General features: G+C 48.7%; 2 protein-coding genes across 6 annotated transcripts; one reads left to right on the forward strand and one right to left on the reverse strand.

The window, feature by feature from the left end:
• Nucleotides 1–75596: 75596 nt before the first annotated feature.
• On the reverse strand, nt 75597–150196 carry BRMS1L (BRMS1 like transcriptional repressor). Of its 2 annotated transcripts, XM_078659357.1 has the most exons (12): nt 149933–150196; nt 143498–143588; nt 132887–132922; nt 131665–131792; nt 130107–130186; nt 121310–121406; nt 120658–120744; nt 111603–111667; nt 106069–106108; nt 104614–104691; nt 101660–101786; nt 75729–79964 (listed from the first exon to the last, which is right to left on the reverse strand). In XM_078659357.1, exons 1-12 carry the CDS (start codon nt 150096–150098, stop codon nt 79847–79849), a joined length of 1113 nt encoding a protein of 370 aa, XP_078515483.1. In that variant the 5' UTR covers nt 150099–150196; the 3' UTR covers nt 75729–79846. The 2 variants fall into 2 exon arrangements, with proteins under 2 accessions (XP_078515484.1, XP_078515483.1); XM_078659358.1 differs by lacking the exon at nt 132887–132922 and having other exon boundaries at nt 75597–79964; nt 149933–150192.
• Nucleotides 150197–239681: 89485 nt separating this feature from the next.
• On the forward strand, nt 239682–815043 carry RALGAPA1 (Ral GTPase activating protein catalytic subunit alpha 1). 4 transcript variants are annotated; one of them, XM_078659359.1, is made up of 41 exons: nt 239682–239924; nt 388484–388594; nt 389637–389686; nt 393416–393473; nt 400849–400892; nt 403754–403931; nt 404345–404460; nt 417698–417836; nt 417974–418182; nt 420451–420681; nt 421443–421637; nt 424562–424702; nt 425056–425204; nt 430106–430235; nt 431688–431925; nt 448647–448808; nt 455226–455360; nt 493511–494986; nt 501859–501971; nt 502190–502406; nt 516968–517144; nt 530722–530874; nt 540279–540472; nt 543159–543257; nt 548468–548623; nt 550435–550563; nt 572909–573034; nt 578014–578072; nt 578446–578554; nt 582249–582359; nt 584677–584745; nt 592478–592612; nt 594388–594571; nt 616030–616888; nt 637461–637532; nt 637811–637934; nt 640609–640764; nt 683538–683696; nt 689531–689658; nt 769719–769843; nt 812509–815043. In XM_078659359.1, exons 1-41 carry the CDS (start codon nt 239819–239821, stop codon nt 812652–812654), a joined length of 7668 nt encoding a protein of 2555 aa, XP_078515485.1. In that variant the 5' UTR covers nt 239682–239818; the 3' UTR covers nt 812655–815043. The 4 variants fall into 4 exon arrangements, with proteins under 4 accessions (XP_078515485.1, XP_078515486.1, XP_078515487.1 ...); XM_078659360.1 differs by having other exon boundaries at nt 493511–493681; XM_078659361.1 differs by lacking the exon at nt 455226–455360 and having other exon boundaries at nt 389616–389686; nt 493511–493681.
• Nucleotides 815044–1153433: the final 338390 nt, after the last annotated feature.

Consider the following 1153433-nt stretch of genomic DNA (forward strand, 5'->3'; position numbering starts at 1 on the left):
ACATTGGACTACAGAACATACAGACATACTCAGATCACTACAATCTGAAGTGCTTGCCACACAGCACTTACATACATGTGTGAAAACTACAAACCAGGTCATCCGTATAGTTGCATGTGCCATTGGCTTTACATACATCACCTTTAGGGGAGATGAAACATTGCCAATTGCATCTAAATGACATTTATATTCCAAAGTGGAGATGCGTTTTGCATCCACTGAAAAAATACTGACTGCAGTGCAGATGGCTATACTTAACAAGCATTTGCAATGCAATAGGTCTTGCATTTACGCAAGTTTGAGCTATTGACATTGTAAACAACAATGCCTTTTATTTTTGTTTTAGTTTTTTAAAACATATATAAAAGGCATTATCATTTACAATGCCAATAGCTTAAGCTCGGTAAATGCGAGACATATTGCATTACAAATGCTTGTTTATTACTCCTTTGTCTGGCCAAACCATGTTCCAAATAGGCTGGCAAGCTTCTTGTAACACTACTTGAATAGAAAATGTGCTGCATCTTGGCTGTTCCAAGGCAGTTGCCAAAAATTTGCCATGCCCTGTGACGTAAGAAGATGCACCGTTCCCCAGCGTGCTGTCAAGGGACTGGCTAGTACAAGACAGCATTGTGCCCTATGTCCGAAATGTTTAATGCCACCCTGGAAAATGAACAAAGAGTTCATTTAAACTGTGTCCATGCTGCTTCAGGGGCTACTAATGCATAAGCAGCGAGACCCCCCCAAGGATGTTGTGATGGTGTAATGTGTAGAAAAATAAGTTTTAAAAAAGATGCGAAATTGGCACTTTTATGTAAATCCTGTGTTGCTTTTTACCCCTAGCAACATACACAACAGTTTATGAAGCCTGCATTTCAGTAGGCGAGGGGGGAGGCTGGGTGTGTAAATATTTGCAGATAGTGTCATGAGGCTTTGGTTTTACGACGGAGGTGAAGGCCTAGTAACCTGGGGTGGAAAGTGGGGATTCATTGAATGGAAGTTGGGGTGAGTGCAGGGTGGGGCCACGCTCTGTAGGATTTGGAGGAGTGTATGGGGTGGGGGGATTGTTTGTAGTGTTGAGCAAGGGGGAGCCATGGTTTGAATGGAAGGTTGAATGATGTAGGGTGTGACTAGAAACACCTAAATGGTGCAATTAGAAGCGCTGTCTCCATAGCACAGGATGTCCAATGTGAGTTTAAGAGGGTCGCACTGCGCCAGACGCCTGCTTCTATGTGCTTGGTACAACATATGCTGTGATATTATGATCTGTGTGCTCAGGGCGACGTTGGCTGGAATATTCCGTATCTTTGTGTTGTATTTTATTACTGAAGCATTAGCTGGGGGTGGGGGGCATTCCCTTCCTTTCACTAGGGCCCATAACAACACTCTGGTCATGTATTAGAGACGCACAATATCATCTGATGTTGAAAAGGTTTAGGTGGCGTAAATAAATGAGGAAGAAGACACTGCGTCACGTGCTGTTGGTCCAATCAGATAACGGGATGGATGAGATACAGTTGAATAAATGCGTAAAATAGTACAAGTGAAGGAGCTAAAGCAGGAGTAGATGAAACAAAGGAGCCGGAAATGAAACGTCACAATGGGTACACAGGCGTTAACTTGATCTTTTTGTAGCGCTGGACTTCAACTTGTGTTTTCAAGCGCTGTAAACAATGCATCTTACTGCTACAAAACCGTGACATTAAAACACCGATGACGGGGACAGAAAGAGTGTGGGGAGGCAGGTGGTGGGGGTGCATAAAAGCTTACATTGTTGACAGCAGGAGCGAGGAGATAAAGAAGAATTGGGATATGGAGGGGTTCGAACGGAGAGCCGAAATGGCAGGGTAGAAAGTGCTTAACCAATAATTAAAAAACTCAGTGTACTGCCGCAAGTAAAATATCCAGTCCGGGTGGGCGGGGACAAAAGGAGACAGGCCTGTAACAAAAAAGCCTTATTTTCAATCGGAGGCCAGCGTTTTGCATAAATGATGACGCCAGCCAATGGAAATGATGGACAGGGCTTCAAGTCCCCTTCTGAAATCTTATCGATGACAATAAGCCTCGTAGAGCGAGGAGCACATGCGCGCTCCAGCGCTAGGTCTGCGAGACCTAAAAAGCAGACACTTTCACAAGGGAAATTCAGTATTGTTGTTACTCTCATTCCAGCCCTAGAGCCTCTCAAATAAGCAAGCATTCCAAATGCTAAAGCCCTCATTTCCAGATTAATACAATGGACTACATCTTTAACAGCTATGGATATAGACTTCGCCTTTTGTCGAGTCTTTACACACACAAGAATTTCTTCAACATGAACATGTTTATCCCATGCCCAGCAATGTTTTGCCACTTGAGCAGTAGAGCTATATTATTTATACTGTTGGTTCAGCCCTCCCTGATATGGGGACCAAGCATCAATATTCAGCGACTTGCGCCACTGTTCTTGGTGTGTTGTTGGAGGGTCAATTCCAAAGACAAAAGGCTCGCAAAACAGTCCTTAGGGAACTGTACTGTGCAGTAGGTTGAACTAAAATCCTTCATTCTTGCACTAAAACATACAGATCCTGAATTCCCCACACTTATGGTGTGCGATCCATATTATTGTATCCAGTCATTTAATGACAGGTTGCATTATTGGCGCCAGAATAGATTCAAAGATTCTAAAGGACAACACTATAAATCATACATCGCTTTGTGTGAAGGTGGCAGACCTGAAAGATGGGTTGCCATAGACTCATGTAGCTCATACGTTCAGTCATCAGGGTGTGGGACAACACATTGTAGGGAATCCTTTGGCTCATGAAGTGGCCAAATCTGCAGTTGTGACTGACAGTTGCTGCGATTACTTGTTCTCATGAGGACGATACGCTGGCTGTTGTTAATACTACATGCAATGGCACCCCTTAACCTAGGGGCTTTTGAGCTAAACATACATGTCATTTAATCAAACAAAAAGTGATGACACTCCTGAACAGTCAGCCACTTCACCTCTCTTGTAGAGCAACAAAGTCCTTTGAACAAGTTACAAACAGCTACAAACGCAGCGGGGGTGACCGCAAGGACCGAGAGATGCCGCTTGGTGTATGGCACCAAACTCTAAGCCACTACCTCACAGCCTAGCAGCCAAGAAACAACAGCACAACACTTTACTAATAATCGAGAGACACTTTCTCTTTTCCAGTCGCTTTAACTGCACCACTCAAGTACCTTAAAGTGCCCATAGCGGAAATTGATTAAGTGCTATACCCAGTGTAGCGCTAGGGAGCTCTGCTAAGCCCCAGGGAAACATTCCAGTCTGAGCTTGGCTTGGCTTGGCGTGATGTCCTCCTCATGCCATCCCTCATCCCATCTCATGTGTATCCCCTCAAACTCGGCAAGACACCACACTCCAGTAGCGAACGGTGGCTACCAAGATCACTCGGTGTGTCTTCTAACAAGGGCTGGCGCCTATTAACTGATAATTAATAATTCCTTTCTGCTCAATGAAATACCAGTTTTATTATTAAATGGTCATGCACAAGCACTTTGTTGGTAATTAATTTATGGCACTATATACTTAATCAGGATTTGTTCCAAGCTACGCTGGAATGCACTCCTTAACCAGTAAAATCTCTCGTTACAACAGAAGGACTTACCAAAGCAGCCTGATGGCTACTTCAAAAGGACTTTTGTCAGTTCAGCCGAAAATGCCTGTATTTGTAAATTATTTAATTCTATAACTGTTCACATTTTGTAATTTGTGCACAGACTTTCGACTAGAAACGCGATTGTAAAGCTTGCCATGATGCACGTTTCTTTATATCTTCATATATATATATGTAATTGTTATGGTTTTAATTAATCAAACAATAAATATATTAATCACTTTGAAGGTTCCCTTTGTTACTATTCCAGGGGTTGGTGATCACTTGGTTCCCATCCAAGACCGCAGGCTAGCCTTAGTAATAGCTGCACATGAAGGTGTTGCTTCTGCACATGCAGGTGTGGCAGCCACAATTTTGTTACTACAGCTACATTTTTGATGGCATGGCTTATATAAAAAGGCCAAGAAATATGTCCTTTGTTGTGACATTTGTCAACAAATTAAAAGCCCTACCGTGGCACGCCAACCCCAGACACACCTGTTGGTTACCAACAAACCTTTCGGCTGCATTTATTTGGACCATTCCGGTCCTCTCAATTAGGATGGAACGTTTAAAATGATCCTACTTTTCCGTTAATTCTTGCTCAAGGCTCCTCTGGGTGTGGCCACACCATTTGGCTGATGCTCACACTGTTATTAACACCTTCGATGCTCATGACGAGCTGAGCTCGTCATGAGCCACGGTGCTCGTGTGCTCATGACGAGCTGAGCTCGTCATGACCGTTGGAACGCTCGCACGCTGGGCTAATTCCCCTGCTGTGTGAGTGTTCTACACAAACGGGTGTGGTGATGACGAGCTCAGCTCGTCATGAGCGCACAACCACCGTGGCTCACGACGAGCTGAGCTCATCATGAGCACCGGGGCGCTGCGCACATCCCCCTTCCCCCCAGCTCAGCGGGGGAATATGCCCCGCAGGGAAGGGGTTAAAGATTTGCAAGTCTGTCTCGGAACACATACGCATGTTAAGGGTCGTCTTCGTGATCATGTATTTAGCAACCAGCACAATCTTTCGGTAGGCACCCCCATCTCTCTCCCTTGGATAGACCATCTTTTAATCCTCCTGGTCTAGGAGATTACGGCATCCGTTCCTCCCCATACTGCCACCCCGATACTAAAAAGAAATTGGTCAAAGCTCTCCAGCTATCAATGGACTACGGTTCTTTACGCCACCAGACCATGTAGCGATCCCAACCCCGCTCGGGCTAACAATAACTTCAATTTATGGATTCAAAGCTCCCTGGATACAATACTCCCTAAGAAGCCCATCCACAAAAAATTCAGACAAAAAACAGCCTGTGGTTTTCCCCCAAACTAAGGGATCTAAAGCAAACCTGCAGAAGATTAGAAAGGAGGTGGAGACAGAATTTTTCAGAATAGAGGAAAATGTATTATAGAGAGCCACTCAGGCTCCATAAAGCAGAAATTAAAACCACTCAAACCGTATTTTATGAGGAAAAGATCAGCGCAGCTGCTAATTCACCTAAAGAGATTTTCCGTATTGCCAAATCACTCTCCACCATGCAGCAGACACCCCCTACTACGGAGGGAGCATTAAGTCGTTGTAATAATCTGGCAGAATATTTCCACCAAAAAATTTAATTGATATGTCTGCCTTTCCTTTCCTCTCAGACTGAGTCGATGGACTTTAGTACGAGAGGCCCGCATCTTAAATCTCAGTGTTTTTTATGGGAATTTCCTCTTCTAGACGCTGACTCTTTGGACTCCTATATTTCCAGGGTAACTTCGGGATCCCCCTTTGATCCCCCCCCCTCAGCATCTCTCTCTAGCCATTAGTGCCATTCGCCTGGTAATTTGGGATATTCTGAATTCTTCCATCATCTCCGGTGTTAGACCTGGCACCTTGGCGTGGGTTTCCCTTCCACTTTTTGCTGTTGTGCCTCGAATGTTTTGCTGGTGTCTGCTACTCAGGGCACTGCGCCACGGCCAACCCGTGCCGCAGTGCAAGTGCTCCCTACTGTAAAGTTTATATGTGATTGATGTCCATGATTGGTTCATTGGATTTACTGTTAGTCCCTAGTAAAGTGCACCAGGAGTGCCAGGGCTTGTGAATGCCAACACTGCTAGTGGGCCTGCAGCGCTGGTTGCGCCACCCACAGAAGCGGCCTTAAAATGTGTCTAGGGTCTGCCATTGCAGAACCTACGTGCAGTCTGGTACTGTCATGCTGGCTGGGCAAGTGCACACACTTGCCAGCCCCTAAACCTTCCCTTAACTTCCTATTAGTCACCCCTAGGGTAGGCCTGAGGGCAGGGTGCATTGTAAGTGTAAGGTAGAACATGCCCTGATGTGTGTGGCATGTTCTAATAGTGAATTACTGCCAAATTCGTTTTTCACTATTGTAAGGCTACCAGTTCCCTTCTAGGCCAGTTGGGCTGCTGGAATTATTACACTCTATAATCCCAGCAGGCTCAGGGAACATGGTAGAAATTAATGTTTAGTATGCCTGAACTCAGAATAATAAAATACTTCTTTTAGTAAAGTTTATTTTAATATCCTGTGTTTGCAAATGCTACTTTTAGAAAGTTAGCATTTGCTGGCCTAACCATTTCAGCCCGCCTCTGCTTGGATGTGCATCTGACTGTCTGGTGTGTGTGAGTGACAGGGCTGGGAGTTGACAGGTAGTGATTAGCAGGATGACCCCTTAGTGGGTGGTGGGAGTTTCCCCTGAATGATGCATCAGGCTGTGCCCCTGCCTCCACAATGCTGGCTCCGCCCTCCTGGGGAGCGACTGATGACTCAGCCTGCACCTGGCCCAGGAAGGACCGAAGCCTGTCAACAAGGTGCTCAAGCTGCCCCTGCCTTCACAATGCCGGCTCCGCCCCCCTGGGGAGCGGCTGATGTGCCTGCCCTCACACTGAATGCAGAAGCCAGAAGTACCCACAACAAGTGCTCAGAGACTGGAGCAGTTATGCAGAGGCCCCCCTGGCTTGCTAGAACAAAAGAAACTGGGTATAAAAGTAGGAGCCCTGCTCCTTGTAAATCAGATCCTGTTTGTGCTACAAGAGAAACTCTGCCCGAAGAGAAGGACCTGGAAGGACTACAAGGAGGAGTGCTGACTCTGGCCTGTGTCTGGTGCCTTGCTGCCAAAGGAGAGGAAGAGAAAAGACCACAAGAGACTTTTGCTTTTATTTTGAACTTTGTGCCAAACTCTGCTGAGAGATCTCCAAGGGCTTGCCTGTGAACTTGCCCCCTGACCAGCGCCCCAGGAACAGTGGGCGCTATCCCCTGACAGAGGAACCACTGCAAGACGCTGTTTTCCTTTTGCGAGCCTCTCCAGGAAAAGCAGAGCGCGCTCTGACCATCGCGCTTTCTAGCACCCCTCTGGGAGCTGCCCTCGCTCTAAACAAAGTGACTGCCGCCTGCCTGGCCCCGAGCATCGTGAAGACCAGCCCAGCTGATCCAAACACCGTGACTGGCCCCGAGCTGCATCTCGCATCGTGAAGAGAAGGTGGCGCCCGGTGCCTGCTTGCACCCCTTCGAGTCTTGTGCCCCTGAACGCGCCGCCGCTGAAACAGCTGTTGCGTGGGGCGCCTGATCGTCGCCTGGATAGAAAGAGGCCCGCGCCGAGGATCGCTACCCCGTTTGCGTGTGCCCCCTGTGTCAGGAAATCTTAAGGCGCTTCATCAGCCCGGCCCGCGCCGCAACGCCAACCCCCGAGCCAGAGCCGAGCCGCCGCTCGCTCCAACGTCGGAAGGAAGACACCGCGACGCGGATCACCGCGCTGAACTGTGCCCAGGCTGCTTCAACAAGAAAAGGTACTGTGTCCTGCCCCGCGGTGCGAGCATCTGTCTTGCTTCGCTCGCACCGCCCGCTGCCTCGCCTCGCCCCAGGAGCCGCGTGCTGAGCGCTCCCAGGGCCCCCGCTCTCTCCCCCGCCAGCCGCGCACAGCCGTGCAGCGCGCAGAGAGAGGCGGACTTTGACTCCCCGGCCGCCGCCCCCGCCAGAAGCGTGAGGGTGGGTAGACCGGGCCCGCTTTTCCAGCGCGGAGGAGCCGAGGGGCGCCGAGAGGTCCACGGACAGCCCGGGGTGACCCTGGCTGACAAGGAACAGCGCCTGCAGAACCACAACGATACATTGAAGAGCCTGACCCCCCTTTTTGTGTAAAAGGAACTTAAAGAACTGTTTGGGAATAACACTAAACAAAGATTGCTTATTGCTAAGAAAGAACTGTGGCAACTTAACCTAAAGAGTAACTGGAACCTGCATTTGAAGCAACCAAGACTGTATTTACAAGCCTGCTTGAAATTTATATAAAGAGAATATATTTTTACAAATACAGTTTGGTGTCATTGTGTGGTGGGTTGGTTGTGATGGTGTGATACTGCAAATGTTTAACCCTACATGCCCCAGAGATTAGCCTAAGACTGCTTAAGCCACACTACCTAGAGGGTAAGCAGAGGTTGTCTTGAAGGTAACCCTCAGCCCTGACGGGGAAGAGAGAGTCCCTGCTTGTCGCCAGTGCTGCACTGCGCCAACCAGAGACTCCCCCTTCCTACATTGGACGCAGCGGTGAGGATTCGCGAATTTACATTTGCAGTGTTTTACCTTAGCTACTGACCATTGCATAAGTGATTACAGTCCAGTAACTTAGCCACAGACTTTTTGATTTTTAATTTTGCTAAAGAAGAAGATCCCTAGTGTTGCAAGCATGCCTGGCACAAACAGCATTGATGGAGGAGAGTCCATAGCCTCTGGTGCGCAGGAGCTAGAATGGGATGCATCAAAGCTGGATGACTACACGAAGAAGCAACTGAGTTTTTTTTGCAGGAAACTCAAGGTTCCACACGCAGGGTGCAAAAACAAACCTGAGTTCTACAAAGCCCTGAAGGCCTGGATGGAATCTAGGAAGGCACCTGAGGATCAGGGTGCACCTGTGGATCCTGTGAGTCTGGAAAAACCAGACAGCGTCATTAGCTTTGGCAGAGGCCTGTCGCCAGAGGAGCTGGCAGACAGACAGGCAACCAGGGATCATGAGATAAAACTGGCAGAATTGAATTTAAAGGGCCAAATGGAGCTTGAAAGCAAAAGAATGGCTCTGGAAGAGAGAAAACTCCAATTGGAGTATGATGTGAAAATGAGGGAGATGAGTCTAAAAGAGAAAACCTTGGATCATCCTCCCTCTGGTGGCAGCGCAACGCCGGTGCAGGTAGAGTCAAGAGTGCACATCCCCAAAGATGTAGTTAAGGAGTTCTTTAGGGGGATGACATAGGACAGTGGTTTAGGGCATATGAGGTAGCCATGTTTTCCCACCGGGTCCCTGAGAAGGATTGGGGAGCGGGGTTATGGGGAAGGTTCCTTAGCGAAGGGCGGGACACCCTGCTAGATTTGCCCACTGAAGACCAGAGATCCTATCCCCATATGAAAGAAGCTTTAATGACCAGGTATGGGCTTACCCCTGAAATGTATAGGCAGAAGTTTAGGGGGTGTAATAAGCGGCCTGGGAATACATATGTGGAGTTTGTGACTTTTTTTTGCAGAGCACTGGATGGTTGGGTGAAGGGTAACAAAGTGAATGATTTTCAGGGTCTCTTTGATTTAATTGCATGGGAGCACTTGTCTGAACAATGTTTTCCTGAGTTACGCCAGCACCTGATTGATAGCAAGCTGTCCAACCCGAGGAAGCTTGCTGAGGAGGCGGACCGCTGGCTCAGCACCAGGGTCCACAAGGGTCCAGTGGGAGACTCCGCCAAGGGTGGGCAGGGTCCCCAGCAGAAGAGTGGGGGGGACAAGGGAAAACAGAAAGGGTTCCAAAAAAGCCCCCAAAGTAATCCCCAAGGGGACCAGCAGAAAGGTTCTCAGCCTCCCCCACCCCCAAAGCAGAATGGGGCCCCGACAGGTAGACCTGTTCCAAAGGGGCCCTTCAATTGTTACAAATGTGGTGACCCGGGGCACATAGCCAGTGACCCCAAGTGTCGCCTGTTTGGAAAACCAGCACCCACTGGTGCTCCGCCCCGACAAGTGACCAGTGTTCACTTAGGAGAAGAAGTGATGGTCCCGGGGGGTGGAGATCCTGTTCAGATGACCCTAGTCTCACTAGGAGACAGTGAGATGGTCCCTACAAGCTACCTGCCCTCTAACACTAAAAAATATGGGCAGGTGGTTACCATCAATGGTAAGAAAGCTGAGGCTCTTAGAGACACAGGAGCCAGTGTGACTGCAGTGAGGCATCACCTGGTGTCTCAAGAGCAGGTTGTACCCCATGCCTATTGTAGGGTTGTCAATGCTGACAACTCTGAGAGCCAATGTCCAATGGCTCAAGTTCCCTTCGAGTGGGGGGGGGTCTCTGGTACTCTGCAGGTCTGTGTGAGGAAAGCCATGCCTGTTGACTGTTTGCTAGGGAACGACTTGGAGGACTCCCCTTGGGAAAAGGTGGAGAAGACGACTCACCTGAAGATGGTGGGTCTACCTGACTGGGCGTGCGTGACCACCCGGTCAATGGCAGCCAGTAGGGGTGATCAAGAGGTCCTGGGGCCTGACGGAGAGGCCCAGGAACCGGCCTTAGGGAGAAGGCGCAGGGTGCGCGGGAAACCGGCCCCTGAAGTTCCCACGGTCCAGGAGGAAGCAGACCTTGAGGGGGATGCCCTGGAGCCTACTGGGGAACAGATTGCCGAACTGGGGGACCTGCCTGAGCTGACCCATTGGCAGCAAGAAGGAGGCCCCTCCAGGGAGGAATTCTGCAGGGAGCAGAAAGAATGCCCTTCTCTCGTGGGTATGCGGCAGCAGGCTGCAGACCAGGCCAATGGTGTTCAGGCCAAAACACATTATGTGTACTGGGAGAATGACCTCCTGTATTCAGAGCCTAAGGCTGCTGAACCTGGGTCAGCCCGTGTGCTGGTGGTACCCCAGAAGTTCAGAGCCTTCCTACTGGGACTGGCTCATGATGTGCCTTTAGCAGGACATTTGGGGATGGACAAGACCTATGACAGGCTTGTCACCCACTTCTACTGGCCCCAAATGCACAAGAGCTCAGATGCTCATTGTAGGACCTGTCCAACTTGCCAGGCAAGTGGGAAGAGCGGAGGGAAGAACAAGGCTCCCCTCCAACCCTTCCCTGTGGTCAGTACTCCATTCCAACGAGTGGGTATTGACATTGTTGGGCCTCTGGACCCCAAGACAGCCATGGGCAACAGGTTCATCCTGGTCTTGGTGGATCATGCCACCCGGTACCCTGAAGCCATCCCTCTGAGGACAGTGACGGCCCCCGTGGTGGGGCGTGCACTGATGGGAATTTTCTCCAGAGTGGGATTCCCTCTAGAGGTGGTGAGTGACAGGGGGACCAACTTCATATCCAAGTATATGAAGTCCCTTTGGCAAGAGTGTGGTGTAACCTACAAGTTCACCACACCTTACCATCCCCAAGGAAATGGGTTGGTTGAAAGATTCAACCGAACCCTGAAGGGCATGATCATGGGCCTGGAAGGTCCAATGAGGCGTAAGTGGGACGTCCTCTTACCATGCCTGCTCTTTGCATACCGCGAGGTGCCACAGAAGTCCCTAGGGTTCAGCCCCTTTGAACTGCTGTATGGTCACCCCGTGAGAGGACCACTGAGTTTGGTAAAGGAAGGCTGGGAGCAATCTCCCAGGAAACCTCCCCAGAATGTATATAGCTACATGCTGGCCTTCAGAAACCAAACCAGGCGCTTCAGACAACTTGCTGAGGCAAATCTGGAAGCTAGCCAGGAGGAGATGAAGCGGTGGTACGACCAGAATGCCACTCTGGTAGAGCTTCAGCCTGGACAGGAGGTGTATGTCTTGGCCCCAGTGGAACCCTGTGCACTTCAGGATAAGTGGACAGGCCCATTTGAGGTTGTGGAGCGCAAGAGCTCAGTGACATACTTGGTGGACATGAAGACGCCCAGGAATCCTTTACGGGTCCTCCATGTTAACCGCCTCAAGCCCCACTTGAAAAGGTCCGAAGTGGGCATGTTGTTGGCCACTGATGATGGAATGGAAGAAGAGTCTGAGCCTCTTCCTGACCTCTTAGTGGCCTGTGAGAAAGATGGGTCAGTGGATGGAGTTAACCTCTCACCCACCCTGACCCCTGAGCAACAGGAAGACTGCCGCCAATTGCTGGGGCAGTTTCCAGATCTGTTCTCCCTGGTTCCTAGTGTCACAGATTGGTGCGTCCATGATGTGGACACAGGAGATAGCTTACCTGTGAAGCATAAGGCTTACAGGGTAACTGACAGGGTCAGGGCCTGCATCAAGGAGGAGGTCTCCAAGATGCTTGCTCTTAGGGTGGTTGAGTCTTCCAGCAGTCCTTGGTCCAGCCCCGTGGTCTTGGTCCCAAAGGCTGCTGTGCCGGGAGCCACACCTGAACTCCGGTTCTGTGTGGACTACAGAGGACTCAATTCAGTCACCAAGACTGACGCGCACCCTATCCCCAGAGCTGATGAGCTCATTGATCGGCTAGGGGCTGCCCGGTTCCTCAGCACGTTTGATTTAACGTCTGGGTACTGGCAGATCGCCTTGACCGATGGGGCAAAGGAGAGGTCCGCATTCTCCACACCAGATGGGCATTTCCAGTTTCGGGTTATGCCATTTGGGATAAAGAATGCCCCTGCCACCTTTCAGAGGTTGGTCAACCAGGTGTTGGTTGGGCTGGATGAGTTCAGTGCCGCCTACCTGGATGACATCGCAGTGTTCAGTGGCACCTGGCCAGAACACCTGCGACACCTCTGGGAAGTGTTGATGGCGCTGCGCAAGGCAGGCCTCACAATCAAGGCAAGCAAGTGCCAGATTGGGCAGGGTTCAGGGGTGTACTTGGGACACCAAGTGGGGAGTGGCAAGGTGGCACCCTTGCAACCCAAAATTGAGACCATCCTGGCTTGGGAACCCCCCAAGACCCAGACTGCAGTGAGAGCCTTCCTGGGGCTCACTGGGTATTACAGGAGGTTTGTCAAGGGCTATGGCACTATTGTGACCCCCTTGACAGAGCTGACTTCTAAGAAGCAGCCCAGGAATGTGATTTGGACTGACACCTGTCAGAAGGCTTTTGACACCCTGAAGACTGCCATGTGCACGGCGCCCGTGCTCCTGGCTCCTGATTTCTCCAAGGAATTCATAGTGCAAACAGACGCTTCAGAGCATGGTGTAGGGGCTGTTCTCTCACAGATGACTGAGGAGGGCTGGGACCAACCCGTAGCCTTCATCAGTAGGAGGTTACTTCCACGGGAAAGTAGGTGGAGTGCAATAGAGCGAGAAGCATTTGCTGTGGTCTGGGCGCTGAAGAAGCTAAGACCCTACTTGTTTGGGTCTCACTTCCGGGTTCAGACAGACCACAGGCCCCTCAGATGGTTGATGCAAATGAGGGGTGAGAACCCAAAACTGTTGAGGTGGTCCATCTCCCTACAGGGTATGGACTTCACGGTGGAACACCGCCCTGGCACAGATCACGCCAACGCTGATGGTCTGTCCAGATTTTTCCGCCTTAGTGATGAGGAACTCCCTGGGGAAGGGTAGTTCCCCCCACATTTCAGCTGGAGGGGACACGTGTTAGACCTGGCACCTTGGCGTGAGTTTCCCTTCCACTTTTTGCTGTTGTGCCTCGAATGTTTTGCTGGTGTCTGCTACTCAGGGCACTGCGCCACGGCCAACCCGTGCCGCAGTGCAAGTGCTCCCTACTGTAAAGTGTACATGTGATTGATGTCCATGATTGGTTCATTGGATTTACTGTTAGTCCCTAGTAAAGTGCACCAGGAGTGCCAGGGCTTGTGAATGCCAACACTGCTAGTGGGCCTGCAGCGCTGGTTGCGCCACCCACAGAAGCGGCCTTAAAATGTGTCTAGGGTCTGCCATTGCAGAACCTACATGCAGTCTGGTACTGTCATGCTGGCTGGGCAAGTGCACACACTTGCCAGCCCCTAAACCTTCCCTTAACTTCCTATTAGTCACCCCTAGGGTAGGCCTGAGGGCAGGGTGCATTGTAAGTGTAAGGTAGAACATGCCCTGATGTGTGTGGCATGTTCTAATAGTGAATTACTGCCAAATTCGTTTTTCACTATTGTAAGGCTACCAGTTCCCTTCTAGGCCAGTTGGGCTGCTGGAATTATTACACTCTATAATCCCAGCAGGCTCAGGGAACATGGTAGAAATTAATGTTTAGTATGCCTGAACTCAGAATAATAAAATACTTCTTTTAGTAAAGTTTATTTTAATATCCTGTGTTTGCAAATGCTACTTTTAGAAAGTTAGCATTTGCTGGCCTAACCATTTCAGCCCGCCTCTGCTTGGATGTGGATCTGACTGTCTGGTGTGTGTGAGTGACAGGGCTGGGAGTTGACAGGTAGTGATTAGCAGGATGACCCCTTAGTGGGTGGTGGGAGTTTCCCCTGAATGATGCATCAGGCTGTGCCCCTGCCTCCACAATGCTGGCTCCGCCCTCCTGGGGAGCGACTGATGACTCAGCCTGCACCTGGCCCAGGAAGGACCGAAGCCTGTCAACAAGGTGCTCAAGCTGCCCCTGCCTTCACAATGCCGGCTCCGCCCCCCTGGGGAGCGGCTGATGTGCCTGCCCTCACACTGAATGCAGAAGCCAGAAGTACCCACAACAAGTGCTCAGAGACTGGAGCAGTTATGCAGAGGCCCCCCTGGCTTGCTAGAACAAAAGAAACTGGGTATAAAAGTAGGAGCCCTGCTCCTTGTAAATCAGATCCTGTTTGTGCTACAAGAGAAACTCTGCCCGAAGAGAAGGACCTGGAAGGACTACAAGGAGGAGTGCTGACTCTGGCCTGTGTCTGGTGCCTTGCTGCCAAAGGAGAGGAAGAGAAAAGACCACAAGAGACTTTTGCTTTTATTTTGAACTTTGTGCCAAACTCTGCTGAGAGATCTCCAAGGGCTTGCCTGTGAACTTGCCCCCTGACCAGCGCCCCAGGAACAGTGGGCGCTATCCCCTGACAGAGGAACCACTGCAAGACGCTGTTTTCCTTTTGCGAGCCTCTCCAGGAAAAGCAGAGCGCGCTCTGACCATCGCGCTTTCTAGCACCCCTCTGGGAGCTGCCCTCGCTCTAAACAAAGTGACTGCCGCCTGCCTGGCCCCGAGCATCGTGAAGACCAGCCCAGCTGATCCAAACACCGTGACTGGCCCCGAGCTGCAGCTCGCATCGTGAAGAGAAGGTGGCGCCCGGTGCCTGCTTGCACCCCTTCGAGTCTTGTGCCCCTGAACGCGCCGCCGCTGAAACAGCTGTTGCGTGAGGCGCCTGATCGTCGCCTGGATAGAAAGAGGCCCGCGCCGAGGATCGCTACCCCGTTTGCATGTGCCCCCTGTGTCAGGAAATCTCAAGGCGCTTCATCAGCCCGGCCCGCGCCGCAACGCCAACCCCCGAGCCAGAGCCGAGCCGCCGCTCGCTCCAACGTCGGAAGGAAGACACCGCGACGCGGATCACCGCGCTGAACTGTGCCCAGGCTGCTTCAACAAGAAAAGGTACTGTGTCCTGCCCCGCGGTGCGAGCATCTGTCTTGCTTCGCTCGCACCGCCCGCTGCCTCGCCTCGCCCCAGGAGCCGCGTGCTGAGCGCTCCCAGGGTCCCCGCTCTCTCCCCCGCCAGCCGCGCACAGCCGTGCAGCGCGCAGAGAGAGGCGGACTTTGACTCCCCGGCCGCCGCCCCCGCCAGAAGCGTGAGGGTGGGTAGACCGGGCCCGCTTTTCCAGCGCGGAGGAGCCGAGGGGCGCCGAGAGGTCCACGGACAGCCCGGGGTGACCCTGGCTGACAAGGAACAGCGCCTGCAGAACCACAACGATACATTGAAGAGCCTGACCCCCCTTTTTGTGTAAAAGGAACTTAAAGAACTGTTTGGGAATAACACTAAACAAAGATTGCTTATTGCTAAGAAAGAACTGTGGCAACTTAACCTAAAGAGTAACTGGAACCTGCATTTGAAGCAACCAAGACTGTATTTACGAGCCTGCTTGAAATTTATATAAAGAGAATATATTTTTACAAATACAGTTTGGTGTCATTGTGTGGTGGGTTGGTTGTGATGGTGTGATACTGCAAATGTTTAACCCTACATGCCCCAGAGATTAGCCTAAGACTGCTTAAGCCACACTACCTAGAGGGTAAGCAGAGGTTGTCTTGAAGGTAACCCTCAGCCCTGACGGGGAAGAGAGAGGCCCTGCTTGTCGCCAGTGCTGCACTGCGTCAACCAGAGACTCCCCCTTCCTACATCCGGCGTGGTACCTCTTAGCTGGAATTGTGCTCAGGTCAGAGCCCTTTTAATCTAGGCCATTCCAACATGGCCAACTATCGACCGATTTCTCTCCTTCCCTGGCTGAGTAAGTTGATTGGGAAACACATAAATACTACGCTTGTGCAGTATTTGGAATCCAACAACCTGCTCCTCGATTCTCAAACAGGTTTCTGCCCTTAGCTCGGCATGGAGACGGCCCTCTTAGCAGTAACAGAGGAGGCAAGAAGATTACTGGACCAGGGCGGCTCAGCAGCAATTATCCTTTTAGATCTCAGTGCCGCCTTTGACACTGTTGATCATAACATCTTGTCTGATCGACTAAAATAATCTATGAGTGATAGGTATGGCACTTACCTGGTTCCAGTCCTTCCTTAGTGACAGCTTCTTTCAATTCTTCAAGGGAGTTACTACATCTAACCGGTTGTCTCTTAGTCATGGGGTTCCTCAAGGTTCTTCCTTGAGCCCCACACTTTTCAATATTTATATGGCTCCCTTAGCAGAGATAGTCCATCCATTCGGCATAAAGATGATTACCTATGCAGATGACACTCAATTGATCGTGCATTAAACCATCCCGAGAGTTCATCTTGCACCCTTGGTCCTTGCCTATAGGTGGTAGCAGAATGGATGGAACTCTCACATCTTAAGTTAAATGGGGACAAAACCGAGCTGATGCTCTTGGGCAACTCTCCTTCACCTAATTTTGCTCTTATGTGGCCGACCTGTCTCGGCCCTGCCCCAGCTCCAAAGGAACAGATCAGGAGCTTGGGCATGTGGCTCAATAGCGCCCTCTGTTTTAATCATCAGGCCACTGAGCTTTCTGCTACCTGTTTTGACCTGATAAGAATGCTACGGAAGATCCTCCCCTTGCTCCCTTTCCAGGCGAAAAGGATTATGGTGCAAGCTGTAGAACTCTCCATTTCTGAAATATGGGAACGCTCCGTACCTGAGAGCTCCCCAGTACACAATTCAGAAACTGCAAGTGATCCAGAATTGTGCGGCCCACCAACTTCTTCAGATCCCTCGGAGACACTCGGCGAAACCGCCACTAAGGAACCTTCCCTGGCTCCCAGTTTTGGCAAGGGTACAGTTCATGGCCATGTGCCTGGCTCATAGAGCCATTCGGAAATCCGGTTCGACCATTATTCATTCTCTTGTCACCCCTATCGCCCCTCTAGGAATCTTCGCTCAAGTCTTGCATTCCTCGCCCCTCCGAGGAAAATACGAAGAACTAGATGGGGTGGACGCTATTTTTTCCCTGAATGCCTCGAACCTTTGGAATTCTCTTCCCCCTACCCTGCGGAAGGAAACACATTTGCTGACCTTCCTCAAGCTCCTTAAAACCCATCTCTTTAAGGTTATGCTTTAACGTGGTGTGGTCCCCTGCCGACCGGCCCAGAAGCGCTAGGAGGCCTCAGGGCAGCTACGCGCTAGAGAAATTTAAATTCATTCATTCATTCACATGCGTGCACTACATTACACTAGGGCCAGGCCCTGCTTTCGCCTCTAAGGCTTATAGTGATACCCTGGTTTCCCTGGGAGTAGAGGTATATTATTCTTTTCCCTAATTTTGTGAGGGAAATTGGGTGCTGGAGGGGATGAACTGTGACTTAAAGCAGTCTTTAAGAACTAAAGTATTTGGTGCATGGTGCAGTTGGATCCATCACCTACATGGAGAACAAAGAGCACTTAATAATCTCCCTAAACGATCTCTGGGTGGCCCCCATACAAGGTATTTTTTTGGTATCAAAATGTATGTTCCAGAACTTGGCGGTCCAGACATCGTGGCAGCAGCCACGCCCTCTGACGTAAATGATCCTTGTTCTGCTTTACAGGATATACAAAACTTCCACAATGGCCGCTCCAACAAACGTTTGAAGATGTCTGCCTCTACCGGAATCATGGAGCATGCAGCACCTTCCGGCAGGATTCTACAAATCAGGGATCTCGCTCGAGAAAAGGTTGCGGTAAAGAAGGAAGCCCATCATACTGTTGGAATGGGTGACTACAATGTCAAGGAATGTCATGATATATGCATGCCCGACAACATCAGTAAATGTAATGTGAACGTATGCCATAGCCTGTGCCCCCATAACCACATGAATGCCTGTCAACGCAATGCCAATGCATACTGTAATTTGTGCCCACACAGCAGTGTTGACATAGAGCAATAATGCCAATGTATGTCATAATCTATGCTGTACGATAATATTATTGTTTGCACTAAGAACAATGTTAATGTACATTCAGATCAAAAGAATATTTGACAGTACCGGTAAGAACGAAATCAATGTACAAGATGGGAACTGTATGCACCATGTTGATAAGGATGTACGCTGTTACGATGCGTGGTATTACCACGCGTTCCGTTACAACGCGTATTTTACAACGCAAGTCGTTACCACAACTTGCGCTGTATGGGTGCGGACTTAGTAATAGTTTAATTTACTATTCCAACACCAGCCTACATACAGTAGGGAACGTGTTGGAATAGTAAATCTACTATTCCTTGTCCTTTAGCGCCCTCCAGCGCAAGTCGTGGTTACGACTTGCATTCTAAAATACGCGTTGTAACGGTACTGCGGGATAACATCCGCGTCGTAAAGGATGTTCCCCGTTGATAATGTCAATAAAAACAATACCAGTGGCTGCCATATTATTCTTTGGAGTTCCAATGAACCCCCCATCATTGCTGTCGGATTCACCCAAGTTGACAGCCTCAAGAACCCAGAGCCGATCGACTAACAGGTCACTGGTGGGGTCCCCCAAAAACTAAAGATAAACACGCACCCAGGGAAATCCCTGATCGATTCCACTGATAGATAGTTGAACCACAAACAAGTCCGAGGTAATTGGCACCAATAAAACACGTTTGGCCAAAGCCTTGCATTCCCCAGAAATACCACAAAGCTGGCTACCACGTATAGATAGGTACACTCAACCAATCAGGACACAACATGCACACCACACGTAGTGATCACACCGCCTCATGTCAGACATTGGGACACATACACACTGGCCCACATTAGCTCTCCCCGAGGTCGAGATCCATCTGTGTCCTTATCAGATGTATGCATTCAGTTGATTTACGACTAAGATGCTCTTTAGGAATGTAGAGATCATTTTTTTGTACCTCATGAACTGTATAAATTGCCGGCCAAAGCTTTGTACATCGAGAGATTTTGAGCAGATGCACACTGTCCAGGCTCTCCCGGCCACAGCGTTTAATTAGGGCAACCTGTTCCTCTTTTGCCAAACATCTCTTCTCATCATTTATTAAAGTAAATTCAAAGCCAAGCGACATTTTGGCGAACCAGCCAGGAGAGATTTGTTCATCGACCCAGACTGCTGTCGAAGGACAGACCGCGGCCCGAATGGATTTCCATTGGCACAAAAAGATTGGTGAGCATAAGCAATAATTGATTAGAAGCTCTGCTGAATCCACGAGGCGGAGGTCTGTCCACAGGGAGCCGTCATAGGGACAGAGAACTACATCTGATCCTTGGTCCCGACCTGTGGCATATGGCAAACTAAGACAAGCGCATCGACTGGTTTTGTGTTTCCCCTAGTCAGCACGTTAGAGGAAACATAGGTAGCTACCTGACCTTTGGCATAGAGCACAGGGTCCGCCTCGTCCCTGGGTGTTAGCAAGGGATTGCCTGACCTTGAGCGTGGAACAGGGTTCTCTCGTACCCCATTGTTAGCAATGGATAGCCTGATCTTGGGCATGGAAACGGGGTCCTCTCGTACCCGAGTGTTACCAAGGGATAGCCTAATCTTGGGCATAGAGTAGGGTTTGCCTCGTCCCCAGGCGTTAGCAAGGGATAGCCTGATCTTGGGCATGGAACAGGGCTTGCCTCGTCCCCGGGTGTTACCAAGGGATAGATTGGACTGCTGGGCTTGGTGGCAAGTCAGTTTGCATTGGCTCTAGGAGTGATATAGAACCAACACCTCAAATTTGATTTTTTATTTACCATGGTTCTTAGGGCTATCAATTCCAACACTAATAGCACCTGAAAGAAGAGAGGTGTTCCCTGTTTTCTTTCCGCTTGGATCGCTGGGCGTTAGGCAGTGATATGCACAACCCCTGGGTGTAATATAGGGTGTAATTCAAATTCTGACCTTGGTGAATCAGGTAGCGGGTCAGGCCACAGACGGCCGATAGTTATCAGCGTATTCATTTATCTCTACTTGAATTTTTTCTAATGTTTTGTCCACCGAGCCAATAGTGACAGACTATCAGGCTCGCCTCGCTCTGCGTACTGCTCAGAGCATCCCCTCTCCATGGCTATAGGCACTAGGAGAGGGCTCAGTTTTTTTGACAAAATAACTCTTTTGTCAGACAAACTTTTAAATCTCCATTAGATTTTTCCATTTGTTTGCATTTATTGATGTTGTGGTGCTGTTGAAATTTTGCAAATCATGCTAGATGTTTAAATATTATGCCTTATTAATAAGTCTATGGTTTTAGGTGAATATAACAGACTTTTCCAAATCAGAAAGTTCATGTGTGCTAGTTTGCTGTTGTAAAACAATCTGCACTGCCCTGAACTAACAATGACACTTTTGTTACAGGTTGTTATTGTTTGATTGCATTATTGTCTCTATTTTATTGTTTGACGATTTTTTGTTGATGCATCAGGCTATTTTTGAGCTAGTAACCAGTAAATTGAGTTTTTGCTACCACCTCCATGTGCGCAGTTTCCCCGGAGTAGAATTGGTAACTCATTTTAAAAAAATCTCTAGATAACTCAAATTTTGCAAACACGTAAATCAAACAGAATTTTCCAATCCATCATGGGGACTCCATTAGACCACATGAAAGCACGGTTCCCACCCAGGCTTGGAAACTAGAGACACACTGCGCGAGTGCCACGCCCATACCAAGATACATGCATTCCCATTCCTGATGGGAGCACGTTCAACACCAACACCACAGAACACACAAAGACTCACATACAGACCAGGTATACAGGACATAAGAAGGCTAAGCGGGAGGGCCTACTATCTCTGAGGTGGCCTCAGCTCACAAAACTATCCCAGTACCCATGAGTAAGGCATATGCCCCACCCCACCATACACCAACAGGGATGTGCACTCACTAATTTCGGCTATGCCTGTTGCCGCCGCACTAGGTTACACCAATCCACTAAGCTGTGGGCGGGTAAGAGGATCCTAGGTCCCACCAGCCGGGGTACCATCGGCCACGGTTCAGAACGGTACCAGGCCCCCTCAGGGTTCAACCCCTCACCTATCGGCCACGACCCAGCCAGTACAGACCAAATAAAGGATTGCATAATCCTGAGCACCCCACTGTGTACCGTAAGTGCAGAGGAAGGATTGTGGTCCTCCTAGTAGGTTCTTAAGAGGGGACTACCCACTGAGCTCCAGACCAGACTGGATAGTGTAGTAGGGCTAGACACTAAACCTTGGTGGGAAATACAAGCCCACATACACTATTCTAGGAAGAGACAGGAGAAAACAGGGAAAAGCAGGAGCAGGCACAGAGAGATGCTGCCAAATTGGTCCACCATAAGTTGCAAAGGTCCGCTCATGGACCCCAGCAGGTATCTGCCAAGAACTAGTGGCCGAGGCCAAGGAGGCCGGGCCTCAACTTGCCCAATAGAATGCCACTACTGTCAAGAATGGGCCAAATGGGGGGTGACGTCACGGCGCCACTCAGGATGGCCGCGTAGGTCCGGTGCTCCGCCAGACAGGGATGAACTGATATCCCTCACTGCACGTCTTCGCTGTTAACTTCACTGCGGGCGGCATCTTCCGACGTCGGAACTTCATGAGCTGCTGTTGTTCCGACTTTGAGCTGCCGCCGACGTTAATTCACCGAGTTATGGTGCCTTCTTCTCGGCGCGTCCATCGCGCTCATTGCGGCCGCCATTTTAAGAGCTCCCGCGGCTGACTGACAATCCGCGATGTTCATGGAGCTTTTTACCGGCTGGTCCCGCACCTCTGCTGACTCCTCACTACAGTCCTTTGGCTGGCTGACCGACTTCTCCTGCATTCCAACGTTTTTCTACCCTTCATGGTGAGCCTGCTAGTTTCTTTGCTTAAATGACGCCTCCCCTCAGACTCTGCCACCATTTTGAGCCTCATTCCTGCTGACGCTTATGCATTTCTTTTGTCACTGGCATCTTTTTCCGGACATATCTTTGCGCATATCTAATTGGAAGGTTGCTACCATGTCCCATTGATGCAGCATTCCTTCAGGTACCTTCCTCCTTATGCCTTCTGCTTCATGCCAGAAATGATTGATTTTTCTGTGCCCCCTGTCATCAGTCTGGTGTCGCCTGGAGTTTCCCTGCAGTAGCCAAGGTGCATTTTTGCTTCATTCTTCCAGCTTTCTGAGGAGGTTGCATTTCATTCCTAGGTGGACTGGATTTTCTTCTCTACTCCGCCTACAGCCCTGCCTCCTGCACCCCATTCATTCTGTTTTTGCTTTTTATGTCATTTCCGTCTCATAATTTTATGGGTAAGTTGCACAAACCCAAGTTCATTTTTCCTCCCTTGAAGAACTCGCAGAGCTCGATCTCCTCCTCCTCCGCTGGCACATCCCTTGCTGCACGTCCAATGGCGGGCGTAACTTCCAATCGATCTTCTTCAGCGCCAGCCATATCTTCCAAGGCTTCCCTCTCAGCTGTTGTTTCTCCAAAACGTTCTAAGCAAGACCCCCCATCTCCTGATAAGTCTTCATCTTCTATTTCCATGGAACTTATTCTAGAGGAGATCCGTGCGCTACGTCCATTCATTGAGAACACCAATAACGACATGCAGTTATTAAAGGAGCAATGGTCCTCTATGGATGGTAGGGTTTCTTCCGTTGAACAACAAATTCTGGAAATTCCTTCCCATGCTCAACGCATCTCGGCTTTGGAATCATCCGTATTGACTCTGCGACAGCACACTGAGGATTTGGAAAATAGAAATCGAAGAAACAACCTTCGTATTTATAATCTTCCGGAGTCTTTGGAGGGAGATGACCCTGTAGCGTTCTTCACTACCTTCATCCCAAAGCTCTTGGACATGCCTCCTTTTACTTCCCTCTCACTCCAGAGGGCACACAGACTGGGTCCCAGAGACTCTTCTTCATCAAAACCTCGTGGAGTCATTATCCTGTTCCTGAAGTTTACGGACCTTCTTTCAGTCCTCTCTGCTGCTCGAGCCAAACGTAATATCTCCTGGTTGGGGGCCAGGGTCTTTCTTACCCAGGATGTCTCTAATGCCACTGCTGCTCGGCGAAAGGAATTCCTTAATCTCCGTGCTCCTCTCCGTTCTCTTGGTGCTCGGTATGGGTTATTCCATCCTTGCCTTTTCAAAGTTACGCACCAGAATAAGACATGGACCTTTCAAGACCCTAACGAACTTAAAAACTTTATCTTCATGCAGTCTAATGGTGGCATGGATACCTCTTCTCCTCCTACTGGTTGACTTGGATGGGTTTTCGCCTTTGGGTGATCCTGGCTCTATTGCGCTAGTTTGTTATTTCCTGTTGTCATTTATATATTGTTCTATTTTTGCCTTGAATATTCATTGATATAATAAGTTCCCTATTTGTCTTTTTCTCAACATTACGTTTATCTCTATTTTGACTGCTGTTTTTGTATTCCGTCTGTAGGTCCTGTTGCTCTCTTCCTCATTCGTGCAGTTGTCCTTCTCCCGCATTCCCTTTCCCTGGTCTGGTGGAGTTTCCTCCCTACAAGCGTTTCATCTTGTTCGGTGTCGCCGCTGCCCCCTCTCCTATTTGTTTGTTCCCCTTCAGGTATGTCCTGTTCAGTCGTCCTTATGGATATGTACTGTCTCTTCTGCTCTTTCCTTCTTCCTTCCTTTTTTTCCTCCTGCCTCTTTCTTGACCTTTTTATGTCTTTGCTGAGCTTCATTCTTTTTCCTCTCTTATGGATTCTCTACTCGTATTCTCTGTGTTTTCCTTTCCTCTTCTACTTTTCCTTGCATCTCTTTTTTCTTGCTCTTCTCTTTTTGATCATTGCTCCTCTTTCTCTTCTGACGTGTTCTGCATGCTTTTTGCCTGTTCGCATTATTACTGCATTACTCTTGTTTTCAGATTTTGCTATTCCATGTTCTTTGTGTTTAACAATTTAGAGTCATTTCATGGAATGTAAATGGATTTTCTAACCCCATCAAGAGGCAAAGAGTTCTTTCTCATTTGTCTACTTATAATCCGGATATCGTCCTTTTGCAGGAGACCCACCTTAATGATGTGGAATCCCTTAAATTGAAGCGGAATTGGGTGGGTACTGTTTTGTTTTCACCATCTCTGGACAAGAAAAATGGGGTTGCTGTCCTAATTCATAAAAAGTTAAAGTGTAAAGTTTTACTTGAAGAGAAAGATGATGCGGGACGTTGGGTTTTAGTCAAACTGTTGCTTGATTCTATTCCGTTAACCATTTTCAATGTTTATGGTCCTACTCAACCTGACTGTTTATTTTGGCCCTCCATTACTAGTAAATGTATACAGCACAAAGATGATTTTTTCCTTTTAGGTGGAGATTGTAACCAAGTTGTTGATCCGTTTCTTGACCGTAAATCTACTGTGCGTTTCGTCCCCCACAAACCACACAAACAATTTCTTGATACTCTTTTTCAGGCTACTCTTTCGGATTCCTGGAGACTTACCCACCCTGACACTCTTGACTACTCTTTTTTCTCCCATCCTCACGCCTCTTCCTCTAGATTGGATTATATCTTTCTCTCTCACTCTCTAACTCAGACTCTTCTCTCTTCCTCTATTGAACCCATTGTGATTTCTGATCATGCACCTGTTATCACTGACTTTGATCTTCTCCCCTTTCGCCCCAAGTCCTCCCGTTGGCGTTTTAACTCGTCACTTCTTACTGATCCTGTCTTTTCTTCCTCCTTTCGCACTTTCTCTGATGAATTCTTTCTTAACAACTCAACTCCTGACATTCCTTTTCATACTCTTTGGGATTCTTTCAAGGCTACTGCCAGGGGGTTCATTATTGATTTTGTCTCCCGGAAAAAGAAGCAATTTCTCCAGAAACGGAAAACCTCCCTTGCGCATATTAAGGAATTAGAACATCAATTTTATACTTCCTCTGCCTCATGCATGTCTCCTGAACTTCTCCGTGCGAAAATTGCCTTTAACAAACTATCTACGGATAATGCCTCCTCCGTGCTCCTACGCAGTAGTGCGCGCTACTATGGTGGCCGTAATAAATCTGGCAAACTCTTAGCTAATTATCTTAAGTCTCGCAAAGAACGTACTGCCATTGATTCCATCTTCTCCTCTGATAATACTCTTCTCCACACAACTGATCAGATCCTTAGTCAATTTCAGCTTTTTTATCAACAACTCTACACTCCGGAATCTCCTCCCTCTCCCTCTATGCTCCAGTCTTATTTTGAGAAACTTCCTAAACCTTCTTTCCCTGGTCTTAATTTTTCTTCCCTTGATTCTGATCTTACCCTACATGAACTGGTGACTGCCTTATCTTCCTTGACTAAGGGTAAGACTCCTGGCCCTGATGGCTTTCCTGTTGAATTTTATTCACATTTTTCGGACCTCCTTCTCCCCAAACTGTTAACTCTTTTTCAATCCTTTATTTCTTCTGGTTCAGCTGCAGGTTCCTTTCAGGATGCCACCATTTGTTTGATCCCGAAAGACGGCCGTGACCCGAAATTTTGTAAAAACTACCGTCCCATTTCACTTGTAAATGTAGACTATAAACTTTTTGCCAAGTTACTTGCGCTACGTCTAGATTCATTTATGCCCCACCTCATTGGTAAAGAGCAATGTGGTTTTATTAAGGGTCGGCTTACTTCCGACAATTCTCGCCTTTTTCTCAATGTTTTAAATAAAGCTTCCTCCTTGTCTTTTCCTTTGGCCGCCATCTCAGTTGACGCTGAGAAGGCGTTTGATCGAGTTGATTGGTCCTTTTTATTTGCGGCACTCGATTGGCATGGCTTTGGTCCCAAATTTACCTCTCTTGTTTCTTTATTGTATTCCTCCCCTAAGGCTTCTGTACTTGTCAACGGTCAACTCTCTTCCTCTTTCACTCTTCGGCGTGGGGTCCGTCAAGGTTGCCCTCTTTCCCCACTCCTTTTTGTTTTAGCTCTTGAACCATTTTTAACTTCCATTCGTCAAAATATCTCTATTTCTGGTTTTCCCTATGGGGAGCATCAATTGAAGCTTTCGGCGTATGCCGATGACATTCTTCTGTTCATTTCACACCCTGATTCATCTATTCCACCTTTATTAGCTGAGTTTGAAGACTTTTCACTTGTCTCGGGCTATAAGATCAACTCGGAGAAGACTGAAATTCTTCCACTCACCAAATTTTGTCTCCCTCACCACTTCTCTTCCACTGGTTTTGCTTGGAATAACACCAAAGTTAAATATCTTGGCATTTGGTTCTCCAACTCCATTTCTTCTTCTGTTAAATTAAATATGTCTACTGTTCTTGATCGCATTGATAAGTCCTTTTCCTCCTGGAATCCCCTTTTCCTTTCATGGTGGGGTAGGCTGGACTCTATTAAGATGATGATTGCTCCTATTCTTATTTATACTCTTTCCATGTTGCCTGTCCATATTCCTGCCCTATATTTCAAACGCCTTGACTCCTCTCTCTCCAAATTTTTGTGGAAAAATAAAAAAGCTAGGATTTCTCTTCTCTCTCTTCGCAAGTCCAAGGCTAATGGTGGGGTTAACTTCCCAGACCTTCGTTTATACCATAAGTCCTTTTCTCTCCGTCAAACCTCTCGCTGGCTCTCGAAAGAAGTTTCTCCTTTTGCCCCCCTATGGTTCTCCATTGAACAAGCCTTCATCTCTCCCTTCTCCTTTGAGGAGTTTCTTCGATTTTCCTCTAAGTCTCCTTTCACTTCCCTTCCCCTTTTTAAGTACTCTTCTTCCCTTCTTCGCCCCCTTTTTTCTCCTTCTACGATGTCGCGTGATTCTTTTTTTTGCAACAACCCATCTGGTATAATTCCCTTGTTCTTAATAACAATAGACCGATTCATTGGTCTGTTTGGCGACAAAAGGGCATTATTTGGATTCATCAGCTCTTTGATGGACTCACCCCCTGTCCTTTCCCTCAATTTCGACTTCAATTCTCTTGTCCTCGTTCCTTCTTGCACAAATATACCCTTCTGATGGAAGTTATTCTTGATCGTTATTATTCGTTACCCTCAGCACCTTCCCATGCCTCCTCATCTTCTCTCTTGACGTTACTGTCTACTCTCCCCAAGGCTTCCGTTATTTATAAATTCTTTGCCGCCCCTAATCCGGGGCGCCCCAAATCTAAAATTGAACTCTCCTGGGAAGCTGATTTGAACTGTGTTTGGTCCGTCTCCCTTTGGGACAATCTTTGGCTCAAGTCCTTGAAAGTCTCTCGTTCTGCTTCGCTTACACAATCGCTCTTTTTTCTATATCACAGACTTTATCTTTCTCCCCTTGCTCTTTCTCGCTTTTCTTCTTCTTCTTCCTCTGCATGTTGGTCCTGTGACTCTCCTGATGCTGACCTCTTACATATGTTCTTCTATTGTCCTCAGGTTTCTGTTCTGTGGAACCAAGTTTGGTCTTGCATCTCTCGCATTTTCTCACTTTCTATCCCTTATTCGATTCCTATTCTTCTCTTGGGTAGCCTATCTGAAACTCTTACTTTACCCCCACATTCTGCTGGCCTTTTTGATCTCATGCTTGCACTTGTCTTTCAACACATCTCTTCTAACTGGAAAACTCTCACAAATGTTTCTATGCAACATTGGTGGAACTCCCTGTGCCATTTTCATCGTCTTGACGTTTCCTTCGCCTCCTCCTGCAACCCCCCTCGCAATGTTGAGCTTTACTGGCTCCCTCTCACTGCTTACCTGGATCGCTCTGCTGTTACGACCCGACCATCATCCACTACCTCTGAGAATTTTAAGCCCCCTTGAATATTTTCCCCCTTCTTTATATTTTGATTATTTATATTTTGAATATTTATCAATTGTATGCATATTTTAGTACATATCTTCTTCAAGTTACTTATCTGCTCTTTATGCTCCAGTGTTCTGATATATAATATACAGTTCTGTCATATTTGCTTTTCTACTTCCCTCATCTGGTTCTTCTTTGGCTTTTCTTCCTTTTCTCCCTCTTCGCTCTTTTTTTTTTTTTTCCTTTCTTTTTCTCTCCTTTCCCTTCCCTTTCCTTTGGAAACTCTATAAAATGCTTTCTTATTTATACTTGACTCTAGGAAGTTTATAATCCTTGTTACCTATCATATCTTGTATTCATTTCCTCTTGTCAATTGTTAATTTCATTATGCTAATAAAGCTTTCAAACATAAAAAAGAAAAAAATAAAAAAAAAAAAAAAAAAAAGAATGGGCCAAATGGCCAACCGATGTCACCTAAAAATATACTATGATTAAAATGGAATAGTACAGGGACAGCCCCCACAGCTCATCCAGGCCTGTTCTTGACCCTTCCAGAAAAAGGAAGGGACTTTGAAATATGGCCAAATTAGAGAAACCTCGTTCCACGACACATGCAAAGACCCAAGGGGCACGCATGTGTCAACGGAAACTTAAACCTAAAAAATTTAACATCCGCCTCTCCTCACATTTGCACACCGCCCAGATAGTTTAAAACCCTCACCAATGACATTAAAAAGTCTAAGACCACCCTCCAATCCTGATAGGAAAATGTGCTCCCCAGAAAAAACCATATAGCAGGATCGTTTTTCCGATAAAACAGGAATGTTCCAATAAATTGCCTAACAAATGTGTTTTTCCAAGTTAACCTATTACCCACAGCTCTTACCCTATAGGTCAGTAATCGAACTGTAAGTGTACCAAAGTTACCGCAGCCGACATTCCGTTAAGCAGGACTCTCAAAAGACTTTCAAAATGCCAGTTGCTCAAGTACTTCAGAGTTCAATTGACTTTGTTACTTTGTTTTTAAGAGACACACTTTCTGCACTGCACCACGGCAAAAAGACCCCTGTGCACCCAGACAACAGCCACCAGACACCGAAGCACAGACAACCGCAACCTGACACTGGACTACAGAAAACAAACAACAAAAGACAGGCCCAGACGGCAGACACCTTTCCCGAAGATGATCCTACAGTCTACAAATGCTTTCCAAGTTATGGGCTACCCAAGAACTCCCTGGCCCCACTGAAAACCTGCCTCAACACCGCGGCTAGACTCCTAACTGGCTCAAACAAATTTGACTATATTTCTCCCTACCTCAAAACTCTGAACTGGCGTCCCCTAGAGGCCAGAATCCAATTTAAACTGCCTTGCATTACTCACAAAGCTCTCTACTCCAATTCCCCTGCTTTTCTCGCCCATAAACTTGTGATATCAGAAGGAGTCAGAAACTCCTGATCTGCCAAAGACCTATTGCTATAACCAGCCCGCTTCTGCAAGAAAAAAAACTACAATCCGGCCTTTTCTGGGGCCGCTCCAAGAATCTGGAACTCCCTCCAACCCGCCATTAGAAGACTTTTGTCTTTGACACACTTTAAAAGGGAAACCAAAACCTTCTTATTGGACAAATACCTCGTCTGATGACTACATCGCAATCACCGTAGCGACTTGTTTCCACACTCCACCTTGACATCATCCACTGCTCTACGAAGGATACCTAATACTGCACTCCTGGGCATCCCTCCCAAGAGTTGAGACTGCAGGCCTTCTTTTATAAGTTTCTACCTATTGTTAATTTTTTATCCTTCTTGTAGCCGGGACCTTAGACTGCGTGCTTTTTCTTGTGTAATGTATTCCCCATCTTACCCTATTGTTCCCTCCCATCCTAACGCTTTGTATACCACCCTCAAACCTGTAAAGCGCTCTGATACCCTCACGTGTCTGGTCGCGCTCTATAAAACTTTAAAATAAATAAATTATATTTTTGTGCAAACCCGCCTTAGCCGGAGTGATCTCGAGCCCATCCAGAACCAGAAATGTACATGTTTTTGTAAACTCCACTTCTACATTCTTGTGATGCATGCGCACAGACCTCTCTCACCTCACATACACCTACATTCAACCAAGCGTTAGTATTCCTCACCCACTACACAGTGCATCCTACATAACACCTGTACCAACATATGTCCGAGGTATGCACATAAACCACAAACAAATCATCTTAAATCTATTCAGTGATACCAAAAACCGTAGGCACAGACAGACTTTATTTTGCACAGGAGATAGCCCCTGAAAAAGCAAAATGCCTTGTCCATCTGTACCTATGTAGGATCAGAGCAAAAATCCAACCACTCATTTCAATCACTCAGGAGGGAATGAGTCCCATGGGAGGGGGTCTAACATCGGCACAAACACCCCGGGCCAGGAAATTTGCGATAACAAGATTAATAGGTACATCTGGTTGGAGGGGAATAGGCAACCCTTAATTGTATGGAAACTTATGTTTTCTTTATGTTTCAGAGGCAAATTAACCATACCATTGGGCAGGTAGGAGAATTATTGGCCAAAACTTTGTACATCGAGGTTTTTGAGCAGACCCACCCTGTCAAGACTCAGGCCACAGCCTTTAATTAAACCAACTTGCTCCTGTTTTGCCAAACGCCTCTTGTCTTTTCATTTATTTAAGGTACATTCATATCAGAGCAACAATGCCGTGCATCAGTGCCTGTCCTTGGCATTCAAGGTACAAGAATTGTAATATTGCCATTGCTTGCTAGTTCTAAAGACAATCTTTTTGTCTCGGTTGATCACATCAAATTAAATCATTGGACGGTTCTAAACAGTAGGCCACAAGGAGTCCTTGGTAGTTCCTTAACTCCTCTCGCTACCATACAAGAAATTCCTCTACAGCTTGTGAGCAACATTGAAGTTGTTTCTCCCCAGCAAGGGAGACGGGGGTGGAGGGTGGAAAATGAACTTCAGATAATTCCCAACACATCTACAAATGCCAGTCATACGAAGGAACTGAGTCTTGTACTTACTACTGCGTCTCCTGCAGATGATGTCATTTATACTGATCCAACCCTCGTGGAATCTACCAGTTCTCTCACTGCACCTGTGGCTCCTGTTTTTCAACAAACTGCTTCTGACTATTATAGGGGAACAGATGGTTTTTCATCCAACTCTTTTCACAGTTCCACTAATATAGACACTCCGCCTACGTGGCCTGTGATTTCTTTTCATGGCTGAAACACACTTATCTGGTCCCGCCTTGGATATAAGTTTGGATAACACTATCCTTGGTTTTTCTATTTCTTTTGATTGGATTCATGACCATTTTCTGCTTGCTTATAAATGGCCATTACCTTCTAAAACGCTCTGCCACAGAACAGGTTGACGAGGTGTGAACATTGCACTCATCTTCAGATAAACTGAAAAGAGACCATTCCCATGTGAACATTTCAGCTGTACCAGTAAATCATAGAACTGTTCAGGAAAGGTCCCCTATTATATTTCTGGCCCTACAGAAATACTGCAGATTCCTTATATTTTTGAAATGTCTATGGGTGATGTTATTGTACCTGGGTTGACACTGTAAACTCCATGCTGTCATAGGTGCATTATACGTTTTTTTAAAGTGAATACCTGTATCTAATTCTGCTAATTATGATAAAATGTTCTATTATCATTATGAACATCATTATTGACATCAAGGTAGTGTCCAACATACACTTTTTAATTAGTATTGAAAAGACACCATTGACATGAAATCCATGTGTGTTTCCAAACAATGGCAGGTTCAAGAAATGGACACCTTATTTAGAGCCTGCTTAATTCCAACACAAAAGATTTTTCTAAATGACACAGTTCAACAGCCTACTTGTCTAGGACTCACTATAATTCAAGATATGTATTCACCTAACATTCCTTCCAAATCTCAGCTTGATAATTGGCAACATTTAACAAATTATACGGAAGAACAACTTGATAGTATGTTGCAGAGTGGTACACTTAACTCCACACTTTCAGGTCCAAACCGGTGATTATTGCGGCAGTCGACACAAATGGTTGTAATGCTAGTTTTTTTTTATTTTCCTACTGGGTATTAAAGGCAAGCAGATGCGACCCTCATTATTCCCACTCTCAGCATTCAGGTATTGTCACCACCTATTCAATATGGAAATTGTGCCAACAGTGGTTGAAACATTCCACACAGACGTGGACCTATCTAATATCTTGGAGGGTCCTAAGACTCCACATTCAAAAAGATTTTTTTATGCAACTTAGAATGAAATTTAGAAATTGTCACAAATGAAAGCAGCTGCAAGTTTAAGGGAAATTGATCAAGATAATGTGGATAAAGTACTTGCGGTTGTTGAGAATAGTATTAACAAGTTTTCTTCTCGCACTTACAGTTTGAATAACATTGTGTCTTTCTGATCTTATGCAAAATGACATGTCAATTATACCATGGACAAACTCAGCTTATATCTATTATGCAGTTTAGTTGGACACATCAGGTCCTCAAACATGGCTGCGTGCCATGGTATTCCCTAAATTCTATGCAACTATTCTTGCCTTTCAACCTGACACGTGAACAGCGACTCTTCGCCAAAAAAGAAGCCACTTACACAGTGTTACATTTTGAGAAGTTAGAATAATTGCTCGTTACTGTGGCTGAAATACGGCATAACATCACTGCCAATTTCAACATTCCAGTTCACATCTTGCATGAAACATTTCCTGGTAGGTAGCTATGAAGCCCTGGGAGGGACCTTTATTCACACGTTGTGGTCACTTCCTTTTGATTACCGATATGGACGGATGGACAGAAAGGTATTCCTTACTGGAAATGAATGCGACTCTTCTGTCAGCCACTCACATGTTTGTAAACATGTTACCATTCATGGAGCATGTAATACTTCAGTAGCAAATTTGGCCCGTTATCTAAAAGGAATATTTGAATGAATTTATTTGTTTGGTTACTAAAAACCATTACATAAAACCAGAATACGAAACTAACAACATTACAAAAGTTAAAAACCAAGAAATTTGCTAGAGTTCAGTTTATCTAATTGCTCCATAGGTGCTAAACATGCTGGAGAAAGGGTTCATGGGCCGGCAGGTGACTCTGGAGTCCGGCCTGTGGAAGCCATCAACATTGCCCGTGCTTGAAAGATAAACTTTCCAAAGGCCGCCATATGCTTAACCATGGACAGGGTATAAAGATGAGTGATCCCCTCCTCTGCAGTGCGTGACCCCGATTGTCTTAATAATGGCCTAAGGTAAAGACTACGGGCCAGGTGGAGGGCCGGGCAGCAGAAGAGGAGGTGGGCCAAGGACTCACGTTTGTACCTGCAGAGCCTGCATTCCCGGACTCCTGAGCTGGCCTAACCGCAGGAATATAGTTCTTTGAGGGGCAGTGGGTGTAGTCTGTAAGCCAAATCTTATGAAGGGCGACACGGCCCACAGTCTGCGTGAGATGGTTTTTGGGAGTGTGCAGGGTGTGCGGGAAACACAGGGTCTTATGCAAGTCTTTTCTTCTCAGAGACTCCAGGTCCAGTTCCCGTGACCGTGCACGCACTTGTTTTTTAATCGCTTTCTTGATAACAAAGAATTTGACATGTTCAGGGTTCCATGAGTCCGTGGCAAGTTTGAGATGAACCTTAGCCACTTCAAGGGTGGCCGACCAGGCTCTTTGAAAATACACTTCAAGACTGCCTTTAATGTGTTCTCCTGTGCCGCCATTGTTAAAAAGTAATATTTACTTAAGGTGGCCAGCTCTTCCAGGTTTTGCTGGTTGAGTGAGAACTCCAGGCGAACTAGGGTGTTTCTAGTGCACCTTGGAAGATGGTAGACTTTCTTATATGCTCTGCACTAAATTTTTTCTAATTCATTGCTCAGTTTGCCCGGGAATGCCTGTAGAGCGTAGTTGAGTGCCGGCATAAGCTTGGCCTTAAGAACTCTGTTAATGGCCATAGTGGACGGGCTATGTAAGGAGGCTTGCAGCTTGCAAATGGCATAGGTGATAGATTTACCTTTGGCTTGGATTGACTTAAGGTGGGCACTTGCAAGCCCCGATTCCTGAAAACAGATGCCCAAATAGATATACCGCTGCGTGGTTTCCAGAAGGAGGTTGCCAAGCCTCCATTTTAAAGCTTTCTTCCTTGGGTGATGACCAAAAAGAATTACTTTTGACTTGTTTGGGTTTGCTACAAGCCGGTTTTTGTCATTATATGCGGCAAGTGCCGTCAACACCTTTTGTAGCCCCATTCTCGTGTGGTCAAAAAGGACCAAGTCATCAGCATATTGCATAAAAAGAACTTTGTTTCCACCAATCTTTGGAGTGGCCAAGGCGGCCCCAGTCAAACCCTTATCCATGTCCGCTGTATATAAATTGAATAATAATGGGGCTAGCACGCACCCTTGTTTTAATCCTCTGTCTGTGTTGATCTTGACAGATGCGTAGTCCCTCGAGACTTTAATTCGCACCCATGTTTTTTGGTAAAGGGACTGTATCGCTCTTAGCAGTACAGGGTTGATGTTCCATTGGACCAGCTTGTGCCACAGAATTGCGTGGTCTACCCCATCGAACGCCGCCGAATAATCAATAAAGCAGGCGAAGAGGGGAGGACTTTTGCGTGTCCGAGCGCGATATGCCACGAAAGAAAGTGCGACGATGTTATCAACTGTGGCTGACCCAGGTCTAAATCCGATTTGGCAAAATGGAAGGATGCCTTCTGCGCTCGACCAGTCTGCAAGGTCCCTCAAGATGGCGCTAGCATAAGCTTTTCCCTCAATATCCAACAAGGCGATCATGCGGTAGTTGGTAGTTTCAGTTTTTGGGCCTTTTTTATGGATAGGCTGTAAAAGCGAGCCTCTCCATGAGTCTGGTACGTCCCCCTGGAGCCAACATTCAGAGTACAGGTAGGTCAGATTGGTGGACCAAAAGTCGATGTTTGCCTTGAATAGATGTCCAGGGAGACCATTGGGACCTGGAGCGGCATTTTGTCTGATTTTTTTAATGATTTTGGAGACAAGCAATTTTCCCGGTGGAGCCATCATCTCGGTATGTTAGCAGCGCCATCATTAGTATATAATGCTTTTACATGGGCGACCCAAGTAGAGGCTTCAAGGGAGTTTTCTCTATGGTTTGTGTCTCGGCCCAGGTTACATATGTACTTCCAGAACTCGTGAGATTTTCCCGGGCTCAACAAATTAAAGATTATTAGCCATTGTGCGTCACAATGGGCACGTTTTGCTGCCCAAACCTTCTTTGCATGGCTTTTTTTGGCTTCTTGTAGTCGAGTCTTGTTTAGGTTTGTCCCGATTTTGTGGTAGAGTTTCCGTGTCTTGTTTAGATTTTTGGCGCTTATTTTAATTTCAGAATTGTGACCATATATAGGTGGAGGGCGCCTGTGCGATATATTATTCAAGTTCCCGTGAAGAATCACCGCAAGGGTTTCTGTTGTGGCACTCCAGGTTTCTATGGCGCCCTTTTTCTGTTCGCTTGGTGGCCACCCTGACCAATGATTTGCCCAACTATTGAATCTATTAATTGCGGTCTGTTTCCATTTGATCCTTCTGGGCAGCTTTATTAATTCTTCTCCATCGGCTTCCCCGATGATTTCAAGCTTGTGGCGGTAGTCCGCTGTGAGGTTCAATGTGACAGTTAGGGCAGCGTGATCGCTGTCACTACGCGGTAGGACTGAGAAGTTTGACATTAAAAGTTGGAGTTTGCCACTTAGGATTATATAGTCGACCGTAGTTTGATTATTAAATGTGGGAGCGACAGTCAGCCCGGGGGTGCTCTTTAGGAGGACTGAGTGCGCCGTTGCCAGATTACAGTTTTTTAGTAGGTCGTTCAAAGCATTGGTGGCCCCGGCCTGGCACCTGCGTGTGGTTGAAACCCCTATATTATGAGAGTTAAAATCACCAAGAATAATGCATTCAAGGCCCGCGAATTGGAGCATTAAGCCCTCAAGGTGGTGTATCAGCGTGGCCGTGTTAGATTTAGGCCCGTGGGGGTTGTGATAAAGATTAACTAATAAAAATGAAAAGTTACTGTTTGTCAGGCGACAGCCTTTCAGGATGCCTGACTGGAGGGTACCCGGCAGGTTGGATATTTCTGTGAATTCCAAATTAAGTGAGTGTTTAATGTAAATGCATATCCCAACGGCTGGTCTACCAAAAATGTTGAGCTTTTTCGCGGGTTTGCCATACTCAGCGTATCCTCTCAAGGAGAGAGGATGCATTTGCCAGGTTTATTGTGTGCAGATGATATCTGCCTCCTCCATAAATGGCACCGCAGTTTGTTTAAGAAGCAACCTCCTGAGCCCTGCACGTTCCAAGACATAATTTTCAGACTAACTGGAGACCGTTCCTTCTCTGAGGGCTTTAGGTGCATGTTTACCGTGCGTCGATGGAAGTGGCCCCAGGCATTAAGACAAGGACCATTAGGTCTTGGAATTCAAAGCAAGCGGCAACCAGGACCAGTCTTTATACGCGGATCCCAGTGTAGCGCATGTGCGTGTGCCCTGGATTGGATTCATGGTTATCTTTATTGGGGTTCTGATGGATTGACCAGTGTTTGTGCCCCCTTTATACCCCTGGTGGATGGGCACCATTTTTGGCGCATGAATGGAAAGCGCCTGCGCGCGTAATGGCTCTCCAGCTGGTTGTGCCATGTTTCCCGTCGGGGGGTATGCCAACAGTGTTTTTAGTATAAGAGGATATTTTTGTGGACGTTTGGGTTTTATCTTGATGCCCCAGCTTTCCAGAAGCTTATGCTGGCTTTTCAAGGCCTCTGCCATAACCGAGCTCGTGAAAGTTAACTCCGTTGTTTAATTTTTCTCTTCCGCATCTGGCGGTAGGAAGGAGATGGTTTCAATATCCCTAGTTTTTGTTCCCTCCAGCCCTGGGATGTTTGCACAGAGTTTCAGGAGATTACTACGATTGAGGATGTCCCACCTCCCCTGAGAGACATAATCTGGGTACAGCCTAATTTCCCGGTCCTGTGATTGATCGTAATTTGAATAACCAACAGAGACCGTGGCCTGACCGCCTGTGTGTAATGTCTGTGGAACGCCAGATGAAAGGGCACTTGCCTGCTCTTTTGCACCCGTCGCTCGTTGAGGGGCCACCGTGAGTGGAATTCTAGGAAGGCAATTGTTAGACGAGGAGTTTACTATGTCCTTGGTATCTAAGACAACCCCTTGCACTTGAAGCGCACCATGCGTCGTTGACATTGCTGATACAGCAACCAAGGGGTCGTTTGAGCGAGCATCATTTTCAATGGTGCAGATTTGAGTTGCTTCAACGGCGTTTTGACCTTGTAATTCGTTTACTTGTCTTATAAATGGTGCTGGTGGAACTGGCCGGGGCATTGCCGGTGGGGCAGCCGGCCCTGGATTAATTGTGCGTCAGGAAGATCAAGAACTTCATGCTTTTGTTCTGGGCTTTCTAGTATTGTGGGGGTTGCGACTGGTTCTATCATTTCCGGTGTCTCTTTATGACCTTGCGTCTGGTTGCCGGGGCACAACCATTCCCGTATAGATTTATTTTTGTTCGCCTTGTTCAATTTTTTAAATTTTTTCTTATTTTTCCTCAATAGATGCTTTTGGAGAGCTGGACTGGGCGGTATGGAAATCTGCTGCCGATCGTGGATTTTTGTTATGGTCGATGAGATCTCTGCTAAATTTGCATTAAACAATAATGGGGGTTCCACCCTAATGAACTTATTTTCATTACCGATTTCTGTGCTGTCTAGTGGAGAGATTTTTAAGCCTTCTTTTTTAGAGGGATCAGGCGCTGGTGCCTTTATGTTTGAGGCCTTGTTCTTGCCAGCTTCTATTTTAAGATCCTCAATTAGTGTAGTCATGATATGCGGACGTTTTTCTAAATTTTCCAAAATAGGTCCGCAACTACATGGTTCGGGCTTAAAGTTTGTGCTGTCCTGTGCTCTGCGGATCAGGGAGTTCAAGTGATCCAATTTCGCATCAACCCCAGAAATTAAGTTTGCCACTGTTTGTAATATATTTATCTGGGCGTCGAGCTTATCGGTGTGCATGATTGCGGCTCCAGTCATGGAAATCAAAGTCTCGATGATCAATGTTAGATGGTCCACAAACACTGGGGGGTTGTCCCCCCTTCTGCTCGTTGTGGGTGATAACTGAGACATTTTGTCTTGGTCCGGAGGGCTCCAGCTCAACATGGTCGGAGACTGGATGTACCGGGCTGGTGATTCTGTAACTACTCCTCCTCCTTCGACGGGACCTTTGCTTCTACAGGACGCATCAGGTATGTACTCTCCGTTTCCTGCTGCACCGCGGCGTTGGCCGGTACATACGTCGGCCATCGGGGCCCCTTTGGTGGGCAGATTTGATTGAGGATTTTTTGACGCTTGAGGGGGCGGGGTTCTTGTTCTGTTGGGCACAGGCCTCGAGAGTGCCCTGTCAGGTGGCTCTAACTTGCGCAATTCTCCCCCCTGAAGCGTAGTTATTATTGGTGGTAGGGGTATCCCTGGTGCCTGGGCCGCGGTAGAGCTCGAGCTCTGGCCGTCCTCTGGAGATATGGTAGACAATGTACTACTCTGAGGCCTGAAAAGTGCAGCGGGACTTATGACCAAAGGGTGCAAGAAAGTTCTTATATCTCCACTACCTGGGGGCCCAGAGCTGGCTATGGTAGCACCAGTACGGGGGGTTAAATTGGCTTGATTAAAACGCTTCCCCTCTTCCCATGGTTGCGGCGCTACGGTGTTTAATGACACTGTCAGTGCTGAAGCCCCCATAAGTAAATCTGGGGGCGTGGTGTGGCTCCAGATGAATCCAAGAGTGCCCCCTCCAAGAGCACTGACCCAGGGTAGAGCTCCCCTACTCCCGAGGGGTAGAAGAGTTTTGTCTTCCGTCTTCTGGCAGATCTGTGAGGGCGAGGCTTTACCTGTGTCTGGGCCTGCAATAGGGTCGAGTTTCTGGACCTCATTATTTCTCCTGTGATTTCCTACTGCTCTCCTGCAGCGTTGGCGTTGTCCCCTCTGGGATTGTCGGGGCGATGAAGAAGAGGGCGGTGTTCGCGCGGCCCCCTAAGGTGGGCAGGCGCTCTACATTCCTATAATTCGTAGTCCTCCTACGCTCTAAATCACTTGAGATTGAAGACTTTTCTCAATAGGTGTCTAGTCCTGGTGGTTGAATAGATCAGTGTCGGTGGCGGCATTGTTATCACAGCGCTCAGAGCTCCACGCAGTGCTCACGCCTGCCTACCGCACATTTAGCACTTTAGCGCCAAGGTCAGTGTCGATGGGCGATTATACGGGGGGCCAGAAAAGTTACCCGGGGGGGCCAGAAAGTGAAGCACCCTTCCCCCCCTGCTAGCAGGCGTTGTTATCACAGCGCTTGGACAGCGCTCACACCTGCCAACAGCCCCGGCAACGCCCTGCAACGCCGTAGACCGTAGTCCTTAATCCTTGAGCCTGTTTTATGTTTTTACGGGAGGTTTTACAGGGAGTGTTTGAGTGTTTTAGCTTTCCGAGGCGGCGCCTTTTCCTGGCTCAATGCCTCGCACGGTGCACTCAGATGCACGCCCGGGCGCTCTCTCCTTCCACCTTCCGCCTTGCTCCAGAAGCCCGCGGCAGCCTACTCCCCCTCCTGCCCACCTGCTCAACGTATTGTCGTCTCGCTGCGGCTGTGTCGGAGGGACGACCCCGATCCCAGGCCAGAGTACAAGTCCAGCCGAGTTCGGGCCGAGTTCGGGCCAGCGGACAGAACAGCAGACGGGCGGAGCGGAGCTGATGATGACGGCTATTTCGAACTCCTCGTCTCTCGCTGCGTGCTTCTTCAGCTCCTTGGGCTCCTTGGGCTCATTCACGGGCTTCCCGAGGTTACGGGTGCAGTAGCGAATTGTAAGGTCAGCACAGAGCCGGCAACCACCGTGGCCTCCTTGCTGTAGTGAAGATGGCGTTCTGGCGATCTGGCGTTCTGGAATGACTAAAAGGAATACTCGCCCCTTCCATTCTCCCCCTCATCACTGTTCTTTCCAATAGAAGTTATTCAATGTTAAGCGACCAAGACTGTTGTGGAATAAAGACTGGAATCCTGTATGTCCTGTCTCTTTCTCAGATAGTGACCTGCTGCAACAACAAGCTTTTCTGTCCAATGCATGCAGTTTTTGATAGTTAATGCCTTCCATTCGAACTTTCAAGGCAGATTTTAACAAACTAAGTTGACTCAAAGCCTTCTTGTTTGAAAAGGATGTGGCATTAACATCTGCCCAAGAAACCTTTGAACTGCAGATTGCAAGTGCATGAGCACACATCTCCCACTGCATTTCAGCAAGCTTGTCCATTGAATTTTTAACGTTTCCAATACTGCCGATATAGCACACTTTAAAAGAAAACAACAATTGGGACTGGCTTAGTCAGTACCTTCCAGAAAATCTTCAGAGTGATATCGGCCATTATAAAGCCCCTGTTTTCAAGTGTTTTCGGGGGCATACCCTTGGTGTTATCCCTCATTTGCAGCATTTTGATTATATTTTGTTACTCCACAATGGATTTTCCATTTCGAAGCCCACTGGTAATGGAACTACCACCAGTCCAGCTGTGCTGAGAGCACATCATACGATTCTGTAGAGACCCTCTTCTCCAGGAACTTAACACTGATTGGTCATTGTCATTGCGACCTGCCTGCAACCTGTGTTTTATTGCCTCTGGTGTCCCTTCAAGTAGGCATTTGATGTTTGCCTTGTGCTGTAATTACCTGCTCCTATGGTCATGAACCGGTTGAGTCCGATAACAACCCATTTTCGGAGTTGTCCCAGAACTTGCAGCTGCTTCAAGGGGCATCGTATGAGTCACTCTCCACAGGGGAGATGGGTGCTTCCACTCCAGGATTTCCTTACTTCGGCTCTAAGAACGCAGATGCAGGAAACAAGACTACTTCCTCAGCATTGGCGGATAACTGGGATCATGTCTGTTCTTTGAAGCTTTTATATGGGGCTCTTGAGGAATCCTCGTCTGCAGAGACCGAATCTGTTCTCGATTCATTAAACATTGAAACTTGTGAAAGAAATCTGGGTTGACCCACCAAAAGCCTAATTTGGCTTTTGGTATTGAATTTCCTTAGCTTGTGACATTTATTATTTTGTTAGTCGCCAAGTTACTTTTTCCACCAAGGAGGGGGTGTAGTGATGTCCCTTCTGGGTCCACTTTGGTTCTCCTGTAGTTTTGCACATTAGATGTTTTATGCTGTCTTCGGTCTGCACAGTCATACAGAACACATTTTTGTGACATTATTTTAGGAATACACTGTACATGTTTTTTATTCAGTGATTCTTCTTGAGATTCAGTCGGCACGGGTTGTACGAGGCTGCCTGGAATACATGACAACATGGTGTACTGTTGTCTTTGCTCATTCAGTAACAGCTCCTAACGTTTTAGACATAACTTGGTAAGACATCTGCAGCTTTCCAAAACAGTAGTTCTTATCATATAAACTGTGTCTTCTCCCATTGGGGGCAGAGAGGACATATCCGGCAGAGAGACCTGTCTTGGAAAGAACGCCACAGAGCCTGACATGCAGCCTTGCATAATCTGAGTTTTCACTCATGATGCGGAGCACCTAACTACATACACCAGGTATGGGGTCTGTTGCCAATACCAGAGATCACTTACATATACCCATGCTCACACAGTGATGGTACGTCTAGACAGAAAATTTGCCATGGTAGGGATGTTTATTAAATACAGCCTGACAGTAATGCTAATTACTTTGTTTCATTTCATTTTCCTAGTGATCATAGCAACTTTGCTTCGTAATAGACGACGAACGTTTCAAGAAATGTATTGTAAACTTTTTGGGTTTTTTTCCTTTGTTTTCTAAGGGCGATCATGAGTGAGAGAAGAAAGGTGATGATCTGTTTCCATGGTTCCCTTAGGGCCCACAGGATATACAATTTTATGGCAGTAGGGAACGCTGCGCAAAATTAGTGTACATCAAAATCTATTGCTTGTAAGCCAATCTAGTATATGCTCTAAGGTAGAGATACAACTCATGCCATGGGTTGTAACAAAAAGGTATACAAAGTATGCCAAAAAAGTTTTCAACAACAACTCTCAACATGAGCAACTTTAGAGAATATACAAAGTCCAATCAAAAGGAGCTTTCCAAAGATTATGTTGTTTTCTGTATCTTCTTTATTTTCTCCAAAATAGATCCAGTCACTGGGTACAAATAGCCAACTGATCTTTGCCAACACGTGTTTCGTCTGGCTTAAAGCCAATTGACTTTGTCTGGGCAATCTCAATATCTTTTAGATAAGATCTCTTAAAAGATGATATTCTCAATAGCAAGTTCCTCAACTCGAGGTGTAACGTCCTCTGGGTTTCCCGTTTTTATATTTCCGGCTAATTATAGTTCCCAAAAGGATTTCCGTCCGTTGATGTACTGCTTGTTTTTATATCGGTCCCTTCGTATCTCGGCGTCTTGCCCACAGGGTCATGTTCTAGGTTGCCAAAATCACCTGCTACTCTGGGAAGGTTAGGAGTTCAGGCGAGGCACTGTGAGCTAGTCAGGATTTGGGCAGACAGATACTGATGTTGTTGAGAGACTCAATCCCTAGGTTCTGACATGCTGTCATCCCATGCACAGTCCTGCTTTACCAGCAGGATCCCAGCGACAGCTGTGCTCTATATTGTTTGGAGTCATCTTCTTAGTTGAGTGAGGGAGTAATTGAGTATCTGGGTGAGCTCAGCACCAATGGGTTTGAGTGCATAGATGAAGAGGAAGTGTATCTGTACTACCTTTAATATCTGCCTTTACCTATGCGATATCCGGGTCAAAGCACACCTAGCCTAAGCTTTTCCTACCCATTCATGGCTCTGTCGTCAATATTCTGACTAATCTCGTATACGTGCCAAGTAAACTAATGCTAATGCCTTTCTTCCATGGCTACTTGAAGCTCAAGAAAACAAGTCTTTCATGCGCCTTCAGTGCACTTACTGTGCTAAATCCAACTCCTTCCAGTTTGGGATGCAAGTTGGTGGTGCCGATGTATGCCTCCAAGGCCTCATCCCTAGAACTGAGGGAAACATCTACCTTTGAAATCAAGGCAAACATGCTGGGGGATAGTGCCTCAGTTCCATAAAGTAATAGGCATAACAAACATCTTATGCAACTCATTGACCTACACTTCTACTTTTGCTCTGGTAGTGTGAAAACTCAATTAGTAACTTGTATCATAATCAATGTTATTGGAAAAGGGTACAAGACTCAATATCTTGTATAATGATTTTCACATTTGTTGGATAAGGACAATATACATTTCATTATGTATCCAAATTAGTGAAAACGACGCAGAGCTCAGACAGTGGCCAAATATATATACAACAACAACAGAACAAGACACTGAGCAGGTCTCAAGGTTGCATAGGATTTTCTATCAAACAAACATAAGCATTGATCTTGTATGTTCAAGTATGCTATCTCCTGGCAAATCATAACATGTTTTGAAAGCAACTAACGTAGTTAGTCTTTGGGTGTCATCAGAAAAAAAGTAATCTGACTTAAGTTTCCTAGAAACTGTGAAATATTGGGACCTTCAAAAAGGAATCATGCAAGCAACATGTGGAGGAATTCTTCAAGACAAAATCTACAATGTATACCGGGCTGCTCGGTTAGTCGGACATTTCCGGTGAGGTAAACAAATTATTCAGGAGAAGTGCACTTTTGTATTGGATGGAAAAAGTGGTCCCGGAGAAGTCTGTGGGCTAGATGTAGGTAATTCTCATTTACCGACTCTAGAATACCGAATTTTACCGATTCGGTATTCTAGACTCGGTAAATGAGATGTAGTTAAAAAATCGGTATTTTTTACCGAATCTGTAGGATTCGGTAATTACTGAATCGGTTTTTACCGATTCGGTAACTGTCATCGATTCCTATGGGCCTCGAGGCCCATAGGAATCAATGTCAATTACCGAATCGGTAAATACCGATTCGGTAAAAATCCCGAATTTGCAAGGGGGACAGGGTGTCACTTTGACACCCTGTTGCACCCCTGATTCTGGCTTGTGTGCCATGTGACACACATACATGCCCTTAGGGCATGTCTGTGTGCCACATGGCACAGGTGTACATGCACAGATCTGCATGTACACAGGAATTCGTTATTTACCACCAAATAGTATTTGGTGGTAAATAACGAATCGGTAAGGGCCTGTGGCACTGATTACAGTGCCACCTACACGTGGATTTACCGATTCGGTAAATATACCGATTCGGTATCTTACCGAATCGGTAAATTTACAGATTCGGGTAAATATACCGATTTGTCACATTTTCAGGCCCCTACATCTCCATCTGCAAATACCGGTCGGTAACGGCCAAAATCGGCCGTTACCGACGGGTATTTGCCTTCCTACATCTGGCCCTATGTCTGTAAACCTCTAACAGGCCTGAAGCAGCCTGTTTTCACAGGGTTCACTAAAAGTCCCTGATAAGCCTGTGTGTATCTGTAGGGTTCTCTCTACAAGTCCCTGTGTCTATATTTGGAAGCCTCTATTAGGCCCAGAGCAGCCCAGTTCCACGGGGGTGTCGCTAATACTCGCACAGTGGGGGCTCTGCTCAGCTGAACGCTCGGTTCACATAATGGCAGCTTTATTGTAGATTTAATGTGCCGGCTCTGACGATAATTGTACCACCGCTCAATCTATTAAAGTTAAGTGAGCATAAGAGGATGAGAGGTTTCAGGGGATGGGGGTTAGGAATGGAGAGGGTGGATGGGAAACCACTTGATAAGAGAGAACAAGGGTAAGGAGGGACTATCTTGTACCTTGCAAAAGTACTCCTAAAATCCTCCCAGGACCGATGAGACAGTTTCTGACTGCCCTTAAATCTCAATCTGCGCTCTTCTTGGGTGAATTCATACTTCCTGACAAGGGCCTCCTTCATTGGGGTACCTCAGACTGCCCCCCCTTCTCTAAGGCCAGCAGGGCGTCCCTCCCATCATCAGGCATGTGACTCCGAAGGCCAGCTTCGCAATCCTACTCAGGGATCCTGTGTGCTTCTAAAGCTACTTCATATGTCTGAAACCACTTGTGTATGTCATTCCCCTCCTTGAAGTCAGGTACCAAGTCTCTGGGTCTGTGGATTCTTTCTTCTGCACTGGACACAGTAGTTTTGCTGCCACCATTTTCGCGAGACTAACAGCTGTAACAAGTCCAGCTCATTGAGACTCCGTTCATGAGCCAGCAAGACCTTTTTCTCCTCCAAGGCCCTCTCAGCCCAAGCTTTTCTCTCCTCTGCAGCCAGCTGCAGCCTCAGGTCCCTTTCTGCCTGTCTGTCCTTGAGCTCCTCAGGGGACAGGGTTTGGGAGGAGACACTGCTCCCTGCATAGGATCCAGCTGGGCACTGTCTTTCTGGGGATGACCTCTCTCTTCTGGAGTCTTTGCCCAGTCATTTCTCTGCTCCGTCACTCTCAGGCCAATGTCCTCTTGGGGCCCCGATTCTGAGGTCGGGTACAACCAGGGCTCTGCATTCTACAGATTTGAGCTAGTCCTCTTGCCTCTCTTCCTGTGGTGCAGATTTCATTCTGCGAACGTTCTCCCAGACTCTAAGGGTGAATTGGTTCTCAAACTTTGATTCACCACTAGGAAGTTTCAGTTCTCTCTCCCGGCACAACTTCTTCAGCTCAGCCATGCTGTAGCTCTCAATGTCGTAGATGTATACCTCCATATGTGACAGGTCCCTGGTAGATGCACTGCACCCTGCCCCATCCTGGGTATCTTGATTCCCCTTATGGAGGCAGGGGGGTCCTTCCCTGGCTCAGGGCTTTTCTCCTCGGTTGATGTTTGCAGCCTTCTGGCTTTCTCATAGGCTCTGAGGGCTATCTGTAGGTCTACTCCCAAAGCATTTAGCCCCTCTCCTTGCAGAACTCTTTCAGCTCGCTCCCAGTGTAGTATGCTAGGCAGGTGAGATCCATGGCCTTCCTGATAAGGTAAACACAAGGAGATGATGGACGGAGCGCTGAAACTTTTCAGACACTCACCCCAAGTCACAGATCTGGGTTGAATCCATCATCGTTCTTTAGCTCACTTCACCACCCCAGTTCAGACCCAGCCATATGAAATGAAATGAAATGAAAAATTGCACTTGTATAGCGCGTAACTACCCGGAGGCCTCGCAGCGCTTTAGACTGATTACTGTGTCGGGCTACCGGGTACGTCAACACGCTTTTGCAAACAAATGAGTTTTCAGAGCTTTCCTGAATAACATTCGGTTGCAAATCAGTCTTGTACCTCTAACTTGTGGGAACAGTCCAGCCCGATTTGCCAAGCCAGATCTTTCCTGGACTGGAAACCAGCATCCTAGGACCAATGTCAGAGTAACACCCCTCATCAGCCAGGTTAGCTTGAATCCAGTGGCAAAGGTGGCAGAGTAAACAAAGGGACCCACATCTGGGCATACCCTGCCAACTTAGGGCGAACAAAGCAATCACAAGGAGATGATGGACGGCGCTTTGAAACTTTTCAGACACTCACTCCCGGTCACTATGAGACCTGGGTTGAATCCATCATCGTTCTTTAGCTCACTTCGTCACTTGGGGCTCGCTTGCTGGAACCCTCGTCGGCACGGCTTCAATTATGGTTTCTGTAAATACCCCTGTCCTAGCCTCGTAGTGCATCCTGCGTGTAGGCCTGCTGCTGCCTCTGGTAGGAGGAGTGAGGCTGTTTTGGAACCGGCCAGTACTTGGGTGGCGAAAAGGAGCTTCTAGTGGTCAATGTGAGGCCACCCACAGCTTTGACCGTGTCTGCATCTTTCTTCGTTTTCTGCAGCCTCTTGTCAACCCATGAACCAAACAGATATTCACCATTGAAGGGCAAGATAAGCAAATGCTGCTGGATGTCAGGTTTAACCCCTTCGCTGCGGGGGTTATTCCCCTGCTGTGCTGGGGGGAGGGGGGGCGCACACGGCGCCCGCATGCTCATGACGAACTGAGGCACAGCGCTCCTGTGCTCATGACGAGCTCAGCTCGTCACAGGTGCATTACCTGCCGTGGAACGCTCAGCACAGCAGGGGAATTCTCCCCGCATGCGAGCGTTCCACGGCTCATGACGAGCTCAGCTCGTCATGAGCACCGGAGCGAGTTGGCTCATGACGAGCTCAGCTCGTCATGAGCATGGGAGGGGTTAAACCCTGAAATGTGGGGCCTTGCTTGGCATCTGATCAGGACACCAGTGCTGGTGCTCTGCGTGGGGCACACTGGGCAGTGACATTAGCAATAGCCTTTCCTTCTGCCACAAAATCATGCCGCTATCTTTTTTAACTCATCAGGCAGGTATTTATCTCCTACATTTCATCCCACTAATCACCACTAATGATGATCAAAAAAAAAAGGAAGGCTGATGAAGAGGACAGAGAGGGTCCCCAGGTAGCCCCTAACTGTAACCACCAGGGGCCCCTACTGCGCAATTGTCAACGCAAATCACAAGCGGTCAGAGGTTGAGATTTAACTGTTAGCACCTTTAGATTCATACCACGGAATGACCTCAATCCATTGTCAAGGGTAGAAGCATGGGGTAGCCAAGAGCTCATCTGCAAACTTAGCACAAAAGGGCTAATTGGAACAGTTTAATCTACACGCATGTAGCTGCATTTTGAGATTGTGCTGAAGGACCAGACCACACTGCCGCAGGAGACCACCCCGCTGCAGGAGCAGACCACCCTGCTGCAGGAGCAGACCACCCTGCTGCAGGAGCAGACCACCCCGCTGCAGGAGCAGACCACCCCGCTGCAGGAGCAGACCACCCCGCTGCAGGAGCAGACCACCCCGCTGCAGGAGCAGACCACTCCGCTGCAGGAGCAGACCACCCTGCTGCAGGAGACCACTCCGCTGCAGGAGCAGACCACCTTGTCACAGAAGCAGACCACCCAGATGCAGGAGCAGACCACCCTGCTGCAGGAGCAGACCACCCTGCTGCAGGAGCAGACCACCCTGCTGCAGGAGTAGACCAGCCTGCTGCAGGAGCAGACCACACTGCCGCAGGAGCAGACCACCCTGCTGCAGGAGCAGACCACCCTGTTGCAGGAGCAGAGCACCCCGCTGCAGGAGCAGACCACCCCGCTGCAGGAGCAGACCACCCTGTCACAGAAGCAGACCACCCAGATGCAGGAGCAGACCACACTGCCGCAGGAGCAGACCACACTGCCGCAGGAGCAGACCACCCCGCTGCAGGAGCAGACCACCCCGCTGCAGGAGCAGACCACCCTGCTGGAGGAGCAGACCACCCTGCTGGAGGAGCAGACCACCCTGCTGCAGGAGACCACTCCGCTGCAGGAGCAGACCACCCTGCTGCAGGAGCAGACCACCCAGATGCAGGAGCAGACCACCCTGCTGCAGGAGACCACCCCGCTGCAAGAGCAGACCACCCTGTCACAGAAGCAGACCACCCAGATGCAGGAGCAGACCACCCTGCTGCAGGAGCAGACCACCCTGCTGCAAGAGACCACTCCGCTGCAGGAGAAGACCACCCTGCTGCAGGAGCAGACCACCCTGCTGCAGGAGCAGACCACCCCGCTGCAGGAGCAGACCAGCCTGCTGCAGGAGCAGACCACCCTGTTGCAGGAGCAGACCACCCTGTTGCAGGAGCAGACCACCCCGCTGCAGGAGCAGACCACCCAGATGCAGGAGCAGACCACACTGCCGCAGGAGCAGACCACACTGCCGCAGGAGCAGACCACCCCGCTGCAGGAGCAGACCACCCCGCTGCAGGAGCAGACCACCCAGCTGCAGGAGCAGACCACCCTGCTGCAGGAGACCACTCCGCTGCAGGAGCAGACCACCCTGTCACAGAAGCAGACCACCCAGATGCAGGAGCAGACCACCCTGCTGCAGGAGCAGACCACCCTGCTGCAGGAGACCACCCCGCTGCAGGAGCAGACCACCCTGTCACAGAAGCAGACCACCCAGATGCAGGAGCAGACCACCCTGCTGCAAGAGACCACTCCGCTGCAGGAGCAGACCACCCTGCTGCAGGAGCAGACCACCCTGCTGCAGGAGCAGACCACCCTGCTGCAGGAGCAGACCACACTGCCGCAGGAGCAGACCACCCCGCTGCAGGAGCAGACCACCCCGCTGCAGGAGACCACTCCGCTGCAGGAGCAGACCACCCTGTCACAGAAGCAGACCACCCAGATGCAGGAGCAGACCACCCCGCTGCAGGAGCAGACCACCCTGCTGCAGGAGACCACCCCGCTGCAGGAGCAGACCACCCTGTCACAGAAGCAGACCACCCAGATGCAGGAGCAGACCACCCTGCTGCAAGAGACCACTCCGCTGCAGGAGCAGACCACCCTGCTGCAGGAGCAGACCACCCTGCTGCAGGAGCAGACCACCCTGCTGCAGGAGCAGACCACACTGCCGCAGGAGCAGACCACCCCGCCGCAGGAGCAGACCACCCCGCTGCAGGAGCAGACCACCCCGCTGCAGGAGCAGACCACCCTGCTGCAAGAGACCACTCCGCTGCAGGAGCAGACCACCCTGCTGCAGGAGCAGACCACCCTGCCGCAGGAGCAGACCACCCTGCCGCAGGAGCAGACCACCCCGCTGCAGGAGCAGACCACCCCGCTGCAGGAGCAGACCACTCCGCCGCAGGAGCACACCACCCCGCCGCAGGAGAACACCACCCCGCTGCAGGAGCACACCACCCCGCTGCAGGAGCACACCACCCCGCTGCAGGAGCACACCACCCCGCCGCAGGAGCAGACCACCCTGCTGCAGCAGACCACCCAGCTGCAGGAGCAGATCACCCTGCCGCAGGAGCAGACCACCCCGCTGCAGGAGCAGACCACCCCGCTGCAGGAGCAGACCACCCCGCTGCAGGACCAGACCACCACGCTGGAGGAGCAGACCACCCCGCTGCAGGGCAGACCACCCTGCTGCAGCAGACCACCCAGCTGCAGGAGCAGACCACCCTGCCGCAGGAGCAGACCACCCTGCTGCAGGAGCAGACCACCCCGCTGCAGGAGCAGACCACACTGCCGCAGGAGAAGACCACCCTGCTGCAGGAGTACACCACCCCGCTGCAGGAGCACACCACCCCGCTGCAGGAGCACACCACCCTGCCGCAGGACCAGACCACCCTGCTACAGCAGACCACCCCGCTGCAGGAGCACACCGCCGCTGCAGGAGCAGACCACCCTGCCGCAGAACCAGACCACCCTGCTACAGCAGAACACCCGCTGCAGGAGCACACCACCCCGCTGCAGGAGCAGACCACCCTGCCGCAGAACCAGACCACCCCGCTGCAGGAGCAGACCACCCCGCTGCAGGAGCAGACCACCCTGTTGCAGGAGCAGACCACCCTGCTATAGCAGGCCACCCTGCTGCAGGACCAGACCACCCTGCCGCAGGAGCAGACCACCCTGCCGCAGGAGCAGACCACCCTGCCGCAGGAGCAGACCACCCTGCTGCAGGAGACCACCCCGCTGCAGGAGCAGACCACCCTGCTGCAGGAGCAGACCACCCTGCTGCAGGAGCAGACCACCCTGCCGCAGGAGCAGACCACCCTGCTGCAGGAGCAGACCACCCTGCTGCAGGAGCAGACCACCCTGCTGCAGGAGCAGACCACCCTGCCGCAGGAGCACACCACCCCGCTGCAGGAGCACACCACCCCGCTGCAGGAGCACAACACCCCGCCGCAGGAGCAGACCACCCTGCTGCAGCAGACCACCCAGCTGCAGGAGCAGATCACCCTGCCGCAGGAGCAGACCACCCTGCTGCAGGAGCAGACCACCCTGCTGCAGGAGCAGACCACCCCGCTGCAGGAGCACACCACCCCGCTGCAGGAGCACACCACCCCGCTGCAGGAGCACACCACCCCGCCGCAGGAGCAGACCACCCTGCTGCAGCAGACCACCCAGCTGCAGGAGCAGATCACCCTGCCGCAGGAGCAGACCACCCAGCTGCAGGAGCAGATCACCCCGCTGCAGGAGCAGACCACCCCGCTGCAGGAGCAGACCACCCCGCTGCAGGAGCAGACCACCACGCTGGAGGAGCAGACCACCCCGCTGCAGGGCAGACCACCCTGCTGCAGCAGACCACCCAGCTGCAGGAGCAGACCACCCTGCTGCAGGAGCAGACCACCCTGCTGCAGGAGCAGACCACCCCGCTGCAGGAGCAGACCACACTGCCGCAGGAGCAGACCACCCTGCTGCAGGAGCACACCACCCCGCTGCAGGAGCACACCACCCCGCTGCAGGAGCAGACCACCCTGCCGCAGGACCAGACCACCCTGCTACAGCAGACCACCCCGCTGCAGGAGCACACCGCCGCTGCAGGAGCAGACCACCCTGCCGCAGAACCAGACCACCCTGCTACAGCAGAACACCCCGCTGCAGGAGCACACCACCCCGCTGCAGGAGCAGACCACCCTGCCGCAGAACCAGACCACCCTGCTACAGCAGACCACCCCGCTGCAGGAGCAGACCACCCCGCTGCAGGAGCAGACCACCCTGTTGCAGGAGCAGACCACCCTGCTATAGCAGGCCACCCTGCTGCAGGACCAGACCACCCTGGCGCAGGAGCAGACCACCCTGCCGCAGGAGCAGACCACCCTGCCGCAGGAGCAGACCACCCTGCTGCAGGAGCAGACCACCCTGCTGCAGGAGCAGACCACCCTGCTGCAGGAGCAGACCACCCTGCCGCAGGACCAGACCACCCTGCTGCAGGAGCATGCATTCTCAAAAGGGAGGAACGGGCAGATTTGGGCGAAGTTCCAAGAAATTGGCTTAAGGATGTACCCAGTCAAACATAACCAGACTCCTGGTCCTTGGTTCTCCAGCACCTCCTGCAATCCTTGTAACAGATTAGCGGAAATGAATAAGCAGGTCTTGATACCAACTGAACTTGAGGGCACCCCCAGGGCATCATTCACCGGGAAATGTGTGGCACTAAACTTCCAGTATTGGACCATGGCTAAACCATCAACTTTCTGAAACCCCAATATGGAGACGGTCACTTCAGTCGCATATTTTTACCACTCGCGATTCTCCAGGGAGAAGAAAGAGAGCACCCACTCTGACATCGAGACCTTGCAGTATCAGCCGCTGCTGTGAAGATTCCCAGCAATTGCGCCAACGCCCAGGCGAACGGTCTGTTGATAGAATGGATGATAATGGTATTGCGCAGCGGTCTCAATGTTGAGGCCAGTAATGGAACACTTTCATAGCAAGACAAACTTTCCAATCAATAGTACTATAGTTTTATCATATACGCTTTTACTATTTTGATGTATGGGATTAGTTTGCTTTAGATAGCTTCTAAGTCGACTCATGTACAAGGAGTGGGTGTCATGCGCATGAGACAGGCCTGGGAAGAAATAGTGCCACTTTACATATACACGGTTCTTTCCTCAACTTGCCTTCCCTTTTGTCACATCGACTTTTGTCACACATCTGCACTCGTGCCACTTGGGTTAGTTCAACAAAACCCCAACCTTGCTGACAGGGAATTTCACGTGAACACTATCACATTGCTTTACCCTTACATACAAGGTCCTCACGTGCGTGATACAAATATGGTATTATTCCGTCACAAGGCAACACAGCTATCTGTGGAATACAAACAATAGGGGCCTGATCACTATCAAAGGCCAAGGCAATGATGCCGTTTTCTATATATAACCTTTTGTTTCCAAATACAATCAGAGGAGATACTTCTGCTGTCTTCGAGGGCTCTTTGCATGCTAAAGATTTTGCCTAGCAGCTGCCTGACCTCTTCGTGAAGGGTGTCCAGTTCATGAGCAAGACAGGGACCAACACTCTTACCCATCAGGTAAAGGGCTTCGATCATCCAGAGTGGGTTTCTTTGCAGAACAAATTTGCACCCTAGACACGTAGTTATGGTGTGCATCATAGGAGTAAGCTAGATTGTTATAGTATTGTATACGTGTGCCTACATCATTTGTCTCAACAAAACTGGAACTGTTTGTTCTATTTACTGTTTTGACACTTCTCATAACTTTCTTCTGCTTCTGTCTGTTGATCACAGCAGCACATATATAAGAATCCCTATGGTTGAATAAATATAGAAAACATCTGTGTATTTCTCTGAGCAAGAGAACACGAGTGACTGAGCAAAAAGTTCTAGATCTGTCCCCACGGTTCCTGACGGAACACTCCTCATGTTCCGTAGTTGCCAGAACTGTTAGCTCTCTGCCTAGGTTTAGGTGGCTAGCAGTGGCACGGTCAGCCAGCTGGTCTAAGGGACAACATATTCTGCGGGGGTGCATGGAATCAGTCCGGCACCATCCAAAGTTTGTTGTCCACAAACGTGCAGTTCATACGGATTAGTGGAAACTACACTACAAATGTGTAGCGTATTAAAAGGGGAGGGCATATCCCTTCCAACCAGTTTGCAGGACCCACCGGTGTAATGTTATGGCCTATCAACCCAGCAAAAATAGTCAGATCCTGCCTCCATCAGGTGGCTGTTCTCCACTAAGGGCACGCTAAAGGGGTGTTGTAGGCAGGGCTGCAGGGTGGACTCGGCGGCCTGTTAACCTTGGCTACAGGGATGGAGGGCACCACCGCAAAACTGCTGGGCACCATGCTTAGGTTGAGTTGGCTGGAGGCATGGGGAGCTCTGCCAAAACCCCAACAGGCAAGTTTAATCGAACATCATGTCCATAAGGGACAATCTGACATCGTATGAAAAACGGTGGCCGCAACCAAGTGTGACAGCGAATGGCAACACTGGTGTTGATGGCCCACCCGATGGAATCTGTAGTGTCCAAGCCACAACTTATCAAACTTTGCAGCATCCTGGCCATGCTGAATAGCTTGGGCAAGGACAGGTTGGAGACCTCCAGGGACACCTTGGACGACTAGAGTCAAATTCCAAAAGGCATCCGAATCACACCCTAGCAGGCAGCTGTCAATCATAGACCTGAGCAACAAGCTGGTAGAAGAAAATACTTGAAAGAAAAAAAGAACGGCACCAATAAAATTTAAATATTTTTCCTGATTCAAATAAGATCAGATTGTCCATGACAACTTGAAAAAGTGTCTGGTCCAGATTATTCTTTATGTTTAAGAGCGGTTATCTTTATTGAAAAATAGATGAAATCATTGGAAGCCGATGTTCATAAAATCCATGCACAATGGGGGGGGGTTAGGGGAAGGGAGCATGAGGTCAGCTTCAGCGGAGATATCAAGACCACTGCCCCCTGCAAGTCATCATAGCAATGGTCATCCTGATAGGGCTGAATGAACTCATAACTTGCATCATAATCATTGTTCAACTCTGTGCCAAAAAATTGAACGTAGAGTGTGTTGTCTCCCCTGTTAGAGCAAGCAGAGGAAGCAACATCTAAATTGTTTCCAGGGACAGCACCGGGTGGGAGTGATGGGGGTCTGGGGGGGTAGCGCACTGTCTGGTCTGACAGCACTGTGGGAAGATCCTTGTCTGGCGTCAATGGATTGGACATCGGCAGTGAGGTCTCAGGGATCGATAAGCACCACAGCGCCAGAGACAGGGTACAGACTGGAGTCTGGGGCGTCCGGATGGAGTCAGGGGGTCCAGACACAATAGGAACATCTGATGGGGAGCTCTCAGACATTTGCTTCCAACATGGCTTAAAACCTCTCATATTAGGGGGAGACATCCCTTACACATTGCAGGAAATTGTAAACAAATATAAAGGTAAAGTGTGTGAGATGAGAGGAAGTTTGGGTCCGGGTCAGGATGCGTGGAAAAGAACAGATGTACAACTGAAAAGTTTCCAGATCCAGTCTGACGCTTGAAGAATATTCAAACGGGAAGGAATCTGAGACTAGAAGTCGATCAGAAATGCTTTGCTTGGAATATGTTCCAAGGTAGAGGGAGAGCCGAAGAGGAGTTGGTCTTTCACAAACTCTTTAGACCTTGCTGTTTTAACCCTTCCCCTGCTGATGACGGAACCGCTCCGTCATCAGCCGCGGCCACGCTGTGCTGATGACGGAGCGGTTCCGTCATGGCCCGCTCGGCACGGATGCTCAGCGCGGATTCCGCGCCTGCGCTGAGCGTTCTATTGAGCGGGGCGGGCCATGACGGAACCGCTCCGTCATAAGCACAGCGCAACCGACGCTGGTGACGGAGCGGTTCCGTCACCAGCATGCGCCCGCCGCATTTCCACTCCTCCCCCTTAGCACTGCGGCGGAATAGCCGCCGCAGTGAAGGGGTTAAGTCGTTGGTGCTATTGCTTAGTTTTCAACACTATATAAAAAATTGATTGATTGGTTCTCTGTACTGGATTAGCATTGGATACATCATGTCAGTATTGAGGCACACTGTTGGGTGTCTTAGCACTGGAACATTGGTTATATCGTGCAAGGGTCTCTGTACCAGACGGAGCAGCACAAACCGGTGATGTGAACCCACTAAATTGAACGCTTAGTAAGGAAAATGCTACTTACCCAGTATGCATCTGTTCTTGGCAGACATAGCTGTAGAGCCATATGCTTTATCATAGATCGCCATCTGTGTTGGGTCCAGATGTTTGCACTTTGTTTTTGTTCGAAGAAGTCTTTGCAGTCACAAGGTAGGTGACTCCCCCGTTCGAAGATAGTGCGCATGGACATCGACTCCATCCCCAGATTGATTTGCCAAAAGGGTGATTATGGAGTTAGTAAGAGTAGAAAGAGATGTCCATGTATAGTGTATCTAAGTAAGATAAGACTGCAACAGATCTAGGTATGCAGGTGGGCGCATATGCTCTACAGCTCTATATGCCTACTATGTTATTAGCATTTTCCGTTCGAGGCATCGGAGCTTTTGATCATATGCTTTAGCATAGACTGTACAGCAGTTACTCCCAAACGGTGGCTAACCTGTATCTGTTGCGGTGGTCTGGAATAGTGTTTTTAAAACAGCCTGGCACACACATTGCTTATTGTCTTGCTAACACATCTACACAGTAGTGATTTGTGAATGTGTGTGGTGCAGACCATGTTGTAGTTTTGCAAATATCATCGAAGGGTGAGTTCCCTAAGAATGCCATGGAAGCCCCTAGTTTGCATGTAAAGTGTGCTCTAGGGGGAATTGTTAATGTGTGCTTAGCTTTAATGTAGCATATTTGTATGCACTTAACTATCCACCGTGCAATACCTGCTTTTGATATAGGATTGCCTTTATGCTGTGGTGAAAAAGCAACAAAGAGTTGGTTGGTTTTCCTAAAAGAGTTAGTTCTTTCAATGTAATAAAGTAATGCTCTTTGAATATTTAATGTGTGAAGATCATGTTCTGCCACTGAGTCTTGTTGTGGAAAAAACACGGGTAACTCAACAGATGAAAGGCAGAAACGACTTTGGGGGGAAATTTGGGGTTAGTCCTAAGAACCACTTTATTTTAGTGAATTTGTAAAAATGGTTCTTGTATGGTTAGTTAGAAAACCACAGAAGCCTGTGTTATGGGAAGCACTGTTCACTTGTTCACAATAACGTGATTTGTTTTTTCTTGTTATTCATCCATATATTCAATTCAACTTAAATATCATAAATTAAACAGTCTCTGTTTCATCACAAGTTCAGAACTTCATATGTCCACAGTCTTTTTGATCAAACTGAAAGCCTGAACAAATTCAAAATTAAATGCTCAACACCTTCGTCAGGGGAATACACTTCGTCAAACCAATCGCTAGCGAGAAAGCGGCATACTAGAGTGAACCAAGGAGTAATGTGGAGCGTTTCGATCTAACAGATAGAGAACGAGAAACAATCTGAGTGAAATAGTGCTACAGTAATCCACTACTGGGGTCGTGAAGACTATAAAAGAGAATAGCACGGACATTGATGTTGGTCGATTTCTTAGCTTGATTGGTTTGACGAAGTGTATTCCCCTGACGAAGGTGCATACCGAAATGCATTGGGATATGTCATCATTTGTTGAATTATGGAGATTTGTTTGAAAAACATAGTTTGTCGTATTCATTGATGAACGAGAAGAATAAAATCGTCCTTGAAGAAAGGAAATACGATCATCTTTTGTTGAGCATTTAATTTTGAATTTGTTCAGGCTTTCAGTTTGATCAAAAAGACTGTGGACATATGAAGTTCTGAACTTGTGATGAAATAGAGACTGTTTAATTTATGATATTTAAGTTGAATTGAATATATGGATGAATAACAAGAAAAAACAAATCACGTTATTGTGAACAAGTGAACAGTGCTTCCCATAACACAGGCTTCTGTGGTTTTCTAATTATTATCGACTTGACTAGGAGCTAGTCAAGATATGGGTTAGCACCAGATAATATAATTTGTTGATATTGAAGTGAAACTGTTCTAACAAAGGAGTGCATATCGCTAATCATTGTTGTAAATCTTGTATGGTTAGTGCCTGGAGCTCACCAACTCTCATAAGAGATGTGATGGCTATGTTGAAGGCTACATGCCCCGTCAGAAATTGTAGTTCACATTTGTGCAATGGCTCAAATGGTGGGCCCATGAGTCTATTGTCTGTAGTGTAGTTCCTATATTCCCAATAGGCTCTGCGCATTGGAATAATATATTCAGCAGTGTAGACGTAGGACTGAGGTCTTCTAGGCCTCTACTGACTATATTAGACTTAAGGTTTGCCAGCTAGCTCAGAGGTCACTAGAAACTTTCTCGAATAAACGAGGAGTTTAACCTCCCTGGATAGACAAGAAGGGATTAGCTTCTGACAACCATAAAACATGGCAACTTTGCTCCCTCAGAATAAGAGTGTATCTCTAGAGTCGTGTGAAAACAATAGGCAGCTATTTCACTCAGTCAAGTGTGCATACTTAGTTTCACCAGATTGCAGAGAATAGAGAGACGGGCGTTTTCAATAAAAGGTGTAATTTATTGAGTAGTCTTCTTTCTCATGCAAGAGAAATGAATTGCCACAATTGCAATACTCATAGTAAAGTGCGTACAGTAAAAGGAGGATTATGAAATAATACTTGTTGGACTTTGGCCCTTAGGGCAGGTTCACCCCTAGACTTTTTGCTTGAAATGGTGACCTGGAGATGGTGATTTTTGGATTCTGCGCACTTTCACTGTGTCCCAGTGGAAAGTGCGTGCGCACTCTGAGTGCATGTGCTGAGCTAGGCCTGCCCGCCCATAGGAATGCATGGGGAATGTATGTGTCCCTGGTAGTTCCTGATGTGTGGGGTGTACAGGCTTGAGTCTGGTATGTGTGAACTCGTGTGAGTGAATGCTGCGCAACGGTGTATGCAGCATATATGTGTCTAGTAGCGAAGCGCCATTTCTAGACATGGCTGTACGTGTGCTGTGAGGGTGCTGGCGTGTGATTGGCTGGAGCTGGCTGGCATGCCAGGCTCCAGGAAGTCTGGATGGGTCTGCCCGGTGGTGAGTGGGAGATTAGCATGAGTGATGTGTGGGAGGAGTGTACCTGTGTCCTGGATGGGCTGGGTTTTCCCCACACAATGCTGGCTCCGCCCCCCTGTGGTGTGTCTAATGACCCAAGCCCTGCCAGTGAATAGAGAGGGTGGTTGAGGTAAACAGAGTACTCAAGAACCAGCTGCGACTGGTTCCGCCCCCACTCTGCACCCTTGAACAAAGGAATGCACTGTATAAAAATGGGGCTGTGTCCCCACAGAGGTTGTTCTCTTCCAGGATCCAGAGGGGGCTGCTGCTGCTGCTGGGGCCAGGAGGACCGCCACTTGGGGTGTCTCCCTGCCTGGAGACCCAGTGTGCTGGCTCTGGGCCCAGCCTTGCCCCCCCCTGCCTTGCTGAAGGACATTTTGTGGACCTTTATCTATTGCTAGCGCTGGTGAGCGCTTTCTGAGGTTCCTAGCGCCTGGGAGCGCTTCGTTTTCCTTCTAGCGCCTAACAGCGCTTTATTCTGGCTGGAGCGCTTGGGAGCGCGTAATTGCCCAGCCGGTGCCCACCCGGCATTTGCTCAGGAGTGCTGAGCCCCTCGAGTACCCACCTCGAGTTATTGTTTATTTTCCCCGTTGAGCGGCTGCCCACGCCGCATTTTCCTGTGGAGTCACCGCCGCAGCCCGGAGTGTTTTTAAAACGTTGCCAGGCCGCTGCCAAGTGCGCCCCGGATGTGGTTTTCCGGCCGGCCAATCAGTGAGCGGCCCGACCGGAAGTCCCGCCCCGCAGCCGCGACCTGGAAGTCAGGCAGGCCGGGGGCAGGAGAGAGGCAGGCGGAAGCTGCTGCCTGCAGGGAGAGCCCCGGGGAGAAGAGGAGCCGCCGGGCAGAGGAGACGCGCTACTCCCCAGACCGAGGGAGCACCTAAAAAAGCCGGTGAGTGCACCAAACACGGGAGGGGCGCCGGGACACACTGTCGGTGTCCGCCCCCCCCCCCCCTCGCTTTGTGTCTTGAGCCCGAGAGGCTCAGGGCACACCATTGCCTTGGGAGTCCCCGGGAGGGGGACTCCCGCTTACAGCACCCCGTGTCCCAGAGCCCAGAGAGGCTCGAAAAGGCATTTGGTTGTTGGAGCCTGCGAGGCTCAGGGGCATTTTCCTTGGAGCCACGAGGTGCCCCGGGGGCATCACTTGTTGTGAAGAGCCCAGAGAGGCTCGTGAGCCCCACTATTGTGTTTTGAGCCCAGAGAGGCTCAAGAAGGACATTTGGTTGTTCGTTGAGCCTAGTGAGAGGCTCGAGGCACCCCCAGTGTTCCCGGGTCCCCCGTAAGGGACCCCCACAGCCCAGTGAGGCTGCATCTGTGCTTTCAGAGCCCAGAGGGGTTGCATTGATTTACTTGGAGCCCTGAGAGGCTCAGAGGGCCAATTTATTTCTTGAGAGCCCAGCGAGGCTCCCACATTGGCCCCATTGTTGCTTTGGAGCCCGGAGGGGCTTAGGGGGCACAAGTGATTTCTGCAGAGCCTGCAAGGCTCCAACATCGGCCCCATCATTGTGCTATCCAGTTGCCCAGCACTTTGTGGGCAACTGCCACGTTTAGGCCCTGACATTGGGACACATGGACAGTCACAGGTGGTGACTTGTGAGATTGGCGCAATTGATATTGTTTTTACACCTCTGAATGAATGTCATGCATTGCATCATGTGTATGTTCTTACACCCCTACAGGTATTGTGATACATAGGTGGTTGTTTTCTCCCTAGTACAGGTGGTGCTAGTGAGGTCCTGGTTACCAGTGATTACTGGTTGTGTGCTATTTTGTGCTAAAGTAATTTTACATGCTAAGTGCTATTTCTGAAAGTGCTACTTCTGATTCCTGACAGTGGTCCAGGTGGCCCTGTCTTGTACATATCCCCTGTAAATTCTGCCCGTGCCCCTGGCACATTGTAAAGTGTGTGTTTTATCTAATGTGTTTTGGTGTAATACAAAGGCTATTTTTATATAACCTTGTGTGGAGTTTCCTTTGTGGTGGGCCTTTGGTTGTTGTTGCTGGGGTGCGTGCGCAAATACTTAGCCTACATCGCCTCCAAGTTTAGCCGTGCTGCTCGCGCCACGTTACCTAGAGGGTGAGTAGGGGTTATCTTGGCGTGTAACTCCCTTGCCCTGACTTGGGTGTGGTGGTCTCTGACTGACTTTGGCGAAAGCCCTGGCCAGCCGGGGATCCCATTTCCAACAATACTGTAAAAGCATTGATATAGTTTCTTAGCCATATACTTTAAAATAGATCAAATATATACATACATATATATATACATTGACTAACATACTCAACTGGTGCTTCTAAATACGCCTACCCAGGTGTACCTGACCTAAGCCTAATACGTGGGAAGGAGTAAGTAGCAGTTTAAGTTAAGTTTGTTTTGCCAAGAATCTGACTCAAGAATTCTGTTTAAGGGTTTAGTCAGTTCCGTACCTGGGTAATAGAAAGCAGGAGGTCTTGTATTTCTCTCTCACGACTCGATATCCCAGTAACCCATGAAGGTATCTGGAAACACCGGAGCTGGATTTCTCAGCAGGAGAAAAGACAGCGTCTCTCTCAGTGCGTCAAAGGGGAGGGGCGGCGTCCGTGGGCTCTCTCATCAGCTGGGCTCTCAGGCAAGTAGTTAGCCGCTCTGCTCCAAAACCACCACTGTGTCTTTGCTTAAGGCAACGTTGGTATATTTATACCTGAAAGGTGCCGGGATTGACGTAAGGTTGAACATAAGACGTCAATAAAGATGTCACTAAGAACTGGCCGTTCTTACAGTGCTTCACAGGAGTTCTAGGACGAAATCAATACAAAAGCAATGGGGATTCCCCAGGTTGCTGGAGGTTTGGTTTGTTTAGAGAACTTGTCGTGCTTTCTAGGAGTCCGGGGAAGTGGCCTTGCTTAATGTGACTGCATGGGCTACGACTAAATATGTATATGATTCTTATGCCTTTATAGGGATATTATTTATTATAACCGTACAAGGGCATAAAATAGAAATATCGAATTAGGTTCCTAGATAAAAACACAATAGGAGCAGGTGGAAGTCTAGGAGGAATGATTCTTTTGAGTCCTTCCATAAAGGCTTTGATAGCTGGTACACGAACCAAGGACAAGTGTTGTCTGTTTTGTAGGTAAGCTGCTACTGCAGCAAGATGAAGTCTTATTGATGTATGGGCTCAGTTAGCCCGTTGTAGGTGTAACAGATAGCAAATGATGTTTTGAATTGAAGCATCAAGCGGATTGATTGGATTGTTATTACAATAAATTACAAATTGATTCCATTTTGCTGCATAGCATGCTCTTGTGGTAGGGTGTCTAGCCTCTTTAATGACGTTCATGCCGTCTGGCGGGAGATTGAGGTAGCCAAACTAAGATTTCAGGTGCCAGATCGCAAGGTTGAGTTGACTGGGATCTGGATGCCTTTTCTCTTCATGGTTCTGAGTGAGAAGCTTGGGGGAAGAGGTGTAGTTTTTGATGAGGAACTACTGATAGTTCAAACAGGGTTGTCCAGCTCATGTGGGAGCAACTAGGATCATTGTGAGGGAATGTTGCTTGAGCTTCTGAACCACAAATGGAATTAGCGGGAGAGGTGGAAAAACGTAAGCAAATTTCCCTTACTAATTGATCCAAAGCGCATTGCCTTTGGACAATGGGTGTGGATACCTGGACTCGAAGTTTGGGCATTTTGCGTTGAGGTGTGTGGGAAACAGATCTAGGTCTGGGAAGCCCCAATTTTGAAAAAAAAATGGAAGAACTTGAGGGTGTAGTTACCATTCGTGGATCTGTCTTTGACGACTGAGCAGATCCACAATTTGATTGTTTACTCCTGGGAGATGTTCTGCAAGGAGATATATTTTTTGAGGTATGGCCAATCTCCATATGCTTTGAGCTAGGTGTGAAAGCTGTAGAGAGTGTGCTCACCTCCCCCCCCCCCCCCTTTTTGTATGTAGTACATTGCTGTTATGTTGTCTGTAAGAACTAGGACAGCTTTGCCTACTGGATGGATCTGAAAAACTTTCAATGCTAGATAAAGTGCTAGCAGCTCCAGAAGTGTTTATGTGGAGTTGTTCTTGTTGTATAGTCCACATGCCATGAATGGTATGTTTTTGAAGATGAGCTCCCCAACCAGTGAGGGATCCGTCTGCTGTGAGCACTCTCTGTGGAACCGGGTGATGAATGGCTGGACCTGGGAAAGGTTCTGTGTATTCCACCACTGCAGACAGTGATGAGTGCGGCCGTCCACCAACACCAGATCGGTTTACTGACCATGAACCTGGTTCCACTGACGTGCTAAACATTCCAGTAGGGGACGCATTTGGAGTCTTGTGTAAGGAACAATTAGAATGCAAGATGCCATCATTCGGAACAACTGCCTAAACACTCAGGCTGGTAGTAAGTGCTGAGGTTGATATTGTGATAATAGGGTTTGCATGTTGCGTATCCTGACTGGGTTGGAGTACGCTAGAGCTTTGTAGGGGTCTATTGTGGCTCCTAGGTACGCATGCATGTTGGAGGGTTAAAGATGAGACTTGGTGAGATTGACAGTGAATCCCAAGTCGTGAAGCAGCAAAACGGTTTTGTGAGTGTTGCGACTTGACTTTTATTAGCCAGTCACCGAAGTAAGGGAAGATGTGAATGTGTCTTCTTAAATGAGCTGCGACTACTGCTAGAGACTTGGTGAAGACTCTAGATGCTGCAGTTACCCCGAATGGAGGACCATGAATTGGTAACGTTCTCTAATGTGTATGAGAATAGGGGGAGAAGGGTTAGTACCTATAGTCTCTTTTTTCCTTCATAGGTATAGGGACCTCCTCTGGGAGGTCTAACTTCCGTTTCTAAGGAAGAGTAGCCAGAAGGCATCCTGTTTTTGGACCAATAGTAAGTCTTTTTTGTTTTGGATCCAGAGGTGTGTCTTCAGATGGAAGTTCATTGAAAGGAGTATCTGTTCCTCTAGGAGTGGATTTCGGCATCGAAGATTTGGGCTCAGTGTCTTTGGGTGCCGAGTGTTTGAATCCAAATGCTCAGTTTTAGCAGGTTTAGGCTGTGGAGTCTTCGGAGTGATATGTTTCGGCTCTGAACTTTTCGGCGCCAAGGATGACAGCTCCGAGTTTTTAGGTGTGGAGTGTTTCAGCTCCGAGGCTTTAGTTTTGGACTCTCTCATTCAGAGTCCTCTGTTTTGGAGGGTTTCGCTCCTAGGGTTTCGGTGTCGAAGGTGCAGACGGTGGGGGAAGTGGCACCTGTTTCTCTTTATATTTCGGTGCCCAAAGGTGTTAGTTTTGCACCGGAATGGGGCCGGCTCGAGCCCGAGGGCTCATATTTATGTTTCATGACCGGGATGGAGGGCGGGGCATCAAACTTTTTCTCAGTGTCGGCCAGAGCCCGAGAGTGACACCGGAGCCTTATCTTTTGTTTGAGTGGGCACTTGGGGATTTGTACTCCCGGTACATTGACCCGAAGTGACGTTCCTGTCTTCCTCCATGTCGGAGTCTGCTTCAGACACAGAGACCAGTTCTTCTTTGGCAGGGCGATGTTCTTGTTCTTCGCCAAAGATGTCCGGTACGGCGCCACTGCCGCATTGCATCTCGTCAATGATAGTCGTGATAGTCAAGCCGACTATCACGGATGGTCTTCATTGATCGGAACGATCTACATCCTTCGCAGGATTTTTCTTCGTGTTCCAGGTATAAGCACAGGTTACAGACCTCGTGCAAGTTGTTGCGTGGAAACGCATAGTTTACCTGTCGGTGTAGTTTTGCAGCTTGAAGATCTTTCTGGATTCACTATGCAGTGCATTATTCCGCGGTCTAGTGGTTGGATCCAGAATCATAGTCTTTTCTTTGTTTTGTTTTTTCATAGCCCAGGTGGGCGTCGACGTCCCACCTTTGGTGTACTTCCTGTGACGTCGGCACGCTTCCTGCGGTAGCTCCCACCTTTAGGCGCCATCTTCGAATTTTTTTTTTCTTGGATTGTTCTGTTTGTGAATCTTTGGCAATTCCTTCTGTATTTTTCCAAGTAAGTAACCTTTTCCCCGCTTGTCTTTCAAGGTGTCTGTTTCCTGTTTTGTCCTTGTATTACCACCTTCTTCTCCAGCCTCAGCTTTCTGGCGGAGGTGGGTGGGTTCGCTAGTGAATCCAGAAAGATCTTCAAGCTGCAAAACTACACCAACAGGTAAGAAACGATTAGTTTTGCAGCGTGAATCTTTCTGGATTCACTATGCTGTGCATAGACTTCGTAGCGGTTTGTTATTGTTGTGGCGGCTGGGTCAAAGATGAGCGTTGGTTGTTGAATATATGTTGAAGCACCTTGTGTCCTACTTGTGCTTCCTTGTTCATCTGTATATCCACGCAGTAATGCTTAGTGAACGTGTGCACTGAAGCCCATGTTGCCGCCAGGCATATGTCTTGAATGGGTGTGTTAGCCAGGAAGGCTATTGTTGCTCCCTTCTTCCTAGTAGAGTGGGCTCGTGTTCCCTCTGCTAGCTCTTGACCTGCCTGTTTGTGGCAGAATTGTATGGTCCATGCAATCCATCGTGCGATTGTTACCTTTGTTACTGGTTTACCCAGGTAACTGCGTGCGAAGGACACAAAGAACTACTTTGTTTTCCTGTGCTCCGTGGTCCTTTCTATTAGTACATAACAGTCCTTCTAGCGTCCAGAGTGTGAAGTGCCCTCTCTGCGCTTGTTGTTGGCTTCTGAAAGAAGCTTGGTATTTGTATTGTTTGGTTGATGTGGAACCTTGAAACCACCTTTGGCATAAAGTGTGGGTCAGTTCTCATTACCACCCTATCATTGTGTATTTGGATGTAGGGTTCTTGTAGCGTTGGTGCCTGTAGTTTGCTCCCCCTGCGCAGCGAGGTGATTGCCACCAAAAAGGCTGTTTTCATAGTTAGCATTTGTAGTGTTGCCCTATGAAGCGGCTCAAAGGGCGCCTTCATGAGCTCTGTTAGCATTAAATTGAGGTTCCATGCCGGTGGTGGCATCCTTTTTAGAGGTGCGATCCTCTTCGCCCCTTCTAGGAATCTTTTCACTATCTTTGATGTAAAGAGGCTCTTCTCCGTTTCTCCCCTTGTGAAGGCTACTATCGCCGCATGGTGCACTCTAAGCGAGGAGCTTAGGTTTTCCTTCAGCAGGTGTGTGAGAGATCTCAACACCGTTGATTCTCTTGTCATCTTCTTGTGTAGCTTTTTCTTGTGGCACCATAGTGTAAATCTCTTCCATTTCGCCACATAGCACCGTCGTGTGCTAGGTCTTTTTGCCTCTCGTAGTACACTCAGGGTGCTCTCAGGTAGCATTAGGTGCGCAAGGAGCCACGCCGCTAAACTGAGACGCTCTAGCTCTGGATGTAGGACTTCTCCGCCTTGCATGGAGAGTAAGTCTTTCCTTTTCCCAAACCTGTGGGGTGCACCCTGTGCCAGTTCCATTATCTGTGAGTACCAGCTCTGCCTGGCCCACTGTTGTGCCACCAGGATCAGGGTCATGCTGCTGGTCCTGCACTTGCTGAGTACCCTGTGTATCCGTGGTATCGGGGGGGAAAAGCGAAGGCAAATGTTTTGCACCAGTCTATCCATAGGGCATTCCCCAAGGATCCTTCCCCTGGTTGCCTGGATGCGAAGCTTTGGCAATTTGCATTTTGGTGTGTTGCAAACCGGTCTATTGTCGGCGTTCCCCACTTTCTGAACAGTCTTTGTGTTTCCTGTGCATTGAGCTCCCACTCATGGGATGCCAATGTCTGCCTGCTGAGCCAGTCTGCTTCCACATTGTCCTTCCCTGGTAGGTGTATGGCTAGCAGGTCTATCTTTAGCGGTATGGCCCATCTCCATATCTACTGAGCTAGTTTCGATAGCAGTGTGGATTGTGTTCCTCCCTGCTTGTTGATGTAGAACATCGTTGTCGTGTTGTGTGTCTGGATCAACACTCTCTGGCCGTATAGTTTTGGTTTTGTTTGGAAGGCCTTCAGGGCGAGGAATACTGTCTTAAGTTCCAGGAAGTTGATGTGTTTGACCGCATCCGCTGGAGTCCACAGGGCCGCACCTTGGTCATGTGAGCACCCCATCCCTCCTGGGATGCGTCTGTGGTGATGGTCACTGTTGGGGTCGGTGGTGTTAAAGGCTTCCCTTCTGTTACGTTCTCCTTGTTCCACCACGACATCTCCTCTTGCACTGCGTGCGTTACAACCACTAGATCTTCCCAACTTCCTGTAGCTTGTGACCATTGTTCTTGTAGCCATTCCTGGAATGGTCTCATGTGGAGCCGTACATTTGGGACCAGATGTATGCAGGAGGCCATCATGCCCATGATCTTGCTCGCCCCTTCTGGTAGAGGTGTGTGTCCTTCCATAGGGCCAGTGTCCTCTTATTGCTGGGCCACACCCTGCTCTGTATAGTGTCGATCTGTGCACCCAGGAAGATTTTTACTTGCTCTTGTTCCATTGAGGATATACCCCAGTGAATGGAGAATACGAGGTCAATCAGTGTACTTGTTGCGCGCTGAGCATGTTCCTTGCATGCTCTGTGTGAACTTGCCTTTATTAGCCAGTCGTCTAGGTAAGGGTATACATGTATCCCTTCCCTCCTTAGGTGCGCTGCCACTGCAGCGAGGCACTTTGTAAAAACCCTTGGGGCGGATTTTAGTCCGAACACCAGGGCTGTGAACTGGTAGTGATGTTTGTTGATGGCAAATCTCAGTAGGTGTTTGTGCCGCCTGTTCATTGGGATATGCAGGTAGGCATCTTTGAGGTCTATGGTGACCATGAAGTCTCAGTCTCTTAGCTGAGGAATGACCTCCTGCAGGGACGTCATTTTGAACTTCTGTGTTCTTACGTACTTGTTTAAGAACCTTAGGTCCAGGATGAGTCTCAGTGTGTCGTCCACTTTTGGAACCAGGAAGTATGTTGAGTATACTCCCCTGTTCCTTTCTCTGTAAGGTATGGGTTTGATGGCCTCCTTTTGGAGGAGTTCTTCCGCTTCCTTTTGAAGTAGCTACAGGTCTCCTCCTGACTACGTCCTTCTGTTTGGTCTCATGTTTGGCAGTGTACTTTCCAGTTCTATGCAATATCCGAACTGGATGATGTCGACTATCCACTTGTCCGTTGTTATCTTCTTCCATTGCTTGAAGTGACTTTGCCTGCCTCATACTGGTGTTTGATGGTCGTTGGTGTTCTGTCCGTGTAATCCTGTCTTGTCGTGCTCCACCCTGGGAGGTGTTGTGTGGGAGGGCACGTAGTGCGTGTGGAAGTCACTTTGAGGTGAGTTGGTGGCCCCCTCTTTTATTCGGTCTAAGTCTGTTCGCTTTCCCGTGACAGGACTGGCCCCTTTGCTGGTAGTGCCAGGTTTGTTTCTGATGCCCTTGTTGTGTTTTGCTTTCCCCTTGGTTGGACTGCTGGAGGGTCTGGTGGGACGTTCCTGGCTTGTTTCCTCCTCTTCCATTTGGCCTCCGAGATGGAGTACCCCTTTTTGTGTCCCTGAACTGTAAGGCCCCCATAGACATTGCCGTTTCGTTCTCCTTTTTGAGTTCGGTGAGTTTTTCATCCACTGGTGCCCCAAACAGTGTCTCCCCATTGAACGAGGTGCTTAGGATGTTGTTCTGCACCTCCGGTTTGAAACCTGATATCCTGAGCCAGGCCTGTCTCCTTTCCGTTATTCCCAACATCATCAGCCTGCTGGACATGTCTGCACCGTCCAAGGCTGTCTTAAGGCAAGAGTTTGCCACATTTTTTTCCCTGTTCGACGAGGTGCGTCGCCCTCTGTTGGTATTCATCTGGTAGATGTTTGAGAAGCTGCCAGATTTCATCCAGAATCTGGTACTGGTACCTGTTTAGCAGGGCGTTAAGGGTTTGCCATGCGCCAGTGCATTGCCAAATTTCTCTCCATCTTCCTCCCTGTTAGGTCCATCCTCCTGCTTTCCTTGTCTGGTGGTGGCCTTGTTGTTGCTGACACATTAGCCCTTTTTCTGGCGGTCGCGCAATGATGGAGTCCGCCGTCACCGATCCTCTGATGTAGGGAGGATCCTTAGAGGAGTGCTTGTACTTCTTTTCTGTCCTCAGCGTCACTGACCTGCAAGTTGCCGGTTCTTTGAACGCCTCTCTCACTTGGGCCATGACACTGTCCAGCATGGGGAGTACTGGCTACTAGCTTGTGTGAGGAGCAGGGTCTCCAAGAGGAAGTCTGCCTTCGGCTTCTCCTCCTCCAGCTTAACTCCAAAAGCTGCTGCCGCATTTTTGACAGCGATATTGTAGGCCCCAATGTCATCTGGCTGCGAAGGCCTTGAAGGGTACGAGTCTACGCCTTCTTCTGGATTTTCGGCGTCGAGGTCCTGCCACTCCAGGTCCTATGTCCCCGAGGATATTGAGTCGAGGATCGTTCGTAGTCGCCCTCCTCCTCATAGAAGGCTTTTTCCTCTGCTTGGTCCAGGTTCTCAGGACTTTTCGGCGGCTGTTCAGCCTCAAAGTCGTCCTCCTCTTCCAATTCGACGATTACCGTCTTCTGTTTCGGCGGAATCGCGAAGCCCTTCATTCTTTCTTCGAATTCCCTTTTCCTATGCAGGATGTTATTCATCTCTGCTTTGAGCCGTCTTTTCTTCCTTTCCATTTCGGCCGCCTGTTCGGCGTCGAAGTGTTCGGCCGATCTCTTCGACGTCGAGAAGGGTTTCGGATACTTGGTCGACGCCGAGGCGCCCTTCGGGTCTTTGTCTTTCGAAGACTAATGCTCCTTTTCAGCAACGTTCTTAGACAACCTTGGCTTTTCGCCGGTCTTAGCCACCAGGGAGTCCTTATCTAAGGATCCGCTGTGCTGCTTGCTCCTGGATGCATCTGCAGACGTCGAGGGTTTCGGCGCCAGTGCTCCTTTCGAGGACTTTGACTCAGTTTTTCGAGAGTCTTGCTCAGACCTTCGAGGGTCTTTTAGGGGGTTTGGGGTAGTCTACTCTCCTACCTCCTTTGAATGGTTATCGGTCTCTACGACTGTGTAGCCGTCGTCGTCTTCGGCGGCGTATTCCTCCTCGTCGCTTGATAGCCCCAGGTCTCGAAGGGACGGTGGTTGGCCCTTCCCCTGCATGCTGTAATTGGCTCGTCTCTGACGCTCTCGAACCAGGATAGTCTTCAGCGTGAAAGCGGAACAGGCGTTGCAGTCCTTGCTCTCGTGGTCGACCGGTAGGCAGAGGTTGCAAACCGGGTGCTGGTCCTTCTGCGTGTACTTGTGATGGCAGTTACAGCAGAATTTAAAAGGTGTCTTGTACATTTCTCGTGCTCAGGGGGCCCCCTGTGCGCGCATCCTCCGTTGGATGTTGAACTTTACAAAGTTCCTCTTATCCTTCGCTGTCCGTGTTCGATCGCGTTGTTCCTCGTCGTCCTCGCTTGATTTATCTTCAAAAATCGTCTTTTCTGCGTTTTCTTCTCTCCAAAACTCTGGAGCCCTTTCGGGAACGATCCGGACCAAACAGCAGAAAAAAGAATCTGAAGATGGCGCCCAAAGGTGGGAGCTTCCGCAGGAAGCGTGCCGACATCACAGGAAGTACACCAAAGGTGGGACGTCGACGCCCACCTGGGCTAGGAAAAAACAAAACAAAAAAAAAACAAAGAAAGGACTACGATTCCGGACCCAACCACTTGACCGCGGAATAATGCACAGCACAGTAAATCCAGAAAGATTTATGCTGAAAAACTTAGCAGTATTAATTGGGATTGTAAGGAGCACTCCGTTATGAAACTTATTCTTAGACTCTTGTCCACTGGTGCTACGATTAACAAGGGTTGTCAATCCCTAATATATCACTGAATTATGATGGGTTGTGGTACCCACCTAATCGTGCACTGTTCACTTGGTGCTCCGCACCTTCTGTGCTAAATTGTCGACCAAACAATTTGTCATAGTTATCAATTCAACTTTTAATCATTTTCTTTCTTTTATGCTTTTCATTTTGTTATTCATATTCAAAATCATTCATAACAATTTTCATTTCATTGCATTATACTTTTGACACAATAGTATTCAGAGCATTTCAACATAATACATAGTGTTTTAAATTAGTTGCATCGTTTTTGAAACCCTTCGACTTGCAATCCTCTACCCTCGACGGTATTGTCTTTCGATTGCAGTTTCCCATTCCACTTGTGTTGTCTACTCTGTGAAAACCTTCGTCCGGGCTGTCGGGCCTACCTGTGCCGACCACGCCAGCAGTCGATTGAATGTACTCCGTTCAAGCTATGTCCCAGGTGTCCTGCTAAGTTTTTCTGAATTATGTCTCTCGAAAGGATAGCAGTATACCGTTTGAAGATTAGAGCAAGAAAGACCAGAAACTCGAACCATAGTGAAGAAAAGATACATCTTTGACGATTAGCACGAGCATATGGGCATTTGATGAAGATATAACTACAGAAACATCAGCTCATGACAAGAGAGATATGATTTTCTCCTGAGGAAGGCGCCAATAGGTGCCGAAATGCATTGAGCTCTTCAAGATGCAACTAATTTAAAACACTATGTATTATGTTGAAATGCTCTGAATACTATTGTGTCAAAAGTATAATGCAATGAAATGAAAATGGTTATGAATATGATTTTGAATATGAATAACAAAATGAAAAGCATAAAAGAAAGAAAATGATTAAAAGTTGAATTGATAACTATGACAAATTGTTTGGTCGACAATTTAGCACAGAAGGTGCGGAGCACCAAGTGAACAGTGCACGATTAGGTGGGTACCACAACCCATCATAATTCAGAAAAACTTAGCAGGACACCTGGGACATAGCTTGAACGGAGTACATTCAATCGACTGCTGGCGTGGTCGGCACAGGTAGGCCCGGCAGCCCGATCGAAGGTTTTCACAGAGTAGACAACACAAGTGGAATGGGAAACTGCAATCGAAAGACAATACCGTCGAGGGTAGAGGATTGCAAGTCGAAGGGTTTCAAAAACGATACCGAACCAGAGCGCAACAATACACATCCGAACCCGATGGCAGAAAAAACAAACTGGCAAATGAGTCGATGTCCATGCGCACTATCACCGAAAGGAGGAGTCACCTAACTCGTGACTGCAAAGACTTCTTCGAATAAAACAAAGTGCAAACTTCCGGACCCTACACCAGATGGCGATCTATGCTAACGCATATGATCTACAGCTCATATGCCTCGAACAATCTAAGCTTGTTGTTCTGTTAATTCCACATGTTTAGCCAGCTCTTTTCTCACAAGGAAGTATCTAAAAACAAACAAAATAGACACAGGGACACGAAGAGCAAATATTTATTCCAAGCATGGCACAGTTTTGCGGACTGAAGCGCAGGACACTGAGGGGTGGGGTTGAGAAACAAGCCAGTGTGAAGCCTCCTCCTAGAGATTAAAGAAACATTTCAACTGAATAACATTCTACGTCCTGCAAAAAACACCAGGCAACAGCAGCAAAAGTGGTTAGACAAAGGTATGCCTCATTTAAGAAACCAGAAAAAAAATATCACTTTTATCTGAAAAAACATTCAAGAAATACAAAAGAGATCTTCCACCCAGGCCTATTCCCCAATGACATTACAGCTTAAATTAATAATCTGCTTTATTTCATGTCCCACTTCAACAGTAATAAAGTGTTCAGCACTCGGATAGAAAGTTAATCCAACCAAAAGAGGCTGCATAAAGGTGTTGTTAAAGGAAACAAGGGTACCCCATTAGTGAAACCTGGGGTTAAAGTATTTATAAAAAATAACAATGGTTTGGGGTGGCCTCAAAAGGTCCTAGTGAGAATAAGGTATAACTTTAACTCTGAAATCAATCCTGGAAGGGAGTCCTTGCAAGGTATCATACAATTAATATACTTTATTTAGTCGTTTCACAATTCAATATTTTTTCAGCAATAGACTTATAGCGTTACCGCGGAGATTTACTCCCGCCGTGACTCTGCACAGCGATAACCTACTGACAATGATGGAAACGCCTGAAATGAGAGCCGAGTATACCAAGAAATAAGATTCTATGAGTTTTTGCTACATAGACGCTGCGCATTTGGATCTACTCATAACAGTTATAGAACTCTGTATGGCAATCTTGGATGCACACAGTTCTACTAAATAATTCTGAAGAAAGCTCACGCTCTCGTCCTGATGATCTAGAAATCACACTAGAACGAAACGCCGTCGAACCATTCAATGAAAACTCCCCCATTGCACTGTATATATTTTTCTGTGGGGTTAACCTTGTCTGTGACATTTTGTATATAGTTGTTGTTTTTATTCTTTTCACTCAGTTACTAAGAGCACTTTGTCACATGTGTGAGCACCTGAATTATAAAATGCAAAAATATTGAATTGTGAAACGACTAAATAAAGTATATTAATTGTATGATACCTTGCAAGGACTCCCTTCCAGGATTGATTTCAGGCATAAAGGTGTTGGGCAGTGGGAGAGGCAACTCATGCATAAAAAACACTGATTTCACTTCTTGCCATTTCAAATTTTCATGTGACATGGGAACACATTCTGGTGCTGCAAGCAGCCAACTACCCAATGCAACCCATCTGACTGCTCGCACTTACCCAGGCAACTGCCTTGAAATAAAGATAACCAGTAATCCCACATTCACCAAGCCCTTTGCGGGCATCAGTCCACCACCAGAGCCCTCACTAGGTGACAGGATTCCTGAAACTTTAGCCGTCATTACAAGACTTCTAGTCACGTTTGAAAATGGTAACGGAAACCACTACTTACTGAATGAGAAAGCCCCTGAACTCCTCAATAACGGAGATGCGGTTTATTTTTTTTAAATACACGGTTGTGGGTTCAAGGAGTCTTTCAACGTTTACATTACAGAGCAGATAATGAAGGCATTCTTCAAGCCTTTAGAGAAGGCATTCGTATGCAGTAGTTGTCAATTATCAAAATCTAAGAGGGTCTGCAACCACACCAGTGAAAAATATCCTTGAACAATCAGAATATTGTGAATATATACTTTTTGTATGCTTGTTTCAAAGCTTGCACAATAGCCTCATGGCAAGGAAGACAGGTCGGAAAAGGTAGATTAAAATGGAACACTTTATCCAACCAGCCCTCCATCCAAACCCCACAGCAGCTCCTCAGTGAAGAATCCTACTCCCACCTTGTATTTAAGTGATATTCCCTTTGATTCACAGATTAAGAAAGTCCTTACAGTACTAATGAGTAGATGACACTATTGGAGATGTAACTCTTCCCCAAATACCCACCTCAAGATGTTCAACAATCAATCCTTCAAAATGTTGCTATAAGCAGCCACCTCCTTCCTCCGCTGCACAAAACCTCTACACTTTCACTACCACCCAAGGTCAATTTGATTCAGATTGTTACTGGGTTTCCTCTGTAGATTCTTTCTCTCAAGCCAGTGAGCTGGCAGGGCACCACTGACCGCCAAGACTGGTGCTCCTGAAGTGAAAAGTCAAGCCACACTACCAGGAAAAAGGGGTTCACTTTTAAGGTAACTTAATATTTTAATTCAGCCATGCAGAGATATCACTTGAGCTAGTACGCAACTTAAGCCCCACTGTCCCCACAACCAATGAGCTGGAGGCTTTTCCTTCACCAAACACATGGAATGTAAATCCACCGGGACAAAGAAAAAAGCAACTTAATGGGTTCATGTTAGAGACAGATGCAAAAACGTCTCGTATAAAACAGATTTGAAGCATTTTTTAGACAGATGTAGAATAAAACATAAATCCCTTTACTAAGCAGCAGAGGGTCAACATTTGTTCACACCAGCAACTGACTTCCCATACTAAAACACTGACACCGAACAGAACACCGGCCATTTTTCCAGCAATTCTTCAGCATCTTTCTGAAGCAAAGTGTGAAGTTGGCGGGTGCTTAGGTCAGTATGAAGTGTGCCCTCTTCTACCTACGTTCGAGACAAATACTGGCAAACTCCCACGACTGGCCATACCAGAGAGCTACATGCTTTAGGCACATCATGCAGGAAAGTTAATGTTGTGCCATGCTGCCTCTTATCAACTTTCAGGGGTGCACTGTCATTTCTCACCCAATAGGCTCCAGTTGCTGCATGTTTTGCCAGCATTTCCCAGCAGAGGACCAGACTCTACGGCCAGGGGGTCTAACACAGTAGACTCACTCACAGTCAAAGGCAGCTTGGACCCTCTCTACGTGGCCTATGGGGCAACTAACTTGAAAGTTGACAAGGTTTAGGGGCACAACGCCCGGTGGTGGACGTACCAGGCTTCTACGACAAGACCCTTATTTCATCCAAGTGTGTCGAGGGAAGGGCGAGCACCAGGCAGGAATGCTTTACATATCGGAGAGTACAGGGAATGGTGTGCAAAAGGAGACTGTGCACAGGCATCAAGGTTTCAGCCGAGCACCAGTATCCAAGCACCCCCTTCTGTCTGTGTGTTACTGGGGGGAGCAGACATGAAGTGTGTCAGCCTCTCCTTGGAAAAAACAGAATGATTCTGCAAAAGCCGGAGATGAAAGCCTAAAAAAGATTCACTTGACAGGTGTTAGAGATTAGAAAACGCAGATATTCCCATAAAGGATAAATATTGCTCCTCCCAAGGTATCAACTCAAACTTCATGTGGATGGGAAAGTTTACAGATGTTGCCGTGCTCCCACAGCTTTGGACAGGCCTTGGGCCATAGAGGCCGCTCTGCTCTTGTGATCGGATCTTGGAATGGAGGGAGCTGAAATGGCCAGCATGGAGAGAAGCTAGCCCATCGCCACAATGACGAACAGTGAGGTCCTGCAAACTGAAGTGTACAAGGAGGTCATCTCAGTAAGCGAGCAGCCCAGAAGTCATAAGAACACTGCAGCTGAGCTGGCCAGAACCACCTCAAGTGCCTCTCTAGATCTGCATGGGTCGCGCCAAGACGTCAAACAAGGTAAGAAAGCATCACCTCATATCCTGCTTTTATAAAACCCCATCTTGACCTATCCCTGTCACAGAGCAGAGAGTCTTACTTTTCACTCTAGGGTGGTGTTCCTGCTGGATACGGTCAGACCGCACAAACCTACATCTGAGGGTGATGCTGCTGCTGGCTCAGCTCAGTCATTATCGTTGAACCAGAGCGCAAGATCTTTCACTTTCCTTGGCGCTTGATAAGCAATGAGTGTAAGACCCAGATTCATAGAGCCCTAAACCACTCCCAGGATTCTTCCGTGTTGGTTCGGTGAACGTGATCCCATGGTCCCAGGCATCTGGCGCAGGTTTCACCCACTCACTAGACGAAGAGAACTATGTGCTGCCCAGGAATCTGCAGAAGGAATAACATCAAGAATCAAAGGCTGGCATGGGTTTTTCAGCTTGAGCCACCCAGCAAACACTCTGGCCCTTGGGAGAGCACATAGAAGAACTTTCTTCGGGCGTTCTCTTCTGAAGCAGCCCGGTGCTATAAGCAACATTACCCAAGTCACCCAGTAACAGAAGGCCTGTGCCCTGTCTAGGGCTCAAGCCTTAAGGAAAACGTAGCTTGAGAACATAGGTAAAAGAATTTCAAAAAGCTGCTTGACCCATTTTTACATATCTAAATTGTGCAAGCTCTGAAACGCACTGCAGTGGTAGTAATCACAGGTAAAGCAACAAAACCAAGCAAGGTGCCCCATCCCCCTAAATTTGGTAAGACTGACGCCCACTGGTCTGAGCCAGACATTTCAAGCGTATGGTTTATTTTCACCAAGTGTGGGTGACCTTAAGCTGGGCTGTTCGATTGACAAGGCAAAGGAATGCAGTTTACCAAGACAACACATGCCCACCCCTCCTCCCCACCACCACCCGTCAAACTGTTTGCAGCACCCACTACACAGTCCACATTTCATTAGCCCTTGGGCACAACACATACATTTAGCACACAAAAAAATAAACATAAAAATGTGCAACCCTTTCCAGAGTTATGGAAGTAAATGAAAAAGGACCACCACCCAACCCCACACCTATTCCCAAGGTAAAGAAAAACTCAGTCGGTGTTGGGCACAGTAAACAAGGGTGTTTCATCCATTCATCACATTATACTGAAAACACAGATTAACATATTTGATGATAGCAGCAAGGACAACACGTGTGGGTGCCTAAAATACACAACTGCACCCGCTGGTCAAGGAATGAGGAAGCTCTGGAAGTTGGCACATAGATGTCCAGCAATGATCTCTCCCCTAGTGGACATAGCAGCTCCGGGGTCAGCAGATGCTCAGAGATTTACAGGCCCAGTTATGTGCAGAACTGGGATATCAGGTAGAAGCAATTGGCACAGAGCAGACAGCCCGTCACCTTCGGATTGGCACAGAGAGCCTTACACATCTAGAACTGTATACCACAGGGGTCTGAGACGGGCATAGGGGGCTTGCCACCTCTAGGAGTTGATGGAATCATGAATACAGAATTCACAATCGGAGGCCGGGGGACAAAGTAGGGAGGGGGTCACTAGGTGCCTGGTACTAAGTTAGCAAGGCACTAGGTCAATAAACTCAAAGCAAAGGAATAAGCAAAACACAAGTGTTAATGTTGAACGTGTGATGCCAAGAAGAGACTGAGCACATCTTGTCCTTGGGTTGCATAGCTCTGCTCCCAACATTGATACAAAAAATATAAATTATAGCAGCATGTATAGCAGCTGTCAGAAATGCACCCAGGGATCAAGAAACATGGTGACTGGAAATTGGCACACGATTATAAAACCATGCAATCCGACAACTAGACCTAGGAGCTTGTTCCTTCCCCTTCAGGACTAAGCAGCTCACAGGGGATGTGGAAGCTCAGGGGGATGAAGCAACTCCCTGGCAATGGGCAGCTTAGAGAAGAGCAGTGAGCCAAACAAACTCAAGAATACAAGTAAGGGATCCGATCATTATTCCAGTCCAGAGGGATGGAGACGGCTGAGGAAGTGGGACAATCAGTCCCCTCCAGGGGATATTCCAAGGATCTCACTTTCAGGGGATTGGCACATTCACCTTTTGTGACAAATTAATCCAAACCTGTTACTTGGAGGGGATTTGGCAGGGGGAAGCATAGTCCAACTCAGCAGAAGAGTGGAGGGGGGGCAGTTATCCATTTAAGACCTGCTGGATAACCACTGACTATGTTTATAACTCATTTATATAAAAGGTATGTGTAAATCTCATCTGCAGAGTCTGAAACTCTGCCCCATGTCTCCATTGCCAGCACTTCCACACCCTACTGTTGGTAACCCTCTGCCAAAAGTGACACTAATGCAGAGATGGCATACGGGGGCAGAAGTGGCCTTTTATGAAAACACTGCCCCCCAAAATCCAGGACCTGCTGTCATGGCTGCACATACCAAGCCCTCCCGGTGAAATCACGTGCCCCGGGACAGCAGGCTCGACAAGGACCGAGGTAGACAAGCTGCTGCAGTCACAGGAATGGACTCCATCTCAAGTCTGGCCCACAACAACTTGCACTATCCAGGTGCCACGTGAAGCACTTTTGGGCACAGTGTTGAACTCTAAACTGAGGAGAGTCTAGAGGATGGAGGAGTGGGCATGATGTGGGGTCTAGAGGGGTGGGCATGAGGTGGGTCTGGAGAGGTGGGCATGAGGTGAGTCTGGAGGGTTGAAGAGTAGGTGTGAGGTGGGTGGCGGAGTGTGCCTGAGGTGCATCTGGAGGGTGGAGGAGTGGGCATGAGGGCTGCAAGGACAGTGGAAAGAGATCATTGCCACCAACCCCAGAACATTTTATTCTACACTGAACGTTGCAATCTGCAGGGTCACTTAGTGCCTTTCAGAAACATTAACATTGTTAGAAACCAATGCAATGTATGTACAAAAGAACTTTAAATAATATGAAACATAAAACAAGACAACTTAAGAACATAAAATCTAGACCATGCAATAACTAGGGTTAGGAGACCCCTGCGGTAAAACGGAAGCAGCGGCAGAAAGATTTCCTGTGATGGAGGCGCTGCCCATAGCCTCTGCGTCATTCGGGCACCGCAGCAGCCACCCCCTCACCAGCCCTCCAACCCCTCACATGGGTCCGACGTGCGGGATTTCAAGCGACCCGCCCGCTTCGGAAGGTGACTGTATACCCAGCAGTCTGTATGGTACCAGTTACTAGTTGGTTGCTGAGCGGTACCTACACATCCCTCCCCAACACTTGCAATAGCAGGCGCTATGCGCTGCAGCACGGAGGGCACTGCAGTTTAACAGCTTCATAAGCTGTTCCTGGTCACAGTAAGCGGACTACAGTTCCCCAGTGAGATGCGTTTCTCGCAGTACAAGCTTGCCAATCGGGCTATGCTACCGACAACCCTGCACATGCTCTGTCGGGGACATCACAGGCCTGCACTGGATTACACAAACCAAGAATTATCAATGGAAACCGGTGCTTGGACAAGATGTACCTTCCCAAGCCGGTGGAGAAGACCCAGCCAGGAAGCGGCACAGGATGTTGTATAGAAACTCATACAGCGTGCAACACAGTGCGGAGCACAACTTGTGAGCTCCTTGCTCAGGACTTGGCACCCAGGAGACCTGCTTGAGAGGAAGAGACTCTGAACCAGGGAGGTGTCTCAACAGGTAACACTTCCCTTTAAATGCAGATTTCATCTAAACCCAGCACTCGTTGACTCAACAGACACCATAGACAAGAGGCCAGGAGCTACTGCAATGACGAACCACCAGCCGCAGGAAGAGGACGACAGACCCAAGGATTGCAAATCGAGACACCAATCCCAGCACCTCACGTGCTACGGACTATGGATGGCATTCCTCGCGATCATACAACACTGGCTTCGGATACTGAATCTCTACTAACGGCACCATTAAATTCAACGTTCACTAAAGGAGAAGAAATCTCCTGATCGCAGCAGCAGACCCAACGCAGCACCAAGTATCCTTCCAGTGGGTTTACGATTAGCACAGAATCCACAGGCGTGTTGAAGGAAAAAGTGTTAGACACTGAATATCTGCTGCTGAACTTGGCACAGGGCACCCTCTGCAGCTTTGCAAGGATACGAAGGCTGCAATCAGGCACTGCTAGCAGCTCTCGGACAGACTGAGCGCAGATTCCTTGTCCACTTGTCACAACCTTCACTCAGACTTCTGTGGCTAAACACGTTCAGGAGGGATCGAGTCCACTTTTCCAAAATCACTCCAACAGGACTTTCACAATGTTTCCATCTAATCTCACCAGCCCAGAGCAGACCTAAAACCAGAGGGGTGCCCTCTGCGGTCTGCACCGTGGCCATTTGCCAGGGGCCGCAATGCCACGCTGCACCCCAAAAGTAAACGCGCAATGGTGAATATAAGGAACCTGGAAGAGGTAAGTCATCCTCTAGGAGGAAGGGTGCGGTCACTTAAAAGGAGAAGTGACCGAGCCAGATCCTGCGAGGACGGAGTTCTTAAGGTGTTGGGCTGGGTTGACCCTGAAATAAGTCCGTGTTCCAACAGCATCCTTCCTGATACCACGTTGAAAAAGGTCCTCCAATGAGGTGTGACCCCTTGAAAGGAGTGGCATGGCGTGGTCCTTCCATGGGACGGTATCTGTGAGACGCGCTCTCCCTGGTGCGGAGGGAAATTGTTGCTTCAGCAACCGATTCCCTGAAAGACTTGTCCAAGCCATGAGGTGCTGAGAGGGTGCCACCGAACGACAATTTGAATAACAAATTAGACAGACACAGGAATCTGCACGTCACAAGGACCACCATGGCGCACAGCCTTGCAGCACGTGACAGGAAGGGGCAGCTGCACGTCCGGGGCCTCCAGGATCCGCGGAGGGCGGGGCATCGGTCCAGTAACCCACCAGGTGGCCTTCACATGTGCTTGATTGTGTACTTCCCCTTCTGCAGCTGCGAGATGTACAGCTTCGATTTGCTCCCGTCCTGCCTCTTGAACCAAACCTCGTCGTGGTTGATGGTGGTGATGACGGCACTGCGTGGAAAAAAAGTGTATATTAAAATACGGCAGAGATACCAAAATACTCATTAAAAATATATTTGAAATGCATATTTCCAACAGGCTGCCCCATAGGGGAGCAGCTCAGAGGCGTGACAGTGGACTGAAGAACACAATAGAGCAGCGTTTGCCAATGGCACCCATCAACCTTATTGTGTCGCTCTCTTTTCAAGAATGTCAGGTATTGGATGCTTGGAAAACTGACCAGGTAATCCCTCTTAAAAAGAAGGCCAACATCCACATCTCCCAATTTCAAAACCTCCGTCCTATGTCCCTTCTTCCCTTTTGCGCCAAGATTGTGGAAAAAGTAGTGAATAGGCAGCTCATGAGTTATCTGGAGGAACACTCTCTCCTGTACCCCACACAATCGGGTTTTAGAGCTGGTTACTCTACAGAGTCAGCCCTACTTTTTTCCACAGAGGGCCTAAGGCGCATAGTGGACGAAGGAGAGACAGCAGCGTTCGTTCTTTTAGATCTAAGTGCAGCTTTTGACGCCGCGCTGCACGCAACGCTGCTGTCTCGGCTGTTTGATATGGGAGTGAAGGGAGAAGCCCTTGCTTGGATGAGGTCCTTCTTGGTTAACCGGAGCTCCAGATGCACTGCCCCCCCTTTAAATCCACTCTCAGGAAGGCGAGCCACGGGGTTCTTCAGGGCTCAAGTTTGAGCCCTACTTTGTTTAACATCTATATGGAACCCCTGGCTCGCATAGCTGAGACTTTTGGGGTGGGCATTGTCAGCTATGCTGATGACACCCAATTGATGTTCAAGCTTACGCCCGACCACAAAGAAGATGCCACCAATTTCGCCAACTATCTCATCTGTGGCAGCTTGGATGAACAGCAATTGCCTACGCCTGACTGGCGATAAAACCGAGCTATTGGTGGTAGGGAAATCATCTTCAGCACGGTCACACATGTGGTGGCCTGCGGAACTAGGCAATCCGCCCTGTCCTGTGGTGTCGGTGCGTAATCTGGGCATAACACTTGACTCAGACCTTTCATACAAGTCTCACGTCAGTAAAGTAACAGCTAGGTGCTTCAGCGTACTGGAAGTTCTCCGGAAGGTCTTAGACCCCCTTCCCATGGATTCCAGGAAGATCATCGTCCACGCTTTAGTAACCCCCCATCTTGACTACGGGAATGCTCTGCTTTTAGGTTTGAGCAAAAAAGGACTTCACCAACTCCAGTGTGCTCAGAATGCTGCAGCACGCCTTGTGCTCAAACTTTCTCGCAGAGCTTCAGGGAAATCCGCTCTGTCCAAACTTCACTGGCTCCCTATCAAGGAGCGAATTAAATTTAAGTCCCTCTGCTTTGCCCATCGTATTGCACATGGCACTGGTCCTGGCTATTTACAAAGCCTTCTAACTATACATCGACCCATCAGGAACTTGAGATCTTCTAGAATGATGATGTTCAAGCTCCCCAAAATTACCAGAGCTAGGATGGGGGGTTGTTCGTTCAGATTTCTGGCTGCCAAGTGTTGGAACGAACTCCCGCTCGAGCTCCGGATGGAACCCTCTGAAATCAGGTTGCGGGGAAAACTTAAAACTTTTTTCTTTCCACGTGCATAATCCCCTCTCTTTCCCCTTCCCCTTTCTGGCTCACCTCTGTTCTTTCCTTGGAGTTATTTTGCAGTGTTTAGCGCGGGGACACACTGTTTTTGGGTAACCAGGCGCTTTATAAATGGTTTATTATTATTATTGTCAAGTTCAAGAAATACTTTATTCGGTTCAGTTACAAAAACCATAAAAGTACAAGAACACACAGACGATCCATTGGTCACCAGGCAACATAAAGACATAAAAATACAATATAAAAAAAGGGAGCAAGTACACATTAAAATATGTAATGCATGATGCCATAATTTAAAAACAACAATATATTCCTCATCTAGGAATTTAAAACCAGCAACATAAGAAAATCTAAGTTTAAAAAGCGAGATTCAGGTAACATTGGTCAATTTTACAGTAACTCATCTAGGATCAATTTATCTTTTTGCTGAGTCTCACCGCTATGGTTAAAAATGTTGCTACATTGTAAATTTCCCATATGTCTGCTAATAGTTGGAGATACAATAAGGCTGGCTTAACTTGCCTAAACCCTTTCCCCTTTAACAAGGGTATAATGAACTTTTTCCTGATGTCTTTAAAATGTTCGCAGAAAAACAGGAAATGAGCCGTGTCCATGATCGAATAGCCATCGCATTTGCACATGTCTAGATCAAGTTGCTTGGTCCAACCAGGGCGGCCTGAAATTAACAGATGGATTTTGTTCAGTCGGAACTTGGTTAGCAGATATCTATGGTTCGAGTTGTTTACAACCTTTAAGTAGAGTTCCAAGTCATGACCAGAGGAAACAATCAGTTGGTGGGTCCTGACAGAGGGCTTGGACAGCTCTAAGCCTTCTCTGTCCATCACTCTGTTCAACAAAAAGTTATTTTTAACCCACTTCAGGTCTCCTTTCACTAAGTTGGATGGTTTACTAAACAACTCAGGCCGGCCCAGCTTAACACATAATTGCTGTACATATTTCAACCAAGGGATCTTGTCCCAGTGATCTAGCCTTAGGAAGTCTTTTAGTATTTCATGGTTCACTTCAATTTCCAAGTTAAGCCAGACTGATATCCATTTTAATAGGGGGGCCATAGCGATTCGATCCTCCAAATAATCCACTCCACATTCCTGATGGACTATGAAGCTGGCAGTGGATCTTGGCAAGGAAAGAATCGTTTTAAGGAAGTTATCCTCTGTCACCTGGAGCGTTTTAACTGGTCTAATACCCCACAGATCAGCACCATACATGACCATGGAAATACATTTAGCAGCATATACCTTTAGGACAGCCTCCAGCGGTTTTACCCCTAGTTTACGTGAAAAGGCCATCACCGCTGAGATAGAGCGCGCCAGGGCTTTTTTTTTCTCCAATATCTGGGGAAGCCACGTAGAGCGATCGTCGAAAACAACCCCCAGATAGGGAAATCTGGCGACTCTTGACAACTTGTGTCCATTACAATGCAGAGTCATGACATTTCTCGTGGCCTTCCCTTTTTGGGCCACCACCATAACATGGGATTTACCATAGTTGACACTCAGGTCAAGATTTATCATAAAATCAAAAAATGAATTCAACAGGCTTTGGAGACCCACTGCAGTTCTGGCTAAGAGAGCGGCATCGTCCGCATATAATAATGCAGGCAATAGGTACTTCCCAGCCCTCGGGATGTCTTTACAGGCTGCACCCAAAACTCCACCCAGCTCATTTATGTATAGTGTAAAAAGCAGGGGAGCAAGAATGCATCCCTGCCTTACACCATTGGAGATGCTAATTTTGCCAGTGCTATTTCCTTTTCTATCATAACGCACCGTGGCTGTAAGATCCATGTGGGGGTCTGCTAAAAAGTACACAATGTTGGGATCTATTCCAATACTGAGAAGCTGGGCCCACAACTTGGATCTGTTCACTCGGTCAAATGCCGAGGACAGATCCATGAAGGCGATGTACAGGGCTCCTTGCTTCGCAATTGTGTACTTCCCAATAAGCAATTGTAAGTTCAAACTTTGATCAATGGTGCTATGCCCTTTTCTAAAACCGTACTGCAAAGGAGAGAGGGTATTAGTCTCCTCTAACCAAACAGTAAGTTTGCACAGAACCACTCTCCCTAGAACCTTTACTGCTGAGTCTATAAGAGATATGGGCGGTAATTGCCAGGATCACCTCTGTCCACTTTCTTATAAATGGGGACAATAACCGACTGGGACCATGTCTCTGGAATTCCTGTTTTTGAAATTCTATTAAAAACATTTGCTAAAATTTTAGACCAGAGAGGAATATCAACTTTAAAAAGGTCGGAGGGAACGCCGTCCTGCCCGGGGGCCTTATGACTAGTCATTTTACCAATGGCCTCGGCCACCTCCCCCTCATCTACGCTTAAAATATAGGGCATACCAGAAAAGGTGGTCAAGCCCTCAGCCCACGGAAACTCCTGTTCATAAACAGACTTAAAGTGCAGGTGCCATTTGTCTTCTTGAATTCCACAATCCAGTTAATTGTTACTAGAGTTAGCAAAATACGGTTGGTTGACCACGGCCCAAAACTTGGCGCTGCTCTTCAATACATCAATTGATGTCAACTCAGCCCAGGCGTCCTCTCTAATCTCGCGCCGCCTTTTTTCAACTACTACTTATATTCTTTCCTAAGGGTAGCCACCAATGGTCTATCTACTGGTTTTGTTTTCAGGGCCATTTTCAGTTTATGATTAGCCACGGAACAGTTCTTATCAAACCAGCCTTCCTTCCCTTGTACTTTGCCTCTACCCTTACAAATCAGGTAGGAGACAATGTCAAGGCAAACCTTTCTATATGCCTCCATTACTACAATGTCCCCCGCCTGATCATCCATACAGAGCTTTAAATCCTCCCGGCTACTATTACAGAGATTACAAAGGAACTCCTCTGGGATTATCTTACACCACTTGATTCTGCGAGCTTGATCAGTCAGCCGTATATCCTGTTTATTCACCAAATTGGAACTACTTTCCGTAGCAACAATAACATTTTTAATCCTTAATACAACTGGATAGTGGTCACTAAAATGGGACCGCACAACTGAGTAACTAATGATGTGGCTGCCACAACTACTGCTTAAGAAAATATCATCGATAACAGACCCACTGCCATGTCCTGTGAATGTGGGAATTTCCTCATCACCCCCCTTGGGTAGCATCAGCCCATTTTCTGCCAACATGGTTTCCAGGAATATGCCCTGGTCAGTGCTCAAAATGAATATTTTCCTCGTCCAGAGGACCAAATAAATCGTTAGGGGGACATTTGTCCTGACAACCATGGATGTTAAAATCCCCCATTAATAAGATGGTACACTCAGATGACTCGTTAAATTTAGACAGGAAGGAACTTAACATCATCAGATTACTAACAGGGTGATCCTTGTCAAAAGAATTATAAAAATTCACTACCAGCACATTATGAAGACCCCTATGGGTGATTTGGACCGCGAGGCAATAGGGACAGCCAGTATCTATTTGCTGTGTATGCCCGGGATTTTAGCAGAGATCAAAGTGACCAGTCCCCCTCTTGCTCGTCCCCGCGTTGACCTGACTGCTGGTAGGAAAAAAGTAGTAAAGCCATCAACAGAAAATGTGTTTGTGTATCCCATGTTTCCTGTATGGCTATCATATCCATGGTGCCTAAAAGGTCCCTCCAAAAAGGGTCATCCACTTTATTTTTGAGACCAGCAATATTCCACGTAGTCACAGTTATCTCACCCACCCCCCCTACTTTATCTAGTTCTGCGTGCAGTGATGCCCCTCCAATAACGCCCTGCTCGTTTGGTGAGGTTTGATCCATGTTTGGCTCCTGCATAACCTGGGTACTATTTTCATTTTCTGAGGGGGTGGTGCGAATAGTTTGCCTCAGACTTGGCGGTGTTGAATATGCTACTTACCAGTATGCATCTGTTCTTGGCATGTAGGGCTGCTAACAATCATATCTTAGCATTAGATCGCCGCCTAGTGTTGGGTCCGGATGATCGCACATTGTTGTCCTGGAAGAGTCTTCGAAGTATCCTGAGATAGGTGGCTCCTCCCCTGGACTACAGTGCGCATGGGCATCGGCTCCATCCCCAGATTGTTTTTCGCCATTGTGGCAGAAGATGGAGTGAAAAGTGTAAAGGATGTCCATGCTAATGATTGAATACAATAGTATATCTGCAGCTGCGACAGGCACCGGGGAGGAGGGTGGGCGATATGAATGTTAGCAGCCCTACATGCCAAGAACAGATGCATACTGGTAAGTAGCATATTCAGTTCGAGGCATGTGGGCTGCTAAATTCATATCTTAGCATAGAATACATAGCAGTCCCTCCATTAGCGGCGGTTGCCTGTGCCAGCTGCAGAAACCTGAAAAAGTGTCTTGAGAACAGCCTGTCCTACAGCAGCTTGCTGCTTGGAATGCACATCAACACAGTAGTGTTTTGTAAAGGTATGTGGGGTAACCCATGTGGCTGCTCTGCAAATGTCTTCTAAAGGAATGTTCCCCAGGAAAGCCATGGATGCCCCCAATTTGCGTGTGGAGTGTGCCCTTGGGGGTATCGTTAAAGTGCGCTTGGCCTTTTGATAACAGATTTGGATGCACTTAACAATCCACCTGGCTATTCCTGCTTTGGAAATAGGGTTGCCTTTGTGCTGTGGTGAGAAGGCAACAAAAAGTTGTTTTGTTTTCCTAAAGTGTTGTGTTCTGTCTATGTAGTACATCAACGCCCTCCGTACGTCTAACGTATGGAGCATTCTTTCCGCTACCGTTTGTGGGTTTTGGAAGAATGCCGGCAAGTCAATAGTTTGGTTGAGATGAAACTGTGACACCACCTTCGGAAGGAATTTGGGGTTAGTGCGCAGCACTACCCTATTTGGATGAATCTGAATGAATGGCTCTTGGATTGTGAGCGCTTGTAGCTCACTAACACGCCTCAGTGACGTAATAGCAATGAGGAAAGCTACTTTCCACGTTAGGAACTGGAGTTCACACGAGTGCAGTGGCTCAAAGGGTGGTCCCATCAGTCTGGTGAGGACCACATTGAGGTTCCACACCGGAGCTGGCGGTGTTCTTGGGGGAATGACTCGTTTCAGACCTTCAAGGAAAGCTTTAATGGCAGGCACCCTGAAGACAGAGAGATGCTGCCTATTCTGAAGATAAGCTGCGATGGCGGATAGATGTATCCGAATAGAAGTGAACGCTAGATTGCACTTGTAAAGATGTAGCAGATAGCAAATGATGTTAGGGATAGATGCATCTAGCGGGTTGATGTCATTGGCTGCACAGTAAATGACAAAACGCTTCCATTTTGCAGCATAGCATGCTCTGGTAGTAGGTTTCCTTGCCTCCTTGATGATGTCCATGCATTCTGGAGGTAGGTGGAGGTATCCAAACTCTAGGACTTCAGGAGCCAGATCGCCAGGTTGAGCTGTTGCGGATCTGGATGCTGAATGTCTCCATGGTTCTGCGTCAAAAGTCTGGGCGTGAGGCGCAGTCTTTGATGCGGCACCACTGAGAGTTCGAGGAACGTGGTGTACCATGCTTGGCGCGCCCACGTTGGAGCAACCAGGATGAGAGTCATCGAGTGCTGCCTTAGCTTTCTTGCCACCAGCGGTATCAGAGGGGGTGGCGGAAAAGCGTACGCAAATTTGCCTGACCAGTTCATCCATATCGCATTCCCCTGCGACTGTGGGTGAGGGAACCTGGCGGCAAAGTGTTGGCATTTTGCGTTTTCTTGTGTTGCAAACAGGTCTATCTCCGGATGACCCCACTGCTGGAAGTACGGGTGGAGTACAGATGGGTGTAAATCCCACTCGTGCATTTGATGGCTGTATCTGCTGAGCAGATCCGCCATCTGATTGTCCTTGCCCGGGAGGTGTTCTGCCATGAGGAAGATGTTCCTCTGAATGGCCCACCGCCACATGCCCTGAGCCAGATGAGACAGCTGTGGCGAGTGGGTGCCCCCCTGCTTTTGAATGTAGTACATCGCGGTCATGTTGTCCGTCCGGACTAACACTACCTTGTTGCACAGATGTACAATGAAGGACTTGAGCGCCATGAAGATTGCCATCAGTTCCAGATAGTTGATGTGCATCTTCTGTTGCTGCGTCGTCCATAGTCCCTGCACTGTGTAAGTGAGCAGATGAGCTCCCCATCCCTGGAGAGATGCGTCCGTTGTCAGGGTAATCTGTGGCACTGGCTCCTGGAACAGTCGGCCCTTGCAAAGGTTGTGTGGAGTCCACCAATGCAGAGAGTCGTATGCCCGACTGGTAACCAACACTAGGTCTGTTAATTGGCCTTGAGCCTGTGTCCACTGATTTGCTAAGCACTCCTGGAGCGGGCGCATATGCAACCGTGCGTGAGGGACTATGAAGATGCAGGAGGCCATCATGCCTATCAACTGCATGAACACTCTCGCTGGAAGTGAGTGTTGTGGTCTGAACTTCTGGATCAGAGACTGCATGCTGTCTATCCTGACTTTGTTTGGTTGAGCCATGGCCGTCAGGGTATTGATCGTCGCACCTAGAAACTGCCGGACATGTGCCGGCTGAAGATGCGACTTTGGGTAGTTCAACGAGAAACCTAGATCGTGAAGGAGGTGAATGGTAGTTGACATGTCCGCGGCGCACTGTTGTTCCGACTTGGCTTGAACGAGCCAGTCGTCCAGGTAGGGGTAGACATGTATGTTCTGCCTCCTGAGGTGCGCTGCTACTGTCGCCAGACACTTGGTAAACACTCTTGGGGCTGTGGTCACTCCGAAGGGTAGGACCTTGAACTGATAATGCCTGCCTTGGATAGTGAACCTGAGGTATCTTCTGTGGGACGGGTGTAGTGGTATGTGGACATAAGCATCCTTGAGGTCTAAGGTTGCTAAGAAGTCCCCTTGGTTTAACAAGGGAAGAATCTGTTGCAGTGTGAGCATATGGAAATGTTCTGACAGTATATACAGGTTGAGGGGACGTAGATCTAGAATGGGTCTGAGAGATCCGTCCTTCGGAATAAGGAAGTACAGGGAATATACCCCTGTGCCTTCCTCCTCTACTGGCACGAGCTAGATTGCGCCTTTTTGCAGCATCACCACTACTTCCTGCTGCAATAAGTGCAAATGCTCTGCGGACATAGGCCTTTGCCTTGGTGGAATGTTGGGTGGAGTGGATTTTAACTCTAGACAATAACCGTACTGGACAAGTTGTCGCACCCACCTGTCTGTGGTGATGTTTCTCCAGACGGGCAGGAACTGCTGTAGTCTCCCCCCGACAGGTGTTAAGTGGTCGGGGGGCAGTGACAGAGAGTCACTGTTTGCTTGGGGCAGAGGAGCGGGAGTTGTTGTTCCCTCTGCCACGTCCTCTGGTGCTGTTTCCTCGGTAACCCCCCTTGTTCTGTTTGGGGTACGAGGATTGTGCTCCACCTCTAGAGAATTGTGATTGTTGACCCATCTGTCCTCTGGTGACTCCACGTGCACCTGAGCGACGAAAATTGTTGCCACGAAACTGTTGTGATTGTAGGGCCCCCATAGACTTAGCAGTTTCGGTGTCCGTCTTAATTTTTTCTAGGGTGGTGTCCACATCTGGACGAAACAGTCTATCAGGATTGACTGGCTGATTAAGTATGGTTGTCTGAATGTCAGGTTTAAACCCCGATATGCGGAGCCACGCCTGTCGTCTCAGCATGACGCTAGTGTTAATGGCCCTAGCTGCTGTGTCTGCGGCATCAAGTGCACACTTTATGGCTGCGTTGGAGATTAGTTTTCCCTCTTCTATAAGCAGTTTGGTGCCCTCTTGAAACTGCGAAGGCAGGTGTTCTAAAACCCGCTCTAGGGTGTCGTAATGCGCCCTATCATAACGTGCCAAGAGTGCCTGTGTATTTGCAATACGCCAAAAATTGGCAGCCTGTGCAGCTACCCTTTTGCCTCCTGCCTCTAGCACCTTGGACTCCTTATCCGGGGGAGGAGCTTCACCCGTTGTTTGGGAGTTGGCCCTTTTGCAGGCATTTGCGACCACCAGGGAGTCAAGCGGCAACTGTCCCCGAATGTATGCAGGGTCTGCAGGTGCTGGTCTGTACTTCTTTTCGATACGTGGATTGACCACTCTCGCCCTGGTAGGTTCCTTAAAGATGTCCGCAGCATGTTTGAGGACCCCTTTGAGCATAGGCAGTGTCTTTACTGTCCTTTCAGAGACTGAAAAAGTGTCAAATAGAAAGTCTTCTTCTACTGGGTCAGCATGCATGTCCACATCATGATTAGCAGCTGCCCTTTCAATGAGTGCATGAAAACCTGCAGAATCTTCTGTTGGGGATGCACGTGCAGTGAAAGGCTGTGGGTCTTGCCCCACATCTTGGGTGCCTTGGTCACCAATGTCCTCATATGAATCCGGCTGTGCATCTGGTTCATTGATGGGGAAAGTGTATTGGACATCCTCAACATATCCCTCACCCTCAGAGTGTTCCGGGGAAGGAGTTGGGCTCCTTCTTGGAGGAGGCTGGATAGGTTCCATGAGGCCTGAAGCGTCTTGAGGAAGCCTTTTTTTCTTCAGGGGGATGACATAGGAGTCCACTGGCTGTGAAGTGATCCTCCTCTTGTAAAGGGTCAATTTGCCCGTGTCTGCGTCGATAAAACGCTCAGAATCCTCTTCAGAGTCGAGTACCCGACTTGAAAGTGCCCCTGCCGTTGAAGAATCCGACTTCTTTGGCGTCGATTTTGTTGAAAAGGCCTTCGGCGCCTCTTTTGGCGGCAGAAGGAAGAGAAGTTTACCCGCAGGCTTCACCGGAATGTCCATCGGCTTCTGTGGCGATGGCATCGGAGCCGGCGTAGCAGAGGCCTTCTCCCTGATTCTCTGTAGTGAAGAGGCGATGGGGGACGCGTCACTTACAGTGGCCTTTGGCGCCGACGAGGAGGTCTTGACCTTGCCCTCGGATCCGACGTCCTGTTGGCCCTTCTGAGTTTTGGACGATGATGCCGCAGCCGCCGACCCAGAGTCCTTGGACCGATGCGCAGATGTGCCAGTCTTCGATCCGTGTGATTTTGTCGGCTCCGTCTCCACCACGCGTCCGACTAATGGAGTCCCAGTCGGAACCTGAGCCGTGTCGCTGGCTTTGGCGGGCTTTGACGGCGTCGCAGCGGTTGACCCGTGCCGACCACCCTTCTTAGAGGATCCCTCCTCTGGCGCCGATTTCGACCCTGTGGAATCGACAGATTTCTTCGACTTTTGTGGACGGGAGGTCGACGGAGTCGATGAAGCAGCGGGTGTGTCCTCTGGGGTCAGGCCGACAAAGTTGTAGATCCGGCGAGCGGCACCCGCGAAGCGGGTGTCGCGAGAAGTAGCGCTGGGCCCAAAAAAGAACGCCACAAGGAAAAGACCGCCAGCCGGTAAGAGGCTCCCACTGCCCACAGGTAGCACTCGGTCTTTGAAGAGGAGGGGGCGGGAAGAGGACCAGCTGCGGCCGATCAGCGGCGCTGGGCAGTCTGGTCCTAGCAGTCCCGCCTCTTGTCCCTCGGTAGTTCAGGCAGGCAAAGTCTCCCTGTGTCCTCTGGGGTCAGGCCGACAAAGTTGTAGATCCGGCGAGCGGCACCCGCGAAGCGGGTGTCGCGAGAAGTAGCGCTGGAGCCCAAAAAAGAACGCCACAAGGAAAAGACCACCAGCCGGTAAGAGGCTCCCCAAAATTACCAGAGCTAGGATGGGGGGTTGTTCGTTCAGATTTCTGGCTGCCAAGTGTTGGAACGAACTCCCGCTCGAGCTCCGGATGGAACCCTCTGAAATCAGGTTGCGGGGAAAACTTAAAACTTTTCTCTTTCCACGTGCATAATCCCCTCTCTTTCCCCTTCCCCTTTCTGGCTCACCTCTGTTCTTTCCTTGGAGTTATTTTGCAGTGTTTAGCGCGGGGACACACTGTTTTTGGGTAACCAGGCGCTTTATAAATGGTTTATTATTATTATTATTATTAACCTCATGACTTTGAATGAATTTCCATCCCCTGGAGTACAACATGGTGACTACAGCCATCACACTGACTCTCCAGAGGGGGAGGAGGGAAGCCTCGCAGCAGCAGCAGGCTCCACCCTCCGCGGTGCCTGGATACCCTCTCGGGTGACAAGTGGCGCTCAACAAACCTACTGATTGATGGTCATGAGGGAAACATGATACTCAAAAAAGGAGAGATGAGACGTCTAAATGACAGCATAGCAAAAAGCAGAGTTTAAAGAGCATGGGTAAAACCAACATTTCATTTCAACATTCAGCAAAAGGGCTTGAGAAGAGGTGTAAGAAAAGGAGAATGATACACAGCCTGGAACCATCGGAGCCTAGATTAGTGCTGAAGATTCAATGATTCAGAAAAGGGGGTGGTGATGAACAGAGTGTCTGAATTAAGCAGACCATTCTTACCCAGTCCAAAGATCAGGGCTTGATCCATCACCGTTTTTTAGCTCACTGCACCATCCCAGCTCAGAACCTGGCTACATGCAAATTAGTCTGTTCCTGTCTCAGTGCATGATGGGAACAGGGCAAACCAAACTACCAAGCCAATTCTTATACTGGGAAGGAAACAAGCTACCGGGGACCGGTTTCTGGCATTTCAGCCTCGTCGGCCCGGCTTGCTTGAATCCTGATGGTGCAATGAGCAAGGGACTCACATCTGAGTATACCCTTCCACGCTTATGGTGGACAAAATGATTCAGAAAAGGGGGTGGTGATGAACAGAGTGCCTGAATTAAGCAGACCACTCTTACCCAGTCCAAAGATCAGGGCTTGATCCATCACCGTTTTTTAGCTCACTGCACCATCCCAGCTCAGAACTTGGCTATATGCAAATTAGTCTGTTCCTGTCCCAGTGCATGATGGGAACAGGGCAAACCAAACTACCAAGCCAATTCTTATACTGGGAAGGAAACAAGCTACCGGGGACCGGTTTCTGGCATTTCAGCCTCGTCGGCCCAGCTTGCTTGAATCCTGATGGTGCAATGAGCAAGGGACTCACATCTGAGTATACCCTTCCACGCTTGTGGTGGACAATGCTCTGCATACTCCCGCCGCCTAGTATTGGGCTCAGACATTTGCGGCTTGTTTCTTTGAAGTGGAGTACCAAAACTCCTACTCTTGGTAGACTACGCCCCGGGACAAAGACTGCACTTCAGATTACTTTCCACTCAGTAGGCGAGAAGTGTATCTGGAGTGCTGAAGAAAAGTGCACTGTACATTGAGAACTGCAAGTTGAAAAGAAAGAGCTAAACATCTGTGATCATCACTGGTTTACATTGAGGAGGAGGGGGCGCATGTGAATCTACAGCACTGCATGCTAAGTATAGATCTATACAGGGTAATGAATATTATTATAATTCAGCAGCCCACATGCCTCGAACTGAATATGCTACTTACCAGTATGCATCTGTTCTTGGCATGTAGGGCTGCTAACATTCATATCTATAGCATAGATCGCCGCCTAGTGTTGGGTCCGGATGATTGCACGTTGTTGTCCTGGAAGAGTCTTCGAAGTATCACGAGATAGGTGGCTCCTCCCCTGGACTACAGTGCGCATGGGCATCGACTCCATCCTCAGATTGTTTTTAGCCGTTGTGGCGAAGATGGAGTGTAATAGTGTGAGCGATGACCATGCCTAAGAGTAAATGCAAGAAAATTCTGCAGCCGCTACAAGCGCCGGGGAGGAGGGCGGGCGATATGAATGTCAGCAGCCCTACAGGCCTAGAACAGATGCATACTGGTAAGTAGCATATTCAGTTCGAGGCATGTGGGCTGCTGAATTCATATCTATAGCATAGAATATATAGCAGTCCCTCCATTAACGGCGGCCGCCCGTGCCAGCTGCAGAAGTCTGAAAAAGTGTCTTAAGAACAGCCTGTCCTACAGCTGCCTGCTGTTTGGAGTGCACATCTACACAGTAATGTTTAGTAAAGGTATGTGGTGTAGACCATGTGGCTGCTCTAAAAATATCTTCCAAAGGGATATTACCAAGGAAAGCCATAGAGGCCCCCAACTTGCGGGTGGAGTGGGCTCTGGGGGGGACCGTTAAAGTGCGCTTAGCCTTGTGATAGCAAATCTGAATACACTTAACGATCCACCTGGCTATACCTGCTTTGGAAACGGGGTTGCCTTTGTGTTGGGCTGAGAAGGCAACAAAGAGCCGTTGAGTCTTGCGAAAGTCTTTGGTTCTGTCAATGTAGTACATTAACGCTCTTTTGACGTCAAGCGTGTGGAGCATTCTTTCTGCTACTGTTTCAGGGTTCTGAAAGAATGCGGGCAGTTCGATGGTTTGATTAACATGAAACTGCGACACCACCTTAGGAAGAAACTTCGGGTTAGTGCGCAGCACCACCCTGTTAGAATGAATTTGTATAAATGGCTCTTGTACTGTGAGCGCCTGTAGCTCACTAACACGCCGTAGAGACGTGATGGCAATGAGAAAAGCCACTTTCCATGTTAAGAACTGAATCTCACATGAATGAAGAGGCTCAAAAGGTGGGCCCATCAACCTGGTGAGGACCACATTGAGGTTCCACACCGGAGCTGGCAGGGTCCTGGGAGGGATGACCCGCTTCAGCCCCTCCAGAAAAGCTTTAATGGCAGGCACCCTGAAAACAGAGAGATGCTGCCTGTTCTGGAGATAAGCCGCTATGGCGGATAAGTGTATCCGAATGGAAGCATATGCTAGATTGCATTTGTAAAGCTGTAACAAATAGCAGATGTTAGGAATGGATGCATCTAGCGGGTTGATGTTGTGCATAGCAAGCTCTGGTAGTGGGCTTTCTTGCCTCCCGGATGATATCCATGCATTCCGGAGGCAGATTAAGGTAGCCAAATTCTAAGACCTCAGGAGCCAGATCGCCAGATTGAGCTGTTGCGGATCTGGATGCTGAATGTCGCCATGGCTCTGCGTCAAGAGGCTGGGTGTGAGGTGCAGCCTTTGATGCGGTACCACGGAGAGTTCTAGAAACGTGGTGTACCATGGTTGGCGAGCCCACATTAGAGCAACCAGGATGAGAGTCATCGAGTGCTGCTTTAGCTTTCTTGCCACCAGCGGGATGAGAGGTGCTGGGGGAAAAGCGTACGCAAATTTGCCTGACCAGTTCATCCATATCGCATTGCCCTGCGACTGTGGGTGCGGGAACCTGGCGGCAAAGCTTTGGCATTTGGCGTTTTCCCTTGTGGCGAACAGGTCTATCTCTAGATGAGCCCACTGCTGGATGTACGGGCGGAGTACTGATGGATGTATCTCCCACTCGTGCATTTGGTGGCTGTACCTGCTGAGCAGATCCGCCATCTGAATATCCTTGCCTGGGAGGTGCTCCGCCATGAGGAAGATGTTCCTTTGAATGGCCCACTTCCACATGCTCTGAGCCAGATGAGACAACTGTGGAGAGTGTGTACCTCCCTGCTTCTGAATGTAGTATATTGCCGTCATGTTGTCCGTCCTGATCAACACGACCTTGTTGCACAGACGTACTTTGAAGGACTTGAGCGCCATGAAGATTGCCATCAGCTCCAGGAGGTTGTTGTGCATCTTCTTTTGCTGCGTTGTCCATAGTCCCTGCACTGTGTAGTGGAGTACATGAGCTCCCCATCCCTGGAGAGATGAGTCAGTTGTTAGGATGATTTGTGGCACAGGCTCCTGGAACGGTCGGCCCTTGCAAAGGTTGTGTGGATTCCACCAATGCAGAGAATTGTATGCACGACCGGTTACCAACACTAGGTCTTTCAACTGTCCGTGAGCCTGAGTCCACTGATGTGCTAAGCACCCCTGAAGCGGACGCATATGTAGTCTCGCATGCGGGACTATGAAGATGCAGGGGGCCATCATGCCTATCAACTGCATGAACACTAGTGCTGGAAGCGAGTGTTGCGGTCTGAATTTCTGTATCAGCAATTGAATGCTGTTGATCCTCACTGAATTTGGCTGTGCTGTGGCTGCCAGTGTTTATCGTCGTGCCCAGATACTGCCGTACATGGGCTGGCTGAAGGTGTGATTTTGGGTAATTCAGTGAGAATCCTAGATCGTGAAGAAGGTGAATGGTGTGGGACATGTTGGCGGCGCACTGCTGGGCTGACTTTGCTTGGACAAGCCAGTCGTCCAGATAAGGGTAGACGTGAATGTTTTGTCTCCTGAGGTGTGCGGCCACTGTCGCCTGGCACTTTGTGAACACCCTGGGCGCTGTAGTCACTCCGAAAGGGAGGACTTTGAATTGGTAATGCGGATTCTGAATGGTGAATCGGAGGTATTTTCTGTGTGACGGATGTAGCGGAATGTGAAAATATGCATCCTTTAGATCTAATGTGGCGAGGAAATCTCCCTGATTGAGCAACGGAAGAACCTACTGCAGTGTGAGCATGTGAAAGTGTTCTGATAGAATGTACTGGTTTAGGGGTCTGAGGTCCAGTATGGGTCTGAGGGACCCGTCCTTTTTCGGGATTAAGAAGTCCATAGAGTACACTCCTGTGCCTCTTTCTTCCACCGGCACGAGCTCGATTGCCCCTTTTTGCAGCATGACGAGTACCTCCTGCTGCAATAAGTGCAAATGCTCTGTGGACATAGGACGGTGTTTTGGGGGTATGTTATGTTATGTTATATTAATTTATTGTGCGCACAGCTACTCCAGCCAAGGAGCGTCCCGGCGTATAGACAAGGAGAAACATAACACAACAGAAAAGAAGGCAGATTGGAAATAACTAAAACAGAAAAGTTTTGATCGCTCTCCGAAAGGTCATAAGGTCCTCTAGTAGACGAATTTCAACTGGGAGAGAGTTCCAAGATAGTGCCGCTTTTACTCTAAAGGAACGACCCCCCGTACGGCTAAGTTTAAACCTAGGGACTACAGCAAGGGCCTGGCCCTGAGAGCGGGGGGTGCGAGTGGGGACGTAGAAAGAAAGACAGCTGGACAAGATTTCAGGGCCTATACCTCTCAAAATCTTGAAGGTCAGACAAAGGACCTTGAAGAGAATACGCTTCCTCACTGGAAGCCAGTGTAGGGAGCGAAGGACACTTGCCACCGGGCAATATCTGGGCAGACCGACAATCGCTCTTGCCGCAGCATTTTGAACCCTTTGGAGGCGAGTTAACTCAGCCTGGTTAGCCCCAACCAAAAGAGAGCTAGCATAATCCAGGCGAGAGATGATAGTTGCCTGGATCACTAGCTGTCGGGTTGGGGCATAAAAAAAATTTAATACTGGTCTTAGACCTCTCAACAGACCAAAACAGCAGGCTGCTGTCTTTTTGGTGTGTCCTACAAAGGTAAGGCCCGCATCCAGGCAGACCCCCAGATTTTTCACCTCCGACACCGGGGTTGGAGTAGGTCCCAGCTCGGGAGGCCACCATTGGTCGCCCCACAGCTCCACTCCCCTTCCGACAACCATTACCTCCGTTTTAGTGGCATTAAGCTGGAGACAGTTTCCTGTCAGCCAGCTAGCCACCTCCTTCAGTCCAGCCTGAAACCTGGGGGCATCTTGTTCCGCGTCCCCACTGAGAGTAACCGCCAGCTGTGTGTCGTCGGCATATGAGACCAAGGTAAGGCCCCACTGCCTGGCGACATAAGCCAGCGGTCTCACATAGAGATTAAACAGCGTGGGACTCAGCGAGGACCCCTGCGGAACCCCCATGGCCAGAGGCTGGAAGTTGGACTTGAAGGGAGGGATGGAAACACAGAAGGAACGGTGGTCAAGGAAGGAGCGGAACCACTGCAACGCCCGGCCACCGATACCAATCTCCTCGAGCCGACGCAGGAGGATGCCGTGAGATACCGTGTCAAAGGCGGCGCTGAGGTCTAACAATATCAGCGCCGCCGTTTGACCCTCATCCAACCTCGCCCGAAGATGTTCCACCATCACAAGAAGAGCAGTCTCCGTGCTGTGTCCAGCACGGAAGCCATTTTGTGTGGGGTAGAGGGCGTTGGTCCGGGCCAGATGTTCTGACAGGGCCAGATTGACATAGGCCTCTGTAATCTTTGCCGGCCAGGGCAACAGCGAGATGGGACGGTAACTTTCAGGCTTCGACTGGTCCAAGGAAGGTTTTTTAATAATTGGGGACACCACTGCCTGCTTCCACTTAGTTGGTACCACACCAGACTCAAGGGAGAGGTTGACAAGGGCACGCACAACAGTGCGCCCCATAAAGGTCTGATCTCGAAAGAGAGCAGATCTTACTGGATCGGATGGAGATCCAGTTTTGACTTGCAACGCAAGTTTGTCAAATCCATCCACCGTGAGAGGGGGAAATGAGAGCAGGGTGATTTGATGGAGTCCCCTCAGAGCTTCCCAGACCAATCCCTATACTAGGGAATGTCCGGTAAATTGCTTGGACTTTACCCAGGAAATAGGAAGCCAGGGATTCACATTGAGAGATGTAACTCACGGTCGTAGAGGTGATCCGCTTCGCCGTCAGATCTTTCACGGCCTTGAAGATGGCCTTCGACGGGTTAATGCTGTTTTGAAATTCGGCGGCATAAAATGCCGCTCGGGCTCGACAAACAGCCCGATGATAGAGCTTGACGGACGTGGCGTAAGCAGCTTTTAAATCAGCCGCATACGTCTTCCGCCATGCCCTCTCCGCCCGTCTACAGGCTCCCTTCAAGGCACGTAAGGCACCATCATACCAGGGACTCGACTCTCTAGTATTGATTTTAGTCGATACGATAGGCATCAGAGCATCCAGAGCCCTGGTGAGCCAGGAGCAGAAGAGATCATATCCCTCCTCTATGCCATTCAATGGACCCAGCGGCTCCTCTGATAGAAGACGGTGGAAGTCTTCTAGCCTGAGTTTATGCCATAGTCTCCTGGGTACCCGTCTTGCTGATGAAATGGGAGGGGCAACCAATGTTGGGTGGAGTGGATATTAACTCCAGACAATAACCATACTGGATAAGCTTTCTGACCCACCTGTCTGTGGTGATGGATTTCCAGACCGGCAGGAACTGTTGGAATCTCCCCCCGACCGGTGTTGTATGGTCGGGAGGCAGTGACAAGGCGTCACTGTTTGTTGGCGGCAGAGGATCGGGAGCTGTTGTTTCCACGACCTCTGCCTTTGGCGCTATTTCCGCGATAGCCACCTCTACTTTGTTTGTTGTATGAGGTTTGTGCGCCACTCTTATTGTACTGCGTTTGCTGGGACATTTGGCCTCTGGAAACACCTCTATTGCCTGAGCGACGAAAAGAAACACCCCTGAACTGCTGCGACTGCAGAGCCCCCATAGACTTTGCAGTCTCAGTGTCCTTTTGATTTTTTCTAGGGTGGTGTCCACCTCAGGTCCAAATTAAGTGATCAGGGTTCACAGGCTGATTTAGGATGGTGGTTTGTATCTCCGGCTTGAACCCGGAGATTCTGAGCCAGGCCTGTCGCCGCAACATCACACTGGTGTTAATGGCCCTGGCCGCGGTGTCCGCCGCGTCCAGTGCACACTTAATAGAAGCATTTGAGATGAGTTTCCCTTCCTGTATGAGCATCTCCGCTGCCTCTTTATATTCATCTGGCAAGTGTTGTAACAGGGTCTCTAGTGTATCGTAGTGTGCCCTGTCATATCTGGCTAAGAGTGCCTGAGTGTTAGAAATGCGCCAGATATTGGCCGCTTGAGCCGCCACCCTCTTCCCCGATGCTTCTAGCACTTTAGATTCCTTGTCAGGGGGAGGAGCATCACCAGTAGTTTGTGAGTTTGCCCTCTTCCGGGCATTGGAAACAATTAAAGAGTCTAACGGTAACTGGCCCCTGATGTAGGCAGGGTCGCCAGGAGCCGGCTTGTACTTCTTCTCAATTCTGGGGTTTATAACCCTGGCACGTGTGGGTTCTTTAAAAATGTCTCCGGCATGTTTTAAGACACCCTTCAACATTGGCAGAGTCTTTACGGTTCTCTCAGAGGTGGAAAAGGTGTCAAACAAAAAATCCACCTCAATAGGGTCAGCATGGAGCTGGACGTCATGATTTTTGGCTGCCCTTTCAATAAGCGCATTAAATGCCGCTGAGTCCTCAGTAGGCGATGTTTTCACGTTATACACCCGAGTGTCTGGGGCAGTTTGTGGATCCCCTGGGTCAGCAGCATCTGCCCATGTGTCATGTTGATCCTCAGGATCAGTGTCGGCAGGGTAGTTGTACTCATCATAGTCACCTTCCCCAGCCTCCACATCTGAGTAAGTGGGCGAGATAGGAGCAGTGTCCTGTCCACGTGGAGCTATCAGTTCTACAAGAACGGGTGAATCCATGGAATCCTTCTTCTTTAAGAGAATTGTGTAGGACTCCATAGGCTGTGTTGGGGCAATCTTTCGCTTGTAAATAGAAAGTTTCCCCGTGGGGGCGTCGATGAATTGTTCCGACTGCTCCTCAAGCAGGGGTTGTCGATGCTCTGTTCTCACAACCTTAGGTGTAGGCTTCGGCCCCGCGGACACCTTCATGGACGCCTCGACGACCGGTTTAGGTGCGAAGGCCTTCAGCATCACTTCCTGTGGCAGCGTAAACTGAATTGGCGCCGGTGACTTTTGAGGTTTGGTGGCAGTCTTCGGCGTGGAAGTATCCTTCGGTCCGACAGCTTTCTCCTCAATGCGTTTTAAGGACTCAGACACTTGTTTTGAGAAGGAGGCGGACGGTTGCGTCGACTCGACAGGTCCCTTTGAGCCACCACCAGGTGCGGTGTCGAGGGTTGTATTGCTTTTGGTCATGTCCGGCCGAGGCACAGGATCGACAACCTTTGTAGCTCCGAGTCCTTTGTCTGTGTCGACGGCCCTCTGCGTCAATTTCTTCGGGTCGACGACCTTGACAAGTGCTTTCGGTGTCCCAGTCTTCGGGTCGACACCCTTGAGCGACTTCACCGGGTCGATAACCTTTTTTGTCTTAGTCGGCGCCGATAGGTCAGAAGACTTCGAGCCGACCAAGGCAACACGCACTTTCGGTTTCGATGGCGCCTCTAGTGCTTTCGGTTGTGAAGGCACCGAAGCTTTCCCTTTCGGTTTCGATTTCACCATATGTGGTTCGTTAGAAGTGTCCGTAGCCGGGCCCGGAGGCGAGACTGTAGAACCCAGTGTAAGATCTTGGGTAAGGCCATGCGGCGATCCCTCGACCTGAGCCGTATGAATTGTTTCAACGGGGCATAGCTCCTCGCTCGAGCTATCTTCCATGGCCCCATCGGCCCCATCGTCGTCTCCTACCTCGTCGACGACTTCTTCAGCATCGAGCATTTCTACATCTGCGTCGTAGTTGGAGTCTATCTCCGCTGCTGGATGGGACATCGGCTCTTGATCTTCCTGCTCGTCTGCCTCTTCACCCTCGGTATCGAAAATGTTCACCTGGTCAGATGCCGTCTGCTGGGCCTCCTGGCGCGCCGAAGTCGAATCGTCTTCTTGGAGCGGAAACGAGAACAAGCCATACAGCTTGCCTCATCGTGATCCGGCGACAGGCAATTGTTGCACACCGGGTGGACGTCGATGTGAGGGTACTTCGAGTTGCACACGGGGCACCTCTTGAACGGGCTCCGTTCCATGATGTTTCGTCGAAGAAGGTCTTTAGCGTTGACTGGGCCTTGAGCGCCGAAGAGCCACGCGACTCCTCTGGATGTTCGACTCGGGAACTGCGCTGGAACAGAACAGGACACCGATCGCAAGACAATACCGACAATATAGTAAAGGCCTTTGGGCCAAAAGAAAAGTTTCTATCGATTCCAAACTTGAGTGATCAAATATGCATCCGAACCCAGTGGCGGAAAAAAACAATCAGGGGATGGAGTCGATGCCCATGCGCACTGTAGTCCAGGGGAGGAGCCACCTATCTCGTGTTACTTCGAAGACTCTTCCAGGACAACAATGTGCAATCATCCGGACCCAACACTAGGCGGCAATCTATGCAATAGATATGAATTCAGCAGCCCACGTGACTGGAACCTGTGAGTTACGTGCATGTCTGCCCAAGGAGACAGTATGTTATCCCTTGGTTGGATCTGGTCACTGATCACCGCCAGAACTGCGCCTGTCCTCTCTAGCAGCTCACCCTGAGTGTACAGTGCTCATCACCCCTCTCACATCCAGTGAGCAGCCATATGACCACAGAGAGGCTCCTTGTTCAGCTTTTGCAAACCCCGAAAACTGATCTATCCACACAAAAGACAATATCATACCACGAGTAGTTCACCGGTACAGAGTGAAGCACTCACCTGGTAGGATACTCGTCCTTTTTATCGATACAGATGGTGTGTCCTCGACCGTACCACTCTCCATCATAGTGAAGGCGCCCATCCTCCGACCTGGCACTGTGCGGGAACTTATCCATCTTCATTGGAACTACGGAAAACAGGAAGAGGAAGAATGAGCGCCTGTTGCGTGGAATGACAACTACCCCCAAGAAACAAAGTTGCCCAGAATGTAGGGGCAGGCTCTCTGTGCTAATGCCCTGCAGGGGCCGTGGCTGCTCTTAGATGGTCATGTCTGATCATGCATGTTTTCTCTTACCAAGACTCAGGATTTCAGTTGTGCACATGCTCCTGTGTGCTGAAGGTGCTTCGGCCTGGCTGCTCACATTGCTAATGGTCAGAAAGGGCCTCATATGATCACGTGTATGAGGTCACGCACAGATCTGAAATTTAATCTGCCAAGCAATTCCTCAATGTCCATGTATCAATGCCCAGAGGAGACAGGGCGGCTCTCACATGGTCTAGTGAGACAAACCTAAAAGTGTGGCCTCACTGGTGTGCCTAAAGACATTGTTCTGCGATATCCTGGAGGAAATTACATTGTGACTACTCTCCGAGTGCCTGTACAAGGGACCCTGATGAGGAGTAGAAGCTCACAGTGGGTAGAGAAGGTCACCTGAGCCTGATGACTGCATAGAAGCGGGATTGTACTGCAGACCCTCAGGGCCGCCAAATGATGGTTGAAGGAAAACGTTAGATTCACATACTCTGCATGCTCCTGCCATGTAGTGCTGGACTCAACGTTTGTGCACTGCTTTTCTTCATAGAACGGCTTCAGAGGCGCAGGAGGCACTGGGACTCCACCCCGAAGCAGTAATCCACATGGGCACCGACTACATGTTACACTGTTTTTCACACAGCAGGTGAGTGCTATGGATCGGCGAGAGAACACAGTATGGTGCACATGTATATTATGAAAGGAATCTAGCTAATAAGTAGAGACCTGCAAGTAGTGCCACCCGCTTCTGGTAGGGTGGGTGAATATGAATCTACAGCACTACACGCTACAGATTCTTATTGGGTAAATCACCTTTTCCAGGTGCAGCATTTCATGCTGTAGATACACATGCTCTGCAGACTGTAACGCAGGTCTTCCCTTCAGGGGGTGGCTAGTGTATGGATCAATCAGGGAAATGGTAAGCGCACGACTCACCCGTGAGGGTCTCAAGGCGCCAAGGCACATGTCCACACAGCAGTGCTTGGTAAAAGTGCAAGGTATTATTCAAGCGGCTGCTTTACATGAATCAGCTAACAGGACATGGTCAAGGGAGTCCTTGGTTTCTGCTGTGTGTGTGTAGAGGTCGCCCAAGTCAACAGGGATGGCTCTTTTGGCTTTATGACAGCAAGATTGGTCTGGCAAAGGCTACAAACTGGTCAGCTTTGCGGAACAGCTTGGTCCTGTCAATGTAATACATGAGAGCGAGTTGAACATCTCTAGGGAAGGGCCCTCTCCGCTACAGAGTCTGGGTGAGGGAAGAAGACTGGGAGCTCTATAGTCCGGCTGAATTGGAAAGCGGACACCATTTTGGGGAGGAACTTTGGGTTAGTTCGGAGGATGACCCTGTCCTTGTGGATGCAAATGAGGTCCTGTAGGAGAAAGGCCTGCCACTCATGGATGTGTTTGAGAGATGTTAAGACTACGAGGAAAACTACTTCCCAGGAGAGGAACGGAAGAGTGCAGAGGCTTAAATGGGGGTCCCAGGAGTCTAGCAAGAACCACACAGACTGCACACAGGGGCATGTTGGGGTCTCTGTGAGGGATGTGTCTTAGGAGACCGTCCATGAAAACCTCAACTACAGGGATGCCAAGTAGGGAAGGGGTTCCCTGTTTTGCATGTCATCGGCTATTGTTGCCAAATGGAGAAACAGAATTGTATGCCAAGACCAATGTCTACAGATCTACAAATGAACAGATAATATCTTAGACAGTCGGCTTAAGGGGGTCCAGATGTTTGGAAATACAAGAGCAGACACATTCTCATCCAATTTGCTGCACAGCTGGCTCATGTGGTAGGCCGCAGGACGCCCGCAAAAGGGCCATGGACTCCAGGACTTCAGGTGCCTGGCGCCTAGATAGATGTGTCTGGGTGTCCGATTTGACCTTGGTTCTTCGTGAGAAAGTTGGGTCTGTTGGGGAACTTCTTGTGGGACCACCGCAAGGAGTGTTTTACCAGGGTAGTCTGACCCACTTGGAAGGCTACCAGGATTAGGGTTTGGGATATGCGCCACACCTTCCGCACCAAGTTCCTACTTGTGGACTGGTTGATGCATCCTAAGCAGGTCTGTCACGTCGTCGTCCACCCCGGGAAGGTAGGCCGTCAGATGGCGTATGCAGCGGCAGTGCGCCCAACAGCAGGTCTGCTGCGCTAGTGATGAAAGTTAAAGAGTGAGTGACACATTGTTTTTGGGGATAATACATTGAGGTCCAGTATGTTTTGAAGACCACTTTGCTACGACTAACTTGAAGGAAACCTTTGAGAGCAAGGCATGCAGCAAGGAGCTTGAGACAGTTGATGAGATTCCTCTGATGAGGAGTTGGTGGTTGTGAAAGGTTGTTGTGGAGAAGATCGCAGACAAAGGATTTCTCCAATTCTGGGTGTGGAGTTGAACTGAAACTCAACACAGAGGCCCAAGAAAAAGTGGAGTATGTAGAGTCTCAGAGCCCATCCATACACTTCTGAACCCAGTGGTGGAAAGAAACATCTAACCAGGCCTGGGTGCCCATACACATTCCAGACTAGACAACCTGCAAATGTCAGAACCCAACACTAGATGGCAGAAGTATGCAGAGCATGCTACATCAACATGTTAGAAACAATTTATACAATTAGGATTTTAGAGCCAATGAAGCAACAATGCTCACACCTCTGGTGCTGAAAATGCCTCAATCCCCCCCCCCCCCCAGACAATGTCCTCACCTACAGATACAGCAAGACCACGCCCAGAACTGTGACGTGGCGAAGCCCCTGGGGAGCGGAGTGAAGCTTCTACCAGATCTGAGGAAAGAAGAGGTAAATTTCAGTATATTAGTGCCACTAGGCCTTTCTAAACAGCTCCTAGAAAACCTACCAGTCTGCTAGACTGGAAGACGCTCTGCTCACCCTGCCCCAAGGGTCGTTACAGTGGGGTACAATGTCTGTGCTTCCAAGGGACTCCACATTCACATCTCTCTTCCCTCTCAAAACCCACACCACGTCTCACATCTCTCTCCGCTCCTGAAACGCATCAGCCATGGCTACTCCTTTTAGGGGGCACTGGAGACCTCTGTCCTCTACCCCTGCCAGGCCATGAACCAAGGATCCTTTTCCAAGACTCCACTAACTACCACAACTGGGGTGCCAAGTAAACGAGTTACACTCCTCTAAATCACTGACACAAGCTGCTCTAGAGAGGGCTATACTAGCACCTTGTGGCCCTGGGAGGATCAGAGTTGCTTCAACATTGTAGTAGTAGCAATTCTGATGAAATGTGCTGGTAAGGAGGTTTATTGAGAGTCGAAATATTGACCCAGAAAGGTTTAATGTCAGTTGGACCTTGTAAGATTTTAACTCACAAGCAGCAGTTCAAATCAGATGTGAGCAGCAAGAACTCCGCCCACAGCCATCTTGCAAGCCAACAGTATGAACAGGATGGCTAGTGGACCTCACTTTTTTTTTTTAAGCTGATCATAGCAGAAGTCAGCTCTGGCAAGGTTAAAAGACAGGAAAAGCGTGGTATGACGTAGGGGGGATTGCAAAAATGACCTGCGTTAAAAGTGGTGTCCACATGTATGACTGGGGTAAACAGGAGAAAGTCAGCCACCATGGCCGCAGAGTCATGCATAGAGGGGGCCTGAAGACTGTAAGGGAGTGAGAATGGCAATACACAGACCACTAGCAGATATGGGCTCAGCTCAGATGCTGTACACAAATGCCTCAAGTCTGGCAGATGGGGTATTGGATGAACCAGAGCGAGGATAGCAGCCAACCGTCATGTTTACGGTTCCTTGAGACTGGAGCATTGACAGGCACGCAATACACCACAGCCTCACACAGCTGCAATGAGTTTGTGCTTGGCAACACTGCCAGGGATCCAATGGAGTTTGCCTTTGAGACAAGGAACTCATAAATCACTATTTGGAGCATGTGCTAAAGTGCAAATTCTATGAATTCATTCTTTGTAAAAAAAAGAAAAAACCTGCAGCACAGCTTCTTTACTTCTGATATGAAACGTCGAGCTCACTCACTCCTCCCTGTGCCCTACACAGACATAGCTCGGATTTAGAAGCTCCAGTTAGTCTAGCTGCTGTACCGAAGACCTGCCTCCACCCCATCTTTAACGCTGCACTACTCTACTCCATGGCTGAACTTCTGAACGGATCCTCCACGGCTTACCTTCTGCCTTCACTCGGTGAGGTCCAAGTGTCGCCATTGCCTGAGAGGAGAACAAGGAGAACAAGGTTTGGAAACATCAGTTAGGACACCAGACAAGCAGTCAAGAATCATACAGCAGTACTGGAGCAGAGCGCCTCTTTCCCATCAGCACCCCTTCCACGCGCCGATGCTACATGCTTCAAAGGTCCCCGTGCTGCAGTACAGAAGCAGAGCACTCTCTGATGCTTTCTTGTGCAGTAGCTATGCGCCACAGACCCCTCACTCCCCCAAAGCTGCCACATGCAATGCTGCCGAGGCAGAAGAACAGAAGTTGTGTTTTGCTTTTTCAAAGCAGAGCACAAGAAGAGAAAACAAGCATTGGCATAGCCAATAGGTCTCGCTTGTGGGACCTTATAAGTATTTTGTTTTGCAGCACAATATCCTTGTAACTAAATACTTATAAAGGTCCCACAAGCGAGACCTATTGGCTATGCCAATGCTTGTTTTTCTGGGTGCAGGTGAAAAAGAAAATGGTGAACTCCATGAGAAAATCAGGGCCAAGGAATACAAAAAGAGCCCGGATGATGTCTGCCAAGAAGAAGAAAGATTTTGTTGTATCTATCATATTGAAAAACCCGGATGACCCTTTGGATAATTAGAGCCTAGCAGAGAATAATCCCTTGAGTTTTAAAGATTCAAAGTTTGGACAGTAGATTGGTTGAATCACAGCTGCCTAGGCCCTAGCACTGAACAAGATCAACGATTAGCTGCACACAAATAAGCGTGAGAGCAGTTTATATGAACGTGTTGTGCCTATCCACTGCCTAAACCTTGGGCGAACCAATTAATCAATCACTGGCTATCGCTAACTCAGCACAAGATGCGTTAGGTAAATACTGAGGAGTGTGCATATTTACAACAAGGTGAAGTGATCTCTGTGGCAATGTACTTGTGCATCTGACAGCAGTGCTTGTCTCTACCTGCCGTGCTCTTCAGACGGAAGCTCTCTTCTTGCCACTGCCTGCTGCCCCTGCTCTAGGGCTAGCGCACCGCAATGTTTGTATTGGAAAGACACACACTTGTAAGGTATTCAATCGTTCAGCAAGCTCCTCATTAGCCAACACTCAGTCAGTGCAATATGGTGCGCTGGCCTTTACATAGGTGCACGGCGGCCGGGAGGCTGGCTGAGGGCGCCATTATTGACTGTTTGCCCGGGTGCCTCGCTGAAACCTAAAGTGTGGCTCCCGGGGTTGGCAGGGGGCTGCGGGCGCCAGTGTTGACAGTGCGCTACTGCTGTTAATTTACAAGGAAGAAAATGCAGAGGTCTGCATATATTTGCATTGTGCTTCGCGGCCGAATAAACAAATTAAACAAACGCGGCATGAGCTGAAACAGATGGCAGACTGCACGCAGGTAAAACAAGTGCAAGCGGGCGGAAAATTTTGCCAATGAGCTAAAAGTGTGCTCTTGTGCATGCACGTTTTTCTCTGTGACGTGCATGTCTTGTAGAGGGGGAGGAGGGAGGAGAAATGCTTGTAAAAAAAAAAAAAATGCGTGCGCCGGGAAAGGAAGGCAGAGAAGGGGAGGGGGGGAGGAGAAATGCAAGACGGCGGGCAGGGGAGCGGCGAAAATTACTAATTAGGGGAGGAGAAGCCGCAGAGCACACGCTGGGCGAAGCCCTTTGATGTGCTGTGCGGCAAATGGAGGGAGGCTGATGCGCGTTCATGTTTGAACACGTGGTTCACATGAACTGATTGAAAACGCCATGAAAACGCCAGCAAAAAGCTGGTGGTTTCATGATGTTTTCGCCGCTTGAATTCTCGCTCCGCTCGATGCGCATCGATAGGTCGCGAGACCTAAAAAAAAGGAGTCTATACACAGGTGATGTCAATATTCACAAGTGTGTGCGCGGATACAGTTGTGAAAATAAAGCATGCCATGAACCCTCCCTTACCTATAGGCAGCAACTGTAGGACACTCAAGGGTGTGGCGGGTGTAGAAGAGGGGGTCTCTAAAGCTTTCTCTGAACAGAAGACACAGTGTGTGAAATGCAGCTGACCGAATTAGTCAAACTAGAGTGCAACCATCATCTGCTATTCCTACAAAGTTGGAGAAACCAGAGCGACACCTACTGCTGGCCTCAAGTGGGAGAAAAAAATGACGCTGCCCCAGCAACACCTGGTGCTAGCCTCCGGTAGAAGAAACTAGATGGACACCAACACCCTGCTGCTAGTAGGTGGTAAAAACCATAGTAATACTGCTAGCAGCAACACCAACTGCTGGTCTGAGATCAGTGAAACCAGAGTGACAACATCCCTGCTGCTAGTCAGTGGAAATAACCATAGTAATACTGCTAGCATCAACACCCACTGCTAGTCTGAGGTCAGAGAAACCAAAGTGACACCAACATACTGCTACTAGTCAGTGGAAATAACCATAGTAATACTGCTAGCATCAACACCCACTGCTAGTCTGAGGTCAGAGAAACCGAAGTGACACCAACATACTGCTGCTAGTAGGTGGTAAAAACCATAGTGATACTGCTAACATCAACACCCACTGCTAGTCTGAGGTCAGAGAAACCAAAGTGACACCAACATACTGCTGCTAGTAGGTGGTAAAAACCATAGTGATACTGCTAGCATCAACACCCACTGCTAGTCTGAGGTCAGATAAACCAAAGTGACACCAACATACTGCTTCTAGTAGGTGGTAAAAACCATAGTAATACTGCTAGCATCAACACCCACTGCTAGTCTGAGGTCAGAGAAACCAAAGTGACACCAACATACTGCTTCTAGTAGGTGGTAAAAACCATAGTGATACTGCTAGCATCAACACCCACTGCTAGTCTGAGGTCAGAGAAACCAAAGTGACACCAACATACTGCTGCTAGTAGGTGGTAAAAACCATAGTAATACTGCTAGCATCAACACCCACTGCTAGTCGGAGGTCAGAGAAACCAAAGTGACACCAACATACTGCTGCTAGTAGGTGGTAAAAACCATAGTAATACTGCTAGCATCAACACCCACTGCTAGTCTGAGGTCAGAGAAACCGAAGTGACACCAACATACTGCTGCTAGTAGGTGGTAAAAACCATAGTGATACTGCTAACATCAACACCCACTGCTAGTCTGAGGTCAGAGAAACCAAAGTGACACCAACATACTGCTGCTAGTAGGTGGTAAAAACCATAGTGATACTGCTAGCATCAACACCCACTGCTAGTCTGAGGTCAGATAAACCAAAGTGACACCAACATACTGCTTCTAGTAGGTGGTAAAAACCATAGTAATACTGCTAGCATCAACACCCACTGCTAGTCTGAGGTCAGAGAAACCAAAGTGACACCAACATACTGCTTCTAGTAGGTGGTAAAAACCATAGTGATACTGCTAGCATCAACACCCACTGCTAGTCTGAGGTCAGAGAAACCAAAGTGACACCAACATACTGCTGCTAGTAGGTGGTAAAAACCATAGTAATACTGCTAGCATCAACACCCACTGCTAGTCGGAGGTCAGAGAAACCAAAGTGACACCAACATACTGCTGCTAGTAGGTGGTAAAAACCATAGTAATACTGCTAGCATCAACACCCACTGCTAGTCTGAGGTCAGAGAAACCAAAGTGACACCAACATACTGCTTCTAGTAGGTGGTAAAAACCATAGTGATACTGCTAACATCAACACCCACTGCTAGTCTGAGGTCAGAGAAACCAAAGTGACACCAACATACTGCTGCTAGTAGGTGGTAAAAACCATAGTAATACTGCTAGCATCAACACCCACTGCTAGTCTGAGGTCAGAGAAACCAAAGTGACACCAACATACTGCTGCTAGTAGGTGGTAAAAACCATAGTGATACTGCTAACATCAACACCCACTGCTAGTCTGAGGTCAGAGAAACCGAAGTGACACCAACATACTGCTGCTAGTAGGTGGTAAAAACCATAGTGATACTGCTAGCATCAACACCCACTGCTAGTCTGAGGTCAGAGAAACCGAAGTGACACCAACATACTGCTGCTAGTAGGTGGTAAAAACCATAGTAATACTGCTAGCATCAACACCCACTGCTAGTCTGAGGTCAGAGAAACCGAAGTGACACCAACATACTGCTGCTAGTAGGTGGTAAAAACCATAGTGATACTGCAAGCATCGACACCCACTGCTATTCCCCGATCAGAGAAACCAGAGTGCCACCAGGCAGCAGATGCTAGTCTTCGGTTCTAACAGCCATATCAATCCTGCTACCTGGAATAGCAGCTGCTAGCCTCAGGTCAGACAAGGTAGACCAACACTGGCCACCACCAACACTGGCCACCACCAACACTGGCCACCACCAACACTGGCCACCACCAACACTGACTGCGACTCTAGGGCCCAAAAAACCACTGACTGAAGTCACCTGTAGTGGACAGGGAGGAAACGAAAAATGTAAAGATGGTTTCAGTTCCGCTATGAGGATTTCATGGAGGGGTTGATGGTTTGCAAGGGGGACTATATAATGTTGGCAACTAGGTAAACAAATCATGGGCTGTACAGAAGGTCTAGCTAGCCGGCAGGCTACAAGAGCTGAAAGCTCTCCTAGATCATGAAGAAGCAAGGAGCAAGAGTTTTGAGGGAGCCTCAATAGATGAACTGTTCAGAGATTCTCCAAAGCAGGTGATGGTAACACCGATTCTGTTTCTCTTATCAGGAAGAGGGACACAAATGTATAGGAGCTTAGGAGGGGGCAATACAGGCTTGAGATGTTGGAGACTGTTTCCTAATTGCCATCATGTTGCCTATGATGCTTTAAATGCACATATTTTGAACTCATGAAGAGTATACTAATCCGTTGTGTGTGCGCATCAAGAGCAGTCAGCTCAGCAAGCGTGTTCGCTTTCATCCTCTTTCCTGGGTCATAGGCTGTTGACAATGCAACAGAAAGAGTTTGTGAGCTGGAGGTAATGACTGCCATCGAGCATGCCTGCAGCAGGGCAACTTGCAATGATGTCTCTGCTGGGAGAGCCTTCCCACAGTGCCGAAGAGTCCACCAGCCACAGGTCTCGGGGGAGAAAGAGTTAGCACTACAGGTAAGTGGTACAGGCCTGGCATGTAAGTACAAAAGGGATGCACAACCAGTTGATTTTCAATAGACCAACAGTAAGATAATGATTAAAAACAAGCAACCAGATTAAAATTGACTCAAGTATACACCCATATTTCCCCTACACCATTCCCATATCTTAATATCACGGGTCAATTTACAGCCTTCACAAATGCAGCGAAATGCGGACCTCAATGCAAAATTAGAATCAACAAGTCGTAAGAGGCTGACCACCTCAAACCAGACCTGTGACCATGTGAGCAACAAAGAAACAACTTTCTGATATGGGCAGGTGTGTGAGGGATTGTGGACAGGGACTAGCGACGGATCTGTGTAGCACCAGAGGAAGGTTCATTTAGTCTTCCTAATTGTACAAAGCACAACGACAGCACAAAAATCATTCCCTGGAATCCCCATTGAACAAGGAATTGAAGTATTACATGAACGCCGGCCCTACCTTCCGGATCGACGTCCAGTCTTCGAGGATGTCCAGGTCCTGCAGCATGTACACGATATATGGGCGTTTGAAAGTTAAGGACAGTTTGGGTTTACACATTTTTCTGAACCCCTTCCTGCTCACACACTGTTCATTTCTGACAAGGGCCTGCAGACCCAACTTAACATACACACTTCAGTTAGAAGTTAAGTTCTGAAATCAGACATGGTAAAAGAAGAGTCAGCAGACTGGGCAGCTAAAACTACTTCACAGAGATGGAAACTAGCAAAGGGGACGGTACAACCAAGCACATTGCTGTTCTAGTTCTTCAAACCTTCCGTGAACCCACAGAGAAATCTGGCAAAGAAAATAAAAAACATTTTCCACCCTCAAGCCAACTGAAAGTTTGCTTTGTTCCTGAAATTACATCCAACGAATTAATCCACACTGGAAAAAGAAAAGGCCTCCACTGCTAAGCTTCCATTCCTGGGAAAACAAAAGACCTCAAGTGACTAAAGAGAAGCCTCTACACAAAGGTTCTTAGAAGTGCGGCATTAGCAGGTTCCCAATCCCAGAAGCCAGGCCCGTGATCAGGAAATGTGCTGATGGATCGGACAATGTGGATCTAAAAGCTGGTCTTCTACAGACTGAACATAGCAGGTGGTTCTAAGAGCCTTTGCAGACGGCAAACATTTGAAGCTGGGTTCATTAGGATTCATGAAAGAGCAAACAAAGAGAGGCCCCAAAGCTGGACATACCTGAGGAAGGGTACTCTCATGTGGACATTCACATGTCGTGGCGTTCAGCACAAGCGCCTTAGAGTCTAGTAGACGTAAGCCATGTAACCAAAGGACTAGCGGTGTTCAAACCTCCACTCGATACGTAAAATAGGGTGGCCATACTTGAGTGATAAAGTATCCCTGCCTCAACTCATATTGTACATGTCTATATCGCATGCAGACGAGAGGAAAAAACCCATTTATATATCAATCCATCTCCATACCTAGTGTATGTCCAAACCATGTCTGCACTATGTGGTAATGGGGCAGCCCTGTGTGCCTCAGCACCTGGGTATTGATAAAGTAATCAACAGCTGGTACTGTCGGGTAAACTAATTGCTTAGCATCTAATTATCAATAATGTCTGAGAGGAAATATTTAGCCAACTATTATTTTTAGACAATCCAACAAAACACACTGAGAAAAGAAAGGTCACGGATGGAGTGTCGAAAAGGTCCGGTTGTCAAGAATGACCAGGAAGAGCAACAACTCCGAAAGGCAAATATGTGCGACGATTGCTTTACCAAAGGGTCTGGACAATCAGAACAGACCAGAAGACTATCACCGCAAGGTGTCAACAAGGAGCTTGGTGGAGACACAGCCGAAACCAGACGGCGGAGAAAAAAAATATCCACCTATAGAGCAGATGCCCAGGCATATTACCAGTAATAGGTGGAATCTTAATACCTCGCTACTCGAAGGCTTCGTTGAAGAAAAATAAGTTTCATACGTTAGAGTACAACACTAGACAACAGGAGTATGGACAGCATGTACATCTTCTTGGGTTCCGATGAAGCTGTAGATCATCTGCAGCGTCCCACAAGGATCGTTCCACAGCCCCACCCTCATCAACATGTACATGACCCCCCCACAACTCCACCACCGGCCATCACGGTGGTTAGATGGCAAAAACTCAATATCTCTTATGCTGGCGACCACTAGCTCATCCTCTCGCTGTCAGAAGACGCCTCTGCCACTACAACCAACTTACACAGATGTCCTTAATCTAGTCGGTGACGTTCATCATACAACCGCCTCAAGCTCAACACGTACAAGACGGAAGTCCTCATCTTTAGGAACAACACCTTACCATGGAACGACACTTGATGGCCTGCTAAACTCAGCCCTTCCCCCGACCTGAAAGACCACGCCCGCAACCTCGGCATCATCTTGGACAGAAAGTTATACTTGCAAAAACAGGTAAAAGCAGTCTCGTCAACCTGCTTCCACACCCTACGAATGCTCTGTAAGATTTTCAGGTGGCGCTCAGTCAGCATCAGAAGGAAAGTCACTCAGACATTCATCACCAGTAATCTGGACTACAGGAACACTCTACGTAGGAATCACTGAATGCCACCTGAAGAGACTAAAAGACAATACAAAACTCAGCGGCAAGACTCATCCTCGACCTCCCAAGACAAACTCAGATCACCCCACACCTCAAGAAGCTACACTGGTTCCCGATTCAGAAGAGGGGCCAGTTCAAGATGCTGACCCACATATACAAAGCCCCGTGCGACGACGAGACAGCATACATCAACAAACTAATGACCTTCCACAAACCGAACAGGCACCTGCGATCCACTTCCCTTTTCCTCACAGACACATCTGGATCTACTGAGCCAACACTGGAGGATCTTCCTTCTCTCCCCTGGCAGCCAAATGCCTCAAACGACCTACCTCTGCACTATAGGAACACCGCATAGCCCCGGAAATTTTGGAAAGGACACAAGACCTGGCTGATAAAATTAACAAAGCACCGTAAAGCAACAAGCAACTCCAGCACCTTGAGACCCTCACGGGTGATTTGCGGTGCTTTATAAATGCGGATGGATTGATCGATGTTCCTTCAGCAACCCAAGTCCTGTACCCGGGGGGAGTGGGCTCTAGGTGGTGCACACGCAAGATGGCTGCACACCAGTGAGGCTCTGGCATCCCGGAACACAAATCCGTCATTATCCTGCGTGGTTTGTGGCATTTACGGCATAAAAAGAAAGCAGGAGAGAGCATTAAGTGCCCGGTACCTGACAGAGCGAAATGTGGCTAATGAGAGAACCGCCATTGTAAGATACAGCCTTCACCACTCCGGAGTGGCCGCGCAGAGAAGAATAGCAATGCATCGCATGGCTGACGTTACATGAGCGTGGGGCACCTGGAGACTGCAGGGCCTCGCATTGTGGCTGCTACACCGAGGACCGAGGTTGAAGGTACTAACTGTCCGACCCCGGTTAAAGAGGAGGCCAACAATCGGGGAGCACAGAGTACCGGTGCCACCACAAGACGTGCGGCTGAAACAGCATTCAGTGCCATGAGGCACAGAAAACCCCTCTCCCCCCCCCCACTAGTAGCAAGACAGCAAAGGGAGGTAAGGAGCGGCGCGGGACAGCCAGGGATCAGCAATACCAAAAGGCCATAACTGTAGGGCAGGACAGGCCCTGGGTGCGCATTGAAGGGGATATTTAAGCATATGATATATTATAAATGCACTACTGACGGATAAAGCTACAAAAGCACTCTACTCCTAACTAGGCCGAAGCAGCATGATCCTATGTGACAAAAACAGGTGGGCAGACGTACAAACTATATGCCACTATTAATATCATGTTGCACTGTTACTGGAAGGACATTTGCACAAAACGACAATGAGACACAGCGTGCACTGATATTACAAACAGCGCGGGCTCCTTTATTGGCCCAGAAAGTACCGAAGAGTGAAAGGGGAAAGGAGGACTTGAATAACTGAAACAAAACCTTAGGTACAAGCCACAGCGAAGAGATAACTCTGTACAGTGGCATAACGCGCATTGGTAGTGAAGAGGGGTCAAACTGAAGTACAGCAACCCCAGATTGAGTATTGTGAAGACGGCAGCGAGCCTCCATTGCTTGGAAATGGGAAGGATGTAGGGGAAGCAAGCTAAACTACCATTCGAACCCAAGGTGGTGCTGCGCACACAGCAGGAAGAGCCAGAGCACATCAGGACACACCCCTGAGGCAGCACAGAGTCAGGAAGATTATGTCAAAGTACTTCTGCTCGCCATGAAGCAAAGTCTCACCTCCATCGAGACAAAAATGAACTTAATGACAGCCTGCATGTACTCCACAGCAAACAAGCTCAAAAAGCACGAAACCCGCCTTACAGGTGTCGAGCACAGAATATCGGACCTAGAGGATACTTCGACCAACAGGCATAAACAAATAACTCAGATGGATCAACTACTGAAGGTAATGGCAGCAGCAAAAAAGGAGGACCTGGAAGCGCGCTCCAGGTGAAATAATATAAGGATATTGGGAGTGCTTGAAAGCGCAAACACAGGGCAGATGGAAGAGTACGTTGAGGAGATGCTGTGGACTGTCCTTGGGGCCGACAATTTCCCCATACATGGGGCTAGAGAGGGCACATCGATCACTGGGACCACAGCCACCCCCAGGAACACCTCCGTGACCGATAATTGCAAGAGTCCTGAATTATCGGGATCGGGACGTGGCACTACGAGTGGCTAGAAAGAGGAGGCAACTCCAGTTCGAAGGAAATGCATTTGAATTATATATCCAGACTTTACAATTGCAGTGCAAGAAGAAGTTTGTATTGGTGAAAGAGAAACAGGCACAAATCAACTATGCCCTGATGTACCCCACACACCTCAAAATCACTCAAGGAAAGCAACACTTCTTTATCAATCCGCAGCAAGTAGAATACCTCCTAAAACACACCCAGCGTAGAGAACAAGAAGTTGTCTAATCCATCATCGAGAGCAGCATCACCAGCATCGGAATGAAAGCACCCTAGGTCGTACGAGCAAGGAATGAAGTAAAGATGTTGACTGTCTAAGGCACTCAAAAGCGACCTGGCACTATAAATCTGCGAAAGGTCACAAGCCAACCCTAACCATTACAGAAGACATCAATAACTGTGGCGGAATACTGTGGTAACTTTTGGACATAAGCAGATGAATGCAGTACCATGACTTATACAATACAGAGCACCCTCCCCCCCATGGGCATTCCACCAATTGGGGTGGGAAGGAGAACACTGTGATGCCCTCTGGCGTACCTCAAAGGGAGAACCCCCCTGTTCTAAATCCTGAACTCGGTCTCAGTTAAGATAATCATTCAGAATTATTTGGGATAGGGTGGTAAATCTGATCCAGGCAACTTTAAGTTGCCGTTGTGGGTGGGAAAGGGATTGAAGTTGGGGGATTGCACAGTACAAGTAACATTGCATAATAAACCGGTATCACATACATCCACAGACATATTACTACCACATCATAGCTTCATAGCTCAAGGATTCCTCTTTACTCTACCGTCACAAAAATCACCACCTCTTCAACAATTGCATTTCCTGACCTGGAATGTTAGGGGGCTGGAGGAACCTGCGGAAGTGTAGAAAGATACTGGCGTAGCTAGATAGGCACATTATCCAAATTGTGTTACTGCAGAAGACCCATCGTAGCCCCTACGCTACCCCTCCATTTGCTGCTCGTTGGGCGGAGCATTGAGACTCTGCATTGTACTCTACATATTCTAGAGATACAGCAATACCGATTAAAAATCACACCCCTTACGTCCCAATAGGAGCGGCACATGATCAGCAAGGCAGATACAGTATAATGTGGGGAAAACTGGGTACCACATCTGTAACACTTGTGAATTGCTATGGTCCCAACATAGACAATCCTACTTACTTCACTACTCTATGGGGAAAGATACTAGATATTGGGTCTACACATGTGATATGGGGAGGAGATTTCAACAAGACACTAGATAGATCGAATCCCCTACCCTACCGCTATACCAAAGCCCAAAGGCAAATACAATGTATAACTGCGGAACACGGCTTGGTAGATGCCTGGAGGCATTGTCACCCCATGGCTAAGGAGGGCACACACCACTCGGCAGTTCACCCCACGTGGTCTAGACCGGATTACTAGTTGGTCTCAAAGGAGTCTCCAAAGGAAAAACCTAGCACAAACATAATCAGACCACTCACCGGTTCACATGACACCGACTCCACTAGATATTGGGGCACCTTATAGGAACTGGAGGCTCATGCCGACGACGCTGTTAGATGAGGCGTTCCATACTGAACTAGGTCTAGAAATAACTGACTCTTTCCAACGTAACATTGGCACGGTAACACACTTGGCCACAGTATGGGAGGTCTTCAAGGTCACAATACGAGGATTCAGCATAACTAAAGGAATCGGAATACTCAGATATTAGCAATGCATTACATACACTAGAGATAGAGCTGAAACTAAATGAAGAGACCAGTTCAACTCTAAACAGTAACAGAGAGTTCTCCGGGATAAACTGACGGAATATAAAAAATACGTCAGACCGGGAAAAGCTATTTCAGAGTAATATTATACGGCACGTGAACATGGAGAGGGAGAACGACCTGGGAAGGCACTGGCAGATGAAATTAGCAAACTTCACTTCTCTAACTATGTGCTGGAGATTTGAGATCCCAATGGCCAAAGCTATAGAGACACAGCCAACCTAATTCAAATATTCACTACCTACTATTCCACTCTATACACAACACATAGGTAACAAACGGTAAATCTAACACCATTTCGGAGAGAAGTGGCCCTTGGGTGGCTAGACAACACGCAAATAGAATTTCTATCTGCACCAATACAGAAGGACAAGATTCACACTGCAATAATGCAGATGAGGTCTGGTCGAGCTCCTGGGTCGGATGGCCTACCGGCTGAATACTACAAGGCTTATGTGGATCAGCTAACCCCCATACTAAAAAATATGCATGATGAGGCTAAGGAGACTGGTGTTCTCCCACTGACCATGAGGGAAGCAATGATCACCTCACTGCTGAAACCAGGAAAACCGGCTAATAAATGTGAATCGTATAGACCATTATCACTGTTAAATAGTGACACTAAAATTCTCACTAAGGTGTTGTCTAATAGGCTGAGTCTGCTACTGGAGGTGACGGTGCTACCAGACCAAGCAGGTTTCATCCCTGGGCGAGCGACATCCCATAATCTCAGAACCCTCTTCTCTGTAATGCAGGACATTGACCCAGAACTGGAAGTCTTTTTAGACGCCACAAAAGCTTTTGATTCACTTGAGTGGGATTACCGAATAGGTATCTTACAACAAATGGGAATGTCAATTGGCTTTCTTTCATGGATAAAGTGGAATGCACCACAGTAGCGGAGACAGTAAATGCCCCCATGCTGTATTCGCCCCTACTACCACTTACATATCACCCAGAATTATCAGTGATCCAAAAAATAAGCTGCATATAGAGGAGACCTTCCGGACACAAGAAACATTTTTTGCCAATGTGGGCCCAACACCAATGGATATATTCCTATATATTAGAATAAGACAAAGCGTCCGAGCAATCACACCGCCTTTCCACAAGAGCCTCCAAGCTTGACCCCATGGCATGCAATATTACAAACAACGAAGCCTTTGCACACTGTCTCACTACTATATCATACAGCACAAACATCTCATATGCACGGACAGGTCACCGCACGTGTGCCATGGGAGGCAGAGCTAGGAATTAATCTATCGGAAAAACAGTGAGAATACTGCTGCATGCAAACACCCATTAAAATGCATACATTCCAAGTGCTGGATAACAATAGATGTGAGAGTGACCATGCAGACTTCCTGCACCTAGCTTGGGAATGCAACAGGATTAGTCAATATTGGGAACAGGTTTTTAATGCAATGGCCCAAATGATAGCAACACCCCTACAAGTATTCCCAATAATAGCCCTGCTGGGACACAGACAATAGATGCAGCATATATAAAATATGCAGCACTGGGATTTTTCCTAGTTAGGCGTAGAGTGGCCTGTAGATGGGGACGAGGGAAGAGTCCCAAAGTTTAAGGAGTGGCTCAGAGATCTGCTATTTTGTCAGGAACCAACGCTAACATATGCAGAATTACACCCAGCCACATACCAGCCGAGGAACATATGGGACCCATTAAAAACATACCTGCTATCCAATCCCTGGAGGAACAAAGTCACCCAACGTAATGATATACAGTAAATAAATCGATCACTAAGAGTGTTAAATCAAAAGAAACAGCAGACCCCCACAACAAATACCGGTTTATAATTAGAGGTGGGATACTTCAGACATATAATCTGTAAACAACTAACATGGAAAAAAAGAAAGAAAAAAAAAAAGAGGACTCTGGAAATAACTGCGCTGCAGGGAATTCGAAGATAGAAAGGGGTGTAACAAACACTGATGTGATGATGTATGTAAGTTGTATAAATCATTGCACAGAACTTGTGCTTATGTTGGATACCATGTTTGAATGTTAAAGAAATAAAACAAAAGTCCTGTACCCACTTCAACAATTTTCAACAATCACGGATTATTTTAAATGAATGATTCGCTTCCCTACCACGACAACATCCCCACATTTCTGGCGTCCATGAATTGCTGCTCCTCCAGCCGAACATCACTAAACCTTTAAAGTAATATTAAACTGAAAGCGTTTAAAAGTGTACGACTGTGGTGGTAAACTAAAGTCTGGTTTTCTGCCTGGCAACAGAGGACATTCAACACATCTACAGAAGAAATACGTGGATAATTTACATTATGGGGTTGGGGTTCTTTTTTTCTTGCAATACAAGAGCATCTTTATTGTTTGCTGAAGAAAAAAAAAGGAGTGAGAAACCACAGGTCGACAAAACAGATTAAGACAGACTTTACCCACAAAAGTTTGAGGAGGCCTTGATGAAATAGTCAAGTCTAGAAGTGTTAAACTATTACAATTGAGCTACTTTTCAGCAAGAGAGATGGCACCAACAAATCCTAATGCAGACACCCTGCCTCACACAAAAAGCCCCAGGAACAAAACTCATCTTAAAGTTTGTGTTTCCTTTAGTAGAAGAGTCCACATGTCAAACGACTACTAGGCAGTAAGCAAAGAGGAGCGGAAAAGACATTTCACATGCTATTCAGAATCCATTCATACAGTGATAGGTGGGATGATGGTCAGGATTCAAGGTTGTGAGCTGTAAATCACACATCGATCTTGGCAGCTAGCACTTCTTACCTGTAGCAATGAACTCCTACACAGAGCAAGGCTAGTCAAGTGATCAAGCAAGCCTAACGGCGAAAATCTGAGTGGCCAAGAACATCTGTGGGTGGGGGCGAGGAGAACAACATGCTTCAGTACATAAGGGGAAAGCAGGACAAGTGCAACTCACTGGTCGTGCTCATACTCCCCTCCAGGACAGATTGGCCCGCTGGCCTCTGCTGGAAGGGATCCGGCACACTGCAGGACAAAAGATATCAGACACAACCATCGGCTTCTTCTTCTTGTCTGGACTGAAAGGATCCCTCCGCTTCTTCCTCGACTGGATCTCATCATTCCACAATTCTAAGACAGACAAAGGCAGGAGAACAGAGGTCAATACTGAATGCACCACAAGCGAGACATTCACTAGTAACAGAAGGGGGTGGAGTGGACTTTTCCTCTGGGGTTTGAGTGCAAGTATTAAGACTGTCAGACAAGCTATTAAACGGCGCCAATAGTCCTCTGTAAGAAGAGACTTAAAATACATGAGAAAGAAAAGGAGGCAGAGTGCATAGGCTGTGCCACGATGGGCGAGCAGACCGGTCTGTAAACCAGACTGTGCAATCAGCATTTGTATTTATTTCTACAAGGGTCTCTAGGCGAAAGCACGCAGTCAGAAATGAACTTTACAACATGGACGCCACACCTCTTAAAACCGAAATCAAAAGGGCTCGCCACTTGGGAGTATGTCGCGGAAAAAGAGTCTCACAATGCCATCGAGAAGTACGTGGGAGTGTGCCCCGCAGCCTATCGTTTCAGGCAGTAATCAGACAGGTTTCATCAAGTTTTCTAAGAAAGGCCCCATGCCGGGACAGTGACCGCAAGGTGAGTAATAGCGGGCACGAGTTCTGGAACCACGCTGCCTTACCGGAGGTGATGTCTATGCTGTGGCGGTCCTCCTCGAGCCTCCGGATCTTCTCCTCCAGTTCACTCTGCACGGTATCGAAGAGAAGCAGCTTCTCGCTCTGGAGGCAAAGAACACGGACGTCAATCGTGCAGAAAGAGGAGTAAGGTATGTGGAACCGAGAAAACCGGGCTGAACTAAACTACATCTACCAACAAAATCAGGTTTTTTTTTTTTTTTTTTGTAAAATTTTTATTTTTGATTTGCAGAAAGAATAAACAGATAAACAAAGGGCTGCGGAGGAACCGCACATTACTCCATATCAGGGCAAATCATAGTGCACGCATCAGCAGTGTCCCAAATTATATTACAGGCAAATCCAGGCCAGGAGCGAGACAACTTAGCAACTAGGACCACAGTACCAATCGGCCTTCACGCCCATCATTAGGCCAGGCCATCCAGGATAACCAGTGCTGCAATAAGCTGGGCCCCAATCCTCCAAGTCCCACACAAGCTGTGTAGATAAGCAGTCCGTGGACCCTCCACAGCCCATAAACCATGACAACCAACTGCCCCATCCCACCCCCACCCTCCCCCCTGATGGTGACGCCATTCACTCAACACTCAGTCCACAACCATATTACACTTGAAAGAGGTGCATCGACCTCAATGAAGCCGGACATACCGCTGAGGGTAACCCCTTAGAGAGAAAGTCAACCAGGGGACCCCACTGATATCGGAAATTCTTATACTGGCCAAGGAAGATGTCCGCCACTCTTTCCAAACTGAGCAACCTCCAAAGTCGTGCATGCCACAGTGACACTGCCGGGGCATCCTTCTTTTTCCAGGCCGCAGCCAGCGTGAGCTTCGCAGCGCCGAGGCATAGCCACAAAATCTTTTTATCTGCCCTGGTCTGATAAACAAGGCCAGGGTCACGCAGCCCTAGCAGGACACAAGCCATAGACTCATCAATGGGATAAGTCAGCACCTCCTTTATATGTGAGAGGATTTCCTCCCAGTACGGACGGATCACCGGACAGTCCCACCAGATGTGGCGGAAGTCTCCTAGAAGTCCGCAGCCCCTCCAGCACTTATCCGAGGTCGCCGGGAAAATGCGGTGAAGCCTAGTCGGGCACATATACCATTGCATGACCGTTTTGAGGTGGGCTTCCCTCAGGTGCAAGGAATGGTTAAAGGTCGTCAGGTCCCGCCAAAGCGCCGACCATTCCACATCCGAGATATCTCGCCCCAGCATTTCTTCCCATTGCCCCATATAACGAGGTCGAGGAGCTACCGACGATTGAAGCAACAACTTGTATATGAAGGAAATGGCCCCCTTCATGGTGGACGTTCGTAAAATAAAGGCTTCAAACGGCGTCGGCGGTCTCGTAGCAGCCTCCACCACCCCAGGTGACGTAGCCCAGTGAAGCAGCTGGACATGCCGGAATTGTTCAGTCTGGGGGACCCCATAATCTCTCATACAGTTAGCGAAAGTTAGGGTGTCCAAGCCGTGGAACAAATGGGTCAACGCCCGACACCCCCCCTCCCTCCACACCGCAAACGGCCCTTCACGAAGCGCCGGAGGGAAAGCCGGGTTGCAATGCAAGGGCGTAAATGGCGAAGGGAACGTGGTCCAACGGTCGTCCGCCGCTAGCGAGTCCCACACCTTCAACACTGTGCTCGTGGGAGTGCTTATATATGCGTTGAGAGGGCGGTCCTTCTTCGGTTTCCAGGCTAAGTCCCAGATCGACCTGCCGGCAACGCATCGGTCCATATGGAGCCAATGTTTCTCGGAGGTTTGTTGCGACCACTCCACCAACACTCGCAGTTGCGCGGCTTTGTAATATAACTGCAGGTCAGGGAGCCCCACTCCACCCTCAGATCTCAGCCGCCGAAGAACCGCATAGGAGACCCGTGCCTGACCCCCTTGCCAAACGAAACGCAATACATGGGTCCTGAGCCGCCGAAAGAAATCGCTGTCTATGGGGATAGGCAATGCCTGGAACAAATATAAGAATTTAGGGAGGAGAACCATCTTCACGGCATGAATTCTGCCCAGCCATGACAGAAATTTTGGTTTCCACCTATCCAATTCCGTCCGGGACTTCGCCAACAAAGATGGGAAATTGGCCTGGAACAGCCCGCCCACCGTCGGAGTCAGATGGACCCCCAGGTAGACAATCGAACCTGTGGCCCAGGCCAGCGGAGTCAGCGGCCGTACCCGATCCCTCTCGACCTGCGAAAGGGTAAGATTCAGGATGTAGGACTTGCTATAGTTGACCTTAAAACCGGCCACGGCCTCAAACTCCAATAAGACCTCCCTAATGTACTGCAGCGAGTTTTCCGGATCAGTAATAGAGAACAAGACGTCGTCCGCGAAAAGCGAAATCTTGTGCTGTTCCCCCGCAAATGGCAGACCTCGGATCCCGACGTGCTCCCGCACCGCTACCGCTAGCGGCTCGATGCTCAGCGCGAACAGCAGGGGAGACAGAGGACAACCCTGTCTAGTTCCCCGAGTGTGAGTAAAGAACGCTGACATATGACCATTCACCGCCACCCGGGACCGGGGGCAGCAGAAATTAGCCTTCACCATAGTGATGAAAGCCTCCGAAAAACCAAAGGCAGTCATGGTATTGAACAGAAACCCCCAGTCCACCCTATCGAAGGCCTTCTCGGCATCCAGGCCCACTAGGACCGCCGGAATACGAAATCTTTCTGCCTTTTCTATTAGATGCACCACCCGACGAGTGTTATCATGCGTCTGGCGCCCCTTGATGAAGCCAGACTGGTCTGGATGGATTAGCGCCGGCATAAGATCCTGTAGCCTACGTGCCAGGATCGCCGAGTATAGTTTGGCATCCAAATTAAGAAGCGCTATCGGGCGAAAGGAGGCGCATTGCGCTGGATCTTTCCCCGGCTTCGGCAAGACCGTAATCATCGCCTCCGCCAAGGAGCCAGTAGAGGAACCGGAGGTGGCCATGTCATTAAAAAGGGTGACCAAGAAATCGCAGATCTCGGAAGCGTAAGATTTATAAAACACAGCGGTGTAACCGTCCGGGCCAGGCGCCTTGTGAAGCTTCAAGTTCGCAATAGCTTCTAGCACCTCCTCCCTGGTAATCGGGGCCCCTAAGAGCTCGTTCCATTCCCTGGACACCTGCGGAAGATGCAGACGCCCCAGGTACTCCCTCTGGGCAGCTGCTCCCAGCCTTTCCCCCTCGTATAGATCCGAGTAAAAGCGTCCGAAGATGGCCGCCTTTGTTTCGTCCCGGTGCTGCAACTGACCCATAGAATCGCGGATCCCACCAATGTACTCACGTTCCCGCCTGTCACGAAGTTGTCGGGCCAAGTGCCTCCCCACCTTGTTACCACAAGAGTAGGACTGTCGGCCCAATCTCAGAAGTGTGAACTCAGCCCTGTTATTGTAATGTGCCCTCAATTTCCCCCGTACCGCCGTAAGAGGCCGGAGGGTCACCCTCGAGGGGTTGAGTTTATGCGCCCGCTCGAGAGAAGCCAGTTCAGCCTCCAGGGCCTCCCGGTCCCTGCGTCGCAACCTATTGAGTTGTGCATTAAGGCCCAAACATGTGCCCCTGACGGACGCCTTAAAGGCATCCCACGTGTTGGATACAGAGGTATCGGACGGCGGATTGAGGGTAAAGAACTCCCTAATGGCCACCCGCAGCGCCTTGTTAGAGGCCTCGTCCCGAAGTACCGAAGCCGGGAAATACCATTTCCGTTGCCCGGTGTCTGCCGACGACCAGCGTAGAGTAAGCACCAGCATGCTGTGGTCCGAGACCGAGATGGGCAGTATGGTGGAGTCAAGGACATCTCCTCTAAGAGCCTGGCTGAGGAATACATGATCCAATCGTGAATATGAGTGGTGTACATGAGAATGAAACGTGTAATCTCTGGACGTTGGATGCATAAACCGCCACCCATCAACCAACCCCATGTCCGCAACCTTTTGCCGTGACAGCTCCGAGAACACACCAGTATCCGCCCTGCGAGCGCCTGAACAGTCCAGCGCCCTGTCCCACACCAAATTACAGTCCCCCATGAGGAACAACCGCCCTTCAACAAAATCACCCACTTTATGCAGCAAGCCTTGCAAGAACTTATTCTGGCCAGTATTAGGAACATACATCACAACAAAAGTACACAGCCTCCCCCGCACCAGCCCTTTCACCATCAACCAACGGCCCTCCCTATCCGTGCGCACCGCCACAGGTTGAAAAAGCAGCGAAGCATGGAAGAGGAGGGCCACCCCCTTATGCTTCGTGGACGCAGAGGATCTGTATATTAGGGGATATGCCTTATGCTTAAGACGCAGCTCATCTTTGCGTGCAAGGTGAGTCTCCTGAAGCCCCACTATATCCAATTGGTGGTCCGTTATATATTTCCACACCTTTTGCCTTTTCTGCGGAGAGTTCAGTCCCTTAACATTCCATGTCCCTAAGCTAACAGGCATCGTGAGACAAAAAACTAGACTCCTCTATGACTCTGGAACATGCCCACCACCCCCGCCAGAAGGAACCCTGGTCACAACACATATGAAAAGCAGACTCCCGCCAATCCTTCTCCCCACAATCCCAACCTCGAGCCCCGTGCCAAATCACCCCGCAACTCACATACCAACAGCGCCTCCCACCTTCCCTCTCACCACCACATGACACAATCCACAACACATCCGCGTCACCACCAGAACCCCCCCACACCCCCAACCCCAACACCCCAAACAGCCCCCCCAAGACCCTCCCCCCCCCGGAAACCCCCAAACAACCCATCCAAAGTACCCAAAAGTCCTCCCAGGGCCGGCGAGGAGACAACAGCCGAAGTCCCCTGTAGGCCGAAGGAAAAGGGGACAGTGAAAGTGGAAACAAAACAAAAACAGTGCAGAAAATACTCATCAGTCCCAGTGGTCCACAGGTCACGAAACATCGACCACTCCGGGGACCGGTCAGGAAGACCATCTCGGTTCTTCCCAAGGTCACGGTCTGGGGAGTCTTCTCCGAAAGTACATCCATTCACCCAGACCGGGGGGGTCCATGCCCCTCCAGCGCCGATCCGTAGTATCAAGTCACCGTCACGCCGCTCCAGAGCTGGCCTGTGACGCCGGCACCGTCGCTGAAACTACTGATGCCACTGCATTTCCCCTCTCCTGCTGGCTGGCATCGCGGTCCGGGCGCCCCCGCGCAGGAGAGGACCCCACTCTATGCCACGAGGAGGACCGACGTCGCCTCCGAGATGGGGACGCATTCGACCCCTGGGACGGTGCAACCTCCTCCAAACCCAAAAGCTCCCTCGCCTCCCGCAGGGAGCGCATCTGCATCAGTCGATTCTGCCACCTGAAGATGATCCTGAACGGGTGCCCCCAAGAGTAGGCGATGTTGCGTTCCCGCAGAAAGGAAGTCACCGGCCGGAAATCCCTCCTCTTTTGAAGTGTAGACGCTGCTAGGTCCTGGAAAAGCTGAGGATGATGGCCACGAAATTGCAGCGAATCGATGGCCCGAGCCTTCCGGAGGATGCGCTCCTTCAATTGAAAGTCATGAACACAGACAAGGATGTCAGGGGGCGGCCCCCCCCCTCTCCTAGGCAAACCAACGCGATGAACCCTATCCATCTGGATATCCTTCACATCGTCCTCATCCAGGATCTGCAGCAACAGCTCCTGCACATAGCCTCGCAGGTCTCCCGACTCACCATCCCGCGGTACCGCTTTAATGCGAATGTTATTCCGCCGGGAGCGGTTCTCAAGATCTTCCATGTGTGCCTGCAGGTCCAAGTTCTGCTCCGTGAGGCGAATGACGTCTTGCTGGAGTAAGTGGACATCATTGGCCGTGCTCAAATCATGATCCTCAAGAGTCGCCACCCTTTCTCCAATCCCATCAACATCTCGCCGTACTTCCCGGAGATCAGAGGCCAGCTGCGCCCGCAGCTCGGAGATGTCCTCCTTGATGGAAGCAAAAAGTTCGGTCATAAAAGCCTTAGTGGCCGGGGCCTCGTCATCGGACATCCTGGGCGACCCACTTGCACCGGGGGACGCCGGCTGCTGTGACGATCTAGCTGCGCCGTCCTTCAGAACGCGTCCCTTGCGGGCCTGGTTAGCCATAATGTCGGGCGCCTTGCACCAGGGCGAACGCTCCACCAATCACCACCAGAACCAAGCAGTACCCAGAGCTGGGCCTGCAGGTGCAGTAGTTGGCCCCGGCGGGCAGCCCCACTCTGTGTCCGCCACACAGCTCCCGGCCAGAGGCTCCCAGCGAATCTCCGGCGCCCAGACACCAGGAGATAGGAGTGCGCAAAGCCCAGAAGTCAAGAGGCCCCCAGGCAGCTACGACAAGCCCTGGATAGGCGGTGCGCGAAAGCAATCCAGACAGCAGAAGTCCAGGAGCGAGCGCTACGCACTCAAACAGTCGGTTGAGCCAGGCAAAATGGCGGCGCCACGCTCCTCAACCAGAGCACCTCCGGGCCTCCAGGTACGCACCCCCAACAGCACCCCTAGCCCGCTCCAGCTCGCAGCGTATGACCGGAGCCCCCTCTGGAAGTCCGGGTACAGGCAATGAGCAGCCGCAGTCCCCTCGGCTCACACACCATCCATTCTGGCACCAAACGCAGCCGTTAAGGCCCTCCAACAGCGTAGGAGGCCGCGCTAGCCTCGATCGCTCCCGTCCTGCTGGAATAGTCGTCCACTGTTAGCACCCCCACAGGGCCGGCGCCTGTCTCCACGCATCAAGTCCAGCAGCCTCCGACCGGGTAAAAGCGGCCTCTGGGAAGCGCCCGGGGCCTCCACTACACCTCCTGGCCGGTGCCCCCGGGCCCCCACACTCCTCGCAGGTCAGGATCCTCCGCCGTGTGGGTACTCCCCCACAGCACCAGTGGCGCCGTGCCAGTCCACAGAAGGGCCCGGGGCTTGTACCACCCCAGGAGCAGTCACGAGGCCGTCGCTGCACCAGGTGCCGGCAGCACCTCCAATTCGTCCCTCGACGGGCCCCGTCAGCTGGTCGGGCTCCCTCCGTACCTCCCCCGACCACAGCGGGGGGTCACGCACCAGGACTAGGCTTCCTGGGGCCCTCGCGGAGCCCGGTCCTCGCCGCACTACAGGTGCTACTCCGGACCCCGGCGGGGCACAGTGGCGCCGCCCCTCACCGAGGTCTCCGGAACCTCTCTGCTCTCCGTTCGCCGCTCGCCGGCACCCCCAGGCCTCACCGGTGATTGCAGCCGCCCCTCGCCGCCTCCGCCGACAGCCCGCAGCCCAGGCGGGCCGAGGCAGAAGGACCCAGGACGGGGCGGGGCGCAGGAAAGGATCTCCTCCGCCGCGGTGGGCCCCGCGACTCGCTCCGCTAATCTAGCCCGGGGATCCACAGGCCGCAGAGCTCCGCCGGTCCCGCAGCCTCTCCGGGCGATTCCTCACCTCGCCGACGGCACCGCTCACCACCGCAGGGCACCGGCGACCTCCGCCACCGAGTAGGGGCCGAGCTGGACACCAGGTGCCGCGCTATCAGCCGCGTTGCTGGATCGGCGCCGGAGAGGCAGGGAAAAGCGTCCTACTCCGACGCCATCTTGGTCACGCCCCCCGTTTTTTTTTTTTTTTTAATTGTTTTTATTGACATTTTGCATTTACAGTGACATGTTGTACCAGATAGCGATTCAACAGAGCACATGTACTCGTGGTTATCTCATAAGGCAGTGGTGGTCTCGCAGTGATTAGTCAAATTTCTTGTTATCATTAAGGTCTTCCTACAGAAAATAACTGGGGGGGCGATGCTTATGGAGTTCCGGGTACAGATATCGAGAGGTCTTAGGATGGCGTGTGTGTCCCAGTGAGTGGTGGTTCCGCGAGGTGCCAGGGGCGCGGGGGGGACCTGTGGTCGGTCTAGCTCTGGGGGTCGGACTTACTCTTGAGACGCATTGCCTGGCACTAATACCCGGTGGCTTTAAGTGTGCACTGCGGGAGGAGATCTGGCATCCGTGTTCGTGGCCTGCATCTGTGATTGTGTGACTCGTGGTGTGTGAGGGACTCTCTCCGTGGCGTCATGGGGAAGGGGTTGTTTAAATTGGTGCAGTAGGATGGCCCAGTCCATTGATATGGGGTGTTTGTGCATCCCTTTCACCTCTTCTCTCAATGTTTCTTTCTCCGCCGCTGCCCATTTGTGTACTGCACCAACCAATGTGGCGATCGGAGGGCCTGTGGGGGACCGCCAGTGCATGGCTATGTTCCGCTTGGCCAATAAGATGGCCAGTGAGACAAATCTGAGGGGCACTTTGTGTTGTTTCCTCTTCTGATACCCAGTGCACAGATTTCCCATGTATTCAGATATGTGGGCCCAGCCGCCCTCATCCTCCTGGACCTCTTGGCAGCCTTTGACACCGCCTGCCACCGCACCCTAATAGCCCGCCTCCACAACTCTGGGATCCAAGGAAAGGCCCTGGACTGGATCACATCGTTCCTCTCCGACAGAACCCAGAGAGTCCGCCTCCCTCCCTTCCGCTCCGAGGCCACCAAGATCATCTGCGGCGTACCCCAGGGGTCCTCACCCAGCCCGACCCTCTTAATTATCTACATGAGCCCCCTCGCCACCATCGCACGCAAACACAACATCAACATCATCTCATACGCCGACGACACCCAACTGATACTCTCCCTCACCAAAGACCCTCTCACCGCCAAAGCCAAATTCCAGGTCCCATACTTCAGTCAGAGGGTGTGGGGAGCATCCACTGAGAACCCGGAGAAATTAAATCAGAGGGATTGGGGGGGTACAAATGGGAGGAGCAGGGCAGTTAATACCTGTAACAGGAATGGGCCAGGACAAGCGTTGCATACCTCACAATGCTGGCGTGCAGCCTGTATCTCACAGTCATACTTGTTCTTCACAGACTCCAAACACAGCTCTCTGTAGATTCCTGCGGAGAAAGGTAGGTGTTCATTCTGCACTGTTCCTTGAAACTTTAGGCAGTTCCCAAAACATTTCATGATATTCCTCATGCTTCGTAGAGCACAACAGCACAGACCGACTGTCACCCTACGCCCTCTTGATGAGTCTACACAAAGTAAACAAGGTTTTCCTCTGGGCATATCCTAAATTCTGCAAGTCTTTATAAGTGCACAAATAGATCAGGCCACTCTTCAGGTCACACAAATAGGCTTTTGACAGAATCCAGGATTAAGAACCAGAGAAAAGCTATTACGGAGTATTAATTCTTCTCTAAAAACGAGCAGTGAAAGCCTGCATTCCTTTCATCGTGACCTTCCAGAATAGCGGGTGCCTAATCTGCAACTCTTCTCATGAAAACTAGGACCATGGCTTCCCACCGAGAAGCCCTCACCCTTTGCAACAAACATCCATGAAAGTCCACTGCATGCAGAGTATTCTACCAGTAACAAGAACCTACAAGCTCCCCCCATCGCAGCAAGCATGCATCCTCCCACTGCAAGCAGTGTGTTCTACCAGTAACATGAACCAACAAACTCCCCCCTTCAGAGCAAGCGTTCATGCTCTCCCACTGCAAGCAGTGTGCTCTACCAGACCAGTGACGAGAATCCATAAACATCCCGTTCAGGGTAAGCAGGATTGTCCTCCTAATGCAGGCAGTGTGCTCCACCAGTAACGAGAACCCACAAACCGCCACCACAGTAGCTCTCTGGCCAGCCAGACTGAACACTCACACCCTCCTCGTGCAGATGCTGTGATCCCTTTCCCAGAGTAGATCAATCACAAGCTCTAAAGGCATTTCACAGCCGGTCGCCAATACCTTAGCTGCCATTGCAGCAAGCCCTTTCCAACTAGCACCGTGGCCCCCACCATCTGCATCACAACTTTGACAGCCTACTGCAGATGATGGTGTCCTTTACTTCCGACAAGCACCCACAACCTCCCGCCAGAGAAATCCACAACATTTCTCCACAGCAGTATTAGCACCACGCATTCCGACACAGCCCTATCACTTCCAGTGGGGGCCACAAGCTCCTGCCACAGAAGCACCTTCCTTACATTCAATGAGCTCCACAACATCTCTCCACAGCAGTCTTAGCACCACGACCTTTCGACACAGCCCAATCACTTTCAGTGGGGGCCACAAGCTCCTGCCACAGCCCGCATGCTCCACTTTCCAAAGGGCGCTAAAAGCCTCCAGTGGCATGCAGAGCCCCGCTCCTGGTACAAGCCACTTGTGCCTCGAGTCAGAACCCCAGCAAACGACACCATGGACCTCACTGCCTTGCAATGTAGACAAACCGAGGAAGCCCAGAGCAGAAAATGTGGTGGTTCTTTTCCTGGAAGACCTACTCAGCACTCCCAATTAACCCCCTCTTCTTAATCACAACGCCCAGTTCCCAACAATGCACATAAACAGGCTGTGAGCAAACCTGCTCTTCTCCTTACCTGCAACTTTTGTTCGGATTTGCATGTTGTCCTGTAGTGTGGCCAGTGGTTCCAGGTACTCCGGACCCTTTCCCGCACTCACCTCCTGTAGCTTGAAATCCACCTGGTTCAGGCGTTCCTTGTAGAGTCTAACAGAGACAAGGAGGAGAGAGCATTACCAGCATGCCCAACCGAATGCTAGACAGAGCGTCTGATGCACAAAACAAAAACAATGGACCCAACTCAGGGTACAAGTGCAGCAACACAGGAGAAGTGAGAAGGTTGTAAAAGGAACCCAATGGATTTAGAAAGCCGACATCTGGCAGCTACCTGGGTGATGATAGGGTGCAGCATAAGTGACCTGCAGAAGGCTGGCTGTTTCAACAGGGTGGAGGTCACAGGAAGTATGCAAAGGTTACAGCTGGATACCCTGAACGAGTCGTACACAAGGCCTTCCAGGCCAAAGAGTAGGCACAGGTCTTCATGCAAGAATGCCACATCCAATGCAACCGTGCTGTAATAACTCACCAGAAATCTGCTGCGAAACCACCCTTTTAAGATAGCTGGTTTAGGCAACTTTTCACCACCACTATGGTTTCATGGAAAATATTTCCCCAATATGTTTTCCTCGACAAAAAGAAATAAAGATAGGCATCTAAGAGTCACAATCTGACTGGAAAAAAAACTGCATTGTTTGCCAAAAACACTAAACGATGTCAACTTGCAGTGAATACTTCCAATTAGGTGTTAACTTTTTACACAAATACTTGTGGGTGCAGGTAGATTGCACTCACCTGTATGGATCCTACGTCAGCTGTGGAGGATTTGGTTTAGCTCTACATGTGTTGGAATTGGTCTACATTCCAAAAAGGAGCAGCTGTGTCCTCATTTGACATGGGGATATGTCAGCACCCAATTAATGCCCAAGATGATCTGTAACACCATGAAGGGAGTGCCAAAAGGGGGAAAAAAAAGCCCAACTCCGACCTGAAGATTGAATAATCTATCCCAGGTTTATAAGCTTCAGACTGATTACACCCAAGAGAGGACACGAAGCTGCATCAACCACCTGCTTCCCATTATTGAAAGCTACACTAAAGGGGGAGCAGCCACCATCCCACCCAAACACCACCTGGGACCTTCACCCTCAACCAAGCTTTCGGAGTGCATTGGAACAGATGCAGGGCAGATTCATGAAAGTGGGTTAAGTGTGAAGGCACCATGTGGTGGTGTGCAGACTTACCCGACAGCCCGTTCTTCAGACTGGGTCGCCTCTGCACTACAAGGAGAATATAAATGGAAAGCCTTAGAAAACGAAAACATGCTCCTGAGAGGTCACTCTAGATCAGCAAAAAGAGCCAACAAGGGAGCACTACTCAAAGACAAGGAACCCCGCCAACCCGCCAACAGACAAAGGGAAAGTTAAAGACCACCAGGATCTCAAATGCCCAGAATTACTTCACGAGGACTTATAAAAGGGGTGTTTCTATTACCAGGAAATATTCTAGTCTAAAGGAAACAGCTCTGTGCGCATCACAATACCCCCTGCCACATACACAAACCTCCTGAGCCCAATATATTTATTATTTGAACATTTTCTGTCATTAAACGCACACCGAGGCTCAAAGTTATAATGAAAGCTACAAGATACATGACAATTATCAACATGGAGCATTATCCCAGAGGCTATTTTAGTGCTTTCTATCAGTCATATGGCGGTCAAAAGGCCAATTTTGGAATCAAACGACTTTCCGTTTAACATTCTCTTCTAAAAGGGCGAGAGGGAAATAAACAGACCTTTGGGGTACAAAAAAACGCAGCATGCAGAGGACTTTCTGTAAGAGTTCTTACAGGCTTTACCATTCCAAAGACAACCGAATGGGTGGTTTAAATAACTAACCCGACAAGGGATGGCCAATACTTAAAACATACGGTGAAGCAAGAGAAGTACTCCATCTTAAGATTCCATTGTTTTACATATTATAATGTATACCAAAGTCCACCTAGTCCTCACCACATCAGGACCTTAGACACAAAAATTCAGGTGATAAACTGCTGGGATGAGAATGCCCTCTTTATGGTATACGGGTGGTTCCTTTGCCTAGAGTGCTTACCTGCATACGTATCTGGTATCCGGATGTTTACTTTGGCCGTGGAGGGCCAAAACGGGTTCCTCACTAAAAAGGTCGAGGATAGAGCCTGTGATCTGGAGGGGCACAAAAGTGTGTCCTTCTAGAGGACTACTGTTGCTGTCCTGGGTGTAACACAATGGAAGCAGCAGTATACCATGTTTTGAGATGGTCTTACCGGACCCTTCCCCCCTCCCTTCATTTCATCTGAGCCAATGAAAGCAGGGCCTATTGGCCCTCTTCTGTAAAGTTTCACTGTTACGTGAATACCCAGGAACGTGCACCGACATCCTGTGTTCACGTCAGCTGCATGTAGGCTACGCGTGGCACGTGCAGTAGTAGGACTGCGAGTAGTTTTCCCAGACAAGGCCGGTGTATTGCCTGAAATTCGGTGCCTGGGGAATGGATATATTCAAAGACCAAAGTAAAGACTGTGCAAGGGTTTGCAGGTTAGTTCTTACAGAAGGAAGGGTTAGATAGGGCCGCCCTTTTCCCTACAACTGATTAGTGCTTCAGAGAGGCTGACAGCCAGATACAGAAATCTCACACTTCATTGTGCCCATGTTTCGGGTGCTTCTATTTAGAGACAGTCCCAGTGCTACAGGCTGCCAGAAGCATCACTTTACACAAAGCCAGTATCTGGAGAGCAACCTAAAAAGGACACTTCAATGAGAACCACCCCCAAACTGGTTCTAAAGGTTGAGACAGTAGATGCACATCCACTCTCTCAAAAATGTGCATAACTATGAACTCAAACCACCCAACTGTCCCTTTTCCATGTTCTTCATGATTAAGTATGTGAGATTTCTGCATAGTACTTGAAGGAATGCTGTGTGGCCAGGGAATGTGTCTGCACCACTTTCCCCAGGTGGGCAGAACAACAACTGAATTCTTCACTTTCAGCTAGAGGAGCAGAGGGTCTGCCTAGTACATTGACACCAGCCTGCTTACAGAGGGTCGGAATCGGGATGGCCCTGAAGTAGGAGAAACTGTCCAGGAGAAGAAGCCCAGTGTGTTCCTAGTAGAAGAAACACCCAGAAAAAGCACACTGATCAAGCAGAGACAGGAGTGACTTGTGCGCGAGAGATTCTCCCAGTCCCACTGTGGTTCCAGGCAAGAGCCACACAAGGTCTACTTGCTTACACACACACACACACACACACACACACACACACACACACACACAATCAGGACACCAACTGCCTTTGCATGGGGCCAGCCAGAACTGTAAATACCATGGTGTTCCACCAGCCTGGTTAGGGACTGCACCTGCCTCTAAAACCTCATGGCCATGACGCCCTGTGGCTGATAAACTTCTGATGCAGCCAGGGCTACCAATCACCACCAAAATAAATGGGCGGCACCGTATGGTCAAATGTGGCCTGCCCCCAGCCTCCTCTGCAGCCTCCGAGGGATTGCAATCAATACTCACAGTTTTTAAGATGTCAAGTTTGTACAAGTCGAGCATGAAAGGTCTAGAGACTGCATTCCAACCACTTCACTTCTAGTGGTAAAAACGTGGGCATACGAGTGAAATTACTGCAGATAGGACTTGTGGGGCAATAAATATACCTGCGTCTTGTTCATGCCTGCTAGGCGACTACAAGTCCATCTCGAGCCATCAGGGTGAAAGGAAAGGGGCATGGTGCACTAAGAGTCGTGATCAGACTCATTAACCAGTATAATTCATCGAATTATCATGGAGTTCTGCTGTTAGAACATACCATCCTTTCTAAAAGGGCAAACACTACGCTGGACATTAGAGTTACTGTGCCTGTTGGTTGATCGCCAAGTGCGGAGATAGTGCTACCCTCCAGAAGAAGCCAGTGACTGCGCACCCTCGCTGCCCTGAGAGTTAAGTGCAGAAACAGCTGTACTTGACCCTGTATACAGAGCCCCAAAGCACCAGTGGAAAATGCCCCCAACCACCACAGTACAGGCCTGTACCACTCTGAAACACTGCCAACATTCAGAAGTGCAGCTTTACTGCTTCCATGTCAGTTAAGAAGGCAATTAGAACCAGGTGTTGCTACAAAAGTGCAACACATTACTTGGACTAGGAAGTGCTATAATCTTTATATAAAATGAGACTATGCCAGTAGGGTCGGGAGCATTCAGGTTTGTGGTAATGTGGCCCAGATCTAAAGACAGCGGTGAGGGGCTCAGAGAAAGAATAGCTTTCGATCATCAGCCTGGAAGGGTCATAAAACCATTTCTAAGCAACATTAAGTCCATCACTCGGGAGTCAGAAATATCAACAAAAGGTGAAACTTCAAAATTGCTGCCAATCTACCTGGTGGGCAATATATCAAAATACCTCTACCCTGATGTGGAGGTCATCACAAAAAAACAGTGACCTCACTTTATGATGCTCTTAGAAGTCAGAAAGAACCCCAACTCTACATCTAGGGTTGGGGAGTCTAGAGTAAATATTGTAATTGTTAGAGTTTAAGATTTTACCATTAGATGTTTTTTAAATTACAGCTTTTGTGGAAGGGGGGCAATGTGAAAACCCCTTTTCTCTTTAATAAAACAAAAAATGTAAGCGCATTTCTGCACAACTTAAGATTTACAAACCAGAAGCAAAGGGAACCAAAAGACTGGTGGAACAATGAACTTTTAACAGGCAAGGCAGAAGTGGAGATTTCTGGCTGAAATTAAATGTACATATGGCAAAAATCAAACTGTGCCCCCTCAATAACCTCACACCAACAGACAAGCACTGTGGTGGAGGGGTGATATTTTGCGCCGCTTTGAAACCATGGGATCAGGATACCTCACAATCATTGAGTGCACCTTGACTTCCTCGCTCTACCAGAGCGTGAACAGTTTAAGCCGAGCCAAAATTAGAACCAAGAATAGGCTGATAAACCAAAACACACCAGTAACCGGGGGCGTGGCCAGGCTACCGACCATGATGGTCATTTTTAGACCTGGCAGCATTGGAATGGGTCTCCCTTCCATTTCTACTGTTGCCTCATGTATTTTTGCTGGTGTTGTATGCTTTGGGCACTGTGCCACTGCTACCCAGTGACACAGTGCAAGTGCTCCCTACTGTAAATTGTTGTATTAATCAGTGGTTCCATGTTTGGCTATTTGGTTTACTTATCAGACCCTAGTCTAGTGCACTGAGTGTGCCATGGGCGTGTAAATCCAAAGGCTGCTTGTGGGCTTGCAGCACTGGTTGCAAGCACAGAAGCTTGCAGCACAGAAGCAGCCTTGTAAAGTGTGTCTAAGGTCTGCCATTGCAGAGCCTGCGTGCAGTCTGGTACTGTCATGCTAACTGGGCAAGTGCACCCACTTCCCAGTCCCAAAACCTTCCCGTTTCTTCATATCAGTCACCCCTATGGTAGGCCCAAGGGCAGGGTGCATTGCAAGTATAAGGTGGGACAAGCCCTGATGTGTGTGGCATGTCCTAATAGTGAATTAAAGCCATTTTCGTTTTTCACTATTGCAAGGCTATCTGTTCTCCATAGGCCAGAATGGGCTGATAGAATTGTTACATTTTATAATCCTAACAGGCTCAGAGAACATGGTAGAAATTAGAGTGTAGTAAGCCTGAACTCAGAATAATAAACTGCACTAAAATATGTATTTTATTTTAATATTCTGTGTTTGCAAATACCACTTTTAGAAAGTAGGCATTTGCTTGTCTAACCATTCAAACCTTCCTCTGCTAGGTTGTGTATTCCTAGTCTGGTTTTGTGAGTGACGGGGCTGGGGGATTCCAAGAGACAGGATGAGTCACCCAGTGGTTTCTCGGGCATGGTGGCCCCTTTAACCCGACTTACGAGAAAGAACGTGCCTTTTGTGTGGGATGCTGAAGCTCAACAAGCCTTCGTTCAGTTAAAATTCTCCTTTTCCACAGCACCGGTGCTCACATGCCAATCCCGATCAGCCTTTTATGGTAGAGGCGGATGCATCCGAAGCGGCTTTGGGGGCGGTGTTGTCCCAGAGAGAAGCCACGGGCCAGTTGCATCCCATCGCCTATATGTCGAGAAAACTAAGTCCTGCAGAGATCAATTACACGATCGCGGAGAAGGAACTGCTAGCCATCCGCGGAACGGAGACATTGGCTGTTGGGAGCGAAACACCAAGTCACCGTATACACGGATCACCGAAATCTACAGTTTATGCGGGCAGCCAAACATTTGACTCCCCGACAACTACGCTAGATGTTGTTCTTCGAGGAGTACCGGTTTATAGTCGCTTACAGACCCGGTGCCCTCAACAGAAAGGCGGACGCCCTAACACGACAGGAGAACCCGACTCTACACACCGCTACCCCGACAGAGCCATTATCAAACCATCCAATGTCATAGGAGTAACCCAATCTCATGATTTTTTGAAAGGGGTGAAAAACGGAATACAAACATGCGTGTGGAGAACTTGCCTGCGACATCACCCTGAATGGAGGATGAAAACGGGCGTACCTATGAAAGGAACTCAAGTACTTGTCCCTACTGTGTTGTTGCGCAAGACTGTGTTTTCCTGGTGCCATACCGTTCCCTGCGTAGGTCACATGGGGTATGGAAAAACCCTCGAGAAGACTTTAAGGCAGTTCTGGTGGCCTTCGATCAGGCTGGATCTTCGTCGATAGGTAACCGAATGCACGAAATGCAATCAAATGAAGACGGATCGTCAACAACCCTTGCCCACACCCGCTCACCCGTGGGAAAGGTTTTCTGTAGATTTTATTGTGGGTCTTCCAAAAGATCAGGGGAAAACAGCCATAGTGGTAGTGCTGGATTACCTAACTAAAATGGGGCATTTCGTAGCCTGTAGGCAAGTACGAACGGCAGGGCAGTTAGCACACCTACTCCTGGTACACGTAGTGAGGCTGCATGGTCTCCCAAGGGACATAGTGTCCGATAGGGGAGCGCAATTTACAGCACGCTTTTGGAAAACGTGGTGTTCAGAGCTGCAGATCAAATCCTCTGTATCAACCAGTTTCCACCCCCAGACCGACGGTCAAACAGAGAGACTGAATCAATCCCTGAAGCAGTATCTCCGTTGTTACGTACAAGACAACTCTGATGCGTTGGTGGATTGGTTGTGGGTAGCGGAAATCGCTTACAACAGTTCTCATCACTCTTCTACACTGCATACACCTTTCTATAGTTCTTATGGACATCATCCCCGGTTCGATCCCATGTTGTTGCCTAATTCGAGCACGAAACTACCGGAAGTCAAGGAGAGATTGTTGCGTGTTCGCAAGGTGCTCCTGGCCACACGCAACAATCTGATAAAAGCCAAGGTTAGCTACAAAGTGCAGGCTGACAAACACCGCAGGCCAAGCCTAGTGTACAGGAAGGGGGATTTGGTGTGGTTATCCACCAAGCACATCAAATTCAAGAGGCATAGCGTTTCAATCCCTGGTTCATAGGACCGTACAGAGTGGTAAAACACGTCAACCCTGACGCTGTGAAGTTGCGATTGCCAGCGCACTTTCGGATACACCCTGTTTTCCATGTTTCGCTCTTGAAACCCTCTCTCTGTCCTGTACGCCGTGCTCCCCTACCTATCTGGGTCCAACAGGAAAGGGAATTTGAAGTGCAGAAAATACTAGATTCCAAATGGGTGAGGGGACGTATACACTACCTGATATCCTGGAAGGGCTACGGTCCGGAGGAGAACTCCTGGGAGCCGGCTGGGGCGGTTCATGCACCCAGGTTGGTCGCCAGATTTCACCGTTTGTGCCCGGATCGTCCTGCGCCCGGTGCCCACCCCTTGTGAGGGGGGATGTACTGTCATGATTTGTATGCCCATACGCCCGAGAGACACAAACAGCCTGAATGCCGCGCTCCTTGCGCATCGGAAACACGAGAACTACATGTCCCGACAGGCAATGGGGCAGTGACGTGATGAACGCACGGAGCGTGCGCAACACGTCATCAAAAGGAGCCCCGGCAACCACGGCATTGCCGATAATTCCTGTTCCAGCTCGGAGTACGGTTTGTTTGCAGACGGTAGCGGTAAGAACGCGGATTTGGTCCGCAAATTCCTGTTCTCTGAGGCACTCTGTGTCCTAACAGTGTGATTCACGCTGGTGGCGTGGAGCGTGTTATATTTCCCGTTTTATCCTCTCGGCTGAGGGGGAAGCTACGACGCTATTGTGAACTTGTGAGACACTGGGTAATGAACATTAGAGCCACGCTGGGAAAGTGGCATCTTGTTAACTATTGGTTTTTTCCTCTCGGATGAGGGGGAAAGAGGAGAACCTTGTGTGCAATCCTTGGCTTCAAATCCAGGGAATCGAGGCTGGGACCTCGGTAAAACAATTTGCTGTGTAAATACTGTACTATGCTGTGCAGGGTGTGATGTTGAACACCCACATTTCAAAGACTCGCTTTACATGAGAAACAGAACAGAGGACCCTTTCCGTTTCTGCTTCTATATTATTTGATGTTCTACCACAACATTTGTTTATCCTTTCTTCCTACTCAGGAGACACAAGAGGGGTACTTACTCAGAGGGATTAAGCACACCCATTGAGGAATGTTTATAACTTGTTTTAGGTAGGTGTGTCAGTCCTCCCTTTACATAGAGTAACCCTCATAGGTTAGGGTCTCATGAAGTGTCTCTTTGTTTGGTTATTCCGCAGTTGGGTAGAGTGCCTGGTACACCACACGTCGTGTCTTCGAGATACAACCAATCGTATTTTCCTTTACAGGTACTAGTGTGGTGTTGTAAAGTCTTTCTGTTTGTTAAGGGGTCAGCAACAAAAGTGGGTGGGTTAGATTCACCAAACCGGGAGGGTCTTCTAAACAAGTTCTTCTTTGTCGTTGCAGATCTCCCTCCCTGCTGTACCCTTCCTTTCCCTCCCCGGTTGGACTCCCTCTGTTGTCTGTGTTACCTGATTCAGACTCTGAGGTCGTTCATAGGGGAGGTTATAGGCATAGCAACACAGCCCCGAAGAGGCCAGAAAGCAGAGCCTGACACCTGGAAGACGGTGCTGCGCTGGACTTTGTTTGGGCCTGAATTAGTCTCCTAGTCGGCTGCATCGTCTGTGCCTGTACATCAAACAGGAACCTTCCAAGGACTGTGAAGCATTAAAGACACTTGACGAAATCTCCCTTGGAGTGAAGGATTCGCTCTCCTGCATTCGCAGGCACAGTAACTAAGTCGACAGGTCTGAAGATCCTGAGCTTCTCCGGACTCAGGAGGCTCTGCAACACAGGTTGTGGTTTTCTACAACTCCTGCCCTGCCCTCTCACCAGGTTGGAGGCCAGTATCCCGTGTGGGGATTGCAATAACTAAACCTCTGTGCACTGCGTCCAACTTGCAGTTGCAAAGGCTTGTTGGCTTCCTTCCAAAAAGATATTTGGGCTCCAAGTAGCCCCAATCTTGAGCACCTCTACTCCGGTGACCAGAATCTTCAGCCACACCGCAGCGTGTGCATTGTGGCTTGTATCTTTTGGTGAGCTGCTTGAGGTCCTGTCACTACTCCGGTGCCTCTGGCCTGTGGGTCCACTTGAGGGTCACACTCGTTTCTTTTGGGCTCCCCTGATTGCTCGGGCCTGCTCAGACTCCCCTGCTGTTGGTGAGTCCCCTGGACCTTCCTGGTCCCGACGTTGCTCCTTCTTGGAGTCCTGCGTTGGTTGCATTTGCCAAGTCTTGTTGGCACTTCCGCAGGACACAGACCCCTCAGCACTTGACATCCTTCGTGGGGCAGCTCGTGCACGGCTCGTGCTCTTCCTCAGCATCGCCAGGTCCCCACAGCTGCAGAGTCATGGTCCTCGTCATCCATCCTGCCACACCCAACATCGGAGGGCATTTGTTTCCCAAGTCTCCCGGTCACTCCTGAGTGACAGACTGTTCTTTATGCTTGCAGGTACCTCTCATCGAGAATCCATCCTCGGATTCCATTGTACAGTTCTTCCTTCTTCCACAGTGTCACTTTCCTGAAGTCTTCCATTGGGTTCGACAGCGGTTTCCGACACCACTTCACACGTACGAACCCGGCTTACCTGGTTTAGGTAACGTGGGTACTAGGGTATTCACCGGTGGGATGGCACTCCAACCTTCTGCCTTCCACAGGGTTTCTTCATGTTCCACAATCTTTAAAAATCCAACCACGACTTGCACTGAGAGTTGTACGGAGCATGTGGTTAGGTTTCCACAATGCACACGCTCTCCCTGGGGTCCCTTTCTACTCACCGTGGGTGGTTCCTTGGGTCCCCAGCACTTTTACACCTCGTGACCCTGTCCAGATCCTAGTCATGGTTCTTATTCCATTTTCTTAGTATGTGGTTTGGTCCCCCCTGGGGTCAACTGTGTATTTCGTCCTATTTACTGTGTTTCTTTGTTAAAGTATTGTGTGCAATGTGTTTATGTTATTGGTACATACTAGAGTGTATTCTATAATAAATACATATTTGTATAAATACTTGGTGTGGTTCTTTTTCACTTAATCAATATTATACGATTGCATTCTGGTAAGACAAGCTGCTTTACACTCCTTCTGGACTAAGCCTGGAGGCTGCTCTCCACAGCTACCACTTAGAAAGCTTTCTAAATTTGTCTGAGACCTCTTAAATCACCATAAGTGTTGTCTGGACTGGTGTAAGGTGCCCACGTACATTAGTGGACATCATATATCAGGCCAGCTTCTCACAATCACAGAACGCACTTGTTATACAAAACAGAAGGTTGGAAGTTGTTATTTATCAATGACAAAGTGAACTGTGTGCATTATGTCACATTAGGTTGGAGTTATGTACAATTAGGACTCTGTGAGGACCCGATGGTCAGATCTCTCTTTATAATAAAACTACTGAATCTTAAAAGCACATTTTCACTTTAAGTTCATTATAACCCGTATAAATCAAAGTGGATATACACTACATGTTTAAGAAAACGACTTCTAGACCTATGTCACAGTATGCTAGAAAGGCTCAGCAGTAGCTTTCACTGCACCTTCATATTGTGGCCTCACAGCGGATGTATGACGTTACAACGCTTGCTTTTACCACGCATGCTGTTACAACGCAGTTTTTACAACGCAAACCTTTACAATGCATAGCGGTTTGGGGTGCTGGATAGTGAATAGTTTAATTTACTATTCCAACTCCAGTCCCCGTGGACACTAGGGAAGGAGTTTGATAGTAAATTAAATCTATTCCCTATCCTAGAGCGCCCCCCAGCGCAATGCGTTGTAATGGTTTTCGTTGTAAAACCTGCGTTGTAAAAGTTTTGTTGTAAAGGATGGTTCCCCTCACAGCAGATGGTGTGGAAATGAAAAGAGTGACCGCATTAAGAAGTAAAGCTGAATACTAGGTCAGGTCTATCTCAAGAGTCGACAGGAAATCGGCAGTGTTTCCTTTTACACAACATCCATATGTAAACTGTTTGGACAACTGCAGGACTAAGCATGCGACAATTTTCATATTACATGTGGGTCAGAGAGCTTTTTTTTTCCCAGTACCAGCAAATGGATGATCAGAAGTCAACAACTTGACCTTAAAGGTGACAAAAATGATTTTGGGCAATCGTTTACAACAATACTGGGACTGGAAATGCAGTTTTATCTAAAGACGTCAATGCAAGCATGCAAAAATACTCCCCACAACAACTTTCCAACCAAAGACTGAAAAACGACATAACGAATAGCACCCATCTGGCTATTCACCTACAAACACACAGAGTTCCCATTACCACCCCCACACAATCCCCCACAGACCCGTCCACCCACCATCCCCCTCCTACATCAGCCCTGGACTCACTGATCTTTGAGGTCTGTGAACTGCTTCTCAAGGTTAGACATTTCATCCAAGCATTCCATCCTTCGCCTCTCACAGTCTTCATCATCCATTTCTGTTGGAAAAGATGTTCAAATCAGCGAAGCACTCATCGTAAAGAAACCCTGGCACATTGAAGACTGTTGAGAAAGGGCCCCAAAAACAATGGGAAATGGAGGGACACATGGAAAATGGGCAGTGCAAAAGGAGACTAATTGACAGCAGTCAACTAAAAACTTACATTCGTGGAGTGGGACAGATAAAAGTGGGGGTGAGGGGGTGTGAAGATACAGGACAACTAAGGCGAAGGAAGAGGTTGGATTGCCAGGAATAGGAGGGCTTGGAGAGTTGCAGATGGAGACGTAATGGGAAAACCTGTGCCAGGCTGATGAATGAATGAAAGGCAAGTCCAAAAATGTTGGAAAGGATAAAGGAGACAATACGTCAAAAACTAGAGCAAGATGAGAAATGGCAGAGCATCTGAGAAACCTACAGCAAAGCAAGACACATTGTGCCAGAAAAAGAAGCCTGGGTGGGCCTGCAGGTGTCCTAAAAACATAGTAAACCAAAAAAGGTTGTCTGTGACTAGGGAGAGACAAGGGAAACGGGCTGCATGAAACGATGATAAAACAAAGTGCCTACCTCTCGACTCCCAACTGTGGGTGACTATTAAAGTCTATAGAGGCATTGTGTTTGTTAGGTGGATGAATATCGGTAAAAACAGGTTAACATCCACCAAATGTGGGTGGCTTGACAGATAAGCTATGTGCCCAACATGTGTTCAAAGTTTATGTCTGCCACATGATTGGTGATAAACTAATGCTCATAGATTTAGTGTGCTGAATTAAGTCCACAAGCCCTACAGAACCCTGACACAATGACTAGATGATGTCAATGAACTCATCAATGAGGTCATAACATCATGAGTAATGTAATTTGAGGTCATAAGCAATGCACAGCAGGGGGACAGGGTATAGGTAGCTCAGTTAACTACAACTTGTGAATTTAGGGGTTGCATATGGATGGCCTCTGTCTAGGATGGCATTGTGGGTGGAAAACAATGAAACAATGAAATGGAATCCAATGCTGAAGGACGATGATTGGCTGAGATTGATTCAGCATTCTTTACATCACTTTGTTTCCTTATCCTATAGATGCCCCGTCTATTAACTCCCCCACTCTCCCTCTTCCCCAATAGTTCTACCTCGAGGCCGTCATAATCCTCTAAACACGATCATCTCTGCTCCCATCTACAAGTTAACTCACTGTCCCACTGACTAAATCCATGTCCCCATTTCCCCTCTCCTCTTACTGAGTCCTCCTGCCACAATGTCACCCCATGCCTCCTCCTTGGTTCATACCAACCACATCTGAGTATCACACGGGAGCGAACTCCTCCCCCGCTTCACCCTCTCCCTGCACCACCCTCACCGCCACTACTCCTACCTCTCCTGTCTCTTACCCCTCACTGTCACTAGCTCCTCACCCGCTTCACCCTCTCCCTGCACCACCCGCACCGCCACTACTCCTACCTCTCCTGTCTCTTACCCCTCACTGTCACTAGCTCCTCACCCGCTTCACCCTCTCCCTGCACCACCCTCACCGCCACTACTCCTACCTCTCCTGTCTCTTACCCCTCACTGTCACTAGCTCCTCACCCGCTTCACCCTCTCCCTGCACCACCCTCACCGCCACTACTCCTACCTCTCCTGTCTCTTACCCCTCACTGTCACTAGCTCCTCACCCGCTTCACCCTCTCCCTGCACCACCCTCACCGCCACTACTCCTACCTCTCCGGTCTCTTACCCCTCACTGTCACTAGCTCCTCACCCGCTTCACCCTCTCCCTGCACCACCCGCACCGCCACTACTCCTACCTCTCCTGTCTCTTACCCCTCACTGTCACTAGCTCCTCACCCGCTTCACCCTCTCCCTGCACCACCCTCACCGCCACTACTCCTACCTCTCCTGTCTCTTACCCCTCACTGTCACTAGCTCCTCACCCGCTTCACCCTCTCCCTGCACCACCCTCACCGCCACTACTCCTACCTCTCCTGTCTCTTACCCCTCACTGTCACTAGCTCCTCACCCGCTTCACCCTCTCCCTGCACCACCCTCACCGCCACTACTCCTACCTCTCCGGTCTCTTACCCCTCACTGTCACTAGCTCCTCACCCGCTTCACCCTCTCCCTGCACCACCCTCACCGCCACTACTCCTACCTCTCCTGTCTCTTACCCCTCACTGTCACTAGCTCCTCCCTCGCTTCATCCTCTCCATGCACCACCCTCACCGCCACTACTCCTACCTCTCCTGTCTCTTACCCCTCACTGTCACTAGCTCCTCACCCGCTTCATCCTCTCCATGCACCACCCTCACCGCCACTACTCCTACCTCTCCTGTCTCTTACCCCTCACTGTCACTAGCTCCTCACCCGCTTCACCCTCTCCCTGCACCACCCTCACCGCCACTACTCCTACCTCTCCGGTCTCTTACCCCTCACTGTCACTAGCTCCTCACCCGCTTCACCCTCTCCCTGCACCACCCTCACCGCCACTACTCCTACCTCTCCTGTCTCTTACCCCTCACTGTCACTAGCTCCTCCCTCGCTTCATCCTCTCCATGCACCACCCTCACCGCCACTACTCCTACCTCTCCTGTCTCTTACCCCTCACTGTCACTAGCTCCTCACCCGCTTCATCCTCTCCATGCACCACCCTCACCGCCACTACTCCTACCTCTCCTGTCTCTTACCCCTCACTGTCACTAGCTCCTCACCCGCTTCACCCTCTCCCTGCACCACCCTCACCGCCACTACTCCTACCTCTCCTGTCTCTTACCCCTCACTGTCACTAGCTCCTCACCCGCTTCACCCTCTCCCTGCACCACCCTCACCGCCACTACTCCTACCTCTCCGGTCTCTTACCCCTCACTGTCACTAGCTCCTCCCTCGCTTCATCCTCTCCATGCACCACCCTCACCGCCACTACTCCTACCTCTCCTGTCTCTTACCCCTCACTGTCACTAGCTCCTCCCTCGCTTCATCCTCTCCCTGCTCCACCCTCACCGCCAATACTCCTACCTCTCCGGTCTCTTACCCCTCAAGGGAACGACCTCCTCCCCCCGCTTCACCCTCTCCCTGCACCACCCTCCGCGCCACTACTCCTACCTCTCCGGTCTCTTACCCCTCACTGTCACTAGCTCCTCCCTCGCTTCATCCTCTCCCTGCACCACCCTCACCGCCACTACTCCTACCTCTCCTGTATCTTACCCCTCACTGTCACTAGCTCCTCACCCGCTTCATACTCTCCCTGCACCACCCTTACCGCCACTACTCCTACCTCTCCTGTCTTACCCCTCATGGGAACTACCTCCTCCCCCGCTTCATCCTCTACCTGCCCGACCCTTACCATCTCTACCATTACTTCTCCTGATTTTACCCCTCACTGTCACTACCTACTATTCAGCTTCATCCTCTCCCTGCACCGCACTCACCTCCTCAACCCTTATCTCTCTTGGTTCTTACACCTCAGTGTCTGAATCCTCCCCCGCTTTATCCTCAACCTGCCCTACCTCCTCTACCCCTACCTCTCCTAGTTATTACCCGTTACTTTCCATTGTCACACCCCACATGCTTACGCCATCCCTAGGTAGGACCCCACTCCCTCTCCCCATTCTCCTCTCTCATGCCCCTGCCCCCACACCTCAACTGCTACAGCCTCAGACCCCTCGCCCATCCACCTGCTCCCCCGTGCCCTTCACTGCCCAGTTGCTTCCTCATGTCAACCTGTAACCCCCACCCCGTGTGACACTGGCCTCGTGCCAGCTGGTAACCCCACCCTGTGGGAACCTGGCCTCGTGCCATCCAGTAACCCCTGCCCTGTGTGACCCTGGCCTCACGCCGTCCCCTAAACCCAGCCCCGTGTGACCCTGGCCTCACGCTGTCCCCTGACCCCAGCCCCGTGTGACCCTGGCCTCACGCCGTACCCTTACCCCCGACACGTGTGACCCTGGCCTCGCGCCGTACCCTTACCCCGACACGTGTGACCCTGGCCTCACGCCGTACCCTTACCCAGACACGTGTGACCCTGGCCTCACGCCGTACCCTTACCCCCGACACGTGTGACCCTGGCCTCACACCGTACCCTTACCCCGCCACGTAGACCCTGGCCTCACGCCGTCCCCTAAACCCAGCCCCGTGTGACCCTGGCCTCACACCGTCCCCTAACCCCAGCCCCGTGTGACCCTGGCCTCACGCCGTCCCCTTACCCCAGCCCTGTGTGACCCTGGCCTCACGCTGTCCCCTGACCCCAGCCCCGTGTGACCCTGGCCTCACGCCGTACCCTTACCCCCGACACGTGTGACCCTGGCCTCGCGCCGTACCCTTACCCCCGACACGTGTGACCCTGGCCTCACGCCGTCCCCTTACCCCCGACACGTGTGACCCTGGCCTCACGCCGTCCCCTTACCCCCGCCACGTGTGACCCTGGTCTCACGCCGTCCCCTTACCCCCGACACGTGTGACCCTGGCCTCACGCCGTACCCTTACCCCCGCCACGTGTGACCCTGGCCTCACGCTGTCCCCTGACCCCAGCCCCGTGTGACCCTGGCCTCACGCCGTACCCTTACCCCCGACACGTGTGACCCTGGCCTCGCGCCGTACCCTTACCCCCGACACGTGTGACCCTGGCCTCACGCCGTCCCCTTACCCCCGACACGTGTGACCCTGGCCTCACGCCGTCCCCTTACCCCCGCCACGTGTGACCCTGGTCTCACGCCGTCCCCTTACCCCCGACACGTGTGACCCTGGCCTCACGCCGTACCCTTACCCCCGCCACGTGTGACCCTGGCCTCACGCCGTACCCTTACCCCGACACGTGTGACCCTGGCCTCACGCCGTACCCTTACCCCCGCCACGTGTGACCCTGGCCTCACACCGTACCCTTACCCCGCCACGTAGACCCTGGCCTCACGCCGTCCCCTAAACCCAGCCCTGTGTGACCCTGGTCTCACGCCGTCCCCTTACCCCCGACACGTGTGACCCTGGTCTCACGCCGTACCCTTACCCCAGCCCCGTGTGACCCTGGCCTCACGCTGTCCCCTGACCCCAGCCCCGTGTGACCCTGGCCTCACGCTGTCCCCTGACCCCAGCCCCGTGTGACCCTGGCCTCACGCCGTACCCTTACCCCCGACACGTTACGTTACCCTGGCCTCACGCCGTCCCCTTACCCCCGACACGTGTGACCCTGGCCTCCCGCCGTCCCCTTACCCCCGACACGTGTGACCCTGGCCTCACGCCGTCCCCTTACCCCCGACACGTGTGACCCTGGCCTCACGCCGTACCCTTACCCCGACACGTGTGACCCTGGCCTCACGCCGTACCCTTACCCCCGCCACGTGTGACCCTGGCCTCACGCCGTACCCTTACCCCGACACGTGTGACCCTGGCCTCACGCCGTCCCCTTACCCCCGACACGTGTGACCCTGGCCTCACGCCGTACCCTTACCCCGACACGTGTGACCCTGGCCTCACGCCGTACCCTTACCCCCGCCACGTGTGACCCTGGCCTCACGCCGTTCTGTAACCCAAGCCCGTGATACCCTGGCCCTCACCTTTGACCCTGGCCTCATGCATTGCTGCAACCCCTGCCCTAGGTGACCTTGACCTCTCACCTTTGACCCTACCATCCCTCTCTCTGCACTTACTCGCCCTCTATCCCTCAGTGGTGAGTGCCCCCCGCCCCTGGGGGCCCCCAGCCTTCATGGGGTGCGAGGGGGGGGGGGGGGCCGAGACCACCCCCCCTCCCCAGGTGGGGCACACCCTCAGCCCCCGGCTATCTCCCCCCAGTTCGCCCTGGGTGTGCCCCCACGCCCCACCTCAGGGTGGCCCCCCAGACCCCCCCTCAGAAAGGCCCCCCAGCCCCCCTCAGGGTGGCCCCCCCCAGGCCCCCCCTCAGGGTGGCCCCCCCAGGCCCCCCCTCATGGTGGCCCCCCCAGGCCCCCCCTCAGGGTGGCCCCCCCCAGACCCCACCTCAGGGAGGCGCCCCCAGGCACCCCCTCAGGTTGGCCCCTCCCAACCCCCCCTCAGAAAGCCCCCCCCTCAGGGTGCCCCCCCTCCGTGGCCCCCCTCATGGTCTCGCCCCCCCCTCTCCCATGGCCCCCCCTCTCTCACCCTCGCCCCCCTCGTGGCCCCCCCTCAGGGTCTCCCCCCCTCAGAGCCCCCCCTCGTGGCCCCCCCCTCGTGGCCCCCCCCTCGTGGCCCCCCCTCGGGGTCCCACCCTCTCTCTCCCGTGCCCCCCCCCTCAGGCTTGCCCCCCTCAGAGCCCCCCCTCGTGGCCCCCCCCCTCAGGGTCTCACCCTCGCTCTCCCCCCCCCCCCCCCCCCGTGGCCCCCCCTCGTGGCCCCCCCCCTCAGGGTCTCACCCTCGCTCTCGCCCCCGTCGCTGCCGCTGCTCCCCGGGCTCTCCTCGTCCTCATCGTCGTCGTCGTCGCTGCCGCTGCTGCCCTCGGGCTCCCCGTACTCCAGCTCCATGTCCTCGCGGCCCGGGGGCCCCGGGGGCTCCTTCTTGTCCCGCGCGTGCACCGGCATCGCGTCAGACCGGGGGCCCACCGGAGGACGCGCGCCCAGGAATGACGCCCATTGGACGGAGCACACCCGGGGCTGACGCCCATTGGACGGTGCACACCCAGGGCTGCGGGCCATTGGACGGAGCGCACCCAGGGCTGCAGACCATTGGACGGCCAAGGCCCAGGCAGAGCGTTCATTTGACGGCCGAAGCCCGGGCCCAGCGCCTATTGGACGGCCGGTGCCCGAGCATAGCGCTCATTGGACGGCCAGGGACGGGCCCAGCGCCCATTGGCCAACATTCACCGCCGATCGGCCTACCGCCACGGGCCATTGGGTAGCTTCCAACGCCCTAAACACCTCCCAAGCCTTCGATTGCAAAGATTTCTTTCTGCGCCCATTGGAAAGCTGCCTCGTTGGTCGCGTCTCACATCTGTCATGGCTTTTCACTCTGTGTGATTGGTTACTTCCCTCCTCCCCTTCATATACCACCAATCCGTTACTGAAGGTGTAGAAATAAAGCGAGAGGCCATATTGGAAGGAGTCAAGTGCCCCATAGAGGCGGCATAAACATCAAATAAGGACTTGACAGCTCACAGTATCTGACAGCTCTCAAGCATAAATGAACATCAAAGAAGGACTTGACAGCTCACAATAACTGACAGCTCTCAAGCATGAATGAATGAATGAGGGGCACTCTGGCAGTCACTGGGCCCAGGGATGGGTGCTCTGAGGAGACATGAACATCAAAGAAGGACTTGACAGCTCACAATATCTGACAGCTCTCAAGCATGAATGAACATCAAAGAAGGACTTGACAGCTCACAATAACTGACAGCTCTCAAGCATGAATGAACATCAAAGAAGGACTTGACAGCTCACAATAACTGACAGCTCTCAAGCATAAATGAATGAATGAATGAATGAGGAGCGCTAATGCAGTCACTGGGCCCAGGGATAGGTGCTCTAATGAGGGGACATAGACATCAAAGAAGGACTTGACAGCTCACAATATCTGACTGCTCTCATGCATGAATGAATGAATGAGGAGCACTCTGGCAGTCACTGGGCCTAGGGATTGGTGCTCTAATGAGGGGACATGAACATCAAAGAAGGACTTGACAGCTCGCAATATCTGACTGCTCTCATGCATGCATGAATGAATGAGGAGCATGGCAGTCACTGAGCCCAGGGATAGGTGTTCTAATGAGGAGACATGAACATCAAAGAAGGACTTGACCGCTCACAATATCTGACAGCTCTCAAGCATAAATGAATGAATGAATGAATGAGGAGCACTCTGGCAGTCACTGGGCCCAGGGATTGGTGCTCTAATGAGGAGACATGAACATCAAAGAAGGACTTGACAGCTCATAATATCTAACTGCTCATGCATGCATGAATGAATGAGAAGCATGGCGGTCATTGGGACCAGGGATAGGTGCTCTAATGAGGTGACATGGACATAAAAGAAGGACTTGACAGCTCACAATATCTGACTGCTCTCATGCATGAATGAATGAATGAGGAGCACTCTGGCAGTCACTGGGCCCAGGGATAGGTGCTCTAATGAGGAGACATGAACATCAAAGAAGGACTTGACAGCTGACAGTATCTGAAAGCCCTCATGCTTGAATAAAAAATTTGCTAACATTCGTGCCAAGAATTTTCAATTCTATTAAGGACAGGAGGCGAGGATTATGCTATCTCTATTTCTTTACTGAAAAATACAGCAGCCAATAAGCACACAGTAAATAAAAAACAGAACTACAATACCCATGATACCTGGGCAACCATAGAGTACATAACAGTATATAAAGGGTCATAGAGGTCACAACTTCCTCTTTCTTTGTCCATAACCAGCACAATAGGAAAAGTTCAAAAGCGGCAAACTCAAACAATCCACGAAGGACGTCCCGCGGAGAGGCCATCATCAGGTTGAAGTGAGGAGGTAACATCCGAAACTCACTGGAACAACCAAAGACCATCCAACAGGAGAAGACGGAACCACACCTCATTTAAGGTCGGAGCCTGGAAGAAGTAAAAGAGAGCCGTAAAATCCATCCCATAAAGGAGTAAACACAGAATCCATGACAGGGCGGGAACATTTCATAGAGCAGTCAATATAATGGCACAGCAGAAATGCATAGAAACAATTGAATCGATCATAAGAAATGAAAGAAGGGTGGGATAATCCTCGCCTCCTGTCCTTAATAGAATTGAAAATTCTTGGCACGAATGTTAGCAAATTTTTAATTCTATGTCAGGACGGAGGCTCCGATTATGCTTGTTCAAAGCTTAGCCACCACTACTGAAGCAACACTTACAATAGGTTTACAATAAAATGTCTTAAATACAGAGTCAGAAGACCAATAAGCGGCCTTCATGATGTCATGAAGACTGACACCCATGGAAAAAGCCTTGGAAGCCATAGCTCCCCGTGCCGAATGGGCACCAAAGAGTGAAACATCAATGCCTGCTTCCAGCATGAGCCATCGTAACCAACGTGCCAGCGTAGCAGGAGTAACGGGCCTGAAAGGTTTCTGCAAAGCAATCAGTAATTGACCTTGTAAATCAGAACGAAAAGGTGCAGTGCTTACCTCGTAATCCTTGATACATTGGACCACACACAGCTGAGGGTTGTGAGAAAAAGAAGGATACGTAATTGAAGACGTATTACATTTAGTCCGTCTCGAGAGAACAAAAGTAACACCCTCCGGGGAGAAAGTGCGACCTGCCAGGTCCAAAGCCCGAACATCAGAAACTCGTTTGCAGGAAATCAAACACAACAACATAGTCAGCTTAGCTGAGAGTTGTTTACAGGTCAATAAAGAGTTTGTTGGCCAAGACTCTAAGAAACGCAAAACAACTGACACATCCCACAAGGCAACATATTTAGGGCAAGGAGGTTTTACCATCCGGATGCCTCTCAGTTACTTAGATATCAAGGTATGTTCCCCAGCGGGTTTGCCATCAATAGATACATGACCCGCAGAAATCGAAGAACGAAAATTGTTAACCGTTCTATAAGCCAACCCAGACGAGCCCAAGGAGGCCAGTAAATTGACAATCAAAGCGAGATCTGCTGTAGCGGGATCCACCGAGCGTTGTGCGCACCAATCACACCAGCGTTTCCAACTTGACGCATAACGCTTGTGTGTGTTGGGGGCCCAAGCTTCACCGATAAATCGGGTAGCGTCTCCAGATAACCCTGGGACTTTCCAGCGTCCCCCGAAATCCTCCATCCTACCAGATGGAGTTGACCCGACAGAATCAGAGGGTGCAGTTCGTGAAGAGGGTCCAGCAACAGGTTCCATTTGTGAGGAAGAAGGAGCGGCGTCGAGCAGCTCATCTCCAGAAGAACTGGAAACCAAGCCTGAGCCCTCCAAAGAGGAGTGATTAGAATGAGCTCCGAGGAAATCTGCCGCGCGCGGGCCAGAACCCGGGGAATCATCACGAACGGTGGAAAAGCGTAGCACAGGAGAGGAGGCCAAGACTGGAGAAATGCGTCCGTGGCAAGGGCCTCCGGATCCGGACGCCAACTGTAAAACTGGGGAACCTGCGCGTTGAGGCAAGAGGCAAACAGGTCGAGATGACAACGGCCCCAAATCCGGGACAACATACGAAAGATCCGAGGATGAAGCCTCCAATCGCTGTAATCTGTCAGATGACGAGAATTCCAATCCGCAATCCGAATGTCGCGGCCCGGCAGGTATTCTGCAATGACAATGATCTGACGTTGCAGACAGAGATGCCAGAAGTCTTTTGCAATCTCCGCCAGAAGTTTGGACCTGGTACCCCCCAGTTTGTTGACATAACGCACTGCCGAGATATTGTCCATTCGGAGAAGAATGCAACAATTCGTCCTTTGAGGAAACAGACACCGAATCGCGAAAGAGCCCGCCAGAAGCTCCAGGCAATTGATGTGAAGGGACAACTCCTCCTGGGACCATCGACCTCCCGTCGCAACCGGACCGCACCGGGCTCCCCAACCCCAAAGGCTGGCATCGGATTCGATCACTACATCCGGAGTCCTCCTGAACAGCGCCCGGCCGTTCCAAGACTCCATGTGGTCCAACCACCACAACATCTCCGCTCGGGCATCCTCCGTAAGAGAAACGTGATCCAAATACAGCAGACCTCTCTGCAGGTGCCTGATCTTGAGACGCTGCAATGCGCGGTAATGCAAAGGACCCGGAAAGATCGCTTGAATCGAAGAGGACAGAAGGCCTACTATTCGAACCACCGATCTCAAGGAGACAGTCTGTTGAGCTCGGATCAATCTCAAGTCCCTCTTGATGGACCTGATTTTCTGACCGGGTAAGAGGAGTTGACAGGAGACCGAATCTATTTGAAAGCCAAGGAAATCCATCGACTGAGATGGAACAAAGTCGGACTTCTGTGGATTCACTAGAAATCCTAGAGATTGTAATAGATCGATGGACCACTGTAAGTGAGACTGAAGAAGAAGTGGGCACTGCGCCAAGATGAGGACGTCGTCCAGATAAACTATTAGGCGAACCCCGCGCGACATCAAGGACTCCATCACTGGACGTAGTTTGGTTTGCCCTGTTCCCATCATGCACTGGGACAGGAACAGACTAATTTGCATATAGCCAAGTTCTGAGCTGGGATGGTGCAGTGAGCTAAAAAACGGTGATGGATCAAGCCCTGATCTTTGGACTGGGTAAGAGTGGTCTGCTTAATTCAGGCACTCTGTTCATCACCACCCCCTTTTCTGAATCATTTTGTCCACCATATGCGTGGAAGGGTATACTCAGATGTGAGTCCCTTGCTCATTGCACCATCAGGATTCAAGCAAGCCGGGCCGACGACGCCTGAAATGGCAGAAACCGGTCCCCGGAAGCTTGTTTCCTTCCCAGTATAAGAATTGGCTTGGTAGTTTGGTTTGCCCTGTTCCCATCATGCACTGGGACAGGAACAGACTAATTTGCATATAGCCAAGTTCTGAGCTGGGATGGTGCAGTGAGCTAAAAAACGGTCATGGATCAAGCCCTGATCTTTGGACTGGGTAAGAGTGGTCTGCTTAATTCAGGCACTCTGTTCATCACCACCCCCTTTTCTGAATCATTTTGTCCACCATATGCGTGGAAGGGTATACTCAGATGTGAGTCCCTTGCTCATTGCACCATCAGGATTCAAGCAAGCCGGGCCGACGACGCCTGAAATGGCAGAAACCGGTCCCCGGAAGCTTGTTTCCTTCCCACTGAAGAAGAAGTGGGCACTGCGCCAAGATGAGGACGTCGTCCAGATAAACTATTAGGCGAACCCCGCGCGACCTCAAGGACTCCATCACTGGACGAAGAAGCTTCGTGAAACACCACGGAGCGGAAGAGAGGCCGAATGGAAGGACCTTGTACTCGTACCAGATCCCGAGCCACTGAAACTGCAGGTAACGACGATGAGGGGCGTAAATTGGAACCGAGAGATATGCATCCTTCAGATCCAGGCGAACCATCCAGTCGCCCTCCTGAAGCAGGTCCCTCAAAAGATGGATGCCTTCCATCTTGAAATGATGGTACACCACTCCGCCGTTGAACTCCTTTAAGTTGAGGACCAAACGAACCCCTCCTCCCTTTTTCTCGACGAGAAACACATTGCTGACGAAGCCCTGTGGATGAGGCATCATGGAGACGATGGCCCCTTTGGCCAGAAGAGAAGCGACCTCTGCAGAAATGAATTCCTGATCTTGTTGGGAAAAAACAAGAGGCTGAGGCCGATGACGTTGGTGAGGGTGCGGGTAAAATTCTATTTTGTAACCCTGCACCGTCTCCAACACCCAGGCATCGTACGAGATTAATTGCCTGTTTGGGAGAAAAAATTGCAACCTGCCCCCCAAAACCACATCGGAAGCAAGAATCAAGCTGAGGCTGATGAATCCTGACGTCCTCCCTGGTTACCGATGTAACCTCCCTTCTTGTATTGTCCTCTGCCTTTCCGGGAGGGATAGAAATTGGATTTACCGGAGGAGTAATCTTGCTCCCTCCCTGCACCTGTGCTCCCTCCCTGCACCTGTGCTCTCTCACCTATGCTCTCTCCCTGTGCTCTCCCTGCACCTGTGCTCCCTCCCTGCACCTGTGCTCCCTCCGTGCACCTGTGCTCTCTCACCTATGCTCTCTCCCTGTGCTCTCCCTGCACCTGTGCTCCCTCCCTGCACCTGTGCTCCCTCCCTGCACCTGTGCTCTCTCACCTATGCTCTCTCCCTGTGCTCTCTCTGCACCTGTGCTCTCTCCCTGTGCTCTCTCCCTGCATCTGTGCTCTCTCACCTATGCTCTCTCCCTGTGCTCTCCCTGCACCTGTGCTCCCTCCCTGCACCTGTGCTCCCTCCCTGCACCTGTGCTCTCTCACCTATGCTCTCTCCCTGTGCTCTCCCTGCACCTGTGCTCTCTCCCTGTGCTCTCTCCCTGCACCTGTGCTCTCTCCCTGTGCTCCCTCCCTGCACCTGTGCTCCCTCCCTGCACCTGTGCTCTCTCACCTATGCTCTCTCCCTGTGCTCTCCCTGCACCTGTGCTCTCTCCCTGTGCTCTCTCCCTGCATCTGTGCTCTCTCACCTATGCTCTCTCCCTGTGCTCTCCCTGCACCTGTGCTCTCTCCCTGTGCTCTCTCCCTGCATCTGTGCTCTCTCACCTATGCTCTCTCCCTGTGCTCTCTCTGCACCTGTGCTCTCTCCCTGTGCTCCCTCCCTGCACCTGTGCTCCCTCCCTGCACCTGTGCTCTCTCACCTATGCTCTCTCCCTGTGCTCTCCCTGCACCTGTGCTCTCTCCCTGTGCTCTCTCCCTGCATCTGTGCTCTCTCACCTATGCTCTCTCCCTGTGCTCTCCCTGCACCTGTGCTCTCTCCCTGTGCTCTCTCCCTGCATCTGTGCTCTCTCACCTATGCTCTCTCCCTGTGCTCTCTCTGCACCTGTGCTCTCTCCCTGTGCTCCCTCCCTGCACTTGTGCTCTCTCACCTATGCTCTCTCCCTGTGCTCTCCCTGCACCTGTGCTCTCTCCCTGTGCTCTCTCCCTGCATCTGTGCTCTCTCCCTGCACCTGTGCTCCCTCCCTGCACCTGTGCTCTCTCCCTGCACCTGTGCTCCCTCCCTGCACCTGTGCTCCCTCCCTGCACCTGTGCTCTCTCCCTGCACCTGTGCTCCCTCCCTGCACCTGTGCTCTCTCCCTGCACCTGTGCTCCCTCCCTGCACCTGTGCTCCCTCCCTGCACCTGTGCTCCCTCCCTACATCCGTGCTCTCTCCCTGTGCTCCCTCCCTGCGCCTGTGCTCTCTCTCCTTATGCTCTCTCCCTGTGCTCCTCCCCTAAGGTTCCACCTATTTCAAGCCCAAGAGCTCAGTGTACAGAGGCTTGCACTGACTTTACTACTCAATCTCCTACGCCCTGTTGTGATCCCACTGCTATGTTTCCAGGTTTGCTCTATGAGACCTGTGCCCATTGTTTTATTTGATTCCAGTGTCCTGTTCTGATTAGTTATGTGTGTCTGTTGTCTGTCTCTTCCTCATCCTGTTTCTTTGTTCCTGTGGTTGTCTTGCTCAGAGTCTTGTCTGCACCCGTTCTGAGCTGTCCTGTTATATGCAGGCTGCTTGCCTTCTGTTTGTGTGCATATTTTTGCCCTGCCTAGTCAGGGTGCAGAGCTTCTCTTCTCTGTTTTTTCACTGTTCACAGCTCTGTGTTTCCCAGTTCTGTCCTTTGCCTTGTTTCCAGTCCTGCTTTCCCCTGTGCCTGGGTTCTGCTTTTGTTGTTCCTTGTACTGTTACCTGTTGTCATGTCTTGTGTTTACATTATAATCTTGATTGTCATTGTTACCAAGGGTGCCAGTGTGTTCTGGGGCCTTCTGCCTCTGGCACAGAGCTCCACCCTGTGTTCTTGCTCTAGAGGAGCTGCTGGGTGACCCCCTGAACTGTGAGAGGAATCTGCACTTTGCCTTCTTGTGAGCTGCCTTTCAGGTCACAGGGAGATCACTGCTGAGGAGCAGACACACTTTCATTTCTGGGAGCTTGCCTATTGTGTCCCTTGAGCCCTTTTGTTGAATTACTTGTGTTATCTTCTAGATTCATTTGCAGACTTTCGCTTTCTCGATCACAGCCTCAGCTTCTGTCCTCCATTCCCTTCCAGATTTCAGGTATTTACTTGCATATGACATAAATGAAGGATGGTGCACCCAAAAAGCTGGTCCGTAACAGCAAGTTGATTTGGAAAAAGTTCCTTTATTATTAGAAGTCGTTAAAAGGCCTCAGACAAATCGTTTCGTCCCAGAAGGGACTTCGTCAGGGCTAATACAAATCGCAGACTGTACGTGGTCAACAAGGAGGATGAATAATCACTCATGCAGCAGCGGCATAATCCGTCGAAAATGTGCGAAAAATATTAATCTGCAAATATGCGAGAAAGCAGCGAGCGATGGGGCATTGTAACAGGGGCCAGCCATCCCGCCCCATGGAGGGCTCTCATGTAATCACTTGTGACCCCCCCCTCTTGTTTCCCCAGCCACAGCAGGCCCAGGTATGGTCGGGCCCGGAGAGATACAGCTGCGACGACGAAGACGAAGAAGACTGGGGGCCCTTTAAGTGGACGAGAAGTATGATGGGGAGGAGTCTAGTACGGTACTTGAGGACGGCGTCGACAGTCCCCAGGTGTGTTACTACACCGGAGGAGCGGTCAGAGTGCAGGAGAGAGGAGAGGCGGGAAGCAAAGCGGAGGAGTGGAGGATTGGAGACGAGTGGCGAAGAGAGGAGAGCGATCAGGACCCCGAGAGGATCGAGAGACAAGGACGGAGACCGGAACCGCGAGACCCTGAGGAACCCGTGGAGGTTGCTGACAGTTCGGCTCGACATCCAACAGGACCAGCTGAGCCCGGAGGCCAACACCACGATCCGCCCAGCCGTACGCCAGGAGGGGTACGGCTAACCGAGGTACGTGAACGTTTCCTGGGGTGGTGGAGGAAAGGGCGAAGCCGGCCTTAAATTCCCCGTTGGACCTAGTCTTGGCCCCCCCCCTCTCGTCCCGTTCTCACACATCCCCCACGCCCCTGAGCACTCGTCCCGCTAGTGTAACTGCACCGAGGGTAATGAGCACGTCCCTCACTGTTCCCTATCCCTGTGTGCAAACCAGCAGCTCAGCCTGAATACTTACGTTTCCTCATTTTGTTTGTTCTCCCCCCCCTGGTCTTCGGCGAGAGCGGAAGCCACGGAGCCTCCGGAGCCCAGCCGAAGGAGGAGCCCCGTCCGAAGGAAGGAGGAGGGCGTCATCCGGAAGACTCGCCAGGAGAGGAGCCAGTCACCCCGTAGGGGAGCTACACGAAAGACTTGTACTGATGCACTGTTCTCCAAAATAAATCGTACAGCAACAAAAACCCGTCTGCTTCCATTTACTCGTCCCGCCCTTACAGGCATATAGCAATCCTGTTCACCGCTATAGTAATATTCTCCCCATAATAAGGGAATATACTAGGTTCGGAGTACCGATCTTAAGAACGCCAGGGACTTGCATATGACTTGACTTGACTTGCATATGTGTGCCCCTTCTCTGGAAACCCTCTCTCTGCAGACAGACAACCCCTGTTGTCCTGAACTCACCCAGCTTATATCCTCCTGCAATGGCATTTGTAGTTTTATTCACAAGACCTATGAGTGTTGTATTTATCTGTCCATGTTTGGTTGCTGTCAATTTAAGAAAGAAAGGCTCAACATAATCAGAACCTCTGGTCCTGACATAGAATTCATTGCATAATTTCATATTATCGCTAAGAATAGGCCCTGATGATACTCCAGTAGACAAGGAAGTATCTAAGACTCCATAATTGTGCTAACGTTTACTGCTCTGACTGGTGCTTTTTTGTACGCGCTTTCCGTGTTTGATTTTCAAGTCGCTACAAAATGTACTTCTGTGCTCACAAACGCATAGCAGAAAAAAAGTAAACAAAGAGGAAAGAGCACAAATATTTTTTTTTATTCTATCAATCAATCAATTAGGGAGCTTTAAGCGCGCTACTCACCCATGAGGGTCTCAAGGCGCTGGTGGGGGGGGGGGCTGTGGTCAGTCGAAGAGCCAGGTCTTGAGGGTCCTCCTGAAGATGTGCACAGTGGGGGCGCGTCTGATGTTGATCGAGATCTCGTTCCAGGACTCAAGGCGATGTAGGAGAAGGTTCTTCCTCCCATTCTTGCTCTGCGGTTCTTCCCTCCTCCCAATTAGCTTATTAAATTTGGATTATAAAATCCTTATGAAAATATGGGCGGAAAGATTTGTACTCGCAGCCCAGGAAGTAATCCACCAAGATCAGACTGGGTTTATTGCAGGACGCTATATGGCAGCAAACACCGAGTTCCTAATACAGGCATTGGACTATTTTAATATTAACTCGATTCCATCTTCTATTTTAATGGTCGACGCGGAAAAGGCGTTCGACTTGGTCAACTGGGCAGCACTGTTTTATTCTCTCGGCCAATTTGGATTCCCGGTCCTAATTATTGAGATGTTACATAATATATATGAGGGAGCATCGCCTCAAGTAATAATTAATGCAAAACAGGCCGGGAAGATTAAGGTAAATCGGGGAACAAGGCAGGGCTGCCCGTTGTCCCCTTTGCTCTTCACTTTCTTTATTGAGCCTCTAGTGGTAAAGATCAGGGATAATGTGGTTATTCAGCCCCCCATTATCGGTATGTCAAAGCTAAAGCTGTTTGCCGATGATATTATCCTTTATTTAACACCTAAAAAGTAAAATATTGAGAACCTAATGAGAGAGCTCAAGGACTATGAAAAGATAGGGGGCTATAAAATAAATGCTAAAAAACCGAGGTCCTTGCTTTGAACACCGATTTACATTTTCTTCCTATTTATTTACAGGCTCAAGCTGCAAGAAGCAACCCAATCAGATACCTGGGTATCTTCGTGACTTGCGAATATGATAAGCTTTTTGTCCTGAATTATACTAGAATGAAGAACAAAATTGGGAACCTTCTAGATCAACGGCTTTTACTTCCTCTATCAGTAATAGGGAGGGTATCATTGATTTTAAATGTCAGTGCTGCCCCTGCTTATATTTCAGTTCAGCAATGTTCCCATTAAAATTAATTTAGGTTTCTTTAAAGAGCTGGAAACAATGCTGAGAGGATTTATCTGGGGCAATAAAGCTTCGAGAGTCAAACTGCCCGTGGTACAACTCTCAGTAGATCAAGGAGGTTTGGCTCTACCCCATTTGAAGACCTACTATGAAGCTGCATTTTTTGATATAGTGGCAGGATTACTGAGGGTTAATCAGACAAGAGATAAAATTTTTCTTGAAAAGACGCTACAAGAGGCAGGTTCTCAAATTCCAATTTTTTTGAAAACTGCAAAGTTTCCAAAGAGGTCAAGATACAAGACGCTAAGAGAGTATGCCTCAAGACTGTCGCTCCTTTTTTAAAAACATGGTTACGGTGACTCCCATTATTTAAGTTTAATTGAATGTACTCAAATAGTCCTCCCAGTAAGTTTGAACCACATAAAACATTGGGAACTTTGTGGGTTCCGCGAGTTGAGACATCTGGCAGTCCAAAACAGGGTAATTAGCTGGCAGGAGGTGTTAGCTAGAACGAATAATCCCAAGCGACCGACTTTTTTTGAATATTCACAGATTGTCTATTTCATCAGAAAAGAGATAAGTGGTCTGCTTAATTCTCCAAATGTCTTGTTAACAGCCCTTTATGGAGGAAAAAATAAAGGTATAGGACATTGGTACAAGATGCTTCATTGCTCTGGACAAACCGCACTAGTAGACAGACATTTGGATAAAAGAAGCCTTTCTCTTCTAAGGATTGGGAGGTTTTGTGCCAGCTGGGAAATAAATCTCTACGTGCAGCCAATTATAAGAGGATCTACTTTCTATCTCGCTGGTTAGCGTATTATACACCAGAGGCTTTGGAGAGGATGCACCCTGAAGTTGAGAATAAGTGTTTCACATGTATGGCAAGTGGTCAGGGAGGATGGCACCATATTTTCTTCGCTTGTCCGCAGCTAGAATCTTTTTACAAGGGGATATTTGCGGATATCGAACAGGCCATTGGGAAAACATTTCTGCCAGTGGTAGAAGCAGCCCTGTTCGGTATATGCAAGGATAGGAGCAGGTTTAATAAAGCTGAAGAAGTATTTATATTTATATCTTGTGCTGTTGCTCGATCTTTAATACTTCAAAAGTGGAAATCCAGTGAGATCCCAGCACAATTAAAATGGTTTAACAAAATGAGGAGAACCTGTCTTTTTGAAAAAGCCTAAGCTGGCAGAGTGGGAGCCATCGGGAGATTTGAAAAGAATTGGAAATATTTTGGGAATCTAGAACAAATGAAGGAAGGATGATTTGAAAAGAAATCGAGATTAGATAATAAAAGTTTTTTCATTATTAACAGCCGTTTCATCTATGAATGCAACAGGTTTTTTTAGGACATTTGCACTTTATTAGCATCTTTTGCTGATTTGCACTAGCTTGCACTAGCACTTTTAAGATAGCACTTTATTCTACATTTTGCACTTTGCAGTAGCACTTTATTGTAGTTTTGCACTTTGCAGTTGCACTTTATAAATTGTGGATTTTGCTTTTTTTTTTTTTATTGACAAACAAGCCAAGGTGATTGACAATCTCATTTAGCGAAAATATAATGCAGATACCAAAAAAACAAGCTATTAGCATTTCCTATAATCTTTGTTTAGCCACAAATAAGCCCCCAAATGACAAGACAAAAAAAAACCTCATAACCCTAGCTGGTCGGTAAAATCATCGTCCCCCCAAAACATCCATAGTCTGTAGCACTTGCAAATTTTACAGAAAATTATCCCAAATCTTAACAAACTTCGCCATTGCTTTCGTTCCTCTAATCTTGGCAAGTGAGCCTTCCATAGTATGAATTTCATTAACAAGAGCCCACCACTCAATCATATGAGGATTCTGAGAGATCCAAGCTCTCGCTATAACCAATCTAGCACAGGACAGGAGAATATTTAAATTGTGGATTTTGCACATAATTTCTTGAAAGCCCTAATGATGATATTGGCTGTTTTTAATTTTGTTTAAAATGTATTTATTTATTTATTTTATTATCTCGATGAATCTCGCTCCCTCTTATTTTCTTTTTATCTCTTGTTTGATATCCAAAGTTTTTTTTAGAAATGTATTGAAATGTATTGATATTGAAATTTAAAGTGAAATATGTTTTGTACCATCAGGTACCTATTGCTCTGTTCAATACAATTTAAAAAAAAGAGTCTCTTCCCTCCTCCTTTCCTTGTTTTGTTCCCTCCTTTCCCTCCATATCACCATTGTGTTCTAGAGTTTGATAGACACATTAGGTGTAGGGGGGAAGGGGTTGGGCCTGTCATCGGTTCCGGACACTCCTGCAGAAACAGCACCTGGATCCTTACACGAGCCTGGCTGCGGAGTTCTGTATGGTCTGGAGTTTGCGGAGCAGAGGCTTGTTGATCCCGGTGTAGAGGGCGTTTTCGTAGTCCAGTCTGCTGGTTATGAGTGCGGGGGTGACGGTCTTCCTTGATTCGGGCGGATCCATTTGAAGGTCTTTCGGAGGATGCGGAGGGTGTTGAAGCATGTGGAGGTGAAAGTGTTGACCTGTCGGTTCATGGAGAGGGAGGAGTTGAGTTTGATGGTGAGGTTTTGGGTGTGGTCTGTGGGGGGCTGCCGAGGGTGGTGGGCCACCAGGTGTTGTCCCGTGCAGAGGGGGAGGGTCCAAGGACGAGGACATCTGTCTTCTCCGAGTGAGCTTCAGGCAGCTGTTCGTCATCCAGGATGTGTCGTCCTTCATTCCTTCCAGGAGGTTGAGTCTGGTGGTGATGGGGTCCTTGGTGAGGGAGAGGATGAGCTGGGTGTCGTCGGCGTAGGATACTATGCTGAGTCCATGTTGTCCGACGATGGCAGCCAAAAGGGTCCATGTAGATGTTGAACAGTGTGGGGCTGAGTGGCGATCCTTGGGGCACTCCGCAGTTGATTTCCGTGGGTTCAGAGAGGAAGAGTGGAAGTCTGATTCTATGGGTTCTGCCTGTGAGGAAGGAACGGAGTCAGTCAAGGGCGGTTTCCTGTATGCCGGTATCATGGAGTCTGGCGGTAAGTGTGCGGTGGGAGATGGTGTCGAAGGCTGCGGAGAGGTCGAGTAGGATCAGGGCCACAGTGTGTCCTTGGTCGAGGAGGGTGCGGATGTCTTCTGTGGCGGCGAGTAGGGGGGTCTTGGTGCTGTGGTTGCTGCGGAATCAGGATTGGGAGGGGTCGAGGATGGAGTTTTCTTTGATTAATTTCGTTAGTTGAACATTGACAGTCTTCTCAGTGACTTTGGCCGTGAAGGGGAGGAAGGAGATGAGTTGGTAGTTGTTGAGGTCCGTGGGATCGGCTGAAGGCTTCTTGAGAAGGGGTCTGACTTCTGCGCCTTTCCAGGCATTGGGAAAAATGGCAGTTTCGAAGATGGCGTTAATGGTGCATCGCAGTTCCAGAGCAGCGGCGCCGGTGGCTCTGTGGAAGATGTGCGGGGGCAGGGGGTCGTGGGGGCTCCTGAGTGGATGCCTTTCATGGTCGATGTGCTGTCTTCAGTGGTGACTGGGGTCCAAGAGGAGATGGTGGGTTGGCTGGCGTTGCTGGAAGAGGGAGTGGTTTCAGAGTCAGAAGTCTGGTCGTTGAAGTTGTTGTTGTGGTAAATAAATAAATAATACCCTATTTTTGACTAGACATATATCATAACAGATAGCTCAATAAATAAGAGTCAAGATTCGAGGTAGTAGGAGTTTTGCAGGTTTTAATACAGCATAAGGACAGGAACGGGACAACCTGCATAGGAATAGGATGACAGGGCCCAGCAGCTGCTGGGGCTGGGTCTGGGATGAGCGCGCGCTAACTTTTAATAACAATACATGAGTATATATACATAGCGCAAACACATAGCATTACATTGCAGTAGGCGTAGCAGTGGGTGGAGCAGAAGGCGTGACGCGTAGCAGTCGCGAAAGATAAGGGATAAAGAAGGCGTAACTCAGACATGTGATGCAAACGTAACAGAATATGTCATGAATGGGCGGAAACATAGGAGGGGGCTACCTAAGGAGCCGGGACCTCTAACCTAATGGTGCGCGCAAACTGGCAATGACGTGTTACTAGGAGAAGCTGGGGGCTATGAACTCTGTGCTAGGAGCAGAGACTAAAGTCTGGAGGGTCGGAGCGACATGTACCTAAACAGTATCTAGTATCTAGTATCTGATGTTTAGAGAACATGTTGATATAAACTAGAAGTCATGAGGGGAAAAGCTAACTGACTCTAAGACTAGAGCATGCATTTATTCTACATGTAGTGCGTGATGAAGAATATTAAATGACCATTAAATACAGTATTTCTCTTAACATGGAGCCGCATAGGCTAGACAATGACGGAAACTATTGATGCAGTTCAGTAGCTTAGGAATGCAGAGAAGGAGGACTAAACTGATAACTGGAATCATAACATAGTCTTGGCAGACTCAGAGGCAGAGCCAAGCTGCACCGGGCACTGCGAGGCAGGAAGTAAGTGAAAGGTCGAGGATACAGGTGGGGGCTGTATCGCTCCTTAGCGAGGCTTCAGGAGACAGGAGCTGAATCTGATGTCCGGGCCCTGTTGAGGCCTGGAAACGGGGACTTTATAATGAAATAACGTGCACACTGAGAAACGTGGCAACGTAGCTTTACATAGGCCTGATACTCATAGTATTCACGAGGACTGGAAACTGGCATACTAGAGGAGGACACAACTATAATTGCGTCATTAATCGGACATGGGGAATAACATATGCATATTGGTCATGCACACATAACATATGATGGATGACACGTAGGGACACAGAACATGACAAAATTTACTTTTCCACATTCCCTCCTTGTCACTACGTTTCCATCAGGAAACATCAATATTCATGATACCATCTATCATTTCATACAGTACCATCTGTTCATCTCGAATTGTCTTGGAACGGGATTTAGAACGGGGCTTGGGACTAGGAATACAAGAGGTAGCACACATGCCGCAAATCGCAGGGCCACATTGTATACAGAGGCAGCAGCTGAATATGATCGCTACTGCGATACCTAGAAAGGACAGGACTTTCCATCCCCAGGCGGGAATTATATTCCAGAACCAACCGGACCATGTCCAGGTGCCTGGATCTTGGTGTAATAGATGGGCAATTTTATGAAGTCTGGTTATAGCTGAATAAACAGACGGCGCGTTATTTGGAATGAAAATGCAACAACTGGATCCGAGGACTTTACAGGCCCCGCCCCTATCGGCCAGTATGACGTCAAGGACGAGACGATTCTGGAGCACGACAATTCTCATAAAGGATTGCTCTTCGGTTAAGTTACCTAGAGCGGAGGCAGTCTCATCTACTACAGCTTCAAGGGTTCTTGTTAACCTACGGATTAGCTTACTGTTTACAACTGTGCCTAAATAAGGGAAAACACCTTTATCAATATCAATGAATTGCTCTGCAGCAGTTTCAGTATAATCGACAATCGGGAGGTTTCTCTTGTGTCTGGTATGTACTAGGAAGGAATTCCTATGGTAGTCAGGTGGGGCTAGGAAAACAGGTGGCAGTAGGAAGGCAATGTAACAGGTTCCCTCCCAATCGAGGGGCAGACGAACATATGCAGTTTGACCACAAACAAAATAGGAATGACGTGAAGCTTTAAAAATAGATTTCCCACTGTCATTATACTGGATAACAGTAGTACAATCACTATGTCCTACGTGTACAGAACCATAATTACGAACACATAATTCGCCTTTGACTGGTAATACTGAAATAGCAGGTGAGTCTGGAGTAGTATCAGACTGAACATTCAGGACCATGAAATTCGACGAATAATTACCTAAATTGTACACTTCATTTTCTAGATCTAAACCTGTTCTGTGGGGGAGACCTTGCTTGTCTGGGAAACATGTACTGTTAAGAAAAGACATATCTGTTGAGGATGACGTTAACGTGGACCATGCTCCACACGAACCATTATGTGAAAAAGGATAAGGAAAAAGTGGCAGAACTCCCTTTGGTGTCTGGAAAGGGGGGAGTCGACCACACACCCAACAATTAGTGGCATTGCTGGTCTGGTGTGAGTAATGTAACATGCGGATGAATGAGTTATTACGCATAGCGAGGCGGTAAGAATATTCGTGAGGAGGCAGATCACTAAACGTGTGCTCTACTGTAACATTAGAAGGCTTATTTACATGAGGAACTGGAAAACACAGGAAAAATGCGTAACTGGTGCAGGAAATCAAAAGGCTGAGAAATAATATGAAACTTAGAAAAACGATACATCGGTTTGAGTTTTGACTAACTCTCTCACTATGGGGGTCTATTTTATACATGTCAGAAACAGTCTAACCGTTTCACCTAGGGGAGGACTTATACAATCAAACTGACTGACTTATTTTACTAGACCGGAGTTTTTGCTTATACTCCTGCTGCGGAGTTTTCTCTAACAGGGGAGGGGTTGTGTCAATGTCATTTGCGGGACAGTCCTTAGGAACAATGTTTTGACAAGTCTTGATATCCTGGGAAATGTTTTTAAAGACCGGCTTTAATCCGTAGAATTTCTTGACGTGCGAAAGATGCACCCAGCCGCGGCGTCCTTCCAATTTCACAGCTGTACGGGTGGTGAGGAGGACCTGACGGGGCTCCTTCCAACGTGGCTCCAGCGGACTTGATCTGTCAAAGTTCCGGACGAGCACCATCGAACCTGGAACGATTTCATGCGGGGCCACCTCGGTATTGTCTGGAAATGCGGCGGCAACCTGTGAACGACATGAGTTGAGGGCAGACATCAAGGAAGCTAGGTAATCTGTCAGCATATTACATGAAACATCAGTAATACTTCGGGGTCTAGGAGTACCCCACATGTTAGGGGGGCGGCCGAAAACGACCTCATACGGGGACAGACCTGATCTGGAATGTGCGACCATGCGCATATAAAACAAAGCGACTGGCAGAGCTACTAGCCAGTCCACACCCTTATCTTTACATATTTTGGCAATTCGAATTTTCAGAGTCTGATTATGTCTCTCGACTAGACCGGCTGCTTCAGGATGGCGTACACAATGAAACTTCCACTGGTACCCTAACAACAGGGAAACGTGCTTCATCAGTTCAGATGAGAATGGCTGACCGTTATCAGAATATACGACTCTAGGGAGTCCATATCGAGGGAAGAATTCACGAACCAACTGTTTGGCAGTGGTCGCGGCTGTGTAATCTGGGACTGGATATGCTTCTGTCCATCTGGACAAAGCGCATACAACTACAAGGACATACTTGAAACCTCGACATCGCTCCATCTGAATATAATCCATCTGGAGGACCTCAAAAGGGTGGTCAGGGGGCTGGAAACCACCTTGTTCCACCGGGACACTTTTACCTGGATTAAACTGACAGCATATCATACAGGTACGGACTTTCTGCTTGGCTGCAGCTCGTAAATGCTTGTTAAACCAAATGTTCTGGATACTGTCTAACATTGCTTTTTCTCCTAAATGTGCTGGACTATGTGCGGTATTAATGATGACTTGAACCATAGAGTCGGGGAGAAACCATGCGGCTCTACCCTTTGTTAACCATCCTTGGTCTGTCTGGACCCCTCCTTGTTCAGACCATTTCTTGATTTCATCGGGAGTAGCATGTAACTGGATATCTATGACATCTTGAGTAGGGTCCTTAACTGTCATACATGTAGTCAGATCTGGAGTATGTGTCTGTGTCGGATTAACTTGAATGTCTGGAGTCTGTGCTGGAAGCTTGGCTGTGCGATCTGCTAGATCATTACCTTGGGAAATAATGTCAGTGACTTTCGTATGTGCTTTGCATTTCATGATAGCAATAGATGTCGGTAAGTGTATGGCATCTAACAGAGCTTGAATAAGGAGACCATGCTGAATCTTGGTTCCATGAGAAGTCATGAAACCTCTCTCCTGCCAGAGCACTCCAAAGTCGTGAACAACTCCAAATGCGTAACGTGAATCTGTGTAAACATTAACTTTCAGGTTCTTGGCGTGTATACAGGCTTGTGTCAGAGCAACTAGCTCTGCTGCTTGAGCGGACAGGGTATCAATGCGGTGTGTTTCAATAACTTCGGTGTCAGTAGTCACTGCATACGCGGCGACTAGTTCTCCTGTACTAGTTCTCATACATGAACCATCCACATAAAGTGTCAGGTCAGGGTCTGGTAACGGAATATCTGTCAGATCTTGTCTTGGCTTTGTCGTAATGTTAACTACTTCCACGCAATCATGTGTGGCTGGATTTGAATTAACTGATGGTAACAGTGTAGCAGGATTCAGGATGTTGCAGCGTCTAATTTCTATGTGTGGCTGAAACAGTGTCAATTCATAACCTGTTAAACGTGCAATTGTCAAGTGCTGTGTTTGTGTTCGGTTTAAAAGAACTTCCACGGAGTGTGGGACTTGTACTGTCAAGGAGTGTCCTAAAACTATGGAATCACTTTGTCTGATAGCTAGGGCTGCGGCTGCAACTGACTTGAGGCACGCAGGCAACGCCTGGGCGACTGGATCTAGTGTGCCAGAAAAATAAGCACAAGGCTTGTATTGTCCTGCTTGGTCTTGTGTGAGAACAGATAATGCTGTACCTTCACGTTCAGTGACGAAAAGTGTAAAAGGCTTACTGTAGTTCGGTGTAGCTAGAACTGGAGCTTGGCATAAAGCTTTCTTTAACTCGTTGAAACTAAGTGTATGTTCAGATGTCCAAGGGAGGACAGTCGATACGGCTGCCTCCTGTGTCGTTAACTGTATCAGTGGCTTGGCTAGAAATGCATACTGAGGAATCCATTGTCTACAATAAGAAGTAAGGCCGATAAAGGCACGTACCTCCTTCTGGGTTCTGGGCTGGGGAAGACTCGCTATTAACTGGATACGGTCTGGTGTCAACTGCCTACCCCTCTTGGACAGTAAGTGTCCTAAGTAGACCACTTGCTGGGCACAGAATTGAAGCTTCGAAGGGGACACCTTGTGCCCCATCTCGGCTAGGAAATACAGAACCGTCAGTGACGCTCGCTCGCAGTCACGTTCAGAACGGGCTGTGATCAGTAGATCATCGACATACTGGAGCAGGGCAGTGTCAGTTGGCATGTGAATGTTGTCTAGTTGTCTCTTAAGTGCTTGACTGTAAATACTAGGACTTTCTGTGAAACCTTGAGGAGCGCGTGTGAACATATAGCTCCTTCCATTTAAACAAAATCCGAAAAGAAACTGGCTGTCTGGATGGATGGGAACACTAAAAAATGCATTCTTAAGGTCGATTACAGTGAAGAACGTGGCTTCGGAATCAATGGCTGTCAATAGGGAAGAGATATCTGGGACAACTGGGTACTGCGGAATAATACATTTATTAAGTTCTCGTAAATCAATCACTAATCGATATACTGGGGGTGCATTTGGATCAGTACGTTTCATGACTGGAATGATCGGAGAATTGCATACATTGGAGTCAGTTTCTACAACTACTCCTTGAGCCATGAGCTCGTCTATAATTTTGGATAAGGCTGCTACAGCCTCAGGTGGCAATCTATACTGCCTGATTCGTGGTAACACTACACCTGGTTTGAGAGTCACACGATGGGGTGTGATTTGCATGTAACCTACATCAGTTGGACCTTGCGCCCATAAATGCTGCGGAACCTTAGACAGTCTGGAATCAAAATCTCGTAATACATAGTGACCTTTAAAGTCACGTAGGAACAGACGTATTCCCTCTGGGGAACAACATATAACTGCACCTAACTCTTTCAGTGTTTTAATGCCTAATAGATTTTCTGGACATGACTTAGTAAGTAACAGATCAGTAGTGCGGGACAATGGACCTACTTCTAGAGTGACTGGCTTTGAAATCTCATTAACGATAGGCTTTCCTGAAAATCCAAGGGAAACATTTCTTGAGCCTGAGAGCGGAGCCCCTGGAACTTCGGCATGACTAATTGTGGTCCTACTTGCCCCTGTATCAATCAAAAACTTTCTGTCTTTCCCTAATACTTGACTGTGAACATAGGGACCTTCTTGATCTACAGGTATCTCGATGAGAGGCAAGCCTACCTCCCTCTCTAGGCTGTTTCATGAATACTGTTGATACTCTGGATACTCAGACTGTGCATACTGGTACATCTGCGATGTAACATGCTGTGTTGCAGCGATAGGCTGCGGTGCTGTAACTGTCTGTTGTGCATTCTGTGGCTGAGGAATCTGTGAAACTTGTTCCTGTCTAGGCGGACGTGGTCTTTCTTTAGTCTTACCAGTAGCTATGTTGTGTTTCAGAACTGTACACTCGTTTATAAAATGACCTGGCTGTTTACAATAATTGCAGTTCCCTTTAACGGGAGCTGCAGGATGACTGGCTTGATTCAGACCCCTCTTCTGACTGTCTTGAGGAACAGATTGTGCAACTAGTACTTTCATTTTCGTGTCTTTCATACGTTTTCTTTCGTGTTCTTGTTCTTCCCTGATTCTATTCTGGTGGTACTGGAGCATCTGGAGCATCTGGGACGGAGTATTAGCTTGCCAGGTGCTTTCGACTTTCAAAACTCGGTTTTTAACTTGTGGACTTGAATTCTCGACTAATTTGGTAACGAAAAGGTGAGGGTATGACTCACTACTTGTCTTGAGGCCACTGTTGATACTAAAGCACTTTTCAAACCTAGAATAAAAATCACTAATATCTTCATCTTGTTTCTGTTTACAGGCTGAGATTGCATCCCAGTCTTCTTTTCTCGTTGTTAATAATCTGGGTAAAACTTGAATTAATAATTCTGGTAATTCTTTACATTTCTCTCCAAGACCAGTACCTGGTACACGTATCTTATCTTCTGCTTCTAGGACTGCCCAATCTATCTTTTTCTCTCCCACCTCCCATTCTTTTTCCTTTAGCTTTTCATACACCCCTGCGGGTAGCAGAACCTTTAACATTTTAATGATATCTGGGTAAGTGTATTCTCCCATACGGAGCATGTCTTTTAATTCTCGATGGAACCCTGCTGGATCTTTGTCATGACAGGGAATTAATTTCTTCATTTCGAGAAGTTCCATCTTTGTGATTGGAGTGTATACAAACACTCGCTGCATTTCGCCACCCGCTCCTCTGACTGGGTGGACTTCTCGTAACGGATTCTGTCTGTCTATGTAAAATGGTTTACTTTCTGGGGGTGAGACATGAACAAAATGCGGGTTCAAGAATGTTCTATATTTGTGGCGCTGTTCTAGAATGACACTAATTAAATCGGTACCTAGACCTCTCCATCTATACTGGAGTAACTCGTTCAAGATATCATGTAACGGGCCTGGATCAGAATGTTGACCCTCATACAGAGTAATAAGGTGCTGAATCATATACATACCCACCAGTCGCTGCTCGGCTGGGGGCATTTTCAGAAACATTTGTGCCACTATTTCGTCTGGAAAAGTGGTAGAATCAGTAATCCATCGGACTGCTGATCGGACTAGTTCCTGTTCATGCATAGTACTTAACTTACTGTAACCGATTCGTGATTTCAGAATGTGATCGGTAGCTTGAAATACTTGTTCTAGGGAACCTTGTTCTGGTGCTGGATGATGGAAAATAGACTTGTGTTCTAGACGTAAATGGCGATCTGGAAATCTAGGTTTTCCTACATACGCTATTCTGGCAGTATTCTCGTCGTCTTCCTCTTCAGGATCAGAGGTACTTTCTTTCTCGCTTACTTGTGCTGCTTTACGCTGTTCGTGTATCTTTATTATCTCTCTACGGATTTTCTTGTACATACTTTCCATGGCACCAATGGTATTGTGCTTTCCTTCGGCTATATTATCACTCCACTTTGTTAGAGTTTTCATTTCTTCCGGGTCTTTAGACGGGTAATCTTGTTCTCTTATTAGACAGTTAATTAAGAACTTTAATATCATGCGCTGAATCTCGGCTTTCCTTTGAGACATGGCATCACTAATACTTTGTGGGTCATCCCCTGTACGGATGAAACGATATATTCTGTCTAGATCTTCTTTCATATTGGGTAGGGTGACTAGATACTCGGTCACTCTCCTTACGCGTACGGAATATAAAACCATATTAAACTCGCCTGGAACTGGGTCATAGACACATTCGCCGAGGGTTTGCCTGATTTCTGCAACAGACTTATTACTCTTGGGAGTACGCTGTGATGCTTGAGCATGTAATTCGAGTGCTGATAAACGTTTGTATGGCGGCGGGGTTTGAGGAAGACCTCCTCCTGCGGCCCCTAAACTAGAATCATCGACTGATGCTTTTCGTCCTGGCAGGGTGGGTAATTGTAACGTGGGCTGGACTTGTATGGCGGGCTGACCCAGGGGGGCTGTTAAGGGCACCCCGGTGTCTGGAGGAGCAGGAATTACCTGATTTACAGGGACTGGCGGAGTGCGAACAGGATTTGCATATTCGGGGACTGTGTCGTCCAGATAGGACGAAATAAAAATATCAGCTGCGGTCGGTTTGTGACGTAGCTTGGTCGGAACTAATGGTGGCGGGAAATTACTGGACGCCTCCGGGGTCGCTTTTGGCAAGCCCTCAGCAAGAAGAGGATACATACCCCTATTAAGGGCATGCCTCTGTCTGTCTGACTGTTCGGCTTTGACTTGTTCACCTATCTCGATTAATTCTCTTTCTTGGGCTCGTTCTTGGGATTCTCTACTTAGTTCTGACTTTCTGATTTCTTTTTCGGTTCTTTTATGAGCTTCTTTGCGCCATAACTCGATGGCATCTTTCTGTGACTGTCTGGCTTTCTTTTTCCATAATGCTTCTTCTACTCTCATGATGCACTCGGCATCCCATGTACCCGATACGGGCCATCTATACTTTTCTTCTAACTGTTTGGTATACTCTACCCATAAATCTAGATACAATATGGCGCTTATGCCATGTTTCTGATACATAAAGTGACCTGGACTGTCCCTGGGCGGGACGGGAACTGCTGCTTCCAGCAGACCCTTTCTAGTTTTTAACTGACGTAATTTTGAGAAGAGCGGCATGACTGGACTATAATCTGGACATAATACAATACACAATGAAAACACGAAATCACGTCGCACTCATACCACAACATTAAAATACATGAAGAACATTATGAATAACAGTTCGAACAGAATACCACCTGAAAATACTTGAAATTTCTCGAGAACAGAACTGACTAGAACAGAAACTAGATGCACTGCTGAAACAGTACGAAACTTACCGGTCTCTTAAAGAGACACGTCAGGACCCGCATCCACCGAAGTGGACACTTCGTTTGTGGGACTGTGTACCACCAACCCACAGACCAGAGTCAATTAAATTGACCCTGTCTAGATACCACCCCAGTAACGGTACTCACCGGGCAGCAAGAACGGAAGGCCTCGGACTGGACTGGACTGCTACGACGACAAACTTCGGACTTCGGACTTCGGTTACGGGTGGACCTCCGGATACCTCGGACCTTGGACTCTTGGCTTGGGCTCTGGTCGGGACTCGCCGCGTTCCTCCACCGTCTCGTCTGGATGCTGGACCGCCTCCTCCGTCTCCTCCGTGGGCCTGAGGGATACTTGAGCAGAAATATCTGCCACTGCGCAGAAGAGTTCCGTCACGACTGCAGAGGGTCAGGGGGTCGGCGTGGCTTCACCGACGCGTGGGGAAAGGGCAAGTCCCTATTCGGGCGCCATTATGTGGTAAATAAATAAATAATACCCTATTTTTGACTAGACATATATCATAACAGATAGCTCAATAAATAAGAGTCAAGATTCGAGGTAGTAGGAGTTTTGCAGGTTTTAATACAGCATAAGGACAGGAACGGGACAACCTGCATAGGAATAGGATGACAGGGCCCAGCAGCTGCTGGGGCTGGGTCTGGGATGAGCGCGCGCTAACTTTTAATAACAATACATGAGTATATATACATAGCGCAAACACATAGCATTACATTGCAGTAGGCGTAGCAGTGGGTGGAGCAGAAGGCGTGACGCGTAGCAGTCGCGAAAGATAAGGGATAAAGAAGGCGTAACTCAGACATGTGATGCAAACGTAACAGAATATGTCATGAATGGGCGGAAACATAGGAGGGGGCTACCTAAGGAGCCGGGACCTCTAACCTAATGGTGCGCGCAAACTGGCAATGACGTGTTACTAGGAGAAGCTGGGGGCTATGAACTCTGTGCTAGGAGCAGAGACTAAAGTCTGGAGGGTCGGAGCGACATGTACCTAAACAGTATCTAGTATCTAGTATCTGATGTTTAGAGAACATGTTGATATAAACTAGAAGTCATGAGGGGAAAAGCTATCTGACTCTAAGACTAGAGCATGCATTTATTCTACATGTAGTGCGTGATGAAGAATATTAAATGACCATTAAATACAGTATTTCTCTTAACATGGAGCCGCATAGGCTAGACAATGACGGAAACTATTGATGCAGTTCAGTAGCTTAGGAATGCAGAGAAGGAGGACTAAACTGATAACTGGAATCATAACATAGTCTTGGCAGACTCAGAGGCAGAGCCAAGCTGCACCGGGCACTGCGAGGCAGGAAGTAAGTGAAAGGTCGAGGATACAGGTGGGGGCTGTATCGCTCCTTAGCGAGGCTTCAGGAGACAGGAGCTGAATCTGATGTCCGGGCCCTGTTGAGGCCTGGAAACGGGGACTTTATAATGAAATAACGTGCACACTGAGAAACGTGGCAACGTAGCTTTACATAGGCCTGATACTCATAGTATTCACGAGGACTGGAAACTGGCATACTAGAGGAGGACACAACTATAATTGCGTCATTAATCGGACATGGGGAATAACATATGCATATTGGTCATGCACACATAACATATGATGGATGACACGTAGGGACACAGAACATGACAAAATTTACTTTTCCACATTGTAGAGGCCATTCATTTTCAGATGAAAGTAGGCGCTGAGCTTGTTGCAGAGGTCCTGGGAGGGGGTGATGTCCGTGATTTCGCTGGGGGGGGTTGGTGAATTCTTGGATGACGTTGAAGAGTTCCTTGGAGTTGCTGGAATCAGCGAGGATTTTGTTCTGGATGAAAGTCCTTTTGGTGGATCTGATGCCTTGGTGGTATTCTGTCATGGCGTTCTTGTAGGTGGCGCGGTCTTCCTAGGATTTGCTGTTTCTCCAGTTCTTCTCGAGATGTCTGCAGGTGCGTCTGGATTCTTGGAGGTCGGTGGTGAACCAGGTGGCCTATCTAGGGTGCTGTCTATCAGGGTTACGTAGGAGTGGAAGTGCATCGGCACAGCTGGTGATCCATCTGTGGAGTTCTTTGGCTGCATGGTTGGCATCAGTTGCAGAGCTGCTTCTCTGTGATCTTGCTCCAGTTTCTTCATGGAGGGCGGGGGGCAGGTTTGGGCGGCGTGGGTTTGTTGACGTGGAAGTGTACGCAGTGTTGGTCCGTCCACTGCGTGGTGAGGCTGAAATGGATGTTGTTACTTCCTGCGAAGATGGGGTTGAGGGTGTGTCCTGCCTTGTGGATGGGGATGGTGATGAGTTGTTGCAGTCCGAGGTTGGTGAAGTTGTCCAGGAGGGTGGTGGAGTTGGGGTCGCTGAGGTTGTCGAGGTGGAAGTTGAGGTCTCCGATGAGCATTTAGCCCATGGAGGCGATGGCGTGGGGCACAATGAGGTCGGCGATGGTGGTGATGAACGCAGTTTGGGGTCCGGGAGGTCTGTATGCGAGGGTGCCTCTTAGGGTCATGGAGGTGTTCGGTGGTGGGAGGGCTGTTGCTCAAGATGGAGGTCGTGAGTCGGAGGGAGCTCTTGTGCCCGATGGCAAGTCCTCTTCCTGGGCAGTTGGGGCAGTCCTTCCTCTGGATCTTTTACCCGTCCGGGCTGACGGTGTCGATGTCGGGGACAGAGGTGGAGTTCATCCAAGTTTCTGTGAAGAAGGCGATGTCTGGCGAGAGGGTGTCGAAGAGGTCCCAGATCTCTGCGGCGTGTTTGTGCAGGGAGCGCACGATGAGGAGAATGCACTTTAGGGCTTCTGTAGTGTCGGCGTCCGGTGTGGGGGTGGGGTTGGTGGCCGTGGTGGTGCAGAGGGTGGTGAAGCTTTGGCGACAGTGGCCACAGGAGAACTGTCCATGAGTGGTATTCGGTATCGACAGCCGGCAGTTGTTGTTCCTTCCGGGGTTGAGTGCGAGGAAGGCAGCTGAGTCGTAGTGGTGGGTGGACGGAGATCCAGGGTCTCTGGTGCTGGTCGCGGACGGGCGCAGACGGGCTTGCCTTCGGCGCAAAAGCAGCGCGCCTGCAGCATGCGGCCGCACAGTGGCTGCCATTAAATAGGGAAGGGGGAGGGAAGTGGAGTTGGGAGGCGAGAATGGCAGGGGGAGGGGCTGCGGAGCACCAGCTGCGGGAAAAAGGGCCACGAAAACGGGCACAGCAGAGCAAACAAGGGCACAGACACAACAACGATCAATGGGCAGGAGTGAGAATTAAATAGTATGTTGATGACCTCACAGATACGGATGTCACATTACCTTTGACACTGTCATCGGTAAAGTGATAAAATGCCTGAAATGAATGCTGTAAATAAAACAACACCAAATCTCACAAAACAGATACATAAATGAAAAGTACACTTAATGAATAATATGTGCAGATGTCTAGATGGCATCCAGGGAAGTCATTATGTGGTGCGTGTGTGTGCTGTGTGGAGCAGCTGCTGTGGAAGAGGGCCCGCCCTTTGTGGGAAGACTTACTGGCGCCTCTGTCGCCTTCAGGAGCTGTTCTCATCTCAGCAGTGGTCTATTCAAAGTTCCATTTGTGTTCTGGTGCCAACTCTCCTAACCAGGTGTGAGATTCAGCCTGTTGCGAGTTAGCTCTTAAACTGACCGCTAAATGTGTGAGTCTCACTCGTGATGAGTCAGACCCCAGGTCTCTGGCGGTTTACCAGCAGTAGTAGCTGGCACTGGCCATTTTGTAATGCATTGCTTTCACTGTAATCGTGACACTTATGCTCTGCATCCCTTGCATCTACCGAAGCTACAGCGGAGGACCCTCCTTCTCCTACCTCACCGCCAAAGCCTGGAACAGAAGCCCCTCCACCTCCGAGCAGCATCCTCCCTCATGGAATTCAGAAAGGGACTCAAGACCTGGCTCTTCGACTGATTGCAGCCGAATCACGGCGCCTGATAGCCTCACGGTTAATTAGCCGCACTCTACAAATCGCGACTGACTGACTGATCGATATTGGTGAGGTTGCCCAACTAAGATGATATTGTTGCTGTTTTCAAGTCCTTTTTATCAATCCTCCACTGTCTCCCCTCCTTCTTTCTGATCCTGTTATCATCTTTCTGTTGTTATATTTTGCAGGTATTTTACTCATACTTGACAACATTTGGCAACAAATACGAGCGGGATTAACAAAATACATTTGTGAATGGTATTGAAGTGGGTGACGTTTAAAGTAGGAATACATTTAAATGTATACCTTTTCGCTTAAACAATAGGATGTCTGCTTCTTAAAGCACAAGTGCTGCACGTATCAAGTCAAGTCAAATCAAAATCTTTTATTTCCAAGAAATACATTATTGTAGAGATATTACATAGGCTTCATGTGACAGACACAATTACAAACATCACAAAAATCCATGCATAACACTTTGATTGCTCCATCGACACGTATAGTCAGCCTGAAATAAAAGGACATACAATAAATAACATATCCTTGCTAATGATTCTCTATGTGTCGATAACGCGTGGCAGCACAGGCCTTCTACAGAGCATGGGTCTACTCAGGGCTGGACTGGCCATAGTGGGCACAGGGCGTTTCCCCGGTAGGCCACTAGGGTGGGGGCCAGTTTTGGGCCCCTGTAGGCCATTTTTGTTACCAGGAGTCAGCAATATCGGCCCCCTGTACCAAAATCGGCAGAAACCGGCCCTCGCAAACTGCTCGGCTGCACTCCCTCTCACCCGGGTGGGGGGCACCAAGGGCCAGATTTGACAAATCAGGTCATTTGCTACTGGAAAAAAAACATTTTTAAATGTACAAAGCCCTATTTGCAGAGGCAAAAATAAGTAATACTAACGGTCTATTGGTGGCAGTGTGGGTGAGCAGTTAGGCTTATCAGAGGGCTATGCTAAGCATTTGTTGTACTCACAAAGGCAATAAATGAGACACATACTAAAAAATAAATCTGAGACAAAAACAACATCAATTTTTATGTCGTTTTTCAGACCAAGAACTTTATTATAAAGTATGCACTTTTAAAGATATGAATTTTTCAAGTTTGCAAAATAATTCACTTTTGTGTGCAATTTCGCACCTTTGAAGTCAATGGGAGAAAATAGTAAAATGCATGTCAAATTGCACAGTTTATAAGGAGCAAGCATCTTGTAGAGGCGATTGTAGAACAGCTGGGCCACTCACAAAGTGTGTCTCAGGGGTTTTGACATCCCTCGATGGGTGCTAGCTTCCTGGGTATCTGGAGTTCGGATGGGACTCTTCGTCTTGGTGTATGCTGCAGAGGGTGCGGTACCCCAGGTATTGGTGCGGCACGGCTCCGGTAGATCCTGGTGTCTTCACACCCAGTGGGGAGACAGATCTGGTCCTCCAGAGCTGGTGTACCACTTTTGGTTCAGGTGCTGTGTCAAAGTGGCCAGGGAGCAGCAGGTCGAGAAACCGGATTCTGCAGGTTTGATGCCTGCAGACTGCAGGGGATGAGTACCTCCACACCAAGGGAGTTCTTTGGTGATTTGTCGAAGGATGGAGGTGCTCGAGGGTTTTTGGAGGCCTCACAGTTGCAGGACGAGACAGCACACCATGACTGTCGTGTCCTTAAGGCAGCAGGCAGGGTTTGGCACCAATTTTCTGCTGCCGGGCTTCAGTTCATGAGAATGCTCCTTTGATGGCACATTATCTAGAGCTCAATCATGAACCTACGGATATCCGCTGGCCAATAATTGAAGTGATACATACTCCAGCTAGGGGTGGAAGTATTGCAAGTATTCTCAATAAAAGCGAATGTCGTTGGATATTGAGAGGTGACAGTGTAAATGCTGGCCTTAACTCGATGGAAGAGTGTCACTCTGTTATAACCAGCTAATATGCCATTATTTTGGAAACACTGCCAATATGTTCAATAGCCATGTATTGAAATCAATAATACTGTTTTACCAACTACTGTTATTTACTCTGAGCATATGATATGTGTATAGATGTAACATGTATTTACACCGATCCCATTTTGTGTTCATTTGTGATTAGGAATTGTTGTTCAATTGATTATGCTGCCAAATTCAATAAGACTTTTTTGTCTCTTCTGTAACTAGGCCTCTTCGATGGTAAATGCTTCCCTATATTTGCAGGTCTTCATTTGTTCTTTCAAAATATTCTCTATCAAAAAATTTTATATGAAGGGGAATTACCGAACATTTTTGTTGAACATACAGAATATTTGGTACTGCATATATTAGCATACATTGGATGGAGTAGGTCTTATCGAACGCGATGGGTTAAGTCTATCGGTGCCGAGTGCACACCCGGATTTTAGCTTTGCGTTTCCCTCGGGGTACATTGGGGGGCATAATTATAGATTTGACACTTGTACAGGATTGATAGTTCTTGACCCATTTTTTCGTTGCCTTATTGTAGCGTTTAGTCTTTTCAGGCATAGGAGATAAAACATTAAAGAACTCTTGTCCATTCTAAGATGGCGCATTATTTGGCCCTGTTAATACACAGCTCAACATTCCTTTGTCGCTGTTGCTCACTGAGATACGATTTAATGCCGGCAACATGGCCGGCTGGAACGTAGTGAGGTGACTCTTTGCCAGCACGTTTTTTTGGCGGATCTTGATATTGCCGCCACACATGCATTGTAGTAGAATCAGACTTGATTTTTATTATACTATTCAATTTGTTTGCCCGCATGCAAACATGGTTGAGCCGCATTCGGCAATTTAATTGCATGGCCGCTAGCGTGTTTACGTATTGATTTCCGGATCTTTAATGTTGATTTAAAAAAAATTTGTTTTTAGCATGACCGATGTAAATACAGTTGAGCCGCATTCGGCCATTTAACTGATTGTGCGTTAATGCGTTTACGGGTTGATTTCCGGATCTTTAGTGCCCCTGTTTTTACATGAACAATGCCTGTTACCACTCGTATTTATACGTGACTCGATTAATATCCTTGGTCTGGGTCCGTATTGAAGGTCTGTGATGGCCCCCATTTTTAGTGCGTATAGTTTTATGGCTTTCGCCGAAACTGGGCCTTTGATTAATTAATTTTATTGGGCCCAAGATGAGTGGACTCTCTTTATTATTCCCATTGAAACAGACTCAAATATACACCGTATGGTTTATATAATAAGACCATTGGTGAAAGGGAGCCTCTAACCAATTCCGTTGTGTTAGCGTTAACATGCACATGTATATCACTACTATGATGGAGGTCGCAATTAGCTATATTATAGTGGCTGTCTCACGGTTTTTCAGATAAACTTAATCGTGAAACACTTTTTCTTCTCCTTTCTAGCCGATTAAATGGGCGCAAAACAGGGTGAACTAATCGCACCATGAAGAATATTTCTCTGCAATTTTAGGACATAGTGTGTCCTTTTATCCGTCCTTGCGAGTATGTTTTGAAGCTATTTTTGGTTCGCAAATTAGTTTTTTACTTGACCATTTTTTTGGCATTATACAAATTGTTTTTTCTTTCTAGCACATCAACAAAGGATCAACAAATGATCGGTCTTAATGCTTTTTATGCAGGTGATTTCCACTGAACAATTTTGCATTTAAGTGGTGGATTTTTTCTCTTCTTTTGATTTTTTCTTCCTTAGTTTCACTAGGGTTGGTGTTGGCTTACTTCTTTATCTTCTCTTCTACTAAATTGAAACGGGGTGTTTAGTTCTCTTCTGCCTTTGAAGTCCTATTTCTGAAGCCTTTTCCTTCGAAGAAGTCTACAAATTTCCATGTACAATACATTAAATGATACTTCTCTTTTTTACTGTACAGATATATAACGCTCAAGGTATTTTGTGAGTCCTGAGGATGACCGCACAATAATATAGCTGTCGAAACGCCGTTGATGCCTTTTTGTGGCCAAATTAAATAAGGACACATTATTTAATTGTATGTTGTTCCTTTATTGTGACATCCTAAAGGGGCCGCGGGGGCAGGAGTAACTGAGTCAGAGGCTTTAATTAATGCTTTAAGAGATGGTTTTATTTTTATATATTCTTTCCTTCTCCGACTTGTCAGTCTTTCTCGGGCAAAAGCTGCAGGGTCCCTCTTGATCTTGGTCAGCGACGCCAGACTGGTAACTGGGGATGACAGATGGGATCCTCCGTCCGGACCAGAAAGCAAAAGAGAATATAAAGATAGGATTTAGGGTGGTTATCCGGGTTTAGTAAGGCGAGGGACCGGGAGTGAGGGAAACCAAGTGAACGAGTGCTATACACACGCTACACTGCTGTGTTCAAGTGCTCGTGAGGAGGAGGGGGGTTTCTAGAGACTGTACACAAATTCTACACTATGTACATGCGGGCTTCTGCGCGGCAGGCTGATTACGCAGTCCCACCCAACCCGCAACCTTGCCCCGTACCTGTTCGAGCCACGCTCCTCCCGTGGGAGCGTGGCGGGGCGGCTCGTGAAGACGTTGGCCTCCTGGCTTGATTGTAACGCCTCGGCAGTCCGAAGCCTGGTCCGTCTCGTCTTCTTCCTAGTGATATTTGGTTTCTCTCCTCTTCTCCGTTCACCGTCGCCTTCTACACCTTCCAGGGAAACGCCGTCCGTCGACTTCCTGGTTACTCCCCCTTTTGACGAACCTGACGCGATGACGTCCGATATGGGAGGAGTCTCGTCATCTTGAAATCCCCAATTAAAGGAGCCATGTCCTCTCTCTTCATCGTAGTTCCATAGGGGTTCTATATCTTGTTTCCATTCATCGTCAAGATCGGGATTGGCATACTGCTGTGAGGGGACAGAAGCGGCTGAGAGGGGGATATCAGACCACCAATCGTCTATACGGTCCTGCCCCTCCATGGAACGTCTCTCCCCGCTACACACCTCCCCCCCTGGATTCTCCCGATCGGGGAGAGGGAAGACTCTGGATAGAAACTCAGCGTTTCCGTTTTCTGCGCCTTTCCTATGGTGTACGGAAAAGGAGTATGGCTGCAGGGACAGGAACCACCTGAGCACTCTAGGATTGTGGCTTCGGTTTTTGTACATCCACGTTAAGGGAGCAGGGTCAGTATGGAGGATGAATGGCTTTCCCTCCAAGTAATACTGTAGTTTATCGATGGCCCACCTCCCTGGGAAACAACTTACGACTGGCATACAGTATGGGATGTTCTAACCCATCCTCCCCCATTTGTGACAGGACGGCCCCTATCTCTACATTGGAGGCGTCCGTAGCAAGTATGAAGGTTTTGGTAAAATTGGGTGACACCAAGACCGGTGTGGTGGTTATTGTTTGCTTTAGTCTCTCAAATGCAAGTAGGGCTTCTGGAGAGGGGTTTTGTAGCTCTTTGGGTCTGACGTCTTTTCTCAGAAGGTCTGTAAGAGAGGTGGACTCGTAGAGCGGTACAACCTGACGCGATGATGTCCAATATGGGAGGAGTCTCGTCATCTTGAAATCCCCAATTAAAGGAGCCATGTCTTCTCTCTTCTTCGTAGTTCCATAGGGGTTCTATATCTTGTTTCCATTCATCGTCGAGATCGGGATTGGCGTACTGCTGTGAGGGGACAGAAGCGGGTGAGAGGGGGACATCAGACCACCAATCGTCTATACGGTCCTGCCCCTCCACGGAACGTCTCTCCCCGCTAAAGACATGTAATGTTTTTGTCTGCCACCTGTCTGGATTGTGATATGTTTTTGTTTTGTATACCAGCACTGTTTCTTGAGCGCAACTGTTTTTAGAAATAATTTTCCCTGCATAGTGTATAAATAAACAATAACCTTTTTTTGATACAACAAACACAATTTGAAGGGCTTCTCTATCCTTTTCTTCCTGTCTTTAATGACTTACCGTTGCTGATTTCTTTTTATTTTTTTATTAATTGTGTACCCAGACTAATGTATTGGATTGCATAATTGTGGATACCCCTTCCCCTGAACCTTCTGTTAGATGTATTTACTGATTGTCCCTGGTTCAAGGTTGTCGAATAGCCCTTGTGGTTGTTAATAATCAGTCCATGGGCCAGCAGCTCTTCTTTGTCCGTATCTTCTCTGTGTCTATTGAATCTAAGTTGCAAGGTCCAGGGATGCCACCTAAATACTACATTTAGGGGCATTAAAGGGAGTGACAGGTAGTAGAGAATGGGCTACCTACCTTTCGGGTGTCTACACCCACTAAGTTACCACTTCCTGTGGGAAGGGGCACAACCCTAGCCCTGATAGGTGTAATTCCTGCCATGCCAAGATGGAGAAATTGGATAAGTCATGTCCACATTACCTGCCCCACCTTCGGGGTGGTGCTGGCTGAATGTGGACACGCCTCCTAATCTAACTATTTTTCCCATCAAATGTGGAGCAACAAAGGTGGGGGGGAGGTTGGCATACTCCACTATCTGCAGCTGCCTGGGTTGCATTTTAAGCTTTGAAGCTTCCCGCTCTGGAGGGCCATCCTGTCCTGGAGGAGGTGTGAAGCACCTCCCCCCAGAACAGGCTTTGTTCCTGGCCTCTGAGAGCGCTGGCTCTCACCCCATGAGGTCAGAAACATGTCTGGTGGTGGCATGCTGGCTAATATGAGTCAGAAACGACACCAGTACTTTGTAGGTTTTCAGGGAACCCTCTAAAGGTTCTCCAGTGTGCATTTAATAATAAATACAACACTGGCACCTATAAGGATTTATTAAGATGAGATATTTGGTACCAAACACCTTATGGTTCAGTGAAGGAGCTGGGAAATCAGTAATGACCGGTGTCCAGCCCATGCACTCTTCATGGCTTCCCTATTCACTTACAATATCTAAGAATGGACTTGATAATGTAGGATTTTATCGGCACATTCAGATATGTCATCACATGGGATATAGTGCACCCTGCCTTAGGGCTATAAGGCTTTCAGTAGGGGTGACTTACTCTACCTCGTCACTAACGAAGCGGGGGGCTGAACTGTTCCTGCAAGGAGTGGGAAGAGAAGAGGAAAACTAAGGAGGACTATGCAAAAACTGGCGTGACCAGAGGTGTAAATGTAACACCTGTGGGCATCCCTTTTGTTGGATGTATTTGCCTCACACACCCCGAAGGATGTCATGCTTCATCATCGGCGGTTGCTCCTCGTCGGGGGGGCGGTGCAATCCCCGACGGGCACACCTCAAAGAGGGGCACTTTGGCGGAGATCTTTTGTATCCAACTGCCCTATGGTGAAGTGTGGGTGTGTGGGCGGAGAGGCAACTGAGCCTAAGGTGAAGGTTAAAATGCAGTAAGAGGTACCGGAAACTATTTTATTCTGGTGGTCCCCCTATTGCAGTTAAAATCGTGAAAACGAGCTCACTCAGTGTCACCTCGTTAGGTAGAGTGACCTATGTGGAGCTCTGAAAAACAACAAGTGGTCAACATGTTTCTCGCAAATGGATTACTATCCTGCGATTCATCAGGACCGTAAAACGTGAAAAATAATGAAGAAAATTAACTCAATAACATGCTAGTGTCATGTATTTGGTGTGGTATGGGTATACAGTTTACCTCAATGGAAAGTCCTATGCCTAAGGGTTAAGGGCTAAATACCACATGAGTGGTCGGCGGGTCAGTACATCGGGGTAAGCCTTCAGATTTGGCTCACTCTGCCCGTGTCCGCGTGGGATCACCTACCCATCTCCGCCGAGCTCGGATAGATGATTACTCTACCTCGTGCAACAGCCTGAAGCAGTAGGGGGCATTGAAGGAAGGGCACCACACTGTCAACACCATAATAAGAGTGGATGGTGAGGTGCTTTTTTTTTCTCTTTCTTACTTGCAGGAAAACGTCCCCATAATGAACCCCAGACCCAGGCAAATGTCTTCCCATGTGTGTGAGTCATTCAATCAAAAAGGGGTTTGTAAAGTGTGACTACTCACCCGTGAGGGCCTCAAAGCGCTGTGGCGGGGGGAGCCGCTGCTCGATCTAGGCGCAAGAGTTAGTTGTTTGTTTTTTAATAACGGAGTTGGCTTTTGAAAAAGAAAAAAATCATTCAAGTTTGGTGGACAACTGTCAAAACCAACAACAACCGCCCACCAAACCTTTGGAATGTTGTCAGGATCTGGCATGATGGGGGTGACTTTCAATGTACAGAGGTGACCTCTGGGCCAGGGGTGAACTCCAAATATGGCAGGCAGGAGATGTGGACGTAATTTCCCCCACCACCCTGATGACGGAGTGCTATTTGCCACACTCCAGATCCGGCCATAAATCCGATATCTATCCCTTGGGGAAACTGACATAGGAGAGATATTATGTGATCTCATTGGTTAGAGCTCCTTGGAAAGGAAATAGTATTTAGAAAATATTATACAGCTACAAGGGTGAAGCTATGAATGGTGCAGCAGGCGAAGTGGCACCAGAGCCTTGAAGCTTCAGGGAGACTGCGAACCCTGGATGTTTCTATATGTTACTTCTCCTACAGCAGTCAGAGGGGCTGCCTTCCTTGCTTAAAAAGCGGCCCACGGCACCCTTACTATAAGCAAAAGAGCACAGAATGGGCGACACCTTTGGAAACACATGAGCGGTTTGATAAAATGTGCAAGGAGTGTGTAAAGGGCTGGTTACTGCTTCGGGGGTGGGTGTAACCGGAGGCAGTGGTTAAGAAGAAAGAGACTTTGGGGCACTTATATCAAACATTTTTGCCTTCGTTAACGCAAAAAATGCTTTCCAGATGCAGCAAACCCCAATTTGCGATTTGGTAACCTGTTACTGATTCACAAAATGGGTTTGTCTTTCAGTATTTGGAAGGGGCGTGTTTAGGGCGTCCCTTCCAAATACTGAACCCTAACGGTATGCATGAATGTTTTGAGAACGTGAATGCCGTCGCAAAACATTTGTATATTACTACCTACTTCAAGTAGTTGGTAACCGATTGGCAAAAGGGAAGGGGACCCCTTGTGAATAGTTGTAAAAGCATTTTCAAGAGCACGGACCAATGCCTGCTCTTAGAAAATTAAAAGAAAACTTTTCCTTTTTCTTTTTTGTAAAGCATCTCGTTTTCCTTTAAGGAAAACGGGCTGCTCACAAAAAAAGATTGCTTTATTTAAAAGCAGTCACGGACATGGTGATCTGGTGACCTTCTTAGGGGGTCGCAAATTGCAAACTACCTCATTATAATATTAATGAGGTAGAGACTGGCGACCCCCTAGGAATCGCACGCTAAAACTCACTGAGTTTCATACATAGCAAATTGCGATTAACTAATTGCGATTCTCCGGAATTTGCAATTAGGTATTCGCAATTTACATTTTGATGCAGGTAGCCCTTTAAAACTAAAACATTTCAGCGACTCTCATATCCTCCCAAAATTATGAGAAATAGGCGCTAGATAACTAAACTCGGTGTGCTCACATATGTTTGTTGTACCTAGGACTTTATATGTACTCACCAGCAGGTGGCGCTCCCACCTCACTCAAGGTTTCTAGATCCCTCCTCCATGTGATGCACAGCCAGGCATTTGTATCTGCCCCAAGGAGCAGCTCTTGAAGCAGGATGGACATGCAGGTCTGGGGGGCCCCTGCAGCTGAGGGGCCCACGTGAAAAGCCCTCTCTTCTCTACAACTTGTACAATTGCAGTTTTTCCTGTTTGTATCTTTTATGTAACACATGTAATCCCAAGTTCTTATGTATCACAACTGGTTCTTATGTAAAGCGCTCTGACACCTTCGGGTAATGTTCACGCTATAGAAAATCGAATTAAACAAATAAATACAATCCCTTCTCTCAGGGAGGTATCTAGAAACCTTGAGTGAAGGGACAGCGCCACCAGCTGGACTCAAGATATGAAGTCCTAGGTAGAAGAAAATATGGGAGCACACCAAGTTTAGTTATCCAGCCAGCGCCCATTTCTTATAAATTTGGGAGCCTGGGAGGGCACAAGAGTCGCCCAAAATGTTTTTAATTAAAACTCTCTTTATTCTTAACCACTGTCTCAGGTGCACCTCCCCCCCCCTAGATAGATAGATAGATAGAGTGAGGGCGATAGATAGATAGATAGATAGATAGATAGATAGATAGATAGATAGATAGATAGATAGATAGATAGAGAGATAGAGAGAGAGATAGATAGAGAGAGAGATAGATAGATAGATAGATAGATAGATAGATAGATAGATAGATAGATAGATAGATAGATAGATAGATAGATAGATAGATAGATAGATAGAGAGAGAGAGAGAGAGAGATAGATAGATAGATAGATAGATAGATAGAGAGAGAGATAGATAGATAGATAGATAGATAGATAGATAGATAGATAGATAGATAGATAGATAGATAGATAGATAGATAGATAGATAGATAGATAGATAGATAGATAGATAGATGGATGGATGGATGGATGGATGGATGGATGGATGGATGGATGGATGGATGGATGGATGGATGGATGGATGGATGGATGGATGGATGGATGGATGGATGGATAGATAGATAGATAGATAGATAGAGGGCGATAGATAGATAGATGGATAGATAGATAGATAGATAGATAGATAGATAGATAGATAGATAGATAGATAGAGTGAGGGCGATAGATAGATAGATAGATAGATAGATAGATAGATAGATAGATAGATAGATAGATAGATAGATAGATAGATAGATAGAGTGAGGGCGATAGATAGATAGATAGATAGATAGATAGATAGATAGATAGATAGATAGATAGATAGATAGATAGATAGATAGATAGATAGATAGATAGATAGATAGATAGATAGAGTGAGGGCGATAGATAGATAGATGGATAGATAGATAGATAGATAGATAGATAGATAGATAGATAGATAGATAGATTGATAGATATATAGATAGATAGATAGATAGATAGAGTGAGGGCGATAGATAGATAGATAGATAGATAGATAGATAGATAGATAGATAGATAGATAGATAGATAGATAGATAGATAGATAGATAGATAGATAGATAGATAGATAGATAGATAGATAGATAGATAGATAGATAATTGAAAGGACGGCACAGTGAATGGATGGATGGGAGACTGAAAGAAAAGACGAGTGGATAGATGAGTGAATGTCAGAGTGGATAGATGAATGGCAAGATGGATGGATGGATGGCAGGGTGGATGGATGTATGGGTGGCAGAAAGGATGGATGGATCGGTGACTGGCAGAGTGAATGGATTAAAGGAATGGAGAAAGGTTGACTGATGCATGAACAAATGAATGGATGAAAGAATGTAAAGGTGAAATTCTGGATATCAGTTGGTGGATGGAAGGGTGAAAGGATGAATGGAGAGATGTCTGGATGGGAGAGACAGGGGAGCTCCTATAGAGAGGGGTCGGCTTAATTGCTTCATTTGCTTAGCGCCACCAGAGCTTTCATTTCAAAGTTGGGTGGGGGGGGTGCTTACATTTTCTGGCTACTCCACTGATATTGTTATTATGTGCACTAGGACCCTTGTGATCCTGGGCGGACTCTGGTCAGGAAGTATGTAATACGCGGGAGTTGTTAGGATGTGTTGAATGGAAAGAATGATGTAATGCGCAGTGTGTGAGTCTGTGCTGAAGAATAAAGTAATGCTTGATCAGAGCTAACGTGTGGCGTAATTCATCTACATGCTCCACGGCTGGGGAAGACGCTACAACTGGCGACGAGGATGGGACATGTGCCCGAGAAAACAAGACTACTCCCAATGAGAGTTCGATACTGTAAACTGCGTGTGAGTGCCACGTGTGCCCAGAATCAATACGAGTTATCAGTGGCTGGCACATGTAGACTCAAAGCCCTGTACCAGCCTGTAAAGGGCCACAGAAGAGATCGAAGGCCCTGTAGAGGAGAATAGTCAAAATGCCTCCCGAGATTGCCAATGTGGTGGTCAACAGAAGCTGCGCCACATCCTAAATACAGAGCAACTAATCAGATAAAGCCAGAAATAACAATCAACCAGCAAAGTACAAGAAACACAGAACTTGCTCATCAGCACAGCAGCTGAAGCATGCTTCCATGCTTGCTTCGAAGGCGTTGTTGAAGGCAGCCTGCATCGCGATCGCCTGAACAGCACGTGCCAAGACAATGGCGGCAGAAGAGTGTGCGAAATGCAATGCACCCAAGTTCCTGAAGACACCACCACCTTTTGACACGTCTCAAGATGCACAACATTGGTGCCAGGTGGGCTGCGTGGATTGAAACATCCAATTACTTCATAGATGCCCTAGAGGAAGAAGATGACAAGACGATCATCAACTATTTGAAAAACCTTGCAGGTGAAGCTCGGGCCTACGTATGGAATAGCACAGGTAGTGGCCTCATTGTCTGGTGCGGGGCGGTCCCTGAAGACGACAGTGTGAGCCTGGAGACAATTTATGTTATAGCGCGGACCAGGTGCAGTATTCAGACGTTGGCGCTATAAATCGGGCCTGTCCTGCAGTGCTGCAGGCCTCAACGAAGGGCAGCTGCCTGAGCTACGGGAGTGGAGGTAGGCCAGCACAGTGTGCTTGCAATGCCTGCCATGGGGGGGGAGGTGGGGGGCAGTCGGGCCTAGACCCCCTGAGTGGGCAAGACGCGTGATTAAATGAGTAGCCCACTGACAGCACAAGGGTCGTTTCGGACGTAGGCAGTCCTTCCCATCTCCTTGCACTGACCCCTGCTGGGTACATGAAACTGGGGAGGGCTGGAAGCCAGCCAAGACCGGAGTAACCTGGTGGCACCGGGCACCGGGTGGCACAGGGGCACCGAGAGACGGGTGTGCATTGCGGACTGTGTCACATTGTGGCCGGGCCGCATTCTCCCTCCCTGCACTCACATAGCGTACACGGGCCATGACCTTGGCTGAAGCCTGTTTGCCTCCTCGCTAGCGTGGCGCCCCCTGCTGCGCTGCCCTGGTTGGCACGAGGTAGAGAGTCAACGCCTGGGGCGGGATCTGTACTCTCCTCCGGCCCTGCTGACACACTGGGATTCCCCGTTCCTCCTCAGGGGAAGCAAAAGAGGGTTCTTTGAACTGTGCTTAGCAGCGACAATACTCAGGACCCCCTGCAGCCCTCAATCCCATGCCCAGGCTCCAGGAGGTGCATTGAAGGTCCGGTGTCCATGACTCTGCTCCGGCCCACCCGCCATCCTACGACCCGTGGATACTAGCCCTAGGAACATCCCATGTGAACCTGGAGCGTGGGCACCACCTTCACTGTTTCAGGGGCGGCAGTGCCCTGCTCCCTGCCTGCGGTGTGGCGGATAGGATTGTCGAGCTATCTGCTCTTTATTCCTAGCACGAAGCAGCTGCTCATGGGTCATCTCCGCTCCACCAACCATCGGCTGACACCCAAAAGAGCTTGGCCGGGGGACTCCAGGTGGAGGTCCTCAGACTCAAAACGCTCAGAAGGACACGTCAGCGGTGAGCGTTTATCTCCTCAAGTTATATATCCACTTGGTGTCTGTCTGGTTTGTCTGATGCACTTCTGTGCTCGGTCTCCTTTCTTCAGTATAGATTACTGTTTCCTTACTTATTTCTTCATCTTGCTTCATCCCAAGGGAGAAGCTGGAAAATTAAAGTACCCCCCCAACTTTGAAATGAAAGCTCTGGTGGCGCTAAGCAAATGAAGCAAGTGAGCTGACCCCTCCCTATGAGAGCTCCCCTGTGTCTTCCATCCAGACATCTCTCCATTCATCCTTTCAGCCTTCCATCCACACACTGATATCCACAATTTCATATTTACATTCTTACATTCTAGACTCGAGAAAAGATGGCGCTACGAAAAGACACCAAAAAACCACACAGCCCTCAAGAACGCCATCCGCAAACACCACCAACTCATCCGAGCCACCAAAAGGACCGCCTTCAAGGAACGCATTGACAACAAAGCACACAACAGCAAGGAGCTCTTCAACATTGTGAAGGAGCTCTCCAACCCAAGCTCCAACGACATCCCACTGTCACCAGACCTCTGCGACCCTCTAGCCACCTTCTTTCACCGCACGATCTCAGAAATCCACAACAGCTTTAACAACCAGGCCCCCCTGACAGACACCGACACTGCAGACTCACCGCCCCCCAGCCTTACCAACCTCCTGCTCTCTTGGACCCACGTTAACGACGACAACACCATCAAGACCATGAACACCATCCTCTCTGGCTCACCATTCGACTCCTGCCCCCACCACGTCTTCAACAAGCAAGCCGTATCATCGCACCCCAATTCCGGAAGATCATCAACAGCTCCTTCGATACCGCAACCTTCCCGGAGAGCTGGAAGCACGCCGACATCAACACCTTACTCAAGAAACCCACAGCGGACCCAAGGGACCTTAAGAACTTCTGGCCCATCTCCCTTCTCCCGTTCCCGGCGAAAGTCATCGAAAAGATCGTCAACAAGCAACTGACCTACTTCCTCGAGGAGAACAACATCCGGGACCAGTCCCAATCCGGCTTCCGCAGCAACCAGAGCACCGAAACCGCCCTCATCGCTGCCACAGATGACATCAGGACCACACTGGACAATGGCCAAACCACGGCCCTTATCCTCCTGGACCACTCGGCCCCCTTCGACACCGTCTGCCACCACACCCTACGCACACGCCTACGCGACGCCGGCCTATGCGACAGAACCTCCTAGCCTCACCAACAGAACCCAGAGGGACCACCTCTTGCCCTTCCGCTCCGAAGCCACCAAGATCATCTGCAGCATACCCCAAGGATCATCCCTCAGCCCCACCCTCTTCAAAGTCTACATGGCTCCACTCACCAAGATCGTCCGCTCGCACAACCTCAACATCATCTCCTACACCGACGACACTCAACTGATCCTCTCTCTCACCAAAAAACCCGCCACCACCAAAACCAACCTCCACGAAGGAATGAAGGCAGTTGCCACCTGGATGCAGACCAACCGCCTGAAACTTAACTCGAACAAGACAGAAGTCCTCAGGAAAGCAAAGAAGGTGGAGTGTCGGGACCAGCAAGGTCCAGGTGACTCACCACAAGCAGGGGAGTCAGGAAGACCCCGAGCAATCAGGGGATCCCACAGAAATCAAAGATGACCCTCAAGAGGACCCACAGGCTGGAGGCACTAGAGTAGCAAGAGAACCTCGAACAGCTCACCGAAGATACAGGCCCGCAGGGCAAGTGATGCGGTAGGGATGAAGATCTTGGTCGCTGGAGATGCTTGAGGATGGGGCTACTTAAAGCCCAAAGATCTTGGTGGAAAGAAGCCAACAAGCCTTTGCAACTGCAAGTCGATAGGGCACAGGGGTTCTGTTCCTGCGCTCCGACGAGGGATACTGGCCTCAAACTTGGTGAGAGGACAGGGAAGGCCTCGAGGGATGTGATATACCGGTCAGCTTAGTTGCGCTGCCTGCAGATGCAGGGAAGTGACTCCTTCACTTAAAGGAAGATTACTTCAGGTTTCTTGGATGCCCACAGGCCTTCGAAGGTTCCTGTATTGTACACAGACTCGGACGTTGCAGCAGACGAGCAGGGCGACGAATTTAGGAGCAGCAGGAGTCTTTCTAGTTACAGCCTTGATGCCCAGAGCAAGGTCCAGAGTGCCCAGACGGCTGAAGAAGTAGTGTCTGAAATTAATCTTGTCCCACGACGAATCTAGGGACCCACCTTCAGGTAAGTCCTTAAGTACCCTAAGGGAAGGATTGGGACGATTCTGGGCTCCCTCCCAGGGGAGGGGTCGGACAGTGGGGAGGATACTCCCATGTCCTTTGTCCAGCTTCATGCCAGAGTGGGGGCCAATGCCTCCTTGAGCTGGTTTGAACTGGACTATGCAAGGAGGGCACCAAGTGTGCTCTTCCAGCAGTCTGTGTGGCGCGAGCAAACACTCCCACCCGGCCTAAATACACTAAATCCTGTCTGGGAGGTAGTCACGCCGCCCTATGACAGGATACCTATTATTCTGCCTTCCCCTGCTCGAGCTTGGCTCAGCAGCAGGAGGGCAGAATCGTGTCTCTGGTCAGCAGCAGCCTTGTTGTGCTGTCAGGGTCTAGAAGACTGGTACTAGGAGCACTGAGGGCCTACCGGAGGAGCTTTACAGAGCATGGAATTATACCTCCCACGGTGTGGGGGTATGATTCCAACATGTTTGATACCAAACATGATAGGATTCGTTACAGCCAATTTTGAGATGGTCATCGCGTAATGACGAGGTGCCCCTCTATGTTATATGGCTGTCTCACCTACAATCCGGGAGAATGGACTCCGTAGGCTGTAGGGGTGTCCTGCTCATGCAGAAGCATCCTCACACTTAGAACCAAGCACCCTGCCTTCAGGATGATTGTAAGGCCTGCATTAGGGATGACTTATAGGTTTAAGTGCAGTGGCCTTTGATATAGGGAAACCTATAACTTTCGTAAGTGGTGCTAGCACCAGCTTACACAGGCTGCAATGGCAGGCCTGTAGTTACAAATTGAGTGGCCTCCCTTACATGCTTCTACCCATGGGGGACCCCTGGGTACCATAGTACCATATACTAGGGACTGATAGGTTTAGCCGTCAGCTTATCAGAGGGTAGTGTGAATTGCATTTGTTGTACATAATCATACAAGGCAGGAACGCACACTTAATGACTGACTCCAGGCCAATGGTTTGCAGAAAAATATTACCTTTGTTACTTTTAGTTGTAGGAACCAAGTGGAACTCAGTTAATAGTGAAGTACTTGTGTGCAATACTTTCAAAATACTGGCATTAGGCTTGTATAGCATTAAACAATACTGTACATGTGCAAGAAAGGCCTTTTAATACAGAACACTTTGTTTTCAGGCTCACATTTAGTACAATGCAGTGAGAGACCAATGCAATCCTATGGGAAAAATACAGGTGAGTAACTTACAGGTAAGTGAGCGGTACTCAAGTTCAGTCTACGGGGGATTGGGTCAACACTGGGCCAGGGTCTGACCAAGGTAGGTACTGCACCACCAGCTGCACTGGGGGGGTCGGGTGCAGAGGTCACAGGGCCTGATATTATCCTATGGAGACTGGGGGCATCTCGAAGAGGCACTGATTGCAGGTAGGTACCTGCGGTTCAGGTACACAGGCCCTGGGGGTTGAGATCAGCACTGGAGGGGCCACCAAAGAGCACAAAGCCTGCACCACCGGTGGCACAGAGGCGGCTGGGTGCAGAGTGCAAAGGAGGCATTGGGGGCCCCATTGAAATCAATCAAGATCCTCAATTGGGGTGAAATGGCTGCAGGCTCGGTTCCAGGGGTCAGCTGAAGGAATACCACCACTGAAGAGGAAAGTTAGATAGTGGGGGGGATGTCAGAACACAGTCGGTTGGGTACACCAAGGCTAGGGGGCTACAGGTGCAGAGGTGTCTTTCGCCGTCAGGGGATCATCTCCACGGTGCCCCGAGTGCACTTTGTAAAAAAATCCATAATTTGCACAAGTGAGGGTTTATTATGCTGAAAAGTTTGGCACCAAACTTCTCAGTTTTTAGTAAAGCCACCATGGAGCTGTGCAGTTCATAATGACAAACTCCCAGCCCAGGTACTAAAATGGCTTCACTATGCTTACAATGTCTGTGAATGGAAACACACTGCAGGGGCACATTGCTAATGCAGCTGTGCCCTCACCGGTAGTGTGGTGCACCCAGCCTTTGGGCTCTACTGCCTGCTAGAGGGGTGACTTACCCATGCCACAGGCAGCGTTGGTGGGCATGGCACACAGGGATGTGTGCCATAGTGACTCTTCAGTTTGTCTGCATTGAAACAGGCAGCCTGCAGTGTTTGGGTGTTAAGGTCAGGGGTCTCAGAGGGTGGCAGAATACATGCTCCAGCCCTCAGAGGCCCTCTCTGGTCACAAGGCTCTTGGCACCAGGGGTGCAATTTACAAGGAACTTACATGTGGCACAGAGTTGTGCCAATTGTGGAAACAAAGGTACAGTTTTGGAAGGAACACTGGCGATGGGGCATGGTTACAGGGTCACAGCAAACATTCAGTCATGTTGGCATCAGGAATCTGGCAAAAAAAGTAGGGGGAAACCATGCAAAAGGGGGCACTTTCCTACACTGGTAATAGGAATTATTACTTCTTTTAATACTCATGGATGTGTCAAAATGTGATGGCATTCTTAGCTTCCGTGTAGGAATCCCACTCTACAGCGCCTTTATATTTTTACGTTGGGGCAATATGATCAAGGTCACCATCTTTCTTTTTCCACACAGCTGTATAATGCCTTCTCCAATTGTTCTTCTTCTAGGTGCTGCTAAAACAACTTATACAGTTATAAGCTGTGTCTACCTCAATAATGTATCAGCTACTGATCCCAACACCTTCATATGGTTCGCTCATGTACTGCCGTTTTGTTTGCTATGTCAACACCAATATGTATTATGTAAACCTTTCAATTACTACCGTGTAAACATTGTGAAGCGCTCCGATGCCTTCGAGTCAAGCCCGCGCAATATACAACTCTACAAATAAATAAAACTGGTCTTATTTTCTCTCTGCACTGTAATATGCTCCATCAGCAGCTATCAAATGTTTTTCAAAACGTTAAATCCAGTGCAACCAACTTTTGCTCGGCCCTCCCGGTACTTCAAAGAATGTCGATAGCATGGCAGAACTGTTCATTACATCAGCCATGAGGATATACAGACACCAGTTCAAGCTGAGCAACGATAAATAATCTCTCGTTTATAGTGGAACTAGCTCACCCGTCGCGCGTTGCTGCGATCTCAGAAGAAAGGAATGTTGCTGCTGCTCAGAAAGATAAGTATCTCTCCGACATCCTTGTTATTGCTTTGCTTATCTGATACTTGTATATATGTAAATAGGATGCTATTTAGTATTAAGAGTATCCTATGTTTTCTGGGATTGGCCTATATCTTCTGAATACCTCAGAATGGCCTTTTAAGGTGAAATTTCAACTTTTTCTCTGGTTTGTGTACGCTTTCTAATGATACTTGTGTCTTGCACTCGATATTGGCCCCTGTGTCTTTCACCCTAGACTACTTCCCCTCCGGTTCTATTTGGAACCGGATTATGCCTCATCGCATTTGGTATACTTTTGAACGTGAGAGCACAGCGCTTACACGCTCATACCTTGCGCCCTCATCACGACTGTGGTTCATTCCTGATCCCGCACCGTCTCGCCAACACTCCATCTCGGCACAAAGAAGACTGATTCGACATGTTTGGGCAGCTTCTCCGGCCCCCTCAACGCGCGTAGCTGCGCTTGAGGAGGGCCGGGTTACATTAGAGGAATTCACCTTCGGAGCAATTCAAGATGGTCGTTCGTTTGAGAAGAACGGGCTTGATCAGTTTGTATTCGAACAGCTTCAAATCTTGCTTTATTTAAAAGATAATTATACCAGAAACCTTTGCGGGAGTGTACTCAACAACTTCCAAAGTTTCATGGCGATCGGATGAATGGTGTAGTAATGCATAAAGGACAAACAGACAGACAGACATACATTCATTTTTATATATATAGATGAGATTTAATATTTTACTTCTTCTTGGCTTTGACAACCCTATGCACAGTAAGGATCTGAAACAACCTCTTACCCTCTAGCAGCTTTGCTAAGCAGTGAATTCACATTTCAATTGTTTTAACCTTAGAACCTTCCTTTGGGTTCTCACATGCACCTGCAGGTCAATCAGCAATAGTGCATCAAGCAGGTTTACAGCTAGGACCGTGCAGTCTTTAATCTGCATGTTTACCAGGGAAGCGACTTCGAGTTTACTGCTTAAGTCAGTGTGGGACTATACCTGTCGGTCTTTTCACTTTTACCATGGATGCTGGAATTTTTCGATTTTGCAACCACCCACTGTGTTTTTTGCATATTTATGGATTTGCTGCAATTGCCACACAGTCCTGAAGAACCGGGTTTTCTTAGAACCCAGCGGTGCCAGGGACACACCCGAAGTCTTCGAGTTCACCTGTCTTGGAATACAGAGACACGGAATACTTCTAGGTGGCGTCAGAGATCAAATTTATTAGCTGCAGCTAGTAACAGTAATCCCAGCAATACAACACGGTGTACAACTCAGGAAACTGCTCAATTTTCGTAGAGCAAGACATCACCTTTTATCCTTCTTTTGCTCATTACAAATGCACACCCACTGCGACAAATACTGATGAATGAAATACATTTTCCCACACAATATTACTTCATAAAAAGCTCACTTTACATTGTACCAACCCACAAGTTAATTATTAGGAATGTCCCAAATTCAATTTCCACAAGTCAGACAAGCCCATAATTGAAAGCACTACCCATGTAATGAAAAGACATAAGGAAAGAAACCAATTCAGATGCTGAATAGGATAAGGCGAACTAAAAGTTAACAATATCCTGAACATTGATTGGCAATCTCAGACAACGATCAGTCAGGGAAATTGGCTTCGCAAAGGGTCAGTTTCAGGTGACGGGGTCAGCGTCCTGCAGTTCACTCACAAGTCAGAAAAGGCCTAGTTAATATGCACATGAACAACGAAGCCCATGCAACTTTGTTCGTTCGGTTACCTCCACGGGCCTACGTCAGGGGAACACAAAATGGCGTCACGAACAACGCAAACAAAATGGAGTCTGGTTCGCAAATCACAGAACCTCAGACCCTCCTTTTACCATTACGTAGGCAATAACCTAAACTCACGTCAATCTGAATCCAGGTCTATATCTATTCTCATCAGGTCATCAAGGTGTTGCTTTAGCATCATCTTATTATCCTTCACTTCTCTCGGGACGGGTCTTCTCACACAGATTGTAGCACAAAGACTACAAATGGCGGGACCACACTGGATGCATAAACAACACGAGAAAAGGATAGCTAAAGCCATACCAAGGAACATCAGAATCTTCCATCCCCATCTAGACAACAGTCCCCAAATCCATCCAGTCAATGACCAGTTCCCTTCGTCTACATGTATAGACTCAGCTGACTTATGTAACTTCATGATGGCTTGGTACACTGTCGGGGCATTATCTGGTATGAAAACGCAGGAACTAGACCCGATCAATTTACATACCCCACCTTTATCTGCTAATATGATATGTAAAACCATACGGTTTTGTAACGTCATAAGACGATCCGCTTGAAGCTCAGCTGTAATATTGCTAAGGGCACCTGCTGTTTCATTTATAGTGGCCTCAACCACTCTCGTAAGCTGACGAAAATTCCTACTATTGGCCATAGGACCCCAAAAGGTCACGAAACCCTTGAAGAAGTCTCCAGCTTCTTGTGCGACAGTATCTTTCGCATCGATGACACCTCTACCATATCTTGTCTTATGCTAATTGAAAACAAAAGTGTATGTAGGTGGAAGCAAAAACGCCACATAACATGTACCTGAAAAATCAGATGGCAACCATGTATATGCTCTGTCGTGACAAATAAAATACGTGCCTTTAGCTGGCATGAACGGTGGAGATTTCTGGGACGTATAGACATAGGTGTGAACACACACACTCTTACCAAGCTGAGCTCTCAGATTCTGACCATTACCTTGCAGACAAAGGTGACCTCGGTGGGGTACAATCCAAATAGGGGGAGACCTTTTTCGTCTCTCCTTCTCTGTCAGGCTAATGCTATATTCAGTCTTGTTCCAACCAATATATGCTCGTACTTCATCCTTAGGGATAGCATTATACGCATCGATATCTCTGATCATATCTACTATTCCCTGTATCAAGTCATTATTACTCGCATTATCTTTGACGGAACGTACAGGAGATGCTTCATTCGCATAAATAAACATTGCTTGGAGTGCCCACACTGACCCACTAGGCGAAAAAGGCAAAACCAAATATGGCATTCCCTTATCTGTTGTATGCGGCATAAGACCACATACCCAGCAATTCGTGGCCTTTACTACTAGCTGATGCTGATGCAACAACTGTATAAATGAATTGTTAACAAATTCTGATCTTCGTGTCTGTTCATGTTCAGGCAACGTATGAAACTCATGTGGAGAAACAGTAGAAAAAGAAAGAGTAGGTTGGGATGTAGATGCATACGTCTGTTGTGTTACATAGACAATCCAACCCACACAAATGTAAATGTAAATGTAGTATACTTGTAAAGCGCACAGCTGCCCCAGCAACGGGGCGTCCCGGCGCTGTATAACTCTGGGGAACCCGTCCTGGCTTTCCCTGTGGGATGGTCCCTTGCTGGGAGTCCCCAAGGTGGAGCCAGGCATCCCCTGAATTGGTGGGGCCGTTGTGGAGATTAGGCAAGCTAATGCCCAGAGTTGCCGAGTGGAACCCCTGATTAGAGTAAGCACCGAAGCGAGAATTATCGAGTCCGCTGACCAAGGTCCACGACCCTGCCGCGTCGGGAATTGAACCTTGGTCCCAGGCTGACTTCTGCTCTCAGGCCTGCCGCCTCTAACCAGTGAGCCACACTACTCCACTACAAGCCAACATAATATTCAAAAGCATCAAGAAACACAATATCAAAAAGCATTTGCTACGAACCAATGTACACATTTTCATGTGAACATCAATTCTCTCAACACTTTTCTCAGATCCAAAAGACTCCATCCTCTAACGTGCTGCTCACGGCTATTACCTTCTTCACTTAAGTGTGCGTCAAGATCGTACTAACGACCATGAACCACAGACCTTTCGTCAATTCGTGGCTCACCCCTTAAGGCTGGACCGCGACCCTGCTGCTGAGTCCGGATGGTGACTCGAAACAGAAAAAGAAAAATAGTCTCTTGATCTGAAAACGTGTAACTCCCAACAAAAATTCAAATTTTATTTGTCTATTTATTTGTCCTTTCTCGGTCTTAAATTGTAACGCTATTTGCCAGGCACAGTTTGCTCTTGAAAAAGTGTTTCCGGATCCGTTGTATCAAGTCTTAGATGAGGTGGCACAGCAGCTTGCAGGATTTCATCATCCGCACGTTCTGACTGAGTCCATTCCAAATGTGCATCACTAAAAGGTACGAATCTAGGAATTCTTTCACATTCAGAAGCAGCTATACCTCCCCTCACCCACTTGTCATACGGTAAGGGCAACGGAACCTTCTTACAATGGGTGGCATGCACCCAGTTCTTTTTACCAGCTACCCTAACTGCAGTCCGAGTCACTAGCAAAACTAAATGCGGTCCAGTCCACCTTCGCTCCAAGTTCTTAGTTCGTTGAAAATTCTTCGTTAAGATGTATTCACCAGGTTGAATCGCGTGGCCTGTATCCGCAGTCGCTGTCGGTAAACTGTCATAGACCTGTTGGTGGAGAACACGTAATTTAGCAGTCAAGTCATGTAAGTAATCCACCAACATAGGGTACTCAATGTCGCTGTACTTCTTGGGCCTTGGGACACCCCAATCATTGGCCGGACGACCAAACACAATTTCATATGGGCTAAGTCCCACACGAGAATGTACTGTCGTCCTCGTTTACAAAAGAGCCAATGGCAAGGCATCTGGCCATGTAAGACCAGAGCTCGCTTGTATCTTAGCTAACTTCAACTTCAAAGTGCCATTGTAGCACTCGACAAGTCCAGCTGACTGGGGGTGATTCGCAGCATGACATTTCTGATTGATACCCAAACCCGCACACACTTTCTTCATGATCTGGCCCACAAATTCACTCCCATTGTCGCTCCATACAATTCTCGGCAAACCGTACCTGGGGAAGTATTCTTTGAGCAAAACCTTGGCTGTAGACAAGGCAGTATTATCCTTTAGGGGGTAAGCCTCTATCCATCTGGAAAAGGCGCAAACAACCACAAGGACATACTTCAAATTATTGCATCTCTCCGTGTGAATGTAATCTAGCTGTATCACTTCAAACGGATACGTTGGGGGAGCAAAATGACCAGCTGGAGTTGGGGTTCCCTTGCCAGGATTATGCATCAAGCAAATCATACAATGCTTCACCAAATTCTCAGCACATTTAGGAATTCCAGTATTCTGCCATACTGGAGCCAACAACTTACATATCCCTTTCGAACTTATGTGAGCCATTCCATGAGCCATAGTAACCACTGGGAGCACATACGCATCAGGCAACAACCATCACTGGTGCTCCGACAACTCAACCCAACAACCTGTAAAATCCAATATACCCCTACTTTCTCTCCACGTACTCACTTCTTTCTCAGTAGCTTCAGCCTGAATCAACTTCACACTTTCTATTGTGTCTTCACACATTCCTCTTTCCACAACCCATCTTGCAGGACCCGCAACATACATTCGACTCGTCACATCCTTCGCTGTTTCCTTCGCAACTTCATCTGCAAACGCATTTCCTCGACCCACATCATCTGTAACCTTTTTATGTGCACTACACTTCACAATTGCAATCTGCTTTGGCAGAGTCAGTGATTCAAGAATTTCATTCACCAATTGTCCATGCTGAATTTTCGTACCGTGAGAAGTAAGAGATCCTCTCTCTCTCCACAAACGGCCAAAACTATGGGCCACACCAAACGCATACTGGCTATCAGTATAAACGTTCACTCGCTTACCTTCTGACAATACACACGCTCTAGTCAATGCTATTAACTCAGCTGCTTGCGCTGAATTCTGTGCTATACGTTCTGTTTCAACAACTGTATGTAAAGTTTTGACAGCATATGCTGCAGTCGACTCTCCATTCAAAAGCTTAAAACATGAACCATCTACCCATAGAGTACCATCAACATTCGAAAGAGGAGTATCTTTTAAATCAACTCTGGCCTTTATTTCTTCCTCTGTACGAAGAAAACAATCATGCTGTTCCTGAACATCTGTCTCTACAGAAATCGGCAACAACGTAGCTGGATTCAACACATTGCACCTTTTGATGTACACATAGCTAGCCAAAAGCGTCAACTCATAACCTGACAAACAAGCGCTAGTAAGGTGCTGTGTCTTAGTCCTTTTCAATAGAGTTTCCACTGCATGTGGGACCATTACAATCAACGTATTATCCATCACCAAACCAGCAGACTGTCGGATAGAAACAGCCGCTGCCGCTGTAGCTCTCAGGCAACTCGGCAACGCTCTAGCTACCGGATCGAACGTCGCTGAAAAATACGCACATGGACGCTGCTTGTCTCCAAATTGTTGTGTCAACACTGACAACGCACAACCTTCTCTCTCGTGTACGTACAGTGTAAAAGGTTTACTGTAGTCCGGGGTACCCAATACCGGAGCAGAACACAATGCATCACGTAATTCAGAAAAACGTTTCTGACATTCATCAGACCAAGGGAGAGGATACGGAGTATCTTTAAGAGTCAGTGCCAAAAGAGGTTTGGCTAGCAGAGAAAAATTGGGGATCCATTGCCTACAATACGAGGTGATACCTAAGAAGGCACGCACGTCTCTCTGAGTGGATGGTACAGTCATTTGGGCAATCGCTTGAATTCGATCTGGGGTCAATCGTCGTCCCTCCTTCGACAAGAGATGACCTAAGTAGGTTACTTCTTGTCGGCAATACTGTAACTTTGAAGGTGACACTTTATGATGAAGGTCAGACAAATGTCGTAACAAAGAAAGAGTAGCTTCTTTACAAATCTCTTTGTCATCAGCAGCGACCAGTAGATCATCTACATACTGGATAAGAGTAGCACCAGGAGGCAACACAAAACTATCTAGCTGACTTTTCAACGCCTGACTATAGATGGAGGGACTTTCACAATAACCTTGAGGAGCTCTGTTAAACCGGAAGCTGCGGCCTCCTAAAGAGAAGCCGAAAATATCTATACTTTTCTCAGCGATCGGAATGCTAAAGAAAGCATTTTTTCTAGTCGATTACTGAAAACCAAGCAGCTGAAGCAGGAATTAGAGTCAATAAAGCAGTGATATGAGGGACAACAGGAAACTGTGGCACCACAATCTTATTCACTTCTCGAAGATCGATCACAAACCGATACACAGGTGGCTGAGAAGCATCAGTATGCTTAAGGACAGGCAGAACAGGACTGTTACACACATTACCTCTCGTTTCTTCAGCTACACCCTTCTCAACCAAATCATAAATAATCGCTAGAAGAGCTCTCTCGCCATCACTAGAGATTTTATATTGAAGAATACGAGGTAGGCTAGCATTCGACTTAAGGGTGACAACATAGGGTGGAATCTGCAAGAGACCAACATCATTGGGACCTGTAGCCCAAAGTGTATCAGGAAGAGAACCCAATTCCAGTGGAAGACAATCTTTAGACAAATACATCGGGGAAATCACTTTCTTACTGTAATGGTATCCAGGCAGGTTCTGCAGGAGCATCAGGAATCCGAAGATAATTCCACAGCCTTCCCCTACGGCCTTCCGACTCTATCAAACACTAGAGTATCGAGAGGCTCGCCAGGGGAAAACAGGGAGACAAAACAAGGAAAGGTTGGGAAGAAACAAAAGAAAACTTGACTGTAATCTTCTGCGATTGGGTAACCCACTGTAAGGAATTCAGGAGGACGTAGGGCACCAATGTTTTGTCTGAGCCTCAGGACAGGTGTATAGGAGGTGTAGGAATTCGTCTTGAGCTAAAATTGGTTTGATGCACAAGACTGTCCAACGGATGTGGTAATCAACAGTACACTTGACAATAATCCAATGCCAACACCAATACAGTGCAATGGAAACCGTGATTCTTTGATGAATAGGTGAAATCTGCACCCCAACCGGAGTCCACGCAAGTATCCCCAAATACAGATGGGAGCTGGCCCAGGTAATGGATGTTGAAGGGGCTAGCGGTAATGCAGTCAAGTAAGGAAAGGAAGGGACAATTAAAGTGGTCTTGCTGAATGGCGGAGATCCAGCCCAGCCCACGGGCGTACACTATGCAAAAACCTAAATACCTAAAAAGAGGGAGACACACATGCCACCCGGCCGGACGGCGGAGACCAAGCCCGGCCGTCGGGCGGAGCAGCAGAGGGGAGGCAAAAGAAGGCCTGGAAGTACTTGCTCGGCCAGACGGCGGAGAACAAGCCCGGCCGTCAGGCGGAGCAGCAGACAAGAAGTAGAGGAGTGCAGGGAATGTGTATCCCGGCCGGACGGCGGAGACTAAGCCCGGCCGTCGGGTGGAGCAACAGACGGGAGTGGGAGCAGAGCAACCGTGCCCGGCCGGACGATGGAGACCAAGCCCGGCCGTCGGGCGGAGCAGCAGAAAGGGAAAAAACGAGTCACCGAGCTCCAACAGAATGTCTAAGTGGGAGCCGAGTAACAAGCGTCAAGAACACGAAGGACCGACAACTTCCTTCTGAAATAACACCAGGCGGAATAATGCAAAACCGGAAGTCAGGCACAAGGAACAGGACGGAAATGGAAAACGGAGCTAGACACGAGAACGTAAAGCGTCGCTCCCAGGGCTCACTGCAGATTTATAGTCGTTTTGTCTTAAAGGGACAGTACATTGTAATTCTCGGGGCATGATTCTCGGGGTATGACAGTACACTCCCCCCACAATTCCCTTCCCCTAATTTGGGTTTGTCTGGATGCTTCTGATGGAATAAACGTATCAGACGAGGTGCATGAATATTTGACACAGGTTCCCATGTCCGCTCTTCTATTCCATAACCCTTCCAATGGATCAAATATTGAAGGTTCCTTCCTACTTTACGGGAATCTAGTATTGCCTCCACTTCATACTCCTCCGAGTCTTGGAGGATCACAGGAGCAGGTCTTTGGGGCAATCTGGTACCCGGTTCAACCGGCTTCAACAGCGAAACATGGAACATGGGGTGGATCTTGAATGAAGGGGGAAGTTCCAATTTCATGGCCACAGGATTGATCATCTTCACCACCTTATAAGGGCCAATGTACTTGGGGTTAAACTTGCGTGGACCTCCCAGAGCTATGTATTTTGTGGAGAGCCAAACCTCATCACCTGGTGTGTAAATGGGTTCTAACCTCCTGTGTAAGTTTGCCCCTTCTGTGTACCTCACCTTTGCCATCTCAAGACAGTCTAATGCATCCATATGTACTTTATGTAGTCTCTCCAATCTGTCAGAGGCAGCGGGAGTGGAACAATCAGTAGGGGTCCCTGAAGGCAACAACTTGGGGTGATACCCATAAGAACAAAAGAATGGGGTGGTGTTGGTAGATGAGTGTGGACTGTTGTTGTACGAGATCTCAGCTAGCCATACAAACTCATCCCAATCCTTCAGGGAGTGCAATACCTGATTACGTATGTATTGTTCAAAACACTGGTTAACCCTTTCTGTCTGTCCGTCTGTCTGGGGGTGATGGCTTGAGGATAATCTGACCTCGATCTGGAGCAAAGAACATAAACACTTCCAGAAACGTGACACAAATTGGGCACCTCTGTCAGAAACCAGGACGGAAGGGAACCCATGGAGTCGGATTATCTGTTGCATAAATACAGAAGCCAATTCTCCTGCTGTGGGCAACCCCTGTAATGGCACGAAATGGGCCATCTTCGTGAACAAATCAACCACTACTAACAAGGTGTTGTTCTTCATCTTAGTGAGAGGCAACTCCACTATGAAATCGAGAGACACGGTATGCCAAGGACCAGGAGGGGAGGCTAGCGGCATGAGTAGGCCCACGGGATTAAGACGTGATACCTTAGTCTGAGCGCACATGTGGCAAGTCTTTACATGGGATTCTATATCTTTGAGCATTTCAGGCCACCAGAACCGGTCTCTCAAAGCCTTGGTAGTCTTCTTGATTCCTGGATGGCCTGCTACAGGATGAGAGTGATACCATTGCATAGCCTGTTCCTGTAACTCTTTAGAGGGTAGAACCACTCCCCCCTGGACACAAGCCAATCCTCCGCTTACAGACACTTCCCGGGAACCCACCAAGGATGTCACGTCCACTGCGGCCTTACTGCTCTGCACTTGAGCTTGAAAATCATCTTCAGTCGACATTCCTCCAATGATACTAGGTCTGGGGATGATGTAAGGTAGTTCTACTACCTCTGTGGGGGAATCAAACCCTAACCGTGATAGAGCATCTGCCTTGCCATTTCTTCTTCCTGGTCTGTATTGGACGGTGAAGTCATACTCGCTGAAGAATTGTGACCATCGCAATTGTCTCATAGAAAGAGCCTTGGCGGATTTAATGTATTGCAGGTTGCGGTGATCCGTATATACCTGTTAAGACACGCAGCGGTGCAGCTTAGGTGACAAGAGAGGAAGAACTACAACCCCCAGGAGCACGCCCGCCAGAACTAACACTCCCAGAAGGCTGTGCGCGTCAACCGCGCTATGCGGGCGGGACCATTTAAACAACCCGGATGACAGCGGTCGGCGTCGGATATTCTGAACGTAGACGCAGGTTCGTGGAGCAGCGAGGAAGTAAGTGAGCTCCGTCTTATCCGAGGCGTTGGAGCGAGAGCCGTCATTGTTCACGGTGAGCTGTCAAAGCGCTGCCTTGACCTGTGTTTGCGGTGCAAACAGCCCGCAGCGTTACCTTGTGGACTTCGGTCCTTCCGTGCAGTCTCAGTCCCCGCTCGAGGGTTCTCGAGTGTGTTAAGACTTTAAGACTCGCAATACTTCCGAGACAGTCCCCGCTCGAGGGTTAACGAGCATTACGAACACCTGTTCGTGTAGTACCATCTTGGTAGTCCCCGCTCGAGGGTTAGCGAGTGCCAGGACGCTGAACTTTGATTGTACATAATTGCCAGTCCCCGCTCGAGGGTTATCGAGCGCAAGGACGCTGAACTTTAGTTGTACATTATTGCCAGTCCCCGCTCGAGGGTTATCGAGCGCAAGGACGCTGAATTTGGTTGTACCTTATTGCCAGTCCCCGCTTGAGGGTTATCGAGCGCAAGGACGTAGCGACACATATTGCCAGTCCCCGCTCGAGGGTTATCGAGCGTGGAGAACAGACCCGTATTATTTGGCGTTGTTCATAGCATTTGCCCTCCGTTGGAAGCATGTCAGGACGGACACGCATGCGGAGGACGGTACGGAAGGAGTAAGAGACCCAGAGGGTTTTTTCTGTATCGAGTGGCATTGTCGGCCATTAATTATCACAGTGTCCTCTGTTGGAAGGTGCTAGGACGTGCATCATTGCAGAGGACGGTTAGATACGTGACCGTGACATTTGATACCTCCATTTGTGTACCAGTTTACCCTTCGGTGGGCTTCTCTTAATAAAGAGCTTTTGGAATCCTCTAAAGAAGCCTGGTACGTCCTCTGTGTGGTTAACAGGGGGTGTGGACTGGGTTGCTAGATCCCGAGGGAATCAGGATTACAATACCACAGCCGGATACCTGGCCCCCAGTAAATATTGCCTCCATTCTTCAAAAGCCTTTTTAATGGCTAGAAGTTCCTTATCTCCCACTGCATAGTTGTATTCAGCAGGGGTGAACTTATGTGAATAATAGGCTACTGGATGGCACTCGCCAAATTTCGAATCAATTTGGGACAGTACTCCTCCCACTGCCACCTGCGATGCATCCACCTCCACCACAAAGGGAAAGGCTGGATCTGGATGTCGCAGGACAGGGGCGCTGGTGAAGGCCTTCTTCAGAAGACGGAAAGAGTCCTCAGCCTCTGGGGACCACACAAAAGGAACTCCTTTCCTCAACAAAGCCGTGATGGGCGCCACAAGGGTAGAAAAGTCTCGAATAAACCGTCTGTAAAAATTAGCCAGACCCAAAAAACTTTGAATATCTTTCACTGTACGAGGGGCTGGCCATGCCAATACTGCTTCCACCTTGGTGGAATCCATACGAAGACCCCAAGGAGAAATGACGTACCCCAAAAAGGGAACTTCTTGTGTGTGGAAGGTGCATTTCTCTAACTTGCAATACAAACGATTTTCCAGTACCGTTCTAATACATTGCGTACATGCTGTACGTGTTCCACCATTGAAGGAGAAAAAATCAAAAGATCATCTATGTAGGCAATGACATATAAGTCCAGCATATCTTTCAACACTTTATTTATAAAAAACTGAAATGCTGCAGGAGCATTGCAAAGCCCAAAGGGTATCACAAGATACTCGAAAAGACCGAATTTGGTACAAAAAGCGGTCTTCCATTCATCCCCCTCCTTGACCCTCACAAGATGGTATGCGCCACGTAAGTCTAGCTTGGTGAAGAATTGGGCATTGCGGATTTGGTCAAGGAGAGAGGCGATCAGGGGTAGTGGATATCTATTCTTTATTGTGACATCGTTCAGCTTCCTGTAATCGATACAACAACGAAGACCCCCTTCCCTCTTGGGGATGAAAAAGAGAGATGACGAGGCTGGGGAACGGGAAGGTCTGATGAAGCCCTTTTCAAGCATGGTATCCAAATATTCTCGTAAATACACGTTCTCTTTTTCTGTGAGAGTGTACACCCTGCTACACGGAATTCTGGCCCCTGTTTCTAGGTCAATACGACAGTCATAAACCCTATGAGGAGGGAGAATTTCAGCTTCTTTAACATCAAAGACTGTTTGCAAGTCGTGATAGCAGGATGGTAGTTCCGGATCACCCTCTTTACTTGAAAGATTAGAGGGTACCTTGTCAACTGAGGCTCCTACCGCTTGTGCCCCTGTATCTGGGGGAAAAGTTATCATAGAGGTTTCCCAGTTTATATCAGGATTTTGGGATCTCAACCACGGAATACCCAGGAGCACCGGGAATTGCGGAGAACAGATAAGATCAAACCTTATTTCTTCATGATGTTCTGGTTCTATAGTCATGTGTAGGAATGAGGTATGATGAGTTACAGGACCTGATACAAGTGAGCTGCCATCTATTGTGATAACATGACTGGCTATCTCTTTCTTAGTGTAGGGTATCATGTTTTCTTTGGCCCACTCCTCATCCATATAGTTCCCTGATGCACCGGATTCCACCATTACTAACACATGTAAACCATGCACTCCGTGGGACAAAAATGCTGACACATAGAGGTGATTTGTGGGAGAGCGTTTGTAATCTGAGGAAGAGACTGTCAATCCAGACCTACCTGGAATCCTTGTCTCACAGGATTCCAGGCTTCCTAGTTTCCCGAATACTTAGGATGTGTGGGTTTAACAGGACAATCCTTCAAAAAGTGACCCGCCTTCCCACAATACAAACAAAGTCTAAGTGTTCGTCTTCTCTGTCTTTCCTCTGGCGTAAGGGGTCCCCTCGCTATGCCTATCTGCATAGGCTCACTCTCATCACTGGTCTTTTCTACTACACAGACCTTCCAGGATATCGCGATTTCGAGATTTGCCGCGAAATCGGCACTTTTTAAAAAATGCCGCGATTTTTACAAAAATGCCCGCGAAATCGGCATTTTTGTAGAAATCGCGGCATTTTTCGCTATATCCTGGGGGGTCTGCTTTATCCAAAGACATGCACCGGTTGCCCCACACCTGTAGATGATCTACAGACACTGGGGTCAGAGGGTTAAAGCAGCTCGGCTGCAGCTGGCAGTGTGAAGGTCTAGGCTCTTTGTCATTCAGAGCTGCCCGGGACTGCGCTCGTTCGCACCTCTTCCTGGCCCACAAGAATGACAATGGGACCCCTTACCTTGCACATCAACAGGAGGGGAGGGGGGGATGGGTTGTTGTCACAGAGGATGGAGAAGGGATCGGACAGAGCAGTTCTCCTTCTAGTGTAATGTGAAAGGGTTTGCAGTGACAGGAATAGGAACTTCGAGTCTTAGGCCTGTGAGAAGGCTCATTTACTGACCTGGCAAATTGTTTTTAAACACAGTCAGCAAGTCAATTTGGGAAAGAAACGGAGAACAATTTAAATTGAAAACAAAAGACACGCTACCTTAAATCTGTTAATATATTTTTTTTTTACTCGAATCTTGCATTGCTGAGAGATTATCTGCAGCATGCACACCCGGAACTGTCTATGTGCTTGCACTTCTACTCTAATGTGAATTGTATTAGCAAAATGTCTGACCTTGCTTTAAAGATGTTGCACTAAGTGCTCCATCCATGTACGATTTTTAGCATTGGATCGTAGCAAGCTTCTCCTTAAAGCTGAAGTTTAGTGCAAAAACGCTGGGCTCTGTATGAGCATACTATGAAATCATGGTTTTATTCTATAGATTAAAGAATTAGCAGAGTATCAATTTTCCGATTTAAAAAAAGGACTACAGGCCATAGAAGGCAAACAAGCATTGGCACCTTTCAGTACTCCAGGATATGGGGTGAATGGATGAATGAAAGATTGAATAAATGGATAATGAGAGAGGATGGATGGATTGATGAGAGGGGAAGGATGGAGAGAAAATTTAAATAGCTGGATGTATGGGTGGAAGGGTAGCTGGATGATGGATGAGGGGAAAGATGGATGAGGGGAAGGATGATGAATGAGGAGATGGATGGATGGATGGAGGGGAAGGATGGATGGATGAGGGGAAGGATGGATGGATGGAGGGGAAGGATGGATGGATGAGGAGAAGGATGGATGGATGGATGGATGGGTGAGGGGAAGGATGGATGATGGATGAAAGGAAGGATGGATGAGGGGAAGGATGGATGGATGAAGGGAAGGATGGATGAGAGGAAGGATGGATGGATGGATGAGGGGATGGATAGAGGGGAAGGATGGATGGATGGATGGGTGGGTGAAAGGATGGATGGATGATGAGGGGAAGGATGGATGGATGGATGATGAGGGGATGGATGGATGGATGTTTGATGAGGGGGTGGGTGAAAGGATGGATGATGAGGGGAAGGGTGGATGGATGGATGATGAGGGAATGGATGGATGATGAGGGGGTGGGTGAAAGGATGGATGGATGATGAGGGGAAGGATGGATGGATGATGAGGGGAAGGATGGATGGATGAAGAGTGGGTGGGTAGATGGATGGATGGATGATGAGGGCAAAGGATGGATGGATGATGAGGGAAAAGGATGGATGGGTGATGAGGGGAAGGATGGATGATGAGGGGAAGGACAGATGGATGGATGGATGATGGGTGGGTGAAAGGATGGATGGAAGGAAGGATGGCTAAGTGAAAGGGTCGATGGAGAGAGAAAGGGAGGATGGATGACTAAAATAGTGGATGGGTGGAAGGATTAGTAAGTGAAAGGATGGCTGGATTGGTGAAAGGGTAAATGGCTGAATGGATGAGTGAATGGATGGATGGGATGAAGAGTGGATGGATAAGTGTACAGATGGATAGGGTGAAATGGTGGATGGATAATGGAGATGAGTGAAAGGATGGATGAGGGGATGGATGAAGGGATGGATGAGTGAAATGATAGATGGAAGGATACATGATGGATAGGTTTGCAAACGGTTGAATATGTTTGGAAATGGCTGGGCTTACTTATATACTATTGTGCGACCTCTGATGTGTCTGTAAAACGTACCTATTGTCCTGAAGTTTTGTCCTGAATTTTGAGCTCCTGTCCTGAATTTGTGTCCTGAATTTTGACCCTTTGTCCTGAATTTTTACACTCACCGTCCTGAATTTGCACCAATGCCAGTTGGTCACCCTATTTGCTGGCTTGGAGACGGAGCGCCGTGCAGAGACACGGGCGTCAAGTGGCCCCATGTCATGGGTGTCAACTTCAACCAGTCCCCGCTTTTAAATCGGAGACGATTTGCAGGCTGACATTTTGCAACGAAACTACAAGTACCAACATGCAGTTCGCTACTGTGTAACAAGTGACCACTTGGCGATTTTGACTGCTCTTTCTCTAGTGGTTAGGTCTGTCGAACGGGCATCCGGTGGGATATCAGGTTGTGTTCAAAATACACTGTACTATTTAACGTGCTTACTAATAAAAGGGGCGATAGGTATAGCCATCATTAGTGCAGCAGGTACAGTGGCACCCAGCTCTAAGGCTATTGCAAGACACAAACTGACCTGCAATGGTACACCTCTTCTGGCGCAGGGCTTTGCAACGTGACGCATCTGGGAGATGCGTCACGTAGTAAATACCCCGCACCATGGTGCATCTTGTGCGCCGCCGCTGCGTCACAAAAGTGACGCAACGGCGGCGTAAAAGCAGCGCAAGGGGCTTGTAAATCTGCCCCAAAGTGTCTACATTGTAAAGAAACCAAATATACATAGCTTCATGTTGTTAAATAACTAAAAACACTAAGATATCTGTGTTTGTTGTAGGAAAAATGGCCACATAAAATGCCGCAAAATTGCCGCTAAATTTCCATATTTGTGCCGCTAAATTTCAATTTTTGTGCCGCTAAATTTGCTATTCCATGCCGCTATATCCTGGGGGGTCTGACTACACTCTTCTTTTCTCTAAGAGGCAGATATCTTGCTTCATGTTTACCCCTCTCTTTCTTTCTTTCTTTCCTGGATGCGATGATCTATTTTTACCACCAAGTCAATCAGATCAGTACAGGAAGTCTGTAAATCTACTATCTGTGAGAGAGCATCCTTTAAGTCTTCTCTTAAGCCCCTGTAAAACATGGTACTGCGTTTTTCTTCTGGCCAGTTGGATTCTACTACTAGCCTACGAAAGGAGGTAATATAGGGTACAAGATCTTGGTTACCCTGCTTCAGACTCAATAATTCCGTATCGGACGAATGGGTATAGACATGTCTGTCGAATAATTTACGGAACTCCCTCCTGAAAGCGGTGTAGCTATGTAAAAGCTATTCATTTCGGTCAACCAACGGTATGGCTCAATCAGCAGCCGCCCCACTGAGATAGGAAATCACAAAGGCCACCTTTGCCTGCTCAGATGGAAAACAATTAGCTTTACAGGAAAAATGAAGCTGACACTGACTAAGAAAAGCGGCACACCGTGCTGCGTCTCCTGCATATCTTTCAGGGGGTGCTAGAGGTAGGGAAGGAGGTGTGGTGACCTGAACTACTGATGTACCTCCCCCCGTAGCCCCAGCTGCATGTTGTCGTTGTAATCTGTCTACCCTAGATATTAACGCCTGGGTCTCAACCTGCAAGGTCCCTAACATACTAGCTACATCAGATAGGGAAACGGCTTCCAGATCCATGATGCTCGGGCAGAACAAACCACGTGGGCTTTACGTTCTTAATGGTATCCAGGCAGGCTCTGCAGGAGCGTCAGGAATCCGAAGATAATTCCACAGCCTTCCCCTACGGCCTTACGACTCTATCAAACACTAGAGTATCGAGAGGCTCGCCAGGGGAAGACAGGGAGACAAAACAAGGAAAGGTTGGGAAGAAGCAAAAGAAAACTTGACTGTAATCTTCTGCGATTGGGTAACCCACTGTAAGGAATTCAGGAGGACGTAGGGCACCAATGTTTTGTCTGAGCCTCAGGACAGGTGTATAGGAGGTGTAGGAATTCGTCTTGAGCTAAAATTGGTTTGATGCACAAGACTGTCCAACGGATGTGGTAATCAACTATACCCTGGACAATAATCCAATGCCAACACCAATACAGTGCAATGGAAACCGTGATTCTTTGATGAATAGGTGAAATCTGCACCCCAACCGGAGTCCACGCAAGTATCCCCAAATACAGATGGGAGCTGGCCCAGGTAATGGATGTTGAAGGGGCTAGCGGTAATGCAGTCAAGTAAGGAAAGGAAGGGACAATTAAAGTGGTCTTGCCGAATGGCGGAGATCCAGCCCAGCCCACGGGCGTACACTATGCAAAAACCTAAATACCTAAAAAGAGGGAGACACACATGCCACCTGGCCGGACGGCGGAGACCAAGCCCAGCCGTCGGGCGGAGCAGCAGAGGGGAGGCGAAAGAAGGCCTGGAAGCACTTGCTCGGCCAGACGGCGGAGAACAAGCCCAGCCGTCAGGCGGAGCAGCAGACAAGAAGTAGAGGAGTGCAGGGAATGTGTATCCCGGCCGGATGGCGGAGACTAAGCCCGGCCGTCGGGCGGAGCAACAGACGGGAGTGGGAGCAGAGCAACCGTGCCCGGCCGGACGACGGAGACCAAGCCCGGCCGTCGGGCAGAGCAGCAGAAAGGGAAAAAACGAGTAACAAGCGTCAAGAACACGAAGGACAGACAACTTCCTTCTGAAATAACACCAGGCGGAATAATGCAAAACCGGAAGTCAGGCACAAGGAACAGGACGGAAATGGACAACGGAGCTAGACGCGAGAACGTAAAGCTTCGCTCCCAGGGCTCACTGCAGATTTATAGTGGTTTTGTCTTAAAGGGACACTACATTGTAATTCTCGGGGCATGATTCTCGGGGCATGACACTTACCCATCGTAAGATGTACTCCCGAAGGAGAGCAATGTAATGTCGCATGCAATCTTTTCAGCAAGTCCAAACCCAACAGATTCTCACCACAACCAGTCGTTAAAATAAGAGGAGCTTCCAATTCACAAGGACCAATAGAAAGGGGCAAAGGATTAGAAACCGGATTACAAACTGGGGCGCCAGAAAATCCTACTGAAACGTTGGTCAAGCCAGACAAAGGTGACCCAGGAAGTTTAGAGTGCATAATAGAACTCTTCGTCGCACCAGTATCCAAAAGAAAAGGTTCTGCCACACCTAATGTAATCACTTCAACATAAGGTCCACTCTGGTCTACTGGAACTGACACTACTCCCTCTCTTTGCCCATGGCTGTCCTAACTATCACTATAACCAGCACTCTCACTCTCGATATAATAATCATCAACATAGTACTGTGCAGACTGAACAGTCGGAATATTCTGTCCGTCAAAACAATTCGCAGAATTCTGAGGGGAAAAGGAACGCTCATTCGGGGAGACACACCACGTCCCCTACCCCTAGGAACTTGTTGGAAACCACCACGACCTCTCTGACCAGATACACCATTCGCACGCTGTAACAGAACCGGACAACTATGCTTAAAGTGACCTTCTTCTCTGCAATAAGCACACTGATTATGGCCTGCAAAAATCGCTGAGCAAAATACTCGGGCTTCTGTAGCAATCTCTGAAACTGTGAAGGTTGCTGAAACTGAGGCTGATTCGAACGAGGCGGATAAGCTTGCTGCAAAAGAACTTTCGTCTTTAATTCTTTAGTCTTCTTCTCTACTTTATCCTTCTCATCTTTTCCCTATTCTCATAATATTGTGCAGTAGCCAATATCTGGGCTGATGAAGAAACAGCCCATGAACTCTCAGAATCCTTTAACTTATTAGAAAGTTCGGGAAGTAAATTAAAGACAAATTTGTCCACGAACAACCTTTGACCACCTTCAGTGCTCATGTCCTGACCACTATGATCGATAAACGTTTCTTCAAACCTCGTGAAGAAATCAGACACACTCTCGTCTTTCTTTTGTTTGCATGCTGCTAACTTGTCCCAATTCACTCGCAAAGGAGGCATCATAGTTTTCATTAAATTAATAATCCTACCAGGTAATTCTGCAACCAAGGGCTCAGGTTTGGCAAGGCCGGATAACATTTATCGATAGCCATGCAACGCTGTCTATCTAAGGCTTCACTCACGCGCTTGTCTCCATCTGACTTAAACTGCCTAGCAGCTTGTGGTACTGACATATTCTTATCTTTCCTATTTCTCTTTGCTTGCTTAATTTCTCGCTGTTTGGCTTCTGTTGGACAGGCCACATGAAGGGCTCGCTCCCTCCCCGCAGGACAGGGCCCGGGCCGCCGTCAGCACCATTGCCCGGCCCAGCCGCCATCTTGGACACGGCACCGCGCCGCGCGGCCTCAGCCCGACCCCAACCCTGGGCCTGGCCAGGCCCCGACATCCCGGCACCACCCTCCACCCAGGAGGTGAACGGACCACTTGGCAGATCAATGGGAGTAAGAAGTGTTGATGGCTCTCCCCCGCCAGGTGCCGAGCACCCCCAGCCTCCTCGGGCGCTGGCTCCACCCCCCTGCTGGGTGTCTGGACTCCCTCATCCCAGACCTCCCGACCTCCAAGAGCGAGGGTCCGGACATCAAAGGGCGCCAGACCTATAACTGAGGCCGCCCCAGGACAGGAAGGCAGTTGTATCCTGGAGTCGAGAGACACCGCGACGAACTCATCCTTGACGGACTGCTGGCGCTGCCACAGCCCTGCCTTGTGAACTATTGTCCTGCCTGCTGGCGCTGCCGCGGCCCTCTGCAACCTTCATCCTCGTGGGACCGGCTGGCGCTGCCGCGGCCCTCTGCAACCTCCATCCTCGTTGGGACCTGCTGGCGCTGCCGCGCCCCGTAGTAACTTCCATCCTCGTGGGACCGGCTGGCGCTGCCGCGGCCCTCTGCAACCTCCATCCTCGTTGGGACCTGCTGGCGCTGCCGCGGCCCGTAGTAACTTCCATCCTCGTGGGACCTGCTGGCGCTGCCGCGGCCCGTTGCAACCTGCATTCTCGTGGGACCTGCTGGCGCTGCCGCGGCCCGTTGTAACCTTCATCCTCGTTGGGACCTGCTGGCGCTGCCGCGGCCCGTTACCACCTACGACCTCCTCGGGACCTGCCGGCGCTGCCGCGGTCTGACCCATCCGAACACCGAGCTCGAGGATTGTGAGCTATCACCGTTACACCTCCGTACCCGTGGGTACCAAGACTGTCCCGCTACCCCCTTCCCTTACTAGAGACTAGAATTGAGAGGATCATCGTGTCCTGATCGCCTTGTATCGTACCACTCTACTACCAGAAGTGCCCATAAAAGGTGTTACCCTGATCTTTGTGTGGTGTCCATCTGTGGGGGGGAAGTTACCTGTCTGTGCGATCACTGTGCTCGGCCGACCCTCCAGGTCCCCGTCTAACAGCTTCCTTACGCCAGAGGCGGAAAGAGTCAAACATTGCCGGCCGGGCTTTCTTCTTAAATAGCGCAACTTCCAAATTATCTAAAATATTTAATTCGAAACTACCATATTGAAGCCATCGTAAAACACCATCTTTCTTCGTATAGCGGACCCACACTTCATTATAAGTAATAGGACCCACTCCATGTTTTGAATAGAGCTCATAAGTCGGAGTTCCAACTGGAGGTATCGGACACGAATTCTCCAATCGGGAATCCCTGTTGCAACCACAACTAAACCATTTCCCAAATCTGCTAAGACCAGGCATCTTATAGCTCACTAGTCCAGCTTCAAACTTCAAGGGGTTATAAACTATCGATACACTCGTAAATATACGAGCCCCTCGGCTTCGACTATTGCAATAACCGAATCAAAACCTAGAACCAAAACAAAGATCGTGGGAGCGACCTTCTTATACTTAACCAAAGTATCTGTCACGCCACCAGAAGACCGTCTATAGTCTCGCTTTACAAAGGATCAATCAAGGGTCCAAGACAGGGCGACAGTCAGGGCAGCAGTCCTTCGTAGCCGTCGGAAAGCGGGAAGCCTCGCAGCAAAAACCTTCGGTCCACGTCAACATACAGGGGTCGGTGAAGTGGTTGGCCTTCCTCCAGAATTTTCTCACGGGGCTCCTCACGATCCTCTGGCTTGGACCGGTACCACTGAAGTCGCCCCACGTTGGGCACCAACTGAAGAACCGGGTTTTCTTAGAACCCGTGTGTGCCAGAGACACACCCGAAGTCTTCGAGTTCACCTGTCTTGGAATACAGAGACACGGAATACTTCTAGGTGGCGTCAGAGATCAAATTTATTAGCTGCAGCTAGTAACAGTAATCCCAGCAATACAACACGGTGTACAACTCAGGAAACTGCTCAATTTTCGTAGAGCAAGACATCACCTTTTATCCTTCTTTTGCTCATTACAAATGCACACCCACTGCGACAAATACTGACGAATGAAGTACATTTTCCCACACATTATTACATCATAAAAAGCTCACTTCACATTGTACCAACCCACAAGTTAATTATTAGGAATGTCCCAAATTCAATTTCCACAAGTCAGACAAGCCCATAATTGAAAGCACTACCCATGTAATGAAAAGACATAAGGAAAGAAACCAATTCAGATGCTGAATAGGATAAGATATGTGCAAGCGAACTAAAAGTTAACAATATCCTGAACATTGATTGGCAATCTCAGACAACGATCAGCCAGGGAAATTGGCTTCGCAAAGGGTCAGTTTCAGGTGACGGGTCAGCGTCCTGCAGTTCACTCACAAGTCAGAAAAGGCCTAGTTAATATGCACATGAACAACGAAGCCCATGCAACTTTGTACGTTCGGTTACCTCCACGGGCCTACGTGAGGGCAACACAAAATGGAGTCACGAACAACGCAAACAAAATGGAGTCTGGTTCGCAAATCACGGAACCTCAGTCCATCATCTGCTGCAGATCCAAACAACAGTTTCTAGCTCAAGCGGATAAAAAGTTACTAAAAACGTGTTCCAGAGCAGTGGCATTCCCTTTGCAGAAGTTCACCAGTCATCTTTCATGACCTTATTTCCGCATTTGGTTGTTAAACAGCTACTAATGAGCTGAAATCTTTGCCTAGACCGTGCTACCATGAGTAACAAACATGAGCAAAGCCAATAGGTCTCGGCGATACCAGCACGGTTAATGAAGGAACTTGTAGTGCATCAAGTACAGATAGAGTGGAGATCAAAGCTGAATGGAGAAGCATTGGCAGTGCTAGATATTAAATGTAGGGCATTTGTAGCAGTTAATTGGAATCTTAATGGAAGACCAATAGGTAAACGCTGTGGGCCCGATTTACAGAACTACCTTAAGACAACATCCTAAACTTACTACTTTTGGTATTCACAGAAGTTAGGATTTTGTCTTAAGTTTGTATTAAGACAGACTTGAGACAGACTTAAGTTAGGATTTTGTCTTAAGTCTGTCTTAAGTTTGTCTTAAGACAAACTTAAGACAAAATCCTAACTTCTGTGAATACCAAAAGTAGTAAGTTTAGGATTTTGTCTTAAGTTAGTTCTGTGAATCAGCCCCTGTATTACTTGTGAATAAGATCGTGGCTAGTCATAACGTTTCCCAGGTGGTTACCACCACCTACCTGGATCCTGCAGCTGTGCTGCAGATGACGAAAACGGTATGCTTGGAAGGGCTAGTAACTGAACTTGACCAGGCGCATACCCTCAGGCTGCGAACACTGCTCTGCACACTTTTGACTCATAAGAGTGCCCATGCGAAGATGACGGCTCACTGAGACCAGAAACTCCACAGCGCAGGACGATAGTGAAGGCCCCCCCCCCCGGTTCTTGCCCTTATGCCATCAAGGCCCTCCTCATGATGGCCTAGGACTTTTGCAGTTTCTAGAGAGCCCCCTATCTTTGTCCTCTACTGCCTTTGGGCTCTCTGTCATGGGTGCAGTCACTGTGGTCCCCGACCAGGGTGGTGCATTTGTGCTCGGCTCCCAAAAGTGTAGAAACCAGCGCAACAGGCAGCAAGTGACCGATGTGAAAAGATGGGACAGAAGTGTCGAAACCGCAGTACACAGTCTGCGGACCAGACTCAATTAGCTGCCGAAATATTTTTGCACCCCCCCTCCGCTGGGAATATATATCCCAGAACAAGCCCCATTCTGCTGCAGGATGGAGGAACAGGCGCAAAGAGTACCATCGCAGTCTAGTCCATGGGAGAAACCAGGCCGCAGGCAACCACAACCGTGACATGGGCATTGCCATCTTTGCATCGTTTAAAGCATGCTGGGATACAAAGCAACAAGCCCTGCTACCAAAAGACCCAAACAAGCCCTGCCCAAACCAATGCGACACAAACACAACATCCAAACATCCCTGTTCCAACTGCTCTTCCGGGTCTCATTTGAAATGCCTAGTGCTGACACATTTGAGGCTGGTACAAAACCATTTATCGTTTGGTACACTGAAATCCTGTATATCACTATCTATTACTGTGTTTTGATACGGTACAGTTGGTTGAAGTGCATTAAATGAAACATGACATGCGGCAGCTATGAATCAGGTGCAGGGATGATGAAATAAAAGGCGCACGGCGGCCTCCTGAGATGGTCGCGATGGTGAAACATGATAATAGGTGCAGTGCTGATAAGTCACTGCTCCGGGCAACTGAAAACACAAGTGCTCGTGTTAAGAGCTCAAATCAAACAAAAAAGTAGTTCCAAAACAGATGGTAAAATGGCAAGCAGTGGATTGATATAGTAATAGATCCCTGCTATTGGGGGGGGGCTAAAGACAGCAGCATGCATTCCATGAACACATGAACAAATGGGTAGAAAGATTAGGAGAGCGATGATGGAGACAGCAAATAGGAAGCTTATGGGCGGGCTGAAGCCCACAAAGTGTATATATGTCTCAAAGAGACGGCGAAAGTGCGGTCTAGCCAAGACCTAAAAATGACAAAATAATGAAAAAATACCATCACAAAATGTATTGCGCCGCATAATTTGGCTTTTCTTGCCACATAATTTAATCAATCCTGCTGCATAATTTGGTCGTCCTCTGCCACATAATTACTGTGCCTCTATTACTTACAGGAGGGGGGTCACAAGAATTATGAGGCACCTCTTTAGTATCAGTTTAACACCAAAGTAGAGCATTCAGCAACTGAAAGTCGACCAGTTATCCTTTGTAAAGCACCTTTCATTGCACAAGATCACGAATGGGAGTGTTTTCTTTTTTAACTCAATCCATGTGAGTTAGAAACACTTTGTTTTTGTTAAAATCTGAACGTTATGCAGCAGATGATGGATTACCTGGCAAGTGCAGCAAATCCATAATTATTCGGAAAATGTAGCAGCTGTAGTCACAATTCCAGTTGCCCTGCATATATGCAGCCATTAATTACTCCTGTTAAATGTATATACAAATACATAAATATATGTGTTATGTATACACACGCAAACACAGCATATATGCAGCCATTAATTACTCCTGTTAAATGTATATACAAATACATAAATATATGTGTTATGTATACACACGCAAACACAGCATATATGCAGCCATTAATTACTCCTGTTAAATGTATATACAAATACATAAATATATGTGTTATGTATACACACGCAAACACAGCATATATGCAGCCATTAATTACTCCTGCTAAATGTATATACAAATACATAAATATATGTGTTATGTATACACACGCAAACACAGCATATATGCAGCCATTAATTACTCCTGTTAAATGTATATACAAATACATAAATATATGTGTTATGTATACACACGCAAACACAGCATATATGCAGCCATTAATTACTCCTGTTAAATGTATATACAAATACATAAATATATGTGTTATGTATACACACGCAAACACAGCATATATGCAGCCATTAATTACTCCTGTTAAATGTATATACAAATACATAAATATATGTGTTATGTATACACACGCAAACACAGCATATATGCAGCCATTAATTACTCCTGCTAAATGTATATACAAATACATAAATATATGTGTTATGTATACACACGCAAACACAGCATATATGCAGCCATTAAGTACTCCTGTTAAATGTATATACAAATACATAAATATATGTGTTATGTATACACACGCAAACACAGCATATATGCAGCCATTAATTACTCCTGTTAAATGTATATACAAATACATAAATATATGTGTTATGTATACACACGCAAACACAGCATATATGCAGCCATTAATTACTCCTGTTAAATGTATATACAAATACATAAATATATGTGTTATGTATACACACGCAAACACAGCATATATGCAGCCATTAATTACTCCTGTTAAATGTATATACAAATACATAAATATATGTGTTATGTATACACACGCAAACACAGCATATATGCAGCCATTAATTACTCCTGCTAAATGTATATACAAATACATAAATATATGTGTTATGTATACACACGCAAACACAGCATATATGCAGCCATTAATTACTCCTGCTAAATGTATATACAAATACATAAATATATGTGTTATGTATACACACGCAAACACAGCATATATGCAGCCATTAATTACTCCTGTTAAATGTATATACAAATACATAAATATATGTGTTATGTATACACACGCAAACACAGCATATATGCAGCCATTAATTACTCCTGTTAAATGTATATACAAATACATAAATATATGTGTTATGTATACACACGCAAACACAGCATATATGCAGCCATTAATTACTCCTGTTAAATGTATATACAAATACATAAATATATGTGTTATGTATACACACGCAAACACAGCATATATGCAGCCATTAATTACTCCTGCTAAATGTATATACAAATACATAAATATATGTGTTATGTATACACACGCAAACACAGCATATATGCAGCCATTAATTACTCCTGCTAAATGTATATACAAATACATAAATATATGTGTTATGTATACACACGCAAACACAGCATATATGCAGCCATTAATTACTCCTGCTAAATGTATATACAAATACATAAATATATGTGTTATGTATACACACGCAAACACAGCATATATGCAGCCATTAATTACTCCTGTTAAATGTATATACAAATACATAAATATATGTGTTATGTATACACACGCAAACACAGCATATATGCAGCCATTAATTACTCCTGCTAAATGTATATACAAATACATAAATATATGTGTTATGTATACACACGCAAACACAGCATATATGCAGCCATTAATTACTCCTGCTAAATGTATATACAAATACATAAATATATGTGTTATGTATACACACGCAAACACAGCATATATGCAGCCATTAATTACTCCTGCTAAATGTATATACAAATACATAAATATATGTGTTATGTATACACACGCAAACACAGCATATATGCAGCCATTAATTACTCCTGTTAAATGTATATACAAATACATAAATATATGTGTTATGTATACACACGCAAACACAGCATATATGCAGCCATTAAGTACTCCTGTTAAATGTATATACAAATACATAAATATATGTGTTATGTATACACACGCAAACACAGCATATATGCAGCCATTAAGTACTCCTGCTAAATGTATATACAAATACATAAATATATGTGTTATGTATACACACGCAAACACAGCATATATGCAGCCATTAAGTACTCCTGTTAAATGTATATACAAATACATAAATATATGTGTTATGTATACACACGCAAACACAGCATATATGCAGCCATTAATTACTCCTGCTAAATGTATATACAAATACATAAATATATGTGTTATGTATACACACGCAAACACAGCATATATGCAGCCATTAAGTACTCCTGTTAAATGTATATACAAATACATAAATATATGTGTTATGTATACACACGCAAACACAGCATATATGCAGCCATTAAGTACTCCTGTTAAATGTATATACAAATACATAAATATATGTGTTATGTATACACACGCAAACACAGCATATATGCAGCCATTAAGTACTCCTGCTAAATGTATATACAAATACATAAATATATGTGTTATGTATACACACGCAAACACAGCATATATGCAGCCATTAATTACTCCTGCTAAATGTATATACAAATACATAAATATATGTGTTATGTATACACACGCAAACACAGCATATATGCAGCCATTAAGTACTCCTGTTAAATGTATATACAAATACATAAATATATGTGTTATGTATACACACGCAAACACAGCATATATGCAGCCATTAAGTACTCCTGTTAAATGTATATACAAATACATAAATATATGTGTTATGTATACACACGCAAACACAGCATATATGCAGCCATTAATTACTCCTGCTAAATGTATATACAAATACATAAATATATGTGTTATGTATACACACGCAAACACAGCATATATGCAGCCATTAAGTACTCCTGCTAAATGTATATACAAATACATAAATATATGTGTTATGTATACACACGCAAACACAGCATATATGCAGCCATTAATTACTCCTGCTAAATGTATATACAAATACATAAATATATGTGTTATGTATACACACGCAAACACAGCATATATGCAGCCATTAATTACTCCTGCTAAATGTATATACAAATACATAAATATATGTGTTATGTATACACACGCAAACACAGCATATATGCAGCCATTAATTACTCCTGCTAAATGTATATACAAATACATAAATATATGTGTTATGTATACACACGCAAACACAGCATATATGCAGCCATTAATTACTCCTGTTAAATGTATATACAAACACATAAATATATGTGTTATGTATACACACGCAAACACAGCATATATGCAGCCATTAAGTACTCCTGTTAAATGTATATACAAATACATAAATATATGTGTTATGTATACACACGCAAACACAGCATATATGCAGCCATTAATTACTCCTGTTAAATGTATATACAAATACATAAATATATGTGTTATGTATACACACGCAAACACAGCATATATGCAGCCATTAAGTACTCCTGTTAAATGTATATACAAATACATAAATATATGTGTTATGTATACACACGCAAACACAGCATATATGCAGCCATTAAGTACTCCTGTTAAATGTATATACAAATACATAAATATATGTGTTATGTATACACACGCAAACACAGCATATATGCAGCCATTAAGTACTCCTGTTAAATGTATATACAAATACATAAATATATGTGTTATGTATACACACGCAAACACAGCATATATGCAGCCATTAAGTACTCCTGTTAAATGTATATACAAATACATAAATATATGTGTTATGTATACACACGCAAACACAGCATATATGCAGCCATTAAGTACTCCTGTTAAATGTATATACAAATACATAAATATATGTGTTATGTATACACACGCAAACACAGCATATATGCAGCCATTAATTACTCCTGCTAAATGTATATACAAATACATAAATATATGTGTTATGTATACACACGCAAACACAGCATATATGCAGCCATTAAGTACTCCTGTTAAATGTATATACAAATACATAAATATATGTGTTATGTATACACACGCAAACACAGCATATATGCAGCCATTAATTACTCCTGTTAAATGTATATACAAATACATAAATATATGTGTTATGTATACACACGCAAACACAGCATATATGCAGCCATTAATTACTCCTGCTAAATGTATATACAAATACATAAATATATGTGTTATGTATACACACGCAAACACAGCATATATGCAGCCATTAAGTACTCCTGTTAAATGTATATACAAATACATAAATATATGTGTTATGTATACACACGCAAACACAGCATATATGCAGCCATTAAGTACTCCTGTTAAATGTATATACAAATACATAAATATATGTGTTATGTATACACACGCAAACACAGCATATATGCAGCCATTAATTACTCCTGCTAAATGTATATACAAATACATAAATATATGTGTTATGTATACACACGCAAACACAGCATATATGCAGCCATTAATTACTCCTGCTAAATGTATATACAAATACATAAATATATGTGTTATGTATACACACGCAAACACAGCATATATGCAGCCATTAATTACTCCTGTTAAATGTATATACAAATACATAAATATATGTGTTATGTATACACACGCAAACACAGCATATATGCAGCCATTAATTACTCCTGTTAAATGTATATACAAATACATAAATATATGTGTTATGTATACACACGCAAACACAGCATATATGCAGCCATTAAGTACTCCTGTTAAATGTATATACAAATACATAAATATATGTGTTATGTATACACACGCAAACACAGCATATATGCAGCCATTAATTACTCCTGTTAAATGTATATACAAATACATAAATATATGTGTTATGTATACACACGCAAACACAGCATATATGCAGCCATTAAGTACTCCTGTTAAATGTATATACAAATACATAAATATATGTGTTATGTATACACACGCAAACACAGCATATATGCAGCCATTAAGTACTCCTGCTAAATGTATATACAAATACATAAATATATGTGTTATGTATACACACGCAAACACAGCATATATGCAGCCATTAAGTACTCCTGTTAAATGTATATACAAATACATAAATATATGTGTTATGTATACACACGCAAACACAGCATATATGCAGCCATTAAGTACTCCTGTTAAATGTATATACAAATACATAAATATATGTGTTATGTATACACACGCAAACACAGCATATATGCAGCCATTAATTACTCCTGCTAAATGTATATACAAATACATAAATATATGTGTTATGTATACACACGCAAACACAGCATATATGCAGCCATTAATTACTCCTGCTAAATGTATATACAAATACATAAATATATGTGTTATGTATACACACGCAAACACAGCATATATGCAGCCATTAATTACTCCTGCTAAATGTATATACAAATACATAAATATATGTGTTATGTATACACACGCAAACACAGCATATATGCAGCCATTAATTACTCCTGCTAAATGTATATACAAATACATAAATATATGTGTTATGTATACACACGCAAACACAGCATATATGCAGCCATTAATTACTCCTGTTAAATGTATATACAAATACATAAATATATGTGTTATGTATACACACGCAAACACAGCATATATGCAGCCATTAATTACTCCTGTTAAATGTATATACAAATACATAAATATATGTGTTATGTATACACACGCAAACACAGCATATATGCAGCCATTAATTACTCCTGCTAAATGTATATACAAATACATAAATATATGTGTTATGTATACACACGCAAACACAGCATATATGCAGCCATTAAGTACTCCTGCTAAATGTATATACAAATACATAAATATATGTGTTATGTATACACACGCAAACACAGCATATATGCAGCCATTAAGTACTCCTGCTAAATGTATATACAAATACATAAATATATGTGTTATGTATACACACGCAAACACAGCATATATGCAGCCATTAAGTACTCCTGTTAAATGTATATACAAATACATAAATATATGTGTTATGTATACACACGCAAACACAGCATATATGCAGCCATTAATTACTCCTGCTAAATGTATATACAAATACATAAATATATGTGTTATGTATACACACGCAAACACAGCATATATGCAGCCATTAATTACTCCTGCTAAATGTATATACAAATACATAAATATATGTGTTATGTATACACACGCAAACACAGCATATATGCAGCCATTAATTACTCCTGCTAAATGTATATACAAATACATAAATATATGTGTTATGTATACACACGCAAACACAGCATATATGCAGCCATTAATTACTCCTGTTAAATGTATATACAAATACATAAATATATGTGTTATGTATACACACGCAAACACAGCATATATGCAGCCATTAATTACTCCTGTTAAATGTATATACAAATACATAAATATATGTGTTATGTATACACACGCAAACACAGCATATATGCAGCCATTAATTACTCCTGCTAAATGTATATACAAATACATAAATATATGTGTTATGTATACACACGCAAACACAGCATATATGCAGCCATTAATTACTCCTGCTAAATGTATATACAAATACATAAATATATGTGTTATGTATACACACGCAAACACAGCATATATGCAGCCATTAATTACTCCTGTTAAATGTATATACAAATACATAAATATATGTGTTATGTATACACACGCAAACACAGCATATATGCAGCCATTAATTACTCCTGCTAAATGTATATACAAATACATAAATATATGTGTTATGTATACACACGCAAACACAGCATATATGCAGCCATTAATTACTCCTGTTAAATGTATATACAAATACATAAATATATGTGTTATGTATACACACGCAAACACAGCATATATGCAGCCATTAAGTACTCCTGTTAAATGTATATACAAATACATAAATATATGTGTTATGTATACACACGCAAACACAGCATATATGCAGCCATTAATTACTCCTGTTAAATGTATATACAAATACATAAATATATGTGTTATGTATACACACGCAAACACAGCATATATGCAGCCATTAATTACTCCTGTTAAATGTATATACAAATACATAAATATATGTGTTATGTATACACACGCAAACACAGCATATATGCAGCCATTAATTACTCCTGTTAAATGTATATACAAATACATAAATATATGTGTTATGTATACACACGCAAACACAGCATATATGCAGCCATTAATTACTCCTGTTAAATGTATATACAAATACATAAATATATGTGTTATGTATACACACGCAAACACAGCATATATGCAGCCATTAATTACTCCTGCTAAATGTATATACAAATACATAAATATATGTGTTATGTATACACACGCAAACACAGCATATATGCAGCCATTAATTACTCCTGCTAAATGTATATACAAATACATAAATATATGTGTTATGTATACACACGCAAACACAGCATATATGCAGCCATTAATTACTCCTGTTAAATGTATATACAAATACATAAATATATGTGTTATGTATACACACGCAAACACAGCATATATGCAGCCATTAATTACTCCTGTTAAATGTATATACAAATACATAAATATATGTGTTATGTATACACACGCAAACACAGCATATATGCAGCCATTAATTACTCCTGCTAAATGTATATACAAATACATAAATATATGTGTTATGTATACACACGCAAACACAGCATATATGCAGCCATTAATTACTCCTGCTAAATGTATATACAAATACATAAATATATGTGTTATGTATACACACGCAAACACAGCATATATGCAGCCATTAATTACTCCTGTTAAATGTATATACAAATACATAAATATATGTGTTATGTATACACACGCAAACACAGCATATATGCAGCCATTAATTACTCCTGCTAAATGTATATACAAATACATAAATATATGTGTTATGTATACACACGCAAACACAGCATATATGCAGCCATTAATTACTCCTGCTAAATGTATATACAAATACATAAATATATGTGTTATGTATACACACGCAAACACAGCATATATGCAGCCATTAATTACTCCTGTTAAATGTATATACAAATACATAAATATATGTGTTATGTATACACACGCAAACACAGCATATATGCAGCCATTAATTACTCCTGTTAAATGTATATACAAATACATAAATATATGTGTTATGTATACACACGCAAACACAGCATATATGCAGCCATTAATTACTCCTGTTAAATGTATATACAAATACATAAATATATGTGTTATGTATACACACGCAAACACAGCATATATGCAGCCATTAATTACTCCTGTTAAATGTATATACAAATACATAAATATATGTGTTATGTATACACACGCAAACACAGCATATATGCAGCCATTAATTACTCCTGTTAAATGTATATACAAATACACAAATATATGTGTTATGTATACACACGCAAACACAGCATATATGCAGCCATTAATTACTCCTGTTAAATGTATATACAAATACATAAATATATGTATTATGTATACACACGCAAACACAGCATATATGCAGTGTAATCTAGTATTTATTATCAATGGTGAATAAAGGGAGGGCCAGGACTTGAGAGGCCACCATCAAAACAGAAAGAGGTCCAGAGAAGGTTTAGAGACCTGTAGGTTCTTTTTCTACATGTTTTGTTATTTTGAAGCAACACACCATTAAGACATTGACAACCATCTTGGTAGAATAAACTTACAAGTGACATGAGACACGTATTCCAGAGCAATCGTCTTACACCTTGTGGTATGACATTAGATGAGGGTTTATATTACAACATGAAATCCTCTTTCTCCAGTTACTAGGATTCCTCTCTGCCCCAGAATGCTCATCCTCAGAGTCCCCAGGCGAGTCAACCACCCGGACTGGCCGACAGAGCACCCCCCAACTCTTGTTCCATTACCCCCAGATCTTCATCCATTTGTGTGGGCAGCCCCTGCTCTCCTTGACCACTCTCTCTACTTTCATGCACCAGTCCATATAGTTTGCCCAGTCGTTAACTTTCGGAATGACTTCAGCCCCCCAATTGCGCGCTATGTTCTGCTTAGCTATTGTGAAACCCAGTGTGGCCCAAAGTTTTGCTCCCATTGGTAGGTCTGTGGCAGTGTCCTGAGGTCCTTGCCACATAATTGTTGCATGTGCGAGGCAATTCTACTCCATTATTTTGTTATTTTGGGACAGCTCCACCATAAATGTAAAAAGGGGCTTCTTGGCCGCAGTTTTTAGGACCAAGTATGGAGTCAAGTCTGTTCATTTTAACTAGCACAACGCGTATGTAGTACGCCCTATGGAGTATTTTCAATTCAATCAATCTGAATTGGGAACGGATTGCCACCTCTCTGGGAAATGCCAGTGCCTCCAACCAATCCTCGTCATCCAGACTGCCCACATCCTACTCCCATCTGGCTCTCAATTTATCGAGGGTGTCTGGAGAGTTATTTAATATCTTCCGATATGTTAGTGATATTGCTTTCTTATTTAGATAGTCGTCTAAGAGCCTATCTTCCAAAGGGAAAGAGGCCAGAAGATCTGTCTGTTTCGGTATAGCTTGATTGAAAGCATGCCTAACTTGAAGATAGTGAAAGGTCTCTGTGGTAGGCAAGTCGTAATCTTTTTGAAGGTCGGAAAAGGGTCTAACCCGCCCCCCTACCCGAAGGTCTCCCATCCTGGAAAGGCTGAACAAATCCCATTTGTTAAACCCCAGTAGATTCCCTAATATTCCGAATTTTCTAGACTCCCACAGTGGGGTGGCTAGGGTTATTTTCTTTCCAACCCAGCGCTGTTGAAGCCGTGTGCCATATCTTAGTTGTTGATGATGTTGGGGAATGGAGTGGTGTTGCCTGCTTTCCACTGTAAATTGCTCTGAGGTAACCCCCTGGTTTCATATTGTATCTGTCCATATTGTAGGCTGGATTGTTATGTGCTACATGCACACATCTATCATTTACAACAAGCTGAGTCGCCCAATAGTAAGCCTGCAATGCCGGGAGTGCAATCCCCCCATCGTACCAACTCTTGGTCAGCTTGTGTAGCGCAATCAGCGGAATGCTTCCATCCCAGAGGAGTGTCCTCAGTTCAGCCTCTACCGTCTTAAAATACACCGGGAGCATCATATGCAGTGTATTTTGTCAAACATATACAAAGCGGGGAGCTCTTTTTATGGAGGGCTGCCCTACCCACCAATGACACTGGTAGTGACTTCCAGTGACGCACATCTTGCTGCAAATGGCGCGACGGGGATCTAAATTCAGGCAATGGAAAGCTGATGGATCTAGAGTTGCATGGATTACTATATATTTAAATCCTTCTGTCACCACTCGGACCTCACAATCACTAGGAAGTCTCGGATTTCCTCCCCACAGGGTGTATATAATCAACTTGTCCCAGTTTATGGTATACCCAGCGTAGTTTTGAAGAAGGGTAAACATATGCAGTACCCTGTTGAGGGAAGAGTAGGGGTTGGTCAAATAGAGGAGAATATACTGTCAGCATAAAGGGAGATTCTGTCTTTCTAGACCCCCGTCCATCCAAGTCATCTGATAAGGGGGTATCACCCTGTATCCACACCACTAGGGGTTCCAGTACTAGGGCAAATATCAATGGAGACAGGGGGCAGCCCTGTCTTGTACAGGGCCTGCCGAGTCGCAAGGACTTTGTCAGAACATTTACCTTCGCATTGAGCAGAGATGTGGGTCGGTACTACGCGCAGTCATCTGGAGGCTTCCCCTCTTTATGGATCACAACAATGTTAGCAAACCTCGGAGCATCAGGCAATTTCCCCACTAGGACGCTCTCCTGAAACATTTTCAATAAATATGGTGCAGTTGTGGAGGCTGTAACCTTATATAGCTCAATCGGCAGGCCATTGGGCCCGCTGCTTTCCCTGCCCGAATCACCTGTATTACTTTACTTTCTGTCAAGTCCAATTCTAAGCTCTCTTTATCCATCTTATCGAGGATAGGTATTTTAAGCGTGGCAAGGAGCTCCTGAGCCTCTCCCTGGGTGGTCCGGGTTGAGGACGTAAATAGTTTTCGGTAATAGGCTGTAAAGGTATCTGCAATTTCTTGTCTGTCTCGGATCCTCTCCCCTGGATCAGAAGGGACCTCAAAGACCCAACCTGATGCCTGCTCCCACCTGTCCAGCCACGCCAGCAGCTTACTAGCTCGGTTGCCAACTTCGTATAGTCTATGTGAGGTCATCCAGGAATGCGCTTTGGCTTTATCTTCAGCTTCATATGTGTTCTGCGATTTGGAGGTGGGCCACCGTAGGTCACAGCAATTGGGGAGTGATCGGAAATACCCCTAGGGTGGAGGATTACCTTGCAATATTGTGACAGTTGATCTACCAGTCCAAATACATAGTCTACTAGGGGCATGCTCCCATGTACATCCCAGTGGAAGGTGTATTGTTGGGCCGAGGGACTGCGAGTGCGCCACACATCTATAAGATTAATAGCTGATAGGAACTCAGCTAGCGCTTTCCCGCACTATCTTTTTGCCTGGCCAACAATCCGTCTCACTAATTAGAGCTGCTTTGCAATCTCCACCTGGTGGCAACTTCACTAGATGGGCAGCCAAATCTGTTAACGCAGAGGAGTGAAGTTGAGGGGGGATATATAGCGAGATAACATGTACTAACCTACCTTCCCAACAGCGGTATGAAGCACCCATATTGGTCATGTGTCACCTCATGAATCCTAATTGGAAGGGTTTTACACAATAAGTTGTCCACCGCTCTGGAGTCTCTGTATATCCCACGTGGCCTGTCAATCTATAGCCCAATCTATTGAGTGTACAGTAGGACGTACCTTGTACATGAGTTTCTTACAACAGGACTATATTGGGGGCCCGTCGCTTGATATATTGCATTACTACCCCCGTTTAATTTTGTCACCCAATCCATTTACATTCCAGGAAAGAACTGTCAACCGACCAAGGGATACACCTCTACTGACTTCATCGTGCATCTGAGCTATGCGGAGATGCGGCCGGGGCCCAGTCAATCCCATAGGTGTCCATAGTCCGCCCCGTAGTGACCCGAAGGGAGCGGTCCGAATAAGACTCCTCATCTGCTTCTAAGTCATTCAAGGTAGCATCTTGTGTCGTATCTCATGAATGATTTTGTTGTGAGGTCTGTATCCTTATCTCAACTATCTGCGCATTGTAGTGATTGAACTGAAACTTCCCACTAACTGAACTACCCCCCCCCCCCCAACTTTGCAGAGCACCTGTACCCCATTTCTTAGTAACGGGGAATGCGGCCTGCCCCCCTCCCCTAATAAATGGCCCCACAGCATGTTCACATTGTAACGCTTAATTTGGTTTCAAATCAACTTCAATGCGATTCTTCCAACAGTTTCAGGTTACCTTGTGGTTTCAGCCCGGAATCACTTGTTCCAACTGACAGTCAAATAAATCCTGTGGTGACCGTTAAGATGACGTATGGTCCATTCTTGGCAGTGGAACGCATAAACAGTTCAGTGTCAATCTGCTTTGTCGCCCGTTTGCGGTATCTGCACATTGGGAGGGTGCTGGATTCCAGCAGGTCTTTTATCAGCAATTTCTTTTTTTTTTTTGCGATGTGGTCTCAGGTTCTGGACTTTGAGTGTGAAGTCTGGGAAGAAGGTTATTGTGGTGTTTTTGTAGCACAACAGTGGTGCAGGGCGGGTGGTTTGTATTATTACATCCCGGTCTCTGAAATTGAAGATGCTCGCCAGTAAGGGCAGGGGAGGTGCGCCCGGACATGGCAGACCTCCCGGCACTCGATGAGCACGTTCCACAGAAAAATATTTGGAGAGGCGTTGGGGCTGCAAATGTTGTTAGAAGTTCCTTGACAAATAGATCTGTTGACATGCCCTCTGCTTTCTCTGGTACTACCAGGATGCAAACATTGTTGCAACGTGCGCACCCCTCGTAGTCTTCTAGCCGCGCTTCAAGTTCCTTGGTCACCGTACCAAGAAGAACTATAGTCTCTTCTGCGGCTTTTACCCTGGGGATCAAATTACGCAAGTCAGCATGCATCAGTGTAACCTCCGAGGCCACCGTGTCAATCTTGGTCTTGAACATTGAGCTGACTCTCTGAATGGCCACCATCAAATCCTGCAATGTGGGGCTGCCTTCCCCTGACACTTATTTTTGGCGTTGCTCCTCTCCTTCCATTACTTGAGTGTCTCTCTTGGGGTAGGCAAAACTGGTCTGGCTTAGTTTGATGGGGCGTCTTTGCGGTTTTATGGGTTGCCATTCACCACTTCCCAAAAGGTGAGTAGGGGATGTTTCCCTCGTCTTCTTGATGCCCAGTGTTTAGCTATAGTTGCAGTACTGAGGTGAGTGCAACCGCCACCCACCACAAAGGTCCTCCCGTCGCTGTAGTACAGGCAGCGCAGAGGTCCAGGAGGATGAGGGCCACGGTCTCAACCTTGTCCAGCAGGGTCCTGATGTCGTCGGTGTTGGCGAGGAGGGCAGTCTCGTTGCTGTGGTTGCTGCGGAACCCTGACTGGGATGGGTACAGGATGCTATTTTCTTCGAGGTATCGGGTTAGCGGTCTGTTGACGATCTTCTCGATGTCCTTGGCTAGGAACGGAAGCAGGAAGATGGGCCGGAGAAAGTTCTTGAGGTCTCTCGGGTCTGCCTTGGGTTTTTTGAGTAGGGCGTTGGTCTCGGCGTGTTTCCAGTTCTCTGGGAAGGTCGCGGTCTCGAAGGAGAGATTGATGACGTTGCGCAGATGGGGTGCGATGGAGCTGCTGCCTTTGTTGAAGATGTGGTGCGGGAGTGGGTCTGACGGGGAGCCGGAGTGGATTGTGCTCATGGTCTTGATGGTGTCATCTATGTTCACGTTGGCACAGGCTGGCAGGGGGTCGTGGTCGATGGTGTGCGGGGTGTCTGGAGTGTCGATGTCTGTTGAAGATGTCGTGGATATCAGCAATCTTACGGTGGAGGAAGGTGGCGAGGGAGTCGCACAGGGCTTGCGACGGCGGGATGTCGTTGGTGTTGGAGAGTTCCTTTACGATGTTGAAGAGCTCCCTCCTGTTGTGTGCGTTGTTGTCGAGGCGGTCTTTGAAGAAGGTCCTCCTGGCAGACCTGATGAGGTGATGGTGTTTGCGGATGGCGTCTTTGTGAGCTGCGAGGCTGTCTGGTGTCTTTTCATTGCGCTCATTCTTCTCCAGTTTCTGGCAGGTTCGCATTTGAGACTAGGAGTTCTGGGGTGAACCAGCTAGCTATCTTGCTGGTGTAATGGATGGCCGACAGCTCTCTTACAGCGCGGTCATCTTCGTTGGCTGCTGGCCACGCCCCCCCCAGAGACCTGCAGGGGTTGACTGCCCACACACTTTATAGCAGTATCATAAGGTCCTGAAGAAGGCTGTCATGCCTCTGGGGTTAATGTTTGATTTGTTCAGCATTCCGTCCATCAGATGTTCTTTTTTGCACACCTCTTATGAGGGCACAAGGCTGAAACATATCCTTCTATTTTTCACACTATGACAGGTTAATTCCCTCCCTTTTTAGCTTGGTTTTTAATCCTGAACCAGGGGTGCCCTAGTAAAGTCTATTGTGCACCCTGAAGTTTGTTTTACCTAACATACATTTTTGCTCTGCACCCCTGGCCACACCCAGCTCACTTGAGGTTTAGCATACATCTTTCTAGTAAATAAAACATACCAGCGCAAACAAAAAAGTGCTTTTTAGTGTGCGTGGTTTTCTCAATATTTATATTCTTAAGGTCTCTTATACTGGTGTCATACCAAAGAGTTGGAAATCAGTCACTTGTTGCTATTTGACAGTTAGTACAGCTACCAGTGCTTCGCTTCGCTCTATAAGAGTTCTGGAACCTATATATCTTTAAATATGGCACCTTCAGAATTAAAATACTTACAAATTAAATTCTATTAGGTCTAAAATCTATTTTCTTGCCTAGTCTTTGATGTCAATAAAACAAGTCTTTACTCGAGAGGCCTTTTCTCCTCTCGAAGATATTACCAAAGGTCATCTTACATTGAGCAAATAACCTGCTCTCATTTTATTGCCATCTTTTCACACAGAACCAGCACACCACCTTAAGGCATCACAATCAGCATGTTGGTTGGACATCTAACAGCACAAGCAGGGTATAGCCATGCCCCCACAGAAATGACAGCAACATGACTCATAAGTTAGTGAATATTACTCTCCCCAATACTTCAACATACATGTCGTTAGACCATATTACGGTGTGAGACTCCCAGTTGTTGAAGCCAAAAAAAAATTCTTTATTTTGGTTATCTCCCTGCTGAAACTGCCTCTGCTTCCATAGAAGTCAATGGGAGAAATACATTCTCCTGAATAATTTGGGTAAATCTCCCCCTTTCCGCTTCTAACATGTTGGCATGTGTGCTCCAGCACACCCTCACCAGTCAGAGACGTCATCTGGAAGAATACGAGGGCCAATTCTTGGCATGTGCATGGGGTGCATTCTTTCAGGAGTCAAGCAGTTGATGAAAGATTTATAAAGCGCTGCAAATCAACTGCGAGGGTCTCAAGGCGCTGGAGTTGGTAACTGCTTCGTGGGGATTTATTTTTATTTATTTATTGCGATTTTATATACCGCGAACATTACCCGAAGGTGTCAGAGTGCTTTACAAAAGAACCAGTTGCGATACATAAGGACTCAGGATTACATGAGTTACATAAAAGATACAAACAGGAAATAAATTTGCAAATGTACAAGTTGTAAAATCACACAGGGAAGAGATACAAATGGATAAACTCTAAGAGTCACATAGGAATGGTAGTGAGTACAAAGGTCTACTACATATACTAGTGGTTAGAGTTATCTCTATATACATATATATACACACAAATAGATTTTCTCAGGATTGCATTTTACCAGCGATTAGGCTGGACAAGTATATATCAAATATTTACAGAGTGTTTTTACATTTTTGCTTCATTTAGTGTAACGTTTGCCTTTTTATTTGGTTCACTTGTAATGTTCTCATGTACCAGTTCTGTTCCTATTGTGAAGCGCTCTGACACCTTCGGGTAAAGTCCGCGCTATATAAAAATGCACAAATAATAAAATAAAAAGTGAAAAGAGAAGTAAAAAGAAATGAAAAACCTGGGTTAGATCACTCAGTTGCAATGAGGGGAAAGCAAGGAGAAGGCACTCAAAAACAGAGAATACAGGAGCAAGAGCCTCAACCGGGAGGGCTGGGGCGGGGTCACATCATCCAGACCCTCCCAAGCCCCCCCTCGGACTCTCCCGCGGCTCCTCCAGCCCCGGGCTCTCCGGCACCCGCCGCCCCGGGCCTCTCCCGCCTCCCTGGGCCTCCTCCACCCCCGGCCCCCACACCACCACCAGCCGCAGCCTGCCCTGCATCCTAGAGCCTCGGATAGCGGCCCACATCCGGCTGGACAGTCACTTCCGGGTGAAGGGGTGGTAACTTCCGGGACGCTCTAGCCATCTTTTCCGGGTGGGTCATTTTTTTGTAGCCAATCACAGGCTTTATGAGGCGGCTCAGCCGCCCGGCTCCTCCCACACCCGCCCTCGCGCCTGTCACTCAGTGCCATCCGGCCCTCCCATTGGCCGCCGCTGCCTCCGCTGCTGAAGTCGGGGAGAGTGGAAAGCAGAGCGGGCGGAGGGGGGTCCAGGTCCACTTGGGGCGGCGGGAGGTCAGGCCCGAGCTCGGGAACCTCCCGCCCGGCGAGGCCGCGGGGAGCATGGAGCGTGCGCCGCGGAGCTAGAGCGGGCATCGGAGCCCCGAGGGAGCGACGCCCAGGACTGGAGGGAGAGAGCCCGGGACACCCTGCTGACCTCTGACCCCACTCACCTCTGACCCCTGGGGCCCTCCGGCCCCACCCAGGACAGGCTCCTCCAACCACTGTACCCCCAGCAGAGGCACGACTGGACCTCTGCCACACCCTGCGGGGCACCCCCGCCCCACCCAGCAGTGGAACATTCCAAAGACACCCCAAGACCCTAAGACACCCTGTGACCCTACCACACCCCAGGACACCCTGACCCTACCACACCCCAGGACACCCTGACCCTACCACACCCCAGGTCCCTAAGACACCCCAAGAACCCAAAGAGACCCTGACCCTACCACACCCTGATTCTACCACACCCCAGGACCCTAAGACATCCCAAGATCCTAAGACATCCCAGGACCCTACCTCACTCCAGGAGCACTAAGCACCCTGACCCTAGCACACCTTAGGAGCCCTCCATCATCATCCAGAGACTACCCCCACACTCCTGTACCCTCAAACCTTCCCAATACCCCACCAGTCCTCCTCCACCCCCTAAGAGGCCTCCATCCTCATCCAGGGGACTACCATTCTCACACTCCTGTACCCCTTACCCTGCCACTCCTCTGCTACGCCCAGGTACCCCCTACTCCCCCCAGGAACTCTACCCACACTTCTGTACCCCCTACCCTGCCCACAACCCTACCAGTTCCAGGATCTGACCCCTGCAACTCCAGGTAACCACTGGTACCTGACATCCCATCCCTCAAGCTCCTCCATCACCGCAGGGGCTGCCTACGACCAAAGACTCCCACTGCTCCCTTCGACTAGCAGAATATCCCCCTAGCCCCAGACCACCCTTTCCCTGCAACAGCAGGAACAAGTCTGGGACCATCCGTGAGCACTACAGGAGGGACACAATATCTCTTGGTATTTTTGGGGTTCTGTAACCCTTCTTTAGGCCCAGGACACCTCGTGCCTCTTCAAGGGTCTTCCTGGAAACATCCTTGAGGTTATGACACTGGATTGATATATTTTTTTAAGGAATACAACAAGTCAGAGACTCTGGGTCACCATCCCAACCTCAAGGCACTGTTATTGGACAACTCGCTTGGATTTATTTAGGGATACCTACAACAGAGCGGTGGGCACGTTTTCTGTGTCCCACCCCCTGGAATAGACTCATGCCCTCCCGGAAAGGTGCGAAGTAGACCTGAACTCTCAGACCATCCTTCGCACTCCAGGGACGTAGATCCGGGAGCGGGATGTTTTCCAAAAAAGCTCATGGCGATGTCAAGAAGTCAACACTGAAGGTGCTGGATTCCAAGAAGGATGTCCTAACTCGACTGAAGCATCTGCGCATTGTTATTGGTGAGATCTGCGTGCATGAACAGAAAACAGTGGCTCCACCCAAAAATGTTCTGATACATCTACATTCTCATATCGGTTCATATCCATCAACGAAAACGAGTTTGCGGGCTTAACCCTTTCATTAAAAGTACGGAGTACAGTTTTTGTGAATAAGCTGCACCGAAGTGGAGGCTCAGACTTCGTACCGTGAAATGTGTACAAAACCTGAGCATATCCCAAGTTTGTCACATTGTTTAGTTAATTGTAAACTAGATCAGCAGTTCATGTGTTGGAGTATTGTATAAACTTAGGGAAGCATGTCCCAATTTGAACAAAAATAGTGTTGCCTGCCTTTATTCCATGTTGGCAGCCAAATTGGAATATCCAAACGCTTTTCCTGGAATGACATCCTGAACACTCGCTCCTCCATCTGTCCTGAATGGCCCGAAGGCATTCTAAGCAGTTAGCGTAGGCACAGTTCTGCCAATGGAATTATCCGCAGCTTCCTTCCTGGTCAGAGGATGAAGCATGCTTTAGCAAAGGAGGAGGGCTGCAGAAGCAAGTATTCCAAGCATTCCTCTCCTGGGTGCTTAGGATGCAATCCATTCTCCCCGCACATTTCTACTTCTAGGCCAAACGTTTTCCCCTCCGTACCATCAGCAATGTTATCTTATGTTTTGTACAACAACCACATGCACGTTGTGTTAGGTGGTTAATAAGAAAATACAGTGGCTGATGTTTTGTTGAGTAACTCTCATGTCGGATAGTGACTAGCTAGATCCTGTCTTGGTTCTGTGTAGTGTGTTATGAATATGGCGATCTGTGCTGAAGGGCTTTGCCATTTGTTTCACTGTAGTGTGGTACACAATTATCCATTGCTTGTGACCATTCACATATTCCCATCTTCCGCTGCAACACATGCACATCATCTTAGGTGGGGGTTTCTTGTGTATACATGTTTGACGGGGTGGGCATGTGGGGGTCCGGTTGGAGGAGGGGGAGCTCACTATGACCTACTGGGGACTGCCCATACCTATCATTGTCCGCTTCTTGACTGCGTTCCGCCTAATTGTGTTAATGTTGGGGGCCATCCTGCACTTGTTGGTGGTGTTCTTGGTAGCATGTTTAGTGGCATTATAGTGCCCTATGCCTGTTGTTTTATGGCTCCTCTTGCCAACATTTTGCCCAATCTTTGCATACTCCTTGAAACATTGGGGCATTTTTTTTACAGTATTCTGTCTGTTCTTGGCAGAATAGTGGTCCATCTGTCTCAGACTGTAAGTGTTTTTGACAAAATTAGGGCTATGTGTTGCATAATGGTGGGAGTGGCATAATGGTGCCCAACCTTGACATACTGTTACCATTCTTAACATCATTATGGCTTTCTCTGGCACAACAATGGTGACAATTCCTGCCAGATGATGGACGTGCTTGGGATTTGATGATGATGATGATTATAATATATGGACGTGAAAGGCAGAATCTATTCATGTGTGACATAGTACGTGTGAGTGCTTAGTGAAAATGTCCAGGTGATGGGGGCGCAAATGGATTTACCAAAATGAAAATTGACATGGATTACAGTATTTATTTTCATGAAAGAAAAGAACACATCATCTCTGCTTGTGGGAATTGAGCTTGTTTATGCAAAATAAACATGTATTTCATGTTAATGTCTGCATTTTCAGAAACTAGTTAGCACGTTTTGGATGAGTTAATTGCATTTCAGAAAGTTTTAAAAAGCTGACATTTGAGCGACTGAAATTGGAAGGCTTGTTTCTGTTTTTTTTTCGTTATTTCTCCGTGCGCTCTTAGTGCTAAAACTGTTATTTCATGATTGTGTGGATTCATTTCCGTGCTATAACCTACAGCCGCCAGGACTCGTGCCAGTGATATTGGAATCATTTGTCTGCTGCCTGATCCAGTAAGGTCGATGTAGTTGAGTAGCAGCATTACGATTTGAGCCCGAAGGCTTTTTCTGGCTCTGCTGCTTCTTCCAAATACATGCTCAGTCATAAAATATGACTCGAAGTGAGCGTGAAAGAAACATGAAATGAAGAAAGTTTCTGCGTAAAGTTTAAAAAGAGATGGGGCATGTGGCAATGCTTGACCTCATGCTTTTTAACTGCTTGTAATACATATAACTCATTTCCCAATTTGTATAGAAAGTGTGCTGAGAAACCTACCGTTTTACCACTATTTACAAAGGTCTCTTGGGGAGTTTGAGCCAGAACAATCCGGGCAAGGCTTTCTTGTACCACCCTAAATATATGAAAATTCTGCTGAAATATCCTCCTCTCAATCCTGAAATATTCTCTTTGGGTTGGGTGCGATTGAGGCGGGAATTTGAGAATCCCACTACACCCAAAATGCCCTCAAGGAAGTTTGGATTGCACTCAAGGAAGTTGGCAGGTTATGCCCAGACGTGGTTCCCTTTCTCACTTTGCCAGTGAATTCAAGCTAGCCAGGACAATGAAGGCTGTTAGCCCGAAACCGGTCCCAGGATGCTTGTTTCTGGTCCAGAAACAAGCATCCTGGGACCTGGCTTGGCAGTTCGGGTTGGACTGTTCCCATGAGGCACAGGGTAAAGAATGATTTGCATATAGCTGTGTCTGAACTGGGGTGGCGAAGTGAGCTAAAGAACGATGATGGATTCAACCCGGATCTGTGACTTGGGTGAGTGTCTGAAAAGTTTCAGCGCTCCATCCGTCCATCATCTCCCTGTGTTTGCTTTGTTCTCTGTGAAAGAGCACTAGTGGCCTCCATGTACAGTTTAGGATGACAGGTCACACTGTAGAACCTGGGGAAGTCCACAGGTGATGGGCACGTCCAGGCCCCAAAGGTTGCCTATGTGAACAAACTGGTGTAGTTGAAAAGGTAGGCGGGAAACCAGTGAAGCTCCTTGCCGGTGAATCTCATTTGAGACTCTAGGGTGTATATGGGGGTGAGATGGTCAACTGTGCTGAAGGCAGCCGAGTGGTTCAGCAATGTCTGGAGACGGGTCATTTCCACTTGTAGTCAGGAGGGAGTCATCCGTAAAATGTAAGGTAGAAGTCTACTGGTTGCAGTGTGATCTGAAGTCAGACCGGTATTCATGCAGGACATGTTTAGAAGTGATGGGATTTTGGAGTTGAACATTGACAGCTTTTTCAGTGATATTGCAGATCAGAGGTAGGTGAGTTTTGGGCCAGTAGTAGGCACGGTCATTAGGGTATTGTACAGGTTTCTTTAGGATGGTGCGGATCTGGCATGCCTTGAGTGCCTGTACGAAGATTTGCTGGGTGAGGGTGGCATTGACAATGGTGAGAAGGGGTGAGAGACCGTTAATGAAGGACAAGGGTAAGCTATTATCTTCATGAGATCCTTCAACAAGGAGATGTATGGCGGCATTGTACCCAAGGTGGGTGGGAAAAGTGCACGTCTGTTTGGAGGCTGAGACTTAGATTATGAGAGAGGGGGCCCTGCCAGAAGTGCTCCAATAGGCCCACTGAGACTCGTGCATAGGGCCATGGGCCACTGCACGCTACCACACAAGACTGCCCCCACATTACAGTGTGTACTGTTTCTCATTGGTACCCTTAATAAATGTGCTCTGCTTACATAAAGTATGTTTCAATTGTGTGTTTTAGAATTAAAGTACCTTTCTTCTTAAATATAAAGTATTGGCTGGACCTTGATTGATAGTTCAATTCTGGGCGCATATTGAGTGCTGCGTCTCTTTTCCCACTTCATGTTCCCAAGTAAGCCTTGGACTGCTCCTCTTCACTGCACTGCACTGAGGGTCAAGTGCTAAAGTGATGTACCGGCGGATCAGGTTTGGGCCTAATATGAGAGTAAGTGGTAAAACACCTGGGTAGAATGCTCTGATTGTAACCACTGACCGCCCTGGGACTCCTGAACTGAGTTCCATACCCGCCTGCTGCAGGGATGTGGTTTCTGTCAGGCTCTGAGAGTGATCATCCAGTATTCCTTTATTCAGGGCTAGATCATATTCAATATTTGTACTTCTCCCTAAAAATGTTTGAAAATTAACAAGATGATCGTGAAATGTGTTTTAGAGCATCGGTTTAACACTGAGAAAGCCATTATCTTCTGCCCATCACACCCGCGATATCCTGTTTCCTGTCTGCTGGATGATTTGTTATGTAGTGTCTCGTCTTGTTCTCAATGGGCCTCAAGCTCCTCTCATTTAGCCCATGTGTCCCAATCTATCAGTGGGCCTCATCTCTTCATATTCATTTCTTGGGGGGCTCGTACTAGCCATGGGCCTCGGGCTCCTCTCGTTTAGCCCATGGCCCTCGGGCTCCTCTCGTTTAGCCCATGGCCCTCGGGCTCCTCTCGTTTAGCCCATGCCCCTCGGGCTCCTCTCGTTTAGCCCATGGCCCTCGGGCTCCTCTCGTTTAGCCCATGGCCCCCGGGCTCCTCTCGTTTAGCCCATGGCCCCCGGGCTCTTCTCGTTTAGCCCATGGCCCTCGGGCTCCTCCCGTTTAGCCCATGGCCCTCGGGCTCCTCCCGTTTAGCCCATGGGCCTCGGGCTCCTCTCGTTTAGCCCATGGGCCTCGGGCTCCTCTCGTTTAGCCCATGGCCCTCGGGCTCCTCTCGTTTAGCCCATGGCCCTCGGGCTCCTCTCGTTTAGCCCATGGGCCTCGGGCTCCTCTCGTTTAGCCCATGGCCCTCGGGCTTCTCTCGTTTAGCCCATGGGCCTCGGGCTCCTCTCGTTTAGCCCATGGCCCTCGGGCTCCTCTCGTTTAGCCCATGGCCCTCGGGCTCCTCTCGTTTAGCCCATGGCCCTCGGGCTCCTCTCGTTTAGCCCATGGCCACCGGGCTCCTCTCGTTTAGCCCATGGCCACCGGGCTCCTCTCGTTTAGCCCATGGCCCTCGGGCTCCTCTCGTTTAGCCCATGGCCCTCGGGCTCCTCTCGTTTAGCCCATGGCCCTCGGGCTCCTCTCGTTTAGCCCATGGCCCTCGGGCTCCTCTCGTTTAGCCCATGGGCCTCGGGCTCCTCTCGTTTAGCCCATGGGCCTCGGGCTCCTCTCGTTTAGCCCATGGCCCCCGGGCTCCTCTCGTTTAGCCCATGGCCCCCGGGCTCCTCTCGTTTAGCCCATGGCCCCCGGGCTCCTCTCGTTTAGCCCATGGCCCTCGGGCTCCTCTCGTTTAGCCCATGGCCCTCGGGCTCCTCTCGTTTAGCCCATGGCCCTCGGGCTCCTCTCGTTTAGCCCATGGCCCTCTGGCTCTCCAAGGGCCTCACGCCCCCCCGCCCCCCCATTCACTTCATGGGCCTCAAACTCCTCTTGTTTTCCATGGGCTTCAGTCTCCTTACATTGCGTCCATGCGCCTCAAGCTTCTCACATTCAGTCCTTGTGGCTTAAGCTTCTCTCATTTCGCCCATGTATCACAATCTATCAGTGGGCCTCATCTCTTCACATTAATTCTTTTGGGCTCGTGCTAGCCATGGTCCTCAGGCTCCTCTCGTTTAGCCCATGTGCCTCAGCTTCTCCCCTTCAAACCATGTGCCTCGGCTTCTCCCATTCAGACTATGGGCCTCACGCTCTCCACATTCAGTCCATGTGCCTCAGGCTATCCAGGGCCTCACGCCCCCACATTCACTTCATGGGCCTCAAACTTCTCTTGTTTTCCATGGACTTCAGTCTCCTTACATTGCGTCCATGCAACTCAAGCTTCTCACATTCAGTCCTCGTGTCTCGAGCTTTTCACATTCGGTCCTCATGGCTCAAGCTTCTCACATTCAGTCCTCTTGGCTCAAGCTTCTCACATTCAGTCCTTGTGGCTCGAGCTTCTCACATTCAGTCCTCGTGGCTCGAGCTTCTCACATTCAGTCCTCGTGGCTCGAGCTTCTCACATTCAGTCCTCGTGGCTCGAGCTTCTCACATTCAGTCCTCGTGGCTCGAGCTTCTCACATTCAGTCCTCGTGGCTCGAGCTTCTCACATTCAGTCCTCGTGGCTCGAGCTTCTCACATTCAGTCCTCGTGGCTCGAGCTTCTCACATTCAGTCCTCGTGGCTCGAGCTTCTCACATTCAGTCCTCGTGGCTCGAGCTTCTCACATTCAGTCCTCGTGGCTCGAGCTTCTCACATTCAGTCCTCATGGCTCGAGCTTCTCACATTCAGTCCTCGTGTCTCGAGCTTTTCACATTCGGTCCTCTTGGCTCAAGCTTCTCACATTCAGTCCTCTTGGCTCAAGCTTCTCACTTTCAGTCCTTGTGGCTCAAGCTTCTCACATTCAGTCCTCGTTGCTCGAGATTCTCACATTCATTCCTCGTGGCTCGAGCTTCTCACATTCAGTCCATGCGCCTCAAGCTTCTCACATTCAGTCCTCGTGGCTCAAGCGTCTAACATTCAGTCCTCGTGGCTCAAGCGTCTCACATTCAGTCCTCGTGGGTCAAGCTCTCCACATTCAGTCCTTGTGGCTCAAGCTCTCCACATTCAGTCCTTGTGGCTCAAGCTCTCCACATTCAGTCCTTGTGGCTCAAGCTCTCCATATTCAGTCCTCGTGGCTCAAGCTCCTCACATTCAGTCCTCGTGGCTCAAGCTCCTCACATTCAGTCCTCGTGGCTCAAGCTCCTCACATTCAGTCCTCGTGGCTCAAGCTTCTCACAGAGTAAGAAAAATCAAAAGGGGGAGTGAAGAGGTGGTGCTGGGTGGCACCAAGGTGGGCACGTCCTCCTCTTTGCTGAAGTACAGTTAATCAATAGGGTCCACCTTGCGTAGAGTGAGTGTATACCCTGATGTTAATGGAATACACACTAATTATTAAAATACCCCTCACACACCAAAAGGGCCTTTGGTGTCATGCTTCATCATCGGGGTCTTCCCGCCCCGCTGCGGGACTGGGCAGTGCTGCGACAAGCGACTACGCTGGAGCACCTTTAGATGGGGGTGCTATGTGAGTGGAGTGAGTGTCAGTGAGGTCAGGAGTGATACATAAAGTGATGTTAAAAAATAACTGGCCTGGTGGTAAGAAAAATTATTTAATAGGCACCGGCTGGTATTGTTAAAAACGTGTGATGCGGAGAAGTTAGGCTGGTTAATGGGCTTACTCTCCTGTGTGGGTCAACATGTTTCGGGGCGTGGAGCCCCTTCGTCAGGACCGGGAGAAGATCCCCCTGTCACTCACTAGTGTTACACCACAATAAAAAATTTTTAAGTAAGGTGTATGTACATATAAGTGTAAAGAAAATTTCTTATCAATGTGTGTAGCTATATATTTTATATTTACACAGTTCCTACCACTAACAGATTTGCTGATGTAGTCTGCTTTTTAGAGTGAGGAGTCAATGCCCCATGAGCCAGCACTAGACAGCAGGGTATTTAGAGGGTCCACTCAACCCCCAGCACGGCGGTGCTTCCTCCTTCGTCTGCGGCTCCCGTGTTATGTCACATTCAGTCCATACGCCTCAAGCTTCTCACATTCAGTCCTCGTGGCTCAAACTTGTCACATTCAGTCCTCTTGGTCAAGCTCCTCATGCTATCAATGGGCCTGAAGATCCTCCGGTGTAGTCCATGTGCCTTAAGCTATCCATGGGTCTCGAGCTCCCCACATTGAGCCCACAGGCCTCAAGCTGCTCATTTAACTTCATGGGCCTCAAACTCCTCTTGTTTTCCTTGGGCTTCAGTCTCCTTACATTGCGTCCATGCGCCTCGAGCTTTCACATTCAGTCCTCGTGGCTAGAGCTTCTCACATTCAGTCCTCGTGGCTCGAGCTTCTCACATTCAGTCCTCTTGACTCAAGCTTCTCACATTCAGTCCTCGTGGCTCAAGCTTCTCACATTCAGTCCTCGTGGCTCAAGCTTCTCACATTCAGTCCTCGTGGCTCAAGCTTCTCACATTCAGTCCTCGTGGCTCTCAGTCCTCGTGGCTCAAGCTTCTCACATTCAGTCCTGGTGGCTCAAGCTTCTCCCGTTCATTCCATGCGCCTCAAGCTTCTCCCATTCAGTCCTCGTGGCTAAAGCTCTCTACATTCAGTCCTCGTGGCTAAAGCTCTCTACATTCAGTCCTTGTGGCTCAAGCTCTCCACATTCAGTCCTTGTGGCTCAAGCTCTCCACATTCAGTCCTTGTGGCTCAAGCTTCTCACATTCAGTCCATGCGCCTCAAGCTTCTCACATTCAGTCCTCTTGGCTCAAGCTTCTCACATTCAGTCCTCGTGGCTCGAGCTTCTCACATTCAGTCCTCGTGGCTCGAGCTTCTCACATTCAGTCCTCGTGGCTCGAGCTTCTCACATTCAGTCCTCGTGGCTCGAGCTTCTCACATTCAGTCCTCGTGGCTCGAGCTTCTCACATTCAGTCCTCGTGGCTCGAGCTTCTCACATTCAGTCCTCGTGGCTCGAGCTTCTCACATTCAGTCCTCGTGGCTCGAGCTTCTCACATTCAGTCCTCGTGGCTCGAGCTGCTCACATTCAGTCCTCGTGGCTCGAGCTTCTCACATTCAGTTCTCGTGGCTCGAGCTCTCCACATTCAGTTCTCGTGGCTCGAGCTTTTCACATTCAGTCCTGGTGGCTCAAGCTTTTCCCGTTCATTCCATGCGCCTCAAGCTTCTCCCATTCAGTCCTCGTGGCTAAAGCTCTCTACATTCAGTCCTTGTGGCTCAAGCTCTCCACATTCAGTCCTTGTGGCTCAAGCTTCTCACATTCAGTCCATGCGCCTCAAGCTTCTCACATTCAGTCCTCTTGGCTCAAGCTTCTCACATTCAGTCCTCGTGGCTCAAGCTTCTCACATTCAGTCCTCGTGGCTCAAGCTTCTCACATTCAGTCCTCGTGGCTCGAGCTTCTCACATTCAGTCCTCGTGGCTCGAGCTTCTCACATTCAGTCCTCGTGGCTCGAGCTTCTCACATTCAGTCCTCGTGGCTCGAGCTTCTCACATTCAGTCCTCGTGGCTCGAGCTTCTCACATTCAGTCCTCGTGGCTCGAGCTCTCCACATTCAGTTCTCGTGGCTCGAGCTTCTCACATTCAGTCCTCGTGGCTCGAGCTTCTCACATTCAGTCCTCGTGGCTCGAGCTCTCCACATTCAGTTCTCGTGGCTCGAGCTTCTCACATTCAGTCCTCGTGGCTCAAGCTCTCCACATTCAGACCTCTTGGTCAAGCTCCTCATGCTATCAATGGGCCTGAAGATCCTCCGGTGTAGTCCATGTGCCTTAAGCTATCCATGGGTCTCGAGCTCCCCACATTGAGCCCACAGGCCTCAAGCTGCTCATTTAACTTCATGAGCCTCAAACACTACAGATTCAGCTTGTGATTGGTGACCGGGTCATTGGGAGGTCTCTGGGCTGTAAAGGTGCTCTTATGTCCTGGCAATAGGGTTGTTTGTTGCAACAGACGTAGAGGGTGAGTGCGGGTGGGCGATGTTCTGCCGACACCCCTGCTACAAAACAAAAAGTACAGGACTATTTCAACCTAGTGATTCATAATCTCATCCTCACAGACACTTCCAACATTAGAGACATTTTATGACCATACTATAGAGGTAGGCTCTTTTTCAACATGCCTAAAGCAGTGGTAAGAAGGGTGGGTTAAAGCAGTGGTAAGAAGGGTGGGTTAAAGCAGTGGTAAGAAGGGTGGGTTAAAGCAGTGGTAAGAAGGTTGGGTTAAAGCTGTGGTAAGAAGGGTGGGTTAAAGCAGTGGTAAGAAGGTTGGGTTAAAGCAGTGATAAGAAGGTTGGGTTAAAGCAGTGGTAAGAAGGTTGGGTCATTGGTACATAGTTACATGTTTGCAAACTGAACCTTTCATAAACATTCTTAACTTGGTTATAAAAGTTTCATTAAAAAAGTTTACTATTAGTTATGATAGAGAAGTCCTGCGGCTGAAATGCAAATTTTAAATGAAACCTCCAGCTGTGTTCCATGGCTGTGAAATTACTGAAACTCTTGTTTGTTTGCGGGCGTTTATAATGACTCTGCCTGTGGAGCGGTGTTATTAAACTGATCTAAGCTCGCAAGGCCCAGGCGTTGTGGGACATTTACCAGCTCGGGGTGGGATCTCATGGAGTACTCCTTTCTCAGTGAAATCAAGGCCAGTTTCCTTTGCCGTGTAAAGAATATCCCACAGAACCACCAGTCTGCAGCCATTGTGTTCTATCACGTGATCCTCACGGTTAGCTGCCGGCCGGCATTGTTGGATAGGGCTAATGATGGGATTCCCTGTCTGTGGTGGATGCAGTCAGGCAAGAAAAGACCCTGCCATGAGGTCAGCAGCCCCCTTAGTTGCCTTGTTCACCAGGTCACAGACTCTCTCTCCCATTACTCTCTGGTGTTAGCGGTAGATATAGGTGATTTCGACTCTGCGTCGTCAACCACTGAGTCTGGCTTGTGTGATGCCTTATTCCTCCCCTAGAAACAAAATGGGCAACAAGAAAAAGGATAAACAAAATTAAAACATTTTTAAGTGTAGTCTCTCAGGAGGCAAAGCTGTCCTACTTTTGAGATGGTTTGGGTTCTTCCGTAGATCATATCTGATGCAGTTTCTTTCCTAAGTGCTCCATTCGACCCCTTCGACTGTGGGCCCACTTTGCTGAGTAATTAAACTCGCCGGAGCCACCATTAAGTCATCTGGATTTTTGGTTCCTGCTGTTCTGGTAGAACTGGGGAGAATGCTTCTTCATCTGCCTCCAGCCCTTCTTCCATTTTTTGTTTTTTGGCCCAGCTGCCTTTCTGAGTCCCCTGCAGTCTTCCTAATAGACATTTTGGGCTATAGTACTTGCTTCTTGGTTAGTTAGACTTGCATGTTCTGTGTCCTGTGCATCGTCTGCTTATTGAAGTGTTGCTGGCTGAGGATGTCGAGGCAGAAAGTCTCCTGGCATTCTGGAGCCAGGTCTGTACACTATCGGGAATACATATTGTTGGAGTTGAACTATCCCCTTTTCTTTTATCTTCAGTGGAAGTTTAGAGGATGACCCTCTGAATAAGGCAATTAGAGGCTTGTGATCGGTGGCTACTTGAAAAGGGTGTATCCCGGTGCACCGCTATCAATTCCTTCTCCATGTGGGAGGAATTCTGCTCCGTGGGAGTCTGGGTTCTACTCACGCAGGCTATTGGGGCCCATTCTTCTCATTGTTGGAACATTGAAAGGACGGCACCAAGTCCCACGGAGTTGGCATTGACGTCAAACTCGGTTTCCTTTGCAGGGGCAGAGTATTTTAAGGTTGTACCTTAAGCAGTGCCTCCTCGGTGGCTTGTAATGTGAGTTGTTGCTCAGGTCCCCCTGCCGTGGGACTGATGAGGTCACTGAGAGGGACTATGATGGTTGTACGGGTGGGTATGAACACGCTGCAGTAGTTACCAAATCCAAGAAGCTTCCCACTTCAGGTGGAGGGGGACATAATTGTTATTTCAACCACTTTGGTTGGTTCGGGCACCATGCCATTGGTGGAGAACTTATAGCCAAAAGAATTATTTATTATCTGAGGAATTCACATTTGTTCCTATTTAGGGGAGCCTCCTTTTACTTATAAAGTGGAGGAGACCTCTCGGACAGTTTTGGTGTTCCCTGGACCAGAAACGAACATCCTGGGACTGGTTTCGGGGTAATACTCCTCATTAGCCAGGCTAGCTTGAATTTGGTGGTGTAGTGAGCACAGGACCCACATCTGGTCATACCCTTCGCACTTATGGCGACAAACGCAAAAAGAACAGATGTTGGACGGAATGCTGAATTAATCAAACATTCACCCCCCAGTCACAGATTGGGTTAAATCCATTGGTTTTTTTGCACCCCACTCCATTCCAGTTTAGACCCAGCAAAGTTTCAGCGCTCTGTCCATCATCTCCTTCTGTTTGCTTTGTTCGCCCTAAGTTTGCAGGGTATGCCCAGAATTGGGTCCCTTGCTCACTTTACCACAGGATGCAAGCTAGCCTGGCTGATGAATGGTGTTACCCCAAAACCGATCTATGGATGCTTGTTTACTGTCCAGGGAAGACCTGGCTTGGTAGTTTCGGCTGGACTGTTGCCATAAGGAACAGGGTCAAGACTGATTTGCGTATGGCTGGGGCTGAACTAGGGGGGAGAATGATGGATTCAACCTAGGTCTGTGACTGGGGGCGAATGTCTGGAAAGTTTCAGAGTTCCTTCAATCATCTCCTTGTGTTTACTTTGTTTGCCCTTCAGATGATGGCATTTGGCAGTCGCATGTCAACACATACACACCACATCTGGGTGTTGCTGCTTCCAGGTGACCACTATTGGTGAGACCCAAGGAATGGGGCCGTTTAACTTTTTCTATGATGGCCGTCTCCTACTTTCACAGTTCGCTCTTCACTTTGTGTCTTTGATGAATGGCTACCCTCCTGTGGTGCTGGGCTGCTAGCTGCATAGGTGTCCATGTCCTTTAGGCACCAAATGCCATCGAACAGCTTTGAATGCTTTTCGAGGATATTGTCAATGTCATGGTACACTCTATGTGCAAAATATACCTGCTGCAGTTTTAACAGCTTTGTCAGAGCTTTACAGGCTGCCTTCCCTTTCCTGAGTTACATAGACCTTGGGGTGTACAGAATGTTATTCTGGAGCAGTGTGACTTTAAGCACCCTGTACAGAGACAATGGTAGTGAGGTCCCATATGCTGTGATGAAGTGCCCAGGTTGGCATAAGAAGTTTAAACTCATTTCTGGCCATGATGTTGATTTTGGCTCTTGTGTCATTGTGGCATCGAGATGTGGTGGTCTATTTTTATATGGCACCTTGGTCAAGTGCATCTTTTTCTTTGCTTGTGCTCCATGGTGCTGGTGACGAGCTCAGAGTTGTCATCTTCACCATAATTCTTGTCACTTTTAGCTTCTGGCGTGGCTGTCTCTATGGCGTTGACTGCTTTTTAGGTCTCGCGCCTGCGATGCATATGGCGAAGCCATATGCCATCGCGCAGGCGCGATACTATAGTCACCGGCTATGCTTCCCAGGAGACAGGAGATGTCACGCGCACGCTCTGGAAAGCGATCGGCGCCGGCCGCGCGCGCGTTCCCAATCTCCTGTCTCTCTGGGAAGCACACAAGCAAGCCCAGCAAGCCCCGCCAAGGCACCACGAGCCGAGAATTTGGAAGAAGGGCCTGTTACAAGGCTCGCGCTATAATCGGCCACTGCTGCCAGCTCTGATTGTCTCATTACACAGGTGATTTACCCGCACTTCCTGCCGGCTCGAGGCGGCATATTGTTTACTCAGCACTTGTCACCGGCGCGCGTACATTTTGAAGCCTAGGTAAGGCAGCATGTCAGAGTTAATGCATATCAGTGTGGTTAGAAGCGGCCATTAATTCAGTTTTGAATACGCTGGTGTGAAATTAGGCCTTCGAGCACCGGCGTAGCTAGGGGGGGGGGCGGTCCGCCCCAGGCGGCACTATTTTGAGGGTGGCACTGGCCCGTTGCGGCGGCCTTTATAATTTATTTGGGTACAGTGTCCCAAATAAATTATAAAGGCCGACGTATTACTTCTGTGAGACTTCGCAATGAACACTGACGTGGGAGCAGCTGGAGCGCAGGCACCGACCGGCGGCACCCGCTGTGAGCTGCATCGGCAAAGGACAAACAGGCAGAGCACCTCTCATTGTCATGCATTTAATGCCACTCTAAAACTCTGGATAGTGCCAGCGCACTCCATTGGCGCTGTGCATGCTGTTCCCCAAAGACGTGCTGCCAGCGGCTGGGCTCGAGCAGTAAATTAATGGTTAACGATGCCTGGCATTGCCTGCTCTCAGCTCTGGAGTGGCTGAGAATGCTGCTAAATGTTTAAAATTTGCCCGGCAGCCTGTCCTTCCTGCATATTTTCTGAGGCCCGCTGGTGCCGCGCTTTTCAGACAAGCACCTCGTGACGTGACCGGGGAGCGTGGACTGCCCTCAGCAGTGCTTGCTTCTGGCTGTCGGGAGCCGGGATTAATAATCCGAATGTGACCGTCACCGGAGTGGAGGAACTTCGAGGTAAAGTGTCATCAGAAGCGGCGCCGCAGGGGACTCAATCTGAGAGTTGAGTACTCGGTGCCGTGCGCTGCTGACTGATCAATAAAACCCCCGGCGTTAGGCCCACATAGAGTGACTAATTAATTTCTCACTCACAGACAGGAGGACACTGAGCCCCTGCGTATCAGAAACAAGAAACATGACATCGTGGTGGTGATCACTGGCGGGGGACGAGTCCGTGAGTAACATTTAGCTCACTTGTTTATTTGGTATTCTGCACTTTAGCTGAGGAATGTTTAATCTGTTTGGGAGCGGTTTATTTGTTGCACCTTCGCTGTTTGGAGTAATCCGACAGCTTCGGGCGCTTTGTGTACAGCTGGATGTCAATTTGTGCACATACCAACTTATTGTTTTAGTATGAGATAGTGTTTGAGCTTTCTCATATCCCTTTGTGGGGGATCGCTTGTAGTTTTGTCATTCACTGCTGGTTTATACCGTATGAACTAGCGTTATTAGTGAACAATATGTGTAGAAATGCTCACAATAATTGATGTCTTTCCCTATTTATAACTACAAAATACTACAATGCCTTCTCTAAGATCGCTTACAAACAATCAATTACAGGCTAAGTTGTTTGATCTGCTTCATGCTGAAAACGGGTCCCCATCCATAATTAAATCTGGGTATTGGAAGTGCTGTTGGAATTGTATTTGTTCTTTTGTTCCTCTAGATTTTTATCCCATATCGGCGGGCTCCTTGCTCACTTTGCTCATACCTGTGTGATTCACTCTGCACTTATTGCATGCTTGCTACCAGCCCGACATTGTTCTGACACATATTCCCATGAGTGTTCACTTTTGCGTATCGTAATTTGCTTGTCTTTCCTCTTGGTGAACTATAAGGTGTTCTCTGTGTTTACGTTTATAGTAGTATCATTTGTCGGCATTAAAGAAGTATCTTCATGATTACGTTTTAACAAATGAATATCTACCTGGCTACATGACAATCATAATTGGAATAATTCTTCACCCCCTGCTCCTCCTGGGCCGATGAAGGCACCCTAGGTAAGTTATGAATGGGGTTAAAACAGACAGGGATAGGCCAGGAGTTTTCATGCATCAAGAAAAAAGATCAAGGTAACCTTGGTGAATAATGGAGTGCTGGAGCGACATCAGAGTTTTGTCTTCTGACAGTTTCTGCTATAGAAAATGAACCATGTATATTCGCAAAACTATTTTAGAGGATTAGCTGCGAGTTACTGCTTTTAATAGGTTAGTGCTGTTCCATTTCTGGTGCTTTGCTGCAGTTTTAAGATCTTCTTAGACTTTCTCGTTGCTCAAATGAGTGCAATTTTTGATAGTTATATGTTTGCTTCATCCTCATTGCTTATTTTTGCGCACAAGAAAGTGTCACTCATAGTTATTAAAATGTCACTCATAATTACTCTGAAATTATCAAAATGTCACACATAGCATTGAAACCTTGGCAGCTATGTATCACGTACAGCGCTTCTTCCTGACTCCTCTGGATGATACATTTGCATAAAGTATGAATATACAAATGAAGTCTTGGTTTTTTGAAAGTATTCTTTTTCATTTCCTTCCGACCAACACGATAACTGTACATTATTTCTGGTGTCCAACAGAAGATCAGTTGATCCCTCTAATCGCAATTCAATTTAGGATTATTTCTCATGGCGAACAGGAACATCTTTCTGTGTTGAATTAAGATCGGGCTGAAAAAGAACTATGGTAAAGTGTATCTATTTCCCCCACACAACACACTCTTCTCAGCCGGGCTTCTTTCCCCCAGGGCACATTGGCAGACTGGCGATTTTCCCAAGAGAGTCAACCTGGGTCCCCTAGAGGCTGGTCTCAGCTCCTGTACACCTGTTCCATTCCACCAGGGTCAAAAAAACGGAAAGTTACAAGAAAAATAGTCCAGCTCTTCGCAGTCTTATAAAAAAATCACTTCTGCCTGTCCTCCTTGTGTTTTATTTCTCTTCGTTGTTGCTGCTTTGGAATCTAAGGCAAGGGGGTCTTCATCAAAATCTTAGACCAACAGGTTTCCACTGAAATCTAAGGCACAGAGGTCTCCATTGGAGTCGTAGGCAAATGGGACTTCAGCAAAACGTAAAGCTCAAGGGTTTCCGTCGGTTCTCATTGAAATCTAAGCTGTGATGTTATGAGTGAGATGTCACAAACAGGGTAGGTAGAACTGATGTAAGTTTTGGGTTTCATTCTGCTATTCCTTCAGCGACGTAGCTAGGTGGGGGCGGTTCGCCCCAGGCGGCACTATTTTGGGGATGGGGACTGTCTAGCCCTGGACAGTGTCATGTATGTGCATGTAACTTGCATGATCGAGGTAACTATTAGCGGCGATACTACGTGTCTCTCGGACCTCTTTCAGGTGCTCGCCGTCCTTTTTCCCCAGCACCCCCCCAAGGGGGTGGCAATCTGAAGGATAGCCCCGGGCGCCACAAGCTCTAGCTACGCCCCTGCCTTCGAGTCCGTTATGTATTTGCGATAGTGACAGAAAATGGTTCATACCAGGAGATTCAAATGGGTAGAACTTAACATGCCGGTTCCAAAGTGAAATAAACGGAGCGCATTTACATTTTGTATGCATATCATGTTTGACCTCTCTTACTCATCTATAAAACATAAACTGTAAGACAAACTGGGCATTGCATAACTCCAATATTCCTGGTCCTAAAGTCTGACATTTAACTATTAAACCATGTTTCCTACAAAATAGCATTCTCAAGCAATGAACAACGCCAGCCTTCAACATCTAGTGCAGGTTTGAAAACTCAAGGAGCGAGTCTGCTTTTTATGAGTCCAGTAGATAGCTGCTCTTATCTGCAAGTTACTTCCTTGAAATCTCTGTTTTACTGGCCAGAATATAATTCGTGTTTCCTGAGCAGTCAGTGCTCAATTTATTAGCTTCAGGGGTGGAAAGAGAGATAGCATTAACATACATAAAGACAGACAGACACATACATACATGCGTGCACACGACTGAGAGAACTCCTCTGCTTTCTATGTGCAGTGCTGCTCTGCTAGGTGTCCTCTGCTGATAGTAGGAAGCATGCCAGTCTTGTCTTGCTCGGAGGTCTATTTAGCGATCTCATATGTACACTCTTTCAAGCCTTTTTCACAGCCCAAGCGCAGACATGAACAACCTCTGTTATCTGTAGAATACTACTTTTACGTTTTTTCAGAAATATATTTCAGGAAACACTGCACAAGCTGCATCTATGCAATGAACATTCATAAATTGTACAGAATGAATACCCATGGGTATATTGCATATAAATCCACTTCAAGACCCAGTCCTTTCGATCGGCTTCCTATTTAGTGATGAGAAAGGCAAAGTCAATAGTGGCTTACCCAAGATCACACAGTGGATACGAACTTGAATGTGCCTACAGCTCAGAATAAGCAGCTCTAAATTTCATACAGGGAACGTAAAATAGTTATTTTGCTTAATACGTACCTACCAAGAGATGCAAATGTAACCAGAAAGTTATAAAGTAAGAGAAATACACAATGTAATTCACTATCTCCTGTTTTCCAGAACATTACAAAGCAAAATGCGCTCAAAGTGAAGGTTTACCCTTTCTCTCCTTCTATATGAAATGTGGGCGACCCCCATTTTTAGGTCGAGCTGATGTGGCATTCATGCGAAGCATGAATGCATCAGCTCGACAACTTATGCTGCCCGTATTTAGGAGAGTGGACAGCTACCAGACGCGCGCTTTGACGAGGTCGGATTTCACATCGGGAGCGAGCGTCTGATAGCTGCGCATGCGCGGTGCAAAGCCCCTGCTCACACACACAGCCAGCCCCCACCCCTCTGCATGCACACAATACACCGGCACGCACACGCACACACACACACACACACACACACACACACACGCTGCCGCCCCCCACCCCCCTGCATACACACAGACACGCAAGCACGGAGCCCCACTCACCGGGACACAGCCAGCCCCCACCCCTCTGCATGCACGCACATACAGGCGCGCGCACACACACACACACACACACACACACACACACACATACACACGCTGCAGCCCCACTCACCGGGACTTCTACTCCGCAGGACTCTTCCGACGTCAACGGGCACAGGGACACCGGCACTCCGCTCCTTGGCTTCCCGGGCGGACGCCGGCTGCACGCAGGGCTCTCCTCTCTCTGCACCGGAGCCATGCACCAGCCACTGCAGCCTGCCTCCTGGAAAGCTCCGGTCGCGTGTCCGGCCCCGCCCCCGTCCCGACAAAGGTTGCCTGGCTTCCTGTTGAAGCCGGGCTGCGGCGGTGAGTTTGCTTGTTTTTTTACGTGGTAAAAAGTGAGGCTTTGATTGACGGTGAACACACGTTTCTTATTTAATTCAAGCCAAAAACTTAAACATCGAAGCTCTGAATGTGTGCTCATTTATCTGCAAAGAGAACATATGAGACAGGGAGGAGCACAAATTATGATTGTGACCGTACCGCATGGAATGAAAACGGGTATATATATCTAGCGAGACACACACGCTAAAGTTTTTGCATTACCCGTATCTGTTAACAATTATCACCAAGGCGCACTAATAAAGTATGCTGCCCAAGTAAGGTACACTACGAGCCAGTCCCGGCAAAAATGCAAAACATACATTCGACCGGGGACGGGCATAGCATAAACGTTATGGCGAGAGAGCCCGCATGCCTAACATTTTTCACAGCAGTATTCAAGACGCCTTTCCCCAGTAGCGCGTAAGTCAAAGACCGCGCACCGCCCAAAACTCGATGCAAACTAAACTCCTCACAACCCCAGTGAGCATACCTGAAAACGATGACCCTCTGCCTCAAACAGTCGTCTCCCAGGACGCCGAAGAATCGACCGGAGATGGTCGGGGGCATATCTTCCACATTTAAATGCCTGCTAATGAGCATGCACAGCCCATTCAGTGCACAGGGCAAGAAAAGACGAACACCGGGCAAAAGGAACAAGCATTAGAAATGCAATCGGGCTCGGATTTATTTGAGTTTGAGCTAATGGCATTGTGCATGTGGTGTGTAGTGGAATTATGTGGGTTGGATTGTAGTTTTAGCAATGGTGGCATGCTGTGCTTTAGATGAATATGTTTAAAAGTAAAGTGTACCATACTGCGATTGCTACAATAGTTAATTGTGGATGCGTTAACAATTGATGCGTGCACTGATGGCTGGTGGTGTGTGTGCTTGGTGGAAGAGTGCACTGGCGCCTGGAGGTGTGTGTGCCTGGTGGAAGGGTGCACTGATGGCTGGTGGGTGTGTGCTTGGTAAAAGCGTGCACAGATGGCTGATGGTGTGTGTGTTTGGTGAAAGCGTGCACTGACGGTTGCTGGTGAGTGCGCCTTGTAAAAGCATGCACTGACGGCTGCCTGGTATTGTACGCCTGATGATGTTTGTGCTTGGTGAAAGAGTGCATTGATGGCTGGTGGTGTTTGGCCCCGGTGAAAGCGTGCACTGACGGCTGGTGTTGTGTTGTTGTGTGTGTGGTTGTGTTTGTAGTGGTGAGTCATACACTCCAAATACCACTCAGTGCCACATAATTAAACGCCACATAATTTCAATGCAACGTACACTCCAAATACCACTCTGTGCCACATTACAAGCCACATAATTACACTGCACTCAATGCAACATGCACTCCAAACAATACCACTCAGTGCCACATAATTGCAGGCCACACAATTACACTCTACTAAATACAACATACACTCCACATAATTATATGCTACATAATTACACTGCGCTCAACGCAACATACACTCCAAATACCACTCAGTGCCACATAATTACACGCCACATAATTTCAATGCAACGTACACTCCAAATACCACTCTGTGCCACATTACAAGCCACATAATTACACTGCACTCAATGCAACATACACTCCAAATACCAATCAGTGCCACATAATTACACGCCACATAATTACACTGCACTCAACGCAACATACACTCCAAATACCACTGTCACATAATTACACGCCACATAATTACACTCTACTGAATGCAACACACTCCACACAATACCACTCAGTTCCACATAATTATGCTTCATAACTACATTGCACTCAATGCAACATACACTCCGAATACCACTCAGTGCCACATAATTACACTGCACTCAATGCAACATACACTCCGAATACCACTCAGTGCCACATAATTTCATGCCACATAATTACATTGCACTCAATGCAAAATACACTCCAAATACCACTCAGTGCCACATAATTACACGCCACATAATTACACTGCACTTTATGCAACATACACTCCAAATACCACTCCGTGCCACATAATTACACGCCACATAATTACACTCTACTGAATGCAACACACTCCACACAATACCACTCAGTGCCACATAATTATGCTTCATAACTACACTGCACTCAATGCAACATACACTCCAAACAATACCACTCAGTGCCACATAATTACATGCCACATATTTAGACTCTACTGAATACAAAATACACTCCAGACAATACCACTCAGTGTCACATAATTATATGCTAAATAATTAGACTGCGCTCAATGCAACATACACTCCAAATACCACATAATTACACGCCACATAATTACACTACACTCAATGCAACATACACTCCAAATACCACTCAGTGCCACATAATTACACGCCACATAATTACACTACACTCAATGCAACATACACTCCAAATACCACTCAGTGCCACATAATTACACGCCACATAATTACACTGCACTTGATGCAACATACACTCCAAATACCACTCAGTGCCACATAATTACACGCCACATAATTACACTCTACTGAATGCAACACACTCCACACAATACCACTCATTGCCACATAATTATGCTACATTGTTATTAGTAATATCAATACATCTAAGTCACGTAAATACAACACATATTGCATTACAAATGCTATAGGTGTCACATTTGCGAAAGTTAAAAATATTGGCATTGTAAATGACAAAGCTATTAATTTCGCTATTTTCAAAACCAACAGATAAATATAAAATTTGTCATTTACAATACCAACAGCTCAAACTTTCCTAATGCGAGACCTATTGCATTGCAAATGCTTGTTTAGTTTGGCTTTGGGTCTCTTTTGTGGACCAGCAGACACTGGCAAAAATGTTTGGCTTGCTGCAAGCACCGCATCGTCTTTGGGCGTGCGCTGCGGGAGGATTTGGAGATGTTTGCATGGTTATTGCGTTCACTGTCTCTACATTGATTGGTTTGACCAAGGATTTTTTTTATGTCATATCTTATCCTATAGTGATACTTGAGTTTGAAATCCCTTAAATAACAGAAGACGAGGCGTGTAGCAAAACAGGAAAAATTTGTTTAATTAAACATCACGGTCGGGAGAACAATTACAGGCATAATGTCTGTGGACTGTCTCAATTTACGATCAGTATGTGCACTTCTTTTATATAAACTTGATGGGTTATAAAAGCTTCTGGCGTACCAAATATGGTGAGGAATATTGATTGCTGTCTATGGAGTTGTAAATGAATTGTCTGATGGTTACCCTAGGTGGGTTTCGACTTTGCATGGACACAATGTGGCCAGTGGATAACATGTCCAGAAGCCCGTCAAGAGGAACGCGTGATCACTGAGGGTTCTTGTTCCTGATTGGATATGTGTTCCTAACACTGTCTTTTTATGATGTTTAAGCAGCCCGCATACCTCTTCCGGCCATGCATGGTTTATTGGGGTAATTTCTTTTGACCCATGTAATGTTGCTGTGCTTATCCGTCGGATTGATCAAGAGTTTCCTGCCCAAGAGTTTGCCTGCCAGCTCTCCCACACTCCCACTTGTAACCTATCAATCAGCAGTCCTTGGTCTATGGTCCTGCTTGACTACATATCACATATCATATTTGACTCAATATGAGTCAAAGTTGATGTGGAGTTCACAATGGGCGATTCTGTTAATAAGGAAGATATTTAATTTTAATCGGTGAATGCATTGATTTCCACATTAACATGCCCCACCTCTAGTTGATTCTTCATTAACACTGCCTCACTCATGTATTTTGACCGTTACTTTATTTAGGGCTTGTTTCTCATGCTCGCTTTTGACAACACTTATCTTCCTATTTACCTTCATTCTTCCCAGTTTGAGGACTGCGTTTTTAGAGCAGGTGATTTATCCCCCACCAATTGTCAAACCCCCACATACCAATAGCAACATAATAACTGGCAACAGTGATTTACATAAACTGGATATCCATTGTGGGATCCAGGAGAACCAGTTCAAAAGCCACTCCTGCTCAGGGGCATCTCCCTCTTCACACATGTTTCTTTGTAGATTGTGCAGTGCTTGAGTGGCCAGCGTCAGCATCCCATTGTCCATGTCATTCATTGGGATGAACATACAGCAAGCTGCTCCGGTCTTGGCACAGATCCCGCCCTCCATTGCGGTCATTAAGTCCAGTACATATCTATGCTGTATTACCATGTGGCTGATTGCTTGCTTTTCTTCTTTGAAAGAATGGAGGTTGAGCTCAGCACTGCTCATAATTTTGAGCATCTCACATCGTTTACTTGTAACCAGTGGGTATTAGCTTTTGTTTGCAGGATGAAGAAGGGTATCAACCCCCCTGAACCCAGCTGTACTTCTGTGAACATTCTAAATTGTTCTGGAATGCTTTGGAATTGTGCCCAGCCAAAATAGTCTGCAGCTCATTTTTCATGAGCTTTGGGTAGCTGGTACAAGTCAGATAGCTCTTCTCCATGAATGACCAGGGGTGGGGTGTACATGGTGACCAGGGATCACGGCCCCCTCCATCCAGGAACAAACTGAGTGTAGGCATACTTTCCTCACTGCCTGTAGTAGTCCCTCAGCATGAAGGTGCCCCATTGCATATACGGAAAATATAATATCACTCTGCAGTTAGCATTCGTGATAATCGGAAGCATTCCTGTTCCTCTGCAACTTACGGAATACAGTGTTAGTTTCCATACGATCACATGGCCCCCCTGGCTGCATCATCATACAGCCTGGACTCAGCATAGAATCCTATGCCGGTGACATCCCGGCTCATCCTCTCCCTCACCAAGGAACCCCACACCACCAGACTCAGCTTCCAGGAAGGAATGAAAGACGTTGCATCCTGGATGAGCAGCCACTACCTGAAGATCAACTCTGAGAAGACCGAAGTCCTGGTGGCCCACCGCCCTCAGCAACCCCCCTGATTCCCACGGACCACGCCCAAAACATCGGCATGATACTCGACTCTTCCCTCACCATGACCGACAGATCAACGCTGTCACCTCCACCTGCTTCAACACCCTCTGCATCCTTCGCAAGACCTTCAAATGAATCCCCCGCAAATCCACAAAGACCATCACCCACGCACTCATAACAAGCAGACGGGACTACAGAAATGCCCTCTACGCTGGAATCAACAAGTGTCTGCTCCACAAACTCCAGACCATCCAGAACACCGTGGCCAGACTCGTCCTTTGCATCCCACGACAGAAACAACACCCAACACCTGTGAGTCCTCCATTGGCTCCCCGTTGAGTAGAGAGTAACCTTCAAGCTACTAATCCACGCCTTCAAATCCCTCCACAACACCGGGCCCTAATACCTCAATGAAAGACTCTCCTTCCACGTACCGAAGAGAAACATCCAGTCCGCCGACCGCGCCGAAACCCAGCGCATCCCCAGAGCCAGAGCAGGTGGAAGAGCCTTCTCCTACATCGCGGCAAAGACCTGGAATAATCTCCCGATCGACATCAGATGCTCCCCCACTCTGCACACCTTCCGGAAGAGCCTCAAGACCTGGCTCTTCGGCTGACTCCGAGCTGAACCCCCCCCAACCCTCCCCCCCTGGCGCCTTTAGACCCTCACGGGTGAGCAGCGTGCTTCACAATTCCTTGATTGATTGATTGAGTGGATAACGTGTCCAGATGTCCTGCACCGGGAGCACCTGATCACTACATGGGCTAGATCGTGATTGGCAATGTGTTACTAACTCATGTGGCATCTGACTTCTATGGTTTTTTTAGGAGCCCGTGTACCTCCTCCGGCCATGTATGCTTTATTAGGGCAATCTCCTTTGACCCTTGTAATGTTGCTGCGCCTATCTGATTGATTGATCAAGAGTTTCCTGCCCGAGCTTTTGCCTGACTGCTACACACCATCCCACTTGTGACCTATCGATCAGCAATCCTGTGCCTGCTTGACTACATATTTGCATGTCAAGGTTGATGTGGAGTTGACAACAGGCATCGCTGTTAATAAGGGTGAGATTTCATTTTCATTGATAAATGCATTGATTTCCATATCAGCAATTGTGCACTAATCACCTGTGAGGGTATCCAGGCACTTGCTCAGGTGCGTAGGCATGAGGTCCCTGCAGGGTCATGTGCCATGCCCTTGCAACCAACATCTTTGTCAAGTTGGCTTTTGAAGACGTTGGCTTTCGCCGTTCTAATCCGTTTGTTGTATGTACTTCTTTTGAGTCGTAGAGCTTTTAGAAGATCCATGGAGGGAGAGGATCTCCACATTTGTTCAGCTAGTCTAAGACTGCATCTGTCTGCATTTAGGCTGTCATTGAACCACGGTTTGGAGTCTTTTATGGGAATTCTTTTTAGTTTAAGTGGGGCTGTATCATTCAAGGCAGATAGCATGGCGTTGTTATAGTATTCAGTGAGGTCGTGAATGTCCAACATGTTAGAAGGGGGTGGTAGGGAGAGATTGTATCGCTGTATGAGCTCACTGACGCTAGTGTTATGGAACGGTCTTTTCCAGTGTTTTAGTTTCAGTGGATGAGGAGTTTTGTGGTTCCAGCTTTCAAGTATCAGAAAGTTGGTAAAATGATGGTCAGACCAGTCACAGGCGAGAATGGATTCTAGATGAATGGAGTTGGGGTTGGCGATGTTGAGATCCAGTGTTGAGCCTAAGTTGTGAGTGGGGCTGTCGCAGAATTGGGTCAGTGAGAGGTCGGTTAGGAAGTTTTTAAGGGATGTAACCGACTGATCGTGCGGGTCATTCCAGTGGAGATTGAAGTCCCAAGGAAGATCTGGGGGGAGTGACGTCCAAGGTTGGAGGAGATGGTTTCCATAACTTGTTCGATTAGATGGAGGTTATCACTTGGGCGGTAGTAGAAGATGTGAAGGCTGCATAGTGGTCTGTGTGTGCTAGAGATATCTATGCATAGGTATTCACCGGCGGAGAGAGTAGCTGAGGGGGTCTGTTTTGCTGTGAGAGCGTTGCGGAAGATACAAGCTATGCCCCCGCCCAATTTCTTCAGTCTGTCGTGTCTGATAATATTGTGACTAGGAGGGACTAGAAGGTCAAGTATAGAGAAGATGAGTCGTTGAGCCATGTTTCTGTGAGGATAAGTAGGTCCAGATCTTGCGCAAGGATGAGATCCACAAGGTCTGTGGCATGTTTCACTGCTGATCTGTAGTTAAGTAGCATGCTTTTCAGGTGTATTTTATGCAAGGTGTCAGTGTGCGCGGGTTGTGTGGTGGGGATCAGCAAGAGGTTTTTGAAGTTTGAGGAATTGGTGTTGAGACTGGGCGCTCTATGGGGGTTGGGCGTGATGGTTTGGATGGGTTCCACATTCCCATGTTTAGGGGGTGACGAGTTGGGAGAATTAAATGGGGCTGTTTGTGAGGATTTAGCATGGCCTGCGCTGGCCGAGGTAGGAGACGAGTACTCAAAGAGGAGGGAGAGAATATAAGGTTCTGAATAAGGATTTATGGATCTGGTAGGTCTAGAAGGGGTAGTAGGGTTGGGTGTGGTGTTTGAGTTAGGGGCAGGGGGTTGCGGGAGGGTCAAGTGTGGGAACTCGTGTGTTGACATGTAGTGTAGCTCCTATTTTCCCAATAGGCTCTGCGCATTGGAATAGTACCTACAGCAGTAAAGGCCTAGGCCAGACGTTAACTAGGTCTACTACTGTCGATACTAGACTTAATTTTTGGGTTTGCCAGCTAAGCTCAGAGTTCGCTAGAAACTTTCTCAAATGTTCAAGGAAGGATTAACTTCCCTGATTAGACAAGAAGGGATTTAGTTTCTGACAACCATAGAACATGACAACTTTGCTCTCCCCTAATCAAGAGTCAATCTCAAGAGTCGTGTGAGCACAAGGCAATTATTTTACTCAGTCAGTACGTGCATTCTTAGTCTCATCAGAATGTAGAGAAAAGGAAGAGACGGGCGTGTTCAATAAAAGATGTTATTTATTGATCAGTCTCTTTTCTCGTACAAGAGAAATGGATCGATATTATTGCGATACTTATAGTTAAGTAAAGTGCATACATTAGAAGCAATAGTATAAAATAATACTGTAAAAACATTGATATGGTTTCTGAGCCATATGATGTTTAAAATGATTAAAATATATTTACATACACATATACATTTGACTAAACGTACTCAACTGGTGTTTCTAAATACGCCTACCCCGTGTACCTGACCTAAGTCTAATGCGTGGGCGGGAATAGAAAGTTACAGTTTAAGTTAAGTTTGTTTTTGCCAAGTGAATAACTAAAGAATTCTCTAGGAGGGGTTATTCAGTTCTGTACCTGGAATTTAGGATGAATGAGGAATGGTATCTCTTTCTCTGCTCTCGATATTCCAGGCTGCCTGCGAGGGCTGCCCAGAAGCGCCGGTGCTGGGTCTCTCGGCTTGAGATAGCAGCGCGTCTCTCAGCGCGTCAGGAAGGCGGGGCGGCTGCCTGCGGGGTCTGCTTCGGCTCTCTGCTTCGGCAAGTATGGCTGCTCCGTCTTGTCACCACGCGTGCGTTTTGCATAGGGCAAGGTCGGCAATATTTATACCTTAAAGGTGCCGGGATTGACGTAAGGATGGACATAGGTACGTCAATAAAGATGTCATACGACTTGCTCGTTAGCACATTCTTTACTAAAGTTCTCTGTGAAATCAAAACAATGGCCGCACGGATTATCCAGGTTGTCATAGGTTTGATTTGTTATGAGAACGTCGTATGCCTTATCAGGGGCTGGAGGAATATCGCTTGTCTAATTAGATCTCAAGCGTTATGACCTAATCAGATAACACGTTCCTGTGCCGTAGTGTGACTGCGTCAGATAACGGTATCTGCATCATGGGGGATTTCTTGCCTCATGGGCTGACTGTTAGTTAACTAGCTAGTAAGTTTAACCAGAATAGGGTCAGGAATAGGGGGATCGATTCAGAACCTATAGAAATACACGACACCCACTCCACGCTAACTATGGTCATATCTACTAATCTATGCATAGTATAACATAGTACAACATACTATAGAGTATAGTGTATACCTTACCACCCCAAAATACATAAATGCATTTTGAAATTTTCAAATATACTGAAAAATTGCAGTCATATATTTTGTATGCACTTAAGCTATGAATTAAATGCAAAAGTAAACACGCATTGTTATGCATTATTGCTTGTTGGTATATGAGAAATACACATGAAATGGCTCTTAATATGGCTATACAGAAAAAAAAGTCGAAACCATTTCATCACATAAAATCTATTGTGAACATACCAGTGGGCAGCTAAAGTCTATATAAAGTCTATAAAGTATCTAAAAAAATAGAAATCTTAGTTCTCTAGGAATAGTTTCTTACTTTAAGCAGAAGATCAGTGTCCCGGGAAAAAATATATAGAAAAATATTTTAGGGGCTTGCTGAAAAAAGTTGCTGTCCGTGAACTGGATTGTAATTGTTCATGTGACTTTATTTTTAAAGTTGAAGGCCGAATTCAGGGAACGCCGTGTGCGAGTTTACTCAAAAGTCTCTATTTCTGTTCCGGAGAGAACATCATATCATTCAGGCTTTCGAAAAAACTGTCAACAGCTTCATGGGAAAGTTCCTCTAAGTCGGAAATAGGGGTAACCATGCATTCGTGCGCATGATTGTCTCCATTGACATTCTGATTTGCATTGCTGACAGAAGGTCGTACCTGTTCGATGCTGCTTTCATCTTGAACTTCACTACTCTTCAATCGCAGTGGTGAAGATTCCAGGAATGCCGTCATCAGAATTGGCAGCCTTTGAGGGCAGCACAGTGCGTGAACCTTGGTAGGAACCAACAGTGTATCTGCATCCACCGGCGCATCCGATTGTAGCGTCAGACAGGTGTCTAACACGCATTCTTCTCCGCATAGCAGACACCTTAGTACAGGTAAAACACACCTTTGCCACATTGGTCGAAATGATAGAAACCAAGTCATGTTTAGGTCTCTAAGCCGGGAGAGTCCCAGGATTTTTGATATCCGGTCCCGGTATCCAATGGCTAGGATCGTATCTTCCATTGTCGTGAGATTTTGTTCTGTGACATGGGTTGCCATAACGAAAAATAAGGACTAGGAATAGGATTCCTGCAATTAGTCCTAGGATCAGGGGAAGTCCGCCAAAAATCGAATGGACGAAATCTGGAAAAATACCCAGTATGGCTTTGAATGGTGTTAATGCCATCGAAAATACTGTCTTAAATACCTTTGAGACCCCAGTGGTATCAGAAATATTTAAGATTTCGCTCAGGATTTCAGCGAAATGTACGGGGGAATTGGTTGATAATAATGTATGTATCTCTGCAGTCGTCCTTGCGACTTGTAGATCATACGTTTCTTTAGATGACGTGAGCCTTGTAGGCGTCTGAAGAAGCACTGTTTTCATTCTGCTTAAAGTGTCTATTCGAATAGAAGTAATTTTCAGACCGGGCCATGCCCTTGCCTCCCTGTCTGGAAAGGAGCTGGGGAACAAAGAACGTCCACAGCACTTGACCTTCGCCGTCGTAGTGACGAGATAAGGAGTCCCGGGCATAAGACTACAGCATCTGCGGTCTACAATAAGAATGTAACTCCCATTATAGAGTCTTTGAAAGAATGGTTCTATTTCAGTTGCAGGTGCGCCTTGCTGGTGACATGAAAGGTTGTATGAATTCCCTTCACAGGCTCCGTGCAAACTAATACCGTTACACAGAAGCGTGCCGCTTTAGTGACATAGCACAATTGTTGCCACTAAGAAACACTTTCTGTCCTTTGTTACTGACACATGCATGTGAATAGGGCAGGTTCCAAGTTGTTTTAAGGTACCCCTTTCCCAATTTCTCGTACATGCCAGCCTGTATATATTTTTGGCAGTATTGAAACCTGAAGGTTGAGATTGGAATATTTATGATTCCGTGGATTATCCATTCACTGACAGGTCGTTCTGACATTGTCATTGGTAATCTTTCTAGTTTTTCAATGCTCAAGATTGTATAATCAGCACCCTTCTGCGCCATACCCATTTGTCTATCAGTAAGGTTAAAGATTTGGAATAGTGACGTTGTGTTGATTAAACGCCAAGGCACGTAGCCTGAACGCAGATTTTGTAACGTCCAGCCAAGCTGTACAATAGAACGCAATTGTGACTGACCATGTTGTAATAACAGTAAGTCTTGCGATAATATATCGATTGCTGAAGACACAATGCTGTCCAATGAAAAAATTCTGGAGGACAGAGTCATTAACCCATTGTCCACTACAGAAAGTGATTTTTCCAAATTAATACGGTCAATTTCCCGTATTCTTTCTGCTGTCTCAATTTGAGTAACCTTCCAGGCCTCATTGTATGCTGCATATACAGAGGCTGCTATGAAACGCTTATGACGCTGTTTGCGTGGTCCCAGTATGAAATCACGCAAGTCAGCACCATCAGTAAGTAAAGTTAGGTGTTGCTTAATTTCAGGCAGTGTGGAAGTTTGTAGCCATTGAAGGCATAATTTGCCCACACTGTAGGTTGTTATTATCCCTGGGTGATGTCTTTGAGGATATCTAGGGTCTGGCCTGTTCATTTTGAAACCCTGTGTTTTATTCAGGAATCTATCTTGACAGTTATTTGTATCTGTGGGCCAGATCAACCATTGTTTCCAATCAGGATGTGTTCTGTTTTGGTTAAGTATATGGTTTATGTCTATATCAGAGTTATTGCTAAACATTGTTGGCTTTGGAATAGACAGGTTATTTAAATCTTTGATTTTGGCTAAGCCAAGACAGGTGGTTTGTTGAACAGTGTCATTTAAAAATATCATTTGTTCTGGGATCATGCAGGCTCTAAACAAAGCTTCTATACCCTGTACTTGCCATTCTTTTGTACCCCAAACACTTTTCAAATCAACATTTTTGTCCCAATAATCAAATCCAAAAGTATTCATTTTTTCAAAGAAAGAATCTGAATATATCAATTTTGTGTTGGTTATCATGGTTTTCATCCCTGTCTTGTTTGACAATTTAAAATAAAATGTTTCCGCATTACTTGTGTTAAAACCTGAAAAATATGAATATTTGCCATACACGGTTCTTGAGCTCCCTTTTGGAGGTGTAGCACAATGTTCCCATTGATTAAAATTTAAAACATTTCTAGGTTGTGCAGATTTATGCAAGAAATGGTTACCATAATGGTTATAGCAGTACATGCTGTCATAATTTGTAGAACCCTGCAAATAATCATGTTTTGTAAATTTAGCAGACATTACTAAGTCAGACATCATATTGTTAATACTTTCAAAGTCCCAATCATCAGCAAATGAGTTTGGTTTTGCAAAGTCACTCAAGGAGATCTTGATTTGGTGTGGATATTTCAGGATCTCGACCGGACCATAAATTTCATAGTCAGTGTTGTCCCAGGCTACCCCACCAGGTATTGGAATTGCTGTGAAGTTGGCTGAAGAAAGTTCTGAAGAAAGTTCTCGTTTCTCGACGTGTGAAGATGTGTGTGGTTTGAGGACCAAGTTGATGTTCTGACTTGCTGTGTCCATTTTAGCATATTTTCCCTCAATGAAGCGTCCCAAGGTAAATACCATGATGAGCCAAAGTATGAGGATAAATGCACCAAAACCCACCCAAAATTCAATCCATGGAGAAATCAGATATGTTTCTTTTAGTTGTTTCAAAAGTTCCTTCGCTTTGTCTTTAAATGATTTTGATGATGGCTGTGTCTTTTGTTCGCTGAAACCGTCAGAGGAATCATCGAAGTTGATGAAGTAACCGGATGCAGTTCTGTCAATTTTTCCAATTGGTTCAGGATTTTTGTTTCTTGCATTTTCACTTGGTACTTCTGTATAGATTGGTGTGTCTCTGCTAAATGTCTTTATTTGGGTTTTCAGAGGTCTTAGTTCTATTGCATTGTTGCATAGTCCTTGTTGTTCTTCTGTAGGCGTTTCGAATGTGATGAGCCTCTTTGATAGGACCTCTGTACTGGTAGCAAACCTTGGTGTTCTGCTACTTATTGGGAGTCCACTTGGCCTACCGTTGGTTATCGGCCACATGTTGTGGTTTTACCAGGTCGATGGATACAACTCGGTTCTCCTTTTTTCCAGCAAGTGGCGGTAGTACAACTGATCTTGTCCCGTTGACAGACAATACAGGAACTGCTTTTCTGTAAGAAGGCCCAAATTCCTTCTTTACCGCGATCTTCTCCCTGACTAGATCCCCGACTTTTGGAATCCAGACAGGTCTTGCTGGGACAGGTGGTGAATCTTCAGTGGTCGTTGGCTGTTCTTTCAACTGTATGTTGCTCAGGTCTTTTCTTGTTTTGTTTAAGTCCTGCAAAATAGCCAAACGGTCTTTGACATCAAAGCTTTTTTCTGTTACCACTGAAGTCTGACTATCAAGGTCAGAGATCAACATCCTAGTTCCGAATAATAATTCGTACGGACTGAATCCCTTCAGAGAATTTCTTGGCAAGTTATTTAGACTACGTTGGACACTTATTAGATGTTTGACCCACCCAGCTCCCGAACCTAATATCCTTTCTATTATAGATTGCTTTCTGTCTTGGTTTTTTCTTTACACCATCCCATACCCTCAGGAAGGAAGTGAGAAGATTCCCGCTGGGCTGTGCTCATTTGGCCATTCTTTCCCCCCCCCAGGCTGGATTGCCTGAGAAAAAGAAAAAATTGGTCGAACGTAGCATGCTCTTAGCGTATATGCCATTTAGACTCGCAAATCTTGTATAACAGTCCGGACGTCAGCCGAGTGCTGTGGATCTACATTATAAGTGGGAACTAGCCTGTATATGTTAATCGCAAGCCATTCTTTTTAGTGGTGATGTTATCTGCCCTGATACGACGAGGTATTAAACTGCTTCTCTCCCCACTGCGATCTCTGTTGCAGTTTGGGCAGTTTTTTACAAACATGGTGTAGTGCAGGCTCATGCCTGGCCACCAGTACCGTGATTGTAATTCTTCCAGAGAATCTTTTAATTTAAGGTGTCTGAGACCCTCGCCCATGTGTGCGTCTGCGATTAACAAGTTTCTCCTGTCCATGTTTGGAATCACTCTATCCCCCACTCCAGGGATTCGAGCAAAAGGAATGGAGTTTGCATCTATGATGTATGTGTAATTGAGTGGATAGTTGATCGGTAACGCCGAGCAGTCGCCTTTTGATGACGTTTTTACTGCCAGCAATGTTTCGCCGTCAATGTATTTTAATGTACGCTTTTTTCGATCTACGGGAGCCGGTTTACTGGCTGCCGCTGCGGCTGTTTCAGCCAATGAATTCCCTACAACGTGAACGCCATCACGCTGGTGACTCAGTGAGTGTGTCACGTGAGTCTTTGGTAGTTCTTTTTTCAAAAGAGCTACCTGTTCCCAGAGCAGTCTCTGCTTTATTGGTGCATCCGTGTCATCTTTGTAATCGTTCTGAATCCAGGTCTGCAAATCCTTGTTATATGCTTTGACGCAGAAATATGAATCTGACACTATAAGTGTCGGGAATTCGCGATCCGCATTATCTAGCGCCATTTTCAAAGCTAATATTTCAGTTTGTAGTTCTGAATTAGTTTCTACTGAGTGTGATTTTGTTAATAGAGGTCTTAGTTTACCTCCGTGCCACACTTCTTTTGTAATCTCACATGTGGGATTGTATGCATGTTCTCCCCAAACGGAGGGTTGAGCATGTCCGTCTGTATAGATTACACAGGCGTAATGTCGTAGAGGCAGAATGTCGATTGGCAGAGGATACGTTTTTTCATATTTTAGATTTTTTAATTCTTCTAGTTCTGGATCAAAGAAGTAATATACTTTGTCCGTTGTGATTGAATTTACCCATTGTAACCATTCTGGATCCAATGTTGTTGTTGGTAAATTACACGGTGTTGTTAATGCCTCAAAGGCTGATTCTGCTGTTCTGACTGTGATATGTCTACCGTCAGCTATGTCTTTTTCTCTAGCTATTGCGGTTTGAACTGCTTGAACAATTTTTCCTTTGTTGTTGAATCTCTGTTCAGCTTTTGTGTACAAATGTGATTTGAATGCAATTGGTACCTTATCTCCTTCATTAGAAGTCAGGTATGTGAATCCGCATCTCCCTGGGATGACTCGGATCACAAGGTTGCGTGTATTATCACGGGTTTCTAATTTTGTTTTAATTAGCATGTCTGTTTGTAAGGATCTCAAAATTTCTGTGTGTGCTTGAGTCCAACTGGATCTTTTAAAGTCTGGTTTAATTAGATCATAAAGGGGTTTGACCCTTTCTGCGTAATTTGCAATATATGTTCTTCCGAAATTTAGGAAGCCTAGAATTGACTGTAGGTTTTTTAGTGTTTTAGGAGCTTGGATTACGGCACATTTCTCTAGGAAATTGTCTGCCAGGCTTTTGCCTTCACTTGATAACTCATATCCTAAGAATAGGACCGTCAGATGGGCAATTCTGGACTTTTTGAAGTTGAATTTGTAACCCTCTGCAGCGAAACCAAGTATTATGGTGTTCACTCTTTTCAAGTGAGTCTCCAAGTCATCATCTGTTAAGTAAATGTCATCGACATAAGATAATGCTTCATCATCATATAGTTGTAGTAATTCTGTTACTCTCGCTGAGAATACCCCCGGGCTGTTCTTGTACCCCTGGGCTAACCGACAGAATTGTTTTTGAGTGCCATTTACTGAGAATGCAGTTAAATATCTGCTCTCTGGTGCTATGTTTTGACAAAAGAATCCGTTGGAGATGTCCAAGGTTGTTTTGTATTTTTTGCGCACTATGTTATTCATTAGTGCAGCACTGTGTGAGTTTTGCACTGCAAAAGTTTTGCAACATGTGTTAAGGTGTCGGTAATCCAAAACTAGACGGTACGAATTGTCTGGTTTGGAGACCGGAAACAAAGGATTGTTCATTTGTGAGGTGCAAGTTTCAATCACCCCCTGGTATTCTAGCTGATCTAGTATTTCATTTACTTGTTTTTTAGCTTCTTGCTTAATTGGGTACTGCCTTTGTGCAGTAGGTTGTGATTTTAACTGGATTTTGTGAGGAGGAGAATCCTCATCCCATCCTACATGATTTTTATATAAAGCAGGTGCTAAGGCCACTGCCCACTTTCTAGCAAGTGTATATTTTTTATGAATCGGGATTTGATTCGAGAAGGCAGGCATAATTACTTCTTCGCCATGAGGGCACTCCCTGACAAACTCTGGTGGCCAGTCTTTTTCAGCTAGAAGGATGTCATAGCCTTTGGATAGGTTATCCCAAAATAGTCCCCTTATTTTCCTAGTCTTATCTCCCTCTATACGTAATGTTATCTCGTATATTTTGTGGGGCTTGCTAACTCTGGTATCTGCAGTTTCCACTTGAAGGTATTCATTCGTGTCCACTGTCTCCAGATGATCCATAAGGACTTTGCGAGCTATGCTCACCTCTGCTGCGCTGTCTAGCATTGTCTGAGCCCATTCTCCGTTTTTCAGTTGTGTCCTCAGTATTCTCGGCATTGTTAACTACCTTGATACTGGCTACCTTCTTTTTTGGAAATTGTGATTTCTTTTTCAGTTGAGCAGGTTCCTTGTCTTTGGACTTGGCGTGCTCTTCTGATCGTCCTCTTCTTTCCGATTTCTGCGAGGAATTCTGAAAAGATTGAGAGGGACGTGTATCAATGTCTTGATATCTATCAGGTTTTTTAATATTATCCCTATTTCTAAGGTTATATCTATTCCCAGAGGGTTCACTCTGAGGTGACCTTTGTCTCGGGTTTGGAGATTTCTCTCTTCGCCTAGGAGACCTTCCTCTGGACTGGAATTTCTTTTCTTTTGGATTGGATTGTTTGTTTCCATCCCAGTTCTTTTTTGGTGAATTATTATTATTATTAAAAAACATTTTTTCTGGACTTGTAGTCAGTTGCGGTTTTACTGGTATTCCACCTAGACTATCTCTGCCTAGTTCTTCATAGGATTTTTCTATGATTCTGGCAATTTCAGCTGGTTGGTCTGCTATATCTGTCTCTTTTAACCTCTGGCGGATCGCCACGTTTGCTGCTTCACCCTTTATGTTGGCTAGTAATATAGCCGAGACCTGCTTGAAGTCTTTTAGTAATTTCATACCAAGAGTTAAAGCAGGTTCTGGACCATATTCATCTTGAATTTGTTTTAGCACATCTGGTATTACCGAAATGGATGGAACACCGTGCGTTTTTGTGTAGATGGAAGCAAAGACTGTACCCCAAGTGTCACAGTCCTCAATGTGTGGTGCGATTCCCATTGGGAGACATATAGTCAGAATCCTGTGTTTTTCTAATGGGGTGGTGTCAGGAAACACCGCCTCTATTTGGGTAATTTTCTGTGCCAACCAGAATGGTATCTGTTCCCGTTTAGCTGGAACTTTACCTAGGCAGGATTGGATGTTCTGTGGTGTAATTTTATTTGTGTTCCCCTGGTGAGGGGTCAGCTGTGGAAGTTTAATCGCTGGCTGAATTGTTGAAGTCCGCATTACATACTGAACTAATTGTCTGTGAATTTTTAGTAGTTGTTTTAGCTGTATTAACAGCTCTGCTGCAGGCATTCTTTCGATGTCTGGATATGGTGTGTATCCGGCTAAGACCGGCCACGTTGCTCCTGGTCTTCCTAATGGACCGAGCCTTGTAATGTGATTATTATGTTTTAGGGCGCCATCAAATAAGAGCAAATGCTCTTGGAATTTGAGTGGTACTTCCACCTCCTCGAAAGGAGTGTACTCATTAGGAGGTTCCTCTACTTTGTAATAGTGGAAGTACTTTGTTATAGTATTAGCTGCTGGAAAATGTATCCATGTATAGTATACCTCTGTCTGCCGATATTCGTGTGCCTCGATTACGAATATGACTGTGCCACCTCTAGGTGTCAGTCCATTTTCTATAAGTTTTAAGGTTATAGATCTCCTTTTGGCGACCGGAATGAGTATTATATCCGCGTCTGCTGCTTGCATGGTAGCATCAGCATCTGCTATTTCAGTAGCTAATCTAGTAACCTCTCGTTCTTCATCGCTGTCCATTTTGCTGACAGGATGGTATTATGTTTATTTGCAGATCAGGTTTCTTTATGGAAACAGAGATTAGGTGCACAATATTTTGGAACTGTTTTATCCTTCAACGTTGACTAGACCAAGAACCATACATAGGAGTTCCCTCCTGCGAGGTTTTGGAGGATATTATAACCTTTCACCCACTCCAGACGTCTTTGGAGTATTTGGGAAAAGGGGTCTGAGTGAGAAAGCACGACTGAGTTACTCTAAATGTCTTACGTTAGTTTTATCGCCCTTTCCAAACGCGTTGGGCGCCATGTAGTGTAGCTCCTATTTTCCCAATAGGCTCTGCGCATTGGAATAGTACCTACAGCAGTAAAGGCCTAGGCCAGACGTTAACTAGGTCTACTACTGTCGATACTAGACTTAATTTTTGGGTTTGCCAGCTAAGCTCAGAGTTCGCTAGAAACTTTCTCAAATGTTCAAGGAAGGATTAACTTCCCTGATTAGACAAGAAGGGATTTAGTTTCTGACAACCATAGAACATGACAACTTTGCTCTCCCCTAATCAAGAGTCAATCTCAAGAGTCGTGTGAGCACAAGGCAATTATTTTACTCAGTCAGTACGTGCATTCTTAGTCTCATCAGAATGTAGAGAAAAGGAAGAGACGGGCGTGTTCAATAAAAGATGTTATTTATTGATCAGTCTCTTTTCTCGTACAAGAGAAATGGATCGATATTATTGCGATACTTATAGTTAAGTAAAGTGCATACATTAGAAGCAATAGTATAAAATAATACTGTAAAAACATTGATATGGTTTCTGAGCCATATGATGTTTAAAATGATTAAAATATATTTACATACACATATACATTTGACTAAACGTACTCAACTGGTGTTTCTAAATACGCCTACCCCGTGTACCTGACCTAAGTCTAATGCGTGGGCGGGAATAGAAAGTTACAGTTTAAGTTAAGTTTGTTTTTGCCAAGTGAATAACTAAAGAATTCTCTAGGAGGGGTTATTCAGTTCTGTACCTGGAATTTAGGATGAATGAGGAATGGTATCTCTTTCTCTGCTCTCGATATTCCAGGCTGCCTGCGAGGGCTGCCCAGAAGCGCCGGTGCTGGGTCTCTCGGCTTGAGATAGCAGCGCGTCTCTCAGCGCGTCAGGAAGGCGGGGCGGCTGCCTGCGGGGTCTGCTTCGGCTCTCTGCTTCGGCAAGTATGGCTGCTCCGTCTTGTCACCACGCGTGCGTTTTGCATAGGGCAAGGTCGGCAATATTTATACCTTAAAGGTGCCGGGATTGACGTAAGGATGGACATAGGTACGTCAATAAAGATGTCATACGACTTGCTCGTTAGCACATTCTTTACTAAAGTTCTCTGTGAAATCAAAACAATGGCCGCACGGATTATCCAGGTTGTCATAGGTTTGATTTGTTATGAGAACGTCGTATGCCTTATCAGGGGCTGGAGGAATATCGCTTGTCTAATTAGATCTCAAGCGTTATGACCTAATCAGATAACACGTTCCTGTGCCGTAGTGTGACTGCGTCAGATAACGGTATCTGCATCATGGGGGATTTCTTGCCTCATGGGCTGACTGTTAGTTAACTAGCTAGTAAGTTTAACCAGAATAGGGTCAGGAATAGGGGGATCGATTCAGAACCTATAGAAATACACGACAGACAAGGAGGCAGTGAGAAGGGGCATCACAATAGTGCCCATGTTGGGGGAGAGATCAAGGGATAGCTCTTCAGTGGCCTTAATGAGTTTGAGGATGACAGATTTGAGAGAAAGCAAATCATGGTTTATTTTCTTGAGCTTAGACGCAGGATCAGAGTGTGAGATATGGGGCACATGAGGGGGAGTAGGAGGGTGGGAACCTGGGAAGGGCGGAGGAGAATCATGGCAAGGGAACAGGGGGTATGGGAGGTCCCCTGATGTAGAGTTCACTATCCGCTGTAAGAGTGTGCGAGGCGAGTGGGCGATGTAAGGGAGGTTAGGGAAGGGAGGCTAAATGAGTACTGTCTAGTGAGGGAGTTATGAGGGCAAGGGCGAGCGGGGGTAGGGGTAGTGTTGGGGAGGTGATCGGAACGAAGGCTAACAGATGCCCTGTGATTATTGGCCAAAGTCTGGTCAGGGCATGGCAATGTAGGTGAGTTGGGGACACTTGGAGTTGGAGGTGCTATGGTCCCGTGTGAGATGGTCGTGTTAGGGGAGGCAGTCCTCAGGCTGTGGATCGTAAAAGATGGATCCAGGATCTCCTGAGATGGGGTAAGGGTAAGGTCGTACTTAGTTTGAGTAGAGGAGTCGTTGGGGACCAGAGATCTTTTAAAGAGTGCAAACCGGTCATCAAAGATGTCCAGGCTGCGATCAGTGGCCTGAATGAATATAGTTCCATTGTTGTAGATGGATATAGTGACATTTGCTCTAAAAGTGGGAGATTTCGTGATCTAACTGTAATTTGTAAAAACGATCTTAGGGTGATAAAAGCTCGATGTTGAGCTTATATTATAAATGAGAGATATATAACCAATAGCCCGAGTGGGTCCCTGACCAACATGTTTTTAGATTTCAAATTATCTCCAGTATTTGAGAAGTTTTTAGATTTAATGTCCCCACCACTAACTAGGAGCCTCTTTACACGTTTTTGACGTGGATCTCTTCCTCTGCGATCCTTTGCACGCAAATGGTGCTTAACCCAAGATCTTACAGATTCCCTGCATGTGGCCTGAGTGACGAGGACGAAATACATGTTTTTCTGTCCTGTGTAACGCGAACAGCTTCACAAATGGATTGTGCCCATTTGTCGTGATATGGGAAAAAGAAGTCATTTGGCAGCCTTTAGGATCCTAAAAAGTGACACAACGATACAAATTGTATTTGTAGTTAGCACATTTCTACAAGCTGTTTGGTTCAGGAGAACAAAAATTCTAAAAGTACTTGCCTAACGGTGTGTTAAAACTGAGTTTACTAAATATGTTACATTTTTTAATTCGATTGCTTGTTTTGCACATCAGTATTCTTTGCACTATGCACAGTCATTTTATGGTCCTTTCGTACTGTTTTAGTATTCTTAATGAAGATGTCGATCCATGGAAGTAATTATGTATTTTAACTACTTAGTTTTATGTAAGAAAGTGTCTCTAAATATACTGAGCCATAGTAAGGTACAGTGTGTATAGAGTCCCCAATATCCAGAGGTATAACAGAGGTTAAAGTCAGGTATGACCTTACTCTCTAAAGTGGTAGCTTGGTCGGGCAGTAAGACAGCACCAGAGGACAGTGTAAAGCATTTGTTGTACACACTCAGTCAGCAAAAGGTTTCCCACACTCAAGAACTGAACTCTAGGCCAATTGTTATTATATCAAAAGATATAGTTGTTTTATTTTTAGAACCAACAGATATCAAAATATACTTTAATCAATATGAGTGACTTTAGGTAAATGCTTTGCAGAAAGGCAGTAGACTTTGTAGGTACAATAGCTACAGTGGTTGCAGTAGGCAACACAATTCTAAACACAATTTAACATTGAGCTCAATGGGTTTTTCTACGTAAATACAGTTGATTACTTAAAGGATTACTTTTCTAACCTCAGCGCTGGATCCTGGATTCAGTCCTGGGACCTAAGCTGTAAACCGTTGGGTAAAAGCGTATGGATTACAGTTGTGATTTTTAAAGAATATAAATGTATTTTCAAAGTTGACACTTAGAAACTTTTCAGTGAAAAACTAGCAATGTTATCCTATGGAAGGAATTGCAAGTCACAGGTAAAGTAGGTTCTCATTACTTTTGTAATCCAGTGCTGGACTCCTAGGTTCAGTACTGGGTCCTCTACCTAAGACAGGTAAGTAATTACGTTTTAGTATTTGGTACGATTTTTAAGGACTATTTCTAGTTTGCAAAAATCGACTCTTTGAAGAAATTTCTGAGAAAAACAGACATTGGTTTCCTATGGAAGAAAATTCAAGTTACTGGTAAGTACAGTTAGGATTACTTTTGCGGTTCAGTACTGGGCTAGAAGGTACAGTACTGGCTTCTCTCTTGATCACAGGTGAGTATTTCGAAATTCGTTATTCGGCTGATTTTAGAGGAATATTTTAAAGTTTCAAAACTCCACACTAAGAAGAAATTTCAGTGAAAACCAGTCCATGTTAGCCTATGGGAGGAAAGTGAGTTATCAGCTTTCAGGTGAGTACTCGACTGGTGGAGTTAAGGTTCTGGGCATAGACTCAGGGCGTCTCCCAGGGTCGGAAAGGTACAGTTGTTACACCCTCAGAGGCACAAGGGCAGCTGGGTGCAGAGAGACTAGGCCCAATGCAATCCAATGGAGGGGAGCGGGCCTTTGGTTGGTGGCCGCAAGAAAGCAGGCCACAAGGCTGTGGGAGCTGAGCTCCTGGTCACTTACTCAGGGCAAGTGGGGAAGTAGAGTAGGGTAGTAGTTGCACTTCCAGCGGCACTCGGGTGGCTGGGTGCAGGGTGCTTTTGAGCCGTCGGGCGCTCAATGTTATCCAATGGGAAAGTTAAAAAGTGAACAAAGGCTCCAGCCTCTGGGAAGTAGATTCTTCAGGTGCGACCACCACTTCGAGAGGTAAGTTGGTATCTTGGAGAAGTGGTAGGTACCCCAAAGGAGGGCACAGAGGGCCGTGGGGCGCCGGGTGCAGGGGTGTCTTTTGGCGTCGGGAAATCTTACCCTCAGCTGTTCGCCGTTGGAGGGGTCCCTGGTTCTGAGGCTGCAGGCGTTGTCGGGGTAGTCGAGGAGGGTCTTTGGGCACTGGACTTCGTGTCCCAGTCACCGGGGGGAACGTCCTCGTGGTCTTGGATCACTCAGGCACAGGCCGGGCTTGGCGGGTGCAGAGTGGGCTGGATTTGCGGTTCCTGGCTGGCACCAGGGGTATTGCTGTAGGAGCCGAGCCTCAGCTCAATGGAGTCCCAGTCTTTCAGAGTGTCAAGGCAGGCAAGTCCTCTGGGTTTTCCATGGTTACTGTCCGCTGGAGTAGCTGGGATTTTGCAGGAGCAGATTCCAGGATCGACAGGCCGGTAGGGCTAGGGCTGGGGCCAAGTCAGTTGGTGTTGTCCTGTTGTTAGCAGCTGCACGGCGGGTCTTCGTCTTCTTGATCTTCTTTCTTTTCGGGATCTGAGGAAGGAAGGTTCATGGTGCCCCTAAATACTACATTTAGGGGCGTTACAGGTAGGGCAAGGGCAGGGACCAACCGGTCCCTGTCCCGGGGTTGGTACACCCCCTAGTCTGCTCCTCTCCTTTGGGAGGGGGGCAGGAGCCTAGCTGTGATTGAGCAGGGCTCCCCATCTTCAAAATGGCCGGAGCCCGGGGTCGTGGTTCACCACGCCTCTCCCACCTGAGGGGTGGGGTTGGCACAGGCTGGCACCCCCCCTTCCTAATGTAGGGTTTCCTGCCAGAGTGGGGGGCAGAACTGGTGGGGGCCAGTTGTTGAGTATAGCAAGTGGTGTTGAGAAGCTCACTAAGGCTGCAGGCCTTTGATGCTTCCACCTGCCCATCCTGGGGGAGAAGACCTAGCACCTCGCCCAGGATGTGCATTGTCCGCTCTCCACCCAGGGGTACAGCAACATGGCTGCTGTGTGGCAGCCGAGATGCCAAACTTCTCAGTCTTGAGTGAAGCCATCATGGTGCTGTGAAGTTCGTAATGATGACCTCCCAGCACCATATACTCTTAATGGCAGCACTGCACTTACAGTGCCCAGGAATGGGCTTGGGTACTGTAGGGGCACACACTGGCATAGGGCACCCCGCTAGATGGGGGACTGATGGATGCCAGGGCAGTGAGCTTGTGGGCATGGCACACAGGGATGTGTGCCATGTTGACTCTCTGTTTAGGTCTGTACTTGGACACTCAGCCTGCAAAGGCAATGTGTGGGTGTCTGGGCACAGGGCCCCTAAGGGTGGCACATTAAGTGCTGCAGCCCTTAGTGGTCTTCTCTACTCCCCATGCCCTGGGTACTAATTACTAGGGGCTGACAGGTGGCCAGAGATGCCAATTGTGTTTTAGTTTAAACATAGTTTTAGGGAAGGAACACAGGCCCTGGGCACCTGGTTGGCAGGAGCCCAGGGCACACTCAGTCAAAATACATCAGCAATTCAGCAAAAAGTGGGGGCATACCCATGCAAGAAAGATGGCACTTTCTCACACTTTGCACATCTGATCTGGTTGTACCACGCACTTGTATACCACTCCTGGAGGTATACGTCTTACGATATCATATGAGATTTTTATGCTGCTTTTTTACCTTGTTCTTAAAGAATGATGAGGAATTTAAACTGTTACATTGCAACAAGAGACTGTAGTTATCTTTCTAATTATTTTTTAATATGATTGATTGTATCGTGTTGTGTGCTTATACTTTTGCAATTTGGTTTGTATGCACTTTCATGGTATTCATAATCGAATAAAGTATTTCTGTTCTATCTATCTATCTACTCTGGCATCTTAGACCCTTAGCACTCTGCGACTTATTGCCCTGGATCCTGGCGCCTCTTTGCCCAGGATCCCGGCGCCTCTTTGCCCAGGATCCCGGCGCCTCTTTGCCCAGGATCCCGGCGCCTCGTTGCCCAGGATCCCGGCGCCTCGTTGCCCAGGATCCCGGCGCCTCGTTGCCCAGGATCCCGGCGCCTCGTTGCCCAGGATCCCGGCGCCTCGTTGCCCAGGATCCCGGCGCCTCGTTGCCCAGGATCCCGGCGCCTCGTTGCCCAGGATCCCGGCGCCTCGTTGCCCTGGATCCCGGCGCCTCGTTGGCCAGGTTCCGGGCGCGTCGTTGCCCTGGATCCCGGCGCGTCATTGCCCTGGATCCCGGCGCCTCTTTGCCCAGGATCCCGGCGCCTCTTTGCCCAGGATCCCGGCGCCTCTTTGCCCAGGATCCCGGCGCCTCTTTGCCCAGGATCCCGGCGCCTCGTTGCCCAGGATCCCGGCCCTTCGTTGCCCCGGATCCCGGCCCTTCGTTGCCCCGGATCCCGGCCCTTCGTTGCCCCGGATCCCAGCGCCTCGTTGCCCCGGATCCCAGCGCCTCGTTGCCCCGGATCCCGGCACCTCGTTGCCCCGGATCCCGGCGCCTCGTTGCCCCGGATCCCGGCGCCTCGTTGCCCCGGATCCCGGCCCCTCGTTGCCCCGGATCCCGGCCCCTCGTTGCCCCGGATCCCGGCCCCTCGTTGCCCCGGATCCCGGCCCCTCGTTGCCCCGGATCCCGGCCCCTCGTTGCCCCGGATCCCGGCCCCTCGTTGCCCCGGATCCCGGCCCCTCGTTGCCCCGGATCCCGGCCCCTCGTTGCCCCGGATCCCGGCCCCTCGTTGCCATTGATCCCGGCGCCTCGTTGCCCTTGATCCCGGCGCCTGGTTGCCCCGTATCCCGGCCCCTCGTTGCCCCGTATCCCGGCCCCTCGTTGCCCCGTATCCCGGCCCCTCGTTGCCCCGTATCCCGGCCCCTCGTTGCCCCGTATCCCGGCCCCTCGTTGCCCCGGATCCCGGCCCCTGGTTGCCCCGGATCCCGGTGCCTCGTTGCCCTGGAGGCCTGTGTATTATTCCCTTGATCTGAAGCCGTCCCTAGGGATCGTCTGAACCCAGTGGTTGACACAGGGATCCGAGCTTTCTGCTGCTGTAGTTCTGCACCATGTATTCCCCACTCCTGGCCCCTGCAGGTGGGGTGTGGCCCCACTCTCAGCCCCTGCAGGTGGGGTGTGGTTTGGCACCTTGTAGCCCCCACTCCCAGCCCCTGCAGGTTGGGTGTGGTCCACCATGTGGCCCCCACTCCCAGCTGGTGGGGTGCGGCCCCCACTCTCAGCCCCTGCAGGTGGGGTGTGGTCCTCACCTCCAGCCCCTGCAGGTGGGTGTGGCCCCCACTCTCAGCCCCTGCAGGTGGGGTGTGGTCCTCACCTCCAGCCCCTGCAGGTGGGTGTGGCCCCCACTCCCAGCCCCTGCAGGTGGGTGTGGCCCCCACTCCCAGCCCCTGCAGGTGGGTGTGGCCCCCACTCCCAGCCCCTGCAGGTGGGTGTGGCCCCCACTCCTGGCCCCTGCAGGTGGGGTGTGGTCCTCACCTCCAGCCCCTGCAGGTGGGTGTGGCCCCCACTCCCAGCCCCTGCAGGTGGGTGTGGCCCCCACTCCCAGCCCCTGCAGGTGGGTGTGGCCCCCACTCCCAGCCCCTGCAGGTGGGTGTGGCCCCCACTCCTGGCCCCTGCAGGTGGGGTGTGGTCCTCACCTCCAGCCCCTGCAGGTGGGGTGTGGCCCCCACTCCTGGCCCCTGTTGGTAGGATGTGGCCCTCTCGCCCCTCACTCTTGCTGCTCCCATGGACAGAGGGCTGGGCTGCTCCCACCCTGTTAGCGCCTGTGTTAGTTTATGTCGGGTCTTCGCCTCTTGGCGCCAGCTCCAAGGGCCCTCTCGTGTCTTGGCTCCGGCCCCAGCCTCCTGGATCCTCTGATGTTTTCCACACACATCTCATCTCCTCCCCTTGTTGACAGTCGCGCTCCAAGTGTGGGACGGAAATAGCATCTTGTTTGGGGTTGAAAAGCGGCCCCTTCTGGTCCGAGGGGAGCGGCGGGAAGCGTCCCTGGTGGGATGAGACCTGAGTGATCACAGCCCCGGGGTCAGCCTGGCAGCTCCGGGCCAAGACCAAGGCAGCCGATCTGCCATGGAATGTGAAGAGCTCGTTAAAGCCCGTAGGCCTGTCCGTGGGTGCTACACACTGTTAGCTCTTCTGTTTCGTGGAATCTCAGTCGCCCCTGTTATAATTCATATGGAACACTCCTAGGGGGGGGGGGGTATAATGTTTTGCCAGCTATAGTTTTGTTTAAATTTGTGTTTTCTGGCTGCATGCTTTTCGGTTCCTATGAATAGTTAGTTTCAATTACAAGCCACTGGTGAGGGCTTGTCATTTTATTGGTTCTTTGGTAGAAGGTATGTTGGCTGGTAAAGGTCTGGTCTGTTTATTATGAAGGTTGCGACAAAGGAAGTAGGCCTGGTTTTACTTGTGGAAGTGATGTACCAAGCGCAGCGGGCCTGTAAGAGCTGCTTGTCATTACACTGTGGTAAAACCTGTAGGCAGGTGTTTTTATTGCTGTGATCTCACTGAGTATTTGTAGGAGAGTAGGGTCTGCTATCCTATGGTCACCCCAAATTTTTGCTTTTTGCTTCACTGGTTTTCGACTACTGAGGCTGTGGGCCTGCTGATCAGACCCCCAGCCTGCTGTTCTCTCACTAAATTACTGACACATGTGCTATAGGCACATACCAATTGGAAATGGACTCCTTGTCAGCCCCTGTATAATGCACTATAGGTGCACAGGGCATAGGGGCCACCAAGGCCTACCAGGGGCTGCAGCATATCTTTTGCCACCCCTGGCTGGTTCTTAAATTGACACAACTGGCTGATCACTCAGCTGGGGTAAGGTGGTGTAAACACCCCTTGCTTAGATATAGTATACCTATATCTAAACCTATATCTGGACACATGTAAACCTGTGAGCCACTCCTATAGAAGGCCTCATCAATCCTGGAGGCTGAGTGCGTGGTTTTATGTGAGATGGAGCTCTAGCATGAGCTGAGCCTGTCTGCAGCTGTCGGGAACAACTCCCTAAGCTGTTTCAGGATAATGCCATACCATATACTCTTAAGTGCCTTATAATCCTCGCGGTTAAATAGCAACTTTGGTTTGGCTTTATCAAAACATGTCGTGTAAGGTGTCATACGATTTGGAATACCATCCCCTCGCCAGTTCTGGCGACGGGGATGGCATTCCACCCCTCTAGAGGGGTAAGACATGTTGCTTTACTGAAACGCGGTTAATTTCTCCAAAGACCTTAGATCCACAAGATGGATGCCTCTGCCACAGACAAATGTCTGGACCCCTGTAGCTGACCGAAACTCAGCCAAAGGGGTCCTGGACAAAGGGTTTCCTGTCACAGGAGGGTGTCACCGCCCTCCAGACAGGAGATAGTGGATTGTAGCAGGGAGGTTTGAAAGAAACCAGACACTGCCTGGGGCGCACAAGGCTGCCCCTTGCATAATCCGGCCAAACCGGTTCTGGGGCACTCCAGCCCTCGTGCCAGGGCGGCCTGGATCAAAGGAAGGGGGTGTATCCACCCACTTCCTGGGTTCCACCCATAGGGGTGGACCTAGCAGGTAATCACGCCCCCCAGATTCGAATAAGAGTGGGAGCAGTGGCAATGCACATCAGATTTCCTGGAAGAAACATTGGAAACGAAATTCTGGACCCTTCGCCCTCCATCTCAACGTGGAAGCCCGAAGAATCTCCCTTGTGGTCAAGGAGTGACCACCCTGCAGCAGCAGGCACCATCCAGCCCTCGACGTCTACTTAGTTGCAGTTCCCGCCGGAACTCGAGCGACTGAGATCGACGAGATCAAGCCTGCCTGCCTTCTAACAGCCCGATCCACAGTCCCTGCAAAGCTGAGACCCGTGGAGGCGACCGGAAGCGTGGGGCACGCCATCTTGAATTGACCACGAGACGCTGACCGTGCAGCCCACGAGTGATCCTCGAAGCTGTGCACCGGGGTTTGAGAAGCCCCCACCCTGAGCTGCTCCTGAGCCGAAGTTCAGCCCTCCACACTCGACGAGTGCTGCGTGGGGCCCTTTGGCTCTATTTGGCTCAATGCGTTGGCCCGGTCACTTGCCAGCTGGCTAGTGGTCCCTGTGCCGACGAACTAACTAAGAAGACTCGTGAATCTGGTTGCTCCAGATCCACACCAGCTCCCCTGAAAAGGAGCCCCGACTCTGACCTTCCTGGTCCGAGTGAGAAGCAATCTTCCGATCCCGCGTGGATTGCTCTTGCCAAGGCTTGTTTGCTCCAAACTTGAAGCCGACTGCACCGACGGTGAGAGCCTGCGTGGGACAGATCGTGACCTGCTCCTGGACGTCGCAGATGCCCCAGAGCCCACGTGACAGCGGAGAGAAGCTCCTCGACGACCACCTGATTGCGCCCGACATTGCCTGGTTCTGTCCTGGTTCCACCCTGGTCACTGCTGAGTGACCCAGACTCTGTCCCCTCTGCTTTCAGGTACTCTACAACTTGAGTCCACCCTTGGACTCCACCGGACACTTCATCTTTAACCCGCCTGCAGCCCTTTCAGCTTCAAGCACCAAGAGCCTGCGAGTCAGAACCCGACGCCACTTCGACCCTGTGCACCCACTTCCTGTGGGTGAGGTAACTTTGCTCCGCCGGTGTTCCCACACTGGTGCACACCTCTAGGGTCTGTGTGTTAAGTTTTGTTCCTCTAGGTTCAGCGGAAGTGTCCTTTAACTTTAACTTTACAACTTTTACGCACCATTGGTTAACATTGGTGCGTGCGTGCGCTTTCCGCACATCTCCCGAATCCCGAGGGCCATTCCCGACTTCAGCATTGCTTGTCCTGACTGCTCCCAGCGATTCCCTAGGCCCTAGGCCTAACCACTGTTCGAGTGGCCTCTCTTATACCACTTGTTTAGTATATGGTTCGAGTGGCCCCCTGCCCTCATCCATAATTGTGCAACTTTGTATGTTTAAACAGTGCTTTTGATTTAACGCTTGTGCCCCTTTATTCATAAAGAATACTGGGGATTGTTTTTAGTAATAAACACATATATTTTTATAATATATACTTGTGTGGTGTCCTTTCATTTGGTATTACAGGATTGTATGTGGTAAAACAGCTCGCTTAACACGACCTCTTAAGTTAAGCCTTTAGGCTGCTTAGTCCATGCTACCCCTAGGATAGCTTGTCTAATAAGGTTGACTTACAACCAGACACCATAAGGGATTGTTTGGTCAGGTAGTAGGTGGTTCCAGAATTGGAAACATCCCCTACCAGGCCAACTTCTCACAGTATTGCAGTAGCAAGGGCTTTAGTCGCCCCCTCTGACAGAGCCTGTGAGTAGATGCATTTCACTTGGACAATCCCCCTTAAAGCTTTTAAGAGGGTTTTATGTTTTGCCAACATTGTTTTTTTTCAATAATTATAATAGTACGACTCTAGGCCCGATGGCTGCCTTGTGGCCACAAATGTGCGCATCGCAGTTGCCATGAGTTGGTTCTGGTAATGGGCCAATGATAACGCTGCCGCTCTTATTGGCAAAAGTTATGCCCATTGCTCGAAGTCTCATCACGCTATTCGGAAAAGATATTATATACGCTGTGGGGCAGACTCATTGATTCTGGAAAGCGTATTTTATAGGCAGTAGGCCCTTTAAGCTGAAGTATGTGTAGGGTTGGTCCCATGACGTACAGCTGGTCCGACCGCTGCATTTTCGTATTAAACCGACCACGTGCAGCTCAGGGAGCTGGATTCAGGCTTCTCTGGTACATTGATGAGAATAGGGCATTGTTTCAGTGACTGCTCCCATAAGAAATACCCCCCCCACCCCCGGAAGGGTTATCCTGGCGAAGTGAACATCAGACTGGGATCAGCTGAGTTACCACAGTGGCCACGTGTCCTTGGTTATCTCCAGGCCCCACTCTCATGGTGCTATGGAGGCCCAGCTGAGATGATCCCTAGACTGGAGCTTTGGGTCTGAATGGAATGTCCAGGATACACGGCCTACCTGGAGAGTGGTTTAGCGCAGGCCACAACTAATCTTCCTAACACATGTTGGACGTTGATGTGGTGTTGTTAAAACTAAGGTCAATGGACAATCAATATTTGCCCGGCGGTATCGCCTCTTTAACCCACAAAATATTAATCAATGAAGAGGCAGGCGCTGGAGACTGGAAGGCAGGAAACAAGGTTTATTCTCTCCGGAGGAGAACACATCAGTTCAGACAGCCAGTATCGTCACGAGGTGCTCTAACCGCGTCTCTGAGGCCTGGCCTCTTATACACAGTTAAATGAATTTTATTGCAGGTAACACAGTCTTGTAATGCTTTGAAGTATGAAAGGACATCCTCTGAATCTCCCCTACAGGCCCGTTCCCACACACATTTACAGTTGAAGTCCCCACCCCGGTCGCAACAGGTGATGATTATCGCGCAGCTGGACATCCCGCCGATTCACGGGATGTGTGGGGTTGATCGGATCTCATAGGGTTGGGGCTTTGATCAATTTGAGGGAAGCTTCCTACTGTACAGGGGGGGGCAATAAACAGTATCCGCAGAGCTAGGTGGTGGCCTGGGAACGAGGAAGACAAACGGGCACACAGGAAAAGGGGGTTGGTATCAAAGGGCCTGGGACCATGAAAAGGAATGAAGGGAGGTGTCGCGCTGGGAACAGGATGGGGTTCTGAGGCAGAGCTGCGTTGAAGGGGGGTTTATGATCCAAGGCATGCGAGTGTGGGGGTTGTCAGCGTGCGGGCTTTGCGAGGGCGAAGGGCTATGCTGGGGGCCAGTGGCGTGCAGAGGGTGGTTCTGATCGAGGCACCTAAAATGGCGGGTGCACACGACAAAAAGTGTGGCATCCGGGGAAAAAGGCAAGATGGCGCAGATAATGTTTACCAAACCGTACTAATTTTCCACAGTCCTCCCTTTAACATTTCCAAGACATCTTGCTGGCCTATTTCCTATCCATGTCTACTGTGGTGGTCATAAGTGAAGAAATGGGAACCCAGGTGAAGGAGCTATAAACATTACATTTAAAATATTTCGTCTTAGGAGGCGGGTCTATCGATAAACTCGTTTGCAGGAAAGTCATAGTAATGCAATATCGGGCAAAACGATTCTGTAATGTGAGGATTGAGTACATTTCATAGATACTTGTAGTCATTCGGAATGTGAACTGATAGGTTGTTACATATGTAAGTTCTGTTCATTTTTAGTTGGCAATACAATGGTGGCTGGGAGAGAAATGAGACGTAGTAAAAACAATAATCAGGGGCGTCATTGTTCGAAGGAGAGGTCCTATTGTCATGGACCGTTATTAGTGAGTTCTCAACATTCTTTGTCGTCTTCAGTTGGCACGGTGGAGCGATGAGTCCAGCTCTCTTCTGAGCTCCGTGTTGCAGGGCATGACCTTTTCCTCGCTTTCCTGGTCAAAAAGGTCCTTTTCGACCTGTGTCCTTTGGAGTCGATTGTCAAAAAGGTTCAGATGGAAGAAGAGTGTGTGTAAGTAGTCCATAGGGTAGGTCGGAGAAAGAGGGGGGATGGAGCAGGGCCAAATCGGGAACAGACCAGGGGGACGGAAAATTTCAGGTAGGTGGGCTCATGACGGAATTCAGAGAGCGGGGACTTTTCGGCACACGTTGATCGTCGAGCAGGGGCATCGGGTCAGCCCTTTCCTCTCATTTTGTCGGAAACAGTGCCTCGTCCTGCAACTCCTTTCTGTCGCGGTCTCGCCTTGGCCAATGTCGCAGATGTTCCACGATCTGTAGTCAGGCCACGTGCTCCCACATCCGGTCTCTCTTTCCTCCGACAGCGGTACCCTTAAATGAGTTTGAAAAGACAGTCTTTAGAGAATTGGCAGAGGAAGGTAATCACATAAGTCTATTTCTCTCCCAGTTCCACGCAAATGAGAAACATCCGTTACATTGGGGTTCACAACCATCATATAAATAATTGATGATGGGCTTGTTGGATTTCCTATAACTTTCCTTCGTAACTATTTCTTTGGTGCTTGTTGGCGTTACATTCATTGTCGTGGTACGAAATCTGGTGCCTATTCATCGTATTTTGTGTATTACAGTTACGTCAGTTCTTCTGACAGAGACCCACCTTCCTAGTACGAGCCTTACAAAGCTATACCGTTCTCCAGGACTTTATATTTTTCAAAAAAAGTGCAACGTGCTATCACCATGGTCTGATGGGTATCTTTCTGAGGGACGAACATAGGCTAAACATTTTTCCATTCTATAAATGCATCCTACCTTTCAGCTAAACATTTTACTTTCAACAGGGTTAATTGCAACGATTTCTTCATTTCGGCCTAATCTTTAACTTCGCAAACATCAGTCTAGTTGCTACATAGCCTCTTACAACCTTATTACTTTATTAAAAACCGGGGTCTTATGGAAACAACTAGGGACATAGCAAACTGTGGTTAGGGACTATCATCTTGCTTTGTGTCATAAGGGCGTTATTTAGCAGAAGGCCACAGTTCAGTTGGTAAGCGTTCAGTGACATTTCTCGAATTCTAAAATTCCGTAGCTTGCTCATCAACAGATCGTTTCTAGGAACAACGGCTGGCCCGTGTTAGTTGTAAGTCGACTTGTTTCTTACAACAGGGGGTGAGGGACATTTTTAAAACTCTCGTCCGGGGCAGCTGATACAAAACTGAGGGGTTCTGGGAAGACGGGGATGTTTCGATCACTTTTTACTGTTCGGGGATTGCGACAATTCGGGATGGGGAAGGTCGCATTATCCTGAGGCAATTTTTAGGTTTCGACCTGGCGATCTGCGCAAGCAGTTCGCGCAGGTGAAATCTTTTGTTTACCATATTGGCTATTGGAACGTCCCCCACCTCCCATTGGCTAGCCTCCATAAATGGAGGCTAGCCATTGGGAGCCGGATCTGTCCGTCAAGGCCGGACCAGATTCGGGGGCGTTCCCGCGATTTTTTCCCTCTCCGCCTCTGCGATGTCGTCATCGCGGCGGTGGGCGGAGCTTCGTTTTTTTTCCTTCTGTGTTTGTTTTGGTCATTCCATGCGAGGAAGCCCAGGTGAGTGCTTGTTTTTTAGTGGTGGAGCACGTGAATTCAGTGTACGTTAGTTAAAAATACATGATGAAGACACAGGCCACGATCTGGCTGTTCATCAAGTGCATGGGCGCTAAAACTAATTTTTGCCCCTTTATTTGTAGTGAGGAGTACGCAGTGGTTTGTCTGATGTGAAATTGCTCGGCTGATCCCCTTTGTTGCAGCATGCATAACTTTTCATTCTTTCAGTTCGACTTTACAGTCCGTTTTAATAATGTCCTTAAAACTGCGGGTGTCCAGTACCCAAACGGCCTAAATAGACTCGTATGGGCTAAGCATCTCGTGCCCCTCGTGAGACACTTGTAAAACTGCTCATAAGATTTGCAACAGGGAGTTTTTTCATGGTTTGGCATTTTTCGTAATGCATTACAGTTGAATTTATATAGCGCTTCATATCCTAACCGCACTGCAAAGCGCTGAAGAGCATCATAGAGAGTGCATGGGGAGTGGAGAGTGCATGGGGAGTGGAGAGTGCATGGGGAGTGGAGAGTGCATAGGGAGTGGAGAGTGCATAGGGAGTGGAGAGTGCATAGGGAGTGGAGAGTGCATAGGGAGTGCAGAGTGGAGAGTGCATAGGGAATGCACAGGGAGTGGAGAGTGCACAGGGAGTGGAGAGTGCACAGGGAGTGGAGAGTGCACAGGGAGTGGAGAGTGCACTGGGAGTGGAGAGTGCATAGGGAGTGCAGAGTGGAGAGTGCATAGGGAGTGCAGAGTGGAGAGTGCATAGGGAGTGCAGAGTGGAGAGTGCATAGGGAGTGGAGAGTGCATAGGGAGTGGAGAGTGGAGAGTGCATAGGGAGTGGAGAGTGCATAGGGAGTGGAGAGTGCATGGAGAGTGGAGAGTGCATGGAGAGTGCATAGGGAGTGGAGAGTGCATAGGGAGTGGAGAGTGCATAGGGAGTGGAGAGTGCATAGGGAGTGGAGAGTGCATAGGGAGTGGAGAGTGCATAGGGAGTGGAGAGTGCATAGGGAGTGGAGAGTGGGGAGTGGAGAGTGCATAGGGAGTGGAGAGTGCAGAGTGGAGAGTGCATAGGGAGTGCAGAGTGGAGAGTGCATAGGGAGTGCAGAGTGGAGAGTGGAGAGTGCATAGGGAGTGCAGAGTGGAGAGTGCATAGGGAGTGCAGAGTGCAGAGTGCATAGGGAGTGCATAGGGAGTGCAGAGTGCATAGGGAGTGCAGAGTGCATAGGGAGTGCAGAGTGGAGAGTGCATAGGGAGTGCAGAGTGCATAGGGAGTGCAGAGTGGAGAGTGCATAGGGAGTGCAGAGTGCATAGGGAGTGCAGAGTGGAGGGTGCATAGGGAGTGCAGAGTGCATAGGGAGTGCAGAGTGGGGAGTGGAGAGTGCATAGGGAGTGCAGAGTGCATAGGGAGTGCAGAGTGGGGAGTGGAGAATGCATAGGGAGTGGAGAGTGCAGAGTGGAGAGTGCATAGGGAGTGGAGAGTGCAGAGTGGAGAGTGCATAGGGAGTGCAGAGTGGAGAGTGGAGAGTGCATAGGGAGTGCAGAGTGGAGAGTGCATAGGGAGTGGAGAGTGGAGAGTGCATAGGGAGTGGAGAGTGCATAGGGAGTGGAGAGTGCATAGGGAGTGGAGAGTGCATAGGGAGTGGAGAGTGCATAGGGAGTGGAGAGTGGAGAGTGCATAGGGAGTGGAGAGTGCATAGGGAGTGGAGAGTGCATAGGGAGTGGAGAGTGCATAGAGAGTGCAGAGTGGAGAGTGCATAGGGAGTGGAGAGTGCATAGAGAGTGCAGAGTGGAGAGTGCATAGGGACTGCAGAGTGGGGAGTGGAGAGTGCATAGGGAGTGCAGAGTGGGGAGTGGAGAGTGCATAGGGAGTGCAGAGTGGAGAGTGCATAGGGAGTGGGGAGTGCAGAGTGGAGAGTGCATAGGGAGTGGAGAGTGCATAGGGAGTGGAGAGTGCATAGGGAGTGGAGAGTGCATAGGGAGTGGAGAGTGCATAGGGAGTGGAGAGTGCATAGGGAGTGGAGAGTGCATAGGGAGTGGAGAGTGCATAGGGAGTGGAGAGTGCATAGGGAGTGGAGAGTGCATAGGGAGTGGAGAGTGCATAGGGAGTGGAGAGTGCATAGGGAGTGAAGAGTGCAGAGTGCATAGGGAGTGCAGAGTGCATAGGGAGTGGAGAGTGCATAGGGAGTGAAGAGTGCAGAGTGCATAGGGAGTGCAGAGTGCATAGGGAGTGCAGAGTGCATAGGGAGTGCAGAGTGCATAGGGAGTGCAGAGTGGAGAGTGCATAGGGAGTGCAGAGTGCATAGGGAGTGCACAGGGAGTGGAGAGTGCACAGGGAGTGGAGAGTGCACAGGGAGTGGAGAGTGCACAGGGAGTGGAGAGTGCATAGGGAGTGGAGAGTGCATAGGGAGTGCAGAGTGGAGAGTGCATAGGGAGTGCAGAGTGGAGAGTGCATAGGGAGTGCAGAGTGGAGAGTGCATAGGGAGTGGAGAGTGCATAGGGAGTGGAGAGTGCATGTGGAGAGTGCATAGGGAGTGGAGAGTGCATAGGGAATGGAGAGTGCATAGGGAGTGGAGAGTGCATAGGGAGTGGAGAGTGCATAGGGAGTGGAGAGTGCATAGGGAGTGGAGAGTGCATAGGGAGTGCAGAGTGGAGAGTGCATAGGGAGTGCAGAGTGGAGAGTGCATAGGGAGTGCAGAGTGGAGAGTGCAGAGTGGAGAGTGCATAGGGAGTGCAGAGTGGAGAGTGCATAGGGAGTGCAGAGTGGAGAGTGCATAGGGAGTGGGGATTGCATAGGGAGTGGAGAGTGCATAGGGAGTGGAGAGTGCATAGGGAGTGGAGAGTGCATAGGGAGTGGAGAGTGCATAGGGAGTGGAGAGTGCATAGGGAGTGGAGAGTGGAGAGTGCATAGGGAGTGGAGAGTGGAGAGTGCATAGGGAGTGGAGAGTGCATAGGGAGTGGAGAGTGCATAGGGAGTGGAGAGTGCAGAGTGCATAGGGAGTGGAGAGTGCAGAGTGCATAGGGAGTGGAGAGTGCAGAGTGCATAGGGAGTGGAGAGTGCATAGGGAGTGCAGTGTGGAGAGTGCATAGGGAGTGGAGAGTGCATAGGGAGTGCAGAGTGGAGAGTGCATAGGGAGTTCAGAGTGGAGAGTGCATAGGGAGTGCAGAGTGCATAGGGAGTGCAGAGTGCAGAGTGCATAGGGAGTGCAGAGTGCATAGGGAGTGCAGAGTGGAGAGTGCATAGGGAGTGGAGAGTGCATAGGGAGTGGAGAGTGGAGAGTGCATAGGGAGTGGAGAGTGCATAGGGAGTGGAGAGTGGAGAGTGCATAGGGAGTGGAGAGTGCATAGGGAGTGGAGAGTGCATAGGGAGTGCATAGGGAGTGGAGAGTGCATAGGGAGTGCATAGGGAGTGGAGAGTGCAGAGTGCATAGGGAGTGGAGAGTGCAGAGTGCATAGGGAGTGGAGAGTGCAGAGTGCATAGGGAGTGGAGAGTGCAGAGTGCATAGGGAGTGGAGAGTGCAGAGTGCAGAGTGCATAGGGAGTGGAGAGTGCATAGGGAGTGGAGAGTGGAGAGTGCATAGGGAGTGGAGAGTGGAGAGTGCATAGGGAGTGGAGAGTGGAGAGTGCATAGGGAGTGGAGAGTGCAGAGTGCATAGGGAGTGGAGAGTGCAGAGTGCATAGGGAGTGGAGAGTGCAGAGTGCATAGGGAGTGGAGAGTGCATAGGGAGTGGAGAGTGCATAGGGAGTGGAGAGTGCATAGGGAGTGGAGAGTGGAGAGTGCATAGGGAGTGGAGAGTGGAGAGTGCATAGGGAGTGCAGTGTGGAGAGTGCATAGGGAGTGGAGAGTGCATAGGGAGTGCAGAGTGGAGAGTGCATAGGGAGTTCAGAGTGGAGAGTGCATAGGGAGTGCAGAGTGCATAGGGAGTGCAGAGTGCAGAGTGCATAGGGAGTGCAGAGTGCATAGGGAGTGCAGAGTGGAGAGTGCATAGGGAGTGGAGAGTGGAGAGTGCATAGGGAGTGGAGAGTGGAGAGTGCATAGGGAGTGGAGAGTGCAGAGTGCATAGGGAGTGGAGAGTGCAGAGTGCATAGGGAGTGGAGAGTGCAGAGTGCATAGGGAGTGCAGAGTGCATAGGGAGTGCAGAGTGCATAGGGAGTGGAGAGTGCATAGGGAGTGGAGAGTGCATAGGGAGTGCAGAGTGGAGAGTGCATAGGGAGTTCAGAGTGGAGAGTGCATAGGGAGTGCAGAGTGCATAGGGAGTGCAGAGTGCAGAGTGCATAGGGAGTGCAGAGTGCATAGGGAGTGCAGAGTGGAGAGTGCATAGGGAGTGGAGAGTGGAGAGTGCATAGGGAGTGGAGAGTGGAGAGTGCATAGGGAGTGGAGAGTGCAGAGTGCATAGGGAGTGGAGAGTGCAGAGTGCATAGGGAGTGGAGAGTGCAGAGTGCATAGGGAGTGCAGAGTGCATAGGGAGTGCAGAGTGCATAGGGAGTGGAGAGTGCATAGGGAGTGGAGAGTGCATAGGGAGTGGAGAGTGCATAGGGAGTGGAGAGTGGAGAGTGCATAGGGAGTGGAGAGTGGAGAGTGCATAGGGAGTGCAGTGTGGAGAGTGCATAGGGAGTGGAGAGTGCATAGGGAGTGCAGAGTGGAGAGTGCATAGGGAGTTCAGAGTGGAGAGTGCAGAGTGCAGAGTGCATAGGGAGTGCAGAGTGCATAGGGAGTGCAGAGTGGAGAGTGCATAGGGAGTGGAGAGTGCATAGGGAGTGGAGAGTGGAGAGTGCATAGGGAGTGGAGAGTGGAGAGTGCATAGGGAGTGGAGAGTGGAGAGTGCATAGGGAGTGGAGAGTGCATAGGGAGTGGAGAGTGCATAGGGAGTGCATAGGGAGTGGAGAGTGCATAGGGAGTGCATAGGGAGTGGAGAGTGCAGAGTGCATAGGGAGTGGAGAGTGCAGAGTGCATAGGGAGTGGAGAGTGCAGAGTGCATAGGGAGTGGAGAGTGCAGAGTGCATAGGGAGTGGAGAGTGCAGAGTGCATAGGGAGTGGAGAGTGGAGAGTGCATAGGGAGTGGAGAGTGGAGAGTGCATAGGGAGTGGAGAGTGGAGAGTGCATAGGGAGTGGAGAGTGGAGAGTGCATAGGGAGTGGAGAGTGGAGAGTGCATAGGGAGTGGAGAGTGCAGAGTGCATAGGGAGTGGAGAGTGCAGAGTGCATAGGGAGTGGAGAGTGCAGAGTGCATAGGGAGTGGAGAGTGCAGAGTGCATAGGGAGTGGAGAGTGCAGAGTGCATAGGGAGTGCAGAGTGCATAGGGAGTGGAGAGTGCATAGGGAGTGGAGAGTGCATAGGGAGTGGAGAGTGGAGAGTGCATAGGGAGTGGAGAGTGGAGAGTGGAGAGTGCATAGGGAGTGGAGAGTGGAGAGTGCATAGGGAGTGGAGAGTGGAGAGTGCATAGGGAGTGGAGAGTGCATAGGGAGTGCAGAGTGGGGAGTGGAGAGTGCATAGGGAGTGCAGAGTGCATAGGGAGTGCAGAGTGCATAGGGAGTGCAGAGTGCATAGGGAGTGCAGAGTGGGGAGTGGAGAATGCATAGGGAGTGGAGAGTGCAGAGTGGAGAGTGCATAGGGAGTGGAGAGTGCAGAGTGGAGAGTGCATAGGGAGTGCAGAGTGGAGAGTGCATAGGGAGTGGAGAGTGGAGAGTGCATAGAGAGTGGAGAGTGCATAGGGAGTGGAGAGTGCATAGGGAGTGGAGAGTGGAGAGTGCATAGGGAGTGGAGAGTGGAGAGTGCATAGGGAGTGGAGAGTGGAGAGTGCATAGGGAGTGGAGAGTGGAGAGTGCATAGAGAGTGGAGAGTGGAGAGTGCATAGAGAGTGGAGAGTGCATAGGGAGTGGAGAGTGCATAGGGAGTGGAGAGTGGAGAGTGCATAGGGAGTGGAGAGTGGAGAGTGCATAGGGAGTGGAGAGTGCAGAGTGCATAGGGAGTGCAGAGTGCATAGGGAGTGGAGAGTGCATAGGGAGTGAAGAGTGCAGAGTGCATAGGGAGTGCAGAGTGCATAGGGAGTGCAGAGTGCATAGGGAGTGCAGAGTGCATAGGGAGTGCAGAGTGGAGAGTGCATAGGGAGTGCAGAGTGCATAGGGAGTGCACAGGGAGTGGAGAGTGCACAGGGAGTGGAGAGTGCACAGGGAGTGGAGAGTGCATAGGGAGTGGAGAGTGCATAGGGAGTGGAGAGTGCATAGGGAGTGGAGAGTGGAGAGTGCATAGGGAGTGCAGAGTGGAGAGTGCATAGGGAGTGCAGAGTGGAGAGTGCATAGGGAGTGGAGAGTGCATAGGGAGTGGAGAGTGCATGTGGAGAGTGCATAGGGAGTGGAGAGTGCATGTGGAGAGTGCATAGGGAGTGGAGAGTGCATAGGGAATGGAGAGTGCATAGGGAGTGGAGAGTGCATAGAGAGTGGAGAGTGCATAGGGAGTGGAGAGTGCATAGGGAGTGGAGAGTGCATAGGGAGTGGAGAGTGCATAGGGAGTGGAGAGTGCATAGGGAGTGGAGAGTGCATAGGGAGTGCAGAGTGGAGAGTGCATAGGGAGTGCAGAGTGGAGAGTGCATAGGGAGTGCAGAGTGGAGAGTGCAGAGTGGAGAGTGCATAGGGAGTGCAGAGTGGAGAGTGCATAGGGAGTGCAGAGTGGAGAGTGCATAGGGAGTGGGGATTGCATAGGGAGTGGAGAGTGCATAGGGAGTGGAGAGTGCATAGGGAGTGGAGAGTGCATAGGGAGTGGAGAGTGCATAGGGAGTGGAGAGTGCATAGGGAGTGGAGAGTGGAGAGTGCATAGGGAGTGGAGAGTGGAGAGTGCATAGGGAGTGGAGAGTGCATAGGGAGTGGAGAGTGCATAGGGAGTGGAGAGTGCATAGGGAGTGGAGAGTGCAGAGTGCATAGGGAGTGGAGAGTGCAGAGTGCATAGGGAGTGGAGAGTGCATAGGGAGTGCAGTGTGGAGAGTGCAGAGTGCATAGGGAGTGGAGAGTGCATAGGGAGTGCAGAGTGGAGAGTGCATAGGGAGTTCAGAGTGGAGAGTGCATAGGGAGTGCAGAGTGCATAGGGAGTGCAGAGTGCAGAGTGCATAGGGAGTGCAGAGTGCATAGGGAGTGCAGAGTGGAGAGTGCATAGGGAGTGGAGAGTGCATAGGGAGTGCAGAGTGGAGAGTGCATAGGGAGTGGAGAGTGCATAGGGAGTGGAGAGTGCATAGGGAGTGGAGAGTGCATAGGGAGTGGAGAGTGCATAGGGAGTGGAGAGTGCATAGGGAGTGGAGAGTGCATAGGGAGTGGAGAGTGCATAGGGAGTGGAGAGTGCATAGGGAGTGGAGAGTGCATAGGGAGTGGAGAGTGCATAGGGAGTGAAGAGTGCAGAGTGCATAGGGAGTGCAGAGTGCATAGGGAGTGGAGAGTGCATAGGGAGTGAAGAGTGCAGAGTGCATAGGGAGTGAAGAGTGCAGAGTGCATAGGGAGTGCAGAGTGCATAGGGAGTGGAGAGTGCATAGGGAGTGCACAGGGAGTGGAGAGTGCACAGGGAGTGGAGAGTGCACAGGAAGTGGAGAGTGCATAGGGAGTGGAGAGTGCATAGGGAGTGCAGAGTGGAGAGTGCATAGGGAGTGCAGAGTGGAGAGTGCATAGGGAGTGCAGAGTGGAGAGTGCATAGGGAGTGGAGAGTGGAGAGTGCATAGGGAGTGGAGAGTGCATAGGGAGTGGAGAGTGCATGTGGAGAGTGCATAGGGAGTGGAGAGTGCATAGGGAGTGGAGAGTGCATAGGGAGTGGAGAGTGCATAGAGAGTGGAGAGTGCATAGGGAGTGGAGAGTGCATAGGGAGTGGAGAGTGCATAGGGAGTGGAGAGTGGAGAGTGCATAGGGAGTGGAGAGTGCATAGGGAGTGGAGAGTGCATAGGGAGTGGAGAGTGCATAGGGAGTGAAGAGTGCAGAGTGCATAGGGAGTGCAGAGTGCATAGGGAGTGGAGAGTGCATAGGGAGTGAAGAGTGCAGAGTGCATAGGGAGTGCAGAGTGCATAGGGAGTGGAGAGTGCATAGGGAGTGCACAGGGAGTGGAGAGTGCACAGGGAGTGGAGAGTGCACAGGAAGTGGAGAGTGCATAGGGAGTGGAGAGTGCATAGGGAGTGCAGAGTGGAGAGTGCATAGGGAGTGCAGAGTGGAGAGTGCATAGGGAGTGCAGAGTGGAGAGTGCATAGGGAGTGGAGAGTGGAGAGTGCATAGGGAGTGGAGAGTGCATAGGGAGTGGAGAGTGCATAGGGAGTGGAGAGTGCATGTGGAGAGTGCATAGGGAGTGGAGAGTGCATAGGGAGTGGAGAGTGCATAGGGAGTGGAGAGTGCATAGGGAGTGGAGAGTGCATAGAGAGTGGAGAGTGCATAGGGAGTGGAGAGTGCATAGGGAGTGGAGAGTGCATAGGGAGTGCAGAGTGGAGAGTGCATAGGGAGTGCAGAGTGGAGAGTGCATAGGGAGTGCAGAGTGGAGAGTGCAGAGTGGAGAGTGCATAGGGAGTGCAGAGTGGAGAGTGCATAGGGAGTGCAGAGTGGAGAGTGCATAGGGAGTGGGGATTGCATAGGGAGTGGAGAGTGCATAGGGAGTGGAGAGTGCATAGGGAGTGAAGAGTGCAGAGTGGAGAGTGCATAGGGAGTGGAGAGTGGAGAGTGCATAGGGAGTGGAGAGTGGAGAGTGCATAGAGAGTGGAGAGTGGAGAGTGCATAGAGAGTGGAGAGTGCATAGGGAGTGGAGAGTGGAGAGTGCATAGGGAGTGGAGAGTGCATAGGGAGTGGAGAGTGCATAGGGAGTGGAGAGTGCATAGGGAGTGGAGAGTGCATAGGGAGTGGAGAGTGCATAGGGAGTGGAGAGTGCATAGGGAGTGGAGAGTGCATAGGGAGTGGAGAGTGCATAGGGAGTGGAGAGTGCATAGGGAGTGGAGAGTGCATAGGGAGTGGAGAGTGCATAGGGATTGGAGAGTGCATAGGGAGTGCAGAGTGGAGAGTGCATAGGGAGTGCAGAGTGGAGAGTGCATAGGGAGTGCAGAGTGGAGAGTGCAGAGTGGAGAGTGCATAGGGAGTGCAGAGTGGAGAGTGCATAGGGAGTGCAGAGTGGAGAGTGCATAGGGAGTGGGGATTGCATAGGGAGTGGAGAGTGCATAGGGAGTGGAGAGTGCATAGGGAGTGAAGAGTGCAGAGTGCATAGGGAGTGCAGAGTGCATAGGGAGTGGAGAGTGCAGAGTGCATAGGGAGTGGAGAGTGGAGAGTGCATAGGGAGTGGAGAGTGGAGAGTGCATAGGGAGTGGAGAGTGCATAGGGAGTGGAGAGTGCATAGGGAGTGGAGAGTGCATAGGGAGTGGAGAGTGCATAGGGAGTGGAGAGTGCATAGGGAGTGGAGAGTGCATAGGGAGTGGAGAGTGCATAGGGAGTGGAGAGTGCATAGGGAGTGGAGAGTGCATAGGGAGTGGAGAGTGCATAGGGAGTGGAGAGTGCATAGGGAGTGGAGAGTGCATAGAGAGTGGAGAGTGCATAGGGAGTGGAGAGTGGAGAGTGTATAGGGAGTGGAGAGTGCATAGGGAGTGGAGAGTGCATAGGGAGTGGAGAGTGGAGAGTGCATAGGGAGTGCAGAGTGGAGAGTGCATAGGGAGTGCAGAGTGCATAGGGAGTGCAGAGTGGAGAGTGCATAGGGAGTGCAGAGTGCATAGGGAGTGCAGAGTGCATAGGGAGTGCAGAGTGCATAGGGAGTGCAGAGTGCATAGGGAGTGCAGAGTGGAGAGTGCATAGGGAGTGCAGAGTGCATAGGGAGTGCAGAGTGGAGAGTGCATAGGGAGTGCAGAGTGGAGCGTGCATAGGGAGTGCAGAGTGCATAGGTAGTGGAGAGTGCATAGGTAGTGGAGAGTGCATAGGGAGTGCAGAGTGGAGAGTGCATAGGGAGTGGAGAGTGCATAGGGAGTGGAGAGTGCATAGGGAGTGGAGAGTGCATAGGTAGTGGAGAGTGCATAGGGAGTGGAGAGTGCATAGGGAGTGGAGAGTGGAGAGTGCATAGGGAGTGGAGAGTGCATAGGGAGTGGAGAGTGCATAGGGAGTGGAGAGTGCATAGGGAGTGGAGAGTGCATAGGGAGTGGAGAGTGCATAGGGAGTGGAGAGTGCATAGGGAGTGGAGAGTGCATAGGGAGTGGAGAGTGCATAGGGAGTGGAGAGTGCATAGGGAGTGGAGAGTGCATAGGGAGTGGAGAGTGCATAGGGAGTGGAGAGTGGAGAGTGCATAGAGAGTGCAGAGTGGAGAGTGCATAGGGAGTGCAGAGTGCAGAGTGCATAGGGAGTGCAGAGTGCAGAGTGCATAGGGAGTGCAGAGTGCATAGGGAGTGCAGAGTTGATAGGGAGTGCATAGGGAGTGCAGAGTGCAGAGTGGATAGGGAGTGCAGAGTGGATAGGGAGTGCAGAGTGGATAGGGAGTGCAGAGTGGATAGGGAGTGGAGAGTGGATAGAGAGTGCATAGGGAGTGGAGAGTGGATAGAGAGTGCATAGGGAGTGGAGAGTGCATAGGGAGTGGAGAGTGCATAGGGAGTGGAGAGTGCATAGGGAGTGGAGAGTGGATAGAGAGTGGAGAGTGCATCCCCTCTACTTCTCTTCTATGGACACTTGTACTTCTTCTACTTCTCCACCAGCACAGTGTGTGTTTCCACTCGCCCGTGGCACTGGAAACTGAAGCACATCCTTCTTAGGGTGACAACCGTCTAGCTGGTCATTATGGACACTCTTTCCAGTTCTGTACTTTTATGTGATCACACTATGCATTATGGGGGGTGTAGTGTTGTTTTGATTCCATTAGAACACAGCTGAAAACAATGATTTGTAGATAAAAACTCTAGTCCCACTAAATCTTGGAAGTGCTTATTCACACACACACATGCATGCATGCACATATGCAAACACACACTCTCTCCCTCAACAGGTGCACTACCTCCTCACAAGCACGGACAGCAAGCGTCGCCTTAATGTGCCACCCCAGCACGGTTTAACCCCCTCAGCTGTCAATTGGCCGTCTGTCACGTGACAACTGCAGACCAGACTCTGAATTTCTTCAGTGAAATCCAGTAGGGTACAATAGGTCTTACATTTGCAAGAGATTAAGCTGTTGGCAATGTAAATGACAATGCCATTTATTTATCTGTTTTCAAAACCAACACATAAATAAAAATTTTGTCATTTACAATGCCAATAGCTCTAACTTTGGCAAAGGCGAAACCGTTGCATTGTAAATGCTTGTTTTTATAGAAGCCACTGACATGTAGTTCCCTTATTACGGGCCAGATTAGGGAACCTTAGTCGTCTTACCTGTCCTTTCCCGTTTGGCCAATTCTAGGTTTCATCAATATTTAGCAGAAAGGAGAGGTAGTGACACGGCATCAGGGTGATTATATTTAAGACAAATTTTGTGCAAATACTTGCGGTATTTGGAGCCAATTGGGGGGTGCACTAGGGGTGGCGGTCTGCCAATTTTGGTGTTAGTCGTTCGGAAGAGCGAGAGTGTGGAGGGGAGGGAGGGAGGGAGGGAGGGAGAGAGGGAGGGAGAGAGGGAGGGAGGGAGGGAGAGAGGGAGAGAGGGAGAGAGGGAGGGAGAGAGAGAGAGAGAGAGAGAGAGGGAGAGAGAGAGAGAGGGAGAGAGAGAGAGGGGAGAGAGAGAGGGAGAGGGAGAGGGAGAGAGAGGGGGAGAGGGAGAGAGAGAGGGAGAGAGAGGGAGAGGGAGAGGGAGAGAGGAGAGGGAGAGGGAGAGGGAGAGGGAGGGAGGGAGATGGGAATAGAGAGAGGGAGATGGATAGATAGATAGATAGATAGATAGATAGATAGATAGATAGATAGATAGACATGCATGCATGCAACAGGCTAAATAGTACACGTGCGACATGGGGGGTGGCCGTGTATTAAGATAGGCTATTCAGCGCATTACACAACATAAGACATTACGGGTCCGTGTTAGAATTTCGAAAACATGCAGTTTGGGACGGACGAGCATTAGGCAGGGTAGAGGGGGCATGCATTGAGTAAAAGACACCATTGTATCGCACTTCTCGCACTCTCGGTCCGCCGACCAGTCAAGTCAGCGCCTCAGTCGCACAAAAACATGTTCTCATAGTTTCAGACATACGTGACACGTGTCCATTCGCACAGCACGGATTAGGGGTGACCGTGTTTTCAGACATACGTGACACGTGCCCATTCACGCAACACGGATTAGGGGTGACCGTGTTTTATCATATTATACAACTTATTAGCTCTTTCGTTACAAGAGCAGTTTGTGGGTGTGCTTAGGTGCCACCTTGCAGCGTTGGTCCGCTTCATGTATCAGACCTGGCGAGGCTTCAGATCTTCACCATACCTCGGTCGTGATCTCCAGTGTAACCTGTAGGGGGAGGGGAAAGAGGGGAAGGGAGGGGGACAACATTCGCGCATTTCAAATGCATGGGCACGAAAGTTCTTTACTTACTTCATACTCGTCTTGTCTCCTCGGGATAGAATCCCTGGGTCTTGGTTTCTGAAGCCAGGGGGGGAAAAAGGGGCAGTGTGTCCTTATAGGTCGCGTGTAGGGAAACATTAAAAATCAGGGGCTCTTAGTGTGGGGTATCTAGTTGGTAGATGTATCTAGCTATCGGGGCCCTTAAATCTTTTCCAATGCTGTGATGGTCTAAGGCATACCGGCTCTTCGGCCAACTCTGTTCCCTAGTACCTTTGAGTGTCGTACCTTCATAACGTTCTATCATTTACACCGCTTCACGTTACCCGTCCTCAGAAGTCGAGGTCCTTCTCCATGCGTTAGTTCCAGAGCCAGTCGCATACTTGGAGGCAGAGTATTGTGTCTTAGATTCGATCCTCCATCTGGAGCTGAGCAACCATCTTCTAATTAACCTTAAAAAGAGAACAAAGCAGGGTGCACAAAAAACTCTCCCGCTGACCCCACATTTTTCAAAAAGTATGCAATACCCATTTCATAGTTCGGAAAACCTTTATTTGCACAATCGTTCAGCATGTAGATATGACAGTGCAATCGTATTTGGCCGGGCACGGCAATGGCTAAAGTGCGTACAGTAGGGGGGCTATTTTGCAGTATTGGGAATATTAAGAATATTAAAAAGGCTTATTCATTCATTTGCAGGGAACTAAAATGTCTATCGATAGTTGAGGGATCAAGGGGCATTCATTTCATAGTTGGCAGGACAGTTGGACTAGTTGCAATCAAATTTCCTATATGTATACCGTGTGCGTGTGTCGTAAGCGAGGTTATGTATCGGCTACAATAATGTCATAATAAATTGTACATTGAAAAAACATTTTTCGCAGGGCCCTTTTACATGTTTATCGAGTGAACCCTCCCTCTCTTTCGTCAAGTGTACAAAGGATCATATACATATTTCAGAACATCGAGTCTTTTTAGCTAAAAACACCACGAGGCGTTCGCAAGTTCTCATTGATTCCGGCGCCATTTTGGGCGGGGCCGGGCTAGTCCGGAAGTAGCATCAGAGACAAAATGTTTCCCATAACCGGCGGTTGGACCAGAGTCCTCTTCGGCAGTTCAAAAACTCGTGCTAACAGAAGGGGTGGCTATGTCGTGGTTATTTTCGTTAGCGACCAAGGCAGTCGTTCCTCGCCGGGAGCCGGCAGGGGCCGAGGGCTCCTGGGACTTTTGTAGAATCTTCAAGGCTGTGGGGAACTATGATGGTGGAGTCGACAAGTGACCAGGCCATACCTGCATGCTGGGCCCACTCTTGCCGGGTCGACCGCCATCTTGGGAGTTCGGCAGCCGCCAGCAATCGCGGGGTCAAACGAGTGGACGGGCTCCCACCTGCCGGGCGAGGCTTGCAGCATTGCCACAGTGGAAGAACCCTTTTCGGGCGCCTGGAGCGTTGGGGTGCAACTGGGAAGCCTCCACCTGGGGAGGCGGGAGAGGCCTGTTCGCACCGTCTCTCCCTCCCAGTGCACCCCACGGCGCCAGCTTGACATTTGTTATGGCCGGTGGCGATGAGGACGAGGGGGGTCGGAGGTATGTACAAGACATCCCCCCCCCCCCCAGAGTTGTCGCAGCCATTATTCATGAAAGAAGTGGCGCCTGGCGTGTTGCTGCTGCCATTACGGAGGAGAAAAGAAAGAAGTGGCGCCTGGCGTGTTGCTGCTGCCATTACGGAGGAGAAAAGAAAGAAGTGGCGCCTGGCGTGTTGTCGCTGCCATTACGAAGGAGAAAAGGAAAAAATGTCCCGTCCGTCTCTGGGCCGGGCTTCCGGCGGATGTCGGCCGACGCCCCTTGCTCTGGCCCCATGAACGGGTTCCTTGGCTCATCGGCTGCAGCCGGATCCAGTTGGCCCCAGTCCCCGGCTATTGGTGGCCGGACCGGGAGAGCATGTGGCGGGACTATCTGCAACTCTCACGTGCCACCGCGGCCGGACTGGGAGAGAGAGAGAGAAGGGTCGAGGACATAGACATTCCCCCCCTACAACTCTCCAGTGTGGTCAAGGCGATCCCCTGGCTGGGTCCCGCTGGCCCCTGTCTCTCCTCCGGCTCCACCCTATGTTACGATTTCCTGGCCGACTGTTGGCAGCAGGACCCGCCTTATATGGGTTGCTGCCGGCTGGGCGTAGCCGCAACCCTGCCCCACCTTGGAAGTTTCCAGAGTGGGGGGGGGGGGCGGATGTTCTGCTGACTTTCATTTTCTACAGTTTACCGTTCTTGTTTCTAACGTTTCCTGTTGTTAGGGCATTAATAGGTGTTATTATTACGTATTGTTATTGTTTCTTGCTCGTTATGTTAAATAAAGTTCATATTCATCAGTGGCCTACTGATTTCGTTTTCCCATTCCTTTCTTTCCAGGTTGTTTCATGCTAAAGCTTCTGTTAACAGAAGTTAAGTAACACGGAAACACAGGCAGAGGGATGACGTAGATTCATGCATCACGTACACACAAACTCAGACGGGGAGACAGTACAAGTATTATATACAAAGACCCAAGACGAACATAAAACAGTTATTGGCCATAATTATCTTTTTCTGTATGCTGCGCATACTTATTGTTCTGAGTTCTTTTTACCTGTTTCTTATCTTTTTATTCGTTGGCTGCCTTTTTCTGGTGGCTTTGATTGTACGCACTTACGCCTTTGGCAACTGGTCATGAACTAACCTAGTCGGGCTAATGTTCACAGAGGTTTTTTTTCGAGTCACTTTAGCAAGTACGTTTCCAGGCTGAGACAAACCGTTGGTGTCAATTGGAGAGCAATGGGGCAGCTTTTAGTTATATGCCTATAAGGATGCGGAAAAAGGAGGTAGTAGGTTTTTCAAACATTGGCAATATCCCTAGTCCTCTCGGCGGAGGATACTTGTGTAACCCTTACCTCGAAATACCCTAAACTTTTCCCTACTTGGCTAAACGTAAGAATGCTTGATCACGTGTGTACATTATTCTTTTTGCTTTATTCGGGGTTTGTCGTGGTTAGGTACTACAATCAGACCCCTTTTCCCGTCTCTTCATCTGTTGGATCACTATTTTCGTCGGCATTCCCAGGTGACCTGCAGAGAGAGGGAACTTCCGGAGTGGGGGTAGGTATTTTGTTTGGACAGGCATGTCTGGGTAATGGGGGGTTGTCTATGCATGCCTGTAATTGCTCCTTTCTTTTTACAGAGTGGGGGGGGGGCAGCCGGAAGTAATCAGTCCCATTGCACTCGAAGTTTGAGTTCATTAATGGAATGTATACTAATCTGTCCGAGACTACTCTGTGTATTGTTTCTATAGGTTCTCCGAAAAGGGTGGCTTTCTTTCCTTTTTTTGTTTTTTTTTTTGTTAGGGAACAGTAGTGGTAGTACGGGGTTCGTCGCCGGTTAATTTAGAGCTAGACTGGGTTTCCCGTCTTAGCGTTGTTTGATCTATGAGGACTCGAACATGTCGCTGAAATCGGCCTGGCGAAATCTGTGCCATCGGGCATAATCAAACGTGGTGGTTCTATCTGGCCTGTCCATGTCAGTCTGATTCATCTTTGTCTCGCGCCTTTTCCCTTTCTGCCGGCCTGTTATTCCTGTCGGCCCTCTGCTCCTACTCTCGTTCAGTAGAGTCGGACATTGGGCTTTCCAGTGCCCGGCATATTTACAAAAAGCACATTGGTTTTGCCCTAAGTCTGGTCGTCCTGTGCGCAGTGTCGGGGGATTACTTTCGAGTCGTTGTGTCCTGGGGTTGTCCTGTCGATATATTCCTTTACCTGCTCTGTCCTCGTCTCTTTTCTTTCGTTGCATTGCTTCTTTGCGCCACATACCGAGACTGTCGAGCATAATAGGCGTTGTCTTATTATTACGAAGGGCTATTTCTAACGTTTCTATTTTATCAAGATCGAAGGATCCTATCAGTGGCCACTGTTTCTCTTGATTTTCTTTGGTATACCTGTGCCACAGTTTACTATAGGCTATGGTAACTAATCCATAGTTTATGAACATGTCTTTATTAGGGGTGCCTTCCAGCGGAGCTAGATGATCCACCTCTAATAAACGGTCCGGGCTGAACCAACTATCGACCAGTGGGGAGAAGACAGACATGACGGCTCGCGAAGAGGACAAAAAGTCAGCACTGCCTATCTTATCACTGCGTGCAAAGACTAGACAGAATATTTCTATTCTACGTTGTTTGCAGGCAGTGAATACCTCATGAACCAATATCAAAACAATAAATAAACGACCAGTGGGGAGAATAAGTAGATCCGCAAAGGTCTGCGTCCTCTACCCTTTCACTATCTGCAAAGGGGAACCTGTTCTTTCCTGTTTGTAGACAGAGAATCTCCAGAAAACAATCCGCGAACAGTAGCTCGGGGTCAAAAAACAGTTAATCAGTGTGGGAGAGGGAATCTCCCGAAAACAATTCGTGAATAAATAATCAATCAGTGGGGGAGAAAGATAGGCACGCTGGCTGCGTTACTTATCCTTCACTGTTTGCAAAGAGAAAGAGTCTACTGTTTCTCCGTTTGCAGACAGTGAATCTCCAAATAGGTCAACAAAGAGTAATACTAGTATTTTCTGAACAATTAAACAACTATTTCGCAATTCGTCGTGTCTACACGACCTTACCCGGACCGTATGGACAGTTTCTTATCTTCCGAATCCAGCGCCCGATCGTCCTCCTTTTCTCGTATTCCTCGCGGCACTCCTGATGGTTCCCAGTCAGGACCGTAGATCACTCGAGAGAGGTCTGTTCGGAGCCAGTGAAGTTCGGATGATCGGCTGCCAGACGAGGGTCTATTGGGCAAGAGCTCTCCCGATCGTTGCAGTCGTTCACTCTGTCGTCAGGACCTCTCCCACTGGATCCACGAGTCACTGATGGGCCCCACGCTTGGGACGCCAATTGTTAAAACTAAGGTCAATGGACAATCAATATTTGCCCGGCGGTATCGCCTCTTTAACCCACAAAATATTAATCAATGAAGAGGCAGGCGCTGGAGACTGGAAGGCAGGAAACAAGGTTTATTCTCTCCGGAGGAGAACACATCAGTTCAGACAGCCAGTATCGTCACAAGGTGCTCTAACCGCATCTCTGAGGCCTGGCCTCTTATACACAGTTAAATGAATTTTATTGCAGGTAACACAGTCTTGTAATGCTTTGAAGTATGAAAGGACATCCTCTGAATCTCCCCTACAGGCCCGTTCCCACACACATTTACAGTTGAAGTCCCCACCCCGGTTGCAACAGGTGATGATTATCGCGCAGCTGGACATCCCGCCGATTCACGGGATGTGTGGGGTTGATCGGATCTCATAGGGTTGGGGCTTTGATCAATTTGAGGGAAGCTTCCTACTGTACAGGGGAGGGCAATAAACAGTATCCGCAGAGCTAGGTGGTGGCCTGGGAACGAGGAAGACAAACGGGCACACAGGAAAAGGGGGTTGGTATCAAAGGGCCTGGGACCATGAAAAGGAATGAAGGGAGGTGTCGCGCTGGGAACAGGATGGGGTTCTGAGGCAGAGCTGCGTTGAAGGGGGGTTTATGATCCAAGGCATGCGAGTGTGGGGGTTGTCAGCGTGCGGGCTTTGCGAGGGCGAAGGGCTATGCTGGGGGCCAGTGGCGTGCAGAGGGTGGTTCTGATCGAGGCACCTAAAATGGCGGGTGCACACGACAAAAAGTGTGGCATCCGGGGAAAAAGGCAAGATGGCGCAGATAATGTTTACCAAACCGTACTAATTTTCCACAGTGTGGTGCGGTGCATGACCTGCCCAAATTCAGGAATTAAACCGGTAGTCACACGCGCGCCTGGACTGATGTGTGTGGTTGTCTGGGAGTGCAACATTGTGGCTACTAGATGCACACCATACACCCCTAAAGCAGATGTCTATAAGAGAACCCTTTGTTCTGGTCTCTGTCAGTCACAATGTAAGTTTCGTTCTTCTGCATATTAGGGTTACACATCTGGAGGGAGCTCTATGCCTTGGATGAGGCGACGGTGTATAACTGCCGACTCTTCTTGTGGTTGCGGTCCGTGGAGTCCTTCACCAATGATACCAAGCCTTCTCGGAATTGAATGTGTTTTGGGGCGTTGGTTCTTTGCAAAGTCTTTTAATGAAAAGTCCCTAAAACTGAGTGTAAATGAGGACCTGGCGTCTACAAAGCTATTCCATGCGCTTCTTTGCTGCAGTCCTCCTGGATTTCCACGCCCTCTTCGTCTCATCTAGTCTACTATGCGTTGGGTCCTTTTTAGGTCTCGGCTATCGTGGCTGCGCAAATGCGCAGCTCGTTTGGCGAGATTTTATGTTTTTAGGTCTGTTTTTGTAAAAGGCTTTAAGCCCCGCCCCTCTTTTCCATTGGCTGGCGTCACCATTTATGCTAAATGGTGGACAGCCATTGGAAAAGAGCTTTTCATGACGTAGACTTTTGGCTTTTCCAGATGACCCACTTGGACGGGCTCGCCTGCTTTCCTTCTGGCATAAAAGGTTTCTTATCTTTATGGGGCCATGCGTTTAAACACATGGCCTCATAAAAACAAGATATCGCCTGCAGCACGGTCCTCTTTGTTACAGAGGTATAGCCTTAATTTTATGAGCGACAATGACTGTATTTAAATTGACTGACTGACTGACTTCTATTCTCTGGGTCTTGGACCAGCTCATGTTCTCCGTTAAGCCCTTGTAGCAAAAGGGTTGTACAAAGTTCCCCTAGGTATAGGCCTGTAATATAGTCTCTCTCCCGAAAAAATTAGTGAATGCAAAAGGGGTTTGGGAAGTCAGCAAGTTCCTTGTCGGAACTAAGAAGCCTCACACAACTAATGGGCTGGATGACATGTCTCATTCAGCCTTTTGTGATGTTGTTTACATCATCGGCTTCCTGCTCCTACGTCAAGCCGGCGCTGCAATGCCTGACGGGTAACAACACGTGTTACTCTTTTACGGAGATCTTTTGTTCCTTGCCGTGATTTGCAAGTGTGTGAGGGACCTAGAAAAGTGAGGTAGTGAGCGAAATGTGAGTTTAAAAAAAGTTGGGTAGTCCACAAAGTAACCTTTATTCGTGTGGCTAGCCACTTTATTAAAAAGTACAATGAGGGGTATTGAGGACCAAAAATACCATTAGTGTGGCCTCATTTCAACCCTCATACATGGTCAACATGTTTCATGCCCTAAAGGCAATTCTTCAGGACCAGAAAGTGCTCATAAACTCATTGGGTGCCCAGAGGTGAGCTAAGGGGTATGGTTTGTATAACCTGGTGGGTCTATGACTGGAGCAAGCTAAAAGTACTGCATCACCGTCAGACCTAGGGATTAAACAAAGATAACATAAACATTGTATGCCAAAATGCTTAAATATTGTGCGTCGTAATTATCCCAAGTTTCAATGTAGCACCCAGGCATCAGTGATCTTCTAGGTGCTGAAAACATTATTTACATGTGACTTCGTGCAGAGAGAGAGACTTTTATTACATTCATAAATATACGACCCAAAACATTTGGAGCACGTGTGAATACTAATCTTAACTAGAGGTATGTTACTTTCTAACAACAAAAACCTCTCGGGTCAAAAAATTATTATAGCTTATTTTGAACAGCCAATGTCCCCCGAGGTGGAAGACAGGGACTGAAAAGGATGACTACCCGCAAGTGCCGGGGCTTACCATTGTAGAACCCTATGTCAGTCTACGCGGCTTGTTCCTGTGGGGCCTGCGCTAGAGATAACTACCTGTAAAAATAATGGACAGGGGAGGGAGACAAGGGGTCACAACCAGATCGTAGTCGGGGGAAGCTGAAATAACAGGACAGCCAGTAAATCACACGGAGTCCCGCTCCGCCAGGCTGTGGTGTATGGTAGGACATACCACCAGTCAAAATCCGCGGCCCCGCCCGTAGGTGCCGAGCAAGCGCGCCGGTGGTCAAGGGTAGGACCAGCGGTGTGGAGGGCCGTAGATATGGAAGTCCGTGTGGCGGCCCCAACCACCAGATCAGGCGGAGCCGCAGGACCAGGCAGGGGCAGTCCCCACTGTCCGCAGCCCGGCGGTACGCAAAACCCCATGCGGTCTCCTTGAGGAGTCCGTCAAAAAGCAGCGTCGGAGAATTGTTAAAGGCACTGTTGGCTTACCTTAGCGACCAGAGGCCAGCGCCATTCAGAACCTACCCCCACACACTCAGGCGTGTTGTTACATGCGGAACAGCCGGTGGAGGGCCATGACTCAGTCGCCATTAAATGCAGGGCGTTCGAGTCTCAGTGGGGGCGTGTCCCTTGTGACGCAGTTGCCTGGGTGGCCAATCAGGAGCCTCTCGTGTCAGTAGACGGGAATGGTAGTTTTTACTGAAATGACGTTAGAGTCAGGGGTCAGGAATCATGAGCTTGGGAAGATTTGTCTTAACTATCGAACCCCAGAGTCCTACTAAAGTGTATTCCGAGAAGGCTTGGTATCATTGGTGAAGGACTCCACGGACCGCAACCACAAGAAGAGTCGGCAGTTATACACCGTCGCCTCATCCAAGGCATAGAGCTCCCTCCAGATGTGTAACCCTAATATGCAGAAGAACGAAACTTACATTGTGACTGACAGAGACCAGAACAAAGGGTTCTCTTATAGACATCTGCTTTAGGGGTGTATGGTGTGCATCTAGTAGCCACAATGTTGCACTTCCAGACAACCACGCACATCAGTCCAGGCGCGCGTGTGACTACCGGTTTAATTCCTGAATTTGGGCAGGTCATGCACCGCACCACACTGTGGAAAATTAGTACGGTTTGGTAAACATTATCTGCGCCATCTTGCCTTTTTCCCCGGATGCCACATGTTGGACAGGCCGCATGGTCGGGCTGCCCCCTCCCCGCAATGGAACCTGGACCCTGGCTCCCCCTGCATCCCCAGCCAGAGTCCCCGACGACCACCCGAAGTACACTGCAATTCCTCACCCACAAGACACCAGCTCCGGACCCAGCTGGCCCGGGTCACCTTCCACACCACGGCCTCGGCCCAGCCGCCATCTTGGGCCACTGCAGCACGAGGCCGCGTGGCCTCAACTCGACCCTCACCCTGGGCCCGGCCGGGCCCGACATCGAGGCACCAACCTCCCCCCAGGAGGCAGAGTGACCACTTGGCGAGTCAATGGGAGAAAGGAATCGTCAACGGCTCTCCTCCGCCAGGTGTCGATCACCCCCCGGCCGCCTGGGCGCTGGCTCCACCCCCCTGCTGGGTGTCTGGACTCCCTCATCCCGGACCTCCCGGCCCCCCAGGCGCAAGGGTCCGGACATCAAAGGGGACCAGACCTATAACTGGGGCAGGACCAGACCAGGAAGCCAGTTGTATCCTGGAGTCGAGAGACCCGAGAAGAACTCATCTGTGACTGGCCTGCTGGCGCTGCCGCGGCCCTCTGCCTCGTGAAACCATCGTCTTGGCCTGCTGGCGCTGCCGCGGCCCTCTGCCTCGTGAAACCATCGTCTTGGCCTGCTGGCGCTGCCGCGGCCCTCTGCCTCGTGAAACCATCGTCTTGGCCTGCTGGCGCTGCCGCGGCCCTCTGCCTCGTGAAACCATCGTCTTGGCCTGCTGGCGCTGCCGCGGCCCTCTGCCTCGTGAAACCATCGTCTTGGCCTGCTGGCGCTGCCGCGGCCCTCTGCCTCGTGAAACCATCGTCTTGGCCTGCTGGCGCTGCCGCGGCCCTCTGCCTCGTGAAACCATCGTCTTGGCCTGCTGGCGCTGCCGCGGCCCCCCTGCCTAGGGAGACTATCATCTTGGCCTGCTGGCGCTGCCGCGGCCCGATCCACAGACACTCCAGCTCGAGGATTGTGAGCTCGCCTCTTACCACTACCTGTACCGATCCGGTACCAAGACTGTCCCGCTACCCCCTTTTCCCTACAGAGACTAGAAGTGAGAGGACCCCCGGGTCCGAGATATCCTGTATCGCTGATATCCTTGCCTTAAGAACCTTAAATAAAGCATTGAACTCGACTTGGTGTGGTGCCTGTTTGTGGGGAGGGAGGTAACTTGTCTGTACGATCGCAGGAGACGGTCCCACTCGGGGATCTCTCCCTCAGTATCCGGCCGACCCTCAGGGTCCCCGTCTAACATTGGTGGCAGCGACGGGATCCGAACCTACGCATAATCGTACAGAAAGTCACCCGACCCACGACACACGACCACCATGACAACAGAGAGCGGAACAACGGAGAAATTCCAGATGGAAAAATTGGAAGACTACAACCACCGAGAACTGAAGCAATATTGCATGGAACTTGGTCTCCCAACCACGGGTCTGAGTACGAAGGAAGACTTCAAACGAGCCCTAGAAGCCTGGGCGGAAACGGGTACGGCCGTACCCCGAACACAAACAACCGAGACGAGCCCCGCACCAACTAAAGAAAGAGCGGGTCTCTCCCTGGAAGAGATCCGAGAAAGAGAAAAAACCAGACTCCACGAATTAGAACTAGCCCGACTTCGCTTGGATGGAGAACTCAAGCTGGCAGAACAAAAAATAACCCTGGAACACTTACGGCTCAGGGAAGAACGAGAAGACAAGCAACGACAGAGAGAGCTAGAGGAAAAGAGACTAGAGTACGAACATGAGCGCAATCTCAAAACACTGGAGATCCAGAAACAGAATAAAGACCTCGGGCTCCCCGAACGACCGACCCCGTCTGCCTCGACCGAACCCAAGGTTCACATCCCCAAAGATGTCATCCGGGAATACCACAAGAACGATGATATACAGCAGTGGTTTAAAGCCTATGAGGTGGCAATGACCTCCCACCGGATTCCCCGAAGCGATTGGGGAGCCGGATTATGGGGGAGGTTTGTCAACGAAGGGCGGGACGCCCTGCTACAACTCCCGGACCAGCTGATGACCTCCTACGACCACATGAAGGCCGCCCTCCTCACTCGATACGGGCTCACACCGGAGATGTACCGCCAACGGTTCCGCGACTGCAAACGGATTCCGGGTACAACTTGGGTGGAGTACGTGAACTTTTTTAGCCGAGCCTTCGAGGGGTGGATCAAGGGCAACAAAGTAACCACCTACGAACAACTCTTTGACCTTATCGTATGGGAGCACCTGTCGAACAACTGCTTCGTGGAGCTCCGGCAACATCTCCTGGACAGTAAGCTAACCGACCCTCGACAACTCGCCGTCGAAGCCGACCGGTGGGAAAGCACCCGAGTTGGCCGGAACGCACCCAGCGAATTATCCAGACCGTATCGCCCCCGAGGGGGAGGAGGAAGTCAGGGTCGGGGGAGAGACCCCGGCCCCTCGTCACCCCCCAGAAACCCCTCGACCCCGGTTGGCCGAGGAAGCCCTGCCGTCCGGGCCGGTTTCCGGGCCAACATTACGTGCCACAGGTGCCAGCGACCCGGCCACTACGCCAGTGATCCCAATTGCCCAAAGAATCCGAACACTACCCCCCGCCAAGTTGCAGCGGCGGCCCTAGGGGAAGAACTAATCCCGGAAGACCAAGAAGAGTACGAGACCGATCCCTCTGAATGGGCACCCGCCGCCATGGCACTGGTCTGCTTAGGGGAGAGAGACATGATTCCGCGGGCCCCCCTTCCCGCCAACACCCAGAAGTACGGTCAATGGGTCAACATTAATGGCCGCCGGGCGGAAGCCCTCCGCGACACCGGGGCCAGTGTAACGGCGGTCCGACGCCACCTCGTCACTCCAGACCAAATCTTGCCGAACATTCTTTGCCCTGTCCGATCAGCCGACAATTCCGAAAGCCTATGCCACATGGCCTGCGTCCCCTTCGAGTGGGGAGGAGTAACAGGGATGTTAAAAGTAACTGTCCGCGATGATGCCCCCGTGGACTGCCTCCTAGGAAACGACCTTGAAAGCTCTCCCTGGGCAGCTGTCGAACGGAGGGAGCACCTGGGGATGCTCGGCCTCCCCGAATGGGTCTGCGTCACAACCAGGTCCATGACCGCCCGCGCGGTCCCCAGCCCAGAAGAGCCCGAGTGGCCAGAACCTCCTCCCGCGCTCATCCCCGAGGAGGCCGCCCCAGAAGCCAGTCCATTGACCCAAACCGAAGAAGGATCCGACCAGCTTCGGGACGTCCCTGACCTGGCACAATGGCGGCAGGAGGGAGGCCCCACGCAGGAACAATTCCGGGCCGAACAGAAAACCTGTCCCTCTCTCGAAGGACTCCGGCAGCAAGCCCTGGCCCAGAGCGCCGGGGATACCTCGGGGGCCCACTGGATCTACTGGGACCAAGACCTGCTCTACAGCGAGCAGAAAGTTGCAGAACTAGGGGCCAGTCGGGTGCTGGTGGTGCCCCTTCGCTTCCGAGACTTCCTCCTGAACTTAGCCCACGATGTCCCCCTTGCCGGACACCTGGGGCAGGATAAAACCTACGACCGCCTGGTGACCCATTTTTTCTGGCCCCACATGCGGAAGGATGTCACCAACCACTGCAAGGCCTGCCCCACCTGCCAGGCCAGCGGAAAAAGTGGCCGAAAAATCAAAGCACCGTTACAACCCTTTCCTGTCGTCACCACCCCGTTTGAACGAGTGGGAATAGACATTGTGGGGCCCCTCGAACAGCCCAAGGACACCGGTTCATCCTGGTCCTTGTGGACCACGCCACCCGCTATCCCGAGGCCATCCCTCTTCGGACCGTGACGGCCCCCGTGGTGGGCCGGGCCCTGATGGGGATCTTCTCCCGGGTGGGGTTCCCCCGGGAGGTCGTCAGTGACAGGGGCACGAACTTTATCTCCAGATATATGAAGTCCCTCTGGCAACAATGCGGGGTCACCTACAAATTCACGACCCCCTATCACCCGCAAGGAAACGGACTGGTCGAGAGATTCAACCGCACCCTCAAGGGGATGATTATGGGTCTAGAAGAACCCCTTCGACGCCAGTGGGACGTGCTACTTCCCTGCCTCCTGTTTGCCTATCGGGAGGTCCCGCAGAAGTCCCTCGGCTTCAGCCCCTTTGAACTCCTGTACGGGCACCCCGTCCGGGGCCCCCTCAGCCTAGTCAAGGAAGGTTGGGAGCAGCCTCCCCAGAAAAATCCCCCGGACATCTACCGGTATCTCCTGGCTCTCCGCAACCAGACCCGGCGGTTCCGAGACGCCGCCAAAGCCAACCTCGAGGCCAGTCAGGAGGACATGAAGAGGTGGTACGATCAGCACACGTCCTCCATTGAGTTCGAACCTGGACAACAGGTCTGGGTGATGTCCCCGGTTGAGCCCTGTGCACTCCAAGACAGATGGTCCGGGCCCTTCAAGGTAATCGAACGCAAGGGGCCCGTCACCTATTTAATCGACATGGAGACTGCCCGGAACCCCCTACGGGTCCTCCATGCCAACAGGCTCAAACCCCATTTTGTGCGATCCGAACTCAGCCTCCTGATGGCTACCGATAATGGGACAGAAGAAGACTCTGAACCCCTTCCGGACTTACTGAGGGCCCTCGAGCAGGATGGCTCAGTGGAAGGGGTCCAGCTCTCCGAGGCCCTGTCCCCGGAGCAACACCAAGACTGCCAAACGCTCCTGAGGCAGTTCGCCTCCCTGTTCTCCCTCACCCCCGGAGTCACCCCCTGGTGCCTCCACGATGTGGACACCGGGGACAGCCCTCCTATTCGACACCGAGCGTACCGCGTACCAGACCGGGTACGAGCCTGCATCCAGACCGAGGTGTCCAAAATGCTGACCCTAGGAGTGATCGAACCCTCAGACAGTCCCTGGGCGAGCCCAGTCGTCCTAGTTCCCAAGGCAGCTGCCCCGGGCGTTGCCCCTGAGCTCCGGTTCTGCGTGGACTATCGGGGGCTGAATGCAGTTACCCGGACCGACGCTCATCCCATCCCCCGGGCAGACGAGCTAATTGACCGGATGGGGGCCGCCCGCTACCTGAGCATCTTCGACCTAACAGCGGGCTACTGGCAGATCGGCCTCACCCCTAGGGCCCAAGAACGATCCGCCTTCTCTACCCCAGACGGGCACTACCACTTTAAAGTCATGCCCTTCGGCATGAAAAACGCCCCGGCAACGTTCCAACGGCTGGTAAACCAGGTACTGGCGGGCCTGGAAGGCTTCAGCGCCGCCTACCTGGACGACATTGCTGTGTACAGCCACCAGTGGACCGACCACCTCCGCCACCTGCGGGAGGTTCTACACGCCCTCCAGCAAGCCGGGCTCACCATCAAAGCCAGCAAGTGCCAGGTTGGCCAAGGGTCCGTGACCTACCTGGGACACCAAGTGGGAAGCGGGCTGGTGGCCCCTCTCCAACTCAAGATTGCTGCCATCCAGGCCTGGCGACCCCCTACGACCCAAACGGAGGTCCGGGCCTTCCTGGGGCTCACCGGATACTACCGGCGGTTCATGAAGGACTATGGCAGCATCGTGGGGCCCCTCACAGAGCTCACCTCCAAAAAGAGCCCCAAAACTGTCAACTGGACCCCGGACTGCCAATCGGCCTTCGAAAAGCTAAAGACCGCCATGTGCACGTCCCCCGTGCTCCAGGCTCCCGACTACAGCCGGGAATTCATTGTGCAGACGGACGCCTCCGATCATGGTGTGGGGGCCGTCCTCTCCCAACTCAACGCCGAAGGAATCGACCAGCCAGTGGTCTTCATCAGCAGACGCCTATTGCCCCGAGAACAGCGCTGGAGCACCATTGAGAGGGAGGCCTTCGCCGTAGTCTGGGCACTCAAGAAGCTCCGGCCATACCTCTTCGGCACCCACTTCCGGGTGCAAACAGACCACCGACCCCTGCAATGGCTGATGCAAATGCGGGGGGAGAACCCGAAGCTGTTGCGCTGGTCCATCTCCCTACAGGGGATGGACTTCACGGTGGAACATCGTCCAGGCCAGGACCACGCCAACGCCGACGGCCTGTCACGCTTTTTCCGCCTCAGCGAGGAGAGTCCCCAGGAAGATGGCTGACTCTCCCCGCCTTCAGCTGGGGGGGACGCATGTTGGACAGGCCGCATGGTCGGGCTGCCCCCTCCCCGCAATGGAACCTGGACCCTGGCTCCCCCTGCATCCCCAGCCAGAGTCCCCGACGACCACCCGAAGTACACTGCAATTCCTCACCCACAAGACACCAGCTCCGGACCCAGCTGGCCCGGGTCACCTTCCACACCACGGCCTCGGCCCAGCCGCCATCTTGGGCCACTGCGTGGCCTCAACTCGACCCTCACCCTGGGCCCGGCCGGGCCCGACATCGAGGCACCAACCTCCCCCCAGGAGGCAGAGTGACCACTTGGCGAGTCAATGGGAGAAAGGAATCGTCAACGGCTCTCCTCCGCCAGGTGTCGATCACCCCCCGGCCGCCTGGGCGCTGGCTCCACCCCCCTGCTGGGTGTCTGGACTCCCTCATCCCGGACCTCCCGGCCCCCCAGGCGCAAGGGTCCGGACATCAAAGGGGACTAGACCTATAACTGGGGCAGGACCAGACCAGGAAGCCAGTTGTATCCTGGAGTCGAGAGACCCGAGAAGAACTCATCTGTGACTGGCCTGCTGGCGCTGCCGCGGCCCTCTGCCTCGTGAAACCATCGTCTTGGCCTGCTGGCGCTGCCGCGGCCCTCTGCCTCGTGAAACCATCGTCTTGGCCTGCTGGCGCTGCCGCGGCCCTCTGCCTCGTGAAACCATCGTCTTGGCCTGCTGGCGCTGCCGCGGCCCTCTGCCTCGTGAAACCATCGTCTTGGCCTGCTGGCGCTGCCGCGGCCCTCTGCCTCGTGAAACCATCGTCTTGGCCTGCTGGCGCTGCCGCGGCCCTCTGCCTCGTGAAACCATCGTCTTGGCCTGCTGGCGCTGCCGCGGCCCCCCTGCCTAGGGAGACTATCATCTTGGCCTGCTGGCGCTGCCGCGGCCCGATCCACAGACACTCCAGTTCGAGGATTGTGAGCTCGCCTCTTACCACTACCTGTACCGATCCGGTACCAAGACTGTCCCGCTACCCCCTTTTCCCTACAGAGACTAGAAGGGAGAGGACCCCCGGGTCCGAGATATCCTGTATCGCTGATATCCTTGCCTTAAGAACCTTATATAAAGCATTGAACTCGACTTGGTGTGGTGCCTGTTTGTGGGGAGGGAGGTAACTTGTCTGTACGATCGCAGGAGACGGTCCCACTCGGGGATCTCTCCCTCAGTATCCGGCCGACCCTCAGGGTCCCCGTCTAACACCACACTTTTTGTCGTGTGCACCCGCCATTTTAGGTGCCTCGATCAGAACCACTCTCATTGGCGGTACATCCCTCTGAAAAGATTTGTACTGGACCCCGGAGGTGGTATTAAACATGAAGGCGGCCACGTCAGGGCACGTCCCAAACTTAGCGAGACCATCAACAAAGTAAGGGGGCGTCCCAAAACTAGCGTGACCGTCAGGGGGCGGGTAAACCGAATGCGCCCTATGGGCGTCATCAAGGGTATTATTAGCCCCCCGATCAGGGCGTGCTAAGAAGGATGGTTAGACTGTGGGAGATAGAGTTGGATGGGGGTGGTGGAAGGAGTGAGGGTACCGGAGTGTGCAACGGGACTGGTTAAGTCTGTCTATTTATTCGATAGTAAGAAGTCCAATCTCAACATCATCCAAGGCTAGGCAGAGTATTACTAGTGAGTCATAAGAGTCACCTTGCTAGCTGATTCCAAGGGACAGAGTCATTCAGCCCACAGGTGTCTAATTGTAAGCGGTGCACCCACCTCTGTTCCAATCTATGTAGTGCTTGTTGACTGATGGATGGGTGCCATTCTAAGACTACCCGTTTCATGTTCTCTGCTAGGTGACCAGCTTCTTTGCAATGTTCATATAGCCTTGTGTGTGTCTTGGGACAGCGAATGTTGCTGTTATGTTCAATTACGCGTGTTTTCACAGTGCGCATTGTCATGCCTATATATTTGAGCCCACAGGGGCATGTGAGCATGTATATACATCTGCTGCTGTTGCAGTTGGTATGTTTGTTCATGTGCCAAGTGAAAGATGTTGATAGAGTAATCTCTTTGCTTTGTATGGACTGGGGACAGACGATGCAATTACCACATCTGAAATGGCCGACCACTGGTGGTAAGTCCCAAAGCGTATTCTGGTGGTGGGTATTTAACTTCTTTGGTCGAGTGTGGGTCAAGGTATCCTTAAGGTTGGCAGTTCTTTTAAAGGCGAAGCATGGACGTGGAATGTCCAGTCCAGCCGAATTCAGAGTGCCCCAATGGGAATTGATTATCTTCTTAATGAAGGTGGAATTCTTGGTGTAAGTGGTTACATATGTGATGACATCATCTGCTGGCTTGGTATGTGTCTCCAAAAGGGCTTCTCTATTGTTGTTAAGTGCTCTTTTGACTGATTGTTTCAGAAGTCTGGTAGGGTAGCCCCTCTCCTGGAGTTTATGTTGTAAGGTAGACGCTTCGCGTTTATAATCAGTCACTGACGTGCAGTTTCTACGAATCCGGAGGAATTGCCCGAATGGTAGATTCTCCCTCAGGGCCCTGGTGTGATGGCTCTGGTAAAGGAGGAGACTGTTCCTGTCGGTCTCTTTCCTGTAGAGAGTGGTGGTGATCTCTGTGGGATCCAACCTGATAGTAAGGTCGAGGAAAGGTAGTGATAGTTCAGAAATGGTACCCGTGAATTTGAGAAACGGGTTCTGGAGATTAATCCATGAGCAAAAAGCCTCACAACTCGTCCGATCCCCCTTCCAAAAGATCAAAATGTCGTCGATGTAGTGACGCCATAGGGACAGATGTTCGAGGAATGGATTGGTGTCGGCGGGGTAGATGAAATGTTCCTCGAAGGTAGCCATGTATATGCAGGCCAGGCTCGGCGCAAAGGTAGAACCCATGGATGTGCCACGAATCTGGTGGTACAGTTGCGATTCATATCTGAAGAAGTTCTCTGTCAGGGCTATACTCGCAAGAGCCATGATGAAAGAGATGGGGGTAGGTGATGTCCATTCCTCCGACCTCAAAGCAGACTCTACTGCCTCTAGTGTGGCTTGCTGAGGGATATTTGTGTAGAGGGCTTCTACGTCCAATGTCAGTATCAGATCGACATTTTCCCTCCCATCCATATCATCAATCAGGCGTAGGACGTCTCTGGTATCCTGGAGAAAAGAAGGAATTTTCTTAACTATAGGTTGCAGGAAGACGTCACAAAATTGGGATAGAGGTTCCAATAGGGACCCTATTCCAGAGACAATGGGCCTGCCAGGCACCGGGGTAAACCCCTTGTGAATTTTGGGCAGTGTGTAGAAATAGGGTGTTACTGGTTCGGTGGTAATGAGGAATTCTGCTTCCTTTTTTGATAGCCATTCATTGGTTTTTCCCTCTATCACAAGACTCATGATGGTGGTTGTCAGGCGTTTGGTAGGGTCTACGATGAGGGGTCTGCCAACCGACTGTCGGAGTTTAGTCCATCTTTGCTGACTGTTTACCCACAGCGCCTCAATGATAAAATGTCACCAAAATGCACGCGGCCCAACAGAGCTTCTTGGTGTGTAGAAACCATACCGCCATTTTGCTTCCCCTGAAAAATAAGGTACGGCCGCGAGGCAGTTTAACTAAGGCCTTGCGCTGTTTTGTAGCCACCCCACTGCTGAAATTAAACTCCTCAGCTCTAAATCGGCTTCTGATTTCCAAGAAAAGCCAATCAACAATGTGTCATATTTGCAAAGAGATAACACGATGCCGTCAGACCTCTCCGACTCCAGATGTATTCTGAATTACGGCTGCTATGGAAATTGCACGTGCAATATATACATTGTCTATTGCTAGTAGGAACTTTGAGTTTTGAGTACTCTTGACACCCATCCCTTTGTGCAACGACTACTCCCTCCCAAGCTGCCGCTTCCTTCACTCGCCTTAACCTCATTGGTGACCCCCCCCACCACCTCCCTCCCGCTGCACTGAGCCTACGGATTCCTGGGGTCGCACAGGGGATGTCGGAAGTGTAGAGGACCAGAGAAGGCCGCCAGGGGTGCCCAGGTTCAGGGGTTTGGGGGGTACCCTGTGTAGGAGAGTGGGGTCTGCAATCCTATGGTCACCCCAGATTTTTGCTTTTTGCTTCACTGGTTTACGACTTTGCCTGGCTGTGGGCCTGCTAATCAGACCCACAGCCTAGCTGTTCTCTCTCTAAATTGACAACCATGTACTTTAGGTGCATTTACCAATTGGTACTGGGCCACCTTATCAGTCCCTGTACAGTGTACCTTAGGTATCCAGGGCATAGGTGTACCCAGGGCCTACCAGGGGCTGAAGCATGTATTATGCCACCCCTGGCTGGCCATCTAAAACTGACACAACTGGCTGCACGACAGCTGGGGCAAGGTGGTGTAATCACCCTTTGCTGTAGATATAGTATACCTATATCTAACCCTAAAATGGACACATATACTCCTATCAGTCACTCCTATGGCAGGCCTTATCAATCCTGAAGGCTGAGTGCTTGGAATTATGTGAGATGGTGCTCTGGCATGAGCTGAGCCCGTCTGCAGCTTGCGGAACAAAGTCCTAAAAGCTGCTCCATGATAGCGCTACACCATATACTCTTAAGTGCATTATCAACCTCGCGGTTAAATGCTAACTCTGGTATAACATTATCAAAACATGTCGAGTAAGGTGTCATACGAATTGGAATACTACCCCCTCCAGTCTCTCTGGCGACTGGGCTAGCATTCCACCCTTCTAGAGGGGCACGACATGTATGTAACTGAGAACCCCGGTTAAAGTTAACTCGAGCCTTGGCATCACAAAATGGACGCTGCCACCACAGACACAAGTCTGACCTCCTGCTGCTGGGAGTCCTTCCAGCGAGGGGGGCTTTGACAAAGGGTTTCCTGCCTTGGGAGGTGCTAGCACCACCCCAGACAGGATTTTGTGTATTGGGTAGGACAGGCCTGAAAGGAATGAGACATGCCCAGGGCACACAAGGTGTCCTGTGCATACACCGGTTCAAACCAGTTGCTGGGGCATCCCTGCCCCAGCTCTGGTGGGAAACCGGACAAAGGATAGGGGGTGTAGCCACCCCCCTTCCTGGTCCCACCCAGGGGAGGGACCTAGTCAGCAGTGCAGCCCCCTTTCGGAGAATAAAGGTAGGAGCTGGTCCCATTTCAAATTATATTATCCTGAGCCATTCTACAAGAAGAAACTCTGGACTTCGACGTTCTGCTCCACAGAAGACTTAAGAATCTCCCTTGTGGGCAAGGAGTGTCCACCCTGCAACTGCAGGCACCATCTAGTGTCCAGCGGCTTCCCTTTGTCGTCTTCCCTCGAGGATCCAGACTTCAGAGCCCGACGAGACCCGGATTCCCAGACCTCTCCGACCTCAACTCACATCTGCAGCAAAGCTGAGACCCGTGGGTGCGACGAGACACGTGGGACCGGCCATCTTGAAAGAACCTGCACTTCGCCTCCAGCACGACTCCCGAGGTAAACTCGACCAAGTACTTTGGGGATTGAGAAGCCCCAGTTCCGAGCAGCCCCTGCCCCGAAGATCAGCCCTCCAGCTTTCACGAGATCTGCGTGGGGCCCTTCTGCTTGATTGCTGCTCAACGCGTTGTCTGGTCACTTGCCGGCTGGCTAGTGGCCTCCTAGACGACGAACCTTTGAATCTTTGCTGCTGGTCTGGTTGCTCCAGACTGGCCCTTGCTCCCTTCCAAAAGAGGGGCACCCCGGACTCTCCTAGTCCGCACCAGACGTCTTTTCCACTCACCGCATGGGTTGCCTTTGCCAAGGCCTGTTGACTCCAATCCCGGATCCGACACCGCCGACAGCGAGAGCCTGCGTGGGACAGCTCATGCCTCCATCCTGGTCGTCTAAGACACCTCCTGGTCCACGTGGCTGCAGAGTCAAGCGTCCACTCTTCACCTGATCGCGACGACAGCATCTGGTTCCTTCCTGGTTCCACACCGGTCACTGGCTAGTGACTTTGAACACTGTCCCCTCTGCTTTCAGGTCCTCTTCTTCACCGATCCACCCTTGGATCGCACCGGACTTCTTCCTCCTGGTCGCCTGCAGCATCTTTTCTTTCAGGCTCCATTTACTTCAACACGAGAACCCGACACACTTTGGCACCTATGCACCCGCAGCCCGTGGGTGAGGTAACGAGAGCATTTCGGTGCTCACGGGTAGTTTAACTGTCCTAGTGTCCAGTTCCACAGTCGTTTTAGTCCTAACTAGTCCGGATTGTCCGTACTCACCTTTTACTTGACCTGTACTGTCCATAGACGTTGTTTCGCATCTCGCGTGTGAGTTCACACACTGCACACGCGTTCCGTGGGCCTCCTATGACTTACCTAGAGTTAGTGTAGCGTGGTCCCTTCGTTCCTACAGCCTCTGGACAGCTCCATTTCTTCTATCGACTTTCACATTCCACTTACTTAGTATATGGTTTGTCGTGCCCCTAGGGCACCATTGTAATTTTGTGCAACTTATCGTATTTTTCCTAAGAGATTGTCATGTGCTTAGCCCTCTGACCTCATAAAGAGTTCAGAGGTGTTTGTTACTAATAAATATACTGTTTATTTTCATAACAACCTGTGTGGTGTCCTTTCATCTGGTATTCAAGGGGTTATATGTGGTAAAACAGCTGGCTTCACATGCCAAAAGAGTTTAGCCTAAGACTGCTTTGTCCATGCTACCATTAGGATAGCTGGTCTATAAGGTTGACTTACAACCAATCACCCTAAGGGTTGTTTGGATTGATACAAGGTGATCACTAGAACTAGTGAGCATCATATATCAGGCCAACTTCTCACACCATGGGCCCTACTGCAAGCACCAAAACGCCCCCTCCCCGTTTTGGTCGTAAACCCAACGCGTGATGTTTGGGGCCCAGGGAGGTCCCCTTGTCCTCTTTCTGCAATATTTTTTTCTTTTTCTTTTTTCCAGTTTTTATATGGCGTGGACGTAGTGTAGTCCAAGGGTATTAGAACTCTCGACATGAGTACCGGATTACATTACATGTGTTTTTTAGGCACCAAGAGGTTGAGTAATTTGCCCAGAATCACAGGATGTTGAGCTGGGGCTCAAACCCGGATCCCCACCCGGCAAAGTCGGGCGCTCCCGGGGAGATGGGGCGCCCTCAAAGTATGCAACGACTGCGTGTTTCTAGGCTCCTTTCAGTAGCTTTCAATTCATCTCAGCTGTGGTTGGCTTCAGTTCCAATGTAAAGAAGTGCGACAGCATCTGTCTGTCTGTTTTTATTTTTATTTCTATACATGTTGAACTAGTTTGTGCTTGCTTCCTCCTGCGCTTGGTTTTATTGGACCTTGTAATCCTTGACTTCTTCTTCTCCTCATATTCTTGGGGTGGGCAGGGGCGAGTGGGGCTTGCGTTCCAACATTTCACTTGCATTCTCTGGGTCTTGGACCAGCTCATGTTCTCCGTTAAGCCCTGTCAACCGACTGTCGGAGTTTAGTCCTTCTTTTCTGACTGTTTACCCACAGCGCCTCAATGATAAAATGTCACCAAAATGCACGCGGCCCAAAAGCGCTTCTTGGTGTGTAGAAACCGTACCACTATTTTGCTTTCCCTGAAAAATAAGGTACGGTCGTGAGGCAGTTTAACTAAGGCCTTGCGCATTTTTGTAGCCGCCCCACTGCTGTGAGACACGTATCCCTGTTCAATTGTGACCCTTTGTGCCATTATGCCTAATTCTTCCCTGCTGGTTTCAGAACCTGGCAGCCCTACCTCATCTCATGCTTTAACCTGCCTTTCCCCATGTCTCTAATGCCCATTTGTGAGTTGTAGGTGTGACTTGTGTTGTAGGTGTGACTCGTTTGGGGGGGGGGTTGTTTGTGTGTGTGTGTGTGTGTGTGTGTGTGTGTGTGTGTGTGTTTGTTGTCCCTGCCATTTGCAGAGGCATGCATTGCCGGTGCAGCTCCTGTTAGTGTATGTTATGTGCTGGTTGGTTGTACTTCAAAAGGAAGGAAGATCGGGGTCGGTGACTGCACACAACAGCAGTATGGTGTCTCCCAGCACCTGTGCCAGCAGAATTCTTTCCTTTGTTCCCTTCTTGCTTGTGTTGTTTGACTTCAGTATGAAGGTAAGAATGCTGGGGGAGCCATGTGTACTGTAGGACACTGTGAAAGGCACATATTTAGTTCTACACAGTAGAACAAGCATTCAAAATGCAACCGGTCTCGCCTTTCATTAAGTTAAAGCCATTTGCTTTGCTATACAATACTATTAGCAAAGCAAATGGCTTTAACTTAATCAGAGGAGCATGACCTATTGCATTTTCAATGCTTGTTTGATCCTGTCTTATGTTCCCAGGTATGAAATAGTTGAAACGTTGGTTGTCACTATGGGTTGATCGGGGAAGGGAGATGGTCTGCTCAATGGATTATATCAGGGGTGTGTCCTTTGTAAGACCAGAACCAGATCAATAGGATTTTCATGATAGCACAGACTATGTGAGTGAGTTTGGTAGAAAGTCATTGTATGTAAGTTTATCACGATGAAGAACCTGAAAATCTGGCCTGGATTCAGCTCTCGTGGACCTTTGTTGGAAACCCATTTCTGTCTAGTGTGGTCTGTGTCATTTCAGCTTAAACGCTCCTCCAATGTCCTTTCTTTTTTAAATTTTTTTTATTTATTGTTTCAAATGTTTTATTAATATTTAAAAACTACAAACCAGTGTCTGCTGTATTTGTGTGGTTTAGAATCGCAGGAATTAGGCCAGAAGTGCAGGCTCAAGATATAACAAGCATTTGCAATGCAATAGGTCTCGCATTAGGAAAGTTTGAGCCATTGGTATTGTATATGACAATTTTTTTATTTATGTGTTGGTTTTGAAAATAGCGAATTTAATAGCTTTGTCATTTACAATGCCAATACTTTTAACTTTCGCAAATGTGACACCTATAGCATTTGTAATGCAATATGTGTTGTATTTACGTGACTTCGATGTTTTGATATTGCAAATAACAATTGCTTTTATTTTTTTTAAATTATTAATACATAAATAAAAGTTATTGTAATTTAAAATGACAATAGCTTAAACTTTTGTAAATAACTTGTGTGAAGTTTATGTTCAGTGTATTTTATAGTGACGAAAATCCAAGAACAGAAGTAAAATATTAACATCTTTTTGTGACATTTCTAATAAAGCTTGAAACATTGAGAGAACATATGTGAACCAGTTGTTGTTGAATGGTTGCACAGATTGATGCAGTGGTGGCGCTGAGTGATGTTGTGGTTGCGACGAGTGATGCTGTGGCGTTCAGTGAGGCTGTGGTAGCGCATCGTGATGTTGTGGTGCCCATGAGTGATGCTGTGGTGGTGCTGAGTGATGCTGTTGTGATGTGATAGATAGATAGAGTGTAATTATGTGGCGGTTAACTATGTGGCATTAAGTGGTATGTGGAGTGTATGTTGCATTGAGCGCAGTGTAAATATGTAACATATACTTATGTGGTACTGAGTGGTATTTGGAGTGCATGTTGCACTGAGTGCAGTGTAATTATGTGGCGTGTAACTATGTGGCACTGAGTGGTATTTGGAGTGTATGTTGCATTGAGGGCAGTTTAATTATGTGGTGTGTAACTGTGGCACTGAGTGGTATTTGGAGTGAATGTTGCATGGAGTGCAGTGTAATTATGTGGCGTGTAATTATGTGGCACTGAATGGTATTTGGAGTGTATGTTGCATTGAGTGCAGTGTAATTATGTGGCATGTAATTATGTGGCACTGAGTGGTATTTGGAGTGTATGTTGCGTTGAGCGCAGTGTAATTATGTTGTGTGTAATTATGCGGCACTGGGTGGTATTTGGAGTGTATGTTGCGTTGAGCGCAGTGTAATTTTGTATCATATAATTATGTGGCACTGAGTGGTATTATGAGGGGTGTACGTTGTATTCAGTCGAGTGTAATTGTGTGGCGTGTAATTATGTGGCACTGAGTGGTATTCGGAGTGTATGTTGCATTGAGCGCAGTGTAATTATGTGGCGTGTGTTCTATACTTTTAGCAGCACAGAAATAGTGTAATAATTCTTGGTTCAATCCAAAAACCTGTGTTCAAAGATTAATGTGTATTGGGTGTTGCTGCCTCGATTTCCCCTCTCTTAAATGTCGAGTTCTCCTTGCCTGTCGATTCACCAGTATAGTGTATCGTGCTGGATGACAAATTGTTACAGGGAGGGCGAAGTCCGACGTTGGATCAATACGTTCTGCGCAAATATGTGTCACTTTTACACCGACCACGGAGTCTTCCGAGCCGGGTAACTGAAAGTCTGTAATGTGCTCGCAGAGCGTAAAGAATGTCGGACACTCAATGGACAAGTACGCAATTCGGGAACACAATCTCCCAAAAGGGGACACTTTTTTACTACCCACACGGCAGTCACAAAGCTCTGCCTGGCCGCTGCCCCGGAGGATAAGAGCCGCTAAGCACTATCCGTGCAAAGACTAACTCGCACCTCACAAGGGACGGCAAACGGACTTACCCGCGGGGTTTCAGTGTCGGATGTCTGCGGTCCCAATTCCTCTTCCGTAGTCAGCATAAACGGCCGGTCCAGTGTATCACTCGTTACTTAATCCAATGAAAACAAGCTCCTTCCGTGATACTGGGACTCAGGAGGGGTGGCGCACATTCCGGCGGAGCGTGCCGGTAATCACTATTCCAAATTTCATAAACAAAGTTAGTGCGCGGTCATATGAAACTTTGCTAAAACACAAAGATTATAGGCACTTTGATTAATGCACAGTCCGTCTTCTATGTAGATGATCGTGGGCACTCCCTTTGCCACTCTGTCATCTGATGATCTGCAGACTCCAGTCTAACCCGCGATCAGGAACCCGGCTCCAGTACATTTTAGACTTGCAGAAAGAACGCCGACGCTCCTGGCTGCAGTACTGTGCGAGGATTGTCCCTTTTTTATGTCTACCGCGAGAGGATGAGTTGCCATGATCGGGCTGTTGCGGTCGGAAGAAGGCTGAGAGCTGGTGAGCTAGTTCCCTTTGTTAAGTTATACGCTGTTTAATTATATAGCCCCGTTGTTTACAGGACCTCTGAATATCGCAGGTTACTTTGCATTTAAACATTATAAGGAAACGAATTCAACATTTCGCCACCACATTGATTATTTATTAATAATTGGTGGGGATTGCCTAAATGGGAGGGAGCGGCGATGCGATCTGGCATTCGCTCGAGGAAGACTTCGGCATTTCTGTGTGATTATGCAAGACAGTAGTTTGGAATGTGTCCCTTGGCTATGTGAATATCATTGTGCTGCTGTGTGAAGGTAAATACTTTTTTTCCCTCAGACCGTTGGTAACAAATCACACATCTCGTGGGCGGATAAGCGCTCGAAAACATTTGCTTTTCGTTTAAAACGTTATTTTCCAGTTTCGATAACAGAACCCCCAGAAAGTATAACAAGTCAAAACGAAACCTAAGAGCCGCGCGCGTGAGCTTCTACCGTAGACAGCTCACGTCGCGCGGCTCTTAGGTTTCGTTTTCCTTAGCGCATGGCAGAGTCGCGCTCGCTCACGAGGTCAAATCCGAGACGGAAAGCGCGTGCACCTCCCAGTCCCAGCGCGTGCACCCCCCCATTTACAAATACTATAAGTATACTAAAGTATACACGAGGTCCGTTCGCTACGCTCGACCTAAACATGCCCTTCCGTGGCAGCCACCTATTTGAACACAGGGTTTGTAATTCACAACAATACATCCGGAAGTCGGAGAGTGGAAAGTGCATGCAGACTTCACAGCAAAAAAATTATGTTTGCAAGAACTCTAATCCATTACTCTGGACGATGAACCGTAAAAGGACGTGTGCTCCATCCTTTGGCCTAGCTCCCCCATCTTCCTGCGACAAACCCTCCTTTCATGGCCAGGTTGGAGGCAGAGGCCTCAGTCCCTACCACCTGGCACCTCAGGTAGGAGGGAGAGTGGTTAGGCTCCACTAAACGTGTGTGCAGTATCCAGCTGAAGCAATGCTATCTCTCACCACCCCCAACCCCACCAGCGGTCACGTACACTGGATTAGGTGGTCCAGGGTACAAGCAGGGAAAGTGGATTGGGATAAGAGAGAAAACGCACTGGATCCACTCCGCCCCTTCTCACGCCTGGGGTCATGGGGGCGTTCCCGTTGTAGTTAATCCTTACAAGATAAGGAGATGTTTTAGGTAACCTGCCATTAGCATACTTAACTAAGTGTAATTGTGAAAAGATATATTCTTTAGCAATACTACGGTATGGTCAACCCACCCGTTCTTCAATAAAGAACTGGTCATTTCTAAAAACGAAACGCATATAATCTATCCAATGAGTGCATGCATACTAGCGCCTCTGTGTGTGCGGAGTCGCGATCCCAGTTTCTTCCACTGTACGCTCTCCTGTGGAAGATACGCCTACTTTCACCTCGACTTCAATAGGCCCCTACTCTTGCATTGTATCGTCTGATTAGAAATCTAATGCTTCCTAGACAGCATGTATGATGATAGACACCCATGTAATTGTCCTCCTAGGAATCCGTCCTGCTCCTTCCCAGGGCCATTGCGTAGAATTCAGAATCGAGGCTCCGAGAATTGTATCCCAATCTCACGAGTTCATCAGTGTCTAAGGAATAGTTTAAAAGTTTGTTTGTAACAACGCATGACTACAGAATACTTCTCTGTAATCCAAAACAACCACAGTACAATGCTGTAATGAGCAATAGCTCTTGGGAACTGAGATACGGTATCCCTATCGCAGGGTCCTGGCAGCAGCAACATTATATCGCGATTCCTTAGTAGAGGACCCCTTGAAGCTTGAGGACGGTCCATCAAGACCCGGGGTGGAGGCCTGTCTCTTGACCTGTAGGAGTGTGGCCTGCTGGGAAGCAAAGTTCAGTATTCAGCTTTTAAAGTAGTCTGCTTTAGTAGCTCTTCTGGTTAAAGTGAAACTCCAGTTTAATTCAACACAGAAGAAGCTCAATCCACCAACGAGTGAACCTCATGACAATCTATAACTGTACTGAACACACACCTTGTTCATAAATGGAATAACTAGAAAGGCCAGACCGGAAACCTAGATATCGCACACACCCTACCCAATAACCGGAAACTTAAGTAAGGGGAAAGGGTGAGTGAACAGAGAGGGAGGAATTGGAAGGAATAAAGGTGACAAAATAAAAATACACACTGACTGATCACAGCAAAAAGGTTCCGATTGTAAGTACAACCAACTCTTAATTTAAAAGCGCCTCTGTAACGCCTGGCCACTTTGAGGGGAACAGAATATTTTGAACCTCCAGCAGGGATGTTTCATCACCCACTTTTACATCGGTGGTTTGTGCGGTTTTGTGTTTATCCAATGATGTGTTTCTTTTTACCTGTGTGGTTAACTCTTTGCTTAAACTTTTACGAACCAATTCTTCATCCCATTTCTCCATTGTGCACTTTGTGACCAAGTGTAGATAAGTCATGGTACACGGTTACCTTTTCCTGAACAATTCAAAAGAGCGTTCTTCTTTGGGGTTGTGAGGGGTATACCTGAACTGCTCCTTCCGCTCATAAGCGTGTCTCCTCCAGTCCTTATTTACTCCCTTGACATTTGCACACAATCCTTCAAAGTTAAATTTAACCTTTCAATAATTCTGTTGGTTTGTTGATAATTTGAGGAGCAACTTTTGTGCAAAATATCCAGCTTTGTGGGAAAACCCTCACTTTCTTTGGAGATGTTAATTTGCTGAATGGCATTTTTAGTTTCTTAAGTTATTACTGCTGTGTGTTTTTATTTTAAAACTGTACCTTGAAAAACGTTTTATATCAGTGCTCTATTGTGCCTGAGACGTTCATTTTTAGGTCTCGTAGGCGTTAGCCGCGCGAAGCGCGGTCTCGCCAGAGACCCTATTGCCAGCGAGTCTTCGTTCCAGGAGAGGAGACAGGAGCTGGCCGCGCGCTCGGAATTGAGCGGGCCACGCGCACGCGAACGCGCTCGCTGTGGCCAGCTCCTGTCTCCTCTCCTGGAAAGCCGTACCACACAGCCACACCTCCACCTGCACGCATGCGCACAAACAGAGACACACACACACGAGCGCACCTACACACACGCACGCACACACGCGCGCACACACACACACACACAAGCGCACTGACCCCCCCTCCCCCCTACAAGTAAGGGCCACTTACCGCCACTACAGAATGCTGCAGCCTCCGCGCCGCGTCACCACCTCTGGCCAGGCACTCCGTGGGCGCGGGCTTCAAAAGACGGATGTCCCGCCCCACAATAGGTTTCGTTTTCTCTTCTCTGATGCTGAAGTAGAGGCTGGGCTTTTTCCTGCTGTAGCCGATCCGGAGAGGAATCATGCCGGCTAAAGGACCACTGCAGTCCGTCCAGGTCTTCAATTCAATCCGAGTGACACGATTGGAATCTAGCGCCTTGAAGCAGGAACAGAGGCATAAAAAAGTAAGGCCATACAATTAATAAAAAAATGGGTGATTTAAGGAAATTGGGGTAAAGGGCCAGCGGAGGAACCTGTCTAGGTACAGACTCCGGCAGGTAGCCCCGCCTGGTCAGCACTGGCGCTCCCCCTCCGTTGAGTCCCCTATTAAGCAGCGAGGACAGCTCCGTTTAGGCGGTAGGAATGTCATCATTCACTGCAGGAGGCTGACTGCATTGACAGCACGGAGCAGGGCCGCAGGCTCTCGATAAGGCTGGGCAAACACCGAGCGCTGATTGCCTTAGTCCGGACCACTGTCACCCGACGCCTTGTTTACAAGGCCCAGATCTCGGGTCTGCCCGCGGGATGTGTGCCAAGCCCGAGGCTGCGTCACGGGAGGACCCCTCAGTCCTTGTCCCCTGCGAAATACGTCACGCATTAAATGGGATCTCTACCTTGTGACAGATATGAATCCGAGTGGGATTTTTATGAATGGGCCCGTGGCCTGGCATCCTATCCCAGGCCGACAGGCCTGCTTCCGTGACATGCCGTGTGTGTCTGTTCACCCGGTGGCTGTGACAGCTTTAGGTGCGCAATGCACAGTGTGACATACAGCAGTGCCCAGCAGGTCTGCGACAAGCGGCCTCCATGGCCCATGGGCTTCATGGGATGAGAACACCCAGGGACTTATTTACAAGGCCCTTGCACCGACACGATAGTGGAGCAAGGGACTTGTAAATCTGCCCCCAGTGCCTTCCCAATATTACCTCCCAAGGAGCCCCGCACACCCCGAACTCCCACATCCAGAACAGACAAACGAGGGGAAGTACGATGCGATGGTCTGAACTCACAACTGCGAACTATGGGGTTGCATTAGAATGTTCAGTAAACCCCGCCCACAGAAACACAGGTGAGCGGAGCGCCACTACTAGGGGCTGCAGGGATGGGATTAGTCTCCGCTACCAGGGGCTACAGGGATGGGATTAGTGCACGGAATGTCTCACCATAGGCTCAGCATCGCACATGCACACCCACCTTCGCACTTCCTGCCCTACCTATCGGCACCGCCCGATCACACCTGTTATTTTAACCTGCAGTCGGGTTAGGGACTGCAGAGATATGGGCAGAATGTTATCGAAATCATTTGAGGATAGTATTCTTACACTCCAGTTGCGATGAAACTGTTCTGTTTAGTTAGCACCCTGCCTTGAAATCCGGCATTGGGGGTGGTTTGGTCTTATCGTGGTACACCACACCAAGCCTTGTTGACTATTTATCATTGCGCCAGCCAGCCTGCAGGCAAGGTACTGCCATGACTTAACTCGGTAAATGGACAGAGCGATGCAGAAACAGTAACCAATCTGCTTCTGCTTGACACCCCTCCCTTCCAAGGAGTTGGGCAGCTCTCAGAGGCAACATGCGGATTTTTGCTGATAAAATGGGTAAGCAACAGCTAACCATTTACACACAATGTTTATATACCAATTGCAAATTAAAAAAATAATTATGCAAAGCATTGTCATTTACAATGCCAGTAACTCAAACTTTAATGCTGCGAGACCTATTGCATTGTAAATGCTTGTTCTCTCACTACTGGCACGTGACTTTTTGGGGCACTTTTGGAAGGATTGGGGGTTAAAAGGCATTGAGACTGGGGAAAGCGCTTTATTGGAGCTTTATCTGTCTCTCTGAGGAAAGCGTTCTTGTTTGCTGATTGTTCGAGAGCGGGATGCCATTATTTACGCTAATCAGCGTCACTTAGTCACCATCTTAAAGTTAGCGCTCTAGCGGCTTGCTGGAGACTATGCAGCGGACGCCTATACTGGATACGCCAAAGGCAAGCCCGTCCAAACCCAGCCAGGACCAGGGAGTTTGACAGTTGCACACAAAACAAGGTAACATATACTTCCAGTAAAGGGCATGCCCTTCAAACCACTTTAACTGACTCTTACTCATATCCTGTCAACCTTAGTCGATCATCCCTGGTCTCTAATAGCTGCGAACTGTGTCCTCTGCTTGGACCGAAGCTGCCTAACAGTGTCTGCAAACTATCCGTCCGGCGGATGTACCTTGTCAACTGTTTCCCTCTGGCTGCTCACAATTTGGATATCTTTTGCTTTCTAACGGAGTCCACAATGGATGAGTAATTCCTTACTGAAACCTGGCTCCATGAGGACTCCTCTCCTGATGTAGCTCAAGCCCTGCTACCCGGTTACCTTATTAGTAGGTTAGACAGGGCAGGCAAGGGAGGTTGCAGGTTAGCCATCCTATATAAGGAGACTATTAAGTGCTCCTTTACGCCACTTAACCCCTTGGGTGCTTCGGACAGCACGGTGGGCGTGTGTGGAGGACAGCCAGGGGCCGTCTGAACTCCGCCCACTCAATAAAACACCCACACAGCGCGAAAATTCACACAGCGCGGAACGGGTTAATACTCCGACCTGTGAGCGCCTGTCTTTTTCTTTGACATTAAATCCTACCTTCGCCTTCTGTGGAATTCTTTTGTATCGACCTCCGGGCCCCTATGCACATTTCATTCAGGCCCTCCCTGATCTAGTAGCCATTTGGCCTTAAATAGACCTACATTTACCCTGTTTGGAGATTTTAATATTCATTTTGATGATAGCAATATTGCCGCCGCCAAGAATCTTTTATCCGTGCCTCTTTGGAACTTATTGAGTTGGTCAGAGGCCCCACACCTGAGGAAGGTCACACAATTGACCTTGATTTAGTAACATTACTGATCTACAGGTACAAAGCCCTTTTGCCCTCCCCTGGTCAGATAATTTTTTACCCTCTTTTAATCTATCCATTCACCCCCCCTCCCCCTCAAAACCCACACAGACACACTTCCTCCCTACCATCAAGGCGAATTGTCAGTTGTTGGCCTAAATTGAACCTTAGGGATTGGTCCACTGTATTGGAGAATTACCAACCTGTCTTTTTGGACCAAATCACCCTATCTTCCTGCAGGTTCAATGAGTGGATTTCTAATTCATTGTACACAGTCCTACCGGCGAAGTTGCATACTAATGCCCAGTGTGGCACATATTAATGCCCACCGTGGCAGGAAATCCCTATGGTTCAACTCCTATTTATTAAACCTAAATAGGAATGCAAACACTTTAAAAAAAACTTTTTATTTATAATTTTTCCAAGTAACAAGAAAGCACCACAGTTGGAGAAGCCATACATGCCAGATGTAGACATCATATAAAGCAATAACATTTTCAATAGGATGAAACAATGGGAGAACAGAGTAAGTAGGATAGTCTACACTCATGTCTGATAGGCAAAACTCCAGAATCCCAATACCTTGCAGTAGAATTTGTGTGTGGTACCCAGAGGCGACTGCAGTAGAACTAGAGGTGTCAATACAAGCTTAGTTCAGCACAAAGCCCAAGTGGAAATATACGCATTGTGGGTGCGATCTACGAGTTGTATGTCCCGCACAGTCAGTCTTGAGATGTCTGGTCAGTGTGCTGTAGATAGGTGTATAAAGGCTGCCAGGTGTCGCGGAGATGGGACGCCTGTGGTTGTAATTGTGCATACAGTTCGCTAGTGGTATCAAAAATGGTTAAGCTTTTAAGCCACTGTGCAGAGGTAGGGCATCTCCATCCTTCCTGGCAAATCGTAATCTCACCCTTTGCTTGAAGAATAGCAATCACTACAAATTAACGTGCTCCCTTTGGGACATCGTGTACGTAGATTCCTTACCTCTGATCTTCCAGGCTTCAGACTGGATCAGGAAGATTTTTGATAGCAGTCCCCCAGCGCACCGGTAGGTGGCGTCTGTTGACTCCGTGTGACATCGCCGTGACGTTGAGGTCCTCACTATAACCACCGCTCTGTCGCTCTGACGTCATTTCTTTACTTTATGCGCCAGCTAGCGCCGACCCATTGAAAAGAGCTACCCCGTGTCATTTTTGGTACGGTTTTCTTTCGACCTTTTGTAGACTCTTTTCAGTATGTTAGGAATGTCCAGTAAGAAGACTTTGGGATTCAAGCCTTTCGGCACCTGTCAATGTGCCATGTCGGTAACGGACCCCCATCACGTGTGTCTCTGGTGCCTTGAGCATGACCACGACACAAAGTCGTGCTCCGATTGCCAGACCATGGCACCGAAGGCTTTGAGGGAGCGGTCCCTGAAGCTGCTCGCTGCCTGGCATGTACCACGGAGTTCGTCTCGGCGGTCACGGTCTCGGTCGAGAAGGGGAGGTCCAAGTATTGTTCCGGGGGCTCGAAGTCCTCTCCGTCGAAGTCGTCAGGTGAGAGTCAACAAAGGAAGCACGAAGTAAAAGCATGCTTCGACTTCGCCCCGTTCTCCACACGGCGAGATGGAGGAACCTCTGCGTTCTAGGCCCTGTTCTGCGGAGCTGGCACCTCGTCCACTCTGCGTCCTTTCGGGGGCAGGAGTGACCTTTGCCCAACTTAAGTAATTTTACAATGCCATGTGTGCCGGGTTTCAATCAATCAAGCAGGGAATTGTGAAGTGCTCTACTCACACGTGAGGTTCTCCAGGAGCTGGGGGGGTGAGGGGGAGTGGGCTGCTCTGAGTCAGCCGAAGACCCCGATCTTGAGGCTGTTCCTGAAGGTGTGCAGAGTGGGGGAGTGTCTGATGTTGACCGGGAGCTCGTTCCAGGCCTTTGCTGCAATGTAGAAGGCTCTTCCCCCTGCTCTGGTTCTGCAGATGCGCGGGGTTGCTGCTAAGGCGAGGTCGGCGGAGTTGAGGTTTCTCTTTGGTACGTGGAACGAGACTCTTTCATTTAGGCATTTGGGTCCGCTGTTGTGGATGGCTTTGTAGGCATGGGTGAGAAGCTTGAAAGTTACCCTCATCTTGACGTGAAGCCAGTGGAGGTCTTGCAGGTGATGTGACGGGGCTCGAAAAATCATAAATTTTTTTACTAGACCTGCAGGTCTAGTAACTAACTTTAACCGCATGCACGCTAGCGGTTTTCCCGCTGCGCGCTGCGATTTAAAAAAAAAACCCGCGTTACGTGACGAGCTCAGCTCGTCATCCGCGTAGCGCAGGTTACGCCCATGACGAGCTGAGCTAGTCATGAGCGTAGAAGGGGTTAATAATCTTGAGGAAAATTGAATTTTGCCTTGTCATATGTGCCTACGTGTTCCCCATCCTATGTTATATGTGCATGACCGATATGCATATATCCCCCTATGATCGATTAAAGACGCAATTATAGTTGTGTCCAACTTTAGTATGCCAGTTTCAGTTCTCGTGAAAGCAACGAGTATTAGGCCTATGTTGCCACGTTTTACAGTGTGCACGTTATATTCCCTGCATTGTCCCCGTTTCTAGGCCTCAAAGGGCCTGAACACCAGATTCAAGCTCCAGTCTCCTGAACCCACTCCGAGGAGCGATGCAGCCCCCACCTGCATCCCTGACCCTTCACTTACTTCCTGCCGCGCAGCGCGGTGCCCGGCCTGGCTCTGCCTGCCTGTCTGCCAAGAATATGTTATGCCTCTAGTTATCAGTTCAGCTCTCCGTCTTCACATTCCTAAGCTAGCGAACTGCATAAACATCTCCAGCTATAGTCTAGTCTTTCTGTCTCCATGTAAGAGAATTACTGTATTAATATTCATAGAAGATTCATAGCACACGCAATACATGTAGAATATATGCATGCACCAGCCTTAGTGTCAAGTAGCCTTTGCCCTGATAACTTTTAGATTCTATCAACATGTACTCCAAACACCAGATACCAGATATGCTATAGGTACATGTCGTCCTGACACCGCAGACTTTAGTCTCCTCTTCTAGTGCAGAAGTCATAGCCCCCACTTCTCCCCGGTAACACGTCATGGCCCGTTTGTGCGCACTACTAGGTTAAAGGTTCCAGCTGCTCAGGTAGCCCCCTCCATGTATCCACCCACTTTATGACACTTCTGTGACGTTCTCATCACATGTCCTACGTGCACGCCCTGTGCACCCCTTCTTTTCACGCCCATGTGTTCTTATCTTACGCTTGTCACTTGTTACGCCTACTGTATGTAATGTAATTGTGATGTTTTACTATATATACCTTGTACTATTGATGAAACGTTGCAGCTGCCTTCTATGCCATTCTATTTCAGGCTGTTCCGATCCTGTCCCTTCCCTTGTGCCTGAATAAAGCCCGTTCGACTCAGATACATCGGATCCTGCCTCTTATTTATTGAGCTATCTGTTTTATTAATGTATTCAAAAATAGTACCGGTAATTAATTATTTATTTACCACAATCTACCCGACTTAACTGTAATGTACTTGACCCATGAGCTGGTCTCTAATTGAGTGATCCTAGGCAAATATTTTGTCTTATAGAGCTGCCTTTTTCTTTATTTTGACATAAGCGAGCACTTTCAAATATGCAAGTTCACTAGTTCTGCTGTACAAAAAACTTTTTATTTACAAGACTTAATGTTTGCTCCATGTATAACAAGAATCAAGTCTATATATAGGGTGCACATGATTGCTGGCTTGCCTCTTAGTTCACGAATAGCATTGTCATCTGGGCAGTAGAGGTAATAATTTCCAGTTCATGTTTAAAAACTCACTTTTCATAAATATTTTACCAAAGCATGATGTGATAGTACACTGCCATTTACAGATAGCATATTTTCCATTGAAATTCCCACTAACATGTAGTTTTCTGATAATAACTGTTAGAATTGGGGGTCTCTGGGTGGCACAGGTAGGTACTTGTGACAAGCAGGGACCCTCTCCTCTAGTCGGGGCAAGGGAATTACCCTCTTAAAATAACCCCTGCTCACCCTCCAGGCGGCGTGGTGCGAGCAGTCAAGGCTAGTTCAGAGGCGATATAAGTTAAGCATTTGTGACCATATACAGTAACCCAGTGACCACACTACAAATGGACTCCACACAGTTAGTATATCAAAAATAGTTCGCTTTTATATAATGACTTAGCACAAGACCAAATAACGACGAAGATGAGCCACAATACTATTAGCAATAAAGAGTTCTTGTTAAAATGCATATTTTAGAGTTCTGTGCGCTTCGTACCCTTTCGCCGGCTCTTACGGTGATGAAAATGCCCAAAAAGAGTTTAACAAGCGCAGCGGACTCTCCGGTCCGATGCGTACCAAAATGCGGTGCGAGTCGTACACAGTACCTTTGCTTTGATGAGTTCGTCACGGACGATGCGGTGCAAAAGAAAGCCTTGTACAGGGCGATGTCGTCTTGTCGCGGTGCGAGCTACGGCTCGTTGACGGTGCTTGTGCGGGTCGTTGAACGCAGAATTGCATTGCTTGAGGGGACGGTGCCTTGTGCGGTGCGATCTATTCCGTTGCGGCGTACGAGCCGTACTTCGGGCGCTGGGGTCGGGCAGTCTTTGAAAGCGTGCGAGTCGGGCAGTGCGATGGGTACCCAACTCTGTGCGATCTTGAGACTCTACCTCAGCAGTAGTGTGCGCGTCGTCCCGACCTGTTGCTAGTAGATGCGTCCAGCGTTGTACGCGGCGGGGCCTCCCAGTCACGGTGCGAGCTACAGCTCGTTGACGGCGCTTGTGTAGGTTGGTGAACACAGAGTCGTGTTGCTTGTGGCGGCGATGCTTTGTACAGTGCGTTCAGGCTGCGATTCGATCATACGAGGCGTACACAGCTCCTGGCCTCGTCGGATACTGAAAACAGCGTTTCCAGCAGCGATTTGTGAGGCGGATGAAGTCCACTGGTCCTGGGACTTCGTTCAGGGGCAAGCTCACTTCCAAGCCCTTGGAGATCTTTGGCACAAGTTAAAAATAAAGTCTTTTCCTCTCCTTCAGCAGCAAGGCAACCACTGCAGGCCAAACCCCCAGGTCAGGGACAGTATTCCTCCTTACAGCTTTCCCAGTTCCTTCTCGTCGGGTAGAGGTTTCTTCTTGGCAAGTCTGGATCTAATTTCTTGGGAGCAGGGTCCCAACACTTATACCCCTAAATCCTTTGTTCCTCTGGGGTAGAGGGGCCTGTGCCCAGCCAAAACCAGTTCTTGAGCACTTTGTTGACATGACTCTGACTTTTCATTCAGGGAGCAGGTTAGAGACATCAGACACTCCACAGAGGGTGGAGCCAGCATTGTGGTGGAAAGTCACCGTCCTATTGAGTCCAGGTGCACTCATCCCACCCATCTTGATGTAAAACTCTCTATTCACCACCAGGCTACCTAGCCCAGCCCTCTGGAATTCCCCATTCCTGTCACTCACAGAACCCAGACAGCAGATACACATCCTAGCAGAGGCGGGCTGAAATGGTTAGGCACGCAAATACCTACTTTCTAAAAGTGGTATTTGCAAACACAGTTTATTAAATTAAACTTTACTAAAAGATGTATTTTATTATTCTGAGTTCAGGCATACTAAACTCGAATTTCTACCATGTTCCCTGAGTCTGTTAGGATCATAGAATGTAACAATTCTAACAGCCCATTCTGGCCTATGAGAACAGGTAGCCTTGCAATAGTGAAAAGCGAAAATGGCTGTAATTCACTATTAGGACATGCCACACACATCAGGGCTTGTCCTACCTTATTCTTACAATGCACCCTGCCCTTGGCCTATCATAGGGGTTACTAATATGAATTCAAGGGAAGGTTTAAGGCATGGCAAGTGGGTGCACTTGCCCAGTCAGCATGACAGGACCAGACTGCACGCAGGTTCTGCAATGGCAGACCTTAGACATAGTTTACAAGGCTGCTTCTGTGGGTGGCACAACCAGTGCTGCAGGCCCACTAGCAGCATTTGGAGTTACAAGCCGTGGGCACTCCTGGTGCACTTTACTGGGGTCTGACAGTAAATCCAATGAGCCAATCATGGAATCCAATCAATCTATACATTTTATACAGGGAGCACTTGCACTGTGGCACTGATTGGCAGCGGCACAGTGCTCTGAGCAGCTAACACCAGCAAAACATATGAGGCACAGTAACAAAAAGTGGAAGGGAGACCCATGCCAAGGTGCCAGGTCTAACAATAGCACATACACAATGTTTGGCACTTGAGTTTCAGCTAAATTATTTAAAAATGCACATCACCAAATAGTGTTCTCATTTGTTTTGATCGTATAAAAATATTTTTTTCACCACAGAATTATAAAAATGGGTATTCATACCTAGTGAAATATATTTGAAATGTTTGAACAGTTTACTTAGCGAATTCAGTGTCGTTAGAAAAAAGCCTGTCTTCTTACAGCCTTTCATTTACCAAGCTTTGCACAGTTCAATAGTCACACAGTTCACTTAACAACTTAAGTCACATAAAGAAAAATAAATCTAATAAGTTAAGCTGACTTTTGACCTCTGTCTCTGAAAGCCAGCAAATGTGACAAGCTAACAAGATTTAATGGCATTTTTATTGCGCTTTCACCTTGTGAGCAATATAGATGCCTTTAAATCTGGTCCTGCGCCTTTGGGTCTGGCCCCGGCGCCTTCAGCTCTGCAAAAACAACAGTGGATGGACAGAATGCAGAACAATGTCATACATTCACCCCAGTACAGAGATCTGGGCCTAAATCAAACCACGGCCTCCTGTCTGACTCCTTTTCGGGTCCGGACCGGTGCCGGTGGCACCTCCACAGCGACCTTCCCTGGCACTGCGTTCGTCAAGATCTCTGGCGCCGCCGGTGGCACCTCCCACATCCTCATTTCAAATGATATGGAGCCAGTATGGCGTCGCCGGGGCCGGGGCTGATGGAGCCGTACGGCCCCTTTCTGAAGGTTTAAGGTTGGAGGAAAAGGATTGGGAGGAGGAGCAGGATCCCTTAGAAATCCCTCAGCCCCAGGACATGGACTTGTATGAGGAGCTGGGTGATGCCAGTGTCCTGGACACCTCCCCAGATTCTGACATGCTGTCTCCCCCCTAACCTGGCTACGGAGGAGGGGGGCGTCGTTTGCTATGGTGGTGCATAGGGCTGCTGAGGTGCTGGACCTGCAGCTTCCTACAGTGGCGGTCAAGACTAATATCTGCACAGTGGTCCTGCAGCGTTGTCTCCTCATCTGAACCCTTGCTGCCTTTTAACGAGGCCTTAACGGACGTTCTTCTGGGCACTTGTTCCAAACCCAGCACAGAGGCTCCTGTGAATAGAACGATTGCCCGCCGCTATCGCCCTGCACCGGGCGACCCAATTTTCCTCACTGCCCACCCCACCCCCCAAAGCTTGGTGGTCCATGCTTCCACTTTCCGTGGCGCATTCCCTTCTGCCCCTCTGGACAGGGAATCCAAATGGCTGGAGGCCTTTGGGAAGAAAATATTCTGTCTGCCTTGCATTGTGATCGGTGAACACTGCATGCCTTTTGGGCTGTTATTCCCATTCTATATGGGATACAGTTGCGCAGGTGCTGCTTAGGGTCTCAGAGGAGAACCAGATCCTGCTCTCCCAAGCAATATCAAAGGGGAGAGATGCAGCGAAGTTTGCCATTCAGTGTGGCTTGGACACAATAAACATGCTGGAAAATCGATTTCTTAGACAGTGGCGATCAGACGTAACTCCTGGCTGAGGACGCCTGGCTTTTCGGGGGATGTCCAGGTAAACCTGATGGACATGCCTTTTGATGGCTTATGTCTCTTAGGAGACGAGGCTGACACAGCGTTTGAGCGCTTCAAGGATTTGCGGGCTACTCCAAATCCTTGGTCCTCAGTACTCCACGCCGACCAGCGTCTGCTTTTCACTCCTTTCCCGGTTACAGAAGGGGCATCCAACTGCACTAACCCTATTCCAGCCAGTGGTTTCTGCAAGTTCAGCTACTTCTGTTAGACCGTGACTGTGGTTTATCCCATCCTCGAGGGTCGGGAGGCTAGAAGTCGAGCCAAGCCACCATCCCCATCTCCACCGCAAAACGTTCCTGGTCCGATCCCTCGGGGTCACGAGCGTTTAGTGGCTGGCAGGATAGCCCAGCACCTCCACCACTGGCGATACATCACCTCGGACAGGTAGATGTTGTAGATGGTCTGAAGGCGATACTCCCTCCCCTTTTAGACTACCCCTCCCTCTCTGCCTCCAACTCACGATCGGCTGACTGAGGATCATCATGTGCTACTCCGTGAGGAAGTCGAGGCTCTCTTGGCCAAGGGAGCTATAGAGAGGGTTCCTGGGCCAGGAAAAGGCTATGGTTGCTATTCCCGCTCCTTTCCTAGTCCCAAAGAAGGATGGAGACCTCGGTCCTATCCTCGACCTCAGGGCCTTCAACTACTTCCTCAAGAAGGAGAACTTCAAGATGCTAACTCTGGCTCAGGTATTGTCTATCCTTGACCCGGGAGACTGGATGGTAGCGTTGGACTTGCAGGTCACCTATTTCCACATTCCCGTCCTGCCGGCCCATCGCCGCTTTCTTCGGTTTACAGTGGGCCAGGGGCACTTTCAGTTTGATGTGCTCTCCTTTGGCCTCACCAGTGCCCCGCGGGTGTTCACCAAGGTGAGACGGTAGTCTCATCTCATCTGCGGAGATCAGGGGTTCCAGTCTTGCCCTATCTCGGCGACTAGCTGTTTCCCTATTTATTCCTTGTATTTTGGTATGATGCTGAATGGACTGCTGTTTATTGTATTTTTTCATGCTTTTATGGTTTTAAAAATTGAAACCGAATAACGATGATATGATGATGACTAGCTGTTGAAGGTGGGCTCGTCCCTGGCAGTCGTCTCTCATCTCCAGACTACGGCAAACCTCTTGCATTTGCTGGGTTTCACTATAGACGTGCCAAAGTCACACCTGACAACCTCTCAGATGCTCCCCTTCATCGGAGCAGTTCAGGACACTGTGCAATTTTGGGCTTAGCCTCCTGAAGGGCGAGTCCAGGATAGTTGGGCTATGAAACCGATATTTCCGCCTCTATCCTGGATTTCGGTGAGAGTGGCTCTGAGGCTGCTGGGCCTCATTGACTCTAGCATCCTTCTTGTGGCCCATGCCATTTGCCACATGCACGCTCTGCAATGGGACCTGAAGTTCCAATGGGCTCAGCATTGGGGAAATCTCACTGACCTAGTCCAGATCTCGGAGGGCACTGCGAAAGACCTGCAGTGGTGGCTATCCCCATCCAGACCTCCCAGTAGTTACGGATACGTCACTTCTGGGATAGGTGACCACCTGGGAGAGGTGAAGATCCGAGGACGCTGGTCTCCGGTGGAGGCCGGGCTCCATATAAACTTGTTGGAGCTTCGGGCGATCCGTCTGATAATGAAAACCTTCTTGCCGTCCATGAAGTGGAGACTAGTTCAGGTGCTCACAGACAACACGACCGCCATGTGGTACTGTGACAAGTAAGGCAGGGTGGGGTCGTGTACCCTGTGTCAAGAGGCTTTGCGCCTCTGGACTTAGCTGGAACAGCAGGACATTACCCTGGTGGTTCAGCATCTGGCCGGTTCTTTGAACGCCAGAGTGGACGAACTCATCCGAAGGTGCCTAGAAGAAGACGAGTGGCATCTCCATCCGGAGGTGGCCTCAAGGACTCCTTCAGCAGTGGGGAGAGCCTTGATTAGATATGTCCTCCTCCGTAGGGAACATGCAATATCAGCAGGTTTACGCACTGGAGTTTCCAAGGCGGTTTTATCAGGACTTGGCAGCCAAGTATACTCAGTTCCGTACATCAATGTATGAATTTGGTGCAAAATTCAGGTAGTGTCTTGGCGAAAAGATTGCAACAAAGGGCCATGGCAAATCGGATTATTCGGGTGAAGGATCATCAGGGTGTCCTCCAGGAGACCCCAAATGGTGTTCTGGACGCTTTTGTGACCTTTTACTCTAGCTTGTATACAGAAGAGCCCAGTATTATTTGAAACCAGATCCGGCTAGATGAGTTTTTAGAGACTATAGACACCCCAACGGTAACAGAAGAACAAAATCAGCTATTATCAGTACCCATTAGTTGGGAGGAATTTGAAAATGCTATCAACTCCTTGGCTAATGGTAAGGCCGCTGGCCCTGATCTCATCCACCTTGAGTTTTATAAGACCTTTTTGCCAATATTAAGACAAGATCTGCTCACTATTTTAGGGCGGCTCAAGTTGGTGATATTCCTGATTCCTGGCGATATGCTACCATAGTCTTATTTAAGAAGAAAGGAAAAGACGAGTTGAATCCTGCATCATATAGGCCAATAACCCTTATTAATACTGACAGCAAAATATACTCAAGGATTTTAGCATTCAGATTGGTTCAAATTATAGCCCCTCTTGTTTCCAATCATCAACATGGGTTCATCCCTGGTAGGGACACAACCGACCATGTTCGCCGTGTTGTTACCCTCCTTGACTGGGCGCAGATTACTGGCGCTCCCCTCGGGGTGATCCTGTTGGACGCCGAGAAGGCGTTCGACAGGGTTTACTGGGGGGTTTTATGGGCAGTATTGCGCTGGAAAGGGTTTACCAATGGGTTTATCCATGCCCTTCAAACGCTATACCTATCCCCAATGGCAGCCATTCGTATATCTGGGAAAGAAGCTGGGTATTTTAGCATTAGCAAAGGGACCAGGCAAGGTTGCCCTTGCTCCCCTCTGCTATTTGCTTTATTCATCAAGCCCTTTCTAAGTATGATTGAAAACTGTCAGGATATTTCTTTAGCTCCGGCTCCGGCGGTGGATTGTAAAGCATTGGCTTACGCTGAAGACATTGTCATTTTAACCGATGATGTCGATTCCTCCTTCTCCGCCCTAGAGTTTTTGGCCGGGCAGTTTGGTGCCATATCCGGCTATAAACTTAACATCACTAAGACTCAAGTGATCCAATCTGCTGGTATGTCTTCTTCATTTTCCCCAGTTGTTACCACAGCTACGTATCTAGGAGTACAGATTTCGCCAGAAATAGAACAGATCCCTGATTTAAATTATCTTCCTGTAATTGACTCTCTCCATACTAAACTCGAAAGATAGGATCATTTACATCTATCTCTTTATGGGCGCTGTAATATCTTGAAGATGATTGTCTTACCCAAATTTTTATACCTCTTCAGGTCTATTCCTCTTCTGATTCCCCAGGCAACTTTGACTAGAGCTGAAAGAATATGTCAACGGTTCTTATGGGGATATCGTCGGGCAAGAAGAGCTGCTAAGTGGACTCACCTGCCTCGGGATCGAGGTGGTTGGTCTGTTCCCAGTTTGTTATACTATTACTGGGCAGCTATGATCCAACATTTTGGTTTGCCGTTGGTGGGTGATCAAGCTAATATACCTCCGAGCTGCTCTCCTTCTGTTTATAACATTCTACTTGGTGATGCTGCTAATGGGGTTTTAACGCGAGTTTTGGAACCAAGCTATTTTAAGAAAACTAAATTTAGGACTTGTTGGACATTGTTTTCTATTTGGTATACAATTTGTTGTCGCTTTGCTATCTCCAAGCTTAATTATTATACCCCATTTAGTACCTCTGGTTTATTACCATTAATTTTCCAGGATGGGATAATGTGTAAATGGAGGTTATTAGGCCTGAAGGAAATTGGTGATTTTGCCCAAGATGGACAGATGGCTTCTTTCTCCTTTCTTAAGGAGAAATTTCAGCTTCACTCTAACCATTTTTTCAAGTATTTGCAAGTCAGAAGCTATCTGGATAAACAATTTTCTTGAAATACTAATATGTTTGTCAATATTCCCCTTGTAGAATTGATCAAGAAAAAAATCTAGAATAGGTGTTCTTTACCAATATATGCTATCTCAACTTCCGGATGACTTGGAGGCTCAGAATATTAAATTAGCTGCTAAATTTGTTGTTCCAATAATAGATCTTACCCTTCCACTTGAACTAGCCAGATCTGTGTTAATCTCTGGCACTTTAAGAACTCAAAGTTACATGGCTATGTTCGATCTTTATTATACCCCTTCTAAGATTGCGAGCTGGGGTGGTGTTAGAGGATCTAGGGGTGATTCTTGCACTAGATGCAAATTATTTGCAGCAGACGCAATTCATATGTTTTATTCATGTCCGGATTTGAATATATTTTTGAATGAAAACGAGGTGTTTCTTAATCAAGTATTTAAGATCCAGGTCCAGTTAACCCATAGTTAATCATCACCGGATATGAATATTCAAGTGGTATTGAAAGAACAAGATATATTCGTTCATTCCTGCCTATTGTAATGGCTATGATTAGATTATGTATAACATCACAGTGGTTAAGCCCTGAGGCTCCTACTTTTAGTCACTGAAAAGCTAGGATGCTTGCATGGTATAAATTAGAATCTTCTGTTTATTCGTTGAGGGGGAAGAGAAGACGTATAATTGCATCTAAGAACTGGGCCCCTTTTGAGGACTGGCTTTTACACTGAGATATAGTGTCTTTTCATTTTTCTCTCAAAGTCTTATTTGATTGTTCCTCTTCCTAAAAATTTTTCATTGATTTACAACTGGAAACCGATTGTAACAAATCTTCTTTTTGTTATTAATTTATTTATGTACTTATTCTGATGTAATTTTGTGATTCCTTTATTTCAATGTCTATATGCCTCCTATTAATTGCAAAATGAAAAATAAAGTAAAAAAAAAAAAAGGAGTTTCCAAGGCGGCTCTCGCTCAGTGACGCTTTTTGTCATGAGTGGAGCTCCAGCCTCCTGTATGCCTTCCCGCCCATACCACTCCTACCCAGAGTGCTCAAGAAGATACGAGCGACCGGACACAAGTCATTCTTGTGGCTCTATACTGGGCATGGAGAGTCTAGTATCCTGAGCTTCTGGCAATGAGCCTCGATTCTCTGATCAGGCTGCCCCTTCGGGAAGATCTCCTGTCGCAGCAGCAGGGGAGGGTCCCACCCCCCGAACCTGTCCACTGTCCGCCTCCTTGCGTGGCGATTGAGCGGCGACAACTGACCGCTTTCGACCTTCCTCCTGAAGTCTGTGAGGTTATTCTGGCAACCAGGCGTCCCTTCACAAATTTGGTATACACCTGCAGATTGTCCACATTTTTTAAATCTTGTACAGACCTGTCTATTGACCCTCTATCTGCATCTTTATCTGATATCCTCCTATTCATACTTTCCTGGGCCCACCAGGCCACTGCACCTTCCAGCCCTTTCCTCTGTTCTTCGGCTGCCTGGATAGCCTTCTCTTTTCAAATCACCTCTGGTGCAGTGATTCTTGAAGGGGTTAACCCACTTGTTTCCCTCTTCAGCCTTCATTATGCCACAGTGGGACCTTAATTTGGTTCTTACCTTTCTGATGTGTGCACTGTTAGAGCCGCTACACAACAGCCTTGTACGGCTACTCGCCATCAAAACAGCCTTCTTAGTGGCAATAAACTTTGCCAGGATTGTGAGCGAACTGCATGCACTGTCATCATAGCCTTCTTACCTGACGGTCTTTCCGTATAAAGTGGTGCTCCTCACAAGGGCATCTTTTCTGCCTAAAGTGGTAACACAGTCCCATATGGGGCAGTCGGTTACTCTACCCACCATCTATGCACCTCTGCACCCTTCTAAGGAAGAGGTGCGTCTCATTCGTCTGGACCCAAAAAGAACTTTATCGTTCTACCTCGATCAAACCAAAAAGTTCCGGGTGGATGACCAACTCTTTATAGGGTATGTGGGTGCAAAGAAAGTGCGTGCTGTCCAAAAAAAGACTAAATACTGCAAGGTTATCCTCTGTATAAAAATCTGTTAAGTCTTAGCGAAGAAAGAGTCTCCTGAAGGGCTTAGAGCCCATTCCACCAGAGCAAAAGTGGCCACCACGGCTCTCCAGCGTGGTGTTCCCACTTCTGATATTTGCCAAGCAGCCATGTGGGCATCGCTGCACCCGTTTGCCAGGCAATACTGCCTGGATTCCCCGGTTCGCAGAGAAGGCCTGTTTGGTCTCTCTGTCTTGCAAGACTTCCTGGTGTAAACCTTTCCGCAGTCCCTCCTCTGGGGATGGCATGGTTGGGGGATCTGTTCAAAGGTTAGGAATCTGCGGCTAGATGTCTCTATCAGATGGACAAGTTACTTACCTTCAGTAACGCCTTATCTGGTAGAGACCTGATCTAGCCGCAAATTCCTTACCGATCCATCCTTCCACTCCACACTGCGGATTGGTTCTTGTGTCGAGGGCTTTTTCCTTTCAGGGCACTAGTTGCCTTTTTTAACTAACCACAGTCAGTCACTTCATGGCTCCTGGCTTCTGGTGTGGAAAGTCGTGAAAAGTACTGACATCCGCAAGCTGGAGTGGCTATTATATTGACGACACGAATGTCACAAAGACGATGATCACGACACCTATGACATCATGCGGAGTCAACCGACGCCACCTCCCGGCGTGCAGGGGTGCGGCTATCAAAAATCTTCCGGATCCAGTCGGACACCTGGAAGTTCAGAGGTAAGGAATCTGTGGCTAGATCATGTCTCTAATAGATAAGGCATTACTGAAGGTAAGTAACTTGTCCATCTGGTAGATTAGAGATAAAATGTCCTCCCAAAAGTGTCCTATGCGAGGAGACGTCCAGGCAAGGTGCATAAAATCTGCATTCGTCGTGTTGCATTTGGGGCAAGTCGATTACAAATGGGGTCCATCCTGGCCAAAAGACAGGTCGGCCTATAAGTGTGCCGTAATTTTTTTTAATGTAGCAGATTGTGCCTGTGGTTGAGGAGACCAGTTTAGTCTGTAAGCAGCTATAGGACCAGATGTCATCAGGTAAAGGGTGCTGAAGGTCTTCTCACAATGCCTTCGCGCAGTCGTTCATCCATAGTAGGAAGCAGGTCAAGGCAGGCGCAATACAGCCTGGAAACCAGGTGCTCCTTGGAATCCTCGTTAATGAGGATTGTGAGGAGGTGGAGTCATCAGAAACAATAGGATATCTAGGGTTTTGGGCCCTTGATGCAATTTTAAGTCGGTGTAGTAAAAAGCTGTTGAGTAGTGTGGCGTCAGTGATGCGGCCGTCCTCAGACCAGGAAATAGCGTGGCCGTCCGGAAACAGATCGCCAGTAGTACAAAGAGCGTATCTGTTGAGTGGCCTCTGTAATCTGAGGGAGCCAGCGATTGTCAGCAAGTGGAAGGGCAGAGGTGTACAAATGCTCCTTCCCCAACATGCGCAGTACCGGGAGCTAGGCCCAACTTGTGGTGGAAAGCGGCTGTATATCGCTAGGGCCTAGAGGAAGGCCCATGGGTAAAAGAATATTCAGGGGCGTAGCGCCTGCCATGTCTCGGACCAGGCGATCATACGTAAGGCGGGCATCTCTATGGTACCAATGGTATGCGCATTGACGTTGTGCTATTAAACAGTTCAGTTGAAAATGGGGCAACCTGAAGCGCCCCGTGCCTAAGGTAGAACCAATGCGCATCAGATCACCCGCGGTCTACGACCGCCACAGACTAGATGCAGCAGCAGACCCCTCAGTGTTGCAAAGAAAGCGTGGATGAGAGGAATAGGAATATTGAGAAACAAAGAAATTTAGGGAGGACAACCATTTTAATGATAGCAATTCGTCCTGCCATCAAGGCACAGGGTCATACAAACCGGAGCATGGTCCAACAACGTGCAAGGTTGACGTCACACCACTTCCACCCAAGGGAGCGCAGTAAGCGTAAGGAGCTAATAGTCAAGGCATGACCAGTGCCGTGGGATACAGAATAAAAGGTGTGGCCAGGAGAGTCGGCATTTCGGTGATGCCATGCATCTTTAAGTGAGTGAGACGCACGCATGTCGCCCAGAACCTGTGTAGCGTGTGGCTTTGTGCTCGGACCAGTTGATGTGGAGTCTAGTGCCGGATCAATAAACAAATTAAAATGCCCCGACACAATGTAGTCCACATCCAACCTGTCGAGGATCCCTGTCAAGGCGAGGAAAAAGTCAGGGGGAATCTATATTGGGTGCGTAGATGTTGAGCAGCAGCACAGACTGACCCACTAAGCGGCCAATGACTGCCGCGTATCTCCCATCTGCATCAGAAAAGCAGACCGAGTGGTGTATTAGGATGCACATCCCCCGAGAATACGTGCTGTAAGTGAAGTACCTGTGTGGGCTCCAGACTATGGCATAAGTCAGCGGGGAGCTCTGGGACAAGTGTGTCTCTTGGAGGAATGCAACCTTAACCCCATGCCTCACTAAGTACTGTAGAACCTGCTTGCCTTTACTGGGGTTATTAATGGCCTGTATATTCCACATCATGAATGGGACCCTAAGTCTGCTAACCGCGGTGGTCCTGGCTACAGGGATGTACAGGAGCAATCATGTTGGGCATGTGGAATGCATCATCGTAATAAGTCTCACTGTGTGGTACAATAAGAGAATAAACCGAGAACAACCCCCTCCACAAATTTGTCTGTTTTTCCTGTGGCTTCTGCAATTCAGGTGATGCACAAGTTATTTCTGCATTATCCAGCCTCTAAATCTTCGTTCTTCAGAGCAAAATTCTTTACCTGGCTTTCAACTTTGTCCACACGTTTAGACATGTCAAGTCAAGTCAAAATTTATATAGCGCACTACATACCCAGAGGGTCTCAAGGCGCTTGAGGAAGGGGGGAGGTTTACTTATCGAATATCCAGGTTTTAAGCTGTTTTCTGAAGGCTAGGTGGTTTTGAGTGAGGCGGAGGTGGATGGGAAGGGAATTCCAGGTTTTGGCCGCTAAGTAGGAGAAGGATCTTCCCCCCATGGTGGCTTTGTGGATGCGCGGGACGGTGGTGAGGGCTTGGTTGGACGACCGCAGCTGGCGGGTGGGGGTGTAAAAGGAAAGGCGCGTGTTGAGGCAATCCGGTCCAAGTTCGTAGAGGGCTTTGTGTGCGTGGGTGAGGAGACGGAACGTTATCCTTTTGTTGACGGGGAGCAAGGGCAGGTCTTTCAGGTGACCGGAGATGTGGTCTTTGCGAGGGATGTCTAGTATGAGTCTGGCTGAAGCATTTTGGATGCGTTGGAGTTTTTCTGCAGTTTTGCGGTGGTACCGGCGTAAAGGGTGTTTCCGTAGTCTAGACGGCTAGTAATCAGTGCGTGGGTGACCGTTTTTCTTGTTTCGGTGGGGATCCAGCGAAAGGTTTTTTTGAGCATGCGTAGGATGTTGAAGCATGATGATGAGACTGCATTGACTTGTCTGGTCATCGAGAGTGAGGAGTCCAGGATGATGCCCAGGTTCCGTGCGTGGTCAGTCGGTATGGGGGCTTTTCCTAGGGCCGTTGGCCACCAAGAGTCGTCCCAGGCGGAAGGGGATGTACCTAAGATGAGGACTTCCGTTTTGTCCGAGTTCAGTTTCAGACGGCTGTGCTTCATCCATTCGGCTACTTCTTTCATCCCTTCCTGTAGGTTGGTTTTGGCGGTGGTTGGGTCTTTGGTGAGTGAGAGGATCAGCTGAGTGTCATCAGCGTAGGAGATGATGTTGAGGTTGTGTTGACATGCGATGGTTGCGAGGGGGCTCATGTAAACGTTGAAGAGGGTGGGGCTCGGAGGCCTCTGACTTAAAAGGGGGAGGCGTACTCTCGGAGTTCTTCCAGCGAGGAACGAGATGATCCAGTCCAATGCTTTTCCTTGAATTCCGATGTTTCTGAGGCGTTGTATCAGGGTGCTATGGCAGACTGTGTCGAAGGCTGCAGAGAGGTCAAGGAGGATGAGGGCGACTGTGTCTCCGTTGTCCAGTAGAGTTCGGATGTCGTCTGTTGCTGCGATGAGGGCGGTCTCGGTGCTGTGTTTGGCTCGGAAGCCAGACTGTGAGGAGTCGAGTGATTTGTTGGTTTCGAGGAAGGCGGCGAGTTGATTGTTGATGGCTTTCTCAATGACTTTGGCAGGGAATGGGAGGAGCGAGATGGGGCGGTAGTTTTTGAGTTCGGTGGTGGCACCATCCTCCAGAGACGAAACGCGCTCCTCGGCCTCCTCAATCATAGTCCGCTGGCAATCCAAGTGCTCAGCCATACCAACCAGTCTGCCCGACAGGGCATCAAAACTTGCATCCATAGCCTTAAAACCCACCAAAATTTCAGACATTGAGGCCTCAATGGTAGCGGTTTGAGCCAGATCCGCCTCCCCCGATACCTCAGCCATCCTAAGCACACTCGCAGCCTCCTACTGATCCCCAGTGTGCTCAAATGAGTTTACGCTGTTTCTGGTCCATACGACCCATACTGAGGGTGCTGTGAGAAAAGCGTGGGGGCAGGCACCACCACAATGAGAAGCGCAAACAGAATGTGTTACTATGCAGGATCTGGGGAGGGGGCAAGGTTGAGCAGGATCACTGCGGGGTCTCCAGGATCCGTGGATCCGCAGTAGGAAGAAAAAATAGCCAGCACCCTTGATAGCCGGCACCCTTGCGCCCGGAAGCTGCCAACATTCGTAAGGGCTGACCCAGTCTGTAATATAAAGGGGGACGCAGAGGAGTGGCGGGTTCGTCCGCTATGTAGAAGGACCAATATTGGGAGGGCAGATGCACCCCCCCACACGAGAGTCTGCAGCCCACAAAAAAGGGGCTGGGAGAAGATGCAGGGAGGTTTTAAAAACTGGCGGCCCATAGTCTAATGCCCTAAAAATGGCACCAGTGCCTCGACTGTGGCTAAAGTACCAGGCCTCCCTGTCTCACGCACCACAACCCCAAGGCACACAGCCGTTCACCGTCCATCCTCCCGGCAGCGGTGTAGGCCCTAACCTCCACCAGCAAATGTCAATCTGGTAGCCACTGGGTTCAGGCTGCAGGGTCAGGTCTGTCTCGATCTGCCCACAGCCGCGCAGCCCGACTGGTCCCCAGGACCATCCTGTGAAGGCCAGAAGGCAACGCTGTCTCCAGCACCAAAGCGAGGCCATGAGACAGCATCTGTGCATGTGAGAATCTGGCTGGCTCCGCCAGCAGCAGAAAACAGCAAGCAAAGCTCGGAGTCGGTAGGGGTACTCGGTGGGGCTCGATAGCTCCGGCCTCAGGCTCACCTGTCGCCACGGGTCCTCAGAGGCAGGCCCGGAGATGTTTCATTCAGGGGTTTGGGGGGGGGTCACCCACCACACCCCTAGGGCACCAGCCGACATTGGGGCAATCAGAGGGCCTCCATCGGTGGGTTATCCTGCCATATGAGGGAAACAGTCCGCGGAGCTTCAGTACCATGCAACCATTTTGGTCGCTGTCCTGGCTACGCCCCCGATTGCAAACATCTTGAGCGAAGGTGGAGGCAATCCTATGATGAGACCAGGAAACTTGAATACAGGCTAGCCATTTGTAACTACCATGCTGAAATAAAAGCCACGCAGGCCTCTTACGAATCAGACAAATCTCCGAAAGAGATCTTTTAGCTCCTTAGAAACATTACTGAGCCTGAATCACTTCCACTCCAGAAGCTTCTGTTGAGCATAGTAATAATTTGCCTCTTTTTTTTTCCCCAAAGGAAGGTAATGTATATATACTCTTCCTTCCCCAAAAGGCCAAATCTGGAAGATCTTCAACCAAGACAACCCCCTACACATCAACAGAACTGTAATCCTCAGGCCTTTCTCGAATCTTACTGTTGAAATCCTTACAGACCTCTCGCAGGTAGTAAAATCTGGTTCTCCCCTAGACCCTGCACCTCTCCGCATTTTCTGTCAGGGTTCGAAAAACATTGCTCCCATCCTACCTGACCTGCTAAATTTATCTCTCAATAGTGTACAGGCCCCTTCCCATTGGAACCATGTGGTAGTTAAACCACTATTAAAAAAATAAAATAAAAAAACAGATTTGACCCTCTTTGTTCAAATAATTACAGGCCGATCTCTCTGCTACCAGAAGCTTCTATGCTCCTGGAAAAGCATTGTAGCAGGGATTCCGTTCTCCTACAGAACTGTGCATAGAGATTTAGAACCTCAGTGAATTAGGGTGGCCCAAAACTCACCTCAGTACCCGAAATCCCCTTACCGAGCTAGCTACAGTGTCTCATTGGTCATAACAAACTCCCAATGTTTAGACAAACCAGAACATGAACTTATAATACATCAGGTATCGTGGAACACATGAACACTCCTTCGTTATACAATCATTTCAAACCAGAACGTGGAGTAAAAGAGGACACGTGCATATTTGAAATATTTATTTACTAATGCAGGGTTCTCAAACGCAGTATCTTATATAATACAAGCAAACATATTCTAAGAAACAAATTTATCAGCATAGTTACTAGTCCATAGAAAGCAAAAGGTGACAGCATGCTAAAATGCTGTAATGAATAGGAGTTAGCAACACCTAATTCTCACCCTCCCTAACTAGCATAGTATATTATTATCTATGAAGGTCTCTTTGGGGTTTAGCAGGGCGGCCCCATACCTCAAGATCTCAGTGGCAGAGGATCACATCATCTTCCACCAGCTCTCTGCATGCGAAGCACCATCAAGTGTGTTTCGTGTGCTCTCAGCAAAGCAATATAAAACGCGCGTAAGGCTAGATTTTGGCAGCAGCTGCATTCATGTTATATCTAGAAAGGTGCGAAGATCAGACCTCACAACAACACTGTGTTGAGTTATCCTGGGAAGCTTCAGCACTCACTGTACAGACATAGTTTACCAAACAAAGCTGATATCAGAGCAATAACATATTATTCTCATGTAAATCACAACGCTCTTCTAGGCTGAAAGCTAGAATAACAATTATGTGTCGTGTGGAAAAGCAGCAAAAGGAAAAAATGGTGTTTAAACACTTTAATAAGCTCATGCTAACTTAACACGGTATATAGGTAAGCAGTATCTATATGACAGCATGTTAGCAAACATCTCTCTGCCATCCTTCAATCCATCTAGGTTCTCCACCCCACCCAAATGGGGCTTAGACCACAGCACAGAAACTGCTTTGCTGGCAGTGGTGGACGAACAGAGACATCGTTTGGATCAAGGAGGCTCGGCTGTCATATTGTTTTAGAGCTTAGTGCAGCCTGGGATACGTTGACCGTGCCACCTTCATTCGGAGAACATACAGCGCTGCGAGGCCTCAGGGTAGTTTATGCGCTATATAAATATCATTTCAATTCAATACAGCTCAGGCATCGTCGTGTTTTTCTGAAAGCTTCACTTGAGCTGTGGGGGTACCTCCGGAGTCATCTTTAAGCCCCACTGTGAGAAAATGGGGTTCTATAACCCTCACCTAGGCCATGCGGACTGTCTCTCTCGGGCACATGAAGGAATACATCCGGAGCCAGGACCTTAACCGCAAATAGAGTAAAAAGTTGGGGAATTCTAATGGCAGCTACAAAATCTAGTTCCCCTCTATCCACCACTGCGAAGATGTTATAATCACAGGACATGTAAGATTCATGAACTGGGTGATAGTAAATCTACGTGTTATATGGGCCAGCTCTAAACCATTCTTCCCAGATATCCCAAACTGATTCTTCTAGAAGGAGGGCCACTTCGATCTAGATTGCATATTCTTCATACGGTAGCCATCCATTCCCGAAAGAGGAGGGAGGGGGGAGGAGAATCCACTTTAAACAGATCTCTCTTTGCGCCAATAAAATCAGCTCGAAGCTAAGCAGTTTTTGTGACTTCACCAGGTTCAGTAAATCCCCCCCATTGACCTCCCCAGAAAATAACCAAAGACAGATTTACCTAATCTCTTGGGCTGTTATTTCTGCGAGGACCTTGCCCACTTCTTCCCAAAAGGTCTCACTGTAGGAGCATCTGCAGAACATGTGGACGTCGTCCGCTTTTAGTTCACCAAATTTGGGACACTTCCTTGCCTCACAGGTACCCAGCTTTGACAATTTCCTTGGTGTTTAATAAGCCTTGTGAACTGTAAATAGATGGTTTTTCCAAAGTGGTTTACATTTAATAGATAGCCACAAACAAAATCATAGATTCTTGCCTGAAAGCGTCTCCACAACGCCGGGATCCAAGGTAAAGCCCTGGACTGGATCACCTCGTTCCTCTCCGACAGAACCCAGAGAGTCCGCCTCCCTCCCTTCCACTCCACGGCCACCGAGATCATCTGCGGCGTGCCCCAAGGCTCATCGCTCAGCCCAACCCTCTTCAATATCTACATGAGCCCCCTCGCCACCATCGCACGCAAACACAACCTCAACATCATCTCATACGCCGACAACACCCAGCTGATACTCTCCCTCACCAAAGACCCAGCCACCGCCAAACTCAACCTCCAGGAAGGAATGAAAAACGTTGCTGAATGGATGAAACTCAGCCGTCTGAAACTGAACTCAGACAAGACGGAGGTCCTCATCCTCGGACCATCCCCATCCGCCTGGGACGAATCCTGGTGGCCCACAGAAATGGGCACCGCATCGACACCCACTGACCACGCACGCAACCTGGGACTCATCCTGGACTCCTCTCTCACGATGACCAAGCAAGCCAACACCATCTCATCTTCATGCTTCAAGACCCTGCGCATGCTCCGTAAGATTTTCCGATGGATCCCTCCCGGAACTAGAAAGACGGTCCCCCAGGCCCTCGTCACCAGCCGACTAGAATATGGGAACGCCCTATACGCAGGAACCACAGTCAAACTTCAGAAAAGACTCCAACGCATACAGAACGCATCCGCACGACTCATCCTCGACATCGCCCACCACAGCCACTTATCAGCCCACCTGAGAGACCTGCACTGGCTCCCAGGCAACAAAAGGATCACGTTCAGGCTCCTCACCCACGCACACAAAGCGCTCCATGACATAGGCCCTGTATACCTCAACAACCGCCTCACATTCTACACTCCAACACGCAAACTCCGCTCCGCCAGCCTCCCCCTCGCCACCGTCCCACGGATCCGCAGAACCACCGCCGGAGGAAGATCGTTCTCCTACCTGGCGGCCAAAACGTGAAGCTCCCTCCCCGCCCACCTACGACTGACCCAGGACCACATCACATTCAGGAAACACCTCAAGACCTGGCTCTTCGAGCAGTAGTGGAACTCCCCACCCCCCCACCCCCAAGCGCCTTGAGACTCCCATGGGTGAGTAGCGTGCTGTATAAGTGGATTGATTGATTGAATGTCCTGGTTTGGGCAAACATCTCCTTGTAATAAATCCACACCGACACCAGTGTGAGATTTATCACAACATGCACTCAGAGGGCACCCCTGACTGACTGGTTTGGGCACTAACTGGCTTTGGGCAGCCTGCCACACCCAGACCTATTTCTGGACCACTTGGTGTAGAACCTCTGCTCTTTGGGAACAGAAACAATGCACATCCTGGGCAGAGATGTCGTACCTCCTCCCCCAGGATGGACCTGTGCTCGAAGGGGAAGCTTTAAAGGCCTGCTGCCTTTGTGATGCGACCCCCAGCCCCCGGTTTACACCCCCACTTTGGGCAGGAAAACCGTTGGGAAAACTCAGAAAGACTCGGAGGTGTGCTCACCTTGGCCAACACCACCCCTCAGGTGGAGGAGGCGAAGTTGAGCACACTTTATAGTCCCCTCCATCTTGAAGATGAGTGGACTTCTCCACTCAGGGCTAGGTCTATGCCCCTCCCACAGGAGGGTGGCATAATAGTGGGTGTAGTCATGCCAGGTAAGGTGCCCATAGGCCCTACCTAACTCTCCTCTAAAACACCTCCTAAATTTAGTATTTAGGTTGCTCCCCCGGACCTAGAAGCTAGATCTGCGTTCGTTTAAGAAGAAAGAAGGCATCCCTGCAGAGAAGACTGAAGTTGACGATTGCCTTTGCCCCAGACCTATTGGCCTGTCTCTAGCTTCTGTGACCTGTCTTGCAGCCAACGATCTCTGAAAACCCTCGGAGGGCTACTGCCTTCTAAAAATACTCCAATCTCCAGCGGACCTGTCCAGAATAAAATGACTCCCAAGAGCTCCCGATCCAGCTGGAAACACGATCCCTTCCCACTCTGCACGCGGCACCCATGGCGCTCATAGCCTGGGTCGGAGTTGCCGACCTGTGCAGTGAATTCTCCACAGTGATCTTGACCTCATGTCTAGCGTTGGCTGACCTCTCCTGATCTCCACGATGGCGCCTGCAGTGTGAATCCAAAAGCTCACCGTGACCGTCTCCGGTAAGAAGACTCTGACATGGAAAGGCGCCCAAGCCCCTGGGCCTTGATGAGCTGAACCGACAGTGCCCCTATGACCCCCTACATCTCTACTCCTCTTGGCTGTCGCTGGTCCCCCTCCTGCAACCTCTAGTGCAACGCCTGTAGCCAGTTTGCCAAAAGAAGAAATTCAGTTCAAAAGCATTGTGTCAGATCCACGTTTGCTTCCTGGATTCGGTATGATGCACAAAGGGGTCCACCTCCCGACGTCCCCAACTCTGGATGAACTCAGAGTAATGAGGCAATCAGGTGAGGGAAAAAATAGAATGTATGGGCCGGAACCACTGGGAAGGGGATGCCTGTAAAAAAAGAACACAGTGTAAATACACAGCATAAACAGTCTACCCTCGTAATGTCTCACTAAGGCTGGACTAACACCTGTGGTCTAGCTGCCGAAGCCTTTTCTCCCCAAGATACCAACTAAGGGTCACCAACAGAGATACTTCCCTCCAAGACCACGAAACGCCAAATCTACAACAGATAAGGTATGAAACATTATTCTCACTATCACAACGTCTTTCAGCCAAAACACTCCGTGTACACTCACACATACCAAATAGATGACCTTAAATGCAACAAGGATAAGATGGGTCCGAAAACAGCACTACAACCACGCGGCTCCAAAAGAGAGTCCTAGCGTTAGTATCAGAAAGAACCCAGCGGGACGCTTCTGCGAGCTGCTACTTCCCGCAGCGCGAATCGCCGAACAGACAATGGATCCGGACAAGAACAGGAACCAACAACACCAGTAGGCGTCACGACTTCTGGGAACACCATCAGAGGGATTTCAGAAGACAAACAAGCCTGCTTGCCTCCGAGGAAGGACTGAATTACGCGCACTTCCTGTGCGCTCTTGCTGACCTATATTGAATATGCTCCTTCCCATGACTAAGAGCATGCTGGGAGATGTAGTCCGGATTATTACGTAGGCGCAATGATCAACTCCTGACACATTAGGCGACTGACGCTGATTTTGCACCATGTGCCCGTTCGCCTTTGTGCTGCTGGTGGTGTATGTTTGGTGCTGCTTTGTGTCCTCCCCTGTGCTTGTGCTAACCCCCAAAGCTTGGCCCCGGTAACTGATCCACTTATCTGAAAGCAGTGTGGCTCCAGGCACCCCCCAGTCTCCATTGAAAAGCCTTGGGCCGAACTCTGAATCTGACCTCTGCATCCAGCTGCCCCTGTACCGCTCGTGGTGGAGTTTTGGTACTCACCTGACCCTTGCTGACCTTTGGGCTCAAAAACTGCATTTGTATGAGTGGTACTTACCTTTTAAACCGCAGTATCGTTTCCCCCATAGGATAACCTTGAACTGATTCGAAAATGTTCAGTGTTAACTTTTGAAAGTGAGAAGTAATTTTATTTAAAAACGTACTTACCTTATTGCAAAGATCTTGGTCTTAAAATAAATTACAAACAAATTACATTTTTCTAAAATTGTTCTGGATCTCCTTTTTTGAGTCCTGTGTCCATTATTGATCATTGTTGTGCAATAAATGCCTTGCACTCCTAAAGTAAAGTAAAGTCCACATTTGTAAAGCGCACAATCACCCGTAAGGGTCTCTAGGCGCTGGGGGCCGTCGGGAAGATTAAGCGAGCTATTGCCCAGAGTCACATGGTGCTGGGCTAACCTGCCGCCGGAGCCGGGGATCGAACCGTGGTCCCCAGATTCCAGCGTCAGTCGCCCTGGCCGCGGCGCCACACCTCACTCCTCTGTGTTAGGCCTAAGGCCCACACTACCACTAATAGAGCACTTTGGTTTTTACATTGAGCCCTGTACACTTTAGGGGAACCTGGACTCAGTACACGGTATAACCACCTAATGGGCATACCATCTACTGATACAGCTTCCTGCGCCCATGCTTTTCAAGCTTTATATATACCCCCTGGCAGAGATTATGCATCCTATGGGTTTTCACTGGTCTCTTACGCCGATGACACCCAGTTAGTCCTATCAATCTCCCAAGATCCAAGCTCAAGTGACCTCCAAGTGACTCGTCTTCAAGAGGTGACCAGATGGATGGCCAACTGTAGATTAAAACTTAATGAAGATGAAATGGAGGTCGTGTTGCTGAGTAATAATCTCTGGAACAGGGTTCCTACCCCTCCCTCCCTCCCACCCCCAAAGACTGATTGTTCAGGCCCTTGTAATCTCGCACCTCAATTATGGCCTTGCCTTATATCTTGGCTCACCTCGGTATGTGGTTAATAGGTTGCAGGTAGTTCAGAACGCTGATGCTCGCCTCCCTATGAGTATTCAGAGACACCAATCCGCTAAAAAAGCTTTGGCAGTGCTACATTGGCTTCCGATGGAACAAGGAGCGCAATTTAAGGCCCTTTCTCTTTTGCATAGGGCACTTCACAGTAAGGGCACTCCGTTGTCAAGATCAGACTTCTCTTTACATCTGCGCAGGCCTCTTAGATCTTCTATGGCCTACTTGTTGACCGTTCCTAAAATCCATAGGTCCCGGTTGTGAGAAGTTGGCCTGGCATATGATGTCCACTATTCTAGTGGGCACCTTGCACCACTCCAAACGACCCTTATTGATGGTAGGTTTAGACAACCTTTATAGAAAGCTATCCTAGTGGTAGCTGTGGAGAGCAGCCTTCAGGTTAAGACTTGAAGGAATGTAAAGCAGCTTGTTTTACCAGTCTATAATCTCTTGAATAATCAAATGAAAGTACACCACACAAGGTGTGTGTGTGTGTGTGTGTATATATATATATATATGAAACATGACTTCCTCCAAAGAAAAAGGCCGTGACCCAAGGGAGACAATCAGGAGCACTTTATTAAGCAGCTGGCTCAGGCGGATGCATTTCGGCGACATTGGCCTTCCTCAGCGCCCCTCTCCAACTGCTCCTAGCGCTGCGTGGTGAATACAGTCCTTCCACTCTGTTGTTTTGTCCTCTATGCTCCGCCCCCTCAATGTAGTCCATATCCAAATGCAGCCCCGTGTGGTGGAACTGCATGTCCCATAATGCCCCAATGTTCAGCATAGCGGGACTGGATACAAATCAAATGGGGTGACATTACCAGCGAGAGTGTCCGTGGGAGGCACAGCTGAAAGAATCCGATGGGAGGTAAGCCAGATGCTACAACTCCATGCCCCCTCAAGTCTCCCTTCTTTACCGCTGCTACCCTTCTGCTTAGAATCCTTAGCGGGGGTGAACACAGGAACCTGGTTACCCGAATAGAGGATGCAATATCCCCTGCCGCTGTCTTCTCCAAGCTTCGTGGTGGGTTCTGGAGCTTATTGCCAACGCAATACAAGAACAGATGCTCAGTCGAGCTTGCCAGATAGTCCAGACCAACTTGATGCAGCGGGGGTACACGTGAATGCGCACTGGCGTACGCGCATGAATGTCTGAAACATGACTTCCTCCAAAGAAAAAGGCCGTGACCCAAGGGAGACAATCAGGAGCACTTTATTAAGCAGCTGGCTCAGGCGGATGCATTTCGGCGACATTGGCCTTCCTCAGCGCCCCTCTCCAACTGCTCCTAGCGCTGCGTGGTGAATACAGTCCTTCCACTCTGTTGTTTTGTCCTCTATGCTCCGCCCCCTCAATGTAGTCCATATCCAAATGCAGCCCCGTGTGGTGGAACTGCATGTCCCATAATGCCCCAATGTTCAGCATAGCGGGACTGGATACAAATCAAATGGGGTGACATTACCAGCGAGAGTGTCCGTGGGAGGCACAGCTGAAAGAATCCGATGGGAGGTAAGCCAGATGCTACAACTCCATGCCCCCTCGAGTCTCCCTTCTTTACCGCTGCTACCCTTCTGCTTAGAATCCTTAGCGGGGGTGAACACAGGAACCTGGTTACCCGAATAGAGGATGCAATATCCCCTGCCGCTGTCTTCTCCAAGCGTCGTGGTGGGTTCTGGAGCTTATTGCCAACGCAATACAAGAACAGATGCTCAGTCGAGCTTGCCAGATAGTCCAGACCAACTTGATGCAGCGGGGGTACACGTGAATGCGCACTGGCGTACGCGCATGAATGTCTGAAACATGACTTCCTCCAAAGAAAAAGGCCGTGACCCAAGGGAGATAGATAGATATAGATATATATATATATATATATATCTATATATCTATATATCTATATATCTATATATCTATATATCTATATCTATCTCTCCCCTACTGGCGATAGCCAGTAGGTATATATAGTTAGGATTTTTTCTCTATGGGATTTCTGAAAATGCTATGTCTAATAACTTTGGCGTTTGTGGACGGAATTGGCTGAAATTTTCAGGAAAATGGCACATTTTGTTTCTGAGCAGCCCCTGAAAATTTGGTGGGGTTTCGTTAAGGGGGGGCCGAGAAAAAAGGGGGGTCCCAAAACGTGTTTTTAACATTGAGTTTTCCATAGGGCGGTTGGCCTCACTTTTAGCTCGAACGGCTGAATGGATTTCCACAAAACTTGGCAAAATTGTAGGGACTGGTAGCCCAATGTGCCTTTGCTATGTCTCAAGATATATGCTCCAGTGGTTTTTACGAAAATTAACTTTGAAAAATATATATTGGGCTACATTGGGCTATATATATGTTGGAGCCCAAATGTAGCCCAATGTAGCCCAAAGATGGCCACCAGAGACTAAAGAGCCCAAATGTAGCCCAAATATCATCCAGATGAAGCCCAACTATAGCCCAGTGACAGAATGTCCCAGAGTGTTCTAAAGAACAACTAGAGTGCTAACAGTCTTACTTATGACAAAAGTATGGCACACCTGAAGTCATCTTGATTGGAATAAAGTGTTAACACTTAAAACATTTAATTTGCAAAGGAACAAAATGAGGGGGTTCATTTTGCCATAGAAATGTCATATATATATATATATATATATATATATATATATATATATATATATATATATATATATATATATATATATATATATATATAACATAACTTCACTTCCTCCAAAGAAAAAGGCCGTGACCCAAGGGAGACAATCAGGAGCACTTTATTAAGCAGATGGCTCAGGCAGATGCATTTCGGCGACATTGGCCTTCCTCAGCGCCCCTCTCCAACTGCTCCTAGCGCTGCGTGGTAAATACAGTCCTTCCACTCTGTTGTTTTGTCCTCTATGCTCCGCCCCCTCAATGTAGTCCGTACCCGAATGCAGCCCCGTGTAGTGGAACTGCATGTCCCATAATGCCCCAGTGTTCAGCATAGCGGGACTGGATACAAATCAAATGGGGTGACATTACCAGCGAGAGTGTCCGTGGGAGGCACAGCTGAAAGAATCCGATGGGAGGTAAGCCAGATGCAATAACTCCATGCCCCCTCGAGTCTCCCTTCTTTGCCGCTGCTACCCTTCTGCTTAGAATCCTTAGCGGGGGTGAACACAGGAACCTGGTTACCCGAATAGAGGATAAAATATCCCCTGCCGCTGTCTTCTCCAAGCGTCGTGGTGGGTTCTGGAGCTTATATATATATATTACCTACTGGCGGTCGCCAGTAGGTATATATAGTTAGGATTTTTTTGAATAGGGATTTCTGAAAATTCTATGTTGAATAACTTTGGCGTTGATGGACGGAATTGGCTGAAATTTTCAGGAAAATGGCACATTTTGTTTCTGAGCGTCCCCTAAAAGTTTGGGGGGGTTTCGTCAAGCGGGGGCCGAGAAAAAAGGGGGGTCCCAAAACGTGTTTTTAACATTGAGTTTTCCATAGGGCGGTTGGACTCACTTTTAGCTCGAACGGCTGAATGGATTTCTATGAAACTTGGCAAAATTGTAGAGACTGTTTGCCCGATGTGCCTTTGCTAGGTCTCAAGATATGTGCTCCAGTGGATTTTGAGAAATTAACGTTCAAAAAAATATATATATCTGTGACAGCGTCCCGGTTAGCGCCCCGGTTCGCGTACCAGACGCGTAACGGAACTTCGCGAGGAGAAGCGGATTGGCTCTCCGGTGACTCTCAACATTCTAAACAGTCCGGAGTGGCCACCATCTTGTCTCTCGGTAGGATCGAGAGACAATAGGTGGAAATAAACGAAGGGGGAAATGAATGAAAGGGGCAAGGTAGACCCCTCCTGACCCCCTAGGATTGATGTGGGGGCTATTAAAGGGCCCCGCGGGGCAAAAGAATAAAATACATTTTTTTTCGATTTTTCGCGGTGGGTAGCTCACCGGTAGCGTAACGGGAGTCCGCCATCTTGTGTTTCGGACGAATTTAGTCACAAGATGGAGGATAAACAATGTTGGGAATGGGTATAAGGGGGCACGGGAGACATATCCTGACCCCCTAGGTTTTCTGAGGGTGGCTGAGGAGGCCCATATATGTAAAAAGAAAAAAACACCTTTTTTTTTCAAATTTTCGCACGGTTAGCGCCCGGACCGCGCACCGGGTAGGGTTCCGGAAAGCGTAACAAGGGGAAAACCAAGGGAAATAGTAAAATAATATTTTAGAGTGCTTTGAGGTAGGGTAGCTCTGAATAGAGCTGTTGTGTTGTGTGGGTGATGTAAGTACTAACATGTAGGTACCAATGAAGAGTCTAAAATTCAATGTACACCGTCTCCTCTGTAGATATTTTGTATGTTCTAATATGGGTTATTTAAATGTAAATGTGTGGAAAAGCACTTCATGCTTTAAAGCAATTGTATTTTTGAACTGATTGTTCTTTCCTCTTAGTCCTCCTCTTTGTTTTTTTTCCCCACACTCTTCTTCAGCATGATAGTTGATAAATTCGTTCCCTCAAAAAATTTATATACATAAAAAAATCATATTAAATAGATATAAAATATATTTTTCCTTTAAAAGAAGAATACATTTTACAGCTTTTGATATTTGCTATTAAAAAACCATTGAAATTCACTGAAAAAACCATAGGTTATAGACCATATATAGTTAGGAATTAGCATTTACAAAACCTTGAAAATTCACTGAAAAAACCATAGGTTATAGACCATATATAGTTAGGAATTAGCATTTACAAAACCTTATTTTACTCACACAAAACCATTGAAATTCGCATATATAGTTAGTTGCACTAACTATATATCGCGCACCCGCAATCCACTGCTGATCATGTCACATATTACATCATTCATGACATGGTCAGTGACATCACTGATGACATCACTGACATCACTGATGACAACATCCAGTGACTGTATGTTTCTGTAAAGTTAAAATATGTCTTACATATTGAAGAATGAGTGGATGTATAAGTGTCTGGATGAAGGATTTAGTAGGTGCATGACTGACTGTATGAGTGAGTGATTAAATGTGTCTCACTGAGTGCATGGGTTAGTGACTAAACTGTTTTAATTTGTGCATCATTATGTCTGTTGTTCTGTAAACTGCTGCATGTGTTGGTCAGTAGCTATATGAGTAACTATATGGGTTATTGATTGGTTGCCCAAGTATTTGTATGGGAGACTGAGTGTGTGCGTGGGTGGCTGGGAGGTGTATGACTCTGTGCATAGATGTGTGAGCAGTTGATTCACTAGATGTATGGTATCAAAAGTGCATGTGGAAACAGCTGTATGGGCGGTTGACTGTGTGCATGAGTGTATTGGTGAGTGAATGGATATCTCAGTGCTACATGTCAAAGTAAGTACATATGTAAAACACAGTACATGTGAGAGTTGACATATATAAATAACTGTGCATAAGAGCCAGTGAATGTGTGAGTGGCTGTATGGATCATTGTGAACTTGTATCAGGGATTGTATAAGAGAGTAAATATGTGTTAGTATATGTTTGAATAAGTAAGGTGTGTATAACTGTATAGTTGAGGAAATGGAGGTGTGATTGATTCTTTGCATGACTGACTAGGTGTGTGAGTAACTCCATGGATGAGTGACAGTCTGTGAGTGTCTGTTTACACTGAGTGTATCTTAGGTTATATTAGAGTCTGAAGAGGTTCATCGTATTATCACATGAATGATGTCATCAGTGATGTGATCAGTAATGTCAAATGAGATGTCATCAGTGATGTCACCAGTGATGTCATTTGAGATGTCATCAGTGATGTCATCAGTGATGTCATTTGAGATGTCATCAGTGATGTCATTTGAGATGTCATCAGTGATGTCATCAGTGATGTCACTGACCATGTCATGAATGATGTAATATGTGACATGATCAGCAGTGGATTGCGGGTGCGCGATATATAGTTAGTGCAACTAACTATATATGCGAATTTCAATGGTTTTGTGTGAGTAAAATAAGGTTTTGTAAATGCTAATTCCCAACTATATATTGTCTATAACCTATGGTTTTTTCAGTGAATTTTCAAGGTTTTGTAAATGCTAATTCCTAATTATATATGGTCTATAACCTATGGTTTTTTCAGTGAATATATATATATATATATATATATATATATATATATATGTATATGTATATGTATATATATGTATGTATTTATTCTAAAACACACCTCTACATCACAGTAATCTAGCACAGTATACGTTTTGCCCTAGGGGCCTCCCAAACGATATACTAAGAAAGTGGTATAAGTACCGCTGTAAGCATAGAGACAAGGCCTAGGGCCTGTAGAACCGCTGGGGCAACCAGGACCCACCCAAGGTAGGGACGCAGGAGACCCACGGGGTACGCATGCAGTGTCTAAACACAGCCGCAAATCACCATAGACTTCTATGAGGAAAGTTTAAGTTACAAAGTTAAAGATTTATGAAACTTAGGAGTGGAATGTGAGGTAACCCCTTCAGTACTGGACACTTCGAGAGTCAAGACCCACGAGAGCACCGAAGTACTCGTGTTACCTCACCCAGGGAAGCCGGGTGCATAGGTGTCTTTTCTCGTCGGGTTTTGTCGTCGATTCCTATGGAGAGCTGCAAAGAAGTGCTGCAGGTAACCAGGAGAAAAGTGTCCGGATGGATCCAAGGGTGGATCGGAGATCAGAAGAACCTGAAAGCAGAGGGGACAGAGTCTGGGTCACTAGCCAGTGACCAGGATGGCGACAAGAAGATGCCAGGCGATGTCGGGTGCTTTCAAGTGATGCAGGTGAAGCTTGACTCTTCAGCCACAAGGTCCAGGAGGCGTCGACGACGACCAGGAGCTGGATTTGAGCTATCCCACGAAGGATGTAGAGTGCTGCAGGATCGGTATCCGGATTGGACCCAACAAACCTTGGCAACAGCAACCCACGCAAGGTGACAAGATTGGCTTCGGTGCAGACTAGCAAGGTCTGAGGGACTCACCCTTTGGAGGGGAGTATGGGCACGTGTGGAGCAACCAGGGAAGCCCAAGAAACAACGTATTGTCCTTCGTGGGGACCCACCAGTCAACGGATTAGGGATCGCGAAGGAGCCTCGAGCTGCGGTGTAGGAAGCGGGCCCACGGAACACTTGTGGAGTGTAGGCCTCTGAGCTTCGGTGCAATAGGTGCTCGGTGCGAGGGCAACAAATAGCCCAATGCATAACTTCGGGAAGTAGGTGCAGTTGCAAAATTGCAGGGTTGCCAGGAGTTCCGGTCCCACGTCTCTCGTGATAGCTACAGGTCTCGGCTCTGCTGGGGACTTGTCAGCCTCGGAGATGTCTAGAAGTCAGTGTCCTGTGTTCTCAGATTCTTCGGGATCCGTCAGGAGCCTTAAAAAATGCAGACCGGCAAGATGCTTCTTTGGTGCCTGTTTGAACAGGGGAGTCACTCCTTGACCCCAAGGGAGATTTCTTCCGTCTTCCAGTCAATATGGAATGTCGAAGGTCCAAGATTTATGTTTCAGAGTTTCGTCCAGGGTAATCAAAAGTCCTAGTGACTGGGTTCCTATACTTGTACCAAGTTTAGGGGTTGGACTAACTCTAGGGTCCCACCTATGGGAGGACCTGGGGAGGGGGTGGTTACACCCTTCCCCTTTGTCCAGTTTCGCGCCAGAGCTGGGGCTGAGTTTGAACTGGGAAATGCATGGAGCACCTTGTGTGCTCCAGGCAGTGTCTGAAAAGCATTCACTGAATGCAACCCACCCTGCCCCAATACACTAAAGCCTGTCTGGGAGGTGCTGACACCTCCCTGGACAGGAAATCTATTGTCCAGGCCTCCCCTGCCGGAGTTTTATCCCGCAGCAGGACGTCAGACTCGTGTCTGTGGCAGCAGCATCCATTTTGTGATGCTGAGGCTCTTTTAAACATTTACCGGGTATACCAGTGTGTATATGTCTTCTCCCTCTAGAAGGGAGGAATTCTACCTCCGCTGCCAGAACTGGCGGGGGTAGGATTCCAAAGTGTTTGACACCAAACACGACATGTTTTGATAAAGCCAAACCAAAGCAGGCATTAATCGTAAGGATTATAATGCACTTAAGAGTATATGGTATGGCTATATCATAGAACAGCTATAAGGAGGTATTTCCGAAAGCTGCAGAGGGGCTCAGCTCATGCTAGGGCACCCTCTCACACAAAACCAAGCACTCTGCCTTCAGGATTATTAAGGCCCGCCATAGGAGTGACTTATAGGTTAACATGTGTCTATATATGTATGTAGATCTAGTTATACTATATCTCAGTAAGGGGTGCTTGCACCATCTTACCCAGGCTGCAGGTGCAGACCTGTGGTGCCATTTTGGAAGGCTCCCAGGGGTGGCATAATACATGCTTCCGCCACTGGTAGGCCTCTGGGGTACCTATGCCCTGGGTACCTAAGGTACCATATACAAGGACTCACAAGGGTAGCCCAGTAACCAATCTGGTATGTACCAAATGTACATGCAATATAGAAAGAACAGCTGGGCTGTGGTCCTGATTAGCAAGGCCACAGCCAGTCTAAAGTCGATAAACCAGTGAAACACAGCAAAAAGTGGGGGTAACCATAGGAAGCAGATCCTACTCTGATACACCGTGAGGGGGGCACTCTATGGCCTACCTGGCACCTAAACTAAGGCATACTCTACCGTTAGAGCTGTGCCAACTTGACCATGAACGGTCCTTCCACAAGGCCTTGAAAACCTGGCCGTTTAGGATATAGTCCCGTCTGTGTGGCCGGTGACCTGCGATGTCTGTTTAGCGCTGGGAGAGCTTCTGGTAGCCATGTGCTATGTGATTTCTTGAATTGAATTGAGTTTAATTGAATTAACTGATCTCCATTATCTCTTAGGAGGATTCTAGGATTATTTTCTCAGGCAAACATCTGTCTCAGAAACTTAGTAGCAGTAAGTGATGATATGTTCATGACAATTGCTACTTCTAGCCACCTACAACGCATATCCAAATGTATAAGATGGGACAGAGCCAATAGTAAGGGAACCTAGAATTTCCAGTGCAGTTTCCACCCAGGGTTTGTCTGGAATCTCCCTACAGACCATTTTGGATCGATCACTCACACCACAGTCCACACGTTCTTCTTTACCATCATCAAATCGGCTCCCGACCACCAATAACTACCCCTCAATCTTACACTGCATATTAGTGTTGCTTCTTCCTTGATGCCCCTCATGGGCTAATTCAACAAGGCATAATCTTAAACTTGTAGGATTAACAAGTCTAGATGCTCTTAAAAACCATTCCTCCTGGACTGACATCTCATCTTTTACTCTACTAAATTCTCTCAACTCATTTCTCACATTGGTCCAGCATCCCTTTCCCAAGTTAATTACAAACCTTCTTCATTACGCCATCTTAGAAAATTTCTTCCAACCACCGTTCCTCAGTTATACACCTTTCTGTTTGCAAACACACTTTGTATAGTGTCCTCTTACTATCATCCCTCTTCCTCGTCTTGTTCTCTAAATGCCAACCTCAAAAGACAATCTATTGTTCTGTTTGAGGCAGCTGATATATACTTCTCTGAAAAATTATCTTCATGTAACACCACAATCCAATTACAAATTCTTGCTAAACAGCATCCAGCTTTTTCTTGCCCAAGTATTTCGTGTAATGGTTTGGGAGCTGTGAATACACCAAACCAGGTGCTCCACAAAAGCTTTGAATTTTATGACTGCAGAGTATACTGCACAGGCTTCTTTTTCTACTGTAAAATAATAAAATTTAGCTTCTCGAATGCCATGGAAGCAAACAATATAGTGACTTAATCACCCTGGAGTTGCTTAAGTATACCTCTGTAATGCTAGAGGCACTCTTGTGGTCTGACACCATGTGATGACCTTTGACTACCATAATTTTAATTGACTTTGTTTTACTGTACCCTAGCATGAATGTACGACGTCCTACATATGCCTTGTTTCTATTGAAAATCTCTTCTCATAGTTTTGAAGTGGGAGCTGTCGCAGTTGCCAAAAACACAATGTGTGGGATGAGCATTTGAAAGTATGAAAGAGAGAGAGGTGTTGAATGTAGTGTTTGATCTCGAAGTGCAGAGTGATGAGCAGTGGTGCACAAATGTGCACTGTGTTGTACAATGGCAAGTATTATTAAGTTCTTACTATTGGCTTTGACATGGCCTCATGTCATCCTGAATTCTGACTCTGCCTTGCTTGGGCTTTTCTGTGCGCACAGACAGGCTTGAAAGTTGTTTGGGTTAGTCACGTTCAAGGATTGTTTTGTGAGAGATTGTTAAATGTACCCTGGAAGGCTTTCTTAAGCTTCTTTAAGATAAAGGCTGGAACATGTGAGAATGTAGAGGGAACGTGGGAACTCCTTGCTGCTATGGAATGCTTGCCTGGAAGCTGGCCAGTTCCAGTAAGTTTCCATGGCGTAGAGAGGAAGACTCTCGAAACTTCTAGGGCTCGATGTAGGTAATTCTATTTTACCACTTCTAAAATACTGAATTTTACCGATTCGGTATTTAAGAAGTGGTAAAATAGAAGGGGGCACATGTAGGTATTTCAGAATCTGTAAATACCGAATCTGTAAGATTCTGTATTTACAGATTCGGTAAATACCGAATCGGTATTTATCGATTCGGTAATTACTGATTCCTGCAAGGGTGCAGGGGGTGTCACTTTGACACCCTCTAGCACCCCAAATACAGGCATGTGTGCCATGTGGCAGACATACATGCCCTAAGGGCATGTCTGTCTGTCACATGGCATAGGTGTGCATGCACACATGTGCATGCACACCTGGATTCAGTATTGTACCACCCAACTGGATTGGGTGGTAAAATACCGAATCTGAAAGGCCTGCGGCACTTAAAGATGTGCTACCTACATGTGCTTTTACATAATCTGTATTTTTACCGAGTCTGTATTTACCGATTCGGTAATTTTACCGAATCTGTAAATACAGATTCGGTAAAATACCGATTCTGTAAAGCATGCTCCTACATTAGAAAACCCTAATACCGGTCGGAAACGGCCGAAATCGGACGTTTCCGACCGGTATTAGGTCTCCTACATCGGGCCCCTAGTGTTTGTTCGAGATTATAAAGCTGAGGGCTGTTGATTTAGAAACCGGGATTTTGGAATCCGAATTGGGATGGACACGTCTACTTCGGTACAGCGGAACCCTGGTTGCTGAGGCTCTTATCCCCTGCTGCTCATTCCCCCGGGCCGAAGTGGGCTAAGATGCAGTGTTTGCACCAGGTGAAGTGTTGAGTTTTGATTATTGCCATTGTGATGTGTGGCCAGTGGCTTTGGTAATTTGAGGTGTTTTCTTTGTAATGTCTGAATGAGTCAGAGTGCACATCCAAACCTTTTACAGCTTGTTTATTCATTAGTATTATCCATGCATCTAACTGTTGCATTTACCAAGTGTGTTATTATTGCTTGCATATAAATATATATCTCTGTGTACATTTAAGTGTGGTTCATATGACATCTGGGAAAACCTTTCTGTTAGAGAGAATTGCAAAAATAAAACCCCAAGCCTTATTCTAAAGAGTCTTTGCATTTTGTAAAGTTAAAATCCTTTTCTAGGTATTTTTGTGTTTTATGTCTCTTGCTCCGCTATGTTTGAGCCACCGTGTGGGAGATTCTGTATTATCTGAAAGGCGGAGCAAGACAACCTCCCAAATCAATATCACTAGCATTACTAACTAACCTACAAGACATTCTAGGCTTGACACTTTGAGCGTCCAGAGAAGAAATAAGACGTTTCGTGACATCCTCAGACTTTGTCATTTTAGAGTAAATCAGCGCTGCTCGTCTTTTTGGGAAAATTATGACTGGATCTGAAGTACAATTCTGCCATTCCAATGAAAACCTGCACAGCCTCCTTTTTGGAAACTGGACATTTTCGTATAGTTCAGACTGATCCTCCTTCAGACTAACCAATATTGTAAGAAAGTCCCCTCTTTTTGCATGGTTGCCCCCACTTTTTGCTAAACTGCTGATGTACTTTGAGTGTGCTCTGGGTTCCTGCCAAACAGGTACCCAGAAAAGGGGGTGGTGATGAACAGAGTGTCTGAATTAAGCAGACCACTCTTACCCAGTCCAAAGATCAGGGCTTGATCCATCACCGTTATTTATCTCACTGCCCCATCCCAGCTCAGAACCTGGCTATATGCAAATTAGTCTGTCCCTGGCCCAGTGCATCATGGGAACAGGGCAGACCAAACTACCAAGCCAATTCTTCACCAGAAAGGAGACAAGCTACCGGGGACCGGTTTCTGGCATTTCAGCCTCTTCGGCCCGGCTTGCTTGAATCCTGATGGAGCAGTGAGAAAGGGACTCATGTCTGAGTATACCCTGCCACACCTATAGTGGCCAAAAACGATTCAGAAAAGGGGGTGGTGATGAACAGAGTGTCTGAATTAAGCAGACCACTCTTACCCAGTCCAAAGATCAGGGCTTGATCCATCACCGTTATTTATCTCACTGCCCCATCCCAGCTCAGAACCTGGCTATATGCAAATTAGTCTGTCCCTGGCCCAGTGCATCATGGGAACAGGGCAGACCAAACTACCAAGCCAATTCTTCACCAGAAAGGAGACAAGCTACCGGGGACCGGTTTCTGGCATTTCAGCCTCTTCGGCCCGGCTTGCTTGAATCCTGATGGAGCAGTGAGAAAGGGACTCATGTCTGAGTATACCCTGCCACACCTATAGTGGCCAAAAACGATTCAGAAAAGGGGGTGGTGATGAACAGAGTGTCTGAATTAAGCAGACCACTCTTACCCAGTCCAAAGATCAGGGCTTGATCCATCACCGTTATTTATCTCACTGCCCCATCCCAGCTCAGAACCTGGCTATATGCAAATTAGTCTGTCCCTGGCCCAGTGCATCATGGGAACAGGGCAGACCAAACTACCAAGCCAATTCTTCACCAGAAAGGAGACAAGCTACCGGGGACCGGTTTCTGGCATTTCAGCCTCTTCGGCCCGGCTTGCTTGAATCCTGATGGAGCAGTGAGAAAGGGACTCATGTCTGAGTATACCCTGCCACACCTATAGTGGCCAAAAACGATTCAGAAAAGGGGGTGGTGATGAACAGAGTGTCTGAATTAAGCAGACCACTCTTACCCAGTCCAAAGATCAGGGCTTGATCCATCACCGTTATTTATCTCACTGCCCCATCCCAGCTCAGAACCTGGCTATATGCAAATTAGTCTGTCCCTGGCCCAGTGCATCATGGGAACAGGGCAGACCAAACTACCAAGCCAATTCTTCACCAGAAAGGAGACAAGCTACCGGGGACCGGTTTCTGGCATTTCAGCCTCTTCGGCCCGGCTTGCTTGAATCCTGATGGAGCAGTGAGAAAGGGACTCATGTCTGAGTATACCCTGCCACACCTATAGTGGCCAAAAACGATTCAGAAAAGGGGGTGGTGATGAACAGAGTGTCTGAATTAAGCAGACCACTCTTACCCAGTCCAAAGATCAGGGCTTGATCCATCACCGTTATTTATCTCACTGCCCCATCCCAGCTCAGAACCTGGCTATATGCAAATTAGTCTGTCCCTGGCCCAGTGCATCATGGGAACAGGGCAGACCAAACTACCAAGCCAATTCTTCACCAGAAAGGAGACAAGCTACCGGGGACCGGTTTCTGGCATTTCAGCCTCTTCGGCCCGGCTTGCTTGAATCCTGATGGAGCAGTGAGAAAGGGACTCATGTCTGAGTATACCCTGCCACACCTATAGTGGCCAAAAACGATTCAGAAAAGGGGGTGGTGATGAACAGAGTGTCTGAATTAAGCAGACCACTCTTACCCAGTCCAAAGATCAGGGCTTGATCCATCACCGTTATTTATCTCACTGCCCCATCCCAGCTCAGAACCTGGCTATATGCAAATTAGTCTGTCCCTGGCCCAGTGCATCATGGGAACAGGGCAGACCAAACTACCAAGCCAATTCTTCACCAGAAAGGAGACAAGCTACCGGGGACCGGTTTCTGGCATTTCAGCCTCTTCGGCCCGGCTTGCTTGAATCCTGATGGAGCAGTGAGAAAGGGACTCATGTCTGAGTATACCCTGCCACACCTATAGTGGCCAAAAACGATTCAGAAAAGGGGGTGGTGATGAACAGAGTGTCTGAATTAAGCAGACCACTCTTACCCAGTCCAAAGATCAGGGCTTGATCCATCACCGTTATTTATCTCACTGCCCCATCCCAGCTCAGAACCTGGCTATATGCAAATTAGTCTGTCCCTGGCCCAGTGCATCATGGGAACAGGGCAGACCAAACTACCAAGCCAATTCTTCACCAGAAAGGAGACAAGCTACCGGGGACCGGTTTCTGGCATTTCAGCCTCTTCGGCCCGGCTTGCTTGAATCCTGATGGATGGTGCAGTGAGCTAAAAAACGGTGATGGATCAAGCCCTGATCTTTGGACTGGGTAAGAGTGGTCTGCTTAATTCAGGCACTCTGTTCATCACCTCCCCCTTTTCTGAATCATTTTGTCCACCATAAGCGTGGAAGGGTATACTCAGATGTGAGTCCCTTGCTCATTGCACCATCAGGATTCAAGCAAGCCGGGCCGAAGACGCCTGAAATGGCAGAAACCGGTCCCCGGAAGCTTGTTTCCTTCCCAGTACAAGAATTGGCTTGGTAGTTTGGTTTGCCCTGTTCCCATCATGCACTGGGACAGGAACAGACTAATTTGCATATAGCCAAGTTCTGAGCTGGGATGGTGCAGTGAGCTAAAAAACGGTGATGGATCAAGCCCTGATCTTTGGACTGGGTAAGAGTGGTCTGCTTAATTCAGGCACTCTGTTCATCACCTCCCCCTTTTCTGAATCATTTTGTCCACCATAAGCGTGGAAGGGCATACTCAGATGTGAGTCCCTTGCTCATTGCACCATCAGGATTCAAGCAAGCCGGGCCGAAGACGCCTGAAATGGCAGAAACCGGTCCCCGGAAGCTTGTTTCCTTCCCAGTACAAGAATTGGCTTGGTAGTTTGGTTTGCCCTGTTCCCATCATGCACTGGGACAGGAACAGACTAATTTGCATATAGCCAAGTTCTGAGCTGGGATGGTGCAGTGAGCTAAAAAACGGTGATGGATCAAGCCCTGATCTTTGGACTGGGTAAGAGTGGTCTGCTTAATTCAGGCACTCTGTTCATCACCTCCCCCTTTTCTGAATCATTTTGTCCACCATAAGCGTGGAAGGGTATACTCAGATGTGAGTCCCTTGCTCATTGCACCATCAGGATTCAAGCAAGCCGGGCCGAAGACGCCTGAAATGGCAGAAACCGGTCCCCGGAAGCTTGTTTCCTTCCCAGTACAAGAATTGGCTTGGTAGTTTGGTTTGCCCTGTTCCCATCATGCACTGGGACAGGAACAGACTAATTTGCATATAGCCAAGTTCTGAGCTGGGATGGTGCAGTGAGCTAAAAAACGGTGATGGATCAAGCCCTGATCTTTGGACTGGGTAAGAGTGGTCTGCTTAATTCAGGCACTCTGTTCATCACCTCCCCCTTTTCTGAATCATTTTGTCCACCATAAGCGTGGAAGGGTATACTCAGATGTGAGTCCCTTGCTCATTGCACCATCAGGATTCAAGCAAGCCGGGCCGAAGACGCCTGAAATGGCAGAAACCGGTCCCCGGAAGCTTGTTTCCTTCCCAGTACAAGAATTGGCTTGGTAGTTTGGTTTGCCCTGTTCCCATCATGCACTGGGACAGGAACAGACTAATTTGCATATAGCCAAGTTCTGAGCTGGGATGGTGCAGTGAGCTAAAAAACGGTGATGGATCAAGCCCTGATCTTTGGACTGGGTAAGAGTGGTCTGCTTAATTCAGGCACTCTGTTCATCACCTCCCCCTTTTCTGAATCATTTTGTCCACCATAAGCGTGGAAGGGTATACTCAGATGTGAGTCCCTTGCTCATTGCACCATCAGGATTCAAGCAAGCCGGGCCGAAGACGCCTGAAATGGCAGAAACCGGTCCCCGGAAGCTTGTTTCCTTCCCAGTACAAGAATTGGCTTGGTAGTTTGGTTTGCCCTGTTCCCATCATGCACTGGGACAGGAACAGACTAATTTGCATATAGCCAAGTTCTGAGCTGGGATGGTGCAGTGAGCTAAAAAACGGTGATGGATCAAGCCCTGATCTTTGGACTGGGTAAGAGTGGTCTGCTTAATTCAGGCACTCTGTTCATCACCTCCCCCTTTTCTGAATCATTTTGTCCACCATAAGCGTGGAAGGGTATACTCAGATGTGAGTCCCTTGCTCATTGCACCATCAGGATTCAAGCAAGCCGGGCCGAAGACGCCTGAAATGGCAGAAACCGGTCCCCGGAAGCTTGTTTCCTTCCCAGTACAAGAATTGGCTTGGTAGTTTGGTTTGCCCTGTTCCCATCATGCACTGGGACAGGAACAGACTAATTTGCATATAGCCAAGTTCTGAGCTGGGATGGTGCAGTGAGCTAAAAAACGGTGATGGATCAAGCCCTGATCTTTGGACTGGGTAAGAGTGGTCTGCTTAATTCAGGCACTCTGTTCATCACCTCCCCCTTTTCTGAATCATTTTGTCCACCATAAGCGTGGAAGGGTATACTCAGATGTGAGTCCCTTGCTCATTGCACCATCAGGATTCAAGCAAGCCGGGCCGAAGACGCCTGAAATGGCAGAAACCGGTCCCCGGAAGCTTGTTTCCTTCCCAGTACAAGAATTGGCTTGGTAGTTTGGTTTGCCCTGTTCCCATCATGCACTGGGACAGGAACAGACTAATTTGCATATAGCCAAGTTCTGAGCTGGGATGGTGCAGTGAGCTAAAAAACGGTGATGGATCAAGCCCTGATCTTTGGACTGGGTAAGAGTGGTCTGCTTAATTCAGGCACTCTGTTCATCACCTCCCCCTTTTCTGAATCATTTTGTCCACCATAAGCGTGGAAGGGTATACTCAGATGTGAGTCCCTTGCTCATTGCACCATCAGGATTCAAGCAAGCCGGGCCGAAGACGCCTGAAATGGCAGAAACCGGTCCCCGGAAGCTTGTTTCCTTCCCAGTACAAGAATTGGCTTGGTAGTTTGGTTTGCCCTGTTCCCATCATGCACTGGGACAGGAACAGACTAATTTGCATATAGCCAAGTTCTGAGCTGGGATGGTGCAGTGAGCTAAAAAACGGTGATGGATCAAGCCCTGATCTTTGGACTGGGTAAGAGTGGTCTGCTTAATTCAGGCACTCTGTTCATCACCTCCCCCTTTTCTGAATCATTTTGTCCACCATAAGCGTGGAAGGGTATACTCAGATGTGAGTCCCTTGCTCATTGCACCATCAGGATTCAAGCAAGCCGGGCCGAAGACGCCTGAAATGGCAGAAACCGGTCCCCGGAAGCTTGTTTCCTTCCCAGTACAAGAATTGGCTTGGTAGTTTGGTTTGCCCTGTTCCCATCATGCACTGGGACAGGAACAGACTAATTTGCATATAGCCAAGTTCTGAGCTGGGATGGTGCAGTGAGCTAAAAAACGGTGATGGATCAAGCCCTGATCTTTGGACTGGGTAAGAGTGGTCTGCTTAATTCAGGCACTCTGTTCATCACCTCCCCCTTTTCTGAATCATTTTGTCCACCATAAGCGTGGAAGGGTATACTCAGATGTGAGTCCCTTGCTCATTGCACCATCAGGATTCAAGCAAGCCGGGCCGAAGACGCCTGAAATGGCAGAAACCGGTCCCCGGAAGCTTGTTTCCTTCCCAGTACAAGAATTGGCTTGGTAGTTTGGTTTGCCCTGTTCCCATCATGCACTGGGACAGGAACAGACTAATTTGCATATAGCCAAGTTCTGAGCTGGGATGGTGCAGTGAGCTAAAAAACGGTGATGGATCAAGCCCTGATCTTTGGACTGGGTAAGAGTGGTCTGCTTAATTCAGGCACTCTGTTCATCACCTCCCCCTTTTCTGAATCATTTTGTCCACCATAAGCGTGGAAGGGTATACTCAGATGTGAGTCCCTTGCTCATTGCACCATCAGGATTCAAGCAAGCCGGGCCGAAGACGCCTGAAATGGCAGAAACCGGTCCCCGGAAGCTTGTTTCCTTCCCAGTACAAGAATTGGCTTGGTAGTTTGGTTTGCCCTGTTCCCATCATGCACTGGGACAGGAACAGACTAATTTGCATATAGCCAAGTTCTGAGCTGGGATGGTGCAGTGAGCTAAAAAACGGTGATGGATCAAGCCCTGATCTTTGGACTGGGTAAGAGTGGTCTGCTTAATTCAGGCACTCTGTTCATCACCTCCCCCTTTTCTGAATCATTTTGTCCACCATAAGCGTGGAAGGGTATACTCAGATGTGAGTCCCTTGCTCATTGCACCATCAGGATTCAAGCAAGCCGGGCCGAAGACGCCTGAAATGGCAGAAACCGGTCCCCGGAAGCTTGTTTCCTTCCCAGTACAAGAATTGGCTTGGTAGTTTGGTTTGCCCTGTTCCCATCATGCACTGGGACAGGAACAGACTAATTTGCATATAGCCAAGTTCTGAGCTGGGTTGGTGCAGTGAGCTAAAAAACGGTGATGGATCAAGCCCTGATCTTTGGACTGGGTAAGAGTGGTCTGCTTAATTCAGGCACTCTGTTCATCACCTCCCCCTTTTCTGAATCATTTTGTCCACCATAAGCGTGGAAGGGTATACTCAGATGTGAGTCCCTTGCTCATTGCACCATCAGGATTCAAGCAAGCCGGGCCGAAGACGCCTGAAATGGCAGAAACCGGTCCCCGGAAGCTTGTTTCCTTCCCAGTACAAGAATTGGCTTGGTAGTTTGGTTTGCCCTGTTCCCATCATGCACTGGGACAGGAACAGACTAATTTGCATATAGCCAAGTTCTGAGCTGGGATGGTGCAGTGAGCTAAAAAACGGTGATGGATCAAGCCCTGATCTTTGGACTGGGTAAGAGTGGTCTGCTTAATTCAGGCACTCTGTTCATCACCTCCCCCTTTTCTGAATCATTTTGTCCACCATAAGCGTGGAAGGGTATACTCAGATGTGAGTCCCTTGCTCATTGCACCATCAGGATTCAAGCAAGCCGGGCCGAAGACGCCTGAAATGGCAGAAACCGGTCCCCGGAAGCTTGTTTCCTTCCCAGTACAAGAATTGGCTTGGTAGTTTGGTTTGCCCTGTTCCCATCATGCACTGGGACAGGAACAGACTAATTTGCATATAGCCAAGTTCTGAGCTGGGATGGTGCAGTGAGCTAAAAAACGGTGATGGATCAAGCCCTGATCTTTGGACTGGGTAAGAGTGGTCTGCTTAATTCAGGCACTCTGTTCATCACCTCCCCCTTTTCTGAATCATTTTGTCCACCATAAGCGTGGAAGGGTATACTCAGATGTGAGTCCCTTGCTCATTGCACCATCAGGATTCAAGCAAGCCGGGCCGAAGACGCCTGAAATGGCAGAAACCGGTCCCCGGAAGCTTGTTTCCTTCCCAGTACAAGAATTGGCTTGGTAGTTTGGTTTGCCCTGTTCCCATCATGCACTGGGACAGGAACAGACTAATTTGCATATAGCCAAGTTCTGAGCTGGGATGGTGCAGTGAGCTAAAAAACGGTGATGGATCAAGCCCTGATCTTTGGACTGGGTAAGAGTGGTCTGCTTAATTCAGGCACTCTGTTCATCACCTCCCCCTTTTCTGAATCATTTTGTCCACCATAAGCGTGGAAGGGTATACTCAGATGTGAGTCCCTTGCTCATTGCACCATCAGGATTCAAGCAAGCCGGGCCGAAGACGCCTGAAATGGCAGAAACCGGTCCCCGGAAGCTTGTTTCCTTCCCAGTACAAGAATTGGCTTGGTAGTTTGGTTTGCCCTGTTCCCATCATGCACTGGGACAGGAACAGACTAATTTGCATATAGCCAAGTTCTGAGCTGGGATGGTGCAGTGAGCTAAAAAACGGTGATGGATCAAGCCCTGATCTTTGGACTGGGTAAGAGTGGTCTGCTTAATTCAGGCACTCTGTTCATCACCTCCCCCTTTTCTGAATCATTTTGTCCACCATAAGCGTGGAAGGGTATACTCAGATGTGAGTCCCTTGCTCATTGCACCATCAGGATTCAAGCAAGCCGGGCCGAAGACGCCTGAAATGGCAGAAACCGGTCCCCGGAAGCTTGTTTCCTTCCCAGTACAAGAATTGGCTTGGTAGTTTGGTTTGCCCTGTTCCCATCATGCACTGGGACAGGAACAGACTAATTTGCATATAGCCAAGTTCTGAGCTGGGATGGTGCAGTGAGCTAAAAAACGGTGATGGATCAAGCCCTGATCTTTGGACTGGGTAAGAGTGGTCTGCTTAATTCAGGCACTCTGTTCATCACCTCCCCCTTTTCTGAATCATTTTGTCCACCATAAGCGTGGAAGGGTATACTCAGATGTGAGTCCCTTGCTCATTGCACCATCAGGATTCAAGCAAGCCGGGCCGAAGACGCCTGAAATGGCAGAAACCGGTCCCCGGAAGCTTGTTTCCTTCCCAGTACAAGAATTGGCTTGGTAGTTTGGTTTGCCCTGTTCCCATCATGCACTGGGACAGGAACAGACTAATTTGCATATAGCCAAGTTCTGAGCTGGGATGGTGCAGTGAGCTAAAAAACGGTGATGGATCAAGCCCTGATCTTTGGACTGGGTAAGAGTGGTCTGCTTAATTCAGGCACTCTGTTCATCACCTCCCCCTTTTCTGAATCATTTTGTCCACCATAAGCGTGGAAGGGTATACTCAGATGTGAGTCCCTTGCTCATTGCACCATCAGGATTCAAGCAAGCCGGGCCGAAGACGCCTGAAATGGCAGAAACCGGTCCCCGGAAGCTTGTTTCCTTCCCAGTACAAGAATTGGCTTGGTAGTTTGGTTTGCCCTGTTCCCATCATGCACTGGGACAGGAACAGACTAATTTGCATATAGCCAAGTTCTGAGCTGGGATGGTGCAGTGAGCTAAAAAACGGTGATGGATCAAGCCCTGATCTTTGGACTGGGTAAGAGTGGTCTGCTTAATTCAGGCACTCTGTTCATCACCTCCCCCTTTTCTGAATCATTTTGTCCACCATAAGCGTGGAAGGGTATACTCAGATGTGAGTCCCTTGCTCATTGCACCATCAGGATTCAAGCAAGCCGGGCCGAAGACGCCTGAAATGGCAGAAACCGGTCCCCGGAAGCTTGTTTCCTTCCCAGTACAAGAATTGGCTTGGTAGTTTGGTTTGCCCTGTTCCCATCATGCACTGGGACAGGAACAGACTAATTTGCATATAGCCAAGTTCTGAGCTGGGATGGTGCAGTGAGCTAAAAAACGGTGATGGATCAAGCCCTGATCTTTGGACTGGGTAAGAGTGGTCTGCTTAATTCAGGCACTCTGTTCATCACCTCCCCCTTTTCTGAATCATTTTGTCCACCATAAGCGTGGAAGGGTATACTCAGATGTGAGTCCCTTGCTCATTGCACCATCAGGATTCAAGCAAGCCGGGCCGAAGACGCCTGAAATGGCAGAAACCGGTCCCCGGAAGCTTGTTTCCTTCCCAGTACAAGAATTGGCTTGGTAGTTTGGTTTGCCCTGTTCCCATCATGCACTGGGACAGGAACAGACTAATTTGCATATAGCCAAGTTCTGAGCTGGGATGGTGCAGTGAGCTAAAAAACGGTGATGGATCAAGCCCTGATCTTTGGACTGGGTAAGAGTGGTCTGCTTAATTCAGGCACTCTGTTCATCACCTCCCCCTTTTCTGAATCAAACAGGTACCCAGGGCCTTTGTTCTTTCCCTAAAACTGTATTGAAAACAAAACCCAATTGGCACTCTTTGGCCACAGGTCAGTCTCTCTGGTAAATGGTACAACAGGTACCAAGGGCACAGTGGTATCAAACTTCTCAGCACATTAAACCCACACTGATGCCAGTGTGGGATTTAATGTAAAATGCACACAGAAGGCATCTTAGAGATGCCCCCTGAAAAACGACCTACCACTAGTGTCCAGGCTGAGTGGCTGCTCACCAGCTGCCACCACCAGCCATGTTTCTGGACCCCTGGGTCGAGAGCCTGCTGCTCTTGAGGGTCTGAAACAATGCACATCCTGGGACGAGGTGCCAAGCCTCCTCCCCCAGGATGGACAGGGTCCGCGAAAGGGAAGCTTCAAAGGCTTGCCGCCTTTGTGAGCTACCCCAGCCATTTGCTGCTTCCAGCAACTGGCCCCCACCGGTTCTGACCCCCACTTCGGACGGGAGAATCGGTGGGAAAACCAAGTGAGGAAGAGAGGTGTGCCCATCTTTGCCAACCCCACCCCTCAGGTGGGGGAGGCAGAGGTGAAACACAACCCTCAGTTCCCACCATCTTGCAGATGAAGGGACCCAGCCAACCAGAGTGAGGCATATGCCCCCCTCCCACTTGAGGGTGGCATAATAGGGGGTGTGCTCACCCCAAGGAAGGACCAATTGGTCCCAACCTTTACTTACCTGTAACACCCCTAAATCTAGTATTTAGGGGCTCCCCTAAACCTTGCCTCCTCTGAAAAGAACCTGCAACTAGAAAAGAAGAAGGACCGAAGAGCCATGCTAAAGCTTAGGAGAGGAGGACGCCCACTGACTTGGCCCCAGCCCTATCGGCCTTTCCCCACCTTGAACCTGCAGAAGCGAAATCCTGGTGTGTCCTGCAGCCAGCAACCTCAAGAACTCCGAGGACCTGTCCTGCCTTCCCCTCTGTCTACCGTGAGCACTGGATTTGCTCACCCACATACTCTGGCTCCAGCCAAATCCACGAGTCTGCACCACTCTGCACCCGACGCCCACGGCCCGAGTTCTAGTGACCCAACACCACAAGGAGGTCTCCCCGGCGATCCTGATCTGAGATCTGGTGATCTCTGACCTGCCTCGACCGTCTTCACAACGCCTGCAGTCTCTTTCTGGAGCATTTACCCCCGACAGGAGCTGGTAGGAAGACCTGACGCCTAAAGACACCCCTGCAATCGAAGTCTCACGGCCGTGGGTGGCCCAACTGACGGTGTCCCATCATCTCCAGGCAATCAGACTTACCTCTCCAACCGGTGGTCACCTCCAGAAGATCTTCGTCCCCGAGCCTGCAGTTTTTGTTAAAACTGGAGAATCCCCATTGAAAACAACAGGACACCCGAAGCCAAAACAGCACCCAGCTGCCTCTGCGAGGCTGTGGGTGTACTTTGGGTGCTAAAGTGGATCCCCCTTTGGCCTAAGCCTAACACCAGGAGCTTTGCTACATAAGCCTTGTGGCCTGCTCGTAAGCAACCACCAACTGGAGGCCCCCTATCCCACATTAGATAACATTGGGCCTCAGCACTCTACACCCGGCTGCCCTAGTGACGCTGAGGGTGCTTTGAGAGCGCGTTCTTGAACCTGGGGGAACCCTTGTTCTAACCCCAGAAACTCAACCCCAAACAGAGTGGAGTAGTGTGGCTCACTGGTTAGAGGCAGAAGGCCTGAGAGGAGAAGTCGGCCTGGGACCAGGGTTCAATTCCCGACGCGGCAGGGTCGTGGACCTTGGTCAGCGGACTCGATAATTCTCGCTTCGGTGCTTACTCTAATCAGGGGTTCCACTCGGCAACTCTGGGCATTAGCTTGCCTAATTTGCACAACGGCCCCACCAATTCCGAGGATGCCTGGCTCCACCTTGGGGACTCCCAGCAAGGGACCATCCCACAGGGAAAGCCAGGACGGGTTCCCCAGAGTTATACAGCGCCGGGACGCCCCGTTGCTGGGGCAGCTGTGCGCTTTACAAGTATACTACATTTACATTTAACCGATAACTTCATTTCTCTCCATTGGAAGACATTGACTGTTTTTCCTTGAAAAATGTTCCAAGTGTGGAGTTGATTTGCATGAAAACCTGAAAAACTACAACTGTGCAAAACTGATTTAATTTACCTTTTCTCTAGGAAATGTCCCAGTGTGATATCTAGGCATATTCCACTGAGTATAAAAAGTAACTTAAAAAGTAATCTGAAAAGTAATTTCGATGTTTTGACTTACCTGTATTTTAATCAACTGCATTTGAACTTACATTCAATTGTAAAACACTGCATGATTTTGCAAAACATTTATTTCACATACCTGTGCCAGGCTTGGCTTGGTTCTAGAAATAAAATAACAATAATATTTGTATACAAACAAAATTACATTATCAGTGTTGGTCGCACTCTTGTCTCCACGTAATTCTTAAACATATGCTAAGGTGTGTTTTCCTTGCTTTGCTGTATAACAGAGCTTCACTTAACTTCCGGTGATCATCAAGCAACCATTCTTCCCTGATTTTCTCACTATTTCACCATAATATTAATTGATCCCTAAGCTTCTTGTCCCTATTTTCTTGCTTGGAGGCACACGTTTAAGTAATGCTATTACATATTCTTCTACAGACTCCATCAATCAATCAATCAAGTAATTTGTAAAGCGCACTACATACCCGCAAGGGTTTCAAGGCGCTGAGGGGGGGGGAGAGGGGACGGGGGTGCTGTTGCTACTGGTCAAACAGCCAAGTCTTGAGTTGTCTCCTGAAGGTTAGAAGGTCTTCGGTTTGTCGTAGGATGAGGGGGGAGGGTGTTCCAGGACTTGGCGGCGCGGTGGGAGAAGGATTTACCTCCTGCTGTGGTCTACGGATGCGTGGGACGGTAGCCAGGGAGAGGTCTGCAGAGCGGCGTTTCCTGTTGGGTACATAGAAGGAGAGTCGACTGTTGAGATAGGCTGGGACAGTCTTGTGGAGTGCCTTGTGTGCGTGGATCAGGAGCTTGAACGAGATTCTTTTGTCGACAGGGAGCCAGTGCAGGTTCCTCAGTTGGGGGGTGATGTGGTCGCGGCGCGGGATGTCGACAATCAGGCGTGCAGAGGCATTCTGGATTCTTTGCAGTCTGTTGATGAGCTTGGTTGGGGCTCTGGTGTAGAGGGCGTTCCCGTAGTAGAGTCTGCTGCTGACTAGGGCCTGGGTGACTATTTTCCTTGTGTCTGTCGGGATCCATCGGTAGATCTTGCGGAGCATACGGAGGGTGTTGAAGCAGGTGGAGGAGACCGCGTTGACTTGTTTGGTCATGGTGAGTTTCGAGTCGAGGATGACTCCCAGGTTGCGTGCGTGGTTGGTGGGTGCGGGGGGTGTCCCCAGCGATGCTTGCCACCAGGAGTCGTCCCATGTTGAGGGGTTGGGCCCGAGGCTGAGGATTTCCGTCTTGTCTGTGTTCAGCTTAAGGCGTCTATCCTCCATCCAGTCGGCGACGGACTTCATTCCCTGGTGGAGGTTGGATTTGGCGGTGAGGGGGTCCTTGGAGAGGATCAGTTGCGTGTCGTCTGCGTAGGAGATTATGTTGAGGTCATTTTGCATTTGAACTGTCAGGCCAAAATTATATCATTCATGAATTATAGAGACCTTGGACAAGTAGTGTTTGTCCAATTTCTTTAATAGCAATATCCTATTTAAGCTGGCTGAAATATCTCCTCCTTCATTATCTGTGAACTCTGACAAGTTTTCGGAGACCTGGTGCTCCTCCAAGCCCCTTTAAAGAAACCAACATTCAAAAGTACTGAAAGTTGACCGGTCCTTTCCTTGGTGGTGATCTTCAGATTTTCCCTTCCCAGCATCCACAGAGTGATATTCGCTCATACTTCACATCCCAGAACTTCCGGAGGATGCTGGCAGGATTCTCATTAAGGGACTTCATACTGTGAAAAAGCCGTGGGAGATGGTTGGAAAATATTTGTATATTATACAGATCGAAAAGTTCATGACTGTAAAACATACCATACTGGTTTCACCAACTGTAAAGTTGAGTGCAGTACAAATGTGCTATTGAAAGTGGAAAATATCAAATTGGGTTCATCTGTCTTTTTGTGATTAGCTTGCTTACTCTTGCTCTCCTTTATTCTCCTCTTTCTCTTTTGTTTGTTAGTACTCCTGGTCTCCTTACAAACTTGTTCTCTTGCTTTCTTCTGCCTTGTTCCTTCCGTACCTCCTTTTAAAACTCCCCCTCACCTTATTGTTTCCTTCGACAGAGAATGCAGAGACCATTGATCTGAAGCAATTCTTTGAACAAAACTACTCCCATCTTTACTACGTCTTTTTTGAAAATTTTGTGATTATTGAAACCAGCCTCAAGCAAAAAGGTAAGAAGAGCGGCTTAAGATTGTTCTTGCCAGCGAGTGCTGCATGGGTTAAGAACATACCAGGGACTCTGTGCACCATCCTGGCCAGGACATGCACCATCGCAGGGCATGCACCATCGCAGGGCATGCACCATCGCAGGGCATGCACCATCGCAGGGCATGCACCATCGCAGGGCATGCACCATCCTGGCCAGGACATGCACCATCGCAGGGCATGTACCATCGCAGGGCATGCACCATCGCAGGGCATGCACCATCGCAGGGCATGCACCATCGCAGGGCATGCACCATCCTGGTCAGGACATGCACCATCGCAGGGCATGCACCATCGCAGGGCATGCACCATCGCAGGGCATGCACCATCGCAGGGCATGCACCATCGCAGGACTGGCAACTGCAGAGTTGAGTATAGATGAGCCATAAGTGTATCTTCTCTAGGGAAGGCGTGTAGGGGGATTTCCACTTAACTGATGGAAGCGCATGCTTCAGAGGCAGAACTGCAATCATGTCCCCTGTGTTTATCTGGGATCACGGACACAGACTTCGTTAGAAGAGGCGGGAGTAGAGCTGCTATGAGCGAGGCATGTTCTAAGAACACGCAAGCATAGAGCTCGTCAGAGGTCTGTGTCCAAGCTGGGAATAGAGTAGATTGGATTTTAGTGGTCTCCTGGCAATGGTAGTTATCAGTGCGCTAAAATCCCATCATATCAGGGATTTGATGGTGGTTGTGTTAAAGCATCCCTGTGCGGGTGGGTCCGGAGGAGTTAGAGGTGTGAGAGGTGCCAGTCATACATGCGACAGATCATCACATCTGGATTCTAGACTAGTATCCTGAATCCGCAGCAGAATCCTCAGAAGATTGGGGGGGGGGGGATGGGGCTGGAGAAGCGAAGAAGATCCAGTGCTTTGTTGCTGCGATCATTAGCTGCAGACTTAACATAGGAGTATGGCACATAGATTGCTGCAATGCGTTGGGTACGTTTCACAGGATAAATATCTATCACAAATTAAATGTCGAAAGACTTCTTCTTGTTGAACTCAGGTCACAAGTCTCAGAGGGAAGAGCTGGACGCCATCCTGTTCATCTTTGAGGTAGGACTACTGAAAAACATCTGCATGTCGTCTGTGGAGGCTTCTTTGTGGTTTGCGGCACTGGGGATAGTGGGAGTAGGTGGTCCGAAGCCAGGCTTTGCCTGTAGCACATATTAACTACAGGAAGATAAGAAGTTTTCAATACAGAAATTGTGCAGTATATCTCCCACAGGCTCTCTCCTTGGCAGGGTGCTCTTTTGAAAGCTGTATATCTCCCACAGGCTCTCTCCTTGGCAGGGTGCTCTTTTGAAAGCTGTATATCTCCCACAGGCTCTCTCTATTTGGCAGGGTGCTCTTTTGAAAGCTGTATATCTCCCACAGGCTCTCTCCTTGGCAGGGTGCTCTTTTGAAAGCTGTCTCACCCAGGGACTACTCTGATGGCTCTATTATTTGTGGATAAGTGTACATCAGTGCAGCGCTTTTATATGATCGCTGCTCAGCGGAGTGCTTCCTTATTGTCAAAGTGCTTCACAGAGCTCTCCAGGAATTGGCTGATTGCTTCCCTGTGGGCCTCCCATTCCCTGTGAGTTCTTTCAGGGCTGTTTATTGGTGTGTGTGTACGCGCGTCTGTCTGTCTGTCTGTCTGTCTGTCTGTCTGTCTGTCTGTCTGTGTCTGTCTGTCTGTCTGTCTGTCTGTGTCTGTCTGTCTGTGTCTGTCTGTCTGTGTCTGTCTGTCTGTGTCTGTCTGTCTGTGTCTGTCTGTCTGTGTCTGTCTGTCTGTCTGTGTCTGTCTGTCTGTGTCTGTCTGTGTCTGTCTGTGTCTGTCTGTGTCTGTCTGTGTCTGTCTGTGTCTGTCTGTGTCTGTCTGTGTCTGTCTGTGTCTGTCTGTGTCTGTCTGTGTCTGTCTGTGTCTGTCTGTGTCTGTCTGTGTCTGTCTGTGTCTGTCTGTGTCTGTCTGTGTCTGTCTGTGTCTGTCTGTGTCTGTCTGTGTCTGTCTGTGTCTGTCTGTGTCTGTCTGTGTCTGTCTGTCTGTCTGTCTGTCTGTGTCTGTCTGTGTCTGTCTGTGTCTGTCTGTGTCTGTCTGTGTCTGTCTGTGTCTGTCTGTGTCTGTCTGTGTCTGTCTGTGTCTGTCTGTCTCTGTCTCTGTCTCTGTCTCTGTCTCTGTCTCTGTCTCTGTCTCTGTCTCTGTCTCTGTCTCTGTCTCTGTCTCTGTGTCTGTCTGCATGTGTCTGTCTCTGTCTGTCTCTGTCTCTGTGTCTGTCTGCATGTGTCTGTCTCTGTGTCTGTCTGCCTATGTCTGCCTGTCTATCTATGTATGCCTGTGTCTGTCTGTGTCTGTCTATCTATGTATGCCTGTGTCTGTCTGTGTCTGTCTATCTATGTATGCCTGTGTCTGTCTGTCTCTCTGCCTGTGTCTGTCTATCTATGTATGCCTGTGTCTGTCTGTCTGTGTCTGTCTGTCTGTCTGTCTGTCTGTCTGCCTGTGCCTGTGTGTCTGTGTCTGTCTGTCTGTCTGTCTGTCTGTCTGCCTGTGCCTGTGTGTCTGTGTCTGTCTGTCTGTCTGTCTGTCTGCCTGTGTCTGTCTGTACACGCGCCTCAAGGTAGGCTTGACTATTTGAAGACTCTTTCAAAGTGAGGCTTGACTCAGTGCAAACTCACCTGGAGTTGGCCAGACTCTGTAATTGTACATATAGCTGAACCAGGATCTGCCCAGGCTCGTCCAGAGGGCAGCCTGGCTGAGGGCAGGGCAACTGGGAGCTAGACCGGACTACCTGCGGACTTGCTGACAGCTGGCCCTGTACAGACTCATCTGGTGCTGGGCAGGCTCTTCAACAGATTCAGAGCTGAACCTCATTCCATCCAGACTTATTCAGAGCGGAGTTCAGCTCACGGCAGGCTCACCCTGAATTGGGCCTGATCTTTCCTAAGTACTCTGAGTTGTGCCTGGCTCGGTTGAGACCTGACCTCTGCTAAGCGTATCCCAGGACAGACTCCAATGGAGGTGGAGTTCATGCTGCCGAAGTACTCTGAACTGAGCCTGTCAAAAGCTGAGCCTAGTTTGAGTTAACTTGCCTGGAACCGAGCCTGGCTCACTGCAGATTCACCCATGGCCGTGTCTGAATCTGAGGCTTACCTATGGCTGGCTGTGATTAAGTTGACTTACCCATAGTTGAGCTTGACTATTCACCTACATGCAGATGTGCTCCTTGCATTTCTTTGCAGACATGGACGCCAGTGCTGTTCGTGTCATTGCAGATGAAACACTTAATGCCCTCTAGGCCCATCTATGACTCTGGTGATGAGGACTCCGAGACCTATCCATGTCCCTCCAGGTGAAGATTTTCAGGTATCTTTGTGACCTCAGCTGAGGACCACCAGGCCCGTCCGTGGCCCTGCAGTCCACCCGTGTCACTCGAGGATCTTCAGACCTGTTCACTTCTCTTCAGATGAGAATCCTCAGGCTCGTGCACATTCCTGGAGACAAGGACGTCCAGGCTGTGCTTGACCTGCAGATGACCACCAGGCTGTGCACGTCCTTCCAGATGAGGACCCCAGGCCCATGTACTTGCCTGCATATGCGGTCACCAAGGCCTGCGGAAGTCTCTACAGATGTGGACCTCCAGGCCTGTCCATAGGAGAACTTAGACTTCACATGTCCTTCCAGCTGAGGACAACCGAGCCCTTACAGATGAGGACAGGCCTGTCCATGCCTCTGGTGATTAGGACCTCCAGGCATGTCCATTTGCTTGCATAGAAGAACTTCGACTTCACGTGTCCCTGCAGCTGAGGACGACCACGTGCGTCCATGCCCTTACAGATGAGGACAGGCCTGTCCGAATAACTTGGATAGAAGGACACCGAGATTTGTAAATGAATCTGCAGATGAGGCCCATCCAAAGCCTTGCTAATGATGACGTACAAGTCTGTGCCAATCGCCTGTTTGTTGCAAAGAAGGGCTTTCGATTTCCTTTCACTGCGTCCGTTTCCTTGTTGAGAAGTGTTACTGGAAGCATCGGTCCAGTCTTCTACCTCTGTGGTGACACTGTCCAGTCTGTCTCCTTCCGGCAGCTTGTATGTCACAATGACCAGTCCACTGCTTGTTTCTTCTGCTGCTGTTTTAGTCCCTTCTGGGCCTTTTAGGAGGAGTGGTATGTTATGATAGATTGGGGGGGGGGTTGCATGCAGGATGGTAGAAAGGAGTGCCACGCATGAAGACCTCACATTCACCTGCTGGTTTCACGTGTCGTCCTCTCAGGCTCCACTACCTGCTCTTCTAGTAGCTGCTCCTAGGTGCATTTGACATACTCCAGAACTCTGCTGGAAACCCCCACCCTCTCAATCTCGGCTGCCCTCACTTTTGCTATTATCTGTTCATTACCATTGAAATAGTTTGGTTCAATGCAAACTATTCTGTATCATGATAACATTAAATCCCTGCTGGGTTTCCCATGTGTGATGTGCGGCTCTATGTGAATTGTTGAACAGACACACAGGTTTTTTTTCGGGGTGACTGGACCTGCTAATAGCAAGATTCAGACTTTCCTCTGTGTCCTCGAATATACACTTAATTCTTATATATTTATGTGTGCAGACTATATAAGTCTAAATTTTTTCATGTTTGATGCTTGTTTGTTTCCCTTTCTTTTATTGTTCATTTGCTAGCTCTCGTCCCTCAAATGTTTACATTTTTTGTTTGTCGTTGTTGCGCCTCTTTTCTGGTCATGGCATGAACGCGTGACCTGTATCTCCCATTGGCGATTAACTGTTGTTCGTCTTTGGCGTTTGCAGAAGATCTTGCAGCTGCTTCCCGAGAGGCTCCACCAGCGATGGCAGTACCACAGTATTGGTAAGCATTGCACAGTATTGGTAAGCATTGCACCGTATTGGTAAGCATTGCACAGTATTGGTAAGCATTGCACAGTATTGGTAAGCATTGCACAGTATTGGTAAGCATTGCACTGTATTGGTAAGCATTGCACAGTATTGGTAAGCATTGCACCGTATTGGTAAGCATTGGCTTGGTATTGGTAAGCATTGCACAGTATTGGTAAGCATTGCACAGTATTGGTAAGCATTGCACAGTATTGGTAAGCATTGCACAGTATTGGTAAGCATTGCACAGTATTGGTAAGCATTACACCATATTGGTAAGCATTGGCACAGTATTGGTAAGCATTGCACAGTATTGGTAAGCATTGCACCGTATTGGTAAGCATTGGCACAGTATTGGTAAGCATTGCACAGTATTGGTAAGCATTGCACAGTATTGGTAAGCATGGCAGACAGTCGCCGTGTCATGAGAGTGTTTTGTACAGTGTGTCCCTCCAGCCCTGAGGGTCTTTCATCATCTTCTGCTCCAGTCCAGGTTACGACGTGGAGTGGGAATCGTATCTTCCTATCATTCGCGAGAGGCGGCTGGCTCTTCTGTGGATGCAAATACTCACTGTTTGTATTTAGAGTATTAGGTTTCTTTGGATAAAAGCATTCTAGAAACTGAGTTAAAAGGTTGAGATACAACGCAATAAATACAATTACTATGTGTTTTTTCCCCTCAATATCTCCCTTTGGCAGAGGCTCTAATTCAGAATTTGAATGACTAGAAGTAGGGACTTAGGCTGAAGGTAACCCAAAGTGTCAGTAAGTTCATTCACCTTTGGAACCTAAGGAGTTTCGGATAAAACACCCACTGAAATCTCCTCAACCCAACTTGCTTTCTTGCTTTTTCACCCAAGAGGTCCGGGTTACAGCCTGGTAGTTACGTTTGAGGCAAAAAGGAATGCATTTCTGTTCCCAGAAATTGAATTGATTGCAAGAGGCGAGGCTTCAGAGATGGACGGAGACCCAGGTGAGCCACTAAAGCTCTTCTAGTTGCTTATTGTGTAGTGTGAACTTGGCTACAGACCATCTGGACAGAGGCAGGAAGAAGAAACAACCATCTGAGGGCACAGGGTGCATGTTAGGGATACAGGAGTTACGTGGTGCAGAGATGTTGATCGGTGAAAAGGAAGTGTCTCCAAGACTATATGTCGGTGCATTTGGTTGCGTGCTTGTCAGATCTGTGCTGTGATGTTCCAGATTGTCTCAGATTGTCTCAGGAGAAGGCTTGCCATCTTCTCTTGTACTCCTTCCACTATTTGATTTTGAACCCAGCGATGTTGCTGCTGTGGGAGTTGCGTGATTTGCCAGCCACATGCGGGTGGCTAGGGGTCTTATTGAACACTGCCTTGAAGACGATGTAGCAGGTCTTGGAAAGTAATGCTGAGTGCTGGGGAGCCAGTGGAATAAAGATTGAACTGCCAAAGTCCTTGGATCAGGTGTGATGTGGCATGGAGGGCCCTCTTCATTAGGGATAAAATGAGGTTTTGGTAAGCCAGTCAGGCGGGCATAGCTTGCCTCTGTAGGGGAGGGAAACAGAGACCCTCGCAAGTGTCCCGAACTGGATCTGTAATAAGAAGGCCATTATTTCACTGTATGTGTGCAAGCGTGGAATATTAACAGCTGCTGACACAGGCACCAGCATTCAGTCTTTTACTGAAAGCCCTTTGCAGACAGGAAGTCTACACTCTCAGTGCCTTCTTCCTACCTCCATAAGGACCCCAGCTCTCACAGCCCCCTCACTCTCACCCTCAAGACATGCGAACAACAACTTAGTGCTTCATCAGAGGGGAACACCGACCTCAGACAGCATACGAACCAGAGACCCTCAGGATCTAAAGCAATCAATGCTTCTAGGAGACACACTCGAACTAGGAGACCCAACACTTGGGATTGAGATAGAGAGAACAGAAATGTTTACACGTCCTGTGATAAGCAATACAGAACCTCTCCAGAGGGAAGATTCAACACCTCCCCCCAATGACGGAACATCCCTAAAGAACAGAACACCCAATGAAAACCTAGAAAGTTCTGATATGGAAAAGGCTACCCCTTCCACACCGCAAAGTAATAATTCACAAAAGCCTCTAAGACCCACTCGTACTGTACTTACTACAAGCATGAAACTAGGACCACAAAGCATAGATAGCGCATCCACTAAGTCAATGAATGATATAATAGACAACCGATCTCATGGCAAAAAAAAGAAGACCCTGATGAAGAATTCAGAACGTAAATACGAGAACAATATATGTGAATTACAAAATAAACAGATAAACATTCATAAGATGTCACCCCAGACCCTGAGAAAAAAGATAGAGCTCCAAACACAAATGGGCGACATGTCCCGTGACATACTAAGCACCCTTCAAGCGATAGAAAAACTTTGTGACATTTCAGAGAACACTCATTCCAAAGTTGAGCACATCCAAGACCTACTATTTCAATCCCAAAGAAAGGGCAATAACAGGGCGATGCCGTTAGCTTACAAACAAAATAGACCCGATAGGAATCACAAATATCTAACGAAGGAAGAAATCCTATCCTTACTCCGGGATTATGAATCTAATGTCAGCAGTGGAGGGGAGGAAAATAAAACAGTCCTGATTGATGCAAACAGAATATCGAGAATGAATAAGAGGAAACCTAACCTTAACAATCTTCAACAAGTCCAGCTAACCACCGACTCGCTAAATCAGAAGCCAAGCATAACAGGGAAAACACTAAAATGCCTACTGATTAACTGTCGGTCAGCAACCAAACATGCTTCTGACATAGCTGATCTCTTCATTAATCAGGACATAGCCAAATTTCTGTAAGGATTGTTATGTCTATCAGAATCCTCGTCCCCAGTCATGGCTCTACTGGTGCCCCCTCATTATAATATTGTGAGACTTGATAGGCTAAGAAAGTCAGGGGGTGGTATAGCCTGCATTCACCGATCAAATCTTGAAGTTGGCCAAATTCATTCCAACCCACTAGAATCCTGCGAATATCTAGGTCTCAATCTAAGATCGGCTAACAATCAGGGATGCTACTTGCATGCCCTTTATCACCCACCAGGTAATAATATGACCTTCAAAGACCAGCTAATGGAGATCATCACGTCTAACTCCAACTCTGAAGCAAATAACATATATCTTGGGGATTTTAATCTACACTGGAATAACAACAACGACAAACAGGTCAACGCTCTTAAAGACTTCTTATCGGAACTAAACCTATCCCAAGCATGCACACAGCCAACTCATTCGAAAGGAGCCACATTGGACTGGATAATTTCCAAAAAAGATTTCACGTCAGTCCTCTCAATAGAGCCATGCGACTGGTCAGATCACCATGCCATAACCTTCCTGATACCCACATGGAAGAAGACTAAGAGCACACAACCTATGAAAACCAAAAGATGGATGCGAGACACCAGAGATGTAAATATGGAATTATTAATTGAATGCTGCGAGAAAGACCTAAATATACCTCACAACTTACAGAATGTGAATGATTTAACTAATCACTACAGTAACAAAAATAGTCAACGCCACCATACCACTAAAACTGAAAAGAGTTAGAGATAAGGTAAAAAACCCATGGTTCAATGGGACATTGAATGAAGACAGGAGGAAATTGAGACTGGCAGAGAGAAAATGGAGACAACACCCATCATCTCCTGAACTGAAATCCCTCAGAAAAATCAGAAATGATTACAACAAAAAGATCCTCAAATCCAAGAAGGAATTTATTAGCTCTGAACTGGATAACGCCAAAAACAGACCACGGAAACTTTTTGAGACTATAAAACAACAATCAAATAAACTGGCCAAATCGGCTCAAGAAGTCACAAATACACAACTAAGCTGCGAAGAATTCGCAACCTTTTTCCCAGACAAAGCTGACACGCTGGAAAGAGAACTCAGAAACGCAGCAAATAACCTTGAACTCCACACACCTTCATTGATCATTACCACAGAGAAAAGTGTGGATAATATGAAGAAAAACGAGGCACAATGGGACATGTTCAAACTACTAGATCAGAATAGCATTGCCAAAACGCTATCTGACATCAAACCCAACAATCACTACAATGACCCTCTACCAACAAAATGCCTGAAAGAAATCAGCCATTCAGCGATCCCAATCTGGACAGAAATCATAAACGCCTCCTTATCCCAGGGGAACCTTCCAGATTGCCTAAAAACAGGTCAAGTAGTCCCGATTATCGAAAAACCAACAGCGAACCCTGCAGATCCGAATAATTATCGCCCAGTTACCAACATCCCTCTTCTTGCCAAACTAATAGAGAAGTGTGTGCAAATCCAATTGAGTCAACACATCGACAATTTCTCACTATTGGATGACTGCCAATCAGGATTCAGAACAGGACACAGTACGGAAACGGCGATATTGCACATTGTCGATGATGCTCTTCAGGCACTAGATAACAATCAATCTTGTCTGCTTATACTCCTGACCTGTCATCTGCATTTGACACGGTTAATCATGAAAAACTTTTGAACAGACTACATGAAAGGATGGGAATATCTGGCATCATGCTTAAATGGTTTGAATCCTTCCTACAGAATAGAACCCAAAGATTCCTGGTAAACCAAGCTCTATCACCTTTATGCCCTAACATAATTGGAGTTCCGCAAGGATCTCCATTATCTCCATCACTGTTTAACCTGTATATCGAACCCCTTACAGAAATTCTCAGAAATTCCAAAATATCCTACCACATGTACGCGGATGACACGCAGATATACATCAAGACCACATCCTTGGAAGACATCAACGTAATGAACGAGGCCCTAAAAATGACACTAAAATGGTTATCTATCAATCATCTGAAGCTAAATGCACATAAAACTGAATTTTTACTAATCTCACCTCATAAGAATCAGTCGGTAGTAAAGGAATGGTCTAAACTGATCACGGCGTTAAACTGCACCCCCACCCTAGTTGACTCAGCGAAATCACTAGGAATCACACTGGACGAGAACCTCGACATGAAAGCCCACATCAAAGCAATGGCAAAAAGCGCCCGTTTTCATCTGAATTACTTGAGAAAAATGAAACCATTTTTATCTGAAGCGGATCTAAAACTAGCAATGCAATCATTGGTCATTTCGAGGATTGAATATGGAAGTACAACATTGGCTGGGCTACCAAATATTTCCACGGCTCAATTAAAAGCATGCCTCAATGCAGTGGCAAGACTTATCACAGGAACGAGGAAATGTGATCATATCTCCCCTCACCTGAAAGCATTGAACTGGCTACCTTACGAAACCAGAATTCAGCTAAAGATGGCATGTGTCACCCACAAAGCGCTTCATTTCAATACTCCGAGATACCTTGCACAAAAAATTGAAATATCTGGCGGAAATAGACCAGCCAGGAGTGCCAAGGAGCTGCTGCTGAGACCGCCCGTCTTCAGGAAGAAAAAAAACCTATGATAGAGCGTTCTCAGGAGCGGCCCCTAGAATTTGGAATTCACTTCCCCCAAATATCTGAAAAAATCAAAACTCAGCAATTTTTAAGAGGGAAACCAAGATCTTTCTTATGAGTATATTCCTTCCATAGAAATGATAGCTCGGCACTAACTCCTTGAATCAGAGACGTCCAAGATATACCCTTGTATGGAGAACATAGATGGCACAGGAGAAGTCTCATCGAAACAATCATATACAGGAAGACCTAGTACACCACATATATTAACTATCTAACCTACTTCAGGTCATTGTTTATTTGTTGTAAACTTGTACTCCTTGTTAACCTAGTGTGATATCATTTCCAAACTAAAATTGTCTAATATAATCTTGTTATACAAGATGGACTCTTGTAATGTTAAGCGCTCTGATACCGAAGGGTCTTGTTCGCGCTATAGAAAACTGTTTAATAAATAAATAAATAATATATGCAGGGGCAGGGTCAGCTGGCTGTGCCCTGCCGCCTGTACCAAGTTCAGGTCAGAGATTCAAGATTGTCAGGCAGTTGACCTGAGGCTCTAACGTCTCTGCAAGATGCGAGTGTGGATGCGCTGTACCTCTGCGTTGCCTTCTAATCCTGGATGAAGTGTGAGGAAACATCCAAGCTGTACCAGGCTAAAAACATATACTTTCATGAGAGCTCACACTATGGCTGCCAGTATCGACCATCACCAGTTTCACTCTTGTCCACACCGTGGTCTTCCAGGCGTGTCATGGCTGAGGTAAAACATGGCCCTGCACCTGCTCACAGGACAGTATGAGGCGTGTTCCTTACACAGTGGCTGCAGAGTCTGTCTGGAAGAAACTGTTAGCTCTCCGACTTGAATCTCATGGGCAGCACCCTACTCACGGCCTTACAACTCTGAAAATGACTTTGTACATGATAAAGCACAATCTATTAGTACTTCACAGTATGTAAAGACCTCTGGAGGAGCAGCATTAGTTGCCCCAGCAGCTTTGAAGCAGAATCGCTCTGACTTGTCCTGAAAACAAACAGATTTCACTCTAGCACAGAAGATAGACTTACTTCAACCTTGCCCTCTAGCCGACACCTTAAAGGTCAAGAAATGCCCTGAAAAGGAAATATATTCATTCTATGTTAAGATTTCAATGCGAAGGTTTGAGGAGGCAAAGGGGACTACTCTGGTATAGTGTCCTAAGAGTGACCCAGGGGACTGCTCGAAAGTCACAGAAGTCCCAGAAAGACCTTGTGTTTGCAAATGCCTGAGAAAGTAATGAACAGATAAGTTACATGGCTGATTATGCAGTTTGTTCTTCTTAGTATGAGCCATTATGGGTGAGCTGTAGAGTTTACTCACAATGTTAGGTGTAAGAGAGGAGATCTAGTTAGGATCTTCACTCTTGTGATGCAAATGCAGATCCTACCTAAAAAAGGTGTTCTCTCTCAGCGAATCCTTCCATTGACCTCACTCCAGAATATCTTGTACTATAAATGGGAGGCTATTCATAACTGTAATATATTTCTGCTTCATACAAAAATGCTATTTCCTTTTATTATTTTAAAATTACATTTTTACAAGTTGTGTAACATTGTTCCTCTTCAGTCATGTTTATTTTATTTTTAATTATATTTGGAGTTTTTGTGAAGCGCTTCAAACCACCTCATGTTGTCATCCAAGCGCTTGTTTGAGGGGTTACAATTTGTCTTGATGGTGGTCTTCTCATCTACCCTCTGGCTCGAAGACCATGCCAGAGGGTTTCTAAGATCACCCAGAACAAACCGGAGGGTGCCAAAGATCCGGTCCAGAGATGTGACCAGATCTGACCGAGAGCTCCAACACCGCCGCGAGGGAGGATCCTTTTGGAACAGGATCTCATGTCATCTCTGTCTCTTTCTAGGTTCCATCTTGAAGAAGCTGCTTCACACCGGCAACTCCTTAAAGGTAAATGAAACGCATCCTGTCCATTCTCACACACATTGGGGCATTTTGTATGACATTTCAGAAGTTCAGATCTGGTGTAATGTATTCCCGTGGATGACGGTTTCCTTCTCGTAAAACTCTTCATGGCAGTCCCGTCTGTGGGGCCTTCATGACAGCAAAGCCACCATTCACCTTTTATGTTATTCCTCCTGCCTCCCCAGCCATTCTCCTCATGCTCTTCATGGAAGCCTCCCCGGATAAGACCTCTCATGGCAACCTCCTCCATTGGGCCTTCTTCGCTCCTGTCTGGCTTCTATGGCTTTCCTCGAGTCTGGGATTTTGTGGCAAGCTTCGTGGTTCGCTGTTTTTGTTATCACTGGATTCATGTTCTTCAGTGCGCAGCCCTCCTTCACCAACCCCATCGTGCATTTCTTGGGGGCCTCCCCTCAAGCAGCTCAGCGCAACCTCCTAAGAGTTACTTCTCTTCAGTGCAGTGTCTCTCGCCTGGTCTAATCACGATAGACAGTGTTTGTCTATCTGTGGGCCCGAAGCATGTGAAATCCCTTGTTTTCTATTGTGTACAGGGCTGGCCTCGGCTCTTTCCACCGCTGTGTGGTTTCTGGACTTGGAGTAGGCCTTACTGTGCTAACTCTGGTTTAGTACCTCGCTGGACGTCTGCTCTGTGTGACTTAGACATCTAACCTGTGTTCCTTGTTTCTGTGTGTTTGATATCCCAGGGATCTGCACTTAACATTCTTCTGCAGTCAGTACCATCTCATAGATAGCTACCCTAATGTGCAGTGCCAACAAGTTTGATGTTCCAGTAATGTATGCTTCTCAGTCATCTGCTGTGCCTGTCAGAGGGTGCTGGGCTCTTTTCATTGATCCTCTGTGTGAATGGATTGCTGCTTCTCAGTCATCTGCTGTGCCTGTCAGAGGGTGCTGGGCTCTTTTCATTGATCCTCTGTGTGAATGGATTGCTGCTTCTCAGTCATCTGCTGTGCCTGTCAGAGGGTGCTGGGCTCTTTTCATTGATCCTCTGTGTGAATGGATTGCTGCTTCTCAGTCATCTGCTGTGCCTGTCAGAGGGTGCAGGACTCTTTTCATTGATCCTGCGTGTGAATGGATGGATTGCTGCTTCTCAGTCCTCTGCTGTGCCTGTCAGAGGATGCTGGGCTCTTTTCATTGATCCTGTGTGTGAATGGATTGGTGCCTCTCAGTCCCCTGTTGTGCCTGTCAGAGGGTGCTGGACTCTTTTCATTGATCCTGTGTGTGAATGGATTGGTGCTTCTCAGTCATCTGCTGTGCCTGTCAGAGGGTGCTGGACTCTTTTCATTGATCCTGTGTGTGAATGGATTGGTGCTTCTCAGTCCCCTGCTGTGCCTGTCAGAGGGTGCTGGACTCTTTTCATTGATCCTGTGTGTGAATGGATTGGTGCTTCTCAATCATCTGCTGTGCCTGTCAGAGGGTGCTGGGCTCTTTTCATTGATCCTCTGTGTGAATGGATTGCTGCTTCTCAGTCATCTGCTGTGCCTGTCAGAGGGTGCTGGGCTCTTTTCATTGATCCTCTGTGTGAATGGATTGCTGCTTCTCAGTCATCTGCTGTGCCTGTCAGAGGGTGCTGGGCTCTTTTCATTGATCCTCTGTGTGAATGGATTGCTGCTTCTCAGTCATCTGCTGTGCCTGTCAGAGGGTGCAGGACTCTTTTCATTGATCCTGCGTGTGAATGGATGGATTGCTGCTTCTCAGTCCTCTGCTGTGCCTGTCAGAGGATGCTGGGCTCTTTTCATTGATCCTGTGTGTGAATGGATTGGTGCTTCTCAGTCCCCTGTTGTGCCTGTCAGAGGGTGCTGGACTCTTTTCATTGATCCTGTGTGTGAATGGATTGGTGCTTCTCAGTCATCTGCTGTGCCTGTCAGAGGGTGCTGGACTCTTTTCATTGATCCTGTGTGTGAATGGATTGGTGCTTCTCAGTCCCCTGCTGTGCCTGTCAGAGGGTGCTGGACTCTTTTCATTGATCCTGTGTGTGAATGGATTGGTGCTTCTCAGTCCCCTGCTGTGCCTGTCAGAGGGTGCTGGACTCTTTTCATTGATCCTCTGTGTGAATGGATTGCTGCTTCTCAGTCATCTGCTGTGCCTGTCAGAGGGTGCAGGACTCTTTTCATTGATCCTGCGTGTGAATGGATGGATTGCTGCTTCTCAGTCCTCTGCTGTGCCTGTCAGAGGATGCTGGGCTCTTTTCATTGATCCTGTGTGTGAATGGATTGCTGCTTCTCAGTCATCTGCTGTGACTGTCCGAGGGTGCTGGACTCTTTTCATTGATCCTGTGTGTGAATGGATTGGTGCTTCTCAGTCATCTGCTGTGACTGTCCGAGGGTGCTGGACTCTTTTCATTGATCCTGTGTGTGAATGGATTGGTGCTTCTCAGTCATCTGCTGTGCCTGTCAGGGGGTGCTGGACTCTTTTCATTGATCCTGTGTGTGAATGGATTGGTGCTTCTCAGTCCCCTGCTGTGCCTGTCAGGGGGTGCTGGACTCTTTTCATTGATCCTGTGTGTGAATGGATTGGTGCTTCTCAGTCATCTGCTGTGCCTGTCAGGGGGTGCTGGACTCTTTTCATTGATCCTGTGTGTGAATGGATTGGTGCTTCTCAGTCCCCTGCTGTGCCTGTCAGAGGGTGCTGGACTCTTTTCATTGATCCTGTGTGTGAAATGACATCGATCGAGCTCTCATCTATTTTGCGTTTCATTAAGGCCTTTTCTCTGTCCATTGCCCTGAGTGCTACATTTCATGTCGTGGTTGGTTGGGTGCACCCCTGAACTCTGAGGGGAACTTTGCAAGGATGTTCTGTGTTGGTTATCGCCTCTTGGTCTCTTTTTCCAGATCCGGCTTGAAGGCCTCCGGCTCTTCCTTCTGTGGCTGCAGGCCCTCCAGTACAACTGCAGCCAGGAGCAGATGGCCATGTTTGCCTGCATCATCCCGGGCTTCCCCTCTCCCCAGTGGGAGCACGGACCGCGCACTCTGGAGAGTCTGATCAACCCTCCTTTGAACCTGAGCGATGGTAAGTGAAACTCTTAACCCTGCTATGTAAGCTACAAACTCTACACTGCAGCAAGCTAGCCTGGACCTCATCCGTATGATACAATGACCCACACTGACATTCATCTAAGAGCCATCTCTGTGTCTGTCTCTGCAACAGTAAAGTCATCCTGGTCTCTCTGTCCATAAACCCCTCTGTGAACGGGCACCAGGGTACGGCAGAGTTTCTCTGAATCATAGAGGGTTTCCCTTTTACTGTCCTTTGCAAGGTCTACATTGGGGCATTTCCCTTTTTTTTTCGAAACTTAGAACTTTTGGAGGTTTAAGAATTTGGAGAGTTAGAAGAATGGTTGATTTTTATACTCAAAATGCTTGTCCGGTAACAGAGATGCTCTTTGTTGGTCTTAAATGTCCTCTGTTTCACTTCCTCTGCAGCCCAAGTTATGACAGAAGAAATCACGCCACTTGTACCGCCGCAGTCCGGGGACAAAGGGCAGGAAGACCTCACCGGTTATTTCCTCGATGCTCTTTTAAAATACATTGTGATCCAGGTAAGAGGTAGAATGCTTGTTTGTCGCTGCAAAATTCACCCTTTTAAAACCTTTTTTATTTTTGCATGATTTGGATTTGAAAGTGATGTGTTCTATGTGAGAGAGTGACAGTTCACAAAGCTTTTTCACATATTCCTAATCCCTACAGATGGCATTTTTGAACAAATGCACAGCCCCAGAATGCTTTGTGTTTTTTTTTTTAAGAGATTTTATTGCAGATTTTAGTACATGAAGGCCTGGACGGCCCTCGCATTGATACCTATACATTTATGCAACAGATCTCGATGATCCTATTAGTACATAATTGAACAAGACAAGCACAGACATGACACTACCCCCCATAACCCCGTACATCAAGGATACCCATAGATACATGCAGCGTACAAAGAATTGGGACCATCTACTGTATCTCCAATTGTACTTCCATCTCAATGAGCGCTTCAGCTGGATGTACAGGCGATAACAAAATGCCTCGATAATCTGGCAGCCGCCGCCAGTTCCTACCATGCTTCTGAGGCAGCCCCTCACCTGAAATACTGCAAATTCCAACCCCATGCACCTGTCCATAGCCGTCATCCACATTCCCAAGCCTTCCAATGCTGGGCCATTTCACGTTTAGCTAACGATAGCCCCCGGAACAAAAGATGCTGTCCCTCCAATTACCTCTGTACTATGGAGGTGAATTAGCTTGGGGTTTAGTGGAACTTCCCACTACAGCACCCGGGCCAGGCACGAGCTCACTCCCCTCCAGAAGGGCTACAATGCGGTACAACTCCAGACCGTGTGGAGGAATGTTCCCACTCCGCATGGAGGCACGAGGGGGAGGATATCGCACCCATCCACCATTGGCGGTGCCTAGTATAATAGGCCCTATATAGGTACTTAAATTGGATCAGGCGGTGACTAGAGGATATAGCTGCACTCCGGGGGCCGGCAAGGCCTCTGTACAATCATACTGTCTCAAATCCTCTGTTTCCCCTCCAAGCCTCCCTCAATGCTGCCAAGATGATGAGGCCATGTGTTACCAAGGTCTGGTAAATGTATCTTATCTTGTGGTGCCGAAATCACCGATTAACAGCCTGCCCTCACTCCGGCAATTCCTCCAGGTTTGGAAGGTTAAGAAATAAGGCTTGCAAAAGAGCTGTAAGTATTGGTAAGATTGCCTGTGGTGGAGTTCGTATTCATCCTGCAATTGTCAGAACCGCTCCCCTCATGACGTCTCCCGGGTGGAAATGCCAATGAGGTCCATGCCTAGGAATCCCAGCAGCTCAAACACCTGTCACAGGAAAGTCCTGTGCCACAGCAGGGTCTCCCCGGTCAATGGGAGAGGATGTAGCCTTACGACTAGAGCGGTCGACCTCGAAGCTGGGGAACCGGTTTTCGAGTCTCGGAAATGACGCTGCACATCCTGTGATTCTGAGCAAATCACGTAATCTCCCCGTGCCTACAAAAATGAATGTGTCCTTCTGTAACAAAACTGGTCCTCATGTAAAGTGCTCTGATACCCGATTTCTCTGGTCTAGTTCGCGCTATATAAAAAAAAAACTCTAATCTCCCCCACCAACCGAAACGTCAAACAGTCTGCCGCCATATTTGAATGGCCACCTGGGCTGCCAGAGGCAAGCACTCAATCCTCCTATGACTATATAGAAAGTCAAGGACTGACCGGTCGCCTTCGCCCCTCTCTCCACAGCATAGGCTGGATCATCTTGGTCACCGTATCATCAACCATTAGTGTTAAGGAGGTGAGAGGCAGCATAGTAGGAATGTAAGTCGGCAGCAGGGATCCCTCCGCAAAAGGTGGATTGAACTCCAGTGCAGAGAGCCACTTGGATCACCCGCCCCCTCACAGAAAATGGCTGCGGACTGTATTCATTTGTCAGAACCACAAATACAGAATGTTGTAGGGGTAATTTTGAAGCCAAAACACCTGTTGCGGCAGAGACACCATCTTAAAGATGACCGAGCGACCTAGAAATGGCAGGGGCCCATGCCCTTACCTCCTCCCCATACAACAGTGGGCCAATATTATGAAGCCATGAGTTAGCCGAATCTGGTGAAATATAAACCCCTGTCTGATGCCTCTATGTATAGGGAACAAATCAGATACTACGCCCGCCTTTTAGCTTTTATACTGCTATTTCACTGTTACCGTTGGACTCCACCATGACTACGTGGAAGATTCAAGCATGTGAATCTGTAAAAGATATCAATACTGAAGAACCACAGTGTACAGGTAAGGAACTTGTTTTTTTACAAAATGAACCACAGCAGGTGTGGTTTACTGCACATCATATAACGCATATCCAACTCTGCATCGCATTTATTTACCAGAGCAAATAAAGCATCTATTTACTAATCATTTCCAAATGAAACCTACTTTTATTCACCTGCATAGTCCCTTCATCCAATCAAATGTCAAGGTTTTTTCAAACCACCAGCCCACGTGCATTTTCACTGTCTTTCATAGTACCAACTGCGATATTGAGCTGCAGACCTGTTTTGGGTGCTGCTACTCCTTCCTACAAAATGCTTAGAGTGTGGGCCATAGCTATGTCTATTGAGCTAAAGAAGCTGCAAAAAACAAAGGTATTGACAGGGACTTGGGTTTGCCAAATGTGGAGATTAGTTGGTATGGCCAGAGAGGGTTAAAAGTTCATCAGCTACTGCCTTTGGTTAAAACCATTGTGGATTTCCAAGCTCCTCACCTCATGATAGTGCACTGTGGTGGCAATGACCAGGGCACATTAATTGGGGTAGGGCTGGAAATCCTAATGAATGAATATCTTTGCAGAACTAATCTCGCTTTTTCCTCACACTGTTTTAGTGTGCTCGAATATGTGCCAAAGACAGAAATGGTTGTGGTCAAATCAGTTGTGTCCACAGATTGACAAAGCCAAGAAACCGGTTACTAAAATAGTTTCTGCATTCATCAAAGACCATAATATGGGCTCTATCTATAACAACAATCTGTGTTTTGACATGCATGGAATATATAGAGGTTATGGAGTTCACTTTACAGACAAAGGGAACAGGGTGTTTCATGGCAACCTGAAACTATGCATACAGTATTATATGTAGCTGTCTTATACACACGCTCAATACAAAGGCTCTTGTCAGAGCCACCTAAGAGCCCAAATTGTTGTTCATTTTCTTGTGAAATAATATTTGGAGATTTATTTTATTTTGCGATGACATCGCAATCACGTAACAAAATTGCAAAACAGAAGCAGACATTCAACAACCCCCACCACATAACATTTTTAACTTAAAAAAAAATCATTCTATTACAATATACACATTACTAACCATCACTGCTTAAAAAATATATTTGTACACATATTTTTCTAGCACGTTTTTTAAGAAGCTTTTGAACCCTACTTTATGTTTTCGCGGTTTCACAGAGAGTCGCGATGACTTCGGTAACTGTTAGAACTGGGGGTCTCTAGTTGGCGGAGGTAGGTACCACTGTCCAAATAGGGACCCTTGCTTCTAGTCAGGGCAAGGAGATAACCCTCTGAGATAACCCCTGCTCACCCTCTAGGTAGCTTGGCACGAGCAGTCTAGGCTAACCAGAGGCAATGCGTAAAGTATTTGTACCAACAATCACAGTAACACAGTGAAAACACCACAATCTGACTCCACAACAGATTAGAAAAATAAAGGTATTTAATCTAAACTACACAAGACCAAAACGACAAAAATCCAACATACACAGTTCAAGAATATGGTTTCAAGAGAGTTCTTAAGGTTGCGTTAAAATTCTTTAGGTTGCGACAGAATTCTCTACGTTGCGATAGAATTCTCTACAGATGTGTGAAAAGTTCACAGTTGCTTCACGTTTACTCACAGTACCTTTTAGTTGCAACAAAGTTCCAAAAGCAGAAGCTGGTGCGGTGGAAAACAAGCGATGCGTTGCTCCTGAGACCCTGGGGAGGCGTTTGCGACAGCCCCGCTGCAGCAGCGGGCGTGTTGCGACGAATCCGGTCTGTATGGGGAGGAAGGCCACTTATATGGATTCCGGTGCGTAGGTTCCGTAGGAAGTCTGTTCTCGCAAAGGCACGATGCGACGATCTCGTAGGGGCTGCGACGATCTCCGGGGCGACGATGCGCGGTCCAGCGGTGATCCTCTCTCTCGCAGCTCCTCGATGCGATGGTTCTGCGACGATGCTCGCAGCGACGTGATGCGGTCCGCAAGCAAGTGGTGCGGCGATCTCACCCAGCGTCGACAGGCTCTGCGAAGACACTCGCAGCGATGTTCGATTTTCCCGCACCGGTCTGGTGCGTCCCGCAAACGAAGGATGCGATGGCTCTGGCAGCGGCGTCAGGCGCTGCGACAATCTCGACCTTCGTAGCGGCGGGAAACTTCTCGCACTGTCGGGGATGCGCTCCGCAAGCGAGCGATGTGACACTTTTCAATTTCAAAAGTCTCTCAAGCTTAGTTTCAAGCTTCCCAGCCCAGGTACAACTTCCAGAGGCCCCACAACTGGATCAAGCACTCTAGGAAGGACAGAACTCTCTCAGCAGAGTTCAGGGAAGCTGGGGGTGAAGTCCTTTTGTTCCTGGGACTTCAGAACAGGGAGCCAGCTCTATTCAGGCCCTTGGAGATTCCTTCAAGACAGGGGACACAGCTCAACAGCAAAGTCCTTCCCCTCTCCTTGGCAGCAAAGCAACAGCAGGTCAGTCCAGCAGAGCAACAGCAGGGCAGTCTTCCTTCTTCAGTTTCAGCTTTCTCCTTGGCAGAGGTTCCTTCTTGATTTCAGGATGATCTAATTTTCTGTTGTCAGGGGTCCTGTACTTATACCCCTAAAAGTCTTTGTTCTCTTTGTGCAAGTGGGCCCTGAGCCCGGTCTGTACCAGTTCTGGGTGTTGCTTGAGCATTTTGTTTGCCTGGCTTCTTCTTTCATTTCAGAGTGAGGGGCAGGGTCGTCAGCCGCCCAGCAGGAGGTGGAGCCAGCATTGTGGAGGGAAAGCACAGCCCTGGAGCGCTTTGTTGACATGATTCCTTCTCTCCTTTCACAGTGCAGGGCAGAGACATCAGACGCACCACAGTGGGTGGAGCCAGCACTGTGGGGGGCGGGCACAGTCCTATTCAGGCCCAGGTGCTAACTCCTCCCACCACTCCAGTTGCAAATGCAGTCATTCAGCCTAGGGCTGACTCAGCCAGCCTCCTGGGGATTCCCCAGCCTCTGTCACTCTCAAACCAGACAGTCAATACACAAACAGGCCAAGGCACACAGAGAGGTCAGACAAGAGAACAGTAACTTTCTAAAAGTGCTGTTCTCAAACACAGGATTTAAAAACAATCTTTCCTAAAAGATGTGTTATTAAATTCTGAGTTCAGGGATACTAGATACTTATGTCCTATCTTGTTCCTATGAGAAGAAATGCTGATAACCACTGTAGCCAGCATCCCCCATGTTAATCTATGGAGCAAGATAGCCTTACTTTAGTGAAAAGCGAAAATGGCTGTAATTCACTATCAGAGCATGTCACCTGCACAAGTACATGCTCTACCTTTTACTTACACTGCACCCTGCCCAGGGGGGTACCTTGGGCCTTCCATAGGGGTGACTGATGTGCACAAAAAGGGAAGGGTTAGGCCTGGTCAGTGGGGACACTGACCAGGAGGACATGGCAGTTCTAAACTGCACACCGGCACTGCAGTGTCAGGCCTGAGACATCATTTTAGGGCTACTCATGCGGGTGGCACAATCAGTGCTGCAGGCCCACTAGTAGCATTTGTCATCACCAGCCCTGGCACACCCAGTGCACTTTACTAGGGACTTCATGGTGATACAAATATGCCAAACATGTATATCCAATCAGAATAACACTTTACACAGAGAGCATATGCACTTTAGCACTGATCAGCAGTGGTAAAGTGCCCAGAGTCCTATTGCCAACAGCCACAGGTCAGGAAAAATAAGGGAGGAAGAAGCAAAAAGTTTGGGGATGACCCTGCAAGAAGGGCCAGTTCCAACAGTAACCATGACAATCGCGCCTATTTTAGGGGGTGCAAAACCCATATTGGACACATTTTACAGTATTTTAGACACTAGGGATTCATCACTGCACTAATCAAAGTCCTATTTTTGTAGTAAGTTTGAGTAAAAACAACCACTTAAACCGATTTTCTCTTTTTGCGGTGACGCTGGGCGTAGCGATTACGTTGGTAAACGTGATCACCACGAATACGTCGTGAAATCAGAAAACAAATGCAGGCATTCAATAGACACCACCGCATTCCAAACTTACAACTGCAAAATGGATTATAACCAACATACTAAACACGCAACTATCTAAACGACTGTAGAATAGCATGTACAACTCCCTGTAACACAATGCATAACTTTTTCAGTGTCATCTATGACTGAATGCATCACTTCGTCTCTCATTCACTGTATAAGTATTTGACAGGATCTGCGAGACGATGCAACAGTCTACCAATACTTCTGTAACAAAATGCGTGACTGCCTCAATACATCTATGAGTGGGTGCATCTGTGTCTCAATGGGTCTGTGGTTGGTTGCGTAAGACTCACTCAATCTGTGAGTAGGTATATGAGTTTCTTTGTACATTTGTAAGTAAGTCTATGACTTTCTTACTGGATCTGTGAGTGAATGCATGAGTCTCTCAGTGGGTGTCTGAGTGGGTCTGTAAGTGGGTGCATGAGTGTGTGAGTGGGTCTGTAAGTGGGTGCATGAGTGTCTGAGTGGGTCTGTGAGTGGGTGCATGAGTGTCTGAGTGGGACTGTAAGTGGGTGCGTGAGTGTCTGAGTGGGTCTGTAAGTGGGTGCGTGAGTGTTTGAGTGGGTCTGTAAGTGGGTGTGTGAGTGGGTCTGTAAGTGGGTGCGTGAGTGTGTGAGTGGGTCTGTAAGTGGGTGCATGAGTGTGTGAGTGGGTCTGTAAGTGGGTGCATGAGTGTCTGAGTGGGTCTGTAAGTGGGTGCATGAGTGTGTGAGTGGGTCTGTAAGTGGGTGCATGAGTGTGTGAGTGGGTCTGTACGTGGGTGCATGAGTGTGTGAGTGGGTCTGTAAGTGGGTGCATGAGTGTGTGAGTGGGTCTGTAAGTGGGTGCATGAGTGTGTGAGTGGGTCTGTATGTGGGTGCATGAGTGTCTGAGTGGGTCTGTAAGTGGGTGCATGAGTGTCTGAGTGGGTCTGTAAGTGGGTGCATGAGTGTGTGAGTGGGTCTGTACGTGGGTGCATGAGTGTGTGAGTGGGTCTGTAAGTGGGTGCATGAGTGTGTGAGTGGGTCTGTACGTGGGTGCATGAGTGTGTGAGTGGGTCTGTGAGTGGGTGCATGAGTGTCTGAGTGGGTCTGTGAGTGGGTGCATGAGTGTCTGAGAGGGTCTGTGAGTGGATGTGGGGATCTCTGAGTGCGACTGTGTGTGGGTACATACATTTCTGAGTGTTTACCGAACTGGGTGCATACGTCTCTGAGTGGGTCTATGAGTAGATGTGTGAGTGACTGTGTGTGTGTGTCTGTCTGAGTGGGTCTGTGAGTGTGTGTATAAGTGTCTCAGTGGATCTGTGAGTGGGTGTACGAGTGTCTCAATGGGCCTGTGACTGATAGCATAGGTCTCTGAGTTGGTGAGTGAATGGGTGCATGCAGGAGTCTGAGTGGGTCTGCGACTGGGAGGGAGAGTGTCTGGGTGAGTCCATGAGCCTTGAGTGGGTGAGTGTGTGGGTTCATGTATATCTGAGTGGGGTTCTGAGTAGGTGTGTGAGTTTGAGTGTATGACTGACGGAGTCCATAAGTCTTTGAGACAGTCTGTGACTGAGTGTGGGAGTGACTGTATGGGTGAGTGAGTGGGTCTGAGTTTTCAGTGGATCTGTGAGTGGGTGTATGAGTGTCTCAGTGAGTCTGAGAAAATACATGAGTGTGTGAGTGGGTCTGTAAGTGGGTGCGTGAGTGTCTGAGTGGGTCTGTGAGTGGGCGCATGAGTGTCTGAGTGGGACTGTAAGTGGGTGCGTGAGTGTCTGAGTGGGTCTGTGAGTGGGCGCATGAGTGTCTGAGTGGGTCTGTGAGTGGGTGCATGAGTGTCTGAGTGGGTCTGTGAGTGGGTGCGTGAGTGTCTGAGTGGGTCTGTGAGTGGGTGCATGAGTGTCTGAGTGGGTCTGTACGTGGGTGCATGAGTGTCTGAGTGGGTCTGTAAGTGGGTGCGTGAGTGTCTGAGTGGGTCTGTAAGTGGGTGCGTGAGTGTCTGAGTGGGTCTGTAAGTGGGTGCGTGAGTGTCTGAGTGGGTCTGTAAGTGGGTGCATGAGTGTGTGAGTGGGTCTGTAAGTGGGTGCGTGAGTGGGTCTGTAAGTGGGTGCGTGAGTGTGTGAGTGGGTCTGTAAGTGGGTGCATGAGTGTGTGAGTGGGTCTGTACGTGGGTGCGTGAGTGTCTGAGTGGGTCTGTAAGTGGGTGCGTGAGTGTGCGAGTGGGTCTGTAAGTGGGTGCGTGAGTGTCTGAGTGGGTCTGTAAGTGGGTGCGTGAGTGTGTGAGTGGGTCTGTACGTGGGTGCGTGAGTGTGTGAGTGGGTCTGTGAGTGGGTGCATGAGTGTCTGAGTGGGTCTGTGAGTGGGTGCATGAGTGTCTGACTGGGTCTGTGAGTGGGTGCATGAGTGTCTGAGTGGGTCTGTACGTGGGTGCGTGAGTGTCTGAGTGGGTCTGTAAGTGGGTGCGTGAGTGTGTGAGTGGGTCTGTACGTGGGTGCGTGAGTGTGTGAGTGGGTCTGTGAGTGGGTGCATGAGTGTCTGAGTGGGTCTGTGAGTGGGTGCATGAGTGTCTGAGTGGGTCTGTGAGTGGGTGCGTGAGTGTCTGACTGGGTCTGTGAGTGGGTGCATGAGTGTCTGAGTGGGTCTGTACGTGGGTGCGTGAGTGTCTGAGTGGGTCTGTAAGTGGGTGCGTGAGTGTCTGAGTGGGTCTGTAAGTGGGTGCGTGAGTGTCTGAGTGGGTCTGTAAGTGGGTGCGTGAGTGTCTGAGTGGGTCTGTAAGTGGGTGCATGAGTGTGTGAGTGGGTCTGTAAGTGGGTGCGTGAGTGTGTGAGTGGGTCTGTAAGTGGGTGCGTGAGTGTGTGAGTGGGTCTGTAAGTGGGTGCATGAGTGTCTGAGTGGGTCTGTAAGTGGGTGCATGAGTGTCTGAGTGGGTCTGTAAGTGGGTGTGTGAGTGTCTGAGTGGGTCTGTAAGTGGGTGCATCACTCGCTGAGTAAGTCTGTAAATGGATGCATAAGTTCCTGAATGGCTATGAGAGTGAGTGCATTGAACACGTCTTCCTAAGATTCATTTTTCCGGTCCCCGCGAGTGCCCCAGTTTTTAATTGCCGCAGTGAGTTAGGAGTACCATATATTTCTGATATAATTAAGGTACAACCCATGCTGCTCTGGCACAGAATTTGGATTTCTGCTAGCACTGGCCTGAACAGGGAAATAATAACTGATGCATTGAGACTAGACCACGCCCATGAGATCTCATGGCTAAGTTATGTAAAAAAACTTCATGAAGGATATCGGACATCCAGAGTTTTTTCTACACCCGAAAATATGAGTTCTATTAACCGGAAGGATTTTGAAAGAATCTGTATGACCCATCTGGAAGGAAATAGGCTAACCTTGGAAATGAATAAACCTACGGTGGTCGAGCATCAAATAATTACTACAATCTATGACATTCAACCATACTTGCTATGTATCCTTTGAGGATAGGGTAGATCTCTACTAACAAGATTTAGATTTGGGACCTTCCACCGTTTGATTAGCCATCCAGATAATAGCAACTGGTCAAAGGAACTCTGTTGCTGTCCTTGTGACAGTATTTCCCTGCAAACAACAATGCATGTAACTTTATTTTGTAAATTTTATAACAACGAGAGGCAAAGATGGATAAAACCTCTACTTAAACAGGGTGGATGGAGACCATGTCGTCCAGCCTTCTTGTATTTACAGATGTTGGGAAATTGTTACTGTATTGGTTCCATGGTGGGTTTCTTAAAAAATGTACTCCGGACTAGGAAATCTTTAAGTATTTAACTGCTAGATGCAAATTATAATAGAAGGAATTGGTTGTGAGATGGAATATATCATGTATTAACACAAATGTAGTCCCATGGATGTCATAGAAACTATCTACTGTATTTACTCTGTGTTTTAAAATTTTTTAGATTTAAAATGGAACATTTTTATATACCTGCTTTTATGATTTTAATGTTTAAAATCGAATAAAGCTCGATTCGAGTGCATCAGTATCTGAGTGGGTATGTGACTGGATGTACAAGTGTGTGAGTGGATATATGATTGGATGTCTAAGTGTCTAAGTGAGTTTGTGAGTGCCTACATGAGTCTGTGAAAGTGACCAGCGAGTGTGTACAAATATATATTATGTGAGCAAGGCGACTGGGATCACCGAAACGCTTCTTACCACTTGCACTTATTGATTGAAAAATAAAGGATTTCATTTCACCAGCAACAACCGTATTCAAATTCAAGAGTCCGTTCTTCCCCTGATGGTGCCTGCAAAAGCATTTGGAGCGCAACCTGATATATTTCCCAGTATTCAGGATGACTTCGGTAGTCACGACGTCCCTGTCATGGTACACAGGGGACCGCACTGGCAGTCGCAGCATCGTAGCGAATGTTACGCGTGATGAAAATAAACAATTTTTGACTAATAACTTGCGTCACTTACGCACCCATTTCTCAAATATGTGGTAAGAGTATCTCCACCCGGACCCCTTATGTTAGGTTTCAAACAAATTTTCAGGCCTTCAATCTTGGAGGACTATAAAATGGTGGCCGCAACTTTCTATTCCGGTCGCATCCAGCCAATCGGAGCATTGGCGTGGGCGTTGGCGATTCATCATAAAATCGTTGCTTAATACCGGCGAGATATATCTATAATGTTCATCTTAAATTTTTCAAGAACTACTGGACTGATTTGCACCAAATAACAAAAAACACAATCTGCCTCCTACGTAAGACCTTCCAATGGATCCCCCTCGAACACAGAAAGACTGTCACTCATGCCCTAGTCACCAGCAAACTCGACGACGGCAACGAACTCTATGCCGGAATAAACAAAAACCTCACCCACAAGCTACAGAACATCCAGAACGCCGCTGCAAGACTAGTTCTCGACCTGCCAAGACACTGCAATATCTCCCAGCACCTGCCCACACTCCACTGGCACCCATCGAAGCTAGAGTCACCTTCAAGATGCTCACCCAAGCCCACAAGGCCCTCCACAACACCGGACCAGCATACCTGAATAGCCGACTCAAATTCCACGCACCCCAGAGGACCCTACGATCAGCCCAGCTCTCCTACCCCATGGTCCCCCGCACCAGAAAGACCAGATCAGGAGGCCGCTCCTTCTCCTTCCTCGCGGCCCGAGCCTGGAACGCCCTTCCGCTCCACCTCAGACAGACCACATCGCTCCCCATCTTCGCAAGAAACCTCAAAACCTGGCTCTTTGCCAGACCCCCCATCCCCTCCCCTTGATGGACTGGAGCCTGGTAATCACACCCCCAGCGCCTTGAGACCCTTACGGGTGAGGAGTCGTGCCTAACAAACACCTGATTGATTGATCTGTGTAACATGTACCTTTCTGCAAAATGTGGTGTAATTGTGTCCAGCGGTTCAAGCTGTAAGTTTGACAACTCGTTCGTATGGGAATAAACATTACGAACGCACCCTTTTTTTGCAACCTTATGTCTCAGTACCCACTGCGCGGTTACCCCAAAACTTTCCATGACATACACAACCTATGATTACACTTTTTTGCGAACATATCATGAAGGTTGACCAAGTGATGCCCTAGTTATAGGCATGTCATGCTTTTCCTGTGGAAAATAGGATTAGCTGCGCGGCCTGGCCAATATGTTGTTAGGGGGACAGGGGAGGGGAGAGGGGCGGGGAGTCCATCTCCACCCAAAAGTGGCAAAAGCTTAGGGTATCCGTACCCTGCCCCCTAATACTACTTTTTAAAACAAATTCAGTCCTGTAATGGCGGCCTTGATATTTTTCTCTTGGATGCCACCAGCCAGCAATCCGATCTCTTTGCTCCACTCTACCAAAATGGCAGGCAGGAGAGAAAGCTCCCTCGGCTAAAAAAATTGAATTCTCAGTACCGTGGAACGTCTGCTGGCCAGCCGTCCAGATATACCTAATTTTGAACCCTTCATGACTGCACAGAGCACCTCTTTGAATGCTCATTTCTTTAAAACGTCTGAACTTATTTACACCAAATAACACTTCTGAGTAAAGTTCTAACTTTCTGGCAAATTTCATGTAATTTTATTCAGCAGTTTTTTTCTGTATCAAAGAGCAAAGTTTCCTTTGGGAATTGACACAGGAAATCAACATTGAATGGCCTCCAGTTTTTCTTGTCCCCTGGTTGAGGGCTCACCTTGAATCTTTTCTTAAAGAAGTTGAAGGAAATGAACGTTATTTGGAAAGTTTTGTGTTGATTCTTCAAATGGAGCAAAGTTATTGGCAAAACAAAAATGCTCTTCACAACTGCACAGTTGAGATTGCTATTGTGTAATAAGATACCTTCTAGAGCTCATCGATGTTTTCTTTTTTTGTCTAGCATTCTCTAATTTTCTTAGTAAAATACTTTCCTTCTCGCTAGGAGCCGTGTACCCAGATACAGATGGTGATTTTTCACTACCCTGTTATATCATATAACATAAAGCAAACATGATCCCTTCTCCATCATTTAGATTTGGGCCCAGCGTTGCCCACAGCGAGAGTTGTCCAGAATGGATAGAGGGTATTGTGCTGACTCGAGAGGTTTGGTGCAATCTTGTTCTACCATCGGGTAACTCATCCTCTGTTCTCTTTGCTGTGCTTTTTCTTTGAATAGTTGTTTCTCACTTTACTGTGACTTACTCCTACGTTTCCTGGAGTAAGACACTTTGTGGACCATGCCCGGTAATGTACTCTTTGACTGTTCGCCAATAGATGCCTCTCTTGTTTGATACAAGTTGAAAACAATACTATAGAGAGGAAAAATCAGCAAACACAAATTTAATTATGTTTTTATTAATGTTTTTTGGGAAAGGCCATTCATTTCTAGAACTTCATTTTGTTTAATAGATGTTGTTGAACTCTCCCAGATCCTTTAAGAGCAGGCATTGTACACTCATTACTTATCCACTATTTGAAAATATTTCCGATATGAATCCACATTTAGTAAGAGGTTTTGCTCTCAAATAGAGGCAATTAAACCTGTAACTTTACTCTCTGTTTCAGGTGAGGAGCTTGGAATGGAGGAACAAGGATAAGCAGGAGAGCGGCTTTTCATTCCTTTTCTCACAGTTCAAGAAATATTACTTGCCTTATATTTTCCCCAACATCTGCAAAGAGACCAGTTTATACAACCCTGTGCTTGGTAAGCGTCCTCTGCCGTTTCAAACTTCTAAAACCTGTTTGTACCTGTGCTTTGTATGTGTACTCCACCACGTTACCCTTGTATAACGGTTCAATAAGCATCATCTACATTTGTAAGCCTATGCTTGTTTCCTGCAGATATTCCTCAGATGAGACCGAAGCCCCATTACATGATGATCAAGAAGGACGCGGAGACCAACGAGGCTGTGTACTGTACCAAAGAGCCGTTCCTGAGCAGCCGCGTTCTCTTCATCCGATGGCTCGCGTCCTTCTGGCTGGAGCCCAAGCCACAGACTGGCACCCACATCCCGGGTACCGAGGGAGAGAATGTGCCAAAGAATATCCAGGTATGCCCTGGGGCAGGAGTGAGTGGGGCAGAGGCCACCGTGTCCATGCATGCCTTGAACCCGATTCAATATAGGTGAACATGTGCAGAACTGCAATCACTGTGACACTGCAAATCCAAACAAACCTGGTTAAGGACAACCTTCAAGACCGACCGCTAGATTTAGAGGCACCATTGCTCATGGATGCACAGACTGTCACTCAGAAGTAGACACGTGTATCTTTTTCGCTCTCTCCACCCCCCTGGACGAGATGCACAGGCAGAATTCTGTTCACTTAAACTGTATTCTTGTATTTTATTTGTTTATTTTGTTTAGTCGAAGCTCATGTGGAACTGTAGGAAGCTGGCTCTGTGTATCCTATACCAAAATGAGGTATAGTGTGCACGGAGTCCAGTGGAACCCCAAAGGTAGGCAGAGGTAAATCTAGATAGTGCCTCACTCTCTATGTGTGGTAGTGCGGGCGACCAGCAAGGCTTTATCAGAGGAAAGTGTTAAGCATTTGTTGTACACACTCAATCAGCAAGTGATGTCCAAAGACTGAACTTAACTCTTTAGGTGCTGCCGTCGGCCAACGATCGTCACGGGCACTACCTCCCCAGTGCTGCGTGCGACCGTTGGATTTCCAGTTCAGCACTGGATAATGTACAGCGCAGCACTGGGGAGGTATGTTTACGAGCTCCTAAGGTGTTAATACCAATTTGTTTGTATACAATTATTTTTTAGTTGTATTTATTTCCTAGAACCAAGCAAGCCTGACAGAGGTAAGTACATATGTTAATTTTCAAGGCAGCTTGAACAATAGGAGCAAGCTGGAGGAAAATGACGTTGTTATCGGTTTGTAAATACTTTCAGTACAGTGGAAATTACTGTTCGATTACTTTGAATTACTTAGCAGATTACTTTCTGGATTATTTTTTCTGCTCCGTGTGATACACTTAGATATCACACTGGGACATTTCCTAAAGAAAGGTAAGTAAGCAATTTTTAGTTCTTTGCAGTTTTCCAAAGTTCAATACAAAACCAATTCTACTCTTAGAAATTTTTTCAAGGGAAAACAGTCAGTGGATTCCTATGGAGAGAAATGTAGTTATCGGTTAACAGGTAAGTACTTTGTGGTTGGAGTTGGTATTCTGGGGTTAGGAACCAGGGTTCCCCCAGGGTCAAGGATGCAATCGCAAAATACCCTGAGCGGTACGAGGGCGGCGGGTGCAGAGTGCCGAGGCCCAATGTTATCTAATTGAGGATTGGGGGCCTCTTGTTGGTGGCTGCTCACGAGCAGGCCACACGTTTGCGGGAGCAAATCTACTGGGGTTTAGCTCAGGGCAAAGGGGGATCCGTTTTAGCACCCAAAGTACACCTGCAGCTGCTAAGGGGCGGCTGGGTGCAGGGCGCTGGTATGGTCGGGTGCCCTGTTCATTTCAATGGGGATTCTCCGACTACAACAAAGACTGCTGGCTCTGGAACGGAGATTTTCTGGAGGTGACCACCAGTTGGAGAGGTAAGTTGGGATGCTGGGCCACCGTCGGTTGGGCCACCGTCGGTTGAGCCTTCTCTTCTTAGCTTTAGCACAACTTCTTCCGTCCTTCTTCTTCTTAGTTGGTTCTTGTCTGCGGATGCAAGGTTCAGGGGTGTCCCTAAATACTAGATTTAGGGGCGTTACAGGTAGGTAAAGGTTGGGAACAATGCGTCCCTTCCTTGGTGGTGGGTGCACCCAGCCCCCCCATCTATTATGCCACCCTCCAGTGGGAGGAGGCATATGCCTCACTCTGGTTGGCTGGGTCCCCCATCTGCAAGATGGCAGGGACATAAAGTTGTGCTCCACCTCGCCACCCCCTCCTTAGGGGTGGGGTTGGCAAAGATGGGCACACCTCCCTTCATCACTTGGTTTTCCCGCTGATTCTCCCGCCCAAAGTGGGGGTCAGAAGCGGTGGGGACAAGTTGCTGGAAGCAGCAAAAGGCCTGGGGAAGCCCACAAAAGCGGCTTCCTCTAGTTTAGAGACGATATCCTGTAGATTGCATGTCCTGCTTTACACTAAGGAATGCAGGCCATGAGCGAAACATTTCCCTTGGGGTGCAAAGTCTGCATTCAGTTCCTTGTATGGTTAACCAAGAGTCATTGTCCTCTGTGATGCATAGTTGATTCGGATGAACTGGTGTTAGGCTTAGTAAGGTGTTTCTTCCCATTTGATGAAGTCTCATGGTCATTGTTTATAGATGCCGTCTTGAAATCCTTCATTCTCTAACTTGCCTTTTGCTTCTTTCCTCCAGAGGGCAGCTGCAAACCTAGCGGCACGTGAGGACAGTAAAAATGAGAGCAGTGAGCGAGCTGCTGAGCCGGAGCAGTCTCACTCGAACACCAGCACACTGACGGAGCGAGAGCCGAGTGTGTCCAGCCTCTGCAGCATCGATGAAGAGCACATCACGGACTATGAGATCGTGCGCAGGGTGCTCTCCTCCAAGCGGAGCAGTGTCAACTTTGTCATCGAGATCTTCCGGCAGGTTCGTTTCAGGAGCTGCTTACAGGGCTGCAAACTGGGGAAGGCTGTTAAGGGCATCTGTCCAATACAGGTCCATCCTACAGTTTCCTAAACACATTGACCAATCACTTTGGCCTCCTCTCATTTGCCTCTTGGTTTGTCTTCCGGTTGCCAAGTTGCATCAACTGTCCACTTCAGTCAAATCAGCTTCCTAGTCATAAATGTATATGGTGTGTCCAGGGGAACGGTTTATTCTTTTGTCCATCAGCGTGCGCCATCTCCTCATCCAGTGAGCTGGGAGGCTATTCATCCAGTAGCTTGGTCTGTCCCCTCTGGTCACAAATCCAGGCATGTAGATTGTCCTTTTCTTTAGTCATGTTGTATATGTCCTTTGCCAATTTTATGTGCTGTCCAACCTATTGTTTTCAGGGTTTGTATCGCTGTTCTCAGTCACTTTCCTGTCCCTCTCACAAAAGCACCAAATACAATCTCCTTGCTTGTTCCTCAGTCGAGTCTTTTGGTTTTCTGCCTTTTCCATTTGTATGGGCTGGTTACCACAGCTGTTGCAATAGCTGTCCCTCTGTGCAGCTGCTTGAATGGTATCCACTTTGTGCCGCAGCACAGCACGTGTCTCTGTTCAGTCACATGACTGCCACCCTATCCAGTCAGCCCATCTGTGATCTCTTCCTGCAGTGATTGAAGGGTAAGGAGCCGTCAGTGCTCAGATATTGAACAGCGTTGGGGCATTGGTGAAATGCTTGTTGTGTTCTTCTCCTATTGCAGGCATTCCTGCTGCCCATCTGTGAGGCAGCTACCATGCGCAAGGTTCTGAAGGTATATGAGCAGTGGATTAAGCAGAAGGACAAACCTTTGTTCATGCGTGAGAATGAGGAGCTGGGGCCTGTGGTGGACCTCGGACACACTGGAGTGGAGACCCAGGGAAAGCTTGAGGCTTCTGGCGATAAGGAGAGAGAGGAGGTAAGGGACCTTTGTGGTGTGCAAGTTTGGCCCTGCATGTGAGTGAAGGATTATGTGCCCGTGGATGTGCGTAGTGTGTGAACATAAGATGCAAGGGAGCTGGCAGTGTTCAGGGATAGGCACTCCCTGCATGTGAGTGAATGATTATGTGCCCTTGGATGAGCATAGCATGTGAACACAAGATGCAAGGGAGCTGGCAGTGTTCAGGGATAGGCACACACTGCATGCGAGTGAAGGATTATGTGCCCTTGGATGTGCATAGCGTGTGAACACAGGATGTGAGGGAGCTGGCAGTGTTCAGGGATAGGCACTCCCTGCATGTGAGTGAAGGATTATGTGCCCGTGGATGTGCGTAGCGTGTGAACACAGGATGCGCGGGAGCTGGCAGTGTTCAGGGATAGGCGCACTCTGCATGTGAGTGAAGGATTATGTGCCCTTGGATGTGCATAGCGTGTGAACACAGGATGCGCGGGAGCTGGCAGTGTTCAGGGATAGGCACACACTGCATGTGAGTGAAGGATTATGTGCCCTTGGATGTGCATAGCGTGTGAACACAGGGTGCGCGGGAGCTGGCAGTGTTCAGGGATAGGCACACTCTGCATGTGAGTGGAGGATTATGTGCCCGTGGATGTGCGTAGCGTGTGAACACAGGATGTGAGGGAGCTGGCAGTGTTCAGGGATAGGCACACTGCATGCGAGTGAAGGATTATGTGCCCTTGGATGTGCGTAGCGTGTGAACACAGGATGCAATGGAGCTGGCAGTGTTCAGGGATAGGCACTCCCTGCATGTGAGTGGAGGATTATGTGCCCTTGGATGTGCATAGCGTGTGAACACAGGATGTGAGGGAGCTGGCAGTGTTCAGGGATAGGCACTCTGCATGCGATTGAAGGATTATGTGCCCTTGGATGTGCATAGCGTGTGAACACAGGATGCAATGGAGCTGGCAGTGTTCAGGGATAGGCACTCTCTGCATGTGAGTGAAGGATTATGTGCCCTTGGATGTGCGTAGCGTGTGAACACAGGATGTGAGGGAGCTGGCAGTGTTCAGGGATAGGCACTCTGCATGTGAGTGAAGGATTATGTGCCCTTGGATGTGCGTAGCGTGTGAACACAGGATGTGAGGGAGCTGGCAGTGTTCAGGGATAGGCACTCTGCATGTGAGTGAAGGATTATGTGCCCTTGAATGTGCGTAGCGTGTGAACACAGGATGCAATGGAGCTGGCAGTGTTCAGGGATAGGCACTCTGCATGCGAGTGAAGGATTATGTGCCCTTGGATGTGCATAGCGTGTGAACACAGGATGCAATGGAGCTGGCAGTGTTCAGGGATAGGCACTCTCTGCATGTGAGTGAAGGATTATGTGCCCTTGGATGTGCGTAGCGTGTGAACACAGGATGTGAGGGAGCTGGCAGTGTTCAGGGATAGGCACACACTGCATGTGAGTGAAGAATTATGTGCCCTTGGATGTGCATAGCGTGTGTACACAGGATGTGAGGGAGCTGGCAGTGTTCAGGGATAGGCACTCTGCATGTGAGTGAAGGATTATGGGCCCTTGGATGTGCGTAGCGTGTGAACACAGGATGCGAGGGAACTGCAGTGTTCAGGGATAGGCACTCTGCATGTGAGTGAAGGATTATGTGCCCTTGGATGTGCATAGCGTGTGAACACAGGATGCGCGGGAGCTGGCAGTGTTCAGGGATAGGCACTCCCTGCCTGTGAGTGAAGGATTATGTGCCCTTGGATGTGCATAGCGTGTGAACACAGGATGCAATGGAGCTGGCAGTGTTCAGGGATAGGCACTCTCTGCATGTGAGTGAAGGATTATGTGCCCGTGGATGTGCGTAGCGTGTGAACACAGGATGCGAGGGAGCTGGCAGTGTTCAGGGATAGGCACTCCCTGCCTGTGAGTGAAGGATTATGTGCCCTTGGATGTGCATAGCGTGTGAACACAGGATGCAATGGAGCTGGCAGTGTTCAGGGATAGGCACTCTCTGCATGTGAGTGAAGGATTATGTGCCCGTGGATGTGCGTAGCGTGTGAACACAGGATGCGAGGGAGCTGGCAGTGTTCAGGGATAGGCGCACTGCATGTGAGTGAAGGATTATGTGCCCTTGGATGTGCATAGCGTGTGAACACAGGATGCGCGGGAGCTGGCAGTGTTCAGGGATAGGCACACACTGCATGTGAGTGAAGGATTATGTGCCCTTGGATGTGCATAGCGTGTGAACACAGGATGTGAGGGAGCTGGCAGTGTTCAGGGATAGGCACTCTGCATGCGAGTGAAGGATTATGTGCCCTTGGATGTGCATAGCGTGTGAACACAGGATGTGAGGGAGCTGGCAGTGTTCAGGGATAGGCACTCTGCATGTGAGTGAAGGATTATGTGCCCTTGGATGTGCATAGCGTGTGAACACAGGATGTGAGGGAGCTGGCAGTGTTCAGGGATAGGCACTCTGCATGTGAGTGAAGGATTATGTGCCCTTGGATGTGCGTAGCGTGTGAGCACTATCTGTGAGAGGGTTGTGAGGGCACCGCCGGTGATGTGTGGGTGACAGCACTGTCTAGGATCTGTAGGGAAGGGTGACCCGGCGGTCAGTAAGCAGCGTTGTATGTGAGCTGGCGAGGAGGGTGCCGCTCGTATGCAGCCAGCACTGCAGCTGCCACCTGTGTCCAGCGAGTAGAACTGAATGTGAGCTGGAAGTGAGAACGCCTCTGGTGCTGTGTGAGACTAGCACGGCTAGTTATAGGGCGATGAGGCTGCCCTCGGTGAGGTGCAAGAAGCACCCTTGTATGACTGAGCACGCCTATGATGGTCTGCAGGAGGCAGAACTACAGATACATTTAGTGCACTTTATCAGCAGTGGTGTATCAGGCCATCGCCTTCAGGGGATCTGCATCAACCAAGGCCTTGGTGTCTTTTGCAGGAAAAAGCCCCTGTTCCTTCGAGTCACGTACGGAACCCCAGCTGGACCAGAAATTCTTCTTACCAGGACGCCATTGATAAAATGTCTGATGATGATCTAATCGAACGCAACATACGAGCAGGGGCCCAGGCCATATACCAGGTGAGCCATTCTGACTGGGTCTCCCAAAGATCAAGGTGTTACCAAAAGCACAAGTGTGGACAGTGGCACGGGCACCAGGATCTTATGGGGTCATTTGGGATGTCAGTATTAGCTGCAAGGTCCAAACCAGCAGAGCATTGAAATACTTGCCCAAGCCTCGAGGGTAGCCATGTGCAATACCTGGAACGTCCGAGAGTTCTACGATGCACAATAACTAGAGCCGGAGGAGTGCGCTCTGGGTTTGCAGGATAAGCATGAAAGCACAAGCATGTAATGCGGGTCTGTGCTAGCAGCTGTAGTCTCAAGTTCATTAGTTTGATTTTGATGACGCCTTTTTCTTACTGTGTCAATAGGTGTTCATCGTCAACGCTGCAAACGTTATCCTGTTGGAGCCAGTGAACGAGAACAGAAGCCTTCTGAATGAGCACACGGACATGTGCAAGCGTGTGCTGAACATCTATCGCTTCATGGTGGTGCAGGTGTCCATGGACAAGAAGACATGGTGGGTTCCAACCTATCTTGGCAGTCTTTCCAGCTCTAAAATTCCGACTGTGGATTCCGATCTAAATATGAGGCTGTAGATCCCACCTGTCACAGTTGTACTGTAGCCACATAATTTTATTTTTTTTAATACATTTTTATAATTAACTTTTTATAAGCAATACAGTATCTAATAAGATGACGCTAAATGCTGTCTGTTGTCCGGAGGGGCATGGCCAGCGCACAAGAAAGATGGCCTCCTAAAATGACAGCTCCGCGCAGACTACAAAACAACCCTGTAGCAGCCAAAAGATTAAAACTCGAATGACGATTTAAACTCTTCTACAATTTATTGATTTCTCCAGTGGCGAAGAGCGAGCGAAACCTCAGGACCGCTATCTCGAAATGGCGCTGATGTAACAGATGCTGCGGGAAACCGGAATTTTTTTGGGTCCCCCCCACACTTTTTGCCCCCATTAAAACTACTCGATGGTGGTTTTCAGCTCTGACAGTGCACTGAGGCCTGCTAGCCGGACCTCCGTTCCAGTGCTCTTTCCCCTATAACCAGGTTAAAGTCTAATTGTAACCAAATTGACAAGCACTTTAGAACCCCTATAAGTCCCTTGGAAATGGTACCCCTGATACCCAGGGCATGGGTACTAAAGAGGGTCCGTATGGGCTGCAGCATATCCCATGCCACCCTAAGGGACCAACACACAAATTGCACACAGACTGCCAGTGCAGACTGCGGGACATGGTGCAAACCATGAGTGAAAACACAACACGGCACACTCACTGTGTGAATGGAGAAAGTAATGAAATATTATGAAAGAAAACCTGGATTACAATGGATTACTTCACTTAAAAGGAAGTCTTCTGAATATTTATTGATTTTGCTGTGCGACTGGTGGATTGTGCGGGACGACACTCCATATGGCATGGTTCCGTACATTTGTGCTGCTGGTGCAGGGTACGAACCAAGTCTGCATACAAGCATTTTGCCTAAGAGCATTCCTTCACAAGTGGATTTTTTAGTGCAAAGGTGTGCATTCTATCACGTGCATGGACACTCACTGTGTGCCATGCCAAAGTCACCTCATGTAATATATGTAAGTCACCCCTAGAGCAGGCCTTATAGCCCCAAGGCAGGGTGCAATATATTACATGCAAGGGCATATCTGCAGGCGCAGATATGCCCCAGTAATGTCTAGTTCAATAACTAGATGGTACAAGTGGGCAAGGAAGTCATCTAAAGTATATATACTGGCAGCTCGTAGGGGGCGGGGTAGAAAAAATAAAGACCTGTGAATGCCGTGGCCTCTTCTCCGTCTTTTTCTCTCGGAACGGAAGCATCCAGGCTCCAAGGCTCTGCAAACCAATCACGATGTTGCCTTACAGCAGAGTCGTGATTGGTCTGAGCGCCATATTCTCCACCCAGGCTGTACAAGACAGCTGGTGGAGATCGTGCACAGTGCGCATACCGGTTTGGCCGGCCCAAGACGGCCATCCAAACCGCCATGCGTACTTATGGTGCAGCTATCACTGCTCCCTCTGCTGGCGTTATGCGAGCCCCGCCCCACCCCGCCCTAACATGGAGCTGAAAGGCAGACTACAAATAAAATTATAATAACCATCTGTTATCATTTTATTTTGACTTTGCTCTGCTCTTAGAGCAGTGGGGCGACACTCCCCCACCTTAGCGGAGGAGCCGCCCCGGTGTACCGGGCAGTGGTCATTACGAGTTCCCCAGCTACATGATGGCTTCATTAAAACCTGCGGTGTTTGATGTCAAACACAGTGTCTTAATAAATCTGTACTGTTGCCAGCCCTATATTTATTATAACATTCACCCAAAGGGCACCTTAGAGGTGCCCCCTTAAAAACGTGCCACTATCTAGAGTGCTGGCTGACTGGTATGGTCCAGTCTGCCACCACAGAAATGTTGCTGACCCCCTGCAGGTGAAAGCCTGTGCTCTCTGATGCCAGAAGCAACGCCTGCTCCGGAGGATGGTGTTCACACCTCCTCCAGCAGGATGGTTTGTGATTTAGCATATCAAGACCAGGGGCCTCAACATCCCCCCTGCCCCCCTCCTCCCCACCTTTGATATACGACCCTGGCTTTCTTCAGACTTGGCAGATGCCACCCCCTGGTGCCCTGATGCCCAATTGGCACCAGGACAGGCGCAAAATTAGCTATGCAAGAAGGCGTCTCCACAACCAGGCGAGACACACACCTAGGGTGGACGGTTTGATGTTCTCCAGGGAAGGAGGATTCCACCATCTTGTTTTGGTGTAATTGGGACTCTGGGTCAGGGTTATGCCCACTGATCACAGGAAGTAAATACATCCTGCACTTGTAAAATGCAGCAAATCACCCATGGGGGTCTCAATGCGCTGAATTGTGGGCATGGGGAGATTAAGTGATTTGCCTAGAAATACAGGATTTCAAGCCAGCACAAAGACTCAAACCTAGTTCCCCCAGCTCCGAAGTCGGCAGCTCAGGCCGTTCCCCTATATGTGGTCATATAGGGGATGTAGTGACTCTAAGGGTAAGTAGCCCATTGGCTACTACCTTTTAGGCCCCTTTCTGCCCATACATTTAGTAAATAGGTGGACCCCTGACATCAGGTACTCCGATTCAGCTGACTCATAAAGTAGAAGGACAAAGAAGAGCTGAAGAAAGCCAGAACTGTGGACTAGCTGTGGATTTTGGCCCCAAAGCCTGCCCCGACCATTGCAAAGACCAGACTCGTCCTGCAGCCTTGGAGGGCTGCCAGCACTAGTCAACCAGCCTTGAAGTGAAGGAGCCACTTCCCGGCAGCCTGGAGGCACCAACCACACAGTATGGTTCACCAGTCTGCTGGCAACCGGGTCCACCTATGCAGCAGCAGCACAGGAGGTCTCCATGCTCCAGGAGGTCAGATCCGTCTCCCTACCAAGTGTGGAGATGCCAGGACCTGCCCTTCACCAATACCCGAGGTCCTGGAGCCCGTTGCAAGCACCAAGGCCATGTTTGTGTTCAGTTCGAACTCCACCAAAACCGAATTGCACATCAAGGGACTAAAAAAAGAGACCAGCTCCACACCATAAGTCGTCTTGCGGTTTTTCTTCTCCCTCTTCTGCCGGTGCACCGAGAATTGTGAGAGCCTCAAACTCTCTGTACCACCGGGCAAAACACCCATTTTAATTTTTTTACTTTACAGAGTTTTATATAGCGCAAACTTGACCCGAATCAGGTATCAAAGCGCTTTACATAGCACCAGTTGCATTACATGAGGACACATTCATTTTAGTTAGGCATATGGAGATTAAGTGATTTGCCCAGAATTACAGGACGTTCAGCGTCATTGCAGAGACTCGAAACCAGTTCCCCCAGATTCGAGGTCGACCCCCCCAGCCGTTAGGCCAACTCCTCTCCCCTATGCACTCAAGCCTCCCAGACTGAGTCCATTGAAACCGACAGTGTCTTTGGTCCCGAGACCCTGAAGAGCCGTGCCCCTCTTTGGGTTCTGCCAGACTGGTTCCTCAGTGCCCACATGCATCCTTTCTTTGCAGGTACCGTTCGCCATTGACCTCAGCGTGTAGGGTTCAAGGCTCCCACCTCTGAAAGCACCTCTGCCCCCGCACGCCCCAGGGCAGGTAACCTTGAGCTCTCGGTGCCTTCTTGCACCTTGGCCCCTACGTACCTTAGGGCATGAAGAACAGTCCTGTGCAGATTGTTTCTGCCATAGGATAACATTACCACGTTCTAGGCTCATGTCTCAAATCGGACCGCTGTCATTCTCTACTGTTTCTATTGTAAAATGTGATAATGTCTAAAGTAAGTGTCTGATTACGAAGATCTTGGTGTCTGAAATGTTATGAAGGTGTTAGTCTTTCCCAAATTGTTCAAGTTTTTTTCTTGAGTGAGTGTCTCATTTATTGACTCTGTGTATATAACAAATGCTCAACACTACCCTCTGGTCCGCCTAGTTGGCTTGCCCACACTACCACAAAAAAGAACATTTGGGCTTATTAATTTAAGCCCTGTAATCTAATAAGGGTCGTCTGGACTTTCCACACAGTGTACCTCATTTTGGTGCACGACATAAAAAGCCAGCTTCCTACAATGCTTCTTTCCAAAGCTCTGAGGTGAAGCTATGCACTTGAATAAGGAATTAATTTAAATTGTGCGCTCAGTGGCCCATGTCTTATGGCCTATACAAGCCCAGCTACGAGAAAGCAGACAGCTTGGGGACTTAAAATGCTGCTTTGTTCATAGTTGAGAACCAGCTGCCGAGATGTCAAAGCGCACACAACCTGAGAAGGGGGGCAGGAAGTAGCAGACACATTTCCCTCCTGCATCAACTCACAGCAGCCTTTATCATGCTAAAGAAATGGAAATAAGGTGTTGTTGTGCTGGGGACCTTTGCCCCTGAAAAGTACTATCTCTTCACCTTCTGGTTGACTGGCACAATCCCCTGTTGTCTGATGCAGCAGGTTGTTTTATTCTGCATTTTGTCCCAGCTGTCTTGTGCCAAAGCTCCTCCAGGTGTGGCCTCTGGTTTTCTAATAGATTCTACGGTGTCCTGACCGAGTCCCTACTGTTCTGACCGAGTCAGACAACCAAGATAGCTTCTTTCTCTGACCGAGAGGCTGCAGTTGTCAATGTACTCTTCTGGTCTGGCACAGAGACACACTTTTTCTGGTTCAGTTGCATACTTACTGTGGCGTATACATCCCAGTTATTTGGCTCAGAGAATCATATTTTCCAGCACTGAATATGAATCACTACATGGATACGTAGACATGCCTTCTGTATGTGTTGATATTCTGTTTCTTTCAGTCGATTTGAAAGTTTAATCTCTTGCACAAGTTTTGTATGAGTTCCTTTCTGTCCATTTGTGTAATGCTTTTGTCACTATTGCATTCTTTACTTTTCAGGATCCAGTTGCTGCTAGTGATGCTTCGTGTCACGGAATCTGTCCTGAAAGTTACTCCTCAAGTCCTGCTTCAGTATCAAGGAAGGAAGAACCAGCTGTTGGCAGGCCGGCTGGCAGGACCACTGTTCCAGGCAAAAACACACCTTTATTTATATCATTTCTTCTGTCAGGGGGCTACCACAGTGCTTGTTAGGGGGTTTCTCAGGGGGAGGGTTCCAACGATTGATTACCTTCCTGCAGCCTGGGTGCTATCCCTGCGTCTTGCTATGCGACCTCTCGGATTCCTGTTCAGCCTCAGTGACTGTGCTAAGGGACCTTTGATAATAGTGCGCAGGCAGATTGAATGCTGGTGGGTGGACAGCGGTGGTTGCTGTCGAATGTCTCATAGGGCCAGTACTATAGCCCCTTAGGGTATGTATTTCTTATGTGGCTGGTTTTTTTGTATCACCCGGTGGGGAGTCTTTGTGTCCCTATTTATTAAAGAGCGATCAGTGGTGACGGAATGTCCTCCTAGTCATCAAACTGGAGTTGCCCCTAGAGATGAAATGTTAGTTCGCGCTGTCTGCTGCTCCCTCAGTTTCCCAGCGTCTTCTTGCTATAGTTGTACCACCATACAAGCTCTAGTGATGATGAGCGTGGTTCTTTTTGCAAAATCAAACATGCTGTTCTTTGAGTCATAGTCTTTATTTAGACACCCCTTTAAATAATCTTTTGGAGTTGCACTAAGAAGCACAGCACATCGTATTCAATGGAGATGTCGTGCACAGACCACTCGGTCCGTCCGCTTCAGTTACTGCTAGAAATGTCTACTAGTTTCCGGCTTGTGTCCCCACCCAGCTATACTCATTCAGCACAAAAGGAGGTGGTAACAGTTCTATCTGAGCGCACTGCATGTAAAGGTTAAAGTAAATAATCAAATTGTATACGATCGGTGCTCGTGTTGAAGGAAGTCGGTTACCTCGACATCACAAACAAATCACCGAGGTGATTTCAAACTATACAAATTTCTACCGAGCACTCAATGTCCATAAATAAGTCTTTCAAATCATCTGAATTTTCAATTTATTTTCTTCATTGAAAAGTTATTTTCTACTAATCGTACACCTGGATGAATTAACTGCAATATCGGAAGATACAACTTGGCGAATTTAGAAAGGAAGTATACGGAAGAGATATAATTTTGTGAACTTAAGATTAAAACGATTGACTATGATGAATAGTACATAACTATAGGAATTATCCAAACGGCCCTGAAGAAGTCAAAGGTCGACATAGACCAGACGAAACACGTGTTGGCTGTGTCAGAATGTTTTGGATTAGTAGAAAAGAACTTTTCAATGAAGAAAATAAATAAAAAATTCAGATGATTTAAAAGACTGTTATTTATGGACATTGAGTGCTCGGTAGAAATTTGTATACTCATTCAGCATATGTGACTGTAAACTCAGAGTTCCACCTGGTCGTCCCATTCACAGCGTTCCACCATAGCGTGCCTACAGCGAGGTTGTCCATCCTTGCGTACTGTTGCAAATCATCTGGTGCGGGTGGTAACGTTGAGTCATTGAATATGTTCTGTCTTTCAGACTCTCATTGTAGCATGGATTAAGTCAAGTTTACACGTGAGTGTTTCACGGGACCTGTGGGATGAGCTGCTTGCTGTGATGTCTTCCTTGACCTACTGGGAGGAGCAGGCCACCGAGTGGGCGCACACCATGGAGACCCTGACCAAGGTGCTGGCCAAGAACGTCTACCACCTGGACCTGAACGATCTGCCTTTGGACAAGCTCAGTGAGCAGAAGCAGAAGAAGCACAAAGGGAAAGGTAAGAAGTGCCGCCGGCGCTGTGCCATCTCTCTATGAGCCCTGCATGACTTCTTGCAATCCACAACTGTCATGACCAAGAGGCCATACTAATGGCCGTACAGCTTTATACAATCTCGGTTACTGTAAAATCTTCCCATTCTCTGCCTTTGGTGGCGGCTCTGCCCAAGGCTATCTCAGCTGTCTTAGGTTTGAGACCCAAATATCTGCGTAACTCGAGAGTTACCTCTGCTCTCTGAAGTCTGAGCCTAGGAGATGGCTCTGTAATCTGGAGCTGGGCAATCTCAGATGCATCCTCCTGTCTGATTCTACAATCTTCCCTTTACTCCTTAGCCAATGTTTGTAGGTCAATCCTGGGCAGCCCATGCGCTGCTCTGCGAGGCAAGCTGTAGTCCGGTATGGACTTCAAGCTCCACCCACTCTCCGCTCATATTTTTCATTGGCTTGTCATTGTCCTCTGTAAACTGTGGCTTTTCATTGGTCAATAGGGTTAGTGTGAGAAAGTGGCTCTATATCTACTAGACTGGAATAAAGTACAGTGTGTATAGAGTCCACCAACCCCAGAGGTATAACAGAGGTTAAAGCCAGGTGTGACCTTCCTCTCTAAAGTGGTAGCTTGGTCGAAAAGTAAGACAGCACCAGAGGACAGTGTAAAGCATTTGTTGTACCCACTCAGTCAGCAAAAGGTTTCACACACTCAAGAACTGAACTCCAGGCCAATTGTTTTTATATTAAAGATATAGTTGTTTTATTTTTAGAACCAACAGGTATAAAAATATACTTTTCTCGAGATGAGTACTCATGTAATTACTGTGCAAAGAGGCAATAAACTTTGTGAACACAATAGATACAGGGGTTGTAGTAGGCAACACAATTCTAAACACACTTTAGCATTGAGCTCAATGGGTTTTCCTATATAAACACAGTTGATTACTTTGTAGATTACTTTGGTAGTTTCAGGACTGGATCCTAGATTCAGTCCTGGGGTCTAAGCTGAAACCACTTTGCTAAAATCGTTTTAGTTATTGTAGTGATTTTTCAGGAATATAAAGCTGTTTTAAAAGTTCACACTTAGAAACTTTTCAATGAAAATCTAACCTGTTATCCAATGGGAGAAAATTCAGGTTGCAGGTAAAGTACGCTCTCAATACTTTTGTAATCCAGTACTGGGCTCCTAGGTCCTGCACTGGGGTCTCAACTTAAAACAGGTAAGTAATTACGTTTCAGTATTTCATATGATTTTTAAAGAATATTTCAAGTTTTCAAAAGTAGACACTAAGAAGAAATTTCATTGAAAAGCAGACAATGGATTCCTACGGAGAAAATACAGGTTCCTAGTAAACCCGGTTAGGATTACTTTTGCGGTTCAGTACTGGGATACAAGGTACAGTACTGGCTTCTATCCTGATCACAGGTGAGTACTTCGGAATTCGGTTGATTTTGTATTAATATTTTAAGTTTTCAAAAGTAGACACTTGGAAGATTTTTCGAGTCCAGCCAGTCAATGTTATCCAATGGCAGGTAAGTGAGTTATCGGTTTCCAGGTGAGTACTCAACTGGTGAAGTTAAGGTTCTGGGCATAGACTCTGGGGTCCTCCAGGGTCAGGTAGGTACAGTTGGTACACCCTCAGCGGCACAGGGGCGGCCGGGTGCAGAGGTAGTTAGGCCCAATGACAGGCAGGGGGCCTTCGGTTGGTGGCTGCTGGCTAGCAGGCCACGTGGCTGTGGGAGCTGGGCTCCTGGTCACTTGCTCAGGGCAAATGGGGAAGCAGGATAGGGCAATGGTGCACGGCCAGAGGCACTCGGACGGCTGGGTGCAGGGTGCTTTTGAGCCGTCGGGCGCTCAATGTTATCCAATGGGAAAGGTTAAAAAGGAACAAAGGCTGCAGGCTCGGGGACGGAGACTCTCCAGGGGCGACCAGCACTTCGAGAGGTAAGTTGGGATCTTGGAGCACATGTAGGTACCCCAAAGGAGGGCGCAGGGGGTTGCAGGGCGCCGAATGCAGGGGTGTCTTTAGGTGTCGCAAAAGCTTACCATCGGATGGTCGCGGTTGGGGGGGACCCTGGTTCTGAGTCTGCAGGCGTCGTATGGGTCGTCGAGGAGGATTTTTGGGCACTGGACTTCGGGTCCCAGTCGCCGGGGGGATATCCTCGTGGTCTTGGATCACTTGGGCCCGGGCTCGGCGGGTGCAGAGTGGGCTGGTCCGAAGCTTCCTGGTGGGCACCAGGTGGGTTGTTGCAGCAGAGCCTCTGCTGATGGGAGTCCCAATCGTCAAGAGGGTCAAGGCAGGCAGGTCCTCTGGGTGTCCCAAGGTTGCTGTCCACAGGAGTCGCCGGGATTAGGCAGGAGCAGGTTCCAGGGTCGACAGGCAGGTAGGGCTGGGGCCAAGTCAGTTGTTGTCATGTTGTTAGAAGCTGCACAGCGAGTCTTCTTCTTCTTGATCTTCTTTCTTCTTTTCTTATCGGGATCTGAGGAAGGAAGGTTCAGGGAGCACCTAAAAACTGAATTTAGGGGTGTTACAGCCAGGGCAAGGGCAGGGACCAATCAGACACTGTCCTGGGGTGGGTACACCCCCTAGCCTGCCCCTCTCCTTTGGGAGGAGGGCAGGAGCCTAGCTGTGATTGGGCAGGGCTCCCGATCTTCAAGATGGTCGGTGCCCGGGTTCGCGCTTCACCTCGCCTCCTCCACCTGAGAGGTGGGGTTGGCACAAGCTGGCACACCCCCCTTCATGATGTAGTTTTTCCCGCCAGTCTTCCCGCCAAAGTGGGGGTCAGGACTGGTGGGGGCCAGTTGCTGGGTACAGCAAATGGTCTGGAGAAGCTCACAGAGGCGGTATGCCTTTGAAGCTTCCCCCTGCCCATCCTGGGGGAGGAGACCTAGCACCTCGCCCAGGATGCGCTTTGTTGCAGACCCAGGAGAGGGGGGGGGGGCTCTCCACCCAGGGGTCCAGCAACATGTCTGCTGTGTGGCAGCCTCTGCAGCCACTCAGCCCAGACGTGGATTTTAGGTTAGGTTTTCAGGGGGCATCTCTAAGATGCCCTCTGGTGCATTCTACATTAAATCCCACACTGGCATCAGTGCGGGTTTAATGTGCGGAGAAGTTTGGTACCAAACTTGTCAGTGAAGCCATTATGGTGCTATGGAGTTCGTAATGACAACCTCCCAGCACCATATACTCCTAATGGCAGCTCTGCACTTACAGTGCCCAGGAATGGCCCTGGGCACTGTAGGGGTACAGGTCTCATGCACCTGTGCCCACACCACTGGCATAGGGCACCCAGCTAGAGGGGTGACTGAAGTATGCCAGGTAAGTGGGTTCTGTGGGCATGGCACACAGGGATGTGTGCCATGTCGACTCTTTGTTTAGTTCTGTACTTAGACACTCAGCCTGCAAAGGCAGTGTGTGGGTGCCAGGGTACAGGGCCCCTGAGGGTGGCACACTAAGTGCTGCAGCCCTCAGGAGTCTTCTCTGGTCACCATGCCCTGGGTACCTAGGGTACCATTTACTAGGGGCTGACAGGTGGCCAGAGATGCCAATTAGGTTTTAGTTGTAACACAGTTTTAGGGAAGGAACACAGGCCGTCCTGGGTGCCTGGTTGGCAGGAACCCTGAGCACACTCTGTCAAAGCACATCAGCAGTTCAGAATAAAGTGGGGGCATACCAATGCAAGAAAGATGGCACTTTCTCACATACAGTTGCAAATATCTGACTCGTCCTGCAGCTGTGCATCCTTCCAAAGCATCGGAGGGCTGCTGGCACTTAGCCAACCAGCCAGCATCTCCCTTGAAGTGGAGGAGCCACTTGCCTGCAGGCACCAACCGCACAGTCCATTCACCAGTCTGCTGACCACCGGTTCTGTTGACATAGCAGCCGGTCAGGAAGAGGTCACAGAGTGTCCAGAAGGTCTGCCCCATCAATCCATCCTGTCTTCGATACTCTGATCCAACCCAGAAGCTCCCTGCAGCAATACCCGTGGTACCGAGGCCTGTTGCACGCACCAAGGCTTGTTTATGTTCAGTCTGAACACCACCAAATCCTCCCTGCACGTTGTGGGACTTCGACAGAAGCGAGCTGCATGCCATAAGTCGTCTTCCTGTGTTTCTTCTGCCTCTTTTGCATGTGCACGAGAACCGCTGGAGCCTCAAACTGGCCGAACCGCTGTATAAAACTCCTATGTACTCGAACCCTCAGCCTGAGTCCATTGAAACTGACAGTGTCTCTATGATCCTGAGACCCTCAAGAGCCGAGCCACCCTTTGGGTTCTGTCAGATTGGTCCCCCAGTCCCCACTTATTCTTTCTTTGCAGGTACCGTTCCCGGATTGATTTCAGCATTTGTTATCGAGGCTGCCACCGCTGAATGCACCTCTGTACCCAGACACCCCAGGGCAGGTAGCCTTGATCTCTTAGTGCTTTCTTGGACCTTGGCCCCTACTTACCTTAAGTCCAGTAGAACAGTCCTGTATGTCGTTTGCAGGTGACCCTGTGCAGTGTATGTTTCTCTCATTGGATAACATTTCTGCCTTCGAGGCTCATGCCTCAAATCTGACCGCTGTATTTTCTAAGTTTCTTAAAATCGCTAACACGAAGACTACCTGATTACAAAGATCTCAGTGTCTAAAATTATATAAAAATCTGTTATATTTACTAATTGGTGTCGCATTTCCTTATTGAGTGTGTGTCTCAATTATTGATTCTGTCCATGCAAGAAATGCCTAACAGTTCCCTCCCTACGGCTGCTCGACCACACTGCCACACATAGAGCACCTTGGGATTGTTAAAGCAAGCCCCTGTACATTAGTAAGGGATACCTGTACTCCCTACACAGTGCACCTCATCCAGCTTCCTACATTGACATCTGCCAGAGGCATTCCATACCGCTTGTGTAGCAAAGAGTTGGTGCAGAAAGAAAAATCCCATCTACTGCACGTGTCCGCTGTGCATTAGAGGCTTCAGGCACAGCTCCTTCGGAGATGAATACCAGTGTCATCCTAAGAAGTCCTGCCTACATCTAGGTATCTGGACACCATAATAGCCACTCAGTGGTGTAATTGGAATGTTAAAGTGGGCATCACTGATGTCTATTACCTGCATCCCGATGACTACAGCTTCTCCTGCAGTTGGGAAGTGAAAATCCATCCGGAGAAACTTTCCAACAATGTATGCTGGAGGACAGGGAGTGGATGTGGGGGTATTTGAGAACTGTTTGAAAGTTGTAAATGCTTCGGGGACAAAGTTACTCTACCCGCATTGATTGGCCTAATTTCTAATCTGGCGTTGAGCGGGCTGCAATCTGCTGCTATTTTCCTGTACGGTTAGGATTATGGGTTGGGCAAAAGATTCATTTTTTGATATGAAACACCATGTAACCTGATGGTGTACTTTAGGCTTTGAGATGAGATGTGCACTGTAAACTATCTCTTTTAGCTAATTTATTTTGGGGCTAATATTTTTCATAATTTGGTATTTACTTTTTGGGTATTTGTGATGAATATCGAATAAAGTTTTAATTGAATTTAATTGACTTGTAGGTTGAGTTCCTGATCTGTGCTCTAAACCCCCTGAGTACCATTAGTTGTCCAAGTCTCTTAATATATTGATTATTAAATCAGCAGAGCAATATTAATAGCAACGGTTTAATAATGATTGGTAGCAAAAGAAAAAAAGCGACCCCTGAGCCCTTGTTGTGCCTCCACCCTCATTAGTACAGCGCTTGCAGCCATCGGCCGTAGCACAGCAGTCATTCCTACTCCATGAATATGTGGCCTCAAGGCGGCTGCCTTACCTCGCTTCGCCCCTCAAGCCATGAATATCAAGATCAACATAGAAACAATAAATCCCTGAGCGGCGGTCTTTCCTGAGGATCACTGCTGTCTTGTCATTGCACCAAAATCCTAGAGTTGCAGGTTGGAGCCCTGAGTTCCTAAGCATGTTTAAAGTTTTTCAACGCTGGTCTGTATCCGAACAACTTTTTTTGGTGTAACTCAAACACGGTGAAGTTTAGAAGCTGTCTTATGGATGATGCACAAAAACCCATTTAAGAAGGTGGTAGATATAGATAACATCTTTCTAAAATACAATGTTTGTAGGGGTTGAGTCCACCTTTATTCAGCCCCAGACCTACTTCAAGATTCAACTGCTTCCGTCTCTTAAATCACCATCAAATCTGACTGCTTTGTTGTGGTATGCTTTACAAATCTTCCAAGTGAATCTTAATACCCAAAAAATGACAGTACAAATGCTGAAGAATTTGCTGTTCAGTATATTTATGATGGGTCGGTCTTGCCTGTTTGGTGAATAGGTTGATTCAGCATTAGAAAGCTTTAAAAAGAAAGCCAATCCACTGTGTGTAGCCTGCAAGACAGTACCCTCAACAGTTTTACCCCTTTCCTGGCTGCTTTAGAGGGTTGACGTAGCTGCAGTGCCAAGACCCACCAGACATTTCCACCACGGATGGCAAAGTATGACATCCAATAGATGTATTCTGCGGACCGTTCAATGGGGCTATGCCCTACCATTCCTTTTAGAGATGCTTCTTGCTCCAAGAATCAGAGACTCCTTTGGCCAAAGGGGCCATCAAGAAGTTCCTGACCCCAGAAATAGGGACTGGCTGCTACACTTGCTATTTTCTCATGCCGAAGAAGGACTGACATCTTCTTGTTGAAGAATAAATTCATGATGGCCTGGTTCTGTAGTAGGGGATCTCTGTGTATAGTCATAATCTAGTGAATAGTCCTGCCCATGTGCGTGGACCCCGGCAATCAAAAATAATCTCTTAAGTAGCCAGAAAATTGCAGAACTGCAAAGACACTTAAGAGAAAATTTAAAGACAAATAATGCAGCCTATATCCACAGGCTACACTGTCCAGTACTTCAACTAGAAATTCCACCAAAAAATCCACATACAGCAAAGCCTGTCCAGATTTCCCTTGTTTTCACTGCAAAACCCCTCAGAAATGATAGAGAGGAAGGCCTGGACAGACAAGCCCCATAGGCTGCCATTATGTGGCTTAAATAGGATACTGTGCCTTTAAGAGAACCTTCCAGAACCTTCTCTCAGTATCCCAGAATGCATAGCAGGTCCAACTTACTTTCAGTTCTTTTTTCCGGCTCCTGCTTACAGGACCCTGTGCCTTTTCAAGGGTTTATTGGAGTTTTTGACACTTTTTGGATTAAAAGTGTTCTGCTTTGATTCTTGGTGTTTCCTGTTCACTTCTGTGTGTTTGTTCAGGCTTTTAGGGATCTAAAATGCCTGCTTTATTCGACAAGTGCCCAGCATGTGGAAGGAAGAAGGCCAAGACTGATCTACACGACGTCTGCATTATTTGCCTCCCAGATGAGCATGTCCCTGAAGATTGTGACATCTGCCAGGCCTTTTCTACAAGAACCCTGTGGGAAAGACAGAAAATTAGGCTCCAAGGCCTGGAAGAGAGGGGTCTGCAGGCTGCAGGTGGGTCTGGGCAGGCTGGGAAGGCTCCCTCTGCCCCTGCTGAGGCCTCTGGGGGGCTCCCCAGAGGCAGGAAGACCAGCAAAAGGTCCCGGTCTCCGTCGACGTCGATAGCATAGACGACGACGTTGAGAGGGATGACGACGGTGTGTTCCCCTTCTCCCCGGGGCTCCGGGTCGAGACAGCGTGGGAAATCGACGTCGAGAGGCCTGGCCAGGCCGCCGTCTAAGTCACCGCCGACGACGTCGAGGCATCGCCGTCGAAGCGACACCGCCGGTCGCCGTCGACAAGTTCGACGTCGAGGGGACCCTCGGCGTATAAGACCGTGAGGAAGCGGTCTTCGAGAAGAAAGAGTCGACGCTCGCCGTCGAAGTCTGACCGCTCGTCGTCGAGGGGGCGACGATCGGCGTCGAGGAAGAAACGCTCGACGTCGAGGAGACGGCGTTCGACGCCAGAGTCGAGAGATCGCCGTTCCACGCATGAAAAACGCTCAACGTCGAGCAGGAAGAGATCAGCGTCACCTGGGATCTCAACCTCCTCTAAGAGGCGCAAGAGGGATTCTGGCGCCAAAAGTCACGCTGGATCTGGTGGCGGACGTAAGAGGCGTCGCTCACGCTCTGGAGGGTCTGGATCACAGGCCCCTCCCTCGAAGAAGTCATCAGGCACGAGGTACTCGGTGGTCTATACGACGCCAAGGCCTTTGACCCCTCCTCCTCTACCGAAGGAGGCTCCACCGGCTAAGCCGCCGCTCCCCTCCCTGCCTCCGCCGTCTCCTGAGGGGCGGCCTCTGCCGCCAGTCCCTCCTCATAGGCCACCGAGGTCGGTGTCCCTGCCTCTGCTTCCGACACCTCCTAAGGGTACGCCTACCCCGAAGCCCCATGACAAACCACGGATGACGCCTCCACGGAAACCGGTGGAGCGCCCACGTGCTGGGAGGTCGCGCTCCCGCTCCAGGAGAAGGGAACGTTCGCGTCATAGGTCTTCAACACGATATAGACGGCGCCACAGGAGACACAGGTCTCGTTCACGGACCAGGTCGTCTGGGACCAGGGACTACTCCCCGACCTTGTCAGATTCGCCGGACACGCGGGTCTCACCGGTCGACGATCTGGTATCCTTCCAGGACGTGCTGTTACGGGGTGCAGCGAAATTGGGCATTACTTTGACAGTGCCCACTCCGAAGACCTCGGTCATCTTTGAGACGCTCCATCAGAAGCACTCGTCTCGGCTGTTACTGCCACTGGTGCCGGGCCTGGAAGAACCGGCCCTGGATCTTTTCCTTACTCCTGCGGTGACTAAGGCGGCGCCTTCCAGACTGCAGAAGAAGTACCGGGCTCCTGACTCGGACCCGGCCTTTCTAAGGCTGGAGCCCCCTCCAGACTCGGTGATTGTGACGGCGGCGCGCAAACAGCATGCCACCACGCCTTCCTCCACAGTTCCGCCAGACAAGGAATCTAGGTGGTTGGATTCCTCTGGGAGACGAGTTTGTGGGACTTCGGCGACCTCAATGAAGGCAGCTAGCGCCACGGCCTTGTTGGGTCGGTATGACAGAGCCCTCTGGGAATCTCTTCAACAATTTGTGGAACTTCTTCTGCGGGACAAGCGGGAAGACTTCCAGGAGGTGCTTAACGAAGGGATGTTGGTGGCGAATCAGGTCATCAGCGCTGCAGCCGACTCCTCTCTTCTGGCGGCGCATGGTTTCTGCCACGAAATAAACCAGCGACGACATGCCTGGCTCCGCCTTACGTCTCTGAAACCGGACGCTCAGCAGAGGGTTGCCAATCTGCCATTCTCTGGCGAAACCCTGTTCAGGAAGCACGCTGACGACGAAATGGCCCGCATGAAGGCGGAAGCTGAAACGCTCACAGCGGTGGGTTTGGGGAAGCCCAAGGAGACCAAGAAGACGTACCGTCCGTTCCAACGCCGGTTCGGTGGTCAAGGCAGAGGGCGTGGCCAGTCTTCTGGACAACAGCAGCAACAACAGCAGCAGCAGTTCAGGAGACCTTTCCAGAAGCGCCAGAGGGGCAGAGGCGGCCATCAGTCGGCACCAGCGACTAAGGGCCAGTCCGGGTCTAGGCCCTGAGCACTTACTTCCCCGACAACTGTTACCCGCTCCGGTGGGGGGAAGCATTCAATCTTTTCTGGCAGAGTGGAGAAAAATTACTCAGGACAAGTGGGTGCTGAATCTTGTTTGCAATGGATACAGTCTTCGGTTCACCAGCCCTCCTCCATCGATCCCTCCGGTTGGCTCGCAGTATCAGCTGCGCGAGCTCCAGGCGGAGGCCGATATCCTGTTAAGGAAAAGGGCGATCGAAGTCGTACCTCTGTCTCAAAGGGGAAGAGGTCTGTACTCCCGATTCTTTCTGGTTCGAAAAAAGGACAAGAACGAGTTCAGGCCCATTCTGGATTTGCGACAAGCAAACAAGTGGATTCGCAGAGAAAAGTTTTGCATGCTGTCGTTGCATCAGATTTATCCTCAGCTGCAACGGGGAGACTGGCTGTGTGCCATCGACCTCCAGGATGCTTACTTCCATGTGCCCATTGCACACAAACACAGGAAGTTCCTGCGGTTCCAAGTCGGCGCCAATCACTATCAATACACAGTACTGCCATTCGGACTGAAGTCTGCGCCGAGAACATTCTCAAAGTGCATGGCGGTGGTAGCAGCACACCTAAGGAAGAACAAGGTGTTTGTCTACCCTTACCTGGACGACTGGTTGATCAAGGCCTCCTCCTTCGCGGAAGCACAAGCACACTTCCAGAAGACGTGCGTTCTCTTGAACAAGCTGGGGTTGCACATCAACATGTCCAAGTCGGTTCCGACTCCAGTCCAGTGCATTCAGTACTTGGGAGCCTCCATCGATACGCTGTCAGCAAGCGTGTCTCCTTCGGAGGAGCAACGATTATCACTACTTCGGAAGGCTCGGGCTCTCATGTCCGCTCCATCCACGACAGTGAGGACGGGGTCTTCTCTACTGGGATCGATGGCCTCCTGTATCTTCCTGACGCCACATGCACGGCTGCACATGAGACCGTTGCAAGAGTGCTTGGAGGATCAGTGGGATCAGAGGAGAGGATCTTGGGACGACAAGATACGCCTATCTCTGCATGCTCTTCAGTCTCTGAAGTGGTGGTGTTCAGCGGAGAATCTCCTCAGAGGGGTTCCCTTCCACAAGGACATTCCCACTCAGGTTATCGTGACGGATGCTTCTCTCCAGGGCTGGGGAGCGCATTCCGGAGACCTACAGATTCAAGGGACGTGGTCGCCGGCGGAGTCCACGTACCACATCGATTTCCTGGAACTCAGAGCTGTTCACTTGGCACTGAAGGCCTTTCATCCGTCCTTTCAGACCAACTCTCTGCTTGTTCAGACGGACAACACGACAACGATGTATTACCTCAACAAGCAGGGAGGATCGAGGTCACGCACCCTGTCGCAGGAGGCGCAGGCGATCTGGCGCTGGCTTCTGGCTCGAGGACTGACGATAACGGCTACCCATCTGCCAGGTGTGCAGAATGTTCAGGCAGACGCGCTGAGCAGACTGATTCAGGAAAACCACAAATGGGTCATAAACGACGAAGTACTAGGAGAAGTCTTCGCAAGGTGGGGGACTCCCGACGTAGATCTGTTCGCCACCGCCGAAAACAGCAAATGCCGAGGCTTCGCCTCCAGGTACTACCAACCGGGGACGCTGGGGAACGCGTTATGGATCGACTGGTCGAACAGCTTTCTGTACGCTTTTCCACCCATTCCCCTGATTCCGACGGTTCTCATCAAGCTGTCCCAGTCCAGGGCGCGGATGATACTGATTGCCCCGGAATGGCCCAGACAGTGGTGGTTCACGGACCTGCTTCACCGGTCTCTCCTTCCTCACATTCGGCTGCCGTGCAGGCCGGACCTTCTCACGAAGTTCGGGGGGCTGATGTTGCACCCCAACCTCTCGTCTTTGAGTTTGGCAGCATGGCTCCTGAGTTAGTGCAATATGGTCATCTGAATCTCCCTGCAGATTGTATGGACATACTGGAGGAGTCTAAGAGACCTTCCACTAGGACTTCCTATGCTTACAAGTGGAATAGATTTTGTATCTGGTGCAAGTCTAAGAACTATGATCCGACGACTTGTAAGGAAGATGTCATCCTTCCATATCTGCTACATCTGGCGCAGTCTGGCCTTAATGTTCATTCCATTAAGGTTCATCTTGCTGCTTTGACTGCCTACAGGAAATGCCCTTCACAGACTTCCTTCTTCCAGATCCCTGTGATCAAAGATTTTTTGGAAGGCTTGAAGAAAGTGTTCCCTCCTGTCAGGCTTCCTTCGCCTTCATGGGAATTGAATGTGGTGCTGTCCAGGTTGATGAAGGAGCCTTTTGAACCTATTCATAAGGCTTCGTTGCAGCACCTGTACTGGAAGGGAGGACCTGGCTTGGCAGTTAGGGCTGGACTGTTCCCATGGGGCACAGGGTCAAGACTGATTTGCATATGGCTGGGTTCAAACTGGAAAGGCATGGTGAGCGAAAAAACGATGGATTTAGGCCCAGATCTCTGTACTGGGGTGAATGTATGACATCGTTCTGCATTCTGTCCATCACCTGTTGTTTTTGCTCCTGTCCTGGAAGGCGGCGTTCCTCGTGGCCATTACATCGGCCCGCAGGTTGAGTGAAATTCAGGCGTTGTGTTGCCAAGAACCTTATACTGTATTTCATGCTGCTAAGGTTGTTATGCGTACTCACCCTAAATTTCTTCCCAAGGTTATTTCTGATTTTCATGTCCACCAGACCATAACTTTGCCTACGTTTTTTCAGAATCCTTCATCTCCAGCGGAAAGGTCGTTACATTCCCTGGATGTTAGGAGGGTATTGAAGTTTTATCTGGATAAGACTAAAGATATTCGTAGGTCTGACCAATTGTTTATCAATTATGGATCTGTCAAGACGGGTCTTGCGACCTCTAAGCAGTCTATCTCTAGGTGGATTGTGTCCTGCATACAGCTATGTTACCAAAAAGCTAATAAGACCTTAGGAGGTAAGCCTAAGGCTCATTCCACCAGGGGCAAAGCTGCCACGACAGCTTTGCTCCGTAATGTTCCGATTGCAGAGATCTGCAAGGCGGACACTTGGAAGTCGGTTCATACCTTTGCTAAGCATTACTGCCTGGACACTGATGCCAGGGCAGATGCTCAAGTTGGACAGGCTTCGCTGCGAAATCTGTTCGCACAATAGTGGCGTTAATTCTCTTTTCTCCACCGCCGCTTTGGTGTGGGGATGGGCTTGCCATTCTATTCACTAGATTATGACTATACACAGAGATCCCCTACTACAGAAGGAGTAGTTTCTGTCCTGTAACTCCAGGTCTGTAGTAGGGGTATCTCTGTTATAGTCATAAGCGCCCTCCCGCCTCCCCTGTGGAGAGAAATGTTCCTTTGAGGAATGCGACAGGTTTGGCGTTTTACGCCTTCAAAAAGAACTGAAAGTAAGTTGGACCTGCTATGCATTCTGGGATACTGAGAGAAGGTTCTGGAAGGTTCTCTTAAAGGCACAGTATCCTATTTAAACCACATAATGGCAGCCTATGGGGCTTGTCTGTCCAGGCCTTCCTCTCTATCATTTCTGAGGGGTTTTGCAGTAAAAACAAGGGAAATCTGGACAGGCTTTGCTGTTTGTGGATTTTTGGTGGAATTTCTAGTTGAAGTACTGGACAGTGTAGCCTGTGGATATAGGCTGCATTATTTGTCTTTAAATTTTCTCTTAAGTGTCTTTGCAGTTCTGCAATTTTCTGACAACTTAAGAGATTATTTTTGATTGCCGGGGTCCACGCACATGGGCGGGACTATTCACTAGATTATGACTATAACAGAGATACCCCTACTACAGAACTGGAGTTACAGGACAGAAACTACTCCTTCTTTCTGCACTGGATCAAAACGACAGATGGTAGCTTCCTAACTGCAAGATGCCTACTTTCATATATCCGTAGTGCAGTCCCACGGGCTCTATGTATGGTTCTGGGTGGGCCAGGAGCATTTTCATTTTGCCATGCTCTCTCTCAACCTCACCAGAGCCCCTCAGGTGTTCACGAAAGTGATGGGGGTGTTCACAGCAGACATTGGGAGGTTGGGGATTCCAAATGTCCCCTACCTCGACAACTGACTGTTCAATGCAAGCTCGCCAAAGTCAGTCAGTGACTGCCTCCAGATGACGGCGAACCTCCTGACATTGTTGTTCACTGTCAATGTGCCGAAATCACATTGGACTCCTTCGCAGAGACACCCTTTCATTGGAGCTATCCTGCATATGGTGCTATTTTGGGCCTCCCTTTCACCACAACAAGCCCAGCACGTTCAAGCTATGATCTCTGTGTCATCTTTGGTCCTGCGTCTGGTGAGAGTACTGCAAAAGACCTGCGGTGGTGGCTCAGCTGCAGTTGGACAGGCGGTGAACCCTCTCCCTGCCCGACCCCATCTGGGTTTGACAGTGGCGACCGATGTGTCCGTGCTGGGATGTGGAAGTCATCTGGGAGGGGTGGAGATCAGAGGACTCTCGTCTTCGTCAGAGCCCCACCTCTGTCACATGGCTCAGTTAGGCCCGGGAGAGAAAGCTCCTATGTTGACATGCACATGTTTCCGAAGTTGCCTTCTCTGTCACATGATGACTTTTGAGACACATTTGCATGTGTGACGGTGCAGAATTAGTTTCCCTGAAACCTCAATGCTAACAAATTCCACTTCGTGGAACACTATCGCGACACTTTGAACACTTCGTAGAAGTTCTGAACGCACATTGTGCAAATGTGGCTATTTATTATTTGTCCATGAGGTGACGCAGCTATCAATAGATCGTAAACAATGACGGCCTGACTAAGGTCTTTACTTGGGAGCAGGGATGCTTTTGTTTCAAATAAACAAGCATTTCCGGGTTAAGGCAGAGGAGCACTTGCTGTTATTGCGAGGTCACTGCCCACTGAAATCTTAGTCCAGCTGCTTGCGGATCCCACTGCGAGGAGAAATGTCCAACCTGTGACCAAGATGGGGACCCACATACTTTCCCTTCAGGTAATGGGGGTGGGATCATCCAGTAGGGGATTCTTGGCAGAACACACACACACCCTAGACACCTAGGACGGAGAATGCATAGTAGGAGTACGCTATACTTAGTTCATATATGCTCGGCAAGCTGTTTCCTGATGCCAGAGGTCACCGCTGCACCCGAAGCCCCTGGGCCATGGGTAGTTTGACCAATGGTGTTGCTACGTCCCCTAGTATCTTTATTTACCTAGGCAGTTGTAGGTTTTCTTTGTCTGTCCTCCTGGCTTGAGCCTGCAGTCTTTCTTCAAGACCGATCTCCCCCATTGAGTTGCATTGGGGCGCCTGACGCTGTGTTGGCACCCTGCACCCAGCCTCCCCTGTGCCGCTGAGGGTATAAGTTTGATGCTGCATTGTGCCCCCCGTACTTACCTTAACTCCAGGAGATCGACCCCTGACACCCCTTTACTCACCTGTGAGCAGTGTGACTTTGATTACCTCCAGCCTCCATTGATTAACATTGGGCGCCAGACCCCAAATTTGACCTCTGTACCTGGCAGCCACAGTGCCGCTGGTGGTGCAGTCTTGGAGACTGAATTCGTAAGCCGAGTACTTCCCTGCAAACGGCATTCTTGTTTTCCTCCCATAATTTAATATGGAGAAGCCTGAAAATTACATTGTGTCCACTTTTTAAAAAACATACTTACATTTATGCGTACATCTTGGTCTTAAAATACAACTCAAGAGAAGCTGATTTTTCTACAATTGGTGTGGATCTCCTTTTTGAGTTTTGTCATTTATTGGTGAGTGTGTGTATAACAAATGTTTTACACTCGTCTGTGTTTGGCCTAAGGCTGCTCGCCCACACTTCCACTAATAGAGCACTTTGGGTTTACATTGAACCCTTTACACTTCTGGGGAATCTCTGGACTCTGTGCACGATATAACCACCAAGTGGTCTATCATACACAGAGCCAGTCTCCCACAGTTTTGTAAAATGCATTGGTTGTACATCTTATGATTTTTGCCCACGGGTACCGACAATTTGTCATCTCCCACCCACAAAGTACTGGAAAGGGCCGCACATTGAGTAAACATTGGGTCCCTTTTGATAAAAACTGTACTGCTGCTTGTCAACGTTGGCTCTAACCACTGACTTGGAAACGGCTGTCAGTGAGCTGTACGGTTTGTGACGTTTCTCTGCTGCTCAACCTGATGATGTAAAAAGCAACCTGAAGTGGACGTCTCCAGTGTGGGGTGTCATGAGGCTGTGGGTTGCAGTCACTTCGAGCTGCACCAACATGCCTCTGGTCAATGGTAAAACCAGTAAACAAGGTGGTATTTCTTGCCCAGCCACTGGATTAGATTTCACATGCTGTGAATGAACAAAGTATCCTTGAGCTAAAGACTAAACAGGAAAGGTTATTGTCCTGTAACATTAACACCGTCTCGGTCACACAGAGCTCTGCCTGCCAAGACCGGTCATTGAGTAATGCCGTCTAGGAAACTTGTCCCATAATGTGACTGAACTCGACCTGTGCTCATCGAGGGTGTATACTTCTTCCGCTCGTTGAGATCTCTTCATCCTTCCTATGTTTACAGCCCCATCCCATCCATCTGTTCCCGGCTTCTCCAGCGAGCAGCCCGTGACCTACTGGTAGCTCTCCAGCGACCAGGAAGTACCTCCCCTGTGCCCAGTCCAGCACACTAAATTAGAAGCTTTTGATTGACTGAATACATGTTTACCAAAACTGAAAAGTGTTCATTAAAGTCAAAAATGTGTGTATTTTCAAAACTGATAAGCTGATGTTTACATTGTCAAAATCTATTTAAAAGTGATATTTGAGCGATAAATTGTGACTTTGGGGAGGTTTATTATTAATATTAATATATTAATATTAGTTCAGTCATGTATTTTCTACAGAAAGGCATTCCACAGCCTTTTTTTACATTACTGCTGGCAACCCTGCCTGACACACTCGGGCAGTCACTGTGGGTGATTTTACATAGGGTGGCCACTTAACATAACCTTGTTTGGGTGGTCATATTACAGCACTACTGTTGATAGTAGGTCGGGATGAATTTGATTGATCGTAAGTAAATAATCTATTCTTTCTCTTTTTGTAAAGCTGTATGTTTTTACTTAACATGATTAGAAATGGCTGCAAACTGACATGTTTGGAGCTATATGTAGAACACACACACTAAGAATGGCTGAGTTTTTTGCAGTTACACACATGCCACTTTGTTTTCTAAGTAACCGGGCACGAGTTCCCCAAGGCATCCGTTGACAAGTCTTTCTCCCGCGGCTGGAGTCGAGACCAACCGGGACAGGCCCCAATGAGGCAACGCAGCGCCACGACCACTGGGTCCCCAGGCACAGAGAAGGCAAGGAATATTGTGCGGCAGAAAACAATTGGTATGTACCTACGGGATGTATGATGATAGTAAGGGGAAGTGAAACGTTCTTGGAATTGGATTGATGTGGCCTGAACTTAGAGGAGGAAAGCCTCCCCTTCTGGGTCCAGGATCCTGTTTGTTTTACTGTTTCTGTTCAGCACTTAAATATTGCTGCTCAGTGTCCTTTCTGTTCACCACACTATACTAAAACAGAAACCTCTGCAGCGTGACTGGGTGTGCGTTTTCTGCTTGTTACGTTGGATGTGTTTAATCTCTCCACCCTGTAGATTGTACCTGGTTGAATCCTCCTCCACCTTTGCAGAGCACGCCTCAGTAAAAAGTACCTTTCAGTTTTTTGTGTCACAGAATACTGCTGCGTTACCTTCTAGCTACTGCAGATTTCCATGGCAGCCGGACTGCAGACAGTTTTTATTTTTGAGTTGAGGTGCAGCAGGGACTGATCTAGAGGTTGATGCCCTATCGCTGGATACCAGGTTTAAAAAACACAGAGATTAATTAGCTGCAATCTAATTCAAAGAAGCAAACTCTTTAAATCAAGATAATCTAAGTCTCTTCTTCAGTCTATGCAGAGTTATACGTGCCAGTAACCACTGCTGGCCAGCGCTTGGGCTTGCATAGACCTTACGTGGGTAAGCAGTCCTCGCCTTCTATAGACCGTACTTAGGTAAGCAGTCATTGCCTTCCATAGACCATACGTAGGCAAGCAGGCCTTGCCTTTTATGGACCATATGTGGGTAATCTGTCACCGCCTTCTATAGACCCTACGTAGGTAAGCAGGCATTTGCTTCTATAGAACATATGTCGGTAAGCAGGCATTGGCTTCTATAGAACATACGTCGGCAAGCAGGCCTTGCCTTTTATGGGTAAGCTGGGTATCTATTCTAAGTTAAGGAATCTGCGGCTAGTAGTCTCAGATGTACGAGTTACTTCCCTTCGGTAGCGATGTATCTGGTAGAGACGATTGTAGCTGCAGATTCCTTCACGACCCACCCTTCCTTCCCGTTCTGCGAGGACCCTATGCTTGGGTTTACTGCAGTCGACTCCCTTTGGGTGTCTTGTCTTCTGTAGGTGTCTTGTTCCTTTTCTTCTGGTCAGGCATCCCTCCTGCTCGTTTTTCTCCAGCGTGAGGGCCTACTTGACTCTTCTCTCTGTTGTCAGAGTTCTGATCCCCTCCTGGTCTTCTCCGTTAGGGGTTCTTTTACCTGTCCTTGACCTCCTCCTCCTTTCAGGGGGCATGGCCATCCTTGGCAGTATAGTCTGGGGAAGGATGACCGTTGCTCCTCTGTTCCGGGCTTGTGGCCCTTCCCCTTGTGGTTGTAGTTGTCGATTTTCTCTCTCTCTCTCTCTCTCTCTCTCTCTCTCTCTCTCTCTCTCTCTCTCTCTCTCTCTCTCTCTCTCTCTCTCAGCGCTCTCTCTCTCTCTCTCAGCGCTCTCTCTCTCTCTCAGCGCTCTCTCTCTCTCTCAGCGCTCTCTCCTGCTTGTGCCTCCAGGAGTGCTCTCACCTTGGCTTGCAAGGTGGTTCCACGGAGTGGTGCTTTACGCTTCTCTTGCTATGGCCTTCTAGTGCTTTACTGCCACTTGGTGCTCTCGCCTTGGTTGCACCAGCTGTTCCTCAGAGTGGTGTTCTGCCCTTTTTTCCTGCTCTGGCCTGCTGTGGTCGCCCCCTGGTGCCTTAGTGCCACCTGGCGGTGTTTTTCACCTTATGTTTCTCTCTATTTTGTCTATCTGGTTTTTTCGCACACTGTTCCCATGCTCTCCTCAGTTTTGTTGTAATGGCTCCGCGTTGTGGCGCGGAAACGTTCTCCGAAGCAAAGTGATGTCAGCGCGCCGGGTGGGGCTTATGTTACCTCGCTGACGTCACGCCTGCAGAGCACATCGGGCGGAGTTGCGTGGCACCACCCCCCGGCGCGCAGGGATGCTGGGCAAGAAAGTTTTCCGGGTACAGTCTCGCGCCTAGGGGATATTCTACGTTCAGGATTCTGCGGCTAGAATCGTCTCTACCAGATACATCATTACCGAAGGTAAGTAACTCATACATCAATAGCATTAGGCCACACCTCCCACACAACAGGCCTTCCAGCCATTGTGAGGTCGAGCCATAGGCCCAACAGACCATGACCAGGCCATCAGGGGCAGCATACGTCTCAATCCCCTGTCCCACCTGGTACAGTTAGTTCTGCCGATCTTACACCTGACTCCTTCACAGAAGCTCCCTTTCGTCAGTACCATCCTGGATATGGTGCTCCATTGGACCTTACTCTGGACCAGGAAGTCTAGGACGTTCAACTTATGATCTGCTGTTTCAGCCTCAGTCCTGGGTCTCAGTAAGGGGGGCTCTGAAGGTTCTTGGCCTGCTGACGTCCTACAGCCTGCTCCCCAACCATGCCAGATGACCTATGTGGGCTCTGCTGTAGCATCAGAAGTCTCTGTGGTCCCAGCACCTGGTAACCTGCCAGATTCCAACCAGGTGTTGGGGGAGATTCTGTAGTGGTGGCTGCTGTACCACAGTTGGACCAGCTGCAGAACTCTCAGCCTACCCCACTCGGAGTTGACGGTATTGACTGACGCGACTCTACTGTACTGGGTAGGCCATCTGGGAGAGGTGGAGGATAGCTGACCCACCTCTATATAAATCTGATGGAGCCTGTGGGCGATTCTCTGGGCGTTCAAGGCCTTCCTGCAGAGCATCAACGGAAGGCTGGTTCAGCTTCTCTTGGACGACACAACCGCAATTTGGTACTGCAGTAAGCAAAACATGATGCGGTTTTGTATCCTGTGCCAGGGTGCTCTGCACCTCTAGAGCTGGGTAAATTGTCTGGGCATTTCACTGGCAGTTCACCCCCTGGCAGCATCTTTGATTGCCATGATGGACGAGCTCAGCCACCGATGCCTAGTGGAACATGAATGGCCTTGTCACCCGAAGGAGATGCAGGGTGTCTTCCAGCAACGGGGAGAACCCTAGCTTGATCTCTTCCCCACCGCAGAGAATGCGCAGTGTCAACACTTTTACATGTTAAATTGTCCAAGAAGTCTCTCCCTAAAGAGAGATTCTGCAGGTAGTGGAGAATGGGACTTGTGTATGCCTTCCCTCTGCTTTCTCTCCTACCCAGAGTTCTGAAGAAGATCAGGAAAGACGTGGCCCACATCATCCTAGTGCCTCTGGCTCAGGCCAGGAGGGTGAATACACAGAACTTCTGGGCCTAATCATCTGCCCTCTGATCTGGCTTCCTTTAGGAAGGATCTTCCTTCGCAGCACCAGGGGACGTCTTACACCAGGCCCTGAGGCAACCGGCATCGCAATTTGAGGAGAATGAGCAGCTACAGTTACTAGTTTGACCTCCCTCCAAAGTCACTAATGTAGTCTGGCAGCTCTGCTCCCGCCCACGAAACATGCCCGTTTCGGGTGTTGGGATTCGTTTGTTGGGTGTATTGTTGTTTGTTTGGTCTTTGGCCAAACATTGACTTTCTGTCGGCGCTGTTAGTTTGTTGTTGGCCTTACCAGCTTTTTACGTTTGCCGGACCAGCAGTCCTTTTTCAAATCACCTGTTGTGATGCATTTTGTTAAAGGTTTGCAACATACGTTTCTATCGAAGCCCCCTTGTGATGCTGCAGTGCGACTCAATTCCCTCATGGGTACCCCAATTTGAACTAATGCACATTTGTCCACTGCACCTGCTCACCTTAAAAACTGTGTTTCTGGTTGCATAAACGTCAGCAAGCCATGGAAGTTAGTCAGACTCTCTCGGTCCAGCCCCCATTTTACTACCTTTTTTCCTAAACAAACTGATGGTAAATACATGTACAGCATTCTTACCGAAGGTAGTGATGGGCAGAGGATATGGCGCAGCGACCAGAGCTGGGGATCCGGTTTCGCGTCGTGGTGTCAGCTCAACATCCCGTGTTTCTAGGCAATTCACTTAATCTCCCCTGTGCCCATGGATAGCGGCTGGATACCCTCACTGGTGATAAGCAGTGCTATATAAATCTACAAATTATTATTGATATTTTAGCAGCAGACAAGTTATCACTCTTCTGACCATTTTTGTTCTGCCTCATCCCTAAGACGAGAGACTTTATTTGGATCCCAAGAGAGTGCTCCGCTTTTACATCCGTGGCACCAAGGAACATTGGGTGGACAATCCGCTGTTGGTGGGGTTCTCTGGAACAAAGAAGAGCAAGGTGATGCAGAAGCTGACCATCTTACGATGGATAAGCCTCGCGGGTCCTGCATATCTGTCGGTAGCTACCTGGGCATCGCTGCACATGTCCACAAAGCTCTATTGCCTTGCCAGTCCGGTCCGCCGAGGTGGGCATTTTGCCTGTTCGGTCCTTTAGAACTTTTTAATCTGAGCCACTCCACAGACTTGCCATCCTGGGAGGTGCTGGTTGGTTTCTATTCACGATGGGAGGAACCTGCAGTTGGAAGAGCATCTTCTCTTCATAAATGCTTTTTTTCTGGTCGATACTTTAATTGCAGATTCCTCTCCGCCCTCCTTTTTCCTATTCTATGGATTGGTCTCCTTTTCATTTAAAAAGGTCACAGTTTCTGAATCTGCACACTGGTTCTCCCAGTTAGAGAATGGACTCCGCATCCGAGGGGGTGGATAACCTCGCAAAAGAATCCAACTTCATTGTGCATGAATGGCGCATACATGAAGCTCTGAGTGTCACTCCTGGCGTGAACCAAGCTGGATGTAGAGTTGCGCTGTGCCATGTACCGGGACGCAGGAGCACTGCCCTTGAGTTTGTTGGATCTAGTCTGGCACCTGGGCGTGCTCACAAGGAGAGGAATCTGCTGTAAGTTACACTGTTCAAAGGAAAGAGCGTTACCCAAGGTCCGTAACTTGTTTGATTTCCCCTCTCCACTCTTGCTTCATAAAGTGATCCTCAAGCTGCAAAAAAGTGCTCCTTCTGAATGACTTGGGCCCAACTACATATAGTTCTCGGAGGTGATGCCAAATTTTCCATTACTCCCTCTAATCCAAAACGTGCGTGCTTGAAGGGTTATGCTCCTTTCAGGCCGCTTGAACCCTTACAGGAACATAACACAGTGGTGTAAGGCCTGCTTTTGTTAGTGGGCTTTGAGGAGCAGCATGGGTGCTCTAGTCTGCTCTGCTTCCGTTTCTCATCTTTGTTTCTTAGAAGCTCATTTCTGGCATCATTAGTGAATCATGCAAAGCTTCCATAGTAGTCATTTCTGGAAGTCTTTTTGATGTGCCTTCTCTTTATAAACAAAGTCGCTGGTAAACATTTTTCAGAACGTCTTGGTTTAGTCTTCCTCCCTGGCCCTCGCCAGAAAGCCAGATTTGGTTCAGGACTTGAATGGTCTCCTAAACTCTTGGGTTAGAATCCACACCCTCAAGTGATAGTATTCTGTCACTTGTGTTTTTCCTGCTCACAAGTGTAACTTCGATGCACTGTTTCTCGACAGAGCAGCTGTAACCACTGCTGTCAAACGCTCGTTTTGACGTTACACGGAGTCTTGCTTATTGCTTCCATTTGAATCAAGGGACATGTTTGCCAACCTCTTTTTTACAAAACTCTTCTCTGGTGACCGAGAGGATCCTCCTCGTCTCCAGTGTTGAGAGCGCGCTCTCATTCGAAGGGCACAGATCTAAGTGCCCGCTTTACACACCGCTTTTCACCTTTGGGTGGTGGCTGAACTTTGCCTGGCATGGAAGGAGCCGAGGATTTTATAGCCCTATGGGCGTTCTCTTCAGGGTCTCCTGCTCGGCTGGATATCTATGAACATACTGTCTGGGCAGAGATAGCTGCCACTGCAGTCCTTCTGCTTGTAAATGTGCGTGAGCTGTAGAGTGTCCGACTAGGCTACTCCTTCTGTCTTCTGCTCCTCATGCCTTCTCCTCATGCCATGCCTTGGCTGCTAGTTCCAGGGATTATGCCCACTCAGATCTAGCTATGCAGAAGAATATTTTTAGGCAGATCTTTTTTTCAGGATGCGGTTTTTCTTCCTCCCACCTGCATTTCATACTTGAGAATCTACCCTCTTTCAACCCCTCTCGTCCATTTTCTTGTCAGTGTTTGGTGGTGGTGGCTGTCCTTGAGCTAATCTGTGGCTTAGGCAGGGCTGTGCATACTTCTGGGCATAAAATATTGAAAGATAACTTTCTGCTGAACAGAGTGCTTTGTTTGATGTTGGTGGTAGAAGTTAATTAATCTACAGGGTTCTTTAGAGATTTGTAGGACTAGGAATAAACCGAAGCAGAGTACTGTGTGTTGGCTGGGATATCTGTTGGTCGGAGGGCGGAGGGTGGAGGATCTTTGTGTTGTTTGTGGTTGCTTTTCTTTGTCCGCCTCGCTGTTCGCTGCTGTTGTGGCACAAGAGTCTCTCATTGTCACTCTTCTTTCTCTCCCTCTTGGCTCCCACCTTCTCTCTTTCTCTCCTTCCTTGAAGCTATGAGAAGCAGATCCATTGGCGAATGTGCTCTGCCATCAGCCTCAATTCGCAGCGCTAAAAGTGTTCCTGTGCTGCTCCATCCTTCCAAACCCTCTCTGCCTGCTCTCACCCCCCTCTCTGACCAGCTTACAGGTAGTGCCACCTCTGCTATGTCTGCACCACCCATGCTCTCCTTGCACTCGGCTTTGCTCTACTTCGAATGCCATTTCACAGCTGCGAACTCTGACCGCCATTGTATTGGGAAGGGAGGACAGTGGGTCAAATGGGCAGGGTGCTGTTTAAAACTCAAATGAAAAGGTTCTCCACCCCATTTCATTCTCACGTCATTTCATATCTGCAGCCGGAAGTGGAAGCTTCAACGTTAGTCCTGTGCCAGTGTGTTAACTAAAGGGATTGCAAGTTTGACTTGTACGGTACACAGTACACAGTAAGCTTACCAGTATTTCGGAATACACCGATGGACACAAGGGTCTTTAAGTCAGAAATTAAATCCGTCCTCCTAGGCATGGTGGGGGGCACAGTAGTCCATGGCTGCATATATCTTGCAGCCCATTGTTTTATGCTTTTCAGACTTTGATTTATTCACTGCTGATGCCATGATAATGCTCCTGGAGGTGCTCCAGGTTTTAGACGTGATGCTGTTGGTATGTGTCGCAAGAATATGAGAATGTCCAAGATGATGCTCTCTCCTGTTCCACGCGGCCGAGCCTGAATATCCAGACCTCTAAAGGGGTCCCTGCAGCTGTGAGAACAATGGAGCGGTGCACTCCCAGGGTACTAGAACCTTAGTGTTGGAAATGGGATCCCTGGCTGGCCAGGGCTTTCGCCAAAGTCAGTCAGAGACCACCACACCCAAGTCAGGGCAAGGGAGTTACACGCCAAGATAACCCCTACTCACCCTCTAGGTAACGTGGCGCGAGCAGCAAGGCTAAACTTGGAGGCGATGTAAGTTAAGTATTTGCTCACGCACCCCAGCAACAACACCCAGGCCCACCACAAAGGAAACTCCACACAAGGTTATATAAAAAATAGCCTTTGTATTACACCAAAACACATTAGATAAAACACACACTTTACAATGTGCCAGAGGCACGGGCAGAATTTACAAGGGATATGTACAAGACAGGGCCACCTGGACCACTGTCAGGAATCAGAAGTAGCACTTTCAGAAATAGCACTTAGTACATAGAATATAGCACAAAATAGCACACAACCAGTAATCACTGGTAACAGGACCTCACTAGCACCACCTGTACTAGGGAGAAAACAACCACCTACACATCACAATACCTGTAGGGGTGTAAAAACATAACACATGATGCAATGCATAACATTCATTCAGAGGTGTAAAGGCACATGACGCATAAACAATACATTCAGAGGTGCATAGAAAGTACAATTGCGCCAAACTCACTTAAGTCACCACCTGTGACTGTCCCTAGGCCACCTGGCCTTGTTGGGGCTAGGACGCCCTGTGTCCAAAGTCCAGGGGGGCCTAAACGGAGCAGTTGCCCACAAAGTGCTGGGCAACTGGGTAGCAATTGATGGGGCCAACACGCTGGGGGAGCCCCACAGGCTCTGCAGAAATAAATGTCCCCCTGAGCCCCTCTGGGCTCTAGCAAATGTCTGGTCCCTCTGAGCCTCTCTGGGCTCTGGAAATAACAGTGGGGGCTGTGAGCCTCTCTGGCTCGCCAACAATAATGCGCCTGAGCTCCTCGTGGGCTTTCAACCAGCACTGGCTGCCACGAGCCTCGCATGCTCTCAGTAAAGAAATGGCCCCAGGATCCTTTCGGGCTCCAAATACCAATTTATGCCAGCCGGAGCCTCGGGGCTCGCAAACAGAAGATGCCCCTGGGCCTCGCAGGCTCAAACAACAGGTAAGACCCCCACGAGCCTTCTACTAGGGGGAGGGGCGGGCGCCGAAAATGCGCCCCGACGCCCCCTCCCCTCCCGGGCACTCACCGGCTTCTCTTGGTCGGGGAGCAGCTCCTTCTCCAGCTGCAAGCTCTTCTGTTACCGCGGGCGGGGCTCTTCCTCTCCGGGGCCTCGCCGGTCAGCTTCAGTCTTCTCTGCTCCAGGCCTCCATTCTCCGTGGAGCCCAGAGCACGACCAGGCCCGCCCCCGTCTTCCCGGGCTTTGCCTGGCTTCCGGGTCGCGCTGCAACCAATAGCAGCGCGGCGCTGGGGGGGGGGTGGAGGCGGGACTTCCGGGTCGCCGTAGGCAGAGCGGCGGCCCGGGTGGAGGCTTCACGATTCTGGGCAATGCCGGGTGGGCACCGGCTTCCAGTTAAAAATATGAAGTGAGGTGCCACTCGCTCGGCCGGCAACACAGCACGCAGGCAAAAGCACCCAGAGCGCTCTCAAGCGCCAAATGAAATTTAAAGCGCTCCCTGCGCTAAAATGGCAATTTCAAGCGCTATTAAGCGCTGGGTCACAGCAAAGCGCTCTCAAGCGCCAAAAGTCAATAAAAAGCGCTCCCAGGCGCTAGGGGCTAATAAGCCCAGCAGAAGTCCTCCTTGGTAGGCAGGGGGGCAAGACTGGGCCCAGAGCCAGCTCACTGGGTCTCCAGGCAGGGAGACACCCCAAGTGGCGGTCCTCTGGCCCAGCAGCAGCAGCCCCCTCAGGATCCTGGAAGAGAACAACTTCAGTGGGGACACAGCCCCATTTTTATACAGTACATTCCTTTGTCTGAAGGTGCAGAGTGGGGGCGGAACCAGTCGCAGCTGGTTCTTGAGTACTCTGTTTACCTCAACCACCCTCTCTATTCACTGGCAGGGCTTGGGTCATTAGACGCACCACAGGGGGGCGTAGCCAGCATTGTGTGGGGAAAACCCAGCCCATCCAGGACACAGGTACACTCCTCCCACACATCACTCATGCTAATCTCCCACTCACCACCGGGCAGACCCATCCAGACTTCCTGGAGCCTGGCATGCCAGCCAGCTCCAGCCAATCACTCGCCAGCACCCTCACAGCACACGTACAGCCATGTCTAGAAATGGCGCTTCCCTACTAGACACATACATGCTGCATACACCATCTCGCAGCATTCACTCTCACGAGTTCACACATACCAGACTCAAGCCTGTACACCCCACGCATCAGGAACTACCAGGGACACATACATTCCTCATGCATTCCTAAGGGCGGGCAGGCCTAGCTCAGCACATGCACTCCGAGTGCGCACGCACTTTCCACTGGGACACAGTGAAAGTGCGCAGAATCCCAAAAATCACCATCACCAGGTCACCATTTCACGCAAAAAGTCTAGGGGTGAACCTGCCCTAAGGGCCAAAGTCCAACACAACCCCCTTCCAGCCAAAACGCAGGGGAGACCAATCACCACCGTGATGGACTTCCCTGCTTGGGGCGATAGAACACGGACGCAGGCCCGCAACTGCAGGGACACCCTCCTGTTCTACGCCACGGTGAACCCATGGGATTCCTTCTAGAACCACAATCCGGACCAACTGGGCTACCCCACTGGTACTCCCGAGCTGTCCGCGGCCAGGACCAGGCCCTGGGCCACCCAGGTGCCACTGGTCCTTGCCAATTCGCAGAGCGGTGGTAGTAACCCCTGGCACATAGCGGCCATTTTCCACTCTTCCTGTCTGCAAGACAGGACTAGACTGCCACTGGTTCTCCAGCCTAGGGTCTACACCCTCAGGCGGACCAGGAGTCTCAGGGAAGGCTCTCCTCCCCCTACCTCTTCTTCTAGGGTTCCTCCTCCCTCTGCGAGGGGTACCCTTGCAACGCCACTCCAACCCAGGGTTTAACCCCTCAGGTTGCACCGGGGTCAGAGGTGGGCTCTCCCACCCTCTGCACCCCCTTCCAGAGGTCTGCCCTCTCCCACCTGGAGAAGTTCCTCTGGAAGAAGAACCGGTCAGGACACTGGTTACAGTCGTCCTACCCTTCAGGTCAGGCTGATCCTGAACCTGGCCTTCCAACCTCTGGTCTAAAACCTTCGGTGGAACAATTGCCTGGCACTCCAGGACTTCTGGGGACTTACACTCCATCCCCCTGAGGCTAACAAATGAGACATATGTTGTGTGACTGTCTGTCTGGCGCAGATCTCCCGTCCCCTGTCCACCTGACAGTGCGTGACGATCCCCCAGACCAGAAGTGGCGCCACCCGGGTCCCCCCAAGAAGATCTAGCCCAACTGGCTAGTCCCTGGTCCACTGGTGCATCCACTGGGAAACTCATCCCCCAATCAATCCTCACGCTGGACTCCTGTACCCTCCCTACCGGAGCGGTACTGCCAGCCTCTAGAACCACAGGAGCTCTGGTTACAGACGCTCCAGGTCCTCTACTCATTAGGAGATCTTCCTCAAGTGGACTAACAGGACAGCCTAGGTCCCCAACCTGGTGTTCCCTACAGAAACCATCCAAGTCCTGAGGCAGGGCTTCGGGCGTCTGGGGAACCTCGGTCTCCCCCTCACTCCTGCTCCACTGAGCCAGGCAGTGAGCCCCTACACCCTCCTCGCTATCCTGGGACCTAGCTGGGCTACACTGAGCCTCTTCCACCACGCTGGGCTGGAAGATACCTGAACCACTACTTTTGGAGTCACTCCCTAATGACCCTAGAGAACCTTTATCACTCTCCCAGCGCTCTGCTTCCTCAGCAAGCGCCCAAGGACTAAGGGATTCAGACTTCAACAGGTGCTGGCGCAACTCTGGACAAACAACACTGAGCAACTGCTCCTTGAGAAACATATTCAGCACTCCGTCTTTCTCATCATCCGAGCTAGCCGCCAGCCAATCCCACATTGCATCAGAACAGTCATCCACAAAAAAAACCCACTTCTGTTGAGGCGGTTTCCTACTGCCCCTGAACTTCAACCTTAACTCCTCCTCTTGGGAACAAGGGACCATACGTTGGGCACGGGGTAGGGGACTTTCTGCACTGAAGTCTAAATAGCTGCCACCACTGGACTCAGCCCTCCCCGGGGAATCCAGAAAATTAAAACTGCGCGCAGGGGATAGTCTATCCTCCAGAGCTACTTTGCCCCTGGTGGAGGCCCTCTCAGCCTCCTCTATCCTTTCCTGCGCTAAGACCATCTTGGTCTCTAGCTGTTGCTTCCTAAGCTCCAGCTGCGCCATAGCCTGGGCATGCTCCAACCTGAGCTTTTCTAAAGCCAGCTGGTGCTCCCTTTCTCTCCTCCTATCTTCCAGCTCCTCTGGGGACAGGGAAAGGGATGAGGCGCTGCCTCCTACGCTGGACCCAGCAAGGGACTCCCTATCTATGGGGTCTCTACTCTCTACTGGCGTCCAGGTGCTGTCATCTTCTTCCTCCTCTTCTGAATCTTTAGGGCTCCCCACAGACCCACCACCCTCCTGGTGTGGGGCCCGGACCCTTTCCTCACTGCGGTCACGATCCCAGTGACCCTCTTGCCATCTGACCAGGCGGTCCCTAAGGTCGTACCAGTTTGACTCACCCCTCCCTAGGTCTCTCTCGTCACAGAACCTTACCAGCTCCCACGTACTGTAGGTATCTAGATCACTGAAATCAAAGACAAGCTCCATCTTGGCAGACGTTCTAGAGACAAGATCACACAGGGAACCTAGGGGTCTGAGCTAACACAGGAGTACACAATTCACAAAGGTATCAGCAAGCTCTCTACCCCAGAGAACTCACACTCACTTGCTTAGTGCCACACACCATTCATCCACACACAACCCCCCCCTCGGACTAGTAAGGCAGTTTCTACCACCCCTGATTCCTCAACCTGACCACAAGTGACACAGGTACCGACTCTGGGCGCAGGGTGGGGGGCAAATGCACTGGACACAATTGCACAATGATACCTTCAGGAGAAGAAAATGTGAAACTTCCAAAACAATACAATCCCCTAAAATGTGGTCATCTAAAATGCAGAGTTTTGTGGTATGGCCAGTTACTACTAAGGTACAAGGCAAACACAAATCCTTATCCCACCGCTTGCCGCCAATGTTGGAAATGAGATCCCCGGCTGGCCAGGGCTTTCGCCAAAGTCAGTCAGAGACCACCACTCCCAAGTCAGGGCAAGGGAGTTACACGCCAAGATAACCCCTACTCACCCTCTAGGTAACGTGGCGCGAGCAGCAAGGCTAAACTTGGAGGCGATGTAGGCTAAGTATTTGCGCACGCACCCCAGCAACAACACCCAAAGGCCCACCACAAAGGGAACTCCACACAAGGTTATATAAAAAATAGCCTTTGTATTACACCAAAACACAGTAGATAAAACACACACTTTACAATGTGCCAGAGGCACGGGCAGAATTTACAGGGGATATGTACAAGACAGGGCCACCTGGACCACTGTCAGGAATCAGAAGTAGCACTTTGTACATAGAATATAGCACAAAATAGCACACAACCAGTAATCACTGGTAACAGGACCTCACTAGCACCACCTGTACTAGGGAGAAAACAACCACCTATGTATCACAATACCTGTAGGGGTGTAAGAACATACACATGATGCAATGCATGACATTCATTCAGAGGTGTAAAGGCACATGACGCATAAACAATACATTCAGAGGTGCATAGAAAGTACAATTGCGCCAACCTCACGTAAGTCACCACCTGTGACTGTCCCTAGGCCCTCTGGCCTTGTTGGGGCTAGGACGCCCTGTGTCCAAAGTCCAGGGGGGCCTAAACGGAGCAGTTGCCCACAAAGTGCTGGGCAACTGGTGCAGCAAGGTTTGAGCCTTCCAGGGCTCAAAACAACAATGGGGCCAATGTGGGAGCCTCGCTGGGCTCTCAAGAAATAAATTGGCCCCCTGAGCCTCTCTTAGGCTCTAGACACAACTGTGACGCTTCTCTTTGGGAGTCCCCCCTCTGGGGACTCGAAGTGAAAGTGGGGCGCTCAGAGCCTCTCAGGGCTCGTGAAATAATTGCCCCAATGAGCCTCTCGGGCTCAACTACCACATTATGCCCCCGGAGCCTCGGGGCTCGCAGACAGAAAATGCCCCTGAGCCTTGCAGGCTCCAACAACCAAATGCCGCCTTTACGATCCAACAATCCAAATGCATAGTAAAAAAACAGCCAACGCGTTTCGTTTATGAAATGGACTTAGTCAGGGCAAGAAATATGTGTGGTGAGAGCGTCACTAGTAGGTTCTGGAGATCCAGTGGACGTCACTCAGTAGGGTCACTGTGATGATACGTGGGCCTCCATGATACGGGCCAGTGGTAGAAAGCCTGTAATGATGGTCACTGCGTATCGGCAAACCGCAAAGTAGCCGACAGCTGATTGCTCCTGTTCCCTAAAATAGTGTGATCCCCCAATTTTCTGTCTACTAAAGTCTGTTATGTTCCCTTCCATCTTGCTTATTTTGAAGCATTCTCCTTTAGTCATTTGTAGCTCAACCATTTCTAGTTTCCAACCCCCCTTTCAAGGCCTTATCCATTCTCTTCCAGCTCCCATCTCAAAATAAATCTTTCTCCCAACATTTTTCTTCCCAGTTCTGCCTTTTCCCCCATTCCATGTTACACTCCTTCTACTTTCTGGATCAGTCAGCCTGAAAGGGCACTGTTCCTAGACGACCACCAAGCAGTGGTTTGTACTGAAGGATGAAAACGAAAACGTCTGTTCTGGTAAACATCTTTGAGACACAGTATTTGTCAGTTTGAAGATTACGGGGTTTATGACCCAAAGGTTGTACTTAATGCTTATTTTTTTTTTTATTGATTAGCTGAGTGTAACCATATCTGCTGCAGTGTTTTTTGCATCACGGAGCAGTAGTTAGGGGAAAGGGATTGCTCCCTTTTGTAATCCGGGGAAAGCAAGTTGAGAGATAAGCAGCAGAAAAGGGAGAGTCCAGAGGGTATTGTAAACTAATTTTGGAAAGTAGTAAACGAGGAAGGATTCCCCACAGGATATACATCGCGCACTATAGAAAAAAAACTATTTTTAACTTGGTCAACTACCAGAGTGCAATAGCCACAAATAATTAAACAAGCCTGATTGATAAACTTCAACTGAGGGTCGTCAAAGGTTGAAGAAGAGGAAAGGAAGGATGGAGCCCGATGTCGTCAAAACCCCGATAACGGGGTGAGTTAACTTGGAGGGCCCACATAAACTCGGACAGAGGCACGTTGAAGGCAGTAATCACCTGGGCGTCACCATTGTCCGCTCGTTTACGGCCACACAAAGGGTGCTGCTGCTAGAAGTAGTAGTTCCTAGTGACAAATACCTCATTTTCCCTCGCAACGATGCTTCACATGATTTGGGACGGGTGAGGTGATATCAGTGACCGAGGATTTCCATTTAATGATGCTGACAATACTTTAACACTGAAACTGGGTAATGCATTTAGTAATTTCCCATAGAACAGTGTTTTTGACTGGGACATTTTATGGGTCAATGGGGCATCCTCCATATGGGCCAAACAAAGGGGGTGAATGAGAACTGAAACTGCTTTGCTGAGTACGTAGTGGAACTTGCAGTTACCATTTAATTGTAGGTCACGGGCAGGTGTTTAAACGAATTGGTTATTCGAAAAAGAATAGCGGTCTGTCCGTGTCCCTACTGCTGGCACCACAGACCCAAATATGGAGCTGCCTTTAAATGATTGCCCATTGCGATGTAGTCCGGACGACAGTCTGACTAAGGGGGGGAATGAATAGCCTGGGCGCTCAGGGTCTTTGGACGGAGGTCACATAACAGATCTGCCAGGCTCTTTGGTTCAGATTGGCACACGGCTAGCTTGAGCTGCATTTCCACCATCTTGTACACTCACGGTCCACCCATGCATGCGAGCACTTGACCTCTGTGTGCTTGACTCAGCCATTCCTTAATGCTTCATTTCCTATTGGGTGTGTTGGGAGAGTTTAAAATGTCATCTTTTGCCTTTCTGTGGCCATCTTGGATTGTTTTCTCTGTTTTATTAATTTAGGTTCACTTTGTTACCAATGGAACTGATTTAAAATAAAATGTTCTTAAAAAATTGAATGAGGAGTTATTAGTGGTATGCAGAAGGGAAAGCGTGAAGGACGGAAGCTGTCGGGGGCAACAGGAACTGATCTCAATTAGGGGCAAAGGAGACAAACTGGGAGCGAAAGGACTGGTGAGGAGACAGTGACAGGAAGAGCAGCAACTGCTAAGGAGATACAAGGGAGTAAGACAGGAAGAAGTGGCAGTGCTCAAGGTTGACATGGAGAAAGAATGAGCAGGAACTGCTAAGGAGATACGAGGGAGTAAGACAGGAATCAGTGGCACTGCTCAGGGTTGGCATGGAGAGAAAGGATGTGCAGGAACTGTTACAGAGTACCTGGGGGAATACGTGGAGGGGATGAGGTAGAACTCCTGCAGGGAGATCGCAGAAGCCTGGGTGAGCTAGGATTGTTTCAGAAAGAGAGTGCGAGAACTTGAACTGCTGTAGAGCAAGGGCGAGTGAAGACCGGGCAACCAGTTGTTGACGTCACTGTACACAAATGAAGTGTAGAGAAGATCTACTGAAGAGTACAGGTAAGCACAAATGGGAAGGCTCGTTGTCTTGGAAGAACCGCCTTTATTCAAACACACGGAACATTGTTGGCTGAATGTCCAGTCCTGAGGGGGAAACAGAGAAATGTCAGTATAGTAAGGAAGATAAACCAGAACAGGCTTCCACATCAGTGCACTCACCCACACACATCATGGAAACACACAGCTTGAGTGCAGCAACACACATCCTCAGAAGGAGTAATATGGCAGCACAAATGGCAGAGAAGGGTTTGTCATTAAGAATGGGATTTTCATTTGGGCCTCTTTCTACTCTAGATTGGTCTGGTTTGCCATTGGTTCCTATAAATGTGCTCAAATATTAGGTGCCTTTTCTAGAAGAGAATGCGAGGGATTTAAAAATGCTCGTGTGTGGTTCTTCTGTTGCTGGGCACGCACCTTCCTGTTCTTTGTTGAGATTGTCGCCTTTCTTGCATGCGACTCCCGCTCCATGGTTTGTGCTGAATGTTTTGAGGCTTGGCATTGGTTAGGACAAGATCTGCTCCGCAACAACAGAATACTGGGTCCGTTCCGCTCCTCCTGTGACTTTAGAGCTTTTCTGTCTGGTTGGTAGGACTGATAGCAGGTTTTCTTATGAAGATGTCTTTAAGTTGTTTGATATAGTGCAAACAATGTGGTGGATGACAGTTTTGTTTTAGATCAACCCCTTTGACAAAGTTGTGCCGAGAAAGGCCCGCTCCTCAGTGTATCTTCTCTTGTGGTACTGAAGATGCGTATGAAAGAAAGCATTTCTCATTTTGTTCGGGGAAGCATGTGTTCGGTGGTGGATGTGAAAGCTCTCCTTGAATGCACAATGCTTCGTTCTCTCCAGGGATGAGCTTGTGGTCTCTGGCGGCTTCTCTAATGGACCTGAAGTTGGTCAGTTTAAGGCTCCTCTCAGCCTTGTTTTTTCAGAGAGGTTCAGTCCAGGGAGGATTCTTCTTCAAGACCAGTTCTTCTCTTTCAGGCAAAGCTGGCCCTTCTTTCTGTGGTATCGCTCTTCAGTGTATTCTATGTTGAATTAGTAGTCATTTATTAATTATTACTTTTATTACCTTTATTAATTCTCTTTTTCACTTGTACAAATAAAAGGGCTCGTCTCTAGCATGCATTTTGGATGTATTGGAACATTTGGTTTAGGAGCAGACCTCTGACAGTTTGTGGTCAAGGACATCGGTGAGATGTGAATTTCTTGGTGGATTGGAATATTTGGTGTATGTGTAAAACTCTTTTCCTCAATGAATTAAAATACTCGATTTATGAGTAAATCTCCTCTCACTTTGTGTGCAGGTAAAGGTCAACTATCAGGAGTGAAGTATCTGGGGCTTCCCAGGTGCCTTACTGGTTCTGGGACATTCTTTTACAAGAATTCTCCAAGTCCAATCTGGCACCTGCGACAGGTGGCGTTGGGCGTCTCCGCTGTGTCTCGTGATGCTCCACAAGTTATGTCGTATAGCCACATAAAAGTGCCACTCCAGCCCTTTGATGTCCGTTCCTTTCTTTCCATGCTCCTCATTGTGGATCCAGATTTTCAGAAGATTTGTGAATCCTCTCCTGGTGTGCTGGGCATCAATGTCCTCACCAGAAACGGCAAGTTGAAGATGTGCCGCGACGGCAGGAAGCAGATGTCAGTCGTGCACATGCAGGAGCTCTGCCTCTGGTGCTTGGGCTCTGTGCACAACTCTTGAGTTGCACAATAAGTTTGCCCTTATGAACCAGAAAGCCATCAGAAACTGGGAGGCAGAAGCAGAAGTCTACATCTCTAAGCACATAAAGCAGCGTTGTGCTGGTGGTGTCCGTTAAACGCCCACTCACTGCTTGAAGTCTTCTGGTTGTTCAGTTCAAACATAAGCTTGAAATGCAGGATGCAGGACCAAAGCGCCACTTGACGTCAGATGAGAAGGTGTGAGGATGTCAAGATAAAGGTTGTTCACCCTCACAGCCTCTGTAATCCGGACTGGTTCAGCAGCTGGTCCCAGCGTACCCCAAGTTTCCGGGGCCATCTTCACCCCTCCAGCAGATACATGCCTTTAGAGAGGCGATGCTGCAAACGTCTGGTGAGCCTCTGCTTCCCTCTGGTGCACCTGGGGGTCCTAAGAAGCAGCAGGACTTTGTAGTGGGACCACCACTGGTAAGTCTGCCCCTGTACCTAGTCTGCTCGCTATGGAGCAGGCTAGGTACAGGCCTCTGCACCAGCACCCAGGTCCATGTAGCCTCCTTCTCTACAGGCACTGGCACCAACTCTGCTGGTGCTGATAGAATAGCTGGTCCCGAGCCACCGTCAGTCTCGACCGGTGTTGCACTTTACGATCACAAAACCGCAAACAGTTGTGATTCATCCTGATTCTGATTCAAGACCTTTCCCTCGACTCTGTTGCCAGGAGAGGGTCCATGAAGTCTTTAGTTCAAGAGGCGCCCGAAGTCCCTCAAGACACTCAGGTGAATGGATTGTTTCCTCCTCACTATACTGATGATGCCAGATACATCCTTGCTAGATTTGTCAGCTAGGCCGCCTACTGAACTGAGGGAAACTCCTAGTTTGCGTGGCTACATGGGATCAGTTATGTTCTTGTCCGCCAGTCAGTTGACCCGTCGTCCGATTGCACAGACTTGCCCCTGGTGATGCTCGCTTTCTAACAAAACATTTGAGACTTAAGAGTCTGATCACCCGAGTCTCAACATGTAAAGTTGGTTTCTTTTACGTTTATAAAGACCACAGTTGACTCCGAAAGGAGTAACCTGGTGCTGATTTGAAAGACAGAAAATTCAGTTCTGTATCATTACAAAGAGAAAGGGGATACATGTTTTTTTTGCATGTGCTGAAATGTGGAGAACCACCTTTCTTTTGTAGACTAAGGGGGATAGTGTTCCAAACCTTAGCTGTAACCACAGCAAAAGAGCATCGTATGAGGAGGGACCGCTGAAGCCAGGGAATAGATACTAAGTAGAGGGTACTCGAACAAAGGGTCGTAGGTGCATTGTAAACACAAGAGGGAAGACATATTTGCTGGAAAGAAAATCCTAAATAGCTTCGCGAGAAACGTTGTAGATCTTTATAAAGATTGTGCTTTGTGTGTACAAATGACAATGAATAATGAAGATGGGTTTATAGTGAGGAAATATGTGAGCCGTATTTAGAGTCCCGACCAGGCGCTGCTATGCGTTCTGAACTACTTGAGGTCTGTTAGTCAATTTGTTGGGAAGTCCTAGAAGCAGAGAGATGCAATATTCCAGTCTCCGTGTAATCAATGCATACACCAACATTATCCTAGAGAGTTGAGTAGAAGCATCCTGTTAACGATAATGCCTATGTTATGGACAGGCAAAGAGAGGGTCGGAAGAGAAGGTTTTCGCGGAGGAAGTGCCAGAGACCAACACTTCGGTCTTGTTTGCTTCATTCAATCACCTACCGTTGGAAACAGCATCAGGGCCGTTCCTAGACTGCTTTTGTAGAGACGACAGATCAACCCAAAAGGAGTCTGCCAGTTCAGCCAGTGGAGTTACAGATCAAAAAGTGTGGGGCTTTGTACAGAACCTTGTGGAACCCCTCACCCCACGGCTTTAAAAGAGGAACAGATGTTAGGCAAGAGGCACAGCCTGTGCATGATTCGCAAAAGAGCCATATCTGGGTTCCTTTTCGGCCTATCCACCATCGAAGGAGTCCAGAAGAATTGATGTCTTTAGGAGCAAACTTTACTTTTTACTATGACTAGCACGTATGTCCAGCAATGCAGCTAGCTTGCTAGGCCGGTATGCACATACCTTGTGGGACGGGGCCAGCGGTCCCAAAGGATTGAAGGGCCTTATTAGCCCAGACTACTTGTGATGGTGAGGATACTTCAAAGTGCGTACTCCGGGCAAGCCTGGATACCACTGACTGTACTGACTGGGCTATTGGCACCAGCTTTTTGCTTAGAAGGTGCTCCGTAATGATGTCAGACAGGTTTTCTGCAAACGTCTCTTATGGATATGCCCCTTGATGGCTCCTGGCTAGTCAGGGAGAAGGCTGATCAGACGCTGGAACAGTTATCACACAGTTGAAGGACAGCCACGCCATGCCACAACCCTTTGGCTTTTTCACACCATTACAAATTCTTCCCACAAGATCAGGAACTTCAGAGGCTGCTGCAAGGGGCATCTTAAAGGCAAAGCCACCTCCCACAGCCTGTTCTACGGAGGCCAACCTGCTCTTTTCAAGTATGCGGCACCAGCAGACTGGAACCAGGAGATTGGATGGTATCCTTGCATGGCAGGGCACTCCTTTCCATCTGCAGTGCCAGAGGCATTATCTGCATTTCAACTTGGGCAAGAGCACTTTCAATTTTCTGTGCTCTCCTTCGGCCATGGGTGGGCTCCTCAGATGTACGCAAACGTGATGCTGGTGGTCGCTGTCCATCGGGGGTACTTGTATTCCGATAGCTCGACAACTGGTTCTAGAGGCAGGCTCGCCGGAGTCTGTCATTAACCACTTCCAGACGAGGGCTGAACTCCTGAACTTGTTGGGATTCCCTATCCATGAACTGTAGACATACCTCTGAGCCCCATGCAAAGGAGCCCATTCATTGAGGCAATCTAGACCTGGTGGCATTCAAGGTCTTCCCTCCCCCGACTCCATCTCGATCTCGAAGGAGACTACACTGGATCTGAAGTGGTGGTTGGTGGATGCCAATGTGACCTGTGGCAGGCCACATCCCCGTCCCTATCCAGGGCTTACGCTTGTGACCGATGCATCGATGCTAAGTTGGGAAGATCACTTGTGGACGCAGAGATCAGATCTCTATAGGAGTACCTGCTCTATATCGACCTTCTGGAGCTTTGGCCAATCCACTGGCCACGAAGCCTTCCTGCCGTGCATCAGTGGGAGGATAGTACCGGTCCTTCCTCGGATAGCTTTCTTGCCCAAGTTCTGGGAAAAATCAAGTTTATCCAGGACCAAGACATTCTCCTCACCCAGGGGTGGTCTAGGAGTTTGTGGTACCTGAAGCTCCTGGGCCCGAGCATTAGTCCTCTGATCAAGCTTGCTCTACAGGAAGAGCTTCTGTCTCAGCAACAGGACAGGGTCTCCACAAATTACACCACCATATGTTGAGATTGAGTGGCAGCAACTAAATGCATTTGACTTGTTGACCGAATTGGCCGATGTCATGCTGATCCACAAAGTATTTCTGTTGGGCACTGAGACGAATGTAAGGCAAGCTTGGTGTGGTGCCCGAAACGAATATGAGACGTTACAACGAATTCCGTTGCAACGCATGCCTTTACCACGCATGCGTTACAACGGAATTCGTTTACCACGCATAACCTTTAGCTCGACTACTTGCGTGGTGACGTCATACGTCGTCAAGAGGAAACGGATTTTTTTTTCCGATTTCTCTTAAACGACGCTGATTATGTGCAGATCCCGACGTGACTTCTGGTGAGTTTTTTTATTTGGGGGGGAGACCCCCCACAATCCCCCCCGTTTTACTTTTTACCTTTACCACATATACCTTTACTACAAACCTCGTAGTAAAGGTATGCGTGGTAAAGGCTTTAGTGGTAACCACGCATGCGTTTTACTGCATGCGTGGTTAAAGATTTCGTGGAAACGGCTTCGTTGTAAAGGCCGTTTCCCGCCCGAAACACACATCCCTTATTAGCTAAACTTTCTGATGTCCATTTGTTTGCTCTTTTGTTAGCCCAGCAAGACCTTGCAGTGGGCAGAGTGAAAGGTTCGTTATCTGCCCTCTCTACCTGCTTGTGTTTACACGATTCGCCGATCATTACTGATTAAATCACCACTTTTGATGCATTTTCGAAAATGTTTGAGACATGTTTCCCCCAACCCATTTGTGATGCCTCAGTTGATTGATAATCTGATCTTGACATTTTTATGGGCACGCCTTTTGAGTCACTCTTTAGCTGCCAGTGCCAGTCTACCCGTCAGGGTGATGGAGCTCTCGACAAAGTGGCATGGCAGGTCATGAGGCTCTTAACTAAAAACCGTTGTCCTTTTGGCCATCATTTCACCACACTGTCTGGATCCCGCAGGTGCTTATTCACAAGTCCTACACCCCCTTTGTTCTGCACACATTGGTGTTGAGGACACAGGCAGCATTACCAGTGACAACTTTTCAGGTTCGCCAATTGATCAAGGTTCTATCCAATGTAAGCTCAACGGTTTCTGGAAAGGTTTGTCTTTCGAATGAAGGTCTTATTCTCTTCTGTACATAAGAGTTTCCCTCCAATATGGCTTGTTGAATGGGCTCAAAGACGCTGCATTCTAAATTCATTCCACTGTTCTGTTGAATGGGACTCTGTCTAAAGTTTTGTGACTAAGAAGCAACCATGTAATGGGCGGACAGGGCCCGGTGTGCCATAGCATGGAAACACCGGGGCGAGGTACCCATATTGTGGTAAATAAATAAATAATACCCTATTTTTGGATGAATGAATGAATAACAGATAGCTCAATAAATAAGAGTCAAGATTCGAGGTAGTAGGAGTTTCTGCAGGTTTATTACAGCATAAGGACAGGATCAGGACAACCTGCATAGGAATAGGACAATAAGGACCAGCAGGACAACTGGGGCCCAGCAGGGGAAAAGAGGCCCGGCAGCTGCCGGGGCTGGGTCTGGGATGAGCGCGCTAACATTTAATAACAAGACATTCATTTATATACATAGCGCAAACACATAGCATTACATTGCAGTAGGCGTAACAGTGGGTGGAGTAGAAGGCGTGACGTGTAACAGTCGCGAGAGATAACAGTAAAAAGAGGTGTAACTGGGAGTTTACTTAGACATGTGATGTAAAACGTAACAGAATATGTCATGAATGGGCGGACACATTGGAGGGGGCTACCTAAGGAGCCGGGACCTCTAACCTAATGGTGCGCGAAAACTAGCAATGACGTGTTACTAGGAGAAGCTGGGGGCTACGAACTCTGTGCTAGGAGCAGAGACTAGAGTCTGGAGGGTCGGAGCGACATGTACCTAAACCCTATCTGGTATCTAATGTTTAGGGAACATGTTGATATAAACTAGAAGTCATGAGGGGAGAGGCTAACCTGATTCTAAGACTGGACCATGCATTATTCTACATGTAGTGCGTGATGAAGAATATTAAATGACCATTAAATACAGTATTTCTCTAACATGGAGACGAGAAGGCTAGACAATGACGGAAACTATTGATGCAGTTCAGTAGCTTAGGAATGCAGAGGAGGAGGACTGAACTGATAGCAGGAACTATAACATACTTTTGGCAGACTCAGAGGCAGAGCCGGGGTGCACCGGGCACTGCAAGGCAGGAAGTAAGTGAAGGGTCGAGGATACAGGTGGGGGCTGTATCGCTCCTCAGCGAGGCTTTCAGGAGACAGGAGCTGAATCTGTGGTCCGGGCCCTTTTGAGGCCTGGAAACGGGGACTTTATAATTGAATAACGTGCACACTGAGAAACGTGGCAACATTACTTACATAGGCCTGATATTCGTAGTATTCACGAGGACTGGAAAATAGCACACTAGAGGTGGACACAACTGTAATTGCGTCTTTAGTCAGAAATGGGGAATAACATATGCATATTGGTCATGCATACATAACATATGATGGATGGGGCGTAGGGACACAGAACATGGCAAAATTTACTTTTCCACATTCCCTCCTTGTCACTACGTTTCCATCAGGAAACATCAATATTCATGATACCGTCTATCATTTCATACAGTACCATTTGCTCGTCTCGAATTGTCTTGGAACGGGATTTAGAACGGGGCTTGGGACTGGGAATACAAGAGGTAGCACACATGCTGCAAATCGCAGGGCCACATTGTATACAGAGGCAGCAGCTAAATATGATCGCTACTGCAATACCTAGAAAGGACAGGACTTTCCATCCCCATGCGGAAATTATATTCCAGAACCAACCGGACCATGTCCAGGTGCCTGGATCTTGATGTAACAGATGGGCAATTTTATGGAGTCTGGTTATAGCTGAATAAACAGACGGCGCGTTATTTGGAATGAAAATGCAACAACTGGATCCGAGAATTCTACAGGCCCCGCCCCTATCGGCCAGTATGACGTCAAGGACGAGACGATTCTGTAAAACGACAATTCTCATAAAGGATTGCTCTTCAGTTAAGTTACCTAGAGCAGAGGCAGTCTCATCTACTACAGCTTCAAGGGTTCTTGTTAACCTACGAATTAGCTTACTATTTACAACTGTACCTAAATAAGGGAAAACACCTTTATCTATATCAATGAATTGCTCTGCGGCGGTTTCAGTATAATCGACAATCGGGAGATTTCTCTTGTGTCTAGTGTGTACTAAGAAAGAATTCCTATGATAGTCAGGTGGGGCTAGAAAAACAGGTGGCAGTAGGAAGGCAATGTAACAGGTTCCCTCCCAATCGAGGGGCAGACGGACATATGCAGTTTGACCACAAACAAAATAAGAATGACGTGAAGCTTTAAAAATAGATTTCCTACTGTCACTATACTGGATAACAGTAGTACATTCACTATGACCTATATGTACAGAACCATAACTACGGACACATAATTCGCCTTTGACTGGTAGTACTGAAATGGCGGGTGAGTCTAGAGTAGTATCAGACTGAACATTCAGAACCATGAAATTCGACGAATAATTTCCTAAATTATATACTTCATTTTCTAGATCTAAACCTGTTCTATGGGGGAATCCTTGCTTGTCTGGGAAACATGTACTATTAAGAAAAGACATATCTGTTGAGGATGACGTTAACATAGACCATGCTCCACACGAACCATTGTGTGAGAATGGATAAGGAAAGAGTGGCAGAACTCCCTTCGATGTCTGGAAAGGGGGGAGTCGACCACACACCCAACAATTAGTGGCATTGCTGGTCTGGTGTGAATAATGTAACATACGGATGAATGTGTTATTACGCATGGCGAGGCGGTATGAATATTCGTGAGGAGGCAGATCACTAAACGTGTGCTCTACTGTAGCATGAGCAGACATATTTACATGAGGAACTGGAAAACACAGATAGAAAGCATAGCTGGTGCAGGAAATCATTATGCTGATGAATAATATGAAACTTAGAAAAACGATGCATTGAAGTGAACTTCGACTGACTCTCTCACTATGGGGGTCTATTTTATACATGTCAGAAACAGTCTAACCGTTTCACCTAGGGGAGGACTTATACAATCAAACTGGCTGACTTATTAGACCTGAGCTTTAACTTATACTCCTGTTGCGGAGTTTTCTCTAACAAGGGAGGGGTTGTAATAAAGTCTGGTGCGGGATAGTCCTTTAAAACAATGTTCTGGCAATCCTTCGAATCCTGGGAAATGTTCTTGGCAATGTCTTTGAAGTCTGGACTCGGTCCTTTGAAAAGTTTTACATGAGAAAGGTGAACCCACCCCTTCCTGCCTTCCAACTTGACGGCAGTTCGGGTGGTCAAGAGGACCTGACGTGGCTCCTTCCAACGTGGTTCCAGCGGACTTGATCTGTCAAAATTTCTGATCATCACCAAGGAACCTGGAACGATCTCGTGCGGTGCCACCTCGGTATTGTCTGGAAATGCGGCGGCAACCTGTGAACGACATGAGTTGAGGGCAGACATCAAGGAAGCTAGGTAATCTGTCAGCATATTACATGAAACATCGGTAATACTTCGGGGTCTAGGAGTACCCCACATGTTAGGGGGGCGGCCGAAAACGACCTCATACGGGGACAGACCTGATCTGGAATGTGCGACCATACGCATGTAAAACAGAGCGACTGGCAAAGCTACTAACCAGTCCACACCCTTGTCTTTACAGATTTTTGCTATACGGATCTTCAGAGTCTGATTATGTCTTTCGACTAGTCCAGCTGCTTCTGGATGGCGTACACAATGGAACTTCCACTGGTACCCTAACAACAGGGAAACGTGTCTCATGAGTTCGGATGAGAATGGCTGACCGTTATCAGAATATACGACTCTAGGGAGTCCATATCTAGGGAAAAATTCACGAACCAACTGCTTGGCAGTGGTCGCGGCTGTGTAATCTGGGACTGGATATGCTTCTGTCCACCTGGACAAAGCGCATACAACTACAAGGACATACTTGAAACCTCGACATCGCTCCATCTGAATATAATCCATCTGGAGGACCTCAAAAGGGTGGTCAGGGGGCTGGAAACCACCTTGTTCCACCGGGACACTTTTACCTGGATTAAACTGACAACATATCATACAGGTACGGACTTTCTGCTTGGCTGCAGCTCGTAAATGCTTGTTGAACCAAATGTTCTGGATACTGTCTAACATAGCTTTTTCTCCTAAATGTGCTGGGCTATGTGCGGTGTTGATAATGACTTGAACCATAGAATCGGGGAGAAACCATGTGGCTCTACCCTTCGTTAACCATCCTTGATCTGTCTGGACCCCTCCTTGTACAGACCATTTCTTGATTTCATCAGGAGTAGCATGTGACTGTATATCTATGACATCTTGTGTAGGGTCCTTAACTGTCATGCATGTAATCAGATCTGGAGTACGTGTCTGATTAACTGGAATGTCTGGAGTCTGTGCTGTAAGCTTGGCTGTGCGGTCTGCTAGATCGTTACCTTGAGAAATAATGTCAGTAACTTTCGTATGTGCTTTGCATTTCATGATAGCAATAGATGTCGGTAAATGTATGGCATCTAACAGGGCTTGAATAAGGAGACCATGCTGAATCTTGGTTCCATGAGAAGTCATAAAACCTCTCTCCTGCCAGAGCACTCCGAAGTCGTGTACAACTCCGAATGCGTAACGTGAATCTGTGTAAACATTAACCTTCAGGTTCTTGGCGTGTATACAGGCTTGTGTCAGAGCAACTAGCTCTGCTGCTTGAGCGGACAGGGTATCAATACGGTGTGTTTCAATAACTTCAGTGTCAGTAGTCACTGCATACGCGGCGACCAGCTCTCCTGTACTAGTTCTCATACATGAACCATCCACATAAAGTGTCAGGTCAGGATCTGGTAACGGAATGTCTGTCAGGTCTTGTCTTGGCTTTGTCGTAATGTTAACTACTTCCACACAGTCATGTGGGTCTGGATTTGAATTAACTGATGGTAACAGTGTAGCAGGATTCAGGACGTTGCAGCGTCTAATTTCTATGTGTGGCTGGAACAGTGTCAATTCATAACCTGTTAAACGTGCAATGGTCAAGTGCTGAGTTTGTGTTCGGTTTAAAAGAACTTCTACTGAATGTGGAACTTGTACTGTCAGGGAATGTCCTAAAACTATGGAATCACTTTGTCTGATAGCTAGTGCTGTGGCTGCGACTGACTTGAGGCACGCAGGCAACGCCTGGGCGACTGGATCTAATGTGCTTGAAAAATAAGCACAGGGCTTGTATTGACCTGCTTGATCTTGTGTGAGAACAGATAATGCTGTACCTTCACGTTCTGTAACGAAAAGTATAAAAGGCTTACTGTAGTTCGGTGTAGCTAGAACTGGAGCTTGGCATAGGGCTTTCTTTAACTCGTTGAAACTAAGTGTATGTTCAGACGTCCAAGGGAGGACAGTCGATACGGCTGCCTCCTGTGTCGTTAACTGTATCAGTGGCTTGGCTAGAAATGCATACTGGGGAATCCATTGTCTACAATAAGAAGTAAGGCCGATAAAAGCACGTACCTCCTTCTGGGTTCTGGGCTGGGGAAGACTCGCTATTAACTGGATACGGTCGGGTGTCAACTGCCTACCCCTCTTGGACAGCAAGTGTCCTAAGTATACCACTTGCTGGACACAGAATTGAAGCTTTGAAGGTGACACCTTGTGCCCCATCTCGGCAAGAAAATACAGAACTGTAAGTGATGCTCGCTCGCAAGCACGTTCAGAACGGGCTGTGATCAGTAGATCATCGACATACTGGAGCAGGGCAGTGTCAGTTGGCATGTGAATGTTGTCTAGTTGTCTCTTGAGTGCTTGACTGTAAATACTAGGGCTTTCTGTGAAACCTTGAGGAGCGCGTGTAAACATATAGCTCCTTCCATTTAAACAAAATCCGAAAAGAAACTGGCTGTCTGGATGAATTGGAACACTAAAAAATGCATTCTTGAGGTCAATAACAGTGAAAAACATGGCTTCGGAATCAATGGCAGTTAACAGGGAAGAGATGTCTGGAACAACTGGGTACTGAGGAATTATACATTTATTAAGCTCTCGTAAATCAATCACTAATCGATATACTGGCGGTGCATTTGGATCAGTACGTTTCATGACTGGAATGATCGGAGAATTGCATATATTGGAGTCAGTTTCTACAACTACTCCTTGAGCCATGAGCTCGTCAATAATTTTGGATAAGGCTGCTACAGCCTCAGGTGGCAATCTGTACTGTCTGATTCGGGGTAACACTACACCTGACTTGAGAGTCACACGATAGGGTGTGATTTGCATGTAACCTACATCAGTTGGACCTTGCGCCCATAAATGCTGCGGAACATTAGACAATCTTGAATCAAAATCTCGTAATACATAGTGACCCTTAAAGTCACGTAGAAACAGACGTATTCCCTCTGGGGAACAGCAAATAACTGCACCTAATTCTTTCAATGTCTTAATGCCTAATAGATTTTCTGGACATGACTTAGTAAGTAACAGATCAGTAGTACGGGACAATGGACCTACTTCTAGAGTAACTGGCTTTGAAATCTCATTAACTATGGGTTTTCCTGAAAATCCAAGGGAAACATTTCTTGAGCCTGAGAGCGGAGCCCCTGGAACTTCGGCGTGACTAATTGTGGTCCTACTTGCCCCTGTATCGATCAAAAACTTTCTGTCTTTCCCTAATACTTGACTATGAACATAGGGACCTTCTTGGTCTACAGGTATCTCGATGAGAGGCAAGCCTACCTCCCTCTCTAGGCTGTTTCATGAATATGACTGGTACTCTGGATACTCGGACTGTGCATACTGGTACATCTGCGATGTAACATGCTGTGTTGCAGCAATAGGCTGCGGTACTGTAACTGTCTGTGGTGCATTCTGTGACTGAGGAATCTGTGAAACTTGTTCTTGTCTAGGCGGACGTGGTCTTTCTTTAGTCTTACCAGTAGCTATATTATGTTTCAGAACTGCACACTCGTTTATAAAATGACCTGGCTGTTTACAATAATTGCAGTTCCCTTTAACGGGAGCCGCAGGATGACTGGCTTGAATCGGACCCCTCTTCTGACTGTCTTGAGGAATAGATTGTGCAACTAGCACTTTCATTTTCGTGTCTTTCATACGTTTTCTTTCGTGTTCTTGCTCTTCTCTGATTCTATTCTGGTGATACTGGAGCATCTGGAGCATCTGGGACGGAGTATTTGCTTGCCAGGTGCTTTCGACTTTCAAAACTCGATTTTTAATTTGTGGACTTGAATTCTCGACTAATTTGGTAACGAAAAGATGAGGGTATGACTCACTACTTATCTTGAGACCACTATTAATGCTGAAACATTTCTCAAATCTAGAATAAAAATCACTAATGTCTTCATCTTGTTTCTGTTTACAGGCTGAGATTGCATCCCAGTCTTCTTTTCTAGTTGTCAATAATCTAGGTAAAACTTGAATCAATAATTCTGGTAATTCTTTACATTTATCTCCAAGACCGGTACCTGGTACTCGTGCCTTGTCTTCAGCTTCTAGAGCTGTCCAATCGATCTTTTTCTCTCCCACCTCCCATTCTTTTTCTTTTAACTTTTCATACACCCCTGCGGGTAGCAGAACCTTTAACATTTTAATGATATCTGGGTAAGTGTATTCTCCCATACGGAGCATGTCTTTTAATTCTCTATGGAACCCTGCTGGATCTTTGTCATGACAGGGAATTAATTTCTTCATCTCTAGGAGTTCCATCTTTGAAACCGGAGTGTATACAAACATTTGCTGCATTTCGCCACCCGCCCCTTGGACTGGGTGGACTTCTCGTAACGGATTCTGTCTGTCTATGTAGAATGGTTTACTTTCTGGGGGTGAGACATGAACAAAATGCGGGTTCAGGAACGTTCTATACTTGTGGCGCTGTCCTAGAATGACACTAATTAAATCGGTACCTAGACCTCTCCATTTATTCTGGAGTAACTCGTTCAGGATATCGTGTAACGGGCCTGGATCAGAATGTTGACCCTCATACAGAGTAATGAGGTGCTGGATCATATACATACCCACCAGTCGTTGCTCGGCTGGGGGCAGTTTCAGAAACATTTGTGCCACTATTTCGTCTGGAAAAGTGGTAGAATCAGTAATCCATCGGACTGCTGATCGGGCTAGTTCTTGTTCATGCATGGTGCCTAACTCGCTATAACCGACTCGTGATTTCAGAATGTGATCGGTAGCTTGAAATACTTGTTCTAGAGAACAAGGCTCTCGTTCTGGTGCTGGATGATGAAAAATAGACTTGGGTTCTAAACGTAAATGGCGATCTGGAAATCTGGATTTTCCTACATACGCTATTCTGGCGGGATTCTCGTCTTCCTCTTCAGGATCAGAGATACTTTCTTTCTCGCTTACTTGTGCTGCTTTACGCTGTTCGTGTAACCTTATTATTTCTTTACGAATTTTCTTGTACATACTTTCCATGGCACTAATGGTCTTGTGCTTACCCTCGGCTATATTATCACTCCACCTTGTCAGGATTCTCATTTCGGCGGGATCTTTAGACGGGTAATCTTGTTCTCTTATTAGACAATTGATCAGGAACTTTAATATCATGAGCTGAATCTCGGCTTTCCTTTGAGACATAATCTCGCCAATACTTTCTGGATCATCCCCTGTACGGATGAAACGATATATTCTGTCTAGATCTTCTTTCATATTCGGCAAGGTGACTAGATACTCGGTCACCCTTCTTACGCGTACGGAATATAAAACCATATTATATTCGCCTGGAACTGGATCATAAACACATTCGGCAAGGGCTTGTCTGATTTCCGTAACAGACTTATTACTTTTAGGAGTACGCTGTGATGCTTGAGCATGTAATTCGAGTGCTGATAAACGCTTGTGTGGCGGCGGGGTTTGAGGAGGACCTCCTCCTGCGGCCCCTAGACTAGAATCGTCGACTGACATTCTTCGTGCTTGCAGGGTCGGTAATTGTAACGTGGGCTGAACTTGTATGGCAGGCTGACCCGGGGGTACCGCAACAGGTACTCCGGTGTCTGGAGGAACGGGAAGTGCCTGATTTACAGGGACGGGCGGAGCGCGAACAGGATTTGCATATTCTGGAACTGTGTCGTCCAAATAGGACGAAATAAAAATATCAGCTGCGGTCGGTTTGTGACGTAGCTTGGTCGGAACCAATGGTGGCGGGAAATTACTGGGTGCCTCTGGGGTCGCTTTTGGCAAGCCTTCGGCAAGGAGAGGATACATACCCTTAATAAGGGCATGCCTCTGTCTATCTGACTGTTCGGCTTTGACTTGTTCACCTATCTCGATTAATTCTCTTTCTTGGGCTCGTTCTTGGGATTCTCTACTTAACTCTGACTTTCTGACTTCCTTTTCCGTTCTTCTATGCGCTTCCTTACGCCATAACTCGATGGCATCTTTCTGTGACTGTCTGGCTTTCTTTTTCCATAATGCTTCTTCTACTCGCATGATACATTCGGCATCCCATGTACCCGATACGGGCCATCTATACTTTTCTTCTAACTGTTTGGTATATTCTACCCATAAATCTAGATACAATATGGCGCTTATGCCATGTTTCTGATACATAAAGTGACCTGGACTGTCCCTAGGCGGAACAGGAACTGCTGCTTCCAGCAGACCCTTTCTGGTTTTTAACTGACGTAACTTGGAAAAGAGCGGCATTCTAAACTTGAATCGGAACACAATATAATACACGAAAAACAATAACAATTGGGAAAACAATTCAGGCATACCACGACATTGGAAATACATTGAACAACATTATAAATAACAGTTCGAACAGAATACTACCTGAAAATACTGAAAACAGAAACAGAACAGAATTCTCGAGAACGGAACAGACTAGAATTACTGGATGCACTGCTATAACAGTACGGAACATACCGGTCCCATAAAGGAACACATCAAGACCCGTATCCACCTAGGTGAACACTTCGTTTGTGAGCTTGGGTACCACCAACCCACGGACCAGGAGTCAATTTAGACTGACCCTGTCTAGACACTACCCCAGCAATGGTACTCACCGGGCAGCACGGAACGGAAGGCCTCGGACGGGACTGGACTACGACGACGAACTTCGGACTTCGGACTTCAGTTACGGGTGGACCTCCGGATACCTCGGACCTTGGACTCTCGGCTTGGGCTCTGGTCGGGACTCGCCGCGTTCCTCCACCGTCTCGTTCGGATGCTGGACCGCCTCCTCCGTCTCCTCCGTGGGCCTGAGGGATACTTGAAGCAGAAATATCTGCCAGTGCACGGTATGGTTCCGTCACGACTGCAGAGGGTCAGGGGGTCGGCGTGGCTTCACCGACGCGTGGGGAAAGGGCAAGTCCCTATTCGGGCGCCATTATGTGGTAAATAAATAAATAATACCCTATTTTTGGATGAATGAATGAATAACAGATAGCTCAATAAATAAGAGTCAAGATTCGAGGTAGTAGGAGTTTCTGCAGGTTTATTACAGCATAAGGACAGGATCAGGACAACCTGCATAGGAATAGGACAATAAGGACCAGCAGGACAACTGGGGCCCAGCAGGGGAAAAGAGGCCCGGCAGCTGCCGGGGCTGGGTCTGGGATGAGCGCGCTAACATTTAATAACAAGACATTCATTTATATACATAGCGCAAACACATAGCATTACATTGCAGTAGGCGTAACAGTGGGTGGAGTAGAAGGCGTGACGTGTAACAGTCGCGAGAGATAACAGTAAAAAGAGGTGTAACTGGGAGTTTACTTAGACATGTGATGTAAAACGTAACAGAATATGTCATGAATGGGCGGACACATTGGAGGGGGCTACCTAAGGAGCCGGGACCTCTAACCTAATGGTGCGCGAAAACTAGCAATGACGTGTTACTAGGAGAAGCTGGGGGCTACGAACTCTGTGCTAGGAGCAGAGACTAGAGTCTGGAGGGTCGGAGCGACATGTACCTAAACCCTATCTGGTATCTAATGTTTAGGGAACATGTTGATATAAACTAGAAGTCATGAGGGGAGAGGCTAACCTGATTCTAAGACTGGACCATGCATTATTCTACATGTAGTGCGTGATGAAGAATATTAAATGACCATTAAATACAGTATTTCTCTAACATGGAGACGGGAAGGCTAGACAATGACGGAAACTATTGATGCAGTTCAGTAGCTTAGGAATGCAGAGGAGGAGGACTGAACTGATAGCAGGAACTATAACATACTTTTGGCAGACTCAGAGGCAGAGCCGGGGTGCACCGGGCACTGCAAGGCAGGAAGTAAGTGAAGGGTCGAGGATACAGGTGGGGGCTGTATCGCTCCTCAGCGAGGCTTTCAGGAGACAGGAGCTGAATCTGTGGTCCGGGCCCTTTTGAGGCCTGGAAACGGGGACTTTATAATTGAATAACGTGCACACTGAGAAACGTGGCAACATTACTTACATAGGCCTGATATTCGTAGTATTCACGAGGACTGGAAAATAGCACACTAGAGGTGGACACAACTGTAATTGCGTCTTTAGTCAGAAATGGGGAATAACATATGCATATTGGTCATGCATACATAACATATGATGGATGGGGCGTAGGGACACAGAACATGGCAAAATTTACTTTTCCACATTGGACAATGTTTATTACAGCATAAGGACAGGATCAGGACAACCTGCATAGGAATAGGACAATAAGGACCAGCAGGACAACTGGGGCCCAGCAGGGGAAAAGAGGCCCGGCAGCTGCCGGGGCTGGGTCTGGGATGAGCGCGCTAACATTTAATAACAAGACATTCATTTATATACATAGCGCAAACACATAGCATTACATTGCAGTAGGCGTAACAGTGGGTGGAGTAGAAGGCGTGACGTGTAACAGTCGCGAGAGATAACAGTAAAAAGAGGTGTAACTGGGAGTTTACTTAGACATGTGATGTAAAACGTAACAGAATATGTCATGAATGGGCGGACACATTGGAGGGGGCTACCTAAGGAGCCGGGACCTCTAACCTAATGGTGCGCGAAAACTAGCAATGACGTGTTACTAGGAGAAGCTGGGGGCTACGAACTCTGTGCTAGGAGCAGAGACTAGAGTCTGGAGGGTCGGAGCGACATGTACCTAAACCCTATCTGGTATCTAATGTTTAGGGAACATGTTGATATAAACTAGAAGTCATGAGGGGAGAGGCTAACCTGATTCTAAGACTGGACCATGCATTATTCTACATGTAGTGCGTGATGAAGAATATTAAATGACCATTAAATACAGTATTTCTCTAACATGGAGACGAGAAGGCTAGACAATGACGGAAACTATTGATGCAGTTCAGTAGCTTAGGAATGCAGAGGAGGAGGACTGAACTGATAGCAGGAACTATAACATACTTTTGGCAGACTCAGAGGCAGAGCCGGGGTGCACCGGGCACTGCAAGGCAGGAAGTAAGTGAAGGGTCGAGGATACAGGTGGGGGCTGTATCGCTCCTCAGCGAGGCTTTCAGGAGACAGGAGCTGAATCTGTGGTCCGGGCCCTTTTGAGGCCTGGAAACGGGGACTTTATAATTGAATAACGTGCACACTGAGAAACGTGGCAACATTACTTACATAGGCCTGATATTCGTAGTATTCACGAGGACTGGAAAATAGCACACTAGAGGTGGACACAACTGTAATTGCGTCTTTAGTCAGAAATGGGGAATAACATATGCATATTGGTCATGCATACATAACATATGATGGATGGGGCGTAGGGACACAGAACATGGCAAAATTTACTTTTCCACATTCCCTCCTTGTCACTACGTTTCCATCAGGAAACATCAATATTCATGATACCGTCTATCATTTCATACAGTACCATTTGCTCGTCTCGAATTGTCTTGGAACGGGATTTAGAACGGGGCTTGGGACTGGGAATACAAGAGGTAGCACACATGCTGCAAATCGCAGGGCCACATTGTATACAGAGGCAGCAGCTAAATATGATCGCTACTGCAATACCTAGAAAGGACAGGACTTTCCATCCCCATGCGGAAATTATATTCCAGAACCAACCGGACCATGTCCAGGTGCCTGGATCTTGATGTAACAGATGGGCAATTTTATGGAGTCTGGTTATAGCTGAATAAACAGACGGCGCGTTATTTGGAATGAAAATGCAACAACTGGATCCGAGAATTCTACAGGCCCCGCCCCTATCGGCCAGTATGACGTCAAGGACGAGACGATTCTGTAAAACGACAATTCTCATAAAGGATTGCTCTTCAGTTAAGTTACCTAGAGCAGAGGCAGTCTCATCTACTACAGCTTCAAGGGTTCTTGTTAACCTACGAATTAGCTTACTATTTACAACTGTACCTAAATAAGGGAAAACACCTTTATCTATATCAATGAATTGTCGATTATACTGAAACCGCCGCAGAGCAATCGGGAGATTTCTCTTGTGTCTAGTGTGTACTAAGAAAGAATTCCTATGATAGTCAGGTGGGGCTAGAAAAACAGGTGGCAGTAGGAAGGCAATGTAACAGGTTCCCTCCCAATCGAGGGGCAGACGGACATATGCAGTTTGACCACAAACAAAATAAGAATGACGTGAAGCTTTAAAAATAGATTTCCTACTGTCACTATACTGGATAACAGTAGTACATTCACTATGACCTATATGTACAGAACCATAACTACGGACACATAATTCGCCTTTGACTGGTAGTACTGAAATGGCGGGTGAGTCTAGAGTAGTATCAGACTGAACATTCAGAACCATGAAATTCGACGAATAATTTCCTAAATTATATACTTCATTTTCTAGATCTAAACCTGTTCTATGGGGGAATCCTTGCTTGTCTGGGAAACATGTACTATTAAGAAAAGACATATCTGTTGAGGATGACGTTAACATAGACCATGCTCCACACGAACCATTGTGTGAGAATGGATAAGGAAAGAGTGGCAGAACTCCCTTCGATGTCTGGAAAGGGGGGAGTCGACCACACACCCAACAATTAGTGGCATTGCTGGTCTGGTGTGAATAATGTAACATACGGATGAATGTGTTATTACGCATGGCGAGGCGGTATGAATATTCGTGAGGAGGCAGATCACTAAACGTGTGCTCTACTGTAGCATGAGCAGACATATTTACATGAGGAACTGGAAAACACAGATAGAAAGCATAGCTGGTGCAGGAAATCATTATGCTGATGAATAATATGAAACTTAGAAAAACGATGCATTGAAGTGAACTTCGACTGACTCTCTCACTATGGGGGTCTATTTTATACATGTCAGAAACAGTCTAACCGTTTCACCTAGGGGAGGACTTATACAATCAAACTGGCTGACTTATTAGACCTGAGCTTTAACTTATACTCCTGTTGCGGAGTTTTCTCTAACAAGGGAGGGGTTGTAATAAAGTCTGGTGCGGGATAGTCCTTTAAAACAATGTTCTGGCAATCCTTCGAATCCTGGGAAATGTTCTTGGCAATGTCTTTGAAGTCTGGACTCGGTCCTTTGAAAAGTTTTACATGAGAAAGGTGAACCCACCCCTTCCTGCCTTCCAACTTGACGGCAGTTCGGGTGGTCAAGAGGACCTGACGTGGCTCCTTCCAACGTGGTTCCAGCGGACTTGATCTGTCAAAATTTCTGATCATCACCAAGGAACCTGGAACGATCTCGTGCGGTGCCACCTCGGTATTGTCTGGAAATGCGGCGGCAACCTGTGAACGACATGAGTTGAGGGCAGACATCAAGGAAGCTAGGTAATCTGTCAGCATATTACATGAAACATCGGTAATACTTCGGGGTCTAGGAGTACCCCACATGTTAGGGGGGCGGCCGAATACGACCTCATACGGGGACAGACCTGATCTGGAATGTGCGACCATACGCATGTAAAACAGAGCGACTGGCAAAGCTACTAACCAGTCCACACCCTTGTCTTTACAGATTTTTGCTATACGGATCTTCAGAGTCTGATTATGTCTTTCGACTAGTCCAGCTGCTTCTGGATGGCGTACACAATGGAACTTCCACTGGTACCCTAACAACAGGGAAACGTGTCTCATGAGTTCTGATGAGAATGGCTGACCGTTATCAGAATATACGACTCTAGGGAGTCCGTATCTAGGGAAAAATTCACGAACCAGCTGCTTGGCAGTGGTCGCGGCTGTGTAATCTGGAACTGGATATGCTTCTGTCCACCTGGACAAAGCGCATACTACTACAAGGACATACTTGAAACCTCGACATCGCTCCATCTGAATATAATCCATCTGGAGGACCTCAAAAGGGTGGTCAGGGGGCTGGAAACCACCTTGTTCCACCGGGACACTTTTACCTGGATTAAACTGACAACATATCATACAGGTACGGACTTTCTGCTTGGCTGCAGCTCGTAAATGCTTGTTGAACCAAATGTTCTGGATACTGTCTAACATAGCTTTTTCTCCTAAATGTGCTGGGCTATGTGCGGTGTTGATAATGACTTGAACCATAGAATCGGGGAGAAACCATGTGGCTCTACCCTTCGTTAACCATCCTTGATCTGTCTGGACCCCTCCTTGTACAGACCATTTCTTGATTTCATCAGGAGTAGCATGTGACTGTATATCTATGACATCTTGTGTAGGGTCCTTAACTGTCATGCATGTAATCAGATCTGGAGTACGTGTCTGATTAACTGGAATGTCTGGAGTCTGTGCTGTAAGCTTGGCTGTGCGGTCTGCTAGATCGTTACCTTGAGAAATAATGTCAGTAACTTTCGTATGTGCTTTGCATTTCATGATAGCAATAGATGTCGGTAAATGTATGGCATCTAACAGGGCTTGAATAAGGAGACCATGCTGAATCTTGGTTCCATGAGAAGTCATAAAACCTCTCTCCTGCCAGAGCACTCCGAAGTCGTGTACAACTCCGAATGCGTAACGTGAATCTGTGTAAACATTAACCTTCAGGTTCTTGGCGTGTATACAGGCTTGTGTCAGAGCAACTAGCTCTGCTGCTTGAGCGGACAGGGTATCAATACGGTGTGTTTCAATAACTTCAGTGTCAGTAGTCACTGCATACGCGGCGACCAGCTCTCCTGTACTAGTTCTCATACATGAACCATCCACATAAAGTGTCAGGTCAGGATCTGGTAACGGAATGTCTGTCAGGTCTTGTCTTGGCTTTGTCGTAATATTAACTACTTCCACACAATCATGTGTGTCTGGATTTGAATTAACTGATGGTAACAGTGTAGCAGGATTCAGGACGTTGCAGCGTCTAATTTCTATGTGTGGCTGGAACAGTGTCAATTCATAACCTGTTAAACGTGCAATGGTCAAGTGCTGAGTTTGTGTTCGGTTTAAAAGAACTTCTACTGAATGTGGAACTTGTACTGTCAGGGAATGTCCTAAAACTATGGAATCACTTTGTCTGATAGCTAGTGCTGTGGCTGCGACTGACTTGAGGCACGCAGGCAACGCCTGGGCGACTGGATCTAATGTGCTTGAAAAATAAGCACAGGGCTTGTATTGACCTGCTTGATCTTGTGTGAGAACAGATAATGCTGTACCTTCACGTTCTGTAACGAAAAGTATAAAAGGCTTACTGTAGTTCGGTGTAGCTAGAACTGGAGCTTGGCATAGGGCTTTCTTTAACTCGTTGAAACTAAGTGTATGTTCAGACGTCCAAGGGAGGACAGTCGATACGGCTGCCTCCTGTGTCGTTAACTGTATCAGTGGCTTGGCTAGAAATGCATACTGGGGAATCCATTGTCTACAATAAGAAGTAAGGCCGATAAAAGCACGTACCTCCTTCTGGGTTCTGGGCTGGGGAAGACTCGCTATTAACTGGATACGGTCGGGTGTCAACTGCCTACCCCTCTTGGACAGCAAGTGTCCTAAGTATACCACTTGCTGGACACAGAATTGAAGCTTTGAAGGTGACACCTTGTGCCCCATCTCGGCAAGAAAATACAGAACTGTAAGTGATGCTCGCTCGCAAGCACGTTCAGAACGGGCTGTGATCAGTAGATCATCGACATACTGGAGCAGGGCAGTGTCAGTTGGCATGTGAATGTTGTCTAGTTGTCTCTTGAGTGCTTGACTGTAAATACTAGGGCTTTCTGTGAAACCTTGAGGAGCGCGTGTAAACATATAGCTCCTTCCATTTAAACAAAATCCGAAAAGAAACTGGCTGTCTGGATGAATTGGAACACTAAAAAATGCATTCTTGAGGTCAATAACAGTGAAAAACATGGCTTCGGAATCAATGGCAGTTAACAGGGAAGAGATGTCTGGAACAACTGGGTACTGAGGAATTATACATTTATTAAGCTCTCGTAAATCAATCACTAATCGATATACTGGCGGTGCATTTGGATCAGTACGTTTCATGACTGGAATGATCGGAGAATTGCATATATTGGAGTCAGTTTCTACAACTACTCCTTGAGCCATGAGCTCGTCAATAATTTTGGATAAGGCTGCTACAGCCTCAGGTGGCAATCTGTACTGTCTGATTCGGGGTAACACTACACCTGACTTGAGAGTCACACGATAGGGTGTGATTTGCATGTAACCTACATCAGTTGGACCTTGCGCCCATAAATGCTGCGGAACATTAGACAATCTTGAATCAAAATCTCGTAATACATAGTGACCCTTAAAGTCACGTAGAAACAGACGTATTCCCTCTGGGGAACAGCAAATAACTGCACCTAATTCTTTCAATGTCTTAATGCCTAATAGATTTTCTGGACATGACTTAGTAAGTAACAGATCAGTAGTACGGGACAATGGACCTACTTCTAGAGTAACTGGCTTTGAAATCTCATTAACTATGGGTTTTCCTGAAAATCCAAGGGAAACATTTCTTGAGCCTGAGAGCGGAGCCCCTGGAACTTCGGCGTGACTAATTGTGGTCCTACTTGCCCCTGTATCGATCAAAAACTTTCTGTCTTTCCCTAATACTTGACTATGAACATAGGGACCTTCTTGGTCTACAGGTATCTCGATGAGAGGCAAGCCTACCTCCCTCTCTAGGCTGTTTCATGAATATGACTGGTACTCTGGATACTCGGACTGTGCATACTGGTACATCTGCGATGTAACATGCTGTGTTGCAGCAATAGGCTGCGGTACTGTAACTGTCTGTGGTGCATTCTGTGACTGAGGAATCTGTGAAACTTGTTCTTGTCTAGGCGGACGTGGTCTTTCTTTAGTCTTACCAGTAGCTATATTATGTTTCAGAACTGCACACTCGTTTATAAAATGACCTGGCTGTTTACAATAATTGCAGTTCCCTTTAACGGGAGCCGCAGGATGACTGGCTTGAATCGGACCCCTCTTCTGACTGTCTTGAGGAATAGATTGTGCAACTAGCACTTTCATTTTCGTGTCTTTCATACGTTTTCTTTCGTGTTCTTGCTCTTCTCTGATTCTATTCTGGTGATACTGGAGCATCTGGAGCATCTGGGACGGAGTATTTGCTTGCCAGGTGCTTTCGACTTTCAAAACTCGATTTTTAATTTGTGGACTTGAATTCTCGACTAATTTGGTAACGAAAAGATGAGGGTATGACTCACTACTTATCTTGAGACCACTATTAATGCTGAAACATTTCTCAAATCTAGAATAAAAATCACTAATGTCTTCATCTTGTTTCTGTTTACAGGCTGAGATTGCATCCCAGTCTTCTTTTCTAGTTGTCAATAATCTAGGTAAAACTTGAATCAATAATTCTGGTAATTCTTTACATTTATCTCCAAGACCGGTACCTGGTACTCGTGCCTTGTCTTCAGCTTCTAGAGCTGTCCAATCGATCTTTTTCTCTCCCACCTCCCATTCTTTTTCTTTTAACTTTTCATACACCCCTGCGGGTAGCAGAACCTTTAACATTTTAATGATATCTGGGTAAGTGTATTCTCCCATACGGAGCATGTCTTTTAATTCTCTATGGAACCCTGCTGGATCTTTGTCATGACAGGGAATTAATTTCTTCATCTCTAGGAGTTCCATCTTTGAAACCGGAGTGTATACAAACACTCGCTGCATTTCGCCACCCGCCCCTTGGACTGGGTGGACTTCTCGTAACGGATTCTGTCTGTCTATGTAGAATGGTTTACTTTCTGGGGGTGAGACATGAACAAAATGCGGGTTCAGGAACGTTCTATACTTGTGGCGCTGTCCTAGAATGACACTAATTAAATCGGTACCTAGACCTCTCCATTTATACTGGAGTAACTCGTTCAGGATATCATGTAACGGGCCTGGATCAGAATGTTGACCCTCATACAGAGTAATGAGGTGCTGGATCATATACATACCCACCAGTCGTTGCTCGGCTGGGGGCAGTTTCAGAAACATTTGTGCCACTATTTCGTCTGGAAAAGTGGTAGAATCAGTAATCCATCGGACTGCTGATCGGGCTAGTTCTTGTTCATGCATGGTACTTAACTCACTATAACCGACTCGTGATTTCAGAATGTGATCGGTAGCTTGAAATACTTGTTCTAGAGAACAAGGCTCTCGTTCTGGTGCTGGATGATGAAAAATAGACTTGGGTTCTAAACGTAAATGGCGATCTGGAAATCTGGATTTTCCTACATACGCTATTCTGGCGGGATTCTCGTCTTCCTCTTCAGGATCAGAGATACTTTCTTTCTCGCTTACTTGTGCTGCTTTACGCTGTTCGTGTAACCTTACTATTTCTTTACGAATTTTCTTGTACATACTTTCCATGGCACTAATGGTCTTGTGCTTACCCTCGGCTATATTATCACTCCACCTTGTCAGGATTCTCATTTCGGCGGGATCTTTAGACGGGTAATCTTGTTCTCTTATTAGACAATTGATCAGGAACTTTAATATCATGAGCTGAATCTCGGCTTTCCTTTGAGACATAATCTCGCCAATACTTTCTGGATCATCCCCTGTACGGATGAAACGATATATTCTGTCTAGATCTTCTTTCATATTCGGCAAGATGACTAGATACTCGGTCACTCTCCTTACACGTACGGAATATAAAACCATATTATATTCGCCTGGAACTGGATCATAAACACATTCGTTAAGGGCTTGCCTGATTTCTGTAACAGACTTATTACTTTTAGGAGTACGCTGTGATGCTTGAGCATGTAATTCGAGTGCTGATAAACGCTTGTGTGGCGGCGGGGTTTGAGGAGGACCTCCTCCTGCGGCCCCTAGACTAGAATCGTCGACTGACATTCTTCGTGCTTGCAGGGTCGGTAATTGTAACGTGGGCTGAACTTGTATGACGGGCTGACCCGGGGGTACCACAACAGGTACTCCGGTGTCTGGAGGAACGGGAAGTGCCTGATTTACAGGGACTGGTGGAGCGCGAACTGGATTGGCATATTCTGGAACTGTGTCGTCCAAATAGGACGAAATAAAAATATCAGCTGCGGTCGGTTTGTGACGTAGCTTGGTCGGAACCAATGGTGGCGGGAAATTACTGGGTGCCTCTGGGGTCGCTTTTGGCAAGCCTTCGGCAAGGAGAGGATACATACCCTTAATAAGGGCATGCCTCTGTCTATCTGACTGTTCGGCTTTGACTTGTTCACCTATCTCGATTAATTCTCTTTCTTGGGCTCGTTCTTGGGATTCTCTACTTAACTCTGACTTTCTGACTTCCTTTTCCGTTCTTCTATGCGCTTCCTTACGCCATAACTCGATGGCATCTTTCTGTGACTGTCTGGCTTTCTTTTTCCATAATGCTTCTTCTACTCGCATGATACATTCGGCATCCCATGTACCCGATACGGGCCATCTATACTTTTCTTCTAACTGTTTGGTATATTCTACCCATAAATCTAGATACAATATGGCGCTTATGCCATGTTTCTGATACATAAAGTGACCTGGACTGTCCCTAGGCGGAACAGGAACTGCTGCTTCCAGCAGACCCTTTCTGGTTTTTAACTGACGTAACTTGGAAAAGAGCGGCATTCTAAACTTGAATCGGAACACAATATAATACACGAAAAACAATAACAATTGGGAAAACAATTCAGGCATACCACGACATTGGAAATACATTGAACAACATTATAAATAACAGTTCGAACAGAATACTACCTGAAAATACTGAAAACAGAAACAGAACAGAATTCTCGAGAACGGAACAGACTAGAATTACTGGATGCACTGCTATAACAGTACGGAACATACCGGTCCCATAAAGGAACACATCAAGACCCGTATCCACCTAGGTGAACACTTCGTTTGTGAGCTTGGGTACCACCAACCCACGGACCAGGAGTCAATTTAGACTGACCCTGTCTAGACACTACCCCAGCAATGGTACTCACCGGGCAGCACGGAACGGAAGGCCTCGGACGGGACTGGACTACGACGACGAACTTCGGACTTCGGACTTCAGTTACGGGTGGACCTCCGGATACCTCGGACCTTGGACTCTCGGCTTGGGCTCTGGTCGGGACTCGCCGCGTTCCTCCACCGTCTCGTTCGGATGCTGGACCGCCTCCTCCGTCTCCTCCGTGGGCCTGAGGGATACTTGAAGCAGAAATATCTGCCAGTGCACGGTATGGTTCCGTCACGACTGCAGAGGGTCAGGGGGTCGGCGTGGCTTCACCGACGCGTGGGGAAAGGGCAAGTCCCTATTCGGGCGCCATTATGTCTGGGGTACATGACCAGTTATATGACCCAGTGAGACATAATATCGCAGCATAGGGCCACAAGAGACATATCCTGGGAGCACGGAGCGAGGCGAGCCATAGCATTCTGTCTAGAGCTGTGTATGTTGAAAGCTTAAGAAGTAGGGTTTTGGAATACATGTCATGAAGATCTTTTTAGTAAATCATTTCTCTCTATTGTAGATGTCTTGTTGAAGTGGATTTGATTGAGAAGTGAAATGCTGCTCATGCTTGCAGCACGTATCTTTAAATGATTCCTTTGTCACAATAATTCTGCAGAGGTGAAGTGGTGGTGCCAGGTGTTGGAGAGAGGATGTGGCCGTAGAAGCGTTGTGATAGAGGTGCCGCTGGCCAGATGTTGCCGTGGAAGTGGCGCCATAGAGCTGTTGCAGACGGTGGCCAGTAGAGGTGTTACAGTTTCACAGATGGACAAGCTCCTCTCCGGTGCGAAATGACAGGGGATCTCTTGTGCCATTTCTAGAACAGAAGAGGATCCGACATGTGTTCCTTTGGCTCTCCGTAGCTGGTTGGGGTAGAGATTTAACTAGCACCAGGTTGCACGATGAAGAGACGGCAGTGCTTGGGGCATGATGGATCAGATGAGGAAGGATGTTTGCAGACAGAGGAAGGAACAAAAGGACACTCAAAGGCAGATGAGATACTAGAGCAGCAAAGGAAACTGTTGATGGCAGTAGAGGGATGGCTTGAGGTGTTGAAGAGAGAGCAGTGGCTGAGAAACGGAAACAGCTGAGGGTAAGGGATAAAGGTAGGGTGAGCAAGAACTGATGGGAGAGACAGAAAAAAGCCAGGCTCTACTGATGGAAGTGAATCTTTGCTCTTAAACAATGCTTCCTTTGAACAGAGAAGCTCTGGATGGAAGTAAACATCAAGCTGGTTGAAAGCTAATCTACCTTCCCTGTTCCTTTGGTTCTATGTTAATGCTTTCAGAACCGCATGCCTCTAGTTCTGGTCCCCCCTCCCTTTTCTGGTTCTATTTTATAGTAATAACATTAACGTTCTGTTTGAATCTCTTTTTCTTCCCACAGACCTGGATGATGCTCAGATGCTTCCGCTGCCGTCTCGTGTCAGGCATTTCTCACACAGCGAGGACAGCCCCAGTGAAGTCTTTGGAGCGGTGGGTGAGGACCACCCCCCGCTGCCCAGGAGCAGCAGTACGTCCGACCTCATGGAGCCTCTCAGTGCCGAGCGTGCCAAAGGTGCAGAGCCCGTCCAAGCCTCTCCATCCCATCACACTTCAGGCCCTCTGAGTACCGCAGAGGCCTCGCCACCCTGTAGGGCCACCGAGGGTCCTGCCCCCGCTCCCTCTGCCGATACTAACACCAGGGACCACACCATGGAGGTTGGGGAAAGCATATATGATCATGTTTGTGGCTCAACAGACTTCACCGATGCAGAGCTGGCCTGGTACACTGATTGTGAAGGAGAAGATCTCCTGGCCTCACTGAAAGAATTCCTGGGGGAGGGAAATCCCACTGGCAGCCCTCTGGGAGAGAACCCACAGTCCATCCCCAATGAAGCCGTCAGTATGGAGGAGCGAGCACATGAGTTGTGTGCTCTTCGGGCGATTGCTGAGAGTCGTGCAGGCCCAGGGAAGCCTGGGGTCATTGGTCACTCTCTAGATCATGTTGCGGATCCAGGGGAGTTGTTGCGTCATGCAGGGATAGATCCCGATGCTTTGGGCCCAGAGGTGGAGCTATATATTGAGGAAGCAATTGTGGATAGCATGCCCGTTGCAGAGGATTCCTGCAGGAGAAAGGGTGATGAGGATAGGCAGGAAGCTCTCCAAGCACCAGACCGTACTCTGGAAGAGAAGTGTGAGAGTGGGGAGGAGTACCAGACTCCTGTCGCACTGGCACAGGCTCTTCCAATGCTCAGGGACCTAGCCACTACCTCTGTTCACCCTGAGCCCTCTCCCTCAGCAGGCTCTGGGCTGCCATCCCAAGCTAAAAGACGACCTCCAGAAAATGTCACTCACAGGGGCAAGATCATAAAAATAGCAGGCAAGAAGCGAAACGGCGTTCAAGTGAGTTTCAGACCAGCTACAGAGTCTGTTCTGTTCTATAACCCACTAGAGACCAAAGGGGCCCCATGGAAGACCCGCCTGCGGCGGTTCAGTGCTTTCAGCAGTGGTGGGGCTGCGAGCAGCCATAGCTCATCTGCTCTGGTGGAACCTTTCAAAGCTGGGTCCTCCGGACACGCAGACCTGTTGAGAGTAGCTTCTAGTCCCCGCAGCATCTCTCCAGATCCTAGCCGGGATCTGAAGCATGCTTCCCCGAAGGAAGGTGGTCCCCAGTCTTCCAGCCTCAGTGCCTCAAAGTCATCTAGTCAGGACTCGGGTCATCCGCAGAGCTCCCTGGGTGGCGTGTATAAAACTGTTGTCCATGCTCTTTCCAAGCCGAAGGCCAATGTTTCCCCCCAGAGGCCGCACCGGACGCAGGCCGAGGCTCCGCTGAGGGACCTGTATGGCCATGTAATGGGCTATTTTGGAAAGAAAGCGTCAGGTGAGCAGTGACTGAGCCCCAGGGCCAAGTGACTCCCTTCTGGCTTGAATGCAGCTGAAACGAGCTACCTGTGAATCAAGCGGCTTTGGGGTGACATGCCGCTCCCCCTTCCTTCCTCCTTTTGGGTTTTGCATGTGGCTTCTGCAGCTTGATCAAGCACAGCGCATGCCTATGTTGTGCCCTGCCTGCTCCACTGCACTAACCCTCTTTCTGGCACATTCTTTTCCTTTTCACCCCTTTGCAGCTGAGCCTGATTTGAGAATGTGTGCGACGGGAAGTGGGAGCTTGCAAGGAATTGCCCTGATAGTTTCCTGCAGAAGCATTAACAGTTTGGGTTTTTCAGAATGTCACACTTCCCAAATAGTTTTTCTGCACATATAAAATGCAGCTTTTGTATGATTTATGAAAATAGATGGTTTACCGGAAATCTGAAAATTCCAGTTGATTGGATAGTTCTGTAGATAAGGCTGTCCTGCCCAGAAGAAAGTGTTGTTTTCCATATACGCAGTCAGAGTTGCTGCTGAAGCATCCTCTGTCAGATTAGAATGACCCCGTTAGAGTAGGTCTGGACCGTATTGCATGAGCTGCTCACGTGCAACCAAGAGTGTAGAATGGAATGAGTATTGCAGCTTGCCAGTCTGATATGTTTGATGTCCAGCTTTTGAAACTGCAATCCTCTAGTGAGGGCGTGGATGGTGATTGTGTGGCCAGATAGTCTGTGCCATTCCCTTGTGAGCAATGAGATGTGTGTGTGTGTGTGTGTGTGTGTATGTGTGTGCACTTGTTCACATGTGGGTCAGTGTCAGCACAATTTATGTTGCACATAAAAGAATATAGGAGAAGAGGAACTACGCAATTTAGACAGAATGGTGATCTGGCCGAAAGATTCGGTGCATCAACCGTGTAGACAAAAAAGATTGGTTTGTAACACTTTTCTGAAAGATGATCAAGCTCTTATTTGCATTGACAAAAAGTTCCATGCGTTCGTGTAATCAAAGACATTGGATCTCAATAGTTTCAGCCAGGAGTTCCTACTCTTAAGACTCTTTTTCTCCACTGTATCTAAACAACCTGCTCAGATACAGAGTTGTTTAGGTGAAGAGCTTCCTATGGGAGGTGATAAACTTCAAATGTAGTCCTGGCTACAATACCAAGCCAATGCAAGTTTATCAAGATTCTTTGGAGGAGGAGTGTAGAATGTAGAACACCTTTAGAAGAAACAAGAGAGGAATGAGACGCGTGTTGGCATAGTGCCCACCATGGCCTGGTGTTCTCATATGGGCTGTTGTTAGTAATCGTTTGATCTTCATAAGTGAATGAACGTAGAACTTTGAAGACTAAGATAATCTGTTGATTTGCAAGAGTGTTGTCAAATGTAAAGCCCAGCAATTGAGGAAACAACATCCACTTTGAGTTCATTAAGATGTTCAGTCTTCTGATGGTTCAGCATCAAGGAGTTGTCCAACAGTGAAGCTTCGTGAGGCTGGAGAGAAGAGTAGATATATGCTTAGTGGGCAGGTGTTTCAATCTATCTGTGTTTTATCTGCTTATTCATGAATTGGGAACTCATAAACAGTGAGCTGAAAGTACAAGTTTAATAGAAGCAGTGCTAGTAAAGTTCCCTACAAGTTTGGCAATATTTTGGGATCAAGGTTTCTTGATTTTGGAGCAGAAGTAAGTCGATCGATTTTTAGGAGTCCGGCGCCGAGTGTTTGGGCAAGGCCGGTGAGTTAGATGTAAGTAATATGAAAAAGCAGGTCCTTGTGTTCAATCAATCAGTGGTTTATAAAGGGCACCTACTCACCCGTGAGCATGAGGGTCTCAAGGTGCTGAGGGGCAAGGGGGTGGGGGGATGTGCTGCTGATCCGTCTAGGTGTGGAGGGTTCAGTCGGATAGGTAGGTCTTGAGGTCCTTCCTGAACTGTGTCAATGAGGCGGAATGCCTGATGTGGAGAGGTAGGGTATTCCAAGTCTTGGTGGAGAGGTAGGAGAAGGATCGTCATACGGTTCTGTTCTTGTTGCTCCATGGGACGGAGGCCAGGGCAAGTTCTGTAGAGCAGAGTTTTGTGGTGGGTGTGTGGAAGGCGAGGCGGTGGTTCAGATATTTCGGTCCTGCCTCGTGGAGAGCTTTGTAGACATGTGTTGGGAGCTTAAAGGTTATTCTCTTGTTGATAGTACGCCATTAGAGTTGTCGGAGGTATTGTCATGTGGTTGCAGCGGGTGATGCCGAGGACCAGTCTGGCTGTGGCGTTTTGGACGTACTGTAGTTTCCTCAGTTGTTTCCGGGTGACGCTTGCGTAGAGTGCGTTGTCGTAGTCAAGTCAACTGGTGATGAGTGCATGGGTGACAGTCTTCCTGGATTCTGTGGGGAGCCATGGGAAAGTCTTGCAAAGTTGACGGAGCGTGTGGAAACAGGATGAGGATATACTGTGTTGATTTGGCAGTTCATTGAGAGCGTGGAGTCAAGTATGATGCCAAGGTTGCCTGTGTGGTAAGTAGGAGTAGGAGTGGGAGTGGTTGCTGGTGCGGTGGGCCACCAGGAGTCGTCCCAGGCTGAGGGGGTGGGGTCCCAGGATGAGTACTTCGGTTTTGTCCAAGTTGAGCTTGAAGTAGCTGTCCTGCATCCAGGTTGCGACTGCCTTCTTTTGTGAGAAGTTGGACTGAAGGTGTGTGACCGCTTTGATTCTACTGTCTTTTTGTAACCGGTTTAAGTGGATGTGTGTAAACTGATAGGTCCCGCTGTTCTCTCTTCTGAAGTATGAATGGAGCTATTTAACAGTTAAACAATGCCATTTCCTTGTGTGGACTTTGTTGTGAAGTGAGTGAACGTAAAGATCTTGTCGTTCTCTTGGGTAGGCTTAAACTGGAGATGTGTGAACAGATCATCTCATCCCCTGTGAAGAGTGTGGCATAAGATACGGGACAACATAGACTGTGCTGTCATTGGCGAGGAGTATGAACTCGATAGATTTTACTGTTCACTTAGGCTGAGTGGCAGCAAGAGTGGGGTCACATCTATCCAACCATTTCCTTTATTGACATATTGTAAGAGGCGTGTGAATGTACACATCTTGGTGTTTTCCTGGGAAGACTTCAAGGGAATGTGTGTTAGAAGATAGTCTGTGGTTTCCCTGCTGTGAAATGTGATGGTACATATTTGAACAGGTAGCACCTTGTGCAGCTCAGGTTAGGATTAAAAGTACAATGCTGGAACAGACCGTGCTGTTTCCTTGTGTGGATTATGACGAGGAGCAGACTGTTTAGATTCCCCATCCCCTTGTGTGAAGTGTAATTAGAGTTGTGTGGACAGATAGGTCCCTCTCCTCCCCCCACATGGAGGGTTGTTTGAATAGATAGATCCGCTGATCCCCTGTATGGAGGGTGACAAGACATGTATTACAGATCGAGCCTTCACGCCTCTACATGCAGTGTGATGCGTGTGAATGAATGTTTGTAAACATATAGTACTTCTCAGCCCAGGTTCAGAAGATGGCGAGAGAGAGCTCCACCATTCCTAAATGCTCTCCTTGTGCCAAATGGCGCTTTTCATCCAATTTTGTTTCCTCCTAAAAGTGAAAATGATCATTCTCTTTTCTCAAGGGACAATATATGTGAGTTATTTGATCTTGGCGTTCTTATTTAGTAGAAAAGTGTTGCCTTTTAGGCTTCCTTAACTTCAGTTAATTTAAAGTTCTGTAAAGTGATCTTAAAAGAATGAAATGCCTTACCTTCAATAACACGTTGACTCCTCCTTGTTTAAAGTTGCAATACAAAGGTACAGAAGTCCTTATGTTCCTTTAACAGCTATGCCAACTCGCCATTTTAGGTGACTCTGTTTTATCCACATGTGGACTGTACATCTGTTATTGACTGGAGATGTGCTGTGTGTTGATCAGACTGTGCAGAAGCGGGAGTGAACCAGAAGGGTCTCCCCGCCAGTAGTAGAGGATATTTTCTGCCCTTTCTGGGCATTGGTGAGACTGATGGTTGGTGGCAGCTGAGATTCTCACCTGAAGCTCCTGAGAGAGAGGGTTATCATGTATACCTCTTAAAAGTGCTTTCAGTGGCCTATAACTGGGATCCCTTTCTTCACAACATGAGGTGTGCATGGAGATCAAACGCAGTCTGAATAAAGTCGTTCTGCAAATATGAGATTCATACAGCACAAGACGGTGGTCCCTGCACTGTACACGGACATTTTGGTTGCTGTCCTGGAGCTGTTCCTGAAAACCTCAAAGCAGGGTCCCCCTTTGCCCATGCCATGCCTGGCTTCAAAACCCACTCAATGGGCTTTTGAAAGAATGATATTCATGAATCTGTAAGCATAATGTTGCTGATATACAATTAAAAATCAAATTTTCACTGAAATAGAAAAATACAATACAAATATTATATGAAAATTAAAAAGTAATAAACTTGGTAACAACGTGGAAACTGTTCTGCCTTTGGTCACAGATAGCGCCAGGAAGCCGTATTTGGGCAGCAGTGCTCTTTTGAAATGACACGAAATAGACACAGCAGAGTAAAGTAAACATCATAGTGATAAACCAGCATACTAGCCCTTTGTTTGTGACTGTCCTAAAGCATATTTAAAAAAGATAAAGCTACTCTTAACTAGGTGAAGCAAAAGAGTAGTAGTAGCGAAAGATTAACACAGGAACATCATTGATCTGAATGACGTACATGCTTCATAGGTGCACAAGCACCCAGTGAACCCTCCTTGTAGGCTCATCATGTTGGGCTTTATTCAGTATTGCAACCGTTATTGAAATATTTTTGGTAGGGCCTTTGTTAAAGAAAGGCGCATTTGTGTACTGCACCAAACTGATTTTCTGGGTAACATTTGAATGTTCGTTTTCCAGCGTGAATCGCCTCTTAGTTCACATACTTTCCATTATTTTGCCACCTAGTGGTCGGGTCTGGAATTCTCCCACACTTTGTAGTCCTTTCTCTATTCCTTTTTTAGGTCGAGCCTAGCGCAGTGCGCATGTGCTGCTCTAGGAGAGGGACTCTTGGAATCACTTGCCCCACGGCCTCCAGCTTGCGGGAGCAAGCAGGGACGCACATGGTGCCATCTGTTCTTGATCATGCTTCTTTCTGGTCGCTTTCACTTTCCGTGCATGTCCGACGGCCTCCCGCTTTCGGGAGCGAGCAGCGGCGCGCATGGTGTCATCTCTTCTTGATCATGTTTCTTTCCGGTTGCTTTGTTTCGCGGCCACGTAAATTTAGCAGTCATATTTCTCTGGCGTTGAGTTTGTGTTTCTGTTCTATAACAGGGCTTGGCTGCACCGACAGAATCTCCCAGTAATATGCTTGCTACAATCGTATGACTGCATGCAAAGCGGTTTTACATTCCTTTGTATTTATAACCCTGAAATAAATGGAAAGAAAGAGCATGTGGTACTACACCAGTGGAGTGCAAAGATTTGGTCCCCTGCTCGGCTCGAAACATATTCCTCCTTTGTGCATAAGTTACTCATAGCGCCCAGGGGAACGGCGAGCCCCCGTCATGCACAGGAGAATCACATACCTGCAACCGGAAATGACAGATCTTTTCCAGTTAAGCGTTTATAATTTTGGAGAGTGCAGGAGCTCTGTTGATGCCCACAATTGTATGCACTTGGAAATAAAGTTTTTAAAAAAAACGCATTTCTTTTCCGCCGTGTCTGAACACAAACACTTTTACACTGTCATAGCAACCGGCTCTTATAGCGTTGCCTTTTGCTGGTGCTGCGTGACCGGTTCCAAGCTGTTCACCCTCATGTGCTGGTTCTGTGTGACTGGTTCCATGCTGTTCACCGTCATGTGCTGGTTCAGTGTGACTAGTTGTGTTCTGTCCAAGGAGTTATGTGTGTAGATTTGAGACCAGAAGATGTGTACTGCTTGTCAATGAGTCTTTGTTGTCTTAGAGGAGCTCTGGATGCAGCTCGTTGAATGCAAGCTTCCTTTGGCGTGGGCTGCTCTGCAGTGAAGGTTGTAAACTCATTCCAGGTGTAGACTGCTTACACGTCTCATGGGCTTCACTTCTGGCTGACGCTTAGTCTGACGAACCATAGTTAAACCTAGGACTTCCTTACGTCACTGGATGAGACCGTGCTGCATGCTTCTGGTTGATGTGGAAATGTTTAGATCGGAATTGGGCCTCTATAGGCACGGTGTAGGATGCCACAGGCCAGTGGGTACAAGATGTAGGCTGTGGCGGGTGGACTAGGCCAAAACAATGATAAATTCAAATCCAGAGTTGGACAGCCTGGGCGCGAGGGTGATGCCTAGCGCAGAGTAACCGTGCCAGAGGTGAAGGAAGCGTGAGGTACAGGACCAAGAATGTTCAGAGTTAAACAGTGCATCGTGTGCTTGATGGGATGGACTGGAGGCTGGGATGTCCTGGCTGGCAGTTGCAGGTTCTTTCTCTTATGTACCCGGTTGTTACCAAAGCAGAGGGTAGGAAGTTGTAGTCTGTGGTACCCATAGGATTAGTGGCCCTCATTCTGTGCCCCCTGCAGAGGTGTAGGCCGCTGAGGAGAGGTGACAATTGTGGGGTCCTCAGAGTTGGTATAAAACCTTCTGTTGCTCAATAAATGGGGAAAGGTAGAAACAGGGAAGTGTGGGCTCCCATTGTTCCCTCCGACTCCTTTGCAGATTCTGATGCTGGCCCGCAGATGAAACGTAATTAACATCTTTTAACCCTATGACCCAGCTGTGAGACTGACTCATTCCTTGCACTGATTGTTGCTGCCTCGGCTCATCCTTCGCTGCATGCATCGCAAGGAGATTGGCTCAGTGGAGATCCCACATTTGCATTTTGTAATATTTTATTTAGTGTGATTTTGAAACAAACATGCGCTTTAAATGTTGTTTCTGATTTGATTGTAGCCAATAAAGAAGGTTTGTCCCATGGTGCGGGTGAAATGGGCAGCAGTGCTTCCAATGTTCCGGACCTCATGGATGAGTTCATACAGGAGAGGCTGCGCTCCGGCACTGCCCCAGTAAGTACGCTACCAGCTGCCCCCGAGGTCACCTCTGGTGTCTTCCTCCCGCCATCCACTTGGGCAACAGGGAATGTCCTTCCTCAGTTTGCCTCATTGGGTTATTTTCAGGTTTCTCTTTGATTGGGTTCCAAAACAAATGATTCTTGTCACATTGAGATGGGCTTTGCTTGAGCAGCCGTGTTTGCAAGTACTTCCTTCTGCTCTTTTGTCTCTAGATTGTGACCAGGAGAGGAAGCAGTCCGGGCAGCCTGGAGGTCCCTAGGGACCTACCCGACATCCTGAACAAGCAGAGCCAGACGCGTCCTGCAGATGACCCCGGCGTTCCCTCCGAATGGACGTCTCCAGCGAGTGCAGGCAGCAGCGACCTGGTCAGCTCCGACAGCCAGTCCGACTCGTTCAACGCCTTCCAGTACGACAGCCGGAAATTTGAAAGTAAATAGATTCCCTTTTTTGTTGTTACTTGACCATCCTCGGCTTGTACTGTGGATGGCTCCTGAGGCTTCTCAGAGCCCTATTTCCATGAGTCAGATCAAGGTGCCCTTGTCTTATCTGGGTTTCCAGATGCTTCAGAGCTGCAGAAGGTTCCCTTGGTCCTCCAGTCTACCCACATGCGTGCCTTATCTGCAGTAACGTAACAACTCATGAGTTGACTGTGGAGTTAGCAGACCTGAGTCCTAACCTCACACTCTTTTGCCTCCTCATCTGTTTTGCATTTTGGACCAGGCAGTAGTCCAGTAGCTTTCTATCCGCTCCCCTAACCCTCTGTTTCTTCTAGCGTTGGGCTTGCCAGTGCAGGTCTGTACTCCGATTCTAGTAAATACGAGTGGGTCCAGGTTCATACAGTCCTTATAAAACATGCTATTGCCTAGTCTGTTGTTAATGGTTAACTGTATGTGCCTGGCGGGCGCACACAGAGCCCCCTAGGGTGACTTATGAATCTGCATCATGAGCGGACAAAGAAGGCCTGATGATGCTGGACTATGCCAAGGCGTCTCCTAAACATTCAGATGGAGGTTGCAGCCTGGACTCCTAGGGGGCAGCCGCCCGCAGGACTCCTAGGAAGCCTTGAACCAGCCCTCACACAAGTGACACAAACATGAGCGCAACAACTTACTGTCCTGATGATCACCTACATTGCATCCCGTATCACGGAACTGACACATCCAATAAAAAACAGATAGTTGGACATTTCTGATCTCAAAAACAATTCTCATGATACATTGACCTTCATGATGACCTGTTAGCACGTGCACTCCCTGAGGCTTTTTTCCAGCGTTCTCCAGGAGCTTCAGGAAGATGGAGCAGCATTTCAAATCAGTTGTCCCAGATCAGTTAGTTCTTTTGTGTTGCTTTGTTATTATTTCTTAATAGCTCGGTCCTTTATCTGCTTTGAATGCCTTTTTTATAACTCTGTCAGCCTTTGAATCAAGATGTATGTGTTCTCTTCTACTTCAAGGATCACAGTGTTTGGCACTGGCCGGTCCTAGAGCTAACAGCTTCCAGCTAAATTTACACAATATTATGTTATGTTGTGTGTTTTTTATTGCACACTATCACCCTTGAGGGTGTCCTCATGCTTTGGCAGGTGGGTGAGGCTAGCCTCGGGGGATTTACTTGAAGATGCAGGTCTTCAGCTACTTGTGGCATTCAAGAAGGAGCAGGAGGTTCTGATGTGGAGTGGGAGGTTGTTCCGTACTTTAGGAGCGGTGTACAAGAACGCACAACCTCCTGATCTCCTTTTGCATGGGATGTGTGCTAGTGAGAGTCCAGCTGTGCGGCGGCGCCTGGAAGACTGATAGAAGTTCAAACAGCTGTAGGAAGTGCTGTTGTTAAATGCTTTGTATGTGTGGCTGAGGAGCTTGAGTTGTGCGTGCTTAGGTATTGGGAGCCAGTGGAGTTCCCTCGGGTGTGGTGTAACGTGGAACTGGCGTGAGAGGTTGAGGACCTGTCTGGCTGCTGTCTTGTGAATGGTCTGATGTCTTTGTGAGTTAGTTGGTTATTCTGTGTATAGTAGGTTCCCATAGCCCAGTCTGCTGGTGATCAGGGCTGTTCCGATCCCACTCACCTGAAAACACAGGTACTACAGGATCGAGGATGGCCCGATTCACCCCTTAACTGTGCCTTAACCCCTCAAGCGATATTCAATGATAATCACCCGAGCGGGCAACGCACCCAGGGGAGAACCGGTTCACGTCAATAATGGTGGTAGTACCGGTATTCATACGGCCATCCTCTAGACTGCAGGCATACCGCATCTCCATACCAGGAACATACTGCAGCAAGAAGAAAGAAAAATACAACAGATTATAAGAAAGGGATAGACCCGCTGGTAAGAACGTTATTCAAAAAGATAGCGTCACCCAATAGCGCCCCTTCCACCTTACTCTTCACATACCCAGAACACAGCGCATTAATTGCTCTTAATAAATCAGGCAATCCGGAGGTCTCTTGAATAATGAAAGAAAGGAGGGGGGGGGGAAGGTATCCACAAAAGAAGTTCCAAGCAAATTCCCGTAACACCAGGTTCCCTTAATATGCGGGAGAAAAAAGGAACACCTCCAGAACGAGTAGCCAAAAAGCCCGCTGGCAGAATTAATATAGTCACAGAAATTCCATCTCAGTGCACTGAAGAAAAATGAAAATATAATGGTCTCTCAAAAATATGGACAATAGATCTTTCCTAGAGTCCAGAAATATCCCCTCCTCGTTATGCCCTACAAGATATTGCTCCACTTTGACCACTGTAGAAAAAATTATTTCCCACGAAGGGTCTGCTCCAGCCGGAAAACAGACAAGTCAATTACAGCAAAAGGGGATCCAATCAAGGGCAAAACGGGAATCCAAAGGAGAAGTGTCCATTGAGCAGGTAACGAAGATCCAAACAGCAGGACGCTAGGATACTCGAGCCGAAGTGTTTCCGGGGCCGGAAACCGGAAGAGAACCCAAGCAATGATAGGAGTGAGCAGGGGCCTGAAATACGGACCAAGGCCCCACCGATCCAACCCACACAATGCTGGTTACTTAAAGGGAACTCCTACCCACCTACCCGATAACATGATCGAGTTCCCACCACAAATAGTTCCGTCCACCACTCCCGCCCGCAATGTCCCGCCCTTAAAGACCTGCCCGCAAAGTCCCGCCCGCTAGGTCCCGAAAGGAAGACAAGAAAGGGAAAAAATAACCCAGACACAGCGCTCAGACCACATCAATGGCATAGGTGATGGTTTTCCTGGTGGTGTTGGTTACCCACATGAATATCTTCAACAGCAACCTCAAAGAGTTGAGCAGAATATGGCCACTGCATTGACTTGTGGGGACATGCCCAACTTTTCCATCATCTTCCTGACTGGGATGAGACCCTCTAAAGAAAACATTATAAACTCGGTAATATTCCACCCAGAATTCCCCTTGAGAAAATCTATTACTTCATCTCAGAAGTTGTCTTCTCTATCTGCAGGTCCAACTTGCCAATTTTTGGCCGCGGACATCGCAAACATTTAAAATGTCCGTGCCGTATCAGAGCCTTAGTGAACCAACATCACATCCACTTGTTCCTTCAGCACCAGTTCATGGCACAGAATCTAAGCAAGGTTGAATGTGTGTCAGTAATTCACCTCCCGTCACCCTTTAAACCTTGCATTCCCACGTTCATCCGGTCAATATCCATTTTGAAGGGGTAATGCTACCATGTCGTCCTGACTCTTGCAACAAGACAGGAAACATGAAGAGTAGGACCCCTGCTTGAGCAAAAGTCCTAGAGGTTCTGGACTGTACTGTCCAGATGTAGCTGCCAACTGGACTGGGAAAGCAAGCACCCACTGCATCTCCATGCATGAGGGATTCTGGCCGTCCCCTTAATGGACAGTTGTAACCTATGTATTACCTTCCTGTGTTCCGAGGTGTTAGCTGTAGGCTTCTGCCTCAACGCCGGAAGAATCAACATGGGGACTTGGTGAATTAGTTCCTGAACTAAATCAGTGACTTAATAATTCGGCTACCTGCCCGACCATGTTGTAGCAAAGTTTAGCAGCTCACCACTATTCTATTTTGCACACTAGGGACTGCTAGACCCCGTGCTCATGCACGAGTCTGAGCATGACAAGTCCAACGCATGGAAGCCTCTGTACTATAAGAAGTGAAGGAGACTGTGGTCTCGGGGGGGATTGTGGGCTTGCATTAGAATTCATTTAGTCCTATGGTTTCCGCTGCTCTTGTAATTCCTGAAATCCCACCTAACCTGGAGTAGTAAACCTGCACCAGTTAGAATGCACTAGGTTTTGGAATGAAGCCAAGACTGGAGCATAGAACAACTCAATTTTTATGTCTATGTGCACCATCTGATTTTGGTGTCTTGGCTCTGATCACAACTTCAGGTCTGGAGTCCTCCCAAAGTATACTTCCTAAGGCCATAAAATAGTGGGGGCTAAGCTCTTTGTAGCCAGATCCAATAATGATCGCAGGCACCAACGATGATTGCTGTGCTCAACAACGATTCTGGCCTCATTCGAGGTCACGTTGGTGGACATCGAACGAAGGCAATAACATGAAAAGAAGATGAGACACAAATGAAAAATGTGAAGTCCCCTCGACAATCTATGACCCCAACAGAGTCTTTGTCAGAGCTGAAACTGGGGGAGATGCCACCTCCTCCTGAGCTAGCGCCACTAGTGCCAACTGATACTGGCCTGATGCTGTTGCCTCCAACACAACCACCTTCGGATTCCCATACCCGGAGTTTCCCATTCCAGAGACTAAACCGGCGTTCTCCTTGAGTGCCATGTTTGTGTGCAGGAGAGCAATGGGCCCGTCTGGAGCACCTTTGGTCTCATGGGAGACTGTATGGATTTTACCAGCAGGGGCTCCCTCTGCGCCATTCATCCCCTTCTTGGGTCATCTCTTTGGTGCCACATCTGGCTCAGTCGCTGCCTACAGCTCCTGTGCTGACCACACTTCTGAATCTGGCACGCCTCTGGCTCCACTGGTGCCCGCCCCTGCCCTCCCTTCATTGCTGACGGCAATATTAGCCTATCATTAAGCCACAGCTTCTCATCTCTGAACGTCTCAGATCTAAGGGAGAGGCGAAGCGCCTCTATGTGGTGCAACGGTATAGGGAGGAACGTACTGAAAGGACATCCTACAGAGGGGCCGTTCATGACTTTGGCATCAGTTTTAATCTTTTTAATACTCAAAACACAAATGACAAAGGTGAGCCACCACAATTACTGTCGGGGAATACAGGTGTTTACTAATATCTGGGTGATAATTCCACAGAACTGGAGATGTTAAGCCCTTCAGGGCTTCCTCCTTCTTTCAAGGTGGTTTCCTACCATGCAGTGGTCTGATTGATGACAGGTATTGTAGCGAACTCTTCCTTCTGTGGAGACTAGATCCAACATTCTTATTAAGGTACTTGCGCCATATACCTAGACAGCAGAACCTTGCTTGCCATTCAGTGATTACCTTTCAGAGCCAGTCTTACCTGCTTGGGGAAAAAACTGTCTACTTCTTCGGCAGAGAATACAATAGAATGGCCAGTGCCTCCTGTTCTTAACTACATTATTGGTCACAACATCCCTTCAAGCCTTTCCACCTACTCAAAGGATTTGAGATATTCACTCAATGCTTCTCTTGTTTCAGTGAATGGCTCAGATTCCAATCCTGACGGTCTTGCGCCTGCTAGATCTGCTGGCCTATTGTAACCTCCTGGTCATGCACACATGCTGTATATGACAGCGTTCCAGTGGTGCCAACGTGGGCAGTGATTGCATCCTGGGGGATACTTGTCAGACACCATCACAATCCAACCTTCAGGTAGACTGCAGCGTATCAAGCCTAGTGAGGCGTATCGGAGAACCTGGTAGCAGGGATGTTCTTCCAGTCCCCACTAGTTGAGGTCTCTTTGATAGATGCCTTCAACATATTGTTATGATAGGGCGCATTACGACACCCTAGAGCAACTTTTACAACACCTGCCTACGCAGTTTCAAGAGGGTACCAAACTGCTCATAGAGGAGGGAAAACTCATCTCCAACGCAGCAATAAAGTGTGCACTTGATGCCGCAGACACAGCAGCTAGGGCTATTAACACTAGCGTCATGCTAAGACGACAAGCGTGGCTACGCATATCAGGGTTTAAACCAGACATTCAAACAACCATACTCAACCAGCCCGTCAATCCTGATAGACTGTTTGGTCCTGATGTTGACACCACCCTCGAAAAGATTAAGAAAGACAACGAAACTGCTAAATCTATGGGGGCCCTTCAGTCACAACAATTCCGGGGCAACACTTTTCGTCGCTCAGGTGCACGTGGGGTTACCTGAGGACAGATGGGTCAACAATCACAGTTCACTAGAGGTGGAGCACAGTCCTCGTACCCCAAGCAAAACAAAGGGGGTTATCGAGGAAACAGCACCAGAGGACGTGGCAGAGGAAACAACAATTCCCGCTCCTCTGCCCCAAACAAACAGTGACTCTCTGTCACTGCCCCCCGACCATTTAACACCTGTCGGGGGGAGACTCCAGCAGTTCCTGCCAGTCTGGACAAACATCACCACAGACAGGTGGGTAAGACAACTTGTCCAGTACGGTTATTGTCTAGAGTTAACGTCCACTCCACCCAACATTCCACCAAGGCAACGACCTATGTCCGCAGAGCACTTGCACTTATTGCAGCAAGAAGTAGTGGTGATGCTGCAAAAAGGCGCAATCGAGCTCGTGCCAGTGGAGGAGGAAGGCACAGGGGTCTATTCCCTGTACTTCCTTATTCCAAAGAAAGACTGATCCCTCAGACCCATTCTAGATCTGCGCCCCCTCAACCTGTATATACTGTCAGAACATTTTCATATACTTACACTGCAACAGATTCTTCCCTTGCTGAACCAAGGGGACTTCCTAGCAACCTTAGACCTCAAGGATGCTTATTTCCACATACCACTACACCCGTCCCACAGAAAGTATCTCAGGTTCACTATCCAAGGCAGGCATTATCAGTTCAAAGTCCTACCCTTCGGAGTGACCACCGCCCCCAGAGTGTTTACCAAGTGTCTGGCGACGGTAGCGGCGTACCTCAGGAGGCAGAACATACATGTCTACCCCTACCTAGACGACTGGCTCATTCAAGCCAAGTCAGAACAACAGTGCGCCGCGGACATGTCGACCACCATTCACCTCCTTCACAATCTGGGCTTCTCGTTGAACTACCCAAAGTCGCACCTTCAACCAGCACATGTGCGGCAGTTTCTGGGTGCGACAATAAATACCCTGACTGCTATGGCTCAGCCAAACAAGGTCAGAATAGACAGCATGCAGTCTCTAATCCAAAGGTTCAGACCGCAACACTCGCTTCCAGCGCGAGTGTTCATGCAGTTGATAGGCATGATGGCCTCCTGCATCTTCATAGTCCCTCACGCAAGGTTACATATGCGTCCGCTCCAGGAGTGCTTAGCAAATCAGTGGACACAGGCTCAGGGACAACTGACAGACCTAGTGTTGATTACCGGTCGGGCATACAACTCTCTGCATTGGTGGAATCGACACAACCTTTGCAAGGGCCAACCGTTCCAGGAGCCAGTGCCACAGATTATCCTGACAACGGACGCATCTCTCCAGGGATGGGGAGCTCATCTGCTCACTTACACAGTGCAGGGACTATGGACGACGCAGCAGCAGAAGATGCACATCAACTATCTGGAACTGATGGCAATCTTCCTGGCGCTCAAGTCCTTCAATGTACACCTGTGCAACAAAGTAGTGTTAGTCCGGACGGACAACATGACGGCGATGTACTACATTCAAAAGCAGGGAGGCACCCACTCGCCACAGCTGTCTCATCTGGCTCAGAGCATGTGGAAGTGGGCCATTCAAAGGAACATTTTCCTCATGGCAGAACACCTCCCGGGCAAGGACAATCAGATGGCGGATCTGCTCAGCAGATACAGCCATCAAATGCACGAGTGGGAGTTACATCCATCAGTACTCCACCCGTACTTCCAGCAGTGGGGTCATCCAGAGATAGACCTGTTTGCCACAAGCGAAAACGCAAAATGCCAACACTTTGCTGCCAGGTTCCCTCACCCACAGTCGCAGGGGAATGCGATATGGATGAACTGGTCAGGCAAATTTGCGTACGCTTTTCCACCAGCACCTCTAATACCGCTGGTGGCAAGAAAGCTAAGACAGCACTCAATGACTCTCATCCTGGTTGCTCCAACGTGGGCACGCCAACCATGGTACACCACGTTTCTGGAACTCTCAGTGGTGCCGCATCAAAGGCTGCGCCTAACACCCAGGCTCTTGACGCAGAACCATGGAGACATTCAGCATCCAGATCCGCAACAGCTCAACCTGGCGATCTGGCTCCTGAAGTCCTAGAGTTTGGCTACCTTCACCTACCTCCAGAATGCATGGACATCATCAAGGAGGCAAGGAAGCCCACTACCAGAGCATGCTATGCTGCAAAATGGAAGCGTTTCGTCCTTCACTGTACAGCCAATAACATAAACCCGCTAGATGCATCTATCCCTAACATCATTTGCTATCTGTTACATCTTTACAAGTGCAATCTAGCGTACACTTCCATTCGGATCCATCTATCCGCCATAGCAGCTTATCTTCAGAACAGGCAACATCTCTCTGTCTTCAGAGTGCCTGCCATTAAAGCCTTCCTTGAAGGTCTGAAACGAGTCATTCCACCAAGAACACCGCCAGCTCCGGTGTGGAACCTCAATGTGGTCCTCACCAGGCTGATGGGACCACCTTTTGAGCCACTGCACTCGTGTGAACTCCAGTTCCTAACATGGAAAGTGGCTTTCCTCATTGCTATTACGTCACTAAGACGTGTCAGTGAGCTGCAAGCGCTCACAATCCAAGAGCCGTTCATACAAATTCATCCAAATAGGGTGGTACTACGCACTAACCCCAAATTCCTTCCGAAGGTGGTGTCAGTTTCATCTCAACCAAACTATTGACCTGCCCGCATTCTTCCAAAACCCACAAACGGTGGCGGAAAGAATGCTCCATACTTTGGACGTTAGGAGGGCGTTGATGTACTATATTGACAGGACACAACACTTTAGGAAAACAAAACAACTTTTTGTTGCCTTCTCGCCACAGCACAAAGGCAACCCTATTTCCAAAGCAGGAATAGCCAGGTGGATTGTTAAGTGCATCCAAATCTGTTATCAAAAAGCTAAACGTACCTTAACAATACCCCCAAGGGCGCACTCCACACGCAAATTGGGGGCATCCATGGCTTTCCTGGGGAACATTCCTTTGGAAGACATTTGCAGAGCAGCCACATGGGTTACACCGCACACATTTACCAAACATTACTGTGTAGATGTGCATTCCAAGCAGCAAGCAGCTGTAGGACAGGCTGTTCTCAAGACACTTTTTCAGGTTTCTGCAGCTGGCACGGGCAACCGCCGCTAAGGGAGGGACTGCTATATATTCTATGCAAAAGATATGAATTTAGCAGCCCACATGCCTCGAACTGAATATGCTACTTACCAGTATGCATCTGTTCTTGGCATGTAGGGCTGCTAACATTCATATCGCCCACCCTCCTCCCCGGTGCCCGTCGCAGCTGCAGATATACTCATGCATTCAATCATTAGCATGGACATCCTTTACACTTTTCACTCCATCTCTGCCACAATGGCTAAAAACAATCTGGGGATGGAGCCGATGCCCATGCGCACTGTAGTCCAGGGGAGGAGCCACCTATCTCAGGATACTTCGAAGACTCTTCCAGGACAACAATGTGCGATCATCCGGACCCAACACTAGGCGGCGATCTAGGCAAAAGATATGAATGTTAGCAGCCCTACATGCCAAGAACAGATGCATACTGGTAAGTAGCATATTCATCTTCCTCACTTGTTTTTCCCGCCCATTCTCCCTCCCCAAAGTGAGGGGTAGAACAAGTGGGGACCAGTTGCTGAAAGCAGCAAATGGTCTGGAGAGGCTCACAAAGGCGGCATGCCTTTTGAAGCTTCTCCTTCGTAAACCCTACCCATCCTGGGATAGGGGGCTTGGCACGTCGTCCCAGGCTGTGCATTGTTTTAGGCCCCAAGAGCAGCAGGCTCTCGATCCAGGGGTCCAGAAACATGTCTGGTGATTGCAGCCTATGCAACCACTCAGGTCACTAGAAGGTGGTCGAGTTTCAGGGGGCATCGCTAAGATGCCCTCTGTGGTTCATTTGACATTAAATCCCACACTGGCATAAGTGTGGGTTTAATGTGCTGAGAAGTTTGGTACCAAACTGGTCAGTCTTCAGCGTAGCCATTATGGTGCTGTGGAGTTCGTAATGTCAACCTCCCAGCACCATATACTCTTAATGGCAGCACTGCACTTACAGTGCCCAGGAACGGACTTGGGCACTGTAGGGGTACAGGGCTCATGCACCTGTGCCCACACCACTGGCATAGGGCACCCAGCTAGACGGGTGACTGATGTATGCCAGGGCAGCGGTTTGTGGGCCTGGCACACAGGGATGTGTAGCATGTCGACTCTTAACTTTGTTCTGCACGAAAACACGCAGCCTGCAAAGGCAGTGTGTGAGGGTCAGGGTATAGGGCCCCTAAGGGTAGCACAATAAGTGCCTTCTCTGGTCACAGTGCCCTGGGTACCTATGGTACCCTTTACCAGGGTCTGACCTGTGGCTAGAGATGCCAATTGGGCTAGTTTTAGTGAAAGAACACCGGCCCTGGGATCCTGATTGGCAGGGACCCAGGGCACACCAAGAAAAAGTGCATCAATAGTCTGGCAAAAAGTGGGGAGGTTACTTCAACAGAAACCCACCTTCCTACAGCTCCTCCATGTTTACATTATAATGTGTTTTCTGACTTGAATGCACTGCTTATCTGACCTGTAAAGGGTATATTATTAATCAGTGGTGATCTTAATATTGCACTCAATGATGAAACTGATCGCTTGACCCCCAGACTGATGGGGACTTCCCGTAGACCAGTGCCTGACTTTTTATTGTTTCTTGGTCTTATGGGCGTATGGCGCTCCTATTATCTGACAGCACAGCAATTCACATTCCATTCAGGGGCACATGGTAGTCTTTCCCATATAGACTATCCTTACATTGGCACAGTGCACCCCCAACTTTAGTGAGGTCCGCCATTTACCTAGGGCATCTCTGATCATTCTCAAATATGGGTGATGCGTGGCCTCCTACGTCAGCGGGATTGTGGTGGAATAATACTCCATCCTTGGTACTTCATGATACCCCAGATACAAGAGGGTCTTTGGGAGGCCACAGAGTTTTATTTTGCTGAAAACGAGCATTAGGTGGACTTGGCGCAGACCCTCCGTGAGGCTTATCAAACTGTTATAAATCGACAGGGCCTTTAGATTGTAGGACAGAACCAGGATAAGAGGGCACAAATGGAGTTGCTAGAGCGTGAAATCGCAGAGTTGGAAGCCAACATTAGTACTCAAATGGAATAGGACATCCACCAGACACTAAGCCGGAAGCAAAGGGATTACAGGGACGCAGAATCTAATGAGGCCAAGGCTAGTCTTCGGGCAACCCAACTACGCCTTTATGAAGTCTGAGACGGAGCAGAGAAACTTCTGCCGGGCTTGACAAAAGAGCAAGCAAATCGCTGGGTCCTAGAAATACACAACGACGACACACGCGTGTGAGTGCGAGGAAGACAGGAGGTGGCAAATGCTTTAGCTGTTTACTCAGCCTAATTGAATTTCCCGGCTGCTCCCACCGCATCAGACGCATCTCATGATTTGCTGGCTGATCTCAGACTCCTGACCCGATCAGGTGTAGATAGGGCAATCAATTAATCAGGAGTTTGTTAAAGCGCAACTACTCACCCGTAAGGGTCTCAAGGCGCTAGGGGTGGGGGGGTGCAGGTTCCATTCCATCAAGGAGGGGGGTCTGTCGAAGAGCCAGGTTTTGAGGTTTCTTGCGAAGATGGGGAGCGATGTTGTCTGTCTGAGGTGGAGCGGAAGGGCGTTCCATGCTTTGGCCGCGAGGAAGGAGAAGTAGCGGCCTCCCGATCTGGTCTTTATGGCACCGGGGACCACGGCGTAGGAGAGCTGGGCTGATTGTAGGGTCCTTTTGGGATGCGTGGAATTTGAGCCGGCTGTTCAGGTATGCTGGTCCGGTGCCGTGGAGGGCCTTGTGTGTGTGGGTGAGCATCTTAAAGGTGATTCTTGCCTCGACGGGGAGCCAGTGGAGTGTGCGCAGGTGCTGGGAGATGTGGCAGTGTTAAGGCAGGTTGAGGACCAGTCTTGCGGTGGCGTTCTGGATGTTCTGTAGCTTGCGGATGAGGTTGTTGTTTATTCCGGCGTAGAGTGCGTTGCCGTAGTCGAGTCTGCTGGTGACCAGGGCGTGAGTGACTGTCTTTCGGTGTTCGAGGGGGATCCATTTGAAGGTCTTACGAAGGAGGCGGAGGGTGTGGAAGCAGGAAGATGAGACCGAGTTGATCTGGCGGTCCATTTAGAGCTCGGAGTCCAGGATGATTCCCAGGTTGCGTGCGTGGTCTGTGGGGGTTGGCGGGTTTCCGAGGGCGGTGGGCCACCAGGTGTCGCTCCAGGCGTCGGGGTTTGGGCCCATGATGAGTACTTCTGTTTTGTTGGTGTTTAGTTGTAGGCAGCTGTTTTTCATCCATTTAGTGACGGCTTCCATGCCTTCTCGAAAGTTGCGTCTGGCGGTGTTGGGCTTGTTGGATAGGGAGAGGATGAGCTGGGTGTCGTCTGCGTATGACACGATGTTGAGTCCGTAGGTTCTGACGATGGGGGCAAGTGGAGCCATGTAGACGTTGAAGAGCATCGGGCTGAGGGAGGAGCCCTGGGGGACTCCGCAGGTGGTAGGTGTGGAGTCTGAGAGGAAAGGGGGGAGTCTGACCCGTTGCGTCCTGCCGGAGAGGAAGGAGCAGATCCAGTCGAGGGCCTTGTCCTGGATTCCTGCGTCGTAGAGTCTGCGTATTAGGGTGCGGTGAGAGACTGTTGAACGCTGCTGATAGGTCTAGGAGGATGAGGGCTGCTGTTTCTCCTTTGTCCAGTAGGGAACGGATGTTGTCTGTTGCGGCGAGGAGGGCGGTTTCCGTACTGTGTTTTTTTCTGAAGCCGGATTGGGAGGAGTCTAGGATGTTGTGTTCTTCAATGAATGTGGCGAGATGGCTGTTGATGGCTTTCTCGATGACTTTTGCTGGGAAAGGGAGCAGGGAGATGGGTCTGTAGTTTTTGAGGTCGGTGGGGTCCGCTGAGGGTTTCTTTAGGAGGGGGTTGACCTCGGCGTGTTTCCAGTCGTCGGGGAAAAAGGCGGTCGCCAGGGAGCGGTTGATGGTGTGGCGGAGTATGGGTGCGATGGTGTCAGCGGCTCTGTTGAAGATGTGGTGGGGGCAGGGGTCCGTGGGGGCCCCTGAGTGGATTGACTTCATTGTCTTCAGTGTGTCTTCGGTGGTGAGGGCTGTCCAGTCATCAATCGCTGGTTTCCGGGTGTCGGGGGTGGTTGGTGAGGTTTCAGTGTGTTGGTTGTCTTCGTTTCACTGTTGGAGGACGAGCTCACTGAAGAAAAAATAGTGCGGGAAATCCGCAAGTTGAACCCGGGGAAAGCAGAGGGCCCCAACGGGATCCCCATTGAACTTTATAAGCTAACCGCCGTAAAGATTGCCCCCTATCTGTTTAATATGTACAAGGAAAGTTGCGACTCGGGCTCCCTCCCCACAGATCAATGGCTTGTCAATATAGTGGTCATCCACAAAGATGGGAAACCATCTGAGGATTGTGCCTCCTATAGGCCAATCTCACCGCTAAATGCCAAAGTCAAAGTATTGGCTAAAGTTCTGGCTTCCCACTTAATGCAGTTAATTACGGCTCTTGTTTGCCCTGATCAATCTGGCTTCATGCCAGGAAGGAACACCGCCCGTACTCTGAGGCGGCTCCATTTGTACAGCCGCCACTTGGTCTACACCACACACTTTCACTAAGCACTATTGTGCGGATGTTCTAGCACAACAACAAGCTAATGTAGGACAGGCGGTGCTATGTACACCTTCTCAAACAACTGCAATGCCCACCGGTTAACCACTGCTTTTGGAGGGCACTGCTATACAGTCTATGCAACACTTGTGTATCAGCAGCCACACATGCCTCAAACGGATTGTCACTTGCCCTGTAAGCGTCTGTTCTTGGTATGTAGATTCACATGCGCCCACCTTCCCGCCCTTACATCTATGGTCGTTTCAGTTCCTGTCTATACTTTCATATGCATGGACATCTCTTTACTGATGCTTACTTTACACTCAATTATCACCCGCGTGCTGATCAACAATCTAACAGTGGAGTCGATGTCCGAGTGCATTATCAGCAAGAGGAGGAGTCACCTTACCTTGTGACTCAAAAGACTTCTTGGAAGAAAAACAACTTGCACACATCCAGGTTCAACACTAGATGGCAGGAGTATGCACAGCATGTGAATTTGCAGCACTACATGCCAAGAACGGATGCTTACAGGGCAACTTATTCCTTCTTCAACCTTGATATCGTTTTAGATCCACGTGCCACAGTTCACCTGGCACGAAAAGTAAAATGTTATAAACTCCAGTCTGTAGACTGATGCATATAATACAGTAGTCTTTGTAACCCGTCCACTTCATTGTTTTAGTCGGCTGCGCAGCCTATGAGATTTAGAAGCTTAGAACATATCAGATGCGTGAAAGAAACAATGAAAATGAGGCACACAAGGGTAAAAGGGTGAATAAGGTGTATGTTGGATGGGGTTCCACACCCAGTGCTGAGGCATCGACTCGGGTGACCGCAGAGAAAGGAAAGGTCTCACCCCAGGCATACAAACAAAGGGAGACTCGAGGAGTAACCGTATGGGAGTTACCCTTGTGCCTGACCTTAGCTATATTTTTAAATCTTTATTTTTATTTTTAAGACTTTTACAAACCAGTAATGATTGAGTGGGCCTTTTTGACTCGTTCAGTGAAACTAACTGTGTTTCATTTTCCTTTCAGATTTTGGCTTCGGCACTGACGGGCATGTGCCCTTCTCCACCGAGATGGATGGCGGGTCGGGATACTCGCTCACTGGCGAGGAACAAGAAGTTGCTAGTCTAACCCTCCTCCATATTGATTCTGAGACCAGCAGCTTGAACCAGCAGCCCTTGTCTGCCGAGGCAGCAGTCTTCACCGGTACAATTTCAACACCTATAGATCCACCAAAAACATACTGGGCTTGCAAATGGGGCTCATAGATTGTGATGTCACTGCAAAAATAAATCCTCCTACACACACCCCTTTCACAAACACACACACACACACAACCCTCACACACACACCCCTTACACACAGACCCCTCACATACCCTCACCCACCCACAATCACTCTCACACCCTTGCACACACACCCTTGCGCACACACACCCTTGCGCACACACACCCTTGCACACACTCACCCTTGCACACACTCACCCTTGCACACACTCACCCTTGCACACACACACACACCCTTGCACACACAAACACCCTTACACCCACACACACACACACCCTTACACACACACACACCCTTACACACACACCCTTGTTATGTTATGTTATGTTAATTTATTTCTTCTATAGCGCACGGCTACTCCAAGGAGCATCCCGGCGCTTTGGCGAAGAATATCAGCAAATAAAAACAACCACACAACAGCAGAAGCAGAGGCAAAAGAAAAAGAAATCTATTTCGTAAAGAGCCATGTTTTCAGGTTCTTCCTGAAAACAAGAAGACAAGGAGCCTGTCTCAGGGACAATGGCAAATCGTTCCAGGCCAGTGGTGCTAAATGGCGAAAAGACCGACCTCCCATTCTTGCACGTCGAATTGCAGGGACTGTCATCATGGACAGACCAGATGACCTCAGGGTCCTGCTCGGTAAATACCGGGAAAGACGTTTCCCAATATACTTGGGGCCAGTGCCGTGTAAGGCTTTAAAGGCCACGGTCAGGCTTTTGAAAAGAATTCTCTTGGAGATAGGTAGCCAGTGTAAGGTGTTCAGTAGAACAGTGGCACCAGCTCTCCTCTGGAGTCCAAAGATGGCTCGGGCTGCCGAGTTCTGGACTACTTGCAAACGGATCAAAAGATATTTCGGTAAACCCAAAAAAAGAACGTTTGCGTAGTCCAGTCGAGACCCGATCAAAGCCTGGACAACTGTTTTCCTATGGTTGAGTGATAGTAAAGGAAGAAATTTCCTCAACATCCGCAAAATGCCAAAGCATTTCCCTGAGAGACACAAGATGTGAGGCCCAAAGGATAGTTCACAATCCACTATCACTCCCAAATTCTTGGCCTTAAAAGACACATTATCAGGGGGGAACATATCTTGTGGCCACCAAGATTTCCAGTTGGGTTCAGGGGCGCAGCCAAAAAAGAGGAGCTCCGACTTGTCTGGGTTGCATTTTAAGCCATGACATCTAAACCACTCAAATACCGCCCCAAGGCATTCCCTGATCTGTATGCCATTGAATGACCCGCCCCTGTCGCATGTAAACAGGAGCTGGGTGTCATCAGCGTATGACACGATCTGGGCGCCGAAAGATTCCGCGACTACCGCCAGAGGGGCCATAAAGATGTTAAAAAGCATAGGGCTGAGGATGGAGCCCTGAGGGACTCCCACCTCTAGCGGAGCCATATCAGCGGAAAAAGGAGGCGCCCAGATCGTTTGTCGGCGGTCGGCCAGAAAAGATTTAAGCCAATTCCACACCGTTCCGCGAAGGCCACATTCCCAGAGTCTTACAAGGAGGCCTTCGTGAGGAACGGTGTCGAATGCCGCCGACAAGTCAAGCATGACTAACATGGCCCTTCCCCCAGAGTCGAGCACTTCCCTGATGGCATCAGTGACCTCGAGCAAAGCCGTCTCCGTGCTAAAATTAGCACGGAAACCGGATTGCGAGGCGTGCAACAGGTCGTTTCCTTCGATGAAACTGGAAATTGTCCTGTGCACGTATCTCTCGGCCACTTTCGCTAGAGCAGGGAGAAGGGAGATTGGCCTGTAATTGGCATGGATGAGGGGGTCCAAGGAAGGTTTCTTGAGCAGTGGTAGAATCATGGCGCGATTCCATGCCTGAGGCACCTCCCCTGTAGACAAGGAAGAATTCAACAGGGGGTTTACCAAGGTATTTAAGGCAGATGCCACTTTCCCCAAATATTTGGCCGGACATGGATCTAAAGGAGAGCCAGATTTCAAACCTGACAAAAGCTCCAAAGATGTACTAAGATCCATGTGAGGGAATTCAGAGAGGAAAGGGCCTTGACCCTCCACAAGAGATAATAGCGTTAAATGGCTCAAATCCGGTCGAGAGCAAGAGAGAGAGAGAGAGAGATGCTTGGATAGTTGTGATCTTACTAACAAAGAAGGTGGCTAATTGTTGTATCCAAGAATCAGTGTGAGTATGACTAGGAGTACAAACGGCAGGAGAAGTAAAATCCTGAACCACTTTAAAAATTTCTTTGCAGACATTATCAGCCTCATCGATGCGACATTCAAAATAGGCCCTTTTTTCATCCCAGATTGACTGATGATAGGCTTTTACTACTGCTCGAAATTTCAATTTTTCAATCGGGTCATAGGCCCGCCTCCAAACTCTCTCAGCCCTTTTACACTCCTGTCTTTGTATCCTCAACTGGGGAGAAAACCACGGGGCCGACGCTCTACGCTCCCCTTACACACACACACACACACACACACCCTTACACACACACACACACACCCTTACACACACACACCACCCTTACACACACACACCCTTACACACACACACCCTTACACACACACACACCCTTACACACACACACACACCCTTACACACACACACACACCCTTACACACACACACACACTCTTACACACACACACACACACACGCTTACACACACACACCCTTACACACACACACACCCTTACACACACACACACCCTTACACACACACACACCCTTACACACACACACACACACACACACACACACCCTTACACACACACACACACCCTTACACACACACACACACCCTTACACACACACACACACACCCTTACACACACACCCCCTTACACACACACACCCTTACACACACCCACCACTCTCACACCCGCCACTCTCACACCCGCCACTCTCACACACGCCACTCTCACACACGCCACTCTCACACACGCCACTCTCACACACGCCACTCTCACACACGCCACTCTCACACACGCCACTCTCACACACGCCACTCTCACACACGCCACTCTCACACACGCCACTCTCACACACGCCACTCTCACACACGCCACTCTCACACACGCCACTCTCACACATGCCACTCACACCCTCACATTCACGAACACCCTTACACATGTCTCGCACACTTTGAACCAGAGCTGTAAACCCAGATCAAGAACAAATGGAAATTTGCACATGAAAGCGCATTAGCTGCCCTATGCTACTCAGGGTCTGAGTGAGCGGGCAACTAAACGATCATGCGTAAGTGTGAATCCATCATGATAAGACAGAAAGCAAACAAGAGAGAGGTAGAACAAGTAAAAGACCCACCTGAATGCTGCATTTTGGTGTTGTTGGTGTGTTTGTTGAGCTCCAGCACGTCCCGTTGACCCTGGGACCGACTCTTGTGCGCCTGCCGCCACCCCTCGCCGCACCCGCTCCACGGGTGCCGCTTCGCGGCTCACAGAGGGTGGAGGCTGTTTCCTGGCGTTGGCGTTGCCGCTCTAGCAGGGACTCGAAGATCCAGGAGTCCCTGCTCGCACAGGTGCGCTAGCGGACGCGCCCACCACCAGCCACGCCCCCCGCCTGGTCATCTGAAAAGGCGTGTGCCTCCTCTGCTTCCTGGGACCCACCTGAAAGCTGCATTTTGGTGTTGTTGGTGTATTTGTTGAGCTCCAGCACGTCCCGTTGACCCTGGGACCGACTCTTGTGCGCGTGCCGCTTCGCGGCTCACAGAGGGTGGAGGCGGTTTCCTGGCGTTGGCGTTGCCGCTCTAGCAGGGACTCGAAGATCCAGAAGTCCCTGCTCGCACAGGTGCGCTAGCGGACGCGCCCACCACCAGCCACGCCCCCCGCCTGCAACACTCTTCTATTTCACGCTCTGTCTGGCGTTCCGCGGGACGCGAGCGGGACGCCGAGCGAAGCCCGAGCAAAGGGCGGGCAGTCTGTGGCAGTCAGGGGCTGTCAAGGCTGGGCTGGGCCACGTCCCTTTCCTCTCCACCAGCAGTGAGTACATTCGCCCAGTTGAGTCCTCGTGCTGTTCCCCGCAATCATGTCTACCCGCTCCGGAAAGCTTATTAGGAGTGAAGGTGAAAGGGGGTCAAATGCCGCGAGCCCTGTTATAGGAACTATGGACCGTTTCATCACCAGGGTGGCGGCGGTGATTGAAAAGGAGATCGCTATGTCTGAGCGGCGTTTATCAGAGGTCTACCTCCCCTCAAGACGTTCATCCCTGGGGGTTGCTGCCCAGTCACTTACACCGGCCAGTGTCCGGGTTCAATTTGTTCCCCCACCTAGTGTGCCTGGCGTTTCCTCAGACCCCCCCCCGTTGGCTGGTATAGAGCAAAATATAGATAGGCTGGAAAATCTGGCCGAACTTATACCTATAGTTACTGAGGAAGAAGGTGGACTTAGTAAACTGTCCCCACCATCATCACCAAATCCTCCACACGAAGCCACCAGTGATCCTTTGCCCTCAAAATCGCTCACCACCTCCTTAGTTATATCAGAAGGGGAGTCAGTTAGGGTTTCCCCCAATAGCCAAGCTCCTGAGACTAGTCAGGAGAATAGGCCCGGAAGTAAAAAATCACGAAAACGTAAAAAGGGTAGGCTAGTGAGACAGGCTGCTCTTTATCAAAGAGCAAGAAAGTCTTCTGGATCTGGGATGAGAAACATAAGGGGTAGGTCTATAGTGAATGAAGCTGACACAGAAGGGGATGCTCTGACCTCCTCCAAGGGGCTATACACAGACGCTAACACTGCTAAGGTTCCTAACCTCACTGACCCAGTAGCAGCTGAACATATCCTCGAGAAAGTATACAGTCTCTTGAAACCGCTACTAACACAGGTCAAGGGTTTAGGGGAGCGGATAGATAAATTAGAGCAATCAACCCTTGACGGGTTCCACTCACTCAAAACTACTTTTAAACAACTAACCAGAGTGAGTGTAAACAAGGACATGGGCACAAAGGGGAACGAGCTACCATCCCAGAGAGATCCAAAACCCCCACTATGTCTAAACAAAGTTGTATCTAACAGCTCACTAATCCCAGCTCCTAAATCTCCCCCCCGTCCCAAAGCAGGGCCAAAAGACAAGGGATTATCAACACACTTGGAGCCTGATAAAAATAAGCCTAACCCTCTCCTACAAAAACAGCCACAGATAGCTAGTGGCAAAACGGAAGGTTCCCAAAAATTAGGCGTACGTAACAAACTCAACGGGGTAGCGGCAGGGGAAGCCCCTAGATCTGTATTCCAATCTACTGCCCCATCCACTACCTTACCGGTCCCTAGAAATTTAGTACGACGGATCCCTCCAGTAAACCTTCCACCAGACTGTCAACCTTTTGTTGTTGTTATGGTTAATGTGCCCCCTTTAAAAGAAGGCCAGTTGGAAAATCACCAATCACTTAAGAACAAGTGTATCCACTGGCTGAAGGCAAACAGGCCAATCCCGCCAGGTGTGGATGGTATTATTCTAGGTGTCCGCAGAGTGGGGTGGGTAGGCCAGGGGAAAAAGACCCAGGAGGGGGATTGTATAATTATAAATTTTCAAGACCCAAAAGTAGTGCCCTCGATCTGTACCCCTATTAAAAGTATGGGGATTCCAGGGGTTAAAGTAGTAGATCTTTCTTATTTTTACCCCAGGCAAAGTGTTGTTCTAACTGGAGGAAACTCAAGTTCCCCTGTTTCTGGTCAAAATTGGGCTGGGGTCACGGGAGGCCCAAGGGAGAACCAATTGTGGGCAACAGGGCCTAACTGACTGGCAATCGAGAGTAGAGTAGAGCCATTGGGAGTATTACCCACCCATGCAAATCTTGTAAGTGGGATAGTAGCCCCTTTAGCCACCCCCCAAGGACCCGGCTCACCTCAGATATCCCTGAGGAGGACCATAGACAGGGGCATTCTAGCGCCTAGCGACACTCCAGCTGTGACGGACCTAGCCTTTAAGGTTTGCAGCTGGAATGTCGCAGGGATTGCAAGAAAATTGGCCATACCGGAATTCACTGCATGGGTTGATGAGCACTCTCTGTGCCTCTTCCAAGAGACATGGAGCTTGGTGCCGGTTCACAGGGTGGGATTTTCCTCCTATTTCTCCCCTGCACAAGTCTCGGAATCAGGGAGAGGGCGACCTTCGGGCGGCCTTCTCATTTGGGTCGCAGCCTCCTTAGACTGCAGAGTAGTGGAGTTTCCCACAGGTTGCCCGGACATACAAAATATCACCCTAATAGATCAAAGGGGAAGAATTGTCTTAAATGTATACAACATTTATGCCCGGGGAACCAAGGGTGGGAGAAAGTCTTCTGTAATATCTCTCCTCGAGACCTTGCTAAAAAACACCCCTCACAAGACGCGTATAATGGTGGCGGGCGATATGAATTGTACGTTCGAGCCCTTGGGCTCGGACGTTTCCCTCGACCAAGATGAGGATGATATTAGGTTGGGGATTCCGGTACTGGATATCCCACCGATCAGAAGGTGGACAGAAGTCGCGCTCCAGATATACTCCCTGAGCCTTGAATTTAACTTAAGGGCAGCAAATGGGAGGACAACCTCAGATAGGGGGGGTGCCCACACGTATAATAGGCCTGGACACACCTCTAGGTTAGATTATATTCTAATAGATGTGTGCCTATGGTCTTATGCAAGGGACATGCAGGTGGTCCCTACGACTGAAAGTGACCAAAACTCACTCTCTTTAAGTATGGACCAGTGGTGGCGCCCCTTAAGGAAGGACAGCATTCACCCGGTAGCAGCACCCCCGGATGATTCTGAAGTCTCCCTCTGTGGAAGACGAATAAAATGGGCGAAATTGGTTCTCTCCGAGGGAAAGGTAGGGGAAATTCAAACCCTCTTAAATCATGCGGTAACAAACCTCAGAACCTCCCCAGAAGGGGTGGGTAGAGTGAGTGGGCTCTTTGTCTCTTGGGTAGAAGCCTTATCTAGTGTGTTTACCTCTCATCCCAACAACTTGGGCAACAAAGAATCTAGAAAACCTGTTGATGGTTGGTATACCCAAACATGTAGGGTTCACAAGGCAAAGTTAGTTGAGGCAGTTAAGCACAAATCCCGAGGTGAGATACAGGAAACAAGGAAGGCCTATAATAAATCCCTTAAATTTGCTAGGCAGGAGTGGGAAGACAAATTCTGGGAAGACCTGCTCCAGGCTAGTAAAGTTAGGGATTCTAGGGCCTTTTGGAATCTCATAGGCACACGGAATAAACCCGATGCATCTGTGAGACCCTGCAACATCCCGCCTCAAAACTGGGTAAAACACTTCGGGTCCCTATACCTCCCCCCAGATGGGGAACTAAATGTTGGGAGGGAGCTTACACTAGCATTAGAACCTCATGCCTATGATCTCTTCACTCCCCTAGAGATTGAGGGAGTCATAGGATGGGTAGCGCCTCGTAAGGCACCGGGCCCAGACGGCCTTCCGGGGGATCTTATGAAGGCATACCCGGCGAAATGGGGAAGGGTCATTGCCGCTCTCCTAAACGACATCATGATGGGAGGGGCAGTGCCAGAATCCTGGAAAGGGGCGGTGGTGGTCCCGATTTACAAAAAAGGGTGTAGGGAAACCCCGGGGAACTACCGCCCCATAAGTCTGATAGACTCCACCCAAAAGATAGCTGGTAAAGCTATCCTTGGAAGGATCCTACACTGGGTGGAGGAAAATAAAATCCTATCGGACTTTCAGGCAGGTTTTCGGGCTGGTATGGGGACAATAGAGCAGGTGTTTAGGTTGGCACTGCTGGGGTGGAAGGTTGTGGAACTAGGCAAGGGTAGTCTTTATTTGGCCTTTATAGACCTGAAGACTGCCTTTGACCTAGTCCCCCGGGAAGAGCTCTGGAGGGTGCTCAATGAGCTGGGATTACCTCCTTACATCTTGTCCCTCCTCATTAGTCTCCATGACCATACCTTTGCGCAGGTCCGTTGGGGTAAAAACGGAGAGCTCACTGAGAAGATACCAGTGTCCAGGGGCGTAAGACAGGGCTGCGTCTTGGCGCCCACCCTATTTTCACTATATGTGAATGGGGTGGTAAAACATCTTCAAAAAGAACCAGCCGACGCTCCCTGTCTTGGAGGAGTCCGTATCCCCACTTTGCTTTTTGCGGACGACACGCTTCTGATCTCCAAGACCCCCCAAGGCCTGCAGAAATTGCTAACGCGTTTCCAGGAGTTTTGTGCTGCAAAAGGTTTAATAATAAATGTGGCCAAAACAAAATACCTAGTCTTAAATCCACCTAGGAAACTGGGCCGCCCACCTACACTTAACTCGGTTGCCTTAGAGAAAGTAGCCGAATTCGATTACCTCGGCATTCGGATTACGGATAGGATGTCCTGGGCAAATCACATCGAGAAAATGGTCCTTAACCATAGGAGAGTAGGAGGAGCACTCGTGAGGGAGTTCCGGGCCTCACCTAGGAGATCGCTTACCCCAGTAATCGACATCTACAAGGCTAAAGTAGTGACATCAGCCTTGTATGGGGCAGAGCTGTGGGGCCACTGCCGTTTGGATGCCCTAGCGACAGTGGAAACCAAGCTACTAAAATCCATTATCTCTATTCCACTGAGCACACCATCTGTACCAGTGTTGTTGGATACGGGCTGTAATAACATCAAAGATCAGGCTCAGCTTCGCCTGCTCCTGCTATGGACACGAATCTGGAGGGGTGAAGATCTAAAATCTTATGCTGAGGGTCTGGGGGAAATAATGAGTCTGGGGGTTTGGGCTAAGATCAGATGGTTAAGAGAAACTAAAAAGCTCTTGGAGAAGATTGGACTAGGGGACTGTTGGTCATCACGTTCAGCCCCTCCAAAAGAAGTTGTCAAGGCGCTTTTCTGGAAATGGACGGCGGAGCGCCTAATTACAAACTCGAAGCACTGCAAGTCCACTGTCTCCTTTCTACAAATCAAAGACATTGTGGCCTTTGAACCCTACCTGGACCTGATCACCCTCCCCTTTGACCGAGCCCTTTATTTTAAATTTAGAGTTGGATCCCTCCCGCTAGGTGCTGTGGTATCGAATTGGACATCAGCGGCCCGTTCTTCCCCAAATTGTGCATGTTGCCCGAACAGGGTTGAGTCTATTGCGCATGTCCTATTTGAATGCCCGGACTATGCCAGGCCTAGGAGCTTTTGGTTGAAACCTCTCTTCCGAAATATGGGCACACGTAGCCACCTAGTTGCCTTGCGTATCCTAACTACGGACACTTCCCCCCCCATTGTGTGTGGAATATCAAAATTTTTAAAACAGTTTTGGCTTATTCGATGTAAGAGATTGTCAGTAGCGGTTTAATCCTTTTTTTAGCTAATTTATATTGGGCACTTCATGTCCTTTTATCCTTTTTAAATGAGTTCTTATACTGACTTCTTAAAGCAATGTTTTTTTTGTACACTGTAATGATTGTATTGTAAATGTGCTTATAAGATATCTTGCATATCGAATAAAAGCTTATGACTGACTGAAGTAAAAGACAGAATCTAAGGATGTGAGGGAGATAAGAGGCATGACAGACTTAGCCTATTCGGGCAGCTCTCAGCAATGAAGGTGGGAGCACCACCAACAATTTTGAATGGTTTTAGTACCAAGACCACACATGCATCCCAGCAGTACCAGATTTGAGCCGCGGGTTGCCAGTGTGCACTGGTGCTACTTATTTATGGGAATCAGGACAGTTTAAGTTTGTCCTGCATGGCGGTCCCGACAATTAAATATTTCAAATATTTTGCTAGTTTGGCGGAGAACCTTAATTCTGAGAGCTGCCAGCCCGCATTGGGTCTAAATGCATGCATGTATGCATTCTGCTGAGAAAAAAGACCATGAACCTTGCTGCACTGGTGTTTTCTTTTCTGTCAGGGGCTCAGCCCATTACCCTCTCCAAATGGAACCATGGAATACTTCTGAGTGCTCTACTTTCACCCCACTGCCTGCATTGTCATTTTAAGAGGATTGTGGTCCAAGATAGTGTGAGCTAGGTATTCCATCTCGACTATCGTCTTGTGTAGCGTGATGGTGCAGAGAAACAGGTACAACCTTGTGTGCATTCGGTGCAGCTGAGAATAGGAGTATTTTCTACGGGTTGGAATTATTACCCTTCACACATCCCACATCTGCATATTCTATATCCATTATTGGAAGGAATGTGATATTGTGATGCAGGTTGCTCCACGTAGTGGTGATGTAGATCGGTCCATGTTTGTGTCTGTAACATAAAAAGTCATCCCCCCATCCCCTTCAGTATGTCATATAGTAGCACTAGGGTTATTAGCTTCAGAAAGCCAATGTGTTCCGAGTTGGGTGCATATAGTGATTCTACTTTCAGAGGGTCTCCATCGAGCTGCCTCTCACGGATAACCTAACGGCCCTCCAGATCCAACTTGCTTGAGACAACCTGTAGTGGGACCCCCGAGGCTATCCATATTAGCGTACCCCTTGCGTAGTAAATGGGGCCGTATGTCTGCCTCCCCAGCCCAGAACAGCGAAGGGATTGCGACTGTGTTGTAGCACTTTTGCTACCACTTGTGCATGTTCAGTTACTTCAAAATGTTGCGGCTCGCACGAAGTCTAGTTTTCCTTTCCCGCTGGCAATTGCGCTCTCCTCTGCGGGCTGCTTTGTCACCATCCACGGTCATCTGTACTTCATTTTGTTGTCGACCTGTCCATGCCTCCTTGGGGGATTGAAAGAAGAGAGTTGTTTCTCCATCTACCACCCTAAGTTTAGCTGGTAAGAGGAGAGCATATTTCAGGCCTAGTTGTCTCTTCTCAGCTACGTAGGAATTACGGCGCAGTTGTACTTCTGCTTTGTAGTCAGCATAGGCTGTAATGGTAACACCCTCGCAGAAACATGGAAGATCTGAAGATCTGCAAGATAAGATCCTGGTCTCTATAATTTAGTAGTGTGGCAATTGCTGACCGGGGATTCGATCAAGGTGGTGGCAAACATTCTGGGATGAAAAGTGCCATTTCAGTGTAGAAGAACTTAGGAAGTTGACCCTCCCGCACCATTTCAGACAGCCATTTCTCAAGGAACAGCTCAATGTTGGGACCCTCGGGTCGTTCAGGTATACCCAGGAGGTGTATATGGTTTCTCCGCAAAGGGACATCTGTGTCTTCTGCTAATGACTGTTATCGAGTCACTTCTGTTCACAGGAGTTGGAGCTTAGATTGCACCTCTTGTAGTGTGCGCCGCATGTAATTGAGGAACGATTCTGAATCATCTGCTCATTCCACTAATTTTTTAATGATCTGTCCAGAGTAGATTCACCTCTAACTTGACCACCTCTATCCTGGATTCTAGTGAGTCCCCTGTATCCAGGACTGCTGGCAGGATCTTTTCAAATGGTTTGGAACGTTTTTTGAGAGTGGATTCCAGGTTACTCAGCGGGCCACTTGCTGCCGGGTCGATGTTGCATAAAGTTCCATGATATATTTTTTCGCGGTATTGGGCAGTTTCCCTCTTTGGTTTTCACCATTCTTGCATATAGATATGTAGCTCATGAACAAACTGCAATTTGTCTCACAGTACCTGTCCTGTCGTAACAAAAAGGCACAGCTATTGCGAGGACAGTTCTGGGTCACTCTGTTCCTGGGGCGATGCAACAGTGTGTACCTGGTGGCAGTCGATTGGGCGATGACTTGCGCTTATAAGGCATGGTTAGCTACCTATCCACTATGCTGGACCCCCCACCAGGAAGAAAGAGTGAGGGGGGGCAGCGATTGCTCCTGCTGAGTGCTCTTGCACAGTGTGGAGCATCTCCTGCCATGCAGCCCTCTCGCCCATGGGTCGGATTTACCCTCGCTCTGGCCCGTTTTCAGTCGTGATTAGGCCATTGTCACTATATGGTATGGGCACCCCCCCCCCCCATATGTCACAATCAGTCACAACTCCCAGTGCCTGGGCACACGTGGTGCCAGTGGTAGGAACAGTATTTTTAATGCTCTCCAATGCTGCAGTGAGCAGGTCATCAGTCAGTGCCTCTGCTCGCTGTATGCGGGATTGCAGGTCGCCAATGCCTTCCAATCCCTCAATTCTACTTCATACCTTGTCCCCTTTTGCGCACCCGAGGGGAATCAGAAGATCCACGACCGCCAAACCCCATGCACACTGCGGGCCCAGGTTGCATGTTTCCCTCCTCACCTTTTGTGTGGGCATACTGGGGTTCCCGCTGGGCACTTTGAGTGAAGTCTGTGTCGGTATTGGCAGCGGCCAGTCCATCCACGCCATCTGCTGCAACTGTGCTTTCCCAGCTACTGCCCGACTGTTCAGCGCAGGAATGCGGGCCGCCTGGCTGCTCCTGCTCGGCTTCCAGTCACGGCTTGCGGTCCTGAGCCACGCTGGCACTCCCCACGCACCGGTCACCACACATTCCATGTGGTCAAGGCGCTTCGGCTTCCCAGCTGTGCCTCCATCAGTGAGGCCATGGCCACTTCTATTACAGGCACCGGTCACTAAATGATAGTTGTCCGGCCTTTGGGCTGAGCCATGTAATTTTGTTCCACTTGCTCCCATGGTATCTGTTGATGTAATTTGTGCATGGGTAGACAAGGGTGCTGTAAGGATAATGCAGGATATTTTAGCGGGCCTTGCAGAGAGCTCAGAGCTGCGTCTGTTCCGGTCGCCATCTTGGCCAAGCCCCAGGTTTGAGTCATCCGCATCCTCATAGCCATTGCCACTGACATTTGGCACCAGAAGAATGCCATCTTGCTCCCCCTGTGATTGGGCCTCCTGGACCTGAAGGTGAAGAGAATCCACCACCCAGCCCAGTAGCTGCTCAGTTTGAGCACCTGTCTTCTGATGAGCTACACTTAGCCCAACTCCCCTCTAGTCTGGTAGCCTGACTGTTTCTGCAGAAAGGAAATTTACTAGCAGGTCCCAGTAAAAAGGGAGCAGTTAAGCTTTTGTTATTGGGTGTTGCCTAAGTGCATTAGACCATCTCACTTGCTCCATCAGCAAACTGATGAATCCTATATTACCGTCAGGGGCCTAGAAACATTTATCATCTAATGGGTCCTATGTTGCATATTTTGTGAAATACTTCATTGCCTTCCAAGGTATCAAAGATTGGTTGTTGGTCCCTGAACCTCCCATTGCGTGCCTTCAGCCCTAGGCAAGGTTAGTGTTCATTGCCTAGTGAGGGCTCTAGGTCCTTTTCACTTGCTAGGGGTCAAAAATGTTTCTTGCCTACCGGAACCGTCATCTGACCGCCTGCCTAAACATAGTGTCGTTTGGAGCAATTTTCCCTCGTCTGGGAGTCTAAATAGTGAACATGTCCCTTGACTGCTCGTTATGGGCCTGGCCGTCCAGATATTCTGGGTCAACCCCAGAATCTTTATCAACTGTGATATTTCTAGACTCACTTGTGTCCTCCACATCTTTCGTACACTCCCAGAACTCTGCGCACATCTGTAATGCACCATACCACTGTCTGCTTGCCCTGGTGTCTGTGTTTGGGTGTCCTTTGTGCAGTAGAAGTCAGTGCTGTACTGAGCTCTCAATCATCTTTCTTCTTGTTGTTTATTCCAGGCTCTGAAAGTGGCTCTCCAGCGCTTTCTGCCACTGGCTCCAGATCTCACAGCGCCTCGCCAGCCACCCTCAGTGCCGATCACTTGGGCCAGAGGGATTTCCAGCTGGAGGAGAAACTGCAGACCTCGGTCCTGCAGACACCAGATGACCTGGGTAAGGATTCACAAGAGCATCTCCTGTCCAGCCGTCATACTTTAAGTATATTTTTGTGGCTGGGAGCATTTAGCCTGCTGTAATTCCTTCTTAATGTTCATCTCTTCTGTGAGTTGAAAACCAGGCATGTCTCTCTGAGAACTTAATATAATTCAGCAAAACTGTCCTCATGTGATGCGTAACTGTGCAAAATACAGGAACCCTTTATAATTGTGCCACAGCGACTTGTGGATTGTGAGTTCATAATGTGGCCCACCTAAGCAGCTTACACATGGAGATATTGACTGATTACTGTTCCTCATTGTTGTGTTTATTTCCATGCTTTTTCAGGCACTCCACAAATGTATTTGTTTCCAGGGGAGGGGCAGTCCTAGGTTTTTCTCTGACCTGAGGGCTGCCTGTTGAACAACAGGAAAGTTGCATGTCTGTGTGGATGAACGTGTTTATGTTCCTGGAGTAAAGAAGGATTGGTTGATGACTTAGTTGTACTAGCAAGGTTTTTTGTTATCCTCAGAACGTCTGCACATAACTAGCACAGGAGAAGAAAACAGGTTGAGGTTTCTAAAGTTGCTTATGATGCTTTAGAGGCAAGATAGAGAGGTCTGAAGGAACCTTGGTAAACACTGCAGGGAATGGGCAGAATTGGACGTTAGCTTGTTTAGCTTTAGTCTGTGCTCTTGCTTTTTGCTTTCCTAGGAGGTATAAGATGCTTGGGAGGTAAAATAGAAGGCTCCAGAGGAAGCCTGGTGAATATTGCCGGGAAAGGAATGAATCGGAGATCAGTTGATCAGGTTTGCTCCATGCTTTCTCTCTTTGAGGAAGGGTTTGATCCCTGCCATTGTGGGATCCGAGAGCCACACTGGCAGTTTATATCTTTCTTAGAGGGTGTCCAAGGCTGCATAGAGAGAGTGTTTTGCTTAAGAGGTTCTGCCATTGCCTATGATTTGGGCTTTTTCTACATCTTGTTTGTGAAAAAAACCTTTTGGTCAGAGTGTGGTTGACATTGCTGTCCAGGAAAAACAATATCTGCATATAAAGTGTAAGCAATGCGAGGCATTGAATGTTCCTATGCGTGTTGAAGTCCAAAAGAAAAAGTGCAGTATTGATAGTTATCCAGGAAATCTCTAATTTTTTAAGAGACTGTCAGAGGCAGGAAGATTTTACGTTCAGCCTTGAGGATGCTGATAGTAGCTGCCTACCTACTAGGGAGTGGTGGGGAGTTCCAAGGTTTTGGAGCAGCTTCTGAAAAGTCTTGCATCAAGATCCAGTGTTCAGCAAACCTTGGAAGTTCCAGACACGTTAAGTGTTGGCCAAGCGTGCACATGCAGTGAGCGCAATGATCGTGACATGTGTTGCTCTGCATACTCCTGCCATCTGATGTTGGGCTTCGACGTGTACAACTTTTGTGCTAGAAGAAGTCTTTCGTGTCACGAGGTTTAGTGACTCCCCCCTTAGTTGGCAGTGCGCATGGACATCGACTCCATGGTTAAATTTTTTCTTTTTCTGCCGGCGGGTTCTGACGTGCTACGCCTGGACTCTGAGTCAACGCCACGTGATGATCTTTGCCGGGGCCTCTCGAGTTCTCTATTTCCAATACTCTTCGAATAATCAGACACCCGTTATTCTCAATATTGTGGTCCACCACTGCACATCAGTGTTGAAGGTGATCCTCTTGCCTGTGCTGAGACTCGACCCTGGTCGGGCCCTTTTCCACAAGTCTCGTGTTCACAAATGGTCTTGTCTTATCGGAAAAAACCTTTTTCAGATACTGTCCACAGTGCCATTCAAATTATTTGTGGACAGACCAGCCCCCCATCTGCAATGTGTGTCTTTCCTTGTACATTAACAAGACCTTCTGGCTCTGCTTGCCTCCCGTTCTGGTCAAAGATGAACATCCATAACCATTGTGACTGTCGGCTCGCACGGTGCACCGTGGAACAGCAGCGAGATGAGGAGAACTCTGATATCTTCAGGGAGGACATCAACCGGGAGCACGTCGAGGATGATGTGAAAACCGGGCAAGTAGCAGCTTTCAACCAAGACCCTGAGTCACTGCCAGACTCTGAGAACCCAGACCTGCAGTCAACATTGGCTTAATATGTCTCTGTGAATACCACCAGGGACTCACCACCCCTCCAGGAGCAGGGCTTCCAGCCCTCATTCGTAGTCACAGCCTCCCAGGCTGCCACTGCACTCCAGCCATGGCTGGCTCCTATATAAGGCTTCAGAGCCGCACAAGACCTAGCCTCCCTCAACGCCAACAAAATCTTTGGTGCCCACCAGCAGGTTAGCATTGAAGGACATTTTTGAGCCGAAACCAGCATCAGCGTCAAATGACTTCAGACCCGGAGCGAGCGTTGACGTGGAAAAACGACTTTGTAGCATAAACGAGCGTAAACTTTCAAAGTGACTTTGAGGCCCAAACAGACTCTGGAGCCCATTCAACCATCCGAGGCAGACTCCGATAGCCAGCAACTCCCTATCCTTCAGTGCCTTAAGAAGGAACTGGACTCCGGGCAGTGACGTCTCTTTAACCATTCATTTATTTATTGGGTTTTTTATAGTGTGAACATGGCCCATCCGGGTATCCGAGCCATGTACAAATAACAATCAAGTCATACATAATGGGAAAAGAGAAAAACAATGGCCTCTTTGGGCAATATCCCACCAGCTCACATATGGAGAGCGGCCACCTGGTCAACCCCACATGTGTTCTCCAAACATTAAAATTAAAAATCGCCTGCATGACGCATAAAGCCATACATCACAACACCCTAATGTATCTGACCCAGAAATTGGAGCTTTCGTGTGGAAACAGATCATCCAGGAGTGCCACCAGCCTTCTTATAAAGCCTCAAAGATTTGCCAAGAAGAAAACATATAACCGCGCCTTCTCTGGTATTGCTCCAAGGATTTGGAATGCACTACCCCCAGAAACCAGACTTAACCCTCAACCGCCTACTTCAAAAGAGAAGTCAAATCTCTTCTCATGTCGAAATTTACTTGAACATTGAATGGGACTCTTAGAACAACCAGCGGGAACATAAGACTTTATTTTGAAATACTATGTTTCTTTTGTACATTGTCTCTTTTGTTTAATTACCTCACTTGTAAAGCACTCTGATACCCGCAAGGGTCATGTTCGCGCTATATAAAACCTTCAAAATATATAAATATATATATATAATCAATCATTAAGCATATCAGTTCAAAGATCCACGGGAGTCCACCCATCGCTAGCCAAGCTGAAGCAGGATCAAGTCTCCTAGCGAAGGAAGCTATGCAACAAGAGCTTTTTTGCTTCTTTTTTGAAGTAGGCAGTCGAGGGGCTTGTCCTGATTTCAGGTGGTAAAGTGTTGAAGGCCGGAGAAAGAACGGTTTTAGGTTTTCTTGTTTTTGAACCTCTGAGGTTTCAGTAGTAGGGCATCAGTGCTTCTTAAGGAGCGACTATCCTTGGATAGCTCGAGTTTTTGGGCCAAGTAGAAAGGAGTGTTCTTGTGAAGGGCTTTGTGCGTCATGCAGGCAATCTTCAATTGGATTCTAGCTTCATACAGAAGCCTTTTTAGATGTTTTAGATCTGGAGTGATGTGTTTGATTCTCCTGGATCCTGCTAGGAGTCTGGCAGCTGAGTTCAGTATGGCCTGTAACTGTGCCAACTTTACTTTGGCTGGGCCAACAGGAGTGGCACTCCCGTAATCTAATCTGGAGATGTCTAGAGATTGTACTTGTAGGAAAGTAGCCCATTTTGACATGGCCACCCCCTTTTTTGCATGGTAAATTATGTAATTTCGACAGGAAGTGCACTGGGTGCCTGCTTACCAGGTCCCCAGTGCCAGACCTCTTTCCTAAAACTGTACAGTTGTTTCCCCCACTTGGCAAAACCTTTACCATCCTCTAAGTCCCTAGTTGGTACCTAGGGCCCAAGGTACTAAAGAGGGTGCTAAGGGCTGCAGCACACATTGTGCCACCCTAAGGGACCCTCACCAAACAGCCTGCAGTGGCAGCAGTTCATGTGTGTCTGGGTGCAGACAAAAGTGAATACAACATGTCACACATCACTGTGTGCCATGTCCCCCTAACTCTGCATGTAATATTTGTAAGGTATCCCTACAGCAGGCCTGTCAGCCCTGTGGCCTGGGTGCTTAACATTTCATGTGAGGCCATGAAAACATAAGCTTATATGCCCCGATGCCGGTCCGTCCCATTACTGCCAGTACAAGTCACCTCTCACCTTGCCGCCTCCAAGTGCAGTGTTAAAACCCTACTAAAGAAGTTCAACACTTTCTGGAAAATCATATTAACACCCACACTTCAACTAATACAAGCAAGTTCACCAAGCCTGTTTCTCCACATAGACCGACCCCTGCTTGTAGTGTCTCACAACGATCCTCCTTCAAAGCCCGTCTCTCATAGATCCTGCTGACCTACTCTTCTGCCTCGAAGCCACCTCGGATGAAAATGTCCTACTCTAACCCTGCAGCAGAGCTCTCTGGAGAGGCCATCTTAACTCTACTCAAGATAGTCAATCCCACCCTCACTCAGGGCATATTTGCAGAAGCACTCAAGGAGACCACAGATCCCCAAACCTACCCTAGATTCTTGTGACCTTGCCAATGACGGGCCCATCGCTCACCTAACCTTCATTGGCAGAGTCATTGAAAAAGCAATCTGTGCAAAGCCAAGACCACATAGTTGCCAACAACCTTCTGCAAGGCTACAAGTCGGGCTTCAGGTCACAGTATAGAATAGAGGCGGGTACCTTACACATGGTAGATGAGGCTCCCCTGGCCACAGATTGACAGCCGCCTCCCAATCTCGCTGAACCTCTCCGCTACCTTGAACACAATTGACCATCTCATCCATATATCGAAGTCTTGAAGGGGATTGTCTGGGAACCTCCTTCTGTGCTCCTTCTCCTGCCTTTTCACCTAACATAAGTTCATTCACATTGACACCTCCAGTCCCCCAAAGATCCCTACTGTCCCAGGTGTCCCTCTGGATTTCATTTTGTCCCCTGTCATTTTAGCCTCAATATCTAGCCCCAAACAGAAGTAACATCCTCCTATGCGCACATGATGTATACCTCTGCTGCTCCGCTGCAGACATCCAAAGCCGCACGCTGCCTGATCCTCATCCAGATCCTACCAGAAGGGCAACTCTGCCGTAACACAATTCCTGTTACTTGCCAAGAACAACAAGCAAGAGATAGTCCAGATCTGCCCTAATATGTAGCTTGAAAGCATCAAGCCCCATCTTTCACCCAACTTAAAGTCCACTTCATCCATCCTGGACATTGACCCCACCCTCACGGAACACAAAGACGACTTGTACCAGCTGTCTCTAAAGTAGGTGAAACTTTTCTTCCGAGAAAGTGACCTCAGAACTGGAACTGCTGTTTAAGCCTTCGCGTTCCTTAATTCAGGGTGACATTGATGATGTAGAAGTAACATTTAATGTAGTTGTGTGCTGTTGGTGGACCATGGATTGCTGCACCATACTTTTCATGGAAACACTGAAAATCTTTTTAAATTGGTGAAAGGGGGGATGATTTGGAGCTGGTCTGAGTGTGTTTTCTGCATTGTCTATGCACCCTGTAGTGTCCAGTGTTCTGCCTGAAAGAAAATAGTGAGAATGTCCCATGAGACCACACTCCTGCCAAGAAAATGTAGGATGTCTCTTCAGCAGATATTTCCTCCCATCGAGGAAGACCGGTGGCTCTGTTGATAAGTCTGGAATCCCTAGTTGTGTGTTCTTCTACATCCTTCTCAGTGAATGTTTCTCAGGTGTTAGGTGGGGGACTCTTTCTTGCTTTTTTGGTGTCTTGGACAGGGTTCGCCAAGTGCCTCGGGGTGGTAACCCCTCAACTCTATAGAAAATGGATTTCTATTCACCTTCTTGCGGATGACTAGTTGATGCGAAGGAGGAGAGGATCCTTCCTCCTCCCTACACTGATTCACAAGAGTTGCTTGTCGTTCAAGGGCAGTGTCTAAGAGGGAGTTTGGAGGTGCTTTATGTAACAATTGCATTCAGCATTTTCTGTTTCTGAATACCAGGTTAAGTCATTGGCATTTGCATGGCTTGATCCCCCCACTATTAGTGTGGTCTTTTAACCCATTGGCTGTTCTCACAGTTCTAACATTTTTATTGCAGACAGTAGTCTGATTCGACTTGTGAGTGTTTCTTTCGGGTTTTGTGTTTACCACATTGCTCTAGGTTGAGTGGTAAAATCTTATTAGTTGAGGTAAGGGTTTTTATTTAGAGTCGGAGTTGTGCGCCATAGGGCTTCACTAATTACTTACACGTTGCTTGTGATGATTTGAGGCTGCTTAAAGGGCTATTTCATTTATAAATGGCACCAAACAGTAGGGGATAGAAATGCTAAGATTGTCCTCAAACAGCAGCTACAAGGCCCCATAGCTGCTGGATCCTGGGAGGGAATTCACAAGTGACATGCCTTTCTAAGAGGAAGAAGCAGCGATATCGATCATCCCGGATGGGTCTTCAAAGATGAGAAGCTCTTCTAGATTCAGCAGCAGTAGAAGGGTTCTAATCCATGTCAGCAGACTGGAACTCAGAGGAGTAACTCCGGTTCAGAAAGGATTCCTGCTCCGGATTCATGGTTCAACAGATGTCAGTGCTAGTACCGAATGAGGACACATAAAGACTATATACTACGTCACTGGTGGTACATGACTGCAAGTTTGTGGATTTGGACTCTAAAGATATGCTTTCATATGGAGCAAATCACTACATAAACTCTACTCGTGGTGCTCTGGGAAGAGCCAGAATGAGTGTCTTCAATTCATGGAGAGATCAGATGTTGGTTTGTTTGTGAAGTAGAAACGGTGGCTCTCTGAACGTCACACCCATGTTCCAAGAACCAGAGCAGCTCTGTTGATCCCGAAGCCAAAGACATTGATTTAACTTTCTTTTCTGGACACAAATGCAAGGCGTTCCAGAACCTTGAGACATGTCTTATGCCTTTCATAGTCTTGGCCCCATTACGCTTTGCTAATGGCAGCCTCTTTGGCGTCTTCACTTGGCGGCTAATCTTTTTGTCGGCCATCGCAATGCAACATCAATTAACTTCAAAGCTGCTTCCTATCCTTATGCCAATACTGAAAGAAGGGACGCACCCCTCCAGAATTTGTAACCTTTTGACTGAAAGATTCTGAATTTTAACGTTTAAGAAAGGATACAGCCTACTGAGATGCCATGGCGCTGCCATGCTAGCAGAATCACTCCTGCACTCAGGCGTTCACTTTTGTTCTGTGCATATTTGTCAGATCTTGCTGCAGTAAGAAATGATCCTTCTCAATGTTTTTGTCATTCCTGTAATCAGAAACCTCTTAGTTGTTTTTTGTGTAGTGTTCATCTCCATTAGGAGACATATCCTGCTTTAAATGTAAGCCTAGTGTTTACCAAATGTATGGGACCTTCCTTTAAACCTATGCTAAGTTGGAATTAGGCTATATTTTCTTTGGAACTTGGCGTTGTGAAATATGTATACAGTATCTGTTCAGAGGTTGAATAAAGTCTAGTCCTGCTCTGTGGAAGAGCCTTCAAGATATTTCTTCTAATATCATAAACTTGTCTTTCCTCTCTACTGTGAAATCAGGTTTCCATTTGCATCAGGCGGTGCATTTATTTGTTTTTTTTACTCCTATTTTACCTGGCGAGCAATGTCCGTATACATTACGTGTTATATGAACGTTGAAGCTCTACATACATATATCTATAGACATTCGATAATGCACACAACGTTTCATAGGCTGGTCTGACTGTAAAGGCTCCTGCACCAAAGTAAATGAGAGATGGATAGTGTTTTGCATTCATTTCCATGACGAAAACTCTTACAAACACCTCCTAGCGAGGCCTTGAATCCTCTCTATTAGGAAGAAGGTTGCAAACCAAATCTGTTAGTTTGTCATCATTACTGAGCCATGTTATGCTACTAACAATAACAATATCTTGTTTCCAATATGGAGATTCTTACCACACGTCTGCCACTTCCGTACTGTAAATAATATGTGGCGCTACTACCTGTATGAATGAAATTACATTTTCCATCCTTCTACGGTTGGAAGGCGAGGTCGACATTGCTGGGATTCAAACCCCTCGCAGATCCACAACTAGGGGCTGCTTTAGACTTCAGAGTAACCGCCCTCTAAGTTTAGAGCTGTCCGCCGACACACGGACATCTCTTACATTGGCAGGAAGCTCTGTCATGGTGGTTCCTGAAAATGTATTGAAAGTGTGCTGCACGGCTCTTTCAGCATGTTGGCGCCAACCGGCACACTTTCAATATCCTTTTTTTGTTTCTATTAACAAAATTCCAAGCAGGATTTTCTTTGAAAAAAATAAATAAAACAATGACCCCCCATGCCATGGAAGTTTTTCCCCATGACTCACGGGGCATTGAAATGCTTTTACTTTCACTTGCAGACACATTTTGAATGTCAGTTTGTGAAATAAATCCTGGCCATTTGTTTGTCCACTCTGGACGGACTAATGGCCAAACCTCCGATGAGCCTTCCTCTGTTGGTCCGTTGGAGTATGTCAGCGGTGGAGCCGGAGTAGTCTCTGTCACTGACATACTTCAGTTCCACCTGACTCTAAATGAGGCGGACAGAACTTCAGTATAAAGGAGAGGGCCCTCCGGTGCTGCTGTGAAGGAGTATCTTCTCCCCAAACTCTAAAAAAGGCCCATTGTTGACTGACCAGGGTTTTACTGAGCTGTCCTGCTGACACAAACCACTACTTGAGGCCAGTCCATACATTCGCCAAATTTTATAACCTAGATTTGCATGCGCGAATGCTTCAACAGATGGTTCAGACGGCCCTTAGGAGCCCACTTCACTTTGTCGTTGCTTCAGAGCAGCGGCCATTAAAGAGGGTTTATGATTGTCTGTATGGCCTGTTTTTTTGACGAGAGAAGATTTTTTTTTTTTTATTATTTGTCGTTTATTTTTAATAGGGTTTAAAAAATGTTGGTATAACTATGGTTGTGTCTCTACCTATTTGCAGTCTAACCTCCACTTATCTTGTTGTATTGCACTTTTAAAACTTTTTTTCTCGCCACCCCAGCCCGTGATCCTGACTTTTTACCTTACGTTAACACCACATTCTTAGAATGTCCACCCACCGCTTTGCTGACATTTCATTCTATTTTCACCTCATTGAGACTTTTCAACTCCCTCACGGTCTCTTTCCACCTCAGCACAGTCAGACACTCTCATACCAATGCAGTCTCTTGTTGTTGCACTCTGTGGAAGCCCCAGTCCCCTCCTGGCAGTCTCACGCCACATTAAGCCACTTATCACCTTGCAATGGTGACTTCATCTCATTCCATTCTCCCCTCTTCTCCATGTATCTGACCGCCTCCTTTTCTTCCCCTCTTGTAGAGACCAGTGACTTCCAGTTGGAGTGCTGTAGCGTGATGGCGGGGGGCAGCCTCACGGGCTGGCACGCCGACGTCTCCACCGTCATGTGGCGGAGGATGCTGGGAATCTTGGGGGACGTCAATAACATTGCCAACCCGGAGATCCACGCGCAGGTGTTTGATTACCTGTGTGAGCTGTGGCAGAATCTGGCAAAGGTGAGTCAACATCAGGTGTCCAAAGCATGCAAGTGGGGCGTTCTGCAGAACATGCCCCCTCCTCACAGGCTGGGGCACAGTACGCTCACACCAGGGTAGGCAGCCTGGTGGCCCCTCTACAGGGAGGGAGCCGAGAGCTCTTTCACCGGGGATGAAGTGATCTCACTCCAGAAGGACTGAAAGCCTCTGGTGGAGAAGTGGGCCAGAAATAGTAAACGCTCAATGCTCTACACCCGCGCCACATCTCGGTACATCTTAACTCGCAGACCATAAAAAAACAAATATTCACGTTGTAGCCCTGGCGCACCACTATGGTCAAATAGCTGAGATGAAGACTGGAACATTGCAGACGATAATAGACGGTAAGTTTGCGTGCAGCTCTGTCTTTTGACAGAGAGGTAGAATTTAATGCACCGACAAAAGAAATTCTATAACAACTAAAAGTAAGCAGCCAGCAGGATTGTAGAGCTAAAATATAGATGTTTGGAACCCAGTTGCATTGAGGATGGTGAGGGGTGCAAGGCTAGGGACCTGGCAGCGAATGGCAGAGCTCAGTGAGGTTACCAGAGGTTGTCTGTAGAGTTTGGTGGGCAGGCTACGCTCTCAAAATGTGCCTGCTACCGGAGTACAAGTGCCATTGACTATAGTACACTCGTAACATACAGACCACACGTGTCTCATGGCGTTGACGGCATACCTTGTCGCAGAACTGTAAATAAAGTCATCTATAAGCGTTGAGGTTCTTCTGACCAGTAGCTCAGGGTATCTGTTGAGGGTACTTAAACCTTGAAGTCTCAGCTTTTGCTCGCAAACTGTTTAGTTTGCGAGATATTAGTCCCTCCTCTCAGCAGTGTCAGGAATTCAACACAGCAGCACTACTTCTTGACCTAATGTTAAAGGCCAATGTCATTTTTACTCTTCAAGATTAATGACAACACTGTGTTCTTGTCGGATTGGGGACGCGTTGTATGAAGTGATCGGTCCAGACCGTGTTTTTTTAAATTTCTTTATTGGATTTTAACATAAAGAGAGAAAAGAAAAATAATAACTAAGCAAAAGATACAATCAGTCAAAATAAAACAGATCACATAATTATCTGTTACATCATTACTATGCCTGCAGGGTCACATTGATACAACGAACCTAAGGAGAAAAGAAAGAGAGAAAACCAAGCATTGGCATAACCAATAGGTCTCGTTTTTGGGACCTTCTAAGTATTTAGTTATGCAGCACAATATCCTTGGTGCAACCACGTCAAATGTTGCATGGCTAAACACTTATAAGGTCCCAAAGGCGAGACCTATTGGCTATGCCAATGCTTGTTCATTAAGGGCTTGTATTGGGCTTTGGTAGATCTGCTATCACCCCTCAGCGCTGCCAGATGCTCCTTAGGATGGTGGTGGACACTCCTCATGGGAAGGCTTCTTACCTCCAAAGGCAGGACTCTCATCTGCAGAAGTCCACAGTTTCCTCCCGCGGCATACCTGCAAGCCACTGTGTTTCCTTTCCTTCTGTGGCTCGTTTACAGACATCGAAAGGAAATCACAGTCACACTTACCCAGATGATTGGCATTTGTGAACTATCACGACCATAAATAGACATGCCGGTCCAGGGATATGCTGCCACAGACGCTTCAGCGCACCCGTGTACTTAGATGTGCGGCTAGCACACACGCACTTATGCACACACGCACTTATGCACACACACTTATGCACACACACACGTATGCACACACGCACTTATGCACACACACTTATGCACCCGCGCACTTATGCACACACGCATGTATGCACACACATACTTATGCCACACGCACTTATGCACACACACACTTATGCACACACACACTTATGCACACACGCACTTATGCACACACGCATGTATGCACACACATACTTATGCCACACGCACTTATGCACACGCACTTATGCACACACGCACTTATGCACACACGCATGTATGCACACACGCACTTATGCACACACGCATGTATGCACACACATACTTATGCACACGCACTTATGCACACACGCACTTATGCACACACGCACTTATGCACACACGCACTTATGCACCCGCGCACTTATGCACACACATACTTATGCCACACACACTTGTGCACATTCTCATGAATAAACGGAGAGAAGGAGGTGAATAAAGTGCTCACATTCTGATTCTGAATTGTCCTGCGTTACGCAATACATTTTTCCAAATATTAAAAGTCCAGCATCCTTTCTTTCTACAAAATGTGAGCCTATCTGTTGCTGCTTCTCTTATGTCTCCCACCCATGTGCTACCCCTGTCCTAGTGACCACGCCTGTGCATGTCACTCTACGTGTTGCCTGAACTATGCAATTATTCGCCCCAATGGTTGTCACTCATTCTGTGCATATTTATACACAATGGACATTGCAGTATGTAAAAATATTATTGCCCCCGGTGTCTCCGCATGCATTTCTGCCAGCGCTGGCCACAGAGATTCTCCGTAAATAATGAATTGGGTGCAGTGTGAGCATAGTAGGTGCACTCTGCTATAAGGATATGGCGGCTCAAGCTTTGCGATGATCTGACATACATCGGCCCGCTCTTCTGATGTTCTTGATCCTCAGATCTCTGACCGACCCCACAAACCTTAACCCCTAGGATCGGCGGCCATTTTATAACTTACCTTTCGTTTTGTTGCAGATCCGGGACAATCTTGGAATATCTCTGGACAACCAGACGTCTCCACCACCCCCGGTGCTGATTCCGCCCCTGCGCATCCTGACACCGTGGCTGTTCCAGGTAAGAGCAGGCAGGAAGCGGGTGATGGATCTGGGATCCGTCTTGAAGACCTACCTGCCCCTACACAGAGTGACACTGACCCCCCGCATCAAGGTGTGATGTGCCTGTATCCGTTCTGTGCACCATCAGGAGGGTTGCCTCCACCAAGGCATTATATGAAAGTCCTGCTTGTTTTCCTGCCTCTTTCTATCGATTATATCAAATCACTGCATCAGTTTGTGCATTCGCTGAACCCTCTGTGTAATGTTTGTGCATTATCTGTCCCGCTGCAGCCCAGTACCCTGCCTCTGCTGGTAGATTGAGCATGCTGCTGCTTTGAGCATTATCTGAATGCCCGCCCTCATTGCTTTTTTACCCCCACGTTTCCCTGCTTCTCTGTATTATTTTAACCTGCTGCTTTTTTCTGGATTACCTTAACGTCCTGCCTCTATCATGCGGTGTTTAGTGTTTGTCATGAACTATGAATAGTCCACTTGTTCATGGAATCCTGGAGCACCTTTACAAAACAATCTCCTATTAGTTTGAAAACAAACTAACGTTATATAGGGCTGGAAGTTATGTTACTGATTTTTCATTTTATTTACGTACCCATTTTCGCAGAAGTGTCTTGGTGCAGCGGAGGGTTTCTTAATATCGGACAAAATCTAGGAGATGCTGAAAGATGCAAGAGTTAGATAATCTCTGATAGGGCTAAACAGCGTTTAACATTTTCATATTGTAAAGCCATGCATTTATTTACTTTCTAAAACATAGGAGATATTTGTTCTGCTCCCTGAGAGGGTGGGAGAGCTTTCTGCAGCCTGTACATAATGTACATAACCCTTGTATCGCTTAGATATCCTCTCCTCCTATGCCTCTTGTAAACCTGTAAAGGTCTCTGATACCCTCACTAGTCTGGCTCACGCTCTATAAAACCTTAAAATAAATAAAGAATGCTCTCTACGTCACTGTTCTTGATCTACGAACCAGTTGAAGGTGTGTTGGGAAGATATTTTTTAGGCAGTAGGTTTGGGTGATTGTTGTGTATTGCTTTGCGGGCAGTAGCCAGGGCTATAAACTTAATTCTGGCTCAAATGTGTGGACGGTGTAAAGATTCAGGGGCTGAGAGCAGGCTTGTGGGACTCATCCTAGCATCCGCATTTTGCACCAGTTGGAGGCGGCGTAGATGTTAGTTAGGCAAAGCTGGAAAGAGTGTGCCTGGTATAGCATGATCTGCATAGGCGCATCCACAGTGGGGATAGAAAGGTTTTTGTAGACGTATGGAAGGATTTGTGTAAGAGTTCACAATTAAACAGAATATGGCAACAACTTTAGAAATCTGTGGGGTGGAGAGAAGCTTTGAGTCGAACTTGTTGTCTAGACTCCAGACCTCTTTAGTTTGAACTGGTGTGGAGCCCACAGCGGGTTAGGAGGCAGCGGGTACCATTGCCCTATTTACAGGAGAAAATGATGTTAAGACAATCTGTCTTACTAGGATTTTGTTTGAGAACATGTATCCCCATCCAACAGTGCATGTGAGAAGACAATACAACACCGTGGATGCCTGTTAGTTGCAATCAGTGGCTGATGGAGGGGAAGCTGAAATGAGCTGCATGTCTTCATTGAACGTGGAACTTGCAGCCCTTGACTGGTGGAGTAATGCTGCCAGGGGTCACATACAGGGATTGAACAGAAAGAGCTTTAAAGAATGGAGCCCTGTGGAGATCCATGGCTCAATTCCTAGTGTTCCACGAAAAGTGAAGACGGGGCCACTTCTTACGTTGTATCTGGCAAGATGATTGAGATCTATTTCCTAGATTTTTAAAATGAAGTTCTTTATTGAAACTTTGGGAGATAACTTTTCTTACATACATCAAAATAATGCCTCAATCGTTGGATTAACCTTCTTATCTCCATGTAGATTTTGATAGTGTTTTTTTTAGCTGATTGTCTTTTTTGATTTTCCCCAAGTTCCAGAATATTTTGCCCCACACTGGGTCCATGTGTGCGTTAACATTTCCCGCCTCGAATGCCTAATTTACTGGTTGTTGTACCTCTAGGGCGGCTTTCATAAGCAAAGCTACGTGCTCGCTACCTTGATCGAAATTTGCACAGACCTCTTCAAAAACATTGAATAAGTCATAAGTGGATATTACATAATTAATGATAAATGGGTCTTTGATTCCTTTTCTAGTTGGGGTAGCTGGTATGTCAGGAGGCACCCCGCCGCTTATTGTTATCCATTGATTCAACTGAGATATTCCAGAGGGACTCACGTACAGCTAAATTAGCATTTGAGACTTTAGCATTAAAACCCCCCAATAATGCCCTGCTGACATTATTTCTATTTCCTTGAATGGTTTCAATTGAATCAAAGATTTGGTTTCTGGTTAAGTAGTGTTGTTGTCCAGGAGGAACATTTATGTTAAACAAAAGAAAAGAGAATCTTTGATAATTTTCAGTTTTGGGGAAAATTAATCTGGATACCTTTTGCATTTAATGGAAAAGGGGCAGGATCTCAAAATCCCATGAAAATTCGGTTGACAATAGAGTTGCAAGTCCTCCTTTTGCGTGCCCTTTAGATCCTGTGTGCGCAGGAGTCGATTACAAAGAAAGAGTCTATAACAAAAGTTACCATTACGCCAGGTTTCATGAAGACAAATTATTGTGGGCTTTTACTCTGTTACTAGTGCTATTTTCCTAAGTCTTTTTGCTTTTATCGCCAGCATTTTTTCGATTTTTCCCTGTTTCGTTGCCTATGTTCGGGTTTGTTTTTTGTCCTTTTTGCTGGTTTTTCCTCATATACCGGTGTGTCTTTGTTTATTCCTTATACTAGGCATCCTTGAACTTCTGGTTCAGAATTATTTACAAGGTCTGAGATTTCAGCTTTGCAGTTGGAATTTCCAGGTTATGGTCTGAGTTACTTGTGTGTTTTTTCCAAGAAGCGATAGCGTTGATTCTAGAATTCCTTGTAATACTTATGATGCTTCAGAAATATGCACAGAATCTCCTGGTGGTTGAAAGGAGATATTCAATATTTAGGTGAACTAGATGGATCGTTAGTATCCGCTGACCGCTCACTCTGCGTGTTATTGTAAAGTATTAATCTTTCCTTCAGTTTTTTATTTCTCCTCTCCTCGACTAATTTACTCAAATCCATGTCAGGGAGAGTGAGATCCGGGGCTGTTATTTCTGAGCGATTCTCTCCATTACTACCAGAATTTGTCCTATGTTCTTGATGCGAAGCACAGGTCATTCCTGACAAAAATTGAGTATTTAAAGGAATTCTCTCAGTTGTTTCGGTTGAGCCCAATGCTTGGGATTTAGCATCTTCTCCCACAATCTCATTCTTTTTTGGGAATTGTCTTCCTGATAGAGAAGATTTCTGTTTAGGGCAAAAATTCAGAAATGGAAGGAAAGCCCTCTAATGAGCCAGCGGGAGAGAAGTTTGTCTGCCTCCTTTTCATTAGAATTGAGCAGCTTCTTAACTTTCTAATTGTCATTCTGCCCAGTAGATCCGCGCTCTTAATTGGGATAATCCACTCAAATCCAGGCGCATAGCTCTGCTGCTTTGTGAAATTTATCCCAAACAAGAGTTGATTCCAAAATGATGGCAAAAGACTGTTCAACACAAACTAATCAAACCAAGTTTCTATAATTACGTAATGGAAATCTGCCTGAAATTTCCTTACCATGTGTCCAAGATCGCCGCCTCCATTCTGGGAAGTTGAGAGCCGCCAACCTCTTGACTCCTTCCAATGATGGGTCTTACTTCCCTTCCATCAGGAAAATCCCTCTTCTAGCACGCTTCAAAGATGGGACCAACACCTTCCTCGTGGCTAAATTCCTCGCCTAAGGCCTGCCCGCAACCACCTCTTTGAGCGGGCTACTCGATGACTACCGCCTTCCCATATCACAAACTGCCCACGTCGAGAACATTTGGAACCTTGTTTTTGCTTCTGACTCTGACGATGATTGTAACCATACTTGTTGTTCTTGTTTGTCCCTGCACCTTAATCATTTTGTTTGTTCAACATTGTATACCGTGTAAAGCGCTCTGATACCCTCACGGGTCATGTTTGCGCTCAATAATACACAAAAATAAAATAAAATAAAAATAACAACTTCACACTAGCTCTGGGACGCCCGTTGCTGGGGAAGTTCAGCAAAGGTAAAGTGCGCAAAGTCCTAAGTCAAACAGAAAAAGGAGGTATGGATGCAAACAAGTTTGGGTAAAACCACGCCACGGATGCTGGGTGGAACAGTTGCAATTCTTTATTACTTATAATGATTGCAGATGGATGGTAACTGAAGTCAATGATGGAATGATGTATTTAGACGTGTGATTCTGGTCTTTAAATGTGGCAACATTCACATAATTACATCTCTGTAGTAATCTGCTTCTCCTGTAATGCATCTCCCTGGCCCTGGTTCTCTGCCTGATGCTCTAGCTATATGATGTCATTTGGAATGTTATGGACGTTTGAGGGGCTGAGCAGCCAGGGGGCCGCTCATGGTGGGGCTTATATTAGGAACTTATATTGAGACTTACATTGGAACTTACTAAGCTGTAACTTAAGGAATAAACTACAACAACAAGAACTGTCTACTGCACTTCTTTATTTCTACAATCTCCTATATGGTTATGTGCAACACTGTATGGGGGAGGGGGCTCTGATATGTAAAGCTGTGACCTCTTTTAGGGGTCAAATGCAATGTTATCAGAGGTGTTTCCCACCAGCCTCCTGTATATTTGTAAATTACTGCATATTATTAAGTAGTGGGTGTGTAGTAAGTGTACTTTTCCTTTTCTAAAGAAGAAACACTGACTGGACAATCATTTATTGAGTGTCATTACTGCGCGCCAGTGAATGGTGATTACTAGCCCACACTACCTCCTCTGAGTAGGCCTTGGACTGCTCTGCTCCGCTACCCTGAGAGAGTCAAGTGCTACAATAGGGTGTTTGGTTCCCAGCGAAGGGGTGATTGTGGACCTATTGCATGTGCAGGTCATACAACTAATGGCCCGGTTCTTAACAGTTATTTGAGCCTATCGTCCTGTGCATTATCTGTGCAATCCTATCTTTCTGGGATTCCCAGCCTCTCCTGCCTCTCCTGTGCTTTATCTGAACCTTGTTACAGTGCTGTATCGGTCACTGCTGCTTGAGCCCTTTGCCTGCAATGTTTGCTGTGGTTTCTGTGACCCACAAACTGTCTTTGTTACACACCAGGCGACCATGCTGCCAGAGAAGTATAAACAGGGGAAGCTGCATGCCTACAAGCTGATCTGCAAGATCATGAAGAGGAGGCAGGATGTGTCCCCCAACAGAGACTTCTTGACTCACTTCTACAACATCATGCACTGTGGCCTGCTGCACACCGACCAGGTAAGACCCGAGCAGACCGTAGCCGACATCACACACTGACCAGGTGAGACCCGAGCAGACCGTAGCCGACATCACACACTGACCAGATAAGACCTGAGCAGACCGTAGCCGACATCACACACTGACCAGGTAAGACCCGAGCAGACCGTAGCCGACATCACACACTGCTGCACACCGACCAGGTAAGACCCGAGCAGACCGTAGCCGACATCACACACTGCTGCACACTGACCAGGTAAGATCTGAGTAGACCGTGGCCGACATCACACACTGCTGCACACTGACCAGGTAAGACCTGAGCAGACCGTAGCCGACATCACACACTGCCGCACACTGACCAGGTACGACCCGAGCAGACTGTAGCCGACATCACACACTGACCAGGTACGACCTGAGCAGACCGTAGCTGACATCACACACTGCCGCACACTGACCAGGTAAGACCTGAGCAGACTGTAGCCGACATCACACACTGACCAGGTACGACCTGAGCAGACCGTAGCCGACATCACACACTGCCGCACACTGACCAGGTACGACCTGAGCAGACCGTAGCCGACATCACACACTGACCAGGTACGAACTGAGCAGACCCTAGCCAACATCACACACTGCCGCACACTGACGAGGTACGACCTGAGCAGACCGTAGCCGACATCACACACTGACCAGGTACGAACTGAGCAGACCCTAGCCAACATCACACACTGCCGCACACTGACCAGGTACGACCTGAGCACACCGTAGCCGACATCACACACTGACCAGGTAAGACCTGAGCAGACTGTAGCCGACATCACACACTGACCAGGTAAGACCTGAGCAGACAGTAGCCGACATCACACACTGCAGCACACTGACCAGGTAAGACCTGGGCAGACCGTAGCCGACATCACACACTGCCGCACATTGACCAGGTAAGACCTGAGCAGACCGTAGCCGACATCACACACTGCCGCACACTGACCAGGTACAACCTGAGCAGACTGTAACTGACATCACACACTGACCAGGTAAGACCTGAGCAGACCGTAGCTGACATCACACACTGCCACACACTGACCAGGTGAGACCTGAGCAGACCGTAGCTGACATCACTCATTGCCGCACACCTACCAGGTACGACCTGAGCAGACCGTAGCCGACAACACACACTGCCGCACACTGACCAGGTAAGATCTGAGCAGACCGTAGCCGACATCACACACTGCTGCACACTGACCAGGTAAGACCTGAGAAGACCGTGGCCAACATCGCACACTGCTGCACACTGACCAGGTACGACCTGAGCAGACCGTAGCCGACATCAGACACTGCCGCACACTGACCAGGTAAGACCTGAGCAGACCGTAGCCAACATCACACACTGCTGCACGCTGACCAGGATCACATACTGCCGCACACTGACCAGGTAAGACCTGAGCAGACCGTAGCCAACATCACACACTGCTGCACGCTGACCAGGATCACACACTGCCGCACACTGACCAGGTAAGACCTGAGCAGACCGCGGCCGACATCACACACTGCTGCACACGGACCAGGTATATCTTTCTGCACAGTAACCAATTGACACCTCACAAAGGCCTAAAGTGGTATCGCGCAGTGTGGTGCCTGCCCAGGGGAGGCCTTTTTGTGCTGCTTATTTTGCCACAAGCTGCTGGTGCTTCCAGTGCCCTCATGATGCATTTGGTTACTGCTCGGGCGTTACAAGTGTTGCTGTCTCTGTGCTGTGTATCACACCCTCAGGTCCCTTTAAACCCTTGACAGTGTACATCTGACGTTCTGCTCCTGTTCTCGTCTTTCCTCAGGATATTGTGAACACAATCATCAAGCACTGCTCGCCTCAGTTCTTCTCGCTGGGTCTGCCTGGAGCCACCATCCTCATCATTGACTTCATTGTCGCCGCAGGCCGGGTGGCCGCCTCGTCCTCGCTCAATGTGAGTATGATCTGTTCTTCCTCTTCTTATGTGTACACATAGTGTTTCCTCAGCCTGCAGGCCTCTGTACCTGTGCTCACAGGCAGCATGCTCGGGTCTCCTCCTGACTGGGAGAACACCTAGCTTGCTCCCAGCGTGTCCTCTTGAATGTGCACATTTGCAGCTTGTACTCTGCACATTGCTTTATCTAGGCCACACATCCATGCTCCAAACATGGTCCATCCTTTTACAAACTCCAGGAACCTGCTGGTTTCTTTTATTCTTTCCAGGCTGCAGGAACATGCTGGTTCCTTTGCATCTTTCCAGGCTGCAGGAACATGCTGGTACCTTTGCATCTTTCCAGGCTGCAGGAACATGCTGGTTCCTTTGCATCTTTCCAGGCTGCAGGATCCTGCTGGTTCCTTTGCATCTTTCCAGGCTGCAGGAACCTACTGATTCCTTTGCACCTGTCCAGGCTGCAGGAACCTGCTACTGTGTGTTTTAAGATGGATAATTTTGTTTGGACACAACCCTCCAAAGTGTTTTTCGAGCAAAACAAGTGTCTTTTTCGAAAAATAAATTCGGCAAATCGCAATTTCATGTTGAGTATATACATATATGTTCGCAGCATGTGAGCTGTAGATCACATGCTTTGCATATTCCTGCCATCTAGTGTTGAGTCTGGATGTTGGCACTTTGTTTTTCTTCAAAGAAGTCTTCCCAGGCACGAGGTAGGTGACTCCTCCTTTCGTTGATAGTGCGCATGGGCATTGATTCCATTGTTCTATTTTATTATTATTTTTTTTTCCGCCATCAAGTTCAGACGTAAATTGCTGCTCTTCGGTTCAACACAGTTTCTCTGGTTCCCCTCGGTGCGCAATCCACTTACCCTCAACTGTATATTTATTCAATCACTTTTCCCATTCTCCTCATATGGTATCGGTTCAGAAAAAACTTTCGATCGAAAACTTCGTGGAAGACCGCCAGGCTTAGCCGCGTCAAGCTACCTCGCAGTCGATGGACCTGACTCCATTTAAATTCTGCCCTCCGTGCCATGCCAAATACCTGCGCACCGACTCGAACGGTGTCTGCAACTTGTGCCTCTCCCAGGAGCACAACGAACAGGACTGCAACATGTGCAAATCCTTCCGATCCAAGAAAATGCTCTGTTACCGTCGGTCTCGACGCCACAAAATGCAACAACACCGCGGTCTCTGTTGTAGATCTCTTCAGAGAAGACTCCGAACTAGACATCGATGACGTGCAAGGAGCCGAGGAAGAAGAGGAGCTGATATCCGTGTCAGAGGCAGACTCTGGCATGGACGAGGAGCTTCAGCAGGGACTGCGTACCGTGAGTACTGATCCTCCCCTTCCCCAAACTACACGTCTGCCCAAGAAAAAGGCTCTGGTCCCTCCTCTGCCTTCAGGCCAATCACGTTTCAAACGCCCCGACTTCGGGCCTGGCACCGCAACAACTATGGAAGCCTTCCGGCTCGAGATAGAGCCGGCCACATTTGGGAGCCAAGCCGAAACAATCGGCTTTGAAACCGAAACACATTTTGGAGCCAACTCCTTCGGAGTGAAACACTCTTCGGATCCAAAGACTTCGGCACCAAAAATCTCGGCTCCAAAAATATTGACACCGAAAGATAAAACAGCTCCTCCTCTATCAAAGAAGCATCGTTTTGACGGCCCGCCTTCAAAACCGGACCCGAAACAGAAAGAACTGGTGATCAATCTCAAAACTGGACATATACACACCAAATTGCCATCAAAACGCAAACCCGGAACAGAGGACATTTACCACATTCCTCTTAAGAGGAAGAACGTTGGCACTAATCCCTCTCCTCCTCTATCTCCTCCTTTCCCTCATTTCCCACTAAACCCCAATTTGTTAATACCCACAAATTCAGCACCGCAAACGCCTGATAACCAGGATGATGAGGATTGAGTAGAAGATGATGATGGTCCTGATCCATGGACTGATTGTAACACCGATCCAAACACTGCTAATGATCCTGCTCTACACCCTCCAAAGCCCCCGCCACCAGATGATAACGTAGGGAATATAGAATTAATACATGGGACTGTTGAATATCATGGAGTTCAGCTTCATAAAGACTCACTTGAGGAGAATTTTCTCTTTGAAACACTGAGCTCTTCCCAAAGATCCACTCCCACACTGCCTATGCTCAAGGGTATGCTTAGAAACGCAGACGACACTTTTAAAGATCCGGTTCGAGCACAAATCCTTACACCAAGGGTGGATAAAAAGTATAAAGCTTCACCATCTGATCCATTTTACATCAAAGGTCAATTACCCTTAGATTCATTAGTGGTTTCTAATGACCGTAAACGGGCAAACGCACAAGCATCGGGGGATGCCCCTCCTCCAGACAAGGAATCTAAATGAATAGATGCCTTCGGAAAAAGAGTAGCTGTGCAGGCAGCCAATCACTGGCGTATTTCCAATACCCAGGCTCTCGTAGCCAGGTATGACAGAGCACACTACAGTGAATTGGAACAATTGCTCCAATTTCTACCTGATGAACATAAGTCGAAGGCACACGACCTAGTTCAGGAAGGGAAGATAATTTCCAACGCATCTATTAGATGCCCTTTAGATGCAGCTGACACTGCAGCTTGTGCAATTAACACCAGTGTCTTGCTAAGAAGACATGCCTGACTTTGGATTTCAGGGTTTAAACCTGAAGTAAAGGCTTCTATTTTAAACACACCCTTTGATGAGGAGCATCTCTTTGGTCCTGTTTACACTTCTTTAGAAAGGATGAAAATGGACACAGACGTGGCAATATCCATGGGAACCCTACAGTCCCCATCTACTAGGGTTTCTTTTCGTCACTCCTTCTACGGGGGCTCAAAAAACATATCCACAGACAACTCCTCAATATCGTTTAAAGGCAACACTCAAACCTATTTGGGAGCCACTCTGGATACTCAAAAAGCTCTAGCCCGTCCCAATGCAGCCAGGATCTGCAATATTCAGGCTCTAATCTCCTGGTTTCAGCCCAACCCCTCGCTACCAGCTCGGGTATACATGCAGCTGCTAGAAAGGATGGCGTCTTGCATAATGATAGTTCCCCATGCAAGACTTCCTATGCGTCCCGTTCAAGAATGCTTAGCACGTCCGTGAAATCTGTCTCTGGGTCAGTTGACAGATCTAGTGTTGGTAGACGGCCGCACCCAACACTCTCTGCAGTGGTGGAATCCACAAAACGTATCCATAGGAAGAGGTGTGGCGCAGTGGCCAGGGTGCCTGACTCGAGACCACGGGGTTCAGGGTTCGATCCCCGGCTCCGGTGGCAGGTTAGCCCAGCACCATGTGACTCTGGGCAATAGTTTGCTTAATCTTCCCGACGGCCCCCAGCGCCTTGACACCCTCGGGTAAATGTGCGCTTTACAAATACTGGATTTCATTTCATAGGGCGGCCCTTCATCGAGCCAGTTCCCCAGACAGTGCTAACAGCAGACGCATCGCTCACTGGATGGGGAACTCATCTACAGACTCACACGATTCAAGGTTTGTGGAGTCAAAACCAAAAGCTAGTTCATATCAATCATCTAGAGCTGCCGGCAGTATTTCTAGCGCTCAAAGCCTTCCAGACTCACCTTGCAGGCAAAACTGTCCTGATACGCACCGATAACATTACAGCCATGTTTTACATACAAAAACAGGGTGGAACACACTCTCTCCAGCTGTCAAGCCTTGCACAAGGCAATTGGAGGTGGGCCATACATCACAGACTTTATCTCCTAGCAGAACACCTCCCAGGAGTAAACCATGAGATCGCAGATCTTCTCAGCAGGCTGGGACAAAAGATTCATGAGTGGGAACTTCACCCTCAAGTTCTCCTCCAGATCTTTCAAATGTGGGTTTTTCCACAAATAGATCTGTTCTCAATTGACGAAAACGCAAAATTCCCAAACTTCGCCTCCAGGTGGCCACACCCATTGTCCAAAGGCAATGCGCTATGGATGAACTGGGGGAGAGGAGTTGGCCTAACGGCTAGGGCGCTCGACCTCGGACCTGGGGATCTGGGTTCGAGTCTCGGTAACGACACCAAAACCTCCTGTGATTCTGGGCAAATCACTTAATCTCCCCGTGCCTAAAATTGAAAGTGTGTCCTCATGTAAAAAACGTAACTTGTGCTATGTAAAGCGCTCTGATAACTGATTCGGTTCGGGTCTAGTTCGCGCTATATAAAACTCTACACAAAAAAAAAAAAACCTGGTCCGGGATATTTGCCTACGCTTTTCCGCCTCTCCCACTCATTCCACTAGTGGTTTGGAAGCTCAGACAAACATCCATCTCACTGATCCTAGTAGCTCCACATGGTCACTAACCTGTTGGAGCTCTCAGTAGTTCCTCATCAAAAACATCTCTCACCCCGTCTCCTCACACAGAGCCATGGAGAGAGAACACATCCAGATCCACAGAACTCAACCTGGCGCTCTGGCACCTGAAGTCATAGAGTTTGGCTATCTAAACCTTCCGCCAGACTGTATGAACATCATTAGGGAGGCCAGAAGGCCCACTACAAGGGCTCGCTACGCAGCTAAATGGAAGCGGTGTGTTCTGTATTGTAATAACAACCATATCAACCTGCTAGATGCTTCTACTCAAAAAATCATTTGTTACTCACTACACTTGCAGCAGTCAGGATTGGCTTACACATCCGTATGCTGACATCTCGCTGCAATAGCTTCACACCTTCAAACTAGACAACATCTGTCTCGTTTCTGAGTCCCTGTTATCAAGGCTTTTATGGAAGGACTCAAAAGAGTTATTCCACCAAGACTTCCCTCCCCTTGCTCCAGTCTGGAATCTTTACATTGTCCTCACCAGACTAAGGGGCACACCTTGTGAGCCATTGCACAAGTGTGAACTGCGATTTCTCACTTGGAAAGTCGCTTTCCTCATCGCTATTACATCACTGAGGAGAGCGGGTGAGATTCAGGCACTAACCATAGAAGAACCATTGTGTCGAGTCCACCAAAACAAAGTGGTCCTTCACACTAATCCCAAATTCCTACCCAAAGTGGTATTTGCCTTTCACATCAGTCAACACCATTTTGTCAAACTAAACAGCTCTTTCTGGCTTTTGCTCCACCACACAGAGGCAATCCTATTTCTAAATCTGGCATTGCTCGGTGGCTATTTAAATGTATTCAAACATGCTATGCAAAAGCAAATAGGACTTTACCAATACCCCCTAGAGCGCATTCCACCCGCAAACTAGGGACTACTATGGCTTTCTTAGGAAACATCCCCATAGCTGACATCTGTAAAGCTGCAGCGTGGTCTGCACGCACACATTCACCAAACACAATTGTGTAGATGTGATAACAAGACAACAAGATAATGTAGGCCAGGCAGTACTTGGAACACTCTTTCAGACACCTGCAACAGCTACAGGTTAGCCACCGTTTTGGGAGAATACTGCTGTATAGTCTATGCAAAGCATGTGATCTACAGCTCACATGTCTCGAACGGAAAATGTTACTTACCCAGTATGCATCTGTTCTTGGCATGTAGACCTGTAGATTCACATGCGCCCACCCGCCTCCCAGGGTACCTATACCTGTTGCAGTTTTCTCTTACTTTATATACATACGCATGGACATCTCTATTCTACTCCCACTAACTCCATTCTCACCCTCTGCGACAAAACAATCTTAATAATGGAGTCGATGCCCCTGCGCACAATCATCGAAAAGAGGAGTCCCCTACCTCGTGACTGGAAAGACATCTTCGTAGAAAAACAAAGTGCAAACATCCGGAGCCAACACTAGATGGCGATCTATGCTAAAGCATGCGACTCTACAGCTCTACATGCCAAGAACAGATGCTTACTGGGTATGTAACACTTTCCTTGTCTGAAAACCTAACTTGGAAACTTTGATTGGAGGGGGAAGGGGAAGCCAACCAGAAAATTGCACATGTGTGATTTATCATTACACGGACGAATTTTGACAAGGCCCATTTAAGCTTTCCCTGTGCTCCATCATCCCAGAATTCTCTGCAGTGTCGGATTAGCGGTTGCTTTTTCCGCTCTTTGAGGCATGGACCTATGAAAACAGGTGGACCTTTTTAGGCCGTTTTTCAGGAGTAAACTGTTTTTTTGCGGAGTTCTTTGGTGTCGCTTGGAAAGTTGTCTGTACATTTCACCCTTTTTGACACTGAGAGTCTCTCCAGTTTCATTGTAAGCCACTTTGCTGGGTCTTTTGTAAGGCTCCCTCCTTTGTTAGATTCAGGTCTCGGATGGATTTTCCGAGCATTGAGCAGTGTGGTATTTATCATGTGATGCTGTAGAAGAGAATGAAGCTCAAAATGGAGCTCACCGGAGGGCCTCCTGCGGAACAAAGACGAGGGTCATTGCTCGTGGTGCCATGCTGGTGAAAAAGGTCCAGTGCCACAAGAGGCCCAGCGTGGCCGGTGAAAAAGTTAGAAAACGAAGGTCTTAATTGATAAATATATCCAAGTAAAACATGGCCTCAAGGTTTTGTACAAAGATAATAAGAAAAGGCACAATGTGTGTGAACCCTTCTCCGCTGAGACTTAAAAGGTTATCTCATTGCTACATGAAGTTCTGGGATGCTTCAGTGATATACTGCCCAAAAGTGGCAGTGGCAAAATCGCTATAGTCGGGGTCTTACTTCAAGAATATATATTTTTTTATCCAGTTAGTAGATCACCGTTTTTTGTTTGTAGCTGCCCTTTAAATAAGAGACCGTAAGTGTCCTCAGATAGACAAAGTGAAATTAAGAATTTTAAATAGTTTTCTCTGGACATAAATGCACCCTGGCATCTGGCTGTTGGAGGAGATATTCAGGGTGTACTGTGAGTACAACAAATGCTTAGCACTCCCCACTGATAAGCCTAACCGCTCGCCCACGCTACCACAAAAAGAGCATTAGAATTATCTGCTTTTACCTCTGTATATCATTTGGGGATCCACTGCAGACTCTGCACAGTGTTCTTCATTTTAGTGCACTTTATAGAAAGCCAGTGTTGGAAATGGGATCCCCGGCTGGCCAGGGCTTTCGCCAAAGTCAGTCAGAGACCACCACACCCAAGTCAGGGCAAGGGAGTTACACGCCAAGATAACCCCTACTCACCCTCTAGGTAACGTGGCGCGAGCAGCAAGGCTAAACTTGGAGGCGATGTAAGTTAAGTATTTGCGCATGCACCCCAGCAACAACACCCAGGCCCACCACAAAGGAAACTCCACACAAGGTTATATAAAAAATAGCCTTTGTATTACACCAAAACACAGTAGATAAAACACACACTTTACAATGTGCCAGAGGCACGGGCAGAATTTACAGGGGATATGTACAAGACAGGGCCACCTGGACCACTGTCAGGAATCAGAAGTAGCACTTTCAGAAATAGCACTTAGTACATAGAATATAGCACAAAATAGCACACAACCAGTAATCACTGGTAACAGGACCTCACTAGCACCACCTGTACTAGGGAGAAAACAACCACCTATGTATCACAATACCTGTAGGGGTGTAAGAACATACACATGATGCAATGCATGACATTCATTCAGAGGTGTAAAGGCAAATGACGCATAAACAATACATTCAGAGGTGCATAGAAAGTACAATTGCGCCAACCTCACGTAAGTCACCACCTGTGACTGTCCCTAGGCCCTCTGGCCTTGTTGGGGCTAGGACGCCCTGTGTCCAAAGTCCAGGGGGGCCTAAACGGAGCAGTTGCCCACAAAGTGCTGGGCAACTGGTGCAGCAAGGTTTGAGCCTTTCAGGGCTCAAAACAACAATGGGGCCAATGTGGGAGCCTCGCTGGGCTCTCAAGAAATAAATTGGCCCCCGAGCCTCTCTTAGGCTCTAGGCACTACTGGGGCGCTTCTCTGTGGGAGTCCCCTCTCTGGGGACTCGAAGTGAAAGTGGGGCGCTCAGAGCCTCTCAGGGCTCGTGAAATAATTGCCCCAATGAGCCTCTCGGGCTCAACTACCACATTATGCCCCCGGAGCCTCGGGGCTCGCAGACAGAAAATGCCCCTGAGCCTCGCAGGCTCCAACAACCAAATGCCGCCTTTACGAGCCTCTCTGGGCTCTAAACACAAAGCGCGAGGTCGCGCTACCGAGGGGGGTGGGGGAGGGGGGCGGACACCGACAATGTGTCCCGGCGCCCCTCCCGTGTCTGGTGCACTCACCGGCTTCCGGTGCAGGTCCGGGGCTCCTCTCCAGCTCGGGGAGCCTCGGGCGGCCCCCGCAGGCAGCGCCTTCTTCCACTCCGCCAATCAGAGCACAGGTCACCCGGCGAGCCTCCCGCAGCCACAACCAATGGCAGCGCGGCTCCCGGGTGACGTCAGCAGCTGCTCCGTGGCTTCTCCTCGGCTCGGGGAAAGGCGGGGCTGCTTCCTCCGGGCTGCGGCGGTGCTTTTCACCCGGGGTAAAGGCGGTGTGGGCAGCCGCTCGAATGTTCCAAACCAGCGAGGTGGGCACTCGCTTTACAAGGTCGATAAGGCGCTCCCAAGCGCCAGGGGGCAATCACAGCGCTCCCAAGCGCTACAAGCCAAATAAAGCGCTCTTAAGCGCTATAAGTAAAATAAAGCGCTCCCAGGTGCCCTCAGCAAGCAGGGCAGAGTCCCAGCAGTCCTTGGGCAGGCAGGGGGGGGGCAAGGCTGGGCCCAGAGCCAGCACACTGGGTCTCCAGGCAGGGAGACACCCCAAGTGGCGGTCCTCTGGCCCAGCGACAGCAGCAACGGCCCCCTCAGGATCCTGGAAAAGAACAACTTCTGTGGGGACACAGCCCCATTTTTATACAGTGCATTCCTTTGTTCAAGGGTGCAGAGTGGGGGCGGAACCAGTCGCAGCTGGTTCTTGAGTACTCTGTTTACCTCAACCACCCTCTCTATTCACTGGCAGGGCTTGGGTCATTAGACACACCACAGGGGGGGCGGAGCCAGCATTGTGTGGGGAAAACCCAGCCCATCCAGGACACAGGTACACTCCTCCCACACATGACTCATGCTAATCTCCCACTCACCACCGGGCAGACCCATCCAGACTTCCTGGAGCCTGGCATGCCAGCCAGCTCCAGCCAATCACACGCCAGCACCCTCACAGCACACGTACAGCCATGTCTAGAAATGACGCTTCCCTACTAGACACATACATGCTGCATACACCATCTCGCAGCATTCACTCTCACGAGTTCACACATACCAGACTCAAGCCTGTACACCCCACGCATCAGGAACTACCAGGGACACATACATTCCCCATGCATTCCTATGGGCGGGCAGGCCTAGCTCAGCACATGCACTCAGAGTGCGCACGCACTTTCCACTGGGACACAGTGAAAGTGCGCAGAACCCAAAAATCACCATTGCCAGGTCACCATTTAAAGCAAAAAGTCTAGGGGTGAACCTGCCATAAGGGCCAAAGTCCAACACAACCCCCTTCCAGCCAAAACACAGGGTAGACCGATCACCACCGTGATGGACTTCCCTGCTTGGGGCGATAGAACACGGACGCGGGCCCGCAACTACAGGGACACCCTCCTGTTCTACGCCACGGTGAACCCATGGGATTCCTTCTCAACACACTGTCTGGACCAACTGGGCTACCCCACTGGTACTCCCAAGTTGTCCGCGGCCAGGACCAGGCCCTGGGCCACCCAGGTGCCACTGGTCCATGCCAATTCGCAGAGCGGGGGGTAGTAACCCCTGGCACATAGGAGCCATTCTCCACTCTTCCTGTCTGCAAGACAGGACTAGACTGCCACTGGTTCTCCAGCCTAGGGTCTACAACCTCAGGCGGACCAGGAGTCTCGGGGAAGGCTCTCCTCCCCCTACCTCTTCTCCTAGGGTTCCTCCTCCCTCTGCGAGGGGTACCCCTAGAACGCCATTCCAACCCAGGGCTTATCCACTCAGGTTGCACCGGGGTCAGAGGTGGGCTCTCCCACCCTCTGCACCCCCTTCCAGAGGTCTGCCCTCTCCCACCTGGAGAAGTTCCTCTGGAAGAAGAACCGGTCAGGACACTGGTTACAGTCGTCCTACCCTTCAGGTCAGGCTGATCCTGAACCTGGCCTTCCAACCTCTGGTCTAAAACCTTCGGTGGAACAATTGCCTGGCACTCCAGGACTTCTGGGGACTCACACGCAATCCCCCTGAGGCTAACAAATGACACATCTGTTGTGTGACTGTCTGACTGGCGCAGATCTCCCGTCCCCTGTCCACCTGACAGTGCGTGACGATCCCCCAGACCAGAAGTGGCGCCACCCGGGTCCCTCCAAGAAGATCTAGCCCAACTGGCTAGTCCCTGGTCCACTGGTGCATCCACTGGGGAACTCATCCCCCAATCACTCCTCACGCTGGACTCCTGTACCCTCCCTACCGGAGCGGTACTGCCAGCCTCTAGAACCACAGGAGCTCTGGTTACAGACGCTCCAGGTCCTCTACTCACTAGGAGATCTTCCTCAAGTGGACTAACAGGACAGCCTAGGTCCCCAACCTGGTGTTCCCTACAGAAACCATCCAAGTCCTGAGGCAGGGATTCGGGCGTCTGGGGAACCTCGGTCTCCCCCTCACTCCTGCTCCACTGAGCCAGGCAGTGAGCCCCTACACCCTCCTCGCTATCCTGGGACCTAGCTGGGCTACACTGAGCCTCTTCCACCACGATGGGCTGGAAGATCCCTGAACCACTACTTTCGGAATCCCTCACCAATGATTCTGCAGAACCTCTGGCCCTTTCCCAGCGGTCTGCTTCCTCCGCCAGCTCATCAGGATCAGCGCATCCAAACTCAACAGGTGCCGGCGCAACTCTAGACAACAAACACCAAGGAACTGCTCTCTGAGAACCATGTCGAACAATATGTCCCAATCACATTTCGTGGGCTCCCGTACCCAATCACACAGGGCTACACAACAGTCATCCACAAAATCTTCCCAAGACTGATGAGACGGTTTCCTAAGGTTCCTAAACCTCAACCTATTCTCCTCCTCTGGGGAAACACGAACCATACTCTGGGAACTGGGACTTTCTACACTGTGATTTAAATAGCTGCCACCACTGGACTCAACCCTCCCTGGGGGATCCAGACACTCAACACTGCGCGCAGGGGATAGTCTACCCTCCAGAGCTACTTTGCCTCTGGTGGCGGCCCTCTCAGCCTCCTCTATCCTGTCCTGCGCTAAGACCCTCTCGGTCTCCAGCTGTTGCTTTCTAACGCCCAGCTGTGCCATAGCCTGGGCATGCTCCAACCTGAGCTTTTCTAAAGCCAGCTGGTGCTCCCTTTCTCTCCTCCTATCTTCCAGCTCCTCTGGGGACAGGTAAAGGGATGAGGCGCTGCCTCCTACGCTGGACCCAGCAAGGGACTCCCTATCTATGGGGTCCTCACTATCTGCTGGCGTCCAGGTGCTATCATCTTCTTTCTCCTCTCTGAATCTTCAGGGCTCCCCACAGACCCACCACCCTCCTGGTGTGAATCCCGGGCCCTTTCCTCACTGCGCTCAAGATCCCACTGACCCTTTTGCCATAGGATCAGGCTGCTCCTAAGTTCGGACTGAGTGTCTAACTCATCCACCCCTATGTCTCTCTCTTCACACAACCTTACCAACTCTCCCATACTGTATCTAAACAGAACACAGAAATCAAAAGCAGGCTCCATTCTGGCGGACGTTCTAAAGAAGAGATCACACAGGGAACCTAGGGGTCTGAGCTAACACAGGAGTACACAATTCACAAAGGTATTCAGCAAGCTCTCTACCCCAGAGAACTCACACTCACTTGCCTAGTGCCACACCCCAGTCATCCACACACACCCCCCTCCCCCCCTCGGACTAGTAAGGCAGTTTCTACCACCCCTGACTTCTCAACCTGACCACACGTGACACAGGTACCAGACTCTGGGCGCGGGGCGGGGGACAAATGTACTGGACACAATTACACAATGATACCTTTAGGAGAAGAAAATATGAAACTTCCAAAAACAACAATCCCCTAAAATGTGGTCATCTAAAATGCAGAGTTTTGTGGTGCAGCCAGCCGCTACTAAGGTACAAGGCAAACACAAATCCTTATCCTCACCGCTTGCCGCCAATGTTGGAAATGGGATCCCCGGCTGGCCAGGGCTTTCGCCAAAGTCAGTCAGAGACCACCACACCCAAGTCAGGGCAAGGGAGTTACACGCCAAGATAACCCCTACTCACCCTCTAGGTAACGTGGCGCGAGCAGCAAGGCTAAACTTGGAGGCGATGTAAGTTAAGTATTTGCGCATGCACCCCAGCAACAACACCCAGGCCCACCACAAAGGAAACTCCACACAAGGTTATATAAAAAATAGCCTTTGTATTACACCAAAACACAGTAGATAAAACACACACTTTACAATGTGCCAGAGGCACGGGCAGAATTTACAGGGGATATGTACAAGACAGGGCCACCTGGACCACTGTCAGGAATCAGAAGTAGCACTTTGTACATAGAATATAGCACAAAATAGCACACAACCAGTAATCACTGGTAACAGGACCTCACTAGCACCACCTGTACTAGGGAGAAAACAACCACCTATGTATCACAATACCTGTAGGGGTGTAAGAACATACACATGATGCAATGCATGACATTCATTCAGAGGTGTAAAGGCACATGACGCATAAACAATACATTCAGAGGTGCATAGAAAGTACCATTGCGCCAACCTCACGTAAGTCACCACCTGTGACTGTCCCTAGGCCCTCTGGCCTTGTTGGGGCTAGGACGCCCTGTGTCCAAAGTCCAGGGGGGCCTAAACGGAGCAGTTGCCCACAAAGTGCTGGGCAACTGGTGCAGCAAGGTTTGAGCCTTCCAGGGCTCAAAACAACAATGGGGCCAATGTGGGAGCCTCGCTGGGCTCTCAAGAAATAAATTGGCCCCCTGAGCCTCTCTTAGGCTCTAGACACAACTGTGACGCTTCTCTGTGGGAGTCCCCCCTCTGGGGACTCGAAGTGAAAGTGGGGCGCTCAGAGCCTCTCAGGGCTCGTGAAATAATTGCCCCAATGAGCCTCTCGGGCTCAACTACCACATTATGCCCCCGGAGCCTCGGGGCTCGCAGACAGAAAATGACCCTGAGCCTCGCAGGCTCCAACAACCAAATGCCGCCTTTACGAGCCTCTCTGGGCTCTAAACACAAAGCGCGAGGTCGCGCTACCGAGGGGGGGCGGACACCGACAATGTGTCCCGGCGCCCCTCCCGTGTCTGGTGCACTCACCGGCTTCCGGTGCAGGTCCGGGGCTCCTCTCCAGCTCGGGGAGCCTCGGGCGGCCCCCGCAGGCAGCGCCTTCTTCCACTCCGCCAATCAGAGCACAGGTCACCCGGCGAGCCTCCCGCAGCCACAACCAATGGCAGCGCGGCTCCCGGGTGACGTCAGCAGCTGCTCCGTGGCTTCTCCTCGGCTCGGGGAAAGGCGGGGCTGCTTCCTCCGGGCTGCGGCGGTGCTTTTCACCCGGGGTAAAGGCGGTGTGGGCAGCCGCTCGAATGTTCCAAACCAGCGAGGTGGGCACTCGCTTTACAAGGTCGATAAGGCGCTCCCAAGCGCCAGGGGGCAATCACAGCGCTCCCAAGCGCTACAAGCCAAATAAAGCGCTCTCAGCGCTGGGGTGAAGGCACAGCGCTCCCAAGCGCTACAAGCCAAATAAAGCGCTCTTAAGCGCTATAAGTAAAATAAAGCGCTCCCAGGTGCCCTCAGCAAGCAGGGCAGAGTCCCAGCAGTCCTTGGGCAGGCAGGGGGGGGCAAGGCTGGGCCCAGAGCCAGCACACTGGGTCTCCAGGCAGGGAGACACCCCAAGTGGCGGTCCTCTGGCCCAGCGACAGCAGCAACAGCCCCCTCAGGATCCTGGAAAAGAACAACTTCTGTGGGGACACAGCCCCATTTTTATACAGTGCATTCCTTTGTTCAAGGGTGCAGAGTGGGGGCGGAACCAGTCGCAGCTGGTTCTTGAGTACTCTGTGTTCGAGGCATGTGGGCTGCTAAATTCATATCTTAGCATTAGATCGCCGCCTAGTGTTGGGCTCGGATGATTGCACATTGTTGTCCTGGAAGAGTCTTCGAAGTATCCTGAGATAGGTGGCTCCTCCCCTGGACTACAGTGCGCATGGGCATCGGCTCCATCCCCAGATTGTTTTTTTCCGCCATTGGGTTCGGATGTGGTCTCGACGTCTTACTGTCGGAACCAAGTAAAACTAACTTTTAGCGGCCAAAAGGCCTCGATTTTCTTGCGTCGGTATTGTCTGCGCACGGTCTCGAGTCTTCCGTCTCTTGGAGCCGGAATAAGCGGAGTTTTCTTCGCTCTCTAAACTTTGAGGCCTTCTCGTCGCGACACGACTGCAAGCCTTTTCGGACATGGAGCGGAGCCCGTTTAAGTACTGCCCGCTCTGTGGGTCCAAGTACCCACACATTGATCTACACCCCGTCTGTAACAAGTGCCTTTCGCCTGACCACGACGACGGAAAGTGCAAGGCCTGTGCACAGTTCCGATCAAAGAAAACTCTCAAGCTTCGGCGCGCGGTGCGCTTGGAAGCTAGGCAAGCGGCCCCGGATCCGGAGAACATCTTCGGCGACCAGGACGAAGAGGTCCAGGGTCACCATCTACAAATCTCCCCACCGGAGACGGAGGTCGAAGCGGATCCGGGAGACGACGACGGAGTCGCGGGTCAAGACCTCGAATACGTCGAAGAGGTAGGAGACGACGATGAGATTTATGGGGCCGCGGCAGACAGCTCGGGGGACGAGCTCTGCCCCGAAGGTTACGAAGATACCGACCGGGACACGGGATCGCCTGTCGGCCTTACCCAGGACCCGTTGCCGCAAGCCACAGCCCCGCCTTCAGGCCCGGCTACGGACTCACTTGCTGGGCACACTGTTTCGAAACCGAAACTGAAACTGTCGGGATCGACGACACCTAAAATGGCCGACCCGAAAACGAAACTGAAACCTAAGGACTCGAGTGTCCCTAAGATGGCTGCCGTGCCGGTGAAGAAAACGGTGCCCGTCACCCCATCGGCTCCGTCGACCTCCGGTCCGCAGAAGCCGAAGAAGTCTGTCGATTCCGATGCTGCAAAATCGAAACCGACGCCCGAGGAGGGGTCCTCCAAGAAAGATGGTCGGCACGGATCAGCGGCTACGACGCCGTCCAAGCCCGCCAAGGTCGGCTCCAAAGAGGCTACGCACAAGAAGTCTGCGCCCCAGCCTCAAGAATCGGCGGTGCCGAAGACGGGTTCCGCGCCCAAAGCGCACAAGGCCCACAAAGACGTCGGATCCGAGGGACCGATCAAAGCATCCTTGTCGGCGACGAAACCCACGGGGAGTGAACCGTCCCTCATTGCGGAGTCACTGCAGAGAATCAGGGAGAAAGCCTTTGCCCCATCGGCTCCGATACCATCGCCGCAGCCGCAAAAGGACACTCCGGCAAAGCCTTCGGGAAAACTTCTCTTTCTCTTGCCACCTAAGGAGGCGCCGAAAGCGTTTTCAACAAAATCGGCTCCGAAACAAGTTTCTTCGCCGGCTGACCCTCTTCCACGTCGGGTACTCGAATCGGAAGACGATTCAGAGCATTTCATCGACGCTGCAACAGGCAAGCTGACCCTCTATAAAAGGAAAATCACTTCGGAGCCAGTGGACTCCTACATCATCCCACTGAAGAAAAAGAGGGTGCCCCTTGACGCCTCAGGCCTCACGGAACCAATCCAGCCTCCTCCAAGACGGAGCCCTACTCCCTCCCCAGAGCACTCTGTGGGTGAGGGGTATGATGAGGATGAGCAGTACAATTTCCCTATCGATGAACCTGATGTACAACCGGATTCATACGATGACACTGGTGACCAGAACACCCAAGGTGTGGGCCAGGACCCGCAGCTCTTTAATGCACGTGCATCCCCGACTGAGGACTCAGCAGGCTTTCATGCACTACTTGAAAGGGCGGCAGCCAATCATGATGTGGACATGCATGCCGACCCAGTTGAGGAAGACTTCCTTTTCGACACCTTTGCCATCTCTGAAAGGACAGTAAAAACACTTCCTATGCTAAAAGGTGTCCTCAAACATGCTGGGGACATTTTTAAGGAGCCTACAAGAGCGAGAGTGGTCAACCCTCGCATTGAAAAGAAGTATAGGCCTGCACCTGCGGACCCCGCCTACATCCGGGGACAATTGCCACTGGACTCTCTTGTGGTTGCCAATGCCAGGAAACGTGCCAACTCCCAGACAACGGGTGAAGCTCCTCCCCCGGATAAAGAGTCCAAAGTGCTAGAGGCAGGGGGCAAAAGAGTAGCTGCACAGGCAGCAAACTTTTGGCGCATCGCCAATACACAAGCGCTCCTGGCGCGTTACGATAGGGCGCACTACGACACCCTAGAACAGGTTGTACAACACCTGCCTCCACAGTTCCAGGAAGCCACACAACTGCTCATTAACGAGGGGAAGCTCATCTCAAACGCAGCCATCAAGTGTGCGCTTGACGCTGCAGATACAGCTGCTAGGGCTGTCAACACTAGTGTTATGCTAAGACGACAGGCGTGGCTACGCATCTCAGGCTTTAAACCGGATATTCAGACAACAATTCTTAATCAGCCGGTCAATCCTGATAGTCTGTTTGGTCCAGATGTTGACACCACCCTAGAGAAAATAAAGAAGGACACGGAAACTGCTAAATCCATGGGGGCCCTGCAGTCACAACAGTTTCGTGGCAGTAATTTTCGTCGCTCAGGCGCACGTGGGGTCACCAGAGGACAAATGGGTCAACAATCCCAGTTCTCGAAAGGTGGGGCACAATCCTCTTTCACAAAACAGAACAAGGGAGGTTACAGGAATAACAGCAACAGAGGTCGCGGCAGAGGAAACAACAACCCCCGCTCCTCTACTCCAAGCAAACAGTGACTCTCTGTCACTGCCCCCCGACCACCTAACACCTGTCGGGGGGAGACTGCAGCAGTTCCTGCCCGTCTGGAAAAACATCACCACAGACAGGTGGGTGCGACAACTAGTCCAGTATGGTTATTGCCTAGAATTAAAGTCCACTCCACCCAACATCCCGCCAAGGCAAAGGCCTATGTCCGCAGAGCACTTGCTCTTATTGCAGCAGGAAGTAGTGGTGATGCTGCGAAAGGGAGCTATCGAGCAAGTGCCGGTGGGAGAGGAAGGAACAGGGGTATATTCCCTGTACTTCCTTATTCCAAAGAAGGACGGATCTCTCAGACCCATTCTAGATCTACGCCCCCTCAACCTGTACATACTATCAGAACATTTCCACATGCTTACGCTGCAACAGATTCTTCCCTTGCTAAACCAAGGGGACTTCTTAGCAACCTTGGATCTCAAGGATGCGTATTTCCATATTCCACTACACCCGTCACACAGAAAATACCTCAGGTTCACTATTCAAGGAAAACACTACCAGTTCAGGGTCCTACCCTTCGGAGTTACAACAGCCCCGAGGGTGTTCACCAAGTGTCTGGCGACGGTAGCGGCGCACCTCAGGAGGCAGAACATCCATGTCTACCCCTACCTAGACGACTGGCTCGTACAAGCCAAGTCAGAGCAGCAGTGCGCCGCGGACATGTCAACTACAATTCACCTTCTTCACGATCTGGGTTTCTCCCTAAACTACCCAAAATCGCACCTTCAGCCAGCACATGTCCGGCAGTTCCTAGGTGCAACGATCAACACCCTGACGGCCATGGCTCAGCCAAACCAAGTCAGGATAGACAGCATGCAGGCCCTGATCCAAAAGTTCAGGCCACAACACTCGCTGCCAGCGAGAGTGTTCATGCAGTTGATAGGCATGATGGCCTCCTGCATCTTCATAGTCCCTCACGCACGTCTACACATGCGCCCGCTCCAGGAGTGCTTAGCGAATCAGTGGACACAGGCTCAGGGACAACTGACAGACCTAGTGTTGATTACCAGTCGGGCATACGACTCTCTGCATTGGTGGACTCCACACAACCTTTGCAAGGGCCGACTGTTCCAAGAGCCTGTGCCGCAGATTGTCCTGACAACGGACGCATCTCTCCAGGGATGGGGAGCTCATGTGCTCGACTTCACGGTGCAGGGACTATGGACAACGCAACAACAGAAGATGCACATCAACTATCTGGAACTGATGGCAATCTTCATGGCGCTCAAGTCCTTCATTGTACATCTGTGCAACAAGGTCGTGCTATTCCGGACGGACAACATGACCGCGATGTACTACATCCAAAAGCAGGGAGGCACCCACTCGCCACAGCTGTCTCACCTGGCTCAGAGCATGTGGAAGTGGGCCATTCAGAGGAACATTTTCCTCATGGCAGAACACCTCCCAGGGAAGGACAATCAGATGGCGGATCTGCTCAGCAGGTACAGCCATCAAATGCACGAGTGGGAGTTACACCCATCTGTCCTCCACCCGTACTTCCAGCAGTGGGGTCATCCGGAGATAGACCTGTTTGCCACAAAAGAGAACGCAAAATGCCAACACTTTGCCGCCAGGTTCCCTCACCCACAGTCGCAGGGAAATGCGATATGGATGAACTGGTCAGGCAAATTTGCGTACGCTTTTCCGCCAGCCCCCCTAATACCGCTGGTCGCAAGAAAGCTAAGGCAACACGAGATGACCCTCATCCTAGTTGCTCCAACGTGGGCGCGCCAGGCTTGGTACACCACGTTCCTCGAACTCTCAGTGGTACCGCATCAAAGACTGCGCCTCACGCCCAGTCTTTTGACGCAGAACCATGGAGAAATTCAGCATCCAGATCCGCAACAGCTCAACCTGGCGATCTGGCTCCTGAAGTCCTAGAGTTTGGGTACCTTAACCTACCTCCAGAATGCATGAGCATCATCAAGGAGGCGAGGAAACCAACTACTAGAGCATGCTATGCTGCTAAGTGGAAGCGTTTTGTCATCTACTGTACATCTAATGACATCAACCCACTAGATGCATCTATACCCAACATCATCTGCTATCTGTTGCATCTCTACAGGTGCAATCTGGCGTACACTTCCATTCGGATACATCTATCCGCCATAGCGGCTTATCTTCAGAACAGGCAGCACCTCTCTGTCTTCAGAGTGCCCGCCATTAAAGCCTTCCTTGAAGGTCTGAAAAGAGTCATTCCCCCAAGGACACCACCAGCTCCGGTGTGGAACCTCAACGTCGTTCTCACCAGACTGATGGGACCACCATTTGAGCCACTGCACTCATGTGAGCTCCAATTCCTTACGTGGAAAGTGGCTTTTCTTATAGCTATTACGTCTCTGAGGCGTGTCAGTGAGCTGCAAGCGCTCACAATACAAGAGCCATTCATTCAAATTCACCCAAATAGGGTAGTGCTACGCACTAACCCCAAATTCCTTCCTAAGGTGGTGTCACAGTTTCATCTAAACCAGACCATTGACTTACCAGCATTCTTTCAAAACCCGCAAACGGTGGCGGAAAGGATGCTCCATACATTAGATGTACGAAGGGCGTTGATGTACTACATAGACAGAACACAACACTTTCGAAAGACAAAACAACTCTTTGTTGCCTTCGCACCACAACACAAAGGCAACCCAATCTCCAAGGCAGGGATAGCCAGGTGGATTGTTAAGTGCATCCAGATATGTTATCAAAAAGCAAAGCGCACTTTAACAATACCCCCCAGAGCGCACTCCACACGCAAACTGGGGGCGTCCATGGCTTTCCTGGGGAACATTCCTTTAGAGGACATTTGCAGAGCAGCCACGTGGGTCACACCACACACCTTCACAAAACACTACTGTGTTGATGTGCATTCCAAACAGCAAGCTGCTGTAGGACAGGCTGTTCTCAAAACACTTTTTCAGGTTTCTGCAGCTGGCACGGGCAACCGCCGCTGATGGAGGGACTGCTATGTATTCTATGCTAAGATATGAATTTAGCAGCCCACATGCCTCGAACTGAATATGCTACTTACCAGTATGCATCTGTTCTTGGCATGTAGGGCTGCTAACATTCATATCGCCCGCCCTCCTCCCCGGTGCCTGTCGCAGCTGCAGATATACTATTGTATTTACTCATTAGCATGGACATCCTTTACACTTTTCACTCCATCTTCTGCCACAATGGCGAAAAACAATCTGGGGATGGAGCCGATGCCCATGCGCACTGTAGTCCAGGGGAGGAGCCACCTATCTCAGGATACTTCGAAGACTCTTCCAGGACAACAATGTGCAATCATCCGAGCCCAACACTAGGCGGCGATCTAATGCTAAGATATGAATGTTAGCAGCCCTACATGCCAAGAACAGATGCATACTGGTAAGTAGCATATTCATTACCTCAACCACCCTCTCTATTCACTGGCAGGGCTTGGGTCATTAGACACACCACAGGGGGGCGGAGCCAGCATTGTGTGGGGAAAACCCAGCCCATCCAGGACACAGGTACACTCCTCCCACACATGACTCATGCTAATCTCCCACTCACCACCGGGCAGACCCATCCAGACTTCCTGGAGCCTGGCATGCCAGCCAGCTCCAGCCAATCACACGCCAGCACCCTCACAGCACACGTACAGCCATGTCTAGAAATGACGCTTCCCTACTAGACACATACATGCTGCATACACCATCTCGCAGCATTCACTCTCACGAGTTCACACATACCAGACTCAAGCCTGTACACCCCACGCATCAGGAACTACCAGGGACACATACATTCCCCATGCATTCCTATGGGCGGGCAGGCCTAGCTCAGCACATGCACTCAGAGTGCGCACACACTTTCCACTGGGACACAGTGAAAGTGCGCAGAACCCAAAAATCACCATTGCCAGGTCACCATTTAAAGCAAAAAGTCTAGGGGTGAACCTGCCCTAAGGGCCAAAGTCCAACAGCCAGTTTCTGCCGAGGTTCCTTTCCTGATGTTCTCAAAATAGGTCTGGCGACCCCACTACTAAAGGAACAATCGGCTGAGGTGGACAACCTAAATAAATTCCGCCCAATCACCACCCTCACTTTCCTTGTTAAATTCACTGCAAGGTGTGTAGTAGAGCAACTCACCCAACACCCCAAGGACAATAACCTTCTTGATGAAGTGTAATTTTGCTTCAATCAAGGCTGAAGCACCACAACAGCACGGCTACATGTTATCGACAATACCCTTTAAGTACTGGACTCTGGTAACTCCTGCCTCTTGATCCTGCTTGACCTCCCTGCATCCTTTGACACTGTAAACCATTACACACTTCTCAACACACTAAAGCATCAAATGGGTGTTGAAGGCGTAGTTCTTAAATGGTTTGAATCAGACCTCATGGCAGATCTCAGGCTTGTGAACTCTCTCTCCAATGTTGATCATGGTATCCCTCGAGGCGCTATCTTTGCTCCCACCCTATTCAGCCTCTACGTGGACCCTTTAGGAGAACTACTAGAGACATCTGGGATCTGTTGTCACCTCTATCCTGACGGCACCCAACTCTACCTCAAATTGTCCTCCACACATGACACTTTACTCCGCACCACAGAAGAATGTATGACATCTCCCCACCTAAATCTGGAATTCCATCTGATCTCAAACTCCCCACTTTTGTATAAATCTGGATGGATAATCTGTAAATTTTTAACTGAAACCTACCATAGTTGACCGTGCTAAATTCCTAGGAGTCATCCTGGTCAAGAGACTTAAACCCGAGTCCCAAATCAACACCATGGCCAAACATTCACGCTTCCAACAAAGCTTTGTCAAAGGTATCGGACGTTTCATTCCTGAACAGGACCTGTAAAACACTGTTCAATCTTTGGTACTCTCCAGACTTGACAGTTGTAATTCACTCCTTGTAGCCCTCCCCAAGACCCACCCTTCTTCAAAAGCCATCCTTTGTTCGCCCGCGCGCTTCATCTGCGGGGCCAGATGAAGTGACCACATCACGCCTGTGCTGATAACTCTGCGCTGGCTTCTTATTGAAGCTCGGTCACTATATAAAGCTGCCTATATTACTCATAAAGCCATTCCTACTACCCCCCCACCCCTTGCTACCTAGCTAACAACTCAAAATTACAGGTCGATCCAGGCCCTTACCAATGCCAGGAACCTACTGCTCGAGCATCCTACGTTCAAAAGGGAGAGACTTCTAGGTTTTCTGAAGGTGAGGAATGCAGTGAAATAAGAGTGTCTACCGGAAAGAATGGCCCATGTCTGGTTGAGAAGCGGAGCAGTTTTAAGACTGATGTGCTCAAGCAGCTTTGAGTGTATGAGGTTAGTGGTGTGGAGGGTTTCACCTGTGCTGCAGGACATGTGAGCATGTGTCTGTTCTCCCAGTGACCCTTTCTGCCAGGGTCACGCTGTAATCTAATGATGTTTCTCCACTTTGTGTTTTTTATGCAGGCCCCACGCGTGGAAGCTCAGGTTCTTCTTGGATCTCTGGTTTGCTTCCCTAACCTGTACAGAGCGCTTCCATCCCTGCACCCCAATATGTCCGAGATTGTTGTGTCTCAGTTCACTGATGTCAAGGTAAGTGATGGTGACAGTCTAACTGCTGCACTCCATTTCCATCAGAGCAGCTGGTGCCTCTCCACTGTAAATTGATACTTGTATAGCGCACTACTCACCCACACGGGTCTCAAGGCGCTTGTACGAATACCGCTGTGGAACCCATCCTGGCTTTCCCTGTGAGGTGTCCACTCCTGGGCACCCCCAAGATGGAGGCCAGGCATCCTTAGCGTTGTGGGGGCCGTTGTGGAGATTAAGCAAGCTATTGCCCAGAGTTGCAGAGTGGGACTCCATGATTGGAATAGGCACCGAGGCGAGAATTATCAGGTCCGTGTAATTTTGAGCCGAAGACCCACCGAGGCGGGGAATTGAACCCTGGTCCCGGGCTAGACCTCTGCATCAGGGTCTGCCGCTCTAACCATTGAGCCACACTTCTCCACAGTCACCATCTGCAGGGAATGCACATTTCTCTGGTGTCCCTGTAAATGTCATGTCTTCATGTCAGTGTACAGTGGTATTGTTTAACATGAACCATTCCGAAGAGCTGCGTAGTTTACGCCGTTAGATACAATTCATGATCGTGTACTAAGACGGCGGACAAGCGCCTGGCATGCGGTGCACGTCCTCTGTTGTCTTTCATTTAGGGTATGTTGGCACGAAGGTCCACGGCTTGGCTGCGGCAACCTTGGCTGCCATTTGTGCCCCCTATAGTTCATGGTGTGTGCATTGTTTTTTTTAGCATATTGGGGCAGTTTTTTTTTTGTTACCAATGGTTAGTGATTTATCTTTGCATGCACGGAAGGTGACATTTGTATAGGTATCCTTTGATGTAAAATGAGGTATTACAAGATCAAAGTCTCCTGGAATACTGCCCTTTTTGCCAACAAAAGTTGTCGGTGATGTTGTCCACCCTCGCTGTTGCTGCTCGCGGCTGGGCAAAAGTGCGTCAGATTGTATCTGGTTTTCCGTTTCGTAGTTCTGTTTGGATAGAGCAGCGGAGCTGAGGGAGTAACCAGAGAATGGGATTGCCATGCCTTGAGGTCTGTTTTGGAAATGTTCTTTATACTGCACAAACAAATTTTTTATATCGCTGACAATACAGGAAGAAAAAAACCTGAATGTTTGTTTTTTCCCAGTCTCCTTCAACAACAGCAAAATGAAGGAACAGGTAAAAACACAGTCTTTAGCTAAGGAAAGACCAATAGATACTTAATTTCATAGTCAAGTAGTACAAAGTGACACCAAAAAACCTGGCTAAATTGTGGCTTCCTCAATTAAAATGTGTGCTCTTGCCCAAATATTTCACCAAAACTATCGCTCATGAAAGCGCATTCAAATATTCGACTTCAGAATACAGCACAGGCTGGTTTTAGCGCTTTTTTACATGACTATGAGCCGTGCTGCTATTCAACATGGCTAAATGACTGACAATGACAACGCCAATAGCTCTCGGATTGCCAACACCTATTGGCTTTGCCAGTGCTTGCTTATAGATGCAAGAAGGTCAGAATGAAATCCAGGGACCCTCTCTTGGGGCCAGAATCCCCTTTTAAGGCGCCTCTGTACCCCACAAGTTACTACGCAGCATATTACTTTACTATTTGAGAGATGATCTAAAGCCAGTGGAAGGGAATGGAGGCGTGTGTCCTTTGAGCCACACTGGCGGTGCTGACAGCACCTTTTGAAAGATTCTCTTTAAAAGTGGGATGGTAAGGTTTGGTTTTCTTCTCCATTTCTTTCTTTAGGAATCTTCCTTCTCAGTGGGTCTGAAACCTAGTTTAAGACCAGCTCATCCATGAGGCATTTGAACCCCTGGCCTCCTGGTGAGATGCAGTGTGTGCTGAAAGTCTGCAGTGAAGAAGAATTAAAACTAGCTATCTTTTCCCTCCCATCTGGAAAGGCTGCCGGAGATGACACCCTCCCTATTGAAATTTATAAATTATTATGGGAGGAACTTGTGCCTGTACTTTGTTTGGTTATTAATCAGATTGTTACAGATGATGGGGCCCCACCATCCTGGAACACCGCCAAAATGATATTTTTTTTTGGGAAAAAAATAAAACTCCTACGGAATGCGGATCGTACCGCCCAATCTCTTTGATTAATGCTGATGCCAAGGTGTTTGCCAAATTACTAGCCTTGAGACTGTCCCCTATAATGCCGAGATTGGTTAGCAAACATCAGCATGGTTTTGTAGTAGGTAGAGATACGACGCAACATGTAAATACGGCCATCACAGTGCTTGACATGGCCGCAGCTGACTCCACCCCACTCCGTATTATATTACTGGACGCTGAAAAAGCTTTTGACCGAGTGGGGTGGGATTACCTGTGGTCAGTTTTGAAAGCAATGGGGTTTAAGAGTAAATTCATTACAAAGATAAAAGCACTTTACTATTTACCTAATGCATTAATTGGATACGAATGCCTACTTTCCACCAAATTTCCCATAAGAAGAGGAACTCGGCAGGGCTGCCCTTTATCACCCCTTTTATTTGCACTCTCTATGGAACCTTTTATTAATGCCATACAGCTTCAAATTATGATAAAACCATTTATATCTGGGGCAAACTCTCTTAAAATAACAGCATACGCCGATGATCTGGCAATCTATACTAGCGATGTGACAGAATCCATGCTAGGTATAGTTAAAGAGGCTGAAATCTTTGGAAAAGTTTCGGGCTACAAGTTAAACTTAGATAAAACCCAAATTATAGCCAACTATAAACCGCCAATACCTGTGATGGGAGTATGCTATGCTGCTACTTACCTCGGCATCAAGCTAACATCTAATATAAGGGAAATTATTATGCTGAACTATGATACTTTATTAAAAGAAACTGAGACCCTCCTTAAAAAGTGGCATAAGGTACCATTAAATCTTATCGGGAGAATCAACCTTATTAAAATGAACATTTTGCCAAAATGTATATACTTATTCAGATGCATACCCCTGAAAATAAACACCGTTTTCTTCAGAAAATTAGATGGCATATTGGGCAGCTTCATTTGGGGTTATAAAAAGAACCGAAGAGCACTTTCCTCTCTGAAACTCCCATTTATAAAGGGAGGGCTTAATTTCCCAGATTTTCGACTATATTATTTTGCATCATTTATGGGGCGGCTACAGAGCTTGTTTAATTCCAGCAACCCATATTTTATTCATCAATTTATGCTGGGGCCAGATTGCTTGCAGTTCTTGGCTAGAAGTAATGACCCAAACTACTTCAAAAGAGTGAGGTTCAAGACCGCAAAGGACATGATTAACATTTGGAGGATACTTATGAATTATAATAAGCTGTCATTTTATCATCCTCTTTTACGTCTATGGAATAACCCAGGATTACCTAGCATCTTTTCCGACTCTGGGTGTAAAATATGGACGAGTCAAGGTATACTGAAACTTGGGGATCTTTATGGCTCCTCAGGTTTTTTGGAGTTTGAAACATTAAGGCTATTATATAAGCTACCAGAACACACTTATTTTAAATATGTACAAATTCGTGACTTCCTTGTAAGAAAATTAAAACTGAAAGAGATTCTGGACTGGATTTCTGGCACTGCTTATACAAGGGAAAGGAAAACCAAAAAATAACTATTAGCGAGGGATATAAGTGTCTTACTGAAAATAAACAAGATGAGTGCCCAAAAATAGCAGAGAAATGGGCCTTACACTTTCCCATAGGTATTACCTCGAATGAAATATCATACTCTTTAAAGAAAATTGACACGCTAGTCCATTCTTCAAGCTTAAAACTGCAAGCATATAAAACAATATGCCAACTTTATTATACCCCTCTACAAATAAGCAAATGGTCCCCGAATGACGCCTTTAATGATCGAACTAAATGCCCAAAATGCCATCTACAGGCTGCTGATTTAGAACACATGATGGTTCTTTGTCCTGCGCTAGTTCCGTTTTGGGACGGTATAGGAAAGATACTGAGATTGAAATTGCTAATTGATGCACCTTTAACATCTGAAATGATTCTAATAGGTATGCAGCCCAATCCTACACCTTTTCAAGATTTAATCTTTATAGTGCTGGCATGCGCAAGGCTAGTACTGGCTCGAGCCTGGATAGCTGATCAAGCACCCACTGCGAATGAATGGTGGTGTTTGGTTAAAGAGATACATCATATGGAACTATCTCTAGCCAGGAAAAGAGGAGTGAAAGCAATGATTAAAGTAAAGAGAATTTGGGGAGGCATGTTTTATACATCCGAAACTAACTAACCTGATTTGTATCTATGTCTATCTCTAATTTAGATAAGATTGTATTTATTTGTGTTACTCTTTTCTGTATTGTATTTATTTGCCCGTCTGAGTAGTGCTTATTACTTGCAAGTTTTGGTCAACTACTTTTTGTAATATTTGTGTAAATACTGGTAGTTATGTACAACAAAATTCTGATTACTTTGTTTAAATCTGCCTGTGATACCCACAAATAAAAAGGTTTAAAAAAAAAAAAAAAAAAAGAAAGTCTGCAGTGATAAGGACACACTTTAATCTAATATATTAAGCTTTCTAAAGGCGCCAGAAGTCGTATGGGACTCTTGTGGACTAAAGAAGGCTCAATAAGAGGACAAAAACAAGCCGGCCGCCTTCGGATCCTTTCGCTTGTGCCCCAATATGTGGATTACTACTTTGTGGCTTCATAATGTGTGTGTGTGTGTGTGTGTGTGTGTGAGCCGTGCATGGGGATAATTCAGTGTGGACTTTGGCCAGAGTGCGAGTTGATTGGATAGGTCCCATCTGTTCCTCGTCCAGCTGCATTAAACCATCATGAGGTGGGGGATGGGGGTGACCAAGACCTTTAAATACTTTGAATAGAGTAAGCGTTGTTGAAGATGCAGCGCTCTCTCCTTTCGCCCCCCCATCACATTCTTTACACTCGTCCTTCTACACCTCTGTGGCTGCTGTCAGACCCCCTGCTTCCTTGTCATCCCCTTAGCTGGCCATGCTCATCACTGAACATGCTCTCTGTGCATTCCCTTTTAGGAGTTGATCGTCAAAACTCTGCTGAGCTGTGCCAGGGAGGAGCCGTCTGGACCTGCACGGTACGTTGACTTATGTCCCTCTGGTTAAGAAGTAATTCCACAAGTCCCACACGTGCCTGGCTGGTAACTTTGTTGAGTTGGCGTCACTGAAGCCTTGGTCTCAATGTAGCAGCGTGGGGCCCCTGTGTGTCGCATGTCTCTGTTTGCGGGATTCAGTCAGTTCAAAGTATGTTCGTAAGTCAAGCACCAAAGTGGAACCTTTTGATAGTAACTATAAGGGTGACAGAGTTTTCTTTTAACACCGTGAACAGGTGCTTTGAGGCGAGAACATTGCAGTGTGTCCTGGATACAGCTCTTTTGGTTCCTCCGATGTGTCCCTTCGAGTAGCCGGAGCCCCTTTGTGCTTTACTGATCCCCTTTTCTCTCTCTGTAGCTGTGTCGCACTCTGTAACCTGGGCATCTGGCTATGCGAGGAGCTGGTCCAGGGGTCCAAGCACCCCCAGGTCAAGGAGGCCCTGAACGTCATCTGTGTCTCTCTGAAGGTGAGTGGATCGCGAAGATGCTCTGGGCATTGGTACCTGGTGAGAAAAGGATGTGGCGGAACAAGCAGGGAGTGGAGTGGAGTGGAGTGGAGTGGAGTGGAGTGGAGTGGAGTGGAGTGGAGTGATGTGATCCAAGGCCTTGGCCCTTCTATCGAGGGTCTGTATGAGGCTGATCTATGACTTCTGTGCAAGGCACCTTTAACCACTAGACTTTTCCAGGCACTGTTTCCGCGACTGAGCTTCCAGTGTATCTTCGTTGATGTACCTGCTGCAGTGCGGTGCTTTGTTTTCATTTGTATGGGCAGTTGGTCTCGGAATGATTTCTTTTTCAATGACTGAAATGTTTGTCAAGGGTTGGTGTATTATGGAATGCTCTCGAAGACTTGGACCTTAAGTCCAGAATGCCCTTGAATCGGACGCCATCTTACGGTTATTTTTTCCACCATCAGCTTAAGAAGCGCTTAGGAGGAAAAGGTTAATCTTCAAACAGTTGCTCTGACCAGGAAGTTCAGGCTCCAGCACATCAGCTCATAGGAAAAAACATACATTTTTTTTTTGGGGGGGGGGGGGTTAAAATCTGTTTTTTGTAGTTTTTCAGTTTTTGTATGTAGATGTTTTCAACCACAGCATGGTGGTACTCCGCATCAGGTCTGTGTTTCTTTCCTCCAAGCAACTCTAAAATCATGCAAATAACAAGCATTAGTAAAACCAATATGTCTGGCTTTAATATGAAAAAGTATGCAAACACAATTTCCACATGTCATTGCTGGGGTATTAAAATCAGGAATTTTGGATTTGCCAATGATTGTTATCAGTTTATATTAAGAGTTTCAACAAGCAAAATACAAGTTTCCGCTGAAACATTTAAAACTCCTGCTAAAGCAAAAACAAAACAAAAACTGATTTCTTTCTTTATACAATTTATGTACGCCAATGATTTTAGTGTGGTGATTCAGTGTAAAACAGCCCCTCATGTATTGCATTGCAAGCACTTCTCAGGATGCTGAAGGACATGGCAACCAGCCACCAGCACAGGGCGAGGGAGGGGTGCTCCTCTGGGCAAAGCCAAATCCCAGTCTTTGTATATTTGAAAGAATAGGTTGTAGCAGTTGCATTCTCAACCAAACCTCAAAAAGGCTCGACCGCCTTTAAAATTGGGGCTCTGGTTGACTCGGGAAGCGTCTTCTGTAAATGCCAGCCCGGACAAACAAATGTTGTTGCCCATGCTACCAAATATGATTACAGACACAGAAACAAATTGACGGACAATTCAGTGCACTTACAAAAATAAATTCCTGAGGTCATTTTAACCTAAAAATAAAGCTCAGAATCCTTGACACATGCTGAGACTTCAAGGGAAGGAGTCAGTATAGATAACCAGTCACAGCTGTATTGATACCTTCGGCCTCGAGGCACTCACAGATCTAGCCAGAGCCAGGCTCAGAGGAACAGAGTTTTAGATTAGTTTGAGGTTCACGGAGCACACGGTTGCCATGGGTGTCCCGGCGCTGATGCATCCGTGACCTGGAGCTGAAAACGGTGGTGAACCACAGATTGAAGTTCTTGATCCATCATTCTAGTAACTTTGACCCTGAAAATAAACCCCCCACCTCAGGCTGGTTTTGTTGTCAAAAAACAACCTTGACAAGTTGACGTGGATGCAGGTGGGCCCGCACCTTCGCAACAGGTACAAGGAAGATTTACTTACTTATGCCTGCTACCTTCCTAGGGTATAGGCCATCAACCAGGACCCTCCAGCCATCTCTGTCCTGGGCTTTCCTTTAAATCTGACTCCAGGTGTAACCCATCTCCTCGAGTCCTCGGCGCCAGGTGCTTCTTGGCCTCCCTCTCTTCCTTGGAGGGTTCCAGGTCCGGGCCTTCTTTATGTTGTGTGATGCGGGCGTGCGGAGGGTGTGACCACCTTTTCATGGTTTCTTCACGAGCAGGGAGTTGGAAAGTCTGCTACCATATATGGAAGGGCGTCTTCAATACTTTCCTTGGGCCCTTAAGGATAAATGAGGACATTTGTAGATACATCAAACGTTCTTTTGCTCATACCTGGATTCATATATGCCACATATACAGCCAGCCATTGCCAAGATGCCTTCTAAAGGGGCATCCTTTTTTGATGAGTGTGTGGGTTCTGACCACAGGTTTAACCCCAAGTGTTTAAGATGCTCTCTCGTGGGGAGCAGCTCTTTCAAAAATCGTGGAATTCTGAACTCATGAATGACTTTTCAGTGAGTACCTATGGTACACTAATGCAACTTTCATACTGACCTGCGTTAGATATGACATCAGTGGATGTGACAATCCTTCGGCCCACCATGCTTAGACAAACTTGATTCTGTTCAGATGAGCTGCCAGTAAAGAAAACTTCATCCGAGTCCATAATATGACTAACTCATACGAGTGGCACCCTCGTAACTGTGCTAGTTCTGCAGCACAAAAGGCTCGTCCATCAGTAGAGGTCTTTCTGCGTTCCTGCCTGCAGTCTGCAGAACAAGTGTTGGGTAACTCCTCTTCCAGTGTCCGGGGAAAGTTGGAAGTTTCTGCAACTAGTGACGGTTGGTACTGGAGACCAAACTCATGTTTCTGTTGGTTTAAATAAAACATGTTTTTTCATGAATACATTGCCTGTCGTTTGTTTTGTGGCTACGATTGCATCCCCTCTGAAGCTGCATTTTGTCCCTGCCCGGGGTTTTCCGCTGATCAGTATCTTCGCAGCCTTCATGGTGGGTTTCTTGAAGTGAGCTGAAGGTCTGATGTTTGTAAAGCAGTCGGGGATCAGGCGGCGGCCACGTAACCTGGTGGGAATACCTAATCCCAACACATTCATGGCACCCAGAGTGCCAGGGGAGGCAGCCTTCGTGTTTGGTAGGGTTAGAGGGAGGCCTGTGGCTTAACAGTAGGGTTGAGTCTTGGTGTCCTCTGTTGCAGAAAAGTGTTTCATGTGCAGTGATGGGATACTACGGTTATATGAAAGCCTGCAAAGAGATTGTAAGTCACATGAATGGTTACAGAACTGAAATGATCGCATGATGTGTTATGAATGCCATGTTCTCCAGTCCTGGATCTTTCATAGGTTTGCGTGCTTGAATCAGACCCTTTGCAGTCAGGCTGGGAAGCCCCAGCAGTCTTAAATAACAGTAAACAGTGGTGCAACATGGGTTCATGTCATCCAGTGTCTGCCAGTGGAGGTCTGGTGTTACGAGTAAGTAACTAATGTCAGTGTTGGCACTGCAGATCTGGGGAGGAACCGAGTGACTGGATCTTTGGTTGGAGAAGCATCAGTGTGCTACGCGACAGGGTCTGTCGGTCTCCAGAAGGACCTCGATTTGGGGATCCTGTGGTCTGGGTTGTTGTGCATGTTGTCTGGTGCGTTGATGTGCAGTTGTTTGCTTATTTCAAGGCTTTCAAAAGGGAGGCCCATTCATGGAAGGGCTGGATGTCCAGACCCAGGAGTTAGAAGAGCAGCAACAGAAACACTTCCAGCATCACATGTTAGTGTGAGAGAGCAGCGGGGATGGCGGTTGTGATCGTTGTGTCCAGCGTGGTGCCGTGCCCAGATGCAGATGTTGTAATCCTTGCTGTATTTTTCAGAAGTGTTGTAGTCCTTTGGTTTCTTTTCTCTGCCTCCTTTTCATTCATCTTTGATAATCTTCATACCCTGGTTCTTCCTCCCTCCTCCCAGTTTCCCAATAAAGCCGTGGCCCATGTGGCTTGCAGTGTCCTCAGCACGCTGATCACCTATGTCAACCCACTGCAGCTCTACCAGCCCGACCTCCCGCTGAAGGTCATTGAGGTAAGTCTGGGCAGGCGTCCGCATCGCGACAGGCCGGATAAGGGATACAGAGAGAAGTGGCAGCGCAGAGTACCAAGGAACACACGGAGAAAGTGACCGCTTAGTAGAGAATAAGGAACACTCAGAGAAAGTAGCAGCTTAGTAGAGAGTAAGGAGCACACAGAGAAAGTAGCAGCTTAGTAGAGAGTAAGGAGCACACAGAGAAAGTAGCAGCTTAGTAGAGAATAAGGAGCACGCAGAGAAAGTAGCAGCTTAGTAGAGAATAAGGAGCACACAGAGAAAGTAGCAGCTTAGTAGAGAGTAAGGAGCACACAGAGAAAGTAGCAGCTTAGTAGAGAGTAAGGAGCACACAGAGAAAGTAGCAGCTTAGTAGAGAATAAGGAGCACGCAGAGAAAGTAGCAGCTTAGTAGAGAATAAGGAGCACACAGAGAAAGTAGCAGCTTAGTAGAGAGTAAGGAGCACACAGAGAAAGTAGCAGCTTAGTAGAGAGTAAGGAGCACACAGAGAAAGTAGCAGCTTAGTAGAGAATAAGGAGCACGCAGAGAAAGTAGCAGCTTAGTAGAGAATAAGGAGCACACAGAGAAAGTAGCAGCTTAGTAGAGAGTAAGGAGCACACAGAGAAAGTAGCAGCTTAGTAGAGAATAAGGAGCACGCAGAGAAAGTAGCAGCTTAGTAGAGAATAAGGAGCACGCAGAGAAAGTAGCAGCTTAGTAGAGAATAAGGAGCACACAGAGAAAGTAGCAGCTTAGTAGAGAGTAAGGAGCACACAGAGAAAGTAGCAGCTTAGTAGAGAGTAAGGAGCACACAGAGAAAGTAGCAGCTTAGTAGAGAGTAAGGAGCACTCAGAGAAAGTAGCAGCTTAGTAGAGAATAAGGAACACACAGAGAAAGTAGCAGCTTAGTAGAGAGTAAGGAGCACACAGAGAAAGTAGCAGCTTAGTAGAGAATAAGGAGCACACAGAGAAAGTAGCAGCTTAGTAGAGAGTAAGGAGCACACAGAGAAAGTAGCAGCTTAGTAGAGAGTAAGGAGCACTCAGAAAAAGTAGCAGCTTAGTAGAGAATAAGGAACACACAGAGAAAGTAGCAGCTTAGTAGAGAGTAAGGAGCACACAGAGAAAGTAGCAGCTTAGTAGAGAATAAGGAGCACACAGAGAAAGTAGCAGCTTAGTAGAGAGTAAGGAGCACACAGAGAAAGTAGCAGCTTAGTAGAGAGTAAGGAGCACACAGAGAAAGTAGCAGCTTAGTAGAGAGTAAGGAGCACACAGAGAAAGTAGCAGCTTAGTAGAGAGTAAGGAGCACACAGAGAAAGTAGCAGCTTAGTAGAGAGTAAGGAGCACACAGAGAAAGTAGCAGCTTAGTAGAGAGTAAGGAGCACACAGAGAAAGTAGCAGCTTAGTAGAGAGTAAGGAGCACACAGAGAAAGTAGCAGCTTAGTAGAGAGTAAGGAGCACACAGAGAAAGTAGCAGCTTAGTAGAGAGTAAGGAGCACAGAGAAAGTAGCAGCTTAGTAGAGAATAAGGAGCACACGGAGAAAGTAGCAGCTTAGTAGAGAATAAGGAACACACAGAAAGTAGCAGCTTAGTAGAGAATAAGGAGCACACAGAGAAAGTAGCAGCTTAGTAGAGAATAAGGAACACACAGAGAAAGTAGCAGCTTAGTAGAGAATAAGGAGCACACGGAGAAAGTAGCAGCTTAGTAGAGAATAAGGAGCACACAGAGAAAGTAGCAGCTTAGTAGAGAGTAAGGAGCACACGGAGAAAGTAGCAGCTTAGTAGAGAGTAAGGAGCACACGGAGAAAGTAGCAGCTTAGTAGAGAGTAAGGAGCACACGGAGAAAGTAGCAGCTTAGTAGAGAGTAAGGAGCACACAGAGAAAGTAGCAGCTTAGTAGAGAATAAGGAGCACACGGAGAAAGTAGCAGCTTAGTAGAGAGTAAGGAGCACACGGAGAAAGTAGCAGCTTAGTAGAGAGTAAGGAGCACACGGAGAAAGTAGCAGCTTAGTAGAGAGTAAGGAGCACACGGAGAAAGTAGCAGCTTAGTAGAGAGTAAGGAGCACACGGAGAAAGTAGCAGCTTAGTAGAGAGTAAGGAGCACACAGAGAAAGTAGCAGCTTAGTAGAGAGTAAGGAGCACACAGAGAAAGTAGCAGCTTTGCAGGGAATAAGGAGCACACAGAGAAAGTAGCAGCTTTGCAGGGAATCAGGGATACAAGGGGAAAGTGTCGGCTCCAGACCCCAATGAGGAGAATAAGGAGCACAAGAGGAGGGTACCAGGGAGTTTTTATCCTCTTCATTCAGAGGCTGTGTTTCTTCTCCACAGATACTGATAGCCACTGTGACCCACCTGTTACCGAGCACTGAGGCCTCTCCCTATGAGCTGGATAAAAGGGTAAGTCAAAGGGCTGCCGGGGAGCTGGGGGGCAAGCAAGTCTGTGGTCTGCATGAAGAGAGCAAGCATGGAATGGACAGGAGTGAGTGTCCGTCAGTCCCTTGTATAATCCCAACTGAAGGAAGGAAGCATAAGCTCATAGTCAGTTCAAAGTATGTTTGCAAGTCAGTCACTAAAGTGTAACTTTTTGATGGTGAACAGGTGGTTTGAGGAGAGAAGATTGTATTGTGTTCCTGGTTACACCACTTTCAGTTTCTCTGATGCGTTTCTTTGAGTAGCTGGAACCCCTTTGTGGTTTCTCTATCTTTAGCTCTCTATCCCTCACTCTTTCTCTCATATCCCACAACGTAGTCTACACATGTATTCCTGAAACAGATCAATGGAATAGGATGGAAAGCACAGTATCTCCCTTGGCAGGGTGGGCCGCTTATGTCTTCACTCGGAGCTCAGTGGAGAGTTGATCTAGAAAAGGCTGCTGTCGCCTCAGGCCTTTCATAGAGGAACGTAAGAGGAATCCAGATCTTGCATCGACCCAGCGACGAGCTTACAAGGCAATCTTCAAACACCGCGTATCAAAGTGTTCCAGAGTCTCCCATTCACCAGTTGTCCAGAATGCAGCTGTCATGATGCGAAGGAGCTGTTACAAATGTACTTCAGCTGCCACTACTCTTGGAAAGTGTTTGTCACCGGCTGAGGCCGGAATAAGATTCTAGGCCACGAGCGGAGTGCATCGTGATATCGATGGGATAGCTCCTACATTCATAATAGCAAACTGAAATATCACGACTCCGCAAGACCTTTGCACCCAGGAAACCTCAAAGGCTCTTAGTATGATGGGAAGAGAAAGGGAGATCGGCTGTCTTCCGTCTTGGCCCAGAGTAAATGTATCACCTTGTCAGACTGTTCAAGAACCATCCCAGTCTCCTTTATAACAAACAAAACTAGTTTTGCAAACAGAACCTCCAGATAATCATAAATACATTCCTCCTCTGCCATCCCAGTTCACGTAGTGGCAGTAAAGCAATCACATTGTACATTCACTGTACAAACGACATTTTGAACAACCGCAGAGGGCATTTGTTTTGGGCTCCCACCAGGTGAGATGAATGTGGGCAAACTTACCCCATGCGGTCTCTCGCCGCTCAACTCCGACTGACCAACCTGCCTTGATGAGGAGTAGAAGAGGGGTCCTAGCCCACCGTACTACAGTTGATCCCTAGAACCACTCTCAGAAGATCCAGAGTACCTTAGAGTGGGTCACACCGCCTCCCTAGGAGTGTCTCTAAGGGGTCTTCTTAAGCACTCGAGTATTCAAACTGTGGCTGAAGATCTTTAGACGGAGGGTGAAGGACACAGACCAGTCGTATCCCTGGAACTGCCATATTTACCTCAAGTCTTTGTTTTTGTTTGTTTTCCTCATTCGGTGTAAATGGCCCCAACAGAGATACAACCTTTAACTCCAGCTAGGCTGAATTCCGTTAAATATCTTGTATAAGCTTCTCATGATTAAAACCTTGCAATGAACATTTCATACTGCCTTGTTCTTAGAATGAGTGTTACAAAGTGACTACTTTCTGGGCAGTCACCCCAGTTTTTTCATCTTGGATTTTGAGAGTGAGAGGCACTGTGAGATTGTTTGCAGTGGAGGCAAACGGGTACTACTGGAAAAGTGGAAGGGTTGCCACCTTGAACGTTAACCCATTGGTTAGGAAGTGTCTAGGAGTTACCCCCACCCACTAACTGCTGCCAGGCATAAATGTCACACCCCAGGACATCTCCTCAGACCACTTACTGGACCTGCAGAAAATCATAAGACGACTGAAGCTTGCGCCTGTGACTTGAGAAGATCCCTGAAGCCCTGGACCTGTTCTTTTTGCACCCAGGTCAAAGACGTGACCTCCACGGGTGAGTTGGCTGACTCCTGTATGGCTACAGGGACACAACACGCTGCAAGAGGTCTTTTCCTGGGAGTTGACCAATGACAATTGGACCGTGACTGGATTTGCTTGCGTGCCTCTTTCTAACATCCTGGGAGTCTCTACGTGTCTCTCTTGAGGTCCTGCTGGGCTTTAGAAGTGTACTCCTTTGATTGTTAGGTCACTGTGAGAAGTTGGCCTGATGTGCAGTGCTCACTATTCTAGTGATCACTTTGTATCAGTCCAAACAACCCTTATTGATGATTGGTTGTAAGTCAACCTGATACACCAGCTATCCTAGTAGCATGGACAAGAGCAGTCTAAGGCTAGACTCTAGAGGGCGTGTTAAGCCAGCTGTTTTACCATCACATTACCCCTTGAACACCCAGTGAAAGGACACCACACAAGTTGTTATGAAAATAAAGTATATTTATTTATAACAAGACTACCCTGAACTCTTTATGAGGACAGGGTGCTAAGCACAATATAAAACTCTTAAGAAAACACTTTAAGTTGCACAATTTACACAAATGCCAGAGGGGCACGAAAAACCATATACTTCAAAAGTGGAATGCGAAATACTAGCAGGTAAGTAACAAGATCCAGAGGCTTCAGGATCGCTAGGACTACACTACTGAAACCTAAGGTTAGGAGCAGGAGGCCTAGGGAGATCGGGTGCAGAGTGTGCACTCTCACGCGGGATGCGGGAAGAAGTCTATGGATGCTAGCGTTTCTAAAGTTACTGTTTCCGGACGAATCCGGCTAGATAGACTTAAAACGCAAAAAGGATCTGGACACTTAGATAGTGAACCTGTGCTGGAGCACCAAAATACTCAAGTTACCTAGCCCAGGGGCTGCGGCTGCAGAGGGTTCAAAAGACGTCGGGATTCCTCGTTGAAGTCTATGGAGCCTGAAAGAAGAAGTTGCTGGCAGGCGACCAGTGAAGAAGTTCGAGGTGATCCAAGCCTGGATCGGAGGTGAAGACGACCTGAAAGCAGAGGGGACTTAGTTCTTAATCACTAGCCAGTGATTATGTGGGCACCAGGATGGCACCGGACGGAGTCACCGCAGTCAGGTGAGTAGGCGACGCTGGACTTGGTAGCCACACGGGCCAGGAGGTGTTGTCGGCGACCAGGCTGGAGGTGCGAGCTGTCCCACGAAGGTGTCGGCTGTCGGCGATGCTGGATCCAAGATTGGAGCAACAAGCCTTGGCAAAGGCAAGCCCACGCGGTGGAGTCAAGATGGCGTCTGGAGTGGACCAGGAGGGTCCGGGGTGCTCCTCTTTTGAAAGGGAGCAAGGGACAGTCTGGAGCAACCAGACCAGCAGTGTAGAACGTCGGGGTGCGTCGTTAGGAGGGCCACTAGCCAACGGGCAAGTGACCGGACAACGCGGTTAGCAGCAAGGAGCAGAAGGGCCCCACACAGATCTCGTGGATGCTGGGGGGCTGGACTTCGGTGCTGGAGCTGCTCAGGGTTGGGGCTTCTCAAACCCCAGGCACTCACTCGAGGATCCCTCGGCGGTCGTGCTGGATAAGCGTCGTGCAGGTCTTGATGATAGCCGGTCCCTCAGGTCTCGTCTCACCCACGAATCTCAGCTGAGCTGTAGAGGCAGGTAGAGGTCAGAGATGGCGGGGAATCCGGGTCTCGTCGAGCTGGGCAGTCTTGATCCGGAGGATAGACGTGCAGCAAACCGCAAGCGCTTAGGTGGTGCCTGCTGGTGCAGGGTGGCTACTCCTTAGCCACAAGGGAGAGTCTTCAGAAAAGTCAAGAGTTCCTTTCGTGGAAAGTAGTTCAAGATTTAGAATGATCTAATTTGGGAAGGGGGCCTGCTCCTACCTTTATCCTAAGAAAAGGGGCTGGCACGCGACTAGGTCCTGCCCATGGGTGGGACAAGGAGTGTGGTGGTTACACCCCTCTCCTTTGTCCGGTCTCTCCCCAGCTCAGGGGCTGGTGTGCCCCTGGAACTGGTTTGAGCCGGCATATGCACAGTGAGCACCGGGGTGCCACTTGCAGTCACCTTCCTTTCAGCCCTGCCTACCTGGGATCCACAAAATCCTGTCTGGGATGGTGCTGGCACCGCCCCTGACAGGAAACCCTTTGTCCAGGCCTCCCTTGCTGGAAAGACTCCCAGCAGCAGGAGGGCAGACTTGTGTCTCGGTGGCAGCATCCATTTTGTGGAGCTGAGGCTGTGTTCAACTTTAACCGGGGTTACAGCTACCAACATGTCTTCTCCCTCTAGAGGGGTGGAATGCTACCCCCGTCGCCAGAACTGGCGAGGGGGTAGTATTCCAAAGCGTACGACACCTTACACGACATGTTTAGATAATGTCAGACCAAAGTTACCATAACCGCGAGGATTATAAGGCACTTAAGAGTATATGGTCTGACGCTATCATGGAAACGGCTAAGGGATAGATCCCGAAGGCCGCAGACAGGCTCAGCTCATGCCAGAGCACTATCTCACACGATTCCAAGCACTCTGCCTTCAGGATTGTTAAGGCCTGCCATAGGAGTGACTGATAGGAGATCTGTGTGCCCATTTTAGGTTTAGATATAGGAATACTATATCTAAAGCAAAGGGTGATTACACCACCTTGCTCCCAGCTGTCAAGCAGCCAGTTGTGTCTGTTTAGTTAGTCAGCCCAGGGGTGGCATAATACATGCTGCAGCCCCTGGGAGACTTCTGGGTACACCTCTGCCCTGGGTACAGGGACTCAAGAGAGGACCCAGTGCCAATTCAGTACCTGGGTACAATTTGGAATAGAGAGAACAGCTAGGCTGTGGGTCTGATTAGCAGGCCCACAGCCAGGGAAAGTCGTAAACCAGTGAAGTAAAAAGCAAAAATCTGGGTGATCATAGGATGGCAGACCCTACTCTCCTACAGTCGCCATAAGAAAACTTGCAAACTTTGAAAACTTTTCCTCTAGTGCTTCTAGGGACCTGTGGGAAAAAGTACCCAACCAGCAGTTCCACAGCGTTTGATTACATTTCAGCTTTGTCTCAGTCCAGGCTTCACTCACCTATGGAAAAAAAAGACTAAATCTCATTCTTTTTTGGAATTTAAAAAATATTCAATGAGTCTCAAGCCTCCCAAGCGCCAACATGATCAACCTCCTTTAAGTATCCAGCCTTCTGTTCCATGGCGGCAGCTACAGTTTCAAAAGCGGCCCCCCTTTCATTGAGGATTTTTTTCTCTATCTGCGTTAGGACTTAGAAACTTTTTCGAGCCTTTTGACTTCCAGACTTTCACCAGCACCAATCCACTTGTATCTGATCGGGGACGACCTCAAATCGCACTGAGGTCCCTGTCGACCTCTTCCACAGACTGTCATTGGTGCGTTGTACGTGCCTGGTGCTGTTTCCACTTAACCTGTAAAAATGAATATCTCTGGTTCCACGTATTGGGTCTTGTCTTTTCGTTCATATTTTACTCATAAAAGCGGTTGTGGGTTCTTATTGTGTTTTTTGTGACTTTCTCTGCTATTTATGTGTTGCTTTAATCCTTTGAACATTGCCTTTGATATAAGCTTGTCTACTTAGTCACGTTACCAGGGATTGAGCACACGTTTATTTTATTCAATTTGTGACACATCATGCAGTTGGTGATCTCCTTGATCTTGGAACAAAGTTCTTATCGGAAAGTTACTCCTGGATGAAAAGTTCCTTTTTGGCAAATTGCGAATTGAATATGTGTGATCAAGTGACCGATATAACAGCCAGAGACGTGACTAGTCCCGGGTAGATGTTGAGGGCCGTCTCTGACTCTACAGAGTGCCCACCGGCCTAGGTATTGGAAGAATTGTCTCAGAACTGAAAATGGCGAGTGATAGGTGATTCATGGAATAGAAAGCGAGAGCCTCTGCTCACCATGCATGTGGTGCTCTCCTGCGGTGATCGCCACCAGGCTGCCTCAGTGCTTGTTGCTCTCCCCCCTTGAAGCCCTGGGCTCCTGTGCTCCCTCCCTTAGGGTTGTTAATTGGGCATTCATTGACTGCGATCTGGCGAAGCTTTACTGCCTCCATATTGATTGTGTTGGCCATGTGTAGTAGACATGAAAACTCGTCATGGCACCAAAACTCCTTGTCCGAGTATGGCCCCCCAGCTCCAAACAGGGCTTGGGGTGCTAATTTGTTATTTAGTGAGTGAAGTCTTATGAAGCTTGTGTACCTTTTCATTGGTTGTGCTTGCCATACATACAAAGATAGTTGTGGTGTCTGTCCTTGTGTTCTCCAGTCCTTTAGCATTCCCCGGCCCTTGTTTCTTAGGTGCTGGTTTGGCAGGTTTCCCCTTCCTTCTAGCCAGTCCCGGCTACAGACACTCCCAGCTTCTGGGGACTCTGCCTTTTTGCTGTCAGTTTGTGCTCCATGGACGGCCAGGCATGTCAGTGAGTGTGTGTAAATGTGAGCATTACAAAACTGATGGCTTGTGTGTCTGTTTGTGCCAATAGGCTAACGTGGATTATCACTGTGCGCCACATAAAACAACAGTCATCCCGGGGTGTCTGTGTGTCCTGCTGGGTCTGGTCTCGGAGCCTCTTTGTGAGCTGGATCGATTGGTCTGCTAGTATTTGGGTGTGCCGTATGTTTTGGACTGGGGTGGCATGGTCTGCGCGGACTGGTGTTAGCTGTTAGTTTATGCCTCATGGCCTGGCCTTAGGTGTCAGCGTGTGCTCCATGGCCTGCCCTGTGGTGTCAGCGTGTTCTCCATGGCCTGGCCTGTGGTGTCAGCGTGTGCTCCATGGCCTGCCCTGTGGTGTCAGCGTGTGCTCCATGGCCTGGCCTGTGGTGTCAGCGTGTGCTCCATGGCCTGGCCTGTGGTGTCAGCGTGTGCTCCATGGCCTGGCCTGTGGTGTCAGCGTGTGCTCCGTGGCCTGGCCTGGGGTGTCAGCGTGTGCTCCATGGCCTGCCCTGTGGTGTCAGCGTGTGCTCCATGGCCTGCCCTGTGGTGTCAGCGTGTGCTCCATGGCCTGGCCTGTGGTGTCAGCGTGTGCTCCATTGCCTGGCCTGTGTTGTCAGTGTGTGCTCCATGGCCTGGCCTGTGGTGTCAGCGTGTGCTCCATGGCCTGGCCTGTGGTGTCAGTGTGTGCTCCATGGCCTGGCCTGTGGTGTCAGCGTGTGCTCCATGGCCTGGCCTGTGGTGTCAGTGTGTGCTCCTTGGCCTGGCCTGCGGTGTCAGCGTGTGCTCCATGGCCTGGCCTGTGGTGTCAGCGTGTGCTCGTTGGCCTGGCCTGTGGTGTCAGCGTGTGCTCCTTGGCCTGGCCTGTGGTGTCAGTGTGTGCTCCTTGGCCTGGCCTGTGGTGTCAGCGTGTGCTCCATGGCCTGGCCTGTGGTGTCAGCGTGTGCTCCATGGCCTGGCCTGTGGTGTCAGTGTGTGCTCCATGGCCTGGCCTGTGGTGTCAGTGTGTGCTCCATGGCCTGGCCTGTGGTGTCAGCGTGTGCTCCATGGCCTGGCCTGTGGTGTCAGTGTGTGCTCCTTGGCCTGGCCTGTGGTGTCAGCGTGTGCTCCATGGCCTGGCCTGTGGTGTCAGTGTGTGCTCCTTGGCCTGGCCTGTGGTGTCAGTTTGTGCTCCATGGCCTGGCCTGTGGTGTCAGCGTGTGCTCCATGCCTGCCCTGTGGTATCAGCGTGTGCTCCATGGCCTGCGCTCTGGTGTCAGCGTGTGCTCCATGGCCTGGCCTGTTGTGTCAGATTGTGCCCCATGGCCTGGCCTGTGGTGTCAGTTTGTTCCCCACATACCAGTCTGGGGTCCGGGTTTGCCCATTGGCTGCTATGGGGATGAAGCTCCCCTGGGTGGTGTCTCATGTTTCCTCTGTTTCAGTTAGTGGTCTCGTTGCTGCTCTGTCTTCTGGACTGGATCATGGCTCTGCCCCTGAAGACCCTTCTGAAGCCGGTGCATGTCGCTGGAGCCGAGAATGACAAGCGCGACAATTCAGTGCTCAACAGTGCATACAAGGTAATCTTGTTTGAAGGTCGGTCCCCCGACTGGCACTCTGTGCCTTTCATCACTAATTATAATTTCTCTTTCACTGAATTTCTGTACCCTCAACAAATCCCCCCCGCCTTCCTCCCCGAACTGCTAACCTCCAAAATCTATCCCCTTCTCCTGTCCAAGGCAAATGTCCCTCCCCCGCTTCACCTGCTGGCTCATGTGTCCACCACGTGTACTTTTTACCACCTTCCTTCATGGACTCTAATCTTCTAAACTCAGGTTCTCTGCCCTCCTCTCCAAGACGTCTGCCTCCTCCACTGGGACTTTGTGCGCCACGATCACCCACATCAGCTTATATCCCCTCCTCTGGCACTCTCTCCCCACGTAGACTCCCATTATGGGCTCTGTGCCCTCCTGCTCTCCATGGTGTATGTCTTTTCCTCTGGTGTAGGTGCCCCTGTTGCCTGTAGGCTCATGACCATTAAACTCTGGATTTGTGCACTCCCAAGAAATTTACCCTCACTGGCTCCTTGTCTACTTACCAGAGCTCATTTCCTCTTCACTTGCATCACATCCCTTCACCTCTTTGGTGCCACATTTCTCTTTATGGTGTTCTGACCCATCATGTTTCCTTCTCTGCTCCTGTGCGCCTCTGTCCCAGGGCATATGTGCCCTGTGCTGTTCCTCATCCAACCCATGTTTCTTTCACTTGCACTCTGTGCCACCTTAGGCATGAGATCGTGTCCTTAAAACTCAAGCTCAGTGTTTCTTCCTTTCTGAGATCCAGGTCTCTTACACTTGCACTCGGTGCCACTTCATCCATGTGATCATATTCTTTAAACTTAAATTCAATGTTTCTCCTTTTCTAAGACCCACATCTCTTTCCATGGCAGTCTGTGCCCACTTTGCCTCCTGGCTCTCATGTCCCTACTCTGATGCGGGTACCAGCGCCCAGGGTTCATGCTCTCTTCCCCAGTGCTTTTTGTTTCCGCCCACTTCTTCCCAAAGGTTCATATATCTTTCTCTGGTGTTCTCTGCCTTCCTCTCCCAGCTGATGGTCCCTTCTCCCTAAAGGCTCTGATATCTTTCTCTGTTGTCATCTGCCATTCTCTACCACGTGAAGGTCCCTTTCTAAAGAATCCTATACCTTTCTCTGTTGTTTGGAGCATTTCTTCCCCAGCTGATAGTCACCTCACTTGTGCTTTATGACTTCAACGGCCCCAGGTGATTTGTTTCGTTTCTCTCCATCCTGCCCTCACAAGCTCAGTGGTTTGACTCACCTTGGTTGATGTCCGTTGCTCATCACAACCCCCATCCACTCTGCCTTTTACTGGCGATCACAACCGTAAGGGTAATGTTCCCTTCACCTGGTCTCTTAATTTGACGCTTTGCTCTAACTCCCATCCACCCCTTCAAATCCTACCTGGATAAGTGCCCTTCTGGCTGGTCTTCTGCACCTCCTCACATAATCCCTTCAGGGCTCTGGTCCCCTTTGCCGGTTCCCAGTGGCCAACTACACCTGGTGATTGCTCTATCCTGCCTGAAATCCTGGTTCCTCTGTTGGCGTGTCTTGCTTCTAAATTGAATTCTATACTGCTTTTTAATGTCTTCCTGTTATAACTGTCCCCTTCACTTCCACTGGTTAGAGCTCTGCGCTCCTCGACTTGTCTATTGACCCATTCCTTGCCTTTGCTCTGCAGTTCCCCTTAGATGCTCAAGTTCACCCCCAGAACCCTGGTTTAAAGCCATGGGTTTGTGTTGCCGGTTCTTCACAGCTGTGTGTTGGGTTTGTGTTGCAGGTTCTTCACGGGTGTGTGTACGGGGCGCAGCACTTCAGTAACCCCCGCTACTTCCCTCTCAGCCTGTCCGACCTGGCCTCGGTGGACTATGATCCGTTCATGCACCTGGAGAGCCTGAAGGAGCCGGAGCCGCTCCACTCGCCCGACTCGGAGCGGTCCTCCAAGCTGCAGCCGGTCACTGAGGGTGAGTACAGGAAGTGACTGATGGACTGATGTGCGCGTAGGTGGCCTGTGGAGGCGGTCGCTAAGGGTGTGGCCTGATGCAGTCACTGATGGAAGATGCAATGGTAATGTGTCAAGGAGGGAACATTTAAATGGTCAGTGAACTAAAGAGTCTGTCAATTAGGGTAGATAGAGGCTGTCACTGACCGTAGGTAGAGGCTGTCACTGACCGTAGGTAGAGGCTGTCACTACCAGTAGGTAGAGGCTGTCACTGAGGGTAGATAGAGTCCCTCACTGATAGTAGGTAGAGGCCACCACTGACTGAAAAAAGGTGCCCGTCACCGCGGATATTCAGATGCACCACTCAGCATAGGTATCGAACATCACTGTGGGTAGTAGAGGCCATCACTGTGGGTAGTAGAGGCTGTCACTGTGGGTAGTAGAGGCCATCACTGTGGGTAGTAGAGGCCGTCACTGTGGGTAGTAGAGGCCGTCACTGTGGGTAGTAGAGGCCGTCACTGTGGGTAGTAGAGGCCGTCACTGTGGGTAGTAGAGGCCATCACTGTGGGTAGTAGAGGCCATCACTGTGGGTAGTAGAGGCCATCACTGTGGGTAGTAGAGGCCATCACTGTGGGTAGTAGAGGCCGTCACTGTGGGTAGTAGAGGCCATCACTGTGGGTAGTAGAGGCCATCACTGTGGGTAGTCGAGGCCGTCACTGACAGAAGGTAGAGGCTGTCACAGAAGGTGGGTAAAGGCCGTCACTGACGAGAGGGTGTGGCTGTCCCCATGGGTAGGAGGAGAATGCTACTTGCGGGTAGGTAGAGACCGTCACTGGGGGTATACAGAGGTGGTTTTGCAGCGTGAATCTTTACTGGATTCACAAATGCGGTACAATACTCCACCATCTAGTGGTTGGGTCCGGAATTGTTGTATTTGTTCTTTTTTTGGTGTTGGTGGGCGTCGACATACCACCATTTGGATTCCTCTTGTGACGTCGACGGGCTTCCTCCGGAAGCTCCCACCTTTGGTCGCCATCTTCAGATTCTTTTTTTCCCGCAGTTGGGTCTGGATTGATACGGAAGGAGCTCCTGAGATTTTGAGAGAAACATCGTCGAAAATTAGGGAAAAACTTCAGCCGGACAGCAGTACAAGTCTTTGGCATTCCGGACTTCAGTTCAAACAGCTAGAGTCCACCGAAAGGAAAATCATCAAATCCTAGACGGAAAACCGAGAATGCGCATGCAGGGGGCTCCCTGTGAGCGGTAACGGCAAAGACACCTTTCAAGTTCTGCAAGAATTGTCATCACAAGTACGCTCAAAAGGATCAGCATCCTGTCTGCAACCTTTGCCTACCGCTGGTTCACCAAAGTAACGACTGCAGCGTGTGCTCCGCCTTCACCCCTAAGATGTTGCGGTTGAGAGACAGAGAAGAGCCAACTATAACATGCAAGACCAAGGCCCACCACCATCACTTCGAGTCCTGGGAGGAGTGCAACGTCGCCGAAGGGCCAGAAGGCGATGCGGACAGACACGTCCCAGTCGTTGAGGTTGAGAAGAAGACTTCGAAGGAGATCAGCAAACCGTCGACCTTGAAAAGGCTAGACGAGTCACGAAAAACTGACTCTAGATCCCCAAAAGGAGCCTCGGCGTCGAAGTACTAGACAACTGCAGTTGCTTTCAAAGGCAAACTTTCTGTTGGATCCTTGAACAAGGACTCCATGACGGCAAAGACCCTCGAAAGATCAAAAATATCGAAAGAAGGTCACGAAAAAGACGATTCGCCGTCGACAAAGGAGGGGTCAAAATAGGCTTCGACGGCCGGATCGGTGTCAGCACGCACGACAAGAAAGGCCGAAGGTCTCCATGCCGAAACTCACGTGGCCGAGAAAGAGGCTGGAAGCCAAAATGGCAGCTATTTTACGGCGCAAAAAAGAAATTGATGAAAGTTTGAAGCAATACAAGATACTGCCGAAAAGTTCAATGGAAGGGGAGAAGGTTGTCGAGGCATTGCAGCCAACGACACCTGAACCACTTGTACAAGAAGAAGAAGAATTTTTCCAAGAAGAGGGGAAGACGAGGAACACAGTTTGTGGGTTCGGCAAACTCAGAGGGTCAAGACCTGCAATGGCAAGATCTCGACGCTGATTCACCAGAAGAGGCTGTTGATACATATCCTGTGAGGCCCTCAACACCGGATGACATTGAGATGTACAATCAGGTCATTAAAAAGGCAGCTGAAACTTAGGTAGTGCAGCTGGAAAAAAACACCACAATTAGGTTTTCTGTTCGAGACTTTGTCAACGTAATCAAAGAAACAATTCCTTCCAATGCTGCCAGGTGTATTGGATCAGGGAAAAGATGCCTTTAAGATGCCTGCAACATGCAGGGCAGTCACACCAAGAGGAGAAAAGAAATACAAACATTCCTCAAAGTACCCTATATACATCAGAGGGTCTGTACCAGCTGGCTCTATTATTACTTCCACAGCTAGGGAAAGAGCTAATGTACCAACCACAGTAGGTCCACCACAGACAAAGAAAACAAGAGGACGGACATTGTAGCAAGGAAGGTGGGAAGAAGTGCAGAGAATCAAGGCGCATAGCTTATTCTAATGTATTACTGTACAGGCATGCATACCAATGTTGGGAGAAAGTAGGAGACCTACTACAGAACCTACCAGAACAGTTCCAAAGAAGGGCTAGCCACTTAGTGGAAGAAGGTGAAAACAATGCGAACACATGTTTGAAGTCAGCCCTAGATGCAGCAGAGACATCAAGCAAATGATGGTCGGCATCAGTGAAGGAAGACGCACACGGCCGCGAATCTCAGGGTTCAAACCAGAAGTTCAAAGCAACATAATAAACTCACAGTTCAATGGTGAAAAACTTTTCGTAAGCATCATGAGCGACAAACTAAACCAATTCAAGGACAACGAAACAGCAAGATCGATGGGCGTGCTACAATTCTGAGGCATGCGTAGAGGCACACCCTTAAGACGACCAGCAAGTAGCGGTAACTGCCAACCTACTAACTCGCATCAGACGTATCAGCAAACCTACCAAGGAGCAAGCCAGGGTCAACAGCAAGGGCAGCAGCAGAACTGGCAGTATCAGCAAGGAAGACAATCCTTTCGAGGTCGCCCCCGTGGCAGAGGCCTGCCGCAAAGAGGCGCACCACAAACCACAACTAAGTGACTGCATTCCAAAGCTTGCACACTCGCCGAAAACACCGCTGAGTGTGCCCAGAAGGACTCAGCCTATACAAAAACAACATCCTGTAAGTTCCCAGTTCCTTCAGCATACGACATCGGTGGGAGGCAGTCTCAAATATTTCCTTCAAAAATGAAAGGACATCACTTCAGACAAATGGATATAAATATAATACAGTACGGTTACTGCATTGAGCTAAGCAAGCAACCTCTAAACAAAAGACCAAGCAGAAAGAGACCTTCAAAAAGGGGATTATCTCAGCTACTCTAAGAGGTGCAGGAACTTCAAAGAAAACATGCAATAGAGCATGTGCCACACAAGGAAAGGAGCAACAGCATTTACTCCACGTACTTCCTAATTCCAAAAGTAGGCGGGACGTTACGCCCAATATTAGACCTAAGGTTTCTAAACAAAATCATAAAAACACAAAGATTCAAAATGACTACTCTGCAGGAGGTGATACCTCAATTGCAAAAAGGAGATTACATTGCAATCATAGACTTAAAGGAGGCATACTTACACATGCCTATGAATGGGAGACACAAAAACCTATTAAAATTTGTGGTCAACTAAACGCACTATCAATTCAAAGTGCTGGCATTCGGCCTAAGATCAGCACCAAGAGTGTTCTCAAGTGCCTGGTAGCAGTAGCCGCTCATCTGAGAAGATAAAGGATTCATGTTTACCCGTTCCTAGACGACCGGTTAGTAAGAGCAAGCTCCTACAGTCTCTGCAAGCAACATATACAACAGGTGATAGAGACACTAGTTAGCTCGGGTTTTCAATACATTGGGAAAAATCTTTACCAGAACAAATAAAGGTGTTTTTAGGCGCAGAAATAAATACAGTGTTAGGAAAGGCGTTCGCAAGCAAAAAGAGGAGATTGGCCGTACTGAAGGAGACTCGTGTATACTAGAAGGGGCAACCTCTGACTGTGAGAACGGTGGGGGAACTACTAGGACTGATGGCTTCGTGCATTCATTTAATTCCTCACATTCGATTACACGAGACCATTTCAGGAATGGCTCCAAAAGCAAAGGTAACAAGCAGCAGTAAGTTGGGAGGATCTAGTGGTCGTCACACAGACCGTTCATCAGGAGATCGCACGGTGGAACAAAGCAAACATAGCACAGACAGACTTTTCACACAACCAACCCCAACAGTGACCTTAACAACAAATGCTTCCCAGACAGGATGGGGCGCACACATGAACAACCTCAAGGTACGGGGATTGTGGACACAGCAGGATGCAGTGAAACACATCAAAACCTTGGAGTTAAAGACAGGGTTCCTAGCCTTAAAAGCCTTTTAGAAAGAGCTCTACGGAAAGAAGGTGTTGATACAAACAGACAACTTAACCACCATGTTTTACGTAAACAAACAAGGAGGAACTCAGTCTATAGCACTCTCAACTGTAGCTCAAGACCTTTGGAGATGGGGAATTCCAAAGAACATAGACATAATAGCAGTACACCTACCAAGAAGGGACAATGTGGAAGCAGGAATGAAAAGGATAACCTCCGACAAATGGGTGCTAAACACGTTGCAATATGGATAGTATAGAGATCTAGAGAAGACACCTCCCAAAATACTAACGAATAGACTAGAACACACACCGGATCATCTCTGGCCTCTGAAATAAGTAGAGGACCCGTTAAAGGGGGGAAATAGAGGAATTAGTACGAGCAAGACATTCGCTCACATACTTCCCTACACCAAGGAAAGGCTTAACATTAAGACTAATCATTGATCAGAGATTTCCAAACAAATTTGTAACAAGACATATATTCAGGATAACAGCACCTCAGAACTGATTGTAATGGTGGAACAGGCAGACTACACAGCGACCACTGATATTTAAAAAGCTTCTCCTTCCATCTTCTTACAATGAAAACAGAAATATCTCTGGGTTGTCCTAGTGCATACAGTTAAACGTGTTACCTGTTGGCAAAAATAGGTGTGAAGAGTGTTCACAAAAGTTTTAACAATAGTTGCAGCACACCTGAGGATGCAGGGGATACACATTTACCCCTACATTTACTGGTTGATAAAGGCAAACTCTTTACTCAGTGATAGTAAAGCATTCAACAGGTGATACAACCCCTGTTCACCCCAGATTTCTTCATCACCCAGGAGAACTTTCCTCGCAGCAGACCTGAGTTGGTTGAGGGCCAAGGCATTCCCATTACAGAGGAGGATACTGCCACTGGATGAAGAGCGTTCTCCACTTCTGCTCCTGTAGATGCGGGGAGTATGGGAATGTGAAAGGGAGGCATAGCGTTGTCTTCTCGATGGTGTGTGGAAGTTCAGCCGGTGGTTAATATAGGCGGGCCCTTGGTTGTGTAGAACCCTGTGTGCGTGGGTCAGTATTTCGTCTGTACGGGAAGCCAGTGGAGTTTCCCGAGGTGAGGTGTGATGTAGGTTTGTCGGGGAAGGCAGAGGATGAGTCTGGCTGTGGGTTTCTGTATCATCTGAAGTCTCTTTAAAAGGTGTCTGGCAATTCCTACGTAGTGGGCATTGCCATAGTCCAGTCGGCTGGTGATGAGGGCTTGTGTCACTGTGCGTCTCTTGTGTAGGGGTGTGACTTGAAGGTCTTGCGTAGCATGCGCAGAGTGAGGAGGCAGGTGGCGGAGATGGCGTTGCTATGTGAATTCATGGTGAGCTTATTGTCAATGATTCCAAGGTTTCTGGCGTGGTCGGAGATAGTTGGTTTGGGTTCTAGATCTGATGGCTACCATGAGTCGTTCCATGTGTGGCTGCTATTGCCTAAGATTAGTACTTCTGTCATGTCTGTGTTAAGCTGAAGGCAGTTGTTCTTCATCCATTCGGCAACTTTTGTCATGTATCTGTGGAAGTTGGTTCTGGTGGTGGGGTCGTCAGTGAGTCAGAGTATGAGTTGGGTGTCGTCTGCGTAGGAAATTATGTTGAGACCGTGGGATCTGACGATGCTGGCCAGCGAGGTCATATATACCTTGAAGCGCGTGGGACTGAGGCATGACCCCTGGCGGACACTGCAGGGGATCTCCTTGGGTTCAGAGGTAAAAGGTGGAAGGGGGATCCTATGGGTCCTTCTGATGAGGAAAGAGTTGAGCCACCTGAGCACGTCCCCTCGGATGCCCTTTTGGTGGAGTTTTTACATTGGTGTGTGGTGGGATACGGTGTCGAAGGCTGCGGAGAGGTCGAGGAGGATCAAAGCTGTTGTTTATCCTTGGTCAAGGACAGTTCGAATGTAGTTGGTAGCTGCGTGCAGGGCGGTTTCAGTGCTGTGATTGCTGCGAAAGCCAGATTTGGAGGCGTCCAGTATCTTGTTCTGCTCCAGGTGTGTCATGAATGGATTGTTGATGATCTTTTCCGGTACCTTCGCTGGGAATGGGAGCAGGGAGATTGGCTGGTAGTTTTTGTTTTTTGGGGTCGGCAGCGTTTTTGTTTTAGTAGTGTTCTGACTTTGGCGTATTTCCAGGCATCGAGAAATGTTGCGGTGGTAATAGAGGTGTTGAGTCGGGTGATGAGTTCCGGGCTGATCCTTTGGTTTCTGAGGTTGAAGATGTGGTGCGGGCATGGGTCTGTGGGAGCTCCAGAGTGGATGGATTTCATGGTGGAGGTGGTGTCCTGGGTGGAGAGGATTTTCCAGATGGTCAGTGTGTGGTTCGTGTCCGTTACGATGGTGACATATCTGTCAAGGAAGTTTGTAGGTGTGGGTTGGGGTTTGAAATTACTGCAAATGGTTGCAATCTTGTCGTGGAAGAAGTGACTGAAGTTCTCGCACAGCTCCTGTGAGGGTGTGGTGGTGTTCTGCTGGCAGCCGGGTTGTAGAATTCTCTAACCATGTATAAAAGTTCCTTGGCATTGGCACTGGTTATGCATGCGGCAAGGGCTTTCATCTTTGTTGCCCTCATCGGGCGGTGGTAGAGGTTGAGGGGGGGTCTCGAATGCTGCCTTTGTCAGAGGTGTCCTTGCGGGTGAACCATCTCCTCTCCAACTGTTTGCTCTCTCGTTTCGCTGTTCTGAATTCTTGGGTGTGCCAGCTGGCCTTTTGGAGTATTTTCTCTGGATGTTGCTTTTGATGGGGACAATGTTGTCTGCACAATTGGCGATCCAGGTTTTTAAATTTATTTTGAAAGTTTTATATAGCGCGAACAAGATCTTTGCAGATAACAGAGCACTTTACAAAGGCAAAGGGGTAAGTGAGTGGTAGGGTGGGTACACGAGGGAGCATAGTTAGGAAGGTAGGTCATCAATGCAAGTAGTACAAATAAGAGGGAGCATGAATAATCAGGTAGGTCGATAATACAAGTACAACATATGTGCAAAGGGATCAAACAAATAATACAGATCGACGCAGAGTCTTAAAAGATCAAAAGTGGAAGTTCAAGTGTATTTAGCCATGAGGATAGCTTTAACTTCTTTCTTAAACAGAAGAGTGGAGGAGGTGAGCCTGGTTTCAGGAGGGAGTGAGTTCCAGATCCTGGGCGCCATTCCTGAGAAGGAGCGTTTGTAAGTTTTTTCTTTCCGGAATCTTCGAGGCTTCAGCAGAAGATTGTTTGTGCTTCTGGTGGTTCTGGACCCGCCGGAAATTGTCAACTTCTCAGTGAGGTAGCCGGGTGATTTCAGGTGTACCGCCTTGTGCGTCATGCAGGCAATTTTCAGATGTATTCTGGCTTCAAAAGGCAACCAGTTCAGGGATTTAAAGTCAGGGGAGATATGTGAGTGTTTTTTAGGTCCAGTGATGAGTCTCGCTGCCGCGTTTAGCGAAGCTCTTAGGGGTGCAGTTGTAGTTAGGGGGAGACCGCAGAGGGCGATGCTGCCGTAGTCTATGCGCGGGATGACTAGTGTTTGGAAGTCTTTGGCTGGGAGGAAGGGTTTAAGTTTCCTCAAGGTATTTATTTGGAAGTTCGCTCCCTTAGTTGCCTTGCTGATATGCTGCTGCATGTTGAGATTGGCGTCAAGTGTTATGCCTAAAGATTTTGCTGAATCCACGATGGTCAGTTGGACATTGAGTGCAGTTAGGTGCTTAAGCCAGGTTTGAGTGGTAGAGATTTTCGCGGGAGGTGAGATCAGAAGGAACTCAGTTTTCATAGCATTGAGTTTGAGGTGGTTATCGGCCAGCCAGGATTGGGTGCTTCTGATCATTGAGTTCAGACGCATAACGTCTTTGGGGGATTGTACTTTGAGATATAGTTGGGTGTCATCGGCGTACATGTGAAAGTGTACATTGGATGCTTGTAGCAAGGTGGTGAGAGGTTCCATAACTAGGTTGAACAAAGTAGGGGATAGGCAGGATCCTTGGGGGACACCTAACGATACAGGTACTGGAGAGGACATCAGGTTGTTGCTCTTGAATTTCTGAGACCGGTTGTGTAGAAAGGGGGTGAACCACTGAAGAACAGTCCCGGAGAGACCCATTCTTGTCTTTAAGAGTTCGAGTAAGTTCTCATGTTTCACAGTGTCGAATGCTGAAGAGAGATCAAGAAGGATGAGGAGGCAAGTATCATTTTGATCTAAAATTTGGAGGGCGTCGTCAATTATGTGAGTCATAGCAGTTTCGGTACTGTGCCCTGCTCGGAAGCCTGATTGATGAGGGTTGAGGAGATCAAACTGTTCTATGTGCTTTGTCAATTGTAGCTGAACGCATTTTTCCAACAGTTTGGCGAGAGTGGGAATGTTGGTGATAGGACGGTAGTTGTTTAGATCAGTGGGGTCGGCTGTTGGTTTCTTAAGTAAAGGTGTAACTTATCCAACTTTGAGGGAGTCAGGTATGGTTCCATGTTGAAGTGAGCTATTGATGATTTTAGTCCAGAGTGGGAGGATCAACGGGGTGAAGTCTTTTACAGCGTTAGCCGGAAGAGGGTCAGAGAGGTGATTGGATGGTTTCAGGGTGCTGAGTAGATTGTCAATTTCTTCTTCAGAGTACGTGTCAAAGGATGACCATGTCGCATTGTTTTTTGGTTCATTGGGTGTTATGCAGTGGTGTTTGGAGTAGAGGTTTGCGTCAATGAGGAGATCGCTCCTTATGTTGTCAGTTTTTTGTTTAAAGAAAGCAGAGAAATCTTCACAGGAAGGTGCATTGCCCATAGTGTTGATTGCTTGGGGTTGTTCCTTGGATTGTGATCGGATTAGCTCGAACAGTTTACTTGGACGTTTTTTTGCTTGGTCGAGCTGGAGTCTGAAGAAATCTGATTTTGAGCGTTTTATTTTCCTGAAGTATGCGTTTCTCTTTTTCTTCAGAATTTTTAGGTGCAGTGCCGAGGGAACAGATCTCCAGGTGCGCTCTACCATTCGCATGGCCCGTCTGTCTTCATTGAGACTCCCGTTGTACCAAGGGTTAAAGATCTTGGTGGTGTCTCTTTTCAGTTGCACCGGTGCAGCCTCATTGATTATTGAGGTCATAGCGTTGAGATAGTGGTCAGTTAGGCACTGAACGTCAGTAACGCCGGTAGGGGGGAGTAGGAGCTTGCAGCTGTTAGGGGGTAAAGAGTTTGGATTGAGGTTCTTCAGGTCTCTTTTCCAAACTTTGGGCTTGGAGGATTGGACCGGGATACGTTTAATTTTTTCCTTGATGAAGAATGTGACAATATGGTGATCTGACCAGTCACAGGGTTGGATTGAATCAAGTTGAATGGTGCCTTCTTTGGAGATGATAAGGTCGAGAATCGAGCCTTTGTCATGGGTCGGGCTGTTGCAAATTTGGGTGAGGTCAGAACCGTTAAGGACATTTTTGAGGCTATTAACCACTGCGTCACTGCAATCATTCCAGTGAAGATTGTAATCGCCAAGGTAAATTCGTGTGTTTTGCCGTCCTGAGTTGATTGAGATTGTGTCCATGAGTTGTTGGGAGAAGGTGGGGTTGTCCCCAGGTGGGTGGTAGATGATGTGTAGTGAACATACAGGTTTGTTTTCACTGATGACATCAAGGCAGATGTATTCACAGGAGGTAAGAGAAGGGGCGGTGACTTTATTAATAGAGAGGTTGCTCTTGTAAATGCATGCGATTCCACCGCCTGTCTTGCTGGACCTGTCAAGTCTAATGATGCAGTAGTTGGGGGGGACTAGGATATCCATGATAGGAGTGGAGGATTCAGTTAACCATGTTTCAGTTAGGATGGCTAGGTCAAGGTTCAAAGAAATGATGAGATCAGCGACCTCCGAGGAGTGTCTTTGGGCCGATCTACAGTTGAGAAGTGTGCATTTGAGTGTGGGGGTGCAGAGGGAGGAGGAGGGATCTAGAGTGAGAGGGACTTTTGTGAGGTTGTTGGGGTCGGAGCCTCTGTTGTTGAGCGTGTGGTGTCTGAGAGGGTTGGAGAGAATCGTAGGAATGGACAGGTGTGTGGTGGCGAAGAGGTTTTGGCGAGCCGGGACATATGTGCGGAGTAGGGTGTGTATGTCGAGGTCCGAAAGAGTCTTGATAGTGCGTTGGGGGCGGTTGGAGGTATTGCGAGAGGGGATGGAGGTCCAATGTAGGGGGTGAGTAGGATGTGAGGGGGATATGTTGTTAGGTGGAGAAGTGGTGGTGGGAAGGGGGTGTCTGGGGTGTGTGAGGAGTAATTCTTTAAGGGTGTGGAGTTCTTCTCTCACTTGGAGGAGGGTGGCCATGATCGTGTCCAGAGTGGGGTTGGGGAAGGAGTTGGGGGAGGGCACTGAAGGAGAGCAAGTGTCTAGGTTACTGGAGTAAGGGGGAGAGGGGTGGTGGGGGTGTTAGTGAAGTGATTGGAGTTGGAGTTGGAGGTGTTAGTGAGTGTGTTGGTGTTCGGGTGTGTAGGGAGGTTGGGGGGGAGTGAAAGGATTAGTGATGGTGTTGGTGTTATTGGACAGGGAATCAATGATAGGGGGGGTGAGGCAATTGCGGGACGTGTGGAGGCTGGGCGTTGCGGGGGTAACAGTGTGGTAGAAGGGAGTGAGAGTGGGGGGGACAGGTTGAGGGAGGAGTGAGGGCCATGAGTGGCGGGAGTGCAAAGAGAGGGGGGGGAGATGGGTTGGGAGAGAGTCATGTTGTGTGGGGTGCGGTCAGGTGAGGTGGGTTGTTCTGAGAAGCTAGTCGGAAGTGTGGGGTTCTGGTTATGTGGGATTGGGGTAGAGGGGGTGGGGGTGGGGGTGTTGGTGGCGGAGGGGAGATCCGCGTCTGGGATTGAGGAGTGTGAGGTGTATGTAGCCGGGGGGTGATAGAGGAGAGTACCGGGGGGAGGGAGGAGGTGCATGTTAGTGGTAGGAGGTGCTGTGAGGTCGAGGATGTTGGGATTGAAGGCCGGATGGTGTGGGATCTGAGCGTTGGAAATGTATTCTTTGAAAGTGGGGGACAGGTTGTCAAATAGGTCAAGGTTTCTGTCTGTGGATTGAATTAAGATAGTACCATTATTGTAGATAGTGATGGTTGCTCTAGCTGGGTAGAGTTGGGATGGTGTGGTGGAAAGTGTTATGCCATGGGCAGTTTTCCTGGAGGTTGAGATGGTGAGTAGGGTGAGGAATGCTTTTCTCCATTGTGCTCTGCGTACAGTGTAAAGAATATCGGTGCTCTTAGCTCCATTGATGAGGGAGAAGTAGGTGTCTAAAAAGGGGGTTTCAGGGTGGGACTTTAAGAAGTTGTGTTTAAAACGTTTTGCGTTTTCTTTGGAGAGCTCTGGGGGGTAATTAATTTTATATGTGTGTTTGCCTATGGGTTCCATGTTGGACGAAGGGGAAGAGGCAGGTGATGGGGGGCTGTGAGGGTCGGTGTAGGAAAAGAGCTATGGTGTGCGCGAGGGAGAAAAGTTAAGAAGTGTGTATGGAGGGGTAGAGAATTTGACTAGCCTAAGATGGCCGCTTCGTTAGGCATGGTGAAGAGATGAGGATTGACTAGTCTAAGATGGCCGCCAAGATAGAGAGTTAGCAAAGAGTATAGTAGTCCTATGTTTGTTATTATGTCCTTAGATCAGGGATGCAGACAAGTTTCGAGGAAGTCCTGTTTCTGTCTTACTGGGAGGGTGTTGATGTTTTTCACTCCCTGTTCAAGGTTGTGTTGGTAGCAGGGTTGGAGGTGTTGAGTGCGTTATGCAAGTTGGTCTCTGAGATTTTGTTCCACCTCTGGTGAGGGGCATTGGTCATCTTGGGGGTGGCAGTGCTAGGGCTAGATATTCTGTAGTGGACGATGGGGTGATTGGTCCATGTAAGTTCTGCGGCATGGCTGAGTTTAATGCGGTTGCTGAGGGTGAAAATTGGGTCCAGCGTGTGTCCTACCGTCTGTGTAGGCTCGTGGACGATCTGGGTCAGTCGAAGGCTGCTCATACTGTCGAGGAGATGTGCAGTGTTTTTGTCGTTGGGGTCGTGGATATGGAAATTTTGATCTCCGAAGAAGATGTAGTCTTTGGAGTGTTAAGGTTACGGGCATAATGAAGTCTGCGATAGTGTTGCAGAAGCTGGGGATCGGTGTGCGGGGGCGTCTCTGATGGTTGTCTTGTCATCCCTGTGGAGCTTGAAGTTGAGCTGTTCCATGGGGGGTGGTGTTGTCAGTGGTGGTGGTGCACTGCATGGTTTCTTTGTGGATGATGGCAGTTCCTCCTCTCAGCTTGTTGGTGCGCTCCTGGTGAGTGATTTTATATCCATCAGGGCTCGCGCGGCAATGTTAGGGGCAAATGTGGGGTTGAGCCAGGTCTAAGTGAGGAAGACTATGCCGGGTGTGAGGGTGCCGATGAGGTCCCATAATTCACTGGAATGCTTTTATAGTGAGTGTGTTGAGAAGGGCGCATGCGAGTTGGTGTTTTGTCTGTGGTGTGTTCGGGGTGGGGCTGGTCGGTGGGCTGATGTGTGTGTGTGTGTGTGTGGGCGCAGTGCCAGGTGCAGTGGCATGCATGCAGGTGAAAGGTCCGACTGTGGACACATGCAGCTTTTTACACTGCCTGTTGCCACTAAATGCTTTGTCGAATTCGTGAGGGGTCTTTGCTTACACTTTCTATCGTTTCTCCTGATCCTGCAAGTAATCAGCAAGTGCAGGGACTTAAACATGACTAATACTCCTAGTCCTGCAGTGGTATGACAAACATGGTCTCATGCTTGAAGATGGTGTTAGTAAATATACCATGGCCATTGTTATGTTGTAAGTAACCGGAATGATCATGAGACAATGCACCGCTGCTACCTATGATCATGAGTCAACGCAACGCTGCTACCTATGATCATGAGACAACGCAACGCTGCTACCTATGATCATGAGTCAACGCAACGCTGCTACCTATGATCATGAGACAACACAACGCTGCTACCTATGATCATGAGTCAAAGCAACGCTGCTACCTATGATCATGAGTCAACGCTACGCTGCTACCTATGATCATGAGACAACGCAACGCTGCTACCTATGATCATGAGACAATGCAACGCTGCTTCCTATGATGAGGCGGAAGCCGGAGGCTTACAGCTAATTGTGGCAGATAGCGCATTGATTACGGAGCACATATATTTTTAAAAACTGTATTTATTTTAATTGTTGCTTTTTTAAAATTGTACTCACTGACTCAGCGCGAGATTCACATCGCACAGAAGTCAAAACTCTCACTGACCCTGGCACGGTGCAGCCAATTTGCGGGCTGACTCTGTGTCTACACTTAATTTAGACGCCATCTTGGGGCGAGGAACGGGGCGCGTTCCAGTTGTTGGACGCCTCCCACCCTCCTCCATTTTCAATCAGTGCCACGTATAAATAAAGTATGCCTCCCCGTCCGCGCAGCGGGCGGGCGCAGCGGGCGCGCCAAAGGCAAGCCCGTCTGCGCCCGTCCGCGCTAAGTCCGGGCTTAGGGCTATGACCCCATGTCAGATGTCTATAGATCACAGGAGGATTTATTCACGCTCCGCTTTGTTGGAGCTTCAATCACCTCATACTTCGAGCTGTACGGTACATGCTCCGTCAAGCCTATTACATAATTCCACCTTCAAGTGTCCCTTCTGCAACACTTCGTTCCCTATACATACTTCTAACACTCCAGCCAAACCAGCAACTCCTGCCAGAGAAACCGATATTCTCATGGCGCTTATAAACGCACGCTCAGCATGCAAACACCGACAGGAAATAGCTGATCTTATAACTGACAACAATTTAGACGTGCTGTTTATCACTGAGACTTGGCTGGATGAGGCCTCTGACCTAGATCTAGTAATTGCTGTACCCCAAGGTTACAACATATATCGGCAGGATAGGGCACGGAAACGAGGAGGTGGACTGGCTATTATAGCCAGAGAACGCTTTCCCATCAGAATGACAGCCATCCCCACCACGACTTGTGAAGTATTGCAGTTTAGTATAAGGATTAGTGCCCTTTATAATTTTAAGGGATTACTAATATATCGACCTCCGGGCACAAGGACTGCGTTCCTAAACAATCTTAGTGCAATAATGGAAAGCCTAGTTAGGGAGGAGTCTTTTACAATCCTGGGTGACATGAATTTTCATCTAGACCAAGTGGATAATAGGGACACACAGGCACTAATTGCGGATTTGGACATAGTTGGCCTTAGACAAATGATCACCTCTCCGACCCACCTTGCCGGGCATATTTTAGATGCCGTCTTTTCAAATGAGGAGGGCTTACAGATCTCCAAAATCCTCCCTATGCCTTGGACTGACCATCATGCTATTTTCAGCAAACTGACCATAAAGGACACCTCAATGAAAAAGGCCACTATTTCATCCTCAGCACCAATCAAAGTCTGGAAAAACATAAACCAGACGGAGCTAACTAATCTACTGGTGGGCATTCGTCCTCAGTTGTTCCTTGACCCTAACACTGCTATTCAACAATTTCATGATTGGTTAGGCAATGCCACCAACAAGCTAGTACCAATTAAAATTTTATCTAGGAATAGAATTATACCATCTGCCCCATGGTATACCGAGGAATTAAGAAGGCAGAAACAGCAGAATAGAAATAGGGAAAGGCAGTGGCAAAGAAACTATGCTCCTGAGGATAAAGCCAAATATAAAGAGTCTTTGACTAAGTATAAAGCAATGATTACTGAAGCCAAAAAATAATTCTACTCGCTTAAAATAGAAAAAGCTAAAAACTCAAGCAGACAATTGTACGATATCACAAGACTCCTGACTTGACTCCGCCAGCATCCCAACTATTTTGTGACGCATTGGCCAAATTCTTTTTTTCGAAAGTCAATGATATTTATCAGGCCTTCTCCTTAAATCCAACAATATTACCTCCTTCTGATCTGCCTTCCGACAGGGTTATGAACAGCTTCTCGGCGATAACTGAAGAACAGATTAAAAGGATCATATCCTCTATAAAAACTGGATCAACACTAGATCCTTGCCCAGTCTCAGCCCTCCTACCAGTGATGGACACCCTTATTCCAGTCATTACCTCAGTTTGCAATTTGATACTAGGCTCAGGTATTTTTCCTGATTCCCTAAAAAACACACTGGTAAAGCCCTTGTTAAAGAAACCAACTTTAGATAAGGCAGAAGTAAAGAACTATAGGCCTATCGCGAGTCTACCATTCCTTGCCAAGGTGATCGAAAAGTCTATGAACCAACAGTTAGTTGAGTTTATAGAGAAACATCAATTATTGGATGAAACCCAATTTGGCTTTCGAAGACATCATGGCACAGAAACTGCCTTAATTAAGGCGGCAGATGACATCAGGGCAATTCGCGATCAAGGCGGGACAGCAGTACTTATACTGCTAGATCTGTCAGCGGCTTTCGACACGGTCGACCATAAGATCCTGGTTGACCGTGTCGTAAAGATGGGTATTCACCACCTAGCGAGAAAGCTGATTGCATCCTTCCTGGCTGACAGATCCCAGGTAGTCACCTTGGGCCCATATCAATCCGCTAAATTGTCATTACCGTGGGGGGTGCCTCAAGGCTCATCCCTAAGTCCGACACTATTTAATATCTACGTGTCGGACCTTGCTAATATCATCAAAGCATATGGGATGAGCGTCACCTCCTACGCTGATGACACCCAATTGGTATTGGCTATCAAAGATAATGGACCTAAGGTGGCAGATAGTTTCAGGCATGGAATCATCGCAATCAGGGAGTGGATGGCACTTAATTGCCTTAAGCTTAACTCTGATAAGACGGAGGTGCTTATTTTTGGACCCCTCCGACCAGAGTGGTCAACAACCTGGTGGCCACCCGCCATGGGAGACCCCGTGCCCAGTTACCAAGGTAAGGAACCTGGGAGTAATATTTGATGCAGAACTAAATTTTGTGGCACATGCCAACAAGATAGCGGCAACAGCCCATTACAAATTGAGGATGATCAGGAAAATCATTCCGTATTTGCCTGTAACCGCCGCGAAAACTTTGATAAACTCTTTAGTGTTATCATCTCTTGATTATTGTAATGGTCTGTTTCTAAATGCCCAAGCTAGGACAACGAATAAACTCCAATCTGTACAGAATGCAGCAGCTCGTTTGCTTTCTAAGACACCTAAGTTCTCCCCGATATCGGACACGGTCAAGAGATACCATTGGCTAACGATCCGTAATCGGATAAAATTTAAATCGCTTTGTATAATCTACAAAGTACTCCATGGTCAAGGCCCAATCTTTTTTAAAGGTCTGCTGTTACCTTATAAACCAGGTAGACAGCTTCGATCGGCCAATCTGAACCAACTTGTGGTCCCTCGAGTGAAAACAGTCTCATGGGGAGACCGTCGCTTTATAGTGGCGGCCTCCAAACTATGGAATACTCTGCCTCAGCACATCAAAATGTCCTCCTCACTCTTTCAGTTCCGTAAGGGGCTAAAGACTTGGCTCTTTGATCAATAATGTATGTAACATCTTATGTGCCGCCAAAGACTTTTAGGGAATCTTATTAGCGCCAAGACGCCTACGGGTATACGTTGCGCTTAATAAATTGCAAAAAATAAATAAATAAATAAATCATGAGACAACGCAACGCTGCTTCCTATGATCATGAGACAACGCAACGCTGCTGCCCATGATCATGAGACAACGCAACGCTGCTGCCCATGATCATGAGACAACGCAACGCTGCTGCCCATGATCATGAGACAATACAACGCTGCTGCCTATGATCATGAGACAACGCAATGCTGCTGCCTATGATCATGAGACAATGCAACGCTGCTGCCTATGATCATGAGTCAACGCAGTGCTGCTGCCTATGATCATGAGACAATGCAACGCGGCTGCCTATGATCATGAGACAATGCAACCCTGCTGTCTATGATCATGAGACAATGCAATGCTGCTGCCTATGATCATGAGACAATGCAACGCGGCTGCCTATGATCATGAGTCAACGCAGTGCTGCTGCCTATGATCGAGACAATGCAACGCGGCTGCCTATGATCATGAGTCAATGCAGTGCTGCTGCCTATGATCATGAGACAATGCAACGCTGCTGCCTATGATCATGAGTCAACGCAGTGCTGCCTATGATCATGAGACAATGCAACGCTGCTGCCTATGATCATGAGACAACGCAATGCTGCTGCCTATGATCATGAGACAACGCAATGCTGCTTGAGACAACGCAATGCTGCTGCCTATGATCATGAGACAACGCAACGCTGCTGCCTATGATCATGAGTCAACGCAGTGCTGCTGCCTATGATCATGAGTCAACGCAACGCTGCTGCCTATGATCATGAGTCAACGCAACGCTGCTGCCTATGATCATGAGTCAATGCTGCTTCCTATGATCATGAGACAACGCAACGCTGCTGCCTATGATCATGAGACAATGCAACGCTGCTGCCTATGATCATGAGACAATGCAAGGCTGCTTTCTATGATCATGAGACAACGCAACGCTGCTGCCTATGATCATGAGACAATGCAATGCTGCTGCCTATGATCATGAGTCAATGCTGCTGCCTATGATCATGAGTCAATGCTGCTGCCTATGATCATGAGTCAATGCGGCTGCCTATGATCATGAGACAATAAAATGCTGCTGCCTATGATCATGAGACAACGCAGTGCTGCTACCTATGATCATGAGACAACGCAGTGCTGCTGCCTATGATCATGAGTCAACGCAACGCTGCTTCCTATGATCACGAGACAACGCAGTGCGGCTGCCTATGATCATGAGACAACGCAACGCTGCTGCCTATGATCATGAGACAATGCGGTGCGGCTGCCTATGATCATGAGACAACGCGGTGCGGCTGCCTATGATCATGAGACAACGCAGTGCGGCTGCCTATGATCATGAGACAATGCAACGCTCCTGCCTATGATCATGAGACAACGCAACGCTTCTTCCAATGATCATGAGACAACGCAACGCTGCTTCCTATGATCATGAGACAACGCAGTGCTGCTTCCTATGATCACGAGACAACGCAGTGCTGCTGCCTATGATCATGAGACAACGCAACGCTGCTTCCTATGATCATGAGACAACGCAACGCTGCTTCCTATGACCATGAGACAACGCAACGCTGCTTCCTATGATCATGAGACAACGCAGTGCGACTGCCTATGATCATGAGACAACGCAGTGCTGCTGCCTATGATCATGAGACAAGGCAATGTGGCTGCCTATGATCATGAGACAACGCAACGCTGCTGCCTATGATCATGAGACAACGCAACGCTGCTGCCTACGATCATGAGACAACGCAACGCTGCTTCCTATGATCATGAGACAACGCAACACTGCTTCCTATGATCATGAGACAACGCAACGCTGCTTCCTATGATCATGCGACAACGCAGTGCTGCTGCCTATGATCATGAGACAATGCAACGCTGCTGCCTATGATCATGAGACAACGCAACGCTGCTTCCTATGATCATGAGACAACGCAACGCTGCTTCCTATGATCATGAGACAACGCGGTGCGGCTGCCTATGATCATGAGACAACGCGGTGCTGCTGCCTATGATCATGAGACAATGCAACGCTGCTGCCTATGATCATGAGACAACGCAACGCTGCTTCCTATGATCATGAGACAACGCAACGCTGCTTCCTATGATCATGAGACAACGCAGTGCTGCTTCCTATGATCACGAGACAACGCAGTGCTGCTGCCTATGATCATGAGACAACGCAACGCTGCTTCCTATGATCATGAGACAACGCAACGCTGCTTCCTATGATCATGAGACAACGCAGTGCGACTGCGTATGATCATGAGACAACGCAGTGCTGCTGCCTATGATCATGAGACAAGGCAATGTGGCTGCCTATGATCATGAGACAACGCAACGCTGCTGCCTATGATCATGAGACAACGCAACGCTGCTGCCTATGATCATGAGACAACGCAACGCTGCTGCCTACGATCATGAGACAACGCAACGCTGCTTCCTATGATCATGAGACAACGCAACACTGCTTCCTATGATCATGAGACAACGCAACGCTGCTTCCTATGATCATGCGACAACGCAGTGCTGCTGCCTATGATCATGAGACAAGGCAATGTGGCTGCCTATGATCATGAGACAATGCAACGCTGCTGCCTATGATCATGAGACAACGCAACGCTGCTTCCTATGATCATGAGACAACGCAACGCTGCTTCCTATGATCATGAGACAACGCGGTGCGGCTGCCTATGATCATGAGACAATGCGGTGCTGCTGCCTATGATCATGAGACAATGCAACGCTGCTGCCTATGATCATGAGACAACGCAACGCTGCTTCCTATGATCATGAGACAACGCAACGCTGCTTCCTATGATCATGAGACAACGCAGTGCTGCTTCCTATGATCACGAGACAACGCAGTGGTGCTGCCTATGATCATGAGACAACGCAACGCTGCTTCCTATGATCATGAGAACGCAACGCTGCTTCCTATGATCATGAGACAACGCAACGCTGCTTCCTATGATCATGAGACAACGCAGTGCGGCAGCCAAAGATCATGAGACAACGCAACGCTGCTTCCTATGATCATGAGACAACGCAACGCTGCTGCCTATGATCATGAGACAATGCAACGCTGCTGCCTATGATCATGAGACAACGCAACGCTGCTTCCTATGATCATGAGACAACGCAACGCTGCTTCCTATGATCATGAGACAACGCAGTGCTGCTTCCTATGATCACGAGACAACGCAGTGCTGCTGCCTATGATCATGAGACAACGCAACGCTGCTTCCTATGATCATGAGACAACGCAACGCTGCTTCCTATGATCATGAGACAACGCAGTGCGGCAGCCAAAGATCATGAGACAACGCAACGCTGCTTCCTATGATCCTGAGACAACGCAATGCTGCTTCCTATGATCATGAGAACGCAACGCTGCTACCTATGATCGTGAGACAACGCAATGCTGCTGCCTATGATCATGAGACAACGCAATGCTGCTGCCTTTGATCATGAATCAACGCAACGCTGCTTCCTATGGTCATGAGACAACACAATGCTGCTGCCTATGATCATGAATCAACGCAACGCTGCTTCCTATGATCATGAGTCAATGCAACGCTGCTTCCTATGATCATGAGTCAATGCTGCTGCCTATGATCATGAGACAACGCAACGCTGCTTCATATCATCATGAGTCAAGGCAAAGCTGCTGCCTATGCTCTAAAGCTCCTTCATTTCCTGGATTCACATGTTCCCAGTGCCAGCCTCTTATCCTTTTACTTAGCTCTCCTGTTGTTTCTGTTGCTCTTATGATCACAATGCTGCAAAGTGATGCTCCGTGTTGTTTGTGTTTAGAAACTGTTGATAAATCTGCATCTCTCCTCACTTATGTCTTCCTCTCTCATTTATGTTGCATACTTCACATATATTCCAATCCAGTGTCACACTGTGAACAGTCTGCTCCCGTATGTTACCAATCAGTTCATGGTGTTCTTCTACCTCCCTTCTGCACAGTGCTTTGAAATCCAGTTGGGTGGAATTTGTGCTTGATAAAGGAACAAACAAAGGAAACCCATCTCTCTGAGCTGCCCTCCCCACGCAACCTCCCTGTGCACTCTCGACCTTGCCTTTGTCATTCTATATGTGAGCCCAGGACCACTAGCATGGTGTATTCACTCCACGTATTGTGATAGGTTAATGCATATCCTTCCCTGAGGTTGTGGCCTGACACCCCCATCCCGGAGACTGGCACGTTTGGGGGAAAGGGGTGCTCTCAACTTATCCTACGTACAGATCCCTTGACATCCCTGGATCTTTAATTAACAGGGCAGTGCTCTTTCTATAGCGTAAGACAAGTGACGGTGAGATCCCCAGCTCTGCCAGTGGGACAGATGTTTCTTGGAGGTGGGCCACATGTGTTCTGCTTATTTGGCCCCTCTTCTTTTTCTCCCTCTGACATGTCTTCTTTCCCTCTGCAGTGAAGCCCCACATGCAACAAGGCCTGATCTCCGTTGCTGCTCGAACCGTTATCACTCACCTGGTCAACCACTTGGGCCATTATCCGATGAGTGGTGACCCCGCCATGCTGACCAGCCAGATCTGCGAGAACCATGACAATCTCTACAGTGAGAGTGGAGACTTGACCCCTGAACTCTTCCAGAGCCCCAACCTGCAACTCTTTGTTCTCAACGGCACTACCCTCCTCTCCTGCTTGCAGATCCGGGCTGAGGAGCCTGGGCCTGGTGGGGGTCTGGCGTCCGGGCTCTCTTCCGCCAACTCCATTGTCAGGATTATCATGAGAGACCTGTCTGGCAAGTACTCTTGGGAGGCAGCCATCTTGTACGGGACGCCCCCTCCTAGCAGTCCCCGGAAGCAGGCCTCTCTCTTGCCAGTGCACATTGAGGTTCCACAGGCGGAGCCGGCAGCCATCGTCAGTACAGAGGACGTGCCTCCTGTGGACAGTGGAGCCTCCCAGCCAAGGAGGAGAACCCGGGACGTAGTTCCGACATGGGACACATTGTCTGATGAGGATGATGCACTTGACGTCCTTCTCCAATATGTGGGCACCACTGGGCCGGAGTGTCTGCAAAGAACTGGGGTCCCCTTAAATGTGCCTGCTCCTCCGCCGGCTTGCCTTTCAGAAAAGCTGGAAAATGACGTTATCAACGCGATTCTAAAGCAGGATGCGGAAGAGAGAGAGTTTGTAGAGAAGCGCTCTTGGGACCTGATCATGAGCGCGATGGAACAGGAGGAGCCGGTGCCGCAGAAGCCACAGTCAGCCTTCTACTACTCCCGACTACTGCTCAGCATCTTGGGAATGAACTCCTGGGACAAGAGGTGAGGCTTAGGAGGGGCTGTGCAGGTCAGAGGTGAGGATTGTTGGAGAGATTCTACATTCTGGGGTCAGGGATGAGGACTGTGAGCTTTGGCATCCTAGGGGCAGCGGGGAGGAAAATATTGTGGGGTCCAGGGTGAGGAATGTGGGGAAACTGCAACACCCTGGGTGTTGGTTCTGAGGGCGGTGGTGGGGAGCGTGGGAGATCTTCTACATCCTAGGGTCAGAGGTGTGAGGAATGTGGCAGAGCTTCTACATCCTGTGGTCATAGGTGAGGTTTGCGAGAGCTGCACCGAGGTGTGGGGTCTGACCTCGTTGGTGATGAGTATGGAAGAGCTTCTACAACCTGGTTCGAGAAATTAAAACCCTGGGCGTGGGTTCTGAACTCAGTGCTGAGGAATGTGTGAAAGCGTCTACAACTGCGCTTGGGTTCTGAGGACAGAGCCGGGGAATGTGTGAGAAATTAGGGCTACGGATCCTGCAGTCAGAGGTGAGGAGTGTGGGCGCGAGTCTACATCCAGGGTGTGGGTTCTGAGGTCCGTGGTGAGAAGTCAATCAATCAGTCTGGGGATTTATAAAGCGTGCTACTCACCCGTGAGGGTCTCAAGGCGCTGGGGTGAGGGGTGCAACACCGGTTCAATCAAAGCGCCAGGTCTTTAGGTTCTTCCTGAAGATGTGGAGGTTGGAGGAACGTCTGATGTTCACTGGGAGCTCGTTCCGGGCTTTGGCTGCGACGTAGGAGAAAGCTCTTGCTGAGATTCTACTTCCTGGGGTCAGAGGTAAATCATGGGCTTGAACTCCTGGGACCAAAGGTTTAGCATTGGAGAGGGGCTGAGCACCCTGGGGTCAGAGGTCGGTAATATGGGACAACTTCTACATACTCGGGTCATATGTGAGGAATGTAAGCTGTGGTCATCCTGAGGTCAGATGTGAGGAATGTGTGAGAACGTCCACATACTGAACATAGGTCCTAAGGTCACAGGTAAGGAATCTGAGCTTCTGTATCCTGGGCTGGAACTCCAGAGGATAAGAGGTGGAGCTTGTGATGATTGCTTTACATCCTGAGGTCAGAGGTGAAAATGTAGGAGAACTTCTGCATCCTGGGTGTCAGAGGTAAGGGGTGTAATCTACATCTTGAGGGTTGGGTTCTGAGATCAGAAGGTGTGCATGAGAACATCTACATACAGGATACAGGATATATGTATTAAGGTCACAGGTAAGGAATTTAAGCTTCTACATTCTAGGCTTGAACTCCGGGGACAAGAGTTGAGGCTTGGGAGAAATGCTGTGCATCCTTACTGCAAAGCAATTTTTGTGGGAGAGCTTCTGCGTCTTGTCGTCAGAGGTGAGCAATGCAAGCTTCTAACTCCTGCACCTAGGTCCTAAAGTCAGAGGTGAGGAAGTGGGAGAGTTTGATCATTATTGGACTTGGGTCCTAAGGTCTGGAGTAAGGAATGTAAGATGTTAGAGGCATATGAGCTGCAGAATACATACTTGTGCTTAGATCGCCCTCTGGTGTTGAGCTCAGATGTTTGCAATTTGTTGTCTTGGAAGAAGTCTTTGTAGTCACAAGATAGGCGACTCCTCCTTTGGACGATAGTGCGCATGGGCATCGACACCATCCTTAGATTGTTTTTTTCCGCCATCGGGTTTGAATTGTAGTGTAGTTCCTATATTCCCATTAGGCTCTGCGCATTGGAATAGTATATACTACAGATATGACGTAGGACTGAGGTCGACTAGGTCTCTATCGAATAAGCTCAGAGGTCACTAGAAACGTTCTCGAATAAACAAGAAGGCCTGACGTAGGTAGTGGTTTCTCCAAACCTACCAGCTGCATGTCTTCTTGGCAATGACCTGGAAACCTCAGCATGGGCTGAGGTTGAATTGAAAACCCATGCAGCAATGCTGGAAATCCCTAAATTGGTGTGTATAAAAACAAGAGCAAGAGACGGTGAAAAAGATGTGTTGGAGCCTGAACGTATAGCCCAACCTTCCAAGAGAAAAGGTAAGAAGACTGGGTAACTAGCTTCTGTACAGCAAGAAGATCAGGACCCCTCTCCGAAAGGGAGAGGATTAGGACACCCCAGAGGGAACTGAGCCCATGGAGCTTGACCCCCACCAGGTTGAACTCTTAGGCCCATCGGGACCCTCTAGTGAAGAGCTGTGCCTTGGACAGCAGGACTGTCCAACTCTTGAAAGCCTGAGGCCGCAAGCTGCTGTACAGGAGAAGGGAGATGTTAGTGGTACCCATAGAGTTTATTGGGAAGAGGGACTACTGTACACTGAGGCCAGAGACCCCATACCTGGAGCCACTAGGCGAGTGGCAGTGCCTCAGACGTACAGGGAGTTTTTCATAACTTTAGCTCATGACATCGCCCTAGCTGGATATCTGGGCCAAAGCAAGACTTGGGAACGGCTATTTAGCCACTTTTACTGGCCCCAGATGCTCCAAAAAGTAAAGGAGTTTATCAGCTCCTGTGTCACCTGTCAGGCCAGTGGCAAGACAGGTGGCCCCTCAAAGGCTCCACTGATACTACTACCTGTGGTGGGGGTTCCCGTTGAAGGGGTAGGTGTGGACATTCTGGGTCCACTTGAACCTCCCTCAGCATCAGGGAACAACGTCATTCTAGCGGTAGTCGATCATGCTACTAGGTACCCCGAGGCAATTCCCTTTAGGGTTACTACAGATCTGCAGTAGCTAAGGCCCTCATTGGTGTATTTAACAGGGTAGGGTTTCCTAAGGAGGTGGTTTCAGACAGAGGTTCTAACTTCATGTCTGCTTACCCTAAACACATATGGAAAGATTGTGGAGTGCAGTTCAAGTTTACTACACCCTATCACCCACACACTTGTTGAGAGATTGAAAGGCATGATTATGGGGCTTCCTGAAAAACTCAAAAGGAGATTGGATGTCCTCTTACCATCCCTGCTTTTGGCTTATAGAGAGATGCCACGGACAGGAGCAGGGTTTTCCCCCTTTAAACTTCTGTTTGGCCATCCTGTGAGGGGACCACTTTGTCTTGTGAAAAAGGGTTGGGAAAAGCCTCTCCAAGAACCCAAACAAGATATTGTGGACTATGTGCTTGGCCTAAGGTCCAGAATGGCTGAGTACATGGGAAAGGCATCCAAAAATCTTGAGGCCAGCCAGGAGCTTCAGAAGCACTGGTATGACCAAAAAGCTGCACTGGTTGAATTTCAACCTGGGTGACAGGTGTGGGTTTTGGAGCCAGTGGTACCAAGGGCACTCCAAGACAGATGGAGTGACCCTTACCCTATCCATGAAAAAAGAGTGAAGTCACCTAATTGGTTCACCTGGGCACCTGCAGGACACCCAAAAGGGTTATTCATGTGAACGCCTTAAACTCTACAATGACAGGGCTGACATCACCATGCTCATGGTGACTGATGAGCATCAGCAGGCTGAGAGTGAACCTCTCCCTGACCTCCTTTCATACATCCCAAAATATGGGTCCGTGGATAGAGTGGTCTTTTCAAACACTCTCTCTGCCCAACAGCAGAATGATTGCAAACAAGTCTTGTAGCAGTATGCTAAGCTATTTTCCTTGACCTCTGGTCAGACAAACTGTTGTACCCATGATATGGACACTGGTGACAGAGTGTCAAGAACAAGATCTATCGACAGTCAGGCCACGTCAAGGAAAGCATCGAAGCTGATTTCAGTAAGATGCTATAGTCTGGGGTTATTAAGCCCTCTGAGAGCCCCTCGGCAAGCCCAGTGGTTCTAGTCCCCAAACCTCATCCACAGGATGGAAAGAGAGAAATTAGGTTTTGTGTGGACTATAGAGGACTCAACTCTGTCACCAAGACAGATGCTCACCTGTTGAATTCAGTAAAATAAAGATGAATACTCCTCGTTGTAATGTTCATGTAGTATATTTATTTTTGGGATTAGATGGTCAGGTACAGCATTCAAGTAGAAATGTAATCTGAGCACATAAATGACCCCAATAAGCATAATGTCTACAAAACATCACCAAAATGAAAGCGGTTGAGCACAAAAGTGGCTCTAGTAAAGTAGGCAATAATAGAATCAATTGTTTCAAAACGCATCACTTGCAAATCCACACAGACAAGAACATGGAACAGCATACATATATAACCTAGAACCAGAATTATAAGCATTGAGCATATAAATCGATATTTAGCACATCACAGTGCTTAAAAGAAACGTCATGACTGACACACCCACACTGTAAATTAAAACAATAATAATAAAGTAGGCAAATCCTTCACTTAAAGTACTTGAAACATGCACTCAAGGGTAAATTACAGCGCAAACAACACATTGCATAACTTAGGAAATATGCAGAATTGTTCACAACATCTTAAACATAACATATCAAAATAATTTAAGTAGTCACTGTTGTCTTCACAGTTGAAAGTTGTACGAACTAAAATCCCAATCAGTTAAACAAGTTGTAACTTCTCTGTAGGACGGATTACGTCAAAATCCACAAGGTGGCAGTATTGTCAAAAATTTGATATTGAACTGTCTCTCTTGATATTGAACTGTCTCTTGCAACCAAGTTAAGTATTCTGCGATCTCAAAGGCAAAACAAAGGTTGAAAGAAGAACTTTGTATAGTCATTCCCCTCATGTCAAACCATGCTGGCGAGTGAAATGCAAGCAGATAAATCTTGTACGCTAATCCTAAAATCACCTTAATTTATAGAAATGCCACGACATTTCAATTGCTTTTACGTGATTGGCAGTCATGAACTCCTCTGCAGAATACCACGTAACACTACACATTTGTGTGCTACTTCCGAGCACAATATGGCGGCACATACCGGAGACGCACGCCGATTGGCTCCAGGCACGCTGATGTAGTGCGGTGTCAACCAGCAGCTTGTGACATGGACGTCACAGAAGATCTCTTAGAATGTGCCAGGAAGATCCCTCGAAGAACTACATTCCAACTTCCTCAAGGCTGTGAGTTACGAAGCCTTGAGCGCGTGCGTGAACGTTTAAGAATTGCGGTGGCAATTTTGAAAGATGCACTCACCGCTTACATTATCACATGTTACTCCACACAAAGTGCAAAGTTTACAAGATGACGTAGTAATTAATACAAGGAGCTTCACCCAACTGTGGAAAAGCAGGTCAGCAGAAACTGCAAATGTAAGTGAAATATAAATGCAATTTTACTGGGCATAGAGTGCAACTCGTGAGACAAAGTGAATCCAATACCCAAAACGCCGAATTTCTCCCAGTCCAAGTAGAGCACTTCAATGTAACCAAGCCTTTAAACACCAGGTCGCACAAGTTGCGCAGGCAATAAACTGAAGTCACAAAGTGAGCTGGCCCTTTCATTTAAACAGGAGGACAGTCAGCAGCAGCAACGTTACTCACGTAAAACTCTGACTCACTAGATGAAAACAGGGAGTCATTTAAGTTTGCTCTAGTGCCAGTACCAGATGACTTAGTAGTAATATTACTTCAGCAAAGGTTAATACAATGCTCTGGGTTGAGACTGTCCGTTGGAACCAGACACCGGTGGGGCACCCAGACGCAGGAAAGTAATTTTAAACGTTTCTCATCTTGTCTTTGGTTGCAATGATGACCTCTTTAAATTCACTGAAGTCCTTTTTCTTTTAAATGGGTCCTTTTTCACCTCATCGCCAGTTTTGAATTCAGAAAAATAAAGATGAAAATTTCTTGTAATGTTTATGTAGTATATTTATTCTTGGGATTAGATGGTCAGGTACAGCATTCAAGTAGAAATGTAATCTGGTAAGAAAACCCCACCGGGAGCAGATATCATGGATGACATCACAGAGACATGACATAGACAAGCAGACACTAACACGAAGGAGTGACAAAGAGGTACCAAGAGCAGGATGTAACATCACCCTATCCCAAGAGCAGATGAATTGATAGACAAATTGGGGGCAGCCAAATTTCTCAGTACCTTTGACTTAACTGCAGGGTACTGGCAGATTGGCATGGCCCCAGGAGCAAAAGAGAAAACGGCATTCTCCACACCTCATGGGCCCTATCAGTTCACTGTGATTCCCTTTGATCTAAAGAATGCCCCTGCCACCTTCCAGAGGTTGGTGAATCAAGTCGCCGTACACCAAGGCGGCTCCCCTGACACACACAGGGAGTTAAGCCGAACACCACACGGCATTGCTGAGCCGATCACGCTTTTAAACTCTTAATTTGAAGTTTGTTATGAATTTGTGTTTACTCTTTTAACACACTGCTTAGCATAGCGCGCTGAGCCGATCACGTTTTTAAACTCCTAATTTGAAGTTTGTTACAAAATTGTGTTACTCTTTTAATACACTGCTTAGCATAGCGCATGACTAAATAGGCTGTTGGGGGCATTTTCGAGCCATTACTGGGCTCCTATTTACCTCGGGTTACCGACAAGGGAAAACCGGAAGGAACCGCCATCTTGGGTAGGGGAAGAGGGCACTTAGCGCTCTAGTGCGAGGGCGAACACAGGCCCTCGCGCTTCATAAATGGCCGCCCTCACTCGTCCGCGCAGCGGGCGCGCCGATGGCGCGCCTCGAGGCAAGCCCGTCTGGGCCCGTCCGGGCCAGTACGGACCTAGGGCCATATACGCTGCCCAATGCAGTGCGAGCACCCCTAATATACTCGCAAGAACAACTTATGCATCTAAGTCCCAAAGCCTCCTGCCGTTGTCCAAGGGGACTGAGGTTAGATGCGCTTTTCAAAGTCTGCGACCTCTGCATCAATGGGAGCAAAGAGGCTCTGAATGCTCCCCCTCCCAGGGATCCATTACGGCTGGCTCTCCTGAATTGTAGATCCTTACCGAGGCATTCCTTACATATTCACCACCTGATTTTAGATCATAAGTTAGATATTCTGTTCCTGTCGGAAACTTGGACAGCGGACAGTTCTGAATTCGATGTGGTGAACGCCCTTCCCCCCGGATTCTGCATCTTTTGTTTGCACAGACCGCTGGGTAGAGGGGGTGGGCTGGCTATCATATATAAGGATACATTGGCATGTAGGGCCGATGAAGGGTCCATTTCGGACGCGGAAAGTTGCAGCTTTAAGATCCAACTGTCCCCCAACGACTCGTTGTCGGGGTTGCTGATCTACCGGCCTCCGGGTAACATCAAACAATTCGCAAATTCTCTGCTTGAAGAGGCCCCAATGCTGATAGCATCGGCACCCAATTTCCTCCTGCTTGGAGATCTGAATCTCCATTTCGATTCACCGGAGGATAAAGTAGCGAACGATCTAAGATCTGAACTTGGGCTGGGGAACATTATCCTACATAACCAGGAGATCACTCATGTCAAGGGTCATTTACTGGACACGGTGTTTTCCAACATTCCCCTTCTCTCCACGTCGCCGCCCCTGCCTCTCCCGTGGACCGACCATTTCCTGATCCCTTTTCAAGTGGGTTTTGCCTCAGCTCCCCCTCCCCCTCCGGCAGCCACAGCACGAGTACCAGTGAGGGTATGGTCGAAACTCCCTATCAATGATCTAACCTGCAAGTTGACACAGACCATCCCGGTACTTAGTAGGGACCCGTTAGAAGCCGATGATGCCTTTTGTGATTGGCTCGGTTCGGCCTTAGATGCTGTACTTCCCCTGAAAATAGCTAATAGGAAGACTGGGGGCCCTAAATCCTCATGGTTCACCCCCGAGTTAGGTCTCCTGAGGAAAATCTGTAAAAAGAAAGAACGGGACTGGCGAAAAAACTGGGCAGTAAATACCAAAGAAGAGTACAGGGCAGCCATGAGAACTTATAAAGCGGCACGCAATTCCACCAAAGCGGCCTACCTTGAAGACAGGATAAAATCGTCAGCTAATTCCTTGAGTGAAACTTATAAAATTCGCAAAGAGCTGCTCAAAGTTCCAGTGCCCTCAGGACTCCCAGAGGGGAGCTCGGATCGCTGCAATCTTCTGGCCCAGTTTTTCGACCATAAAATCCAAAACATCATAGTCGGCCTCCCCAAGCCCCGACAGAGACTGGTCTCAGGGGAGATTTGCTTGGCCGCCGACAGAGCTGTGCTGGACAATTTTGCCCCGATTACTAGGGAAGCTTTTTGTAAAGAGCTGGCCGCGCAAAAAAGTGGTTCACCGATGGACCCCATGCCTATGTACATCCTAAAGCATTTTACGGATGTTATAGCAGGACCGGCAGTAGATTTACTTAACGCTTCCTTCACCTCTGGCCAGGTCCCCCCCAGTTGGAAGCGGGCTATAGTAAAAGCCCTGCTGAAAAAAGCTGGGCTTGACCCCGCCGATTTCTCCAACTTTCGGCCAATTTCCTTACTGCCAGGGATGGGAAAAATCGCAGAGAAATGGGTCAACCGGCAGCTCTCGTCCTTCTTGGAAACCAACGAGCTGTTGCGGCACTCCCAAACTGGCTTTCGGCCCGGTCAGGGTACTGACTCGGCGCTGATTGCTATGGTAGAAGAGGGCAGGTGCATCTTAGATTCAGGAGGATCAGCAGCTCTGGTCCTCCTGGATCTGAGTGCCGCATTTGACACGGTGGATCACAAGATCTTGATCCACCGGCTGGAAGAGCTGGGAGTAAGAGAGTTGGCGCTCACCTGGCTGACGTCATTCTTGAGTGAGCGAACATATCAAGTGTGCGAGGGCAATAGAAGATCAGTGCCCACCCCCCTTCAGTGTGGTGTCCCGCAGGGCTCATCGCTGAGCCCTACGCTTTTTAACGTCTATATGGCCCCACTGGAGGGAGAGGTCGCACCCTTTGGAGTGAAACTCGCAACGTATGCGGATGACACCCAATTGATTGTCTCGCTGTCGCTCGCAGAGAGCCACGGAGAAAAGTTTGCCGCCTGCCTTACCAACATCATGGCATGGATGGCAGACTCGAGACTCAAGCTTAATGGCTCTAAAACAGAGGTGATGCTTCTGGGAAATCTCTGTACCTCCCTCCCCAAATGTATGTGGCCTTTTTGTCTAGGGGATCCCCTGACCCCGAAAGAATCCATAAAAAGTCTTGGCGTCTGGTTAGAACCGGAGCTGTCAATGCACACTCAGGCGAAAAAAACTGCAGGGAGCTGTTACGGTCTGCTCCGTTTAATACGGAAAGCCATGCCCCTTCTCCCCCCAGACTCCAGAAAATTACTAGTACAGGGCCTTATTCTGTCAAGACTAGATTATAACAACGCCCTCTTCTTGGCAGCGCCAGAGTACACCCTTAACGTGCTCCAGAGGGCACAGAATGCAGCCGCCAGACTGCTGACGAATACAGCCAGAAGAGCATCAGCTAAACCGGCTTTGAAAGCGCTTCATTGGCTGCCCATAAGAGCGAGAGTGAAATTCAAAGCGCTCTGTACCGTGTTCAGAGTCCTCCAAGGGACAGGTCCTCCGATCCTAAAAGACCTGATCCGCCCCTACAAATCATTAAGAACACTCCGCTCTGGCGAGGAGAACCTGGTGGTAATCCCGAGAGCAAAAAGAGCAAGGACTGGGGGACGTCGTTTTTCAATAAATGCTGGCCAGCTGTGGAACTCCCTCCCAACAGCAATGAGGAAAGAACCCAGCTTGGCCAGATTTCGAAAAACTCTGAAAACTTTTCTTTTCCCCCATAACGACTAACATCTCAGGGTGCTGATCAAAGGAGTTCTGTCTGAGTGTACATTTAGCGCTGGGACGCTCAAGGGCAGCCATGCGCTTTAGAAATCCACTTTCATTTCATTTCATTCATTTCAAGTCCTTGCTGTATTGGAGTCCTTAAGTGCAGCTTATTTTGATGATATTGCTGTCTACTGTTCAACCTGGCAGGATCACCTAATCCACCTTGGGAGGGTTTTAAAAGCCCTGCAAACTGTAGGCCTAATTATCAAGGTATCCAAATGCCAGATAGGACAGGGAACTGTGTTGTACTTCGGCCACCTTGTTGGTGGAGGCCAGGTACAGCCCAAGATCCAGGCCATCCTGGACTGGGCAGCTCCAACAATCCAGACCCAAGTCAGGGCATTCCTTGGCTTGACTGGGTACTACAGGAGGTTTGTGAAGGGATATGGGTCCATTGTGGCTCCCCTCACAGAAATCAACTCCAAGAAGATGCCCAAGAAGGTAAACTGAACAGTTAGTTGTCACAAGGCTTTTGACACCCTGAAAAAGGCTATGTGCTCAGCACCAATTCTCAAACCTCCAGACTATGCCAAGCAGTTCATTGTGCAGACTGATGCCTCTGAGCTAGGGATAGGAGCGGTCCTATCCCAGACCAATGATGAAAGCCAGGACCAACCTGTTGCTTTTATATGCAGAAGGCTTCTCCCCAGGGAGCAGCATTGGAGTGCCAATGAGAGGGAGGCCTTTGCTGTGGTTTGGTCCCTGAAGAAGCTGAGACCATACTTGGTTGGTACTCACTTCCTAGTTCAAACTGATCACAGACCTCTCAGATGGCTAATGCAGATGAAAGGTGAAAATTCTAAACTGTTGAGGTATTCCATCTCCCTACAGGGAGCAGGCTTTGTTGTGGGACACAGACCTGGGACTGCCCATGGAGATGGACTTTCCAGGTTATTCTACTTTGAAAATGAAGACTCTCTAGGGAAAGGTTAGTCTCATCCTCTTTTTTTGTTGGGGGGTGGGTGCCCTCTTACTGCATGGTTGCCCCCACTTTTTGCTGAATTGCTGATGTGCTTTGACTGAGGTTGCCCTGGGCTCCTGCTAACCAGGTACCCAGGGCTGATATTCTTTCCCTAAAACTGCATTGAACCCTAAACCCAATTGGCATCGTTGGCCACAAGTCATCCCCTAGTAAATGGTACCCCAGGTACCCAGTGCACTGTGACCAGAGAAGGCCCCTAAGGGCAGCAGCACGTATTGTGCCACCCTTAGAGGTCCTGTACCCTGACACTCACACCCTGCCTTTGCAGGCTGCGTGTTTTGGTGCAGAACAAAGTGAATAGTGGACATGGCACACATCTGTGTGCCATGCCTACAACCCACTGCCCTGGCATAGATCAGTCACACCTCTAGCTGGGTGCACTATACTAGTGGTGAGGGTACAGGTGCATGAGCCCTGTACCCCTACAGTGTCTAAGTCCATTCTTAGACATTGTAAGTGCAGTGCTGCCATTAAGAGTATATGGTGCTGGGAGTTTGTCATTATGAACTCCACAGCACCATGATGGCTACACTGAAAACTGAGAAGTTTGGTATCAAACTTCTCAGCCCATTAAACCCACACTGATGCCAGTGTGGGATTTAAGGCAAAAAAGGCACACAGAGGGCATCTTAGAGATGCCCCCTGAAAACTAACCCACCACTACTGTTCAGGCTGAGTGGCTGCTTTCAGCTTCCACCACCAGACATGTTTCTGGACCCCTAGGTCGAAAGCCTGCTGCTCTCGGGGCCTGAAACAATGCACATCCGGGGACGGGGTGCCAAGCGTCCTCCCCCAGAATGGACAGGGTTCACGAAAGGGAAGCTTCAAAGGCATGCCGCCTTTGTGAGCTTCCCCAGGTCACTTGCTGCTTTTATCAACTGATCCCCCCTGGTTCTGACCCCCACTTTGGGCGGTAGAACGAGTGGGAAAAACAAGTGAGGAAGAGCGGTTTGTCCACCTCTGCCAACACCGCCTGTTAGAAGGCGACCTCAGGGGAGGACAGGACGTGCACCTGACCACCCTGGACCCACCTCCCGGGTTACCAAGATGAGTACTGGAGGGAGACTCCTCAGGGGTAGAGTCTCGAATCTAGGATCGTACGCACTATACCAACACCACACGACAAAGAGACACTACACCGGATTTCTTAGTAACGTTCGTTTATCTTAAACTTCAGAAGATCTTTATGATCGGTAAAAGCGAGTATGTACAGGGTCGAGCTGGGGCTCGGAAAAGTCTCGGTCAGGGTAGGGGTAGCGGGACAGTCTTAAGGTTCGGTGTCGTTATCGGGGCGTATCCGGCGCACAGCTCTCAATCCTCGTGCCGGTGGATACGATGCGATCTTTAGGGGTCCAGCCGGGCCGGGAGAGTCAGGGAGACGCGAGTCACTCAGCAGGGCTCAAGCAAGAGGTCACAGGTCTTACGATCTTCAGGGGAGCCGTGAGTCACTCAGCAAGGCTCAGGTGGTTCAAAGTTGCAAGGGAGCCGCGAGTCACTCAGCAGGGCTCAGGTTGTTTCAGAGTTGCAGTGGAGCCGCGAGTCACTCAGCAGGGCTCAGGTGGTTCAGAGTTGCAGGGGAGCCGCGAGTCACTCAGCAGGGCTCAGGTGGTTCAGAGTTGCAAGGGAGCTGCGAGTCACTCAGCAGGGCTCAGGAGGTTCAAGGTTGCAGGGGAGCCAAAAAGTCACTCAGCAGGGCTCAGGTGGTTCCAGCAGAAGTCCTTCTCTGCCAGCGAGACGCGACTAAGTCAGCAGGGCTCTCGTCGTTCCAGGATCGAATCTGCCAATAGTCCCGAGCAACCCCAGTTATAGGACTGCTCCTCTTTGATCTCCGGAGTTCTGGACGGCAGGGGTCTTGACACCTGGGGGCCGCTTGTTGGCGATTCCTGCCATGCGGCCCTTTGATCCATTCGTGTCAGGCCCGGGAGGAGTCCCAGACACACAGAAGGCGTAGAGCCAGCCCTCAGGGTGGCCGGAGGGCGATCGAAACCCATCTCTCGAGGGGAGGTCGGAGGTGTGAGCGAAGCTGCTCCTCCCTCTCTCACTCACGGGGAGCGAGCTGTCCTCCAGCCAGGGTGGCGCCTCTCGGCGTAGGCCACTCTGGATCGGGCGGCCATCTTAGGAGCTGGAAAGTGGGCACCCAGGGCCTACGGGCCGGGAAGATGGAGGCACGGACGGGGAAGTCCGGGGACGGGTGTGGGTAACACTGAGGGAAGGGCCGGCTAGGCCTGGGGACTCGGGGTCTGTTGTGGTGCATAGCTCGGGCGGGGTTTGGCTAGGGGTCAGGGAGGACCACGCCACGGGGCCGAGTCTAACACCGCCCCTCAGGTGGGGGAGGTGAGGTGAAGCACAACTCTCAGTCCCAGCCATCTTGCAGATGGGGGAATAAGCCAACCAGGGACAGGCATATGCCCCCCTCCCAGTGGAGGGTGGCATAATAGGGGTTTAGAGTTCCAATGTGGGTGACTGGGCACATGCTATTTATGCTTAATGTTCATAGTGTGTGCTAACAGAACACTTTTGATGTGAATCGCAACATTGATTGAAGTTCCACAAACACGAATGATTAAAATCAAAATTTGCAAACTTTATTGAAAACGATTGAACAATTGGTTTCATATATGATTACAACCGTTTGTTTTGTTATTTGAAAAATATCGCATTGGCGACCCACCTCAGCAGCCCCCAGAGGGTCGTTCCCTAAGCTCAGGGAACGCCACATTGGCTCATAATAGGGGTTTACCCTCCCCAGGGAAGGGACGCATTGGTCCCAAACTTTTACCTACCTAAAACGCCCCTAAATCTAGTATTTAGGGGCACCCCTGAACCTTGCTCCCTCAGACCAGAAGACCCCTAGATCTGGCGACCCTTGACCAGCCCCAAGCCTCCAGCAGACGCCTGCAGCTTAAATCCAGAAGGTACCCCCAACCGTGACCAGGAGCTGGTAAGAAGATCTGAGCCTAAAAGGCATCCCTGCACCGGATACCCACGGCCTTGGGTGGCCCAACCGACAGTGCCTAACGAACCCCCAAGATCCCAACTTAACTCTCGAAGTGGTGGTCGCTCCCAGAAGTCCTTTGTTCACGAGCCTGCAGTGCCTTTGCAAATCGGAGGTTCCCCATTGCAAACAACAAGCCGCCCAACATCGAAACAGCACCCTGCACCCGGCCGCCCTTGTGCCACTGAGGGTGCACCTTTGGTGCTACTTTGTTTCCCCATTTGCTCTGAGCTAAAGTCCATGAGCTTTGCTCCCTCAACCAAGTGGCCTGCTCATCAGCAGCCACCAACTGCAGGCCCCCTATCTCCCATTGGATAACATTGGGCCTCAGCACCCGGCCGCCCTAGTGCTGCTGAGGGTGTAACAAGAGTGCATCACTGACCCTGGGGGACCCCTGAGTCTACCCCCAGAACCCCTGAAAACCACCCTCACCCGCAAACGCCCATTGTGCCTACCCGATTTGCGCCCTATGCCCTAAACTCTGCCCCACTGATTAAAATGAAAAGCAAAAACCCCAGAGCCTTTGTGAGTACAGCTTCTTTGATTTTATAGTCCATGATGTGGACACTAATATATCGTGGGGTCTAGCAAAAGGATTAGAAGAAGGGACTTGATGGGCTCATGAAGTAGGTAAAACTTCAGGAGCTTGATGATTCACTTCTTAGGTTTGTCACAAAACTTAACATATTTTAGCTGTGTTCTACCTCCTCAGGAACCCTCCACCCACATATTGGTTTTCCGTGAATGATTTTCAAGATCTTCAATTGAGGGCTTCATTTAGACTGCACTAAAGATTTAACAAAGTAAATCAGCCAGGCCAAGGCAATAACTGTAGCAGCATTGCACAGCACATAGTGGTAACCCAGTTATAACTCTATTAGCGTTTACGCTCTTTTGCCTTCCTTAGCGTGTTAGTTTAATCAGTGCGTAGCACAATCGGGGGGTGCTGGTGTCTCTTGTGGAATGACGAACACCACTTTAGATACATACAACTCCCCCACCTCCCCAACGTAAGTTGTTTGCCACAAAAAAATAAGGTACCTCTTTATTGACTGAATCTGGGGATTATGTAACGTCAAGAGAAGCCTGCAAAGGAAAACAAGGAAGCAAGTTTGGTCCAGGCTTAATGCAGATTGATTATTTGTAACCTCCAGGTTGTGGAATTCCCAAGAGGCACAAGCACGCCCCCTGCTTTTGTAGTCCATCGATGCCAAGCAAGCAGTCCTGTAGTATCAAGGCATAAATGGACCACAATTAATTCTTGTGTTGCCTAAACCTCTATAGTGAAACAAACTGTTTGCAACTTTTGTCCACAATGCACGCCTTCTCAGGCCGTTCAAATAGACTGAAAGCGCCAGTGGTAATACTGTTTCGACTGCGAAAGAAAGAAACTTGAACTTCATGTGACGTTTCACACAGATACAGTGAAGACTCCAGGAGACTAAACCATTTCAAAGCAGTAGGATTTGATAGTATATCCTTGCCTCTGTGTTGAACCACACTATTCCTGATCTGTTGCATATCCCCGACCCCCTTTTCTTCACAGGCCAGGTGTCTCTCACCCAGGGTGCCAGCCAAGGAAATGGAGTGAGCGATGCAGCATGTAGGACTTTTGCCACAAGTCGTACCATTCCGAATATTCAGAGAAGGTGGTCTTTGCAAGAAACTTAGCTTTGTGCTTTGTGTTGCAATAGTAGGAAGAAATCCAGACAGCTCTTGACAAGTCAATACAATTCATGTTGTCCATTCACTATTTACTACCGGGTGGGGAACAGCTGAACTAGGCAGCCAGCCTTGCGGGATTATCCAGCATCCCCCTCAAACTGACTGCAGTAAGAAACCAAAAAAAATCTGTATGTGGCTGGAACAATCCTATTTTTCATCATCGGCAGTGGTATTTGTGGGGTTGCTATTAGGAAAAACACAGCTAAAACCAATAGGTAGTTGTATTGCGGACAGTGGTGGAAATGTCTAATACTTCCATTAAAATCTAGTCGTCATCAAATTAATGAAGTATCCTACAATGTTCCAGTACTGGATGATTCATCGTTTTTACAGGTATTCGGCTGGCAGCTGGCCCATTTGACTGGTTAGTTTCTGTAGGCAGAGACTTCAGTTTTCTCTCCGATAGTGTGTTTGATTAATCTAATCCTGCACGTGTACAATTCAAGCCTAAGATTAAACGTGTTCCAGAGTGTTATGACTGCTTTGAGCTCGGTTGATTGGGGGCATAGAAATCCTCAAGTATGTCGACTATTCTCCTGCTTCTCACCACAATTTGAGACTGGTTTTCGGATTGATTATTTATTTGTTTCTTGCATATTATAGGTGCCAAAGTGACATACGAAGTAGCACCCTTCTCAGACCAGAGATAGTGGCATTTTTTTGCTAAATAATATTACCGCTGACCATTCAGTAGCATGGGAAGCATTTAACACAGCAGTATATACAATTCATTATTCAACATGCCTGCGCTCACAAGATCAAGGCGGACACTCTGTTGCTTTTCCAACAAATGTTAATGCTGGCAGTAAAATCATATTCTAAATGTCATTTTCAAGAGATTCTAGCTGATGTAGGTGCCTGTAAGACAACCATTTAGAAATATTTTATTCAAAAAGCCATAATAAAAGATCGGATACATAATGCACAACTTTGAGGAACAAGAAAAAATGGAAAATGAATTACCTGGCAGATAAGTGAAAAAAGGCAGTAAATATTTAATGAAACCGGAAACCAAAACTATAGTTTATGATGGAGAAATAATGTCATCTCTATTTCTTCGACATTAACGGTCAGTTTACAAAAAGGACTAACCTCAGCTCAGTGAGGAGTGAATAACTTTGTTTTTCTCCTCCTTCTTTCTCCCTTTCCCATCTCTTTCTTCTGATGAATCTGATCATCTTTCTGAAGCAATATCCATAGATGAGGTCAAAAAAGCTGCGTCCTAATTGACAAGAGGTGAAGTCGCTTGGATTCACTATGGGGTTTTATAAGATCTGTCAATCTGTGCTGATCCGCAACCCCTTACTCCGCTTCTGAATCATATATTTCTTGATGGAGAAATCCCTCCATGTTTTGGGAAGGGCATTATTATCCGGACCCCTTTTTAAAACCGGGCGAAAACAGGTTACCTTGGCTCATATCGCCCAATAACATTACTTAATATTGATGAATACAGCCATCAGTATTTTTATTTTTATTTTAACCAGACTATTATAGTAGCTGAAGGTGAAGATTAAATCAACATGTTTCAACCCCTGCTGATGCTGAGAAGGCTTTTTACCTGGTGAATGGTGATTTATTTTATTTTCAATTTCGTATTCCCTTGTTTTTCATTTTTCCGACCCAGTTCACCAGATTAATAGCCTCTCTCTGTAACATGGCTACAATAAATATTACTATTCGTAACAATTCAATATGCAGGGTAGCACCGAAAAGAGGGCCGTGTCAGAGCTGTCCATGTTACCTGTTCATTTTGCATTATTTATGGAACCGTTAGCAATATATGTTCATACTCTTTCACCAATATCTCCTCCGATCACAGGTTTTGTACTTAGAAAATTACATGCTTATATTGTGTTATATTTAGCAGCAAGCTCTGAAAACATTATCAGTGATTTATAAGTGGTCAGAAAGTATAGCTATTTGGATGTTTACGGTAGAAACAGAAGTTTTATTATTCAGTGCTTCAAGGGATATTCTTCCACCCTTAATTCAAGATCACTGTAGTTCAAATCCTGTGTGAAATGGAATAATTACCCTCTTTCAATAATAGCTCATATTGCTCTCAGTAAAATGTCCTAACCGCTTTTTGTTTTTTCTGTTTGATCTTTCCGTGTAACTTAACAAATACTTTTTTTCTAAAACTGCTCGCACTTTCTCTAATTGTATTTAGGCCAACAAACGACTGAGAATCTCCATGAAATATTTTAACTTTTCCAGGGACCGGAGAGAACTTGCCTTCCCAGTTCTACATTTATATTATTTGCCTTCCATCACAACCCAAATTAGAAAATTTATGACTAATACTGATCTGTTTGATAATGCAATACTAAAGCAAATGTTTAAAACAATTGATATAGTTGATTTGGTGTATGGCAAAATATAGTTTCAAAAATATTGTGACAAGAATATTGTATCATGAATAGTCAGTCCGTCTTGACTTAACTGTGTCATAAATATTGTCAACAAATATATCAGGTTTACATACAAAACTGTCAAAAATATTGCAGAATAGTATATTGTCAAAAAAGTATAACAAAATATTAATATATATTGTATATATGTAATTTATTTAGAATGGTAAACTTCAAAATATTCTACTTAAAAATAGTTTTGATTATTAATTTAAATTAAATATGAAAATACATAAATACTTAGGAAATATGAAAAATATTTAAACAATAAAAAAAAGTACATTAAAAATATTGACAATTTTATAGGTAATAATAACAAACCTGTATTTACAAAGGTTAGTCTCAAACTTAAACTAAATTAATATAAAGAATTAAAATAACATTTAAATAAGAATACATTTTTAAATAAATAATGAGGACATTAAAAAAATAGTAAAACAAATCTAAAAAACAAACAAATGCAAGACACGAAATAAAATGTTGAAGTTTTAAGAAGTTAGATTTACCATTGTAACTCCAGTTTAAGCAAACGTTGGGAAAGAATTGGATTTACAAGGGATTAGGTTTACTATTCCCACTTCAATGCAGGCAAAATCAGGGAAATTCACGATTCTCACTTCCGTCTAAGGAACAGTGGTGAAATTGTTGGACTTTGAAGGGTGTTGCATTCATTGTTTCCACTCCAACATAAGCAAAAGCAGGGAAAGTATTGAACTTTGGAGGAGTTAGATATAAAATGCCCATGAATAAATGGAAGAAAAATATATACATGCGTAAAAGAAAATATTTAAAGTTAGAATATCGCATTATTGATAAATAATATTAAATGTAATAGAAACAAAACAAATTTCATTATCTTAAATTAACAAATAGAAAGCAAATACATATTTTAAATAAATCCCTGCTTACTACCAAAAACCTTATCAAAAAAATACTCATTGTTAATATTAAATTAGTTCTTAATTTAAACAATTAAAACAAATAATTAATACAGAAATAATTTTCAATTTTTTATTGATGAATCCAGTAATCAACGAATTAGCAATTAAACAAATTAACATAATTAGAACTACCTACAAATATTTTAGCATAGAAAAATAAATTGTAAATAAAAACTTTTATATGTTAAATATCTTCCTACCCTAATTCGCTACACACTTAAAGACCCACGACCAAATGAAAAATGACTAATTAAACTGTATGAAATGTAAATGTCTCACTTAAGATCGCAAACTATACTCAAAGAACAATAAGATGATGTACATAATTGCTTACACATTCATTATTTAGCATACAAATAAAATAAAATTATAACTTTTTAAATAACCTACCTCTCTAATCCCCTACACACTTAAGTCTGCTACTAAATTAGAAACTACTAATGAAATGTAAAACCAAATTACACATTAAAAATTACAAACTGTATTAAAAATGATCATAATTGCAATTTCTAAAATAAATATGTATCAAATTAATTAAAAACAATATTTAATGCAGCTATAAAAAGTAATCATTATATAGAACATGTTTCAAAGTGATATTATATACTCCTCAAAAGAGATAGTCTTTCTTTATTCTGCCTCAGATTTTTTTTTTTACTTGACAATATTTTTTACACAATATTCGTGTACCAAAATATTTTTTTCAGCTGACCGTTATGTCATTCACCAGTTAATGTTTCTTTGTCCAGATGGAAAGTATCTAAAAAAGTATGTTGCCATTTTCTGTAGGAACCAAAATTGTCTGCACACATCGTTAATTCCGAAGATACTCGATGAGACTCTTTTGAATATAATATTTAAGTTTTTTTCTGTTACTTCTTAAATGGTTTAATGCTGATCTTAATTGGGTATTAAGCTCAGCGAACAATTTTTTTTTAAAGATTCCCTTAGAACAATTTCAGGTTTTCAATACCTAGATGTGGTCCCGGCCCGCTGGCAAACTTGATTTATGTCCAGCTGAGCCATTTGATTTTGCTCAATCTGACTGAGTCGATTATATCAACCAAATAAATAACTGCTCGACTATGGACACTGGAACCAATACATTTCAGATATGGGTGCTAATGTATGGTTTTAATGCGAGATCCCTTTTCTGAAATTGCCCGCATCCAGGGAAAATAGCTCAAGTCAACTGGCATTGTTCTTACTGATATCGATTGGTTGAAAATTAATCATTTTTCTTATTTTGCATTCTGTAGCTTTAATTTTCATTGGGTGTAATTTTGGATAAATGGATGCTGTATTATACCCCACTCACGCATGATAAATATTCCTTTTGATTTCCAGTCACTGTCCAAGATGTCCAAATGGTTTTCTAGCGAAATGGAAGCACATGCTTTTGAATGCCCACACTTAAATAAGGAATCAGGAATATTATTTAAGTTTTCTTAGCCACCAACTGAAAAACTCCAAAATACGTTTAATGGCCCTGGTGGAAATATTTAAACAAAAGAAGGTTAACTTATGTATGTGTTTTGGGCTCTATAGATTGCTCAGTCTCTAATAACTTTATGAAAATCTCTCATCTACGCAACATGTGATTAAAGGTGTAAAAAATGTGCAAGGGTAGTAAATATAAGCAGGCTCTATTTCATCGCAGTCACAACTAATATTAGTACAACATTTTTTCCTACCACAATGTAAATGTCATTTGATTCACATTTCTGTGGTACTTCTTTCTATATGTATTCCCTACATTTTGGTTTTGTTCCTGATTTTTTATTTTTTTTTTAAACAGAGAATTGCTCGGCTCTTTCAGTCTAAATATGGTTTGTCTGCACGCGCCGCCAAGACCCTCTGCTGTCTTATTACCAGTTCTTTTGAATCTTTCTCTTCTAGGAGAAGTTTTCATCTTCTAAAGAAAAACGAGAAGCTGCTCCGGGAGCTTAGGAACCTGGATTCCAGGCAATGGTGAGGGCTGATGGTGGTTTTATTGTGCTGTGAAGCATGACATTGGTACTTGCCCATGAAATGTATTCACTCATTGAAATGTATTATGTATCTGCATTGGTGAACCCTTTTAAGGGGGATCGGTGATCCAGGCTGTATAGTGGATTTGTAAATCACTAGTCCTCACTGCTAAACATCACAGCTGGTGGAGTAATGTCAGATTCCCATCCCTTTACTGCGGCAGAGCGAGTTACCCATCCCTTCTGTTGGAGCTTTAATGATACGTGTCTGTTTTACAGCAGGGAGACGCATAAGATTGCTGTGTTCTATGTGGGTGCGGGCCAGGAAGACAAGCTGTCCATCCTTTCGAACACTGCTGGCAGTAAGGCCTATGAGGACTTTGTGGCTGGCCTCGGCTGGGAGGTGAGTGCATGATCCAGTGCCAAGTGCAGGTGGTATTTATGCTGAATGGGTGAGATCAGACGCCCTGCGTTGGCGTATATAGATGCACAGTGTTGTGCCGTTAGCATATGACGTATGTAGCTGCAGTGTCGTGCTGCTCTCCCTTTAGAGGCTGGTGTATGTAGATGCAGTATTGTCGCCCTCCCATTAGCCACTGGTGTTTGTAGCTGCCCAGTGTCGTGTCGCCCTCCCGTTAGAGGCTGTTGTATGTACGTGCAGTGTCGTGCCAACCTTACGTTAGAGACTGGTGTATGTTGACACAGTGTCGTGTTGCCCTCCCTTTAGAGACTGGTGTGTGCAGCTTGCCAGTGTTGTGTCCTCTGTTGGAGACTGCTTCTGGGTATGGAAGTAATCAGGTCAGTGTTGTGTGCCCTTCCATTATCCAGTATTATAGGTGTCTTTCATAGATTCACATGCCTGAATCATTCCCCGTCGTCGAGATGGGAGTCCGGGAATGATTCAGGCATGTGAATCTATGAAAGACACCAATACTGGATAACTGCAGTTACAGGTAAGTAACGCATTTCTTAGGGACTGATGTATGTAAATGGAATGTACTGCCACCCTGCCATTAGGGACGGATATATTTAGGTGCACGGTGTCATACCGTCCTCCTGTTTGGGACTGGTGTATGTAGCTGCACAGTGTTGTGCCGCTCTGTCATTAACCCCTTCTACGCTCATGACGAGCTCAGCTCGTCATGGGCGTAACCTGCGCTACGCGGATGACGAGCTGAGCTCGTCACGTAACGCGGGTTTTTAAAAATCGCAGCGGGAAAACCGCTAGCGCGCATGCGGTTAAGGACTGTAGGGACAGTGTATCAGGGATGCCTCTGAATGCTGAGTGGATCAAGGTGTGTGGGTTGTGAATGGGTTGTTGGTCAGGAGGAGGGGGTTACAAATGGATTGTTGGTTAGTAAAATGTGGCTGTGTGCAGGGATTGTTCAGTAAGATGGGTTTGCCTGCATTGTTGGTCACAATGAGGGGGTTATAAATGGGTTGTTGGTCAGTAGAATGTGGCTGTGAACGGGTTGTTGGTCAGTAAGATGGGCCTGCCTGTGTTCGTACGGAGCATGAGGTTGTGAATGAGTTTTTGGTCACAGTGATTGGGTTGTGAATGGGTTGCTGGTCGGGAGGCTAGGGTTGTGAGTGGGTTGATGGTCAGGAGGCTAGGGTTGTGAGTGGGTTGATGGTCAGGAGGCTAGGGTTGTGAGTGGGTTGATGGTCGGGAGGCTAGGGTTGTGAGTGGGTTGCTGGTCGGGAGGCTAGGGTTGTGAATGGGTTGATGGTCAGGAGGCTAGGGTTGTGAGTGGGTTGATGGTCGGGAGGCTAGGGTTGTGAGTGGGTTGATGGTCAGGAGGCTAGGGTTGTGAGTGGGTTGATGGTCGGGAGGCTAGGGTTGTGAATGGGTTGATGGTCAGGAGGCTAGGGTTGTGAGTGGGTTGATGGTCGGGAGGCTAGGGTTGTGAGTGGGTTGATGGTCAGGAGGCTAGGGTTGTGAGTGGGTTGATGGTCGGGAGGCTAGGGTTGTGAGTGGGTTGATGGTCAGGAGGCTAGGGTTGTGAGTGGGTTGATGGTCAGGAGGCTAGGGTTGTGAATGGGTTGCTGGTCGGGAGGCTAGGGTTGTGAGTGGGTTGCTGGTCAGGAGGCTAGGGTTGTGAGTGGGTTGATGGTCAGGAGGCTAGGGTTGTGAGTGGGTTGATGGTCAGGAGGCTAGGGTTGTGAGTGGGTTGATGGTCAGGAGGCTAGGGTTGTGAGTGGGTTGCTGGTCGGGAGGCTAGGGTTGTGAGTGGGTTGATGGTCAGGGCTGTACGTCCCAGTTGACTGGTTGTGATTCTTGTAAGTGAATGTGACCTATTTCAGGGTTAAATACATTGGGAGTATGAAACCCTTTAAACAGAACAATGGCTCTCCAAAATCATTGAAGGCAAATTCATTGGAGTTGGATCCAACTAAGCTGAAAAGTATTCATTCTTGTATAATTCTGAATTGTTTTATGGGATTGGTGACCCAAAATAAGTATTAATTAAAAGAAGTGTAAAGGTTACCTTTTTATTGTTAATCCTAGGTTTCATGATTAGATTACGGGCAGGGTTTAGGATTATGAAAAGGGTTTGCATTAGGGTACGTGTTCGGACAAGCTTTTTTTTTAGGAATAGGACTCCAGTTATAATTCCTATAAAAGTAAGGTTTAGGGTGAGTTACAGGTGAAGGGATGGGGCTTGAGAGAGGACTAGGGCTCTTGTTAGAGTTATAATAAAAGTAAGGATTGTGCTGAGAGACAAATTAAGGATTATGGTTGGAGTAAGGGAGAGACCTTAGGATAGCAATAGGGCTTGAGTTGGGGATACAATTTGGGTTTGGTGGACAATATGTTTGGGCGAACTCCAAGAAACAAGTATAATGAAATAACGGAAAATAAGAAATATCATAATTACCCTGGATTTCCTGAAAATAAAGTCTTGAGCATCTGGAAGATTGATATGGAGCCCACTTTGATCCTGATGTTTCTTCTCCGGGGCTCCCCCCAGACCATTTTGTTCTTGAACCAACGTTTTGACCCCCAGTGACTGATCGCTAGCGGCGCGGTGCTTGTCAGTGGATCGTCTTTGATTGTTTCTGTGCTTTTCCTGTAGGTAAATCTGACCAATCACTGTGGATTCCTTGGGGGGCTGCAGAAAAACCGAACCTCGGGGCTCAGCACGCCGTACTTCGCAACCTCTACGGTCGAGGTCATGTTCCACGTCTCCACCAGAATGCCGTCCGACTCCGACGACTCCCTAACCAAGAAGGTACCAACACGCCTGGGGATCTAGGCATAGGAGCTCAAGAGGGGAGTGACCATTCCTGATGGGGGCATTGAGGGACAGATAATGTGGCAGGGTGGGATGAGTGCGGTTGGGACGAGGGATTCACGGTGTTCTCTGAGGACCGTACAGGCAGTGTATTATGCGCTTTCTGATGTGTCGTTGAATCTTCTGGTGGAGTCTTGGTGTACCAAGAAAGAGTGCAAAGGAAGATGGAGGGGTAGGTTGTGTTGGACAGTGTGCAGAATCTGTCTCATATGGTGTTCAGGCATTCAATGTACTGATGGGTGTGTAGGCATACCCAGCTTCTGGGTGGGCAGGAATTAATTATGGATATTGGAAGCCCAGTATAGCCGGGGATTCAGTGTGTGCATGGGCTGGTCCGGGTGGCTTGGGTATTTCGGTGGGATAGTGAGTGATCCTGTTTAGCTCGGCATTCCCAATTGTCCTGGGTTGGTGTGGGTGTGGGACCTTTTATGCACTTGAACTGAATTGTGATTACTACTGAAATGTCTAGTGCATGTGTGTTATACTCTGTACAACTGTACTGTTGATAGAGTTACGTTGTTTTGCCTTACAAAGCCCTTCTCTGCTGTCTACATCACCTCTTGTACTCGCTCTGTCAGTACTGGACACAGGCTTGTTGTCCACTCTGGTTGATTGTTGGATGGTATTTGTATGTGATTTCAATATATAAATTTTGAGTAAAAACTCTGGAAGACCCCTGTCCGGCTGGACATGTCTGTCCTGGAAATATAGATTGACTCTGTCTATATTTTATTTTCGTGTTATTCCTTATGTTTGGGACCACTGTTGTTGTTAAAAAAAAATGGTGTGGGTACCACAGCATTCAGTGTACTCATGAGAGTGCCTCGGTGATGAGTTCTGTGGGATAGTGAACAATGTTGGCACAGGCATTGACTATGCTGCCGGGTGACAGAACATTCATTATGCACCTCTGAGAATCTGGGTGGCCAGGCGTTCTCTGTGGCTGGACCAGGGTAGCCAGGTGGTATTTACTGTGCTCTTTGGTTGATCTGGGTGACTGGGCATCCAGGGTACACATAGGCGAGAGTAAATAGAGACATGGCAAAGGTTGTTTGCGGCACGGTTGTCAGTGTACCATATGGTAACAGATTGCTTCCAGCAAGAATCTGCATAATTCTTCCTGCTCGCTCCATATTCTGGGAAGAGGCTCGTCGGATGGCGGTCCTCAGGCTACGGCCTCAGCAGGCAGAAGTGGAGGCCGATGCCTGGGTTCTGTGCAGGTCTGCATGGCTCCAGCATAGACGCAAGCTTCTAGCTCCTGGCAAGCACTCTTCAGGGCGTCCACTGAGATGGGTCACGGTCCACTTCGGTGACGTCTCTGGGGCAGTGTAAGCCAACCAACGGGCACAGTCCATTGCTGGCACAGTCAGCTCAGGCCTTGTTGCACCAGCACAATATTCTCTGGCACACTTCATTGATGCAGCAGGACAGTTCGCTCGGACATACTCTGTTGATCCAGTGGCATTGTTCTTTGGGGCACCGGTTCCTTACTTGAACCACTTGTTTGGTCCTTTGAAAACTCAGATCGCTCTCCTCAGCCTTCCTGCACAGATGGCTCCTCACTCCATTTAGGTTCAAGCTGCTTCCGCCCCTCCCTGGACAGTCGCACCTCCTAAGGGTTGGCAGCCTCTTCCTTCTCTCTGACGGCAGGCGGACTGCCAGGTGTTTACGTCTGGGGAATAGTTTCTTCCTGCCCCTCAAGACTCTAGGGTGATGTCTGTTCATCTCTGCGATGCTGGCTGTCAGGCAGACACCAGCTCTGGGTGTAGAGCAGTCCTCTGAATGCTCTGTGGAGCGCTCCATTCCTTGGTCAATAAGAACTTGGAACTGGAACAAGTGAGTCAGTGGCTCCCACTTTTATTCAGTGAAAGTAGACAGAATATGGATTTTCCATCTGCATTTTCTGATCCAGGGCTAGTTAGGGGTGGTTCTTATTTCAAGTGTCCTCTCCAAAGTGTTCCAAAGACACTGTCTTTGTGTAGAGTTGTCAGGAGAGTGAAAAGTAGGCCTCGCCCAAAGGACCATCACACTCTGAACAGCGTGGACTGCAGTCTCTCCCTTCACCAAGTGCCAGTGCTCAGGAGGACTAATTAGCAGCTCCTCTCAGCAAGAAGACCTAATCGAGTTTCTAATTGAGGAAGGCCCTTCCTTTCCCCACTGCAATGAGTAGCTCTCCTCCCTCCCTCCAGCTTCAGGAATGCCAGCGATCCACAACCACCGTGAGGGAAACAGCCTCACCTCCTCCTTATGCTCCCGAACAGAGCATGGGTGTCGAAACTAGAACCCACAGGCCTCCATTACTCTGGGTCACTCATACATATAATACATGTACCACACAGACGCCGCACACACGTGCATAACATGCATTTCAAGGTTAGCGATAGAATCTGGGTTAGCACAAAGAAGAAATTCACATGAGTGGGCCACTGATAAAAAAGGGCGATCACAGCTATGGATTCACAAAACACGATACACTGCCACGCCCTCTCTGTGTGCTAACCCCAGAGCAGGGACGGTAGTCCAGTGTCACTAGAATGAGGACACACTTTTTTTTACAGAGTTTTATATAGTGCAAATTTGACTTGAATCGGGTACCAGAATGCTTTACATAGCACCAGTTGCATTACATTAGGACAAATTCATTTTTGTCAGGCACGGGGAGATTAAGTGATTTGCTCAGAATCACAGGATGTTCAGTGTCATTGCCGAGACTCGAACCCGGTTCCCCAGATTCAAGGTCGACCGCCCTAGCCGTTAGCCAACTCCTCTCCCCTTGGTACTTGGTGTGCCCCTCCAGACGTTCATGACCTCACTCAGGTCAACGGGCGGACATAGGCCACTACCCACACACTAGATTTGTGTGCGGCTACGTTTAAAAATCCAAAACCAGGTTACCAAATACTCACAGCTGGGCACTCGGGGAAGGGGAGCATGACTACACTGTGCGGGGGACATCCCTATCGGACACCTCCGTGGGAGGCCAGCCCTTGTCCTCATGCATACGTTGCCTCAGTTAGAGGGGCTGTCCTCCCGCTTGTGTTGCCTTGCTTGGAGCGCCCCTCAGCTCTATTCCTCTAGTGTCAGATGGAAAGTGTGTGTCATGAATGTTGTGTTCTCTGCTCTGTGTTGTGACCACAACATGTAATGTGACCTGATTAGAGCTTAACATCACATTATATATTTGTGCTAAATATCTTCGCATCAGCAAACCTTTTTTAACATGATTTTTGTAAGCGCAGCTGCTACCCGACATGGCCATCCGGGCGCTACAGCATGGACGAGTCTGGACACAGGATGCTTATGCAAAGTCTGGCCTAGGATATATAAAAAGCCAAGTTTTACGCTTTTTCCTGAAAGACGACTCTGAGATTGAACCATGAGTATTGACAGCAAAGCATTACGTTGCTTGAAATCAAGCAGGGCAAAGGAGAGGACTCGAATGCCTGCTCTTACAAGGCAGGAGGGAGGGGTACAAATTAGCTCGGCTCCAAAGCATCTCCGTAATACTCGATTGATAGTTGGATGAATTTTTGTATGTGGGTCGAAGCACGATTAGTGAGGGCTCTTAAACCAGACTCAGCCATAAGGAAACATCGCTTGTGTATCGGAAGCCAATGTAACAACATTAGCCAAGACCCACTGCCTGCAAGGTGGAGTCAAAGTAAGGCGTGCAATAAAATGCTGAACTGCTTGCGACTGTTGCAAGAGGTAAGACGTATAAAGAGGTGCAATAGTCTAATCTACAGGTGTGGGAAAGTGCCCCTTTTTGCATGGTTGCCCCCACTTTTTGCCAAACTGTTGATGTACTTTGAGTGTGTCCGGAGTTCCTGCCAACCAGGTACCCAGGGCCTATGTTCTTTCCCTAAACTGTACTGTTGCAAAACCCAATTGGCAACTCCCAGGCCAGATGTAAATCCCTTGTAAAAGGTACCAAGGGCACTGTGACCAGGGAGGGCCTCTAAGAGCTGCAGCACTTATTGTGCCAACCGTATTTTTTATTTTTTTTATTTGTATAGCGCTATATATAAACGGAGGTGTCTAGGCGCTTAATCAGCATAAATATGATAGATTTTACAGTGGAGGCGCCATAATATAGCCAGGTTTTCAATCCCTTCCTAAATTTAAGCAAATTGGGTTCCTTTTTTTTTTTTTAGAGATAAAGGAAGGGAATTCCAGAGCTTAGTGGTGGTGCAGGCAAAGCATGTTCCCCTTAGAGGCCCTGTACCTCTACACACACACTGCCATTGCATGCTGTGTGTTTTGGTGCAGAACAAAGTCGAGTCGACATGGCACACATCCCTGTGTGTCTTGCCTAAAACACATTGCCCTGGGATAGGTCAGCCACCCCTCTAGCTGGGTGCCCTATGCCAGTGGTGAGGGTACAAGTGCATGCACCCTGTACCCCTACAGTGTCTAAACAAAGTCTAAGACATTGCAAGTGCATAATGTCATTAAGAGTATATGGTGCTGGGAGTTTGTCATTACAAACTTTACTGAAAACTGGGAAGTTTGTTATCTAACATCCCAGTACATTAAACCCACACTGATGCCAGTGTGGGATTTAATGAACAATGCACTCAGAGGGCATCTTAGAGATGCCCTCTGAAAAATGACCTAACTCTGGTGTCCAGGCTGATTGGCTGCTCGCTAGCTGCCTCTACCAGACATGTTTCTGGACCCCTGGGTTGAGAGCCTGTAGCTCTCTGGGGTCTGAAACAATGCAAAGCCTGGGACGAGGTGCCAAGCCTCCTCCCCAGGCAGGGCAGAGTCCATGAAGGGGAAGTTTCAAAGGCTTGATGCCTCTGTGTATTACCCCAGCCATTTGCTGCTCCCAGCAACTGGCCCCTACCGGTTCTGACCCCCACTTTGGGCAGGAGAATCGGCAGGAAAACCAAGTTAGGAGGAGAGATGTTTGCCCCACTCCTCAGATGGGGGAGGCGAGGTGAAGCACAACTCTCAGTCCCTACCATCTTGCAGATGGGGGGGGGGCCTCTCACTGGAGGGTGGCCAAATTTTGGGTGTACCCACCCCAAGGAAGGTACCCATTGGTCTCGACCTGTAACGCCTCTAAATTTAGAATTTTAGGGCAACCCCGAACCAAGCCTCCTCAGAAAAGAAGAGATAAAAATAAGGACCTAAGAAGCTGTGCTGAAAGAAAGAGAGGAGGACACAAATGACATGGCCCCAGCCCTACCGGCCTGTCCCAACCTCATACCTGCTCCGGCAACATCTCAGTGTGTCCTGCAGCCAGCAACCCCTAAGAACCCGGAGGACCTGCCCTGCCTTCCCAAACCAGACTTTGTCTTCTGTGAGCACCGGATTTGCCCACGAACAGACTCTGGCTCCGGCCAACTCTGCGAGTCTGCACCTATCTGCACCCGTCGTCCACAGCCCGAGTTCGAGTGGCCCAACACCATGAGGAGGTCTCCCGGTGATCCTGACCTGGGATCTGGTGATCCCTGGCCTGCTTCGAATCTCCAACCGATGCCTCCAGACCCTTTCTGGAGGATCCCCCGACCGGAGCCGGTAAGAGAAACCTGACGCCTAAAGACACCCTTGTACCCGACGTCCCATGGCCTTGGGTGGCCCAACTGACGGTGTCCCAGCATCCCCAGGCATCCCAGCTTACTGCTCCAACCAATGGTCGGCTCCAGAAGATCTTCGTCCCCGAGCCTGCAGTGTTTGTTGCAACCAGAGAATCCCCATTGAAATCAACAGGGCCCCCGACGCCAAACAAGCACATCTGCCAGAGCCGTAAACACTAGTGTTCTTTTAAGAAGACACCCGCGGCTGTGCATATCAGGGTTTAAACCGGAGGCTCAAACTTCCATACTAGACACACCCTTTGACAAGGAACACCTTTTTGGGCCGGTGGAAGACACTTCATTGGATAAAATGAAGAAGGATACTAAAGTGTCTAAATCCATGGGAGTCTTCAGTCTCCACAAGGGCGTGGTTCCTTTCATCGCTCCTTTTATCGAGCAGGATCCAAACCGACTTCCTCTGACACTGCGTCCCCCTATATGTGCAATAACTGGCCCTCGGGTTCAGAGGGTTTCTTCTGAGCCAATTACAGAGGAAACAACGGCAGGGGCAGAGGTAGAGGTTCCAAAACACGTACCTCTCCCTCCAATACAAAACAGTGATCTGCCCATAGTTCCCCCCCAACCACTTAACACCTGTGGGGGGATGAGTGTGAGAAGTTGGCCTGATGTGCAGTGCTCACTATTCTAGTGCTCACTATATATCAGTCCAAACAACCCTTATTGATGTTTGGTTGTAAGTCAACCTTATAGACCAGCTATCCTAGTAGCATGGATACGAGCAGTCTAAGGCTAAGACTCTAGAGGGCGTGTTAAGCCAGCTGTTTTACCATCACATTACCCCTTGAACACCCAGTGAAAGGACACCACACAAGTGTTATGAAAATAAACAGTGTATTTATTTATAACAAGACTACCCTGGCTCTTTATGAGACAGGGAGCTAAGCACACAACAAAACTCTTACGAAAATACTTAAGTTAGCACGTTATACACAAATGCCCGAGGGGCACGAAAAACCATATACTCTAAAAGTGGAATGCGAATTACTAGCAGGTAAGTAACAGTTCTAATAGGCTTTGGAATCGCTAGGACTGGACTAGAGAATCGTTAGATTACTACTAGGAGGCCCAGGGGACTCGGGTGCAGAGTGTGCACTCTCACGCGGGATGCGGGACAAAGTCTATGGAAGCTAGAATTCACAAAGTTAGTGTTCACGGGCGAACCCGACCTGGTAGGGAGAAAACGACAGTGGATCCTGACCCTTGGATAGTGAGGCTATGCTGGGACACCGGAGTGCCGAAGTTACCTAGCCCAGGGGCTGCAGCTGCATAGGTCTGAAAAGACGTCGGGGATCTCGTTGCCGGACCAGGAGCCTGGAAGGAAGAAGTTGCTGGCAGGCGACCAGTGAAGGAAAGTTCGATGGATCCAAGCCTGGATCAAGGAAGAAGAAAACCTGAAAGCAGAGGGGACCAAGTTCTTGAATCACTAGCCAGTGATTAAGTGGGCACCAGGATGGCACCGGGCGAAGTCACCGCAGTCAGGTGAGTGGGCGCTGCTGGGCTCTGCAGTCTCTCGGACCAGGAGGCGTTGTCGGCGACCAGGATGGAGGTGCGAGCTGTCCCACGAAGGTTCTTGCTGTCGACGTCGCTGGACCCAGGATTGGGCAACAAGTCTTGGCAAATGCAAGGCCCACGCGGTGGACCTAAAATGGCGTCTTGGGCGGACCAGGAGGGTCCAGGGTACTTCTCCGATGGAGGGAAGCAAGGGCCAGTCTGGAGCAACCAGACCAGCAGCAGAAATGTCGTCGGGCGTCGTCAGGAAGGCCACAAGCCAGCGGGCTAGTAGCCAAACAACGCGGTGAGCAGTAAAAAGCAGAAGGGCCCCACGCAGATCGTGGAGATGCTGGGGGGCTGCTCTTCGGTGCTGGAGCTGCTCAGGGTGGGGGCTTCTCGGACCCCAAAGCACTCACCAGGAATTCACTCGGCGGGCTTGTTGTTCAGAAGTCGTGTAGTCTTGAAGATGGCCGGTCCCTCGAGGTCTCGTCACACCCACGAATCTCAGCGTGACTGATGATGTAGGTAGAGGTCAGAGGTGCCAGGGAAGCCGGTTCTCGTCGAGCTGGGCAGTCGGATTCCGGAGGAAGGACTTGCAGCAGACCGCAGTGTTCTGTAGATGATGCCTGCGGATGCAGGGTGACTACTCCTTAGTCACAAGGGAGAAATCTTAGGAAGAAGTCTTGAGTTCCTTTCGTGGAAAGTTGTTTCAGGATTCAAAGATGATCTGATTTGGAAGGGGGCCAGTTCCTACCTTTATCCTGTAAAAAGGGGCTGGCATGCGACTAAGTCCTGCCCTATGGGTGGGACTGGGAGGGGGGTGGTTACACCCACTTCCTTGGCGGGCTTTTCCCCAGCACAGGGTCTGGAGTGACCCTGGAACTGGTTCCAGCCAGCCTATGCACAGTGAGCACCGGGGTGCCACGTGCAGTCACCTTCCTCTAAAGCCCTGCCTACCTACAATACACAAAACCCTGTCTGGGACGGTGCTGGCACCGCCCCTGGCAGGAAACCCTTTGTCCTTATCTCCTGCTCTGGGAGGACTCCCAGCAGCAGGAGGGCAGACTTGTGTCTCGGTGGCAGCATCCATTTTGTGGATGCTAAGGCTCTGTCTGACTTTAACCGGGGTTAGGGGTTACATACATGTCGTGTCCCTCTAGAAGGGTGGAATGCTAACCCCGTCGCCAGAATTGGCGAGGGGTTAGTATTCCAATTCGTATGACACCTTACTCGACATGTTTTGATAAAGCGATACCAGAGTTGGCATATAACCGCGAGGATTATAATGCACTTAAGAGTATATGGTATGCGATATCATGGAAACGGCTAAGGGATAGATCCCGAAAGCCGCAGACAGGCTCAGCTCATGCTAGAGCACCATCTCACACGATTCCAAGCACTCTGCCTTCAGGATTGTTAAGGCCTGCCATAGGAGTGACTGATAGGAGATCTGTGTGTCCATTTTTAGGGTTAGATATAGGTATACTATATCTATAGCAAAGGGTGATTACACCACCTTGCCCCAGCTGTCAAGCAGCCAGTTGTGTCAGATTTGGATGGCCAGCCAGGGGTGGCATAATACATGCTGCAGCCCCTGGTAGGCCCTGGGTACACCTATGCCCTGGGTACCTAAGGTACACTGTACAGGGACTGATAAGGTGGCTCAGTATCCAATTTAGATATGTACCTAAGGTACATGGAATCCATTTTACAGAGAGAGCAGTAGGCCTGGGGCCCTGAATAGCAGGGTCCCAGGTCAACTAAGTCAGAAAACCAGCAAAACACCAGGCAAAAAGTTGGGGGCAACCATAGTCAGGGATTTACCTTCCTACAATGAGTGTCATAATTTCTACAAAAGTGGCAGTCAATAACAACAGACAAATAGGTTCTCCAAGTTATCCATTCTGGTTACTGCCTGGAGTTCAATAACACCCTCCAAACATTCCCCCAAAGCTGCACAGACTTTCACCGGATCACCTGGACCTTCTCAAATGGGAGGTACAATCCCTGCTACTAAAACAAGCCATAAAGCCCGTACCACCACGACATCAAGGGTCGGGCATGTGCTCCTTTTACTTTCTAATTCCAAAGAAGGACGGCCCTCTCAGACCCACATTGAATCTCAAAGAACTCTATCTATACATATAGTCCGACCACTTCCACATGGTAACACTGCAACAAATACTACCTCTTTTGCAAAAGGGCTTTTTTTTCTTTCTACTCTAGATTTAAAAGACGCCTACTTTTATATTCCAATCCATCCGGCTCACCGCAAATTTCTCAGGCTTGTGGTAGCAGGTCAACACTAGCAATTCAAGGTACTCCCATTCGGAGTCACCACTGCCCCCAGAGTCTTCTCAGAATGTCTGGCGGTAGTAGCTGCGCATCTCAGAAGACAAAGCATGCTCGTCTATCCCTATCTGGATGACCGGCTCATCAAAGCCAGCACATATCAGCAATGTCGCAAGCACACTTCAGCAACCATTCAGCTGCTTCAGCAGCTAGGGTTCTCAATCAATGTGTTAAAAATCACATCTTCAGCCAAACAAAGTTCAGGATTACCAGGAGCCACTCTAGATACTCCGAAGGCTCTAGCGTATCCCAATGCAGCCAGAATTTGAAATATTCAGGCTCTCATTCTCAACTTTCAACCCACTCAGTCACTTCCGGCTCGGGTGTTTATGCAACTTCTGGGAATGATGGAATCTTGCATCATGATTATTTCCCTCGCCAGGTTACACATGCGTCCACTTCAAGAGTGTTTGGTTCCACTGCCTGGCTAATCTCAAGGTCTATTAACCCGATCTAGTGTTGGTAAACGGGCGTACTCTTCGCTTTCTGCAGTGGTGGATCACACAAAACCTATCAAAAGGGCGGCCGTTCATAGACCCGACTCCAGACAGTGTTAACAGTGGACGCGTCCCTCACTGGCTGGGGAGCTAGTCTTCAACAACACACAGTGCAAGGGCTGTGGAGTCACCAGCAAAAGATGCTCCACAGCAATCACTTCGAGCTCGTGGCAATCTTTCTAGCTCTCAAAGCCGTTCAAGATCACCTGTCTGGCAAAGCTGTGTTAGTCCGAACCGACAACATGACCGCTATGTATCACATACAGAAACAGGGGGACACACTCTCTCCAACTGTCCCACTCAGCCCAGGACTTTTGGAAGTGGGCCATTCACCGCAACATTTATCTCCTAGCGGAACAACTCAAAGGAGTGAACAATCAGATTGCGGACCTGCTCAGTAGGCAGACGTATCAAATCCACGAGTGGGAACTTCACCCTCAAGTTCTCCACCCGTACTTCCAAGCCTGGGGAGTCCTTCACATAGACCTCTTCGCGACAACCCAAAGCACAAAATGCCAACGCTTCACCTCCAGGTATCCGCACCAGTTGTCCAAAGGCAATGCTCTATGAATGAATGAAAGGGTTTTTGTATAGCGCAAACGTTCACTCCAAGGAGCATCTTGGTGCTTAGTGGAAAAGAAAAAGGACATCTGGTGATGTATTATAGAAAAAAGGGTGGCTGGGAGGGAAACGTTAAATCAGAGATAGCACTAAATGATCTGGGTAGCAAAGATCTATGTTTTGAGAAGGCTCCTAAAAGTGAGTTCTGTTTGTGTGTGCCTCAGCTGCGTGGGTAGGGCGTTCCAGGCTTTTGTCCCTAGTGCCGCTTTTGTATTACACTGAAAGAACAACATCATTTTGTAAAACCAAACAACTCTTTGTTGCTTTTGCACCACCTCACAAAGGCAATCCTATCTCCAAATCAGGAATTGCTAGGTGGATTGTCAGGTGTGTTCAGATTTGTTCCCCCTAGAGCACATTCCACTCGCAAGTTAGGGGCTACTATGGCTTTCTTAGGGAATATCCCTATTACTGATATCTGCAAAGCTGCAACATGGTCCACATTACACACATTCACCAAACACTATTGTGTAGATGTGTTAGCAAGACAACAAGCTAATGTGGGTCAAGCCGTACTTAAAAACGTTATTTCAGACAACTCCAACAGTTACAGGATAGCCACCGCTTCGGGGAGACTGCTGTACAGTCTATGCAAAGCACGTGATGTACAGCTCACGTGCCTCGAACGGAAAATGCTACTTACCCAACTCGGAGTCCTAGGGCACAGGTGCAGTGGTGCTTTCGGTGTCTGATTTTCATTGGTCCAGATTCCTCGCAGATCTTCTTGGGTGCCTGCAGGGTGCAGTGAAGTGGCAGCGCTATTCCACAGAAGACCCTGGATCTTCCTTGAAGGCAGTCAGTCCTCCCAGCTTTTGGAGAGACGGCACCTGCAGGACGAGTCAAGTTTGGTGCAGTTGTTGGTAACAGCAGGCGGGCCGGCAGGGTTGACGCCAAATGAGTCACTGCTCCTGAGTCCTTGCTTTTCGCGGCTCTTCAGTGTCCTTCTTAGGTCGTCAGTAATCTGATTTCCAGGTGCCTGAGGCGCCCCTAAATACTGGATATAGGGGCGTTAGGCGACTGCAGGATAGTAGCCAATGGGCTACTTACCCCTGGGGTCACTACGCCCCCTATATGACCACTTTCTGTGGGAAGTGGGATTAACCCTGTCCCAGAGTTCCCCTAATTCTGCCACCACCAAGATGGCAGACTTTTAAGTTTCATATCCACATCAGGTAACCCACCTTATGGGTGGAACTAGCCTGAGAGGGAGGCCAGATTCGCATACCAAAGACTTGGAAGCTCTCTGCCTTGGAATGCAAATTTACCAGACTGCTTGGAGGAGGTGTAAAACACCTCTCTTCAGAGGAGGCATTGTTCCTGACCTCCTGAGCGTGTGGACTGTCACCTCTGGGGGTCAGAAACTGGTCTGTGGTGGCAGGCTGGACTGGACCAGTCAGTCAGGACACTAGTGTGCTGGTAAGTTTCAGGGGGCACCTCTAAGGTACCCTCTGGGTGCATATATTATTAAACCCACCCCGGGAAACAGTGTGGGCTTAGTAATATGAGGTGTTTGATACCAAACACCATATGTTTCAGTTAAGACATTATGTTGCTGGGGAACTCGTTTTGACCAGTGCCCAGTACATACCTTAAGATGGATTCCCTCCTCACTTGCAATAACCAGTAATAGAACCGGACATCAGAGGGGCATATCTGATCATGCAAATATGTACTCCCATAAAATATAATTCACCCTGTCTATGGCTCCAAGGCCTGCTGTAGGGGTGTCTTGCGTATATTAGATGCAGTGACTTTGGCGTGGCACACAGGAGTGTCATGTTTTGTTTTCATTCATGGTTTGCGCCATGTTACGCAGCCTGCAATCGAAGTCTATGTTGAATTTGTGTGTGGGGCTGTAAGTGTGGCATAAGATATGCTGCAGCCCTCAGGGATCCTTTGTTATTACCCATGCCCTAGGTACCAGGGGTACCTTTTACTAGGAACGTGCACGGGTGCTAAGGTCCTTAGCCAACTGCTGCACAATTACTCTTTCCCTTGTTTTTGGGAAGGAGCTCTGGCCCTGAGGTCTGGTTAGCAGGCCTCAGTGCACTGTCAGAGTTGAAAATCAGCATCTAGGCGCTAAAAACAGGGAGCAAAATGTGGGGGGACAACTGCAACAAAAGCCCGGTTTCCTAGAGATCCCTCCGAACTCTGAAACGGCATCTTCTCTTTCCGGACAGAGAGGATTGCTTAGCCATCGCATCCGCCAACTCCGTTGCACCGGCACATAACGTCAATGGCATAGGGCACCCAGCCCGCCCCTGACCAGAGGCCATAAGGTTTACGCATGGCCACCCTTCGTCCCTCCATGCCTCATATCAGGTGTGTAACTCTGCGCTGCAACCCTAAGAATATCTCCTCCAACACCACTATTAGTCCTGGGAGTAAAACAGTTGAGCTATGACTAACATTTTGGACACTGCCACCCTGGCCCACTGGCAACAGTAAAGGCTTGTTTCAGTAAGTCATCGCCCGCCAAGTCGCCGCTATCGCCCTCCGCAGCTTATCTACAAGGTCCATGGCTCTGTGGCAAGTGTTCCAGCTCCTCACCCCCTCATTGAATGTGTAGCCCGGTCTGGTGTCGGAGAGAAGCCTGCAGTGTAGTCTGACAGCCTTTAAGTGGGAACGGGCACAATTAGTCCTAATTTATCTTTGAACTGGAAGCTGCCCCAGGCTTGTTCCATCGATGGTGCTCGACGCTCCTGGAGGTATATAAGTGCATCTTCGACATATAGAGAGAAGCGTTCACATCTGTTCCCCAATCTAGGCTCCTTGTCCTCAGGAGGCGTGCCAGCGGGGTCCATGGCAAGCTCAAAGATGAGACAGCAATCGGCTCCTCTGTCCTGTACCCCTCACCAATGCGGATCTGCTCTGATCTCACCGCCCTGTGTGCACTCCAGCTGCTGGCTGCACGTACAGCAGCTGTGCGCACCTTAAAGAATCCGTCCCTAGCCCTATTCTGCAGAGCGCCTACCTGAGATGAGGCGAACTTGAACTTAAAGGCCTTCTCTGTGGCTAATGAAGCTCCCAAGACCTCAGACTTCCTCCTGATCGTCTAATCCATAATCTGAAATAACCGTGTTACATTAAGGAAGGTGCTCCTACCCAGTATTAAAAAAAGTCTTGATCTGTATGAATTATATGTTGTACTCTAAATACCAAGCGATAAGTCAGCACCTTCCCTAGAATCTTGTAACCAAAATTAATTAAAGATAGGGGGTGTTATAAATTCACATTGAAGGGGTCCCTTCACGGTTTAGTGAGAACCAGTATCAGTGCCTCTCTCACTGAGGGCGGAAGCATCCTTTCGTTCTTTCTTGCCATCTCGAACGCCATTGGTACTCTGGTGCCAACTCAGACCCATATTTTGCGTAGAACTCGAGTATCAGAACCGCCCCTGGGGTTTCACCTCTCGCTGTCTGTTCAATCCACACTTGTATCTGCGATGGTTATCGGCTCTTCTAGAGTGAGGCAGTGAGTTAGGTGAATGGTTTGTATTGATATATTGATTAGATGTGTGTGCATCTGTACCAGGGGAAGGGTCCTACAGTGACCTCTAGTATTCTTCAAACGTGGGATTCCTTTCAGGTTGAGTGTTTCATCCCAGGCCCTGGCCCCAAAGGGGGTCCTGGTGTTCCCTGTCTGTGGGAGCCGTCGAAGCATTGTACCTGCCCGGCTCCCTCCGTGTATCCTCAGGCTGTGTCTCCTGGAGTCGCCTCACCCATGTATTCCAAGGTTGCCTTGCTGAGCGAGGAGGCAGCTTGTTGGTTCACGGTTGATAAAACCTCCAAGTCGCGTAAATGCGACACTCGACATCTTTTCAGTCCCCCCTAAATGATGCGTTTGCTTCCAAAAACAGTTTTAATGCAGAAACCACGTACTACAGCCTTAAAGGCGTCCCATTCAAGTATATGATCGGTTGGTGACACTCGTTGTAAATGAGATACTGCTCGATGCTCCCCCTCTGGGAGTTCGAATTGTTGCGTCTAGAAGCGCCTCCGTTGGTCATTTCTGTGTAGGCGCTGTGAGCTGGGCTCTCCCACCTTAAGGGGTTATGATCGGATCGTGTTCACCCCAGATACTTTCCTCCCAGCTTCAACATTAAGGGAAAGAAGTGCCTTCTGGTGTGTAGACAGCGCACCGCTGAATAGAAGGAGTAATATTTAGTCTCTGGGTGCGTGGTCCTCCCCTTGCCTCTCAGACCAGTATTCTCAGTTCGCTCTCTGAGATGCTGAGTGTTGCATCGTAGGGTCGATGCAAGAGGGGTTATGAACATTGCATGGTGCGCCTTGGGGGCATAGACAGCCACCGATGTGAGTACCCATCATGCATTCCCTCTGCCACCACATGGCGCCTCTCTGGGTCTATCCTGGTATGTTGCCATGCCAGTGGAACCCTAGGGGGACTCAAACACGCACCTCCTGCTGTGCGCAGAATAACTCGTTCATATTAATAAACCTCTCCTCTGTTTGGCCAGTTTACTCAGTTCGTGGGCTGTCGGGTGCGTCTGTTGTTGGTGCAAGGTGTGGATTTCTGGACATTTCACTGTGGGGCTTGAAGGGAGTCCCTCCCGTGCCTCTGCTCCCCTCCCCACTCTACTCATGGACATTTCACCGCCTCCAACTCCAGCGCTATTTAATTAGGCGCTGCTTTGCATGAGACAAAATGCCCATGGGCAAAAAAAACAGGCACAATGTCTGCCTACTCAGTGTTTGTATTTCTGCACTTCAGGTGCGCATACATTTCATACCCTTGCGTGGGTGTAGTTTTGCCCTCATGTTCCCGATAAGGATATTGTACCGACCAGTGGTTATTCTGTGAGCCTCTCCTGGGCTCCTATGGTACATGAGGGTTCCTCTGGTGGCGTTGGTTTGTGCGTTATTCGCAGCCTCCAAGCATCCCATAGTGGAACAACAGCGGTGGCACTCACACCTGGACCATTAACGATTGTATTCCAAACTCCTGCTTCCTGCTAAAGCCGCAGCATTCACTTTATACCAATAGAACCTCAGTTAACTTGAATATGTTGTGTCCATTGGAGAGAGAAGAGGTAGGCGGGGCCAAGCAGACCTTATCCATAACTGAGCTGGACTCTGTCCATTCTTCAGCCCCCCCAGATCTGTTCCTCCGGTCCCCCACCTGGCACACCAACGCTCCAAGGCCGCAGCCGCCGCCTTCTGTTCATCTACAATAATAGAAATACTGAATGGAGTTATATGATGACCTCTGCTGCCATAGGGCTGAGGTTGGGCCACTGTCAATCAATCAATCATAGCATTTGTAAAGCGCACTACATACCCGTGAGGCTCTCAAGGCGCTAGGAGGGGGAACTGCTACTGTTCGAAGAGCCAGGTCTTGAGGAGTCTCCTGGAGGTCAGGAGGTCTTCGGTCTGCTGTAGGTGGGTGGGGAGGGTGTTCCATGTCTTGGTGGCGAGGTGGGAGAACGATCTGCCGCCGGCGGTCCCTCTTCGGATGCGGGGGACGGTGGCGAGGGCGCGGTCTGCGGAGCGGAGCTGGCGGGTGGGGGTGTAGAGGCTGAGTCGGCTGTTGAGGTACGCTGGGCCGGTGTCGTGGAGTGCCTTGTGGGTGAGGAGAAAACAGAACAGAAAAAAACAAATCTGGAGTGCTGTCAGTGGATTCACTTGATTGTCAAAGGCACTGGAGGTAAAACATGGGGCTAGTTAGAACAAGCATTTGCAATGCAACAGGTCTCACATTTACACGAGTTTGAGCCAGTGACATTGCAAATAACAATGCCTTTTATTTTTGTTTTTAAAACCTAAATAAAAGGCATTGTTATTCACAATGCCAATAGCTGAAACTTGCGTAAATGCAAGACCTATTGCATTGCAAATGCTTGTTGCATACTTCAGTGGGAAGTACCTCTGTGACACAGTGGCCCCGGCCTCTCCTTCCCGGGTGGCACCCCCCTGCCCAGTGACCCCTGCACCGTCCACGCGCCCCCGTCTCTGCTCGGGCCCTGCCTCCCGTGCCAAAGCCGAGGGTTGGCTTGACGCATAGCGCCTGCTGCCGCCGCCTCTGGGCGCCATGAGCCCGTCCGCCTCATCCGTCGAGGTGTTAATCCGTTCAGCGAGCTGCTAATGAGCGAGGGGCGAGGTGTGAGGTGCCAGGAAGAGGCCCTGCCCGACCCCAGCGGGCAGCTAATGCCAGTAATGAAAGAAGTGGCGGGAGGGGGCCATTCAGATACAGGAGCCGTGGGGGGGGGGGCGTGGGGGCTCAAATGATGCCCATCAGAACAATCATTTATACGTGTGTAAATCTTTGTATAGGAAATGTTACATGAGACAAAGGGCTACAAGGTGTAGGAATCACATGACAACCATACTAGTAGGCAGTATAGTTTAATAGCTCACTGTTCTATGATAAGATTTTAACTTATAAACTGCAAGTAACAAAAGGAGCTCTCTGACAAAAGCAGTAACCTACTAACCTAGTTAACATTATGAGCACTTTGTGATCTGCATGGCACATGTCCTTTGCAGCCGGCACATTAACCCTCTGCGCTACCTTTCCAGGAGTCAACCCTTCCACTAGACAAAACTCCCCTCTCTCTCTAGGAAGAACATTAATCACCGAAGTTATCATGACATTTTTATTGTTGCTGAAAGTTGCTGGAGGCCCGGAAGGAGGCTGCGAGTTTTTTTAAAACCATAATATACTTGCAAACACTGCGCCCCCACCCGAGATAGGTGCCCGGTGCAGTCAGACCGTTCGCACCATCCCAACCTGCTCAAGGTTCCTGTGACCTCAGTGACAGAGTCACAGTGGCTGGATCACTGTCACTCTAGGGTGTGCTGCTTCGTAGGCCTGCCCGCAAGACTGGAGGTGAACTTCAGTATGGACTGTGGTGGACAGGCCTTCAAGGTTAACTCACACTTGCCACCGTTGGGGTCCACCTGCTCGTGCTAAGACACCAGGGCTTCTAAGGTCTAGCATGGGAATGTGCTCCCTCAGGAGAGTGGTCTGCTGAAACGGTCATGAAGGCTGAACCTGATTCCCCAGTTACAAACACAGCAGCTCTGGCCATAGTGCCACATCCTCTCCCCCACTGAACACCATACTGCCCCACTGGGAGAAACTTGCACTGCCGTCAGCTACAATCTAGTTGTGCCCGCTATAAGCACCTGGAAGAGGTTCAATTCAAATTATGCACTAGACAAGAGTAATATACTGCAAAAAAAAAAGAAATCCCAGAAAAAGCAAACGCTCATAGGGAATGCAAGATTAAGTAAAGGGTGTGAAATGTAAGCAGAAACAACATGGTTACCTTAACGAGCTCTCACTCACTATTCAGAAATCAGTGAGTGCTTTTACCTGAAAAGTTAAGGACATGACTACAGGGCCCTGAAGGGCCCTGAAGGGAACCGTTGCAATGTCCATTGCTTATATACTTAATAAACGTAAGCCGTCTGGTTTTAAAAGACCACATCCATAAACACTGAGGTACACATTTTGTTTTCCAATCCACCCATCACCCAGGTATTGCAATACATCCAGGAATGGTGCCTTCCCCACCTGGGGACGACAAAGCTGTTCAAAGAAAGACGATAAAACAAGAGTAGCGCTTCACTGCAAAGTCTGTAGAGTGAGGCTGATGTGTTTGGATCTGAATAAAACCAATCCGGCCACTTTGCACCACTCTGTCTTGCTTTCTTTAGTTATGTATTTATTTTTCATATTTTAAACCTTTTATTTCAATCCGTCCCGAGGCTGCACTTTGGAACAGTAAAATGTCAGAAAAAGAGGGCAATTCCATCAAAAGTGTTTTTTTCTTATTAGGATTCATTTCACAGGGAGGCAAATAAATGAAAGGAGGAAAGAGAGATTGTGAACCGTTTCTTCAAGTCACGGTTTTCAGTGAGTGAGGAGGGGCTGCTAGACAGAAAGAGAGGGGATAAGAGGAAGAGAGAGGGGGGAGGAGGGCAGCTGCCAGCGTGGGCAGAAGTGGACACTGTCCTTGTCTTCTCTGGGCAGGAAGGAGACAGTGATTTTCCTCCTCTGCCACCCCGCCTGTCCACGAACGGCCTCCAAACCAGAGCCTTATCTGAAGGCCTTGACTATTTCTGCCATCCTGGGACTCAGTTTTGAAAAGAAAAAGTAGGGGAACGGAATCTTTGCAATAAAAGAAGTAGGGGCATGCCGTGCCCTGCCGATCCACCCACTTCGACCACTGCTCCAGCGGCCGCCGGGTCCGAGGCGCTCGGCACGTCAGTAGCGCCTGGAGGTGGGTGATCACTAGCGCCTCCAGCGGCCTCCGGGTCCGAGGCGCTCTGTGCGTCAGTAGCGCCTGGAGGTGGGTGCTCACAAGCACCTCCAGCGGCCTCCGGGTCCAAGGCGCTCTGCGCGTCAGTAGCGCCTGGAGGTGGGTGATCACAAGCGCCTCCAGCGGCCTCCTGAGGTTCCGTGACGATTTTACTCGTGTTTGTAACATTGTCGTAAATACATAATTTCGGTATCAGTGAACCGCAAATGATCCATTTAGTATATCCTGATGTTTTCGCTATGCTACGAGCAAGAGCACTCCTGTTACAAACACATTTCTGTTCTACCCATGGCATCCATCTTAGACACGGAAGCCATTTTGTACTCCTTGCCCTCACATAGTCAATGGACACGCAATGACCTCTTTTTATTTAAGGACACGTAGGCTTTAGCCGGCGATTCACCTTGCGAGTGACACGTGCACCTTAGGCCAGCAACGCTGTAGCAGCATGACTCGGCAAGAACTGCCTCCCCAGCCTGAGGCCAGTCCTGCTATACTGGTTCTTGTGTTCGTTGGCCTGATCATGATTAGGCGGCCGAAGCTGGTAACCGTGCCCATTTACGACCCACAAACATCTCTTATCCTGTCTTTCTATCTTCCACACCTGGCTCTGCTCCTTTCCTTCTGGGCCTTTATTAGGGGGAGGTAACGAAATTTACGATGAGGCGGTCCGGGTCTTGAATGAAGAATTGACATGGGATTATGATGGACTAGTGGGAACCCCTCATTCGTAATGTTTTGACATCAGATACTGTTGACGATTCCTGTGCAACGCCAAATATTTATTGTTTAAGACACGAATGTTTAGAACTGTGGTAACATGTAAAGAATTTGCCCCGAGCAGAATATTTAGTATATAAGGAACAACCCTCTTTGTACAAATTGAACAGGCTCCTAGACACTGCCCGTGTGCAGTTTCTGTGACTTCTGTGTCCCTGCAGTAATAAACCTTTGGTCTTTGACGCCACCATCGAGAAGCCCGTGTTTCTGTTTGTTTGTGCACCGAGACAGGTTGAACTCCGGGGTCTTCGGGTGTTTTCCCTGACACCTCTGGACGGAACCAAAAAGTCCAGAACTCCAATTGGCGCCCAACGTTGGGCGACGTCATTCGGTACCGGTCCAAAAGCCTGAAGAGTTCGAGGAGCTTCGTGTGAAGATTTCAGAGGGAGGCGCCCCACTTCATCGATCCCGGCATATCGCAAAAGTGGCCCCGACGTTCTCTTCCGCGAGGGTTCCCGTTCAGACGGCTGCAGTGGTCCGTTGCCTTGACCGTCGCCCTGTCTTGGACCTGAGGTGCAGTCCTTAGTACGGCGAGACGTGACGGGTTTCTCCTTGGTGACGTCTTCAGTACCTCAGTTAAGTATTTTGTGAGGGTTGCTCCCGTTTGGATAATCCTTTTAGTTCTCAGTTCAGTTCAGTTCTGTAAGATTATCACTGGTTATTCTGGTTACGATAATCATTCTGTTCAGTTCAGGTATCGATACCTTTATCAGTTCTGGTAGGCCTAAGTTCTCGAGTGCGCATCTTTTCTGTTTGTGTCTTGTTTGTTTTGTGTTCCGGATTATAAAATGGTAAGTCGGAAAAATTGTATGTTGTCTTGTTTTAGTTGCAACAGTGATTCCCAGTTGGAGGACTCGTGTTCGGTTCCTCCGATTGGAACTCCCCTTTATGATCTATATTGCAAATTTGGTGTGGGCCCTATCTCTTATAACGAGGTATGGATCCGCTTCACAGAGAAAGATGGTGTCCTTAGTTGGCCACTACATGGTAGTTTTGAACCTGAAGTTCTCGATAATCTAGAAAGAAGGTTGTTTAAGAAGAAAGCCCGGCCGGCAATGTTTGATTCTTTCCGTTATTGGCGAAAAGAATCTAAACAGAGAGAAATTAAAAAGTTGAAGAAAGAACAGAAAGAGCAAGAGTTGACTTTAGAACAGTCTGCTAGGCAGCTGCAACTCAACGAGTCTGAGAAAGCGATGGAGGTGGCCAATAGAGAACGTAATTTAGCGATAGACAAGTGCTATCCTGCTTTACCATCGAGTACGGCTAAGATAGTAGAGGACCCTGAAAAGGATCCCCTGTTGTCTTACTTGTTACGATCACCCCCACCGTATGCACAGGGTGCTACGGCTCCACCTATACCGAATGTTCAATTACCGGTTGCTGGACAACCTGGTGTTCCCGCTCCCCTGAATCAAGTTCCTGTACCTCCTGTGGTCAATATTAATGTTCCTTCGACAACCCCTCTTCCAGGGTTGCCGGCTTCTTTACCTATGCCTGTGTCGCTCACACCTGCTACTTCACAAGCTATTTTTCCTGCTACTCCTACTGTTCCTAATCTATCTGTTCCAAGTGCTACTCTATTTACTGCTTCTGCTAATATTATGACTCCACTTTCTGTTCGTCGGAGAATCACTGATTCTGTCTCTAATATTCTATCTCCCTTCTATAAAACTCTGATTAAGACTCCTACCTCTGACTCTGTACAGAGGCGTAGTCAGCTTCCCAGTACTGAAGAAAGAGGAATATTAGATTCCACTGCTCTTAGATGGGTTTCGAAAGTTGGAAGATATAATGTACAAGATGTATTAGATACATTTATGCAATGGAATGAACCGACACAACGATATGTGTTCGATGAAATGTGTTTCCTTCTACGTGAGGAATTGGAAGAGGATGACCCTGAATCAAATCTAGGAGAATTAATTAATGTTCAGAAAGAGTTTGCTGCAGGTATGATAGTCGGTAAAAATATAAAAGAAGCGATGGAACTAATTTTAAGTTATAGGAATGACTCATCCCTTCGTTCACCGAGAGAGTTAGAGAAACGCAGTACAAAACAAAATCGTCAATACCCAATGAGAGAGGTTCCACCAATTTGGCGTGAAGCTGTGCAAGCTAATGTAAACCTTGGTATTGCAGCCGCTCCGGCCCAATTCCAGAGAGTATGGATACATATTCCATGGAAGCGAGCTGAAGTATTAGCAGTGAAACAGGCCTTGCCAGATCCGCGTAAAAATCCTGCAGGGTACTACAAAGAGTTGGCTCAAACAGTTGACGCTTGTGTATTGAATCTTGCTGACATATATCTGCTATTTGGTAATGTAGTACCGCAACCAATTTGGGCTAAAATTCGTAAAGAGAATCATCCAGTTGCCCTAGGTGGTGACTGGGCGGCTATAATTGCAGCGGATGGTCAACAAATAGGTGGTTCCAAACCAGAACCCCTAATTGCTAATTTGCCTGGTAGGATAATCGATTTAATGAAAACCTTGATGCCAGCATTACGCGTTAACTGGGACAAATTGTCCGCGTGCAAACAGAAGAAAGACGAAAGCGTCTCCGACTTTTTCACAAGATTCGAGGAGACTTTCGTGGATCATAGTGGTCAGGATATGAGCACAGAAGGAGGTCAGAGATTATTTGTTGATAAATTTGTGCACAATCTGTTGCCAGAACTTAGTGGTAAATTAAAGAATTCTGAAAGTGCGTGGGCTGTCTCTACGACTGCGCAAATACTTGCGACTGCCCAGTACTATGAAAATAGGGATAAAGAAGAGAAGGAAAAATCAGATAAAAAGACGAAAGATTTAAAAACTAAAGTACTTTTACAGCAAGCTTATCCGCCTCGCACGAATCAGACTAATATGCAACAAGGGTCATATCAAAGAACGGATTATAATTTTCAAAGGCCACAATACCAATGGAATCAATGTGCCTATTGCAAAGTGGAAGGTCATTACAAAAATGAGTGTCCAGTTCGGGCACAAAATAATGCTGCGGCAGCTCAAAGAGGTCGTGGTAGTTCCATGCAAAACTCTAGAGGTCGAGGACGAGGTGCTATGCCTCCGCAGACGAGTGATCGCCCTTCTAATTATTTCGACCAGCGAAATGGACAATCTGCCCAACAGAATAGGTCTCCACAATATCATGTTGAAGACTATTATGAAGCTAGTGAGGAAGTTCAGCAAAGTGAGTACTAGGACAGCCATGGACAAAGAGAGGGAGTAGTATCAGTTCCAGTAGATCAGAGTGGGCCTTATGTCGCAGTAGCAACATCAGGTATAGTCGAACCGTTTCTGTTGGATACTGGTGCAGCAAAAAGTTCTATCATACATGCGAAACTCCCTGGCGCACCTTTGTCTGGCTCAACAAACGTTTCAGTAGGTTTTTCGGGCGCCCCTGTTCACAACCCTGTTTCTGGTCCTTTGTCGATTTCTGTTGGACCCTGTCAATTGAAAGCACCCCTGATTTTGACGACAGGTTGTAACGAAAATCTGCTTGGTTTAGACTTGTTAAAACGCCTGTACGCGACATTGTACTGTTCTCCAGCAGGAGTACAGCTTACGTTGGGTAAAAGAATAATCTCTCCGATGTACTTGTCGATGGATGCGCTCCCACCAGAGCTGCGTTCACTCCCTGATACTCTGTGGGCGACTGGTCCTAATGATGTAGGTCTATTGGAAATTCCACCCTATGTAGTAACTTTGAAAGCAAATGTCAAACTTCCACGAATTCCACAATACAGAATCTCTAGTGAAGGTGAGCGTGCGCTCCTACTGATAGTGCATGATCTGATTGAGAAAGACGTTATAGAAGAAACTAGAGGTAATGTCTGTAATAGTCCTGTACTGCCTATTTTGAAACGAACTGACCCTACAAAACCTCCAGTATATAGGTTTGTAATTGATCTCAGAGAGGTTAATAAAATTGTGATTCCACAGTTTCCTGTGGTTCCAGACATTACTGCATTGTTAACGTTGATTCCTGCTACAGCAGCATGGTTTTCGGTTGTCGACTTGAAAAATGCCTTTTTCAGCATTCCGATAGCCGAAGAAAGCAGAGATATCTTCGGTTTCTCTCTAGGAGGACGAAGCTTTAGGTTTAAACGCGCTCCACAAGGCTATTGTGAAAGCCCATCCATTTACAGTCAAGCATTAAAAAGCCAGTTAGATTCCTTCGTACTTCCTCTTGGTTCTGTTTTAGTACAATATGTCGATGATCTTCTAGTGGCTGCTGATGACAAGGAAACTTGCAAAACAGCTACGATTTCTTTATTGTATCACTTGTCAGATTTGAATCACAAGGTGTCACCTTCAAAATTGCAATACTGCTGCCAAGAAGTGACCTACCTAGGTCATCTCTTGTCAAAGGAGGGAAGGAAGTTGACCCCAGAGAGAATAAAAGCAATTACACAGATGAATGTTCCTAGCACGCAGAGAGAAGTACGTGCCTTTTTAGGTATTACCTCATATTGTAGGCAATGGATCCCAAATTTTTCTCTTTTAGCAAAACCATTGGTAGCCTTGACTGGGAAAGGTGTTCCGAGTCCGGTACCATGGTCTGCAGAATGTCAACAGAGTTTTTCTGAATTGCGAAATGCACTGTGTTCAGCACCTGTATTGGGTACACCCGACTACAGTAAGCCATTCACGCTCTATGTCCACGAGAGAGAAGGTTGTGCATTGAGTGTGTTGACGCAGAAATTTGGTGATAAACAACGCCCTTGTGCGTATTTTTCATCAACATTAGATCCAGTAGCTAGAGCGTTGCCTAGTTGCTTGAGAGCTACAGCCGCAGCTGCAGCTTCCATTCGACAATCTGCTGGTTTAGTAATGAACAACATGCTAGTGGTTATGGTTCCTCATGCTGTGGATACACTCATGAACCGAACCAAGACGCAACACCTTACCAGTGCTAGATTATCAGGTTATGAACTGACACTGTTAGCTAGTCATATTCAGATCAAAAGATGCAATGTATTGAATCCAGCAACATTGTTGCCGACTAGCCAAGAGTCGAGTGATTCCGAACCACACGACTGTTATTTCAAAACTGAGGAAGAAACAAAAGGACGAATTGATCTAAAAAACACTCCGTTGTCAGATCCAGATGGCACGCTGTATGTTGATGGGTCTTGCTTCAAATTGGAGAATGGTGATGTGACTGCTGCTTATGCAGTAACGACCTTGAGTACGATTGTGGAGACTGCAAGAGTGAGTCAGAATTCTGCCCAGGCTGCAGAATTGATCGCGCTAACAAGAGCGTGCGTTTTAGCTAAGGGAAAGAGAGTGAATGTGTTCACAGATAGTCAGTACGCGTTCGGCGTGGCCCATAGTTTTGGCCGTTTGTGGAAAGAGAGAGGTTTCATTACGTCCCATGGGACTAAGATTCAACATGGTCAGCTAGTTAATGACTTGTTGGAATCTCTAACCTTGCCGACTGAAGTTGCGATTGTGAAATGCAGTGCTCATAAAGCAATCACGGATGATGTTGGTCGTGGGAATGCTTTTGCTGATGAGACTGCAAAACAGACAGCTAGAAATATGATGAGTAGAATGTATGTTGCAACGTCTGCAAGATGGATTTCTGAGTCTGGAATGTGTGAGGACACAGTGGAAAGCGTGAAAGAAATTCAGAAAGAGGCGACTGAGGAGGAAAAACTTGCATGGAAAGAGAGCACGGGTAAATTGGACTCGAGTGGGTGTTGGATTGACTTGTCAGAACAACAGCGTTGGATGTTGCCTGATGCGTATGTGCTTGCAGTAGTGACGATGGCACATGGAACAGCGCACATCAGTTCAAAAGGGATTTGTAAGATGTTGGCTCCGGTCTGGAAGAATGATGGGATTAGTAAGTGTGCAGAGAGAGTGGTGAGAAATTGTATGGTATGCTTGATGCATAATCCTGGCAAGGGAATCCCCACACCTGCAGGTCACTTCGCTCCTCCTTCCTGCCCCTTCGAAGTGATCCAGCTAGACTTCATTCACATGGATCGTTGTAATAACCTGAAATACGTCCTAGTGGTAGTTTGTGCTTTCTCCAGATGGATCGAAGCATACCCGCTAAAGGACAATACTGCCTTATCCACTGCCAAAATTCTTCTTAAAGAATACTTCCCCAGATACGGAATGCCACGGATTGTATGGTCAGATAACGGAAGTGAGTTCGTAGGGAAAGTTATGCAGAGTGTGTGTGCCGGTCTAGGGATTAGACAGAAGTTTCATAGTGCGAATCATCCCCAGTCCGCGGGTTTAGTCGAGGGTTACAATGGCACCCTTAAACTGAAACTTGCTAAGATACAAGCATCCACGGGTTTGTCCTGGCCAGACGCATTGCCTTTGGCTTTGCTATCAACAAGAGCAACCGTACATTCTAGAGTAGGGCTTAGTCCTTATGAAATAGTTTTTGGTCGTCCTGCAAATGTTTGGGGGGTACCTAGACCAAAAGAATTCAAGCAGCTGGAATACCCAATGTTAATAGATTACCTTTTCGACTTGACTGCTAAATTGAGTCTTATTCACCAACAGGTTTTCGATGCATTGCCAAAGCCACCGGAGAGTCCAGGCCATCAGCTGAAACCGGGTGATCAGGTGGTCATTAGAAATTTTGCAAGAACGAAAAATCTTCAGCCCAGATTCATTGGCCCTTTCCAAGTCCTACTAGCAACGAGAACTGCTATTCGTGTGGCCGGAAGGAAGAACTGGATCCATACGACACATGTCAAACGTGTGCCTTTGCCACTTCCTTACGACAACTGGGTAAAGAAAGGAATCGGTGCCTCTGAAACGGAACAAGTCCCCAGGTTCATACCTTTCAGCGATGCAGAACTGATCACGGATTCACCAAATTCTGACTCTCCTCCTGAAAATGCTCTTTTGAACCCTGAACATTTGTCATCCACACCCAACGAACATTTGCCATCTGCACCAAAAGAACATTTGTCATCTGAAAACGTGAACATTGCAACGTCGGCTGAAAATACATTGTTTCCAGACCAGACAGCTCCTGCAAAACTGAGATACAACTTACGTTCTCGCAATATGGACAAATAAAGCAGGAAACTGCCTATTTTCAGATTTGAATTTCCTATACATTGCCTCCAGCCAGGAAGTTTGCTAAAACTTTGTATTGTTTCTTTTTGTTTTAAAAATTGCCTTGCCGTCTGGGTAGCCGTAGGGTCGTGGCTGTGTGCCTAGTTGAATCTGCGGGGGTCAGACACAAGGTCGATCTTTCTGTTAGTTCTGGGAACTCCCAGGGCTGATAGAGGCATTTTCATCTACGTACACATCATCAGTGGTCGCGAACGGTCGTAGAAGATGGAGCTTCCTGAGCTGCAACGAGAAAATGTAATTTATGTACGCAGAAATAGACTGTACAGAATACTTCACAGCAAATGCTTTCTAATGCAATGTGCAGTTACATTTTTAATTGTTTTGATAACGTTGGTGGGTGGAATCGTCTTTGGTGTACATTTGATTTTTATGCCAGTAACTACAGTACCTCCCCTTGATCCTACTACTTCTACGGTTTCTTCTATGCATTCTTTTCACTCATTTCCTGAACACGAACAAGCTCGACGCTCAGAATTTATTAACAATACATTTGTACAGCTCTTGCATCAACACCAACTGGTAGTTAATACTACAGACTGCTGGGTGTGTGGCTTGATACCTCACACTATGGATAAAGGCATTCCCTATCTAGTCTTGCCTTTTAGCTACAATGGATCATTTCAGGCCTTTCAGACCATTTTTTCATATGCCCTTGAGACCTATCCTCCGCGTCCACCACGGTCCACTAAATACAACTCAGCCAACAAAGCTTTAGTCCAGGGAATCATTGACATGATTAAAGACGTCAATAATACTCCATCTTACCCTAGAGATGAATTACGGGTGTATTTGAGTTGGAACTCTACAGAGTATCGCCTTAGTTTGGGAGAAAGCAAGCGTAAAAGCTCCACTTCAGTTTGGGTCGTGCCTCACCGAGGTCAGGTCTGTTTGCAAGGAAATGGGAGAAATCTGAGAGCTCAGCTAGGGAGGAGTGAGTGCGTTGAGACTTACGTATTTCCGTCTAACTCCTCCCCTGCCTTTCTGACTGCTAGGGGTACCTACTTCATCTGTCAGGACAGAGCATATACATGGCTGCCTGCTGACTTTTCAGGTTCATGTTATATTGCTCGATTGTTACCTCCGACATACACTGCTTCTTCAGATTATCACAAGACCAGAGTAGCAAGAGGTGTCTTCAGCAAGGAAGATACCGCTGGTCAAGAAGCTGGAGACTTTTTCAAAGGTTTCCTTCCGTTTTGGGGGCCTATGGCCAATAGTAGAAATCTACGTCAACTAACACGGGTAGTTGAATCTACTATTACAGAAACTGCTGGTGCCCTTAGTAACTTAACAGCTGAGCTTCAGGCGGATCGTCTCATGACGTTGCAGAACCGAATGGTTCTAGACGTAATACTTGCAGATCGAGGTGGGGTATGCAGAATGATCCAATCGAGCTGCTGTGTCTTTATTCCAAATAATGCTCCAACAGTCTATGAAGCGATCTCTAAGCTACACAAGATTTCCGACTCTATACACGTAGATAAGGGAAACTGGTCCTTCATGGAGTGGTTTTGGACTCTGGTATCAGCGTGGGGATGGAAGGTTCTGATGGTCATTGGTGTCATCCTAGTATTTCTGTTCTCGTGCTGTCTTATTATCCAATGTGGTCCCGCTCTGTGTAGTCTCTGTGCTGCAACCTGTTTCAGAAAACCACCTGCATTAGGAGAAAAGGCACGAGACAGGATGATGATACAACAACATGTCACTGACCTAATGAGCATAGAATTAGACTCTGACTCTGATATAGACTGAGTAATTGCCTATGTAAGGGCAAAAGGAGGGTCTGAGGTTCCGTGACGATTTTACTCGTGTTTGTAACATTGTCGTAAATACATAATTTCGGTATCAGTGAACCGCAAATGATCCATTTAGTATATCCTGATGTTTTCGCTATGCTACGAGCAAGAGCACTCCTGTTACAAACACATTTCTGTTCTACCCATGGCATCCATCTTAGACACGGAAGCCATTTTGTACTCCTTGCCCTCACATAGTCAATGGACACGCAATGACCTCTTTTTATTTAAGGACACGTAGGCTTTAGCCGGCGATTCACCTTGCGAGTGACACGTGCACCTTAGGCCAGCAACGCTGTAGCAGCATGACTCTGCAAGAACTGCCTCCCCAGCCTGAGGCCAGTCCTGCTATACTGGTTCTTGTGTTCGTTGGCCTGATCATGATTAGGCGGCCGAAGCTGGTAACCGTGCCCATTTACGACCCACAAACATCTCTTATCCTGTCTTTCTATCTTCCACACCTGGCTCTGCTCCTTTCCTTCTGGGCCTTTATTAGGGGGAGGTAACGAAATTTACGATGAGGCGGTCCGGGTCTTGAATGAAGAATTGACATGGGATTATGATGGACTAGTGGGAACCCCTCATTCGTAATGTTTTGACATCAGATACTGTTGACGATTCCTGTGCAACGCCAAATATTTATTGTTTAAGACACGAATGTTTAGAACTGTGGTAACATGTAAAGAATTTGCCCCGAGCAGAATATTTAGTATATAAGGAACAACCCTCTTTGTACAAATTGAACAGGCTCCTAGACACTGCCCGTGTGCAGTTTCTGTGACTTCTGTGTCCCTGCAGTAATAAACCTTTGGTCTTTGACGCCACCATCGAGAAGCCCGTGTTTCTGTTTGTTTGTGCACCGAGACAGGTTGAACTCCGGGGTCTTCGGGTGTTTTCCCTGACACCTCTGGACGGAACCAAAAAGTCCAGAACTCCACTCCGAGGTGCTCTCTATGCGTCCGTAGCGCCTGGAGGTGGGTGATCACAAGTGCCATCCCGCGGCCGCCGGTGCTTCTGGGCGCAGAGCGTCGTCTTCATTGAACCACCTCAATCTCAGAGGTGCTACAACCGCCCGTGCATGTGCGGAGCCGGGAACGTTCGACGTGTGGAGTCTGTTTTTGTCATATGTGCGTAAAGTGCCCGCAGGAGGCACTTCTGTGTCTCACAAGGGGGTCCCACTGGAAGCACGCGCCAAGCAATGCATCTCATGTGACATCTCGTGCACAAGCCCGTGTTTTCATTCTAAGTGACAGGGTCCATGGAGGCCTGGGTCGAGCGCGGCTGCTGCACGATATGCGTCTCCTGCATCGCTGTGTAAGGAGAGGTGCATCCTTTAGGTCTGATCTGTTCATCATTTCAATGTCCTCCATCCCCAGTGAAGGTAGAAACCTTCATGTTCCTGGGCTCGAGCTCTGGTGGAATTGTCTGTTATTGATTATTTGATTGCGCCACATTGAGTTCTGCACTCGTACCCTTGCATAGGAGCCTTTGGCACGTTCGAGTAGGGCCGTGTAGTGTCTTGCGAGTTAAAGATGATGGAATCCTTTTGGCTCCTGAGGGCCTCCGTAGGACTGTGATGTAAGTGTTAGAGCAGGATGCAATGAAGGCTGGTTTAGAATGTTCACTTTGCGGTTACACGCAGAAGAATAAAGACGTGTTATACTAAGCTCCATGCCTGGCGTGGGCAGCGGCGGGTGCCCCGGCTAGAGAGGACGTGACAGGTAGCAGAGCGGAAGGTTCTGGAACCCTAGTAGTGACCAGCACTGACTCTCTTGAGAGCTGCCCAGGGCCATTGACAATCAAAAATGCTCTGAAGAACGAGGGAAATGATGATTTGAATTTTAAAAAGTATGGGGGGATGGACCTCTGCGGACGAACGGAAGTTAAAGACCAGCATGAAGCCAAAGGGTTTTATAAAGAGCAAAACACCCCGTTCAATAAAGAACCCAGCAACGGAAGAGAAAACCCGGCCCGAGGACGGAGTCCATGTCGAGGGGAATACATCAATCAATCAATCAACAGAATTTGTATAGCGCGCTACTCACCCATAAGGGTCTCAAGGCGCTCGGGGGGGGGGGGGGTCGGGGGGGGGGGGTAGGGTATCGCTACTGCTCGAACAGCCAGGTCTTGAGTTGTTTCCTGAAGGCGAGGTGGTCCAGGGTCAGCTGCAGGTGAGTGGGGAGGGAGTTCCATGTCTTGGCTGCCAGGTAGGAGAAGGATCTTCCTCTGACAGTGGATTTGCGGATTCGTGGGATGGAGGCGAGGGCGAGGCTGGCGGATCGGAGCTGGCGGGTGGGTGTGTAGAATGTGAGGCGGCTGGTGAGGTACTTCGGGCCCGTGTCGTGGAGAGCCTTGTGTGTGAGGAGTCTGAACGTGATCCTCTTGTTGACGGGGAGCCAGTGCAGGTCTTTCAGATGGGCAGAGATGTGGCTGTGGCGAGGGATGTCCAGGATGAGTCGTGCTAAGGCGTTCTGAATGCGCTGGAGTCTTTTCTGGTGTTTGGCTGTGGTTCCAGCGTAGAGGGTGTTCCCGTAGTCCAGACGGCTGGTGACGAGGGCCTGGGTGACCGTCTTCCTGGTTTCGGTGGGGATCCATCGGAAGATCTTTCGTAGCAAGCGCAGGGTTTTGAAGCAGGATGACGAGACGGCGTTGACTTGCTTGGTCATCGTGAGGGAGGAGTCCAGGATGAAGCCCAGGTTGCGCGCGTGGTCCGTTGGCTTGGGTGTGGTGCCCAGGGCAGGGGGCCACCAGGAGTCGTCCCAGGCAGAGGGAGATGGTCCGAGGATGAGGACTTCCGTCTTGTCTGAGTTCAGTTGTAGACGGCTGATCTTCATCCATTCCGCGACGTCTTTCATTCCTTCCTGGAGGTTGGCTTTGGCGGTGGCGGGGTCGTTGGTGAGGGAGAGAATCAGCTGGGTGTCGTCGGTGTAGGACATGATGTTGAGGTTGTGTTGGCGTGCGATGGCTGCGAGAGGGCTCATGTAGACGTTGAAGAGGGCGGGGCTGAGTGAGGATCCTTGCGGAACGCCGCAGATGTCTTCAGTGGCTTTGGATCGCAAAGGGGGGAGGCGGACTCTTTGGGTTCTTCCGTTGAGGAACGAGATGATCCACTCCAGGGCCGCTCCTTGGAATCCGGTGTTGCTGAGGCGCTGTATCAGGGTGCGGTGGCATACGGTGTCGAAGGCTGCTGAGAGGTCCAGGAGGATGAGGGCAGCAGTTTCCCCGTTGTCGAGCAGGGACCTGATGTCGTGGGTGGATGCGATGAGGGCGGTCGCGGTGCTGTGGTTTGCTCGGAAACCGGACTGTGAGGGGTCGAGGGATCCGTTGGTCTCGAGGAAGGGGAGGAGTGAGATGGTGCGGAAGTTCTTCAGGTCCGTGGGGTCCGCGGTGGGTTTCTTCAGGAGGGTGCTCAGCTCGGCATGTTTCCAACTCTCCGGGAAGGGGGCGGATGCGAAGGAGCTGTTGATGATGTTCCAGAGTTGGGGTGCGATGATGGAGTCAGCTTTGTTGTAGATGTGGTGTGGGCAGGGGTCGATACAGGAGCCGGAGTGGATGGTGTTCATCAGGCGGGTGGTGTCTTCGGTGCTGATAGGGGTCCAGGTGCGGAGGGTGGTGGTGGGGGGCGTTGGTTCGGTGGTTGGGTGCGTGGTCAGCGCGCCGAAGCTGTTGTGTATGTCGGCCATCTTGCGGTGGAAGAACGAGGCGAGTGAGTCGCAGAGGTCTTGCGAGGGTGTGATGTCGTTGTTGCAGGCGCTGGGGTTGGAGAACTCTTTAACGATGCTGAAGAGTTCCTTGCTGTTGTGGGTGTTGTTGTCCAGTCCTTCTTTGAATGCTGCCTTCTTGGTGGTGCGGATTAGTTGGTGGTATTTGCGGGTGGCGTTCTTGAGGCGCGGTCATGTGTTCTGCTGTCTGGTCGTGGCGCCAGGCTTTCTCGAGGGTGCGGCAGGTTTTCTTTGAGTTTTTGAGGTCGTCGGTAAACCACTAGGCTTTCCTGCTTCCGGGTCTGCTGGGAGGGTTCTTCAGTGGTGCGAGGTCATCGGTGCAGGCGGTCAGCCACTGTGTGAGGTTGCGGGCTGCTTCGTTGGGGTTCCTCGTGTTGGTGGGCGGGTTCTGGCTGAGGGCAGAGGTGAGCTGGTCGGCGGTGATCTTGCTCCAGCTTCTGCGGGGAACCTGTTGCGGGTGGTGGTGGGTCGTGGTTCTCCTAAAGTTGAAGTGGACGCAGCTGTGGTCTGTCCAGTGTAGGCCGGTTGAGTGGCTGAAGGAGATGTGCTTGCTGGAGGAGAAGATGGGGTCGAACGTGTGGCCGGCGTAATGGGTGGGGGTGTTCACCAGTTGCTTGAGTCCGAGGTTGGCGAGGTTGTCCAGCAGGGCGGCTGTGTTGCAGTCCTGATTGTTCTCCAGCTAAAAGTTGAGGTCCCCTAGGAGGATGTAGTCTGTGGAGGTGAAGGCGTGTGGGCTGACGAAGTTTGCGATGGCTTCGCTGAATTGTGTGCGTGGTCCAGGGGGTCTGTAGATGAGAGTGCCTCTGAGGGTGGTCTTGGGGTCGGTGTGAATCTGGAAGTGAAGGTGCTCGGCGGCGGTGAGGGTGTCGTCGGAGTTGGTCGTGATGCGGATGGTGTTTCTGTGGACGATGGCGAGTCGCTGCAACCGATGACTTGTATGGACTGCATGAGGTTCATGGATGAACCAAAGGGGAAGTTGGGGCAGATATTACAGAAACCAAACTCATTTTGGTTCTTGCTATTCTATTGGTGGATAATGTTCATTAACTACAGTTGTTACCCTAAAACCCAAATAAAATGTATTCTTTAAAAAAAAAAAATGCCCAACTAGAGGAGTTGGCCTAACGGCTAGGGCGGTCGACCTCAAATCTGGGGAACCGGGTTCGAGTCTCGGCAATGACGCTGAACAGCCTGTGATTCTGGGCAAATCACTCAATCTCCCTGTGCCTAACAAAAATGAATGTGTGTCCTCATGTGACATAACTGATGCAATGTAAAGCGCTCCGATACCCGATACTGGGTCAAGTTCACACTATATAAAACTCCTAAAAAAAATAAAATAACCACAGGGTTCCTGTAAATATGCAGTTGTGCAGCTGCGATGTTTCAGAGTCAACATTAATTGGCGTGGTTTTCTTCTGTCCAGTTGACCCACAGGTTCAAATGGCCCAGTTATTCCGCGTGTATTTAGGGTCTGAGGTGGGAGTCGCCGGGACACTCTTGGGAGTAGCCGCGCGCTTTATAAGTGCCATATAACATAACATAACAATCGGTTTAGGCAGTCGGCGTGCGCCTAGCATGATGTCGATGCTTCGAGGCTGCGTGATGCTCCTTCAAGGAGCGCAGGGACCAGGGCTGGGCCGTCGCCTGCGAGTGACTTCGGCCGCAGGCCGGGATGACGCTCACGATCACTCACACGAGTATCACAAGAAGGATCAGGCAGCGAGGCTGTCGCTTGGGGCTGAGCCGGGGCCTGGGCCATCTCAGCTCTGGTCCTAATGGCTCCAGATTAGATTTCAAATACTCCTGCTTGCCTTCGTCCCACATTTCTTCTGAATGCAGTTAACCAGGCCGCCTCGAGGAGCGAGCGACAGCCTGTCATAGGGCCCTGGCGGCCCGTGGCATGCCGTGGACCTGGTGAGATCAGTCTGTAGGGAAAGCAAACTGCCAGTGTGACAAGAGGCCTCCTCTTGCATGGTCACCTCCAAGTCTTTGGACTGATTCTGCTGTTTTTTTGACTCAGAGTGCACTGAGCCCTGCTGACCAGACCTCGGCCAGTGTCGTGACCCTTAAATGTGTATGTTTGATTGGCCGATAGGCAGTTAGCATAAGCAGACTTCCTTCTGAGTCCCTAGTGTATGGTACTGGGGATTCCCGGGCCTATAAGTTAGTGTTCCCTCCAGGACTGCAGCACTTGTTGTGCCCCCTGAGTGGGACGAGGTAAAACGTGCCCTCCAGTCTGCCAGCACAGACTGGCAGAGCAGCGTCAACCTGCTCACTTGCCTTTGCCATGTTAAGTAACGGCAAAGCCCAAACTCCCTTGGTCGTGTGTGAGAGTCACCCCTACAGCAGGCATACCCAGCCCTAACTTAGAGTGCCGCATATTCAAAAGTAGAACACATGTGAAGCATGTTTTGGCAGTTAAAGCCCGCATGTGTTGTTTTTCTTCTGAGAGAGACCGGTCGCCCCATTGGCAGGTACAGAGGCGCACGCTGACCCCTCGGCTGTGCCAACTTCTGAATGGGACTACCAACGTTGGTACTTCAGGGTATCAAACAATGTGTTACTTAAAGCCCGACATCATGCCCAAGTTTAAATCAATTTACTTGCCATATGTAACTTTCACAAAGTTGCTAATCTGTTGCCCAGGGCTTCCAGTGGCCGTTAGCTGAGGCTGACCACGTAAGAGCCTTCTGCCTGCCTGCGGAGACCTGTCACCCACTCCCAGGACGGGTAGCGATAGAGGCCAGCACTGGAAGGAAGCCGCACGGGCTGCTAGCCCAAAGGGTGAGCTTCAAAGCCACACTGCCCTTTTGTTAAGGTAGTCAGGTTGGCGCTGGGAACAGAGAGGGGGAAGCACGGGCCAAACCGTGTTTGCCACGGGCATGTGGCCCAAGGTAGCCACACCTCGAAGACGGGCAACCCAGAGCCACACTTCAAGGGTGAGGGTCATCCATCTTGGATTGGGCAGAACAGGGATGGCTAGATTGACTCGCCACAGGAAGTTGTCATCAGGAGGAAGGGTTCGAGCCCATTGGCTAGTGACAGAGACCTCCCATACGGGCACTTGCTTGGCATAAAAGGGGCGCCCCTGGCACCCAGAGTAACGTCCTTGCGCGGACTGGAGATTGGTGAGAAGTTCTGACTCACCGGCCTTCTAGACATCTTAAAGAACAGGATGCGAACCAGATGGGTTCAAGCCCTGGTTTAGGCATCGAGACCGCACCTGTACCTGCATTGAATGACGTCAGACAGGATCACAGTGATGTCATTTCCGTCTTCCTTCTGCTGCTGTTGTAGTTGTACTGTCCGGTTACCTATAAATGGGGATCTAGAATGAAAATTCTTCCTTTTTCCCCCATGTGACTTGAAAGCTTGTGTTAATACTGCCATCATCTCTAGATTGAACTGTGCCAATGCTTGTTAGGTAGCCCTCACAGACTCCACTATCCCGAGGCAGGTGGGCTGGGGCGGGAGCCTTCCCTCTCTTTGGTTGAACGGTGCCAGTGATTGTTGGGTAGCCCTCACAGAGTCCACTATCCCAAGGCAGGTGGGCTGGGGCGGGAGCTTTCCCTCTCTGTGGTTGAACGGTGCCAATGCTTGTTAGGTAGCCCTCACGGAGTCCACTATGCTGAGGCAGGTGGGCTGGGGCGGGAGCCTTCCCTCTCTTTGGTTGAACGGTGCCAATGCTTGTTAGGTAGCCCTCACGGAGTCCACTATGCTGAGGCAGGTGGGCGGGGGCGGGAGCCTTCCCTCTCTTTGGTTGAACGGTGCCAGTGCTTGTTAGGTAGCCCTCACAGAGTCCACTATCCCAAGGCAGGTGGGCTGGGGCAGGATCCTTCCCTCTCTTTGGTTGAACTGTGCCAATGCTTGTTAGGTAGCCCTCACAGAGTCCACCATCCCAAGGCAGGTGGGCTGGGGCAGGATCCTTCCCTCTCTTTGGTTGAACTGTGCCAATGCTTGTTAGGTAGCCCTCACAGAGTCCACTATCTCTAGGCAGGTGGGCTGGGGTGGGAGCCTTCCCTCTCTTTGGTTGAACGGTGCCAATGCTTGTTAGGTAGCCCTCACAGACTCCGCTATCCCAAGGCAGGTGGGCTGGGGCGGGCGCTTTCCTTCTCTTTGGTTGAACGGTGCCAGTGCTTGTTAGGTAGCCCTCACAGAGTCCACTATCCCAAGGCAGGTGGGCTGGGGCGGGAGCCTTCCCTCTCTGTGGTTGAACGGTGCCAATGCTTGTTAGGTAGCCCTCACAGAGTCCACTATCCCAAGGCAGGTGGGCTGGGGCGGGAGCCTTCCCTCTCTGTGGTTGAACGGTGCCAGTGCTTGTTAGGTAGCCCTCACAGACTCCACTATCCCAAGGCAGGTGGGCTGGGGCGGGCGCCTTCCCTCGCTTTGGTTGAACGGTGCCAGTGCTTGTTAGGTAGCCCTCACGCAGGCCACTATCCCAAGGCAGGTGGGTTGGGGCGGGAGCCTTCCCTCCCTTTGGTTGAACGGTGCCAATGCTTGTTGGGTAGCCCTCACAGAGTCCACTATCCCAAGGCAGGTGGGTTGGGGCGGGAGCCTTTCCTCTCTGTGGTTGAACGGTGCCAATGCTTGTTAGGTAGCCCTAACAGAGGCCACTGTCCCGAGGCAGGTGGGCTGGGGCGGGCGCTTTCCTTCTCTTTGGTTGAACAGTGCCAATGCTTGTTAGGTAGCCCTCACAGAGTCCACTATCCCAAGGCAGGTGGGCTGGGGTGGGAGCCTTCCCTCTCTTTGGTTGAACGGTGCCAATGCTTGTTAGGTAGCCCTCACAGAGTCCACTATCCCAAGGCAGGTGGGCTGCGGCGGGAGCCTTCCTTCTCTTTGGTTGAATGGTGCCAATGCTTGTTAGGTAGCCCTCACAGAGTCCACTATCCCAAGGCAGGTGGGCTGGGGCGGGATCCTTCCTTCTCCTTGGTTGAACGGTGCCAATGCTTGTTAGGTAGCCCTCACAGAGTCCACTATCCCAAGGCAGGTGGGCTGGGGCGGGAGCCTTCCCTCTCTTTGGTTGAACGGTGCCAATGCTTGTTAGGTAGCCCTCACAGATTCCACTATCCCAAGGCAGGTGGGCTGGGGCGGGATCCTTCCCTCTCTTTGGTTGAACGGTGCCAGTGCTTGTTAGGTAGCCCTCACAGAGTCCACTATCCCAAGGCAGGTGGGCTGGGGCGGGATCCTTCCCTCTCTTTGGTTGAACGGTGCCAATGCTTGTTAGGTAGCCCTCACAGATTCCACTATCCCAAGGCAGGTGGGCTGGGGCGGGATCCTTCCCTCTCTTTGGTTGAACGGTGCCAGTGCTTGTTAGGTAGCCCTCACAGAGTCCACTATCCCAAGGCAGGTGGGCTGGGGCGGGAGCCTTCCCTCTCTGTGGTTGAACGGTGCCAATGCTTGTTAGGTAGCCCTCACAGAGTCCACTATCCCAAGGCAGGTGGGCTGGGGCGGGAGCCTTCCCTCTCTTTGGTTGAACGGTGCCAGTGCTTGTTAGGTAGCCCTCACAGAGTCCACTATCCCAAGGCAGGTGGGCTGGGGCGGGATCCTTCCCTCTCTTTGGTTGAACGGTGCCAATGCTTGTTAGGTAGCCCTCACAGAACGGTGCCAGTGCTTGTTAGGTAGCCCTCAGAGTCCACTATCTCTAGGCAGGTGGGCTGGGGCGGGATCCTTCCCTCTCTTTGGTTGAACGGTGCCAGAGCTTGTTAGGTAGCCCTGACAGAGTCCACTTACAGCTCAGGCGCCACTGTCCCAACCCCCTGCTACACTTGTAGCTCATGCAGGCAGTCTCTTAACCCCATACCTCTCTTGTAGTTCAGGAGGGCGCTGTCCCAACCCCCTGCTTCAATTTCATCTCAGGCTACATTGTCCCAACCCCCTGCTTCACTTTCAGCTCAGGCGCCACTGTCCCAATCCCCTGCTTCACTTTCAGCTCAGGACGCACTGTCCCAACCCCCCTGCTTCACTTACAATTCAGGCGCTACTGTCCCAACCCCCTGCTTCATTTACAACTCAGGCACCACTGTCCCAACCCCTGCTTCACTTACAACTCAGGCTCCACTGTCCCAACCCCCTGCTTCACTTACAACTCAGGCGCCACTGTCCCAACCCCCTGCTTCACTTTCAGCTCAGGTGCCACTGTCCCAATCCCCTGCTTCACTTTCAGCTCAGGACGCACTGTCCCAACCCCCCTGCTTCACTTACAACTCAGGCGCCACTGTCCCAACCCCCTGCTTCACTTACAACTCAGGCGCCACTGTCCCAACCCCCTGCTTCACTTTCAGCTCAGGACGCACTGTCCCAACCCCCTGCTTCACTTTTAGCTCAGGCCGCACTGTCCCACCCCCCTGCTTCACTTGTAGCTCATGCAGGCAGTCTCTTAACCCCATACCTCTCTTGTAGTTCAGGAGGGCACTGTCCCAACCCCCCTGCTTCACTTACAGCTCAGGACGTACTGTCCCAACCCCCTTGCTTCACTTACAGCTCAGGCTACATTGTCCCAACCCCCTGCTTCACTTTCAGCTCAGGACGCACTGTCCCAACCCCCCTGCTTCACTTTCAGCTCAGGCTACATTGTCCCAACCCCCTGCTTCACTTACAGCTCAGGACGCACTGTCCCAACCCCCCTGCTTAACTTACAGCTCAGGACGCACTGTCCCAACCCCCCTGCTTCACTTACAGCTCAGGCGCCACTGTCCCAACCCCCCTGCTTCACTTTTAGCTCAGGCCGCTCTGTCCCACCCCCCTGCTTCACTTGTAGCTCATGCAAGCAGTCTCTTAACCCCCTACCTCTCTTGTAGTTCAGGAGGGTACTGTCCCAACCCCCACCTCTCTTGTAGCCTGGGCAGACAGTCTCCTAACCCCCTACCTCTCTTGCACCCTGCACGGACAGTCTCCTAATCTCCTACGTCTCTTGTCGCCTGGGCAGACAGTCAGCCAACCCCCTACCGCTCTTGTACCTTGTGCGGGCAGTCTCTCAACCCCCTACCTTTCTTGTACCCTCGCGGACAGTCTCCCAACCCCCTACCTCTCTTGTACCTTGTGCGGGCAGTCTCCCAACCGCCTACCTTTCTTGTACCCTGCGTGGACAGTCTCCCAACCCCCTACCTTTCTTGTACCCTGCGTGGACAGTCTCTCAACCCCCTACCTTTCTTGTACCTTATGCGGGAAGTCTCCCAACCCCCTACCTTTCTTGTACCCTGTGTGGACAGTCTCCCAACCCCCTACCTCTCTTGTACCTTGTGCGGGCAGTCTCCCAACCCCCTACCTTTCTTGTACCCTGCGTGGACAGTCTCCCAACCCCCTACTTTTCTTGTACCCTGCGTGGACAGTCTCCCAACCCCCTACCTCTCTTGTACCTTGTGCGGGCAGTCTCCCAACCCCCTACCTTTCTTGTACCCTGCGTGGACAGTCTCCCAACCCCCTACCTCTCTTGTACCCTGCCCGGACAGTCTCCCAACCCCCTACCTCTCTTGTACCCTGTGCAGACAGTCTCCCAACCCCCTACCTTTCTTGTACCTTGTGCGGGCAGTCTCTCAACCCCCTACCTCTCTTGTACCCTGCGTGGACAGTCTCCCAACCCCCTACCTTTCTTGTACCTTGTGCGGGCAGTCTCTCAACCCCCTACCTCTCTTGTACCCTGCGTGGACAGTCTCCCAACCCCCTACCTTTCTTGTACCCTGCGTGGACAGTCTCCCAACCCCCTACTTTTCTTGTACCCTGCGTGGACAGTCTCCCAACCCCCTACCTCTCTTGTACCTTGTGCGGGCAGTCTCCCAACCCCCTACCTTTCTTGTACCCTGCGTGGACAGTCTCCCAACCCCCTACCTCTCTTGTACCCTGCCCGGACAGTCTCCCAACCCCCTATCTCTCTTGTACCCTGCGCGGACAGTCTCCCAACCCCCTACCTTTCTTGTACCTTGTGCGGGCAGTCTCCCATCCCCCTACCTCTCTTGTATCTTGTGCGGGCAGGCGGGCAGTCTCCCAACCCCCTACCTTTCTTGTACCCTGCGTGGACAGTCTCCCAACCCCCTACTTTTCTTGTACCCTGCGTGGACAGTCTCCCAACCCCCTACCTCTCTTGTACCTTGTGCGGGCAGTCTCCCAACCCCCTACCTTTCTTTTACCCTGCGTGGACAGTCTCCCAAACCCCTACTTTTCTTGGACCCTGCGTGGACAGTCTCCCAACCCCCTACCTCTCTTGTACCTTGTGCGGGCAGTCTCCCAACCCCCTACCTTTCTTGTACCCTGCGTGGACAGTCTCCCAACCCCCTACCTCTCTTGTACCCTGCCCGGACAGTCTCCCAACCCCCTACCTCTCTTGTACCCTGCGCGGACAGTCTCCCAACCCCCTACCTTTCTTGTACCTTGTGCGGGCAGTCTCTCAACCCCCTACCTCTCTTGTACCCTGCGTGGACAGTCTCCCAACCCCCTACCTTTCTTGTACCTTGTGCGGGCAGTCTCTCAACCCCCTACCTCTCTTGTACCCTGCGTGGACAGTCTCCCAACCCCCTACTTTTCTTGTACCCTGCGTGGACAGTCTCCCAACCCCCTACTTTTCTTGTACCCTGCGTGGACAGTCTCCCAACCCCCTACCTCTCTTGTACCTTGTGCGGGCAGTCTCCCAACCCCCTACCTTTCTTGTACCCTGCGTGGACAGTCTCCCAACCCCCTACCTCTCTTGTACCCTGCCCGGACAGTCTCCCAACCCCCTACCTCTCTTGTACCCTGCGCGGACAGTCTCCCAACCCCCTACCTTTCTTGTACCTTGTGCGGGCAGTCTCCCATCCCCCTACCTCTCTTGTACCTTGTGCGGGCAGTCTCCCAACCCCCTACCTTTCTTGTACCCTGCGTGGACAGTCTCCCAACCCCCTACTTTTCTTGTACCCTGCGTGGACAGTCTCCCAACCCCCTACCTCTCTTGTACCTTGTGCGGGCAGTCTCCCAACCACCTACCTTTCTTGTACCCTGCGTGGACAGTCTCCCAACCCCCTACCTCTCTTGTACCCTGCCCGGACAGTCTCCCAACCCCCTACCTCTCTTGTACCCTGCGCGGACAGTCTCCCAACCCCCTACCTCTCTTGTACCCTGCGCGGACAGTCTCCCAACCCCCTACCTTTCTTGTACCTTGTGCGGGCAGTCTCTCAACCCCCTACCTCTCTTGTACCGTGCGTGGACAGTCTCCCAACCCCCTACCTTTCTTGTACCCTGCGCGGGCAGTCTCCCAACCCCCTACCTTTCTTGTACCCTGCATGGGCAGTCTCCCAACCCCCTACCTTTCTTGTACCCTGAGTGGACAGTCTCCCAACCCCTACCTTTCTTGTACCCTGTGCTGACAGTCTCCCAACCCCCTACCTTTCTTGTACCCTGTGCAGACAGTCTCCCAACCCCCTACCTCTCTTGTACCCTGCGTGGACAGTCTCCCAACCCCTTACCTCTCTTGTACCCTGCGTGGACAGTCTCCCAACCCCTTACCTCTCTTGTACCCTGCGTGGACAGTCTCCCAACCCCCTACCTCTCTTGCACCCTGCGTGGACAGTCTCCCAACCCCCTACCTCTCTTGCACCCTGCGTGGACAGTCTCCCAACCCCCTACCTTTCTTGTACCCTGCGTGGACAGTCACCCAACCCCCTACCTTTCTTGTACCCTGCGTGGACAGTCTCCCAACCCCCTACCTCTCTTGCACCCTGCGTGGACAGTCACCCAACCCCCTACCTTTCTTGTACCCTGCGTGGACAGTCTCCCAACCCCCTACCTCTCTTGCACCCTGCGTGGACAGTCACCCAACCCCCTACCTTTCTTGTACCCTGCGTGGACAGTCACCCAACCCCCTACCTTTCTTGTACCCTGCGTGGACAGTCTCCCAACCCCCTACCTCTCTTGCACCCTGCGTGGACAGTCACCCAACCCCCTACCTTTCTTGTACCCTGCGTGGACAGTCTCCCAACCCCCTACCTCTCTTGTACCCTGCCCGGACAGTCTCCCAACCCCCTACCTCTCTTGTACCCTGCGCGGACAGTCTCCCAACCCCCTACCTTTCTTGTACCTTGTGTGGGCAGTCTCCCAACCCCCTACCTTTCTTGTACCCTGCGTGGACAGTCTCTCAACCCCCTACCTTTCTTGTACCTACCTTGTGCGGGCAGTCTCCCAACACCCTACCTTTCTTGTACCTTGTGCGGGCAGTCTCCCAACCCCCTACCTCTCTTGTACCTTGTGCGGGCAGTCTCCCAACCCCCTACCTCTCTTGTACCCTGCGTGGACAGTCTCTCAACCCCCTACCTTTCTTGTACCCTGCGTGGACAGTCTCTCAACCCCCTACCTTTCTTGTACCCTGCGTGGACAGTCTCTCAACCCCCTACCTTTCTTGTACCTTGTGCGGGCAGTCTCCCAACACCCTGCCTTTCTTGCACCCTGCGTGGACAGTCTCCTAACTCCCTGCTTCTCTTGCAGCTGCGGCACCTGGGGAATGACGAGGTTCACATTGTGTGGTCGGAGCACAGCCGGGATTACCGACGAGGCATCATCCCCACCGAGTTCGGAGATGTGCTGATCGTGATCTACCCGATGAAGAACCACATGCTGAGCATCCAGATCCTGAGGAAGCCTGAGGTGAGTCCCTCCTATTCCAGTACAGCTGCCATGTTTGCAGATGTGGTCTCTGCTGCGGTGCAAGTCCACAGCATCTGTACGCAGCATCTGTCCGCAGCATCTGTACGCAGTGCAAGTCCACAGCATCTGTGCGCAGCGCAAGGGCACAGCCATCTGTGCGCAGCATCTGTCCGCAGCGCAAGGGCAGAGCTTCCAGGTCTGCAGCGGTGGCTTCCTGCTTGCACTAAGGTTTGCGTCTGTCTTCACTCAGTTGATTCCATGTGTAGTGTGTGGTTCTCAGTTGCACTCCAGAGGGGGTGCTCCTGGTTGAGGGGTGCAGGCTGCACTCCTCTCATCTCAGAGCAGATCTGACTGCACTGCTCCCCGTAGGGATGCGAGCCCCACAAATGCAGGACAAGTTGCAAGGCACCTCGTTTCAGTGCATTTTAACATTCTATATTCAATACTCCGGCCTTCATCCCCTTTTGTATCGCTTTGTTCGCCATAAGTGTGGCAGGGTATGCTCAGACGTGAGTCCCTTGCTCACTTCGCCACTGGATTCAAGCAAGCCTGGCTGAAGACGGCTGAAATGCCAGAAACCGGTCCCAGGATGCTTGTTTCCAGTCCAGGGAGGACCTGGCTTGGCAGTTCGGGCTGGACTGTTCCCATGAGGCACAGGGTCAGACTGATTTGCATATGGCCATGTCTGAACTGGGGTGGCAGAGTGGGCTATAGAACGGTGATGGATCAAACACAGATCAGTTGACTGGGGGTGAGTGCTTCCAATGTTTAACGCTCCGTCCATCATCCCCTTTGGTTTTGCTTTGTTCGACCTAAGTTGGCCGGGTATGCCCAGACGTGGGTCCCTTGCTCACTTTGCCTCTGGATTCAAGATAGCCTGATAAGTCATCCCCCCCACCCAGCGCCTTGAGACCCTCACCGGTGATTAGTGCGCTCTACAAATGTTTGATTGATTGATGTCACTACTAGAGTGAGTGAGGGCTATAAAAAGAAAAGGGTATCTTTCCCTTCCCACCCGTAACAACGGGTTGGCCACATATCAGATTCTCTCTACAATCCCTACTTGAGAGACTTACCCTCGCACACTAGGGAACCCCCACCCACCCCCCGTTTTTCCTCCACCACTGGAGGATTAAAGAGTTCCGAAGGGACACCCTTATTTATGATGAGTTGATGTATTGATTCCACTTGAGGTGCAGGTGTTGATGTATTGTTCTCAGCTTTGACATGCACCCATAGCCCTGTGACCCTAGTGGCCTCTTTCAGACATGCACCCAGAGCCCTGTGCCCCTAGTGGCCTCTTTCAGACATGCACCCAGAGCCCTGTGACCCTAGTGGCCTCTTTCAGACATGCACCCATACCCTGTGCCCCTAGTGGCCTCTTTCAGACATGCACCCATAGCTCTGTGCCCCTAGTGGCCTCTTTCAGACATGCACCCATACCCTGTGCCCCTAGTGGCCTCTTTCAGACATGCACCCATAGCTCTGTGACCCTAGTGGCCTCTTTCAGACATGCACCCAGAGCTCTGTGCCCCTAGTGGCCTCTTTCAGACATGCACCCATACCCTGTGCCCCTAGTGGCCTCTTTCAGACATGCACCCATAGCTCTGTGCCCCTAGTGGCCTCTTTCAGACATGCACCCATAGCCCCATAGCCCTGTGCCCCTAGTGGCCTCTTTCAGACATGCACCCATAGCCCTGTGCCCCTAGTGGCCTCTTTCAGACATGCACCCATAGCTCTGTGACCCTAGTGGCCTCTTTCAGACATGCACCCATACCCTGTGCCCCTAGTGGCCTCTTTCAGACATGCACCCAGAGCCCTGTGCCCCTAGTGGCCTCTTTCAGACATGCACCCAGAGCCCTGTGCCCCTAGTGGCCTCTTTCAGACATGCACCCATACCCTGTGCCCCTAGTGGCCTCTTTCAGACATGCACCCAGAGCCCTGTGACCCTAGTGGCCTCTTTCAGACATGCACCCATAGCCCTGTGCCCCTAGTGGCCTCTTTCAGACATGCACCCATAGCCCTGTGACCCTAGTGGCCTCTTTCAGACATGCACCCAGAGCTCTGTGCCCCTAGTGGCCTCTTTCAGACATGCACCCATACCCTGTGCCCCTAGTGGCCTCTTTCAGACATGCACCCATAGCTCTGTGCCCCTAGTGGCCTCTTTCAGACATGCACCCATAGCCCTGTGCCCCTAGTGGCCTCTTTCAGACATGCACCCATAGCCCTGTGCCCCTAGTGGCCTCTTTCAGACATGCACCCATAGCTCTGTGACTCAAGTGGCCTCTTTCAGACATGCACCCAGAGCCCTGTGACCCTAGTGGCCTCTTTCAGACATGCACCCATACCGTGCCCCTAGTGGCCTCTTTCAGACATGCACCCAGAGCCCTGTGCCCCTAGTGGCCTCTTTCAGACATGCACCCATAGCCCTGTGCCCCTAGTGGCCTCTTTCAGACATGCACCCATAGCTCTGTGACCCTAGTGGCCTCTTTCAGACATGCACCCATACCCTGTGCCCCTAGTGGCCTCTTTGAGACATGCACACAGAGCCCTGTGCCCCTAGTGGCCTCTTTCAGACATGCACCCATACCCTGTGCCCCTAGTGGCCTCTTTCAGACATGCACCCATAGCCCTGTGCCCCTAGTGGCCTCTTTCAGACATGCACCCATACCCTGTGCCCCTAGTGGCCTCTTTCAGACATGCACCCAGAGCCCTGTGCCCCTAGTGGCCTCTTTCAGACATGCACCCATACCCTGTGCCCCCCTGTGCCCCTAGTGGCCTCTTTCAGACATGCACCCATAGCCCTGTGCCCCTAGTGGCCTCTTTCAGACATGCACCCATACCCTGTGCCCCTAGTGGCCTCTTTGAGACATGCACCCATAGCCCAGTGCCCCTAGTGGCCTCTTTCAGACATGCACCCAGAGCCCTGTGCCCCTAGTGGCCTCTTTCAGACATGCACCCAGAGCCCTGTGCCCCTAGTGGCCTCTTTCAGACATGCACCCAGAGCCCTGTGCCCCTAGTGGCCTCTTTCAGACATGCACCCATAGCCCAGTGCCCCTAGTGGCCTCTTTCAGACATGCACCCAGAGCCCTGTGACCCTAGTGGCCTCTTTCAGACATGCACCCATACCGTGCCCCTAGTGGCCTCTTTCAGACATGCACCCAGAGCCCTGTGACCCTAGTGGCCTCTTTCAGACATGCACCCATAGCCCAGTGCCCCTAGTGGCCTCTTTCAGACATGCACCCAGAGCCCTGTGCCCCTAGTGGCCTCTTTCAGACATGCACCCATAGCCCGGTGTACCCTAGTGGCCTCTTTCAGACATGCACCCAGAGCCCTGTGCCCCTAGTGGCCTCTTTCAGACATGCACCCATAGCCCAGTGCCCCTAGTGGCCTCTTTCAGACATGCACCCATAGCTCTGTGACCCTAGCGGCCTCTTTCAGACATGCACCCATAGCCCAGTGCCCCTAGTGGCCTCTTTCAGACATGCACCCAGAGCCCTGTGACCCTAGTGGCCTCCTTCAGACATGCACCCATACCCTGTGCCCCTAGTGGCCTCTTTCAGACATGCACTCAGAGCCCTGTGACCCTAGTGGCCTCTTTCAGACATGCACCCATAGCCCAGTGCCCCTAGTGGCCTCTTTCAGACATGCACCCAGAGCCCTGTGACCCTAGTGGCCTCCTTCAGACATGCACCCATACCCTGTGCCCCTAGTGGCCTCTTTCAGACATGCACTCAGAGCCCTGTGACCCTAGTGGCCTCTTTCAGACATGCACCCATAGCCCAGTGCCCCTAGTGCTCTCTTTCAGACATGCACCCAGAGCCCTGTGACCCTAGTGGCCTCTTTCAGACATGCACCCAGAGCCCTGTGCCCCTAGTGGCCTCTTTCAGACATGCACCCAGAGCCTGTGCCCCTAGTGGCCTCTTTCAGACATGCACCCAGAGCCCTGTGACCCTAGTGGCCTCTTTCAGACATGCACCCATAGCCCAGTGCCCCTAGTGGCCTCTTTCAGACATGCACTCATAGCTCTGTGACCCTAGTGGCCTCTTTCAGACGTGCACACATGGCTCTGTGACCCTAGTGGCCTCTTTCAGACATGCACCCATAGCCCAGTGTACCCTAGTGGCCTCTTTCAGACATGCACCCATAGCCCTGTGCCCCTAGCGGCCTCTTTCAGACATGCACCCATAGCCCAGTGCCCCTAGTGGCCTCTTTCAGACATGCACCCATAGCCCTGTGCCCCTAGTGGCCTCTTTCAGACATGCACCCAGAGCCCTGTGCCCCTAGTGGCCTCTTTCAGACATGCACTCATAGCTCTGTGACCCTAGTGGCCTCTTTCAGACATGCACCCAGAGCCCTGTGCCCCTAGTGGCCTCTTTCAGACATGCACCCATAGCTCTGTGACCCTAGCGGCCTCTTTCAGACATGCACCCATAGCTCTGTGCCCCTAGTGGCCTCTTTCAGATATGCACCCAGAGCCCTGTGCCCCTAGTGGCCTCTTTCAGACATGCACCCAGAGCCCTGTGCCCCTAGTGGCCTCTTTCAGACATGCACGCATAGCCCTGTGCCCCTAGTGGCCTCTTTCAGACATGCACCCATACCCTGTGCCCCTAGTGGCCTCTTTCAGACATGCACTCAGAGCCCTGTGACCCTAGTGGCCTCTTTCAGACATGCACCCATAGCCCAGTGCCCCTAGTGGCCTCTTTCAGACATGCACCCATAGCCCGGTGTACCCGAGTGCTCTCTTTCAGACATGCACCCATAGTTCTGTGACTCAAGTGGCCTCTTTCAGACATGCACCCATAGCTCTGTGCCCCTAGTGGCCTCTTTCAGACATGCACCCATAGCCCTGTGCCCCTAGTCGCCTCTTTCAGACATGCACCCATTGCCCAGTGCCCCTAGTGGCCTCTTTTAGACATGCACTCATAGCTCTGTGACCCTAGTGGCCTCTTTCAGACATGCACCCAGAGCCCTGTGCCCCTAGTGGCCTCTTTCAGACATGCACCCAGAGCCCTGTGACCCTAGTGGCCTCTTTCAGACATGCACCCATAGCCCAGTGCCCCTAGTGGCCTCTTTCAGACATGCACCCATAGCCCGGTGTACCCTAGTGGCCTCTTTCAGACATGCACCCAGAGCCCTGTGCCCCTAGTGGCCTCTTTCAGACATGCACCCATAGCCCGGTGTACCCCTAGTGGCCTCTTTCAGACATGCACTCATAGCCCAGTCCCCCTAGTGGCCTCTTTCAGACATGCACTCATAGCTCTGTGACCCTAGTGGCCTCTTTCAGACATGCACCCAGAGCCCTCTGCCCCTAGTGGCCTCTTTCAGACATGCACCCAGAGCCCTGTGCCCCTAGTGGCCTCTTTCAGACGTGCACACATAGCTCTGTGACCCTAGTGGCCTCTTTCAGACATGCACCCATACCCTGTGCCCCTAGTGGCCTCTTTCAGACATGCACCCATACCCTGTGACCCCTAGTGGCCATTTTCAGACATGCACCCGTAGCCCTGTGACCCTAGTGGCCTCTTTGAGGCATGCATCCGTAGCCCTGTGACCCTAGTGGCCTCTTTCAGACATGCACCCATACCCTGTGCCCCTAGTGGCCTCTTTCAGACATGCACCCATACCCTGTGCCCCTAGTGGCCTCTTTCAGACATGCACCCAGAGCCCTGTGACCCTAGTGGCCTCTTTCAGACATGCACCCATAGCTCTGTGACCCTAGTGGCCTCTTTCAGACGTGCACACATGGCTCTGTGACCCTAGTGGCCTCTTTCAGACATGCACCCATACCCTGTGTACCCTAGTGGCATATTTCCTTACTCGTCCTGCTGCAGGTTCCTTTCTTTGGACCCCTCTTCGACGGTGCCATTGTGAATGAGCGGATACTTCCGGGATTGGTCCGCGCCACCGCCATCAATGCGAGCCGAGCCCTGAAGTCTCTGATTCCGCTCTACCAGAACTTGTATCCTTCAAAGTGGTGTCATCTCCTGGCCTCCCCATCTGATGGGGGAGAGGTGGGGGGGAGGGGGGGGAAAGAAACAGCAGGGTCATCACAGCAGGAGCACAGGTACAGCATCACGCTAAGTTAAAAAAAAATATTCAGCCTTGTTCTTGTTGCACAAGTATGTGTAAGTGAGTTATTTGTATAGAAGTGCGTGCCTCTGAATTGTGTTACTGTGTGTATCAGTGAGTTATCTGTATAGATGTGTGTGCCTCTGATTGCATGACTGTGTGTGTGTGTGTCAGTGAGTTATTTGTATAGATGCAAGTGCTTCTGAATTGTGTGTTGTGTGAATGTCAGTGAGTTTTTTGTACATGTGTGCATACTCTCTGATTGTTTGACTGTGTGTATTAGTGTGAGTTCTTTGTATATGTGTGCGTACTCTAGTTGCATGAGTGTGTGTATCTGTGTGTCAGGTTATGTTAAAAAAAATTATAAAGCACAGCATGTAGCCGAGGGTGTCTTGGCGCTAGGTAAAAAGCATATGTGACAAAGGCGGAGATTACTGGTTGAAAAGCCAAGTTTTAAGAAGCTTTCTAAACATCAGAAGATCGGGACGAGAAGCGCCCGATCTAATGGTCATTGGCAGGAGAATCCACTGTTTGGTTGCTCCGGCAAGAAAGCTGCTTCCATCCCATTTGTTTTTTAGGTCTCGCCTAGGAGGGGACTTCATGGAATCTATCAGCTTTTTTTGCCAAAAACATGCACGTTTTGCATTGCTTTCCATTGCAACGCGTGCACGTTTAAGGTTTCCCTTGCGGGAGCGAGCGGTACCATCTGTTAGCAATTATCACGCTCACTCCCGCAAGGTAAACGCTGCATGTCCCTGCTCTCGGCCGCACTTCCCCCACCCCTCCAACGTGTTTACCTGAGCGTCAGTTAACCCGCGGGCTACACCGAGAGTGAGACGCATTTGTACTTGTTCTTTTACTGATTGCCATAAAAATGCAAGAAGCACCTCAGTAGTAAGTAAAGTAAAACTTGTTTTAGGTTATAATAAACGTCTTGTCTGGTCAGGGTTAGTTAGCGCTTAGTAAACTTCAACACCTCGTCAGGAGTTGTAAGCGCTATATAAATACAATTATAAAATGTGCTAAGGTGCGGTACCTCCTTTCTTCCGTCGTGTTTTGTTGTCCATTTTCTCTTTCATCTGTGGTGCGGCTGCCCCAAGAATTCGGAAGTGTGAAGTTTGCCCACGCAGAATAATGAGTTTGTATTTGCAAGCCTGATGGGGGTGTGCGGTATGGTGTGCCCAGAAGCAGTCCTGCGTGGGTAGCGCTGGACAGGTCTGCCTAATCTGCCGTGCCGGGCCGTGTTTCGCCCAGATTCTCTCCTGTTTGGCCATGGCGGCTCTGCCGGGATTGGAGCAGTCGGCTGTGACTGTGCTAAAGAGGGCGGTGGAGTTGGATGGTGGCTCCAAGTTCCAAGAGGCCCTGATTTGCTATCAGGAGGGCATAGACCACCTCACCTCATTCAGGTGATGAAAGGTGAGATGGTGTTCTGGAGAGTTGCTGCCAAGTTTTCAGTGTGCTTAGTTCCTTCAGGGCATTTATATTTGACGTTGTCTTGTTTTGTGTGTAAATTTTAAGTTATGCATTTGGCTCCATTAGCGACGTCCTTAGGCCAGCATTTTGAGGGGCTTTTTTTTTATGTGGTGCTTATAACTGTAGTTTTTCCATTTCTTATGTGTGGCAATTCCGTGGTTACAATGTCCTTATGAGTGACATTCTACTGCCCCAATGTATGACACCTCGAGTGACAGTTTCTTGTGACTAAATGAGTAACAAAAACCATTTAAAAAGTACATTTCCGAAATTTGAGCAATGAAAACTGTTACAAAACCCCTGAAATGGACGTTCTATACTGTAACCATTCTTAGCACAGCAAGTGTGCTTTAGTTGCCAGCTGTCTTTTTGCTTTAGCTGCTGGCGTTATGATGCCTCTTTCCGAGTCCTCAGGCTGCTTTTTGCGCTTTTAAAGTGCGCACTAAACTAGACAGCAACCCACCTTTGAATCGTTTACGAACACCAGAGGCACAGACTACAAGTAGTTTTTGTCAGTCAAAGAGAAACGGTGAAATCAGTGCTGGGGTTTCTGGGTAAGAGAAGCTGGCGACACGAAGTAACGACTTAGCTGGGTCAAGATAGGCCATCGCTATCGCAACCAGACTCCTCGAACTGGGCCTGGCACCTATTGCCCGGGCGCAGCACTTCACTGCACTGCACTGCTGGGTATACTGCCATGCCCAAACACCTGCCTGCAGAGCCTCACTATGCAGTAAGAGCTAGGCTATGCATGGCATCAGCATTTTTGTGCAGTTATGATGACACTAGCACTAACATGCATTCGTCTAACTCCTGATGCGTGGTACTTGGTAGTGCTGGGACCTCACTGGTTATTAACGCTACATCATGACTACACGGAGCATCGATTGCTGGCCTTCTCCTCGCTTGTATCATAGACGTCTCATACCTGCCAGTGCTCTGGTGGAACATTATATATTTTTAACTCTCCTAAAAATGTGTTTACCTATTTCTGCTCAAAACATCCTTGACTTCAATGCAAGTTTTATTTGGAAATGTAACCCCACTGATCTTTTAACAAAATCTTTCACTTTCACCAGGGGTTGGCATGTATGCCTTCAGTGTAATATGTGGTTTTCAATATATCCACCAGTACCCATTAAACAGAGCAACTGAATATATGAAACGTCTTTATTGCGAATCAAAGTACCAGCTTTTTTTTACATTGTATCCAGTCGTGGTATCAAAGCAGTGTGCTGCCAGAGTTTCTGTTGAGACTTCTGTTCTCCAATGGTGCACACATCTAACTGATCCAATTTTTCAAATACTTCTTCATGCCCTGCCAATACTCTCTTGCCAGAGCTGTTAGACCCTTGCACTTTTGAGGACATGTGTCATGTGAAAATACTGCATTTACCCTTTTGGAAATAATCCTGTGCCCATGCTATGAGATTTTCAGGCGGTCTGGTAGCGTGGCCATGTCCCTGGGAGACGTGTGTCGTGTGAAAACACTGCATCTTTCCCTTATGGGAATAGTCCAGTTTCCGATGCTGTGAGTTTGTCAGGGGGTCTCTCAGTTCAACCAGGGCCAAACAGGAACTACTTGCCCTCAACTCTGGGGATTGGCGTTGTTTGCCTCTGCAAACAGGGCCAGGTGCAAACCGTTCGGCACTTGACTATCAGGGTAACCAGGGAGAGCGGTCACAAACTTCACAGGTAGGTAATGTTGAGGTGCTCAGGGTCAGAGCTTATGCCAGGGATTATCTTTTCAGAAAATACTTTAATCGCTCAATACAACACGCTACTGATAGTAAGCAGGACAGTGTCTCTGGGATGTACTTTGGCGGGTGCTAGACCCACCCTACTCCCGCTCAGTCACCACTGACGCCAGGCTTTGTTGCTGGTTCTGAGTGGTAATCGCTGGCAGCTGCCCTTGGCACAACGGTGGTAATCGCTGGCAGCTGCCCATGGCACAACGGTGATAATCGCTGGCAGCATGCTGCCCATGGCACATTGTGGTAATGTCTGGTAAAATGTTTCCTTGGCACAGTGGTGGTAGCCGTTGGTAACATGGTGGCACTGGTGTGGTAATCCCTTGTGGTTTATTGTCGCTGGCACAACAGTGGCAGGTCCTAACAGCGTGTCGTCTTGACTGTGGCACCCCCTCGGGTGTCTCAGATTCTGCCATTTGACTCTTCATAAGAGAGCTCCTGTGGTTGAAGCCCGGGGGTGGGTTCACAGCTCTCTTGCCCTCTGGCTGAGTCCATTGAGTGCCTGTATTTTTGAATCTACATTTTTTCCACATTTTAAACATTCTTGTTAGGGCATTTATAAAGTCCCTTTAGTATTGTTTTATAAAAACAAAGTAAAAGCCTACTGTAGTTAGGGGTAAAAGTGCCTAGAAGATTGTATTAGTCCCTTTAAAAAGACGCCAACCCCCAACTTTAGTAAAATAATGGGAGATACAAAGAATGTGGAGGTGGAACTCAACCTGACCTCCATCTTGGCATGAGAGAGCTACAGACCCTCTGCAGACTCAGCTGTGGCGGTCCCTTCACCCATCCTTCCAAAGGTGGTGCAGAGGGTACCTGGCTGCCACACAGGTGAATCAGGCTAGAATCCCGGCCAGACCTGGGTCTAGCACCCACAGGAGGCGGCAGCACTATAAATCCTAGGGAGAGAGAGAACTCTAATGAACCGAAAAACCCTCAAGGGATCGTCCCCAAGTATGAGGACGGTGATGACGTCACAAAATGGTTCACAGCCTGTGGAATGAGAGAGGTGGAGAAGTCACACTCGGGAGCATTACTTAAGGAACTGTTCTCTGGTAACTGCAGGGACAGACTCCTGACCCTTGCCGGGGCAGATGCTGAGTCCTATGGCCTCATGAAGGGTACCCTGGTTGAGGGCTGCAGACTCACCACTGAGAACTCAAGAATTAGGTTCAGGGGGGCTCACAAATCCTTGAGTCTGTCCAGGGTTGACTTAGAATACCCAGTGAAAACAGTAGATAGCAGGTTAACTGGAAGTGCAGTGCATGACTATGAGGAGCTTCGTAATCTGTTCATGAAATAACACATTGTAAGTAATTGCATTAAATAAAAGTTGCATCAGTAGTTGAAAGACCTGGATCCAATTTCTCCCCAAGAATTGGGAAAAAAGGCAGACGACCGGTCAAGACCAGGGTGACCAAGACTACCACTGTGGGTGACAAAAGAAATGGGTTACGAAACCTTCCAAGGGGAAAGTGGGTGAACATCCGAGGGATAAAAGTGAGGAGTCCTCTAAAGGCGCACCAAAACCTGCTCAGGAGGGTGGGTCCCAGAACTCTTCACAATCCAACAATGGGTTAAAGGGTAAAAGCTTTCATCCCAAAAAGGCGTGGTAGTAGTAAAATACTTTATTGCATTAATCATTTGATTATAATAAGTAGAAAATAGGCAGGCATAAAAATAGAATAAACCAATCACATATTTACCATGCGTAGTATCGTAAAAGAAAAGATACATAGGTCATGATACCTGTCTTTGCATCTATATACGGATCCAATAAAAACCATCTAGTCAAGTAATATTTTATAAGCATGCGCTAAAAACTGTACCATCTTTTTGATTGCACTTTCCCCTGTGAGCCTAAAACAATAACGTATAGCCTCTGCAGTTGTTCTTATTTTAGAAATTATTAAATATGGGGCGTAACTATAACCTCCGTGTGTGCGAAAGTCTCGGGCAAATGCATATTAAATGTTCAAGGGTTTCCTTGCCGGTTCCACCAAGCCGACATCCCTGAATATCTCTGAGAGCCTTATTCCAAGTCTTTTCAAACTCCCCTATCGGAATATAGAATTGTCTGAACCGTACGTGTTTCCGTTTAATGTAGCTGGTCAAATTCCATCCCAAGTATTCTTGAACCTGCTGGGTATATGAATCAATTATTAAGTCTGTGTGTTTATATTTCCCGGCTTGTAGGCGATCTAAATTCCACTGTGATAGCTTTAGTGTTTTACCTATTCGTTTTTTCTGCACATCCCTGGTCATTCGTCCCATCTCCTGAATATTAGGCAGTTCATAAAGGTCTATTTCCATCATTGTAGTAGAAAGATCCCAGAACTCTTCACAATCCAACAATGGGTTTAAGGGTAAAAACTTTGATCCCAAAAAGGCCTGGTGTTACAACTGCAAACAGCTGGAACACAACATTGGAGACCCTGCCTGTCTCAAAAAGAATCCCCCTGGTCCTCCTTCACCTGGCAAGGGTATGGCAAGTCTCCAGGTCGGAGCAGTCGTGTGCCCAGAGCCAATCAGGTTTCACACTGAAGCTAATTTAGTCTCTAGTGGTGGGGTCATTTTGGTCACTCTTGCTGTCTGGCCCCATGTATGAAAAAATACAGGCAGCAGCCCTTGATTAATGGGACTATGGTAGAAACCCTGGGGATACAGGTGCTACGGTCCCCATGGTAACAGAAAACAGGATTCACCAGGGCAGTATTTGACTGGACAGACATACGCAGTCACCAAAGCTGATAATGTAAGTAAGGTTCATCGCAATATTTTCTGAACAGGTACGGACAACGCAGCACAGGCCCTGATGGACTGTCGAGCACCTTCATTACAACTCATATGTTATGGTTTACATAACGAACAACCCAGTGTAAGCTTCAAAAAGAAGCACTGGCGAAGGAGTGGGATTGTCTCACAAACAAACAGAGTGCTGCAGGCAGAGACAATGGAGGGAGGAGAGAATGAACCCTGCATCAGAGGGACACTTAGAGACTCGAAAAGGACATGAAAACAGATGTGCTTCGCAGACAGACGCACCCCAGACACCACCGGACAGGGACTGCTCTTTATCTTGCAGACAAGATGAGACACAACACGTTGATAAAGATAGAGTGGTGTGGCTCACTGGTTAGAGGCGGCAGACCCGTAAGCAGAGGACGGCCTGGGACCAGGGTTCGATTCCCGACGCGGCAGGGTCGTGGACCAGGGTCAGCGGGCTCGATAATTCTCGCCTTGGTGCCTACTCCAGTCAGGGACCACACTCGGCAACTCTGGGCATTAGCTTGCCTCATCTTCACAACGGCCCCCCAGACCGCCGGGGATGCTTGGTCGCACCTTAGAGATACCCATTAGGGACCATCTCTCAGGGTGAGCCAGGACGGGTTCCCCAGCGGTCGAAGCGCGGAGATACTCCTCCGGGAGTTGATTCTAGCGCTATATAAACCCACAATTAATTAATAGATGACACTCACACAGCAGCCACTGGCAGCCGGGAGCGCCTAGAACTGACGCGATGGCTTCTATGCAGGTGAATGTCATGCTTGGCACCGAGCTGGGTCCTATAGGGGGCGAGTACATGGATAGAAGCCTCTAGGTCTGAAGGGATCCCCAGATCTAGCTGGTGAAGAGGAACCTTGGGATATGCAGCCTGTCCCTTCAGCGTAAGCGGCGAGGGCCACTGGCAATCAGTCGCGTTGCAACCTTATCCATTCAACGCTTTGTTTGTGACGCCCTGGGTGGGATGGGTATGCCAAGATGAGGGTCCTGTGCCGACTGCTGCTGGAACCAAGCTATACCCTACCCATGAGCCCTAATAAAGCTGCACCCGGTCCGGGCTTGCTTGTTTCCAGTCCAGGGAGGACTTGGCCTGGTAGTTCCCATTGGAGTGGTCCAGCAAATGCAGTCGCAGACCCCACCAGTGATCCACCAATGCAGGACGCTGGCTCTCTGGATACTGTGCCACAATGAGCTGTAGAATGCAGAATCCAGTGGATCCCCGGAGGCTTCACAGAGGCTCAAGCAGATCACACTAACGCTCTCTTTGGTGGTAGTGTGGGCGAGCAGCGAGGCTTATCAGAGGGCAGTGCTAAGCTTTGTTGTACAAACACAGACAAGAAATATTTACACACACTAAATTCAAGACCAGCGATTTGTAAAAATATTACTTTAAGTTTATTTATTTTATAGAACTAAAGATAATTTGTTGCAGTAAAATACGTTTAGCAAAATCACTGTTTTTCGATGTAAAATGTGAACACTTCGTGCATTTTTCAATCAGTCCAATGTTTCCCCGCGGGAGGAAACACAATCCGCAATATGCAGGCACGTAAACGATTTACGGTGTTGAGCTTTTGGATTAAGACTCAGTACCAGGCAAGGTTCAGGTAAGTGACCTCACTGCACCACCAGCGGCACGGGGAGGCCGGGTGCAGAGGTCAAACGCTGGCTCTGGTGCCAGTGTTATCCAAAGGCGAAAGGGGGCAATTGAAGTGGTGCCACTTACAGGTAAGTAGAACGGTTTGATAACCCAGTCTCTGGGGATGAAGGTAAGCAGGGGCCAAAAGGCAGCACCAAACTGACACCATCAGCGGCACAGAGGCGGCAGAGTACCCGTACAGCTCCGGGGGCCACAAGGCAGCACCAAACTAACACCATCAGCGGCACAGAGACGGCCGGGTGCAGAGTGCCAGGACATCACCGGGGGCCCAAGGCAAACAATTGGAGATTCTTGAAGTCTGAAAATAAAGTTGCAGGTTCAGGCAAGGAGGCTGGACGAAAGAAACCTACAGTTGCATGGGTAAGATGGGGGTGTGCTGGAGCATCTGGACATTGTTGATAATCTCCTCAAGGCCCAGGGGTTGGGGGTGCAGGTGTGTCCTTTGGTGTCCGAACTCAGCTTACCGGTGCAGGTCGCAGTTGGTGGGGGGTTGTCGTGTAGCGGCTGCAGGTGTCGACGAAGAGTCCGGCAGGGGTCAACCCACATTGGATTCTTGCTATAAATCGCTGGAGAACCTTTGATGGACTGTTGGGTCACTGGAACTCGGGCCATGGGTGTTGGATGTAGAGGTAGTCGGTTTTGCGGTTCCACAGGCAGAGCACTTTGTCTTTAAAGTTGGTTTCTCCTGGACAGGTCCACTGTCCACAGGAGATCGAGAGTCTTTTTTAGAAGACAGTCATACCTCGCAGGTTTCTGGAGGTCGCTGGACTGCGGGACGAGTCGCTCATCTTTAGCAAGGTCTTTGAGTGTTGTACACAGGCCAGGAATGGATGGGCAAAGTCGGTTGTTGTCTTCAGTCTTTTCTGCTGCACGGCTCTTCTTTGTCCTCTTTTGGGCAGGTCATCGGTAATCTGAGAATTAAGGTTCAGGGGCGCCACTAAATACTCAATTTAGGGGAGTTACAGGGGTAGAAGGCAGTAGCCAATGGGCTGCTTAACCTTAGGGTGCCAAAAGGACTACTTTCCTACACCATCTGACCTAGTTTTTCTTAGTGGTCTGCTTCAACCAGACTCCCTCGTTGTTTCAAATTCATGTAAAAGGTCAAATTCACAAACTGCAGTAATCGCACCCCCTCCTGAAAAGGAATCAAAACGTAACGACGCGGCAGGCAAACGAGTTGCTGCACAATCTGCCATTCATTGGAGAATTGCAAATACACAGGAACATCTGGCCAGGTGCGACAGCGCTCACTGGGATGAGATTGGAGAACCTACTCTAATATCGCCCAGCGGAGCATAAAAAGAAGGGACAAGAATTGGTGCAGTAAGAAAAATTAATTTCCAACTCCTCCCTTAGATGCGCCCTGGACTCTGCTGATGCCGCCGCCAGAGGCATCGATACAAGAGTCCTTTTACGAAGGCACGCTAGGCTGCATATCTTTGGATACCGCTGCCAGACGCATCGATACAAGAGTCCTCCAACTGATGCATGCCTGGCGGCGTATCTCTGGATACCGCTGCCAGAGGCATCGCTACAAGAGTCCTCCTACTGATGCATGCCTGGCTGCGTATCTCTGGATACCGCCGCCAGAGGCATCGATACAAGAGTCCTCTTACGAAGGCACGCTAGGCTGTGTATCTTTGGATACCGCTGCCAGACTGTTGGAAAACGAGGCAGCATCTGTGAGGCCTGCACAAATAACATGACACATTTGTCCTTCACTGGGAACCAAACACCCTAGGGCAGCGCCTGACTCTCAGAGGGTAGCGTTGCAGAGCAGTCTGAGGCTTACTCAAGGGAGGTGGTGTGGGCTAGTAATCGCCATTTGCAGGTGCGCAAAAATAACACTCAATAATTGATTGTCCAGTCTGTACTTTGCTTTATAAAAGTAAGAGTACATTTATTAAACACACACCACTCAATACTATACACCAATTTACAAATATACATAAGCTGTTGGAATTACTTTGTGACATTGCATAACATCTCCACCCCTCCCGCAGGGGGGGGTGGGGTCTAGTACCACCACTTCCATGTATGCACATCTTCTTGCCCCCAATGCAATTAGTTGAACCTATCCTGGAGCGAGGTCCCTGCGCACTGGCACCATCCCAGTGGCGTCCCACTCCCATTACCTCAACAAGCATTAAACAGGGATACACCTGCCTTGGTGACACATGACCCTGACCAAGCATCTCCTACTGACCCTAAAGTATACACCTCTACATCTTAAGGGCTAACAGTCTGGGGTCTTCACCTAAGCGCAGCAGCAAGACTACATGTTTACGCACACTTTAGAATGACAGTACTCAGCACATTTGGATATCATTAAAAATGCATTGCAATTACAGCCCCTAAAGGCATCACAGATGATCACAGGATTAAGTTGTAAATACCGTCAGACACCCTAGCAGGAGTGTCTAGCCACTTAAATCCACTTTGCTTGTGACATCACCTAACACCAGTACTTCACATAGAACATCAGTCCCTCTAAAAGAAATAACCATTAATAAATGCATTTCAGTGCAATTACGCCATTTAACCTCCAGGGGATGCCCTTCTCGAGACATCTCCAACTCAGCCCTTCAATCTTTGATGCACTTCTCAATGAACCCCCAGCTGTAGAACAAACGTTCCAGCCTAGGAGGTGATGCAATCTTCGCTGAGAGTTGAGGGGTTATTCTTTTTAAATCCTCAAGAAACCTAGGGTGGGACTTAGTTTTGTGCTGGGGGCGAGACTGCGCTGCTCCAGCAGCCCCCCCAGAACCTTTTCACACTCAAGGGTGACCCCTCTCGTCTGGGGGCCACCAAAACGCCAAAAATAATCTATTCCTCCTGCCTTGCAAGGCATCATGGGGCGCTTCAAGCTCCTGCCGCTTTCTGGGGCCGCGGTGGGGGCCCGGTCCCACCCGGACCCCCGGGTAAGGGTATGCGACTCGGGGAGCCCACACCCCTCCGTGCTTTGGTCGGGGGCCCGGTCCTACCCGGGCACCTGGCTCCTCCTTCCTTGTCCGGGGCCCGGTCCCACCCGGGACCCTTGCAGGCTCTCCACGTTGAAGGGCAGTCCCCGGGACCTGACCCACCCCAGGGGCCTTTTCTGGACCGGCGGCGGAGCCTCACGCGCTTCGCCGTCAGGGGGCCACAGGTCCAAGGTCTCTCACCTTCTGGGGGCCATATCTCAGCCCCTGGAGGTCCGATCTGCCCCATTTTCGCATCTTCTTGCTCCTGGCGGCGCCCCCCAGCCACTGGGAGCACTCCTTCACTCTCCGGGTCTCCAAGAGGGTGCACTCTGCAGGGAGCGGTCTGTACTGGCTCCCTGCGCCAGCCTTTCGCCTGGCTCTCCTCCTGCGCCTCTCTTCTCCCTGCGCAAAGGCCCCTGCTTCTGCGCACCGGTCCAGGGTTCTTCTTCTGGTGCTGTTAGGGACCTGGGGGACAGTCAGGGGGTCTCTCCTTCCAACTGCCCATTGCCAGGCTGAAGCACCTTCCACCTCAGCAGACCACCCCCCAGAGAGAGCTTCTCTTCCTGTGCAAGTACTTTTTAAAAGTTGAGTAGGGGGCTGGCAGAAAGTCTCTGTGGGTCCTATCAAACAGCGACACATCACTTTCCTGCCCCTGCTCCCTCCTTCTTGTCCAGCCTCTTGGTTTGTTAAAAATGGAGTCGTCCAGTGTCTCTGGCCACATGGCCTCTGAAATCCAACTCTTTCCTTCTTGGTGCAGCCTGGTGCCTGGCACCCAGTGACAGCTGCTAATGGATGAGCCTGTAGCCCCACCCATCTTCTTCTTTGTGGAGAGGAGGCCCTAGCTTGTGGAAGGAAGGTTATCAATGCATCCAGCTGAGGTCAACCCTCAGCCTGGGTCTGGTCATGGCTGGCTCAGAGAAATATGACAGTTCTGTATGACCCAAAAGCAGTACAAATATGACTTTGGACTCTGCAGAATACTTATTTTCACCTACTCTACAATGGACTTTAGTGCGTGTCTGGAATCTCTAGGCTTTGTGGAAGTCATTTTAGCCTTGGGTCCCACATCCCCATAGGGAAATAATGAAGTAAAAACACAGTAAAACACACTGACTTTCCCTGGCATGTTCCTTCCCAGGGTATAAAGCCTATTCCATGTCACCACCCAATTCTGCATAAGTCCTGCCACACCATTCACTCTGTAGCTGCTCCTGGACTGCGCACGCTAGGAATCTCCCCTGCGCATCTCCTACACTTGTGCACACGCATGTACGCCCGTGTCGGCATGTAACCAGCACGGTGTCCCATACTCCAGCTGCTGCGCAGCGGCCTAGTCAAGGCAGGCGGACACCAGTAAAATCTCCGTGCAGTCTCCTTCATTATGAGTTCACTGTGGATGAGTCCCCGATTATGAGGCTCCCCCACAGTAAAAGCTCAATAATTAGGTGCTCAAAAAGCGAAAAATCCGGGCGGACCTAGTGTCAGAACCACCTTCTAACACAGACGCATCGATACAAGAATCCTCCAACTGAGGCATGCCTGGCTGCGTATCTCTGGATAGCGCCGCCAGAGGCATCGATACAAGAGTCCTCTTGCGAAGGCATGCCTGGCTGCGTATCTCTGGATACCGCTGCCAGAGGCATTGATACAAGAGTCATCCTACAGAGGCATGCCTGGCTGCGTATCTCTGGATACCGCCGCCAGAGGCATCGATACAAGAGTCCTCCTACAGAGGCATGCCTGGCTGCGTATCTCTGGATACCGCCACCAGAGGCATCGATGCGAGAGTCCTCTTACGAAGGCACGCTAGGCTGCATATCTCTTGATACCGCCACCAGAGGCATCGATACGTGGAAAAAAACAATCTGGGGATGGAGTCGATGCCTATGCGCACTGTAGTCCAGGGGAGGAGCCACCTATCTCGTGATAATTCGAAGACTCTTCCAGGACAACAATGTGCAATCATCCGGACCCAACACTAGGCGGCGATCTATGCTATAGATATGAATGTCAGCAGCCCTACATGCCAATAACAGATGCATACTGGTAAGTAGCATATTCAATACCGCCACCAGAGGCATCGATACAAGAGTCCTCTTACGAAGGCACGCTAGCTGCGCATCTCTGCATCCGGCTGCCAGAGGCATCTATACAAGAGTCCTCCTTCAGAGGCACGCTAGGCTGCGTATCTCTGGATACCGCTGCCAGAGGCATTGATACAAGAGTCCTCTTACGAAGGCACGCTAGGCTGCGTATCTCTGGATACCGCTGCCAGAGGCATTGATACAAGAGTCCTCCTACAGAGGCATGCCTGGCTGCGTATCTCTGGATACCGCTGCCAGAGGCATTGATACAAGAGTCCTCCTACAGAGGCATGCCTGGCTGCGTATCTCTGGATACCGCCACCAGAGGCATCGATGCAAGAGTCCTCTTACGAAGGCACGCTAGGCTACGTATCTCTGGATACCACTGCCAGAGGCATTGATACAAGAGTCCTCTTACGAAGGCACGCTAGGCTGCGTATCTCTGGATACCGCCGCCAGAGGCATCGCTACAAGAGTCCTCCTTCAGAGGCACGCTAGGCTGCGTATCTCTGGATACCGCCGCCAGAGGCATCGATACAAGAGTCCTCTTACGAAGGCACGCTAGGCTGCGTATCTCTGGATACCGCCGCCAGAGGCATCGCTACAAGTGGCCTCCTATGGACACTTGTAGCGATGTCCCTTTTGATAAGGAGCATCTCTTCAGCCCGCAGGTAGACGAGGCCTTGGAGAAAATGAAAAAGATACTAAGTTGCAAATCCATGGGAGCGCCCTCCATCTAGAGGATATTTATGAAGAGATATGGGGTGTTTGTGGTCTGTCTCCATTGGTGGGTGAGGAGAGATGGGCTGTTTGTGGTCTGTCTCCATTGGTGGGTGAGGAGAGAAGGGGTGTTTGTGGTCTGTCACCATTGGTGGGTGAGGAGAGATGGGGTGTTTGTGGCCTGTCTCCATTGGTGGGTGAGGAGAGACGGGGTGTTTGTGGTCTGTCTCCATTGGTGGGTGAGGAGAGATGGGCTGTTTGTGGTCTGTCTCCATTGGTGGGTGAGGAGAGATGGGGTGTTTGTGGTCTGTCTCCATTGGTGGGTGAGGAGAGAAGGGGTGTTTGTGGTCTGTCACCATTGGTGGGTGAGGAGAGATGGGGTGTTTGTGGTCTGTCTCCATTGGTGGGTGAGGAGAGATGGGGTGTTTGGGGGTGTTTGTGCTGTGTCTCTATTGGTGGGTGAGGAGAGATGGGGTGTTTGTGGTCTGTCTCCATTGGTTGGTGAGAAGAGAGGGGGTGTTTGTGGTCTGTCACCATTGGTGGGTGAGGAGAGACGGGGTGTTTGTGGTCTGTCACCATTGGTGGGTGAGGAGAGATGGGGTGTTTGTGGTCTGTCTCCATTGGTGGGGAGGAGAGATGGGGTGTTTGTGGTCTGTCTCCATTGGTGGGTGAGGAGAGATATGGTGTTTGTAGTCTGTCTCCATTGGTGGGTGAGGAGAGATGGGGTGTTTGTGGTCTGTCTCCATGGGTGGGTGAGGAGAGATGTGGTGTTTGTGGTCTGTCACCATTGGTGGGTGAGGAGAGATGGGGTGTTTGTGGTCTGTCTCCATTGGTGGGTGAGGAGAGGTGGGGTGTTTGTGGCCTGTCACCATTGGTGGGTGAGGAGAGATGGGGTGTTTGTGGTCTGTCACCATTGGTGGGTGAGGAGAGATGGTGTGTTTGTGGTCTGTCTCCATTGGTGGGTGAGGAGAGATGGGGTGTTTGTGGTCTGTCTCCATTGGTGGGTGAGGAGAGAAGGGGTGTTTGTGGTCTGTCTCCATTGGTGGGTGAGGAGAGACGGGGTGTTTGTGGTCTGTCTCCATTGGTGGGTGAGGAGAGAGGGGGTGTTTGTGGTCTGTCTCCATTGGTGGGTGAGGAGAGATGGGGTGTTTGTGGTCTGTCTCCATTGGTGGGTGAGGAGAGATGGGGTGTTTGTGGTCTGTCACCATTGGTGGGTGATGAGAGATGTGGTGTTTGTGGTCTGTCTCCATTGGTGGGTAAGGAGAGATGTGGTGTTTGTGGTCTGTCTCCATTGGTGGGTGAGGAGAGATGGGGTGTTTGTGGTCTGTCTCCATTGGTGGGTGACGAGAGATGGGGTGTTTGTGGTCTGTCTCCATTGGTGGGTGAGGAGAGATGGGGTGTTTGTGGTCTGTCACCATTGGTGGGTGAGGAGAGATGGGGTGTTTGTGGTCTGTCTCCATTGGTGGGTGAGGAGAGATGGGGTGTTTGTGGTCTGTCTCCATTGGTGGGTGAGGAGAGATGGGGTGTTTGTGGTCTGTCTCCATTGGTGGGGGACGAGAGATGGGGTGTTTGTGGTCTGTCTCCATTGGTGGGTGAGGAGAGAGGGGGTGTTTGTGGTCTGTCACCATTGGTGGGTGAGGAGAGGTGGGGTGTTTGTGGCCTGTCACCATTGGTGGGTGAGGAGAGATGGGGTGTTTGTGGTCTGTCACCATTGGTGGGTGAGGAGAGATGGTGTGTTTGTGGTCTGTCTCCATTGGTGGGTGAGGAGAGATGGGGTGTTTGTGGTCTGTCTCCATTGGTGGGTGAGGAGAGATGGTGTTTGTGGTCTGTCACCATTGGTGGGTGAGGAGAGATGGGGTGTTTGTGGTCTGTCTCCATTGGTGGGTGAGGAGAGATGGGGTGTTTGTGGTCTGTCTCCATTGGTGGGTGAGGAGAGATGGGGTGTTTGTGGTGTGTCTCCATTGGTGGGTGAGGAGAGATGGTGTGTTTGTAGTCTGTCTCCATTGGTGGGTGAGGAGAGATGGGGTGTTTGTGGTCTGTCTCCATTGGTGGGTGAGGAGAGATGGTGTGTTTGTGGTCTGTCTCCATTGGTGGGTGAGGAGAGATGGGGTGTTTGTGGTCTGTCTCCATTGGTGGGTGAGGAGAGATGGTGTGTTTGTGGTCTGTCTCCATTGGTGGGTGAGGAGAGATGGTGTGTTTGTGGTCTGTCTCCATTGGTGGGTGAGGAGAGATGGGGTGTTTGTGGTCTGTCTCCATTGGTGGGTGAGGAGAGATGGGGTGTTTGTGGTCTGTCTCCATTGGTGGGTGAGGAGAGAAGGGGTGTTTGTGGTCTGTCTCCATTGGTGGGTGAGGAGAGAAGGGGTGTTTGTGGTCTGTCTCCATTGGTGGGTGAGGAGAGATGGGGTGTTTGTGGTCTGTCTCCATTGGTGGGTGAGGAGAGATGGGGTGTTTGTGGTCTGTCTCCATTGGTGGGTGAGGAGAGATGGGGTGTTTGTGGTCTGTCTCCATTGGTGGGTGAGGAGAGATGGTGTGTTTGTGGTCTGTCTCCATTGGTGGGTGAGGAGAGATGGGCTGTTTGTGGTCTGTCTCCATTGGTGGGTGAGGAGAGATGGTGTGTTTGTGGTCTGTCTCCATTGGTGGGTGAGGAGAGATGGGGTGTTTGTGGTCTGTCTCCATTGGTGGGTGAGGAGAGATGGGGTGTTTGTGGTCTGTCTCCATTGGTGGGTGAGGAGAGATGGGGTGTTTGTGGTCTGTCCCCATTGGTGGAGGGAGAGATGGGGTGTTTGTGGTCTGTCTCCATTGGTGGGTGAGGAGAGATGGGGTGTTTGTGGTCTGTCTCCATTGGTGGGTGAGGAGAGATGGTGTGTTTGTGGTCTGTCTCCATTGGTGGGTGAGGAGAGATGGGCTGTTTGTGGTCTGTCTCCATTGGTGGGTGAGGAGAGATGGGGTGTTTGTGGTCTGTCACCATTGGTGGGTGAGGAGAGATGGGGTGTTTGTGGTCTGTCTCCATTGGTGGGTGAGGAGAGATGGGGTGTTTGTGGTCTGTCTCCATTGGTGGGTGAGGAGAGATGGGGTGTTTGTGGTCTGTCTCCATTGGTGGGTGAGGAGAGATGGGGTGTTTGTGGTCTGTCCCCATTGGTGGAGGGAGAGATGGGGTGTTTGTGGTCTGTCTCCATTGGTGGGTGAGGAGAGATGGTGTGTTTGTGGTCTGTCTCCATTGGTGGGTGAGGAGAGATGGGGTGTTTGTGGTTTGTCACCATTGGTGGGTGAGGAGAGATGGGGTGTTTGTGGTCTGTCCCCATTGGTGGGTGAGGAGAGATGGGGTGTTTGTGGTTTGTCACCATTGGTGGGTGAGGAGAGATGGGGTGTTTGTGGTCTGTCTCCATTGGTGGGTGAGGAGAGATGGGGTGTTTGTGGTCTGTCTCCATTGGTGGGTGAGGAGAGAGGGGGTGTTTGTGGTCTGTCTCCATTGGTGGGTGAGGAGAGATGGTGTGTTTGTGGTCTGTCTCCATTGGTGGGTGAGGAGAGATGGGGTGTTTGTGGTCTGTCTCCATTGGTGGGTGAGGAGAGATGGGGTGTTTGTGGTCTGTCCCCATTGGTGGGTGAGGAGAGATGGGGTGTTTGTGGTTTGTCACCATTGGTGGGTGAGGAGAGATGGGGTGTTTGTGGTCTGTCTCCATTGGTGGGTGAGGAGAGATGGTGTGTTTGTGGTCTGTCTCCATTGGTGGGTGAGGAGAGATGGGGTGTTTGTGGTCTGTCTCCATTGGTGGGTGAGGAGAGATGGGGTGTTTGTGGTCTGTCTCCATTGGTGGGTGAGGAGAGAGGGGGTGTTTGTGGTCTGTCTCCATTGGTGGGTGAGGAGAGAGGGGGTGTTTGTGGTCTGTCTCCATTGGTGGGTGAGGAGAGAGGGGGTGTTTGTGGTCTGTCTCCATTGGTGGGTGAGGAGAGATGGGGTGTTTGTGGTCTGTCGCCATTGGTGGGTGAGGAGAGATGGGGTGTTTGTGGTCTGTGTCCATTGGTGGGTGAGGAGAGAGGGGGTGTTTGTGGTCTGTCTCCATTGGTGGGTGAGGAGAGATGTGGTGTTTGTGGTCTGTCTCCATTGGTGGGTGAGGAGAGATGGGGTGTTTGTGGTCTGTCTCCATTGGTGGGGGACGAGAGATGGGGTGTTTGTGGTCTGTCTCCATTGGTGGGTGAGGAGAGATGGGGTGTTTGTGGTCTGTCTCCATTGGTGGGTGAGGAGAGAGGGGGTGTTTGTGGTCTGTCTCCATTGGTGGGTGAGGAGAGATGGGGTGTTTGTGGTCTGTCGCCATTGGTGGGTGAGGAGAGATGGGGTGTTTGTGGTCTGTCGCCATTGGTGGGTGAGGAGAGATGGGGTGTTTGTGGTCTGTGTCCATTGGTGGGTGAGGAGAGATGGGGTGTTTGTGGTCTGTCGCCATTGGTGGGTGAGGAGAGATGGGGTGTTTGTGGTCTGTGTCCATTGGTGGGTGAGGAGAGATGGGGTGTTTGTGGTCTGTCGCCATTGGTGGGTGAGGAGAGATGGGGTGTTTGTGGTCTGTCGCCATTGGTGGGTGAGGAGAGATGGGGTGTTTGTGGTCTGTGTCCATTGGTGGGTGAGGAGAGATGGGGTGTTTGTGGTCTGTCTCCATTGGTGGGTGAGGAGAGATGGTGTGTTTGTGGTCTGTCTCCATTGGTGGGTGAGGAGAGATGGGGTGTTTGTGGTCTGTCACCATTGGTGGGTGAGGAGAGATGGGGTGTTTGTGGTCTGTCTCCATTGGTGGGTGAGGAGAGATGGGGTGTTTGTGGTCTGTCTCCATTGGTGGGTGAGGAGAGATGGGGTGTTTGTGGTCTGTCTCCATTGGTGGGTGAGGAGAGATGGGGTGTTTGTGGTCTGTCTCCATTGGTGGGTGAGAAGAGAGGGGGTGTTTGTGGTCTGTCTACATTGGTGGGTGAGGAGAGACGGGGTGTTTGTGGTCTGTCTCCATTGGTGGATGAGGAGAGATGGGGTGTTTGTGGACTGTCTCCATTGGTGGGTGAGGAGAGATGGGGTGTTTGTCGTTTGTCTCCATTGGTGGGTGAGGAGAGATGGGGTGTTTGTGGTCTGTCTCTATTGGTGGGTGAGGAGAGATGGGGTGTTTGTGGTCTGTCTCCATTGGTGGGTGAGAAGAGAGGGGGTGTTTGTGGTCTGTCTACATTGGTGGGTGAGGAGAGACGGGGTGTTTGTGGTCTGTCTCCATTGGTGGGTGAGGAGAGATGGGGTGTTTGTGGTCTGTCTCCATTGGTGGGTGAGGAGAGATGGGGTGTTTGTGGTCTGTCTCCATGGGTGGGTGAGGAGAGATGGGGTGTTTGTCGTTTGTCTCCATTGGTGGGTGAGGAGAGGTGGGGTGTTTGTCGTTTGTCTCCATTGGTGGGTGAGGAGAGATGGGGTGTTTGTGGTCTGTCTCCATTGGTGGGTGAGGAGAGAAGGGGTGTTTGTGGTCTGTCACCATTGGTGGGTGAGGAGAGGTGGGGTGTTTGTCGTTTGTCTCCATTGGTGGGTGAGGAGAGATGGGGTGTTTGTGGTCTGTCTCCATTGGTGGGTGAGGAGAGAAGGGGTGTTTGTGGTCTGTCACCATTGGTGGGTGAGGAGAGATGGGGTGTTTGTGGTCTGTCTCCATTGGTGGGTGAGGAGAGAAGGGGTGTTTGTGGTCTGTCTCCATTGGTGGGTGAGGAGAGATGGGGTGTTTGTGGTCTGTCTCCATTGGTGGGTGAGGAGAGAAGGGGTGTTTGTGGTCTGTCTCCATTGGTGGGTGAGGAGAGAAGGGGTGTTTGTGGTCTGTCACCATTGGTGGGTGAGGAGAGATGGGGTGTTTGTGGTCTGTCTCCATTGGTGGGTGAGGAGAGAAGGGGTGTTTGTGGTCTGTCTACATTGGTGGGTGAGGAGAGATGGGGTGTTTGTGGTTTGTCACCATTGATGGGTGAGGAGAGAGGGGGTGTTTGTGGTCTGTCGCCATTGGTGGGTGAGGAGAGATGGGGTGTTTGTGGTCTGTCTCCATTGGTGGGTGAGGAGAGAAGGGGTGTTTGTGGCCTGTCACCATTGGTGGGTGAGGAGAGATGTGGTGTTTGTGGTCTGTCACCATTGGTGGGTGAGGAGAGATGGGGTGTTTGTGGCCTGTCACCATTGGTGGGTGAGGAGAGATGGGGTGTTTGTGGCCTGTCACCATTGGTGGGTGAGGAGAGATGTGGTGTTTGTGGTCTGTCACCATTGGTGGGTGAGGAGAGATGGGGTGTTTGTGGCCTGTCACCATTGGTGGGTGAGGAGAGATGTGGTGTTTGTGGTCTGTCTCCATTGGTGGGTGAGGAGAGATGGGGTGTTTGTGGTCTGTCTCCATTGGTGGGGGACGAGAGATGGGGTGTTTGTGGTCTGTCTCCATTGGTGGGTGAGGAGAGATGGTGTGTTTGTGGTCTGTCTCCATTGGTGGGTGAGGAGAGATGGGGTGTTTGTGGCCTGTCTCCATTGGTGGGTGAGAAGAGAGGGGGTGTTTGTGGTCTGTCTACATTGGTGGGTGAGGAGAGACGGGGTGTTTGTGGTCTGTCTCCATTGGTGGGTGAGGAGAGATGGGGTGTTTGTGGTCTGTCTCCATGGGTGGGTGAGGAGAGATGGGGTGTTTGTGGTCTGTCTCCATGGGTGGGTGAGGAGAGATGGGGTGTTTGTGGTCTGTCTCCATTGGTGGGTGAGGAGAGATGGGGTGTTTCTGGCCTGTCACCGTTGGTGGGTGAGGAGAGATGGGGTGTTTGTGGTCTGTCTCCATGGGTGGGTGAGGAGAGAGGGGGTGTTTGTGGTCTGTCTACATTGGTGGGTGAGGAGAGATGGGGTGTTTGTGGTCTGTCACCATTGGTGGGTGAGGAGAGATGGGGTGTTTGTGGTCTGTCTCCATTGGTGGGTGAGGAGAGATGGGGTGTTTGTGGTCTGTCACCATTGGTGGGTGAGGAGAGATGGGGTGTTTGTGGTTTGTCACCATTGGTGGAGGGAGAGATGGGGTGTTTGTGGTCTGTCACCATTGGTGGGTGAGGAGAGATGGGGTGTTTGTGGTCTGTCTCCATTGGTGGGTGAGGAGAGATGGTGTGTTTGTAGTCTGTCTCCATTGGTGGGTGAGGAGAGATGGGGTGTTTGTGGTCTGTCTCCATTGGTGGGTGAGGAGAGATGGGGTGTTTGTGGTCTGTCTCCATTGGTGGGTGAGGAGAGATGGGGTGTGTGTGGTCTGTCTCCATTGGTGGGTGAGGAGAGATGGGGTGTTTGTGGTCTGTCTCCATTGGTGGGTGAGGAGAGAAGGGGTGTTTGTGGTCTGTCTCCATTGGTGGGTGAGGAGAGATGGGGTGTTTGTGGTCTGTCACCATTGGTGGGTGAGGAGAGATGGGGTGTGTGTGGTCTGTCTCCATTGGTGGGTGAGGAGAGATGGGGTGTTTGTGGTTTGTCACCATTGGTGGAGGGAGAGATGGGGTGTTTGTGGTCTGTCACCATTGGTGGGTGAGGAGAGATGGGGTGTGTGTGGTCTGTCTCCATTGGTGGGTGAGGAGAGATGGGGTGTTTGTAGTCTGTCTCCATTGGTGGGTGAGGAGAGAGGGGGTGTTTGTGGTCTGTCTCCATTGGTGGGTGAGGAGAGATGGGGTGTTTGTGGTCTGTCACCATTGGTGGGTGAGGAGAGATGGGGTGTTTGTGGTCTGTCACCATTGGTGGGTGAGGAGAGATGGGGTGTTTGTGGCCTGTCACCATTGGTGGGTGAGGAGAGAGGGGGTGTTTGTGGTTTGTCACCATTGGTGGGTGAGGAGAGATGTGGTGTTTGTGGTCTGTCACCATTGATGGGTGAGGAGAGATGTGGTGTTTGTGGTCTCTCTCCATTGGTGGGTGAGGAGAGATGGGGTGTTTGTGGTCTGTCTCCATTGGTGGGTGAGGAGAGATGGGGTGTTTGTGGTCTCTCTCCATTGGTGGGTGAGGAGAGATGGGGTGTTTGTGGTCTGTCTCCATTGGTGGGTGAGGAGAGATGGGGTGTTTGTTGTCTGTCTCCATTGGTGGGTGAGGAGAGATGGGGTGTTTGTGGTCTGTCTCCATTGGTGGGTGAGGAGAGATGGGGTGTTTGTGGTCTGTCTCCATGGGTGGGTGAGGAGAGATGGGGTGTTTGTGGTCTGTCTCCATTGGTGGGTGAGGAGAGACGGGGTGTTTGTGGTCTGTGTCCATTGATGGGTGAGGAGAGATGGGGTGTTTGTTGTCTGTCTCCATTGGTGGGTGAGGAGAGATGGGTGTTTGTGGTCTGTGTCCATTGATGGGTGAGGAGAGATGGGGTGTTTGTTGTCTGTCTCCATTGGTGGGTGAGGAGAGATGGGTGTTTGTGGTCTGTCTCCATTGGTGGGTGAGGAGAGATGGGGTGTTTGTGGTCTGTCCCCATTGGTGGGTGAGGAGAGATGGGGTGTTTGTGGTTTGTCTCCATTGGTGGGTGAGGAGAGATGGGGTGTTTGTGGTTTGTCTCCATTGGTGGGTGAGGAGAGATGTGGTGTTTGTGGTCTGTCGCCATTGGTGGGTGAGGAGAGATGGGGTGTTTGTGGTTTGTCTCCATTGGTGGAGGGAGAGATGGGGTGTTTGTGGTTTGTCTCCATTGGTGGAGGGAGAGATGGGGTGTTTGTGGTTTGTCTCCATTGGTGGAGGGAGAGATGGGGTGTTTGTGGTTTGTCTCCATTGGTGGGTGAGGAGAGATGGGGTGTTTGTGGTCTGTCTCCATTGGTGGGTGAGGAGAGAAGGGGTGTTTGTGGTTTGTCTCCATTGGTGGAGGGAGAGATGGGGTGTTTGTGGTTTGTCTCCATTGGTGGAGGGAGAGATGGGGTGTTTGTGGTTTGTCTCCATTGGTGGGTGAGGAGAGATGGGGTGTTTGTGGTTTGTCTCCATTGGTGGGGGACGAGAGATGGGGTGTTTGTGGTCTGTCTCCATTGGTGGGTGAGGAGAGACGGGGTGTTTGTGGTCTGTCTCCATTGGTGGGTGAGGAGAGATGGGGTGTTTGTGGTCTGTCTCCATGGGTGGGTGAGGAGAGATGGGGTGTTTGTGGTCTGTCTCCATGGGTGGGTGAGGAGAGATGGGGTGTTTGTGGTCTGTCTCCATTGGTGGGTGAGGAGAGATGGGGTGTTTCTGGCCTGTCACCGTTGGTGGGTGAGGAGAGATGGGGTGTTTGTGGTCTGTCTCCATGGGTGGGTGAGGAGAGAGGGGGTGTTTGTGGTCTGTCTACATTGGTGGGTGAGGAGAGATGGGGTGTTTGTGGTCTGTCACCATTGGTGGGTGAGGAGAGATGGGGTGTTTGTGGTCTGTCTCCATTGGTGGGTGAGGAGAGATGGGGTGTTTGTGGTCTGTCACCATTGGTGGGTGAGGAGAGATGGGGTGTTTGTGGTTTGTCACCATTGGTGGAGGGAGAGATGGGGTGTTTGTGGTCTGTCACCATTGGTGGGTGAGGAGAGATGGGGTGTTTGTGGTCTGTCTCCATTGGTGGGTGAGGAGAGATGGTGTGTTTGTAGTCTGTCTCCATTGGTGGGTGAGGAGAGATGGGGTGTTTGTGGTCTGTCTCCATTGGTGGGTGAGGAGAGATGGGGTGTTTGTGGTCTGTCTCCATTGGTGGGTGAGGAGAGATGGGGTGTGTGTGGTCTGTCTCCATTGGTGGGTGAGGAGAGATGGGGTGTTTGTGGTCTGTCTCCATTGGTGGGTGAGGAGAGAAGGGGTGTTTGTGGTCTGTCTCCATTGGTGGGTGAGGAGAGATGGGGTGTTTGTGGTCTGTCACCATTGGTGGGTGAGGAGAGATGGGGTGTGTGTGGTCTGTCTCCATTGGTGGGTGAGGAGAGATGGGGTGTTTGTGGTTTGTCACCATTGGTGGAGGGAGAGATGGGGTGTTTGTGGTCTGTCACCATTGGTGGGTGAGGAGAGATGGGGTGTGTGTGGTCTGTCTCCATTGGTGGGTGAGGAGAGATGGGGTGTTTGTAGTCTGTCTCCATTGGTGGGTGAGGAGAGAGGGGGTGTTTGTGGTCTGTCACCATTGGTGGGTGAGGAGAGAGGGGGTGTTTGTGGTCTGTCTCCATTGGTGGGTGAGGAGAGATGGGGTGTTTGTGGTCTGTCACCATTGGTGGGTGAGGAGAGATGGGGTGTTTGTGGTCTGTCCCCATTGGTGGGTGAGGAGAGATGGGGTGTTTGTGGTCTGTCACCATTGGTGGGTGAGGAGAGATGGGGTGTTTGTGGTCTGTCTCCATTGGTGGGTGAGGAGAGATGGGGTGTTTGTTGTCTGTCTCCATTGGTGGGTGAGGAGAGATGGGGTGTTTGTGGTCTGTCTCCATTGGTGGGGGACGAGAGATGGGGTGTTTGTGGTCTGTCTCCATTGGTGGGTGAGGAGAGAGGGGGTGTTTGTGGTCTGTCTCCATTGGTGGGTGAGGAGAGATGGGGTGTTTGTGGTTTGTCACCATTGGTGGGTGAGGAGAGATGGGGTGTTTGTTGTCTGTCTCCATTGGTGGGTGAGGAGAGATGGGGTGTTTGTGGTCTGTCTCCATTGGTGGGTGAGGAGAGATGGGGTGTTTGTGGTCTGTCTCCATTGGTGGGTGAGGAGAGATGGGGTGTTTGTGGTCTGTCTCCATTGGTGGGGGACGAGAGATGGGGTGTTTGTGGTCTGTCTCCATTGATGGGTGAGGAGAGATGGGGTGTTTGTGGTCTGTCCCCATTGATGGGTGAGGAGAGATGGGGTGTTTGTGGTCTGTCTCCATTGGTGGGTGAGGAGAGATGGGGTGTTTGTGGTCTGTCTCCATTGGTGGGGGACGAGAGATGGGGTGTTTGTGGTCTGTCTCCATTGATGGGTGAGGAGAGATGGGGTGTTTGTGGTCTGTCTCCATTGGTGGGTGAGGAGAGACGGGGTGTTTGTGGTCTGTCTCCATTGATGGGTGAGGAGAGATGGGGTGTTTGTGGTCTGTCTCCATGGGTGGGTGAGGAGAGATGGGGTGTTTGTGGTCTGTCTCCATTGGTGGGTGAGGAGAGACGGGGTGTTTGTGGTCTGTCTCCATTGGTGGGTGAGGAGAGAGGGGGTGTTTGTGGTCTGTCCCCATTGGTGGGTGAGGAGAGAGGGGGTGTTTGTGGTCTGTCACCATTGATGGGTGAGGAGAGATGGGGTGTTTGTGGTCTGTCACCATTGGTGGGTGAGGAGAGATGGGGTGTTTGTGGTCTGTCCCCATTGGTGGGTGAGGAGAGAGGGGGTGTTTGTGGTCTGTCCCCATTGGTGGGTGAGGAGAGAGGGGGTGTTTGTGGTCTGTCCCCATTGGTGGGTGAGGAGAGAGGGGGTGTTTGTGGTCTGTCACCATTGGTGGGTGAGGAGAGAGGGGGTGTTTGTGGTCTGTCACCATTGGTGGGTGAGGAGAGAAGGGGTGTTTGTCCCTCATCATCTCCAGGGGGTGCCAGGCACTGGCCAGGGGCGCATCTGCTGAAACCAGCCCTCGGCGCTGGATTCCACCGCACCCCGGGCCGGTGCCCCCCTCTCCTCCTCCTCCGCTCTCTCTATAATCGTCCTCCGATCGGCGCTGCATCGATCGGCAGCCGCTGCGGGCATCGATCCGCCGCGGGCAGAGTGGCAGCAATCTCTCTCCATCGACGCCGCTCGGTCCCGGGGCCTTCGCTTCGCCCCCTCCCCGGTGCTTCTGGCGGGGCCCCCGGGGCTCTCCTGTCCTCGAAGTGCAGCGATGGGCCCCGGTGGGGCCGTTACAGACCCAAGGGCCCCTCGGGGCTCGGATGAGGCAGCGCTGTGGGGGCCCTGGGGGCAGCGCTGTGGGGGCCCTTGGTCCCCCCGGTGGAGGGCAGAATCCGGGCTCAGCGCCCAGAGCATCATTCCGCAGCATCGCATAAAAGCCCCCGTGGCCCCCCGTGGGGAGGGCTTCGAGCCGCCTCCGCGAGTTCGGCGATTGAACTTTATTTTGGAACTAACAGAAGTGCAGAGCTCGGCCTCGGTGCGCCAGGCCTGTGATGGGGACTTGTACCTCCGCATCAGGCGCGGTTCTAGTGGGTGGGCGCGGTGGGCCAGGCCCACCCAAACATGAGCCAGGTCCACCCACTCATGAGCCGTGGCCCTCGCGGTAAATCTGCCACCGATGTACAACAATAAGACATGTTCGGATCACTGGTGATCAATGCTCCTGCTGGAGATCAATCATTTGTCTGTTAATAGTGTTTAAATGCAGAAAAACTGAATTGTATATGGATAGCTCAGTGGGTTCCTGCCTTTGTCGCAGAGATTCTTATGTTACTTGCAGTTCAGAAGTTGCATCGAAACACCGCACAGTGACCTATGAACTGTCATCAATGAGCTGCAAACTTTGCTTTTTTGTGTTGTGATATAGTTTGAACTTCTCTAGTCTTTCATTATTCCAATATTGCTAAAAAGAGTGTGTTTGGGCAGATACAAACCTAGTGGTACTAGTCCCCGGCACAGCCCTGGGAAAGACCACTGGGCTGAAGACCGGCACAGACTGTGTCAAAGCGATTCTCTCCGCCAACCAAAGGTTGCAGCAGCCAAGGATTGTTGTCCACCAGACCAGTAACCAACGCATCCACCAGCCTGAGGGATCCTCACAGTGCCTGCGACCGATGCTGGAAACAGCCGTACGCCTGTGAGCCTGAACCCACTTTTTGGTGGCGTCGACTGCATGAAAGCAGCAACTTGGGCTTGACCATGATGGACTGCCCTCACTGCACCTGTAGAAAACACAGTTGATGGACAGAATGTAGAACAATGTCATACATTCACCCCAGTACAAGGATCTGGGCCTAAATCCATCGTTTTTTTGTACTCCACACCACCCTGGGTTAGACACTAGTTATATGCAAATCAGCTCTGACCCTGTGCCTCATGGGAACAGTCCAGTCCGAACTACCAAGCCATGTCTTTCAGGCTCTCCACACCACTGGAGTCAAGCTATCCAGGCTGATAGCCAGAAACCGGTCCTTGGATGCTTAATTCCGGTCTGGGAAAGACATGGCTTGGTAGTTCGGGCTGGACTGTTCCCATGAGGCACAGGGTCAAGGCTGATTTGCATATGGCCAGTGTCTAACCCAGGGTGGTGTGGAGTGCAAAAAAAGGATGGATTTAGGCCCAGATCCTTGTACTGGGGTGAATGTATGACATTGTTCTACATTCTGTCCATCAACTGTGTTTTTTGCAATTTTCACCGCACCTGTAGCTGAACGCCGCTGGTGAAGAACCAATTCTGTATCCCAAGACCTCTGGCACCTCCGACCCAGGCAACCTACAACTGCTCGCTTGGCCTGAGCCCTGGGACTTCCAAAACTCTGACCCCCCTGGAGTAGAACTTCCCCTGAACTCCGGGCTACCGTTGTCCCCCAAAACTCTGTGGCGGAGAGTTGCCTCTATCGACCACAACAGTAAATGTGTTGGTGGTAATCCGCTATCTAACCCTTTACTTTCTTCCCCTTGACCGCACATGTCTCTGCTTGAGAGTAGTGACCGCTGTTGCTTAAAACCTGTAATCATTTGTGTCTTGAACTGCATTTGGTTAAGAATCGACATACAAAGCAATTACTAACCGTTTAAGAAAGTTCTTGGGTTCTAAAAATATATATAAAGATCCGATTTTATATATCCTAATTGGTCTCCGATTTATTCTAGAGTATATCTTTTTTATTGCCACTGTGTGGCAACAAATGCTCAGCACTACCCTCTGATAAGCGATCATTCAATCAATCAGGTGTTTGTTAAGCACGACTACTCACCCGTAAGGGTCTCAAGGCGCTAGGGGTGGGGGGGGTGCAGGTTCCATCCATCAAGGAGGGGGTCGGTCGAAGAGCAAGGTTTTGAGGTTTCTCGTGAAGATGGGGAGCGATGTTGTCTGTCTGAGGTGGAGCGGAAGGGCGTTCCATGCTTTGGCAGCGAGGAAGGAGAGGGAGCGGCCTCCCAATCTGGTCTTTATGGCACCGGGGACCACGGTGTAGGAGAGCTGGGCTGATCGTAGGGTCCTTTGGGGTACGTGGAATTTGAGTTGGCTGTTTAGGTGTGCTGGTCCGGTGTCGTGGAGGGCCTTGTGAGCGTGGGTGAGCATCTTGAAGCCCAACTGCTCACCCACACTACCTTCAAAAGAGCACTAGAATTATCTGCTTTTACCTCTGCACACCTATTGGGGATCCACTGGACTCTCTGCACAGTGTACTTAATTTTGGTACTCTATATAGAGAGCTAGCATCCTACAGAGATTCTGGCCCTTTAGGCAAAAGGGCCATAGAGAGGGTTCCGGCCTTAGAAGTAGGAAACATGTGTTTGTCCCACTACTTCTTTGCATTAAAGTAGCGTGGAGGCCTTCGTCCTATTCTAGTTCATCGCCCTCTCAACATCTCCCTGCAGAACGATTCACAGAACTCACACTAGCCCGGGTCCTGTCTGCCCCGGACCCTGGCTGGGGGTGTTGAACGTGCAGGGTGTTGTTTTCACATCCCTGTCCTGCCGGCCCACACGCTCCACCTGCGATTCACGGTGGCCCAGGACCATTTGCAGTTTGCTGTGCTCCCCTTTGGGCTCACCAGCACCCCTCAGATGTTCACAAAAGTGAAGGTGTTTGCAGGAGAGCAGGCGTACAAATCCTCTCCTTCCTCAGTAACTGGCGGTTCAAGTCAGGTTTGCCCCAGACAGTCGTCAACAACCTCCAGACGACAGCGAACATCCTGACATTGTTGGGATACACTATGAGTGAGCAAAGGCACACATGACTCCTTTGCAGGCACTCCCTTTCATCTGAGCCATTCTTGAAACTCTAAGATTTTGTGCTCCCCCCCCCTCTCCGAATGGGGAGTCCCGTCCGTTTGGTGAATGATCCCGATATTTCGGCCCGTGTCCCAGATCTGAGTGCAGACGACTCTGCGGCTGGGATTGTTGCCTCCTGGATCCTGCTGGCGTTGCCTGGCAGGTGGCACATGCAGGCCCTGCTCTTGGGCCTGAAACTCCAGTGTCTGATTCCATCCAGACTTGGAGCAGTCTGCAGAAGATCTGCTGGGATGGCCTATGGACCACGGTGGGGTCAGAGGCAGGCCCTTCTCTCTGCCCCACCCAGAGCTGGTGGTGGACACTGCTGCATCGCTGCTGGCTTGGGGAGAGATGGGGATCAGAGACCTCTGTCCCTGGCAGAGTTGAGGGCGATGCGCTTTGCGTCGAATGCCTCCCTACCCTCTGTGCAGGGAAGGATAGTGCAGGTGCTCAGGGACAACACCACCGCCATGTGGTACTGCAACAAGCGGGTGGGGTCCGAGACCCTGTGCCAGGAGGCATTGCACCTTTGGGAGTGGCAGGACTGCCAAGGGAATTCTCTGGTAGTGAACCACAAGGTGGGATCCTTAAATGCCATGGCAGGTGAACTCCGCCCCCAGGAGCCCAGCGGATCACCAATGTCAGCTACACCCTTAGGGAGAACCCTAGCTCAATCCTTGTGCTACTACCCAGCAGTTCGGAGCACTGGAGTTTCCAAAGCAGCCCACCCTCAGAGACGCCTTCAATCTTCAGGGGAGCTCAGGACTCCGGTGCGCCTTCCTGGCACGGCGGCGTCCGTCCAACGTTTGGAATAAGATCAGGAATGACAGGGCCCAAGTCATCCTAGTGGCACTGGGTTGGGCCAAGTGAGCGTGGTACCCACAATCTGTGGTCATGAGCATTTATTCTCTGGTCAAGCTGCCACCTCTGCAGGGCTGAGTCTTTCACCTGGACTTGCACATCGTGTATCTCCTGCATAGAGATTGAGTGGCCGCCGTTGACGTGCTTTGACCCAGACCTGAGGATGTTATCATCTTGTCGGTGAGGCGTCCCTCTTAAATCAGTGTATGATAAGCCATAACACAGGCTAGATGTGTGAGAGAACCCACTCTGTCTATGTAAATCCACCTTACACCACCTTGTTCCTTGGTGAGTTGCTTTTGAGGTCCGGACCTTCCGTTCTAGCGACAGTAGTCCCTCCCCTCCATGTCGGGCAGGATATCACCCTCCCAGCATCCTTTGTTCCAAGTCATCCCTAAAAAGATTGAGAGAGAGTACAGTGTTTGGATCTTAAGAGCATTGAGTTTCAACATGGATCACACCAAGGAACACCAATTGGACGATCAGCTCTTTGTTGGGTTTTCCGGATCAAAGAAGGGTTCGGCAGTGCACAAACAGACCATATCCCGATCAACTGTTCTCTGCATAAAGATCTGCTACACACTGGCTAAGAAGGTGCTGCCACAAGGCTTACCGGCTCCTTCCACCAGGGCCAACCTGTTTCCGCTGCTTTAGCATGCGGTGTGCCTGTCCTGCGCATCTCTAAGGCAGCCGCGTGGGCTTTGCGTGCATGTTCACAAAGCACTCTTGCCTCAACAGTCCAGTCTGTTGAGAGCAGCATTTTGCCCTCTCACTCCTGCAGGACTTTGTCCTGACCCAGTTCACAGATCCACCACCTTGGGAGTTACTGCTTTGGTTTGTGTTCACAAGATGAGGAGTCTGCAGTGAGAGGTATCCGTCAGAAGAAGAGGTGACTTACCTTTGGGAACGATCCTTCTGGTGGATACTCGACTGTAGACTCCTCACTGAGCCTCCACCCGTTCTGTCAAGTGAACTCTTATCTAGTCGTGGGCGGCAAATTCCCTTCCGCTCGTGGAATTTGCGGAATTTGGGTAATTTTGCGTTCCGCGGAGAATGTGAAATTGCCCAAAATTCTGCGTTCCGCAACTTTGCAAAATTTTTGCTTGTTCGCGTTCTCAAAATGCGTGTTTGCGAGATATTTTCCCCCGAGCACGCAAACTGCAATTGCGAACAGGAAAAAAGCATTGTGAACAAGCAATTTCGCCCGTTCGCGGAATTTTTGCGTATTCGCGGAGATTTTTTTACCGTTTCGCGGAGATTTGCGTAACGCGATTATGTGAATTCTGCCCACCCCTACTCTTATCCATGTAAAGAATTGCTGATCTAGACGTCTGCACCTTGGTCAGATCAGTTTGCCAATAGGCTGTGTCTGACGGTGCGGGCAGCCTAGGCGCGTGGTTGGTGCTTATATGCGGCTCTGCGTGCCGCTGCCAGAGCGGACTAACATTGGCGTGGACCTGCACGGTGCCTCCTACTGGCGCACAGAGGTACTGCTGAAAGGTTTCCGGATCCAGTCTGATGCCTGTGGAATATTCACGCGGGGAGCTCTCTGCAGTTGGAGTACCCGCCAGAAAGATCACCACCGAAGGGAACTTGTTGTTCCGCATGTTCTTTTGTGGTGGTGATGTTGGCAGTTTGGAGACGATGGCCGTAGTAGAATGTTTCTTTTCAGGGGATGACCTTGTATGCGGTCGGTTTGCCGTTAATGTTGCTGTATACGATGTGTGTCGTGGTGGTGGTGGTGCTGCGTGCTTGACTGACCAGCCCTGTTTGTGTGATGACTTGGACGCGGGTGGTTGTGGTGCGGTCTCGCGCTGACACATGCTGAACGGGCGCTGTACACCATGCCAGTGGCGGAATGTGTGTGATACTTGGTGTGTGTGGTGGTGATGGGGGTGGTGATCTGTTTGGTGGCGATGAGTGGTGTCATCTCTTTGTGGGTGCTGAGCTTTGTCTTGGTGTGCTGCTGGACTAGTGTGTGGTGCTCTGCGGTGATGGGTGTTGCGGGCTGTTTAGTGTTCTTGGGTTTTACTTTCTGGCGGGACGGTCGCATGTGTGCATGAGTGTGGGTGTTGCATGTCTGGTAATGCGGACCGTGACCTGTTTACCATTGTTGGGTATGTGTTGGCGTTGCTGGATATTGTAATCTGTTGGTCTGGTGCTGGAAGGCTGTATCCTTTTTGTGGAGTGTTGCACGTTTGGTGGTAATTGTTATTTAACTGTTGGTGTGATGATGATGGAGTCTTGTTTGGTGTGTAATGGTACTTGTGCTACACTGTTTGAAGTTGTTGGTCTGGAAGGCTCTGATGTTTTTGTGGCGTTGCTACAAGTTGCATGTTTGGTGGTTGTTACATAAGCTCTCGGTTTGGTGTTGGGTTTGTTGTATGATGTCTAGTGGTGATGTTTGCATCTTGCTTGGGGTTGTTGGCGGTCGTCATCTGTTGGTCTTGGGCTGGAGTGCTGTGTGATGTCTGCGTGGTGGAGGGGCGTGCTGTGTGTGGTTTGATGTGTGCAGTAGAGTGGAGCGGTGTGGGGTTGGGTGGTGAGTGCTGTGTCCTGGTTGGTGGTGTGGGGGTGCAGTTCTACCCGCATCTCTGGGCGCGTTTCTTCCCCGCAGAAGCCCCGCTGCAGGGGGGGGGGGCTGTAGCTGCCCCCCCTGTGACTCACACGTGGCGATGCCCCCCCCCCCCGGGGCCAGGGAGCCACGCTGCGGCTGCCGAAGAATGCCAGTCGTGGCGCTGGACCGGACTCCGCTGTCACCAGAGCGGGCATTGACCCATATTTGTTGGACAAAAGGCGGCGCTGCTGATATTCGGAGATTAGCGCCGTGAATGGGGCCGGGGCGGCCGAGGCGCTATCTGCCCCTCCATCTGTACCCATCGGGGGGGTCCTTGCTGCCCCATCTGTTGCTGGGAGAAGGGGGGCCTCACCTCCAGGCTGGCAGACCGCGCCGCCCCCACAGGGCCTTACCTGATAGCTGGTGCCCCCCGCCCCCCTGCTCTGGCCGCCACCCCCACAAGGCCCGGCCTGATAGCGCTGGTCGGGTCTTCTCGGCGCTAGGCCCGTCTCAGACCCCGGCCTCCATATGGTTCCTGTCCGTGGGCTCTGGACCCCGCGTCCCCCGCGCCGCCCCCCTCCAGCCCCCATATGGCCCGGCCTCAGAGATGGCTTGGGGTCTGGCTTCCTGCCTCGGCTGGGGGGGCGGCTGCTTTTGTTCTGTAGGCTGCCCCCTCTCCATGGGAAGGCGCGCAGAGCCTGGTTCACAATGGGCAGCCGGGGGCGGGGGGGGAGCTGGGGGCTGCTGCAGACGAGTGTGGGAGCAGAGAGAGGGTGGGGGGCCCTGCTGGACACTGGGCAGAAGGTGGAATCAGAGGGATGGGGGGGGGGGGGCTGCAGGAGGGCGGGGGGGGGGGGGCTGCAGGAGGGCGAAGGGCCTGCAGAACACTAGTGGGGAGTGCATGCTGGAGACGAGTGGAGAATGGGGAGAGAAAGGGGAGGGGCGTGCAGGAGACTGGCCGGGATTGGGTGCAGGAGAGGATGAAGGGTGCAGGAGATGGTGGAGGCCGCAGACCAGCGGTGGGAGTGGGGGAAAGCGGGTGAAGGGCCCCCAAAACACTATTGGGACGGGGGTGCAGGAGAGATGGCGGCCTTCAGGGGAGCAGTGAGTGTTCAGGGGAGGGTACTGGGCCTGGTGGCGGCCAGTGGGGAGTGTTGGATGTACAGGTGGGGCGCGGAGGGACTGCAGGACCCGTGTGGAGGGGCTGCAGGCGTGGACGGGGATGTAGGGGGTGGCAGGGCGTGCGTGGTGGGGCGGCAGGATGGGCGTGGAGGGGGCCACAGGGTTGGGGTTAATGGGGCTGCAGCAGGGCACAAGTCCTACAAAAAGAAGGGGTGGGACTAACTTAGGTAGGCAGTTTGCAAGTGACATCACAGTGCCTGACATCATGTTGTGTGACATCACAGCGCATGACATCACACATGCCATCACCGGCCACACCATTACAGGAAGTGGCATCACAAGAAGTGACATCAGATCTTCCGCCCGCACATATACCAAGGGCGAGGCTAGACGAGCCCGCCTTTAGGGGCCGCCCCCCCGGCCCACGCGCGCCATTGGTTGAGGGTAGCCGGCCGGCCACCGTATGGGAGGCCGGCCGGACTGGAATAAGTCCTTCCGGGTCAGGCGGTGACGCACTTCCGGCGTAGGCGGGGTCAGAGGCCGTGACCTATTTAGGTCACTAGCCCATTCAGTTCGGCCTCTTTCCTCGCCTGCGTCGTGACCTGCTCGCACCTGCTGGACATCGCCCCCGGGCTCGTTAGCCTATTTCTTTTAACTCCCACCCACCCGTCCCTTAGTTATGTAGTTTGGAGGGGTGAGTTGCGGAAAAGAGACATTGGAACACTGATATAGATGGACCAAATAGACGGGAGTCCACCTTGAGCACTCCCTAGGCCAGCACTGAGGGGAGAGAAGGTAAGCTCTCCACAGGGGGATGGAGACCACCGGTTGGGGAGGCTAGGGCGACAGGTACGAGCCTCCTGGGATCCTGGGCAACCTGGTGGACGAGTGGTGGGCCCTGGAAATGGCGGACAAGGTCTCGAGGGCTGGGGCCCATCACTCTGTGGCGCAGGTGGGTTGCACCTCGCGTGGGCATCGCTACCTGGGGAGAGCCGAGCCAGAGGGCCCCTTGGTGCTGGGGGAAAGAAGAGAGGATAATGATATTCTGATTTTTAAAGATGATTTTTGCTAATTTGAAGTTCAAGATTTTGTTCAGAATATGAATTTAGTAACGTTTGATATAATTATGCAATGCCATGTTTATGTGTGTGGATATTAAACATGGCCTTTTTACACCCACCTTATCTCAAGCGTTAATTGACTGGTGGGTTGTGGGCGGGCGTGGAGCATGCTGGGGGATCCGGGCCCTATATGTTTAGCAGGTCTAGCATGTGTACGTTTGGCATTGCGAGGACAATAGCACAGTGAGATATGGAGGATATGTGACATCTACACCTTGCAATCCCCCAGTTTTATGTCACACATCCTGTACATTCATTTATAAACCTATATGATTTTTTGTACATGTAATATACACGTGTTGATGTAAAGCGCTCTGACACTCTGCTTTGGGATGAGTTGGGCTATACAGGAAAAAATAGTAGTACTTAAATTATTTCAACGCCTCCTCAGGAGTAGTAAGCTCTATATAAAGGCAATTTGCTTTGTGTAAATACTGGGAACGACCAACACACCTGACATTCTTACAGTGCATGAATATCTCCTATACAGGGGCTGAACAAAGTGAGAAGCTGCCTCTCTTAAGTATGTGTGGAGTGCTAACAAGGTGTGAGCCTTTGTTTCCCCTCTACTGCATTTGCATCAGGTGTCAGGCTCCTGACTGCCGACAGCCAGGAAACTCACAAAAGGAGGCCTGATGACCCCTCAATTCGGCATTTGGTATGAGCCCAGCAGGAGTCTTAACCCTTCCCACGCTCATGACGCGCTCAGCTCGTCATGAGGGACGGTTGAGCTGCCCTCTTGGCGAGCTGAGCTCGTCACGGCCGTTAGAACGCTCGCACGCGGGGATAACTCCCCTGCTGTGTAGAACGTTCTATTAAAACGGGCGTGGCTGTGACGAGCTGAGGTCGTCGTGAGCACCGGGGCGCTGTGCGCACCCCCCAGCACAGCGAGGGAATCGGCCCCGCAGCGAAGGGGTTAAACAAGAAAGCCCCGTCCCCGCCTGCACGTTGTTGCTTGTTGCAGCTGGAAAGCAGACAACGCGCAGGCGCTGCTGAAAATGTCCCGGTGTTTGGAAAATACACCCGGACGAGTTCAGCACATTATTCAGTGGAGCCCCAAATCTTGGAAGGGTGGACGGCGTTCACCCTGTGAAAATAGTGGGTGGACGTCGTCCACTTGCGTGTACCCCCGACTTGTGCACAGGGCTGCAGGACTGGGGTGGAGGGGCCGCAGGTCATGCATGGAGGGGGCTGGAGGGCAGACATGGAGAGACAACAAACCTAGAGAGCGGTGGGGTGTACAGGAGGGGTGTAGAGGGGCTGTAGGAGCGGTGGGGAGGGGCAGCAAAGCTTGAGTGGTGGATGTAAAGGAGGTGTTGGACTTTGGCCCTTAGGGCAGGTTCACCCCGAGACTTTTTGCTTGAAATGGTGACCTGGAGATGGTGATTTTTGGATTCTGCGCACTTTCACTGTGTCCCAGTGGAAAGTGCGTGCGCACTCTGAGTGCATGTGCTGAGCTAGGCCTGCCCGCCCATAGGAATGCATGGGGAATGTATGTGTCCCTGGTAGTTCCTGATGCGTGGGGTGTACAGGCTTGAGTCTGGTATGTGTGAACTCGTGAGAGTGAATGCTGCGAGATGGTGTATGCAGCATGTATGTGTCTAGTAGCGAAGCGCCATTTCTAGACATGGCTGTACTTGTGCTGTGAGGGTGCTGGCGTGTGATTGGCTGGAGCTGGCTGGCATGCCAGGCTCCAGGAAGTCTGGATGGGTCTGCCCGGTGGTGAGTGGGAGATCTGCATGAGTAATGTGTGAGAGGAGTGTACCTGTGTCCTGGATGGGCTGGGTTTTCCCCACACAATGCTGGCTCCGCCCCCCTGTGGTGTGTCTAATGACCCAAGCCCTGCCAGTGAATAGAGAGGGTGGTTGAGGTAAACAGAGTACTCAAGAACCAGCTGCGACTGGTTCCGCCCCCACTCTGCACCCTTGAACAAAGGAATGCACTGTATAAAAATGGGGCTGTGTCCCCACTGAAGTTGTTCTCTTCCAGGATCCTGAGGGGGCTGTTGCTGCTGCTGGGCCAGAGGACCGCCACTTGGGCTGTCTCCCTGCCTGGAGACCCAGTGTGCTGGCTCTGGGCCCAGCCCTGCCCCCCCTGCCTTGCTGAAGGACTCTGCTGGACCTTCATTTTACTTATAGCGCCTGGGAGCGCTCTCTTTTGGTCCTCTAGCGCTTGAGAGCGCTGTATTTGGCATTTAGCGCAGGGAGTGCTGTAAATTGCCTTTTAGCGCTGAGGAGCGCTTTGCCTGCCTAGCGAGTGCCACCTCGCTTATTTTGGTTAATTTGCCCCCTGGCAGGTGCCCACCCTGCCAGGGACCTTGCCGCTATATTTTAAGTTTACCTCGAGGGAGCCCACTCCTCGGTAAACTCATCCCCCGCCTAGAAGTGCCTGAAACGGGCCGCCGCGCTGCCCGCGACGACCCGGAAGTGCAGGGCCCGTCGGCCAATCCCAGCGCGACCCCGGGGGAAGCGACCGGAAGTCCCGCCCCGCAGCCGCGACCTGGAAGTCAGGCAGGCCGGGGGCAGGAGAGAAGAAACCGGAAGCAGACGGGAGGCCACCCCGTGCTCCGGTAAGGGGAGAAGTCGGCGTCTTTCCTTGTCCCCCCCAGGCTCCCAAAGCGAGGGAGAGCCCAGGGGAGAAGTCTGCAGAGAGCCCCGAGGAGCGGGAGCTCTCGGGAAGCAGCCGCCCGCCGCAGGAGACCCGGTGAGTGTGCCTCGGGGGATACGCGACTCACGCGAGATGCGTGAGATTTGGTAGGGGCGGTCGATTTCTCCCTGCAGAAGCGCACAGAAGCGCTGCGAAGCGTCCAGGGGGCATTTTTGTGTTGAGCCCGAGAGGCTCAGGGGGCATCTTGCTTATGCAGAGCCAGGAGAGGCTCCAGGTGCCCCACTTGTGCTTCGAGTCCCCAGGAGGGGGACTCCAACGGCGGCCATTGTTGCTCTAGAGCCCAGTGAGGCCCAGGGGGACATTTTTGTTGCTGCATAGCCTGTGAGGTTCCCACACCTTTCGCCCCACCAGTGTTCTGAGAGCCCAGCGAGGTTCCCACATTGGCCCCCTGGTTGTTCTTGAGCCCTGGAAGGCTCAAACCTCAATTGCACCAGTTGCCCAGCACTTTGTGGGCAACTGCTACGTTTAGGACCCTGACACTGGACACAGGGCGTCCTAGCCCCAACAAGGCCAGAGGGCCTAGGGACAGTCACAGGTGGTGACGTACGTGGGTTTGGCGCAATTGTACTTTCTGCACCTCTGAATGTGTTTTTATGCGTCATGTGTTTTCCTCCTTACACCTCTGAATGAATGTTATGCATTGCATCATGTGTTATGTGCTTCCACCCCCACAGGTATTGTGATGTGTAGGTGGTTGTTTTCTCCCTAGTACAGGTGGTGCTAGTGAGGTCCTGGTTACCAGTGATTACTGGTTGTGTGCTATTTTGTGCTATATTCTATGTACTAAGTGCTATTTCTGAAAGTGCTACTTCTGATTCCTGACAGTGGTCCAGGTGGCCCTGTCTTGTAAATATCCCCCTGTAAATTCTGCCCGTGCCTCTGGCACATTGTAAAGTGTGTGTTTTTATCTAATGTGTTTTGGTGTAATACAAAGGCTATTTTTATATAACCTTGTGTGGAGTTTCCTTTGTGGTGGGCCTTTGGTTGTTGTTGCTGGGGTGCGTGCGCAAATACTTAGCCTACATCGCCTCCAAGTTTAGCCTTGCTGCTCGCGCTACGTTACCTAGAGGGTGAGTAGGGGTTATCTTGGCGTGTAACTCCCTTGCCCTGACTTGGGTGTGGTGGTCTCTGACTGACTTTGGCGAAAGCCCTGGCCAGCCGGGGGATCCCATTTCCAACAGGTGGTGTGTGAAGGAACAGCAAACCTAGAGAGTACAGAATCAGCCAGGACCCATTAAAAATCCTGGACCAAAACGAAGCCTGTCTACTAATCTTGCTTCACCTATCCTCGGCCTTCGACACAGTCAAACATGACAACTTGCTTGATCTCCTGAAATACAGAATGGGATTATCTGGATCTGTTCTTAACTGGTTCACCTTCTTCCTTCAAAATATAACACAAAGATTCACGGTCCATCAATCGTTGTCCAAGTCCACCCCAGTCACTTTAGGAGTACCGCCGGGATCATCCCTCTCACCCACACTTGTCAACCGTTTCATGGAACCATTCACCGAACTTCTCCGCTCCTCGAAGGTCCATTATCACATGTACTCAGACGACACACAACTCTACATAAAGATCCACTCCCTTGAGGACATCAAATCTCTCAATACAACGCTTCAAAAAACACAGGCCTGGTCGGCCAAAAAACATCTGAAACTAAACACCCTCAAAACCGAATTAGTCTTAATCGCTCTCTGTTGGACTTGGGCCTTCTGGCAGGGTCACCCCTGAACTTTTTGCCTTGAAATTATAGTGATTTCTGGTCTTTGCGCACTTTGACACTGTGGCGCAGTGTAAAGTGCGTGCTCTCCCTGAGTGCGTGTGTGAGATTGGCCTGCCCTCCCATAGGAATGCATGGGGAATGTCTGTGTCCCTGGTAGTTCCTGGTGCGTGAGGTGTGCATGGTCAAGTTTGGTATGTGTGAACTCGGGGGAGTGAATGCTGCGAGATGGTGTATGCAGCATGTATGTGTCTAGTAGGAAAGCGCCATTTCTAGACATGGCTGTACGTGTGCTGTGAGGGTGCTGGCGTGTGATTGGCTGGAGCTGGCTGGGATGCCAGGCTCCAGGAAGTCTGTGTGGGTCTGCCCCGGTGGTGAGTGGGAGATTAGCATGAGTGATGTGTGGGAGGAGTGTACCTGTGTCCTGGATGGGCTGGGTTTTCCCCACACAATGCTGGCTCCGCCCCCCTGTGGTGTGACTGATGACCCAAGCCCTGCCAGTGAATAGAATGGGTGGTTGGGCCATCAAGAGTGCTCCAGAACCAGCTGCGACTGGTTCTGCCCCCACCCTGCACCTAAAGACAAAGGGAAAAGGTGTATAAAAGAGGGGCTGTGACCCCATGAAAATGTTCTTGTTTGCTGCTTGAATCTTGCCAGGGGCGTGCTGCTGCTTGGGCTCAGGGATGGCTTGCCTCCCTGAGCCCTGCCCAGCCCCTGGACTTCTGATGACCACCTCCTGAAGGACTTTGTGGCTTTTTGTGCCTTCATAGCGCTGGGAGCGCTGTATTTCCTTCCTAGCGATTGGGAGCGCTGTATCCTGCATATAGCGCTGGAAGCGCTATATTTCTGCCCACAGCGCTTGGGAGCGCTGTTCATTCAAGCCGGTGCCCACCCGGCATTTGCCCGTTCTGTAAGGGGTCCCTGACCCCCAGCGAGTGCCTACCTCGCTCGAGTGCTCATTTAATCTCTTGAGGGTGCCCACCCCTCGCTATGCCCCCGAGATTCACCGCTGCGGCCCGAGCGCCGCAAAACAGGAAGTCAGGCACGACGGTGCCTGACGCGGGGCGGGACTTCCGGTTTGCCGGAGGAAGTCCCGCCCGCCGCCGCGCTGGGATTGGCCAGCGCCGTCAGGGAGACTGACCCTGGAGCTGAGTCCCGGTCCCGAGATGGGGGACCGGGTGAAGACGAAGGAGAGAGCGGGCGGGGCTCCCATGAGGTGAGGGAGAGCCCCGCTCCTACCAGAAGATGTCTGCCGAGGCCCCCGTGAGCGAGGGAGAGCCCCGGCAGACTGCTGCCAAATGACTGTGTCCCCCGCCGCCTCCGGAGAGCAGCCGGTGAGTAGAGCTGCCCCGGGGGGGCGGGGGGTGGTGAAAGTGCGCGAGGGATCCCCTCGCAACGCTGAGCGGCCCCGCTTGACAGAGGGCCGCTCCAACGGCCCCCAGTAGTTCTTTGAGCCTAGAGGGCTCGGTGGGGGCATAGCGTTTTCGTTGTCCGTGCGCTCCGCCTTCAGGTGCCTTCAGGGCGGCCCCGGATGGTAGAGGGCCGCCCCAACGTTTCCCCAGGGCACAGTACCGAGTGGCCCCCACCTGTTTTGGCCCCAATCTTCCTAGAGCCAGAGGGCTCCATTGTTGGGGGAGAGTTCCTTATTGGAGGAGCCAGAGTGCTCCAGGGGACACATGAATATGTTTAGAGCCTAGAGGGCTCCAACCTATTGCGCAGTTTGGATGTAGTTTTGTTCCTGAGGGGCCAGTGAGGGCCCCTGGCGCAGATTTGTTTCCAGCTGCCCAGCAATTAGTGGGCAGCTGCACCGTGTAGGTCTTTCTTTCCCTAGGGACATGTTCTGGACTTTAGGAGTGAGGCGCACTCCTTCATCCCTGGCCTTTCCCCAGCTGTGCAGCACTTAGTGCCAGCTGCAGCGTTTAGGCCCCCTGTTCTGTCCCTCAGCTGCCCAGCACTTTGTGGGCAGCTGCTACGTTTAGGTCTTGGCGCAGTGGCGCAACCTGGACTTTGTGAGTTCTACGCTAAAGGTTTAGATGCTGTTATGATCTATGTCCTATTGCTTTTGGGTGTTAGGAAATGTACAATGTGTAGTATGTTTTGCGCACCCTGTGTTCTGCACCTCTGAATGTGTTGTTGATACATTATGTGCCCTGTTCCTTACACCGCTGAACGTGTGTTGATGCGTCATGTGTTCCTTACACCGCTGAATGTAGGTTCTGCATCATGTGTTTTGTCCCCAGGTCTATGCCCCTACTTGTATTGTGATACTGAGGTGGTTGTTCTTGCTAGTGCAGGTGGTGCTAGTAAGGTCCTGGTTCCCTGCGTGACCTGTTCCTAGGGTGGTTAGGATTGCGTAGGGGGGACTTACCAGTTACCAGTGGGTACTGGTTTTGTGCTTTATGTCCTATTTTTGTGTTACAGTGATCTTCTGTTATAAGTGATCCGAAGGGCTTGATACTAAGCTTGCCCCCTGACCAGAGTCCCAGGACCAGTGGACTCTATGGTGCCTTCCCTGCCAAATTGATGGGACTTGTCTGATCTCCCTGGGCCCCTGGGGCCTCGCTGAAGTGTGCCTCGCTCGTTCCCCTCGGCAGCTCGTGCCGGCAGCCCGTCCAAGCCCCGAGCAGCGCCGCTCTCCCCTGAGCCGCGCCGCTTCGCTGGGTCGCCCGCATCCTGCCTCCCCCTCCTCTTCTGAGCCGCATACATTGGTCGCCCCAGAGAAACGCTTGTACCGTGCCGGCAGCCCGTCCAAGCCTCGAGCAGCGCCGCTCTCCCCTGAGCCGCGCCGCTTCGCTGGGTCGCCCGCTCAAGTTTACTAAGGAGGTCACTCGCATTATCCCGTGCAACCAGGACGGAAGGTACTGTCTGATAGGCTATGTTCTAAGTTCTAGGCCTACAAGTATTGTATTGTTACTTCTAAAAGTGCTGATTCCTGACAGTGGTCCAGGTGGCCCTGTCTTGTAAATAATCCCTTGTAAATTCTGCCCGTGCCTCTGGCACATTGTAAAGTGTGTTTTATCTAATGTGTTTTGGTGTAATACAAAGGCTATTTTTATATAACCTTGTGTGGAGTTTCCTTTGTGGTGGGCCTTTGGTTGTTGTTGCTGGGGTGCGTGCGCAAATACTTAGCCTACATCGCCTCCAAGTTTAGCCTTGCTGCTCGCGCCACGTTACCTAGAGGGTGAGTAGGGGTTATCTTGGCGTGTAACTCCCTTGCCCTGACTTGGGTGTGGTGGTCTCTGACTGACTTTGGCGAAAGCCCTGGCCAGCCAGGGATCCCATTTCCAACATTGGCGGCAAGCGGTGGGATAAGGATTTGTGTTTGCGTTGTACCTTAGTAGCAGCTGGCTGCACCACAAAACTCTGCATTTTAGATAAAAACATTTTGGGGATTATTGTATGGAGTTTGCTAAAAATGTCATTTCTGTGGAAATGTGTTTCTTGTGCACTTTGAGTTAGGTGTCCCTAGCTCGGGAGGGTAGATCATCCCCCTAAGTGCAGTGTGTTTTCTGGATTCACCAGAAGGGTGGGATCCAGTGGTGGCAGCATAAGTGTGTCCAGTGCATGTGTCCCCCGTCCCTGCCCTGGAGTAATGGTACCTGTGTCAAGTATGGTCAGGTTGAGAAGTCAGGGGTGGTAGAAACTGCCTTACCAGTCTGGGGAGGGGTGTGTGTGGATGAATGGTGTGTGGCACTGGATGTGTTTGTGAGTTCTCTGGATGGGGAGCTTGCTGAATGCTAGTTTTGCTCAGATATTCAAGTCCTGTGTGTTAAACTTTTCCCAAGAACGTCTGCAGATAGTGGAGCCTGCTTTTTGATTTCTGTGGTCTGTTGAGAGACAGAATTTTGGAGTTGGTAATGTTCTGGGAGGAGAGAGGCATAGGGGATGGAGTGATTCCAAAAGGAGTGTCTGAGGTGTCTTCCAGCCCAGCGTGGTGGAAGAGGTTCAGTGTAGCCCAGCTAGGTCTCGGTGTAGGGGCTCACGTCCTGTCTCAAGAGGAGAAGGAGTGGGTGGGACTTCATGTCTCCAGGTGCCCGAAACCCAGTGTCAGGGCCTGGAATGTTTCTGAAGGGAACATCAGGTCGGGGCCTAGGCTGTACCAATAGGTCATTTGAGGAGGATCTTCCAGAGTATCTGGAGAACGTGGAACCTCTGTAACCAGGGTTCCAGTAGTTCTGGTGTCTGGCCGTACCGCTCCAGTTGGGAGGGTGCAGAAGTCCAGATGGAGGGGTGCGAGGGGGATAGGTTCCCCAGTGGAAGAACCAGTGGGTCAGGGGCCAACCAGAAGGGTTGTGTCGCCAGGGAGTGACCATGGTGATGCCACTTCTGTCCTGAGTGTCAGGCAGACTTGTACACGACACATTAGTTGTGTCACCCTCAAGGAAGTCCTGGTGCGCCAGGCATCTGACCAAAGGGTACGTCCCTCGGTTGGGGAGCCAGTAGCCGGTGTTTCCGGATCTGGACGTAAGGACAACTGTATGTAGTGTCCTGAAGTTACAAGAGGGAACTCCTGCCTGATGAGAAGGAACCGGGTAAGCTGTATGGGGTATTGACCTGCAGTGGTTGCCTTGCTGCTGAAGGAGGAGAAAAAGTCTTAGATTTTTGTTTCCAACTTGTAGAAGTCCTGGTGTGCCAGGCATCTAACCAAAGGGTAGCGTCCCTAGGTTATGGAGCCAGGTTCAGGTGGTTGCCTGTCCTGGACGGCAGGGCGACTGTAGCCAGTGTCCTGGCCGGTTTGTCTTCTAGGGGTACCCCTGTGAACACAGGTGGGGCTCATCTTTAGTGAAGAGACCCTGTGTTTCCCAGAAGGGGTGGTACAGGCCTAGCAGGGATCTTTTAGGGTTCTTGGCTGAGTGTTGTGGTACTACCCTGAGAGCAGGTGGGGCCTACCTTAAGTGGAGGGACCCTGTTCTACAGTGGGAGGGTGCGGAACTCTGGAAGGGGGTCAGATGGAGTCTGACCCCTGTGCATCCGGTGAATTTGAATCCCAGGTGGTAGACCAGTTAAGGGAGCGGTGACCTATCTGTCATGACCAGCCTGGTGTCCTGTAGGCACCGCACTAAGCCGCGTCTGCCTTCGGCCGCGCAGTCTATGCCGCTCGCCGTCCCCGTCTCGACGCGGTCCGCGAGCCGCCGCCTGTGCCGCATCTGGCAACCCGCAAAGTGCAACGCCTTACTACACCGATCTTGTGCTGGTCTGACTGTGGACACTGCTGCTGAGGAAGTCAGGTCCTAAACTGGTGGGAGAGTTGTGTTCTGGAGGGTGCTTCAGAAATAGAGGTAGGGTGGGGCATTCCTGCCCGTGACCTCTGGTCAGCCTGAGGGTGCGGACCCTAGGTTGAAGGATCAGTGGTAGTTTGGAACTACACTGAGAGGGAGTGGAGAATGGCTAGTGCAGGCCAGGGGTTACTACCCCCCACTCTGTGTATTGGCAAGGACCAGTGGTATCTAGGTGGCCTAGGGCCTGGTCCTAGCCGTGGACAGCTAAGGAGTACCAGTGGGGTAGCCTAGTTGGGCCTGTGTTTTTTTTAAGGATGTGCTTGTCTTATGGATCAACTTGGCGTAGAACCGGAGGGTGTCCCTGCAGTGCGGGCCCGCGTCCGTGTTCTATCGCCCCAAGCAGGGAAGTCCATCACGGTGGTGATTGGCCTACCCTGCGTTTTGGCTGGAAGGGGGTCGTGTTGGACTTGGGCCTTCTGGCAGGGTCACCCCTGAACTTTTTGCCTTGAAATTATAGTGATTTCTGGTCTTTGCGCACTTTGACACTGTGGCGCAGTGTAAAGTGCGTGCTCTCCCTGAGTGCGTGTGTGAGATTGGCCTGCCCTCCCATAGGAATGCATGGGGAATGTCTGTGTCCCTGGTAGTTCCTGGTGCGTGAGGTGTGCATGGTCAAGTTTGGTATGTGTGAACTCGGGGGAGTGAATGCTGCGAGATGGTGTATGCAGCATGTATGTGTCTAGTAGGAAAGCGCCATTTCTAGACATGGCTGTACGTGTGCTGTGAGGGTGCTGGCGTGTGATTGGCTGGAGCTGGCTGGGATGCCAGGCTCCAGGAAGTCTGTGTGGGTCTGCCCCGGTGGTGAGTGGGAGATTAGCATGAGTGATGTGTGGGAGGAGTGTACCTGTGTCCTGGATGGGCTGGGTTTTCCCCACACAATGCTGGCTCCGCCCCCCTGTGGTGTGACTGATGACCCAAGCCCTGCCAGTGAATAGAATGGGTGGTTGGGCCATCAAGAGTGCTCCAGAACCAGCTGCGACTGGTTCTGCCCCCACCCTGCACCTAAAGACAAAGGGAAAAGGTGTATAAAAGAGGGGCTGTGACCCCATGAAAATGTTCTTGTTTGCTGCTTGAATCTTGCCAGGGGCGTGCTGCTGCTTGGGCTCAGGGATGGCTTGCCTCCCTGAGCCCTGCCCAGCCCCTGGACTTCTGATGACCACCTCCTGAAGGACTTTGTGGCTTTTTGTGCCTTCATAGCGCTGGGAGCGCTGTATTTCCTTCCTAGCGATTGGGAGCGCTGTATCCTGCATATAGCGCTGGAAGCGCTATATTTCTGCCCACAGCGCTTGGGAGCGCTGTTCATTCAAGCCGGTGCCCACCCGGCATTTGCCCGTTCTGTAAGGGGTCCCTGACCCCCAGCGAGTGCCTACCTCGCTCGAGTGCTCATTTAATCTCTTGAGGGTGCCCACCCCTCGCTATGCCCCCGAGATTCACCGCTGCGGCCCGAGCGCCGCAAAACAGGAAGTCAGGCACGACGGTGCCTGACGCGGGGCGGGACTTCCGGTTTGCCGGAGGAAGTCCCGCCCGCCGCCGCGCTGGGATTGGCCAGCGCCGTCAGGGAGACTGACCCTGGAGCTGAGTCCCGGTCCCGAGATGGGGGACCGGGTGAAGACGAAGGAGAGAGCGGGCGGGGCTCCCATGAGGTGAGGGAGAGCCCCGCTCCTACCAGAAGATGTCTGCCGAGGCCCCCGTGAGCGAGGGAGAGCCCCGGCAGACTGCTGCCAAATGACTGTGTCCCCCGCCGCCTCCGGAGAGCAGCCGGTGAGTAGAGCTGCCCCGGGGGGGCGGGGGGTGGTGAAAGTGCGCGAGGGATCCCCTCGCAACGCTGAGCGGCCCCGCTTGACAGAGGGCCGCTCCAACGGCCCCCAGTAGTTCTTTGAGCCTAGAGGGCTCGGTGGGGGCATAGCGTTTTCGTTGTCCGTGCGCTCCGCCTTCAGGTGCCTTCAGGGCGGCCCCGGATGGTAGAGGGCCGCCCCAACGTTTCCCCAGGGCACAGTTCCGAGTGGCCCCCACCTGTTTTGGCCCCAATCTTCCTAGAGCCAGAGGGCTCCATTGTTGGGGGAGAGTTCCTTATTGGAGGAGCCAGAGTGCTCCAGGGGACACATGAATATGTTTAGAGCCTAGAGGGCTCCAACCTATTGCGCAGTTTGGATGTAGTTTTGTTCCTGAGGGGCCAGTGAGGGCCCCTGGCGCAGATTTGTTTCCAGCTGCCCAGCAATTAGTGGGCAGCTGCACCGTGTAGGTCTTTCTTTCCCTAGGGACATGTTCTGGACTTTAGGAGTGAGGCGCACTCCTTCATCCCTGGCCTTTCCCCAGCTGTGCAGCACTTAGTGCCAGCTGCAGCGTTTAGGCCCCCTGTTCTGTCCCTCAGCTGCCCAGCACTTTGTGGGCAGCTGCTACGTTTAGGTCTTGGCGCAGTGGCGCAACCTGGACTTTGTGAGTTCTACGCTAAAGGTTTAGATGCTGTTATGATCTATGTCCTATTGCTTTTGGGTGTTAGGAAATGTACAATGTGTAGTATGTTTTGCGCACCCTGTGTTCTGCACCTCTGAATGTGTTGTTGATACATTATGTGCCCTGTTCCTTACACCGCTGAACGTGTGTTGATGCGTCATGTGTTCCTTACACCGCTGAATGTAGGTTCTGCATCATGTGTTTTGTCCCCAGGTCTATGCCCCTACTTGTATTGTGATACTGAGGTGGTTGTTCTTGCTAGTGCAGGTGGTGCTAGTAAGGTCCTGGTTCCCTGCGTGACCTGTTCCTAGGGTGGTTAGGATTGCGTAGGGGGGACTTACCAGTTACCAGTGGGTACTGGTTTTGTGCTTTATGTCCTATTTTTGTGTTACAGTGATCTTCTGTTATAAGTGATCCGAAGGGCTTGATACTAAGCTTGCCCCCTGACCAGAGTCCCAGGACCAGTGGACTCTATGGTGCCTTCCCTGCCAAATTGATGGGACTTGTCTGATCTCCCTGGGCCCCTGGGGCCTCGCTGAAGTGTGCCTCGCTCGTTCCCCTCGGCAGCTCGTGCCGGCAGCCCGTCCAAGCCCCGAGCAGCGCCGCTCTCCCCTGAGCCGCGCCGCTTCGCTGGGTCGCCCGCATCCTGCCTCCCCCTCCTCTTCTGAGCCGCATACATTGGTCGCCCCAGAGAAACGCTTGTACCGTGCCGGCAGCCCGTCCAAGCCTCGAGCAGCGCCGCTCTCCCCTGAGCCGCGCCGCTTCGCTGGGTCGCCCGCTCAAGTTTACTAAGGAGGTCACTCGCATTATCCCGTGCAACCAGGACGGAAGGTACTGTCTGATAGGCTATGTTCTAAGTTCTAGGCCTACAAGTATTGTATTGTTACTTCTAAAAGTGCTGATTCCTGACAGTGGTCCAGGTGGCCCTGTCTTGTAAATAATCCCTTGTAAATTCTGCCCGTGCCTCTGGCACATTGTAAAGTGTGTTTTATCTAATGTGTTTTGGTGTAATACAAAGGCTATTTTTATATAACCTTGTGTGGAGTTTCCTTTGTGGTGGGCCTTTGGTTGTTGTTGCTGGGGTGCGTGCGCAAATACTTAGCCTACATCGCCTCCAAGTTTAGCCTTGCTGCTCGCGCCACGTTACCTAGAGGGTGAGTAGGGGTTATCTTGGCGTGTAACTCCCTTGCCCTGACTTGGGTGTGGTGGTCTCTGACTGACTTTGGCGAAAGCCCTGGCCAGCCAGGGATCCCATTTCCAACACTCTCCCAGCCAATCGACTATCATCCTCAAGTGGATGAACCACCTAACAGCACTCAACAGTCAACCCCTCATTATCGATTCAGCGAAATTGCTGGGAATAGCCCTGGACAGTAAGCTAAATTTGCAGAAACACATCAGCACTTCTACTAAAGGAGCACATTTTCAGCTGACTGCCTTGAGAAGACTGAGACCCTTCCTGCCCGCAATTGACTTCAAACAGGCAGTTCAAGCTCTAGTTATCCCTAGAGCGGACTATGGGAGTATCGCTCTCTGCGGCCTTCCTAGATCGACGATGGTCCCTCTAAGCGCCTCAATCAACGCAGCGGCTAGACTCGTCACAGGCTCCAAAGGAAATTGTCACATCTCCCCTGACCTTTGTGCCCTCAGCTGGCTACCTTTCGAGGCTAGAATTCATCTGAAAATCGCTTGTATGACGCACACGGCATTGCATCACAGAACCCTGAGTTACCTTGCTGAGACATTGGCGCTCTCCTGTGGCAACAGATCCACAGGAGCTCCAGTAACCTTCTACTGAAACCACAACGATTTGCTAAGAAGAAGACATACAACCGGACCTTCTCAGGAATGTCTCTCTGGATTTGGACATCAAAGGCTTGCGGTCTCTGGTGAACAGCCAGCTCTTCTGTCTTTGTGGAGTTTCAGATGATCTGTCTGGCTCTGCGGAGGAGATGGCTAGTGGATGGTAGCACACACTTATGCCATCAACTAAGTGCTTGAGAGAAGCAAGGTATCCAGATACCTGGTGGGCATGAGAGAGGTCAAAAAATGAGAAGCAAAGAATCTTGGTAGCTGTAAGAGAATACTCGGGTAAATGTAGGCAGCAAAGACGTAAACTGTATGAAACTGCAAAGAGCACTAAACATGGGTGATATGGCATGATGGAAAGCCCATGTGGCAAATACAAGTGGATTCCGCCCAATATGTGAATCCTGTGACGCCAAGCACCCCTTATTTGGAGCCCCGACAAGCACCCTGGGCTCTGCAGGGGCCTGTAGGGGCCCCGGTGGGTTCACGCTTGCCACTAGTCGGACCCCTTGAATCCATTGATGTATTCAGGGCAGCACCAGTCTAGCCACCTCGGCCTTTCCCAGTGTTCGCTCCAATGCCAGTGCCCCATGGCAGTTTCATCCCCAACTCCAACAGGCATCGTCTGACACTGGCGCCAACGGGGGCCATGCCCCTCATGTCAGAGCCAGTGCCTTAGTCATTCGATAGGCCTGGATTGGGCGATGATTTGGGGGGGGGTCTGCAGACCTTTATGGATGCCAGTGAGGAGATCCCGAGGACAACTAGTATGCAGATCTAGCAGATGCCAGTGAACTGGACACCTCCCCAGACATTGGCTACGGAGGAGGGTAGCTAATTCACAGTGATTTTGTGAAGGCCGGCTAAGGTCCTAGACCTTTTGCTATCCTCAGTGGCTGTTAAGACGAACGTCTTGATGGAGGTGCCTCAGCCTCTAGTTGCCCCAACTGAACCATTACTCCCATTCAATGACGCCCTTACTGACATCCTATTCGAGTTTGTTCAAAGTGCTGCATGGAGGCTTCTGTGCATAGGACAATTGCCCGCCACCATCGCCTCTCCCCAGGGGACCACAGGTTTCTCAACCAGCACACCACCCCGGAGAGCTCAGTGGTCCAGGCCTCCACCTCCAAGGATAACCCGAGCGCATTCTCTACCACTCCACCAGAGAGGGAATCTAAAAAGCCGGATATCTTTGGGAAGAGGATGTTCTCTTCTGCCAGCCTGGCGTTGCTGTCAATGAACACCGCTTGCCTCTTGGCGGACTGTTTTGGACACAGCTCATTGTCGGGCCTACTCTCCTGAGCAGCGATTTCAGGTTATTCAGGCTATGATACTCGTGTCTCGACCTCTATCCTGGATTTTGGTGAGATTTAATCTGAGGCTGATGGGCCTCATGGCCTCCTGCATCCTTCTTGTGACATGCCTGTTGTCATATGAGGGCTCTGCAGTGGGACCTGAAGTTCCAGTGGGCGCAGCACCAAGGAAATCTCTCCTACTTGGTCTAGATGTGGGAGGGAACTGCAGAAGACCTGCCGTGGTGGATAGCAAACCACGATTGGGTCGGAGGCAGACCCCTCTCCCTTCCCCAACCAGAGCGGTAGGTGGTGACCGATGCATCACTTCTGGGCTGGGGTGGACATCTGGGGGAGGTGGAGATCAGAGGACTCTGGTCTCCAGTGGAATCCAGACTGCATATCAACCTGTTGGAGCTCAGAGCGATGTGGCTGGCATTGAACGACTTTCTTCCTTCAGTCGAGGGAAGGCTGGTACAGGTGTTCATGGACCACACCACCCCCATGTGGTATTGCAACAAACATGGCTGGTGGGGTTGTGGACTCATTGTCAAGAGGCCTGCTCCTCTTGACTTGGTTGAAACCCCTAGTGTTTCAAAACCTAGTGGGCTCTCTGAACACCATGGCGGGCAAAGTCAGCCTTCGATGCTTAGCGGTTTACGAATGGCGTCTCCATCCGGAGATGATGCAAGGTCTCTTCCAAGATTGGGAAGAGCCTTGGTTGGATCTGTTCTCCTCCATCGAATGCAAAATGTCTGCAGTTTTGCATGCAGGAGTTTCCAAGGCGGCTCTTGCTCAGACACACTTTTTGTCTCGAGTGGAGCTCAGGCCTCCTGTACGCCTTTCCGCAAATACCACTCCTGCTCAGAGTTCTCAAGATCGGGAATGACCGGGCCCAAGTCATTCGTATGGCTCCAGATTGGGCACAGACAGTCTGGTATCCCGGGCTGTTGAGCATGAGCACGGGTCCCCCGATCAGGTAGGATCTTCTGTCGCAGCAAAGGAGCCGGATTCCCCACCCGAACCTGAAAACACTCCGCCTACATGCATGGAAAATGAGTGCCCACTGGGCCTGGCTTCTTGCAGCTCTGTTACCAACCTCGACCTCTATCGGCTCCAACAGATACATGGGGCGAGAGAGAACAGGGGCCGTGAAGATTAGGCAAATTCAAAGAAAGGCAACAGGTCCAGGGATCCGAGGTCTAGATATTGATTCCTGATGTATTAGAGGGTGAAGGAACTAGGTTTGAAGCTCTGGACCGTAGCAGCTTCACAAAGTCAAGTAGAGTTATATATTCATGAGCTAATGTTCCTACTTCTTGAACAAATACTTAATCAACGAGGAGGAATCCTTATTATCAAGTGTTTCGCTGCGAGAGGGCTAGTACTCCATTTCCAATAAGCTGCCACTCATGTAATCCATTATACTCTTTGTTTGTTACATCAGTTTTTTATTGAGGAAAAGAACCCGCTTTTATTGACAGTGAGGAGAACCGCCGACACGTGTTTCGCCCTTTGTGGCCGATCATGCCAGGGCTTTCTCAAGGCAGCAACAGAACAAGAGTTCGATCAATAATTGGTCAATAGCAGGTATGGGGACCCCCAAAAGAGTGAGCAGAGCAAACCAGCATGCTGGTGATCAAGGGGAAGGAGGGAAGAGGGCAGAAGCCGAAGTGACTTCAAGAGATTTATAGTATTCCAAGAGAATTTGAAGCCATGAAGATTAGGCGCCTTCTTAAGGTAGCCTGAGGAAACCCTGTGTGGCCCACAGCTCTGTCGGGCCTCCAAGGGCAGGAGCCCCCCCTTGCATTGGTACGGCCCACGTTTCGCAGCACTGGGACATTCCACTCTGACCCTTGATCTTTGTGAGGGCACAGAAATGGCCTTGTTCAAACTTCTTTGCTTATTTGTTAAATTAATTGGTGCCTCTGAACCGTTCTTCATTTGCCTAAAAGTTAGATCGGGTTCAGCACTTGAGACGCAGCCAGAAATAAGGCTGGTGCCTTGTTTAACCCCTCCCATGCTGGTGACGGAACTGCTCCGTCACCAGCCTCGGTTGCTCTGTGCTGGTAACGGAGCGGTTCCGTCACGGCCCGCTCGGCTGATTCCGCGCCTGCGCTGGACGTTCTGTTGAGCGGGCGTGGCCGTGACGGAACCGCTCCGTCACAAGCACAGCGCGGTTCCGTCACAAGCACAGCGCGCCCGAGGCTCATGACGGAGCGGTTCCGTCACGAGCATGGGAGCGCCGCGCGGCCCCCTCCCCCCTAGCGCTGCGGCGGAATTGCTGCTGCAGCGAAGGGGTTAAGGAGACACAATGACTCCTGTGTGCATGTGCACCACGATGTGCTGCTTCTACACTTTTCTGCAATAAATTACACCACTCCCTGTCATATTTAGGAAGAGCAGCGACATCATTATATTCCAATATGTGTCCTAAAAGAATTTGAATTTGAATTTAAAAACATTTATACAGCGCTCGCATACCCAGCGGTTTCATGGCGCTAGTGGTGATCAGTGGACAGACAGCAACTGAAGAGTTAGGTCAGGTAAGCTTGCGTGAACAAAAAAGTTTTAAGATCTTTTCGGAATAAAGGGTAGGAGGGCGAGGTGCGTAAAGTAACAGGGAGAGAATTCCAAAAGGTTGGAGCCAGGACAGCGAATCTCGCTCCGCCAGCCCTCTGCTTTTTAAAGCGGGGGATGGTGAGAAGGGCCAAGTGGGCTGAGCGAAGTTCTCTGCCTGGACAGTATGGCTTGATGAGTGTTAGACCTGGCACCTTGGCGTGAGTTTCCCTTCCACTTTTTGCTGTTGTGCCTCAAATGTTTTGCTGGTGTCTGCTACTCAGGGCACTGCGCCACGGCCAACCCGTGCCGCAGTGCAAGTGCTCCCTACTGTAAAGTGTACATGTGATTGATGTCCATGATTGGTTCATTGGATTTACTGTTAGTCCCTAGTAAAGTGCACCAGGAGTGCCAGGGCTTGTGAATGCCAACACTGCTAGTGGGCCTGCAGCGCTGGTTGCGCCACCCACAGAAGCAGCCTTAAAATTTGTCTAGGGTCTGCCATTGCAGAACCTGCGTGCAGTCTGGTACTGTCACCCTGGCTGGGCAAGTGCACACACTTGCCAGCCCCTAAACCTTCCCTTAACCTTCATATTAGTCACCCCTATGGTAGGCCAGAGGGCAGGGTGCATTGTAAGTGTAAGGTAGAATATGCCCTGATGTGTGTGGCATGTTCTAATAGTGAATTACTGCCAAAGTCGTTTTTCACTATTGTAAGGCTACCTGTTCCCTTCTAGGCCAGATGGGCTGCTGGAATTATTACACTCTATAATCCCAGCAGGCTCAGGGAACATGGTAGAAATTCATGTTTAGTATGCCTGAACTCAGAATAATAAAATACTTCTTTTAGTAAAGTTTATTTTAATATCCTGTGTTTGCAAATGCTACTTTTAGAAAGTCAGCATTTGCTTGCCTAACCATTTCAGCCCGCCTCTGCTTGGATGTGGATCTGACTGTCTGGTGTGTGTGAGTGACAGGGCTGGGAGTTGACAGGTAGTGATTAGCAGGAGGACCCCTTAATGGGTGGTGGGAGTTTCCCCTGAATGATGCATCAGGCTGTGCCCCTGCCACCACAATGCTGGCTCCGCCCTCCTGGGGAGCGACTGATGACTCAGCCTGCACCTGGCCCAGGAAGGACCGAAGCTTGTCAACAAAGTACTCAGGCCACTCCTGCCCTCTCAATGCCGGCTCCGCCCCCCTGGGGAGCGGCTGATGTGCCTGCCCTCACACTGAATGCAGAAGTCATAAGTACCCACAACAAGTACTCAGAGACTGGAGCAGTTATGCAGAGGCCCCCCTGGCTTGCTAGAACAAAAGAAACTGGGTATAAAAGTAGGAGCCCTTCTCCTTGTAAATTAGATCCTGTTTGTGCTACAAGAGAAACTCTGCCCGAAGAGAAGGACCTGGAAGGACTACAAGGAGGAGTGCTGACTCTGGCCTGTGTCTGGTGCCTTGCTGCCAAAGGAGAGGAAGAGAAAAGACTACAAGAGACTTTTGCTTTATTTTGAACTTTGTGCCAAACTCTGCTGAAAAGATCTCCAAGGGCTTGCTGTTGAACTTGCCCCCTGACCAGCGCTCCAGGAACAGTGAGCGCTAACCCCTGACCCAAGCATCTGCTGTGTGTGCTGCTTATCGCTGCAGCGCTGTCTGAGGAAGACGAGAGCATCAAGCCCCCCTGCACACCGTGACCGTGGGTGAGCAGATCGCCATAACAACGTGAAGCCCAGCCCGCCGCTGGCCTGAACACCGTGACGGCATCTGCACCTGGCCCCACGAGAGCAAAGTAACGGAGGACCCGTCCGGTCCAAGCACCGAAGTCTACTGGGCACAAGCGCCGTAGATTCCCCCGCAACGACGGACTGCCGCCCTTGTCATCTCCCTCGCTATCAGCGTCTGGCCTGCTGCCCCGCTGAAGGGACATCACCGCGACCGGCACTTTGGCTGGGTACGTCCCGCACTTGGGGACCGTACTGCCACTGCGCCACACCCAGCCGCCGCCGTCAGGACGGAAGAGAAGACTGAGTGAAAAGGACCTGTGCCCCCATCGAGCACCGCCGCCCCCGGGTGACCCGTGACCTGCTGCCTCGAGCCGCCGCTCGCCTCGCCCGTCAAGGAAGCAACGCGACGTGGGACAGCTCCCCCTTCAGCCGCCCTCTCCGAAGATCACCACAAGAAGTGAAAGGTACTGTCTTTGCCCCCCTCCGCGGCGCGAGCATCCTGCAATCTGAGCTCGCACCGCGCGGTCTGATCTCAGGCACCCCGGGAGCCTCGCAGCTGCTGTTTGCTTGGCAGCGCGAGCCGCCCCAGAGTCAGAGGCTCGCTCTGCTCTTGGCCCCCGAGGCCCCGCCTGACGCTCTCCGAGGCCCGCGGCCCCCTCTCCCCGAGTCGAGCCCCGAAGGGTGACTCATTTCGAGAGCGGAGACAGCGGGAAGCGCCTTGAAGCGCTATAAGACACTGGAACCTTTCTAAAGCTGGGCAGAAGGCCCAAAAGAGTGCATTTATTTAACGAACTGTGACTTTGTGATAAAGAATACTGGAACCTGCATTGAAGAAGTAACCAAGACTGTATTTACAAGCCTGCTTGAGATTTATATAAAGAACATATATTTTTACAAATACAGTTTGGTGTCATTGTGTGGTGGGTTGGTGGCGATGGTGTAATATTGCAAATGTTTAACCCTACATGCCCCAGAGATTAGCCTAAGACTGCTTAAGCCACACTACCTAGAGGGTAAGCAGAGGTTGTCTTGAAGGTAACCCTCAGCCCTGACGGGGAAGAGAGAGTCCCTGCTTGTCGCCAGTGCTGCACTGCGCCAACTAGAGACCCCCCCTTCCTACATTGGACGCAGCGGTGAGGATTCGCGAATTTACATTTGCAGTGTTTTACCTTAGCTACTGACCATTGCATAGTGATTACAGTCCAGTAACTTAGCCACAGACTCTTGGATTTTTTAATTTTGCTAAAGAAGAAGATCCCTAGTGTTGCAAACATGCCTGGCACAAACAGCATTGATGGAGGAGAGTCCATAGCCTCTAGTGCGCAGGGGCTAGAATGGGACGCATCAAAGCTGGATGACTACACAAAGAAGCAGTTGAGTTATTTTTGCAGGAAACTCAAGGTTCCACACGCAGGATGCAGAAACAAACCTGAGTTCTACAAGGCCATGAGAGCCTGGCTTGAATCTAGGAAGACACCTGAGGATCAGGATGCACCTGTGGATCCTGTGAGTCTGGAAAAACCAGACAGCGTTCTTAGCTTTGGCAGAGGCCTGTCGCCAGAGGAGCTGGCAGACAGACAGGCAACCAGGGATCATGAGATAAAGATGGCAGAATTAAAGTTGAAGGGCCAAATGGAGCTTGAAAGCAAAAAAATGGCTCTGGAAGAAAGAAAACTCCAATTGGAGTATGATGTGAAAATGAGGGAGATGAGTCTAAAAGAGAAAACCTTGGATCATCCTCCCTCTGGTGGCAGCACAACGCCGGTGCAGGTAGAGTCAAGAGTGCACATCCCCAAAGATGTAGTTAAAGAGTTCTTTAAGGGGGATGACATAGGACAGTGGTTTAGGGCATATGAGGTAGCCATGCTTTCCCACCGGGTCCCTGAGAAGGATTGGGGAGCGGGGTTATGGGGAAGGTTCCTTAGCGAAGGGCGGGACACCCTGCTAGATTTGCCCTCTGAAGACCAGAGATCCTATCCCCATATGAAAGAAGCTTTAATGACCAGGTATGGGCTTACCCCTGAAATGTATAGACAGAAGTTTAGGGGGTGTAATAAGCGGCCTGGGAATACGTATGTGGAGTTTGTGACTTTTTTTTGCAGAGCACTGGATGGTTGGGTGAAGGGTAACAAAGTGAATGATTTTCAAGGTCTCTTTGATTTAATTGCATGGGAGCACTTGTCTGATCAATGTTTTCCTGAGTTACGCCAGCACCTGATTGATAGCAGGTTGTCCAACCCGAGGAAACTTGCTGAGGAGGCGGACCGCTGGCTCAGCACCAGGGTCCACAAGGGTCCAGTGGGAGACTCCGCCAAGGGTGGGCAGGGTCCCCAGCAGAAGAGTGGGGGGGACAAGGGAAAACAGAAAGGGTTCCAAAAAGGCCCCCAAAGTAATCCCCAAGGGGACCAGCAGAAAGGTTCTCAGCCTCCCCCACCCCCTAAGCAGAATGGGGCCCCGACAGGTCGACCTGTTCCAAAGGGGCCCTTCAATTGTTACAAATGTGGTGACCCGGGGCACATAGCCAGTGACCCCAAGTGTCGCCTGTTTGGAAAACCAGCACCCACTGGTGCTCCGCCCCGACAAGTGACCAGTGTTCACTTAGGAGAAGAAGTGATGGTCCCGGGGGGTGGAGATCCTGTTCAGATGACCCTAGTCTCACTAGGAGACAGTGAGATGGTCCCTACAAGCTACCTGCCCTCTAACACTAAAAAATATGGGCAGGTGGTTACCATCAATGGTAAGAAAGCTGAGGCTCTTAGAGACACAGGAGCCAGTGTGACTGCAGTGAGGCATCACCTGGTGTCTCAAGAGCAGGTTGTACCCCATGCCTACTGTAGGGTTGTCAACGCTGACAATTCAGAGAGTCAGTGTCCGATGGCTCAAGTTCCCTTCGAGTGGGGGGGGGTCTCTGGTACTCTGCAGGTCTGTGTGAGGAAAGCCATGCCTGTTGACTGTTTGCTAGGGAACGACTTGGAGGACTCCCCTTGGGAAAAGGTGGAGAAAACGACTCACCTGAAGATGGTGGGTCTACCTGACTGGGCGTGCGTGACCACCCGGTCAATGGCAGCCAGTAGGGGTGATCAAGAGGTCCTGGGGCCTGACGGAGAGGCCCAGGAACCGGCCTTAGGGAGAAGGCGCAGGGTGCGCGGGAAACCGGCCCCTGAAGTTCCCACGGTCCAGGAGGAAGCAGACCTTGAGGGGGATGCCCTGGAGCCTACTGGGGAACAGATTGCCGAACTGGGGGACCTGCCTGAGCTGACCCATTGGCAGCAAGAAGGAGGCCCCTCCAGGGAGGAATTCTGCAGGGAGCAGAAAGAATGCCCTTCTCTCGTGGGTATGCGGCAGCAGGCTGCAGACCAGGCCAATGGTGTTCAGGCCAAAACACATTATGTGTACTGGGAGAATGACCTCCTGTACTCAGAGCCTAAGGCTGCTGAACCTGGGTCAGCCCGTGTGCTGGTGGTACCCCAGAAGTTCAGAGCCTTCCTACTGGGACTGGCTCATGATGTGCCTTTAGCAGGACATTTGGGGATGGACAAGACCTATGACCGGCTTGTCACCCACTTCTACTGGCCCCAAATGCACAAGAGCTCAGATGCTCATTGTAGGACCTGTCCAACTTGCCAGGCAAGTGGGAAGAGCGGAGGGAAGAACAAGGCTCCCCTCCAACCCTTCCCTGTGGTCAGTACGCCATTCCAACGAGTGGGTATTGATATTGTTGGGCCTCTGGACCCCAAGACAGCCATGGGCAACAGGTTCATCCTGGTCTTGGTGGATCATGCCACCCGGTACCCTGAAGCCATCCCTCTGAGGACAGTGACGGCCCCCGTGGTGGGGCGTGCACTGATGGGAATTTTCTCCAGAGTGGGATTCCCTCTAGAGGTGGTGAGCGACAGGGGGACCAACTTTATATCCAAGTATATGAAGTCCCTTTGGCAAGAGTGTGGTGTAACTTACAAGTTCACCACCCCTTACCATCCCCAAGGAAATGGGTTGGTTGAAAGATTCAACCGAACCCTGAAGGGCATGATCATGGGCCTGGAAGGTCCAATGAGGCGTAAGTGGGACGTCCTCTTACCATGCCTGCTCTTTGCATACCGCGAGGTGCCACAGAAGTCTCTAGGGTTCAGCCCCTTTGAGCTGCTGTATGGCCACCCCGTGAGAGGACCACTGAGTTTGGTAAAGGAAGGCTGGGAGCAATCTCCCAGGAAACCTCCCCAGAATGTATATAGCTACATGCTGGCCTTCAGAAACCAAACCAGGCGCTTCAGACAACTTGCTGAGGCAAATCTGGAAGCTAGCCAGGAGGAGATGAAGCGGTGGTACGACCAGAATGCCACTCTGGTAGAGCTTCAGCCTGGACAAGAGGTGTATGTCTTGGCCCCAGTGGAACCCTGTGCACTTCAGGATAAGTGGACAGGCCCATTTGAGGTTGTGGAGCGCAAGAGCTCAGTGACATACTTGGTGGACATGAAGACGCCCAGGAATCCTTTAAGGGTCTTACATGTCAACCGCCTCAAGCCCCACTTGAAAAGGTCCGAAGTGGGCATGCTGTTGGCCACTGATGATGGAATAGAAGAGGAGTCAGAGCCTCTTCCTGACCTCTTAGTGGCCTGTGAGAAGGATGGGTCAGTGGATGGAGTTAACCTCTCACCCACCCTGACCCCTGAGCAACAGGAAGACTGCCGCCAGTTGCTGGGGCAGTTTCCAGACCTGTTCTCCCTGGTTCCTAGTGTCACAGATTGGTGCGTCCATGATGTGGACACAGGAGACAGCTTACCTGTGAAGCATAAGGCTTACAGGGTAACTGACAGGGTCCGGGCCTGCATCAAGGAGGAGGTCTCCAAGATGCTTGCTCTTAGGGTGGTTGAGTCTTCCAGCAGTCCTTGGTCCAGCCCCGTGGTCTTGGTCCCAAAGGCTGCTGCGCCGGGAGCCACACCTGAACTCCGGTTCTGTGTGGACTACAGAGGACTCAATTCAGTCACCAAGACTGACGCGCACCCTATCCCCAGAGCTGATGAGCTCATTGATCGGCTAGGGGCTGCCCGGTTCCTCAGCACGTTTGATTTAACGTCTGGGTACTGGCAGATCGCCTTGACCGATGGGGCAAAGGAGAGGTCAGCATTCTCCACACCAGATGGGCATTTCCAGTTCCGGGTTATGCCATTTGGGATGAAGAATGCCCCTGCCACCTTTCAGAGGTTGGTCAACCAGGTGTTGGTTGGGCTGGATGAGTTCAGTGCCGCCTACCTGGATGACATCGCAGTGTTCAGTGGCACCTGGCCAGAACACCTGCGACACCTCTGGGAAGTGTTGATGGCGCTGCGCAAGGCAGGCCTCACAATCAAGGCAAGCAAGTGCCAGATTGGGCAGGGTTCAGTGGTGTACTTGGGACACCAAGTGGGGAGTGGCAAGGTGGCACCCTTGCAACCCAAAATTGAGACCATCCTGGCTTGGGAACCCCCCAAGACCCAGACTGCAGTGAGAGCCTTCCTGGGGCTCACTGGGTATTACAGGAGGTTTGTCAAGGGCTATGGCACTATTGTGACCCCCTTGACAGAACTGACTTCTAAGAAGCAGCCCAGGAATGTGATTTGGACTGACACCTGTCAGAAGGCTTTTGACACCCTGAAGACTGCCATGTGCACGGCGCCCGTGCTCCTGGCTCCTGATTTCTCCAAGGAATTCATAGTGCAAACAGACGCTTCAGAGCATGGTGTAGGGGCTGTTCTCTCACAGATGACTGAGGAGGGCTGGGACCAACCCGTAGCCTTCATCAGTAGGAGGTTACTTCCACGGGAAAGTAGGTGGAGTGCAATAGAGCGAGAAGCATTTGCTGTGGTCTGGGCGCTGAAGAAGCTAAGACCCTACTTGTTTGGGTCTCACTTCCGGGTTCAGACGGACCACAGGCCCCTCAGATGGTTGATGCAAATGAGGGGTGAAAACCCAAAACTGTTGAGGTGGTCCATCTCCCTACAGGGTATGGACTTCACGGTGGAACACCGCCCTGGCACAGATCACGCCAACGCTGATGGTCTGTCCAGATTTTTCCGCCTTAGTGATGAGGAACTCCCTGGGGAAGGGTAGTTCTCCCCACATTTCAGCTGGAGGGGACACGTGTTAGACCTGGCACCTTGGCGTGAGTTTCCCTTCCACTTTTTGCTGTTGTGCCTCAAATGTTTTGCTGGTGTCTGCTACTCAGGGCACTGCGCCACGGCCAACCCGTGCCGCAGTGCAAGTGCTCCCTACTGTAAAGTGTACATGTGATTGATGTCCATGATTGGTTCATTGGATTTACTGTTAGTCCCTAGTAAAGTGCACCAGGAGTGCCAGGGCTTGTGAATGCCAACACTGCTAGTGGGCCTGCAGCGCTGGTTGCGCCACCCACAGAAGCAGCCTTAAAATGTGTCTAGGGTCTGCCATTGCAGAACCTGCGTGCAGTCTGGTACTGTCACCCTGGCTGGGCAAGTGCACACACTTGCCAGCCCCTAAACCTTCCCTTAACCTTCATATTAGTCACCCCTATGGTAGGCCAGAGGGCAGGGTGCATTGTAAGTGTAAGGTAGAATATGCCCTGATGTGTGTGGCATGTTCTAATAGTGAATTACTGCCAAAGTCGTTTTTCACTATTGTAAGGCTACCTGTTCCCTTCTAGGCCAGATGGGCTGCTGGAATTATTACACTCTATAATCCCAGCAGGCTCAGGGAACATGGTAGAAATTCATGTTTAGTATGCCTGAACTCAGAATAATAAAATACTTCTTTTAGTAAAGTTTATTTTAATATCCTGTGTTTGCAAATGCTACTTTTAGAAAGTCAGCATTTGCTTGCCTAACCATTTCAGCCCGCCTCTGCTTGGATGTGGATCTGACTGTCTGGTGTGTGTGAGTGACAGGGCTGGGAGTTGACAGGTAGTGATTAGCAGGAGGACCCCTTAATGGGTGGTGGGAGTTTCCCCTGAATGATGCATCAGGCTGTGCCCCTGCCACCACAATGCTGGCTCCGCCCTCCTGGGGAGCGACTGATGACTCAGCCTGCACCTGGCCCAGGAAGGACCGAAGCTTGTCAACAAAGTACTCAGGCCACTCCTGCCCTCTCAATGCCGGCTCCGCCCCCCTGGGGAGCGGCTGATGTGCCTGCCCTCACACTGAATGCAGAAGTCATAAGTACCCACAACAAGTACTCAGAGACTGGAGCAGTTATGCAGAGGCCCCCCTGGCTTGCTAGAACAAAAGAAACTGGGTATAAAAGTAGGAGCCCTGCTCCTTGTAAATTAGATCCTGTTTGTGCTACAAGAGAAACTCTGCCCGAAGAGAAGGACCTGGAAGGACTACAAGGAGGAGTGCTGACTCTGGCCTGTGTCTGGTGCCTTGCTGCCAAAGGAGAGGAAGAGAAAAGACTACAAGAGACTTTTGCTTTATTTTGAACTTTGTGCCAAACTCTGCTGAAAAGATCTCCAAGGGCTTGCTGTTGAACTTGCCCCCTGACCAGCGCTCCAGGAACAGTGAGCGCTAACCCCTGACCCAAGCATCTGCTGTGTGTGCTGCTTATCGCTGCAGCGCTGTCTGAGGAAGACGAGAGCATCAAGCCCCCCTGCACACCGTGACCGTGGGTGAGCAGATCGCCATAACAACGTGAAGCCCAGCCCGCCGCTGGCCTGAACACCGTGACGGCATCTGCACCTGGCCCCACGAGAGCAAAGTAACGGAGGACCCGTCCGGTCCAAGCACCGAAGTCTACTGGGCACAAGCGCCGTAGATTCCCCCGCAACGACGGACTGCCGCCCTTGTCATCTCCCTCGCTATCAGCGTCTGGCCTGCTGCCCCGCTGAAGGGACATCACCGCGACCGGCACTTTGGCTGGGTACGTCCCGCACTTGGGGACCGTACTGCCACTGCGCCACACCCAGCCGCCGCCGTCAGGACGGAAGAGAAGACTGAGTGAAAAGGACCGGAGCCCCCATCGAGCACCGCCGCCCCCGGGTGACCCGTGACCTGCTGCCTCGAGCCGCCGCTCGCCTCGCCCGTCAAGGAAGCAACGCGACGTGGGACAGCTCCCCCTTCAGCCGCCCTCTCCGAAGATCACCACAAGAAGTGAAAGGTACTGTCTTTGCCCCCCTCCGCGGCGCGAGCATCCTGCAATCTGAGCTCGCACCGCGCTGACTGATCTCCGGCACCCCGGGAGCCTCGCAGCTGCTGTTTGCTTGGCAGCGCGAGCCGCCCCAGAGTCAGAGGCTCGCTCTGCTCTTGGCCCCCGAGGCCCCGCCTGACGCTCTCCGAGGCCCGCGGCCCCCTCTCCCCGAGTCGAGCCCCGAAGGGTGACTCATTTCGAGAGCGGAGACAGCGGGAAGCGCCTTGAAGCGCTATAAGACACTGGAACCTTTCTAAAGCTGGGCAGAAGGCCCAAAAGAGTGCATTTATTTAACGAACTGTGACTTTGTGATAAAGAATACTGGAACCTGCATTGAAGAAGTAACCAAGACTGTATTTACAAGCCTGCTTGAGATTTATATAAAGAACATATATTTTTACAAATACAGTTTGGTGTCATTGTGTGGTGGGTTGGTGGCGATGGTGTAATATTGCAAATGTTTAACCCTACATGCCCCAGAGATTAGCCTAAGACTGCTTAAGCCACACTACCTAGAGGGTAAGCAGAGGTTGTCTTGAAGGTAACCCTCAGCCCTGACGGGGAAGAGAGAGTCCCTGCTTGTCGCCAGTGCTGCACTGCGCCAACTAGAGACCCCCCCTTCCTACAATGAGGGAGCAAATAAACTCGGGAACAGCGCCCGATCTGGCCTGGTACACAAGGCAGCCGAGTTTGAACAGGGCACGCTCTCTAACAGGAAGCCAGTGCAGTGTTTTGAGTAGTGGAGTGACCCGATGATATCTGGGTAGGCCATGGATCAGGCGAGCCGCCTGATTCTGCACCAGTTGTAGACGGTGAGTCAGGTATGCAGGGGCTCCGTTATAGACTATGTTTCCATAGTCTATACGGGATAGTACCATGGCTAACATAATGATTTTAAGGGCTGAGGGGGTGAAAAAGCGAGAGACCTTCCTGATTACCCTAAGGGAGAAAAAGCATGAAGAAACCACCGAACTGACTTGTGGGTGAACAGTAAGTTGGGGGTTAAGAAAGATTCCCAGGGTTTTTACTTTGGCCACGGGGAGTGGGGGGGTTCCGAGGGAGGGGGGCCAAAAGGAAGGAGACCACGGACTGCAGCCACCTCCGGTCAAGACCAGTTCGGTCTTGTCCGGATTGAGTTTGAGGTGGCTGCAGCTCATCCAATCTTGAATGAGGGTCATGATAGTTTGAACGTTCAGAGCAGATGAAGGTGAGTGAGACAGGTTGAAGATTAACTGGAGATCATCCGCGTAATTAAACACGGTGACCTCCAGTTGCTGCAACATAAAAATGAGGGGAGAAATATAGAGGTTGAACAGAAGAGGGGAAAGTGATGAGCCCTGGGGGACCCCGCATTCTACTTTTCGAGAGGCCGCCGTAAAGTCAGCCAACCGGACTGCCTGAGTCCTCCCAGCAAGGAAAGACTCCAGCCAGGAGAAGGCTAAGCCTTCTATGCCCGCCGCCCGGACACGGTTAAGGAGGATGGTGTGGTCCACCGTGTCGAAGGCGGCGGATAGATCTAAAAGAATCAGGGCTTGCGGAAGGTTGATGTCGATACCTTCACGCAGCTTGTCCATGACTGAAATGACCACTTTTTCCGTAGAGTGCAGGGGACGGAAAACAGCTTGGCAGGGAGAGAGGCAGTGATTTGCCTCGATGTGAGTGCTTAATGTGGTGGTGATATGAGTTTCAAGCACTTTTGCAAGGTAGGGAAGGAGTGAGATGGGGCGATAGTTAGAGGGAAGGGAAGGATCGGCGTCCAATTTTTTTAGGATTGGGATGACAACCGCCGATTTGTGTGGACTGGGAACATGACCAAGGGTAAGTGAGGCATTAAGAAGGGTTAGAGGGGGGGTAGGGCAAGCTAAGTAAGCTTCCTTAAGAATGCTAGCAGGGGCAAAGTCCAGGGGAGAACCTGATTTGACCCGATGTAGCAGAGGGAGGAGAGTGTCTACGAAAAAGGTTTGGAAAGACGTCACTTCCAGCGTGATTGATGTTAACGTGCAGTCAGGGCTGTGGCTACTTTAAAACCTTCACCAATGACCACGAGGAGTAAACCCGTTGTTTCTGGTGATGTCGCGTGTCCCGTCATTCATGTAAAATCTCCTTCAGCAGCTACTCACGGAAATCAAAACTTGGGTAAACGCAGTGTTTTGGATCTCGGCTGTAAAGGGATTCCATGTTAGCAAAGCAATCCCCGATTACATTTGACATCTTTCACTTTATCTTTCTTTCTTTGAGAGTGTATTGTTTTTCTGTCGTTTGCTACTGTAATGAATTATCACGTGTAACTGTTGATTTAAACTTGCTTTATAGGGTCGTTCAGTTCCACACAATGTCTTCTTGGTTATATATATATGGTAACAAAAATGCTTTAAACACTTTTTAATTATAACTTTTCAACATGCTGCAACGCAGCCTAAAGCTCTACAACAACAGCTTAAAGACACCGCCAAAGCCAATAGCTCTGGCTAAACACTTATAAGGTCAAAAGCCGAGGCCTATTGGCTATGCCAATGCTTGTTGATTCATTGGTTTGAGATAGTTTGGTGTGCCTTCATTTGAGGATTGGTGTGTGGGAGGATGTGCCTGGGGCTTGTGGTGTTGTGTGTTTGTTTGGTGGGAGTGTGCTCTCTGTGGGGGGGAGGGGGGGTACTGTGCTGGTGACGCGTGAGGCTCGTCTCTTTCTTATTGGGTTTATTTCTCTTCTCTTTTTCTCTCTTCTTTCTCATGATCTTTTTACCCATTGGGATCCTACTTCTTCCAGTTCTTCTGCTGAACTTGGGTACTTTGTACGTTTGTACTTGTTTCCTCTTGTATTCTGAAGAAAGGAATGTATAGAAAGCGTAGGCGCACCGTGTGTTGTGCTCTCGGTCACTGGGCCGCATAAATGGCCTCTTTACTCTATTGAGTTGATCCTTGTATGGTATTGTTATTGCATTTGTTTAGCGCTTACTACCTTTGACAAGGTGTTGAAGCGCTTTTTCGGCGAGTAGCACACTAGAACCCAAACAGGATTAGTGGTGAATTAGTATTCAGAAATATTGAGATTAATTTGAGCGGTGGACGTGTTATCTTCTGTTTTGATAAGGCCAGTGGAGGGATGGAAGAGGGAAGGGTTTGCTTTCATATAGCTCCTGCTAACCCTGATGAGGTGTTCAGGCGCTTTCCGGCGAGTAGCAGGCTATTCTGGAACTCACAAGGGATTCGTGGTGAATTAGTGTAGGCCTAGGGCAATACGAAATGTAATGGATTTGAGCCACTTGGCCCCTGGCTACCACTTATGCACGTGGCCGCCTCCTGTGGCCCCACGGCTGCGCTGTGCGTTTCGTGGCTGCCGTGTGCAGTCCCCTTGACTGTGCCATGTGTCCTGTCCGCCGTGTGTGGCCCCTCTCTGTGCCATATGTTTGTCTCGTGTGGCCCCTTTGCTGTGAGTCTCGTGGCTGCCTCGTGTGGCCCCTTGGCTGTACCGTGCGCCCTGTGGTTGCCTCCTGTGGCCCCTCGGCTGTGCTCCGCATCCTGTGCCCGCCCTGTGCGGTGACCCCTGGCTCCCTCCCGTACCCCTTGCCTGTGCCGTGCCCCTTGCCTGTGCCGTGCCCCTTGCCTGCGCCGTGCCCCTTGCCTGCGCCGTGCCCCTTGCCTGCGCCGTGCGCCCTGTGGCCCCTCGGCTGTGCCGTGCGCCCTGTCCCCGCCCTGTGCGGTGACCCCTGGCTCCTTCCCGTGGCTGTGCCGTGCCCCTTGCCTGCGCCGTGCCCCTTGCCTGTGCCTGCGCCGTGCCCCTTGCCTGTGCCGTGCGCCCTGTGGCCCCTTGCCTGCGCCGTGCGCCCTGTGGCCCCTCGGCTGTGCCGTGCGCCCTGTCCCCGCCCTGTGCGGTGACCCCTGGCTCCCTCCCGTGGCTGTGCCGTGCCCCTTGCCTGCGCGGCCCCCCTCAGACTCCGCTGTCCCCCCGGGGCCCCTCCATCGCTGCAGCTTAAGGATAACTGATTTATGGGGCGCGCCCGCTCCATGTCAGACATAATTCACGGCGCAGATTGTATTTCCGTCGGAATGGATGGGCAGATAGCGCTGAGAGCGCGCAGGCCCCGTCTGTGCGCCCCCGGGCACACGGTGCGTCAGCCTCAGCCGCCTGGCAGCGCCTCGCCAGGCCCGGCCCGGCTCGCTGCGCTAATAGAATCACTCTCCTGTCGTTGATAATTGCCGCATTAAAGCGACGTCTAACACAATCACCTCCGCCTCAGATGCAGATCGCTGGTAAGTAATTGGGGGCATTAAAAGACGATAATCCACCCCCGCCTTCTCTTCCTCGCACCCCCTGTGTCTGTCTGTCTGTCCGTCCGTCCGTCCGAAGAAAGGTTCACTGGGCCCACGGTCCGTTAGCACACTCCCATTCACTTAAAAACAAAAGCTAATAAAACACAGATAAACATTTACAAATCATGGCGACACCTTCGAAAGAAGCAGTTCCATCCGCACAGAAAGTAGAAACGGCCACAAAAACCAATGCCTCGTGTTCCCGTCTCCAGCCACCAATGCCTCGTGTTCCCGTTCCCATCTCCAGCCACCAATGCCTCGTGTCCTTTCTCCAGCCACCAATGCCTCGTGTTCCTTTCTCCAGCCACCAATGCCTCGTGTTCCTTTCTCCAGCCACCAATGCCTCGTGTTCCCGTCTCCAGCCACCAATGCCTCGTGTCCTTTCTCCAGCCACCAATGCCTCGTGTTCCTTTCTCCAGCCACCAATGCCTCGTGTTCCTTTCTCCAGCCACCAATGCCTCGTGTTCCCGTCTCCAGCCACCAATGCCTCGTGTTCCTTTCTCCACCCACCAATGCCTCGTGTTCCTTTCTCCAGCCACCAATGCCTCGTGTTCCTTTCTCCAGCCACCAATGCCTCGTGTTCCTTTCTCCAGCCACCAATGCCTCGTGTTCCCGTCTCCAGCCACCAATGCCTCGTGTTCCCGTCTCCAGCCACCAATGCCTCGTGTTCCCGTCTCCAGCCACCTATGCCTCGTGTTCCCGTCTCCAGCCACCTATGCCTCGTGTTCCCGTCTCCAGCCACCTATGCCTCGTGTTCCCGTCTCCAGCCACCAATGCCTCGTGTTCCCGTCTCCAGCCGCCAATGCCTCGTGTTCCCGTCTCCAGCCACCAATGCCTCGTGTTCCCGTCTCCAGCCACCAATGGCTCGTGTTCCCGTCTCCAGCCACCAATGCCTCGTGTTCCCGTCTCTAGCCACCAATGCCTCGTGTTCCCATCTCCAGCCACCAATGCCTCGTGTTCCCATCTCCAGCCACCAATGCCTCGTGTTCCCATCTCCAGCCACCAATGCCTCGTGTTCCCGTCTCCAGCCACCAATGCCTCGTGTTCCTTTCTCCAGCCACCAATGCCTCGTGTTCCCGTCTCCAGCCACCAATGCCTCGTGTTCCTTTCTCCAGCCACCAATGCCTCGTGTTCCTTTCTCCAGCCACCAATGCCTCGTGTTCCCGTCTCCAGCCACCAATGCCTCGTGTTCCCGTCTCCAGCCACCAATGCCTCGTGTTCCCGTCTCCAGCCACCAATGCCTCGTGTTCCTTTCTCCAGCCACCAATGCCTCGTGTTCCCGTCTCCAGCCACCAATGCCTCGTGTTCCCGTCTCCAGCCACCAATGCCCCGTGTTCCCGTCTCCAGCCACCAATGCCTCGTGTTCCCGTCTCCAGCCACCTATGCCTCGTGTTCCCGTCTCCAGCCACCTATGCCTCGTGTTCCCGTCTCCAGCCACCTATGCCTCTCGTGTTCCCGTATCCAGCCACCTATGCCTCGTGTTCCTTTCTCCAGCCACCAATGCCTCATGTTCCTTTCTCCAGCCACCAATGCCTCGTGTTCCTTTCTCCAGCCACCAATGCCTCGTGTTCCCGTCTCCAGCCACCAATGCCTCGTGTTCCTTTCTCCAGCCACCAATGCCTCGTGTTCCTTTCTCCAGCCACCAATGCCTCGTGTTCCCGTCTCCAGCCACCAATGCCTCGTGTTCCCGTCTCCAGCCACCAATGCCTCGTGTTCCTTTCTCCAGCCACCAATGCCTCGTGTTCCCGTCTCCAGCCACCAATGCCTCGTGTTCCTTTCTCCAGCCACCAATGCCTCGTGTTCCCGTCTCCAGCCACCAATGCCTCGTGTTCCCGTCTCCAGCCGCCAATGCCTCGTGTTCCCGTCTCCAGCCGCCAATGCCTCGTGTTCCCGTCTCCAGCCACCAATGCCTCGTGTTCCCGTCTCTAGCCACCAATGCCTCGTGTTCCCATCTCCAGCCACCAATGCCTCGTGTTCCCATCTCCAGCCACCAATGCCTCGTGTTCCCGTCTCCAGCCACCAATGCCTCGTGTTCCTTTCTCCAGCCACCAATGCCTCGTGTTCCCGTCTCCAGCCACCAATGCCTCGTGTTCCTTTCTCCAGCCACCAATGCCTCGTGTTCCTTTCTCCAGCCACCAATGCCTCGTGTTCCCGTCTCCAGCCACCAATGCCTCGTGTTCCCGTCTCCAGCCACCAATGCCTCGTGTTCCTTTCTCCAGCCACCAATGCCTCGTGTTCCCGTCTCCAGCCACCAATGCCTCGTGTTCCTTTCTCCAGCCACCAATGCCTCGTGTTCCCGTCTCCAGCCACCTATGCCTCGTGTTCCCGTCTCCAGCCACCTATGCCTCGTGTTCCCGTCTCCAGCCACCAATGCCTTGTGTTCTTACTCGTGGTACAACCAGAAGGTGTTAAGCACCTGAGCGTAAGGATCTGGAGGGAACATCCGACAGGAATGTTTCGACGAGATAGGAAGGGCCCAGATTAGCCAAAGCCTTATGGGTGATACAGCATGTTTTAAACTTAATCCGTTGGCGGATAGGGAGCGAATGCAATTTCACGAGAAGAGGTCGTGAAGGGGTCAGAGGCGGGACATTGAGGACCAGCCGAGCTGCCGTGTTCTGTACTACCTGTAGTCTGCTGAGCAGGGCATCGTTTGCCGAGATCAGCAGACCCTTGCAGTATCCAGGCGATTACGGACCATCGCCTGGACTAGCGTTTTCCTGGCAGAATCGGGAAGCAGGGGGAAAACTCAGCGTAGAAAGCTGATTACATGAAAACATGAACCCGCTGTTGGGGTAACATGTTCTTTCAGGCTGAGATCTCGGTCAATACGAACCGTTACCTGTGAGCTTAGGAGAGGGAGGAGGGCCCAAATCTGTCGGCCACCAATCTGGCGTACATAGGCGGGGGGCTTCTCCCAAAAGCATGATCTCAGTTTTTCCTACGTTGCACTGGAGGAAGTTGTTCCGCATCCAGTGCGATATGGTCCTCATCCCATTGGAGAACGCCAGTTGTACTGGAGATGAACATTTATCGAATGGAAAGAGGAGCTGAGTATCATCGGCATATGATATGGGGATGAACCCATACGTCCTCATCAAGTTAGCCAAGGGAGGTGCAAGATGGAGGAATGAGTTTATCAGATGGGCTACTGGAGAGAGCGCGATCAGATTTCAAACCGCGCAGCGACAGCGCAACGAAAAGGCATTAGAATCAGCCCAAGCTTGGGACGCCCTCGCACAAGCATTGCGTGACTACGATATGCAAGATGATCAAGCAGAGCGGAACTCAGGAGGTGCGGCTTCCCCGTTACACGCCAGGCACACTGCATCACTTACCACACTTCTTAGTGATTCCTGTCAACTCACACTGTTTGTGCAGACTCCACCTGTGATTAAGAGGATGGGGACCCGGGGAGGGGGGAGGGACAAGGGATAACCTGTTAGCCACGTTGGGTAAGGCTCATGGAGGTCAGGATACTGGGAGACACGTAGAGGGGAGAGTGGGAAGTTGGGTGAGGAATGTCAAGCTGAGGTTGCACCGATGTCTCGCTTTTGCCTCCTGGGGGTTACCAGAGTTTGTAAGTTGGGGAGCGGGGGAAGGGAGAAAAAGAAAAGCAGATCCGAGAACTTCTTGCTGTACAGCTGCAACTGCCTATCACTCATATACTTCTGGCACGTTTCTGGTTAATGCCGCCCGACCTCCGGGTTGTGGGCTTACTGGCCGTGTGATGATTTATCTAACGACATGTGCATTGCAACTGCAGACGGCAGGACTGTTGAAAGGTTTGACTGTGTATTTCTGAATCTGCAATATATATATTTTTTTTTTAAATGAGGTTAGCCAAGGGAGCAATACAGATGTTAAAAAGAGTTGGGCTCAAACATGAGCCTTGTGGTACTCCCTTGGTCATACCTGCTGGAGCCGGCTGATACGGGCCTAGGTTGATGGTCTGAGAACGATCCGACAAGAATCTTTCCATCCACGATCGAGCTGAGTCTCTTATCCCAGCTTCCCCCAATCTTCTGAGCAAGACACTATGGGAAACCGTGTCGAACGCCGCGGATAGGTCCAACAGCACCAGAATCATAGAATGGCCCTTATCTAGGGTCATTCTGATGTTATCCGTTACTGTAAGTAACGCAGATTCAGTGGTTATCCGTTTCCTTGCAGTGAAATGGCGGGAGACCTGCTTTAATTCTGCCCTCTTTGCTTGCGTCATCGATGACGGAGGAGGGCTTGCCAGGTTTTCCATACACTGTCCTCCCAACTCCCTTCAGTCCTTATATCCCACTCCTAGAGAAGACTTCCGGTGCCTATAGATACTTTGTCTTAGATCTAGAGATAAAGCTTGGCTGATGATCCCACATGTCCGAAAGAGCCATCCAGGCAGGTCTTTGTCCCACCTAGCCCCTCTGTATTGGTGCAGCTCACCCCTTCATATCTGAATGTGTCCTGAACATCTCACATATAGAAAATGACTCCAGACAGTGCTCTTCAGCAGTTTCTGCTTTTGCTTGTTGTGAGAAGTTGGCCTGGTATATGATGTTCACTATTCTAGTGAACACCTTGCACCAGTCCAAACAACCCTTATGGTGATGGTTGTAAGTCAACCTTATAGACCAGCTATCCTAGTGGTAGCGTGGGCAGAACAGTCTTAGGCTAAAAGACTCTTGAGGGCGCGTAAAGCCAGCTGTTTTACCATATGTAACCCCTTGAATATCAAATGAAAGGACACCACACAGGATATATATAAAATATATATGTATTTATTTACTAACACACTCCTCTGAACTCTTTATGAGATCAGAGGACAAAGCACATAACAAGATACTTAGTCAGAATACGTTAAGTTGCACAATTTACGGTCAGGCCCTAGGGGCGAAGCAAACCATATACTAAGTAAGTGGTATAAGTACCACGTCACGAGAAACGGAAAGGCCTAAGGCCTAGGGAATCGCTGGGGTTACACTATCTGACCCTTAGGTTAGGAGTAGGAGACCCACAGGCGGTGCGTGCAGTGTCTTTACACACACACACACACACACACACACGCGAGAGTCAATGTTAAGTCAATGGGAACTTAGAAGTTAGAAAAAGAAGGATTTAGGACACTTCCGGTTTAGCTAGAAGGAAAGAACTAAAAACCTAGACACTTGGATAGTCAATACCCTTGGGAGCACCGAAGTACTCGCGTTACCTCACCCACGGACGGCGGGTGCATAGGTGTGAAGATGTGTCGTGTTTCGCCGTTGAAGACAATGGAGCCTGTGAAGAAAGATGCTGCAGGCGACCAGGAGGAAGATGTCCGGGTGGATCCAAGGGCGGGTCGAGGATGAAGAAGACCTGAAAGCAGAGGGGACAGAGTCTGGGTCACTAGCCAGTGACCCGGTGGAACCAGGAAGGAACCAAACGACGTCGAGGAGCAATCAGGTGCTGTCGTGAAGCTTGTCTCTTCAGCCACGCGGACCAGGAGGCGCCGAGGACGACCAGATGCTGGAGAGGAGCTGTCCCACGAAGGTTCTCGCAGATGGAGGGGTCGACCGCCGGATTGAAGTCATCAAGCCTTGGCAAAGGCAACCCACGCAGGATACAAAGAAGGCTTCTGATGCAGACCAGCAAGGTCTGAAGTGCCTCACCTTTGCAGGGAGGCAAGGGCCAGTCTGGAGCAACCAGACCAGTGAGGTGATTCGAATGGTTTGTCGTCACAGAGGATACTAGCCAACAGGCCAGCAACCGGACAACGCGTCGAGCAGAACACAAGCAGAAGGGCCCCACGCAGAACTCGTGGAGTGTGGAGGGCTGTTCTTCGGTGCAGGTGGAGCTCGGATTCGGGGCTTCTCAATCCCCAGTGCACAGCGTCAAGGATACCTCAGGAGCTGCACAGGTATCAAGTTGTGGACTTTTCAAGATGGCCGGTCCCACGTGTCTCGTCGCCTCCACGGATCTCAGCTACGCTGCAGACGTGAAGAGAGGTCTGGAAGTCTGGGTCTTGTCAGGCTCTGTGCTCGGGTTCCGGCGGGAACGTTGACAAAGCAAGCCGGTGATTTGCTGGATGGTGCCTGGTTGCCCAGGGTGGTCACTCCTTGGCCACAAGGGAGATTCTTCAGTCTTCAGCTTCAGTTGAATGTCGAAGGTCCAGAGTTTCGTTTCAAGTTTCGATTCCAGGATTAAATCTAAAGTTTCAGGACTCAGCTCCTACCTTTATACAACTAAAAGGGGCTGTATTGCTTTCTAGGTCCCTCCTATGGGTGGGACCAGGAAGGGGGGTGGTTACACCCCCTTTCCTTTGTCCAGTTTCGCGCCACAGCTGAGGCTGGAGTGCCCCAGCAACCAGTTTGAACTGGACTATGCATGGAGCACCTAGTGTGCCACAGGCAGTGTCTCATTCTATTCAGCCCTCCCTGTCCCAATACACAAAGTCCTGTCTGGGGTGGTGCTCGCACCTCTCCAGGCAGGAAACCTATTGTCCAAACCTCCGTGACTGGAAGGACTCCCCGCAGCAGGAGGTGAGACTTGTGTCTGTGGCAGCATCCATTTTGTGACGCTGGGGCTCTGGTTAACTTTAACCGGGATAGTCAGCAACAACATGTCTTCTCCCTCTAGAAGGGTGGAATGCTACCCCCGTCGCCACAACTGGTGTGGGGGAGTGAGGGGGGGGGGGGGTAGTATTCCAAAGCGCATGACACCTTACATGACATGTTTAGATAAAGCCAAACCAAAGTTAGCATTCAATCGCGAGGTTTATAATGCACTTAAGAGTATATGGTATGGCGATATCATAGAACAGCTATAAGGACTTGGTTCCGAAAGCTGCAGACAGGCTCAGCTCGTGCTAGAGCACCATCTCACACATAACCAAGCACTCTGCCTCCAGGATTGTTAAGGCCTGCCATAGGAGTGACTTATAGGTTACTGTGTCTATATATAAGGGTAGATATAGGAATACCATACCTAAGCAAGGGTTGATTACAAGACCTTGCCCCAGCTGAGTGATCAGCCTGTGGTGTCAGTTTGGATGGCCAGCCAGGGGTGGCACAATACATGCTCCAGCCCCTGGTAGGCCTTGGGTGCACCTATGCCCTGGGTACCTAGGGTACACTGTACAGGGGCTGATAAGGGTGACCCAGTAACCAATTGGAGATGTACCTAGAGTACATGGAGTCCATTTTACAGGGAGAGGAGATCGCCTGGGGCCCTGATTAGCTGGATCCCAGGCCAACTAAGTCGAAAACCAGCTAAACACTAGGCAAAAAGTTGGGGGTAACCATATAGTCAGATATCCACCTTCCTAGACTTGTGTTTTTGCTTTGCACCGAGATACCCTACTCCCCCGGGGGGATTTGTGCGCAATATACATTATATTAACATAAGAAGTAAACCAGTGTACGGCTGCCTTGGCCCTGTGGTAGAGGGCTCACAAAGAATCCATGTACAGAGCCGGGCTGCTTGCGTCTGCGCGTGGAGAACTGTAAACTGAGCACAGAGCGGCTATGTGAAGTTTAAGGAAGAGTAAAGCATTCATGTCCCTTGCATCTTTTCATAGTCCTGTCACTCATGTGTTGCAAGTATCTTTATAATGCTTTATACGCATATTGTCACGTTGTTACGGCCTTCAGCTGAAAGCGTTCGTCGCTGCACAGCAGATAGTTCAGAGCGGCTAGCTCCATCTGTCGCCATCCTCGGTGACACAGGCGTGTCTGTAAAAGCTTTCTAAGGGCCATGTCATTTTCCTGGCTGAGGAAATCTGCTGCTAAGTCGTGCCTTCGCCTGGCAGCGACAAAGGCTCCTGCTTGGCCGCCTCTCTCCTGCCATTGATTTCAGGACAGATAGAAGCTTGTTATCACTTGAGCAGAGTGCCCCAGAGGGCGTCTGAAGCGGTAAATGATTTCTGGGCAGCGTGGCTCCTTGCCTTAGATTGCATTTTGGGCTGTGACAATAGCGTACATTTGATCGACTGAATTACAGGGGTAGTGCGGTCTCTGGAGGCGCGGGCGAATATGTGCATTTGTGACCGTTGTTGGCATCGTCGCCGCCTGAATGACCTCATGTGAGGGTGGAGGTTCTACCTAGTGTCATGTAGTTCCCAAAAATACATAGGATCTGCGCGTGCAGACAACATAAACTATAGAGATTGGTGTCCAGACGGATCCCGGACACCCCCCACAGGATATGTTCGCCTTTAGACCATCTCGCTCACAGTGCCACCATAAGCCCCCTAACCTTACCAAGGAACGAATAGTTTCTGGTAACCCCTGAACATGACAACCCTTTACCCTTCGGGGATTGTGGAAACAGTACAGTACTTTTCGCTCAGTCAATCCTGCTCAGTTGGTCTCAGAGAGATGCACAGAGTAAACGTTGGGGACATTTTGAATAAGTATTTATTAAACCAGCGTCATTCTAGTATAAAACATGTTTGCTGCGACAATCAATAGACAGAAGCTGACATAACAGATCACAAGAAGCAACAGAGTAAATAGAAGGTTGAATTCTACCATGGTGCTAAAACAGTGAAAATATGCAGGAATATAAACTTGACAGTAATCAAGCGTACTCCTTCAATGCGTACTCTACCTAAGTGTACCTCAATGTACCTGGCATGTATGTGGGTGTGAAGCCAAGAATCCCCTAGGAAAGAGTCATCCCCATTACTCGATGGGAGAGAATGAAGGATCCCGTCTTGGTCACGAGTTAGACACCCTTCAAGGGATGTCCGACCGCTGCGTGTTGATGCTTCAGTGTGCACGGACCTCAGTGTCTCCTCTTTCTCTCCGTCTACAACTCTTGAAGTGCCCTGGCTTGGTACATTAAAAGCGAGAGGAAGATCTCCAATTCAATTGCCGTGTATTCGTTTTATTTTAGTAAGGTTTATGACCCTGGCCAGGGTACCAAAAATAATCAGAATACAGAGCAAGATGACAGACAAAGGCTGGGAAGAGTACCAGGTTTCTAAAGATGCCACCAACTTCTTGCCTCTAAGAGCATTGCCATCAAGCAGCCGTACTCTTTGAAGATCCTGATCAGAAGAGCTGCACAAGGTTTGATTTGCAGCTTCATAAAGTATGGACCAACACTTGTGACCTCTAGCAAAATATCTTTACATAGCAGGAAACAAAGAAATATTAACCTCCTCCTGATGTCTTAGATGGAAGGTGTTTGGTGATGAATGCTCCTTTGTCAACACATGTTGAGGTCACCAGTATCAACCAAAAACTATAAAGCCCACCGTGTTGCCCCCCTCTTTAAAGGGGGTGACCCAAATCTAGACCCTGGTAGTGGCAGTGATCATAAAACGGTCTTAATCTACTAAAAAGAAAGGGAGAGAAATCGATGCATTTTAAAACGTTGATACCACAGAATCATTACATATGTAAGCTCCAAACTCCATACCAAACACGAGGAGATGCGCGAGAGGTATAGGGCAGAAAATCAATTCATTTATTTTGCTTCTTCCTGGAGATATGCTGTTTATTGGCCCAGCCTCCTTTGATGTGAAAGTAGATGATATTCTTTAGATGGTCAAAGCAAATCAGGATATGTTCAGAGCTGTGGGAGCATTGATCCAAGGTATGGTTCACGCCTCGGTCGCATTGACGCAGGGTATGGTATGGACATCAAAGCATGGTGCCATGATAGGGTCATAGCTGTGAGAGCACCGACCCAAGGTATGGTTCACGCCTCGGTCACATTGACGCAGGGTATGGTATGGACATCAAAGCATGGTGCCATGATAGGGTCATAGCCGTGAGAGCACCGACCCAAGGTATGGTTCACGCCTCGGTCGCATTGACGCAGGGTATGGTATGGACATCAAAGCATGATGCCATGATAGGGTCATAGCCGTGAGAGCACCGACCCAAGGACCAGAGATATTCCAATTTTTTCTCAACATTCTTTTGATTTCTTTTGCCTCTGCTCAGAAGGTAGTGATTTGGTGTATCACATCAGTTTGTTCTTTGGTTTTGTTATCTTTCTCCTGGTTCTTTAGCATGTACATTCGGGGATTTTGTTTCATTTTAGTTATATCAGTTCTAATTACATTTTGTTTATAACTTTTCCTCTCAAATCTGCGGGTAGTTTCTTTAATGTGTTTTTCCAGTTCTTCCTCCTGGGAGCATATTCTTCAAATCCTTAGAAATTCACCATATGGATTAGTGGTGATTTGGGGGAAGCTTTCCGCATTGTAATAATGCGTTATTTGCAGCCTTTTTTCTGTGTGGAGCAGTTTGAATTTTGTTTTCTTTAATATATATATCGGTATCCAAAAAAGGTTACTCTTGAAGCACTGATGTCATATGTAAATTTAAAATTTGTTCTAGTTGTGTTTAGTATTATAAATTATTTTGCAAAATCCTCTTCAGTGCCATAGAGATAATCTATGTATCATACCCACGTATTGATCTTCTCTACTTATGGATCATTTTTTGGCGTCCATGCAACTTGTTGTCTCACCAACCCACTACTAAAAATCGAATTTTCCTGCTCCTTTCCCCACTTTGCTGTCTTTCTTGCATACACAGCTATATACATACATGTACACTTTCTGCAGTCTGCATAGACAGACAGGAGGGGATCCTATGTGCTGGATCTGTTAATAATAACTGGAAACAGGTGCTTGCACTTAAAGAAAACATGTTCATCAAGAGCAATACTTTACTGTGATAATGAATTGAAACTAAATTTCCCAGAAATGTTTTCTTTTTTCAAACACTATGTGAATCAAAGTGCTGTACACGGATTGTTACATTAAATATAGGGTATTTATTGTTTGAGAAGACTAATTGAATGTGTGGTCTAATCACGACCAAAAAGCAAACAAAAATGATGGATCTATGGTCAGAAACCCTATTAAAAGGACAATCTAGCCACTAGAACTCAATGGTCCTGTGGAAGGCAAGCGCCGAAACGCATAGACTCTCCCCGTGTTGCACTGGTGATTGAAAAATAAAACACAATAAAAAAAATTGGCTCCTAAGTGCGATCCGCGATTCCTAGAAAACTGAAGATGTGATGAGATTGTGACAATCAAATCTCTCTCTCTCTATATATATATATATATATATATATATATATATATATATATATATGTGTATATATATATATATATGTATATGTATCTCAACCTAGCTCCTCTGTTTCCATACGGATCAGCGGCACTCTCATTGCATCCCATGAAGATGGCACAACGCTCACGGACTGTTCAAAAAGACTCTGTCTTGTTAAAATTGCAGCAACACAGGATGCCAACGCGTTTCGGCTTACACCTTCAACCGGGTCTATATATATATATATATATATATCAACTCGAATGGTGTGCACTGTTGCGCAGCGCATGGTGCAGTTCGTTCAGTGCTGCCCGCACTGCCGGCGCTAAATTACACTGCGGGCAGTGTGACCTGCATATTTTCTGCCCGTGGAGTCAAATTCCAAAAGTTCCACCCACCCTGTATTGAAAATATAATTGTTTTAGATAATTTTTAGTTAATATTTATAAATTGCAACAATAAATTAATATATTTCATTATTAAACATTTAATTGGATAATTTATTGTTCTATAGTTTTAGTTCTATGGTAATAATTATTTTGAGTGAATTTACATGTTCATTTACATTAACATATATATATATATATATATATATATATATATATATATATATATGTCAGGCCTGGGCGAACTTTGCGGAGTTTGCTACATGAAACTCCGCGAAGTTACAAAAAAACACTGACAAGTTCCACGAGTGGTGGGGTGCAGTGCGAACTGCAGTTTAGGCTGGTATTAGTGCAGCTCGGGTACAAAATCCTCTGCACATCGCGAAGCGAAGTTTTCTGCACTCTGCGGAGTGCAGAAAACTCCGCGAACGGAGCGAAGTTTACCGCCCAGGCCTAAAATTTACATATATTTATTTTTTTAATCATGAAATGTTATCATTTTGACTAATTTGCAAGTGGTAAATTTACAAATTTAAATCCTGTTCTAGCAGGTGCCACTCGTTCCTTTTTTTGATGGTGTAGAGACATGCAAGTCTGCACCTATTAGTAAATTTACACTCTAAAATGGTAAATAGAACAAAGTGTCAAGTTACTGCTAGGTGCAGTTGTAAGTTTACACAGGACTAAATCCATACATGTAACTATACCTTTGTGAATACACCCCTAAAGATTTGGGATTTTGTAACTGAACACCTAGTATAAATATTAACCCTTCATCTGCATCCATTGTTGCTGCAATGTTCTTAGTGTCATGTTATCTGACTCCTGTATATGCTTCTCTCAATTGGTTCCATTGGTTTAGCTTTTTGCTTTTTTTGCCTCAAGGTGGACACTCACATGCATTATGTTTCTGCTATTTTGGCTGACCTTGTTAGGCCACATGGTAACTCTACACATTGAGCCAGTCAACTTTCATTTTGTTGACTAACACATGTATTCCTTCCTCATTGTCATCTGAAGGTGGCCCTGGCTTCTATCTTCAGAAACCTCTTTGGCCTCTTAGAAGGTTGGCTTAGCATGGTGGAAGGCTGCCTTCACAGTCCCTACACCGACCAGCAGTGTCCGTGAACTCCAGGCACCGGAATCATTTTGTATTCTACGGGGTAAAATAAATACTCATTAGAACAGTCCTTTAATAGTCCCTGTTGTCTGATTTCCATCTGATCAAGGAGTTTGTTTTCACTGTTTTCTTCCAAGACTTCATAGTCCTTCAGCTGATTAATCATTACTTAATTTAGATGTGGTTCTGGCCCAAACTTTCCAATATAAGAGACTTTTTATTTGTTTTAGAGGGCTGTGTTAAGGCTGCTAATATGGCCTTCATGGTGCCATGTGCACAATGTTTCCTGTTAATAGCAGCATGTGCATACAGAGCCTGCTCCTTGACGCTCTTCTCTTGAGTTATTTGTCATTTTCTCACACCTGTAGGGCATCTACAAGGGGGCTCCCTCAGATACCACTAAAGATGATGTTGTCTTTGGGCAGGAGGACCTGTGGGTGTGTGTAGTTGAATCTTGGCTATTTCTTCTTTTGACTGTCCTATCGAACTGCGGATGATGGATGATGTGGCCTTAGAGTAACGAAAGAACACCTTCATGAGTTTTCAGATACTTTTAGGATTTACTCTCCTCCTTCAGAGCTTCCACCCAGGGACCCCCTTGTATTTACAATCTCACAATTTCTAAGACTGGATTTTAAAGGTGTGTGATGTTGGAAGCTTGTCGGTGCTGGTGTGGCTACCTTGCAGAATAGTGGTGGCAGTGGCTGTTTCAGAATGTACAGTTGTAACTTTTATTTGCAATAAACAAGGAGCAGTTTCTGCCATGCTGCTGATACCTGTCTCCTCAACAAGAAGGCGAGCAATGTTTAAGAGTGTATGAAGGCCACAATGATGCTTTTCTTCATGTTCCTATGTATTACCACACACTGTTTGCTGTGGAGAGGCTGTGGAGCTGGGTTGATGTGTTAACTTAATCTGAGCCACCTCCCTGGACACTGATCCCTTGCAGATGCCCATAGGAAGGTCCACCCTTCTGCTGCCGCTACTACTCTGGTTCATGTGCAATTTTTAACATTTCCTACCTTGTCCTCTAGGTGTGGGGGAGGAGAGCAGAGGAGGGTGGCGGCTGAGGCGAGTTTGTACACAATGAAGCTGCCTCTTTACCTGGCAGTGTTAATGTTTCTAATCTCTTTCCCTGTCCTCCTGTGGAGAGGGGTGCAGGCATGCAGTGATGCTACCTGCTCCTCCAACAGTGTTCTAGTTTATAATGCTTACTTGTCCACCATGGGTTGTACGAACGCGCATCGGAGCCACCTGTTCATCCAGCAGTAGTAACTTTTCTGAAGCCTCCTGTTCATCCAGCAGTGTAAAGTTTCTAATCCTTCCTTTCTTCTGTGTGTTGTATGCACGCGCATGCACTGAAGCCACCTGCTCGTCCAGCAGTGTTAACGTTTCTAATCATTCCTTCCTTGCCTCCGTGTGTTGTACGTTTGCGCATGCGCTGAAGCCACCTGTTCATCCAGCGGTGTTTAAGCTTCTAATCCTCCCTTCCCTCTACCTGTTGTACGTACGCGCATGCGCTGAAGCCACCTCTCATCCAACTGTGTCAAAGTTTCTCCTTGACTCATGAAATCCAGCTATGAGGAGCGAGCGCGCTACCTGGACTCCATCATCCAGCACCACTTGGAGCCCACCATGTTTGAGGACTACGCAGCGCAGGTCTTCTGCCCAGCACCCAGCAGCCACCTGCCCCCTGACTCGGGTAAGTCCACAGCCACCCTGCCACCTATGGTTTGCTGAATTCTCTGAGCAGGCAGACTGCTGAGGGTTGAGTTGTTCAAGGTTTCTGAGGTGTGTATGTGAGTGAATGATTAGAGACAGTGGGTTGGAAACCCCCTGAGATGTACAGCCCATTCCTTGAACAGGTCTCTGAGGAACTCCCTGTGTGGATTCAAATGCTATCAGTGGGCCACACCTTGCTGCATTTTGCACATGACCGGGGTCAGTATTCACTTAGATTCAGAAACCTGCAGGTGCCACAGCTGACCTGTGCATGGCTTCAGGAGACAAGTGGCCCTACCATAGCCACTCTTGAGTCAGGGGCGCCTGCTCTTCACAACCCGTGTACAACAAATCTCCCAAGTCTTTTCACTAAATAAGAGTTGAGGGGTGCAATGCAGCTTAAAACTCTAGCAAAACTGCGGCAACCGGTACCACGGTAGGGCACTCAAGCCAGCTGGAAACTACCACCACCATAGACTGCTCCAAAGGGTGGTGTGTTTACCAGGCAGAACAAAGGACTCGCTACAGGGAGGCAGGGGCGGTCCACTTCCTTCCTCCCACACAAGATGCATCCAACTCAGTCCCCGCCCTCCATCACTTACCCCTACCTGAGTTAGTACGCAGCTCACAGTCCCTTTGTGACCCCCTTACCCTGGGGATGTGTCTAGGGGCCTGACTCCAGATTGCCAGTGCAAGGCAGGGTCTCTGGGGGTCTGGGGCACTCATTGGTTACTCTGCAGGGCCTGGGACCACTGGTGCTCCAGGGTCTCAGGCAGTATTGTACTCAATCCATTTGTACGCCTGACCCCTCATAAGTGGCGAGTCAGAGGTCAAGGCTTGGTTTAGGACGTGGGGAGAGTTTCAAACTCAAATACTGGACACACGGGTCAGACTTATTAAATGTGATGTTGCATGAGAAGTATATCTTCGAAAATAATAGGTATTTTACTTTCTTGTATGTAACAAGGACAAATACAGATTGAGACATACAAAAAACAGAATGTCTTACCAGCTTCTAACTGTGACCTAGAACTGCAAGAACCATGGTATTCTGAGGGTGAAGAATTGAGGTGCCCGAATGATACACTGCTCCCAGCAGGGTCTAATATGCCTACAGCATGCTGCAGTTTCTCTGAACCTTGGTTGTAAAACCGGACAACTCTGCAGACTTGACCCTGTGTGGCAGAGTTATCCAGAGCTTCCCAAATTAGTGAAGCCTTAAACTCCGCAACCCAAACTAGAACAGAAGTCAAATCAGAGTTCAAAAGTGTAAGAGTTTCACAGCCAAGTCCCTAAAGATCAGTTGTTGAGGACACCACGCATCCGGCACTCTGTAACCCCATGAACCTCAATTCAGCAGGAGACCCCATAGGTGGCTCAACTGCAGACAGATCAGTGCAGGGGGACTGGGTGCTATAACTGGCTCACCCCTAGGAGCGCCAAAACACAGAGGCCTGTATCAGAGAACGGGCCCATCACAGTCGAGGGTTTTGTTTTGTTATATAAGGCACACACTGGATTAGGGAGCATGCAACTTTGATTAATAGAGAATTGGAACTGAGATTTAAGATCAACAGTCAACTGCACCTGTAAATGCTGCGTCTCGATCAGTATGAGGTAGAGCGCCTATTAAACATAGCTCGCAGAACAACTGACTGCAGCCGGTATGACACCCCTCCTAGGTCCAGAGTCTATACCAGGTCGAAGAGGGGAGACGAGGCTTCTCTGGTATTAGAAAGGAATACTGGGTGGACTGGGAAAGATGCAGACTTCGCAGACTTGCGGTTGCTATTTGCATCTCTTGAGGGGCATAAATGCCTGGTGTTTGATGCACTTAAGGGCCGTGCCTTCATTTGTAGGTTCCTCCCGCCTTCTCCATGAAGTCTTCATTCCACTGGGACAGGGTTTTGGCTTCATGGTCAGGAGGAAAAGTCTTCACTTGCACCCAACTAGGCAGTTTACCCTTCTCCACATCATAGCAACCAGGCTCTTCCATCCCGTCTCTGATAATACACACTGCTTCCGTCTCAGTGATGAGACCTGCATCTCCCGTCTCTGATAATACACACTGCTTCCGTCTCACTGATGAGACGTGCATCTCCCGTCTCTGATAATACACACTGCTTCCGTCTCACTGATGAGACCTGCATCTCCCGTCTCTGATAATACACACTGCTTCCATCTCACTGATGAGACGTGCATCTCCCGTCTCTGATAATACACACTGCTTCCGTCTCACTGATGAGACCTGCATCTCCCGTCTCTGATAATACACACTGCTTCCGTCTCACTGATGAGACCTGCATCTCCCGTCTCTGATAATACACACTGCTTCCGTCTCACTGATGAGACGTGCATCTCCCGTCTCTGATAATACACACTGCTTCCGTCTCACTGATGAGACCTGCATCTCCCGTCTCTGATAATACACACTGCTCCCGTCTCACTGATGAGACGTGCATCTCCCGTCTCTGATAATACACACTGCTCCCGTCTCACTGATGAGACATGCATCTCCCGTCTCTGATAATACACACTGCTTCCGTCTCACTGATGAGACCTGCATCTCCCGTCTCTGATAATACACACTGCTTCCGTCTCACTGATGAGACGTGCATCTCCCGTCTCTGATAATACACACTGCTTCCATCTCACTAATGAGACCTGCATCTCCCGTCTCTGATAATACACACTGCTCCTGTCTCACTGATGAGACGTGCATCTCCTCGTCTCTGATAATACACTCTGCTCCCATCTCACTGATGAGACATGCATCTCCCGTCTCTGATAATACACACTGCTCCCGTCTCACTGATGAGACGTGCATCTCCCGTCTCTGATAATACACACTGCTTCCGTCTCACTGATGAGACCTGCATCTCCCGTCTCTGATAATACACACTGCTCCCGTCTCACTGATGAGACCTGCATCTCCCGTCTCTGATAATACACACTGCTTCCATCTCACTAATGAGACCTGCATCTCCCGTCTCTGATAATACACACTGCTCCTGTCTCACTGATGAGACGTGCATCTCCTCGTCTCTGATAATACACTCTGCTCCCATCTCACTGATGAGACATGCATCTCCCGTCTCTGATAATACACACTGCTCCCGTCTCACTGATGAGACCTGCATCTCCCGTCTCTGATAATACACACTGCTCCCGTCTCACTGATGAGACATGCATCTCCCGTCTCTGATAATACACACTGCTCCCGTCACACTGATGTTGTTTGCTTCTCCTGTCTCTTACCATGCACACCGCTCACCACTCACTGATTCGATTTGCTTTTCTTCTCCCTGATAATGCTCACTGCTCTCGCCCCGGTGATGACCGGCTTCTTCCATCTGATAATCACTGCTCCCATCTCAATGATCACCCTTCACCCTGTAATGGTATGAACTGCTCCCAAATCACACTTCATCCTATGATCTTACTTAACTGCTCCCTGATCACACTACATCCTGTAATAATGCACACGTTCGAGGCATGTGGGCTGCTGAATTCATATCTGTGCATAGATCGCCGCCTAGTGTTGGGTCCGGATGATTGCACATTGTTGTCCTGGAAGAGTCTTCGAAGTATCACGAGATAGGTGACTCCTCCCTGGACTACAGTGCGCGTGGCCATCCTCTCCATCCTCAGATTGTTTTTTTCCGCCATTGGGTTCGGATGTACTTTCCTTTACTCGAAGTTCGGAATCGAAACTACACTTTCTAGAGGCCAAAAGGCCTTCGGTATCATCGGTATTGTCTGGAATCGGTGCCGACCGACTTCTTTACAAACTTTCACCACTTGGGACGTCGAATCGGGCCGCGGGCCTTCTCGGTGCCACGCGACCACTCGTCGATGGAACGGAGTCCATTTAAAAGATGCCCTCTTTGTAACTCCAAATACCCACATATAGATAAGCACCCCGTATGTAACAAGTGCTTATCGCCAGAACATAATGAATCCGACTGTCTAGCCTGTGCCCAATTTCGTTCAAAAAAGACACTTCGAACTCGACAGGCCGCTAGACTAACCATGCAGAAACAAGCGCCAGAGCCGGAAAATATCTTCGGCGACAAAGAAGATCTTGCCGAAGCAGAAGAATATGAAGAACAGTCGGATCAAGATTTGGAGCATGACTCTGACTACTACATCGACGAGGAAGAAGACATCGTCGAGGTAGGGGACGACGAACAAGGAATTGGAGCCGTAGACGACGACTCCAGTGAAGAACCGGGCCCAACCGTGAGTACGGCGCCCCATTCCTATACCTCCATGGTTCCACAGGCTCAGGTCGAGGCATCGCCACAAAGCCTTAGCCAAGATCTAGAAACATGTTCTATAGCCCCGCAATCCAGCTCGGCTAAGAATATTACGAAAGAGCCATCGGAGCAACGTACTCCGAAATTGGTAGTATCGAAACCAAAAGTGGTGGAACAGAAAACTAAACCGAAACTCATCGACTACACGGTCTTCGGACCACACTACGTCGATCCATCGGAGTCGAGACCGAAGAAACTCGTCGACAATACTGTCTTCGGGCCTAACTATATCGACACATCGGAGTCGAACACAAGGGTCGTCGACCCAAAAGCCAGCGCCCCTACATCTATTCCAAAACAAACGGGCGTCGAACCGAAGACATCGGCATCGACAGCCGCCAACACAAAAAAGGGACTCGATCAAAAGAAGAATATCGACCCCAAACAAAAAAGCAATAAACAAGTGGCTCAGCAAAAGAAAACGATCGAGCCGAAGAAAATCGACCCGAAAAAGGCCGTCGAACCGGCATCAAAAAGCGTCGATCCGAGACCATCGGTTCCGAAATCGACACAAGGACACAAGGCCATAATCGAGCCAAAAAAGACTGTCGAAACGGGAAAAACTACGGCTCCGAAGAAACCGGCACTACCGAAAGAGACTGTAGTACCAGAAAAAAGAATCGGAGCAATTAAGTTTGGGCTCCCACCTTCCACAAAAACAAAGGTGGTCGACCCCAAAAGCGGCATCGAACTGAAACAAACCAAGCAAAAGACATTGGTGAAAACAACTAAAACTGCTGAACAGGAGGTCTTACATCCAGACCCTGAATCAGTTGAGCAAACAAAACTTTACATTGACCCTGACTCTGGGAAACTCACTCTCTACAAGAGGAAGATCAGACCAGAGACTCTAAAGGACACTTACACTATACCACTCAAAAAGAAAAGGGACTGTTCTACTTCACCTATTCTATTTGAGCCTATTCAGCCAACTAGGCCTAATCCATACTCATATACACCCACACACTCAGATAAAGAGGTGGATGAGGAATATGATCAGGAATACAGCTACCCAGTAGACACTGACCAAGACAGTCATACTCAACCATGGGCTGATCCGGTACATCCCGGATGCTCTCAACCCATTTCTGATACACCGATACACCTGCATACCCTGCTAGGCCTTCCCCTACAGAGGACACAGCTGCTTTTAATTCCTTAATAGAAAGGGCTGCCCTCCATCACAATGTGGACATGCACTCAGACCCTGTGGAGGAAGATTTCCTCTTTGACACTTTTGCCACATCAGAAAGATCTGTTAAAACACTGCCTATGTTAAATGGGGTACTTAAACATGCAGGAGACATATTTAAAGACACCACTAAGGCAAGGGTCATTAACCCCAGAATAGAGAGGAAATACAGGCCAGCACCATTAGACTCTACATTTATCAAAGGACCATTGCCTTTGGATTTTTTAGTGGTGGCAAATGCACGCAAACGTGCAAACTCACAAACAACTGGGGATGCTCCACCTCCCGACAAAGAATCAAAGATCTTTGAAGCTTCAGGGAAAAGGGTAGCCGCACAGGCAGCTAACATATGGAGAATATCTAACACGCAGGCCCTGTTAGCTAGGTATGACAGGGCACACTATGATACCTTAGAGACACTTCTCCAGCATTTACCCGATACTTACAAAGAACAGGCTGAACAATTAATACAGGAGGGAAAGCTAATCACTAACGCCTCCATTAAATGTGCCTTAGACGTAGCAGATACAGCTGCCAGGTCTATTAACACCAGTGTTATGATCAGGAGACATGCGTGGCTCCGCATTTCCAGTTTTAAAAACGAAGTCCAAACCACTTTGTTAAACCAGCCAGTCAATCCTGACTACTTATTTGGTCCAGGAATAGATACAATACTGGACAAAATGAAAAAAGACACAGAGACGGCTAAGTCTATGGGAGCCCTACAGTCACAACAACATAGAGGCTCCTTTCGTCGCTCAAATTACAGGGGTGCTGCAAGAGGCAACTCATCACAGCAGACCACAAACTGCAAGGGTAACACACAAACCACCTACATTAAAAACAATAGAGGTGGATACCGCGGCAATAACAACAAAGGCAGAGGACGAGGTAACAACACCACCAGATCCTCTACCAATACAAAACAGTGACTCCTTAGCGCTACCCCCAGACCATATAACAACGGTAGGGGGACGATTACAACAATTCCTGCCTGTCTGGCAAAACATCACTTCAGACAAGTGGGTCAGGCAAATTACCCAAAATGGCTATTGCCTCGAGCTAACCTCCACACCACCCAACATACCTCCAAGACAACGTCCTATGTCTGTGGAACACCTCAACTTATTGCAGCAAGAAGTCATCAGCATGCTGCAAAAAGGGGCCATAGAACGAGTGCCACTACAACATCAAGGTACAGGGGTATATTCACTATACTTCCTCATCCCCAAAAAGGACGGGTCTCTCAGATCAATATTGGACCTCAGGCCCCTAAATCATTACATCGTATCGGAGCATTTTCACATGCTCACTCTACAACAAGTCTTACCACTGTTACAGCAAGGAGACTTCCTCGCAACCTTGGACCTCAAGACGCATATTTCCATATCCCGATACATCCTGCTCACAGGAAGTATCTCAGGTTCACGCTACTAAATCAACATTACCAATTCAAAGTCCTTCCATTTGGTGTAACAACAGCTCCAAGAGTGTTCACAAAATGCCTGGCAACAGTAGCGGCACATTTGAGAAGACAACATATTCATGTCTATCCGTACCTGGACGACTGGCTCATACAAGCAAAGTCAGCCCAGCAGTGTGCCACCCACATGTCAAAAAAATTCACCTACTGCACAGCCTAGGCTTCACGTTAAACTACCAAAAATCGCACCTTCAACCATCCCGCGCACAGCAGTACCTGGGAGCAACAATAAATACTCTCACAGCAAAAGCGTACCCAAATGCTGCAAGAATAAACAGCATGCAGCTACTAATCCAAAAGTTCAAGCCCCAACACTCGCTCTCTGCCCGAGTGTTTATGCAACTCATAGGCATGATGGCTTCGTGCATCTTCATAGTCCCTCACGCAAGACTACACATGCGTCCGCTACAGGAGTGCTTAGCACGGCAGTGGAACCAGCCTCAAGGACAATTGAAAGACCTAGTGTTGGTGACCAGTCGAGCATACAACTCTCTGCATTGGTGGAATCCACAAAACCTTTGCAAGGGACGACTGTTCCAAGAGCCTGTACCACAGATCATATTGACGACGGACTCATCCCTGATAGGATGGGGAGCCCATGTCCTTCAGTACACAGTGCAGGGCCTATGGACAGCACAACAAAAGAAAATGCACATCAACTTGCTAGAAATGATGGCAATCTTTCTAGCAATGAAAGGGTTCAAAGTCCATCTAGGCAACAAAGCCGTGTTGATCCGGACGGACAACATGACGGCCATGTACTACATACAGAAACAGGGAGGAACACACTCTCCACAGCTATCACATCTAGCACAAAGCATGTGGAAGTGGGCCATTCAAAGGAACATTTTTCTCATGGCCGAACACCTCCCAGGCAAAGGCAACCAAGTAGCGGATCTGCTCAGCAGACACAGCCAACAGCTGCACGAGTGGGAGATTCATCCCACAGTGCTTCAACCATACTTCCAACAGTGGGGACAACCAGAGATAGACCTGTTCGCCACAAGGGAAAACGCAAAATGACAGTACTTTGCCGCCAGGTTTCCACATCCGCAGTCGCAGGGAAATGCGATGTGGATGAACTGGTCAGGCAGATTTGCGTACGCTTTCCCCCCAGCACCATTGATACCGCTAGTGGCACGCAAACTACGCCAGCATTCACTGACACTAATCCTGGTTGCTCCAACATGGGCGAGGCAACCATGGTACACAACGTTCCTAGAATTTTCCGTGGTGCCTCATCAAAGACTGCGGCTAACACGCACTCTCCTCACTCAGAGCCATGGAGACATACAGCACCCAGATCCGCAACAACTGAACCTTGCAATCTGGCTCCTGAGGTCTTAGAGTTTGGGTACCTTAACTTACCTCCTGACTGTATGAACATTATCAAAGAGGCAAGAAAACCTACAACCAGAGCTTGTTACGCTGCAAAGTGGAAGCGTTTTGTCATTTATTGCAACAACAATGACATAAACCCACTAGATGCTTCTACGCAAAATATCATTTGCTATTTTTTACACCTACATCGTTGCAATCTAGCATATTCATCTATAAGAATACACTTAGCTGCCATTGCAGCTTATCTTCAAAACAAAAAGCTCCTTTCGCTATTCAAAGTACCAGCAATTAAGGCATTCATGGAGGGACTCAAAAGAATTATCCCCCCAAAACACCCACCTTCACCTGTCTGGAACCTAAACATCGTTTTAACCAGACTAATGGGGCCACCATTTGAACCATTGCATTCGTATGACTTACAATTTTTAACATGGAAAGTGGCATTTCTAGTGGCAATTACTTCACTTAGAAGAGTTAGTGAGCTACAAGCCCTAACTATTCAAGAGGCATTCATCCAAATACATGCAAATAGGGTGGTTCTTGGAACAATCCCTAAATTCATGCCCAAGGTGGTATCCCATTTTCATATCAATCAGACAATAGAACTGCCAGTGTTCTTTCCAAACACACAGTCAGTACCTGAAAGGGCTCTACACACACTAGATGTCAAAAGAGCACTTCTATACTACATTGATAGAACTAAGGATTTTCGAAAAACTAAACAGTTGTTTGTTGACTTCTCACCACAACACAAAGGCAACCCCATCTCAAAATCTGGGTTAGCTAGATGGATAGTTAAGTGCATCCAAATATGTTATCTAAAAGCAAAACGCACTTTAAGAGTTCCCCCAAGAGCGCATTCCACACGCAAACTAGGGGCATCCATGGCTTTCCTAGGAAATATTCCTCTAGAGGAAATATGTAGAGCAGCCACGTGGTCTACCATACATACTTTCACAAAACACTACTGTGTAGATGTGCAGGCAAAGCAGCAAGCTGCTGTAGGGCAGGCTGTACTCAAAACTCTTTTTCAGACTTCTGCAGCTGGCACGGGCGGCCACCGCTAAGGGAGAGACTGCTATGTATTCTATGCTATAGATATGAATTCAGCAGCCCACATGCCTCGAACGGAATATGCTACTTACCAGTATGCATCTGTTCTTGGCATGTAGGGCTGCTGACATTCATATCGCCCACCCTCCTCCCCGGTGCCTGTCGCAGCTGTAGCATTCATTATCACTTTCTTACTTTCTCGCATGGACATCTCTTACTAAACCATACTCCATCTCTGCCACAATGGCGAAAAACAATCTGAGGATGGAGAGGATGCCCACGCGCACTGTAGTCCAGGGGAGGAGCCACCTATCTCGTGATACTTCGAAGACTCTTCCAGGACAACAATGTGCAATCATCCGGACCCAACACTAGGTGGCGATCTATGCATAGATATAAATGTCAGCAGCCCTACATGCCAAGAACAGATGCATACTGGTAAGTAGCATATTCCTACTCCTTGTTCACACTTACTCTATGATAGTTCACACTGTTCCCCGAGCGCACTTCTGTGTCTAAGATCACACACTGTTCCTAGCCGTTCTCCAGCTTTGAATCTTTGATATATTCACGTGCTTCAGTCATTCCCTGTTGTCAGGCTACAAATCCCTGGTAATCTGAAATACAAGTAAACAGTGTTAAAATTGCCATATGCCTTAACAACAGTGTTTGTGTAGAACCACATCCACCTCATTTGAAGCAATCCAAACTTCAGCCACTGTGTTGGAAGTCCCAGCTATCCCACTCCCCTAGAGTCCACCATAGCTCACATTTCTGTCACACGTTGTGTGAGGCGGCCCAGGCAGAGCTATGGCTAACTTCTCATTGACCTTATCCTGTTACATTTTCCGGCACACCCGCCGACTGAACCAGCCCTACCTTCAGCTTCCAGAGCCCTGTGAGTTGTTTTTAGGGCAAAATTCCTGCTTTTTTCCTGGGGCAGGTAGACCCGACGTGGATGAGTCCCTCCGGAGCATTAAGACTGTCTCAGATACAGCAGAATCACTAGGACTGCTGCCTCCTCAGCTCAGCCACTTTTCGTGGCCCACCCAGATCCCAGGTCTACAGGGGAGGATTGCGTCAAAACGGTAGTTAAGGATGACCCTACTACCCCCAGCGGCAAACTGAGTGTGATCAAGAATATACCGCAACCTCGACTACAGCCCGGGATATGGAGGATCATCAGGACATGCTCCATCAAACCAGAAGAGAGTTTGACTCTTTGCAGCTAACTCCCCACCCCTTTCCATCTCCGGTTTTCCAGACCGATACTTGGACGAGTGGCTCGTCAAGGTCCATCGAAGGAAGAGATCAAGGCCTGCATCGCCTCTTTCAGAGTTTTAGTCTCACTCTAAACAGAGCCAACTCTTCTTTTCAGCCTCACACAAGATTCAATCCTGAAAGCGATGCTCCATACACAGGTGGGGAGGGCATTTCCATCGCTGGAAAGAGTGATAAAGCTTCAGCAATAGCAAAAAACCTATCTACTAGACAGTACAAGTCTCTACTGGTCCTAATGTCATCCTTCATGGACCTCCTGCCCGGTTACAGGCTTCAAATGAGACTCGTCCAGCAAGAACTGGACGTCCAGTGGAAACAAATCAGTGGCTCATGGGGCGACACAGTCCTTGTCACGAGACGATTGAAACCAGCTCGCCTTAGACCGGTCTCCCTGTCCAGTCTGTATCAGACAGAGCAGTGCTGACCACGAATGCAGCCATGGGGGGCTCGCCTGCAAGAGCTGTCGACCAGCGGCCTCTGGTTAGACTTAGAAAAGATGCTTCACATCAGCGTACTAGAGTTACCAGCTGTAAGACTGGGCTTACAGGCATTCCTACCAAGACTAGCAGGTCGAGCAGTCTTCATCAGGCAGACCATACAGCATCTATGCTTTACATAGCCACGCAAGGGGAAGCCAATCCCAAACTCTCTTGGGGAGAGGCTCAGCTGCTATGGAACTGGGCTATTTCTCGCAAAGTCAACATTGCGGTAGGACACCTCCCAGGTGGATGGTCTCAGTCAACAGCGTTCAGACTGAAGCGAGTGGAACTTCACCAGGAGAAAGTCACAGACATCTTACAATGAGCGGTTGAGCCCGCGATTGGTCTGTTTGCCACTCAGAGCAAAAAGAAATACAAGTTATTTGCCGGAAGGTTTGGGACCTGGGACCATGGGCAATGCCCTTTTAATCAGACAGTCCAGCATCTTTGCTCATGCCTTTCTTCCATATCCCCTGATCCCCCAGGTTTTGAGGGAGGCGAAGATAGATGACTGTGCTTTTATCCTCGTTGGTAAGGCGCTGAAGTATTGGCACAGCGAACAATTACAACTATCTGCACATCCAGCAATACCACTGAAGCCACACTACAGGATACACCATTGTGACCCCATGTCGTTGAACCTGACAGCATGGTACCTGCTCACCTGGTTGTTTGGCCTCTTGGATTGACCAACAGAATGTAGGAACATCCTAGCCAAGCTGGAGCTCCGTCATCTAGAAAGACATACAGCGGCAAATAGAAGCATCTCGGTGTTTAGTGCAAAGACAGAGGGTTTGATCGTATGTATAGTTACCTAATACTCACATACTTGTTTCTTTGGGAGTCCATCTGGGGGCAACATCAAGATTTAGAAAAACTGAAGTCACCTCATCTACTTTGTTCTCTCAGACAATCATCAAACAATTTATTAGGGGACTCTTAAAGTATATCCACCCACACAATGCCCTCTGGAGCCATGGGAGCTTAACACTGCCCTGAGCGAATGTTGCCTCCCTTCAAACCAATCTACAAAGACATCTAAAGTTCATGTCTTGGAAAACAGCTCTTCTCCTAGCACTTAAGTCAGCAAGGATGGGAGGAGAGATGCCAGCAATCACTGTCAAGGAAAATTTTCTCCAATTTGCAGTGACCATGTCATCCTAAGGAACATCCCTACATTTATACCCAAGGTACCTGCTGACTTTCACTTCAATGAACCTGTCATATTATGGTAATTTGTCCCAAATCCAATAACGTCCTCTGAAAGATCATTGAGTTCCTTAGATGTTTGTAGATGCACCAAGTTCTACACCATCAAAGCAAAGACCAACTGATTGTGTCTTTTGGCCAACTATGAAGCGGCCACTTCCAGTCCAAACATGATCGCACGCCTCTGAGACGCACTGATTGCTCTTGATTGGTTAGAAAAGATCTGAGCAGCTTCCAAGCAGTTCCGGACACCCCACATGCGGTCAGGCTGTGAAGCAAAAGTCCATGGTGTGCCGTATCAAAGCCGCAAGAGATCCAGCAGACTCAGGGCGGCCCTGTTCCCTTGATCGAGCGTTGCCCTGATCTCTTTGGTGGCTTTGATGAGGGTGGTTTCAGTGCTGGGCTGACAAGAAACCAAACAATTATTGTGAAAATGTTCCATCAATCGTGAGTTCAGAAGATTGTCAGTGATCTTCGCCGTAATGTGAAACCAAGCTATGGATTGGTAGTTAGTAGGTTCTGATGAATTTAGCAAATTTTTAAAATATTTTTATTTTTTAGAAGTGGGCAGATGGAGACTTCCTTCCACTGGGAATGGAAAGCACCTGATATCCATCTCTGATGATTGATATCGGTCAGAAATGGTCCTAATGATGGAACAATGTGCTCTACACATCATAATATAATAGCGCGACGCACTACTGACTCGATGGGTGTGAAGATGCCCCAAAACACACAAGATGATGGACGAAATGTTGCACAATGGCAAAACATTCACCCCCAGTCACAGATCTGGGTTTAATCCATCGTTATTTTGCTCACCAAGCCACCCCAGTTCAGACACGGCCATATGCAAATCAGTCTGGACCCACAGTGGGACCGGCAGTCCTTGAAAACCGGCATCTGCTTCCCACTTCCTTATCTTTCTTGTCATTGTTATGCACTGCTTCCTATCCTGATTCAAGCACGAGAATCTACGAAGGATCCAATGCGGGAGAAGAAACGAGTTACTTATCGTAACTCCAGCATTGGGATCATTCACAGATTCACATCCGGCCCTCCCTCCTTCCTGCTCAGAGGGTCACTCATTGCAGACTCTTTTCAGACTTGTGCTTCAAAATCTAACCAATCTTGGCCCCTTGGGGGAGTAGGAGAGCTGGCCCTTCACCTCATTGGCTGGAGTTTGAGCTGCTTCAAATTGAGGTGAATGTGCTACTAAACAAACACTGTTGTTGAGGCCTGTGGCCATTATAACACACTTTACTGCTATTTAAGATTACCGGGGATTCCCAGCCTGAGGACAGGGAATGATTTAATCGTGCAAATGTGTGAAAGATTCCAGCACTGAATAACAGGAGTTTCAGGTAAGTAACTGATTTCTTATGTTATACAGTCCTCCCGCCTCGCACTTTGGTGGTACAAGGTCCCAGTTCTCTCTTTTTCAAGCACATTCTCCTTCTGTGGTTCTGCATTATTGGGCACTTCCTGCATTTCCTTCTGACTCTTGAAGCCTGGAAGGGGAAGTGGCTTTAGCCAGTCTGTCTTTTGCACTGTGTGATCTTGCTCTGTATTTTATCATTTTCCCTCTTTAGATCGCTAAGTCCCTGTTCTGAAGGTAAGATCAAGAGTTCTGACTGTCTTTCCTCCTCTCCTGCCTTTCTTGGGGGTACTAAATCCTGTAACTCGCCTCCTTCACTCTACTAAAGTCTCGGGCACGGTCACACGAGCCGCACTCACTGTTTTTCTTTCATGTTAGTCTTGACTAACCCAGATGTGCATGAAGTGCTAACATGGTGACCCCTGGTCACACTAACTGTAGAGACAGATGTTGTCCTGTTGTCTTGAACTTAGCCAGTCTGCCATATTATGCCTTGCACTTAACCTCTCCATCGTTATGGATTTTGGCCACTTAGCATGTATGTTGATTGGGCAGTAGAATGTTCTGGAACCTTCCTTTGTGGTCTCAACCAATGAAATAGAAAGGCAACCCAGGGAACTCCAGCAGCTACAAAGTGAGTGAGTGAGAGGTTTGTATTCCTGACCATCAGTGGGCATCTTCTAATTATTCCCAGAATTAAACCCTGTACACACCGAAGACCGACCAGGATGGAGCCAGCACTGAGGTGACCCCTGGTGCTGGGGATTTCATAAGAACAGAATTGCCAGTACTGACACACATTCACAAACTCACTCCAGTTCGTGACCACACAACTGAATCACTGTGATCACTATTTACTTGAATAATAAAAAAAAAATAATAATAATGATGTACAGCTCAAACCTAGTCAAAAACAATCAAGAACGTGCATAATCAGTGCGATTCATAGAAGACAAATAAATGAAGAAATGTATACAAAACAACACAATAAGACACTCAAAGAATTGTTGTGCCCAGGTTCTGACTTTTTGTTTATTGCCCATTCAGAAGTTGTATCTTTTATTACATAGCATTAAACACGTTATCAACACTAAGCTCCAGTAAAAATTATTTTAAATGCACTTGTTGGGTTAAACCACTGATGATGTGTTTCGAACCCTTTTCTCTTTTTGGGTTCTCCTTAGGACTCGGAACATTGAAGCACTCTTATACTCTGACTCATTCACAAGCCAATGTTCATGGCAGGACCAGACGTTGTCTGGGGTATCTACACCTACAAATGACCCCGAATTTCTCTTTTTTCACTGGATTTTTTTTCTTCTTTGAAAAACCTACAAGGAAAGAAGAACTATCCTTAATGTCCCTGTCATCAACTTTGACAGTCTTTCTGTCAAACAACTCTTAATAGTCCCGCTGTACAGTGTAGCTGGCTTAAATTTAGAGTGGCCCAGCCCTGTAAAGTTTGTGCAGGGGATTTAATAAGAGCATCTCTGTGACCTTGCAGCATCCGTACAATGGTTTCTGAACCCCAAGTTGGAACCAGCTGTGTCTGGTTCACTGACGGGATGCCCCCAGCCAGGAAGAACTACCGCTCCCGGTAAGGGCAGGTGATTACACTCGCTGTATAACCCGTACTCACCCTTTGGTAGCTTGGAATTGAGCAGTCAGGCTCACTACAGAGACATTGTGTAAAGCAAAGGCTCACCAGCCACTGACAATAAATGTACTGAGCGTCACAAAAGAGACTTCACACTGGATGTATGTACAAACGTTTATATTCAACACCCATATTCAATCATCATTGACAGAGAGCACCCTTATGGGGTGCACGATATCAAGATTATGTACATACCCAAAACAGAGAACACTTTTGTTGTAGGTAAGACACCAAACAAAGTGCAGTTGATCAAGTTGAGCTTTATTGTAATCAAAAGTTCATAGGGAGACACTTTGGTAGATGAGTCGGTTGTGGTACGGTAGAACCATAGCATGGACCGAACAGCATTCTGAACATTGCACTTCCCAGCCAGCTCCCACTGCACACAGTTGTTCAGAACCCTATTCATGCGTTCCACAAGACCGTTTGTTTGTGGGTGATAGAGAGAACTTCTGAAATGAGATATCCCCCCTTCCTGCAAAAACTCCTGCAAAAAAAATTCAAGTTCTTGGCTGATAAATTGCACACCATTGTCAGATACAATGGTGGAGGAAAACCCTCACGCAGAAAAATCTTTTGGAAAATCAATAACGATTTTCGAGTTAGGTTCACCAATGAAACGTACTTCTGGCCATTTTGAATAATAATCAATAGCAACAATTGCAAACCTTGATGAGACTGGGAGCACATTAAAAGGACCAACAAGATAAATGCTAATCTTCTCCCAAGGCTTTGCAGGTAGCTCAATTGGTTGAAGAGGAGGAGTTCTTAAATTAAAACTTTTCTCAGCATTGGAAGATACCACACACTCTCCAACAGCACCTCAAATCCTTGTCCGTTTGAGGCCACCAAAAATATTCAGGTAACCTGCTTTTGGTTAGTGTTTTGCCCAAAGGCCCTCATGAGAACCAATGACCAACCTTGCTCTCAACACTTCTGGAGGAACCAATCTGTCGCCACGCACCAACAAACCATCCTTCACAGAAAGCTCCATCGAGACCTTCACAAATGTTTGCAAAGAGTAAGGTGCATTTTTCTCTCTTGGCCAACCATTCTTGACACAGTTAACAACTTGGCAGAGCAAGACATCTTTAGACAGTTCTTCTCTCCATTCCCCCTCATTTACAGCACACATGTCATTCAAAACCAAGCTGGCAACAAAACATTCGTCTTCATCGTCATCATCAACATTGCCAACTTCCTTAATCGGAAACCTTGAAAAGTAATCTGCCCTTCCATTTTTGTTACCAGGAATATACGAAACTTCAAAATCGTACTGAAGCAACTTGGTGGAGAAACCAGCAATCCTAGGGGTGTGTTCTTTGAGCTTATCCCCCCAGAGAGAATAGAGACAAGGGGACTATGATCTGTACGTAATTGGAAATGTTTGCCCCAAATGTAGGGATTGAACTTCCTGACCGCCCACCAGTACGCTAAAAGTTCCCTTTCAATCACAGCAAAGTTAATCTTGGGCCCACGCAACACCTTGGATGCATAACCCAACGTGTGTTCAGTTCCGTTAATACACTGAGTAAGAATAGCACCGAGACCACTAGTGTCTACAGTGATAGTGCACATTGCATTGGGATCAAAGGGTTTAAGGATCTTGGGACTGACTAATTGTACTTTGATCCATTCAAACACCTCTTGCCATCGTTCATCCCAAACAAAGCCACACTCTTTTTCAACATGTTTGTTAAAGGTTGTACTCTTGCAGTCTAATCAGGCACAAAGTGAGAGTAAAATTCACAGAGCCCAACAAGTGATTTCAGGCCAACCTTATCCTTAGGAGAAGGACTATTGACAATGGCTTTGATTAGACCGGGCCTGGGTTCTACACCATGTTCCAAAAGCACATGGCCTAAGTATTCCACTTTCTGTACCTTAAATATGCACTTTTCCTTCTTTAAAACAACACCTCTTTCTTGCAAGGCGTCCAGGACACGGTAGAGGGAATCATCATGGGATTCACTCGACTCAACATAAATCAAGACATCATCTTTAAAAAAGACAATACCTTTTTTTTCCCTTGAGCATAGAAGACATAATCCTCTGAAACGCTGCCGCAGAGGTCGGACCAAAGGGCATACGGCAGTATTGAAAAGAACCAATGGGCGACACAAATGCAGTAAGATACCTAGAAGCGGGATCCAAAACCAACTGGTGGTAAGCTGATTCTAAATCCTGCTTGCTGAACCACTTAGAACCACTGATCATAGACAACATGTCAGAGATTTTCGGGAGGGGATGAGATACTATCCAAATGTTCTTATTGAGGCTGCGCAAGTCAACGCAAACCCTAAGTTCACCATTTTTCTTCTATTCAACCACAAGAGGAGAAAGCTGAAGAGAAGATTCAATCGGCTCCATAATCCCTTTCTGACACAAACCCTGAAGTTCCTGCTCAATGAAGGAACTGGAGCAAGATCACAGAGGAGCACCTTAACACCACCCTCTTCTCAGACCCACCCTGCGCCAACACCAACGCCAACTCCGCAGCCAAGGAACTTCACCACTGGATCTCCAGCTACGCCAACAAGCTCGCACCCCTCCGCCACCCAGGCAAACTGCAACCCCTGGTTCACCACCGAACTCCAAGAAACCAGATGCTCCTGCAGACGCCACAAGAAAACCTGGCAAAACCGGAAAGCCATGGTAGACCTGAACAGCTACCGGAGCGCCCTGAAGAAATACCACCAGCGCTTAAGAGACACCAAAAAGACTTTCATCAAGAACAAAATCTACACCAATGCAACCAACGCGAAAGAACGCTTCAACGTCATACAGCAATTCACCAAACCCCCAGCGAAGCCACAGACGCCACACCATCCCAGGAACTCTGCAACAAGCTCAGCTCCTACTTCCATCTGAAAATCAAAGCCCTCTACGACAACTTCAGCGAACAGGCGCCAGACACCACCCCACCCCACCCTGTCCCCACCACCGACGACAGATCGACCATCACAACCTGGAATCCTGCCACCGTCGAACACATCACGGCAACCATAAAGAACACCCACTCAGGAGACCCCACGGACCCCTGCCCACCGCACATCTACCACAGGCTCACTGCCACCATCGCACCCAAACTAGTACGGACCATCAACGCCTCTTTCAAATCCGGCATCTTCCCAGACAACTGCAAGCGGGCGGAGGTCAAACCCCTCCACCAGAAGCCCAAGGCCAACCAGACAGACCTGAAAACTACCAGCCCATCTCTCTCCTCTCCTTTGCCGCCAAAGTCACCGAGAGACTCGTAAACACTCAGCTGACCGCCTTCATGGACCAGAATTCCATCCTAGATGCCTCCCAGTCCAGATTCCGCCCTCCTCGCTGCCACCGATGACATCCGCATGCTACTCGACCAGGGACACACCGCGACCCTCATCCTACTAGACCTCTCCGCAGCCGTCGACACCGTCTCACATCGCACTCTCGCAGTCAGACTACACGACGCTGGAATGCGAGGAACCACCCTCTCCTGGGTCTGTTCCTTCCTCTCCTGCAGAACACAGAGGATCAGACTCCCTCCATACCTCTCCGAACCCACAGAGATCAACTGCGGAGTACCCCATGGATCATCGCTCAGCCGCACGCTCTTCAACATCTACATGGCCTCCCTCGCCGCCCTCGTCAGACAGCAAGGGCTCAGCATAGTATCATACGCAGACGACTCCCAGCTCATCCTCTCCCTCACAAAGAACCCCAAAGACACCAGACTCTGTTTTCAGGAAGGAATGAGGGACATCGTCGCCTGGATGAAAAGCAGCTGCCTGAAGCTCAACTCTGAGAAGACCGAGGTCCTCATCCTCGAACCCTTCACCTCTACCTGGGACAACACCTGGTGGCCATCTGCCCTCAGAAGTCCGCCCACCCCGACGGACCACGCACGGAACCTCTGCAATATCCTTCACTCCTCCCTCACCATGACCCGCCAGATCAACTCCATCACCTCCACCAGCTACAACTGCCTTCAGATCCCCCGCAAGACCTTCAAATGGATACCCCCTGAATGCAGAAAAACCATCAACCACGCTCTCATAACCAGCAGACTGGACTACGGCAACACCCTCTGCGCCGGAATCAACAGAACTCTCCTTCACAAGCTCCAAACCATCCAAAACACCGCAGCCAGACTCGTCCTCCGAACCCTACAGCACGAACACATGACCCAACACCTACGAGACCTCCACTGGCTCTCCGTCGAGAAGAGAGTAACCTTCAAACTGCTCACCCACACCTATAAATTCCTCCACAACATCAGACCCAAATACCTCAACCAGAGAGTCTCCGTCCACGTACCCAAGAGGAACCTGCGCTCCGCGGACCTCGCCCTCGCAGAGACCCCCCGGCCGCCCCCCCCCCCCCCGCATCAGCAAGACCAGAGCAGGCAGAAGAGCTTTCTCCAACGTTGCAGTCAAAGCCTGGAACGAGCTCCCTGTCAACATCAGACGCTCCCCCATCCTGCACAACTTCAGGAAGAACATCGAGACCTCGCTCTTCGACTGCACCGGAGCTGCACCCCCCACGCCTTAAGACCCTCTCTGGTGAGTAGCACGCTTTATAAATCCCTGATTGATTGATTGAATGTAGTAGGTTATACACCAAACGAAATGCAGTTGATCAAGTTGAGCTTTAGTGTAATCTGGTGCTGCGCAGCAGCCGGCTCAGGAAACCATCAGGCAGCAACTGGCAAAACGTTTTTAAAACTCAAGCTTCTATATTCTGAGTGGAATACACAACCAGAACATCATGGCGTGAACATTCCATTCAGCATAGCATGACGAACAGACCACAACAACTTTTTTGCAGTACTGCGGGCCGAAGTCACACAGAAGAAACCCAATGTCAAAAGGTACTGCGCTTTTGGCAACAATCAACATATAAGGTGGCACTGCCGGCCAGTGTTTTGAATCATAGGTGGTCTGCACTCGATCACGCCCACTCACACACACTCACTCCGCACCACTGCGCGGTGCGACAAGTATCAGCCAGGACGTACGGCATGCTCTTACATACACATATGCACTCAGCACCATAATGCAGTGCCAGCAGGTATATGGTTCACTCTCTGAAGACTCTGTGGCCTAATCTCACGTTCACCCCTATTGTCCTATACCCCCAGATGAAAGACAACCATCCCCGCCTCCCAGACACTGGGCCACACGCAGCCAAGTCGCACTTCGTCTGGTCATCGGGAAGCAGGTGGGAATATGTAAACGGTTTTAATTAGGAGGTAGACATAAACAAGGGAGAGGTTAGTAGCCACTCAGGAAGTCGATCCACAGGTCTCAAAACACAAAGGAGTCATGCAGTCTCTTGACACGCTTCTGAGCGGTCTCTGGAGCGTTTCTCCAACCCACTCAATCTCTCACTACTACCTGGCTCCAAGATGTCTTCGGCAAGAGCCAGGTGTGGAGAGGGTAGTTATTCCTCTGCAATGGGGGGCGTCAATGGAACAACCAATGAATGGGGAGTAACACAGGAGAGCCTCTCGTTAGGATGAGGCGTCCTGATCAGTACACAAAGATCTGGGTCGTGTCCAGGTGGTTAGGATGATTCGGGCACAGCGACTGGTGTGCAGGGATGAATCATACCTGACCCTTCAGATTTCAATCACGATGAGTTGCAAAATTCTGCACCCCCCTGATAAGAAGGCACATGACTGGTGCGCATCTAGTTACGTTGCACCAGGCAATTCCAGTCAAGTACACAGCTAAGAGTTGCAATTCCGTACCTCTTTGGAAACGAGGCCCAACGTCCAGTGCACTATGATACAGGCTGCACCAGACCAGTTTGGTCACACACAAACAGGTGCAAGTTCAGCAGAGCCACATGAGGTAGAATGAGGCACTACTCTGGGTACACCCCCACCCGAGGGTCGCACCATATGACTCGGACACCGCACGCAATGAGATTGCAGTCTGCGTGTTGCACGAGAGAAATGCTGTACGATCAACGGAACGGACCACAGAGGATCCTGCAAACTGTGAATCTGCTCACCACCACTAGGCACTTATAAGTGCTGTCAAGATTTCCTAGGCTCCTCACTAGGCAATCCAGTATCCAGACACAAGTCTTAGTTCCACGCTTGCACCACACTACCAGTTTGGATTTAGCAGCTGAGGTGGGCACTCAAGAGGGCATTGCTCTCCAGATGTCACAGGTAGATGGTGTAGGTCCCTCGGGTGTTATCTTTGATGTCCCTGAGATCTCCCGGAGAACAGGAGGCCTGCCATCTGGCCCTTGGATAGCACACTTCAGGGGGCCACACTTCAACAGGTCCTTGGCCTAGACCAGTCTCTATTCGGACAGTTATCATCCATGTGCACAACAGACTGAGGAGTTGGCGGCGTTTGAACCAAGAGGTGCACGCCAAACAAATGCAGCCGCATCTTCTTCAGGGCCCAGACCACGGTGAATGCTTTCTGCTCTATTTTGCTCCACCTTTGCTGCCGTGTAAATGTAAATTGATACTTGTATAGCGCACTACTCACCCGCAAGGGTCTCAAGGCGCTTGTACGAATACCGCTGTGGAACCCATCCTGGCTTTCCCTGTGAGGCGTCCACTCCTGGGCACCCCCAAGGTGGAGGCCAGGCATCCTTAGCGTTGTGGGGGCCGTTGTGGAGATTAAGCAAGCTATTGCCCAGAGTTGCAGAGTGGGACTCCATGATTGGAATAGGCACCGAGGCGAGAATTTTCAGGTCCGTGGAATTTTTGAGCCCAAGACCCGCCGAGGCGGGGAAAACCTCTAAGAGATGAAGGCTACCAGCTGGGCTATACCCTCCTCGTTCATTTGAGACAGTACCACCCTGATACCATGCTCGAAGGCATCACTCTGAACGATGAGCTCACGGGAGAACTCTGGGGCATGGATGACACGTGCTGTACAGATGGCCTGTTTGAGGAAGTCAAAGTCTGTTTGCCAGGCCTCCGTCCAGATTACATTTCTGGGCTGGGAAGTCGGCTCTGTCAAGGGGGTCACGATGGTACCATATCCCTTGATAAACCTTCAGTAGTACCCAGCAAGGCCCAAGAAGGCCCTGACACCTGTTTGGAATTTGAGGGGCTCCCAGGCCAGGATAGCTTAAACCTTGGCCCAGAAGGGTTGCACTTTACCCCCGCCCACCTGGTATCCTTAGTACACCACCGATCCTTGCCTTTTCTGGCACTTACTGACCTTGATAGTCAGGCCTGCTTGCTGCATGGCCTGAAGTACTTCCTGGATGTAAAAGAGATGATCGGCCCAACTGTTACTGGAGAGAGCCGTGTCGTCCAGATAAGCTGCTGAGAAGGTTTCCATGCCAGCAATGACCTGATTCATCAACCTCTGAAAGGTGGCAGGGACATTCTTGAGTCCAAAGGGCATGACCCTGAATTGGTAATGCCCTTCCGGAGTGGAGAAGGCGGTATTCTCCCTGGCTCTCTTGATGAGGCCGATCTGGCTGTACCCGAAGGTGAGGTTGAAGGTACTTAAATACTGGGCTGTGCCTAACCTGTCGATCAGCTCATCTGCCTGCAGAATTGGATGGGTCTCCTTCTGGGTCACCGAGTTCAGCCCCCGATAGTCCACAGAGAACACTGGTTCAGGTGTTGTGCTTGCCAGGGCGGCTTTTGGCACCAATACCACCAGACTGGACATGGGGCTGCTGGAGGGTTCTATGACCCCCAACTTCCGCCTTGAAGGGTTGGGCCATTGTTCCAAACTCCAGCCCCCTCTGGCTCCCATCTCGGATATCCATAGACCGTGTGGAAGCACAGATCCAGTCGTGTAACCCCAACATCTCCACATGTGTGAAACTCCACATCCTTCCAGATACTGTGCTTGAGGTCATTACCCAACAGACAAGACACTGGCATGGCAGAGCTTACCGCCACCTTCCATAGGCTCAACACCCTTCCCCATCCAAATGGCACCTGGACCTACGGCAAACAACCCATTTTGTTGTCAGCCACTACCACTTGGTGGGTGTCCTGGGGAATTATTTGCTTCGGGGTGGCCAATTAACTCCTTACCATAGTCATATTGGCCCCTGTATCCCTTAGAACCTCTACCCCCTGCCCATAGATGGTGACCCTTTGCCTATACTCTGCTGTATTCTCAGGCACTTGATTACGGGGACTCATCTTACTGTCACCCAGGAACACTCTGGTAACACCACTAAACTCCCTTTCATTGCTCGGAGCCACCTCCTTCCCCATGGCTACATTTGCCACCCCTGGAGCCTTTTTTTCAGCGAGCAGGGCCACATGTTTGGACATTTGGGGTCTCTATTGTAGTGCCCATAACATTTATGGCACCTTGGGGTCTTCAGTTGCGAACTCTGGTCCGGGGAAGTTTTCTTTGGGGGACCGGACTGGGCACTCGGTGTGGCCCTTTTCATGAGTGTTTCCGGGAGCAAGCAGAAGACACCTCCTTCTTGTCATGCCCTTTTTGCTTCTTCTAGGGGGCACCCTGGCTCCTCTTTTCTTTGACGCTCTGGTGCTGACCCAGAGGTCCAATTCTTCAGCAAGCTTCCGGCAATAAACCAGCTTGCTGTCAACCAGGTTGTTGGAGCAGGTCGGTGAAACAGGTCTTAAGTAAGTGGATCCCTCATAGCCCTTGACCTTCCTGCCCAGTTCCCAGCTCTTCAGTGCCGTACTTGTGTAATCTAAGCAGTTGACCCAATTTTGAGTGACTAGTTTGTACCTGGCCCTAAACCTTTGGCTGTTTTCTTCCTGTGTCAGTCCAAACTTGTTGACCAACACTGTCTTCATGGCAGGGCAGCTAGTCTGGTCACCCACTTTCAGTGTTAGGTGGATATCTCTGCCCACTGGGAGCATGGACCTCCATAAACGACCTCCCCAGCTTTGTTTTGGGACTGGGTGCACCTTCTCAGCCGCCTTGTAATCTGCCAATCACTTATCGATGTCATCCCCCATCTGGTAATATTGGACCATATCCTTTGGATTTCAACCACTATTCTCAGTGTCAGACACTGCAGGGGCGCTGCTACCATTGCTTCGATTGGACCCGAGTTGGGGGGGCTCTAAATTTAAACTCTGGGGCTAAGCTCATGTGCCATCTTTTTCTCTTCCAAGGCCACCCTCTTTCGGACCAGGGCAGCTATCTCTTGTCTAATTTGGCAAGTTCTAACTTCAGTTTTCTTTCTTCCCTCCTGTCTTCCAGCTCCTCAGAGGATACGCTCCTTGATGACATAATGCTGCTGGGTCTAGAGTGGTCCCCCAGGTCTGGAAGAAGAGGGTCTTCCCCCTCTATAATTTGTACGTCCGGGACAGGCTCTAGCCCTTCCTCCTCATCCGATTCTCCTCCACTGGCCACCTCCTTCTCGGAATGGGTCTCTGCCCAGGGCCTCAAGACTTCCTGCAAATCTGCCTTCTTGGTTTTACCCCTACAAGTTGCCCCTTTTGCCTGGCAGTCCTTCTTGAGCTGTGCCACTATGTAGTTTTCTAACTCCGCCAGCTCCAGCTTCACCTCAGACAGGCCCTCCGGCTCAGACATGTTGGCAAACTAGTAGAAGCAGAAAGAGTTTGAGGGCACAGTACGCAACCCTGCCCCTCCCAGCAACTCCTCTGTTCCTTCTAGGGAGCCCATTGGAAACAAAGGTACTCTTTTGCCTTTGTGAAGTCGTGGTGTGCAATCATCCACTGTGCGCTGTTGTGTAAAGGTAAGTCCTGTCCCACCGCTTGACTGCCGAATGTTGGAAGCGGTAGTGTCTAATTGGCTGAAGGGATGAGCTCTGCCAAGCAGAACTACTGCTCCCATCAAGGGCCGGTGATGACACTCTGTATAACCATTGCTCTCCCTCGGGTAGCGGGGCACTGAGCAGGCAGGCTTATCACAGAGGCAACGTGTAAAGCAAGAGCACAGCCCCCACTCATGATAACAAGCATTTACAATGCAACGGTCTCGCCTTTGCAAAAGTTAGAGCTATTGGCACTGTAAATGACAAAATTGTTACTTATATGTTGGTTTTTAAAACATAAATAAATGGCATTGTCATTTACAATGCCAATAGCTTAATCTCTCGCAAATGCGAGACCTATTGCATTTGCACCCACAAACACACACAGAGCCACACACACAGCGCCACACACACACACACACACAGAGAGCGCCGAGTGAGGGGGCGAGAGAGGGGTGTGAGAGAGGGGGGTGAGAGAGAGGGGTGAGAGAGGGGGGTGAGAGAGGGGGGTGAGAGAGGGGTGAGAGAGGGGTGAGAGAGGGGGGTGAGAGAGGGAGGTGAGAGAGGGGGGTGAGAGAGGGGGGTGAGAGGGGGTGAGAGAGGGGGGTGAGAGAGGGGGGTGAGAGAGGGGGGTGAGAGAGGGGGGTGAGAGAGGGGGGTGAGAGAGGGGGGTGAGAGAGGGGGGTGAGAGAGGGGGGTGAGAGAGGGGGGTGAGAGAGGGGGGTGAGAGAGGGGGGTGAGAGAGAGGGGTGAGAGAGGGGGGTGAGAGAGGGGGTGAGAGAGGGGGGTGAGAGAGGGGGGTGAGAGAGGGGTGAGAGAGGGGGGAGAGAGGGGGGTGAGAGGGGTGAGAGAGGGGGGTGAGAGAGGGGGGTGAGAGGGGGTGAGAGAGGGGGGTGAGAGAGGGGGGTGAGAGAGGGGTGAGAGAGGGGGGTGAGAGAGGGGGGTGAGAGAGGGGTGAGAGGGGTGAGAGAGGGGTGAGAGAGGGGGGTGAGAGAGGGGGGGTGAGAGAGGGGTGTGAGAGGGGGTGAGAGAGGGGGGTGAGAGAGGGGGTGAGAGAGGGGGGTGAGAGAGGGGTGTGAGAAGGGGTGTGAGAGAGGGGGTGTGAGAGAGGGGGTGAGAGAGGGGTGTGAGAGAGGGGGGTGAGAGAGGGGGGTGGGAGAGGGGGGTGAGAGGGGGGTGAGTGAGGGGTGTGTGGGGGGATGTGTGAGGGGTGTGTGAGGGTGAGAGGGTGTGTTTGAGGGTGCGAGGGTGTGTGTGAGGGTGCGAGGGTGTGTGAGGGTGAGAGAGGGTGTGTGAGGGTGAGAGAGGGTGTGTGAGGGTGAGAGAGGGTGTGTGAGGGTGAGAGAGGGTGTGTGAGGGTGAGAGAGGGTGTGTGAGGGTGAGAGAGGGTGAGAGAGGGTGTGTGAGGGTGGTGAGGGTGAGAGAGGGTGTGTGAGGGTGAGAAGGTGTGTGAGGGTGAGAAGGTGTGTGAGGGTGAGAGGGTGTGTGAAGGTGAGAGAGGGTGTGTGAGGGTGAGAGAGGGTGAGTGAGGGTGAGAGAGGGAAAAAGAGCAATCCCTAATCTGTAAAACACTCCACCTGTTGGATCTTATTCTTTTGACTCTTCACCCTGCAGACATTGATTGTTTGATATTTAGCAACCTCACTATGGAGATGTGTAGCTACAGGTAATACGATGTTTGGAAGACTCTGGTAGGGACTCAAAGTAGAGGTAAAACTAGGTACTGAACTAAGCTTGTAATAATTATAGGCAAATCTTTAACAGGATCAGAATAGTCTGGAGCTTGTGTAATTCAGAATGGGCTAGGGTCTGGGATTCGAACGGAGATGGTATTCACACTCTTGTGGACACTCAGCCTTTTGTATGGTGTACTCCGTTATCATGGAAGTCATGTGGGATAGTGGAAGATAAGTATGAAAATACTCACGTAGGGAAGGTTTAGATAACTTAAAAGGTAGATCTATTACTGCAGCAAACATGCTTTAAAACAGGAGCAGTGCTGACTGCGAAGTGGTTAAATTAGGTCACAAATGTTGAAGGAAACAAATTGGGATAACAGCATTGGGAAGGGACAGTAAAGTTTAAAAGGGTAATTCTTACATTATGGGATGTGCTAAATCGCTTTCATCCACTCAAAACTGGACTTTTTTTGAATTATTATATTATGAAAATGAAACCGCGTTCACAACTACAAATTTCAAAACCGGTACATGTGATGTATGATCAGCTAAATAGTATTTATTGGAGGCAAAGCAGTATTTGAATACTGTAATCAACTGAATGAGGTACTGAATGAGGTACTGATTGAGGGAGGGGTGTGGATATATTTGTGCATAGTTCGAGTGTAAACCAAGAAATTGGCAAAACTCAGCAGCAAACAGAAAAACTAAACTCTACAGGTCTCTTGATTGGAATCAGACAAGAAACGGTGTCTGAAGTTGAAAGGGAACATACGCATCATGGCTGTGCCGGGCCGCCGCGCTGCCCGCGACGACCCGGAAGCGGTTGGGAAGCCGGCCAATCCCAGCGAGGCCCCAACCGGAAGTCCCGCCCCATCGCGGCGAGAGACAGAGAGAGCTGCCCGAGGAGTCACGAAGGCTCCGCATTGAGTCCCGGTCCCGAGATGGGGGACCGGGTGAAGAGCGGCCGGGCGCATGGGGAAGGCGGGGCTCTCATGTGGTGAGAGAGCCCCGCAAAGCGCTACCGCCGCCCGAAATGCAGATCCGCCGCCGAGCACCGCCAGAACAGGTGAGTGTGTTGAATGAGAGGAGGGGTGAGTGGGGGTGGGGTGTACGCGTGTGTGGTGTACGCGTGTGTGTGTCTCTGAGTGTGTTTGTGCGTGCGTGTGTCTGTGTGCGCGTGTGTATGTTTAAGGGGGGGTGCGTGTGTGTATATGCAGTGTGTGTATGGCTTTCTTTGTGCGCATGCGTGAGTGACGACATGCGCGCTCACGAGGTCGAATCTCGGCCTGCAAATGCGCGTGGCACTTTGCTGTACTCATTCCCCGAAAAGTAACTACTATAGAAGAGGTGTGGCGCCGCGGCCAGGGCGACTGACGCTGGAATCTGGGGACCACGGTTCGATCCCCGGCTCCGGCGGCAGGTTAGCCCAGCACCATGTGACTCTGGGCAATAGCTCGCTTAATCTTCCCGACGGCCCCCCAGCGCCTAGAGACCCTTACGGGTGATTGTGCGCTTTACAAATGTGGACTTTACTTTACTTTATAGTTGTCTCGCATAGACAGCAAAAGCTTCGCTTTTGCTTACGTCTAGCGAGACCTAAAAACACCTAGTGTCACAAAAGGGACTTCACACAGGATGAATGTAAATAACGTGTATATTCAGCTCACCTACTCAATCCTTATAACATGAACATCATATTCTTTTGGGCATAAAACACAACAGAAATATTTGATAGAGACATCTAGCTGCAGATTCCTTAACTTTGAATTCTCCCCAGGTGCCAGACTGGATCCGGAAACTTTTCAGCAGTACCTCTGCATGCCGGGAGACAGCGTTGTACGGCGCCGCAGTGACATCTTCTCCAGATGTGACATCAGTGAATCCATGCAAGTCCCTCCTGTGCGCAGACGTCCCTTTCCTATTTTCCGTCCTGCAACGCAGATCCGGAGAATCAGTTCCTTGAGCCGTCTGTTTTTGGCCTACTTCAACACCTTTTTGCGTCTAGGAACAGTGTACTTATGCCTTCGGGTTTTAAGACGTACGAGGCCTTTACTCGACAGTTGTCGGCTACGGATCCGCATTCCATTTGTATGTGGTGCTAAGGAGAGCACCACGACTCCGAGGAGTGCAATGCCTATAAGAGGCTGAAGCCTAAGTCCTTGCTGGAAAGGCGAATGAAGTTGCTGGCGGTGCTGCTTTCTGATTGGAGTCTAGGTGACGTCAATCTCCTTCCTGCTCGGTGGTTCCTGCGCGGGAACTCCTGTGCACGAGAGCTCTCCTTGGGTCAGACTGGTTTGCATATGGCCATGTCTGAACTGGGGTGGCGGAGTGAGCTATAGAATAATGATGGATTAAACCCAGATCAGTTGACGGAGGGTGAGTGCTTGCAATGTTCAACACTCCGTCCATCATCCCCTTTGGTTTTGCTTTGTTTGCCCTAAGTAGGCAGGTTTTGCCCAGACATGGGTCCCTTGCTCACTTTGCCACTGGGGCCATCTGCTTGGCATTGAAAGCTTTCATCCCAACCATCAGGATAAGGTTGTTTCAGATATTCATGGACAACAGTACCGCCATGTGGTATTACAACAAATAGGGTGGATTGGGGGTCGTGAGCCCTGTGCCAGGAGCCCTGCACCTCTGGACATGGCTGGAATATAAAGACATCTTCCTGGTCGTACAGCACCTCACGGGATCTCTGAACACCAGAGCAGCCCAAAACAGCCATCGATGCCTCGCAGATCACAAACATTTTCATCCGGAGGTGGCTCGAAGTCTCATCCAAGAATGGAAAGAACTTTGGCTCAACCTGTTTGCCGCCGCCAAGAACACCCAATGTCAGCAGTTTTGCGTGTTGGAGTTTCCAAATCAGGTCTCACTAGGACTCATTTTGCTTATACTGGAATTTGGAACTCCTGTACACCTTTCCGCCAATATCACTCCTCCCTGCACCGAGTTCTCAAGAAGATCAGGGTTTACCGGGCACAAGTCATCCTGATGGCTCTCGACTGGGTACGGAGAGTTTAGTATCCAGCACTCCCAGGCATGAGCATTGTTACTCTGATCAGGCTGCCTCTTTTGGGAGAATCTCCTGTCGCAACAGCAGGCCAGGGTCTTGCACCGAACTTGTGCACTCTCCACCTTCATGCTTGAAGATTGAGTTGCAGCAGTTGAATGTCTTTAATCTTCTTCCTGAAATCTGTGATGAGGCAGCCGTCCTTCACTCGACAAAAACAATATACGCCTGCCGCTGGGACTAGCTTGTGGCTCCGGTAGCTGTCCGTCCCTCGACAAAGACAATTTATACCTGCCGTTGGGACTAGCTTGTGGCTCCCAAAGCCATCCATCCCTCGACGAAGACAATATACGCCAGCTGCTGGGACTAGCCTGCGGCTCCGACTGCCATCCATCCCTCGACCGAGACAATATACGCCTGCTGCTGGGACTAGCCTGTGGCACCGGCAGCAGTCCATCCCTCGACTGAGACAATACACGCCTGCTTCTGGGACTAGCCTGTGGCTCTGACAGCTGTCCATCCCTCGACGGAGACAATATATGCCTTCCGCTGGGACTAGCTTGTGGCTCTGGCAGCCATCCATCCCCCAAAGAAGAAAATATATGTCTGCTGCTGAGATTAGCCTGTGGCTCTGGCAGCAATCCATCCCTCGAAGAAGACAGTATACGCCTGCCGCTGGGACTAGCTTTTGGCTCTGGCAGCAGCCTGTTCCTCGACAAAGACAATATGCGCCTGCCGCTGGATTTAACTTGTGGCTCTTGCAGCCGTCCATCCTTTGACAAGGACAATATACGCCTGCCTCTGGGACTAGCTTGTGGTTCTGTCAGCCATCCATCCCTCGACAAAGATAATATATGCCTGCTGCTGGGACTTGCTTGTGGCTCTTGCAGTCTTCCATCCCTCGACAAAGACAATATTCACCTGCCGCTGGGACTATGTTGTGGGTCCAGCAGCCATTCGTCCCTCGACAGACAATATACGCCTGCCGCTGGGACTAGCTTGTGGCTCCGGCAGCAATCCGTCCCTCGACAAAGACAATATACGCGTGCCCCTGGGACTAGCTTGTGGCTCTTGCAGCCATCCATCCCTTGATGAAGACAATACACGCCTGCCCCTGTGACTAGCCTGTGGTTCTGGCAGCCATCCATCCCTCGACTAAGACAATATACGTCTGCTGCTGAGACTAGCCTGTGGCATTCACCCCAGTACAGAGATCTGGGCCTAAATCTATCGTTTTTTTGCTTACCATGCCATTCCAGTTTGGACCCAGCCATATGCAAATCAGTTTTGACCCTCCGCCCATTGGGAACAGCCCTGCCCGAACTGCCAGACCAGGTCCTCCCTGGACTGGAAACAAGCATCCTAGGACCGTCCATCATTTGTTTGCGTACCACTTTTCACCCGAAGTGGGACGAGTATCGCCAGACGTGGGTCCCTTGCTCACTGTGCCACTGGATTCAAGCTAGCCTTGCTGATGAAGGGTGTAAGAACTGGGACCACCAGTTCCCCGGGGGTAGCTTTGCTCGAGCCGGCAGGCACCCAAAGGCTTATGTGCCAAGTAGCTACACAGCACACTCATCCACTGAGACAATAGATGCACGCAAAGACTGAGACTACACCATTAAGTCTGTTAAAAATCAATAAGCTTTTATATAGGCTTAATATCAGGGTAATCAATACATCAGCATTTCCTAGTACATTTCATTAGAGCATCTCCATAAGGGGAGCACAGAGAGCGATTCAATAACCAAACTAACAGTTCGCAGTAACCATCACCCTAAAGCAATGAGCACTTCACTCAGTGACTGGCGGCCGTTACTTCCCCTTGCAGCAAGCTTGAATAACCATTTCAGTAATCGGGACTAAACTTTGCAGCAAATATGCATCAACATTTCTGTAGGAATAAACACTGCCTCAGGTATCAATAGTTCCTCAGAGATAAACATTTCATCAGTTATGCATTAACATTTTTGTAGGAATAAGCACGGCATCAGGTATCAATATTTCCTCAGAAATAAATTTTTCATCAGTTATAGCCCCCTTTTCCTTAGGCACCAGTACCCAGTTCCTGGGGCAAGAGCATCTATCGCAATCATGTCAAAGCCACCATTTCATTATGCCTTCTGTGTCTAATTGGGGGCCAACGGGGCCCAACTTCCGGGTTCCAAGGCTTAATTCGGGCTCTTGCCCAGTTCCAGTACGTACAGGGCCAACGGGGCCCAGCAACAGTCTTCCCCGAGGGAGGGGTGGACACAGGGCTCCCTTACTGCTCCTAGGGGCCCGCGTGTCCACAGCATCTACCCCCCCTCCTCCCCGGGGTGATTACCTGGTGTTCTTCGGTTCCTCCTGAGCCCTTGCGGAGATCTTTCGTGGGGGGTGTGGCACCCGGGGGCGCGTGCTTGTTACAGCGCCCTCCGGTGATGTACAGGCCTCTTGGGCACAGCCTAAGCGCACGGCGCGAGCTTCTCTTCAGGTCCCTGGCCTAGGGCCAATCAGCGGCGGGGGCGCGGCCGATGACGCGGCCGGGCGCCCCCTTCATGTGGAAATGGTGGGGTTAGCCTGTGGCTCCGGCAGCAATCCGTCCCTCGACAAAGACAATATACGCCTGCCGCTGGGACTAGCTTGTGGCTCTGGCAGCCATCCCTCGGTGAAGACCATATATAAGCGTGCCCCTGGGACTAGCTTGTGGCTCTTGCAGCCGTCCATCCCTCGACAAAGACAATATACGCCTGCCGCTGGGACTAGCTTGTGGCACCACGAACCATCACTCCTTCGACAAAGATAATATACGCCTGCCGCTGGGACTAGTTTGTGGCACCACGAACCATCACTCCTTCGACAAAGACAATATATGCCTGCCACTGGGACTAGCTTGTGGCTCCGGCATCCGTCCCTCGAGGAAAACAATGTATGCCTGCCATTGGGATTCGTTTTGGCTTGGTGGTCCTCACGACAAGTTGACCCATTTGCTGCTTCCCTGTCAGAGGTGCTGTTGTTTGTGTTATCCTTTACCCAGCAAGGCCGTGACTTGGGCACTCTTAACGGTTACCTGCCTGCTATTGCGGCCTTTTTTTGCGGTTGCTGGATCAGCCCTCTTTATTTCAGTCACCCATTGTGGCACAAGTTCTTAAGGATTTCCAGCATTGCTTTCCCCTACTCCTTTGGTTATGCCCACTGGGACTTTAATCTGGTCTTAACTTTTCTTATATGTTCCCCTTTTAAACGCGTGCACAGCTGCCCTTTGAGGCTTCTGGCATTTAAGACACCCTTTCAATAGCAATTACATTAGCCAGAAGCGTGAGTTCCAAGCTCTTTCTGTTAACCCTCCTCACACTAGTTTCTACCCAGACAAACTGTTTCTTCAGACCCGGGCCACTTTCCTGCGAAAGTGGTGATCCTATTCCATGTCGACCAGAACCGCACGCTCCTGACATTATTCACTGCATCTCATCCCTCCAAGGGGGAGGAGAGGCTCCATCGTGTGGACCCTAAAGGAGCCCCTTCCTATTGTACCAAAGAACACCGAGTGGATGATCATCTCTTCATTGCGTTCGCTGGAGTGATAAAAGGCACGGCAGTGCAAAAAACGGACCAACTCCTGCTGGATTGTGCTCTCTATAAAACTCTGCTTCACATTGGCTAAGAAGCAACCTTCCAAAGGCTTGCAGGCTCTTTCCACCAGGGCCAAGGCAGCCATACTTGCGTTCATGCATGGAGTGCCTGTTCTGTACATCCGTCAGGAGGCTGTGTGGGTGTCACTCCACACATTCACAAAACATTACTGCCTTGACAGTCAGGCCTGTCAAGAGGGGCATTTTGTCCATTCGGTCGATCAGGACCTTTTTGTTTAAGCCAGTTCGCAGACCAACCTTAGGGGAGGTATTGCTTGGGTATCGATTCTAAGGGGAGAACTCTGCGGTTAGATGTCTCTATCAGAAGTTTGTTACTTACCTTTGGTAGCACCATACCTGGTAGACACTCTATCTTACCGCATATTCCCCACTGACCTTCCTTTCTCCCTCCTCTGCAAAATGGGCTTGTCACCAGTTAGTTTCTGTTCACTAGTCACACATGATTCAGTCGTGGCCCCACAGAAACAGTCTCGAAAGAAACTAGTGTCAGGGTGGTGCCTATATGAGCACTGAGCATGTCACTACCGAGCCGCACAACGTTGATGCGGAGCCACTCAACCCCACCTACTGGTGCGCAGAGATACTGCTCAAGATTTTCCAGTTCCAGTCTGACACCTGGGGTATATTCTAAGATAAATAATCTATGGTTCGATAGCCTCAGCCAGAGTGAGCGTTACCAAAGGTAAGTAGCTTGTTCATCTCAGTTAAACTCACCTGGCCTGACACGTTTGCTACCTAAAATAGCCCTTGTCTGGCTCACTCAAGTCAGACAGAAAAGAAGGAAACCACACAATTTGCCTCCGAGGGAAGTTTTGTCCCCCTTAGTCCTTCAAAGTTCCATTGCAGCATCCCCAGACAAGTGTACCATCTTTATCCGTCTCCGCTCTTTCAGCTGTCAGTGTCCGTATAGAGCTGGATGCCTGTAGATGTCTTGGCGATTTACTGGACTTGCATCTGGCGTCCATCTTTCCTTGTGATCTTCTCTCAGACATTGCAAGTGCATTCATGGAAGAAAGTGTGAAATGCAGGCATCGCACAGAGGCCGTCGCTGCTATTCTTGCAACAGGTGCAGTGACACCGCGGCCCATATAATCCCACTCTGTTATATAATTACTAATCAGGCTTGGGTAGCGGTGCTCACTTTCATTGTTTGCATAATGACGTTTGGCCCCTTTACTCCACGCCTGGGATCCAGCCAGATGATGTTAATGTTGAAGGTAAGTGAGACCAATGAGTTGTGGCTCTCGAAACATCTTCCAACGATCTTTGGCCTTGAAATGCACATCTGTGCACCCTCCTTCAGCTTACCCTCGGAGCCGAGCTGTAGAAGAGGTAGTCACAGTTGCTGTGCTTCACTAGTGATCCAGTGCGTGTGGTGAGGGTTTCACAATCGCTGTGCTTCACTAGTGATCCAGTGCGTGTGATGGGGTTTTCACAATCACTTTGCTTCACTAGTGATCCAGTCCGTGTGATGGGGGCTTCACAAGTGACCCAGTGCGTAAGATAAGTTTTTGCTGATGAGCCAGAGCATAACAAACAAGTTACTTACCTTCGATAATGCCTTATCTGATAGAGACAATATCTAGCTGCAGATTCCTTACCTTTGAATTTCCCAGGCTACAGGCTGAATCCGAAAGTTTTGCATGAGTAATACCCCTGCATTCCGTCGGGTGGCTCTGTTCGATTCCGCGTAACGTCGTTGGTGTCGGTTATGACGTCGCAGTCACCTATATAGGCGCCACCGAGGCGCGCAAACATTCCTTTTCACTTTTTCCACACCAAATGCGCAGAACCAAGAAGTGAACTGACTTTTGTGTGTGTCACAATTAGGGCCCTGAAAAGAGAGCATCGTAGCCTTATTAAATAAGTCTGCTGAGCAAGGAGGCATGAGTGGGTCTCTAAGGAATCTGCAGCGGGACATTTTCTCTACCAGATAATGTGTTACCAACGGTAAGTAACTTGTTCATCTGATAGACTTTTAGCTGCAGATTTCTTACCTTTTGAATAGATTCCCAAGCCATACCATCCTGACGGTGAACTGTGGACAGATTTGCTAGACTAAAATGTCCTGCAGGACCGAACAGGCGAAATGCCTGTCCCTACCTGTCCAGGCAGTAGAGCTTGTCAAACGCGTGCAGAGATGCCCACGTTGCTGCCTGGCAGATATCCAGTACAGGGACAACCCGAGCCAAAGTCATGGTTGCAACATTTCCCCTGGTAGAATGGGCCCGTAAGCCCTCAGGAGGCTGCTTCCTAGCTAGGGCGTAGCAGATTTTAATACAGATGAAAACCCAGTGCGAAATCGTCAGTTTCTGCACTGACCGACCCTTTTTACCTCCCACGTAACCCACAAACAGTTGGTCGTCCACCTGGAACTCTTTTGTATGGTCAAGGTAGAACGTCAGCGCTCTTTTTGGGTCCAGATGGAGATGTTCCTATTCCTTAGAGGCATGTGGGGGAGAAAAAAGGTGGGGGCAGCATGACCGATTGACCCAGATGGAATTGGGTCACCACTTTTGATAAGAATGAAGCAAGGGTGCAAAGCACCACCTTATCCACAAATGTCATCATGTAGGGAGGCTTGCATGATAAACCCTTCAATTCACTCGTCCTCCGAGCAGATGCTATTGCCACTAGAAGGGCTGTCTTGTTGGTACCCAGCCAGAGGAGACAAGTGTGCAAGGGTTCGAGGGGATCACTCATCTGGTATATGAGAACCAAATTAAGGGCCCACTGCGGTGTAATAAAGGGTGTACGCAGGAACATATGTACAAGCCCTTTTAAGAACCTATTTACAATAGGGGACTTGAATACAGAGGGTTGGTCCGGCAGCTGCAAGAAAGCGGACAGAGCAGAAAGATAATCCTTGAGCGTGGCCAAAGCAGAACCTGCTCGGCAAGGGCGAGAATAAAGAGAAGAATATTAGACGGAGAAGTAAAATATTTCACACATTTTTGCCAACAGCAGGCGTATACCGTCTTAGTGGAGGAATTCCTGGCCGCTAAAAAAGATTACATACTTCGGGAGGAAGGTTGAAAGCTATCAACTGCGCTGCTCAATCTCCACACTAGGAGGTGGAGAGTTGGCAGGTTCGGGTGGAGGACCCTCCAATGCTGCTGCAACAGAAGATCCTGATAAGAGGATCGATGCTTATTCAAAGAAGCTCTGGATATTAGATTCTCCGTGCCCAGTCCGGAGCCACAAGAATGACTTTGGCTTGCTGTTCTTGATCTTCCTGAGAGCTCTGGGTGGAAATGTATACAGGAGGCCCGAACTACACTCGCGACAAAAAGCATCGCTGAGCGATAGTTGCCTTGGAAATTCGTGCACGCAAAACTGCAGGTATTATGTGTTCTCTGAAGGCAAACAGATCTAACCAAGGCTCTTCCCACTGCTGAAAGAGACATTGTGCCACCTCCGACTGGCGACTTCATTCCTGACCTGCTAGGCATCGATAGCTAAGTTTGTCTGCCCTGGTGTTTAGGGAACCTGCCAGGTGTTGAACCACCAGGGTTATGCTCTGCTGTTACAGCCACGTCCAGAGACGCAGGGCCTCACGACAAAGGATCCACGACCCCACCCGCCCTGCTTGTTGCAGTACCACATAGCGGTGGTGTTGTCCGTGAACACCTGCACTAACTTCCCCCTGAGACAGAGAAAAAATGCTTTTCAATGCTAGTCCGATCGCCCGAAGCTCCAACAAATTGATGTGGAGCCCAGACTCCGCCAGGGACCAGTGTCTCCTACACTGGGGCAATCGTGAAGCTGCAGGAAAACAGGGTCATGATTGGTCAGAGCACTTAAACAATGCGCCTCCAGGCAGACTGGGCGCCTGTGCCTCCTTTCTCCAGCCCCAGCAACGAAGCTGGGGCTGGAGAAAGCTATGCTGGGCATGTGGTGTTTGGCCGGCTTGAACAGCCCGCCAAACACTTCATGTGCAGTGCACTCCCCATCACAGTGCTATCCCCCCTGGACCCGCCCCCAAGACTCGCCAGAGTCCTGGGGCGGGTCCAAGAACATTTTAAAAAACGGTAATAAAACTGGTTAAACACCCTTTTTATTATTGTTTTATTTGCGGCTGGTGACGAGGTTGCGTTCCTCCGCCCTAATGGAGGGGCCGCCGCTGGACCCAATCGTGGTTCGTCAACCACCACTACAGGTCTTTTTCAGTTACCTCTGAGATCTGGACCACATCGTAGAGATTCCCGTGATGCTGCGCCCTCTAGAACTTCAGGTCCCACTGCAGAGCCTACATACGCCATCTGGCCATAGGATGCAGGAAGACATGCGTCCAAGCAGCCTCAGTCTCATTCTCACCAAAATCCAGGATAGAGGCTGAAACATCCGTATCATAGCCTGAATATCCTGGACTGAATCCCCAATGCAACCTTTTTCAAGGAGCCAACAATGAGTTTAGAAAGTAATGGCATCGAAGAAAACAAAAGTATCTAAGTTCGAAGTCACTGGAAGTCTTAATAATCCAGGAAGGTTTTAGAACAAAGGAAAGAAACCAGAAACAAATGTCTGAACAGCCGTTCCTAGCTAGGAACTGACTCACAGTAAAAGTTTAGCAACTCGAGTCCAAGTAGCTTTGAATTCAATGTCTGGGTCCCGTCTCAAAGCACCGGAGGACAGAACCTCCAAAGTCCTCTGTGCCCTGATGTTACCGGGAGCTGCAACGAGCGGAAGGAAACCACACTCCAGCTCGTCTCCGCTATTTCCAATGGGACCCGGCAACCAATCTCAGCGGAGCTGATTGCAAACGAACAGAAGCGCGAAGAAATATTCCCAAGGAAGGCGCCACAGGAACTTCAGATGGCGCGAAAGGATCCAGAGAACCGTTACTCCAAACAACTCCAACCAAACAAGAGAATTACGCACACCGCCGTGCTCACGCTGCGGGGAGATGTGCTTTAGGCCACGCCTCTTTTAACAACAGGAGTTATGGAATTTGTAGTTCATCTCTCAACCAGTTCTCGTAGGCGCTTAGGCTGAGCGCCTGACAGGAACTGCACTGTGTCCAGAACATCTCAGATGAAAGGGAGTGTTTGAGAAAGAGTCAGGAGTGATTTGGCACGTTTATAGAGAACTCTAGCGAATGCAGGAGGTCCACCGTAGTCTGGAGGTGGGAAACGACTGCCTGGGGGGAATGCGCCTTCAACAGCCAGTCGCCAAGATAGGGGAAGACTGACATCCCTAACCTGCGCAAATGAGCTGCGACCACTGTTATCACCTTGGTGAACACCCGAGGGGCGCTGGTAAGACCAAATGGAAGCACATTGATTTGAAAGTGCTCGTGGCCTTCCTTGAACCACAGGTAACGCCTTCGGGCAGGCAGGATGTGAATGTGAAAATACACATTCTTCAAATCCAACACTACTAGCCAGTCTCCTGGGTCGAGGGCAGACAAGACCTGAGCCAATGTGAGCATCTGGAATTTCTCCTTTTTTACCTTTTTGAGGAAGAGATTGACGGTCCGGAGTAGCAAAATGGGCCTCAACCCTTTGTTCTTTTTCAGAATCGGAAAGTAGCGGGAGTAGCAAACACTGCCTGCTTCTGAATTCGGAACCTTTTCGATAGCTCCCTTGGCCAGGAGAGCTGTAACTTGCTCTTGGAGTAACTCTAGGTGATCCTCCGCCAGCCGTTCTTAAGTTGGCGGTAAAGGAGAAGGTAAAGAAAGAAAGGGAAGAGAATAGCCTTCCTGAACGATCCGCAAGACCCATTTGTCCGATGTTATGGGCTGCCAGCGGAGAAGATGGTGTTGAATTCTCCCTCTGAGTGGAGTAACATGGCCTTGCAGAACTAAACTTGGATTGCTTGAAGGCTGCAGCTGCTGGGCGGCAGATGACTTCTGGCTACCGTTCTGAGGTTGGAATAATCCACGTCACGTCCTCACACAACTTGGGGAATCTGCGCAGGACGGTGGCTGAGATATGGCTGACGAGGTTGAAAACCCCTTCCATTGCCACGAAAGGGCCGTGAACTAGACTGGCCACAGGGATGGATTTCCGAGAGGCCCAACTATCTAGCTATATCAGGAGATTCCTTGAAGCGCTGCAACGCAGAGTCCGCTTTCCTCACCAAAAAGACGAGTCCCATCAAAGGGCATGTCCATGAGATTAGCCTGGACATCACCCGAGAATCCAGATGTTCTCAGCCAGGTGTTGCGCCGTAGGGCCACCATCAACGAAACCGCTCTGCCCAGCGAGTCAGTTGTGTCTAAGCCAAACCTGATGGTGAATTTTGCTGCATCCCTCCCATCTTTCACTGCCTTGGATGGCCTGGGCCTACTCTGGGACCGGTGGCAGCACTTGCGCAACCGTTTCCTAAAGGGTGTGTGAGAAACTGCCCAATAAGCATGCAGGATTCACCGACAGCAATGCCAGGCTGATACAAGAAAGCATAATCTTCCCAAGTGCATCAGCCTCTTGTATTCCCTGTCCAGAGAAGCTGAAGGGAATACACTATGGGTAGTCCTAGCCTGAACCACCAAGCTCTCAGGGGTGGCGTGTTGGCTGAGAAACCTTGGATTGCCTGGGGCAGGGCGATGGCAGCGTGCGATTGTCCTATTCACAAGAGCCCCTGAGCTATACTTGGACCATACGCCTAGAAGGACATCTGTTAGTGCTTCATTAAAGGGCAAAAGGGGTTCAGACGTGGAAGCACCAGGCTGAAGCCCCTCAGTCAAGAGATTAGTCCTGACCTGCATCGAGGCCAGCTCCAGGCCAAGGACTTCTGCTGCCCTCCTCCCCACCATAGCATAAGATGCCCCCCTCCTCCGTAGCCACACTAGGTGGAGAGAACATACCAGTGTCTGGATATGTGTCCAGTCCAATGGCTTCTCCAAGATGCTCAAACCAGTCCAGTTGCTCCCCAGGAGCGTCTAGTTAGTGTTCTAAAGGGTCCATTGTGGACCACTCCCAATTCTCACCCATGCCTGACCCTTCATCAAAATGGACAGGAGTGATGTAGAATCTCTGGGCTCCATCGGCACCGACCAACATCAATCCGTGTCGTCGGCGCACCTGAGGGGTCGAATGCTCAAATACTCGGCGCATGCCCTCGTAAAATTCTGTTATTTGAGAGGGGTTGCTCCAGCTTCACGGAACTGTGCCTAGAGCATCGATGTGCCTTACCTGTCTCATTGACGGGTGACAGACGAGGCGAAGTTGAAGTCCATGTGGACCTCCTATTTCTTTTGTGCCTGTTCCCCAAGTGTCTGAGGACCTTGAGTGAGAAGAGGATTTTGGGCTCCTGGAGCAGTCCTGCGACCTTCTCTTCTTCAATCGGGACCGGGATCTCCGAGGAGTCGTGCTCGACGATTTCGACTGCCAGGCCGCAAGAACGCTCCCACAATGCCTTCGGAGTCATGGCCCAGCTGTCCGAGCACGACTTTATGTTGTGTTTGTGCTCGAGGCACCACGAGCATTCGAGGTGGGGGTCGGTTACCGACATGGCGCGGTGACAGGCGCCACACGGCTGCAACCCTGTATGTCTAGATGAAATCCTCGACACGCAAGAAAAACACAAGAAAAATATTTTGGTGAGAAAAGCATGTAAAAAGGAGACAGAGCCATGGAAAGAAAAGAACTGACGTCTGTGCGCATGGGTGGCACCTATATAGGTGACCGGCAAATTATAACTGACAATAACGACGCTGACAATGACACACGGAGCAGAACGGAGCCACCTGACGGCATGAATGGGTACTGCTCACGCAAAAGTTTCCGGATTGAGCCTGGGAAATTCAAAGGTAAGGAATCTGCAGCTAGAAGTATATATCAGATAGAGATTTTAACACTGGCCTGGCACCACCTTAAGTACTTAAGGAACTTACCATGGACTCCAAGCTATTAATGAACGCCCTGGTGGACAAACTAGAAAGATCTATATTTGTTACTATAAATACTCTGCAACGCATCTTCCCTTACCTGGGATTTCCGCACAAGGTCCAGGCTACCATCTCTCTTGTTCTGGCTAAACTCCAGTAGCCTCTACCACGAATCATTATTAACCGCTATAGAAAGACTACAACTGATTCAGAACTTTGCTGCCAGACTACTCTTACATATCAAACCATGAGCCCACACCTCCCCTGCCTTGAAAGCCCTACATTGGTTACCAGTTTCCAGAAAATCCACGTTCAAGCTGCTTTGTATCACCCAGAAAGCGATGCATGAAACCGGAACACTCTTCATCAGGACTAAATTCACCAAAAACATTAATCAAAGGAACCTCCGCTCTAGAGTGGCACCCCGCCTCAAAAACTCACCATACAAGAAAAAAAACGTAGGTAGCCCATCCTCCTCTGTTCATGCAACGAAACTATGGAATCCTTTATCCCCAAATATAAGATCCATGGATAACCACCTAATCTTCAGAAGACTACCCAAGAGTTGGCTCTTTCCCACATAACTACCATACTCAAACATATATATCCCATCCTCCTGTATATAAGAATTTAATTGGCATATATGTATGTTTATTTAGGCACATATGAATGTTGTTTTGTATAAACATGTATAATAATTATGTTTATAAATATTTAGATATTCGTTAGGTCTGCTTAACAAATGTACATATCACTTATGGTTATATCATTCTGTGTTTAACATGTATATAACTGACTGCATAAATAAGTAAATCTTTTAACACAACTTTATCTAGAATTGCTTCACTATTGAATTACAAAGAAATATATAAAAACAAATTAACTTAAAGTACAGCAACACTTGAAAGTCTGAGTTTCTTAAATTCAGCTTAAATCTACATAGATTACCTTTGTTACTCCTATATATCCTCTACCTTCACGCTCGGACTCATTCCAAACCCTTTTCTACTACTGTAATTCAGAAAATACCCCTTTTTTAGACTCTTCCCTCCTCTACCCCTCCCTGCATCATCTCGTACCTCTTTTACTTTTCAGATCTCCCAAACAAGCCTTTCTAAACCTTTCCCTCTGACTCTTCTCCCCCCCCCCGCCCACCTCCCTTTACTCATCCCAAACTATCTCCTACTGGTATGAGCTCCAAAAACGCTTTCCAGACCCGTCCCTCTTCTATCATTCCACTATCCTTCTCAACACAGAAACTCTCGCTTTTGGTTGAAGCCTCCTGAAAGCAGTGGGTACACGACCCATGTATGTGTCTAAGGCCGAACCAGTGACCGTCCACCCTTGCTTATGCTCCTGAAGCTTGCTTCCCATCCGTGGCTCACTTTGTGTCTGTTCCCTCTTGCAGGCTCCTTCTCCGAGGCCCAGCAGGGGGAGATGTCAGCAGCCCAAGGAGACAACTCCGACCTGGCCTCACCCATGTCGCCCCGTGCCAGCAAGAGCCGGATGTCCATGAAGCTGCGTCGATCTTCGGGCTCCGCCAACAAGTCCTGAGGGTCCTCCGGCCACAGCAGCTGTTGTGGTCCTGCCTGTGTAGCACTGACTCCTGCAGCCCTTGCCCCCAAGGTGTGCCATCCTACAAGCTTCCGCCGCTGCCACTCCGAGCGATAACTTATGAACTTTATCAATCGCTCCGGGAGATTTTATAATGTCATATTTTAGAACGTTTTCTTGTTTTAAATGCACACAGAAGCTCGTTTCACATTGCTGAATAGAGGATTGCATAGGAAGAAGCCGCTTGTGTTGGCGGTTCATCCAAGTGAACTTGATGCTCCGCCTCTCAGGACTTTACTTGCCCTCACGGTTGCCTGTCACTTCCTTAATCAGAGTCCCGCTGCACCCGGAGACCTGAGCAAGATGGTGTCCTTTTTGTTTTTTATTATTATTTGTGAATGTCATGTCCTGGAGGGTGTCGGGCCATTTTTGTGTGATGTTGACCAAGAAGGGGATGACGTCTGCATGGGCTGACCTACAGAGCGGACATGGCTGCAGCAGCGTCTCAAGCACTGATCCTGTAGCCCCCTGCCAACTGTTGGCCACTTCCTGCCTCACCACCAGAGCCTCGACGTGGAGCTTCCAGATATTACCCTACCAGGGAGATGGAGTACCGATACCACAGTCTGCTGCAGCCACCTAACCCCAGCATGGATTAAATGCAATTTCTGCTGGTTCCTTGTGTGTTTCATAAGCCCCATCACCTTCCTCTGTCGCACAGCCCTGGCATTGTCATGTGCTTGTCCTCTTCGTCTAGTGCATCTCCATTGGTCAGCGCATGGTCACCTCTGTCTCCTGGATCCCCAGTGTAGTCGGAGTATTGTAGAACCCTACTGTTGTCACTGCCAAGACTTCCTGTCATCCATGTATCCCGTATCCCCTTCATGTCTCACACATTCTGGATGTCCTCTTGAGTTCTCTCACCTCCCAAGCTCAAAAACCTCAGCCATTCTCCACAAACTGACCCAATTTTCAGTATCGGCCAAGACCGGTGCAGACCACGAGGTCTTCTATGTCCCCCACATCCCACTCCTCTCCGTAAGCGCTGCCGCCTTCCAGTGTGAGCAGCGCATCACACATTCAGTCACACATTCAGTTTACTCTCACCTTCCGGTGTGAGCAGCGCCTCACACCTTGTTTAGTCTCCCCTTCCAGATCGAGCAGGTCGTCTCACACATCCCAGGGGGATCGCCCATCCCTTGCACTTCTCTACTGGCTCGCATTCCCACTGTGTCCTTGTGTTGTCGTTAAAGTCTCAAACGTCACTGCTGCTTCCTGAGTCCTGTTACATTTCAGCCCCCCCGCCTCCCGACTCTTCTCCATGATTCCTTGAAGCTCCTATAATTTTATTTTATTTTTAGGTATTTCCATTTTCTTTTTAAAGTGATATTCCAAAGCGCATTCCAGTGTCTGACCACCAGGCATTGATTTGATTGTGTGACATTCTGTCCGGCCCTTGTTCTGTAGACTATGCGACTCCGCGTGTCCATGGCTCTCTTCTCTCATCTGCTGGTAGCACTGACATGAATGATTGTATCCATCTTCATCTGCCGTGCTACATGTACGTGTCTTTTGCTGTTTTTCATTGGCCGAGAGGGGAATATGTGTGTGTGTGTGTGTGTGTGTGCATGGGCGGGGTGGCAGTGTCTGGCCTGCTCTGCGTGTGTGCATGTTTCTTTTCCCTGTACTCGTGTGTGTGTGATCTGTAAGCTCTCAGAGAGGTCTGCTGTATGCCTGAGGCTGTCATCTGCCTTTTGTTTGTTTGTTTATGGTTATTTCTACATAGGTTTATATGTATGGATCTGTGTATAACAGTACCGTGAGCATGCATGCGTGTGTGTGTGGGTGTGTGTAGGTTGCTCATAAGCAGGCTGTGTCTATGGTTGGCCCTCCATACCTCATTATCCTGCTTTGTCTTTGACTCTGGTGCTTGCCTGGTGTGGCTGTGGTGCCCGCTACATGTGTCCTGGCATCATTCATGCATTATTTCTGCCCAAGGAATGGCACCTGTAACGAGTGACCGGTCAGTGCTGCCCGCAGCTAATTGGATGGCATTAGCCCCCTGTGCCAGTACATGTAATCAGGCATGGGTGACGTGACAGCGGTGTCCAGTACATGTGGCCGGTCAGCAGTGCTCACTACATGAGGTCTGATGTCCGTGGTCTGTCAGCGATTGACAGTCCTTGTGTGGTATACGTGGTCTGGCACTGGAACCCGGGACATGTGGCATGGCTTCGGTGTCATGGAATTGTCACAAGTCGCATGTGTAAATATACCCGCTTGGGTTAATAATGGACTGTAAATCTCTGTTGTCTACTCATGTGGTATCTACAGGTGTGTAAGTGGATACACCATATTATTTAATATCCAATAAAAGTGTTCACACGTCTCTGCTGTTCTGCGTACTAATGCTCATCTAAACCACGTTTCTCTCCAGCTCAGACTGTACAGCCCTGGTTTCTGCTCACATTTAATTTTTTCTTCTGTCCAGATGGTCTACAATCTATATCTCATATACAAGGGAGATGCCTTTGACCTCTCCGGACACAGAGGGTGTTTAACAAATCAGGGGGTTGAAAATGTCTGTCTCCTAATCTGTCATTTAAGAAATCTTGTTGGTAAAAGCGGCATTAGTTGACGTTGCTATAGAGACCTTCTTGGCCCTCATTGTACTCACAATGTTGTTGCCACAATGCAAGGGTCACAACGCTGATTATAAGAGGAGGGCTGGTGGACAAGGCTTCAGCCCATAAGGGCAGCTCGTCTACTGTTCATTTAAACTGATTTCTTCAATTAATTCCATCCACTACCAGTAAGAAAAGCTCTGTGACCTAAATAGGGAGTATTTATTTGAATTACACCAGATAGTATACCCGTGAGAGGGAAAAGGAAGGAGAAAAGTACCCGTTGTAAGGAATAATCCATCGCTTCCTGAGTTCCACAGGTTTGTTAGTCATCAGCAACAGGGCACAACTTTCACGTCCCAGGAGCTGCAGCAACTGACCCTCGGCAACACATTCTGCGATCGCCTAGGTAGCCAGAAGGAACTCAACATTCCACTAAGAAGAGACTACACCACTTCTCCCCTCCCACAACAAGGACAATAAAATACCTACAAGTAAATGAAAAAACTGGAAAACAAAGTAGTAACAGCTGTGAATAAAAACACAAAAATATGATAAATTGAAACCACAATATGGATGAAACAACAATATATAAAAGAACAAGCACATTAGCAATATATTCAAGAAATTAGGAAAGAGGTCCTGGTTTTAAGAGGAAAGGTTACAGGAGAGGTGTAGTACAGATCTTTCCCCAAAAACAAAACATACTAAGACGTTACATAATCAGTGTGATGGAATGTTCTTTTCCTAATGTGAGACAGTCTTCTCCTCCCAGGAGGAGAACTACTTTGTGGCGATGGCCAACTCGCACTGTCTCCACTTACATTCACATCATTCACTCTCTTACCCAGCTGTGATATACTCCAAATGTCTCCACCCTCCTAAACCACAACATTCTTCCTGACTTCCACAATCTTGACAGGACCCACATACCTAGACTTGCCTTTCGGTGTCCACCAAGGCTTCTTTACATAGACCATCTCACCTACATTCCACTTCCTCTTTAATGCAGAATGCTTCTCATCAAAACACATCTTGTATCTTTCCTGATGATCACTTGCCCTCCGTGAGCATCGTACCTTCCACTGCTCCTGCCTACCATGACCAAACTTTTCACTTCTTAACCACTACAGATCAACCTCGGAACTTGCCACTCTACCTTTGAGACACCGGAAAGAGAACAACCCTCTTGAGACACAAACTGGATCCCATTATCAGTTACGTTGGTTTTAGGAATGCCCTCATATACAAAAACATCATGCAGGAACTCTAAAACAATCCTGGTGGTAACCGAACATACCCAACCGGCTGTGTTCTATCGTAAAGTATAATCCACCAACACAAACCTCTCCCCCTGTGGTAATGGCTCAAAAGGACCCACCGTGTCCGTACCCAGCTTACTCCAAAGTTCACTTGTATCTCTACAGGTGACAACAGAACCATACTTACCAATTTAAATGTATCATTGCAAGCAGCCCTTCCCACCATTTCAGCCTGTCTGTCAAGCCCAGGCCTTCAATAATGTTCTCTCACTCTAGCCTTAGTCAAGCTTCTGCCCAGATGCCCCTCGTGAGCTAGATTTAACAAAATTCCCCACAGTCCAGCAGAAGGGACCAAGCGTTCACCCCGAAAAATCACCTTACCGATAATCTTCGGTTCATCTTTCACGTTTCACAACCTTTTCACCTTCTCTGGCACATCTTTCCTGGAGGGTCAACCGTTCACAACAAAACCTATAACTTGTTTCCACACTTTATCTTTATAAACCTCAGACTTCCAATCCTCGAGTCAAGGCTGCCTCTATTACCCATTACACAGGCAGATCAGAAATGACCACAACTGGTTTATCCATTGGAAGTCATGACAAACAAACAGCTGGAACATCTTTCCCACCTGGAAGATGTTCTGCACGAAAATTGTATTCAACTAGACTCTCCACCCGACGTTCTATCCTAAGAGTGGCTCCCTCAATGTTTGTGCAAGTGAAAATGTTTACCAAAGGTGTATGATCAGTCCTCAATATGAAAGATAGGCCCCAAAACAATTTTTAAATGGTTACTAGTCCACACGCAGGCTAATGCCTCTCTCTTGATTACCGAATATTTCTCCTCAGCACCTTTCAATGACCGTGAAGCAAACGCTATGGGCTTCTCGTCACCATTCTCCACTTGTAATAAAACTGCCCCTAAACCCTTCAGGCTTGCATCACTTGTAAGTATAGCTCTCTTAACACATCAAAATGTGCCAAAGATGGCATTTTACCAATCTCCAACTTTAGCTTCTCAAAAGCTTCCTTACAATCTTCTGACCAAACAAATGTCACATGTTTCTTAAGTGATCTAATGGGTTGCACCACACTAGCACACATGGATACATTTATAGTAATACGCCACCAAACCAAGGAAATACCTTACTTGTCACTTGGCATTGGCACCTTCACAATCGGATTTGTGATCTACAACGTTTGACGAATGCCATCCCCAGATACAATATGACCCAAATAGGAGACCGAACACAAACCTGAACGTACATGTATCCCTTTTTTTATTGTGAGCCCGTTCTCTCTCCATCTGGTCAACACTTGCTTTAGCGTCAGATCATAGCTCTCTCAATCCTTACCATAAACCAAGATATCATCCTGAAAAAACATAGTATAACTTATACCCTTGAGTAGTTCCATCATCACCCTTTGGAAACAGGTGGCTGCTGACGCTCAACCAAAAGGCATCCTTATAAACCTGAAAGCCCCAACTGGAGGAACAAAAGATGCAAGAGCACTTGAATCCTCATGAAGAAGCACCTAATGACAGGCAGAGGATATTTCCATTACACGTACAATATTGGCTCCCTTCAACGTCGCTAAAACCTCAGGTATATTGGGTAATGGCTGATGGTATACACAGATGCATTAAGATTCCTTAGATCTACACACATTCTTATTTTTGTGCCATTATCATTGGGTGCCAACACCACAGGTGCAAGCCATTCAGACCCTTCTATTCCTTTAATAACACCCCTGCGTAACAATTTATTCACCTCTTCATGTAGTGGTTACATCTTTAAATTTGGTACTATACTGACTTTGTGCACAGCCATTTTTGCGTTCTCTTTCAAAATTATTTTATACTTAAACATTTTCAAAAGTTTGAATTCTTCTCTATAGACTTCTGCACAGTCAAAGTCAAAAAGATTTATTGCATAATTAATTAAAATTATTACAAATTTCACATGATAAAATAACATCACGAAATAAAATTTCAAGGTCTTCTTACTGCTCAGCGTCTAAATAATCATGTAAAATAAAAAAAATTTAAAAACTTTCGCCCAGGGTGTCTCAAGCCGTCTCAGAGTGTTAAAGAGTTTTTACAATTTGTAACTTCCGATGGGATAGCTCCTCAGTGTTCCCCAGCTCGACTTGACTTAGGCATTTTCTCATCTCTGCCAGGAATTTGACTCCCCGGCATACCAGGATTATGGAGGAACCTCCCAGCCAGCTTGTTACTGCGTGCCTGCCTGATTGAATGTTTAGCTCATTAAAAATAGGTTTCAAATGTCGTCGCCTATGAGCCATGAGAGCTGGACATACACATAAGAGATGGACTAGAGTTTCGGTTTTGTAACCGCAAAGACGGCATTGCTCCGTCTGTTGTGTGCGTTTCCAGGATGGTAATAAATCTTTCGAAACTTGAAGACCCATCCGGTAGTCTGTGAATGCTCTTTTTAAATACCCGCTAAAATGAGATGAGAGATAAGCTTGAGGTGTTAATGCAGTAAAGGAGTTGATGATGGTCCATCCTTGCCGACGTTTTGTAAGAGTATTTTTGTCCTCCAAAAAGGATTTCCTTTTTGCTGCTGCGTTAGCTGATCTACTTAAACATACTTTGTCCGACCCAGTTGTCCATACTAATTCCAGATCCAGCTCTTTCACGCTGGATTTCAAATGCGATCCCCAGGTGCTCGGGGATACGCTGTCCGCCTGTTTTTTGATTTCTTCCCAGCTCAGCCAGTCCATTGTGTCTGGGTCTGCACAGCGTAGTTTGTGACAGAGCTTCACGAAGCCGCTCATGCCTCGGAATTTCTGATTTTGCAGTCCAAATTCAATCCTGACTTGCGATGCTGAGGCGGATTTTGGGAGGTTAAAAACAGCTTTGTAGATTTTAATCTGTAGGTCATTTAATAGATCGGCCTCCTTGCCGCACCAAGTAACTAAACCGTAAGATAGGGTGGGCATGATTTGGGCTGCCAGAACTTTTAATAGATGCTTGTAATTAGGGCAATCCATTTTTGCTTTTAGTAAACGGTAAGCGAAAATTAATGATTGAGCTTTGGCTTGCATTGCTACTTTGTGATCCTTATGTTTTGCTCCTTGTGATATTACTATTCCAAGGTACTTGTACGACCCTTGTTCTTCCACCGTTTCCCCATTCGCCATCCATTTGTACTTGAGCTTTTGTGGATCTACTAGCCGGACTACTTTTGTTTTTTCTTTGTTTAGTTCCAGCCTTTCCCGTTTCAAATAGGATGTTAGATTATTTATTGCTCTTTGTAGGCCGATAGGTGTTTTGCTCAGCAATACGATGTCATCTGCATATTGTAAAAAATTTATTGGGTTATTGGCCAGTAATGGTGGATGACATTCAGCCGATTCCAGGACACTTGTGATATCAGAAAGGAAAAGGTTAAAAAGGGTAGGGGCCAACACGCAACCTTGTTTGAGGCCTTGGTGTGTTGAAATACTCGAGGTGGTGCTGCCTCCATTACCCAATTTCACTCTAGCCCAAATGTTCTTATATAGGACTTATATTGCCTTTAAAAGTTGATTCGGCAAGCCCCAGCTCCTTAACTTTCCCCACAGGCGCTCTCTATTCACCCGGTCGAATGCGGACTTGATATCAATAAAGCATGCGTACAGCCGAGCTCCCTTAGTTACCGCAGTGTCCATTAGGAGTGACAGACAAGTTAGGTTCATTATCGTTCCCATTCCTTGCCTGAACCCTGTTTGAAACTTGGGAAGTATGTTTGTGAGTCCTATCCACTCTTGTAGCTCTGATAGAATGCAAGAGGCGTAGAGCTTGGCCTCCACATCTATTAAGGATATCAGCCTGTAGTTTGCGGGGTTGCGGTGGTCTCCATGCTTAAATATTGGGTGAATAATATTACCTTTCCAGGAGGCAGGAACCTCAGCTTGTTTATATATGTGATTAAAAAGAGGCGTTAAGGTCTCTGACCACAGGACCGGGTTGTGCTTGAAGATCGCGTTTGGCAGCCCATTCGGGCCAGCTGCTCCTTCTGTCTTCAGTCTTGATATTATGTTTCTCAGTTCGTTTTTGGTGGTTAAGTCGACCATTTCAGTGGGCCCCTTAAGTTCCTCCACGGTCTCGAATTCTTTATATTCCTTACTCTTATTTCCGTTTTTTTCCTCTTCGTTTACCTGTGTCGCCCATGAGCCGTTAACGGTGCCTGTGCCTGTGTCGCAGTACAAGGTTTGCACATGGAGAGCCCAAGTTTCCGCTCCGACTCCTGCTTCCTGTTGGAGTATTGCCCCTTTATTTAGATCGTTGATAATACCGCAGAAGTCCCGGCTGTTTGGCTGTTTTTCCGCACTTAGAAGTTTGATCCAGATTGTTTCCTTATAAGAGGACTTCGCATCCCTCAGTGACTTCCTATAGGTACTCCTTGCTTCCTTCAGATAACGTTTGTTTATTGCGAGCCCCCTTTTTTTTTGACTAGCAAATGCTCGGACCTCTTTGGCGACCTTTCTTTTTTTTGATCTTAGGTCCGTGTTGAACCATGGGTCCTTCTTGGTGTTTGTATTACGCTGGTTCCCTAGCTTAGCTGGAAACTTTTGTAGTAGAACCTGAATCAGTTGCTCCCAGTTGGATACACATTCTTCCTCTTTTTGCGGCCATATCTTGGACAAGAAGGATTTTACAGTGTCCAGAAGTTTTTTCCAACCCTTCCCCGCGCCATTTTAGTTTTTTTAAGTTGAATTTTGTTGTGTGGTGTAGAAGAGAGGGCAGGCTTGGTGCCAAGGTGAGCGCGATGTTCAGTCTTGCTATTTGGGGAAAGTGATCACTTTCTACGCGTTGGTCAATTTGAAATGATTCAATACCGGCAAATAGCTCCTTACTTACAATTGTATAGTCAATTGTTGAATGGGCCCTGCCGCACAGGTATGTAATACCTGCCGGCCTGTCCCCCTTTGTGTTGCCATTCAAAACTGACAGTCCTAGATCCCTTAAGGTGGTTGTTAACTCTTGTCCACCGCTACTTGATGCAGTCTTTGCCTTCCCCCGGTTTTTTCCAATGAGATCTTGGTTGAAGTCCCCAGAGATAAACAGTGGGCATCGCTTGTAGGTACTTTGCATCACTTTTATCAATGATATTAAGTTTGCGTGTTTTTCTTTCTGTGACTTCCTATCAGGGTGGATGTAGACATTGATTATTATAAGTTGCCATTGTTGAGTTCCGGTTGGCGGGGTTTTGATAATTCTGATCACTTGGGCCCAGTTAAGACCCACCGATGTAAAACTGTTGAAGGTTCTCAAATGTTACCTGTGACCTAATTACCAAAACGCCTGTATATTTTAACTTCTACACTTGGTCTTTGTTTTTTATGTCTCACTACAGCGACAGTGTGGAAAGCACATATTTTTAAACCATAATTTGCACTGATTTTAATAGTGTATTGTTGGTAATTTCTGCTAGACCCCGGTCCGCCGCGGCTTGTGCCGTTTGTTACGGAGGGTCGTTTGCAGGTATACTCATTTCCGGTTTCACATACGGAAGTAGAGGTCAACGTGATAGTGTTCCAGCTCCTTTTCCCTACTTAATAGCAAGGGAGGTGCGGACGCGCGCAGCGGCGCGCAGGCAAGCCCGTCTGCGCCCGTCCGCGCCTGACCGCTGCCAGCTGCCCGGTCACTATCTTCCACTTATCTTCCACTTATTTCCGTACGTCACACTCTCCTTGGTTCCGAAAATGACTTCTTGTACTCCGACCTCCATCAGGTATGCACGACAAGATTTGTTGGCTCTTAATCGCTCTCCCCTAGAGGTATCAGACAAATTAAAAACCGATCTTTTAAAAGCTCCCAATGACTGCATTAAGACGGCTGGTGTCCAAACCAAATTTAGTTCCACATTAGGAAATTATACCGCTATATATCTGAATGCCAGATCTATTCCAAAACTTGCTATGGAAATATGGAGTCTCCTCAATTTTGAAGAACCTGAACTGTGCTTTATCACGGAAACATGGCTGCATGAACATGCGACCCCAGATCTCCATATCGCCTTTCCCCCACAATACTCCATAATCAGATGAGATAGAATAGGAGGAAAAGGTGGTGGGGTACTTATAGCAGCTACAAAGAACATAAATGTTCAAATTATAGACAGCCTAGCGGTAAGTGATACAGAAATTCTAATTTTTAAAATTAGCAAGCTAAAAAAGGAAGACATCTGGAAAGGGGCTTTATTATATCGCCCTCCAGGAAATAAAGGAGATTTCGCCAACACCTTACTAGAAATCATCGCTCCGCATGTACTGACGTCAGACTATTTTCTATTATTAGGTGATTTTAACTACCATGTGGATGATCAGTCCAAGGCGGATACAGAAAAACTGATCTCTACAATGAACACCCTCAACCTGATACAAAAGGTTATTGGCGCCACCCACCAAGCAGGTCATACTCTTGATCTTTTATTCACAAATTCGCCTAATGTCTCACTAAAGACTCCCACTCCATTATTATGGACCGATCACTTTCTGGTGAATTTCTCTATAAATGGACATAAATTTAAAGCCATAATAAACAAAAAGCAAAAAGCATGCAGAAATATGAAAAAGATCATATAAACCTCAAGGAAAATGTACACCTTGGAGCTATACATCTGGAGTCCGCCATCCATAAAACACTAGACAAGATAGCCCCCTTACGAAAGGTGTACTGTAGGGAAAAAACCTCACCATGGTTTACTGACCAATTAAAACATCTTAAAACTCAAACAAGAAATGCTGAAAAAACCTGGCGCAAAACTAAAAACCCCAATGATTGCAAAATTTACCAACCCTACACAACAAATACATGAGGAAAATCAAAGCGGCAAAAAGAACTCATATAGCTGAACGAATAAATAAAGCTGGAAACTCGTCCAAAGAGCTCCATCACATTCTAAAAGAACTTACGTCTGTCAAAAGTCCGCAAGAGACCCCAAAAACCAAAGAATGGACGGAAGACCTTTCAATGTTCTTAGACGACAAAATCACAAAAATATGTCAACTATTCAATACAGAAAATATATCTCTTCAACACCTTGATAAAGAGCTACACACGAATCAAGATGTCTCTCCCTCTAACTGGTCCACTTTTGAATTGTTAAACGATGAAACAATCTTACGTCTAGGACAGAAAATTAAATCTGGATCTCCCTGCGATTACCTAACATCCAAACTATTTACCACCCTTGCTCCTGTGTTGGTCCATCCCCTCTCTTGCCTTCTAAACACATCCCTGATAGAAGCGGAATTCCCTAAAATCTGGAAGGCGGCTAGAGTAAAACCATTACTAAAAAAGCCCGGTGCGGATGCAAACACCTTTTCAAACTACCGCCCCATCTCCTTACTACCTTTCTCAGGGAAAGTGCTGGAGGCATTTGTAAATGAGCAGCTGATAGGCTACCTCGAGAGGAACAATCTACTCGACACCTCTCAGTCAGGTTTCCGTGCTGCACATAGCACGGAGACAGCCCTGATCGAGGTTACTGACAACATCAGATGTGCCCTTGACAAACGTCAGTCATGCATTCTGGTACTTATAGACCTATCGGCTGCCTGTGACACCATCTCCCATCACATCTTGGTCAGACGGCTGTGGGAGTATGGTGTCAAAGGGCAGGTTTTAAGGTGGTTCATTAGTTATTTGTCAAATCGAACAACCACATTGCAAACAGATGAAACCTTAGCCAGCACACGGCCAGTTACAAGGGGTGTGCCACAAGGCTCTATCCTCAGCCCTTCGCTTTTTAATGTTTATATGGCCCCTTTGGCCAATCTCATTAGGGAACATGGATTTGACGCGTTATCTTATGCGGATGACACGCAAATACTTGTTACCCTAGGCCATAACATTAATGATACCAAAAAACTTTTCAAAAAATGTTAGATAGAGGTTAAAAACTGGATGAGTCTGAACCACCTACAACTGAATGGTGCAAAATCTGAAATAATGACATTCGGTCAAGCCAGTGTACACTGGACTCAGGACTGGTGGCCCCCGGAAATGGGGGAATGTCCGGTCCCAAAAGAATCCGTCCGCAATCTCGGTATCCACATGGATAATAAACTATCCATGAAGGACCATGTGAACCACACTGTTGGGACCTGTTTTGGAATCATGCGAAGCCTACGCAGAGCTTTCAAATGGATACCAAAAGAAGCACGCAAAGTTCTAGTTCAGGGCCTTATAATAAATAGGCTAGATTATTGCAACTCCATCCTGCTTGCCATAAATGAGTTCCTTATAAAGAAATTACAAGTTGTCCAAAACACTGCTGCTCGTCTGACTTTGGGACTTCCAAAACGATCCCCTTCCCTGCCAAGCCTAAAAAACCTACACTGGCTCCCCATAAAAAAAAGAGCCATCTTTAAAACCATGTGTCTGGTGCATAAACATATGCACGGCACTGGACCAAAATACTGGAACCGAAAATTGACTTGGTACCAGCCCGGACGAGAACTGAGATCTAGCTCTAAGTTCCAACTCACGCCATCCAGAGTACAAACAGTCAGAAATGGTGGACGTGCCTTTTCCCATATGGCACCACTTCTATGGAACAAACTTCCCCTGAATATCCGTGCAACGATCGAACACATGAGTTTCCGAAAGTTGTTGAAAACATGGCTTTTTAGCTAGGTCTTTCTTCGCAAGATCTTTCACCTTTTGTTTCTGGGATTGTCCGCATTGAGGTAACGGGTTTTTAGGAACCCGTTGGTGCCAGGGGATAACACCCGAAGACCTCTGAGTTCTCCCTTGTTCCGGACCACAGAAACACTGAGTCTTCTAGTCGCAGTCAGAGATCGAATTTTATTGGCAGCTACCAAGTAACAGGTGTCCTAGAAGCACGACAAACACGGGTCATGTGTTCTCAGGAGACTGTTCGTTTTTACAGAACCAGCCTTCTCCTTATATACAAAAATAATAGCTGCAAGCAAGAATTCTTGAGTTTATGATATGGCTATACACATATTTCTACAATAATACAAAAGAGCGAAGTCATGTAGGCAAGCCCGTATTTTAGACGTCCAATTCGTGATAGATTACCCAGCCAGGCCCGGAACTCCCATCAGATATCGATGAAACCCCAATAAAGGAAAGCACCTCCTAGTCATAAAACTGGCCATAAACAGGGAGCGTGGACAGGTGTGTATGTGTGTAGAAAACATGATCTGGATGTAGTGAATGGTTTGTGGCATGTTATGCATTGATGCTATCGTATTCGGCCACTGGGCGAGGAGCTGCCCAAACAGGTTCGGCTGGAGGCAATGGAGTCAGTTGGGACAGGTCAGGGGGTAGTCAGGGAAGGTGGACGTGTCCTTTTAGATCGAGCTCGACCTTTAGTTGACTTATCATGAGGGCAAGACACAAGATGGATACCGTTTACAAAATGGAGTCTGAGGGGTCGGGACGGAAACTACGATTCAGGGGTGTTAGCATACCTCGATCATGACGCAAATGCATAGGAATGATGTCCTAATCATTATCGGTTCGTCGACACCAAATTCGTCATGGTACGTTGATGTTTCGGGACACGGGTATTGGACCTCGATACCGGGACAACAGTAGGGTCCAGAATTTCAGAACCACAGACCCTCCTTTTGCCCTCATATAAGGCAATAATTCATGTTAATCCGAGTCTAAATCTGTATGAAGGAATTCGTGGAGATGCTGCTGTAGCATCATTCTGTTGCTCTGTTCGTCCCTTGACACAGGCTTCCGTACACATGAGGTAGCACAGAGGCCACATAGTGCAGGAGCGCACTGTACACACAGGCAGAACATAAACAGAAGTGCTAAGATCATCCCAATGAAGATCAGTGTTTTCCATCCCCAGGTAGCGATCAGTTCCCAGAACCACCCTAGTAAGGACCAGTCCCCTTTTTCTACGTGAAGGGAACCAGATATCTCGTGTAGCTTAGAGATGGCCTGGTACACTGTCGGTGCGTTATCAGGGATGAAAATGCAACAACTGGATTGGATCACTCTACACACACCACCACGATCGGCGAGTATGATATCTAGGGCAACTCGGTTCTGAAGGGTCATAAGTCGATCCGACTGAAGCTCGGTCGTCAAATTGCCAAGGGCTCCGGCCGTTGTAATCACGGCGGATTCAACTATCCTCGATAACTGGCGAATATTCCTGCTGTTCACCATAGGCCCCCAGAATGGCAGAAAACCCTTTGCGAAGTCAGCGAATTCCTGACCCGCGGTGTCGTCGTTACTCACGACACCCCTAGCTGTCCTTGTCCGATGGTAATCTGCTCTGGCCGTGTAGGTGGGAGGCAGCAGAAATTAGATAAAACATGTACCTGAGAAGTCAGGGGGCAACCAGGTGTAGGCTTGGTCATGGCAGACGAAATACGTGCCTTTGGCTGCTAATAGTATAGGGGAAGTTCGGGAAGCGAACACATATGTTTCTGTGCATATACTCTTTCCTAATTGTGCTTTGGGATCCCTACCGATACCTTGTAAACATAAGTGACCTCGTTTGGGTACTATCCAAACTGGGCGGGATTTCTTTGCTGTCTGGCTCTTACTCAGGTAAACCCCATATTTAGTTACATTCCAACGAGTGTACGGAGTGAGTTCATCTTTGGGAATCGTTAGATATGTGTCGAACTCTCTACTCATATTTCTTATCCCTGCTACTAGTGCCTTGTTACTGGAATCACTCTCAGTGGAACGGGTCGGGTATGGTTCTAGGGCAAATAGGAACATGGTCTGGAAAGCCCACAGAGAACCATAATAACTGACAGGCAGGATGAAGTATGGGATACCCTTATCAGTCGTGTGCGGCATGAGTCCGCATACCCAACAGTTCGATGTGTTCATTATGGACTGGTGTTGGTGTAGAAGTTGAATGAATGAGTTATTTACAAATTCGAGTCTTCTGGCAGACTCGTGTTCAGGTAGAGGGTGAAAGGAGTGTGTGGAGAGAGTGGGAGGAGGCGTTGGCCGAGTGTCATTTGAGAACAAGGAAACTTGAAAGACGAATAGAGTATAACCAGTCAAGAACATTGCTATGCTACACAACATAAAAATACATATTATCAAAAACCTTCTTTTGGCCAGTATCGTGCATAATTGTCTTTCAAAGTCCGTGAGTCTGGCAGGTCTCTTTACCCTAGGAAACTCCATCCTCTACTAAGCTGCCCGCGGTGGTAGGTTGATTCTGCCAGGGAGTGCGCTCTGTTCAGTCCGGGGTAACTCCCTTGGACCAACCAGAACCGTTGACCTAAACGTCCCCAGTTGCACTCCCCAGACTTCAACCGCGACCCTAGCAGCAGAACCGGATGGCGGTTCGAAAATCAAAAATGAGCAAGTTCCCTGGGCGAGAGAGCTGAAAAATCAAAAATAGTTCTTAGGGGAAAAGAAAATCACATTAGTTTGCTTTTATTAGTCTCTTTGTTTAGACCTTAAATTGTACCGTCGTTTTCCCGGTACGGTGTGGTCTTCAAACAATGTCTCAGGTTCGGTAGTGTCCAACTGCATAGACGGTGGCACAAGTCCTTGTAAAATATGATCACTCTCCTTTTCGGTACCAGTTTCTTTCAAACGTGCATTGCTGAAAGGGAGGAAGCGAGGTATGGATTCTGTCTCAGAGTCGGCAAGTCCTTCCTTGACCCACCGGTCGTATGGGAGGGGTAGAGGGACCCGTTTACAATGGGTCCCGTGCACCCAGTTCTTTTTGCCTTCCACCCGAACAGCTGATCTCGTGGAAAGAAGTACCAGGTACGGTCCGGTCCACCTCGGCTGTCCGTTGTTTGTGCGCTGGAAATTCCGCACCAAGACCCACGTGCCGGGTTCGATGGAGTGACCTGGATCGTCAGAGGCTGGCGGAGAGGAACTGTGAACCTGTTGGTGTACAACACGCAATTTAGTTGTTAATTCGCACAAATAGTCAAGCAGTACGGGGTGCTCTATTTCGCTGAGTTTCTTTGGCCTTGGCACGCCCCAGACGTTGGCTGGGCGGCCAAACACTATCTCATGAGGACTAAGTCCTAACCTGGAATGGACGGTCATTCTGGTTGACAAGAGTGCTAGGGGCAAGGGGTCAGGCCATTTAAGACCTGTACAGGCTTGGATCTTGGCTAATTTGAGCTTTAAAGTGCCATTGTAGCACTCTACTAATCCAGCTGATTGGGGGTGATTCGCAGAGTGAAACTTTTGTTGTATGCCTAAACACTCACACACTCTCTTCATCACGCGTCCTACGAATTCACTTCCATTATCACTCCAGACGATTCTAGGCATACCGAATCTAGGGAAGAACTCTTTGACAAGGGCTTTGGCAGTTGACAAGGCGGTATTGTCCTTAAGGGGGTACGCTTCCACCCACCTGGAGAAAGCGCAAACAACAACGAGCACATACTTCAGATTGTTGCACCTCTCCATGTGAATGAAATCGAGCTGCAAAACCTCGAACGGATACGTTGGAGGCGCAAAATGACCAGCTGGAGTTGGGGTTCCCCTACCGGGATTGTACTTCAAACACACCATACAGTTTCTGACCACATTCTCTGCATATTTTGGGATATTACCATTTTGCCATACTGGGGCCAATAGTTTACAGATTCCTCTCGAACTGATGTGCGCAACTCCATGAGCCATTGTTACTACTGCAAGTACATATGCGTTAGGTAATAGCCATCGCTGGTGTTCTGACAGTTCGACCCAACAACCATTCGCGTCTAATCTACATTTACTTTCTCTCCATTCATTCACCTCTTTCTCAGTTGCCTCGGCTTGTATAGATTTCACGCTTTCAATGGTGTCCTCACACATTCCCACATTCGTAATCCATCTAGCGGGACCTACAACATACATCCGACTCATCGTGTTCCTTGCAGTCTCTTTCGCAAACCTCGTCTGCAAATGCATTCCCGAGGCCAACATCATCCTGAATCTTTTTGTGTGCACTGCAATTCACAATTGCAACTTGTAGTGGCAAGGTCAATGACTCGAGGAGTTCATTAACTAGCTGACCATGTTGTATCTTTGCACCATGTGACGTAAGGAACCCACGTTCACGCCACAATCTCCCAAAACTGAGCCACGCCAAAGGCGTATTGGCTGTCAGTGTACACATTCACTCGCTTTCCTTTCGCTAACACACATGCTCTGGTAAGTGCAATCAGTTCTGCGGCTTGTGCAGAATTGTGGGAAATACGCGCGGTCTCTATAATGGTGTGTAATGTCGTTACGGCATATGCTGCAGTCGTATCACCATTCGGCAACTTGAAACATGAACTATCAACCCATAAAGTATCATTGCATTCAGGAAGGGGAGTGTCCTGTAAGTCTACTCTCCCTTTTGTCTCTTCTTCTGTCCTAAAGCAGCAGTCATGGTTATCAATCTTGTCTGTTTCTGCCGGGATGGGTAGTAGCGTAGCGGGGTTGAGTGTATCACACCTCTTTATGTGGATGTGACTTGATAGCAGTGTAAGTTCGTAACTGGATAGTCGAGCGCTAGTGAGATGTTGTGTCTTCGTCCTGTTTATAAATGTCTACTGCATGCGGGACCATAACGATCAGAGTATTATTCATGACTAATCCAGCGGACTGTCGAATGCAGACAGCTGCTGCGGCGGTGGCTCTCAGACAACTTGGTAGTGCCTTAGCCACAGGGTCTAGAGTTGCCGAAAAATACGCGCATGGGCGCTGTTTGTCCCCAAAATGTTGTGTTAAAACTGATAATGCACAACCTTCCTTCTCATGGACATATAATGTAAAAGGCTTACTGTAGTTGGGGTTTCCCAACACAGGAGCCGAACATAATGCATCACGCAACTTGTGGAAACTCGTTTGGCAATCATCAGACCAGGGCATAGGATTTGGCGTGTCTTTGCAGAGTAGTGCCAGCAAGGGTTTAGCTAGTAGTGAGAAATTCGGTATCCATTGTCTACAGTACGATGTAATGCCCAAGAAGGCCCGAACATCTCTCTGTGTCCTTGGGGCACTCAGTTCTGCAATTGCCTGTATTCTTTCTGGTGTCAGTCTCCTTCCCTCCTTCGACAAGATGTGACCTAGGTAGGTTACTTCTTGTCGGCAAAATTGGAGTTTGGAAAGAGAGACTTTGTACTTCATGTCACATAAGTGACGTAATAATGATAACGTAGCTTTCTTGCAAATCTCTTCAGTGTCTGCAGCGATCAGCAGATCGTCTACATACTGAATCAGAGTTGAGCCATTCGGTAGAATAATCGTGTCTAGTTGTGTTTTCAGGGCCTGACTGAATATTGATGGGCTTTCGCAGTAGCCTTGAGGAGCACACTTGAAGCGGAAGCTTCGTCCTCCTAAATTGAAGCCAAAAATGTCTCTACTTTCCTCGGCAATCGGGATGCTGAAGAAAGCGTTCTTCAGGTCAATCACCGAGAACCAAGCTGCTGAAGCTGGAACCATTGTCAATAAAGCAGTAATGTCGGGGACAACTGGAAACTGTGGGATAACTACCTTATTTACTTCTCTGAGGTCAATCACGAACCTGTACACAGGCGGTTGTAAAGGATCAGTACGCTTTAAGACGGGCAGAACTGGACTGTTACAAACATTACCTGTTGTTTCTTCGATGACATTTTTATCGATCAGATCATAAACGATCGTCAACAATGCATTTTCGCATTCGCTAGATATTTTGTATTGGGGAATACGTGGCAACCTAACGTTGGCTTTCAAAGTTATGACATACGGTGCTATCTCCAAACGACCTACATCATTAGAGCCATTAGCCCAAAGTATATCAGGAAGTGATGACAATTCAGTTGGAATATTGTCCTTTGACAAATACATTGGAGAAATGACTTTCTTACCTAAAGTAAGTTGTACTCCCAAGGGGGAACAGTACAAAGTCGCATATAACCTTTTTAGCAAATCCAAACCTAACAAATTTTCACCGCAACCTGTTGTAAGAATGAGGGGTGCTTCTAATTCGCACGGGCCAATAGAAAGCGATATAGGACTAGAGATCGGGTTTCTAACAGGGGCGCCAGAGAAACCTACTGAAACATTCATTTCGCCAGACAAAGGTGCGCCAGGAAGTTTTGAGTGCATGATAGAACTTTTTGTAGCACCAGTATCCAGCAGAAATGGCTCTGACACTCCTGAGGTAATTACCTCGACATAAGGTCCATTCTGATCTACTGGAACTGAAACAACTCCCTCTCTTTGTCCATGGCTGTCCTAGCAATCGTTACCCTCATTTTCGTGTTCGGTGTAATAGTCGTCAGCATAGTACTGAGCTGACCTAGACGATGCATTATTCAGTTGGTCAAAGCTGTTCATCGAATTCTGAGGCGGAAAAGAAGTTGTATTCTGGGTGAAATTTCCACGGCCCCTACCTCTAGGGGCATGTTGAACACCTCTTCCCCTTACACCTGAAGCACCGCTCAAACGTCGCGCAAGAGCCGGACAATTACCTTTAAAGTGACCCTCTTCCTTGCAATACGCACATTGATTCGGGCCATAAGCAATACGCTGATGGGAAAACTCGTTTCCTTGCGCGTTTCTCGAATACTGCTGTTGTTGATAATTGGGCTGACTAGCCGTACGAGGCGGATAGGCTTGCTGGAGAAGAACTTTAGTTTTTAAATCTTTTGTCTTTTTGTCTACTTTATCTAGCTCGTCTTTGCGCCTATTTTCATAGTACTGGGCTGTAGCTAAAATTTGCGCTGATGTAGAGACAGCCCAAGCACTCTCTGAATCTTTCAGTTTATTACACAGTTCAGGAATTAAATTATGTACAAATTTGTCTACAAACAATCTTTGACCACCCTCGGTAGCCATATCCTGACCACTATGATCGGTGAAAGTCTCCTCAAATCTTGTGAAAAAGTCAGACACATTCTCATCTTTCTTCTGCTTGCACGCAGATAGCTTGTCCCAGTTTACGCGTACTTCAGGAATTATTGTTATCATGTACGCGATAATCCTACCGGGAAGTTCAGCTTTTAACGGCTCAGGTTTAAAACCACCTATTTGTCTAGCATCCGTAGCGGTAATGCTCGCCCATGAGTCACCTAGTTCCTGGTCATGGTTCGTATGACGGATTTTGCTCCATAAAGGAGGTGGAACAACGTTCCCAAACAACATGTCTACATCCGCTAAATTCATTATACATGAGCTTGCAGTTTGCGATAATTCCTTATAATACCCAGTCGGGTTTTTACGAGGATCAGGCAGTGTCTGTTTGAGTGCTAAGACTTCGGATCGTTTCCAGGGGACATGTACCCATACACGCTGGAAATGAGGCAGAATTGGTGGATTCGCATTCGCATCACCTTCCCTCCAAACCGGAGGAACCTCTCTCATGGGGTACTGTCTCGCTCTTTTCCCACCTGGTGCATCGTCTTCGTGACATGATCTAGAGACGTTTCCCTTACTCCTATAAGAGAGCAATAACTCTATCGCTTTCTCAACATCTGCACCTATAATCATACCTTCATAGAACTTAAAGCGTGTACGCCATAGTTCGTTCATTGTGCATTTGGAATCATTTGTCTTCACATCTTCGCACAGATATACACACATTTCTTCGAATACGTATCTCTGGGTGGGTGCATTCCATTGATGGAAAACGTCCATAACAGACTGAACATCATATCTAACAGTATCCGTAATCCATTTACGGGCTAGTTCGTTTAGCACTCTTCTTTCCTCGTAATCAGGCAGTTGACTACGGGATTGTCTATGTTCTGTTTTAGGCGTTGTTTTAGGCGACCCAAAGAAAGGTGAAAACAGACTAGTGACGGTACCTGTCACTCTATGTCTAATAGAAGGAGAACCTTGCGAAGGGGTAAGTGCATCGGAAAAAACAGGCTGAGGCAAAGAAGAAGTAGAGGCAATAGCAGAGGAAGTTGAAGTGGTAGCAGACGTAGTATCATAGACAATAGCTGGAGCTGTAGGCAAAGTCGTAGAAGTAGATGGAGTAGGTAGCAGAGACGGCGGCCTTTGAGAAGGCTGAGCCGGAGAAGTAGGAACCAGCTGAACAGTAGCTGGAGTTTGTGCAATAGCTGTGTTCCGTGCGCCGGGGCGCGGTATAGTAAAATGCTTTGGGGGTGTAGTAGCGTCTAACGCATACGGTGGATGTGAGCTTAATAAGTGGGACATTAATGGATCTTTCTCGGATCTCTCCTCTTGACCTTGTCCCTTATTTGGTAACATCGGGTAGCATTTATCTACTGCTAGTTTCTTGCTCCTAAGCATTTGTTCGTTTTCCTGCTCTTCCTCGTTATCCCTGTATGTTATGGCAGCTTGCACCATCGACATTCCTCTTTTATTCTTTTTTGCTAATTTTATTTCTTTCTGTTTGGCTTCTTTGCGCCATAAGCGGAAAGAGTCAAACATCGCCGGCCGGGCTTTTCTCTTGAATAATTTGACCTCTAGGTTATCTAATATTTCTGAGTCGAAACTACCATATTGGGACCATTTTAAAACACCATCCTTGCGGGTGTATTTTATCCACACTTCATTATATGTGATGGGACCTATGCCGTGCTTCACATAGAGCTCATATGTTGGAGTTCCAATCGGAAGAACCGGACAAGAATCCTCTAATCGGGAGTCCTTACTATAACCAAGACAAAACAAGTTTCCAAGTCTGCTAAAACCAGGCATCTTCGATCACTAGTCTAGCTTCAAACTTCAAAGGATTATCTGTTACGATATTTCTCGTGAATACACAAGTCCTTCGGCTTTGGGGCTTGCAAGTACCAAATCAAAGCGTATCTCAAGGATACCAAAAACTAAGGACAAACTAAGGACTGGGAGACGCTCCACTTATACTTAACTGAAGTATTTGAAGATCGGTGACGTCGCTAGAAGACTCGTCTATCGTTTCGCTCTACCAAGGATCACTGGGTCCAAAACAAGGTGATAGTCAGGGCAGCAGTCCTTCGTAGCCGTCGGGACGCGGGGAACCTCGCAGCAAAGACCTTCGGAACCACGTCGACATACAGGGGTCGCTGAAGTGGCTGGCCGTCCTCTGGAATTTTCCCACGAAGCTCCTCACGAACATCTGGCTTGGACCGTTGCCGCTTGATACCGCCCGAGTTGGGCGCCAACTGAGGTAACTTGTTTTTAGGAACCCGTTGGTGCCAGGGGATAACACCCGAAGACCTCTGAGTTCTCCCTTGTTCCGGACCACAGAAACACTGAGTCTTCTAGTCGCAGTCAGAGATCGAATTTTTTTGGCAGCTACCAAGTAACAGGTGTCCTAGAAGCACGACAAACACGGGTCATGTGTTCTCAGGAGACTGTTCGTTTTTACAGAACCAGCCTTCTCCTTATATACAAAAATAATAGCTGCAAGCAAGAATTCTTGAGTTTATGATATGGCTATAAACATATTTCTACAATAATACAAAAGAGCGAAGTCATGTCGGCAAGCCCGTATTTTAGATGTCCAATTCGTGATAGATTACCCAGCCAGGCCCGGAACTCCCATCAGATATCGATGAAACCCCAATAAAGGAAAGCACCTCCTAGTCATAAAACTGGCCATAAACAGGGAGCGTGGACAGGTGTGTATGTGTGTAGAAAACATGATCTGGATGTAGTGAATGGTTTGTGGCATGTTATGCATTGATGCTATCGTATTCGGCCACTGGGCGAGGAGCTGCCCAAACCGGTTCGGCTGGAGGCAATGGAGTCAGTTGGGACAGGTCAGGGGGGAGTCAGGGAAGGTGGACGTGTCCTTTTAGATAGAGCTCGACCTTTAGTTGACTTATCATGAGGGCAAGACACAAGATGGATACCGTTTACAAAATGGAGTCTGAGGGGTCGGGACGGAAACTACGATTCAGGGGTGTTAGCATACCTCGATCATGACTCAAATGCATAGGAATGATGTCCTAATCATTATCGGTTCGTCGACACCAAATTCGTCATGGTACGTTGATGTTTCGGGACACGGGTATTGGACCTCGATATCGGGACAACAGTAGGGTCCAGAATTTCAGAACCACAGCATGCGCCATGAGACTCCCTTACGGGATGTGATATGTCTGCGCAATACAAATATCCAGACTAGACTAGACTAGACGTTCAGCTCTTCTGTTTCCCATTATATTTTTGGGCTACGTAGGTTGATAATCCACCGCGCGGATGCCCGAAGGTTGAAAATCTTTCAGCAAATATGTAATGTTCTTTAAATCCTGAGATCGAGATAGGTTTTAGATTCCATGACTCCTGAATCAGGATTACGTCTTGTTGTTGGAAAAAGGCTTGCGTTTCGTGGTCGTGAGCCATTTCTTGGAAGCCATGGACATTCCAGGAACAAAACGCAACATTTTGTGGCCTTTTTAACTTCTGAGGAGGCTTCCCGTTTTGAATTGCCAAGGACAAATTAGGCTCTGGGTTAGGTAGGTTTGTTGCACAGTGCCAAGGGTATCCAAGACCAATACATTTTGTCCAAGCCATGATGACCAGTTGTTTGCAGGTTTTCTGACGAGAGGATCCTGGTCCTTATGCTTGGCGCTGCAGGCGAGGAAGCACGGGCGCACAGTCCTTCAAATTGCTATCCTCACTCAAATTGACAGCAAGTAACACCTGATCAGGAGAGTTCGTATTTAAAGAAATCTCGCTTGTCGCCAACCTGACAAATGATCACCTCTTTTTACCATATAGATTTTTCTCTACTGTTCAAGTTAATATTCAGCACAGTATAACCAATAAGGTTAGTTTTTATTCAACCATACCCTTATGGGTTTATATCTGGAGGTAACAAGGTTATAGCATCATTTCCAAAGATATCCTTTTCTAATCAGCCACCAATGTAACGGGTGACCCAGAGTCTGCAAGCACAGACGCCACCTTCTCCCCAATTAGCACATCACATTCTGGCATAACAGCTGGTCCACTATCTATCAAATTATTCACCTGACTCCCATCAGAGGCTAACTACAAAACAACCTCAATACTTTTTTCGGGAAGAACTTCTTTCGCCACATTACCCTTGGAATTCTTGCAGATCTGAGCAAAATAACCTTTCTTACCACAACTTCTACAAAAGAATTGTGTGCATAACAATTTGGGCTATTTGATAAGATAAATGGTTAAGGCTGCCACACTTTCTACACGTCAACTTGGAATCTTTGTTCAAACACCCATTCACTTTTTGGGTTTTATTCCCAATTTTTTAAATATCTTTCTTGTCACTGAGAGTCCCAGTTTCCCATTTCCCCTTACTACTCTATCAACTGAAGTTGTATTGGAGAGACACATTTCTCTAACCCATCCAGACGGAAGTGCAATGCTTTCTACAATGTCAACTGCTTCCTTCAAAGAAGGGTTTTTAGCCAACAGCTTTTCCTGAACCCATTGATCATTTGTGCAACACACCAATTTTCATGAATAAGTGAATCTGTCAGCTCTCTGAATTCACAGGTCCGCAGAAGAGTCTTTAGAGAGGCTACACAATGGCCACCTTTCTCCTCCTTTGCTTGCACTCCTGTGTAGATTTTAGCTTTCCATTACAACATTAATGTGAGGCCCAAAATGTTTTTCCAACATTGCCACAGACATTCGGAACACATCCCTGGGTTCTCCTCTATTATCGATAGCAGTTTAATCAAGACTCTTATAGATGTTACGCACCTTAATACCCAAGTTGTGAAGCTAAACACTCTGCTTCCTTGCAGGAGAAAATTCCTCCCCTCGATTGCTATGATGTAAGACTCAAGCAATCGCTTCCACTTTATCCACAGCAAAAATGGTTCTCCTGACTCCGATAGGAACTGAGGAGGCTGTGACAGTTCCAATTGAAGCCTTGACTTGAACAGCCTAAGGAAGGAATTGCACATAACGAACTAGAATAATAAACTAAAACAAGACGTTAACACAATAAATTAAATCAATAAACATACAAAAAAGATTAAAACGAAAATATACATTGAAAGCCATCAGTATAATCAATATTATATCTTCATTCAGCCATAAGATACTTGAACATGTAGCTTTCCACAAGCAATGCAAAATCAAGCTTCCTCTGCAAGGTTGTGACCACACCATAGTCTAGGACAGCGAGATTTACTTGTCTCTATTTTCAAAACAGTTAATGCTGTCAGTTACCTTGCATACCAATACGGCGACAAACCTTGATCACACCTTCCTCTAAATCTCCTCCGAGGCAATTAATGGAGAGGAAAACAGTGTAGAAAAAACAGCGTAGAAAGACCAATTGAAACAGCACAGGTCAAGGTACTGCGTGCCCGCACATGTAGGTCATGCAACGTTGACTCCCCTGGCGCAAGGAAACAAACCGGCAGCTCACTGCTACGGCGTACATCGCATCACGTGATGTTGCTCACCAGAAGCGAGGAGGCTGATGACATAGCTCCGTGTACATTGCACAATAGAAGGTTCGTGAGGACTCACCTTGTGTGGCTCCAGAACAGATTCTCTAGGATTCCACAACACAAGGAAGCTCGCAGTAGGAATACGCACCATCGAAGCGCTTGTTGTACTTAACGATACAGTGTCGTCTCCAAAAACACTAAGATTATCGGCCAAATTTGCCTGTATTTCCAGTCACCCACAAAGTAAATTATAAAACAGGTCACCTGGTCGACCTTCCTTCCAGGCAATTATTCGAAAGTTAACAGTACCTTAAATAGAAAATGCAAATTCCGATGCATGCTGGGTTCAAAATAAGTTGTTGATGACCTCCTGTAGGTAGGTCCTAGGGTGCTGGAGAGCAAGGAATCCTGGCTTCTGGCAAGTGCCGGGGGCCGCACTATCTCCACAAGCTCCAGCGGGGCTGAAAGGAAGCAGGAAGCATACTTTCTGAAATTAAGTGCCCCCTTTCTGGACCCAACCAAAGGTGATGGTGGTGGTTCACCTCTTCATCTTATCTAGTCCCACTTTCTTTTTATGTTTACTTTTAGGAGGTGCCATTCCAGAGACACAGACTAGACGAGGGACAACCTGAAGAGAAGGAAGCAGAGGGAGAAATATACCGGTGTTAAATGATGAGGCACCTTTAGATGGATTAGAGGGAAACCGAGAAAAGACTTGACTGGACGTTTGTTTTATTTTTCTTTTGGAGAGATGTTTTAGCTTAAGTTAATACAAAGAAAATTGTTTAGGGGGAAAAATACCTACGCCCCATTATCAAGGCTTCTCAAAGTAACTGGCGTATAATACCAAAATAGGCCATTTTTTTCTGATTCAAATTATTTAACTGTACTGCGTTTTGACACACGTTCTAATTAAAATGAGAAAGCCTATGTTACCATAAACTTTAACTGGAATAAAGTATGTCCAAACATGAACAACCACAACACAGGAGAAATAGTAGGTGCTTGGAATGCCTTCTCTGTGTTGTGTTTTATTAAAATACCAATCCAGTGCAAACCACCCATACCCTTGGACTGGACTGACCACTCCGCCATCCAGTTCTCCCTGTTAAGTGTACTACCCTCACACCAAGGTCAACAAAAAAGAGACCACCAAACCTTCAGATCCTTCAATGACCGTTCCATAAAGAACTTAATGCTTAAACTCATCTCTCGCCCCATTGACTCCATGTCCGAAGCCTACACACTTCTAAACAACTTCAACAGTGTTTTGGCAAGCTCTGTGGTTGTCCAAGTCCCAATTGCAAGAGGCAAGTTCAGCCAAAGCCTTCAACACCCTGGAATTCTAAAGACTTTGCTGACAATAAATGATCCAATCACAGACAGGAAAGGAAATGGTAAAAATAGAGAACTTCCGAAGACCTCTTGATACTGAAGGCCTTCCGCGCAACACACAGCCAGCTCATCATATCAGCCAAAGCAAAGTACCATACCATGGAATCTTGCAGTTGTCAACCAACCCCTTCCCTGCGGTGTGAATTCCGCCGCAGTGTGGGGATTTAGTTGGGGGGCATAACCCCTTGCCTGCTCAGGACAGCCCCTGGCCCTCTTACGTCACAGTAGGCGTGTGTGGAGGACGGCCGAGGGCTGTCCAAACTCCACCCACTAATTAATTCTCCCGCACAGGTGGGGAATTTGCGCCCTGCTGGGGAATCGACGGCATTTGGACGGCCCCCGCCAGTCCTAAGCACACGCCCTCCATGACATAGGACGGCCGGGGCCGTCATGAGCACACAAGGGGTTAAAGCCTTATCCCTCTCAGTTCTGGCTGACATACTCCAGTCTCTCAAAGCCACGCCATAGGAAGATGATCCTGCTCTCTTACCCCTACTTACGATTATCAATGCTGTCCTTGCTCAAGGCAACTTCCCAGATGGCCAGATCCTCCCACTCCTAAAGAAACATACTCCAGACCCTAATGACCTTGCCAACTACAGGTCCATCCCTCACCTACTATTCATCGGTCAGGAAGTTCAGGCTCTTTTGTTCAAAGGAGCCATTGAGAGGATGCCAGCTTCAGAAGTGGGTCGTGGTTATTAGTCCCTGTACTTATTGGGGCCTAAGAAGGACTGAGACCTCTGCCCTATTTTGGACCTGTCCCCTCTCAATTTGTTTCTGAAGAAGGAGAACTCAAGATGCTTACATTAGCTTTGGGTTTGTCTAACCTCAACCTTGGAGCCTGGGTGGTAGCGTTGGTCTTGCAGGATGCCTAATTTCATATTTCCATCCTGCTTGCCCACAGGTCCATGAGCATTATCAGTTTGCTGTGCTGTCTTTTGGCCGTACCAGAGCCCCTCTGGTGTTTGCCACGGTGATAGCGGTCATGGCAGCTCACCTGCGAAGGTGCGGGCGTTTCAGTCTTCCCCTACCTCGACAGTTGGCTGTTGATTGGCTCACCCCAGGCAGCTGTCTCCCACCTCCAGACTATGGAACACCTCTTGCGTTCGCTGGGGTTCCCTACCAACGTGCTGAAGTGACATCTGACTCCCTCTCAGACGTTCGCTTCATCAGAGCTGTTTTGAATACAGTGCATTTTCGGGCCTATCCTCCGGAAGGGTGAGTCCAGGATATTTGTTCTATTATTCAGATGATTCAGCCTCTATCCTGGATTTCAGTGAGACTGCCTCTGAGGCTGCTGGGCCTCATGGCCTCCTGCATCCTGCTGGAAACACAGGCCCATTGGCATACGCGGGCTCTGCAGTGGGACCTACATTACCAGTGGGCACAGCATCAGGGGAATCTTTCTGACCTGGTCCAGATATAGGAGGAAACTCCAAAAGACCTGCGATGGTGACTGAACCACCCCAATTGGGTCAGGAGCAGATCCCTCTCTCCACCCAGAGCCGACTGTAGTGACATCCCTCTCTCCTGTGATGGGGCGGCTATCTTAGGGAGGCGAAGATCAGAGGACTCTGGTCTCCGGCAGAGTCTCAACTCCATATAAACCTGTTGGAGCTGACAAGTGAATGTTGGTTGAGGTGTTCACAGATAACACCACTGCCAAGTGGTATTGCAACAGGCAGGGCAAGGTATTTATTTATTTATGTATGTAAGAGTTTTGTATAGCGCGGTCGTGACCCTTGGGTTTCAGAGCGCTTCACATTACATGAGGTAGTTTAGAGATACATCTTGTATAACAGACATTTCACAATGACATAAGGAGGCTTCATAAACAGTCATACCTATTATCCTAACAGTATATATACATAACTATATGAGGTAAGTATTTGGATACATCTTGGCGACGAAGGAGTACTGGGACTTCCAGTGCCTAATAGTTCTGGAGTGTGATTTCTCTAGGCACTCTCCCTCCCTGAGTCCGTTAATGATTCTCTCCAATATCGCTGGTGATTTTCTCTTTTAATTACAAGGCTGATCTGTTTGGTGACATCTATGTCACGGTGCTAGTGAAGAGCTGTCTTGTCTATGGTAGGAACTTACTCATAAGGAAGATCGTAGCTTCCCTCTTAAATGTTGCAGTGTTAGGAATTTCCCTAATGTTTGTAGGGAGTGAGTTCCAGATTCTCGGGGCTGTTCCCAAGAAAGCCCTATCATATGTTTTCTTCTTCCGGAAGATAGGTGGTCTCAGCAACAGCTCCTTGGCACTCCTGGCACGTCTGTTTCCTCCTGATAACTCAATTTTCTGGGCCAGGTATCTCGGTGAATTGTAGTGGAGCGCTTTGTGGGTAATACATGCCATTTTTAGTTTAACCCTGGTTTCATGCGGTCGCCAATTTAATGCTTTCAGGTGTGGAGAGATATGGTAGAATTTCCTCGATCCGGAGATGAATCTTGCAACTGCATTGAGGCATGCTTTTAGGGGTGCTGTTGAAATTTCTGGTAGTCCTGCTAAGGTTGTACATCCATACTCGATCCTTGAGATAACCAAGGATTGGACTGCCATTTTGAGATCCGCCGTAGAGATGAATGGTTTCACTTTCCTAATGTAGTTTAGATGGAAACGGGCACTTTTTGACATTTTTAATGTGGGTTTTCATGTCCACGTTCTCATCCAGCGTGATTCCTAGTGATTTCACTGAATCCACAAGAGTGGGGCGGCAATTTAATGCTGTGATCGGTTTGGTCCATTCCTTTACTTCTGTGTGGTTCTTTGGTGGTGAGATTAATAGGAATTCTGTTTTTGTGCATTTAACTTCAGATGATTGCAAGTTAACCATTGTAATGACGTTTTTAGTGCCTCATTCATTAACTTGATGTCTTTGAGAGATGTGATCTTGATGTATATCTGCATGTCGTCAGCGTACATGTGAAAGTCAATCTTCGAGTTTCGGAGAATTTCGGTGAGAGGTTCGACATACACGTTGAATAGAGATGGAGATAATGTAGATCCTTGGGGAACTCCAATTGAGTTAGGGCATGATGGTGATAGTGTCTGGTTGACCAGGAATCTTTGCGTTCTATTCTGAAGGAAGGATTCAAACGATTTCAGCACATTTCCAGACATTCCCATCCTGTCATGGAGTCTGGTTAGTAGTGTTTCATGATTTACCATGTCAAATGCAGAAGACAAGTCAAGAAGGACTAGCAGACATGTTCGATTCTGGTCTAGGGCCTGTAGTGCATCATCGACAATATATAGGATCGCTGTTTCGGTGCTGTGTCCTGTTCTGAAGCCCGACTGGCAGTCTTCCAATAGCGTGAAATTGGCGATGTGATTGCTCAATTGATTTTGCACGCATTTCTCAATTAATTTGGCAACTAATGGGATATTGGTAACTGTGCGAAAGTTTTTAGGATCTGCCGGGTCCGCTGTATTTTTTTTGATGATGGGGACTACTTGTCCAGTTTTAAGGCAATCTTGAAGGATGCCTTGGGAAAGAGAGGCATTTATTATTTTTATCCAAATTGGAATGATGATATGGCTGATCTCTTTCAAACATTTTGAGGGAAGTGGTTTGTTATAGTGGTTATAAGGTTTGATGTCCAGGAGTGTTTTGGCGATGGTATATTGGTCATATAGTTTGAAGGTATTCCACTGAGCCTTGTTTTTTGTCCTCTTGTGGTCGGTATTTGAGTTGATGTTGATCAGTGAGAGTGGTTGGATAGAGAGGTTGTCCGCTGCAATCCTGAGCTCTCTTTCTAGCATGTCTGCTTTGTCGGTGAAGAATGTGGCGAATTCTTCACAGGGCTGTGGACCCTATGTCTCTGGACATGGCTGGACTGGAATGTCAGGGCATTCCCCTGGTGGTACAACATCTGGCAGGCTCTCTGAATGCCAGAACGGACAAACTCAGACATCGATGCCTAACGGATCACAAGTGACCACTCCATCCGGGGATGGTGCAAGGTCCTTTCAGAGAATGGGTAGAACCTTGGTTAGATCTATTCGCCACCGCTAAGAATGCACGATGTCAGCACTTCTCTACGCCGTAGTTTCCAGTGCAACTCTCGCTCGGAAACACATTTAGTCTTAAGTGGAGCTCAGGCCTTCTGTGTGCCTTTCCATCCGTACCACTCCTGTCCAGTTCTCAAGATCAGGAACGACCGGGCCCAAGTCATTCTTGTGGCTCATGATTGGACTCAGAGAGCATCGTATCCCAAACTCCAGAGCATCCAGGCAGGCTGCCTCTTTGGTAGGATCTACTGTAGCAGCAACAGGGCAGGGGCTTGCACCCGAACCTGCGCATGCTTCGGCTGCAGGCATGGAGAATGAGCAATCGCAGTTAACAGTTTTTGACTTCCCTCCTGAGTGTGTGATATCATTCTGGCAGCCAGGCATCCCTCAAACATGACAGTGTGCATCTGCCAATGGGACAAATTTGTGGCTTGGTGTGTCTGCAAACACGTTGACCCCATAACTGGACCCTTTTCGGAGGTTTTGTTCTTCAGTCTCTTAATAGCCCAGCAAGGCTTTGCTCTGGGCACTGGTAAAGGGTACCTTTCGGCCATATCATTATTATTGCGGTGGCCGGATCAGCCCTTCCTGGTCAAGTCACCTGTTGTGACTTGGATTCTAAAATACTACATGTGTTCCTTTAATCATCCTCAATAAGACGTGAACCTAGTTTTGACCTTCCTTGTGCTCGCTATGAGCACTTGCACAACTGCCCACTACACCTGTTGACTTTAAAAACAGCCTTGCTAGTGGCCATTGCACGTTCTGTGTAAATTACCTTTTTCTGAGAGAAATAGGGTTCCTTCTAAAAGTGATAAAAGCTTTTCACATGGGCCAGACCATCAAATTGCCTACCTTCTTTGCTCCGCCTCACCCTTCCAAAGAGGAGAAGAGACTCCACTGACTGGACTCTAAAAGAGCATTGTCCTTCTACAGTGACCGTAACAGAGAGACCAAGGTGGACGATCAACTCTTCCTTGGGGTGAAGAAAGGCAAGGCCGTACAGAAACAGGCCATCTCACGTTGGATTGTCCTCTACATTAAGATCTGCTACACACGGGCCAATATCAACAAAAACAGGTTTTCCCAACTAACCTCATGTTACCTGGGCAGGCAAATACTGAAAACAATAGGAGCGGTGTACCGTAAGGATGAATTACAAAAACATTCATCCTTCAACGAAATAATAAATGTCCAATGAGATTTTAGATTCAATCAATTATCTATTTCTTTGATCAATTAATTACATCAGTCTGTGCATCTGTAAACATTCCATCATATGTGCGGCTCTCTGGTACAAAAAAATCAAACCACAAAACAATTTACATATACAAAGACTAACCACCGTCACTCCTACATTATTGCAAATGCCAATAAAATATACAGGAAAGTTCATTGTCCATTCGTGCATGTCTCCTTGCTGCCTTATTAATGTATTTACAACAAGGGGTGGTGAGGGACAGAGTCTCTGAATTAAGCAGAATACTCTCACCCAGTCAAAAGATCAGGGCTAGATCCAACACCGTTTTTTAGCTCATTGCACCATCCCAGTTTCAGAACCTGGCTGTATGCAAATTAGTCTGTTCCTGTACCAGTGCATGATGGGAACAGGGCAAACCAAACTACAAAAGCCAATTCTTACACTGGGAAGGAAACAAGTTTCCGGGGACCGGTTTCTGGCATTACAGCCGTCTTCGGCCCGGCTTGCTTGAATCCTGATGGTGCAATGAGCAAGGGACTCATGTCTGAGTATACCCTTCCACGCTTAGGGTGGACAAAAATATTTACAACAAGGGGTGGTGAGGGACAGAGTCTCTGAATTAAGCAGAATACTCTCACCCAGTCAAAAGATCAGGGCTAGATCCAACACCGTTTTTTAGCTCATTGCACCATCCCAGTTTCAGAACTTGGCTGTATGCAAATTAGTCTGTGCCTGTACCAGTGCATGATGGGAACAGGGCAAACCAAACTACAAAAGCCAATTCTTACACTGGGAAGGAAACAAGCTTCCGGGGATCAGTTTCTGGCATTACAGCCGTCTTCGGCCCGGCTTGCTTGAATCCTGATGGTGCAATGAGCAAGGGACTCATGTCTGAGTATACCCTTCCACGTCTGCCCTGTTCCCATGATGCACTGGGCCAGGGACAGACTAATTTGCATACAGCCAGGTTCTGAAACTGGGATGGTGCAATGAGCTAAAAAAACGGTGTTGGATCTAGCCCTGATCTCTTGACTGGGTGAGAGTACTCTGCTTAATTCAGAGACTCTGTCCATCACCACCCCTTGTTGTAAATGATTTTGTCCACCCTAAGCGTGGAAGGGTATACTCAGATGTGAGTCCCTTGCTCATTGCACCATCAGGATTCAAGCAAGCCGGGCCGAAGACGCCTGAAATGGCAGAAACCGGTCCACGGAAGCTTGTTTCCTTCCTAGTGTAAGAATTGGCTTTTGTAGTCTGGTCTGCCCTGTTCCCATGATGCACTGGGCCAGGGACAGACTAATTTGCATACAGCCAGGTTCTGAAACTGGGATGGTGCAATGAGCTAAAAAACGGTGTTGGATCTAGCCCTGATCTCTTGACTGGGTGAGAGTACTCTGCTTAATTCAGAGACTCTGTCCATCACCACCCCTTGTTGTAAATAGCCTTATTAATGTAAGCAAACTGTGGTCGCATATTCAGTCCAGCTTCTATCCCATTAGGAGGTAGTCTTGGGGCAACTACCACTTATAATTCCGCTTGCAACCGTGTTATTCAAGGCCCATTTTATTTTGTAAAACTCCTCCAGTGATAAGGTTGACACCTTTCGACCTTAATAAAGTTTCCTCAGGTCTAGGAAGACCAGAGAACCCAGACATCAAATAGAACTTTCCGCGTATCTAACTAATATACTAGATATGTGTAGTAATGACTTTCCATGCGTAGAGGTGATGAAGTACACGTAGGCGAGTAGTGTCTTTGTAGGTTATTGTTAGACCTGGCACCTTGGCGTGCGTTTCCCTTCCACTTTTCGCTGATGTGCCTCAGATGTTTTTGCTGGTGTCCGCTGCTCAGGGCACTGCGCCACGGCCAACCCGTGCCGCAGTGCAAGTTCTCCCTATGTAAAATGTAACTGTGATTGATTTCCATGATTGGTTCATTGGATTTACTGTCAGTCCCCAGTAGAGTGCACCAGGAGTGCCAGGGCTTGTAAATGCCAATACTGCTAGTGGGCCTGCAGCGCTGGTTGCGCCACCCACAGAAGCAGCCTTAAAATGTGTCTAAGGTCTGCCATTGCAGAACCTGTGTGCAGTCTGGTACTGTCATGCTGGCTGGGCAAGTGCACACACTTGCTAGCCTCTAAACCTTCCCTTAACTTCATATTAGTCACCCCTATGGTAGGCCCAAGGGCAGGGTGCATTGTAAGTGTAAGGTAGGACATGCTCTGATGAGTGTGGCATGTCCTAATAGTGAATTACAGCCAAATTCGTTTTTCACTATTGTAAGGCTACCTGTTCTCTTAGGCCAAGATGAGCTGCTGGAATTATTACACTCTATAATCCCAGCAGGCTCAGGGAACATGGTAGAATGTCAAGTTTAGTATGCCTGGACTCAGAATAATAAAATACTTCTTTTAGTAAAGTTTATTTTAATATCCTGTGTTTGCAAATGCTACTTTTAGAAAGTTAGCATTTGCTTGCCTAACCATTTCAGCCCGCCTCTGCTTGGATGTGTATCTGGCTGTCTGGGATATGTGAGTGACAGGGCTGGGGGATGACAGGTGGTGAATGCGAGGATTACACCTTAGTGAGAGGTGGGAGTGCCCCTGGACTCTGAATAGGGCTGTGCTCTGCCACCACAATGCTGGTGCCGCCCCCTGGGGAGCGACTGATGTGCCTGCCCCTCACACTGACAGCAGAAGCCAGAAGTACACCCAACAAGTGCTCAGAGACTGAATGAAGTTATGCAGAGGCCCCCCTGGCCTGAGAAGACAAAAGAAATGCTGTATAAAAGTAGGAGCCCTGCTCCTTGGGAATTAGAATCCTGCTTCCCACAACGAACCTCTGCCCAACTAGAAGGAGAAGAAGACGCTGGAAGGACTGGCCTGCTGTCTGCCTTGCTGAGGAAGGAGAGGAAAAGACTTTGAAAAGACTTTGCTGACTTATGCTAGAAACTTTCTCCAAGGGCTTGTTTGAGCTTGCCTCTGAACTGAACCCCAGGACCAGTGGGTTCATTGTGTCTTCGCTCGTTGCCATCTGCCAGCCGTGTGTGCCTCCCGCCGGAGTAAGACTGCGCCCCTCATCGCCACCTCCTAGGGCTGTGGCTCTCGGGAGCTCGCCTGCCCTTTACCCGTGAGAGCCTCGCTCCTTGGAGTCGCTCTCTGCCCCCGGGTCAGGCTGCCTGCTCCTCTGCCCCTGCCTGCCACTGGAGCGCGCTAAAGTGCTCTCGCCCCTCCCGCCGGAATTTCCTCAAGGCCGGTGACCTACGCCGGGACTGCAGCCCACACGAAGGACCGTGCCCTGCTGCCCCCGCTCGCCAACCCGAGGAGTTTGCAGGCCGCGCCGCCCCCCTGTTGGGAGACCCCTGTACCATCTGTACCGGGGTCTTGGGTCGCGCCCGCCTGTGTGCACCCACCTGCTGCAGACGGAAACCCAGAGACACTGCCAGAGAAGAGTACACTGCCTGTGTACAACTCGTCCCCCCAAGGAAGGAATTCAAACCTCTTCCAAGGATCTTCACCGGGCTAGGGGCCCGCCACGCTTTATTTCCCCATACTCCATCACAAAGGTATACGTGAGGAGCCCCCACCTCCGGAAAAGGCCCAGGGTTCCTCCGCCCCCACCTCCGGAAAAGGCCCAGGGTTTCTCCCAGGACCCCCAGAGAGGCCTCCAGGGACTCAGAGCATTTTTAAAGAACAAGGAGAACTGTTTTACAGTGAATTGAACTGAAGAAGAAACATTTGAACTGTAACAAAGAAAACTTGCCTATTTACAAACTTGTGGCTTACTTAAAAATCGTTATATTGGTCTTGTGATAAGTCTGATCTGCTTATATATATTTTTTTACATAAAGGAACGTATTTTTACATATAATACCTGCCTGGTGTCCATTTGTGGGGGGATTGGTACATTTTACTGTGTGTGTTATTACAAATGCTTAACTGAATAACGCCTGAAGAATAGCCTTGGCTGCTCACGCCACGCACCTAGAGGGTGAGCAAGGGTAATTCTAAGGGGTCATCCTTCGCCCTGACTTAGAGGAGAGGGTCCCTGCTTGTCACAAGTGTATACTTGCGCCAACCAGAGACCCCCAATTCTAACAGTTATTCATTAAGTCCATAGCATCAGTGGTAGCAGCCTCACCAGGAGCAGCCTGCCTGCTGCTCAGCCCATCTTCAACTGTCCACACTGGCACCAGGCACCCAAGCATCCCACTCATGTCCATCACACCAACATTCCTCACAGGACACTCGCACTGGCTGAGCAGCTATGAACCAGGTAACAGGGAACATTATAACCACAACAGGAAGATACTACATTATCTTCTCCCCTTAAAATTGAAAATTAATTAGACCATACTAAAATGAAAAACAACTAAACGCAACAATTTACAAATGAAGTCAATAGTCCATAGCCCAGGGAAGAACGGTAAAAACCACATCGCGAGAGGGAACAAAGATTAAACAAAGGAGGAAAGGAGAATGAAAAGATAAACACGAAATATCACACATCCTCCTCCTTTAATATTAAAACAAAAGGAAAGTTTTGAGAATGTTAAGCTCACTGACACATAGTGAGATAACACCACATGAAAAGACACGTGAAACACTGTGAAGAGAAACCAGGGAGAAACGCATCCCCACAACTCTATGGGTGAACTGCACCCATGAATAGTATTCTTATAAACGGTACAAAACTACACAAACTGTAGAGAAGGGACTGCAACCCAACTCCCCACCCCTCATGTAAGGGACCATACATGCGAAAATAGGACTGTGACCCATAACACGAACTGTAAGGATGGGACTGACACCCATTAAGACAAAAAACAGCACAAGGTGACTTACACATATGACCAACGTGCAGCACATGGTGACTTACACATATAACCAACGTGCAGCACAAGGTGACTTACTCACATGAGCAACGTGCAGCACAGGGTGACTTACACACATGACCAACGTGCAGCACAGGGTGACTTACACACATGACCAACGTGCAGCACAAGGTGACTTACACACATGAGCAACGTGCAGCACAGGGTGACTTACACACACTATATGACCAAAGTGAAGCACAGGGTGATTTACACACATGACCAACGTGCAGCACAAGGTGACTTACACACATGACCAACGTGCAGCACTGTATAATTAACACCTTCAATGCTAAGGCAATTCCCCCCCGGTGCTGATGTCTCGTGGATCCCATTGCTCATGACAAGGTCAGCTCGTCATAAGCACACGACCAGTGTACTGCATGACGAGCTGAGCTCGTCATGAGCATGGAAGGAGTTATTGAAGAGAGCACAGAGCGTGATCCCACCTTCACCAGCCTCAGTACCAACTGCCATTGGCAGAATCCGCAACCTCAGTCTAACAGAGGACAGCGGGGTAGAGCCCTACATATCTCATGAAGAGAAAAGCATCAAGCACTGCTAAGAGCAAGTGCTACACCAGACTACCACCCAAAAACTGCGAGAGGGAGAGACACCCCTTAAACCACCCCTCACGAAAAGGAATAATGGCTTATAGCGTGGAAGTGGGACTAAAACCCATCACCTGTTAAAAAGGGAATGACACCCCTTTAAGCCAACTCTCTTGAAAGGGTAATGTGACCTGCGGCATGGAAATGGGACAATAACCCATTCCCATCTAAGGGCTTAAACACTACATAAACGACATGCAGCACAAGGTGACTTAAACACAAAATGACTCTCAAAGAATAAGTGCAGCAAAAAGAGACAAATAAGCAATCCCTCATGAAAGGCCGTGAAAATGCAGAACATAATAATTTTAACAAAACATATGCCAGAAACGACGAAGACCTCCGCCGGTGAGCGATCTCTCACCCGAGAAGTGTTACACTGGCTACACTCCCGTAACGGGTACACCAGTTACAGTGTTACATTTCTTGAGTTATGTGACCCCAAAGGACTGTAACTAGAGTGCTGCATGGATGATTTTAATGTGACACGAAATTTTCGGTAAACTGCCACAGCATGTTGACTGCACAAAAATGTCCTAAAGCACCGTGACTTTACCCCAAAAAAAGCCAGATCAGGAACGCAATGCAAAACCCAGCGGGACCATCCATAGAAACAACTCTCAGCAATAATTTGACAAGCAATCAGAGCCAAACAGCCACTGGCAAGATCTTGAGAGTGTACCCCAGACTGGCGCAGCCTGCCACGGAGATCCAATGCCACTGAAAATATCAATGAGCGCAGCATATATACGGGGACTCACATCTCGCCAAAAGTGAGGCAATCAGTATCTGTAGAGCCTTGTTACTTTAGAGTCCATAAAATGGCGAGTACAGCACGCTTGGGCTGGGGCTGTCCGGTATAATGGACACTGGTGGGCTGCGAGGCGTGCTGCTCCAATTTCTCTTGTTTCTTGTGGGTCTTGTTTCTTCTTTCAACACTTCCTCCTGGAAGTGTACTTGCGCTGTCTTTGTGGTCATTGTGAACCACGACCTCTCAGGACTGTTCCGTGTGCCGTCTGCGCCTCTAGTTTTTGTAGGTCCCTTCCGACATGAAGACTTCTTTGACACGTCATCTTTAGCTTCCTTAAGACCACTTGTAGAGCGTTAGTGTCCAGATCGTCGCCAAAATGTAGTGATGAAATTCCATGTGTAGAGGTGAAGTAGTAGACGTAGCTGAGTAGTGTCTTTGTAAGATATTTATTAAGTCCATAGCATCAGTGGTAGCAGCCCCACCAGGAGCAGCCTGCCTGCTGCTCAGCCCATCTTCAACTGTCCCCACTCACACCAGGCACCCAAGCATCCCACTCACGTCCATCACACCAACATTCCCCACAGGACACTCGCACTGGCTGAGCAGCGAGGAACCAGGTAACAGGGATCATTATAACCACAACAGGAAGATACTACATTATGTGCATCAAAGGCATACCAAAACTTAACATGATTTAAACCAAAGATTAAAAATGCCATATACAGATTAGGAACAGAACTGCATAGATGTATATCCACATGCCTGGAAATGATGTGACACGTGCTGGCACCCTTTCCATACTACAGATATGCTCATGTACATACTTAAATGCACGCAACTATGATGCGGACCTCGTAAGAGGTCTGATACATGTCACACGCACCGGCCACCGTGAACCCGTATATAATATTCATGGGTGCAAGGGGCGCCCTAACACGAAGGACTGGTTTATACCTACAGGTGACCAGATCAAGCCACTGCCCTGCCCTTGCACATGTACACCACAAACGACTCTCGTGGACATTCCAGAAGTCTCCATGCACACGTGAGACAACATACAGGTTCAAGGCTACAATGATACCTGTATGTTACCAGGACTGAGCGTGACCAATCAAAGCGGCAGCAGCGATGCTCAGAGCTCTGTGATGGGAGGAAAAACCTGAGAGGCGGGTAAATATTGGGTCAGGTATACTAAGGCGACGACGTGTTCATCAAAGTGAGAAAAATAAGATTTTAAAAAGACGGGAAGGAATCCCTGTCCCATGTTTGAGTTCACCTAATGAAAATCACAAAAGCAACTTTTAGCTCAGAAAAATATAATCGATGTCACCCGAACACGAAATAGCTCACAAGTTGGGCCGTGGGAACCCCTGTCTTCCTTCTATATATAAGTAGTAAATCTTCCCAGTGCTCATATGCTCAGGACTGTCAAACCATGTTGAATCGACATTTGAGATATCATAAGGGATGTCATAGAACATGTCATGAGTGATGTAATTTGTGAGGTCATAAGCAGTGCATGGCTGGGATGCAAATTATATTTAGCTCTGCTTACTATGACTTGATTTTGCTGTGTTTTATTTTTTGTTGAAAACATTAATGTTGCCACTGACAATATCTCCTAATTATAAAGTTACTATAACCTTTGTTTTTTATCCGTGAATTTCTATGTTTTTTAAGGTAAACTAAAACCTTATCACCATAGGTAAAGCCAAACAAAGGCCTTGCGCAGCTGGGGGTAGGTGCAAGGCCTGCGCCTGACCGCACAGGTAGCAAACTCCGCGCTGTGCACAGCCTTTCATTGTGCATGGCGTTGAAATGGCTGCAGGGTGTGGCTTGCAGCCAAGCCATGCCTCTAACTCCCCGCAGGCAGCCAGCCCCGCTGCACATAGTCTTTGGCCATGCGCAGCGGGGGATTGGGCACGTTGGACTGCCCCCGGGCCTTGTGGGTAAACCCACAGCAGGCTGCCAAACCCCCACTGCCCGCAGCCTTTGGTGTGCACTGCATAGGGTTGGCCTTCGGGCCCAATGGATCCCCTCCCCTGGAGCCAAAGCGTATTTATCAAGGTGAGTGGTGTGTGCAGCCCCCCTCAACCCTTCATTGGCCCTGGGCACCCCATCCCAGTCCTAATAAATAAAGGGGAGGATACTACCTCGCTTGATCGTCCCCTTCACGGCTCGACAGTATTACACTGTCTATGTGAGTAGGGAAGGGATCTATGTACCCGTCCTGAAGAAGAAGCAACACGCTTCGAAACATATTGACGCACGCAGGAGGCTTTGTACATTAATACATCACACCTCCACCTCAACTTTTAATACCGGCATGGAGGCCTATTAAAATTCTTTTTACTTCTCACATGCTAGGTATTTTTTTAAACTCACTCACTACTCACTCCTGACCCTACCACTCACCCCCTCTCACACCACACATAGTGGTTTCATCAGTGCTCCCGCGTATCCGCTGGTTAGTAGCATTCCGCGTTCTGTAGAGGGGCGCAAAGACCCCTATGATGAAGCATGACACCACGGGCCCTTTTGGGGTGTGAGGGGTATTTAAGAAACACAATGTGCTTCCAACCAATGTAGGAAACACATCCAACCCATGATCATCCATCTTCTATCGCCAATCTCTTGTGGGTGGATTCAATTTGTTTATTAAGTACACTCACAGATACCATCTTGAGTTCAGTCAGTATTGTTTACTCAACCGTAGCTCAACCCTGAGTAGATGTGGCTGTGAGCGCGTTAAGGCTTGGCAAAGGGACTTAGAGTGAAGATTTAACAGCACCATGCAGAATAAGAACATCACACCACTAAAAAGAAACAACAATTTATAAAATAGAACATATTTTTATGACTTTTTAGAGACCTTCATCCTTAAGATCCACTGGAGGGTTCTGGAGATACAGATTTTAGAACCTTCGATCACTTATAAATGCAACTGCAAACAAGCAACGACAAATGAAAAGTACTCCGGCCCGGCTTGGGCAACCAAATCCAGCAGGGATAAGGTCTAGGGGGGCAGAAAGGATACTTTGGTCGGTTACCTGACCACCAGAGCATTTTTTAAACAGGTGCCAAACTTTACAGGACAACCACCATAGAAGTCAATGGGTTGGTCCCGATGCTGAGCGCTGCAGGCAAAGATGCTCAAAAGAGCTCCGGGTGAGGTGCGGTCGGTGGGGTTGTCTCGGTGGTGGTTCCTCGGACTGTGGGTAATGTGGGGCAACTTTGGCCACGGAGATCGGGGTCCCCCGTAGACCTCTATGTTGCAGTAGTCGGACAGCCAATGCTTCACTACTGCTTTCCCTGCATCATGGTTGGATACAAAGTGTTTGGTGGGGCTGGTGTCCCTGGTGAAAAACAGATCCAAACATGGACAGCACTCCCTGGTCTGCTAGACTTGGGTGCAGGTTTTGGCTATTAGGGATTTGTGCTTTCTTGTGCCCGGCGACTGGTAGCGTCAAAACTTCTGCGGTGGTTACTAACTTGTTTGTTTGGGCTCTTTCAGCTGTTCTTGGCCTTTAGCTAGTTCCAGGAGATCAGCGTACTGATCCTCAGAGTCACTGGTCTTGGCCAAGCTGGGAAATCAACTTTTCCCGGGGTCAGGAGTCGCAGGCACAGTCCCAGTCTCACTAGCTCCAAAGTGTAGCAGGTGCAGTCCTCTCGGAGGTGAGCATTTCTTTGTGCGGTTCGAGAGCAGCAGTGCAGTCCTTCTTCGGTCCTCTCTTCTTCACCAATATAAACTGAAGTGCAGGGTGTCAGGGGGGCCCTACTTATCCCATGTAAGTGCCCTGAGGGGATCACGCAAGCACTAGCCAATAGACTACTGGGTCTCCTTTCTAGTGACGAAGTTCCTGTTATGTGTGGCATCTGGATATCCCAGAGTGCCCCATTAAACGGATTGGGACACACGTTTCCCTCGCCTAGCTCTGTCTACTAATTGTGTACAGGAACAAAAGGCACCCTTCTCAGGGATGTTGTCACAGGTGGCCCTTCAAAGACAACTTCAGCTTTACAGCTTGCCTTTTGTGCTAACACCGAATGGCCATCCTGGGAGAGGAGGGGACACCTCGCTTTGTGGCAACTGCCTTTGTTCCTGGGCCTGTGAGTCGTTCACACATCTCCCCAGGCGGTCAGAAACCCACTAATGTTTGTTTATTTAGTTATTTGTGGAGTTTTATAAAGTATGAACATCACCCTTCCGGACATCAGAGCGCTGTACATATAGAAGTCAGGACATACATAACAGGTAAAATGCAAGGAGGGAAATGTAAGGGGCAATACACAAAACCGAATACTGTATATCACAACGCTTGGCGGATCCAAGATCCAAATAAGTCCGCATGAAATTGATCGAGGAGAATCCCTAAAAGAACTAGAGAAGGATTCCATTCTAAAGACCTTTCTTACTTCTTTTCTGAAGAAGGTAAAGGAGGGGTTTGTCCTTATTTCTGTGGCAGTACCTTTGTGAGACTAATGAACTAGATGGGGTGTAGAGTGGCAACTTTCTAAAACTTGCATAACTTTAATAGTGATGTTATATCTGGCCTGGGCATTCGGTTGGATTTATTACCACAATTCATTTGATGATGGCAAACACAAAATGATTGAGGGAGTGCTGAAACTTTTCAAACACTCAACCCCAATCTAGAGCTCTGAGTTGAATCAATTGGTTTGCTCACCATGCCATTCCAGTTTGGACCCAGCCAGATGCAAATCAGTCTTGACCCTGCTCCTCATGGGAACAGTCCAGCCCGAACTGCCAGGCCAGGTCCTCCCTAGACTGGAAACAAGTATCCCGGGACCAGTTATGGGGTAACACCCCTCATCAGCCAGGCTAGCTGGAATCCAGTGGTGCAGCAAGCAAGGGACCCACGTTTGGGCATTGGACCAAAGCTATTCTGGCTGATGAGGGGTGATACCCCGAAACTGGTCCCAGGATACTTGTTTACAGTCTAGGGAGGACCTGACCTGTCAGTGTGGGCTGGACTGTTCCCATGAGGCACAGGGTCAAGACTGATCTGCATATGGCTGGGTCCAAAATGGGGTGGCATGTTAAGGAAAAGAACAATGAATTAAACCCAAATCTCTTGACTGGGGGGTAAGTGGTTGAAAAGTTTCAGCACTCCGACCATCATCTTGTTGTGTTTGAACAATTATTATTATAACCTTCTTAACTTTGTTAAGTGGTTGCATTCAGAATTTAACCGGGCCGGGTTGCCAGCTGGTAATTGTGTGTTTTTCAATGGGGCTGTTAACCTGTCCACAGGAAACCAACAATTTGGAAGTATTGCTCCTAAGACATGCAGAAAATCATATGCCTTACCTAGTGAAATATGTAAATGTAAATGTACATGTATTTATATAGCGCAAATCACCGACACGGTATCTAAGCGCTTGCTTAGGGAACCCGTCCTGGTATTCCCCTGTGAGATACCCCGGCAGGGTATCCACAAGGTGAAAGCCAGGCATCCCTCCGCGAGGGGCCGTAGTGTATAGCTCCCTGCCATAGGATTGTATAGGCCTTCCTTAGGGGATACTTACATGTATTACTTAAGGGAAGTGGTGTCTTTGCCATTAGGTGTAATGGCAAAGTCAAACGGGCAGTGTTGCGTACTGCCCTGCCAGTCTTCTGTGGCAGGCTGGGGTCCTTTTTGTTTCTGTCACATGCTGGGTGGTGCAACCAGTGCTGCATCCCTGTGTGAGCACTCTGTCTTACATGCACTGGGTACCTGGGGTACCATATACTAGGCACTTATAAGGAAGTCAGTACTTGCCAATTGGGTGTATCCATTTAGGCGTAACTTGGTATAAGGTTATAGAGGACTGGCACTGGGTCTGGTTACCAGGGGCTCAGTGCATTCTCAGATTTGAGAGACCAGCAGCATCACTCCAAAAATGTGGGGGTGAACGTGAAGAAAGAAGCCTTTGCTTACATCATGGCTCCAGTGGACGGAGAAGAATTGCTGAGCATAGAAATGGGGACAGAAAGATGATTGTATCACAGACTCCTGGGGTCACTAATCTATTGAAAAGAGAGAAAACGTCTTCGGAAAGATTGTGAGCACTTTTTATAGGAATGAAATAGTAACACGCATGGGTTTGATGCAAGAGCCTTTTTTTATTTTGTTTTTTGGTGCTGACACAGACACTGGTTTCGCACCCACCCACGGTGCCACCTTCGAGGTCACAGCATGTGTTGGGCCAAACCAAAGGCAGGCAATGTTTCTGTGCTTTGTCGAGAGAGTCTTGGATGGGAGAACTCTTGGGGTCGGACTCCAGGACCCTTTCCATTCCTGATCGGGATGATCACAGAAGGAAAGGGCAATGTGGGTATCACCACCAAAGGCTTGTCTAGAGTAATGATGCTGGTTTATGTCTGTGCGATGCAGGCCATGGATACGTGTGGCCTTAAACAGCTCCATGGTGCCACGTGGCAGATAATGGCCTCAAAGTGGTGGCGCCTTCAACAGCCATGGCTCCAACATCAAGGGTGACTCCTGACACAGATCCACATCTTCTAGTCGGCTCACCCAGATCCGCCCTGGTCCATGGATCCAATTCTACCCTCGCAGGGCTGTTCTCACAACCCATCATAGATGCAGGCTTCCAGTGAGAAGTAGAATCGAGTATAAGGCATGTGCACATGCCACAGCATCTTGTACGGTAAGGCGCCGATACCGTTGCGGGACTTAATCTCTCGCTATGAGCCATCTCGTGCCCTGCGCTCCACCGGTGCTGGGCTACTGAAAGTCCCCAAAGTAAGAAAGGCTCTGATGGGGGGCAGGTCCTTCCGGTATCTGGCAGCCAGAGCTGGAATGGACTGCCGTCGGAGCTGCGCCTGGAGCCATCTGAATCCAGATTCAGGGGGAAACTTAAAACCTATCTCTTTATCCTCTAGACTCGCACTGCTACTGGCCGCCTGATTCTGTCGCTTCCACTTGTCACAGCGCGGGGACACGCCGGTGCGCGTAGCCAGGCGCTCTATAAATCTCCCTATTATTATTATTATTATTCAGTGGCATGGACGCCTCCACGCTGCGCTGCCGCGCCTGTGTAGGTGACATGATGGTGCAAGGCCTTGATTCCACATCAGAGAAGCATTCTGGAGCTGTGGGCAGCCGTGAAAGCATTTACACCTTCCGTCTCAGGGAGTACTATTCAGACCCCTTCCGATAACACCTGTAGCGCCAAAGAAATCGACCGACAGGGCAGTGTGCGACCCTGGACCCTGTTTGGGAGGCGATTCACTTGTCGCGATGAGTGCAGCGATGGGCAATTCTCTTGTCAATGGCTAACGTTGTGGGTTCACATAACGTGAGAGCAGATGCTCTATTGTGTCTCACCGGAAGACCAAGAGTGGAACCTAGACCCTGAAGTGATGACGGTGACCTCAAGGTTGCGGCGTCCATTCTTGGATCTCTTTGCCACCGCCCGGGGCAGGAAGTGTCCTCAGAGTTTTCATTTACACCTTGCTCTGGATGGACGCCTGCGGGACACCTCCAGGTGCGGCTGCGTCTCAGGGCCTCCTGTAGGCGTGTCCACTTATTCCACTGCAGAAGATGCAGACAGATAGAGCTGTCATCAGTGATATCATTAGGGATTTTATTAATGATGTCATAGAACATTTCATGAGTGATGTAATATGTGACAAGTTATAGTTTCTTCAGTTAACTGTAAGTGGTGAATGTCAGTGTTTTTGTTTTTAGTTTAAAAAATTAAATTTTAACGCACATTTTCACCTAACTATACCGTTACTTTAACCTTAGTTTTTTCAGTGCGTTTCTAAGTTTTTTGTTTTTTATAATGTATAGTAAGATATTATTACCATATCGAACTATAACTTTATTTTAATCTGTGTTTTTTTAGTTGATTTATTGGGGTTTTTATCGTTGTAAATTGATTATTCCTTACTATAGCTTACTATACCAGCGCTGTGCACAGCTGGCATAGGCTTGGGTTCAGGGCCTGGCCTACTCCTTGTGGATGGCCAACCCCCTGCTGCACACGGTCTTTGGCCATGCACGGCGTGGGCTTGAGTGAAGGGCCAGGTCTGCGTCCAAGCCTTGTGTCCAATCCCTCCCTGGGTTTCGAACAACCTGCGCGTCCCCCCTGTCGGTGGCCAAACCCTGTGGTCATGCAAGGCTCTACGGCTTGCACTTTTGTTTTTGTAGTGCCGCGGCACCACAGTACTTCTACGAATCTTCACAGGCGCTGCACTGGACGTCTGAGTCATTACATAGTACCACAAAACATATTCCACCCGCAAGACCTGGGGGGTCAGGGTAGCCCTACTCTGTCCTCTTAGTCCTTATGTTATTTTATTTGCTGTGAATGGGGACTAAGTTCTCAAGTCATAAAATGGCAGCCCCAACATTCTTTTTAATTTTCAAACTGCCAATCAGATAGTGTGCTTTGTGCTTGCGGTACTACAGCAAAGATGCCAGGTCTCATAAACTGTTGAACAGATTTACAGAAAATAACAAGAACACGCTCTCTTGATCAAGGTCTACCACACACGCAACCTTGGAGTCATCCTGGACTCAGAGCTCAAAATGGACCGCCAGATCTACTCCGTCACATCCTCCTGCTTCCACATCCTCCGCCTCCTTCGTAAAACCTTCAAATGGATCCCCCTCAAACACAGAAAGACCGTCACTCATGCCACCAGCAGACTCGACTACGGCAACACACTCTAACAAAAATCTCACCCGCAAGCTACAAAACATCCGGAACGCCGCCGCAAGACTAGTTCTCGACCTGCCAAGACACTGCAATATCTCCCAGCACCTGCGCACACTCCACTGGCTCCCCATCGAGGCAAGAGTCACCTTCAAGATGCTAACCCACGCACACAAGGCCCTCCACGGCACCGGACCAGCATACCTGAACACCCAACTCACCCCAAAGGACCCCAGATCAGCCCAGCTCTCCTACGCCGTGGTCCCCTGCACCAGAAAGACCAGATCGGGAGGCTGATCCTTCTCTTTCTTCGCGGCCAGAGCCTGGAATGCCCTTCCGCTCCACCTCAGACAGACAACATCGCTCCCCATCTTCGCAAGAAACCTCAAAACCTAGCTCTTCGACAGACCCCCTCCTTGATGGACTGGAACCCTTCACTCCTCCCCAGCGCCTTGAGACCCTTACGGGTGAGAAGTCGCACTTTAACAAACCCCTGATTGATTGATTGATTGAGGTCTAGCTTTCTGCCACATGTGGTGTAATTCCGTTCTGCGGTTTTGGCTGTATCACTGCTCGATTTTCCTATGGACTATATATGTTTTAAGTCTCTGCCTCCCCTCTGTGGGCCTGTGCAGTGGGGGGCAGCTGCCGGTCTCACCGTCCTCTTCCTCCTAGGGTGGTGGGCTCCTCTCCACGCGCCTCTGTGGGCGGGCCTCTCCAATGCTATATTTCCTGCGTTTTTAATGTGGACAGAGTGGAAACTTAGCCAGGTGCCACGGAGAGGTACAGATGACCCCACCCACGCCAGGATCACCCAGGTCTGCCACTGCAAGCAGCGTCAAACCAACCTGAGCGCCACAGGGAAGCGTTACCCCAGTGAAGCCAGGGAGTCGAGGCGCTACTGCCGGCGGCGGGCCTCGGTGGGCCTGGAAGAGAAGGGTTTTCACCATACTGTGCTGTTTGTTTGTAAGTACAGGACAGACTGGCCCATGTCTGGAAGCCCACCGTCTAATGTCTGTCCCTGAAGAGCGGTCTATGGTCCTAGGCAGACGGTGACCCCTTCAATCAATCAATCAACCCCTGGGGGCCCCCTGTGTCCAGATCCTGGCCGGACGACAGCGGTCAGAAGGGGGAACAAGACCTAAGGGGAGTCATGGCGACGAGCATCTGCTCCAGGCAAAGGAACACAATTTGAGAAACCATTCTCCTCTGGGGAGGGGTCCTTTTTAGAGGACCCCAAATCCAGGACTGTGTCTAAAAGTAGAGATTCTGGCACCAATGATGGAATATTTTTAAAATAAAGTGAGGAAGTTGATGACAGTTGTTTCCCTAAAGGGGTGACTGCAATCGCAGGCAGAGAGGAGCTGAAAGTGTCTGCGCTGATGTAAGCATTTCTTTTTAGAGCGGGGCCCTTCTGAAACCGTAAGGAGTTGTCATGTTTCCTGTTTCTAGGACCTGTCTCTGTTTCTCACTGCGTCGGCCCGTCACAGAGAGGATCCTGTCGGTGTCGCCACTTTAGCAGCCAACAGACAAGGGGTCATCCAGGGGGGCGCCTGTAGTGAGCGGAGAGGACAGGGGTGGGATCATGTCCAGATCTAAAGACAGCTGGACACCACCACTGAGATGGGACAACCATGAGCCAGTCTGCACTGTTGGGGGGTCCCCCCTCGCACCCCTCCCAGGGGAGGCACAGAGGACCGGATGAGCAGCGACTCATTCAATGGTCAGTTTCTTGACAAAACCCCCTTCCTTAGTATTTGCAAGAAGTCTAATGTCCCTCTGCTCCGACAGCGTAAAGGGAGAGTATTCTGGGCAGAGTGGCAAGTGACGGGGACAGACGCCAGCTCCAGGAGGTGGCCAGCCACAGGGTGGCAGTGGACAGACGCCAGCTCCAGGAGGTGGCCAGCCACAGGGTGGCAGTGGACAGACGCCAGCTCCAGGAGGTGGCCAGCCACAGGGTGGCAGTGGGCAGAAGCCAGCTCCATGAGGTGGCAGTGGACAGACGCCAGCTCCTGCAGGTGGCCAGCCACGGGGTGTCAGTAGAGAGACGCCAGCTCCTGAAGGTGGCAGTAGACAGAAGCCAGCTCCTGAAGGTGGCAGTAGACAGAAGCCAGCTCCAGGAGGTGACAGTGGACAGAAGCCAGCTCCAGCAGGTGGCAGCCACAGGGTTGCAGTGGACAGACGCCAGCTCCTGAAAGTGGCAGTAGACAGAAGCCAGCTCCAGCAGGTGGCCGGCTATGGGGTGGCAGTAGACAGACATCAGCTCCAGGAGGTGGTCAGCCACCGAGTGGCAGTGGGCAGAAGCCAGCTCCAGGAGGTGGCAGTGGACAGAAGCCAGCTCCAGCAAGTGCCTGTGCAGAGGGTGGCAGTGGACAGAAGCCAGCTTATGCAGGTGGCCAGCCACAGGTTGGCAGTGGACAGACGCCAGCTCCTGCACGTGGCAGTAGACAGGAGCTATCTCCAGGAGGTGGCAGTGGACACAAGCCAGCTCCAGGAGGTGGCAGTGGACAGAAGCCAGCTCCAGGAGGTGGCCAGCCACGGGGTGTCAGTAGAGAGACGCCAGCTCCTGCAGGTGGCAGTGGACAGAAGCCAGCTCCAGGAGGTGGCAGTGGACAGAAGCCAGCTCCAGGAGGTGGCCAGCCACGTGGTGGCAGTGGACAGATGCCAGCTCCAGGGGGTGGCCAGCCACCGGGTGGCAGTGGACAGAAACCACCTCCAGCAAGTGGCCAGCCACCGGGTGGCAGTGGACGAAAGCCAGCTCCAGCAGGTGGCCAGCCACAGGGTGGCAGTGGAAAGACGCCAGCTCCAGTATGTGGCCAGCCACGGGGTGGCAGTAGACACGCCCTCTGGAGTCCAAAAGGTCTACGTGGGAGATTGTCTTGCACAAGACATGCAGAGTGATTGTGAACCCAGAGGTTGACATCACAGCAGTTTGCCGCTGGAGGGCAGGGTAAGGGGATGACATAAAATTTGCATAATGAGATGCAAAGCTCCAGCACATCAGTCATGTCCTGGAGGGCGATACAGGGTTAGAAAGTTCACAGGCAGAGTTGGCTGAGAATGACTTGAGTTGGTGATGACCCATCCCAAATACTGCATGTTGTTGTTGGAGTCAGGACCTTGCAGTCTCTCCGTGTGATCTTTGTTGAAGTTGTGACGTCTGGTGGCATCGCTTCCAGGGTGGCGGGGGTTGAGTATTCCCTTGGCCAGGCTCCAATTATCATCAATATGTCCAGATCATTACCTCTAATTAGGTCATGAATTTCCATTGCACGCCTATTAAGGTAACAAGCATTGATCAACATAGATTTGTTTTCCCTGAAACAGTATTCAATCTTTCTGTTCCTTGGGGACAAGGCTCCAATTACCAGATGAAGCTGAGGTTTGTGCAGAGGTGTCCATGGATGAGCCGACAGGCCAGCCGATGAGGCGGAGCGAAGAGGTCTGAGGCTCTTTGAGGGCCAGGTACAGGGAGTACCACATTCTGGAAGTCAGTGTGGGTTGAAACCTCCAGACAATGGCACCCAGGGTCCCCCGGCATGGACAGGCACTCATGGGCTCACCTTCGGGATACCTCCAGCGTGCCTGCGGGGCGCCCATGGTGCACAAATGCGTCTTTCAGCCAAAAAAACACCCTGATGGAGAGCAGGGGCCAAACAGGGAGTACAGAGAAGCAAATCAACATTAAACTGCTATCACAATAAGAGCCATGCCTAGTCATCAGGGGTTCAGGACACCACAACCATGGACTAGTTGTAAATGTAAATTGATACTTGTATAGCGCACTACTCACCCGCAAGGGTCTCAAGGCGCTTGTATGAATACCGCTGTGGAACCCATCCTGGCTTTCCCTTTGAGGTGTCTACTCCTGGGCACCCCCAAGGTGGAGGCCAGGCATCCTTAGCGTTGTGGGGGCCGTTGTGGAGATTAAGCAAGCTATTGCCCAGAGTTGCAGAGTGGGACTCCATGATTGGAATAGGCACCGAGGCGAGAATTATCAGGTCCGTGGAAATTGAGCCCAAGACCCGCTGAGGCGGGGAATTGATCCCTGGTCCCGGGCCAGACCTCTGCATCAGGGTCTGCCGCTCTAATTATTGAGCCACACTATGGAGGAAACTATCTGTTTACTCAAGGTTTGGGGATCTGCGTTCACCTACCGGGTTTTCAGGGCGCTGTAGTAGGTTACTAAGGGCTCCGGTCGCTGCGCTTCGCGAACTACGGTCCTGGAAACGCTTCTGGTAGTTTTTAGCTCAGACCCTGTGTAATTTACCGGGGGTTCAGGGCAGCAGACCTGATTATTGGGAGCCAAAGACCTGAAAATAAATACAGGGGCCGATTCACAAACTGCACTTTTGAGTAAGTTTACTACTTTTCGGCATTCACAAACGACACTTTTGTAGAAACTTACACTTTTGTGGTAAATCCAGCACTGCACATGGCCGACGGCTGCTACTGCAGCAAACTCCCATAGAAAGCAATGAGGGTAGGGACTTACATTTAAACCCCATAGGAAATAATGTTACATTAAGTTAAATTATTAAACATAGTTACAAATATAAATAAATATAAATGAATGTTAAAAAAGTACATATTCATGATTTAATTCTAAAATTGTAACAATATATTTGAATTAAAAAAAGAATGTAACAATACATTTTATTAATTGAACATTTGTTACATTATTTTTTAGACTCTTTACTGCCAGTAAACGTGACTGTGCACCTAGAGCCGGATATGTACAGTGAACATTGTCAGAACTATTCCCCCAAATAAGCCCTTCTGCCAGTCATCACTATGTACGTCACTGGACGAGGGGAGTGTTGATCATTTTGGGGTTCACCTCACCTGCGTATCTTCTTCAGCCAATGGCGCTCTTTAGACAATTCAAGGTTATGGTGGGGCTGAGACCCTACTGGGTCGATCCCTAGTATCGGTCCGGTGGGATGCTGAGTGAGGGGGGTCTCCGGAGGTGGTGTGTGGTGTCATGGAGCCAGTCACTCATCTCACACACATTGTGCCGTCCTCTGCCCTCCGCTGCCCATCACGCTGCCTGTTGCTCGGCTCACTGTGCTCACAATAAGCCACAGAGGTGCCAATGCCGCACTCCGGGTGAGTTGAATCTTTAATTACGATGTCCGGTAACACATTTTTGCCACAGCCTTTATCAAACCATTGATGTGCCCGACCCACCACAGAAAACACATTCATCTCTTCCACAGACCCACAGTCCAGTACATGAGTGCCCCACAATCAAAGATCTTGGTAACAACTTCCAGCTCATAATTTGTTGTTGTGTGCAAATCGTCCAGTGTTTTATTAAATCAGGTTTGTGAGGCAGCGCCTTTTTCTATGGTCGCCCCCAAGTGTTTCGACTGATGCTGCTGGTTTTTCAGCTCTGAGAGGTCACCGAGGCCGCTAACCAGACCACCGTGCCCGAACCCTAAAGTGTATGTCGAATTGGCTATACCCAAATGGAAATGGCTAACTTACCTGTGAGTCCCTAATAAATGTTACCCTGGTACCCAGGGGATGTGAGTTAGAGGGGTACCCCAGAGCTCGCAGCACTGGTTGTGCCACCCTGGCGGTTCACCCTGTCTGCCACCTCAGACTGGTATAGCAGTCGTGCACTGGTTGCCCGGCTTTGCCATTGAAAGCCATGGTACAACCATACCTTCCCCGTACATCTGTGTAAGTCACCCCTCTGGCAGGCCTACCGAGCCCCAAGGTAGGGTGCAACATATTACATGGACATGACATGTATTTTACATATCCTGACAGTATACACGCAAAATTAACATGTTTACTGTGGAAAAACTCGGCCACCTAATTGGCGAGTATAGGGTTACATGCTGACCCTTGAACGGTGCGACCAAAGTGGCTCTTCAAGGTATCAAACAACTTGTTACATTAAGCCCGCCTTATATCTCAAGACACAATTTATGTCGCTTTTTGCAGTGTGCAGTTTTAAAGTGTGCCACTTTGTTGCCTTTATAATTGCTGTACCTTCCCTGGCACACACATAGAGCCTGTTCTACCAGGCATCTTTCTGCCCTCCTGTAAAGACGTGCCAACGACTCTCAGGAGGGAGAACAATAAGGGATTGCAGACAAGAGAGGTGCCACCTCCCTCCTGTAGGAAGTCACTTGGGTGTTAGCCCCAAAAAGCGGGCTTCAACGGTGAAGCTGCCTTTGATGGGCAGATTTGTAGCAGGGAGGGCTGCCCCGTTGTTGAGGTACACAGGCTTGCATGGAAAGGATAAAGGGGGGGACCAGTTTCCCCAGGGGTGTGTAGCACACAAGGGTGCACTATGGAGGTTCGAATACCAATAGAGGGGTCTCGCCATTTTGGGAGTGGGCAGAATGGTGCATCCTGGGATGGTCAGATCCCACACTCCACAGGAAATGGCCACCATGTGGGAGTGAATCTGGTATGCTGCGTAATCAAGAGAGAGAGGTAGGACCAGAAAGCTAGTCCACGTCCCCGGTTAATATATGATTAAATCAAAAAGAGACTAGCTCAAGTTACTTTTAGGGGAGGGGGAAGACTCTGATATGTTTTGTCACGGAGTGTGAACACCCAGCAGGTGTGTTCAAAAAGCCCTCACCCACCAACCTGGTTGGTGGCATGCTTCATCATCGGGCCCACCCAGTGGCACCTAGCGTGCCCCGGGTGTGCTTCAACGCCTGACTACAGCGGAGCTGGTATTTTACTGAGTGTGCGGTGAAGATAGTTAAGGAAGTGATGTTAAAACGGCTGAACGGTGGTCCCAGTACCCGAAGGTAAAATTAGACTTTAATACCTGGGCCTCCGTTAGCGGTTAAAAATAAGGCAAGGGGATGTAGGAGGCGAGTTACGACCTCTCACATCCAGTGGGTCAACATGTTTCAGCCAGTGCCTTATGACTAGACTGGCTTTCTTCAGGACCTAAAATAAGTGAGTGCAAATTACCTAGTGGGGGTGTAGGGGAGACTATGTGTCTACACGCCCTAAAGTGTATCTACGTGTGAGAGGGGGATTCCCTTCTCAAGACCACCTGTACACATAACATGGAAGGACAAAACAAAACACACAGGGAGAAGGTAGAGTCATTAGGATGTACAGTTTTACGCACATCTGATGCCGTCACTATAGCGAGTGCTGGTGGGCTATAGGCGGCTATGGTGTGATGGTATTGGTGGTTCACCTGTTAGGAAAGAAAATAGCGTGTTTTCCCAGGTCTTAAGTAGTCTTGTTAATTGGTCTAATTAGGTGCACCTGTGATGGAGGGCAATGGTGAAAAGACTCACAGGCCTGAGTCATGCTGCCTGGAGTGAGTATGGGCGCCTTAGGTGCACCTAATTAGACCAATTAACAAGACTACTTAAGACCTGGGAAAACACTCATTCCCCACCGGTATGCGAAGGAGGCACTACAGGTCCAGAGCAGGCTCAACCCAGAAGTACTGTGAGTATGAGAAACCACCATCACGACTCCTGGTAAGCGCTATTTTCTTTCCTAACAGGTCTCCCTAATCAGTATGGTAAATGTTTGTCCCCCCAGGGTCAAGCCTTTGCCACCTCCCAACCTTGAGGTCAGACTGAGCAAATAACTTGCGTAAGAATCCCTCCTTGCGCCGCATTTTCACTAATGCACCCTGTTTTACTCCGTCTTTTAAAACACCTCACTTTCGAGTTACCAGTGCGATTCCCACTGTGATGGTACCACCAATACCATCACACCATAGCCGCCTATAGCCCACCAGCACTCGCTATAGTGACGGCATCAGATGTGCGTAAAACTGTACATCCTAATGACTCTACCTTCTCCCTGTGTGTTTTGTTTTGTCCTTCCATGTTATGTGTACAGGTGGTCTTGAGAAGGGAATCCCCCTCTCACACGTAGATACACTTTAGGGCGTGTAGACACATAGTCTCCCCTACACCCCCACTAGGTAATTTGCACTCACTTATTTTAGGTCCTGAAGAAAGCCAGTCTAGTCATAAGGCACTGGCTGAAACATGTTGACCCACTGGATGTGAGAGGTCGTAACTCGCCTCCTACATCCCCTTGCCTTATTTTTAACCGCTAACGGAGGCCCAGGTATTAAAGTCTAATTTTACCTTCGGGTACTGGGACCACCGTTCAGCCGTTTTAACATCACTTCCTTAACTATCTTCACCGCACACTCAGTAAAATACCAGCTCCGCTGTAGTCAGGCGTTGAAGCACACCCGGGGCACGCTAGGTGCCACTGGGTGGGCCCGATGATGAAGCATGCCACCAACCAGGTTGGTGGGTGAGGGCTTTTTGAACACACCTGCTGGGTGTTCACACTCCGTGACAAAACATATCAGAGTCTTCCCCCTCCCCTAAAAGTAACTTGAGCTAGTCTCTTTTTGATTTAATCAGTGAATCTGGTATCCCATTGGCTATCAACCTCATCTTTCCCTGGGCATTTTCAGAGCATAAAAGAGGCGCCTCTGGCCCCCATACCTCTGATCTATCTCTACTGACTGAAAGAAGGACCGAAGGAAGACTGCCCTGCTGCACAGAGGGACCAGGAAAGAGAGGCGCACCGACGAGGCCTGCACTTGCTGCACCTGTGGCTGTCATGTCATGTCCTGCTCAAGGAGAAGTCATCTCCAGAGCCCAGCCAGCAAGTCTATTCAAGAGCCCAGCCAAGCCAAAAGACTCCAAAGGCCAGCGGACTGTTCACAGCACAGGGACACAACAGCTGAAGAAGTCTGCTGGGCAAGTTGGTAGCCAATGGCTTCAAGTCACCTCCGTGCAGCACCAGGAACCAGGACCCCATCCACAGAGCTGCACCTGAGTTCGCTGGGCCCAGGAGTGCTCTTAGAGAACTGCTGGGTCCCTCAGAGGATGTGCTATTGACTCAGGAAGGATTAGCCTGTGAACGCAACACCAGGCGACTGATATCCCAGTGGAGACTGGACTTCTGCAGCCTGGAGAGGACTTCATGTGGCGTTGACCCTGTGGACAGGACTGAGTCTGCCAGCTGCGAGACAGAGGAGTAGTTGCAGCAAAACCTCCATCGACCGCATCGCATCCACAGCATCCTTGGAGCATCATCAGCATCCTGTATCCCTCGCATCAACCCCACTCCATCGGAATCCATTGCAACGCGGATAAAGCGCCTAGAACTGCTTGAAGACGGCTCCTTTTGTGGAGGAAACTGTTTTTGAGTACCTTGAGGACCGGACTAGCTCCCTGCTGGAGTTGTTTGCCCCAAGTAACTCTACCCAACCGCATTAACACTTGCCCAAGTTTTCCTTTAAAAAAGTGTCAAATGTGTTGAATTTGCCACGGCTAGTTCGTTGTTGAGTGAAATGCTTTGATTTATTTCAGTCTATTTTTATAAATTGGTGTTGGATTTCTTGAGTTTCGAGTGGATTTCTTCAATTGTTTGATTCCTTTGTGTAATCCTTTCTGCTCAGAGCCACAGCTATTCTGGACTGAGCTGAGCGCATGACAGATGAAACCTTCTGGTCCTAAAGGGGGTGGTAAGTGTACTACATGTTGAGGTCACTCAACCGCACCATATGATACACCCCATTTCCACACAATATTTTATACACCAAATTCAGCAACACCAAGGAAGGACTGCACTGTTATGAATACTGTGGCAGGACCCATTGAAACTTCTATTTAGATTCTGTGCCCGCCTGCAACTCCCTCATCTCATCCGATTAAAGAGTGTGAAGTTAAACATGTGCTGAAGTGTTAGCACCATGTGCGCCCCCTTTCTAGGCTGACGTATTTTCTTTGTTTTTTTTATTGTCGCTGCTAGGGATGTATTGTTGGGATTTTGGTGTCGCCAATCTTACAAACACGAGACAAAAACTGGTGGCCAGGTGTTCTAAAACCACAGTATTTGGCCATAGTTTGGAGAGGTGTCGCGACGGAACTATCAGACCAGAAGTCACACCGGTTTGCCGCAAACCAGCTCCAATCAGGGGTTGCTCCCTGGCTCCAGAGTCGCACACAGAAGCGCTCAGTTTTGGCATAGCACTTAGAGGCAGCAATAGGATGGTGGGATGATAGGAATGTACTAACCATGTTAGGACTGTTCATCTTGAATTCGCTAGCCATGTCATGCATTGCACCATTTATTTATTTATTTATTTATATTGTGTGGTTACCAGTGATATTTTTTTACAACAGGCTCAGGTTTTAGAAACAAACTTTAAAAAAGTTTTATGCCACATTTCTTAGGGCTATTTTGAGTGTGTTATTCATAATGAAATAGGATTTGGAGTTCCACTGTGTCCCTGAAATCATTCAGAGGGACTAGTCATTACCAGAAAGCAGCAGATGCACAGTACAGCTCAGTGGGTTGTGTATGCGTCGGAGTCCAACTGGATTTCTAACTTGTGTTGGTCCATTGAACTAAGGGCCAGGTGAACAAGGCTTTTTCGAGGTCACAAATGGCCCGATTTTCAGACTCAGGACCTTTGCGACCATAGTAAACCTTTACTGAACATACAAATATCAAATTGAGATTCAGTAACACATTACCGAATCACAATTTAAGCAATCAAATACCAATTCCGTATTTGGAAGGGGCGTCTGTTCCACAAACCAATTCAAAATGGTATGTATTAATGTTTTGTGACTGAATTCCAGTCGGGTGCTCAATAGTGATGGCAAAAAGCAAGGGGGACAGGGGACACCCTTGTCGGGTACCCCATCCTACCGAGAATGCCAGTGAGACAGTGCCATTCACCTGCACCGCTGCGGTGGGGGCTTGGTACTGTAGCTGAATCCAGTATCTGTATTTAGGACTGAATCCGAACGCTCTCAGTGTCTGATGAAGGGAGGGCCACTGGATTATGTTGAACACTTTTTCGGCGTCCAGCGCTACGTAAAGATGGGATTCCTCCCTGTGGTGTGCCTCCGACATCCAATTGTGCAAATGACGGAGGTTGAGTCTGGTAGACCTGCCGGGCATAAAGCCAGATTGGTCTCTGTGTGTGAGCGCGACTATCACTGTTAGGAACCTGGTGGCCAGGATTGTGGCCGGTACTTTAATTTCATTTTTAGCAAGGAGATGGGGAAGTAGGAGCTACAACTGGTCTCTGGCTTGCCCTTCTTGTGAATCACAGCAATGGTGGCCCATTGCAGCTCAGGTGGGAGTGTACCCCTGTAATGGCCTCTTTTAAAAGGTCCTACATATATGGACCAAGCAGCTCAAAGTATCTCCTAAGAATTCAGCTGGGGGGGGGGGGGAAGGGGGTTAATTCCCAGAGTCTTCCTGGATTCCAGTTTCACGATGGCCGCCTGGACCGCCTCAAGTGTGATGTCCTCCTCAAGTGCCAGTTGGTCCTCTTCGGGTGCCGCCGGAAGGTTGACCATATTCAGGTTGTCGGCTAAATGCGTCGTGCCAGCCAGCGGGTGAGCCCTATAGAACAAAGCATTGAACCAAGCAAAAGCCTCAGCAATCGCCTTATCTGTCAAGTGGGGAGCCCCGGTCTCATCAACGACACTCCACACCTGTGGGTGGAGGGGGGCCTCTGCGGCGTTTCTGCTCAGCCAGGCAAGCAGCATGGCCGCCTTGTCCCCAGAGTCGTACAGGTGATGTTGTGTGACCACCATGTCCTTTTTAACCTCTCCCTGTGCCAGATCTTGGTGTTCCGTCTGGAGCACCTCTAGTTGTCGAAGGAGTCGCTGGTCTGTTTGGGTCCTGGGGCCGTCCTCGCTGTCTTTGATCTGATACTCAATCTCCTCTATCTCCGCCATTGCTTTGTGCTTCTTATTTACCAATATTCGGTGCCCTATCTTAGACTGTCTTGCATGCTTCCCAAAGCACTACTGCGTAATCTGCCGACCCCTTGTTTTCCTTAAAATAAAGTTCCAAACCCATCTGTAGTATCTGGGCTACCTCCGCATCTTTCAGGTCCCATGCATTAAGATTCCAGCCCGCATCCCGGGGAGAGGGTCTCCCACCCACTGTGATCCAGAGGGGCGAGTGGTCCGATATGCCTGGTGCCAAGAAGTCCTTTCTGTCCATCCCGGTCACCACTCCTGTGGGAGCGAATATGTTGTCGATCCTAAAAAAGACCTTGTGTGTCCCAGAGAAATAGGGGCAGTCCCTGTACTTCAGATGATGTCACCACCACAGATCAGAGAAACCCAGCAAGTCTGAAAATCGCGCCACGGGCGTGTCATTCAGGGGGAATCGCCACACCTGGCAGTCCATATTGACGGCCATGACATCATTGAAGTCACCTCCTGTAGGAAGCTGTCTCTGTATATAAAATACCAATGTAAGGTATAGAGTCCAGTGGATCCCCAGAGGTAAAGCAGAGGCTAAATTTGGTAAGCAATACCAGCTCTCTTTGTGGTAGTGTGGACTAGCAGTTAGGCTTATCGTGGGGGGGGGGGGGTGTTAAGGATTTATTGTATTCACTCAGACAAGAACTGATGGAACACACTCAGAGACTGAATCGAGACCAAATAGGTAAGTATAAAAAAGGTATACTAATGTTTTATTTCTAGAACCAAGCAGAACTTAGCACAGGTAGGTAAAATATAAATACATGGCTGTACACAGAGATGCAATTTCTAGTTGAAAATGGGTATTGTTACACGTTTGTATTTACTTTTAATGTTTTAATGTGAGAAGAATACTGCTCACATATGAGGCCATGGATCCCTATATTCCTGTGTGATAACCTAGGGAGCACAGCATTCGCGATGGTCTGGGACGCTATGAAGGCGGGTATTCAAGGAAAAACATTGAGATGTTCTCTGAATTATAATAAATGTGCCAGACATATAATTAAGAATTTACAGGATAATCTGGCTGCGATGGAAGATGGTCTAGTAATGGCTGTCCATGGGAGAGGGGATTTGGAGGTAGAGCAGCGGCGGGTGGCCATCAGTAAAGTCGCTATCGTTGACGTCCTGGTGAATAAAGCAATGGATAAACTAACACCTCAGAAGGAAGCCGCTTACAAACTTAAGGAACAGTTTGGCCATCATTTGGCAATCCGGTCTAGGCAACAAATAACGTCTAACCTAATCCAGGAGAGCAAAGATCCTGTTCTGGGTCAAACTGCGGATTCAGATTTGATTACGGAAGCTTTCAGGCGGTATTACTAAATGCGTTATACAGCTGGTAGTGGGATCCAACAGAGCGCTATTAGGGATTATCTTGACTCAGTTTCATATCTGAAGTTTGTAATTGAGGATCAGGAGAAACTAGACGATCCCCCCAAATTGGCTGAACTTTATTATCCAAGAATAACTTGGCTGGGGGGGGAGTGGCTAGGACAGACATATCTGGACAGAATTTTACCACAGATTTCCCCCCCAATTAAAAGGAATCATAAATCACTTATTTACACATATTTTTAGTGGTGGACGACCCCTTGCGCATGGTCTGGATCTGGTCTCATATCTCCCAATAACTTTGATAAATGGTGATTCCAAGATTTATATGAAAGCTTTGACCAATGCGGCTCGCATCTATAATTCACAAGATTATCTCAGGGCGACAACTTGAGTTTATCTCCAGTAGATCTACGACAGATCGTATTCGAAGAGTCATATCACTGTTTGACATCACCAGTTCCAAAGGGACCCTGTAGCTCTTATCCTGCTGGAAGTAGAGAAAGTCTTTGATAGGGTCTCCAGGCAGTATCTTTGGACTGCAATGTCAAGAATTGGAATCGGTGATGGGTTTATCCGGGCTGTTAAAATGTTATATGTTGAACCAACAGCCATGGTTATATTGAATGGTATTTAATCTGAAAGATTTTCAATTTCACGGGGAACTAGGCAGGGTTGCCCTGCTCTCCTCTGCCCGTTGCGATTTTTATTGATCCATTCATCCATAGGTTGGAATGTAATAATCAAATTCTAGCCATATGGTTGCAATATTGGGCAACTAAGACCCTGGCCTATGCGTAAGATATCGCTCTTTTAAAACCGGATCCGATTTCTGACATTAAGGCAATTGAAGAGGAAGCTGGGCTTTTCGGCTATATTTTCGGATATGCCCTGAATAAAGATAAGACTCATATCATTGTTAATGACAAAATTAAGATGACAGATATCCGGGTGGTGGAAAAGGCAATATATCTAGGTGTTAATCTGTCCACCAGTTTAGATAATGTGGTTAGGGATAATATGGAACCTCTTTTGGGGAAGTCTAAAAAAGATCTTGTAAGGGTAAATAATTTACATTTATCCATAGTCGGCAGACGTAATGTAATTAAGATGCTTTTTCCCCCAAAATGTTATATCTTTTATGGGCTGTTTCTTTAGAGTTTTCTCCTCAATGGTTTAAAATAATGGAAAATGTATTTGCACCGTTTATTTGGGCTTAGTCCAGACCTACAGGAGCCCACAGGTTTCTCTGCCTACCTAGGGAGTGGGGCGATGGGTTCTACCAAATTTGAAACTATATTATTGGGTTACTACTCTGATTCATAGCCGAGAGTTGTTATGTGAGAATGTCGATAGTGTAGGAACGGCAGCAGTGCCTCCGCTATTCGAACTTATGATGGGGAAAGAGGCTTGGGGATGTCTATGGCGACAACTGAATGACAGTTACTATAACAAAGTTCGCTTTAAGACTACAGTGTTTTTAAAGTTTGGAGTGCCGTACGCAGAGTTTTAGGAATTGGCCGACTATCCTTTTATACATCTTTATCTAATAATTCTAACCTATCAGAGCCTTTTAGAGATTATCATATGAGGAAATGGATCATTGATGGGCTTGACTGGGTAGGTTGTTTCTTCTCCTCCTCTGGGTTTCGCTCTTTTGATGAAATGAAAAATAATTCAATCTTGATTGGAAGGATTTTTCTTAATTCCTTCAAGTCATAGATAATCTCCTACAGAAAGGGGGTGGGTGGTCTAAGTTAGAGAGAATAGAAGTCATCAAAAGAATTTCTAAAGGTCGAGCAATTTCAATTGGTTGAATCTATGGCTATTTAAATCCTGCCCTGCCTGATGATACGGATAAATGCTCCCAAAAGAGGCGAATGAAAGTCGGGATATCTGATAATACATTTGTATATGCATATGAATTTTCACAATCCATTTTAATGTCAGCTCGGCTACAGGCACAGTTTTATAAGTCCTACTTTTTTTATACTGCACCCCTGATAAGATAGTCTAATAGGGGGTGGGTAAAGGGACATTTTGCCAATGATGTGCCTTTTATAACGCCATTATTGTCCACACTATAACAACCTATGATGCCCTGAAAATTGTAATTTTAGATATATCTAAATTTTTATCTGAAGTTCTAAAAACAGTGGTAACTTTATCTAATGAGGTAATTTAATTAGGCATATCTGAGATGAATCAGGTGGGAGGCGGACATGAACTGGTCTTCATCTCGATGGCAATTCTAAGGCTCTGTATCGCTTCAGCTTGGCTGGACCCCAGTCCAACAGATTCCAACACTGGCCAGGCATTTAGCGATATAAAACTTGGAAATAGCCATACACAAGCAGAAAGGGAGTCGCATTTGCCGGAAAGGTATGAGAATTTGGGACCCCTTAATTGAGTGAATACGAGATCAAGGCATATCCTGATAGACCTAAGGGTTTTACATCTTAGATGTTTTTGTCAGCAGTTAGACCTTGATGCGGTAGACTGCATTTGTCACTTTAGGGTTTAGGTAGAGTTACATAGGATTTGATATAGAATTGTTAATTAATTATTTGAGATGTGTATTTATATTGTTATAAAATGCTGTTATGGGCTTGAGTGTTTATGCTTGATGAAATATCACAAGTCTGAGGGGGCGGGTGGGTTTGCTTGGGAATGTGTATGGAATAAAAATCAATACAGATTTTTTTTTTTAAATGAAAGGACACTGAATGGGGATGGTCTTCTTAGGTTTATTTTAAAATGTTCTGTGTGGACTCTTAGTAGTTTCAGTGTGAGGAGAGACATTTTTGTTTAACACATTTTGTGTTATGAACCTTTGTTTTTCTCAATTGTCCTTGGCACAGAAGGGAGGTGTAAACACATGTATTGACAGTTTGAGTGTAATCCTGTTCACACATCACATATTTTCAGATTGCCATGTTTGATTAATGCAATAGAGAAGAGACAGCTGAGACATTAGAATATAAATCAACAGGTTTAGCAATTTCCCCAGAGAAACTTGTATCCAAGTTACAATCATATGCTTAGTAAAATGGTGTTCTTCTATTTTAAATTACTACTGAAGGCACACTAGAAAATCCTCACTCCAGTGAGACATACAATTGAACCAGCTGTCTTTTTCCTCTTCCCAAATCCCCTTCCCCCCAGGACTCTAGCGATTCAACTGTCAACTTGCTCCCTGTATGTGGTGATAGCTGCCCGCCCCGACATTGTCTTGGGATGAAAATGAATGTCTCGAAAGTTCTTTTTTACCTGTGTAGTTGAGCAGTGCATACACGGTAATGCTAGGTGTCCATTGCAGCCGAACGTGTGCCTCCGCTTGTCCAGCCAGTGTGAGGAAGTGCCACAGTGACTGCGTTTTAGCCCCGATGCTACGCTGAATCGCCTCAGCACCCGCCTCAGCTCCCGAGCAATTTTGGGAATGTCTTTGTCGGCTCCAGCTGCGAACGTGTTTGTCCACTGTACCTGACGCCACTGTAACATGCGAACTGTGTCAGCCGCGAACGTGTTTGTCCGCTGTAGCGCCACTTAGAGGCCTACATGGCATCCACGGCCCACGCCCACAACAATGCCAAATGCACCGCCCACTCGTATTGGAACGCTAGTCCCACCCAGAACGCTTCTCGCAAGCGGTGGAATCCAGCTTGGTTTTGATGAATGCCGCGCCCATCGCTCTATGCACACGCCCCCAGCACAACGCACACGCCCACAACGGACTACTTTGCCCCTAATGTTCTTTTCCCCTTATAATGTATATGGTGGGCTGCTGTATAGCCTATGTCCATCTGCTGATACTGTGTTTTGCAACGCTGTATTGGGTGTTCCGATTGGCGCTGTAGTTCCTGAGCTTACCCGCCTCAAAGGTTTGGTCTCTCTCTTTACAATATTAGTATGGATTGAAAATCACTAAACAAAGGGTGCATTCTCAATTCTGGAGATTTATTATTTCTTTATTCAGACAGCAGCTCTTACTAATGAGGAGAAGGTGAAACACCTCCTCTCGTGAATAATGCAGGGTCCCACTAATGTTTGGACCAGGGGGTGCTTAATGCGCTTTCGGCATGACATTGGTGTGCCCACTGTGGCTGCACTTAAACTGCAAAAACAACAGTTGATGGACAGAATGCAGTCATACATTCACCCCAGTACACAGATCTGGGCCTAAATCCATCGTTTTTTTCCTCCCTCTGCCATTCCAGTTTGGACCCAGCCATATGCAAATCATTCTTGACCCTGTGCCCCATGGGAACAGCCCGGCCCAAACTTCCAGGCCAGCACAGTCATGGAGCAGACCTTGGACTGCAGTGCCCACTGCCCACTGCCCACTCCTCCTAAGATGGCGGCGACATGCTAGTCAACCAAGGCTCGGGATAGAAACCCTGACTTGCCTTACGAGGGCAGATCGAAGCACTAGTGCCCACAGAGTCATGCACAGAACCAAAAATAACCCAAAAAGATGTAAACATTCAATAAAAATGCCTTGCCCAAAAATGAAAATGGAAAGAAGGCGCAACACTTCATACCAAAAGGTCTGAAAACAATCACACAGTATGATCCAATTATTCAGGTGGGCTCCTCGGTCGTGCAAATTCACGCGAGTCCTGAGACGCGGCGATATATATCCAACACAACTGTGGTCCTATGTCTGGATTCATACTCTACTGTTTTCCTTTCGAATGCGGCCCATCATGCTGATCACACTATTGCTATTAATAAATGGACATTACATTCCTGATAATGCTGCGCCATTTCCTACAGTTCAAGAACTGCCGCCGTATTCTTCTCACAGAGCGCATCAGGGTCATCTGCTCTGCACGTCACTTCACATCCTGCATAGTCTGAGAGCAGTCCCTTCATCTGACCACAGCGGGCCTGGCTGAGACCCTAGAGATGTCTTAAAAATTGCTCTTGATGACATTATAATGGGAAACATCCTTTACAACGCAACTTTTACCACGCAGTGCCTTTACGACGCAACTTTTACAACGCAAACCATTACAACGCATTGCGCTGGGGGGGCGCTCTAGGATAGGGAATGTGTTTAATTTACTATCCAACACCTTCCCTACTATCCACGGGGACTGGAGTTGGAATAGTAAATTAAACAATTCACTATCCAGCGCCTAAAAGCATTATGCGTCGTAATGGTATGCGTTGTAAAACTCGCGTTGTAAAAGCATGCGATGTAAAAGCATGCGTTGTAATGTCGTACATCCCATTATAATACCTGGTTCCATTGCAGATCAATGGGAGATAAAGAGTGTTAAAAGTATGTGACAGGAACCCCGAGGCCTGCATCATTAGGACAACAAGGACCCTTATTTAGATGCTGATCTTCACAAAGAAAGGTCTTGTTTCCACCATGATGGTCATCGTTATATACACAATGACAGCTCTCCCTCAGAAAAGTATCACTGTACTCAGTGGCAGCACTGCGGGGCTCTGCCTGTAAAAAAAAACACACATTTTCAGAAGAAATGTCCTTACTTTGATAGAATAGACAGGCCAGACCCAACAGAGTTCCATTTCTTACAGAAAGTAGAAAACCACTTAAAGAACCTGATTACTAACCACAGATTGATATATTCACATACATTTGTTGAAAGTCTTGCAGTGCAAAGCTCTGAGTATTGGAAAGAAAATAGTGCAGAACTAATATTTGGAGAACCAATGTTTTGCAAATTCAGGCCAAAGAAGCCTTAGTATAGCATGCATTATTCCCAAAGAAATTATTGTTCTGAACTATACTGTCCATCAGACCATGTGTCTTAGATTTAGTTCTACTAAACATTTCAAGGAAACCTCAGTTCCAAAGGTCAAGGCCTAGTTTCTAAAATGGAGAAGAAAGGAAAGAATTACTGATTACAAACTAAATAAAACATTCAGAATTCACGTTCAATTCTGCCATGTTTTGCCTCAGTGAGATAGCACTGCGGGCAATCACTAGTGATGTATGCTTGAACCGATATCATCCCAAAACTCCTGGTCCTTTAGTTAATCACCCACACCCCAGGTATAGGAAATATACACTTGTGACTGTCACTACATACAGGGTAGGTGACCTGTGCCAGCAGTGGTTCGCGCCTTCCAGCCGCACAGCTGCGCAGGAACATCTGTCCACAGTAAGTGAAACAATGGATTTAATGATTCCCTCCTGGGTACACACCCAGCCAAAGTTAAACGCGTTATATTTGCAGCAGGTCATGCAATCTCTAATGGAATGCAAAGATACTCAGAAAAAGATGAAGCAGAACACATTCAAAACAATGACAGAGAGATTCTGCAAAGCAAATTTAAAGTTGAAGACAATGACATGCAGACACTCTCAAAACAAGCGTATTCTATAAGTACTATGATGTAAGTCTGTCTGTTTGTCTGTCTACCCTAATGTCATCAGCCCTTGACCTTCTAAAAAGAGACTTTGATTTTCTACCTCACGGACAGACTCCGTTGTGATCTCTTCACACAGCTAAACTGTGTGCTCAAAACACTGAGATCTGATAAAGTGCCTCGGGAACTCATCAACAAAAGTGCCACTTTCGAGTGTGGCAGGGTATGGTCAGACGTGAGTCCCTTGCTCACTTTGCCACTGGATTCAAGCAAGCCGGGCTGAAGACGGCTGTAATGCCAGAAACCAGTCCTAGGATGCTTGTTTCCGGTCCAGGGAGGACCTGGCTTGGCAGTTCGGGCTGGACTGTTCCCATGTGGCACAGGGTCAGACTGATTTGCATATAGCCATGTCTGAACTGGGGTGGCAGAGTGGGCTAAAGAACGGTGATGGATCAAACCCAGATCTTTTGACTGGGTGCGAGTGTTTGATTGGTTCAGATGCTCTGTCCATCACCACCCCCTTTTGTACCACTTTCGAGCCCTACAGTCTGCCCGCAAGATAAAGAATCACGGCTAAAAAAGAAGCCACTTATGCCCTACTAAATATTGAAGAAATGGAAGATACCCCATTTTTCTGTAGCAGAATACTTGCAAATCAAGTGACTCCTAGATGGAGAAATTCCACTGCCTGAGACTACTTTTCATTTTCACGAATGCCAGAAACATAAGTCCTTGGGATGATATGGAAAAATGACACTTTCCTTCACTATGTGTGGGAGTTACCGGTTGAATTTGCTTGCTACACCCAAGACAGCCCTGCATTCATAGTTACAGCAGTCTGATCCCATCCTCTTGGTCACCCTCTCTGCGGTGTGATTCCATCGCTCTGCAGGGAGCCTGCAATCCTCAAAAGCCAGGGTTGAGCGGTACATTAGTAGCTGCACCTGCTGCACCCATTCCAGCCCACCATATACTCATGAATAATGGGTCTTATTAAATAATCACAAACATCACATATGGCGGAAGGATCCAACGCCAACTGTATTTGTTAGGTGTATCAGAAATAATAAAATGATGTGGGGTAACTTTGTGCCCTCCTCCGAAAAGACTGCTTGAAAATGTCCCTCAGCCCAGAACAGACTTAGGTAATATGCTCCTTGGTGAGTTGAATACACCTGTTGGCAATTTAATGCAGAAAGAGGCCCCCCTTACCCTCAGCAGCAGGAACGTATGACTTAGAAACAGACCGTTCTGCATCTCAAATTTGAAAACTCCTGTGGGCCCAGCGTGTCACTCACTGTGCTGCTGATTCTGTCACTCACTGTGCTGATTCGTCCAACACAACTGGCCTCGTGCATTTCTTCTAAACCATTGGATCTGTTGTGTTGACTGGTTTCAAGACTGCTTTGGACTAATCCTTTCTTTTTTTTGCATTTGTTCCTTATTCTTTTTTCAATTTGGTGGATTTCCAAAACTCCTCCTGATCATCAGCTGTGGAATTCTCATCGTCCTCGTAACAAAGAAATAAAACCAGCCCCATCTCCAGAATAAATACCGAACAGGAGTATCTGACTGAGAAGTGATGCTGAGACCCTCACATCTGTCCTAGGTTTGAATCGCTGACTGCTCTAAGCGAGTTCTGCACTCTCTCTTTTCCCAAATGTTGTGCCTCACAAAGGATACTGGTCTTTTGTTGTGTAAGTTGTTTGCAAGTTTCTGTTCCTAAAGTTCCACTGGAACTGTCTCCAATTGATTCAATAAATGTGAAACAACCACTAAAATCACTTAAATTCACCAGCGTTCTGCTGAGCATGCAGTTGGCATTTGTGAAACGGGTACGAGATGATGGGCAAAGCGCTGTGCCAACCTAAGCGCAAACAACATCTGTGATGCTTGAACAATCATTGTCACTATGGGCCAAAAAGCACGGGGAATCTTTGATAACTTTATTTCGGTCGAAGACCATAAAAGTGCAGATAAAATACATACAAGGCACAGTAATTAAAACAATAAATATGAACGACTGATATTAGACATAAAAAATTAATTAAACAAATAGTTATCGATTGGGAATCTAGATAAGATCTTTTTTTTTTTTTAAAGAATTAATCCAGGTATATGACAATAACTTTAAACAAAACATTTCCTTCGTCGCCACATACCATGTACAAAACGAGAAACAGCAAAGACAATAAGTGGCGGGGTGTCGTACATTAAAACTCTACACGCCGGCATACAATGCCTGAAGCCCAAGTTTCTACATAGTGGGATCAGCCAGCATTTTCTTATTGTGACATACTCTGGGCAGAAGAACATAACATGGGCAGCATCTTCTCGGATGTAATTACATGCTGGGCAGGATGCGTTTTCTGTTTTAGCCCATTTCGAAGTAAATGCCCTGATTGGAAGGCAACCATGCCTCGATTGTGTATATAATTTCCTCGCAAGAGGGGGTTGGACTACATCTAGGAATTCCTCCCATGGGGTGTCACCTCTCCTGGAGTTTCTGTATCTTCAAGAGCTGGTCCTTTGCATACGTCCATCTCCCTGGTGCTGAGCCCAAAGCAAAGAAACAACACAGGGAGCATACTGATGCCATTGCAGCTGTCTCAAAGGGAAAAAGCAAAACCCCCTGAATAGATACAAGCGCACACTTGCGGTGGCCTGCCGGCGGGTCCCCCGGGGGCACTGCGGATTGTCGGGGCTACGGGGGCCCTCCTGTGCCCCATTTAGACCGGGGTGAGCCCTGATTTCTGTTGCCGGCGACCCTGTGCCCGCTGCTGACCTGCGGACCGCATCCAGCCCGCAAAACAGTGGGGGGGAGCGTGGTGGGCCCGAGTGGGCCGTCGGGGTGCGCGGGCCGGCCGAGCCGGAGTGAGAGACCTGTGCAATAAGATGGCGGCGGAGGTGGCTTGAAACGGAGGAAGCCGCTAACGTCTCCCCTCCCCGCCTGCATTTTGCCTCAACGAGGGCGAGCTCCTGACCCTTCCAAGTCAGGACGTGGCTCAGACAATCACGCACACGGACGCAGAAAGCCCTGAACCACGTGAACGTGGACGAGACCTCGCTCTCGGCGTTTATGGAGATCGGTTACTGCTGAGCCCCTTATCCTGGCTGTTGGGACCCGATCAGGAGGTCCACAGACTGCTAGACCCGAGCCTGGACACGACCATGCTGCTCCTGAACGCGACGTGAGACACTGGCTGGAGATTTGCGCCGGGGGCTGGCCCGAGGTCGTGAACCAGCAGGGAGCCATCTGCGTGCTGGCTGGCGCCTAGTCTGGGATACCAACCTATCTTGAGGCTGTCACTTGCGACCACCATGGGTAAACCGAGGGGCGCCAAGGGGAGTGCGCAGGCCACCTCCGACACGGAACTGCCGGACAAGAGTGACCAGCTGGACCTGGAAACGCCAACTGACCCGAGTCTTCAGCGGCAACTCGACAAGATCTTGGCGGCCATTACGGACACGAGGTCAGCACTCCAGCGAGACATCGCCCAGGTGGTCACGGGCTTGGGCTTACTCAGAGCTGACCATGGCAAGCTATCGGACAGGGTCAAGGAGGTAGAGGACTCGGTTGGAACCCTAGAACTGGCGCAAAAGACACTGGCAGTCGTCATGAAGGACGCACTAACAAGAATTGATGTTCTGGAGCGGAGGGCGGAGGAAGCGGAGGGGCGCAACAGACGGAACAACATTCGCGTGGTGGGCCTGCCGGAAAAAGTCGAAGATGGCGACATGGTGTCCTACCTGGAAAACTGGCTCAGGGCGGAGGTGGCGCCCGAGGGGCTTTCCTCCTTCTACACTCTGGAGCAGGCCCACCGAGTTCCGTCCAGACCACCTCAACAGGGATGCCCGCCGCGCCCTGTGGTGGCGAGATTGTTGCATTTCCGCGACAGGGACCTGCTCCTCAATACCGCCAGGAAAAATGGGCCATACCAGGTGGACAACAGCAAGGTGAATATATTTCCGGACTACACCTACGAGACTCAGCGCCAGCGGACCTCCTTCTTGGCGATTAAACGTGAACTGCGCACTGAGGGTGTTCAATATTCATTGCTCTTCCCGGCGCGGCTCCGTATCATCCTTGATGGCAAGACCAAATTCTTCGACACCCCCGATGAGGCGTGTAGCTGGCTGGAACTTTATAGGGCTGGCAAGGATGGTCCTGGTTCTTCTTTCCAAGCTACTTCAGAGGCGGGACTGCCACGGAGATCTGGGAGGGTCCGCAACCGTCGTGGTGGTTTTGGCCGTCCTTCCACGATGGTGACTACGGCGGAACGACGGGGAGTGCTCGAGATGCTATCCAGCATATCGGGTTCCCAGGGTGAACCTGTGACCGAGGAACCGGAGCCTGGAGGTGGCGGAGAACACTCAGACACGGAGGACTCTCAGACTGATAGTGTAACCCTCCCTGTGGTCACCCCAAATACGGCGGAGGAACTGCTTGATGGCCGAGGGTGAACTTGGGTGAGTCGTCCCTGACGGAGCTGAGAGTGCTGTACTATATAGAATTGCACGTCCCTTGTTGAGACTGTTAAATGACTGGTTGTACCATGGGTTGGGGATGAGCCCGGGACTTGTACATTCATCTTATGGCTCGATCGCAACTAGGTGGCCTGAGTGCGGGAGGGCCCCTCTGTCGGTGCTAGACCCCCTCCTTTGCCCCTAAGGCACACCTGCGGTGACTACCGTCAGGTTGGATTTCTAGTTTTGGGACATGGTTTGGATGGGAACTGAGGGGCAATCTCTGGGTCCTGTTCTGGGGGGGAGGGGGGTGATGTCCTGGTTGGGGGTTAGTTTGTTCTGGTTAAGGGGGAGGGTCACCATCGGTGCAATGCGATCATTGTATTTTCTCCTATCTGTGGGAGCTGCGGGGGGACATGCTGGAATGCACTGGGATAATGGCTGATCTATCCAACCTGAAATGCATTACTTGGAATCTACGCGGGCTGCACACTATGTCCAGACGTCACAAAATACATGCATACCTGAAGCGTAGGGGTGTTCAGATCGCGTTGTTACAGGAAACGCACCTCGCGGAGGGTTTAGCCCTACAACGTAGATGGAGGGGGCAGATATTTAACACCACATATTCGGCTTATGCTAGGGGCGCGCTAATTTGGGTGCGAGCTGGGGTCCCCCTGCAGGTGACGAAACATACAATTGACCCAGAGGGGAGGTTTGTTGCTATTGCGGGTAAATTAGGGGGGAGAGAGCTGAACATTTGTAGTATCTATGCGCCCAACGTGGACCAACTGGCCTTCCTCGAGACGCTTTCGGGTTCGCTGGCCCACTACATGACGGGGCCGCTTTTGATTGGGGGCGACTTCAATTCGGTGGTGGATGTGGATCTCGATAGATCTCATCCTCCCCTGATGAATTCGCCCACGCACCGGGTAGCTAAGGGTAGGTTAGACTGGCAGACAAAGTGGGGACTGACAGACGTATGGCGCGCCCAACACCCACACACCCGGGACTACTCCCATTTCTCTGGCCTGCACGAGCTACAGGTGCGGCTGGATGCCCTGTTGGGGTCGGTAGACGTGGTGTCCGCGGCTGTGCGATCCGAGTACTTAACAAGGACTATATCCGACCACAACCCTTTACTGGTCGACCTTCGGTGGCTCCCGAGTGCCCCATGCGTCCCGATGTGGAGGTTGCGGCCCGAGCTGTTAGACGATCAGGTATTTAAGACTGAACTGGAGGACAGGATCGCTACCTATTTCGTGGAAAATGAGGAATCGACTGGGGCTAGGGCCACCGAGTGGGACGCCTTCAAGGTGGTTATAAGGGGCTACTGCATAGCTAAGAAAGTGGGGGTACGCCGAGTCCTATTGGGGGACCTAGACAAAGCGGACCGGACGCTTCGTGACCTGGAGATTAGGCGCCCCGGCAGGCCGGAACTTCGGGAGCAGATGGCGGCCGCGAGAGAGGCGGTGGCAGTGGAGGTTGAACGGCTGCGCAGCTTTGATTACAAGGCCTTCCTCACGAGATCGCTGGCGGAGGGTGATAAATCGGGGGCGCTCTTGGCCTGGCTGTCTAGCCCTGCGAGGCAGACCTCTCCCACGGTGGCCATGCGCGATGCGGCGGGTGTGGAGGTCTATACCCAGCCGGAGATCCTGGACTGCCTCACGAACTACTATGAGGAACTGTACCAGAGCAGGGCGGGAGGGGACGCTGACCCCATCGGCGCCTTCCTGCAAGATCTGCCTATTCCTACCCTGGAACCCGAATACGCCAAGGCGTTGGGGGGAGAGGTGGAGCTGGGGGAGATCCGCAGCGCCATCAAGCGGATGGCACGCAACAAAACCCCGGGTCTCGATGGCCTCCCGGTTGAGTTTTATGCCACCTACATGGACCTCCTGGCCCCACGCCTACTACTGATCTACAAAGAGGCAAAGCGCTTAGGGTACCTCCCGGGATCGATGCGGGAAGCTTTGGTAGTGCCCCTTCTCAAACCGGGTAGGGAGGCTACTGATCCGGCGTCCTACAGACCGCTGTCGATGCTCACAGTGGACTATAAGATACTGAGCAGCATCCTGGCATCGAGGTTGCTGGTACACATGGGCTCTTTGGTCCACGAAGACCAGGCGGGGTTCATCCCCAGGCGTAACACCACCATGAACATCCGCAGATTGCTTCGTCTGCTGGAGGATAGTCATGAAGAGGCCTCCCAGCCCATGATACTGTCGATCGACCTGGAGAAGGCTTTTGATAGCCTGGAATGGAACTACCTCCATGGAGTACTTGTTGCGTTTGGACTGGGGGAAGGTTTCGCGCGCTGGACCGCAGTGCTTTATGCCTCGGCGGTGGCGAGAGTGAAATCGGGCCCGTTGATATCCCGGCGATACTCGGTGGAGCGCGGCACGCGACAGGGTTGTTCACTATCTCCTCTGTTGTTTGCGCTGGCGGTGGAGCCCCTGGCGCTGTCGCTTCGCACCGGTGCCCACTATGGGGGGCTACGCACCGTTGGGGGGCAGCAGTTCATTTCCCTCTACGCGGATGACCTGCTGTTGTTTCTGGAAGATGCAGAGGAAGCACTGGCCGCCGCCGATGCAGTACTTACGTCTTTTGGCGCGTTGTCGGGCCTGCGGGTGAACTGGTCGAAAACCTGCTTGTTCCCGGTTCGTCACGGGGCACCCCGGCCTGACACATCCAGGGGGATTCGGTGGGCGCCCAGCTGCTTCAAATACTTGGGAGTCCATATTTAACATTCCCCCGCCGATGTCCTGGAGGGCAACATATCTCGTTGTGTCCGGGCATTGAAGGGCAGCATGTTGTTCTGGGCTACTCTGCCGCTGTCAGTGGCGGGACGAATAGCGCTACTCAAGATGGTGGCGCTCCCCCGACTCCTTTATTATTTCAGAACGTTACCGATATGGATTCCACCAGCTGAATTCAGGCGTTTGAGGTCACTCATGGTTGCATTCCTTTGGGGACCGGGCCGCCGCCGGGTTGCGCTTCAGACCCTTATGAGACCAAAAGCGGAGGGGGGACTAGCGGTCCCGGATTTTGAGACGTATTACCTGGCCGCCCAACTGCAGACTTACACTCAGGAGGTGGCGAGGGAATTCCGGGGCCCGGAGGAGGGGAGAGGCCTGGGTGTTCCCCGGCACGTTCTCTCCTACATCGCGCTCCGGCAGAGGATAGCAGTGAGGGATCTCACGCAGGAGGAACGTACTATTAGACTGTGCTGGAATCGTGCTCAGCGCAAGCTGGGAGTGGGCCACCCATACGCCCCCGAGATCCCACTGGGAATGCTTACTGCGCTCCCCCATGGCGGCGATTGGTCCCAGTTGCGTGCATGGGAGGAGGCGGGTATTCAGGTCTTAGGTGACCTGTATGAGGATGGAGTACTCCTACCCTTTCAGACACTATTGGATCGCTACGATATCTCCAGGGGGGACTTCCTATTGCACGCGGCGGTCACGAGAGCGCTGCAATTACATTGGCGGACTGGCCTGGAGGAACCTCCGTTGTCCTCGACGTGCCAATACGTGATGATGGCAGCTGGCACGGTTAAAGCTGTGACATGCTTGTACACTAGGATGACCCAGGAGCAGCTGACTCCCCTAGAGGCGCTCAAGACCAAATGGGAGGCAGACATAGGAAAACACATCCCGGAGACCACATGGGCTCAGCTGCTGCGCCGTGCTTGGAAGAGTACGCGCAGCGCTAGATTCCAGTTGGTTCACTTTTACATTCTGCACCGTGCATATCTCACCCCGGAGAAGATACAGAAGTACTTTGCCGCTGACACTGCGGCTTGCCCGAGATGTCAGACAATTGGAGCGGACCTGACCCACATGCTATGGTCTTGCTCTGCCTTGTCCTCTTACTGGACGACGGTTGGGGACACCCTTAATGAGGTTACGGGGCGGACCCTCCAGTTCGACATGGCAGTGACGCTTTTGCACTGGTTCCCGCACACCCCCAAGACGCGAGTGACCAGCAAGTTTATAGATATGGGACTTATCCTGGCCAAACGTGAATTGACGCGGCGCTGGAAGGCACGAGTTGGTCCGACGAGCACTAAATGGCGCACTGAATTACTCAAATGGGCAGAGGGGGAGAGCACCCTGCGTTACCAATTGGCGAGGCGACAGCAGAATGATAAAGCGCTGGAATCTGCACAGGCGTGGGAGACACTGGTGCAAGCCCTGCGAGATCATAATTCCTCCAGCGACACGGACAGTGACGCCACTGAGCTCCCCGCGTCCCTGTAATGCGATAGACTTTTAATATACTCCTACATGCTCCAGTTAGTCTTCTCCTACACGCTCACAGTTGAACTATTATTGCTACTGCACTGATGGTGAGGGGGGGGGGGGGTTGCTGGGCCGACTACGCATACTGCTCATACCACAAACCTTTGCTCCTATATCACTGTTGTTCTGCCTTCGGAATGGTGGGTGGGCCTTGCTACGTTCGGGGCGGAGGGTAGGGGGGCTTTCTTTTTGAGTTTCTGGGATTGTTACTTCTCAAGTTTTTATCATTTCCTTCAAAATGAAACGCAGAACTGAACTACATGGTGATGATTATCCGCATCGGCCTTTGCTGGGCTGCAGTGTCTATGTTGTACCTACTTTGCCGCCCGACCTCCGGGTTGTGGGCTGAATGGCCGTGTAACAGTTCCGCAATAAAAAAATATAAAAAAAAAAAAATAGATACAAGAGCACATCCCCAACTGGAAAAAAACTATGCACGTTCAAACGGTGTCTCTGAGGTCAAAGAAGGAAAAGACGACTCCTGCTTTTTGAAAGAAAATGACAAAGATTGTTCCAAAAGGGCAGTTTGTGGCCCTTTTTTCCTCCTTCTATTTTTTTTCATCCTGCCACATTAGTTATCAACATAATGCCTTGCCTGGTGTGTTTTTAATCTATCAACACGCATATAATAATAATATGAACTATCATTTTTATGCAATATTTTAAGCAGTATTTTATTCAGTGTTTCATAAAGATTTTATGCCATGTTTCTATTCATTATTGTCATGCAATATGTTATTCCTTTATCCTGCATATATGACATTATTATGCATTTCATGCTGTCGTAGGCGTCTTTTAAATGCTAGTATCTCAATTAACAATCCAGGGATGTCATGAACACTGTGACAAGGCCTGTTTTAACTTCTACATTTATTGTATGCTTCCCTGAAATCACTTTTATCTCTTTCTATTACAGAGTGTGAAGTTTAGACATGTGCAGACGTGTTAGGATGTAAATGTAAATGTAAATGTACAGGAATTTATATAGCGCAAATCACCAAGCGGTTTCTAAGCGCTTGCTTAGGGAACCCGTCCTGGTATTCCCCTGTGAGATAACCCCAGCAGGGTATCCGCAAGCTGAAAGCCAGGCATCCCGCCGCGAGGGGCCGTTGTGGAGATTAAGCAAGCTATTGCCCAGAGTCGCAGAGTGTGAACCCGTGAATCGAGGAGGCACCGGAGCGAGAATTGTCGAGTCCATGGACATTTTAGGACTCAAGACCCCGCCGAGCCGGGAATTGAACCCTGGTCCCGGGCTGACCTCTGCTTCCAGGTCTGCCTCCTCTAACCAGTGAGCCACACTTCTCCTAGGATCATATCCACCTTCTTTCTAGGTTCACTTATTTTTGTTGTTTATGTAATGGTCGCTGCCAGGTTAATTGGGACACTTACAGTGGTGGTTAAAATGTGAGTATGTGATTCGAGATGAGGCGTTTATCGCAAAATGAATGTTGTCTTTGTGGGACTTTAGTTTTGCCAAACTTATGAACATGAGATAAAAATCAGATGCCATAAACCCCCTGTATTTGGCCATATTTTAGAGCGGTTTTGTGATGGAACTATCAGGCCAAAGACCACCAAAGGGGAATGAATCACTTGTGTCAACAGTCCAGAGTCTCAGGGAGATTGTTTCGGAGACCCTCAGCCACACATTCACAGTACGCGGTATATATGTGTTCTCGGCTCGTGTCGTTAGGTGGATAGTATCATCATTGGGCCATTATCATGTGAGGGTGCGGTTCTCCAAGTGATTAACCATCCTCCACCAGAAGGGGAAATGTCTGGGTAGTGGCAGTTGTGAAAAGTGGTTTAAAAAAAATCCTATCCTGTAAAAGGAGTTTAATAGTCAGGAAAAGGATATCATTAAAATAAATTGGAGTGCTTAGGTGGATTAGTTACTGATCCACTGCCCCTCATGAAGGGTCGACATGTTTCGGCTAAAAGTTGCCCATTCAGGTCAGGTGGCCTTCATCAGGACCCAGGTGTGAGTGGTCTTAATTTAAGAGCCCTTAAGAAGTGGTAAAGGTGAGTAGATTCACTTACCCTACTTTGTCAGTGAGTGATTTGCTCATAGCTGACGCAGTCTTAGTTGCAAATTTTTGCCTTTGACTTGATAAAGAGGCTGTAAGTCCTCCGTGGGACACAGGAGGTAATAATGGTCCTTAGTTGGTGGCTGTCTCCACGAGCATTGCTGCAGTCCTTCTCTCCCCAAAGATTAACAATCTCCCTGAGACTCTGGGTTGTTGACACAAGTGATTCATTCCCCTTTGATGATAAGTGTGGTAGATTTGATCTAAACCACTCTTTCTTGCTAAGAAAAGTGTGCTGTGTGATCCATCTTAGAAACTTGACTTAAAGGCCTGCTATTTTCTGCTTGTGCTAAATTTTAGTATAGCGCTTAGAAGTAGCGATAGGGTGTTAGGGTGCTAGGAACATACTAACCGTATTGTATTCATTTTCCCATTCTGTGTGGTTACTATTTATATTTCATGCTATCTACCTTACTATTTGAGGTTCCAATACCAAGTGATAGTAGTCTCAGAACACTACCTGGTTATTGAGGGCTCGGAGATGTACCTAGTCACACTCTGCCTGAGTATTGAGTTTCGGAGCAATGTACCTGGTTAGAGTGTGTTAAGGACACTGCGGCAGGCCTGCGTTACAGTGTCCGCAACGACGGATCCCATCTCGATAAACTCTGACCTCACCAGAATGGAAGCCTTACGTGTCAGCACCGGTCACTCATGTCTTTCCCATGGTTGGTGTGACCACCAGCCCCGGGCTACTCATGCGTGAAAGGTATAATGTATGCTATTGATTAAAACACTACTATATTACCTCACCACTAATCCTTTATGGGTTCCAGAGTAGCATATTACTCGCGAATAAAGCGTTTCAACACCCCATCAGGGTTACAAGCACTATCTGAAATGCAAACCTTTTTCCCTTTTCTACCCCTCCCCAACCCTTCTCAATCCAAATAACTGACTAACATATCTACCACTAAAATTAATTTCATGTTTCACCATACTAACTCAACACTAATCTTTATGGATTCCAGAGTAGCGTGCTACTAGCGCTTCAAAACCCCATGAGGGGTAGCAAGCGCTATATAAATACAAACCTCTTTCCCTGTTCTATCCTGCCGCCGACCCTTCTCTATCCAAATAGCTGAATAACATATCCACCACTCGAATTACTTCATACTTCACTATACTAATTTTCAACACTAATCCTTTATGGGTTGCGGAGTGGCGTGCTACTCGCCAGAAAAGAGCTTCAACCCCCATCAGGGGTAACAAGTGCTATATGAATGCAAATCTTTCTGCCCCTTTTATCCCTGCGTTATCCTTCTCACTCCAAATAACTGACTAATATCCACCACTGAAATTACTTTCATATTTCAACCATATTAATTCACCACTAATCCTTTATGGGTTCCGGAGTAGTGTGCTTCAACACCCCATCAGGGGTAACAAGCGCTATATAAATACAAACCTTTTTTTTTCTTTCTATCCTTCAGAATCCAAACAACTGACTGATCTATCCACCACTTAAAATGTACTTGCATGTTTCACTATACTAATTCAACACTAATCCTCTATGGGTCCTGGAGTAGTGTGCTACTCGCTGAAAAAAGCGCTTTGACGCTTCCTCAGGGGTAGTAAGCGCTATACAAATCCAATTACAATACAATACCTGTTCAGTGAGCCTGCTGCGTATTGCACCAGGGTATTTATGACGCAGGGAACTGTACCATGTTTTTGCATGTTGAGGGCAACTTACCTAGTCAGCAAAGAGGGCCGTACCAGCCAAAGACAAGCCGCCACCTGTGTTAGCCTGCAAGGCCCGCAGACACCTTGCTCAGCGCCCACCGATCTTGAAGTGGGGGGGCATCTCTGGGGGTGGACCCCATCTCCGGTCTCCGGTCCCAGCTCTGAAGCTGAAGATGTAAGGATGCTCATGGCCACGCCTCCCCTGCATCACTGAGCATGTAACGCAGTACCTGTCAGCATGAACTGAGGGCCACATCTCTGGCAAAGTAACGCAACGTAGCGCCGCGAGTCACCTTGGTGCGCTGCACTGCGTTACAGTGAAAGGGTCGGATTTGAAAGGATACGGCACATTCCTGTCCTCTTCTTCGCGCTGACGCCCTTGTGGCTGTCTAGTATCGACGCGGGCACTCTTGCATTGCACCTGGTGCACGGGGGCCTGCGTTGCAGACAGGATTGCTTTTTGTCCAGGAAGGGGAACCTTCCTGCACATAAACTATCCTGAGAGGCTCTCTCCTCTTTCCATGAGTGCTGCGGAATGTAACACACATAGAAGAAGGAAGTAACCACGAGAAATCAAGATATTCCTGCTTGTTACGCCTCACTTTGGGAGGTGTATTTTTTTTGAGCATTTCAAGGTTAATAAGTTCTAGTAAACCTGGGGCGTTGTCAAAAACCATGGAAGTTGCGTTAGAACACCCGGCTGGAAGCGCCTTCCTGCCGCAGAGCAAGGCAACGCAACGCAGCAAATTGCACTGCGCTGCTGTACTCCAGATCTATGAAGCCGCTCAGGGCCTCGCAAAGTGGCCTTGCGTGGATCATTAAGCCTGTTTTTGTGTTGCGTCGCTCTTGGAGGCGTCGACCTCCTGGGGCCCTCGGGCTGTGCGGTGTTTAGTGCTGCGCTTTGAGGGTCGTACACCTATCACTCCACAGACCAGCACGGGCTGGACATGAGGGGATGGTAACTGTGGGTTGTAGGGTGGATCCCAGTGCCAAACAACGCCACGGTCAGGGTGGGGGCCCAGCAGCGCCTGCCTGCCCCCTGGGGGGAGGGGGACTGGAACATACAAGGGGGGTTGGATTCTGCACCTATTCAATGCTGAACTCTAATTTACGCATTGGCTCCTCCCAGGCCACAAAGAATATAGCATGCGCCATGGACCCACCCACTTCAGTCATTGGCTATTGTGAGTGACAGCATCACCTGACCCCATGTGCACATCCACCTAAAAAGAAGTGCATTTGCAGGTTCGGCATCAGTGCCTGTTCACACTTTGTTTTCAGGGTGCTGTAATTCAAACCTTTCCTTTGCATCATTAAGAATCATAATGTCCTGTTATGTTCATTTAAATTAAAATGAAGGGTTTTTACGCCTATTATAATAGCGCCTACCTGGAAAAAAGGCGCTCGGATTGATATAGATATTGTATGCAGTGTTTTTTATTTCTTGCTTCTTTTAGTTGTAAGTGTATGCCCAGCACCTCTAACTGGTCGCCTGCGTTTACTTTTTAGGTCGAGCCTATAGCAGCGCACATGCGCTGCTTGCTCGACTTTTAGTAAGGGGCTTCAGAAATCGCCCCAAGCTCACCACACGCTTGTGAGTGTGTTTTTCAGGCTAATGGGCTTTGCATGCATCTTTCAAATAAAGACAGCACGCAATTGGGCAAAGGCGGGTGCATGTCCCACCTTTGCTCCGCCTACGGCCTATTGTTGTTGGTTACCCGCACAGGCCACATCTGTTTTCCATTATCGTGCCCAGACACGGGTGCGATAATTGAAACAGATCACTCGCTGTGGCGCGCATGCGCACACCACTCGTGGGCTTGTTGCATATCCACCCCCTGTAATCTCCTATATCCCATGCGTTCCTTGCTTTCTGCTCGGAAACGCCAGGAGACCTGCAATGACGGCCAGCCAAGCCCAGATGTACCTGCGTGCCCAGATGGTAAGCAGGCCCACAGGCCTTTCGTGCTAACTGCAACTTTGGCACAATAGCTGCATTTAAAGAGAGGCAGATTATTGGTCAAGTGGATAAAAAAAACATATATATATATTTTATTTTGTTGATAAACTAAAAAGCTGCAGGAGGGGGGGTCGATATCTGAAAAACCATTTTAGCGAGACTTCTCCATGGCAGTGTTTTAAACGGGCAGTTACAGTCAGGCTCAGAGTACCTACACTTATTTTGAGATTAGCAGCACTTCTTAGCAGGAGACATGTTGCTATCAGTGGGAGAGTGCCAGCACTCAGTATAAAGCATTTTATCAATGACACTGTGTGCCAGCACTTCTCGCCATCCATTACAAGCACGGATTACACACGTTTGTAGGAAAAAAGCAGTCACTGTTACCGTTGTAGTAGTGTACCTAACTCTCATAATAATTCAATTTGTGTGTGCTCCCGGTGTTCAGTGTGCCACGTTGAAGGCCTGGTGAGTGTGAGGTTGGTGGAATAAAGCAGAGTGTACGTATTCTGTCTTCAATTTTGTGGAGAGATGTGGATTTTCTGTCTGGTCTGGAAGCTTTTCTTTTACAACAAATTAATGTTTAAAACACCCAGAAATTCTCTTTGAGACGAATCGACGAGGCTAAATATTCAGGGCCTCATTTATGAGAAGTAACGCATCGCTGCTTTCATGCAGCGATGCGTCACTTCTCAGTGCGCACTCCTTGCGACATACCTGATGCGTCATATTTACAGTATGACGCATCATGTCGCAAGGAGTTACAGATATGTCAGTATTTCTGATGTATCTGTACGTCGCAAAAGTGACACATTGCTGGAGTGTGTCACAAAAGTGACGCAACTCCAGCAATGCGTCCTTTCACATGGGGCTTGAAGGGCCTGCGTCAGTCTTACGCCTGCTGTGAGGCAGGCACAAGATTTTGGCGCAATGGCGTCCTAAAAGTGACGCAGTGAAATCTCATAGTTTCACTGCGGCACTTCCACGAGGCTTTTTGCAGGGGAACGCACCCTTTGCATACATTATACCTGGCGCAGGTATATTGTGGCGCAGGGGTTTACAAAGTGACGCATCTGCTTAGATGCGTCACTTTGTAAATAGAGCGCCCCAGGAGGTATGTTTTACACCGCCGATGCGTCACAAAAAGTGACGCATCAGAAGCGCAAAACTGACGCAAGGCCTCATAAATGAGGCCCTCAGTTTCTGCTTCTGTGATTTTTAAAGGGGCCATTCAGTGTAGAGAACATACAAGGAGCCATCCAGTTAGAGGCATGCACACATAAATACACAGATGCGCACTTACATACATGCATAGAGGTAAAAACGGTTCTCTTCAATTAGTCTTTCATCTTTCAACAGTTACCAACACTGCTTATTCGGCAGTGTTGCTTACAGTTGATGATATCAGCTGGGGGGGGAGGGGGGCTGAGATTTATTGTGAAATCATTCACGAAGTTGCTCCTTAAAGTCACTTTTTAAAGTACATTGGGGCATGCCGGAGAGCTCATTCAAACTTTAAAATGATGACACCTTCTGCCCGAGTCCTGGATATCAACCCAGCTCACCCGTGATCAGGGCAGCAGTGTGGTGACCTGCTCGAGAGCCCCCTGGCAGGCAGTGTCCTCACCAAAAACCTTTCATGGTGCATTTTTAAACCTCACGTGACTTAAATCGATGGAATAAGTAGCTCTGGTAAACTATAAACTTGCCAGCTGTCGCCCTGTCACCAAGGACACAATGGGCCTCATTTATGAGCGTGTGCGTCACTTTTACGCCGCCGGTGCGTCACTTTTTCATCAGTGGCGTAAAAAATGGGCCCTGTTGCACCATATTTACAAAGTGACGCATCTAGGTAGATGCGTCACTTTGTAAACCCCTGCGCTACATTATACCTGCGCCAGGTATAATGTATGCAGGGGGGCGTTCCCCCACAAAAAGCTTTGTAGAAGTGACGCAGTGTCACTTTTAGGACGCCGTTGCGTCAAAATCTTGCGCCTGCCTCACAGCAGGCGTAAGACTGACGCAGGCCCCATGTGAAAGGACGCATTGCTGGAGTTGCGTCACTTTTGTGACACACTCCAGCAATGCGCCACTTTTGCACTTACAGATACGTCTGAAATACTGACGTATCTGTAACTCCTTGCGACACCAATGATGCGTCATACAGTAAATATGACGCATCATTAGTGTCGCAGGGAGAGCGCACTGAAAAGTGGCGCATCGCTGTTTTCACGCAGCGATGCGTCACTTTTCATAAATGAGGCCCTAGTAGTTTAGTACAGTAGGTTTAAGTAATTAGAACTAATTGGAAAAAATACTACAACTTTCAGAATGCATTTGTTAAATAAAGTTGTCTTGAAATCTTATAAAGTAAGAGGAGTTGCGTTTATAAACGTTTCACTGGATTTCCCTCTCATGGGTGATTCTGAGCAGCTGCGTGGGACTTGCAGACTGGTAAAAACATGCTCGAAGTGGGGTGTGTCTAAGGGTGGAGGGAGCACCCCACCTTTGCTGAACACAAGGAGCTTGTAGTTATACATTCATGCATCAAGTTGTGTCGTCTTCGGCATCAACCATAACAGCGGCGCGGCCAATAAATAACAGGGCCTTCTGCAGATCCTAACCGCATGCGTGCGGCCGCTATTTTCGCACTGTGCGGCTTTTTGCGAAAAGCCGCGTTACATGGCGAGCTGAGCTCGTCATGAGCATGGAAGGGGTTTATAAGAACTGTTACGTCCCAAAGCACATGGCAGTGTCTCTTGGTTGCATTTTTAATAAGCATCACCCCTTCTCTGCTTCCGGCTTTATTGCCTGTATTTGTGCCTTGTCCCGATAGTTAATACTGAAAGCATAAGAGCTTGGAAGCAGGATTTTGTAACAGCAGATCTGGCAACATAAGCGATTATTATTACTAAGTTGGCCTAGTGGGAATTTTTCTATCGCCGCCCTTCACCTGTTTATATCGCTGAGATACCTTGCTATTTATTATCAAGGTTTATCTCAGAAACGATAAAAATCGGCCGAAATGCATGAATATCGCTGAGAAGTCTGCGATATTCATGCATTACCGAGCAAATGCTCTTAGCCATGTTATCCACCTCCCATTGGATAACATGGCTAAGAACTGCTCAGGGCAGGTGTTAGCTTTTGGAGATATTTGCGCTTAGCGCGAATATCTCCAAAAGTTGGTAATCGGAGATAGCGATGTTAGCGACTGTTTCCAGTCGCTAGCATCTTGGCACGCCCACTTTGCATGTCATTAGTGATAAATATCACTGACATGCAAAGTGGGGCCCAAGATAATAATAATAATAATAATAATACTAGCATTTTTAAAGCGCGAACAGCTGCCTCAACTAGGAGGCGTCCCGGTGCTATGAGGGCATGGCAAGAAAACTAGCTGGGAGTCTGCAGCTCAACGAGGCACCGAGAACAGCCACGACTTAAGCTGTCTCCTAAAGCTTATTTCTGATTGGGCCTTTCGCAGCTCAGGAGGTAGGGAGTTCCATAGACGAGCCACATTGGCTGAAAAAGTCCGGCCGCCCAATCTAGCCCTTTTGACTCGCGGCACACTCAGTAGCACCTGATCATTTGAGCGGAGGGAGCGGGTCTGTGTGTATCTGGGCAGACGGGCTCTCAAATAGGTAGGGCAGGTACCATAGAGGGACCTGTAGGCCAGAGTAAGAATCTTGAATTTTATTCTACTGGCAATCGGGAGCCAATGCAGGGCTTGAAGATGGGGGGAAATATGCTCTTTAAAAGGAATATGCTTAAGCAGCCTAGCTGCCGCATTTTGCACCGTCTGCAGCCTTTGGACCAAATATTTTGGGAGACCGCTGTACAGACCGTTAGCATAATCCAGTCTCGATGTGATAGTGGCATGAATCACGATTTTCCGGCAAGACTCAGGCAAAAGTTTCAGGACTGGGCGAAGATTCCTCATTTTGCTCAGGCAGCATCCTGTGACCTGATGGATCTGGGGCACAAAAGAGAGATTTTCATCCCACTTGACCCCCAGATTTTTTGCCCACTGGGAGGGGGGAGGTGGGGTACCCATCTCAATCGGCCACCAGAGCTCAGCTGGAGGGTGACTGCCTTTGCCAAAGAAGATCACTTCCGTTTTTCCCGGATTCAGTTTCAGCTTATTAGTATTCATCCAGGAAGCCACATCCTGAAGGCACCCCTTAAAGTTTGCGAATGCCGCTTCTGAAACCTCTGAGTAGGGAAAAACCAACTGGGTGTCATCGGCATAAGATATTGCGGTGACTTCCCAGTTGGCAATGAGGGAGAAAAGAGGGGCAAGATAAACATTAAACAAAAGGGGGCTTAAGGCAGATCCTTGCGGGACCCCGCATCTCAGAGGCTTACGCTTTGAAGCGCATGCACCTAGAGTGACTCTCTGCGTGCGGTTTGACAGATAGGACTGCATCCAGCCAAGTGCCTGATCTTGCAGACCAATTTCTTCCAAACGTTGGACCATCCTAGCATGATCCACCGTATCAAACGCGGCCGAGAGATCCAGGAGCATCAGCATAGCCGAGTCTCCTGAATCTAACGACCACCTCAGAGAATCAGCCACCTCAATCAGCGCCGTCTCCGTGCTGAAGCCGGGTCTGAACCCGGACTGAGTCTCATGAAGAATATTATTAGATTCGACATGAGCATTCAGCTGGCGTTGAATACGTTTTTCCAGCATTTTCTCGGGAGCTGCCAGCAGAGAGATAGGACGGAGGTTAGTTAAGTCCTCCGCATCCCCGTTTGGCTTCTTCTTTAGTGGCAGGAGCGTCGCATGCTTCCAACTCTCCGGAAATTCCCCCGTATCTATGGATGTGTTCCAGATGTGTTGAAGCATAGGTGCGATAGCGTCCGCTAATGGATCCCACAGTTTAGGTGGACATGGGTCCTCTGGGGAGCCTGACTTACACCGGGTAATCTCTTGCCTTGCCTCATCTAACGGGGTTGGATGAAATTTCCTCAAGGAGACTGGGGGCCGACCCCCACTCTCTCTATCCTCCTTGGCCGTAGGTTTATGCGGGCCAAAGGAGTCATAGACCATCTGTATTTTGTTATCAAAATAGATGGAGATCTTGTCACAAAGTGCTACAGATGAGGGAATATCCCTTTCAATACATTGGGGCTTCAGAAAGGATTGAACCAGTTTAAACACTTCTTTGCTGGGGTTTTCTGCCTGTTGAACAATGGATTTATGAAGAAAGAAATGCCGACCCTGCAGTTTTTGATGGCTATTTTAATTCAAGCAACAAACCAAATCTTTGTTATGATTTGTATGGTCTGATTTATTTAAACCATTTACTTTTTATATAAATCTCATTAATTTAAGGCATTAATTGCATGAGAAAAACACTACGTGCATACAATAAAACATATACAAAAAACATTTAGCTCAAAAACATTTGACAAAGAATATTTGACAAAAGAACATGTGACAAAGTAACATACAATCATTTAGTGTACATAAATATGTGAATACAATCATACGAGAAGCGTCAATCGTTATATGATATTTAGCAAAAACTTAATTATAAGAATAAAGCTGTTCGCAGTAAGGACCAAGAGACAAAATAAATTGTAACAAATACAAATTTTTCAATTGTCTGATTAATAAACAGATCACTTAAATCCTTTCTGCTATTGCCGACGCGTTTCGAACTTGCTCTGTCATTTGACAAGTTCTCATCAGGGCTTTCTCGTTTTAGTCGTCTTTATTTTCAAGTTGGCAGCGGGTTTCCAAATGTTCAAGAGATCTTATTCAGTCAGTGTTGGTCGTTTTCTTAGAGCCGGTGGTCTGCACCTTTATTTGGTATGTGGTCAAATCAGCCGTGCGCTGGACAAAAATCTACTCCCAACCGCCAGCCGGCGGTGGCCACGTCTTTTTGCTCCTTATTCTTGGCGATCGGAGTATTTCCTTGCAGTTCCCCTGTTATTCAGACCTTTAGCCGGTTTCAGTTCGATTTTCTTATTCTGATTTCAGGATGTGTGATTGGAAAAGTCAAGTTTTGATTCCTAGTTCATCTTTCATTCCTGTCACTGGTCTCTCTTTCTCAGACCCGCTGCGCCCCTCTGGGGAGGGACCCGCTGCGCCCCTCTGGGGAGGGACCCGCTGCGCCCCTCTGGGGAGGGGCGCAGCGGGTCTGAGAAAGAGAGACCAGTGACAGGAATGAAAGATGAACTAGGAATCAAAACTTGACTTTTCCAATCACACATCCTGAAATCAGAATAAGAAAATCGAACTGAAACCGGCTAAAGGTCTGAATAACAGGGGAACTGCAAGGAAATACTCCGATCGCCAAGAATAAGGAGCAAAAAGACGTGGCCACCGCCGGCTGGCGGTTGGGAGTAGATTTTTGTCCAGCGCACGGCTGATTTGACCACATACCAAATAAAGGTGCAGACCACCGGCTCTAAGAAAACGACCAACACTGACTGAATAAGATCTCTTGAACATTTGGAAACCCGCTGCCAACTTGAAAATAAAGACGACTAAAACGAGAAAGCCCTGATGAGAACTTGTCAAATGACAGAGCAAGTTCGAAACGCGTCGGCAATAGCAGAAAGGATTTAAGTGATCTGTTTATTAATCAGACAATTGAAAAATTTGTATTTGTTACAATTTATTTTGTCTCTTGGTCCTTACTGCGAACAGCTTTATTCTTATAATTAAGTTTTTGCTAAATATCATATAACGATTGACGCTTCTCGTATGATTGTATTCACATATTTATGTACACTAAATGATTGTATGTTACTTTGTCACATGTTCTTTTGTCAAATATTCTTTGTCAAATGTTTTTGAGCTAAATGTTTTTTGTATATGTTTTATTGTATGCACGTAGTGTTTTTCTCATGCAATTAATGCCTTAAATTAATGAGATTTATATAAAAAGTAAATGGTTTAAATAAATCAGACCATACAAATCATAACAAAGATTTGGTTTGTTGCTTGAATTAAAATAGCCATCAAAAACTGCAGGGTCGGCATTTCTTTCTTCATAAATTATTCTATGGTCCAGCTTACCCTGTGTCCCGGGACCTAACTCCTCAGTTTTTGTTGAACAATGGAGGCATAATAGCTCTTTTTTTCTTTCCTAATGTGCTTATGAAACAGCTTGGTGGCCTCTTTAAATTGTTTTTTTACTAGAGGGCAATAGTCTAATCTCCATTGTCTTTCAAGTTTCTTACAGGCTCTTTTTTCCGATCGTAGATCAGCTGAGAACCATGGGGCAGTGGGGGAAGATCTCTGCGCTGTCACCCTTTTAGCTGGCGCTACAGCCTCTAGCATGTTGCTAATCCAGTTACTTAGTGCCTGGGCATCCGCGCTGGCACTCATAGTACGCTTAGGCGGATCATGGGACAGCATCGAACTCATGATGGCCGGAGTAAGATTTTTCCATTGCCTCTTCATATAAAAGTGTTTGCTTTTCCTAGGTGCTACATCATTTAATACTAGTGTGAATGGTATGAGCCAATGATCTGACCATGCTACTGGAAGAGCATCATCCACTATTATGTTTTCTAATGTGGAAAAAATTAAATCCAGTGTGTGCCCAGATCTGTGTGTGGGACCTTTATTATGGAGCATCAGGTTTACAGCACTCATTGCTGCCAGCAGGTGCTCTGCCGCTGTGTTGCCATCCTTATCAATGTGGACATTAAAATCTCCCACAACCAGGAAGTGCTCGTGCTTCAGCGCATTCAGTGTAATCGCATCTAAAAGTCGAGCAGTACTGCTCTCAGCGCAGTCAGGGGGACGATAAACCACCATCCCAGCAATGGCTAGTTGAGGGTTTAGGAGAAGGCAGAAGTATAAGCATTCCATTCCTGGGATTACAACTGGTGTTGCGGAAGATAAGGAGAAGCAGTCTTTGAAAATTACTGCCACCCCACCCCCGCGCCTGCCATCCTCGCGATTCGAGATGCACATAGAAAAGCCCGCCGGTACAGCTAAAAAAATGGCTGTCACATTATGTTCATTTAACCAAGTTTCAGTTAAAAACAGCAAGTCCCAGTCTTGGCTCTCTAGGAGCAGCCAGATGTCAGTGCTGTGTTGAGGCAATGATCTACAATTCACAAGTCCCACTCTGAGACCTCTAGCTACTTGGGCCGACGTAGCCCCTGGAGTCTGCTTAGAAGGAGAAGCGGCCCTGACCCACGCATTACCGCATTCCGAGCAAATAAGTGGGAGCGTGGCCTCCACAAGGGAGTGAGTTTTACAAGGCCCCCCTCGGTTAATGGCCATTAGATCTTGCCTCGACCAGACAATCCTATCGGGATCCGACCCCGCTGGGGCAGCATGCTTGGCCCTGGCCGCAGTCCGGCCGCGGACGGGCGCAGACGGGCGCAGACGGGCTGGACTTAGGCGCGACTTTGGCGCGCCATCGTCGCGCCCGCTGCGCTCGTCCGCTGCGCGGCCGGAAGCACATCGCCACAAGTAGGGACTGGCCCGGAAGTGATGCTGGCTGGGGGAGGAGTCGCGTCCCTCCGCTCAATCGGCACACAAAAGCCGTGGCGGAACGGGGACGGACCAGGACACTGCAAGGGGTTAGTACAATCAGCCCAACAATGTCTATATCCCCCTAAACAAATCAAGCTTCCCACCAGCAGTAAATTTAAAATTAGTGACACGCTTCTGAAAGGATAAAATAACACAAAACAGTTTTTTAAAATTGCAGGTTTCACTATCACACTGCCCAGCGTCTTACTCGCGCTGCTCTCAAGATGGTCGCTATTTCCTACTAGCTGTTGCTAACTGGTGTTAGCGACAGCTAGGTAATAGGGAGATAATTTTATCTCCGCTTTCTTGGCTTTTAAAGCCAAAAAAGCGGAGATAAACCCCCTTGATAATATGCCCCCTTATTTGTAAAGAGTGCAGTGGCTCTGTAGCCTGGTGCGTCCCCCACAGGGGCCTATGTCTGGATCTGGATAGTCCAGATTTGAACCCTGAGTCGTTAACCGAGCCTGGCATTCTCCTGTTGACACTGTGACGTGCTCGAGTGACGTTGATAACAGCTAGACCACCTCATGTATGTGATTCTGCAGTACCTACTTTTTGTGCCTGAATCTTGGATTTCTGTATTTGCTTCACAATCTACCATCTGTTACACAATTTACAGTAAAGACAAAACATATTATTTTAGATTAGATGGATCAACATTCGTCAACAAGCATTTGCAAGGCAACAGGGGGCTTGTGGAAGCCGTCACCAGTGCTTGAGCATTGCTCCAGGGCGCAGCGCTGCTAAAACCCACTCAGCTGCCCGAGACCCTCCAGCCCAGGCGTCGCCCCTCAGAGCCCCTCCCTGGGGCAGGATCCATGGACTCACACGGGCACAGCACCTCGAAGATGAAACAACTCTTTATTGACACAAGCTACACAAGTTTGTTTATTTCAATCTCCTCTGACGCACAGAGCGCCCCCCCCCCTCCCTCCCCCCTCCCCAGGCCGCGTCCAGGACTCATGTCTGCTAGAAAAATAAAGACATTTCGATATCGGGGAGGAGTGTATTGAGGGGTCACTTCCGGTCAGAGGACGGTCCATCCGGGGATGGGAGAGGGGGGTCCGGGGGTGCTTCCGGGCGCTCACATCGGCCTCTCTTAATGTGCATAACGTGTCTTCATGGCTCTAGGTTTAGGAGGGGGGGCGGCGGGGCGTGGAGGGTTTCATTGTCCCCCTCACATGGGGAGGTTAAGAAGAGGGAGGGGTGCGGACCTTGCCCCCGGAGTCCCCACTCCCCTAACACCCCAGAGTTCACTCAGCCCCGGCCTCAGTAGACACTTTGCCCCCCGTCGCTCCCTGGGGCGCGCATTAATGACGATGAAAACAGACGCCCACCGGGGGCCCGATGAGGGGGGGGCGGGAGTCACCCTCTGTGCGGGGCACCAGCGGGGCTGGAGTCTGGAAATGCGACCCCCCTTCCCGAAACCACCGCCCATCCCCCCCCCTTCTGCCCCCCCCCCCCCCCCCCGCGGCAAAGCGTTGCTGCTCACAAGCCCCCCCCCCCCCCCCGGCGGACCCCGCCCTTCAGAAAGCAGCCCCATCTGGCGTCTCTTCCACTGCCCCTTAGCTCCTCGGGGCTGCAGTCGAGTTTGAGGCGCTCTACAGGTGTCTGCACTCAATCCGTGCGCGCCACGCAGGGGGTGAACCGCAGGGGGCGCTCCCTGGAGAGTGGGCATGGGTCCTCCCTGTGGGGGTGGGCATGGGTGGGGGCGCTCTCGCATCTCCCTGAGGGGGCACTCAACTCTCTGCCTCCTGTGAGTCCTGTTTGGTGCCGACAGGCTCTCTGGAAGGGTCGCTCAGGACCCTTCTCGTTTGGGATATAGACGTCATTTGAGCTCCAGTGGAGGATGCGGGATGGGGGGCATCGCCTCTCTCTCTGCTCTCTAGAGGCCCGTGTCTCACTCAGGGGCTCACTCCAGACCCCGGCCCGAGGGATGCCGCCGCAGCAGCGCCTTCCTCCTCTCTAGGGGGTGCGTTCACCTGCCTGCTCCACTGGGGACTCTCCCTTCCCTCACCTGCCTGCTCCACAGAAGACCCCCCTCCCTCACCGGCCTGCTCTACAGGAGACCCCCTTCCCTCACCCGCCTGCCCTCCGCAGGGGGCTCAGTCCGCACCCTGACCCGAGCGTCATCTGCTGCAGGAGCCCTCCCCCCCTGCTGTGAGTCGCTCCCCTCAATGCCCTCCTCCTCGGGACCCTCCTTCATCGGCCTTCTCTTGACGGACCTTCCTTTATGCCTGCTCTCAAGGGCCCCCACGCCCCTCCCTCACCTGCTTACTATCATCAGGGGTCCTCAATCCCTTGCCTGCTCTTCGTAGGGGCCCCTGGTTCAGCTGCCTCACCAGAGGGCCCGTCCTCGCCTGCGTGATCTCCGCCGCCCCCCTTCTTCTGCCTGCCTTTCTGCCCCCGCCCGCCTGCTCTCCAGAGGGCCATCACTTCGGGGACCCTCTCTCACCTGCCTGCTCTCTGAGGGACCCTCTCTCACCTGCCTGCTCTCTGAGGGACCCTCTCTCACCTGCCTGCTCTCCGGGGTACCCTCCCTCACCTCTCCTCTCTCCAGGAGTCCCTCTCTCATCTGCCTGCTCTCGGTGGGACCCTCTGTCATCTGCCTGCTCTCTGAGGGACTCTCTCTTTACCTGCCCTCTGGGGGGATGGGCCACTCCCAGGACCCCCCGCCCCAGCTGTCTGCTCGCCGCAGGGGGCCCGCTCAGCACCCAGTCGTGAGGGGCCTCTGCAGCAGGGGCCCCTGCCTGCTCTCCTGAGGGTGGCTCTTGCTCAGGTGCCTGCTGAGGCCCGAAGAGCTGTAGAAGGTGGAAGCGCAGTGTCCGCAGGGCAGGATCTGCTGCTGCCCCTGGGGGGCCCCCTCCAGCCCCAGGGGCAGGAGCAGCTCGTCGCGGACGGCGTGCCAGAGCCGGTGCTGGTCCCTGCTGTCGGCGGAGGGCAGGTGGGCCCCGCACAGGGGGCACAGGTGGGGGGGCTGAGCGTGGCTGGCCAGGTGCTTGCGCAGGTAGGTCTGCCTGCGGAAGCTCCGGTGGCAGCAGGGGCAGGGCAGGAGGGCTTCGGACCCGGGCCTCTCCGGGGCGGTGGGGGGCAGCGGGGCTCTGCACTCCTCGCGCTCTTTGGGGGGCTCCAAGGCTGTGTTTTCTTCGGGCTGGCCGGGGGGCAGAGGGTGGCGGTGGGTGGAGGGCAGAGGGTGGCGGTGGGTGGAGGGCGGCAGGAGGCGACGCCCCAGGGCCTGTGAGGGGGGCTCATGGGGGCCGGGCCCCTCAGCCTGCGTGCAGGGGGGTGGGGGCTTTGGAGCCTCAAACTGTCCGGACAGAAATATGGACCCGAGCTCCTCGTGCTTTGTTGGGGGCCCCTGCGCCCTGAACCCCTTGGAACGGGTGGGAGACAGCGGAGCTCTGAAGCCCTCAGGGTCAGAGGGGGTCGGTGGAGTTCTGGGGCCCTCAATCTCAGTGGGGAACAGGGGAGTTCTGGGGCCCTCAGTGGCAGAGTGGGTCAGTCGAGTCCTGAAGCCCTCAGACTCAGTGGGGGCCAGTGCAGTTCTGGGGCCCTCAGTGGCAGTGGGGGTCAGTGGAGTTCTGAGCCCATCACCTTTCAAACAGCGCTCTGGGGGGCTCGGGGGGCCCTCCGGCATGGGGCAGGAGGGTCTCTCCTCAGCCGGGGGTCCAGGAGGGGAGCTGTCCTCGCCCCGGTGAGACCTGCACAGCTCTCTCCCCGGAGACCTGTCCGGGGGCTGTACAGGGCTGAGCGAAGTTCCCTGCTGACCAGCTCTACTTTCGGAGCTCTCCACGTCACGAAAGATCTGCCCTGTCCCAGGGGAGCTGTCCATGCCCTGCTCTGTCCCAGGGGAGCTGTCCATGCCCTGCTCTGTCCCAGGGGAGCTGTCCATGCCCTGCCCTGTCCCAGGGGAGCTGTCCATGCCCTGCCCTGTCCCAGGGGAGCTGTCCATGCCCTGCCCTGTCCCAGGGGAGCTGTCCATGCCCAGGTCTGTCCCATGGGAGCTGTCCATGCCCTGCTCTGTCCCAGGGGAGCTGTCCATGCCCTGCCCTGTCCCAGGGGAGCTGTCCAGGTTCTGAAAGTCCCGAGCTCCCCTCCGGGAGCTGTCCATGCCCTGCTCTCCCCCAGGGGAGCTGTCCAGGTGCTGAAACCCTGTAGGGGAGCTGCCCATGGCCTGCTCTATTCCAGGGGAGCTGTTCGGGTGCTGAATGTCCCGCGCTCCCCTCTGGGAGCTGTCTGTGTCCTGCTTTCTCCCAGGGGAGCTGTCCAGGTGCTGAAAATCTCTAGCTCCCCTCCGGGAGCTGTCCATGCCCTGCTCTATTCCAGGGGAGCTGCCCAGGTGCTGAAAGCCTCGAGTGGAGCTGTGACTGTCCTGCTGTCTCCCAGGGGAGCTGCCCAGGTGCTGAAAGTCCAGACCTCCCATCTGGGAGCTGTCTGTGTCCTCCTTTCTCCACGGGGAGCTGTCCAGGCGCTGAAAGTCCAGCTCTCTCCACCGGGAGCTGTCCAGCGGATGAACGCCCCAGCGGGAGCTGTCTAGGCGCTTTCTTCCCTGCCCGCTCGTTTGAGAGTCCTCCAAGTGCTGAAATGCGTCCTGGGAGTTTCCTGGGTGCTGCTGGCCTCCTTCTGAGCTCTCCATCTCCTGAGCTTCCTGCTCTCTCCCCAGGGAGCTTCCCAAGGGCAGAACGTTTCTACCTCTCCCTTGGGACAGGATGGCTTCCTGCCCTCTCCACGGGGAGCTGTCCTGTGCCCCCAGGCCTCGGTCTGGGGGGTTCTGGAGTGGGCTGCTTGCTACTTTCGCCTGCAGCTCCTGTCTGCTATGCAGCACCCTGCTCTGTGCCTGGGGGTTCAGCTGGTCCTGCATGCTTGGCAGCCCCGGCTTCTTGCTTGGGGGTCTCGGGCCCTGCTCTCGGGTGGGGGGCACCCTTGGGTGCTGGTTTTGCTCGCCTGGCATTCTTTCATACTGCTGTTGGCCGCTGGGCACCCCTGGGAGCTGTATGTGGGTGCCCGGCGCCCTTGGACGAGGGTTGTGGCTGTTTGAGAGTCTCAGGAACTGTTCCTGGGTGCTTGGCACGCGTCCATGCCTGTCCTGGCTCAGTGGCCCTCTGAGCTGCTGTTCCTGGGTGCTTGGCACGCGTCCATGCCTGTCCTGGCTCAGTGGCCCTCTGAGCTGCTGTTCCTGGGTGCCTGGCACCCTTAGATGCCTGTCCTGGGTGAATTGCCCTCTGAGCTGCTGTTCCTGGGTGCCTGGCACCCTTAGATGTCTGTCCTGGCTCAGTTGCCCTCTGAGCTGCTGCTCGTGGGTGCCTGGCATCCGTGGGTGCTGCTGCTGTACCCTTTGAACCCTCGAGTGCTGTTCCTCCACATGTAGTCCGAACAGTGGGTGGTCTGGGCCGGCTGGCACCCTGTGGGGCAGCTCTTGGTCGCCTGGCACGTCCCCTGGCACCCTGCTGTTCTCCTTGCCCTCCGGGCTCAGTGAGGGCCCCATCAGTGGGTGCTTGCTGGTCATGGTGGCCACCAGTGGGTGCTTGCTGGCCGCTGGCAGCCGGTGCCTGGTGCCCACGTGCCCTGGAGGTGAGTTCTTGGGGGCCTCGGAGTCTGGCGCGGGGGCCCCCGGGCGCGGCTTGTGCCAGCGGCGGTGGGAGGCCAGGTTGGCCGGGCAGCTGAAGACCTTGGCGCAGTCGGGGCAGCGGTACTCCACGCGCACGATGCGTGAGCAGCGGTGCTGGGCCAGGCCCAGGGGGTCCGGGTACTCCTCCCCGCACAGCTGGCAGATGAAGCCCCCCAGGGGGGCGGCGGCGGGCGCGCGGGGGGCGCACCCCGGCCCCTCCTGCTTGATCCGCAGCCCCAGCACCGGGGAGGTGGTGACCTCGTCGGCGAAGCTCAGCCTCCGCATCACCTTGGGCTTCTTGGGGGGCAGCCGGCCGCGGCAGGGGTGCCCCTCCGCCTCGGGAGTCCGGAAGGGGCCGCCATGTGCCAGGACCTCCCGCTCCAGGCAGGGGTAGAGCCCGTCCGGGGAGAGGCAGCCCAGCCCCCGCTTCAGGAGGCCCCCCCTCGGACCCAGGTCCACGTGCAGTGGGGGGCTCGGGGGGCTGCGGGGGGCCGAGCTCCAGCCCCCCTCTGGTCCGAAAGGGCTGCGCGCGGGGCCCCCCTCCTCCGGAGCTGACGCCTCCCTGCTGGACCACGGACACTCATCCTTCTGGGGCAGTGGGGGTCCGCACTGGACAGGGGGGGTCTGGGGGTCCCCCTCGTCGGGCCGGACCCGGTAGGAGCCGCAGGGTCTCCAGCTGCGCTTCACCAGGAACCCCCGGGGCATGCTGTGGCCTCGGCTGTGGCCCCGCCAATCACCGGCTCTGCTGTCTGGGGCACCGGGAGGGTGCGCTGCTGGGGCCCCCAGGGGCCCTGGTGCTGCTGTGAGTAGTCTCTGGCTAAGCTGTGTGGAGGCAACGAGTCACCGGCTGTGGCACGTGGAGTCCCCTTCTGTGGTGCGTGGAGTCACCGGCTGTGGTGCGTGGAGTCACCTGTGGTGCGTGGCGTCACCCTCTGTGGTGCGTAGAGTCACCGGCTGTGGTACGTGGAGTCACCTGTGGTGCGTGGTCACCTGTGGTGCGTGGCGTCACCCTCTGTGGTGCGTAGAGTCACCTGTGGTGCGTGAACTCTCCGGATGTGGTGCGTGGAGTTACTGGCTGTCGTGCGTGGCGCCCCCTCTGCTCCAGACCACCACAGAGTAAAAGTCCTCGCCTCCGTCTGATGCTTTTATACCTGAGGGGTGTGTGTGTGTGGGGGGCGGGGGGGGGCGGGGGTTTCTGGGGGGGGGGGGGCAGAGGGAGGGATCGAGGGGACAGACCAGTCCCGGGGGGCGCCAGCCCCGCCCACAGCAGCTCTGAGCCGAGCCTCACACGGTACACCCAGGGACAGGCACAGTGCACGCAACAAGCGTGTCACCAGCAGGCAGCTCGTCCTGCGTGCATCACACACAACACGCTACATACACACAGCATGGACCGTGCTCCTCGGGGCACGCACCCCACGCACGCTGCACCCCACCCAGCCCTCACAGCACGCAGCACACACAACATCCCGCCCACGCCGCGGGCACGTACACTGCGTGCACTACACGCACCTCAAGCAACAACACCTGCCGTGGAAACAGGGGAACGCACACAACAAAGACTCACACAGGAAGGGCACAGGGGGAGGTGTCCCATGAACGAATGACAAACACAGAGAGTGACACGAAAGCAACGCACCGATGCAATGAAGGGGGAGGGGGGCGTGAGCAGCTAGAGACCCCCTGAGAGGGAGAAAACAACAAACACTGACAAACACAACACAGAAACAAACTCAAAACACACTCGAACAAGCAGACCCAGCGAAACACACAGACATTCAAAGCACCGGGCAGGAGAGACCAGACACGCACAGCGACACTCACACCTCACACAACCACGAACAAACAACGCCCGCTCGGGCTCGCGGACACGCACCACCCAACACAAAGGAAGAGAATACACAGGCAAACAGACACACAGAAGAAGCAGACCTCAGCTGCACACTCAGACAGACTGTCACAGAGGAACACACAGGCACGCACACACACGCACACACACACAGACACACAGACATCTCACCCCACACAAACAGACACACAGAAGAAGCACACCTCAGCTGCACACTCAGACAGACGGTCACACATGGACACACAGGCACGCACACACACACGCACACACACACAGACACGCAGACACAGACACCTCACCCCACACAAACACACACAGCCTCCCCCCCCCCAACAGACACGCACACTCACACTCTCGCGCGCTGGCATCATTTACCCACAGACAAACACGAGGGAAAACACCCTCAAAAACAAAGGCACAAAACACACAGGGACAGACACATTCAACAATACACTGACTCTGCCCTGCAACATCCGACACGCACGTGGCTGATACACAAAGAAACTTTGAAATGCTAACAGAAAACTAAAGGGGCGAATCACCGACCACTCAAAACTATTCAAGGCGAAAAACAGGCACACACACACTCTTCAGAGGTAATCAAGGTACAGAAACAGGCACACACAGAGGAGTAACGCACACACACTATCTTCAGAGGTAATCAAGGCGCGGAAACAGGCACATACAGAGGAGTTACGCACACACACTATCTTTAGAGGTACTCAAGGTACGGAAACAGGCACACACAGAGGAGTAACGCACACACACACTATCTTCAGAGGTAAACAAGGTACAGAAACAGGCACACACAGAGGAGTAATGCACACACTCTCTTCAGCAGTAATCAAGGCGCGGAAACAGGCACACACAGAGGAGTAACGCACACACACTATCTTCACAGGTAATCAAGGTACGGAAACAGGCACACACAGAGTAACGCACACATACTATCTTCAGAGGTAATCAAGGTACAGAAACAGGCACACACAGAGGAGTAACGCACACACACTATCTTCAGAGGTAATCAAGGCGCGGAAACAGGCACATACAGAGGAGTTACGCACACACACTATCTTCAGAGGTACTCAAGGTACGGAAACAGGCACACACAGAGGAGTAACGCACACACACTGTCTTCAGAGGTAATCAAGGTACGGAAACAGGCTCACACAGAGGAGTAACGCACACACACTCTCTTCAGGGGTACTGAAGGTACAGAAACAGGCACACACAGAGGAGTAACGCACACACACTCTCTTCAGAGGTAAACAAGGTACAGAAACAGGCACCACAGAGGAGTAACGCACACACTCTCTTCAGCGGTAATCAAGGCGCGGAAACAGGCACACACAGAGGAGTAGCGCACACGCACTATCTTCACAGGTAATCAAGGTACGGAAACAGGCACACACAGAGTAACGCACACATACTATCTTCAAAGGTAATCAAGGTATGGAAACAGGCACACACAGAGGAGTAACGCACACACACTATCTTCAGAGGCAATCAAGGTATGGAAACAGGCACACACAAAGGAGTAACGCACACACACTATCTTCAGAGGTAATCAAGGCGCGGAAACAGGCACACACAGAGGAGTAACGCACACACACTATCTTCAGAGGCAATCAAGGTATGGAAACAGGCACACACAAAGGAGAAACGCACACACACTCTCTTCAGAGGTAATCAAGGTACGGAAACAGACAGACATAAAACAGAAAGGCACACACACTATCTTCAGAGGTAATCAAGAAACGGAAATAGGCACACACAGAGGAGAAACGCACACAAACTCTCTTCAGAGGTAATCAAGATACGGAAACAGGCACACACAGAGGAGTAACGCACACACACTCTCTTCAGAGGCAATCAAGGTATGGAAACAGGCACACACAAAGGAGAAACACACACACACTCTCTTCAGCGGTAACCAAGGTACGGAAACAGGCACACAGAGGAGAAACGCACACAAACTCTCTTCAGAGGTAATCAAGATACGGAAACAGGCATACACAGAAGAGAAAGGCACACAAACTCTCTTCAGAGGTAATCAAGATACGGAAACAGGCATACACAGAAGAGAAACGCACACAAACTCTCTTCAGAGGTAATCAAGATACGGAAACAGGCACACACAGAAGAGAAAGGCACACAAACTCTCTTCAGAGGTAAACAAGGTAGAGAAACAGGCACACACAGAGGAGGGACGCACACAAACTCTCCTTAGAGGTAATCAAATGTCTGACATAATATCGACATCAAAAATATCAGAGGCGGAATATTGCTGTCAAGAATATCGAAGTCCTATCTACATTAAGGTGAGTACAAAAACATCGGAAAAAATATATAATTTTAAAAAATATCGTTGTGAAAAATATCTTTTTTTAATGTTTGAAAATAATGTAAAATTAAATAAATAATACATATAAATAAAATAAACATATTTAAATGTATTTTTAAAATTATAGGTAATACATATGGGGGTCGATTCCGATTCGGGAAAAAAATAGTCCGTAAGATTCTTTTCCAGAGCCCTCTCCGTACGAATCGTGAACATGCCATATGAACCGACGAGTACGATCCGGACCGGGGGATGAGGATGCAATTCGTATGGTCCACGTCAGGTAAGGGCGATTAGTACGGAAAAGCATACATTCACATACACACCATATGGTGCGTACACCCCATGATCGCAGGGGTATGGTGCGTACCCCTGAGATCATGGGGTGTACGCACCGTACCCCGCGATCGCAGGGTGTACGCACTGTACACCCAGCGAATGTCACGTCACGATTCGTACTTGCTGGGTTGGAAAAACCAGCCACGAACCGTTTGGATGTGGCGTACAGCGGGTTCCGAGGGAGATTCGTACGGGCAGTTGATTCGTACGGACTCTGTACGATTCGTACGGAGTCCTGCTCCTGGTACAAATCATACTTTGTCGTACTTATGGGGGACGTTGCAGGGCACGATTCGTACGGGAAAAACGCTCTGTACGGCTATTCGGAGTGGTTTTTCCCAAATCGCAATCAACCCCATAATGTAAAAAAAATAAACATATACAATATAATATACATACTTATTTAATATTATTTACAAATAATTACTCTAATAACTTATGAATTGTTAAATAACATTTTATAAATTATACATACATACACATACAACAATAATAAAAATAAAATTATCAAAACTATATATAACAAATTATAAAAAATCATTTAAAATAAATTATACACTACATTAACTAAAACAGTAAATATTGGATAGCGTAGGGGTAAAAATACTGTTCCAACTCCAGAGAGTGCAACAGTAGGGAAAGTGTTGGATAGCATAGGGGTAACATTTACTATTCCAACTCCAGAGAGTGCAACAGTAGGGAAAGTGTTGGATAGCGTTGAGGTTAAAATTACTATTCCAACTCGAGAGGGTGCAACAGTAGGGAAAGTGTTGGATAGCGTAGGGGTAAAAATTACTATTCCAACTCCAGAGAGTGCAACAGTAGGGAAAGTGTTGGATACCGTAGGTGTTAAAATTACTATTCCCACTCCACAGAGTGCAACAGTAGGGAAAGTGTTGGACAGCGTAGCAGTAAAAATTACTATTCCCACTCCAGCGAGTGCAACAGTAGGGAAAGTGTTGGATAGCGTAGGGGTTAAAATTACTATTCCAACTCCAGAGGGTGCAACAGTGGGGAAAGTGTTGGATAGCGTGGGGGTTAAAATTGCTATTCCAACTCCAGAGGGTGCAACAGTATGGAAAGTGCTGGATAGCGTAGTGGTAAAGATTACTTTTCCAACTCCAGAGGGTGCAACAGTAGGGAAAGTGTTGGATAGCGTAGGGGGTCAAAATAACTTACTAATAATTGAAATAATTTTTTTTGTTAAAAATAATAATTTAATTATTAAATTACAATACATAAATTAACACGACCAATAAATAAATATTAAAACATAATTACCAATTAAAAATGAATTAACAATTAAAATAAATACAATGAAATAAGACCTAATAAAATGTATTATCAAATAATAATAAAATAAAATAAAAAAATGTCAATACCAAAAAACAATCATTATTAAAAAAACATTTAGCAATTAATAGATAATTAAACATAAATTATAGATAAATACCAATATATTATAATCAAATTTAATTACCAATTAATAATAATGAACAATATTTTTTTTAATTATTAAAAAGTTATTACCAATTAATAATTGATTAACAATAATTTAATTAGCCATACTTAACATTAAAATAAATAATTACTTAATTACAATTACATTAATTCTCACCATATTGCCCTATAACCTCACAACACGCTTCAATAATAAATTAATACACTTAATATAATTACCAATTAATCAATTAATAAAAATGAATTACCAATGAATAATAATCATTTAATAAAAATTAATTACCAATTAATACAAATTAATTACCAAATAATAATTATTTAACATAAAATAAGTATCAATACCAATAAATGAAAATGTAATAATTACTTAATTGCAATTAAATTACTTCCCACCTTATTCCCCTATAAACCCACAACCCACTACAGAACTAAAAGGCAAAAGTTATTTAAAATTTTTTACTAATTCCTAAAAAAAATTAATTAATCTACTATAATTAAATTAATTTCCACCCTATTCCCCTATAAACCCACAACCCGCTATGCTACTAAAACGCATAATTTACTTAACAAAATTATTACTAACTTCTAAAAATGTAATACATATATTATAAATCTAGTACAATAACAAAAATTATAAAAACAAACCTATAAAATACATAATAAAATACATAACACTAATATAAATATCGATATTAGTAACATCGATATTTTTGCTATCAATGTTACTAACTTCGATATTAACAAAAAAACAATATTTCTTACCTTCAGGTCGATATTCTGGTCGCCGATATTCTTGATTTCGATATTCTGTCCCTCCGATATTTCCAACTCGATATTCTTGTAGGTTGATAAAACAATGTCGATATTTAGACTGTTTACCGAGGTAATCAAGGTACGGAAAAAGGCACACACAGAGGAGGGACGCACACAAACTCTTCAGAGACAATCAAGGTAGGTAGCAGGCAGACAGAAGAGAAAAGCACACAAACTCTCTTCAGAGGTAATGAAGGTACAGAAACTGGCACACAGAGAGGAGAAACGCACACACACTGGGGTCGATTTACAGACCCCTTGCGCCACTTTTTCTTCGCTTGGCAGTTCGGGCTGGACTGTTCCCATGAGGCACAGGGTCAAGACTGAATTGCATATGGCCATGTCTGAACTGGGGTGGCTTGGTGAGCAAAATAACGATGGATTAAACCCAGATCTGTGACTGGGGGTGAATGTTTTGCCATTGTGCAACATTCCGTCCATTATCTTGTGTGTTTTGCTGTTCACCCTATGTGGGAAGGGTATGCCCAGACGTGGGTCCCTTGCTCACTAGGCCACTGGAGTCAAGCTATCCTGGCTGAAGATGGCTGATAGCCAGAAACCGGTCCTAGGATGCTTGATCCCGGTCCAGGAAATACATGGCTTGGCAGTTCGGGCTGGACTGTTCCCATGAGGCACAGGGTCAAGACTGATTTGCATACGGCCATGTCTGAACTGGGGTGGCTTGGTGAGCAAAATAACGATGGATTAAACTCAGATCTGTGACTGGGGGTGAATGTTTTGCCATTGTGCAACATTCCGTCCATCATCTTGTGTGTTTTTTCAACTCCAGAGAGTGCAACAGTAGGGAAAGTGTTGGATACCGTAGGGGTTAAAATTACTATTCCAACTCCAGAGGGTGCAACAGTAGGGAAAGTGTTGGATAGCGTAGGGGTAAAAATTACTATTCAAACTCCAGAGGGTGCAACAGTAGGGAAAGTGTTGGATAGTGCAGGGGTCAAAATAACTTACTAATAATTAAAATAATTTTTTTGTTAAAAATTATAATTTAATTATTAAATTACAATAAATTAATTAACACTACCAATAAATAAATATTTAAAAATAATTACCAATTAAAAATGAATTAACAATTAAAATAAATACCATGAAATAAGACCTATTAAAAATGTATTGTAAATAATAATAAAAGAAAAGAAAAAAATGTCAATACCAAAAAGCAATAATTATTAAAAAAATATTTAGCAATTAATAATTAATTAAAAATAAATTATAGATAAATACCAATACATTATAATCAAATTTAATTACCAATAATAATTAATGAACACTATTTTCTATTATTAAAAAGTTATTACCAATTAATAATTGATTAACAATAATTTAATTAGCAATAAACAGTAAAATAAATAATTACTTAATTACAATTACATTAATTCTCACCATATTGCCCTATAACCTCACAACACACTTCAATAATACATTAATACACTTAATATAATTACTAATTAATAAAAATGAATTACTAATGAATAATAATCATTTAATAAAAACGAATTACCAATTAATACAAATTAATTACCAATTAATAATGATTTAACATAAAATAAGTATCAATACCAATAAATGAAAATGTAAACATTACTTAATTACAATTAAATTACTTCCCACCTTATTCCCCTATAAACCCACAACCCACTACACAACTAAAAGGCAAAAGTTATTTAAATTTTTTTACTAATTCCTAAAAAAATTAATTAATCTACTATAATTAAATTAATTTCCACCCTATTCCCCTATAAACCCACAACCCGCTATGCTACTAAAATGCATAATTTACTTAAAAAAATGATTACTAACTTCTAAAAATGTAATACATATATTATAAAACTAGTACAATAACAAAAAATATAAAAACAAACCTATAAAATACATAATAAAATACATAACACTAATATAAATATCGATATTAGTAACATCGATATTTTAGCTATCGATGTTACTAACTTCGATATTAACAAAAAAACAATATTTCTTACCTTCAGGTCGATATTCTGGTCGCCGATATTCTTGATTTCGATATTCTGTCCCTCCGATATTTCCAACTCGATATTCTTGTAGGTTGATAAAACAATGTCGATATTTAGACTGTTTACCGAGGTAATCAAGGTACGGAAAAAGGCACACACAGAGGAGGGACGCACACAAACGCTTCAGAGACAATCAAGGTGGGAAGCAGGCAGACAGAAGAGAAAAGCACACAAACTCTCTTCAGAGGTAATGAAGGTACAGAAACTGGCACACAGAGAGGAGAAACGCACACACACTGGGGCCGATTTACAAGCCCCTTGCGCCACTTTTTCTTGGCTTGGCAGTTTGGGCTGGACTGTTCCCATGAGGCACAGGGTCAAGACTGATTTGCATATGGCCATGTCTGAACTGGGGTGGCTTGGTGAGCAAAATAACAATGGATTAAACCCAGATCTGTGACTGGGGGTGAATGTTTTGCCATTGTGCAACATTCCGTCCATTATCTTGTGTGTTTTGCTGTTCACCCTATGTGGGAAGGGTATGCCCAGACGCGGGTCCCTTTCTCACTAGGCCACTGGAGTCAATCTATCCTGGCTGAAGATGGCTGATAGCCAGAAACCGGTCCTAGGATGCTTGGTCCCGGTCCAGGAAATGCATGGCTTGGCAGTTCGGGCCAGACTGTTCCCTTGAGGCACAGGGTCAAGACTGATTTGCATATGGCCATGTCTGAACTGGGGTGGCTTGGTGAGCAAAATAACGATGGATTAAACTCAGATCTGTGACTGGGGGTGAATGTTTTGCCATTGTGCAACATTCCGTCCATCATCTTGTGTGTTTTTTCAACTCCAGAGAGTGCAATAGTAGGGAAATTGTTGGATAGCGTAGGGGTAAAAATTACTATTCCAACTCCAGAGGGTGCAACAGTAGGTAAAGTGTTGGATAGCGTCGGGGTAAAAATTACTATTCCAACTCCAGAGGGTGCAACAGTGGGGAAAGTGTTGGATAGCGTGGGGGTTAAAATTACTATTCCAACTCCAGAGGGTGCAACAGTAGGGAAAGTGTTGGATACCGTAGGGGTTAAAATTACTATTCCAACTCCAGAGGGTGCAACAGTAGGGAAAGTGTTCGATACCGTAGGGGTTAAAATTACTATTCCCACTCCAGTGAGTGCAACAGTAGGGAAAGCGTTGGATAGCGTAGGGGTAAAAATTACTATTCCCACTCAAGTGAGTGCAACAGTAGAGAAAGTGTTGGATAGCGTTTGGGTAAAAATTACTATTCCAACTCCATAGGGTGCAACAGTAGGGAAAGTGTTGAATAGTGCAGGGGTCAAAATAACTTACTAATAATTAAAATAATTTTTTGTTAAAAATTATAATTTAATTATTAAATTATAATAAATTAATTAACACTACCAATAAATAATTATTTAAAAATAATTACCAATTAAAAATGAATTAACTATTAAAATAAATACCATGAAATAAGACCTATTAAAATGTATTGTCAAATAATAATAAAAGAAAAGAAAAAAATGTCAATACCAAAAAGCAATAATTATTAAAAAAATATTTGGCAATTAATAATGAATTAAAAATAAATGATAGATAAATACCAATATATTATAATCAAATTTAATTACCAATTAATAATTAATGAACACTATTTTTTTATTATTAAAAAGTTATTACCAATTAATAATTGATTAACAATAATTTAATTATCAATACTCAACACTAAAATAAATAATTACTTAATTACTATTAAATTAATTCTCACCATATTGCCCTATAACCTCACAACACACTTCTTTTTTTTTTTTTTTTTTTTTTTTATTGCAAACAAGTCAGATTACATTGTAAAGCATAGCATTCAAAACATGAAAAAGAGGAGAGGTTCTCCATTAGAGATAATAAAATATAAATTTGACAATATTACATATCATGTATTATCGATTCGTTTTCCCTTGAACCATATTGCCCTATAACCTCACAACACACTTCAATAATAAATTAATACACTTAATATAATTACCAATTAATTGAATAATAAAAATGAATTACCAATGAATAATAATCCATAAAAACAATTAATTACCTATTCATAAAAATTAATTACCAATTAATAATTATTTAACATGAAATAAGTATCAATACCAATAATTAAAAATTAAATAATGACTTAATTACAATTAAATTACTTCCAACCCTATTCCCCTATCAACCCACAACCCACTACAGAACTAAAACGCAAAAGGTATTTACATTTTTTTACTAATTCCTAAAAAAAAAAATTTATCTACAATAATTAAATTAATTCCCACCCTATTCCCCTATAAACCCACAACCCGCTATGCCACTAAAACGCATAATTTACTTAAAAAAATGATTACTAACTTCTAAAAATGTAATACATATATTATAAAACTAGTACAATAACTAAAATTATAAAAACAAACCTATAAAATACATAATAAAATACATAATACTAATATAAATATCGATATTAGTAACATCGATATTTTTGCTATCGATGTTACTAATTTCGATATTAACAAAAACAATATTTCTTACTTTCAGATTGATATTCTGGTCACCGATATTCTTGATTTCGATATTCTGTCCCTCCGATATTTCCAACTCGATATTCTTGTAGGTTGATAAAACAATGTCGATATTTAGACTGTTTACCGAGGTAATCAAGGTACGGAAAAAGGCACATACAGAGGAGGGACGCACACAAACTCTTCAGAGACAATCAAGGTAGGAAACAGGCAGACAGAGGAGAAAAGCACACAAACTCTCTTCAGAGGTTATGAAGGTAGAGAAACAGGTGCACACAGAGGAGGAACGCACACAAACTCTCCTCAAATCTAATCAAGGTAGAGAAACAGGTGCACACAGAGGAGGAACGCACACACACTATCTTCAGATCTAATCAAGGTAGAGAAATAGGTGTACACAGAGGAGGAACGCACACAAACTCTCTTCAGATCTAATCAAGGTAGAGAAACAGGTGCACACAGAGGGGGGAATGCACACACACTATCTTTAGATCTAATGAAGGTAGAGAAACAGGTGCACTCAGAGGAGGAACGCACACAAACTCTCTTCAGAGGTAATGAAGGTACAGAAACAGTCACACACGGAGGAGAAACGCATACACTCTATCTACAGAGGTAATCAAGGTACGTAAACAGGCACACACAGAGGAGTAACACATACACACTATCTTCAGAGGTAATCAAGTTATGGAAACAGGCACACAGAGAAGAGGAACACACACACAGTCTCTTCTGAGGTAATCAATGCTACGGAAACAGGCACACATAAGGAGGAACAACCCAAACTCTCTTCAGAGGTAATGAAGGTAGGGAAAACGGCATGAGCAGAGAAGGAACGCACACAAATTCTCTACAGAGATAATCAAGGTACGGGAACAGGAAATAGAGGGGTAATCGGTCCCGAACCCTTACTAGCCATTTTGATAGAGTAAATAGTAGTGATGATACTTGTCCGTGACAGGGGGAGACCCCTGACCCCCTAATCCTGAAAATTAGTTCCAATTGAATATCTGGACAAGCTTAACAGGTTTTTCTTTTTCTTGGAGTAAATTCCAATACAAGGGGGTCGATTCCAATTCGGGAAAAAAAGCGTCCGTCCGAATCGTATCCGGAGCCCTCTCCGTACGAATCGTACACATCCGTCCGAATCGCGTAGTACGATCCGTATCTCGTCAATCCGTCCGACGAGGCTGAAACCGTACGACACGGACCCTCACAGTGAACCGTACGGTTCGTAAACATACCGTACGACCCGACGAGTACGGTCCGGACCGGGGTATGAGGACGCGATTCGTATGGTCCACGTCAGGTAACGGCAATTCGTACGGACAACCACACAATCACATACACACAGTACGGTGCGTACACCCCATGATCGCAGGGGTACGATCCATACCCCTGCGATCATGGGGTATACGCACTGTACCCCATGATCGCAGGGTGTATGCACCGTACACCCTGGGATTATGGGGTATGGTGCGTACACCCCATGATCGTGGGGTACAGTGCGTACACCCCATGATCACAGGGGTACGAACCGTACCCCTGCAGACATGGGGTGTTCGCACCGTACCTTGGGGGGGGGGCGTTCCAGATCTGTTTCGGGGCGTACTCTGCTTCTCCGGACGTTTTGGGCTCCCGTAAAAAAAGCGTTGTACGGTGCGTACCCGACCTGAATCGTACTTGCTGGGTCGGGAAAACCTGCTTTGAACCGTATGGATGTCGCGTGCAGCGGGTTCCGAGGGAGAATCATACGGAGATTAGAGTCGTACGGTCTTTGTACGATTCGTACTGAGTCCTGCTCCTGGTACGAATCGTACTTCATCGTACTTATGGGGGAGGCTGCAGGGTACGATTTGTACGCGAAAAATGCTCCGTATGGCTATTCAGAGTGGTTTTTCCCGAATCAGAATCGGCCCCAAGGTGTGCAAAATAGAGGTTTTTAATTATTATTATTTTTTTCTGTGTTTGTGACTCGTTTTCACAGCTTTGAGTCACAGAGTAAGAGAAGAGTGATACGGCCATCCGTCCTGGGGCTTCTCCAGGGCTGTACATTTTAACAATACAATATGAATGATATTCAACTTCATATATTGGGAAGCACTTGACAATAACCATGAGAAAAACCATGGAGAAAACACGTGTGCGGTGTATGTGCGTTATTTGCAGTGAGTGTGCAGTAGAAACATAGATCATGAATGGAGACCCAGTGGGGAGGAAATACATAAATGAATATGAAAGGAGTATTTTTTGGGGGGGGTAGGGTATAAGCAGAAAAACGGGACATTGATTGGAACGTTTGTAGATCAAGGTAGTTTGTGAAGGGAGGAAAGACTACCGAGAGAGAAGGTGATTTAAAGGGAAAAGGCGGGCAGGATCAGAATAAAGGGGCAGATTTACAATAAATGGCGCATCCCTGCATATCAGCAGGGATGCACCAGTTATTGTGCGCTGCAGCTCCGCCACCCTGGATGCCCCACATTTACAATGCGGCGCACCATGGGGTAAAAACAACACAGATGCATCACGCATCTGTGCCGTAAAAGCAGCGCATTGCTGGAGTTGCGTTACAAGCGCAACGCAGCTCCAGCAGTGCTCTGGGGGGCCCTATCTCCACAATGCTGCGTTAATCCTTACGCCTGCATGTGAGTAACGAAACAAGGGAGGTTTGCGAGTCGGACAGTGTGGTGTGTTCACACTTTAGTGTATTAATAAAGTTTCTTGTAGGCATTGTAGTTTAGAATGTTGTTATGTCATGGGTTGGAACGGGAGGGGAGGTTAGAGAAGCGGTTGGAGTCGGATGCAGCTGGACGTGATTTTACTATGCACCAGTGGGTCATTTCTTGGTTTTACTGAATAAACCATTTTTCTACAATTCATCAACTCCTTCGCCTCTTTACAATGGAGATGAGGTACTAGCGTTGACCCACTGTGCATTATTTGATTTCGTTTTACAAGAAATTCCAGACTTGGATATTTCTTTGGATCACCTGTTAAGCTCCTGAGGAGATTTCTACATTTACAACATTTCGTCTTTCTTTACATTTCACTGGATTGAAGGTTCTTTCCGAGTGGCATTTGAGAACTCTCCTGCGTGCATCGGGGCAGATCTACAACTTCTGGCGCATCTCTGCAAATCAGCAGGGATGCGCCAGAACAGATGCGTAACGTAATCCCCCCCTGCGCCACCACAGATGCGTCGCATTCACAATGCGTTGCACCATGGTGCAAGGAGGGGCAGATTCATGACACATCTTGTGGCATACGGGCGGTGCATTGCTGGAGTCGCGTTGCAAGCATGACGCAACTCCTACAATGCGCAGGGGCCGCCCATACTTAACGTGTTGCATCACTCCTTACGCCTGCTTCAAGTAGGCGTAAGGATTTGACGCAGCAGCGTCGTAAAACTGACAGTGAAATCTTTTGGATTTCACTGCGTCAGTTTTACGGGGCTTTCCTGCGAGGGAACGCCCACCCTGCGACAGAATGTCCACATGAAACCTGACGCAGGTTTCATGTGGCACAGGGCTTTACAACGTGACGCATCTGCCTAGATGCGTCACGTTGTAAATAAGTCACAACATGGTGCATGGTTTACGCCGCTGCTTCGTCACAAAAATGACGCAATGGCGATGTAAACGTGTCGCAAGGGGCTTGTAAATCTGCCCCTTTGTTCCGCAAGCGAAGTGTGTCTCGAGCCTTTCCCTGTTCTGGAGCCAATCTTTGCAGTGATTGTCTCTTGTGACGCCTGCAGCTAATACGTAGGAACGTAGTACATCATCTGTACGCTTGTCACGTTACGCAGCGGCCATATTGAGTTACTTTGTAACTGTTTGCCTGAAGTCCCTGGAACATTTATACTGCTCGGCAACCTGCTTTACTGTAAGAATGCCGGTCCAGTTTTATCATAGTGTGCACTTCAGTGATGTGCACACTCGTTGCGGTGCATATTGCAGCATTATTGTGCATATTGTGCATTCGTTTACTCAGTGATGCACACACGTACCAGCTTGTTGAATTTGGACTATCGTTATTTTCTTATCAGAAGTTGTGTGTGTATTTCTGTGATGCACACACTTTAAAAATCTCACACATTATTCATATTTTCTAGTTCTGAAATGTATTCACGTGCTCCATTGCTTTCTTCTGTGTTTTTTTTTCAAGAACTTAATCTGCAACGGCTAGTTCCCAGTATTGCAATCAACCTTCTATTTTTTTTACAGCTTCCTGGTAAACCTAAGCTCATGTGGAAAAAATGGATTGACACATTTGAAAATTATTTATTACGTATTGATGGAGTCAAATTTTCACCTGAGAGGAAGAAAGCAATTCTACTTAGTTTTTTGGGTACAGCTTCCATTGACATATTCAAGTATTTACCTCCCATAGTTGGTCAAGGGGAAGGATGGGACGTCCACAAGGAAGCAAAGCAAGACTGCAAAAACAATTCACAGATGAACCAAATGTAATGATTGAGCGACGGCTTTTCATAAAAGGAAACAAAATGTAGGTGAGTCTATAGAAGACTGTGTTGCAGCTCTTAGAGTGCTGGCAGCAAACTGCGATTTCGAGGCTAATGACTATTTTATAAGGGACCAATTTGTTTTTAATTGCAAATCCAAGAAGGTGCAAGAAAGGTTACTTGCTTGTCGTAATCCAACATTAGCTGAAGTTTTAGATCTTGCTACAGGTATCAAGAGGTCTATTCAATCTGCTAGAGCTATTTCTACTGAGGATAGTAAAGTTTCTTCTAATGTGTGTGCTATTGAATCCTGTCAAAGATCTGTTAAATCAGGAATTTGTAAAAGTAGTAAACTTATTTGCTTTAGATGCGGTTCAAAATCGCATCTTGCTAATTTCTCTGATTGTCCGAATTTGAAAAAGAAGTGTCTAAAGTGCAATAAGTTTGGACACTTTCAAAGTTTATGCAAGTCTGTGAGAAATTCTCAAAATGTTTCTGTGAATTCACTTTCAAATGTTCAAGAGGACTTGGACAATTTAGTATTAACATTGTTTGATCCTGTTTCGGAATGTTCTAATAATAATGTACATTTACCTTTTAAAGCACCTTTAGGTGTTGTCCACATTGGGAAACTAAGCCTGAATGTCATGGCAGATTCGGGGTCTCCCATAACTATTTTATCTGATATCTTTTTTAAGGAGAATTGGACTGATGTTAGACTACAACACACTGACATCAATCCCAATGCTTTTGACAATTTTGATATCAGTATGTTAGGATATTTTGAGGATACTTTAGAATTTAAAGAACGTAAAATTTCAACAAAGATTTATGTAGCTATTGATGGAAAGAATATCGTTGGATGGTACGACCTGGGTACGTTAGGTATTATACTATGTCCTTATACAGATTGCCCTATTAGATTGAGGGACATTTCTGTTTATTCAATTCATGTTGAGGACTCCAAAGTAGAATCCATTCTAGCTAGACACAGTTCTGTTTTTCTAAACAAAGTTGGCCAAGTCAAAGGTTTTACTCACAAAATGAAGCTCAAGGAAGGAACCATTCCTGTACAACACAAATTACGTATGGTATCCTTAAGTGTGCGTCAAAGTTTGAAGATTCATTTAGATAATTTGTGTAATGAGGGCATCATCGAATCTACTGATAGTTCACAATGGATTTCTGCAATTGTGATGTCGCTAAAAAAGAATAACGAGTTGAGGTTGTGTGTGGACCTTAGGTCTTTAAATAAAAATATTGTTATTGATACTTATCCTTTGCCCAGGATTCAAGAGTTATTAGCTGCTGTCAATGGAGCCAAATATTTTTCTGCCATTTACTCGAAGTCTGCATATCTTCAGGTTGCCCTTGATGATTCTTATAAAGACCTCACTGGTTTTGTTACACCGTTTGGGGTCGATAGATTTTTGAGGATGCCGTTTGGCCTCGCATCAGCAGCCAGTGTCTTTCAAAAACTTATTGAAGCACTCTTTCAAGGCATCAAGGGTGTGCAGTCGTTTCAAGACGACATTTTGATTTTTGCTAAAACTTGTGAAGAACATAATAACATTTTGGAGGCTGTGTTGAATATTTCGGGGTCTAAGGGCATGACAGTGAGTAAGAACAAAAGTAAATGTTTGGTGGAAGAGATTGATTATTTGGGGAATAAAATTTCCAGTCATGGCATTTTTCCGAAAGCAAATTTGATCAGTGCTTTGGATGAAGCAAGTAAACCTTATGATAAGGATTCCCTACGTTCTTTTTTAGGGTTAGGGGAATATTATACCAGATTTGTCAAGGGATATGCTCTGGTGGTAGAACCGTTACGTTAACTCCTTAAAAAAGGGTCAAGTTTTGTTTGGACACGAATGCATGACGAAGCTTTTGATCAAGTTAAGAAATTAATTGCACAGGCACCAGGTCTCAATGCCTTTGATCCCAATGGCAAGTCACTTATTACTGTCGATGCCAGTGCGATTGGCTTGGGTGCTGTTTTTACCCAGCTTGTGAATGGTAAGGAAAAAGTTACCTCCTTCATTTCTAGAGGCGTTAGAGGTGCTGAAAAACACTACAGCACCATTGAAAAGGAGGCCGTCACATGTGTTTGGGCTGTTGAGAAATTAAAAAACTTTCTGTGGGGACGCCCTTTTGTGCTTGTGACTGATCACAAACCTCTTGTGTATATGATGGATGGAGTGAGATCTGGAAATGCCTCTTCTAGATTAGTTAGACTTATTGCACGTCTAAAAGAATGTAATTTTAAGATAAGGCATATTCCAGGTGGAAAAAACACAACAGCTGATGGCTTGTCTAGACTTCCTCCTACCGATGCGCCTTGAGACCCTCACGGGTATGTAGCGCGCTTTATAAATGCAGTGATTGATTGATTGATTGATGTATCTGAAGAGGATATCATTGATCATCACGAACGCGTGGTAGCTGTTGCGGATGCTCTCGTTTCTTGTGACATGGATATCTCAGAGAAAGAACGGTGTGAACTTCTTGATCAAGATCAAGAATTAACCACATTTAAACAACTTGCGGCCAATGGTTGGCCTTCAACTAAGAGTTTGGATCCTTGTTTTCCGAGCTTTGCTCCGGTGGCCGATGAACTTTCTATTGAGAATAACATGCTACTAAGGCAAGGTTTATTTGTTCCACCTGCTGGTATTAGAAATAAACTGGTCAATTTGGCTCATTCTGGAATTCCTGGGGTTTCAGATACTAAAAGATTACTCAAAACGCATTATTGGTGGCCTGGTATGAATGCGGTTGTTCAGGGTCTTGTGGATAATTGTAAAGTTTGTATTCGTTCAGACAAACATTGGAAAGTGTCCACTGCACCTTTAAGCACTATGGAGATTCCCCTGGAGCCCGGGGAGAAAATTTCAATTGACTTTTCTGGTCCTTATGATTGTGTAGGTAGAGAGAGTAGGTTTTTAATTGTTGCAATTGATCGTTTCTCCAAGTGGCGGTACTATACATTTGCTGAGCAATACTGACAAAGTTGTGTGTTTTTCGGATACTATTTTTAGGCATGAAGGAGCATCTAAGATCATCATGTCCGATAATGGGGTGCAATTTGTTTCAGCTAAAATGCAAAGTTTTCTAAAAGTTTGGGATCCATTCTGAGAGGGCAATGGTCAAATAGAACGGGCCAATAGATTTTTCAAAGAAGGAATTCAATCTGCTCTGGAAAACAATATGGATGTTTTTTTGAATTTTTGAAGGAAAACTTTTTGAGTCATCATATCACTCCTCATTCAAGCAGAGGTGTGTCTCCTTACGTATTGATGAGGGGTAGACAATGCAGAACTTTTATCACTCCTGATTTTGTAAAAAAGGGGCACCAATCTATCTTTTGAGGATGGCATTGCTTAAGCAAGAAATAATTTGTGTGTGTCTCGTGCATCTGGTAAGGCATACCATGATGTGTATCAGAAAGTCAAATGTAAGCTTGTTGAAGTGGGTGATTGGCTACATGTTGTTAAACTTCCCTCCCAACATGTTAAAGGCTCATCAATATTTTCGTTACCCTTTTAGTAGAAAGAGTTACTGACTCTGCAGTTTTATTGAAAACCAAAGGTTGGTGGAACAAGAATGCTATTGTTGGGCCCGATTCGCAGAACTAACTTAAGACAAAATCCTACACTTACTACTTTTGGTATTCACAGGAGTTAGGATTCTGTCTTAAGTTAGTTCTGTGAATCGGCCCCGTTGTTCCTAAGCCTGGACAGGAGTGTTGTTTTGAAATGGAGAAAGAGGAGAGTGATGGTACCTTGTTTTGTGAGAATGGTGGGAAGTGTGATTCCTTGGTGAGTTATGATATAAGGCATGATTCCCAGTGTACTGCCGGGAGTCACATGGATTCTGTGACTAGTGAACAGATGGGCGATCAGTCGTTTGTGGGCACCAAAGAAGTGAACGCTTCTGAAGAGAATCAGAAGAGGCTTGTTAAAGTTCCTAAGAGATTTGAAGATTATGTTTTGAAATACTTTTCTTCATCTTTCTTTTATTTTATGTATAAAAAAAGGGGACATGTGGTGTGTTCACACTTTAGTGTCTAATAAAGTTTCTTGTAGGCATTGTAGTTTAGAACTATGTTATGTCATGTAGAATGTTTATATGTCATGGTTGGAACTGGAGGGGTGGTTAGAGAAGCGGTTGGAGTCGGATGCAGCTGGACGTAATTTTGCTATGCCCCAGTGGGTCATTTCATGGTTTTACCGAATAAACCATTTTTCTACAATTTATCGACTCCTTCGCCTCTTTACAGACAGGAAGGGAGAAACGATAAGAAGAAAAAGAGGAAAGGGATAAGAACGCGAAGAAAACCCAAGGCGAAAGAAAGAAAATTGATGTTGCAGAGAGAGCGTGCAAGCCAGAAACAAGAAATACAGGGAGCATGCGAGGAAAGAATTTAGACAAAAGACGTTGTGAGCACGATTAATTCGACACAAAGGAGGTCATTAGGATGCCGCCCGCCACCCTATTGGGAAAGGGGACCGCCGCCATAAAGGCGGGGGTCCTATGGGGGCAATTAGGATGCGCCCGCCACAGTGGCGGACACATCCTGCATTCCCAACATTGTTGCGGGCGGTGCACTCAGCACCGCCTGCCACTATGCCAGGAAGGCATGTTGTGCATGGAACTGCTGGGGGGTACCATAGGAACCCCCCATGTGCACCCCCCATCCCCCAGAGTCCCTGGGGGCCTGCAAGGGGCCCCCAATGCGAAACACTGCATGCCTTTCCGTGGTGGCAAGGCATGTCCCCGCCTGCATAGTAATATGGATGGTGGTGTCTAACAGACACAGCCACCATTTTGAACCCTTTTCCGCCCGGTCAACTCGTTGACTGGGCGGAAAAGCGGCGGACAGTCTTTCCGTCCACCGCGGTCCCCTCCCGCCATAGTAATATAGCGGGGGGAATTAGGTGGCGGGCGGGGTCCGATCACGGGTGGATCGCCACTGCCATGCGGGCCCTGCCCGTGATCCTAATGGGCCCCCAAATGTTTGGATATGCCAACAGCAGTGTAAAATTTGGAAATAAATTGTAATACAGCACATTAAACATTATTGCATCACATCGTACGTGTTTTGTAATTACACATAAGTGACAATAAGAAAAATAAGTAGGGGCGAAACACGTGTTGGCTGTCACTCTTCTCTTGCTCTGTGATTCAAAGCTTTGAAAACGAGTCACAAACACGGAAAAATAAAAAAATTTAAAACCTCTATTTTGCACACCTTGTATTGGAATGTATTCCAAGAAAAAGAAAAACCTGTTAAGCTTGTCCAGACATTCAATTGAAGGTACCGAAACAGGCACACACAGAGGAGGGACGTACAAAAACTCTCTTCAGAGGTAATCAAGGTATGGAAACAGGCACACACAGAGGAGGGACGTACAAAAACTCTCTTCAGAGGTAATCAAGGTACGGAATGAAACAGGCACGTAGAGAGAAGGAATGCACACAAACTCTCTTCAGAGGTAATGAAGGTAGAGAAAAAAGAACACACAGAGGAGGAACGCACGCAAATTCTCAGAGGTAATGAAGGTATGGAAACAGGCACGCACAGAAGAGAAAATCATGCAAACTCTCTTCAGAGGTAATCAAGGTATGGAAACAGGCACGCACAGAGAAGGAATGCACACAAACTCTCTTCAGAGGTAATCATGGTATGAAAACAGGCACGCACAGAGGAGGAATGCACACAAACTCTCTTCAGAGGTAATCAAGGTATGGAAACAGGCACGCACAGAGGACGAATGCACACAAACTCTCTTTAGAGGTAATCAAGGTATGGAAAGAGGCACGCACAGAGAAGGAATGCACACAAACTCTCTTCAGAGGTAATCAAGGTATGGAAACAGGCACGCACAGAGAAGGAATGCACACAAACTCTCTTCAGAGGTAATCAAGGTATGGAAACAGGCACGCACAGAGGAGGAATGCACACAAACTCTCTTCAGAGGTAATCAAGGTATGGAAACAGGCACGCACAGAGAAGGAATGCACACAAACTCTCTTCAGAGGTAATCAAGGTATGGAAACAGGCACGCACAGAGGAGGAATGCACACAAACTCTCTTCAGAGGTAATCAAGGTATGGAAACAGGCACGCACGGAGGCGGAATGCACACAAACTCTCTTCAGAGGTAATCAAGGTATGGAAACAGGCACGCACAGAGGAGGGACGTACAAAAACTCTCTTCAGAGGTAATCAAGGTACGGAATGAAACAGGCACGTAGAGAGAAGGAATGCACACAAACTCTCTTCAGAGGTAATGAAGGTAGAGAAAAAAGAACACACAGAGGAGGAACGCACGCAAATTCTCAGAGGTAATGAAGGTATGGAAACAGGCACGCACAGAAGAGAAAATCATGCAAACTCTCTTCAGAGGTAATCAAGGTATGGAAACAGGCACGCACACTGGAGGAATGCACACAAACTCTCTTTAGAGGTAATCAAGGTATGGAAACAGGCACACACAGAGGAGGAATGCAAATAAACTCTCTTCAGAGGTAATCAAGGTATGGAAACAGGCACGCACAGAGAAGGAATGCACACAAAGTCTCTTCAGAGGTAATCAAGGTATGGAAACAGTAACGCACAGAGGAGAAATGCACACAAACTCTCTTCAGAGGTAATGAAGGTATTGAAAGAGGCACGCACAGAGGAGGAATGCACACAAACTCTCTTCAGAGGTAATCAAGGTTTGGAAACAGGCACGCACAGAGAAGGAATGCACACAAACTCTCTTCGGAGGTAATCAAGGTATGGAAACAGGCACGCACAGAGGAGGAATGCAAACAAACTCTCTTCAGAGGTAATCAAGGTATGGAAACAGGCACGCACAGAGAAGGAATGCACACAAACTCTCTTCAGAGGTAATCAAGGTATGGAAACAGGCACGCACAGAGGAGGAATGCAAACAAACTCTCTTCAGAGGTAATCAAGGTATGGAAACAGGCACGCACAGAGAAGGAATGCACACAAACTCTCTTCAGAGGTAATCAAGGTATGGAAACAGGCACGCACAGAGGAGGAATGCACACAAACTCTCTTCAGAGGTAATGAAGGTATGGAAAGAGGCACGCACAGAGGAGGAATGCACAAAAACTCTCTTCAGAGGTAATCAAGGTATGGAAACAGGCACGCACAGAGGAGGAATGCACACAAACTCTCTTCAGAGGTAATCAAGTTATGGAAACAGGCACGCACAGAGGAGGAATGCACACAAACTCTCTTCAGAGGTAATCAAGGTATGGAAACAGGCACGCACAGAGAAGGAATGCACACAAACTCTCTTCAGAGGTAATCAAGGTATGGAAACAGGCACGCACAGAGGAGGAATGCACACAAACTCTCTTCAGAGGTAATCAAGGTATGGAAACAGGCACGCACAGAGAAGGAATGCACACAAATTCTCTTCAGAGGTAATCAAGGTATGGGAACAGGCACGCACACTTGAGGAATGCACACAAACTCTCTTTAGAGGTAATCAAGGTATGGAAACAGGCACGCACAGAGGAGGAATGCAAACAAACTCTCTTCAGAGGTAATCAAGGTATGAAAACAGGCACGCACAGAGGAGGAATGCACGCAAACTCTCTTCAGAGGTAATCAAGGTATGGAAACAGGCACGCACAGAGGAGGAATGCACGCAAACTCTCTTCAGAGGTAATCAAGGTATGGAAACAGGCACGCACAGAGGAGGAATGCACACAAACTCTCTTCAGAGGTAATGAAGGTATAGAAAGAGGCACGCACAGAGGAGGAATGCACACAAACTCTCTTCAGAGGTAATGAAGGTATGGAAACAGGCACGCACAGAGTAGGAATGCACACAAACTCTCTTCAGAGGTAATGAAGGTATGGAAAGAGGCACGCACAGAGGAGGAATGCACACAAACTCTCTTCAGAGGTAATGAAGGTATGGAAACAGGCACGCACAGAGGAGGAATGCACACAAACTCTCTTCAGAGGTAATGAAGGTATGGAAAGAGGCACGCACAGAGGAGGAATGCACACAAACTCTCTTCAGAGGTAATCAAGGTATGGAAACAGGCACGCACAGAGGAGGAATGCAAACAAACTCTCTTCAGAGGTAATCAAGGTATGGAAACAGGCACGCACAGAGGAGGAATGCACACAAACTCTCTTCAGAGGTAATGAAGGTATGGAAACAGGCACGCACAGAGGAGGAATGCACACAAACTCTCTTCAGAGGTAATCAAGGTATGGAAACAGGCACGCACACTGGAGGAATGCACACAAACTCTCTTCAGAGGTAATCAAGGTATGGAAACAGGCACGCACAGAGGAGGAATGCACACAAACTCTCTTCAGAGGTAATCAAGGTATGGAAACAGGCACGCACAGAGAAGGAATGCACACAAACTCTCTTCGGAGATAATCAACGTATGGAAACAGGCACGCACAGAGGAGGAATGCACACATACTCTCTTCAGAGGTAATCAAGGTATGGAAACAGGCACGCACAGAGAAGGAATGCACACAAACTCTCTTCAGAGGTAATCAAAGTATGGAAACAGGCACGCACAGAGGAGGAATGCACACAAACTCTCTTCAGAGGTAATGAAGGTATGGAAAGAGGCACGCACAGAGGAGGAATGCACACAAACTCTCTTCAGGGGTAATGAAGGTATGGAAACAGGCACGCACAGAGAAGGAATGCACACAAACTCTCTTCAGAGGTAATCAAGGTATGGAAACAGGCACGCACAGAGAAGGAATGCACACAAACTCTCTTCAGAGGTAATCAAGGTATGGAAACAGGCACGCACAGAGAAGGAATGCACACAAACTCTCTTCAGAGGTAATCACGGTATGGAAACAGGCACGCACAGAGGAGGAATGCACACAAACTCTCTTTAGAGGTAATGAAGGTACAGAAACAGGCACGCACAGAGGAGGAATGCACACAAACTCTCTTTAGAGGTAATGAAGGTACAGAAACAGGTGCACTCAGAGGAGGAACACACACAAACTCTCTTCAGAGGTAATCAAGGTATGTAAACAGGCACGCACAGAGAAGGAATGCACACAAACTCTCTTCAGAGGTAATCAAGGTATGGAAACAGGCACGCACAGAGAAGGAATGCACACAAACTCTCTTCAGAGGTAATCAAGGTATGGAAACAGGCACGCACAGAGAAGGAATGCCCACAAACTCTCTTCAGAGGTAATCAAGGTATGGAAACAGGCACGCACAGAGAAGGAATGCACACAAACTCTCTTTAGAGGTAATCAAGGTATGGAAACAGGCACGCACAGAGAAGGAATGCACACAAACTCTCTTCAGAGGTAATCACGGTATGGAAACAGGCACGCACACTGGAGGAATGCACACAAACTCTCTTCAGAGGTAATCAAGGTATGGAAACAGGCACGCACAGAGAAGGAATGCACACAAACTCTCTTCAGAGGTAATCACGGTATGGAAACAGGCACGCACACTGGAGGAATGCACACAAACTCTCTTCAGAGGTAATCAAGGTATGGAAACAGGCACGCACAGAGAAGGAATGCACACAAACTCTCTTCAGAGGTAATCACGGTATGGAAACAGGCACGCACACTGGAGGAATGCACACAAACTCTCTTCAGAGGTAATCAAGGTATGGAAACAGGCACGCACAGAGGAGGAATGCACACAAACTCTCTTCAGAGGTAATGAAGGTATGGAAACAGGCACGCACAGAGGAGGAATGCACACAAACTCTCTTCAGAGGTAATGAAGGAAAGAAACAGGCACACACAGAGGAAGAACGCTCACAAACTCTCTTTAGAGGTAATGAAGGTACAGAAACAAGCACCCATAAGTAGGAACACACACACACTCTCTTCAGAGGTAATCAAGGTATGGAAACAGGCACACACGGAGGAGGAAGGGACACAAACTCTCTTCAGGGGTAATGAAGGCATGGAAAGAGGCACGCACTTCAGAGGTAATGAAACAAACGTAGGAAATATTGTATCAGATCTTGGGTTTTGTTTTGCCAATATATATACCCTGGTCCAATATCCGGAGGATTGCGCCCATGCACTATGTTCAAAACATTGATCGCTGTAATCCATAAAAGGATTAAAGAAGTTGCAGCAAATACCCACCTATAAGACCACAGTGGGGAAATGTAACGGTCACATCCCCAGCAACAGACACGCACTCATCGCCGGCATGACAGCCTTCAGGGAGGGAGGGATGGAAGAAAAACAACCCCTGTGTCTTCAGACTGGACACATCTCTTGATGATGCAGCTTCTTGCAAAGGAAAGACATCCTATCCAGTGTAGACTCTTTCAGTGGTCAAATGCGGTCAATACTGCAGCAAGGAAGGTCACACATTGAAGCTGTTTCTTCCACCACATCAGCATCAGTACTTGAAGATGGTATTAAAGCTCGAAGTTCAGCAGACCCTTGAACTGGACACATTATTTCAAGCTGGCGGATCTTTTTGGTGGTAACTCGAGAATCCGGAACAGAGGCATTACTGTAATCTGGAGGCACTTTGATCTCAGTGGCAGGCAGCTGAAAGCATTTGCCACATAATATTTCATTGTGTGATCAATCAACACCTTCTTCTCTTTCTTAGCAATAAGCATTGGTGGTGGAAGTGAAGTACAAGGACCTTCTACCCCAAGAACCGACTCAGGTGACCAGTAGGATGGTCAAAAAGGCACTTTTTAGGAAGTGATTCCTGGACTGACTCTCCCATTTTGGGAGCCACCGATCAACAGCAGTTCCATCTCTAGCCAGACTCAGAAACCTCTTCTTGTTTGCAAGTTTCTTTCTCGCACCTTGACTTCCCTGCAACAGATGGCTTGAGATGCGGTCACTAAGTTGTGCAGGTGCATAGGTACCCCAAACTGTACTTCATATTGTGTGTGGCTATCGAGACAAATTATTAGGAGCTTGCTGAGCCTGATACAGGTTATGGTATCACAACGATCCTGTGTCCAATACCCTGGTGGCCAAGGCTTGTTTAAGTGTGCCTTTGGCTCGCTTGATGGTTCTGTTTGATTCTGGATGGAAGGGATGCAAGAATAGCGCACCTCGAGCAGACACGGCATGAGCAAACACCTTTACGGTGAACACCGGGGGTTTATGCATAAGCTCCTTGCGCCACCAGTGCATCACATTTTGTGACATTCCAGTGGCGCAGGAGCCGGCTCCATATTTACAAGGCAGCACTAAACCACATCTATGGCTTTATGCTGCCTTGTACATATTGTTCTCTTAAACACAGTAATAAAAATATCGCCGCTAAACCAACATAGCGATAATTATCGCTAGTTGTTGGTAATATGCCCCTAAATTCTGCATGTGCATAGGTAGTGGTACCCCAAACTGTACTTCATATTGTGTGTGGCTATCTAGTGCGCCTTAGTCAAATTAGTAAGCGCTTGCTGAGCTGAAACGGGTTACAATCCACGGGATACAACAATCCAAGTTTGAGCGTGCCATTGGCTCATTTGATGGATCTGTTCGATCCTGGATGGAAGGGATGCAAGAATAGCGCACCTCGAGCAGACACGGCAAGAGCAAATTCCTTTACGGTAAACAACGGAGGGCTTTTTGTGCCGCTCCGGGGGTGCAGAAGCCTTCTCCATATTTCCCAGGCAGAACTAAGCAAGTTTATGGGCTTTATGCTGCCTTGTAAATATTGTTCCCTTTAATGCAGTTTTCTGTGTTAAAGGGGCGTTCAATGGGTGTTACTGGGGCGTTCCCAGCATCGTCCATGGCTTTTTGACACTGCCACAGATTTACAAGAAATCAAAACTCTGAGGTTGCGCCAAAAACGTATGTGTCCCCAGGGGAGGCGTAAGGGAGGCACAACGAGGAGAAATATCTTTATTTCTCCTCGATTTTCCTTTTTCTATTTGTGCTGCATTCTGTGATTGTTTTTGTGCATGAAGGTTTCCCTTCCTGCATAAAAATAATCATCCCCACAACACAGGCCCCCTTGCACCGTGGTGCAAAGGTGCCTGCGTTGGTGCACGGCAGCCTATTGTGCGCCAGCGCTCAGGAAGAGGTCAGGAATGCGCTGTATCTAACAGATACAGCGCAGTCCTGCCCTCTTCTTTTGCCGCAGGGCAGCACAGTAGGAAGGCCTGCGGCACTGCCCTGCAGCAAAAACTCATAAATAAGGCCCCTGATGTTTATCTAAATGAAAGATACGCGACTGCAAGTTTGTGATGACCACTTGAAGAGTTGCAGTCTTTTGGGCCAAACCCACCGAAATACAGAGCACAAATTGACAGCAACCAATTTATAGTTATATTGATTGACATTTGGCAATGGGACAAAGTGTCGAGGTATACCACATACAAGGGTTTGTTGGATTTCTTGAGGGAGGTAGGCTTTGGACTTAAAGTAGTATAATGTTATGGTTCCGTGTTTCAGGTAAAACCAATTATAACCGATAAAAAACCACTGAAGGGAATATTTGCTTTTCAGAAAAAAGCAGAAAACACTGGACTTTGCAGCACTTTTACTGCTTCGGTTCCTCTGGTGTCACACAGTTTAAGTGGTGCCCCACCCCCTAAGCTCTTTTCTGTGATGATTGCTCAAACTATGACCTGCTCGAGCCAAGTAATATGCCAATGTGACTATGCTCAAGGTTCCTGGACCCCTAGAACCTGTTTCACTCCTGTTTGGGAGCCCGGCTGACGTCATATGCCTCCGGCTCCGCGTTCACTGCACGCTGCTGTGCAGTGGACCGCAGGTTCATATCTGAACTCTGAGCTCAGTCCAGAGTAAGCAGCACCATCATGATGGAATCCTCCTTCACCGGCAGCGCCATGGAGTTTTGCTTTCTCAAAGCTCAGGTATCCGGGTTGTGGCAACAAAGATCGCTGTGCATACATGTGCCTCCGGAACCAATGTTCTCTCATAAAACACTGCATGCAACACTCTGGTTCCTAGGTCTGAACCGCATGCCTATACGAGCCGCATCACCTCAGACAGAAGGACCAGGGGCTTTATCATAAGCATCTTCAGTGCTCATAAGCTGCCCAAAATGGGTTTGTGTGCCAATTGTGCTGGAACTGTGCTACTTTTAGCACATACATAAACTCAGAAAACCTACAACTTCCAATGTCGGACGGACCTGAGTCCATCCGACATCGGTCAGGAGCGGTAACCGACCGGTTTGCTGTCGTCGGTTACGGCACTGCTAGTACGATTCGGTCGCACTCGTATACCTCACAATGCAAGCATGCATTCCGAGCAGAATGCATGCCTGCATTTTGTAAAGCTGGTGTGAAGTTCATCCCTGCACCCTGTGGCCGGCACCCCAAGGTGCCTACCACCGGGTATAGGGATGAACAGAGGGCACCATTTGGCGGCCTTGCACCCATGGGGGCCCTGCTGGGGCCCCCAGAGACAGTTTTCGACTGCCTCTTCATGCCGGAAACACCAGCATGAAAAGGCAGTGAAAAACTGCCATTGTACGCCCTCGGTCGTAAAGAGGCAACCGGGGGAGTACTGAAGGATTTCCAGACAGCAGATGGGCTCTCCGAACCCGTCGTAAGCCATCCGTAAATCCGAGTTGGATTCCATTCCGACGAGTCCATCGGAATGGCTCGGTCGGAAAGGAATCCAGACGGCACTAACCGATGCAGTCGGCCAAAATCGGAATTGGCCCCTTAGTGTCTGAGCTGTGGACAGTCCAGCCCTGAATCATGAGGTCTGGACGATCACGGCTCTGTGTTTCCTAGTATTTGCTGCGGACAGCACAATTACAAGAATCACATCTGCTTAGACCCACTCTAAGCTTCTGCACTAAAGCAGGTCATGTTCCTGATACAGCCCCAGGGTCACCAGGTTCAACTTTCATTCTTTCTGCCTCCATGCCAAAATGAAGCTTGAGGTTTATGACACAAGGCTTGGCATTTAGTAACATCACTTCTATAAACCCCTGCGCCTCACAAAAGGGAAACATACGCAGCTTTTCTTGGGGCCTTATTTATGAGGGACTTGCGCCGCCGGTGCGTCACTTTTAACATGGGAAAAAGTGACGCACCGGTGGCGCAAGGCTTTCATAAATGAGGCCCTTGATCTTTCCCTCAAGATAGAAAATGGATGTAGGCAAGCAGTAATTCGATGGCATCTCCTATGTTGGCTTGCAGGGGGGTTAAATATATGATGAAAGCACAATCCCATCTACAGCAAGCCGAACAGGGAATTATAGCAACAAACTGAAATATATGTCATTTTATTCTTCATATGGCCAACAGACTCTAATATAAGTAATAGCTACACATGTGTTTTTAACTTTTTACAAAATGTATTTTGTAACAATTTTTAATAATTTTATACAATAAAAATTGACTTGACTTGAAAATGGATTAGAACAGTGGACGCTGCACGGAACGCAAAAAATATAGGGCCGTATTTACAAGAAAGTAACCCAGCTCAGTGTCGCAAGCCATTTGGCTGCGCCACGCTGCGTTACTTTCAGAGGACATGGATGCGTTATATTTACAACAATATGACGGATCCCTGTGCTCTCCTGTACGCTGGCGCACAATTGGCTGCCGAGCGCTAACACAGGCACCCTTGCACCATGGTGCAAGGTACCTGCGTAGCGGGGATGATTGTTTTTGTGCAGGAAGGGGCACCTTTCCGCACTAAAACAATCATGAGAGGTGTTTCCCTCTTTCTATGCGTGCTGCAGAACGCAGCACGCATAGAAAAGGGAAAAAACAAGGAGAAATGAAAGCACTTCTCCGCGTTGAGCCTCCCTCCCCCTCCCCCATTGAGGCGTAGCATTCTGACACATTACCAGGTTTACAAAAGGTTGTATATCTGGGAATGCGGCAGAAGCCATGGGTGTTGCATGGGAACACCCACAGCAACACCCATGGCACGCCCCTTTCACATAAAGTGCTGCGTGAAAAGGGGTCGTATTTACAAGGACACGAAAAGCCATGCAGGGTGACTTTATGTGTCCTTGTGCCCAAAAGGTGGCGCTCCAGCAGTCCAAGGGGCTTGTAAATATGCCCCACAGGGCTTTGCGCGATTCGCACGTGCCAGGCAGTAACACAGACCCACAACACTTTCAAATAAACGAAGGCCCGTGTGATCGTTACTCAATGCTAAGGTGATGTGAAGTGAAATACACAGAGAAAGTAGAGAGTCCCAGCAGGGACTTCTGTTATTTGAAGATCTTTTATTCTTGGTTTTTTGAAGATCCTTTATTCTTGGAAAGAAGAGAATCTCCAGCCAGAGGATTGGAGCGATATCCTCCACAGCTCCTTTCAAATCCTAACATCCTTACATTCTAAATAAAATACATCCATAATGAATAGATATAAAAGAAATACAATATGTCTCACATAAGTAATATAAACAAACCTATAGGGAGGACACATTACCACAGGTGACCTTGTGCTGGCTTTCAAATGAACTTCAAATAAGCACAACATCCCATAGACACAGCCTCACAGTGTAACACATAGCTCATGTATGGTGGTAACTGAACAGGCAAATGACCCCAGGCATCGTTCAGGTCATAAAATGCCTTTACTTCCTCAGCTGCTTCTTCAGACAGCAGCACAGTTTGCTGTCACCAACGTCCCTATAGCTGGCAGCATGCACATTCACTCCTTAGCAGGCTTCCCCCCTGTAAATGTATTGCGACTTATATAGCGCACGTATCACCCGAAGGCATCAAGGCGCTTGCCTTGGGAACCCGTCCTGGCTTTTCCCTATGAAATAACCCCTACTGGGTATCCCCAGGGTGAAAGCCAGGCATCCCGCAGCGGGTGGGCCACCGTAGTGGAGATTAAGCAACTATTGCCCAGAGTTGCAGCGTTGGACCCCATGATTAGAATAGGCACCGAGGCGAGAATTATCGAGTCAGTGGACATTTTTGGGCTCAGGACCCTGCCGCGTCGGGAATTGAACCCTGGTCCCGGGCCAGACCTCTGCATCAGGGTCTGCCGCTCTAATCAGTGAGCCACACTCCTCCTGTGCCCAGGCGCTCCTGGTATATGGAGACAAAGAACTGGGAAGTGTGAAACTGGTTTTTAATAACAGAGCACCAGGCACCACCCACTATATATCTCATGATTTAAGCAGAACATATTAATGTAGCCAATATTTGTCATTTGTCTGAAGAACAGAACAGGAGTGAGGTGTAAACATATCTCCATCCATACTCCGCTTGACATGGGGTGGGACTGGCTTGCTGAAAAGAGTGGTTTAAATCCTGAGAAATAAGACAGGCAATGAGGTGAAATAAATAAAAGTTACTTGAAAGAGCAAATTCAATGAAGGGACACAAAGTGCAAGAAGTAAGAAAATAATAATTGACAATATGACTGAAGAGGGAAGAAATGAAGTGAAAGCAAATTTCTTTACAGACTCTATAAAAAAACACAATTTCCTTATTCTGTATATAACAAAAAAAATGATTAGACACTGGTGACCTTTTTTTGAAAACATTGAAAAGCACTGATAAAACCCCACCAGAATTCACCACATATCAAAACTGAAAACAGGAAAGCAATATAAGGTTTAATTTGTTGACAAATGATACATTGCTGAACATATCTTTCAGTATGTTTTGGTAGATATAGACTCAAATATTGTTGCTGTGGCATTCATAGTCTATCTTTCACTATAGACTATATAACCACTATAAAATCTGCATCAATCGACGCTTGAGATCAAATTACAGCAACAACCTTACAGATCCCACCCCTTTTATGGACCATTGTACGTGAACTAAGTGTAGTATATGCCGTTGTACAATCATCTTTTCCTAAAGCGGTTTAGCTGTTATCAATTTTGTTCTTGCAGTTTTATATAACGCAAACTCGACCTGAAGGTATCAGGGCTCTTTCCATGAGCAACATCGCAAAATAAAATGATGGATGGAATGTTGAATCTTTTCAAACACTCACCCCCACTCACGGATCTATGTTAAATTCATCATTATTTTGCTCGACACGTCACCCCAGTTTGGACCCAGCCATATGCAAATAAGTATCGACCCTGCTCCCCATGGGAACTGTCCAGCCCGAACTGCCTGGCCACGTCCTCCCTGGACCAGAAACAAGCATCCTAGGACCGATTTCGAAGTATCACCCCTCATCAGCCAGGATAGCTTGAATCCGGTGGTGCAGTGAGCACGGGACCCACGTCTGAGCCTTTCCACTTAGGGCACACATACCAACATCACAAAATAAAGTGATGGGCAGAGTGTTGAAACTTTTCAAACACTCACCCCCAGTCACAGATGTGGGTTTAATCCATTGTTATTTTGCTTGCCGTGTGGTTCCCGTGCTCTCCATGACACTGGTTTCAGGCTAGCCTGGCTGATGAGGGGTGATATCCCAAAACCGGTCCCAGGATGCTTGTTTCTGGTCCAGGGAAGACATGGCCTGGCAATTCGGTCTGGACTTTTACCATGAGGCACAGGGTCAAGACTGATTTGCATATGGCTGGGTCTAAACTGGAATGGTGTGGCAAGGGAAATATCAATGGATTAAACCCAGATCTGTGACTGGGTGAATGTTTGACAATTGTCAGCATTCCGTTCATCATCCTTTTGTGTTGCATTTTTGCCCTAAGTTGGAAGGGTATGCCCAGACGTGGGTCCCGTGCTCTCCATGCCACTGGTTCCAAGCAAGCCTGGCTGATGAGGGGTTAAACTCACTCTACATAGGAGTCACCACCCAACTCCTGAAGGGACTCCAAACGATACAGGACTCAGCCGCCAGACTCATATTCGACCTCCTCAAATGGTCCCACATCACCCCCGACCTAAAGAAACTCGCCTAGCTCCCTGTACAGAAAAGATGCCAGTTCAAGATGCTGACGCATGCCTACAAAGCCATTCACAATGGCCCCAACAGCGCTGGGATGCCTGGCTTCACCTTGGGGGTGCCCTGGAGGGGGCATCTCACAGGGAAAGCCAGGAAGGGTTCGACAGCGGTATACAGCACCAGGATGCCCCGAGATGGGGCGGCAGTGCGCTTTACAAGTATGCACACATTTACATTTACATTCACGACCAAGGAGCAGTCAATGGCGACCAATGACCCTCCAGACACCTTCAATCCCCTTCTCTCGCCCTCCTCTACGTCCCCCGCATCTGCCGGAGCTACAGCGGAGGACGCTCCTTCTCCTGTCTCCCACGACCTACCCCTTCACCTTCGAACCTCTCCCTCCCTCCCGGAGTTCAGAAAGAGACTCAAGTCCTGGCTCTTCGACTGATACCCCCCTCAGCAGCGTATGCCCGGCACCTGGACGCCCCCGCGGACGACCAGTTACACTTTACAAACCCTGAATGATTGTTTGATTGACAGAAACCCACCCTTACTGCGCTACATTGGATAGCCTGACCTTGTGCTTCTCGCAACTGTTCACTCCTAACATATAATGGCCACAGGTGTGGACAATATGCGTTTCTTGCACCTTATAACCCTCAGTGTTTTATGTCACATTTCCTAGACATTTATTTACACACACGTATGATTTGTAGTGCCTCTGTGTGTGATGTAAAGCGCTCTGACACCCTACACTGAGAAGAGTAGCACTATAAAACAGATCATTAAAAAAATAGGTGCTTTTTAAATCCTTATATGTCATACACACAGATACGTCTTGCATTCTTACCGTTCATGTACATTTCTTTCATAGGGGGTTGAACACAGTGAGAAACCTGCCTCCAAGTCACAGTTTCTCTAAAGTACTCGTGAAGTGATAAGCTGTGTCCCTTCCTTTCCTTGCATCCAGTGGTAGGGGCCAGCCGGCTTCCAGCAAGATCACAGTGGAACAAAAGAAGGGCTGCCGACCCTTTAAATCAGGCTCTTGTTTTAGGCGCGGTTATAAGTAAACAATACGGAAGCCCCCCACCCCCAGGGCGCAGGCAGGGTGAATGGTGTCCCGGTGTCTGAACGTGAACCCCGGGCGCATCCAGCATCTTTCTTGAGGGAGAAAAGCTGCTGGTCCCGGTTCCGGTGGGGGCTCTCAACGTTGCAGCCCGGGGGGTTAGAGCTGTGCACTGCTGGCTGCTGCCTGTGATGCCAACAGCCATGGTGGCACAAGGGTCAGTACTTGGCACTGCTGGCTGCTGCCTGTGATGCCAACAGCCATGGTGGCACAAGGGTCAGTACTTGGCACTGCTGGGTGCTGCCTGTGATGCCAACAGCCATGGTGGCACAAGGGTCAGTACTTGGCACTGCTGGCTGCTGCCTGTGATGCCAACAGCCATGGTGGCACAAGGGTCAGTACTTGGCACTGCTGGGTGCTGCCTGTGATGCCAACAGCCGTGATGGCACAAGGGTTAGTACTTGGCACTGCTGGCTGCTGCCTGTGATGCCAACAGCCATGGTGGCTCAAGGGTTGGTACCAACAGCCATTTATTTATTTATGTATTTATGCGTTTTTATATAGCGCAGACTTTACCCGAAGGTGTCAGAGCGCTTCACACAAGGAACAGTAGTGTTACGTGAGGAGAAAAATTACAAGTCAACAAATTACAAAAGCAAACGTTGCGTTACATGAGACAAAAGTGACAATTGTGAGCAAACAAAATACAAGAGGAGCAAACGGTGCATTACAGGAGGAAAGAGGGATGTGTGTGCAGGTTACAAGAGGAAACAAAGTACAAGTAGAGGTAAAATACTGCAATATATGGCAGACACAGAGGCACAAGAACAAACAATGTTAGGTAGGCAATGGCGGCACTTGTGTAAGTATCTAAAGCAAACAAAATGTGAGACGTAGCAAACAGTGAGTTACAAGAGAAAAGTGGCGTTAGTTCTAACAGCCATGGTGGCACAAGGGTCAGCACTTGGCACTGTTGGCTGCTTCCTGTGATGCCAACAGCCATGGTGGCACAAGGGGTTGGTACTTTGCGCTGTTAGCTGTTGTCTGTGATGCCAACAGCCACGATGACGCACGGGTTGTACTTGGCACTGTTCGTCGCCCCCAGACCCTGAGGGCAGCGATGGTGCACCCCTCAGACCCCCCTCCACCCCGCCCCCCCCCCCCGGGAGTGTACACAACGCGCGCTTGTTGTCGTGCGTCAAATGCCCCTGATGGATGCGGCGGCGCGCGCGGCCGCCCCGCAGCTGTTCGATTAAAGGCCTCGCATCCGCCCCCCCTCCAGGGCCACTAATGGGACATAACTTGTTTGTTTCTCTCAGACACGAGCCCCGCCGCCCGCGCCGATGAATTCCTGTAAATCGTAATGGGCGTCTGGAAGAATTCTGCTCCTCATTGGAATCCGCGCGGGATCCGGGCCCGGGGGGGCCCCGGGGGGGCCGTGGGGGGGCCGGGGCCGCTCATCACACATGCAGCATTCATTAGCCGCCCCCGCCGCGGCCCTAATGGCGCTAATGAAAGATCAGGCTCAGTGCGCGGCGCAGCAGACTGAGCGCGCAGCGCGCACACCGATGGCTCATTAGCGCAGCGCGGCCGGCGGAGAGATCCGGCGCAGCACGTGCCTCTGTGCGTGCGCGTGTCTGTGTGCGTGCGCGTGTGTGTGCATGTGTGTGTGTGCATGTGTGTGTGCGTGTGCACATGTGTGTGTGGTGGTGGGAGCCCTGCGCCGAGCGGCCCCCTGGAGGTGGGCAGGGGTCTGATCCATGCACGACTCTCACACCGGTCCACTCACCACCTTACAGGCCACTCACAAGCGGCTCATTCTGGCCACCCCACATGAACGTTCACTCCCACCTTACTGACCACTCACAAGGAGCTAATTATTGCCACACCACATAGACGTTCACTCACTACCTTACTGGTCACCCCATGTACACGTTCACTCACCACCTTACTGGCCACTCACAAGGGGGTTATTCACCACCTTAGTGGCCACCCCATGTACGAGTACACTCACCACCTTACTGGCCACTCACACTGGTTCACTCACCACCTTACTGGCCACTCACACTGGTTCACTCACCACCTTACTGGCCACTCACACTGGTTCACTCACCACCTTACTGGCCACTCACACTGGTTCACTCACCACCTTACTGGCCACTCACACTGGTTCACTCACCACCTTACTGGCCACTCACACTGGTTCACTCACCACCTTACTGGCCACTCACACTGGTTCACTCACCACCTTACTGGCCACTCACATGGTTCACTCACCACCTTACTGGCCACTCACACTGGTTCACTCACCATCTTACTGGCCACTCACACTGGTTCACTCACCACCTTACTGGCCACTCACATGGTTCACTCACCACCTTACTGGCCACTCACACTGGTTCACTCACCATCTTACTGGCCACTCACACTGGTTCACTCACCACCTTACTGGCCACTCACATGGTTCACTCACCACCTTACTGGCCACTCACACTGGTTCACTCACCATCTTATTGGCCACTCAGAAGGGGCTCATTTGCCACGTCATTGCCCCCACGCACTGGTTCACTCACCACCTTACTAGCCCCTCCCACGGGCCTCATTCATCACCTTTCACCCGGGCTCAGCCCACCATCTTACTGGCTACTCACATGGGGTCACTCACCGCCTTAACACCTTCTATGCTCATGAGGAGCTCGTCATGAGCCGTGGAACGCTCACACGCGGGGATAATTCCCCTGCTGTGCTGAACGTTCCACGGAAACGGGTGTGGTGATGAGCACGGGGGCGCTGTGCGCGCACGCCCGCCCCCCAGCACAGCGGGGGAATTACGCCCGCTGCGACGGGGTTAATAGTCCACTCAGCCAGGCTCTCCGCTGGCTTCCTTGCCACTCATACGAGCTGGTTCGTATCTCAATCAAATGGGGCACACACACCCAACTCACATAGGGATTGCTTCTATCTCACCTGCCCGTGCACAGGAACTCACCTGCTGCCATGGGGTGCACGTGCCCATCACCTGCCACTCACTGAGGGTTCATGTGTGCGACTACCTCCCTGCACAGGATGGCTCACATGCTTCACAAAAAGTACTCCCCTGATTTGAACCGGTTAAATGTTGAAGACTGATCCTGAACTAACAATGGTGGAAACCCCTCATGGAGGTGGGAAAGGAGGCACGCCCTTTTGTTTTATGTTCCCTCACGCAACCTAGTGGTGACATGCTTCATCATCGGGACACCCTGGTGCCTAGAAGTCAGGGTGGCCTCAACTGTATTTCAGGGAGCTCTTAGAAAGATGTCTGCCAGATACCAGTTTCCCTTTATTCTTGGACCTGACAGGGATATTAAAAAGAAAAGAACCGGGTCATATGGGATATTATGGTCCTAAGACCCTATTGCCAACATGTTTCAGTCCGCGTGTGCCCCATGAAGGGTGCTGGGCTTTCTTCAGGGCGATGACAGCACCCCCCTGGGATTGGTGTAGTACGGGAAGTTCCCTATACTATTTACGATGAGGGCAGATAGCTGCTCCTTAATCATAATTGGACTTTTCGTTATATTTGATCACTCCATCTGTAGAAAGACAAAGAAACAACAAAACCACCATTGCATTTGTGTTCATATTGCTCAAATTGTTGCACATTGTGAGTTGTGCTGCTCCCCCCGTGTTTGAATGATCTGAAAGTGACAAACACAACATTCAGTAAATCTTAAAGAGTGTGTGTGCTGCACTTGTGTTCATCTACGACACACTCAGATCTGTTTTATAACCGTGTAGTGGTGGCAATTGGTCGCATACTGTCATCTCTCACAAACTAGTGTGTGTTGAACATTAATGAAACATCCGTGTCATTCCTTCGGCTCACCAGCCCCGCTCACTAAAGGGTCACTTGTGTTACCATCTGCTGGCTCACATACCGGCTACGGTATTAAAAAGCGTTCTCGCCTTGTTTGGCGCCGTATTAATAGCGTTCGCCACATAAAGGGCTCGAGCTTTAATGCAGGCAGAGTGGTATTCATTTCTGGCTTTATGGTATGTCATTTTTTTGTCGTGTGCATAGTTTGCGCCACTTTCTTTCGAGGGTTTTACATTTTGATTTTTTTGATTTTCAAAGACTCAGTAAACCAGGGGGCTGGGGGACGGTGGGTATTACTTTTTACCCGAGATGGGGGGAGACAGCTGTCAACGGCGTTTTCCAGCCATGAGTGTGTAGCCATGGCAATACTTTCCATGTCAGGGCCAGAGGCCGGGGGATTCTTGGCTAGAGTTTTGTTGAATTTTTCAACGTCAAGCAATGGCATGGAATAGAACCTCCCGTCTCCCCCAACTTGCAGAGTGTCTGTCGCCCACCCTTAACAGCTCAGGGAACGTGAAACAACCCCACTCCCTCAAGCAGCTGTAACTAAAACAGTGCATAACACAAACAATCACCCGAACCTGTTACCGCAATCTGCAATCGCTGTCATTTCTCCCATGGCAAGACAGCCATCTATATAGGGACTATCACCCACATGCATCATTGTAGGAATTTGCGATTCCTAAATTGCGAAAATTAAGGAATCGCAATTTAGAAATCGAAAATTCCTATGCATCAAGAAAATGCAAAAATTTTTGCGATTTCTTATTATTCTGTATTTGCGATTCCTTAATTGCGAATCGCAATTAAGGAATGGCATTACATTGATTCCTATGGGCCTAGAGGCCCATAGGAATCAATGGGAAGGCATTCTCATTTTGCAAATTCGCAATTAAGGAATCGCAAAATGAGAATGCAATTTCAAGGGTGCAGGGGGGTCCAAAGGACCCCCCCCTGCACCCCTGAAATGTAACGTAAGTACATTTTACTCACACACATGTTCCAAGGGCATGTGTGTGTGTAAAATAAAAGTTTCAAAAATGCACTTTTGTGCATTTTTGAAACTTTTCGCAAATTACCACGAAGGTATACTTCATGGTAATTTTTCCTTTAAAAATTGCAAATTCGCAAATCTAAAAAAATCATGCATAGCATTTAAGAAATCGCAAAATTTATTTATTTATTTATTTATTTTTGCATTTGTATGGCGCGCAGCTACCCAACAAGGGTTTCCCGGCACCACCAGGGCCTCCACCTCTGACCGATGACCCACGGAAGCTCCTGCCAACAGTTCTCCAGCCCTCAAGCCAGTCCCAAGCATCCTCAGGCCTATTGAAGAACCATAGTTTGCACTCGGATTCAATCCGTAGCTTGACTGGGAACATCATTGCGTACTTAATATATTGATCTCGCAAAGCACACTTCACCTCGAGGAAGCTGTGACGCTGTTTCTGGACCCACAGGGTGAAGTCAGGAAACCTTACTGTTGTCAATTGCTATTGGCGGGGCCGCCCGCGCAGTCTGTAAGATAGCATCCCTGTCGTGGTGAACTGTATCTATGTTGAATGAGCCTGTGCAATCTGTAGCTGTGATGTCTACAGACTCAGGCTGTGAGGGTTGTATTATTTGTGTTCCTATTTTTCCACACTGCCCCTTCCAAGGGGATTCTTAGTCATAGCATATGAGTGAGTGTTGGACTTGACCCTTCTGGCAGGTTCAACCCTAAACTTTTTGCTTTGATACGTGACTTGGTGTTAGTTGTTTTTGGCTTCTGCGCACGTTACCACTGTATCCCAGTGTAAAGTGCGTGCGCACTCTGAGTGCGTGTGGTGAGATTGGCCTGCCCTCCCATAGGAATGCATGGGGAATGTGTGTGTCCATGGTAGTTCCTGATGCATGTGGAGTGCAGGGTCGAGTTTGGTATGTGTGGACTCGTGTGATGTAATGCTGCGCGATGATGTGTGCGGCGTTAATGTGCCTAGTGTGGAAGTGCCACTTCTAGAAGTTGGCATGTCTGTATAATAAAGGTGAAATGACGGTCTGGCTTGTGATTGGCTGGAGCTGTCTGGTGTGCCTGGCTCCAGGAGTCTGGATGGGTCTGCCCCGGTGGTGAGTGGAGAGATCTGCATGTTGATGGCTGGGGAGGAGTGCACCAGGGACCTGAATAGGACTGGGCTTTCCCTACACAATGCTTGCTCCGCCCCCTGTGGTGCGTCTGATGTCCCTAGCCTGTCCTGTGAATGGAGAGAGGGGATGAGCACAACAGAGTGCTCCAGAACCAGCTGCGACTGGTTCTCCCCCTGCCCTGCAGCCTGAGATAAAGGATTCATGTGTATAAAAAGGGGCTGTGACCTCATGTAAAATGTTCTTCTTCCTGATCCTAACTTGAGGGGGGCCTGCTGCTGCTGCTGGGCGCCAGGAGGACCGCCACTGGGGACTGCCTCCCTGCCTGAAGGGCCATGTGAGCTGGCACGTGGGCCCAGCCTTTGCCCCCCCCTGCCTTCCTAAGGACTTTGCCTCGACTTGTAAACTTGGTTTACCAAAAGCGCCTGGGAAGCGCTTTATTTCTACTTTTCAGGGGGAGCGCCTGGTTTTCCTGAGCAGTGCTTCCCATTTTGACCAGCAGGCCGGGGCTGCAATTTGAGTCCTGAAGGATTCCCCCGGCTTGGGGATTCCCCTACACTTCGATCCTCGGCGCAGGTGCCCACCCCGCTTTTTTGACGCTTTTTGGCTCCTTGATTGTCACGGGTGCCTGCTTTGTTATTCATTTTTCGGGTGCCACCCCGTGTTTGCTGCCACTTTCGTTGCCCTAGCGGGTGCCCACCCCGCCAGGGACTTAATATTGAAACGGGAGCCTACCCCGTATTGCACCCAAGATCACCGCCGCCGGGCCCGGCAAAAGCAGGAAGCAAGGCAGGACACTTGACTGTGGGCGGGCCCGCAAGACGGAGGTGCGGCCGGAAGTCAGGTGACAGGGCTCCTGTGTGAAGAGGAGAGCCCTGTGTCTGCAGGTAGGAGAGTCCCGGCTGCCGCTGAGAGTGTACGTCCCCAAGAGAGAGCAGCCCTGTGAGTGTCACAGGCTGGGGGAGCTCTGGGCCGATTCGGAGTGCCGGAGAGAGGCACAGTGTCCTGCCGTGTGTCGAGCGGCCCCGTCTGCTCAGCGGGCCGCTCCACCAGGACGAACTTTGCTTCACGAGTCCCCCGAGTGGGACTCCAACGTAGTGGGGCATTCTTTGTCAAAGTAGAGCCCACGAGGCTCCCAGCAGCTGCATAATTTCGAGCCTGCGGGCTCCAACGTCTCGGGGACATTTCGGAGGGTAGAGTGGCCCCGGATGGCTGCGGGCTGCTCCCCCCCACCCCCCCAGTTGGCAGCATTTGTTCAGAGCCCACGAGGCTCCCGGGGGCGGTCCTTGGCAATTCCGAGCCCCGTGGCACCAACATTGATTTGCGGGCCCATTGCTGTTTAGAGCCCACGAGGCTCTTGAGGGCCCAGTTGTTTGTTCAGAGAGCCTGCAAGGCTCCCACATTGTTTTTGGGCACTGTTATTGCTTAGAGCCCACAGGAGAGCCAGGAGGCACGCTGGTGCCAGGCTCAGTTCCCCAGCTGCCCTGCACTTAGTGGGCAGCTGCTACGTTTAGGCATTGCGCATTCTTCTTTGGCTGCCTGCGCAGCCAGCCCAGACATTCTGGGCATTTGGCCTGTGAGCCCCAGAGAGGCCAAGTTGGACTGGGGTCAGTTATGTGATTTTTGGTGCAAATGTGATTACCTGCCTAATGTGATTGTTATATCATATGCAATGCTTTTATGCCTATACCTCTAAATGTATGTTTATGCTTAGGAGGTTGTTTTACATAGTAGATTTCATACTAGTGAGTTCAGGGTCCCATGCGTGATATATGCCTACGGTGTTTAGGATTGCGTAGGGTGTACTTACCTTTTACCAGTGGTTACTGGTTGTGTTCTACCCTTGTTATTTTGTGCTACAATTATTCTATGTTCAAAGTGCTATTTCTACAAATGCTTATTCCTGACAGTGGTCCATGTGGCCCAGTCCTGTGTATACAATCCCCTGTAAATTCTGCCCGTGCCAGTGGCACAGTGTAAATTGTGTGTTTATTATCTAATGTGTTTGGTATAATACAAAGGCTATTTTATTATATATAACCTTGTGTGGAGTCCCTTTTGTGGTGGCCCTTGGGTGTTGTTGCTGGTGGGTGCGTGCGCACGCTTTACACATTGCCTCCGGGATAAGCCTGACTGCTCGTGCCAAGCTACCAAGGGGGTGAGCAGGGGTAGTCTTGGCGGGTGACTTCCTTGCCCTGACTAGAGTGGTGGTTTCTGCCTGGCTTTGGCGCAAGCCCTAGCTAACCAGAAATCTAACAGTGAGAATCTTCTTGGAGGGGACAGGATTGGATGGAAAAACAAAACTAATTGAAATGTAAAACTAACCCCTTAACTACCGAGGCTTTCCCATCCTAGTGCTGACCCCTTTTTTTTGCTATTTGGTATGCTCTGCGCTTATGCCACTAAAACTATTTTCCAAATAAGGTATCCCTGTCATGTTTGCATCCTTTGATCCCAGCATCCCGGGGATTCTAAAGGTACATGGGGTTTGTAGATTGCCTTAGAAGAAATTTAGAAAACAGCAACACTATAGCTTCCTGTTAGGTTTTTGTGTAAAAATGGGACTAAAGTGTTGTAGAGGGTGTGTTTTTTTTTCTAAAAATGACGTCAACAAAAGGTTTGCTATAATTAGATCATCAATTTCTCAGCTTTCTGGAACAAACAGAGCTGTATCAAAAAAACACACCGTTTTGACATTTTTCTAAAAGGTAGCCGATTTTTGTAATTTATGTTGGTTTCAACCTTCTTGCAGTTTGTGGTGTAAACAGATATGAAACCCATGGTTGATGCTGGAAAGCCATACATGGCTGAAAAGAAGACAAAATTCTGAATATAGCACGTATTCGTTTGTGTAGCTCCCTCAAGGTTTTCTGAAAAAAATAAGGGGCACATTGGTGTCGGTTGCGGTCCCCCTGACAGACAGCCCTTCAGGCCGTCCGCTGCCTTACGATGCAGGCGGTCAGACCCTTGAATCGCGGGGGACAGACACCACCTATGACAGGATCAACTGATTCCATTGGTGCGTCTGTCGGAATCGTGATCCTGAATGGAGGCGGGGCCTGCTCAGATGCCGCCATCAGAATCACAATGTCCCTTTCCGAATTCCTTTTCATGGCGGGTCCCACTGCCATGGAAAGGCAGACGGAAATAGAATTTGGAGACCCAAGCAGGGCCCTCGACCCCCGAGGGCCACTGTTAAGTAGCCAGGGGGGCACATGCGGATCCCGCCCCACACATTCATACACCGTGGAGAAGTGTGGCTCAATGGTTAGAGCGGCAGACCCTGATGCAGAGGTCTAGCCCGGGACCAGGGTTCAATTCCCCGCCTCGGCGGGTCTTGGGCTAAAAAATTCCACGGACCTGATAATTCTCGCATCGGTGCCGAGTCTAATCATGGGTCCCATGCTGCAAATCTGGGCAATAGCTTGCTTAATCTCCACAACGGCCCCCACAACGCTTAGGATGCCTGGCCTCCACCTTGGGGGTGCCCAGGAGTGGACACCTCACAGGGAACGCCAGGATGGGTTCCACAGCGGTATTCGTACAAGCGCCTTGAGACCCTTGCGGGTGAGTAGTGCGCTATACAAGTATCAATTTACATTTACATTTACCGTGTACCAGGCACCACATGGTCGTATCGTAATAGGGTGGGCAGGACGGCCAACATATTGCCGGGCGGTCACCTGCCTGCGGCGATGGCGGTCGAACGCTCGTCCGACTGCCATCGTAACGTGCTCCTAACTGTCGAAATAAAAAATAATGACAATGAGAAGGAAAAAACAGCAATTAGTGACCACATTTTAATCTGTATTTTCTAGTCATGATGGGCTGTTCTCAAAACCAATCTACCGTCCTGCCCAATCGACTCTTCTGGCTGCGGGGACATATAGGATTTGTAGGTTCTCTAAGAACGCGAGGACCCAGAGCCAGCGATCGAGCGGCGCCGTGGAAAGAGCTTTCATTGTGTACCGAGTATAGAGCAATTCACAATGTGAAATACAAAGAGTGAACATTGGGTATGACGGAAAGCTGAGTATTTCTGAAATGTACACAAGAAACTGAGGGGCAGATTTACAACTGCTGGCGGATCCCTGCTAATCAGCAGGGATGCGCCAGAACAGTTGCGACACGCCAAACCACCCGTTTGCCACCACTGATGCGCCGCATTTACAATATGGCGCACTGTGGCGCACGGATGGGCAGATGCGTGTCGCATCCCCTGGCGGAAAGGCAGTGTATTGCTGGAGTTGCATTGCAAGTGCGACTCAGCTCCAGCAAGGCTCGGGGGTGCCCCTATTGAGGTTCCGTGACGATTTAACCCGTGTTTGTAACATAGTCGCAAATACATAATTTTGGTATCAATGAACCGCAAATGATCCATTTAGTATATCCTGGTGTTTTCGCTATGCTACGAGCAAGAGCACTCCTGTTACAAACACATTTCTGTTCTACCCGTGGCATCCATCTTAAAACAAGGAAGCCATTTTGTATTCCTTGCCCTCACATAGTCAATGGACACGCAATGACCTCTTTTCATTTAAGGACACGTAGGCTTTAGCCGGCAATTCACCTTGCTAGTGACACGTGCACCTTAGGCCAGCAACGCTGTGGCAGCATGACTCGGTAAGAGCTGCCTCCCCAGCCTGAGGCCAGTCCTGCTATACTGGTTCTCGTGTTCGTTGGCCTGATCATGATTAGGCGGCCGAAGCTGGTAACCGTGCCCATTTACGACCCACAAACATCTCTTATCCTACTTTTCTATCTTCTGCACCTGGCTCTGCTCCTTTCCTTCTGGGCCTTTATTAGGGGGAGGTAACGAAATTTACGATGAGGCGGTCCGGGTCTTGAATGGAAAGTTGACATGGGATTATGATGGAATAGTGGGAACCCCTCGTTCGTAATGTTTTGACATCAGATATTGTTGACGATTCCTGTGCAACGCCAAATATTTATTGTACAAGACACAAAGGTTTTGGAATGTGCTAACATGTAAAGAATTTGCCTGAAGCCCAATATTCAGTATATAAGGAGCAACCCTCTTTGTACAAATTGAACAGGCTCCTAGATACTGCCCATGTGTAGTTTCTGTGACTTCTGTGTCCCTGCAGTAATAAACCTTTGGTCTTTGACGCCACCATCGAGAAGCCCGTGTTTCTGTTTGTTTGTGCACCGAGACAGGTTGAACTCCGGGGTCTTCGGGTGTTGTCCCTGACACCTCTGGACGGAACCAAAAAGTCCAGAACTCCAATTGGCGCCCAACGTGGGGCGACGTCATTCGGTACCAGTCCAAAAGCCTGAAGAGTTCGAGAAGCTTCGTGTGAAGATTTCAGAGGGAGGCGCCCCACTTCATCGATCCCGGCATATCGCAAAAGTGGCCCGACGTTCTCTTCCACGAGGGTTCCCGTTCAGACGGCTGCAGTGGTTCGTTGCCTTGACCGTCGCCCTGTCTTGGACCCGAGGTGCAGTCCTTAGTACGGCGAGACGTGACGGGTTTCTCCTTGGTGACGTCTTCAGTGCCTCAGTTAAGTATTAAGTGGTTGATAGTTGGTTACTTCGTAAGGGTTGTTTCTGTTTTGCTAATCCTTTTAGTTCTTGGTTTGGTTCGGTTGTATAAGATTGTCGCTGATTATTCTGGTTACGATAATCATTCAGTTCAGTTCGGGTATCGATACGTTTGTCAGTTCTGGTAGGCCTAAGTTCTGGGTTCAAGTGCGCACCTTTCTTTAATTTGTGTTTCGTCTGTTTTGTGTTCCGGGTTATAAAATGGTAAGTCGGAAAAATTGTATGTTGTCTTGTTTTAGTTGCAACAGGGATTCCCAGTTGGAGGACTCGTGTTTGGTTCCTCCGATTGGAACTCCCCTTTATGATCTATATTGCAAATTTGGTGTGGGCCCTATCTCTTATAACGAGGTATGGATCCACTACACTAAGAAAGATGGTGTCCTTAGTTGGCCACTACATGGTAGTTTTGAACCTCAAGTTCTTGATAATTTAGAAACGAAATTGTTCAAGAAGAAAGCCCGGCCGGCAATGTTTGATTCTTTCCGTTATTGGCGAAAAGAATCTAAACAAAGAGAAATTAAAAAGTTGAAGAAAGAACAGAAAGAACAAGAGTTGACTTTAGAACAGTCTGCTAAGCAGCTGCAACTCAACGAGTCTGAGAAGGCAATGGAGGTGGCCAATAGAGAGCATAATTTAGCAATAGACAAGTGCTATCCTGCTTTGCCATCGAGCACAGCTAAGATAATAGAGGACCCTGAAAAGGATCCCCTGTTGTCTTACTTGTTACGATCACCCCCACCGTATGCACAGGGTGCTACGGCTCCACCTATACCGAATGTTCAAGTACCGGTTGCTGGACAACCTGGTGTTCCCGTTCTTCTGAATCAAGTTCCTGTACCTCCTGTGGTCAATATTAATGTTCCTTCGGCACCCCCTCTTTCAGGGTTGCCGGCTTCTTTACCTATGCCTGTATCGCTCACACCTGCTAGTTCACAAGCTGTTTTGCCCGCTACTCCTACTGTTCCTGATCTATCTGTTCCAACTGCTACTCTATTTACTGCTTCTGCTAATATTATGACTCCACTTTCTGTTCGTCGAAGAATCACTGATTCTGTCTCTAACATTCTATCTCCCTTCTATAAAACTCTGATTAAGACTCCTACCTCTGACTCTGTGCAGAGACGTAGTCAGCTTCCCAGTAATGAAGAAAGAGGAATACTAGATTCCACTGCTCTTAGATGGATTTCGAAAGTTGGAAGATATAATGTACAAGATGTATTAGATACATTTATGCAATGGAACGAGCCGACACAACGATATGTGTTCGATGAAATGTGTTTCCTTCTACGTGAGGAATTGGAAGAGGATGACCCTGAATCAAATCTAGAAGAATTAATTAATGTTCAGAAAGAGTTTGCTGCAGGTATGATAGTTGGACAAAATATAAAAGAAGCGATGGAACTGATTTTAAGTTATAGGAATGACCCGTCCCTTCGTTCACCGAGGGAGTCAGAGAAACGTAGTACGAAACTAAATCGTCAATATCCAATGAGAGAGGTTCCACCAATTTGGCGTGAGGCTGTGCAAGCTAATGTAAACCTTGGTATTGCAGCCGCTCCGGCCCAATTCCAGAGAGTATGGATACATATTCCATGGAAGCGAGCTGAAGTATTAGCAGTGAAACAGGCCTTGCCAGATCCGCGTAAAAATCCTGCAGGGTACTACAAAGAGTTGGCTCAGACAGTTGACGCTTGTGTATTAAATCTAGCTGACATAGATCTGCTATTTGGTAATGTAGTACCGCAACCAATTTGGGCTAAAATTCGTAAAGAGAATCATCCAGTTGCCCTAGGTGGTGATTGGGCAGCTATAATTGCAGCGGATGGTCAACAAATAGGTGGTTCTAAACCTGAACCATTAATTGCTAATTTGCCTGGTAGAATAATCGATTTAATGAAAACCCTAATGCCAGCATTACGCGTTAACTGGGACAAATTGTCCGCGTGCAAACAGAAGAAAGACGAAAGCGTCTCCGACTTTTTCACAAGATTCGAGGAGACTTTCATGGATCACAGTGGTCAGGATATGAGCACAGAAGGAGGCCAGAGATTATTTGTTGATAAATTTGTGCACAATCTGTTGCCAGAACTTAGTGGTAAATTAAAGAATTCTGAAAGTGCGTGGGCTGTCTCTACGACTGCGCAAATACTTGCTACTGCCCAGTACTATGAAAATAGGGACAAAGAGGAGAAAGAAAAAGCAGATAAAAAGACGAAAGAGTTAAAAACTAAAGTTCTTTTACAGCAAGCATATCCGCCTCGCACCAATCAGACCAATACACAGCAAGGGTCATATCAAAGAACGGAGTATAATTCTCAGAGGCCACAGTACCAATGGAATCAGTGTGCTTATTGCAAAATGGAAGGCCATTATAAGACTGAGTGTCCGGTACGGGCACAAAATAATACTGCGGCAGCTCAGAGAGGTCGTGGTGGTTATATGCAGAATTCTAGAGGTCGAGGAAGAGGTGCTATGCCTCCACAGACAAGTGATCGCCCTTCTAAATATTTCGACCAACGAAATGGACAATCTGCCCAACAGAATAGGTCTCAACAATATCATGTTGAAGATTACTATGAAGCTAGTGAGGAAGTTCAGCCAAGGGAGTACTAGGACAGCCATGGACAAAGAGAGGGAGTAGTATCAGTTCCAGTAGATCAGAGTGGGCCTTATGTCGCAGTAGCAACATCAGGTATAGTCGAACCGTTTCTGTTGGATACTGGTGCAGCAAAAAGTTCTATCATACATGCGAAACTCCCTGGCGCACCTTTGTCTGGCTCAACAAACGTTTCAGTAGGTTTTTCAGGCGCCCCTGTTCACAACCCTGTTTCTGGTCCTTTGTCTATTTCTGTTGGACCCCGACAATTGAAAGCACCCCTGATTTTGATGACAGGTTGTAATGAAAATCTGCTTGGTTTAGACTTGCTAAAATGCCTATATGCGACATTGTACTGTTCTCCAGACGGAGTACAGCTTACGTTGGGTAAAAGAATCATCTCTCCAATGTACTTGTCGATGGATGCACTCCCACCAGAGCTGCGTTCACTCCCTGATACTCTTTGGGCGACTGGTCCTAATGATGTAGGTCTTTTAGAAATTCCACCATATGTAGTAACTTTGAAAGCGAATGTAAAATTTCCACGAATTCCACAATACAGAATTTCTACTGAAGGTGAGCGTGCGCTCCTACTGATAGTACAAGATCTGATCAAGAAAGGCGTTATAGAAGAAACTAGAGGTAATGTCTGTAATAGTCCTGTACTGCCCATTCTGAAACGAACTGACCCAACAAAACCTCCAGTATATAGATTTGTAATTGATCTTAGAGAGGTTAATAAAATTGTGATTCCACAGTTTCCTGTGGTTCCAGACATTACTGCATTGTTAACGTTAATTCCTGCTACAGCAGCATGGTTTTCAGTTATCGACTTGAAAAATGCCTTTTTCAGCATTCCGATAGCCGAGGAAAGCAGAGATATCTTCGGTTTCTCTCTAGGAGGACGAAGCTTCAGGTTTAAACGCGCTCCACAAGGTTATTGTGAAAGCCCATCCATTTACAGTCAAGCATTAAAAAGCCAGTTAGACTCATTTGTGCTTCCTCCTGGTTCTGCTTTAATACAATATGTCGATGATCTTCTAGTGGCTGCCGATGACAAGGAAACTTGCAAAACAGCTACAATTTCTTTATTGCATCATTTGTCAAATTTGAATCACAAGGTGTCACCTTCAAAAATGCAATACTGTTGTCAAGAAGTGACCTACCTAGGTCATCTCTTGTCAAAGGAGGGAAGGAAGTTGACCCCAGAGAGAATAAAAGCAATTACACAGATGAATGTTCCTAGCACGCAGAGAGAAGTACGTGCCTTTTTAGGTATTACCTCATATTGTAGGCAATGGATCCCAAATTTTTCTCTTTTGGCGAAACCATTGGTAGCTTTGACTGGGAAAAATGTTCCGAGTCCAGTGCCATGGTCTGCCGAATGTCAGGAGAGTTTTTCTGAGTTACGAAATGCACTGTGTTCAGCTCCTGTATTGGGTACACCCGATTACAGTAAACCATTCACGCTCTATGTCCATGAGAGAGAAGGTTGCGCGTTGAGTGTTTTGACACAGAAATTTGGTGATAAACAACGCCCTTGTGCGTATTTTTCATCAACATTAGATCCGGTAGCTAGAGCGTTGCCTAGTTGCTTAAGAGCTACAGCCGCAGCTGCAGCCTCCATTCGACAATCTGCTGGTTTAGTAATGAACAACATGCTAGTGGTTATGGTTCCTCATGCTGTGGATACACTCATGAACCGAACCAAGACGCAGCACCTTACCAGTGCTAGATTATCAGGTTACGAACTGACATTGCTAGCTAGTCATATTCAGATCAAAAGATGCAATGTATTAAATCCAGCAACATTGTTGCCGACTAGCCAAGAGTCGAGTGATTCTGAACCACACGACTGTTGTTTTAGAACTGAGGAAGAAACCAAAGGACGAATTGATTTAAAAGACACTCCATTATCAGATCCAGATGGCACGTTGTATGTTGACGGGTCTTGCTTCAAATTGGAGAATGGTGATGTGACTGCTGCCTATGCAGTAACGACTTTGAGTACGATTGTGGAGACTGCGAGAGTGAGTCAGAATTCTGCCCAGGCTGCAGAATTGATCGCGCTGACAAGAGCGTGCGTTTTAGCTAATGGAAAGAGAGTGAATGTGTTCACAGATAATCAGTACGCGTTCGGCGTGGCCCATAGTTTTGGCCGTTTGTGGAAAGAGAGAGGTTTCATTACGTCCCATGGGACTAAGATCCAACATGGTCAGCTAGTTAATGACTTGTTGGAATCTCTAACCTTGCCGACTGAAGTTGCGATTGTGAAATGCAGTGCTCATAAAGCAATCACGGATGATGTTGGTCGTGGGAATGCTTTTGCCGATGAGACTGCAAAACAGACAGCTAGAAATATGATGAGTAGAATGTATGTTGCAACGTCTGCAAGATGGATTTCTGAGTCTGGAATGTGTGAGGACACAGTGGAAAGCGTGAAAGAAATTCAGAAAGAGGCGACTGAGGAGGAAAAGCGTGCATGGAAAGAGAGCACGGGTAAATTGGACTCGAGTGGGTGTTGGATTGACTTGTCGGAACAACAGCGTTGGATGTTGCCTGATGCGTATGTGCTTGCAGTAGTAACGATGGCACATGGAGCAGCACACATCAGTTCCAAAGGGATTTGTAAAATGTTGGCTCCAGTTTGGAAGAATGATGGGATTAGTAAGTGTGCAGAGAGAGTGGTGAGAAATTGTATGGTATGCTTGATGCATAATCCTGGCAAGGGAATCCCCACACCTGCAGGTCACTTCGCTCCTCCTTCCTGCCCCTTTGAAGTGATCCAGCTAGACTTCATTCACATGGATCGTTGTAATAATCTAAAATACGTCCTAGTGGTAGTTTGTGCGTTCTCCAGATGGATCGAAGCATACCCACTGAAGGACAATACTGCTTTGTCCACTGCCAAGATCCTTCTTAAAGAATACTTCCCCAGATTCGGAATGCCACGGATTGTATGGTCAGATAACGGAAGTGAGTTCGTAGGGAAAGTTATGCAGAGTGTGTGTGCCGGCCTAGGGATTAGACAAAAGTTCCAGAATCATCCCCAGCCCGCGGGTTTAGTTGAGGGTTACAATGGCACCCTTAAACTAAAACTTGCTAAGATACAAGCATCCACGAATTTGCCCTGGCCAGATGCACTGCCTTTGGCTTTGTTATCAACAAGAGCAACTGTACATTCTAGAGTAGGGCTTAGTCCATATGAAATAATTTTTGGTCGTCCTGCAAATGTTTGGGGGGTACCTAGACCGAAAGAATTTAAGCAGCTGGAATACCCAATGTTAATTGATTACCTTTTCGACTTGACTGCTAAATTGAGCCTTATTCACCAACAGGTTTTCGATGCATTGCCAAAGCCACCGGAGAGTCCAGGTCATCAGCTGAAACCTGGGGATCAAGTAGTCATTAGAAATTTTGCAAGAACGAAAAATCTTCAGCCCAGATTCGTTGGCCCTTTCCAAGTCCTATTGGCGACGAGAACTGCTATTCGAGTGGCCGGAAGGAAGAATTGGATTCATACGACACATGTCAAACGTGTGCCTCTGCCACTTCCTTACGACAACTGGGTAAAGAAAGGAATCAGTGCCTCTGAAGCAGAACAAATACCCAGGTTCATCCCTTTCAGTGATGCAGAACTGATCACTGATACATCAAATTCTGACTCTCCTCCTGAAACTGCTCTTTTGAACCCTGAACATTTGCCATCTGCACCAAAAGAACATTTGTCATCTGCAAACGCGAACATTGCAGCGTCGGCTGAAAATATATTGTTTCCAGATCAGACAGCTCCTGCGAAACTGAGATACAACTTGCGACCTCGCAATATGGACAAATAAAGCAGAAAACTGCCTATTTTCAGATTTTAATTTTCTATACATTGCCTCCAGCCAGGAAGTTTGCTATTATTTTGTTGTTTTAAATTTTGCCTTGCCGTCTGGGTGGCCGTAGGGTCGTGGCTGTGTGCCTAGTTGAATCTGCGGGGGTCAGACATAAGGTCGATCTTTCTGTTAGTTCTGGGAACTCCCAGGGCTGATAGAGGCATTTTCATCTACGTACACATCATCAGTGGTCACGAGCGGATTGTAGAAGATGGAGCTTCCTGAGCTGCAACGAATGAATGTAATTTATGTGCGCAGAAATAGACTGTACAGAATACTTCACAGCAAATGCTTTCTAATGCAATGTGCAGTTACATTTTTAATTGTTTTGATAACGTTGGTGGGTGGAATCATCTTTGGTGTACATTTGATTTTTATGCCGGTAACTACAGTACCTCCCCTTGATCCTACTACTTCTACGGTTTCTTCTATGCATTCTTTTCACTCATTTCCTGAACACGAACAAGCTCGACGCTCAGAATTTATTAACAATACATTTGTACAGCTCTTGCATCAACACCAACTGGTAGTTAATACTACAGACTGCTGGGTGTGTGGCTTGATACCTCACACTATGGATAAAGGCATTCCCTATCTAGTCTTGCCTTTTAGCTATAATGGATCATTTCAGGCCTTTCAGACCATTTTTTCCTATGCCCTTGAGACCTATCCTCCGCGTCCACCACGGTCCACTAAATACAACTCAGCCAACAAAGCTTTAGTCCAGGGAATTATTGACATGATTAAAGACGTCAATAATACTCCATCTTACCCTAGAGATGAATTACGGGTGTATTTGAGTTGGAACTCTACCGAGTATCGCCTTAGTCTGGGAGAAAGCAAGCGTAAAAGCTCCACTTCAGTTTGGGTCGTGCCTCACCGAGGTCAGGTCTGTTTGCAAGGAAATGGGAGAAATCTGAGAGCTCAGCTAGGGAGGAGTGAGTGCGTTGAGACTTACGTATTTCCGTCTAACTCCTCCCCTGCCTTCCTTACTGCTAGGGGTACTTACTTCATCTGTCAAGACAGAGCGTATACATGGCTGCCTGCTGACTTCTCAGGTTCATGTTATATTGCTCGATTGTTACCTCCGACATACACTGCTTCTTCAGATTATCACAAGACCAGAGTAGCAAGAGGTGTCTTCAGCAAGGAAGATACCCCTGGTCAGGAAGCTGGAGACTTCTTCAAAGGTTTCCTTCCGTTTTGGGGGCCTATGGCTAATAGTAGAAATCTACGTCAACTAACACGGGTAGTTGAATCTACTATTACAGAAACTGCTGGTGCCCTTAGTAACTTGACAGCTGAGCTTCAGGCGGATCGTCTCATGACGTTGCAGAACCGTATGGTTCTAGACGTAATACTTGCAGATCGAGGTGGGGTATGCAGAATGATCCAATCGAGCTGCTGTGTTTTTATTCCCAATAATGCTCCAACCGTCTATGAAGCGATCTCTAAGCTACACAAGATTTCCGACTCTATACACGTAGACAAGGGAAACTGGTCCTTCATGGAGTGGTTTTGGACTCTGGTATCAGCGTGGGGATGGAAGGTTCTGATGGTCATTGGTGTCATCCTAGTATTTCTGTTCTCATGCTGCCTTATTATCCAATGTGGTCCCGCTTTGTGTAGCCTCTGTGCTGCAACCTGTTTCAGAAAACCACCTGCATTAGGAGAAAAGACACGAGACAGGATGATGATGCAACAACATGTCACTGACCTAATGAGCATAGAGTTAGATTCTGACATAGACTGAGTAATTGCCTATGTAAGGGCAAAAGGAGGGTCTGAGGTTCCGTGACGATTTAACCCGTGTTTGTAACATAGTCGCAAATACATAATTTTGGTATCAATGAACCGCAAATGATCCATTTAGTATATCCTGGTGTTTTCGCTATGCTACGAGCAAGAGCACTCCTGTTACAAACACATTTCTGTTCTACCCGTGGCATCCATCTTAAAACAAGGAAGCCATTTTGTATTCCTTGCCCTCACATAGTCAATGGACACGCAATGACCTCTTTTCATTTAAGGACACGTAGGCTTTAGCCGGCAATTCACCTTGCTAGTGACACGTGCACCTTAGGCCAGCAACGCTGTGGCAGCATGACTCGGTAAGAGCTGCCTCCCCAGCCTGAGGCCAGTCCTGCTATACTGGTTCTCGTGTTCGTTGGCCTGATCATGATTAGGCGGCCGAAGCTGGTAACCGTGCCCATTTACGACCCACAAACATCTCTTATCCTACTTTTCTATCTTCTGCACCTGGCTCTGCTCCTTTCCTTCTGGGCCTTTATTAGGGGGAGGTAACGAAATTTACGATGAGGCGGTCCGGGTCTTGAATGGAAAGTTGACATGGGATTATGATGGAATAGTGGGAACCCCTCGTTCGTAATGTTTTGACATCAGATATTGTTGACGATTCCTGTGCAACGCCAAATATTTATTGTACAAGACACAAAGGTTTTGGAATGTGCTAACATGTAAAGAATTTGCCTGAAGCCCAATATTCAGTATATAAGGAGCAACCCTCTTTGTACAAATTGAACAGGCTCCTAGATACTGCCCATGTGTAGTTTCTGTGACTTCTGTGTCCCTGCAGTAATAAACCTTTGGTCTTTGACGCCACCATCGAGAAGCCCGTGTTTCTGTTTGTTTGTGCACCGAGACAGGTTGAACTCCGGGGTCTTCGGGTGTTGTCCCTGACACCTCTGGACGGAACCAAAAAGTCCAGAACTCCACTATCCCTAACATGCTGCGTCAATCGTAACGCCTGCTTCAAGCAGGGGCAGGGTTTTGACGCAGCATGGCTGTGAAAGTGACTGAGTGAAATCTTGTAGATTTCACTCAGCCACTTTTCCGAGGCGTTCCATGTGGCGGAACGCCCCCCCTGTCCCGGAACGCCCACACGTGGCGCAGGGCTTTACAACGTGATGCATCTCCCTAGATGCGTCACGTTGTAAATACCCCGCAGCATGGCGCTGGCTTTGCGCCGACTCTGTGGCACAAAAGTGACGCAATGGCGGCACAAATGTGGCATACGTGGCTTGTAAATCTGCCCCTGAGTTTACAAGCTGCGGTTAGTTGTAGCCCTGTGAATTTGTGGAAACCCATACTACCATGTGATTCGGAGCGCATTTTGCAAAATGCCTTCTTTCTTGCAGTATGGTTTACATTTGGAATCCAGAAATGCAGAGACGCCCGATTAGTAATACATGTCCCACTAGTCTTTATTCCCACGTCTTAGGATACACACGGTGCCCCTTGTGGCGCACTGACGTCACAAATGGGCGGGGGAGGGGTGAGGACTGAACGGAAGGGATTCCGCCTCAGCCCCATCCTGCGGCTGGATAAAAGGAGGAGTCTGGTACAAGCATCCTCAGCCCCATCCTGCGGCCGGATGAAAGGAGGAGTCTGGTGCGAGCATCTTCAGCCCCGTCCAGCGGCCGGATAAAAGGAGGCCTCTGGTGCAAACACCTTCAGCTCCATACTGCGGACGGATAAAAGGAGGCGTCTGGTGCGAGCATCTTCAGCCCATCCTGCGGCTGGATAAAAGGAGGAGTCTGGTGCGAGCATCCTCAGCCCCGTCCTGCGGCCTGATAAAAGGAGGCCCCTGGTGCAAACACCGTCAGCTCCATCCTGCGGACGGATAAAAGGAGGCGTCTGGTGCGAGCATCTTCAGCCCATCCTGCGGCTGGATAAAAGGAGGAGTCTGGTGCGAGCATCCTCAGCCCCGTCCTGCGGCCTGATAAAAGGAGGCCCCTGGTGCAAACACCGTCAGCTCCATCCTGCGGACGGATAAAAGGAGGCGTCTGGTGCGAGCATCTTCAGCCCATCCTGCGGCTGGATAAAAGGAGTCCTCTGGTGAAAGCACCTTCAGACCCATCCTGCAGTCGGATAAAAGGAGGCCTCTGGTGCAAGCATCCTTTCCTCAGCCCCTTCCTGCGACCGGATAAAAGGAGGCGTCTTGTGCAAGCATCTTCAGCCTGCGGCTAGATAAAAGGAGGCCATATCCAGTCTGCTGCTAGATTAAAAGAGGTCTCTGGTGCGAGCATCCTCAGCCCCATCCTGCGGCCGGATAAAAGGAGGAGTCTTGTACAAGCATCCTCAGCCCCGTCCAGGGGCCGGATAAAAGGAGGCCTCTGGTGCAAGCAGCTTCAGCCCTATCCTGCGGCCGGATAAAAGGAGGCCTCTGGTGCAAACATCCTCAGCCCCATCCTGCGGCCGGATGAAAGGAGGAGTCTGGTACAAACATCCTCAGCCCCATCCTGCGGCCGGATAAAAGGAGGAGTCAGGTACAAGCATGCGAGGGTCCTTTGCAGCCCTCCTCAGCATCAGCCGTTGGCCAACCGGTGCACTGAGGGCGGCAGACCCCCGCACTGAAGGGGCTTAAGAAAGATGCTATGAAAAAAAAGGGGCAGGTTACATTGCATTTTTTTTTGTAGAACTGATGGTCTTACATATGGCTTTTTAGAAATGTATTGGTAAAGTGAGGTTAAAAAAATCCATAATTTTACTTCCATTGTTCAATCTTTTCTTGGAGCGCTGTGACCCCCACCAGACCTTGGCAGAGCCGCCACTCCACAAAAGTACTAAAATATTTCACGAATTGTCCTTCTGTGCCTCAGACTTTTTTTTACAAATGCCTGTGAACATTGTGCTGCAAAATGCCTCGTTTTCTCTGGTTTTCTACGGATGTTCTCAGGGGCGCTCTTCCGCAAAGCCCCCTGGGGGGGGGGGGGGGTCTTGCTAGCCCACTTGGTGCCCTTCTGTGCGGATATTTACGCCACACCCGCTTCAAAGAGCTGCAGACCGTGGGGGCTGCGGGGGCTTCGGCCCCTTCTCCAGGCCCCGCACAGTGTACAAATGTCAGCCCGCCCCGCACGCTGTGTCCGCGCGGCGCCACAATGCGGCCGAAATTGAGCAGCAATTGTTGAAATGCGGAGTTTTCTGTAAGTGCAGCCTGGCCTCACAGAGGGGGCAACTCTCAGAAACCACTTTCAGGGGCATTTTGGCGAAAGTGATGGAGTCATTCAGTCGGAGCCTTTTAAATTCCCAGCTGCGGGTCGGATATCAAAGGCGCAGCGCAGGCAGCAAGCATTGTCCACGGCAAATCTGCGTCCATCAGTCCCAGACAGGCAGGGGCTTCTCTCCATGCGGCCTGTGCCCGCCGGGCTGCACCATTGCACGCATAATGCGGGGAGGACCTGAGAAGCGGTGTGCACCAGGGCTCCTTTTGGCCAACAGAAGAAGCGTTGTTCGAGAACAACGCGTTTCAGTATTAGAACAACACTGTTCGACCTTCCTCCGGTGCACGGATGGGTGCCTGGGACGCCCTCTCCCCATGGGTAGGGTGACCAGAATTTTAAAGCCAAAAACCGGGACATTTCGCAAAAATAGAAGAAGGACTACAATTTTACTTCAAGCCATGAGAGCGCTCCTCGGCAGAGAATTACAGAACAGGCAGTAAGAACATACATAAAATGCAATTTTTAAGCCCAGTAGCTAGCCTGTTAATTAAATTGTTTTCTTGAAACAACTGCTAACTGTCCCTGCTTTGTAAAACATAAAAAACACCTCCCACCGTTTTCAGTCGACCCTCTCCAAAAACAGGGACATGAGATACATTTCTTGAAATTTGCTGGGACAGCGGGTTAAAAACGGGGACCGTCCTGGCAAAACTGGGACGCCTGGTCACCCTACCCATGGGGCCCCCCCTGAAAGCCCCAGCTGATAGGGGTGTCCTTGGCCACCGCATTCCTTAACACAACCCCGCCAATAAGCAGCCAATCTGCAGTCCGAAAAACACACAAAACACACCTTTTCCCTTTATTAAAAGGTTTAAAATTGGGTATGGATTTTTATCTGCCTGTTGCCTTTCTAGTGCTTTGAAGTCCTGTGGGCGATTCTGTGTATTTTACAAATCAACCAATCAATCAATCAATCAATCGATCAGGAGTTTATATAGCGCGGCTACTCACCCCTGAGGGTCTCAAGGCGCTGAGGGAGGGGGGGGGGCGGGAGGTTTCCGATCCGTCTGGGCGTGGAGGTTCAGTCTAAGAGCCGGGTCTGAGGTCCTTCCTGAACGGAGGCAGGGAGGGTGATCGCCTTAGCGAGAGACGGAAGGTGTTCCAGGTCTTGGCGGCGCGATAGGGGAAGGATCTTCCTCCAGTTCTCGTCTTGTGAATCTGTGGGACGGTGGCCAGGGCCAGTTGGGCCGAGTGAAGTTCTTTCGCGGGCATGTGGAATGCGAGGCGGTGGTTCATATATGCTGGTCCTGCGTCGTGGGGGGCCTTGTAGGCGTGTGTGAGGAGCTTGAAGGTGATTCTCTTGTTGACTGGGAGCCAGTAGAGTTATCGGCGGTGTTGTCATGTGGTTGCGGCAGGGGATGTCGAGGACCAGGCTGGCTGCGGTGTTTTGAACGTTCTGTAGTTTCTTGAGCTGTTTCTGGGTGACGCCGCCATAGAGTGTGTTGCCGTAGTCGAGTCTGCTGGTGATGAGTGCGTGAGTGACTGTCTTTCTGGATTCTGTGGGGAGCCTTGTGAATGTATTTTGAAGCCGGCAGAGTGCGGAAGCAGGATGAGGAAAGGAAACTGCTTTCATTTGGCGGCTCATTGTGAGCGAGGAGTCCCGTATGATGCCGAGGTTGCGTGCGTGGTCCGAGGGGGTGGGAGGGGTCCCTAGTGTAGCTGGACACTAGGAGTCGACTCAAGCTGAGGGGCGGGTCTCAGGATGAGTACTTCTGTCTTTTCCGAGTTGAGTTTGAAAATGACCCATAATACCAGCTGAGAGAAAATTATTCTCCAATTTGGTGTAGATTTTGTATTGTTAGCCTGAATGGGACGATATTTTTTTGTAAACAATGTTTAGTCTTTCCATCTGGTGACATTCTGGTTACGATATTCTGGTTCAATACAACCAACGAACAATATGGTCAAGTCAAGGGACCTAACGCCGGAGCCAGCTATCGGCAGCCAGGTGTCCTTCATGGCGTCCATTGTCCATGCGTCCAGAGCAAAGGATGAACCTGGCCAGTGGCCCCTTGGTGTGGTCCTGGAGGGCCAGTAGAAGGCTAGTGGCTGGAACACCCTCTTCACGGTTGGAGCATGCTGCACATCAACGGGCCGGACCACCACGAGGAGGCCCTGAGGCCATCCACAGAGCATCGCGTCCCTGCATGCGACCAGCTCCTTCCAGCTTCTCTCCTACCACTCTTCTCAGAGTACCACACAGATGACCACAACCCACCTTGTCTACCAGCCACACAGCTGCATCCAGGCATCCGGCACTGAAGTGGTCATATCAGCCTCCGACAATTGTGGCAGCAGCATCTTCCACGGCAGCTTCAACCTTCCACGTGATGCATCTACAAAGGCCACGATGGATGAATGTGTCGGCCTGCTGACCACCACTGACGTTGACAGCCCACACCAAGGGTAATATATCCGGCCTGGTATGAACATACGTGACCAACATCATCTGCCACACACGCATGTCTGCTGGACAGACCCTGCTTCTGTCTCTCTTGACCCAAGATACACCCTCCCAAGCCACTGAGGCCACCTGTGGACAATGTGCAGCTCCTGTAGGAACCTCCCACCTGACAGCTCACTCCTCATTCAACCCCAACAAGAACGTCAATGTCCTGCGCTAGGACCCTCAATGTGGCTGCAGATGGCCGCGCCATGAAAACGTCCTGGTCCGTGAAAGCGAAACCATCCAAGCCTTGGTAAGGCCAAGAGCTGATCTGCAGCAGACATGGCAAGAGATATCAAGAAAAGAAATGGAGAGACTTCCGGCTGATAAACAGCCTGAGGTCCCCAAAGCAAGTCTATCACAAAAAGCAGCTCAGAGGAAAAAGAAAGAACAGGGTTGTCCTCCACTCAGAAACCATCAATAACAACCGAACCCTGTCTTATGGGCGCAAATCATGTCAGTATGCCTTGCAACAAATCAGTCTCATATCAGTGATTATTGTTGCACTACCCTCTGTACTATCATTTTTTCGAGGGTATCTTACTGCAGTGCGTCCAACACCTAAGCAATTTTTTTTTAAAAGGAGAGGAAATTGTGGTAAATTGGCCAACAACTCTTGACAGTCCCACAGAAGACCACCGGATTGTGGTAAATAAATAAATAATACCTCTATTTTTGACTAGATATATAATAACAGATAGCTCAATAAATAAGAGTCAAGATTCGAGGTAGCTGGAGTTTGCAGGTTTAATACAGAATAAAGGACAGGAACAGGACAACCTGCACAGGAATAGGATGGCAGCGCTGCACAACCCTTAATAACAGGGCACAAGCATATATATACTTAAACAAAATACATGATGTTCAATACAATAGGCGTAGCAGTGGGCAGGGCCTGTAGCAGTCGCGAAAGATAAGGCAGAAAGTAGGTGTAACAAGAGGCGTGAACAGGGCGTATACATAGACATGTGATGTAAACGTAACACAATATGTCATAAACGGGGCGGAAACATGGAGGGGGCTACCTAAGGAGCCGGGACCTCTAACCTAGAGGTGCGCGCAAACTGACAATGACGTGTGACTAGGGAGAAGCTGGGGGCTATGACTTCTGCGCTAGAAGCAGAGACTGAAGTCTGGAGAGTCAGGGCGACATGTACCTAAACACTATCTAGTATCTGATGTTTAGAGAACATGTTGATAGAATCCAAAAGTTATCAGGGTAAAGGCTAACAGACTCTAAGACTGGTGCATGCATTATTCTACATGTAGTGCGTGTTGAGGAATATTAAATGACCATTAATACAGTATTTCTCTTACATGGAGACATAAAAGCTAGACTGTGACGGAAACTATTGATGCGATTCAGTAGCTTAGGAATGCAGAGAAGGAGAGCTGGACTGATAACTAGAATCATAACATACTCTTGGCAGACTGGCAGGCAGAGCCAGGCCGAGCCGGGCACTGTGAGGCATGAAGTAAGTTAAGGGTCAGGGATACAGGTGGGGGCTGTATCGCTCCTCGGAGAGGGTTCAGAAGACAGGAGCTGAATCTGAGTCCGGGCCCTTTTGAGGCCTAGAAACGGGGACTTTACAATGAAATAACGTGCACACTGTAAAACGTGGCAACGTAACTTTACATAGGCCTAATATTCGTTGTATTCACGAAAACTGGGAACTGGCATACTAGAGATGGACACAACTGTAATTGCGTCTTTAATCGATCATGGGGAATACATATGCATATTAATCATGCACATATAACATAAGATGGGGAACACGTAGGGACACAGAACATGGCAAAATTTACTTTTCCACATTCCCTCCTTGTCACTACGTTTCCATCAGGAAACATCTATATTCATGATACCATCTATCATTTCATACAGTATCATTTGCTCGTCTCGAATTGTCTTGGAACGAGATCTAGGACGGGACTTGGGACTAGGAATACAAGAGGTAGCACAAATGCCGCAAATCGCAGGGCCACATTGTATACAGAGGCAGCAACTGAATATGATCGCTACTGCAATACCTAGGAATGACAATATTTTCCATCCCCAGGCAGAAATTATACTCCAAAACCAACCGGACCATGTCCAGGTGCCTGGATTCTGGTGTAACTGATGGGCAATTTTATGAAGTCTGGTTATAGCTGAATAAACAGACGGCGCGTTATTAGGAATGAAAATGCAGCAACTAGATCCGATGACTCTACATGCTCCTCCTCTATCAGCCAGTATGACGTCAAGAACGAGACGATTTTGGAGCACGACAAATCTCATAGCAGATTGTTCTTCTGTTAAGTTACCTAGAGCAGAGGCAGTCTCATTCACTACTGCTTCAAGGGTTCTGGTCAATCTACGTATTAACTTACTATTCTGGATAGGGCCTATGAAGAAGAAGAATCCTTTATTGAAATCTGTATATTGTTCTAGAGCAGTTTCAGTTTGATCGACAATCGGGGACTCGATCTCCCTTCTATGTCTAATGTGTACTAGATGTGTGTTTCTATGATAATCAGATGGGGCTAGGAAAACTGGTGGCAGTAGGAAGGCAATGTAACAGGTTCCCTCCCAATCGAGGGGCAGACGAACATATGCGGTCTGACCACAAACAAAATAGGAATGACGTGAAGCTTTGAAAATAGATTTCCCACTGTTACTATACTTGACAATAGTAGTACAATCACTATGTCCTACATGTACGGAACCATTATTTCTGACACATAATTCGCCTTTGACTGGTAGTACTGAAATAGCAGGTAAGTCTGGAGTAGGATCAGACTGAACATTCAGGACCATAAAATTCGAAGAATAATTACCCAAATTATAAACTTCATTTTCTAGATCTAACCCTGTTCTGTGGGGAAGACCTTGCTTGTCTGGAAAACATGTACTATTCAGAAGGGACATATCTATTGAAGATGACGTTAACATGGACCAGGCTCCACATGAGCCATTATGTGAAAACGGAAAAGGAAACAGTGGCAGAACTCCCTTCGGTGTCTGGAAAGGGGGGAGTCGACCACACACCCAACAATTAGTGGCATTGCTGGTCTGGTGTGAATAATGTAACATACGGATAAATGTATTGTTGCGCATAGCAAGACGATAAGACAGTTCATGAGGAGGCAGATCACTAAACGTATGCTCTACTGTAGCATTTGAAAACTGATTTACATGAGAAATTGGAAAACATAAATGAAATGCATAACTTGTGCAGGTAACCATCAAACTTAGAAACAATATAAAAATTAGAAAAACGATACATCGGATTGAGTTTTGACTAACTCTCTCACTATGGGGGTCTATTTCATACATGTCAGATACCTGTCTAACCGTTTCACCCGAGGGGGACTTAGACAATTAAACTGGCTGACTTATTTTACTAGACCGTAGCTTCTGTTTATACTCCTGTTGCGGAGTTTTCTCTAACAGGGGAGGATCTGGATCAGAGTCATTAGCGGGACAGTCCTTGATAAAAGTGTCTGTAGAAGTGTTATTTGAAGTTTTAGGTCTTAGTCCGTGAAATTTCTTGACGTGAGACAGATGCACCCAGCCTTTTCTTCCTTCCAACTTCACGGCCGTGCGGGTGGTCAAAAGGACTAACTTCGGCTCCTTCCAGCGAGGCTCCAGCGGACTTGAACGATCAAAATTCCGGATTAAAACCAGGTGCCGGGAAGGACCTCGTGTGGCTTGACTTCAGTATTGTCGGGAAATGCAGCGGCAACCTGTGAACGACAAGAGTGTAGGGCAGACATCAAGGAAGCTAGGTAATCTGTCAGCATATTACTGGAAACATCTGTAATACTTCGGGGTCTAGGTGTACCCCACACGTTCGGGGGGCGGCCGAATATGACCTCATAAGGAGACAGACCTGATCTGGAGTGTGCGACCATGCGCATATAAAACAATGCAACTGGCAGGGCAACTAACCAGTCTACACCTTTTTCTTGACAGATTTTAGCAATACGGATTTTCAAGGTTTGATTATGTCTCTCTACGAGACCGGCTGCTTCAGGATGGCGTACACAATGGAACTTCCACTGGTACCCTAACAAAAGGGAAACGTGCTTCATTAGTTCAGATGAGAATGGCTGACCGTTATCAGAATACACGACCCTAGGGAGTCCATAGCGGGGGAAATATTCACGAACCAACTGCTTGGCAGTGGTCGCGGCTGTGTAATCTGGAACTGGATATGCTTCTGTCCACCTGGACAAAGCGCATACAACTACAAGGACATACTTGAAACCTCGACATCGCTCCATCTGAATATAATCCATCTGGAGGACTTCAAAAGGGTGGTCAGGGGGCTGGAATCCACCTTGTTCCACCGGGACACTTTTACCTGGATTGAACTGGCAACATATCATACAGGTACGGACTTTCTGCTTGGCTGCAGCTCGTAAATGCTTGTTAAACCAAATGTTCTGGATACTGTCTAACATGGCTTTTTCTCCTAAGTGTGCTGGACTATGTGCGGTATTGATAATGACTTGAACCATAGAGTCGGGGAGAAACCATGTGGCCTTTCCCTTCGTCACCCATCCCTGATCTGTCTGGACCCCTCCTTGTTCGGACCATTTCTTAATTTCTTCAGGAGTAGCATGTGACTGGATATCTATGACATCTTGAGTGGGGTCCTTAACTGTCATACAAGTAGTCTGTTCTAGAGTGGATGTCGGTGTCTTGTTAACTGGTGTATCTGGAGTCTGAGCTGTGAGCTTGGCTGTTCGATCTGCTAGATCATTACCTTGGGAAATAATGTCTGTAACTTTCGTATGTGCTTTGCACTTCATGATAGCGATAGATGTCGGTGAATGTATTGCATCTAACAGAGCTTGAATAAGGAAACCATGCTGAATCTTGGTTCCATGAGAAGTCATGAAACCTCTCTCCTGCCAGAGCACTCCAAAGTCGTGTACAACTCCGAATGCGTAACGTGAATCTGTGTAAATGTTAACTTTCAGGTTCTTGGCGTGTATGCAGGCTTGAGTCAGAGCAACTAGCTCTGCTGCTTGAGCAGACAGGGTGTCAATACGGTGTGTTTCAATAACTTCAGTGTCAGTAGTCACTGCATACGCGGCTACTAGTTCTCCTGTACTTGTTCTCATACATGAACCATCCACATAAAGTGTCAGGTCGGGATCTGGTAATGGAATATCTGTCAGGTCTTGTCTTGGCTTAGTCATAGTGTTAACTGCTTCCACACAGTCATGTGTGGCAGGATTTGAAGTAACTGACGGTAACAGTGTAGCAGGATTCAGAACATTGCAGCGTCTGATTTCTATGTGTGGCTGGAACATTGTCAGTTCATAACCTGTCAAACGTGCAATTGTCAAGTGCTGAGTCTGTGTTCGGTTTAAAAGAACTTCCACGGAGTGTGGAACTTGTACTGTCAAGGAATGTCCTAATACTATGGAATCACTTTGTCTGATAGCTAGTGCTGTGGCTGCAACTGACTTGAGGCACGCAGGCAGAGCCTGGGCTACTGGATCTAATGTGCTAGAAAAATAAGCACAGGGCTTGTATTGTCCTGCTTGGTCTTGTGTGAGAACAGATAATGCTGTACCATCACGTTCTGTGACAAAAAGTGTAAAAGGCTTACTGTAGTTTGGTGTAGCTAGAACAGGTGCTTGGCATAAAGCTTTCTTTAACTCATTAAAGCTAAGTGTATGTTCAGATGTCCAAGGGAGAACAGTCAATACGGCTGCCTCCTGTGTCGTTAACTGTATCAGTGGCTTGGCTAGGAATGCATACTGAGGAATCCATTGTCTGCAATAAGAAGTGAGGCCGATAAAAGCACGTACCTCCTTCTGGGTCTTGGGCTGAGGAAGACTCGCTATTAACTGGATACGGTCGGGTGTCAACTGCCTACCCCACTTGGACAGTAAGTGGCCTAAGTAGATCACTTGCTGGACACAGAATTGAAGCTTCGAAGGGGACACCTTGTGCCCCATCTCGGCTAGGAAATACAGAACTGTAAGTGATGCTCGCTCGCAGTCACGTTCAGAACGGGCTGTGATCAGTAGATCATCGACATATTGGAGCAGGGCAGTGTCAGCTGGCATGTGAATATTGTCTAGTTGTCTTTTAAGTGCTTGACTGTAAATGCTAGGACTTTCTGTGAAACCTTGAGGAGCTCGTGTAAATTTATAGCTCCTTCCATTTAAACAAAAACCGAAAAGGTACTGGCTATCTGGATGAATCGGGACACTGAAAAATGCATTCTTGAGATCGATTACTGTAAAAAATATTGCCTCAGGATCAATGGCTGTCAATAGGGAAGAAATATCTGGGACTACTGGGTACTGGGGGATAATACATTTATTGAGTTCTCGAAGGTCAATCACTAATCGATATACTGGAGGTGCATTTGGATCAGTACGTTTCATGACTGGAATGATAGGAGAATTACATACATTGGAGTCAGTTTCTACAACTACTCCTTGAGCCATGAGCTCGTCAATAATTTTGGATAAGGCTGCTACAGCCTCAGGTGGCAATCTGTACTGCCTGATTCGTGGTAACACTACACCTGGCTTGAGAGTCACACGATGGGGTGTGATTTGCATGAAACCAACATCAGTTGGACCTTGCGCCCATAGATGCTGCGGGACATTAGACAATCTCGGATCGAAATCTCGTAAAACATAGTGACCCTTGAAGTCACGTAAAAACAAACGTATTCCCTCTGGGGAACAACAAATAACTGCACCTAATTCTTTCAGTGTCTTAATGCCTAACAAATTTTCTGGACATGATTTCGTAAGTAATAGGTCAGTAGTTCGGGACAATGGACCAACTTCTAGAGTAACTGGCTTTGATATCTCGTTTACAATTGGCTTTCCTGAAAATCCAAGGGAAACATTTCTAGAGCCTGAGAGCGGAGCCCCTGGAACCTCGTCATGACTAATAGTCGTCCTACTTGCCCCTGTATCAATCAGAAACTTTCTGTCTTTCCCTAATACTTGACTATGAACATAGGGACCTTCTTGATCTACAGGAATCTCGATGAGTGGCAAGCCTACCTCCCTCTCTAGGCTGTTTCATGAGTACGCCTGGTACTCTGGATACTCGGACTGTGCATACTGGTACATCTGCTGTGTGACATGCTGTGTTGCAGCAATAGGCTGCAGTGCTGTAACTGTCTGTTGTGCATTCTGTGGCTGAGAAGTCTGTGAAACTTGTTCTTGTCTAGGCGGACGTGGTCTTTCTTTAGTTTTACCAGTGGCTATGTTGTGTTTCAGAACTGCACATTCGTTTATAAAATGACCTGGCTGTTTACAATAATTGCATGTCCCTTTAACAGGAGCTGCAGGATGACTGGCTTGATTCAGACCCCTCTTCTGACTGTCCTGTGGAACAGATTGTGCAACTAGTACTTTCATTTTCGTGTCTTTCATATGTCTTCTCTCGTGTTCTTGCTCCTCCCTTATTCTATTCTGGTGATATTGGAGCATCTGTAACATCTGGGACGGAGTACTAGCTTGCCATGTACTTTCGACTTTCAAAACTCTATTCTTAACTTGTGGACTTGAATTCTCGACTAATTTAGTAACAAAAAGATGAGGGTATGACTCGCTATTCGTCTTTAAACCACTGTTTATTATAAAACATTTCTCAAATCTAGAATAAAAATCACTAGTGTCTTCGTCTTGTTTCTGTTTACAGGCTGAGATTGCATCCCAGTCTTCCTTTTTAGTGGCTAATAATCTAGGCAAAACTTGTATTAATAATTCTGGTAATTCTTTACATTTGTCTCCTAGACCGGTACCTGGTACTCGTATCTTATCTTCAGCTTCTAGAGCTGTCCAATCGATCTTTTTCTCTCCCACCTCCCAATCCTTTTCCTTGAGTTTCTCGTATACCCCTGCGGGCAACAGGACTTTTAGCATTTTAATAATATCTGGATACGTGTATTCTCCCATACGGAGCATGTCCTTTAATTCTCGGTGGAACCCTGCTGGATCTTTGTCGTGACAGGGAATTAACTTCTTCATTTCTAAGAGTTCCATCTTGGTAACTGGGGTGTAAACAAATACTCGTTGCATTTCACCACCCGCTGTCCTAACTGGGTGTACTTCTCGTAACGGATGCTGTCTATCTATATAAAACGGTTTACTTTCTGGGGGTGAGACATGAACAAAATGCGGGTTCAGAAACGTTCTATATTTGTGGCGCTGTTCTAGAATGACACTAATTAAATCAGTAGCTAAACCTTTCCATCTATACTGGAGTAACTCGTTCAGGATATCATGTAACGGACCTGGATCAGAATGTTGACCCTCATACAGTGTAATGAGGTGCTGGATCATATACATACCCACCAGTCGTTGCTCGGCTGGGGGCAGTTTCAGAAACATTTGTGCCACTATTTCGTCTGGAAAAGTGGTAGAATCAGTAATCCATCGGACTGCTGATCGGGCTAGTTCTTGTTCATGCATGGTACTTAACTCACTATAACCGATTCGTGATTTCAGAATGTGATCGGTAGCTTGAAATACTTGTTCTAGAGAACCTTGTTCTGGTGCTGGATGATGAAAGACTTTCTTGTGTTCTAGGCGTAAATGTCGGTCTGGAAATCTAGATTTACCTACATACGCTATTCTGGCCGGATTCTCGTCGTCTACCTCTTCAGTAGGAGAGTCATTCTCTTTCTCGCTTACTTGTGCTGCTTTGCGTTGTTCGTGTAACCTTATTATTTCTTTACGTATTTTCTTGTACATACTCTCTATACTATTGAGTGTCTTGTGCTTACCCTCGGCTATATTATCACTCCACTTTGTCAGAATTTTCATTTCGGTCGGATCTTTAGTCGGGGAATCTTGTTCCCGTATTAAACAATTGATCAGAAACTTTAATAGCATGAACTGAATCTCAGATTTCCTGAGAGACATGACTTCAGCAATACTTTCTGGATCTTGTCCTGTACGAATGAAACGATACATTCTGTCTAGATCTTCTTTCATATTCGGTAGGGTGACCAAATACTCGGACACCTGCCTTATACGTACGGAATATAGAACCATACTATCCTCGCCTGGGACTGGATCATAACAGCATTCAGTAAGAACTCGCCTGATTTCTGCAATGGACTGATATTTGGGCGTACGCTGTAACGCACGTTCATGTAACTCGACTGCTCCTAGACGTCTATTTGGCGGCGGCGTACCAGGAGGACCTCCTCCTGCGGCCCCTATACTGGAATCGTCGACTGATACTCTTCGTGCTGGCAAGGTGACTGATGTGGCGGGGATTTGTACTACGGGCTGGACCGGGGGTACCGTAACAGGTACTGTAACAGGTGCCCCGGTGGCTGAAGGACCATGAATTACATTATTTACAGGAGCTGGTGGAACAGGATTTGCATATTCTGGGACTGTGTCGTCCAAATAGGACGAGAGAAAAATATCAGCTGCGGTCGGTTTGTGACGTAGCTTGGTCGGAACTAAAGGTGGCGGAAAATTACATGGTGCTTCCGGGGTTGCTTTTGGCAAGCCCTCGGCAAGAAGAGGATACATACCCTTAATGAGGGCATTTCTCTGTCTGTCTGACTGTTCGGTTTTAACTCGTTCACCTATCTCGATTAGTTCCCTTTCTTGGGCTCTTTCTGTGGATTCTCTACTTAATTCTGACTTTCTGATTTCTTTTTCTGTTCTTTTATGAGATTCTTTGCGCCATAACTCGATGGCATCTTTCTGTGACTGTCTGGCTTTCTTTTTCCATAATGCTTCTTCTACTCGCATGATGCACTCGGCATCCCATGTACCCGATACGGGCCATCTATACTTTTCTCCTAACTGTTTGGTGTACTCCACCCATAAATCTAGATATAATATGGCGCCTATGCCATGCTTCTGATACATAAAATGACCTGGACTGTCCCTAGGCGGGACAGGAACTGCTTCCTCGAGCAGACCTTTTCTAGTTCTTAACTGACGTAATTTTGAAAACAAAGGCATGACTGGGCTGGAGACCAGACACAATACAATACACAATGAACACAATAATGACTTGAGACTGATCACTCATACCACGACATTGAAAACACATTGAAATGACATTTAAAATAACAGTTCGAACAGAAACATTACCTGGAATACTTGAAAACAGAAACACATGAATTTCTCGAGAACAGAACTTACTAGAATTACTAGATGCACTGCTGAAACAGTACGAAACATACCGGTCTCATAAAGAGACACGTCAGGACCCGCATCCACCTAAGTGGACACTTCGTGTTGGATCTGTGTACCCAAACCCACGGACCAGAGACAATGCAATTGACCCTGTCTAGATACTACCCCAGCAACGGTACTCCCCGGGCAGCAAGAACGGAAGGCCTCGGACTGGACTGGACTGCTACGACGCCGGACGGACGAACTTCGGACTTCAGTTACGGGTGGGCCTCCGGATACCTCGGACCTTGGACTCTCGGCTTGGGCTCTGGTCGGGACTCGCCGCGTTCCTCCACCGCCTCGTCTGGATGCTGGACCGCAACCTCCGTCTCCTCCGTGGGCCTGAGGGATACTTGAAGCAGAAATATCTGCACGTGCACGGTATGGTTCCGTCACGGCTGCAGAGGATCAGGGGGCTTGCGTGGCTTCACCGGCGCGTGGGGAAAGGGCAAGTCCCTGTTCGGGCGCCATTATGTGGTAAATAAATAAATAATACCTCTATTTTTGACTAGATATATAATAACAGATAGCTCAATAAATAAGTCAAGATTCGAGGTAGCTGGAGTTTGCAGGTTTAATACAGCATAAAGGACAGGAACAGGACAACCTGCACGGGAATAGGATGGCAGCGCTGCACAACCCTTAATAACAGGGCACAAGCATATATATACTTAAACAAAATACATGATGTTCAATACAATAGGCGTAGCAGTGGGCAGGGCCTGTAGCAGTCGCGAAAGATAAGGCAGAAATTAGGTGTAACAAGAGGCGTGAACAGGGCGTATACATAGACATGTGATGTAAACGTAACACAATATGTCATAAACGGGGCGGAAACATGGAGGGGGCTACCTAAGGAGCTGGGACCTCTAACCTAGAGGTGCGCGCAAACTGACAATGACGTGTGACTAGGGAGAAGCTGGGGGCTATGACTTCTGCGCTAGAAGCAGAGACTGAAGTCTGGAGAGTCAGAGCGACATGTACCTAAACACTATCTAGTATCTGATGTTTAGAGAACATGTTGATAGAATCCAAAAGTTATCAGGGTAAAGGCTAACAGACTCTAAGACTGGTGCATGAATTATTCTACATGTAGTGCGTGTTGAGGAATATTAAATGACCATTAATACAGTATTTCTCTTATATGGAGACATAAAAGCTAGACTGTGACGGAAACTATTGATGCGATTCAGTAGCTTAGGAATGCAGAGAAGGAGAGCTGGACTGATAACTAGAATCATAACATACTCTTGGCAGACTGGCAGGCAGAGCCAGGCCGAGCCGGGCACTGTGAGGCATGAAGTAAGTTAAGGGTCAGGGATACAGGTGGGGGCTGTATCGCTCCTCGGAGAGGGTTCAGAAGACAGGAGCTGAATCTGAGTCCGGGCCCTTTTGAGGCCTAGAAACGGGGACTTTACAATGAAATAACGTGCACACTGTAAAATGTGGCAACGTAACTTTACATAGGCCTAATATTCGTTGTATTCACGAAAACTGGGAACTGGCATACTAGAGATGGACACAACTGTAATTGCGTCTTTAATCGATCATGGGGAACACATATGCATATTAATCATGCACATATAACATAAGATGGGGAACACGTAGGGACACAGAACATGGCAAAATTTACTTTTCCACAGGATGTCTGAAACTTCAATCTATACAGTGCATCCACCCAAAAAACATTGGAAATGTGTTAAAGAAAAAATGTGTAGCGAAACGAATGACTGTGGATGCACTGTATAGATTGAAGTTTCAGACATCTGGTGCGACTGTCAAGAGTTGTTGGCCAATTTACCACAATTTCCTCACCTTTTAAAAAAAAATTGCTTAGGTGTTGGACGCACTGCAGTTAGATACCCTTGAAAAAATGATAGTACACAGGGTAGTGCAACCATAATCACTGATATGAGACTGATTTGTTGCAAGGCATACTGACATGATTTGCGTCCATAAAACAGGGTCCAGAAAGCAAGTACCTATCTCCAGGAAGCAGCTTATCATGGAGACTAAAGCCGATCACTCCAACGCAGACATCGGTGGAGCCTCCTAGAGGTGCACAGCGGTCTTCTGGGCTCTTCGAGCAACAAGGCAACTCCCACTGACCCGATACAAGGATCAGCGCTCGCCTGGTAAACAACATGTACTATGATTCTTTTTCTCCGCGTTGTGATTCCGCATACCATTACTCCGCAAGTCGTAACAATGACTTGCAGAGGGGGTAGGCGGGTGTTGGATTTAAAATCCAACACCTTCCCTAGTGTTCGCACAGACTGGAGTTGGAATAGTAAATTAAACTATTCACTATCCAGCACCCCCCCTCTGCAAGTCGTTGTTACGACTTGCGGAGTAATGGTATGCGGAATCACAACGTGATAACGACCGCGTTGTGATTCCCTGCGGAGAAAAAGAATGCGGGAATTCATCATATATTCCGCTCGCCTACCTGCCGCTCTTCAGGACAAGAAAGCTGATGCCCAGTGGAGCTGTCCTATGTAGCTATAGAGGAGTTTGGCTTTGGTTCACCCCACCGCCGTCACCTACCCAGCCGGATATCTGACATTGTTTTCCTCGTCTCCCCGGTGTGTTTCCTTCCTGCATTCCTTACCCTTGTTTTACCTTTCCCCCTCTACCTTTCACTCCCCATTAGACGTGTGTACACGCTAATAACTCATATTATTGTGTAATCTCATGTTTTTTTTTCTCTCCTATGTCTATACTTGACTATGTAACTATGTAACCTGTGACTCGTTGATCCTCATGTAAAGCGCTCTGATACCTCCGGGTCTATCCAGCGCTATATAACACTCTTCAAATACATAAATAAATAAAACAAATGAGACCCGACAATAATGTGACAGCACCGCTACTCTAGACCTTCCTGCAAGGAGTCCACCACACACTACAACCTTGCAGACCCTTCCCAGAGAAGCCTTGTCAAGCCTTCACCAGCGTCCGAAGACCATCTCTTATGAGAATGACATCATCCTGTCCACACGTCGACCAAACATAAAGGACATCTCCTGAGAAGCGCTGACCTCGGTACTGACCATCATTGGACCAACACAGAGGGCATCTCCCGGATGCCCTCAAGCATGGACCGGCCTCGCCTCTTCCTCAGAAGACAAACTAGATCCTGATGGTTTGTAGGGCTTTTACCAAAATATTGAGCTGGAAATATCGTCCTACCATAAAATCATTGCCTTTAGTTTGTGATATCCAAAATATCACTGTTCAGGAATATTGCTGGTAGAAATATCATTTTTTAGTGGTTTATTTATATTATTCTTAAGAACATAATTGTATATGATATAGATCTATGTTATATTGTTTTTCTATATTATTATAGTATACATTTTATATAATTATATATTTTTCATTAAGATATTTAAATATTTTAGGAGCAGGATACTGTTTTATGGGGTATTGGATTGCTAGTTTTTAAAATGTTTTAATTGTTATTCGTTTAAAATAAGTTTCAATTTATAACATTTTTAGAGGTTTTTCAAAATTATTTACGTCTATTATTTTATTTTGTATGCATTTTGTATTGTGCGAATGCCTTTTTTTAATTTGTGCTTTTTTTATATCTGGATGTAAGGTTTACAGGGGAAAAGGTTGTGAAGTTGTTATAATATGTGGTATTTATTTTTTAGAAAAATATATATTTTTGACTACAATGTTACTTTTTTCTGATTCGAATTAAAATTATTATCGAATTTGTCTGGGGATATCAATATTATAATTTGCGAATTTAGTGGCCAATACGTATGTGATTTTAATGATCAGAGAAACATTCTGTGTATAGTGAAACTTTAAATAGGAAAATAACAAAACATGATTTAATTTTGTTAAATGAGACTGTCTTCACAATCCTTTAACAGAAGTGCGATTGGGAGCTCAATTGATTTTGTGTTGGTCACATCAGCACTCTGCGCGCTTTCTAAAGGGTTTTAAATTATTGGTAATTGTGATAGTCACCACAGTCCCCTTACTGCACATTAGAACATAACTGTGAATAAGGGTGAATCCCATGAAAGCTGTATAACTGTGAATAGTCTAAATCTACATGTATAAGATTAAAGCAGAATACGGTGACCCCAGACACTTTTATTGCCACGCTCATTGGTGTTAACAAGGAGGCTTTTGCAACAGGTCTGTCGGCCGAATCTGCCCCATGTGGTTTGCAGGAAAGCTTTAAAAACATGTGTCTGTCCATGTCGGATATGTCTTGTGTACATCAGCCCCCACTGAGGCAAACCCTCTTCGATGGGTTGACACCAGTTCTTCAGCAGCCCGTATAGAGCTAAAATCAGCAATTCACTGGAATCCCAGAAACCCTCAGAAGATAAAACAAGCAGGTCATATACAAACAGACCTTGATGAGCAGAAGAATGTACGGATTGATGGATGGATGTAGATGGATAGGTGGAGGGATGGGTGGATAGGTGGAGGGATGGGTGGATAGGTGGAGGACAGATGGGTGTGTGGTGGCTGGGCGGACGGATAGATGGATTAATGAACGAATACGTGTGTGGCTAGGGATGGACGGACTGGTGGACTGAAGTACGGATGGATGGATGGATGGATGAAAGAATGGGTGTGTGGCTGGGTATGGATGGATGGAAAAATGTATGGATGAAAGGATAGGTGTGTGACTGGGGATGGTTGCATGGGCGGACGGATGGATGGGTGGGTGGGTGGATGGATGGAAGGATGGGTGTGTGGCTGGGGGGATGGGCAGACAGACAGATGGATAGATGGATGGATGAACGGATGTGTGTGGATAGGGATGGACGGATGGATTTGTGGCTGGGGATGGAGGGATGGAGGGATGGACAGAGGTATGGCTGGATGGATGAAAGGATGGGTGTATGGCTGGGAATGGATGGCTGAATGGATGGATGGACGGACTGGCGGATGGATGGATGCAGGAGCGGGTGATGCAGTTAAGCTCGGCGGGCGGGTGATGTTGTCTCACGTTGGAATAGGATTTATTTAATTTACTCTATTCTATTGTCTATATTTCCCCCCCCTTTTTTTTTTTTTTTTTTCTTCGGCGATTAACTGCACCGGTCGCTGCTGGATGGATGAATGGATAGTTGAATGGATGGATGGATGGACGGGTGGATGGAATGATGGGTGTGTGGCTGAGGATGGTGGATGATTGGTTGGGTGGATGGTTGGTTGGATGGATGGATGTTTGGGTAAGTGGAATGGGTGGACTGGATTTGAAGGTTAGAATGCACATGACGTAGTAGGCAGTTGGAGGTGACAGGACACTAGGGCCAACTGGGGGTCTGATTTCAGAAGTAGGCATGCGGCACTGGTGGCGGGGAGGCAAAGTGGCGCCAGTCACAGACCCTCCTCTCCCCAGGCCTGTAAGGGGTGCCACAGTAAGCAGACCCTTCCTTAAGCTTCTCTCTAGAGTCTCAACACCCTAAAGGGACCACGGGCCTTTGCCAGACTGTCCCCGACTCCTCAGTGAGTGGGGGCCCCATGCCATCCTGACTTGGCCTGTGATTCTCTGCCCCTAAAGGCCTCCCCACAGCCTCTCTCCAGCGCTCCTGTGAGCCACCATTGTCCAGGTGAACAGCCCCCAGTGCCCACTGTCAATGCCAGTTCAGTTTTGAAGCATTCACATAAGATGTATGTTTCCTTGGGTTTCACTTAGAATGCATTCTGCTCAAAGAGCTGACAGTCAAATATTGTTTGAGAAACTAGCCACCAAATTGAAGGACCACTTGTCATTCTCAGAAGTTGTAATCTTTGCACAGTGGGAAGCTAGGGGTTGAAACAGACCTCTCTCTGTTTGAAGTTTTCGTTGGTTCAGCTTAGGTTGGCAACTTTGATTGATCGTCCAATTGTTACTTCTCTTCTTTGGAGTACATGTACCGCAGTAGGCACTATCCAAAACTTTTTTTAAATGTTGCACAGGCTATTACTTCTTCTTTAAAACATGTATGGCTTTCAAGTGTTTGTAGATGTTCTGTGTGCTCGTGAGCACACTATGTAAATAATTCAGGCCTTGTTGCTGCTGTCATTCCAAAAGGTAAAGGCCACCAGGGAAGAGAAGGAACAGGTGCAGGGCAGCAGGATTGCACACATCCATGCACCCACATAAGTACAGCCACTATCCCTCATGCAGCAGTAGGAAAGGCAAGACTGACAAAAGAGCGTGAGGTGGAGAGAGTCGAGGTTGAGATAGATAGAAAGAAGAATAGGTGAAGCAGAGAGAAGGGAGGGTTATAGGTAGCAGAGTGATGATGAGAGGGAGAAGGTGAGGCAGAGGGAGGATAGTGAGAAAGAGAGAGGGGGGGTGACTGGTGAGCCAGAGACAGAGGAGGGTGAAGAAGAGAGAGTTGGGTGAGCTAGAGAGAAGAAGGGAGTGGAGGTGGAGGTGCAGTCAGACCAACGAAAGGTGGAGAGAGAAGGGAGAGTGAAGCAGAAAGAGCGGCGAGTGAGATGAGAAAAAGATGCGGGTGGGTCAAACAGAGAGGAAGCCGAGACAGGGAGAGAGCAGGGAGACAGGGAGAGAGCAGGGAGACAGGGAGAGAGCAGGGAGCCCGGGAGAGAGCAGGAAGCGGTGGAGAAATAGGAGGGTGAGGCAGAGGAAGTGGAAGGGGAGATGAAAAGGAAAGGGGAAAAAAGAATACAAAAGAGGGGGAGGTGGAAAGGAAGGAGGTTGAGGTGGAAAGAGAGATGGTGAGGTGGGGAGAAAGGATCACGTGGTAGAGAGAAAGAAGCCTGATGCAGAGAGAACAGAAGAGATTAAGCACGTAGGTGACACCTCAAGAAAGGCAGAACGAAAACTAGTGCACATGCTCTCAGCAGTAGGTACAGTATGCAGCTCAGCCCCCCTTCAAAGCCCCTCCAGCATGCCGGATCCCAACTCACGGATACCTGGGAAATGCTAAGTACCTCCATTCATCTTCACGGCCCACCCATGCTTTCTCTTGGCCCTCCCAGATCCTGAATCCTTGAGCCGGGCCTGAATGTACCCCTCGGGGCAACTCCTAGTGCCTGGAGTCAGCAGCCCCCCCGTGCCCACTACAAGCCACGACGCTTGCCCGTAACCACCCGCTCTTGTATGCCCCCACCCCCAGACCCAAGGTCCGTGAACACCCCACAGTGCCCTCGGCAGAACCATCACCCCAAAACCGTGAGCTGGTTCAGCCTACCTCCCTCAAGTGAATTGCCATCAGAAGCCACCCCTCACCCACACAGGCAATACTCTGCCATGAAGAGCACACGGCGAGCACTGGCAGGGCAGCTCTGCTCAACAGTGCTTGTCTCGCTGGGTGAGGGGGCCATGGAGTACGCCCCCCCCCCCCTGCAATGCAGGGACTGTGGGGGCCTGTGTTACGCCCCTGGTCCACAGTCAAACACTGAATATTACTGCAGTCGTCCTTCCAGGCCTTCTGCAAGAGTTCTCACCCACTCCTGCAATTAAAAAACCCAGACTTGCTTCCAGTAGAATCAGTGGCTTCATAAAATTCAACAATAAAGGGTGACTTACATGTCTTCAGAGCACTGTCACCTTATCCACTGTCTGTGCAAAAGAACAGAGCATGCTGGTGTCTGCTGAATATCAGGACAAGCCAGGGGCATGGCTGAGGGGTCCCGGGCCTCCTGCACCTGGGGGGCGGGGGAAGCCCCTTTGGTGCACACACAGAGTTCTATCACCTGTCTCTCCCTCTCAGCATTGCTTCTTCCTTTGAACTTCCCTTTGACCTTCTCCTGATCACTGCTCTGTCCTGTTTCTTTCTGCACTCCAGCACTCTGGTTTCCTTATAAATCACGGGGTGCCTTCCCTTCCAGGCCCCCGTACACAAGCAAGAAACAAAAGCTATAAAGTGTAACTGTTTTTAGGTCGAGCTGGTAACAGCTGGAGACCTAATGTTGCCTGTCACGAGGGAAGGGGGACAAGAGGGTGTTACGAGCATTTTCCCTGGATTTGTGTGCGCGAACGCGCACGTTCCGTCCTGCGCCGCGCACTTCCCTCCCATACTCCCAGCCAGTCAGCCTAACGCGCATGCATGCACACAGACACACACACGCGCGCACACGCACTTACACTTACACAGACACTCAGGCACCCAGGCAGGCAACCCCCTCCCCCCCCACAGTCACACACACACACACACACACACGCATACACACAGACTCCGAGACACATACACACACACACGCTCACACACATACACAGCCCGCCGCCACGCGCGCGCGCACACACATGCCCCCCGCCCTCGCAGCCCAGCAAAACACAAAGCGAAGCCCCACTCACCGGCTTCCTTGGTGCAGCGGCTCTCACCAGCAGCAGGACTCTTCCTCCCTTCTTCGGCACCGGGGCGCAGGGTAGGCTCCTACCTGCTCCGGTGCTCCAAACAATCACGGCTCTTCCGTGGGAGGCGGGGTAGGCTCCCGCCCTCCTACTTCCTGTTTCCGGTTGTCCCGCCCGGCCTGCCTGACTTCCTGGTCGCAGGCCGGCGGCGCGAGCTTTTTTATTTATTTATTTATTTATTTATGTATGCATTTTTATATAGCGCGGACTTACAAAAGAGCAGATTACAAAAGCATACATTACGTTACATAAGGTAATAGTGACATTTGTGAGCAAACAAAATACATGAGGTAGTAAAAATTGTGAGCAGCCAAAAATACATGAGGTAGTAAAAAGTGCACAGGAGGAAAAAGTGACAAGTGTCAACAAGTGACAACTGCAGCACGCGCTCTGGCGAAGATTTCCCTGCCCTCGCAGTTGTTGTAAGGTAAGAGAAAACTGCAACGAATGCTTCACTTGGCTCCCTAATGCTTCTAAGCACTGTTCTGTTTTTGTGAAATACATTGTCTGGAAGGACGTTGTCTTTCCTCACAGAATCAAACTGTGCAACCATTCAACAACAACTGGTTCAAATATACGCTATCAATGTTTCAAGCTTTATTGCAAATGTCACAAAAAAATGTTAATATTTCACTTCTGTTCTTGGATTTTCGTCACAATAAAATACACTGAACATCATTTCACAAAAGTTCTTTAGAAAAGTTTAAGCTATTGCCATTATAAATTACAATAACTTTTATTTAAGTATTAGTTATTTTAAAAAATTAAACGCCATTGTTATTTGTAATATCAATACATCTAAGTCATGTAAATACAAAACATATTGCATTACAAATGCTATAGGTATCACATTTCCGAAAGTTATAACTATTAGCATTGTAAATGACAAAGCTATTCATTTAGCTATTTAAAAAAAAAACCATAAATAAAAACGTTGCCATTTACAATACCAATAGCTCAAACTTTCCTAATGCGAGACCTATTGCATTGCAAATGCTTGTTTTGTGTGCAAGATCTTCAGAAAACTGCTTCCTGCCCAAAGAAAGGCTGAAGCTGGTTAGAACTGGTGTGCAGTGCTCAGGCCTGTGCTCAGCACTCTCGTCACTGTGGGGGCTGAGGGGGCCCCTTCAAGAGTAGGGAAGCCTGGAGCTGCAAGCTTTCTCCAGGTCCAGTCAGCCCTGTGCTGCCTCAGAGGAGCAGGGCCCTCTCTGGGGCCCCCACCCCATCAGGGTTGATACTTTGTTTCTCTTCAGTCCACAGCACGTGCAGGGCAGGCTGTTTTAGGGAGACAGAGGGGGCCCCTTCACTTACTGAAGCCTGCCCCCTACCCCCACCGTGTGTGTCCTCTGTCTTCCATCACAGGCCTGTCTTCTCTTCAAGCTCCTTTACACGTCGGTTTCACTTTCACCTCCTCTTCTCTTGCCTTTCCCCGCTGGCATCTCTCCCCCCCCTCTGTCTCCGCTCCTTCACTTTCAGAGGCCCGGGGCCGCCCCGGCCTGCGCACCTTAAGTAATGAAGAAGATGACGTGCAGGGAAGGTGTTGCAATATCCAGGAGCCTCGCCGGGAAGGGTCCATCCGTCCGGGGATGGATGGGGTCCCCGGTGACATCATTATGGCTCATCTTCTCCTATGGGCCCCCTCACTGGCCGATGTTATAAGAGCTGCTATAGTAGGGCGTCTTCCGGGCTCCTGGAGGGAAGCGACCATCGCCCCAATCTTTAAGAAGGGGACAGAGGTCCGCCCAGTTACTATCACCCAAGCTCCCTGGTGGACCCCAGTGCGAAGATCCTAGGGGGTGGGGGGGGTCATCTGTCCCGCTTGGAAGCCTGGGCAGAAGAACATAAGATCTTGCTGGAAATTCAGCTTGGTTTTGGTCCAGGGATTGGTACCCTGGAACAACTTTGGGGCATATTATCAAGGGGGTTTATCTCCGCTTTTTTGGCTTTAAAAGCCAAGAAAGCGGAGATAAAATTATCTCCCTATTACCTAGCTGTCGCTAACACCAGTTAGCGACAGCTAATAGGAGATAGCGACCATCTTGGGCCCCGCTTTGCATGTCAGTGATATTTATCACTAATGACATGCAAAGTGGGCGTGGCCAAGATGTTAGCGACTGGAAACAGTCGCTAACATCGCTATCTCCTATTACCAACTTTTGGAGATATTCGCGCTAAGCGCGAATATCTCCAAAAACTAACACCTGCCCTGAGCAGTTCTTAGCCATGTTATCCAATGGGAGGTGGATAACATGGCTAAGAGCATTAGCTCGGTAATGCCTGAATATCGCGGACTTTTCAGCGATATTCATGCATTGCGGCCGTTTTTTATCGCATTTGCGATAAACCTTGATAATAGCAAGGTTTATCTGCGATAATTTCGGACGATGCTTAGCGTTAAAAAATTCGTTGCTAAGCATCGTTAGCGATAAATATCGCTTAACGTTGGTAATATGCCCCCTTGAATCTGCATCTTCTGGCTGGTGGTAAGTGTGTCTTGTGAAAGACGGGGTTCTTCACGCTGCCTTGTGGATTTGTTGACCGCGCTCGACCTGCTAAATCAGAGTAAATTATCGGGTATAATGGAGCAAACGGAGGAAGAAAAAGAATTGTTAATTATGTTATAACCCTTGCATGCCCAAATATCTGTCTCAATCGGCTAAGGTACTTCAGGCGAACTAGCCTCTTCAATAGAACGCATAGAGTTTGAGTTTATTTCAAACAATTGCTTGGTTACTTAAAACCCTTGCAATCAATATACAGGATATATATTTACATAGTGAGTTAAAATCATTAGTAAAATCTTCCAAATCAGTTTTTCAAATGTAACAGATTAAAAAAGGAAATCTGGTAGGTTCAACGTAAAACATGGAAGATGCTGTTACACAGAAACGTTTCAATTTATATATATACCATTAGATGACAATTTGCCCCTACGACCTTCCAATTAATGTAATCATTTGATCATGGTGAGGCAAAATTCGAATATAAAATCTTTAGTATCAAAATATTTCCAATGGTAGGAGGCAAGCGTAGGTCGTGGTTTAGGCAAAAGGAACATTCAAGGAAAGTATTCTAGTTCATTGGTTGTCCTTAGGGGGATTCAATCAGAGGTGTACGGCAAGGTTACATTATGGCACCATTTTTCTTTCTGTTATATCTAAATAAGGTCAACAGGTTTTTGATGGAGAGGAGCAAAGCCATGCCCAGGATGAGGAACGTTGAATTCCCGCCCTATAGTTTGCTAATGGTGCCGTTCTCATTTCAAGACCAGGAAAGGGTCTCCAAACCTCGCTGGATCCGTATTTATCTTTTATGGAGGATCCGGACTTAAAGGTTGATTTTACTGAGTCATTCGCTGTGACCTGCGTCCCAGCCACGACAGAGCTTCAGGGCCACAGGGTGTGGGGTACCAAGCTAGGCAGAACTAGCACCTTTAATTATTTAGGGATTTTATTTATTACAACACTCACAGGGAGCCCAATGTTTACTCTGAGAAGCCAACAATTGAGTGAAACTAAGGAGGCCGTGTTCAGATGTGAACACAAACTACGTCAGAAGCCAGGGGGAGCATACGTTGACACCTCCAAGAGCGAGTGCACCCCATCATAGGGGGCAGGCACCTGGGGCTACATAAAGCAGAGATTCTGCAAAGCACAAACTAAAGGGGTCTCCAAAAGAAGTAAACTTGAAATCCAGAAAAGATTAGAATCCAGTTTAATAGGAGGAGCACAGTGGGGCTGTTGTAGAAGTTCAGGCAAGGAATGTCAGAACAACAATTCTATGTGATGTAAAAGCAACTGCAATGCATGCGCCATAATTAAAAATACAGAGTACAATTAAAAGGGCAATGTATAATTAAAAGGTAAATATAAAACAAATATACAGAAAATGTAACCGTCTCTGCAGGTGAAGACGTCTTGCATCCACCATTTGTCTAGAAGGAGTAGGCTTAACCCATCTGGAAGACACGACTGGCCAGGCACCCTTGATCTTAAGGATGAAATGCTGGGACAAGCAGGGCACAGGAGTGGTCGGAGAATTCCTTGGAGATTGTTTGCTACCTCATAACTTGCGGCCCATGCCTTGACCTGCAAATGTTAAAAAAATTTTGTATCCGCTGGGAACTCCAGAACTGTTTCATATTCCAGGAGGGATAATTCTGAGGTGTAAAGTGAGAATCAAGCAGGTGCGGCTTCTGCTCATCCTACATGGTGGGGCAGCACGGGGAAAATAAATAAATAAATACACATACACTTACCTTCTGGTCCCGTGCCGCGCTGCTCCGCTGCTCCCGGCACTGCAGCTCCCATGAGCACAGCTCCCAGCTCACCTTGCAATCCCAGCGCGTCTTTCATGCTATCACTCCCAGCATGAGAGAAGCGCTGGGATTGGGCGGAGCGGACCGGTTTCACGCTCCAGCCGGACAGGGAGCCTGTGCTCTTGAGCCCTGCAGATATCTCCAAGCAAGAGCCTGGGGCTATCCATGGACGGCCGGCCAAACCGACATGCGCACTTAATGGGCCCACTACTCCTCCTCCTCCTGCTGGTGACGCTGTGACCTGGCCCCGCCCACCCAGACTCGGCAGACTCAGCAAACTCTGCTGAGTCAACGAAAAATTAAATTATAATAAAAGTGTTTTATTATCATTTTATTTTTCATTTTCTGCCTTTAAGCAGTGGGGCGACGCTCTTCTGCCACAGCGTAGGAGCCGCCCCTGGAATAAGCAGTGAACAGAAATATCTTATGGAGCAAAGGAGACAACTTTGCACCCATGCTGAGTATAAATATGTGTTTGTTTTTTCCACATCTCCAGGGATGGAACCTTACCTACCTTTAATAATGAATTCCACTTATAGTTTTATCTACCTCATTTAAGACTGAATCAAATTCACATTATTGTAGCCTTTCCTTTGCAAGGCACTTTTTTTTGTAATTTGCCACCAGGTCCCTGTGACAGCATCTCCACCCAACGTACACGTCACTTTATGCTTTTTTGCACATTATATTCAGCCCCACGACACTCATGTCTGATCCCTATGTTTCGCCAGGCAAAAATTAGAAAGTATAAGTTAGTAATTGCATTTTTGCAGACATTAGAAACTCCAATAGTTCTTTTGCAGCACTAAATTTTATGAGAAGCGCTATTACACCCAGGAAGCGGTATGAATCAGGACTATCAATCTGTATTGAATTTCTTACAGAATTGATTTGTTTTATAAATTGTTATTAGATAAATTGTAAACTTGTATTGTTTTAATATAAGTGCTCTGATTGTTACTATGATTCACATAGCATATTGTACTGTAAGTTGTTATTGTGCATCTATTTGAACTTGTTCTGTTATGGCTGTTTCAGCCAAAGAAAGATGACAATTTAAATGATTTTTTTGTCTTTTGAATGTTTCAAAAATAAATATTTTTTTCATTTTTATAAAATATGGCAGTACTATTTCATAATAAATATTCAGATTTTGTTTAAGAAATTATTGTTGAAATATTTTGTATGTTTTTTAATTGTATGTTTTTTAATTAATAGTACATTCTAAAAGAAATGCAAAGATTATCTAAATTTTTAAAAATGTTTTAATTATTTGTTCATGAAAATAATGTTTAATTGTAATGTCGATGATAGTTTTTTATTCAATTATTAGAAAAAGTAGTTATTAGGTACATTTATTTACATATATTATTTTAAAATTATATAATGAATGATATTTTTTTTACATTTTTTGACATGACTAGCACCTTCCCCATTGTACCTTAGATTGAAGTCCTACAAAAAAATCTGCCCACCTCAATTGCCAGAACCTTCTCCAGTGTGACGTATATTGGAGTGGGAACAGTAAATGTACCCTCCTTAATGTCAACAGAAAAAATACAGAAAAAGTTGACAACAAATAAATATGTACATATACAGACGGAAATATAAAAAAAAATACCATTAAACCAGGAGCCGTAATCACATATTTCCTATTTTTTTCTGTAGACAGGCTTTTCTTAGTGTTCAATTAGCACCATTTTGTACCTCTACTATTATTTTTTAGGCTTTCAACCTTGTGTTGGCTCATTCCAGGTTCCATAAGGTCGCAGTTCCCTGCTGCTGTTCCACACATCAGGTAGGAGTAACTTTAAGTTACGGGGATTTAATAGTTGGAGGATGAGTTTAGGGTTAGTGTAGTTAGAATAGGTTAGTGTTTTTTGCTGTTTCTTAGTGGTTAATTGTTTGTTAGTGGTGAAGTGTTAGGTCACGGTGGTAGTTTTAGCTCAGGTTGGGTAGTTTTGTAGTCTTTTAAGTATCATGTATGCTTTAATGTAAGCTTTTAGTAAACTGTATTTTATGTATTTATTTTTAGAGTTATTGTTATTTGAACTGTTATGTTTATTGGGTTATTTGTGTTATGTGGGTGGTTATTAAGTGTTTTCTTACAGGTTTTTATAGGATGTGAGGATTCTTTTGTTTTTTTAATGTATTTTTTTAAGAAGGAAATTAGATTGGCTTAATATGAACTAATATTATTATGTATTTTTTGTTTTTCCTGGACCATTTTTTCCTACTTACAATTTTTTGTTTTGGATGGCACCATGGATATATTTTTGTATTTATTGCTTCTTAGATTATTCTGGGTTTTGTTTTATCTATTTTTGTGGGGGGGTTTTGTGGATTACTTCAAGATCTTACGCAACAAAATTGTAATTATATATATTTTTAAAATTTTCATTGTGGGAAATATTTATTTGCTTTAAAGTTCCTTCTGTTGCTGTAATGTTTTCTAATGTCTCATCCATTATGTTTATTTCTGGTTATTTGTATTAGGTGTTCTGTTTGTAAGAGGTATTATTTATGGGGTTTACTGTACAATCATTTATTCATTAATATTTATTTTAGTATTTTTTACTTTTCAGTCTGAGTGGATTTATAGTTTATAATAAAAATATATATTTTTGACTGATTAGTAGATAGTCTTTAAATAATCTTTATAAATAAATACATTTGATGCATTTTTGTTTTTTAGAGTTGTATTTTAGATTTAGTTTGAATATTTGGATGTTTTAGGCTAGTGTTCTTGTTTTGGATTCTAAGTATAGTAGGCATTGATTGCTGGCAAATACTTATACTTTGCACTGTAGCATTTTGCACTTTTGCTTTTTTTAGTTAATTTAGGTTTCAATCAGGTTATTGATTGTTTTCTTCTGAGTTGACAGTAGCTTTGGTCCCTTTTAATATTTTTAGGAAATAGTAGAGTGTAGGGTGGCGTCACCCTAATGTCCCTTGAAAGGATTTGTGTCACCCTTCCAATGCGTTCTTTGTTTTGGCTTGTTCTGCTTGTTAGGATGGTCATATACATTCCACTATGGTACGTGATACATCTGGGACCAAAAGGTTGCAGTCTGCTAACCCAAGTATCTTCAAAATAGTCCGTTAGGGGACTTTGGGCTTGATGTAGATGTTGGCAGGACCGAGGCAGAGTGGCCTTTTTGGGCGGTCTTCCTGCCTGCAACCTGGCGGTCCACCTGCCCTATTTAGATGTAAAGTGGTACAAAAGGGGGTGGTGATGGAGGGAGCATCTGAACCAATCAAACACTCACACCCAGTCAACAGATCTGGGTTTGATCCATCACCGTTCTTTAGCCCACTCTGCCACCCCAGTTCAGACATGGCCATATGCAAATCAGTCTGACCCTGTGCCTCATGGGAACAGTCCAGCCCGAACTGCCAATGCCATGTCTTACCTGGACTGGAAATAGGCATCCTAGGACCGGTTTCTGGCATTTCTGCCGTCTTCAGCCCGGCTTGCTTGAATCCAGTGGCAAAGTGAGCAAGGGACTCACGTCTGAGCATACCCTGCCAACTTATGGCGAACAAAGTGGTACAAAAGGGGGTGGTGATGGACGGAGCATCTGAACCAATCAAAGAGAATTCTGGCGGGAATCCCTCCTACTCCAGATCGGCAGAATAGTTAGAAAAGGGGGGTAACCTCAACTTTATTTGGGGTACAGGCTGCAATTTCATCCTCTTCTCCTTACCCGCTGGACCTTCACCGCAACGGACCGGCACTCCATTTTGATGGCCCCGAAGGTAGGTGTAGGGGTGTGAATGTATACATTGCATGGTGTGTCTATGTTGGTATATTGCAATACATAATGTACACAACATGCTCACTACACATAACCTACATACACGTATGCACACATACACAACATGTATGTGTTTTACATAGACAAAATTCCCACGTACCTGTCTCCCCACCACCACGGACGCCACTGTTAGTACTCTGCCAACAGGACTCCGCCAGCCCAACGGGAACATCCAAATCTGCTCGGCGGGACCCTGCCATCTAGACAGCGACGGCGGACAGTTTGCCAGCACAGAAGACTGCAGCAGTATTTTGTGTATCGCGTATGCATCCAAATAGGCCGTGAGCAAGACAGTCAGCTCGACAAAGTACTTGGGCCCACCGCCACAGCAGGCGGTGGTAAGACCGCCTAGAGCTAAACCAGGCCCTTAGTTTGTCTTCTTGTCTTTGGTAGTACGATGATTCTTTTAGGAGGTTATAGTGGTTCGCTGCTTCCATTGCTGGGACGTTTGCAAGGTGTAAGGAAATGCCTCTTTTTGCATGATCACCCCAAAACTCGACTCTTTAGGAGCACTGAGCCCAGCCAAACTGGCCTTAGTGCCAGTGCTCCGACCCATAGCACGTGTATGTCTATTTGGTTTATCCACAATTTGCATATGTTACCTTGCTTATGAGTGCCTACTATATGGTACAAGGGGTTCCCAGGCCCTGTAAGCTTAGTGTTCCTTGTGAACTGCAGCATTTATTGTGCCACCGCGAGTGTGGCAAAGCAAAGCATGGCTCACAGTCCGTCACTGCCAGCTGGCAGAGCAGTTTTAAACTGCTAACTCTACTTTGCCATTTAAACCCATGGCAACGGGCAAACTTTATTTTTTAGTATTTAGAAGTCAACTCTAAGGCAGTCCTCCTGAGCCCTTAAGGCAGGGTGACTTATCTTAAAAAGATGGACATGTGTTTTATTAACCTTATATGTCCTGACTGTAAAAAGCCTGCATTGTCATTTTTACTGTGAAGAGGCTAGTAGCCCCATTGGAGAGTATGGAGTTACATTCTGACATCTTGCCAGTGCTAACTTCGAAATGGGACTACTAAAAATGGTACTTTGAAGTATCAAACGAATCGTTGCATTAAACCCAATTTGCGGCAGACGTGAACATTAATGTTACTTTTGCACAAACGGCAACTTTAGAAAGTTGCTACTTTGTTGCCCAACATTTCCAGTAGCCGTTTACAGTTGCACACAAGCTACTGTCCTCAAGACTCTCTCCTTCCCTCCCGGGGAGAGATGAGACGGAACAAAGGAGCTGTCATGAGATGAGGTGTGACATACTCCCATGGGATGAGGTGTGACATACTCCCATGGGATGAGGTGTGATACTCCTGGCATGATGAACAGAGCGGGTGGGAGCCCAAAATGCAAGCTTCAAAGTAGAAGCCGCATTTGAAGGGAAATGGTAGTCACACATGGAAGAGGCTGCTCTTTTGTCTTAGCAGACAGGCTGGCATCTCGGGCAGAGAGGAAGAAGCTGCTATCAAACTGAGGGACATATTACCAACAACTAGCGATAATTATCGCTAGGTTGACTTAGCGGCAATAATTGTATCGCCGTGTAGCGACGATTTTTATCGCTTAGGAGCCTTGATATTATCAAGGTTTATCTCTATAGCGATAAAAATCGGCCGAAATGCATGAATATCGCTGAAAAGTCAGCGATATTCATGCATTACCGAGCGAATGCTCTTAGCCATGTTATCCACCTACCATTGGATAACATGGCTAAGAACTGCTCAGGGCAGGCGTTAGCTTTTGGAGATATTCACGCTTTGCGCGAATATCTCCATAAGTTGGTAATAGGAGATAGCGATGTTAGCGACTGTTTCCAGTCGCTAACATCTTGGCACGCCCACTTTGCATGTCATTAGTGATAAATATCTCTGATATGCAAAGCGGGGCCCAAGATGGTCGCTATCTCCTACTAGCTGTCGCTAACTGGTGTTAGCGACAGCTAGGTAATAGGGAGATAATTTTATCTCCGTTTTCTTGGCTTTTAAAGCCAAAAAAGCGGAGATAAATCCCTTGATAATATACCCTTATGTTTTTAAGAGTAGAGTAGTCCCAGGTAGCCACACCTTTGGGTTGGGCTAGGGAGCCACACACACTAGGGGCCCGATTTACAGAACTAATTTAAGACAAAATCCTAAACTTACTACCATTTTGGTATTCACAGAAGGCAATTACTCATCTTGGTATTCACAAAAGGCACTTACTCATTTCGATATTCACAGAAGTTAGGACTCCAAACTTTAGGACTCCTAAATGCCTTCTGTGAATACCGAAAGTCTTAAAGTTAGGATTTTTCTCAGTTTAGGAGTAGTAAAGTTAGGACTAACTTTACTACTCCTTAACATAAAAGGCATAAAAGTAGCAGCCCTAGCATCAGACCTCCAACCATCTGTGTACTAGAGAGATGACTGAAGAAGGACGGCCCTGCTGTTCCCTGGACCAAGCAAAGAGAGACTGCACCAAAGGCTGAACTGCACCTGCTGCACCTTGGACTAGCAAAGAAAGGACTGTGTCTGGTGCCCGGCTTGTGGAAAAGTTGCCTACGAGCCCCCAACAGAGAATGTGTGTCCGAGAGTCAGTTGGCTGACTCCCTGTTACAGCCACAGGGCCATAAAAGCTGAAAAACCTACACCTTTGAGAGCCCAACACCAAGAAGCCTGACCGCCACTGGATGCCAAGGTGCAGCTTTGGAGACCGTGTCCTGATCTCCAAAGTGCACCCATGTCTGATGGGCCTGGGAGAGGCGTCAGAGTGCAGTTTGGTTAACCAGCATGGAAGTTACTGCAAGTCAAAGGGAGCCACCGGTTTTAGTGTAACCGGAGACCAGTAGACCAGTGACAACTGGTTTTGTGCCTGACTTCAAATGGACATTGTGAGACACCCACCTCTGACGCCCTAGTCACCCCCATGCTCGTGGATCAAGGGGTAGCTACAGGAAGACCTCTGACACCGGTTCAGCATCCCTTATCGTCTTCAGCTTTCGACATCCCTTACATCAGGACCACTCCCTTGACGTCTATGGCGGCTCGACCATGGGACCTGGAATTGGACTGGAGACTTGCTGAACCAAGAAATGACTCTTCAACTGGACCTGACTGGACCTGTGACTGGCTCCCTTTTCAGAGATGGACTCTACAAGAGTGTCCTCATAGCCGTTTTCAAATTATTTCTTATGGCTAACCCTAAACTGTGAGTCGCTGTAGATTTTAAAGATTTATTACATTAGTGAAAAGCAGTGATGTAGGGCCTTATTACGAGTCTGGCGGTCTATGGACCGCCAGACTTATGGGGCTGCGGCAGTGGCAGTCTTCCGATTGCCCTATTACGACCATGGCGGTCGGGCCATCACAGGACCACCGCAACCGACAGGGATCAGCGATCCCTGGTGATCCCAAGGCTTGCGGGGCTGCTGCCGCTCGCCAAATATATTATGAGTTTCCTTATGCCACATTTTTCATGGTGGGTGACCACCATGAAAAGTGTGGCGGTGAGGAAATAAAGGGGGCCCTACTGTGCCACGGGGTGCATGCACTAGGGCACATGTTGTGCCCCCCTGTGTGCATGTACCCCAGAGCGAACATGTGCAAGAAGTAGATGCCAGAGACGTATGCAACACACGCCTCTGAGAGGTTGGCAGCCCCTAGTCTCAATACACGCAGTTAATCCAAAAGGAGACGGCGTATCAGCGTAGGTGGGAGCACCTTTCGACAAAAGGATTGACAGATTACGCATACAAAAACCAGTCTACCCCATCATTTTGGAAGCAAGAATATATTTACGACTCGGTCAGATCTACCATTAAATCGCAGAGAGCAATAAAGTGATAAGCATTCCTATATGCACGGTATTCGTCATATTACAGCCTAAACATTGAACATATGTCAAGCCAGCTTGGCCTCTGGAGATTGAAAAATACACCTACTTGGCGGGTATCAAACCTATTAGGCCCCCCACGGAATATCAAGAATTCCCTTTGATCCTCTCCTTCATCCAGCCCGCGGTTTATTCGTTGAAGCTATAGGTCCTGAAGAAGGTGGCAAAGAAATAGAATCTAGCCACCGAAACGCGCGTTGACCAGTTTGTGTGTCACACCCCATTTCTCAGCACAGCATCGGAGGGTTGAGTCCCTCTCCCCTATGGTTTCATCTGTGTATGTAGTGTGGTATTGGGTTGTGTAGTATGTTTGTAGTGAGTGCAAGTGATGCGATTGTAGAAGATTAAGAGGTATGCATGCTTGAAGGTGTTGTGAGCCTGGATGTGTTTATATAATTGTTTTTTTGGAAATAATGTACAAATTGTGTTGGTCTATAAGATTAGGATATATTGTACCTTGTTTACTTTTTCCCGGTCTTTGGGTAAAACATGTATCATGAAATTGTGGATTGATTAATCAATGTGTAAAAATATAAACAAAAATATTTTTCTATAAAAATACAAATTTGGAAAATAAAATATGTACAAATGAAACCTTTGTTCTATGTGCAGCAGAGCATCTTTTGGTGTGCCGCGTATGTGAGCTTAATTAGCCACTTGCAAAAGAAATTTAGGTCTAGAGGGTTACTATCTGAGGATTGTTCTTATTGCTGTACCCCAGTACCTGCACAGCATGGGCTGCAGCAGTCCATGCTGTGTAGGTGCTGATTTTGATGTTCCCATTCCCGTGCCTATTTCATAGCATTTGCAAGGGAACGCCAAAAAACAGAGAGACAGGATAAAACTCCTAATCTGGCGGTTCAAACATGGGTTTGGCAGAGCAGCGCTGTCCCACTCCCTCACCGCCAAACTCATAATAATGCTCTTATTATTTCTTTGAAACTTCTTAGCTCCGTAGCCCTTTGGTGGATTTTTGTCATTGGAATGTCTAATTAAAGATAAAAATACAACCTATTTTTCTAAATTTGTGTTAGATTTTTATTGTGTTGGATTTTCTTCTTATTCAACTGTTTTGGTACTTCTTAATGCTTTATACTTTTTCCTTTGATAAAGCTTTACTGATCTGAATCACAGCTACCCAGGGCTGTTCTAAGGTTTTACAAACAAACCTGACTGGACCCGATACAGAATTGTGTCATTAGTACATGGTGAGGTTGCACAACCACACAACATAATAAACCACTTTCCTCACACTAGGGCAATTACGTTCTTTATTATCTAGGCAAAGTGGGCATCGTAAGGCGATGGGTGCTGTCCATCAAATCCGGTGTGTGTCCTTTTTACTGTGAGTGAACCCCGCCACTGGTGACTCACCCACAGTAAGCTCGTGGACTGCGCATGTTTCTTGCCAGTATCCTCTTTTAAGACAAGGCCGCTGCGACGCAGCAGGGGTAAGGGGCGCCTGGCTGATTTCATGTGAACACGTGTGCGCATGCATGTCGTGTCAGACTCCGGTCGTGCGGTCCCCGGTAACTGTGCACAGGTAGCTTGGCACAGAGGGGACTCTGCAGGATTGGCTATTGACCTGGAGTAGGCCTCATAATGTTAGTGTCCACTCATAGGGAAAGTCAGGGTGGTTTACTGTCTTGTCTGCAGTGACACCCCATTATACACCTATGGGGGAAGACTGCCTTAAAGTAAAGTGTTGCTTCCCATTGGCCACAGAAACCAGTGGTGTATTGAACTGGGGTGGAATCTGTACACCAAACCCAAATATGAGAGTTCCAAGAAGATATCTGTACAGACGGATGTATGACGTTACAACGCATACTTTTACAACGCCTACCTTTACAACGCATTTTTTACAACGCAACATCCATTACAACGCATTCCATTACAACGCATGCATTTACAACGAATTTTTAAAAACTACTTTTACAACGCATTCCATTACATCGCATACTACCTTTACAACGCATACTATTACAACGTATAACATTACATTGCATGTAAGGTAAGTATTGGATAGTGTAGGGGTAAAAATTACTATTCTAACTCCAGGGGGTTCAACAGTAGGGTAAGTGTTGGATAGTGTAAGGGTACTATGCGTTGTAATGGTATGCGTTGTAATGCTATGCGTTGTAATGACTGCGTTGTAATGACATGCGTTGTAGTGGTGTGCGTTGTAGTGTCATGCGTTGTAATGGTTGCGTTGTAAATGCATCCATTGTAATGGATGTTGCGTTGTAAAAGTTTCGTTGTAATGGTAGTGTGTTGTAAAAGTTGCGTTGTAAAGGTTGTTTCCCGTACAGACTGTGGGTCGTTCAGGATTGTCATATTTCTCCGGCTCCGCTCAGAATCAGAGCCCAGCCCTTCTGACACCCTGCCGTGTTAAGATCATTACATTTCTCTCCAGCAGGAGACGCAAAGGGTTCCCCACACAAAGGGAGCAATTAACAGCGCTTCACTCAGCTCCTGAGCAGGAACGGGGTGGGATTGAAGGGTTTGTATCCATCAATTAGCCATCGCACCGTACCCGGGATGGGCCAGTCCAAGCCAACTGAACAAAGGAGGACGCTCAGACAAGTGGAGCCAACACAGTAGGGGCTTCCCTTGAGGTTTTAGCGGGAAAGGCCCTGGCAGTGATGGAGCAAGGAGCGGGGCTGAGGCCACCCAAGAGAGGTGTGCCCAGCTCTGCTCTGCTTCCTCTCCATTTCTCTGGGTGCTTTCTCCTGCTTTTGTCTCTTTTTTTTTACTGTTTTCGTCTTCCTTTGCCCCTGTTTTCCTGAAAGGTTTATCCTGCTTTTACCTCATTTTTAACTGCTTTCTTCTTCCTTCCCCCCATTTTTCTGAGGGGCTTTCTCCCTTTTCCCCTTGTTTTTTCCTGCTTTGCCTTGTTGTTCCTCATTTGCCGCTGTGGCCCATTATTCCACCTCCTGCCTAGCTCCGCCAACCACCTCCCAGCGCCACTGCCTTCTCCCTGGACCTACGTAATGGAGACCACAGCACAACCCCATCGAGCAGGTCCCAGGCCCAGCTCCCCTGCGCTGCTGCACCGCTCTGCTCCCGCCTCGTTTCTCTCAGTGCTTTTTACTGCTTTTGCCTCTTTTTTTTACTGCTTCTCCTTCCGTTCCTCCATTTTATTCTCAGAGCTTTCTGCTTTGCTTTGTTTTTTACTGCTTCTCTTTCCTTTCCCTCATTTCGCTGAGGGCTGTCTCCTGCTTTGTCTAATTTATTTACTGCGTTCTCCTTCCTTTCTCCCCATCTTTCTGAGAGCTTTCTCCTGCTTTACTCTCATTTTTCACTGCTTCTTCTTGTTTATTCCTCATTTCAGAGGGACCAAAGACATGGTTGTTCAGATGAACGGAGCACTCCGAAGCAGCTAACGACTCCAGCGCCTTGAGACCCTCACAGCTGATTTGCAGCGTTTTATTAATCCTGATAGATTGATTGATTGACTACTGACTCTTAGGTGAGGCCATTTTGATTTGTCCCAGCATGCTGTGCAGGAGGGTTGGGACGGGGTGAGAGTGTATGTAGCACCCCAGGTTAGGCCATACATGCCTTGCTTCTAGAGCCTTCCGCTCCCCGCTTAAAGGTCTTGTGAAAGGGGGAGAGCTCTATTGTTGCGTTTTTCTGCTGGAAACTGGGACTGGAGGTGGCAGTCATGGACCACTGGAAGGAGGAACCCCCTGATGCACATCTGGACTAAGGACTCTGACAAAAGTTGCCCCCAGGGCTAGAGTCGTACAGTTTCCACTAATCAGTAGGAACTGCGCATTTGTGGACGAAATAAACGTAGGATGCTGCCAGCCTGATTCCATGCCCTCCGCTACTAAACAGTACTTACTATCCTCGCTGCAGTGGGGTTTGGCCGCAGCATATTGGATTACTCCTCCAGGGACGTTTATTTTTGTAAACTCACACAATCACATGTGAGCACTGGATTACACCCTCGACAATCTCACTCTCCACTATTGGAACTTTTTAGCTTAGACAACGATTATTCTGTCGTCTTGATTGAGCATACTTGGTTACAATACTCGCGTGAGGGAGTCCTGCGTTTCGTGCATGCAGAACTTCTCAAGTGCTTTATTATAGCACATGGACCAGGATGCTTTGATTCCATATTCTTCTATACGTTGGACTGCTACTTGACGCTCCGGATTTTTTTGTATATGATTCCACATTTTAAATTGACATGTCTGGACAAACCCCAGTGTGACACACGACGTTATTCTTCGTCTTGCCTAGCCTTGAAAAAGTCTTTAGTGCTTACTTCTAGCGCTGACGAAACACGTGTCGGCTGTTTTTTGGTCAAGCATACTTCTATGGAATTTTGAATAAAGAACATGAGAAACTGAACTTTTTTGTCCATTTATGATGTCCAACCGTCACTGTTATTGGATAATCTTTTGTTTATCAAGAAATGATCAGGAGGCTTAATAGTTTGCCCTTATATACTTGGATGTTAGGAATGTGCTAGATTGGACCCTGATGCTTCATCTCCCGCAGGATATGTCGTCCCTTGGATCAGCTGGCTCGCAGTGCCACCGTTAGTCCTCCTAACCTAGACAGTGAGTGAACAGTTCTGGCAACCACTGAACATGAAAACCCTGATCCCTCAGGAACCGCGCTGACAGATCTAGAACCTTTCACTCATACACTCGTGCTCTCTTCCGCTCTGAGAAATATACAAAGAATACACAAAGGGACATTTTCAATGTTTATTGAACCGAAGTGATTCTTGTATAGAAAATATGACCTGCAATCATTAATAGAAGCAGACAGAAGTTATAATCAAGACTGTGAATACATTGAGAGTCCCACCAACTTGTTGAGACAGCTTATATATTCAGTCATATACAGTATTTATTACAATTGAGAGTACTCCTACGATGCAAACCCTAACTTACGTGTCTCGGGTGTGAATGAGTGGCCTGCCAAGAAACCCCCTTCTGGATGATCTAACATCTTTACCTGGTGAGTAAAAGTGTAGGACCCCGTCTTGGTCAAGAACTGGACACCCCTCACGGAGATGTCAAACAGCTGCTAGGCGAAAGCGTCAGTATGCAGGGACCCCTTGAAGTCAGCAGTAGTGTCTCCTCTGATTGTATTCGGAAACAAAAGGATATATATAGGAAGCGGCATCCTTGCCTCGGGCTATGATTGTGATCAGGCTGCCAGTGAGTATCAGAAGTATACGAAACCATGCGTTGTTCCGTAAAGCCATTAAACCTCATCTCTTCCCTGCAAAAGCGGTTCTCTGTGCATCGCCCATATTGCCTATAACAGTTTGCCGTTTTAGCGCTGGGACGCCCCTTTGCTGGGGCAGCAATGCGCTCTATAGTTTGTATAACATATCTTAACATATTGGGGCCGATTATGATGGCGGACGGACCTGAGTCCGTCCGCCACCATAGAGTAGGAGGGACCGTCCGCAGGGGCAGCGGCGGTCCCTCCTTGCAAATTAGGATGTGACCGCCACCCTGGCGGTCACATCCTGTATTTTTATCATTGCGGCGGGTGCTGCTTGAAGCAGCACCCGCCGCAATGATAAAAATGTAAGTTGTGCATTTGCATGCACAAAGCGGCAGGCACCTCGCGGTGTCTACCTCTTTGTGCAGGCAAATGCAGGGGGGTACCATAGGTACCCCCCATGTGCACCCCCCACACCCCCTTCACCCCTGGGGGCCCGCAACGGGCCCCCAAACACAAATCCGTATGCCTTTACACGGCGGAAATGCCGCCGTGTAAAGGCATCTTTCTGCAGACATCCTAATATGGCTGGCGGTGTCTGATAGACACCGCCAGCCATGTTAATGCTTTTCCGCCGCGGGCGGAATCCGCCCGCGGTGGAAAAGCGGAGGACAGATAGTAAGACCCACCAGCCATCCTAATATGGCGGTGGGTCTTTCAAGGCTCCGCGGTGGATTTCCCGCATCCTCCGGGCCGGCGGTGGCTTCCGCCGGACCGGGGGATGCGGGAAATCCGCAATACTAATAGGCCCCTTTGTTTGTATTCTACAGATAGCTGTGTCGCCACATGGACGTAAGACCAAACACACTTGTACCATGCAAATGAAGGCCTTGCACATAATGCCAAGACAGTGTGATAGTGTTCTCACAAAGTTATTCTGTGTCAGCAAGGTCAGTGTTTCTTAAAAACGAACCCAAGTGTCACGAATGCAAATGTGCGTCATAAGTCGATGTGACAAAATAAAGGCAACTTTAGGAAAGAACCATGTACATGCAAACTGGCACTATTTTCAACCGGTCCTAACTCAGGCACATGACACCAGAGGGGCTCTCCCCAGGACCAGGGAAGCTGGCCCCTCCCCCCCAAGGACTAGTTGGGGGAAGAACTTGACTTCTGCGCCAAAGAGGACAAAAGTACCAGAGGAGAAAGAGCAGGAAGCCCGGTGCAGAGAGCCAATGGAACCAGCTCTCTGCAAAGGTCGCGACCTATGAGGCCAGGAAGCCTGAGACATGTGCTCCAGGTAGCTAGGGCTCACAAGCAGGAGCAAAGTGAACCCAAAGCAGGTACCACTGCTCAACAGGCCTGAAATGTCAACAGGACAAGGATTTGACCTCTGACCCCCAGTGCGATCACGGAGTGCCTGGATCTCCGCTGCCTAGCTGGTGAAACCCCCAGGGTGGGCCAGGGTCCGTGGATTGTGGCAAGTAACACTTTGCATCTTAGAATCCTGGGAGGGGGTGTGCATGAGCCCCGCCCCAGAGCTCAGGAGGCCTAGGGACCCCACCACCAGGCCAGTCCATTCGTTGGGAGGACCAGGACCCCAACTCTAGGCCCCCAATATCACCAAGAATGGGGGAGCTCTGTTGCACCTCCCCTAGAGAGAGAGAAGGAGGCGGGGTCCAGGATCCTACCCCCGGGCCCTAATGGAGTGGAGAAGGACGGCGGAGTGCCACCACACTTCCCCCATCCGTGGTGGTCTGCCCCGCTCCCCTGCCCGTTTCTGGGGGGAGCAGGAGGCCACCATCGCAGCGCGAGCCCTGCTCCCAGGAGCGGGCAGGGTAGGAGACTGCCGCTGGTACCCTCAGGCTGCAGGCAGGGGTGGGCTCCCTAGCCTGCCCTCAACAACCGGGACTGGGCACCCCCAAAGGAAAGCCACGCAGCGCTAGCCCGTCGGCACATCAGAAGGAGCCGCCGAAGTTGCTAATAACATATGCACCAGCCCCGAGAGAGCGCCCCTTAATACCCCATGGGGACATAATTGGCAAGGAATGCTGCACTGTTGGCGGCAGCGCTGAAATGGTTGTGGTCCCACCAGGGACAGGAAGAGTGCTGGGGGGCTGCAGGAGTGTAGCAGTCCCCTCCTCCCCAAGAAAAGCAGAAAGGGCTAAAGGAAGAAAGCCCGCCATAGGCTTCTTTTGTTAGTTCAATCACTCCCCAGGCTGCAGCATGACCTCTGCAGCTCGGAGCGCATCGCCCTCTAGGGGATGAGTCTGGAGCTGCAGGTCCTGTGGGCTACAAGCACTTAAAAGAGACAGACACATGGCAATCAATCAATCATGGTTTTATAAAGCGCGCTACTCACCTGTGGGTGTCTCAAGGTGCTGGAGGGGGTGAGGGGGTGGGGGGGGGGGTGCGGGAGTATGGTACAAGTTGAAGAGCTTTATTTAAAGATGGATGTCAGTGGACTTGAAAGGCTTTATTGGAAAGTGTTCTCCACTGCCGGGTGGCAATGCTTTCTGCCCCATGAGATTAGCCAATGCTTTATTGAAAGATGTTGATGGCAAATCTTTATTTAAAGGGTGCTGATGCTGATAGTAATTCTTATTCCTCATAACCTTTAATGTGTAAGACACGTGACGTGAGCACCTTATTGCAATGCCTGGTTACTCCTAAGTGTAGAAAAGGGGTCATACTTTACTGTTGATGGTGCAGGGACGTCATGCCTTATTACGTGTAATATGGGCACACGATTGCAATGCTTGATTATTCTGAATAATTACAGGATTATGACTACTGACGTCAGTGACGGAATAAAGTATTACCATAACATGGGATTTCAATCTTGAGAAAGGACAGCATTCACCAAATGCAAAACTGACACCCCCATAGATAGTTAAATGCTATACTGTACATGGAGGGGGGGTCTTGTGAATTTTGGGGTCCTTACCCTGTTAGTGGTTAAAGATAATGTTGCTAAAGGTATTTCCACCAGCCTTATGTATATTTGTAAATTACTGTGAAGTATTTAGCAGTGTGTGTAACATATGTGCTTTTACTGTTAAAAATGAAAAGCATAGACTGGACATTTTTTTATTGAGTGTTTTTATTGTGCGCCTGTCATGGTGATTACTAGCCCACACCACCTCCTCTGAGTAGGCCTTGGACTGCTCTGCTCTTCTACCCTGAGAGAGTCAAGTGCTACGACGGGTGTTTGGTTCATAGTGAGGTGGGGTTTGTGTACCTATTACATGTGCAGGCCACATAACTAACAGCCCATTTCCTCACAGGCATTTATTGAGCACTTAACACTTAGGGTCTTATTATGAGTACGGCAGCCCTAGGACCACCGTACTGGCGGTGGCGGTCCGACCAACGTCACCACTGCAGGAGTGTGATGGTTGCACTGCCACAGGACCGCCGCGTCTGCTGAGATCCAAGATCCCATGGCAGTGGCGCAGCGGAACGGGGCAGGAATATGATGTTGGTGCTGCTGTGGAACCGCAGAGCATATTCCGAGTTGCATTTCCACCGCACATTTCATGGCAGTGAGCCCTCCATGAAAAGGGTGGAGGAGATGCAACTATGGGGGCCTTACCGGGGCCCCCTGCTGCTTCTGGGCCTGGGGTTGCATGTGGGGGGCACAAGTAGTGCCCCCTGGAATTGCACCCCCATTCCTGCACGGTGTGGCGTGCATGACACAGTGCATTCCACACCGTGCAGGAACGTGCTGCAGGCACCTTCACGGTGGCGGTCTGATGTTAAGGCTCTCCTATGAGCCGAACAGAGCCGCCGCTGTGAGCCCGCTTCAGCACCTCCCGCCCGCTCTGGATTCAACTCAGAATCCGGCAGGTGGGTGCACCACGGGCCTGGCAGTCTTCCTGCCAGCACAGTGGTGGCGGTGTTGCAGCAGAACTGCCAAACTCATAATGAGTCCCTTAGTGTAGAGTTTTGAAGGTGTCTCCATTAGCTCTAGTTAAAATTATAAGAAAAGCCTGATATCCCTGTGTGAGGGTATATTTTTCAAATTGAACTAAACATTGTGTGTTCAAAGCAAAGGATTATTTTTGGGGGATAGTAGGTGTTAGTTTTATATTTTATTTAACTTAGCAGTTAGTGGTATGTTTCACTTTTTTAGGTAAAAGTGCACACACTAAAGGTACATTTGCGTTGTGGTATTATTCACTGTGTGTTTGTACATTTGTGTGAATGATGGAGGGCGTGATCTATCCATCATCCATGCGTTGCTATGTGCTAGTCTTAGCTGGTTGTTTTCTATTGCATAAATTCTTCTTCTTCTTTCATGGTTAGTGTTGACAAACACAAGAAGAGGTTCCTCACTAGGGGCCTGATTATGATGATGGTGGGACCACCACCGACAGGCCATCAGTGGATGTCCCACCGACATTCAGCATAGCAGCCCGACGCCCGCAGTATAATGCTGTCGGTCAGACCACAGTGGTTGGAGGGACTGACCGACACTTCCCACAGGCTCAATGAGCCTCTTGGGCGTTGGACGGATCACAATCCCTACAATAAAGATGGTGCCTACGAAGGCACCGCCGTAGGGATTGGGATGTATTTTTCTGACAGCCTTTCCACAGTGGTCCGACCGCCATGAAAGGCCCTCGGAAAGGGTTTTTGAGGACCCCTGTCCCGTGGGCCTCTGCTATATGGCCCTGTGGGTACCTGTGCTGCCCCCACAAACATCCATGCAACGTGTGCCAGGCACCACATTTTACAACCATTTTACGACCACCTCCACAGCGGTTGCATCGTAATTGGGCTGCCGGGACCGCCTACTCCTTGGCGGACGGTCCCATGCCCGAAACAATGGCAGTCGGACGGTCGTCTGACCACCATCTCAATGAGACCCTACGTGTTATAGGTTAAATAATGGGGGGTATTTATGTCTTGGAATTTTTTAGAACAGGTTCACAGCCTTCAGCGCCATTCAAGCCGTGCACCTTTAAAGGGCTTTGATGGTTTGAGCCTCACCTAAGAGCAGAACCTCGCTGCTCCACCTGGGCTCCTCCAGATCAGAGGCATCCACTGTACCTTGCAGCCCTCCCCAAGGCTCTATCCGACTGCCTGTGATTTTAAACCTGTACCTGGAGCCTCGAGGATTACTACTGACGGACCTCCGCAGCCGCCTGTGCAGGGATGATACCCACCTCTACCTATGGGTCTTGGCTGCCCTCATTATTTGCAGACAGAAGAACACCCTTGCAACCCTTCAGGTCTGGATGTCCAAGGCCTATCCTGAGCTGAATGCGACCAAGATGGTATTCACCCGCATTTCCAATGTCACCAAGCAACACCAGGTGCATCCGAATATTCTGAATGGCTTCACTTCTGTAGTGCCCGACAGTGCCAGATCCAAGGGCTTCTAAATTGATTCCAGCCTCAGCTTCATGATGCGTATTGCACCTGATTAGGGACGAGGGAAAGCAATGGGGAAACAATCAGACAACAGGCCTTCTAATGTTATGCCACAAGGAAGCACAACTCTACTCAAGTTAAACCCCACCAGGCGCCATCCCACCCCAACCTCTCCTTCACAAAAGAGCACAAGACTCTGCTGTCAAAGCAACACCTGATTACAACATAAATTCCTGGGTACCAGATGAATTTTATTACTTTTTGGGAGGATGTTGATTGTTGTTAGTTGTTTTGGTGTCTCTTCCTCATACCTTGTGGTACTCATAATTTGTTATTGTCTCCTCCTCAGATGTTGCGTTACTCATCGTTAGTAATTTGATATTGTTTCTTTCTCACACCTTGTGTGGCTTGTTGTTACTTTGTTGGTATTGTCTCTTCCTCATACCTTTTGCTGCTTGTTGTTTGTTTATTGGTGTTGTCTCTTACTCATAGCTTGTGTTCCTCATAATTCTTTGGTGTCTGTTCATCAGCCGTTGTGTTGCTCGTCATTAGCTATTTGGTGGTGTGTCTTCCTCACACTTTGTGTTGCTTGTTGTTTAATTATTGGTGTTGCCTCTTCCTCACACCTTTTTCCAGTCTTCAGTTTGATGGTAACTCTATTAGAAAGCACTTGCCTTATATTGCCTACAGTTGGTTAGTTGGTGTTTTCTCTTCCTTGCCACCTTGTGTTGCATGATCTGAGCTTGTTGGTGTATCTTCCCATCACCTTGTTCTTATCATTACTAATGTGTTGGCGTTGTCTTTTCTTGACACCATGTGTTGCTCACAGTCGTTCGTTGATACTGTCTTTTACTGACACCTTGTGTTGCTTACTGTTGGTTTATTGGTATTGCCTGGTTGCTTGTCACCTATTGTTGTATGCCGTTAGTTTCATTATCTTGTTACTGTTGGTAATAGTTTGTTGGCGTTGTCTTTTCTTATCACCCTGTGTTGCTCACCGTTACTTTGTTGGTGTTATCTCTTCCTTGCCAGCTTGTGTTTCTCGCAATTAATTTGCAGGTGTTGTCTTTTCTTGACACCAAGCACCAAGTGTTGCTCGCAGTTAATTTGTTGGCGGTATCTTTTCATAGCACCATGTGTTGCTTGCAGTTAGTTCGTTGGTATCCTCTTTTCTTGATACCATATGTTGTTCACAATTAGTTTGTTGGTGTAGTATTTTTTTAACAGCGTGCGTTCCTCACAGTTAGTTTGTTGGTGTTGTATTTTTTTAACAGCATGTGTTCCTCACAGTTAGTTTGTTGGTGTTGACTTTTCTTGAAACAATGTGTTGCTCACAGTTATTTTGTTGGTGTTGACTTTTCTTCACACCATGTGTTGCTCACAGTTAGTTTGTGGGTGTTGTCTTTTCTTGAGACCATGTTGGAGTTCTGGACTAAATTACGGTCCAGAGGTGTCAGGGATAACACCCGGAGACCCCTGAGTTCTACCTGTCTTGGTGCACAAATCAAACAGAAACACGGGCTTCTCGATGGTGGCGTCAAAGACCAAAGGTTTATTACTGCAGGGATACAGAAGTCACAGAAACTACACACGGGCAGATTCTAGGAGCCTGTTCGATTTGTACGAGGTGGGTTGTTCCTTAAATACACAATTTCTAGCTGTAGGCAACATTCTTCACATACTCGTACATTTCTTAAACTTTGTATCCTAAACAATAAATATTTGGCGCAAAACAGGAACCGTCCACGAATTTCTGATGTCAAACATTACAAATGAGGAGTTCCCACTGTTCGTTCAAAATCTCATGTCATCTTCTCATTCAGGAGCCGGACCGCCTCATCGTAAATTTCGTTACCTCCCCCTAATAAAGGCCCAGAAGGAAAGGAGCAGAGCCAGGTGTAGAAGATAGAAAAATAGGATAAGAGATGTTTGTGGGTCGTAAATGGGCACGGCTGCCGTTTTCGGCCGCTTAATCATGATCAGTCCAACGAGCACGAGAACCAGTATAGCAGGACTGGCCTCAGGCAGAGGGGGCAGCTTTTGCCGAGTCATGCGGCCACAGCGTTTCTGAACTAGGGTGCACGTGTCATTCACAAGGTGAATCGCCGGCTAAAGCCTACGTGTCTTTTAGCGCAATGAATTGATCGGAGGTCACTGTTCGCTCATTGACTATGTGAGGGCAAGAATACAAGATGGATGCTGTATTCCAAAATGGATGCCAGGATGCAGTGGAAATGTGCTTGTAACACGAGTGTTCTTGCTCGTAGCATAGCGAAAACACCAGGGTATACTATATGGATCATTTACGGTTTACTGGTACCGAAATTATAGGTTTATGACAACGTCGAAAACACGGAATTCGAATTGTCACGGAACCTCAGACCCTCCTTTTGCCCTTACATAGGCAATTACTCACTCTATGTCAGAGTCTGTCTCGATGTTCATCAGATCAGTAATATGTTGCTGTAGCATTATTCTTTCTCGCACCTTGTCTCCCAACACAGGTGGTCTCCTAAAACAGGTTGTAGCACCAAGACTACACAAGGCAGGGCCACACTGGATAACGAGATAGCACGAGAATAGGAACACTAAGGCAATACCAATGACCACCAGAACCTTCCATCCCCACGCAGATAATAGAGTCCAAAGCCATTCCATTAGCGACCAATTTCCCTTGTCTACGTGAATAGAGTCGGAAATTTTGTGTAGCTTAGAGATCGCTTCGTATACTGTCGGAGCATTATTGGGGATATAAACACAGCAGCTCGATTGGATCATTCTGCATACCCCACCTCGATCTGCGAGTATTACATCAAGAACCATACGATTCTGTAATGTCATGAGACGATCCGCCTGGAGCTCGGCTGTTAAGTAGGAAGGCAGGGGAAGAGTTTGATGGCACTCTTCCCTAGCCGAGCTCTTGGGTTCCTCCCATTACCTTGCAAACAGACTTGACCTCGGTGAGGTACGACCCAAACTGGAGTGGAGCTTTTATGCTTGTTTTCACCCAGACTAATGCTATACTCCGTAGTATTCCAACTCAAATAGACTCGTAGCTCATCTTTAGGTATAAATGGGGTGTTATTGACATCTTTAATCATGTCAGTTATTCCCCTTAACAAAGCTTTATTAGCGGAGTTATACTTGGTGGAACGTGGAGGACGCGGGGGATAGGTCTCGAGGGCATAGGCGAATACAGTCTGAAAGGCCCGACATGATCCATTATAGCTAAAAGGCAAGACCAGGTAGGGAATGCCTTTGTCCATAGTGTGTGGTATCAAACCGCACACCCAGCAGTCTGTTGTGTTAACTACCAGTTGGTGTTGGTGCAAGAGTTGTACAAAAGTGTTATTTATGAATTCTGAGCGTCGAGCTTGTTCATGTTCGGGAAACGGATGAAAGGAATGAAAAGAAGCATCAGTAGGAGAAACAGGAGCATGGGGAGGTACTGAAGTCGTGATTGGTGCAAAGATTAAATGAATACCAACGGCAATTCCACCCATCAACGTTATTAAAACAATCAAAAATGTAATTGCACATTGCATCAGAAAGCATTTGCTATGTAAAATTCTGTATAATCTATTTCTGCGAGCATACATTACATTCTCTCGGTGCAGCCCAGGAAGCTCCATCTTCTACAACCGCTCGTGACCACTGATGATTTGTACGTAGTTGAAAATGCCTCTATCAGCCCTGGGAGTTCCCAGGACTAACAGAAAGACCAACCTTGTGTCTAGCCCCCGCAGATTCAACTAGGCACAAAGCCACGACCCTACGGTGACCCAGACGGCAAGGTAATAGAAACAAAAAATAAAACAGGGAAATACAAAATATTCAGCAAACTTCCTGGCTGGAAAAATAATGTGATAAAATATGAAAAATAGGCAGTTGTCTGCTTTATTTGTCCTTAGAATGAGAACGAAGGTTGTATCTCAGTTTTCCTGACTTTGTTTGATCCGGGAATAGTTCGTTTTCGGCAGGCGCAACAATGTTCGTATTCGTAGATGACAAATGTTTGTTTGATGTAGTGTTTTGGTCAGTGATCACAGAAACAGCTTCAGGGGGGGAGTCAGAGTTTGGAGAATCAGTCGTCAGTTCTGCATCGCTGAAAGGAACATATCTAGGAACAGGTTCTGTATCAGAGGCACCAATTCCTTGTCTAACCCAGTTGTCATAGGGGAGTGGAAGGGGTACACGCTTAGTGTGAGTAGCATGGACCCAATTTTTCCGGCCAACCACGCGTACAGCAGTCCTTGTTGCCAAGAGCACTTGAAAAGGGCCGACAAACTTCGGTTGGAGATTCCTGGTCCGTCCGAAGTTTCGGATGACGATGAAATCTCCGGGTTTCAGCTGATGACCTGGACTTTCCGGAGGCTTTGGCAATGCATCGAAAACCTGTTGGTGAATGAGGCTCAATTTAGCAGTCAAGTCAAAAAGGTAATCAATTAACATTGGGTACTCTAGCTGCTTAAATTCTCGTGGTCTCGGTACCCCCCAGACATTTGCGGGGCGACCGAACACAATCTCATATGGGCTAAGCCCTACTCGAGAGTGCACAGTCGCTCTAGTGGATAACAAGGCCAGCGGTAGTGCATCTGGCCAGGACAAACCCGTGGAAGCTTGGATTTGAGCAAGTTTCAGTTTAAGTGTACCATTGTACCCTTCAACTAAACCTGCTGACTGGGGGTGGTTCGCACTATGGAACTTCTGCCTAATCCCTAAGCCTGCACACACACTCTGCATAACTTTCCCTACGAACTCACTCCCATTGTCTGACCATACGATCCGTGGCATTCCATACCTGGGGAAGTATTCTTTTAGGAGGATTTTAGCAGTGGACAAGGCAGTGTTATCTTTTAATGGATATGCTTCGATCCATCTCGAAAAAGCACAGACTACCACCAGGACATATTTAAGGTTATTACATCGGTCCATGTGGATGAAATCCAACTGAATCACTTCGAAGGGGCAGGAGGGAGGAGCGAAATGTCCAGCGGGTGTGGGAGTTCCCTTTCCAGGATTATGCATCAGGCATACCATGCAGTTCCTAACCACTCTTTCTGCACACTTACTGATTCCATCATTCTTCCAGACTGGGGCCAACATTTTACAAATCCCTTTAGAACTGATGTGCGCTGCTCCATGCGCCATCGTTACCACCGCAAGCACATACGCATCAGGCAACATCCAACGCTGATGCTCCGACAAGTCAATCCAACATCCACTCGAGTCCAATTTACCCGTTTTGTCTTTCCATGCAATCTTTTCCTCTTCAGTCGCTTCTTCCTGAATTGCTTTCACACTTTCCATTGTGTCTTCACACATTCCCGATTCAGCAACCCATCTCGCAGATGATGCAACATACATCCCACTCATCGTATTCCTAGCTGTCTGTTTAGCTATCTCATCAGCAAAAGCATTTCCACGACCAACATCATCTGTAACCGCTCGATGAGCGCTGCATTTCACAATCGCAACTTCAGTCGGTAAGGTTAGAGATTCCAACAAGTCGTTGACTAGCTGACCATGCTGGATCTTAGTCCCATGGGACGTAATAAAACCTCTTTCCTTCCACAGTCGACCAAAACTATGCGCTACGCCGAACGCATACTGACTGTCTGTGAACACATTCACTCTCTTTCCCTTTGCTAAAACACACGCTCTAGTCAATGCAAGTAATTCTGCAGCTTGGGCAGAATTCTGACTCACTCTTGCAGTCTCCACAATCGTACTCAAGGTCGTTACTGCGTAGGCAGCTGTCACATCACCATTCTCCAATTTAAAACAAGACCCGTCAACATATAACGTGCCATCTGGATCTGGTAACGGAGTGTCCTTAAGATCAATCCGTCCTTTTGTCTCCTCCTCGGTTCTAAAACAACAGTCATGGGGTTCAGAATCACTCGACTCCTGGCTAGTCGGCAACAGTGTTGCTGGATTCAGTACATTGCATCTTTTAATCTGAATGTGATTCGCTAGTAGTGTCAGCTCATAGCCTGATAATCTAGCACTGGTAAGGTGCTGAGTTTTTGTTCGGTTCATGAGTGTATCCACGGCATGTGGAACCATAACTATTAGCATATTGTTCATGACCAGACCAGCAGATTGTCGAATGGACACTGCAGCTGCTGCTGTAGCTCTTAGGCAACTTGGCAACGCTCTGGCTACCGGGTCTAATGTTGATGAGAAATACGCACAAGGACGTTGTTTATCCCCAAATCGTTGCGTCAAAACACTTAATGCACAACCTTCACGTTCATGGACATAGAGTGTAAATGGTTTGCTGTAGTCAGGTGTACCCAACACAGGAGCTGAACATAGTGCTTTTCGTAACTCAGAGAAACTCTGCTGACATTCGTCAGACCATGGCACCGGACTCGGAACACCTTTTCCGGTCAGAGCCACCAATGGTTTTGCCAAGAGAGAAAAATTTGGGATCCATTGCCTGCAGTATGAAGTGATACCTAAAAACGCACGCACTTCTCTCTGTGTGCTAGGAACATTCATCTGAGTAATTGTTTTTATCCTCTCCGGGGTCAACCTTCTTCCCTCCTTTGACAAGAGATGACCTAGATAGGTCACTTCTTGGCAACAATATTGTAGTTTGGAAGGTGACACCTTGTGATTAAAATTCGACAAATGATGCAGTAGGGAAATTGTAGCTGTTTTGCAAGTTTCCTTGTCATCAGCAGCCACTAGAAGGTCATCTACATATTGGATCAGGGCAGAACCAGGAGGAAGTAAAAAGGAATCTAACTGGCTCTTTAATGCCTGACTGTAAATGGATGGGCTTTCACAATAGCCTTGTGGAGCGCGTTTAAACCTGAAACTTCGACCTCCTAGGGAGAAACCGAAAATATCTCTGCTTTCCTCGGCTATCGGAATGCTGAAAAAGGCATTTTTCAAGTCAATCACTGTAAACCATGTGGCCGTAGCAGGAATCAGCGTCAACAATGCAGTAATGTCTGGAACCACAGGAAACTGTGGAATCACAATTTTGTTAACCTCTCTGAGGTCGATTACAAATCTGTAGACTGGAGGTTTTGAAGGATCAGTGCGTTTTAGAATCGGCAAGACGGGACTGTTACAGACATTCCCTCTAGTTTCTTCTATTACGTCTTTCTGGATCAGATCCTGTACTATCAATAAGAGCGCACGCTCGCCTTCGCAAAAGATCCTATATTGTGGGATTCGTGGGAATTTAACATTTGCTTTCAAACTTACTACATAAGGGGGAATTTCCAAAAGACCTACATCATTAGGACCAGTCGCCCAAAGAGTATCAGGGAGAGAACGCAGCTCCAGTGGGAGTGCGTCCTTTGACAAGTATATTGGGGAGATGACTCTCTTACCCAACGTGAGCTGTACTCCTGAAGGAGAACAGTACAGTGTCGCATACAGGCGTTTTGACAGATCTAAACCAAGCAGATTTTCATTGCACCCGGTCGACAAAATCAAGGGTGCTTTTAATTGACGAGGCCCAACAGAAATAGACAAAGGACCAGAAACAGGATTGTGAACAGGGGCGCCTGAAAAACCTACTGAAACGTTTGTTAAGCCAGACAAAGGTGCGCCAGGGAGTTTCGCATGCATGATAGAACTTTTTGCTGCACCAGTATCCAACAGAAACGGTTCGACCACACCTGATGTAGCTACTGCGACATAAGGCCCACTCTGATCTACTGGAACTGATACTACTCCCTCTCTCTGTCCATGGCTGTCCTAGTACCCATTTTGTTGAAGCTCCTCGCTAACCTCACAGTAGTCTTCTACATGGTACTGTTGAGATCTACCAGGCTGTGCAGATTGTCCATTCGCTGATCGAAATAATTAGAAGGGCGATCGTTAGTCTGCGGAGGCATAGTACCTCGTCCTCGGCCTCTAGGGGTTTGCGTAAAACCACCATGACCTCTCTGAGCTGGAACGCCATTATTTTGTGCTAGGACTGGACACTCATTCTTGTAATGACCTTCCTTTTTGCAGTAAGCACACTGATTCCATTGGTACTGCGGTCTTTGGGAACCGTAATCGGTTCTCTGATGTGGCCCTTGCTGCGAGTTTGTCTGATTCGTGCGAGGTGGATATGCCTGTTGTAAAAGGACTTTAGTTTTTAAATCTTTTGTTTTCTTTTCTGATTTTTCTTTCTCTTCTTTATCCCTATTTTCATAGTACTGGGCAGTTGCAAGTATTTGCGCAGTCGTAGAGACAGCCCACGCACTTTCAGAATCTTTTAATTTATTGCTAAGCTCTGGTAACAAGTTATGCACAAATTTATCGACAAACAATCTCTGGCCTCCCTCGGTGCTCATATCCTGACCGCTGTGATCCACGAACGTTTCTTCGAATCTAGTGAAGAAGTCGGAGACACTTTCGTCTTTCTTCTGCTTGCATGCGGACAGTTTGTCCCAATTAACGCGCAATGCTGGCATCAAAGTTTTCATTAAATCGATTATCCTACCAGGCAAATTAGCAATTACAGGTTCAGGCTTGGAACCACCAATTTGTTGACCATCTGCCGCTACTAGGGCTGGCCAATCATCACCTAGAGCAACTGGATGATTTTCGTTACGAATTTTAGCCCAAATAGGTTGCGGCACTACATTGCCAAATAGCATGTCGATGTCTGCTAAGTTCATGACACAAGCTTTAACCGTCTGAGTCAGCTCTTTATAATATCCAGCTGGGTTTTTACGCGGGTCTGGCAAAGTCTGTTTTACTGCTAATACTTCAGCTCGTTTCCACGGAATGTGTATCCACACTCTCTGGAACTGCGCTGGAGCGGCTGCAATACCATTGACCGCATCAGCTTGAATGGCTTCACGCCATATTGGCGGAACCTCCCTCATCGGATATTGACGACCTTGCTTTGAGCTACGTCTCTCTAGGTCCCTTGGTGAGCGGAGAGACGGATCAAACCTATAGCCTAAAATCAGTTCCATCGCTTCTTTTACATCCTGGCCTACTATCATACCTGCGGCAAATTTTTGGTGAACATGGATTAATTCATCCGGAACTGATTCAGAGTCGTCCTCCTCCAAATCCTCACGCAAAAGGGAACACATTACATCAAACACATAACGTTGTGTCGGTTCGTTCCATTGCATAAATGTATCTAATACATCTCGTACATCGTACCTTCCAACTTTCGAAATCCACCTAAGGGCTGTGGAATCTAATATTCCTCGTTCTTCAACACTCGGAAGCTGACTACGTCTCTGAGTAGATTCAGATGCAGGAGTCTTAATGAGAGTTTCGTAAAAAGGAGATAGAATATTAGTGACAGATTCGGTGATTTTCCGACGGACAGAATGCGGAGAGATAAAGCTTGCAGAATGTTTGAGTAGAGATGTAGTTGGAACAGATGAATCAGTAAGAGTAGGGGTAGCAGGCAAAGCAACTTGCGAAATAACAGGTATGGGCGGAGCAGGCATAGGCAGAGGAGCAGGCAAGCCTGGAAGAGGGGTTGCCGGAAAAACGTTGTTAACCACAGGGAGTGCAGGAGCTAGGTTCAAGGGGGCAGGAGCAGGTATCCCAGGCTGTCCAGCAGCCGGTAATAAAACATGCGGTAATGGCGGGGCCGTAGCACCCTGTGCATACGGTGGAGGTGACCTCAACAAGTAGGACAACAGGGGATCCTTTTCAGGGTCCTCTACTGGCTTAGCAGCACATGATGGCAGAGCAGGGTAGCACTTATCAATCGCCAAATTACGCTCTCTATCAGATGCCTCTATTGCTTTCTCAGTTTCATCGAGTTGTAGCTGCTTAGCAGACTGTATTAAGGTCAACTTGTAAAACCTGATTCGGGTCGGGGACAATCGATATTTGCCCGGCGGTATTGCCTCTGTGACCCTCGAATTATTTAATAAATGAAGAGGCAGGCGCTGGAGACTGGAAAGCAGGAAACAAGGTTTTATTCTCTCCGGAGGAGAACACAGCAAAACAGACAGCAGGTATCGTTCTGAGGTGCTCTAACTTATGTCTGAGGCCTGGCCCCTTATATACAGGGTTTTGCGGTTTTTATTACAGTTTACATACTCATGACAAAGCTTTGATGTACGGAAAGACATTCCCGGAATCCCCCCCTCCGGGCCCGTTCCCACACACATTTACAGTAGAGGTCCCCACCCTGCTCACAACAGGTGATGAGTATCGCGCAGCTGGATATTCCGTCAATTCATGGAATGTGGGGGTCGATCGGATCTCATGGGGTGGGGGCTTTGATCAACCCGGGGATCCTTTGATGGGGGAAGCTTTCTATTGTACGGGGAGGGGCAAGGAATGGTATCAGCAGAGCTGGGTGTCGGCCTGGGAACGGGGAAGACAAACGGGCACACGGGGAAAAGGGGGTCTGCATCAAAGGGCCGGGGATCATGAAAGGGAAGAAGGGAGGTGTTGCGCTGGGAACAGGATGAGGGCCTGAGGCAGAGCAGCGCTGAAGAGGGGTTTATGATTCAAGGCAGGTGCAAGCAGGGGGGTTGATCAGCGTGCAGGCTTGGTGAGGGCGAAGGGCTATGTCAGGGGCCAGCGGCATGCAAAAGGGTTTGTTCGGCTCAGGGCATCTTAAAATGGCGGGTGCGCACGACAAAAGTGTGGCATCAGGGGAAGAGGCAAGATGGCGCAGATAATGTTCACCAAACCGCACTAATTTTCAACAGTCCTCCCTTTAACATATTCAAGACATCTTGCTGGTTCATTTTCTACTCGGTTCTATTGTGGTGGGCATGAGAAAGAAAGCAGTAGGAACCCTAGATGAAAGAGTTGTAAACAATACATTTTAAGATTTCTAGTTTTTGGAGGCGGACCTATTGATAAACTTTGATAAACTTGTTTAGCAGGAAAATCATAGAAATGCAATACAAAAAACGATTCTGTAGCGAGAGCAGCGAGTGCATTTCATAATGTGAACTGATAGGTTATTACATATATCAGATTCGGATTGGAGCATAATCAATACAATGGCGGCTGGGAGAGAAATGAGGCGCAGCAGAAACGGTGATTGAGGATGTCAAAATGTTCGCAGTTAACGAGTTCTCAGTATTCTTTGTTGTCTTTCGTTGGCGCTGTGGAGCACCGGCGATGGAGCTACGGGTCCAGCTCTATTCTAGGTCTCGCGTTGCAGGGCACGACCTTTCCCTCGCATTCCTGGTCGGAAAGGTCCTTTTCGCCCTGTGTCCTTTGAGGTGATTGTCAAAAAGTTCAGATGGAAGAAGGGTGCATGTGAGCAGTTCTTTCGGGTAGGTCGGAGGAAAAAAAGGGGGATGGAGCAGGGCCAGATCGGGTACAGACTAGGGGGACGGAGAATTTCAGATAGGCAGGCTCATGACCGAATTCAGAGAGCGGGGACTTGTCGGCAAACACTGGACATCGAGCAGGGGCATCAGGTCGGCCCTTCCTTCTCATTTTGTCGAAAACAGTGCCTCGTCCTGCAGCTCTTTTCTGTCGTGGTCTCGCCTTGGCCAATGTCGCAGGTGTTCCATAGTCTGCAGTCAGGCCTCGTGCTCCCACATCCGGTCCTTCTTTCTCCCGACAGCCGTACCCTTAAACGAGTTTGAAAAGACAGTCTTTAGAGAATTTGCAGAGGAAGGTAATCACAAAAGTCTATTTCTCTCCCAGCTCCAGGCAGAAATGAAAACGTCCGTTATATTAGGGTTCACAACTAACATATAAATGACCGATGACGGGCCTGTTGGATTTACTATGACTTTCCTGCACAATTATTTATTACAGTTACGACAGTTTATCTGATGGAGACCCACCTTCGTAAGACGAGCCTGACAAAGATATGCCGTTCTCCAGGGTTTTATATTTACCAAGGGTACTGAGTGCTATCGACATGGTACTAAACAGGTATTTTGATGAGGGACGAACATAGGCTAAACATTTCCTTTTTATCAATGCGTCCTGCTTTTCAACTAAACATTTTTCACTTTCGACAGGGTTCATTTCAACGATTTCTTCACTTTGGTCTAGTCTGTTAACCTTGTAAAACATCATTCTGGTTCCTACGTAGCCTCCTATGGCCTGATTACTTAATTAGAAAGGACAGGGGTTTTATGGGAAACAACTAGGGACATAGAAAACTTGTGGTAAGGGCGTAAATCGACCCATCTCTCACAACCGGGAATGAGGGACAGTTTCATAACTCCTGTCCGGAGCAGCTGATATGGGGACAGGGGCGTTCATGGAACATGAGGATGTTTTGATCATTTTTACTGTTTGGGTATTGCGACAATTCGGGGCGGGGAAGGTCGCGTATTCTGAGGTCCTTTATTATAACACAGGAGCCGCTGACTTGTAGTTCCCTTATTGCGGGTCAGATTAGGGAACCTCAGTCGTCTTACCTGTCCTTTCCCTTACGGCCCAACCTCGGTTTCATCGACTTTTAGCAGGAAAGGAGAGGTAATGACAAGGTCTCAGGGTGATGGTACTAAAGGCAAGTTTTGTGCAAATACTGACGGTATTTGAAGCCAATTGGGTGGTGTGCTAGGGGTGGCGGTTTGCCAATTTCGGTGCTAGTCCTTTAGGAGAGTGAGAGTGTGGAGGGGGGAGAGAGAGAGAGAGAGAGAGAGAGAGAGAGAGAGAGAGAGAGAGCAACAATAGGCTAGACAGTACACGTGCAACGTAGGGAGCGGCCGTGTATTTAAGATAGGCTATTCAGCGCATTTCTCGGCACAAGGCATTGCGGGTCGGTGTTAGTATTTTGGATACATGTGGTTCGGGACGGACGAGCATTAGGTCGGGTACGGGGGGCATGCATTGACAAAAAGGAAAAGGGGGCACCATCGTGTCGCCCTCCCAGCATTCTTGGTCCATTGACCAGTTGAGTCAGCGCTTCAGTCACACACAAACGTTCTCTCATAGTTTCATTCACACGCGACCTGTGTCCATTCACGCATCATGGATTAAGGGTGATCATTATTCATCGAGTCATCCTATTTGCTGGTTTGTCTGTTACATTAGTAGTTCGTGGGTGTGCTTAGGTGCCACCTTGCGACGCTAGTCTGCTTCGTGCATCAGACATGGCAAAGCTTCAGAACTTCGCCACACCTCGGCTGTGATCTCTGATGTAACCTGCAGAGGGAGGAAAAAAGGGGGGAGGGGGACAACATACAGGCATATAAAAAAGCACGGGTACGAAAGTTTTTACTTACCTCATACTCGTCTTATCTCCTTGGGATAGAATCCCGGGGGTATGGTTTCTGGGGTCGGGAGAGGGGAGGGGCAGTGTGCCCTTATAGGTCGGGTGTAGGAAAACGTTTAAGAAGAAAACCAAAGATACCTAGCGTGAGGTATCCAGTTGGTAGGTGCATCTAGCTATCGGGGTCCTTAAATCTCCTTCAACGCTGTGACATTCTAAGGTTCATTAGTTCTTTGATCAACTCTGTTCCTTAGTACCTTCGAGCGTTGTACTTCATAACATTTACATCGTTTCATATTACCCATCGTTTACATTACGTCATTTCGTTTTTACCCATCCCCAGAAGTCACGGTCTTTCTCCATGCGCGAGTTCCGGAGCCAGTCGCATTTTTTTTTGCCGGTGGAGTGTCGTGTCTCAGATTCGATCCTCCATCCGGGGCTGGGCAACCATCTTCTTTCAACCTTAAAGAGAGAGCAGAGTAGGGTGCACAGAAAAGAACTCTCCCACCGATCCCACATTTTCTTTAAAATAAAGCATGCAATACCCGTTCATAGTTTCGAAAACCTTTATTTTGCAAAATCATAGTATGTGGATTCATAAGGGTGCAGTCGTATTTGGTCGGGCACGGCAATGGCTAAAGTGCGTACAGTGGGGGTGTCGTTTTTGCAGCAATAAAAACGTTAGAAAGTTTTAGTAATTCATTTGTAGCAAACTAAAACGTCTATCAGTTGGCCGGGGGGTTCGGGGGCGTTTATTTCATAACTTAGAAGCATAGTCGGACTAGTTGCAACCAGATTCCTACATGCATACCGTGTGCGTGCGTCATAAATGAGGTTATACATTAGCTATAAAAATATAATACATCGTACATTGGTAATCAACATTTTTAACGGGATCCTTTCACAATGTTCGTCGAGTGAGCTCTCCTTGTCTTTTCTAGCCAAGTGTACAAAGGATCATATAAGTCTCAGAACATCAAGTTTATATTGGTGCGAAGGAACACCACGAGGTGTTCGTAAGTTCCTATTGATACCAGCGCCATTTTGGGCGGGGCCGGCTCAGTCCGGAAGTAGCATCAGGGGGAAATGTTTCCCATAACTGGCAGTTGGACCAGAGTCCTTTTCGGCAGTTCAAGAATTCATGCTAACAGAAGGAGTGGCAATGTCATGCCTGTTTCGTTAGTGATCAAGGCAGCCGTCCCTTACCGGAAGCCTGCAGGGGCCAAAGGCTCCGCCGGGGACCTTTGTAGAATCTTCAAGGCTGCGGAGATGCTGTCGGAGGTGGGGGCTCGTGCCCCAGTGGGCAAGTGTCCGAGTTATATTGCTGGTCAAAGTTACTCTAGCGGCCGAGGCCCGCCTTCCAGCGGACCCAGACGCCATTTTGAGGCCCTACAGGGGCCACTCTCGTCGAGTTTGCAAGAGTGGAAGAGACCCTTCGGAGTGAAAGGAAAAGGGCTCTGTTTTGAGAAAGCGGGACGTTCGGCTGGGGTGCAGCTGTGATGCCCCCACCTGGGGGGGAGAGGGAGACTCGTTTGCGCCGTCTCCTTCTCCCGGTGCACTCCATGCTGCTCTTTTTCATCAGCCCGTACGAAGGTCTCTCCTCATCCGGTGTTCCCCAAGTCTTGTGCTCAGTGCTGTGGGAGTATGGCCATCTGTGGCGCACACTCGGTGCCGCACAAGTATCGGTGCAGTCATTGCATATTCGGTGCTCCGAAAATATGGGCACCATTGCACGTTCGGTGCTGCGCAAGTATTGGGGCACCATCGCCTGGCTGGGGGTGTTCGGCGTTGGGCCGGGGGGCTGGGAGACCTCCTATCCGTGGAGGTGGGAGAGGCTCGTCTGCGTCGCCTCTCCCTCCCAGCCCAACTTGGACAAATTGTTGCGGAGGTAAGTGCAGGACATCCCGCCGTCCAGGGCTGCTGCGGCTGTTACGGAAGGGAAAAGAAAGAGGTGTCTCGTTCTGGACATGTGGCGGGACTACCTAAGACTATCCAGGCCCGTTGCGGCTGGGCCGAGGAGACATGTGGCGGGACTACCTGTAACTGCCCAGGCCGCTGGTCCCTGCTTCTCCTCCGGCTCCCCAATACGTTAAGATTTCCTGACCAAGAGTTGGCAGCAGGGCCCGCCTTATATGGGTTGCCGCCGGTTGGGCGTAGCCGTAACCCTACCCTATTTTGGAAGGTTCCAGAAGGGGGCGAATGTTCTATTGACTTTCATGTTCTACAGTTTACCGTTCTTGTTTTTCTAGTGTTATTGTGTTTTTCCTTGCTTGTTATGTTAAAATAAAAGTTCGTTTTTATCAGTGGCTTACTGATTTCGTTTCCCATTTCTTTCTTTCCAGGTTGTTTCATGCTAGAATTTCTATTAACATAGTTTATGTAACATGGAAGCACGTGCAGGGGGATGACGCAGATTTACGTACACATAAACTCAGACGGGGGTAGTAGAAAAGTATGACACACAAGATCCAAAGACAAACATAAAACAGTGGTTATTTGGCCAAAATTATCTTTTTCCGTCTGTTAATTTAGAGCTAGGCTGGGTTCCCGTTTTTATATTGTCCGACCTAGGAAAACTCGAACATGTCGCTGAAATCGTTCTGGCGGCACCTGTGCCATCGGGCATAATCAAACGTGGTGGTTCTATCTGGTCTGTCCGTGCGAGTCGGATTTTTCTTTGTCTCGTGCTTTTTCTCATTCTGCCGGCCTGTCATTCCTGTCGGCCCTTTGCCCTTACTCACGCTCAGTAGAGTCGGGCATTGGGCTTTCCAGTGTCCGACATATCTACAAAAAGCGCATTGGTCTTGCCCTAAGTCTGGCCGTCTTTTGCGTAGTGTCGGGGGATAACTTTTGGGTCGTGGTACCCCGGGGTTGTCCTGTCGGTATATTTCTCTACCTGGTTTGTCCTCGTCTTTTCTCTGTCGTTGCATAGCCTCTCTGCGCCACATACCGAGACTGTCGAGCATAATAGGCGTTGTCTTATTATTGCGAAGGGCTATTTCCAACGTTTCTATTTTATCAAGGTCAAAGGATCCTGCCAGTGGCCACTGTTTGTCTTGACTTTCTTTGGTATACCCGTGCCACAATTTATTATAGGCTATGGTAACTAATCCATAGTTTATGAACATGTCCTTATTAGGGGTGCCTTCTAGTGGAGCTATATGGTCCACCTCTAATACACGGTCCGGGCTGAACCAATTATCAATCAGTGGGGAGAAGACAGACATGACGGCTCGTAACGAGAGACTAAAAAGTCAGCACTGCCTATCTTATCACTAGGTGCAAAGACTAGTCAGAATATTCCTATTCTACGTTGTTTGCAGGCAGTGAATACCTCATGAACAAAAAGTAACCAATAACGAGGAACAATCAAACAATCAATAAATAAATAAGATAGAGTAAGATCAATGGGGAGAGTAAGTAGGGCGCAAAAGTCTGCGTCCTCTACCCTTTCACTATCCGCAAAGAGGAATCTGTTGTTTCCGGTTTGCAGACAGAGAATCTCCAGAAGACAATCTGCGAACAGTAGTTCGGGGTCAAAGAACCCAGTTAATCAGTGAGGGAGAGGGAGTCTCCCAAAAACCGTTAGGAAATAATAGAGTCAGTGGGGGAGAAAAATAGGCGCGACGGTTGCGTTACCTATCCTTCACTGTTTGCAGAAGGGAAAGAGCCTACTGTTTCTCCGCGTGCAGACAGTGAATCTCCAAATAAGTTAACAAAGAGTAATACTAGTATATTTTTTTTAAACAATCAAGCAATCAATTATTTTCGCAATCCGTCGTGTTTACACGACCTTACCCGGACCGTATGGACAGTTTCTTGTCTTCCGAATCCAGCGCCCGTTCGTCCTCTTTTTCTCGTATTTCTCACGGCACTCCTAATGGTCCCCAGTCAGGACCGTAGATCACTCGAGAGAGGTCTGTTCGGAACTAGTGAAGTTCGGATGATCGGCTGCCAGACGAGGGTCTATTGGGCAAGAGCTCTCCCGATCGTTGCAGTCATTCACTCTGTCGTCGGGACCTCTCCCACTGGATCCACGAGTCGCTGATGGGCCCCACGTTGGGCGCCAATTGTAAAACCTGATTCGGGTCGGGGACAATCGATATTTGCCCGGCGGTATTGCCTCTGTGACCCTCGAATTATTTAATAAATGAAGAGGCAGGCGCTGGAGACTGGAAAGCAGGAAACAAGGTTTTATTCTCTCCGGAGGAGAACACAGCAAAACAGACAGCAGGTATCGTTCTGAGGTGCTCTAACTTATGTCTGAGGCCTGGCCCCTTATATACAGGGTTTTGCGGTTTTTATTACAGTTTACATACTCATGACAAAGCTTTGATGTACGGAAAGACATTCCCGGAATCCCCCCCTCCGGGCCCGTTCCCACACACATTTACAGTAGAGGTCCCCACCCTGCTCACAACAGGTGATGAGTATCGCGCAGCTGGATATTCCGTCAATTCATGGAATGTGAGGGTCGATCGGATCTCATGGGGTGGGGGCTTTGATCAACCCGGGGATCCTTTGATGGGGGAAGCTTTCTATTGTACGGGGAGGGGCAAGGAATGGTATCGGCAGAGCTGGGTGTCGGCCTGGGAACGGGGAAGACAAACGGGCACACGGGGAAAAGGGGGTCTGCATCAAAGGGCCGGGGATCATGAAAGGGAAGAAGGGAGGTGTTGCGCTGGGAACAGGATGAGGGCCTGAGGCAGAGCAGCGCTGAAGAGGGGTTTATGATTCAAGGCAGGTGCAAGCAGGGGGGTTGATCAGCGTGCAGGCTTGGTGAGGGCGAAGGGCTATGTCAGGGGCCAGCGGCATGCAAAAGGGTTTGTTCGGCTCAGGGCATCTTAAAATGGCGGGTGCGCACGACAAAAGTGTGGCATCAGGGGAAGAGGCAAGATGGCGCAGATAATGTTCACCAAACCGCACTAATTTTCAACAAACTCTTGCTCTTTTTTCTCTTTCTTCAATTTCTTAAGCTCTCTTTGTTTGGATTCTTTTCGCCAATAACGGAAAGAATCAAACATTGCCGGCCGGGCTTTCTTCTCAAACAGTTTTATTTCCAAATTATTAAGGATCTCAGGTTCAAAACTACCATGTAGTGGCCAACTAAGGACACCATCCTTTTTCGTGTAGCGGACCCACACCTCATTATAAGATATAGGCCCCACACCATGCTTGCAGTAGAGCTCATAAGTAGGGGTTCCCATTGGAGGGACCGGACATGGGTCCTCCAACCGGGAATCCCTGTAGCAACCAAAACATGAAAACATACAGTTTTTCCGATTTACCATTTTGAAAACCGGTACACAGAACAAACACAGAAAAAAAAATGCGCAATCGAGAACTTAGGCCTATCAAACGAACCAATGTGTCGACACCCAAACCAAACCAAAGATTATCGTAACGAGAACAACCAGTAATAGTCTACCAAACCAAGTCCAATCAGAGAACTGAAAGGATCATCCGAACAGGAGTAACCAATTGATAAATCCTTACAAAGTAACAAAAAACAACCAGCAACCACTTAATACTTAACTGAGGTACTGTAGACGTCACCAAGGAGAAACCCGTCACGTCTCGCCGTACTAAGGTCTGCACCTCGGGTCCAAGACAGGGCGACGGTCAAGGCAGCGGACCTTTGTAGCCGTCTGAACGGGAACCCTCGTGGAAGAGAACGTCGGGCCACTTTTGCGATATACCGGGATCGATGAAGTGGGGCGCCTCCCTCTGGAATCTTCACACGAAGCTTCTCGAAATCTTCAGGCTTTTGGACCGATACCAAATGACGTCGCCCACGTTGGAGCGCCAATTGGAGTTCTGGACTAAATTACGGTCCAGAGGTGTCAGGGATAACACCCGGAGACCCCTGAGTTCTACCTGTCTTGGTGCACAAATCAAACAGAAACACGGGCTTCTCGATGGTGGCGTCAAAGACCAAAGGTTTATTACTGCAGGGATACAGAAGTCACAGAAACTACACACGGGCAGATTCTAGGAGCCTGTTCGATTTGTACGAGGTGGGTTGTTCCTTAAATACACAATTTCTAGCTGTAGGCAACATTCTTCACATACTCGTACATTTCTTAAACTTTGTATCCTAAACAATAAATATTTGGCGCTAAACAGGAACCGTCCACGAATTTCTGATGTCAAACATTACAAATGAGGAGTTCCCACTGTTCGATCAAAATCTCATGTCATCTTCTCATTCAGGAGCCGGACCGCCTCATCGTAAATTTCGTTACCTCCCCCTAATAAAGGCCCAGAAGGAAAGGAGCAGAGCCAGGTGTAGAAGATAGAAAAATAGGATAAGAGATGTTTGTGGGTCGTAAATGGGCACGGCTGCCGTTTTCGGCCGCCTAATCATGATCAGTCCAACGAGCACGAGAACCAGTATAGCAGGACTGGCCTCAGGCAGAGGGGGCAGCTTTTGCCGAGTCATGCGGCCACAGCGTTTCTGAACTAGGGTGCACGTGTCATTCACAAGGTGAATCGCCGGCTAAAGCCTACGTGTCTTTTAGCGCAATGAATTGATCGGAGGTCACTGTTCGCTCATTGACTATGTGAGGGCAAGAATACAAGATGGATGCTGTATTCCAAAATGGATGCCATGATGCAGTGGAAATGTGCTTGTAACACGAGTGTTCTTGCTCGTAGCATAGCGAAAACACCAGGGTATACTATATGGATCATTTACGGTTTACTGGTACCGAAATTATAGGTTTATGACAACGTCGAAAACACGGAATTCGAATTGTCACGGAACCTCAATGTGTTTCTCACAGTTTGTTTGTTGGTGTGTCTTTTCTTTACCACCATGTGTTCCTCACAGTTAGTTCTTTAGTGTAGTCTTTTCTTCAGACAATGTGGTTCTCACAGTTAGTTTGTTTATGTTGTCTCTTCTTGTCACCATGTGTTGCTCGCAGTTAGTTTGTTAGTGTTGTCTTTTTTTGCCATCATGTGTTGCTCACAGTTTGTTGGTGTTGTCTTTTCTTGACACCATTTGTTGCTTGCACTTGTTGGTGTTGTCTTTTCTTGATGCCATGTGTTGCTCGCAGTTAGTTTGTTGGTGTTGTATTTTTTGACATCATGTGTTGCTCACAGTTTGTTGGTGTTGTCCTTTCTTGATACCATGTGTTGCTCACAGTTAATGTGTTGGTTTTGTCTTTCCTTGACACCATGTGTTGCTAGCGTTTAGTTCATTGGTGGTATCTTTTCTTGACACCATGTGTTGCTCGCAGTTAGCTTTTAGGTATATCTTTTCTTGACCCAATGTGTTGCTCGCTGTTAGTTTGTTGGTGTTGTCTTTTCTGGAGAGAATGTGTTGTTAGGAGTCAGTTTGTTGGTGTGTCTTTTCATGGCACCATGTGTTGCTCACAGTTAGTTCATTGGTGTTGTCTTTTGTTTTACATCATGTGTTGCTCGCAGTTAGTTTGTTGGCGTTGTCTTTCCTTGACACCATATGTTGTTCGCATTCAGATCATTGGTGGTATCTTTTCTTGACACCATGTGTTGCTCACAGTTAGCTTTGTGGTTTCTTTTCTTCACACCATGTGCTGCTTGCATTTAGTTTGTGGGGTGTCTTTTCTTGACACCATGTTTTGCTCAGTTAGCTTGTTGGTGGTGTCTTTTCGTTACATCATTTGTTGCTCACAGTAAGTTTGTTGGAATTGTCTTTTCTGCTCACCATGGGTAGCTCACAGTTAGTTTGTTGTTGGTGTCTTTTCTTCACAACATCTGTTGCTCACAGTTAGTTTGTTGTTGTTGTCTTTTCTTCACACCATGTGTTGTTCGCAGTTAGTGTATTGGTGTTGCCTTTTCTTGACAAAATCTATTGCTCAATGTTATATTATTGGCGTTATCTTTTCTTTACACCATGTAATGGTATCAGTTAATTTGTTGGTGTTGTCTTTCCTCGACAGCATGTGTTGCTCGCATTTAATATGTTAGTGGTGTCTTTTCTTGACACCATGTGTTGCTCACAGTTAGTTTGTTGGTGTGTCTTTTCTTGACACTATCTGCTGCTCACAGTTAGTTCATTGTTGGTGTTGCTTGCAGTATGTTTGTTAGTGTTGTCTTTTCTTCACTCCATGTGTCGCTTGCAGTTAGTTTGTTGGTGGTGTCTTTTCTTCACACCATGTGTTGCTTGTAGTTAATTTGTTGGGGGTGTCTTTTCATAACACCATGTGTTGCTTGCAGTTAGTTCGTTGGTATCATCTTTTCTAGATACCATACGTTGTTCACAGTTAGTTTGTTGGTGTTGTATTTTCTTGAAACAATGTGTTGCTCACAGTTAGTTTGTTGGTGTTGTCTTTCCTTGACACCATGTGTTTCTCACAGTTATTTTGTTGGTGTTGATTTTTCTTCACACCATGTGTTGCTCACAGTTAGTTTGTTGGTGTTGTCTTTCCTTGACACCATGTGTTTCTCACAGTTATTTTGTTGGTGTTGACTTTTCTTCACACCATGTGTTGCTCACAGTTAGTTTGTGGGTGTTGTCTTTTCTTGACACCATGTATTTTTTCACAGTTTGTTTGTTGGTGTGTCTTTTCTTTGCCACCATGTGTTCCTCACAGTTAGTTCTTTATTGTAGTCTTTTCTTCAGACAATGTGGGTCTCACAGTTAGTTTGTTTATGTTGTCTCTTCTTGTCACCATGTGTTGCTCGCAGTTAGTTTGTTAGTGTTGTCTTTTTTTTACATTATGTGTTGCTCGCAGTTTGTTGGTGTTGTCTTTTCTTGACACCATTTGTTGCTTGCACTTGTTGGTGTTGTCTTTTCTTGATGCCATGTGTTGCTCGCAGTTAGTTTGTTGGTGTTGTCTTTTTTTGACATCATGTGTTGCTCACAGTTTGTTGGTGTTGTCCTTTCTTGATACCATGTGTTGCTCACAGTTAATTTGTTGGTTTTGTCTTTCCTTGACACCATGTGTTGCTCGCATTTAGTTCATTGGTGGTATCTTTTCTTGACACCATGTGTTGCTCGCAGTTAGCTTTTAGGTGTATCTTTTCTTGACCCAATGTGTTGCTCGCTGTTAGTTTGTTGGTGTTGTCTTTTCTGGAGAGAATGTGTTGCTCGGAGTGAGTTTGTTGGTGTGTCTTTTCATGGCACCATGTGTTGCTCACAGTTAGTTCATTGGTGTTGTCTTTTTTTTACATCATGTGTTGCTCGCAGTTAGTTTGTTGGCGTTGTCTTTCCTTGACACCATATGTTGTTCGCATTGACACCATGTGTTGCTCACAGTTAGTTTGTTGGTGGTGTCTTTTCGTTACATCATTTGTTGCTCACAGTAAGTTTGTTGGAATTGTCTTTTCTGCTCACCATGGGTAGCTCACAGTTAGTTTGTTGTTGGTGTCTTTTCTTCACAACATCTGTTGCTCACAGTTAGTTTGTTGTTGGTGTCTTTTCTTCACAACATCTGTTGCTCACAGATAGTTTGTTGGTGTTGTCTTTTCTTCACACCATGTGTTGTTCGCAGTTAGTGTGTTGGTGTTGTCTTTTCTTGACAAAATCTATTGCTCGAGGTTATATTGTTGCCGTTATCTTTTCTTTACACCATGTAATGGTATCAGTTAATTTGTTGGTGTTGTCTTTCCTCGACAGCATGTGTTGCTCGCATTTAGTATGTTAGTGGTGTCTTTTCTTGACACCATGTGTTGCTCACAGTTAGTTTGTTGGTGTGTCTTTACTTGACACTATCTGTTGCTCGCAGTTAGTTAATTGTTGGTGTTGCTTGCAGTATGTTTGTTAGTGTTGTCTTTTCTTCACTCCATGTGTCGCTTGCAGTTAGTTTGTTGGTGGTGTCTTTTCTTCACACCATGTGTTGCTCGTAGTAAGCTTGTTAGTGTTGTCTTTTATTTCACACCATGTGTTGCTCGTAGTTAGTTTGTTGACGTGTCTTTTCTTCATACCATGTGCTGCTTGCAGTTAGTTAGTTGGTGTTGTCTTTTCTTCACACTATGTGTTGCTTGCAGTTAGTTTGTTGGCGTTGTGTTTCCTTGACAACATGTATTGCTTGATGTTAGTTCGTTGGTGTTGTCTTTTGGTGACACCATATTTTGTTTGCAGTTAGTTTGTTGGTGTTGTCTTTTCTTGTCACCATGTGTGGCTCGCAGTTACTTAGTAGGTGTTGTCTTTTCTTGAAACTGTGTGTTAATCACAGTTAGTTTGTTGGTGTTATCTTTTCTTGACACTATGTGTTGCTTTCAGTTTGTTTGTGGGTGTTGTCTTTTCTAGAAACCATGTGTTCCTCACAGTTAGTTTTTTGGTGTTGTCTTTTCTTGACACCAGGTGTTGCTCGCAGTAAGTTTGTTCCTGTTGCCTTACCTTGACACCTGTTTGCATTTAATTTGTGGGTATTGTCCCTTCTTGACACTATGCGCTACTTGCAGTTAGTTAATTGGTGTTGTCTTTTCCTGACACATGTGTTGCTCACAGTTAATTTGTTGGTTTTGTCTTTTCTTGATACCACGTGTTGCTAGCAGTTAGTTTGCTGGTGTCGTCTTTTCTTGACACCATCAGATGCTCGCATTCAGTTAATTGGTGGTATATTTTTTGGCGCCATGTGTTGCTCGCTGTTAGTACATTGGTGGTGTCTTTTCCTCACATCATGGGTTGCTCACAGTTAGTTTGTTGGTGTGGATTTACTTGAGACCATGTGTTGCTCACAGTTAGTTTGTTGGTCTTGTCGTTTCTTGACAACATGTGTTGTCCGCAGTTAGTTCATTGGTGTTGTCTTTCCTTCACACCATCTGTTGCTCACAGTTAGTCGTTAGTGTTGACTTTTCTTGACACCATGTGTTTCTCGCAGTTTGCTCATTGGTGTTGTTGTTTCTTTACACCATGTGTTGCTCGCAGTTAGTTTGTTGGTGTTGTCTAATCTTGACACCATGTGTTGCTCACAGTTAGTTTGTTGGTGTGTCTTTTCTTGGCACTATCTATTGCTTGCAGTTAGCTCATTGGTAGGGGTTTTTTCTTCACACACCATGTGTGGCACGCAGTTAGTTTTTGGTGTGTCTTTTCTTCACACCATGTGTTGCTCGCAGTAAGTTTGTCCCCCGCATCCGAAAAGTTACCCCCGGTGACAGATCATTCTCCCACCTCGCTGCTAAGACGTGGAACACCCTACCCATCAGACTATGGCAGACCGAAGACCTCTTAACATTCAGGAGACTCCTCAAGACCTGGCGCTTCGAACAGTAGCAGCATTCCCCCCCCAGCACCTTGAGACCCTTACGGGTATGTAGTGCGCTCTACAAATGCTATGATTGATTGATTGATTGGTTGTTGGTGTTGTATTTTCTTCACACCATGTGTTGCTCACAGTTAGTTTGTTGGTGTTGTTTTTTCTTGGCACCATCTGTTACTCGCAGTTGATCAGTGGTGGTGTCTTTTCTTGACACCATGTGTTGCTCGCAGTTAGTTGGTAGGTGTTGTCTTTTCTTGACACCATGGGTTGCTCACAGTTAGTTTGTTGTTGTGTCTTTTCTTGTCACTATCTGTTGCTCGCAGTTAATTCATTGGTAGTGTCTTTTCTTCACACCTTGTGTGGCTCGCAGTAAGTTTGTTGGTGTTGTCTTTTCTTCACACCATGTGTTGCTCACAGTTAGTTTGTTGGTGTGTCTTTTTTTGATTCCATGTGTTACTCGCAGTTCGTTTGTTGATTTTGTCTTTTCTTGACACCATGTGTTGCTCGCAATTCGTTTGTTGGTAGGTTTTTTTCTTGACATCATGTTTTGCTTGCAATATGTTTGTTGGTTTTGTCTTTTTTTGACACCATGTGTTGCAACCAGTTAGTTTGTTGGTGTTGTCTTTTCTTGACACATGTGTTGCTCGCAGTTAGTTAGTTGGTATTTTCTTTTCTTGACACTTTGTGTTCCTCACAGTTAGTTTGTTAGTGTTGTCTTTCCTTGACACCATGTGTTGCTCGCATTCAGTTCATTGGTGGTATCTTTTCTTGACACCATGTGTTGCTCACAGTAAGTTTTTTGGTGTATCTTTTTTTGATGTTGTGTGTTGCTTGCAGTTAGTTCGTTGGTGTTGTCTTTTGTTGGCACCATATGTTGCTTGCAGTTAGTTCATTTGTGTTGTCTTTTCATGACTTCATGTGTCACTCCCAGTATTTTTGTTGGTGTGCCCACCAGGAGTTGCTTGCAGTTAGTTTGCTGGTGTTGTCTTTTCTTGACACCATGCCTTGCTCACAGTAGATTCATTGGTGTTGTCTTTTCTTGGCACCATGTTTTGCTCACAGTAGGTTTGTTCGTACCTGCCGGAGTACCAAGTTCCTGTCAGTTTTTCTGCCAGAGTTTGTTGGGTTTGGTTAGGAGTGCCTCTGTCTCGCATCAGTAGTGCTGGTTTAGGGGCTTGAGGTGTGTTTTTAACATAGGATTAGTGGGTGTACTGTGTCTTTCAGTTGCGGCCGCCGGTGGTGCATGAGTCAGTGTTGCCTCATGTCGTGAATCAATCAGGATATTAACTGGGTGCTGTTGGATAGACAGGTCCGAGGTTCAGAGATCCTCTAATGGGGGACGCTGGTAAAGAAAGCCCCCAGCCCTGTACAACAAGGGTGTTGTAGCCATCAAGAGCAGCAGGCAGACCACCTGGAGAGAGCCAGAGCACTGGTGAAAAACCATATGTCGCAGCTCAGCATTTCCCCCATCCGCGGTGATACAACGAGACAGCAAGTTCAGTAATACCTGTCATTAAGAGCAGGGCTCAAGTCGGGGAACCAAACGGGTGGACGGCATCCCCCTACTTATTTTACAGGGAGCTCGATAACTGAAGCAAATGGAGCCACACATTCACTCTTTGGCCTCTCTGGGAAGAGATCGGAGCTCATTCAGAAAGCTGCTCACGCGCCGGCTACTCCGATGCAATCGCATCTAAGGGGTGAGCCAGGTGAGGCAATGAGTCTGATGCTGCAAGCCACTTTTCGTCATGTCACTTCCTGTTGTGACGTCAGTGTCCCCCCACTTCTTTTTTAGGACTCATGCCCTGATTAAGAGACACTTCTATTTGTGATTGTGCCAAACAAACTATCGTTCTTTTTGTTACACTGTATGTTTGTGAGAAAGCCACGCCCTCGCCTTTTGGATACAATCTTTTTCAAGAGTGCATGGTGTCAGGGTGCAAGGAAGCTTCTCACTGGCAGTTCCTAGTGAGAAACAAGGGCAGAGGTGGGCGAGCCTCTGACAGCTCGAGCCAGGCTTGATGCAGATGCTGACTCTGGCTCGGCTCGAGGTCCTCTTGGACCCTCGAGCCCGAAACGAGCCGAGCGCGGCTTCTGCTGCCACTCACCCCAGAGAGATACCCATCTAGTGGCGGAATCGCGTAATGAGAAACAGTGGCGTAACGAAACCTGAGGGGGTCCGACTGAGAAGTATATGGAGCCCCCCTCCCTTCGGACTCACTCAGGAGCTCTCAGGCCATGGATAATGTGCTGAGGGGGCCCCTGGAGCTCAACCCCCCAAAATGCCCCCCCCCCCCACACTGATCTGGCTGCGGGGGTCTTTCTTATGCCACTAATGAAAAACCAAAAACTCTGGGATCAAACTGGGCTATCCCTGTTGACTAAATTGTCTGATCCTTGGCACTTTATTATTTTTGGGAGCCTCAACATTATAGTCTATTAAATCAAACACATGCAGTTTTTGTGCAGCGATCGGCCTGAACTCACGTGAGTTCAGGCCGATCGCTGCACAAAAACTGCATGTGTTTGATTTAATAGACTATAATGTTGATCCTTGTACAATAAAACTGTTGGCCTTTGTTGTAATTAAAGGAAGTCCTTGAGCCAGGTATATATAACACGGTGGTTTTAATTAAGCACAGTTTCAAGTTCAGTTTCAAGTAAATAAGTTAAGATGACAAAAGCCCCGCCAGGAGCAGCTTTCTTTTCTTTTGCTTAGTTTCTGTAGTTTCAATATTATTCAGTTGGTTCTTTAAATACACAGTCTCTTCTCTTTTGTAGGTTCCTTAATTCTTTCAAACCCAAACTCTTTTCTTCACGCGTAGGTCCTTTTAAAAACAGCCTTTTCTTTTGTAGGTTCCTTTAATTCTTTTCCTTTCCTGCACGCTGTAGGTTCTTTTGTAAATAGGCTCTCTCTTGTAGATTGTAAGTTCGCCAATCGTCGCCAAAAATGTTGTAATTAAAGGAAGTCCTTGAGCCAGGTATATATATGAATGAATGAATGAATACCTTCTTCTATAGCGCATGGCTACTCTTGAGCATCCCAGCGCTGTAAATATATGGCACGCTGGTTTTAATTAAGCATAGTTTCAAGTTCAGTTTCAAAGTAAATAAGTTAAGATGACAAAAGCCCAACCAGGAGCAGACTCCCTGCTGCTCAGCCTGCATCCACCAACTGCCACTCCACACATCTCCAGACCCCCAAGCATCCCGTGACATCACACACATCAAAAATTCCCCACATCATCAAGTACACAAGCACTCACTCTGGCTGAGCAGTAGGGAAGAGACAAGTAAGTTATAACAGCCTTTTATAGGGTACATACAACTGACTTACTCTCAGTTCAGTAGTGACATTGAGGGGGGAGGGGGGTGGTCCCAGGTCCAGGGATGTTTAGAAGCTATCACCTTTTTTGTTGTTCACTTCATGCTTTATCAACGTTTAGACACAGTCTTTAAAATGCACATTTTAAAACCAGGTAAGGTCTTGTTTTTAAAGGGGGAAGGAGAAAGAAGGAAACCCAAGACCCCCTCTCTTCCCTACTTGTAAACCAGGTAAATACTTAATTCATCTTCATTTAGTGCATATAATCTCCATTCCGCTGACACCTCAGCCCTTTGCATCACTAATCCAGACATATTTCTTTTAATTTTGCCTGTTCGCAAACCACATAAAAAAAGTCTGGGGCAGATTTACGAGCCCCTTGTGACATATTTACGCCACCGTTGCGTCACTTCTGTGATGCAGCGGTGGCGTAAACCATGCGCCATGTCGTGGCTTATTTACAACGTGACGCATCAAGGGTGGTGTGTCACGTTGTAAAGCCCTGCGCCACATCAAACCTCCGTCAGCTATAATGTATGCAGGGTGGGTGTTCCGTCGTAAGGAAGCCCCGTAAAAGTGACGCAGTGAAACCTACAAGATTTCACGGAGTCACTTTTACATTCATGCTGGGTCAAAACCCTGCGCCTGCTTAAAGCAGGCGTAAGGAGTGACGCAGCATGTTAGGCATAGGGCACCCCTGAGCATTGCTGGAGCTGCATCGCACTTGCGACACGACTCCAGCAATGCGCCGCCCATAGGCCATCCGATGTGACACGCATCTGTCTATCCCTGCGCCGCGGTGCGCCGCATTGTAAATGCGACCCATCCGTGGTGGCGCAAGGGTATAATTGCGTGTCGCATCTTTACTGGCGCATCGCTGCTGATATGCAGGGATGCGCCAGTCCTTGTAAATCTGCCCCTCTATATTTAACAAAAGAGCATCATTGCGTTTATCTTCTAATAAGTGGTTTTAAAATCAAACGATGCAGCCTATTAAAATAATGGCAATCAATTAATACTTTAATATTTTGAAAACGCAATTCACATTGCAATTATCTTCTGCATTAAAGAAAACTTCTAATTTTTTGGCTCTTATATATCACACAATTAAAGCTACCCAAAATTTTGATCACGCTAAACATACCAAGGCGTCTGGAAGTGCTGATAAATAAGGAAATGCATTTCTATTTTCCCAAGAATCCACCATATTACTTTTTTTTTAAATAAATGCTCCTTATCACAGTTGTATAAAATGATATATTGAGGAGTAACGCTACCTCCTCATTAACGAACACACTGGTTTTGAAAGTTGAAGAGATTTTGTCCAACATTTATATGTGCTTGTGGCATGGTTTTCATGCCAAATATTTTCAGGGCCCGGCTCCTACACAGGCATCTAGAGCCAAGCCAGATCTTTGGCTCGGCTCGTGCACAGCATCTAGAGTCACGTCAGATCCTTGGCTCGGCTCGTGCACGGCGTCTAGAGTCACGTCAGATCCTTGACTCGGCTCGTGCAGGGGAGTCTAGAGCCACGTCAGATCCTTGGCTCGGCTCATGCACGGACGTCTAGAGTCACGTCAGATCCTTGGCTCGGTTCGTGCACGGACGTCTAGAGTCACGTCAGATCCTTGGCTCGGCTCGTGTACGGCATCTAGAGTCACGTCAGATCCTTGGCTAGGCTCGTGAACGGCGCCTACAGCCACATCAAATCCTTGGCTCGGCTCCTAAAGGGGTGCCTGGAGTCACGTCGGATCCTTGGCTCGGCTCGTACACAGACGTCTAGAGTCACGTCGGTTCCTTGGCTCGGCTCATACACAGACGTCTAGAGTCACGTCAGATCCTTGGCTCTTACATGGGCGTCTAGAGTCAGGTCAGATCCTTGGCTCGGCTCAGGCACGGACGTCTTTAGCCACGTCAGATCCTTGGCTCGGCTCGTGCAGGGGCGTCTAGAGTCACATCAGATCCATGGCTCGGCTCGTGCACGGGCGCCTAGAGCCCCGTCAAATCCTTGGCTTGAGGTTCCGTGGTTTTCGGGACCGGACTCCATTTTGTTTGCGTTGTACATAACGCCATTTTGTGTTGCCCTCACGTAGGCCGTGGAGGTAACCGAACGAACAAAGTTGCATGGGCCTCATTGTTCATGTATGCATTAAACAGGCCCTTTTCTGACTTGTGAGTGAACTGCAGGACGGTGACCTCTTCACCTGAAACTGACCCTTCACTAAGCCAATTTCTCTGGCTGATCGTTGTCTGAGATCGCCAATCAATGTTCAGGATCTCGTTAACCTTTAGTTTCCTTGCACATGTTTTATCTTGTCCAGTATCTATTACTGTTTCCTTTATGTTCTGACATTACATGGGTTGTGCTTTTCAATTATACATTTGTCCGGCTTGCAAAGATTGAATTTGGGACAGTCCTAATAATTAACTTTTGGGTTGGGTTACTGTAAATTGGGTTTTTGTTAATGTGATACTCAGTTAGAAAATGTGTCCTATTGGTCAGAATTTTACGCAGTGGGTGTACATTTATAATGAGAATATTGTGTATAAAAGGTGATGTCTAATTCTATGGAATTTGAACAGTTTCTTGAGTTGTACACTGTGTTGTATTGCTGAGATTACTGTTACTAGCTGCAGCTAATAAATTTGATCTCTGACGCCACCTAGAAGTATTCCGTGTCTCTGTTTGCCAAGACAGGAGAACCCGAAGACTTTGGGCATGTCCCTAGCGCCGCTGGGTTCTAAAACCCGGTTCTTCAGTTGGCGCCCAACGTAGGGCGACTTCAGCGGTACCGGTCCAAGCCAGAGGATCGTGAGGAGCCACGTGAGGAAATTCTGGAGGAAGGCCGCCACTTCATTGACCCCTGCATGTCGACGTGGACCGAAGGTCTTTTCTGCGAGGCTTCCTGCTTTCCAATGGCTAAGAAGGACTGCTGCCCTGACTGTCGCCCTGTCTTGGACCCTTGATTGATCCTTTGTAAAGCGAGACGATAGACGGTCTTCTGGTGACGTGACAGATATTTGGTTAAGTATAAGTGGGTCGCTCCCACGACTTTGTTATGGTTCTTGGTTTTGAGATGATTTTTGCAAAGATCGAAGCCGAGGAGCTTGTATATTTACAAGTGTATCGATAGTTGATACCTTGAAGCTTGAAGCTAGACTAGTGAGCTATAAGATGCCTGGTCTTAGCAAAATTGGGAAATGGTTTAGTTGTGGTTGCAACAGGGATTCCCGATTGGAGGATTCGTGTCCGATACCTCCGGTTGGAACTCCGACTTATGAGTTCTATTCAAAACACGGAGTGGGTCCTATCACTTATAATGAAGTGTGGGTCCGCTATACAAGGAAAGATGGTGTTTTACGATGGCCCCAACATGGTAGTTTTGAAGTAAATGTTTTAGATAATCTGGAATTTGCGCTATTTAAGAAGAAAGCCCGTCCGGCAATGTTTGACTCTTTCCGCCTTTGGCGAAAGGAAGCCAAACAGCGAGAAATTAAGCAAGCAAAAAGAGATAGGAAAGATAAGAATATGTCAGTACTACAAGCTGCTAGGCAGTTTAAGTCAGATGAGGAAGATCGAGTGTGTGAAGTTTTAGATAGACAGCGTTGCATGGCCATAGATAAATGTTATCCGGCCTTGCCGTCTTCTCCTCTGAAAGTGACGGAAGACCCTGAAAAAGATCCTTTGATATCTCATTTACTGAGATTACCACCCCCTTATGTGCAGGGTGCTACTGCGCCTCCAGTACCCCCGGTTGTTCTACTCTTTCTTGTTCAACCTCCTGCTGTTGTTCAGCCACCCGGTGCTCCACAGATGGTTTTGCCTCCTACTGCGCAACCCACTCTAGGGTCGCAAGCTTTGCTTCCAGCTTTGCCTCAAACTCCTTTGCCTTCTGCTTCTGCATCTCAGACTTCTACTGCTCTTGTTCCTACTTTGTCTCAAGATTTTAACTTTCCTGTTTTTACGCCTACTTCTTCCCCTTCTGCTCGCAAACGAATGACAGAAACTGTTGTTAATCTGTTGTCTTGTCTCCCTTGTTTGGGCCACTGAGTATGACCCCTGTTTCGGAACATAAGCAGAGTCGTAGTCAGCTTCCTAGTTCCGAAGAGCGAGCAGTGTTGGATTTGTTGGCTCGTAGATGGATTTGAAATGCTTCCAGGTATAATTTGCCAGCATTTATGGATGTTTTCTTTCAGTGGGAGCTGCCTAAGCAAAGGTATGTTTTTGATGTAATGTGTGCTTTTCTGCGGCAGGAATGGGAAGATAATGAGTTGGGTCCGATTCCGCAGGAAGTGCTTGATGTTCAATCAGAGTTTGCTAAAGGGACGATAGTGGAATCTGATGTTACTGATGCTGTAGAGATGATACTTGCTTTCAGATCTAGACTCCCGTCTCAGCCATTGTACGAACCTGATCCTTCTGTTAGGAGGAAAGTGAAGCAGTATCCTATGAGAGAGGTTCCTCCTGTATGGAGAGAGGCAGTTGTTGCTAATGTTAATCAGGGTATTCAGAGTGTACCGGCACATTTTCAGCGCGTATGGGTACATGTCCCTTGGAAGAGAGCAGAGGTCTTGGCTCTTAAGCAGACCTTACCTGACCCTCGTAAGAATCCTGCTGGTTATTACAAGGAGTTGTCCCAGACAGTTGAAGCGTGTATTATGAATTTAGCTGACATAGATATGTTAATGGGTAATGTAGTTCCTCAACCTTTGTGGGCAAAGATTCGTCATGAGAATCATGCGGCAGAATTAGGAGATACGTGGGCTAATATTGTTGCTGCAGATGGTCGACAGGTTGGAGGTGCCAAACCTGAGCCTTTAGTTGCAGAATTACCAGGTAGGATTATTAATCTAATGAAAACTATGATGCCTGCTTTACGAGTGAATTGGGACAAGTTAGCAGCATGCAAACAAAAGAAAGACAAGAGTGTGTCTGATTTCTTCACGAGGTTTGAAGAAACGTTTATCGATCATAATGGTCAGGACATGAGTACGGAAGGTGGCCAAAGGTTGTTCGTGGACAAATTTGTCTTTAATTTGCTTCCCGAACTTTCCAATAAGTTAAAGGACTCTGAGAGTTCATGGGCTGTTTCTTCATCGGCCCAGATATTGGCTACTGCACAATATTATGAGAATAGGGATAAAGATGAGAAGGATAAAGCAGAGAAGAAAACGAAAGATTTAAAGACGAAGGTTCTTTTGCAGCAAGCTTATCCGCCTCGTCAGAATCAGCCTCAGTTTCAGCAACCTCCACAGTTTCAGAGATTGTTACAGAAACCTGAGCCTTATGCTCCGCGATTCTTTCCTGGTCCTAATCAATGTGCTTATTGCAGAGAGGAAGGTCATTTTAAGAATAGTTGCCCGGCTTTGTTACAGCGTGCGAATGGCGTATCTGGTCAGAGAGGTCGTGGTGGTTTCCAGCAAGCTCCTAGGGGTAGGGGACGTGGTGTGTTACCCCAGAATGAGCGTTCCTCTTCCCTTCAGAATTCTGCGAATTATTTTGACAGACAGAATGTTCCGAGTGGTCAGTCTGCACAGTACTATGTTGATGATTATTATGTCAGGAGTGAGAGTGCTGGTTATAATGATAGTTAGGACAGCCATGGGCAAAGAGAGGGAGTAGTGTCAGTTCCAGTAGACCAGAGTGGACCTTATGTTGAAGTGACTACATCAGGTGTGACAGAACCTTTTCTTTTGGATACTGGTGCGACAAAGAGTTCTATTATGCACTCTAAACTTCCTGGCGTACCTTTGTCTGGCTTGACCAATGTTTCTGTAGGATTTTCAGGCGCCCCAGTTTGTAACCCGATTTCTAATCCTTTGCTCCTTTCTATTGGCCCTTGTGAATTGGAAGCTCCTCTTATTTTGACGACTGGTTGTAATGAGAATCTGTTGGGTTTGGACTTGCTGAAAAGATTGTATGCGACATTACATTGTTCTCCTTCGGGAGTACATCTTACCCTAGGTAAGAAAGTGATTTCTCCGATGTATGTGTCTAAAGATTGTCTTCCGCTGGAATTGCGTTCTCTTCCTGATACACTTTGGGCTACAGGTCCTAATGATGTTGGTCTTTTGTAGATTCCACCTTATGTTGTCACCCTCAAATCGAATGCTAGGCTACCTCGTATTCCGCAGTATAAAATATCTAGTGATGGCGAGAGAGCTCTATTAGCGGATGTCTATGATCTGGTTGAGAAGGGTGTCGTTGAGGAAACGAGAGGTAATGTGTGTAACAGTCCTGTTCTGCCTGTCCTTTAGCGTACTGATGCTTCTCAGCCACCTGTGTATCGGTTTGTGATCGATCTTCGAGAAGTGAATAAGATTGTTGTGCCACAGTTTCCTGTTGTCCCTGATATCACTGCTTTGTTGACTCTGATTCCTGCTTCGGCAGCCTGGTTTTCTGTTATTGACCTGAAGAATGCTTTCTTTAGCATTCCGATTGCTGAGGAGAGTAGGGCAGGCCTGGAGTAGGGATATTTTTGGCTTCTCTTTAGGAGGACAAAGCTTCCGGTTTAAGAGAGCTCCCCAAGGTTATTGTGAAAGTCCCTCCATCTATAGTCAGGCATTGAAAACTCAGCTTGATAGCTTTGTGTTGCCTACTGGTGCTACTCTTATCCAGTACGTTGATGATCTGTTGGTTGCCGCTGATGACAAAAAGATTTGTAAAGAGGCTACTTTTTCTTTGTTACAACATTTGTCTGACCTTCATCATAAAGTGTCACCTTCCAAGTTACAGTATTGCTACCAAGAAGTAACCTACTTAGGTCATCTCTTGTCGAAGGAGGGAAGAAGGTTGACCCCAGAACGAATTCAAACGATTGCGCAAATGAGTGTACCATCCACACAGAGAGAAGTGTGTGAATTCTTAGGTATCACCTCGTATTATAGACAATGGATCCCTAATTTTTCCCTGCTAGCGAAACCTCTGTTGGCGCTGACTCTTAAAGATACTCCGCATCCTCTCCCTTGGTCTGATTAGTGTCAGAAAAGTTTTTCTGAATTACGTGATGCATTGTGTTCGGCTCCGGTATTGGGTACTCCTGACTACAGTAAACCTTTCACGTTGTATGTACACGAGAGAGAAGGTTGTGCATTGTCAGTATTGACACAGAGATTCGGAGACAAGCAACGCCCATGTGCGTATTTTTCAGCGACGTTAGATCCGGTAGCTAAAGCGTTGCCGAGCTGTTTGAGAGCTACAGCGGCAGCGGCTGTTTCTATCAGACAGTCTGCTGGTTTGGTATTGGATAATACGTTGATTGTGATGGTCCCACATGCAGTGGATACCTTATTGAACAGGACCAAGACACAGCACCTTACTAGTGCACGTCTGTCAGGTTATGAGCTGACTCTTTTGGCTAGCCATGTGCACATTAAAAGATGCAATGTGTTGAATCCAGCTACGTTGTTGCCGATTTCTGTAGAGTCAGATGCTCAAGAACAGCATGATTGTTTTCTTCGTACAGAGGAAGAAACGAAAGCTAGAGTTGACCTAAAAGATACTCCTCTTGAGAATGTTGATGGTACTTTATGGGTAGATGGTTCGTGTTTCAAGCTTCCGAATGGTGAAACGACTGCAGCATATGCCGTCACAACTTTACATACAGTTGTTGAGACAGCACGCATAGCACAGAATTCTGCGCAAGCAGCAGAGTTGATTGCATTGACACGAGCGTGTGTATTGTCAGAGGGAAAGCGAGTGAATGTTTATACTGATAGCCAGTATGCGTTTGGTGTTGCCCATAGTTTTGGACGTTTGTGGAGAGAAAGAGGATTCCTTACTTCCCATGGCACAAAAATTCAGCATGGGCAGTTAGTGAATGAACTTTTGGAATCTCTTGCTCTCCCAAAGCAGATTGCAATTGTGAAGTGTAGTGCGCATAAGAAAGTTGTGGACGATGTAGGTCGAGGGAATGCGTTTGCGGATGAAGTTGCGAAGGAAACGGCGAGAGACATGATGAGCCGTATGTATGTGGCAGGTCCTGCAAGATGGGTTGTGGAAAGTGGAATGTGTGAAGACACAATAGAAAGTGTGAAGATGATTCAGGCTGAAGCTATGGAAAAAGAAGTGAGTACATGGAGAGAGAGTACGGGTATGCTGGATTCGACGGGTTGTTGGGTTGAGTTGTCAGAACACCAGCGATGGTTGTTGCCTGATGCGTATGTGCTCCCAGTGGTTACTATGGCTCATGGAATGGCTCACATTAGTTCGAAGGGAACATGCAAGTTGTTGGCTCCAGTATGGCAGAATGCTGAAATTCTGAAATGTGCTAAGAATATGGTGAAGCATTGCATGATTTGTCTGAAGTATAATCCTGGCAAGGGAACTCCAACTCCAGCTGGTCATTTTGCTCCTCCGACGTATCCATTTGAAGTGATACAGCTAGATTACATTCACATGGAGAGATGCAACAATCTGAAGTATGTCCTTGTGGTTGTTTGCGCCTTTTCCAGATGGATAGAGGCTTACCCCCTAAAGGATAATACTGCCTTGCCTACAGCTAAGGTTTTGCCCAAAGAGTATTTCCCTAGATTTGGTTTGCCGAGAATTGTATGGTCGGACAATGGGAGTGAATTTCTGGGTCGAGTCATGAAGAAAGTGTGTATTGGATTAGGGATAAATCAGAAGTTCCACGCTGCGAATCACCCCCAGTCAGCAGGTCTTCTCGAATGCTATAACGGCACATTAAAGCTGAAACTCGCTAAGATTCAAGCGAGCACTGGTCTTACATGGCCGGATGCCTTGCCGTTGGCTCTTTTGTCAACAAGGACGACAGTGTATTCTCGTGTGGGACTTAGCCCATAGGAAATAGTTTTTGGTCGTCCAGCGAATGTTTGGGGTGTGCCTCGTCCTAAAAAATACAGTGACCTTGAGTACCCTATGTTGGTGGATTACTTACATGACTTGACTTCTAAATTACGTCTTCTCCACCAACAGGTCTATGACAGTTTGCCGACAGCTACTGCAGATCCAGGGCACACGATCCAACCTGGTGATTTTATCTTGATGAAGAATTTTCAGCGATCCAAGAATTTGGAGCCGAGATGGACTGGTCCCTATTTGGTTTTGTTAGTAACTCGGACTGCTGTTAGAGTCGCTGGTAAAAAGAATTGGGTGCATGCCACTGTGAGAAGTTGGCCTAGTATATGATGTCCACAGTTCTGTGGGCACCTTGTATCAGTCCAAACAATCCCTTATGGTGGTGGTTGTAAGTCAACCTTAAAGACAAGCTATCCTAGAGGTAGCATGGACTAAGCAGCCTAAAGGCTTAACTCAAGAGGACATGTGAAGCCAGCTGTTTTACCATATACAATCCTGTAATATCAAATGAAAGGACACCACACAAGTTATATATTATCAAAATATATGTATTTATTCTCAGAATAATCCCCACTACTCTTTATGAGCAATGAAGCACAAGCATTTAAATAAAAGCACAGTATAACATAGACAAGTTGCACGTTTTGGATGAGGCCGGTGGCCGCTCAAACCATATATCAATAAAGTGGTATAACAATCACTAATCGATCGGGGGTAAGGCCTAGGGCCTTGTGAATCGCTGGGACTACACTGGACTAACAGCAGTTAGGACGGGAGTAGCCCGCGGGAATCGGGTGTAGTGCGGGAAGCACGGCTTTCACCAATGTACAGTCAATGGTGCGTAAAAGTTACAATGTTATTGCAAAAGGAGTCTTCTGACTGGACTAAGACTACCAAACTTTAGACTTAGGCCCTAGAGGTGTGTGCCAGTGTGGGAACACCGGCGCTAGTAAGTTACCTCACCCACAGGACGCGGGTGCACAGGTGCCAACCTGTGTCGGGTTTCGTCATGCACTTCGATGGTGCCTGAGGATGAAGATGCTGCAGGCGTCCAGGAGAGAAGTGTCCGGTGCGATCCAAGGGTGGATCGAAGTTGAAGGGTACCTGAAAGCAGAGGGGACAGAGTCTGGGTCACTAGCCAGTGACCAGGAAGGAACCAGGAAGGAACCAGGCAATGTCGGGCGCAGTCAAGTCGATGTTGGGTGCCTTGTCTCCGCTGCCACGTGGACTCTAGGGCACCGAGGATGTCCTGGAGTGGATCACGAGCTGTCCCATAAAGGTTCTCGCTGTCGGCGGTGTCGACTTCCGGATCGGAGTCAACAAGCCTTGGCAAGGGCAACCCACGCAGGATTCGAATATGGCGTTTCACTCGGACCAGCAAGGTCTGAGCAGGTGCTCCTTTTCAGGGGAGCGAGGGCCAATCTGGAGCAACCAGATCAGCTGTTGAAATTCAAAGGTTCATCGGTTCAGGGGCCACTAGCCAACGGGCAAGCGACCGGACCAACGCGTCAAACAGGAAAATGCAGAAGGGCCCCACGCAGCACTCGTCAAGTGTAGAGGGGTGAGCTTCGGTGCAAAAGCTGCTTGGGGCTGGAGCTTCTCACACTTCAATGCACAATTTCTAGGGAGCCTCGGGTGCTGCACGGTCAGCGCTTCGTAGTTACTTCAAGATGGCCGCTCCCATGCTTCAGGTCGCCTCCACGGGTCCCAGCTCTGCATGGACTGTGGATCGGGCTGTTGGAAGTCAGGAAAGCTGGCTCTTGTCGATCTCTGTTGCTCGAGTTCCGGCGGGAACTGCAACAAAGCAAATGTTGAGGTGCTGGATGGTGCCTGTTTGCACAGGGTGGTCACTCCTTGACCACAAGGGAGATTCTTCAGTCTTCTACCTTGAGTAGGATGTCGAAGGGTCCAGAGTTTAATTTCATAAGTTTCAGTCAGGATAATCTGATGTGCATTGGCACTGCTCCCACCTATATTCCAAATCTGGGGGCTGGATTACCTGCTAGGTCCCTCCTATGGGTGGGACCTGGGAAGGGGGTGGTTACACCCCTATCCCCCTTTGTCCAGTTTGCCGCCAAGACTGGGGCTGGAGTGCCCCAGAACCGGTTTGACTGGAATCTGCCCAGTGACACCTTGTGTGCCCCAGGCAGTGTCTAGTTTCTTTCAACCCTCCCTGCTACAATCCACTATCTCCTGTCTGGGGTGGTGTGACACCTCCCTGTGACAGGAGATCCTTTGATCAAGCCTCCTCTTTCGAGTTTCGGTCAGCAGCAGGGGGCCAGACATGTGTCTGTAGCAGCAGCGTCCATTTTGTGATGCTGGGGCTCTGGTTAGGATTAACCGCGTTTTCAGTAAGTAACATGCCTTCACCCCCTAGAAGGGTGGGATGCTATCCCCATTACCAGGACTGGCAAGGGGATAGTATTCCAATGTGTATGACACCAAACACGACATGTTTTGATAAAGCCAAACCAGAGTTGCAATAACTGTAAGGATTATAATGCACTTAAGAGTATATGGTATGGCAGTATCACTGGAACAGCATTAGGGAATTGGTCCCAACACTGCAGTCAGGCTCAGCTGATGCTAGAGCACCATCTCACCAAGCACTCTGCCTCCAGGACTGTAAGGGCCTGCCATAGGAGTGACTGATAGGTATAGATGTGTCCAGATATAGGTTTAGACATAGGTATACTACATCTAAGCAAGGGGTGAGTACACCACCTTGCCCCAGCTGTGGGAACAGCCAGTTGTGTCGATTTAAGTACCAGCCAGGGGTGGCAAAAGATATGCTGCAGCCCCTGGTAGGCCTTGGATGCACCTATGCCCTGGGCACCTATAGTGCATGGTACAGGGGCTGACAAGGTGTCCAGTACCAAATTGGTTATGTACCTATAGTACATGGATTCCATTTAAAGAGAGAGCAGATAGCCTGGGGCCCTGATTAGCAGGATCCCAGGCCAACTAAGTCGAAAACCAGCTAAACACAAGGCAAACAAATCTGGGGTAACCATAGTCAGGTATCCACCTTCCTACAGCCACCCATACTAAGAAAGTCCCTTTGCCCTTACCGTATGACAAGTGGGTGAGGGATGGAATAGCTGACTCGGAATGCGAAAGGGTTCCCAGATTCGTACCTTTTAGTGATGCACATTTGACATGTACTCGGAATGCGAGGATGATGATGTTCGAATCCGGAACTCCTCTTTAAGGATCAGACTGTGCCTGGCAAAGAGCGCTACAATCTGAGATCGAAAAAGGACGTTTGAAAATGGACAAATAAACTGAATTTTTTTATGTAGTGAATTACACCTTGTCAGATCAAGAGACTTTTTTTTTTTACTTTTTCATTTTCGAGTCACCATCTGGACTCAGCTGCAGGGTCACGGTTTAAGTTCTTAAGGGGTGAGCCGCATATTGACACAAGGTCTGTGGTTTAGGGTCGTTAGTACGATCTTGACGCACACTTAAGTGAAGAAGGAAAATTGCCGTGAGCAGCACGTTAGAGGATGCAGTCTTTTGAGTCCGACAAGGGTGTTAAAAGAGTTGATTTCAGAGTGCAAATGTGTATATTGGTTCATAGCAAATGTTTTTTAATAATGTGTTTTCTTATGCTTTTGAACATTACGTTGGTTGGTGTGGGTTGGATTTTCTATGCATCACAACAGACACTTGCATCTACCTCCCAACCTACTCTTTCCTTTCCTACTGTTTCCCCACATGAGTTTCATACGTTGCCTGAACATGAACAGACACGAAGATTAGAATTTGTGAACAATTCGTTTATACAGATGTTACATCAGCATCTGCTAGTTGTAAATACCACGAATTGTTGGGTGTGTGGTCTTATGCCACATACGACTGATAAGGGAATGCCATATTTGGTTTTGCCTTTTTCGCCTAATGGGTCAGTATGGGCACTCCAGTCAATGTTTATCTATGCGAATGAAGCATCTCCTGTACGTTCCGTCAAAGACAATGCGAATAATAATGCCTTGATACAGGGAATAGTAGATATGGTCAGAGATATTGATGCATATAATGCTATCCCTAAAGATGAAGTACGAGCATATGTTGGTTGGAACAAGATGAGATATAGTATTAGTCTGACAGAGAAAGAGAGACAGAAAAGGTCTCCTCCTATTTGGACTGTACCCCACCGAGGTCATTTTTGTCTGCAAGGTAATGGTCAGAATCCGAGAGCTCAGCTTGGTAGGAGTGTGTGTGTTCACACCTATGTTTATATGTCCCAGAAATCTCCACCGTTTGTGCCAGCCAAAGGTACGTATTTTGTTTGTTATGACAGAGCATATACATGGTTGCCTTCTGATTTTTCAGGCACATGTTATGTGGCATTTTTGCTTCCCCCTACATACACAGCTGCTTTCAACTACCATAAGACAAGATATGGTAGAGGTGTTATCGATGTGAAAGACACTGCTGCACAAGAAGTTGGAGACTTCTTTAAGGGTTTCTTGCCCTTTTGGGGTCCTATGGCTTATAGTAGGAATATTCGTCAGCTTACGAGAGTGGTCGAGGCCACTATCAATGAGACTGCAGGTGCTCTTAGCAATATTACAGCCGAGCTTCAAGCGGATCGCCTTATGACATTACAGAATCGCTTTGCTTTAGATATTATACTTGCAGATAGAGATGGAGTATGTAAATTGATCGGGTCTAGTTGCTGCGTTTTCATAACAGATAACGCCCCGACAGTGTACCAAGCCATCTTGAGGTTACATAAGTCCGCTGAGTCTATACATGTAGACGAAGGGAACTGGTCATTGATGGGATGGTTTTGGGAACTGCTGTCCAAATGGGGATGGAAGATTCTGATGTTCCTTGGTAGGACTTTAGCGACCCTTTTCTCGTGTTGCTTATGCATCCAGTGTGGTCCCGCCATTTGTAGTCTTTGTGCTACAATCTGTGTGAGAAGACCAGTCCCGAGAGAAGCGAAGTATAATAAGATGATGTTACAGCAACACCTTGATGCCTGATGAGAATAGATATAGATCTGGATTCAGATTGACGTGAGTTTAGGTCATTGCCTACGTAATGGCAAAAGGAGGGTCTGAGGTTCCGTGGTTTTCGGGACCGGACTCCATTTTGTTTGGGTTGTACATAACGCCATTTTGTGTTGCCCTCACGTAGGCCGTGGAGGTAACCGAACGAACAAAGTTGCATGGGCCTCATTGTTCATGTATGCATTAAATAGGCCCTTCTCTGACTTGTGAGTGAACTGCAGGACGCTGACCTCTTCACCTGAAACTGACCCTTCACGTAGCCAATTTCTCTGGCTGATCGTTGTCTGAGATCGCCAATCAATGTTCAGGACCTCGTTAACCTTTAGTTTCCTTGCACATGTTTTATCTTGTCCAGCATCTATTACTGTTTATGTTCTGACATTACATGGGTTGTGCTTTTCAATTATAAATGTGTCCGGCTTGCAAAGATTGAATTTGGGACAGTCCTAATAATTAACTTTTGGGTTGGGTTACTGTAAATTGGGTTTTTGTTAATGTGATACTCAGTTAGAAAATGTGTCCTATTGGTCAGAATTTTGCGCAGTGGGTGTACATTTATAATGAGAATATTGTGTATAAAAGGTGATGTCTTGCTCTATGAAATTTGAACAGTTTCTTGAGTTGTACACCGTGTTGTATTGCTGAGATTACTGTTACTAGCTGCAGCTAATAAATTTGATCTCTGACGCCACCTAGAAGTATTCCGTGTCTCTGTTTGCCAAGACAGGAGAACCCGAAGACTTTGGGCGTGTCCCTGGCGCCGCTGGGTTCTAAAACCCGGTTCTTCAGGCTCGGCTTGTACAGGGGTGTCTAGATTCTAGAGTGAAGTCCGATCCTTGGCTCGGCTCGTACGGGGGCGTCTAGAGTCACGTGGGATCCTTGGCTCGGCTCGTCCCGGGGCATCTAGAGCCACATCAGATCCTTGGCTCGGCTCGTACTCAGACGTCTAGAGTCACATCAGATCCTTGGCTCAGCTCGTACAGGGGCATCTAGAGCCACATCAGATCCTTGGCTCGGCTCGTACAGGGGTGTCTAGAGTCACATCAGATCCTTGGCTCAGCTCGTACAGGGGCATCTAGAGCCATGTCAGATCCTTGGCTCGGCTCGTACAGGGGTGTCTAGAGTCACATCAGATCCTTGGCTCAGCTCGTACAGGGGCATCTAGAGCCATGTCAGATCCTTGGCTCGGCTCGTACAGGGGCGTTTAGAGTCCCATCAGATCCTTGGCTCGGCTCGTGCACTGGCGCCTAGAGCCATGTCAAATCCTTGGCTCGGCTTGAACAGGGGCGTCTAGACTCTAGAATCAAGTCAGATCCTTGGCTCGTACAGGGGCGTCTAGAGTCACGTCAGATCCTTGGCTCGGCTCGTGCACGGGCGCCTAGAGCCATGTCAAATCCTTGGCTCAGCTTGTACAGGGGCGTCTAGACTCTAGAATCAAGTCAGATCCTTGGCTCGGCTCGTACAGGGGCGTCTAGAGTCACATTGGATCCTTGGCTCGGCTCGTACAGGGGCGTCTAGAGTCACGTGGGATCCTTGGCTCGGCTCGGCCTGGGCCATCCAGAGCCACATCAGAGCCTCGGCTCGTACACAGACGTCTAGAGACATGTCAGATCCTTGGCTCGGCTCGTACAGGGGCGTCTAGAGTCATGTCAGATCCTTGGCTCGGCTCATGCACAGGCGCCTAGAGTCACGTCAGATCCTTGCCCCGGCTCGTACAGGGGCGTCTAGAGTCATGTCAGTCCTTGGCTCGGCTCGTGCACAGGCACCTAGAGTCATGTCAGATCATTGGCTCGGCTCGTACAGGGGCCTCTAGAGTCACGTCAGATCCTCAGCTCGTACACAGACGTCTAGAGTCACGTCAGATCCTTGGCTCGGCTCCTACATGGGCTTCTAGAGACACAACAGATCCTTGGCTCGGCTCGTAAAGAGGCATTTAGAGTCAGGTCAGATCCTTGGGTCGGCCTGTACAAGGGCGTCTAGACTCTAGAGTCAAGTCGGATCCTCGGCTTGGCTCGTTCACGGGCATCTAGAGTCACGTCAGATCCTTGGCTCGGCTCGTGTCTGGCGCCTGGATCCAAGTGAGCCAGCTGGCTTGGCTCTGGCTCGGCTCTGGCTTGGTTCTGGCTCGGCTCTGGGTCTGGCTCTGGCTCGGCCCTCTGCTGCCCCTGATGAGTTTCTGGCTCGGCTTTGGCTCGGCTTTGGCTCAGCCCTGGCTCGGCTCTGGCCCTGGCTCGGCTCTGGCTCGGCTCTGACTCAGCTCTGGCTCTGGCTCGGCCCTGGCTCTGCTCTGGCTCGGCTCTGGCTCGGTTCTAGCTCGACTCTGGCTCGGCTCTGGCGCGGCTCTGGCGCGGCTCAGCTCTGGCTCGGGTCTGGCTCGGACTCGGCACTGGCTCGGCTCTGGCTCGGCCTCTGCTGCCCCTGATGAGTTGCTGGCGCGGCTCAGCCCTGGCTCGGCTCTGGCCCTGGCTCGGCTCGGGCTCGGCTCTGGCTCAGCTCGGCTCTGGCTCGGCCCTGGCTCGGCTCTGGCCCTGGCTCGACTCTGGCCCTGGCTCGGTCTGACTCATCTCTGGCTCTGGCTCGGCCCTGGCTCAGCTCTGGCTCGGCTCTGACTCAGCTCTGGCTCTGGCTCGACTCTGGCTCGGCTCTGGTGCGGCTCAGCTCTGGCTCGGGTCTGGCTCGGGCTCGGCTCTGGCTCAGCTCTGGCTCAGCCCTGGCTCGGCTCCAGCTTGGCTCAGCTCTGGCTCGGCTCTGGCTCGGCTCTGGCTCGGCTCCGGCTCGGCTCTGGCTTGATTCTGGCTCGGCTGCGGCTCTGGCTCAGCTCTGGCTCGGCTCTGGCTCGGCTCAGCTCTGGCTCGGGTTCGGCTCTGGCTCAGCTCTGGCTCGGGTCAGGCTCGGGCTCGATTCTGGCTCGGCTCTGGCCCGGCTCAGCTCTGGCTCGGCTGTGGCTCGGCTCCGGCTCGGACGCGGCTCTGGCTCGGCTCTGGCTCAGCTCTGGCTCGTGAGGTTCCGTAAAAATTATTACGACGTTTTTAGGCATTACCGAATATGGACGAGTTTTGTATCTACGAACCGTAACTGGTGAGTTCGGTAAGTGTACGCATTTTCGCTACACTACCTGGTAGGGTTCGCCTATATTACGTGTTCTTCATCTGAACCCTCGGGTTCCATTTTAGATACGGCACCCATTTTGTTTCTTGCCCTCACGTAGTCAGCGAGCAGGTAACTATTCGCCTCCTGACCTTCTGTTTCCCAAGCCTTGCGAAAGACGCATACTCCTTTCATGCGTCTTTATGGCCGGAGGAATGACACAGCGAAGGCAGATGGCTCAGCTTGAGGGTAATCTGGTCGTGCCGGTCTATTGTGACAACCGTACAGGCGATAGCATTCAACTCTTTGATCCTATGATCATGTTTCCGATACTACCCTCACACTCTTTCCTCTACACATGTCTGACTTCCTTGCAGCTGCTCTTGTCTCTTCTTCTTGGTCATTTACAACTCTAATGGGTGTGCCTAACGGTGGGAAGATGTGCTTTCACAGTTGGGAACCGGCATTTCTTCTGTAATTATGTTCCGGGATTCTGAAAACATGAAAGCGACCCTTTTGAAGTTTACTGTGGGAACTGGATTGTAATCTTTTGTTCACATGGTGTGCAAAGGCAACATTTTGTATAAAAGAGAGCGACCTACATATGCAATTTGAAGCAGACTCGCAGAACCTACATGCCGATGTACTTCTAATGACTCTTGTTTCCCTGCAGTAAATAAACGCTGATCTTTGACGCCGAAGGAAGTGTCCCGTGTCTCTGTCACTTGTGCGCCGAAACAGGTATCCCATGAAGGTTATAGGTGTTGTTCCCTGGCACCGCTGGTTCTGTTAAAAGTCCAGTCCTTCAGTTGGCGCCCAACGTGGGGCGACATCAGCGGTACCGGTCCAAAGCCTGACGATCGTGAGGAACTTCGTGTGAAATCTCCGAGGGAAGGTGCACCCCGCTTCATCGATCTTGTTGTCGAAATAAGTGGCCCGAAGATTTTCCCTGCGAAGATTCCCGCCTCCTGACGGCTGCGACGGACCGATGCCCTGACTGTCGACCTGCCTTCGACGCCCGGCGCAGACCTTACGTACAAGCGAGACGATAGACGGGCCTTCCTGGTGACGCCATTGAAGTTCTGAGTTAAGTATTTGTGGGTCGCTCCCAGTCCTTAGTGGTTGTTCTAGCTTCTTGAAGCTTTGTTGTAGCTTATTAAAGCTTTGTTGTTGTAGCTCATTGAAGCTTTGTTGTAGCCTTTTAAGGCTTTGTTGTATTGCATGGTTCCATTGCATTGGTGGTTCTTAGTTGTGGTTCTTAGTATTTATTTGACAGTTGCAATTGCCAAAAACCGAGGGTTTTGTTTTTCACGAAGAAGTAGCACTTTGGTAACCCTTGAAGTTTGATACTAGGTTAGTGTGCACGATGCCTAGCCATAGTGGTTTGTTTGGTATCTTCAAATGTTGCGCAATGGATTCCCGGTTGGAGGACTCGTGTCCGATACCTCCAGTTGGAACTCCGATATACGAGCTCTACAGTCGACATGGTGTGGGCCCTATTATATATAATGAATATTGGGTCCGTTACACGAGAAAAGACGGTGTTCTTAGTTGGCCACCACATGGAAGTTTTGAACTTACGATTTTAGATAATCTTGAAGCTAAATTATTTCAAAAGAAAGCTAGGCCAGCTATGTTTGATTCTTTTCGGCTATGGCGTAAAGAGGCCAAGCAGAAGGAAATCAAACAACTTAAAAAGGATCAAAGAGAAGGGTTTGTTCCGATGATACAAGTTGTACAACAAAGTAAACGAGAAAAAGAAGAAAAAGAAATGGAAGTTTCCACTAGACTACATCATATGAGTATAGATAAATGTTATCCGGTTATACCGACTGGTCTAGATAAGAAAGAAGAAAATTCGAAGGAGGATTCCTTGTTAGCGTATTTGATGAAATCGCCACCTCCTTATGCACAGGGTGCTACGGCTCCTGTAGCTCCTCTTGTAGCTCCTCCTGTAGTTCCTCCTGTTGTTCCAGCGGCTGCGGGTCAGCCCGTTGTTAATCCTACGTTTGTCCCACCACCTGTCCTTGTTCCTACTGCTCCTGTACCTGTACCTCCTCAATCTGTTATTCCTGGTACTCCGACTATCTCGTCTGTTTCTACTATGCCTTCCTTCGCTTCTAATGTTGTTGCTCCTGCTCTTTTTTCTTCTTCTCCTTCTGTTCGTAATCGTATCCCTAACACTGTTGCTACTCTTTATTCACCGTTTTCTGGTCAGTTATTCCCGTCTGAACTTTCCGAAACTCCTCAGAGACGGAGTCAGATCCCTAGTGGAAGGGAGAGAGAGACGTTAGTGACTATGGCACATAGATGGATAAGACACCCTGCTAACTACACTCCACGTGTGGTCTTCAACACGTTTTCTCAGTTTAATGAGCCTACGCAGAGATTCGTGTTCGAAGAAATGTGTAACTTCTTGAGGGAAGAATGGTATAATGATGATCTAGATAACGTACCGCCCGATATAACTGAACTCCAGAGTCACTTTTCGAACAGTATGGTTGTAGGGGGTGATATACGACGTGCCTTGGAACGTTTGTTAGCGTTCAGATCCGCAGTGCACTCTCGAGTGTCATTTGATGATGCCACTGAGAATTGGAAAGCAGCTCCTGGTCAGTATCCTATGAGAGAGGTTCCGCCACTTTGGGTGCCTGGTGATCCGCAAGCTAACCCTGCGGTTTTACCGCATTTTCGAAGAGTGTGGATACACCTCCCATGGAAACGATCGGAAGTTTTGCAAGTGAAACAGTCCTTGCCTGATCCTCGTAAGAATCCGGCTGGTTATTATAAGGAGCTATCCCAACTGGTGGAAGCTTCTGTTATGAACCTTGCCGACATCGACATGTTGTTTGGTAATGTTGTACCACAACCAGTTTGGGCGAAAATTCGCCAAGCAAACCACGCAAATGAGTTAGGTGGTGATTGGGCTGCACTGATAGCGGCTGATGCATTACAAGTTGGTCGGGCTAAGCCTGAGCAGTTGATCTTGAATTTACCTCAGAAAATAATTACGCTCATGAAAACTCTCATGCCGGCGATGAGGGTGAACTGGGATAAATTATCAGCTTGTAAACAAAAGAAAGACGAGAGTGTCTCGGATTTCTTCACAAGGTTTGAGGAAGCGTTTGTTGACCACAGCGGTCAGGACATGGGCGCTGAGGGAGGTCAGCGGTTATTTGTCGACAAGTTCGTGTTGAATTTGTTGCCTGAGCTAAGCAACAAATTGAAGAACTCAGAAAGTGCATGGGCGGTTTCAACCACTGCACAGATATTAGCGACGGCTCAATACTATGAGAATAGGGAAAAGGAAGAAAGTGATCGTGTAGATAAGAAAACGAGGGAGCTCAAAACAAGGGTTTTGTTACAGCAAGCATATCCTCCACGATCAAATCAAAATGATTCGCAACAGCGGTATCGACCACGAGCACAGCCCGATAGGATGCAGCCACGTTCTGACAACTCTGACTATAGATCTTCACTTGGGTATAATCAGTGCGCATATTGTAGAAAAGAGGGACACATAAAATATGATTGTCCAGCTTTACGGGACCGTCTAAATGGTGTGTCGATACGAGGAAACCGTGGTGGTGGTCCTAAACAGACATCACAAGGTAGAGGTGGCGGTGCCCCCCAAAATCAAATTGATCGTCTACCAAATCCATCAGATACAAATAATTGTTTTGACCAGCGAAATGCAGGGTCAGTTCGATCTGCACAATATAATATGGACGATTATTACGTAGAGCATGAGACCGTTGCAAACGACCATTACTAGGACAGCCACCGACAAAGAGAGGGAGTAGTATCAGTTCCGGTTGATCAGAGTGGACCTTACGTTGCAGTGGCTACATCGGGCGTAGTTGAGCCTTTTCTGTTAGACACTGGTGCGACGAAAAGTTCCATCATGCATTCGAAACTCCCTGGCGCCCCTTTGTCTGGCTTAACGAACGTTTCCGTTGGATTCTCTGGCGCCCCTGTTAGCAATCCCGTCTCTAGCCCTTTGTCCCTTACCATTGGCCCTCGTGAGCTGGAGGCTCCACTGATTCTATCTACCGGCTGTGGTGAGAATCTTTTGGGTCTGGATTTGTTGAAACGACTATATGCGACTTTGTATTGTTCTCCTGAAGGAGTGGAGCTCACATTAGGTCCGAGAGTGATCTCTCCTATGTACTTGTCGATCGATAAATTCCCACCAGAACTGAGTTCCCTTCCTGCATCTCTATGGGCCACAGGTCCCAATGATGTGGGTCTGTTAGACATTCCACCTTATGTGATTCAATTGAAACCAAATGTGCGATTACCACGTTTACCTCAATATCGTATCTCTCTTGATGGTGAACGGGCGCTGTTAGCAATCGTTCACGATCTAATTAAGAAAGGTGTTGTTGAAGAAACTCGTGGAAACGTGTGTAATAGCCCTGTATTGCCTATTTTGAAACGAACTGACCCATCCTACGGTGTATCGTTTCGTAATAGATTTGAGAGAAGTAAATAAAATAGTGATTCCACAATTTCCCGTGGTCCCTGATATCACGGCCTTGCTAACAATGATTCCGGCTTCTGCCTCCTGGTTCACGGTGATCGATCTAAAGAATGCTTTCTTTAGTATCCAGATTGCTGAGGAAAGCAGAGACCTATTCGGATTCGCATTAGGTGGTCGCAGTTTTAGGCTAAAACGCGCTCCACAGGGCTACTGTGAGAGTCCGTCAATCTACAGTCAAGCACTTAAAAGTCAGCTTGATGCCTTTGTTTTACCGACGGGTGCGGCTTTGATTCAATACGTTGACGACCTGCTAGTAGCAGCTGATACAGAAGCTATTTGCAAAACGGCTACAGTATCATTATTGCATTATCTACATGACTTACATCACAAGGTATCACCTTCTAAACTACAATATTGTTGTCAAGAAGTTACCTATTTGGGTCACTTATTGTCAAAAGAAGGGAGAAGGTTGACCCCAGAGAGAATCGCAGCAATTTCCCGGATGACTGTGCCAAAAACCCAGAAAGATGTACGTGCCTTTTTAGGTATTACGTCCTACTGCAGACAATGGATTCCAAATTTTTCATTGTTGGCGAAACCATTGATAGCCCTTACGTGCAAGGATGTTTCATTTCCTTTGCCTTGGACTGAAGAGTGTCAGAAAGGTTTTTCTGAATTGCGTGATGCGTTGTGTTCGGCTCCTGTGTTGGGTACTCCTGATTACAGTAAGCCCTTTACATTATACGTCCACGAGAGAGATGGCTGTGCGTTGAGTGTTCTGACACAACCTTTTGGCGGCAAACAACGTCCATGCGCATATTTTTCCTCGACTTTAGATCCAGTAGCTAGAGCCTTGCCGAGTTGTTTAAGAGCAACAGCGGCAGCTGCGGCGTCCATTCGACAGTCCGCAGGCCTGGTCATGGATAATATGCTCACGGTGATGGTTCCGCATGCAGTCGACACTCTTTTGAATCGAACGAAAACTCAACATTTGACGAGCGCAAGATTGTCTGGATATGAGTTAACGTTACTGGCCAGTCATATACGGATAAAACGATGTAATGTGTTGAATCCGGCAACATTGCTGCCGATCGACACGGAGTCAAGTGGTGAAGCACTACATGACTGTTATCTAAAAACTGAAGAGGAAACAAAGGGTCGTATTGACCTAAAAGATACTCCATTGGCAGATCCCGATGGTACTTTGTATGTGGATGGTTCCTGTTTTAAGTTGCCGAATGGTGATGTGACGACCGCGTATGCTGTAGTAACATTGAGTACGGTTGTAGAAAGCGCAAGATTGAGTCCGAATTCGGCTCAGGCTGCTGAGCTGATCGCATTGACAAGAGCGTGTGTGTTGTCTAAAGATAAACGGGTGAATGTGTTTACAGATAGCCAGTATGCGTTTGGTGTGGCCCATAGTTTTGGGCGATTGTGGAGAGAAAGAGGGTTCCTTACGTCGCATGGCACGAAGATTCAGCATGGACAGCTTGTGAATGACCTTTTAGATGCACTCACACTGCCTAAACAGGTGGCCGTAATCAAATGTAGTGCACATCAGAAAGTGACGGATGACGTAGGTCGTGGTAATGCGTTTGCGTATGAGACGGCTAAGGAGACAGCTAAAGATTTGACGAATCGAATGTATGTTACGAGTTCAACGGAGACTAGTATGTGTGAAGACACGATTGAGAGTGTGAAGGGAATACAGAATGAAGCCACTGAGACGGAAAAGACTAAATGGAAAGAGAGCACGGGGAAGTTGGATGAAAATGGATGTTGGGTTGATTTGTCAGAAAAGCAGAGATGGATGTTACCGGATGCATATGTGCTCGCTGTTGTTACAATGGCTCATGGTCCAGCACACATAAGCGCAAAAGGCATATGCAAGTTGTTGTCTCCTGTATGGAAGAATGATGGTATCACTAAATGTGCAGAGAGAGTGGTTAAGAATTGTATGGTGTGTTTGATGCACAATCCTGGTAAGGGCACTCCCACTCCACCTGGCCATTTTGCCCCTCCTACTTACCCTTTCGAAGTCATCCAGTTGGACTTCATCCACATGGAGAGATGTAACAATTTGAAATTCGTGTTAGTTGTGGTATGTGCATTCTCCAGATGGATTGAGGCTTACCCCCTTAAGGACAATACTGCCTTATCCACAGCAAAAATTTTGCTCAAGGAGTATTTTCCCCGATATGGAATGCCTCGGGTTGTATGGTCAGATAACGGAAGCGAGTTCATGGGAAGTGTGATGAAGAGTGTGTGTCGTGGCCTCGGTATAAATCAAAAATTTCATAGTGCCAATCATCCACAATCAGCGGGCTTGGTGGAAGGATACAATGGCACCCTAAAACTAAAATTGGCTAAAATTCAGGCAACAACTGGTTTATCATGGCCCGATGCTTTGCCCCTAGCTCTCCTATCGACCAGGGCAACTGTACACTCACGAGTAGGGCTTAGCCCATACGAGATTGTGTTTGGCCGCCCTGCTAACATATGGGGAGTCCCAAGGCCTAAAGAGTTTGATAGAATCGAATATCCCATGTTGATTGATTATCTTTATGATCTGACTGCTAAATTGAGTTTGATTCATCAACAGGTCTTTGAGGCTCTGCCGTCACGAACAGAGGGTCCTGGTCATCGGCTCCAACCCGGGGACTGGCTCCTTGTCCGAAATTTCGGACGAAAACGGAACCTTGAGCCGAGATTTGTGGGACCATACCAGGTGCAACTAGCAACGAGGACGGCAGTTCGGCTGGAGGGACGGAAGCACTGGGTACACGCTACCCACACCAAAAGAGTCCCGCTTCCTTTGCCGTCGGACACCTGGATGAAAAGAGGTCTTTCTTCATCTGAAACCAACACTCCACAACGTTTTGTCCCATTCAGCGAAGCTCAGCTTGTATCTGACGCCCTTGTTGATCCCCCTCAAACAATTCCCTCTCCGTCAACACTGGAAAATTCGAGTGCTGAACAATCATTTGAACAATCGAACACTCGTTTGCCATCCAATCCACTATTTGAAGATCAGACTCGCCCTGGGAGCAGCCGATACTCCCTTCGTCCACGCACAAGACACTAATAAAAAGATTTTTGGTTTTTTTGGTTTCACACTTGCCCTGAACTTAGTGGACATTGTATATTGTATATTTTTTTCCTTTTCGTACCGCCAAGGACATTATAATAAATTGAATGTTCAATTTACTTAAAACCTATCATCCAGGTTGGCCGTAGGGCCGTGCGGGTACTTCCTTCTGTTTAGCAGCTATCGACACTAGGTCGGTTTCTTTTGTCGATTTCTGGGAACTCCCGGGAATTGATAATCGCTACTCAGAACGAAGTGCGTCAAGAACGTCGCGGACGGTCGTTAGGGGATGGAATCATCATTGTCTGAGCTGTCGAAAAGAGAGAAAATGTCGGTGCAAAGATCTGCATTAGAGAAAATGTTTCGTACAAAATGGTTTTTGCTACAGGTTTTCATATTGTTCCTGACTATATCTATGTTACTGGTAGGGGGAGTATATTTTGGGTCCCAATTCTTACTGCTTTCTACTATACCTACTCTTCCATCCCATGATCTAAATTTCGTCTCTACTGTTTCCCCGCATTCCTTTCATCTTCTGCCTCAACACGAACAAGCCAGACGTGCAGAATTTAGAAACAACTCCTTTATTCAACTCTTGCATCAGCATCAGTTAGTGGTAAACACTACCAATTGTTGGGTGTGTGGGTTAATGCCGCATACCATGGATAAGGGTATTCCGTACTTGGTGCTGCCTTATAGTTCCCAAGGGTCAGCTCGAGCATTGCAAACTATGTTCCGTAGCGCACTAGATTCCTACCCCCATCGAGAACCACGCTCAGCAAACTTTGGTCCTGGCCCGTACCACAAAACTCTGGCGAGAGCTATCGCTGATTTAGATAAAGATATTTTTGACGCATCGCTTATCCCAGAGGAGGAGGTGCGAGCATATAAGGAACTAAGTGAGGCTGAGTATAGTGTATCAGTGGGTGATAGGCAGTTTAAAAGCTCATCACCAATATGGATTGTACCTCACCTTGGTAACTTCTGCCTGAAAGGCCTCGGTCGAAATCCGAGAGCTCAGTTCGGGGAGAGTGCGTGTACTGAGACATATGTCTTACCAACGCTCTCATCCCCCGTCTTCCTAACTGCCAAGGGTACCTATTTTGTATGTTATGATCGGGCCTATACATGGTTACCTCATGACTTCTCGGGTACCTGCTACATTGCAAATCTTCTGCCTCCGACTTTCACTGTGGCCTCAGATTATCACAGAACTAGAGTTGTGAGAGGTGTTGTTAGCAAAGAAGACACTGCCGGTCAAGAAGCAGGAGACTTCTTTAAGGGTTTCCTACCGTTTTGGGGCCCTATGGTCAATAGCAGGAACCTGAGGTAGTTAACTCGTGTAGTAGAATCAACTGCCAACATAACTGCAAGTGCCCTTGGTAATTTGACAGCCGAGCTTCAGGCGGATAGACTGATGACGTTACAGAACCGTATGGTTCTAGACGTTGTTCTAGCAGATAGAGGTGGTGTGTGTAAGGTCATCCATTCGAGCTGTTGCATATTCATACCTGACAACGCTCCAACGGTTTATCAAGCCATCTCTAAGTTGCACAAAATTTCAGAGTCCATACACGTGGACGAAGGAAATTGGACGCTTCTGGGATGGTTTTGGGGCCTGATATCGACTTGGGGTTGGAAGATTCTGATGATCATAGGGATTGTTGTGACGTTTCTATTCACATGTTGTCTTTGTGTGCAATGTGGTCCTGCCTTATGTGGCCTTTGTGCTGCAACGTGTGTAAGACAGCCAGTTGTCACCAAAGAGGCATTGATGGATAGAATAATGTATCAGCAGTACATAAATGATCTGATGAATATCAAAATCGATTATGATTCCGACTAGTGCTTGCCTACATGAGGGCAAAAGCAGCGTCTGAGGTTCCGTAAAAATTATTACGACGTTTTTAGGCATTACCGAATATGGACGAGTTTGGTATCTACGAACCGTAACTGGTGAGTTTGGTAAGTGTACGCATTTTCGCTACACTACCTGGTAGGGTTCGCCTATATTACGTGTTCTTCATCTGAACCCTCGGGTTCCATTTTAGATACGGCACCCATTTTGTTTCTTGCCCTCACGTAGTCAGCGAGCAGGTAACTATTCGCCTCCTGACCTTCTGTTTCCCAAGCCTTGCGAAAGACGCATACTCCTTTCATGCGTCTTTATGGCCGGAGGAATGACACAGCGAAGGCAGATGGCTCAGCTTGAGGGTAATCTGGTCGTGCCGGTCTATTGTGACAACCATACAGGCGATAGGATTCAACTCTTTGATCCTATGATCATGTTTCCGATACTACCCTCACACTCTTTCCTCTACACATGTCTGACTTCCTTGCAGCTGCTCTTGTCTCTTCTTCTTGGTCATTTACAACTCTAATGGGTGTGCCTAACGGTGGGAAGATGTGCTTTCACAGTTGGGAACCGGCATTTCTTCTGTAATTATGTTCCGGGATTCTGAAAACATGAAAGCGACCCTTTTGAAGTTTACTGTGGGAACTGGATTGTAATCTTTTGTTCACATGGTGTGCAAAGGCAACATTTTGTATAAAAGAGAGCGACCTACATATGCAATTTGAAGCAGACTCGCAGAACCTACATGCCGATGTACTTCTAATGACTCTTGTTTCCCTGCAGTAAATAAACGCTGATCTTTGACGCCGAAGGAAGTGTCCCGTGTCTCTGTCACTTGTGCGCCGAAACAGGTATCCCATGAAGGTTATAGGTGTTGTTCCCTGGCACCGCTGGTTCTGTTAAAAGTCCAGTCCTTCACTCGGCTCAGCTCTGGCTCGGCTCTGGCTCGGTTCTGGCTCGGCTCTGGGTCTGCCTTTGGCTCTGGCTCGGCTCTAGCTGTGGCTCGGCTCTGGGTCTGGCTCTGGCTCGGCCTCTGCTGCCCCTGATGAGTTGCTGGCTCAACTCTGGCTCGGCCCTCGCTCGGCTCTGGCCCTTGCTCGGTTCGGCTCTGGCTCGATTCTGGCTCGGGTGTGGCTATTGCACGGCTCCGGCTCGGCTCTGCTCTGGCTCAGCTCTGGCTCGGCTCTGGCTCAGCTCTGCTCTGGCTCAGCTCTGGCTCTGGCTCGGTTGTAGCTCAGCCGTGGCTCGGCTCTGGCTCGGCTTCGACTTGGCTCGGCTCTGGCTCAGCTCTGGCTCGGGCTCGGCTCAGCTCTGGCTCAGGTCTGGCTCTGGCTCAGCTCTGGCTCGGCTCCAGCTCAGCCCTGGCTCGGCTCTGGTTCTGGCTCGGCTCGGCTCTGGCTTGGCTCTGGCGCGGCTCAGCTCTGGCTCGGGTCTGGCTCGGGCTCTGCTCTGGCTCAGCTCTGGTTCGACTCTGGTTCTGGCTCAGCTCTGGCTCTGGCTCGGGTCTGGCTCAGCCCTGGTTCGGCTCTGGTTCTGGCTCAGCTCTGGCTCTGGGTCGGGTCTGGCTTGGGCTCTGCTCTGGCTCAGCTCTGGCTCTGGCTCGGCTCCAGCTCAGCTCTGGCTCTGGCTCAGCTCTGGCTCGGTTCTGGCTCGGGTCTGGCTCGGGCTCTGCTCTGGCTCGGCTCTGGCTCAGCTCTGGTTCGGCTGTGGCTCTGGTTCGGTTCTGGCTCGGCTCTGGCTTGGCTTTGGCTCTGGCTCGGCACTGGCTCTGGCTCCGGCTCAGCCCTGGCTCGGCTCTGGCTCTGGCTCGGTTGTAGCTCGGCTCTGGCTCGGCTCTGGCTCTGGCTTGGTTGTAGCTCGGCCCTGGCTCGGCCCTGGCTCGGGTCTGGCTCGGTTGTAGCTCGGCTCTGGGTCTGGCTCGGCTCTGGGTCTGGCTCGGCTCCGGCTCAGCTCTGGCTCGGTTCTGGCTGTGGCTCGGTTGTAGCTCTGGCTCGGCCCTGGCTCGGCTCTCGCTCTGGCTCTGGCTCGGCTCTGGCTCGGCCCTGGCTCGGCTCTGGGTCTGTGTAGGAGAGTGGGGTCTGCAATCCTATGGTCACCCCAGATTTTTGCTTTTTGCTTCACTGGTTTACGACTTTCCCTGGCTGTGGGCCTGCTAATCAGACCCACAGCCTAGCTGTTCTCTCTCTAAATTGACAACCATGTACCTTAGGTGCATTTACCAATTGATACTGGGCCACCTTATCAGTCCCTGTACAGTATACCTTAGGTATCCAGGGCATAGGTGTACCCAGGGCCTACCAGGGGCTGAAGCATGTATTATGCCACCCCTGGCTGGCCATCCAAAACTGACACAACTGGCTGCACGACAGCTGGGGCAAGGTGGTGTAATCATCCTTTGCTTTAGATATAGTTCCCTATATCTAAACCTAAAATGGACACATATATTCCTATCAGTCACTCCTATGGAAGGCCTTATCAATCCTGAAGGCAGAGTGCTTGGAATTATGTGAGATGGTGCTCTGGCATGAGCTGAGCCCGTTTGCAGCTTGCGGAACCAAGTCCTAATAGCTGTTCCATGATAACGCTATACCATATACTCTTAAGTGCATTATAATCCTCGCGGTTAAATGCTAACTCTGGTATAACATTATCAAAACATGTCGAGTAAGGTGTCATACGAATTGGAATACTACCCCCTCGCCAATTCTGGCGACGGGGGTAGCATTCCACCCTTCTAGAGGGACACGACATGTATGTAACTGAGAACCCCGGTTAAAGTTAACTCGAGCCTCAGCATCACAAAATGGATGCTGCCACCACAGACACAAGTCTGACCTCCTGCTGCTGGGAGTCCTTCCAGCGAGGGCGGCTTGGACAAAGGGTTTCCTGCCTTGGGAGGTGCTAGCACCATCCCAGACAGGATTTTGTGTATTGGGTAGGACAGGCCTGAAAGGAATGAGACATGCCCGGGGCACACAAGGTGTCCTGTGCATACACCGGTTCAAATCAGTTGCTGGGGCACTCCAGCCCCAGCTCTGGCGCGAAACTGGACAAAGGATAAGAGGTGTAACCACCCCCCTTCCTGGTCCCACCCATGGTAGGGACCTAGTCACTAGTGCAGCCCCCTTTAGCAGGATAAAGGTAGGAGCTGGTCCCATTCCAAGTTAGATCAATCCTGACAACTTTACAAGAAGAAACTCTGGACTTCGACGTTCTGCTCCACAGAAGACTGAAGAATCTCCCTTGTGGGCAAGGAGTGTCCACCCTGCATCCGCAGGCACCATCAAGCGTCTAGTGGCTTCACTTTGTCGTCTTCCCTCGAGGATCCAGACTTCAGAGCCCGACGAGACCCGGATTCCCAGACCTCTCCGACCCCAACCTACATCTGCAGCACAGCTGAGACCCGTGGGTGCGACGAGACACGTGGGACCGGCCATCTTGAAAGAAACTGCACTTCGCTTCCAGCACGACTCCCGAGGTAAACTCGACCAAGTGCTTTGGGGGCTGAGAAGCCCCAACCCCGAGCAGCCCCTGCACCGAAGATCAGCCCTCCAGCATCCACGAGATCTGCGTGGGGCCCTTCTGCTTGTTTGCTGCTTGACGCGTTGTCTGGTCACTTGCCGGCTGGCTAGTGACCTCCTAGACGACAAACCTTGAAATCTTCACTGCTGGTCTGGTTGCTTCAGACTGGCCCTTGCTCCCTTCCAAAAGAGGGGCACCCCGGACCCTCCTGGTCTACTCCAGACGCTGTTTCAACTCACCGCGTGGGTTGCCTTTGCCAAGGCCTGTTGATGCCGATTCCGGATCCAACACCGCCGACAGCGAGAGCCTGCGTGGGACAGCTCGTGCCTCCATCCTGGTCATCGAAGACACCTCCTGGTCCACGTGGCTGCAGAGACAAGCATCCACTCTTCACCTGATCGCGACAACGACATCTGGTTCCTTCCTGGTTCCACTCCAGTCACTGGCTAGTGACTGTGAACATTGTCCCCTCTGCTTTCAGGTCCTCTTCTTTACCGATCCACCCTTGGATCGCACCGGACATCTTCCTCCTGGTCGCCTGCAGCATCTTTTCTTTCAGGCTCCATAGACTTCAACGCGAGAACCCGACACACTTTGGCACCTATGCACCCGCAGCCCGTGGGTGAGGTAACGAGAGCATTTCGGTGCTCAAGGGTAGCTTGACTCTCCTAGTGTCCAGATTCACAGTCGTTTTAGTCCTAACTAGTCAGGATTGTCCGTACTCACCTTTAACTTGAACTGTACTGTCCATAGACGTTGTTACACATCTCGCGTGTGAGTTCACACTCTGCACCCGCGTCCCGTGGGCCTCCTATTATTTACCTAAGGTGAAGATAGCGTAGTCCTAGCAAACCTCCAGCCTCTGGACAGCTCCATTTCTTCTATCGACTCTCACATTCCATTTACTTAGTATATAGTTTGTCGTGCCCCTAGGGCACCATTGTAATTTTGTGCAACTTATCGTATTTTTTCTAAGAGATTGTCATGTGCTTAGCCCTCTGACCTCATAAAGAGTTCAGAGGTGTTTGTTATTAATAAATATACTGTTTATTTTCATAACAACCTGTGTGGTGTCCTTTCATCTGGTATTCAAGGGGTTATATGTGGTAAAACAGCTGGCTTCACATGCCAAAAGAGTTTAGCCTAAGACTGCTTTGTCCATGTTACCAATAGGATAGCTGGTCTATAAGGTTGACTTACAACCAATCACCATAAGGGTTGTTTGGACTGATACAAGGTGGTCACTAGAACTAGTGAACATCATATATCAGGCCAACTTCTCACATTGGTGTGCAGCGGTTGGGATTTGAGCTTGCTGTTGTTTTTACCACGTATAATCTTGAAATATCATTTGAAAGATCACATAAGGTACTATAGGTACATATAACAAGCTTAGAAATACTCTGAGTTCTACTGAACCAGCTGTTGTAGCTCCTAGGGCCTAGCACACCCTGACTACAACTCTTAGCAAGGGATCAGTAGGAAAACCCATAGTGTAGGTAGGTGCATCACTTACACCTCACTAGAAAGCATGTCTACCCATGGAGAGACCTCAGTGACTCCCCTTGTGGTTAGTGACCCTCCACAGGTCCTTTCAAGATATGCAGCTCTCAGTTTTCAGGAGATGAGACAAGTGTGTACCTCCAGGAGACTGAAATAGAGTTCTAACCCCACCATTCCCTTTCTGATAGGTCTCTTAGAGACATATGATGCTAGAAGGGCTTCTAACACAGGCTGATCCAGATGGGAGCATGCCCCCCTTAGAAGGTACTCGTGGTGATCCAGACCTCCCTGAAACAGAGAAAGTAGATGAGGAGGAGGAACTATCAGGGGATGAGGCAGACAATAGGCAATCTTTAGTCAGCAGACTTACAAGGGCCAACTTAGGCTCGTGCACAGGCGCCTAGAGTCACGTCAGATCCTTGGCTCGGCTCGTACAGGGGCGTCTAGAGTCATGTCAGTCCTTGGCTCGGCTCGTGCACAGGCGCCTAGAGTCATGTCAAATCATTGGCTCGGCTCGTACAGGGGCGTCTAGAGTCACGTCAGATCCTCAGCTCGTACACAGACGTCTAGAGTCACGTCAGATCCATGGCTCGGCTCTTACATGTGCTTCTAGAGATACAACAGATCCTTGGCTCGGCTTGTACAGAGGCATTTAGAGTCAGGTCAGATCCTTGGGTCGGCTCGTAAAGGGGCACCTAGAGCCACGTCAAATCCTTGGCTCAGCCTGTACAAGGGCGTCTAGACTCTAGAGTCACGTCAGATCCTTGGCTCGGCTCGTGTCTGGCGCCTGGATCCAGGTGAGCCAGCTGGCTTGGCTCTGGCTCGGCTCTGGCTCGGCTCAGCTCTGGCTCGGCTCTGGCTCGGCTCCGGCTCCGACTTGGCTCTGGCTCGGCTCTGACTCAGCTCTGGCTCGGCTCAGCTCTGGCTCAGCTCTGGCTCGGTTCTGGCTCGGCTCTGGGTCTGCCTTTGGCTCTGGCTCAGCTCTAGCTGTGGCTCGGCTCTGGGTCTGGCTCTGGCTCGGCCTCTGCTGCCCCTGATGAGTTGCTGGCTCAGCTCTGGCTCGGCCCTCGCTCGGCTCTGGCCCTGGCTCGGCTCTGGCTCGGCTCGGGCTCGATTCTGGCTTGGGTGTGGCTATGGCACGGCTCCGGCTCGGCTCTGCTCTGGCTCAGCTCTGGCTCGGCTCTGGCCCAGCTCTGCTCTGGCTCAGCTCTGGCTCTGGCTCGGTTGTAGCTCAGCCCTGGCTCAGCTCTGGCTCGGGCTCGGCTCAGCTCTGGCTCTGGCTCAGCTCTGGCTCGGCTCCGGCTCGGCCCTGGCTCGGCTCTGGCTCGGCTCGGCTCTGGCTCAGCTCAGGCTCGGCTCCGGCTCGTCTCTGGCGCGGCTCAGCTCTGGCTCGGGTCTGGCTCGGGCTCTGCTCTGACTCAGCTCTGGTTCGGCTCTGGTTCTGGCTCAGCTCTGGCTCTGGCTCGGGTCTGGCTCGGGCTCTGGCTCTTGCTCAGCTCTGGCTTGGGTCTGGTTCGGGCTCTGCTCTGGCTCAGCTCTCGCTCAGCTCCGGCTCAGCCCTGGCTCGGCTCTGGTTCTGGCTCGGCTCGGCTCTGGCTCGGCTCTGGCGCAGCTCAGCTCTGGCTCGGGTCTGGCTCGGGCTCGGCTCTGGCTTAGCTCTGGTTCGGCTCTGGTTCCGGCTCAGCTCTGGCTCGGGTCTGGCTCAGCCATGGCTCGGCTCTGGCTCGGCTCGGGCTCGGCTCTGGCTCTGGCTCTGGCGCGGCTCAGCTCTGGCTCGGGTCTGGCTCGGGCTCTGCTCTGGCTCAGCTCTGGTTCGGCTCTGGCTCTGGCTCGGCTCCGGCTCAGCCCTGGCTCGGCTCTGGTTCTGACTCGGCTCGGCTCTGGCTCGGTTCTGGCGCGGCTCTGGCGCGGCTCAGCTCTGACTCGGGTCTGGCTCGGGCTCTGCTCTGGCTCAGCTCTAGTTCGGCTCTTGTTCTGGCTCAGCTCTGGCTCTGGCTCGGGTCTGGCTCGGGCTCTGCTCTGGCTCAGCTCTAGTTCGGCTCTTGTTCTGGCTCAGCTCTGGCTCTGGCTCAGCTCTGGCTCGGGTCTGGCTCGGGCTCTGCTCTGGCTCAGCTCTGGCTCTGGCTCGGCTCCAGCTCAGCTCTGGCTCTGGCTCAGCTCTGGCTCGGTTCTGGCTCGGGTCTGGCTCGGGCTCTGCTCTGACTCAGCTCTGGTTCGGCTCTGGTTCTGGCTCAGCTCTGGCTCTGGCTCGGGTCTGGCTCGGGCTCTGGCTCTTGCTCAGCTCTGGCTTGGGTCTGGTTCGGGCTCTGCTCTGGCTCAGCTCTCGCTCAGCTCCGGCTCAGCCCTGGCTCGGCTCTGGTTCTGGCTCGGCTCGGCTCTGGCTCGGCTCTGGCGCAGCTCAGCTCTGGCTCGGGTCTGGCTCGGGCTCGGCTCTGGCTTAGCTCTGGTTCGGCTCTGGTTCCGGCTCAGCTCTGGCTCGGGTCTGGCTCAGCCATGGCTCGGCTCTGGCTCGGCTCGGGCTCGGCTCTGGCTCTGGCTCTGGCGCGGCTCAGCTCTGGCTCGGGTCTGGCTCGGGCTCTGCTCTGGCTCAGCTCTGGTTCGGCTCTGGCTCTGGCTCGGCTCCGGCTCAGCCCTGGCTCGGCTCTGGTTCTGACTCGGCTCGGCTCTGGCTCGGTTCTGGCGCGGCTCTGGCGCGGCTCAGCTCTGACTCGGGTCTGGCTCGGGCTCTGCTCTGGCTCAGCTCTAGTTCGGCTCTTGTTCTGGCTCAGCTCTGGCTCTGGCTCGGGTCTGGCTCGGGCTCTGCTCTGGCTCAGCTCTAGTTCGGCTCTTGTTCTGGCTCAGCTCTGGCTCTGGCTCAGCTCTGGCTCGGGTCTGGCTCGGGCTCTGCTCTGGCTCAGCTCTGGCTCTGGCTCGGCTCCAGCTCAGCTCTGGCTCTGGCTCAGCTCTGGCTCGGTTCTGGCTCGGGTCTGGTTCGGGCTCTGCTCTGGCTCGGCTCTGGCTCAGCTCTGGTTCGGCTCTGGCTCTTGCTCGGTTCTGGCTCGGCTCTGGCTCGGCTCTGGCTCTAGCTCCGACTCTGCTCTGGCTCGGCTCTGGCTCGGCTCTGGTTCTGGCTCTGCTCTGGCTCTGCTCTGGCTCTGCTCTGGCTTGGCTCTGGCTCAGCTCTGGCTCTGGCTCAGCTCTGGCTCTGGCTCGGTCCTGGCTCTGGCTCGGCTCTGGCTCGGCTCTGGCTCAGCTCTGGCTCTGGCCCTGGCTCGGCTCTGGCTCTGGCTCGGCTCTGGTTCTGGCTCTGCTCTGGCTCGGCTCTGGCTCTGGCTCTGCTCTGGCTTGGCTCTGGCTCAGCTCTGGCTCTGGCTCTGACTCAGCTCTGGCTCTGGCTCGGCCCTGGCTCTGGCTCGGCTCTGGCTCTGGCTCGGCTCTGGCTTGGCTCTGGCTCTGGCTCAGCTCTGGCTCTGGCTCTGGCTCGGCTCTGGCTCTGGCTCAGCTCTGGCTCTGGCCCTGGCTCGGCTCTGGCTTTGGCTCGGCTCTGGCTCTGGCTCAGCTCTGGCTCTGGCTTGGCTCGGGCTCTGGCTCGGTTCTGGCTCAGCTCTGGCTCTGGCTCGGCCCTGGCTCTGGCCCGGCTCTGGCTCTGGCTCTGCTCTGCTCTGGCTCGGCTCTGGCTTGGCTCTGGCTCTGGCTCAGCTCTGGCTCTGGCTCTGGCTCGGCTCTGGCTCTGGCTCAGCTCTGGCTCTGGCTCGGCCTCTGCTCTGGCTCTGGCTCGGCTCTTCCTCTGGCTCTGGCTCGGCTCTGGCTCTGCTCTGCCTCTGGCTCTGGCTCGGCTCTGCCTCTGGCTCTGCCTCGGCTCTGGCTCTGGCTCAGCTCTTCCTCTGGCTCTGGCTCTGCTCTGGCTCAGCTCTGGCTCTGGCTCTGGCTCGGCTCTGGCTCTGGCTCTGGCTCTGCCTCTGGCTCGGCTCTGGCTCAGCTCTGGCTCTGGCTCGGCTTCGGTTCGGCTGCCCCTGATAAGCTCGTGGGTCCCCTCCTTTGAACATGGGTGGGGGCTGCAGCCGCCTCTCGTTGATCCTCGTCGGTCTAATTACCGATCCGGGGGGGGGGGAGAGCTCCTGAGCCGCGAGCATTAACAGGTGCGAAGAGCCCCGGCCGGATCGATGGCTGCCCCCCCCCCCCTACCCCCCCCCCACACACACACACACACACCCCGCCCCCTCCGCGCAGGAGAGCTCAGACTGGAGGGGGGGTGCAGGTGGGCCCGAGGTAGCTCAGCGTGTCCTTCACCTGCTGGAGAGAATGTACTGTAGATGCATATATAGCGCCTCATGCGCCTGACGAGGCAGTGAAGCGCTAAGACTGGAGGGGGCCGAGACGGGGTGCAGGTGAGACCAGGGTAGCTCAGCGGGTCCATCACCTGCTGGGGAAAATGTACTGTAGATGAGGAATGAGGCTGGGGAAGGGAAAAGGGGTGCAGGTGAGCCCAAGGTAGCTCAGCGGGTCCATTGCCTGCTGAAGAGACTGTACAATAGTATAGATGCATATATAGCGCCTCACAGCCCTGACGAGGCAGTGAAGCGCTCATACTGGAGCGGCCGGCGAAGGGGGTGCAGGTGAGCCCGAAGTAGCTCAGCATGTCCATCGCCTGCTGTAGAGTCTGTACTATAGATGTTTATAGCGCCTTATGCGCCTGACGAGGCAGTGAGGCGCTCATACTTGCACCGGGCTCCTGGTGGTGCTTGGTTCAAACTATAGAGGGCGCACCGACCGTGGCGGGGGCCTTGAGAGAGTGGAGCGCGTGGATCGGGGTGGGAGGGGTTACCCGAGGGTGGGCTGTGTGAAGACCACCCTTGAACGGGAGGGGCGACCCTCGATGGGCTTTAATGAGCAACAGGGGGGGTGGGGGTTACCCAGAACTGATACAGGCTCAAGTAATTGCATCCACTCCTCACGGGTCAGTGTTAAGCAAGAGGGGGGGTCTGTGCACCCACCAAGAGGGGGGAGGGTCTGTGCACCCACCAAGAGGGGGGAGGGGTCTGTGCACCCACCAAGAGGGGGGTCTGTGCACCCACCAAGAGGGGGGGGAGGGGTCTGTGCACCCACCTAGAGGGGGGTCTGTGCACCCACCAAGAGGGGGGAGGGGTCTGTGCACCCACCAAGAGGGGGGGGGGGTCTGTGCACCCACCTAGAGGTGGAGGGGTCTGTGCACCCACCAAGAGGGGGGGTCTGTGCACCCACCAAGAGGGGGGGAGGGGTCTGTGCACCCACCAAGAGCGGGGAGGGGTCTGTGCACCCACCAAGAGGGGGGGTCTGTGCACCCACCTAGAGGGAGGGGTCTGTGCACCCACCAAGAGGGAGGGAGGGGTCTGTGCACCCACCAAGAGGGGGAGGGGTCTGTGCACCCACCAATAGGGGGGGTCTGTGCACCCACCTAGAGGGAGGGGTCTGTGCACCCACCTAGAGGGGGGAGGGGTCTGTGCACCCACCAATAGGGGGGGGGAGGGTCTCTGCACCCACCTAGGGGGGAGGGGTCTGTGCACCCACCTAGAGGGAGGGGTCTGTGCACACACCTAGAGGGGGGGGTCTCTGCACCCACCTAGAGGGAAGGGTCTGTACACACACCTAGAGGGGGGAGGGGTCTGTGCACCCACCAAGAGGGGTGAGGGGTCTGTGCACCCACCTAGAGGGAGTGGTCTGTGCACCCACCTAGAGGGGGGTCTGTGCACCCACCAAGAGGGGGGGGAGGGGTCTGTGCACCCACCAAGAGGGGGGAGGGGTCTGTGCACCCACCAAGAGGGGGGGGGTCTGTGCACCCACCTAGAGGTGGAGGGGTCTGTGCACCCACCAAGAGGGGGTCTGTGCACCCACCAAGAGGGGGGGGGTCTGTGCACCCACCTAGAGGTGGAGGGGTCTGTGCACCCACCAAGAGGGGGGTCTGTGCACCCACCAAGAGGGGGGGAGGGGTCTGTGCACCCACCAAGAGCGGGGAGGGGTCTGTGCACCCACCAAGAGGGGGGGGGGTCTGTGCACCCACCTAGAGGGAGGGGTCTGTGCACCCACCAAGAGGGAGGGATGGGTCTGTGCACCCACCAAGAGGGGGGAGGGGTCTGTGCACCCACCAAGAGGGGGGGGGTCTGTGCACCCACCTAGAGGGAGGGGTCTGTGCACCCACCAAGAGGGGGGAGGGGTCTGTGCACCCACCTAGAGGGAGGGGTCTGTGCACCCACCTAGAGGGGGGAAGGGGTCTGTGCACCCACCAAGAGGGGGGGAGGGGTCTGTGCACCAACCAAGAGGGGGGAGGGGTCTGTGCACCCACCAAGAGGGGGAAGGGGTCTGTGCACCCACCAAGAGAGGGGAGGGGTCTGTGCACCCACCTAGAGGGGGGAAGGGGTCTGTGCACCCACCAAGAGTGGGTTCTGGGCACCCACCAAGAGGGGGGAAGGGGTTTGTGCACCCACCAAGAGGGGGGTCTGTGCACCCACCAAGAGGGGGGGAGGGGTCTGTGCACCCACCTAGAGTGAGGGGTCTGTGCACCCACCAATAGGGGGGAAGGGTCTCTGCACCCACCTAGAGGGAGGGGTCTGTGCACCCACCAAGAGGGGGGGTCTGTGCACCCACCCAGAGGGAGGGGTCTGTGCACCCACCAAGAGGGGGGGTCTGTGCACCCACCTATAGGGACGGGTCTGTGCACCCACCTAGAGGGAGAGGGGCAGGGGCACCCACCTAGAGGGAGAGGGGTCTGTGCACCCACCAAGAGGGGGGAGGGGCAGGGGCACCCACCTAGAGGGAGAGGGGTCTGTGCACCCACAAAGAGAGGGGCTGTGCACCCACCTAGGTGGGAGGGGTCTGTGCACCCACCAAGAGGGGGGAGGGGTAGGGGCACCCACCTAGAGGGAGAGGGTTCTGTGCACCCACCTAGAGAGGGAGGGGTCTGTGCACCCACCTAGAGAGGGGCTGTGCACCCACCTAGAGGGGGAGGGGGTCTGTACACCCACCTAGAGGGGGGAGGGGTCTGTGCACCCACCAAGAGGGAGGGGTGATGTGTACCTCCCTCGGGCGGGGTCTGTGCACCCACTTAAATGGAGGCCTTTAAAAGATTCCTGACACCATTTGACACCTATGCACCCGGCTTCCCTGGGTGAGGTAACCTGGGTACTCCGACCCTCCTGTGGGTGTTGGCCCTGGAACCCCCTAATTCTAAAAGACTTTGCTCAAAGTCCTCTCCTAAGTGTCCTTATTCTTTAAAATTCCACCCGCGATTTTCCCATAGGTTTGTAAGGAGCTCGCGGCTCTGTTCTCACACCACACGTGTCCCCCGGGGGCCCCCTGTGTCACTACCTTGGGTAGTTTCTTGGGGTCCCAGTAATTCTACAGGCTCGAGGCACTGTGTCTAGTCAAGTCGTGGTTCTTATATCACTTTCTTAATATATGGTTTGGTCTCCTCCTGGGGCCCCGTGTATATTGTGCTATTTACTGAAGTTCTATTGTGTTGATATTGTGTATCTTGTTCTCTAATCTCATAAAGAAGTTCGTAGAGAGTGTTTAGTAATAAATACTTATATTTAATTTATATCTTGTGTGGTGTCCTTTCATTTGTTCATTCAATAGATTATAATCTGGTAAAACAAGCTGCTTTACACTCCTTCGAGTCTTAGCCTGAAGGCTGCTCTCCATAGCTACCACTAGGATAGCTTTCAATAAAGGTTATCTTTAAACCTACCATCAATAAGGGTCGTTTGGACTGGTGCAAGGTGCCCACTACCCGACTTCTCACAGCACTGGCTCCGTGTCCCACCTCAGGTGTGCAGCTGGGAGGATGTTGTTTACACTCTTAGTAAGATAGTTCAGTGAGTCAATGCGCTTGCTGCAGAGGTCAGTCGATATGTGTCTGGGAGATTACAGTCTACATTCTCACAACTCGGGTCCGTGACCTCTGCCCTCGCTCCAGAGCCCACTCACTGAGTAGAGAGGGTCCGTGTTTGCAGTGTAATCTCAGTGAGTGGATACCCTGGCTTTAGAGATCAGTGTGCATCTGCCAGGGTGCTGTTTACAGTCCCAGTGAGAGAGCTCTCACGGGTGAGTAGCGCGCTATATAAACCCCTGATTGATTGATTGATTGATTGGTTGATTGTAGCTCAGTTGGTTAATGCACTTGCTGCTGAGATGCGTCTGTAGCTCGAAGGCTTCAGTTTGCAATCTCAGTGAAATAGCTTCTCAAGTTCATGCTCCTGCCACAAAGATGTGTGCAAACAGCAGGTTTCAGCTCACTGGCATGGTAAGATAGCTCAGAGAGTAAATGCGCTTGCTGCAGAGGTCTGTGCTCAATGTATGTGGAGTGGGCAAGCCAGGTGAGGCTCGACCTTGGCTCGTCCACATGTCTGGGGCTGGCTCGGCTCTCGTCTCATTGGGACTGGTGCCACAAAACCCGACCCAGGACCCCAGGCGCAGCCCAACAACACCCCCCCCTAACCACCCCCTCACTCCCCCGGCCCCAACCACCCCCTCACTCCCCCGGCACCCACCACCCCGGGTGGCAGTCCTGCTCCGAAAAGATCATGGCGGTCTCATCATTTAATGTATTAAATTGAAGCACGTCAATTAAAGGAATATTTTTTTTATTGTTAAGCATTTTGTAGAGTCGTTATCACTTTACACGTGTGTGTTTCGTAATGTACATGCTAGTGTAGAAGTGTGGCTCAGTGGTTAGAGGCGGCAGACCCGGAAGCTGAGATCGGCCGTGGACCAGGGTTCGATTCCCCGCCTCGGCGGGTCTCGGGCTCAAAAATTCCACGGACTCGACAATTCTCGCCCCGGTGCCTCCTCGACTCACGGGGTCACACTCTGCGACTCTGGGCAATAGCTTGCTTAATCTCCACATCGGCCCCTCGCGGCGGGATGCCTGGCTTTCACCTTGTGGATACCCTGCCGGGATACCTCACAGGGGAATACCAGGACGGGTTCCCTAAGCAAGCGCTTAGATACCGAGTCGGTATATTTACATTTACATTTACATCTGTCCACGGCTCGGCTCGTGCTCCGAGGGGCCTGGCCCGGCTCTGGGGGCCCGGCTCGTGCTCTGGGGACCCGGCTCTGGCTGGGCTCGTGTTCCGGGGTGGGGGCGGCCCGGCTCTGGCTCGGCTCGTGCTCCCCGAGGCCCGGCTCTGGCCCGGCTCTGGCCCGGCTCGTGCTCCCCGAGGCCCGGCTCTGGCCCGGCTCTGGCCCGGCTCGTGCTCCGCGAGGCCTGGCTCTGGCTCGGCTGTCTGGGCGCTTTCGCCGTCTGTCCCCCCTCGAGGCCCCGGTGCGACGCCGGAACGGACGCGTCCCTCTCGTCCCGGAGGTCGATGGAAGCAGAAGGTGTAAAACTAACACCTATTATCGGCCCCCGAGGGGGGCATACATCATCTGTCGATATGTGATTAAAGCTGTCCCCCGCGGGGAGGGCTTGTTACAGACCCAGTCCAGGCCCTTCAGGGTTTGGGGGGGGGGGGTGGTCAAGCGGTCACCCCCTCCTTCACGAGGGAAGGGATCGCCCCGCTCATCCTGTGCTCCGGGCTCTAGATAGAGTGACCTCTGACCTTTACATGGTGCGCGAGGGTCCCTAAAACACAAGAGGGTGCCCCCCGCTTGGAGAAGAGGCCCGCTGTGAGAGGCCGGCGGGGCTGAGGCGGAATCAGTGGATTCCCAGGCTTCCCCTGACATCTGGCTGACTCTGCCCCAGCCCTACTGGCTTTACTTCTATGAGACCCCAGCCTGACCTTTGGCCGACCCTGCCCCGACCCTACTCATTTTTAAAGTCCTATGGTGGCTCTTTCCTCCCCAGCTCTGCCAGCCCCGCAGAGGCGGTGGCCTACAGGTGTGACCCATAATGACTGACTCTGCCCCAGCCCCGTTGGCCTGTCTGAATCCTCCAGTATACCTCTTGTATCGTGAGTTGCTCAGCAGAGCCCTGGCGTCTCAGGAGCCTGTCAATCAATTAATCAATCAATCATTACATTTGTAAAGCGCAATACACACCCGTGAGGGTCTCAAGGCACTGGGGGGGGGGGGGGGGGCGCTACTGGTCGAAGAGCCAGGACTTGAGGAATCTTCTGAAGGCCAGCAGGTCCTGAGTCTGTCGTAGGTTGGAGGGAGAGCGTTCCAGGTCTTGGCGGTGAGGTAGGAGAAGGATCTGCCGCCGGAGGTGGCTTTCCGGATACGAGGAACTGTGGCAAGGGCGAGGTCGGCAGAGCGGAGGATTCAGGTGGGGGTGTGGAAGCTGAGTCGGGTGTTGAGGTATGTGGGTCCGGTGTTGTGTAGTGCTTTGTGTGCATGGGTGAGGAGGTTGAAGGTGATCCTCTTGTTGACGGGGAGCCAGTGCAGGCCTCTCAGGTGGGGTGTGATGTGGCTGCGTCGGGGGACGTTGAGGATCAGTCGTGCCGAGGCGTTCTGGATGCGTTGACGCCATCTCAGGAGCTTGGTTGTTGTTCCTGTGTAGAGGGTGTACCCGTAGTCCAGTCTGCTGCTGACGAGGGCCTGGGTGACGGTGTTTCTCGTGTCGGAGGGGATCCATTTGAAGATCCTGCGGAGCACGCGGAGGGTGTTGAAGCAGGAAGCGGAGACAACGTTGACCTGCTTGGTCATGGTGAGGGCGGAGTCGAGGATGACCCCTAGGTTGCGTGCGTGGTTGGTGGGTTCTGGATCTGTTCCTAGTGAGGAGACACCGAGGGCTGCACCCCCCAGAGCACACGACCTCACGTGATTCCACGGGCTGATGACGTGTGATGGGGATACTGTTAGATCCTCCACCTGGCACGTGCTCTGATTAACCATAACTCCAATATCATGTACTCAACCATAGCACGGCACCTTTCTTCCACACAAATAGGACCAGGGCTTTAAGTCGGACAGAAAAACTGGGGGGTCTCGCAAAGGGGCGTGGCCAATGTAATTAAAGGCGTGGCTTGAAACACGTAAGCTAAAAATCTGTGCTTAGCTGAGTGTGCCACCAGACTTGTATTTTGCTGTTTCTGTCATTGCCTCCGGATATATGATGCAAGTGGTATCACACCTACAACAAGTCAGTACTATTGGATTTGTCAATGGTTGTTAGTTTCAGAAGATAAGTAAGCAACAACTATGGCTTGTATATGTATATAATATTGAAAAAGCTTCCACTTACAGCTCTGGTGACACCAAGGCAATGTTGCTGCTCCTGAGACTCAGAAAGAGGAGGGAATCCAGAGAGAAAATGACTGTTTGAAGGATTTCCCTTCCCCCACAAGGCTCACCTGGCATGACGTCATGCCGTCACTTCTCCACTTGTGAGAAGTGAGCAGTGTAAGCACGCACACATGATGTGCCCGCTCTCACTGCAGTCCGCCTGTGCCAGGGCACAAAACAGAGCCCGATAGAGACCCGTTTTGAGGCCCCCTTTAAAAAACTGCCGGTGCTCAGACCTGGTGAGAACCGGCCCACTTAAAGCCCTGAATAGGACACATCACATTAACCATTGTTGTATCATTTTGCATAAGTTCACAAGGTTGATGGAAAGATATCTTTATCAAATGCTGAAGGTGGGGCGAACCCAGGACATGATCTTGCAACCACTGTGTGTCTTACCCCGGCTCGGCTCGTGTGTCACAGTCCATTCATATCTCCACGTCCTCCCGCCCCAGCACGCTGCCCACCACCCACCGTGCTCTCACCTTTCATCATAACGTGCCCTATGGGCCATGGCTGTTTACTTCCCTCACACTTCTCCAACGTCGACATGGTTGAATCCTGTTTGTTGTAGAGCCGCTCTCCTCCTGCTCCACTTTTGCCCGGTTTTCAACACTACGTGGCACTTAAATGCACTTTCCTCCTGCATGGGACTTATATCCACTTTCCTCCTGCATGGGACTTAAAAACGTATTCGTTGTCTCCTTTCCTTCCTAATTTGATTTGTATCCAGTCCACTCACGGCACCCAACTCTCTTTGGATTTTATCCCAGTTATGGCACCATTTCTTCTATCAATCAACCACGTGATTGACAATTTATTTTGAGGTTCTCTCCCCCTCATAACCTCAAAGGGACTCTTTCTCGTCACACCGTTTCGTGGTACAATACACCCCTACCATCTCTTCCAAAGCCTCTCTTATATTCCCTCATCCACTGAAGGCCATCTGTAGCGTACCTTTAACCATGCTGTTTGCTCGCTCCACTATGCCATTACCTTGAGGGTTGTAGAAAGAGGTTCTGAGATATTTAACTCCAAACTTTAACAGAAAATCCTGCATCTCAGCGAAAACTAGCTGCGTCCCATATCAATAACGGAATAAGATAAACACCCTACCTACCTGTTCTGTACACATTTCCACTTCTAACCACCTATAGAAAGAACCTACTACTACCCTGCATAATGTTCTCTTCAATAATTCGAGGGACCAATAAAATCCGAGCAGACTCACTGCCCATGCCTTCCACAGCTTCAAACTTTCCACTTGGACCACCACACGCCTTCAACCTCCCCTCATTCTCCATTCGATCCACTCTTAATGTCTTCGTCCATTCCTCTCCACCAGTGCGTCTCTTTCAATCTCTTCTTCATGAACATTTGCCCTAAATGTCCCTCGTGTGCCAGTCCTATCAAACCTTTCTTCACTCCTTTAGGTGAGATCATTCTTTGACCCCTTGTGATTACCTTTTTAGATGCCCCCCCCTCAATTCATCCTTCAGTTTCACAAACTGACATGACTCAGGAAGCAAACTGGTAAAACGAAGTATGGAAGCTCAGACAGGTCTAGTAGATGGTATTAGTAGATTTATTCTTGTGGTAATCTTACGGGTTCTCAGTTACAAAGATCCATAGTAATGCATGGTAATGCCCCACGGGGAGCAGGGTCCTCTCTGCTCAGCCCGTCGCACCAACTGAAACTCTCTCTACAAAGCAACCCCAACATTCCATGTGACATCACCACACGCTGAGCAGACAGGCAGAGAACCATAGTGGGGAGACAGCATTGGCAATAAGCACATTACAACACATCTCCCCCTTAATAATTAAACATTCAAAGGAATAGAAGAAGATGAGAATGCAATAATAAAAACAACCAACTCATCCCCTTAAACATTCGAAGGAATAGGAGAAGATGAGAATGCATTAATAAATACAACCAACACATCCCTCCCCTTTGATAATGATCATAAACACAAAAATGCATGGAGATGGAAAACACACTTTTGACAGAAAGAAGAAGACACATTACCAAAACAATATAATACCTCCTTCTCCCTGAAAATGATCATAGACAAAAAGAAATGCAAGACAAGAAAATACCTTCTTAAAAACCAACAAATCCAAAACCGCACACAATACCTAATGTGCCATACACTAAATCAGAGAAAAACTGGGGTAAAACAAATCAGCCACAATACTAAACCAGCAACAACAAAAAACTGGGGCAGGACAGGGATCTACAACACAACCCTAACTGCACAAATCCCAAAAACTAAGGGTATTAGCAAAACTGATAGGGAAAGTTACACTACACAAGAAGTAACCCCCCCCCCCACGTGTGTACCCGTCACACACAGTCAAAGTAATGTCTATATATAACACAAGGCAAACCTGAAAATCTAGGGTATCCCTTAACCCAAAACAAAACTAGGATATCCTTTTAAACCCAAAACACTCTTGAATCATACTATGAATACCAATAAACTCCAGAAATCTCAAAAACTAAGGGTATAAACAAAACTGATAAGAGAAGTTACGCTACACTAGAGGTAACCCGTCACGTGTGTACCCGTCACACACAGTCTATGTAATCTGTTAAAAATAGCACATGGCAAACCTAACTAAATCTAGGGTATCCCTTAACCCAAAACCAATCCAGAGTAACCTTTAACCCATGACCCACTTGCCAAACTATGGGTATCCTTAAACCCATGGCAGTCTCACAAAAATTATGAGCATCATTAACCCAACACATGTGAACACTCCAAACCCAAAACTGGAACAACCACCACCCTCCAAAATTATAACCAAAAACAAATGAAGAATAAGGAAGTCTCTTACTACGGTGAGCGATCTCTCACCCGAATTCCCCACCCAAAATTAGTACTAGTCCAATTCACTGTAGTGCACATAGTTCAATACAAATAGAATCTTCATGACTGTGACCTCCACACCGTTGTCATCCTACATAGCGGGCTAAGAAAGTTGAAGATCCACAGTGTCCTTCACCCGATGGCTGCATATTTCTCCACAAAAGAAAACTGTTGTGCTTATCCACAGTGATTTGCACAGGACGCGAGAAAACTCCTAGCAGATACTTCGCGCAGAAGCAAGTGCTCTCGCTGACAGGATGATGAGAAACAAAGCTTGTTTCCTTACCAGTATAAGAATTGGCTTGGTAGTTTGGTCTGCCCTGTTCCCATCATGCACTGGGACAGGAACAGACTAATTTGCATATAGCCAGGTTCTGAGCTGGGATGGTGCAGTGAGCTAAAAAACGGTGATGGATTAAAACCATGATCTCTTGACTTGGTAAGAGTGGTCTGCATCATTCAGAAACTCTGTCCATCACCACCCCCCTTTTCCAAAATCGAGAAACAAAGTGAGGCAATCAAGATGGCGGCACGTTTCCATACGTTCAGCCGGATGGCTCACGGCACGTCGGTGCACAAAGCATCTCAAAGCAGCGCAGGTTTGTTGCATAGTAGCTGTGACACGGTAAAAGGCTGTTGCATCACAGGAGAAGACAGTGACTCCACGCGACTCCCGAAGAGAAGGTAATGGTGCGCGTGAGCAACACTAGACTCTTGCTACCGTTTTGAAGAAATGCGTAGCGGTTTAACCGCCAAAAATTGCTTAATGCTTGACAACCCACTAAATTGGGCTGTAACATGGCCGGATTTTCATAGTAGAGTCACCATTTAGACGATTAACACCACAGTACTCCACAGAACACACTTTAGTGCACCGCAAAAAAAAACAGAGTCATCTTGTGAGACATAACTCGTGCTCCTCTGCTTCCCAGCAAATGCCTAGAAGGTATTATTCTCATATCCATACTCCAATGTCAGAACCTTAATTGAAGCTAGTTGCTTCAAAACCTGAGTTGCCACGTAGCGTTAATTGGGTGCTCCCGACCCATTACATCAAATCAAGAGGGTTCACAGCCTTATTGCGTTACAAGGTAACAGTTTGCACTGGTAAAACCACACAGGAGTGCCAGTTCTCTCAATGACATATGCCTCCGAATATCAAATGTCTCTGAAATAAGCTCAACGCTGTTAAACAACACTGCAGTCAAGATTCCCAATCTTCATGCAAGGGTGGATGCACAACACACGCTGTTAATTTTAATTATGTTTCAAGCTTTAGAGTAAGTCACAGTTCAAGGCAGACCAAAACATCCAGAATATCCACCATGCAGTACAATCAAGGCCAATCCAGGGACAACGTGGCAGAAGCTGGAAGTCATATTCCAAAGACAGCAGGCAGGCAAACAGAAACTGGCACAATCGAGTTAAGGGCGACCATTGACAGGGTCACTGGTGGGGCATTAAGGGTGCCTAGTTTCATCTAATCCATGAGTTTCAATTCACTTACTTGAGTACTTTAAGTCCTATAATTTTCCAATCAGTAGGAAATTCTGTAAATCGTTGCTTCTTCTAAATGGGCTTCTTCTACTTCAGTTTCTTAAGCCAAGTCCATCCAAGGTAGCTCAGGTAGGTTCTTTTTAAATCGTCGCCAGTGTTAAAACAAAGTATGGAAGCTCAGACAGGTCTAGTAGACGGTATTAGTAGATTTATTCTTGTGGTAATCTTACGGGTTCTCAGTTACAAAGATCCATAGTAATGCATGGTAATGCCCCACCGGGAGCAGGGTCCTCTCTGCTCAGCCCGTCGCACCAACTGAAACTCTCTCTACAAAGCAACCCCAACATTCCACAAGCTGAGCAGACAGGCAGAGAACCATAGTGGGGAGACTGCATTGGCAATAAGAACATTACAACACAAACCTTATTCCCTCCTTCAACCGTCCTAAATCCATCTCTGCACTTTCTGTAAAAGGGCATCCTTCGACCAAGCAGTATCCACACCCTTTTGAGAAACCGCTGTGCCTTCCACTTCCAATGCTTCTTCGACACTCACAACCACCCACTCCGACAAGTCCTACTCGCCCTCTCCGCTCCACGGTCCTCTGGATACAACCTTGATAAACAATCTGCTTGAACATCCTCCCACCCAGCCACATGTTCAACCTCATCCCATAATCTCGAAGCAAACCTTGGCAACCCACCAGAGCCCTTCCGTGCTCCTCCTGGAGGCAAAACGGTCACTAAGGGTTTGTGAACTGCTTTCAAATTGACATTTACTCCCCAAAAGTAGGTGTAAAATACTCTGCACCCCCAACATGGCAGCAAGTGTCTCCTTGTCTATCACTGAGGGCCCGATTCACAGAACTAACTTAAGACATAATCCTAAACTCACTACTTTTGGTATTCACAGAAGTTAGAATTTTAAGACAAACTTAAGACAGACTTAAGTTAGTCTTAAGTCTGTCTTAAGTCTGTCTTAAATTTGTCCTAAGTCTGTTTTAAGTCTGTCTTAAATTTGTCTTAAGTCTGTTTTAAGTCTGTCTTAAATTTGTCTTAAGTCTGTCTTAAGTCTGTCTTAAATTTGTCTTAAGTCTGTCTTAAGTCTATCTTAAATTTGTCTTAAGTCTGCCTTAAGTCTGTCTTAAATTTGTCCTAAGTCTGTTTTAAGTCTGTCTTAAATTTGTCCTAAGTCTGTCTTAAGTCTGTCTTAAATTTGTCTTAAGTCTGTCTTAAGTCTGTCTTAAGTTTGTCTTGAGACAAACTTAAGACAACATCCTAACTTCTGTGAATACCAAAAGTAGTAAGTTTAGGATTTTGTCTTAAGTTAGTTCTGTGAATCGGCCCCTTAGTATTTACAATCTGTAGTATTCAGTGACTGAGAAGCGAAGGCTTTGGGTTCCTAAGACCTCCCCTCACTTACGGAAGTGCCGTCTCCAAACCTGCTCAGTTGCATCGACAGTCAAAACACTTTTTTCAAGTTACAGCCACTGGATACACAATCCTTGCAGTTGGAATTTCTTGTCGGATCCCCTTAAAGTCTTCCCCTTGTCGCTGACCCCTTTGATTTCATTTCCTTTCCTTAAGAATTCTCTCAAAGAGTCTCTTCTTCGCATAGAACTCTATTCAACCCATGAAGGATTGCAGCGGATCTGTATTTTGTGGAGATGGTTCCAATCTGATTGTTTGACTCGGTCTTTCTTCGGTTCGATGCTGGCCCTGAAATTCTATACCCTCAAGAGCCTATACCCTAAATACTCGGAGCCTGTACCCTAAATACTCGGAGCATTTACCCTAAATACTCAGAACCTGTACCCTAAATACTCAGAGACTATACCCTAAATACTCAAGAGCCTTTACCCTAAATACTCAGAGACTATACCCTAAATACTCAGAGCCTATACCCTAAATATTCAGAACCTATACCCTAAATACTCAGAGCCTGTACCCTAAATACTCGGAGCATTTACCCTAAATACTCAGAACCTGTACCCTAAATACTCATAGCCTGTACCCTAAATACTCAGAGACTATACCCTAAATACTCAGAGACTATACCCTAAATACTCAAGAGCCTTTACACTAAATACTCAGAACCTATACCCCAAATACTCAGAGCCTAAACCCTAAATACTCAGAGCCTCTACCCTAAATACTCAGAGCCTATACCCTAAATACTCAGAGCCTATACCCTAAATACTCAGAGCCTATACCCTAAATACTCAGAGCCTGGACCCTAAATACTCAGAGCCTATACTCTAAATACTCAGAACTTATACCCTAAATACTCAGAGCCTGTACCCTAAATACTCAGAGCCTGGACCCTAAATACTCAGAGCCTATACTCTAAATACTCAGAACTTATACCCTAAATACTCAGAGCCTATACCCTAAATACTCAGAGCCTCTACCCTAAATACTCAGAGCCCGTACCCTAAATACTCAGAGCCTGTACCCTAAATACTCAGAGCCTATACCCTAAATACTCATAGCCTATACCCTAAATACTCAGAGCCTATACCCTAAATACTCAGAGCCTGGACCCTAAATACTCAGAGCCTATACTCTAAATACTCAGAACTTATACCCTAAATACTCAGAGCCTTCAGACCCTATACCCTAAATACTCAGAGCCTATACCATAAATACTCAGAGCCTATACCCTAAATCAGAGGTCTTCAAACCGTGGGGCACGCCCCCCTGGGGGGGCGTGAATGGGTTCCCAGGGGGGCGCGAATGCCTCTGTAATTGCATGTAAATGAAGATGGCCTGGAAGTGCGGCAATGTTTATTTGCTGCATTTCCAGGCTGTCTTCATTTACTTTGAGCCCTTGTGAGAACAGTGATTAGCATGCCATGGGGGCGGAGGTCAGGAAGTGTGCTGGAAGGGTCAAAAAGGTTGCTAAAATCAAAAGACATTTATGTATTTTTAACAACTGGCTGTTTTTATTATGATGCATAAACATCAATAATGTTCAAAGCACCTGATGCCACGTTCCTTGCCCCAGCAATTTTCAAAGTATCAATAAAAATGCCAGGATAACTCCAGTGATTAATGTTCTTTCTGGGGAGAGACCGGAGCTTTGTCTGGAAGTGGAAGTTTCTTTTGACTCATCATAGCACAGAAGGTTAATATGCCTGCTGCACAGAACATGTCCGATTCAGATCACAAAGTACATACACTATAAATAGGTCAATGGGTTATTTTTTTTCTCAGAGAGATGCTTTTGTTACTTGCAGTTTAAAAGTTAAAATACTAATATATAGCCGAGTGCTATTAACTGTCATCAAAGTGCTGCATGCCAACTGCAAGGAATATATTACAGCTACATATTTTTTTGACCAGTTTTTCCTTATCCTAGGATTGCAAAAAGGGTTCATTTGGGTAGAAATCAAGGGGTATATTATCAACAACTAGCGATAATTTTTGTCTCTAACTTGTTTAGAGACAAAAATTATCGCCGCACATCGGCGATTTTTATCGCAGATAAACCTTGCTATTAGCAAGGTTTATCGCAAATGCGATAAAAAACGCCCGCAATGCATGAATATCGCTGAAAAGTCAGCGATATTCATGCATTATCGAGCAAATGCTCTTAGCCATGTTATCCACCTCCCATTGGATAACATGGCTAAGAACTGCTCAGGGCAGGTGTTAGCTTTTGGAGATATTCGCCCTTAGCGCAAATATCTCCAAAAGTTGGTAATAGGAGATAGCGATGTTAGCGACTGTTTCCAGTCGCTAACATCTTGGCACGCCCACTTTGCATATCATTAGTGATAAATATCACTGACATGCAAAGTGGGGCCCATGATGGTCGCTATCTCCTACTAGCTGTCGCTAACTGGTGTTAGCGACAGCTTGGTAATAGGGAGATAATTTTATCTCCGCTTTCTTGGCTTTTAAAGCCAAAAAAGCGGAGATAAAACCCCTTGATAATATACCCCTAAGTCTTCTTATTAAAGAAAACCACTCACAATGGTGATACATTTTAAATTCTGAATTTGTGATTTTCCAGACCAAGAACTCTTAAACTATACTGCCTACCAGTATGCATGACATGTGACTCCTACAACTTGTAGGCCGCTGTCTTATGTAACATTTCCCATACACGGATTAACACTTGTATGATTGTCTCCGTGCAACGTATGTGTGATGTAACGTGTTCTGACACCTTAAACTGGTATGAGTGGCGCTATAAAACTAAATTAATCTAAAAGACAGTGGTAATGGAGACTTGGGGGCATTGTCAAATGGTGGTAGTGAGGGAATCCGTGGCGAGGTGGTCATTAGGGGTGAGGGGGGGCGTCACCAAACATTGTCGCACAGGGTGCCACCAGGACTAAGGCCGGCCCGGAGGCCTTTATTACAGAAATGTCCTCAGTCCTGAATCTTGTGGTAGCAGTTTTTTTCTGCTTGAATCATGATTATAAGAAATGTGGTAATTACAGAACAACAGTCTTGGTAAATTCAATTGTTATTTCCTATGAGGTTTAAATGCACACCACACAGGGAGGGACTTGCAGGGCACTGGTTGGATTGGTCGGTACTGCCCTCTTCACCCCGGGAGATTTGGGAGTGGTAATTGCTTCACAGCACTGAATTCACAACCGAGCAGTTACTCTAGGGTAGCACTGAGCCTACCAGCCAACTCTGGTACAGGGACAATAGGCTTCAGCAGCAGGTTGAGCACTGGGAAAGAGCTGCAGTCAGAGAAAGAGGTATTAGTTATAGAGGTCAAGCTCATCAAAAGGCACCAAGGACGAGTTTAGAAGTAACAGGGAAAAGAGCAACGGGAAGTAAGAGGAGAATGGTGGAATGAAAGGAAGGCGGGCTTGGTTCAGCGGCAGATAGGCTGGGTCGGTGCAAAGAAATATTGGAGTCAGGAGAAAAGGCAAAGAGGTTCGTCACTAACGGAAGTTGTCAAGATGAAGTTAAAGAAGAAATTGTTAAAGGAGGTGGGAATTATTTAGCGGCCAAGGGAATAGTTAATGTTTGAGTGCTGTGAGGACATATTAATCTGAGCGGCAATAAGCAGATGGGGTTTTTTTGTACCTGAGCTCAAACGGCCTTATGACAACAGCAACAAGGTGTAGGTGGTGATCCAATCCCAAAGTAAATGGCTGCTGAATCCACGCTCAACATATTTAAAAAATATGGCAGAAGACCACAAAAGAAGTGAATTGTGCAGCAAAATAAACCGCAACATACATAGAACTAGGTTCACTTAAAAACACATGTGTGCAACAAAATGTATTTGTCTTCCTGTACTGCACAATAAAGCAGAACTTTTGAAAAGACATAAATCTGTCCTCCAGAATAGAATGTTTGTAAGTACTAGTTTACAGCACTGAAGACTTGGATATGCAGCACTATGCAGCAGATGAGGGATTACGTAGCAAATGCGGTAATATAAGTGGCCTTTTTTTACTTTAAAAAAGGCCATTCATTAGTGAAGCAGGTACTGCTGCCAGGTGTGTAAGTGGCCACTGCTGATTATCAATAATTAAGCAGATGCAGCAGGACTGGGGCCCATGGGTGTGAGGGGCCCACTGCATCACAGTTATCACTGTCTACCTTGAAAAAGAGGCATGGGAGCTTATTTTACTTTTTAGCATTAGGCCCGAGGGCACCTTTACAGGAAAAAGGGAGACATACTGTGGGAGCTTTATGTTTTTTCTGAAAGGGACAGAGAACCTTATTCAAAATCGGAGTGATAGGCAGGCATGGTGGGGAAGAGGTGAAAGATGTAGACGGGATAGCCTGCTACTCAGGACTGCTGTTATCAATAATACAGCAGGTGAAGTTGCATTTGGGTCCAAGAGTGTGAGGGGCTACAACACCCCAATAATGGGGAGCAGTATTTTTGGGAGCACACATGTTTTTGTTTGATGCATTTGCTGTTTTATAAGTATCATACTTAGTGTGGTTTATGAGCAATAGAAAAAGTGTTCCTGAAATCATCTCATAAGCCCGTTTCTTGCACAGAGCCATGTCCCTACCGCTCCACCAATCATTGCCTTAAAGTTTTGTAGGGGGGCCCGACCTCAAAACATTTTGCTTAGGGGGGCTCGGAGCAGAAAAGTTTGAAGACCTCTGCCCTAAATACTGGAGCACAGTCCAGGCTTGGGGCTCAGAAGCGATACAGACACGAGAGGAGGACGTGACCTTGACACATACCAAGGGGTCATCGGCAGATGGGCAGGTATCAGTGATGTCACAGCAGGGCAGCGATGCTCAAATAATGCCCTGCACGCTGTAGGGCCCGTCCAGTGAACACTGGGATTGAGGCGCCCCACTCCGAGGGTGAGACCCCAGTAAAAGAGCAGCAGAGACAGATGTGAGTGTCAGGGCTCAGGGGCCTGTGTCTGCAGCCTGGGGATGAGTGAGCAGGGAGGCGGGGCACAGGGGTGTGAGACTGTGAGTCCACCGGAAGCAATGACCTGCAGTCACCAAGTAAAATCAGGGCCCTAACTGATATACCGGAAGTGACCTCATCAGATTATAACAAGGCCAACCTGACCCTCGAGAGAAGGAATACCAAGGCTCATCTGGGGAATGGGGGTCATAGAGAAAACTGATATACCGGAAGTGACCTCATCAGATTATAACAAGGCCAACCTGACACCAGGAGAGAAGGATAGACCAAGGCACATCTGGGGAGTGGGGGGCATTGAGAAAACTGATATACCGGAAGTGACCTCATCAGATTATAACAAGGCCAACCTGACCCCTCGAGAGAAGGATACCAATGCACATCTGGGGAGTGGGGGGCATTGAGAAAACTGATATACCGGAAGTGACCTCATCAGATCATAACAAGGCCAACCTGTCCACTCGAGAGGATATTCCAAGGCACATCTGGGGAGTGGGGGACATTGAGAAAACTGATATACCGGAAGTGACCTCATCAGATAATAACAAGGCCAACCTGACCCCTCGAGAGAAGGATACCAATGCACATCTGGGGAGTGGGGGGCATTGAGAAAACTGATATACCGGAAGTGACCTCATCAGATAATAACAAGGCCAACCTGACCCCTCGAGAGAAGGATAGACCAAGGCACATCTGGGGAGTGGGGGGCATTGAGAAAACTGATATACCGGAAGTGACCTCATCAGATAATAACAAGGCCAACCTGACCCTCGAGAGAAGGGTACCAATGCACATCTGGGGAGTGGGGGGCATTGAGAAAACTGATATACCGGAAGTGACCTCATCAGATAATAACAAGGCCAACCTGACCCTCGAGAGAAGGATAGACCAAGGCACATCTGGGGAGTGGGGGGCATTGAGAAAACTGATATACCGGAAGTGACCTCATCAGATCATAACAAGGCCAACCTGTCCACTCGAGAGGATATTCCAAGGCACATCTGGGGAGTGGGGGACATTGAGAAAACTGATATACCGGAAGTGACCTCATCAGATCATAACAAGGCCCACCTGACCCCTCGAGAGAAGGATACCAATGCACATCTGGGGAGTGGGGGGCATTGAGAAAACTGATATACCGGAAGTGACCTCATCAGATAATAACAAGGCCAACCTGACCCCTCGAGAGAAGGGTAGACCAAGGCACATCTAGGGAGTGGGGGGCATTGAGAAAATTGATATACCGGAAGTGACCTCATCAGATAATAACAAGGCCAACCTGACCCCTCGAGAGAAGCATACCAATGCACATCTGGGGAGTGGGGGGCATTGAGAAAACTGATATACCGGAAGTGACCTCATCAGATCATAACAAGGCCAACCTGACCCCACGAGAGAAGGATAGACCAAGGCACATCTGGGGAGTGGGGGGCATTGAGAAAACTGATATACCGGAAGTGACCTCATCAGATCATAACAAGGCCAACCTGTCCCCTCGAGAGGATATTCCAAGGCACATCTGGGAAGTGGGGGGCATTGATAAAACTGATATACCGGAAGTGACCTCATCAGATCATAACAAGGCCAACCTGACCCCTCGAGAGAAGGATAGACCAAGCCACATCTGGGGAGTGGGGGGCATTGAGAAAACTGATATACCGGAAGTGACCTCATCAGATTATAACAAGGCCAACCTGACCCCACGAGAGAAGGATAGACCAAGGCACATCTGGGGAGTAGGGGGCATTGAGAAAACTGATATACCGGAAGTGACCTCACCAGATCATAACAAGGCCAACCTGACCCCACGAGAGAAGGATAGACCAAGGCACATCTGGGGAGTGGGGGGCATTGAGAAAACTGATATACCGGAAGTGACCTCATCAGATCATAACAAGGCCAACCTGACCCCTCGAGAGAAGGATAGACCAAGGCACATCTGGGGAGTGGGGGGCATTGAGAAAACTGATATACCGGAAGTGACCTCATCAGATCATAACAAGGCCAACCTGACCCCTCGAGAGAAGGATAGACCAAGGCACATCTGGGGAGTGGGGGGCATTGAGAAAACTGATATACCGGAAGTGACCTCATCAGATAATAACAAGGCCAACCTGACCCTCGAGAGAAGGGTACCAATGCACATCTGGGGAGTTGGGGGGCATTGAGAAAACTGATATACCGGAAGTGACCTCATCAGATCATAACAAGGCCAACCTGACCCCACGAGAGAAGGATAGACCAAGGCACATCTGGGGAGTGGGGGGCATTGGGAAAACTGATATACCGGAAGTGACCTCATCAGATCATAACAAGGCCAACCTGACCCCTCGAGAGAAGGATAGACCAAGGCACATCTGGGGAGTGGGGGGCATTGAGAAAACTGATATACCGGAAGTGACCTCATCAGATCATAACAAGGCCAACCTGAACCCTCGAGAGAAGGATAGACCAAGGCACATCTGGGGAGTGGGGGGCATTGAGAAAACTGATATACCGGAAGTGACCTCATCAGATAATAACAAGGCCAACCTGACCCTCGAGAGAAGGGTACCAATGCACATCTGGGGAGTGGGGGGCATTGAGAAAACTGATATACCGGAAGTGACCTCATCAGATCATAACAAGGCCAACCTGTCCACTCGAGAGGATATTCCAAGGCACATCTGGGGAGTGGGGGACATTGAAAAAACTGATATACCGGAAGTGACCTCATCAGATCATAACAAGGCCCACCTGACCCCTCGAGAGAAGGATACCAATGCACATCTGGGGAGTGGGGGGCATTGAGAAAACTGATATACCGGAAGTGACCTCATCAGATCATAACAAGGCCAACCTGACCCCACGAGAGAAGGATAGACCAAGGCACATCTGGGGAGTGGGGGGCATTGAGAAAACTGATATACCGGAAGTGACCTCATCAGATCATAACAAGGCCAACCTGTCCACTCAAGAGGATATTCCAAGGCACATCTGGGGAGTGGGGGACATTGAGAAAACTGATATACCGGAAGTGACCTCATCAGATCATAACAAGGCCCACCTGACCCCTCGAGAGAAGAATTCCAATGCACATCTGGGGAGTGGGGGGCATTGAGAAAACTGATATACCGGAAGTGACCTCATCAGATCATAACAAGGCCAACCTGACCCCTCGAGAGAAGGATAGACCAAGGCACATCTGGGGAGTGGGGGGCATTGAGAAAACTGATATACCGGAAGTGACCTCATCAGATAATAACAAGGCCAACCTGACCCCTCGAGAGAAGAATACCAAGGCACATCTGGGGAGTGGGGGGCATTGAGAAAACTGATATACCGGAAGTGACCTCATCAGATCATAACAAGGCCAACCTGACCCTCGAGAGAAGGGTACCAATGCACATCTGGGGAGTGGGGGGCATTGAGAAAACTGATATACCGGAAGTGACCTCATCAGATCATAACAAGGCCCACCTGACCCCTCGAGAGAAGGATACCAATGCACATCTGGGGAGTGGGGGGCATTGAGAAAACTGATATACCGGAAGTGACCTCATCAGATCATAACAAGGCCAACCTGACCCCACGAGAGAAGGATAGACCAAGGCACATCTGGGGAGTGGGGGGCATTGAGAAAACTGATATACCGGAAGTGACCTCATCAGATCATAACAAGGCCAACCTGACCCCTCGAGAGAAGGATAGACCAAGGCACATCTGGGGAGTGGGGGGCATTGAGAAAACTGATATACCGGAAGTGACCTCATCAGATAATAACAAGGCCAACCTGACCCCTCGAGAGAAGAATACCAAGGCACATCTGGGGAGTGGGGGGCATTGAGAAAACTGATATACCGGAAGTGACCTCATCAGATAATAACAAGGCCAACCTGACCCTCGAGAGAAGGGTACCAATGCACATCTGGGGAGTGGGGGGCATTGAGAAAACTGATATACCGGAAGTGACCTCATCAGATCATAACAAGGCCCACCTGACCCCTCGAGAGAAGGATACCAATGCACATCTGGGGAGTGGGGGGCATTGAGAAAACTGATATACCGGAAGTGACCTCATCAGATAATAACAAGGCCAACCTGACCCCTCGAGAGAAGAATACCAAGGCACATCTGGGGAGTGGGGGGCATTGAGAAAACTGATATACCGGAAGTGACCTCATCAGATAATAACAAGGCCAACCTGACCCTCGAGAGAAGGGTACCAATGCACATCTGGGGAGTGGGGGGCATTGAGAAAACTGATATACCGGAAGTGACCTCATCAGATCATAACAAGGCCCACCTGACCCCTCGAGAGAAGGATACCAATGCACATCTGGGGAGTGGGGGGCATTGAGAAAACTGATATACCGGAAGTGACCTCATCAGATAATAACAAGGCCAACCTGACCCCTCGAGAGAAGAATACCAAGGCACATCTGGGGAGTGGGGGGCATTGAGAAAACTGATATACCGGAAGTGACCTCATCAGATAATAACAAGGCCAACCTGACCCTCGAGAGAAGGGTACCAATGCACATCTGGGGAGTGGGGGGCATTGAGAAAACTGATATACCGGAAGTGACCTCATCAGATCATAACAAGGCCAACCTGACCCCACGAGAGAAGGATAGACCAAGGCACATCTGGGGAGTGGGGGGCATTGAGAAAACTGATATACCGGAAGTGACCTCATCAGATCATAACAAGGCCAACCTGTCCACTCAAGAGGATATTCCAAGGCACATCTGGGGAGTGGGGGACATTGAGAAAACTGATATACCGGAAGTGACCTCATCAGATCATAACAAGGCCCACCTGACCCCTCGAGAGAAGAATTCCAATGCACATCTGGGGAGTGGGGGGCATTGAGAAAACTGATATACCGGAAGTGACCTCATCAGATCATAACAAGGCCAACCTGACCCCTCGAGAGAAGGATAGACCAAGGCACATCTGGGGAGTGGGGGGCATTGAGAAAACTGATATACCGGAAGTGACCTCATCAGATAATAACAAGGCCAACCTGACCCCTCGAGAGAAGAATACCAAGGCACATCTGGGGAGTGGGGGGCATTGAGAAAACTGATATACCGGAAGTGACCTCATCAGATCATAACAAGGCCAACCTGACCCTCGAGAGAAGGGTACCAATGCACATCTGGGGAGTGGGGGGCATTGAGAAAACTGATATACCGGAAGTGACCTCATCAGATCATAACAAGGCCCACCTGACCCCTCGAGAGAAGGATACCAATGCACATCTGGGGAGTGGGGGGCATTGAGAAAACTGATATACCGGAAGTGACCTCATCAGATCATAACAAGGCCAACCTGACCCCACGAGAGAAGGATAGACCAAGGCACATCTGGGGAGTGGGGGGCATTGAGAAAACTGATATACCGGAAGTGACCTCATCAGATCATAACAAGGCCAACCTGACCCCTCGAGAGAAGGATAGACCAAGGCACATCTGGGGAGTGGGGGGTATTGAGAAAACTGATATACCGGAAGTGACCTCATCAGATAATAACAAGGCCAACCTGACCCCTCGAGAGAAGAATACCAAGGCACATCTGGGGAGTGGGGGGCATTGAGAAAACTGATATACCGGAAGTGACCTCATCAGATAATAACAAGGCCAACCTGACCCTCGAGAGAAGGGTACCAATGCACATCTGGGGAGTGGGGGGCATTGAGAAAACTGATATACCGGAAGTGACCTCATCAGATCATAACAAGGCCCACCTGACCCCTCGAGAGAAGGATACCAATGCACATCTGGGGAGTGGGGGGCATTGAGAAAACTGATATACCGGAAGTGACCTCATCAGATAATAACAAGGCCAACCTGACCCCTCGAGAGAAGAATACCAAGGCACATCTGGGGAGTGGGGGGCATTGAGAAAACTGATATACCGGAAGTGACCTCATCAGATAATAACAAGGCCAACCTGACCCTCGAGAGAAGGGTACCAATGCACATCTGGGGAGTGGGGGGCATTGAGAAAACTGATATACCGGAAGTGACCTCATCAGATCATAACAAGGCCCACCTGACCCCTCGAGAGAAGGATACCAATGCACATCTGGGGAGTGGGGGGCATTGAGAAAACTGATATACCGGAAGTGACCTCATCAGATCATAACAAGGCCAACCTGACCCCACGAGAGAAGGATAGACCAAGGCACATCTGGGGAGTGGGGGGCATTGAGAAAACTGATATACCGGAAGTGACCTCATCAGATATTGATAGCAGCCGCCAGCCGGTCTCACCCCTCGAAAAGCCAGCGCCACACTTCTCAAACTAAGTGAAGGGTCGATGCACAGAGATTACCACACATTAATCCACAGAATAAATCACCGGCGCTGCTAATGAGGGCTGATGAACCTATGTCTGGGGGCCGGGGGGGGGGGCGCATGTAATTCAATTGTGTTCACAAGTTTACTCTGAGATGAAAACAATTTGTAATCTGTAACAGGCGAGCGACCGAAAATCAAAAAATCCATGGCTGAAGAGGGCAGAGATTGAGAGCGGAATTAAAGGTAATTAGAAGGTTCTCGCAGCTGGGACAGGAGGGGGGGGGGGGTGTATGCCGACAGGACAAAGAAAAGCGAACAACAGAGCGAGGCCGGTGTAACTCAACAGGGCCCTTTGTATGACAACAGAGCGAGAACATTGTTTGTCAACAGGGCAGGGAACCTTGTATTTCAACAGGGAACCTTGTATGTCAAGAGGGGAGGCCCTTTGTATGTCCACAGGGGAAGAACATTGTATGTCAACAGGGCAGGCAACATTGTATGTCAACAGGGAACATTGTATGACAATAGAGCGAGAACATTGTATGTCAACAGGGAACATTGTATGTCAATAGGACAAGAACATTGTATGTCAACAGGGAACATTGTATGACAATAGAGCGAGAACATTGTATGTCAACAGGGGAGGCCCTCTGTATGGCAACAGGGCAGGAAACATTGTATGTCAAGAGGGAACATTGTATGTCAACAGGGAACATTGTATGACAACAGGGTGAGGGACATTGTATGTCAACAGCAGAGGCCCTTTGTATGTCAACAGGGCAGGGAACATTGTGTGTCAACAAGGAAAATTGCATGTCAACAGGGCCTATTGTGTGTCAACAGACTGAGGAACATTGTAAGTCAACAGGGCGGGGAACATGGTAAGTCAACAGGGGAAGCCCTTTGTATGTCAACAGGGTGGGGAACATTGTAAGTCAACAGGGCGAGGACCATTGTATGCCAACAAGTCCATTTTATGCAGTTGCGGCCGGCAAGTCATGCAGGTGGGGCCTGCATGGGGGGGTCATGCGGAGGAGGGTCATAATATATATATTTTTTAACCCCTTGCGTGGTCATGACGGAACCACGCCACCATGAGGAGAAGCGTGGCTCAGTGGTTAGAGGCGGCAGACCCGGAAGCTGAGATCGGCTGTGGACCAGGGTTCGATTCCCCGCCTCGGCGGGTCTCGGGCTCAAAAAATTCCACGGACTAGACAATTCTCGCTCCGGTGCCTACTCAACTCACGGGGTCACACTCTGCGACTCTGGGCAATAGCTTGCTTAATCTCCACTACGGCCCCTCGCGGTGGGATGCCTGGCTTTCACCTTGTGGATACCCTGCCGGGGTATCTCACAGGGGAATACCAGGACGGGTTCCCTAAGCAAGCGCCTTGATGCCTTCGGGTGATACGTGCGCTATATAAGTCGCAATACATACATACATACATACATACATGAGCCACGGGCGGCGTGTGCTCATGACGATGTGGTTACGTCATGCTGCTGCCGCTCCGCCCACACGGGGTTAATTCCCTGCCTGTGTGGGCGAATTGGTGAGCGGGCGTGGTCATGACGGAACCACGCCGTCATGAGCACAGGCCGCCCGTGACTCATGACGGCGTGGTTCTGTTACGTGCACCGCAGCGCCGCGCTCACCCCCTAACCCCCCCGCGTCAAGGCGGAATTCACGCCGCGGTGAAGGGGTTAATCTTACCTTGAGGCCAGGTCCCTTGTCTTGTCTGCTCCTCCTCTCCTGCCTCTCAATTGTGTTCACAGCTTTACACTGAGATGAAAACAATTTGTAATCCGTAAGAGGCGAGCGACCGAAAATCAAAAATCTATCGCTGATGAGGGCAGAGATTGAGAGCGGAATTAAAGGTAATTAGAAGGTTCTAGCAGCTGGGACAGGAGTGGGGGGTGGGTATGCCGACAGGACAAAGAAAAGCGAACAACAGAGCGAGGCTGGTGTAACACAACAGGGCCCATTGTATGTCAACAGGGGAGGAACATTGCATGTCAACAGGGCCTATTGTATGTCAACAGGGGAGGCCCTTTGTATGTCAACAGGGTGAGGAACATTGTATGTCAACAGGGCCCATTGTATGTCAACAGGGCAAGGAACATTGTATGTCAACAGGGGAGTCCCATTGTATGTTGAGAGGCTGAGGTACATTGTAAGTCAACAAGGTAGAGTCCCATTGTATGCTGACAGGGCGAGGACCATTGTATGTCAACAGGGCGAGGACCACTGTATGTCAACAGGGCACATTGTATGTCAACAGGGAGAGGACCATTGTATGTTGAGAGGCTGAGGTACATTGTAAGTCAACAAGGTAGAGTCCCATTGTATGCTGACAGGGCGAGGACCATTGTATGTCAACAGGGCGAGGACCACTGTATGTCAACAGGGCACATTGTATGTCAACAGGGAGAGGACCATTGTAAGTCAACAGGGGAGGCCCTTTGTATGTCAATAGGGCACATTGTATGTCAACAGGGGAGTCTCATTGTATGTCAACAGGGCCCATTGTATGTCAACAAGGTGAGACGCTTTGTATGTCAACAGGGGGAGGAACATTGTATGTCAACAGGGCGAGGAACATTGTAAGTCAACAGGGGAGGCCCTTTGTATGTCAACAGGGCCCATTGTATGTCAACAGGGGAGGCCCTTTGTATGTCAACAGGGCACATTGTATGTCAACAGGGAGAGGACCATTGTAAGTCAACAGGGGAGGCCCTTTGTATGTCAATAGGGCACATTGTATGTCAACAGGGGAGTCTCATTGTATGTCAACAGGGCCCATTGTATGTCAACAGGGTGAGACGCTTTGTATGTCAACAGGGGGAGGAACATTGTATGTCAACAGGGCGAGGAACATTGTAAGTCAACAGGGGAGGCCCTTTGTATGTCAACAGGGCCCATTGTATGTCAACAGGGGAGGCCCTTTGTATGTCAACAGGGCACATTGTATGTCAACAGGGAGAGGACCATTGTAAGTCAACAGGGGAGGCCCTTTGTATGTCAATAGGGCCCATTGTATGTCAACAGGGGAGGGAACATTGTATGTCAACAGGGCGAGGAACATTGCATGTCAACAGGGCGAGCACCATTGTATGTCAACAGGGCCCATTGTATGTCAACAGGGCGGGGAACATTGCATGTCAACCGGGGAGTCCCATTGTATGTCAACAGGGGAGGCCCTTTGTATGTCGACAGGGTGAGGAACATTGTTTGTCAACAGGGGAGACCCATTGTATGTCGACAGGGCAAGGAACATTGTATGTCAACAGGGCCCATTGTATGTCAACAGGGGAGTCCCATTGTATGTCAACAGGGCCCATTGTATGCCAACACGGTGAAGTCTACTGAATGCCAACAGGGGAGTCCCATTGTATGTCAACAGGGGAGGCCCTTTGTATGTCGACAGGGTGAGGAACATTGTTTGTCAACAGGGGAGACCCATTGTATGTCGACAGGGCAAGGAACATTGTATGTCAACAGGGCCCATTGTATGTCAACAGGGGAGTCCCATTGTATGTCAACAGGGCCCATTGTATGCCAACACGGTGAAGTCTACTGAATGCCAACAGGGGCATCCCATTGTATGTCAACAGGGTGAGGAACATTGTATGTCAACAAGCAAGGAACATTGTAAGTCAACAAGGGAGGCCCTTTGTATGTCAACAGGGCACATTGTATGTCAACAGGGGAGGCCCATTGTATGTCAACAGGGCCCATTGTATGTCAACAGGGTGAGGCGCTTTGTATGTCAACAGGGGGAGGAACATTGTAAGTCAACAGGGGAGGCCCTTAGCATGTCAACAAGGCACATTGTATGTCAACAGGGGAGGCCCATTGTATGTTAACAGGGTGAAGTCTACTGAATGTCAACAGGGGTGTCCCATTGTATGTCGACAGGGTGAGGACCATTGTATGTCAACAGGGGGAGGAACATTGAATGTCAACAGGGGGAGGACCACTGTATGTCAACATGGGCATTGTATGTCAACAGGGCCTAATGCATGTCAACAGTGGCCATTGTATGTCAACATGGCCATTGTATGTCAACAGGGCCCAATGCATGTCAACAGTGGCCATTGTATGTCAACATGGCCATTGTATGTCAACAGGGCCATTGTATGTCAACAGGGCCCATTGTCTGTCAACAGGGCCCATTGTCTGTCAACAGGGGCCATTGTATGTCAACAGGGCCTAATGCATGTCAACAGTGGCCATTGTATGTCAACATGGCCATTATATGTCAACAGGGCCATTGTATGTCAACAGGGCCCATTGTCTGTCAACAGGGCCCATTGTCTGTCAACAGGGGCCATTGTATGTCAACAGGGCCTAATGCATGTCAACAGTGGCCATTGTATGTCAACATGGCCATTGTATGTCAACAGGGCCCAATGCATGTCAACAGTGGCCATTGTATGTCAACATGGCCATTGTATGTCAACAGGGACCAATGCATGTCAACAGTGGCCATTGTATGTCAACATGGCCATTATATGTCAACAGGGCCATTGTATGTCAACAGGGCCCATTGTCTGTCAACATGGCCATTGTATGTCAACAGGGCCTAATGCATGTCAACAGTGGCCATTGTATGTCAACATGGCCATTATATGTCAACAGGGCCATTGTATGCCAACAGGGCCCATTGTATGTCAACAGAGGCCATTGTATGTCAACAGGGCCCATTGTTTGTCAACAGGGGCAAGACAGACTGTATGTCAACAGGAAGAAGTCAACTCTACACCCACAGGATGAAGCCAACTGTACACTAATAGGATGAGACTTTACTGTATGTCAATAGGATGATGCCAATGAGTCTGCACACGCATGTTATAACAAAAAAAGGGGGGACCCCCTCTAATAATACTTGAGGCCAGGGAAAAGAGGGGAATTACAATCTATACAATGCTAAATATTTCCCTCAGGGCCTATGTATGATTTCTTTCAGACATTGTTCACATTCATTTGAACATACATCAGGATACAACAGTGACACATATGATCATCTCGTTGTTATTTTTATTTTATCAAAACTTGTTTCTCTCCTTTTTTTAACAAAACACCTGTTTGTTTCTTCTTTTTAGATGATTCTTTTCAAAAACATTTTACACATAGACATTTCTTTAATTCTCAATGGTTATAAATCCATCTACATTGATAAGAGTTTAAATTAGAAAAAAGTTTTCCCCATAAATACACAAAACAGTATAACAAAAAACATACTTTTATAGAAAAAAACATATACAAACTCCCTGGTTAGAATTTAATAAATACAAACACACTACCAATCATTCAGATTCAACCACTTTCACACCAACCACAAACATACAATATCTGAACACGGTTGAGTCTAATGTGCGGCCAGGGAAATTCCTGCCACAACTGGAACCACAGTACCCAGTGCAGGGTTCCACGCAAGGTCGAGGCGCGCTTCGGTGGAATTCAGGTGTTGATACCACCTTCCTCAGGACCTATCCAGATAACTGCTCCCAACTTTCATTTGACCAGAGAATACAATACATTGTGCATACAAAAATCGAGATTTAAAATGATTCATATGAAATTTCCAATACTGGAGTCCAGCCGGATTGCCAGTTAAAGGTATCTCAATATACTATAATTTTAATGGTTGCCTCATGTAATTTTCATTAACCTCCAAGGTAGATTCCAGACAACACCGTCTCACGGGTGTGTTTGCAAGCACACTTCTTTACAATTATCCTAAAAACATAGGATGATCTTGTTGTAGTAATCTTTTTATAGTACTTCTTTTTCGTCAATACATGTATTAGCGGAGTGCGAGTACCTCTTACATTTCTGTCTCAGTTAGGTTTGAAGATATCTCTCAGTCCGCTACTCAATACTACCGTTTGCGGGCTCGTTCCACTGTATCCCAACAGGGCTCGTTCCACTGTATAGAAACCACCGCAATGGAGCGCACACCGCTAGCCCCTCCTCCGGATCGCCCCTCGGGACTCTGGTACTTGTAGTTCAATAGTGGATCACCCAGGTGGGTGCAAGTCGGTACTTGTTGGACTGATGAATCTCTAGACCCGATACATGTCCCGGGTTTTTGGGTATCGCCCGAGACATGGCTCGGGTTTCGGGATAACTTCCCTCATCAGTAGAGAAATGGTTAGGGGTGGAGGAGAAGGCCGCCAAACAACCGTCAATGGCCTCGATGCCCGAACCGGCACGCAGGGCAGCATCCAGGAGCCCGTCGGCTCAAAGCTCAAGGGAGCCAATTAATAGAAACCACCGCAATGGAGCGCACACCGCTAGCCCCTCCTCCGGATCGCCCCTCGGGACTCTGGTACTTGTAGTTCAATAGTGGATCACCCAGGTGGGTGCAAGTCGGTACTTGTTGGACTGATGAATCTCTAGACCCGATACATGTCCCGGGTTTTTGGGTATCGCCCGAGACATGGCTCGGGTTTCGGGATAACTTCCCTCATCAGTAGAGAAATGGTTAGGGGTGGAGGAGAAGGCCGCCAAACAACCGTCAATGGCCTCGATGCCCGAACCGGCACGCAGGGCAGCATCCAGGAGCCCGTCGGCTCAAAGCTCAAGGGAGCCAATTAATAGAAACCACCGCAATGGAGCGCACACCGCTAGCCCCTCCTCCGGATCGCCCCTCGGGACTCTGGTACTTGTAGTTCAATAGTGGATCACCCAGGTGGGTGCAAGTCGGTACTTGTTGGACTGATGAATCTCTAGACCCGATACATGTCCCGGGTTTTTGGGTATCGCCCGAGACATGGCTCGGGTTTCGGGATAACTTCCCTCATCAGTAGAGAAATGGTTAGGGGTGGAGGAGAAGGCCGCCAAACAACCGTCAATGGCCTCGATGCCCGAACCAGCACGCAGGGCAGCATCCAGGAGCCCGTCGGCTCAAAGCTCAAGGGAGCCAATTAATAGAAACCACCGCAATGGAGCGCACACCGCTAGCCCGTCCTCCGGATCGCCCCTCGGGACTCTGGTACTTGTAGTTCAATAGTGGATCACCCAGGTGGGTGCAAGTCGGTACTTGTTGGACTGATGAATCTCTAGACCCGATACATGTCCCGGGTTTTTGGGTATCGCCCGAGACATGGCTCGGGTTTCGGGATAACTTCCCTCATTAGTAGAGAAATGGTTAGGGGTGGAGGAGAAGGCCGCCAAACAACCGTCAATGGCCTCGATGCCCGAACCGGCACGCAGGGCAGCATCCAGGAGCCCGTTGGCTCAAAGCTCAAGGGAGCCAATTAATAGAAACCACCGCAATGGAGCGCACACCGCTAGCCCCTCCTCCGGATCGCCCCTCGGGACTCTGGTACTTGTAGTTCAATAGTGGATCACCCAGGTGGGTGCAAGTCGGTACTTGTTGGACTGATGAATCTCTAGACCCGATACATGTCCCGGGTTTTTGGGTATCGCCCGGGACATGGCTCAGGTTTCGGGATAACTTCCCTCATCAGTAGAGAAATGGTTAGGGGTGGAGGAGAAGGCCGCCAAACAACCGTCAATGGCCTCGATGCCCGAACCGGCACGCAGGGCAGCATCCAGGAGCCCGTCGGCTCAAAGCTCAAGGGAGCCAATTAATATAAACCACCGCAATGGAGCGCACACCGCTAGCCCCTCCTCCGGATCGCCCCTCGGGACTCTGGTACTTGTAGTTCAATAGTGGATCACCCAGGTGGGTGCTAGTCGGTACTTGTTGGACTGATGAATCTCTAGATCCGATACATGTCCCGGGTTTTTGGGTATCGCCCGAGACATGGCTCGGGTTTCGGGATAACTTCCCTCATCAGTAGAGAAATGGTTAGGGGTGGAGGAGAAGGCCGCCAAACAACCGTCAATGGCCTCGATGCCCGAACCGGCACGCAGGGCAGCATCCAGGAGCCCGTCGGCTCAAAGCTCAAGGGAGCCAATTAATAGAAACCACCGCAATGGAGCGCACACCGCTAGCCCCTCCTCCGGATCGCCCCTCGGGACTCTGGTATTTGTAGTTCAATAGTGCATCACCCAGGTGGGTGCAAGTCGGTACTTGTTGGACTGATGAATCTCTAGACCCGATACATGTCCCGGGTTTTTGGGTATCGCCCGAGACATGGCTCGGGTTTCGGGATAACTTCCCTCATCAGTAGAGAAAGGGTTAGGGGTGGAGGAGAAGGCCGCCAAACAACCGTCAATGGCCTCGATGCCTGAACCGGCACGCAGGGCAGCATCCAGGAGCCCGTCGGCTCAAAGCTCAAGGGAGCCAATTAATAGAAACCACCGCAATGGAGCGCACACCGCTAGCCCCTCCTCCGGATCGCCCCTCGGGACTCTGGAACTTGTAGTTCAATAGTGGATCACCCAGGTGGGTGCAAGTCGGTACTTGTTGGACTGATGAATCTCTAGACCCGATACATGTCCCGGGTTTTTGGGTATCGCCCGAGACATGGCTCGGGTTTCGGGATAACTTCCCTAATCAGTAGAGAAATGGTTAGGGGTGGAGGAGAAGGCCGCCAAACAACCGTCAATGGCCTCGATGCCCGAACCGGCACGCAGGGCAGCATCCAGGAGCCCGTCGGCTCAAAGCTCAAGGGAGCCAATTAATAGAAACCACCGCAATGGAGCGCACACCGCTAGCCCCTCCTCCGGATCGCCCCTCGGGACTCTGGTACTTGTAGTTCAATAGTGGATCACCCAGGTGGGTGCAAGTCGGTACTTGTTGGACTGATGAATCTCTAGACCTGATACATGTCCCTGGTTTTTGGGTACCGCCCGAGACATGGCTCGGGTTTCGGGATAACTTCCCTCATCAGTAGAGAAATGGTTAGGGGTGGAGGAGAAGGCCGCCAAACAACCATCAATGGCCTCGATGCCCGAACCGGCACGCAGGGCAGCATCCAGGAGCCCGTCGGCTCAAAGCTCAAGGGAGCCAATTAATAGAAACTACCGCAATGGAGCGCACACTGTATCCAAACCACTGTAACCCAACAGGGCTCGTTCCACTGTATCCCAACAGGGCTCGTTCCACTGTATCCCAACAGGGCCTGTTCCACTGTATACCAACAGGGCTCGTTCCACTGTATCCCAACAGGGCTTGTTCCACTGTATCCAAACAGGGCTCGTTCCACTGTATCCCAACAGGGCTCGTTCCACTGTATCCCAACCACTGTAACCCAACAGGGCTCGTTCCACTGTAACCCAACAGGGCTCGTTCCACTGCAACCCAACAGGGCTCGTTCCACTGTAACCCAACAGGGCTCGTTCCACTGTAACCCAACAGGGCTCGTTCCACTGTAACCCAACAGGGCTCGTTCCACTGTATTCAAACCACTGTAACCCAACAGGGCTCGTTCCACTGTATCCCAACAGGGCTTGTTCCACTGTATCCCAACAGGGCCCATTCCACTGTATCCCAACAGGGCTTCTTCCACTGTATCCCAACAGGGCTTCTTCCACTGTATCCCAACAGGGCTTCTTCCACTGTATCCCAACAGGGCTTGTTCCACTGTATCCCAACAGGGCGTGTTCCACTGTATCCCAACAGGGCCCGTTCCACTGTATCCCAACAGGGCTTCTTCCACTGTATCCCAACAGGGCTTCTTCCACTGTATCCCAACAGGGCTTCTTCCACTCTATCCCAACAGGGCTTGTTCCACTGTATCCCAACAGGGCTTCTTCCACTGTATCCCAACAGGGCTTGTTCCACTGTATCCCAACAGGGCTTCTTCCACTGTATCCCAACAGGGCTCTTTCTACTGTATCCCAACAGGGCTTCTTCCACTGTATCCCAACAGGGCTTCTTCCACTGTATCCCAACAGGGCCCGTTCCACTGTATCCCAACAGGGCTTCTTCCACTGTATCCCAACAGGGCTTCTTCCACTGTATCCCAACAGGGCTTGTTCCACTGTATCCCAACAGGGCTTGTTCCACTGTATCCCAACAGGGCCCTTTCCACTGTATCCCAACAGGGCTTCTTCCACTGTATCCCAACAGGGCTTCTTCCACTGTATCCCAACAGGGCTTCTTCCACTCTATCCCAACAGGGCTTGTTCCACTGTATCCCAACAGGGCTTGTTCCACTGTATCCCAACAGGGCCCTTTCCACTGTATCCCAACAGGGCTTCTTCCACTGTATCCCAACAGGGCTTCTTCCACTGTATCCCAACAGGGCCCGTTCCACTGTATCCCAACAGGGCCCGTTCCACTGTATATCAACATGTCATGGCCAGGAGAGACCGACTGTCTATCAGCGAGGTGGGGGCTCCTGTGTATCAATAAGGCAGCCTGACATTATATTAGCAGAGCGTAGAGCCCTCTATAACAACATATAAGGTGAACCTTTTATCCATGAGGCAAACCCGAGCATACATCAATTAGAGGCGACAACTGCCTGCACCGGACGAGCCCAGCTCAGCGCCTCGGGGGGGGGGCCTTGGAGGCAGCCAGGCCCTGGTACACGCGCTTCAAGGAGGGGGGGGCAGCTGGGGGGTGCCAGCCCTGCAGACCTGTCAGGCACTGACACCTTCTGACCCTGGCGTGAAGGCGGCTTCCCGTGTGTGCCAGGCGGGCAGGCATGCCAGGCCAGGGCCCGTGCCCCCCCGCCCCCCCCCCCCCCCGAGACCTTTCACATGTTTCTGCGGGTTAATGGGCTCGGATGGAAGTTGTGCCTCTCGGTAAAAGTGCAGATATTCCGGCGGCCTCGCGGCGGGGGCTGAAGGAATTTCAATCTGAGGTGTGAAGGCCTCGGGGCGCGGTAATTGGCGCCATTCCGGGCTCGGGGGGGCCTCGGGGGCTGATTAGCGCCTCGGGCCCGGGTGTTGCATCAGCCTGGGCCGGCGCTCTGATTAAAACATGATTTAATCCAGCGGGAGGGAGGCTGCGGCTTCCAGAACATTCCGCGCCCCGCCAGGACCGGGGCTGAGCACGTGGTGGGGGCGGGGGCCGGAGCCGGAAGTGCGGGGGTCGATGTGTGGGGGCGTGTGGGGGGGGGTTTGGTTACAAAGATGACTCACCTGTCAGGCACGGCCCAGGACACAGGTGTGTACAGGATGCACCTGTGATACACATGCCGGCCTGTGTATCACAGGTGACACGGGTCTGTACCTGAGACACCTCTGACACAGCTCCTGTGCCTCACAGGTGACACGGGTCTGTACCTGAAACACCTCTGACGTGGCTCCTGTGCCTCACATGACAGAGGTCTGTACCTGAGACACCTCTGACATGGCTCCTGTGCCTCACATGACACAGGTCTGTACCTGAGACACCTCTGACATGGCTCCTGTGCCTCACATGACACAGGTCTGTACCTGAGACACCTCTGACATGGCTCCTGTGCCTCACATGACACAGGTCTGTACCTGAGACACCTCTGACACAGCTCCTGTGCCTCACAGGTGACAGAGGTCTGTACCTGAGACACCTCTGACATGGCTCCTGTGCCTCACATGACAGAGGTCTGTACCTGAGACACCTCTGACATGGCTCCTGTGCCTCACATGACAGAGGTCTGTACCTGAGACACCTCTGACATGGCTCCTGTGCCTCACATGACAGAGGTCTGTAACAGAGACACCTCTGACATGGCTCCTGTGCCTCACATGACAGAGGTCTGTAACAGAGACACCTCTGACACAGCTCCTGTGCCTCACAGGTGACAGAGTCTGTACCTGAGACACCTCTGACACAGCTCCTGTGCCTCACAGGTGACACAGGTCTGTACCTGAGACACCTCTGACACAGCTCCTGTGCCTCACAGGTGACACAGGTCTGTACCTGGGACACCTCTGACACAGCCGCTGTGCCTCACATGACAGAGGTCTGTACCTGAGACACCTCTGACATGGCTCCTGTGCCTCACATGACAGAGGTCTGTACCTGAGACACCTCTGACATGGCTCCTGTGCCTCACATGACAGAGGTCTGTACCTGAGACACCTCTGACATGGCTCCTGTGCCTCACATGACACAGGTCTGTACCTGAGACACCTCTGACATGGCTCCTGTGCCTCACATGACACAGGTCTGTACCTGAGACACCTCTGACATGGCTCCTGTGCCTCACAGGTGACAGAGGTCTGTACCTGAGACACCTCTGACACAGCTCCTGTGCCTCACAGGTGACAGAGGTCTGTACCTGAGACACCTTTGACATGGCTCCTGTGCCTCACAGGTGACACAGGTCTGTACCTGAGACACCTCTGACACAGCCGCTGTGCCTCACAGGTGACAGAGTCTGTACCTGAGACACCTCTGACATGGCTCCTGTGCCTCACAGGTGACAGAGGTCTGTACCTGAGACACCTTTGACATGGCTCCTGTGCCTCACAGGTGACACAGGTCTGTACCTGAGACACCTCTGACACAGCTCCCGTGCCTCACAGGTGACACAGGTCTGTACCTGAGACACCTCTGACACAGCCGCTGTGCCTCACAGGTGACAGAGTCTGTACCTGAGACACCTCTGACATGGCTCCTGTGCCTCACAGGTGACACAGGTCTGTACCTGAGACACCTCTGACACAGCTCCCGTGCCTCACAGGTGACACAGGTCTGTACCTGAGACACCTCTGACATGGCTCCTGTGCCTCACAGGTGACAGAGGTCTGTACCTGGGACACCTCTGACATGGCTCCTGTGCCTCACAGGTGACAGAGGTCTGTACCTGAGACACCTTTGACATGGCTCCTGTGCCTCACAGGTGACACAGGTCTGTACCTGAGACACCTCTGACACAGCTCCCGTGCCTCACAGGTGACACAGGTCTGTACCTGAGACACGTCTGACACAGCTCCTGTGCCTCACAGGTGACAGAGGTCTGTACCTGAGACACCTCTGACACAGCTCCCGTGCCTCACAGGTGACACAGGTCTGTACCTGGGACACCTCTGACATGGCTCCTGTGCCTCACAGGTGACAGAGGTCTGTACCTGAGACACCTTTGACACAGCTCCTGTGCCTCACAGGTGACACAGGTCTGTACCTGAGACACCTCTGACACAGCTCCCGTGCCTCACAGGTGACACAGGTCTGTACCTGAGACACCTCTGACACAGCTCCTGTGCCTCACAGGTGACACAGGTCTGTACCTGAGACACCTTTGACACAGCTCCTGTGCCTCACAGGTGACACAGGTCTGTACCTGAGACACCTCTGACACAGCTCCTGTGCCTCACATGACACGGGTCTGTACCTGAGACACCTTTGACACAGCTCCTGTGCCTCACAGGTGACACAGGTCTGTACCTGAGACACCTCTGACACAGCTCCCGTGCCTCACAGGTGGCACAGGTCTGTACCTGAGACACCTCTGACATGGCTCCTGTGCCTCACAGGTGACAGAGGTCTGTACCTGAGACACCTTTGACACAGCTCCTGTGCCTCACAGGTGACACAGGTCTGTACCTGAGACACCTCTGACACAGCTCCTGTGCCTCACAGGTGACAGAGTCTGTACCTGGGACACCTCTGACACAGCTCCTGTGCCTCACAGGTGACACAGATCTGTACCTGGGACACCTGTGACACAGCTCCTGTGCCTCACAGGTGACAGAGGTCTGTACCTGAGACACCTTTGACACAGCTCCTGTGCCTCACATGACAGAGGTCTGTACCTGAGATACCTCTGACACAGCTCCTGTACCTCACAGGTGACAGAGTCTGTACCTGAGACACCTCTGACACAGCTCCTGTGCCTCACAGGTGACAGAGTCTGTACCTGAGACACCTCTGACACAGCTCCTGTGCCTCACAGGTGACAGAGTCTGTACCTGGGACACCTCTGACACAGCTCCCGTGCCTCACAGGTGACAGAGGTCTGTACCTGAGACACCTCTGACACAGCTCCTGTGCCTCATAGGTGACAGAGTGCCGCTCGAGTGAGGAGTTTGTTCTGTTTTGCTGCTTTGCTCGCCACAGGAGTGGTTGGGAGCCAACGCCCACTTGGGGGAACGTTACCTGCAAAGTCCGGCCGCAGCGGAGGCGAGAGGCGCAGGCGAGCGGGACTGCGAGGACCAGCAGTCCATCTGTCAACGCCAGCTGGTTCCTCTTCCCGCCGCGCCTCGCGCCCCCTCCCAGTGCCACGCCCCATTGTCATACTTAGGAGAACCTCCTCACGCGCACCGCGGGACGCGCGCGGGGCGGTTACCGGGGCGAAGACCGGGCAAAGAGCGGGCCGTTCTAGGCCGTTAGAGGCCGGGAGAGACCGGACCGGGCCACCCCTCTAACGCCTCCAGCTCGTGTCCCTTGTAACTTACCCCGCAATGGCGACCAGAACTTTACGGAGCAAGTCGGCCCAACAAGGCTTAAGTACTCTGGAGAAATTCTTCCCAAAAGCGAGCTCCCAAATTAGCACTTGTCACTCATCTACAGACTCTCACCTCCTGATGGGTCCTGAAAGCGTCTTTCTGGACCATGGGGAAACATCCTCAACAGATGCTAGTACACCGATCCCCCTGGACGCTACCCACATGTCACTACTCGACAGTATAGATCAGACAATTGAGTCGGTCCTCCAGCAATTAAGAACTCCCCTAACACAGAGGGATAGGAACTCCCCCCGCCCACTTGGGACTACCAACCATTCCCCCATGTCGGATAATATGGGAATAGACATGCTTGTAGCGGGACAGGTTGAGCTCCCTTTAGAACCTGCAGACAGTGGGGTGGAACATCCGCCAAAAAGGAAAAGGTCTAGGGAATCAAAGGGGGCAAAAAGGGCAAGAGTTGATACAGTCGAATCAACCCATGAAGATAGCACAGATATTTCGCTTTCCCCTGAGCTTAGCGTAGCGGGCTCTAGGTCAGATCTCGGGGGCTCTCTTGCCCCGGTCTCACTTCCATTGCCGCCGGGCCCATTCATTTTTGGGGGGGCAAGTTCAAACAGTGCAGATACAATAATTAACTCACTCGCAGCCATTATTAAAAATCTGCTAACCCCCATTGCAGTGAGATTGGATGCAATTAGAGAATCGACTTCAGTCACTGGGAAATAACCATATTGGAAAAAGCCCTGGGCCAGTTGCAAATGTTCCTACAGCCACCGGGGATCCACATGGGAATAGACCGTTGTCTCTTGTGACGTCTAAGGCCCCTAATAGGGTATCGCTGAGCACAATCGGTGCGTCTGCTTCCCAGGCGCGCCCCTTGTTACCTCTAGCGCCTAGGCCCCCTGTCCCGGCTCCCAGGAGATCCAAGCCGCCTCCTGCGCCGCAACCGGGGGGGGGTAGCGGGTGCCACCAATGCACCGACTGGTGGTATCGCTCCCCCGCCCGATAGGCGCAGGGTGGTTAACTTGCCGCCAGAAGCGGTCCCCTATACGGCAATTATGGTAGGAGTTCCTGAGCTAACCGGTGGTACAAGGGAGACCCAAGATTCTTTACGTAATAAGGCTATCAGTTGGCTTAGTATCAATAGGCCGCTGCCTCCGAACCTGAAAGGCGAGCTCTTGATGGTAAGGAGGATACCATGGATTGGTATTACCCCAAAGAATAGGATAGGGGACTGCATCATCCTAAGCTTCAAAAGCCCACATGTTGCAAACTACATCTGCAACTGGCTTGTAAGGCCTGATAAGTCCAATATTGAGTTAGTACCCCTCTCATATTTCTACCCTAGTGATAGTAACACGGTGACAGGGAGCAAGAAGGGGTGGACTAGAGTAGGCTTTGCTGTGGATGGCTCGCGTTACAGACCTAGGCATTATCTACCACCTGCCCAGACCAATTTTATACATCCTAACAGATTTTCCTGCTTGGATCAGGTCGATTGACCACAAGCCAGGGAAATTTTTTCTGGCCCTGGGAAGAGGTTGGATGAGCTGGTGCAAAGTCTCGTGGGTACGGGCACAGCCCCTGTGACTGATCCTAATCGGCATGATAACGCCAAAGAGCGACTGCCTGCCACGGCTGATACGGCTGATAGTGCGGGACAACTGGGACCCCTTCCTAATATTAGCTCTGCCCACATTCTGCAATCTGGGGTGGCGGACTTGGTCGGGCCTTCCGCCAGCGCGGTTTGTTGCACTGGCCCCCTAGATACTAATCTATCCTTGGTCGCTGTGCAACCACCTTCTGGAAGCCAAGGTGGCTTGCCTCCTGACCAGGGGTTGAGAATTCTCTCCTGGAATGTGGCAGGAATTGCAAATAAGGAGGGTCTACCGGAGTGGGATCAGCTAATAGCTGGCAGTGACATTCTCCTCTTCCAAGAAACATGGGCGAGGGATACCCAGTACAGGAGAGGGTTCGAAATATTTGAAATCCCTGCCAAATGGAGTGGGAGGGGGAGGCCATCGGGTGGCTTGGCAATCTGGATTGCGAGTCACACTGGGTGCCGGGCGGAGCAGGTCCACACGTCTTCGCAGGACATTCAGTGTGTTCGGCTTACATGGCCCGGCAAACCATCGTGGGCCATTGTTAACGTCTACTCCCGTCCAGTAGCCTCACTAAATGAATCACCAACCATAAACGATTTGTCCTCCTTTCTGGGCCAACTTCCAGGAGACCTCAAGGTGGTGCTTGGAGGAGACTTCAATTGCCACTTTGAACCTCTGGAGGGGTTATTGGATGGTGCCCTTACGGCCGAGGATGATCATTGGGGGGTGCCACCCTCGTCCTCTCCCCACCCCAAAGCCTGGTCCCCCCTAGCACTTCAGCTCATGTCCCTCACCTTGAATTGCGCACTGAGGGCCTGTAATGGTCGTACTCCTTCCGATACCCCCTCAGTGTGCACCTTCAACAGAAGGGGCCATGAGTCGAGGCTAGATTACATCATGGTGGACATTACACTCTGGCCAAAAGTACTTGACTTTGTGGTGTTAAACAGGGCAGATAGTGATCACAATGCCCTCTGTCTAAACATCCAGTGCCCTCTGCCCTCGACGGCTGTATCCCTAGTAGAGCGAGGGGAAGACGTGGGGGAACTGCGCCTCACGACAAATAGGCGCCGGGTCAAGTGGGGGAAGCTGGTGAGCTCCGAAGAGGCCATTATCAATCTATATGAGCGGGCACTCCCAAGGTTCATGGAGGTGGACGCACTTCTGGTTGAGCCAAGGATCCCAGAACTTAATGAGAAACTGGGTAATATACACCAGGACCTAGTGAGGGATCTGGCTGAGGTTTTCCACCCGGTGGTGCCTACTCGAAAGAAAAAGACTCTTGTTCCCACCTGGTATACCTCCTCCTGCAGGGCAGCAAAATCTGAGCTTATTGCTGCAATTAAAGAGGGGTCCAATAAGGCCAAGGTATGTGACCTCAGGAAATACTATAAATCAGTGATGGTGACTGCCAGGGCCGAGTGGGACTGGAACCACTGGCAGGATCTCCATGATGCCCTAAAAGCCAGGGATTCCCGGAAATTTTGGGCCCTTGTAAACAATGGGACAGGGGAGCTCAATAAAGCAATCGAACCTAATATTGCCCCCGCGGTTTGGGAGGCCTATTTCGGGGTACTTTATCATGACACTGACTCTTGCCCTGACATAGTTTTCCAAGTCCCTCTGGGCTCCCAGGTTTCTGGTATGGAACTATCCTTGGGGGAAGTGGAAGTTGCCCTGGAGCATTTACCATTGGGGAAGGCGCCAGGCCTGGATAGGTTACCCGGGGATCTCTTTAGGCATCACCCGGATATCTGGGGCCCATACCTTCTTATCCTTTTTAATGCCATCTTAGGAGGTATGGCGATCCCCGGGTCATGGCTGGGGGCAGAGATTGTTCCAATCCACAAGAAGGGATCTACTCTGCTCCCCGCCAATTACAGGCCCATTAGCCTAATTGATGTCCCCCAAAAGCTTTTTGCGCGCCTCATTTTAAACCATCTTACAGACTGGGTGGAGGACAACGACATCATGAGCCCCCTTCAGGCTGGCTTCAGGAAGAACACGTCGACCATGGACCAAATTTTCCGCCTCCTTCTCCTATATTGGAAGACGGTCACGCTGGAGGGAGGACGGTTGTACATGGTCTTCGTGGACCTGAGGTCAGCCTTTGACCTCGTCCCTAGAGGCAAGCTATGGGAGGTTCTGAACAACCTAGGAGTACCCACCCACCTTCTTAGTATCATCATTAGGTTGCATGAGAACAACTTTGCACAAGTAAGGTGTGGGAGGGATGGAAAGCTTTCGGGCAAATTCCCGGTCCGCCGAGGCGTCAGACAGGGTTGTGTCCTGGCCCCGACCCTGTTCTGTCTGTACATCAACAGCGTCATTCAACATCTTGACGCTGTTAAAGACAATGACGCCCCGCTCCTGGCAGGCAGGAGGGTCCCGGCAATAATGTTTGCCGACGACACCCTCCTGCTTTCCAAATCCCCTATGGGGATACAGAGGATTGTGGACGGTTTGGGCGTTTTTTGTCGCCAGCATGGGTTGGAGGTGAACACGGGAAAAACTAAGTTCATGATCTTCAACCCCCCCACCAAAACCAGACCCAACCCTACACTGGGGGATACCACTCTTGAGAGGGTCTCGACCTTTATATATCTGGGGGTATCATTGCAAGAAAACTTGTCATGGGACTCCCAGGTAGCTAGATCTAGGCTGAGACTCTCCCAGCTATCGGGCGCACTCCTGAAGGTGGCCAATAAGTCCTCCTTTAAGCCTGTAAGCCCGGCCCTGGAAACTTACAGGTCACAAGCGAAGGCAGCAGCCTCTTATGGCAGTGAGCTGTGGGGTCACAAAGCAGGCAAGGTCATGGCAGGGGTGGAAAATTGTTTTCTCAGACGCCTACTTGCGCTTTCGCAAGGTACGCCACTCCTCCCCTTAAGACTCGACCTGGGCCTTCCCTCTATTGCTGAGGATCTTCTGTCGAAGCCTGTGAAGTTCTGGCATCGGATTTGGACCACCGAGGAACTGCATCACTATAGACAGGACCTTACTCACGTCATGAGGCTGAATGCCAACAGCAAAATTCCCTGGCTGGCATTTATCAAGTCGGAACTGTTTAGCTTGAACCTGCCAGACTTATGGGATGACCCAGCCCAGGGCTGCCAAAGGATTTCGCGAAAAACCCTTGCCCAGCTGTACAAGAACAAACACCTTGCTGCCATGGTTAATGCTCATGATAGTGGCACCTTGACGGGACGTTTTTTAAAATCCAAAAATTCCTACGAATTTGAACCTTTTATGGATTTTATTTTTCCTCTCTTGGCAAGGAAATTGTTCCTGCAATGGAGGCTTGGTACACTACCCACCAAAGTTTTTACTTATAAATGGTCTGCAGGGGGCGACAAACTCTGTCCATGCTGTAAAGCCCACGACGAAGATGATCTGCACATAATGTTTTGTTGCCATGCTTACCGGAGCCCGAGGAGGCGCTGGATGGCACCCTTGTGTCGGAACTTGGGCTTTAGGAAGTTCCCACAGGCTTACAGGGTTTTGAAGACTAATACTCTGGGCCATATTGTGTTTGCGGTCTCAAAATTTCTAATGGCAGCATGGATAATAAGGAAGAAAATGTCCCCCTGACTTACATTATTTTGTATTCTGTACCTATGCAGGCCTAGCAGGTCATTTCTACTTTTATTGTAAATACTGTGTTTTAAAAGTATGTACTGTTTTTCTTATTGCATCTTTTATGTCCCTTGTGGCCGAAATAAAGAATTTTTGGAATTGGAATTGGTGACAGAGTCTGTACTTGGGAAACCTCTGACACAGCCCCTGTGCCTCACAGGTGACACAGGTCTGTATCCAAGACACCTCTGAGACAGCCCCTGTGCCTCATAGGTGGCATGAGTCCGTATCTGATACACTTATGACACAGGGCCCGTGCCTCACGTGACAGAGGTCTGTACCTGAGACACCTCTGACACGGCTTCTGTGCGTCACAGGTGACACAGGTCTGTACCTGGGACACCTCTGACATGGCCCCTGTGCCTCACAGGTGACAGAGGTCTGTACCTGAGACACCTCTGACACAGCTCCTGTGCCTCACAGGTGACACAGGTCTGTCCCTGAGACACCTCTGACACAGCTCCTGTGCCTCACAGGTGACACAGGTCTGTACCTGAGACACCTCTGACATGGCCCCTGTGCCTCACAGGTGACAGAGGTCTGTACCTGAGACACCTCTGACACAGCTCCTGTGCCTCACAGGTGACACAGGTCTGTCCCTGAGACACCTCTGACACAGCTCCTGTGCCTCACACGACAGAGGTCTGTACCTGGGACACCTCTGACAGCCCCTGTGCCTCACAGTTGACAGAGGTCTGTACCTGGGACACCTCTCACACAGCTCCCGTGCCTCACATGACAGAGGTCTGTACCTGGGACATCTCTGACACAGCTCCTGTACCTCACAGGTGACACAGGTCTGTACTTGAGACACGCCTGACACAGCTCCTGTGCCTCACAGGTGACACAGGTCTGTACTTGAGACACGTCTGACACAGCTCCTGTGCCTCACAGGTGACACAGGTCTGCACCTGAGACACCTCTGACACGGCTTCTGTGCGTCACAGGTGACACAGGTCTGTACCTGGGACACCTCTGACACAGCTCCTGTGCCTCACAGGTGACACAGGTCTGTCCCTGAGACACCTCTGACACAGCTCCTGTGCCACACACGACAGAGGTCTGTACCTGGGACACCTCTGACACAGCCCCTGTGCCTCACAGTTGACAGAGGTCTGTACCTGGGACACCTCTCACACAGCTCCCGTGCCTCACATGACAGAGGTCTGTACCTGGGACATCTCTGACACAGCTCCTGTACCTCACAGGTGACACAGGTCTGTACTTGAGACACGTCTGACACAGCTCCTGTGCCTCACAGGTGACACAGGTCTGTACTTGAGACACGTCTGACAGAGGCCCTGTGCCTCACAGGTGACAGAGGTCTGTACCTGGGACACCTCTGATGTGGCCCCTGTGCCTCACGGGTGACACAGGTCTGTACTTGAGACACGTCTGACACAGCCCCTGTGCCTCACAGGTGACAGAGGTCTGTACCTGGGACACCTCTCACACAGCTCCCGTGCCTCACATGACAGAGGTCTGTACCTGGGACATCTCTGACACAGCTCCTGTACCTCACAGGTGACACAGGTCTGTACTTGAGACACGTCTGACACAGCTCCTGTGCCTCACGGGTGACACAGGTCTGTACTTGAGACACGTCTGACACAGCCCCTGTGCCTCACAGGTGACAGAGGTCTGTACCTGAACACCTCTGATGTGGCCCCAGTGCCTCACAGGTGACACAGGTCTGTACTTGAGACACGTCTGACACAGCTCCTGCGCCTCACGGGTGACACAGGTCTGTACTTGAGACACGTCTGACACAGCCCCTGTGCCTCACTGATGACACAGGTCTGTACCTGGGACACCCCTGACACGGCCCCTGTGCCTCATAGGTGGCATGAGTCCGTATCTGAGACACTTATGACACTGCGCCTGTGCCTTACAGGTGACAGAGGTCTGTACTTGAGACACGTCTGACACAGCCCCTGTGCCTCACAGGTGACAGAGGTCTGTACCTGGGACACCTCTCACACAGCTCCCGTGCCTCACATGACAGAGGTCTGTACCTGGGACATCTCTGACACAGCTCCTGTGCCTCACAGGTGACACAGGTCTGTACTTGAGACACGTCTGACAGAGGCCCTGTGCCTCAGAGGTGACAGAGGTCTGTACCTGGGACACCCCTGACACAGCATGAGTGCTTCACGTGACAGAGGTCTGTGCCTGGGACACCTCTGACACAGCTCCTGTGCCTCACAGGTGACACAGGTCTGTGCCTCACAGGTGACACAGGTATGCACCTGAGACACTTTTTACACAGCTTCTGTGCTTCACAGGTGACACAGGTACATACCTGGGACACCCCAGACACAGCCCCTGTGCCTCACATGACAGAGGTCTGTACCTGGGATACCTCTGACACAGCTCCTGTGCCTCACAGGTGACACAGGTCTGTACCTGAGATACCTCTGACACAGCTCCTGTGCCTGACAGGTGACACGGGTCTGTACCTTGACATACCTCTGACACAACTCCCGTGCCTCACATGACAGAGGTCTGTACTTGGGACACCTCTGATGTGGCAAGTGTGACTCACAGGTGACAAAGATCTGTACCCGGGACACCTCTGACACGGCCCCTGTGCCTCACAGGTAACACGGGTCTGTACCTGAAACACCTCTGACGTGGCTCCTGTGCCTCACATGACAGAGGTCTGTACCTGAGATACCTCTGACACCGCTCCTGTGCCTCACAGGTGACACCGGTCTGTACTTGAGACACCTCTGACACAGCTCCTGTGCCTCACAGGTGACACAGGTCTGTACCTGAGATACCTTTGACACAGCTTCTGTGCCTCACAGGTGACACAGGTCTGTACTTGAGACACCTCTGACACAGCTCCTGTGCCTCACAGGTGACACCGGTCTGTACTTGAGACACCTCTGACACAGCTCCTGTGCCTCACAGGTGACACAGGTCTGTACCTGAGATACCTTTGACAAAGCTTCTGTGCCTCACAGGTGACACAGGTCTGTACCTGAGACACGTCTGACACAGCTCCTGTGCCTCACGGGTGACACAGGTCTGTACTTGAGACACGTCTGACACAGCCCCTGTGCCTCACAGGTGACAGAGGTCTGTACCTGAACACCTCTGATGTGGCCCCAGTGCCTCACAGGTGACACAGGTCTGTACTTGAGACACGTCTGACACAGCTCCTGCGCCTCACGGGTGACACAGGTCTGTACTTGAGACACGTCTGACACAGCCCCTGTGCCTCACTGATGACACAGGTCTGTACCTGGGACACCCCTGACACGGCATGTGTGCCTCACGTGACAGAGGTCTGTACCTGGGACACCTCTGACACAGCCCCTGTGCCTCATAGGTGGCATGAGTCCGTATCTGAGACACTTATGACACTGCGCCTGTGCCTTACAGGTGACAGAGGTCTGTACTTGAGACACGTCTGACACAGCCCCTGTGCCTCACAGGTGACAGAGGTCTGTACCTGGGACACCTCTCACACAGCTCCCGTGCCTCACATGACAGAGGTCTGTACCTGGGACATCTCTGACACAGCTCCTGTGCCTCACAGGTGACACAGGTCTGTACTTGAGACACGTCTGACAGAGGCCCTGTGCCTCAGAGGTGACAGAGGTCTGTACCTGGGACACCCCTGACACAGCATGAGTGCTTCACGTGACACAGGCCTGTACCTGGGACACCCCTGACACAGCATGAGTGCTTCACGTGACAGAGGTCTGTGCCTGGGACACCTCTGACACAGCTCCTGTGCCTCACAGGTGACACAGGTCTGTGCCTCACAGGTGACACAGGTATGCACCTGAGACACTTTTTACACAGCTTCTGTGCTTCACAGGTGACACAGGTACATACCTGGGACACCCCAGACACAGCCCCTGTGCCTCACATGACAGAGGTCTGTACCTGGGATACCTCTGACACAGCTCCTGTGCCTCACAGGTGACACAGGTCTGTACCTGAGATACCTCTGACACAGCTCCTGTGCCTGACAGGTGACACGGGTCTGTACCTTGACATACCTCTGACACAACTCCCGTGCCTCACATGACAGAGGTCTGTACTTGGGACACCTCTGATGTGGCAAGTGTGACTCACAGGTGACAAAGATCTGTACCCGGGACACCTCTGACACGGCCCCTGTGCCTCACAGGTAACACGGGTCTGTACCTGAAACACCTCTGACGTGGCTCCTGTGCCTCACATGACAGAGGTCTGTACCTGAGATACCTCTGACACCGCTCCTGTGCCTCACAGGTGACACCGGTCTGTACTTGAGACACCTCTGACACAGCTCCTGTGCCTCACAGGTGACACAGGTCTGTACCTGAGATACCTTTGACACAGCTTCTGTGCCTCACAGGTGACACAGGTCTGTACTTGAGACACCTCTGACACAGCTCCTGTGCCTCACAGGTGACACCGGTCTGTACTTGAGACACCTCTGACACAGCTCCTGTGCCTCACAGGTGACACAGGTCTGTACCTGAGATACCTTTGACAAAGCTTCTGTGCCTCACAGGTGACACAGGTCTGTACCTGAGACACGTCTGACACAGCTCCTGTGCCTCACAGGTGACACAGGTCTGTACTTGAGACACCTCTGACACAGCTCCTGTGCCTCACAGGTGACACAGGTCTGTACCTGAGATACCTTTGACACAGCTTCTGTGCCTCACAGGTGACACAGGTCTGTACTTGAGACACCTCTGACCCGGCTCCCGTGCCTCACAGGTGACACAGGTCTGTACTTGAGACACCTCTGACCCGGCTCCCGTGCCTCACAGGTGACACAGGTCTGTACTTGAGACACCTCTGACACAGCTCCTGTGCCTCACATGTGACAGAGGTCTGTACCTGAGACACCTCTGACACAGCTCCTGTGCCTCACAGGTGACACAGGTCTGTACTTGAGACACGCCTGACACAGCTCCTGTGCCTCACAGGTGACACAGGTCTGTACTTGAGACACCTCTGACACAGCTCCTGTGCCTCACGACACGGGTCTGTACCTGAGACGCCTCTGACAGCTCCTGTGCCTCACAGGTGACACGGGTCTGTACCTGAGATACCTCTGACACAGCTCCTGTGCCTCACAGGTGACACGGGTCTGTACCTGAGATACCTCTGACACAGCTCCTGTGCCTCACATGACAGAGGTCTGTACCTGAGACACCTCTGACAGCTCCTGTGCCTCATAGGTGACACGGGTCTGTACCTGAAACACCTCTGACGTGGCTCCTGTGCCTCACATGACAGAGGTCTGTACCTGAGACACGTCTGACACAGCTCCCGTGCCTCACAGGTGACACGGGTCTGTACCTGAGATACCTCTGACACAGCTCCTGTGCCTCACAGGTGACACGGGTCTGTACCTGAGATACCTCTGACACAGCTCCTGTGCCTCACATGACAGAGGTCTGTACCTGAGACACCTCTGACACAGCTTCTGTGCCTCACAGGTGACACAGGTCTGTACTTGAGACACCTCTGACACAGCTCCTGTGCCTCACATGACAGAGGTCTGTACCTGAGACACCTCTGACACAGCTTCTGTGCCTCACAGGTGACACAGGTCTGTACTTGAGACACCTCTGACACCGCTCCTGTGCCTCACAGGTGACACCGGTCTGTACTTGAGACATCTCTGACACAGCTCCTGTGCCTCACAGGTGACACCGGTCTGTACTTGAGACACGTCTGACACAGCTCCTGTGCCTCACAGGTGACACAGTTTTGTACTTGAGACACCTCTGACACCGCTCCTGTGCCTCACAGGTGACACCGGTCTGTACTTGAGACACCTCTGACACATCTCCTGTGCCTCACAGGTGACACCGGTCTGTACTTGAGACACCTCTGACACAGCTCCTGTGCCTCACAGGTGACACAGGTCTGTACCTGATATACCTTTGACACAGCTCCTGTGCCTCACAGGTGACACAGGTCTGTACCTGAGATACCTCTGACAGCTCCTGTGCCTCACAGGTGACACAGTTCTGTACCTGAGATACCTTTGACACAGCTTCTGTGCCTCACAGGTGACACAGGTCTGTACCTGAGATACCTCTGACAGCTCCTGTGCCTCACAGGTGACAGAGTCTGTACCTGAGACACCTCTGACACAGCTCCTGTGCCTCACAGGTGACAGAGTCTGTACCTGGGACACCTTTGACACGGCTCCCGTGCCTCACAGGTGACACAGGTCTGTACTTGAGACACGCCTGACACAGCTCCTGTGCCTCACAGGTGACACAGGTCTGTACTTGAGACACCACTGACACAGCTCCTGTGCCTCACATGACACGGGTCTGTACCTGAGACACCTCTGACAGCTCCTGTGCCTCACAGGTGACACGGGTCTGTACCTGAGATACCTCTGACACAGCTCCTGTGCCTCACAGGTGACACGGGTCTGTACCTGAGATACCTCTGACACAGCTCCTGTGCCTCACAGGTGACACAGGTCTGTACCTGAGATACCTCTGACACAGCTCCTGTGCCTCACAGGTGACACCGGTCTGTACTTGAGACACCTCTGACACAGCTCCTGTGCCTCACAGGTGACACAGGTCTGTACCTGAGATACCTTTGACACAGCTCCTGTGCCTCACAGGTGACACAGGTCTGTACCTGAGATACCTCTGACAGCTCCTGTGCCTCACAGGTGACACAGTTCTGTACCTGAGATACCTCTGACAGCTCCTGTGCCTCACAGGTGACAGAGTCTGTACCTGAGACACCTCTGACACAGCTCCTGTGCCTCACAGGTGACAGAGTCTGTACCTGGGACACCTCTGACACGGCTCCCGTGCCTCACAGGTGACACAGGTCTGTACTTGAGACACGCCTGACACAGCTCCTGTGCCTCACAGGTGACACAGGTCTGTACTTGAGACACCACTGACACAGCTCCTGTGCCTCACATGACACGGGTCTGTACCTGAGACACCTCTGACAGCTCCTGTGCCTCACAGGTGACACGGGTCTGTACCTGAGATACCTCTGACACAGCTCCTGTGCCTCACAGGTGACACGGGTCTGTACCTGAGATACCTCTGACACAGCTCCTGTGCCTCACAGGTGACACCGGTCTGTACTTGAGACACCTCTGACACCGCTCCTGTGCCTCACATGACAGAGGTCTGTACCTGAGACACCTCTGACAGCTCCTGTGCCTCACAGGTGACACGGGTCTGTACCTGAAACACCTCTGACGTGGCTCCTGTGCCTCACATGACAGAGGTCTGTACCTGAGATACCTTTGACACAGCTTCTGTGCCTCACAGGTGACACAGGTCTGTACTTGAGACACCTCTGACACCGCTCCTGTGCCTCACAGGTGACACCGGTCTGTACTTGAGACACCTCTGACACAGCTCCTGTGCCTCACAGGTGACACAGGTCTGTACTTGAGACACCTCTGACACCGCTCCTGTGCCTCACAGGTGTCACCGGTCTGTACTTGAGACACCTCTGACACAGCTCCTTTGCCTCACAGGTGACACCGGTCTGTACTTGAGACACCTCTGACACAGCTCCTGTGCCTCACAGGTGACACCGGTCTGTACTTGAGACACGTCTGACACAGCTCCTGTGCCTCACAGTTGACACAGGTCTGTACCTGAGACACGTCTGACACAGCTCCTGTGCCTCACAGGTGACACAGTTCTGTACCTGAGATACCTTTGACACAGCTTCTGTGCCTCACAGGTGACACAGGTCTGTACCTGAGATACCTTTGACACAGCTTCTGTGCCTCACAGGTGACACAGGTCTGTACCTGAGATACCTCTGACAGCTCCTGTGCCTCACAGGTGACAGAGTCTGTACCTGAGACACCTCTGACACAGCTCCTGTGCCTCACAGGTGACAGAGTCTGTACCTGGGACACCTCTGACACAGCTCCCGTGCCTCACAGGTGACAGAGTCTGTACCTGAGACACCTCTGACACGGCTCCCGTGCCTCACAGGTGACACAGGTCTGTACTTGAGACACGCCTGACACAGCTCCTGTGCCTCACAGGTGACACAGGTCTGTACCTGAGATACCTCTGACACAGCTCCTGTGCCTCACATGACACGGGTTTGTACCTGAGACACCTCTGACAGCTCCTGTGCCTCACAGGTGACACGGGTCTGTACCTGAGATACCTCTGACACAGCTCCTGTGCCTCACAGGTGACACGGGTCTGTACCTGAGATACCTCTGACACAGCTCCTGTGCCTCACATGACAGAGGTCTGTACCTGAGACACCTCTGACAGCTCCTGTGCCTCATAGGTGACACGGGTCTGTACCTGAAACACCTCTGACGTGGCTCCTGTGCCTCACATGACAGAGGTCTGTACCTGAGATACCTTTGACACAGCTTCTGTGCCTCACAGGTGACACAGGTCTGTACTTGAGACACCTCTGACACCGCTCCTGTGCCTCACAGGTGACACCGGTCTGTACTTGAGACACCTCTGACACAGCTCCTGTGCCTCACAGGTGACACCGGTCTGTACTTGAGACACCTCTGACACAGCTCCTGTGCCTCACAGGTGACACCGGTCTGTACTTGAGACACGTCTGACACAGCTCCTGTGCCTCACAGGTGACACAGGTCTGTACCTGAGACACGTCTGACACAGCTCCTGTGCCTCACAGGTGACACAGTTCTGTACCTGAGATACCTTTGACACAGCTTCTGTGCCTCACAGGTGACACAGGTCTGTACCTGAGATACCTTTGACACAGCTTCTGTGCCTCACAGGTGACACAGGTCTGTACCTGAGATACCTCTGACAGCTCCTGTGCTTCACAGGTGACAGAGTCTGTACCTGAGACACCTCTGACACAGCTCCTGTGCCTCACAGGTGACAGAGTCTGTACCTGGGACACCTCTGACACAGCTCCCGTGCCTCACAGGTGACAGAGTCTGTACCTGAGACACCTCTGACACGGCTCCCGTGCCTCACAGGTGACACAGGTCTGTACTTGAGACACGCCTGACACAGCTCCTGTGCCTCACAGGTGACACAGGTCTGTACTTGAGACACCTCTGACCACCCCCACCCACCTCGCCGGAAACACACTCAACGCCGTCTTCTCATCCAGCAAAGACATCGCCTTCAGCCACGCCACTGGACTCCACTGGACTGACCACAGCTGCGTCCACTTCACCTTCAGAAGAACGACGATCCACCACCACCAGCAACAGGTTGCCCGAAGAAGCTGGAACAAGATCACAGCCGACCAGCTCGCCGCTTCCCTGGGTCAGCACCCTCCCGCCAGCTCAGCGAACCCCAGCCAGGCCGCCGACAACCTCACGAAGTGGATCAGCAACTGCGCGAACGAACTCGCCCCGCTGAGGACCCCGCCCAGCTGACCCGGCAGCAAGAAAACCCGATGGTTCACAGACGAACTCAAGACCTCCAAGAAGGACTGCCGAGCCCTCGAGAAGTCTGGAGAAGGGAACCAACACCGGACAACATGACCACCCTCAAGCTCGCCACCCGAAAGCACCACCAACTGATCCGCGCCACCAAGAGAACTGCATTCCAGGACCGGCTGGACAACAACGCACACAACTGCAAGGAACTCTTCAACATCGTGAAAGAGCTCTCCAACCCCAGCGCCGGAAACAACGACATCACCCCATCGCCAGACCTCTGCAACTCCCTCGCCTCCTACTTCCACAACAAGATCACGGACATTCACAACAGCTTCAGCATTCAACCATCGCATACAACGACCGCAGCACCGCCGCCCACCACCACCCTCCGCGCCTGGTCTCCGATCAGCACCGATGACAACGTCCGCATGATGAACTCCATCCACTCCGGATCTCCGACCGACCCCTGCCCTCATCACGTCTTCAACAAGGCCGACGCTGTCATCGGACCCCACCTGCGGGACATCATCAACACCTCCTTCGACACCGCCACCTTCCCGGAGGGCTGGAAACACGCCGAGCTCAGCGCTCTACTTAAGAAACCCACTGCGGACCCCACCGAACTCAAGAATTACCGCCCTATCTCGCTCCTCCCGTTCCCAGCCAAAGTCATCGAGAAGACCGTCAACAAACAGCTGGCCGCCTTCCTCGAGACGAATGGATCCCTCGACCCCTCACAGTCCGGCTTCCGTGCCAACCACAGCACCGAGACCGCCCTCATCGCTGCCACCGATGACATCCGAGCCCTGATGGACAACGGAGAAACAGCGGCCCTCATCCTCCTAGACCTCTCCGCGGCTTTCGACACTGTCTGCCACCGCACCCTAGTGCAGCGCCTCAGCAACGTCGGAATTCAGGGGAAGGCACTGGAATGGATCGTCTCCTTCCTCGACGGAAGAACACAGAGAGTCCGTCTACCACCGTACAAGTCAGAGGCCACCGGAGTCATCTGCGGCGTCCCTCAAGGATCCTCACTGAGCCCCACCCTCTTCAACGTCTACATGAGCCCCCTCGCGACCATCGCACGCCAACACAACCTGAACATCATATCCTACGCCGATGACACCCAGCTGATCTTCTCCCTGACCAACGACCCCGCCGCCGCCAGAGCCAACCTTCACGAAGGGATGAAAGATGTAGCTGAGTGGATGACGACCAGCCGCCTGAAACTGAACTCAGACAAGACGGAAGTCCTCATCCTGGGTTCCTCGCCCTCCGCCTGGGACGACTCCTGGTGGCCCCCCGCCCTGGGCACCGCACCCAAACCGACAGACCACGCACGCAACCTGGGCTTCATCCTGGACTCCTCCCTCTCCATGACCAGGCAAGTCAATGCCGTCTCCTCGTCATGCTTCAACATCCTGCGCATGCTACGGAAGATCTTTCGGTGGATCCCCACCGAGACCAGGAAGACGGTCACCCAGGCCCTCGTCACCAGCCGACTGGACTACGGCAACGCCCTCTACGCCGGAACCACCGCCAAGCTCCAGAAGAGACTCCAGCGGATCCAGAACGCCTCAGCCAGACTCATCCTCGACATCCCTTGACGCAGCCACATCTCCGGACATCTGAGAGACCTGCACTGGCTCCCCGTCAACAAGAGAATCACCTTCCGTCTCCTCACCCACGCACACAAAGCCCTGCACGATCAGGGCCCGAGCTACCTCAACAACCGAATCAACTTCTACACTCCTAAGCGCCACCTCCGATCAGCCAGTCACGCCCTCGCCGCCGTCCCCCGCATCCGAAGAACGACAACAGGAGGAAGGTCCTTCTCCTACCTGGCCGCCAAGACCTGGAACTCCCTCCCTCCCGACCTGCGCCTGACCCAAGACCACCTCTCCTTCAGGAAGAAGCTCAAGACCTGGCTGTTCGAGCAGTAGCAGCACCCCCCCACCCCCCCTCCCAAGCACCTTGAGACCCTCCGGGTGAGTAGTGCGCTCTACAAATGTCATTGATTGATTGATTGATTGATTGACACAGCTCCCGTGCCTCACATGACAGAGGTCTGTACCTGAGACACCTCTGACAGCTCCTGTGCCTCACAGGTGACATGGGTCTGTACCTGAGATACCTCTGACACAGCTCCTGTGCCTCACATGACAGAGGTCTGTACCTGAGACACCTCTGACAGCTCCTGTGCCTCACAGGTGACACGGGTCTGTACCTGAAACACCTCTGACGTGGCTCCTGTGCCTCACATGACAGAGGTCTGTACTTGAGACACCTCTGACACCGCTCCTGTGCCTCACAGGTGACACCGGTCTGTACTTGAGACACCTCTGACACAGCTCCTGTGCCTCACAGGTGACACCGGTCTGTACTTGAGACACCTCTGACACAGCTCCTGTGCCTCACAGGTGACACAGGTCTGTACCTGAGACACGTCTGACAGAGCTCCTGTGCCTCACAGGTGACACAGTTCTGTACCTGAGATACCTTTGACACAGCTTCTGTGCCTCACAGGTGACACAGGTCTGTACCTGAGATACCTTTGACACAGCTTCTGTGCCTCACAGGTGACACAGGTCTGTACCTGAGATACCTCTGACAGCTCCTGTGCCTCACAGGTGACAGAGTCTGTACCTGAGACACCTCTGACACAGCTCCTGTGCCTCACAGGTGACAGAGTCTGTACCTGGGACACCTCTGACACAGCTCCCGTGCCTCACAGGTGACAGAGTCTGTACCTGAGACACCTCTGACACAGCTCATGTGCCTCACAGGTGACAGAGTCTGTACCTGGGACACCTCTGACACAGCTCCCGTGCCTCACAGGTGACAGAGTCTGTACCTGAGATACCTTTGACACAGCTCCTGTGCCTCACAGGTGACACAGGTCTGTACCTGAGATACCTCTGACACAGCCCCTGTGCCTCACAGGTGACACAGGTCTGTACCTGGGACACCTTTGACACAGCCCCTGTGCCTCACAGGTGACAGAGTCTGTACCTGGGACACCTCTGACACAGCCCCTATGCCTCACAGGTGACACAGGTCTGTATCCAAGACACCTCTGACACAGCCCCTGTGCCTCACAGGTGACAGAGTCTGTACCTGGGACACCTCTGACACAGCCCCTGTGCCTCACAGGTGACACAGGTATGTATCCAAGACTCCTCTGACACAGCTCCTGTGCCTCATAGGTGGCATGAGTCCGTATCTGATACACTTATGACACAGCTCCTGTGCCTCACGTGACAGAGGTCTGTACCTGAGACACCTCTGACACAGCTCCCGTGCCTCACAGGTGACACAGGTCTGTACCTGGGACACCTCTGACACAGCTCCTGTGCCTCACAGGTGACACAGGGCTGTACCTGGGACACCTCTGACACAGCTCCTGTGCCTCACAGGTGACACAGGTCTGTACCTGAGACTCCTCTGACACAGCTCCTGTGCCTCACAGGTGACACAGGTCTGTACCTGAGACACGTCTGACACAGCTCCCGTGCCTCACAGGTGACACAGGTCTGTACCTGGGACACGTCTGACACTGCTTCCGTGTCTCACAGGTGACACAGGTCTGTACCTGGGACACCTTTGACACAGCTCCCGTGCCTCACAGGTGACACAGGTCTGTACTTGAGACACGTCTGACACAGCCCCTGTGCCTCACTGATGACACAGGTCTGTACCTGGGACACCTTTGACACAGCTCCTGTGCCTCACAGGTGACACAGGTCTGTACTTGAGATACCTCTGACAGCTCCTGTGCCTCACAGGTGACAGAGTCTGTACCTGGGACACGTCTGACACGGCTCCTGTGCCTCACAGGTGACACAGGTCTGTACCTGAGATACCTCTGACAGCTCCTGTGCCTCACAGGTGACACAGGTCTGTACCTGAGATACCTCTGACAGCTCCTGTGCCTCACAGGTGACACAGGTCTGTACTTGAGATACCTCTGACAGCTCCTATGCCTCACAGGTGACACAGGTCTGTACCTGGGACACTTCTGACATACCTCCTGTACCTGGGACACCCCTGACACGCCCCCGCTTGTCCCGAAACCCCAGAATACCGCCCCCTTGTGGATTGCACCTACGTGGGATGCGAATGTCTGACTGTGCTAATTGCTGTAATTTCTGAGCAGGTCCAGTGCGATGTAGTGGAACCATTATACTCACGCCCACATGCTGCGGGGACCTACCTGCTTCCGGGTGCCCCGCCCAGTCCAAGTCTCTACCCACCCCCCCCACTCCGCGCTAAGTTTCGAAGACCATCCAAAACTATAAGGCCACAATCAGCACCTCCTTGTCTTAAGCGTGACATCACTTCCGTTGTGGGTAGCGGCGCTGCGCGGAGGCTGGAGGAAGTAACCCTTTAAACTCGGAGCGCCGGGGGGTCGTGGAACTTCAGGGGTGGGGTGGCCCCAACCCATGTAGAACTGTGGCTCTCGCCCTTGCTGTGACCGGCTGGTGGCTATTCACAAGCTCGTGACACCCCCTGCATTGGGGACCGGCTGAAACAAGGGCCATGGGGGGCAACTCGAGATGCAGGAGTATGATCGCCATGGGAAACGACCACTACAACGCGGCCGTTTCCACGCACACCGTAACCACGCATGCATTACAACGCATGCGTGGTTACAACGAGAAACCTTTACCACACATACCTTTACTACGAAAAACGTAGTAAAGGCATGTGTGGTAAAGTAAAAAAAAAAAAAACAGGGGGGGGCTTGGGGGGTCTCCCCCCAACAAAATAAAAGCGTGGGTTTAAAAAGAAAAAGACGCACCTGTTTGAGAAAAAAGATGTGACGGAGATCGGCGTCTTAAGAGGAAACGGAAAAACACTTCCGCTTCCTCTTAATGACGTACAACGTCACCACGGGAAAACGAGGAGAGGTAAGGAGGAATCAGCAGGTGTTCTAGTAGAGAGTTAAATAAAAAAAAGTACATTTATAGGGTGAAAATCCGTTAACATGAATATACCATTTACATGCATACTTTTACAACGAAAATCGTTGTAAAAGTATGCGTGTAAAAGGTATGTGCGTGGTGACTGCATTCCGTTGTAACGCATGCGTGGTAAAGGCATGCGTTACAACGGAATGCGTTGTAAAATCATACAACCGATCGCCATAGGTGAGGGGTGGTGATGCATGGGGTGGGTGCCAGAAGAAGAGAGCTGTCCGTCTGCTGCCAACGATAGTGGGGCGAGCCTGCACTGGCAGTGGCATGTGTGAAAGCTCATCAAACATGTACTTCAGGGTTGGGGGACTAGTGCTGCTCTTGAAAGGCAAGTCACTGAATATTTTTTAAGTATGACAGGGCAATTTTACACTCCTGATTGCCAGAGCTGTTTTATGTAAAGCTCCATCTGTGTTGTAACACTTTTCTAGGGAAACATCCTTTACAACGCAACTAAAACAACGCACTACCATTACAACAAAACTTTTACAACGCAGGATCCATTACAACGCATGCCATTACAACGCAGCTGCTATTACAACGCATGCCATTACAACACAGCTGCTATTACAACGCATGCCATTACAACGTAAGTATGGGTAAGTATTTAATTTAATTTTAACCCCTACAACATCCAACACCTACTCTACAATTACGCCCCCCTGGAGTTAGAATAGTAATTTAAACCCCTACACTGTCCAACACTTACCCTACTATTACAGTCCCGTTAATAAAAAAAAAAAAATACTTACCCATACTCACGTTTTAATGGCATGCGTTATAATAGCAGCTACTTTGTAATGGCATGCGTTGTAATGGCATGCGCTGTAATGGATCCTGCGCTGTAAAAGTATCGTTGTAAAGGTATGCGTTGTGAAAGTATGCGTTGTAACGTCATACATCCCTTTTCTATGATATCTATGGTCAGGGGTGGGCTACAGTGTATCTGAATCTATGTAAGGTGTAATATTGCTTTGTTTAACCCCTTCGATGCTTATGACGAACTCAGCTCGTCATGAGCTACGGCGCTCGTACGCTGATGACGGGCTGAGCTCGTCATGTAACGCGGCTTTTTGAAAACGCCGCGCACTGCGGGAATACCGCTAGCGCGCATGCGGTTAACCGCTCACTCCTGTCATTGCTGGGGAAAAAACGGCTGCATGAGCATCCACAAATTGAGGATGCAGTTCGGAGACGAGACGCAGTAAATGAGAGCTTGTAGCCTTGGTTCGCATAAGTATTAATGGTATTGCCCCCCCCCCCCTCCGACATTTAACATTGAAGAATGAGATTGAAATACCATTAATGTTTAGGTTACTGGCCATCAACAGGCAGTAGTTGAAAACGGCTTTAGGGGGTTCATCTGCTTTACAATACATCTACTTGTATCCTGCCGGTCTAACTTGTAAAATAGCTCACGTTCGATACATTTTCTGCAGGGAACTGTGTGTTTAATTAGGTCACGGTTTTGTATTGCCATAAAATAACCCAACAGGGTTAATACGCCTGCTGCAAGAGTATTGTGTGTAACCTACAGTTCATAAATGTCTATTGTAATAACATACAGCAGAAGCAGAATCTCCCTTCCATATATATATATATTGTTGGACTTGGCCCTTCTGGCAGGTTCACCCCTAGACTTTTTGCTTTTATTGGTGACCTAGTGATGGTGATTTGTGGGTTCTGCGCACTTTCACTGTGTCCCAGTGGAAAGTGCGTGCGTGTGGTGAGATTGGCCTGCCCTCCCATAGGAATGCATGGGGAATGTATGTGTCCCTGGTAGTTCCTGATGCGTGGGGTGTACAGGCTCGAGTCTGGTATGTGCGGACTCGTGTGATTGAATGCTGCGAGATGATGTATGCGGCATGTATGTGTCTAGTGTGGAAATGCCACTTCTAGACATGGCTGTGTGTGCTGTAAGGGTGCTGGCGTGTGATTGGCTGGAGCTGGCTGGGATGCCAGGCTCCATGAGTCATGATGGGTCTGCCCGGTGGTGAGTGTGGACATTAGCATGCTGATGGCTGGGGAGGAGTGCACCTGGTTCCTGAATGGGGCTGGGCTTTCCCCACACAATGCTGGCTCCGCCCCATGTGGTGCGTCTAACGACCCTAGCCTCCCTAGTGAATGAAAAGGGTGGTTGAGCCCATCAAGGGTGCTCCCAGACCAGCTGCGACTGGTTCTTCCCCCACCCTGCACACAGACAAAGGATTTATTAGTATAAAAAGGGTCTGTGCCCCTTGCAAGATGTTCTCTTCCAGGATCCTGAGGGGGCTGCTGCTGTTGCTGGGCAGGAGGACCGCCACTTCGACTGCCTCCCTGCCTGGAGGCCCAGTGAGCTGGCTCTGGGCCCAGCCTTGCCCCCCTGCCTGCCTAGAAGGACTTTGCTAGAGTTTATTCCTGCCCTAGCGCTGAGAGCGCTTTACTTTTACCCCTAGCGCCTGGGAGCGCTTTATTGCCTTTATAGCGCCTGGGAGCGCTTTGTTTGCAGGAGGCCAGTGCCCACCCGGCAATTGCCCCGTAATTGCCGATTTTGTAGCCCTGGCAGGTGCCCACCCCGCCAGGGACCTGGTGCCGTTGGTTTGGCCCCATATCGAGTGGCCACCTCGCTTTGTGATTTAATTGCCGAGGGAGCCCACCCCTCGAAAATCACCGCCGCAGCCCAGGGGCCTTGAAATCGTTGCCGGGTGCGACCCGGAAGTGCCGCCTCCACGTCCCCAGGGCCGCGCTGCTACTGGCTGCCCTCAGCAGCGCGACCTGGAAGTGCCCGCGGCTCGCCTGGTTGTAGGCGGGGCTTCGGGACAGAAGGAGAGCAGCGCCGGCCTTCACGGGGCTCCCGGGACTGAGGGAGAGCCCCGGAGTGCTGCCAGGAGGCGGAAGAAGAGCCGGGCAGAGCAGAGGCCGTCAGGAAAAGAAGCGGAGCTCCGCAGCGCGAGGGAGAGCCCTGCTGCCAGCCGCCTGATAAAGAGACCCGGTGAGTGCCAGTGAAGAGAGGGGGGCGTCGGGGCACATTGCCGGTGCCCGCCCCTCCCCTCTAGTACCAGGTCCGGAGTGTTGGGAGGCCCGTGAGGCCTCACTTGATCTCGAGCCCCCAGAAGGGGGGCTCCAACGACCGGGGCATTCTTTGTTGGAGCCTGCGAGGCTCGGGGGCATTGTTGTTGTGAATCCGAGCCCACGAGGCTCCAGGCATTCCTTTAAGTTACGAGCCCAGAGAGGGCTCCGGGGCCATTTGTAGTTACAGGGGGCGTCGGGGCATATTGCCGGTGCCCGCCCACCCGTGGTGTTACTCCAGCTCCGGGAGCATTTGATAATTTTTTAGCCCACGAGGGGCTCAGGGGGCATCTTAGTGTTACAGCCACGAGAGGCTCTTAAGTGCCGCATTTGTGCAGAGCCCCGAGAGGCTCGAGCTGCACCTTTGATTTGTGTATAGCCCTGAGAGGCTCAGGAGGACATTTTATTTCTCCAGCGTTTGCCCCATCATTGTCTCCAGCTGCCCAGCACTTTGTGGGCAGCTGCCACGTTTAGGCCCCTGACACTGGGACACAGGGCGTCCTAGCCCCAACAAGGCCAGAGGGCCTAGGGACAGTCACAGGTGGTGACTAATGTGAGATTTGCGCAACTTGTGATTTACTTGCTAAGGTGATTTCTGCGCAATTGTTATTTCCTACACCTCTGAATGTTTTTAGGCATCATGTGTTTTCCTTCCTTACACCGCTGAATGTATGTTATGCATCATGTGTTATGTGCTTACTCCCCTACAGGTATTGTGATACTTAGGTGGTTGTTCTCCTAGTACAGGTGGTGCTAGTGAGGTCCTGGTTACCAGTAGTTACTGGTGGTGTGCTAAAGTGATTTACATTCCATGTGCTATGTTCTAAAAGTGCTAAGTTCTAAAAGTGCTGATTCCTAACAGTGGTCCAGGTGGCCCTGTCTTGTACATATCCCCTGTAAATTCTGCCCGTGCCTCTGGTACATTGTAAAGTGTGTGTTTTTATCTAATGTGTTTTGGTGTAATACAAAGGCTATTTTTACATATAACCTTGTGTGGAGTTTCCTTTGTGGTGGGCCTTGGGTGTTGTTGCTGGGGGTGCATGCGCAAATACTTAACTCACATTGCCTCCGAGTTTAGCCTTACTGCTCGTGCTGTGTTACCAAGGGGGTGAGCAGGGGTTATCTTGGCGTGTAACTCCCTTGCCCTGACGTGGAAGTGGTGGTCTCTGACTGACTTTGGCGCAAGCCCTGGCCAGCCAGGGATCCCATTTCTAACATATATATATATATATTTTTTAAATTAATCTAACTCCTATTTAGCTTGCTGATCACATGTTCGAGTGCTTGAAAATGGCTCAGTATGTTGTGACGCTGCGCCACACTACTACAGGAAATCTACAAGTCCTGAGGATTCAACTAGTTCTTTGCATCCCTTCAGCTCAATAAACATGCCGTTGTTTTTCTTTTTTAAGTGTCCATTGCGATAGTCTCCAGAAATCAGTTTTTCATTATTGATGTAATTCTATGTACAGACCTTTAATATTTTTACTCAGGGCTTTAGGTGGAATGAAAAAATAGTGGGGCTTATTTCCAAGTTCCTTGCGCCACCCTTATGTCACTTTTCCCATGTCAAAAAAAAAAGCAAAAGTGGTGCAAGGGGCTTGTAAATCTGCCCCAGTGTGTGTGTGTGGAGGGAAGGGGGAGCCTCTCCAGGAGGCGTGGCTCCTATAATTAAGGGTGTGGCTTAAAAACTGTTAGGCTAAACATCTGTGCTTAGCCCGGCTGTATTTTGCTGCTTCTGTCATTGCATCCAGATATATAATACAACAAGTAAAAATACACCTACAACAAGCCACTACTATTGACTTTGTCGGTGGTTGTTGGTTACCTAAGATTAATAAGCAACAACTATGGTTTCGTTTTTATAGAACAATGAAAATTGCTTCAGCTTTGAAATGAAACTGAAAGCACTGTAATGATTTTCTTTGAATTCACCTCAAAGGCAGTGAAGGGTGGTACTGCTTTAGAGTTGAGATGTTTTTTTTCACCCTGCGGGTAAGGGTAAAAATGGAGATCCCGATAGGGACCCCCCTCCGGGCCTGCTTTTTAGGTCTCGCCTAGCGACGCAGCGCACCGGTACAGAGGACACCGTGTCTTACTGGACCCCTTCTGAGGACGGGGCATACACGCCAGGGGTCCCTTCTGAGGAGGGATGGGGCTTGCCTGGGTTCTGTGACGTGTGCCTCCACCTGCAGCAAGGGAATATATTTGTGGACATCGCCTTTCATCTGAAAGAGCAAACAAGCATTTGCAATGCAATAGGTCTCGCATTTACGCACGTTTGAGCTATTAACATTGAAAATAACAATGCCTTTTCTTTTTGTTTTCGTTTTGAAAACATAAATAAAAGGCATTGTCATTTACAATGCCAATAGCTTAAAATCGTGTAAAGGCGAGACCTATTGCGTTGCAAATGCTTGTTTTAGGACTTGGAGAGCATCGTTGAAGAACACTTGAATGAGACGCATCCCTATTACCCATCATTCATCAGAGTGCAGCAACGAAGATAGCGCTTCCTTCACCCTCCAGCTCGGCAGGGGGCAGAAAGCGCCTCGGGTTCTGAATCGGCCACATGAGTCGTATCAACTTTTAATGATGTTACCGCCCCCACACCCCCACCCACAATGGACTGTTCTGGGCTCACCAACAGTAAAACAATAATAGACCGTCCCCAACCTGCCTCAGCTGTGCTGACCAAGAGTGAATGCCTGCAGGACTCAGCCAGGAACAGGGGAACAGTGACTTTTCCCTCACCCCCTTCGGCCCCCGTCAGCCCCTTCTGATAGGAGAGCAGTGACACACCCACAGGACCCCCCATGTTCACACAGGCTGCAGAATCACACTGTCCGCTTGTCTCCAGTCTGTCTGTATCAAGTGACTCCTCCTTTCATCTGTGCACAAGGACTCCCCATGTCTATTCTGACATGCGGCACTTTCAGTGTCTCTCCCTTGTGCACTTCTGCTGAAGTAAGAAAGGAGCCATCTCACTTCAGCCATGAATCGGGCACCTTGGTACCCAGAGCTCGTCAGTAGGATGAACATCAGGGCAAGCCCCCCAAGACACTCACACCAGCCCTCACTGCAGGAGGCCGCGGGTAGACTGGTGCCCTCAGGGGCATGGTCGAGTCATGGCAGACCGGTCTGTTCTGAAATCAGCCTCCTCGCTGCGGCCTAACAGTGGCAGTGCGAGAGGGGCAGAATGGGCAGTCTGACCCTGCATCAGGGGGGCCTGGGTAAGGTTTGAACCTGCTCCAGTTTTGGGTCCAAAGACACCTGACAGGTTTCAGCCTTGAGTCACCAATCAACTTCCAAGCTCTGCGCTCGCGAACAAAAAGCCAAAAGACCCAGTCCATTCTAGTCCACGGTGACGTCAGAGATGGTGCAGGCATCTGACCAATGCGGCTCCATTCATACATTTAAATGTGACATCCCAATGCCGCGGCCACCTGACTATGGTGGCACCATTCATACATTCCGCGGTGACATCACAGATGCTGCAGCCACCTGACCATGGCGGCTCCATTCATACATTCAGCGGTGACATCACAAATGCCACGGCCACCTGACCATGGTGGCTCCATTCATACATTCCGCTGTGACATCACAGATGCCACGGCCACCTGACCATGGCGGCTCCATTCATACATTCAGCGGTGACATCACAAATGCCGCGGCCACCTGACCATGGTGGCTCCATTCATACATTCCGCTGTGACATCACAGATGCCACGGCCACCTGACCATGGCAGCTCCATTCATACATTCAAAGGTGACATCACAGATGCTGCGGCCACCTAACCATGGTGGCTCCATTCATTCATTCCACTGTGACATCACAAATGCTGCATGCACCTGATCGTGACACCATTTCTCATACCATACTGTTAAAGTCCCTCTCTGCAATGGGTATCGGCGGTCAAGCCCTGGGCTGGCTTGCATCGTTTCTAACTCACCGAACATTCCAAATCTTCTCTAATACTGCCTCCTCCAAGATTCATGCGTCTCCGTATGGAGTACCTAGGGCTCGGTACGCAGCCCCTTATTGTTTAACTTGTATGTAACACCATTGGCACACATTGCTGAACAAGAAGGTCTTACTCTGTTCACATATGCAGACGATTCTCAGATCAACTTTTCCCTTTCAAATTCGGATCAAGCCTCCACTTCCCTCCTTCAATCTGGCCTCAGGAAAGTTGCCAAATGGATGACTGACAACTTGCTCAAATTGAATGGAGGAAAAACGGAAGTCCTATTACTGGGTCCCAAGCAGGACCTGTGGAGTCCCAGACACTGCCTTCAGAAATGGGAGCCCTCCCTATTCCATCTGACCAGGTACGAAATTTGGGGGTCACTATTGACAAAGGTTTAACTATGCAGCCCCAGGTTAGGAAGTTAACAGCCACATGCTTTAACATTCTGCGTTGGCTAAAGAAAATCATCTGGATGCTGCCGGATGACACACAGAAGTCCGTAATCGATGCCCTGATAACCTCATGGTTATATTATGGCAATGTCCTTTACTTAGGGGCTTCACAGGCTGTCATTAGACGCCTTCAACTAGTCCAAAATGCCACTGCGAGGCTGTTATGTAAATGTCACAGAACGGAACATATTTCCGGACATCTCCGTGCTTTACATTGGCTCAGGGTTGAGAGTAGAGTCAAATTCAAAACTCTCAGCTACATGCATAAAATAAAACGGGGTAGTGCCCTGAGATATCTACAATCTCTGGTGAATATGTACACTCCTGCCCGTTGCCTGCGTTCTTCATCGCATGGCCTTTTTAGCCTGCCTAAAGTCCAACTTTCCAGAATGGGCCGCAGGTCTTTTTCTTTATTGGGCCCCAAACTGTGGAATTCTCTCCCTCTGACTATTCGCAACAAAACTAGTTATGTTAATTTTTGCAGAGCCATCAAGACCTGGTTATTCAATCAATAAATCCCCCTGTTTTGCATGGTATTAACCTTTCGGTCCTCTTGCACACTGTCTCGTAGCGCCGGGAAACCCTTTTGAGTAGCTGTCGCGCTCTATAAGCTCAATAAATAAATAAATAAATAGCTCTATTCATACTTTCAAAGTTGAGATTATCAATGCCGTGGCCACCTGTTCATGGAAGCACAATTCATACATTCTATGATGAAATCAGAGAAACTTTACAAGGTACCGGATGATGTGTGCATTCTCAGAATATGACACCCCTAATTCCCCCACGGTAATCACAGTAACGGATCTTACCTTTTCGTTAGTATCTCAGGTATCGCCCAAAGAGAGACACAAGAAGTACACAACTTGGCATTCCAAATATTTATTGAAGCAATTGTACTCTTGTGTGGATAATTGTGCAGCAATGATTAACAGAATGGAGCAAAACAATGTCACCAGCATTACAAGGATGGTGAACAAAATGAACAATTCCACCATTGTGCGTTTGCATGGATTAGAAGAATACATATAATTGAACTAGAGTGGTCTAACTCCCCATTTATCTGTGGGCGTGTGTCTTCTGGCCGCCCGTATTGGTGTAGAACAGGCCGCTGTCCTCTTCAGGATGGTGTTGGAATTCAGCTGGGCTAGAATTCAGGCATGGGGAGACCTTTGACAATCCATCGAGATGCCCCTCTGTCTAGACAGAGGCAAAGTGTCATTTGTGTAATAAACTAGACCCATTTGTTCCGTGCCTGAGTACTGGTCCTGTCCATCCAGGGCTGTCACCAAACAGACAACAAACAACAATATTTTGCACAGTGTACTAAGTCTTTGTACAGACTTTTCTAAGGACAGAGAATGTGGGTACGAAGAAATGCAATTGTAGGCAAACCATTTCTGAGTACGTTATCTCTTGAGGCCGCGCAAGCAAATGTGTGTTAATAGTCATCATCTAAAAAGATGTCAACTTTCAACGTGAGCTTCTAAAATGGAAGTGTTTGTGCCCGAGGCCTATTTAGCCTCACAACACTGCAATCACTGCAACCACTAGTACAATTTAGCCCCTAGTTTGAGGAATGCATCACAGTGTTGTAAATGTAGAAGATAGAACACACGTCAGTTTTTGTTGCGTCACAGATGTGAATTTGCCGCACACCATGAGGGAGGTTTCAGATAGCGATTGTTCTTGAGTTAAAGTCCTAAGGATGCCGAGGTATATTCCTCCTTAAGGTGGTCCTGACAGACACACGTTGGCTTAGTGTTGTTGCATGCAGTTGGATAGGTGGGAGATCTGGGTTTTCTCTAATCCTTTTCAGGCAGATTTACTGTCACAGTTCACAACTAACGAGGCTATTCACAAACCTAACATATAAAATATGTAGTAAACATGTGTAATGTACTCTTACACTTTTGAGTACTTTTACTACTTTTGGCTAGTTACAGAATCTGAGTTTAGAATTACTCAAAAGTAAAAACGTACACGTCTCCACCCCTTGAGAAAGGTGGTAGAGCCAAATGTATGAGTGTAAATTACTACTGCCAAAAAAGAAACAGTATTAAGTCCAGCACCACCCAGTGCCAATCACTGGTACAGCAACATCCTTACAGTAAAAAATGGGCAATTAAATTAAATTATTTAAAGTAGATAAACATATAATTATATATATTTTGTTTTACAAAATCTACAAAAAACATATTTATTATTTGATATTTTTTACGTTTTAAAAATGTATTAATTGATGTTACAATAATTGTAATTAAAATATTAGTACATTGCTTTTAATTATTACTATACATCATCACTTTAAGTCTACTTTAATGCATAATAGCAGTGTTGTACTTTAGAAGGGAATTTATTTTGTATAAACAAAAGCACAGGTGCACCATATATCGCAATAAAAAGACCACAAACTTATTCCACAAGCACAAATAGTAATGTCCAAAAAGTCTTGTATGGTTGATTCCTTTATTTTTTTCAAAAGACAAAAGCGAACAGCCGACGCGTTTCGTCCCAGAAGGGACTTCTTCAGGGCAAATAATACGATGAAACGACTTAACGGTGTAAATGATCATATGGTGAAGACAGGGACAGATGGATCCCTGTTGTGGCTATTATTGTCGTGTTTGTTGTAGTACAAACTACTTGAAGCGAGTAGAGGTAAACGGACCAAGAATTTTTCAGATTCTGTCCTCCAATGTGGATGGCACGTACGAATTAGTGAATATGCTGAACTCAGAGATAATCACTTTTATTACTGTTATGAATATATATTTTCGTATGTTCTTTAGACAGGAAGGGTAAGTACGTGGTGCACCATCCATAGGTTGTGCACCCTGATCTGTACTTAAGGGTAATATCTTTGATGACTGATTTGAAATTATCCAGAGCAGAATTCCCCAATATTCGGCCTAGAACCCAGGCGAGGAAAAATTTTCAGCGTCTACAATACGAAGCCCGGTTGCTGCGACCCCCAGTACGTATAGCACCTGTTTGTAATTCAAATGTCAGAGAAATTATATATATATATATATATATATATATATATTACCTACTGGCGGTCGCCAGTAGGTATATATAGTTAGGATTTTTTCTCTATGGGATTTTTGAAAATTCTATGTCTAATAACTTTGCCGTTTGTGGACGGAATTGGCTGAAATTTTCAGGAAAATGGCACATTTTGTTTCTGAGCAGCCTTTGAAAATTTGGGGGGGGTTCGTCAAGGGGGGGCCGAGAAAAAAGGGGGGTCCCAAAACGCGTTTTTCCCATGTTAATTTCCATAGGGCGGTTGGCCTCACTTTTAGCCCGAACGGCTGAATGGATTTGCACGAAACTTGGCAAAATTGTAGGGACTGGTAGCCCGATGTGCCTTTTGTAGGTCTCAATATATGTGCTCCAGTGGATTTTGAGAAATTAACGTTTAAAAAAAGATATATATCTGTAAGCGCGGACCGGGCAGCGGCCTAGGACGCGTACTTTTCGCGCAACGGAGCTTTGTGAAGCGAAGCTGATTGGTTCTCCGGCGTCTGTCAACATTCCAAACAGTCCGTAGTGGCCGCAAACAGTCCGTAGTGGCCGCCATCTTGTCTCTCGGTAGGATCGAGAGACAAGAGGAGGCCAAAGCGAAGGGGCAAATGACCATAAGGGGGAATAGTAGATCCTCGCTGACCCCCTAGGTTTGATGTGGAGGTTTTAAAAGGGCCCCGCGGGGCAAAAAAAAAAAATTATAATAATAATCTTACGGCTGAATGGATTTGCACGAAACTTGGCAAAATTGTAGGGACTGGTAGCCCGATGTGCCTTTGCTAGGTCTCAATATATGTGCTTCAGTGGATTTTCAGAAATTAACGTTCAAAAAAAGATATATATCTGTAACAGCGCACCGCTTCGCGTACTTTTCGCGTTACGGAGCTTTGCGAAGCGAAGCTGATTGGCTCTCCGGTGTCTGTAAACATTCCAAACAGTCCGTAGCGGCCGCCATCTTGTCTCTCGGTAGGATCGAGAGACAAGAGGAGGCCAAAGCGAAGGGGCAAATGACCATAAGGGGGCATAGTAGATCCTCGCTGATCCCCTAGGTTTGATGTGGAGGTTTTAAAAGGGCCCCGCGGGGCAAAAAAAATAAATAATAATAATAATCGAACGGCTGAATGGATTTGCACGAAACTTGGTAAAATATTAGGGACTGGTAGCCCGATGTGCCTTTGCTAGGTCTCAATATATGTGCTTCAGTGCATTTTGAGAAATTAACGTTCAAAAACAAGATATATATCTGTAACAGCGCTCCGCTTCGCGGAGATAAAATTATATCTGTATTACCTAGCTGTTGCTAACACCAGTTAGCGACGGCTAGTAGGAGATAGCGACCATCTTGGGCCCCACTTTGCATGTGAGTGATATTTATCACTAATGACATGCAAAGTGGGCATGCCAAGATGTTAGCGACTGGAAACAGTCGCTAACATCGCTATCTCCTATTATCAACTTTTGGAAATATTCGAGATAAGCGCGAATATCTCCAAAAAGTAACAGCTGCCCTGAGCAGTTCTTAGCCATGTTATCCTATGGGAGGTGGATAACATGGCTAAGAGGATTAGCTCGGTAATGCATGAATATCGCTGAGTTTTCAGCGATATTAATGCATTGCGGTCGGTTTTTATCGTATTTGCGATAAACTTTGATAATAGCAAGGTTTATCTGCGATAATTTCTGACGGTAAAAAAATCTTTGCAATGCATCGTTAGGGATAAATATCGCTTAACTTTGGTAATATGCCCCAACGTCTGTTAACGTTCGATTCGAAGGAAATCAGGAAGTGTTGAAAAACATTGTCTGCGCCATCTTGTCTTTTTTCAAATGCCACACTTTTGTCGTGCACGGCAGCCATTTTAGATGCCTTGACCAGACCCACTCTGTGCACGCTGTCGATCCTTAGCATGGCTCCCCACCCTCGCAAGCATCTCCCCCAGGCAGTGGTCACCCCCGCTCTCTGTCTTATGCATGGGTAATAAACCTCCCCCCATCTGCGCTGCTCTTTCCTGAGAATCACACCCTGTGCCCGCCCGACAACTCCCTTTCGCCCTATTCACTACTGCACCCTCTGACACTCCTTTTCCTCTGTGTCCGATTGTCCAGGCTGGTCCTAGGGTATCAGCTAGCCCTGCAGATGTAGTTTATGGCCACAGCTGTAAAGATTCACCCCTCTTCAAAGGAGTTATAGTAGATCAAGGCCCACACTCGATGAGATCCGTCACAGCAGAAGCGTTGCTATTATCTGAAAACCATCCTGTATTGTGATTGGGGAGGGGACCGAGCGTGAAGCGGAAGATTCCAGGGATGACTCTTTGTACATCAAAGTTTTTACAATTATGTGTCACATTAAAAATATATAGCACTCCGACAAAGTAGTAAGATTATAAAACTTTAATAATTTATAAATATATACAAGAAAACAAAAATAGTAATAACATATAAACATTTTTAGGGAAAAACAACGAAGTAGCGGTCGGCTGTGCGAATAGTCCCAACGCAGCACAACGTCCAGATTTCCGGCGTGGGGCGGGTCATCAGTAGCAAACTGTTGTGCGAATAGTTCCAAGGCAGCAGAACGCGCTGAAATCTAGATGACACGAAAGTGATGTCTAGTAAGTTGCCACCCAGCAAATAACGGCGTGGGGCGTCGCGGGGGGTGGGTCTTCAGTAGCAAACTGTTGTGCGAATAGTTCCAAGGCAGCAGAACGATGGCACCAAGGTGATGTCCAGTAAGTTGCCGCACTGGTTTTGGTATCCTACAATGCTGCTCCGAATAACGGCGTGGGGCGCCCCGGGGGAGGCGGCGTGAACGGGCCTCTCCAGGTGGAGTGTCATCTGTTGTAGTGGGGCGCCCCTTTACCGTTTCAGTTGCCATTCCGTCCGTTTTTGGTCCACTGTGTCAAAAGCCGCAATTCAGCTGAGTTGCGCCCACTCTTGCGGTGCAGCGATAGGCGGCTGTCACAGGACTCTCAAAATGGCGGCAGGCTCTTTCCTTTTTGGGCCTGGTCCACTGAAATGGCCCTGGGACACCTTGGAAATCGGACGCTTGTCTGCTAGGTCTTGGACCCCATTCTCGAAAGCGTCCCCTCCGCCTTGAGAATTCATCAAAAGTTTTGGGGGCCCCGACTCCTGCAGGCTTCTGGTGGGGAGCGGCTGCCATGATTGCTCGCGGAATGACTACGACGGAGCTACGAGATGGTGGTGCTCTCATGCTGACGCCAGCTTCAGTCTGAAACATCCAGAAACAAGGTGGGGCTTTCATCGTTTGGAAAAAAAAAAAGTTTTCATCCAATGAAAAGTGTTGTTTTTAGGTCATATGATCAAGCCTTCCATCATTAGGAAACCAAAAGTAAAATGAACCAATGAAAAGTTTTATAAACAAGTCACATGACCTGTTATGCGGCATAGGGTATAAAATGCGGAGAAAATACGTTGGCACGTGAGGCGGCGTCAGTAGCGGACCGATGTGCGAATAGGCCGAAGGCAACACAGCGCGCCAAGATCCGGATGGCACCGAGGTGGTGTCCAGCAAGTTGCAGCACTGGTGTGGCCATCCTACAATGTTGAAAGTCGGCGTGGGGCGCCCCGTTGGCCTGTGAGTTTGCGTCAGTAGCGGACCGATGTGCGAATAGGCCGAAGGCAGCACAACGCGCCAAGATCCGGATGGCACCGAGGTGGTGTCTAGTAAGTTGCCGCACTGGTGTGGCCATCCTACAATGCTGAAAGTCGGCGTGGGGCGCCCTGTTGGCCTGTGAGATGGTGTCAGTAGCGGACTGATGTGCGAATGGGGCCAAAGGCAGCGCAACAATATTTTCTGACTGACACCACAAGGCGCTGAGATGCCAAGATCCGGATGGCACCGAGGTGATGTCTAAGTTGCGGACTGATGTGCGAATGGGGCCAAAGGTAGCGTAACAATATTTTCTGTATGGAAGATACCACTAGGCGTTGAGATGCCAAGATTCGGATGGCACCGAGGTGATGTCTAGCAAGTTGCTGCACTGGTGTGGTCATCCTACAATGCTGAAACTCGGCGTGGGTCGCCCCATTAGCCTGTGAGATGGCGTCAGTAGCGGACCGATGTGCGAATAGGCCGAAGGCAGCACAACGCGCCAAGATCCGGATGTCACAGTGGTGGTTTCATAGTTGAGAGGCACTTCATCTGCAGTGGGGCGCCGAGATCCGGATGGCACCGAGGTGATGTCTAGCAAGTTGCTGTACTGGTGTGGTCATCCTACAATGCTGAAAGTCGGCGTGGGGCGCCCCATTAGCCTGTGAGATGGCGTCAGTAGCGGACTGATGTGCGAATGGGGCCAAAGGCAGCACAACGCGCCAAGATCCGGATGGCACCGAGGTGGTGTCCAGCAACTTGCCGCACTGGTGTGGCCATCCTACAATGGTGCGCCGAAAGTCGGCGTGGGGCGCCCCGTTGGCCTGTGAGTTCGCGTCAGTCAGTGGGGGCTGTTTGAGGATCTGACTGCATTGGAAAGCAATGTGATGCTGTGCGTCGCCCCCAAGATGGAGGTTCCTCGGCTGCAGTGGGGCGCCCCTTGGTGTTTCACTCGCTATGCAGCTGAGTTGCGTGCGCACTTGTGGCGAATAGGCCGAAGGCAGCACAACGCGCCGAGATCTGGATGGCACCGAGGTGGTGTCCAGCAATTTGCCGCACTGGTGTGGCCATCCTACAATGCTGCGCCGAAAGTCGGCGTGGGGTGCCCCGTTGGCCTGTGAGGTGGCGTCAGTAGCGGACCGATGTGTGAATAGGCCGGAACCAGCACAAGGCGCCAAGATCCGGATGGCACCGAGGTGGTGTCATAGTTGAGAGTTCTGAGCAGCGCTTGTAACACTGTCTGAAGCTTATTTGCACCTGCTGCAGCTTCACTATTGCCCTGGTGTGGCCTAAGATCGCCCATGACATAGGCGGCCACCTCCCGGGGTCCGGCGGAACTTTTTTCCTTTGCCTTTGTGCATCTTGTCCCACAATCCGTTTGACCTGAAGACACGACCAGGTCCCTGAATGTGTGCAGGGGGACGCTATTGATTGAATCAAAATGGCGGCTTCACACAAAGCTGACTCAAGCGTTGCTGCTGATGCTATACAGAGAAAAACTGGTTTTCAGTTTGTACATTCTTCAGGATTTTTCCATCCAAGGCTGGTTGAGAGTTTGTATAACAATGGCTTCAGATTTTCAACATACTACTCTTCAACATTCTTCCTAAATGTAACAATGTGAGACTCACTAGGAGAACGGTGTAGTGAGGGCCACAAACGGCTGTTTGTCTTTCCTTTCAAAATGCTGCCAACAATATTTTCGGAATGGAAGACAACACAAGGCGCTGAGATTCGGTTGGCACCGAGGTGGTGTCCAGCAAGTTGCCGCACTGGTGTGGCCATCCTACAATGCTGCGCCGAAAGTCGGCATGGGGTGCCCGAAGGGGGGGGGGGAGGCGGCGCAAACGAGCCTCTCCCGCTTCTCCATGTGGAGGCAGTTCATCTGCAGTGGGGCGCCGAGATCCGGATGGCACCGAGGTGGTGTCTAGCAAGTTGCCGCACTGGTGTGGCCATCCTACAATGCTGCGCCGAAAGACGGCGTGGGGTGCCCGAAGGAAGTGTCGTTATCCAGGGCATTATCGCTGTATCATGTCCTCCACTAAAATGGCCCTGGGACACATTAGAACTCGGACGCTCGATTTTTTTTTCCTTTCCTGTACATGCAAAAAAAGGTAAATGCCCGGTACGTTACACGCTTCATCTGCCACGATGAACTCTCCAGAGGAACCGAAAAAAAATATAGTTGTGGTAACTATACCATGCATCGTCATATGGAGAGGTGGCACCAATTAATTATAGTGCTGCATAAAAGAGAGATTTGGAGGAGAACCCCTGACCTGCTAGTACATTCATCAAAGAAGTGGCACTGAGAGCTTCAGAGGCAAGGGAAACGGTCCCAAATTTTTAGAAGAACTTTGGAAAGATTAAAATGACATGTTTAGATTGTGGCAAATTAATTTCATGTGGACAGATGAGTGTTACTCTAATAAATACAGCATATGAACATCATCATAGTCGATGGTTGGTAGAGACATTTTGACTATATCCTGGACCTGCCCGTCCTCGCCCAAAATGGCGCCGGAATAAATGGGACTCGTAACTCCTTGTTGTGTACTGGTTGCAGAACCTTGAAATCACGAGATACGTATGCAGTTTTGAAGCACATGGCGGGCGGGGACGAGAATTGATTGAATATTTCGACATCCCTATTGATATTAAGTTCTGATGTGTTATTGATTACTGTACTGTTGAAAGTTCGAATTAACGTCACCCATGGTACTTGCCCGCAAATGTATATCTAGATAATTTTATTGTAACTGGCCCTGTCGTATTTTAATTATAAAATGTACGTCCACCGATTCCGTAACTGTTAGACACCTTAGTTCTTGCAACCTAATGGCCCGCCCGTTACGTTCCTCTACAGTGTAAATGTCTACTCATCACATACGATTACAGTTTGCTCCGTGGCCGGCCCACGTGGTTATAGGCTCGTATTTGTATAATGAAATTTTCACAATAAAGGTTTTTAAAAGAAAACATGGTAGTAGTATATACATTGGTAAAGTTTGTAATAATAGTCACTGTTTTAGAATCATTAAAAGGCAAGTGAAATAAAGCAGACCAATTACATGAAGGGTAAAAGGTATAATACGAAGGAACGCAGTAAAGATAAATGGTCAAGGGCTGTTGTGTTTTCTATTCCTGCAACATAAAGTGATCGATAAGAATCTCATATTCAGGCGTATCGGCGACTAAGACAGCAGGTCGACCCTCTTTTGCTCAACGGCTCCATCATGGGACGAAGAAACGCTCTTTTTCTCGAAAAAAGAATATATTTTACTTGCAGGACAGTTGTAAAATTTCCGGGAAAGTACATTAGTCTGGAACATTATAACATATATTTAAGAAAAAATAATGTTCGGAAGTAATGAAAAGCGTAATTTTTAGGTCATATGACCAAGCCTTTCATCATTACAATAAGAAAAGTAAAATGAACCAATGAAAAGTTTTATTAACAAGTCACATGACTTGTTATGCTTACGTTACGCGCTGCGCGCCCCGGATGACTTCCGGATGCGCTAACGCGGCGCGTCATATGACGCATTACGCGACAACGCAGGTCCAGAATATAGTCAAAATGTCTCCACCAACCAGCGGTCGGAACACAACCCCTTTCAGCAGGCTAAATAGTTCTGTTAAATGACAACAGAAGGGACAGGCAACAAGAACCATCAGTCAAAGAGGGGAGGGCTAGTTCTTCTCTACCGGGTTACATTGGGGCGCTACCGGAACTGATCGAATTGGTAGTCTACAGTGTTTCTGGATGTTTCAGACTGAAGCTGGGGTTAGCATGAGAGCAGCATCATTTCGTAGCTCCGTCGTGGCCATTCCGCAACCAATCATGGCAGCCGCTCTTTATCGTTATTTTGGGCGGGGTGGGTGGCGGAGCCGAGCTGTTTTGCAGCCATCATTGTGTGGAGTTCAGTTCATCTCACTAGTTTTGTATTTGTCATGAGGGGTTGTTCCTAATGTTTCTATTTTAGCGAGGTCAAAAAGAGATCCCATTAGTGGCCTACTGATTTTGCTCGATTCCTTTTCTTTTTTTTACACGATTTTTCGTTATCTGCAAAGACTAAACAGAGTATTGCGACTCTGTGTTTGTTTGTAAATAGAGAATGAACCAAAGAGAACTAATTCTAAAACAGTAAATACTTGGATAACAATCAATCAAATGGAGAGAGAAGCAGGCACGACGGATTACAACGGGGGCAAAGGCCTGCGTTAACTACCTTTCACTATCTGCAAAGAGAGAGTACTCCTAATAGAAATGAGGGGGGGGGGCACCATTCAAAGCAGATCAGTGTGCATAAACACGAAAATGTTTTCACTTACCACGTACTTGACATTCGACAGCTTATGATATTTGCTATTAAAAAACCATTGAAATTCACTGAAAAAACCATAGGTTATAGACCATATATAGTTAGGAATTAGCATTTACAAAACCTTGAAAATTCACTGAAAAAACCATAGGTTATAGACCATATATAGTTAGGAATTAGCATTTAAAAAACCTTATTTTACTCACACAAAACCATTGAAATTCCATATATAGTTAGTTGCACTAACTATATATTGCGCACCCGCAATCCACTGCTGATCATGTCACATATTACATCATTCATGACATGGTCAGTGACATCACTGATGACATCACTGATGACATCTCAAATGACATCACTGATGACATCACTGATGACATCTCATTTGACATCAATGACCACATCACTGATGATATCATTCATGTGACAATACAATGCATCTCCTCACGTTTTAATATAACCTCTGTTTCACCCAGTGTTAAAAACAGAGTATAATTTTTGAAACCATTGACACACCAATACTAGTTACTACATACGTACTCACTGATTCCTACGTCTACACACACATTCACTCATTCACCCATACAATCATTCATACATACAATCACTCATCTTTACAACACTATCATATGCACTCATACACCTATACAGACACTCACACTCTGCCACTCATCCATGGAGTTACTCACACACCTAGTCAGTCCTGTAAAGAATCAATCACACTTCCATTTTCTACTCTATACAGTTAAACATAGAGCACCTTACGTTTTCAACCATATACTAACACATACTTACTCTCTTATACAATCATTGATACAAGTACACATTGATCTGTACAGAGTCACACACCTCCCATCCAGCCACACACACACTCAGTCTCCCATGCAAATACTTGGGCAATCAATCAATAACCCATATAGTTACTCATATAGCTACTGATCAACACATGCAGCAGTTTACAGAACAACAGACATAATGATGCACAAATTAAGACAGTTTAGTCACTAACCCATGCACTCAGTGAGACACATTTAATCACTCACTCATACATTCAGTCATGCACCTACTAAATCCTTCGTCCAGACACTTATACATCCACTCATTCTTCAATATGTAAGACATATTTTAACTTTACAGAAACATAGTCACTGGATGTTGTCATCAGTGATGTCATCAGTGATGTCATTTGAGATGTCATCAGTGATGTCATCAGTGATGTCACTGACCATGTCATGAATGATGTAATATGTGACATGATCAGCAGTGGATTGCGGGTGCGCAATATATAGTTAGTGCAACTAACTATATATGGAATTTCAATGGTTTTGTGTGAGTAAAATAAGGTTTTTTAAATGCTAATTCCTAACTATATATGGTCTATAACCTATGGTTTTTTCAGTGAATATATATATATATATATATATATATATATATTTATATATATGTATATATATATGGTTGCATCCCAATAAAAGAATGTATGCACTAATTTGGTGGTCTGTGCCCGTTTGTAGGAGGAATCCCAGGAAGACAACGGCATCTATGATATATATTCCAGAAGTATCTGTCATTATTTGCGACATGGAGCACCGTACAGTGCATACAGCGCATCCATGGTGTCGCAAGAAGGGCGTAGTGAAAAGGGTTGCAACGCTGTTTTGTTACAGCGATGCAACACTTTTCATGCATGAGGCCCAGGAATGCCCCCTATCATATTGATGGTGCGCATTCCTGCCCTGTAGTTTTGTCGCAGGGCAGCGCTGCAACATTCCTTGCCGTGCTGTCGAGCACCAAAACCTTCTGAAAAGAGGCCCGAGTGTTTGCACCATTTTTAAGATCAGCTATTTTCTGATCTTAAAAACTGCCTCTAACTGGAGTTAGAGGCAGTTTTTTGGGTTTTGCACCATACAAGGAATTCCTTGTAAGTATTGTGAAGTGGGTTTAGTGGCAGTTATTGCATGGGAACGCCTACCTTGCATTTCATTTTCGTTAAGTCCCACTAACAGAAGTGGCAATCCTAAAAATTCACGTTTATGGCAGAAAACTGCTGCTAACTGCGGTTAGCGGCAACTTATAAATACGGTGATAAAAAAAGAGCCACCGAAATGTCAAAACAAGTACGCTATGGTGGCGTTAACTCCTTGTACATATGCCCCAAAGTCTTTAAGCATAGGACTAGCACAGAATTATAGCTTTGAATTGGTAAAATACCAACTATGAAATTAATAAAAGCAACCCCTGGCATGTGTTTCGCTCTCATTAGAGCTCTTCAGAGAGGTATTGCTTTGCCTATTCACAAGGGAACACCCATTATAAGTCAAAATAATACTCTTTCAGGCATACATTATGCAAAACAGAAGCAAAGACTGTGTCCCTTTCTATCTCGGCCTGGATAGCACTGTGCTAATCCTATGCTTAAAAACTTTGATAGTAAAGTATACATTTGAGGTGAGCAGATCTGGAGCGTTGCTGGTGTTGAGTGTGCTCTATACAGGAGCTGCTTTCCACATAAACTTGGTAGCTACCCAGAGTTGTGGGGTTGCTTTTACTAATTTCAGGTTGGCTTGAGTTGGTATTTTACCAATTCAAAGCTGTATTACTGTGCCTGGAGTGATAAATGGCTTTTGTTATTTTACAGCTCGGCAAGGAGGGCACTGTACTAGTCTTATGCTTAAAGCCTTTGCTGTTTAAATTGCAAAAGACTTTGTCCTTTCCTATCTCGGCGTGGATGGCACTGTGCTAATCCTATGCTTAAAGACTTTGATAGAAAAGCAGACATTTGAGGTGAGCAGATCCAAAGTGTCGCTGGTGTTGAGAGTGCTCTAACAGGAGCTGCTTTCCAACTAAACTTGAGAACTACCCAGAGTTCTCTCCTTCTTTTTTTGGAAATATATAAATATATATATATATATATATATATATGGATTAGCAAAAGCCCTTGAGCTTTCAGAGGGAACACTGTGCACCACCAGCCTTCCGGTTCTGTCCGCCTGTGTCAGCTCGCATTCCTGAGCTTCTTCGTGATTCAATTAATTCCGACGCGTTTCAAGGCGATACACGCCCCGTAATCATGGAGGTAGCTGCAAAGGGGGTTTGAAGGGAGATCGCAACATAGCCCTGACAGCCTTTTATTGCTGCAGAGACAACCACGTGATCGTGGCGCATGCTGTTGCATGCTGGTGATGGTAGTCCTTTGTTGCTGCGTGGCTCGTATTATACCCTGAGCGGGCTCAGCCCCCTTTGTCATTCAGCATGTCTTTAAAACCTTAAGTAGGTGCAAGTTCAAGTTTTGCGTGCTGCTTTGACTTTCAGGCAGTGCACGCTCTGCAGACCGGAAATCGTTTCCATTCCTGAGCTCTGCTTTCCCGGCTGCTTTTCATCCTATAGGAAATGAGTGCTTCACCTCCGCACGGCCAAGGGAAGCCGTGTAAGATAAATGGATTAGCAAAAGCCCTTGTCTTATCTTACATGACTTCCCTTGGCCGTGCGGAGGTGAACCACTCCTTGCATGCAGCTGCCTGCTCTGTAAGTAGCCACAAGACGTTTGTCTACTCTTCGGACTCTACAGTGGCGCCCCAGAGATGCAAGAGCCCTATTTAACACTCTATGTATCATCCATAAAGACTTCCTCAACTTCACACCTTCCTACCTGGTGGAAAAACTGTAAGCGCCCAATTCAAAAAGGTGAACTTAGAACAAAAGTCTAACTTTATTACTTTTCGGTATTCACCAAGGTAAGTTACGAGTAGTATCTTTAGGTCCACACTCAGAGTAGAACCTCCACACTTGGGGGGGGAATATTCAACCCGAGTGTGGACGTAATGATGCTACTCATAACTTACCTTATGGAGAGAAGTTGGCCTAATGGCTAGGACGGTCAACCTTGAATCTGAGGAACCGGGTTCGAGTTTCGGCAATGACACTGAACATCCGGTGATTCTGGGCAAAGCACTTAATCTCCCCGTGCCTAACAAAAATGAATGGGCCCTTATGTAACGTAACTGGTGCTATGTAAAGCGCTCTGATACCCGATACAGGGTCAAGTTTGCGCTATATAAATCTCCCTTAAAAAAGAAAAATCAAAAAATAGTAAAGTTAGACTTTTGTTCTATATTTTGACCAAAAGTCAAACTTTATGTTTGTGACCAGGCCCTATGTCTAACGAGAAGAAATGCTGAATACCTGGCGCTTAAACCTGCGACATTCAAGCAAGGATGGTTGCTGGGAAAGGGATTTCATGCCCGGGGAATAAGGCCTGAAGCTCCCCCCACACCAGCCCCACACAGCTCCTTCCTGACCCATCTCAAGGGGTCTAAAGCCCTCTCAATGCAGAGACACTTTTGTTACAGCGGGTTTGTCTCTCGCCTCGGCTGCCCTGAACACCTCTTTCCATTCGAGCGGAGAACACACCATGGGGCAGATTTACAGGCCCCTTGCGCCTCTTTTACACCGCAGTTGCGTCACTTTTCTGACGCAGCGGTGCGGACTACCACCTGCCCTTAAACTTATACTTCTGGCTATGGTGACGTCCCGCTTGGACTACGGCAATGCCCTTTATTGTGGCATGCCGGCGTACCTCACGCGGCGTCTCCAGCTGGTGCAGAACCAGGCCGCCCGTCTTGTGTTCAACATACCTAAGTCACACCACGTCACGCCCCTTCTCAAATCTCTACATTGGCTCCCGGTTCAGCAACGTGCCCTCTTTAAGCTAGGCTGTATCATATTTAATGTTCGGTCTGGTTCTGCCCCTGCTTTTATTAGCTCTGCTATTCATGACTATACCCCGATCAGAGAACTGCGCTCGTCCGCCCAACAGCTCCTCACCGTGCCCCGTTTCAAACGGAAAAAATGGGGAGGATCCAAGTTTTCAACAGTGGCTCCAGCTTTTTGGAACTCTCTCCCACTTTCTTTGAGATCCTGTCCCCAGTACTCCCTTTTTCGCAAAGCTCTTAAAACTTTTTTGTTCTCCCAAGCATTTCCCTCTTAAACTCTGTTCCTGGCTTCTAGTGCTTTTTTGTCTTGTCGGGTTTGTAGTACTACAATAAGCGCCATGAAACCGCCTGGTGCACGCGCGCTCTAGAAATATTTTTAAAGTAAAGTAAAGCGGCGGCGCAAAGCC

Source organism: Lissotriton helveticus, chromosome 9, assembly GCF_964261635.1.
Source record: "Lissotriton helveticus chromosome 9, aLisHel1.1, whole genome shotgun sequence".
Taxonomy (NCBI): domain Eukaryota; kingdom Metazoa; phylum Chordata; class Amphibia; order Caudata; family Salamandridae; genus Lissotriton; species Lissotriton helveticus.

Bases quoted from the DNA above. Each gene is read 5' to 3' on its own strand.
- BRMS1L (XM_078659357.1), bottom strand. From the start codon at position 150,098: ATGCCGGTGCACGCGCGGGACAAGAAGGAGCCCCCGGGGCCCCCGGGC. The intron at 143,589-149,932 runs GTGAGACCCTGA...CTTTTCCAACAG, and splicing joins CGACGGGGGCGAGAGCGAGG to AAATGGATGATGAAGACTGT. The intron at 104,692-106,068 runs GTAAGCCGTGGA...TTCTTTCCTCAG, and splicing joins TCACCGAGTGAAGGCAGAAG to ATCTGGTAGAAGCTTCACTC.
- RALGAPA1 (XM_078659359.1), top strand. From the start codon at position 239,819: ATGTTTTCCAAAAAAGCTCATGGCGATGTCAAGAAGTCAACACTGAAG. The intron at 400,893-403,753 runs GTAAATGAAACG...CTCTTTTTCCAG, and splicing joins ACACCGGCAACTCCTTAAAG to ATCCGGCTTGAAGGCCTCCG. The intron at 448,809-455,225 runs GTATGTACCTAC...CCTTCCTTGAAG, and splicing joins TGTGCGGCAGAAAACAATTG to CTATGAGAAGCAGATCCATT.